At 45.9% G+C, this 1,147,191-nt stretch overlaps 3 protein-coding genes across 7 annotated transcripts in view; 2 read left to right on the top strand and 1 right to left on the bottom strand.

Moving 5' to 3' along the window:
• CPVL (carboxypeptidase vitellogenic like) overlaps positions 1-98,573 on the bottom strand; it is a 137,341-nt gene extending 38,768 nt beyond the window's left edge. The window contains exons 1-11 of one of the 2 annotated variants that reach the window (XM_075316680.1): positions 98,465-98,573; positions 57,283-57,472; positions 49,858-49,976; positions 44,411-44,525; positions 33,584-33,642; positions 30,893-30,972; positions 28,989-29,055; positions 20,504-20,626; positions 20,101-20,232; positions 10,869-10,967; positions 8,985-9,158 (exon numbers count right to left, since the gene is read on the bottom strand). In XM_075316680.1, coding sequence (XP_075172795.1) covers positions 8,985-9,158; positions 10,869-10,967; positions 20,101-20,232; positions 20,504-20,626; positions 28,989-29,055; positions 30,893-30,972; positions 33,584-33,642; positions 44,411-44,525; positions 49,858-49,976; positions 57,283-57,463 — 1,149 coding nt within the window. In that variant the 5' untranslated portion in view covers positions 57,464-57,472; positions 98,465-98,573. Of the gene's footprint in view, positions 1-8,984; positions 9,159-10,868; positions 10,968-20,100; positions 20,233-20,503; positions 20,627-28,988; positions 29,056-30,892; positions 30,973-33,583; positions 33,643-44,410; positions 44,526-49,857; positions 49,977-57,282; positions 57,473-69,080; positions 69,111-98,464 lie in introns of those variants that run through there. The other variant, XM_075316679.1, reaches the window with a different exon arrangement.
• Positions 98,574-179,879: 81,306 nt separating this feature from the next.
• CHN2 (chimerin 2) lies at positions 179,880-699,759 on the top strand. Of its 2 annotated transcripts, none has more exons than XM_075315321.1 (13): positions 179,880-180,195; positions 403,251-403,289; positions 407,656-407,711; positions 452,654-452,685; positions 460,903-461,016; positions 464,889-465,174; positions 587,205-587,282; positions 631,256-631,340; positions 657,506-657,679; positions 666,103-666,180; positions 685,694-685,831; positions 690,711-690,816; positions 692,708-699,759. In XM_075315321.1, exons 1-13 carry the CDS (start codon positions 180,147-180,149, stop codon positions 692,877-692,879), a joined length of 1,407 nt encoding a protein of 468 aa, XP_075171436.1. In that variant the 5' UTR covers positions 179,880-180,146; the 3' UTR covers positions 692,880-699,759. The 2 variants fall into 2 exon arrangements, with proteins under 2 accessions (XP_075171436.1, XP_075171437.1); XM_075315322.1 differs by having other exon boundaries at positions 179,889-180,195; positions 452,654-452,689.
• A 299,904-nt stretch (positions 699,760-999,663) lies between these two features.
• On the top strand, positions 999,664-1,103,923 carry LOC142243409 (ATP synthase subunit C lysine N-methyltransferase-like). 3 transcript variants are annotated; one of them, XM_075315320.1, is made up of 6 exons: positions 999,664-999,739; positions 1,045,584-1,045,709; positions 1,045,797-1,045,879; positions 1,065,627-1,065,764; positions 1,073,420-1,073,470; positions 1,100,695-1,103,923. In XM_075315320.1, the coding sequence occupies exons 1-6, from the start codon at positions 999,667-999,669 to the stop codon at positions 1,100,902-1,100,904; spliced, it is 681 nt and encodes a 226-aa protein (XP_075171435.1). In that variant the 5' UTR covers positions 999,664-999,666; the 3' UTR covers positions 1,100,905-1,103,923. The 3 variants fall into 3 exon arrangements, with proteins under 3 accessions (XP_075171435.1, XP_075171433.1, XP_075171434.1); XM_075315318.1 differs by having other exon boundaries at positions 1,045,584-1,045,879; positions 1,100,695-1,103,917; XM_075315319.1 differs by lacking the exon at positions 999,664-999,739 and adding an exon at positions 1,042,376-1,042,434 and having other exon boundaries at positions 1,045,584-1,045,879; positions 1,100,695-1,103,919.
• Positions 1,103,924-1,147,191: the final 43,268 nt, after the last annotated feature.

Genomic DNA, 1,147,191 nt, shown 5'->3' with positions numbered 1-1,147,191 from the left:
GACGCCCATTAGACCCTATTCCACCGCAGAGCGACCGTTAGGTATGTATTATAAAGTGTTTTTTATGTTATCACAGTGGCCTGGGCTGTTATATACAGCATGTTCTAATGCTGTATATAAGAGTCTGGTGGTAGTGGCCGCAGCTTATAGGCCAAAAAAAGTGGTGACCGGTTCCCTTTAAGGCATTATACAGTTTCCTGTCACCAGGTTTTTGAAACCTCATCTGAGAGCAGCATAATGTAGAGACAGATACTGATTCCATCAATGTGTCACTTACTGGGCTGCTTAGTGTAGTACTGCAGTGATTTTATCATTAGAGGACTACTTGTCCTGCCGCCAGGTAGTCCAGCATATTCAGGAGCTCTGTACAGCAGAGAAACCATTGATTTTATCAAAATGACAGCAAACAGCTCAGTGACTTCGGATCTCTGCCCCTATTTTATGCTACTCTCAGATTAGTTGGCAAAATCCTGGTGACAGATTCCCTTTAAGTACAATGAATTACTGTAGCCATTCACAGAATATGCTCCCCCCTATTTGAATGGGTGAAACTAAAAAGCTCCGGGACGACAACAACAACATATATTTATTAAGCTGTGGTTGCTTATCTGCATTTTTTTCTAGTGTGACCTCACAGTGGACAATTTATCTGTGTCTTACAGCACTCAACATGGGAAGACATGCCTCCAAGACATCCTCTCACTGCAGATGGGATACTACGTAGAACAATGGAGCATAAGAGTACCAGTAATTACTTCCATACTGCACTATGGCATGTTGTAATGTTTGTATTCATGGCGCTGACTAATTCGGAGTACAAAAGTTACATCACTTATTCCAAAAGGGAGAGAATATAAGCAGAGAATGGTCTGTGGCAAACTGCACACAGGTCATCAGTAGTGGGGCTTAAAAGTGCCATGGAAAAACCCAATACTTTTTTATAGAGACTCTTTGTCTTGTGATTAAAAAAAAAAAAAAATTCTTTAAGAATTTTAAGAAAATTGCTGGCACACCTATGGGACAAGTCAGGAGTAGAAGACGATAATTCACAACCACCAAAAATAGAGGTGGTGACAGCCCAATCTCATATATAAAGCTGAGTATGTCTGCTAAAGGTATCTGCACCGTCGCATTTACAAATGACAAAATTTTGCACAGACACCCCATGTGACTCAGGGAACATTAGACTATGTTTTGACGGGAAAATTTAACCCCACGCTTTACAGTTACTTTCCAAAAAAGCTGCCTCCATTAAAGTCAATGGAGCTGTGAGCTACAGATTATTAATAGGAGCTGTGATTGGTTGCTATAGGAACAATATAAATCGTTAGTATAAGAAACTTATGTGTGAGGTAATCTGATATCGGTGGGAAGACTGGGAAAGCGACACACTGGTTGATTTCCTTTCCTGAGGAAGGAGACAGATGTCTCTGAAACGCGTAGAACTGTAAATAAAAAGAAATCTTTTAATCTACACGCATCAGTGGTTTCTAGCACGGCATAAACCCGGTCTTCTCTTCTACCTGTATATTACAAATATCCTTCCCAGGGCTGCAGCTAAACCATCAGGCACTCACAGGCTATCATAAGGGGTTGTGACTGGCACAACCTCATCAGGTGAGTGTTTTTCTGTCTTGTCCGTCTACCCTCATACCGGGTAAGACCCTGTTGCGCTTTTTTCCCCTCCTACAGTTTTTACAAAGACGGGGAAAGCGACAGGCGGGGAAAGCGACAGACACTATCCCAGGCAACGCCCGGGTACTACAGCTAGTATTCGATAAACACGAAGTCATATTTATAAAACAAAAACATGCAACAAATCACACAACACATGTCTATGCCCAAATCTTTGGAAGTGCAGTTTGTCTGATCAGACTTGGGTCCATTTTGGATATGATATTCATTTGTTCCCTTTTGCTACCTGATGCATATGCAAGCAGAGACCCAATAGCGGATGAAGGCAAAAAACAGTTCTATAGCAAAAAGAGCACCATGCCATATAGTATAAACGTATGACAATATGGACTTTGCATTGCATGTAATCCTGTATCCAATCTAGCAACAACATAGGAGACATTTTTCTTGTGTAAATACGGGGCTTAGGGCCTCCCTCATCTCCTACATGTCTTATTCCACATCTGTTAGCCAGACCTATAAGTTAAAAGAAAAAAAACCCAAACATTTTGTGTGGGGGAATAAAATCGCTATAAGAGGTCTATGCGAAATACAAAACTATTAATTACATGGACAGTTAGCCAGCAGTATCCCGCCATTCTCGGGAGATGCATCTAACATTTTCATACAGTACAGAATACATAAAACTACAGATACGTCAGAAATATTTGGACAGTGACCTAATCTTCACGATTTCTGCTCCAGATTCCATTCTTTTTTTCCCATTTAAAATTAAAAAACAGACGCAACTGAAGTGGAGACGTTCAGGTTTAATTAAAGGGGTTGAGCAAAAATATCTTGTGAAACCTTTAGAAATTGCAGCCATTTTTCTACAAAGCCTCCTCATTCCAGGGACTCAAAAGTAATTAAATCTTATACTGTACATGTGTCACTGCTATGTACTGTGTAATGGCCGTGCCTGACTTTACAGGGACATGGTCTAATCATACCACATCTCCTGGTCAGGGGAGAACACAAAAGAGTATACAGATAGCACAACATGAGATCACAGCTGATTCTTTGAGAGTCAAAACATTTTTCTGCCTTTTTTCGAAAATATTTTACCTCAAAAAGTTAATTATTTGCAATTATGTGCTATAACGTCAGTATACTTTACTTCCTCCCCTGCCCAGGAAATTAAGTAAGTATGATGAGACCATGTCCCTGTAGTCAGACACTGTCATTACACAGTACATAGCAGGGGCACAAATAAGATTCCCGGCATAGCAAAAAAAAAAAAAATAAATAAATAAAAAAAAATATAATATATAAATAAAATATATAAAAATTTGCAGTTGTCATGATACAATGAGTAAACTAAGATGTGTTGTCTGATTCAGGGCTCTTGGGTAAGGACAACAACTACAACGACACACCAAGCATGTGAAATGCATGCTCTGTGGGGTTGAGATCTAGCAATTGACAACTATTGCACAACATTTCACTTTACATTAATGTAAAAAAAATAAAAAAATAAATAAAATTTCCCAAAAATATGAATGCCTTCATTGAATATAAAAGTCACAATGACTTAGGGATCTGGGGCTCCTAAGCTGTGTCTCAAGCTAGAGGGCCCTATGCTATTCCTATTCTCAGTGATGCACCTAATGGCTGAAAGGCCCGAGTCGCCTTCCTGGCCCTGCTCCTGACCAGTACAGTCCTGACCTAATTCATGGGACAGTGGTGTGTTGAAAACACACACACGTCATGTCCGTGTGCAGGCCGTATGGAGTCAGTGTGTCTTGAGACGTTTCACCATTAAAAACGCACACGGACCATACGGATAACACACGTACATGGTCCGTGTCACTTACGTGCAGACACTGACCTATTAACTTTAGCGGGTCAGTGCCTGCGTGATGCCGGAGAAATGCGGACATGTCATCTGTGCAAAAAAAACACACGTTCGTGTGGATTAATGTGTGTGTGCCTGTTACTATAGGGTAACATTGGTGTACGTGTCTCCGTGCCGCTGGTACGTGCAAAAAAGGACCAAACACGTACCAGCGGCACGAATGTGTGTTGGAGGCCAAAGACAAAAGAATAAACCATACCTGGAACGGGTAGAAGGATTCCAACAGTATAAATATAGGAGGGGAGCAGATGGGATAGGTCTCACACAACATGCAATTAAGGTTGTGTGCACTAGAATGTGCCTTTTTTTTTTTTAAAGAAAAAGACCCTCTTAAAGAATCCCACGGATTTACCACAGGTTGGTCCCTGCCGATTTTTACAATTATTTATGGCAAAAAGAGCAGGTACCTGCAGAGAAGAAGTGACATGCTCATTAATTCCGCAGCAGAAAATCCGTGGGTATAACAAAAAAACAAAAAAAAAAAAAAAAAAAAAGGTATTCACCATATGTATGTACAAGTAGAGTCAGACTTTGTAAGCAGCAGTGTAGAGTAATTGCAGTAGCTCATATACTAAACTTCAAACCTGTTTTTGTAATTTCTTTCAAACAAGGTAACAAATGGTGCCGTAATTTCACTTTTGTGAATGAAGTGTGGCGAACTGAGGCTCGATTTCTTTAAAGGCTGCCCAGGGGCAATAGTTCACACAAAGGTAAACCGACGCCTTCGCTGACAGGTGGCAGCAAATCATTTGCTACATGGATACCTTAACTTAAAAGGGTGCTCATTGAGGTGATCAAATAGGACACGACAGTATGGGGCCATAAGTTATGTCGGGCATCTGCACATTTCAGCATTAGGTTCAGTTCACAAACTAAAAGGTACATTTAGATGAGCCAATAATGGATCGGGCATCCTTACAAACATTTGTTTGACAATTATCGCCAATTGGGTGATCATACCAGCAGTATAAATTAGGAAATGCATCATCTTTATGAGGACCATTACATTAACCCCCCCCCCCATCAAAAAACAAAAACAAAAAAAAACAAAAAAAAAAAAAAAACCTATGTTACTGCATTTAAAAGCATGAATATTTCTTTATTACTCTAATAAAAAGGCTCAAAAAAAAATAAATGAACAGTTGTAAATGTTTTTAGATTTCAGGACCTGAAAAGGTTCCATAACTGCCAAAAACTTCAAACCACTTAGAAGCAAACACGGATGCAATTAGATGAGATTTAACGAGCTGCAGATGAGAAAATGACAGTTTCTACGGCTTTATAACCATCATTTCCTGCCTAGGTAATCTCTAAACAGGCTGCTCCTGTCCTGAGGCACATAATGATCAGACTGCAGCCGACATGTCCTGAGCTAATCTCCTCAACATGGGGACCTTGTGTCAGGAGAAGGTGTTTAAGTAACTAAAGTTACAGTAAAAAAAAAAAAAAAAATTCCCTAAACTATTTAGTTTTTAAATATATAATAGTCATTTTCTATTGATATTTGTTTGAGAGAAGAAAGTATAGGGATAAGCAAAACAATTTAGTTCAGCACACAATCCAGTAAGGGACCATTGTCAAATGTGGCAATAGGGTGGACCTAACAGCATGATCAGATACAGTTTATAGCATATAATCTTAATATGCAGCCGCCTTTCTGGAGCGTTAAACAGGGAAATTATATTATATCCCACCAAGGACACGATCTGCAAGGAGTTTGTATGTTCGCCCCCTGTCTGCGTGGGTTTTCTGCACACTGAAAAAAACAGAATAAATTCTACCTTATAACATAAATGGAGGTATTTGGAATATTATAGTGGCCATTGTAATACCAGCCCAGCACCCCTTCACAGCACCCTCCTTTGCTGTGTCCTACACTACACTGCATCTTTTCTGGGTTTTAAAAACCTAGAAGATCAGCTAGTGCACAAAAAGGAGGCTAATGAAGCCTATATTTATTGTGAGGAGAGATGGCTACATTATTCATGGTCAGTAGCTCAAAAGGACAAACCTGAGGTTTACTCACCAGTAAATGAGACCAGAGAACCAAATGGTACATTAAAAGGTTGTCCATGTTTGCCATAAAAATCTGCAGTCATAGCATATGACTGCATCCTCACATGCTATCACGATTCTCCTGTGGGACCACAGGTATGCGAAAATGCATACTCCCAGCCATATTCCGACAAGACATACCGAGAGGCGACACACACAGACACACACACACACAGACACACACACACACAGACACACACAGACACACACACACACAGACACACACACACACAGACACACACAGACACACACACACACAGACACACACACACACACAGACACACACACACACACACACACACACACACACAGACACACACAGACACACAGACAGACAGACACACACAGACAGACAGACACACACAGACACACACACAGACACACACAGACACACACACAGACACACACAGACACACACAGACAGACAGACACACACAGACAGACAGACAGACACACAGACACACACAGACACACACACAGACACACACAGACACACACAGACACACACAGACACACACACAGACACACACACAGACACACACACAGACACACACACAGACACACACAGACACACACAGACACACACAGACACACACAGACACACACAGACACACACAGACACACACAGACACACACAGACACACACAGACACAGACACACACACAGACACAGACACACAGACACAGACACACACACGAGGCTGTGCACGTCTAGTCGGAATGTAGCAGGGAGCATGCATATCGTATACTTATGGTCACATGACTTCCCCGCTCACAGCAACAAAGAATTGTGACAGCACATGCTGTGCACGATAGGAGGATTAACAAGTTTGTGGTTGCATAGTGACTGCTGATTTGGTAATCCTCATTGCGCACAGCATGTGCTGTCAGAATTGTTTGGTGCTGTGAGTGGGAGGTCACGTGACAAAGTATGCGATATTCAAAATTCCATCCACATCCAAACTAGACCTATTGAGTGAGGCTGTGCATGTCTAGTAGGAATGTGGCTGGGAGTAAGGGTGGTGTCACACACCGCGACGACAACGACGTCGCTGCTACGTCACCATTTTCTGTGACGTTGCAGCGACGTCCCGTCGCTGTGTGTGACATCCAGCAACGACCTGGCCCCTGCTGTGAGGTCGCCGGTCGTTACTGAATGTCCAGCTTCATTTTTTGGTAGTCGCTCACCCGCTGTGACGCACACATTGCTGTGTGCGACAGCGAGAGAGCGACGAAATGCAGGGAGCAGGAGCCGGCGTCTGTCAGCTGCGGTAAGCTGTAACCAGGGTAAACATCGGGTAACCAAGGGAAGACCTTTCCCTGGTTACCCGATATTTACCTTCGTTACCAGCATCCGCCGCTCTCGCTGCCAGTGCCAACTCCTGCTCTCTGCACATGTAGCTGCAGTACACATCGGGTAATTAACTCGATGTGTACTGTAGCTAGGAGTGCAGGGAGCCAGCGCTAAGCAGTGTGCGCGGCTCCCTGTTCTCTGCACATGTAGTACAGCGACGTGTGTCGTTATGATCGCTGCTGCTTCTGCTGTGTTTGACAGCTAAGCAGCGATCATAACAGCGACTTACAAGGTCGCTGTTGCGTCACAGAAAATAGTGACGTAACACACGTCGTTGTCGCTATGTGTGAACCCAGCTTAAGTCTATGGAGGCACACCAGAAAACTACCAAGATAAAAGCTTAAACACTGGGAATTTGAAAAAAAAAAAAAAAAAAAAAAAAAAAAAGAAGGATGGCCATTTGGTTACCTAGACAAACTTTAATCCACAAGTCTATTGTAACTACAAGAATAAATGTTAAACAAAAAAAAAAAGCCATAATGTTTAAAATTTTTGGGATCTGGAGCTGTGTGAAGGCTTGTTTTTTGCGCCTCTAGCTGATGTTTTATCTATATTATTTTGCAGTATACACAATGCTTTGATAGCCTGTTCCTTTTTTTCCTGTTGCGGTGGTAAAAAAAAAAACAAAAAAAAACCTAAAAAAAAAAAAAACACAAAAACCCTGCAGTTTATTGATTTGACATTTGTGAACACAGCAATACCAAAATGTATTTATATTGGCTCTTTTCAATAAGGTAAAAAAGGCAGCGATTTGAAAAAATACACACACACACACACACACACATTTTTTTACTAGTCCCCTAAGGGGACTTGAAGTTGTGATCATCTGTTCACTTATATTATACAGAGCAGTGCATCAGGACAGCTCTGTATGGCAGACATTACGATCTCACAGCCAGTGTTCACCACAGGATTGTCATGCCAGACACCGTGTTAATCGGCTGACCCCTGGCTATCATGACAATCCATAGGCACACCACAAATCACATCATGGAAGCGCCAATGGCAGAGAGGAATGCTGCATCCCTAGCCAGTGCGGGTTAAATCCCATTGACAGTGAGATTTAACTGGTTAACAGCCACGGGCAGATGTCCGATCCACTTGAGGCACATGTCATCTGATCCGATCAACTGACCTGTGGAGGGAGAGACGCAGCCTCAATGTGCGAGCAGTCATCAAAAGGCAGTGACCCGACCCCTGATGGACCTAGTAGGTCATGGGTCGTTAGGGAGTTAAAAACTGGGGTTGTTAATTTTAAGAAGCAATATACCACTGCCTATGAATGCTCATATGTATGGAGAGGCCAGGAGAGCTAATGGCCAGTAGACAGCCATAGACTGAACTGTTAGCTTTAGGATATGGGTGGTGGGTTCACTCAGCTCTATCATAGGTCAGTTCTTGGACGATGCTGCAGAGCACAGACGAGAATTGTAGTAGTCTCCCAATTTACATCCGGCTTTCCACTGCACATTTCATAGGGGTTATGCCAAGCCTTGCAGCAGGGACAAGTACAGTAGCGTACTAGTATGAACCACTTGAATCTGGTGTGCTCAGAAGTCATAGGGTTCAACAAAGCAATGTGGCCATATCAAACAGTTGATCAGTAGGAGCACTCAGCTCTGGACTCCCAGCGATCCAATATTGATGACCGACCCCAAGGACAAAGTTGTTGTTTTGCTTGTCAAACATACTGGAACAAGTGCACACAAGCCAAGTGCTACAAAACCAGCAGAGTCCCCAGCTGTGGAGGCACAATGCTAACATGTAGTTCAAAGGCCATTTAATGAGATGGCCCCATGTCCACACGCCTCAATACTAGCCATTCCAGCAGCATTTTACCACTTCATTTTGAAGTCATATGCTATAATGCAATAAATCACTGTTAACTTCCAATATTGCAGAACCCTTTTTCTGTTGTGGTTCATGGGGAGAAGTGGAGGGTTTTGCTTTCATCTTATTTTAAAGGCTGTTAAACCTACTAACCTTGAAGCTACAGCAGCCCTCTGATGATTGCGAATAATGAGATTGGAAGCAGCAGGACACTTACCCTATAATTATCCATTAGCACCGCCAACCATGGCTTTATGGTCTTCATCACATCAGAAAGCAAATGTTTTTCAACTTCAGATCCATCGTTAAAGGTCAGGTTACCGACATGGATTGACCGCCTCACTTCTGAAAGTGCCAAAAACGGCCCAAAATACTCCTGATCCAATGGCTCCTATAGATTTAATTTGAAAGAGGAAAGAGGCAAAGAAAGTTAAAAAAACAAAACACCCAAAACCAAGAAGGATTGTATAGTTCATTCCATAGTTTTCATTTAAAACTTTCACCTACTGATGTGAATAAGACAGATCGATCTAAAAATGTTGTAGTCATTAAAAAGACTGACATGAGCTCCTGTCACCTTCATGGCCTACAATGCAAACTTTAAGCAGAGGTCTTTTAGATCAGTTAAACTTATTTTCTACTTTACACTAATGTATGGCATCAGGAAGAGTGGTCAACATCTACCCAAGGGCTCAATCAGATATGAGTGCAAATCGGTCTGATCTCAGACAGCCATGCATGGACTGACCACAGTTAGGCTGTGATGCACAGGTTGGGCTCATAGAAATGTATGAGGTGGCCTGAAGACCCATGGCCAGCACGTGCATTGCAGTCCAAGATCAAACGGATGTGCACCAATGTCTGAATGTGCCGGAAAACAACGGTATTTAGGCAGAATTCAGGCATCTGAGACAGTCTGTATATATGGGGAACAAAAAAATTATTAGATCCAGCTAGTCGCTCCAGGTTATTCAGACAAAGTAAGTTCTTCCATTTCAGTAAATTATAACTTAATATAATTGCTCATAAGTCAGCCAGCAGTTACATGTATAGCGGTCAGTAACAACGCATTCAGCGCACAATGCGCCTTCATTATGGTCCTAGCGGATCTAATAATTTGTTCAACTGATTGCGGAGTGTGCTTCCACCCCCATCCACGCTGAATCTCAATCCACAACACCACGTAAGCTGGCTATACAATTTCAGAGATAATATAAAGATAATAAAAAAAATATAATATATCATATACATTATATTATATAATACATATGCGCCAGCCACAGGCTGGTGATATCCATCTATATAGGAATCAGTCATATCAGGCATGGAAGCCTGGATGTCAGACAGACAGCAGCATTTAAGTGGCTAGCAACAGGCAGAGATCAGCTCCAAACAATTAAAGATGGCCGAATAACACTGCTAATGTCTGATGGCAACGATGGAAGAACAGTTCCTGAGCTTGCATCAAAGACGAGGACCCAAAATTTGACATGAAGTAGGTCATATGTTGGGAAGGAGGTTAGAGGTTGTTATACTACAGTGATATCGATGACATCTTTAAAAATAAGTAATCACGAACAGATTGGTGGGGAGCTGTCACCCCCACAAACAGCTGCTCTCAGTACTGTGTGGATACAGGCAGTTGCTCACCAGGACTTACCGGCAACTTAATAGTTGATGGATCTGCGCTGTTCAGCTCCACAACTACATGCTTCTAGCTGCTGTTAGATCTGAAAACAACGATTGGTGGCCGTACCAAGTGTTGGACCCCATGGAAAGGTCATCAATAATCACTTTTTGTAAAGGAGGCAAATTGGTCAATCTAATCATAAGCTCCTCCATCAATAGCCATGTTGTATACAGGCAAAGTGTGCAGTCTGAGGAAGGCAGTGCTAACAAATGCAGAACGTGCAACTCATGTACAGGAAGAAGTGATCAATGCCTATGAAATGGGACTTCTACCTTCGCTTTAAGTTGCACAAAAAGGTTATGGTTTGTGACTGGGCACCAAGATGTATTAATGATACTGTAGAACAATCCTTCCCGGAGAGGCCAGAAGATTGAACTCTCCACAGGCTTTTTCTGGATTGGTAACACTTACCTGACATTGCAGAAAGTTGAAGTAATTTCTGCAACCTGTAACATTTTGATAGAAAGAAGGATATGAAGTCCGGTCACCATTCAGTAATGAATCAAACACCTGCAAAAAAAAAAAAAAAAAAAAAAATGTAAAAAAAGCGACCAGTCAAGTCTATAATTATATATATATATATATATATATAGTCCAGGGACAAACATCTGCTAGCCCTCCCTTTGAGTGTACCTAGAGCGGGGAACCAACTGAGCGCATGGGGGTTTAAAGGATTTGTCATTAAGTCATAAATGGCCAGGTTTTACAGTTCTTTTCATCCCACCACCCCAATATTACATTATGGAATATACTGTATATTATATATACCTGGATTTTGGGCCCATTGCAGGAATTAAGGCACCCCAGCGGCATGATTTGTGGAGGGGGGGGGGGGTTCAACACTAGAGTGGTGCTTTTAACTCAACGCGGATACTCCATCTCCAACATCTTCACCTTTTTTCAGCGCCGCTCCGATCCCACGGTGCCATCTTGTGACTGCAACTTCCGGCTCCCAGTCAGTCAGAAGTTATTACACAAGTTCTCAATACAAGTCTAAAAGCCACAACAAGTCCAGAATGAGGTTCTTAGACTTACATTGAAGAGTGACCTCCGGCTCCATGAAACACTGGAGCAGCCCTTCAGATCAAACTGAAAAAAAAAAAAAAAAAAAAAAAACCAACACACACACACAACACCACACGATCTGGTGTGGTGCGCACAGGGCCTTCGGGGCCCTTTGCACACTAAGACATCGCAAGCCGATGCTGCGATGCCGAGCGCGATAGTCCCTGCCCCCGTCGCAGCTGCGATATCATTGTGATAGCTGCCATAGTGAACATTATTGCTGCGGCAGCTTCACATGCACTCACCTGCCCTGCGACGTCACTCTGGCCGGCGAACCGCCTCCTTCCTAAGTGGGCGGGTCGTGCGGAGTCATAGCGATGTCACACGGCAGGCAGCCAATAGAAGCGGAGGGGCGGAAATGAGCAGGACGTAAACACCCCGCCCACCTCCTTCCTTCCGCATAGCTGGCGTGAGCCGCGGGACGCAGGTAGATGTTCCTTGCTCCTGCGGCTTCACACAGCGATGTGTGCTGCCGCAGGAACGAGGAACTACATCGTAACATCGGTCTTTCCAAATTCACGTAAATGACAGACGCTACACCGATATGATTACGACGCTTTTGTGCTAGTTAAATCGTATCAAAAATGCTTTACACACTACGATGTCCAGAGAGACGCCGGATGTGCGTCACTTTCGATTTGACCCCACCGACATCACACCTGCGATGTCATAGTGTGCAAAGGGCCCCTAAGGGTCAGAATCAATTCTTGGGCTACACTGTCGCTACAACCGGGGAACTCCTACTCTTCCTCTATGTTCTGTTCTTTTATAAGCCAGTTACTCCTCCCCATCACCCTGGCTCTAGACACCTACCACGTCCATGACAACAGCAAAGTAATCCATACACTTAATTATAGCCATACAAACAAATAAGCCTCAGCAGCCTTGTATTTCAAAATGATAGATTTCAGTAAAAATTGGATAAACGCCATGTTGTAAACTTAAGCCAGCAGGGATTACTACACCATGTATTTCTATTACGAGGCTATGCAATATGTTAACTTTATAAAATACAAGACAGATTATTAACAGACTTGAGGCCTACACTGTACACTCGGTGGACACTACTACAGTGCCAACTCAAGCCACATGGCAAAAATACACATTGAGGAGTAGCTTTACCCATGGAGGACTATGTGTGTGGTTTAGAGTGCATTTGGCACTATTTCTTTAATGCTATGGGCCTAATTTATCAAGGCATTTATGTCAGAATTCTTTTGGCAACTTTAGGCCTGTCCCAACAAATACCACCAAAGTGGGTGGAACTGGAGTGCAACAGAGCATGGTGAAGTGCCCCCAGCAAATCCAATCATAGTGACTGTTATAGGGGTACTTCACACACAGCGATATCGCTACTGAGATCGCTGCTGAGTCACGTTTTTTTTGTGACGCAGCAGTGACCTCATTAGCGATCTCGCTGTGTGTGACACTGAGCAGTGATCTGGCTCCTGCTGTGAGATCGCTGCTCGTTACACACAGTGCTGGTTCGTTTTTTTATTGTTGCTCTCCCGCTGATAAGCACACATCGCTGTGTGTAACAGCGAGAGAGCAACAATCCTGAATGTGCAGGGAGCAGGAGGCGGCATCTGACAGCCTGCGGTAAGCTGTAACCAAGGTAAACATCAGGTAACCAAGGTGGTTACCTGATATTTACCTTAGTTACCAGCCTCCGCAGCTCTCACGCTGCCAGTGCCGGCTCCTGCTCCCTGCACACGCTAAGCGGTGTGCGCTGGTAACTAAGGTAAACATCGGGTAACCATACCCGATGTTCACCTTAGTTACCAGTGTCCGCAGCTTCCAGACGCCGGCTCCGTGCAAGCGCAGCGTCGCTTGCATGTCGCTGCTGGCTGGGGGCTGGTCACTGGTTGCTCGTGAGATCTGCCTGGTTGACAGCTCACCAGCGACCATGTAGCTACGCAGCAGCGATCCTGACCAGGTCACATCGCTGGTGGGATCGCTGCTGCGGCGCTATAGTGTGGCGGTAACCATAACCCCTGCCTTTATGAATTTGGCGCATCACATAAATGCCATCCTACTCAGCCAAAAAGGTTACTAAATTGCAGCACACCATTTAATAAAAGGCAGTACGGGAGTAAGATATCCTAATTCATTAAGTGCACAACGCCATTAATAGGGAATCAGGGCCTAGGTCCCTGATGACTGCCATCTAATGTGTATGACCATCTTTGTCAGATGATGAAAGGATCATCAAATCTCTCCCCACCATGTGTTCCTGTGTTCTGTAAGAGCAGCTGCCTGACACTGGTGGTAATGGTTTCATCTTCATACTGAACAAAGGATCTGCTGTTGAAATTTCAACAAACTTACTTTTCTCCAACACTATTCTTAAAGCCACCATACACATGAGATTGTTGGTCAATCCTGCTGGAATTTAAAACTTTACAAGCTTTATCTAAGATCTTTCACACAGCAGTATTTTGGTTTTCGCCACAATTCGCCATTTGCCTGATGCAAAAGGACATTGCTTGCAGTGGTCGCACAGAAAAAAATGTTGCCGGATCCGGCGCACGCCGGATAGAACATGAGGCCATGTGGCGCAATTCAGTGCTAATACAAGTCTATGAGGGGAGAAAAAAAAAAAAAAAAAAAAAAACCAGATTCAGAGGCATCACATGCCAGATCCATTTTATCCGCAATTTGCCAAATTGTGCCAAATGGCAAAAAATGGATGTGTGAAAGAGGCCTAAGGCTGGAGTCACATTAGTGTATGGCATCCAATATGAGAGCATTGGATGTGATGTGCCAATTACCCTTGGCTCAGGCTCTGCTGCAAGCATAAGCCAAGTGTCATGCAATTGTGATCTGATTTGGTGATCGGATCACAGCTGCGGAGGAGAGGGAGTGTAATAGATTCTGAGAAAGGTTAGAAATCAGCCCAAAACTACATGGAAGGACCTGAAGAGAGCTGGAACAGTCTCAAAGATTACAGTTAGTAACACGCTATGCCATCATGTATTAGAATCCTGCAGGGCATGCAAGGTCCTCTTGCGCATACGAGAACATGTACATGCCAGTTGAAGTTCACTAATGATCATCTGGATGATCCAAAAGGAGGCATGGGTGGTGGTCATATTAGACCAAAATAGAACTTTTGGTATCAATTTCACTTGACATGTTTGAAGAAAAGAGGCGTACAACACCAAGAACATAGTCACAACCCAAGAAGCATGGGGTGAAAACCTCATACTTTGGCGGTGCTTTTCTGCAGAGGGGACAAGAAGACTGCACTGTATTGATGGGAGGATGGATGGGGCCATGTATTGCGAGATTTTGGCCAACAACCTCCTTCCCTCTATAGGAGCACTGAAGACAGGTTGGGGCTGGGTCTTCCAGCATCACAATGACTCAAAACACATCTAGGACAACTAAGGAGTGGTGCCGTAAGAAGAGTTTCAAAAAAGGTCCTGGGAGAGGCCTAACCAGTCTCCAGACCTAAACCCAAATAGCAAATATTTGGAAGAAGCTGAAGCCCAATGTTGCCCAGTTACAGCCACGAATCCTGGAAGATCTGGAGAAGATCTGTATGGGAGGAGTGGGCCAAAATCCTTGCTGCAGTGTGTACAAACCTGGTAAAAAACTACAGGAAACGTCAACTCTAATTGCAAAAAAAGGTTTCTGTACCAAATAAGTCTGTGTTCCTATTGTATCAAATATTGTATTTTATTGCATAATTTATTTTCTTTAATCATGCTGTGCTGTTAGATTTTTTTTTTATTGCGTCACAGTTGAAGTGTGCAATCGATAAAAATTTACAGCTTTTTTGTAGGTGGGAAAACTTGCAAAAATTGGCTAGGTTCACACACTGCGTTTTTTTTTTACGCTGCGTTTGAGTTTAGCGCTAAAAACGCACAGACACGCAGAGTCTTTAAAAACGCATGAAAAAACGCATGCATTTTTACCGCGTTTTGCTGCGTTTCTCACTTCGTTTTTCTGCGTTTTTTCTTCAGTGAACATTGCCATTAAAGATTGTCGAAAAAAAACCAAAACTGATGTCATTTCCTTCTTCCATATGTTCTTCATTCTCCACTAGTGTATGCAGGAGAGCAGACAGCTGCAGAACTATAAGGCTCAGCATGCTCCATCCAGGACTGTATGCTGGAGGGAGAGTCAGGGGGAGCAGACCTACAAGGCTTAGCATACTCCATCCACTAGTTGATGCTGCAGAGCAGACAGCAGCTGCAGAACTACAAGGCTCAGCATCCTCCTTCCAGGACTGTATGCAGGATTTCTTTGCCCCCCCAAACAAAAAAAATGTGGGCTTCGCCATATTTTTGTATGCTAGCTGGGTACAGCAGGCAGGTACGGGCTGCCCCCAACCGCCTATTTGTACCCGTCTGGGAACCAAAAATATAGGGAAGCCCCCTTTTTTTTTTTTTTTTATTTCATGAAATAAAAAAAAAAAAAAAAAAAAAAAAAAAAAGTGAGCTTCGCCTAATTTTTGTGTCCAGCCAGGTACAACTAGGCAGCTGGGGATTGGAATTCACAGTGCAGGGTGCCCATGCTTTCTGGGCACCCCCGCTGCGAATTGCAGTCCGCAGTCACCCCAGAAAATGGCGCTTTCATAGAAGCGCCATCTTCTGGCGCTGTATCCAACTCTTCCAGCTGCCCTGGTGATGGTGGCTCGCTGGGTAATAATGGGGTTAGGGATAGCTGTATATTATCAGCTGGCCCTAAGCCCGAAATTCATGGTGTCACGCCAATATTAGACATGACCACCATGAATTTCTAGTAAAGATTAAAAAAAAAAAAACAAAAAAACCACAACACAAAAATATTTTTATTAGAACTAAAACACAACATAATTAGTGACTATCTTTATTGAAATAAAGAGCACCCCCCTCCGCAGTAATCCTGGGTCAAGGGTCCCGCGCAGTTCAATCCGGATCCAATATCATCTGATCGGTTTGCTGGAAGGCAAAGCGATCAGATTATGTGTCAAGTTCTAGGATGTGAATCACATCACACATCAGCTGATTGTATAAAAGCCGTTTATACAATCAGATGATGCATGCAGTGCAAAAAAAAAAAAAAAAAAATACATGTGCTGATTACCAACAGCTCCTGGAGTGGAGTTTGATCCAGTCCGATCGTTGCAGAAGCTGCCGGTAATCAGGGATGAAGTCTCCTGACGGCATCCGCTGACAGGTTAAGCCGGCCAGGTGCCGGCGTCACCCCGAGACTTACGATCAGCTGACGCGTCAGGTGACTGCATCAGGTGATCAATCGCCAGGTCCTGCATCCATCGCACGTACCCGGGGAGACTGCACACAGCCGGAGTGGCGGTACCGGGAGAGGAGCTGGGAGCGGGCATGGCACCGGGAGTCTGCAGACAGGTGAGTATGACTTTTTTTTCTACTGGTCACTTTTGTTTTCGCAGCTGCCTACACCTCCCGCCCAGACATGGCGCCGCATGGGAGCCGACATGCACAGGACGGGAGGTGGAAGCGGCGGTGGCGGTACCGGGAGGATTCACGCTTCTGTATTTACTGACAGAAGGAATCCTCTTCCTGTACATGTCACTTTACTACCCACCTCCTGCGTTTATAGCTGCGTTTTTGGTCTTAGAAACGCAACAAAACACAGCTATAACAACAATTTGCGTTTCTCATTGCGTCTTTCAAAATCCCATTGCACTCAATGGATGAAAAACGCAGTGAAAAACGCGGGAATAATTGACATGCTGCGTTTGTGGTCACCACAAAAACGCAGCTGAAAAAAAAAAAAAAAACGCTGTGTGCAGACAGCAAAAATGAAAACTCAGACTTTGCTGGGGGAAGCAAAGTCATGCAGTTTTTTGGGCAAAACCGCACCCGAAAACCGCCGCGAAAAACGCACTGTGTGAACTTACCCCAAGTATAACTAGAGCACAGTTTATCTTGCAGTTATATGTAAAAGTAGAAACCCTTATGAAATCACAGTGCACAGATGTAGCAGACATGAGTAGGTGCTACAGAACTAGGTGAGGCCAAACAAATCGTAAAATCAGTGTGTCCACAAGAAGCAACACTGGAGCACCAATTTAACTCTCGTGCATCTGTGCACACTACAATATATATTGCATGCTGATGTCAGTGTAGTGTAACATGGCTTGGTGGGGGGGGGGGGGGGGTAGACATGGGAGAGTACTGCTTCATTAACATCCCAGCTCGCTACAGAAAATTGTTGATTCTGGCCGTATGGTAGTACTGTGAACACCTTCAAATTCAGGCATGACGTGCTCCATATGGCATCAGACCTTTTTAACTCCAGAATGAGGAAGCCAGACAAGTTTGTTCTCTGTACCAAAGTTTATTCTTAAGTAAAAAGGGTAGCATGTTGTGCACTTTAAATACTCTCAGAGGCACATGCATACTGGTTTGAGGCGACACCATCTTACTTTGGCGAAACATTACACAGGCAGAACATATCCGCTGAACCCCCATCTTCCTAGAGGGCCACTCCTAGAGTTGCTATGCTCTTCACATGTTCTTTGCTGGGAATATTTTTATCTTTCCCAAGTTCCTCCATGACGGAACACTGGACTCACTCCCACAAACCTTTCTACCAGGTTTCACCAACTTGCCTGTTAAATCTGTTGCCACTAAAGGGTTTCATTGCAGGACTTTCTCCCTTAGACACACACACACACAGACACACACACACACAGACACACACACACACAGACACACACACACACAGACACACACACACACACAGACACACACACACACAGACACACACACACACAGACACACACACACACACAGACACACACAGACACACACAGACACACACAGACACACACAGACACACACAGACACACACAGACACACACAGACACACACACAGACACACACACAGACACACACACAGACACACACACAGACACACACACAGACACACACACAGACACACACACAGACACACACACAGACACACACAGACACACACAGACACACACAGACACACACAGACACACACAGACACACAGTGTATTCAGGATGGAGGGGAGGGGTTTGTGTGACCGCCTGTCCACCTCCTTACAGTAGTAGAGCAGATTGTCACTAGTAGGTTTCCTTAAACTTTTTTTGTAAAGCCACTGTTAATACATTGTAGTCATGGAGTTTGACTTTGGCTTTAAATAGGATAGCAGGAAAACCTACACTATTCGGAAGCACAGAATAAACAGTTAACTGACTCAACTGTGTTACCTGCATACAAATTTAATAAAAAAAAAAATAAAAATTCTTAACTTCTGCCAGAGATCGGAGGAAAGTGGTCCTGGGTTAGTGAAGAGCTTTGTCTGGCAGCAGAGGAAAGTCTTTCCTCATGTGGATGAGTTTTTATAGGGCATGCGGCGCCTGATTTAACCCCTTAAAGACAGCCACTTTGCACGTTAATGACTACACAATATTTTTCAAATCTGACCACTGTCACTACGTGCCAACTCTGCAATGCTTTACATACTTCGTAAATGGTGTAGATATGATTTGCGTTTATCTTTAACAAATTTTAGAAAATTAGCAATTTTCAAACTTAAGTTATATAAAATACATATCTCGAGCTATACTTTTCGGGCAACAGTCATGTGAGGGGTTTGTTTTGCGGGATGACGTGAAGATTTTTTTATGCACTCTGAAATGGTACTAACATTTTGGGGATTTTTTGTGTTGCACCCCCGCAGATCTGATATTGATGACCTATAAGGATAGGCCATTAGTGTAAAAAAGTAGTGTACAACACCATTAAATTAATTGTCCAATCCCACAGATATTGAATGACTAATGAGTATTGGGGCCTTAAAGGGGTTTCCCCATGAACAAAGTTAATTTTAAATTAATAGATCTTGGAAGAATACATTTCCACAATTGGATGTGTAAAAAAATAAAAAAATGAGTACAGACATAGCATGGGATCACAGCTGAATGAGGTAAACATTGCCATGCCTGTAGCAATGTTTTACCTCACAGAAAGTCATCTGTGATCCCATGGTGTCCTGTCTGTATACTCTTGCCTTTTCCCCTGCTCAGGAGCGGTGCCAATTTCCAGACCATGTCCCTGTACAGTCAGACACAGCCATTACAGAGTGAAAAAATTTGTACCTATCCAATTGTGGAAATTATTTTTATTCCAAGATCTATTGCTTAAATGACCTTTGCCAATCATGTTTAGTGTATACTTAAAGGGCTTCTCTCATGAGCAGACCAACATCTACTACAGGTAAGGCATAGCATTTTGTAACGACCCGGCACGTTATGGACAGAGCTTGGGTCAAATCCAACTAAGGAAACATCTGTAAGGAGTTTGCATGCTCAGGTTGGTTTATCTGACCTTGTAATCACTAAAATCAATTTACTTCCAACTAGATTGTCCCAAGTTAATGTGACATTAGAAGTCGAGCAATTTAAATGCATAAAGAAATCTAAGCTCAAATCTAGAACGCTTACCGCAAAATGAGGCTCCATGGAAAAAGCTAATCTCTATATTAAACCTTGAAATTGCTGACAAAGCTGTTAAACTTGTACCAAAAAAACAACGTAAATTTTAAGGGATCTTTATGTGCACTGCCAATACATACGTCAAAAGCATCAATCCACTTCTGCTGCTGGATATATTTTATCGCCAGGTCGCACTGCTGCTGGACAAAGTCCTTCTGGTTTTCATCCACGATGCCAGTCTGGAACATGAAGTCAGCGTAGCCGCCCAACATCTGTTCAACATGCACAACAGTCATTAGAATAATCGATTGCCCGCGCCGTGTGGTTTGTGTTTAATCCTAATCAGCTAAAGCAATAAGAAACATTAAATCCTTTTCAGCCTAAATGTGATACAGCAACTTAGTAATGCATTAACAAATGTTTCAGATCAGAAGTCTTAAGGGGACGCGCATAGTTTATCAAAACTGTGTGCGCAAGGGAAGAAAGGAATTCCACCTCTTTTTGTAGATCAAAAGGAAAGAAAATTGAATTAAAATGCCCTACCACTTCAGGATCACAGAGCCCGTCTCCAATGGCAATCCCCTTGAAGTTGATTTTAACCTTAGCGGTTGGGTTGAGCGTGTGTATATAATAGCCGATAGCAGGAACATACTTCCCAGCGTAGGACTGGAGAAAACAAAAACAAACAATTAATAAGCAATGAGAATATAGACATTACTATTAAAAAAAAAAAAAAAAAAAAAAAGGCACTTTGTAAACCCTGCATTAGGCCCTGTGCACACACTGCATTTTTTTGCCACTTTAGGTGCAGTTTGTTGCCAAAAACTGCATGCATTTCCTTCCCCAGTAAAGTCTATGAGAATTCAGAAATGCTGCGCGCATGTGGCTTCTTTCTTCCTTGCAGGTTTGGGTGCAGAAAAAAGCAGCAGCATGTCAATTCTTTGTGCGTTTTTGACCAGTGCCTTAGTGATAACCAGGGTCAGCAGCTCTAACTGAAGGGTGGGGGGGCAAAAATACACGACATGCGGTGTCTCCAAATTTTGATACCAAACCATGATAAAGTACAATGGTAGAGGGCTAGTATTCTCAGGCTAGGGAGACCTGTGCTTTTTGTCCTCTCCCAGCCTAAAAATAGCAGCTTGCAGCTGCCCACGATTGTCGCATCCATTAGATGCAACAGTGACAGCACTTACCCTGGCTCTTCCCGATTGCTCTGGTGCGGTGGCAATTGGAGTAATAAAGGGTTAACAGCCCACAGCTGTCACTAAGCTCTTGGAGTACATATAGACCTGGGAAGGAGGATGGCAATGGAATGAAGAGGGGAGGAGTCTGAGACCAGCGATGCCCACTGGACCAAACTGCCCCACAGGCATATATAATAAAAGCTGGGGTTTTTTTGTTTTTTTTTTATGTTCTACAGCACGGCCTGGGCACTTATATACAGCATTCTAGAATACTGTACACAAAAGCCTACTGGTGGTGGCTGGAGCTTATAAGTGATAAATCTGGGGACAGGTGCCCTTTAAAGATTTGGCATCCTTGAAAGCCTGAACCGTTTAAAAGGGATTTTTTCAGCAGGTTTTTTTCTATGTAATTGAGGGTAAAGCAGGACATGGGCATTAAACCTGTGAATTTGGCAACTCATCAGGGTGTGCATGGTTTACTAACAAAGGTTTTATCACTAGGACATTATCACTGCCCTGACTAGGGCTCATGTGCCTGCTAGACTGACCATGCCCCCAACTTGTAAGCAGTTCACCCTCAGTGTACTCAGTGCTGTGGGCAAGGTTAGCTTTCTTAGCTCTGCTACACCCAAGAACTGTCACAACTACTGCAACCAGTAAACAAAGTGATACATTGTTGGAATCGGGGGTTTCTTGTCCTACATTATGCAGCTCTCAGATTAGGAAATATAATTTTTTTTTTTTTATAGTGCCAAAATGTTCCAAAGCACTAAACCATTTAGGTGACAATCTGATGACAGATTTCCTTTGTGATATTTAAAAGCCTTAAGATATGAACAGTCAATTTCCCAGTACAAATAGGACCATTTAGATTTTTTTTTTATGTAGAACTTTTTTCCTACATACTGCTCCAGCCTCTGGGCTTGTGGACCTTGCAGCAGCTGTTATAACCTTAAGGCTATGTGTCCACGGTGGAATGTACCTGCGGACTTTTCTGCCTGAAAATCCGCGACGGGTGCGGATTTGCCGCGGATTTTTTTTTTTTTTTTTCCCATTGTATACCCAAAATCCGCACCAAATCTGCAACAAACAATTGACATGCTGCAGATTTTTCCGGATCAAAATCCGCGGCAAATCCGCAGCGGAAAAATCCGCAGCATGGGCACAGCATTTCCAAAATGCCATTGAAATGGCTTGGAAGTGCCGCTGCTGCAGATTTTCGGGAAATCCGCGGCAAATCCGCGGTAAATCCGCAGCGTGGGCACATAGCCTAAAACTGGCACCCATACAAGTCGAGCACCTTACTAACATAGTATCCTCCTTATGTTTTGACAATACCTGTTAAAGTAAGAAGGAGTTCTTGTCTTCCATCCTGCCAAAAAGTTCTTAAGAGTGTGGGATTTAATTTTTGGAACAAAGACTTGATCAGGGAATGTGGCTTAGGTGAGTGGATGCTTGGAGTGCCTTTACTCATATTTTACCATTTGCTATCGTGCAAGGAACGCCTACATTTAAGCATTTTATAATGCATTTGGAGTCGGGAAGGTGGAGAAGTTACTTCGTTATTCCCAACAAATTTTACGAATACGATAAAGCACATACAATGCTAGCTAAAAAGCTTAGGGATCAAACGGTGGCTTCCACCCAGTGTGCCATTAGAGATTAGTCGGGAACATCACATTATGATACTGGGGAAAAAAAAAAAAAAATTGCCCAGCTTTTTCATTCATACTATGCCTCGCTGTACTCCATTACACTGGGATCTTTGACGCCCCAACCAGATAGAGCTGAGGCGTTGAATGAGTATTTGAACTCGTGCCACCTCCCAAAATGGTCTTCTGAAGTCTGAGGACCTTAAAACAGAAAATACGCCCAGAAGAGATCCATCAGATTATTAAAGATCTCCCGAACCATAAATCGCTTGGCTCTGATGGGTTTACATATCTATATTACAAAACATTTGTAGAGTATCTGGTTCCACATATGACTCGCCTCTTCAATCTCTTTATGGAGGGGGGAGGACATACCGAACAGATTTCTTCATTTATAATGGCCATCCCTAAAGCAGATAGAGATCCGATGGCCTGCCCCATTAGCCTTTTAAATTCTGACCTCAAAATAGTCACAAAATTACTAGCTTCATGAACGCTTGAACAATTGGCTTCCCCACTTGTTACATAAGGATCAGGTGGGCTTTGTCCGATACCGGCAAGCAGGGGATAACACTCGCAGGATCCTGAATCTGGTGGAGGTGGTGAACAGGGAGAAGCGAGAGTCCCTCCTTTTAGGATTAGACACAGAAAATGCATTCGACAGGCTGGATTGGTCCTTTAGGTTTGCTGTATTGGATTCATTTTGGCTTGTTGGGGCCTTTTATCTCAGCGGTGAGGGGATTGTACTCATCCCCTTCTACGGCAATACATCTTCCACCATGCTCACTGTGGTTCCTTGTCTATTCGAAATGGCACACAGCAGGGATGCCAGTTATCCCCGCTTTTATATGTACTTAGCATTGAACCATTAGCCACCCAAATTCGACTGAACACAGATATTACGGGAGTGTGTGAGAGCTACGTCCTTCAAGGTGGCTCTGTTTGCGGATGATGTTTTACTGTCTTTGACCAACCCTATAGTTTCACTTCCAACTTTACATGAAGTACTGTCCCAATATGCTGATCTCTCAGGCTATAAATCAAACTGATAAAACAGAGGTGTTGCCCATTAATATACCAGAATCTAAACTTACAGTAGCTCAAGCAAAACTTCAAATTCACCTGGCGTGCGGACTCTAAGATATTTGGGAGTTAAGATTACCCCTAGTTATAAGACAGTGTAACAGGCAAATTTTCCTTGATACATGAAGTAGAAAACCAACTCAAGAAGTGGTCCTCCTTACAGATTTTTCCTTGGCAAAATTGCCTTGATCAAAATGTCTATCCTCCCTAAATTCCTCTACCTTTTTTAAACACTCCCAGTACGGGTGCCCATGGGGGTCTTAAAGAAAATGCAGTCAACTCTCATGCAGTTTGGCACTCTGGGAGGCACCGCATCCTTGATTCGGTTCTTTGTGCAGCTCGGACGGGAGGGCTTGTCATGGCCAAACCTCTTATTTTGCCTCGCAGCTACGTTGTTTAGCCTCGTGGACAACTCTACCAGCCTACAACAGATGGACGGAGATCGAGAAGCTTTGGGTGGCTCCCTTTCATCCGAGCTCTCTAATATGGGGTCGTCCGTACGACATACCCTCTAAAAATCTTTTGGGACCCATGGCACTCGCAAGGGACATTTGTTGGAAGTGTAGATTGAAGTTTCAGTTAGCGACGCACGCTGCTCTTTTGACCCCCTTTCTATGTACCCCCCACATCACTGAGGGCATGAGCTCAGAGGCGATAGCACAATGGACAAAAGCTGGTCTTTGTTTTCGGGCTATAGTGAACCCAGTCACGCTAAAATTGAAATCATTTACAGACCTGTGCTCCCAACACGGGTTGCCCTTTCACTTATATTTCTCTTATCAGCAAGTAGCTCATTATTTATCAGACACTATGAGAGGAGAGGCAAAGGCTCGCCCCTCAGGGTTTGAGACCCTCTGTTCTAAGCGGCGTTCTACTAGTTGGCCTGGTCTCTGCTATTTACATCATATTGAATGATGGGAACTTGGAGAGATCGGTTCCACACTCGTATGAAGAGATGGGAGGGTTGGATAGGTCATTACTTACCAGAATCAGTTTGGTCGGTGGTATGGGCTAGAGCATTTTGGTCTTCTGTGAATACCCTCTATAAAAGGAGAACCAGATCAAAGTCCTTATGACATGGTATCATATCCCGGATCTTCTACATAAATTCAATCATACCTTCCCAGATAGTTAGTGGAGGTGTGTGGGAAGGTGGGGGGGGGGGGGTGGAGAGCTTCCCTATATCACATTTTCTGGACGTGCCCCGGGATCAGGGGTTTCTGCACTGAGGTGGAGTCCCTGATGCGAGAGGTACTAGAGTGATTAGCAGAGATCTGGTGACTACTAAATGTTCTACAATCAACATTAGGCAGGTGGGAGTTAAAACTTGCCCTACATATCCTTACGGCCGCTAAAAGCTTAATAGCCCTATTTTGGAAGAGGGTGGCCCCTCCCTCAGTCTCAGATTTATATGCTAGAGTTCAGGATGTCAGAGTTATGGAGCAATTGACACCACAACTTCATGATACCGTGGATACGTTTCATTTGACGTGGAGTGCTTGGGATACCCATGTGGATAATCTTCAGACATGATGGAAGGTATGGGGAGGTTTTGGGATACACCAATAGAGATGGATTGGCATCCGAGGGGGGAATACCTGCTTGCAGGATACTTTTGGATTTTCAGTAAGAGAGCCCGCCCACTCATATAGTAGAATAGAATCAAAATTCTGGCCCTCAGATCCGAGATGGCACTGTGATGATGTATGACTGTATATCTGTGATTTGTAATGTTCATTTTTTTACCTGTGATTATTGTTATATTTGTAAAAAAAAAAAAAAAAAAAAAAAAAAAAAAAATTCAAAAATAAAATTACAAAAAAATCATTGAGAGCTCTGGAAGTCTCACGCCTGTGTATTTCTTTAATTCTCATCGGAGACATAGAATGAATCCCAGAAATTTAATAGGAGTAAGAACTACAACAGGGGCTACTGAGCGGGAGTATCCACAGCAATTCAGTACATCTAAAAAAAAGGTGCATTTATGCCACAACTTTATTGTGAATAACCTTGCACTCTCGAAAAAGGCTGCAGATCACCCAAAGGAGCAATATGCTCAGATAAAAAAAAAAAAAAAAAAAAAAAAAAAAAATTGGTTTTCACAGAAGATGGTAGTCAGCAGTCCTGTTTACAGTGGACAATGCACTGTTGAGAACAATGGCGGCCTATGCATACAGATCTATTGCAGAGTGCAGTGTGGTCTGCCTGTGTAAACCGGGAGTAAAATAATCATGGAGCGATAAATAATTACCACTGCCAAATTGGGTAATGTAATCCCACCATCACAGGGATAGTCTCACAGCTTTCCAAGACTCCTGAACATAAAAAATAGGAGTAGTCATGCAGTGATTTCACAGACATGGAACATACAGGTATGGAGGATTGAGTCTTTCTGCAATCATTCCTTAAGATTTAGTTAAAATTAACACTATTGCCATTACATTAAAACAGAGCAAAAATATACAAAAAGTGACACGTTGATAGCTTGATAAACAAACTGACTATAATAGGAATAAAGTTGTATTACTGTCAGAGACCGTGAAGCATAAGGTGCCAGTGCTGGTCACCTTCCTCCACGTCCAGTCATGTGTATAGCCCTATTCACACACTTACTGTCAGGCCATAAACATTGCACGTAAATGTGAAGGGACATTGAAATTAAACTTAAATAACACTGGCTTGCCCATGGTACCAAGTCGTTATTCTTCTTTTAATGGTTTGCTGCCACTAAACAATAAAGATCTCCACCCGCCGCGCAGTTAAAGCTTCCTTTCCAATGCAATAAACTACCAAGACAGGCCTCAGGGTACAGAAACACAAGAATGCCAGGAATATTAAATGCCTTTACACAGTACCACAGTCATAAACTGCAGGGTAACATGTCTATTTCTCCCAGCAACTTTGAATTTAAAAAGGTCCTTACCGGAGACCTTCATTTTAACTAGTAATATCAATAGGCATATTTCATTCTTTGCCAAGAGACCATCTTAAGGCAATATTCACGGAACTACATGTATGATGCGGGAATCTCACCGATTACATAAATAGGGGTCCCCAGCCCTTCATTACTCCTGCCTGAACAGTGAGGAGGAATGGAGCCATAGTAAATACGGTGCCATGTGACTCCATTCATTTCTATGAGACCTAAAGAAACACGGCCATGCTGATCTCCTTGTGCCTGCCCTCATAGGATGGCAGACATTACTTAGCCTGGTAAGTACCAGCGCGGGTATCCTGGTTCCAAAGACCTAAACACAACAGAGAACAGCACTTGGCCATTTGAGGTCAGGCGTGGTAGTAAAGGTGGTAATATACCTTTAATTCATATTTTTTGGGGAATAACTAATTCTGGAGCTAGGTCTAGTGGAGGGTTTAAAGCACCACTCCAGCCTTTTTTTTTTATTGGAGTGGTGCCTTAAATCTAAGTCCTATGACCCCTACTTATACCCCTTCACCTATCACAGCCGCCCTGGTTGGTCTTGGCGATTCGTGACTTGCTGGAAGCTCCAGCGTTTCATAGAGCTGGAGGTCACAACTCAAAAGTCTGAAAGCCTTCATCTGGCTCTCAGAAATGCATTGAGTGCTTGTAATGAAACTTCTGGCCAGGGAAGAAGGGATGTACACACACACACACACGTGAAAAACCTATTAAGAGGATGTCACCAATCCTTAAAAGGCCCACAAACTAGAGAATTGGGTCTAGGAAAGGGAGAAAAAAAAAAAAAGAAGAAGGAGGCAATATCTGCAAAAAAAGCTCCGAGTATCCAGGAGGTAATAATTTTACAAGTTTTAATGCTTTTTTGCAACAAGCAACAACTGGTTCAAATTTTGTCAAGAAGCTTCAACCATGTCTGGCAAGGCAATCATCTCCAAGGTGGAAACAAGACAACTCGAAGAATGAAGAGGATGGGACATGTAGAGAAACTTGAGAACTGGAGATATCATGTGGACATTATACAAAGCTCAGCAGAAAACGTATCATATTGTATCTGACAACAAAATGTATCACAGTACAATGCTGGGAAATCTTGATGGATCATATACAACCATAAGGCATTGACTTATCTCCATAACCAGGAGTCTGCAGACCAGACTATTACAATGTACAGAAAGTGGTTAAATGCAGGGAAAATTCCTAATGAAATTACTGTGTGTGAATTTAATGCAGAGATGCCAGAAGCACTGACCCAGTTCATGAGGGAGGTACGAAATAAGGAAACCTCATCACTTCCATATAACCGGATAGGGAAGAGGTTATTCAAAGCAGAGAACATGAGAAATAGTCAGCATGAGGCACCATGCATTTATATGGGCCTAAAAAACCAAGGCAACATCTGTTACTACCAGAGTTCACATTAGTGGAACATTATTCTACAGTGTGCGCAATCTGTCCAGCAACATTTTATGACAGCAAGTATATGGGAGCATACTGCCCCACAGTGCACAAACCAAACACTGCAACGCTGCAGGGTTACTGGAGGCCAGATCCTGTTCCATAAAGACCAATGCAATCTGTAATCCAGGAGCAAAACTTTAGTAGTCAGATTTTACAAGCTTCAGGAGGTCAAATCATTAAATGGGTGGTCTCTTTACAGATTTAGCAGTGGTACAATCCTTTGCCCAGGACCCATTTATTAGCAGTGCTGTGGAGGGGGATCCTTCCCGGCAAGGTCTCTGATCAGGCTTAAGGATAGATAGATAGATAGATAAATAATAAATTCTATTAATTTGTCAAGGTACATCTCAAAAAGCTACTTTTTTCAGGGGAAAAAACAAAAACAAACCAAAAACGCCACACAACACACTTCCAGCACTTGCTTTCTGGGGCTCAGTGAGGTTGCTACAACACGCGAGCCCCGTGCCCAACTACGGCGGGCTTCTCTCCCCACCTTCAGATGTATAAAAGTAATCAACAGTAAGTAAGAGCTGCGGTAGGCCACTCACTCCCTATTAATTATGGGATTGGGGGGGGGGGGGTGTCTCCTTAATAGTGGACAACCACTTTAATTTCTGTTACACCGCCACCTACTGGGAAGAAGAGTTCGCATATTGTCCTAATAGATCTGGACAGTTTACTTACTATGTGCCATCTTTTCTTGAAATACTCACTTCTCCTGTGGCATAAAACTCGTTTTTCTGGTATTCTGGGAAGATCTGGAAAAACTGAGTGAGTGCACTAAACAGGAAAGCAGAAAGAAAAATAAATAAATAAAATTATAAAAAAAAAAAAAATATGAGAGATTGAGGACATTATGATAATCCCATAGTTCAACTAAATTATAATGACACAAATGGTCCCAGTAGAATGAGGAGGTAGTCTGAAAACTGGTGCTTACTGTTGGTATATGCAACAGATGAGGACTTCCTTGTTTGTGTGAAGGAGGACTTTATGCTGATTTAACAGTAAATGGCGATGTTGTGCAAAGTTTCCTTACTCACTATTGTAAAAAGGCTTCTGTTTTTACTGGTTTTGTTTTTTCTCTTATGCAGTGCTGTATGACTGCATATTTTTTACCTCATGTTTGAGAAGTAAAGAGCTTGTTATCCCATGTAATCTGCTCTGTGAACGTTCTTCTGCAACTGGGAAGCTAGAAGCTGTGCAACACTTACGGTGGTTCAAGCAAAGTACTCCAGCTAGAATCAGTGCCAGGCTGCACTCAGACATTGGTTTTTGTGAACTACAACAGGTGACTTTTGGGAGAGCATCAGCATAAAATGTCTGTTCAAACCAAACAGGAGTTTTAGGCACCAAATTGTTCAGTGCAACTTCCAATCTACACCCAATTGACTCCTGTAAAACTAGAGTTCGTACTCAAAAATGAGAACATTAGAGATTAATGGAAAGTTTCACTGAACCATTTGGAAACACCGGGAATGGAAAATGAGGAAGTAATGGCTCTGGGTCTGAATTTGCCTTACAATTAAAATTGCTGCAAGAAGGCGAATGGACTGCGAGGAGCACCAGGTTCTTAAAAAGGGAACCTGTCAGCAGATTTGGGGCCCATAAGCTGCAGCCACCACCACTGGGCTCTTATACAGCATGTTAGAATGCTGGATATAAGAGCGCAGGCCGCTGTGTAGAACGTAAAAATTATTTTATAATACTTAACTAAACAGTTGGTATGGTGCAGACTGGTCGGATGGGCGTCCTACGTCCGTCATACACATTCGCCAGTCCAGCGCAGGAACTCCATGCCGGCTAGTGTGGATGACGAAGGACACGTCATGCACGCTGGCTTCAGAAAGACGAGAAAGATAGCCGAAAGAGGAAGCGCCGGCACCAGAGACTCACATATAACCCTACTCCACCGCAGCGACCGTTATAGGCTAGTATTATAAAGTCATTTTTACGTTCTACACATCGGCCTGGGCTGTTATATACAGCATGTTAGAATGCTGTACATAAGAGCACATTGGTGGTGGTTGCAGCTTATAGGTCCCAAAACTGGTGACAGGTTCCCTTTAATAATGGCTATTGCCTTCATTTAGGTAGTTTTCTACAGATCGTGGAAAACCCACTAAAAATAAATAAAAATAATGACAGCAGGTTCTCTTTCCAGACCCACTTTAAGCCTCTTAATAGAATTTAATCCATTCACAGAACTGACTTTGGTACCTGAACAAAAAACAGGATAATAGTGATGTACTCCGCGTTGCTATACAAAGAATAAAGCAATGTGGGTGGTTTATTCTACGTGTCTTGAAGAGATATCCCCTTTTCCTCAGGAAAATCCACCAATTCCTGAGAAAGAAGAGGGGATCTCTTCAAAACGCGTAGAATAAGCCACCCACATTGCTTTATTACTTGGAGTGATACTTTGTACAGCAGCTCTGAGTACACCCCAATTATCCTGTTTTTGTTTTGTTTCTCCCTTTGGCACGTGGGATCAGCTGCAGCGGTTATTTTTATATTGGTTGTGAGACACAACTAATCCAGGTGAGCGGTTTTCCTTATACATCGGTAAGACCCTATTGCGCTCCCAATATCCACAGCTTGTTCCTGTCTTTGGTACCTGTACAGATCTCTGCCGACATCATCCTGATTAACCGCGTACCCCCGGTTATCTTTTGTGAAGCTGAAACCTGTTCCAACCTAAAAGAGAGGAGGAGAGTAGGCTTTACCATGCACATGAATACTATAGTTTTCTGCAGAGTTGCTGTAAATGGGTTAAAAAAAAAAAAAAAAAAAAAAAAAAGGTTGTCCCTCCTAGAATCATTTGGAGCCTCAAACTTTTTTTAGTTTACAGGTTGTATTAGGGAAAACTATTTCACATAGTCACCTCTAGCCAAGTGTTGCCCACTTATCACTTTATATGAGGGAAGGGTGGTCGTCGGACCCCCTTCTCAATGGCATTTCACAAAAATTGATCACATCACTTTATAAAGTTGGGAAACCCTGATCGAAATGTATACAGCATAATTGCATGACCTACACACGTGGTCAAAATTGTTATCCCTCGTTTTATGAAAGAAAAACCCACAATAGTCAGTGAAAACTTAAATCTGACGTAATAAAAGAGAAAAATTATAATATATATATATATATTATAATATATATATATATATATATATATTTCTTTGAAAATGAACAAATGAAAGTCAGACATTGCTTTTCAACCATGCTTCCACATAATTTTTTAAACAATTGACACATGAAACAGGCCTGGACACAACTGATGGTACCCCGGAAAATAGTGTGACAAAAGGGCCATGTTAAATCAAGCTGTGTCCACTAATTAGCATCACAGGTGTCTACAATCTTGTAATCCGTCAGTGGACCTGTATATAGGGCTACAGATACTCATTGTGCTGTTTGGTGACATTGTGTGTACCACACTCATGGACCAGAGGAAGCAAAGGAAAGTTGTCTCAGGAGATTAGAAAGAAAAATGATAGACAAGCATGTTAAAAGGTAAAGGTTATAAGACCATCTCCAAGCAGCCTGATGTTGCTGTGACAGTTGCACATATTATTCGGAAATTTAAGATCCATGGGACTGTAGCCAACACCCCTGGATGTGGCCGCAGGAGGAAAATTGATAAATCAAAGACGGATAATACGAATGGTAACAAAAGAGCCCAGAAAAACCTCCAAAGAGATTAAAGGTGCACTTCAAGCTCAAGGAACAAGAGAGTGTCAGATCGCAGCATCTGTCGTTGTTTGAGCCAAAGTGGACTTCATGGGAAATTACTTAAGGAGGACATCATTGTTGGGGAGACAACAATGACAACAACGCCAGACTGGAATTTGCCAAACTACATGTTGACAAGCCAGAAAGCTCCTAGGAGAGTGTCCTATGGACAGATGAGACAAAAAAAAATAAATAAATAAATAAATAATAATTTTGAACTTTTTGGCAAGGCACATCAACTATATGTTCACAGACGGAAAAATTAAGCATATCAAGAAAGGAACACTGTCCCTATGGTGAAACATGGAGGAGGCTGTTTTGTTCTGAGGCTGCTTTGCTGCTTCTGGCACAGGGAGTCTTAAATCTGCGGGGTGCAATGAAATCTCAAGACCATCAAGAGATTCTAGAGAGAAATGTACTGCCCAGTGTCAGTAAGCTTGGTATCAGTCGCAGGTCATGGGTCTTTTAACAGAATAATGATCAAAACACACAGCTACAAACACCCAAGAATGGCTAAGAGGAAAACATTGGATTATTCTGAAGTTGCCTTCTATGAGCCCTGACCTAAATCCTATTGAGCATCTTTGGAAAGAGCTGAAATATGTCATCTGGAAAAGGCAACCTTCAAACACCAGATAACTGGAGCAGTTTGCTCTTGAGGAGTGGCCAAAATACCTGTCAAGAGGTGCAGAAGTCTCACTGACAGTTACAGGAATCATTTGATTGCAGGGATTGCCTCAAAACGTTGTGCAACAAAATATTAAGTTATCATTCCTGTCCAGGCCTATTTCACAAGTTTTATTTTTTAAAAAGTTCTGTGGAAGCACGTTTGAAAACCAATGTGACTCATTTGTTCATTTTCATTTTTTTTTTTACCATTACTTGTCAGATTTAAGTTATTTCTGTAACCATTGTGGTTTTTTCTTTCATTAAACGAGGGGTACCAACAATTTTGACCACACGTGTATAATACTCCTTACATTGGCATGTCCCGCTCCACAAGGAGACACGTTTGCCTCTTATACAGCCAATTCAGATCTCTTACTTTGCCCTGAGGCAGACACCCCGAAACATGTTTCTGCAAAGAGTGCAACCCAGCGTCATGTGGCAAGGTTTGTTAAAGGGTCAATATTTACTTTTAGGATTGCTACTTCCATTAGATGGCGCTAGAGTTTTAGTTCTCTTCGAAGAAGCAATTTGTAGATTTATAAAAAGTTGGGATCCCCTATTGAAATTGATAGGACAGGATCACCAGCAGCAATACTGACATCTGCAAACCAGAGTGCTGCACGCCATTAAAATTCTGCACACTTTTTACACAGAATTTATACTGTACATCATCAAGCCATATGCCATTTAAACTATTGGGGTTGGAAAGTGCCCATAGTGTCTATAGTTAGTTCAGTGAGATCCACCCAGAATCACTGCTCCCCGCCCCCCCCCACATTTCCCGAAAATAAAATAAAATTAAAAAAAAAAGTCATGCTGCTAAACGTGAGCTCCCTTAAAGTACTGACATTTGTTAAACTGGGTTATGCCCTTAAATAGAATAAGAAGAATAAATAAGACTTACAGGATTATCAATATACAACATGGAATATTTGTTTGTCCAGGAAAATTCCCGATGAACCACTATAAGGACACAAGAAGAGCAGAAGCATGTGGTCATTACTAAACATCATGAATATCCCCAAAGCAGATGTTTCACTACATATTCCCCTCTGTTTAGATGAAGCAGTGAACTCCCATAACCACTTAGAGGGGGGAATTCTTTGGATATTTATTTACACAGAGGATGCCTGACCCCTGCATTGTGACTTTTTAATTAGATTATATTCAATCACTGGATGCTAACCATTTAACCATTACAACCTAATGTTAAACATAGCAGCAAGCTATCTGAAGTTAAAAGGGAATCTGTCAGCAGGAGATCACCCCCCAGACTACCGTACACACACTTCGATCCCTACCTCTGTTACTGGGAAATCAGCATTTGAATGTATATTAAAATTAAGCTGAAGATGTGAAGCCCCTCTCTCCAGCTGCCTCCTCCTGCTTAATTTACCACCCATGTGTTGTCTTCAGGCAAAAGGAGCAGTGTCATGTAGGATGCGGCGACACTGGTGCGAAAGATGCAATGGCACCCCCATGCTGTCTAGCTTTCATATGGACCTCGATGCACTCACCTTCCCGGCTGCTCAGTGGTGACTCCTGTCCCCATTTACCTCCTGCTCCCGGGGCTGGCGTACGATGCACAGGTCTCCTGGGAGCGCACTTCAGGTGTGCACATACTGTATGTGCGCCTTGCTCCTCTTACAGGGCTAACATGCCCTAACCCAGAAGTGCCTCAGCATATGAGGTTAGCTACTACAGTGCAGAGAGTTCTCATGGAGTGGTACATGGCGGCTATCTTCTAGCTTCAGCTTAACCTCACCATTGGAGGCTCTAATGAAGACAAGATAGTTGCTCCGCCAAAGTGAGCCCAGTTCTGTGGTGCAGTGGGTCCACACCCCCCAAACATGACAAGTTTGCTCAGGCCATGGACCTCGCTTCTCCTTATCTTATGTACCAGGAGATGACTCTACAGCAGGATTACCTCTACAGCATTGGCTCCAATGCTACATAGACCCCAGATCAAAGTTTTTCTAGGAAATGGATGCTTCTTCCTCTGGCGCCAGTGCAGTCGTCACACAAATCTTCTACCGGCCAAAGTGATAACCTACAGCTTCTTTTCCAAGGCCTTTATGCCCATGGAGTGCAACTATTAGATTGCCAACGAAATGCAAAATTATATACCGGTAAAGCGTTTTTTTCTGAACCCATGACCGCACCACGAGATGGGATCCACCCTTCAAGGACCGGAAACCTACAGGATAAAAAAGGGCAGTACCTCTCCCCGCATCAGTTTGTGACAGAGCATGAAAAGGATCTTTCGAGAAAAAAAAAAAAACAAAAAAAAAAAAAAAAACACAGCATTGTTATGATCACATCACAATCATACATCCATGTGAAGAGGATTGAAAACCAAAGTACTGGTAATATACCCAGGTGCAGGAAGGGAATGTAAGGGTGCTGTCATGTGTTCAGAAATATTGCATCACCGGTAAGTAATTTTGTATTTTTCGATCACCCATGACAGCACCACAAGAGAATTCCAGAGATAGGAAAAAACTGTAGGGGAAGGTGAGGGGGGTGGGGTGGAGGGACTACAGCCTGCAGAACCCTCCTCCCAATGTGAGGTCAGTTCAACCTATAGTACTTGTAGAAAGTGGAAGGTGAAGACCACATGGTCACCTTACAGATCTGCTCGATGGTGACTTCCGATCTCCCAGGCCAGGAAGAGGTCATCACCTTTGTGGCGTGCGCTTTCAGTCCCACAGGCACCTACCTACCACTAGCTGAGAAAGCAACAAAAATGGCTTCTCTGATCCACCTAGCTAAAGTGGATTTAGAAGCTTTGAGCCATTTCCTATTACTTAAAAAAAAAACAACAACAGTGCAAACAAGGACTTGTCATTCTTCCAGGCACTGGCGACTGACTGGTATACTTTAAGGCAAAGTAACATCTATGCAATGCCAATTCCTTATACAATACAATACAATACAATACATACATATATTATAACATAATACCATGAGACTTAAGGCCACGTCTCACCAAGCGACATCGCTGCTGAGTCACGGTTTTGGTGACGCAACAGCGATCTTGCTAGCGATGTCGCTGTGTGTGACCTCTAGCAACGACCTGGCCCCTGTTGTGAGGTCGCCGGTCGTTGCTGAATGTCTTGGACCATTTTCTTCAAAGGCGACACTGACAGGGTCCCAATGACCGCAGAGATCGTTATACAGGTCACTACTGCGACCTGTATGGTTACTGAGTCGTTGGTAAGGTCTGACTGTGAAATCTCACCAGTGACCTCCCAGCGACTTACCAGGTCGCATAGTTTTCAGGATCGCTGGTAAGTTGCCAAATGTGACGGGGGTGGGGGTGGGCAGCTTTACAGCTAGAAACTACTTTTGGGAGATAAGTAGGGTCAGGTTTCAGGACCACTCTATCCCTATCTATGTATAAGGCTTGGATGTCATTAACCCTGTGTGGGGATGTTGGGGCTTTCAGGATGATAGTCTTCAGGAATAGATTTTAAAGGCTCAAATGGGGGCTTTGGCATGGCTGGCAGGATAAAATCAAGGAGGTAAAGCAATACTGTGATTAGTCTGGCTCTAGAACATGTCCTGGAAAACCGGGAAATCCAGGGGTCTACTGCTAGGTCATAGTTGTACCAGGCAGTCAAGGCCAACACCTGAACCTTTAGTTTGCTAACTGACAGACCTCGCCTTAAACCTTTTTTGAAGGAACTCTAGGATAACCGCAACTGGCACTGGGCTATCTGAACGTGAAGGCTATGTGTCCACAGTAGAATGTACCTGCGGATTTTTCTGCATGAAAATCCGCACCTTTTTTTGCCGCAGATTTACCGCGGATTTTGATGCGGATTTTTTTCCCAATTCTATAGCCAAAATCCGCACCAAAATCCGCAACAATAATTGACATGCTGCAGATTTTTCCGGATCAAAATCCGCGGCAAATCCGCCGCGGAAAAATCCGCAGCAAGGACACAGCATTTCCAAAATGCCATTGAAATGGCTTGGAAGTGCCGCTGCTACAGATTTTTCGGAAAATCCACGGTAAATCCGCAGCGTGGGCACATAGAACCTGGATGGAATCCTTAGGCTGTCGTAGATCTCGTAACTGCTTTTCTGCACTGCATAAGGGTAGTGATTAGATCGTGAGAGAATTTAAAAAAAAAAAAAACGAACTTCAAGTTTCCACGCTGTCAGATGTAACTTGCTTGTCAGGGGGTGGAGAGCTGGGCTTTGGAAAAGAAGGTCTGGCTGTTCTGACAGAACTCATGGCCTGGTGATTGACATTTGATTTAGCAAATAAAACCACGGTCTCTTTATGGCTAAAAAGGGGAGTTGCCATGTCCCCCAGAATTTCCTCAGAACTGCTGAAATCAGGGCTACAGGAGGGAAGGCGCAAGAGAGGCAGAAGTTCAATTTATTTAATAGAGCGTCCACTGCATGAGGTTGACCCCTAGGATCTAGATAATAGAACCAGTGGATCCTCTTGTTTTATGCTCGTGAAGAGAACTTCCTAAAGGGACACCCCACATTTCTTCTATCTGATCGAAGATGGACTGTTTCAACGCCAATTCTCCTAGACTCAGCCTGCTTTGACTGACATCTGCTGTACAGGGACTTCAGAACAGATGACCCTCTGCTAGAAGTCCTGCTTGATATCTCCATTAGTAATCTGGAACAAGTACCCCTTTGGTGATCAAGGTATGCCCCTGCCGACTGATTGCCTGAGAGGGCTTTTACATGACGACTAGTCCGAGAGGGTAGAAACGGACCTACTGTTTTCTACCACGAGCAATTCCCTGGTATATGAGGAAACAAGCTTCTCTTCCAGAACACACTGCCTGGACCAGATGGCCCTACAGGTGAGCACCCCCCCAACCTTGCAGACTTGCATCAGTGGAAAGTACCTTGGACACCTGGTTCATCCAAGACATGCCTTTAACGTTCTAAAGAATCAGCTACCAGTGCAGTGATATGACTGATGGGCTGGAGGATAATTGTCTCATCCAGCTGACATCAGAGAATGGCCCGATTTCCCAGGCTATCCCACTAAAGGGCCCTGGTATGTGCCCAGGCCCATAGAACTGCCGGGATGGTAGACGTAAGAACCAAGCCGGGACATTGCTCCTCAGACAATTATGGGGGTTTTGTCACTCGTTCCCCTTAGACCTGCAGATTCGCCAGATTTTAGAAGGCGACACGAGTATCCAAATCCAAAGTGAACCCCAGAAAAATCTGAACTGTACTTTGAAATAACCTCGAATCTTTCTAGGTTTATAAACCATCCCAAACCCATCAGGGAAGAATACACCTCTTGTAAAAGGGCTGGCACAATGTTGGGCAGACCTGTCGACCAGGAAATCATCCAGATATTGAACGAAGAGGACTTCAAGTTTTAAGGTACTGTCACACTTAGCGACGCTCCAGCGATCCCACCAGCGATCTGACCTGGCAGGGATCGCTGGAGCATCGCTACATGGTCGCTGGTGAGCTGTCAATCAGGCAGATCTCCACAGCGATCTGAGAACAGCCACCAGCGACCCGTGTTACCAAGCACAGTGTCGTTACCATAGTACACATCGGGTTACTAAGCAGAGCGCTTTGCTTATAGTTATCTAATGTGTACCTTGGCTACGTGTGCAGGGAGCCGGCTTCTAGAAGCTGCGGACGCTGGTAACCAAGGTAAATATCGGGTAACCAAGCAAAGCGCTTTGCTTGATTACCCGATGTGTACCTTGGTTGCCAGCATCCGCAGAAGCCGGCTCCCTGCACATTCAGATTGTTGCTCTCTCGCTGTCAAACAGTGATGTGTGCAACAACCAAAAAATGGTCCAGGACATTCAGCAACGACCGCCGACCTCACAGCAGGGGCCAGGTCATTGCTGGATGTCACACAGCGACATAGCTAGCAAGATCGCTGTTGCGTCACAAAAAACGTGACTCAACAGCGATGTCGCTTAGTGAGACGTGGCCTTTAGATGACTTTCTGAAGGCAGGAAAGAATGGGTTTGAAAATCTTTTTTTCCTTCTAGGTCTCCAAATATAAATATGTTGGTGGGTTTTCCTTCAGAAATGACCATAGTGGACCCGACCCAAGCTTCCCAGTTTCCTCTATAGGCAAAAACTGTCGCCTGCAACACTATCAGACGTTGTGAAGAGGAAAGAGGAAAATCTGAGGATCTACACTCCCCCTTTGATTTGTTCGACTCCTGACAGGGGCAGACCACTTGGACCTTTAAAGTCCATCCTCTCCTCCATCTGCCAGGGACTTCAGAACTCTGGATCTCTTCCCTAATTATGGCTGTTAAGTCTTGAGGCAAACCCAGGGGTCCTCTCGTATATCAACCATTTTACACACCCTTTCAGCCAGCTATGAGGTACCTCTTGACTAAACAGAGCACACTCTTTGTTTGGATTGGGTATTTTCTAAGAATTCGGAAAAAAATTAGAAAAAAAGAAAAAAAAAAAAAAAAACAAAACACAAAACCTCTTTACAATGTGACCTTGCATGAAGGTCACTTACCACTCTAATGTAAAGACAGCAATGGATTAGTAGGAATCATGTCACCTGACAAATCTCCTCTGGAGGATTCTCATTTGCTAGGTCTGCTGGAGGTGCAGTTCTGCTGCCTGACAATTCTGGAGCAGCTGCTGGATCTTCCTCTGCTGCGGATTTTGATAGTTAGGGATGGCCTGTACAAAAGCTGCTGCTGTCATCCATCCTGCTGAAGGGGTCAGACTGGAGCTTACAGCTTTCTTGCGATCTTACAGCCGTCCTGGTAGTGCTCAACAGCCCCTTCCATGCCTCCTCCGGTCCACCCGACTTCTGGATTGAAATGTCACCGGCAGGCAGAGTCATCAGGGCGCGCCGTCCAGGACTCCGCCCGCACGTGCTGTGACATGCGGCAGTGGTGCCCCAACCAAGGTGGCACCACTGCACACTTATGCACAGGAGCAGCCCCTGGGGACTTCCTGTGGTGCTTCTAGGACACATGTGCCAGCCACAGCAGGGCCCGTGTCACCGCCTGATCCCACCAACCAGGGCCGGTTAAGTCTCCCACCGGGAAGGACAAGTTGTCCAGGACTCACCTGGTTCTGCAGCGTGTGGTGGCTGCCATTCGCAAGATGGCCACACTACACCACTACATAGCACCTGCAAGCCCTCTCAACCGGCCATAGTACAAAGTCTCTGCACAGATATAGCCTCCGTGGGCCCGCTGTGGCGTTTGACTAGGGGTGAGCAAGATTGTGCCGATACCCAAAAGCACAGCCCCCACGGGCCCGCTGTGGTGCACCTTCAGCCTCCCTGTCAGCGCTATTGCACACAGACACAGCCCTCCATGAGCCTGCTGTAGCGATCCATCAGCACCTTTGCCGATAGCAGCAGGACCCGTGTAACAGCTCTCGAACCAACTGGCCAGGGCTGGATGAAGTTTAAGGCTTTGGCCCCTAAGGACAATCTTGAATCCAACAGATGTGGGGAGAGGTACCGCCTTTTTATCCTGTAGGTTTCCTGTCCTTGAAGGGTGGATCCCCTCTCATGGTGCCTATGGCTGAGGCGCACTGGGTATTGAAGGCATTCTCCACCTTTGGGAAGTGCCTGACCAACGTGGTTAAATTCACGTTTTGCTAGTAGTCAGGTCCCATATCCCGTACTGGTGTCCCTGCACCCCTGATCCCTAGGGTCACATGCTACAGTGCCGAGAGTTACTCTGAAAATGGTACCTGGTGGCTAGCTTCTAGTACAAACCTAACCTTACCATCAGAGGCTCTAATGAAGACAAGGTAGTCACGTTCCACCAGGGAGAGTCTGGTCCCGTGGCTCAGTGTTGTCTACACCAATCATTGTAACAAAAGGCTTCAGCTGTACCATAGTCTTTCATTTGCCTTTAAATTAAAAAGCTGAACAAGCTGAGCAACAGATGAAAATTACTTGTCATGTAAAAGTTATTGCTGGACTTTCTTTGAACAGACAAAATGCCTAGTGTTGTCCATATCCTATAGTAGTTGTGCAATTTAATCTATCTTGCTGCTGAAGTAAATATATACAAGTGCATCTCAAATTAGAATATCAAAAAAGTTAATTTCAGTAATTAAATACAAAAATGGAAACATATAGAGGAAGCAGTCTCGCTGAAACACGTTGTGGTATACATCTGCCATTCATCAGTGTGCACAAGTCTGTGTCTTTACTTGCAAAATGGATATTTTTTTTAATCAAGTTGAAATAAAATAAAAGCATTTTTATTTATCCTTTTGGAGTCCAGCTGGATCTTTCCCATTGCTTTGTTCCATTAGAGTCATTACGCACAGAGTGATCTATTGCAAGTGTGTATTTCTGTTAATGTTGAGGATTATGGCTTATGTGCCGCCCCTGCAGCGGTTGAACCTCTCGGATCTGGGATTGCTGTGGCTCGAGGGTCTCCAGACCCGGGGGCTTGTGGCAACTCAAATGTAAAGGGGCTATTTACAGGGGATAATAGTTTGTGACGTCACCCGTGGTGTGCGGTAAGGGGAGTACCGGTGCTGCCGGTGTTGGGAGTACCCGGGGAGATTGAGTGGGGCAGCCAGATGACGTTTCCCTCCACAGGTAGGGGAGACCCCGGGACTCTGGATGGTGGTATGCAGAGGAGCGCAGGGCTAGGTGACCATGTACTCAGACAGCATGTGATGAAAAGCAGACTCTGACAACAATATAAACCAAGTCTCTGGATGCCACTGCCCTGTTGAGGGGAGCCCTTCCAGGTATCTGTCCCCTACAGTACTGCCTGATGGTCTGGAGCCTGCCTCCGTGCACAAAATTTAGAAGTGTTCAGTTGGCCCGTAGGCATAAAGCTTTCTGGGCCCCGCTCCCTACTATTGGTAGAGGAGCTTTGTTCTCAAGGGCTCACACTTGGGATTTCAGAGGGCTACTTGGGTTGGAAAGCCCTATCCCCCTCGTTACGCTAGTGCCCCTGATCTCTGAGCTTCGTGGGGACAGTCCATAAAGTCACTATCCTCCGCAGGTTAATTGCAGGGTTGCTTGAAGCTACTCCCCAACCTAGGGTCCAGTACCTAGTCGTACTTTCGGTCCCGGACCAGTAATTAGACTGATGCCTCCCGTCCTCCAAGACCAGGTCCAGGCACTCAGCCTCAATACCCTGCGACTGGGTCTCCGACTCCTCTGGCCCAGACCACCGTCTGCGACCCAACCTCTCTCCCCGGGAGCTCCAACTCCCAGCTCCTCACTCAGAGGGCTACTACAGAACTGACTAAGCTCTGCTCCCCACTGGTGTGTCTGGCAGGGTGTGGTGTGAGGTGTAGTTGGGATTTGGATGCTGATGGAGGCAGTACCATAGGTTTGGATCCCAGAACCATGGGGGTGTTGAGTCCTGCACTAAGGAATAAAGAGCGTGCAGTATCCTGTGACGACCTGACTAGTCCAGGGACGTCACACTTACAGCCAATGAAAATCCAAAAGTTCTCAGAAAATTAGATTATATAAGAGCAACTGAAAAAAATTTAAACTCAAAAATGTTGGCGCCTACTGAAAGGTCTGTACAGTAAATGCCTAAATACTTTGTCCGGACTCCTTTTGTAAGAATTACTGCGTCAATGCAGCGTGGCATGGAGGCGATCAGCCTGTGGCACTGCCGAGGTGTTATGGAAACACAGGTTGCTTTGCTAGCAGCTTTTAAAGAAACTTTGTATTAAATTACTGAAATAAATTTAACTTGTTGATATTCTAATTTATTGAGATTGCCCCTTTGCTCCACTCCATTTCAGCACTACATACCCAAAGTTCCCTGCTCATTTTGTTTATATGGACTACAGCCATCACATGTCGTATGTACCACGTGACATCTGCAGTCCAATTACTGATCCCATAAGTCCCTTGCAAAACAGCGCTGAGAATAGGGATTGGTTACACTGGTCACGCAGGGTATATGAACGGTGACAGACACAACCAATATAAAACAGAAGACAAAAGGAGCCAGAACTGATGAGAGAAGAGTTAGTATATTCAGTATTGTTGCCAGTTCTGAACTTAGCCATCAGGTTTATAGCTCCATAATCAGTTTGAGTGTGCGGTAATGTGGCGCCCTGGACAAGCCAGGATGTCACAAGTACTGCAACAACACACCCCGGTTAGGAACATCCAAGTCAGATACAAATTCTTGTTGCCTCCCTCCAGGGGCTGATGTCCACACCAGGTGGGGCGGAGCCAGGCGGTTGGCTACTCCCACCGAGGAGTTCACAGTCCTGGAGGCGGGAAAGAAGGTCAGATAGTGAAAAGGAATTGGAGAGTGGGGAAAGTGAAAGGAGTAAGAGCAGACTGACCGTGTCCGGGTACGTGGCCCGGGCACCTAAGAGCAAGGTTGGCAGACGGTGGTGACCGTCTGCAGGAGAGGCCGATTGACGCACAACCGTAAGGACCGGGGACGGGCGGTGGCCCGCTGATACCGGATCGGGGAGCGAAGAGAAGCCAGCACCATCCGGCAGGGCCTACGGACCCCGACCAGGCTAGGAGTCGCCGTTAAACTGGTCAAATCAGTCAGCGACGGGAACCTCCGGGGTTTCCCAGCAGTAAAGACCCGACTGAAGGCAACTGTCCAAACCGTGAGGGAGATAAAAAAGGTACCGCCAAAGCCTGTGGGCAAAAAAGGGGCTCCCTTAGCCAACACACCGCTGGGGAGCGGGTTACCGGTGGGAAGCCATCGGGGCCGAGAACATAACACCGGTGCAGGGGGAGACAGTTACCGCCAACCTACCGGGAGTGACCATCGCAGCAGTCTGTGGGACTCATCCATCCAGGAGTTTGTTTTACCAGAGACTCCGTGTGAGTTACTGGCTGAGTAAGTACCACCGTGCCGTCTGGCACTGCGCTGCCCCGCGACCTGGCCAAGCCCCGCAATCCACCAGACAACAACTCCGGGCCCTGGGACTACCAAAATCCCCCTACCCACGGAGGGGAGAGAGACATCCCAGCTGCTCCCTGTCATCGCTCCCGAGATCCCCGTACAGAGCAGCGGTGGTGCCCCAACCTCACCACACACCGTGGGTGGCGTCACAAACAGACATCCCAAACACCAACAAACTACCCCTTTCACTCACGGGCGAGGAGTGGCGCTCGAGTCCCCGAGCAGCAGCAGCGCCGGACCAGAGCGTGGTGAGCGCAGCGCCCCGCCGCCCGCGACAGTAATATTAGGACATTACTATTGTCTTAACCTGATCATTTCCAGCACACAGGCTTGAGGGACTAGTTAAAGTACATCTCATAACACAGTACTAGCCTTACTGTGGACTATACATTAATACTAATCAACACCAAATCACAATTATCTAAGTAGGTTTTTTTATTGTTTTTAAACTTCTGAGTAACATGCTCTTTGGGTGCTTATTAGCAGCCCTATTTGTTGTCAGGCGTATTTTCAGGCTTTTGCATCTTTAACCCCCTTCATGTACCAAATTTCAGAGTTTTGGTTTTTTCCCCTCTTTGTTGTGAAACTATAGTCTCAAGTTTACACACACACACACACACACACACACACACACACTGGGGCTTACAATCCACATTCCCTATGGGTACAGTGAGTGTCTGTAAAGCACTCTAACATGATGGCACTGGATAAGTATAATACATTTAGTTTGGTTTCTGTTGGGTTTTTTTTCTACCCACTGCCAATTATTTGGGATTACAAGCTTCTCTGAACAATCTTCTGCCCATCATATATACATAGTAAGGCTTACATGCACTAACAGATAAAAGTGCGCTTACATGTCAGGTTCTCATGCACGACATAGGGTCCATGCTCCACAAAGAAGCCAAACATGGATGTGCCGCCAGGGCCTCCCTGCAGCCACAGCAAAACTGGAGCAGTCTCTGGACTGAGCTATAGGGAAAAGGAGACAAGTAGAACATTAGACAATTCACAGTAAAGTATAGCAGTGTCTTGAAAACACAAAAAGTTAACTACACTATGCTGTAGTTTTTTTTTTTATTTGTATAAGGCCCTGTAGATAAAAAGAAAGGTAAGTGGGTAGTCGAAGTATTAAGAACAAGTTCCTAATTTTTAAGCTCTCTTCACAGATATCCATCTAGCAGACTATCTGGAAGTACCTACGCCCTGGGAGATGATCAGATCTAACCAATTCCATCTACTTTATTTACAAGAGGATCATCTCCAACCTGCCAGCAAGTCCAATGCTCAGTCAGTAAGGAAACCGGGCGTGTGCCGAAAATTTAAACCTCAGAGCAGTCAGACACCCCCCTGACATGATCCATCGCACCCCAGGAGCACTCAGGTGTGGTCCTGGTGGACAGATACCCTGTAGAGTGTGTGGGGCTCTTGGGATCGTAACAGCGGTACCATGGAGAGCACTGGATGCAACAAATGAGTGAGGATACCGCTGTAAGGACGAAACTGCAGTTAATTGGAGCTTTCTTTTACTGCAGTGAACTATTTTTTTCAATTCTTTTAATCTATTTGGTGGTCAGCTACCAGCCGGCGCTACCACCCGATTGAAGTATAATGGTGAATGAGAATTTATATTTTGAATTAATGATACATAAATTGATGCAATTATCAGCTTTCAAATATTGTTATAACTCAGTTCCACTTGGAGACTAACAGAACCATTAGGTTTCAGTGAATTAATCTAACAAGTTGATTGAGGAAAGGTATATACACAAGTGCATCTCAAATTACAATATCAAAGTTAATTTCTTTCAGTAATTCAACAAGGAAAAAAACAGAGAATCATTACAGAGTGAGCTATTTCAAGTGTTTATTTCTGTTAATGTTGATTATGGCTTACAGCCAATGAAAAGCCAAAAGTCATTATCTCAGAAAACTAGATTATATAAGACAATCTGAAAAATGTAAAAAAACTCAAATGTTGGCGCCTACTGAAGAGTCTGTACAGTAAATGCACTCCATACTTCGTCGGGGCTCTTTTGCATGAATTATTGCATCAATGATGCGTGGCATCAGCCTGTGGCACTGCTGAGGTGTTATGGAAGCCCAGGTTGTTTGATAGCAGCCTTCAGCTAGTCTGCATTGTTGGGTCTGGTGTCTCATCTTCTTGACTGTACCCCATAGATTCTCTATGAGGTTTCAGTCAGGCAAGTTTGCTAGCCAATGAACACAGCGATACAGTGGCGTAACTAGAGTTTGATGGGCCCTGTTGCAAAATTTGGACCGGGCCCCCCCTCCACGTACACCGACACTTAGGGTACGGAATAATGACGCTATAATGACGCTGACACTTGGCTCTTACCCTCAGCACACAGCTTTCCCATGTTCAGATATCCATCTTGTCCTCGGCACCCAGCTTCCCCATGCTCTGCTATACATCATTCCCTCAGCACCCAGCTTTCCCCATATCAGAGCATGGGAAAGCTAGGTGCTGAGATGTATAGCAGAGCATGGGAAAGCTGAGTGCTGAAGGAAAGCATTTTTTCTCCTCAGCACAAAAACATTCCCATCCCATGCTTGTATCTTTGTCCCCCCGCATATATTAGTTCTCCAAATACTATAATGGCCCCCACATAGCTTTCAATATTGCATAAAGGGTCCCACATAACCCTTCATATATTAGAATGCACCTCCATGTATTATAATGCATTTCCCATAATCCTCCATGTATTATAATTCACCCCATAGTCCTCCATATATTATACTGCACCACAGTTCATGTTTTATAACACACCTCCATAGTCCTCCATATATTATAATGTAGCCCCCATAATAATATATGTATTATAATGCAGCCTCATAAACCTTCATATTGTATTATGCAGCCCCATACTCAATGTATAATGCACCCATATAGTCCATGTGTAAGGTGTCTTTAATGTTTCTTATGCAGCCCCATAGACCTCCATGTGTCATCCAGCCAGCCCCCCCAAGGCCTCCATGTGTCATGCAGCCAGCCTCCCCGTGTACTTTTTTTTATAAAAAAGTACTCACCCTTCTCCTTCCACCGCAGCTCTGTCCTCATTCCCCCGTGGCTCCAGTCGGCGTCCTGTCCTGCGCTCTGTGCTCAGCACACACAGCAGTCGCACAGGAGTGATGTCACCGCGCAGGCACGGGGGAAGAATGATGCATAGAGAGGCGCTGGCCGCTCTATGCAATATCATAGCAGTGGGCAACGACTGGAGCCCGATGCCGCCGCCACCAGGCAGGGGGCCCGGTGTCAGCGTCTGCGACCGGGTCATCTAGCAGCCGCCGCGCGGTCTGCGGCACAACAGCGCAGCTCCTCTCACAGAAAGGAGCTGGCTGCTGATCTGCCGGGTGGCCTCGGGCCACTAACCTCCCGGACCCGGTCGCAATGGCGACCACGATAGTTACACCCCTGGTAGTTAATAGACCAGGTATTATTGTTTTTTGGCAGTGTGGACAGGTGCAAAGTCCTGCTAGAAAATGAAAATTTCCATCTGCAAAAAGCTTGTCGGCAGAGGGAAGCATGAAGTGCTCTAAAGTTTCCTGGTAGACGGCTGCGCTGAATTTGGTCTTGATAAAACAAAGTGGAGCTACATCAGCAGATGACATGGCTCCCCAAACCATCACTGATTGTGGGAACTTCACACTAGACCTCAAGCAGCTTGGATTGTGGCCTCTCCACTCTTCCTCCAGACTCTGAAACGTCATTTCCAAATGAAATGCAAAATTTCCTTTCATCTGAAAACAACCCATTGGACCATTGAGCAACAGTCCAGTTCTTTTTCTCCTTGGCCATGTAAGACGCTTCTGGCATGGTCTATTGGTCATGAGTGGCTTGACACAAGGAATGTAACAGTTGTAGGCCATGTCCTGGATGTGTCTATGGTGGCTCTTGAAGCACTGACTCCAGCAGCAGTACACTCCTTGTGAATCTCCCCCAAATTTTTGAATGGCCTTTTCTTAACAATCCTATCAAGGCTGTAGTTATCCCAGTTGGTTGTGCACTTTTTCTACCACACTTTCCTTCCACTCAACTTTCCATTAATATGCTTGGATAAAGCACTCTGAACAGCCAGCTTCTTTAGCAATGACCTTTTGTGGCTTACCCTCCTTGTGGAGTGTGTCATTGACTGCCTTCTGGACATCTGTCAAGTCAGCAGTCTTCCTCATGATTGTGTAGCCTACTGAACCAGACTAAGGCACCATTTTAAATGCTTAGGAAGTCTTTGCAGGTGTGTTGTGGCAATTCTAATTTTCTGAGATAGTGAATTTTGGGTTTTTATTGGCTGCAAGCCATAATCAATATTAACAGAAATAAACACTTGAAATCTATCACTTCGTAATGACTATTATATAATATATGGGTTTCCCTTTTTGTATTGAAATTGAAACAAATTAAGTTTGATATTCTAATTTATTGAGATGCACTTTTACATATATAATCTTTACTACTTTATTTTTCTTGATGTTAACAGTTTGTAATATTACAGTCATAATAAAATAAAAGCTTTACTCCAAACAGGGCAGATTTAAAATATCTTTCTATTAGTTTTTTCCTGGCAAATAAGAGGGGTATTTGCTAAAAATCTGCTGCAGTTGGAAGTAGTGCTATATTAGCGCTCAGCCAATTGAGTTATATATCCAACTATCTGTAGTACCCGGGCGTTGCCCGGGATAGTAACTGTCTCTCCCCGAGTTTGTGTGTGTCTCTTTCCCCGCCTGTATCTCTATCCCCACCGACATTTTACCTCACACATAAGCTTCTTATATTAACAATTTATTTTGTTCCTATCACAACCAATTACAGCTCCTATTAACCCAATAGCTCGCAGCTCCATTGACTTTAATTGAGGCAGGTTTTAAATTTTCCCGTTCAAACAGTCTGATGTTCCGAGTCACACAGGGTGTCTGTGCTAAATTTTGTGATTGCAACGGTGTGGATTCCTTTAGTGGACATACAGTACAGTATATAAAGCTGAGTATGTGTGTATGTATGTATTAGATTGAATTTAAACATCAGAATACGGTCAGAGTATAACTGGGAAGAGATGTGCATCATGGATAATGGAGCAATGTAGTGCTGTAGACATGGAGGGTCATGTTCTTGCCACTTGAAGTCAGCCTCAGAGGGCACAAGCAGTAGGTTTAACCTTTGCAGCCTGTAAGAGGTAGGTGGGCGATTGGCACAGTCAACAGCAATCTGCCACCATAGACTTAAGCAATCTTCCCCCAGTGCCTGCCCCAGGCGGAAGGAAAGTGTGGCTAATTGATGCAGTAGGAAAGAGCTGTCCCTCTAATGAGAGACAAGCGCCGAGGACAGTAGAGACTTGCCATGGTGTCACAGGGGCAGCGAGATGAACAGTGGGAAAGGGCAGGGGAAGCAGACACCTGAGGTGACAGGTGTAGAGTGGAAAGGGTCCTCTGAGAAGGAGCTGACCAACAAAAGACCGGGCATAAGCCAATGCAGGCCTGGGTTGCAATGTGATTAAGATCGTGAGTGGGCCTAATAGTAAGAGTCCAGTGCTGGAGAATACTTGGTATGGAAAGGTTTCAATAGACCAGGCCTTCAGGGAAAGCAAAGTTGTTGCTGTTAAGAGACATCAAGAGAGAACTCCTGACTGCCAGGCCCAAACTACTAGAGATGAATCTAGCAAAGAAATGTCAGACCTTACCTTAATTTATATCTTCTATTTCCTATTCTTTGGCTAAACACCTTGTTTTGGCTCAAATAACTGAATGTGTGATTCCCACCAATAGGAACTTTACCTTTTTTTAAATGGTTACATGCTGACATAACACCTGCTTTTCAAGATAAAAATTATGCACCTACAAAGATCAAAAAGGAGCAGACAAGTCTAAAGCAATGATCTTAAATATCAAAGCTTCATGTCATGTCTTACTCTTCACATGTAGTAAGACAGCGCCATCTGCTGCTCAAACTCAGAATAAGGGGGAAATACCAATTTCACTTATTCCTAGATCTGACCTGTGCATTCCTATAGTCCTAAAAAGCAGAATATCAGTAAACTAAAATTTTCCTTAAAGAGCCTTTATTTCATATCAACTGGGTCCCTAGAAAGAAATGTTCCAATAATTCTGATTGGAGTGATGCACTAACACATAGGACAGCAAGTGGAGTTATCCAATTCCTGCATTTCCACAATACCCTCCAGGTGGGATCTTGATACTGGGCAGAATACACAGATTTCATAGCCCATGCTTCATTATCAGATAGCTGGAAGTGGGAGACATGCAGGACTCCGTATAGAGACAGGCATACCTGGGCAGGGACGAACCAGAAGAAGAGGTTGCTGTCATAGGTCTTGTTCACCGTGAGGTATCCTGAATAACTCTTCACATTCGCTCCGGGTAGTTTTCCTACAAGACTTAACTCACGAGCTGAAATAAAAAATAAAAGTAATTCCGTATCATGCAAATACAAGAGAAACCATACAAGTCAGGAAAAAAAACAAAACCAAACTGATTCAGAAATACATTGGAGATTGCTAATTATACTTGTGCCCCCTTTTACCATTCATTGATGTTTATCCATTGGGAAGTAGGGGTCATATTACATTGCACTGTCTGCCTTGGAGGAGCGTCCCTCACTGGACCTTTGTTTTGTGGCCTGAAAATGTGAGCGATTAGTCTTTGTGAACTCAATCACTTATATGTAATATTATGTTATATGTTATAAGTAAAGCATTTTTCATTTGTTGTGTTCTAGCACCATCTACTGGTGAAAACTGTAAGAATCTGAAGTGTGCATTGGGTGTTATCCTATTGGCCAGTTCTTGGTCACATGGCTCAATAGGTGGAGCTATTCTCCAGCCTCTGTCTAGAAACAACTGGAATGTTCTGGCTGAGACTCCTGAGGGCAGACATTATGTGGAGAGTCTCTTCACCACCAGTCTCCTACTAGGCCCGAGGCCTAGAAATTCACCATTTACTGACTTTCACAGCCAATATACTGAAGGCTTATTATCCTGAATCCTCACTGGCCAGATATACATTGTGCATCTCTTCAGACAGTAGGGCATACTGATTATATACAAGACCCTACTGCACGCAGATTGGGGAAGTTTGAGGGTCTCCCGCTACACTGCAATATTAGTGGCTTTCATGCCATTGTCCACGCACCAGCTGTCCGGTCCCTGTAGCGCGCTGGGCAACTGTCTTCATTGCTTACAAGTACTGCACGTGTCTGAACCAGCAGTGAAATTAACCCCAGGACTCCAGGTCTGTACAATCTTATTATCATATCTACCCTTTAAGCTCCAAAAGACTCTGAACCTGCTTCTAAAAGCATACCAGTATTGCATCTTAAACAAATCGTGCTCTTAACCCCTTAAGGACGGAGCCAGTTTTGTCCTTAATGCCCAGGCCATTTTTTGCAATTCTGACCAGTGTCACTTTATGAGGTTATAACTCTGGAACGCTTCAACGGATCCCGGTGATTCTGACATTGTTTTTTCGTGACATATTGTACTTCATGATAGTTATAAATTTAGAACGATATTTTTTGCTTTTATTTGTGGAAAAAAAAAAAAAAAAAAAAAAAAAAAAAAAAAAATCGGAAGTTTGACGAAAATTTTGCAATTTTCAAACTTTTAATTTTTATGCCCTTAACCCAGAGAGTTATGTCACACAAAACAGTTAATAAATAACATTTCCCACATGTCTACTTTACATTAGCGCAATTTCTGAAACAAAATGTTTTGGGGTTAGGAAGTTAGAAGGGGTCAAAGTTAATCTGCAATTTCCCATTTTTTCAACAAAATTCACAAAACCATTTTTTTTAGGGACCACATCACATTTGAAGTGACTTTGAGAGGCCCAGGTGACAGAAAATACCCAAAAGTGGCACCATTCTCAAAACAGCACCCCTCAAAGTACTCAAAACCACATCAAAGAAGTTTATTAACCCTTCAGGTGCTTCACAGGAACTAAAGCAAAGTGGAATGAAAAAAAGCAAAAAATAAAAATTTTACCTAAAATGTTGCTCTACCCCAAATTTATTCACTTTTAGAAGAAATAACACAACAAAATGAACCCCAAAACTTGTTACCCACTTTCTTATGAACGCGCCAACACCCCACATGTGGTCAGAAATCTTTGTTTGGACAAATGGGAGGGCTCGGAACAGGAGCAGCAATATTTGAATTTTGGAAAGCAAATTTGGCTGAAATAGATTGCGGGCACCATGTTGCATTTACAGGTCCGCTAAGGTACCTAAACAGAAGAAACCCCTCACAAGTGACACCATTTTGGAAAGTGGACCCCTCAAGGCTTCTATCTAGGGGTATAGTGAGCATTTTGGATCCACAGGTACTTCACAGATTTTGATAACGTTACATTGTCACATTGAACATTTTCATTTTTTTCTAAAAAATGTTGCTTTAGCATCAATTTTTCACTTTTTCAAGAGGTAATTCCAAAAACTTCACCCCAATGTTTGTTACCCACTTTTTTATGAGCGCGGTGATACCTCACTTGTGGTCTGAAACCTTTGTTTGGAGAATTGGGAGGGCTTGGAACGGAAGGAGCAATATTTGAATTTTGGAAAGGAAATTTGGCTGAAAAAGATTGCGGCCACCATGTCGCATTTGGAGGACCCCTAAGGTATGTAAACAGCAAAAAACCACCACAAGTGACCCCATATTGGAAACTAGGCCCCTCAAGGAATTTATCTAGATGTTTGGTGAGTACCCTGAACCTCCAGGTGCTTTACAGAAGTTTATAATGTTGAGCCATGAAAATAAAAAATAAAATTTTACCACAAAATTGTTACTTCAACCAGATAGCTTTTTATTTCACAAGGGTAACAGGAAAAAAAAAAAATCACCATGAAATTTTTTGCGCAATTTCTCGTGAGTATGCTGATACCTTATGTGTGGTGGAAATCAACTGTTTGGGTGCACAGCAGGGCTCGGAAGGGAAAAAGTGCCATTTGACTGAACAATTGGCTGGAATAATTAGCGGACGCTATGTCACATTTGGAAAGCCCCTAAGGTGCCTAAACAGTGGAGGTCCCCCACAAGTGACCCCATTCTGGAAACAAGACACCTCAAGGCTTTTATCGAGGTGTATATTGAGCATTTTGAATCCACGAATACTTCACAGAATTTGATAAGCTTAGGTTGCCATATTCAAATTTTCATTTTTTTCACAAAAATGTTGATTTAGCGACTTATTTCTCACTTTTTCAAGAGGCAACAACAAAACGTGTACTCCACAGGTTGTTATCTAATTTCTTGTGAGCGCAGGGATACCCCACATGTGGCCAAAAACCTTTTTTTGGATAAATGGGAGGGCTTGGAATGGAAAGAGCACCATTTGAATTCTGGAAAAGTTGAAGTAAATTGCGCACACCATGTCACATTAGCAGGGTCCCTTGGGTACCTATACATCAGAAACCCCCCAAGGGTGACCTCATTTTGGAAACTAGACCCCTCAAGGATTTTATTCAGGAGTATAGTAAGCATTTTGAATCCACAGGTACTTCACAAAAATGTTGCTAGTACACAGTGTCAGCCTTCCTGCAGAGATGTGAGTGTTGTCCACGGGAGAACGCAGCTGCCCATGCCCATGATTTGTGTTCAGGCTGCTGTGGACTTTGGCTCTATTCTACCTGCAGAAAACACTCATCTCCGCAGCATAAATTGACATGCTGAGGCTCGGGAAGCTGCGCCACAGGTCGGTTTATGCTGCAGAGAAAAGAAACACAGTGGGCATGGGATTTCTAAAAATCCTTCCACTGTGCTTCTACTGCACAACGCAGAGTTATGGACGCAGGGAAAACACTCTGCGCCCAAAATGCTGCAAACCCTGATTGTGGGCACACAGCGTAAAATGCTACAATGGATGAATGGATAGATGTCAAACATATATATATAATGTCCACCCCCCTCTGCAGATTCTAAGCTGGCGCCCTTTAGTGCCTTTCATGTGACACTAAAGGGTGCCTAGCCTTGTATTTAGCCCAAAAGAAAAAAAAAAAATTAAAATAAATGACGTGGGGTCCCCCCTATTTTTGATAGCCAGCTAGGGTAAAGCAGACAGCTGTAGCCTGCAAACCACAGCTGACAGCTTCATCTTGTCTGGTGATCAATTTGGAGGGCTCCCCAAGCGGATTTTTTTTTAATTATTTATAAATAAATTAAAAAAAAAAAAAAAAAGAAACGTGGGGTCCCCCCAAATTAGATCACCAGCCAAGGTGAAGCCGACAGCTGGGGTCTGGTATTCTCAGGATGGGAAGAGCCATGGTTATTGGACTCTTCCCAGCCTAAAAATAGCAGGCTGCAGCCGCCCCAGAAATGGCGCATCCATTAGATGCGCCAATTCTGGCGCTTCGCCCCAGCTCATCCCGCGCCCTGGTGCGTTGGCAAACGGGGTAATAAATGGGGTTGATACCAGATGTGTAATGTCACCTGGCATCAAGCCCAGCAATTAGTTATGTCACGGCGTCTATCAGATACCCGACATAACTAATTGACAGTAATAAAAAAAAAAAATTGACAACAAAAAAAAAAAAAAATTTGAAAAAACACTCCCCAAAACATTCCCCGATTCGCCAATTTATTGAAAAGAAAAAAAAAAAAAAGAAAAGAAAAAAAGAAAAAAAAATCCGCTGTAATCCATTTGGACGTCCCACGTCGATTCTGGACCTTCTAGAATATGGGGGACACGTTCAGGGAACGTATCCCCCATTTTCTAGGTGTGAGGACCCTCCATTTGAGGAGAGTGGGTGCAATGAATCTGCACCCACCCTCCCCGGGTCACAACTGCAAAGTGCCGAGCAGCAGCAGCAGCCAGCGTCCTGAACACAGGAAGCTGTCAGCTGCTCGGCACATGTGACCGGCGTCTGCTGTGAGGGAGCCGGAGGAGGGGGCCGCGGGGGATCAGCGCTCCCGACAGGTATGTATGACACCGGGGGACACCGGGGGGGATAGGGGGTGACTTGGCAGGGCCTGGGGAGCAGGTTTCTGTCGTATGTGTTATGGCACATACGACAGAAACCATAGGAACAGTGTGAATGTGGCCGGCGCGCTGCTGTGATCGGCGGTGCGCGCGGTCATCTTGGATTTTCGGGAGGGGGTTGGGGGGGGGCACTTTGGGGATACCGAGGGGACCGGAGGGAACCGAGAAAGGGATTTATCTCCCATCTGACATGTTTGATCATGCCAGATGGGAGATAAATCATTTTTTACCGGCGCGGTCATTTACTATAACTTGATTATCGGTATACGGTGTATACCGGTCATCACGTGACTGGGGACCGGAAAAACCGGCCCGAATCATGATCTCCAGGGTCTCAGCTACCCCCGGTAGCTGAAATCCCGGAGATTTTCTGACGCTGGGGGTCGCTATACACTTTTTTCTGCCCGCCGTTTTAAAACGGCAGAAAGGAATAAGTACCCTTTTTTGGTGCCGTTTTAAAACGTAACGCGGTCGTAATGGGGTTAAAGCTCCAGAACCCTAATTGCACTTCAGCATTCAACTCCAAGCAGTATTTGTCTACCCACAAAAGACTGAAAACACAGTATATTCTGTGTTTTCCTTTGTTCCTGCTGTATTAAAGCAACTGTTATCCCCAAGACTGTCTGTGGACTGTCCATCAGCTGTGGATACTGTGTGGGGGTGGATAGCAGAGAACATCACGGCCCTGTAGACCACCCAAGGAACACGGCCCCTGCACCCTCGTGCCAAAACAGCAACTGACATAGAACATTTGAGGTCCTCTGTCCCTGGGCCCTTATAAAATACTCCAGTCCACGCCCTGGAGCATACAACAGAGTTCTTGTGACATCTTAGCTGAACATGCAAGTTAATTGTTTTTGTATACAAAAAGTTGCACAAACAAAAAAAAAAAAAAAAAAATTTTCAAACCACATGCCATTTTTGAAGAATTAGGTGTGGGGGAGGAGGATCCCAAAATGATGAATCCGACCCCATGTTTTATGGTTATTTGGCATTCATTTTTAATATACTTAGAGTCAAAATAAGGTATTAGGGCTTTTTGACTAAAGCTGTAAACTGCCATAAAAAAAAGAATTACTCAAACAAAAAAAAAAACACAAAACAAAGCATACCAATGATCTTGCATTTCTTTCCCTGCTCCCTTCTACTTAGCTGTAATGATCTCATTCACACTCAGTCCCTCATGACCTTTGCAGGCAGTCACTTGCCTCAGCAGTGAACAGCACAGTACCACTGCAGCCATCACATGACAGACTGGTCATTACTGCAGAATAGCAATCAAAGATCAGGAAGTATGAGTGTCTACAAAGAATTTATCAGGTCATAAATGACTCTTGCCATGTTAATGGCATTTCCTCCCTTTTGACAATTTTTTTAATCTCTAGATCTACTTCCATCTGTTTCTCCTGTATCATTATGGAGGATTTGCCATTTAACACCTTTGATTCAATGTGCTGCGTGTACAGATTGTTAGCACTGGGTGGCAGTCCCCAACATACGACTCTTCAGTTGTGAACATGTAGCCTCTGAAGCCATAAGGGAGCTACAAGGTTCTGCATCCTCACCAGGATGCAGGGCCTACCTCCTAGGGCCCCAGACGACTAGTGCTGGTCACACACAAAAACTCCAGGTAATCCCAGTTTTCCCCCCCAACAATCCCCCATACTATGGTACAGGGCTAGGGTCGGAACAATGGATGGCCGCCTAGAGGTGGAGCCAGTCCAGTCCACTAGTTGACCAGGTGGGAGGGGCAGACTGAGGACAGACAGTCAGATAGTCTGGAGGAGTCAAGGAGTGAAGGTGGAGACGCACTGACAGGAGTTGACAGTAACCTGGTGCACAGGATAGTTGCCGGTGGAGTACTCCGGAACTACGCACCAACGTGGTACAGGACCCTAGGCACAGGCAGAAGCTCCAGGCAGGCCTGTTAACACCTGCACAGCGAGGAGACCATCAAGGACCTCGCTGACCGTAAAAATCCAAGAATCAGTAGCAGAGAGCCGGGGACAGGACCAGAGACTCCAACCCCACAGTGTTAACGCTACCGTCCTATAGACAGCAGTGGAAAGAACCACCACCACTGGACGGGGACTCAGTTGCTCTACGCCACGGGGACCCACTAACCAGAGATCGGTGCAGGGGCAAAGGTACCAGATTACTACACTGGCACAGGGACAAAGGGGACCTGAAGTTGAAACCAGCTGGCCTCGGGTGACTAGTTACCACCAGAAAGTGAGTAAAGAACCAGTTAAACTGAACCCCTTGTGTGGACTACCTTCTTCCAACACCCGTCACATCACCTACCCTCTGGGTCCCGGCCCTGCTTGCGGAGGGCCCAACATGCAGGCTGCCATTAACACCAGCCCCAGTAGTGGACACTGCAGTGGCGGCTGCATCCACATAGCCGCAAAACTGCAAGTGACGTCATGTGTGAACACTAATCTAACCCCCTGTAAATATATCCCCCTTTACAAAAAAACAAGTACCCTATAACCCTTGGTGCGACAAACAGATTGAATGGAATCCTAGGAATTGTAGTGCCACAGGTTGGCGACTGCTGGAGGAAGACAAAGCCAAGCAATTCCATGTGCACTTCCATTCTTCCAAAAACAAAGCTACTAAACACAGGAAGCATAAGCTTTTATTAGTTGGTGAAGAGAGATCATTAGATACCATCTAAGATGAGAATATTCACACGGAAAACTACATAAAATATAGTTCTCACCTTCATCGATCTTCCCACTGTCCAGATAAGGTGTGAGGAAGAGTGGATTACCAGGGTCCCCTTTAGTTGTTAGTGGAACCGTCACGCCATTAAATCTTTGGCTTAAGGAACTCCTAGCATGTCCTTGGTCCAGGCCACCCACCATTAACACCAGCAGCGTCAAAGCTTTGAGACTATACATTCTGGTTGCCTGAAAGAAGAAGACAAAGATTTACTATCAGTGCTAAAGAAACTCGCTCAGGATCAAGTGGTTTACAAACACTTGAGTTTTTTTCCCAGACTGTTAAGGCCACGTCACACTAAGCAACATCGCTAGCAACATCGCTGCTAAGGAACAACTTTTGTGACGTAGCAGCGATGTTGCTGTGTGTAACATCCAGCAACCACCTGGCCCCTGCTGTGAGGTCGCTGGTTGTTGCTGAATGTCCTGGACCATTTTTTAGTTGTTGATCTCCTGCTGTGAAGCACAGATCGCTGTGTGTGACAGCGACAGAGCAACAACTAAATGTGCAGAGAGCAGGGAGCCGGCTTCTGCGGAGGCTGGTAACCAATGTAAATATCGGGTAACCAAGAAGCCCTTACCTTGGTCACCCGATATTAACCTTCATTACCAGCGTCCGCCGCTCTCACGCTGTCAGTGCCGGCTCCCTGCTCTCTGCACACATCGGGTAATTAACCTGATGTGTACTGCGGCTAGGAGTGCAGGGAGCAGGGAGCCGGCACTGGCAGTGTGAGAGCAGCGGACGCTGGTAACGAAGGTAAATATCGGGTAACCAAGGTAAGGGCTTCTTGGTTACCCGATCTTTACCGTGGTTACCAGCGTCCACAGAAGCCGGCTCCTGCTGCCTGCACACATCGGGTAATTAACCCGATGTGTACTGTGGCTAGGTGTGCAGGGAGCCAGCGCTAAGTGGTGTGCGCTGGTAACCAAGGTAAATATCGGGTTGGTTACCCAATATTAACCTTAGTTACCAAGCACAGCATCGCTTCCACGAGTCGCTGCCGGCTGGTCACTGGTTGCTGGTGAGATCTGCCTGTGTGACAGCTCACCAGCAACCCGTGTAGCGACGCTCCAGCGATCCCTGCCAGGTCAGGTTGCTGGTGGGATCGCTGGAGCGTCGCCAAGTGTGACATCTCACCAGCGACCTCCTAGCAACTTACCAGAGATCTCTATCAGGTTGTATCCTTGTTGGGATCGCTGGTAAGTCGTTTAGTGTGACTGGGCCTTTAGGCTCAAAATCTGCACAGTTTGTATGACGCCTAATACTAAACGAGGAAAGAAATGGATTAGTGATGTACAATGGATAGGTCATGGGACAACACAAACAGATGCAACATACTTGAGGGAAATAGGAGGTTGTCAGTCGCACAACTAGCCGGTTTATCAGGCGACAGCCAGGAGAATACAATATAAAATAAAGGCTTTTTGCCTTTGCAAGTCATGTTCTCAAACCACATGGTTGATAACAGAAAGTAGTAGAGATGGGTTTTCCAAAGTCGTGCCAATGACCAAATGATGATGGAAGAGCAAGATTAATGTTGCTTTATTTCATGCTCAGGTCAATGTGTTTCAGGAGACTCAGCTCCCTTCATCAGGACAACCGGGCAAAAGAACATCAAATCTCTGATAGTGATTTGATGTTCCTTTGCCTGTTTGTCCTGATGAAGGGAGCAGAGTCTCCTGAAACGCATTGACCTGAGCATGAAATAAAGCAACATTAATCTTACACCTACATCATCATTTGGTCATTGGCAAGACTTTGGAAAACCCATCTCTACTACTTTGTTATCAACCACTGTGGGGACTGCTGCCGTGACCTGGAGTTACATGCTTTTATAGGAGTTGTGGCTTTCACAACTTACATTGGTGAGTTTAACTGCTAATTTTATAACCCCTTATTATTTCAAACCCCATGGTGGCAGTGTATGGTTTACTGACAGCAGTCCAATGCATAGCCCATTACATCTTTTACCTCAAAGACTGATGAGCCCAGTACTTGTAATCAGTGTTACAATATAGAGACATGTCCAGCTATACAACGCAGATTACATCAGTCTCACAGGCAAGAGATGTAATCAGAGGAAATCTTGGCTGCACATCTACATTTCATATTCCCCCATTCCTACAGCCATAACTTTGTTTGTGTGCGCGCATGCACATACATTTGTCTCACTCAGTCCTTTGTTTTAGTTGAAATAAGGGCTAACAATTGATCCATTTAAACTGATCATATAAAAAGGTGTTGAAAAACTTAAGGGGAGGGATGGGGACAATTACACAAGTTTGCCACCACCAGATCCACCAGCATCAGATTAAGTGGTTACAGAAGTTATATTATATACGTTATTACACCCAAAAAACACACAACTTGGTTTCTGCCTCATAACTTTCTTACTCAAATAGCTGCAAATAAAATATAATTCCCTTGCTCTGCCAGCGCCATCTCCAGTCTGACTGCAAAGGTGTCACAGGATTGATGACATTCCCTGATGTTAAGGTCAGTGCCGTGGAGTCGATAAGCCAAACCTCCGACTCAGACATATATTGCTTATATTTAAGTGAAAAATGTATTGTAGTACAATGTGAACATCAGACAAATTTTTTTTATGATACAATAATCAAGGTATTTAGATGAAACAAAATATACTTATTGGAATACAACTTTACAACACAAAAAAACTGCAATAAATTGTAAATATGTAATATAGATTACCGTATTTTTCGCTTTATAAGACGCACTTTTGTTCCCCCAAATTTTAGGGGAAGTAGGGGGAGAGTCTTATAATAAGAATATACGGATTATATACTGCAGGGTCCAGGGGAGGTGGGGGCTGCTCTGGAGCAGTGCTAGAGGCTGAGGGAGGCTGGTGAGCTGGGGGGAGGCTACAGCGGGAGATCTCCTACTCCCGCTCATATAATATGTACAGCCGCTGTCCACTGTGGTGCTGAAACCGCACCGCAGCGATGAGCTGGGGGAGCAGCGCATATTATATGTGCCTGTGCTCCCCTTTGATCACACATGCCTCCCCCTGTGTTAGATATGGCCCCCATGCTGCTGCCCATAGAAAAAAAAAAAAAAAAAAACCACACACCTTTACTTACCTCCTCCTGCGTGTCTCTCCGGTCTCCCTCCTGCTGCTGTGATTAGGCACGCAGGAGATCTCTGCTGTGCCGATCACATGACCGCACAGAGAACCAGGAAGTAGGAAGTGCAGGAGACAGGAGGAGCTCAACCCCGAGGAGGGAGACGAGAGAGAGGACAGTGCTGGAGAAGGTAAGGAAAGAGTTTATTTTACTAAAAGCAGCAGCATGGGGGGGGGGGCGATATCCAACACAGGGTGCCGTGCGCCAGCCACAGGGGGCCATATTCAATACAAGGTGGCTATATCCAGATTAAGCAGGCTAATTTTAGGATGGGGGGGCGGCTATGAGGGACATATACCCTATATGATTTGTTAGACGGACACTGGCATTATAAGACGTACCCCATTTATTAAAAAAAAAATCTCTATTCCTTCACCAAATTTGGGGGTGCGTCTTATAATCAGGTGTGTCTTATAAAGCGAAAAACACAGTACATTATAATAAATTATATATGTATCATACACACAGTTTATTACATAGTGTGTGTGTGTGTGTGTGTGTGTGTGTGTGTGGCAAAACACAGTTTTCAACAAAAATATACTAAACAACATTTCTGTAGTCTATGAATTTGTTCCAAGAAATAGAATTGCCTCCATGAGATCCTCCTTCATAGGTGATCTCAAATCTGACCTAATAATTTTAAGGCTAGAGAACAACCTCTCTACACCAACGTGGGTTGGAGGCAAAGCCGTAACCACATGGGCAACATCTCTAACAATTTCCGGGTATAAAGGAATTGCCTCATGCACAGTCAATTTTGATTAACGGTTGAATTTTTCTATTTGTGAGCAAGTGAAAAATTTGCTGAAATATGGTCAATCTGCTTGCTATAGGAAACAGTGAAATCTTTTTCCTTGCGGCAATAATTTGCTGCTCCATGTCATCCAAATACTTATCAAAGTTAAAACACCTCATCTGATGAGGATTAATATATGGCAGCAGTAGCACTGTCAGGACCCAAGTCCTCTTTAGAGATGAGCGAACCGGTCGCGGTTCGGCTCGAGGTTGGTTCGCCGAACGGACGTCCCGTTCGAGTTCGGCTCGAACGTTCGACGAACCGAACTGCATAGGAAACAATGGCAGGCAATAACAAACACATAAAAACACCTAGAAAAACGCCCTCAAAAGGTGTCCAAAAGGTGACAACTCACAACACAAGCACATGGGAAAGTGACAAGGACATATACTCATGCGAAAACAAAAGAGCTGGACAAGGAAAAAGAGGAGGACACACAGATATATGCATGGCACGCCCTTCTAAAATCATGTAAAACACCGCAAGGTGACTCCAAGCGGAGTCTCTTTTTCCAAAAATTGGGCCCCACACACACACCCACCCCTTCAGTGGCAGCAGTTGTGCCCCAGTTGTACAATTCACAGCTAGATTTGCATCAAGCACATTCAAAAATACACTATTCTTAACAGTCCCCAGGATGACACCGGGGTAGGTAGCAAAGTCTTTCATGATCCCAGCTCTGTTCATCTTGGATCATTTTTAAAAAACACAGCAAGCAAGGGTTACTCCAAGCGGAGTCTCCCTTTTTTTCAAAAAATTGGGCCCCACACACACCCACCCCTTCAGTGGCAGCACTTGTGCCCTAGTTGCAAACAGGATGTTTTGATTTGCATCAAGCACATTCCAAATCCACAAGCATTTACTCTCCCCAGGATGACACAGGGGTAGTAAATTCCTTCTGGATCCATGACTTGTTCATTTTGATGAACGTCAGTCTGTCCACATCGTCACTGGACAGACGCGTGCGCTTATGTCAGCACACACCCAGCAGCACTGAAGACACGTTCAGAGACAACGCTGGCAGCTGGACACGACAAAATCTCCAAGGCGTAACTGGAGAGCTCTGGACATTTTTCTAGATTTGAAGCCCAAAAGGAGCAAGGCTCCATTTGCAAAGTGATGGCATCGATGTTCATTTGGAGATACTCCTGTATCATCCTCTCCAGCCGTTGACTATGTGTCAGACTTGTTGTCTCTGGTGGCCTTGCAAAGGAGGGTCTAAAAAAAAAAAAAAAATTATGAAAAGATTCCATAAAATTGCTGTTACCAGCACCAGATACGGTCCTACTGGTACGGGTAGACTGTTGAAGATGACGAGACCGTCCCATGTTTGTCAAGTTACAACTGGGAGATTCACTTCCTGCACCTGCACGGTTGTTTGGTGGAAAAGCCGAGCTAAGATCGAGTAACAGCTTCTGCTGATACTCCTGCATACGTGCGTCCCTTTCTATGGGTGGAATTATGTCACAAAATTTGGACTTGTACCGGGGATCTAATAGTGTGGCAAGCCAGTAGTCATCATCACTCCTAATTTTGACAATATGAGGGTCATGTTGGAGGTACTGCAGCAAGAAGGCGCTCATGTGTCTTGCGCAGCCATGCGGACCAAGTCCACGCTGTGTTTGTGGCATAGAGGTGCTAACCGTTCTTTCTTCCTCTGACATCTCCCCCCAACCTCTTTCAACTGAAATTTGACCAAGCTCCCCCTCATCTGCTGAGTCTTCCATGTCCATGGACAGTTCGTCCTCCATTTCTTCATGTTCTCCTGCACCTTCCTCAACATTTAGCTTGCTACTATGCGCCCTTGTTGATCCCTGTCCCCCATGGTCCCATGCCTGCTGCGTTGGTGATGATGAACGTCTGGACCTTGGTGATGTTGTTGTCCCTTGCGCATATGAATCCTCCTGTAGTTCCTCCCCTTCCTGTTGTCCCACCCCCTGACTCCAAATAGTGTTTAGCGTGTGCTCCAGCATGTAAATGACTGGAATTGTCATGCTGATAATGGCATTGTCAGCGCTGAAGATATTCGTCGCCATGTCGAAACTGCAGAAGGGTGCATAGGTCCTTGATCTGAGACCACTCCATCAGGGTGATCTGCTCCACCTCTGCATCTCGTTGGCCCAGGCTATACGTCATGACGTATTGCACCAGGGCTCGGCGGTGCTGCCACAGTCGCTGTAACATGTGGAGAGTTGAATTCCAGCGTGTCGCCACATCGCATTTCAGGCGATGAACCGGCAGGCCGAAAGACTTCTGAAGAGATGCAAGTCGCTCAGCTGCGGCGCTTGAACGGCGGAAGTGAGCAGACAGTTTTCGTGCCCTGTTCAGAAGGCCATCTAGGCCGGGATAGTGTGTTAAAAATTGCTGGACAACAAGGTTCAACACGTGAGCCATACGAGGTACGTGTGTCACCTTGCCCAGGCGAAGGGCCGCACCCAAGTTTGCAGCATTGTCGCACACGGCCTTACCAGGCTGCAGGTTGAGTGGAGACAACCATTTATTAAACTCGGACCGCAGAGCTGACCACAACTCCTCAGCTGTGTGACTCCTATTCCCAAGACATGTCAAGCTAAAGACCGCTTGATGCCGTTGCGCTCTGCTGCCAGCATAGTAATGAGGGGTGCGTGATTCCTTCTGCGCAGTGAGAACGCTGGTGGCCTGACCAGGCAGGCTTGGGGCAGAGGTGGAGGACCCAGATGAGGTGGAGGAGGCAGAAGCAGTGGCGGAACTTGGGCAGACAGAGGATTGACACACAAGTCGTGGGGACGGCAAGACTTGTGCAGCAGACCCTTCACCATCTATCACCATAGTTACCCAGTGCCCAGTCAGCGACATGTAACGTCCCTGTCCATGCTTACTGGTCCAAGTATCGGTGGTGAAATGCACCCGTTCACACACAGAGTTTCTCAAGGAAGCGGTGATGTTGTGTGCGACATGCTGGTGTAGCGCGGGCACACCTTTCTTAGAGAAGTAGTGGCGACTAGGCATCTGGTACTGGGGCACAGCGACAGACATAAGGTCTCTAAAATCCTGTGTGTCCACTAGGCGGAAAGGCAGCATTTCGGTAGCCAAGAGCTCACAGAGGGATATAGAGTCAACCTCTTAGCTTTGTCATGGGTCGCAGGAAGTGGCCTTTTATTTGACCACATCTGAGGGACAGATCTGGCTGCTGTGTGTAGACTGTGTTGAGTAGGGTGTCCCTGGAAAAATGCAGGTTTGTGAGGAAAGTGCAGGCGGAGACATGATGTTGCCTTCATCCAACGTTGGTGCTATCGATGTCTGAGAGAGCTGTACACACTCACTTGTTTCCCCTTCCAAACCAACTGACGACCTACCAAGCAAACTGCCTGTTGCGGTTACAGTGGTGGAAGTTGTGCGTGGAAAACCAGGTGTGACAGCTGTCCCCACAGTCCTAGAAGATGAAGAGCGCGCGGATGCACTGGAAGGGGCAGGCCGTGGATGGTTCGCTCCGCTAGGCCGCATTGCAGCACGGTGAGCTTCCCACCGGGACATATGATATTTATTCATGTGACGATTCATGGAAGAAGTTGTCAAACTGCTGAGGTTTTGACCTCCAAGAGAACCATGACAAATTTTACAGATCACATAATTTGGGTGATCTTTTGCTATGTCAAAAAAGGACCAGGCTAGGCAAGGCTTAGAGGGCATGCGACCTGTTGATCCACCCCGACTAGTGCTCAGAGGCAGAGTGGTGGCTGAGGATGCAGTTGTAGACGTGCTACCAGTACTCCGACTGTCCAGGAAGGCGCAAGGTAACTTCGTCATCAGTTGCATCCTCCTCACCACCTCTGTTGACCTCCTCGAGTGCCTGACTGTGGGTTGACAGTAGGTGGGATCTAGAACGTCATCATCAATTGTTGTGTTTGCACTCCCCTCCCCCTCAGACCGAGCCTCTTCTTGCCCTGACCGAATATTTAAGTTGTCATCCCAATCGGGTATCTGCGTCTCATCGTCATCAGTATGTTCCTCATTGTCTATAACCACAGGTGTTACAGTTTGTGACAAAGGGTCAACATTATGCTCTGATTCAGGCCGTGAGGACCAAGTTTCTGAGTCACAAAGGTTCTGGGCATCACTGCAGACCATTTCCTGTTCTGTACTCACTGTAGCTTGGGAGCAGACCTCTGATTCCCAGGCTATAGTGTGACTGAACAGCTCTGCAGACTCAGCCATCTCAGTTCCACCATACTGTGCAGGGCTGATGGAGACTTCAGAGCTGGGAGAAAGCAAGTTTGATTGGGATGACAACTCAGAGGACTGGTGTTTTTTGGATGCGGTAGTTGAGGTGGCTGAGAGGGCACTTGTTGGACCACTTGAGATCCATTCAAGCATTTTCCTTTTTTGGCCATCATCTACCTTTGTTCCTGTTGTTCGTGTCCGTAAAAAAGGGAGCACATCGGATTGTCCACGGTAAGTAGTAGACATCTTACTTTTGCTGGTAGATGGTCTATCTTCAGCAGGTGTTAATGGAGCTTTGCCACCTTCCCCACGGACAAACCCTTTTTTTCCTTTTCCACCACGCCTCTTCCCCTTTCCACCAGCATCTGTCATTTTGCCACTCATGTTGATTGCGACAAGATTGTGCACTGAAAATGTGGTAGTAAAAATTGAGAGGTGGTGTAGATTGCAGCGGTGGTCTAGATTTATTAACAGCAGAATAATAAAGAATAAATATCCCTGACAACGCAACTACGGCCCTTAAACTGGCAGCATAAATTGCTAGTATAATGGCTTAGTAACTATCAGTTTGAGTGTGTAATGCAGGCAGACGTGCTGCAAATATCTGTGCACTACTGGGACTATACAGAAGTCCAACAGCCACGTTTAGGATGCCACCAAGTTCACTCAGTGTTTGCTAGTATAATAGCTTAGTTATAATGAGTTGGAGTGTGCAGAGGACAGGAGGGTACAGTGCCAGGATTGTGGGGCTCTGGGTAGAGGAAAGGAAGCCTGCCTTTCTATTCCCTCCTAATGGGGAAATGCAGCGAGGAAATCCCTGACCTTCGCTACACAGACACTGTCTCTGTTTTCAGGACCTGTCACCTATGGCTCTGACCCTGCCGGTACGAGCCCTTAAAAGGACTGAGAGAAAGTGCTATCCCTAAGCTGTCCAGCGCTGTGTATGGAGCGCATACAGCAGTATCGGCGATAGGACAAAGGACGGAGTTGCGCCAGTGATGTCTGACACCAAGGACGCAGAAGGCAGATAATGGCGTGCTGGAGGAAAAGGTCCGGTTTTATAATGCAGGGACATGTGACATGGATATCCTATCACACATGCCGTTGCTTCTCTGGCTAAAAGTCCACTTAGGTGTGTGTGTGTGTGTGTGTGTGTGTGTGTGTGTGTATGTGTGTGTGTATGTGTGTGTGTATGTGTGTGTGTATGTGTGTGTGTATGTGTGTGTGTATGTGTGTGTGTATGTGTGTGTGTATGTGTGTGTGTGTGTGTGTGTGTATGTGTGTGTCTGGGATTGGCTGACATGCTGGCCCTCCCCACTACACACGCGCGCTTAGGGAAGGAAGACAAGGAAAAAAAAAAATGGCGATCGCCATTATACAAACAGCAGTGATCTGAAGGCGCTGTTCCCACACACTATACACTGAAATTTCATAATAGTGTGAGTCACAGAGTGACTTACACTATTACAGCGGAAAGCCAGCTAGGAATTAGCTGTTTTTTTGCTGCTAGAACGTTTCTAGAACTTTCGAGCTTTTGCAAAAAGCTCGAGTTCTAGTTCGATCTAGAACAGGCCCCAAAATCACTCGATCCTAGAACTGGAGAACCTCGAACCGCGCTCAACTCTAGTCCTCTTGTGCCTGGCAGTCCTGTAGGCCACTCATTCTAACTGCTACCTCAGTCAGAGCTTCTTTTCCTTTAGTATGCTGTTGATCATCAAGAAGTATACGATGAATTGGGTCCACAAACAGCTGCCAAAAGAATTTTATTTTCCAATAGCTGTTTCATTGAAGCAGAAATGCCATCTGCAATTAAACCTCTTTGGGACAGGCAAAACAGCAAGTTCTTCCACTCCCTTGTGAAAATGCCAGGAGTTAAATCCTCAGCTTGTAATTTTTTAGTCACAGTAAACGGGTGATTAAGCAATTCCTTCAATTCAGCCACCTGTGTCCATTGACTTTCATTTAGGGTTACCTGAGGGTTCGCCATATCTATAAAACTGTTTTAGTTCAAGCAATCGCTCAAATAAGTGCTGCCCCACTGAGTGGCTTGATCGACAATTGCTCCTTTCCCAGCATGTCTCTTCAAGATGGAAACAATTTTAGGGGTTCTGGCGGCAATAACCAATTTCCTCAATTTTCCAATCAGATTTCCAGCATGTCCCTCTTGCAGACTCATTGCCAGCTGTAGCACCATGTTTCTGAAGCCCGCAGTACCTAGTATTATTGTGCATGAGAGGGCGGCGCATGCGCCCTCGCTTTTTCAGAGCTCGTTGTGACCGTGGGAGCGCGCGCGGTCACAACAGGACTGGAGAACAGCTGATCTTACCGATTAGCTGCAGCAGACGATATCGTAGCAGATGTCTGCTGCAGCTAATCGGGCTAAGATGAGCTTTTCTCCAGTTCTGTTGTGACTGTGGGAGCACGCGCGGTCACAACGAGATCTGAAGAAGCAAGGGCACATGTGCCGCCCTCTCATGCACAACACTAGGTTACTGCAAGCTTCAGAAACATGGCGCCGGAGATAAGCACTATGCGCAGGCGCCAAATCAGATGCTGTGTAACTGAAGATTAGAAATTTACATACAGCCAGAGGGAGGGAGGAACAGGCGGCGGGGAGGGGGTGGGAATCATGTGCATAACCCGCCCGGATATTATCTGGAAAGGTGCACACGTCAATCAAAAACATGATGAATTTTCAAACTTTATAAACTTGGATTTCACAGCCTAAACATCCAAGCTGCCCACTAATGGTATGTACAGCCTGTGCCCGATAGTGCCAGTACTGCACTGGCTGCACCTTCTATAGTAAAATCCTGAAGTTTGGTTCCCTTTAAAGGTAGTGCATAATACATAGATACTCGCTCATCTCCCAAAAACAAATTGAAAAAAAAAAAAAAAATCCCACTCAGATTAGCATAATCTGATAGTTTCTCGGATGGAGAACATACAGTCATGTGCATTTTTTGTGCCTTTTCGGGCCAAAACCGCTGCATCTTTGTGGTTACAAAAGACGTACTGTGTGAACATAGCACTAGTCATTCACCAGAACAGCATTTGGTCAATGATGATGATGATCAGTGCAGCCAGACTATATACACACACGGCCACAATTAAAAACCATGCTCATTAATGGTTCAATAATTAGATAATGGAGTGAGAAACTAAAAACCCTATAGCAATGATCAATACCATTACAACAATGCACCTACACCCAGAGGTTACCACCACAACAAAACCACAGCAAAATAGAACAGCTTTCCTGTGATCTCGGCTTTCCCCTGTTATCGGAGATCTGTATTCACACCTCTATATACAGAGCTCATTCTTATTTACAAAGAAAAAAACCCACATGAAACAGGGAAAGGTCCTCAGTGAATGAGAAGCAAAGTTCTTGCTATAGATTATAAAATAGATATTCTTTGCCATAGATAAAATATTTTAACAAGCCAACATTTAACCTATAAAATGTACAGGGGTTTAGTAACAAACACTAATAGTCCCACAATACCCAACGTCTGAAGACAGGATGAGCCCAGCCTTACTAGGATTCCTAATTGTGCCGGTCCCTACTTACGGTACACACACACACACACAGACACACACACAGACACAGACACAGACAGACACAGACACACACACAGACACACATTAAGCTACCTTGTTATGCAGCATTAAGAAGAGACTCCACTTAAGAAGCCGGTGAGCAGTGAAGTGTTGTAATAGTTAGTCGTACACAGTAACAGAACCAGGACTGCACACAAGCAAGATCTGCAGTAGCAGAAGTCGGGGATATCCGTCAGCAATTCCTCTTCGTATGTGGCAATTCAGCATATACAGATCTTACATATACATACGAAACCACACAGCTTTGCCTAGAATGATCGTGTAGAGACTTGAACAAGACAAGCACAGTCAAGAAAGCGGTGAATACGAAACAAAACTGTATACAAAGACCGGTACAAATCAAAAATCAGATTTTAATCAAATGCATAATCCACAATGGATTTACAGATTTACAGCAGAAAAATACAGCAAGTACATACAGAAAGGTGCAAATCTGGTCAACACAAATGCAGGGGGTTTTTTTGTTTTTTTTTAGGGGGTGGGGGGGGGTTAAAACACCTCCAGCAACAATACTTTGTCCATACTGATCTCAGAACTCAAGTACTCCCCTATTCTTCCTCAGGCTGAAAGCGCTGCAGAGAGGTGTATCTAAGCTTTCCAGCACCTGGGGCATGCATTTGATTTGGCAGCTCCAGAAATTAGCATTTCCGGCCACCTGCACCAAGAACAGCTGATCAGCAGGTGTTACGGACCCTGACACATTAGACACTGATTACCTGTCCAAAAGATATTACTCTGACAGTGACCTCTTACCGATTATGAAGTGTTACTTGTGTACAGGATCAGAACCACCAGAAGTACAGAAATACACAAAATTTGAAACCTCCTCAGTACAGAAAACAGCAGTACAGAAATGCATAATCAGAACCACCAGAAATTCATCACCAGAACCTCAAGCAGTACATTGTACAACAATTGTAACGTTAGGTCATACTCAAACATTTGTATTGCATAAATACGGAACTTTCAGTAAATCCTTAATAGTAAGGAGATACTTGGGAGTCAGTCAGCAGACAGACCATACTGATGAAAATTAGTCAATATGGCCTTGGCTCGACCTGTACTTTTCATGCGAGAGCATCGGAATAGATATGCTAATTACCCTTGGCTCAGGCTTCGTCACCATACATACATTTTCCCTTCCCCATACTGTGATATTACAAACAGACATTTCTCCCCCCCCCCCCCCCATCAGCCTGTGTCCATATATACACACACACAACCTATTCCATACAGGGTCTGTAGGCCCCCCCCCTCCAGACCCTATACTGTTCCTCTTCGGTGTCTTCACTTATCACCAGCGTTGTCTGCCGCCTATGCGGCACCGACAAGTGATGTCAGCAGTGTGATCAGTTCACGCCCTGACCTGGAAGTCAGGGCTTCACTTGTCCTAGCGTCTGACGTGGCGCACTCAGTTCCTGCTGTCAGCCAGCTCCAAGAATAGCCAGCGCCAACTATGAGAGAGCGGCAAAATGCAGCCGCCTGGTAAACTCTCAGCCACATCAGGCGGCCCAACAGCACCTATCTAACCACCACCTCCATGACAAATGCCCCACCACACTTGCCTCTGGCCCTGAGCACAACTCTTTTCTTAAAGAGAATCTATCAGCAGTTGCCATGTAATCTGACAAAGGAGACTGGGGAAGGGAGGAAAGGCACCACATATATAAATGCACACACCTGATTAACTTAAGTCTTAAGTTACATGACTAACTATAAGGCTAAATTCACGCATCTTTTGCTGCGTTTGAGGTCATAAAGATGCACCAAATGCATGCATTTCCTGCTCCCAGCAAAGTCTGAGGTTTCTATTTTGCTGTCCTCACTGGGCATCTTTTGTTGGCTGCGTCTTTGAAGATGCAGCATATCAATTCCTTTTGCGGTTTTTTTCCAACATTTCAGCCCTCCAGTCAATAGATTACAAAAAAAAATAAATGCATTTGGAAAAACATGGTAAAAGACACATTGCGATTTTTTTTTAGTGTGTTTTTGCCCAGTCCGGGTTTTTTTGGACAAAAATGCTGCATCTTTGTGGTAAACAAAAAAAAAAAAAAAAAAAAGCCACGTATGAAAATACCCCAATAGACCCATTTGGCATCATTCATGTGCGTTTAGGCCGGTACCTGGCTCCTGCACGTGTACTATTCTGCAGGGATTACCCAGCATCTGCCTGCATATAGGCTTATTATGCACAAGTCGGTGTTTATGCCACATACACCAGGTACCTATTCATGTGTGACCAATTACATAATCTAAATTTCTTATTTTCAGGTTTGTGTCAACACACCCACTGCCCCTGATGAAGCGGTGGTGACAGCGATACATGTGGAGCTCAGTCCCAAGACACTGGTTGTCACATGCTAAGCTCTATGGAAATGTTTCCTTTTACATTACATGTAAGCTACTTCTTACCCTAGCCTAGCTCCACATAAGGCTCTTGTATTTCACCAAGAGTCTTCCCTTGCTTACCCTTAGATAGTTAGGGGGTTCGAGGGAACTTTCTTTGCATTATTGCTTATATGCAGTTGTTTAGTGCTTGATGTGTATATACGCGCCTCATTTAGATGATTCACTGTTTAGTTGGACTCAGCCCCGGCCGGTCTATTACTACGTACTACAGCAACTTACTACTTAGACGCTATTGTATTGTGTGGTTATTAATGGTCCTTTTGCTGTGTGGGTACTGACGGTGGTTGCCCTTATTGTATGGTCAATTTCTCATATTTAGTGTGACGCCCTGGACTAGCCAGGTAGTCACAGATAGCGCCCCACACAACACCTGTCCCACACAAGGTAACACCAGCCAAACCACAAACCCTAGTCACCTCCCTCAGAGCTTAAGGAAAACACCAGGGGGTGGAGCCAGGCAGTTGGCCACACCCACCGAGTAGTTCAGAGGGCCTGAGGCAGGAAGTGCAGTGAGTGTTCAGCGGAATTAAAGTTCAGATCAGTTGGAGTGAGGCGTGGAGGAGACTGACAGGTGTGAGGGTTGTAGCCCACATACCTTGGCTAGGAGGCAGACGGTGGCCTAGCCTGCAGGAGCCAGGATGACGGTTCCGTGTAACCGTGGTGGACAGGTTAGTGGCCCGCTGGTACAGACCTGGTGAACCGACTGGAAACTGGAGCACACGGGGGTACTCCGACCCTGAAACGAGGTCCAGAATCCACTGGACTGAATTAACTGATTGCGGTCTGTACTATAGGTCCTTTCCCACCCAAGTCCCGACTGAAGACAACAGCCCACCGAGGGGGGAATAGAAAGCCACCGCACAGGCAGAGAGATCCCACAGGCCAGTGTCTGCGGGCAAAAAAGGGCTCTCTCGACATACATACAGCCGGGGAGCGGACTCCCGTCGCTGAAGCGCAGGCAGTCTACACATACACTACATGGTGCAGGAGAAAGGCAAAGACCACCGAACCGGGTGGGGGACCAGACGCAGCTGGCTGCAGGCACTGACCACCATCAACTTTGTTTACCAGAGACTTGTGTGTGTCAAAGGTGAGTACAACAGTGCCGCGCATCGCCCAGCTCTCCCCAACGGGTCCTGGGGCCATCATCCCTGCCCACGGAGGGGTTAACATCTTGCTGCATCACCATCTCCCCTGGGTGCCCCGTAACTTCAGCGGTGGTGTCTACACCTTCACCACATCCCGTGGGTGGCGTCACGAACTCAAACACTGCTCCGGCCGTACACCTACCTACCACCCCCCTACATAGCACCAGCATCCTTTCAGAGCGAAGTGACCCCGGGTCCGGAGGCGCTCGAGGCACCCATCAATGAGCCCGGATAAGAGCGGCTCGGCTGCAGCCGAGCGCGGGGCGGTACACATGCTTATGATGTAAAACAGGCCTATTATAGCCATACCATATGTACTACTGGGTGTTTTTTGGCTTTACGTGTCATGGAATTTAATGAAAATTACTGTTAGGCCCCGTGCGCACACTATAGTTTTTTCTGCATTTTTGGGTGCAGTTTGTGACCCTAAACTGCATGCATTTCCTTCCCCAGGGAAGTCTATGAGAACTCTAAAGTTCTGTGCGCACATTTTTTTTTTTTGAAGGCAAAAAAGAAAAGCAAACAAACAAAAAAAAAAAAAGAAAAAAAAAAAACAAACACTCATGAGCAAAAACACATGCGTTTCAGCCAGAGGCACGTTTTTTGCTGAATAAATAGAACTATAGTGTGCACACAGCCTTATTCAAGTGTGCTCATTATACATGCAGTGTCTCCTGGTTTACATTGTACTTCACTCTGCAGTCTGTCAAGTGCAGGGAAAAAAGAAAAAAAAAATGCATCCAAAACACATGCATTTTGGATAGTGCGGTCCCACTCTGCTACATCCCCATAGAGCATGGCTGGCTGTGAGAGCCACGTGATCAGAATGAACTCTGATGAGCTTCACCCGACTTGTCATCGCGTGGCTCCATCTGTGCCGCGGCCTGATTTGCGGTCACCGGTGAAGGACTCATCGATGACCGCAAATCCCCCGAGTGACTGAAGTGAGCCGCACGGTCATCAGTGCGGTCACTCAGGTTACCCGCGGCCAGCTGGAGTCCTGCACCTGAGACCGCAAATAACTTGAGTCAGGGCACAGCTGATCGCGCAGATCACTTCAGTTACTTGGGCAACTTGCTGTCACAGTTTTAGCATCCAGCGGTCGCCGAGGGTAACCTGAGTGACATCGCTGATAGCGGGACTCACTTCTGTTGCTGCGTGGAGCTCAGAACAGTCGTCGTCTGTGGCAGTCTGCTGTCAGCTTCCAATGTAGCAGAGCTGAAAGCGTCGTGGGACCTAGTGTGGATTATGCTGGACCCGGAGGGCTGTTTGGGGATTAATAAAGTGGTGAAAGAAGGTTGGTTTTTTTTTCGTCTTTTATTCCAAATAAATGATTTTTTGGGTATATGTGTTTATTTGCTTTAACTTACAGATTAATCATATGGGAGGGGGGATGAGGGGGGAGGGTCTCAGACGCCTGCCACGATTAACCTAGGACTTAGTGGCAGCTATGTGCTGCCATTAACTCATTACCCCAATTGCCACCGTACCAGGGCAATTCAGGATGAGCCAGGTAGAGTCCCGGTACAGTCGCCTCTAATGGATGCGGCAATTCCGGGCGGCTGCTAGCTGATATTTTTAGGCTGGGAGGCTCCCCATAACGTGGGGCTTCCCATCCTAGGAACAACAGCCCTCAGCCATGTGGCTTTACCTTGGCTGGTATCAAAATTGGGATGTACCGCACGCAGTTTTTTTTATTTATTTTACTGCATGATCTAGACCTGCCCACTGGCAGCTGTAATTGGTTGCAGTGAGACAGCTTTCACTCAGCATGGGGGCTCGTCTGAATGCAATCATAGGCGCCGGTGGGCAGGGGAAGCAGTGAATAAGAGATGGAATAATGAGTGGCCGGTATTGTCAAAAGCAGGAGAAGCCGCCGGAGCTTTGTGACAGCCGTGCAGCGCTGGTGATGAGAGATAGGGAGACCGAAAGACCTGCGTTTTGTTTGTCAAAAAAGCACGCAGAACGCAACAAAAATGCAGTGTAAGCGCACAGCTAAACATTTTGGTTGCGTTTTGACACCTCATTGATTTCAATAGGTGGAAAATGCAACCAAAACGCACAAGAGTAGTGACAAGCTGCTTTTTTTAAACTCATCGATTGTCAAATATTTGGCATCCAAAACGCTGCATTTATAAAGGAAACGTGCAAATGGAATTTGTTGACCTCAGACTTTGCTGGGGAAGCACAACACATGCATTCTGACAATTACACGCTGCAGTTTTAAATGCAGCCAAAATGCAGGAAAAAAACGCAACGTGTGCACATAGCCTTAGTGAGGCTCATCAATAGACCCACAGAAGAAGGGGGGAGGGGAACCAGAGATACTTTTTCGTTAAAATGCAGAGAACATTAATAACAAATACGCTAATGTGAACATACACTGAAGCTAAGGCAATGTCATCAACCAAAATACAACATTATTGTAACAGGCAAAAATCACTAGATAGATCTACATGAAGTAGTAGTCTATCCATCCATCAGAAAACATAAATATGAGTGCAAAGAAGAAAGTAGGCCCATGCCTGTAGAACAAACAATTCTGCATAAAACCAAGACAGGAAGTGCAGTGTGGGTGTAGAGCAGGGAGGTGGTCAGAATATAAGGAACAAGGCCAGGTATGTATAACAAAGGTCACCAAAACAAATATGAAAGACTTCAAATCAGTACTTAAGGGGCCAGGCTGGAGGAGAAAATATAAAAATATGTGTATGAGGAAAAAAAAAAAAAAATTATTAAACAAATTATAAGACACACAGACACACACTTTTATTACCAAGGCCTTAAAGAACAACTGGAGAAGATGTGGAAGGTGAAGGTAACAGCAATTCCAGTGGTGATAGGAGCACTTGGGGCAGTGTCCCCCAAGTTGGAAAAATTGCTGCAACAGATTCCAGGAGCAACATCTGAACTCTGTCCAGAAAAGCGCAGTGCTGGGAACAACTAAGATCCTGCGCAGAACCCTCAAACTCCCAGAACTTTGGTAGAGGACCCGAGAATGAGGAAGGACAAAACCACCCACAGGGGTTGAGAAGGTAGTTTTTATAAAGTGTGTATGTATATGTATGCATGCATGTGTATATGTATGCATGTGTATGTATATGTATGAGTGTGTATGCGTATGCGTGTGGTAAGCAGCCGGGCTGCTCGGATCCACGGTAGCTCGAGATCGATCTGGACCGAAAGGGGGGGGGGGGGTCACATGGCTCCCCAAACCAAGGGGGGGGGGGGGGGTTTATGAACAGGGGATAGTGTGGAAAGTTCATGACGCCACCCGTGGTGTGTAGTAAGGTGGAGTACCACCACTGCAATGGAGTGTAACTGGTGGCGATTGTGTGGGCAGCTAGGTGTTTAACCCCTCCATGGGTAGAGGGGGATGCACCGGGACTCTGATGGTGACGGGGGTATGCCGTTGGGACGGTAAGGGTCACTTGCGTACTCGCTCAGTCCAATAACGCCGACACCGACAACTGTAGTAAACCAGAGTTCTGGACACCGCTGCCGCTGAGAGGGAGCACGCCTGGGTCCTGTGCCAGTTGGTGTTGCCTTTTTCCCGTGCCACCTTTTCTTTTAGTTGGTCACTTTAGCCAGAAAATAAATTGGGTCCTGCTCACCAGTATGGCTAACTGGGTGAGCTTGCCCTCAGGGTTCACGCTTGGGATTTCCTGGACCGTGTAGTGGGAAAGTCCTATCTCCCTCGTTGCGCTAGTACCCAGATTTTGGAGCGGGTGGAGAACGAATCTTGAAGGCTCAGTCCTCGTCGGGTAAATTGTCAGGACGCCTGAAGCTCCTTCCTGACCTAGGGTCCACGTACCCAGTCGTTCCCTGGCCCCTGCCCGGTGATGGCACAAGGCCACCGGCTGTCCTCGACAGTCCGTGCCCCTTGTCACGATCCAGGGTCCAGCTGCTACCAGGCCCAGACTAACATCTGCCACCTAATAGTTCACAGAGCCCAGCTCCTGACCTCTCCTCAAGAGTCACTGCACTCAACTGTCTCCTAACACTCCTGACCTCCCTTTCCAACACGCCCCCCCCCCCCCTCCAATTGGGCGACCCTATTCCACTCAGGCTATCCACTGGTGTGTCTGGTGGGTGTGGTGCAGAGTGTTCCTAGGATTTTGATTAGCTTGTTCTTGGCAACACCAAAGGTGAGGGTCCCATAACCAAGGAGGAGATTGATATTGCACAATACCCTTTGATGACCTGATATTAGTGACGCCCTGGCAATATAATATAATATATAACACATACACACACACACACCCCTATACGTCACGCCCCTGGACTAGTCAGGGCGTCACAGGGTACTGCACTTCCTACTCTCTGGTGCAGGACTTAACCCCTCATGGTTCTGGGATACCAACCTATGGTACTGCCTCCATCAGCATCCAAATCCCAACCACACCTCACACCATGTCAGACACACAAGTGGCCTGCCTAGCTGGAATAGGGCCACCCACCTTGGGGTCAGGCAGACTGGTGGGTGGGAAGTAGAAGAGTGCAGTGTTAGCCCTCAAGAAGTGAGGAGCTGGGGAGTGGTGGCTCCCTGTAGGTGACAGGTTGGGTCGCAGACAGTGGTCTGGGCCCAGAAGAGTGAGACCCGGTCGAAGGGTATTGAGGCGGGGTGCCTAGATCTGGTCTTGGAGGACAGTCAGCAGTTTGAGCCTAATAACCGGTCCGAGACCGAAAGCACAGCGGGGTACAGGACCCTAGGTCGGGGGGTAGCTTCAGGCAACCCGGCAATTAACCTGCGGAGGATAGTGACTTTATGGACTGTCCCCAAGAAGCTCAGAGATCAGGGGCACTAGCGCAACGAGGGGAATAGGGCTTTCCAACCCACGCAGCTCCCAGAAATCCCAAGTGTGAGGCCTTGAGAGCTCAGCTCCACTACCAACAAATAGGGAGCAGGGCCCAGACAGCTTTAAGCCAACGGGCCACCAGAACCCTTCTAATTTGTGCATGGAGGCAGGCTCCGGATCACCCGGCAGTACCAGCGGGGAAGGGTACCTGGACGAACTCCCCCAAGAGGGCAGCGACACCCAGAGATTTGGTTTACCTTGTTGTCAGAGTCTGCTTTGCGGTCGCATCATCACCAACACTGCCTGAGTGAGTACGTAGTCCTCCCCTGCTCCCAACAAGCGATGTGCTCCCTATACCATCTAACATCTAGAGGCCCGGGGCCTACCCTACCCGTGGAGGGAACGTCATCTGGCTGCCCCGCTCCATCTTCCGCGGGTACTCCCCTTACTGCGAACCACGGGTGGCGGACGGAAATCTTATCTCCTGCAAATAGTCCTATACATTTGAGTGGCCGCGAGCCCCTGGGTCCGGAGACCCTCGAGCTACAGCAGCAACCCTGAATCCGAGCGGTTCAACCGCTGCAGGGGCAACAGACACACACGACTATCATTTTTATACACAGAATTTACATGTATTGGAAAAAGAAAAAAAAAAAAAAAAAGGAAACCCACAAACTATTATAAGACACAGGGCTGTATTCTGTGGGTTGAAGAGAAGTCCGCAAGTCCAAATACTTAATGTGTGCACCTGGTCTAAAAGGGAAGTAACTAAGTAACTGACACAAACCATTTGTAATTTTTGGTTGTGTTTTCAAAAATTTTGGTAGTTTTCTTCATCACATCAGTCTATTAAAAATAAAAACAGCAATCCTACAACTCGGTCACATTGCCTTTTACTATCTAGGGAGCCCAACTTGTCAATATGAGCAGTGTTCACACCATTCGTTATGAGGAGGCATGTTGGAGTCAGATTCCCAACTCATTCAGAAGCACACCTTAAATGTGGCATCTGACACCATAAATGCTACTCCAATCAGCAAATTGAGTAAATTTTGTGACTGCGCACATTATAGCTCATTCTGAATTAGATTGGGAGTCAATGCTTTGTCCCACTCATTTTCATGGAGACTGAAACTGAAGTGAAAATTGCAAAAAAAAAAGAAAAAAAAGTGACAGAAGTTTTTCACACTCACATTGAAACTTTGAGTAACTTTTCAGAAGTGCTTCACAGTCATCCTCTTATGCGATTAGAAATTTAAATACATTTCTTATACTGTGTCAATAAAGGTTCAATCTAAAGTTAGAGCCAGGTAACCAAATCTGTGAACACTACAGAGGGGGGGAGGATTTTTTTTTTCTTCCCTCTTCATAGAAGTAAAGCCAGTGCTATACTGGCACTAGGAGGCTGAATGTAACCATAGCTTTTGTTCAGTGACTGAATGTTTTATTTCAGAAATATGTGCGAGTAAAGTTCCAGCGATGCTCTATTTGATTGACAGGTGCAACATGAAGGGAATGTGGGTCAGGTCTTATCTATTCCAGTCCACGCCTCCCTACACCGGAATTAACTTCTATGACTGCGACAGCAGAGAAAGGCCAGACAGACACATTGGCAGGAATAGATAGCAAGCCATATTCCCTTTCTATTGAACCTGTCAAACAGCAGTACATGTATTATCCTGGGTACACACACACACGACGTCACTGTTACGTCACCATTTCCTGTGACGCAACAGCGACCTTACATGATCGCTAGTTAGCTGTCAAACATAATTTTAAGCAGCGACAGAGCAGCGATCATGGCAACCTCGACGGTCATTGGGACGTGTCACACGCGTCGCTGTGCGACGACTCAGACCTTGATAGAGGCGTGGTGTTTACCCCTAGACATGTTTTGTGTTGCCTCTTTTCACGCCCCTCTGTTCTGATTGGTGATCGCTACATCGCCTTTGCGTTGCCTTTTTCACGCCCCTCTGTTCCGATTGGTGATCACTACAGTGGCGCCTGATAGGGTGACCGTGCCAAACAAAGGAAGACACAACGAAAGACACACTAGCAACACCAGACAGACTACTATGTGGAACAAAGAATGGAACTTCAAGAATGAAATCACTAACGCCTTCCGCAAGTTACCCGATCGGAACACTTATGACCAACAATCGAAGTCGTGGGGGCGTTGTAAAATACACCGCAACAACACGCCCTTGTCCTGCCTTCAGTCCTACGTCACTGCCTTCAGCGTCGTCGCAACCGTCGCTGCTGCGGTGTCAAACACAAGGATGCATGTGGCGCAGCGGGATAGCAGAGATCAAAAAATGACCTGGAATATTCAAGAGCGAGCAGCGAACTTGCAGCAAGGGTCTGATCGTTATGTGTCACATACAGCGACGTCACTGTTGAGGTCGTTGCTACGTCACAGAAAATGGCGACTTAGGAGCGATGTCGTTGTCGTCAGCTGTGTGTGACACCACCACTAGCCATCAGGTTCCCTTTAAGGAATCTGTTGGCATTGTTATAAGATGACCAACTCATCTGTACAGATTTCTAGCTGACGAGGTGTGCAGACTACTGTATGAAAAGTAGAATTTCATTAACTGTCCAAAATGTTACTATTTCCTGTTTATAGCATACACAAAGCGGTATCTAGCCCAAGTATCTATAAAGAGAAGTGCCACAAAATGGGTCTATATGCTCAATTGAATGGCATGTTAAGCTAGCTTTACACCTTACAATTAGGTGTGCGATCTCGTATGCGATGTGACACGCCCAGGTCGCATATGCGATTGAATGAGATTGCACGTAGGTCGTTCATTTGCTGACACACGTGCGTTAGTAGTCTAAGTTAAATTGATCAATTGTGTGCGATCCTTTAGATCATGTGTTCCGTGACGTATGCATTGGGCACCTTTTTTTTTTTTTATTTATTGACTTGCCAAGCGTGTGTAATGTGTAGGGATGCGTTTTTACTATGTCATCTGCCATTCAGCTCTGCTACATGGCCGCTGACAGCAGACAGACAGAAATGGTAATTCACAGCAGACACAGACAGAGCCGCACTGTCAGAATGAACTCGGGTGAACCTCACCCGACTTCATTGTCATGCTGCGGCTCTGTCTGTGTCGCATCCTGATTAGCGGTCACAAGTGAAGGACTCAACGGTGACCGCTAAACTCCTGAGTAACTGAATTGAGCAGCCCTCTCATACTCACCGATCCCCGGCCCGGCTCTGCACGGCATTCACACTGCTGCGGCGGCTTTTACTAGCTATGGGCTGTCAATAACTCCTTATTACCCCGATTTGCCAACGCACCAGGGCAAATCGGGAAGAGCCGGATACAGTCCCAGAACTGTCGCATCTAATGTATGCGGCAATTCTGGGCGGCTGCTGACTGATTGTTAGGCTGGGGGGCTCCCCATAACGTGTAGCTCCCCATCCTGAGAATACCAGCCTGCAGCCGTATGGCTTTATCTGGCTGGTTTTAAAATTGGGGGGGACCGCACGCAGTTTTTTTTAATTATTTAATTATTTATTTCACTGCACAGTATAGACACGCCCACCGGCCGCTGTGATTGGGTGCAGTGTGACACCTGTCACTCAGCGTGGGGGCGTGTCTCACTGTAACCAATCATCGGCGCCGGTGGGCGGGGAAAGCAGGGAATACGAGATTGTTTAATGGGCGGCCGGCTTTTTCAAAACAGTAAAAGCCGCCGGAGCAGTGTGAATGCCGTGCAGAGCCGGGCCGGGGATCGGGGATCGGTGAGTATGAGAGAGGGGGTAAGAAGGATAGACTGACATGGACAGAGAGAGAGGGACAGAGATAGTGACGGACTGACAGAGATTAGTGAATGACAGACATTGTGAGGCGCTTCAGAACGCAGCTTTTCAGCTGCGCTCTGAAGCAGACCTTTTTTAAGCTCCGGTGCAGAGCGCACACCTGCGCACATAGCCTCAGACATCAAATCGTATGAGGGATGTCACACGTTACAATTGACTAGGTTCATACAACAAAACGTCCAATGTATGAGGAATAAACGACGTGTATGCGATCACCGTATTTTCGTTCAATCTTGATCGCACGTAGGTTTCACACGCAAATACATCACGAACGATGCCGGATGTGCGTCACTTACAACTTGACCCCGACGACAGATTGTGAGATATATTGAAGCGTGTAAAGCAGGCATTAGGGAGGTAATGTCTGCTGTATAGCACTTGCTTTGGAGTATGCCGCTACAATAGGTCTTAGGCCAGAATCACACTTGCTAGTGCCTCGCGTGTAACTCGCGCGAGTCTCATGGTAGAACCCGGCTTGGCTGCACACTCCCCTCACAGGAGCGGGTCGGTTGCATGTATCTATGCAGCTCAGACGCTCCTGTATGCATAGTGTGCGGCCATGCCGGGTTCTACCATGAGAGACTCACGCAAGGCACTAGCAAGTGTGACTCTGGCCTTAAAAGGGAATCTGTCAGCAGGGTTTAGCCATTTATTCTGAAATCAGTATAATGTGGGGAACAGGAACCGGATGCTCATTCAGCTATTGTAGCTGCAAGGCCATCGGCATTTTATCAGCAGGAGTGCATCACTACAGGACTACAATCACACTTGTAGACTAGTCAGGCTAATCTGCGTAACCCTGCCACCCCCCTTACCCTGATAGATGCGAAGGTGAATGTTGCGATAAGGGACTGTTCCTTTTAAACTGCCTTCATCTTGATGGTCTGTCACAGTGTCACCAGTAAAAAAAGTGTGCCTCGATTTGAAGACCTGGTGTAGTGACCAGGGCTGTGGAGTTGGAGTTCATTTTGGTGGAGTCGGTATAAAATGCACTGACTCAGACTCCTAAAATATATAATAAATTGGGTACAATGCAGAGTGTGATGAAAATTTTTTCATAGGAATTTGGGAAACTTATGAAATGTCCTATAAAGGTCTGTTCTATTCCTGATCTAAGGCTACATTCACACATTGCGTTTTAGCTGCATTTTTGAGGATACGTTTTTCAGCTGCAAAAGCAGATCAGCTTTTTTTTTTTTTTAAAAAAAAAAAAAAAAAAAAAAAAAAAAAAAAAAAAAAAAAAAAAAAAAAAACACATCACCTGGCTGGTTTTTGAGCTCCTAAATAATGCTTTCAATAGCAAAAGCAGATTAGAAAAATACCACAAACTGACATGCTCATTCTTTGCGAGGATCCTCACAAAACTGTCTGAATGTCCTACCTTTGCTGGGTGCACAGAGTCACTGCATTTCACTGAATTATTTTTGCCATCAATGTGCGATAGGTTTGTGACAAGAAAGAAATTGTTAGTAAGACACTGGCAGTAAGGGCTGCTTCTCACGAGAGTTTCTCACAGAGCAATGCGAGAAAATCTCGCATTGGAATCGGACACATGTTAGTGAATGATTCAGCTCTCATCTGCGATTTTTTTCTCAGTCCAAATCGGACTGAGAAGAAAAAAAAAAAAAAAAAAAAAAAAAAAAAAAGAAAATCGGATGTCACGGGACGGCACTCACACCATCCTAGTGACAGATTTTCTAGATACATTTCTCGCATGTTTCCTAAAAACACTGGAAACGAGCAATGTCTCACAATGTCTGTCAATCACTATTCTCTGTCAGTCGGTCTCTCCCTCTCGGTCTCTATTCTCTCTCTGTCGGTCCGTCACTATCTGTCCCTCTCTCACAGTCTGTCGGTCATTTTCCCCTCCTCTCTCATACTCACCGATCCCCGGCGCGGCGCTGCACGGCTTTCCCACTGCTGCGGCGGCTTTTACTATTGTGAAAGAGCCGGCCGCTCATTAAACAATCTCGTATTCCCTGCTTTCCCCGCCCACAGGCACCTATGATTGGTTGCAGTGAGACACGCCTCCACGCTGAGTGACAGGTGTCTCACTGCACCCAATCACAGCAGCCGGTGGGCGGGTCTATACTGTGCAGTGAAATAAATAAAAAAAAATAAATAAATGGCGTGCAATCCCCCCCAATTTTAATACCAGCCAGATAAAGCCATACGGCTGAAGGCTGGTACTCTCAGGATGGGGAGCCCCACGTTATGGGGAGCCCCCCAGCCTAACAATATCAGTCAGCAGCCGCCCAGAATTGCCGCATACATTATATGCGACATTTCTGGGACTGTACCCGGCTCTTCCCGATTTACCCTGGTGCATTGGCAAATCGGGGTAATAAGGAGTTATTGGCAGCCCATAGCTGCCACTAAATCCTAGATTAATCATGTCAAGCGTCAATGAGACACCCTCCATGATTAATCTGTAAGTTACAGTAAATAAAAACACACACACACACACACACAAAAATCATTAGAAATAAAAAAACAAACAAATTCCCTCATTACCAATTTAATAAGCCCCAAAAAGCCCTCCATGTCCGGCGTAATCCACGGACCTCCAGCGTCGCTTCCAGCTGTGCTGCATGGAGGTGACAGGAGCTGCAGAAGACACCGCCGCTCCTTTCAGCTCGAGATTGTTTAATGAGCAGCCGGCTTTTTCAAATTAGAAAAAGCCGCCGGAGCAGTGTGAACGCCGCGCAGCGCTGGTGATTGGGGATCGGTGAGTATGAGAGGGGGGGGGGGGGGGCACTTCAGTCACTCGGGGAATTAGCGGTCACCGGTGAATCCTTCACAGGTGACCGCTAATCACGACGCGGCACAGACAGAGCCGCAGCATGACAATGAAGTCGGGTGAAGTTCACCCGAGTTCATTCTGATTGTGTGGCTCTGTGTCTGCTGTCATCTGCCATTCAGCTCTGCTACATGGCTGTCTGTGTCTGCTGTCAGCGGCCATGTAACAGCGCTGAATGGCAGATGACATAGTAAAAAGTACACATTACACACGCTAGTAAAATCATTAATTTATTCAGAAAAAACATCTCACTTGCGTTGCACTCGGACCTAACGTGCACTAAAATCAGCCGAGTTTTTTTTCAGCCCAGTCGGACCAATTTTACTCGCATAGATGTGTTTCCAGCCTAAAAGATAGTTAAGCTCATCACACCAGCCAGTTTCTCCAGGCCTTAGAAAAAGTTCTGCAAGATTACGAACTCAAAAAAGAACAGGTTCTTGCTATTGTAACGAACAATGCTTCAAACATAAGTACAATTAAACTGATGAATGAGAGTAATGAACAAACAGCTAGAAGAAAATTTAGGATTTACTATGTGTGAGATGGAAGGCCACAGTGCTGTTCATGTAACTGAGGAACAAACATATTACAAACAGAAGAACAGCAAAATGATACTTTAGAATTAGATGATCTTGTTGAAGCTGCTTCAAAACACTTTCATATTCATCACATGCGCTGTGTTGTGCACAAGCTGCAGCTGGCAATAAGAGTCTGCAAGAGGGACCCCAGTTTCACACATCCATCTTTTCGCCGGTTTGGCGGATGCGGCGCACTCCAGTACAGTGTATAGAGTACAGTGGCAGCGCGACAAACGACGGTCACATGCTTTCATGTGACCGGAGCATGTGACCCGGAAGTATGGCGCTGCCACTGTACTGTATCGTACTGTACTGGCGTGCGCCACCGACACTCTGCCAAAACCAGGCAGTCACAAATAGGCCCCCGCACCGTTCCCTCACTAGGAAACACACAGTCAACCAAAAACCCTAGTCATCCCCCTTAGGTCCGTTTCACACGTCAGTGAAAAAGTGACGTTTTTCACTGGCGTGTAAAACACGCACATGTCCCTGCGTGTGCAGTGATTCACGGCACACGTGGGTTGTCTAAGTGCAATCCGTTCTCCGTGGCCCGTGATTGCACTTAGAAAACAACTCACCTGTGCGCGCTCCCCGCTGTCCATGGTGCTGCTCTCTCCTGTGGTGCAGCATCCGGCCGGCGCTGACCCCCGCAGCAGCTGCTTCCGGGTCGGCTGTGTCGCGCATAATGAATATGCGCGACAATAATGAGCCGGCTCAGAAGCAGTAGGGAGAACGGGCTGCAGAGGACATCGCTGGACGCCGGGTGAGTAAAAATGATTTTTATTTTAAAAGCATGTTTTTTCTGGCACGTGTTTCACGGACCACACCACTGCGTGGTCCGTGGAACATCAGTGATGCCAGAAAAAAAAAAAATGGACATGTCTCCGTGCGGCAATCACGCACAGGCGGGTACGCCGCACGGAGACACGTGCAGTGAAAAATCACTGACGTGTGAGCAGACCCATTCATTATAATGGGTCTGCGTATGTCAGTGATTCTGGTAAGTTTAAAAAAAAAAAAAAAAAAAAAAAAAAAACGTACCAGAATCACTGACATGTGAAAGGGGCCTTAGGGAAAGAGACAGCAGTGGGCGTGACCAGGAGGTTGGGACACGCCCACCCAGGGGTCTAGACAGCCTGGGGCAGGAAAACAAGCAGTGAAACTTGAAGTTCAGTTTGGAGAGGAGTGTGGGCTGGAGCCAAGTGTAGCTCCAGCAGGAAAGTTCAAGTTGAACGGTGCCAGGGTTGGAGCCCTGGTGCCACTGGCTAGGAGGCAGACGGTGGTCTACGTCAGCAGGAGACAAGAATACGGCTCGGCAGAACAGAGGTGGACCGAGACAGGGTTGTAGCCCGCCGGTACCGACACGAGGAACCAACAAAAACATACTAAATAACATTTAGTATATTGTTTATAGTCAAGTGAAAAAAATTATTGTAGTGCAATGTGAACATAAGACATTTAATCATTTCTATGATACAATAATCAGGATATTTAGATAAAATATTCATTGGAATACAACTTTAGAACACAAAAAAAAAAAAAAAAAAAAAATACATTGTAAATATGTTATACAATATGTAATATACACGAAAAAAGAGAAAATGACCAGAAGTCCTATATATTGCAAACACATATTTATTAAATTGATAAGAGACAGGAGATAGACACCACAGTGTTCGATTAAAACCAGTAACAAAAGGAACTGTGGATGACCATATATATATATATATAACAACCATATAGACAATTTTCACATCATGGGCAGGTAGTAATTATACCCACATTACACATCACAAGGTCTTTGTAGAATTATATACATATCTATGCCGTACCTAATCAGTACATATACAAAGATCCTTGTAATGTCAGGAAATTAATAAGCTTGTTGTATATGGTCATCCACAGTTCCTTTTGTTACTGGTTTTAATCGAACACTGTGGTGTCTATCTCCTGTCTCTTATCAATTTAATAAATGTGTTTGCAATATGTAGGACTTCAGGTCGTTTTCTCTTTTTTCGTACAAATTAAATAACGACTGTCCTTGGATTGTCCATTGATATCCACAAATATATTATTATAGGTATTAGCCTAGGATAACATGAATTAAAAGCATCATGTGGGTAAATCACTTGCCAAATATAATTATAAATTATATATAACTGCTTCTGTGTTTTGCACAGGTTTTTTATTGGTTAAAATGGACTACAAAGCTAGGGAAAGTACCTGGCTACAGCAAATTGATAAGGTATTTGGTGGATCTTCTACCACGTTACCGATGAGTGATGATCGACAAGATTTCGATGCCCTATTTGGAGATATTCAGAGAGCTCTGATTAAACGTACTAAACTGTGGTGGAATCGCATGTTCCTTGAGAAGTATATCACATTACATTTGATACCACAGCTACGTATAAGTGTTACCCCAGTTTTCCTGTCGAAGACGAGTCCTTTATTTCACAATGGGATGAGGCTTGCAACACCTGTTCAAATACTTTGATGAAGTTGTTGGTGGATCTTAATACTGCTTCTATAGCTAAATTGGACCAACAGTTGGAATTACAACAAGCCAACTTTAAGTCAATGTGCCCTGAAGATAAGTTAAATGAGTGTGAGACGTCCATGGGAAAGAAACTTTATAATCTAGTTAAAAAAATTCATGAGACTCAATCCTCCAAAGTTAGAAGAGATCAATCTGATCTTATGCAGAAAAAGATCTATAATTGGAAACAATTTCCTGTGATAGCAAAACCAAGTGATGAATTTCATTCATCAACATCTGTCACATCCCTAAGTGACTCCTCTGATAGTCAATCCAGCACTAGAATTACACGGTCTGTGATATGGAGAAATGTTACCGGGAACTTCAATTATCGATCCTACAAACGATACCAATCTAGAACTGGGAATGATGATAAGTCAAAGGTAATTAATTTGAGTTCTCTTAATCTTTCCCCGTTTGACTTGTCGCTGCTGGCTAGGGGCCTCTCCTTCTCCCCCACTATGGGCTTTAATGAATTTATTGCCATTAAAGACTTACATTAATTTGCACGGTCCTTGATTTTTAAAAAACACTATGACGAGACACTATGTTCTTTGTTTCCATCAGAAAAGGAACAATCGGCCTTGAAAATTCTGGAGGAATTGTCTATTGAGCATTCATCAGGGGAGGGAGGTAAGATCCCGCCTTGTATTGCGTCAAAGTCAACTAAATTTCCTCCCCTCTCCACATCCACTAATGTGGATTTGTACAAAATTGTGTCAAAAGAATTTCAAAAAAATTCCCAAGAATATCACTCATGATAATTTGTCAAAGGGGGAACGGACGCGCCTACGTGAATTACAACAATTAGCCGGAGTGGTTATTAAACCAGCAGATAAAAGGTGGTAACGTTGTCATTTGGCCCACTCCAATGTATGAAAAGGAAGCTTTTCGTCAATTACATAATACAACATGTTATAAGCGGCTTACTTTTAATCCCCTATTGAAATTTAAACAACTACTATTAGATATAATTGGGGTGGGGCTAAATGACAAAGTTATCACCGAAAATCTGGCTACTGCTTTACAGATAAAGAACCATCTATTTCAACTTTCTACTTGTTGCCTAAACTGCACAAGAACATGGAAACACCTCCTGGCCGCCCTATTATATCAGGGTGCGGCAATTATTTGGAGAATGTTAACAAGTGGATCGACTTATCTTCAACCGATGGTGGAGTGCCTTCCATCTTTTCTGAAGGATACCGGTGATCTTCTCAGAAAGGTGGATGGCTTACACCTTGGTAAAGATACCCCTATGGTTACTAGAGATAGAGTCTCTTTATACTAGCATTAAACACGTAGACTGTCTACGGCCTACTAAATTCTTTTTAGACACATCAAATGTGCCGAGATCCACCAGCAATTTCCTCATGTCACTTCTGGAATTTGCATTGATGCATAATTTCTTCACATTTAAGGGGTCCTTCTACCTGCAGCTCCAGGGTACAGCAATGGGCGCATCATACGCACCATCTTACGCTAATCTGTTCCTGGGGCTGTGGGAGAGGGACCTCCTCCTGTCAGATCAGGAGTCATCGATGGACCGCGTCCTTTTTTGGGCGCGGTACATCGATGACATTTTTCTGATCTGGCAGGGGACTCCTGATGAATTGCATCAGTTTATGAGCTATCTTAATGTTAATGATTTAAATATTAAGATTACGTATCAATGGTCATATGATCTGATAGAGTTCCTAGACGTGACATTAAAGAGATGAGCAGGATGTTATACAAACGGATCTATATAGAAAGCCTTCTGCTGCTAATGTATTACTCCATGCATCCTCCTTCCACCCGAAATTTATGGTGAATGCGATTCCAACTGGACAATTTCTAAGACTACGGCGTGTATGTTCTACAGACGCCGACTTTGAAAGACAGTCAACAGACCTCATTGCCCGATTTAGAGAACGTGGGTATAGTAAGAGAATATGGAAATGTGCATATCATAGAGCAAAGTATTCTACTAGACATGCCCTGCTATACTCCAAAGAAAGAACAATCTAGTGATAAAATTCGATTAATTACGAACTTTCACTCTGAATCCATGCAGAAGTGTCTGGAGCGGGCATGGCCTATATTACAGGCTGATCCGATTTTGGCAAAAATTATTCCCATTAGACCTTTAATTACATTTCGTAGATCAAAAAATTTGAGAGACCATTTAGTGCGTAGTCACTACGACGGTCAACAGACGACACTATGGGACAAGGACAGGAAGGTGGTTGGTAAGGGATGCGCCCCTTGCGGAGGTTGTGTTGCCTGTCCCAATATTGTAAAATGTCAATCTTTTACAGATTCGAGTGGGACAAAGACATTTGATATCACTAAAACAATCAATTGTAATACTCGGGGTGTAATCTATTACGCCACTTGTCCCTGCCCAAAAATTTACATTGTGTTAACAAGACGGTTAAAAGTCCGCGTAATAGAACATGTATTGGGTATTTTGGCGGCACCCGACGTGAGTGACGCATCCACATTAAAAACCATTCCGCGATACTTTTTACAACATCACCAGGCAAATGGAGCTCTATTGATGGTCCGAGGCATCGATTTGGTAGAGATGGGTATCAGAGGTGGTAATCTGGGTAAACGGTTAGCCCAGCTTGAGACCAGATGGATATGGACGTTGTCCACGGTGTATCCATCTGGTCTCAATGAGACCCTTAGTTTTGCTCCATTTTTATAATCCAATGTTTATGTGGATACATGTGCGTTTAATAATGTACGCACGTGTATATTATATATGTATTAGAGTTAATCGGTAACTGTCTTTCGTAGTTTTAATAGTTTTTATTTTTTTTTCTTAGGGTGGTAATCTAATTGGCGTATTTCACCTTTGAGATAATTATTTTTGATCGACTTGGAGTAATTTAACAGTTTACAGTCAACTTCTGGATAATACCTGTATGATTAATTGAATATCTAAAGTGTATTTACATTGTTTTATATAATTGATGCACTGTATAGATCCCCATCTATATTGATATATCGTAATTGCTAATGGGAGATGTATTGTTTGTTTATGATGGATTTTCTTGATCAACAGATGCATTTAAATACAAATGTCTATTAAATGACTGTACTTGCCTATAATTATAATATATATATATATATATATATATATATATATATATATATATATATATATATATAATGTTCAATGTTGCAGCATTGTTCTATTATATCTGCATAGTTATAACGCTTATCGCAGTGTCTATGTCTAATATCGGTATACGGGCACTCAGTACGCATGCGTGCGGTGGTTTCCCAGGCCCTCTCCGGCCGCCGTATCTCTATGGACAGACGTCATCCTGATCATGTGATAGTATCGGGTGCCGCCCCCACATGACGCGGCGGGAAGTGCCATGGCAACACATGCGTCATCACGGGAGTTGCCCGCTTCCTGATATGCAGATATTAGTATAAAAGGCTGCAGCTACCATCCTGCTCTTGCCCCTGGACAAAGGCATTGCCGAAACGCGCGTAGGGCGTCCTTGGATGTGACTGACCATATTCTGGTGCAGGTAATTGTACTTACATTATCTTATAACCTTATTTCTTTGGGAACCCAGGATGGCGGGCCATTACTGACACCTGGTGGTTGGATTTATTACATACAATCCCTATGGAGATATACAAGCTTTAATCTATGGTAGTTTTGGATCAATACATCAGTATATATATATATATATATATATATATATATATATATATATATATATATATATATATATATATATATATATATATATATATATATATATATATATATATATATATATATATATATATATATATATATATATATTCTGCTGGGTGATTGCACTATATATCCTATACTATATAACAAATGGTCGGATATCTTTCCTTCCTAGTAATAAGCATATTATATGCAATCCATATGCAGTTATATAAGCTGTAATCCATGGTAGCTTATTATTATTATTATTATTATATCTGCATATAAATTCTGCCAGGTGATAACATTATAATTCTGTTTGTATATTATACATTATATGGTCGGATCCTTCTTTTCTATCAACAAGCTTATTAATTTCCTGACATTACAAGGATCTTTGTATATGTACTGATTAGGTACGGCATAGATATGTATATAATGCTACAAAGACCTTGTGATGTGTAATAAGGGTATAATTACTACCTGCCCATGATGTGAAATTATATATTATATATATATATATATAATCATCCACAGTTCCTTTTGTTACTGGTTTTAATCGAACACTGTGGTGTCTATCTCCTGTCTCTTATCAATTTAATAAATATGTGTTTGCAATATATAGGACTTCTGGTAGTTCTCTTTTTTCGTACAAATTAAATCACGACTGTACTTGGATTGTCCATTGATATCCACAAATATCTTATTATAGGTATTAGCCTAGGATAACATGAATTAAAAGCATCATGTGGGAAAAATCAAATTATATATATATATATATATATATATATATATATATATATATATATATATATATATATATATATATATATATATATATATATATATATATATATATATATATATATATATATATATATATATATATCCCCAATATGTAATATACAGTAGATCACATATATAAAGTGTCTGTCTGTATTGCTCCAAAATTGTGTCCTTACGGTGACACAAAGCTGATTGGCCACTGGGCTCGCCATGGCCCCGCCCCCCCCCGCACGGATTGGCCACTCACCTAGCCTCCGCCCCCCCCCACGGATTGGTCGCTCGCCTCGGCCTGGCCCCGCCCGCCGCATGGATTGGCCACTCGCCCCAGCCCTCCGCACGCATCGCCAGACATAACCTTGCGCTGCTGGGATCGTGACGGAGCCGGTGAACGCTGGTAACCATTATACACATCGGGTAACTAAGGTCTCTTAGTTACCCGATGTGTATCATAGTTACCAGCGTACACCGGCTCCCGGTACACATGTGCAGGGAGCAGGCATTATACTCCTCTCCCCCGAGGACTACTCCTCCTATTATAGTCCTCCTATTATACTCCTCTCTGAGTATAATAGGAGAACTATTATAGCATGGAGGATGGAGCAAGATGGGGTGCGCAGCATGGGGGATGGAGCACGATGGGGGGGGAGGTGTCCCCCATGCTGCGCACTCCCCAACACACAAATATACGCACATACCGCACAACACACACACACATTGCACAAAACATACCTCCCCTCAAAACACACAAACCGCGCAACACACATACAACATCGCTCTCACCCCCCGCCACACCCAGAACATGTACAGCGCCCTACACAAACACTTGGTAACTACACACAACATAGATACACAGAGATATATCTATCTCTATATACACATCTCAAAAATCATACATGAACTACACAATACGTAAATTCTAGAATACCCGATGCGTAGAATCGGGCCACCTTCTAGTGTGTATGATGTATGAAATATCTGATAGAAATTGTAGGAATTGTACACGTTTCTTTACAAACACTCCACATTTTAGGAGGTCAAAAGTAATTGGGCAAATAAACCAAACCCAAACAAAATATTTTTATTTTCAATATTTAGTTGCGAATCCTTTGGAGGCAATCACTGCCTTAAGTCTGGAACCCATGGACATCACCAAACGCTGGGTTTCCTCCTTCTTAATGCTTTGCCAGGCCTTTACAGCCGCAGCCTTCAGGTCTTGCTTGTTTGTGGGTCTTTCCGTCTTAAGTTTGGATTTGAGCAAGGGAAATGCATGCTCAATTGGGTTAAGATCTGGTGATTGACTTGGCCATTGCAGAATGTTCCACTTTTTTGCACTCATGAACTCCTGGGTAGCTTTGGCTGTATGTTTGGGGTCATTGTCCATCTGTACTATGAAGCGCCGTCCGATCAACTTTGCGGCATTTGGCTGAATCTGGGCTGAAAGTATATCCCGGTACACTTCAGAATTCATCCGGCTACTCTTGTCTGCTGTTATGTCATCAATAAACACAAGTGACCCAGTGCCATTGAAAGCCATGCATGCCCATGCCATCACGTTGCCTCCACCATGTTTTACAGAGGATGTGGTGTGCCTTGGATCATGTGCCGTTCCCTTTCTTCGCCAAACTTTTTTCTTCCCATCATTCTGGTACAGGTTGATCTTTGTCTCATCTGTCCATACAATACTTTCCCAGAACTGAGCTGGCTTCATGAGGTGTTTTTCAGCAAATTTAACTCTGGCCTGTCTATTTTTGGAATTGATGAATGGTTTGCATCTAGATGTGAACCCTTTGTATTTACTTTCATGGAGTCTTCTCTTTAATGTTGACTTAGAGACAGATACACCTACTTCACTGAGAGTGTTCTGGACTTCAGTTGATGTTGTGAACGGGTTCTTCTTCACCAAAGTATGCGGCGATCATCCACCACTGTTGTCATCCGTGGACGCCCAGGCCTTTTTGAGTTCCCAAGCTCACCAGTCAATTCCTTTTTTCTCAGAATGTACCCGACTGTTGATTTTGCTACTCCAAGCATGTCTGCTATCTCTGATGGATTTTTTCTTTTTTTTCAGCCTCAGGATGTTCTGCTTCACCTCAATTGAGAATTCCTTAGACTGCATGTTGTCTGGTCACAGCAACAGCTTCCAAATGCAAAACCACACACCTGTAATCAACCCCAGACCTTTTAACTACTTCATTGATTACAGGTTAACGAGGGAGACGCCTTCAGAGTTAATTGCAGCCCTTAGAGACCCTTGTCCAATTACTTTTGGTCCCTTGAAAAAGAGGAGGCTATGCATTAGAGCTATGATTCCTAAACCCTTTCTCCGACTTGGATGTGAAAACTCTCATATTGCAGCTGGGAGTGTGCACTTTCAGCATATATATATATATATATATATAATCATACAGTTAGGTCCAGAAATATTTGGACAGTGACACAAGTTTTATTTTAGCTGTTTACAAAAACATGTTAAGAAATACAAATATAAATTACACACACACACACACACAGACACACACACTTTGTCTTCTAAAGTTGTATTTCAATAAATATATTTTATGTTCTAAATATCTTGTTTATTGTATCATAGAAATGATTAAAATGTCTGATGTTCACATTGTACTACAATACATTTTTACACTATGACGAAAAAGACATGGATCGCACATCCCAAAAATACAATGATCTAAAGCCGCTAGGCAAAAAAATTAAATAGAACATGAGGTTCTTTTGTTATCATTCTGATCAGATTGTATCAAGCCCACTGCCACGCCACAGCAAACCTCTTGAGTGGGTCCCTAACCTGACCTTTTTGTGCGGCACTGTGCACTGAAAACCGCCGCAGCGACAAAGCGCCAACAGGGCGGGCGACCTGGTGCCTCACAGCACCCATGCTGCAAGGCGAAACCCCCAAGGCTCCAGTGGTCAGTGATCCAGCCACCGCACATGGAGGAGCAAGCCCCAGCCAGGACCCCAGTCCTGCAGGCTCCCCCGTGGCTCCACTGTCAGATGTTAGCCAGGGAACCCCTGGATCATGAGATGCTGGGCATGGAGAGGACTGTACATGTGACCAGTGACACCTGGATCCCAGAGACCTCCTGACCCCCGATCATCTGGAGAACGTCCCCAGGTAGCCTTCAGTATCCTCTTCCAGGAACAGGAAACCACACTGGGGTTTTGGAGAGGTGCAGCCTCTTATTTTCAGAAAGGTTTACTATTCCTGGGGGCGGATACACTCACATACGGTGCTGTCATGGGAAGGGAAAAAACAAGCATGTTTCCACAAAAAAAATTCTATTAATAATTTGGGGTAAGTGAGACCATAGGTAAGAAACCCATTAGTTATTTATCTACGCTCATGGATTTCAAGTCTTTGTGACTATTAGTGTCCTAACAAATCACCAAACTTGGTAGTTCTATTAGGATGTACAAACCAAAAGCATGCCAAAGATTATAATGTTCAACTGAGAGACACAAATATGCCATCAAATTAGTTACATATCAAATATTAATATATCAATAAAGTGCCTAGTGCATATCTTACCCATAAAATGATTAATGTTCAAAGGGAACCCCGGCATGCAGCCCTGACACGCGTTTCGCTCCTATAGCTTTCCCAATTGGATATTGTCTTGTAACTTACATGTTCTCATAACTTTTTCCACTTTCCTTTGCCATAGATGCATGAGGGCTTGCTTTGGTAGGAACAGCCAATAAACTGCATCTCTGAATACCACCAATTATTTCAGCATATAATGTACTTTTAAATTGGGAGACAAATTTCACATGTGCTGAAAAAAAAATTAATGAAGTGGTCAGAGAGGGAAGGACGATGTAGTGGGGAGATTTACACCATTGCTTGTTTTTATGGTAGTCATTGTGCAGTAAAAATGATCTGCACAATGCGATTTGCCAGGTTGGGGAGATGGTAATAAAAATAAATAATGAATTAAACTGTTGTCATGTTTATTTAAACGCTGAGCTGACAATTTTAATCAATACCAATTTGAGGGAGCTAGCTCAAGTCTCCTATGGGGAAAGAAAAATGTAAATGTGCAACGTAACAGGGGGAGAAAAAACAAAAAAAACGTAGCCTCACAACATCACTTTGGTTAAAAGTCACAGCATGAATGCAGTCTTGGTCCAGGGGTCACACAGTCAATGCTATGCGCACACAGTGCATTTCATGCAAGCAAATCCTCATGCCAGCAATGTCCATGAAAATGTTGAAGTTTTATGTACATTCCCCCCCCCCCCCCTTTGCAGAAAAACTACAATGTGTCAATTCTTTCAGCATTTTGTCAGCATTTATCCACTCCAAATGCATGAAGCATGCAAGGGGGAAAAAAAAAAAAAAAAAAAAAAACAACTTTCCTGCTAGGAGATGCAGCTTCAATGCAAAAATGTCTGCAACCAAATATTCAGCGTGCACGCACAGCCTAAGGCCTAGCTCACACACTGAGTTTTTACCAGCGTTTTTGTTGCAGAAATTTCTCAAACAAAAAAAAGTGCGCACTGCGTATTTTTTTCCCCTCAAGAACACTCTTTGTTCAGAATTTCTTGAGAAAAAGAATGTGCATGTCACTTTTCTGCAGGTACCTGCGTTTTTTGCCATAGATAATGATAAAATAACGCCGGGACCAAACTGCAGAAAAACGCATCAAATACGCATGTGGTTTTCAGTGTGTTATTGGTGCGGTTTTTGACCACAAGTGCGGTAATCTTTCAAACTCAAGAAATTTCTTGAGAAAAATCCTTTTCGCATCAAAATACCGGAGAACTGGCCAGCGGCTCTCCTGACCCAAGCGTGAGGGCAGCATAATGATGCATGAAGCGGTCACGCTCAAATCAGGAGAGCCACGGCTGGTGCATGCACCACAATGTGAGCATTGTCCAAGTTATACAGCCTGACCCTGGCCTTACTGTGATTATAATCTAAGGCGGAAGAGGGCAGAGATGATGCAGGATTACTGCAAATAGTACATGTGCTTTATTCACTACTTCCTGCTGATATACATATATTTTTGTGTAGTTTATTGCTGTATGCTTGAATATACTATATTGTTTAAAATGATGTCCCTTATTACAGTGTCCTCCATTTCTACATAAGCCATCATCCCTCAGTGTCCACCACTACTACATATAGCATCAGTCATTATATAGTGTCCTCCACTACTACATATAGCATCAGTCATTATATAGTGTCCTCCACTACTACATATAGCATCAGTCATTATATAGTGTCCTCCACTACTACATATAGCATCAGTCATTATATAGTGTCCTCCACTACTATATATAGCATCAGTCATTATATAGTGTCCTCCACTACTACATATAGCATCAGTCATTATATAGTGTCCTCCACTACTACATATAGCATCAGTCATTATATAGTGTCCTCCACTACTACATATAGCATCAGTCATTATATAGTGTCCTCCACTACTACATATAGCATCAGTCATTATATAGTGTCCTCCACTACTACATATAGCATCAGTCATTATATAGTGTCCTCCACTACTACATAAAGCATCAGTCATTATATAGTGTCCTCCACTACTACATATAGCATCAGTCATTATATAGTGTCCTCCACTACTACATATAGCATCAGTCATTATATAGTGTCCTCCACTACTACATATAGCATCAGTCATTATATAGTGTCCTCCACTACTACATATAGCATCAGTCATTATATAGTGTCCTCCACTACTACATAAAGCATCAGTCATTATATAGTGTCCTCCACTACTACATATAGCATCAGTCATTATATAGTGTCCTCCACTACTACATATAGCATCAGTCATTATATAGTGTCCTCCACTACTACATATAGCATCAGTCATTATATAGTGTCCTCCACTACTACATATAGCATCAGTCATTATATAGTGTCCTCCACTACTACATAAAGCATCAGTCATTATATAGTGTCCTCCACTACTACATATAGCATCGGTCATTATATAGTGTCCTCCACTACTACATATAGCATCATCCATTATATAGCGTCCTCCACTACTACATAAAGCTTCGTCCATTATAGTGTCCACTACTACATAAAGCATCATCCATTATATAGTATCCTCCACTACTACATAAATCATCCATCATCAGGGTCCTCCACTATCGCAGAAAAGCATTTGGTCCCTCATTATAGTGTCCTCCACTATCGCATAAAGAATTGTCCCTCATTATAGTGTCCAAAATTACTACATAAAGCACTGTCCTATCATTATGTATTATGATTCACCACATAAAGCCTTGTCCCTCACTATACACAGTGTCCCCCACTATTACATAAAGTATTGTCCCTCATTATATAGTGTCCACCATTAGTACATAAAGCATCAGCTCTTACTACAGGGTCTCCCATTATTATATTCTGTACAGGTTGGATTAGCTTTAGGGTGTAGTGAATGGAGGCTTGAACCTTGTGTGACTGGCAGGTCACTAGTCAGGCAGTGAATAAATGGGAGGAGATGTCAAGATAAAACTACAGCACATTTGTTAAAGAACATTTCAGAATTCCCCCTCCAGATCTGCAGAGTGTAGCTCTATGGCACCTCAGCATTGCCTCATACCATGCATGGGGGCTTAGTGTGGAAAGTAAAGGATGCTGGGGATGGAGTAATCACTCTGCCCCAATCTCCTTGCCTATAGCACTAAGCAAGCGCCATATAGTACACTTCCCCTGACAATCTCCGGCACCGCTCACCCCTCCTCCCTCAACAATCTGTAGAACACTGCACATAAGGGGGCAGGCTGATAAACAAGAGCAGCATGCCCAGTGCCCACACACAGGACCCACTGCGTTACTTACAGGCCTTCCTCACACTACACACAGCGGTAGCCTCACCCCCAACGCCACAGCGGCAGTGATTGGCAGCGGCCCGTCTTATGACTCCTGTGAGCAGTGCACAGCTGTGTCACAAGCACGATTAGGTGCAATCCTTTAACAGTCCAGCAGATGGCGCTGGAGATCACAAAGATTGTGGAGCAGAGCCGTCATTACATTACAGGGATAGGATGTAACCAGAAATCACAGGGTCCCATAGTAAAATGAGATGGGAAAGTGAAAGGTATAGATAATGGGACCATATTTATATATATAGTGATCTGTGTAAATCACTGTGGCAATTAATCAATGCAAGCGAGTAAATTAAAAATAGATTAATATGCCAATGTCTGGGGAGCAACAGTTCCGGATATTGGGCGCAGTCCTATCTAGTTAGCAGGTAATAATATCAGAATACAGGCAGTAAAATCATATGATGAGTGTATAATCCGTCCGTGTGCTGTCCGCAGCGAAAACGGGTAACATACGGGCAGCTGGGGGCCAACTGCCCAGACATTCCTGCTCAGTCCGTAAAGATAGGTCACTTTTTGCCCCTTATGCATTAAAAATTATTGATGCGTTTGTATTTATTTTTTTAAAGCTGGATAAATGTGTACATAATTTTATTACTGCATTTTATTCACAGTGAATGCAGCCATCATTTATATGGCCTATAGACGTATATCACTTATAATGTCATCTATTTATTATTTTCATCTAATGTGTCCATAAAAAATGGCATTCCTGTCCGTGATTCTTTAAGAAACTCTCCAGAAAAAAGAAAAAGTCAATTTGGCATCCCTTTTACTTTTTACTGATGGTCCAAGTGTAAAATAATTACAGCCGGCAATACTGTGATCCGTATTTCATATCAGACACACCTATATAAGTCACTGGCTGCACAAAGAATGGGTCATGCAAAACACAGAACCTCGCTCTCTCATATATATATATACAGGGCCGGCCTTAACCTGAATGGTGCCCTGTGCAAAACTGCTCTTTGGTGCCCCCCCTACTGATTTTTTACCCAGTTTCCCAGGAAACAAACGAGGACAGGAGGCCATCTTTTTTTATATCCTAAGAAAATTGATCTCTTCAAATGTACAATAAATTACAAATTTGTGCTGGAGAATCTGCACCTCAAATCCACATTAATGTCACCACGCCTGTCACTCTTTTTTTAGAGGTCTTCCGATTTCAACCATTTATGCCGTATCCATGGATATTACACCCCACCCCAGCTCCGACTCCACCCCTCAAGCCCTCCACACTCACCACCATTCTTGGAAAAACGTATATGTGTGTGTGTGTGTGTGTGTATGTGTATAATATAAGCATTTCCCTTAGAAAATTAATAATGCACCCCCTATACCTCCTCTCTCCATAATATACTCTCTACACCACTCTCTACACCACCCCTTTCCATAATCTCTCTCCCACACTGCCGCTATTTGTAATATTCCCCCACACACTGCCCCCCAGTGTACCCCCACACGATATCCCTGTGTATAATATCCCCATACACTGCCCCTCTGTAAGATATCTCACACACACACATACACACACATACACAAACACTGCTCCTCTTTATAATATCTCTCCCACACACACACTGCTCCTCTGTATAATATCCCCCACACACTGCGCCTCTGTATAATATCCCCCCACACACTGCACCTCAGTACAATATCCCCCCACACACTGCACCTCAGTACACTATCCCCCCACACACTGCACCTCAGTACACTATCCCCCACACACTGCGCCTCTGTATAATATCCCCACACACACTGCACCTCAGTACAATATCCCCCCCACACACTGCACCTCAGTACACTATCCCCCCATACACTGCACCTCAGTATACTATCCCCCCACACACTGCTCCTAAGTATAATATCCCCTCACACACTGCTCCTCAGTCTAATATTTCCCACACACTGCTTCTCTGTATAATATCCCCACACACACAATGCCCCTCTGCATAATACCCCCCCACACACTGGTCTTCTGTATAATATCCCCACATATACACTGCTCCTCTGTATAATATCCCCCCACACACTGCTCCTCTGTTTAGTATCCCCCCACACACTGTTTATTAATATAATATCCCTCACACACACTGTTCCTCTGTATCATATCCTCCCACTCGCACTGCTCCTGTTACGGTTGCTGCGAGCACTGGAGACTATGTCCAGATTTCTTGCTACTGCACATGTGCGAGTGCTGGAGACTAAGTCCAGATTTCTTGCTACTGCACATGTGCGAGTGCCGGAGACTAAGTCCTATCTTGGAGCCATTGCACATGTGCGGGTGACATCATCGCTGACACGAGGTCACTTGTCTCTGACACCTTCTATGCCGATTGGTCGCTGGTCATGTGCTTGTGACGCCTTGCTCGGTGATAGGCCAGCATGACGTCACTCCTGTCGTTCTAGCAGCGGATTGGCTCTGGTGTCCTCCATCTTGGATGAGGCACAGAGTCTATATAAGACCCTGACACGCGCCGCATGGCGCTCAGTCCTCTTGGTTCATGCATAAGAGTAGATGCTCTGTGCGCGTTCCTCTAGGCATTCCTCTGTCTATGCTAGGTGAGCGCTACCGGCAGGGTAGCGTTCTTATACCTTACAGCTTCGGCTGCTGTCCGTATCCTTACCTCTTAGGGGAGCGGACATAGGCAGGTGCCTGAGGCACATGGTCTGGCTGGGCCTTGTGATTCGACTCGTAGGTGGATGTTGCCGCTAGGGTAACGTTCCTTATACTGCATCTGGCAGTTGTTCATATCATCGCACACTAGGGGAGCGAACAGAGGTAGGAGCTTTGTGCGGCTTACGCTGCTGTTCGTCTCTTTTGCACCACTAGAAGAGCGGACCTAGGCAGGTGCCATATCTAGTGGTTCGTGTCCTCGCACATTAGTGGAGCGAACGCAGGTAGGAGCTTTGTGCGGCTTACGTTGCTGTCCGTCTCCTGGCACCACTAGAAGAGCGGACCTAGGTAGGTGCCATTTCGCACACATTGCCTTTGTCTCTGTGATTATTAACAGAGATCATTCCACACACCCTCCAAGTAAGGGAGGAATTGCTTTACTTACTTATTATATCCTTCTGTGAGTTAACAGAGGTATTGCACTCTGCCATAGTCTGCAGCAAAGTCTTTGCACGGTGGACCCTGACTGTCTGATACTCCTTTAGGTTATCAGACAGCCCCCCGTAACAGCTCCTCTGTATAACATCCTCCCACACACACTGCTCCTCTGTATAATATCTTCCCACACACTGCTCCTCTGTATAATATCCTCCCACACGCTGCTCCTCTGTATAATATCCTCCCACACGCTGCTCCTCTGTATAATATCCTCCCACACGCTGCTCCTCTGTATAATATCCTCCCCCACACTGCTCCTCTGTATAATATCCTCCCACACACTGCTCCTCTGTATAACATCCTCCCACACACACTGCTCCTCTGTATAATATCCCCCCACACACTGCTCCTCCGTTTAGTATCCCCCACACAGTTTATTAATATAATATCCCCCACACACACTGTTCCTCTGTATAATATCCTCCCACTCGCACTGCTCCTCTATATAACATCCTCCCACACACACTGCTCCTCTGTATAATATCCTCTCACATGCTGCTCCTCTGTATAATATCCTTCCACACACTGCTCCTCTGTATAATATCCTCCCACACACTGTTCCTCTGTATTAATATCCTCCCCACGAACACTGCTCCTCAATATATCACCTCCACACACTGCTCCTCTGTATAATGTCCCCACACATACACTGCTCCTCTGTAAATACCAACACACACTGCCCATTTGTATAATATCCCACACACTGCTCCTCTGTGTAGCATCCTCCACACACACACACACACACACACACACACACACACATGCTGCCCCTTTATATATCACCCACACACTGCATATCTGTATAATATACACACACACAATGACCCTCTGTGTAATATCCCTCATGTATGCTGCCCCTTTGTACACTATCCCCCACACAAGCTGCCCCTCTTTATATATATATCCTCACACACACACACACACACACACACACAACGCTCCTCTGTATATCACCCAACACACACTACCCCTCTGTATACTATCCCCCACACACATTGTCTCTCTGTATAATATCCTCCTGGTATATATGTCTGCATCCTGGGCCCTTCCTGGTATGCATGTCCCCATCCTGGTTTATTTGTCCCTATCCTGGTATATATGTCCAATCCTGGGCACCTCCTGGTATGTATATCCCACTCCTGGACACATTCTGGTATATATGTCCCCATCCTTGTTTCTGTGCCCTTCTTGGTATATATGTCCTCCTGGTATATATGTTCCCCTCCTGGTTTATTTGTCCCTTCCCAGCAAATATATATATATTTATCCACATCCTAGGCTCCTCCTGATGTGTATATATTCCCCTCCTGGGCACATTCTGGTATATATGTCCCCATCCTTATTTTTGTCCCCTTCCTGGTATATATATCTCCACCTTCTTGTGTATATGTGCCTTTCCTGGGTCTCTCCTCGTACAGTTAGGTCCAGAAATATTTGGACAGTGACACAATTTTCGCGAGTTGGGCTCTGCATGCCACCACATTGGATTTGAAATGAAACCTCTACAACAGAATTCAAGTGCAGATTGTAACGTTTAATTTGAAGGTTTGAACAAAAATATCTGATAGAAATTTTAGGAATTGTACACATTTCTTTACAAACACTCCACATTTTAGGAGGTCAAAAGTAATTGGACAAATAAACCAAACCCAAAAAAATAAATTTTATTTTCAATATTTTGTTGCGAATCCTTTGGAGGCAATCACTGCCTTAAGTCTGGAACCCATGGACATCACCAAACGCTGGGTTTCCTCCTTCTTAATGCTTTGCCAGGCCTTTACAGCCGCAGCCTTCAGGTCTTGCTTGTTTGTGGGTCTTTCCGTCCTAAGTCTGGATTTGAGCAAGTGAAATGCATGCTCAATTGGGTTAAGATCTGGTGATTGACTTGGCCATTGCAGAATGTTCCACTTTTTTGCACTCATGAACTCCTGGGTAGCTTTGGCTGTATGCTTAGGGTCATTGTCCATCTGTACTATGAAGCGCCGTCCGATCAACTTTGCGGCATTTGGCTGAATCTGGGCTGAAAGTATATCCCGGTACACTTCAGAATTCATCCGGCTACTCTTGTCTGCTGTTATGTCATCAATAAACACAAGTGACCCAGTGCCATTGAAAGCCATGCATGCCCATGCCATCACGTTGCCTCCACCATGTTTTACAGAGGATGTGGTGTGCCTTGGATCATGTGCCGTTCCCTTTCTTCTCCAAACTTTTTTCTTCCCATAATTCTGGTACAGGTTGATCTTGGTCTCATCTGTCCATAGAATACTTTTCCAGAACTGAGCTGGCTTCATGAGGTGTTTTTCAGCAAATTTAACTCAGGCCTGTCTATTTTTGGAATTGATGAATGGTTTGCATCTAGATGTGAACCCTTTGTATTTACTTTCATGGAGTCTTCTCTTTACTGTTGACTTAGAGACAGATACACCTACTTCACTGAGAGTGTTCTGGACTTCAGTTGATATTGTGAATGGGTTCTTCTTCACCAAAGAAAGTATGCGGCGATCATCCACCACTGTTGTCATCCGTGGACGCCCAGGCCTTTTTGAGTTCCCAAGCTCACCAGTCAATTCCTTTTTTCTCAGAATGTACCCGACTGTTGATTTTGCTACTCCAAGCATGTCTGCTATCTCTCTGATGGATTTTTTCTTTTTTTTCAGCCTCAGGATGTTCTGCTTCACCTCAATTGAGAGTTCCTTAGACCGCATGTTGTCTGGTCACAGCAACAGCTTCCAAATGCAAAACCACACACCTGTAATCAACCCCAGACCTTTTAACTACTTCATTGATTACAGGTTAATGAGGGAGACGCCTTCAGAGTTAATTGCAGCCCTTAGAGTCCCTTGTCCAATTACTTTTGGTCCCTTGAAAAAGAGGAGGCTATGCATTACAGAGCTATGATTCCTAAACCCTTTCTCCGATATGGATGTGAAAACTCTCATATTGCAGCTGGGAGTGTGCACTTTCAGCCCATATTATATATATAATTGTATTTCTGAACATGTTTTTGTAAACAGCTAAAATAACAAAACTTGTGTCACTGTCCAAATATTTCTGGAGCTAACTGTATATTTGTCTACCGCAAAAAAAAACACCAAACATTTTAATCACCCTCCCTGTTTCCCACATCCTGCAGCGTCCTCTCTAAGCAGCGATGCATTTCAGCTGCATGTGTGCCACCAACACATCCAGCTAAAGCAAGGCAGGGGCTGCAGACAGCGGGCACCCCCACAACCCGGGGCTGGAACAGCGCCCCCCCCACCACCCACGACTGGAGTCAGCACCCCCCGTGGCTGGAGTCAGCGGCCCCCCACCACCCGCGGCTGTAGTCAGCGGCCCCCCACCGCCCCTGGAGTCAGCACCCCCCCGCCCCTGGAGTCAGTGCCCACCCCTGCCCCCCGCGACTGTAGTCAGCGCCCCCCACCCTGCCCCACGCGGCTGCAGTCAGCGACCCCCCCCCACCACCCGCGCCTGTAGTCAGCGCCCCCTCCCCGCCCCCCTTGGCTGTAGTCAGTGGCCCCCACCACCCGTGGCTGTAGTCAGCGGCCCACCCCACCATCCACGGCTGTAGTCAGCACACCCGCGGCTGTAGTCAGTAGCCCCACCCCGCCCCCTGCGGCTGTAGTCAGCGGCCCCCCCCACACCCTCGCGGCTGTAGTCAGCGGCCCCTCCCCTGCAGCTGTAGTCAGCGGCCCCTCCCCCTGCCCCCCCGCGGCTGTAGTCAGCGGCCCCTCCCCCGCGGCTGTAGTCAGCGCCCCCCATGGCTGTAGTCAGTGGCCCCCCCACCACCCGCGGCTGTAGTCAGCGGCCCCTTCCCCGCCCCCCGCAGCTGTAGTCAGCGGCCCCTCCCCCACCACCTGTGGCTGTAGTCAGCGGCCCCTCCCCCGCAGCTATAGTATGCAGCCCCCCCGCCCCCCCGCGGCTGGTGTCAGCGGCCCCCCCGCGGCTGGAGTCAGTGGCTCCCCCACCACCCCCGGCAATCTTCAGCTCATAGAGCGCCTACATCTCCCTGACGGATGTCGCGCGCTCGCCAGCTTCGCGTTGCCCGCAGCACTGTGATGATGTTCTCAGTGATGACCTCATCACATTGGGCTGCGGGATGACGCTCCACCTTTCTGCTCTGCTCCACTCACAGTGCCTCCCCCACCACATGGCTAATTTGCATGCAATGCCCTAGAAGGACTTCGCATGCACCTTAGTCATGTGCAGACTGCAGTTGTGGCTGAAGCGACACTGCGACCCCATCTGCTGCAGCTGTGACTGGGGCTCGGTGAAGGTGGTGGGCCCGGCTGGCCAGGCGCTACATAAAGTTAAGTAAGTAACTTGCGGGCGGTTACAGTAAAAACGCTGTGCTGGGACCGGAGGAGCCAGGAAATGTACAACTGCTTGCCTGTCTGCTGCGCCCCCCGCTGAAGCATGGCCGTCGGCGCCCTGTGCGACCGCACAAGTCGCACATGCCTAAAGCCGGCCATGTGTATATATATATATATATATATATATATATATATATATAGATAGATATACATATATTATTATTTATTTATTTATTTTTCTAACCTATAAAAGAATGAAATGGAAAACATTAGGATCGATTCATCAATATTGCTGCTTTATGCATCAGCCTTGATCTAGGGTGTGCTGCAATAATAAGAAACCGGTTCATTAAGAGGCCAGCGCCAAATTCATTAAACGGTGCATGTCTCTTATTGAATTCTTACATATTTTAAAAAAAAAAATAGTTTTTCTCTTCCACTACATTCCCATGATGAGCTTGTGGTGAGTTTCTGATGCTGGATATTTTAACGGCGACAAATACACAGCATCTTTAGAGTTACCTTCATGACCTAGGAAATTTATATATGGTATATGTCCTAGGTTGCCTTCCTCCCGTTACTGCGGGGTCACGCAACAAGCTCTAGGCTAGCTTCACATCAAACTGGATGTTACTGGATCCTTTTTTTTTTTTATTCAAACACATGCCACCGCTAGTGACCTGAACGTTTTTTAACTGGATCCGTCTACCGGATCCAGCATAAAAACGGACCGTTCACTTGCGTTTACATGTGTTTGGGTGCTGTTTTTCTGCTTAGTTTTGACGGATCCGTTTTTTCTATGTCATCTGCCATTCAGCTCTGCTACATGGCCGCTGACAGCAGACACAGACAGAACCATGTACCAGAGCTGAATGGCAGACGACAGCAGACACAGACAGAGCCGCACGATCTGAATGAAGTCGGATGAACGTCACCCGACTTCATTGTCATCCTGCGGTTCTGTCTGTGTGGCATGGCCTGATTTTCGGTCACCGGTGAAGGTCTCACCAGTGACCGCAAATCCCATGAGTGACAGAAGTAATCGGCGCTATCAACGGTGCCGTCACTGAGGTTACCCGCGGCCACAGCAGAAGTCCTCCAGCTGAGATCGGTGGCCGCGGGTAACCTGAGTGACGTAATCGCTGATAACGCGACTCACTTCAGTTGACCGCTCTCTGTCAGCTTCCGATGTAGCAGAGCTGACAGCGTCGTGGGACCTCTGTGGATTACGTCGGACATGGAGGGGTATTTGGGGACTTTAATAAAGTGGTGAAAGAGGTTGTTGATTTTTGTCATTTATTACAAATAAAGGATTATTTGGATGTGTGTTTTTATCTTCTTTAAGTAACAGGTTAATCATGGAAGGTATCTTGGTGAGACATCTGCCATGATTAACCTAGGACTTAGTGGCAGCTATGGGTGTTACGGTTGCTGCGAGCACTGGAGACTATGTCCAGATTTCTTGCTACTGCACATGTGCGAACACTGGAGACTATGTCCAGATTTCTTGCTACTGCACATGTGCGAGCGCTGGAGACTAAGTCCAGATTTCTTGCTACTGCACATGTGCAAGCGCTGGAGACTAAGTCCTATCTTGGAGCCATTGCACATGTGCGGGTGACATCATCGCTGACACGAGGTCACATGTCTCTGACACCTTCTATGCCGATTGGTCGCTGGTCATGTGCTTGTGACGCCTTGCTCGGTGATAGGCCAGCATGACGTCACTCCTGTCGTTCTGGCAGCGGATTGGCTCTGGTGTCCTCCATCTTGGATGAGGCACAGAGTCTATATAAGACCCTGACACACGCCGCATGGTGCTCAGTCCTCTTGGTTCATGCATGAGAGTAGACGCTCTGTGCACGTTCCTCTAGGCATCTCTCTGTCTATGCTAGGTGAGCGCTACCGGCAGGGTAGCGTTCTTATACCTTACAGCTTCGGCTGCTGTCCGTATCCTTACCTCTTAGGGGAGCGGACATAGGCAGGTGCCTGAGGCACATGGTCTGGCTGGGCCTTGTGATTCGACTCGTAGGTGGACGTTGCCGCTAGGGTAACGTTCCTTATACTGCGTCTGGCAGTTGTTCGTATCCTCGCACACTAGGGGAGCGAACAGAGGTAGGAGCTTTGTGTGGCTTACGCTGCTGTTCGTCTCTTTTGCACCACTAGAAGAGCGGACCTAGGCAGGTGCCATATCTAGTGGTTCGTGTCCTCGCACACTAGTGGAGCGAACGCAGGTAGGAGCTTTGTGCGGCTTACGCTGCTGTTCGTCTCTTTTGCACCACTAGAAGAGCGGACCTAGGTAGGTGCCATTTCGCACACATTGCCTTTGTCTCTGTGATTATTAACAGAGATCATTCCACACACCCTCCAAGTAAGGGAGGAATTGCTTTACTTACTTATTATATCCTTCTGTGAGTTAACAGAGGTATTGCACTCTGCCATAGTCTGCAGCAGAGTCTCTGCACGGTGGACCCTGACTGTCTGATATCTCTTTGGTTTTTATAATCAGAAAGCCCCTGTAACATTAGGACTGAGCCAAGGGTCTGGCAGTTATGGCAGAATATCAGCAGTTACATCGTTACATACAAGTACTTGAGTCACGGCTCAAGAGTATAGAGGATAAACCTCAGACCATGGTGACATCTGCACATGATCCTCGACTTGCTCTGCCAAACAGATATTCTGGCGATGCCAGATCATGTCGTGGTTTCATTAGTCAGTGTCAGATACACCTAGAGGTCAACTCTTCTCGCTTCTCTACGGAGAGGTCCAGAGTAGGCTTTATCATCTCCTTACTTCAGGACAAAGCCTTAGAATGGGCGACTCCCTTATGGGAGCGCTCTGATGTGGTTACTCTGAGACATCAAGACGTTCTTGATGCTCTTAAGGCGGTATTCATGGGTCCGCAGGTTACCCATGATGCGGCCCTGAGACTGTTAGATCTATCTCAGGGTTCGTTATCCACTAGTTCTTATGCCATTGCTTTTAGAACTCTGGTGGCAGAACTAGATTGGCCAGAGAAGGTGTTGATTCCTATCTTCTGGAGAGGGTTGGCAGGCTATGTCAAGGATGCTCTTGCTACTCGTGAGGTCCCTGCTTCTCTGGAGGACTTGATCACAGTAGCAACGAGGATCGATGTACGCCATAAGGAACGTAGACTCGAGGTCTCTTCCTCCCGCCCTAAGCATCGGGCTATTCCAGTTGTTGAGGGTCCACTACCATCTTCCTCAGCATCTGAAACATCTCCCACTCCTATGGAGTTAGGTCATACGTTCTCCAGACTACGCAAGTCTGGTCCTCCTATATGTTACGTATGTCGTCAGGCTGGGCACTATGCCAACAAGTGTCCTAGTCGTCAGGGAAACTCCCTGGCCTAGTAACCATTAGAGGGGGGTTACTAGAGACGTCTTCTGCACCCTCTAAGTGTTGTATCCCAGGTCAGCTCTCGTTATCTGAGAATACATGGCCTATTATGGCTTTTGTGGATTCCGGAGCTGACGGGACTTTTGTGTCCTCAGGATTTGTAAAGGGACACAATATTCCCTCTATCATGTTAGAGGCGCCTATTCCTGTCCGTGTTGTTAATGGAACTATGTTGTCTGACTCCATTACATTGAGGACAGTTCCCTTGCGCCTTTCCCTGTCTCAGGGTCACATAGAGGAGATTTCTTTTCTTGTTTTGCCTGAGGGTATAGACGACATCCTTCTGGGTCTTCCATGGCTTCGGACTCATGCTCCTCACATTGACTGGGAGTCTGACAGCATTATTAGTTGGGGTTCGAAATGTCAGTCCCGATGTCTTCCCTTACCACCTAAGGTCGTTGCGGTTGCATCAACTGATCTCTCTCCCATACCTACACCCTATTTGGATTTCGCTGACGTGTTCTCCAAACAGGGTGCTGAGGTTCTTCCACCCCATAGGCCGTATGACTGTGCCATAGACCTTATCCCAGGTTCGGTTCCACCTAAAGGCAGGGTTTACCCCCTGTCGATACCTGAGTCGGAGGCCATGTCGACCTATATAAGAGAGAGTTTAGAGAAGGGGTTCATTCGTAAGTCTGTCTCTCCCGCGGGAGCTGGGTTTTTCTTTGTTCGGAAGAAAGAGGGTGATTTGCGTCCCTGCATAGATTACAGGGGTCTCAACGCAATCACAATAAAGAACAAATACCCATTACCTTTAATTTCGGAGCTCTTTGACAGACTGAGAGGAGCTCAAGTTTTTACGAAGTTGGATCTGCGGGGTGCGTATAACTTGGTACGAATTCGAAAGGGTGACGAATGGAAGACCGCTTTTAACACCCGAGACGGTCACTATGAATACCTCGTCATGCCTTTTGGGTTATGTAATGCACCCGCAGTATTTCAGGACTTCGTAAATGATGTGTTCAGGGATTTACTGTTATCCTCAGTAGTGGTGTATCTGGACGACATCCTGATTTTTTCTCCTGATCTGGAGACTCATCGTCAGGATGTCGTTCGTGTCCTTTCCCGTTTAAGGGAGCACTCATTGTTTGCTAAACTCGAGAAATGTGTATTCGAGCAGTCCTCATTGCCTTTTTTGGGTTACATTATCTCACAAGAGGGCCTGGCTATGGATCCTGCGAAGCTCTCTGCTGTCCTGCAATGGTCCGAACCTCATTCCTTGAAGGCGGTGCAACGCTTCTTAGGATTCATAAATTATTACAGGCAGTTCATACCCCATTTTTCTACTTTGGTGGCCCCTTTGGTGGCCTTGACTAAGAAAGGTGCTAATCCCAAAGCCTGGTCTACTGAGACATCTCAGGCTTTTGAGGCAGTAAAAAGACACTTTTCAACTGCTCCCGTTCTTCAAAGACCCGATGAGAGTAAGGGTACCTTCTCACTTAGCGATGCAGCAGCGATCCGACCAGCGATCTGACCTGGTCAGGATCGCTGCTGCATCGCTACATGGTCGCTGGTGAGCTGTCAAACAGGCAGATCTCACCAGCGACCAGTGAACAGCCCCCAGCCAGCAGCGACGTGCAAGCGACGCTGCGCTTGCACGGAGCCGCCGTCTGGAAGCTGCGGAGACTGGTAACTAAGGTAAACATCGGGTATGGTTACCCGATGTTTACATTAGTTACCAGCGCACACCGCTTAGCTGTGTGTGCAGGGAACAGGGAGCCGCGCACACTGAGCGCTGGCTCCTTGCTCTCCTAGCTGCTGTACACATCGGGTTAATTAACCCGATGTGTAATGCAGCTACATGTGCAGAGAGCAAGGAGCCGCGCACACTGCTTAGCGCTGGCTCCTTGCTCTCCTAGCTGCTGTACACATCGGGTTAATTAACCCGATGTGTACAGCAGCTACATGTGCAGAGAGCCGGAGCCGGCAGCACAGGCAGCGTGAGAGCTGCGGAGGCTGGTAACTAAGGTAAATATCGGGTAACCACCTTGGTTACCCGATGTTTATCTTGGTTACAAGCTTACCTCAGCTGTCAGACGCCGGCTCCTGCTCCCTGCTCGCTTCATTTGTCGCTCTCTCGCTGTCACACACAGCGATCTGTGTGTCACAGTGGGAGAGCGCCTTTGAAGAAAACGAACCAGGGCTGTGTGTAACGAGCAGCGATCTCGCAGCAGGGGCCAGATCGCTGCTCAGTGTCACACACAGCGAGATCGCTAATGAGGTCACTGCTGAGTCACAAAAAGCGTGACTCAGCAGCGATCTCGGCAGCGAGCTCGCTGTGTGTGAAGCACCCCTAAGCCCTTCCTCTTAGAGGTTGATGCCTCTTCAGTGGGTGCTGGTGCGGTCTTGTATCAAAAGAACGGTGCAGGTAGAAAAAGGCCGTGTTTCTTCTTTGCTAAAACCTTTTCACCGGCAGAGAGAAACTATACCATTGGGGATAGGGAACTGCTCGCCTTGAGATTAGCCTTGGAGGAGTGGCGTCACTTGCTGGAAGGAGCGAAACATCCTTTCCAGGTCTATACAGACCATAAGAATCTGACGTACTTACAAACCGCTCAGCGTCTGAATCCTCGCCAAGCCCGCTGGTCCTTGTTTTTCTCCCGCTTTCACTTCTCCATCAACTATCTGTCTGGGAGTAAGAATAACAAGGCAGACGCCCTGTCTCGCTCTATGCTTTCTACCCAGGAAGAGATTGACGAACCTCGTCTTATCCTTCCCTCCAGGGTTTTTCATACGCTCTCCCCTGTGACGTTAGACCAAATCCCACCGGGCAAGACCTTTGTTCCGCCTGATCGACAGAATGATATACTGTCATGGGCCCACACCTCAAAGGTGGGTGGGCATTTTGGTATTAGGCGGACACGAGAGTTACTGGAGAGGTGGTATTGGTGGCCACACTTAGCCAGCCACGTCAAGAGATATGTCGGTTCCTGCTACTCGTGTGCTCGCAACCGTCCATTATGGCAGAGACTGGCTGGGCTCTTGCATCCTTTACCAGTGCCAGATAGGCCATGGGAGGTGGTAGGCATGGACTTTGTGGGTGATCTTCCATGTTCACAGGGACATAGATTTGTGTGGGTCATTACGGACCATTTCTCCCGGATGGTTCATCTCGTACCGTTATCTAGAATCCCATCTTCCAGGGTACTAGCCAAACTATTCCTCAAGCATGTCTTTAGGCTTCACGGGATGCCAGATCGTATCATTTGTGATAGAGGCCCGCAATTTACTTCCCGTTTCTGGCGAGATCTTTGTAGCCTTCTGCAAATTGAGTTGAATCTCTCTTCGGCATACCATCCGGAGACCAATGGTTTGGTTGAACGTACCAATCAATCTATGATTATATACCTTCGACACTTTGTTGCTGAGAATCACGATAACTGGTCCTCCCTCCTACCCTGGGCAGAATTTGCCCTTAACAATTCGCTGGCTGAGGCCACTGGGCAGACACCGTTCGTACTCAATAATGGGCAACACCCTAGGGTACCGGTACCATTTCCCGCTGCTGCACCTCCTCCTCTTGTGGCCGACTGGGCAACTAATGCCAGAGAGGTTTGGGATCGGACTCAAGAGTCGATCCAAGCAGCTAAGGACCGTATGAAGACGGTGTCCGATCGGTTTCGTCGCCCGGCTCCTGTCTTTTCTCCAGGGGACTTTGTGTGGCTCTCTGCAAAACACGTGAGACTTAGAGTGAGCTCTGTCAAGTTTGCTCCTCGCTTCCTGGGTCCTTATGAGGTTCTTCGACAGGTAAATCCTGTAGTCTACCAATTGAAGTTACCTGTCCATCTTAGGATTCATGACAAATTCCATGTCTCACTGCTAAAGCCGGCTATTTTACCTCACGGTCGTGAAGTGCACTCTCCTGCCTCTGATTCCTCTCGCTCTAGCTATGAGGTACGAGCCATAGTTGGTTCTAAGATGGTTAGAGGGCGCAGGTTCTTCTTGATAGATTGGGAGGGCTATGGCCCGGAACATCGCTCTTGGGAGCCTGAGGAGGCTGTCCATGCTCCCGACTTAGTTGCCGATTACTTGCGTCGCCGGGAGGGGGGCCCTTGAGGGGGAGGTACTGTTACGGTTGCTGCGAGCACTGGAGACTATGTCCAGATTTCTTGCTACTGCACATGTGCGAACACTGGAGACTATGTCCAGATTTCTTGCTACTGCACATGTGCGAGCGCTGGAGACTAAGTCCAGATTTCTTGCTACTGCACATGTGCAAGCGCTGGAGACTAAGTCCTATCTTGGAGCCATTGCACATGTGCGGGTGACATCATCGCTGACACGAGGTCACATGTCTCTGACACCTTCTATGCCGATTGGTCGCTGGTCATGTGCTTGTGACGCCTTGCTCGGTGATAGGCCAGCATGACGTCACTCCTGTCGTTCTGGCAGCGGATTGGCTCTGGTGTCCTCCATCTTGGATGAGGCACAGAGTCTATATAAGACCCTGACACACGCCGCATGGTGCTCAGTCCTCTTGGTTCATGCATGAGAGTAGACGCTCTGTGCACGTTCCTCTAGGCATCTCTCTGTCTATGCTAGGTGAGCGCTACCGGCAGGGTAGCGTTCTTATACCTTACAGCTTCGGCTGCTGTCCGTATCCTTACCTCTTAGGGGAGCGGACATAGGCAGGTGCCTGAGGCACATGGTCTGGCTGGGCCTTGTGATTCGACTCGTAGGTGGACGTTGCCGCTAGGGTAACGTTCCTTATACTGCGTCTGGCAGTTGTTCGTATCCTCGCACACTAGGGGAGCGAACAGAGGTAGGAGCTTTGTGCGGCTTACGCTGCTGTTCGTCTCTTTTGCACCACTAGAAGAGCGGACCTAGGCAGGTGCCATATCTAGTGGTTCGTGTCCTCGCACACTAGTGGAGCGAACGCAGGTAGGAGCTTTGTGCGGCTTACGCTGCTGTTCGTCTCTTTTGCACCACTAGAAGAGCGGACCTAGGTAGGTGCCATTTCGCACACATTGCCTTTGTCTCTGTGATTATTAACAGAGATCATTCCACACACCCTCCAAGTAAGGGAGGAATTGCTTTACTTACTTATTATATCCTTCTGTGAGTTAACAGAGGTATTGCACTCTGCCATAGTCTGCAGCAGAGTCTCTGCACGGTGGACCCTGACTGTCTGATATCTCTTTGGTTTTTATAATCAGACAGCCCCTGTAACAATGGGCTGCTGCCATTAACTCCCTATTACCTCGATTGCCACCGCACCAGGGCAATTCGGGATGAGCCGGGTAAAGTCCCAGGACAGTCGCATCTCATGGATGCGGCTATTCCGGGCGTCTCCAGGCTGATATTTTTAGGGTGGGGGGCTCCCCATAACGTGGAGCTCCCCATCCTGAGAATACCAGCCTTGGCCGTGTGGCTTTACTTTGGCTGGTATCAAAATTGGGGGGGACCGCAAGTCGTTTTTTTAAAAAATTTTATTTATTTTACTTCATGATATAGACCCGCCCACCGGCAGCTGTGATTGGTTGCAGTGAGACAGCTGTCAATCATCGTGGGGGCGTGTCAGACTGCAACCAATCATAGGCGCCAGTGGGCGGGGAAAGCAGGGAATACGAGATTGAATAATGAGTGGCCGGCTTTTTCAAAAGAGGAGAAGCCGCCGGAGCAGTGTGAACGCCGTGCAGTGCCGCACCGGTGATGGGGGATCGGTGAGTATGAGAGAGGGTGTCACGCTCCCGATGGCTCGGCACCGCTGCTTACCCACTGATCTGGTCGCACCATCCCGGCACCGCTCCGTACCCACTGATCCGGCCTCACCGTCATTGCACCACTCTTTACCCACTGATCCAGTCCACGTGTCCGCCGGTCATGGCTGCCGCTCCCGCTCGTGCTCTCCTGTGTCCTGTCCCCAGTCTCATCTGTCTGACTCTGAGTCCTAGACTCATGCTTCTGTATAGGGTCGGGCCGCGCCCACTCACCTGGTCTTATGGGCCCAGCACTGCTGAAGCAGGATATGACATGAGGCTGTGCTGGGTATATAAGACTGGCCTCTCCATGTGGGCGGGGCCTGATCAACGTGTCTTGTAAGCCTTGTCTTGAAAGCTAGATGCTCAGGTCCCCTGGTGCCGTGTCCTGTTATCAATACTATTGCCTGACATTCCTACCCGGCACCTGTGCCAGATTACTGCACTGTTTCCAGGAATTCTGAAGCCCCAGTGACTCTGTTCTGCCCGTCCCCTGTGGTACGCTGTCCTTGCCACGCTAGTGCTCTGGCTACCATGCACCCAGGCCTCCGGTGGGGTGCACGGTCCAGTGGATCTGTCGCGGGCGGAGTAGGGGACGCCGCACTCTCCCACTGCTCGGGTCCGGCTGCCGCTGCAGCTGCTGCTGCTGCTCGGTGGCTCGAGCGATGGGCCGGATCCCGGGGACTCGAGCGGCGCTCCTCGCCCGTGAGTGAAAGGGGATTGGGATTTGGGATAGTTTATTGTCCGTGACGCCACCCACGGTTGTGGTGATTTGTTGACACCACCGCTGCTCTGTATGGGGATCCCGGGGACTGATGACAGGGAGCAGCAAAGTTGTTGGTTCTCCCCTCCGTGGGTAGGGGGTAGTTGTCCCGGGGCCCAGTGATGAGGTGGGTGATGCAGGGCTTGGTGGGGTGCAGGGACGCGGGGGCAGCGCTGTGCCTTGCGGCACTGTGGTACTCACTCAGCCTGAGACGGTGACACAGTTCTCGGTAAAACACACGGCTGGAAAGACGGTTCCCACGGACGGCTGCACTTGCTTTCCCCAGTAGTTGAAGGTGACGGTCCCTTTTTCCTGCACCTAAGATGATGATGGTTTCGATGGGTTCCCACCGGTAACCCGCTCCCCGGCTTGGATATGGGCCGGAGGAGCCCTACTTTGCCCGCAGGCGCTGGCCCTGAGAAACTGGTGCCCTGGCGGTGGCGGTGTCTCTCTGTAACAGTTGGACTGTTGCCTTCAATCGGGACTTGCTTGTTGGGAGACCCAGAGGTCCCCTTCACTAACGGATTTGGCAAATTCACGGCGACTCCTAGCCTTGCCGGGATCCAAAAGGCCCCTGCCACTGGTGCTGACTGCTCTTCGTATACCGCTCCGGTACCGCCGGGCCACCCCCTTCCGCGGTCCTTCCAGCAACATCCAAGAAGTCCCACTGCAGACTGTCACCGCCGTCTGCTGACCTTGCTGTCTCAGTCCGGGGCACACACCCGGACCAGCTTCAGGCTTTCTTAACTGTTCTCTGTTGTTTACTCCTTCACTTCCCTAGCTTGACTGCCTGGTTTTCCCACCTCCAGGGCTGTGAACTCCTCGGTGGGCGGAGCCAACCGCCTGGCCCACCCCCTGGTGTGGACATCAGCCCCTGGAGGAAGGCAACAAGGATTTTTGGTTAGCCTTGGTGTTCCTAACTGGGGTGTAGGGTGTGGTGGTGTTATGACCTGTGACCCCTGGCTTGCCCAGGGCGTCACAGATCCACCACCTGGACCTAACAGAGGGGGTGAGAGGGATAGACTGACAGAGAGATGGACAGACAGAGAGAGAAAGAGAGACCGACAGACAGAGAGAGACTGACAGAGAGACCGACTGACAAGAGATAGAGATTGACCGACATTGTTAGCTTGCTATAGATAGATAGATAAAGATAGATGAATAATGATAGATATATTGTGAAATATAAATATAGATATATAGAGATATTATAATACATACGGTATATACATATAATGTATATATACATACATTTATATATCTATTTAGAAATATATATATATTTATATATTTCTTAATAAATATATAAATAGATATTATATATTATAGAATTTAATTGAAAATAAAGATTTTGAAGATTTTAAACGATAAATACATGTTTTAGACCATGTTTATTACGGCAAAAATGAAACATCCAGCCGCATACAACCGCAAGTGTGAAACCAGAATCCGGCGCCCATTGAAATACATTGCAGCTACTGCTGCAATGTACAGGATCCGGTGAGCTGCAGTTTTTGATCGGAAGGAAAAAACGCTACATGTAGCGTTTTTGAAAGATGGTAAAAAGCTGCAAGTGAAAGGATCCAGACCCTGCCGCATGCAAATGAATGCACACACATGTTGCCGCTAGTCCATTGACATTGCATTGTGCTGTCAACGGATCCGGCAACATGCGTTTTCTGTTTTTCTGCCGACCGGCAGTAAAACACTGATGTGAAGCTAGCCAAAGTCATCCCGACATGTCTGCGGATCAGATCAGGTGTGGAGATCCACCAGCGCCTGTTAACCTCAAACTTTGACAGCATGATCTAATGTGCTCTGGTTGGGCTCACGCTATTCCCTGGTGCCATCAGTGCCTTTGTGATGCGTTCACAGGGTGCCAATGAGTTGCCATGAAAGTGTGGGATCAGTTTATGACCCCTGTCGCTGTCATGACTCACTTCCTGTGAATGCCAGCAAGGGCGCCAGCACTCACAGGAACACAGGACACATGAATCAAGCCACATACAAGGTTATCCTGGAAAAACAGTTGCTTCCTTCTGCTCAGGCAATGTTCCCCAATTCTGAGGACTGGTTTTTCCAGCAGGACAATGTGCCATGCCACATAGCTAGGTCAATCAATGGATGAAGGACGACCACATCAAAACCCTGTCATGGCCAGCCCAATCTCCAGACCTTAACCCCATTGAAAACCTCTGGAATGTAATCAAGAGGAAGATGAATAGTCACAAGCCATCAAATAAAGAAGAGCTGCTTACATTTTTGCACCAGGAGTGGCATAAGGTCACCCAAAAGCAGTGTGAAAGACTGGTGGAAAGTATGCCAAGACACATGAAAGCTGTGATTAAAAATCATGGTTATTCCACAAAATATTGATTTCTGAACTCTTCCTGAGTTAAAACATTGGTATTGTTGCTTGTAAATGATTATGAACTTGTTTTCTTTGCATTATTTGAGGTCTGAAAGCAATGCATTGTATTGTTATTTTGACCAGTTCTCATTTTCAGAAAATCAATACAAAATTTTTTCCTTCAAATTCGGAGACATGTTGTCAGTAGTTTATAGAGTAAAAGAACAATTGACATTTTACTCAAAAATATACCTATAAAGAGAAAAATCAGAAAAACTGACAACTTTAGAGTGGTCTCTTAATTTTTGCCAGAGCTGTATGTTTGTGATTAGAAGATACAGTATATATATATATATATATATATATATATATATAGTGTTGTCAAGCTGCCACCAGGGGGAGCCGGAGCTCTACAGCAGAAGGCACTACACGGAGCAACAAAAACCAGGAAGTAGATACACGTTGTGTGCTCGTACACTGCCTCACAGCACAGCTGGGGAACCGAGCTGCAGGGCGTGCGAGGAATGGTCAGGCGGGGCGGGTCAAGCACAGTACAGGCAGAGGGAGGACCGGAGGAAAGAGCAGAAGTGGAGTCGAGGTCCGACCGAGGTCAGTACCAGAGGAAGCAACCGAGTGGGGAGGTAGGAGAGGGGACAGAGGAATGGGGGGACGACTAGGGGACGGAACACAGACAGGGCATGAGGGCGCAGGCACAGACGGATCAGGATAACACTTACAGGACCAGCAATCACAGGCAAAGCAGCGCTAAGCTTATAGCCAGCGCTGGTTCACTGGAGATGTCAGTTTTTAAAGCATCCAAGCTCCGGGAGTGAGGCCCGGGAGAAGGCTCTGCCCCCTAGCCATGTGGAAGGGGAGGTGGAACCATGACAAGTGTTTTATTAATTGAAATCCATGGTGTTTATATACATGATTCCAGTGGGTTGTCCTACTCCGTAATTGACATTTATCTCTGCATGCATAATCATACAGGTTAGACCGTTAGTCACAAAGAGGTACCGCCCACTGGACTCGCGCGCGTGAGTGTGTGTGTATATATGTGTGCTTTTATATATATATATATATGTATATATATATATATATATATATATATATATATATATACAAACACCAGAAATTTCAATGGCAAAATTCAAGTTATACGTAAACTATCCTCACACTATTGTATATCACTTGGATCAGCCCCTCCTGCTTTATAACATCCTGCCATGACAGGTCCCCTTTAAGCTGAGCAAGTACATAAGTTTATGATCATCCACAATGAATACACCAATCACATGCATGAGCAATCTCACCAGCAATGTGCCAAAGTAAATTGGCAGATCAAACACAATCAGCAGAAGGTGACCATAATTGGCTGATCCTGTCATACACTTGTAGTTTCAATTGCCAACAGGTCAAAACTCCCAAAATGGCTTTTTGCCAGGCACTAGTTTGTTGTCAGATATCACAAACCGTTGTTTACCTATAGTTTTAAAATGATTTTCAGTCGATATGGTTAAAATCCTCCATTTTGGATAATTTTATCTTATGTGGATAGACACCTTTAGCCACAATTTAGTCATGCTTTATACAAAATGAGAAATAGGAAAAAGAAGTAGAAATTAAGTTCCAGCACCCATAGTGCTGTCAGAATGCCAATAAAGAGAAACCACCCACTCAAAAATAGTGGATAACAAGTTTCACAGCCTAAGGGGTACTTTGCACGCTGCGACATCGCTAGCCAATGCTTGCGATGCCGAGCGCGATAGTACCCGCCCCCGTCGCACGAGCGATATCTTGTGATAGCTGCCGTAGCGAACATTATCGCTACGGCAGCTTCACATGCACTTACCTGCCCTGCAACGTCGCTCTGGCCGGCGACCCGCCTCCTTCCTAAGCGACGTCACACGGCAGGCGGCCAATAGAAGCGGAGGGGCGGAGATGAGCGGGACGTAAACATCCCGTCCACCTCCTTTCTTCCGCATAGCCAGTGGAGGCAGGTAAGGAGAAGTTCCTTGCTCCTGCGGCTTCACACACAGCGATGTGTGCTGCCGCAGGAACGAGGAACAACATCGTATCTCCTATTGGTGCGACATTATGAAAATGTCCGACGCTACACAGATCACCGATTTACGACGCTTTTGCGATCGTTTATCGGTGCATCTAGGCTTTACACATTGCGACGTTGTTACCGGCGCCGGATGTGCGTCACTTTTGATTTGACCCCGACGATATCGCAGTAGCGATGTCGCAGCGTGCAAAATACCTCTAAGAGTCAGGACAGCTCCAGGACATATTAGACAAATATGTGAAGCAAAAGCAATTTGTGGGTGGTGAGGCAATAAAACCATGCTGTACTACAGGTATATGAAAGGTCACGTATACTTTCAATTTAGCCAAAAACAGGAACAAATCCCAGTCGGAGGGAGAAAGAAACCCATTGCTTCTTCCTGCTGTAGAGATCTGTTCCCATTTTTGAGAAAGAATATGAATGTTAATATGCTCATGATACCTGAAACTAAGGGGAAGCAGCAAAAGGAAGATTAACATGAATTCAGAAATGTGCTAGAATTTAGAAACCACAACCTTTATTGAGTTCATCTGAACTTTTTTTTTAGATTTTCACAGTTTAAATTTAGTCTTTTCTCAATAGACCGGTAAAATTTTCACATTTAGAGGTGGAAGCTAGACATTTGTAACCCTTCACACTGCAAGTGCCCATACCCACACCATACAAAAGCTATAACTTTATATTGTGTAATAACACTGTTCCACATAGTTGTCAGGTTCTGTTATGAAATGAGCCATTTATTAATGATTTTGACTTTCTGACAATTAAAATTTCTACCTGTCTTTTGTTTCTATGATATCAAATTATTTTCCTTTTTATTGCTATATATAATTGATGCAACAAGTTTCAGTACTTTGAAACATTATTATCTTTGCAAATATAAAGATGCAGAATATTTTGTTATACCAAGTTTCTGATATTTATTTACAGCAGAGGTAGACAATTAATTTTCCAGAGGGGCCACATGAGAGAGCTGATGTGGAGGACCGAACTAATAGGCTCAAATGCCATGCATGTAAGGGGAGGACTGCACAGCATGAGGATGGCAGTGCAGGAAAGAGGAGGGCACAGGAACATGGCACTAGGATGCCACGGAGCGCCAGCGCACTAGAGAAGCCAGTGCTACAATAACCAACCGGAATTGAAGGTATCGCATTGCCATTATGCAGCAAGAAGGCTTTTAGGCTTCTTTTTGACGAATCGATGAAGAGCCTCCATTCTTCTGGATTATGACCTATCTTCAGAACTTCCATTAAACTGTTGATGTTGTTGCATGTGTGGCACCCCAGGGTTCAGTTGCCACAAATATACCTGTACCTGGGCAGGGAAGGATCTCCACATCAGGTAATCCCACATACAACATTTCCACTCCAAGCCTAGAGGGGGAGCTCTACAAGTCGAGTTCAGGTGAGGTCCCCTTTAAAGCCAGGTTTGGAGGCGGAGTCAGAGAGACAGTTGACAGTTGGAGAAAAGGAGACTGTGCGAGCAGAGAGTGAGGGAAGACATCAAAATGGAGAGGGCAGTGCTTAGCCCGCACAAGTAACTGTGTGACCGCCTGAGGCATTAAGAGTGAGGCAAAAGAGGAGAGACCGGGGAGGTGGAGCCTGACTGGTTCATCCCCAAGGAACAGCGCTGATTATCAGACACCGGCGTCTGAGATTGTGAGGGATCTAATCTGCCCAGCAATAAAGACCGGGGGCCAGGGAGACTGCAGATCTCCTGGCCGCAGCAGCACCTGAAGGCAAAGCCGCTACACAGAGCTTAGGGACCGCAGTGAGTACAGCAGTGCCCCTTAGAGAAGCTCCCGCCGCCTGCCATACAGGTGAAGACAGTGAGAGAGGGTCGAGGTATAGCTCCAGGCAGCCTAGTACCAAGGAGAAACAGCGCAGCAGGGAGGCCACACAACTGACCTGGTGCAGAGATCCTGAACTGTTCCCAGATTAACCAAAAACTGTATCATCAGAAACTGAACCCATTTTTAATAACACCTGCAAGTAAAATCTGGTCAGAGTTAATGAATTGGTGTGACGCAGTTTATTTCTTTCATCTGAGGAGCCATAGGCTGCTGCACTAAAGTGACAGTTGAAAAGGCTGTGAAGAAAAACCGCCATATCTGTGTACTACTAAAACTGCCCTGGGGACCCCACTTCACCTACGGGAAGCGTAAACAACTGTCTGCCTAACCATCACCCCAGAGGTCTGACCTGCAGCCCCAGTAATCATACTGGAAACGTAGGTGGCGTCACAAAATACTTTTATTTATTTATTTATTTATTTATTTTTTTTATTATTTTTTTTTATTTATTTATTTTTTTATTTTTATTATTTATTGACTTTCAGCGACCACCAGGGCCACGGAACCGGGCACAGGCCCCCGTGACATAATCCCATTAACCAACACCCGGAACCGAGTACCCCACGGCCCTGGGGCGGGTCAGCTTTTGGCGTCACGAACAGGATCTGGACAAGGCCCAGTAACCCTGGGTAACGTGTGCCTTGAAAACTGTTTAATAATAACTGAACTTTGCCGCCATTTTGAGCATTTGAAAAACTAACTGCGCCACAGCGAGGATGGAGATGCAAGGCGATGCTGATGCCGCTGGAGCAGCTGCAGCACCTGAAGCTGTAGCCCCGATCATGCCGCTTGCTCTGCCGTATGTCCCAGGGGCGGCATGGTTACCGCAATATGCTGGGGAGCCCAATATCCTAGCTGAATTTCGAGAAAAGATGTGCAATTTCCAGGATATATACTCTATGACTGACAAGCAAAAAGTGTCTGTTTTGCTGGGGCAACTGACGGGTGCAGCAGAGCGAGAGGTTAAATCCTGGCTGAATACAGATAAAAGGACAATAACCCAGATATTTGCTAATTTAAAAGCTGCTTTTGAAACTCGTACTGTAGCTGAGCTAAGAATGAGGTTTTACAACTGCAAACAAAGACCGCAGGATAGCATACGGGATTATGCATTGAACCTTCAGGAGGCGCTGCAGGCTGTAAAGCAGGTAGACCCTGAAAGTGCACGAGAGGAAGATAAAATATTAATTGAACAATTTCTTAAGGGGCTACATTCACCAATTCATCAAACACAGCTGCGTCTATGGGTCATGGAGCATCCGAGTCTAGACTTTGTAACTCTGAAGAACCGGGCCATTAGAGCACTGCGAGTCCCTGTGACTAGCCATCACCTCTTCCTCAGAGGTGGCGTCCCTTTCCTTAACTCCAGCAGAAATCAATGGACAGACTGTAATACCTGGTGCCTCTGATGACTTGCGTTCCCAGGTACAGCAGCTGACAAAAGATGTGGCCATGCTCCTAAAGGCCATGCAACTCCAGCAGAAACCACAGTCGTCGGAGAGGATCCAGTTGGCTGACAGCCCTGGGGAAATCCCATGGATGCGAGGAAGGAGGAACCCACCGCCCAGAGGAAGACCCAACGACCGCTACGACTCATCAGGACAACCTATCTGCCGCCGTTGTAACGAGGCGGGCCACTTTGCCAGGTCATGTCCTTTAAACCAGCGACTCCTGGGGCAGCGGGCCGGCCACCAGGAATAAAACAACCAGGCCCATCGAACTGGCGCGATAGATATGTGGGAGGATGACCATTCCTATCTATCGTGCTAGATGGCATTCCCACACTTGCTCTATTGGACACTGGCTCACAGGTGACGACGATCCCGCATATCCTTTACAAAAGATTTTGGGCCGATTCTGAGCTCACTCGCCCAGACCCAGACCTTACTATATATGCTGCTAATGGACAGCCGGTATCACAAGTAGGGTACAAGGAGGTGACTATAAAGGTGGGGAGGGAGGAGCTAAAGGGCCAAGGACTTATTGTGGTGGATACTGATTGTCGTGAAAGAAATCCAACAATGATATTAGGTACTAATGTTGTTGAAAATTGTCTAGGAGAAGTTCTTTTCTTGCTCCAGCAGGTTGCAGAAACTGCCAGCTTCGGGCAGCAGAGTGTAATACTTATATATGTTCTGAGGATTTCGATAGCGTAGGGCAATGACAATCAGAGACGAGTTCTTGGTACAAGATATTTTATAATATGTAACCACGGTAGATACACAACGGAAAACACAGCGGTACAAATACACACAATACCTTCCCGAAACGGAGCGAAGGGAATTCCCGGGGCCACGCACCGGACTCCCCCAGGGAGACCACCAGAGCGAACCCCTATACAGGGACTGTCCGGCAATCACCCCGGAAGGCCTAAATGCGCAGCAGCCGGGACACAAGGGGCAAGCGGTAAAAGTCCAGGAGTGTCCGTACGGAATGAATGTCCAGAGTGGTTACGAACCAGAGAGAACCGGGCAGAGTGCTGACCGAAGATGGCAGACGGAATCCGGGCACAGCTTGAGAAACCGGGTAAGGTCCAGAGTCGGTCGGTCGGTAGTCTTTAGGAGGATCCAAAGGCAAACAGGATTAGCAGCAGCAAAGCAGGAGCACACAGCAAGCAGTATACTCAGGCACTGGACTAGGCTTAGAGGCGGCCTTTTAAGCAGCTGGACAGGAAGTAGGGCAACAGAACAGTAAACTCCATGTTAACCGAGGGCAAGCTCATTCAAAAGAGAACTGGAAAACCTGGAAACCTGACATTACTCCCCCCCCCAGAGACGGCCTCAGGACGGATCAGGGCCTGGCTTGTCCGGGAAACGTCGATGAAACTGAGCAATCTTCCGGGGTGCCCGAATGTTACCCACCGGTTCCCAGGAATCGTCCTCGGGGGCGTACCCCTGCCAACGTACCAGATACTGAAGCCGACGACGATGGAGCCGGGAGTCAATAATGTCCTCAACCACGAACTGCTCCTCGCCGTCGACCATCACAGGCGGAGGAGGAGGCACAACACGACCATGAAACATATTAGGGGAAACGGGTTTGAGGAGAGACACATGAAAAACCGGGTGTACCTTTAGATGGTGCGGTAACCGTAGCCGACAGGCCACAGGGCTCACGATCCCGGTGATCTTAAACGGACCGATGAATTTTTGTCCAGGTTCTGCGAAGGAACACCCAATCTCAGGTTTTTGGTAGATAACCATACAGAGTCCCCTACCTTGTACATGGGTGCCGGTTTCCGGTGAGTGTCTGCCAACCTCTTGTAACGCTCCTGGGCCGTAGCCACCGTGTCCTTTAGAACCTCCAGATTTTGTCGTAGTTCTGTCAATCTGTCCTCCACCGCTGGCACCGAAACCGCAACCGGTGACCTAGGCAAAACAGTCGGATGGTAACCCAGGTTAGCGAAAAAGGGCGTTACCTTAGTGGAGCTGCTCTGAGTGTTGTTGTATGAGAACTCCGCCAACGGAAGCATCTTCAACCAATCGTCTTGGAGATGGCTGACATAACATCGAAGGTATTGTTCCAGGGTTTGATTTGTCCGTTCGGTTTGCCCATTTGTCTGAGGATGGTATGCAGAAGACAAACAGACATCAATCTGGAGTGCCGTACAAAACCCCTTCCAGAATCTAGACGTGAACTGCACGCCCCGGTCAGAGATGATCTCGTCTGGTACCCCATGCAATCGGAATACGTTCTGGATAACCAAATCCACTGTCTCTGCGGCTGAGGGAAGACCGGTACACGGAATGAAGTGAGCAGCTTTAGTCAATCGATCCACCACCACTAAAATGGTATTGTGCCCGCCTGAGACTGGCAACTCCACAATAAAATCCATGGAGATAGACCCCCAAGGGCGAGATGGCACGGGTAACGGTTGGAGGAGTCCCGTAGGAGCCACACGAGGGACCTTGCACCGGGCACAAACCACACATGAGTGGACATAGTCCTTCACATCCTTTAAACAGGTAGGCCACCAGAAAAAACGGCTCAGAAATTCCTGCGTCTTCAGTACCCCCCTATGACCAGCCAACACGGAGTCATGGACCAATTTGAGAACCCGAAGTCTTACGGCCTCCGGGACATAAATGCGTCGCTCTCTCAACCACACACCATTCCGAAGAACAAGAGTTACATCATTCGGGGGGGCAGCAAGAAATACGTCACCATCATAGGCCAGCTTGATGTCCTTCCACAAGTCCTGGTCCTGGATTACTCCAACGAAATTGGCATCCGATAACACGGTCTGAGACGGGGTTCCAGGCACGGAGTCCACGGCGTGGATTCGGGACAAGGCATCGGCTTTCCCATTACGTGAACCTGGACGGTAGGTAACGATAAAATTGAATTGGTTAAGAAATAGGCTCCAACGGGCTTGCCGTGGAGACAGGCACCTGGCAGACTTAAGAAATTCCAGATTACAATGATCTGTGAGTACTATCACTTGCTGCGCGGCTCCCTGTAAGTGGTGTCTCCATTCCTTGAAAGCGGAAATAATCGCCAATAATTCCTTGTCCGCAATGTCATAGTTCCTTTCTGCAGGGGACAACCGGCGGGAAAAGAAGGCACACGGATGCAAGAGACTCTTGTCCCCAGTCCTTTGAGAAAGAATGGCCCCTAATGCATAGTCGGAAGCGTCAACCTCCACGATAAAGGGAAGTGCGGGATTCGGATGTACTAATATTGGCGCTGAGGTAAAACATACCTTGAGACGATGAAATGCTTCCTGGGCCTGGGCGGACCACACAAACTTCTGTCCTTTTTTGGTTAACAGAGTGATGGGACGAACAATCTCTGAAAAGTTACGGATAAAGCGTCGGTAAAAGTTGGCAAAACCGACAAAGCGTTGTACCTCTTTGATGTTTCCCGGTTCCGGCCAATCGAGAATGGCTTGTATCTTGCTAGATTCCATGTTCAGTCCCTGAGGAGAGATGACATAACCTAAGAATTGTATTTGTGAGCAGTGGAACTCGCATTTCTCCAGTTTAATGTACAGGTGGTTTTCCCTCAGCCGGGTAAGTACGGTCTTAACGTGCTCCTGGTGTTCCTGTAAAGAATCAGAAAAGATTAGGATATCGTCCAGATAGATCACCATGAATTGGTCCATGATATCCCTAAAAATATCGTTAACTAGATGTTGAAATGCCGCGGGAGCGTTACAAAGTCCAAAAGGCATCACTAGGTACTCAAAATGTCCGTACCGACATCGGAACGCGGTCTTCCACTCGTCTCCGGGACGTATATGAAGCAGATTATATGCCCCACGGAGGTCTAATTTGGTGAATATTTTTGCCTGTTGGACCCTCTCCAATAGCTCAGGAATCAACGGTAACGGATACCGGTTCCGGATGGTTATCTTATTCAGTTCCCGGTAGTCAATACAGGGTCTCAGAGTCCCCTCCTTCTTTTTCACGAAAAAGATGGGTGCCCCTGCGGGTGAGGTAGACGGACGAATGAATCCCTTGGCTAGGCTTTCATCAATATACTCTTTTAGTGCTTCTAGCTCAGGTGCCGCCAACGGGTAGACATGACCAAACGGAATCTCCGCCCCTGGGAGTAAGTCTATGGGGCAATCATACGGTCTATGCGGGGGAAGCTGATCGGCTTTTCTTTTGTCGCATATATCAGCGAAGTCACGGTAAACCGGGGGTAAAACAGGTACCTGTACAGTGCCCTCCGTATTTGATGTTACTGGAACCGGAACAGTTGGACAAATGGTCGGACCACTCTGTGGTGGGAAGGATATTTCTTTAGTCTCCCAATCGATGACGGGATTTGTAGACCGTAGCCACGGAATACCTAAAATAATCGGAAAATGAGGAGAAGAAATTATCATGAAAACAAGGGTCCCCTGCTGACCTGGCTTCATCACGCATTCGAGCGGTACGGTTTCCCGATCCACTGGTCCAGAGATTAACGGAGATCCGTCTACCGTCTCCATGGTAACCGGTGAGGATCTTTGCTGAGTCCGGATACCGTGTTTCCTGGCAAAGGAAGAATCCATGAAATTTCCCCCTGCCCCAGAGTCTATCATTGCAGAGGTAGGAATTAGCTGTCCCTCCCAACGGATCTGAATGGGGAGTGAGCAATGGGTATATTTCCCCTCTGAGTCCTTCGGTGAGGTAGACATTACCGTCAAGGGAAACACCGCATCCAAGTGTCCACTTGCCTCAGAGATATCGGACTCTGCGTCCGTGTTGTCACACTCTGCCATGGCTGCCAATACCTTATTTGGGCGATTTGGACGTTTCGGGCAGTCGATCAAGAAATGGTCCGATTGACCGCAATAGAAACACAAACGCTCACGGAGCCGGTGTTCACGACGTTCATTGGTCTCTCGTTTTTGCAGAGAGTCCACTTGCATAGGTACGTCCTCGGCCTCCCGTGGCGTCCTGAGAGCGGGTTCTCTGGAAGGAAACGCAATATTGTTTACACGGTTTACAGCTGCCCATTTTTCCTGTCTACGTTCCGTCAAACGGGTATCAATGCGCACACAGTGCTGGAGAAACAGTTCAAAATCCCCTGGAGATTCGGAACGGGCTAACTCGTCCTTGATGGTACCGGACAAACCTTTTCTGAAAACAGACAATAAAGCATTGTTTCCCCAATCGGTGTCTACCACTAACCTCTTGAACTCAGTGGCGTATTCAACGACAGAACGCTTTCCCTGACGTAAGGAAAGGAGAGCCGCTTCAGCGGTAGCACGGCGATTCGGATCATCAAACATTTGCGCCATTGCATTCAGAAAGTCATCCAGGTGATTCAAACGGATGTCCCGATTCTCTATCATGGGATTAGCCCAAGCCAGTGCTCGTGAGGTTAATAACATGATGATACATAACACCTTCGACCGATCAGAACGGTAATAATCAGAATGTACATCGAAAAACAGTATACATTGGTTAACAAATCCACGGAACTGACTACGATCACCATTGAAACGGAATGGGGGTAACCTAGGCATACCGGCAGTTGATACGGACGTAGTGGGGACGGCTTCCTGAGCCTCCACTCTGACTTGCAAATCCTGTATAGCCGGCCCCAGTACCTGGTGATCATGGCCCAGCTGTGCCTCCACATCTCTAAGTTTATTCTGCACCGCCTCCATCTCCTGCTGCAGGGAGTTAATCATGGAGAAGAGCTGATCTACTCGTGTCTCAGTCATTGCCCCAGCGAAATCCTCTTAAGGCCTGAGTATAATGTAATACTTATATATGTTCTGAGGATTTCGATAGCGTAGGGCAATGACAATCAGAGACGAGTTCTTGGTACAAGATATTTTATAATATGTAACCACGGTAGATACACAACGGAAAACACAGCGGTACAAATACACACAATACCTTCCCGAAACGGAGCGAAGGGAATTCCCGGGGCCACGCACCGGACTCCCCCAGGGAGACCACCAGAGCGAACCCCTATACAGGGACTGTCCGGCAATCACCCCGGAAGGCCTAAATGCGCAGCAGCCGGGACACAAGGGGCAAGCGGTAAAAGTCCAGGAGTGTCCGTACGGAATGAATGTCCAGAGTGGTTACGAACCAGAGAGAACCGGGCAGAGTGCTGACCGAAGATGGCAGACGGAATCCGGGCACAGCTTGAGAAACCGGGTAAGGTCCAGAGTCGGTCGGTCGGTAGTCTTTAGGAGGATCCAAAGGCAAACAGGATTAGCAGCAGCAAAGCAGGAGCACACAGCAAGCAGTATACTCAGGCACTGGACTAGGCTTAGAGGCGGCCTTTTAAGCAGCTGGACAGGAAGTAGGGCAACAGAACAGTAAACTCCATGTTAACCGAGGGCAAGCTCATTCAAAAGAGAACTGGAAAACCTGGAAACCTGACACAGAGGGTCCTACAGAAAGAAATCAAAGCCCTTCTGCAGAGACAACAGGTAGAGTTGTCTGGTGGAGAAATCGGCAGTGTACGGGTAAGCGACCCATTCCCCATTGTGTTACCCCCAAGAAGTGAAGTGATGATTTGGTGTCGGGCAGCTATAGGCCTCAGAGGGCAGGATTACCAGGCAATGGTAGAGCCCATGTACTCAGATAGTAGGCCCACAGTCCTGACAGCCAGGGGGATAGTTGATGTACGCAAAGGGAGGGTACCTGTACGAGTTTTAAACTGTGGAGAGGAAGAGGTCAAGCTACCCAGATATGCTACTGTTGCCAAGTTGTTCACTGTCAACAACAACTCAATTCAGGCAGTGGAACCCTTGACCCCGTCCGACCAGGCGGAGGACAACAGCTCCAAGGGACAGCTGGAAGACTGGTGTCAGAAGCTGCATGTCGGCACTGATTCCACCCCTTCTTACCAAAGGCACGGAGTTTATCGGGTGGTGAAGGAATATGAATGAGTCTTTAGTAAGCATCCATTAGACTTTGGGCGGATAAAAGGGGTACACCATCGCATACCCACGGGAGACCATCTACCTATAAAAGAGAGATACAGGCCTATCCCACCAGCTCACTATCAGTGTGCTAAAGATATGTTACGGGAAATGAAGGAAGCTGGGGTTATTAGAGATAGTTGTAGCCCCTGGTCAGCTCCACTTGTCCTGGTAAGAAAGAAAGATGGCACAATGAGGATGTGCGTTGACTATAGGCAGATAAACCGCATAACACACAAGGATGCTTACCCGTTGCCCCGCATTGAGGAATCACTTGCTGCACTGAAAGCTGCTAATTTCTTTTCCACCTTAGATCTTACCAGTGGGTATTGGCAGGTTTCCATGGCAGAAGAAGATCGAGAGAAGACCGCATTCATGGCGCCGATGGGTCTGTGTGAGTTCAACAGCATGCCGTTTGGACTCTGCAATGCACCCGGCACGTTCCAAAGGCTGATGGAGTGTTGCCTGGGGCACCGAAACTTCAAGACTGTACTGATATATCTTGATGATGTCATCGTGTATTCCAAGACGTATGAGGAACATCTGGAGCACCTGGCCGAGGTGTTTGAAGCATTGTCAAAGTTTGGTATGAAACTAAAGCCTTCAAAGTGCCATTTGCTGAAGCCGAAGGTTCAGTATCTTGGGCATGTGGTCAGTGCGGATGGTGTGGCACCAGACCCTGAAAAGGTCACTGCTATCAGAGACTGGCCAAAACCAACAACCGTCAAAGAGGTGCGTCAGTTCTTGGGGCTGGTAGGATACTACAGGAGGTTCATAAAGGACTTCACGAAAATAGCGGCGCCTTTGCAAGATCTCCTGGTAGGCCAGACCAAAAAGGGCAAGACTTCCGGCCCTCCGTTTGAATGGGGTGAGAAAGAAGAAGACTCCTTCAAGCACATGAAGTGGGCCCTGACCGGTGAGGAAATCCTGGCCTACCCTGATTATAATCTGCCATTCGTGCTGTACACAGATGCCAGTAATGTGGGATTGGGAGCTGTGCTGTCGCAGGTGCAGAATGGCAAAGAACGTGTAATTGCCTTTGCAAGCAGGAAGCTCCGTCCTACTGAGAGAAACCCAGAAAACTACAGTTCGTTGAAGCTGGAATTCCTGGCCTTAGTCTGGGCCGTCACTGAACGATTCAAGCACTACCTGGCATCTGCGAAGTTTACCGTATTTACGGATAACAACCCGCTTACCCACTTGGACTCCGCAAAGCTAGGTGCACTAGAGCAGCGATGGATGGCCCGGTTGTCAAACTATGACTTCACCATCAAATATCGGGCAGGCCGCAAAAACGCTAACGCTGATGCATTGTCGAGAATGCCCCATTTACCAGATGCAGGAGAAGACTCGGATGAGCTAGAAGAGATAGAGCTGCCGGCTTTTCACCGCAACAGTGCATCCCAGTGTAACCAAGGTGTTAAAGGCAAACGCCAAGAGGCCACGCTGAACACGTTACCTTACCACGGTTGGGAGGAAACGCAAGACAGCGATCCGGCTGTTCACCTAGTTAAAGAGCTAATAATCCAACCAGACTCAAGTCTTAGCCCAGATGCCCCACCGGAAGCGCAGCACCTGTGGAAGGAAAAGAGCAGATTGTTCATCTACAGGGGTAGGCTTTGCAGACATTACATCAACCCCCGAACCTATGAGAGGGTGTGGCAAATAGTGGTACCGAAGAGAAATGTTCAGATGGTGCTGGAGGCGTACCATGACGGAGCAGGACACTTCGGGTGGAAGAAGCTTGAGGTACTGTTACGCCACAGATTCTATTGGGTTGGCATGAGAACTACCATTGAGAACTGGTGCCGAAACTGTGGCCCATGCAACCTGAGAAGAAAGGATCGTGACAGTCAAAGAGCTCCACTACAACCAATTGTCACCAAGCAGCCGCTGGAACTTGTAGCCTTGGACCATGCGAAATTGACACCCAGTAGATCCGGTTATACGTATGCCCTCACTATGGTGGACCACTATTCCCGGTTTCTGGTGGTAGTACCTGTAAAGGACTTGACAGCAAGAACTGCAGCGAGAACCTTTCAAGCCTACTTCTGCAGACCACATGGCTACCTGGAACAGGTGTTGACGGATCAAGGTTCTGCGTTCGAAGCTGAAGTGTTCCAGGAGTTTTGCAACCTGTATGGATGTAAGAAAATCCGAACCACACCGAATCACCCACAGACAAACGGAATGTGTGAGAAAATGAACCAGGTGGTTATAGACCTGTTGAAAACCTTGCCCTTGGAAGAAAAAAGCATGTGGCCAGAGAAGTTGCCTGCTTTAGTGGACATGTACAACAACATCCCTGTGAGTTCCACCAATTGCACGCCAGCATACTTGATGAGAGCAAGACCCGGGAAGTTACCAGTTGACTTAGAAATGGGAATTGTTGTTCCTGAAACCAGTGCACCTGAAGCTGATTGGGACACTAAGCGCCAAAAGCAGTACAAAAAGGTAACGGAGTGCGTAGAAAGAAGCCTAGCTGCTCCTTTAATACCTGGAGAGATGGTTCTAAAAAGAAAAAGAAAGACCCATAAGCTTGATGACCAGTGGGAAGCAGAACCATACACAGTATTGCCCTCTAAATTTGACAACAGGAAAATCTGCTTAATCAGCAAGGATAAGGGAAAAACGTCAGCGGCAGTTTCTAGAGACCACTAGTGATGAGCGAGTACTAAAAAGCTCGGGTGCTCGAAGCTCGGGCCGAGCCTCCCAAGATACTCGTGTACTCGGCCCGAGCAACGAGCCCAATGTTATCCTATGGGAGACCCGAGTATTTTTGTGAAATGACCACCGGCAGCATGTAGAAACCCTAAAAATGTCACAAAAGTCTCAGAAGAGTGCTCAAATGACATGGCAACAGCATGGGGAAGACCCCTTGAAGCATTTATCACTCAAAAGTCACAGCTGTGAACAATTTTGTCCGCGTTTCACGCCATTTTTACGGACTCACCAGAAAACCTTCCAAAATGACCCCAAAATGATTTTTCATGGCAGAAATGTTAAGGGCACATACCCAATAGTGAGATAGAGCTGGTGTATGTTACTTTTTGAGATTAATACATGAAAGATTTTATGTGAAAACATTGTGTGGCACTCCGATGTCCCTGAGAAGAGACGTACATGAAGGCCTCTTGAGTCTAATGTGCCCATTTTGAGGAAGTGAGTCTTTGTAGTATTTTCCTTTGCCAGGGCAGTCCAAAATTGTGAGGTTCACCAATGCCCCTGCATAGAGACGTGCATGAGGGCCTGTAAACCTGAAGTGCCCATTGGAAGGAATTGGGTGTATTATAGTATAGCCCTTTGGCAGGGCAGCCAAAAATTGGGAGGCTCCACGTTGTCCCTGGGTAGAGACGTGCATGAGGGCCTGTAAACCTGAAGTGCCCATTGGAAGGAAGTGGGTGTATTATAGTATAGCCCTTTGGCAGGGCAGCCAAAAATTGGGAGGCTCCACGTTGTCCCTGGGTAGAGACGTGCATGAGGGCCTGTAAACTTGAAGTGCCCATTGGAAGGAAGTGGGTCTATTGTAGTATAGCCCTTAGGCAGGGCAGCCAAAAATTGGGAGGCTCCACGTTGTCCCTGGGTAGAGACGTGCATGAGGGCCTCAAAACATTAAGTGTCCATTGTCAGGAAGTGGGTGTATTATAGTATAGCCCTTAGGCAGGGCAGCCAAAAATTGGGAGGCTCCACGTTGTCCCTGGGTAGAGACGTGCATGAGGGCCTCAAAACATTAAGTGTCCATTGTCAGGAAGTGGGTGTATTATAGTATAGCCCTTAGGCAGGGCAGCCAAAAATTGGGAGGCTCCACTTTGTCCCTGGATAGAGACGTGCATGAGGGCCTCAAAACATTGTTCCCATTGCAAAGGAGCGGGTCTCCTGTCGTTGTAATGTCCATTCTGCAAAGAATGGGCGAAAAAATTTACCACTGGGGGTATACCTGAAACAAAGGCCTAAGTATTGCAATTTGTAACGGTCATCATCATGGTGGCGCATGAGGAGAAGGAGGAGCAGTCCAGCGATTATCCAAAGTCCAGAAGTGTGTACCCATGGGTGAGTGGAGGTACATGGCAAACTTTAAATTCCGCTCTCATTTGCTGGTGGTGTGGTGAAGTCTGGCCCAATCCAACCCTTGTTCATCTTGATCAGAGTCAGCCTGTCAGCATTTTCAGTTGACAGGCGGGTGCGTTTATCTGTAATGATTCCACTTGCGGCACTAAAAACACGCTCTGACAAAACGCTAGCAGCAGGGCAGGCCAGGACTTCCAAGGCGTAGAGAGCCAATTCATGCCACGTGTCCAGCTTGGATACCCAATAATTGTAAGGCACAGAGGAATGTCGGAGTACAGTTGTTCGATCTGCAAGGTACTCCTTCAGCATCTGGGCAAACTTAGGATTTCTTGTGGCACTACCCCGCACCTCAGGGGCTGTGGTACGTGAGGGGCTGAGAAAACTGTCCCACATCTTAAAGACTGTTCCCCTACCTCTGGCGGATTGGAGTTGTGCCTCTCTCGGCTGTACGCCTCGGTTGTCCACTGATTCCTGACCTATGCCGCTAGCGTTTTGTGAGGGGAATGCTTTGCCTACTTCCGTGACTATGGCCTTCCGGAACTGCTGCATTTTGGTTGACCTCTCCTCCACGGGAATAAGAGACAAAAAGTTCTCCTTGTAGCGTGGGTCTAACAGTGTTACCAACCAGTAATGATTGTCGGCCAAGATGTTCTTAACGCGAGGGTCACGAGACAGGCAGCTTACCATAAAGTCAGCCATGTGCGCCAGACTCTTAACAGCCAGGACTTCAGTAGCCTGACCAACAAGATGACTGAACATGCTGTCCTCCTCCTCCTCCTCCTCATCTACCCTGTCCTCTGGCCAGCCACGCTGAACCGAGGATATGACTGGTGTGCATGTCATATCCTCAATTTGGCCGGAGAGTTGCTCCATGTCTTCATCCTCCTCCTCGTCATAGTCCTCCACTGCACGTTGTGATGAGACGAGGCTGGGCTGTGTGTTATCATCACCCACACCCACTACTGTTTCTTGCTGCAACTCATCGCGCTCCGCCTGCAATGCATCATGTTTGTTTTTCAGCAGAGACCGTTTTAGAAGGCAGAGTAGCGGTATGGTGACGCTAATAATGGCGTCATCACCACTCACCATCTTGGTGGAGTCCTCAAAGTTTTGGAGGATGGTACATAGGTCTGACATCCATCTCCACTCCTCAGGTGTTATGTGTGGAGTTTGACCCATTTACCGACGGCTTAGGTGATGCAGGTACTCAACAACTGCCCTCTTCTGCTCACATATCCTGACCAACATGTGCAGAGTTGAATTCCAACGCGTGGGGACATCACACACCAGTCTGTGAGCCGGAAGATGCAAACTGCGCTGAAAGCCGGCAAGGCCGGCTGAAGCAGTAGGTGACTTTCGAAAATGTGCAGACAGGCGGCGAACTTTTACCAGCAGATCAGACAGCTCTGGGTATGACTTTAGAAACCGCTGAACCACGAGGTTGAGCACATGGGCCACGCATGGAACATGTGTCAGCTGGCCTCGCCTCAAAGCCGCCACCAGGTTCCGGCCATTGTCACACACGACCTTTCCTGGCTTTAGGTTCAGAGGTGTGAGCCAGTGATCTGCCTGCTGTTTCAGAGCTGTCCACAGCTCTTCTGCATTGTGGGGTTTGTCACCTATGCAGATTAGCTTCAGCACAGCCTGTTGCCGCTTCGCCGAGGCAGTGCTGCAGTGCTTCCAGCTTGTGACTGGTGTGGAGGGTACAGTGGATGAGGATGCGCAGGAGGAGGAGGAGGCTGAAGAGCATGACATTCCGGAGCTGTAGAGTGTGGGTGAAACACTGACTGAGGTAGGGCCTGCAAACCTTGGTGTGGGAAGGACGTGTTCCGTCCCTCGCTCAGACTGGGTCCCAGCTTCCACAATATTAACCCAGTGTGCCGTCAACGAGATGTAGCGGCCTTGCCCACAAGCACTTGTCCACGTGTCTGTGGTTAGGTGGACCTTGGGTGAAACAGCGTTGTTCAGGGCACGTGTGATGTTTTGTGACACGTGGTTATGCAACGCGGGGACGGCACACCGGGAGAAATAGTGGCGGCTGGGGACCGAGTAACGTGGGACAGCTGCCGCCATCAGGTCACGGAATGCTTCTGTCTCCACCAGCCTAAAACGCAACATTTCCAGCGCAAGCAGTCGCGAAATGTTAGCATTTAGAACTGTGGCATGTGGGGTGTTTGCAGTGTATTTGCGCCTGCGTTCAAAGGTTTGCTGAATGGATAACTGAACGCTGCGCTGGGACAAGGACGTGCTTGATGATGGTGTTCTTTCTGCGTAGGCAACTGCAGGTGCAGGAGTGGAGGAGGCTTGTTCGCAGGCAGCATGGACAGGGGATTGGCTCGCATGCACAACCAGCGAAGACGTAGCAGTGACATCAGCAAGCACTGCTCCTCGACTCTGTTGTACTTCCCACAAAGTCGGGTGCTTGGCTGACATGTGCCTGATCATGCTGGTGGTGGTCAGGCTGCTAGTTTTGGTACCCCTGCTGATGCTGGCACGGCAGGTGTTGCAAATGGCCTTTTTTGAATCATCTGGATCCAACTTAAAAAACTGCCAGACTCGGGAAGACCTAACATTTGTACAGGCACCTTGTGTCGTCGTGTTGTTCCGGGGAACGGTTGCCTGACTTCTGCCTGGGGCCACCACCCTGCTTCTTACTGCCTGTTGTGATGCTACACCTCCCTCCCCCTGTGCACTGCTGTCCTCGCTCTGCATATCCTCCTGCCAGGTTGGGTCAGTTACTGGATCATCCACCATGTTGTCTTCCTCTTCCGCACCCTGCTCCTCCTCCTGACTTCCTGACAATTGTGTCTCATCATCGTCCACCACTTGTTGAGACACGTTGCCAACTTCGTGAGAACGTGGCTGCTCAAATATTTGGCCATCTGTACAGACGATCTCCTCATGACCCACTTCAATATGAGCTGGCGAGAGGCCAGAATGTGTGAATGGAAACGTGAACAGCTCTTCCGAGTGTCCAAGTGTGGGATCATTAATGTCCGAGGAGGACGTGTACTCAGCCTGGTGGTAGGAAGGAGGATCAGGTTCAGAAATGTGCGGTGCAGTATCACGGCTACTGACACTTGACCGTGTGGAAGACAGAGTGTTTGTGGTGGTGCCAATCTGACTGGAAGCATTATCTGCTATCCAACTAACAACCTGTTGACACTGGTCTTGGTTCAAGAGCGGTGTACTGCTGCGGTCCCCAAGAATTTGGGACAGGACGTGCGAGCGACTAGATGTGGCCCTTTGTTGTGGCGAAATTAGAGCTTGCCCACGACCTCGGCCTCTGCCTGCACCACCATCACGTCCACTTCCTTGTTCCTTGCCAATGCCCTTGCGCATTTTGCAATGCTGTGCACTGCTGACGTGTATATTCACTACTTGTGCGTTATATCAAAGTTTGTGGAAATTGCACACAAGTGCACCTGTACGCTGCCACCGACAGGCACACACGTGCGGTTTTAAAAACCAAGCACGGACGCAATAAGAACCTAACAGGTTTTTTTGGGGAGCGACAATTACAGACAAGTCAGACACTATCTGGACTGTTTTACACTGTGTACACCAGCCCCAGATATGATGAAGGCTGGTATACGGTCACCACTAGGAATGGCTATATATACCCTGCCTGCCTGCCTGCCTGTATACTGGTACAATAGTCCTGACAAGGACTCTTCTGGTCACTAGCCTGTATTCAGACCTGGCTATACCCTGCCTGTATATACAGTTAGGTCCAGAAATATTTGGACAGTGACACAATTTTCGCGAGTTGGGCTCTGCATGCCACCACATTGGATTTGAAATGAAATCTCTACAACAGAATTCAAGTGCAGATTGTAACGTTTAATTTGAAGGTTTGAACAAAAATATCTGATAGAAATTGTAGGAATTGTACACATTTCTTTACAAACACTCCACATTTTAGGAGGTCAAAAGTAATTGGACAAATAAACCAAACCCAAACAAAATATTTTTATTTTCAATATTTTGTTGCGAATCCTTTGGAGACAATCACTGCCTTAAGTCTGGAACCCATGGACATTACCAAACGCTGGGTTTCCTCCTTCTTAATGCTTTGCCAGGCCTTTACAGCCTCAGCCTTCAGGTCTTGCTTGTTTGTGGGTCTTTCCGTTTTAAGTCTGGATTTGAGCAAGTGAAATGCATGCTCAATTGGGTTAAGATCTGGTGATTGACTTGGCCATTGAAGAATGTTCCACTTTTTTGCACTCATGAACTCCTGGGTAGCTTTGGCTGTATGCTTGGGGTCATTGTGCATCTGTACTATGAAGCGCCGTCCGATCAACTTTGCGGCATTTGGCTGAATCTGGGCTGAAAGTATATCCCGGTACACTTCAGAATTCATCCGGCTACTCTTGTCTGCTGTTATGTCATCAATAAACACAAGTGACCCAGTGCCATTGAAAGCCATGCATGCCATGCCATCACGTTGCCTCCACCATGTTTTACAGAGGATGTGGTGTGCCTTGGATCATGTGCCGTTCCCTTTCTTCTCCAAACTTTTTTCTTCCCATCATTCTGGTACAGGTTGATCTTTGTCTCATCTGTCCATAGAATACTTTTCCAGAACTGAGCTGGCTTCATGAGGTGTTTTTCAGCAAATTTAACTCTGGCCTGTCTATTTTTGGAATTGATTAATGGTTTGCATCTAGATGTGAACCCTTTGTATTTACTTTCATGGAGTCTTCTCTTTACTGTTCACTTAGAGACAGATACACCTACTTCACTGAGAGTGTTCTGGACTTCAGTTGATGTTGTGAACGGGTTCTTCTTCACCAAAGAAAGTATGCGGCGATCATCCACCACTGCTGTCATCCGTGGACGCCCAGGCCTTTTTGAGTTCCCAAGCTCACCAGTCAATTCCTTTTTTCTCAGAATGTACCCGACTGTTGATTTTGCTACTCCAAGCATGTCTGCTATCTCTCTGATGGATTTTTTCTTTTTTTTCAGCCTCAGGATGTTCTGCTTCACCTCAATTGAGAGTTCCTTAGACCGCATGTTGTCTGGTCACAGCAACAACTTCCAAATGCAAAACAACACACCTGTAATCAACCCCAGACCTTTTAACTACTTCATTGATTACAGGTTAACGAGGGAGACGCCTTCAGAGTTAATTTCAGCCCTTAGAGTCCCTTGTCCAATTACTTTTGGTCCCTTGAAAAAGAGGAGGCTATGCATTACAGAGCTAGGATTCCTAAACCCTTTCTCCGATTTGGATGTGAAAACTCTCATATTGCAGCTGGGAGTGTGCACTTTCAGCCCATATTATATATATAATTGTATTTCTGAACATGTTTTTGTAAACAGCTAAAATAACAAAACTTGTGTCACTGTCCAAATATTTCTGGACCTAACTGTAGCAACAATAGTCCTGAGAAGGACTCTGCTACTGTACTCCGACCTGGCTATACCCTGCCTGCCTGTATACAACTAGAATAGTCCTGAGAAGGACTTTTGGTCACACTGTTTGCAGCCCTGCAACTGAAAAAGCTATAAAGGGCCGCAAAGCTTTCCCTGAATCAGCGACACTCTCCCTGCACTCACTGTCTGGATAGCTGTGAGCAGAGCACAGCGCGCCGGCCGGTATAAAGGCTCGGTCACGCTGTGCAGGCCGGCCAATCACTGCAATTCCACAACTAACAGGGCTGTGGCATTGCAGTGGTCTGCCAGCCAATCCCTGCATGAGGGCTGGCTCTCAAAAGAGCGCCAACATGCAGGGATGAAGACCACGAGTACAGCCCGAGTATCGCGAGATTACTCGGTCCCCGCCGAGCAGCCTGAGTACAGCGATACTCGTGCGAGTACCGAGTAGTTACAAGCATGCTCGCTCATCACTAGAGACCACCTTAAAAAATGTCCTGAACAGTTGAAGCAAAAAGAAGTAATCCCCTGTATACCTCAACCTAAAGAGGAAAAGAAAGAGAAGATGATAAGAACAGTACTTGGTGACTTTCCTGAAAGTTGGCCTCAGTACAATGGAGCCATAATTATACCATTATTGACTGGCGCTCAACCAGTAGAAGTCCCAGAAAGACTGGAAGAACCGGTCAACGTTTCAGAAGAACTACCTGTCGCAGTAGAACCAGAGAACCCTGCTATTGGGGATCCTGCCAGTCCTATGGTAAGACTAAGACAACATTCACGCATACCAATATTGCGTAGATCCTCATGCAGACTAGTAGATAGTGCACGCATAGCACCAGCAGTAGGTACCAGTACACTGCACCGACCAGTTGTGACACAGGCATTACGTAGGTCTAGCCGTAGCAACTTTGGTCAGCCCCCGTCCCGTTATATAGAAGAATATTAAATAGAAAGTGTAGTAGTTAGTAAAATGTAAAAATATTTTATTTATTTGTTTATTGCAACTAAGTAAATCCGTAACCGTCAAGCGTGTTGAGCCTGCAGGACTTTTTGCATGAACTTTTGCATCTTCTTAAACTTTTATGGACCAATAGACCACAGAACTGGTAGTGGTCAAAAACTTTCTTATATTTACCATACTCACATTTTGCAGCGGAAGGACTGCATTTTTCTGTTTTATTGGTTTTTGTAATTTTTATTTTTTAAGACTTTGTACTACACTTTATTGTTCCTAATGTTTTATAAGTTTGTGTTTCCAGTCCAGGAGTACTGAATTTAACTAAGGGGGAATGTGGCACCCCAGGGTTCAGTTGCCACAAATATACCTGTACCTGGGCAGGGAAGGATCTCCACATCAGGTAATCCCACATACAACATTTCCACTCCAAGCCTAGAGGGGGAGCTCTACAAGTCGAGTTCAGGTGAGGTCCCCTTTAAAGCCAGGTTTGGAGGCGGAGTCAGAGAGACAGTTGACAGTTGGAGAAAAGGAGACTGTGCGAGCAGAGAGTGAGGGAAGACATCAAAATGGAGAGGGCAGTGCTTAGCCCGCACAAGTAACTGTGTGACCGCCTGAGGGATCAAGAGTGAGGCAAAAGAGGAGAGACCGGGGAGGTGGAGCCTGACTGGTTCATCCCCAAGGAACAGCGCTGATTATCAGACACCGGCGTCTGAGATTGTGAGGGATCTAATCTGCCCAGCAATAAAGACCGGGGGCTAGGGAGACTGCAGATCTCCTGGCCGCAGCAGCACCTGAAGGCAAAGCTGCTACACAGAGCTTAGGGACCGCAGTGAGTACAGCAGTGCCCCTTAGAGAAGCTCCCGCCGCCTGCCATACAGGTGAAGACAGTGAGAGAGGGACAAGGTATAGCTACAGGCAGCCTAGTACCAAGGAGAAACAGCGCAGCAGGGAGGCCACACAACTGACCTGGTGCAGAGATCCTGAACTGTTCCCAGATTAACCAAAAACTGTATCATCAGAAACTGAACCCATTTTTAATAACACCTGCAAGTAAAATCTGGTCAGAGTTAATGAATTGGTGTGACGCAGTTTATTTCTTTCATCTGAGGAGCCATAGGCTGCTGCACTAAAGTGACAGTTGAAAAGGCTGTGAAGAAAAACCGCCATATCTGTGTACTACTAAAACTGCCCTGGGGACCCCGCTTCACCTACGGGAAGCGTAAACAACTGTCTGCCTAACCATCACCCCAGAGGTCTGACCTGCAGCCCCAGTAACCATACTGGAACCGTAGGTGGCGTCACAAAATACTTTTATTTATTTATTTATTTATTTATTTTTTAAATTATTTTTTTTTATTTTATTTTTTTTATTTTTATTATTTATTGACTTTCAGCGACCACCAGGGCCACGGAACCGGGCACAGGCCCCCGTGACATAATCCCATTAACCAACACCCGGAACCGAGTACCCCACGGCCCTGGGGCGGGTCACATGCAACCAGATGGCCTTCCATGAAGTATTGGACAAGATCTTTTTGGCGGTTGTGGAACAAAGAAATCTGAACATTGCCCCTTGGGATATTCCACTGTCTAGCCTGGAACCTAAGAGCTCAGCCTTAAGGCCCATTTACACGCTACGATATAGCTAGCGATATCGCTAGCGAGCGTACCCGGCCCCATTGTTTGTGCGTCATGGGCAAATTGCTGCCCGTGGCGCACAATATCGCTAACACCCGTCACACATACTTACCTTTCTAGCAACGTCGCTGTGTACGGCGAACAACCTCTTTGTTAATGAGGCGGTTCTTGCGCCGTCACAGCGCCGTCACACAGTGACCGACCAATAGAAGTGGAGGGGCGGAGATCAGCCGCATTAACGACACGCCCACCGTGTTGCCGGAGGCCGCAGGTAAGCTGTTGTTCGTCGTTCCCGGGGTGTCACATGTAGCGATGTGTGCTGCCTCAGGAACGACGAACAACCTACGTCCACAACAACCAACGAGAATTTGAAAATGAACGACGTGTCAATGATCAACGATTAGGTGAGTATTTTTGATCGTTAAAACTTGCTCGGAGCTGTCACATGCAACAACGTCGCTAACGACGCCGGATGTGCATCACAAATTCTGTCGTTAGCGATATCGTTGTGTGTAAGGCCAGAATCACACTTGCTAGTGCCTCGCGTGTAACTCGCACGAGTCTCTCATGGTAGAACCCGGCATGGCCGCACACTCTCCTGACAGGAGCGGGTCGGTTGCATGTATCTCTATGCAGCTCAGACGCTCCTGTATGCATAGTGTGCTGCCATGCCGGGTTCTACCATGAGAGACTCACGCGAGTTACACGCGATGCACTAGCAAGTGTGATTCTGGCCTAAATGGGCCGTTACTCTTCGGCAGATCCAAATCTCTAACAAGATCATTCAGTTCACTTTGTGTTATAAGGTGTGGTTCAGTTGAGGTTACTGACAGAAAGTCTGGGTCATGAAAAGAAGATGCTTTATAACACCAATCGCTCTCTTCTTCCTCACTTGACTCGACTAAAAATGATTCTGTTACTTTTGGAATCGGCAGTTCTTCTGTATGTGGTACTGGGTGTATTGCTAATGAAATGTTTGCATACTGCAAAGTCCATTTCTTCTTGCTTGAAACTCCTTTCCTAATGAGGGGCATCCAGCAGAAATAGCAATTGATAGTGTTGTCTCTCCAGATCATTGGAAGTGCAAAAGACTTAAGGCCTCACACGCAACGACGTATATATATCGCCGGGGTCACGGATTCCGTGACGCACATCCAGCATCGTTAGTGACGTCGTTGCGTGTGACAGCAAGGAATGACCGTTAATGATGGAAAATACTCACCTTATCGTCCATCGTTGACACGTCGTTCCTTTTTAAAAAATCGTTGATTGTGGAGGACGCAAGTTGTTCATCGTTCCCATAGCAGCACACATCGCTACGTGTGACACCTCGGGAACGATGACCTGCAGCTTACCTGCGGCCGCCGGCAATGCGGAAGGAAGGAGGCGGGCGGGATGTTACGTCCTGCTTATCTCCGCCCCTCCACTTCTATTGGGCGGCCGCTTAGTGACGCCGCTGTGACGCCGCACGGACCGCCCCCTTAGAAAGGAGGCGGTTCGCCGACAACAGCGACGTCGCTAGGCAGGTAAGTACGTGTGACGGCTCAAAACGATTTTGTGCGCCACGGGTACGCTCGCTAGCGATATCACAAACGATATCACTGCGTATAACATCCCCTTAAGATTGCCTCTTCCCATGTAACCAGTGTGTAAGAAGTGATACTCATCTATTGCAGCATACGTGTGGAGCCAACCCTTGTCCTGATCTCCTAATCTGCAGCCAAAAACACAGAGTACTTGTGCAAATATAAACAATTTTTTTTTGGAAAATCACAAACAGACATGAATGAAAAATCTAAAAACAACAACAGGAAAGTGGAAAAGGGGGGATGATGGGAAGTGTATAGGAAGAAGGTCACTTACCGTAATAGTATACAGTATACAAGTAGAAAACAAGACCCAGTATTCTTTGAAATAGGAGTAAAAATACAAACAATATAAATGCAAGGGAGATATCCCATATAATGCATATCAAACTGGGAACTGTTTTCAGGGCAAGTAAACGAGTAATAATGATAAGGAGACCATAATTACCTAAAGTGCAAGTGCAAATGAATATAAATGAGGATTGCTCATAGGCCATCAACAACCCTTCAGGATAGGACCAGAGGACCACCGACACGCGTTTCACTGGGATATGCACGCTTCTTCTGGGAAGAGCAATCCTGATTTATATTTGTTTGCACTTGCACTTTAGGTAATTATCCAGTAGCCAAAGCACAACGCCCAGTAGCTTGGTAGGCTAATTTGCATATAGCGATCTAAAGTAATATTTGTAGAAAAAGGCATCTACTATGAGACATACAGGTAAGACTACTTTCAACATCCTATTACCTGTATGCCCATAGTAATAGGTTAAAACGGTCAAAGGGGGTGACAGATTCCCTTTAACCTGCAGATTAACCCCATATCTGAAGTTTAATAGAGTTTTTTTTATATATGACAGTTTCCCTTTACATCGCAAAGGCCAGGGTTTCCCTGGAACCTGCTAGATAGACTGTCTTGCACAAAGTCTGCCCTTAAGATCCCTTTTAGGAGCTGCCAGTCTTCCACTGACAGACAGTGCTCTGTCATACAGTGATATTTTGGGCTTGCACTTTGCTAAAACAGTATTCCCTGTGAAGCAGCCATAACCGGCCGCAGTGGGCAGTTGTGGGATTGACAAATGTTGGGGCCGTCAGCTATTAAGGAGGATTGTATAGATGGAGTCAGTCTAGAAAGACTTTAGGTTTTGCACAGTAAAGCTAATGCATATCGTAAGAGGTCAATTAATGGGAGGACTTTGCAGGTGAAGATGAATAGAGAGATTTGCCTTCGAGAGAGTGTCTGTATTTTTTTGGAGCCAAATGAAGCCTATTGAAGACCTTATTGGCATGAAAGATATTAGGTTTCAGCATATTTTCCAATTGGGAAGTGGGAGGTGTTTACAAGTGGGGAGATATGATTGAGCAGGCTATTAGCTGCCTCGTTAGAGTTAAATATGCCAATTCTAGGGGTGCTAAAATTATGTTATGTGTAGTACTGGTTCCCTGGAGGTCTGGAGAGTGGCATAGTTGATTCAGTTGTATTCATGCATTGTCTATTACAAATGAAATATTCACCCCAGGGGCCAAGTATACTGGCAATGAGCAAACTGATATTTTGGGGAGATTTGACTGAATGAAGGACTTGAGAGGTTGGTCTTAAGCCCGCTTTACACGCTGCAATGTATCTTGTCGTAAGTGACGCACATGCGGCATCGTAAGGTACATTGCAGTGTGTGACAGGTACGTGCGATTGCGATTGAACAGTAAAACGTTCATCGCACGCACATGGTTCATTTCTCTAGAATTGAATGTCAGATAGTTCATCGTACCCGGGGTAGCGCACATCGCAGTGTGTGACACCCCGGGAACGATGAACAGATCTTACCTGCGTCCTGCGGCTCCCGGCCAGTAATGTGGAAGGAAGGAGGAGGGCGGGATGTTTACGTCCCGCTCAGCTCCGCCCCTCCGCTTCTATTGGCCAGCAGCCGCGTGACGTCGCTGTGACGCCGAACGTCCCTCCCACTCCAGGAAGTGGACGTTCGCCGCCCACATCAAGGTCGTATGAACGGGTAAGTACGTGTGACGGGGGTTAATCGTTTGTGCGGCACATGAAACAAATTGAACGTGCCACACATACGATGGGGGCAGTTACGATCGCATACGATATCGTATGCTGGATCGTAAGGTGTAAAGCAGGCTTTAGACAGGTATACAATGACCATTTGATGGGACACTGGTGTTCTGTTTAAGCTTAAAGGTGATTGAAGGTGTGTAGTTAGGCAGTGCTGTGAGAACTCTTACCTTCATGTCCAATCAGTGGAAAGGACAGGACCAGAGCGCTCCAGAGTTGATGGATTCAAACGTGCACACGCTGAGATTAACAATGGTGGCTTATTTTTCTCCATAAGTTAAATACATGCAGTGGTACAGTTGTCCAAGTACCTGACACTGTGGTTGTCTTGTGATGATCGTCTCTGGAGCCACTACGGAGGTCAAAAGACTTTGCCTTTCTGCAGCCCAAATGAGGGAGGTGTGACTCTCACAAGCACTGGCTGAGAACTAAAATGGATGCCAGGAAGTGAGGTACAAACAGGGCTGAGACCCTCCCAAAGGCTGGACTAGAAACAGGGCAACAAAAGGGCCTGACCAGTGGGTGGCAACAGAGGACAAGCATGAACAACATAAATAATATACATTAAGATAACGGTGGATATGAACATTAAAGGTAACAGTTTTAAAGAAACCAAGTAGTAACAGCACAACTGGTTTATTTAGATAGCTGGGTCAACATGTAATTACATGGATATTTGGGGGTGGACCCTGTGAAATGAAGAAAACTGATAAGATGTTACAACATTTTTCTTCTTATATGCTATAAATTAATGCCTGCAATATTTATGAATTTGTCTACGGTACTTATGTGCAGAATCGGACTTGCTACCGGAGGAATCTCCAGTAATACCAGGCCTGGCCGCGGTTACCTGCACTGAACTCTGGAATTCTCACCTGAGCTCCGGAGTGTAGCCTGGACTGAACTAGGGGTTTGCAGGACTGATTCCCCAGCGATTGCAGCTCAGTTCATGTCACAGCTGCGGAGAGGCCGGGCTGAATTCTGGAGCACAGATGAGAGCTCTGGAGTTCAGCCCAGCCTGTCCGTAACTGCCAGGCCTGGTATTACTGGAGGTTCCTCTGGCAGCCAGTCCGACACTGCTTATGTGTATATGTAGTATCTCTTTTGAGTATAGCAACTATTAAGGGCATCATCTCTGTAAAGTGACTGCAACCAAACAGTGTTTGCACAGATGTATGATTGCTGTATGTGCAGTTATCATCAGTAAATTCCAATTTCTTCCAATCAATGTGGTTTATAATGGTCTACTTTGAAGAGAAGCCACTCAAGTAACATCCCCCTACACTTCTATCGGGGCTCCCAATCAAGTAGGAGATATGGAGACAATAATTCAAAATCATGATAGGCACCCATGTATTATTGATTAGCATCATTATGATTTTTATCATCACAATATGATTTTTATCATCACAATATGGTTTTTATCATCACGTATATGTAATGTCCTTATTGTATATTAATTTCACTACTCCAACTAACCATGAGTTAATGTTCGTTTTAATCATGCTTGGTTTCTTTGCTTTGTCCAGTTTATTTATGTAGAATTATTGCTTTAAGGGTAATGCTTAGTTGTGGCATAATTTAGCTGACATCCCATTTTCTACACCCGCAAAGGATATTATATTAAATTCTGCAGAACCTTTTCTCACAGAATCAGGAGCAGTCTCAATGACACATTTTATAAATTGAATATTCTGTTTCCATCATGGTTCTGTATCCATAAACCCTGCTGTTACCAGGGACATTTGTCATGATGGACATGGCAACTCCGAGCTCTGACTCCTGTCTCCTGCCAGATCGGAGAATTTGTGTCTCTGGCGTTCACTTTATAAGGTGTCATTGACTGTTCTTGATGTATTGCAATGGACGGAAGAACTGTCTAAAATGTTGCCTTCGTCTCAGGAGGTCTGAGATACTGTTACCATAGGAGTATTGAGAAAGAGCATCCGGCCAAATTACTACTACTTATTAATCCTTAACCCATAGAACATTTCCAGTTTTGGAACTAAGGAAGCTTTTGAGTAGTTTCCAGCCTATTTCTTCCTTCTAACACCAGTCCCACTCTTTCATACATGTCCCCCACCCACCCCCATAACAAGAGCACTTAATTAACAGCTCCAAAAAAAGAATTAAGCAAGGAATTTTACTTGCATCAAGAAGAGGCACACGCTGTAATCTCAATGTGGTTGATAATAGTAATTAAAAGTGATGAAAGGGATCTTCTTCACTTGATAGAACTTTATTATGTGTTCAGCTTAAGAATGAGAAAATTAAAATACACATTTATTCAATAAGGGCATGTAATTTTTACAATTGGTGGTAGCAGTGCAGAAATCCAAAGCAAGGCCGGTTCCTAAATCAATTTACTCCCATTCCAATTTAAATGTTCAACTTTGATGAAGCTAAGGGATAATTTTAATGACTTTATACCAGCGTGCCATTGTGTGTAATTTTAGGGCAGATTATTATGGTATATTAAATACTAATATATATATATATATATATATACATATATATGCTGTGTATATATATAATTAGTGATGTACTGTAGCTTACCATCATGACAATATTTTGTTTCAGACATGTTGCTAAAAGGGGTGTCCGCCACCTAAAATGTCCTTCCTAAATATTTTTTACACCCTAACCACTTTTGTTATTAGCTTTATTATAAAATACCCTATACTTCTCCCAATCTAGCTAATCCTTAATTGTGTTTTTTTTTTTACTTGACTTCCTGTGATGTTTTGTTTGAGAGGATGAGAGGAGTCTCAAACATGACGTTACAGAAGGCTGGGACTGCACTTACTTCCCTGCAGAGTCTATAGCCCATCCTCGAAGAGGACGTTATCAAAAGGCAGCGCTGCAGTTACTACAGTTTCTTACATGACCACCCTCTGAAGACATCTTGAATCCATTATAATAGATGATGTGGGAGATGTGAGTGAAGAATTGGCTCTTTGCTTCTATCTATGCCGCCACTTTGGCTTCTAACTGTGTGTTGCACTATCCACGGGGGAGTGTGGTAGTGAATCAACAGGGCCACAGAGGACTTGTTAGGGCCAGATGGACGGGCAGACCCAGGAGGTGGATCCACTGGGCCGAACACCTTCCTGAAGGCAAGGAGTCCGGTAGCCGGAGCACTACAGGTAGCAGGACAGTCCGTGCAACAGAGTAGAATGGAGAAGTCCCTGGGACCACGGAGTCACTGATGGTAGTCCGGGTGACGGAGCTCAGGTTCGGAGGCCGAGGTGTTGTCAGGCAGAGTCCGGAACCGATGGAGCGAGAGGACGGGTCACCACAGGGATCAGAGATGGAACGGACTGACGGGATGGCAGATAGTCAGCGTTCGGGGTTCGGGAGTCGGCAGGACCGGATGGCGAGGCAGGAGCAGCTCTAGAAGAGAGATAGGTGAGTATATCACAGAGACACAAGGAGACCTGACTCCTAGCTTAGGAAACACGAAGAACAGGCCCCGCCCACTTGGACACTAAACCCCTTTATACCCTGTACCTGTGTGTTCAATTTCCTGTCAGTGGACGCTGGCCCTTTAAGAGAGGGTCAATGACCGCGCGCGCCCTAATGCGCATGCGCGAGGCCCGGGTGCCAGAAGCCAGGGCAGGGAGCGGTGAGCAGGAAGCAGGAGAGCCGGGCTGGGGCTGAGTAGCCGACGGGCGCCGGGAGCGGGGACCGGGACGCCTGGGGACCGCAGGCAATGAAGGCTGGAGACCGGGGAGCGGCGGACGCCGGACAGAGGAGCCGGGGAGCGACGCAGGGAAGCCGGGGAGCGTGGCAGGTGAGCCGGGGAGCAGAGCAGGGGACCCGGGGAGCGTGACAGGACTGTGGTAGCTGACCCCAGAGACAGACTTGGACAAAGCTTGAGGGAAGGAAAGGACTTTAGTGATTAGAGCATGACCAGTGCCAAACAACACAGGATCCTATGGTAGAGTCCAGAGTGCAGGTACAGTCTGCACAGGAATAGTCCGAATACCTGTAGGTATGGCCAAGTGGCAATGCACAGCAGGTGCAATTTGAGCACCAGCGAAGTCCGGTCCAAAGTGGAGATAGATGGTAATACCGAACCAGGCCTTGATCCAGTAGTAGGAAAGATGTTAACACAGGCCACTCGGTAAGGACCTCCTCTGGTGGTGCTTGATCCGATCCAGCGGGCCGAAGCAAAGTGGTAACAGCTGGACAGGTATGAACTTTGTGGAGCAGAGGAACCCAGGCATGGTGTGGAGCAGCAGACAGGCACAGTTGGCTCTGAGCTGAGGCAAGTTACAGAGATGAGAAACAGGAGCAAGGTTAAACAACAAGGCAGGAGACAGGGACCCGATGGAAAGCAATGCCACACTAAGGGATAGGAAGACGTTGCTCAGGCACCTCCCAGAGGAGGAGACTGCCTTATATATCCAGTGCCTCTCTGCAATAGGCTGAGAAGCACTTCCAGGTTAAGAAATACTTGCCCTTTAAATGAGGATGTGGCGGTCATCGCCTAAGGAAGATCCTGGAAGACCTGTTCAGTGCATGCATGTTTTTGGATGAGCAGGAAACAGGCAGAGAGCTGGAGGAGGATCCTGGACTGCGATCCGAGTGAGTACCCTGTATGGAAGGAAGAACAGCAGGATGGGCAGACCGTAAGGAGCCACGTGCTGGGCACGACCCCCCCTGTCCGGTAGGGGTTGGTCCCGTGGGTTGAGGCATGACACTGTGGTAGAAGACGTCATCAGATGGCGGAGATAGAAGCAGTGAGTGACACTAGTGCCCCTGATGATAATTAATTTGAAGTCGGTGCTAGAAGCTGTGGGGAAACACTACTGTCACTCATTATTTCTATCTCCGCCCGTTGACGTCTTCTTTCACAGTTAAAGGTTACTGCAGTGGTGAACATATTAAAGGATTGGTGCTGCACTCACATCTCCCACAGCATCTACCATCATGGATACAGGACACCTGCACAAGGTGGCCATGCAAGAAACTGTAGTAAGTAACTATAGCTTTCTCGTCTGATGACATCTTGTACTAGGAGGAGCAATGGATGCTGTGAGGAGTGAGTGCAGCCCCAGCTTCCTGTGACACCACATTTGAAACTCCTCTCAAACGAAATGTCACAGGAAGTGCAGTAAAAAAAAAACCAAACATATTTAGGGATTATCTAGATAGCAAAAAGTGTAAGGTATTTTATAAACAAGCTAATTTCAATAGTGGTTAGGGTGTAAAGATAGATATGTAGAAGGAAATTTTAGGTGCTGGACCAACCATTTAAGCAACCTATTTGAAACAAAGTATTGTCACAATCGTAATTAATTCAGCTACAGGGCATTAGGTACATAGTGCTTAATATATTATACTTTATATGCATCAGGTGTCAACCGACCCTTTAATTATAGGCTTTAGCCACCAGGGTTTTATTGGCCATACTTATTAGATAGCTGTCAGTCAAATGATTGTTTTGCTGACAGCTATCTCTGCTGAATCCCACATACATAAAAATGTTCAGCTCATTCAGTTCTCCATGAGCGAATGTGTCACGCTCCCCGGGTCCCGGCGCCGTCTGTCACTCACCGCTCCGGTTCCCAGTCCTTCTGCCCGCGGCTGCCCTCCTCACTATTCCTCCTCCGCGTCCCCCGTGCCTCCTGCCCGCCAGTCCCGGCGTCCCCCTGCGACCCAGGACACTCTGTCTGGTCCCCCTGCATCTCCTGCACCGCTTCCTGCTCTGGTCTCTGGCACACAAGCCTCGCGCATGCGCATTAGGGCACGCGAGTGCTCACTCACCTCTTCTTAAAGGGCCAGCGTCCCGGAAACAGGATATGGTCAATTACAGGTACAGGGTATATTAGGACTTCCTTTCCATGTGAGCGGTGCCTGATCAACGTGTTCCCTAAGCTAGGTGTTCAGGTCCCTTTGTGCCTTGCCTCCATTTAACTCTATCTCTCCCGCAGAACCCGTCCTGCCACCTTGACCTGGTCCTGACTGCTGATTCCCCGGGAAGTCTGCCGGTGACTGTCTGCTGAGGATCCCGCCATCTACCGTCAGCCTGAACCCGTCACCAATCCCCGACTTCACCTGGTAACACCAGCCTTCACATCTCGCTGGACCCGGACCCAGTCTGCGGTTCCTACCCGGCACCTGAATCCGGTTCCAGTCATCCATCCGGTTTCCAATGCTCGTTGGACTCAGAGACATTCCCGTACAAGATCCCTGAAGGACTCTGATCCCGTACCCCTAGTGTTCCGGCTACCGTGCATCTAGGCCCTCTGGTGTGATCGGACAGTCCCTGTATTGGGGTTAGCTCCGGGTTGCCTCACTGGAGGAGTCCGGTGCACGGCCCAGTGAATCCACCTCCAGGACGTTACAGATTGATCAGACCATGGATTCCGCCGAAGCACTAGCGTCCTAGCTGGCTGGATTACAGCAAGAACTGGTATGACAATGCGAGACCCAATCTCGCATGCAGGCCTTTATGTCTTCAGTGGACACCCGCCTGAATACTCTTCAAGCAACAGCCACATCTCTGTCGACTCAGACTAGACTCAGACTCAGACTACGGCAGCGGCTTCCGTAGGGGATTCCTCTGCGACCTCGAAACTTTGCTTAGCTTCTCCGCCCCGGTATGCCGGGGACCCCAAGACCTGCAGAGGTTTTTTTTTTTTAATCAATGCTCACTGCACTTCAAGTTACGTCCGCACCTCTTTGCCTCTGACCAAGCAAAGGTGGCCTTTCTGATGTCCCATCTCGAGGGTGAAGCATTGGCCTGGATAAATCTCTTGTGGGAGAAGGAGGACCCTGTGACTACCAACATCTGGGAATTCCTGGAGGCCTTCCGTAACACCTTTGACGAACCAGGACGCACCTCCACCTCCGCCTCTTCGCTTCTCTGGCTACGCCAAGGGACTTTAACGGTTGGCCAGTACGCCATCCGGTTCCGTACGCTGGCCTCTGAGCTAGGGTGGAACAACGAGGCATTGACAGCAGCCTTATGGGAGGGGCTCTCCGGTCGCATCAAGGATGAGTTGGCTGGTCGTGCTGTTCCTCCTACTATGGATGCCCTGGTCTCTTTAGCAACCCGGATTGATTTTTGTTTCCAGGAACGGTCCAAGGAAGTATCCCGGGAGAGGCGACTGACACGGCTTACCTCCACTCCGCAGAAGTCCATCGTCCCTCAGTTAGTGCTGTCCGGTACCTCTACTCACGAACCTATGCAAATAGATCGACTGAGACAATCTGAGCAACGCCGAGCAGAACAGCTCGCCAAGGGCCTGTGTTTCTACTGTGAAAACGGTACACACCTGCTTCGTTCCTGTCCCGAGAAGCCGGGAAACTCCAAGTCCTTGGGTTGGTAGGAGAGACCACCCTCGGTACCGGAACCCTCTCAGATACAGTTACATGGACCGTCCAAGTGATGACGGAGGAGACCCGGTTCATGGCAGAGGCGTATGTTGATTCAGGGGCAGCGGGCAACTTCATCCAACAGGCTATGGTGGACAAGTACCGGGTACCTGTTATCCCGCTTGCAAAACCCCTTGTGATTGCTTCTGTGGATGGGAACCCCCTATCCGACTCTGTGTTCTTTATCACCAAACCCGTGGAAGTCCGTATTGGTGGTCTGCATACCGAAAAGATTGCTCTATATGTCCTCCCGAAAATGTCTCACTCGCTCCTGTTGGGCTTGCCCTGGTTACGAGTACATGAACCTGTCGTCAGTTGGCGTTCTGGAGAGATTACCCGTTGGGGCCCGTCTTGTCATGAGAACTGTCTGCAGTCTGTACGGCCCGTCCATCAGCCTCCGGTCCCGGAGTCCCTACCGGGACTGCCTTCCCCATATTAGTCATTCGTGGACGTGTTTGACAAGAAGGAGGCAGAGGTATTACCGCCACATCGACCCTACGACTGTGCCATCGACTTGTTGCCCGGAACTACTCCTCCTCGTGGACGGATCTATCCCTTGTCTCCTGCTGAACCTCAGGCTATGTTGGACTACACTGCAGATAACCTGGCAAGGGGGTTCATCAGGAGATCCTCGTCTCCTGCTGGAGCAGGATTCTTCTTCATCATCAAGAAGAAAGAAGGCGACTTGCGCCCCTGCATCGACTACCGGGCTTGAACCAGATCACCATGAAAAAAAAAATATCCTCTACCTCTGATCCTAGAGCTATTTGATCGGCTCAGGGGGGCCCGTATATTCACCAAGCTAGACCTTTGCGGAGCTTACAACCTGGTCCGCATTCGCTCGGGAGACGAATGGAAGACGGCGTTCAACACCCGTGATGGGCACTACGAGTATTGTGTGATGCCCTTTGGTCTCTGTAATGCTCCGGCTGTCTTCCAGGAACTGGTGAATGACGTGTTCAGGGACCTTCTCTATGTCTGTGTGGTCGTGTATCTGGACGATATCCTGGTCTATTCCCCGGACTTGCCGACCCACAGAAAGAACGTACGACTCATTCTTCAAAGGCTGAGGGAGAACCGCCTGTACGCCAAGTACGAAAAATGTGTGATTGAAAGGACATCCCTTCCCTTTCTGGGCTACGTGATCTCCGACACGGGCTTGCAGATGGATCCCGAGAAGGTGTCTTCTATCCTTAAGTGGCCTCCTCCTTCCGGACTGAAAGCCATCCAACGTTTCCTAGGCTTCGCCTTATTATCGCCAGTTCATCCCTCACTTCTCTGCTCTGACGGAGCCTCTATCCGCTTTGACCAAGAAGGGGGCCAACCCGAAGGACTGATCACCTGAGGTCGACGCCGCTTTCTGTTCCCTGAAGCGGGCGTTTGCCTCCTCTCCCGTTCTCCACAGACCGGAGTTGAACCGACAATTCACCTTGGAGGTGGATGCCTCCTCCTCAGGGGCTGGGGCCATGCTCATGCAGAAGTCGTCTACCAGGAAGATGGTCACCTGCGGCTTCTTCTCCAAAATCTTCTCGGCACCCGAACGCAACTATAGCATTGGCGATAGAGAGCTCCTAGCTGTCAAGCTGGCCTTGGAGGAATGGCGTTACCTCTTGGAGGGTGCGGTATACCCGGTTATCATTTAAACTGACCATAAGAACCTGGAATATCTGCGATCTGCTCGAAGACTGAACCCGCGACAAGCCCATGGGTCTCTGTTCTTTGCCCGGTTTGACTTCCAACTATATTTCTGGCCCGCGGATATGAACGTGCGGGCTGATGCCTTGTCCCAGTCCTTTGTTCCAGTGGAACAAGAAGAGACGAACCAGTCCATCATCTGTCCCAGTCATTCCGGTGGCTCCACCACTCTGGCACAGATATCCCCGGGGAAGACTTATGTCACGGAGAACGACAGACTTAAAATTCTTCAATGGGGACATTCTTTGAAAGTGGCCGGACATGCCGGTCAGAAGAAAACATGGAGCACTATTGTCCGTCACTATTCGTGGCTGTCCCTCCGCAAGGATGTCGTCTCCTTTGTCTCCGCTTGTCCATCCTGTGTCCGGAACAAGACGCCCAAGCACTTGCCCTATGGCCGTCTCCTGCCTCTGCCTATTCCCTCCGTTCCATGGCAACACATTGCCATGGATTTTGTCATGGACTTGCCTCTGTCCTCCGGACATACGGTCATCTGGGTCGTGGTGGATCGTTTCTCGAAGATGGCTCATTTCGTCCCCATGGTCGGACTGCCCTCTGCCCAGGAGCTCGCTGATGCCTTCATTCAGCATATCTTCCGCCTGCACGGCTTTCCCTTACATACAGTTAGGTCCAGAAATATTTGGACAGTGACACAATTTTCGCGAGTTGGGCTCTGCATGCCACCACATTGGATTTGAAATGAAACCTCTACAACAGAATTCAAGTGCAGATTGTAACATTTAATTTGAAGGTTTGAATAAAAATATCTGATAGAAATTGTAGGAATTGTACACATTTCTTTACAAACACTCCACATTTTAGGAGGTCAAAAGTAATTGGACAAATAAACCAAACCCAAAAAAAAATAATTTATTTTCAATATTTTGTTGCGAATCCTTTGGAGTCAATCACTGGCTTAAGTCTGGAACCCATGGACATCACCAAACGCTGGGTTTCCTCCTTCTTAATGCTTTGCCAGGCCTTTACAGCCGCAGCCTTCAGGTCTTTCTTGTTTGTGGGTCTTTCCGTCTTAAGTCTGGATTTGAGCAAGTGAAATGCATGCTCAATTGGGTTAAGATCTGGTGATTGACTTGGCCATTGCAGAATGTTCCACTTTTTTGCACTCATGAACTCCTGGGTAGCTTTGGCTGTATGCTTGGGGTCATTGTCCATCTGTACTATGAAGTGCCGTCCGATCAACTTTGCGGCATTTGGCTGAATCTGGGCTGAAAGTATATCCCGGTACACTTCAGAATTCATCCGGCTACTCTTGTCTGCTGTTATGTCATCAATAAACACAAGTGACCCAGTGCCATTGAAAGCCATGCATGCCCATGCCATCACGTTGCCTCCACCATGTTTTACAGAGGATGTGGTGTGCCTTGGATCATGTGCCGTTCCCTTTCTTCTCCAAACTTTTTTCTTCCCATCATTCTGGTACAGGTTGATCTTTGTCTCATCTGTCCATAGAATACTTTTCCAGAACTGAGCTGGCTTCATGAGGTGTTTTTCAGCAAATTTAACTCTGGCCTGTTTATTTTTGGAATTGATGAATGGTTTGCATCTAGATGTGAACCCTTTGTATTTGCTTTCATGGAGTCTTTTCTTTACTGTTGACTTAGAGACAGATACACCTACTTCACTGAGAGTGTTCTGGACTTCAGTTGATGTTGTCAACGGGTTCTTCTGCACCAAAGAAAGTATGCGGCGATCATCCACCACTGTTGTCATCCATGGACGCCCAGGCCTTTTTGAGTTCCCAAGCTCACCAGTCAATTCCTTTTTTCTCAGAATGTACCCGTCTGTTGATTTTGCTACTCCAAGCATGTCTGCTATCTCTCTGATGGATTTTTTCTTTTTTTTTCAGCCTCAGGATGTTCTGCTTCACCTCAATTGAGAGTTCCTTAGACCGCATGTTGTCTGGTCACAGCAACAGCTTCCAAATGCAAAACCACACACCTGTAATCAACCCCAGACCTTTTAACTACTTCATTGATTACAGGTTAACGAGGGAGACGCCTTCAGAGTTAATTGCAGCCCTTAGAGTCCCTTGTCCAATTACTTTTGGTCCCTTGAAAAAGAGGAGGCTATGCATTACAGAGCTATGATTCCTAAACCCTTTCTCCGATTTGGATGTGAAAACTCTCATATTGCAGCTGGGAGTGTGCACTTTCAGCCCATATTATATATATAATTGTATTTCTGAACATGTTTTTGTAAACAGCTAAAATAACAAAACTTGTGTCACTGTCCAAATATTTCTGGACCTAACTGTATAGTGTCTGACAGGGGAACTCAGTTCACCTCGCGCTTCTGGAGGGCGCTCTGTGAACATCTGGGAGTATCTCTGGACTTTTCCTCGGCCTACCATCCCCAGTCGAATGGCCAAGTGGAATGTGTCAACCAGGTCCTGACTTCCTTCCTTCGACACTACGTCAATGTTGATCATGACAACTGGTCCACGCTTCTCCCTTGGGCTGAGTTCTTCCATAACCATCACGTCAGTGAATCCTCCTCCAGCTCTCCCTTCTATGTTGTCTACGGTCTTCAGACTTCCGTTCCATTACCGGTATCTTCGACCTCGGATGTCCCCGCTGCAGATGCTCTGTCCAGGGACTTCTCTGCTATATGGAGTTCTGTCAAAACCTCCCTTGAACGTGCCTCCGCCCTGATGAAGAAACATGCGGACAAGAGATGCCTTGATCCTCCTCACTTCTCTCCTGGGGATTTGGTATGGCTTTCCTCCAAATACATCCGGTTGAAGATTCCATCCTACAAGTTGGGTCCGTGGTACGTCGGTCCTTTCAAGGTCATCAAAAGGATCAACGAGGTCTCCTACAAACTGCAGCACCCAGCCAGGATGCGGATCCCGAACTCCTTCTACATCTCCTTGCTCAAGCCAGTCGTCCTTGGTCCCTTCTCCTCTTATGCCGGTACTCCTCCTCCTCCTATTGCTGACGGCGATGTGTATATGCGGTAAGAGATATAGTGGCCATGAAGACCGGGTGGGGTAAGCAGTTCATCCTTGTTGATTAGGAGGGCTACGGCCCCGAGGACCGGTCCTGGGAACCCCCAGAGAACGTTGGCACTCCTCTTATACGCGACTTCTTGTCCCGGTTGCGGGGAGGGGGGCGTGAGGAAGGGGGTACTGTCACGCTCCACGGGTCCCGGCGCCGTCTGTCACTCACCGCTCCGGTTCCTGGTCCTTCTGCCCACGGCTGCCCTCCTCACTCTTCCTCCTCTGTGTCCCCCGTGCCTCCTGCCCGCCGGTCCCGGCATCCCACTGCGACCCAGGACACTCTGTCTGGTCCCCCTGAATCTCCTGCACTGCTTCCTGCTCTGGTCTCCGGCACACGAGCCTTGCGCACTTGCGCATGCGCATTAGGGCGCGCGCGCGCTCACACTCACCTCTTCTTAAAGGGCCAGCGTCCCGGAAATAGGATATGGTCAATTACAGGTACAGGGTACATTAGGACTTACTTTTTATGTGGGCGGTGCCTGATCAACGTGTTCCCTAAGCTAGGTATTCAGGTCCTTTGTGCCTTGCCTCCGTTTAACTCTGTCTCTCCCGCAGAACCCGTCCTGCCACCTTGACCTGGTCCTAACTGTTGATTACCCAGGAAGTCTTCCGGTGACCGTCTGCTGAGGATCCCGCCATCTACCATCAGCCTGAACCGGTCACCGATCCCCGACTTCACCTGGTAACACCAGCCTTCACGTCTCGCTGGACCCGGACCCCGTCTGCGGTTCCTACCTGGCACCTGAATCCGGTTCCAGTCATCCGTCCGGTCTCCGGTGCTCGTTGGACTCGGAGACATTCCCGTACAAGATCCCTGAAGGACTCTGATCCCGTACCCCTAGTGTTCCGGCTACCGTGCATCTAGGCCCTCTGGTGGGGTGATCGGACAGTCCCTGTATAGGGGTTAGCTCCGGGTTGCCTCACTGGAGTAGTCCGGTGCACAGCCCAGTGAATCCACCTCCAGGACGTTACAGAATGGCTGCAAGAGGAGTCTTATATCCACACCAAAGAAAAGGATCAGCTTTTTAAATTTAACAAATCGGATAATTTTTTTCCCCCAACAACATCAGTAGATGCCGGGAGTGCTACCATACACGTCAGATGGTCGGCAGATACTTAGCAAATTAGTCCGTTTTAGACCAATTTTATCCAATACTTACGAGTATTTTAAAGAGCCGCTAGGAGCATGTGGTTCTGGAGGACACAGGGCATATGTGCATTATGTGGACCCAAGAGTGCGGCTCAGAGTAGGAAATCAGAACCTGAGCTCTAGGCGCTGGATGCTAGGGATCACTGGTGGACACAGACATAAAAGGGCCCCTGTGGAAAAACAATATATGGGCCCTTTGCCACGCAAGAGCCGATCAAAGCACACAATTTCACCTGCTTTGGAGCCAGAAATGGGCCCCCTAAACTCTTGGGCCCCTGTGCGGTTGCACAGGTTCCATCAATGGCATGTCTGCCCATGCTAGGGATGGAGGGTCACCAATTAACCTCTTTCCTTGCCAAGGGTACTTAGATAAAGGGCAAGACAATGAACTAAATCTTTGGTCATGGAAAGTAAGTCTAAAGTGACAATGGCAAGCTGATCCCTCCACGCCTTCTAAAATAAGGCATAACCTGGTCCTGACAAGTGCTTGGTAACCAGGAGGATGAGAAGAAAAAGGAGTGTGATAAAAATTACAATTTTCTATGTGCCCAGGAGTAAATATTAAAAGAAGGAAACTTTTGTTCTCACATCCAAATAACGAAACTTTAATTAGTCTTCAAAAAGAAGAAGCAGAAAAGTGATAATGAGAATACATGAAGTAAAACCAAAAACTGACACTAAGGTAAGATGAACTATGAAATAATTAGTTTCAGGACTTACCGTATATTGGCATGAAAAGCTAGAAGTGTAAAACACTACATAGAACTTTATATCGTAATGCTGGTCCTCAAATGTCCCCAACAGGTCAGGTTTATGTAGTCGTGTACAGGTGTCATGGCCGTGTCTCTGCTGTAAGAGTTTACTGACAGGTTCGGGGTCTGAGTCTCACCTTCCCTTGTGAGACTCTGCTATTTAAATGTATTTTTTTTCTTTTGGCAGTTATAGGGTTGATGTCAGTTTGCTTTCCAGCAGCTTCTAACTCCTGGTCAGGTATTTCCGGTTTTGGACTACCCTCTGCTACCTGCAAAGGGTGCCGGTTATTCTCTTTACCATTTGGCTGCTGGGCCAGGAGGTGGATGGAGCTGCTGAAAGCCTCTCTTCACCTTGCTGTGGTGGCTGTAGTCTTAGTTCTGCAGCAGTTTGTTTTAGTGTGTTCCCCCTGTCTGTCTTCCTTCCCTCATGTGTTGTTTCAGTGCAGCAGTGGGGCTAACATCCCTTACCTGCCCAGTCCCTAGCCAGGGATTATTGTAGGGTCTCTCAGGGCTTCAGGTTCCTGCTTGGCGACAAGTGAGGAATCTCTAAGGCACTGGCTAGGAGTGAAGGTAAGTGGAGAAGATGTCAATCTTCCCTCTCACTAGTCCTAGTGTCCTCTGTTGTTAAAGTGTCCCCGGTGTACGCTTTGTTTGTTGCTGGTGTACCCCTTGTTGTGTGTCTCGCCCCACGTCTGACCTTCTCCAGTCTGTGCCGTGATAGCAGGGGTTTATACTTATTGTCAGTGCATCAGAAATTGTAACATTTATTCAGTCTACAAAATATCCTCCAACTGTGTTGGGAGTTAAGAAACCCTGACTTAGATGAATGTAGCTCACATCCTTTGGCTATGGTACATGACGAGAAGCTCAGTAATCCGATTTAAAGTCACCCTAAAGACAAAGATGACAGAGTGTTTTTCATAAAATATCATGGGTTGAATAGCTAATGACTCGCCCACCCCAGGGCTATGGGACACCCGGTGCCAGGCCGGACTAGTCCGGGGGTCGTCAGTGGTGGCGGGGCCCGGCTCCGTGGCCCTGGTGGGTGTCAATTAAATATGGCTGGTGAATAAAGTTTATGGTTGTCGTGACGCCACCTGTGGTTTGCGGCTATTAAGCCGCCACTGCTGTATGGGGCCTCCGGGGCTGATGGAATGGCAGCTTGGATGGTCCTGCTCCCCACAGGTGGAGCGGTACCCCGGGGCAACAGTTGGTGCTCGTGAGAGTCTATGGTGTGATGTTGTGTGAATAATACGGTGCAGGGCCGACAGGCAGTGAAAGAAACAGGCACAAACAGTAGTCTCTTTACCTTCTCCTCTTTTACTTGGCAACAGTTTAGTCCAGGGAGACCGTCACAGGTGGTAAAGATGATCCGGCCGGCCTGGAAGTGCCTGGGGGTGATCTCTTTGCCCAGTTGAATATGAGGCCTACTCCCTGATCTTTCTTTTCTTCTACAGGACCCTGCACTCTGAATTTAGCAATGGCCCTCTTGCTGCTGGGACCGGTGGTTCGTCCCTTTTTCTGTGTGGTAGGCTGCGCAGGCCCTCTCGGGTGCTTCTCTGCTGGAGTCCACACCGGGCTCTTGGAATGCAGCTGTACCTTCAGATTGCTGATGGGCCAGGGGGCTTTCAGCTCTCCTGCCCTCCGGATTCGGCCACCAGGGAAGGATTTTATACCCTGGCAACCACAGACTCCGATGTCTGAGTCTCTTCTGTGCCTCTCTGCAAATCTTGCTTCACTGGGCCAAGCTATCCCAGCTCCAGGCCCCAGTTCCACAAGACAGCACACTCTGCGTCTGCTTTCTCTGCTTTCTCTCTACAGACTAACCACTAACTCCTCCCTCAGGTCAGACTTAAGGAATGCTCCCTGGAACTCCAGGTTCAGAGCTCCCCCTGCTGGCCTGAGAGAGAAACTGCGTTGGATGTTGAACTTAGGCTACTTTCACACATCCGGTTTTTGCTCTGCGGCACAATACGGCACTCTGCAGAAAAACCGCAACCGTTTTTTTTGCCGCCGGTTGCGTTTTTTTTTGCATAGACTTACATTAGTGCTGTATTGTGCCGCATAGGCCTGCGTTCGGTCCGGTTTTTGCCGCATGCGGAAGATTTAGCCGATGCCGCGGCCGGATGGAACGTTGCCTGCAACGTTTTTTGCTCCGGCAAAAAAAAAACGCATCGCGCCGCATCCGGCCGCTGCGGCACATTTTCAATGCATGCCTAAGGACGCCGGATGCGACGCAATGCAGAAAAAAACGCATCCGGCCGCCGCATGCGGTTTCTTCCACTGCGCATGTAAAAACCGGACCGGCCGCATGTAAAAACTTATGCAAAGGATGTGGTGTTTTCGCCGCATCCGTTGCATAGGTTTCACAGCCGGATTGAGCCGCACTGCTCAAACCGGATGTGTGAAAGTAGCCTTACTGGCCAATGATTCCCCCAATTACCTCCAGGCTCAGCATTAACCCTTTGGAGGGGCAATGCTGTTGTGGCGACCAGGTCCTGGGGCGCCACACTAAAACTAGCAAGAACATCGCTAGAAGAGCTGGAGGGATTTGTTCCCTGACTTCCGAGAGGGTAGTGCCATTGGCACCAACAGCAGGAGTTAATAAGGAAGTTGTGACAAATTACATTAAATGTTAGCAGCAATGTATAAGTATTTTGATTAATTAATAATATGCAAAATTTTGGTACAGTAATTTCAGTTAAGGTAGGAGCACCTGCCAAAGGTTTCCTAGGCGAAACCGCTTCACTTTTTCCTGATGCAGCCTCCTTGGCAGGTTTGTCATTATTATTTGCTATAAAGAGAGTGCAGTTTCCAAATGAAGTTGCTGAAGAATGAACAGGTCACTTATAACAGCTTTACTGTTTCTGAACCATAAGGCCATGTTCACACTGGGTGTTTTTGCTGCGTTTTTTTAGCATGGTTGTTATCTTGGTTTTATGCAAAACCATGCTAAAAAAACGCTGCCTTCACAGTCCCAGCAAAGCCTATGGGATTCCTGAAATTTCATGCACACGCACAAAACACCTGAGGTTTCTTCCTGACCGTTTTGCCAACCACTTTTGTTTTTGCTCCGTTTTGTAAAGAATGAGCATGTCAATTCTTTTCACTATTTTTGCTGTGGTTTTACCACAATTTTATGACCCATACAAATGAAAGAGAAAGTGCAAAAGCAAGGCAATAAAAGCAGCAAAACCGGTGGTTATTTCCTGGCAAAAGATGAGGTTTTTCTGCAGAAAAACATCCCGTGTGAACTAGCCTTAAGTAGTTAAAAGAAGAAACAAAAGAGATCATGTGCAGAGCAATGTCTATTTTACATTGGTGTGCATAATGTTATTTTTTTTGGTGGGGGTTTCAATGTTTTTTCAGGCGGGTTCAAGGCAGGATTTGCCTGGAAAAAGACGTTGTGTGCACATATCCTCTCAAAGATGGAAAGCATTTTAGTATTACTTCCATTGTAAGATTCTGCACTGGTTTAATGGATTTTGCCCATTGAAAACAGCTCTGATAAGGGCATGTACTGGTCAGGTCATTGCTGTGTATGATCATAGGGCTTAAGGCGGCGTTACATGCTACGATTTATCTGACGATATGTCGTCGGGGTCACGGATTCCGTGACGCACATCAGGCATCGTTAGCGACGTCGTTGCATGTGACACCTACGCGCGACTCCGAACGATCGCAAATAGGGTGAAAATCGTTGATCGTTGACACGTCATTCAGTTTCAAAATATTGTTTGTCGTTTGGAACGCAGCAGACATATTGCTACATTTGACACCCTGCAAACGACGAACAACATCCACACGACCGCCTTGGTCAAACAATATATCGCTGAATGATGTAGCTGTCGTTTGTGAGATTGTTATGTGTGACCGCTAATAAATGACCTATGAGCGATCTTGGCAAATCGTAACAACGATCTGGGCGTGTCACATCGCTAATGAGATCGTCAGATAAATCATAGCGTGTAAAGCGGCCTTTAGTATTGATTATACAAAAATGTCACCTATGTAATAAAACTAATGGATCAAATTTCTGTAACACAGACATGAGGACAATAAATAAAGGAGATGTATAACCAGATAAATATATATCTATCTATCTCTCTCTCTCTCTATATATATATATATATATATATATCTCTCTCTCTCTCTCTATATATATATATCTATCTCTCTCTCTCTCTATATATATATATATCTATCTCTCTCTCTCTATATCTATATATATAATTGCCTTATTCTGTCTGTCTGTCTGTCTGTCTGTCTGTCTATCTGTCTGTCTGTCATGCTCCAAAATTGTGTCCTTACGGTGACACAAAGCTGATTGGCCGCTGGGCTCGCCATGGCCCCGCCCCCGCACACAGATTGGCCGCTCGCCCAGGCTGCGCCCCCACACGGATTGGCCAGCCGCTCGCCCAGGCTCCGCCCCAACCACAGATTGGCCTCTCGCCCCGGCACCCTGCAGGCATTGGCAATTCGGCCACGCCACGCCCCGCCCCCCTCACACAATGCACGCTAGCTCTGGCCCCGCCCCCTCCCCCCCCCCCGCGCATTCCCCGAACTGACACGGCTGTCACGGAGGTGAGTACTGTACTCCCCCCCCCCCGGCCCCCGCTCGCATGGTTACAAGCGCATCAAGGTCCTGCTGCTGCGGAAGATCCACACGCACACACAACAGCACACACACAAACATACACACACATCAGATCACACTCACTCTCACACACACCTCACACACACCTCACATCGCATCCACACACTCACAGCATCCGGCGATATCGCTTGCTTCTCGGCCTCGATACTGTGCTGTTGTGACCTTCCAGGACCTGACGGAGGATCACATGGCCTGAAGCATGTGGTATCTCCGGATGTTGTGACTGTGAGCGCGTCTGTGCGATATCGTCAGTGTCTGTGTGTGTGAGTGTATGCGATCGGGTGTGTGTGAGTGTATGCGATCGGGTATGTGTGAGTGGATGCGATCGGGTGTTTGTGAGTGGATGCGATCGGGTGTTTGTGAGTGGATGCGATCGGGTGTGTGTGAGTGGATGCGATCGGGTGTGTGTGAGTGGATGCGATCGGGTGTGTGAGTGTCGGCAGAGGAGCACGGCGTGCTGGAGGAGGCTGGGAGCAGAGAGGCTGATCATGGGGAAGGCTGGGAGGGGGAGGCTGATGCTGGGGGAGACTGGGAGGGGAAGGCTGATGCTGAAGGAGGCTGGGAGGGGGAGGCTGGGAGGAGAGAGGCTGATCCTGGGGAAGGCTGGGAAGGGGAGGCTGATGCTGAGGGAGGCTGGAAGGAGAGAGGCTGATGCTAGGGGAGGCTGGAAGGAGAGAGGCTGAGGCTGGGAGGAGAGAGGCTGATGCTGGGGAAGGCTGATGCTGAGGGAGGCTGGGAGGGGAAAGCTGATGCTGGGGAAGGCTGGGAGGACGGAGGCTGGGAGGAGAGAGGCAGATCCTGGGGAAGGCTGGGAGAGGGAGGCTGATGCTGGGGGAGGCTGGAAGGAGAGAGGCTGATGCTGGGGGAGGCTGGAAGAAGAGAGGCTGATGCTGGGGGAGGCTGATGCTGGGGGAGGCTGGGAGGAGAGAGGCTGATGCTGGGGAAGGCTGGGAGGAGAGAGGCTGATGCTGGGGACAGAGAGGAGAGGCTGATGCTGGGAGGAGAGAGGCTGATGCTGGGATGAGAGAGGCTGATGCTGGGAGGAGAGAGGCTGATGCTGGGGGAGGCTGGGAGGGGGAGGCTGATGCTGGGGGAGGCTGGGACGAGGGAGGCTGATGCTGGTGGAGGCTGATGCTTGGGGAGGCTGATGCTGGGGGAGGGTGGAAGGAGAGAGGCTGATGCTGGTGGAGGCTGATGCTTGGGGAGGCTGATGCTGGGGGAGACTGTGAGGGGAAGGCTGATGCTGAGGGAGGCTGGGAGGGGGAGGCTGGGAGGAAGGAGGCTGGGAGGAGAGAGGCTGATCCTGGGGAAGGCTGGGAACGGGAGGCTGATGCTGAGGGAGGCTGGAAGGAGAGAGGCTGATGCTGGGGGAGGCTGGAAGGAGAGAGGCTGATGCTGGTGGAGGCTGATGCTTGGGGAGGCTGATGCTGGGGGAGACTGGGAGCGGAAGGCTGATGCTGAGGGAGGCTGGGAAAGGGAGGCTGGGAGGAAGGAGGCTGGGAGGAGAGAGGCTGATCCTGGGGAAGGCTGGGAAGGGGAGGCTGATGCTGAGGGAGGCTGGAAGGAGAGAGGCTGATGCTGGGGGAGGCTGGAAGGAGAGAGGCTGAGGCTGGGAGGAGAGAGGCTGATGCTGGGGAAGGCTGATGCTGAGGGAGGCTGGGAGGGGAAAGCTGATGCTGGGGAAGGCTGGGAGGACGGAGGCTGGGAGAAGAGAGGCTGATCCTGGGGAAGGCTGGGAGAGGGAGGCTGATGCTGGAGGAGGCTGGAAGGAGAGAGGCTGATGCTGGCGGAGGCTGATGCTGGGGGAGGCTGGAAGGAGAGAGGCTGATGCTGGTGGAGGCTGATGCTTGGGGAGGCTGGGAGAGGGAGGCTGATGCTGAGGGAGGTTGGGAGGCTGGGAGAGGTAGGCTGAGAGAAGAGAGGCTGATGCTGGGGGAGGCTGATGCTGGGGGAGGCTGGGAGAGGGAGGCTGATGCTGGGGAAGGCTGGGAGGAGAGAGGCTGATGCTGGGGACAGAGAGGAGAGGCTGATGCTGGGAGGAGAGAGGCTGATGCTGGGAGGAGAGAGGCTGATGCTGGGAGGAGAGAGGCTGATGCTGGGGGCAGAGAAGCTGATGCTGGGGGCAGAGAGGCTGATGCTGGTGCAGCATGGGGGATGGAGCACGATGGGGGGGTGCGCAGCATCGGGGATGGAGCATGATGGGGGGGTGCGCAGCATCGGGGATGGAGTACGATGGGGAGTGCGGAGTATGGCGGATGGAGCACGTTTGGGAGTGCGCAGCATGGCGGATGGAGCACGTTTGGCAGTGCGCAGCATGGCGGATGGAGCACGTTTGGGAGTGCGCAGCATGGGAGATGGAGCACGATGGGGGGTGCGCAGCATAGGGGATGGAGCACGATGGGGAGTGCGCTGCATGGGGGATGGAGCACGATGGGGAGTGCGCTGCATGGGGGATGGAGCACAATTGGGAGTGCGCACCTCCCCCCAACACACACACACACACACACACACGCGCGCGCACTGCACAACACACCACACACCACACACACACACACTGGGAACCACAAACAACTGCCCTACACAGACACCCACACACACAGACAACGCTGCACACACACAACACCCAACACACAAACACCGCGGCACACACAAATATACGCACATACCGCACAACACACACATTGCACAAAACATACCTCCCCCCAAAACACACCACACACACACAAACCGCGCAACACACACACAACGCTACAGACACACAGCACTCCACAAACAACGCAACACACGCAACACACATACAACACCGCTCTCACCCCCCGTCACACCCAGACAACACCCAGAACATGTACAGCCCCTACACAAACACTTGGTAACTACACACAACAACATCTATATATATATATATATAACAAAAATCATACATGAACTACACAATACGTAAATTCTAGAATACCCGATGTGTAGAATCGGGCCACCTTCTAGTATATATATATATATCTATCTCTCTCTCTCTCTATATATATATATATATATCTATCTCTCTCTCTATATATATATATATATATCTATATATATATATAGATACTAGAAGGTGGCCCGATTCTACACATCGGGTATTCTAGAATTTACGTATTGTGTAGTTCATGTATGATTTTTGTTATATATATATATATATAGATGTTGTTGTGTGTAGTTACCAAGTGTTTGTGTAGGGGCTGTACATGTTCTGGGTGTTGTCTGGGTGTGACGGGGGGTGAGAGCGGTGTTGTATGTGTGTTGCGTGTGTTGCGTTGTTTGTGGAGTGCTGTGTGTCTGTAGCGTTGTGTGTGTGTTGCGCGGTTTGTGTGTGTGTGGTGTGTTTTGGGGGGAGGTATGTTTTGTGCAATGTGTGTGTTGTGCGGTATGTGCGTATATTTGTGTGTGCCGCGGTGTTTGTGTGTTGGGTGTTGTGTGTGTGCAGCGTTGTCTGTGTGTGTGGGTGTCTGTGTAGGGCAGTTGTTTGTGGTTCCCAGTGTGTGTGTGTGTGGTGTGTGGTGTGTTGTGCAGTGCGCGCGCGCGTGTGTGTGTGTGTGTGTGTGTTGGGGGGAGGTGCGCACTCCCAAACGTGCTCCATCCCCCATGCAGCGCACTCCCCATCGTGCTCCATCCCCCATGCAGCGCACTCCCCATCGTGCTCCATCCCCTATGCTGCGCACCCCCCATCGTGCTCCATCTCCCATGCTGCGCACTCCCAAACGTGCTCCATCCGCCATGCTGCGCACTGCCAAACGTGCTCCATCCGCCATGCTGCGCACTCCCAAACGTGCTCCATCCGCCATACTCCGCACTCCCCATCGTACTCCATCCCCGATGCTGCGCACCCCCCCATCATGCTCCATCCCCGATGCTGCGCACCCCCCCATCGTGCTCCATCCCCCATGCTGCACCAGCATCAGCCTCTCTGCCCCCAGCATCAGCTTCTCTGCCCCCAGCATCAGCCTCTCTCCTCCCAGCATCAGCCTCTCTCCTCCCAGCATCAGCCTCTCTCCTCCCAGCATCAGCCTCTCCTCTCTGTCCCCAGCATCAGCCTCTCTCCTCCCAGCCTTCCCCAGCATCAGCCTCCCTCTCCCAGCCTCCCCCAGCATCAGCCTCCCCCAGCATCAGCCTCTCTTCTCTCAGCCTACCTCTCCCAGCCTCCCAACCTCCCTCAGCATCAGCCTCCCTCTCCCAGCCTCCCCAAGCATCAGCCTCCACCAGCATCAGCCTCTCTCCTTCCAGCCTCCCCCAGCATCAGCCTCCGCCAGCATCAGCCTCTCTCCTTCCAGCCTCCTCCAGCATCAGCCTCCCTCTCCCAGCCTTCCCCAGGATCAGCCTCTCTTCTCCCAGCCTCCGTCCTCCCAGCCTTCCCCAGCATCAGCTTTCCCCTCCCAGCCTCCCTCAGCATCAGCCTTCCCCAGCATCAGCCTCTCTCCTCCCAGCCTCAGCCTCTCTCCTTCCAGCCTCCCCCAGCATCAGCCTCTCTCCTTCCAGCCTCCCTCAGCATCAGCCTCCCCTTCCCAGCCTTCCCCAGGATCAGCCTCTCTCCTCCCAGCCTCCTTCCTCCCAGCCTCCCTTTCCCAGCCTCCCTCAGCATCAGCCTTCCGCTCCCAGTCTCCCCCAGCATCAGCCTCCCCAAGCATCAGCCTCCACCAGCATCAGCCTCTCTCCTTCCAGCCTCCCCCAGCATCAGCCTCTCTCCTTCCAGCCTCCCTCAGCATCAGCCTCCCGTTCCCAGCCTTCCCCAGGATCAGCCTCTCTCCTCCCAGCCTCCTTCCTCCCAGCCTCCCCCTCCCAGCCTCCCTCAGCATCAGCCTTCCCCTCACAGTCTCCCCCAGCATCAGCCTCCCCAAGCATCAGCCTCCACCAGCATCAGCCTCTCTCCTTCCAGCCTCCCCCAGCATCAGCCTCCCCAAGCATCAGCCTCCACCAGCATCAGCCTCCCTCGTCCCAGCCTCCCCCAGCATCAGCCTCCCCCTCCCAGCCTCCCCCAGCATCAGCCTCTCTCCTCCCAGCATCAGCCTCTCTCATCCCAGCATCAGCCTCTCTCCTCCCAGCATCAGCCTCTCCTCTCTGTCCCCAGCATCAGCCTCTCTCCTCCCAGCCTTCCCCAGCATCAGCCTCTCTCCTCCCAGCCTCCCCCAGCATCAGCCTCCCCCAGCATCAGCCTCTCTTCTTCCAGCCTCCCCCAGCATCAGCCTCTCTCCTTCCAGCCTCCCCCAGCATCAGCCTCCCTCTCCCAGCCTTCCCCAGGATCTGCCTCTCTCCTCCCAGCCTCCGTCCTCCCAGCCTTCCCCAGCATCAGCTTTCCCCTCCCAGCCTCCCTCAGCATCAGCCTTCCCCAGCATCAGCCTCTCTCCTCCCAGCCTCAGCCTCTCTCCTTCCAGCCTCCCCTAGCATCAGCCTCTCTCCTTCCAGCCTCCCTCAGCATCAGCCTCCCCTTCCCAGCCTTCCCCAGGATCAGCCTCTCTCCTCCCAGCCTCCCCCTCCCAGCCTCCTTCAGCATCAGCCTTCCCCTCCCAGTCTCCCCCAGCATCAGCCTCCCCCTCCCAGCCTTCCCCATGATCAGCCTCTCTGCTCCCAGCCTCCTCCAGCACGCCGTGCTCCTCTGCCGACACTCACACACCCGATCGCATCCACTCACACACACCCGATCGCATCCACTCACACACACCCGATCGCATCCACTCACAAACACCCGATCGCATCCACTCACAAACACCCGATCGCATCCACTCACACATACCCGATCGCATACACTCACACACACCCGATCGCATACACTCACACACACAGACACTGACGATATCGCACAGACGCGCTCACAGTCACAACATCCGGAGATACCACATGCTTCAGGCCATGTGATCCTCCGTCAGGTCCTGGAAGGTCACAACAGCACAGTATCGAGGCCGAGAAGCAAGCGATATCGCCGGATGCTGTGAGTGTGTGGATGCGATGTGAGGTGTGTGTGAGGTGTGTGTGAGAGTGAGTGTGATCTGATGTGTGTGTATGTTTGTGTGTGTGCTGTTGTGTGTGCGTGTGGATCTTCCGCAGCAGCAGGACCTTGATGCGCTTGTAACCATGCGAGCGGGGGCCGGGGGGGGGGGGAGTACAGTACTCACCTCCGTGACAGCCGTGTCAGTTCGGGGAATGCGCGGGGGGGGGGGGGGGAGTACAGTACTCACCTCCGTGACAGCCGCCGTGTCAGTTCGGGGAATGCGCGGGGGGAGGGAGGGGGCGGGGCCAGAGCTAGCGTGCATTGTGTGAGGGGGGCGGGGCGTGGCGTGGCCGAATTGCCAATGCCTGCAGGGTGCCGGGGCGAGAGGCCAATCTGTGGTTGGGGCGGAGCCTGGGCGAGCGGCTGGCCAATCCGTGTGGGGGCGCAGCCTGGGCGAGCGGCCAATCTGTGTGCGGGGGCGGGGCCATGGCGAGCCCAGCGGCCAATCAGCTTTGTGTCACCGTAAGGACACAATTTTGGAGCATGACAGACAGACAGATAGACAGACAGACAGACAGACAGACAGACAGACAGAATAAGGCAATTATATATATAGATATATATATATATATATTTATTTTTTCAATGGTGTAACATAAGAAAGGAAGTATTACTCACTTTACTAATGATTCTTTGCCGCTCGGTGCCAATGCTTACCTGTGTCCAAACTGGACTCGGCTCCAGCAAGTGTTGACAGAACACGTAACCATTGGGGCTTGTGCAGACGACCGTATTTTTGTTCTGAGTGTCATACGTCAAAACATTGTATCACACTCGGACCAATCTTATTTAGTTAGGCACTGTACATGTCCACATTTTTTTTCTGACTGGGTAGTCAGAGGAAAAAGATCACAACATGCACAATTTACCTCCGGCCATTAAAGTCTATGGGTCTGTGAAAAAAATTGCACCCCACTCGGATGAAATCTGAATGTGGTCCAATTTCATGGACTGACAAAATAGAGAAAATTGAGATATTTTTTATTATTCTTCTCTACGTCCATTAAAAACAGATCTGACTCCGATCAAACTCCGATTAGATTCTGATTAGCACAGTCGTTTTTCTCGAATGGAGGAAATACGGTTGTGTGAACCTAGTGGTTGGGCAACGTGGTGATTTGATGATGATGACATATTATTGCTACAGTCAGTTATATTGTACATACTGACAAAATATCATTGATAAAGCTTGGTGGTCAGAATCTTATGGGGAACCAAGGAAGCATCTTCTTTAGACTCCCACAATTAGGAGACCTTTTGGTGACAACCTAGTAGTATGACGTCATGTCAAAAAGGTCCTGAAGAATTGTAGAAGGATATCCAAAACTTTTGACCCAAGTCATACAGTTTAAGGGCAATACTAATGAAATGTATATAAACTTTTGATTTTGCAGAAAGTAATAAAAAAGTCTTAAAACTATCTCTCCCCTCTCCCCCTTGGACCGAGCAGGAGCTTGCCTTCCACCCAGCTGCTGATAATTCTCTTGGTCTTTAAATACACCTTCCTTGTTTTGGACTGGTGCTGGTGATATTCTTCAGTTCATTAAAGCCCTGGGTGCAAGCAGGTGGCTTGTACTCCTCTGTGGTATCATTGCTGAGAACTTTGCTGAACTTCTACCTGTGTCATCTGTAGATAAGTAGTTTGTGGATTTTCCCCCTGTGTGTCCTCTTTGTGTCGTCTATAGTGTTTAGTGGGGTTGATTAAGAGATCATCCCATCAATTCCCTATTTAGGGCCCAGCATAGGGATACCTAGGGTCAGGTATCAGGTTCTGCACCTATGCGCTGAGCCGATCTAGGGTGGTGAGGGACTGTCACGCTCCCCGGGTCCTCGGCTCCCCTCCCCGGGTCCTCTGCTCCGCTCCCCGGGTCCTCAGCTCCGCTCCCCAGCTCACCTGCCCTGCTCCCCGCTCTCCAACCTCCGGTGCCCGTCCTTCCCAGGCCCCCTGGTCTCCGCTCCCGGCGCCCGACGGCTTCCCAGGTCCTGGCCGGCTCCCCTGCGTCCTCCTCTCAGCTTCCTTCCCTGGCTTCTGGCACCCGCGCCGCGCGCACGCGCATTAGGGCGCGCGCGCGGTCACTGACCCTTTCTTAAAGGGCCAGTGTCAAATTACAGGAAATGATGCACATAGGCACAGGGTATATAGGGGGTTAATGTCCAAGGGAGCGGGGCCTGTTCTTCGTGTTTTTCCAAGCTAGGAGTCAGGTCTCCTTGTGTTTTGTGAGATACTTACCTCTCTATCTTCTAGAGCCGATCCTGCATCGCCATCCGGTTCTGCGGTACCTCGAACCCCGAACGCTGTCCATCTGCCATCCTGACAGTCCGTACCATCTCGGATCCCTGCGGTGACCCGTCATCTCGCTCCAACGGTTCCGGACCCCGCCTGACACCATCACGGCTTCCGAACCTGAGCTCAGTCACCCGGACCACCATCAGTGACCTCGTGGTCCCAGGGACTTCTCCATTTTCTCCCAGTGCACGGACTGTCCTGCTACCTACAGTGCTCCGGCTACCGGACTCCTTTCCCTCATCCGGGAGTTCGGCCCAGTGGATCCACCTCCAGGGTCTACCCGTCCATCTGGCCCTAACAGTAAGAACAGGCCATGGATCCCGCCGAAGCACTAGCGGCCTTGCATGAGGAACTCCAACGCCAGCGTGAAGTTCAGACCCGCATGCTGAACTTTATGACTTCCGTGGACACCCGCCTGACCACGCTACAAGCGGCAGTCACGTCTTCAACATCCCGAGCCTCCACTAGTCAAGCCACGACCCCCGCTCCTGTGGCTGCCTCTTCGGATGCTTCCAGACTGCGTTTGGCCACACCACCCCGGTACGCCGGAGATCCCAAGACCTGCAGGGGGTTTATAAACCAATGCTCCCTCCATTTCACGCAGCTGCCACATCTGTTTGCCTCCGACCAAGCCAAGGTCGCCTTCATCATGTCTCACCTAGAGGGCGAGGCACTGGCGTGGATGAACCCCTTGTGGGAGAAGGAGGAACCTATGACCAAGAACCTCCAGGAGTTCCTGCAAGCCTTTCGCAGCACCTTTGACGAACCCGGACGCGCCTCCGCGTCTGCGTCATCACTTCTCCGGTTACGTCAGGGAACACTGACGGTGGGTCAATACGCCATCCGTTTCCGCACCTTGGCTTCAGAACTCGGGTGGAATAACGAGGCCCTAACCGCCGCCTTCTGGGAAGGACTATCGGGTCGAATCAAAGATGAGCTGGCTGGACGTGATGTACCGTCCACCCTGGACGCCCTGATTACCCTAGCGACTCGAGTGGACATACGCTTTCAGGAGCGGTCCAAAGAGGTATCCCGTGAGAGACGTCCGGTACGGCATTCCTCTCCTCCACGGAAGCCCGCCGTACTCCAGTCAACGGCCTCTGGTGTCTCCGTCCATGAGCCCATGCAGATCGACCGTGTGCGACAGTCTGAACAACGTCGAGCAGAGCGGCTCGCCAAGGGTCTCTGCTTTTACTGCGGAGAGGGCACACACCTGCTACGCGCCTGCCCAGAGAGGCCGGGAAACTCCAAAGCCTAGGGTTGGTAGGAGAGGCCACCCTAGGTGCTGGGACTCTCTCAGACCCAGTCACATGGACTGTGCAAGTAACAACGGGAGAGACGCGGTTTACGGCTGAGGCGTACCTCGATTCTGGGGCAGCAGGCAATTTCATCCAGCAGGCCACGGTGGACAAGTACCAGGTGCCTGTTACTCCACTCGACAAGCCCCTCGTGATTGCCTCTGTGGATGGGAGACCTCTCTCTGACACCATCTCCTGGATCACCAAGCCGCTTGAACTGCGTATCGGTGCTCTGCACACCGAAAACATCGCTCTCTACGTCCTCCCACATATGTCACATCAAATTCTGCTGGGTCTTCCCTGGTTGCGGACACACGAGCCTTCAGTCAGCTGGGGCACTGGTGATATTACTCGATGGGGGCCTTCTTGCCATGAGAGGTGTCTGAAGACCATACAACCCATCCGGCGACCTCCGGTTCCCGAGTCCCTACCGGGACTGCCCTCAGCCTATTGGTCCTTCGTGGACGTCTTTGACAAGAAGGAGTCCGAAGTACTTCCGCCACATCGTCCTTACGATTGTGCCATTGACCTGCTCCCGGGAACTACACCACCTCGAGGACGGATATATCCACTGTCTCCAGCCGAAACAAGGGCCATGTCTACGTACATCACAGAGAGCCTGGCTAAGGGATTCATCCGGAGATCCTCCTCTCCTGCTGGAGCAGGCTTCTTCTTCGTAAAGAAGAAAGAGGGTGACCTACGCCCATGTATAGATTACCGGGGATTGAACCTAATCACCGTGAAAAACAAGTACCCCCTGCCACTCATCCCCGAATTGTTTGATCGGCTCAGAGGAGCTCGTGTGTTCACCAAGTTGGATCTTCGGGGTGCCTACATCCTGGTCCGTATCCGCTCAGGGGATGAATGGAAGACCGCGTTCAACACTCGCGATGGGCACTATGAATACTGCGTGATGCCCTTCGGCCTGTGTAACGCACCAGCTGTCTTCCAAGAATTAGTGAACGATGTATTTCGGGACCTTCTCTACGTCTGTGTGGTGGTATATCTGGACGACATCCTTGTCTTCTCTCCGGACCTCCAAACCCACCGAGAGAACGTGCAACTGGTTCTACAACGACTGAGAGAGAATCGTCTGTACGCCAAGTACGAGAAGTGCGTCTTCGAACAGTCTTCTCTCCCCTTCCTGGGGTACCTCATCACCGATACCGGACTGCAGATGGATCCCAAGAAGGTCTCCTCCATTCTCAACTGGCCTCCTCCTTCTGGACTGAAGGCAATCCAACGCTTTCTCGGATTCGCTAACTATTACCGCCAGTTCATTCCTCACTTCTCGGCTCTGACTGCTCCTCTCTCCGCTTTGACCAAGAAGGGGGCTAATCCAAAGGACTGGTCACCTGCGGCCGACGCCGCGTTTGGCGCTCTAAAACGAGCCTTTGCCTCCTTTCCTGTACTCCACCGTCCAGAGTTAAACCGCCAGTTCACCTTGGAGGTGGATGCCTCCTCCTCGGGAGCCGGAGCAGTGCTCATGCAGAAGTCCTCCTCCGGGAAGATGGTGACGTGCGGTTTCTTCTCCAAGAGCTTCTCCGCGCCTGAACGCAATTACACCATCGGTGACCGAGAGCTATTGGCGGTCAAACTGGCTCTGGAGGAATGGCGCTATCTTCTGGAAGGAGCAGTGTACCCTGTCATTGTTTACACGGACCACAAAAACCTGGAATACCTGCGGACTGCTCAGCGACTGAACCCACGGCAAGCCAGGTGGTCCTTGTTCTTTGCCCGGTTCGACTTCCAGCTTCATTTCCGACCCGCAAACAAGAATGTACGCGCTGATGCCTTGTCTAGGTCTTTCGTGCCCATGGAACAGGAGGAAGAGACATCTCAACCCATCATCTGTCCAAGCAAGATTATTCCGGTGGCTCCTGTCACCCTGGCCCAGATACCGCCCGGGAAGACCTATGTCTCTGAGACTGACAGGCAAAAAGTGTTACACTGGGGCCATGCCTCGAAAATAGCCGGTCATGCAGGTCAGAAGAAAACATGGAGCGCTATTGTACGTCATTACTGGTGGCCATCCCTGCGCACGGACGTCGCCTCTTTTGTCTCTGCCTGCTCCTCCTGTGCCAGGAACAAGACACCCAAACACCTGCCATACGGCCGTCTTCTGCCTCTGCCCATACCCTCAGTTCCCTGGCAGCACATAGCGATGGACTTTATTACGGACTTGCCATTGTCCTCCGGACACACAGTCATATGGGTCGTGGTGGATCGATTCTCTAAAATGGCCCATTTCGTTCCTATGGCTGGACTGCCCTCTGCTCAGGAACTCGCGGACGCCTATATACATCACATCTTCCGCTTGCATGGCTTTCCATCACACATAGTGTCCGACAGAGGAACTCAGTTCACCTCCCGCTTCTGGAGGGCTCTCTGCAAACATCTGGGAGTGACTCTAGACTTTTCATCTGCCTACCATCCTCAGTCTAATGGCCAAGTGGAGAGGGTCAATCAGATATTGACCTCTTTCTTACGTCACTACGTGAACGCCCATCATGACGATTGGTCCACGCTTCTTCCTTGGGCAGAATTCTCCCATAATCACCACGTCAGTGAGTCCTCCTCCAGTTCTCCCTTCCATGTCGTCTACGGACTTCAGCCGTCTGTCCCATTGCCTGTATCCTCGTCCTCGGACATCCCTGCTGCTGATGCAGTACTCCGTGACTTTACTACCATTTGGGACTCAGTTAAGGCGTCCCTTGCACGGGCAACCCTGCGGATGAAGAGACACGCGGACAAGAGACGCCTAGATCCTCCGTGTTTCTCTCCGGGAGATCTCGTCTGGCTTGCTTCCAAGTACATCCGACTGAAGATACCATCCTACAAGCTGGGACCTCGCTACATCAGGCCGTTTAAAGTCCTTGGCAAGATCAATGAGGTTTCCTACAAACTACAGCTCCCGGCCACAATGAGAATACCCAACTCCTTCCACGTCTCTCTGCTCAAGCCGGTTGTCCTTGGTCCCTTCTCCGCTGCCGCCAGCCCGGCTCCTCCTCCTATTGCTGAGGACGACATCTATGCGGTAAGGGATATCGTGGCCATGAAGACCGTACGTGGTCGGCAGTTCTTCCTGGTGGACTGGGAGGGGTATGGTCCTGAGGATAGGTCCTGGGAGCCCAGGGAGAACGTGGGCACTCCTCTGATCCGTGCCTTCATGTCCCGGTTGCGGGGAGGGGGGCGTGGGGGGGGGGGGGTACTGTCACGCTCCCCGGGTCCTCGGCTCCCCTCCCCGGGTCCTCTGCTCCGCTCCCCGGGTCCTCAGCTCCGCTCCCCGGCTCACCTGCCCTGCTCCCCGCTCTCCAACCTCCGGTACCCGTCCTTCCCAGGCCCCCTGGTCTCCGCTCCCGGCGCCCGACGGCTTCCCAGGTCCTGGCCGGCTCCCCTGCGTCCTCCTCTCAGCTTCCTTCCCTGGCTTCTGGCACCCGCGCCGCGCGCACGCGCATTAGGGCGCGCGCGCGGTCACTGACCCTTTCTTAAAGGGCCAGTGTCAAATTACAGGAAATGATGCACATAGGCACAGGGTATATAGGGGGTTAATGTCCAAGGGAGCGGGGCCTGTTCTTCGTGTTTTTCCAAGCTAGGAGTCAGGTCTCCTTGTGTTTTGTGAGATACTTACCTCTCTATCTTCTAGAGCCGATCCTGCATCGCCATCCGGTTCTGCGGTACCTCGAACCCCGAACGCTGTCCATCTGCCATCCTGACAGTCCGTACCATCTCGGATCCCTGCGGTGACCCGTCATCTCGCTCCAACGGTTCCGGACCCCGCCTGACACCATCACGGCTTCCGAACCTGAGCTCCGTCACCCGGACCACCATCAGTGACCTCGTGGTCCCAGGGACTTCTCCATTTTCTCCCAGTGCACGGACTGTCCTGCTACCTACAGTGCTCCGGCTACCGGACTCCTTTCCCTCATCCGGGAGTTCGGCCCAGTGGATCCACCTCCAGGGTCTACCCGTCCATCTGGCCCTAACAGGGACCCTAGGAACCAGCAGTGGGTTAGGTCAGTGGTCACCATCTTTCCCTTACCTAAACACAGGGTTTCCTTTCCCTTTACCCGTTCACTTAGTACTTCCCTGTACCTAGCGTGATAATACAGCAGATTTCTTAGTGTATTATATGTGCTGTACACAACAGAGTCTCAGGGTTTACTATATGTTGTACACAGCAGAGTCTCAGTGTATCCTATGTGATGTATACTGCAGTGTTTTCTATGTGATTTATACAGCAGTGTCTCCTATGTGATGTATACAGCAGTATCTGTGTCTCCTATGCTATGTATACAGCAGTGTCCCAGTGTATCATAAGTGATGTATACAGCAGTGTTTCCTATGTGATGTATACAGCAGTGTCTCAGTGTATCCAATGTGATCTATACAGCAGTATCTCAGTGTCTCCTATGTGATGTATACAGTAGATCCCAGTGTATCCAATGTGATGTATACAGCAGTGTCTCAGTGTATCCAATGTGATGTATATAGCAGTGTCCCAGTGTATCATATGCGATGTATACAGCAGTGTCTCAGTGTCTCCTATGTGATGTATACAGCAGTGTCTCAGTGTATCCAATGTGATGTGTACAGCAGTGTCCCAGTGTCTCCTATGCGATGTATACAGCAGTGTCTCAGTGTCTCCTATGTGATGTATACAGCAGTGTCTCAGTGTCTCCTATGTGATGTATACAGCAGTGTCTCAGTGTCTCCTATGTGATGTATACAGCAGTGTCTCAATGTATCCAATGTGATGTATACAGCAGTGTCTCAGTGTATCCAATGTGATGTATACAGCAGTGTCCCAGTGTATCCTATGCGATGTATACAGCAGTGTCTCAGTGTATCATATGTGATGTATACAGCAATGTCTCAGTGTATCATATGTGATGTACACAGCAGTGTCTCAGTGTCTCCTATGTGATGTATACAGCAGTGTCTCCTATGCGATGTATACAGCAGTGTCTCAGTGTATCATATGTGATGTATACAGCAATGTCTCAGTGTATCATATGTGATGTACACAGCAGAGTCTCGGTTAATCCTAGATGCTTTATATACAGCTGTCTCAGTGTCTCCTATGTGATGTATACACAGCAGTCTTGATTAATCCTGTTTGCTTTATATGCAGCAGTCACAGTGCATCATTGTGATGTATACAGCAGAGTCTGTGTCTCCTGTGATGTATACACTGCAGTCTGTCTATATTGTAATCTTTAATATTGTGACCGTACATATTGCTTACTATATTGTGATCCCCTGTATTGTGAGCCCATGTGCCAGTCCTGCCATGTCAGCGGTGTATTCCTGCCTGCTCTGTACACAGCCGTGTAACCTGAGCCTGTGCCACACGCAGCTTGCGCAATGTTTGCAGATAGCAGCACTTGGATGCCATCCACAAGCTCCCTCTTCAGTGTGCGCTCGGAGCAGGCTGGCAGCACGGAGGAGCGGGCACTGCCCCCCGCACACTGCCAGCACTGCCTGCAGTCACACGGCGCAGGGTGGGAGGAGGCTCCGGCTGCCCGGGCTCTCGGCTCTGCTCATCCCGGCGGAGGCTGCCGGTCCTCGGGTGCCGGCAATCACACTGACACCTGGAGGAGCGGGGAGCGCGTCATCTGACAGAGCAGGAAGTAGTGGGAGGCTGCAGCCTCGGAGACATGGGCTAGAGGAGGCTCCTGCCGGCTGCCAGAGCTGTCCAGCATGGCAGCATCCAGCAACTCCAGCCTCTCGGGCTCCTCCATCTCCTCAGGTAGGGGTCCCCGCCGGGGCCGCCGACTGCCCGAAGTTTGCACAGCTGCAGCAGAGCTGAGTGTGAGATGCAGCAGAGCTGACTGTCTGATGGGGTAGCACCGAGGCAGAGTTTATTAGATGTAGCAGAGCTGAATTTGTTACACGTAGCAGTGATGAATGTATTGGATGAAGCAGAGCTGAGTTTACCAGATGTAGCTGAGCCGCGCCTGCTTTATTGATAAAGCAAAACTTAATTTGTGAGCTGTATTAGAGCTGAGTTTGCCGGATGTCTTGTTTTTGAGAGATAACGTGAAGCTGATGATGGGAACTGCAGTAGTGCTTGAGAGATGAAGCAGATCTGAGTTTGTAAATGTAGTAGCTGAGTGGCAGAGCTAAGCCAAGTGTGGCAGATGCAGGAAGAGTTTTCCATCTGGCAGAACTATGGTGATATCCATAGTTGTGATTTACATAGGACTGCAGGTAAACCCACTGCATCACCTCTACGAGGATGTCGCACCTGACTGTCATCTGACACCTGTATGCTGCCAACAGTGCTCAGTAAGTACTCACCTGTCAGGAAGATATCGCCCCATGCTGTCACCACACTACACCGTACGTCTCCCACTGCACCCCAAGCCTCACACTACACCATACGTCTCACATTACACCCCACATCTCCCACTGCACCCCACGTCTCCCACTGCACCCTAAACCTCACACTACACCATACGTCTCCCATTGCACCCCTCATCTCCCAATATACCCCACTGCACCCTTCGTCTCCCACTGCACCCCTCATCTCCTGCTATACCCCACTGCACCCCAAGCCTCACACTACACCATATGTCTCCCACTGCACCCCTCATCTCCTGCTATACCCCACTGCACCCCTCATCTCCTGCTATACCCCACTGCACCCCTAATCTCCTGCTATACCTCACTGCACCCCAAGCCTCACACTACACCATATGTCTCCCACTGCACCCCTCATCTCCCACTATACCCCACTGCACCCCAAGCCTCCCACTGCACCCCTCATCTCCCAATATACCCCACTGCACCCTTCGTCTCCCGCTGCACCCCTCATCTCCTGCTATACCCCACTGCACCCCTCATCTCCTGCTATACCCCACTGCACCCCTCATCTCCTGCTGTACCCCACTGCACCCCAAGCCTCACACTACACCATATGTCTCCCACTGCACTCCTCATCTCCTGCTATCTCCCACTGCACCCCTCATCTCCTGCTATACCCCACTGCACCCCAAGCCTCACACTACACCATATGTCTCCCACTGCACCCCTCATCTCCCACTATACCCCACTGCACCCCAAGCCTCCCACTGCACCCCTCATCTCCCACTATACCCCACTGCACCCCCCTCATCTCCCACTGCACTCCTCATCTCCTGTTATACCCCACTGCACTCCTCATCTCCTGTTATACCCCACTGCACCCCTCATCTCCTGCTATACCCCAATGCACCCCTCATCTCCTGCTATACCCCACTGCACCCCTCATCTCCTGCTATACCCCAATGCACCCCTTGTCTCCCACTGCACCCCAAGCCTCACACTACACCATGTCTCCCACTGCACCCCTCATCTCCCACTATACCCCACTGCACCCCTCATCTCCCACTGCACCCCTCATCTCCTGCTATACCCCACTGCACCCCTCATCTCCCACTGCACCCCTCATCTCCTGCTATACCTCACTGCACCCCTCATCTTACACTATACCCCACTGCACCCCTTGACTCCCACTGTGTTCCTCCGTCTCCCACTACACCCTACTGCACCCCCTATCCCCCTTTGCACCCCTCGTCTCACACTGCACTCTTTGTCTCACACTATACCCCACTGAATCCCTCGTCTCCTACTGCACCCCACTGCACCCCCCGACTTCCACTGCACCTCACGTCTCCCACTACAGCCTGGGAAGTAGACATGTGTGACCCCTCACCCCAATGCTGCTGACAATTACTGGGGCAGTAATGGCCCCTGCTCATCACCTGCGCCGTGTGAGGAGTCTGTCTGTTCTGCTTGTGCTGTTTCCTGATCCCATACCCCTCAGGGCTGCTGTTACCTCGGCCTAATCCTTCCATATTTGTGTGGCTATTCTATGTGATGTCTTCACACCGTTTGCATTCGGACCCTGTGAGTAATATATTTGTACAGGAGGGGTTGTGCCCGTGGAGGTGGTCTTATCCCTAGCACAGGTCGTGTTGGCTGGAATAGGGCTTTCTGCTTAGCGTTTTATTGATTTGCTTGGCTCTAGTGTGTCCGGGGGCTGGGCTGATACCAGAGAATATCACTCACCAGGGGGCTTCTGTGTAATATTGGAGCTACTGTTTCTGTATCTATTTTAAAGGGGGTTTTGAGATTTAATAAAATGTAACAAAGAGCCCGGAGCAGATTACATTTTTCTAATAATACCCTGCACTCTCCTTGATTCCCCCTGTAGGGTGGTCTCCGACAATCACTACTAATCTCCTACAACGATCACATGCCATAATCATTCACGAGACCGCTGCAGCCAGTCAGACACCAGTGGTGATGCGGCACATACAGCATGTGACCTCTGAGGCCAGTGATTGGGGCACATGTCATCACTGCTGTAAATAGTATCGGGGACCACCAACGCAGCGGCACTGAAGGGGCATGGGATTGAAGATGTGAATAGAACCATGTTTCTTTTTGTGCAGGCTGTGTCCTGCTCTCCGCCTCTTTCATGAGCCCTGGCACCATCCACCGAGGATCACAAGCCCTCATTAGTGGGCGTCCCTATGGCTGGATCCATACCAGTCCTACTATTATGGTCTGTGGGATGCCATCAGTGGACGGACAAGCTGAGGTGGTGCCATAGGCTGGAGTGCAGTATATGCTTTACTGACTTTCATCAGAATCACAGTTGGACGGAGGATCATTTATTCATTTTCTCTCTTCCTGACCATTCTCTATTGGTTGTATCTATAATATATGATGCCCTCCGCACATACAGCCCTCAGTGCTCTGAGCTTATCGGCCCCACACATTATGCGTTTTGGGCATTGCCTATGAGTAAGGACACATGTCTGAAACGCGTAAGGCTGGGGCTTTAATCAGCCGGTGAGCACCTGTTTTTATGTCACTGTTTTGTATGGAGTTTTATAAAGTGCTGCATCCCTCACCTCCTTTTTCTTCCGCTTCTGTAGATACCAGCTACTGAGATCCATTCACCTGTTAGGCTGCTTTCACACATCCGTTTTTTGCAGTGCGGCTCAATCCGGCTCAAAAACCTATGCAACGGATGTGGCGAAAAAAACGGATCTGTTGCATACGTTTTTCCATGCGGCCCGTCCGGTTTTTGACGGATGCGACTTGATACTGAGCATGCGCAGTACAAAAAAACGCATCCAGCGGCTGGATGAGTTTTTTGCCGCAGGACCCTGCATCCGGCGTCCATAGGCTTACACTGTGAATCGCACCTGATCCGGCGCGATGCGGATTTTTTGCCGCACAAAAAACGTGCCAGGCAACGTTCTATCCGGCCGCCGCATGGGCTAAATATGCCGCATCCGGCAAAAAACGGACGCAACGCAAGGCCATGCAACACAATACGGCACTAATGCAAGTCTATGTGGAAAAAACGCAACTGGTGGCAAAAAAAAAGGTTGCGTTTTTTCTGCAAAGCGCCGTATTGTGCCGCTCAGCAAAAACCGGATGTGTGAAAGCAGCAACATGTTGTGGATCCAGGGGATATGTGATAAGCTGACTTCCATTTTCCTTTACTACATCCTAGACATTGTGCAGCACTTACAGGGTCCCTCTTCTTATTTAAAGGGCTTTTCTTACTGATCTTCCTAACCTACGCTCACCCGCCTCCCATCCTTTTGATTGCAGTACGCTCCTCTTTGATTGATAGTTCAGACCAGCAACAGTGGCCCAAACTGTGCTCCTCCATGCTGCAAGAAGCAGTTTTGCCTCTGCTGCATCGGAGGAGCGTTGCACACAGGAGCCAGTGTGACCCTCTTCAGAGCAGCACCTGCCGGCTCGGTAATAAACAGCTGCTGAGCACTGCACTCAGTGCCTATGGTCTCCTTCACACGTCTGTGTCTCCGGTACGTGTTTGGTCTGTTTCCTCACGTTCCGGAGACACGGGCACACGTAGACCCATTAAAATCAATGGGTCTGCGCACACGTGCGTGTTTTGCCATGGACCGTGTGTACGTACGTGTGGAGCATACGTGTGCCCATGTGCTCCACACGTAGACATGTCCGTTTTTCTCTGGCATCACGGGTGTCACGGACCGCACGGATGTGATCCGTGTGACACGCATCGGAGAAAACACACGTGTCTGTGAAATAAAAAGAATTTCTATACTCGCCTTCTCCAGCGCTGCTGTCTCTGCCGCTGCTGGTGTGACGCCCTGGACCCCAGGGGTCACAGGTAACAACACCAACACACCACACATACACCCCCATCCTTTGTGAGGATACACCCGTCACCCGAAAGGGAGATCTGATGCCTCCCTCAGGGCAAGTAGGGCACATCAGGTGGGCGGAGTCAGGCGGAAAGGCACGCCCACCGAGGAGCCTACTGTCCTGAGGCAGGAAATACAGTTGAGTTTAAGTGGAGTTTAAGTTGACAGTGACAGGAGGAAGGAGGAAAGCTGTCAGGGACCCGGGTTGGAGCCTGGGTTCCCCGTAACATCAGGCAGGCAGACGGTGGTGGCCGCCTGCAGGAGTACCGGTATAGCGACCGGCGGAACCGTAGGGACCGGGCCAGGGTTGGAGCCCGCCGGACCCGAACCGGGAAGTCAACTTCTAATCGGAGCACCAGCAACCGGGTACTCAGTCCCTGAACTAGCTTAGAAGCCACTGAGTTTAGGCAAATTCACTGATTGCAGTCTGGACCTCACGGGTTCATCCTCACCCAAAGTCCCGAAAGAAGGCAACAGCCCACCGATACCGGGTGAGAGCCACCACCAAGGGCCAAACATCCGTCGAGCCAGCGCCTGCGGGCAACCAAGGGCTCTTCCGGCAGCCAAACGCCGGGGAGCGGGCTGTCACTGCCCAGGCAGGGTAGCCAAAAGTCAAAACAAAAGGTGCAAGAGAAAGGGACCACCATCAGCCTCACAAAGGACACAAGCAGCCGGCTGCGGAACCCGACCATACCTGAACTTTGGTTTACCAGTGACTCTGAGTGTGAATTAATCGTGAGTACACCAGTGCCATCCGGGCATGACACCGCACCGCAGCATGGCACCTTGTACCCCGACATCATCGCCCGTCCCACCGGGCCCCGGGACACACCGCCCCTACCCACGGAGGGGCTAACATCCAGGCTGCGCCCTCAACACCGATCCCGGGAGCCCCCTTCACTCCAGCCGCAGCGGTGGTGCATCCTGTCACCACGACCCGTGGGTGGCGTCACGACCCGTCCGACGACAACGCGGCCCCCGGCTGCGAACCTCGTCCCACACCACCACCCCACTGCCTCCCCTTAACAGAGCGACGTGGCCCCTGGTCCGGAGGCGCTCGAGCCACCGACGACCCGAGCCCGGACCTCGAGCGGCTCGGCCCCGAGGCAAGGGGAGCAGCCGAGCCCTCTCAGGCCGGTACACTGGCACTTGCTTCCGACCCCCACTCATTATGCTCATTGCATATTCACTCCACTGCGGGCCGGAAGCAGCAGCACCGGGTGGTGGGGGGTCAGCAGGACCGCAGATCAGGACCATGGACTGCAACGCCAGGGACAGGTGAGCAGAAAGTTCACATTCTCCGTGTGTTATCCGTGATCCGTGGAACACGTGTGCCGTAAACACGGAAGACATTATGCACCTTTTGACATGTCCGTGAAAAACGTGCGTGATTTTCAATGTCGTGTGAAAGAGGCCTAAGAGACTATCCAAGCCTGATTGTCTGCAGTAAACAACTAGATTAAAAATCCTTTTGTTCTTGAGAATGGAGAGAATTTGTAATGATAAACACTTTGTAATTTTATCAATTCATGATGTTGGACAAGTCCCCTTTAGAGGGAATCTGTCAGCAAATTTTTGTTATTTGAAGACAGCAGAAGATAGAGACTGAGACACAGATTCCTGCAATCTGTCATTTATTAAGTTGCGTACTGTTATTCTGTTATATACTTTCAGTGAAAGTTTTATTATTAGGACATTATCATTGCTGGGACTAACTGCCTCATGCCAAGTCATCCGACCATGTCCCCTCCTGTGATAAGCAGCTCACTGTCAATAGACATTGTAAACCAAAAGCTGTTTGTGATCTGGGGCAACTTTCTGAGCTCTGCTGCATGGCTACATCTAAGAACTCTGATTATGTCACCAAGCCTGCTTCACCCAGTAAACTAAGTGACACAACGCTGGAATTAGGGTCTCTATCTCTACATTATGCTGCTCTCAGATAGGGCAGCAAAAACCTGATGACAGATTACCTTTAATCTATAAGTAGAGTGCCTCTCGTTTAAATGGGTTCTCTCTTTAAAAGAAGCCACCACCTATCCACTGGGTAGGTGATAACTTGCTGATCAGTGGGTTGGGGATCAGGGTGCTTTTATTCCCACTACATGTGTACCACCCCCGTGCCAGCGGCCGAGCCGCTTGGATCCGGAGCCGCGGTGGCTCAAGGGGTCTCCGGACCCAGGGGTTCGCACGGACACTCGAATTCAAAAGAGAGAGGATAGATATGTACAGGGGATGTGTAAGTTTGTGACGCCACCCACGGTGCGTGCTAATGTAGGAGACCACCGCTGCTGTTGGGGAGCCGTAGCAGCAGGATGTTTAACCCCTCCGTGGGTAGGGGGTTTGTGCCCGGGGCCCGTTGGGTGTTCGTGAATGGGGTGCCGTTGGGTAGAGGAAAAGGGGCTTTTCGGCGTACTCACTCAGTCCAAGAATAACAACTCCAACAGCTTGTAAACCAGAATTCTGTGCACCGCTGCAGCATGGAGGGAGCACATGTGGATCCGTGCCCTTGATGTTGCGGTTAGCCTGTGGCCTTTTCCATGGCACCTTCTCACTAGTTGGACCCTCAAGCTTGAAACTTTTCGGGTCCCGCTAACCCGTATGGCTAACGGAGTGAGCTTGCTCTCAGGGTTCACGTGTAGGATTTCTTTGGACTGTATTTGGAAAAGTCCTATCCCATCGGTGCGCTAGTACCCCGATTTTTGGAGCGGGTTGGGGATGAATCTTGAAGTCTTCACCCCCGTCGGGTAAATTACCGGGACGCGTGAAGCTACTTCCCGGCCTAGGGTCCACGTATCCCGTCGTGCCCTGGCCCCTGCCCGGCGATGGCTCAAGGCCGCCGACTGCCCTCCTCGGCAGTTCGTGCCCCTTGACGCAATCCCCTGTGACCGGGGTTCCAGCTCCTACCAGGCCCAGACCAACGTCTGCCACCTAGTAAACTTCAGGAGCCCTGCTCTGGACCAGTGACCTCTCGGAGAGTCACCTTCCACCTCCTACTCCTTTCACTCCTGTTTCACTTCTCTGTCACTTTCTCACTTCTCCCTACCAACCCCCCATGTGGGCGACCCTATTTCCTTTAGGCCCCTGAATGGTGTGTCTGGTGGGTTCGGTGCAAAGTGTTCCTAGGATTTTGACTGGCTAAGCTGTTAGCAACACCAAAGGACCAGGACCCGTAACCAAGGAGGGTGGATACTGTGCAGAAGGGCAGATTGCACAATACCCTGCGACGACCTGATAGGCCAGGGCGTCACGCATGGTGGCAGGGCAAGTTGGATGCTCAACCGCGGCTCCATATATCTCTTATGGGGCACTGTCAGTCCTGTAGGAATGATTGGAGCAGCGGTTGAACATGAATAAGCATTGTCACTCCATGCCTGGACAGCAGGCTTTTCATAGGCAGTAACGTCCCGCACTTGGGCTACTTTTACCCCTTTGCACTGCTGTACAGACGCTACATTGCTATCTGTAATTCTCAATGTCATAGGCAGTTCATTCAGTAAAGAAGCTAATCTGTGATGCGGAGCTTGCCCTGTAAATGCTCTTTTGTAGATTGATTGGCAGCGCTCGGCTCTTCTGCAATAGCCACAGGCTGGTTCATGAATGACAGATGATTTGCCATTATTGCCGATAGCGAAGATGAAAACTTGCCCTAAAGGGCAGCTGCTCACCTCCCAATGGCTTCATCAGTGCCACCTTATTTTGCATTTTGAGTTTCCATTTAACTCTTTCCTTATGTAAATGATGTTAACCACTGTATAACCTGCGGATAAATCCTCTCCGGTTTATACTGCAGTCGCCCGCTGCTCTACAAATGCACTCAGTGCTAAGCCGGGGTCAGCGACACTGCTGCAGGCACGAGAGGTTATTAGCATTAATAGGCTTGGTTTTATTATAGAAACTTGTATATGCTATTCCCACATAAGATGTCATCAGAGAGCAAAAATGTTTAGGTTATCAAAGAAATTAATTCAAGATGTGCTGCAGCATAAAAAACCATGGCAATTAGCAGTCTTCTGGTGCTTTGGCATATTACATGTGAATATGTCTATCTGTCACAAGTCTGTCGGGGTCAGACGGTCTCAGCGTTTGGTTCATCCCAGATCCATTACAGAATCTGCTCATCATTTATCCTGAGTATAAGCGTATTTAATTCCATTCTGTGCTGAAGGGGTTAAGGTCTGTTTTCTATCCTGCTGAGATTGACTTGTAGCTGGTAATCTCAGCTGATATATAAACTCGCTCCTCACTCTCTCCTATTCCGGCTATAGCGCATTCTATAACTGGTCACTTTGAAGGAGAAGCTGAGATGTTTCTGTTGCAGCTGAGAAGCTTCCTGCTTGAGTAGCTGGGGAGAACTATTTGTTGTGCCTTTTCCCTGTTTGTCTTACCTTCCTCATGTATTTTTTGTAGTGGCGAGACTAGCGTTCCGCTGGCTTCGCACTAGTCAGCATGAGTTTCAGAGCCAGCGAGGGCCTAGACTCGTGATGGCACATGGAGGAGGGGGAGGGGGGGGGGAAAGAACCCGTCTAGGGACATTAGGGAATGCAGGGATCAGCCTTAGGTGAGTGTCAGGAGGTGACCCTGCTCCCCTCTCTCTAGCACTTGGGCCATCCGTTGTATTGTTTCCTGGTGTAACCTTCGTGTTGCGTCACGCACTGATGGTTCTCTCGTCACTGGCGTGTCAATAACATATAAATGGGACATTTGCATAGGAAATTACATTAATCCCAGGGGTATTTCCATTGCAGCAGGTGATGACCTATTCATAAGCCCTATTTTTCCTTTCTTTACATCCAGTTACAGATTAGCTTTTTGGACATTTCTAACAATAACATTGAAAACATAACAACCACAGGGTGGTCATGTGCTGCACACACATCTCCTGACAAAGTATTGCAAGATCTTGGGGTTTTTTTTTTCAAAGTTTGATTTCTTATACCATTCATCTTGAACTATGGCAAGCCAAGAGGGGAAGGTAAGCAAGCCGAGAGGGGAAGGTAAGCAAGCCGAGAGGGGAAGGTAAGCAAGCTGAGAGGGGAAGGTAAGCAAGCCGAGAGGGGAAGGTAAGCAAGCCGAGAGGGGAAGGTAAGCAAGCCGAGAGGGGAAGGTAAGCAAGCCGAGAGGGGAAGGTAAGCAAGCCGAGAGGGGAAGGTAAGCAAGCCGAGAGGGGAAGGTAAGCAAGCCGAGAGGGGACGGTAAGCAAGCCGAGAGGGGACGGTAAGCAAGCCGAGAGGGGACGGTAAGCAAGCCGAGAGGGGACGGTAAGCAAGCCGAGAGGGGACGGTAAGCAAGCCGAGAGGGGACGGTAAGCAAGCCGAGAGGGGACGGTAAGCAAGCCGAGAGGGGAAGGTAAGCAAGCCGAGAGGGGACGGTAAGAAAGAAGGCCACTGTATTGATTAGGAGGGAAAAACCCTTCTGGGTAAACTGGTGGCAAAGTCAAAACCTATGACGTTTAAGGGTCTGGGCGCACTGGATAGATGAGTTTCTTAAGCAAAATACGCACCCTCTAGCAGAATTCCGCACCTGTGGCAAAAAAACGCACCCGAAATCCGCATACGTTTTTTTACTGCGGTTTGTTGCGGTTTTGGTGCAGTTTTATCCCTGTGGTTTTTAACCATTATCAATGGCAAAACCGAAGGTACCTGCGGAAAAGAAGTGACATGCTGCTTATTTTTGCTGCAGAAATTCTGTAGCAAAACCTGTAGGGAAAAAAAACGCAGTGTGCGCACACCACTTTGGATTTCTCATAGGTATTGTTGGGGAAGGACTGCAGAAAGGTTATGAACAAAAATCACACCTTTTCTGCAGCAAAAAACGCAGCAAAAACGCAGTGTGCGCACAGGGCCTAATATGGCTGACATGTAGCTATTAGGTAATTCCTGTCTTACAAACCAAAGGCAAAAGGGTTCTGGAGGACAAGTTGCTGCTGCTTTTGTTTTTTGTTTTTTTGTCCGTATGAGGATTCAGGGTTGCTGACAAGTGTTTATTTTTTGGGTTTCCCCTTGATGGAGATCATTTCCTATGCTGCCACCGGATTGTACCTATTAATTAAAGTGTTTTTCCATTACCATGAGAAGCAGATTCGGTAGCTCGGCAGATCTCCCCACCAATTTCCAGAATTGATCCTGCATTAGTCAGTATTTGCTGGTCAAACATTTCTCTGATGTCTCCTTCAGTCTGGAAATTGGTGGCGTTCCCAGCTCATAGACTACCGATATTATATAGAATAGATAAAAGTAAAAAAATAAATCTGCATATTATTCAGTCAGCAGAGATGTAACTTGGGGGCTGTATTGTAAAGTCTAAAATTGTGCCCCCCTGCCTACCACATGCTAGTAATAATACGGGTGTCTCAGCCTCACCAAACCGGGCTCTGGTGCGACTGCTACATCATCTGTAGCCACTACTATTACACCCCCTATTATTCACCAATCTGCGGCAACTTTTTAATTTAACAGGGACTTTTCAGTGGATTTTTTTTTTTTTATTGAATGAGTACCTCTTTCAATTGGTGCTGATCTACCGATTCTGGAACAGTATATTTTTTTTTTTTTTGTTTTTTACCTCACCCACGCCACCCCATCCAAAGTTATGCCCCCTGGTAATAAAGATGGAATTTTTTCCTTTAAGCTGCTTGGTGTATACCATAGCCCTTCTCTATGAGTGTTTGCTTTTTTTTCTCCTCTAATATGGGCCAATCAAAACAACACCACGCCTACAGTGAAGACCTTTGGTATACACCTACCTGCTCAAAGGGAGATTGCATCTTTATTACCAGAGGCATAACTACAAATTAGCATCAAAATAGCTCAAGTGTCCCTAATGTCACCAGGAAAGGTCTGATTTTCTACCAATGTTGAGCCCCAACTTTCAAGTCGTGGGTTCCCGGCAGAGCAGGAGATACAATCCTCAGCAGTTGCTCTTTGAGTGAAACAGCACTATTTGCACTTAACTAGCGCTGCCATGTTCTTTACTGAGCTTGTACTGAACCGCTGTAATGTTGTTACCGTTTTAGTAAGATTTCACTCTTTCACAATGGTGGCCACAGAAGGTTGAGAATCCGCATTTGCATGCAGCCCGACATAGGTGCCCCTAATTACCCTGAAAGAAGCCCCAAGAATCATTTTGACCTTTAACTGATATTTAATAAACTGACCAATCTCAGACTGGTCCCCTTTAACCCACTACACACTCTGCTAATCATGTACATTATGGCTAGAGTAAGTGTGCACAGCTCCTGTCAGGGCCCCCCAATAGCTGTATAGCATGGGGGACACATGGTCGCAAAGACCCCCTCATTTAATTTTATTCAATTTCATTTTATCTATAGGTCAGTTTTATTTCATTGGTTTGCAATGGTTAACTAAGGCGGGCTTTGCACGTTGTGACATCGCAAGCCGATGCTGCGATGCCGCACGCGATAGTCCCCGCCCCCGTTGCAGGTACAATATCTTGTGAAAGCTGGCGTAGCGAACATTATCACTACGCCGGCTTCACATGCACTCACCTGTCCTGCGACCGTCGCTCTGGCCGGCGACCCGCCTCCTTATTAAGGGGGTGGGTCGTGCGGCGTCACTGCGACGTCACACGGCAGGCGGCCAATCGGAGCAGAGGGGCGGAGATGAGTGGGATGTAAACATCCCGCCCACCTCCTTCCTTCCGCATATCCTACGGGAGCCGCGGTGACGCCGGTAGGAGATGTTCCTCGCTCCTGCGACTTCACACACAGCGATGTGTGCTGCCGCAGGAGCAAGGAACAACATCGGACCGTCGCGTCAGCGTAATTATGGATTACGCCGACGCTGCACCGATGATACGATTACGACGCTTTTGCGCTCGTTAATCGTATCATCGAGCCTTTACACACTACGATGTCGCATGCGATGCCGGAAGTACGTCATTTTCAATTTGACCCCACCGACATCGCACCTGCGATGTCGTAGTGTGCAAAACCCGCCTAAGGGTTAATGGATTTGTTAGGCTGCTTTCACACATCCGGTTTTTGCTGAGCCACACAATACGGCGCTCTGCAGAAAAAACGCAACCTTTTTTTTTGCCACTGGTTGCGTTTTTTTCTCGCATAGACTTGCATTAGTGCCGTATTATGCCGCATGGCCTTACGTTGCATCCGGTTTTTGCCAGATGCGGCATATTTAGCCCATGCGGTGGCCGGATGGAACGTTGCCTGGCACGTTTTTTTTGTGCGGCGAAAAAAAGCATTGCGCCGGCAATTTACAATGCAAGCCTATGGACGGCGGATGCGGCGTCGTGCGGCAAAAACTGCATCCGGCCGCTGGATGCGGTTTTTTGCACTGCGCATGCTCCGTATCAAGCCACATCCGTCAAAAAGCGGACGGGCTGCATGAAAAAACTTATGCAACGGATCCGTTTTTTTCGCCGCATCCGTTGCATAGGTTTTTGAGCCGGATTGTGCCGCTCAGCACAAACCGGATAAGAGAAAGCAGGCTTAGTCAGCTGTGGTAATTCTGCCACGAGCAGGTTTGAACTAGTTTTGGCCAGTTTGTATTTGAGCGGGCTTTTTGGGACATTTCATTGGCTGTCAGTAAAAAGTGCGGGAAAGAGGACCCTATTTAAATACCTGGATATCAGCGTCGGTTGTCAGTCGCTGCAAAGATCAAAAAGAAAGAAGCACCCGCCCTCCCGCCTTTTGGATGGAACTGTTAGGTTTTGTCATTTTGTTTATTAGTGGGATAATCGCCCAGCTAGTTGGTGGGTGGATTTGGTGATCATTTATGGTTATTGTTTTTAATTGCAATTATTTATTTTCAATTGTATTTATTGGAATTTTTTAGTAATCCCTTAATAAACATCACGGCCTATTTCTTCCAGCATTAGTTTGTGTTGTGTAATTATTTTGCTTAAATGGGAGTGGGTCTTGTGCTACCATGAGTCCTGTGCATACAGTGCAGAATATGACTGCCAAAAAATGTAACACTGCATCTGCTCGTAACAGCAATCAGCACTAGCCACAGTCGCTTCTCTTTATTTAAATAACGCTGTCAGTCATTAACAGCATCATTTAAATGGCATGATGTTACGGGTGTGTCACGCACAGGGCCGGATTATAGGCAGGGCAGACGGGGCTCCAGCCCAGGGGCCCCCACCAAAAGGGCTTCTAAGGGGGCCCCCACCATACTAGGCACCTGTCAGCATTTTTTTTTTCTTCACACCCTCTCCCCCTCCGTAAAGACAATCTAATAAATCAGCTGTGTTTTCGGGGGGGGGGGGGCGCGGGGTGTTGAAGCACCGCTATTTATTTGTATCTGCGTCTTTAACGCAAAAACAAACTGCGGGCACAGGACGTTGATTGACACCGTAAGTACCAGCGGCCGCTTGCACTTCCGGGGTCAGAGGTGTGCTAATGCTCCCTGCTATGTGCTGCGGCCGTACCCAGCGAGGGGCGGGGGGGGCAGCTGCCCCCCCCCCCCCCCTAGAAGCAGGGGCACGGTGTGGTGGGCCGCTGTATCTGCTGTCCCCGCTGCGCTCCTCTACACTGTGTACATGCCAGGCACACTAGCAGGAGCAGGAGGCAGCGCGCTGTGCCGACTCTACTGTGTGCCGGCATGTACACTGCAGAGGAGCACAGCAGAGCCGATGACCGTAGCTTCCTCTTTCCGTTCCTATTCAAATGTATTTGCGTCTTTCAGACGTAAATACATTTGAACAGCGCGCCGGGACCCGGCCCCGCCCCCGACGTGCAGCAACGTGATGAGATCAGCACCTTGCTGACGTCATCACAGTGCTGCAGGCGCCACACGGGACAAGAGGAAACGAGCGCTCCATGAAGGAGCTGAAGAGACAGGTGTAATTAATGGGGATGAGTGAGGAGGGGCTGAGGACACATAACGGGGAACATTTGTGAAGGAACACAGCTCTGTGACAGGCAGAGGAGGAGTACTGTATTCCGAGGGAGGGGGGGAGGCAGGAGTGTGTAGTGATGGGGCAGTTTAATTTGTGTGTGTGTAGGGGGTGATGAGGGTTGTATTGTGTGTGGGGGGAGGGGTAATGGAGGGTGCATTGTATTGTGTGTGTGGGGGGAGGGGTAATGAGGGGTGCATTGTATTGTGTGTGTGTGTGGGGAGGGGTACATTGTATTGTGTGTGGGGGGAGGGGTAATGGGGGGGGTGCATTGTATATTGTGTGTGTGTAGGAGGTGATGTGGGGTGCATTGTGTGTGTTTGTGTGTGTGTGTGTGGGGTGATGGGGGGTGCAGTGTGTGTGTGTGTCAGAGCTGTGTGTGTAAGAAGCAGTACTGTGTGTGTATATATGAATTAGAGCAGTCTGTGCGCCCCCCCCCAGAACTATATGGGTCCCCCAGAGCGCTATGTCACCCATCCCAGTGATGAGTACACCACCAGAGCTGTTTGCCACTCCAGTAACGTCTATGCCCCCTGCCACTCCTGTAATGTATATATTGTAGCCCCCAGCCCCTCCTGTGATGTATGTACAGCAGTGCTGTCAGTGTGCAGTCATGTCTGTTAGTGGCAGCCATCGTGAAACACAGCCACATGTCCTGAAGGAGCTGGACGGAAACAAGCGGGAGAGGTGAGTGAGGCTGCTGGTGACTTCCCCATATTAATACCTGTAAGGGCTCATGCGCACGTAACTGCTGAATATTCTGCAGCGATTTGACAGCACATGTGCTCGTCAAATCGCTGCAGAAACACTGCAGAATGGATGCAGTTTTTCTGTACAAAAAAAGCCGATTTCATGCGCTCTGGCTGCTTCCCCCACCATAGACAGAGCGGGAGCTGCATCCATAGCGCACGGAATAATTGACATGCTCATTTTATGAATGCACAGATTTGGGTCAACATTTTAGCACCCAAATTGCTGCGTGCATAAAAGGAACGTGCGCACGTGTCATGCACAATCTTCATAGATTGTATAGGGGACGCAGAACGCATGCATTTACACTGCAGTGCTATACGCAGCGTAAATGCATGGAATTACGCAACGTGCGCACGAGACCTAATGCATCTGTGTCTGCATGTATGTCAGTGTATATGACTGTGCATATATTTGTATTTTTCTGAATTTGTCTTCAAATATGTATATGTACGTATGCCTGTATGTGTGTGTGCGTATCTGTGTGTGGATGGGGTCCACTGAGACTGAGCCGGAGGCCACAAAAACCTGGAGCCGGCCCTGGCTGCCTTAACATTGGGATCAATAAAAAATGTGAGTAAAGTGGGCTTTACACGCTACAATATATCTAACGATGTGTCGGCGGGGTCACGCCGTAAGTGACGCACATCCGGTTTCGTTAGTGATATTGTAGTGTGTGACAGCTACATGCCACCCTGATTGTGCATTAAAACGTTGATCGCATACATGTCGTTCAATTTCTAAAAATTGAACGTATGGTTGTTCATCGTTCTTGAGGCAGCACACATCGCTCTGTGTGACACCCCGGGAACAATGAACACAGCTTACCTGCGTCCCGCCGGTAATGCGGAAGGAAGGAGGTGGGCGGGATGTTTACACCCCGCTCATCTCCGCTTCTATTGGCCGGCCGCTGTGTGACGTTGCTGTGACGCCGAATGTCTCTCCCACTTCAGGAAGTGGATGTTCGCTGCCCACAGCGAGGTCGTTTGGAAGGTAAGTACGTGTGACGGGGGGTTAATCGTTTGTGCGGCACGGGCAACAAATTGCCTGTTCCGCACATACGATGGGGCCGTGTGTGATCGCATACGAGATCGAAATGTGTAAAGCAGCCTTAACTCTACTTTCTGTGTATATGTGACTGCTGTGAGTTCTCCTGGACTGTGTCTGTATTGTACTGTGTGTCTATTGTACTGTGTGTATAAGTGACGGCTGTGAGTGATCCTGGACTGTGTCTGTATTGTACTGTGTGTGTATAAGTGACGGCTGTGAGTGATCCTGGACTGTGTCTGTATTGTACTGTGTGTATAAGTGACTGCTGTGAGTTCTCCTGGACTGTGTCTGTATTGTACTGTGTGTGTATAAGTGACGGCTGTGAGTGATCCTGGACTGTGTCTGTATTGTACTGTGTGTATAAGTGACGGCTGTGAGTGATCCTGGACTGTGTCTGTATTGTACTGTGTGTATAAGTGACTGCTGTGAGTTCTCCTGGACTGTGTCTGTATTGTACTGTGTGTGTATAAGTGACGGCTGTGAGTGATCCTGGACTGTATCTGTATTGTACTGTGTGTATATAAGTGACTGCTGTGAGTGATCCTGGACTGTATCTGTATTGTACTGTGTGTATAAGTGACTGCTGTGAGTTCTCCTGGACTGTGTCTGTATTGTACTGTGTGTATAAGTGACTGCTGTGAGTTCTCCTGGACTGTGTCTGTATTGTACTGTGTGTATAAGTGACGGCTGTGAGTGATCCTGGACTGTGTCTGTATTGTACTGTGTGTATAAGTGACGGCTGTGAGTGATCCTGACTGTGTCTGTATTGTACTGTGTGTATAAGTGACGGCTGTGAGTTCTCCTGGACTGTGTCTGTATTGTACTGTGTGTATAAGTGACGGCTGTGAGTGATCCTGGACTGTGTCTGTATTGTACTGTGTGTATAAGTGACTGCTGTGAGTTCTCCTGGACTGTGTCTGTATTGTACTGTGTGTATAAGTGACGGCTGTGAGTGATCCTGGACTGTGTCTGTATTGTACTGTGTGTGTATAAGTGACGGCTGTGAGTGATCCTGGACTGTATCTGTATTGTACTGTGTGTATAAGTGACTGCTGTGAGTTCTCCTGGACTGTGTCTGTATTGTACTGTGTGTATAAGTGACGGCTGTGAGTGATCCTGGACTGTGTCTGTATTGTACTGTGTGTATAAGTGACGGCTGTGAGTGATCCTGGACTGTATCTGTATTGTACTGTGTGTATAAGTGATGGCTGTGAGTGATCCTGGACTGTATCTGTATTGTACTGTGTGTGTATAAGTGAAGGCTGTGAGTTCTCCTGGACTGTGTCTGTATTGTACTGTGTGTATAAGTGACGGCTGTGAGTGATCCTGGACTGTATCTGTATTGTAGTTCTGGAAATCTGAATTTGGCAGAACAGGATAAGATAAATGTTCATTGGATTTATATCTAAATGCTACAGTTCACGCTCTACTGTTATGGCTAAAATTGTTAACGTTATGGGGCCCCCACCAGATTTTCTGCCCAGGGGCCCCCACCAACCTTAATCTGGCCCTGGTCACGCATGGCAGACAGTCCTGTAGTTACTGACTGTAGAAGGTTGCAGCGTTTGGCTACACAAGCTGCTCTTTTACTTTCCCTTTTTTCCTGCTTGGGGTTTATCCCTTTCTCTTAAGGACCCTGCGGATTTTCTCACCTTCTCAGCTGTTAATCTTAAGCACTTCCCTTTGTGTCTTTTTTAAATACCCTAATTTCCACTTACTCTGTGCTGGTGATAGGTTTATACCAGTGGTTCCCAAACTCCAGTCCTCATGACCCCCAACAGGTCATGTTTTCAGGATTTCTTTAATATAGCACAGGTGAGGCCTTGATAATGATTCCATCACATGTTCAATAGTAAGGAAATCCTGAAAACATGACTTGTTGGGGGGGCCATGAGGACTGGACTGGTCTATACCCTTAACAAGTCTTCAGTGCAAGCAGTTGGCTAGTACTCGTCTGGAGAAATTTTATTGTTACAGTTCCTCTCCCTGAATCACCTTTTTTGAGTTTACCTTCCCCTATTTGTATCTCCCTGTGTGTTTTTTTTTTTTTTTTTTTTTTGTTTTTTGTTTTTTTTTTTTTGTTTTTTTTTTAGAGCTTAGTGGGTTTGACTAAGTGCTCATCCCATTCAGGTACCCCGCTCAACACATAGGTGTGGAACCTATCTTGGGTGGTGAGGGAAGCCAGGGCCTAGTGGTAGGTTTGGTCAGGGGTCACCATCTGCCCCCTCCCAAACACAGGGTTTCTATTCACTTTTGCCATTTGCTTGGTACTTCCCCGTGCCTAATGTGACACATGATCACTCTTTTGGTGTAAGTCTCCATCGCCAACATCACCATCTTGGTAGTTGTCTTAAGCTTAGCTATAGGCTGAGCTTCAAAGGAGACTGTAATTTATACTATACTGCAGAAATGTGGTATAATATGAATTAAAAAAAATTGCAGGTTACAATCCCTTAAGGGGGATAAAAAATAAAATTGAAAAAGGCAAAAAAAACACACACACACACACATACTGAAAATGTATAGATTAAAACATATACTGAAAATGAAAAAAGAACAAAATGCCCATTTGGCATTTGTGTCAAGTCTTAATAGTATGTGCGCACGCTGCTGATTTGGTGGAGAAATTGTCTGCACCAAAAAACTTAATGTGTTTTTTGGTGTCTGTGTTTTTTTGTTTTGTAAAATTAATGGCTGGAAGGGCTACAAAATGCAGGAAAAGTGTGCCAACAATTCACATGATTCTTTTTTCTGCAACCAAAACAGCATTTCAGAATTCTCCTAGACTTTGCTGGAAAAAAAAGTTAGACATGCAGCATTGGGCTACAAACTTCATCAAAAAAATCATCTAATACACATTAAAAGACCTAACGTGTGCACAAGACCTAAATGTTTCTTCAAAAACTGCAGCAAAATCTTATCAATATGTCATGTGTAACCCAAAATAGTAGCAATCGCACCAATCAAAACTACAACTCAGAAAGAGTTGAAAAGCAAAAAAAAAAATGGTACCGATTTCAGAAAATAGCGACATAAACAAAAAAAGTTCAGATTATTTTTTCAACTAATATACGCGTATAATCAAAACTACTGTATTCAACTGTAATATCACTGTAATCGAGCTGACCTGAAGAATCATGTTTCCAGGTCAGTTTTAGTGCACCATGATCTCCATAAAAACAAAACAATTGTGGGATTTTTGCACAATTTCACTCCACTTGTAATTTTTTTCCCAGCTTTTCTGTACATGATACAGTAAAATGAACGGTGTCATTCAAATTTACAACCCTTACTGCAAAATCGAGCCCTCATGCCGCTATACCTACAGAAAAATAAAATATTTAACGTTCTTACACACAGAAGGCAGGATATTGCCATGGGGCTGGGTATTGTAATCCAGACGTTATAGGGTTGGTTCACCTCTTTTCATTATTGACCACAACGATATGTTGAGAAACAAGGTTTCTCTCAAACACCTTATGTTGGCAATAGTGCCTGTGAGTGGCGCTATTGCAGTCCGATCTTCCCCATCGACTGACCCCGGGCTCAGTGACCTCGCTGATCCGGTGATGTCTCGTCAACTTTCTGCTCCCTTCACATCACCGTGGTCGACCCCATTCTCCGTGAGTCACTGGGCTGTGGGCAGAATTTCCCTGCTCGTCACAGCGCAGCACCTACCTGCTCACTCCTCCTTCGCTGCAGAGCACGCAAGCAGGGAGATGCTGGGCTGTGATCAGCGGTGAAACTCCACCCAAAGCCCAGTGACTCACGGAGACTGGAGCTCTGTTTCACACAGGAGCCGGAAGTCCTCAGATGCTGTAGGCACAATGCGGCTTCGTCATTTCTATAGTGGCTGTGGCTGGATACTGCAGATCGACCCATACTCAAATGAATAGGGGGTTCATCTGTAGCACTCGACCACAGCTTCCGTGTTCTGGCTGATTGACGGGGTACTGGATGTTGCACTCTCACCAAATAGGTTATTAATAAAATAGTAATGGCCAACCTTTTTAAGGAATAAGGCTGTGATGTTATTTTATTTATTTTTTTATTCCATTTTTAACACTTTAGGTATTCCCAGTGAATTCTTGTGATGAAAGTACATGATGCATGTCTCTAGTATTGGCATATAGTGGTATACGATGGAGATTAGCTCCGATTTTTAGTATATCTATATTTATAGGAGTAGTAGACTATACTTTCCTATACTGCAAAAATTGATCACAAGGTATGCCGAATGGACACCCTTTCCGCATAATTAGAAAGGTTGTCCACTACTTTTACATTGATGGCCTATACTTTGATGACTTCTCCTATGTCTGATAGGCCAGGGTCCAACACCCCCCCCCCCCCCTGCCGATCAGCTGTTCCCAGTGCTGACGGCTATAGCAGGCAGCCATAAATTCTCCGTTCCAGAGCTGCCCTGTTTTCTGATAGCCGCCAGTTTCTGCACCATTCAAATTAGGGTGCTTTCACACATCCGGATTTTTGCTCTGCGGCACAATACGGCGTTCTGCAGAAAAACCGCCACCGGCTTTTGTAACGCCGGTGGCGTTTTTTTTTGCATAGACTTACATTAGTGCCGTATTGTGCCGCAGGGGCTTGCGTTCGGTCCGGTTTTGGCCGCAAGCGGCAGATTTAGCCGAGGCGGCGGCCGGATCGAACGTCTCCTGCAACGTTTTTTGCTCCGGCAAAAAACACCGCATCGCGCCGCATCCGGCCGCTGCGGCGCATTTTTCAATGCATACCTATGGAGGCCGGATGCGGCGCGATGCGGAAAAAAAAACGCATCCGGTCGCCGCATGCGGTTTTTTCCCCTGCGCATGCTCAGTAGCATGCCGCAACCGGAAAAAAACGGACGGGCCGCATGTAAAAACTTATGCAAAGGATGCGGTGTTTTCGCCGCATCCGTTGCATAGTTTTCACAGCCGGATTGAGCCGCAGGGCTCAAACCAGATGTGTGAAAGTAGCCTTAATAGGAGGCAAACGTGCAGTATCCGGCCATGGCAGCTATTAGTTGACGGGGCAGCTCTGGAACTGAGCATTTCTGGCCACCTGCTGCCACCAAGAAAAGCTGATCTGTGGGGTGTGGGTTGTCGGACCTCGGCCGATCAGACATTGCTGACCTATACTAAGGAATTGATACAAGCAGACGCTAATGCAGCTTTTGCAGAATGTGCCTTTAGCCCACCATGTAGTACAATTCCCATAGAGCCATTCATGATACTAGTGATATTTTGTTTATCAGTGTCACATCACATGCTGTATAACAATGTATCTACAATGGCTACAGAAAGTTATCCCCAGCTCATCGGAGGCGATGTTGTTGGCGCTCTTGTAGCCACTTCCCCACTTGTAGTTCACTTTCTCATCATGTCGAGCTCGTTCAGGTGACTTGTTCCCTTTAACTAATTGCTCTGTGTGTGTCAGTGATTTTAAATAGACTACTCTGCATTATAGTCATACATTTGTGGTGGTGTAAAATTACTATGATAAGAACTAATGAGATCCTGAAGTGCTTCCCTGCCAGCGATTTATTACTGCAGTTGCTTTGTTTTACATTGTCAGCAATCCGACACAGAACATCGGGAGGTTATTCAGTAGAAGGGGAACTTACAATTATTGATTTGTTTTTATTTAACTCGTCGGCAATTATGTCCTTACATTTTTAATATATTGGAATTTGGATCTCTCCTGTCAAGCTGCCTCTACACCGCTGCGGCCTCTACACCGCTGCAGCCTCTACACCGCTGCAGCCTCTACACCGCTGCAGCCTCTACACCGCTGCTGCCTCTACACCGCTGCTGCCTCTACACCGCTGCTGCCTCTGCACCGCTGCTGCCTCTGCACCGCTGCTGCCTCTACACCGCTGCTGCCTCTGCACCGCTGCTGCCTCTACACCGCTGCTGCCTCTACACCGCTGCGGCCTCTACACCGCTGCGGCCTCTACACCGCTGCTGCCTCTACACCGCTGCTGCCTCTACACCGCTGCTGCCTCTCAGTAGTCCCTGTCCAATCATAAGTAACATATTCCCAGCTTTCTTCATTGCCTGTGGCTGCTCTGGCACGTGACTTCCCAGGACTGCACATATTAATCAATCAATGCTCCTCAGCTGTCGCTATATGTCTGCCCTTACATTCAGACCACATTGCGAAAAGCTTTTTACTCTTCATGTAATTATCTAATGTCCTCCGGTTTCTGACTTGTAATTTGCGTGTATAGTTCTAGTTTCCAGTAGGGCAAGGTAGTCAAAAGGGCATTTAAAGTCAAAGCACCATTTGTACAGCCAGGGCCGGCTTCCGGTCTAGATGGGCAAGTACCCCTGGGTGATGGAGTCATAGAGGCCTGCAACATCTTTCATCTAACCTGTATACCCTGATGTTTTTATGTTTCTCATGCTGCATCTTTTTGAATAGTTTTAAAAAAATATATAATGTTTTCTTGTAATTTTAACTATAGGGGACCAAAAAAAATTCCACTTTTAAACGTACACTAAGAGGAAGTGCTAACTACTAACTAAGTACACTAAGAGCTGAGTGATGGCAGTTTTGTAATTTACCATGGTATTGCGCATATATATTATACATACTGTACATACATACAGCTCTGGCAAAAATTAACAGACCACTTCCAAATTTTCAGTTTTTCTTTTTCTCCTTATAGGTATATGTTTGAGTAAAATGTAAATTGTTCTTTTATTCTATAAACTACTGACAACGTCTCCAAATTTCCAAGCAATACATTTTGTATTTATTTTCTGAAAATGAGAAATGGTCAAAATAACAATAAAATGCATGCATTGCTTTCAGACCTCAAATAATGCAAAGAAAACCAGTTCATAATCATTTAGAAACAACAATACTAATAATGTTTTAACTCAGGAAGAGTTGAGAAAACAATATTTTGTGGAATAATCATGATTTTTAATCACAGCTTTCATGCGTCTTGGCATGCTTTCAACCAGTCTTTCACACTGCTTTTGGGTGACCTTGTGACTCTCCTGGCGCAAAAATGTAAGCAGTTCTTTGTTTGATTGCTTGTGACTATCCATCTTCCTCTTGACTACATTCCAGAGGTTTTCAATGGGGTTCAGGTCTGGAGATTGGGCTGGCCATGTCAGGGTATTGATGTGGTGGTCCTTCATCCACACATTGATTGACCTAGCTGTGTGGTATGGTGCATTGTCCTGCTGGAAAGGCCAGTCCTCAGAGTTGAGGAACATTGCCTGAGCAGAAGGAAGCAACTGTTTTTCCAGGATAACCGTGTATGGGACTTGAGTCATACGTCCTTCGCAAAGTTTAACCCTAGAACGCGCAACCATAGAAATGTACAATAGAAAACATGTAACATAGCAGGCCTGCGAATCCCCAGGTATATGTTCTAGGGTTAATCTGCCCAATTTCTAGAGTAAGGTAATCTTCTCTGATGAGTCTAATTTTCAGCTTTACCCAACACCTGGTTGTCTAATGGTTAGATGGAGACCTGGGAGGTGTACAAGCTTCAGTGTCTTGCACCCACTGTGAAAGTTGGTGGAAGATCGGTGATGATCTGGGGATGCTTCAGCAAGGCTGGAATTGGGCAGATTAAGCTCTGCAAAGGACGTATGAATCAAGCCAACAGATTGGATGGCATTTTCAAAGTAACGGGTTCCCTTTAATGGTTCGCTTGTGCATGAATCAGAACCTGGTTGTACAACTGCAGCCAGGTAAGTCATCCTCTGAAATGCTGTAGTGTTTTAGAGAAAACCTAGTTTGACATGCCAGATGGAGACAATAGGGAGAGGTGTGACTATTCAGCTTCTACCTGCCCTGCTCCAGCTGATTGACACGTCTTTCCCAAATGTGTACATAAGGAGAGACCTGTCAATCAACGTGAAAGGTGAGGGGAGAAGTCAGCCAGAAGCCGCACAGGACTAGTCACTTGTCTCAGCCATGCTTCCCGTGGACTGGGCAGCATGAATCTAGTGACTGGTTCCTTTTAAGTTTACCATTCAGTAATGCTGAGAGTCCTTATAATCTGGAAGTTTTAGAAAAAAAACAGGGTACTGGATTATTGGATTTTTAGGTCATCATGTTACTACACAGCCAACAATATCTAATTGTACAGTTTCATGATATAAAAATATGCCGGGAGGGTAAGGTCTTCACTGCCCCGCAACACTAGACCATCCGCTAATAATGTCCTCCTGTTAGAAGAGTAGCAAGTCGGGAACATCTCCTGTGCCTTCCAGACCTGAGGCATAAGTGCGTTGTAAACCAGCAATATAGTGTACTTAGTCTCCATGTGGAGCTGTATCTTAGAAATGTGCCTTATTACTAATGCAAAATGTATATAGCTGTGTAAATGTGCTCTGTAATGTGCCTAATAAAACCTCATCATAAAGCTGCCACTTGTAAAGCCTCTCATTAGCTACAGTTATTCTACTTTTACTGTTGGATACACTATCATATAGTGAATGCCATACATCCTTGTTTTGTATTTGTATTTATTTGTATCTATTTCTTCTTATTATACATGATCACAATCACAGGGAAGTTCCATTTCTGACTGGATTAGCTGTACAGGATACAAACATAAATGTAAAAACCAAAAAACTGCATGTCCAATTAAAACATGTGTGAACAGGTGCCAACTGCTATAACTACACAAAAAAAACAAACAAAACAATACAGCAGCACTCTGTAAGCGCCAAGACATATGCACATATAGAATATATGAGATATAAACTGTATATATAGAATATATTTAGAAAAAGAAAAGTTCTTTGCTCAAAACTTGGCCAATTCTTATGTGTTTATCTGCCCTGGCAAGATGACCTTTCTTTGATTGGACTCTATCCAGCACCCTTTTTTTTCCAATTCATTAACCCCCCCAAAACACCCCTGCAGGTCCAACATCATGACGTCCCACAACGATCCTGACTCTGCTGCATCTTGAGGTCACAGTGTGCAGTCACATTGGAAGACATGACTGTGCACTGCGGCATCAGGGACACACTGACTGAGCTGCAGTTCACTCTGTACCCCAGCTGTAATAGAAAAAGCAGTGTTACCTAGTCCAGAGCTGCAATGGGAAGGAGGGACAATAATAATCCACAGGGGCTCCTTGTCGTGGTGCGTGAAACGGCCGTCATAATCCTGAGTGCAAGAATCTTGTCACCGGTCACGCATTTTTATGCATCGAAAATAAAGCAAGGATTTTAAAGGCCGCTTTACACACTGCGATATCGTTACCGATATCGCTAGTATGCATACCCGCCCCCATCGGTTGTGCGACACAGGCAAATCGTGGCGCACAACATCTCTTAGAACCGTCACACTACTTACCTGCCTAGCGATGTCGCTGTGACCGGTGAACCGCCTCCTTTCTAAGGGGGCAGTTCGGTCGGCGTCACAGCGACGTCACTAAGCGGCCGCCCAATAGAAGCGGAGGGGGGGAGATGAGCGGGACGAACATCCCGCCCACCTACTTCCTTCCTCATTGCGGACGGGATGTAGGTAAGGAGAGGTTCCTTGTTCCTGCGGTGTCACATGTAGCGATGTGTGCTGACGCGGGAACGACGAACTACATCGATACTGCAGCAGCAACGATAATCGAGATTAGGTGGGGATGTCACCGATTAGCGATTTTTGAACGTTTTAGCAACGATTCAAAATCGCTAATAGGCGTCACACGCAACGACATCGCTAACGCGGCCGGATGTGCGTCACAAATTCCGTGACCCCAAAGAGATCGCTTTAGTGATGTCGTAGCGTGTAAAGCGGCCTTAAGTGTCAGTGTGTGCCATGTCTTCATCTTCTCCTTTGTGGGTAATCCAGCTGTAACCTCAGGTGAAGTCATTGATGTCAATGCCATGCCAGATTACCAGATTAGGTGTTGTGCACATGTTCAATATTTGCAGGAATTTCTGCACCAAATCTTCATCTCTGTCATGGGTTGTGATGGGATTATTGGGGACTGGGGTTTTTAAACTGGCCCTCAGGCTAGGGGGGCCCTAGCTGTCCCTGATCCCAGAGATACCTCAAATGGTGATGATGGCAGGGCCACATTCCTTGCCTCTTTTCCAGAACTGCCCTGGTCTAATACCCCCTCTCCCTCACCCCAGAGGAGGGCCGGACTGGGACAAGAGTGGTAGAACCCACAGATAAGGGTAAACAGGGGAAATGAAACTCATTCACACAACACACTCACACAGAGGTATTGGACAACAAGTGATAAGGAGCAAAATAAGAACATGGAGGAAACAGGATGACTAGAGAACTCCACAACGCACAAAGTAATACATTTACCAGCAGGACTGGGATCAACAGCACTCTGGTGTACCTAAAGCTATTGTTGGCATGGGAAGACAGGCTCCCCCATCTTAAAAAGGCTGGGAGTGACTATGATAGGTCTCCCACAACATGTGATCGAAGAGGTAACCAGCAGGCTAGCAGTAATTAACTCCTGCTAGTCTGATCACTAATGAGCACACTGCTGGTCGATCCCCGAGTCTGTTAGTGCAACTCAGAAGCACCAAAGGAGACATAGGGTGGTGGTCAGACTGTGCAGTGTGAACAGCCTTAGATGCCGCCATGACACTCGGCGAGTTTAGAGCCAAACACCGTGTGACAATCTCTTGAAGAAAAAAAAGCATTGAAACCGCATCGGAGTTGCTTTCCATGGCCCAGAATCCAAAGGAATGTACTGTCTTATGTGTCTGCGTGTGCCACCTGTGCACGGTCAAAGGCATCCTGCTCTCAATTTTAGCCTTTGAGTGTTCCTAGTCAACCTTGGACAGACATTTCCATGGACTTTATTATGGATTTACCTTCCACCAGATGAGTCTTTGGTGGTGGTGTTACAGTATGGGCAGATGTCTACAAAATACAAAATTGCCCTACACTTTGTGAATGATATAGTGACAAGCCCCTACTATTTTAATAACATTATTAATCCAGTAATTGTGCCTCTGCATGGCATGAGTAACACAGGTCTAATTTAATGTACAACAATACTCCAGCTTATTGAGTTTGCAAAATTAGGGAATGGATGCTGGACACAAATTGAGTGGCCTGCATTTTCTCCATACCTGATTCCTATAGAAAACTTATGGGATCAGCTGTGTCGCCATGTAGAGGCTTCTAACTCTGTACCCCAGAACCTAAGTGACCTGAGAGTTATCCTTCAAGAACAGTGGATGCCATGCCTCAGCAGACTATATCTCGACTTGTGAACAGCATGAGATGTCGTTGTCAAGCTTTAATTGATGCTCAAAGCCACCTGACATTATATTGAGACATTGACATTGTTGGGGGGTACACCCACCACTGTCATTGGCTTTTGTTTCAATAAATAGTTTGAGATGAGGAAATCCCCATTGTATGCTTCTACTTAAATGCCCTATTTTCATGATAAAATATTACTGTAATGTGAACCTTTTAAATATTACGTAAATTTCACATGAAGGCAAAATATCCCTAACTTTTTGTGAGTAGTGTATAATGACTGACACTTTGATCTCATAATCATACATAGCTCTGCAGTAATATCAGAACACCGTACAGCAGAGCTTACACAGTAGAGTAGAGCTGATACAGTACAGCAGAGCTTACACAGTAGAGTAGAGCTGATACAGTACAGCAGAAGTGAACTGGCTTATTACAAACATTTGCAGTAGTACTTGTACTCTCAAAGTGTTGTCAGCTCTGCTGATGGGTTTTCAAGTTCTCTCTGAAGGTTCCGCATGTGGCAGATAATCTGACGTATTGAGGCACAGAATTCCAGAGGATGGGGGGGGATACTCGTGAGAAGTCTTGTAGACGATTGGGTGAGCAACGAATAGGTGCACAGGAACAGGAGGAGGTATTGGGAGGACCGGAGATTATGTGTTGGAGTATATTGGGAGATTAGTTTGTAGATATACAGAGGAGAAAGATTATATACGTCTTTGTAGGTCAGTGTTAGTAGTTTGAACTGCATATGTTGGGGAATTGGGAGCCAATGAAAGGATTTGCATGGGGGTAGAAGCAGAGGTCTTGCGAGGAGACAGGTGGATTAGTCAGGCATCAGAGTTAATGACCGACTGGAGAGGTGCCAGAGTGTTAGCAGGGAGGCCACAGAGGAGGATGTTGCAGTAGTCGAGGTGGGAGATGAGGGTGTGCACTAGCATTTCAGTAAATTCAGGGTTGAGGAAAGAACAGATTCTGAACATATTTTTGAGTTGGAGGTGGTGAGAGCTTAGCTATGCAGTTTGAATGACAAGGCAGAGGCAGCAAATTTCTGGTACAGGAGAAAATGGGAAGTCATTTATTCTGATAGGATAGATCAGGTAGGGGAATTAAGTGGAATGGATGAAAGATGATGAGTTTAGATTTGTCCACATTGAGCTTTTGGAAGAGTTATGAGAATAAGGAAGATATTGCTGACAGATACTCTGGGATTATGGACAGTAGAGAGATGATGTTTGGGCCAGATAGGTAGATCTTAGTGTCATCATTGTATACCTGGTAGTGGAAGTCATGGGATTTTGAGTTTTTCCAGGCCAAAGGTATAGATGGAGAAGAGAAGGTTTCCAAGACAGAGCCTTAAGGGATACCAACAAAGAGAGGGCGAGATAAGGAGTTAGTATGGGAATGGGACATGTTTGGAATGGTATGAGAAGATCCCGGATAGGGCAAGGTCTTTGATGCCAAGAGAAGAGAGCATTCTAGTTGGAAGGAGATGTCGACTGTGTCGAAGGCAGAGGACAGGTTTAGGCAGAGACATTTGCAGCTGCAGACTTCTCACAGTGCTTGAGCTTTCATTTCAGTGTTATCCCGCATTGTACAAGTCTGAAATTTAGTTAATTTACTTTAATTTATATCTGGATTTTGTATGTAACCCCTTCTCATGTACAGCACCATGAAGTCAATGAGAAGAATAAAATTATATTTAATGTTTTTGAAATGAGAAAAACTTCACTTCTGTTGTACTGTCACCTCTGCTGTACTGTTAGTTCTGATCTCCGACAGAGCTGTGTGTGATTATGAAAGCAAAGTTTTAGCTTTACATATCTCCCACTGATAAGGCCTATAATAATAATCTTCATATTCTGCAGGCCTCCTTTTTATTTAGAGAGAACCGGTCACCAGCATTTTACTTAGTAAAGCATAGACTGGTCCGTATTGGCATATTGAAGTCTTCTATTTATATCGTCTTGCATCTTGGCGGAACTGCTGGAAGGGTCTTCATCTCACTTCTGGCCCCTCCACTGCCTCTGGGTGTCTTTTCTTCCTCCTCATTTCTTCTATTCATATCTTCTTGCATCTTGGCGGAACTGCTGGAAGGGTCTTCATCTCTGTTCTGGCCCCTCCACTGCCTCTGGGTGTCTTTTCTTCCTCCTCATTTCTTCTATTCATATCTTCTTGCATCTTGGCGGAACTGGTGGAAGTGTCTTCATCTCTGTTCTACCCCCCGCCCCCCCCACTGCCTCTGGGTGTCTTTTCTTCCTTCTCAATTAAGTATCACGCTAGTGCTTTGCGCAGATTGATCTCATGATGGGCTTCAGTAAATTGGCACCGGTGGCACTGAGCAATGTGCAGTCCCTGGCGCCATTTTCCCGAAGACTGGCAAGAGATCAATCTGCACAGGCGTCGCCTGCGGTAGGATGGCACGAGTGTAAAATTTAAGAAAGGCAGAAGGAAAACACCCAGAAGCAGTGGAGGGGCTGGAACAGAGTTGAAGACCCTTCCACCAATCTCGCCCCACAGGCTCTCACCAATGCACGCAGATATGAATAAAAGAAAACTTCAAATGCAGAGATAAAGAAAACACAAAACGGATTGCTTCACCTCAGGTATCATTTTAATCAGTATGACAGAACCAATATGACCCTATCTGTACTTTACTTAGTAAAATTCTACTGACACGTTCTATTTAAAATAAGCTGTGAAGGACGATTCTCAGGGAAATCAGTGTCCTGTCCATATGTCTTAACAGCTCATTTACTTATAAGAAAAACATAGATTTCTCAGCAATAAGATATCAGATTGCAGTCATTCATTTATCATTTTATTCAACTTTCTATGACCTTCATGCCCATGTAGACCGCTTAGGATGGTTGATCTTACTGACAGATTCCCTTTAGCAGTCACTACCGTAGCTTTTTGTGACAGATTTTAACATTCTGTGCTCGCCTTCTATCACTTCCTTTACAAATCTTAGCTTTTACATGGAATTTCACAATCTACATAACTGAAATATTAATGTAATGAATGGCCTTTGTAATTTTAGTTGCATTTTTCACTTTTTTCTATCTGTTCATAAACTCTGCAGCATTTTTCGCTTTAATCTGCTAATAATTCTGCCTTTGTATTCTGAAATGCTTTAGAGATTAGAGGTAATTACTTTTTCCTCCTGATGACTATGGGCGAAACTAAGATGAACCTTCTTTTCATGTAGATGAGAAATTGTCATTATTGATTAATGGATCTTTTCGTTAAAAGAAATTGTAGGGTATTGTTTTTGGAAGGCTTTCTAGAAGTCACTGCAGTTTAATAACATTTGTCACGTTTTTCAGTATTTTAACTATCACCATTGAAAGGTATCAGCAGCGCAGGTACAGGATTGGAGATGTGTCACCGAGGTGGCATGTAGGATCCGAAAAAGCAGGCTCCAACATCTATAGTGCTAAGAGGATTTTTTTTTTAATGGGTCCAGGTTTTTAGGAACGAATACTAGAACTGGGTGGGAGTGGCCATTTCCTTACCTCAAGTTCTGGGATATCGAACAAGCGATAAAAGGGAGTTCACCTGTCTCATCTGCTGTCTGGGAGTTGAGGAGCAAAGCCCTCTTGAAGCCTGAATGAAAGTGAGAAGACTTATGATCCTGAATAGCGCTAGGTGGGGACCTTTTGTAAATGGGTGAGTCCGTACTGCTGGATGGACTATTTTGTTTTACCTATGTACCCAAGACAAGGCTGTTTTCTGTTTTGATTGTTGGAGATTTATTGACTACAATAAATCTTCCTATTTTGCACCAAGCAACTGCGGTACCTACCTCAATAGCTGCCACAGTAAGTAGTCCCCTGTAATTGGTGGAGAATGCTGTATAAAGGCTGTATGTCCTGGCTGAAAGCAGCCTCGGCTCCTGGAGCAGTGATGGAGGTAGGTTCTGGCTCCATATTTGACCAGAGATCCTGAGAAGTCATATTATGACCTGAGCCTTCAGGATGCCAAAGAGTACGATAAATTCAAGGCCGAGATTTTAGCACATCTAGGCGTAACCCTGGCAGTCAGGGCTCAGCAGATAGCTCACTGTGGGGATCACAGGGACAAACCTTCTAAGTCCCCGAAGTTTGACCTTTTGCACTTGGCACAGAAATGGCTCCAGACAGAGACTTGTTCCCCAGCCCAAATGGTGGAGGGGGTGGTGATGGATTGGTTCATCCACTCCCTACTGAGACCGGTTCAAGGCTGGGTTGCCCAGGAAGATAACCTGGACACAGATTAACTGGTGGAGAGGTACCTGGCAGTTGAAAATTCCCTAGGTGGTCAAGGAGGTTCAAGGTAGTCTCACTAGAGTTCTCAGAAGGGAGCTGACGCCCTAAGGAAGGGGATTGAATCCTCACTTGTGGGGCATCCAAAGGAGCAGTCAGAGCCAGATTTAGAGGGTACATCTCAAGATATTATCTGTTGGCGGTGTCATACTTTGGGGCATACATTAGCCGATTGTCCCAGTTCCATAACCTCTGAGCCGATAGACTTCAGTATGGGCCGGATCTGCTTTTGCCTCGCATACCCTGCCTGCAGTGCTATTCTGTATGCTGACAAGGGGCCTCTGGCATGCCAGGTATTTGCAAACTGAGTGCAAGTGATTGATCTCCTGGACTCTGGAAGTTTGGTGGCCCTTATAATAGCCACATTTCCACATCGGCTCTTCCCGGGGTGCATCCATGGAAACACCAAGAACTTTCCTGATACCAAGAATGAAATAGGCACAGACTGCAGATCCGTGTCCCACAGAGTGGGAACGTTTTTTTTTCTTTTCTTCTTCAGCCTGTAATTGTGACTACTTTATTTTGGGACATGTGGGAGAAAGAGATGTCACTGGGTAGCTTGTCTAACAATCAGGTCACATCTCAAGAAACCTTGTTGCATGCCATGGGCGATGAGTTGCCATGGTCGGTATGAGTGGGCGATGAGGTGAAAGCATCCCTTCAAGCCAATATCTCTGAGCTGGAGGTGTCCAAGGGAGTCTTTGGAGACACCGTACTCAGGAACTTAACTAAAAAATTTACTCTGGGGAAGGTAAGGGTGCTAAATGTTGCTATCTCAGAGCCAGGTCTCGATAATCGTGTTTTACATTTAACTCTGCTTAAGAGTCAGCCATATTGAATGACCAAAGAGAGGGGCCAGGTAAAAGAGTCCCTCCTCATGGCACAAAAAGTACGATACAGGGGGACAGTCAATTTGTCTCAGATACAACAATTTAACAATGGGGATTGGGTACAGGAATTGGTGCAAATGGTTCCTTGCCAAGTGGCAGAGTCCATACAAAGTGTTGGAAAGGGTCATTAAGGGCGATTTATGAAGTTTACCACCCAGCGGAATAGAAGCCCCACCATATATGTCATATTGGTTTGGGCAAGCCTTGGCGAGATGGACATCATGGTTGGGTGGTTAAAGGTGCCCAGCCCTTTTGGCTTTGGTCAGAGGGAGAGGGTATGTAAGGTGGCAGCGGGACAGGTCCAGAAAAGTAAGTAGGTGTCATTGAGATGGCAAGCCTTCGTGATGTAGGACATGAAGAAGCAGGCTCAAACACCTATATTGCTGAGAGACTTTTGTTTTTTAAATGGGCTCGGATTTTGGGTCCTGGCTTTAGGAATGGCCATTAGAGTTTGGTGGGACTGGCCGTTCCCTTACCTCCAGTTCCGGAATTTGGAACAAGTGCTAAAATGGAGTTTACCTGTCTAATTTGCTGTCTTAGAGTGGCGGTGAAAATTCCTCTTGAATCCTGAATGAAAGTGAGAAGACCATCCTGTGCAGACCTGGGTGGAGACCTTTTTGTAAATGGGTGAGCCCATACTGCTGGAGGGATTATTTTGTTTGTTATACTAATGTGCCCAAAAGAAGCCTATTTTCTGCTCCTTTGTTGGAGATTCATAGACTACAAAAAAATCTCCTGTTTTGCACCAAGCTATTTCATGCGTGTGCCTTCTTCAACCGCTGCCATAGTGGGTAATCCCTTACACCATTCACACAATACATATTTTAGTGGTATTTTTTCCTTGTGTTATTAAACGCATTCTACATGGACTACCTAAACAACATCTCTGAAAATAGGAATGCGTTTTCAATACAAATACACTACTAAATTAAGTTTGAACAATCAAACAGTATGAAAAAATTGAGAAAAATATAAAAAAATAATAACCTTTAAATCAAACACTATAATGATAATTTACCAAAAATGAGTAATGAGATTTAATAATTATGTTCAAAATAAAGTTAAAGTATTGTTTGACTCATTTTTTTAAAGTCGGAATGGATTTGAGGGCAAATGGACCTCACTATAATGCCAAAAACGCATGCTTTGATTTTGACAAAAAAGAATGCATTTAGCATCAAAAAAGCATGTAAAATGCTAGAAATTTCTTCTAGGATGCGTTTAGATAATTCTCATTGACTTCTATGTTACCAAAACGCAGCCAAAATGGTAAAAACAATTGACATGTTGTTTCTTCAAACGCAGAGATTTTGCCAAATTTTTTACACCAAAAACGCTGCATTTTTAAAAGCATTGTGCGCACAAGAATGCCCTATTTTCCATAGGCTTTGCCTGGAAAGCAAAACGCATGCAATTTTGCATTGAAACGCTGCGGAAACGCATGAAATAAAGAAACGTGCGCACATGGCCTTAAAATCTGTGAGTGGGACAGAAATCTTCATGAGGCATGTACTTCCTCCTGTATGATACTGCCCATTCATAAGCAGGCAGCAACATGTAGGGGAATGAAGAAGTCGCCACCACAGAATTTAGAGCAGGTTTCAGTCTGAGACATGTAATGATAGACAGTCTGTTTTCTCTGATCTCACTGTAGAGCTGTGTGTGATTAAAAAGAGCCCCAAGTAAAGCAGAGGTGAGTGTGATTAGTAATACTTTAAGGGCTATTCATCGAGAACGGTGATTCTCTCAATGGTCTTGATGAGAAGGCATGATGGAATGGACTCTCCTGATTCATTAAAGGAAACCAACCTCCAGGAGTTTGCTATATAAAGTACAAAGTATAAAGTATTTAAATATCGCACCACACCACCATTGCTGCTGTTGGCGTCGCGTGACCCTTGCCACAGGAATTATTAAATTGGCGCTGGAGCCCGCACATATTTTTTTTTTTTTTTTTTACATCTGCATACGCACCCCTGCTGCTGGGGGCTGGCTGACTTTATATTTCAAGTTAGACCCATTCTCTGTCAGTTAATGTGTAGACAGCACTAGTCATTTGCTAACATAGGAAATATCTCTACATCTCCTGACTTCCCTATACACAGGAATGCTCAGCAAAGCCATGTGCCACTGTGTTGTCCATCAGGGAACCGTAAGTAGCTTATCGCCTGGAAAACAAAAGAATCAGCCATTGGAAATCCAACAAGCCAGATATTCCTTTCTACTGACCTAATCTATAGGAGAAGAGTCAGGCGGCAATAAACTATTGGCAGGTTCAGCCATCTTTAGTCAAATATGTACGTGGGCTTTAAGAACAATTTCTAAGGGCCAACAAATCCCCCCTTTTCAAGTCTTATTTACAAATGGTCTCACAGTTCCTTCATACTCCACCTTTGCTTTTCATGTAAGCTGGCTTATACTTTCATACTGAATGTGGTCTGGGAAAAAAAAAAATGGAAAACTTTATGAAAGAAAAAAAATTGTCTCATACAGAAAACTACTGTCTTCTGTGGCCTTTGAGGACATCTGGACATCATACAAAGGAGTTCCCCACTGAGACGTCCCTCTGTGAGTCACACAGGAGAGCTCTGTGTAAGGCTACTTTCACACATCCGGTTTCAGCAGTGCGGCTCAATCCGGCTGTGAAACCTATGCAACAAATGCGGCGAAAACACCGCATCCTTTGCATAAGTTTTTACATGCGGCCCGTCCGTTTTTTTCCGGTTGCGGCATGCTACTGAGCATGCGCAGTAGAAGAAACCGCATGCGGGGGCCGGATGCGTTTTTTCCGCATCGCGCCACATCCGGCGTCCATAGGCATGCATTGCAAAATGCGCCGCAGCGGCTGGATGCGGCGCAATGCGTTTTTTTTTGCCAGAGCAAAAAACGTTCCAGGCAACATTCCATCTGGCCGCGGCATCGGCTAAATCTGCCGCATGCGGCAAAAACCGGACCGAACGCAAGCCCATGCGGCACAATACGGCACTAATGTAAGTCTATGCAAAAAAACCCGCAACCGGCGGCAAAAAAAACGGTTGCGGTTTTTCTGCAGAGCGCCGTATTCTGCCGCAGAGCAAAAACCGGATGTGTGAAAGTAGCCTAAGGCCTCCTTCACACGCCCGGTTTTTGGTACGTGTGACGTCAGTTTTCTCACATACCGGAGACACGGAACACGTAGACCTATTTAAATTCAATGGGTTTGCGCTTACGTCTGTGTTTTCACACAGACCGTGTGTCCTGTGTTTTCATACGGACAGTGTGTCTGTGTGCTTCACACAGCGACCTGTCCATTTTCTCTGTTAGCACGGATGTCACACAGACTGCATACTGATGTGATGTGTGTGACATGTACTGGAGAAAACACGTGTCACATTAAAATGAGAGAATTTTTATACTTGCCTGTCTCTGGCGCTGCTGTCTCTGCATCTGCTCGGGCTTCCGGGTCCCGCTCATTATGATCATGCATATTCACTGCACTCATCGCAGACACGAAAGTAACAGCAGCCCCGGAGACAGCAGCTCCAGAGACAGGTAAGTATACCAGCTCATGCTGCCCGTGTGCTATCCGGATGTCACACGGATAGCCCAGGAACAGCACACGCAACACACACACACATGCACCTTCACCACGGACCGTAAAACACATGTGTTTTAAAACAAGAAAGCCTGCGGAGACACAATCACATGTTTCTCAATGCTGCCAGGAAACTAGCCAGGTCTTTCACCGGGAAGGAACAACCACGGGAAGGGCAGTCTCCAGTCAAGGAGACCACCTATGCCAAAACATGGTATCCATCCACAGACAGCTGTTTCGGGGTATTTGCCCCTCAGTGTGGAGTAGGAAACTGGCTGAGTGGGAGCAATGCCTAGTAGAAGACTACATAAGCAAGGATGGTTGACCTTAGGGAGATCAACATCCAACACCGCGGAGACACCATCACATGTTTCTCAACGCAGTGATTCTAGAGCAATGCCCCCTGGGAAATATTCAAAACAAGAAAGCCTGCGGAGACACCATCACATGTTTCTCAACGCTGGCAGGAAACTAGCCAGGTCTTTGTGTTTTACGCGGACGTGTGAAAGAGGCCTAAGAGTGGCTCCTGGTTGTTAAGCCCATTGCGTCCACACGCTATAGGGTTTATTTAAATGGCTGACTGAAAGGGGTTGTACAACAAACAAAGTTAATTTTAATCAATATACCTTAGAATAATAAGTTCAACAATTGAATGTGTTTAAAAAAAATATATTCCGCTGCTGAGATCTTATAAATGTCCCTCTGCTATGTGCTATGTAATGGCTGTGTCTGACCGTGCAGGAACATGGTCTGATCATACCAGATCTCCTGGTAGGGGCGAAAGCAAAAAAAGAGTATTCAGACATTATAGCATGGGATTGCATCTGATTCTTTCTGTGATGTAAAACATTTCCCTGCTTGTTTTTTAAATGTTTTACCTTACACAAAGCTGCATCTATGATCCCATGCTGTAATGTCTGTATAGTCTCTTTTGCCTCCTCCCCTACCCAGTAGATCAGACCATGCTCCCACAAGATCAGACACAGTCATTACACAGTACATAGCAGGGAGACATTTATAGGATTATCTCAGCATTGAAATAAAAAAATGAACCCTTCCTATTGTCGAAAATATATTTAATCTGATATCTATTGATTAAAATGTACTTTGTTCTTGGGACAACCCCTCTAATGCTACAGTGGGTGGAATAACCTTCAGTAGTTTAAAAATGCTTCTGTAACCAATGCCATAAGTATATTTTGCAACAACACTGTTGTGAAGGTCTTTAGACAGCTCACTGGTTTTACCCATCATGAGATATATTTTGTGTGGCACCTTGGTAATGAGACACCTTTTGATAAGCCATTAGTTGTACCAGCTGATGTAATTTTTCACTAAGTGGCAGAATTCCTTTCTAATAATTGAAAGGTTCCAGCTGCTGTCATGACTTTCCATTGCTTTTTGCACATCTCTTCATGTGTTCAATAATTTTTCCCGTGTCATTTTTCATTATTACACATCGCTAAATGTATGGACCAATTTCTTTCCTTGTGTTGATTCGAACGGTTGTTACAGATATCTAGTGAGAAATTCATATCCATAGCACCTTTAGAAATATATTTGATTAAAAAATTGGTGACGTGTTCTATACTTATTTCACCCACTCTGTATTTCGTCTTCATTCATCTCTACAAGAACAACTAGTCTACAGCGGTAATATATTGTCGGAAGCACCACAGGTCAGAGATTCAGGCGTCTATACTGAAGAGAGCTGTTTTAATTAGATCGCCATTTATGTTATAAGTGTAAGTGTACCGCCCCTGCAGCAGTCGGACTGCTCGGATCCGGGGTTGCTGTGGCTCGAGGGTCTCCCGACCCGTGGCTTACAGTCACTCGAAAATAAAAGGGGGAACTATTAACAGGGGGGGTTAGTGTTCATGATGCCACCCGAGGTTTGCGGTAAGGGGAGTACCTTCGCTGCCGATGGAAGTACCCAGGGGAGATGGAGCGGGGCAGCCAGATGACGTTCCCTCACAGATAGGGTAGGGCCCGAGACTCTGGATGGTGGAGATGTAGGGGAGCGTGGTGCAGGCCAGGCGGGTAGATTCAGGGGAGGGCAGCATACTCACTCAAGTCGTGTGCATGTTGGTGCTACCATTAAGCAGACTATGACACAGGAGTAAACCAAGTTTCTGGATGCTGCTGCCAATCAGGGGAGCTCGTCCGGGAATCCGTCCCCGTTGGTATTGCTGATGCTTCTGGACCTGCCTCCATGCACTATGTTTAGATGTTTCTGAGTGATCCCTTGGCCTGAAGCTTTCGGAGTCCCGCTCCCTACGATAAAATAGAGGAGCTGTGCTCTCGATGGCTGACACTTGGGATTTCAGTGGGCTGCATAAGCTGGAAAGCCCTATCCCCCTCGTGTTGGTGCCTTCGATCTCTGAGCTCTTGAGGAAAGTTCATAAAGAGACTATCCTCCACAGGTTAATTATCAAGTTGCGTGAAGCTACTCCCTGATCTAGGGTCCAGTACCCCGCCGTGCTCAGTACCAGTCCGGTTATGAGATTTTCCGGTGCCGAAAGTTCTTTAAAACTAAGTCTGGGCACCCTTCTCCAATATCCTGCGACCGGGTCTCCGACTCCTCCGGTCCCAGACCATCATCTGCAACCTAGCCAAAGTCTCCCAGGGAGCTACAACTCCTTCCGGCTCCTCACTCTCTGAAGGCTACCACTTCACTGACTATGTCCCTCCCACCAGTCTATCTGACCCCCTAGGCGGGTGGCCCTTTTCCAGCTAGACCACCCACTGGTGTGCCTGACAGGGTGTGGTGTGAGGTGTGGTTAGGATTTGAATGCTGATGGAGCAATTCCAATAGCTAGGATCCCAGAACTATGGAGGGTGAGTTCTGCACCATAAGAGAAAGTTCCCTGTGACACCCTGATTAGGTCAGGGGCGTCACATAAGGAGTTTTCTTTAAATGACAACCCCTGTCAATATGTACGGTATTTTTTTTTTTTTTGAGGAAAATGGACAGAAATATTATGTGCTAGAATGGAGAAATTTTAAAAGGATGGCTATCGCTCAGGCAGACCTAACTAGTCCATGGATTACTAGGGGATACATTGATGTGAGCCTTGTAATGCCATAATCTAGGTATGTATGCCTACTGTACATGAGGCTTTCCTGCCCACAACAGTTGATCACTGTATTTTAAAAAGGAGAGACTTCCCATTTAGAGGATGAGTCTTCCAAACCTTTTATTGACTTGATTGATGAAGTTCAGGTAGAAGACTGAATCACTAACATAGTGATATTTTAATTTTACTTATAATTATGCAAAGCTATCTGAAGCCATACAATTCCTCAGCTCCCTAGTGTAAGGATAAATCCTGATTTTGCTGTCTGCATCCATAGGTGACATGATTTCACACTATTCAGCTCCTCGCTGTGATGTAAAAGCTGTGATGTGTGCTGCTGTAGATGTGCAGTCAATTATCAAGCATTTTGCTAGAGACGCACGTTGGTGTGGGAAGATGCCAAGTTACCGTACAACCATTTTATTGCAGCTGTCAGTAAACACTGCTTGTAGCCTAATAAAAGGCGCTGCTATTAATACACAACTCCGATTTATTTATTTAATTTTGTTTTCGGAAAACCAACCAGTTGGATGATGTTTTCAATGGTTTATTACTCATTTGGCACCGTGAATACAGTGTTAATTCATTACAGTTAAAGGGGTTGTCCTTCCGAAATTGACAAGTCCAAAGTCACTCTATGTGATTGCAAACGTGTGAATTTTCACATCATATGCTCTGTGGGCTGTGAGAGTTCTCCAGTGGCAAAGGCAGGAACGGTGGCCACGAGTATACAATATGCAGGCAGACTCCCGGACAGAATCCGACTAGATAGGCATGGCCTCGTTCAATATATTTGAGTTGAGTGAGGCCGCACCCATCTAGTCGGATTCTGCTATTGTATACTCGTGGCCACGTGAACGTCATTCCCTCCTCTGCCATCTGAGAATCCTCACAGCACACAGTGCATACGATGTGATGATTCACATGTTTGCATTCACATCAAGTATCTCCGGACTTGACAATTTAGACTGGACAACCCTTTTATGCTACACATACCACCCTATCAAAAATACAGTGCATGGGATAGATATTTTTAGTGGCATGGAAAATCAAATGCCATATTGTAAACCTGTGTTCTAACCTGAATACTGAGACAATCAAATCGATTTGCAGTACCCTGGTACGGCGGATTGTCACATCTAGACCAGAACCTGCTCCTGCAACATCTGCTTCTGTCGTCAGGCATTGCCGTACTCACTCTGTGGGTGATGCTGGTGATAGACGAGATGTCAGACCCAGAAGCTCTGGACAGCGCAGACTTTGTCCACCCACTCCATAGAGTGCAGTACTGCAGTACTTTCCATCCTGACAGAATGGGTGAGTGTGCTGTACAGCTGAAGTCATTAGCTCCTGGCTTCAACCTATTAGAAAGCACCACACCCTACTAAAGCTCCTAGGTTACTGCTGGAAGTGGCCTGATATAGCTTGTGCTTCCCTGGATAGCTCTGTTTGTTTTCTGCTTAGTATTGGTGGTTTCCTGTTTGACCTCAGCCTGTTATTTGATGCGTCTCTTGCCTGATGATTTTATACTTTGCTGCCCTCTTGGTCTTGCCGTGGTTCCCTGCCAACACTTCCCTACCTCTGGTTCACACCTCCAGAAGTCAGCCATTCCGTAGGACCCTGTTGCAAATCCAGATTCCTGTATCTTTAAAGGGGTTAAAAGTGTCTTTCACAGATCCGGTTTGTGCTGAGCGGCTCAATCTGGCTCAAAAACCTATGCAACGGATGCGTCGAAAAAAACTGATTCTATAAGTTTTTCCATGCGGCCCGTCCATTTTTTTGACGGATGCGACTTGATACTGAGCATGCGCAGTTTTTGGCGCAGGGCGCTGCATCCGGCGTCCATAGGCTTGCATTGTAAATCGTGCCGGATCCGGCGCGATGCGGTTTTTTCGCCGCACAAAAAAACGTACCAGGCAACGTTCCATCCGGCTGCCGCATGGGCTAAATATGCCACATCCATCAAAAACCGGACGCAACGCAAGGCCATGCGGCACAATACGGTGCTAATGCAAGTCTATGCATAGAAAAAAGCAATCTGTCCTATGTAGCCGTTTTGAGCCAGTTGCCTCATATAGACATTATATTATATCTGGCCCAAAAATGATGAATCGCTTCCTAACTGTCGTGGATCAAATGACCCCCTTAAGTCGAATGTCTTGCATAGCAGATCTACATCTTGCATTCACAGAGGACTTAGCCCATGTCTAGGGGGTCCATTTTTTTCTGGAGCCCATGTTTAACCTCCCTGATCATTTTCCAGGTGACTATAGAGGGTTTTTTTTCCCCTTTAAGGAAAGCAGTTGTCTGTATTTCAGGCTCTGCCAACATACTTCTGGTTCTGAGATCCAGTGTGTGGGTCTCATATTCCTGCTGCAGGGAGAGCCCCAGGCTTAGGCTTTTCCCTACCTTCTGACGCTCCTGGACTTTCCTTTGTAGACTCATTTTTGAGACTTTAGGGCTCCTGTATGATGAACCTGACCAAGTAGCTGTCGCTAAAAGTAAATTAACTGCACTCTGTCAGGGGCAATGTCCTGCCGAGTATTATTGCACAGAGTATCGGCATTGGGCTACATTCACACAGTGGCATGACCAGACTTCGTGCATGACCAGACACATAGTGCACAAGTTAAGGACATGTTGGTTCAGTTTCCTTCTCCTGACTCTCTTTATTCCGCCATGTCCCTGGCAATCTATTTGGATAGACGTTGGCGCGAATGCAGACACTAACGCACTGATGATGCTGCGCCTACTCCTAAGACTTGTGTATCTGTTGCCCATGCAGATTGGGGTAACTCACTCCCATCAACTTCAAGGGATGAAGCAACACAAGATGATTTTTGGTAACTACTGTGTAGAGTCTGCCAAAGCAACTGTCACCAGAGAAACATGAGCACCTGGGTGGGTCTGGGGATGCCCACCTAGGCACCCAGGTGTTTCCCTGTGGATCTTCAAAATTATTGCCACTTGTTTGTTTTTCTTAAATAGAAAAATCTGTTCAGCTTCAGACCTTTATTGATCATGGTTCTACATAGTGGCAAAGGATCTTGGTTTACCCTTGCTTAAATTGTTTTCTAATAAGGATCACTACTACTGATGACACACCTCTCACCCAGGTTATGGTGAAGCATGTCACTAAGGAGGTGTCTCTGATTGTTTGTTTGATCTTTACATTTTGAAACTGTGTCATTTTTTGTCTTTGAGAACATGTTTTCGGTGGTGGTTTTAGGCATGCCTTGGTTACGTAAACATAACTCGGTTATTGACTGGCACCAGGGTGATATTGTGCACTGGAGCCCTTAGTGTGAGGAGAGATGTACCGGTATGTCCTTATCTGCTAACATGTCTAAACCTGCACCCAATGATTTACCTCAGGTATTCAGAAATTTTGCTGATGTATTTTCTGTGTCCGAATTAACTCCACACAGAGATTAAGACTGTCCCATAGACTAGTCTCCCCAAGGGTAAAATATATAATATTTTTGGTCCAGAATGTCAGGCTATGAAAGATTATATAACAGAAAGTCTGCAAAAAGGGTTTATCAGACCGTCCACATAGCTTGTAGCCGTTGGGTTCTTTTATTGTTGATAAAAAAGATGGTGGCCTGAGACCTTGTATTTAGGAGCCAGTTGGTTCACCAAGCTTCATCTCGGTCCTGTGTATTTAACACACCTGAGGGGCACAATGAGTATCTTGTGATGCTTTTTGGGCTAAGCAGTCTGCTGGCTGTCTGTCTTTCCAAATTTAGTTAATGACATACCGTATTCAAAGATAAGTGGTCAGTATGTGGTTGTAGATCTGGATGACATCTTGATTTAGTCATCTGATATTAATTTGGACATCCTACATGTATATACTGTACTCCAAAGACTCAGAGATAATTCCTTATATGCTAAAATTAAAAAATGTGCTTTTTTAGTTTAACAAACCCATTAAGGAGTGTGTGCAAATCATGTCTCTGAAAGTCTTGCAGCGTTTTCTTGGGTTTACAAATTATTATTGTTAATTCATTACAATTTTTTTCCAAGATTGCCAAACCACTCACTGACTTCGCTAAGATGGGAACAGATATGGATAATTGGAAGCTTGAGGCAATCCATGCTTTAAGGAATTTTTTTTGTCTGTTCCGATATTGGTTCAGCCTAATCTTGAGCGTCCTTTTTATTGTGGAGGTTGGAGTTAGAGCAGTGCTCTCGCAAGGTAGCATGTCTCTTATTCAACTTAAGGCCCAGTCACACACAACGACTTACCAGCGATCCCGAAAACGATGTGATCTGATAAGGATCGCAGGTAAGTCGCTGGGAGATCGCAGGTGAGATGTCACACAGTCAGATCTTACCAGCGATGCAGGAACAATACAGGTCGCAGTAGCGACCTGTATAACGATCTCAGCAGTCACTATGACCCTGTCACACAGTGTCAGACACAGCGATGTGTCCTGCTCAGCAGGACATCACCTTTGAAGAAAATGGCCTGGACCATTCTGCAACGACTAGAGATCTCACAGCAGGGGCCTGATCGCTGGTAGATGTCACACATAACGAGATCGCTAACGGGATCGCTACTGCGTCACCAAACGGTGACTCAGCAGCAATCTCGCTAGCGATCTCGTTATGTGTGACGGTACCTTTAGTCCGTGCTCCTTCTTTTCACCAAAAAATTCATTTACAGAAATCAATTACGACATCAGTAATTGTGAATTATTGGCAATCAAATGGGCCTTCGAGGAATGGCGCCTCTTCCTCAAAGGTGCCAAATTTAAATTCACTGTTCTCACGGACCACAAATATCTGATTTATTTGGAATTGGTTAAGAGACTCAACCTTGGGCAAGCTAGAAGGACTTTGTTCTTTTCTAGATTTGATTTTGTGGTGACGTTCCGACCTTGTACTAAGGACATAAAAGCTGATGCACTTTCCCAAAGTTTCTGCCCTTCTCAGTCTGATGACTCTGAACCAGTTCCTATTTTAGGCTACTTTCACACATCAGTTTTCTGTATTCAGGCACAGTCCTTTTTTTTGCCGTATCCAACGTTTCCGGTTTTGTTGTGCAAACCGGAGCAAAACGGACCCACCGGATCCGTTTTTTAGCGGATCCGTTTAGGACGGATCCGTTAAAAAACGGATCCGGTGGGTCCGGTTTGCATCCGTTTTGCATCCGTTATGTCCGTTTTTTGACGGATCCGTTTTTTAAACACTAAACAAACAATTAACGAGTTCCGTATTCTGATTGGCTATTGGGAACATATAGTATATATACAGTATTTTGAAGCATATATGACAGAATGAAGACAGAGGCAAGCAGAAACCATGGATGCTATTCTTGCAAATTACACAAAGATCGCTGCAGATTTTATATTTGAGGCAAATCGCTTGGCTATCATCGTCAGAGAAAAGGAGCGACAGCGACTGAGGCGTCAGCGACATCGACGCTTTTGGATCCATCCCCTGACTGCACAGAGACTGACACGTGGGGTGTTTTCAACCCTATACCTGGAGCTCCGTGGAAACCATGAAAAATTCACAAGCTATGTCCGGATGTCAGTGATTAATTTTGACGTCCTCCTTGGCCTTGTTGCGGACAACATCCGTAAAACGGACACCTACAGCCGGTTCTCTATAACACCCGAGGAGCGTTTGCTGGTTACGCTTAGGTAAGTTTTTTTTTTTTAAATTGTATCCTCCTGTAAATTGACTTTTAACTGTAATGTGTTTGCTATTATTTTTTTATAATTATTGTCTTTCCTTTACAGATTCCTTGCAACTGGAGAGTCGCTTTCATCCCTCCACTACCAGTTTCGACTAGGAATTTCCACCATCTCGGGAATCATTAGAGACACTTGCCAAGCCTTGTGGGATTGCCTCCATGATGATTTCATCCCCCAGCCCACCAGGGACAGATGGCTTGCAATTGCTGAACAATACTATAACATTTGTCAGTTTCCAAATTGCCTTGGCTCAGTGGACGGCAAACATATAAGAATTGTGAAACCAGCTGCTTCGGGGTCAGAATACTACAATTATAAAAAGTATTTCTCAATTGTCCTAATGGCAATAACGGATGCGGACTACAAATTCATCTCAGTGGACATTGGCGCATATGGGAGATCCAATGACTCTCAGGTCTTCAAAATGTCCCCAATGGGGCGGCGAATCTATGGGAATACTTTTGATTTCCCTCCTGCAAGACCTCTTCCTGGCACATGTGAGCCCCCAATGCCCTTTGTTTTTGTGGCCGACGAAGCCTTTCAACTCTCCCAACATCTATTGAAGCCATATGCAAGCCGTGGATTGACGCAAACCCAAAAAATATACAATTACAGATTATCCAGAGCCAGAAGAATGGTGGAATGCTCCTTTGGGATACTAACCAGCAAATGGCGAGTGTTGTTAACAGCCATTAATTTAAACATTGAAACTGTGGATGAAATTGTGAAAGCATGTGTGGTACTGCACAATTTTGTTTTAACAAAGGAACCTTTGTCCTTGGATGACCAGAGTTTGGAATCCACCACTTTGTCTGACTACACCAGTCCTGGATTTAGGAGTAGTGTTGCCTGTTCCACAATCCGTGACAAATATGCTGACTATTTTGTGTCCCCAGAAGGTAGAGTAGATTGGCAAGATCAAATGGTGTAAGATCTTTGTTTAGTTTTATAACAAATAAAAATAGTTAAAAATAAATTAAAAAATATCTTGTTAACTTTGTTAATTTTAATCTTTCACTCGCTTTAAAAATTTGTAATTTTTTCACCGTCAAATTACAACATGTTATGTTTTTGTATTACCTTATTATTAACTTAACTTGCAAAATAATATTCACCCCCAAAAAAAACAAGAACAAATAAATACTTTTCAACAAAAAACTTTTATTTTTATTACAAACATAAGTTATAAATTGGTATATCTGGGGCTTGGGGTGGAGATAGTACTGGAGGGGCTGACAGGTGGGAACACACGCACAGTTGGAGTATTGAGGGTGGAAAGTGGTGTTGGTGGTGGTGGTGGGGAAGTAACAGAAGGTGAAGGTGTGGTTGAGAAACCAAGAGGGAAACCAGGAGATGGGATGGGATTTGGTAAGGATTGAGGGGTGGAGTGGAGGGATTGGGAGACAGAAGAGGTGGCGGGTGAATTAGTGGCTTGAGTTGGGGTCATGACGGGTGTGGAAGGCGAGATGTGGTAGTGGGTAGGAAGTGTAGGGGCAGATGTGGTTGGGAGCTGGTACTGGGCCGCAGGCTGGTACTGGGCAGCAGGCTGGTACTGGGCAGCAGGCTGGTACTGGGCAGCAGGCTGGTACTGGGCAGCAGGCTGGTACTGGGCAGCAGAGGGAGTAGGGACAATGGCTGGAGGGGGGGCAGGTGCTGGAGGAGGGGTGGGTGGAGGTGGTTGGGAGTCAACCTGCGCCAGAGCCTGCCGTGTGGCTTGCATTACATGCATCTGCTGGTCAAGAGATAGCTTTTCCATGCGCTCTAGTACGGCTTGAAAAAAACAATGATTGGGTGATTTACTTGCATCTAAATGCAGCCTGTCCAGACGCGTGCACAATTCGTGTGTATTTTTTTCCATATTGGCATTTATGAAGCTAAAAGATGCACGATTTTGTTCTGATAATAATTGAATGGCGTTCTGGAAGGCTGCATTTAGATGCAAGAACTCGGGCGCATAGCTCTTTTCCTGACCCCTATGACGCTGACGCCCAGAACCCAAAGGTGTTCTACTGAGGGCAGCAGTGTCAGAGGGGTGGGGTAGGGGAAAAGCTATCTCATCACCAGCAGCTTCAGGTAATGAAGTCTCACGGGAAGCTCCAGCGCAGGTGGATGGGACAGATGTAGATGGAAGGGAAGGTTCAGATGGGTGGGGTCTGTGCGTGTGTTCACCAGTGGCGGACTGTTCAGGGATCGCTCCTGTCGGGTTCGATGCAGGCTCCTGAGTGCTGCAGACGGTGCTGGTAAAAAGAGGAAAAACAAAATAATAATTAATTTAATTGCTATACAGTGCCACAGAAAAAAAAAAAAAAGGCAAAAAAAATCAGACATAAAATATTATACTTTGTACATATTTTGGGGAATATTTACCTTCTGCACACCATAGTTGTCCGGAGGAACGACAACGCTCTAAAGTAACGGTACTTCGATCTGCGTCCTCCGGATCCACTCGGGGCCTGCATCTCTTGATTTAACTCCTTTTTGAAGCGATCCCTGATAGACCGCCACCGCTTTTGTAGTTTGTCACCTGAAAGTGGAAAACACAAAGTGGTTATTATACAACACATTACATCCTGCAGCATAACCTACTGAACTGTGAATACTTACGCTGTTTCTTCTGGCCACGAGAATTGAGCTCCCCCCAACCTTCTACCGCTGCGTGGCATACCTCGTCCCAGAGTCGACGGGTTACGATAGTATCAGCGTGGCGGCGGTCAGCCATGTTCCACAGCGGCTCCCTCTCTCTAACTTCATCGATGAGGAGGTCGATGTTGATAAATCCGGCCTCCTCACCGTCAGAATCGGGAGCACGCTGTGATGCCTGTTCAAAGAAAGAAAAAAGAAATTAAAAAAAAAAATAGACAAAAAATCACACTGACATGAAAAAAAAAACCAAAAAAAAAAACTTACAGTATGACCACCGCCACCTCGACGACGACCCTGGGACGGTCTTGGGGGAGCTCTATCGTGAGCCCTAGAAGTTGAAGCCTTTAGTGAATAAAAAAAAAAAAACATTATTTACTTGTGTTTGGTGTGCTGTGGTAAACAATTCCTGTATGAAACTTACACTCTGACCGCCCGCTCCGTGTATTTCTCCACCCCTTCCGTCCTCTTCTGGCAGCATCTCCTGTGATGTTTCGGCCACCTGTGTAAATGTCGTTTATTTAAAATATTTTTTTGTTTTTTTAAAAAAAAAAAAAAAAATACCTCAGTTTGTGAACCGAAGGGCGGGCTACCAGAAGACGACATATTTTATTACAGGCCACGCACACCAACTTGATGGGCCAAACTTTTCCGTCAAAACTGCACCTGCAAAAAAAGAAAAAAAAATGTCTAAGTACATGTACGCAGCTCACAGCAGTGATCTGTGGACAGTACTGTGGACATTACCTCTGGAACACTGTCCTCCAAATTCGCACTGACTGCAAACGGACACAGGAACTGGCTGTCCTCAAATTTTCCAACAAAACTGCACCTGCAAAAAAAGAAAAAAAAATGTCTAAGTACATGTACGCAGCTCACAGCAGTGATCTGTGGACAGTACTGTGGACATTACCTCTGGAACACTGTCCTCCAAATTCGCACTGACTGCAAACGGACACAGGAACTGGCTGTCCTCAAATTTTCCAACAAAACTGCACCTGCAAAAAAAGAAAAAAAAATGTCTAAGTACATGTACGCAGCTCACAGCAGTGATCTGTGGACAGTACTGTGGACATACCTCTTCCCTGGAGCACTGGACTGGAGGACAGCAGAAGTTGAAGTCAGGAACCAACGGCAGGAAGTGTGTAGAATGTGCTGGATCCTTTTATAAGTTTTGTGATGATGAAAAAAAAAATTTGCGCATGCTCTGTTTACCAAACCGGATGCGGTCACCGCATCCGGTTTAAACCGCATTGCGCCGGATCCGGCATGCATAGACACCCATTGTATACAATGCCGTATTGCGCCGGATCCGGCAGAATGCGGTTTTTTTAAGGGGACAAAAAACGTTACATGATACGTTCTATCCGGCCGCCGCATTCAATTATTTTGCCGCATCCGGAAAAAAACGGATGCAACGCAAAGCCATCCGGTACAATTCGGCAACAATGCAAGTCTATGGGGAAAAAAAGGATGCTGTACCGGATCCGTTTTACCCGTTTTTTTCCGGATTGAACCTGATGGCAAAAAACTGATGTGTGAAAGTAGCCTTAGCTGGAGGTAAAATTATGCCATCTGTTTCCTTAGACATTGTATAGAAGATCCTAGATACAAAGAGCAAGCCTCTGACAGTACTCCTACCCAAAAAATATTTGTTCCTACACTGTTTTTCCTACTTATTCTTCAAGAGTCTCATGACTCTGTGCTTTTAGGTCACCCTGGTATAAACAATAGCATTCAACTGGTAACCAGGAATTTTTGGTGGCCAACCATAGTTAAATACTGTAAGGAATATGTGCTTTCTTGTGAAACTTGTTCCTGAGGCAAGACACCCTGAACCTCTCCACCGGGTTTATCCAGCCTTTACTCACCCTTAGGAATTCTTGGACCCACCTTTCCACGGACTTCATTACTGACCTTTCACCTTCAGAAAGGAAGACTTCTGGGTGGTGGTGAGCGGATTTAGTAAACTGTGTCATTTTGTTCATCTGTCTGGATTGCCTAACTGAAGACCTAAGTAAGGCTCACCTCACATAAGTGGTATTTTGCCGCAAAACCGGATCTGTTACAAATTCATTTCAGTTCAATTAATTTCCAATGGAATTGCGGCAAGATGCAGTCACATATGGTTGTGTATGACGCATGCAACAGCATGTGACCACATCTTGCCGCGATTCCATTGGAAATGAATTGAAATAAAACGCATTTGTAACGGATCCGGTTTTGCGGCAAAATACCGCTTATGTGAGGTAAGCCTAAGTTGCTCATTAATCACATGGTGCTCTATTAAATAAAGTTTTCGACTGAAGGACTTGGTTCATTTCCAAATTTTGGAGGGCATTCTGTAAAATGATTAATATTGAGTTGTCAAATCAAATCAGATCAAAGTGCGCATGGGCATGAGCGCAATGGAGGCCTCTTTGTGGACACATCATCCACATGGGTCTTGGAAGGAAGACTGCAACCACACAAGATGGAGGAGGCACCGCACCGAGAGCAGCGACACCCATCAGACCGGACTGCACCCTAGGTGAGTATTATAAAGTTGATTTTATGTTATACAGAGTGACCTGGGATCTTATATACAGTATTCTGGAATGCTGTATATAAGGGCTCACTGGTAGTGGCCGCAGCTCATTAGGGGAAAAAACCTGGTGACCGGTTCCCTTTTAATAGTATTCTCTCATGAATTTTCCACCATGTCCTGGAAGCTTCTTGACTGTTGACTTTTCTTGAGTAGTAAACTTCTTGAGAGCATTTTCCATGTTCTTGGACATAGTCTTACACTATTTTGCCTTCCTGTGATTGGTGATAATAGCGTTTCTAGTCTACTTACACTGATCTTGTCTTTGCTATTATGTATAAAAAAAACAGGTAAACAAATGGTCTTTTTAAGCTCTGAATCCACCATTCATAGACTAATTGAAGTTACGATAGAATGAACAAGGTTGAAACGGGTTCAATTTCTAATTAATCTCATATTAATTTGATTCTGTCCTTTTGCTTCAAAATGATCATATCCTGGCAATGTTCTTTAGCTTGTATCTTTTTTTTTTTTTCTGCCAAGTTATTATTTTGTAATCTGTGTGCCTTATGCTTTTCTATATCAAACGTTATATATATATATATATATATATATATATATATATATATCTCAATGTGTTTTGCTATTGGCTACTATTGAAGAGAAAAAAACCCCAACAATTACGGACCACACATAAACCCCTGTTATTTGTCCTAGACAGTGCAAACTAACTACATCTCTAGAACTGATCACATACTCTTAGTAATTTTCTAGAGATTTGTGTAATAGGGTTGATCTCAGTGATTAGCAGAGGAATAGAGAACACATCAGTAATCTGCATATTGTATGTAGCCATGGATAATTAAAAGTTGTAAAATTTGCGGGGAATTAGTGCTGATTGAGATAAGACCTTTTCTAATTGGAAATGCATTTTAAGCAAACTACTTCTATATAATATGATAAAACAGGTATTATTGTGGCAAAACAAATATGCGATTTCAAAATTATATATGTAAGCTTCTATTTACCTGCATAGGGATGATCTGCGGTTTTGGACATGTAGCTTAGTAAATAGGCCCCATCTGGTTTACAGAACAGCACCCCAGTGAAAGCTTGTGTCCTCCACTTAGGAGGTGATTCACTGCTTCTAGCATTCCTCTTTTTCTGAGAAATCAGTATGTGAATTGATATGCAAATAAAGCTGAAGGACTATGGGAAATCTGAAGCCTTTGTCAGTCCAGCTCTATTCCCTGCCCAGTATTGACTCCTGATTGTACACACAACCCCTCTTCACAATATCTCCAACATACAGTGCCCTTCTCCATAATATCGCCTACAAACGGCCCCTCTCTATAATGTTCCCTCCCAACATAATGCCCCTCTCCATAATGTCTCCTCCCTCACACTGATCTCTCTCCAAAATATCCCCTCCACACAACCCCTTTCCATAATATTCTCCCACACTGCCTCTCTGCACAAAGTTCCCCCTACAAAGCTATACTATGCCCTCTTTCACAATCTCCTCTAATTGCACTATAATGTCCCCCAATGCTCCATAATGTCCTCCATAGCTCCTTCATATCCCTCATTGCTCCATTATGTCCCCTGGGAAGTGACAACAGTCCTGACACACATTTCATCTACGGCTCCTTCTGGAGCACGTTCCAGTCCCTGCCACGTTCTCTGTGGCCCGGCACCAGGAGCAGTGTGATGAGGTTAGAAGCGTGCTGATCTCATCATGCCACCGCACGTAGCCATGGGGCTGATGAAAGCTCCTCTGCCCCAGTCCAAATGTATTTGCGTCTGAAAGACTCCAATACATTTGAATATAGGAGTAAAAGGAGTTGGCTCCACATGTGGCCCATGGGCCATATGTTGTGCAGGCCTGCCTTTAAAATATTAATTTTGCCTGATTTTCAGTTGACATTTTCATGGTCAGGACCAATAACTGTTTTTCCTTTTGAGTTATGATCTCAAGTTACAACCTTTTTCTAAAAAACATTGGCCATTCTGGAACAAGATGATAATGTAACTAGAAGAATCCCTGTATTACGGTATGTATATCCCTAAATTGTACATTTGTTGCTAAGTTTTTTTTTTTTTTATTAGATGCACTTTCTGCACGATTTAATCAAGAATTTAGTCATGTCCAGGTTAGCTACTGTAGTTGCATATTTCTGAGGAGTCTACTGACCGGGTAAAATAAATAAATACATATTCATTCTATTATTTCATATAAACCTCGGGGTAGTATAACTAGATATGTCTCCACTGAGCTTCCTCGGTAACTTTATGTTGCATCTTTTATTGCTTTATTTTTTGTAGAAAGAAAAATACAGATTTATTGGCACGAGTGTATAGTATTGTATCATGTTGGATGTTACTAGAGAGGTAACAATAGTGATTTTGTATAGCTTTAGAAGATTTTTTTAAAGATAAGTTGATTAATGGTTGCACAAATTGTGTAACCTTTAGGATGCTTAGGGATATGTAATATATATATATATATATATATATATATATATATATATATATATATATATATATATATATATATATGTATGTATATATATATTCACTTATATAGCGCCATTAATTCCACAGCGCTTTACATACATTAGAAACACTGTCTCCATTAGGACTCACGATCTAAGGTCCCTATCAGTGTGTTTTTAGAGTGTGTGAGGAAACCCACCAAACACGGGGACAACCTACAAACTCTTTGCAGAGGTTATCCTTGGTGGGATTTGAACCCGGGTCCCCAGCGCTGGAAGACAGATTAAGAAGAAATTTCTTCTGAGGTCTAGAAAATCTCCATGTCTAAAGGGCGCTTTACACGCTACAATATATCTTACGATGTGTCAGTGGGGTCACGTCGTGACGCACATCCGGCATCGTAAGTTACATTGTAGCATGTAACAGCTACGTGCGATTGCGATTGAATGGTAAAACATTCATCGCATGCACGTCGTTCAATTCCTAAAAATTGAACGTCAGGTTGTTCATCGTACCCGGGGCAGCACACATCGCAGTGTGTGACTCCCCGGGAACGATGAACAGATCTTACCTACGTCCTGCGGCTCCCGCCAGCAATGCGGCAGGAAGGAGGTGGGCGGGATGGTTATGTCCCGCTCATCTCCACCCCTCCGCTTCTATTGGCCGGCTGCCGCGTGACGTCGATGTGACGCCGAACGTCCCTCCCACTCCAGGAAGTGGATGTTCACCGCCCACATCGAGGTCGTATGGATGGGTAAGTGCGTGTGACGGGGGGTTATTCGTTTGTGCGACACGTTCAACAAATTAAACGTGCCGCACATACGATGGAGGTGGGTGCGATCGCATACAATATCGTATGATGTAAAGCAGGCTTTACTTTTTTCCAAAATGTTTCCAGATTCAGCTCTGGGGAATATAAGGTCTAATCAATGACATTACAGCTATTAGCTGTCCCTCTGGGTTTTTCCTTCACCAAGAGTTATATTGAGCAAATTGCACCAATGTAAAGTGCAGTCAAGTTACTGTTGGCCATCATATGGGGGTTTGTCCGAAATCCCCTATGATATGCCTCTATACTGTCGGTCATTTTGTAGGACTTTGGTTGTGTTCTTCCTGTTCCTCCAAAAACAAAGGAACAGACACCAGGTCTGATATTTTGTTCATGCCCTTCTATAGCTGTGCCTGGTTCTTCCCTTGTAATGACCGGTGTACTGCTATGTCATCCCAACCCATGCACCGCAAACCACCTTGCGATGGCAAATATTAAATTATCATCCTGTAGGAGATGGAGCTTTACAACCTGAATTGGACGCCTCATGCTACCAGTAGTGACAAAGACAGTAGCAACATGCAAAACAAAAGCAGAATCTGTCAGGACGGATAACATGGTATTCGTTGCCAACACTTGCAAAAACATTCCCTTTTTAGGGAATGTCTTACTGTTGCCTCCAAGGCACAATTTAACCACAATCACTACTAGACAGATTGATATCCATGAGGTTTAATTGACTTGGAGTTAAACTGTGATGTGTTAATGTCCCCTTAATTTTTTTGAGTGGTATATTTTTTTTATTTTTACCAAAATTGCTATTTTATCTTCATTCCACCCCCCTCTCCCCTCAAAAAAAATAACTGACACCAAAACAAAAATAATAAGTGATCAAAATGTTGCATGTATCCCAAAATGGTACCTATCACACATTTACTTATGCAGAAAATATAACATCACACAACTCCATTTTTGGGACAATAAAAAAGTTACAGCTCTCAAAATGCAGTCACACAAAAGACAATTGTTTATTTTAAAAATATCTTTTTTTTGTGGTGTGCAAGCCAATAAAAATGAAAGCATCTAACTATTTGGAATATCTGTAACTGCACCAACTCTTATGCAGGTGTCACATGAGACGATTTATCGTGCGATCGCACGAGCGATCGCACCCGCCCCCGTCATTTGTGCGTCACGGGCAATTAGTTGCCCGTGGCGCACAAAGTTGTTAAACCCCCATCACATGCACTTACCTGCTGAGCGACGTCGCTGTGGGCGGCAAACATCCACTTCCTGAAGGGGGTGGGACGTTCGGCGTCACAGCGATGTCACACAGCGACCGGCCAATAGAAGCGGAGGGGCGGAGATGAGCGGGACGTAACATCCCGCCCACCTCCTTCCTTCTGCATTGCTGGCGGGACGCAGGTAAGCCGTGTTTTATTGCTCTCGAGGTGTCACATAAGCGATGTGTGCTACCCCGGGTACGATGAACAACCGGCGCAGAGAAGAAGAAGCAACTTTTTGAAAATGAACGACGTGTCAATGAGCAACGATGAGGTGAGTATTTTTGCTCATTCACCGTCGCTCGTAGCTGTCACACGCTACGATTTCTGATGTGCATCACTTACAACGTGACCCTGCCGACATATCGCCCGATATATCGTCTTGTGTGACGCCCACATTAGAATAAGACCCTCTGCTCACGCCGCATTTTTTGATACATTTTTTTGGTGCCACTTTGGATGACGTTTGTTGTCCAAATCTGCGTGTCTATCCTTATGCCAGCAAAGTCAATGAGAATTCTGGAGTGAAGTGCTCACGTTGCTTCTTTTTTTTTTCTGGGCAGAAAAGAATATGCAGCATGTCAATTTTTGGTGTGTTTTTTTTTTCCCTGCGTTTTTTAACCCTTCCAGGTATTGATTTCACAAAAAAGCATGGCAAAAAAAGCACATGCGTTTTTTTGTGCTTTTTTTTTCTGCCACAAGGTGCAGAAAATTTCTGCACCAGAAACTCAGTGTGCACACATAGCCTAGAGGTGACACTATATTATGACAGTAACAAATTTTAAAACACTAAATAACAATGGTGTTGCTATTTTTTTTTTTATTTTTTTCATTCCATCCAAGAAAACTAAATAATGCACTTATTTACATCTTCTCCTGCATAAAACAAGCCTTTAGACCATGTGCGCATTAGAAAGTGCCTTTTTCTTAAGGAAAATCCGTACCCTCTTAAAGAATCCCGCACCCGCGGTAAAAAAACACACCAAAACCGCAACGAAATCTGCATGTGGTTTTACCGCGGATTTTCCGCAAGTTGGTCCCTGCGGATTTTTACCATTATCTATGGCAAAAACCGCAAGTACCTGGAGAAAAGAAGTGACATGCTCATTAATTCCGCAGCGGAAAATCTGCGGGTATAAAAGAAAATACAATGTGCGCACAGCATTTTTTAAAACCAATAGGATTTGCTGGGGAATGACTGCAGCAATGTTAGACACCTTTTCTGCAGCAAATCCGCGGCAAATCCGCGATCAATCCGCAGCGTGCGCACAGGGCCTTATACAATTTAGGTAACGCAAACATTAAAAGTTTAGGACTTTTAAAATGTGTCAGTGAAAAAGGAATCGGATCTGTGGTTCTTGTTAAATTATGATCTGAAAATGTTCTTCTATTGATATTTCTGTGCAGTACATTAGTACAGGACTGGGGTAGGGTCTGCTCCTCTTCTGCCCCCCCACTTGCTTCTTATGTATCTGACAGGTTATTGAGTATTCAGTGACCTTCACGACAATGTAGAAAACTTCAGACAATGATCAAACAAGAACCACAGATCGGATTCCTTCACCAAAAGTATCAATTTAATCAGTATAAGAGCTCATGCGCACGTAACTGCTGAATATTCTGCAGCGATTTGACAGCACATGTGCACGACAAATCGCTGCAGAAAGACTGTATAATGGATGCAGTTTTTTTGTACAAAAAAAAGCCGATTTCATGCGCTATGGCTGCTGCCCCCACCATAGACAGAGTGGGAGCTGCATCCATAGCGTACGGAATAATTGACATGCTCATTTTATGAACGCACTGATTTGGGTCAAAATTTTAGCATCCAAATCGCTGTGTTCATAAAAGCATCGTGTGCACGTATCATGCACAATCTTCATAGCGTGTGCAGGGGACGTATTACGCATGCATTTACGCTGCTATGCTATACGCAGCGTAAATGCATGCAATTACGCAACATGCGCACAAGCCCTTATAGAGCCAATATGGCCATGACTTTACTTAATATTGCTAAATCATGCTGGCAGCCTGTCTTTAACACTTTCACAACATCCACCGTACATACTCTGCAGGTAATGGTTGTGTATTAACATGTGCCGGCATGCGGGCATGCCATTTTAAGTGCCCATCTGTACACCCTTGATGTGATTGTGGGTCGTTGATGGGTTCCAATGACAGCATGGGGTCCGTTGATGAACTCTGTACTTGTAATTGCAATGCTCCCTTGAATCCCTTCCTGTGGCTGGGCTTCAAAGGAGACTGTGATTTTCACTATATGCAGCAATACTGAGGCATTGCTGTGTATAGCACAAGTGATTAGACAATCGCATTCCCTAAGGGGACTATTAACAGCAATAAAAAGAAAAAAAATAAAAATGTTTCACATATGTTTGAAATAATATAAAAGTTAAAATTACCTCCTATTGCCCTATTTAATAATATTGTTATTTATTTATACAGCAACATTAATTCCATGGCGCTGTACATGAGAAGGGGGTTACATACAGAATACATATACAAGTTACAGTAGACAGACTAGTACAGAGGGAAGAGGGCCCTACCCTTGCGGGCTTACCTTCATTATTTACAATAGAGTCTTAAAAAAAAAAAAGTGGTATTCTAAAAAGTCAGATTAATGAAAAGATAAATATTTAACCCAATTTGTAAACAGTGTAAACAAAAAAAAAATTTCAAGAACGTCCAAATTACGTTGTTTTTTTTTCTGGTTGCTGCAATACCTTAATGCTGTAACAAGTGGTCAAAACATCATATCTATACCAAAATGATATCAATAACAATGTCCTCTCGCTCCGCAAAAAACTAAGCCATCACATAGCTCCAGCAGCCAAAAAATGAAAAAGTTACGGTCCTTGGAAAATGGTGACGCAACCCTCTCAATTTTTTCTACATAGTTGCATAGGTTGAAAGAACCAAGGTCCATCAAGTTCAACCTTTTTCCACCATTTGTATATTTTTTATCAATAATTTATCTATAACCCACAATGTGTGTACTGAGGAAATCATCCAGCCCTTTTTTAAAAATTGTTATAGTTCTTGCCATTACTACGGTACCTATTGCAGTAGGACATTCCACAGTCTGACTGCTCTTAGGCTCTGTACCCGCGGATTTTGCCGCGGAAAACCTGCAGGTTTATCTGGATTTTCCAGATAAATCCGCAGGTTTAAGCAAGTACAGCTACTCCCCATGTTATCCTATGGGATTTGGGGAGTGCTGCATCACTGCTGCGGAATGTGCGGCTGCGGAACATGCTGCGGATGTCCCGCAGCCGCACGTAACTGCATGTCAATTATTCATGCGGAAATTTTTGTGGAACTCCCGCTCCTCCACTATGAAGTTTGAGGCTGGGACTTCCACAGGTATTTCCGCACTTGTCCTGCAGGTTTACCGCAAGAACTCCGCACATACACCGCAGCAACGGATAGCTGTGGATTCCGGAGAGCTGCTGCGCGAAACCTGCGGACATACCTGCGGATATATCCGCGGGTACATTGTCCCGTGGGCACATGGCCTTAGGGTATATGCGCAAGCTGCATTTTGGTGTGACAACAAAACTGCACCCTCTGGCAGACTTTTGACAAATGTAAACACTGCGTTTGATAAAAAGAATGCGGTAAAAACGCATGCGGTTTACACGTATTTTTGTTGTATTTTGGCACATCCCCCTTCCTGTGTGTTGTCCTATACGGCTGGTATAGCCTCTCTCCCTTGCCTTGACAGATAATGGGGAGAAAATGGGAGTTAGGCTAATTTCACACATCAGTTTTTGGCATCAGGCACAATCCGGCGTGTGCCTGATGCAACGGATCCAGCGCAGAATATGCAAAAACTGATGTGCCTGATCCTTTTTTTTCTTTGACTGTTCCAGTATACCTGATCCGTCAAAAAACGGATCCGGCGCATCCGATTTTGCATCCATTTCGTCCGTTTTTTTTTGTTGGATCTGTTTTTTTCAATACATTGGAGCATGCTTGGTTTACAAAAACGGATCCGGCGTCCGCATCCGTTTTTTAACGCATTACACCATAGCCTTCCATTGTAAAACACGGCATATTGCGCCGCATCCGTCGCGATGCGCTTTTTTTTCCGGACAAAAAAACGTTACAAGATACGTTCCCTCCAGCCGCCGCTTTAGGCAATTATGACGGATCCGGCAAAAGCCGGATGCAACGCAAGGCCATCAGGCACAATACGGCGCTAATACAAATCAATGGGGATAAAACTGATCCGGCGCCGGATCAGTTTTACCCGTTTTTTTCCGGATTGTGCCTGATGGGAAAAAAACTGATGTGTGAAATTAGCCTAAACTGTACAGATAAAAGCAGAAAAACAATGGAAAATACCAAGTTATGCTCTTGTGTTAAACTACAATATTGTGTTTAACGATGCACTCATCTGCAGTCTACACACTTAAAATGCAGCCCTCACTCCACTGAGCAGCTCTCGATTAGGAGTCTCTGGAACTTGTAGTTCTCCAACCAGCAAGACTTCTGATTCATTTATTTTTTTTCCACACTAAAATGATAAAAAAAAAAAAATATAATAAGAATAATACTGATGAGGAGAATCTTATTGCAAGGTCATGTGTACCACAAAATGTGCAGCGTAAAAACAATTCCCCCAAAAAAACCATGTCAGAATTGTGTGTGTGTGTGTGTGTGTGTGTGTGTGTGTGTGTGTGTCACAGTTTTTCCCTATTTGGATTTTTTCCACGTTTTTCAGTACACTACGTATGTGGTAAAATGAATGGTGTCATTCGAAAGTGCGACTCATCCCACAAAAAACAAACCCTATGTCTATATGGACAGAAATGTAAAAAAACCTTTTGCCTCTGGGAGAAAAAACTAAAAGTCAAAAATGGAAATTGGCCCTGTTGTGAAGAGGTTACAGGAGCTTGGCCTCACCTATTCACAGACAGCACTGATTTCTGGGGTCTCATGATCCTGAAAACAGGGATCCTGTGTTCCTGTGCAAATAGGATGGTAATGATACAGTGCCACTCAGCTCATTGTCTCCAGGCACAAGAACATGTCTTTATTACAATTTCCATAGCAGTATCACAGTCAGTGATAAACCATGTGACTCGGTCTACGTGAAAGTGTCACTCCGATTTTAACAGATGAGCTCATTACACTTCTAGAATTTAAATTTTTGTAATTTAATTTTTTTTTTTTTTTTACAAAACATCAAGATTAAATCCATCAAGATAGCTCATGATTGTTCTCAGAATCTACGGTGTAAGTTACAATAAGTCATGCAGGGACCCTCCGCAAACTATTGTAATCGGCCGCAAAAAATCAGTGTGTTCAATTTTTTTGCAGGGTGTACAAAAATGTTAGTTTGTTTTCTAAATGGACAATCTCTTTGGACACTGGGGCACCGCACTCTCAGTTTTGTTAGGGTAAAGGTTTAAGCTAGGCCTTCACCTCCCCTTTTTTTTTTTTTAATTTCTCTCTACAAAAAATGGTGTACTATCGCTTTCTATGGGAATGCATGAATCTTTTCAATATGACTAGAGCTTATTGGGTTTTTTATTGTTCCATGTTAGGATTTCAGACCTACTGCAGCAATTTTAAAGAGATTTAAAGTGAATCTCTAACCAGATTTCACAATATCAAGTTCATGCATTGTAAAGGTCATTTAGATCTGATGAGGCTGGTATATTTACTTTGAAAATTCATTTTAGAATGGCTGTATAATCCTTTATGAAAGTTTAATTCTGTGTTCACACAGGATGTTTTTGCAGCGTTTTTTAGCATGGATTTTTCCTTGGTGTTATGCAAATTCATGCTAATAAAACACTTCTTTTACAGTCCCAGTAAAGGCTGAGATTTCTGATATCTCATATACACACAACACACACACACACACCACAACACACACCACCTCCTGATTTTTCCTGACTGTTTTGTCAACCTCCTGCGTTTTTGCAATGTTTTTCAAAGAATGAGCATGTCAAATCTTTGCAGCTTTTTTGCCATGGTTGTGCACAGAAAACCACTTCCAGTATAGAAAAACTGCTGCAAAAACACCACAAAAACACATCAAAACCGCAGATGACTCCCAGGAGACATCCTGCCACAAGATCAGGTTTTGGTTAGGAAAAAACACTGCAGAAACGCCCTTTGTGAACATAGCTTAACACAGGCTCCATCTACCTAGCCTGATTGACACCTCCTCAGCATCCCTCCTCCCTGCTGGTGCTGAGATCTCACACTGCTCAGTACAAGCTGCAGCTGTCAGTCAGGCTTAGTGGACGCAGACTGAAGTCATTTGGATTATTATGATATTTCACTATATAGCTGAACTCCTAAAATGCCCATCTTAATATCAGAATAATAGAGCCATGGATCTTCAAAGTATGTTTACCAGCCTCATCAGGTTTACAGGATCTAAATCTGCCCACATATCCACTTTAATGCCACTCAGTACATTTGTGACGCCCTGGACAAGCCAGGGGTCACAGGTAATGACATCACCACACCCTACACCCCGGTTAGGCACATCAAAGCTAGACCCAAAAACCCCTGTTGCCTTCCTCCAGGGGCTGATGTTCACACCAGGGGGTGGGTCAGGCGGTTGGCCCCGCCCACCGAGGAGCTCACAGTCCTGGAGGCGGGAAAAGAGACCAGATTAGTGTGGGACGGGAGAGAGTGAGGAGTAAAGTGGTAGTGGAGTAACTAACTGAGAGCGTCCGGGTGTGTGCCCCGGACAGAGACAGCAAGGTTAGCAGACGGCGGTGACCGTCTGCAGGAGTGGCCTATCGGAGTTGCCGTAAGGACCGTGGACGGGCGGTGGCCCGGCGGTACCGGACCGGTACACAAGGAGAAGCCAGCACCATTGGCAGGGGCCTTTCGGATCCCGGCAAGGCTTGGAGTCGCCGTGAATTTGCCAAATCTGTCAGTGAAGGGGACCTCCGGGTTTCCAAACAACTAAGTCCCGACTGAAGGCAACAGTCCAACCGTATGAGAGAGACACCGCCACCGCCAAGGCACCAGTTTCTCAGGGCCAGCGCCTGCGGGCAAAGAGGGGCTCCTCCGGCCCATATCCAAGCCGGGGAGCGGGTTACCGGTGGGAACCCATTGGAACCAACAGAAGTACTAGGTGCAGGGGAAGAGACAGTCACCGTTAACTACCGGGGAAAAGCAACAGCAGCCGTCCGTGGGAACCGTCTTTCCAGCCGTGTGTTTTACCGAGAACTGTGTCATCGTCTCAGGCTGAGTGAGTACCACCGTGCCGTGCGGCACAGCGCTGCCTCTGCGACCCTGCACCTCACCAGGCCCCGCACCCGGCCTGTCATCACCCATCCTCCACCCCATCACTGGGCCCCGGGACAACCAACCCCTACCCACGGAGGGGAGAACTAACAACTCAGCTGCTCCCTGTCACCGCTCCCGGGATCCCCATACAGAGCAGCGGTGGTGTTACCAAAAATCACCACAACCGTGGGTGGCGTCACGGACAACATCCCAAAACCAAACCAACCCCCCCTTTCACTCACGGGCGAGGAGCGCCGCTCGAGTCCCCGGGATCCGGCCCATCGCTCGAGCCACCGAGCAGCAGCAGCAGCAGCCGGACCCGAGCAGTGGGAGAGCGCGACGTCCCCTCCTCCGCCCGCGACACATTCACGTGGAGGGTCTTTGTGTAGCTTTAAATAATGCATTCAATTGGACAGTGTTTTGGTTTTTTTTTTTTTTGTAGTGAGCATAGGTGTGTAGATGGAGCTCTACTCTTCTAATTGAAAACCAGATGCAAGAAACCCAAAAGTCACATATCGGAGACATGTTCTATTTTGGTGTAAGTCACAGATCAAAATCACCCTTAAGTCTGTGGATGCGTGTGGATGGCATCAATGTACAATCCACATGGATGATCATATTTAGGCCCTGTGCGCATGCTGCGGATTTACTGAGAATTTTACAGTGGATTTGCCCTGGATTTGCTGCAGAAAATGTGTCTAATATTTCTGCAGTCATTCCCCAGCAAAACCTATGGATATATAAAAATGTTGTGCGCACACTGCGTATTTTTTATACATGTGGATTTACCCGCGGAATTTCTGCTGCGGAGTTTATGTGCATGTCACTTCTTTTCTGCAGGCTTCTGCGGTTTTTGCCATAGATAATGGTAAAAAACCGCAGGGACCAACCCGCGGCAAAGACCTGTCAAATCGCGGCAAAAACGCGGGTGCGGTATTCTGCCAGAGGTACCGGTTTTTCTTAAGAAAAGTCCATTTTCTAGTGCGCACATAGCCTTAAAGAGGTTGTAAACTACTTTTACATTGCTGGCCTATCCTTAGGGGTACTTTACACACTATAACATCGCAGGTGGGATGTCTGTGGGGTCAAATCGAAAGTGACGCACATCCGGAGTCGCTGTCGATATCGTAGTGTGTAAAGCCTTTTTGATACGATTAACGAGCGCAAAAGCGTCGTTATCGTATCATCGGTGTAGGGTCCGACATTTCCATAATGCCGGTGCGGCGACGGTACGATGTTGTTCCTCGTTCCTGCGGCAGCACACATCGCTGTGTATGAAGCCGCTGGAGTAAGGAACATCTCCTACCTGCGTCACGGCTGCAATGCGGAAGGAAGGAGGTGGGCAGGATGTTTACGTCTCGCTCATCTCCGCCCCTCCGCTCCTATTGGCCGCCTGACGTGTGACGTCGCTGTGACGCCGCACGACCCGCCCCCTTAGGATGGAGGCGGTTAGCCGGCCAGAGCGACGTCGCAGGGCAGGTGAGTGCATGTGAAGCTGCCACAGCGATAATGTTCGCTACGCCAGCAATCACAAGATTTCGCTGCTGCTACGGGGGCGGGGACTATCGCGCTCGGCATCGCAAGCATCGGCTAGCGATGTCGCAGCGTGCAAAGTTCCCCTTAGGATAGGTCATCGATATCTGATCATCCGAGGTCCATCACCCTGCACCCCCGCTGCTCTGCTATCCTCGGTCCCGCCGGCGGCAGCAGGGGGCCGGACATGCTCATTTCCGATGCTGCTCAGTCTTCTGATAGTGGCCACAGCTAGGTACTGCACATCTGCCTCCTACTGATCTGAATGAGGTCTTATAGTGTGATGTCTGACTCTTTACATCTGGATACACATTTCTGGTGGTGACAATGGTCTCAGAATTCATGCGACTCTTTGGTCCTTGGATAGAGCACTGATCCTTTGCTATTTACAATATAGGACAGTCGCATCCAGAAAGACACATTACTAAGGGAAATCTCTGCAGAGGTTGGCAGAAGGATAAAAGATACGATGCACAATGTTTTACAACTTTCAGAAGTTCACACTGCGGTATTTAGAGTCATTTGCAGATAAATTTGCATCGATCGGACACAAGCTACATTTGGTTTCTGCCGGCGCTGCAGTTCTGTTATTTGGGAGACGCGTTTCGCAGTGAATCTCGGAGCTCTGACAGGTTGAGTAAACTGTTATATCTGTTCCTGCATTTATTTATACTTAACCGCTAGTGAATCTGTCATCTCCACAGATAAACTGCAGTAATGCATATAGATGTCCCCATTCACTTCAATCACTGCTGCTTGCCATTTGTAGCTATGGCTACGAAGGACCTCAAAATAGTGGCATTTATTAGAATTCAATACTAGACCCCCGTCACCCATACATATGTTTTATGTGCTCTCTGTTTGTTTTTCTCTTGCTTTTAGGTGTTCAAGAGTCCTTGGAAATGTGTGATATGAGAAATAAGGAGTATTGTATTCACATTTATTGAGCAATAGTCTTGAAGTAATTGCTTACAGACGGCATATTCCTCGGCTGTTGTATAGATTTCACACGGAATAGTATCTAATCCTTGAATGAAATGTAATTTTATAGAAATGTAATAGAAGTTAGCATATAGTATTAAAGGGGTATTCCCATCCCAAGATCCTATCCCAATACGAAGTAATGTAGTAGTAGTAATAATAATAATAATAATAATATTAGCAAATATTTCCAATTATAATTGTAGTCTAGTTTTCCTGATAAGCTGTCACTTACCTCATGTGCAGAGCATAGCAGTAGCTTAGGTATCCATAGCACTAGCAACTAACTGTGTAGATAAGCTACTGTAATGCCCTGCACCTAAAGCCCGTTTCACACGTCAGTGAAAAACACAGACGTTCTTCACTGACGTTTAAAACACGCACATGTCCCTCCGTGTTTCGTGATTCACGCCACACGTGGGTTGTGCACGTTCAATCTGTGATACATGATCTGTTATCCGTGATTGCACATGGACGTATGATCATCTGCCCGTTCCTGCTCTCCATGGTGCTGAAGTCTCCAGCTCTGTAGCGTCCACTCACCGCTCTCTGCAGCTACTTCTGGGTCGGTTCTGGCTGCATTCATGAATATTCATGAGCCGGCCAGGAGGCTGCAGAGAGCACAGGCGGCACAGAGCGTCTCTGGAAAGGTTAGTTGAAAATGTTTATTATTTTAAATGTCAATGTTTTTATGGTACGTGTTTCACGGATCACGCCACTGCGTGGTCCATGGGACATCAGTGATGCCAGAAAAAAACTGACATGTCTTCGTACGGCAATCACGGACATGCGTGTACGCCGCACGGAGACATGGTCAGTGAAAAATCACTGATGTGTGCGCAGACCCATTGATTATAATGGGACTGCGTATGTCAGTGATTCTGGTACGTATAAAAAAAAAAAGTACCAGAATCACTGATGTCTGAAACAGGCAAAATAGCACACCTGGAGAATCAGACATGAACCACACTTCCAAAAATCATACTTTGATCTAAAGCCGCTAGACAAAAATTAAATACCTTAACATTTAAATCCTAAACGTAAGCCCCCTGTCTTATACTCGCCCTACAGTGTTTTTATCTTTTTTCGGCTCCGCTACACACCCACTGAGCCATCTGGTGTCTGTAATGTCTGACTGGCTGTAAGTCAAAAGTTACATCACAAGGGCTGAGTGCAGCTCTATAAGAGCCAGAATGAGGCCCTCAGAGACATACATTGGTTTGTGACCTCTGGTGTGCTCCATGCAACATTGTCATTGTCTTAAACATGTGAAATGCATTTGATGGGGTTAAGATCTGTTGACTAAATTGACCATTGCAGAATATGCCACTTTGACCTGATATGTGGCGGCTTTTTAGAAAAATGGTTGCAATTCCTAAATGTTCAAGTTAATTTTTGTTCAATCCTTTTAATTAAACCTGAAAGTCTCCACTTTAATTGCATCTCAGTTGTTCCATTTTAAATAAAAAAAACAGTGGCATTGATAGCCGAAATCAGGAAGATTCGGTCACTGTCCAAATATTTCTGTCCCTTACTGTATAGTGGACAGAAGATGCTATTCCTTGTGTGCACACAGCACAGCTTATTCTAAAAAGTTGCTTGAAAGTAGTAGGGTTATTATTTAACCACTTAACGACCACAGGCGGTAACCTTATGTCCTATAGGCCATAGTGTTAATCCCCGCGGGCTGCTGCAAGCAGCCTGCGGGGATCAGCGCACATCAGCTGATTTGTAAAGCTAACGTGTGCCTGCCAGGCACGAGTGGAATCTCATTCCACCCATGCCTTTTAAAACCCTTATATGACTCTGTCAATATGTTACAGCACCATTATAATCCCAATCATGCTAAAACTTTACTTACAGCCCTACACCAGAAGTCACGTGACGTGATCATGTGGATCTGATGGTTGTCATAGTAGCACAGGGTCATGTGATGACTCCTGTAGCTATCATGAGTCACCTCCTCTTACACCCGTCAGACTGCCCTGTGTAATAGCAGAGCTGCTTTTCTCCCTATCTGAACGGTGCTGCTCTGATCATGAGAAAGGAACAAGTGATCAGACTGCTGATTCTTATTGCTCCCTAGGGGGACTATTAAAAAAAAAAAAAGTTTTGAAACATTAAAAAAGACCCTAAAAGTTCAAATCATCCCTCTTTCGCCCCATTGAAAATTAAAGGGTTAAAAAAATAAAAAATATATAAACATTTGGTATCGCTGCATTGAGAAATGCTCTATTAAAATATACAATCAATTAATCTGATCGGTAACCGGCGTAGCATCAAGAAAATTCTAAACTCCAAAATTATGTTTTTTGATCGCCACAAATTTTGCGCAAAATGCAATAACCGGCGATCAAAACATAGCATCTGCGCCAATATGGTACCTTTAGAAACGACAGCTCAAGACGCAAAAAATAAGCAGTCACTGAGCCATAGATCCAGGAAAATGAGAAAACTACGGGTTGCAGAATATAGTGCAAAACGTACGCCCCTTTTGTTTAGACAAACGCCTTTTTTTTTTTTTACCCCTTAGTTAAAAGTAAACCTATACATGGTTGGTGTTTACGAACTCTCACTGACCTGAGACATCATAGCGACACATCAGATTTACCATATAGTGAAGGCAGTGAATAAAATATCTCAAAAACAATTGTGCAATCGCACTTTTTTTATATATATTTTTCCGCATTTGGAATCTTTTTGCCGTTTCCCAGTACACTATATGGTAAAACTCTTGATTTAATTTAAAAGTACAACTCGTTCCGCAAAAAAAACAAGCTTTCACATGCCTATATTGACAGAAAAATAAAAAAGTTGCGGCTCTCAGAAGAAGAGTAGCAGAAAAAAAATGGAAAGTGGAAAATCGGCCGGTCATGAAGGGGTTAAATATGTCTATAATGAAAGCTAAAGTTAAATTTACTGCCCATTTTAATAACACTCGTCAACACAAAAAAATCATCAGCAAAGTTAATATGTCTGTTTTATGGAGTTTGATGCTTTGATTCCAAAAATATGATTAGTTTTGCTCTATCACATAAAGTTTCTGAGATAAAAGTATTTTTGTTATTATGTTATTTCTGCATTTTCAGTGTATGCCTGGCCCCTCTTGTGATTTGCTCAAGATGTTCAAATGGTCTTCGTGACTGGTTGAATATGAGGAAAGTGGCTATGCCATTTGCTGTTACCATGATTTGGAGAGAACCCAAAAATCATAGTGATGACCGCTACTTTTGTTTTGTCAAACTGAAGGGCTTTTCTACAAAGAACAAACATAAGATTAATTACCCTGAACTTGAATCTGCCTTTAGGCCAGTTCCATATGATAGTACGTTTGCCAGTTCCTGTACCACCATTGTCTGATTGGATGAAAATGAAGTAGACTATGAAGACTATGGAGATGAAGCTACTGGCAAAGACATAGAGACCTGAAGTCAAGATGAGTATGTACCTGATGGAGCAGCCAGAATGCTTTACTCAACATGAATTAAATTATCTCATCAGAGACCTTTCATCGTCAAAAGATAAAACTGAACGTCTTGCATCCAGGATGAAATAGAAGAATCTTCTTCATGATGATGTAAAGTGTGTTAATACCGAAACAGAAGTAACACTTCAAACCAATTTTTCACAGTTGATAGACCAATGGTGTACTGTAACAATGTGATTGGCCTCTTTGAAGAACTGAATCAAGAGTATTTTGTTGCAGATTGGCGATTGTTTATTGACTCATCCCAGAGAAGTTTGAAAGCCGTGTTGCTTCGTAATGGAAATATGAAACAATCAATCCCTATTGCTCACTCATGTCATCTAAAGGAAAGTTATGAAAATCTGTCAGTTGTTTTGGGTGCTATACAATATAAGCATCATCAATAGAATATCTGGGGAGATTTGAAAGTGATTGGTCTGCTAATGGGAATGCAAGGAGGTTACACAATATATTGTTGCTTCTTTTGTTTATGGGACAGTAGAAAAATAGTAGAGCATTATGCTCATCGGGATTGGGGACAGAGAAACATCTATGCTCCAGGTAGAAACAATGTTGAACATAATCCTTTAGTTGCTCCCAACAAAAATCTTTCTTTCTCCACTACATATAAAGTTGGGATTGATTAAAAATGTTGTGAAAGCCATAACAAAAACAAATTCAGAAGGGTTCCAGTACATTTCACATAAATTCTCCAGCATTTCACCAGCAGAACTAAAGGAAGGGGTATTTGTTGGTCCTTAGATCAGAGCTTATGAAAGATGATGTGTTTTAAGTAACTCTAAATGATAATTGAGAAACTTGGAAAAGCTTCAAGTAGATCTGTTCTGTGGCACCCCTGAGGCTTCAGTCGCTACATGGTATTGCATCTCGGTTTCATTTTAGAATAGTCTGAGACTCTGAAGAACACGGTCGCAGGAGAAAGTGCTTGAGCGTTTCTCCTGCTAGAACCGGGCCGACTGGAAAAGGGCGGGAGGCAACCGGTGGAGCTAGTGAGACAGAGGAGAACATGGTAGCTGACAGTGCCAGCGCAGTCAGGGTGCAGAGCCCTGGGGTTGGACATACTCAACGTTGGACTACTAGAACTAGAATCTGCAGAGGATGGGGATTCCAAGTCCCATCGCTCACCACCCATTTTCCTGGAGCACAGTGACACATAGGGGTCGGGATTGTAGCCAGGCCCCATAGTGAGGATCCACACCACCTGCTTACAGGACGGGACACTTTACAACAGGGATGGGGAACCTATTTTCAGCCGGGGGGCATTTGAAAAATTCTACAAACCTTCGGGGACCGCACAAAATTATCAATGTGAAAATGACCCTGCTATATTTGGTCAAACAATTAACACACCCCTGCTGTGGTCACCGGAGCTGCTTCTCTTTGGTGTGGCTGTGATGTTTGGTGATACTAATCATGTTTCTTCTCACAGCTGCTTTTTCAGGTTTGTCTCGATCTGGAGCGCAGCCAACTCTTTGTGATAATACGATTGGTAAATCATATGCATCACATAACAAACGCTGTATATACATCACAGGAGACACTGGGGTCACATACATCACATAGATGCTGGGACTGCTTTATATACATCACATAGGAGACGCTGGGACTGCTGTATATACATCACAGAAGACACTGGGGGCACATATATTACACAAGGGGCTGGGGACATGTATATGCTACTAGCCCCTCCTGTGATGTTTATGTCCCAGCCCCTCCTGTGATGTATATGCCCCCAGCATCTCCAATGTGATGTATAAGTCACAGCAGATACTGGGGGCATGCACATCACAGGAAATACTGGGGGCATGCACATCACAGGAGACGCTGAGGGCATGCAGCACGAAAAGCACTACAGATGGGCTGGGGCACAGACGCCACAAGAAGGGCTGGGTGCACAGACGCCACAAGAGGGGCTGGGGCACAGACGCCACAAGAGGGGCTGGGGCACAGACGCCACAAGAGGGGCTGGGGCACAGACGCCACAAGAGGGGCTGGGGCACAGACGCCACAAGAGGGGCTGGGGCACAGACGCCACAAGAGGGGCTGGGGCACAGACGCCACAAGAGGGGCTGGGGCACAGACGCCACAAGAGGGGCTGGGGCACAGACGCCACAAGAGGGGCTGGGGCACAGACGCCACAAGAGGGGCTGGGGCACAGACGCCACAAGAGGGGCTGGGGCACAGACGCCACAAGAGGGGCTGGGGCACAGACATCAGTGGGGGGCACACAGCAGTGGGGGGGACTGCACAGAGCACTTGCGGATCCCTGACATCACTGGGGGGGGAGGTGGGACACACAAACCTGGGGTGATGCACAGCATTGGTGGGCACACAGCACCGAGGATTGCACGCAACTCTGGGGGGAGCGGGCCACAAAGATCTGGAAGGGCCACACAGCAGCAGAGGGTGGGCGCTGGACACACAGCAGCACCGGAGAGCAGGCACTGGACACGCAGGTCCTAAGCGCAGAGGGGTGGGAACTGGGCACACCGCTCCGGAGAGCAGAGGGTGGTAACACACTGCTAGAAGCTGTGAAGCAGCTGTGAGACAGAAGCACAGAGCGCTAAACCCGCCCATAAAGTAAGTCTTGAGCATGCTGACACTGACCACAAGCAGAGCATGTGGGGATTTAAAGGGCCAGCGACCTGCAAGACTGCGGTGGCGACTCGAGCACTGCCTTCCATGGGAATCTGCCCGGGGGCCGCAGAATAGGACATGGCGGGCCGCATGCGGACCGTGGGCCGGAGGTTCCCCACCCCTGCTTTACAAGAACACTGGGGCCCCAAGTTGCTTCAGGCCATGGGGATCCACAAGTAAGTGTAGAGGAGGAAGGTTTCACGCTCCACAGACCCCGGTGATTGCTTCTGATTTACCCGGGATCGGCTGGAGCCCATCGCGGCGGAGAGCTGCACCACCGGGGCATCTTACGAACTGTGAGTAAAAAGAACTTTGAACTGCAGCCCGGTGTCGTTCTTGTCATTGCCGATGACGACACTTCGGTGCCACCGGCTGTCCCCACCGCCTTCATTTCCCTGGGGCCCACTCCACCTGCGAGGAGCGAAACCATCTTTGTTGCTACTACCATCCAACATGGAGGACAGCCACAGCAGTGGCGGCTAATCCCTGGCCGCATACCACAGGTGGCGTCATGACAATCATTCTAATCTCCATCACCTTTCCCTTTCACTGTACACCTCGGGACCATGGAACCTGGCCAGGCCACCCGTGACATTGCAGAGACCTGCATCACCGGCCTGGCGAAGAGTAAAGGTGAGCCAATCGACCCCCTTTGCCCCGTGGGTGCTACAGATCTGTGAAATCGGCTTAGGAAAAAATAAATCTCCAGAATATGTTGAAGGTGTTGAGGAACTGCTAAATGCATAAAAGTGTATTGGTTGTCGTATGTCTCTGAAAAAATGCACTTTTTGCATTCACATTTAGATTTCTTCCCCCCCAAATCTTGATTGATGTAATCAATGAAAAAGGTGAGCGGTTTCGCCAGGACATTATAGTAATGGAGCACTATTACCAGGGTATTTGGAATGACTCAATGATGGCAGATTACTGGTGGATGTTATATAGGGACAACCCTGAAAAATCGTATCAATGACAAGTCTAATGTCGGCGCTTTTAATTTCTGCTCATATTTTGGTTTCTATTTTGCATGTGAAATTATTTTGGTTCAATAAAAACTGTTTTGTAAGATGAAGCATATTTTTCTGATATGTAGATTACTGTTTTCTTAAAGTCGCCAGTATATTTCCTATACCTTATAATAATGATGCTGCTTCATGGAAACTATACGTGCTACAGAAAAACTATATACAATTTGAAATCCGGACAAAAAAGTGATTCAGAAAAGTACAAAGTCACCTGCGATGATTACAAAAATTGTGTAATCTTAGTAGATTTATAGAAACCTATAAAAATTGTCCATAATCCTAATATATTCTAGTAGCAGTGGAAAAAGTATTTTTCATGCACACTAAATATACACAGGTGCCCAGAGACGGCTCTCACAGGACATGGCTGACAAGTCTATGAATGGACCTGTCACACAGAATTGTATGCCGATCGGCTAAATGGGCCTGTCAATCATCAGGATGCATCATTATAGAATAGGAAGAGGTCACATCTTGTTGGGCTTTTGACAGGAGCAGCAGTCGGTAATTTGGCAACGTGACTCCCATCCATATTGTGCCATAGTAATAACATATGAAGTAGTGAACGCTGAATATTTCATATGGAACTGCGACAATTGTAAAAATTCAATAAGTATAAACTAATTAATTTGCATTTGTCCTAAATTACATATCAAACATTTCATTATGATTATTTGTATAGTATTACTCATCCAATCAATGCGACAAACCTTGTGGTTGTATAACTTGGGTTGTGTTTTCTATTCCTACAAATAAGATAAAATACAAACAATAAATTACAATAAGAAGTTATGAATGTAAATTTATAATCCTTCCTAGAGGCAAAAAGTCCCATAAGAAAACACTGCTGCAATGACAGCTGTCACACTCGAGATTTCTCCGTTTTCAGCTGTTTAATCCTTGTAATGCTGCAATATGTAGCAACTGCGGAATCACCAAGATAGAATGTGTCCAAGTGCCTGCCTCAGTCATCATCCCAGACCAGAATGATAATGGGGGCTTTAAGATGCCCTGGTCTCTCCTGGATTAAATGCTGTTAGGGCGAGGTGGGGGGGGGGGTGCATATTGTTTTACATGCACTGGAAGTAATGCATTGGAATACATACAAATGTTAAGTTATAATAAAAAAATTCTCTTGCAATTCTAAATTCTCTTGCAGGACGATAAAGTAATAAAAAAAGTTACATTTTAGTAAAACAAAAAACACTATTGTTTCAATTTGTTCTATTCCCTCATTTAATCTAATGTTGGATTTAAGGGGGTTATGCATTACTCGGACAACCCAATCTCTCTTCATATGTTTCCCCCATTTAAAATATTAACACTAAGGGTATGTGCGCACGTTGCGTACTAGCCCAGCACCGTAAAAGGTGCGCTTCAGAGCGCAGCTGAAAAGCTCCGTTCTGAAGCGCATGGTGCCGGCGAGAACGTGCGCTCTGCCTGCAGCTCCTGCCATAGACAGAGCAGGAGCTGCCGGCAAAGCGCACGGAAGAAGTGACATGTCACTTCTTTTTGCGCAGCGCTTCGGCAGTAGCCGAATCGCTGCGCTCTAAAACGCCACGTGCGCACGGCCCCTGCACAATCTTCATAGACTGTGCAGGGGACGCAGGATGCATGCAGTTACGCTGCGCTACAAAGCGCAGCGTAACTGCATGAATTTACACAACGTGCGCACATACCCTTTTACTCTCCTCCGGTGCTGTTCCTACAGCGTCAGCATGGTTTCTCCCGGGATGGCTTACCAGTGTGACGTCATTCGATCCCTTCACTCATCCAGATGTATTTCATATGTCCGAAGGTGAGGAGAGTGAAGCAGATGCTGATTGGCTGCAGGGATTGCGTGACGTAGTCGACTACGTTCGGGTGTCCGCCTGCAGAAAACATATATGTGCAAAAATGGTGCAAGACAGAGCACACGCTACCGGAGCCTGCTCCATTACAATCAATGGCCCTGTTGGCGCATGCGTCCAAAACACATTTTGCGGGGTAGAGGAGGGGATGTTCAGACGGATGTCCTGACGGGACTGCTGAACATAAGTAAAAGTGCAATGTGAAAGCAGCCTAAGCCCTGGAGGCAGAATCTCATGCAGATCAGCGCCTGGCCCATAGTCTGCATCAGCTCATTTACGTATAGCAAAAACTTGAATTTCTCTGGAATAAGACAGATAGCAAGGTATAACTGGGTTCTCAAGCCAAAGAAAGTTGGAAGGAATAAACTGGGCACTATTTTTCGCCAAACGGTGAGGAATAATAGACGCTTAATCAAGCATGGGACCAATTCGCAGCTTATTTGCACCTGTTCAGGTAACTGACGTGGTCTTCAGTATGGATCTACTATCCGAGGTGCACTCAAAAAGATCCAGAAATATGCAACTTCAGATACGAAGAAATATGAGATACTCGCCGGTCTGTAGATTTTTTAGAATGCTGTTTATTCAGGCATAGGGGGAGAGGGTGTAAGGATGTTGTGCACACGGACAACAGCCGTTTCGCACCAGTTACCGATGCTTCCACGGGTCCAAGTGAGGGATATTTCTTCACATCTGATAACTGGGTTCTCTATAAACTCAAAAAGTGCATTAAAAAAGGATGCAATCCAGACAGCATCCACGTGGCATCCTTTTTTTTATTGATCCTCTGTAATTATTAACATAAGAAACACTATTTGGCCTTTTTCATTATTTTTTTTTGTAAATTATTACTATATAAAATAAATGTTATGCAATGTAAAAATAAAAATGGACAGATGGATGACATAGGGAACACCATATGGGATAAAAATGTTTTTGTTTTTTCAAACTGCAAAACAGATGATTATATTACATATGTTCATCTGAATCCGGCCTAATATCTCAAATGTCCCGATTTGACATCAGAGGTTACACAGGAGTGAGACATCATGTGACTGGCATTTTAAAATGTTTTGGGGTTTTTTTGCCATAAAACAATATAGTTATTAAAGTAGCAGATGGTCTATTACCATCCTATGTACCAAATGAGAGCAAGTCTGGAAGTGCAGTCACTTTAATTAAAATATATACTTTTGGTTATAAAAAAAAAGTATTATCAGCAAACGGAAAAGTATTATTCTCCGTGTGCAGTGAGGCACGCGGGATTCTACAGGCCGAAACGAGCTTTATGCTTAAAGGGGGTGTCTACTACTGCACAAGCTCTACTTCACTGCTTAAAGGAACCTGTCACCCTGATAATGACATTGTATTTGCAGGCACCATGTTATAGAGCAGGGGAAGCGGAGTAGATTGATAAAAAAAAATTCAGTGTAACCTATGTTCTAATAATTAATCTACCCTTTCTGGGATTTTCGGTGCAGTGGGAGGTACTATCACTGATTGACACCTTTCTTTGTATATTTGTGCAAATAGAGATAGCTGCTGATCACTGATTGGCTGCAGCCTTCATATTTCTGTCACACGGAACTGTGATCACTGCAGCCAATCGGTGGTCGTCATTGATTACAACATTCTGGGGAGTAATTCTGGTCTGGTAAGTATATTTTCTTTGTTCAATAGTTAAGAAGTGGGGTTATTTGTTAGTGGATAACCCTTTTACGATATACTCAAGAAACTTTGGGTGGCAACCACTAAGAGAGATGTAATGCCGCCATATTAGCTGCCACCAGCAGTAGAAAATAGAACTGATAAGAGGCCGAAGAGGAGTTTTAACAACTTGACCAAAGTGGCAATTTGTGTGTTTTTTTTTTAATATATAAGAATGAAGTCTCCTGCTAAATATAGATGTGTATTCTGGTGACTTCTGAGAAGCCGTGTGACACTTCTAAATTGTACGCTTGATGTGCACAGCTGCTGCACTACACCCATCTATTAATACTACATTATATGATAAGTACTCTGAACTTACAGTAGATGATTCACAGCGTGCGCGGACCCACCTCATACTTATGTAAATTCTTACATGAGTATCTGGCAGCCGGCATCTGTCCTCTGTCGACTATGGGAAATTCTGTCTAGATGCCAGAATATACAGTATATCACAAAAGTCAGTACACCCTTCACATTTTTGTAAATATTTTATCCTATCTTTTCATGGACTCACACAGAAGATATAGCACTTTGATACAATGTTAGGTAGTTAGTGTGCAGCTTGTATAAGGCTAAGGCCACCCGAGCGTATGACATCCAATGCGAGTGTGTTGCATGGGATAGCTAGCTCCCGCTGTGCTGCGAGTGCATGTCGAGTGTAATGCCACGGTCATCCGATCCTGCAATTGGAGCGCAGCTGCAGAGGAGAGGGAGGGATTAATCCCTCCCATCTCCTCCATTGCCAACTGATGCGATTATCCGAGTACAGTGCGATGTTTCACTCGCACCCATAGACTTGTATGGGTGCAAGTGAATAGATCGGATGCCAACCACAGCATGCTGCGACTGTTTTTTCTGTCCACTTAGGGCTGAGAAAATAATTGCAGATGGGAATGGCCCTATAGAGTAACATGAGTCTGGGTGTAATGTGATTTTTATTTTTTTTTTAAATTGCATTCTACTCAGCCATTTTTCTCTTTGTGTCCTAGCCATGACAGTGTAAATTTGGTGTGCAATTAATGTCTAAACCTCTGGCAACAAAATTGAGCACACCCCCTAAGTGAAAATGGCTAAATTTTGCTCCGTTAACTCTCTTGGCCATGGAGATCTCCAGCGCTTCACAGCAAACAATGCAATCCTCATCCTCCTCCATGATGACATCATGGAGCTGGTGGGTGTTATAGCCTTGCGCTCCTCCACCTTCCATTTGAGGATGTCCCACAGATGCTTAATATGGTTTAGGTCTGAAGACATTCTTGACCAGTCCAGCACCTTTACCCTCTGTTTATTTAACAAAGCAATGGTAATTTTGGTGGTGTGTTTGGGGTTGTAATCCTGTTTGAATACTGTCCTGCGACCCAGTTTCTGAATGGGGGGGATCATACTTTGCTTCAGTATGTCACAGTACATAATGGTATTTATAGTTTCCTCAATGAGCTGTAGCTCCCCACAGACGGCAGCAATCATCCAGCCCCAAACCATGAAACTTCCACCACCATGCTTGACTGTAGGTAAGACACACTTGTCTTTGTACTCCTCTCCTGGTTGCTGCTGCACAAGCTTGACACCATCTGAACCAAATACGTTTATCTTGTTCTCAACAGACCACAGGACATGGTTCCAGTATTCCATATTGTTAGGTTAAATTCACATGTCCTGTAGTCATCCGTTAGAATGTATCTGTTGGGAAACTGATTTCTACCAGATCCATTTTTATTACTATGGGAGTCTATGGACAACTGATCTGTTAGCGGATGGCTATTTAGCCATCCGTTGTATTTTTATTTGTAATGGATTTGTTACAAATGGACGATAAATAGCAATCCATTGTCCATAGACTCCACATGTTAAAAACCGATTCAGCCGACATTGCTATTTAACAATTGACAAAAAAGTTGTGTATGCACAATTTTTTTGCAGTCTGATCTCTAACTGATCCATAATAATGGATGACTACAGGACATGTGAACCCAGCCTTAGGCCACTTTCACACGTCAGTGATTCTGGGACGTTTGTGCTTTTTTTAAACGTACCAGAATCACTGACCTACGCAGACCCATTATAATGAATGGGTCTGTGACGGGGTATGCGACAGAGCAGTAAGGGACACCAGGCCAATGAACAATCCAAGAAGATTTAATGAGACAGGGAGCATAAAACATCCAATAATAAAATGGTTCTTTAGAGTCCACACAAAGGAAAAAGATCCAGAGAAATCTGACGCCAAGGAAAATGCAACAACAGTCCTTAGATGTGTTCCTTAAATCCGATAGCGTGGCTGAGACAACACAATCCCATGTGGCCACTTGATCTCCAGTCTGCAACAGTCCATACACATTCTCTATGATCCAGCCTCAGCCATAGGTACTCATCCTTCTCCAGCCGATATCCAACTAACTGAACTAACATGGGTCTCATTGTTCTTCTCTCCTGGGATCAGCCCCTAAGGTGGGCACACCTTATCCTGGACATTTGATACATGAATGGACTTTGAATGTCCTGGCTCTATTCTGTTTACCAAGTTGTGGTTGGAGAAGTCCCATGCTGAGAAGAACAATATATATATGCAACCCCCACCAAATCAATGACAATAGCTACTGCTGAAGCCTGATTGCAATATGATACAGGCTGGGGGAAGGTATGGTCACTTACATCCCAAGACATAGTACTACAGCAAATACAGAGAGAAGGTAAAATACATCACATGGCATCTTATACAAAAATATGGGATGGAGAAAACTACATACATCATGACAATTCCTTCCCCTCCCAACCTGTGTACGTACTAGGGACCTCTACAGGTCGCTGGTTAAGTACACGCAGGCATGGCTGACAGGACTCAAGGCTCCTCTTGCCTGGACAGTCCATCTGCATTTTGGGTGTTGGCTCCAGGTTCTTTAGTGTATGATGAAGATGTAGGGTTGAATGTTCGGGTCCAGTTTATATCCTCCTTCACTTAAACTCTGCTTCCTGCACCCACAAATCTGCATTGTATATCTCCCACATCATTGCCTAGGAGTATGTCTGCAGGAAGGCCGCTCATCACACCGATTATGCATTGTTTTGCCCCAAAGCCATAATCCAGGGTCACACTCGCTCTTGGAATGTATCTTTCAGTACCTCCAGCCAATTCAATGGCAATTCCTGGTCCCTGTTGAATTGCTTCTGGTTGAATTACTCGGGGATCTGCTATGGTAAGAAAAGCCCCAGTGTCACGAAAGCCAACAACCTTTTGGCCATCCAGCACAACCTCCTGTAGATGTTTATGCTGAAGATCAGAAGAACGGGCGGCTGTGGCTCGCACCCCATAGACTCCTGGTAGGGAAGTCAACATATCAGAGTCACTTGGCAAATCATTAGGGCCTGAATCCAGCTCTTCTCCTGCTGAGGGTGTCTGTAGATAATGGACAGGCAAAGGTGGTCTGCAGCTGTTCTGCCTATGAACACCTGGACAGTGAACTTGCAGATGCCCAGGATGCCCACAACCATAACATCTGCGCTGCGTCTCACTCCTTCCAGTTTGCCTTCTGGAGAAGTAGGTAGGAGACCTTGGTGACTGATAGGGAGGTGCAGGTGCTGGAGGTGGTTGTCGATTTGGAGGATGACTCCACGGGATAGATGGGCATGTGGCCCGCAGATGCCCGGGATGCCCACAGCTATAACATCTTCGCTCTTCTACTTTCTCTCCTCGTCGCATTCCAGAAAATGTGGTCGAAGCAACTGGAGGCACATACACACGGGTATCCACATGAGGTGGTGATCTAGGAGGTTGAGGAACATTGGGCACTGAAGGACAAGGAACCTCTGGAGTTGAGGTGCTGGTAATTTTTGCTCCCTCTGCTAGCAGCTTCTTCCACTGAGGCTTGATAGTGAGCACCTCATCAGCTAGAGCAGCAGCTTGTTCCACTGTCTCTGGTCTCCTCTCACGCACCCATTCCCGGATCTCAGTAGGGCACTTGGCATAAAACTGTTCTTTTAGGATGACCTGGAGGAAGGTCTGCCAAGTTAAGGCCCCCTCTCCCTCCAGCCAGCGATGGCATACTTGTTTCAGTCTGTGGCCGTACATTTTGAAACACACTTCCCCATCACAGGCTAACGTACGGAACTGAGTCCTGTAAGTGTCTGGCGTTACAGCATAATGTTCTAGAATAGTCTGTTTAATATCCGCATACTCACAGTTCCACCGAGGGTCCATAGCTCTATAGGCTGCAGCAGCTCCACCCTCTAAGAGCCCAACCAGATGCCGGACGCGCTCCCTTTCTGGGACTTCCATTAATCGACACTGATGCTCAAAGTCCTGGAAGAAGCCCTCAATGTCACCAGCAGCCTCATTAAACTGCTTGAAGTCTTTGCGGGACACCCTGGGAAGTTCCCTCATGATGGGTGCTGGGGTTACAGTCTGTCTGGAACCTCTCGCGGCTTCCACAGCGAGCTGCTTATCCAGCAATGCCATCTCCTCCATCCTGCGCTCCTTCTCTTTAGCTCCACGCATGACCTCCATCTTATATTCTATGGTGGTCTCCTCTCCCAGCAAGGCCATCTCCTCCTCGTACCACACAACCCATTGACTTTTTTGGGTATTTACCTCCGGCTTCCGTCTTTGCTCCCCTTGCTGTGGAAATTGTTCCTCGGTGCCATCTTTCAGGCAAGCGTTTTCCAATGCCTCAATTAGTTGCTCCTTAGAGAGTCCTTTGTAGCCGACACCTAATTCACGGCCTTTGTTTGTAGGCTCACCACAGTCCAGTTCCTGTATCCTGAGGTTCTGGTTTCAGACGTTGATTGGCCGTTGTCCTCCATTTCTTCTGCTCTGATCCCGCTGCTGCCACCAGTTTGTGACGGGGTATGCGACAGAGCAGTAAGGGACACCAGGCCAATGAACAATCCAAGAAGATTTAATGAGACAGGGAGCATAAAACATCCAATAATAAAATGGTTCTTTAGAGTCCACACAAAGGAAAAAGATCCAGGGAAATCTGACTCCAAGGAAAATGCAACAACAGTCCTTAGATGTGTTCCTTAAATCCGATAGCGTGGCTGAGACAACACAATCCCATGTGGCCACTTGATCTCCAGTCTGCAACAGTCCATACACATTCTCTATGATCCAGCCTCAGCCATAGGTACTCAACCTTCTCCAGCCGATATCCAACTAACTGAACTAACATGGGTCTCATTGTTCTTCTCTCCTGGGATCAGCCCCTAAGATGGGCACACCTTCCCCTGGACATTTGATACATGAATGGACTTTGAATGTCCTGGCTCTATTCTGTTTACCAAGTCGTGGTTGGAGAAGTCCCATGCTGAGAAGAACAATATATATATGCAACCCCCACCAAATCAATGACAATAGCTACTGCTGAAGCCTGATTGCAATATTATACAGGCTGGGGGAAGGTATGGTCACTTACATCCCAAGACATAGTACTACAGCAAATACAGAGAGAAGGTAAAATACATCACATGGCATCTTATACAAAAATATGGGATGGAGAAAACTACATACATCATGACAGGGTCTGCTCACACGTCAGTGATTTTTCACTGCACGTGTCTCCGTGCAGCGTACCCGCGTGTGCGTGATTGCTGCACGGAGACATGTCCATTTTTTTCTGGCATCACTGATATTCCACGGACCACACAGTGGTGTGGTCCGTGAAACACGTGCCAGAAAAAAACGTGCATTTAAAATAAAAAACATTTTAACTCACCCGGCGTCCAGCGATGTCCTCTGCAGCCCGTTCTCCCTGCTGCTTCTAAGCCAGCTGATTACTGTCGCGCATATTCATTATGCGCGACACAGCCGACCCGGAAGCAGCTGCTGCGGGGGTCACCGCCGGCCGGATGCTGCGTCGTGGGAGCGATCAGCACCATGGAGAGCGGGAGCGGGCGCAGGTGAGTGAATCCCTAAGTGCAATCACGGGCCACGGAGAACGGAGCCCGGATTGCACTTAGACAACCCACGTGTGCCGAGATTCACGGCACACGCAGGGACATGTGCGTGTTTTACACGCCAGTGAAAAACGTCTGTGTTTTCACTGACGTGTGAAACGGGCCTTAGTCTGCTTGTCTTCAGCAAACTATTTGCAGGGTTTCTTGTGCATCATCTTTAGAAGAGGCTTCCTTCTGGGACATCATCCAAGCAGACCAATTTGATACAGCGTGTGGTGTATGGTCTGAGTGTGGCGCCCCTGACCTGATCAGGCACCACTGAGTACTGCACCCATGCTGGGGACAGTACAACACAGGTAATCCAGAAGGCTGACCGGGGTGTGGAACACAGGCGCATAGTGATCAGGTCTCACACATGTACCCATGAGAGGACCCCTGGGGATCCCAGGAGGGGGCAAGCCTTCACCTTCACTGGAATAGTGGAGGGGGTAGAGCCTCCATCTCCTCTCAAGGGGTGTGGTAAGAGAATCTGGTTGCTAGGTGGCGTAGGCAAGAACAGTAGAGGAGGAGCAGTGAGCCAGTTCAGTGAAGAGTCCAGGGAGCTCAAGTGAGGAGCAGATCCCTGGAGCTGTGCAATCTGACAGCGTCCGCGCAGTGGCTACAGACGGGGGAGAACGGTCAACTAGGAGTGCTACCTGAAAGCCAGCTTCAGCTAGGGAGTGCAACGGAGTGGGAAGTAAGGAGACTGCTAGAGAGCACCAGGCCCAACCGGGCGGCAGATCCCGAAGCGAGGATAGATTCACCTTTCCCTGCTAAACCTGCCGGTGTGGGGCTCTTAAAGCCCACACCACAACACTACAAAAGCCGCAGCCACGTAACCGCAGTGAGGGCCCATAGGTCATAGGAGGCAAGAGGCTGGAGTGGCCTGGTCCGGGGAACAAGCACACGGCAAACAACAAGGGGAGAGAGGCTGCAGCATCTTCCCTGGGTGACCCCCATAGGGACTCAAAGTCGGGGTCACCCCAAACCACCGAGGGCTAAGGAAGGCGAGTCAGTAGTCACCCTCATAAAGTCAGCCTGAAGGATACCTGGTTCCCACCTGGTTCATCTCAGCTACGCCCGGGTTACTCACCCTGCCACCTGAAGTGAGTAAAAACCCTGAAAGACATCCTGCCTGTGTGGTCATTCTGCGACTTGTGGTACTACAAACCTACACAGGGCCCTGGGGCTTGCCTCACTCTCAGGAGGCTACTACATCTAACTGCACACACCATCAGCCCCAGGCGACCCTCAACCTGCAGTGGCGGTCCCTACTGGCCGCAATACTGAGAGTGGCGTCACGATCAAAACAGAAGATTTCCTACCAGTGACGGAGATCCAGCAACGTGGAGTCCCTGAAGGTAACGCACCGACACCGACACTACACCTGTGGGGCTTCACATCTGGCGTCACGAACAGGATAAGGACTAGACCTGTTCAGACAGGTGACCATGTGCCTGGGCGGTCCGCTTGAAAAATTGGAAGCGCCGCCATATTGCCACCATGAAAAGCGCGCTGAAAAACAACAGCAGCCCGCGCTGGGAGAAGTTACCGCCCACGAAGAGGTGTGGCTACCCAGAGATCCCCTGCAGAGTTCTGACCTCGCTTGTGAAGAGAGCGGAAGCGTCCAGAAACGGCGAGAGAGAAGGGAAGCCACAAACCTGCTGCTGCGGAGAGCAGAAATGGAGTCCAGACGCGGATACCCAGAGCCAGGCTCTGCTGCCTGGTGGTGCCGGGAGCTTGCCATCTTCTGCGACCGGCTGGAGGCCGGGATTGTGCGACGGCTCAGAGAAGAACGCACGGAGCTCCTGGAAATGGCTGCGGCGGTGCGGACCTATGAGGAGAGAGCCGCGCGGAGCCTGCCGGATCGAGCGGCGACGACGATTCAGACCCCGATGGGTGAGTCCGGTGTTGCCCCGGCTAGAACAAGAGCCCCGACCCTAGCTGCTACGACCGCGGTCCCAGAGGAGGCGCCCGATGCGGCGACGCTGAGTGAGGCCGCAGCCACGCTAGGTGCGGCCCGCCAAGCCCAGGCCGCTGCAGCGATGCCCCGCCTGTCCCGCCGGGCTCCGACCACCACGGCAGTGCTCATCCGTGCTGCAGGTGTGACGCTGACCCAGGCTGCCACCCTGCTAAACCCGGTCCGCCAAGACCCCAACGCAGCAGCGACGCTCGTCCGCGCCGCAAGTGATATGCTGAACCAGGCCGCAGCCCCGCCGGGTGCGGCCCGCCAAGCTCCGATCACTGCCGCGACGCCCGACTCAGCCTGCACGGACCCCATCGAGGCTGCGACGCCAAGTGAGACCGCGGCTGCAGTGTCCAGTCCGGCCCGCCAGGAACCGGCCGCGACAAACGCCAATCCAGGCCGCCGCCATACAGGGCGCGGCCCGCCAAGACCAGGCCGTCGCCATGCCAGGCGCGGCCCGCCAAGACCAGGCCGCCGCCATGCAGGGCGCGGCCCGCCAAGACCAGGCCGCCGCCATGCCAGGCGCGGCCCGCCAAGAAGAGAAGACTACCTCATCATTTTCCCCGGCCTGCAAGGCCAGAGCAGACACCGCTCCCCAGTCCAGAGAGGTCCCTGTTAGGAAGACCCTGATAGGAGAGGACCCTGAATACTGGAAGCTGAAGGCTGACCTAGAGGCCCAGTTTCCACAAGAGATGGTGGATCGGTATTTGCTCCCTCCGCATACCCCCAAGGAAATACAGGCAACCCCTGCAGCTGCGCCGGAGAGTCCACCGCCCAGACCAGCTGAAGAGAGCCCATCCCCAGCACTGCCACAACCAGAGTGCAGTGAAGAACTAAGGGGGAGAGGAGGCCAGGAAGCAGAAGAGCTGACTCCGGAGCCACCAGCAGTGGATCTATACTCAGAACCGGAGATGTTGCCCTATTCCCGCTGGGATGAAGAGGATTTGACACCGTCTGCAGACGAAGATCAGCCCAAAGACCTCACCTGGGAGCCTGCAGGCATGAACCCAGCCCGCAAGACAAGGCGTAGCAGAACAAAGTATCCTCCAACACCACAGTCTCCAGAGCAGAGGGAGGTCACAGCCAGAGACCTGGAGGAGAAAAGGTGCCTAAGAAGGTCCCAAGCCCAGGCTAGAGGACCCCTTTACAGAGGAATAGTAGAGGACTTCAACTTGAAAAGCGGATACGGCTTTATTGTAGTAAAAGGAATAAAAGAGGGCATATTTGTAAATCGGAGAGATGTTCAAGCCCACCTGCCCAGAGGACATTCAGGCAGAAATTTGAAAATTGGGGACTTAGTACAGTTCACCTTGCATCAAGGAGAAAGGGGCTACTATGCCTTAGACGTAGCACCATGTCCCAGACAAGAAAGGAAAGATAAAGAACCTACAGATGAAACAACCACAGACAAAGACCCTACAGATGAAACAACCACAGACAAAGATCCTACAGATGAAACAACCACGGACGACGACGGAGAGCAAGAAAGTCACAGGTGCCGGTGCCCTACATGCCCACGCCCTAGTGAAAAAGAGGAGTAAAGTAAAGAAAGAAGTTACCAGTTGAAGTTTTGAAAAGTTTGTTTTGCAACGTTTACGTTTAAGCATGTGCCCACAAAAACTATTGTGAGAAAACCATAAACCTTAAGGCTATGAACTTGCTATAGCCACAAACTCTCGCAGTGTAAATAGTTACACCAGTGGCACCACCACCAGGGCCAGCCTGTTTAGGGGCTTGGCTCGTCTGCGACCAGGGGGGCCCGTCCGTAGAAAAGGGCCTTGGCTCACCTGCGACCAGAGAGCACGCCTGTTTATGGGGCCTTGGCTCACCACCACAAAGAGGGTACCTGGTCAGCACCAACTGTGGAGGCCGCCTCTGAATCCTGCCAGAAGAGGCTGACGGCGCGGATCCACCAGGCCAGGTATACCCTGAAACCACCAGCCCATGAAAGCCGCCTCTACATCCTGCCAGAAGTGGCTGAAGTCGCGGCCAACGGGAGAGGAAGATTGGAGGAAAGGTCTGGGGAAGTAGATGGCCCAGATCTGGTTACCAAAAGGACCGGTGACCTGCCTCCTGAGAGGGTTTTGGGTGGGTTAACGGACTTGTGGGTGGAGGGTGGTGATGTCTGATACCTGGTGGTTTTAAAAATGTTTTACATGTTTTAATGTTTTATGCATTTTAAAATGTTGTCTTGCAGCCCGAGGACGTGCTGGTGATAACTAAGGGGGAATGTGGCGCCCCTGACCTGGTCAGGCACCACTGAGTACTGCACCCATGCTGGGGACAGTACAACACAGGTAATCCAGAAGGCTGACCGGGGTGTGGAACACAGGCGCATAGTGATCAGGTCTCACACATGTACCCATGAGAGGACCCCTGGGGATCCCAGGAGGGGGCAAGCCTTCACTTTCACTGGAATAGTGGAGGGGGTAGAGCCTCCATCTCCTCTCAAGGGGTGTGGTAAGAGAATCTGGTTGCTAGGTGGCGTAGGCAAGAACAGTAGAGGAGGAGCAGTGAGCCAGTTCAGTGAAGAGTCCAGGGAGCTCAAGTGAGGAGCAGATCCCTGGAGCTGTGCAATCTGACAGCGTCCGCGCAGTGGCTACAGACGGGGGAGAACGGTCAACTAGGAGTGCTACCTGAAAGCCAGCTTCAGCTAGGGAGTGCAACGGAGTGGGAAGTAAGGAGACTGCTAGAGAGCACCAGGCCCAACCGGGCGGCAGATCCCGAAGCGAGGATAGATTCACCTTTCCCTGCTAAACCTGCCGGTGTGGGGCTCTTAAAGCCCACACCACAACACTACAAAAGCCGCAGCCACGTAACCGCAGTGAGGGCCCATAGGTCATAGGAGGCAAGAGGCTGGAGTGGCCTGGTCCGGGGAACAAGCACACGGCAAACAACAAGGGGAGAGAGGCTGCAGCATCTTCCCTGGGTGACCCCCATAGGGACTCAAAGTCGGGGTCACCCCAAACCACCGAGGGCTAAGGAAGGCGAGTCAGTAGTCACCCTCATAAAGTCAGCCTGAAGGATACCTGGTTCCCACCTGGTTCATCTCAGCTACGCCCGGGTTACTCACCCTGCCACCTGAAGTGAGTAAAAACCCTGAAAGACATCCTGCCTGTGTGGTCATTCTGCGACTTGTGGTACTACAAACCTACACAGGGCCCTGGGGCTTGCCTCACTCTCAGGAGGCTACTACATCTAACTGCACACACCATCAGCCCCAGGCGACCCTCAACCTGCAGTGGCGGTCCCTACTGGCCGCAATACTGAGAGTGGCGTCACGATCAAAACAGAAGATTTCCTACCAGTGACGGAGATCCAGCAACGTGGAGTCCCTGAAGGTAACGCACCGACACCGACACTACACCTGTGGGGCTTCACATGAGCACTGACAGTGTGACCCCCCCCCCCCCCCCCCCCCCACTTCTGTCACCTCTACAGCAACGCTGGCAGCACTCATACTAGATTTGAAAAAACAAAGTCTGGATATGACGCTGAGCACGTGCACTCAACTTCTTTACAAAAATGTGAGGGGTGTAATCATTTTTGTGACATACTGTATAGGTGAACCACAACATGAATTGAACTGTGATAAACGACTGTTTTTAAGGGACAGTTAATGGAAAATACATCTTATTAAAACTCATCAGTGACCACCTCAAAGTGGGTAGCATGGCAATCAGCAAGTTTGTTCCCAGAATCACAGCGAATAACTGAAGAGAAACCTCACCTGGGCAATGTCACGGTGACCAGAGGAGAGCGGAGACTGGAGCTCCTAGACTAGCCCTTCCAACCACCCCCCCCCTTTCCCCACCTTCATTGATTAGCTATTATTTATGCCAATTTAAAATGAGAGGAGTAACTGTTTTGCAGTACTTGGCTGCGTCCGCCACAGAAGCTGCACTTACAAGCTGTTTAAAGTGGGGATGTCATACTACATTTTGTATTATTGAGACTGGACAACCTTAATTTGCTGTGGCTGGATAACCCCGTTAGGTCTTCCAAAGAGCTTGCTTCTTGTACAAAGCTGCTCTCCATTCAGACTCATTGCACAGAACAGAGATGTAGTCAGGAATTGATGTGAAGGGCGCAATACATCTGAGTGGGCCTCTAAACAGGTAACCAATGTTTATAAGGCCTTGTGCGCATGCTCCGTTTTTGTGCTTTTTTTGGGTGCAGTTTTGGTCCCAAAACTGCAAGCATTTACTTCCCCAGAAAAGTCTGAGATTTCATTTTTGCTATGTGCACGTTGCAGCTTTTTTGGCTGCAGCATGACAAATTTTTCCTGCATTTTTGCCAGCGTTTTTAATCTTTTCCAGTCAATAGGTTTGACCTAAAAAAAAACCGCACTGAGCAAAAACGCTGTAAAAAAACGCAGTAAAATGCAGCAAGAAATGCATGCCGAGGGAGCGTTTTTTTGGGACCAAAAACGTACAACTTTGTGGTCACCACAAAGGTGCAACGTGTGTATATAGCTAACTATGGTGGTGCACCCTAATCGTGGGTATAGTAGAACCTCAGCAGATGACTGTGTTATTACTGAAAGTCTTTATGCAAGACCAAAATAGATATTACCTCTATATGGTGACTAAATGATGACCCCACAGTAGTCCACTTATAGCGTAGGTGCCATCATATAGTATAGATAGTTCCCACACTGTATAGTGTCCCACTACATTATATCACTACATGATGGGCCCCACAGTAGTTTCTATACAATATGATAGCCCCCAGAAAATAAATATAATCCTTAAGCCCAAAGCCTGGCATGTCTGCCAACAGACAGCAGCAAGGCGCAGGAGCACACACAGGATGCCAGAAATCTAGTGCGATGATGATGCGACTTGTGGCATAGCAGTGTTGGTGCATGTCTCTCTGCTGTACTGCAGAGCTTCCCTGCATACTGTAGACAGTTAATTGTCTCCAGGTCGGCCCCTCCAGTAGCTATATAAGGGGGTGGCACCCATCTTCATTGCTCCCTAGCAGCAGTAGATCAACTTTGTCATCTGCCAGTAAACCGGAACCTTCAGGACCTGAATTGAAGGGAGTGTGTTTCCTCAAAGGAAGAATTAGACGGGAATGGCAGGTCTAGTGACAACTGTGGCACATTTACAATAAAAGGCAGAAAGGAGGCAGGGTTGGTGCCACGACTACCAGGGGAACAGATGTGTACACAGCAGAGCAGGTTCATGTCGTTTGTAGTGGAAGCATCTGGATGTGTACTGAGTCCATTGGAGACCCAAGCCATACTATCGCCAGAGGAACCCGAAGATTGGACACCAAATAGTCAACAGAGGAGGACCAGAATACGTGGTCATGCACCGAAGCAAAAACACTAAGCAACGTCATCAGAGACAGACCACACTACGTGGTCAAGCACCGAAGATCGGATACCAAGGACCATAGACCGGAGACAGAACATTTGCTCCAGTGCAGCGTCCAAGGGAGCTGGGCTGTGACTTCCTTGCTTGATGTACAGTATTAAGGGGCAGTAACAAATTACTAAAACCAGACTGTTGATTCTAGGGAAGCGCATTACAATTTTACCAAGCAAGGTACCATTAACACAGACCTATTTAGAGTTTAAGTTTAATGGTTTAATTAACCTCATAACGACGGCCGTACGACTTAAAGCGGCGGCAAAACAGGGTACTTATTCTGTTCCGCCACTTTAAAGCGGCGGCCCGAAAAAACCCTGTAGCGCCCCCCAGCGACCGAAAATCTCGGGGGTTTCAGCTACCGGGGGTAGCTGAGACCCCCCAGATTATGAATCGGGGTGTTTTTTTTGGACCCCGATCATGTGATCGGCGGTATACACTGTATACCGACGAACACATGAAAAAAAAAGAAATGGCCGGTAAAACTGATTTCTTTTTCATCTGACATGATCAAACATGTAAGATGAGAAAGAAATCTAACCCCCTAGTGCCCCCAAAGCCCCCGGTACCGGAGAGTCCCCCCACCCCCACCCCTACCCCCACCAGACATCCAAAATGGCGCCGAAGCGCACAGAAAACTGCCGCCGGCGCCGGCTCTGCAGTCATTTCCCTCCGATCTGAAATGATCAAACATTTCAGATCGGAGGGAAATGTCCTCCCCCTGACCCCTCCTCCGGTCCACCGGAGCCCTCTGGTCACCGGAGCCCCCTCCGGTTCTCCAGAGCCACCACCCCCCCTCCCCCCTCCGGAGCGTGGAAGATGGCGGCGCACAGCGCGCGGCCGCCTTCATTCTGCTCTTTCTGCCGCATGTGACACGTCACATGCGGCAGGAAGGTGTCCCCAGGTCCCACTAGGTCCCACTAGGTCACCCCCCGTCACCCCCCCCGTCACCCGCCCCCAGCCCCCGGTTATACGTTACCTGGCTGCTGGTGCTCCGGGCCCGCGATCGCCGCCTCCTTCTTCAAAGCTGGCGGCGCAGGCGCAGACAGCGGCTGTCAGCTGGATCCCTGCAAGCAGGGATCCTGCTGACGTCGCAACTGCACAAGCTACTCCACTGTGGACCGGGGGAGGGTGAGTGCGGTAATCTGCAGTCACACTCCTCACATGGAGAGACTGCTGTTCCAGAAAATGGGGGGTACGTTCTGTGAGCGTGCCCCTCATATTCTGGAATGAGGTTACTGCAGGTCACTCTGCCCTAGGTTGGACCGGGGCAGTGTGAGTGCAGAATTCTCAGATTACTGCACCCACACTGCTCATGGAGAGCTTGCTCTTCCAGAAAATGGGGGATACGTTCCCTGAACGTGCCCCCCATATTCTAGAAGATCCAGAGTCGGCGTGGGACCTCCAAAATGGATTACAGCGACCGGAATTTCTTTATTTTCAATAAATTGGTAAAAGAGGAATGTTTCGGGGAGTGTTTTTTCAAATAAATTTTTTTTTTTGTCTTTTTTTTTTCTATTACTGACTGGGTTAGTGATGTCGGGTATCTGTTCAGATGCCGTGACATCACTAACCCCAGGGCTTGATGCCAGGTGACATTACAGCTGGTATCAACCCCATATATTACCCCGTCTGCCACCGCACCAGGGCGCGGGATGAGCTGGGGCGAAGCGCCAGGATTGGCGCATCTAATGGATGCGCCACTTCTGGGGCGGCTGCGGCCTGCTATTTTTAGGCTGGGAAGAGTCCAATAACCATGGCTCTTCCCACCCTGAGAATACCAGACCCCAGCTGTCCGCTTCACCTTGGCTGGTGATCTAATTTGGGGGGGACCCCACGTTTTTTTTTTTTAAAAAAAAAAACGCCTGGGGAGCCCTCCAAATTGATCACCAGACAAGGTGAAGCTGTCAGCTGTGGTTTGCAGGCTACAGCTGTCTGCTTTACCCTAGCTGGCTATCAAAAATAGGGGGGACCCCACGTCGTTTATTTTAATTATTAATTTTTTGGGGGGCTAAATACAAGGCTAGGCACCCTTTAGTGCCACATGAAAGGCACTAAAGGGCGCCAGCTTAGAATATGCAGGGGGTGGGACGTTATATATGTTTGACATCTATCCATTCATCCATTGTAGCATTTTAGGCTGTGTGCCCACAATCAGGGTTTGCAGCGTTTTGGGCGCAGAGTGTTTTCCCTGCGTCCATAGTGCTGCGTTGTGCAGTAGAAGCACAGTGGAAGGATTTTTAGAAATCTCATGCCCAATGTGCTTCTTTTCTCCGCAGCATAAACCGACCTGTGGCGCAGCTTCCCGAGCCTCAGCATGTCAATTTATGCTGCGGAGATGAGTGTTCTCTACAGGTAGAATAGAGCTCCACAGCAACCTGAACCCAAATCGTGGGCATGGGCAGCTGCGTTCTCCCGTGGACAACACTCACATCTCTGCAGGAAGGCTGACACTGTGTACTAGACGCCGTGTCGCTGGATCATGGCCACATAGCCTAAAAGTGAGACATTTGTTGCTACAGCAACATTTTTGTGAAGTACCTGTGGATTCAAAATGCTTACTATACTCCTGAATAAAATCCAGTTTCCAAAATGGAGTCACTTGTGGGGGGTTTCTGCTGTATAGGTACCCAAGGGGCCCTGCTAATGTGACATGGTGCCCGCAATTTATTTCAACTTTTCCAGAATTCAAATGGTGCTCCCTCCATTCCAAGCCCTCCCATTTATCCAAACAGAGGTTTTTGGCCACATGTGGGGTATCCCTGTGCTCATAAGACATTGGATAACAACCTGTGGGGTCCACGGTTTGTTGTTGTCTCTTGAAAAAGTGAGAAATTTGATGCTAAAGCAACAGTTTTGTGAAAAAAATGAAAATTTTCAATATGGCAACCTAAGCTTATCAAATTCTGTGAAGTACTCGTGGATTCAAACTGCTCACTATACACCTAGATAAAAGCCTTGAGGTGTCTTGTTTCCAGAATGAAGTCACTTGTGGGGGACTGCCACTGTTTAGGCACCTCAGGGGCTCTCCAAATGCAACCTGGCGTCCGCTATTGATTCCAGCCAATTTTGCAGTCAAATGGCACTCCTTCCCTTCCGAGCCCTGCCATGCGCCCAAACAGTTGATTTCCACCACATATAAGGTATCGCCAAACTCAGGAGAAATTGCACAATAAATGTTATGCTGAATTTTTTCCTTTTACTCTTGTAAAAAAAAAAAGCTACCTGGTTGAAATAACAATTTTTTGGTAAAATTTTTTTTTTTTTTTTCATGGCTCAACGTTATAAAATTCTGTGAAGCACCTGAGGGTTCAGGGTACTCACCAAACATCTAGATAAATTCCTTGAGGGGCCTAGTTTCCAAAATGGGGTCACTTGTGCGGGGTTTCTGCTGTTTAGGTACCTTAGGGGACCTCCAAATGCGATATGGTGCCCGCAATCTTTTTCAGGCAAATTTCCTTTCTAAAATTCAAATATTGCTCCTTTCGTTCCAAGCCCTCCCATTTGTCCAAACAAAGGTTTCAGACCACATGTGAGGTACCACCGCGCTCATAAAAAAGTGGTTAACAAACCTTGAGGTCAAATTTTTGGAATTACCTCTTGAAAAAGTGAGAAAATTGATGCTAAAGCAACATTTTTGAGAAAATTATTAAAATTTTCAATATGACAACGTAACGTTAACAAAATCTGTGAAGTACCTGTGGATCTAAAATGCTCACTATACCCCTAGATAGAAGCCTTGAGGGGTCTAGTTTCCAAAATGGTGTCACTTGTGAGGGATTTCTTCTGTTTAGGTACCTTAGTGGACCTGTAAATGCAACATGGTGCCCGCAATCTATTTCAGCCAAATTTGCTTTCCAAAATTCAAATATTGCTCCTTCTGTTCCGAGCCCTCCCATTTGTCCAAACAGAGGTTTCTGACCACATGTGGGGTATCTGCGCGCTCATAAGAAAGTGGGGAACACGTTTTGGGGTCCATTTTGTTGTGTTATTTCTTCTAAAAGTGAATAAATTTGGGTTAGAGCAACATTTTTAGGTAAAATTTAATTTTTGCTTTTTTTCATTCCACATTGCTTTTGTTCATGTGAAGCACCTGAAGGGTTAATAAACTTCTTGAATGTGGTTTTGAGTACTTTGGGGGGTGCAGTTTTTAGAATGGTGTCACTTTTGGGTATTTTCTGTCATCTAGGCCTATTGAAGTCACTTCAAATGTGATGTGGTCCCTAAAAAACTGGTTTTGTAAATTTTGATGTAAAAATGAGAAATTGCTGATAAACTTTGAACCCCTCTAACTTCCTAACAAAAAAAAATTGTTTCCAAAATTGTGCTGATGTAAAGTAGACATGTGGGAAATGTTATTTATTAACTATTTTGTGTCACAGAAATCTCTGGTTTAACGGTATAAAAATTCAAAAGTTGAAAATTGCTAAATTTTCAACATTTTTGCCAATATTCAATTTTTTTCATAAATAAACACAAAAAATATTGTCCTAAATTTGGTACTAACATGAAGTCCAATATGTGACGAAAAAACAATCTCAGAATCACCGGGATCCGTTGAAGCGTTCTAGAGTTATAACCTCATGAAGTGACACTGGTCAGAATTGCAAAATTTGGTCTGGTCATTAAGGTGAAAATTAGCTCCGTCACTAAAGGGTTAACAAAAGGACGGGGATTGGGTTATTAAGGGAATTTGTTTACCAACATTTTCAGTGATTGTATGTAACTGATCAGTCAATTGTAACTGTGATTATTCCCAACTGTGATCTGATTTGTTTTGCCTTGAAATTCTGTACTTGCTTACCCATTCCTTTCCCATATCCCTGTTCCCGCCCAATAAAAACCCATTGAAGTCACCCGAGTCGCCTTTGTTGGGACCCATAATTATGCCCTAATAGGATATATTGTATAGATCAGTGTCTTCATAGGTTATTAGCCACAATGAAAATAAACTGTCCCTTCCAACAAATATATTATTCGTAAAATATGTTTGCGTTTCTTTATTCCCTCTGGATTGCGATCTTCCCAAAACCTAAAAATGAAAAAGTCTCATGAATTAGTTATTGATGCCAATTCTTAATTATTTTTACAGCTCCCACTTCAGTTTATATGATCTTCTTTGATTGAAGTCTGGGTAGTAAAATTGGGCGGCAAATTCTGGATAGCATTTGATCCCGTGATTCGTCCAAAAAAATGTTTGGTCATAAATATGCAAATTAGCTTTCTTGAAGAATAAAAGAACCACCTTAAAAGCCCACATGCACATTAAATAACAGTCTTCCCCGACTCCTCCATACATGGCTGTGCTCATCTTGGCTAAGTATGCTCACTAGGAGAGAGCCACTGGCAGCTTTTTATCTCCAATAGAGAACAAGGGATCAGTTGTTGGAAATCCAAAAGCCCAGAATTTCTCTCCTCCGACAACATCTAAACAGTTTTAGGATTTATTTTTTAGTAATTTAGTTATTTTCTAAAACACAAGATATTATCTAATATCTATTTAGGGTTAAACACCTTACACATACACTACAGTTCAAAAGTTTGGGATCATCCAGAAAATTGTCTTTTCCATGAAAAATCGTACTTTTATTTATCAAATGAGTTGTATAATGAATAGAAAATATAGTCCAGACATTGACGAGGTTAGAAATAATGATTTTTACTTGAAATAATTTTCTCCTTCAGACTTTGCTTTCGGCACAGAATGCTCCTTTGCAGCAATTCCAGCTTTGCAGACCTTTGGCATTCTAGCTGTTAATTTGCGGAGGTAATCTGGAGATATTTCACCCCATGCTTCCCCCCACCCACAAGTTGCATTGGCTTGATGGGCACTTTTTGCGTACCGTACGGTCAAGCTGATCCCACAACAGCTCAATAGGGTTGAGATCTGGTGACTGGGCTGGCCACTCCATTAGATAGAATATCAGCTGCCGGCTTCTTCCCTAAATAGTTCATGCATAATTTGGAGGTGTGGTTTGGGTCATTGCCCTGTTGTAGGATGAAATTGGCTCCAACCAAGTGCTGTCCACCGGCTGCATAGCAGTGGATACCTCTGCCCTATACCGCCATTCCATGCTGACACTGGCTCCTGTTACTAGGTGCACCTCCTTTTTGGCATAACATTGTCTAAACTGCTTATATTGGTATCTTCCTACTGATCTTGGTCTTTTATATACGTTGCAGACGCTACTTTGATTTACTGTACCAACACAAGTTGCTGCTTGTGTATTTGCTCCAGTATTTACTTTTATGTGAGTTGTCTGATGAAGGCCATCACGTGGCCGAAACGTCACATGTTCACAACAAATAATTTATTTTTTTTTTTTAAAAAAAAAAAAATTGTTTTCATTCAAAATAAACTCTACAGAGTGCCTTTTTTAACTTGACTGTCCACCGGGTATGGCATGGCATTGCAATTTTAGGGGATTTGAGCACAGTGCTTCCAGGTTTTCTGACACATCACATCAATCCCGCTGGTGTCTCCAGTAGTAGCATACTGTACTTTGTGAATAGATTATTGTCTAATTTTAAAGGGGTTCTCTCAACCTTTTTCAGTGCTAAAATCGCAGAGTGCTTGTAAAAACAACTTTGCAATTTAGCTATTATTTAAAGTCCTGTGCGTTCTCAACTTCAATGTGACAATGCGCCGCCAATGCTGTAGAAGAGCTCACAGTTCAGACCGGTGGCGTGAGTGAACCGCTTCTCCTAACTGTGAATCCAGCAAGCAGGAAATCAGGAGGCAGGGGAGCGGCGCGCTCCCGATCCTCGATGTTTACACAACATTTTCAGCAAGTAGACGCTGTCCTAAGTGAAGAACTCCATCAACGTTGGTTATGAAGCCAAAGTTTTTATGCTTTTCGTGTGCACTAAAGCCTCTCTAGTAAATCAGATTTATCCCCAGCTCTAAAATGTTTATAATAATGAACATTTATCATAGATTATAGTGTAATAAAGGAAATTTTAATAAATAACACGGCCGCCAGTTAATCTCAGAGACAGCATTTAGATATCAAAGTCCAGCTATATTTCAGCCAGACGACTAAGTCACAGGAAGGTTACTGTGTGATTGAGGCAGGCACATTAACCAGCTATGCAGTTGCACCCTTCCTGTAATCTAGGTAGGATAGATTTCAGTGTTTTCACAAGTATTCTGCATGTACAATTAAGGTTCTCAGTGCCTAAAAATAGGCTTGGTTTGCACAGTACAGGACTTTTCATCAACGACTACAATGTGTTGCTATAAATTTGGAAACATATACAGAACTTCCATACAGATCGTGGCAGATGCTGGGACGTTTGACACCAGTCCTGAGTTTTCGGTGAGCCGATTGTGCTTTTACAGGACAATTCAAAAGGTTAAAGTCTGCTCAGCAGACATGTGCAGCTAACAGGCGCAGGTGGATCGCCGATCCACCTGCGCCTGTTAACCCCTTAGACCGCGCTGTTAAAATCTGATAGCGCGATCTAAAGTGCTGTGGCAGGGATTGCGCTGTTCCCTGCTGCCATCGGCGTGATGCGATCACGGGGCGCTAATAGGTTGGCGTGGCAGCGCGGGATCCAATGATGAACCCCTGTAACTGCTATGATGTGTTTCCTGTGAAAGGCGGCAGAGCGCCGCCACTTTTAGTAACACAAGCGATCAACGACTACAGTTATAAAGTCCCCTATTGGGAGTAGTAGAATCAATAAAAAAAAGGAAAAATATGGAAACCCCTCCCCCCTAAAAATTCAAATCACCCCCTTTTATCCCATTGAAAATTGAAACATTAAAAAAAAAAGCAAACCTACCGTATTTGGTATCGCTGAGTTCAGAATTGCCTGATCTATGAAAATATAAAATCAATTAATCTAATAGGTACATGGCATAGCAAGAAAACAATTCTAAACGCCAAAATTACAATTTTTTTTTTGTCGGCGTAGCATTGCATTAAAATGCAATAATAGCCGATCAAAACATTGCATATACACAAAATGGTACATGTAAAAATGCCAGCTAAAGACATAGAAAATAAAGCCATCACTGAGTACCAGATCCTGAAAAATGGGAACATTAGGAATCTCGGAAAATGGCGACAAAAGTGCAATTCTTTTTTCACCACTGAATTTTTTTTTCACCACTTAGATATAAGTAAAACTATACATGTTTGGTATTTATGAACTCGTACTGACCTGGGGAATCATAATGCCTGGTCAGGTTTTCAAAATAGTGAACACTGTAAATTAAATGCATTTGATATTTTTTTTTATCCCATTTTTCAGTACAATATGGGGCAGAATGACTGGGGTCATTCAAAAGTACAACTCCCGTGTAAAAAAAAAAAAAAAAAGCCTTCATATGGGTATATTGACGGAAAAATAAAAAAAGTTATTGCTCTTGGAAGAAGGAGAGAGAAGAACGAGAAATGAAAAATTCCCAGGGGTGAAGGGGCTAAAAAACATACACAAAAAGATAATACAAGTAATTTACATAATAGGTGCAGGTAAAGTATATCTTTGTACAGTGTTAGCCAGTAGAGATAAAAAATTGTTTAAAAGAATTGAAGTCCTCAGTGGTTGATACCTTTTAATGGCTAACTTAAAAGATGGTAATAATAGCAAGCTTTCAAGACTGCTCAGGTCTCTTCTTATTGAGCCTGAAGAAGAGACCGGAGCAGTTTTTGAAAGCTTGCTATTATTACCATCTTTTCAGCCATTAAAAGGTATCAACCACTAAGGACTTCAGTTCTTTTAAACAATTTTTTTTCATAATATCAAAAGGTCATCATAGGTACGTATCCTAATGGTTCTGATGAAGTCAATGGAGCAAAAAAAATGAAAACGCTCTGGCTGAAGTCGGAGTGCTCAGTCAGAGAGGAATGGAAAACTAATCTATCCTATCTGCCCATTACTTGTAGTTTTTTTTTTAACCTGGATAGAGGCGTATTAGGATAGGGTCCTGACAAAGAGAGGTACGCCTTGTCGTTGGTTGTTGGGCTTACATGAATTGGCCAATTTGTAAACCAAGTATCTAATTTTTCCCGATAGCAGTAATACAGTGCCATAATCCCTATATTTCATGTTTACATATTTTAGCTTTTCAGAGTGCTATTAAATTGTATGTGTCACCAGAAAATGACCTATTGCATAAATCCGTTTTTTCTGTGACCCGTATTTTTAAAACAAATTTAGCATTTTTTTTCATATTTTCTTTATCAAATAACATTTTGTCATTTTCACAGTGGCCACTGTGGTATTTGATTTACTTTTTGGCCATTAGGGCAGTGGGTTTAAATGGGGGCAATCATCTTTTTGAGACGTCAGAGCAGTTGTCCTCTCCAATCTCTATTCTTGAAAAGAAATTACTCCACAGGCAGAGAATAGGCTGCAAAGGGTTAAAATCTAACAAATTTAAAAAAAAAAAAAAATTACAGCAAAATATTTGTTTAGCAAGAAGGAGGTGATATAAAATAATAGTGTGCACAGTGTCTGACAATATGTCTGCGGTGTCTGTGCTTTCTTACGTGCTCGGATGCCTTATGCTGGCCGTGTGCTTTGTACACAGTTTGCGTGGGAAGTGTCAGCTCTGTCTGTAGAGAAACCTGTGGTATGACAGCCACAATCTGCTGCCACGGGCTGAGAAGAGTGAATGGGTGACAGCATCAAAACAGAGAGAACCGATGCCACAGCAGGCGGCAAAAACAGGAACCGTCCCGCTAATGCCATATGGCTCCTGTTCCCTGGCGGAATAATCCCTACATATGGAGAAGATGCTCTATTTTCTTATCATGTAACATTCCTATGGAGATAATGATAGCATGCGGATTACTGTGCACACAACACAGATTATTGCATTTAACCAGTCTGTAGAATTAGCATCTGGTATCAGCTGTATTGCTCTCTGGTGTCTGCTGTATTGCTTTCTGGTGTCTCCTGTATTGCTCTTTTATATCTGCTGTATTGCTCAGTGATATCTGCTGTATTGCTCTCTGATATCTGCTGTATTGCTCTGTGATATATGCTGTATTGCTGTTTGGTATCTGCTGTATTGCTCTCTGATATATGCTGTATTGCTCTCTGGTGTCTCCTGTATTGATCTTTTATATCTGCTGTATTGCTCACAGATATCTGCTGTATTTCTCTGCTATATCTGCTGTATTGCTCACAGATATCTGCTGTGATATCTGCTGTATTGCTCTCTGGTATCTGCTGTATTGCTGTTTTGGTATCTGCTGTATTGCTCTCTGAAATCTGCTGTATTGCTCTCTGGTATTTGCCGTATTGCTCTGTGATATCTGCTGTTTTGCTCTCTGGTATCTGCTGTATTACTCTATGGCGTCTGCTCTATTACTCTCTGGCATCTGGTCTATTGCTCTCTGGTGTCTGCTCTACTACTCTCTGATATCCACTAGAAATTAAATCTATTCCAGCAGCGTTTCAGAATAAAACATACGGCTATAATCACCGGGCTTATGTTACCTGTAGTTTGGGCAGCATGCATCACATGACAGGTTGACTGTAAAGTGTAAAGGATCTGTCTGGAGGCATTTTAGTATTAAAAAAAAAAACTTATGTCGTTTTTTTTTTGTTTGTTTGGTGTTTTTTTTATATTTAACCGCCCTAATGTGTTGTAAATGATGCAATATGCATCACTAACATGTTTTAAAAATAAACAATAATAATTTCATGCATTTAACTTGAAAAAAAAAAAAAAGTGACTGCAGTACATATCTTAGGTGTCAGTCATAGGGGCGGAGCGTTTGCTGGATTCAGTCACCGTCACTCAAGTTTAGGCATGATTCTTTTTTTGAACTTAGTCATGCCCCCCACATTGTAATTAATTATACCACCGGTCCTACACCATCACTTCTCTGCCTAGCTCCGCCCATTATGGTCACATGTTTGTGACATCAGCACAGGTCCTATAGAACCACTTCTCTGGAGCTCAGCATTGGAGAAGTAGTGGTGCAGGACCTGTGCTGATGTCACAAACATGTGACCATAATGGGCAGAGAAGTGCTGGTGAAAGACCGGTGGTGTAATAAATTACAATGCGGGGGGCATGACTAAGTTCATAAAAGAATTGTGCCTAAACTTGGGTGACAGTGCCTGAAGCCAGCAAACGCTCCGCCCCTATGACTGACACCTAAGATATGTACTGCATTCACCTAAGCATAGAAAGTCTTATAAATACATGGCATTTTTTTTTTAAACCATGCTAGTGATGCACATTGCATTATTTAAAACACATTGGAGGCGGTTTAATTTCAAAAAACGACATGAAAGATTCACTTTAAAGGGGTGGTTCACCCATATTTTTTATTGTCTAGTTCGATATTATATTGAGAAACAATGTTTCTCTCAAATACCTTGTGTTGGCAATAGTGCCTGTGAGAGGCGCTATTGCAGACCGCTGTTCCCCGCTCTGGTGACGTCACGTCAAGTGCCGCACACGTCACATCCGTGCGGCCGGCTGCAATCTTCCTGACTCTCTGAGCTGTGAGCTGTGTTTGACCACTTGTCACAGCCCATCTGCTTTCTTCTCCCTCTTCCCTCACAGCAGAACGCTGAAAGCAGGAGACGTGCTGTGACAGTGGTGAAACACCGCCCACAGCCCAGTGAGTCAGGAAGATTGCAGCCGGCCGCACAGATGTGACATGTGCGGCACTTGACGTGACGTCACCAGAGTGGGTAACAGTGGTCTGCAATAGCGCCTCTCACAGGCACTATTGCCAACACAAGGTATTTGAGAGAAACATTTTTTCTCAATATATCGAACTAGACAATAAAAAAATATGGGTGAAGCAACTTTTTGAGGCTTCTCAGACTGTCATCACACCATTGCTAACAGTCCTGATTGTTCACAGAATCCGACTTTCTGCCTTCCCCTGAGGAAAGAGAAAGTGTCTGCCAGACATTGGGCAGTGATCAATCTTCTTTAACAGCAGAGGAGTCGGCATGTTAAAATTCAACATGTTCAGCAGATTTCATCAGAGAATTGAGTCTCCCCTATGCGCATCAAGTGGTCGGCTAGTCCAGCAAAAATGTGACTAATCACATGGATTATTCCCATTTTGCAAAGTGCTGGCATATTCCTATCAGATGGATCAATCACTTATAATCTCGTAGACTCCCTCTACCCACCCAGCTCTGAAGGGGTCTGCAGCACGGCCACATTCTCCGTAGCACGGCCACATTCTCCATAGCACGGCCACATTCTCCGTAGCACGGCCACATTCTCCGTAGCACGGCCACATTCTCCGCAGCACGGCCACATTCTCCGTAGCACGGCCACATTCTCCGCAGCACGGCCACATTCTCCGTAGCACGGCCACATTCTCCGCAGCACGGCCACATTCTCCGCAGCACGGCCACATTCTCCGTAGCACGGCCACATTCTCCGCAGCACGGCCACATTCTCCGCAGCACGGCCACATTCTCCGCAGCACGGCCACATTCTCCTCAGCACGGCCACATTCTCCTCAGCACGGCCACATTCTCCTCAGCACGGCCACATTCTCCTCAGCACGGCCACATTCTCCTCAGCACGGCCACATTCTCCTCAGCACGGCCACATTCTCCTTAGCACGGCCACATTCTCCTTAGCACGGCCACATTCTCCTTAGCACGGCCACATTTTCCTTAGCACGGCCACATTCTCCTTAGCACGGCCACATTCTCCGTAGCACGGCCACATTCTCCGTAGCACGGCCACATTCTCCGTAGCACGGCCACATTCTCCTTAGCACGGCCACATTCTCCTTAGCACGGCCACATTCTCCGTAGCACGGCCACATTCTCCGCAGCACGGCCACATTCTCCGCAGCACGGCCACATTCTCCGCAGCACGGCCACATTCTCCTTAGCACGGCCACATTCTCCTTAGCACGGCCACATTCTCCTTAGCACGGCCACATTCTCCTTAGCACGGCCACATTCTCCTTAGCACGGCCACATTCTCCGTAGCACGGCCACATTCTCCGTAGCACGGCCACATTCTCCGTAGCACGGCCACATTCTCCGTAGCACGGCCACATTCTCCGTAGCACGGCCACATTCTCCGTAGCACGGCCACATTCTCCTTAGCACGGCCACATTCTCCTTAGCACGGCCACATTCTCCTTAGCACGGCCACATTCTCCGTAGCACGGCCACATTCTCCGTAGCACGGCCACATTCTCCGTAGCACGGCCACATTCTCCGTAGCACGGCCACATTCTCCGTAGCACGGCCACATTCTCCGTAGCACGGCCACATTCTCCGTAGCACGGCCACATTCTCTGTAGCACAGCCACATTCTCCGTAGCACAGCCACATTCTCCGTAGCACAGCCACATTCTTCATAGCATTGTGTCTGATTTATTCTCGGGATTGGTGGAGGTCCCAGACATGTAACCTCCACTAACCATATAGTGATGGAATATGTTCGCACTTCATAAGATGGGATTAACTTTTCAACCCTTTACTCCGGCTTCCAGTTGTGTGAGATCTAGGGTTAGTGATTTACGCTCTTAAACGGCAGACTAGAAACAATCAAACACCACATTCACCCGAAGGCCACTCCATATTAGAAGTTCACATTAATCCCGTATATATACTGTATGAATATATTAAAACCTCATGTTATAGGTTGCAGCAAATTTATCAGTAATGCCATAGGAGTCAGTATTTGCATTTCATTTTTTCAAATGTATAAGTGGCGCTAGACAATAAAGAGATGGCGTGTTTTCGGTTAATAATGAATTTTCACCTATCAAACCTTTAGCCATCAAATGGAAATATATTCAGTGTTGTTGGCCACATATATTAACCAAATCCGTTCCACCACTTGCACAACAGTTTCAGAATGTTGGCAATTGTCATTTGTTGTGCCCATGTTAAAGGGGCAGCCCACTACTAGGACAACCCCTTCTGATTCCATCTGTTTCCCCCAGGTAAAATAATAAAGCCTATACTCACCTCTCATACTAGTGCCGTGCTAGCTGTGCTGCTGCTCGCGGTGTCGGGGCTCATGTGTAGTTGTGATTTCATGGGAGCCCCGTGTCCAATAAGTACTGGCTTCTGTCTCCCCTCCTTTGGACCAAATGAGTTAATCAACAGGAAGTGAGAGCTGCAACTGTGCTCACTTCCTGTTGATTGCTCGTTTGGTCCGAAGGCAGGTAGAAGGAAGCTGGCTCTGATTGGACGCAGGGCTTGCATGATGTCACAACCACACGCGAGCAGCGGCGCCACTGGAACGGCTCTGACACGAGAGGCGAGTATAGGCTTTATTATTTTACCTGGGGGAAATGTGGAATCAGAAGGAGTTGTCCTAGTAATGGACAATCCCTTTAATATAAGGCTGCGTTCCCACAATTAGTATCCATTGAGTTTTTGATGCTGCAGAATTTCTGCACCATCTCCGCACCTTAGTTTTACTTTTTTGTGTGCTTTTTTTTTTTTTAACCGCCTTTTTTGATGCTGTGTTTTTTGTCTCTGCTTTGTGTGTCATCCTTTAAATAAAGTTGTTTTCTTTTTGAAACTTTCTGGTATTGCCATCATTAGGTGCGGGGTACATGCGTTTGTGATGTGTTTCCACTGAGTAAATGCACCAAAAATGTGTACGTTTTTCATCAAACACAATTGGGAATGGTCTATGGGGAAATTCCGAACAGAGAATTCAGCGTACCCGCAACAGAAGTAATCATGCTGCGGTTTGGAAAAAAGTTTGCGCAGCGTAAAAAAGAAGCGCAGTGAACATATTTACGTAAATCCCATCCACTTTGCTTTTACTGTAAAACGCTAAGTTTTTAACGCCGTGAATATACGCAGCGTCATTAACACAAGTAAAACTCATTCTAGGCATGGACCTTACGGCATTTTTTTTTTTTTTTTGCAGTATTTGCTTTTTACCTGACCATTTTCAGTAGTTTTATAAAAGTTCATTTCTGTATCAAAATACATGGATGGAAAATTAATAAGTGATCTGATTAAATATTGTTCATCAGCCCGAGGGCGCTGCTTGCCATGGATCAGTGGGCATAGAAAATCAGGAGACCTTTCTCCAGTTACATAACTGCCCAGTGTTTTAGAAACAAAATCTCTTCTGTCTGTTTGGCTTTCCTCCAAGGTCATTCTCACTGTCCTCTCCGTGCCGTGTATTATTTTTTGTTTTTGGTATATTAGTCATTAGGTGGTTATTGTAAAACACTGACGGCTCCCGAGGGTAATGTCTACTCATCCCACTCAAAACATTTCACCTGGCAGTGGGTCAGGGTCACAGCGAGCGCACAGTGCTAGTCATGCACAATTTTTATGCAGCTGAAAGAAGAATCAATAGACTCTAAGGGTAAATCCAAACATTAAAAAATACACGTAGAATAAAAATTAAGAGGAAAACAGATAAAGATAAAGCGTCCATTATCATTTTGTAGCAAATATAAATAGAAGATTTAGTGTACAGCTTTGATTCGGCTGCTCCCGTTTCCTAGTTTCTTCCTTTTCACAGTACGTAGAAACCAGTCAATCAATAGTTGTTAGTTGAGTGTTAGGGGTACTTTGCACACTACGACATCGCAGGTGCAATGTCGGTGGGGTCAAATCGAAAGTGATGCACATCCGGCGTCGTTGTTGATATCGTAGTGTGTAAATCGTTTTTGATACGATTAACGAGCGCAAAAGCGTCGAAATCATATAGCGTCAGGAATTTCCATAATTTCGGAAGGACCAATGTTAAGATGTTGTTCCTCGTTCCTGCGGCAGCACACATCGCTGTGTGTGAAGCTGCAGGAGCGAGGAACATCTCCTACCTGCATCCTGCGGCTCACACCGGCTATGCGGACGGAAGGAGGGGTGGCGGGATGTTTACGTCCCGCTCATCTCCGCCCCTCCACTTCTATTGGCCGCCTGCTGTGTGACGTCGCTGGGACGCTGCACGACCCGCCCCCTTAGGAAGGAGGCGGGTCGCCGGCCAGAGCGACGTCACAGGGCAGGTAAGTCCATGTGAAGCTGCCGTAGCGATAATCTTCGCTACGGCAGCTATCACAAGAGATCTCAGCTGTGATGAGGGCGGGGACTATCGCGCTCGGCATCGCAAGCATCGGCTTGTGATGTCGTAGTGTGCAAAGTACTCCTTAGGGTCAGATGGGTCAGCACACACGGCGAGTAATACGGTGCGAGTGGAATGCAATAAAAACTCACATTTTACTCGTCCAATATTACTCTATGGGCAGCTCCTATGACTGACTGTTTTCTCAGCCCTAATCAGACCGAGAAAACAGTTGCAGCATGCTGCAGGTGCAATGCGATCTTGTTCCACTCGCACCCATTCAAGTCTATGGGACGAGAGAAACATTGTATTGCTCTCGCGTTACACCGGTGTACCGCGAGAGCAGTGCGAGAATCACAATTGCTGGCTACTGAGGAGATAGGGAGATAAAGCCCTCCCTCTCCTCCGCAGCACCGGCTCTCCCCTCAGCAACTGTGGTGTGATCACACGATCGGACCACAGTCGCATGACACTCGGCTCCCGCTGTGCTGCGAGCGTGTGCTGAGTCTCATGCGAGCACTCAAAGTAATCCCCCTGTGGCCTCAGCCTTAATCAATGGCAGGTTTCTTACATGTCATCTGTGTGGTTGTGCTCTCCATATCATGTACATACCGTACTTCACATTAAAGAGGACTGACCACCAGGATCTTCATATATAAACTAAAGCCAGTGCTATACTGGCACTATCATGCTGATTCTATACATATCTTTAGTTATCAGATTGGATGTATAGTTTCTGAAATATAGACAAGTAAAGTTTATGAAATGCATTGTTAGTTGAGGTGCGGTACAACGGAATATCGAATAGGTGGGTCGGGTTTTGCTAGATATTCCCGCCACTGTCCTTCCGCCTCCTGTAATTACAGAGACAGGTGGAGGATGGACAGGCAGCAGACAGGGGCGGGAATAACTAGCAAAACCCGACCCACCTATTAAAATATTCCATTGCACCTTTCATCAAATAACCGTGCATTTCACACAGACTTAACTTGCCTATACAGTCATATGAAAAAGTTTGGGCACCCCTATTCTTGTTAACCTTTTTTCTTTATAACAATTTGGGTTTTTGCAACAGCTATTTCAGTTTCATATATGTAATAACTGATGGACTCCGTAATATTTCTGAATTGAAATGAGGTTTATTGTACTAACAGAAAATGTGCAATCCGCATTTAAACATAATTTGACCAGTGCAAAAGTATGGGCACCTCAAGATAAAAGGGACATTACTATTTTGTAGATCCTCCTTTTGCAAAAATAACAGCCTCTAGTCGCTTCCTGTAGCTTTTAATGAGTTCCTGGATGAAGGTATATTTGACCATTCCAGTTTACAAAACAATTCCAGTTCAGTTAAGTTTGATGGTCGCCTAGCATGGACAGCACGCTTCAAATCATCCCACAGATGTTCAATGATATTCAGGTCTGGGGACTGGGATGGCCATTCCAGAACATTGTAATTGTTCCTCTGCATGAATGCCTGAGTAGATTTGGAGCGGTGTTTTGGATCATTGTCTTGCTGAAATATCCATCCCCTGCGTAACTTCAACTTCGTCACTGATTCTTGCACATTATTGTCAAGAATCTGCTGATACGGAGTTGAATACATGCAACCCTCAACTTTAACAAGATTCCCGGTGCCGGCATTGGCCACACAGCCCCAAAGCATGATGGAACCTCCACCAAATTTTACTGTGGGTAGCAAGTGCTTTTCTTGGAATGCCGTGTTTTTTTGCCTCCATGCATAACGCCTTTTTGTATGACCAAACAACTCAATCTTTGTTTCATCAGTCCACAGGATCTTCTTCCAAAATGTAACTGGCTTGTCCAAATGTGCTTTTGCATACCTCAGGCGACTGTTTGTGGCGTGCTTGCAGAAACGGCTTCTTTCGCATCACTCTCCCATACAGCTTCTCCTTGTGCAACGTGCGCTGTATTGTTGACCGATGCACATTGACACCATCTGCAGCAAGATGATGCTGCAGGTCTTTGGAGGTGGTCTGTGGATTGTTCTTCACTGTTCTCACCATTCTTCTTCTCTGCCTTTCTGATATTTTTCTTGGCCTGCCACTTCTGGGCTTAACAAGAACTGTACCTGTGTTCTTCCATTTCCTTACTATGTTCCTCACAGTGGAAACTGACAGTTTAAATCTCTGAGACAACTTTTTGTATCCTTCCCCTGAACAACTATGTTGAATAATCTTTGTTTTCAGATAATTTGAGAGTTGTTTTGAGGAGCCCATGATGCCACTCTTCATAGGAGATTCAAATAAGAGGAGAACAACTTGCAAGCGGCCACCTTAAATCCCTTTTCTCATGATTGGATACACCTGCCTATGAAGTTCAAAGCTCAATGAGGTTACAAAACCAATTTAGTGCTTTAGTAATTCAGTAAAAAGTAGTTAGGAGTGTTCAAATCAAGAAATTGATAAGGGTGCCCATACTTTTGCACTGGTCAAATTTTGTTTAAATGCGGATTGCACATTTTCTGTTAGTACAATAAACCTCATTTCAATTCAGAAATATTACTCAGTCCATCAATTATTAGATATATGAAACTGAAATAGCTGTTGTAAAAACCCAAATTGTTATAAAGAAAAAAGGTTAACATTAATAGGGGTGCCCAAACTTTTTCATATGACTGTATTTCAGAAAGTATACATCCGATCTCACAACCAAGGGTATGTGTAGAATCAGCCTGATAGCATCAGTATAGCCCTAGCTTTAATTTATATATGAAAATCCCGGTGGTTGGTCCTCTTTAAAGGATTTTCCAGACCTGCAGAAATGTCCAACAAGCACGGCATCTTGCTAAATTCTAAGGGCTTCTTCACACTACCATATATTTAGCCAGAAAACAATCCATAAAAAAAACAGACAAAACTTCGACTGATTTTTTTTTCTTCACTGACCGAATCTGTGTGAAAAAAAATCCCAGCATGCACTTTTTTCTTCCAAAAATCAGATGAGACTCACCCATTTGAAGTGTACGGGTGCGAGAAAAAAAATCGGATGCCAAATGGAGCCACCGTATCACATCCCATTTTTACTAATACATTACAGTTCTATAGCATAGGAAACTGTAAATGGTCCCATAAATGATTATTAACTGCCGATGTAAAAAAATGGATTGCACATGGATGACAAGCAAGAAATAAAGGTCCTACTTTTCTGGATGAAACTCTGACCGATTATTTTATTTCTTCTTCTTCTTAATTGTCATGTGCATCTACCCTAAAAGTGTGTAATCTACAAACTAGTAGGATTTGGCTCTGCTTTTCGATTTGAGTGGTTGTCATTACTGATGAGTGAGCACTACCGTGCTCGGTACTCGTAACTAGCAGTTGGATGCTTGGTGGGCACGACTTGAAGATTTCCTGGACAAATGCTTGAGTCCCCCATTGACTTCAATTATACTCTGTTGGAGAGTGATGTAAGGACAGAAACCCTGATTCCAGCAATTGTCACTTAGTTACCTTACTTTTTGTTTTATAAGACGCACCGGATTATAAGACGCACCCCAAATTTAGACATAAAAAAAAATGGGGTCTGTCTTATAATCCAGTGTTGTGTTACCGGAGGGGGGCAGCAGTGGTGGTGAAGCGGGGTCACAGGAGGCAGAGGTTGTGCTGGCAGCCACGGCGGGTCCGTGGTGGCACTGGCGGCAGCTGAGGCGGGTCAATGGCGTCAGCTACGGCGGGTCCGTGGAGGCAGCGGCAGTCAGTGGTGACAGCCGTGGCGGGTCCGTGGCGTCAGCAGGTGAGTGGTGCAGCAGGCTGGTGCGGTGAGTGTCCCAGTCTGTCCGCGGTCCCGGTTCAAATGATGGCGCCTGGAGCGGTACATGCGCAGATGGAGCTCTCATCCAAGGGCTCCATCTGCGCATGCGCTGACTCCCGGCGCCATCATTTGAAACTGGGACCGTGGACACACTGGGACACCTGGCGCACAGACAGCCCTCCTGGTAAGCTATATTCGGATTTTAAGACACACCCCTCATTTTCCTCCCTAATTTTTGGGAGGAAAAGTGTGTCTTATAATCCGAAAAATATGGTAACTGGTTGCAGTACTTATGATGTAATCAGTTTTCTCAGTTGCAGATCTAGGAGAGCTCAGCTGTTGAACCCTGTATAACCCCATCCACACTGATTAGCCACTTCCTGTGTATATTGCACATACCCTGACTGACAGTGTGCTTCTGCCAATACTCAGCTCACTACTGTAGGTACTGGATAGCACCATGCTATGTGAGGGAAAGTAGTAACTCTTTTTAACAGTATGTAAATTGCAAACATTCTTTTTTTATGATCTATCCGATGAATGATATTTAATAGACGGACAATTCTTTTATATATTAAACTGTTTTATTGAATTATTTATACATTTTACTCTTTTTAATGATAACTACTTATCTTTATATGCTCAATAATGTGGCACATGTACCTGAGGCAAAATAATGTCTTACTTTATTTTTTAAGGCTTCTGAAAATGGGAATATGCTAATCAAGATGTCAGCCTTCCATTTCATAAATCTATTTTTATTCATGTGCATAGAAAAATGAAAAATATAAAGTGAGATGTGATTATAACATGTCGGCTGTTGATCGCTTCATGAAAATGGTCCATTGTTAAACATGTCTTTATTGTAGTCCGTGCTCTGATTTTTCATTTTATACAAAAATGCTTATACCATGGATACCTAAGGTCCTGCAATGCCCTGAACATGAGGAAAGCGACAGAGTGAATCAATTTAACTACACTACATTTCTAATTGGATGTATTTTCTAATATTATTACACCTGCTACATATTGAGATAGGATCTTGGAGATGGGAATAACCCTTTAACCATGGATACCTAAGCTCCTGGAATGCCCTGACCATGAGGAAAGCGACATAGGGAATCAAAATAACTACTACATTTTCTAATTTGAAGTATTTGCTAATATTATTATTAATTATTATTATTATTATTATTATTATTACATCCACTACATATTGGGATAGGATCTTGGAGATAGATGAGAATACCCCTTTAAAGCTCTTATACACATTAGACTAAAGTTGACCAAAACCCTTCCAATATCAACATGTTTGGCCGAGGGTCTACTGTGTATGGGGTGCGGTACGATTGATGGTCAGGAGCAGAAGTGGACATATCGTTGGTGCAACCTGTGCAGCTGCACACGGGCTGGGAGTTTGAGGGGCTTATTTCTGACTTCAAAACAGGTAGAATTATGTAATATGATGATCTTTTGGACCAGAGAGGGACCCCATATACTGTTCTAGCACAGGGGCCCTTTTCTGGCTGTGTTCGCCAGTGGTCGAGAGAGATGTCGATTGCCCAAGTCCGATCTTGGACTGCCGATCACATTGTTCTCTCAGAGATAAGCTGCCGGACAAACGAGTGCTGCTGTGTGTGGCAGTGGTACAAGAGTTGACTGCTGGCTGAACGATCAGCCAAAGTATTGTTTGGCTGAATGCCATCTAATATGTATGACCAGACTTCGACTAGTTGCCCACAATAGTCATTCTGAAGGGGGGTAGTATCCATCTAGTAGCAAAAGGTAGGAAACAACCATCACAAAGCACCTTCTTTCCAATGACATCTGGGACCTGTATTAGTTGTGCGGATGCTGACCATCACTCCATTCTAATGATGCGCTACAGAGATCCTTTCTTGGGATCAGACATCCAGATAACATTTTAAAGTGTAATTTGTTAAAATGTGAAATTATAACGAGTTAGGTTCCCTTTAATTCTGAAAGGGGTATTTCTATCAGGTGCAATATGCAGTCAGAACCACAAGCAGTTCTGGATGCATATTTAAAATCCCTGCCTAGCTGTCCCTGTATCTAGTAGCATAGATGAAGAGATCTTTACAAAAAGTATTTCTAAAGATCTTTTATCTTATGCGAATGAGGCCAGCGACTAGTCGCAAGGGTGTTACTTCCCTTGGCTAGTCGGTCCCCATAGCATGTAAGCACTCCCCTGTGGGTGTGCTAACTTTCTAATCAGTAGCATGGCCAGAGGGGGCCCACCTGTAGCTACAATACTGATAATTATATAAGTGACACTGCACCTCTAACTATAGTGGCTTAGTCGCATCACGATGTACAGGATGCACCGAGCAGCACAGGGGCATACTAACATGCTAAGTGGGCTGACTAGCCAAGGGAACTAACACCCTTGCAAATAGTCCTTGGCCTCATTAGAATATTATAAAGGGTCTTTGGACATACTTTTTCTAAAGATCTCTTTATGTATGCTATTAGATATGGGTACAGCTAGACAGGGATTAGCAATATGTACCCAGAACTGCTTGTGGTTCTGGTTGCATATTGCACCTGACAGGTTGCCTTTAAGCATGCTTGGCCAAGTCCTTTGGTGAAAAGCACTCTGAGAGAATCTTCTAGATATGTAATGGGGTTGTCCAGGCTTAGGGCAAAGGTCTGCAATTACTCTAAAGGCTACTTTACACACTGCGATATCGGTCCCGATATCGCTAGTGTGGGTACCCGCCCCCATCTGTTGCGCGACACGGGCAAATCGCTGCCCGTGTCGCACAACAGCCGTCACACATACTTACCTGTCCGGCGACGTCGCTGTGACGGGCGAACCGCCTCCTTTCTAAGGGGGCGGTCCGTGCGGCGTCACAGCGACGTCACTGAAGCGTCACTGAACCGCTGCCCAATAGCAGCGGAGGGGCGGAGATGAGCGGGACGTAACATCCCGCCCACCTCCTTCCTTCCACATAGCGGCCGGGAGGCAGGTAAGGGGAGCTTCCTCGTTCCTGCGGCATCACACGCAGCGATGTATGCTGCCGCAGGAACGAGGAACAACTTCGTTACTGCTGCAGTAACGATTTTTAAGAATGGACCCCCATGTCGCCGATTAGTGATTTTGCACGTTTTTGCAACGATGCAAAATCGCTTATCGGTGTCACACGCAGCAACATCGCTAATGCGGCCGGATGTGCGTCACAAATTCCGTGACCCCAACGACTCCGCATTAGCGATGTCGCAGCGTGTAAAGCCCGCTTTAGTGACTGCCGACTGCTAAATCATGACATCATTCAACTCGCACACTGTCACAATTCTCCGACAGACAGTCACGTGACTGTATAAATGAGATTTTCTCTTGCTCACATTCCGACTAAATGTGTCCGGGTTTTCTCAATCCACTTTTTCTGAGAGAAGCCAAGTGCTTCTAGTCCACCCGTGATCTCTGGTATGTAAATTACATTTTATAAAGTCACGTGCCCACCTGCTCACATCGGCAGTACTGGAGAATTATGACATGCGGTGATTATAAACTTTTTGTCTTTGTCCCTAACCTGGACAACTCCTTTAAGCATGAGCTAAAAATGACTAATTGTTGGTAAAGCTGTTAGTAATAGGAGAAATAATCATTAATTGTAACTTTTCACACTTTGTTCACATAGATTTTGTCTCTAATCGGGTGATTTTTTTCATCTACCGTATATAAATGATTTTAATTCCTTTTTCTCATTGCATAGTAGTTGTGAAGCCTAAAGGTCAGAGTAAGCCATTCATTCAATAGGTTCAAACACTAAACAGAAGTGTAAAAATCTATTACCAGTGGCGGAATAACCAGCATCAACAGGAAACCAAAGCAGTGGAACCATACACCGTCGTCTTCTATTTCCTCTTTTCAGTTCTGAAATGGTATAAACACTATAGGGCCAGATATATGTGTGTAGGTGGACGAAGGGATGTAAAATTACAATTTTTTTGTAGCTATGTCTGTTTAAAAAACTAAGCTCAGATCCATATAAAGATAAATTACAAAATGTACGGCCAGATGGAGCTTCTCGGGCAGTGATCAATTTATCACCCGGCCGAAACCGATCAGCTTGTAATATATTATTTACCTTTTAGATATAGGGTCAGTATGCAGGTAAAAAGAGTTACAATGTTTCCTGGCTAGTTTTACTGAAAGGGAGAAAATGAACCTATGGGTATGTGCGCATGTTGCGTTCATAACAGTGCGGAAAAGAACGCACTCTCTAAAACTATAAACACTGCGTTTGTCAAAAAATATGCATCCAAAACGCAAGCATTTTGGATGTGTTTTGCATGCATTTTTTGCAGTGCAGTCCCACGGCAATGGAGCTCTGCTACATGCCTGCTAACAGCAGACAGTCGCACGATGAGAATGAACTCGGATGAACTTCACCCAACTTCATTGTCATACCGCGGCTCTGTCTGTGTTGCTTCCTGATTAGCGGTCACCCGTGAAGGACTCACTGGTGACTGCTAATCCCCTGAGTGACTGAAGTGAGCAGCGCTATCAGCGCTGCCATCACTCGATTACCCGCGGCCAGCTGGAGTCCTCCACCCGAGACCGCAACTCACCTGTGACGTCATCGCTGATCGCGCAGCTCACTTCAGTCACTCGGGCGACTTGCTTGTTACAGCTGGAGGATCCAGCGGTGGCCGCGGGTAACCTGACTGACGTCATTGCTCATCGTGCGGCTTACTTTAGTTGCTGCGTGGAGCTGACAGAGAGCGGTCGTGGTCTGTGACCGCTCCTTTCATCTTCATGTAGCAGAGCTGAGAGCGTCGTGGGGCGTTTGGGGGTTAATAAAGTGGTGAAAGAGGGTTTTTTTCGTCTTTTATTCCAAATAAAGGATTTTTTCGGGTGTATGTTTTTATTTTCTTTAACTTACAGGTTAATCATGGAAGGTATCTTGGGGAGACGCCTGCCATGATTAACCTAGAACTTAATGGCAGCTATGGGCTGTTACCATTAACTCCTTATTACACCGATTGCCACCGCACCAGGGTAATTCGGGATGAGCCGGGTAGAGTCCCAGGACTGTCGCATCTAATGGATGCGGCAATTCCGGGCGGCTGCTGGCTGATATTGTTAGGCTGGGGGGCTCCCCATAACGTGGAGCTCCCTATCCTGAGAATACCAGCCTTCAGCCGTGTGGCTTTACCCTGGCTGGTATCAAAATTGGGGGGGACCGCACGTCATTTTTTTAAAAATTATTTATTTATTTTACTGCACGATATAGACCCGCCCACCGGCGGCTGTGATTGGTTGCAGTGAGACAGCTGTGACTCAGCGTGGGGGCGGGTCTAACTGCAACCAATCATAGACGCCGGTGGGCGGGGGAAGCAGGGAATACGAGATTGAATAATGAGCGGCCGGCATTTTCAAAAGAGGAAAAGCCACCGGAGCTTTGTGACAGCCATGCAGCGCCGTGCTGGTGATTGGGGATCAGTGAGTATGAGAGAGGGGAGAGACCGACCGACACAAAGAGAGACTGGCCGACATCGACGGAGAGAGACTGAAAAGACCTGCGTTTTCCTTGTCAAAAAAACCATGCGTAACGCAACAAAAATGCAGTCCAAGTGCATTTTGGTTTTGACCCACATCATTGATTTCAATGGGTGGAGTACGCAGCTACAACGCACAAAAGAAGTGACGTGCTGCTTTTTTTCCGCAGCGATTTCTGGCATCCAAAACGCTGCGTTTAAAAATGCAGCGTGCGTATTCAATTTTCGGACTTCTCATAGACTTTGCTGGGGAAGCAGAACGCATGCAATTTGGCACTGAAACGCTGCAGTTCAAAACGCAGCGTTAACGTGGGAAAAAACGCAACGTGCGCACATAACCTATTTCCAACCAGAAGCTGCTGGCTTTCAGTCATGGGGACTGAGTGTGATATCAGGGGTGGAGTGGTAGATATAGATGTATACAATCTATTGATATACTCGTATTTGAAAGGTTCCACGTATGTTCTGGTTTCAGTGTCCGTTCCTCGTGTAAGCAGCTCCTCTTCTGGCTTGTGCTCAATACAATAGAGTTTTCTGTGTCATCGTATGATTAATGCAGTGTATAAAGAAGGGTGGCTGATTGTTTAGAATAGCTAAATTAGCCTCCTTATCTTTTTATGCATGGACCTTAAAAGAAAAGAGGATGGGTTAGGCTATTGAAATCTGCTAACCCCATTTCTACACAGCGATGATGACCTGCTCAACAGGAAAGTTTCTTCTGTCGAACACAAATAAAGGTACTGAAATCTAGAGCAGGTGCTGAACGCCAGTGGAAATTTGCTAAGATTAGTGTATTTGTAAATTAGATACAGTATATTTCAAACATTGAGTGTGAAATATATATTTTAAAATGGTCATTCTCAACATACAGTTAGGTCCAGAAATATTTGGACAGTGACACAAGTTTTGTTATTTTAGCTGTTTACAAAAACATGTTCAGAAATACAATTATATATATAATATGGGCTGAAAGTGCACACTCCCAGCTGCAATATGAGAGTTTTCACATCCAAATCGGAGAAAGGGTTTAGGAATCATAGCTCTGTAATGCATAGCCTCCTCTTTTTCAAGGGACCAAAAGTAATTGGACAAGGGACTCTAAGGGCTGCAATTAACTCTGAAGGCGTCTCCCTCGTTAACCTGTAATCAATGAAGTAGTTAAAAGGTCTGGGGTTGATTACAGGTGTGTGGTTTTGCATTTGGAAGCTGTTGCTGTGACCAGACAACATGCGGTCTAAGGAACTCTCAATTGAGGTGAAGCAGAACATCCTGAGGCTGAAAAAAAGCATAAAGCCAAAGCTACCCAGGAGTTCATGAGTGCAAAAAAGTGGAACATTCTGCAATGGCCAAGTCAATCACCAGATCTTAACCCAATTGAGCATGCATTTCACTTGCTCAAATCCAGACTTAAGACGGAAAGACCCACAAACAAGCAAGACCTGAAGGCTGCGGCTGTAAAGGCCTGGCAAAGCATTAAGAAGGAGGAAACCCAGCGTTTGGTGATGTCCATGGGTTCCAGACTTAAGGCAGTGATTGCCTCCAAAGGATTCGCAACAAAATATTGAAAATAAAAATATTTTGTTTGGGTTTGGTTTATTTGTCCAATTACTTTTGACCTCCTAAAATGTGGAGTGTTTGTAAAGAATTGTGTACAATTCCTACAATTTCTATCAGATATTTTTGTTCAAACCTTCAAATTAAACGTTACAATCTGCACTTGAATTCTGTTGTAGAGGTTTCAATTCAAATCCAATGTGGTGGCATGCAGAGCCCAACTCGCGAAAATTGTGTCACTGTCCAAATATTTCTGGACCTAACTGTAGATCTTCAGGAAGGCACCGCTTTCCTTCCTCCAGGCTTTTTGATTGCCAGGAGATAGTGGGTTCCTGATCATTTACAATTAAGGTCAGCATCATGGTTGGGCTGTTGGTTTAAAGGGAACCTGTCACCTACAATACTGTATATAAGTCCCCAAGCTGATCTGTATAACATTAAAAAAAACACCTTTTACTATACTCACCTGCGGGGCAGTCCGGTCCGGTCTGATGGGCATTGCAGCTCTTGATCCTGTGCCTCCTCCTTACTTGCGATCGCCATCCTCAATCCCTGCTTCCTATGTCATCCATGCAGTGTCCTCCATTGCGCTGCAGGGCACATCACGTCTCTATGCCCTGCTGGGCACAATATTGTAATGCGCAGGTGCGGGGAATGTAATTGAACACTCACGCATGTGCACTACAATACTTAGCACTGCCCTTGGCAGGGAGAGAGAAGTGCACATAAGCCCAATGGAGGACTTTGTGTGGATGACGTAGGACTGGTCAACCACACGAAGCAGCAAAAGAGGACGGCAATCGCAAGTGGAGGGGAGGCAGCAGATCAAGGTCAGCAATGCCCATATAATAGAAGGTCTTTTTTATTTTATACAGATTGGCCTGGGCACTGTGTCTTCTTTGTGCTCTCTTAATGGTAAAATTGCCCCCTAGAAAATATTAATGCACTGTGCAAGTGCTCTAGAAAACAGCATGCACATTTTGCCTATATTAAGTAATAATGCCACATGTGCACCTTTGACATTAATGGTTGAAAAAGCTCTAAAATGATTTGTTAATAAATATATATATAATAATTTTTTTTTTTACATGATAAAAAGTCTGGTATCTTAACACGTGGACTTTTTATATGCACCGTATGTATTTATTTATATCTGGGGACGGTGATCACTTGTTCTGGGAAAAGCACTTTAAGGAGCTTGAATTAATTGCCCCAGACTGTCTTAGTGCCTAAGTATGCACCGGTCACAGCACAGGAGTGTAACTGGGCACATCCAGTGTCCTTGTGGGTTTATGGAACAGACAGTGACCGCTGGGTTCCCTGATAAGGTGTTCCTCCGATTCTTGGACAACCCTTTCTTAAATCCATCAAGCTGATGAACAACAAATAGTCGCATTTTTCTGCATTTGTGGCTTGACTTTTGCAGGTTTCTTAATTGATTGTCGACCACCGCGTCCTTGTGGGCTCAGCATGTTTTCCCATCCTCTTATTCAAATTACAAAAATCTTATGTGCAAAAGCTAGATTTACTTGTAGTTGTTGTTATATTTAAACATTAATGCTGAATAATCCCCTAGGGATATGTGTTAGAATGTATCCGTATCTCACTGCTTCTGCTTTCCTCGTAAAGCCCCGGTAGACATTATTAGTAGTGAAGAAGAAAGAGAACAAGAAAATGTAACTAAATAGAAATTCAGCAGGATACAAAAGCGGATCTGCAGTATAAAACAAAGCGCTGCAAAGGAAAGGTAGAAGAGTCTGTATACATGTAAGCCATCATATCACTGCATTGGCAACAACTATTCGCTAACATGACGACTATGCCAAGGGCAGCATTTACCTGTTTTACATTCTATAGGTTTTGATTTCCAAACGGAGATCCACTTTAAAGGATGTCTGTCAGTCCAAATGTAAAGTATAAACTAAGCACACAGTCTTGTAGGGAATATAGCCCAAGAAAAATTGCACTTTTAGTGATCCAGTTGCTGCCTCCGTTTTGGATAAACTGAATGCCACACAGAATTTTGCACAAACGTCGTCAACTGTCATGGCGGCATTGGGCTTGTTCAGATTGCAGATTCTGATACTTCGCCCGATTTTGTTTCTCTGGTGTCTGGGATCAACATAGGCAGACTTTGGTGTCGACCTGCTGTGTGCTGATTCATAGGCAGGCTCGCAAGAGATAATCTTTGCTGATCTGCTTGCTCCTTTGATCACATGTTGTGGGGAGTGTTATCACATCTGTCCCCATCCTATTTATGCTTATTGAAACCTTCCACCCATGCCAGTTATAGTTTGCTCTATGTTGGTTTGTGGTATCCCAGATTTACTGGTGAAAGTTGTGCTTTTTGCTTGGTGCAGTTGTGGAGTTTACCTCTGTTGTTTGCCGCTTCCTTCCTGCTCTTGTTTTCCTCTTCAATTTCTTATTGTCTTATCCTGTGTGTGCTGTCTGATAGAGTTTTGGGTTTTCCTTGTCTGTCTTCATCTGTAGGTTTCATCACACTCCTGTCCTGTCCTGTCCCTCCTTAGGAGGAGGGGGAATCATATCAGGACTGGTTAGGAGCAGGGCCAGGAAGGAGACTAAGGCCTCTCCACCATCAGGAGTAGATTAGGGATAGCATAAAGCCCCCTAGATTGGAGGACAGTTTTGGAACCCTGGTTCCCCGCTATCCCAGAGTTATCATGACATTGACGTTCAATCAAATATGCTAATTAGGATGCTTGGTGCATCCTAGGTGTGGCCAAGAGGCTCAGTTAATTGTTCTGCCCATTTGCTTTGCATGCCTCACCTTCCTCACTGATGATTGACATCAATGGCTTGCCTGGAGCAAGAACTGTCTGCAGAGTAAGATTAGGGAAACCCTTCCTAGGCCTTTGACAACTGCTACTTTCAATTACTGAATTATAAAAAAAAAAAAGCATGACCGCATTTAGAGAAAACATTGTTTGACAAGGAGGTCAGGGCCACCATAGGAAAAGACGAGACTAGTCCAGCAACACTCCCTGCAGACTTCACCCTCCCCACTGTATTGATTGACATGTGTCTGCCATGTGTGTACATAAGGAGAGACCTGTCAGTCAACTGGAGTAGAGCTGGGAGAAGCCAGTCAGGGCAGGGTTGGAATAATCATGTCTCTTCCTTAATACATTAATCCCATTTTCTATGGGATTTAGGTCTGGACTGTTATTGGGTCATTCAAACTCATGAATATGCTTTGATCTAAACCATCCATTGTAGCTCCGCAGTATGCTTAGGTTCACCTTCCAGCAGAAAAATGATTATGTCCCAGTCTCAAGTCTTTTTCAGCCTCTGCCATGTTTTCCATCAGGACTGCCCTGTATTTAGCTCCATCCATCCTCCCATCTACTCTGACCAGCTTTTCAGTCCCCGCTGAAGAAAAGCGTCCCCACAGCATGACACTGCCACCAGCATATTTGGTGGTGGGGATGATGTCATCAGGGTGATGTGTAGTGTTTGTTTTCGGCCACATGTAGCATTTTGCATTTAGCCCAAAAATTTCAACTTTGGTGTCATCTGACCAGAGCACCGTCTTCCACTTGCTAGCTATGTCCCCTACATGGCTTTTTTGTAACATGCAAATGGACTTATGGCTTACTTTCAAAAATGGCCTACTTCTCTTCAATAAGGGCCAGATTTGTGGACTAATTAAGACTAAGGCGGGCTTTGCACGCTGCGACATCGGTAACAATGTGTTACCGACGCTGCAGCGATAGTCCCCGCCCCCGTTCGTAGGTGCGATATCTTGTGATTGCTGCCGTAGTGAATATTATCGCTACGGCCGCTTCACATGCACTCACCTGCCCTGCGACGTCGCTCTGGCCGGCGACCCGCCTCCTTCCTAAGGGGGCGGGTCGTGCGGCGTCACAGCGACATCACACGGCAGGCAGCCAATAGGAGCGGAGGGGCGGAGATGAGCGGGACGTAAACATCCCGCCCACATCCATCCTTCCGCATTGCAGCCGGGACGCAGGAAAGGTGATGTTCCTCACTCCTGCGGCTTCACACACAGCGATGTGTGCTGCTGCAGGAACGAGGAACAACATCGTACCTTCGCGGCTGCAAAATTATGGAAATGTCAGACCCTACAACGATCATACGATAACGACTCTTTTGCGCTCGTTAATTGTATGTAAAAGGATTTGCACACTACGATATCGACAGAGACGCCGGATGTGCGTCACTTTCGATTTGACCCCACCAACATCGCACCTGCGATGTCGTAGTGTGCAAAGCCCACCTAATAGTTGTCCTGTGAATAGATTCTCTCATCTTCAGTAAGCTATGGATCTCTGTAGCTCCTCCAGAGTGACCATGGGCCTCTTGGCTGCTTCTTATTAGTGCTTTCTTTGCTTGGGATGTCAGTTTAGGTGGTCAGCCATGTCTTGATAGGTTTACAGTTGTGCCATACTCCTTCCATTTTTGAATGGTAGATCGAACAGTGCTCCAAGAGATGTTCAGAGCTTGGGTTACTTTTTTTATAACCTAACCCTATTTTATTCTTCTACACAACTTTATCCCTGACCTGTCTGGTGTGTTCCTTGGTTTTCATGATGCTGTTTTATCCCAAATGATCATAAACAATCCTCAAAGGCCTTCACAGAACAGCTATAGTTATACTGAGAATAAATTACACACAGGTGTATTCAATTTACTAATTAGGTTATTTCTAAATTATAGTATTAAAATAATTAGAAAACCATGTATTCTTTCCTTTACACTTCACAAATACTTGATACTTACTGTATATCACATAAAATCCCAATAAAATATATTTACATTTGGCGATGTAACATGAAAAATATATGGGAAAGAGTGATCTTATCCTGTCTCATTATCACTCCCAGTTTCCAGACAATGCACCAGATATTACATTGCTTTGCTGATAGACGTTGAATGTCCAAAAATCCTGTCTCATTTATAAATATTTCCTCATAGAAAATTACTGTTCATAAAATTCCATTAGTTTGTTTTGAAGAGCGGCAATGTACAGCTCCTAGTTCTTGCGAGGCTCAGATTTTGCCATCTGTTTTATTGGCCCCACACATAAATGTTTATGGATCTTTTATATTCACAATGTGTGTGATAATTGGGTTTTCTAATGAAATTCAGTTAACCTGATAGGTAAGGTAGTGAATTGTAGCGCACCATAAATATCTTGATATACATACAAAGCAGGTACAAGCTGTCACCGCAGCTGCTACATTGTGCAGCACCGTCGTCTTCACATTGCGGCACTCTTGTTACATGGTGATGCCATCTGATGGGGAATCGCTGGCATAATACCAGAAAAGATACTAACTGTGTTTTAACGTGTTTAGGAGCAATATTCCCCCAGCTTGCCGCCTCTGGAAAACAAAATGCTTTTTAAAAAAACATTTTCCATAAAGTTGTTGATTTTCCAACCATTCCTAGTCATTGTGCAGTCTCTATGTTTAGTGAAAAGTTCTGCAGCGGTCTAATACTTCTCAATCCTTACCATATTTTAGATCCCCACTTGCTGTAAGTGAATAAAAACCATCTTTGCATTCAGCAGCTAGAACCAGCACGAGAATAATATTTTTTTTATGGAAGAATGGTACAAGGAGATTTTTCACCTGTGGCAGAAGCTTCATGAGCTTCCAAATTTGTTGAAAGTAACATACGGTAAATTGCTCCTAATCTATCTAAATCAGAGGTGGGCAATTCATATTCCAGAGCGGCCACATACAGTTAGGTCCAGAAATATTTGGACAGTGACACAAGTTTTGTTATTTTAGCTGTTTACAAAAACATGTTCAGAAATACAATTATATATATATAATATGGGCTGAAAGTGCACACTCCCAGCTGCAATATGAGAGTTTTCACATCCAAATCGGAGAAAGGGTTTAGGAATCATAGCTCTGTAATGCATAGACTCCTCTTTTTCAAGGGACCAAAAGTAATTGGACAAGGGACTCTAAGGGCTGCAATTAACTCTGAAGGCGTCTCCCTCGTTAACCTGTAATCAATGAAGTAGTTAAAAGGTCTGGGGTTGTTTACAGGTGTGTGGTTTTGCATTTGGAAGCTGTTGCTGTGACCAGACAACATGCGGTCTAAGGAACTCTCAATTGAGGTGAAGCAGAACATCCTGAGGCTGAAAAAAAAGAAAAAATCCATCAGAGAGATAGCAGACATGCTTGGGGTAGCAAAATCAACAGTCGGGTACATTCTGAGAAAAAAGGAATTGACTGGTGAGCTTGGGAACTCAAAAAGGCCTGGGCGTCCACGGATGACAAGAGTGGTAGATAATCGCCGCATACTTTCTTTGGTGAAGAAGAACCCGTTCACAACATCAAATGAAGTCCAGAACACTCTCAGTGAAGTAGGTGTATCTGTCTCTAAGTCAACAGTAAAGAGAAGACTCCATGAAAGTAAATACAAAGGGTTCACATCTAGATGCAAACCATTCATCAATTCCAAAAATAGACAGGCCAGAGTTAAATTTGCTGAAAAACACCTCATGAAGCCAGCTCAGTTCTGGAAAAGTATTCTATGGACAGATGAGACAAAGATCAACCTGTACCAGAATGATGGGAAGAAAAAAGTTTGGAGAAGAAAGGGAACGGCACATGATCCAAGGCACACCACATCCTCTGTAAAACATGGTGGAGGCAACGTGATGGCATGGGCATGCATGGTTTTCAATGGCACTGGGTCACTTGTGTTTATTGATGACATAACAGCAGACAAGAGTAGCCGGATGAATTCTGAAGTGTACCGGGATATACTTTCAGCCCAGATTCAGCCAAATGCCGCAAAGTTGATCGGACGGCGCTTCATAGTACAGATGGACAATGACCCCAAGCATACAGCCAAAGCTACCCAGGAGTTCATGAGTGCAAAAAAGTGGAACATTCTGCAATGGCCAAGTCAATCACCAGATCTTAACCCAATTGAGCATGCATTTCACTTGCTCAAATCCAGACTTAAGACTGAAAGACCCACAAACAAGCAAGACCTGAAGACTGCGGCTGTAAAGGCCTGGCAAAGCATTAAGAAGGAGGAAACCCAGCGTTTGGTGATGTCCATGGGTTCCAGACTTAAGGCAGTGATTGCCTCCAAAGGATTCGCAACAAAATAATGAAAATAAAAATATTTTGTTTGGGTTTGGTTTATTTGTCCAATTACTTTTGACCTCCTAAAATGTGGAGTGTTTGTAAAGAAATGTGTACAATTCCTACAATTTCTATCAGATATTTTTGTTCAAACCTTCAAATTAAACGTTACAATCTGCACTTGAATTCTGTTGTAGAGGTTTCATTTCAAATCCAATGTGGTGGCATGCAGAGCCCAACTCGCGAAAATTGTGTCACTGTCCAAATATTTCTGGACCTAACTGTAAGAGACACTGACTGGTGTGTAGGGCCGAACCAATAGGCTGAAAATAATTCTGCTCAATGTTAACATATTACAATTAGTTTTAATATAAAATAATAATTATATCACTTAATATTGAGCAGAATAAGTATGCCGACATCCCCCTTTATATAGTATGAGCCCAAACACCGCTCCCTACATACAGGATGAGCCCTCACATTTCCCCCTATATATAGCATGAGCCCTCACATTTCCCCCTATATATTGCATGAGCCCTCACATTTCCCCCTATATACAGCATGAACCCCCACATAGCTTCATACGTACAGCATGAGGCCACAGATTTCTGGATTCATACAGTATTATCCCCAACACAGCCCCCTATGTATAGTATGAGTGTGATATAGCCTCTCTATTCACTGAACCCCTCACAAGCCCCTATATACAGTATAAGCCCTCACATAGCCTCTTATGTACAGTATGAGTAGCACCCCTGACTACATCAGGGTGCTACAAGGAGCTGCATCCTGTACTCCAGGGTACAGGGCCTACCCTCCCGTGGTTCCAGGTTCCTATCAACAGTGTCACTGGCATCCGCACTACAAATTGCAATCACACCTCACACCAGGGCTGGACAGACACACCAGTGGGTTGGTCAAGTTGGAGCACGGCCGCCCACCTAGGGGTCAGGTAGGCTGGTGGGAGGGAGGAGAGAGAGTTGAGTTGTAGCCCTCAAAGAGTGAGGAGCAGGGGAGTTGGAGCTCCCAGGGAGGTGACAGGTTGGGTCGCAAACCGTGGTTCGGGACCACAGGAGTCGGGGACCGGTATTACGAACACTGGACAGGAGTGTAACACACGCAGTCTAGGAGGACTGTTGGCACCAGAAAGCCCAGCCGCCTTACCGGTACCGAGCACGGCGGGGTACAGGACCCTAGATTGGGGAGTAGCATCAAGCAACCTGATAATTAACCTGTGGAGGATAGTCTCTTTATGAACTTTCCCCAAGAGCTCAGAGATTGGAGGCATCAGCACAACGCAGGGGATAGGGTTGTCCAAAATACACAACCCATTGAAATCCCAAGTGCCAGCTAACAAGAGCACAGCTGCCATACACATGGGTAGCGGGGCCCCAAAAGCTTCAAGCCAAGGGGCCACCATAGTAAAACAATTTGTGCAGAGAGGCAGGGCTCCGGACTTACCAAGTGACACTGGTGGGAGTTGGACCTGGACGGGCTCCCCCCGTAGAGACTGCGGTGCCTAGAGACTTTGGTTTACCATCTGTGTGAGTGTCTGCTTAATCCACCTGATCCACCACCACGATGACTACCGCAGTGAGTAATCTGACCCCTGTACCCTGCTTTCCAAGGCTAAGCAAGCTACCCGTTTACTAAATCCCCCACTATCCGGGGCCTTCCCTATCTGTGGAGGGACTGACATCTGGCTGCCCCACACTATCTGCCCCGGTACTCCCATCGGCAGCGGTGGTACTCCCCTTTACCGCAACCCGCAGGAGGCATCACGAACATTCATCCCCTGTAAATATCCCCTTACATTTGAAGTGGGCGCAAGCCCTCGGGTCCGGAGACCCTCAAGCCACAGCAACTCCGGATCCGAGCAGTTCGACTGCTGCTGGGGCGGCACATATGAACCTCCGTATAGTACATCTATATACAATGTGAGCCCCCACAAAGCCCCTTATATAAATCATGAGCCCCACATAGCCTTTTATATACATCATGAGGTTTACATAGCCTCATATATACACTGAGCCCCACATTGCCTCCTATATACAAATGAGAACCACTTAGCCTCCTATGTATAGCATGACCCCCTACATAGCCTCATATATTCAGTATGAGCCCCCACATAACCTCTTATATACATAGAGCCCCTCATAACCTCCTAAATATTGCATGAGCCCCCACATAGTCTCCTATATATAATATGAGCCCCCACACAACCTCCATACATGCAAATATCCCATACCCGTAAAAAAAAACAAAAAAACCCCACACACTCACTTCGCTCCTATTCTCCTTACGCTCTACTCCAGCCTCCGGTGCTCTGCCGCTCTGCACAGCACATGCTATGATGTCATTGCATGTTGCTGTGTCTCATGCTGATTAGTGGAATACGGAGCCAGCGGCACCGTCCTCCAACGAATATGTTCACTGCTGCCTGCCTCCTAGGGATGCAGATAGTGGTGACATCGGGAAGCGGGGGTCAGGAGAAGACACGGTGCAGCCCACGGTCCATTGTTTCCAGCCTCTCGGCTGTCTCAGTCCACAGGCCATAGTTGAACCACTAGAGGATCGGATGTCTGCTCTTTACCCAGTGATAATCTAAATGGTGCACAAGAACTGGAATGTGCTTGGTGCAACTCATTAGACACATTTGTCATCCTCATGTTACCTGGTGTAAATTAAAGGGGAATTGTCAGCAGGTTTTTGCTATTTATTATGAGAGCAACATAATATAGCGTAAGCCAGAATCCAGGGATGGGTCACTTATTAGCCTGTGTGTTGTAGTTCCAATACAATCGGTGTTTTATCAGCAGAAGATTATCACTGCCTGACTAGGTCTCATGTGCAGAGCAGTAAGGCCAATCTGTGTAACCCCGGCCTTACCACTGATTAGCAGGTTGTTAACAATCAGGGGAGTTGGCACAGATTTATTCACAGCTCAGAAGTTTTAAGTTCGCTACATCTACATCAGACAAAACAAAGATTCTATCAAAACTACACTGAGCAGCCCAGTAAATGACACATTTGGTGGAATCAGGCTCTCTGTCTCTACATTATGCTGTTATCAGATTAAACCGCAGAGACCTGGTGACAGATTCCCTTTAACAAGTTGATGCAAATTTAGTAAGCTTGGTTAATTTTATGATATGTCATTTTTTTTTTTTTTGTGACTGGTTGAGGTAGGCATAAACATTTCTTAAAATGCATAGTATGTTTACAAGACAACCCTTTTTTCATGACAAAATATGTACATTATGGGCTTGGTGCCACTTGAACGAGTGCAATCCGATAAAACATTGGACTGCATTCACACCAGTGCAAAACTATAGGGAGTGTCCATCTGTGATTAATTTCTCATGCTATAGCGGCCTGAGAAATGAATCGCAGCACTCTGCCTTTGGCAGCGATTCTCGGCTCACACACCCTTATTCAAGTCTATGGATGCGTGTGAAACATGGCACTGCACTTGCATGTCATTTGACTGCAGCGCAATATACGCAGAGACAGGCCGGGGAGGAGATGGGGAGAAAGTGCTCCCTCCCTCTTCTCCATAGCTGTGATACGATTACAGTCGCATGACCCTCGGCTGATGCTCGCAGCAGAGGGTCATTAGCATATCGTTTCCAATGCTCTCGCATCGGAAGTTATGCAAAAGTGCAACCGTGCTTTATAGGTGACTGTCCCGCATCTCTGCCTGAGTAGTGAGATGTTGAAGAACAAGGACTTTTAGCCATCCAGATTTTGCCTATTCAGGGCTGATCATTTCTTTGACATGACAGCATGTAGTACTTCATATTGCCTGCAGCAGGCACTGTAGTGGAAAAGCATGGGGGGTGGCCGCAGCTTCCGCTCCTGATCATTGGGTATACCGTGATCTTCATAAGGCTATGTGCGCACACTGCATTTTTTTTTTTACCGCAAAGATGCAGCATTTTTATCTTTGTGGTGACTACTTTGAGCAGCGTTTTTGGCTTAAAAAAAACGCAGGAGTCCTCCACCTGTCAGACCTCTACGGAAGTGAGCCGCAGGATTAGCGCTGTGTCACCGCACATCCCCTGACTGAAGTCACCGCTGATCTTGCGCTCACGTCAGTCGCGGCCTGATTCGCGGTAACAGCTGGAGGACTCCAGTCAGGAAATATGCGGTGATAGCTGGAGTCCTCCACTTGTGACCGCATATCAGGCTGCGGCTGAAGTGAGCGTGAGATCAGCGGTGACTTCAGTCAGGTGATATGCGGTGACAGCTGAAGTCACCGCTGATCCAGCGTGGTTCAATTCACTTGCAGCCTGACCTTCACAGAGAGCAGTCATGTTCTATGGCCGCTCGCTGTGATTGTCAAATGTAGCAGGGCTGGATGCGTCGTGGGACCTCGTGTGGATTACGTCGGACCTGTAGGGGTATTTTAGGGGTTAATAAAGTAGTGAAAGAGGGGGCTTTTTTGTGTTTTATTTCAAACAAAGTATTTTTTGGGTGATTGTGTTTATTTACTTTTACTTATTACAGCTTAGTGATGAGGGGGTGTCTCATAGACGCCTTCCATCACTAAGCTAGGACTTAGTGGCAGCTATGGGCTGCTGCCATTAACTCCTTATTACCCTGGTTGCCACCGCATCAGGGCAATCGGGATGAGCCGGGTAAAGTCCCGGGACTGTCGCATCTAATGGATGCGGCAATTCTGGGCGACTGCTGGCTGATATTTTTCGGCTTGGGGGGGCTCCCAATAATGTGGGTCTCCCCAGCCTGAGAATACCATCCCCCAGCTGTGAGACTTTATCTTGGCTTGTTATCAAAATTGAAGGGGGGGGGGTGCATGTTGTTGTTTTTTTTTTTAATTATTTAATTTACTGTACAATATAGACTCGCCCACCGGCGTCTGTGATTGGCTGTAGTCAGACAGCTGTCACTCAGCATGGGGGCGGGTCTACCTGCAACCAATCACAGCCACCGGTGAGCAGGGAAGGAGTGAATATGTTATGAGTGTAATGAGCGGCCGGCTCTGGAAAATGAAAGAGCTGCCGCGGCAGCAGTGTGACAGCTGACTGGTGATCGGTGAGTATGAAGAGCTTGCTCCTACCCCTTTGCGCCTGATTCTGGTCCCCATAGACTTTATATGGGGAGCAGCATCTGGCCAAATACCAGCCCTCCCAAAACGCAAAAAGAAATGACATGCTGCATATTTGTGGTCACCACAAATATGCAGCTAAAAAAACCTGCAATGTGCAGCAAAAAAAATGAAATCTCATAGACTTTGCTGGGGAAGGAGATTCATGCAGTTTTTACAACAAAAACACACCCAAAAAGCATGCAAAAACGTGGCAACAAAAGCAGCGTGCGCACATAGCCTAAAGGGTGCTTTACACGCTGCGACATCGCTAACGATAGCTAGTGATGTCGAGCGCGATAGCACCTGCCCCCCGTCGTTCGTGCGACATTTGGTGCTCGTGCCGTAGCGAACATTATCGCTACGGCAGCGTCACACGCACATACCTTGTCAGTGATGTCGCTGTGACTGCCGCACAATCCCTCCCTCAAGGGGAGGTGCGTTCGGCGTCATAGCGACGTCACTGCGGCGTCACTAAGTGGCCGGCCAATAGAAGTGGAGATGAGCGGGACGTAACATCCCGCCCACCTCCTTCCTTCCACATTGTCGGTGGAAGCAGGTAAGAAGATGTTCGTCGTTCCTGCGGTGTGTCACATAGCGATGTGTGGTGCCGCAGGAACGACGAACAACATCATACCTGTGGCAGCAACGATATTAACCCCTTAACGACCTTTGACGTACTGGGTACGTCATGGTGACATGGTGCTAAACGACCCATGACGTACCCAGTACGTCATGGCGAAATTGGGGTCCCGGAGCCGGGGGGAGTGAAATTTGTTTCATTAAACTATAGATTCGGGGAGGAGGGGACCTGTACCTGACCTCAGGAGGGGTGGTGCCTCCTCCTCGAACCTACAGAGGCTGTGATTGGCTGACGAACGCCGCGCAGCCAATTACAGTCACTGTAATGTTCCAGCCATTGAAAATGGCTGGAACATTGAAATCCAGCCCTGATCAGTGCTGCTGTAGCACTGGCCATTGGCTGGAGCTGGGTGATCGGTGCTTCACCCACCCCCAGCTCTGATTGGAGAGACCGGTCTTGTGACCGATCTCTCCAATTACCGTGGATCTGGTGCCGGTGACCTGTGTCCGTCCCTGAAAGGAGAGCGGTCGAGGAGAGCGGTCTCTGCGGGTGCCCATCGGTAAGTTGCTGCCCCCGCCGCCCGCCCCTGTCCCCGATCGCCCTGCCAGCCCCGCCGCTGTCGCCGATCGCCCCGCCGCTGTCGCTGCCCGCCACCGCCAGCCCCGCCGCTGTCTCCGATCGCCCCGCCCGCCACCGCCAGCCCCGCCGCTGTCTCCGCCAGCCCCGCCGCTGTCTCCAATCGCCCCGCCCGCCAGCCCCAGCCCCGCCGCTGTCGCCGATCGCCCCGCCCGTAACCGTCAGCCCCGCCGCTGTCTCCGATCGCCACCACCAGCCCCGCCGCTGTCGCCGATCGCCCCGCCCGCCACCGCCAGCCCCACCGCTGTCGCCGATTGCCCCGCCCGCAACCGCCAGCCCTGCCGCTGTCTCCGATCGCTGTCGCCGATCGCCCCGCCCACCACTGCCAGCCCCGCCGCTGTCGCCGATCGCCCCGCCCACCACCGCCAGCCCTGCCGCTGTCGCCGCCAGCCACGCCGCTGTCGCCGCCAGCCCCGCCCGCCACCGCCAGCCCCGCCGCTGTCTCCGCCAGCCCCCCGCTGTCTCCGATCGCCCCGCCCGCCAGCCCCGCCGCTGTCACCGATCGCCCGCCCGCAACCGCCAGCCCCGCCGCTGTCGCCGATCGCCACCGCCAGCCCCGCCGCTGTCGCCGATCGCCAGCCCCGCCGCTGTCGCTGATCGCCACCGCCAGCCCCACCGCTGTCCCCGCCGCCACGTTCACCATTGTCCCCGCCGCCACGTTCGCCACTGTCCCCGCCGCCACGTTCGCCACTGTCTCCGCCGCCACGTTTGCCACTGTCTCCGCCGCCACGTTTGCCGCTGTCCCCGCCGCCGTCGCACCCACCTTTTTCAGCCGCTGCTGCCCCCGAATCAGCCCCCACTGTTCCCGATTGTTGCCTCCTTCATCGGCTTCCCCTTCTCCATCGCCACTACACCTCCTCCCCCTCCATGTGCTGCAAGCCACCCTCCCCCCACATGTGCTGCAAGCCACCCTCCCCCCTCCATGTTCTGGAGGCCCCCCTCCCCCCGGGGCCCCCCCTCCTCCATGTGCCATCTCTCTCTCCCATCAGACTCTGCCCCCCTCCCCAATCTGCTGCCTGCTCTCTCCCATCCTCTTCATCTACTGCCCCCTCTCACACTCCTCAATCTGTTCCTTCATTTGCTGCCTCTTCTGTCTCCTGTGATCCTGCTGCCTAGATCCATCCTGTAAGGTAGGTATCCCCATCTCACCTCCCTCCCCCCCATCCTCCGCCGCTCCTCCATCCGCTGCGCCATTTCCCATCCTCCATCCGCTGCGCCCTTTCCCATCCTCTGCCGCTCCTCCATCCGCTGCGCCGTTTCCCATCTTCCATCCGCTGCGCCCTTTCCCATCCTCTGCCGCTCCTCCATCCGCTGCGCCCTTTCCCATCTTCCATCCGCTGCGCCCTTTCCCATCCTCTGCCGCTCCTCCATCCGCTGCGCCCTTTCCCATCTTCCATCCGCTGCGCCCTTTCTCATCTGCCGCCCCGCCCTCTCGCATCGCATTATCCAGCGCAGTTGCTCGCTTCCAGACTGGAGTGGATGATGCGATGCGAGACTCGTGCATTGCTCTCACATTTGGCACTGGTCTTAGGGGCAGACGCTCATATTTTTTTTTTTTTTACTGATGTCTGTATTTTTTATTTCGCCTAACTAATTTTTTTGTATGGGGGGGTCTAGTTTCCAAAATGGGATCACATGTGGGGGAGCACCATTGTTTAGGCACCTCAGGGGGTCTCCAAATGCAACATGGCGTCTGCTAATAATTCCAATCAATTTTACTGTGAAATGGCGCTCCTTCTCTTCTGAGCCCCGCCGTACGCCCAAACAATTGATTTCCACCACATATGAGGTACCTGTGTACTCAGGAGAAATTGCACAATACATTTTATGGTGCATTTTTTCCTGATACCCTTGTGAAAAAAAAGCTACCTGTTTGAAAAAACAATTTTGTGGTAAAAAAAAGAATAAAATATTTTCACGGCTGAACATTACAAACGTTTGTGAAGCCTCCAGGGGTTCAAAGTGCTCACTAAACAGCTAGATAAATTCCATGAGGGGTCTAGTTTCCAAAATGGGGTCAATTGTGGGGGAGCTCCATTGTTTAGGCACTTCAGGGGGGTCTCCAAACGCAACATGGCGTCCGCTAATAATTCCAACCAATTTTGCTGTGAAATGGCGCTCCTTGCCTTCCGAGTCCTGCTGTGTGCCCAAACATTTGATTTCCACCACATATGAGGTATCTGCGTACTCAGGAGAAAATGCACAATACATTTTATGGTGCATTTTTTCCTGATACCCTTGGTACCTGGTTGAAGCAACAGTTTTGTGGTAAAAAAAAATATTTTTCTTTTCACGGCTCAACGTTATAAACTTCTGTGAAGCCCCCAGGGGTTCAAAGTGCACATCAAACATCTAGAAAAAATATTTGAGGGCTCTAGTTTCCAAAATGGGGTCACTTATGGGGGAGCTCCATTGTTTAGGCACCTCAGGGAGTCTTCAAACCCGACATGGCATCCGCTTATGAGTGCAGCTAATTTTGCACTCAAAAATTCAAATGGCGCTCCTTGCCTTCCGAGTCCTGCCGTGTGCCCAAACATTTGATTTCCACCACATATGAGGTATCTGCGTACTCAGGAGAAAATGCACGATACATTTTATGGTTCATTTTTCCTGATACCCTTGTGAAAATACTAATTTTTATGGCTAAAGTAACATTTTTGTGTTAAAAAAGTAAAATTTTCATTTTCTCTTCTACATTGCTTTGGTTGCTGTGAAGCTCCTAAATGGTTAATAAACTTCTTGGATGTGGTTTTGAGCAGAGTGAGGGGTGCAGATTTTAGAATGGGGTCACTTTTGGGTATTTTCTTTCGCCTAGGTTTCTCAAATCACTCCAAATGTGATGTGGTACCTAAAAAATTTTTTTTTGTAAATTTTGTTGGAAAAATGAGAAATTGCTGATGAACTTTGAACCCTTCTAACGGAAATTTTTTTTTTTTCAAAAATTGCGCTGGTGTAAAGCAGAAAAGTGGGAAATGTTATTTAGTAACTATTTTGTGTGACATATCTCTCAGATTTATGGGCATAAAATTTCAAATTTTGAAAACTGCGAAATTTTCAAACTTTTTGCCAAATTTCCGAAATTTTCACAAATAACCGCAAAACATATTGGCAAAAATTTACCACTGACATGAAGTACAATATGTCACGAAAAAACAATGTCAGAATCGCCAGGATCCGTTGAAGTGTTCCAGAGTTATAAACTGTCAAAGTGACACTGGTCAAAATTGCAAAAAATGGCCGGGTCTTTAAGGTGAAAACAGGCTGGGGGCTGAAGGGGTTAAGGAAAGGAGCAACGTGCCAACGATCATCGATTTTTAGATCGTTGATCGTCGCTCCTTGCTGTCACACGCTGCGATGTCGCTACCGGCACCGGATCTAACAGAGCTTGGAAGGTTGAGTACTGTGTAACCCCGCCCACACCACTGATTGGCGGCTTTATGTGTACATTGTATAGTGACAGAAAGCTGCTAATCATTGCTGGAGGCGTAGTTCGACCAGGAGGCATGAGGCAGCTTGTCTTGTAGTGATAATCACCTGCTGATAAAACACTGATTTGTATTGAAACAGCAAAACGTGTCAACGATCATCGATTTTTAGATCGTTGATTGTCGCTCCTTGCTGTCACACGCTGCGATGTCGCTACCGGCACCGAATGTGCGTCGCTAAAGACGTGACCCCGACGATATATCGTTAGCGATGTCGCAGCGTGTAAAGCACCCTTAAGGGTCTTTCTCCCCTGCACCATCATGAGACTAGATGTTGTTTCATCCATAAGCAATAAGACGCTTGTTCTTCCTGTGGATCGGTGATAATAGCCATTTGTGGAGAGACCCTTTAACTACAGACGTCTAGCTATGATCTTCATTCTGTCTTGTTTGAATTTAGAGAACTAGAAGACAAATTACCCCTGTTCATCTATCACATAGACAAGTACTTGATGAATTTTGTGAAAGTCATCAACAACAGCTGCCACATTTATCACTTTCCGACAGCTTCTGCTTTGTCATCTTTTCTCAGATGAATCTGCTGCAAAGTTCAGAAAATTCTACATGATTTCCCACTATTACAAAATGTTCCCACACTACGTCTATGCCCAAAAATGTTTACGGAGAGGAAGCAGCGTCAGGAGAAAAGTACCTAAATCATTCTTTCTTAACCAGTCTATCTGCATTCAGCATTGGGAATAGATATGTGAAGTGACATTGCTATGGTATATAATAATATCATAATAATAATAATATTTATTCACTTATATAGCGCTATTAATTCCACAGCGGTTTACATACATTGGCAACACTGTCCCCATTGGGGCTCACAATCTAAATATATCTCCTTACTAAGAGGAAAAGAAGCCGAGAAGAGCTGTTTTTTCCAGCACTCTACAGACTGTTCCTTATATACCACCGTCTCATCAGACATTTGTGGCATATTATGCAAAAATGTGATAAATATACTTAGAATATCTCTTGGAAGGAATATTATAGAAATGGCTTTCCCTGTCCTATGTGTAAAAGTGAAAGCCTTTTTATACTTCCATGCTATGATTACTGTACGTACATTTCCATGTCCAAAGCATCCTATTTTCCGATGCTGTCATTTTGGTTACCTTATAAACCCCCACTACAATAATATCTACCTCCTACCTCATTGAAAAATGGGCAGTTGTGTGATACATGTGGGGAAAATAAATTAAATGACGTGGTAGTTGGAATCCATACAAATATTTCCAATGCTGATGCTCTTACCAAAAATCTTTGGAAGTCCCCTGCCCCCTGTCTTATACTTACCTGCTGCCGTCTTCATCGGTTTCAAGTGTTGCTTCAGTCAGTCTCTGGCGATTTGGGACCTGCCTGCAGCTCCAGGTCACAAAGCCATACAACTCTATGAAGGCCTCGTCCTGGCTGTTATAGACTTGCATTGAGAGCTTGTGATTTACCCTCTGACTTCCAGCCAGTCAGAACTTACAGGTACAAGATGGTGCCACAGAATCAGAGGGGCTCCGAAAAAGGATGAAGCCACTGGAGAGTAATCCAATGAGGGCTTACATTTAAAGCACCACTCCTGTGCTAAAACACCCCCACCCCCCGGATGTGCTTTACTGTCAAGAGATCATTTTCCAGCATATATGTAAAAAGTCTAAAAAAAAAAAAAAAGAGAAAAAATTAAGGCTGGTTTTCTATTATTAATACTCCTCAATCTTGATGAAAAATTAGTCAAAATTTTAGCCCATTTTAGTGCAAATTGTCTCATTCAGTTGTAGATATCTTAAATGTTTAAAGTGAATCTGTCAACAGTTTTTCTTGCTATGTGATCTAACAGCACCATGGGGTGTGGACAGAGGCCATGATTTCAGCAATGTATCATTTAGTTCACTTGATGCAGCAGTTGTGCTAGAATCACAGTTTTCTCTGCTGTAGATCTAACAGAGCTTGGAAAGTTGAGCACTGTGTAACCCCGCCCACACCAGTGATTGGCAGCTTTATGTGTACATTGTATAGTGACAGAAAGCTGCTAATCATTGCTGGAGGCGTAGTTAGACCAGGAGGCATGAGGAAGCTTGTCTTGTATTGATAATCTCCTGCTGATACAACACTGATTGTATTGAAACAGCAAAACGTAGCCCAGTAAGTTTTACAGCCCTGAACTCAGGAGCACTTACCTAGGTACTCTCAGATTACGTACCAAAGCCTGGTGACATTCTCTTTAATTCTCTTTTTTAACAGCCTGCTGCTCGATCTCAAGCTCTGGCGACTTGATGGATGGATGATCTGTAGGACGGTTGATCTTGTGTAAATCGGGCTTTACAGGCTGCGATATCGGTATCGATATCGCTAGCGAGCGTACCCGCCCCCGTCTGTTGTGCGTCATGGGCAAATCTGTGCCTGTGGCGCACAACATCGCTTACACCCGTCACACAGACTTACCTTCATTGCGACGTCGCTCTGGCCGGCGATCCGCCTCCTTTCTAAGGTGGCGGTTCGTGCGGCGTCACAGCAACGTCACACGACAGCCGTCCAATAGCAGATGAGGGGCGGAGAAGAGCGGCCGGAACATGCCACCCACCTCCTTCCGCATTGCCGGTAGACAGAGGTAAGGAGATGTTCGTCGTTCCTGCGGTGTCACACATAGCGATGTTATGAAAAAGAGCGACGTGTCAATGATCAACGATTTTTGACGTTTTTGCGATCGTTGATCGTCGCTCCTTGGTGTCACACACTGCGATGTCGCTAACGGCGTGACCCCGACGATATATTGTTAGTTATGTCGCAGCGTGTAAAGTACCCTTAAGTCTAGATCGGTCAACCAGGGTCTTCTCCACCATTACTTTTACTGTAACAAGCCATCAAGTTCTCTGGTCTCCCTTTTCACCTTGTTCCTTTTATTCTTCCGACTGTTATGTCCTTCTCCAGTGATTGCTCTTTTTGTATGCTATATCTAAAGTAGGCAAGTCTTAGCTTGGTCTTGCTTCAAGTGACATGTCTGGCTTGATTCGTTCCAAAATTGATTTGTTTATTGTTCTTGCCATCCATAGTAGTGATAACATCCTTCTTCAGAACCATATTTCGAAGGTGTCTACTCTTTTTCTGTCTTGTTTTTTTATCGTCTAGGTTTTGCATTCATATGTTACCAGAAAATAAGAGCAAATTATGTATAAGCCGTGTCTTCATCGCTAGAGAAATGTTCCTCAATTTAAAGACCTTTTCCAATAATTTAATTGTTGATTTGGCCATAGCTATTCTCCTATTGACTTCCAGTTTGACTCCTATTGACTTCTATGTAGCAACATCTTGAGTGATCATTGTCCTGAGTAGGTGGAAGGTTTTTTTTTTTTTTTTTTACAACTTCCAGATCGTTGCCATCCATATGAAATGTGTCTCGGTTGTACCTGGCAGTAGTCAATGTATTTGTTGTCTTCTATATGTTAAGTAGCAGTGCCATATTTGAACTTTCCAGCTCGACATTCCTTAATAAGTCCTTCATTCCATTAATGCTTCTTGCTATCAATGTAGTATCATGTGCGTATTTAAGATTGTTGACAATACATCCAGCAATTTTGGTTCTTTTATCTTTTTCTGCAAGTCCATCCTTCTTGAAAATAGCTTCTGCATAGATACTGAAGAGAAATGGTGACTGTCTGCAGCCTTGTCTGATGCCTCACTCTACGCCGAACTAAGCCATGTAGCCATTTTAAGTTTGGACTGCTGCTTTTTGGTTGATGATTTGGCACACCCATTTCCTTCACCATATTCCAAAGTTTCTAGTGATCAACACTGTCAAAAGCTGTGCTGTAGTTGATGAAGCAAAGTAGATCTCTTGGCATTTTTTGTCCTTTTCCATCATCTGTGTAATGCTATCAATCACATCTCTTATTCATCTGCCTATTTTGAAGCCTACATGTTCCTCTGGTATCTCCCTTCTTTGGAATAGGAATAAACACTGATCTTGTCCAGTCCTTGAGCCATTTACCATTTTTCAGTCCTTGTCCATATCTGTTGACAAAGGTGTGTAATGACATCAGCTACTACTTCAGAGTACTTTAGTAGCTCTATTGGAGTATTATGACATCCAGGCACTTTGTTGTTTGACAAGCTTTATCGCATAAATGACTACCTTTCAGGATGCTTGGTTCGCTATCATTTCCAGTCTCAGTTTCTTGCTGTATCACTGAGTCTTTCTTGTAGAGATGCCCAATGTATTATTTTCATCTTTCGTTGATCTGTTCTGGCTTAATTAGTTTGTTCCCTTTGACGTATTTCAATATGTCCACTCATGGTTGAAACTTTTAGGCTCTCTTTAGTGTTTTACTGATGATGTATGTGGTCTGTGTTACCTTTAGCTTATGCTATTCATCTTTCTTCGATGATCTTTACAGTCTCTTTTGTTAAAGGGAACCTGTCATCAGAAATTTCGCCCAAAAGCTAAAAGATTCCCCCTCTGCAGCTCCTGGGCTGCATTCTAGGAAGGTCCCTGTTATTATTGTGCCCCATGTGAGACCAAAATAAAGCCTTTATAAAGTTCTACCTTTTTGTATGCAGCTTCTGTAAATCCGTCACGGGGGCGGGCTCTCTGCCGTCCGTTATTCTGCCTCCTGGTCCTGTATGCCGCCCCCATCGCTCCTTTCCATATCTGATGCACCGCCCACTGCTCCAGCCATCCCCGCGCATGCCCAGTGCCAGTCTCACAGGACTGAGCAGTGTGACCGCTGGTGACGTGTGCGCAGGCAAGTGATTATGGACGGGACTGTGACTGTTATCAGCAAGTACCCGGCCATAATCTCTTGAGCGCGCAAACCTCTCCAGCATTCACACTGAGCTCAGTGTAGATGCTAGACTGTATGGGCTGCTTCCAGGGATGACGTCCCTTTGTCATGTGATAGTATTTTGAACACGCCCCGATCACATGACAAAGGGACGTCATCCCTGGAAGCAGCCCATACAGTCTAGCATCTACACTGAGCTCAGTGTGAATGCTGGAGAGGTTTGCGCGCTCAAGAGATTATGGCCGGGTACTTGCTGATAACAGTCACAGTCCCGCCCATAATCACTTGCCTGCGCACACGTCACCAGCGGTCACACTGCTCAGTCCTGTGAGACTGGCACTGGGCATGCGCGGGGATGGCTGGAGCAGTGGGCGGTGCATCAGATATGGAAAGGAGCGATGGGGGCGGCATACAGGACCAGGAGGCAGAATAACGGACGGCAGAGAGCCCGCCCCTGTGACGGATTTACAGAAGCTGCATACAAAAAGGTAGAACTTCATAAAGGCTTTATTTTGGTCTCACATGGGGCACAATAATAACAGGGACCTTCCTAGAATGCAGCCCAGGAGCTGCAGAGGGGGAATCTTTTAGCTTTTGGGCGAAATTTCTGATGACAGGTTCCCTTTAACTATTTCTGTGGACGTCTCTTCTGTCTCTCCTTTTTTTCTTTCTGGCTTCTTCAGTAATAATAGTCTTTATCTGTCTCTGTAGTTCCTCAGGCTTTCTTTAATCTGTGTCTAGTGATTACATTGGTTGTGTCGACTGCACCAAAAAAACGTTAGGCATATTGATCAAATAAAAGTTGGAAACAGCCTGTTGTCTAGTCCGTATGCTCAGCTTAACTCTAATCTTTGATGACAAAAGTTCATTATTGGTTCCACAGTCAGCTCCTGGCCTTGTTTTCACGGTAATGATAGATCACCTCCATCTTTGGTGAACCAATATGTAGTCAATTTGATTGTTATAGGCCCCATTCTTTGATGTACATGTGTAGAGTCTACGTATGTGATTTTGGAAGAATGTGTTTTTATTGATCAGTTGATTTGCTGCACAAAAATATTTGATATTTCCCCCAGTCTTATTTCGTTCACCAAATTCAACCTTTCCAGCAACAGTTCCATGTTTGCCATGGCCCACTTTGTCATTCAAGTCTCCCATGATAATAAGTAAGTCTTGTTTTGATATGTTTTTGATTTTCTCTTGAACTTGATCATAGAATATCACAATGTCCTCCTCGGCATCTGTAGCTGGTAAGTACACTTGTATGACTGTGACTGGCACTTGTAGTTTTATCGAGATGACTCTCACTGACTGCATTGTACTTCAGGACAGTGCCAGCCAATCTTCGGTTGAGAATAAAAGCAACACCATTTCGCTTTTGGCTGATGATGCCATAATAGTAGACCCGGTGTTCCTTTGATTGTAAGTGTCTGGATTGAGTCCTTTTTAGCTTGCAAATACTGAGTAAAGGCCGCTTTACACGCAACAACATCGTTGAAACATGTGAAACGCAGGAACGACCGTTAACTATCAAAATTACTTACCTAATCGTTGACGCGTCGTTCCTTTCCCGATTATCGTTGCTGTTGCAGGACGCAGGTGGTTCGTCGTTCCTGCAGCAGCACACATCGCTATGTGTGACACCGCAGGCATAAGGAACAACATTGTACCTGCGGCCGCACGCAATGAGGAAGGAAGGAGGTGGGTGGGATGTTCGTCCCGCTCATCTCCCCCCCCCCTCCGCTTCTATTGGGCAGCCGCTTAGTGACGCCGAACGAACCGCCCCCTTAGAAAGGAGGCAGTTCGCCGGCCACAGCGACGTCGCTAGGCAGGTAAGTATGTGTGATGGGTGTAAGCGATGTTGTGCGCCACGGGCAGCGATTTGCCCGTGACGCACAACCGACGGGGGCGGGTATGCTCGCTATCGATATCGATACCGATATCACTGCGTGTAAAGTGGCCTTTGGTCAAGTCATGTTCCATCCATTTTGGCTTTGACAAGTTCGAGGTTGCATTGGTTCATGGTTCGTATGCTCCAAGTTCTAAAATTGATGATATCTCTACAACTTTTGATCTTCCCACATCCGCACCAAGATGACTTTGTGGCTTTGATCATGGTGCATCATAAGCATTCATCATACTCCGGTCGACCATCGGCAATAGCTTGTTGAGTGCCTTCTGAACTAGAAGAGCACCGTCCAGCACTATATCGAATTCCTTTAGTTTGTACTCTCCCGTATTATGCCAAGAAAAATTGATGAAGTAGACACTAAAGCGGGCTTTACATGCTGCGATTTCGCTAGCGAGATCGCAAGCGATGGGACCTGCCCCCGTCGGTTGAGCGACACGGGCATATCGCTGCCCGTGTTGCACATCCTCGCTTACTCCCGTCACACGGACTTACCTGTCCTGCGACGTCGCTCTGGCCGGCGACCCGCCTCCTTCCTAAGGGGGCGGGTCGTGTGGCATCACAGCGACGTCACACGGCAGATGGCCAAAAGAAGCGGAGGACGGAGATGAGCGGGACGTAAACATCCCACCCACCTCCTTCCTTCTGCATAGCCGGTGGAGGCAGGTAAGGAGATGTTCCTCGCTCCTGCGGTGTCACACATAGCGATGTGTGCTGCCGCAGGAACGAGGAACAACATCGCTAATGAGAAATAAACGATTTTTTGTTTTAGGACGATCTCTCCACGGCAAACGATTTTTGCCGCTTTTGCGATCGTTTTAGATCGCACAAAACTGTTACATGCTGCGATATCGTTAATCACGCCGGATGTGCGTCACAAACAACGTGACCCTGACAATAAAACATTAACGATATCATAGCGTGTAAAGCCCCCTTAAGGGTGGATTAAGTCTCTTAGCCACACTAAGGCTAGGTTCGCACACTGCGTCTTTTTGACCTGCGTTTTTGTGCGTTTTTGGCCGCTAAAAACGCACAAAAACGCACCTGCGTTGAAAAAAAACGCATCAAAAAACGCATGCGTTTTTGCCGCAATTTGGTGCGTTTTTGGCTGCGTTTTGCTGCGTTTTTGATCTCTGCGTTTTGCTGCGTTTTTCCAATGCATTGCATGGGTGGAAAACGCAGAAAAACGCATGAAAGAACTGACATGTCCATTTTTTTTTTTTTTTACTCAAAAACGCAGGTAAAAAAAACAGATGTGTTCGGACAGCAAAAATGAAAACTCATAGACTTTGCTGGGGAAGCAACATCCTGCAGTTTTGAGGCCAAAAACGCACCCGAAAAACGTGCAAAAACGCCGCGAAAAACGCACTGTGCGCACATAGCCTAAAGGCTACTTTACACACTGCGATATCGGTCCCGATATCGCTAGTGTGGGTACCCGCCCCCATCTGTTGCGCGACACGGGCAAATCGCTGCCCGTGCCGCACAACAGCCGTCACACATACATACCTGTCCGGCGACGTCGCTGTGACGGGCGAACCGCCTCCTTTCTAAGGGGGCAGTCCGTGCGCGGCGTCACTGCGACGTCACTGAACCGCCGCCCAATAGCAGCGGAGGGGCGGAGCTGAGCGGGACGTAACATCCCGCCCACCTCCTTCCTTCCTCATAGCGGCCGGGAGGCAGGTAAGGGGAGCTTCCTCGTTCCTGCGGCGTCACACGCAGCGATGTGTGCTGCCGCAGGAACGAGGAACAACCTCGTTACTGCTGCAGTAACGAGATTTGAGAATGGACCCCCATGTCGCCGATTAGCGATTTTGCACGTTTTTGCAACGATGCAAAATCGCTTATCGGTGTCACACGCAACGGCATCGCTAATGCGGCCGGATGTGCGTCACAAATTCCGTGACCCCAACGACTCCGCATTAGCGATGTCGCAGCGTGTAAAGCCCGCTTTAAGGAATCTTACAGTAGGATCAACCCTCATAAACTGTCTATATGGGCATGCAGGTAATAAAACAATGAATAATATGATATCTTAATGTCTGCAATCCAATGTTCCAGAGGAATCCACATTTTTCTTTATATGTAAATGAACTGTTAGGATCTATGGTCTGAACCCTAATTTCCCTGAGAATCTGACCTCAGAGTTTATTATAAATAAAAAGGGGCGTTAAGAATGTGAAACATGTATATCAAAAGAGCAGACTGTCAGTCATTACATGTCTTACACTGGTAACACCTTCTTTAATTTAAAATAGGCTCTGGTGGCATATTCTCAGGGAGATCTGTGTCCAGACCATACATCTTAATAGCTCATTTATATATAAAGAAAATATGGATTACTCTAGGATAAAACACATCACACATATGAAGCTATCATTTAATTCAACTTTTTATGACATACGTCTCCATATAGACAGTTTAGAAGGCTTGATCCTACTGATGGATTCCTTTAGTCTCTTGGTCACACTAAAGGTGTACTAAGTCTCCTGGCCACACCAAGGGTGTACCGAGGAGCCTAATTACCACATCTATATAAACTTCAGGCTCTTCAGCACAACGGATGCAAAATTAGATTACAAAAAATGCAATTTTTTATAGAGGTTTAAATCCTATCAGGTAAAAAAAACCTCTTATTAACCTGCAGTTATGGGCTTAATGTTTAGGTTGATGGCATTTTGATCCTGGTTATCTTTGGCACTGCGAGCCCCACTTCTGGGAGGAAATTAACTCCATTCCTCCAGGCAGCCTTGGGATTTCAGTCATTGGGGGGCCAGCCACAGCTTCAGTCACTGCTTAGTGCATAGTGTGCGGTGGCTGTAACTGTGCCCCCGGCACTAACTGACAGCTTATAAATCATTTTCTATTAATAGTGTATAATTATATATTTACTCAATTTCTAATAGATGTGTCCCAACTGTCTCAAATTAAAAACAATTTGCCACTCAGTAATTCAGTGTCTGCCGTGATGTTTCTTGATTCACAGGGGAAAAAGTGCTGAGGAACGGGGGCAATGTAAAGGTATTGCTGGACTTGTCTTTTAAAGGGTTTCATGTGCATATAAATAGTCTGGGTTGTGAAATCCAGCTGACAGGTTTCCTTTAACAACTTTGCACAGATTTTTATTCTTTCCAGAATGTGGCTGAGAAAGTAACAACTATCTTAAAGTTGGAATGATAAAGGTAGATAGTTATGTCTCATTGGCAGCAGGCACCGGGAAATACAAAGAGCAGAGATAGCGGTGTGCCCTGCATACATAAAGGATACATACATAATGGTTGGAGAGAGGATATTTGATTGTGCATCAACAAAAGAATCAGCGTTTAACCCTACAAGAGTTCTCTCAGTAACCACTCGCCATTGATTGTCACGTTTCTGCCTATGCACAGTTTACACAGAAAATTGCCAATCAGCATTGTGGATGGGGTTAAACAGAGTTCAGCATTCAGATATCTAGTAGATCTGTAGAAGAAAAATTGTGATTTTTATCAAAACTGCAAGAAGCAGCCCAGTCAGTGATAAAACATTGGAATAGGGGTCTCTGTCTGCACGTCATGCTGCTCGCACCAAAAATCTGATGACAGATTTGCTTTAAGGCGGGCTTTGCACACTACGACATCGCAAGCCGATGATGCGATGCCGAGCGCGATAGTCCCCACCCCCGTCGCAGCTGCGATATCATTGTGATAGCTGCCGTAGCGAACATTATCGTTACGGCAGCTTCACATGCACTCACCTGCCGTGCGACGTCGCTCTGGCTGGCGATCCGCCTCCTTATTAAGGGGACAGGTCGTGCGGCGAGACTGCGACGTCACACGGCAGGCGGCCAATAGGAGTGGAGATGAGCGGGATTTAAACATCCCGCCCACCTCCTTCCTTCCGCATAGCCGAGAGGAGCCGCGGTGACGCAGGTAGAAGATGTTCCTCGCTCCTGCGACTTCACACAAAGCGATGTGTGCTGCTGCAGGAGCAAGGAACGACATCGGACCGTCGCGTCAGCGTAATTATGGAATTCGCCAACGCTACACCGATGATACGATTACGACAATTTTGCGCTCGTTAATCGTATAATCTAGGATTTACACACTACGATGTCGAGAGCGACGCAGGAAGTGCATCACTTTTGACATGACCCCACCGACATCGCACCTGCGATGTCGTAGTGTGCAAAGTGCCACTTAGACTAGTTAGGAAAGTCCATCTATACCTGTCCAAGGAAAAATGGAGCACATATCCATACCAGCCAATCAGATTGTAGTTCCTGCTTTTCTCAAGATGTCTGGAAAAATAATGCAACAGCCTGATATCTTGCTTCAAACAACTGCAGCACTTTTCTCTTACATGTTGATAAATCTCCCAGAACATGGTTGATTTTTTAAACATTTGAATAAAGTTTGACTTTTTCCAGCAGTGACTGCCCCAACCGCAATAATTTTTTTTCCAGTCTATTGGCCTTGCAAAATGATTCACAAGTTGGTTTTTTTATATCTACAATAATAAGCAAAACACCAAAATTAACTTATGATTAAAGAAAACCTGTGATGTAAAAAAACCGCAACTAACATGCAGGTATAGGGTTAATCTGCAGGATAATAGCATTTAGAAACTGTGTGGCCGCCACGCTGGAAGCCCGGCTACCGGGAGGAAATTATTACTCCAGGTAGCCTCTGGCTTTCAGTCATAGAGGACCTTCTTCAGTAATCGTGATCGGCTGTAACCCCGCACACAGAGACTGAGAGCCGTCGCAGCAGTGAATCAGTACAGAGATAGCGGTCAGTCAGTCTCAGGGCGTGGTTACAGCCGCTCACGGTGTACTAAGCAGGGACATTCCTCAACATGCCTTTATGACGGAAAGCTGGGGACTGCTAGGAATAAAGCTAATTTACACTCGGTAGCTGGGCTTTCAATTCGGTGGCATGGCAGCTTTAGAGCACTATTAACTTGTAGATAAACTTGCAGGTTGATAGCATTTGAGGACATGATAGATTTTTTATTATAGTTATATTCTCTTTGAAGTCGCTCACTTTCAGTTTTTGGTGCGGTACTACTCACTATACAGTGAGCTCAAATTCAGCCGCTATCTGCCACTTTGACAACCTGCTCTGCAGCGTGTGTGTGTGCGTGTGCGCGTGCGTGTGTGTGTGCGCGTGCGTGTGTGTGTGCGTGTGTGAAGAGCTGGCTGTTCATTCCAGGGAGTAATTACAGCGCACTCACGTTTGCCTCCTTTACGCAGCCTGTCCTCTCCCTCGGGCTGTGACTGCTATCCACAGGAGACTGCAGCGGCCTGTGCTCACGATCAGGGTTCGGGCCACTGTGTACTCTCTGTTCTCCCTGAAGACAACACTCGTGGCTATACAGCAATTAATTGATATGCTGCAGCTTGGAAAGCCGCACCGCATGTCAGTTTACGCTGCAGGAACTCCCATCCATTGTGCTGGTATTGTACAACGCAGCGTTTTTGACGCAGCGAAAACACGCTGAGTCCAAAACACTGTAAAGCCTGATTGTGGGCATGCAGCCTAACAGTACTCTGCAGGAGAATAAAACCTTATTTCTCCCTGTAACCGCTGCTCCGGTAAGCCAGCTAAACAGAATTTTATTACTATTTACCTACAGATTACTCCTATATCTGCAGATAAATAGCATTTCTGAAGATGATAGTGGCCCTAAAGCTTTTTTGACAGGATTCAGGGTCATTCATTTAGGAGAATTGGGCCTCATTCAGACTTCAGACGTCCATGTGACACGTACATGTGGTATCTTTTTTTTTTTTCCACTGATCCCACCAGTATCCATTATAACATGGTTATATTCACATAATTTCGTAGTGTTTAAAGTTGAAGGTAGACTTAGGGGTACTTTGCACACTACGACATCGCAAGCCGATGCTTGCGAGGCCGAGCGCGATAGTCCCCGCCCCCGTTGCAGCAGCGATATGTTGTGATTGCTGCTGTAGCGAACTTTATCGCTACGGTAGCTTCACATGCACTCACCTGCCCTGCGACGTCGTCCTGGCCGGCGAACCGCCTCCTTCCTAAGGGGGAGGGACGTTCGGCGTCACAGCGACGTCACACGGCAGGTGGCCAATAGAAGCGGAGGGGCGGAGATGAGCGGGACGTAAACATCCCGCCCACCTCCTTCCTTACGCATAGCCGGCGTGAGCTGCAGGACGCAGGCAGGAGATGTTCCTCGCTCCTGCAGCTTCTCACACAGCGATGTGTGCTGCCACAGGAACGAGGAACAACATCGTACCGTCGCTGCAGCGTAATTATGAAAATGACTGACCCTACACCGATGATACGATTACGACGCTTTTGCACTCGTTAATCGTATCATAAAGGATTTACACACTACGATATCGACAGCGACGCCGGATGTGCATCACTTTCGATTTGACCCCACCGACATCGCACCTGCGATATCGTAGTGTGCAAAGTACCCCTAAGGCCCCTTGCACACATCAGTTTTTTGCTGTCAGTCACAATCCGTTTTCTCAACGGATCCGTCGCAGATTGTGGCAAAACTGATGTGACGGATCCGTTTTTCGATGGATCCGACTAACTCGGGGCTAAATAATACTTGGAGCATGCTCAGTTAAAAAAAACGGAAACTGTTCCCGGATTCCGTCATTTGACGGATGATGACGGATCCTTCACCCATAGGCTCCACGGATCCGTCGCAGTTCGTTTTTTCGACGCACACAAAAAAATGTTATTGTGTATGTCGTTTCAGTCTGACGGACAAACATTTTTTGACGGATCCGTCGAACAACAGATGAAATGTGAGGCCATCCGTCGCTAATGTGTCGCCCGGGGACCAGGGGTACTCAGATCCGGGCCACAGAGTCACTTCTGTGGGTATCACGGTGGCGTGACCCGGTCTGTGATCCCAGGCTCCACAGTAAAAGGGGGTTTGTTAAGGGAGAGTGTCCGTGACGCCACCCACGGTTGTGGTGATTGTGGAACACCACCGCTGCTCTGGACGGGGATCCCGGGAGTGATGATATGGAGCAGCTAGATGTTATTTGTCCCCTCCGTGGGTAGGGGGTTGGGTGTCCCGGGGCCCGGTGATGGGGTAAGCAGGGAACAGGGCGCAGTGCTGCAGTGCGGTGCCCGAGGGCACGGGTGTACTCACAAGTAAGTCACATGGAGTCACTGGTAAACTAGGAATTGCCGGTGTCCGCAGCCTTCGGTACGGGGGTGTTAGTGTCCCACACACGGTGCAGCAGCCCTTGTTGTTCTTTCCCTGCAGCCAGGTGCCTTTCTCTCCACTCTCTTCCTCTTTCTCCTCAGCCAGGAAAGGGGAATCCACTCCCCTGTAGTGATCCGGGTACCCAGGTACCGAGGGGCCACCGCCCTGCTCCGGCTACCTCTGGCCCCTTCCTCACTACAGCCTGTCCCGGCCCTCTCGGAGCACGCTTTGCTTTCAGCCTGGGAGCTACAGCTCCAGGCTCCACTTCTGTCTGCTTCTCCAACACTCTCTGCTCCAGCCCCTCCCCTCTGCTCTGCTTTTCTCTTACCCTGGGGGCTGTGGTTTGTCCTGCTGCATCGGTGTGGGATCAGATTACCAAGGAGGATTAACTCTTTCTGTGACAACCTGGCTTTGCCAGGGCGTCACACACCCCCTTGGTAAAACACGGCCCGTCCTCGGGCCGTCTAGGCACCAACATTTATTAAAACTGGAAAAAGGAAAAATAAACACATTACAATCATACATCTTCCCACATCGGGAGGTACGTTTTCTAAAACTTTAAACCGTTCTGCCACCCCACACCTGCGGAGCAGATGGCCTCCTCCTGAACTTGAGGGCGTTCAACAGGGCTGACAGTCCATAAAACAGTCAACTTTTTTTTAACTTGTGGGTAGCCGTCCATGCTCCACTACCACTGCCGCTGCCGCCACTCCCAGTACGGGGCACGGGTCCCGTGCTCTGCCTCCTGCTCAGAAGCCAGGCCCACTTGGATGCCCTCGGCGCCGGCTACAACCGGCCTCGCTAACTGCCGAGGGCTCCATCTCTCACTGGCCTGCTCCTCCTCTCTGCAGGTGCACTCCGGCCGCTCCACAGCCGTGACTGGGTACCTGGGAGCGGCTGGCGCCACATCTGGGGCAGACTTCCAATCGGGTGCCACCTCCGTTGCGGCCGGGCGGACTGCCGGAGCCGACGTCATCACCGTGGCGGCTTGGCGGACTGCCGGAGCCGGGTAAGATGTCATCGGGGTTGCGGCTACTGCTTGTCCAGGAACGGAATTAGGCAAAGTCCTGGCGTCCCTGCCTTTACAGTCCTGGTCACATGAACTGCAGTTCCTTCCTACTGCTCCCCCTTGGTACTCGGGAGCAGTCCTTCCAGCAACTTTTAAAGTTTCTCTTTCGCTTCCGGTCCTCCGGAGCTTCACTTCCGCCCGCGTTCTCAGGGGGCGGAGCCTCTTTTTCGCGCCCACCGCTTGGGGAAGAAGGCGCTGGGCGGGAGATTTTCGCACCCAAAATGGCGGCAAAGATGGCGACTTTCAAAATTTTTGCAGCGGATCACCGCTGACAGTCCAGAATAAGGCGCACTTCCTCCAGGTAACTGGATGGGTTCGATCCTGTTCGTGACGCCAAATGTGTCTTTCGGGGACCAGGGGTACTCATATCCGGGCCACAGAGTCACTTCTGTGGGTATCACGGTGGCGTGACCCGGTCTGTGATCCCAGGCTCCACAGTAAAAGGGGGTTTGTTAAGGGAGATTGTCCGTGACGCCACCCACGGTTGTGGTGATTGTGGAACACCACCGCTGCTCTGGACGGGGATCCCAGGAGTGATGATATGGAGCAGCTAGATGTTATTTGTCCCCTCCGTGGGTAGGGGGTTGGTTGTCCCGGGGCCCGGTGATGGGGTAAGCAGGGAGCAGGGCGCAGTGCTGCAGTGTGGTGCCCGAGGGCACGGGTGTACTCACAAGTAAGTCACACGGAGTCACTGGTAACTAGGAATTGCCGGTGTCCGCAGCCTTCGGTACGGGGGTGTTAGTGTCCCACACACGGTGCAGCAGCCCTTGTTGTTCTTTCCCTGCAGCCAGGTGCCTTTCTCTCCACTCTCTTCCTCTTTCTCCTCAGCCAGGAACGGGGAATCCACTCCCCTGTAGTGATCCGGGTACCCAGGTACCGAGGGGCCACCGCCCTGCTCCGGCTACCTCTGGCCCCTTCCTCACTACAGCCTGTCCCGGCCCTCTCGGAGCACGCTTTGCTTTCAGCCTGGGAGCTACAGCTCCAGGCTCCACTTCTGTCTGCTTCTCCAACACTCTCTGCTCCAGCCCCTCCCCTCTGCTCTGCTTTTCTCTTACCCTGGGGGGCTGTGGTTTGTCCTGCTGCATCGGTGTGGGATCAGATTACCAAGGAGGATTAACTCTTTCTGTGACAACCTGGCTTTGCCAGGGCGTCACACTAATACAAGTCGATGAGAAAAAACTGATGCCGCTGGATCCGTCTTTTTTTCAAAATTTGACAGACTGTGACTGACGGCAAAAACTGATGTGTGAAAGGGGCCTTAAGTAACTCGAGCTCAACCCGTAGCCTAACATTTTGATCAATAGGAAGGCAAAAATCCCACGGGGCTGACACTAAGCTAATGTCCATTTTTCTTTTTCTTTTGCGATTGCACGGATGACAAGGGCCAATACAAGTAATTGGGTTCATGCAAAATATGTACACCATCTATGTGCCATCCATGTTTAACATTGCAAAGTTTAGGAGAAGCTTTGTAATTTCTTTCCTTCTTTATCCATCAGTGAAAAGCACTGAGGACACACTGATGGTGAAAAAGGACACTCTGATGATACCAGTACCATTTTACATGTACGTGTTTACGCTTGGACAGGTGCATGAAGCCTAAGGGTGGTATTTCGTACTTGGCAGTGTAGTCACTGATCATTGAGATGTTGTATACTTCTGTGTTACATCTCGTGGCTCTCCTGAGGCAAGGACTGAGGCAGTCTCCCATTCCTTGCCTGCCACGAGCACTCCTGCTCAGCAGCGCCGAAGGTCTGCGAGGCTGCGCAATGTGCAGAGGTTTACTGCTCAGGGAAGCAGTGAGATTCCCGTTATCTCTGCACATTGTGAGACCGAGGATCCCGCCTCTATTTCCCAGAGGCAGGAGGGTGAGCATGTGCAATGCGTGGTGGGTCCTGATTCGCTCACTGACGTCACACGGCTTGATGACAAGGCTGGTGACGTGGTGAATCCTGACTGGCCAGGCTGGGACGTCGTAGACCCTGATTGGGTCAAGTCCGTCATCTCCGCCTCGCGCCCGCCCTCGGGTGGAGCTGCACCTCCTTAAAAGCTCCCCCTGCCATCATGGCGGCGCGCGACCGTCCTTCTATGTTTGGATGTCTGGCAGCGTGCTGCCACGCCACTGCTCAGGCATTACTGTCTCTTGTGGGCTTGGCCCTTGCTGCTTAGGCAGTACCTCGTTTGCAGGCCGTGTTCCTGCCTTGCTGCTCCGGCAGTATCCCCTTCAACAGGCCGTGTTCCTGTCCCAGGTGAGCTCCTCAAGTCTCCACCGGACTCACCTGGTTATTGAAAGCACACGTGCGTGGGCACCTCTGTGCTACCCTCATGCCATATTCTCGTGACTTCCACTGGCACACGTGCGTGGGCACCTCTGTGCTTCCCCGTGCAACAGGTACACCGAGCTGTGAGATCCGTGCCATACAACCCTCACGGGTTAGGGCAGATCGGTGTACATAGATCGTCTGTGACATTCCAGACGATCGCTAGCAGCAACCCGCTCACTCTTCACCCACCATAGCGGCGGTCCCTTACACCGCACAGTGGACCTTGACCGGCGGAAGATGTCCATTTCCCATCTTGGCACACTTCCCCGGGTCCCCCTTGTAACACTTCTGTATATATTAGCATTTTCTAATTTAGCCCTGCCTGGTTTACCCATAATTGTCTTTTTTTGTTTCTGCTTTTGTTATGTGGTTTTAATAATGCTTTTTAATTGCTTGTCTATGAATACTAATAGAGGTGATCTCTGGGTTTGAATGTGTCTCTCTCATATCTATTTTAAAGTGTATATATAAATTTAGGTATACACTACCACTACAAGACATGCAAATCTAGAATTAGACTCAGAAAGCGTCGTTATTTGAAGCGCTGCTGGATCGCGAATGCAAATGCTGCCGGAACGCCTCGCAAATGGTGAAGAACAACGACATGTACCTTCAAACCAGATCCAGTTCAGAAATTGTTACTATTTGAAAGACATTGTCTCAGTAAACTAAAGCTGTGCTCTGTCATACCATTTGGTATTCATTATAGAGGTTTTGCAGCAATTCCTCGAAAAATATTTTCTTGCAATGATATTATCATGTCAATTGCTGTGCCCCTCGTCTGCGCCAGGACGGCTGCAGCACTTCTATGCTCTTCTGTGTTCGGTCTGCCAGCGAGGCTTCATTACATGACGCGCCATGTTGATTTTCTTGTAAATATAGAACTACACAAATAACAAAGTTCTCCGAAATTGATAAAACTGTACCTCCTATACTCTGAACAATCTAAAACATATCTCTTTACTCTCTCCCGCTGACATTGCTGGGAGAATTTATATTGTTGCTCTTTTTACTCATTTGTCAGGATGGATTGTATAAAAACCACGGCTTCTTTGCCCTAAAATGAGAAATTGTCTATGTAAAATGCACAGTATTTATCATAGATTGGTTCTCCGATCAGAGACTGCTCTGCAAATAGAATTCATTTTTACCTGGATGAAAGTAAAAATATTTATTCTATTACAGCAGTAAAAAAATGGGGATATATACGGTAGGTAAAAAAGCAGAATACACTGTGTGCAGAATTATTAGGCAAATGAGTATTTTTATCACATGATAATTTTATACATGTTGTCCTATTCCAAGCTGTATAGGCTTGAGAGCCAACTACCAATTAAGTAAATCAGGTGATGTGCATCTCTGTAATGAGGAGGGGTGTAGTGTAATGACATCAACATCCTATATAAGGTGTGCTTAATTATTAGGCAACTTCCTTTCCTTTGGCAAAATGGGTCAGAAGAAAGATTTGACTGGCTCTGAAAAGTCCAAAATTGTGAGATGTCTTGCAGAGGGATGCAGCAGTCTTGAAATTGCCAAACTTTTGAAGCGTGATCACCAAACAATCAAGCATTTCATGGCAAATAGCCAACAGGGTCGCAAGAAGTATGTTGGGGGGAAAAAAGGTGCAAAATAACTGCCCATGAATTGAGGAAAATCAAGCGTGAAGCTGCCAAGATGCCATTTGCCACAAGTTTGGCCATATTTCAGAGCTGCAACGTTACTGGAGTATCAAAAAGCACAAGGTGTGCCATACTCAGGGACATGGCCAAGGTAAGGAAGGCTGAAAAACGACCACCTTTGAACAAGAAACATAAGATAAAACATCAAGACTGGGCCAAGAAATATCTTAAGACTGATTTTTCAAAGGTTTTATGGACTGATGAAATGAGTGACTCTTGATGGGGCAGATGGATGGGCCAGAGGCTGGATCAGTAAAGGGCAGAGAGCTCTACTCCGACTCAGACGCCAGCAAGGTGGAGGTGGAGTACTGGTATGGGCTGGTATCATCAAAGATGAACTTGTGTGACCTTTTCAGGTTGAGGATGGAGTGAAGCTCAATTCCCAGACCTACTATCAGTTTCTGGAAGACAACTTCTTCAAGCAGTGGTACAGGAAGAAGTCGGTATCGTTCAAGAAAAGCATGATTTTCATGCAAGACAATGCTCCATCATATGCATCCAACTACTCCACAGCGTGGCTGGCCAGTAAAGGTCAAAAGATGAAAAAATAATAGCATGGCCCCCTTCTTGACCTGATCTGAACCCCATAGAAAACCTGTTGTCCCTCATAAAATGTGAGATCTACAGGGAGGGAAAACAGTACACCTCTCGGAACAGTGTCTGGGAGGCTGTGGTGGCTGCTGCACGCAATGTTGATCTTAAACAGATCAAGCAACTGACAGAATCTATGGATGGTAGGCTGCTGAGTGTCATCATAAAGAAGGGTGGCTATATTGGTCACTAATTTTTTGGGTTTTGTTTTTGCATGTCAGAAAGGTTTATTTTGTAAATTTTGTGCAGTTATATTGGTTTACCTGGTGAAAATAAACAAGTGAGATGGGAATATATTTGGTTTTTATTAAGTTGCCTGAGGGTATGTGCGCACGTGTGCGTATTACATGCAGTTACGCTGCGTTCTGCACCGCAGCGTAACTGCATGCGTCCTGCGTTCCCTGCACAATCTATGGAGATTGTGCAGGAGCCGTGCGCACGTGGCATGTTAGAACGCAGCGATTCGGCTACTTGCCGAATCGCTGCGTTCTAAGAAGTGACATGTCACTTCTTTCGTGCGTTCTGCATGCTGTCTATAGTGAGAGGCAGCATGCAGAGCGCACGAATCTGCCGGCACCATGCGCTTCAGAACGCAGCTTTTCAGCCGCGCTCTGAAGCGCACATTTTCGGTGCGGTGCAGAGCGCACACGTGCGCACATAGCCTAATAATTCTGCACTGTAAGGCTATGTGCGCACGTAGCGTTCTGTCCCTGTAGACATTTCTGTAGTGATTTGAAAAGCACACGTGCGCTTCAAATCGCTGCAGAAAGAGTCTGTAATTAAAAAAAAGCCGATTCCATGCGCTCTGACTGCAGCCCCTCCCATACACAGAGCGGGGGATGCATGCAGAGCGCACGGAATAAGTGACATGTCACTTCTTAGAATCGCTGCATTTTAATACTCCACGTGTGCACGTCTCCTGCATAATATTATGCTGGGGACGCAGGACGCATGCAGTTACGCTGCGGTGCATATCGCAGCATAACTGCATGCAAATACGCAACGTGCGCACATAGCCTAATAGTCACCTGCACAAACAGATATCCTCATAAGATAGCCAAATCTAAAGAAAAAAAATATCCAAAAATATTAAGCTTTGATATTTGAGTCTTTTTGGTTGATTGAAAACATAGTTGTTGATCAATAAAAAAAAATCCTCTAAAATACAACTTGCCTAATAATTCTGCACACGGTGTAGATGGCAGGTGAGATATACCTGTGTAAATCTTTTCAACTTTTTTTTTATTGTTGGTTTATATGCGTGTTTATAAAACTTGTTTCTCTGTAAGAATTGTATCTACCATTGGTAAAACAGTAGTAATTGTAGCAGAGTGTTTCACAGACCTGTAAAGAAATTTCAAGTTGTTTTGTAATATAAAACCAGAAAATGGCATAAGAAGCTTTGAAAAGTCTCAAAAGTTTGCGCAACGTGAGGCTGAGCAAAGATTGACATTACAGCTATAACTTTACATTACAAAATTGTGCTGACAGGTTCTGTTTCTTATTTATTTCTCATGGAAATGTATAAATAAAGTGACAAATGTGTTCTACAATTTTTTTGTCGTTCGAATGTGTGTCTGTGCAGTTTGACAGTGAAAAGCATTTTATTTTTGAAATGCAGTTTCTCTTTTAAATTTGCCATATTGTGCCGTGCCATTTCCTCCAGTTCCTTATGTATCATAGTACATGGCAGACTGCAGAATGAGCTGACAGTCTATACACCAGGGGTCTTGTATGGCTGCGGGGTCCTCTACTTATTCTCTTCTAAATGATTTCCTAAACTGATTGATGACCAAAATCAAACCTTTTGATTTGCGCATATATATATATATATATATATATATATATATATATATAACACACACACTCATACATATACATATACACATACACACACATACACACAGTGCAGATCAAAAGTTTGGACACACCTTCTCATTCAAAGAGTTTTCTTTATTTTCATGACTCTGAAAATTGTAGATTCACATTGAAGGCATCAAAACTATGAATTTAACACATGTGGAATTAAATACTAAGCAAAAAAGTGTGAAACAACTGAAAATATGTCTTATATTCTAGGTTCTTCAAAGTAGCCACCTTTTGCTTTCATTACTACTTTGCACACTCTTGGCATTCTCTTGATGAGCTTCAAGAGGTAGTCACCGGAAATGGTCTTCCAACAGTTTTGAAGGAGTTCCCAGAGATGCTTAGCACTTGTTGGCCCTTTTGTCTTCACTCTGCGGTCCAGCTCACCCCAAACCATCGCGATTGAGTTCAGGTCTGGTGACTGTGGAGACCAGGTCATCTGGCGTAGCACCCCATCACTCTCCTTCTTAGTCAAATAGCCCTTACACAGCCTGGAGGTGTGTTTGGGGTCATAGTCCTGTTGAAAAATAAAAGATGGTCCAACTAACCTCAAACCTGATAGAATAGCATGCCGCTGCAAGATGCTGTGGTAGCCATGCTGGTTCAGTATGCCTTCAATTTTGAATAAATCCCCAACCGTGTCCCCAGCAAAGCACCCCCACACCATCACACCTCCTCCTCCATGCTTCAAGGTGGGAACCAGGCATGTAGAGTCCATCCATTCTTCTTTTCTGCGTCACAAAAAGACACGGTGATTGGATCCAAAGATCTCAAATTTGGATTCATCAGACCAAAGCACAGATTTCCACTGGTCTATTGTCCATTCCTCGTGTTCTTTAGCCCAAACAAGTCTCTTCTGCTTGTTGCCTGTCCTTAGCAGTGGTTTCCTAGCAGCTATTTTACCATGAAAGCCTGCTGCACAAAGTCTCCTCTTAACAGTTGTTCTAGAGATGTGTCTGCTAATAGAACCCTGTGTGGCATTGACCTGGTGTCTAAACTGAGCTGCGATTTCTGAGTCTGGTGACTTTGATAAACTTATCCTTTGCAGCAGAGGTGACTCTTGGTCTTCCTTTCCTGGGGCAGTCCTCATGTGAGCCAGTTTCTTTGTAGTGTTTGATGGTGTTTGCCACTGCACTTTAGGACACTTTCAAAGTTTTCCCAATTTTTCAGACTGACTGACCTTCATTTCCTAAAGTAATGATGGCCACTAATTTTTTTTAGCTGCTTTTTTCTTGTCATAATACAAATTCTAACAGTCTATTCAGTAGGACTATCGGCTGTGTATCCACCAGACTTCTGCACAACACAACTGATGGTCCCAACCCCATTTATAAGGCTTAAAATCCCACTTATTAAACCTGACAGGGCACACCTGTGAAGTGAAAACCATTTTTGGCGACTACCTCTTGAAGCTCATCAAGAGAATGCCAAGAGTGTGCAAAGCAGTAATTAAAGCAAAAGGTGGCTACTTTGAAGAACCTAGAATCTAAGACATATTTTCAGTTGTTTCACACTTTTTTGTTAAGTATTTCATTCCACATGTGTGAATCTACAATCTTGATGCCTTCAATGTGAATCTACAATTTTCAGAGTCATGAAAATAAAGAAAACTCCTTGAATGAGAAGGTGTGTCCAAACTTTTAGTCCGTACTGTGTGTGTGTGTGTGTGTGTGTGTGTGTGTGTGTGTGTGTGTGTGTGTGTATATATATGTATATGTGTATATATATATATATATATATATATATATATATATATATATATATATATATATATATATACCGTATTTTTCGGACTATAAGACGCACCTGACCATAAGACGCACCCTGGTTTTAGAGGAGGAAAATGGGAAAATAAAACTTTAAGCAAAAAATGTGGTCATGACACACTGTTATGGGGCGAGGATCTGCTGCTGACACTGTTATGGGGGTAATGTCCCCAAATTCTCTACTAAGGTACCCCATCCTGGTAATGATCCTCCTGCCTTGTATATGATCCTGCTATAAACCCCCATCCATCCTGTTCACATACCCCCCCATCCAGCCTGTTCACATACCCCCCCCATCCAGCCTGTTCACATACCCCCCCATCCAGCCTGTTCACATACCCCCCCATCCAGCCTGTTCACATACCCCCCCCCATCCAACCTGTTCACATACCCCCCCCCATCCAACCTGTTCACATACCCCCCCATCCAACCTGTTCACATACCCCCCCCATCCAACCTGTTCACATACCCCCCCCATCCAGCCTGTTCACATACCCCCCCATCCAGCCTGTTCACATACCCCCCCCATCCAGCCTGTTCACATACCCCCCCCCATCCAGCCTGTTCACATACCCCCCCCATCCAGCCTGTTCACATACCCTCCCATCCAGCCTGTTCACATACCCCCCATCCAGCCTGTTCACATACCCCCCCCATCCAGCCTGTTCACATACCCCCCCCATCCAGCCTGTTCACATACCCCCCCCATCCAGCCTGTTCACATACCCCCCCATCTAGCCTGTTCACATACCCTCCCATCCAGCCTGTTCACATACCCTCCCATCCAGCCTGTTCACATACCCCCCCCATCCAGCCTGTTCACATACCCCCCCCCCATCCAGCCTGTTCACATACCCCCCCCCCCATCCAGCCTGTTCACATACCCCCCCCCATCCAGCCTGTTCACATACCCCCCCTATCCAGCCTGTTCACATACTCCCATCCTGCTATATGCCCCCATCGTGCTCATATACCATCCTGCTATATGGCCTGTATCCTATAGCACAGAGAAAAAAAAATAAACGTTTATACTCACCTTTTCCTCACTCCCTGCAGCACCGATCACATCTTCCTCTCTGGCACGCTGATCTGTGTGTGTGGAGCCGTTCCCCTGCTGCATCGCGATGTCTTCCTGTCTGTGCCGATCAGCTGACCAGCTCAGCACAGATCAGCTGACCGGCTCAGCACAGATCAGCTGACCGGCACAGACAGGAAGACATCGCGTGCAGCAGGGGGGCGGCTCCACACACGGGGACGGGTGAGTGCACTGATTCACTGCACCCAGCGCTGGTAATGACGCGCGGGGGGCAGTGAATACAGCCGCACATGATCACTCCAGGCTGTAATTGCCAGGGGTGTTCATGCGGCCGGCTCTTTGCTATGCGCGCGTCCCCGCTCGTCCTCCCGCCCACCTGTCAGCGCCGGCTTCAGCGCTGAGAGATGGCCGGGAGGATGGGCGTGCATATGTAATGAGCGGGCCCACGTGGTCACGGCAGGCGCTGCTGCTGCCTGCTCGTGCCCCCGATGACCTGCAGCACCCTCATTCCCAGCCGCAGCCCTATAGTCAGACCATAAGACGCACCCCCAACTTTCCCCCAACATTTGGGGGAAAAAAAGTGCGTCTTATGGTCCGAAAAATACGGTGTGTATATATATATATATATATATATATATATATATATATATATATATATATATGTATATATATGTATGTATCTATATATATATATATATATATATATATATATATATATATACACAGTTAGGTCCAGAAATATTTGGACAGTGACACAATTTTCGCGAGTTGGGCTCTGCATGCCACCACATTGGATTTGAAATGAAACCTCTACAACAGAATTCAAGTGCAGATTGTAACGTTTAATTTGAAGGTTTGAACAAAAATATCTGATAGAAATTGTAGGAATTGTACACATTTCTTTACAAACACTCCACATTTTAGGAGGTCAAAAGTAATTGGACAAATAAACCAAACCCAAACAAAATATTTTTATTTTCAATATTTTGTTGCGAATCCTTTGGAGGCAATCACTGCCTTAAGTCTGGAACCCATGGACATCACCAAACGCTGGGTTTCCTCCTTCTTAATGCTTTGCCAGGCCTTTACAGCCGCAGCCTTCAGGTCTTGCTTGTTTGTGGGTCTTTCCGTCTTAAGTCTGGATTTGAGCAAGTGAAATGCATGCTCAATTGGGTTAAGATCTGGTGATTGACTTGGCCATTGCAGAATGTTCCACTTTTTTGCACTCATGAACTCCTGGGTAGCTTTGGCTGTATGCTTGGGGTCATTGTCCATCTGTACTATGAAGCGCCGTCCGATCAACTTTGCGGCATTTGGCTGAATCTGGGCTGAAAGTATATCCCGGTACACTTCAGAATTCATCCGGCTACTCTTGTCTGCTGTTATGTCATCAATAAACACAAGTGACCCAGTGCCATTGAAAGCCATGCATGCCCATGCCATCACGTTGCCTCCACCATGTTTTACAGAGGATGTGGTGTGCCTTGGATCATGTGCCGTTCCCTTTCTTCTCCAAACTTTTTTCTTCCCATCATTCTGGTACAGGTTGATCTTTGTCTCAACTGTCCATAGAATACTTTTCCAGAACTGAGCTGGCTTCATGAGGTGTTTTTCAGAAAATTTAACTCTGGCCTGTCTATTTTTGGAATTGATGAATGGTTTGCATCTAGATGTGAACCCTTTGTATTTACTTTTATGGAGTCTTCTCTTTACTGTTGACTTAGAGACAGATACACCTACTTCACTGAGAGTGTTCTGGACTTCAGTTGATGTTGTGAACGGGTTCTTCTTCACCAAAGAAAGTATGCGACGATCATCCACCACTGTTGTCATCCGTGGACGCCGAGGCCTTTTTGAGTTCCCAAGCTCACCAGTCAATTCCTTTTTTCTCAGAATGTACCCGACTGTTGATTTTGCTACTCCAAGCATGTCTGCTATCTCTCTGATGGATTTTTTCTTTTTTTTTCAGCCTCAGGATGTTCTGCTTCACCTCAATTGAGAGTTCCTTAGACCGCATGTTGTCTGGTCACAGCAACAGCTTCCAAATGCAAAACCACACACCTGTAATCAACCCCAGACCTTTTAACTACTTCATTGATTACAGGTTAACAAGGGAGACGCCTTCAGAGTTAATTGCAGCCCTTAGAGTCCCTTGTCCAATTACTTTTGGTCCCTTGAAAAAGAGGAGGCTATGCATTACAGAGCTATGATTCCTAAACCCTTTCTCCGATTTGGATGTGAAAACTCTCATATTGCAGCTGGGAGTGTGCACTTTCAGCCCATATTATATATATAATTGTATACTGTATACAATATACTGTATGTGTGTGTGTGTATATATATATATATATATATATATATATATATATATATATATATATATATATATATATATATATATATATATACATATACACATACTGTGAGGTAGTGTGGTCGGCTGCGCGGCAGAAGACACGGGATCCAGGCACCAATGGTCACAGCACGCGGTTTATTGTCCAAACAAAAATCCAAAACAGCACACAACACGTGTTCCGGAATATCCTCCTCCAGAACCAACAAACCAGATTCCAGAAATGGCTCACATGTGCTTCTTCGGCAGAAGCTTAGGGAGTTGTATTCACTCCCTCACACTAGGGGCCCACACCCAGGTTCCTGTTTCCTTTTAACCCTCCTTTCAGCCTGCAGGGAAACTGCAATAAACCCTGGAGTGAAGTTGCTTTCTATACATGGAGGGAGCACAACCGGGGCGAGACGTACCGGCCGTCATAGACAACCCCGGTCACAGTCTCACATACCCCCCCCCCCCTCAGTTCAAGCGTGCAGGGTTGAACTACCGCCATCAAACAAGGGCCGCGGGACAAGGCATCGGCATTGCCCTGCAACCTTCCGGCCCGGTGTTCAACCGTAAACCAGAAGTTCTGTAGAGAAAGGAACCACCGGGTAACCCGGGCATTCCGTTCCTTGGCGGACCTCATCCAGACCAGCGGAGAGTGATCAGTCACCAAGCGAAACTGCCGTCCCAGCAGGTAATAGCGTAGGGACTCCAAGGCCCACTTGATCGCCAGGCACTCCTTCTCCACTACGCTATAATTCCGCTTGGGAGGGGTGAGCTTCCTACTTAAGAAGGTGACTGGGTGTTCCTCCCCCTGAACCACCTGAGACAGCACTGCCCCCAGGCCGACCTCAGAGGCGTCAGTCTGTACCACGAACTCCTTCCGGAAATCAGGGTTGACAAGAACGGGCTGTCCGCACAGGACCCCCTTCAGGGCCCGGAAGGAGTCCTTGGCCTGCGGAGTCCAGCGCACCATGACGGACTTCTTGCCTTTGAGAAGGTCCGTCAAGGGGGCTGATAGTCCCGCAAAATTTTTTACAAACCTCCTGTAGTACCCCACGATACCCAGGAAGGCCCTAACCTGCTTCGTGGTCAGGGGTCTAAGCCACTTCTGGATCGCCTCAACTTTGTTAATTTGGGGCTTAATCACTCCTTGGCCTATTACGTAGCCCAAGTAGCGGGCTTCCGTGAGCCCCAACGCACATTTCTTGGGATTGGCTGTCAATCCAGCTGTTCGGAGCGCGTTCACCACCGGTTGTACCTGTTCCAAGTGGGTCTGCCACTTGGAGCTGTAAATAATGATGTCATCAAGATACGCTGATGCATACGCCTGGTGGGGTTCCAGCACCAAGTCCATCAACCTCTGGAACGTGGCCGGAGCGCCATGTAACCCAAAAGGCAAGACAACATAGTGGAAGAGACCCTCCGGCGTAACAAAAGCGGTTTTCTCCTTGGCGGACTCCGTCAGTGGCACCTGCCAGTACCCCTTGGTCAGCTCGAGCGTGGTGAAATATCGCGCCTGTCCCAGCCTATCAATCAGCTCATCCACCCTGTGGCATGGGGTAGAGATCGAACTTGGATATTTCGTTCAATCTCCTAAAGTCATTGCAGAACCTTAAGGAGCCATCGGGTTTTGGTATTAGGACAATGGGACTAGCCCATTCACTCCGGGATTTTTTGATGACCCCCAGGCGTAGCATTGTCTTCACTTCCTCTGATATGGCTTGTCTTCGAGCCTCCGGCACCCGGTATGTCTTCAGGCGTACCTTCAGGTGAGGCTCGGTGACCATGTCATGTCGTATCAGACTGGTCCTACCAGGCAGCTCGGAGAAGACATCGGGGTTCTGCTGAACCAGCCGTCTGGCCTCTCGCCTCTGTTGCTTGGTGAGGGCTTCTCCAATCCTTACTTCCGGTTCGTCCTCTCCGGAGGCCGCTGGAGCCGGGTTTGAACGACCCGAAGAGGAGGGAGATGGGGAAAAATCGACCATCAGGCTTTCCCGTTCCTGCCAAGGTTTTAACAGGTTGACATGGTATATTTGTTCAGGTTTCCGCCTACCGGGCTGCAATACCTTATAGTTGACCACCCCGATTCTTTCCTTTATCTCGTAGGGGCCTTGCCACTGAGCCAGGAATTTACTCTCTGCCGTGGGGACCAATACCAACACCCGATCCCCGGGGTTAAAGGTCCGCACGGTGGCTTGTCTATTGTAGCGGCCGCTTTGCGCGGCCTGAGCCTTCTGTAAATGTTCCTTCACAATTGGCATGACCGCGCTTATGCGGTTCTGCATTCCTAAAATGTGTTCAATCACACTTTTATGGGGGGTGGGCTCCTGCTCCCATGTTTCCTTTGCCAGGTCCAACAATCCCCGGGGATGTCGCCCGTATAATAACTCAAAAGGCGAAAACCCCGTAGATGCCTGTGGCACCTCTCGGATGACAAACATCAAATAGGGAAGCATCATATCCCAGTCTTTCCAGTCTTTGGAAATCACCCTTTTGAGCATGGTTTTCAGGGTTTTATTGAATCGCTCGACTAAACCGTCCGTTTGAGGATGATACACAGACGTACGCAACTGCTTGATCTGGAGTAGCCGGCATAGCTCTTTGGTCACTTTAGACATGAATGGGGTCCCCTGATCTGTAAGGATCTCCTTGGGCAACCCCACCCGGCAGAACACAGCAACCAACTCCCGAGCTATAAGCTTCGCCGCAGTATGTCTGAGAGGTATCGCCTCTGGATACCGGGTGGCATAGTCAACGATCACTAGGATGTGTTGGTGCCCTCGAGCGGACTTTATGAGGGGCCCCACCAGATCCATCCCTATCCGTTCAAAAGGGACTTCTATAATGGGTAACGGTACCAACGGACTGCGAAAGTGGGCCAGGGGTGCGGTAAGCTGACACTCCGGGCAGGTTTCGCAGAACCGTTTTACCTCCCCAAAGACCCCGGGCCAATAGAACCTTTGCAATATTCGCTCCTGCGTTTTCTTGACCCCTAGGTGGCCACTCATCAGGTGTTTGAGCCAAGTTGAGGACTCGCCGGCGATACGGCTGGGGCACCACCAACTGCTCTACCCCCACGCCCCGTATTTCATCTACCCGGTAGAGTAAATCCTGCTTAAGAGCGAAATGGGGGTACCTTACCTGGGCACCGGGCAGCTGTGCCACCCCGTCAACCACTGTCACCCGACTCCGGGCATGTATTAATGTAGGGTCCTGGAGTTGGGCTGTCCCAAACGTATCCGGGGACCCTCCAACTCCGGGATGGGCTCGACCATCTCAGCCTCTCCTGCCAATACCTCTAGGGGTGACCTATCGGGTTCACATTCTGTCCCTATCATGGGGACCCCTACGGCAGGCGTCCCGGATTCGGGATTGTCGGGCTCAGGTCCCGGACTGTCCAATACCTGAGGGGACTTAGGAGGCCCCTTCCATAGAGTCCAAAAATACGGCAGATCCCTTCCTAGGATCACGTCATAGGGAAGAGTGTTCATAAGTCCCATCTCATGTTGCACCTGACCGCAGGGTGCTGTGATGGTGACAACCCCGTGGGATATTCTCGGCGGTCCCCATGTATGCAAACCACCCCCACTGTACGTCCTGTGGCCTTTACTTCAGCCATTAGGGTTGATCGCACAAGGGTCACTAAGCTTCCGGAATCCAACAAGCCTATAACCGGACATCCATTCACCTGTATTTGGCACAAGTGGGGCTCAGTCTCCGGGGAGACAAGGTCCGCGGTACACACCGCCTGAGCATACATTGAACCCCGCCGGGTAACCCCACAATCCATGGGCTCCGTAGTGAGTGGACACTGGGCTTCCATATGTCCCACCCGCTGGCACCGCCAACATCTAATAAGAAGGAAACCCCCTTGACGAGTTGTCGTTTAGGGTACATAGCCTTCCGGACCTCAGGGACGGCGGGCGCGGCCTCAGACGGGACGGTAGCGGACTCCCGCACCGGTGTCAGCGGTGGGTCCTTGGCCCGAGGCTTGGAGGGGCCGGACCGACGGGCGGCACGCAAAGTCTCAGTGTCCCGTATCAAGTCCTGCGTAGCCACATGCCGCTCCACCAGGCACACTAATTGGTCCAGGGTACTTGGGTCGCCCTGTCCTACCCACCGTTGAATGGTGACGGGTAAAGTACGCACAAAGCGATCAACCACTACCCTCTCCACCATTTGCGCAGGGCTCAGAATGTCAGGCTGCAACCACTTCTTTACCAGATGCAACAAGTCATAGGCCTGGGAGCGTACGGGTTTGACTTCCTCATAGAACCACTGATTTACCCGCTGATCCCGTACATAGGTATTCACCCCCAACCGAGCAAGTATTTCGGCTTTCAGGGTCTCATATACTATGGCGTCCTCGGTACAGAGGTCCAGGTACGCTTTTTGGGGCTCCCCCGTCAGATAGGGCGACAATACCTCGGCCCACTGGGGGGTCGGCAGCTTCTCCCGCTCGGCCACCCGCTCAAACACCGTCAGGAACGCTTCCACATCATCCCCCGCGGTCATCTTTTGCAACGCTTGTCTCACCGCTTTCCGGACGCTGCCGTCATCACCCGGTCCCGGGGTTGTTGCTGCCGGTCCGGCACGGATCGACTTGGCCAGGAGAACCATCTGTTCTTGGTGCCTTTGTTCCTGCAATTGCAAGGAGTGCTGGTGCTGTTGCTGCTGACGATCCAACGACCGGAGCAGGTGTACATTGGTCTGCTGTTGCTGTGCATTGGCCTGAGCCAGCTGCTTTAGTATGTCCTCCATGGTGCCGCCGGGTTTGGGCTGTAGTGTAGCCGCTCGAATCCAGGACATGCGCTACTTGGTCACCAGGGATGGATGCTACACCTCACCGGGCTGGACTGCCCACGTTCTCCACCATATGTGAGGTAGTGTGGTCGGCTGCGCGGCAGAAGACACGGGATCCAGGCACCAATGGACACAGCACGCGGTTTATTGTCCAAACAAAAATCCAAAACAGCAAACAACACGTGTTCCGGAATATCCTCCTCCAGAACCAACAAACCAGATTCCAGAAATGGCTCACATGTGCTTCTTCGGCAGAAGCTTAGGGAGTTGTATTCACTCCCTCACACTAGGGGCCCACACCCAGGTTCCTGTTTCCTTTTAACCCTCCTTTTAGCCTGCAGGGAAACAGCAATAAACCCTGGAGTGGAGTTGCTTTCTATACATGGAGGGAGCACAACCGGGGCGAGACGTACCGGCCGTCATAGACAACCCTGGTCACAGTCTCACAATACATACATACAAATTCCCTGACATAGGTTCTGTCGCTTATCCATGTTAAGTAAATTAAAGCTTATAACCTGACTTTAAATTCATCCATTTGGTTTAATAAATTATTCTAATTAAAAGATAAAAGCCTCCCAAATTTGGTTTGGATTATGACAATAAAGTTGCTGCAAAGCTGAAAAATGTATCATTTAATGAACACAGAAAGGTCAGATTTTGGCAAGACAAAAGTTTTGTCGCCCACAGAAAGTAATGTGAAATTCAAACAAATAATTAACTTCTAATACAAAGATATGTTGCATAACATTGGTGAATGAAGTTGTGGTGCTATTAGAGCCATATTTAATATTTTGTGTGACTTCCAGGAGCTTGAAGGACTGCATCTATGTGGTTCAACAATGATTCATACAATTTATTGATGAATTCATCAGGAATTGCAAAATAGCAAAGAATGCAGTCTTACATGCCTCCCAGAGTTCATCTAGATTCTTTGGTTTTGTCTTCCAAGCTTTCTCTTTCATCCTACCCCAAACATGCTCAATGATGATCATGTCTGGTGACTGGGCTGGCCAGTCCTTGAGCACCTTGATCTTCTTTGCCAGGAGGAACTTTGTTGTAGAGGTGGATTTATGAGATGGAGCACCATCTGCTGCAGAATTTGACCCCTTTTACGATTGGGAATGTAAGAGGTAGCTAATACTTCGTGATATTTTGGGCTAATGATATAGCCTTCCACCTTGCAAATGTTTTGCACACCCCCATACTGAATATAACCCCAGACCATGATCTTTCTGTGGTGTAATTCAACTGAAGATTCATCAGAGAAATCCACCTTCTGCCACTTGTCCAGCTTCCATCTGCTTATCAGGCTGTGGGACTTGGCAAATGTCACACAGTTTTTTAACTGTCTTTTGTTTAGTGCTGGCTTCTGGGCACTGATTCGACCATGGAGGCCAGTTCGAGACAGAATCCTCCAAACTGTTCTATTTGACACAGGGACTTGAGGTGACTAGGCCTGTTGGAGCTCTACTGCAGTGTAAGAGAGGCTGGGTTTGGATTTTCTAACCAACAAACGTTCCTCCTGAGCAGTTGTCTTCGGGGTCTGCCGTGCCTACATACATCAGAGACTGTATGTCAGAGACATACAGTCTCTGGTGCAAGCAGGTGCACCTGGGACGGCTGATGAAGACTGGTCGACTGGGACCAGCTGGTATGTAGGGTTCAGCTGATACAGCAGGTGTAGCTGGTACAGCTTGGATAGCAGGTACTGACCGGTGCCTATGATTAAGGACGCTCTTTTGCATCGGAAATGTGTCAGGGTCTTCTAAATATGGATGGACTTTTTTAATACCATGGGAAAATAAAGAAATTATTTTACGTTGCATGTGACGATATCTTTTCCTTCTATTCAAGTTTTAGTCCACCTGGTGGACTTCATATCATTGCACTCCATGAATGTGTGGTGACCTATTTCATTGGGCGTGTTAAGCTTTCCTCCACTTTGTCTGCTACTGACCGGTGCAGCCGATTTGGCTGATAGAGAAGGCACAGCAAGTACGATGGCTAGGACAGGTACAGCGGGCATGGCTGATACTAACTGGTGTAGCCGGTACAGCGGGTTCTAGAACACAGACACGCTTGAGCAAACACAGCTATGGAGATAGCAAACGGGAATGTGACTTAACAACTAGCAAAGCGTCTCAAGGAATAGACCATGTTATTCAGGCATCTCCCATAGGGGTAGGCTGCATTAAGTAGCCAGTACGCAGGCCCAAGGAATAGACTCTGTAATGTCTGTGTACTTTTGTACTTCCTCCCCTGCCCAGTCGATGTTGTATGATCAGACCATGTTCCTGTATGGACAGACACGGCCATTACACAGTACATAGCAGGGGCACATATATAAGATTATCTCAGCACAGGAACATTTTTTTAAACACATCCAATTGTGGAAATTATTATTATTATTTCAAGATCCATTGATTAAACTGATCTTTGTTCTTGGAAAAATCCTTTCAATGTATATTTTAGACTTGAGGTAGTAAGCAAATTTGAGGCTGCTTTTAGAAAACCAATAGCACACAGCTGGCTAAATTCATCTTTAGTGTAATGAGTAAAGTCTAAACTCTCCAATATCGGATGAGCTGACAGCCTAATGGGGTCCTTTCAACTCTTCCTAAACAGATGATAGTGGATAAGAGAATATTCCAGTCTTTGGAATTTCAACTTCCAATTCTACTGTCTAGTGAGGATATAAGCCACAGATGTATCGGACTTCAGCTCTCTCATAAAGAACACAGGAGTGCTTCACCAGCCAAGTGTCCCTATATATGGCTGGGTCAATAGAGATGTCTGTCAGCTACCAGATCTTTTGGCCAACAACTATCTAATGTATATAGGGTTCTTTAGTTTAGAAAATGTATTGGAGTTACCAAATATCCCTTTAAAGGGAACCTGTCAGGTCCCCTATGCCCTCCAACCCAACAGAATTCATATGTATATACCAAAATTCCCTTCCTCACCAGCCCTGTATAATGCTATTTACTAAAAACAATGTATAACAAAAGCATTTATAAAGTGTGTGTTCCTATACTAATTGGGTCAGTGACTAGTCTTAATTAGTCTAATTAGGCCTTTGACTAGTTTTGTTTCCCCAGACTAGTCAGCCCTCTTTCCATATTATTACACCCCTGTGGGTGTGATAAAATGATTTCCAAGAGGCGGCGTCATTGTAGCTTCTGGAAATCTTGCGCATGTGCACTCGTCATTTTTGCAGCATCAGTGTGCCTCTGAAGCTGGCAGTATGCGTTCTGGCTTCAGAGAGACGCGCTGCGCATGATGGCAAAAACAGCTTCTGCACTTGTGTTTATGTGCAGTGCACCTCTCTGAAGCCAAAACGCGTACACCTGGCTTCAGAGGCGCACTGACGCTGCTGGAATGAGCCGCGCACATGTACAAAATTTCCAGGAGCTGCGATGACGCCGCCTCTTGAAAGTCATGAATGTCATAACGTGGGAAGAGGGCCGACTAGTCTAGGGCAACAACTCCCCTTGGACTAGTCAATAACCTAATAAGCACTTTACTAAAATAAACACAAAAGAATTTATAAATAGCATTATACAGGGCTGGTTAGGCAGGGAATTTTGGCATACACACATTAATGCTGCTGGGTTGGAGGGCAGAGGGGACCTGACGGGTTCCCTTTAAGTAAAATAATGCCAACATTCTTTACAGTTCTCTAAGAAAGGGTTGTATATACCGAAATTCTAATGAAAGCAATAATGCATCTGCCATAACCTACTGTATATTGACAGCAGAAACTTCCACTATTTGCAAAACTTTCTTCGTCTGAACCAAACATGTCGCTGCTTATATAAATTGATTAAACCGCTTTCATCTCTTATCAGACTCGCCCATAAATAATCTTTTCACACACAGATCCTCTGCCAGCTTTCATGCTGGATTGTTGGACCTGATTTACTATGTGTGTTTTTATAAATGGTTTATACAATGGTTAATACATTATATCCAAGCAGGCGGTGCAGCTGCAGGTCTGAGGCCAGCACAAAGTAAAAGGCAATATTGATACAGAATGAAATTCTCTTCACGCTCTCTGGGCGCACGGTATTAAATCCTATTCAATTCCTGACATGCTCAGATAACCGCAGGAGCTACAGATATCATCCCCTGGAAATAGTATTATCAGAGCAGAGAACTGCAGATGTTACAACGTGGGGCAAATATCAGGGGTCTCATCCAAGTGGTCGTCCAGTCGAGTCCAAATCATTAATACCAGTACGGTGGTTGTATTTTCTTTAGATTTTATTATCCGCATTTTTTTTTTTTTTTTTGCAGAATTTTTGTAATTCGCCAGCTTAGTAGAAAAAAAATAAATGTTTAATTTTACCCTAATTAATGAAATGGAACCTGTCACCAGTTTTTTGAGCTGCATCCACCACTAGTGAACCCTTATATACCGCATTCATTCTAGAATACTGTATATAAGAGCCGAGGCCACTATATATAATGTAGAAAGCACCTTTATTATACTCACCTAGGGGGTGGTCCGGTCCGATGGGTGTCGCTGTTCTCAGCCAAGCTCCTCCTCCATCTTGTACGATCTCCGTCCCCCTTCCCAGCCCCGTGTGCGTGACGCGTCCTGCACCATTCACACAGAGGCCTCCACTGCGCTCTTGCGCATGCGCACTTTGATCTGCCCAGCTGAGGGAAGATCAAAGTACTGTAGTGCGCAAGTGAGGGTGGTCTTTGACCTTTCCTCGCGCCTGTGCTTTACAGTACTCTGTATCTGCTGAGGGCAGATCAAAGGGCGCAAGCGCAATGAATGCCTCTGTGTGAATGACGCAGGACGCATCAGGTACATGGGGCTGGGAAGGAGGACGGAGATCGCATAAGATGGAGGAGGCACTGGACTGAGAGCAGCGACACCCATCGGGCCGGACCGCCCCCTAAGTGAGTATAATAAAGGTGTTTTCTACATTACACATAGTGGCCTGGGCTCTTTTATACAGTTTTCTGGAATGCTGTATATAAGAGCTCACTATTGGTGGTCGCAGCTCTGAAAGGAAAAATCTGGTGACAAGTTCCCTTTTAAGGCTCAGATTAACTTCTCAATATAGCCTCAGTAGGAATATTAAGAAAATGTAAACCCTCTTCATATGCGTCTGACTCTACGGGGTACTTTACACGCTGCGACATCGCTAGCGATAGCACCCGCCCCCGTCGTGTATGCGATATTGTGTGAACGCTGCCGTAGCGAACATTATCGCTACGGCTGCGTCACACACACATACCTTGACAGCGACGTCGCTATGACCACCGAACAATCCCTCCTTCAAGGGGGAGGGGCGTTCGGCGTCATAGCGACGTCACAGCGGCGTCACTAAGCGGCCGCCCAATAGAAGCGGAGGGGCGGAGATGAGCGGGACGTAACATCCCGCCCACCTCCTTCCTTCCTCATTGCCGGTGGACGCAAGTAAGGAGATGTTCGTTGCTCCCGCGGTGTCACACATAGCAATGTGTGCTGCCGCAGGAACGACGAACAACATCGTACCGGTGGCTGCAGCGATATTAAGGAAATGAACGACGTGTCAACGATCACCGTTTTAGAACGATTTTGTGATCGTTGATCGTCGTTCATTAGTGTTACACGCTGCAATGTCGCTAACATCGCTGGATGTGCGTCACTAACGACATGACCCTGACGATATATCGGTAGCGATGTCGCAGCGTGTAAAGTACCCTTAATACTACAATAAACATACATTATATGAATGATGGTATGCTGTAATAATGTGTATATACAATACACGGAGCACTGTATTGAGTGTACAGTCAGTGTATTATATTATATTATTCAGTTTTTTGCAAACATTTCTTTCCTGTTTGTCGATCAGATATATAGATAATTATATGCTGGAAAAGGCTTCCCTTCCCAGTGTGGGTGAAAATCTCGCCAATGCAGAATGCATTTATGTAGAATGTTATTTTCTTCTTTTGAAGGAGAAACATTGACAGGAAAGAACAAAGCAAATCACATGAAACTTCACCTACTAATAATATATTGTTTAGATTTTGTACATCAGCAGATTCATTTCCAAACATTCCCAGTTTAGAGACTTGTGGTGTGATAGAATTCGCTATCAGGGGTACTCTGAATACATTTACATACATTAGTATTTGCTTATAAACAAATATACACTTGGGGGTAGATATGCAACATCGCATGGGCGTGCATGGTAGAGACGGACTTCGGGAGACTGCGGCAGCTTATAATTACCACCTCAGGGAACTAAACTCAAGGTGAAGTTTCTTAGATCATGGAAAAAAATTACTTCTTCGTTCTTGAGAAGATTTTCTTCATAAACCTCATTGCACCAAACGGTTCCATAATGCCGTGTAGTAGGGTTCTGCTTCTCTTTTCTAACAGATATATAGTATTATAATTCAAGGTGAGTGTAACCACACTACAGTATTAATATGTATGGACCCTTTACAGCTATGCAGGTCTGTATTAAGAAATACTGTTAGGCTGGGGCCACACGGGGGTCTACTGCGATCCCCTCGCATGACATGTCATGCGAGTGTCCCTGCGACTAAGGTCCGATCGTGTGAGCGGACCCAGGCTGCGGGGGGTGGGCTGGCACTGAGGAGGGGAGGTCCTTTGCTGCAGAGAGGTGGGCCAGCACAGAGGAGGAGAGGGAGGGATTTATCTCCCATTCTCCTCCATAGCCGGCTATTGCCATTCTCGCCCTACACTCGCAGTACACCGGTGTACCGCAAGTGTAGTGCGATTTTTCTCTCGCCCCATAAACTTGAATGGGTGCGAGAGAAAACAGGATTGCACCCCCAGCATACTGCGATTTGTTTTCTCGGTCCGATTAAGGCTGAGAAAATAATCGCTCATGGGTGCTGACATAGGGTAATATTGGTCCAAGTGTAATGAGATTTTTTTTTTTATCGCACTCCACTCGCACCGATTTTCATGCCGTGTGGCTTAGGCCTTATGCGCACTTTAGTGCACATGTGGAAAATAAAAAAAAGCTAACATCTAAGTCAAAAGTACTACACCTGACCCGCCTGGTTCTTGTACAGACTGTAACAACCCTAACTGGATAACATAAATGACCGCTCAGACCTTTGCTTCCTAAGCAACCATAGAGGATATCACATACCTCCTTAAGAATCCAGGCAAAGGTGCAGAGGGAATAATAAGGTAAACCAAAAATAACAATCTGCCAGGAAAAGCACTTTGCAGACAGGCTGCGAATCCAAGCATTGTCCACTTCAGAAATAATACCAGCAGGAAATACAAGCCGGGGGATGTGTTAAATAGTTACACCCACCGGTTGATAGGGCAGACTAAATATAGCATTGGAAAGACTTCTTGTCACGGGTAACAAACAGTACTGTGGTGTCCGGCAATAGAAGGTCACAGCATTTGGCTGTGCAAAATGCTCCCTGACTTTATATTATTCCTGCTATTAGTATTCAGTGTACTAGGTATCTCCTCTGCTGGGTTTACATACTTTTCTCTTTAGGACCCTGCAGAGCTCCTCTTCCCTTCAGCTGCTAATCATCTGTATTTCCCCTAGGGTTTAAATACTCTCATTTCCCTGGACTTGTGTTGGTGATATTCAGTTCCTTCACAAGCTTTGGATGCAAACAGGCGACTTGCACTCATCTGTAGAATTGTTGCTACTCTTTTGCTGAACCTCTGGCATTTGGAGATAAGTTGTTCATTCACTTTCCCCATTTGTGTATTTCCCTATGTCTTCATTAATGGTAGTGGGGTTGACAAAGCACTCATCCCATCCGTTCCCTATCTATGGCCCAGCTTTCGGGTCATCCTAGGGTCAGGTATCTGGCTCAGCGCATAGGTTAAGAACCTATCTAGAGTGGTGAGGGACCCCAAGGGCCAGTAGTAGGTTTGGTCAGGGGTCACCATCTCCCCCTTCCCTAGACTCAGGGTTTCGCTTCCCTTTCACCATTCATTTGGTACTCCCCTGTACCTAGCCTGACACTTGTGAGAAAGTCAATGAACATAAACAAAGTGTTCAGAATCAGGACAGCGACTGAACCTGTGTGTCACTGGAGAGGGAAACGGACCACAGCACAGGAAACTGCCGGATCAAAGAAGCATGTAAGATTCTGAAGGTTTCAGATCTTGATCAATTTGGGATAGGACACTGGTACTCCTAATTTTCCAAATTGAGAGGTGTATTTAGCTATGCTCATAACTGAAGATATTGAAGACTGACAATCATAATAGTGATCCTATAGAAAATCAGATTCCAATTTTTTTTTTTTTTTTTTGATTATAAGATGCACTTTTCCTTCCAAAAATTTGGGAGGTAAATGAGGGGTGATTTTTAGAATCCGAATGTAGCTTACTGTGGGGTGATGGAGAATGGTGACAGGAGGCAGGGGGCGATGCTGCGGGACTGTTAGGCAGAGAAAACATCCAGGAAGCTTACCAGGGAGTAAGAATGGTGAAGAATGGTGACAGGAGATAGCAGCGATGCTGCGGGCTGTGTGCTGCTGTGTGCTGCTCTGGGCTGTGCGCTGTTCTCGGCTGTGCCTGGCTCTGTGGGGCTGGGTGCCGCCGGAGGTGAGGCAGGGGACATCCTGTGAAGACGTTAGTGGTGCGGTCTTCACATAATAGCGTCCGAGAGTCAGCATGAGCGAAGAGGGAGGTCTCGGCTCAAGATCTCATCTGCGCACGTGCCGCCTCTGGCCTATTGATGTCCCAGCAGCGGACTTAAGGAAAATGGTGCCCAGAGGTGGCATCTGTGCAGATGAGATAACGGCTTGTCAGTGAGCTGATAACTCAGTCTGTGCACGCGCCGACTCTGGGTGCCATTTCTTTGAAGCCCGCACCGCCGGCGGGCGTGCGGAGTGTCAGACCCAAGCCTATCAGACATTGATGACCTATCCTAAGGATACGCCATCAATGTCAAAGTAGTGGACAACCCCTTTAAATGTAAAAGCTGCAACTGTTACATAACCCATCCCTGTCTATCAGCTGAGTTTACTGCAGAGTTGAATTCTTCATTTTCTGTTTCCAGGTAATACAGGCATTTGGTTTCTTTTCGTTGAGAACTGGGCTAACAATCCGCAGTAATATCCATAAAAATACTCCGAGGCATTACAGGCATGTTCTATCATCCATTGATGAGGCAGCAGATGGTTTCTCCCATTAGTCAAGTTACTCATTTTATTCTGCACTGCTCTCATGGTCCTCACACTACGTCTGTGGCTCCATTCCATGAGACATATCATACCATATATTAATCTATAGTGTTACGAACTAATAGTTGTGTGCAGCATGACCGGAATATGAATTGGGCTTTCCCTGTAGTGTAAAGACGGAGCCGGTGCTAATTCAGGTCAGCAGGAGCACAGTATAAGAAGTTGTCTTCATTAGTGCGCAGTAGTATCCTTGATTACTTACTCTTTTGTCCTGGGAGACTTCAGCAGAATCCGCTCTGCTTGAAATCGAAATCTGTTTTTTAATTCACTTGATATAGGAAGAAATGAACAATAGTCATAAATTATCTGATGTATTAAAAAAATTGTTTAAAAGAACAGAGAGTCCTCAGTAGTTGATACCTTTTAATGGCTAACTGAAAAGATGGTAATAATAGCAGCTTTCGAGACCACTCAGGTCTCTTCTTCAGGCATGGTATAACACAAAATCTGAAGAGTCACATATTTATACACAACAGGACATAGAATAGTGCAGTAAAAAAAAAAACAACAAGTTATATAAAACAGAACTATCTCTATGGCAGGGGGGCAAACTGTTCTGGCCATAAATTTTGCTGCAGTTCAGTGGGAAAGTTTTATTGTCCTCTGATCAGGGTCTGGTCCGGGCTGTGACACGCTCGTGTAGGTATGTAGAATTGGGTTTGTAATCCAGAGTCCTTTGGGGATCAGATTCTCCTTTTTGCATTTGGATAAGAAAAATATGTCGCTGTCCAGTTGTGCGCGTTTCTTCAGAAGTGTCTATGTTCTGATGTATTAACACATCCAGATGAGTATGTTACCTTAATCCATTCACGCATCTAACGGCTTCTCTGAAGACTGAGCACATTCTACTCATAAGATTCCTCACCGCAAAGATTCTTATGTCCCCAATTCACCATTTGCGGTTTTTCTGAAGTTATTTTCCTTTTTTTTGTCTTGTGGTATTTGTTGGTTTTCTTGAGCCAAATTTTTCAAAATGTGGTTTATTAGTTTTAAGCAAAATAAAAAAATGCTCCTCATTTTAGTCTATTATCTTGTTTTGTGCCTTCAGGGCAAAAAGTCGCTTGATTCGCTTAAAAAAATTGTATGTAAAATCACTCCAGGGAAGACTGGACTACATTTGTTCAAAAATGTAGTGACTTTTGAAATAGTTGCAGTGGATCAGCTAAAAACATTTAGAAATCTCAAACCACACCCACAATGACGACTAAAAAACACAAATGCTTATAAAATAGACTTTAACCATTTTACTACCTTTGACGTAGGTTGTGTCCCTGACTTTGATGCAGGCTCTCATAGTGAACCTGCATCTTTTCTTGCACGTGACGGCTGATTTAATTAGCAGTCATGTGCCTCTAACAACCGCGGGTGTTAATTCTTGGACAGCGGGGTTTAACATGTGCCACATAGGGGGCTCATCATTTCCCGCTCCCGTGACGTGATTGCAGGACGTTGATCAGTTGTCATGACAGCCGGGGATCAGCTGATGACTCCCATATCTGTCATTATGATCCTCCTGTGAACACCGGCTGTTAGCATTCATAGGATATTGTGATTTCTGCTATACAGTAGTGCATTAACACTGCTCTGTATAACACAGGCGATTGTGCAATTGCAGCCTCAAGTCCCCTAAGGGGAATAGAAAATACCAATTAAAGCGAGGGGGAAAGTTTTTAAAAATTAACAGTAGAAACAAAAGTTAACATACACTATCTAAAAAGACATATGAAAATAAACCTTTCCCGTTTTAGGTTAATTAGGATTGCCAAAATTATTCATATTTGTCAAATGTGAAAATAATGAGAGAAATTCTGCAAAGTGAAAAGTTTATATACGCTAAGAGTACTCTGCCTTTAAACAATATGGGACAGCCCACATGATGATGTCGTGTCTTTGGAAGCTTATATTGTTTTTTTTTTTTCTTTGCAACATCTGAGTTAATTAGAGACACACCTGTGGATGTCTTTTAATGCACACCTGAAACACTCTGATTCTTTGTGTAGCATCATGGGAAATGCAAAACAAATCAGCCAACATCTCAGGAAGAGAATTGTGGACTTGCACAAGTCTGGTTCTTCCTTGGTTGCAATTTCCACATACCTGAAGGTGCCTCATTTATCTGTACAAACAATTATACACAAGTACACACAAGGTAAAATATCAGCCAGCAGCTGCCCGGAATTGCCGCATCCATTAGAAGTGACAACCCTGGGACTTTTCCCAACTCTTCCCGACTGCCCTTGTGCTGTGGCAATCTGATCAATAAGGAGTTAATAACAGCCCATTACTGCCAAGAAGTCCTAGATTGGTGACGGCAGGCGTCAATGAGACACCCCCTCATCACTAATCTGTAAGTAAAAGTAAATAAACACATACACCTAAAAAATCCTTTATTTAAAAAAAACAAACATAAAAGCACCCTCTTTCACCACTTTTTTACCTCCAAAACACCCCTCCAGGTCCGACATAATCCACATGAGGTTCCACGGTGCTTCCAGCACTGCTACATCTGAATCTCACAGCGAAAGCCATAGAGCATGACCGCCTGCTGTGAGATTCAGGCCACAAGTGAAGTGAGCTGCGTGGTCAGTGGAGTCGTCACTCAGGTTAGTTCCGGTCACTGGTGGAGGACTCCAGCTGAGACTGCACATCACCTGAGTGACATCACCGCTAGTCACAGCCCGCGATACTTGATGTGAGAACGCGGTGAACCATGGAACTCAGTGATGAGCGTTGATGTCACGAGTTCAGCGGAGCTCATTACCGCAGGTAATGAACTTAGCTAATCCAATGATGTGGGCGCTCATAATAGATAGATAGATGAGAAAGACATATATACTGTTCCAGTCCCCTACATTTTGTAATTTTGCACTCTCATGTGCCTTTTATGTGGCACTAAAGGGTGTTTAGCCTTGTACTTAGCCAAAAAATAAATAATAAAAAAAAAATAACGTGGGGGGGGCTCCCCTATTTTTTTTAGCCAGCTAGGCTAAAGCAGACACAGCTGGCAGCTTCACCTTGGCTGGTAAACAGCTAAGGTAAAGCAGACAGCTGTGGTCTGGTATTCTCAGATTAGGGAGATCCACGGTTATTGGACACTCCCCAGCCTAAAAATAGCAGACCACAGCTGCCCCAGAAGTAGCGCATCCATTAGATGTGCCAATCCTGGCGCTTCACCCCAGTTAATCCCGTTGCCCTCTTGCGGTGGCAAATGGGGTAATATATAGGGTTGATATCAGCTGTGTAATGTCACCTGGCACCAAGCCCTGGGGTTAGTGATGTCACAGCGTCTATCAGATACCCAATATCACTAACCCAGTCAGTAGTAGTAATAAAAAAAAAAAAAAAATAGACGACTAACACATTTTTATTTGAAAAAACACTCCCCAATACATTCCATCTTTCACCAATTTATTAGAAAGAAAAATCAAATCCAGGTCCAGTGTAATCCAATAATTGGGTCCCACGACGATCCATACGCACTATCTCAGTCAATGAAGAACAGAATGTTCCCCATTGGCTGGTAGAGCAGTGCAGTGACTTGAGCTAACCTCATTAGGTCAGGCCAGGTCACTGCAGGGGATGACTAGTGCCAACGTCATGAAGTTAGCTAGGTACATTACCTGCGGTGTTGAACCCCCGCTGAACTCCTGGCATCAGTGCTCGTCACTGATTTCCATTGTCCACTGCGTTCACAAGCAAACTATTGCGAGCTGCATGTGATGTCACTGCTAGCAGTCACAGTCTCGGGCCTCTCGTGAGACTTGATGTGAGAACATCACATGGAAGTCAGTAACGAGCTCTGACGTAAGGAGTACAGCGGACTTCATCACTGCAGCTAATGAACTTTGCTAACCTTCTGATTTCTGCGCTTTTCATTCCCGCAGCTGGAACTGACCAGGACAAACGGAACAGTTGTCTGAATGAGCCCTTAGTGTGTGTAAACCTTTGGCTTTGCAGAAAGTAATCAAAATACGTTAAAACATTCTCTCTCTCATTATTCTGGCATTTAGCAAATATAAATAATTTTGGTAATCCTAATTGACCTAAAACGGGAAAAGTTTATTCTGATTTCATGTCAGATAGTGAGAAAAACCTGCATATGTGTCTTTATAGATCCAAGAAAGGTTTTTTTTTTTTATCCAGCGTATCACTCCAATAGGTGGTCTTGTAGATTAAAAATTAACTTTTATTTCAAAAAAGATAAAAAGCCATCTTATATATGTCTGACAGACAAAAAAATATTTTTTAGATGTGCATCTCAGACTACGTGTTTCGACGGACAAGACGTCTTCATCATGGTCTCTTTTAGACCATGATGAAGACGTCTTGTACGTCGAAACGTGTAGTCTTGAGATATACATCTAAGGCCCTATGCGCACTGGGAAATAACTTTTTCTTAAGAAAAATCCGCACTTTCTGGCAGAATACCGCACCCGCGGTAATAACGCAACCTCGGTTTTGCCGCAGTTTGGCCGCGGTTTTTCCGCGGGTTGCTACCTGTGGGTTTTTTTACCATTATCTGGCAAAAAACGCAGGTACCTGCGGAAATTAAGTGACATGCTCATTCTTTTTGCTGCAGAAATTCTACAGCAAAAACCTGTAGGTAAAAAAACTGTGCGCACACCATTTTTTTCTTCCCATAGGTTTTGCTGGAGAAGAACTGCAGAAAGGTTATGAACATTTTCTGCAGCATTTCTGCAGCAAAAACCGTGGCAAATCCGCAGCAAAAAACGCAGTGTGCGCACAGGGCCTAAAAGAACATTTTTTTGTCTGTCAGACATACGCAAAATGGCTTTTTATCCTTTTTTGAAATAAAAGTTAATTTTTAATCTACAAGACCGCATATTGGAGTGATATGCTGGATAACAAAACCCTTTCTTGTATATTAACCTCTGAGTGTGCTTCCACTCCCCTTTTCCGTGCTGAGTCCCCCGCAGTCTGCAGCTATTTGATCAGACATTGGATTGGGATAAGCTGGCATTTGTATTTCCTTTTTGTCTTTTTAGATGGTGTATGTAAACTTCTGGTTTCAACTATATAAGCCCCTCAAAGACCATTTAAATCTGAATAAGTCACCTAAAGAAACAGGTCTTGTGCAAAAGGAAAAAATATACAAAATTGTTGTTAACCTTTTAAACTTTCTAACATTCTAACAAAATAAAATGACGTTTGAAAAATGATTCAGATCTAAAAGCCGCTTTAGACGCTGAGCAATATCGCTAGCGTGCATTCCTACCCCCATCGGTTGTGCGTCACGGGCAAATCGCTGCCTGTGACGCACAACATCACTCGGAACCGTCACACTACTTACCTGGCTAGCGACGTAGCTGTGACCGGAGAACAGCCTCCTTTCTAAGGGGGCGGTTCGTGGGGTGTCACAGCGACATCACTAAGCGGCCGCCCAATAGAAGCGGAGGGGCGGAGATGAGCAGGATGAATATTCTGCCCACCTCCTTCCTTCCTCATTGCCAGCGGCCGCAGGTACGATGTTGTTCCTCGTTTCTGCGGTGTCACACATAGCGATGTTTACTGCCTCGGGAACAACGAACAACCTGCAACAGCAACGATATTTGGGAACTGGACATCGTGTCAACGAGCAACGATATGGTGAGTATTATCGCTCGGTAATGGTAACGTATCACACGCAACGACATCGCTAACGAGGCCGTATGTGCGTCACGAATTCTGTGACCCCAACGACATCTCTTTAGCAATGTCGTTGCGTGTAAAGCGGCCTTAAATTAGATGTATGGGAAATGTTATTTATTGTTTACAACAGCATAACTAACTAGTTTAGGAATATTAAAATTCAAAGTTTAAAAACTGCAAATTTTTCCATGTTTTTACCAAAATTCCAATATTTTCACACACAAGATACATCAACCTAATTCTACCACTAACATAACTATATCATGAAAAAACAATCTAAGAATAATTGCGATATGGTGAAGCATTACAACATAAAGTGAAACGGGTCAGATTTAAAAAATTGGGTTGTTAAAGTCAAAATTATCATTGTCACTAAGAGATTAAATACTTTTACTCTCCATATCCCCCTCCCACCCCCAGATAGTGAATATGAAATATCCAGCCTAGCTACAATGACCACTCATGCACTCTTTGAAACTTGGCTTACTAGGCCGAGGTGTGATGAATTACACCCTCAATATTCTTCCTGGAAACCCCCTATAATTCTGAATTCCTACAATAAGGCTATGTATCTTAAGAGGCAGCGTTTTTGGCCCCAAAAAACGCAACCGCTGCATAAACGCATAAAAAATGCATGCATTTTTTACGCGTTTTGCCACGCTTTTGCCCAATGCGTTTTTTAAGTCAAATCTATTGACTGGAAGGGGTCAAAAACGCTGTAAAACGCACAAAGAATTGACCTGCTGCGTCTTCAAAAACACAGCCAAGATGCAGCCAAAAAAAGATGCACAGTGGAGACAGCAAAATAGAAATCTCATAGACTTCGCTGGGGGAAGGAAATGCATGCAATTTGGTGCATCTTTGTGGCCTCAAAAATGCACCAAAAACATACTAAAAGATGCCCTGTGTGAATATAGCCTAAGGGTAAACAGAGGCCATGCCGTTTGTGAATGGCAGATCTAAATCAATGTTACTTTACTGATCCTATACTTTTTCTATATGTTTTTACATGTGTTTTTATCACATTTTTGATGCTGTTTTTTTTTACTTTTGTCAATGTCATGTTTTAAAAAAAGAAAAAAAAGGCATTTTTTTTTATCATTTCTGGTATTTGGCTTTGACAAAACATTGTTATACTTATGTGATTAATAAAAGTGTTTTTGATGCGTTTCCACAGCAAAAACGTGCACTTTTTACCTGCTTTTTTCTGCAATCCTATGTAAGTCTATGGGGGATATCTGCACATAAAACTCAGTGTACTTGCGGGAGAAATTGACATATTGCGGATTCTAAATATGCATCGCAGGTCAGTTTACGCTGAGTGGAAAAGAAGCCCAGTGGGCAGTAGATTTCTATAAATCCCATTCACTTTGCTGGAACTATAAGGCCCCATGCTGCGTTTTTGCTGCATTTTTGTGTGCAGTTTGTGGCCCAATACTGTGTGCATTTACAGTTAGGTCCAGAAATATTTGGACAGTGACACAATTTTCGCGAGTTGGGCTCTGCATGCCACCACATTGGATTTGAAATGAAACCTCTACAACAGAATTCAAGTGCAGATTGTAACGTTTAATTTGAAGGTTTGAACAAAAATATCTGATAGAAATTGTAGGAATTGTACACATTTCTTTACAAACACTCCACATTTTAGGAGGTCAAAAGTAATTGGACAAATAAACCAAACCCAAACAAAATATTTTTATTTTCAATATTTTGTTGCGAATCCTTTGGAGGCAATCACTGCCTTAAGTCTGGAACCCATGGACATCACCAAACGCTGGGTTTCCTCCTTCTTAATGCTTTGCCAGGCCTTTACAGCCGCAGCCTTCAGGTCTTGCTTGTTTGTGGGTCTTTCCGTCTTAAGTCTGGATTTGAGCAAGTGAAATGCATGCTCAATTGGGTTAAGATCTGGTGATTGACTTGGCCATTGCAGAATGTTCCACTTTTTTGCACTCATGAACTCCTGGGTAGCTTTGGCTGTATGCTTGGGGTCATTGTCCATTTGTACTATGAAGCGCCGTCCGATCAACTTTGCGGCATTTGGCTGAATCTGGGCTGAAAGTATATCCCGGTACACTTCAGAATTCATCCGGCTACTCTTGTCTGCTGTTATGTCATCAATAAACACAAGTGACCCAGTGCCATTGAAAGCCATGCATGCCCATGCCATCACGTTGCCTCCACCATGTTTTACAGAGGATGTGGTGTGCCTTGGATCATGTGCCGTTCCCTTTCTTCTCCAAACTTTTTTCTTCCCATCATTCTGGTACAGGTTGATCTTTGTCTCATCTGTCCATAGAATACTTTTCCAGAACTGAGCTGGCTTCATGAGGTGTTTTTCAGCAAATTTAACTCTGGCCTGTCTATTTTTGGAATTGATGAATGGTTTGCATCTAGATGTGAACCCTTTGTATTTACTTTCATGGAGTCTTCTCTTTACTGTTGACTTAGAGACAGATACACCTACTTCACTGAGAGTGTTCTGGACTTCAGTTGATGTTGTGAACGGGTTCTTCTTCACCAAAGAAAGTATGCGGCGATCATCCACCACTGTTGTCATCCGTGGACGCCCAGGCCTTTTTGAGTTCTCAAGCTCACCAGTCAATTCCTTTTTTCTCAGAATGTACCCGACTGTTGATTTTGCTACTCCAAGCATGTCTGCTATCTCTCTGATGGATTTTTTCTTTTTTTTTTCAGCCTCAGGATGTTCTGCTTCACCTCATTTGAGAGTTCCTTAGACCGCATGTTGTCTGGTCACAGCAACAGCTTCCAAATGCAAAACCACACACCTGTAATCAACCCCAGACCTTTTAACTACTTCATTGATTACAGGTTAACGAGGGAGACGCCTTCAGAGTTAATTGCAGCCCTTAGAGTCCCTTGTCCAATTACTTTTGGTCCCTTTAAAAAGAGGAGGCTATGCATTACAGAGCTATGATTCCTAAACCCTTTCTCCGATTTGGATGTGAAAACTCTAATATTGCAGCTGGGAGTGTGCACTTTCAGCCCATATTATATATATAATTGTATTTCTGAACATGTTTTTGTAAACAGCTAAAATAACAAAACTTGTGTCACTGTCCAAATATTTCTGGACCTAACTGTACTTCCCCAGTAAAGTCTGAGATTTCAGATTTGCTGTGTGCAAGTTGCTTTTTGGTGGGCTGCAGTTTTGTGGTCACCAGAAAAATGCAGCATGTCAATTCTTTTTGCTTATTTTCCCTGTATTTTTCACCCATTGATAATAAAAAATGCATCAAAAATGCATAGTCAAAAAAACTGCATCAAAAACGCTTGGAAAATTCATGCGTTTTTGGGCCACAGGCTGCGTTTTTGTGACCACAGGGTGCAGTTTTGTGATGAACACAAAACTGCAGTGTGTGGACATAGCGTAAGATGCTGCGTTTTGGATGCAGCAAAAATACGCAGTCAGAAACTCAACAAAAACTCGTCGTGGGCAACAGTCCAATGGTAAATAGACTTGAATTCATGCTCTTGAGGCATGAGGGCAGTGAATGTAGTAAGGTGCCTTCACCATTTACATTATTGGTGTCATCATCCTTTTTAGTGCGAAGTCAGTTCTTGTTAAAGGGATTCTCATACCATGATGACTTAGGAACACTTAGTGAGTTGATACACACGGCACTTCTGGGGTGGTGCTCAAGTAGGGTCCAAAACCGTCTCAAGTAGATGTAGAAACTTGGCACTCAAGATAAATGTGCATAGTGGTCTTTTATTGAGAAGAACTTGTAGGACCAGCACAAGCACAGACATTTCAGTCAAAGACCTTCATCAGTGTTCGTGCAGGGGGTCCTCAGAAGGTATAGCAATTTGGCAACTGACCTAGTCAGGTATGATGCGGTGTCCATGTTGCTATACCTTCTGAGGACCCCCTGCACGTATACTGATGAAGGTCTTTGACTGAAATGTCTGTGCTTTTGCTGGTCCTACAAGTTCTTCTCAATAAAAGACCACTATTCACATTTATCTTGAGTGCCAAGTGTCTACATCTACTTGATGACTTAGTAACGACATGACGCCATTATATAATTGTCGGCCTACTCATCATGGGTATTCTGTAGGGATCCTCAATGTAAATGTGACGCCCCTGGACTAGTCAGGGTGTCACAGAGAACTGCACTCCTTTCTCTTACGGTGCAGAACTCATCCTCCATGGTTCTGGGATCCTAACCTTTGGTATTGCTCCGTCAGCATTCAAATCCTAACCACACCTCATACCACACCCTGTCAGGCACACCAGTGGGTGGTCTAGCTGAAAAAAGGCCACACGCCTAGGGGTCAGATAGGCTGGTGGTAGGGACATAGTTAGTTGATTGGTAGCCCTCAGAGAGTGAGGAGCTGAGGGAGTTGGAGCTCCCTGGGAGACTTTGGCTAGGTTGCAGACCGTGGTCTGGGACCGGAGGAGTCGGAGACATGGTCGCAGGGTATTGGAGAAGGGTGCCCATACTTAGTTTTAGAGAACGGTCTGTACCAGAAAATCTAGTAACCGGACTGGTACCGAGCACGGCGGGTACTGGACCCTAGATCAGGGAGTTGCTTCACGTAACCTGATAATTAACCTGTGGAGGATAGTCTCTTTATGAACTTTCCCCAAGAGCTCAGAGAACGAAGGCACCAACACAACGAGGGGGGATAGGGCTTTCCAGCTTATGCGGCCCACTGAGATCCCAAGTGTCAGCCATCGAGAGCGCAGCTCCTCTAACTAATTGTAGGGAGCGGGTCTTCAGGCTGAGGGGTCACTCAAAAACCTCTTAATATAGTGCATGGAGGCAGGTCCAGAACCATCAGCAATACCAACAGGGACGGATTCCTGGACCAGCTCCCCTGAGTGGCAACGGCACCCAGAGACTTGGTTTACTCCTGTGTGAGAGTCTGCTCAATTGCCGCACCAACACCTACACGACCTGAGTGAGTACGCTGAATCCCCTGAATCTCCCCGCCTGGCCTGCACCATGCTCCCCTACATCTCCACCATCCAGAGTCCCGGGGCCTACCCTACCCATGGAGGGAACGTCATCTGGCTGCTCCGCTCCATCTCCCCCGGGTACTCCCATCGGCAGCGGCGGCACTCCCCTTACCGCGAACCACAGGTGGCGTCACAAACACTAATCCCCTTGTAAAGAGCCCCTTTTATTTTCGAGTGCCCGCAAGCCCCCAGGTCCGGAGACCCTCGAGCCACAGCAACCCCGGATCCGAGCAGTCCGACTGCTGCAGGGGCAGTACATAACTTTATGTAATTCCTGGAGTTTGTCTTCATAGTATTAGTATCCCTTTATTAATGGAAACTTTTTAGAGGAAATCAGAAATGTTTGGTAGTATTTCCTGAACAAAATACTTTCAGACACATTTTCTAGAAGCCGTTCATTAACAAGATGTGACGTTGTACATCATGCCCAAATGCAGCATGATTCAACTTGACAGAATTCACAGCATGTTACCATGGCAACAGCAGACATCTTTTTAATCAATCACAGACACTTGAAGCATAGTGTGTTCATTACACTCCACTGGTTTGGTTTATTTTATTATTCTAGGTTGTTACATTAAAAAAATATTTTATTTTTTTTTTGTATACGACATTGTAATTTCATAGAAATGGACTCGTGTTCTCATTCATTTGATTTTAGTTTCATGATGTTTGCTATAGTTGTGCAATTAAAGCTATGGAAGATAAAAAGTTATTCCCCAAATAGTAAGTTATCTTCTTCAGAATATACACTGAACAAAAATGTAAGCCAATACTTTTGTTTTTACACCCATTTTTCATGAGCTGAACTCTAAGATCTACCATAAAACTTTTTCTATGTACAGAAAAGACCTTTTTCTCTTAAATATTGTTCACAAATTTGTCTAAGGGGTACTTTTCACGCTGCGACATCGCTAGCCGATAGTCCCCGCCCCCGTCGCAGATGCGATATCTTGTGATAGCTGCCGTAGCGAACATTATCGCTATGGTAGCTTCACACGCACTTACCTGCCCTGCGACGTCGCTCGGGCCGGCGACCTGCCTCCTTCCTAAGGGAGCGGGTCGTGCGGCGTCACAGTGACGTCACACGGCAGGCGGCCAATAGAAGTGGAGGGGCGGAGATGAGCGGGACGTAAACATCCCGCCCACCTCCTTCCTTCCTCATTGCAGGCGGGACGCAGGTAAGGAGATGTTCCTCGCTCCTGCGGCTTCATACACAGCGATGTATGCTGCCGCAGGAACGACGAACAACATCGTACCTGTTGCTGCAGCAAAATTATGTAAATGACCGACACTACACAGATCACCGATTTTCGATGCTTTTGCGATCGTTTATCGGTGCTTCTAGGCTTTACATGTTGCAACGTCGTTACCGGCGCCGGATGTGCGTCACTTTCGATTTGACCCCGACGAGATCGCAGTAGCGATGTCGCAACGTGCAAAGTACCCCTAACGCTGTGTTAGGCCTCTTTCACACGTCAGTATTTTGCATCAGTGTTTGGTCAGTGTCTCATCAGTGTTTGGATGCCAAAATCAGGAGTGGAACTTACAGAGAAGAGCTATAATTGAAAGACTGACACCTGTTCTGTGTTTTGGAGACACTCCTGGTTTTGGCATCCATATACTGATGACACACTGATGCAAAATACAGATGTGTGAAAGAGGCCTTAGTGAGCATTTCTCCACCTGACAGGTATGGCATGCCAAGATGCTGATTAGACAGCATGATTATTGTACAGGTGTGCCTTAGGCTGGCCACAATAAAAGGCCACTCTAAATTGTGCAGTTTTATCACAGTGCAATGCCACAGGTGTCACAAGTATTGAGGGAGTGTGTAATTGGCAGGCTGACAGATTTGTTACCCGTGAATGGAATGTTCGTTTTTCTACCATAAGCTGCCTCCAAAGGTGTTTCCAAAAATTTGGCAGTACATTCAACTGGCCTCAAAACCACAGACCATGTGTAGCCACACCAGGCCAGAACCTCCACATCCAACATCTTCACCTCCAAGATCATCTGAGACCAGCCACCCGGACAGCTGCTGCATAAACAAATAATTTCTGTACAGACTATTAGAAACCATCTCAGGAAAGCTCATCAGCATGTTCGTTGTCTATATCAGGGTCTCCAACTGACTGCAGTTTGTCGTTTGTTGAGTAGGCAAATGCTCACAATTTATGGTGTCTAGCACATTGGAGAGCTGTTCTCTTCATAGATGAATCCCGGTTTTCACTGTACTTGGAGATGGTAGACTGCATGTATGGCATTGTGTGCCTGAGTGGTTTGCTAATGTCAACGTTGTGAATCAAGTGGCCCATGGTGGCGATGGGGTTATGGTATGGGCAGGCATATGTTATGAACAATGAGCACAGGCGCATTTTATTGATGCCAATTTGAATACACAGAGACACCATGACAAGATCCTGAGGCCCATTGTTGTGCCATTTTGTTGCAGCATGATAATGCACGGCCCCATGTTGCAAGGACCTGTACACAGTTCCTGGAAGCTGAAAACATCCCTATTCTTGCATGGGCAGTATACTCACTGGACATGTCACCCATTATGCATGTTTGGGACTCTCTGGATTGACATATACCACAGTATTTTCAAGTTCCTGCCAATACCCAGCAACTTCACACAGCAATTGAAGAGTTAACTTAGGGGTACTTTGCACACTACGACATCGCAGGTGCGATGTCGGTGCGGTCAAATCGAAAGTGATGCACATCCGGCGTCGCTGTCGATATCTGAGTGTGTAAATCCTTTTTGATACGATTAACGAGCGCAAAAGCGTCGTAATCATATTATCGGTGTAGGGTCGGTCATTTCCATAATTTCGCTGCAGCGACGGTACAATGTTGTTCCTGTTTCCTGTGGCAGCACACATCGCTGTGTGAGAAGCCGCAGGAGCGAGGAACATCAGCGTACCTGCGTCCTGCGGCTCAAGCCGGCTATGTGGAAGGACGGAGGTGGGCGGGATGTTTACGTCCCGCTCATCTCCGCCCCTCTGCTTCTATTGGCCGCCTGCCGTGTGACGTCGCTGTGACGTCGCACGGCCCGCCCCCTTAGAAAGGAGGCGGGTCGTCGGCCAGAGCGACGTCGCAGGGCAGGTATGTGCATGTGAAGCTGCTGCGACGGGGGCGGGGACTATCGCGCTCGGCATCGCTGCCATCGGCTTGCGATGTCGTAGTGTGCAAAGTACCCCTAACACTCCACAGGCCACAATCAACAACCTGATAAACTCTATGCGAAGGAGATGTGTTGCACTGCATGACACAAATGGAGATCACACCAGATACTGACTGGTTTTCTGAATCCGTCCTCCATGACACTCCCAATACTATAAGAGTGCACATTTTACGGTGTCTTATTGTGCAATAATCATGCTGTCTAATCAGCATCTTAGTATACCATACCTGTGTCTCGGATGGATTATCTCGGCAAAGGAGAAGTGCTCACAAGCAAAGATTTAGACAAACTTGTGAGCAATATTTGAGAGAAAAAGGCCTTTTGTCTACATCTTTGAGTTTAGCTTATGAGGAATGGGATCATAAGCAAGTGTTGCGTTTATTTTTGTTCATTGTAGAACAATGGCTTTGACTGTAGCTCATGGTTGCTCTTTATGGGGTTCCTACGGCCAAACTAAAGTAATAGACCCTACATAAATTGCAAATAAACGTACAATTTTGGATGATAAGTCACTGCCAAACACCAATGGCTGTGTTTACATCCCGATAGCATATGCTGAAATCCCACCACTTTGAACCTTTTGCTTCCATACATAGCAGAGGACGGTTGCTCCTGCCAAAATTGTCAGGTTCAGCTGACATTACTGTAATATGTATAGGGCCTTTACACTTTCAAGCAGTTGTACCAAGTTTGGAACTTCACAATTGCTGGGCATCCAACCAATGTTGGATGGTTTGACCATCACTCAATTCATACTGGGCTCTTCAAAGTCCCAGTTTTTGGTATCTGTGGGGATCCCAGCAGTTGGACTCTTAGCTATCAGTAAATTATCTTCCAAACTTGGGACAACTCCTTTTTTGTTGTTGTCTGTTTTAAAGGGAACATGTCACCTGATGTATACTGCCCAAACGGTGGGCAGCATGAATCAGAGCCCTGCTGCACCATTGTAGCCAGGTATATTTTTTTTTTCTCAGAAAAGATATACTTTAAAGGTGCAGCTGAGGACCATAGCCAAAGACAAGACTACCAGCTCCGCTCCGGACCGCTCTTCTCCCAGCACCACTTTAATTGATTGACAAGTCTCTCGCTATGAGTCATGTCAAACACCTCTAGCAGTGCTGGGAAAAGCCGGCTTAGGACGGTTTCACACTTGCATTGAATGGCATCCGTTGCTATCCGCCGCCTTGAGGAATTATGGTAACCGTTGCAGGAAACCATTTTATTCCTCATAGACTTCTATTAGCTATGGAAAGCAACGGATGGCCTTGCGTTGCATCCGTCAGTCGACGCTGCGCTGCATCCGCCTGGCAGATGGAGCGCTGCATGTAGCGTTTTTCTGCGCTTGGCGGAGTGTCAATAAAACGCAACCTGCAGGATTCCGTCGGCGTCCGTTGTTTTTATAATGGACGCCTATGGTGGCGGATTCCGTTAGAATCCGTCATTTGACGGATTCCGTTAACGCAACCGTCTTTACACAATTGCGCATGCCCAGATGTGTAAAGTCCAGAAAAAAAACTATAACGTATTAAGTTATTTTGTACGATCCGTTGCGCCACTATATGCAACGCATCCATCACACAATGCAATGCAACGGATGCCATTCAACGCAAGTGTGAAACCGGCCTTAAGCCTGCTTTACATGGTACGATCTATCGTGCAATTTCATGAGAAATCGCACCCGCCCCCGCCGTTTGTGCGTCACGGGCAATTAGTTGCCCGTGGCGCACAAAGTTGTTAACCCCCGTCACACGCACTTATCTGCTGTGCGACGTCGCTGTGGGCGGCGAACATCCTTTTCCTGAAGGGGGAGGGACGTTTGGCGTCACAGCGACATCACACAGTGGCTGGCCAATAGAAGCGGAGGGGCGGAGATGAGCGGGACGTAAACATCCCGCCCACCTCCTTCCTTCCGCATAGCCGGCGGGTTCCGCGGGACGGAGGTAAGCTGCTGTTCATCGTTCCCGGGGTGTCATACGGAGCGGCGTGTGCTATCCCGGGAACGATGAGCACCTGCCGCCATTTTAATTAAACGAGATTATGAAACCGAGCGACGAGTACACGACTGACGATTTGTGAGCGATACTGCATCGCTCGGAGGTGTCACACAGCCCGACGTCGCAAGTGATGCCGGATGTGCGTCACAAAAAACGTGACCCTGACGATCTATCGCACGATAGATCGTCTCGTGTTAAGCACCCTTTAGTTTCTTTTCGGCTATGGTCCCAGGCCGGATCTTTTAACTATATCTCCTCTGAGATAAGAGGAGATAAATATGAACTTATAAAATACTCTTTTAGGCATTTTTAAATTAAAATAGGGGGAGGTCCTCCATCCAAGAGCCTTATTTATTTATCAAAGCAGAAAAGGGACTACAATGAGTATCTCTTCTCAAAAATTGCTATACTAAAAAACTATATATAAAAAACAATTGCCACCAGAACAAGTAATAAAACGTAGGTACAATGTTCAGATTACGACACGCATAGAAGATGCTCGCCTAACGGTGAGGTGTTATCACGGACAAGGCAAAAGCTTTTGGTGTCTCAGGCCGTACAGCCTTGAGACTGTGTTTGGAGTGGATACTGCTATAATTGGCTCAGGTAGCATTTTGGGGAAAAAATACATTATAGCTAAAGCAAAATTAGCACCCCTTTCTTTATAAACCCCAAATATGGTGTATTACAAGTCTCGGAGGAACTTAAGTGTTAGAGGCTATTACATATTGCTGCCCTAGAATGTTACGGAGGGATGTGAGCACAGAACTTCAGGGATGATCTTCTCTCACTTCCTAATTAATGTACTGCAGTGTTTCTGCACAGAATTAAGCTTCGGCTGATGCAGAAAAATATTGACTTGGCAGGTGAAGAAAATCGCATGTAATCAGTATTTTCAAACAGCTTTTCTTCTTTACTGAAAAAGTGACAAGACAGGCAGGGAATAATTGGATTTCGAGATCGAGGAAGATAAAATGATGTGAGCTGTAAATATCTGTAAATTGTTAGGACTTTTTTCCAAGTTAAGATGTTTGTGCAGGAAACATGCCTGGAATTCACTCATGGATAATAAAGTAACTGGATGAAAATAAGTGTAATAGTTAAATGGGGTTTTAATGCCGTTTTAAATAATATCCCTAATATACTCTAAAGTCATGGAACCTGAAAGGAACAGAAAACATACTCTCCTGAAAGAGAAGCGGACAACAGGATTTTATACCCCAGACAAATGGCATGTACGGTATGTAAAGATACTTTAAGGCTATGTGCCCACCTTGCTTTTTTGTGTGCTTCTTTTCTGCACATTAAACATGTGTGTCGCCCAGAGCTATGGGGTATTCGGTCCCAGCGGTGTACTCCTGGGGAGATGTCACTTGGTGGCCGTTGACCCTGAAGATGCTTTTTAAAAGGGGTATATTTACAGGGGAGTTTAAATGAAAGTTTATCAAGTGACGCCATTTGCGGGTTGCGGTTACGTAGATGGAGCCGCCACTACACAGTTCTCACTACTGGGGCTGGTGTTGGTGACAGCCTGGATGTTAGGCCCTCCGCAACCAGGGCTGGGCCCCAGAGGATAGGTGATGTTGATGGGTGCAGAAAGAAGGTAGGCCACACAAGGGATTGCAGTATAACTGGTGCCTTTACTCACAGTCTGTTGGAAACTGGTCACCCGAGGAAGCCTGGTCTTGACCGCTGGTCCCCTTAGTCCCAGTGCCGGTTTAGTGACCTGGTGGCTTCTTTCCCCTGCACCTGTCTTTGATTTGGTGGGTCCCCGTGGCTTGGAGTGTCTGGGGTCCCTTCCTGGTAGTCTCTCAACAGTAGTCCGTATGATGGTAGCGTGAACTCTGTGGGGTTGGAGTCTCTGGTCTGGTTCCCCGGTTCTCTCATTGCTACTGTGTCCCTCACTTCAAGGTCAGTGAGGTCCTTGATGGTCCCCTCACTGTTCAGATTTTATCCGGTCTGCCTGGAGCGTTGGCCTGACCTAGGATTCTGTACCCCATTGTGTTTTGGCTGCTGGAAGGCTCCCTCTGGTGGCCATGAATGGTTTGGACTTGGACCAGGTGTGTTGTGCAGTGGGTGTTTCCTTTGCTAACTCTCTGCTTATTTAAGTCCAGGTCTGATTGCAGGCTCTTGCCGGATGTCAGTTGTTCTTTGTATCTTCAGCCTGCTTTATCCTGCTCTACACCACATCTACTCCAGATAAGTGCTTGCTCTTTATTTATTGTCTGGTTCTTTTGCTTATCTGGGTTTGTCATTTGTTGTGGTTGATTTCAGTTTATTTCCTTCCAGGGATTTTCCCCCTCAGTGGATTGTTGATGAACTCCCTGCAGTTCTGTGTGGAGTATAGCTCCTTTGGGTCCATGTGTTTGGGGCTTGTTGAATTTGTTATATATAAATTGGGTGTTCAGCTGTCTTTCTCCTCGGCGTTTCATCCTCAGACCAACGGTCAGACTGAAAGGGCTAACCAGACCCTAGAGACCTATTTACGGTGTTTTGTTTCTGCGGATCAGGATGACTGGGTTTCGTTTTTGCCTTTGGCTGAATTTTCCCTTAACAATAGAGCTAGCTCTACCACATTGGTGTCCCCCTTTTTCTGCAATTTTGGGTATCACCCTAGGTTCCTCTCAGGGCAGCTTGAGGCGTCTGACTGTCCGGGGGTGGATTCGGTGGTCAATAGAATGCAGCAGATTTGGGGGCAGGTAGTGGATAAATTGTTTCAGTCCCAAGAAACTGCCCAAAAGTTTGCCAACCGGCGTCGGACTGTTGGTCCCCGGTTTAAAGTAGGGGACATGGTGTGGTTGTCCTCTAAAAATATTCCTATGAGAGTTCCATGTCCTAAATTTAAGCCCAGATTTATTGGACCTTATAAGATTTCGGGGATTATTAACCCTGTATCTTTCCGTTTGACTCTGCCTGCGTCATTTAAGATTCACAATGTCTTCCATAAGTCCTTGTTGAAGAAACATGTGGAGCCAGCAGTTCCTGCAGCAGCGCCTCCTGACCCTGTTTTGGTACAAGGGGATCTGGAGTATGAGGTTGAAAAAATTCTGGATTCCCGTCGCAGTAGGCGTCAGCTTCAGTACCTTGTGAAATGGAAGGGTTATGGGCAGGAGGATAACTCTTGGGTTGTGGCTTCTGACATTCATGCGGACAGGTTGGTTTGCGCCTTCCATCATGCTCATCCCGAGTGACCTGGTTGTGTGGGTGAGGGTTCAGTGACCCCTCCTCAAGGGGGGGGTACTGTTGTGAATGTTAGTTATGTTTTGGCTGCTGGGAGGCTCCCTCTGGTGGCCAGGAATGGTTTGGACTTGGACCAGGTGTGTTGTGCAGTGGGTGTTTCCTTTGCTAACTCTCTGCTTATTTAAGTCCTGGTCTGATTGCAGGCTGTTGCCGGATGTCAGTTGTTCTTTGTATCTCCAGCCTGCTTAATCCTGCTTTACACCACATCTACTCCAGATAAGTGCTTGCTCTTTATTTATTGTCTGGTTCTTTTGCTTATCTGGGTTTGTCATTTGTTGTGGTTGATTTCAGTTTATTTCCTTCCAGGGATTTTCCCCCTCAGTGGATTGTTGATGAACTCCCTGCAGTTCTGTGTGGAGTATAGCTCCTTTGCGTCCATGTGTTTGTGGCTTGTTGAATTTGTTATAATTTTTGTTTTCTGTTCATTGGTATGACAAGGGCACCTGGTATAGGACTGAGTTCAGATCGAGCGATCTGAGGGCCTTTTTGTACTATCATGAAGTTGGTATTTTGCAGGGTTTTTCTCTGGTCACCATCAGTCCCTTTCCTGTCCTTTCCTATTTTAGTCAGCGGGGGCCTCACCTTTTGCTAATCCTGTCATCTACCTGTGTATTGTGTTTTTCCTATATCACCGCAGTCTTTGAATGTGGGGGGCTTGCTATTCTTGTCTATTTTTTGAGGCAGAGGGTTATTCATCTTTCCTACCTTTAGGATAGTTAGTTCTCTGGCTGGGTTCGCGGTGCACAGGTTGTTAGTTCACCCCTCGGCTACTTCTAGTTGTGATGGTTAGTAAGGGGATGGCGGCCAGATTAGTTGCCAATGCTCTTGTCACCTTTTGCCAATGATTTGTGGTGGTCTTCCATGGTTCCGGATCATAACAGGTAAGGATTTAATCAGTATTAAATTATCTTTATATACATACCATTTGTCATAGTTATAAAATCTTGATAGCGGGTTCTTTTTAAAGGGAACCTGTCATGTGGTATGTAATAGTAGCAAAATGATGCAGCCATGAATAACGGCGCTGTGCTGCACTACTACCTCCATTGGGAGGCTTGGAGGACTCATTAGGGCTTTTATATCAGTGGTAGGGTCAGCTTGGGACTGCCCTTGTTAGGGCGGGAGCTATTGGGGTACACAGGGTCCAGTATAAGTTTCATCACAGGGTTGGAGCTCAACTCCTGGAGATGGATGGACGCCTTGTATCATCTGATATGACCCGTATCCCCTGAGACCTGCACTTATGGGTGAGATCAATCCATTTATTATTTTTTGAATCACCACTGATTTTGATAAAGTATGGTATAATTGCTGACAAAGTCACCACTGTGGCTCTATGTATTTTTATATATGTTTTTGGAAAACAGGTGTATTGTTAATCCAAAATGCTTTTGTCAAAATTGGAGTCTTCTGTATAGAATTTAATTATACCAGTTGTCCCTTTTGACACTTTTTATGTTAGTTATGTTAAGGTGAACTCTTAACCAGAGGTCACTAGTTGCCTACTGCCTGGTCTAATTGGTGTGGGTCGAGTGCATGCTTGAAAAATGAGATCAGACACAGTCGGATATGCATCTTTCCTCGACATAAGTCAGCCCATGCTCTGCTTTATTACAACTGAGCTTGCTCTGATATAACCTTGCAAAGGGGCATGTCCGGATGTGTTCATTGGTCAGTGGGTCGAACAATGTATTAGTCCATGAGCTGATTGGTAGGCGTCATTGTAGGCGGGTCTATGACATCATTGGATGGATCCATGGCGATGGTGATGGGAGGGACGTCATCTGGTGGATCCATGCTGGATGGTCTGGTCTGTAATGTCATCTGATCTTTGGTTTGGTCTTCTATCTTCTTACACCTGGACATTCCTTGCATTCCAGGCAAGGTGTGGAGAAACAGGCAATGACAGCCACCTTTTATATCTGTGTCATGTATATGATCTGAAACCTGAATTATGTAAGGCAAATCGACATATTTCCCACAATGCTCTATGTCCAGAGGTTAATTAAGTATTTCATTTTATGGCTCTCCTCAACAGTCCCCCCTAAATACTTTATTAACCTTCTGACCCTACCGTGGTCCTCTAACACATCAGCTCTAATGCTTTAACTGCAACCTTTTTTTCATTTTGCTATCCACTATACAAGCAATGCTAAGCCTTTGCCCCCGCTGGTACAGACTGCTGATCAGAGAGTTGATCACATCCCGCACACACAGTTCACAGAGGTATAGGTAACTAGAACAGACTATTTAATGCCGAAGCGCTTACTCAGAATTTGAGATTAATCGATTAGAAAGAGTAAGGCAATTGTAAGAATAAGCTTCTTACTGTTATGCTGCAGCTTTTAGCGTTACTGTTTCTGAAAGGCTGATTCTCAGTCAATATCCGAGTGCTGTCCGCGTCCTCGAGACTTTTCTACCTTAATACACCTAATTGTATCACAACACTAATGGATCTCTTCTTGTCTCGGGTCTATAATCTACCACCAGGAGGCCTTTAACAAGATTTCCCTAAAGGTCCAGTCACACTAAGCAACTTACCAGCGATCCCAACAACGATAGGGATCGCTGGTAAGTTGCTAGGAGGTTGCTGGTGAGATGTCACACTGCGACGCTCCAGCGATCCCACCAGCAACCTGACCTGGCAGGGATCGCTGGAGCGTGGCTACACGAGTTGCTGGTGAGCTCACCAGCAACCAGTGACCAGCCCCCAGTCTCCTAGTTACAGCACACATCAGGTTAATTAACCCGATGTGTGCTGCAGCTAAATGTGCACAGAGCAGGGAGCAGCGCACAATGCTTAGCGCTGGCTCCTTGCTCTCCTAGTTACAGCACACATCGGGTTAATTGCCTGATGTGTGCTGCAGCTATCTGTGCACAGAGCAGGAGCCGGCAGCACAGGCAGTGAGAGCGAGGAGGCTGGTATCAAAGGTAAATATCGGGTAACCAAGGACAGGGCTTCTTGGTTACCCGATGTTTACATTAGTTACCAGCCTCAGCAGAAGCCGGCTCCCTGCTCACTGCACATTAGTTGTTGCTGTCTCGCTGTCACACACAGCGATCTGTGCTTCACAGCAGGACAGCAACAACTAAAAAATGGCCCAGGACATTCAGCAACAACCAACGACCTCACAGCAGGGGCCAGGTTGTTGCTGGATGTCACACACAGCAACATCGCTAGCAACGTCACAAAAGTTGTTCGTTACCAGCGATGTTGCTAGCGATGTTGCTTAGTGTGACGGGGCCTTTACACATGGATCCGATTACCTTCAGTAACACAGAGTAGCACTTTTACGGCTTCAAATACCAACAAATAAAACAATACCAGTTACCTATAAGTGTATGTTATCCTTAAGTCACTTAAACCCTTAAAATAATTGATTGGTTCAGGTCAAATAATGTCTTTCCCACCATGAGCCCCTATTTGTGTAATGTTCCTGTACCCATTGTTCCCTTATGGTTATTTCCCATGTATCATCCCCAATCTAGAAATTCTCCATAAAGTTCTATGTGAGATAATCCAGCACTATGTGTGTTGTGACCCTCATTCTGCTGGTACGATGGACTCTTTACAGTGGTTGTTGTCTCCAGATGGGTTTTCCCTCAAGCTTCATGGAAGTTGCTGTGGATAAGCTGGATCGGTCCATCTGATTCTGACTCATGGCTCATTCTGACTTGTCTTTTTAGGATCACCCAGTCTCCTGGCTGGAGACCACGTGCTCCTGACATTGATTTAGGATCTGGAATTGGAGGATACACATGTGTAACACACTATACAGGCAGTTGTATACGGCTCATACATCACTGGTCAGGATATCACACTGTATCTGCAGTTTCTGTGAGAAATATAATCACGTTCTAGGTACTAAACCAAAAATACCTTATATAAAGATCTAATTATTAAAGGAAAACGAACATTTGTTACATGATTTGCAGCGTTCGCCATTATCTTGTGGATCATTACATGTTTATGTTATAATCATTAAAATTCCAAACAACATACACCCATGTGAGTATAGACACAATTAAATATTCCAATAAAGGAGGGGGCAGGGATTGGGGCAATAACCCTAAACTCTCCCTACCTCGCAGCGGAGGTCGGCACCCTATAAGGCGAATTGGCGCCCCCGCTCACCGACGGCTCGCCCTCCCTATCCCTACACTGCTAAGCTAATACGTGCTGCTAATGTCAGTGAGGGAATATAGAAACCGTGAAATACCGGGGATAAAGAGGCGTCAATATGCAATTATATATATCCAATTCATTCCCAAAGATTAAATATTCACACTCTGTATTTACATAGCTGTTTGTAGCTTAAATCAATATGATACAGCAAATTCAAGGACCAAACCCTAAAATAAATTAAATATCTCACATGTATAACATGTACCCACTGTATAAATACAATAATAAGGCCAGGTAAAGTCATGAGGAGATCTCGTCCAATCACAGACTCTCCACTGTACAATTCACACTCAGGCTAATAAAATAAACGCATATTTATCAGCCACTTAGCATGAAAGAAGCCCAACGCATTTCTCCCCTCTTCGCAGTGGCAGACAGGGTTCATCAGGGGCATCCCCAGGTACTGACCTCTATAATGACCTGTGCTATAGGATATGTACTTTTACCACTTTTTTAGGAACTCCATCTTTACATACCACCAGCACCATGAGTTTTTCAGCAGTAACGTTTTCCACACTGGATATGTTTCAGAGCAGACCTGAAAAGAAATTCACACAACACGCACAAAACTCATATAAACCTACTCATGGTAGATGTATATGACTAATCTGCAATCACCGGAGCAGTAGAGCGGATGAGGGGGGTGTTTCTACGAGGTCTTTACAGTTTTTTTTCTATCTTAATAGGCACACGTCTTACAAGACTGGAGGTGTCCCGCCACCTGGGTACTGAGCAGTGGTGCCGCCCAGATCTTGTCCATCCCAACACCTTTGTCACATGGGTTACCTGGGCCATTATTGAGTAGAACGCTCACGGCAGAGAAAGCTTACCGCCCTTTATCCACAGACCTTCCTCAGTCACTGGCTCCCTGCGTCTCACACTCCGTTCCTTGCTGAATCGCTTGTTCCTGTAAGGATGTAAGAACACAAGGAGTAACCAATGTCACGGACGACGTGACAGGAGCCACCGAGGTACTGGTCTGCATTGGACTCTCAACTCTAGGCCCATTCACTGCTTCTTTGTTGTGCACCTGTGTGAGCATCTCCTCCGGCTGCTGCCTATATCCACATTTTGACTATCTTACCCCTTTCCGCTCTACGAACCACAGTGATCGCAAATCTTCATCTCATTCTCCTATTCCGATGAGAGAGGAGTGGTTTGATTTTTTAATACCTCATGTTGCGTAACCTCAGCATATCCAGTGCAGAATCAACCAGCATCTTGGTATCTGGATCCATCTACGGAAAAACTCAAAATCTCTGCTGTATCCTCCATTGCAGATAAAAATATAAAAACAACTTAATAGAAAAAGTCAATCGATGAACAAATTAAAACCTTAAATAATACGTGTGATTTTCCACATCATCTTTCCCCCCTTTTTTGAATCTATTATCCAAAACATAATTAGATTCAAAAAGTGTGTGGCCCCAGAGCTCTACATTTAGGCATGAAAGTCACATTGTATAGATTGTACCTAATCGGGAACACCAGAAATATTGTTTTTATCTGTAACTTAATAATGGAAAACCCTTTCAATGGCTTTTATAACCTTTGCTTGGACCACAGAAATCTGCATTGCAATCATTCTTTCTATAAAAAGAAAGCAGATTATTCAATACATTAAATATAAAACACAGAATTCCATAAATAATCCACATTTCTTAAAACAAATTATTGTAATTATTAATAAATGATTATGATTATTATTATTATTAATAACTATAATAACGTGACACAACCTTTGGATATTGGATGTAGGGGCGTTCATATTTGAAACATTGAGGAGATTATCAGCATCTCTGTGATACTGTCCTATAACCTGAAGGGATAAAAGAATCTAGAACAAATAAACTGGCCATGTGGAAAAACAAAATGTTGAATTTCTTTGGGTAAAATTAGTAAAATAAAACTATTGTCAATGACCTTTCTCCAATATAATTTGCAATGAATTCCCCCTTTTGTTTTTTTTTTTTTTTTTTTTTTTTTGGGCTGCTCTCACAATAGATTCCAAGGGGAGACAAAAAAACCCCTGTTCCACAAGTTTTTAAGATTGCTCCTCCCCCCCCAAAACCAGATGGAAAGAGGCCTCCTCAGCTGTAGGAGACAAGTCACATTTCCCTTCTTCTGTGATTTATCTGTTTATTTTTATTTTTTTAAAACATGCAACTCCCAGGATAAATCTATCAGATCCATAACGGAAATATTTATTATTTACTTCTTTATCATGACCTCTACTGCAAAGGTACGTTATTTAAAGGTTTTTTCCTAATTTTATTATTTACTAATTAATAAGATATTCCTCCTTGTGACTGTCCTGACTCAATCCAACCTGCACACTGGATCTATATTAAGTGTTTTCCACAACTCCCAATCATTCAATATTCCATCTTTTAGTGCTAACAACATTTACTAACACTTCATGTTATTCAGTGGCTGCAGTTTTGTCAGCTCCACTGAGGCCTATAGAAAATGGCCCCACAGCACTTGACTTCCTTCTTTGTTGGGATTGTAATCATGTGGGGGAGGGGAAGGTAAACTTTTTTTTTTTTTTCTTCTTCTTCAACTATTTCCCCCTATATTCTATAGTCTGGATTTTATACATACACACCATTGCACATCCCCCACTCACTCTTTGTCTTTGTCTCAATCATGCCTCAGCCATGTGCTTCATCCACCATTTTAAAATCTGTAGGAACATGTGGCAGAGGAAAGGGAAAATTGACTTCACATCTGCTCAAACTCTGTCTCCCCATTTTCTATAGTCTGTACTTATACATATATATATTTATACACACACATGTCCTAGATCTAAGTCTAATTATAGATAAAAACACTTATTTTTCTGTCTAAGTATATAGTACTCCATCCAATCCATTGCTCAAACATTTACAGAGCACATGGTCTTCTTCACACATTCCCTGACTCACTCTGTTTTCTTTGTCTCAATCATACCTCAGCCATGTGCTTCATCCACCATTTTAAAATCTTACCTAAAATGTCTGCCTCCATGACTAGCACATGGTTTATCACAGGATTGCGGCCTAGAGTCCCCACATCCCAACAAAGTCCACTTTCATCCGGATCTTTCCGGCCACAACTAGACACCGCTTCATCAATTTTTCCATCTTTCTCTCAAGATAAACAACACCAAACAAGCAATCTTTCTCTATGCATACCAGATAAAAACAGACAAACAAAAAGACGGGGGAGATGACAAATAACTGAAACACTAAAGAAAACCTGCAGTTTGCAGCACACACTTCCAAATCCTTCCTTATACTGCCACGTGGTCCCTGTCTGATTTCTGCGTTCCGTAATATACAAAAAAATACCTAGTATCACCACTGACTACAAGGTGTCTATACCGGCCGATTCGCCTCTCTTGGAGGACTTATAACTAGCCTAATAAAAAACCACCTAGTATCACCCCTGACTACAAGGTGTCTATACCGGCCGATTCGCCTCTCTTGGAGGACTTATAACTAGCCTCTATAACACAGACTTCCGTTAACCTGCCTCTCTTGGAGGACATGTTAACTAGCCTCTATAACACCGGCTCCCATTAACCTGCCTCTCTTGGAGGACATGTTAACTAGCCTCTATAACACCGGCTCCCATTAACCTGCCTCTCTTGGAGGACATGTTAACTAGCCTCTATAACACCGGCTCCCATTAACCTGCCTCTCTTGGAGGACATGTTAACTAGCCTCTATAACACAGACTTCCGTTAACAAATTTGAGAGCTTGTGAAAAACACGTGCCTAACCTGACCAATTAAAACTTGCGCTTTATCTCTAGGCCTCTCGCCGAGTCATTCACTCTAGGCCTCGAGCCACAATTCTATTTAAATCTCCACCAGAACTGCAAAACATATGACAGGCAACAACCAAAAACCGTACCACATGGAGTGTCCTCCACGTTTCCAAACACCGCTCAAAAACTCACTTGCTATACTAACTACCAGTCAATCTCCCCTCTAGACAAATACAGAAGAGACAGCAGGCAACTGAATATGTGACGGTTCTTCCGCAATCAAATATGGCCAATAGCCGTGAGACCCGTCTGCCTGTCAACAGATACCCCAACAAACCGGACACAGTCAGGCAATCAGTGCCACACACCCCACCGAGACCACGGGAAGACTACAGATTATGAAAAATCAGCAGACTTACCGTACTCTCGTTCGGAAGTGATCAGTTTCCTGGGGTGTCCAGCACGTCATGCCATTCCAGTTGCCGGTTCATCAGGATTTCAGGTGTCTACGTCTATTGGCTCCACGTTGGGCACCAATAATGTTAAGGTGAACTCTTAACCAGAGGTCACTAGTTGCCTACTGCCTGGTCTAATTGGTGTGGGTCGAGTGCATGCTTGAAAAATGAGATCAGACACAGTCGGATATGCATCTTTCCTCGACAGAAGTCAGCCCGTGCTCTGCTTTATTACAACTGAGCTTGCTCTGATATAACCTTGCAAAGGGGCATGTCCGGATGTGTTCATTGGTCAGTGGGTCGAACAATGTATTAGTCCATGAGCTGATTGGTAGGCGTCATTGTAGGCGGGTCTATGACATCATTGGATGGATCCATGGCGATGGTGATGGGAGGGACGTCATCTGGTGGATCCATGCTGGATGGTCTGGTCTGTAATGTCATCTGATCTTTGGTTTGGTCTTCTATCTTCTTACACCTGGACATTCCTTGCATTCCAGGCAAGGTGTGGAGAAACAGGCAATGACAGCCACCTTTATATCTGTGTCATGTATATGATCTGAAACCTGAATTATGTAAGGCAAATCGACATATTTCCCACAATGCTCTATGTCCAGAGGTTAATTAAGTATTTCATTTTATGGCTCTCCTCAACAGTTATATAATAATTGGCATTGAGACTGACAAAGGACTGACCAAAGTAATCTAATAGGTTATACGTATTAACCATTGTTCATACCATGTATGTTGTAATATTATAGCTTTTGGAAAATCTGTTCCTGTGGGTTATTTATATTGTCAGCTGCTGGTTTATAACCTTGATATTTTAGGCATTATTTGCCTTGCATCCAGTGATCTGGATGATCATCTGGTATTATTGGATGATATTCAGCTTTATAAGCCTGGTTTATCAATTAGTGTCCATTTTGGACGAACACCTGCACTTTAAGACGTTCACATGTGCTGATTTTAGAATTAAATTTAATAAAAGTTATGTATTAAACTAATCCTCTTTAATTGTTGGCATTGGAACCTGTCATGTGGAAAAATGCTATTATGCTGATGATATGAGGTTTATCTGCAGGTTAATAGCATTCTGAACTTGCCCAACATCTGCACAATAAACCCTGGTGCCAGGAGGAAATTAACTTTATTCCTCCCTGCAGCGTTCCGGTTCCAGTCATGGAGGCGGCGCTCGTTCAGTCACCACTCTCTGTATGGAAAGCAGCAGCTGTAACAACCTCCTGCACTGACTGACGGCTTCCTCTAATGCTGAGCGGCTGTCAGTCAGTGCGGGGGGCATGGTTATAGCCGTCGTTCTCCATACAGAGAGTGGTAGCTTAACCCATGCTGGCGACGCCTCCATAACTGAAATGCTGCCAGGAGGACTAAAGTTATTTTCCTCACAGCAGCAGGGTTTAATGTGCAGGTGTCGGGCAGGTTCAGAATTGTTTTAACCTGCAGATTAAGCCCATATCTGAAGCTTAATAGCATTTTTCCACGTGACCGGATCTTTTTAAGTATCTGTATAGGTTTAGAATATAAAAAAAACACTCCATCATCTTAAAAGAAGTCAGCTATGTTTATTATATTTGTCAGATAGTAAATAGTGAAAGAATGATCATTTTGTAAATAAAATGCTCCCAGAAAAAAATGTTTATTTTTTTTACTGAGTCTCACTAAACATACTGTATATGACCACATTGAATTACTAAAGTCCAAAACAGGCTGTGCATAGCTGAATTAGCATAATCACCAGACAATCTTTCAATAACTATTTTTTTCGGTATATATTCATAAGTCTGCAGTTATTCTATGTGACTGCAGACTTGTGAATCTTCACATTGTGTGTACTGTGCGCTGTGAGGATTCGCTGTTGACAGAGTTGGGAACAGTGGTCATGTGGCAGCGAGTATGCGATATGCAGATTCTCTTAAATCAAGGTCCGCATCTGTGAACTCAATTGCAATTGCCAGGCTGGGGGGCGCACTAGTTCCAGATTCCTATTTTTGACATCCATCATACAGTGGAGTGATACATGTGCTCACTGCTTTGCAGCAATTAGACTAAGGGTTACAAACCTGTTGGCTCAGGTGCCACATGTGGCTTGTGGGCCTATGATGTCTGGCTCACGGCTGTCTGCTAGACATGGTGCTGTCACGAGGTATGTAATGACAGAGCAGGGGCCCCTAGGCTGGCCTTCAAACTCAAGATCCTGAACTGTCCCTGATCTCGGAGGTAGGCTTGATGGTAGCTAGGTCCGAGCCCCCAGCGTGACCCTGATTTCATGTTTGAGCCCCGATCTTACTCCTCCTCTCCCCCAAATTGCGGCGGGCCAACAAACACAATAACAAAACCCCACAAAAACGACACGGACAAGGGAGAACGAAAACTCGTATACACTGCACACAAAACACACAGAAGGGACAATATGTGTACAGTGGAATAAAGAAAAGGGAAGGAAGATAATGCACAATAGAGGAACACCTACACCACTCAAAATTGCAATATAGATCACCATAAACAGGTTCACCACAAAGACCGGGATCGCTGGAGCTATACTAAAGCTGCTCATACTAGAAGAAAGCTGGGCCTAAGGCTAGGGCCCCACTTTGCGTTTTTACCTACGTTTCTGCAGCCTTTTGAGAAGCACCTTTTTCATGTGGCTTTTTCAAATGGCCTGCGTTTTGCGTTTCCATGATATTCAATGGATAAATGTGATTTCCAGACCCCACTTTGCGTTTTTAAACGCTGCATTTAATTTGCATATTTTGTGGCAAAAACCATGCGTTCAAAGAAGCACCTTGTCAGTTGTTTTTGCCATTTTGGGTGCGTTTTGCTAACATTGGAGTCAATGAGAAATGGCAAAAACCAAGATGCCTACAAATTCCTGCGTTTTACCTGCTTTTTCTGTGCAGAAAACATGCGTTTTGAACTTGCAAAACGCATGCTTTTTGCACATGAATTTAATGATTTCATATGTCCCTTTTCACACACACATAGTCCGACAATTAAATTAAAGAAAATTTATATTTTATTGCTATTTTTCTAATAAATACTATATTACCGCTATAATTCCATTATATATTTCTATTTTCTTTATAATTTCTGAAATTATGTATATAATCCTTTTTTTCTCTTTTTTCATTATTTTTGACAGTTTACACTTTATTTAGCAAGTGTCAAGATTTATAAACCGCATCTGGCAAAAAGCAGGTGGAAACGTATGTAAAAAGCGCTGAAAACGCATCAAAAACGTGGCAAATACGCATGCGTTTTTAGCGCTAAAATTCTGGAAAAGGCAACTTTGGTCAAATCAATTAAGTCCAAAACATGTGTTTAAAACTGCAAGTAGATGAACGCAAAGTGGGGCCCTAGCCTTAAATAGGAAGGAGGCAGATGCACAGTGGCAATTAGCAACCTGAGCTCCTAGTTCCTGCTCACTGGTCTGCAGAAATTAACTCCTGCAGGCCTGAAGACCAGTGAACCTGAATACTCTGTAGTGTGAACAGAGTCTGATGCCACCGTGCCACAAAGTGCATGCTGTAGTGTGAACAGAGTCTGACGCCACCGAGCATCCAAGTGCATGCAGAGCTGAACATTGCATGACAGGTGCTTATCCACTAAGCTGACAAACCGCTATGAAGAGCAGATCTCCAGATGGAGGCTTTTGCGTGTAGCCCTTGAAGAAGAGCAAATCTGGATGCTGCTATACTGCTTTAGGCCCTGTGCGCACTGGAAAATGGAATTTTCTCAAGAAAATTCCACAAGCACTGAAAGATTACCGCACCCGCGGTAAAAACCGTGGCAAACCGCACCCGAAAACTGCATGCGGTTTGCTGCGGTTTTACCGCGGTATTGTTCGCGGTATTGCCGCGTGCGGGTGGGTACATGTGCTTTATTGCATTCAATGCAATAAAGCACATTGAAAGAAAAAAAAAAATCATTTCCTTCTGAGACAGATAGATAGATACTAGATAGATACTAGATAGATACTAGATAGATACTAGATAGATACTAGATAGATAGATAGATAGACAGAAGAATAGATAGAGGGATAGATAGATAGAGGACAGATTGCTGCATTTCTCACGGTCGGTAGTGAGTCCACATTACCGGCCGTGGGAAATGCCCTGTGGTTACCTCTGCTGTCTCGCTGCGAGGCTGCATTCAGCCTGTGTCAGTGTCAGTCGCGGCTGGATGCAAGCAGCGCAGGAGCTGTGGATTACATCGGAGCTTTGTTTCGGGAGGGGTTAATAAAAGGGTGAACGAGGCTTATTTGTGTTTTATTTAAAATAAAGGTTTTTTCGGTGTGTGTGTTTATTCACTTTCCTTACGGGTTGATCATGTCAGCTGTCACATAGACGCTGCCATGATCAAGCCTGGACTTAGTGGCAGTGATACGCCGCCATTAACTCCTTGTATTACCCTGACTGCCACTGCATCATGGCAGCAGGAAGAGCCGGGGACACTCCGGTACTGCCGCATATTGGATGCGACAGTCCCGGGGCAGCTGCGGCTGATATTCTCGGCTGCGGGAGGTGGGAGGGAGGCGGGGGACATTAACCCTGCCCCTCGCCCTCCCCAGCCTGAGAATACCGGGCCGCCGCTGTGTGTTTACCTCGGCTGGACGGTAAAAATACGGCGGAGCCCACGTGTTTTGTTTTCTATATTTCCGTTTGCTTTCTATGTGTGTTCTATATGTCTCTGTCTGTGTCTGTGTTCTATGTCTGTGATGTCTGTGTGTGTCTGTGATGTGTGTGTTTACTCTCTGCTCCGCTTCCTCTTCCTGTCATAATGACATCACTTCCCTGTAAAACCGCAGGCAAGCGATGTACATTACCGCAGGTAAACCGCGAAATACCACAGGGAATAACGCAGGAAAACGCAGTGAACTGCACAGAATTTGCTGCCTGCGTTATTCCCTGCGAGATTTCACGATTACATTGGAGTCAATGGAGTGAAATCCCGCAGCGATGTGCGGAAAAGAAGTGACATGCAATTGTTTTTGTTGCGGGAATCCCGCAGCAAAACATGCAGCTATCAATTTCAACATAGTGCGCACAGGATTTTTTTTTTTTCCCATAGGTTTTGCTGGTGAATCACTGCACAGATGTTATGAACATTTTCTGCAGCGAAACATGCAGCGAAACCGCAGGAAATCCGCGGCAAAATCTGGTAAGTGCGCACAGGGCCTTAGGGGATTTAGAGATAAAGAATAAATCTGGAGATGGAATGATGCTGTAAGTCGGAGGAGGTGCTTGAATCTTGATGTTATAGTGTGTTTGTAGTACTTGATGCAAAAATACTGAACCAGGGCAAGGTGGGAACCCCTGGATCTTGGTATACTGCCTTGGTGTGATTTCTATGAGTAACTTTGGCTGTCATTATTCTGGTAATAAGGGCTTTGGATGTCACTACCCTGGGTTGAGGGCAGGGCTGTGGAGTCGGTAAACCAAACCTTCGACTTCGACTCCTCAATATCTCTTGCACCGACTCCTACATATATTGCTTATAGTTAGGTGAAAAATGTATTGTAATACATGAACATGTGTATGTGAACATCAGACATTTAATAATTTTTATGATACAATAAGCAAGATATTTGGATAGAACATAAAATATATTTATTGGATACAACTTTAGAACACAAACTGTAATAAATTGTAAATATGTAATACACTATGTAATATACAGTAGATTACATATATACAGTTAGGTCCAGAAATATTTGGACAGTGACACAATTTTCGCGAGTTGGGCTCTGCATGCCACCACATTGGATTTGAAATGAAACCTCTACAACAGAATTCAAGTGCAGATTGTAACGTTTAATTTGAAGGTTTGAACAAAAATATCTGATAGAAATTGTAGGAATTGTACACATTTCTTTACAAACACTCCACATTTTAGGAGGTCAAAAGTAATTGGACAAATAAACCAAACCCAAACAAAATATTTTTATTTTCAATATTTTGTTGCGAATCCTTTGGAGGCAATCACTGCCTTAAGTCTGGAACCCATGGACATCGCCAAACGCTGGGTTTCCTCCTTCTTAATGCTTTGCCAGGCCTTTACAGCTGCAGCCTTCAGGTCTTGCTTGTTTGTGGGTCTTTCCGTCTTAAGTCTGGATTTGAGCAAGTGAAATGCATGCTCAATTGGGTTAAGATCTGGTGATTGGGGGGCGTGTCCTGGACATGGCGGCGTGAGGAAGCTTGTTCCCAGAGCTCCTGCGCCCACAAAAGATTACAGTTATATCCCGCTGACCCCGCTTACCCAGGATGGCTCCAAAGAAGAAACCGGGTAGTGCTGCAGCTCCTGCCTCCCCCACGGCGTGTCAGAACTCCCAGGGGAGCATATCCAGGTACCTGGCGGCGTCTGGGACTGAGCCTCCGCTGGCGGCCCGAAGCAAGATGGCGCCGGTGGGCTCGCGGCCCCCTCCGACGGGGAATTCCCCAGGCGCGGTCCGGCGCCCTCCCACAGCCAGCAGCATTGCACCGGAGACCAGCGGTGGGGAGGAGCGGCGCAGGGCCCCGGCACTGATACAGAAGGGAGAGAGCCCAGGTAGGGAGGGCTGGAGGGGTGGGGGGGGAACCGCGCAGCATTCCTCGCGGCCTGCCTCCATACATGCTGCTGCGGGGGAGGCGGTGACCTCGGCCCCTGGGGGATCATGCGATCCGGGAATACCTGCCATCCTCTGCACCCAGGGGTCCCCCCCCCCGCTGGAGCGCACAGCGCCCCTGTCCTTAAAAAGCACCCTGCCCTCGGGCCCTCCGCAGGAAGACATAAATGCTCTCAGGGAGCTTATCCTAGCCCTCCCCAGCAAAAAAGACCTGGAAGATGTAGTGACCAGAATTGAATCCTCCCAACAGATGGCGCTGTCCACCCTGAGAGAGGAAATGGTGGTGCTGGAGGACAGAATTGAAGCAACGGAGCAAGCACAGGAGTCCCTGGAGAGCAGAATGGAGCGAATTGAAAGGGACTGTGAATCTTCTAATGCCCACATCAGAGACCTGGCCCTGCTCCTGGATGACCAAGAAAACAGGAGCAGGAGAAATAATGTCAGACTGAAGGGTATACCGGAGAACTGGCCCCAGGATCTCCTGCGTTCTAAAGTCCTGTCCATTTTCAACATGGTCACAGATCGTCCGCTTGAGGCTACTTATCTTTTTGATAGAATCCATAGGGTTGCCAGGCCCGGCACCAGACCCACGCCCACCTCCAGGGATGTGTTATGCCGCCTACATTACTATGGAGACAGAGAAAAGATCCTGCAGGGGGCCTGGGCACACGGCCCTGTGAAAATAGACGGTGCTATGGTAAAGTTGTTCCCGGACGTATCCAGCCGCACACTGTATATGAGGCGTCTGCTGAAACCTCTCCTGATTAGAATAAAGGAAGCGAACGCCACCTATAGATGGGGCCACCCCTTCCACCTGATTGTGCGTAAGGGGGACTCGGTGTTCCTTCTGAGGAGGCACTCGGAGCTCCCGAATCTCTGTGCCTTTCTGGATATTTCGGACTGCTCGGTTCCGGACTGGACGGCTTGGGAGCCTCAGGCCTATACGGAGCAGAGGAGGAGAAAGGGGGGAGCCACCCCTGCTCAAAGAGAGGTCCCGTGAGAATGAAGGCTCTATATGAGCAAGATCTGAGCAGAGGCAATGCTGGTGGTGAAGGAGACGGGAGCTGGGAGGGTCTTCTGTGAGCCTACGCCTCAGAGGGAAAGAAGAGAAAAAAGAAAAAAATGACAATCTAGGCGTTAAATCAATTCTAATGGACACAATGTTCTGGGGGATGTCTAAAACATTTGCGTTGGTGGATCCTAAGATAGTGGGCTGGGGGGGGTGGGGGGGGGCAAAGTTTCTATAAGCTTGTTCTGGGGGGTGGGGTTAGTGGGAGGTTATTTGGCGGACCCATCCTTAGGTTTGGGAGGGAGGGGCCGGCCAGCAGGAAAAAGAAGGGCGCGGGGGTAGCGCTCTGGCCGTGTGTCGGTTCGTGTCCCCGTTTTTTCCCTTAAGTAGTCCCTGGGCTGGTCCCCGGTTCTACGAACAGTATATTAACTGTTTCTCTACTTTCCGGTTATCTTCTTGAGTTTCTGTTTTCTCTTTTTTCTAATCTCGAAGTTTTCTTCTCCCCCTTTCTTTTTTTCTCCCTCTCTCTTCTCCCCTGCCCCTTCTCCCCCTCCCCCTTTTTTTTTTTTTTTTTTTTTTTCTCTCTCCTCTCTCTCGCCCCTCCCCCCCACCCGGGTTCCTGTGACAGAGCATGGTGAAACAAAAGCAGCATGAGCTACGAGTGGGCTCATTGAATGTCAAGGGACTCCACAGCCCGGAGAAACGCTCTATACTACTGAACCTCCTATGGAGAAACCGAATCCAGGTCGCCTTTCTTCAAGAGACACACTACTGCGAATCCAGACCATACAGACTCACGGACAGAAGGTATCCAATAGTACTCCACTCACCCTCCCCGGATCCTAGATCAAGGGGCACAAGCATCTTGCTGTCTAATACGCTCCCCTGGGAACCGTTAGACTCTCGGTCGGATGCCGAGGGAAGGCTCCTAATGCTCAAGGGACGCATTGTTTCTCAAATAGTCACCTTTGTGGCAGTTTATCTGCCCAACAAGGGTCAGTGTGCCGCCTTGATACGCTATCTTGAGCAGATTGAGGAATTCTCAGAGGGTACCCTGATTCTGGGGGGTGACTTTAATGTCGTGTTGGAACCGTCGAGGGATAGCTCAAAGGGGGTGTCCAGTCTCCCACAAAAGGCACTACGCCGGATGAGAAGGGGATTACATGATCACCAACTGATAGACACGTGGCGATTGATGCACCCATCAGACAAAGACTTTTCATTTTACTCAGCTGTTCATAACTGCTATTCACGGTTGGACCTTTTCCTCCTCAGACATGGGGACCTTCATTCTCTGGTGGATGCGTCGATTGAGTGCATATCCTTTTCTGATCATGCTCTGATCACAGTCACTATTTCCCTCGACTGTTCCATCAGAAGACAGGGACAGTGGATGCTGAACACTTCATTACTTGCGGACCAGGCGACGATGCGGGAACTGGGGGAGGCCTTGACTGAATATTTTGACAGCCACAGAAAGGGGGAGGTGTCCCCTAATATTGTCTGGGAGGCGCACAAATGCGTGGCAAGGGGTCTACTCATCAAGCATGGTTCACGTTTGAAGAGGGAACGGGCAGAGGAGGTCACATCTCTCTTAGCCGAAATAAGGGAGTTGGAAGTAACACATAAGGGGTCTTTGGAAGGGGAGATAGGAGTCAGGCTGGGTAGGAAGAGGGAGGAATTGCGTACTTTACTATACCACAAAGCCAAGGGAGCACTAGCCAAGTGTAGAAGACACTTCTACGAATTCGGTAATAAGAGTGGCAGGGCACTGGCTCGTGCCCTGCGGACTCAGAGGGCGAGGGGATATGTCCCTAAAGTGCAAACTCCTGGAGGGGGGTGGGCCACACTGCCGAAGGACATCGCATCCGCCTTTAAAGACTTTTACTCCTCGCTTTACTCTATAGACGAGGGACGGTCCGAGAGAGCTGGGGCGGAGCTGCGGCAACGCATAAGGAAATATATCTTGGATTCCGGCTTGAAACATTTTAAACCCGAGGATGCGGCGGCACTGGAGAGGCCCATCTCCGAGGAGGAGTATTGGTCCGCAATCAAAAACTCCCCCACAGGCAAGGCCCCGGGCCCAGATGGTTTCCCTTTGCAATACTATAAAAAAAATGGGCACTCTACTGCTTCCCCCATTCCTTTCAGCCTTTAACAATATCCCATCATGTGATGCAGCCCCGTTGCCGAGGGATTCCTTAGCCGCTAACATAGTAGTCATCCCTAAAGAGGGCAAAGATCCTTCCTCCTGCTCAAGTTACAGGCCAATATCCCTCCTCAATACGGATTTGAAGTTCTTTACTAGAATTATTTCGGACAGACTGTCCCCGCTGATAGGGGAAATTGTTCACACAGACCAGGCAGGGTTTGTAAGGGGAAGAGAAGCAAGAGACAATACAACTAAGGCGGTGAATTTAGTCCATAAGGCTAAAACGGAAGGGACGCCACTCATGCTCTTGTCGACTGATGCAGAAAAAGCGTTCGACAGAGTTAATTGGATATTTATGGAGGAGGTATTGCGAGTGGTGGGGCTGGGGAGGATGATGTTCAAGTGGATCTGCTCTCTGTACAGCATCCCATCGGCAACAGTTAGAGTGAACGGTCTCAACTCAGACAGATTCCCCATTCTTAATGGCACAAGACAGGGTTGCCCCTTATCGCCCCTGATCTTCATTCTGACCCTGGAACCCCTACTATGTCAAATAAGAGGAAACATTAACATATCGGGCCCTAGGGTTGACGGCTCCAACTACAAAATTGCGGCATATGCGGATGACCTACTCTTTTTCATAACTAATCCACAGGTTTCCCTCCCCAACTTATTGAGAGAGTTGGAAATTTACTCCTCTCTTTCTAATTTTAAAATCAACATGTCAAAGTCCGAAGCTTTAAATGTATCTCTACCCCAAGAACAGGTAGTCTCGCTTCAATCTGCTTTTAGGTTTAGGTGGTCTAGTCACTCCCTGAGGTACTTGGGGGTCCAGTTGGCAGCGGACATTAGTCAACTCTACAAATTAAATTATCTTCCTCTCTTGCAATCTATTAGAACAGACTGCGCAAGTTGGGGGAAGGGCTACTTTACTTGGTTCGGGAGGTGTGCAATATTAAAGATGAACATACTTCCTCGGCTATTATACCTCTTTCAGTCCCTGCCGATTCGGATCCCGGGCTCCTTTTTCGGGGATGTGGCTTCACTACAAACTAAATTTATCTGGGCAAATAAACCGGCGAGAATTTCCCGTTCCCTACTGTGTAGACCTAAGAACAGAGGAGGTCTGGGAATCCCCGACTTGAAAAAATACTACTGGGCTACTCACATGGTCAGGGTACTAGACTGGTGCCGCCACTTTAAGACAAAGGCATGGGTGGCACTGGAACAGAGTTTCTCGGACATACATCTCCCGGCCACTCCCTGGCTTTTGCACTTTTCCCCGACAAATTTGAAATCTCACCCACTTATTGGAGCTACCCTGGAATGCTGCTCGAAAAACGAGATTCGGCGCCTTCTCCTCCCTGTGCCCTCTTGCATGTCGCCCATATTGGGAGATCCGGAGTTCCGCCCTGGCCTCTCGGACCCTGTCTTTCGGGGTTGGGTTCAGGGGGGTAGATTTAGAGCTTGTCATCTGGGAAGAGGGGGGGATTGGCTACCTCTTGAGGATATCCGCAGTCTCCTGACCCCGAATCCCATGGGGAGATGGAGAGCGACGCAACTGAGGCATTTTCTGCGCTCCCTCCCCTGCTTCACTCAGTATGCAGGGCCCCCCACGAGGTTTGAAAAACTGTGCTTAGAGGGGGGTGTTCTTCGGCATTCGCTCTCCTTAGTGTATACCATGCTAGCAGACCCAGGAGACTTGCCCATTCCGGCATACCTGCAGCAGTGGGAGAGGGATCTGGGGATGGCCCTAACTGTCACGCAAAGAGACAAAATTTTAATGTTAGCACATAAAACATCGATCAGCTCCAGATTGCTGGAGGCCAACTATAAACTGCTGGCAAGGTGGTATAGAGTCCCGTCTAGGCTGCATAGGATATTCCCCTCAGTGGACCCTGCGTGTTGGCGGTGTGGATTGGAGGAGGGTGACTATGTACATGTCTTCTGGTCATGTCCCTCTTTGCAGAGGTTTTGGTCAGAGGTGAAGCAGGTAATCAGACAGGTGACCGGGACGAAGGAGACACTGGGACCAGAGCTGTTTTTACTACAATTAACGGGACTCCCGATCTCTAAATATAAAAGTTCCTTGCTGAGATTCCTAGTCATGGCCGCCAGGTCCTGTATTCCTCTTGGCTGGAAGTCTATGGACCCCCCCACGGTGGCTCAGTGGGTATCAAGGGTCAACGACTTAATGCACATGGAGGATTTGACATCCTCTCTTAATGATCGCCGGGGGGACTTCTACGGGACATGGCTTCCATGGATGGAGTTCACCTCCTCTACAGACCACATAAGACTGCTCTCTGACCCGCGGGAGCGACCTGGTGGGGGTGTGGGGTAATCCCCCTGGACTTTCTCCACCCCCCCCTTTTCTCCCAAACCCCCCCCCCATTCTTCCCTCTTTCCCCCCCCCCCCCTTTTTTTTTTTTTTTTTTGTCTTTTCCCTCTCTCTTTCTCTTCTTCTCCCTCTCCCTCTCGGTCTCCTTTCCCCCCCTCTTCTCACCTTTTTTCCCTCACCCCCCTTTCTCTCACCTTCTTCCTGTTCCTGATACACAACTTATGATGTTCTCTTTTAGGACTTTCTTTTCTCTCATTCTGCTAAATGTTCTTCTTTCTTTGTATAGAGTTGGTTCTCAAAATAAAAGGTTAAAATCAGACCAGACTCGTAGGGATGGCAGACGGGAAGCATAAGGATACTGGAGGTCAGGATTTATGTCAACGTTATATCCCTGATATTTTTCATGTTGCTCCTTGTGGAGCAGAAAGTTTTTTCAATGTCACGAGTTGGTATGTAAAATAAAGAATTTAAAAAAAAAAAAGATCTGGTGATTGACTTGGCCATTGCAGAATGTTCCACTTTTTTGCACTCATGAACTCCTGGGTAGCCTTGGCTGTATGCTTGGGGTCATTGTCCATCTGTACTATGAAGCGCCGTCCGATCAACTTTGCGGCATTTGGCTGAATCTGGGCTGAAAGTATATCCCGGTACACTTCAGAATTCATCCGGCTACTCTTGTCTGCTGTTATGTCATCAATAAACACAAGTGACCCAGTGCCATTGAAAGCCATGCATGCCCATGCCATCACGTTGCCTCCACCATGTTTTACAGAGGATGTGGTGTGCCTTGGATCATGCGCCGTTCCCTTTCTTCTCCAAACTTTTTTCTTCCCATCATTCTGGTACAGGTTGATCTTTGTCTCATCTGTCTATAGAATACTTTTCCAGAACTGAGCTGGCTTCATGAGGTGTTTTTCAGCAAATTTAACTCTGGCCTGTCTATTTTTGGAATTGATGAATGGTTTGCATCTAGATGTGAACCCTTTGTATTTACTTTCATGGAGTCTTCTCTTTACAGTTGGCTTAGAGACAGATACACCTACTTCACTGAGAGTGTTCTGGACTTCAGTTGATGTTGTGAACGGGTTCTTCTTCACCAAAGAAAGTATGCGGCGATCATCCACCACTGTTATCATTCGTGGACGCCCAGGCCTTTTTGAGTTCCCAAGCTCACCAGTCAATTCCTTTTTTCTCAGAATGTACCCGACTGTTGATGTTGCTACTCCAAGCATGTCTGCTATCTCTCTGATGGATTTTTTCTTTTTTTTCAGCCTCAGGATGTTCTGCTTCACCTCAACTGAGAGTTCCTTAGACCGCATGTTGTCTGGTCACAGCAACAGCTTCCAAATGCAAAACCACACACCTGTAATCAACCCCAGACCTTTTAACTACTTCATTGATTACAGGTTAACGAGGGAGATGCCTTCAGAGTTAATTGCAGCCCTTAGAGTCCCTTGTCCAATTACTTTTGGTCCCTTGAAAAAGAGGAGGCTATGCATTACAGAGCTATGATTCCTAAACCCTTTCTCCGATTTGGATGTGAAAACTCTCACATTGCAGCTGGGAGTGTGCACTTTCAGCCCATATTATATATATAATTGTATTTCTGAACATGTTTATGTAAACAGCTAAAATAACAAAACTTGTGTCACTGTCCAAATATTTCTGGACCTAACTGTATATCTTGTGTGTGTGTATATATATATATATATATATATATATATATATATAATATTTATATTTATTTATTTACATATTGTATTACATATTTACAATTTATTAGTTTTTTGTGTTCTAAAGTTGTATTCCGATAAATATATTTTGTTCTATCTAAATATCTTGATTATTGTATCAGAAAAATAATTAAATGTCTAATGTTCACATTGTACTACAATACATTTTTCACTTAAATATAAGCATTATACTAAATGTTATTATTTAGTAAAAAATTCAGTACATTCTGCATTGCACTACTGTCCCCAATTTATTATATATTTTAGGAGTCGGTGCATTTAATACCGACTCAGACTCCACCAAAATGAGCTCTGAGTCCGACTCCGACTCCACAGCCCTGGTTGAGGGGACTAGAAATGGCTCGCATCCCTCTTTCAGAGCATTATATGGCACTCTAGGTAAGAAAGTTTGGAGACCACTGAGTTAGACTATATATAACACTGCTGGGACCTGCACTGTTTGAAGTGAGCTCAGCATGGATGCCAACTGTGGTTTACACTCTACTGTAGTTGCTCGGATGCAGCATATAATAGGGTGGATATGGACTTGACCCATGCAGTGCCCATCCATTAGTCCTCCACATAGCAGTCAGGGGTCTACTAAAGACCATAACAACTATAATGTTTGTACAACTATGAAGCCCAGCATAGTCTATTGATATTGCAGTTTATTGTAAAATTATCAAAGTATTACAGGGTATTGTACAAGTGATTTCAAGTTTAAGTTTCTTAGAGGCAATAATAAAAAAAATGTATAAATTGATGAAAAGTACTAAAAATGTAAAGAGGACCAACCACCAGGATTTTGCGATATGAGATAAAGGCAGTTCCATACCGACGCTAGGATGCTGAATCCAGGCATAGCTGTTGTAGAAAGATGTGATGCTTTGGTTGATGAAATATCTTTAATTAAAGTTGCAGAAATACCCTGCACTTTAAATGACGTGTGTAACGGAAGCAGGTCTGTGTGGGCCGGGTTCACTGTGTATATTCCTCCTCCAGTGTCCTCCTGGCTTGCCCCCTTTTCTTTATTTGTATATGTCTGTTGTTGATGGCACGTGCACATTGCCACAGTAATTCTGTCTCCATTATAAAGGTTTGCTCTATATCGAGAAGCATAGACAAAGTTAAAAAAAATGGTACATGTCCAGAATAATGTGGGCACTTCGTGGTTGGAGTTGCTAAAAGTATAGAGACATTCCTTATTTTTATGGAACGTCACCCGTATTCGGCACGTACAAACCATTACTATAGTTATTACTTTGTCTGCTCTTTTCAATTCGTGGAGACTAAATATAATTTGAAAACAACAGTGACATATGGATTTAATCTTCCGCGATGTGCAGAGCCTGCAGTGGTCAGAGTAAGCTATCCATCTAGTGGTTGCCGCATAACTGGCAGTAGTCATATACTGCGTTGGCTTAATGTACATGTCTTCGTGGAATCGTAAATAATGATATCCATTTCTGTAAGTAAATTACATTTGGTGACTGTACGATAATGTGCATGAGTTACAGTAAAAGTATGAGATGAGCCAAGTTAATACAGAATACTTATTATTTACCTGAAAGGCTTAGAAAACTGATTCCGCATACAGAAATGTACAAAAGTACAACTTGTGTAGACATTATGTTATTGCTTCTCTAAAAGGATACCTTCTCTTATCTTACAAAGATGTTTACAGTCCCTATTGTGTGATGCTGTCACCGGTAGACAAATCTGAGCAGACGCCAGCACATACTAAGAAAAGGTTTCTTCAGCTCACCTGTTGCCCGGACTGTTCAGCCTTGCGGGTGCCCGGGATCCTTCGGTCTAACCCGACCGGTAACAAGGAACGTGGAAGGCAAAGAGAGAGAAAGCGATCCGGCACAAATTCTCCTTAAGTTAAAATATTCAAGTCTTTATTTGGACATGGTTAAAAAATACACATCGTGAAGACCAAAAAAATCCATTCAGATGGTGCAAGTTCAGATCATGAAGGCTTTACGCGTTTCGGACTAATAACATAAAAACAAAACAAGTCCTTAATCATAAGTGCTTCATGAAGCCAGGGGAGCTACTAAAATAGCCTAAGCGTTAAGGTGAGGAGGAGGGAGGGGTGAGGGTATGCTAATTGCTCTGAAAGGAACACAGGGGAGAGGAAGGGAGGGAAGACAGGTGAGAGTTTGGATGCTTATTTTGTCTTCCCATATTATAGAGCTACCATTAAAGTTTGGTAAATGGGGGTTAAAGATTAACCGTGATTTGCAGGGATTGATGTAAATATAAGGCTCTGAAGTTAACTAAAGTAACACCCTTTCACCTTTCCACATAGTTATATTAGACTCAAAGGATTGATATTTGCGACTGTAAAATTGATCTCAGGGAATAAATAATGTATGTATGTAAGCACATGTATTTATTATGATTGGGTAGTGAACCATATTCTGAATGTCACAACCCGTCTCCGATGCTCATGAAAAATTAAAAAGGCAAAAAAGCTCGAGCAATGACATTCTTGCTTATAATAATCAAAACAACTGTGCTTATTAATTTTGTTCAGCAGTTCTAAGTAGGAATGGGCAAAAATAAATATTATGGTCATAATAAATGGGAATAAAGGGAAAAGAAAAAGAAAGAGAAAAAGAAAAAGAAAGAAAGAAGTGAAGGGAAAAAAAAAGAGGGGGGAGGGGGGGGGGGAGGGGGGGGGGAAGGGGGGAGGGGAAAGATCAACCATTCGGGAAATAACCATGTCTAGTAAACGGTGATAATTTAGTCAGACACTAAATATACCCATTGTTAATCTATATGATTGATCCCTAATTGAAAATAAATGTAAAGAGCTGAAAAGATGAAAATAGAGATAAATAAATAAATATAAATGAAAATAAATATGTGTAACACGATCTAATTGTGTTATTATTCCGTTGTTATTCTTTTTCTTGATTTCATTATCTTGTTAATTTCATCTATAGTTTAGCTATAAAATTATATATATTAAAGAGTGAAAGGAACCTAGTTCATTAAAGAGCGCTATTGGCGATCACATAATTTAATATGGGATAAATACTTCCCAAATAACGGTGTCAGGACAAGATATGGAATTAAGAAACAGACGATAATTAAATATGCTCCTATATTTAAATTGCTATATGGCCTGGAATAGAATATGTTATTATATCCAAAATTAAAATAAAAATGGAATAAGACGCCTATAGCTAGATAAAAAAGGTCCTTTTAAATGAACAAATATAACTCTATAAATGAGATGAGATGACAATACAAAATGAAGGAAGGTGAAATATGTATATATATTTATAAACATATACCTGTAAGGAGTGGGAAAAAAATAGATAAATATGAATATCAAATAATTAAATAGAAAAAACTATCACCGTCCAACTAATAAACAACCTCTTCCTGACAAGTTTTAATCCATAAAAAATGCAGATAAGGATGGATGTAAAATTACATATATATAATGGTAAAAAATATATGTGTGAATAAAGGATGAAAAAGAGAAAAGAAAGGGGGGGGGTAAAGTGAGAGTAGAGGTAGAAATAAATCGCAATGGTCAGGAAGCCTGTATGGTATTACCAGCAGTCATGATGTTTTATATGGTTAACCCTAGGTAAATTCTGGTGTATAATTAAAAGATAAATCGCAGATCCGAACGATAATTGAATCCATTCGGATATCTAGAATCTAACTTCAGGATCCATTTGGCTTCGGCTAATAGTAAGGCTTTAAACCAGTCCCCACCTCGTGGAGGTCTTGGGATAAATTCCAAGCCTGTGATCTTCAGGGTGGAGAAGTCAGCAGCATGACACTCGATGTAGTGCCTGGTTAATCCTGATAGGGAGCGTTTCTTGACTAATGTAGCATAACTCAGCGAAGTTTTATCTTGGGCAGCTGTGGGAATGCGGGTATGTTCTGAGATTCTAGTTCTCAGCGCTCGAGAGGTGCAGCCGACGTAATTTTTACAACAGGAAATACATGTACCAACATAAATTATATGCGTGGAGGAGCAATTGATGAAGGATTTAATTTCAAAACTCTCACCATTTTTTCCTGAAAGAAATTTGTTGTTCAGCATAAATTTGCAAAGATTGCACCTATTAGAACCGCATTTATAAGAGCCCTGTACGCTGAGCCAGTTTTTGTTCGATCTGCCAGATTTTTTAGGGGTATATCTACTAGGGGCCACAATATTCCCTATTGTACAAGCCCTCCTAGCCACTATGTTAACTCCTGATTTGAGGATGTGATTTAAAGTGGTGTCCTGGCATAGTAAAGGAACAAAGCGTAAAATGGCTTGCTTAATTTGGGGGAAGTCTGAACTATAGGGGGTAGAAAAGGTTATACAATCTTTACGTCTAGGGGATGTGGGGCGATCCTCCAGTAATGTGAGCCTGGAACGATTATCAGCGATGGAGGAAGCCATCTTTAAAATCTGCTCTGAGTATCCCCTTCGACTGAGTCTTCCCTTAATGCAAGCTGCCTCTTTGTGGTAGGCTTCTCCTGTGGAACATAAACGTTTGGCCCGTAAGAACTCACCCACAGGTAAATTTTTCAAAGTGTGGGGGGTGTGGCAGCTGGTGGCATGAAGAGAGGAGTTTCCACTGGTGGGTTTCCTGTAGAGGGTAGATTTAATGGAACCTGATATTATATCTCCAGATAACATGACGTCCAAAAAGGGGGCAGTCTCTGCATAAAGATTCATTTTGAATTTCAAATTAAGAGGATTATTATCAAAGTAGGTGTTAATAGCTTTCATGTTCTCCTGGGGGGTACTAGAATGATTATTCCTACAGATTAATATTTGGTCGTCTATATACCTGGCATACCAAACTATGTTATTTATAAAGGGATTGCTGTCTATATAGATATACTGTTCTTCCCAATAGGCCATGTAAATATTCGCCAAGGCACAGGAGAAACTTGCTCCCATCGGACATCCTGCCATCTGGAGAAAATAGTCACCGTTAAATTCAAAAAAATTATGAGTCAACAGGAAACCCGTAGCCATAAGAATAAATTCCTTGTGTGTATCTTCAAAAGGGCTATACTTTTCAAGGTGGTAGTAGAGGGCTTGGATAGCCTCTCTATGTGGGATACTAGGATATAGTGACTCCACGTCACTCATTATCCAATAGGAATCCTCAGTCCATGGAATTTTTTCTAAATTTTGCAAAAGGCTCTTGGTGTCCCTAATATAGCCCACAGAACGTTTAGCTAAGGGTTGAATCTGGTGGTCTATCCAATCACTTAGGTTGCTTAATAGGGACTTGGTGCTAGCCACTATAGGTCTAAGTGGTGGGGGAAACAAATCCTTATGTACCTTAGGGAGGCCCTGAAATATGGGGCATATGGGGGAGTCGACGTATAGGTATTCTTGAACCTTTTTGGTAAGGATACCCCATTCAAAGCCTCGTTGTAAGAGAGTTTGCAATTTGGATGAAATATCCAGTGTAGGGTCGCATGTTAGTTTCTTATATGTGGATTCATTACACAAGATGTTGTTAATCTCTCTTACATATAAGGCACTGTCCAGAACAACGACGGCGCCACCTTTGTCAGCCCTGCGGATGACAATATAATCGTTATTCTTTAGAACACCCAGAGCTCTCTTTTCCTTAGATGTAAGGTTCTCATGAATATGGGGCGTTTTGGTCAGTATGTCCCTAACTTCGGACTCCATAAGATCTTGAAAAGTGTCCATGATGGGGGTCCTTGAAGCGATGGGGTAAAAATCAGGGTTCTTAGTGGCAAAATTCGGGGGATTCGGTGTTCTAGTACAGGTGTTACCCAGTTCTTGTAAATGTGTCACCGCAATTTGTTCCCTAAGACTCAGGTGTAAAGGTATAATCGTAGAAATGGTGGTTGGTGATTTTGGTGGATCGTCACTTGTTTCACTTTCTTTATCAAAAAAATGTCGTTTTATTGTAAGGTTCCTTATAAATTTATTTATGTCAGTTATAGTTCGGAATAAATCAGCTCTGTTACTAGGGGCAAAATTAAGTCCTTTTTGAAGGATCCCAATCTGAACTGAGTCCAAAATAGAGGCAGATAAATTCACCACTGTGGTTTCTGGGGGGTCTTGAAGATTCAATTTCTCCAATAACGGTGTTTTCTGGACCTGAGGTAATATCTCCTCCCTCCTCCGTCTGTGCTTTCTGCCCCCTCTCCGTGGGTTGCGTCTCTTGTTGGAAAGTTTTTTGACGCATGTGGGGGATGGGTACCCCTGTTGGATTCATATGAGCTGGTGCTGTCGTTGGCAGAATCATTTTCTGTAGAGGAAAAATAGACTGTCCTTCCATTGCGTTGTCCTTGATTTTGTTTTTTTAAAATGGATTTGGACTTGGTGTTGAGATGCCACGTGTAGACCTGGTTGGACTCGTAGTCTTTGGTGTCTCTCCTATATTTATTTTGTTTTAAGTCCATTATATCGGATTCCACTTTATCAACAGTACTCCTGAGTCGTATATTAAGTCTGTCGAAATCCGTGGGATCATATGTCTCCACCAAATAAGTGTGAACTTTTTTAATTTGGTCATCAAGATTTTGAATGCGTTTCTTTTCCTCTAGGATAATCAGATCCATAAGCTTCAACGAGCAGGATGAGAGGATAGAATTCCAGCTCTCTTTAAATTCCTCAGAAAAGGAAAATGTAGGGGATTTTTTAAGCCGTAATCCCCTCGGGATCATTTGTTTTTCCGTATATTTATGCAGGGTCATAGAATCCCACCAGGTTTTTAAACGCTGAATGGAGAGTTTCTCCAGATCCCAGAAGGTATAGGTTGGCTCTCCCTGTTGATGGCTAGTCTGTGTGTTATTGGGATTCTTTTGTCCGGAAAAAACATCCTCCAACCTCTTCCTCCGTTCCTCACAATCCAAAAAACCCAAGGTATCCATACTAGGAGTAGTGGGTAAATGATGGTAATCCTGGTAGTAGCTCTGGAGACAGTCTTAAATAGATAGTCTGGATAATGGTTCCAAAAAAGGTCTTCACAAAAAAGCGAAAGGAGAAACAGTAGAATAAACTGTGTAATACCGCATTAGAAGGCTCTAAAAATATATACTGGGGTATGATGGTTTAAATGCTAGACACAGTCCACACAAAGGGCCGCAGGGAGCACGCAAGAAGAGGGTAGAACAGTTCAATGAGAATAAGAAAAGGTTTCTTCAGCTCACCTGTTGCCCGGACTGTTCAGCCTTGCGGGTGCCCGGGATCCTTCGGTCTAACCCGACCGGTAACAAGGAACGTGGAAGGCAAAGAGAGAGAAAGCGATCCGGCACAAATTCTCCTTAAGTTAAAATATTCAAGTCTTTATTTGGACATGGTTAAAAAATACACATCGTGAAGACCAAAAAAATCCATTCAGATGGTGCAAGTTCAGATCATGAAGGCTTTACGCGTTTCGGACTAATAACATAAAAACAAAACAAGTCCTTAATCATAAGTGCTTCATGAAGCCAGGGGAGCTACTAAAATAGCCTAAGCGTTAAGGTGAGGAGGAGGGAGGGGTGAGGGTATGCTAATAGCTATTAGCATACCCTCACCCCTCCCTCCTCCTCACCTTAACGCTTAGGCTATTTTAGTAGCTCCCCTGGCTTCATGAAGCACTTATGATTAAGGACTTGTTTTGTTTTTATGTTATTAGTCCGAAACGCGTAAAGCCTTCATGATCTGAACTTGCACCATCTGAATGGATTTTTTTGGTCTTCACGATGTGTATTTTTTAACCATGTCCAAATAAAGACTTGAATATTTTAACTTAAGGAGAATTTGTGCCGGATCGCTTTCTCTCTCTTTGCCTTCCACGTTCCTTGCCAGCACATACTAACCCTGGTCAACCCTATCTGGATACTGTGGTCAGTGCTTGTCCAGTGAACTAGACAGAGTGCCCACTATGGCTGTTTCCAATGGCCCTCAACACCTGAAGCCAGTCCTGGTTCTTCAGGAGGATTTAGCTTGCAGTTCTCATAAATTCTTTGGCTAGTGTTATAGAGGATGTGCCTCCTCCTTTGCCAAATAAGCAATTCATATTGGTTATTCCTTGTTGGTGTGTATGGATGTCATTAAAGGGAACCTGTCAGGTGCCATATGCACAAAGTACCATGAGCAGTTCTGGGTGCATATATTGCTAATACCTGTCTAACCGTCCCTGTATACACTAACATAGATAAAGGGATCTTTAGAAAAAGGATTTTTTCTTATGCTAATGAGCTCGGAGACTAGTCGCAAGGACGTTAAAAATCCCAACTTGCCACCCTTTTAGCATGTTAGAACGCCCACAGGGGCGTATTAACATGTTATTCAATGCAGTATCACCAGTGGTGTAGTGCGTACCTGTGTTCGCTGTGACCACGCTTCTGAATGCCCCGGCACTTCCGCTCATGTGCAGTATGAAGCCGGGTGTACGCGTCCCAGCTTCAGAGAGGTCTACTGCGCATGACCAGAAGTGCCGGGCATTCAGAAGCGCAGTCACAGTAAATACAGGACACCCACTTTTATCCACCATTGAGAGCATGGCTTTTTCTTGCCTGTCATATATTTTTGGGTAACCCGTTTCATAATTACTTTGTGAGTTTGTAAGACTACATTTCTCTAGAAAGGGCCAGTTTTGCGGATAGGACGGCTTCCTTTTAAGAAGGTTTTGCCTAGTTGGGGCACTCCTTTCAAATCCGTAGTTCTTATGGATTTATTTTTGATCCAAGTTGTTTTTTGGTTTTTTTTTATGTGCTAAAAAATAATTGAATCCTAGTAGAGAAACAACAAAAGCTTTTTCATAAGGGTTTCCTAAAGACCCTTCACAAAAAAATTTAAAAATGAGGCACAGTTTCCATCTGCAGCACTCAGTCTGCCAAAATGAATATTGTTTATTTATTTGACCTGTTGGAGCAAAATGCAGGTGTATTGTTTTCTGTGTGTACGCGTCTTATCAATATGTCTGTCTTTCTAACCTGAAGCCAGTCCCACAGGATAGCCATGAATTTGATAATCTCTTCACTTCCCAGCACAGTCAAGTAATGGATTGATTTCTTTTTGTTTCTAGATGCAGAGGAATACCAGCCCCCCATTTGGAAATCATACTGTGAGTATTACCTTTTATGTTATTTATCTCCTTCCTATTGAGACCACGTGAATCCAAGAGACAATTTTATATTAATATTTGATGCTTTGTGGATACGGACTGCAACCTAGAATATTTAAAGTACATGTCATAGGACAAATGGTGTTACCTTCATGTGTGACTACTTAAAGGGAACCTGTCAGGTCCTCAGTGCACCCAAAACCATGAACAGTTCTGGGTGCAGATCTGTAATCCCTGCCTAACCGTCCCTCTATTTAGTAGCATAGATATAGAGATCTTTAGAAACAGTATTTCTAAAGACCGTTTATGCGATGCTAATGAACGCGGGGACTAGTCACAAGGGCGTTATTTCCCTGGCTAGTCGGCCCACTTAGCTTGCTAGTACACCTCTGTGGATATTATAACATGCTTTACAATGCAACGCGCGGCTTTGTACCCTTAGCATTGAGCTCCTTTGACACCAGGTGAATGTGTCCTGACTTCAAAGAGGCTCACTGCCCATGATCGGAAGTAATCCGCACTTCCGGTCATGCACACTACTCCTCCCTGAACTCGGGACGCATACACCCGACTTCTGAGTAGTGCGCATGACCAGAAGTGCAGATGACTTCCGATCATGGGCAGTGAGCCTCTTTGAAGCCAGGACACATACACCCGCCATCAAAGAACCTGAAAGCTGACTGTTACAAAGTCGTTCACATGCGCGGCTTTATCTCATAGTGCCATGACGCTGGCTGTTGTACGGTAAAGCATGACATGCTAAGTGGGCCGACTAGTCAGGGAACTAACATCCGTACGACTAGTCACAGCCCTCATGAGTATCTCATAAACCATGTTTAGAAATACTGGTGCAGTTTTTACTATTGAAGTGGAACCAGGCAAAAGTGCTGCAAAATAGGCACAATATCAATAAATATGGTGATCCGGAAGACAAAGATGACAATAAGACATTTCTGCCCTCTATGGAAAAGTGGCTGTCTCAGAAAGGGGCTTCTCCAGCAGCTACATAATCTTCATAGGAGTAGGGAACCAGTTGAGATATTCAGAATAATCCTTGTAGAGTCCTATAAGGACCAGCAAGGCGTTTGTTTCGACAGTAGTGATGAGCTCACAATTTCCTGATCGGGGACAAGGAAGAGGGTTTTCTAGATCACCTAGGCCCTTTAATGGTCCTGTTGGTGATGGTAACTATTGGACAATCTTCTTTTGGGCTGGGGTTTATACTAATTTTTTGGGCAGCTTTAATTTGTTTCTAAGGTTCAGATTAGGAACTCAATTCTGTATGACAAAAAAGAATAACATCTTAAACTTGTTTATAACACACATAGTTATTCCCCTATTGTCTGTATTGTCTAGAGCCATGACTGTATGTAAAGCCTATCATTGTCAGACATTTACATCGAGATATCATGTAATGGCTCTGGTCCTCCAGAAAACAATTACCTGAACTCTTAGTTACCATAGAGACACAACGCTGATACTCATTCCTGTCGTTCTCTATTGTCCCTGAACAGTAATGTTTTCAAAGTGAAGCATTTTCTTCTTTCTGCAGATTGTTGCTCGGAAACACTTATATCTCAGCCATCATTTGAGATCATTCACGGAGAGAAGACGAAGTCTGCTTAGTCGTACAATTCAGCTAATGACTTGGGCCCTGTTCACATTACATTTATGGATTGCATCAGGGGGTCTGTCTGAATCCCCAAGAAGACAGGATTCAGACAAACCCCTGATGGAGCCCTAGGCTGCTGTGACCTGAATGGAGTGCACTTGAACTCAGTGTATGCTTTTTTTTTCTGAAAGTGTCCATCTTTTCAAACGAGCACAGAAACATAGGGCCCGATTCATTAAGACTGGTGTTTTATATGCCAGTCATAATGCGTTAGGTTCATCTTCCTCCCGCACAACCATCATTAAGAGGGGCACACCACTAAAGTAGCTTAACTTTTAAAGAACTTGTCAGGTGAGCTGTGACACCCCCACTGCTGCACATGCTCTGTCCACTTTGGCTGATATGGCTGTGACTGATGTGAAAATGCAAAACATCGCACCATTTTTCTGCCCAACTTTTCAGGGTGTTTTACTCCTGAAATGTGATGACTAAGGGGGGCTTTGCACACTACGACATCGCAGGTGCGATGTCAGTGGGGTCAAATCGAAAATGACGCACATCCGGCGTCGCAGTCGATATCGTAGTGTGCAAATCCTTTTTGATACGATTAACTAGCACAAAAGCGTCGTTATCGTATCATTGGTGTAGGGTCCGACATTTCCATAATGCCGGTGCAGTGACAGGTACGATGTTGTTTCTCGTTCCTGCGGCCGCACACATCGCTATGTGTGAAGCCGCAGGAGCGAGGAACATCTCCTACCTGCGTCCCGGCTGCAATGCGGAAGGACGGAGGTGGGCGGGATGTTTACATCCTGCTCATTTCTGCCCCTCTGCTTCTATTGACCGCCTGCCGTGTGACGTCGCTATGATGCCGCACGACCCGCCCCCTTAATAAGGAGGCGGGTCGCTGGCCAGAGCAACGTCGCAGGGCAGGTGAGTGCATGTGAAGCTTCTGTAGCGATAATGTTCGTTACTACGGCAGCAATTACAAGATATCGCAGCTGCGACAGGGGCGGGAACTATCGCGCTCGACATCGCAGCATCGGCTTGCGATGTCGCAGCGTGCAAAGTACCCCTTAGGCTACTTTGCAGATTTGTTTCAGGACAATCTGCATGTTCTCGTAGGAAAAATGCGCATTGTGCTGCTTTTTTTCCACATTTTACCTTCTATTTTGATGCACTTTTTTGATTATTTTTTTCCATTGCTTTGAAGGGGGAAAATGCAGGGAAAAAATGCAGAAAGAGTTGACATGCTACAGATATTTTCTGCAACAAAATCTGCAAGGAAAAAAATCCTGAACCTGTGCACAGCACTTTAGGATTCTCATTTACTTTGGCATCAGGATAATCCTGCAGATTTGTGAAAATCTTAAAGAAATAACAAGGCAAAAAATGCAGCAAAAACGCACCGTATGCACATAGCCTAAGGCCTCTTTCACACGTCAGTGATTCTGGTACGTATGTGCTAGTTTTTATCAGTACCAGAATCACGAACATACGTAGACCCATCAAAATCAATGGGTCTGCACACACATCAGTGATTTTTCACTGACCGTGTCTCCGTGCAGCGTACACGCGTGTCCATGTGCTCCGCACGGAGACATGTCCGTTTTTTTTCTGGCATCACTGATGACCCACGGACCACACTATGGTGTGATCCGTGAAACATGTCCCAGAAAAACACGTACATTGAAAATAAAATGATTTTATACTCACCTTCTCCAGCGATGCGGTCTCCAACCATTGCTGGCTGCTGGTTCCTGCCCGGCTAATTACTGTCATGCATATTAATTTATGCACAGCACATCCGGCCTGGAAGTAGCTGCAAAGGTGACACGGTGGCGGCCGGACACAGCATCCGGGAGAGTTCAACACCATGGACAGCAGGACCCAGGACAGGTGAGTTTATCGCCATGTGCAATCACAAAGCACGGCTCACAGATTGCACATGGACAACCCACATGTGCCGTGAATCACGGCACACGGAAGGACATATGCGTTTTTTACACGTCAGTGAAAAATGTCTGTGTTTTTCAGTGACCTGTGAAACAGGCCTAAGTCTGCTACTTTTTTTTCTGAAAATAAGAACCCATTCAGAACCCGCACAAGTGGAGTTCATTTCAATATCTTTGGTTCATTTGAGTCCCTTTTTTTTTTTTTTTTGTGATTCTGACACAACCCCCGAGTACACTGCAGAAACACTATGTGAACAGTGTCTTATCCTCATATCCAAATAATAGTAGCAGTGGTGATGTCACATCAATACTGCTGCAGCCCATCACTGCACTCAGTTACTTGTAATGTCTATATTAGCGGAGCTGCAGAGCCCAATGATTGGCTGCAGCGCAATTAAATTGACATTACCACTGCCACTAGTAGTTGCAGTTGTTATTGCACTGATTCAGTATCCTTACGTCGAGAAGTATCCCACAGTACTCACCTTCGGTATTCTGTCATCAATCACTCCCACCACACTATCGAATCCAGCTTCTGACTGGCAGTATCTTTGCATACCAAGTCTAATATATGCGTATCTATTTCTACTTTTGTGTATGGGGCTACTCACAAAGTCACCATCTGGAGACCTGGTCTTCATTTGCTTGACCTGGTGTTAATGCGCCAGGTTGGCAGACAGCTATGAGCCACATATCACGGGCCTGTGAGCCACATGTGGATCCTTAGCCTTTTCTAAAAATAAGTATAAAAAGGAATTGAAAAAGATAGTAATATATTTCTGTTGTCAATTATCTGTAGTATATCAGCTGCAACAAGAAGCTCCAAGGCCCAGAAGAATCGTATCACCACGAGAGGTACGTCTTCAATCAATTTCTTTTTTACTACTAACAAAGATTTGATATAGATACAGTATATAAATACATAGATGACAGAAGAGAGACTAGAAGTATCTTGCATATTTATAGGTGCATTTGTTACTATATAGGTTTGTGGAGCGAATTAGAGCATTGTATAATTTTAAAGGGAATCTGTCACCAGGTTTTTGCTACCTCATCTGAGAGCGGCATACTGAAGGAAAAGGGACCCTGATTCCAGCGATGTGTCACTTTATTTACTGGGTGCAGCACCTGTGACATAAGCAGAGTTCGTAGATTTAGCATGTAGCAGATTTCAGAAAGCTAACTCCACCCACACCATAGTTTTGTGTGTACAATGTCTATTGACAGTGAGCTGCTTATTAGAGGAGTGGACATGGTCAGACTAGCAGGTTTATGAGCTGTAGTCCTGGCAGTGATAATCTCCTGGTGATAAAACTTCATTGTGTGGAAACAACAGCATAAGTGACACATCCCTGAATTCAGTATTTTGACCCCTACATCATGCTGTCCTATACTCAAAGACTTCTGTTACTAATTACAAATATATCAATGGAAATCAAAAAGGTCCGTGAAGCCTCTGTTAGGAGTCTCGACACGGAAAATAGCCAGATATCCCTCTGGAAAGGACCTAGCAGAGGAGTGGCTCTTTTTAGGAGACCACCATAACCACCATATTAAGTGGCCCTTTTAGTCAATATCCAACTCTTGATGAGTTTAAAGATATGACAAGAGAAATACCAAGGCCAGGTAGCCATCCACAGACAGCTGTTTCGGGGGTATTTCCCCTCATTAGTATGAAGTAGAATTCTGGCCAGGTGGGAGCAATGCCTAGTAGACCAACAAGAGAAAACAATCACTGATCTTGGGGAGACCAGCCAGAGAAAACACTGCCGGCAGCCAGCGAGGGTGCTCAACACAGTGAAATCCTAGGTACATTGCACCACTGATTTGCATACTTGCCAGGGGGCAATGCACCTAGGATTTCACTGTGTTGAGTGCCTTCGTTGGCTGCCGGCAGTGTTTTCTCTGGCTGGTCTCCCCGAGATCAGTGATTGTTTTGTCAAATATATCAATGGAGCTGAGCGTGTGCGCTAATGGTAAAAACGTGATGTCTTTTTTTTTTTTGTAATGACTATGTAAACCTTTGTATTAATGTTTTTATTGCCGCTTGCTAAATGCAGAATTAAGCATTTTAAATAGTCTTTATTCAACATTTTACACCATTATTACTGCTCTAGAGACTGTGTAACTTCAACCATGGTTTTCCTGCTGCTTCTAACAGCTACATGATCACACTGCTCGTGGTTGTGTCAACTCTACCTTTCCCTTCACTGTGTTAGATAATGGCGGACAGTTCAGCTGCACAGGGTGGCATGGAGGAAGGGGGACACTGCAACTGCCCCATATCCTGACCCTGACTCCTCTATCTTCATTAATGTGAAAATGCGCCTGTAATGTATAAGCATGTGCATATTTTCTACGTATCTGCACATGCATGTGCATAGTGCGTGTTATATGTGAGTGTGGATATACAGGTGGGGTATGGTGGACAGGGGAACCAGACACACATTAAGCACATGATCCCTTCGCGACCAATTTTCAACTCTGTTGTTAAAGAGGATTTTTCCCTAGTTATAGTGTTAAATATGGAATAGTGGCTGCAGTGCTAAATATAATTTGTTTTATTTTCTTAATTGCTCCTCTCCACTGCAGCAATATTAGCTTGCAAAATTTACATTTTCATTTATGCTAAGCCCAAGGGGGCATTAACAGAGATTCATCTCTGGTGGTGTGTACTTTTTCCTTACATAACGTTGACCATTCATAGGCAGGATGCATCATGAAGGGGAAAAAAACTTAGAAAAGGCTTTCTTCTTTGATACATATAATTCACTGATTTCTGCATCTACTGTATAGAGTATGGCAGAGCTGTGTCATTTTTAACACCTCCAGTTTTCATCTCATGGCCATCAATGTGGGAAGAGAAGGTACAGCAGTGCTGACAGTGCTGTGGGAGGAGAGCTGCAAGAGGTGTTTGTATTGACACTCAGCTCCACTGTATTCCTGCTCAATCATGAATCATGTTTGGTAGGCTTATTGGAGCAGTGGCTAGAGGAAGAATATGAAGTTTTATACTATCTTCAGCTGCTTGCTTTCAATGACATGTTGTAATCGCTCCTCTTGCACATTGATGGATAGCCTGCTGTGCAGCATGTGTGTGCAGAGGAGGCTGTCAATCTAAGTGGTGGTGAGTAATTACAGCACTCGCTGTTTAGTGAGCTGTGACTTTAACCGCACAATGCACTACTCCAATGACTGGAAAAGAGCAGCTGCAGAATAATACTTCATTTTCTCCCTGTAGTCTCTGCTTTCGTAAGACTGCAAGACATAATCTACATTGCCTTGCGAAAGTATTCGGCCCCTTTGAATTTTCCAACCTTTTTTCACATAATAAACTGAAAATTGGGGCGTGCAATATTATTCGTCCCCTTTAAGTTAATACTTTGTAGCGCCACCTTTTGCTGCGATTACAGCTTAAAGTTGCTTGGGGTATGTCTCTAGCGGTTTTGCACATCGAGAGACTGAAATTCTTGCCCATTCTTCCTTTGCAAACAACTCGAGCTGAGTGAGGTTGGATGGAGAGCGTTTGTGAACAGCAGTTTTCAGCTCTTTCTACAGATTCTCAATTGGATTCAGGTCTGGACTTTGTCTTGGCCATTCTAACACCTGGATATGTTTATTTGTGAACCATTCCATTGTAGATTTTGCTTTATGTTTGGGATCATTGTCTTATTGAAAGCCAAATCTCCGTCCCAGTCTCAATTCTTTTGCAGACTCCAACAGGTTTTTTTCAAGCATGGTCCTATATTTGGCTCCATCCATCTTCCCATCAATTTTACCCATCTCCCCTGTCCATGCTGAAGAAAAGCAGGCCCAAACCATGATGCTGCCACCACCATGTTTGACAGTGGGGATGGTGTGTTCAGGGTGATGAGCTGTGTTGCTTTTACGCCAAACATATCGTATGGCATTGTGCTCAAAAAGTTCGATTTTTGTTTCATCTGACCAGAGCACCTTCGTTCCACTCTTCCATAAAGGCCAGATTTGTGCAGTGTATGGCTGATTATTGTCCTATGGACAGACTCTCCCACCTCAGCTGTAGATCTCTGTAGTTCATCCAGAGTGATCTTGGCTGTATCTCTGATCAGTCTTCTCCTTGTGTGAGATGAAATTTTTGAGGGACAGCCGGGTCTTGGTAGATTTGCAGTGGTATGATACTCCTTCCATTTCAATATGATCGCTTGCACAGTGCTTCTTGGGATGTTTAAAGTTTTGGAAATCTTTTTGTAACCAAATCCGGCTTTAAACTTCTCCACAACAGTATCCCGGACCTGCCTGTTGTGTTCCTTCTTCTGCATGATGCTCTCTGCGCTTTTACCAGAACACTGAGACTATCACAGAGCAGGTGCATTTATATAGAGACTTGATTAGACACAGGTGGTTTATATTTATCATCTTCAGTTATTTAGGACAACATTGGATCATTCAGAGATCCTCAATGAACTTCTGGAGTGCGTTTGCTGCACTGAAAGTAAAGGGGCCAAATAATATTGCACGCCCCAATTTTCAGTTTATTATTTTTTACAAAAATTTAAAATAAGCAATAAATTTCGTTCAACTTCACAATTGTGTCCCACTTGTTGTTGATTCTTCACCAGAACATTAAAATATTTATATATATGTTTGAAGCCTGAAATGTGGGAAAAGGTTGAAAAATTCAAGGGGGCCGAATACTTTCGCAAGGCACTGTAAATACTATTTATCTGAAGATTACTACTTTATCTGCATGCAAATTACATGTACTAATGTGATAGGTTCCATATAAAGATACCAGCAGGGAGGAAAGGGAGGTTATGCACAACACATCAATGTGGAGACACTTGAGAAAATATCCAGTAAGAGCAGATCACACAAGCTCTGGTTCCTTGGGAAAGCACACAGAGTAATGTGGAGGAAGAAATCATAAAGATTACAATTAAGCGTTGAAAAAGGAGATCTCCCAGGGCTGATTGTGCATGAGGTATGGGAAATCACACTCCTCGGCTTCAGTGTTTGTTGGCATTAGGTAGCAAAGATCCTTCATGGGCTGTGGAAGAAATCAGTACAGGGATGAAGCTGTGCTAGTACATAAGAGTGGGTGAAGACAATTGCTTCCCGGACACACAGACCTCATGCCCTACATGTTCTATTATTTGTCTGTGGAAGAGAAAGCGCACATAGGGTCTTACCAGGTATAAGATTTCGCAAATATGGTGCCAAAGGCACACTCACCTCTTGAAGTTGTGTCAGGCACAACTCCTTGATGCACATATATCAAAAAGTGGTCAGCAGCAGACCGAAGCGAGAGATAAAATGATATGGATAAAAGAACTCCGAGTTTAATGCTGTGCTAGAAACCACATGAATCCAGAAGTATGTGACGAAATCCTTTTTCTTTATTTCTGCAGGTCGACGCGTTTCAAAGACATATCCGTCGTCTTCATCAGGACAAAAGAACAGTATCAATAGATATCTTTGAAATGCGTTAACCTGCAGAAATAAAGAAAAATAATTTAATCACATACTCCTGTATTCACGTGGTTTCTAGCACAGCATTAAACCCAGATTTCTTTTCTCCATATTGTTTTATCTACATGTTCTAGTGGGAGGGACATGTTCACATGAGATAATCTGCAATCGGGAATACGTTGCAAACTGCACATCAGGGAGTCTGAAAATAAATAAAAAATACAAACTAAAACTATATTTAACTAAGGTAACTGCTAAGATGTATAAAAAGATTTTTTTCATGCCAGAGGTGTCCAATGGCCATAAATAATTCCAGAATATCTCTATCTGGATTTAGAACATTATGCCTCCCACTTTCCCACCTCAAGCCTAGTTGTGACACATATTTACAATCTCAGAATACAAATTCTGGTGAAACGTTACTGGCATCGTTCGTAATGTGACGTGACAGGCAGCATTCAGTGCTAATGTTGGATGACAATGGTGTTTGTAAATTGTATACATGTAAGATGCCAAGGTTACAGCCTGAGCTTTATTAGGCTGCACACAATTTATTTCTATCTTAGACCAGTGAAATCACAATGCAGGGTGAGGTGGTAGACTACCAAAAAGGCAGCCGATGCTAGTACCAGTCCTGATCATACAGCATCTTCAAAGGCACTGAACATTAAAGGGGGTTTCACTACATTTTCACCCCCTTGCCATATATCATAGTTCTTCTAAACTATACCTTTTGTAGTATACTTGTATTAGATGTATACCTCCTTTAAACGCATCTCAACAAGGCTCACATGGTACAGGATTGTTATGCAGATTCTTAATCTACCTCTGTTTTGTCTGATAACTTTTCCAGCACAGAAATCAGACAAAATGAAAATAAGTCGTCCTGATGGTGGGTGTGGACGTTTTGGAGTGAATCACAATTCTGCCTCACAAGCTAAGCTGACATATTCTTTCAGCAGTAACAGCAGGGGCTGACACCTAGTAAAGTGCTGTGATCTGCATTTCAAAAACAAAAGGTTTAGGTAATCCAGTCACTGACATGGACAGCTGAAAAGTGCTGAAATTTGCAAAACAAACATAGTGGCAGGGCTATACTGGCCATCTGGCAACTGCCAGATGGACTGGTACCTACCCTGGGCTGCTCTGACACTTGGTATCTCCCAATATGTTCAGTAGCACAGTGTGGAGAAGGAAGGAGGCAAGCTAAGTGCTGGCAAACAATCTACAGCAGTGCATGATGGGACTTGTAGTTTTAGCAAACAGTAAGCCTGGGGAGGGGAAAAAATTGATGTAAACATCAGAACTGCTGCTGGGAGACACCAAGTGATGCTATCTGCATGATAAAAGCTTTATATATCTATAATAAGAGTATGGATGCATTTAGTCGCACATAATAGCACAATTGATGAATAAAAAATGAACTGAGTTAGTGTGGTGGATAACGTCTTTAATATTTCATTTTGAATAATTCATTTATGTAAGCTTTTGCTATTGCCATTATTTGTCAGTAAAGAAAATTTTTTTTCTTTTCCAAAAGTTGTCTCTTTAGTTTGTGATTTAAAAGTACATTCCCATAAGCTAACAAACCTTAAAACATAGTTTCATAGTTTCATCGTTTTTAAGGTTGAAGGGAGACTCTAAAGCAGACCTGGGCAAGGGGTGGCCCGCGGGCCACATCCGGCCCGCCTGCTCTCTGTGACCGGCCCGCCCGTCTTCAGCCGGTGCAGTGGAGCCGGGCTGCAGCGTGCCGAGCAGGAAGAGATCCTGTGCAGGTCCGCCGCACAGTCAGTGCAGGCAGCGGAACGCAGGAGTCTTTCCTCTGTTCCCTGCCGGCACTAATTGTCAGTGACACACGCGCGCTCTGACGTTGTCAGTACTGCGCTGCGTGTGTCATTTCAAAAGTTCCCGCCGGGCAGGAGAAGAACGAAGCAGCACAGCAGAGGAATAATTCATCTTGCAGGACCTGCGATGATGTCACGCCCATGTGACTGTGTGGGAGGAGAAACAGGATGCCGGGCAGAAAGCAAAGCAAGAGATGCTGAATGCTGAAGGAGATGTGGACACATGATAACTGGTAATGAGAAAAGAGGGGACATGAGGGGAAAGGGGGCTGCAGGGTGAGTGGCATATGAGGGAAGATGGAGCTGCATGGTGAGTGGCATATGAGGGAAGATGGAGTTGCAGGGTGAGTGCATATGTGGGAAGCTGGAGCTGCAGGGTGAGTGGCATATGAGGGAAGCTGGAGCTGCAGGGTGAGTGGCATATGAGGGAAGCTGGAGCTGCAGGGTGAGTGGCATATGAGGGAAGCTGGAGCTGCAGGGTGAGTGGCATATGAGGGAAGCTGGAGCTGCAGGGTGAGTGGCAAATGAGGAAAGATGGAGCTGCAGGGTGAGTGGCATATGAGGAACGATGGAGCTGCAGGGTGAGTGGCATATGAGGGAAGATGGAGTTGCAGGGTGAGTGGCATATGAGGAAAGATGGAGCTGCAGGGTGAGTGGCATATGAGGGAAGATGGAGTTGCAGGGTGAGTGGCATATGAGGAAAGATGGAGCTGCAGGGTGAGTGGCATATGAGGGAAGCTGGAGCTGCAGGGTGAGGGGCATATGAGGGAAGATGGAGTTGCAGGGTGAGTGGCATATGAGGAAAGATGGAGCTGCAGGGTGAGTGGCATATGAGGAAAGATGGAGCTGCAGGGTTAGTGGCATATGAGGAAAGATGGAGCTGCAGGGTGAGTGGCATATGTGGGAAGATGGAGTTGCAGGGTGAGTGGCATATGAGGGAAGATGGAGTTGCAGGGTGAGTGGCATATGAGGAAAGATGGAGCTGCAGGGTGAGTGGCATATGAGGAAAGATGGAGCTGCAGGGTGAGTGGCATATGAGGGAAGATGGAGTTGCAGGGTGAGTGGCATATGAGGAAAGATGGAGCTGCAGGGTGAGTGGCATATGAGGAAAGAAGGAGCTGCAGGGTGAGTGGCATATGAGGAAAGATGGAGCTGCAGGGTGAGTGGCATATGAGGGCAGATGGAGTTGCAGGGTGAGTGGCATATGAGGGAAGCTGGAGCTGCAGGGTGAGTGGCATATGAGGGAAGATGGAGCTGCAGGGTGAGTGGCATATGTGGGAAGATGGAGTTGCAGGGTGAGTGGCATATGAGGGAAGATGGAGCTGCAGGGTGAGTGGCATATGAGGGAAGATGGAGCTGCAGGGTGAGTGGCATATGAGGGCTGCAGACTGACAGAAGGATGTGAAGGGGTGCAGAGTGTTTGAGAGGGGTAAGTTGGGGTACAGGCAGGGTGAGATATGTGGGCAGGGTGTGTGATATGGGGGTGCAGGCTGTATGGGGTGTAGTGTGTGTGTGATATGGGGGTGCAGGCTGTATGGGGAGCAGGGTGTGTGACATATGGGGGTGTAGTATATTACAGGTGTGCTAAATGGAGGTGTGTATAGTGGTGTAGTATATGGGGGTATAGTGATGTAGTATATTACAGGTGTACCATATGGAGGCGTAGTATATTACAGGTGTGCTATATGGAGGTGTATATTACAGGTGTACTATATGGAGTTGTAGTATATTACAGGTGTGCTATATGGAGGTGTAGTTATTACAGGTGTACTATATGGGGGTGTACTATATTACAGGTGTAGTATATGGGGTGTAGTGATGTAGTATATTACAGGTGTAGTATATAGGGGTGTAATGATGTAGTATATCGGAGGTGTATTATATAGTGGTGTAGTATAATACAGGTGTATATGGGGGTGTAGTATATTACAGGTATATGGAGGGAGTGTAGTATAATACAGGTGTAGTATATGGAGGGGGTGTAGTGATGTAGTATATTGGGTAGAACTGAGGTAATTATATTAGTCCGGCCCTCTAAACCAATCCCAATTTCTCATGCGGCCCCATGGGAAAATTAATTGCCCACCCCTGCTCTAAAGGGTACTTTACATGCTGCGACATCGCTAGCGATCTCATTAGCGATATGAAATTCTAGATCGCAAGTGCGATTATTTGAGATCGCACATAGGTCATTTTACACATGTGCGCTCTCGAAAGATCGCACTTGCGATCTAGAATTTCACATCGCTAACGGGATCGCTAGCGATGTCGCAGTGTGTAAAGTACCCTTTAGTCCATCTAGTTCAACCCGTAGCCTAACATGTTGATCCAGAGGAAGGCAAAAAAACCCCAATGTGTCAAACAAGCTCCAATGGGGAAAAAAAAATTCCTTCCTGACTCCACATACGGCAATCAGACTAGTTCAATGGATCAACACCCTGTCATAAAATCTAATATACATAACTGGTAATATTAAATTTTTCAAGAAAGGCATCCAGGCTCTGCTTAAATGTTAGTAGTGAATCACTCATTACAACATCATGCGGCAGAGAGTTCCATAGTCTCACTGCTCGTACAGTAAAGAATCCTCATCTGTGATTATGATTAAACCTTCTTTCCTCAAGACGTAGCGAATGCCCCCGTGTTCCAGTCACAGGCCTAGGTGTAAAGAGATCTTTGGAAAGGTCTCTGTACTGTCCCTTCATATATTTATACATTGTGATTAGATCCCCCCTAAACCTTCGTTTTTCCAAACTAAATAACCCCCAAGTTTAATAACCTGTCATGGTATTGCATGTATTTCTTATTGCCTAAATTGTGACTTCACAATTTTAAAAGATTTTTCAAGACATCAACATGTTTCTTCAAGGGGCTAGCTACTACTGTAAAACCTCTTCTTAACTGCTAAAGTGTCCAGATAAAATAAAAAAAACATCTCTCATGGGTGATGATGGTCTGACCTGAAGTGTGTAATCAAAGGAATTATTATGCAAGTAGAAAAGTGTTGTATTACTTATTACCTCCAAGATTTGAGTTATTCTACTGTATATCATATGTTGCCTATCCTATAACTTGTAAACATGTTCTTTACTCAAATAGAATTTACTCAAAAAAACTTCTCAGACAACGCCTTTTCTGCAATGTTAGCGTTGTGTCTCCTGGCGGTCGCGTGTCATTGTTATATCAGCAAATTAGGAGCCGCTCAGCTGATGTTCACTTTCATGTAAAATCCCATGGCATGTAGCTTTGGGATTGTCATGATAGCACGGACCCTATTTTGGTTAATATGAGGAGGATTTTTCTGCCTGGTAACGTGAGTCAGCTGGCATGTAGCCAATCAGCTGACTGCATGGGTGTTTATGAAATATTGATTGGTTATTGTCAACTTTGTGTGAGAAGGAGTTTGTATAAATATCTGGGTTTTAGTCAGCTGTGTCAGTCACAGCTGACAGGATCAAGTGATTTGTCATGAAGTCACTGCTGCAACAAATTCTCAGGAGAGCTGGAGAGGAAGATGGCGATGAGAGCCTGCCTTGGGATGGTACCGCTGAAGTGTCGGGCGGTATGGAGCGGGGGGAGGTTCGGGTGCGACTCCGGTGGAGGTTTCGGTCGGTGGTCGAGGAAAAGGAAAGAAGTGTACTCACCGCCGGCGTCGGGAGGAAGAACGGGTCGGAAGTCGGCTGGAGCGAAGAGTAGCAGCGCTTGGAAGAAGTCGTCGGCGGCGGCATCGCTGGACCAGTCCCGCGGTGAAGGAAGAGGCAGTCGGGCGAGATCTTCGTGGTCAATCCCAGTGGTATCGCGAGAATTGGGCATCACGGGCTGGCTGGTTGTCGCGTCATCATGAGGTGATCGCCGGCCAGGATGTCTGATGTCTGGCTTCCACCGCTCCAGAAGAAGATGGGTTCTTCAGGCCGCCGGCGGGTGAGGACTTCGGTCTGGGCTGTAGCTTGCCGTCGCTGCTGCAAAAGAGCTCTAGTGCAGCGGCGGCGCTACAGGCCTGGTCTTCGGAGGACTTTGGGAGCGAGAGCGGTGAGGCGGGATGTACTTCAGGGCCTACCGCTGCGGCCGGCACAGCCATCGCTCCCCAGCTGCTGGAGACAACCGACAGGATTGGTGATCGTCCCTGCAAGTCTGGTGAGCTATCCTATTCCCTCGGTACTAACACTGGAGTAGGTAATAGGGACAGTGTTAGGGAGTTCATTTACAGCGTGTGCGCTGAGTTCATGCAGGGGGGAAGTAGGGTAGACACCATACACACACATGTACAGCCTGATGCACATGAGGGTAGCTTTAAGGGCATCCCTCAAACATGCTTTGAGGAAGCATTAACTTGTCAGGCTTCGCCTTTAGGTTTTCATCTGAGCAATGCGACAAAAGAGGATTTGGAGCAGAGAATATATGGATGGGTTTTCTTTGTCACCGTAAGGTAGGGCTTTATTGTGTTTGAGTGGGCATGAAGCCAAAGGTGAGAGTGAGGTTATGAGGAAGGTTTTCAAATCCTTTCACATTTGGCTGCAGGCCTTCTCAATTTATCCTATCGTAGTTTTGGGGGGCATTGCTTGGCTTATATACGATGAATCATTCCGGCACTCATCAGGAGGGCTTTAAACTAGAAGAAGAGGGGATGGGAGAAAAAACAGCAGACAAGAACATGCAACAGAAGGACAAACTAATCAAGGATACTAGATGCCGTAAAGAGGACCCAAGACAGGGTAATCAGAAGGAAGCTAAGAAAAGGGGAGCAAAACTTCTTTCCTGCATGCTGACCAATGCAAGAAGCCTGACCAATAAGATGGAGGAATTGGAGCTGGTAATGTATGAGGAGAAATACGACATAGTAGGAATAACTGAGACCTGGTTAGATGATAGTTATGACTGGGCGGCTAACCTGCAAGGATATGAATTGTTTAGGAGGGATCGTAAAAAAAGGAAAGGGGGTGGAGTCTGTCTATATATAAAGTCCAGTTTAAAGCCCAGACTAAGAGAAGATATTCAAGAGGGAAATGAAGAGGTGGAGTCTCTATGGGTGGAGATACAAGGAGGGAAAACTAATAAAATCCTCATAGGGGTTTGTTATAAGCCACCAAATATAACAGAAACCACTGAAAATGTATTATTGAAACAAATAGACAAAGCAGCAAATCACAATGAGGTGATTATTATGGGGGACTTCAACTACCCCAATATAGACTGGGAAACTGAAACCTGCGTATCTCAGAAAGGAAACCGGCTTCTATCAGTAACCAAGGATAATTATCTGTCCCAACTTGTGCCGGGCCCAACTAGAGGGGCAGCCCTTCTGGACTTAATTTTAAGCAACAGGCCAGATAGAATAACAGACGTACGAGTGGATGGGCACCTAGGGAATAGTGACCACAATATAATACAATTCCACTTGTCCTTTAGTAAGGTGCCTTGGAGGGGGGTTACAAAAACGCTGAATTTCAGCAAAGCAAAGTTTGATCAGCTTAGAGAAGACCTTCGCCAAATTGATTGGGACATTGTCCTCAAAAATGGGAGCACAGAAAATAAGTGGGACATTTTTAAATCGGTATTAAACACCCACTGCGAGCTAGCCATACCATACAGAAATAAAAGGGCTAGGAACAGGAGAAAACCAATGTGGCTAAATAAGGATGTAAAAGGGGCAATAAATAATAAGAAAAAGGCATTTAAAAAGCTAAAACAAGAAGGCAGTGAGGAAGCATTAAAAATATATAGAGAAAAAAATAAAATGTGTAAAAAACAAATATATTTAGCAAAAGTAGAAACTGAGAGACTCATTGCTAAGGAAAGCAAAGCAAATCCCAAACTATTCTTTAATTATATAAACAGAAAAAAGATTAAAATTGATGGTGTTGGCCCTTTAAAGAATAATGAGGGTAAAATCATAGAAAGCGATGTGGGAAAAGCAAATGTTTTAAATACTTTTTTCTCAACTGTGTTCACACAGGAAAAGCATATGCTAGGGGAAATGCAGAGTGATCATGTAAATGCCCCATTAAGTATGACCTGCCTAACCCAGGAAGAAGTGCAGAACCGACTTAGTAACATTAAAATTGACAAATCACCAGGCCCTGATGGCATTCACCCTCGGGTATTAAGGGAGTTAAGTAATGTGATAGACAGGCCTCTATTCCTTTTATTTAAAGACTCTATAGAAACTGGGTCTGTTCCACTGGATTGGCGGCTAGCAAATGTAGTACCAATATTCAAAAAAGGGTGCAAAAGGGAACCTGGAAACTATAGGCCGGTAAGCTTAACATCTGTTGTGGGTAAAATGTTTGAAGGGTTTTTAAGGGATACTATTATGGAATGTCTCAATGTTAATAACTGTTTAACTCCATATCAACATGGATTTATGAAGGATCGCTCCTGTCAAACTAACCTGATCAGCTTCTATGAGGATGTAAGCTCTCACATGGACCGAGGAGAATCATTGGATGTCATTTATCTCAACTTCGGTAAAGCATTTGACACTGTCCCACATAAAAGACTGCTAAGTAAAATGAGAAAGCTTGGGCTCGGGGAAAATGTGTGTAGATGGGTAGGTAGCTGGCTTAGTGGTAGAAAACAAAGAGTGGTTATTAACCCCTTCACCCCCGGCCACTAAAACACCCTAATGACCGGGCCATTTTTTGCAATTCTGACCAGTGTCACTTTGACAGGTTATAACTCTGGAACGCTTCAACGGATCCTGGCGATTCTGACATTGTTTTTTCGTGACATATTGTACTTCATGTCAGTGGTAAATTTAGGCCGATATTTTTTGCGTTTATTTGTGAAAATTTAGGAAATTTGGCGAAAATTTTGAAAATTTCGCAAATTTCAAACTTTGAAAATTTATGCCCATAAATCTGAGAGATATGTCACACAAAATAGTTACTAAATAACATTTCCCACATGTCTACTTTACATCAGCGCAATTTTCGAAACAAATTTTTTTTCCGTTAGGAAGTTAGAAGGGGTCAAAGGTCATCAGCAAATTCTCATTTTTCCAACAAAATTTACAAAATAATTTTTTTAGGGACCACATCACATTTGAAGTGACTTTGAGAGGCCGAGGTGACAGAAAATACCCAAAAGTGACCCCATTCTAAAAACTACACCCCTCACACTGCTCAAAACCACATCCAATAAGATTATTAACCCTTTAGGTGCTTCACAGGAACCAAAGCAATGTGGAAGGAAAAAATGAAAATTTTACTTTTTAACACAAAAATGTTACTTTAGCCATAAAATTTTCATTTTTACAAGGGAGAAAAGAGAAAGTACACAATACAATTTATTGTGCATGTTCTCCTGAGTACGCTGATACCCCATATGTGGTAAAAATCAATTGTTTGGGCGCACGGCAGAGCTCGGAAGGGAAGGAGCGCCATTTGAATTTTTGAACGCAAAATTAGCTGCACTCATTAGCGGACGCCATGTCGGGTTTGAAGACCCCCTGAGGTGCCTAAACAATGGAGCTCCCCCATAAGTGACCCCATTTTGGAAACTAGAGGCCTCAAATAATTTTTCTAGATGTTTGGTGAGCACTTTGAACCCCTGGGGGCTTCACAAAAGTTTATAGCGTTGAGCCGTGAAAAGAAAAAAAAAATTTTTTACCACAAAACGGTTGCTTCAACTAGGTAGCTTTTTTTTTCACAAGGGTAACAGGAAAAAATGCACCATAAAATGTATTGTGCATTTTCTCCTGAGTACGCAGATACCTCATATGTGGTGGAAATCAAATGTTTGGACACACAGCAGTGCTCGGAAGGCAAGGAGCGCCATTTGAATTTTTGAGTGCAAAATTAGCTGCACCTGTTAGCGGACGCCATGTCGGGTTTGAAGACCCCCTGAGGTGCCTAAACAATGGAGCTCCCCCACAAGTGACCCCATTTTGGAAACTAGAGGCCTCAAATAATTTTTCTAGATGTTTGGTGAGCACTTTGAACCCCTGGGGGCTTCACAAAAGTTTATAGCGTTGAGCCGTGAAAAGAAAAAAATTTTTTTTTACCACAAAACGGTTGCTTCAACTAGGTAGCTTTTTTTTTCACAAGGGTAACAGGAAAAAATGCACCATAAAATGTATTGTGCATTTTCTCCTGAGTACGCAGATACCTCATATGTGGTGGAAATCAAATGTTTGGACACACAGCAGTGCTCGGAAGGCAAGGAGCGCCATTTGAATTTTTGAGTGCAAAATTAGCTGCACCTGTTAGCGGACGCCATGTCGGGTTTGAAGACCCCCTGAGGTGCCTAAACAATGGAGCTCCCCCACAAGTGACCCCATTTTGGAAACTAGAGGCCTCAAATAATTTTTCTAGATGTTTGGTGAGCACTTTGAACCCCTGGGGGCTTCACAAAAGTTTATAGCGTTGAGCCGTGAAAAGAAAAAAAATTTTTTTTACCACAAAACGGTTGCTTCAACTAGGTAGCTTTTTTTTTCACAAGGGTAACAGGAAAAAATGCACCATAAAATGTATTGTGCATTTTCTCCTGAGTACGCAGATACCTCATATGTGGTGGAAAGTAATTGTTTGGGCGCATGGCGGGGCTCAGAAGAGAAGGAGCGCCATTTGACAGCAAAATTGGTTGGAATCATTAGCGGACACCATGTCACGTTTGGAGACCCCCTATGGTGCCTAAACAGTGGAGCTCCCCCACAAGTGACACCATTTTGGAAACTAGAGCCCTCAAATAATTTTTCTAGATGTTTGGTGAGCACTTTGAACACCTGGGGGCTTCACAGAAGTTTATAGCGTTGAGCCGTGAAAAGAAAAAAAAAATTTTTTACCACAAAACGGTTGCTTCAACTAGGTAGCTTTTTTTTTCACAAGGCTATCAGGAAAAAATGCACCATAAAATGTATTGTGCATTTTCTCCTGAGTACGCAGATACCTCATATGTGGTGGAAAGTAATTGTTTGGGCGCATGGCGGGGCTAAGAAGAGAAGGAGCGCCATTTGACAGCAAAATTGGTTGGAATCATTAGCGGACGCCATGTCACGTTTGGAGACCCCCTATGGTGCCTAAACAGTGGAGCTCCCCCACAAGTGACACCATTTTGGAAACTAGAGCCCTCAAATATTTTTTCTAGATGTTTGGTGAGCACTTTGAACACCTGGGGGCTTCACAGAAGTTTATAGCGTTGAGCCGTGAAAAGAATTTTTTTTTTTTTTTACCACAAAATGGTTGCTTCAACTAGGTAGCTTTTTTTTTCACAAGGGTAACAGGAAAAAATGCACCATAAAATGTATTGTGCAATTTCTCCTGAGTACGCAGATACCTCATATGTGGTGGAAAGTAATTGTTTGAGCGCATGGCGGGGCTCAGAAGAGAAGGAGCGCCATTTGACTTTTCAAACGCAGTGCACTGATCGGCCGCTGCAGGACGCACGGTCGGATGCGATAAAAAAAAGCGTCGGGGATACGTAAAAAAAAAAAGTCACGCCAAAAATTGACCATGGATGCAGATACGTTATGTGCATCCCTGATCAGCGCTTGGCGGGACGCACGGACGGATGCGATACAAAAAGCGTCGCAAATACGGAAAAAAGTCACGCCAAAAATTGAGCAGGGATGCCGATCCGTTATCTGCATCCCTGATCAGCGCTCGGCGGGACGCACGGACGGATGCGATACAAAAAGCGTCGTGAATACGGAAAAAAAAGTCACGCCAAAAATTGACCATGGATGCCGATCCGTTATCTGCATCCCTGATCAGCGCTTGGCGGGACGCACGGACGGATGCGATACAAAAAGCGTCGGGGATACGGAAAAAAAAGTCACGCCAAAAATTGAGCAGGGATGCCGATCCGTTATCTGCATCCCTGATCAGCGCTTGGCGGGACGCACGGACGGATGAGGTGTAAAAATGGACAGGGGATACGGAAAAAAAAAAAAAAAGTTATACTCACAGTACCCAGAGGACTAGCAGGAGGATCACTGACCAGAAGAGCTGCAGAGGAATAGATGGCAGAGAGATGGACAGCTTTACAGGAGCAGCAGGCAGATCAGCAGAATGCCCAGGAAGGACCCAGCGATGGACGCAGATGTGATCAGGCTGGTGAAGACAGGTAAGAGGACGTCGGGGGAGAGCAGAGGGGGAGAGGGGGGGGTGAGAGCAGAGGGGGAGGGGGGAGAGCAGAGGGGGAGAGCAGAGGGGGAGGGGGGGAGAGCAGAGGGAGAGGGGGGGAGAGCAGAGGGGGAGACCGGAGAGGGAGCTGCAGAAGCAGAATAGAAATAATGGGGGAGGCAGTCAGATCGCAGGGGGAGCGGATCGGGATGTCGGGGGGGGGGGGGGGGTGGTTGGGGGGAGCAGATCGCGGGGGGGGCACGGCAGGGGCTATCACGGCAGCGCGCAGGGGCACCACGGGAGCGCGCACGGGCTGCAAAGTGAGCACAGTACTCACTTTGCAGCAGCAGCGGTGGTAGCAGATCGGGATGCCGGGGGGGCAGATCGGGGCGTAGGGGGGCAGATCGGGGCGTAGGGGGGCAGATCGGGGGGGGGCACGGGCAGGGGCCTTCACGGGAGCGCGCAGGGGCCTTCACGGGAGCGCGCAGGGGCCTTCACGGGAGCGCGCAGGGAGCGGAATACTTACCATTAGAGCTGCAGCGGCGGAGACATCAGAGGCGGCGGCGGCAGCAGCAGCGGTGGCGTGGTACCAAAAGTACCAGCCACTCCACGCTGCAGCCATGTTGGGGGAGGGCTCGCAGGCCAGCACAGGCCTGGGGAGGGCGGCCACCGGCAGATCAGACCGCCCCACTGCACACTGATTGGAGCGATTGCGCGTCATAGCACGATCGCTCCAATCAGTGCTGCAGGGGCTGGGGGCGGCATGTTTGAGGTCCACCTATGATATGCTGCAGCAGCTGCGGCATCTCATAGCTGGATCTCACAGGATCGCACTAATTCGGGCATTATTTTTGCCGAAATTAGTGCGATCGATGTGGTTGGCGGTTCAGATTTGAACAGCCAATCACATCGATCGTCGATAGGGGGTGGCGATGCCACCCCCCCTGGGGTCAAGCAAAGGTCCCCTGCTGTAAGAAACAGCAGGGGACATCATTTGAAAGCCGTTGCTATGGCCACGGCAATCAAATGAAGTTTAGGCCGTAAAATTACGTCCCTGGTCGTTAAGTCACGTTAAAATAGGACGTAATTTTACGGCCCGCGGTCGTGAAGGGGTTAATGGTGCATACTCAGATTGGGCCAGGGTTACTAGTGGGGTGCCACAGGGGTCTGTATTGGGCCCCCTACTATTTAATATATTTATTAATGATCTGGTGGATGGTTTACAGAGTAAAATATCAGTATTTGCAGATGATACAAAACTATGTAAGGTAGTTAACACAAAGGAGGACAGTTTGCAACTACAGATGGATTTGAGTAAATTGGAGAATTGGGCTGAAAAATGGCAAATGAGGTTTAACACAGATAAGTGTAAGGTTATGCACATGGGAAGGAGAAACAGATGCTACGATTACTTACTAAATGGGAAACTGCTGGGGAAATTAGACATGGAAAAAGACTTAGGCATCTTACTGAATAAGAATCTAAATTGGAGTGCCCAGTGTCAGGCAGCAGCCACCAAAGCAAATAGGGTGATGGGATGCATTAGAAGAGGTCTGGGGGCACGAGATTAAAACATCATTCTCCCTCTGTACAAATCACTAGTCAGACCACACTTGGAGTATTGTGTGCAATTTTGGGCGCCGGTGCTGAAGAAAGACATTACTGAACTTGAAAGGGTTCAGAGGCGGGCTACTAAAATAATAAATGGAATGGGTGCATTACAATACACGGAAAGGTTATCAAAATTAGGTCTATTTACTCTAGAAAAGAGAAGACTTAGGGGAGACCTAATAAATATGTACAAATATATCAGAGGGCCATATAGAGATCTCTCCCATGATCTGTTTGTACCAAGGACTATGACAAGAACAAGGGGGCATTCTTTTCGATTGGAGGAAAGAAAATTCCTACATGAGCATAGAAGAGGGTTCTTCACGGTAAGAGCAGTGAGGCTCTGGAACTCTCTTCCTGAGGAAGTGGTGATGGCCAACTCACTGAATGAATTTAAGAGAGGAATGGATGCATTTCTTGTTAGCAAAAGTATAGAAGGTTATAAATAGCATAATCTTACAGGTAGATAGAAGAGCGACCTAGATTATTAGAGGAATGGGGGGGGGCTGCAATACCAAGACAGGTTATTAAACTTGGGGTTAGTTAGTTAGGAAAAACAAAGGCTTAGGGGGATCTAATCACAATGTATAAATATATGAGGGGACAGTACAGAGACCTTTCCAAAGATCTCTTTACACCTAGGCCTGCGACTGGAACACGGGGGCATCCGCTAAGTCTTGAGGAAAGAATGTTTAATCATAATCACAGATGAGGATTCTTTACTGTATGAGCAGTGAGACTATGGAACTCTCTGCCGCATGATGTTGTAATGAGGGATTCACTAGTAAAATTTAAGCAGAGCCTGAACGCATTTCTTGAAAAATATAATATTACCAGTTATGTATATTAGATTTTATGACAGGGTGTTGATCCAGGGAACTAGTCTGATTGCCGTATGTGGAGTCAGGAAGGAATTTTTTTCCCCATTGGAGCTTATTTGACACATTGGGGTTTTTTTGCCTTCCTCTGGATCAACATGTTAGGCTACGGGTTGAACTAGATAGACTTAGAGTCTCCCTTCAACCTTAAAAAAAAAAACTATAAACTATAAGATGGCGGTACATTCCAGGATGAGATGGGGTGAGAAGGATGTGGGGTTATGGCTGAGCTTGATGTTGCCACAGAGGGGTATTTTAGCAAAACAGGCTCCTACTCAACAATTGAAAAAGGAGTATGTTTTGTTAATAATGAATTGACCTGTTAGTGGCTTAATAATTTCGGGTTCAGGCATGAGTGCTCATCCTGTGGTGGTTCTCACCTTTTAGCCAGATGTTTTAAACTGGGTGGGTCAGTGGGTCAACAGGTTTATAATCCTTGGGAGGTTTTTTTTTTTCCGAGCTTACACACAAGATGATTAGCATATGATTGATTAGCCCCTGCACAGCAGCTGCAGCAGGCCATGGATGATGACATGGAAAATACAAAAAACAATCAACTTTTGACATCAAGTCTGTATTTCGGTTGCTTCCAGTACACCCTTCAAGGTTTAAATCTCTTGGTTTTTTGTTTTTTTTTTTGTTTTTTTTCTTTAATGGTGAATTTTATTTCGATAGATGCCTCCCGATGGGGTTCGCATTGTCGCGTTTTTATTTCAAATGTTTTTCTTCATTTCTTTATTGGGTAGTGCAGGATTCAGTACTTGCTGGTGGAGTCCTGCACTATCTTGATGATTTTTTGTTTATTGGCCACGGGGGCTCGAATTTATGTATGGAATTGGTTCAAAAATTTTTAATGGTCATGGAACATTTTGTGGTTCCCGTGGCCAAGAAAAAAACGGTATTCCCATGCCAGAAAATAGAATTTTTAGGAATTTCAATTGATTCTGTGGCTATGGAATACAGCTTTCCAAAGGAAAAATTGTCTCGCTTGCAAAGCTTGGTAGAGGAAATTTCTGCTAAAAGAAAGGTTACCCTTTGAGAGTTACAATCTCTGTTGGGATCGTTGAACTTTGCTCTCAGATTTATCCCTATGGGGAGGGTGTCCTGCCGACGGTTGTATGAGAGTATCAAAGGTTTGAATTCAGCAGGTGCGCATGTTCGGGTGTCGGCTGAAATGAGGGAGGTTTTATTGGTTTGGCAGAGTTTTTTGTGTGAGCTAAATGGAATTACGTGTTTTCAGGATCGGTTTTGTTCTTCAGAGGATCTTGGTTTGAGCATGTGCACAGATAGTGGTTTTGGTTTTTTAGTTTGTTTTGGTATGGCTTGGTCAACAGGGACCTGGCAGGAGAAGTGGGTTGAGGTTGGTTTAAATAATAAGAGAGATGTTTTGGATTTGTTTTCAGTTCTTGTTTCTGTTTCTATCTTTGGTAGTACGCTTGCCAATAAGAGGATTAGTCTTCGGTCTAGTAGTGAAGGGGTTGTTTTCGGGATCAATACCCTTTCTTCGAAATGTTTTTGGGCAGCGAAGGTTTTGAGACAGCTGGTTTTCAGTGTTTGAAATATAATATTTGGTTGAAGACGTCTCTGTTCAGGAGCTAGAGGTTGTTTCACTTTTATCTTGCTTGCAGCGGCTGACCAGTCTGAGGGACGGAGCGCAGGAGGGAAGAAAAGAGTTGCCCTGTCTAGAGCACTTGTGGGGAGTGTTGAGAATTTAATACCAGTATATATTAAAAATTCTTTAGCTTCGAATACATGGGCAGCATATACTGCTGCATGGGAAAGATGGAGGAGTTTTTGTGAGGGAAGGGTTTTAATTGTTATTGGAGTAATTTATCTGTTGTGTGGGAATATGTTCACTTTGAGCTGTCATTTGGTATTAGTTATGCAACACTACACTAAGCTTTGTCTGGGGTTTCCTTTTTTCTTAAATTGTGGGTTTTTTATTCTCTGTTTTTCGTTTTTTCCTATCAGGCAGTTTTTGAAAGGGCTTAAGAGAAGCTCCAGGCAGGCTGATGTTAGACGTCCCATTTTGGGTGGAATTGCTGGAAGAGTTATGGGTTACCTTAGGTTCTTTTTGTGTGGATGACTTTGAAGCAGCTTTATTTAGGACTGCATTTGTGATAGCATTTTTGGCAGCTTTGCGTATATCTGAGTTGGTGTCGCCAAGTAAGAAAGTGGTAGGTGGTCTATTGGTTAATGATGTGAAAGTATTTAGAGGTCATTGTTTGATTTTTATTGTATGTTGAAAAACTGATCAACTCGGCAAAAGGGCAATTGGTTAAGCTATCAACTATTAGAAGTTCAAGGGTCTGTCTGGTTGCGAATCTCAGGCATTGGTTTTCGATTTGTCCGCATCTTGGTAATGCTTTATTTTTGCACAGGTCTGGAGATCCGGCTACTAGGTTCCAATTTAATGCAATGTTAAAGAGCTGTTTGGTTAGTTGCGGTAAGAGCAATTTAAAATTGCAATCACATTCATTCAGAATTGGCGCTGCTACAGTAGCAGGCAGCTTTGGTAATAACAAAAAAAAAAAAAAAAGGAGAATTATGAAGTTTGGGAGATGGACTTCTGGTAAGTACAAGTTATATGTTTGACCGAATTTTTTGTTTAATTAATTATATTTATTTTCAGAACCTTTGATCGTGTGGATTGTTGGGTGTTTGTTTATTTATTTGGCCCAGAAGCGGGCTGCTGTGCGGAGGTACACAGAAAAGCTTTTTTTCACATGATCAAGTTATTTATTTTTTGGATTAGTTGTAGAGGTATGAGATGGGAGCACTTGATAGCTGAGCTGAAGAGGAGTGCTAGGCGAGATCAGTCACCGGATTTTTTAATAATCCACCTGGGAGGTGAAGATTTGAGTAGGGTGAAGAATCTGGAGTTTATCTCTCGGGCTGAAAGGGACATTATTTTTGTTAAGAACCTTTTTTCCTACAGCTTCCATTGTATTTTCGGAAATCATTCCTGGATTGGTTGGAATTGTTCTCATTTTAGATTTATGAAAAACATTAGGAAAAGAATAAATAGGGTTTTTGCTAAAGTTTTCAATTCCTTGGGTGAGTTTTCATTTAGGCATGTGGATTTAGGGGTTTTTGAGGGTGGCCTATATTGGCCTGATGGAGTACATCTATCGGACGGACATAGATATTGATATTTTCAATCTTGGACTTCAGAGTATGGTGGAAAAATGGCTGTGGTTGTGTGGGGGGGTCACTAATGAGGCATTAGTGTCCTAGTGGGGTAAAATCGCCCATTGGCCATGGGTGGATTCTGGTATTCAGTACAGTAAAATGGTATCTTTAAGGTTAAAGTGGTATTTTTATGATGGTTATGGTTTTTATGAGATCTGGTTAAGTTTGGTAACCCTTAATAAAAACAATACGGCCAATTTTTCCAACCATATTCAAGTGTCTGTGTCAGTTTATTGGTATGAGAATGAATGGGTTCTGTGTTATCATGTAAAATCCCATGGCATGTAGCTTTGGGATTGTCATGATAGCACGGACCCTATTTTGGTTAATATGAGGAGAATTTTTCTGCCTGGTAACGTGAGTCAGCTGGCATGTAGCCAATCAGCTGACTGCATGGGTGTTTATGAAATATTGATTGGTTATTGTCAACTTTGTGTGAGAAGGAGTTTGTATAAATATCTGGGTTTTAGTCAGCTGTGTCAGTCACAGCTGACAGGATCAAGTGATTTGTCCCGCCCTCCCTCCCTTATTTTATGTAATTTGTTTTTTGTTCGTTTATTTTCGTCGTTTGTTTTTATTCGAGGGGTAAAATCGCCCATTGGCCATGGGTGGATTCTGGTATTCAGTACAGTAAAATGGTATCTTTAAGGTTAAAGTGGTATTTTTATAATGGTTATGGTTTTTATGAGATCTAGTTAAGTTTGGTAACCCTTAATAAAAACAATACGGCCAATTTTTCCAACCATATTCAAGTGTCTGTGTCAGTTTATTGGTATGAGAATGAATGGGTTCTGTGTTATCATGAATGTGCCCCTCAATTTGCCTCCTGACTTCAGTGTTTGGGGCGTGTATTTTTTCTCACCAAGTTGCCTTGTTGTATCATTCCCTTCTCGACAGCCCGACCACTAGACTTCACAGTTCTCTCAATTTCCACCCATTACACCACCTACCCCTACCAGGCTTGAGAAGTGTAGGAGTTAGCGTGTTACTTCTAATTACTTATTAATATTTATACTAGTACAGACCAAAAAATATGTTACTAATATTCAACTCAGTTGTCTGTCTCTCAGCTAACAGTTTCATATATACAGTACCTACAAGTCTGTTAGGGTCAGGTAATCCGCAGTTGGTCTGGGCCTTGTGGTTTGTGCACAGACATCTGAATTCATGCTTAGTTGCAAAAGTTTTCAGTTGAATTGCTCCTAGTATGTCAAGGATAGGGAATTTAGAGTTAAAGCCCTTTAGCGACAGGGGTGCATGTTAGAGGATACATTTTGAGTAAATCGCTTAGAACAATGTGGGTGTTGACAGCTTATAATCACATACAGATTCTTGCCAGGAGAGACATTGTTGTAATTTCGAGGGAAGGTAACAGAGGCCATGCTGTCAGTACAAGGGAAAAATAGAGAGACTGAAGGTGCTGCTGATGGGTGATATACAGCGGGTGAAATAAGTATTGAACAAGTCACCAATTTTCTAAGTAAATATATTTATTTAAAGGTGCTATTGACATGAATTCTCACCAGATGTTGGTAACAACCCATCCAATCTACGCAGGCAAATAAATAAAATAACATATGTCTATATATTTAGTGATGTGTAAAAATGAGAAATTACACAAGGAAAAAGTATTGAACACATGAAGAATGAGAGGTGCAAAAAGCTATGGAAAGTCACGTAAAAAATCTAGTAGTATTTAGAAAGCAATCCTGACATTTATTGAAAAATATCAAGTGGTTCAACAGTTGGCCTATAAAAATGTGTCTCATTACCAAAGTGCCACACAAGAAACATTTCATAATGGGTAAAACCAGTGAGCTGACTCAAGACCTTCACTACCTAATTGTTGCAAAATATACTGATAGAAATTATAATTTCTTCTGTAACCAATGCTAAGCTACTGAAGATTCCAGTGAGCACCGGTGGGGCCATAATCCGGACGTGTGTAACATATAATTTCCAATAAAAATGTGCTCATTTATAAAAGTTAAAATCACACCACAAACCCCAGTGATAAATTGCATGTGACTATACAAAGATAGAATATGGTTACACTCACGGAATGGTCCTAAATAAAGCGGGCTTTACACGCTACGGTATTGATAATGAATTATCGTCGGGGTCACGTTGTTTGTGACGCACATCCGGCGTCATTAACGATATCGCAGCGTAAGACACGTATGTGCAACCTAAAACGATCGCAAAAACGGCAAAAATTGTTTGCCACGGAGAGGTCGTCCTAAAACAAGAAATCCTTTTCTTCTAATTAGCGATGTTGTTCCTCGTTCCTGCGGCAGCATACATCGCTGTGTGTTACACCGCAGGAGCGAGGAACATCTCCTTACCTGCCTCCACCGGCTATGCAGAAGGAAGAGGTGGGTGGGATGTTTATGTCCTGCTCATCTCCGCCCCTCCGCTTCTATTGGACGGCTGCCGTGTGACGTCGCTGTGACGCCGCACGACCCACCCCCTTAGAAAGGAGGCGGATCGCCGGCCAGAGCGACGTCGCAGGACAGGTAAGTCCGTGTGACGGGGATAAGCGAGGTTGTGCGTGACGGGCAGCGATTTGCCCGTGTCGCACAACTGACGGGGGCGCGGGTACGATCGCTTGCGATCTCGCTAGCGAGATTGCAGCGTGTAAAGCCCGCTTAAAGAAAGGGCTTGAATAAATGGACCTAAATTTAATCCTAAGATATAGCCTGATTGTCTAGCACTACCCACGGACGTTGGCACCCTAAAATACCATATGTGGCTCTCCCTCACTGAACCTTTAAAATACCTAATATAGAGGTATTAGAGGAGGGAAATATCATTTAAATATTTTCCCCTCCCCTGTTTACTCTATATTTAGGATTTTATAGTCACATGCAGTTTATCATTGAGGTTTGTGGTGTGATTTTAAATTTTATAACTTAAAACATTTTTAATGGGAATTATATGTTACACATATTTAGTCCATTTCTATAGACATTGTCACGAACAGGCGGGGAAGTCACTCAGAAATCCGCAGCTGTTCACTGATTTGTTACACACGACTACTCTCTAGCGCCCCCCTTGTCTGCAGGCCACTTTTGGTACTGCAGGACAATGCATAAGATGAGGCTGCTGAGCTGATAATGCCAAATATTGGAGGTCTCACAGCAAGGGTAAATGTATATCTCTGATTCCTGCTAATGGAATATTTATATACCTCGGTACCCTTAATGATAGCACTCCAATAATTCTATGCAATAACAATTACGCTGCCACCACCCAGACTTTCTACAGGTAGCTGGGGACCCGTTTCAGATAGCATAAGGCCCTTCGGGGTTTTGGATTCGTATATAAAGCATAAGGAAAGAAACTCTTAAATTTTTATATATTTAATCCGAAAATAGGCAGTGTTTAAAGAATATACAAGAAGTTACAAAAGGGAACAATACACATTACGGCATAACAGTTACATTAAAATAAAAGGTATAAACGTGAAACTTACTAAGCTTCTGCCATAGAAGTGACGTCTGCTTATGGAGGGAGGGAGCTCCAAGAGATGTTAGAATCGGCCAGCATCACCCTTCATGATGCCCTCCTCGTGCTGACTGCGCCCCCCCAGACAGGAACTGTCTCTTATGCTCTTGCTAGCCCCCCTTGCCTGTGACATCATTTTACAGTCACTTGTGGGCTGTGCTCTGATGTTCACAGAGTTCCATAATTCTAGGGTTTTTCATATCTTTGCTCCTGGGTCACACAGGTGAAAGATATTAGCGTCATATTTAATATCTCGATTTTACAGTTACATTGATACCAAACACAACACCTCTAGCACAATTTTACTGGCCAATACTAATTTGTCGTGATTCCGTCGATCTCCTCGTCAGGTGAGACGGTGCGCTGGGTTCCGCACGAAGCAGGGATTCTGGCAATGTGTTTTTCATCTTTCTAGCATTAAAGTCGCACTTCAAAACCTGCTTTGGGAGTTTTCCCGCCAATATTACAAAGAACTGTCTTTCTCTGCAGCTTTTGGCTTTTCTTCTACCATCACCCAAAGTCATAAATACCTTAAGCTTCCAGGCCAATCAGATAATCGCCATGACGACCTGTGGCTGGTGAAGAAGAGGGGGATGAAGTCCCTTCAACAGCTCTACATGACACCTCCCCCTTTTTGAGGTAGCATGGGAGATTGATTTGCCAATCGTCTCCTAAGCCTACCTCGCTGGCATCCCCCTGCCGGGACAGCCCATCAGCGTTGCCATGCTCAACACCCTTCCTGTGTTGAATGGTAAAGTCATACTGCTGTAGTGCCAAGCTCCACCGCAGTAGCTTACCATTGTCGCCGGCCACCCGATGTAGCCAGCTGAGAGGGTTGTGGTCTGTCACTATGGTGAAGTTGCGTCCATATAGGTAGGGCTGCAGTTTCCGCAGGGCCCACACTATAGAGAGGCACTCCTTCTCCACAGTGGCGTAGGCCACTTCCCGGGATAAGAGCTTGCGGCTGAGAAACATCACCGGATGCTCTTCTCCCTTCCCATTTACCTGGCTGAGTACTGCACCAAGGCCAAACGCACTGGCATCTGTCTGAACTATGAACCGTCGGGTGAAGTCCGGAGCTTGTAGGATTGGGGAACTGGCGAGGGCAGCTTTTAGTGCCCTGAAGGACCGTTCACAGTCATCTGTCCAGGTGACTACTTGCGGTAGCTTCTTTTTGGTGAGGTCCGTCAACGGCTTAGCAAGAGCACTATAGTTAGGAACGAACTTCCTATAGTACCCTGCCGTACCCAAGAAGGACATCACCTGCTTCTTTGACTTGGGGGTAGGCCAGGAGGTGATGGCATCAACCTTCCCTGGCTCTGGTTTCAGGGTCCCGCCACCCACTCTGTGTCCAAGGTACTGTACCTCAGTCATGCCGATCTGACACTTCCCTGGCTTTATAGTCAGACCAGCGCTTTGGATCCGCCTGAGCACCTGCTCCAGGTGCCCCAGGTGTTCCTCCCAAGTGGGACTAAAGATGGCAATGTCATCCAGGTAAGCTACTGCAAACCCTCCTAGTCCCTCGAGCAGCTGGTCGACCAATCGCTGGAAAGTGGCAGGAGCATTTCTCATGCCAAAGGGCATGACGAGGGATTCATACAGCCCGAATGGGGTGATGAAGGCGGACCTTTCCTGTGCTTCCTTGGACATAGGAATCTGCCAGTACCCTCGACTCAGGTCCATGATGGTCAGGTACTGGGCCCCGGCTAAGCAATCCAGTAACTCGTCGATGCGTGGCATTGGGTACGCATCGGGTGCTGTGATTGCATTTAGCCTCCTGTAGTCCACACAAAACCGGGTTGTCCGGTCCTTTTTGGGAACCAAGACTACAGGCGAGGCCCATGCACTTTTGGACCTCTGGATCACTCCCAGGACTAGCATTTCATCGATCTCCCTTTTTATGTCCTTTTGTACCTCTAGGGAGACACGGTATGGGGGTTGACGAACTGGGGAATGACTCCCTGTGTCCACCTGGTGGGTGGCTAGGGATGTCTTCCCTGGGACATTCGTGAAGGTCATCAGGTAGGGCCGGAATACCTCCCGCAGCTGGGACTTTTGGTCCAAGGATAGCTGTGGGTTGAATGCCGCCTCCTCGATAGACCCTCCATCCCGGGCTGAGGCGAGCAAGTCCACCAAGACTTCACTTTCGCCTTCCTCGGGAAGACTACACACAGGAAGAGCAAAGGCTTCCCTGTCATGATGAGCTTTCATCATGTTGACATGGAAGACCTTTTGCCTCTTCCTGGCATGGTCGATGGTGACCACATAGTTTACGTCATTGAGGCGCTGATGCACCAGGTATGGACCCTCCCAGGCCGCCTGAAGCTTGTTCTGGGTCATTGGGACCAGGACCCACACCTTCTGACCCACTTCATACACCCGCTCTCGAGCGTGTTGGTCGTACCATCGCTTCTGGCTGGCCTGGGCTTGCGCCATATTCTCATGCACCATCTGCGTCATTGACTGCATTTTGTCACGGAGCCGAATGACATACTCCACAACGGACACTTCTGGGGAATTCAGTTCCTCTTCCCAGGATTCCCTTACCAGACCAAGAGGCCCCCGGACTCGTCTGCCATACAGGAGCTCGAAGGGGGAAAACCCCGTTGAGGCCTGTGGTACCTCTCTGTAGGCAAACAGCAGGTGTGAGAGATACCGCTCCCAGTCGCGTCCATGTGACTCAACCAGCATCTTAAGCATCTGCTTAAGTGTACCATTAAATCGCTCACACAAACCATTGGTCTGTGGGTGATAAGCGCTTGATATCAGATGCCGCACCTGCATTTTCTTACAGAGAGCCTCCATTAGACGAGACATGAACTGAGTCCCCTGGTCGGTAAGCATCTCCCTGGGAAATCCTACTCGGGAGAATATGGTCAAGAGGGCATCTGCCACCTTATCGGCTCTAACTGAGGACAGAGCCACTGCCTCCGGATACCGGGTAGCATAGTCTACCACAGTAAGGACGAACCGTTTTCCAGAGCTGCTGGGGACGGCCAGAGGCCCGACAATGTCCACAGCGACCCTCTGGAAAGGCTCCTCTATCACCGGCAAAGAGATCAGGGGAGCTTTGGGAGCAGGCCCTGACTTTCCCACTCTTTGGCATGTGATACAGGAGCGGCAGTAGTTGGCAACATCTGTCCCCATTTTGGGCCAATAGAAGTGGTGAGACAGCCGGGCCTTGGTTTTGCTAACCCCCAAGTGTCCGGCGAGTGGGATCTCATGGGCAATCCGCAGCAACTCACTCCTAAAGCGGTGAGGCACCACCAGCTGTTTTTCCTTCAGCCACTCTTGTTGGGGGTTACAGGGAATTGTCTCCCGGTACAACTTTCCCTGGTCCCAGAATACCCTCTCCTTATCGGTCTCGGAGGAGGGCTTCTCTGCGAGGTCCCTTAACGTCTCTAGACTGGCATCAGTTCGTAGAGCCACCTGAAACTCTTGGCTAGAGGCAGCCAAAAGTGACGTTAAGGTTCCAACCTCACCGGGACCCTCTGGGACCTGCTCTGGGTCCATCACCAGTTCCGTTATCCCTCTGGGTGAAGAGGTGTCAGAAGGCAGGGTTTCATTTGCGTTCTGGGCACTCTGACTGCGGGTGACAGCACCGATGAAGGCTGTCTCCCCGGGGAATAACCACTCTTCCCCATCAGCCTGACAGGTACTACTGGCTGTGTCACTGTCTGCTGTGACACTGCTCAGCTGCATTTGGCCACTGTCCTCGTGGTTCTCATGTCTGCCTCCATCTCTGTCGGTACAGACACTTGCTACCTTGGGGTCGTCCTCAGCCACGTCACCCTGCCGCGTGGCATGGCTGAGTTCCCCTGTACAAATCTCCACATTATTACCATGCACAACATTTGTAATTACGTTCTGGGTATCCGCATTCGGGTCGCATGACTTATCAACAACATTTGCATCACATGATTTAACAACATTTGCATCACATGACTGATCAACAACATTTGTATCACATGACTTTTTGGATTCGGGAGGATCATCAGGGAGAAATTGTGCAACTAATCGCCCCAGATCAGTCCCCAATAAAACATTGGTTGGTAGATGTTCATCCACCCCCACTTCCCTCAACCCTCTCCCAGCACCCCAGTCGAGGGGAATCAGGGCCATTGGGAAGGAGTGGTGGACACCCCCCGCCAAGGCGACAGTCAGGAGTTTTCCCGGGATAAAGTTTTCAGGGGGTACCAGTTCAGGGCGGACCAGTGTTCTGTCGGCCCCAGTGTCCTTGAGCCCCACAGTGGGGGTTCCGCCTACGGTGACGGGGTGTAGGTTTTCGCAGGCCCTACCACCCGCCTTCCTTGCCAAAAGGACAGTTCCAGTGGGCCCTTGGGCCTTGGATGTGGGGTTCCTCTTCTGCCTCTCTGGGCAACCAGAGCTGAGGTGTCCAGGCAGGTTGCAGGAAAAACACCTGCGAGTGTCAGAGGTGGGCCGGGCACTGGTGGATGAAACAGGACCTACGGGAGGTCGGCTGGTAGGGGCAGGGGTGGTTGTAGTTGTCATCTTACCCCCTTTCCAGCTAGTGGTGGACGGCTTCCGCACCTCCGATGCACGGTTGGCCACATAGGCGTCGGCAATCTGGGCTGCTTTTGAGGCCTCCTTGGGCTCTCGGTCCATAACAAACTGTCGAACCTCCACAGGACAGACATGTAGGAGTTGGTCCTTCACCATGAGGTCCTTTAACTCCTCAAAGGTTGTAACGGACAGTCCTTGGATCCACTGGTCAAAGGTGCGCTGGAGCCCACCCTCCAAATCGCTGTAGCTGTCATGAGGTCCGAGCTGGAGGGTTCGGAATTTTTTTCGGTACACCTCCGGAGTCAGCTGATACTTCCGTACTAGGGCCTGCTTTATGGCCCCATAGTCTCCACTCTGCTCTTGAGGGAGACTGGCAAACGCGTCCAGGGCCTTGCCTCGCAGCCCTGGGGTTAAGTATTGTGCCCATTGTGTTGAGGGCAACTGGTACTGCAAGCAAGTCTTTTCAAATCCCGTCAGAAAGCTGTCCAAATTCCCGTCCTTTTCCATCACAGGAAAGTGCTCCGGTCGGGGCTTAAAGCTGCTGGCATTATTGGACTCACCGTTTAGTGAGGAAGATGTCTGCTGCCGGGCTTTGAGGACATTCAATTCATGGTCTCTCTGGGCTTGGCGCTCTCGCTCGGCTCGCTCAGCCTCTCGCTCGGCTCTCTCAGCCTGAGCCTGGCGCTCAGCTCTCTCAGCCTGGGCCTGGCGCTCGGCTCTCTCAGCCTCTCGATATTGCTGAATGAGGTCCAGCCGTCCCTGCCGGTCCTCGGCAGTGAACTGTTGTAGGGCCATTTGCAGGTAGGAGTCCATGTTGCCCTGGTCACTGCTCTGGCTCGCAGTTGATGGTGGGGATTCTGCAGCAGTCCCATCCTGGGCTTGGCTTGCCTCCCCTTCTTCAGCACTGGGGGAATGAACGTGCTCTGCGTCCCATTGTAAAAGTTCTTTAATGAGGTCCTGCCTCGTTTTGCCATGGCCATCAATCAACTTGGATCTGCAGAGTGCAGAAAGAACTTCCTTCTTCTGCTGATTGTACCAGGCTTCTGACACAGCCTCCATAATTGCCAAATAAAAGATAGGATAGAAAACAAGAGAGAAGGGGAGGGGGTAACTGCTACACGTACAGTATTGTTCCAGGTATATTTAAACACTGAGTTCGATCCTCAAAACTTTTGCAAGTTTTTAGTGAAAGGGATGATTGCTCAAACCAGATCACTAATGCTTTATATATCCCACCGCTTGCCACCAATTTGTCACGAACAGGCGGGGAAGTCACTCAGAAATCCGCAGCTGTTCACTGATTTGTTACACACGACTACTCTCTAGCGCCCCCCTTGTCTGCAGGCCACTTTTGGTACTGCAGGACAATGCATAAGATGAGGCTGCTGAGCTGATAATGCCAAATATTGGAGGTCTCACAGCAAGGGTAAATGTATATCTCTGATTCCTGCTAATGGAATATTTATATACCTCGGTACCCTTAATGATAGCACTCCAATAATTCTATGCAATAACAATTACGCTGCCACCACCCAGACTTTCTACAGGTAGCTGGGGACCCGTTTCAGATAGCATAAGGCCCTTCGGGGTTTTGGATTCGTATATAAAGCATAAGGAAAGAAACTCTTAAATTTTTATATATTTAATCCGAAAATAGGCAGTGTTTAAAGAATATACAAGAAGTTACAAAAGGGAACAATACACATTACGGCATAACAGTTACATTAAAATAAAAGGTATAAACGTGAAACTTACTAAGCTTCTGCCATAGAAGTGACGTCTGCTTATGGAGGGAGGGAGCTCCAAGAGATGTTAGAATCGGCCAGCATCACCCTTCATGATGCCCTCCTCGTGCTGACTGCGCCCCCCCAGACAGGAACTGTCTCTTATGCTCTTGCTAGCCCCCCTTGCCTGTGACATCATTTTACAGTCACTTGTGGGCTGTGCTCTGATGTTCACAGAGTTCCATAATTCTAGGGTTTTTCATATCTTTGCTCCTGGGTCACACAGGTGAAAGATATTAGCGTCATATTTAATATCTCGATTTTACAGTTACATTGATACCAAACACAACACCTCTAGCACAATTTTACTGGCCAATACTAATGTGTCGTGATTCCGTCGATCTCCTCGTCAGGTGAGACGGTGCGCTGGGTTCCGCACGAAGCAGGGATTCTGGCAATGTGTTTTTCATCTTTCTAGCATTAAAGTCGCACTTCAAAACCTGCTTTGGGAGTTTTCCCGCCAATATTACAAAGAACTGTCTTTCTCTGCAGCTTTTGGCTTTTCTTCTACCATCACCCAAAGTCATAAATACCTTAAGCTTCCAGGCCAATCAGATAATCGCCATGACGACCTGTGGCTGGTGAAGAAGAGGGGGATGAAGTCCCTTCAACAGCTCTACATGACAGACATTAACAACAGTTTCCTACATAATCCGTAAGTGGAAGAACACTGCATCATAAACCGGCCATGGCTAGGTTTTCCTACCAAAATATCTGACAATGGAATGAAAAGAATTATTAGAAAATGTGACCAAGAGTTAAGGGCCACCTGTGGAGAGCTACAGAATGACCTGGAATCAGCAGGCACAATTTTTTCAAAGAAAACAATAAGTAAAGCAATCTACCTCCATGGCCTGTATGCACACAAAAAGCATGTTCAAACACTTTTAAAGTTTACTCAACAACATTTAAGGTACCATCACACATAACGAGATCGCTAGCGAGATCGCTGCTGAGGCGCGGTTTCTGTGACGCAGTAGCGATCCCGTTAGCGATATCGTTATGTGTGACACCTACCAGCGATCAGGCCCCTGCTGTGAGATCTCTAGTCGTTGCCGAATGGTCCAGGCCATTTTCTTCAAAGGCGATGTCCTGCTGGGCAGGACGCATCACTGTGTTTGACACTGTGTGACAGGGTCACAGTGACTGCTGAGATCGTTATGCAGGTCGCTACTGCGACCTGTTTTGTTCCTGCATCGCTGGTAAGATCTGACTGTGTGACATCTCACCAGCGACCTCCCAGCGACTTACCAGCGATCCCTATTAGGTCGCATCGTTTTCGGGATCGTTGATACACACAGTGTTTGGAGGACATCACCCCATATCACCCCAAAAATACCATACCAACAGTGAAGTTTGGAAGTGGGAACATCATAGTATGGGGCTGTTATTCAGCATACAGTACTGGGAAACATCATTTCATTGAAGGAAGGATGAATGGACAAATATACAGAGATATACTTGATAAAAATCTGCTGCCATCTACCAGGAGGATGACGATGAAACAACGGTGGACATTTCAGCAAGACAATGTTCCCAAACACATAGCCAAAGAAACTCTCAATTAGTTTCAGAGAAAGAAAATAAATCTGTGAGAATGGCCCTGCCAATCACCTGACCCAAGTCCAATATAAAATTTATGGAAGTTACTAAAGCTCACAGTTCATAAGAGCCCATGGAACCTTTAGGATTTGAAGAGTGTTTGTATGGAAGAATGGGACAAAATCTCACCTGAGCAACGCATGCTACTAGTTTCTCCATACATGAGGCGTCTTAAAGCTGTCATCACCATGAATGGCTTTTGTATGACGTATTAATTACATTTCAGTAAACTTTATTTCACCCGCTGTATGCATTACTGTGAGAACTGGTAGATGGCTACTGTGATTTTTGGGAGAATTCAGCTAAAGGCACTACTATAATTTTGTGACTTCTGGGGGAAGGCACTGCTCTGACTGCTAGAGGGAAGGAGGGTGAAAATGCTGTAGATAAAGATTGTATGGGACCTTTAGGCTGTGTGTGCACGTACATGCTGAAATTTGTGCAGCGATTTGACAGCTCCTGTGCGGTTCAAATCGCTGCAGAAACACTGCATAATGGATGCAGTGTTTCAGCAGAATAAATCCCGATTTCATGCGCTCGGGATGCTGCCTCTCCCATAGACAGAGTGGGAGCTGCATCCAAAGTGCACGAAAGAAGTGACATGCTGCATTTTTCAATGCACCGATTTCGATCAAAATTTCAGCATTGAAATTGCTTTTTTATGTTTTTTGTTTTTTTTTAAGGGAACGTGGCTCACATAATTCTTGGGGGGGTGTCTTTAGGCTGCTCTGCATTATTACTCTGTGAATCACACCCCATTGGTAAAGAACATAAAAATTAGTACTATATAAAAACTCATATCTCTGAAACTGTGTGGCTGATCAAAAAAAAAAAGATTTAATGAGGGGAACAGTGGCAATAAAATAAGAGCAACAACTAGCCAGTTTTGATTTGGTGACTAGAAATGAGCGAACCTGTGGAAGTTCGGTTCAGCAGGTGCAGCTGAACTTTAGATAAAGTTTAGTTTGGGACCCAGACTTGACCTAAACCCCAATGGAAGTCACTAAATGGGCATTTTGGGGCTTCGGCCACATGCAGCCATCCATAAACAGATCACTTCCGGGGTGGGTGGGCAGATTTTTTCCATTTTTTTTTTGTTTTTTTAGTGCACACTACATCCAATCATGCTGTTGTTACCCCTAGTACGAACAGTTCACACACTGCAAGCAGTGTACTGGAACATAGCGATACTTGCACGAGTGTTTTGCATACGTAAAACACCAAACCTGAACTATGTTTTGTTTTTTTTTGTGTAAAATCTGTGTTTGATACAACAACCGAACCTCGTGTTGCTCATCTCTATAACAGGTCCTCTTTAAATGGAAAAGTTTGTTCTTAGTGGAGTTGTAATTGAAGTGTCCAATTGAAGGAGATAAATATCAACGTCATTTCGCCACCGGTAGTCCAGGGGCAGATAAATGACAATTATATTGCAATGCTTAAAATGCGGTATAAGCATGTCTACCGGTTGCACACTCTAAAGTCTCCTGTAGTCACCGATCCAGATGCCGCATAATTCCGTGGGTTAATAAATCGATCTTTCTCCAAGACTTGGAATGCCAGTTACATACAGCTGCCAACCTCTCTGCAGCACTTTGATGAGCTTCCATTTTATTTCCTATGGAGCTGTATTTGCATTTCATAATTATATAGTATCTGGAGGGTTGCACATCAAAGACTTGTAAATTCAGACTTTTCATTTAGCAGATAGTGTTTTGAAGTTGCCTAAATCTGGAACTAAAACAAAGTTGTCTTCTCCATTTTCTAATGCTTATGTACCTAGATTACACTATGGGCGGCTTTGCACGTTGCAACATCGCACGTGCGATGTCGGTGGGGTCAAATCGAAAGTGACGCACATCTGGCGTCACTTTCGACATCGTAGTGTGTAAATCCTAGATGATACGATTAACGAGCGCAAAAGCGTCGTTATCGTATCATTGGTGCAGGTCCCGACTTTTCCATAATTACACTGCCGTGACAGGTACGATGTAGTTCCTCGTTCCTGCGGCAGCACACATCGCTGTGTGTTACGCCGCAGGAGCGAGGAACATCACCTTACCTGCCGCCGACGGCTCTACGGAAGGAAGGAGGTGGGCGGGATGTTTACATCCTTTTCATCTCCGCCCTCCGCCGCTATTGGCCGCCTGCTGTGTGACGTCGCTATGACGCCGCATGACCCGCCCCCCTTAGGAAGGAGGCGGGTCGCCGGCGAGAGCGATGGTCGCAGGGCAGGTGAGTGCATGTGAAGCTGGCGTAGCGATAATTTTCGCTACGCCAGCTATCACACGATATTGCACGTACGACGGGGGCGGGGACTATCGCGTGTGACATCGCAGCATCGGCTTGCGATGTCGCAACGTGCAAAGCCCGCCTAAGTCCTACGGATAGACTTGTGACACCATTATTACTTATATCCTATATCCATATTGTCTTTGTGAGGTTCACAGAGGGTGCCAGCCCCAGTTTCTTGATTTTTTTATAGACGTTCTTTCAGTGCCCCATTTCCAGGAGCAGAGTAATTATATGTGTATAAAGCTGTTAGCTGTACATACTGCTATTAATTAAAATGTGGAAGCAAATCCTGTTAGAAAAATCTACCAGTTTTCAGGAAATAAAAAATACTAAGACTATGCCAAGAGTGACCTTGACTAAAGGAAATTGGAAAATCTATTTAACCATAAGTACTGAAAGTATATGCCTAGGACATGTTACAAATATTGGATTAGTGGGGCCCAATAACTGTGACCCCTACTGAACACTACAATGTGGCAGCAAAACTAGAAAACTCTGTCTCCTGTCATCTCCGCTTCCCTTTGCTAGCATGGTTGCCCAATGACTATAACAGGCCAGGCTTAGAACTTCAGAAGAAAGCAGAGCTATGCGGAGACGTAGGGAAAGAATGCTTTTCCTGCACTACTCTTCCTTTCTTCTAACAATTAGGCTACATTCATATGGCCTGCTGAAATTTTTTGGATCAGTCATGTTAAGTTTCAGACGTGACCGGCTCCAAGTGTTCATTAGAGATGAGCAAGCCCAATGTTTGGTGTTTGGTTTTTGAGCTGAACACTGACTTTACAAAAAAAAAAACAACAGAGTTTGGGCCTGGAGTTCGGGTGCTTTACGTATGCTGACCACTTGCGTGAGCATCACTGTGCTCTCGTACGCTCGGTGCTCAGCCAACTACAAGCTGCTGGCAGTGTTTGAATGGCTCGCACTGGAGGTAAGTGTGATCGTATGTAGTGTACACCCTCCCCCTAAATGGAGAGACACCTCTAACCCTCTCCCGGAAGTGTTTTGCTTATGGCTGGTTGCATGTGGGTGGAGACCTGAACTGCCAGTCAGTGACTTCCTTTGTGGTTCAGGTCAAGTCCGAACTCGTGGAGAGTCGTTTTGGTTGCATGAGTTCGCTCATCTCTAGTGTTCATCATGTGGGTGCAGATGCTGCTTACCAGTTACTTGCATGAGCCTGGTTTGTAAGCTGGAGCATACTACTAGTGCTCACTGACATTTTTTCACAAAGACATAATGTTTGTGCGAAAAATAACCAATGTAAACTATAACATAGGGTAGCATTGGATCCCTTCTCCATATAGACCAAAATGATGTTTGTGTGAAAGTATTCACAGTATATATATAAAAAAGAGTACACCCCTCACATTTTAAAAATATTTTATTTTCTCTCTTCATGGGACGACACTGAAGATATGACACTTTTCTACAATGTAAAGTAGTCAGTGTACAGCCTGTATAACAGTGTAAATTTAGTGTCCCGTTTAAATAACTCAACACACAGCCATTAATATCTAAACTGCTGGCAACAAAAGTGAGTACACTCCAAAGTGAAAATAGACACATTTTTCCCAATTGGGCATGGAGTTCACTAGAGCTTCATAGGAGCCACTGGAATCCTCTTCCATCTTCCATGATGACATCACGGAGCTAGTGGAGGTTAGAGACCTTGCGCTCCTCCACCTTCCGTTTGAGGAGGCCCCATAGATGCTAATTAGGGGTTTAGGTCTGGAGACATACTTGGCCAGACCAGCACCTTCACCCTCCGTTTCTTTAGCAAGGTAGTGGTCATCTTGGAGGTGTGTTTTGAGGTGGTTATCTTGTTGGAATACTTCCATGTGGCCCAGTTTCTGAAGAGAGGGGATCATGCTCTGGTTCAGAATGTCACAGTACATGTTGGCATTCATGGTTCCCCCAATGAACTGTAGCTCCCCACAGCCGACAGCACTCATGCAGCCTCAAACCATGATTCTCCCATCACCATGCCTGACTGTAGGCAAGACACACTTGTCTTCTACTCCTCACCTGGTTGGCCCCACACACGCTTGACACCAACTGAATCAAATAAGTTTATCTTGGTCTCATCAGACCACAGAACATGGTTCCAGTAATCCATGTCCTTAGTCTGCTGAAGACAAGTAGACTGTTTGCGGGCTATCTTGGGCATCATGTTTAGAAGAGATTTCCTTCTGGGATGACAGCCATGCAGACCAAGTTGATGCAGTGTGCAGAGTATGGTCTGAGCACTGGTAGGTTGACCCTGATCTCTGTTACCTCTACAGCAATGCTGGCAGCACCCATTTGTCTGTTTTGAAAAGACAACCTCTGGATATGACGCTGAGCATGTGCACTCAACTTCTTTGATCAACCATGGTGAGGCCTGTTCTGAGTGGAACCTGTCTTGTTAATCCACTGAATGGTCTTGACCACCGGGCTGCAGCTCAGTTTCAGGGTGTTGGCAATTTTCTTATAGTCTTGGCCATCTTGATGAAGAGCAACAATTCTTTTTTTGTCAGATCCTCAGTAAATTCTTTGACATATGAGCCATATTGAACTTCCAGTGACCAGCCAGCAGTTTAGACATGAATGGCTGTTTGTTGAGTTGTTTAGAGGGCACCAAATATACTGTCATACAAGCTGTAAACTGACTACTTTACATTGTACCAAAGTGTTATATCTTTAATATTATCCTATGAAAAGTTATAAAATATTTACAAAAATGTGAAAGAGCGTATTCACTTTTGTGATATACTGTAGATGAGCAATATAACCTGTATATGTTGACACAAACCCTGTCAGGTAGGAAGAGTGTTATAGAGCAGGAATAGCTGAGTTGATTGGTATATAGAATGAAGAAAATAATTATTTGATCCCTTGCTGATGTTGTAAGTTTTTACACTGACAAACACATGAACAGTTTATAATTTTAAGAATAGGTTAATTTTAACATTGAGATACAGAATATCCAAATTAAAATCCAGAAAATCACATTGTATAAATTATATACGTTTATTTGCATTTCGCAGAGAGAAATAAGAATTTGATCCTTCTCGCAAACAAGACTTAATACTTGGTGGCAAAACCCTTGTTGGCAAGCACAGGAGTCAGACTTTTTAGTAGTTAATGATGAGGTATGCACACGTCAGGAGGAATTTTGCTCCACTCCTCTTTGCAGATCATCTCTAAAACATTAAGATTTTGAAGCTGTCACTTGGCAACTTGGAGCTTCAACTCCCTCCATAAGCTTTTTATGGGATTAAAGTCTGGAGACTGGCTAGGCCACTCCATGACCTTAATGTGCTTCTTTTTGAGCCACTCCTTTGTTGCCTTGGCTGTATGTTTTGGGTCATTGTCATGTTGGAAGATTCAGCCACGACCCATTTTTAATGTCCTGGCGGAGGGAAGGAGGTTGTCACTCAGGATTTTACGGTATGTGGTTCCATCCATTGTCCCATTGATGCGATGAAGTAGTCCTGTGCCCTTAGCAGAGAAACACCCCCAAAACACAACTTTTCCACCTCCATGCTTGACTGTGGGTATGGTGTTCTTTGGGTCATAGGCAGCATTTCTCTTCCTTCAAACATGGCAAGTTGAGTTAAGGCCAAAGAGCTAAATTTTTCTCTTTATATGACCACAGCAGCTTCACCCAATCACACTCAGAATCATCCAGGTGTCCATTGGCAAACTTCAGACAGGCCTGCACATGTGCCTTCTTGAGCAGTGGGTCTTTGCGGGCACTGCAGGTTTTTAAAACATTACAGCGTAATGTGTTACCAATGGTTTTCTTGGTGATATTTGTCCCAGCTGCCTTTAGATCATTACCAGGTTCCCCCCGCATAGTTTTAGGATGATTTCTCACCTTCCTCATGATCCTGGATACCCCACGAGGTGAGATTTTGCATGGTGCCCCAGATCGATGTCGATTGACACTCATTTTGTATTTCTTGCCATTTTCTTACTATTGCACCAACAGTTGTCTCCTTCTCACCCAGCGTCATACTTATGGTTTTGTAGCCCATTCCAGCCTTGTGCAGATCTATGATCTTATCCCTGACATCCTTAGAAAGCTCTTTGGTCTTGCCCATGTAGAGGTTAGAGTCTGACTGATTGTCTGTGGACAGTTGTCTTTTATACAGGTGACAATATAAGACAGCTGTCTTTAATGCAGGTAGGAGTTGATTAGAAGCTTCTAAATGGTCTGTAGGAGCCAGAAGTCTTAATGGATGGTAGGGGATCAAATACCTATTTCTGTCTGCAAAATACAAAAAAATGTATATAATTTATACAATGTGATTTTTCTGGATTTTATTTTTGATATTCTATGTCTCACTGTTAAAATTAACCTACCCTTAAAATGATAGACTGTTCATGTGTTTGTGGAAAAACGTACAAAATCAGCAAGGGATCAAATAGTTATTTCTACCATTGTAGTTTAATGGGAGAAAAATCATTCTAACTTAAATAACTATATTAATCATTTTAAATCCCTTCTCATTCTTGGCTTAGGAGTCCTTTTCAGGGATTGAGTGATAAAGCTGTGAATCAGGGATATTCATATAAAATGAACAGGGGTTTACATGAGTAAACTACAAGTTATAGAGAATCATACACATGGGACCATTACATTTCCAGTACGCCCATAGAGGTAGATGGGTCCTTTGCACACACTACCTCTGATTTCTTGCTGCAAAAAAAGAAGGGTTTCCTTGAAATATTATGATCTAACCGTTTACACAGTTTATTTTGCATTATTTATATACAAGGAGACTTTAAAGGTCTAGGTGATAGCATCTCCAGTGGCTGGTCAAATAGGAATTCATTTTGAAGGAGATATTGTGGATCAGGAAGATTTATTAGACCTGTATATAAGGATAAGCAATGGTAAAACAGATCAGAGGATGTGTGGGGAAAGTATAGATGACTGACATTACTGCAGGAAGGTCACAAAACAGATGATTTTCTGCTGTAAGACATGTCGACTATCTAATAGAAGACCTTTTAGCACATTCTCTGAGAAAGGTCAGCGGCAAAATGGCAATTTCTGCCATAATATTTAAACGATTTCAATGAAAAGAGTAGACTCGTGTTTCTTGTTGTTACATAGGTCGAAAAAAGACTTGGGTCCTTCAAGTTCAACCTTTCTTACCATTATAGTCTTTGTCACTAAATTATCTATAAACCACAATTACATTTTTGCTGAGGAAATCTTCCAGCCCTTTTTTAAAAGCTGTTATTGTGTCTGCCATTACTACCATGTTTCTTCAAAAATAAGACCAGGTCTTGTGATTTTTCGCTCTTATTTTCAGGGGAAGTCTTATTTTTTTCCATGAACAACAATCTACATTATTCTTGAACAAAACAAAATCAACATTTATTCAAAAATATTCGCATTCTGGAACAACATAACTCTCCAACCCTGTGTGTAATGTGTGTGTCTCTGTGTGTGTGTGTGTCTGTGTGTGTGTCTGTCTGTGTGTGTGTCTGTCTGTGTGTGTGTCTGTCTGTGTGTGTGTCTGTCTGTGTGTGTGTCTGTCTGTGTGTCTGTCTGTCTGTGTGTCTCTCTGTGTGTCTATCCATCCATCCATCTATCATGTATTATTATTTATTATTATAGCGCCATCAATTCCATGGCGCTTTACATGTGAAAGCGGCGGTACACCTAATAGGGACAAGTACAATAATAAACAATACAAGGCACAGACTGGTACAGGAGGAGACAGATACCTGCCAGCGAGGGCTCACAGTCTACAAGTATGTATGTATCTATCTATCTATCTATCTATCTATCTATCTATCTATCTATCTATCTATCTATCGGTTTACAAACACAGCCCGCAAATACATACAAGACTGTCTCCTCTTTAGCTTTAGGCTATGTTCACACAGGGCTTTTTTAGTGCATTTTTTTTCTGACCAAAATGTGATTTTGTGGCAGGTATTTGATAAAACGGACTTACGGTACTTTTTTCCGTCAAATTTGAGAGGAAGATTAGTATGTGTCCTATATTACGAATGTATCTGGCCCACAGTGAAGGGGGAACAGGGGTAGAGCGGGGTCACAGCAGCAAGAAGCTGGCAGCAAGAGCAGTGAATATTCATTTCACCATTAAAGGGAAATTAATATCCACTGCTCCCCATAATCCCACCCACTTCTCAGTGAGAGTAAACATATATTCACAGTCATTTACTATCACTGAGAGGTTGGCGGGACTATGGGATGGGGAGCAGTGAATATCCGTTTCCCTTTAATATGGAGATTAATATTCACTGCTCCTGCTGCCGCCGGCTTCCTGCAGCGGCGATCTTGCTCCTGTCTTTGGTGCCCCTTTTACTGTGCGTGCGTGGCAGTGATGTCATGCGCTACCTGTCACATGCTGAAGTCAGTTGTAGGCATCACAAGATGACGTCACACGCCTGAGGTGCAGAGGGAATGTGAGTAGAATAGTTTATTTTTTATGTGTGTGGCCTAACGGGAGACATATATATACCTGGATGAGATGCATATATTCCAGGAAGAGGCCAAGGATGGGTAACATATATATCTTGGATGAGGGGCCTATATACCAGGAAGGGGACAGAGATTGGGGGCATAGGGTACTGAATAGTGGGAAATTGCTCCCATAAGTGTCAGCAGCAGATCCCCACCATATCCGTTCATCATGACCACATTTTTTGCTTCAAATCCTCTTCCAATTTCCTCCTCTAAAACCTAGGTGCCTCTTATGGCACAGTGCATCCTATAGTTAGAAAAATACGATTTATGTAGCAATGGGATTATTCCATTATAGGTGCATTACTCTACACTTATCAACATGAAATCTCATTTTATCAAGTGTTTATTATACCATCAAGGTCAGTTTTTAATATCCTACATAGTTTGGTGTCATCAGCAAAGACTGACACATTGCTATCAATCCCACCCACAAGGTCATTAATAAAGAGATTAAAATGAATCAGTCCTAGCACAAATCCTAGCTGTACCCCACTGCTGACTATCCGATATAGGGAGAGAATGTACCATTTACGACGACTCGGTTTCCTGTCTTTTAGCCAATTCATAACCCAGCTGCATATAGTTTACCCTAGTCCTTTCTTCTGGAGCTAACTTTAGTATAAGACTGTTATGTGGTACAGAATCAAATGCCTTCGTAAAATCCAGACAAATCATATCGGCCGCATTAATAAATATTCAGATTTGCACTTACATCCTCATGTTGGTTAGACAAAACTTCTTTTTCATGAATCCATCTTGGCTGTCAGTTATTATATTGTTATCTATAATATATTTTTGCAGATCATCTCTTAGAATGCCCTCAACTTTTCAGACTTACTGAATAGTAATTGCCTTGATCCACCTTCTTACCTTTCTTACCTATCGGTAGTATTTCAGCCATCCTGCAATATAGTGGTGCCAAGCCTGTTACAAGAGAATCTAAGAAGATGACATACAGCGGTCTGACAGTTACTGAGCTTAATTCCCTCAATATCCATGAATGCCATCTTACTATGGGGATTTGTCAATGTTTAATTTGTTCAGACACAGCCATACATCTTCTTGAATTAAATTAGTTATAGCAGGTGGTGAACTCTGATTTTTTTTACTTGCTGAATGGCTCCTGGAACAGTGTGTAGATTGCTGATTACAGATGAAAAGTGCCTGTTTAATAGCTCAGCCTTTATTTTGTCCTCTATAATTATTAGTGATGAGCGAGGGTGCTTTGCACTGCTCATGACTTGATTGAGCAGCAGGTTCCTCGGGTACTCACGGTGCTCGGGTGAGTATCGCGGGTGCTCAGATGTTTCGCTCGTGAAACAGTGACCACAATGCACAGGCTTTCATACGGGTGGCTGTATTTGGTCAGAGAGAGAAACTGTTCAATCATTGACTTCTATTTTACTTGTTCCTTGAGTTGAGCACCTTCAGAGCGTTTGACCTACTCGACTTGAGGACCGAGCACTAGAGCATTTTAGTGCTGATTCATCTCTATTGATTATCTTTTTATTATCATCTTCCAAGGGGCAATGCGATGCGTTTTTTTTTCTTTTTGACATCAATATGCAGATAACAAAATAATAGTACAAATTTAAGCTTTGCTTGTACCTAGGCACATTAGTGCATTGAACCCAGACAGCTTGTGGTGTACACACTGTCAGGATTCTCCTGTATTGCCATTGTCAGTGGGTGGTCATGTAATCACATGTATGTGATTTTAAATATGTTCACTCACATTCCGAATAGACGTGATTGTCTCTCACTGCATTGATGAGTACATCTAGATGGCATGTAACTGCAAGTATGCAAATCGCATGCATGTGTTCACGTGTCTGCCTGCTTGCAACAGCATTACTATAGAATCGTGACAGTGTGTGCACTGCAGTAACTGCAGAATTTTACCCCTAGTCTGGAAAACACCTTCAAGGGTATGTGTGCACATCGTTTTAATGAGAAGTTCAATAATGATGAGTTTTCTAGTGGAAACCGCTTCAGGAAATGCTATTCCTTTGGCGAGTTTTTGAGGACTTTTTGGTTTCCTGGAGCAGTAATGAAGGCTTTTTCTTACTTTTGAGCCGATTCCATCAGAAGCCACTTCAAAGAAGTGAAATACACTTTTTTCTTTCCCATTAGCCATTTTTCAAAAACCTGAAGTGGTAACAAATGTTCATAAGACTTGTGTTTGTAGTTGTACTTGTATTTGTCAATCCTCTTTGCCTTACATTTGTTCTTTGCGCTGTAACCACATAAACGCAGTTCAATTTCAGGAGCAATCACCGCTGTGTCAGGTTCTCAACATCTCAGGGAAATGTTTCTCCCTGGAAGAAATTCAATTCATTTCACAATTTGTAGACTCAGTGTGTGTGATTTCAAGCCTACAACATAGAGACATTTGTTCTGTGGATTTTTCTCGCTTCAAATCTAGCCAATAGTAGTAATTGTAATAGTAATGATACTTGTCATATATTCTGCAGGGCTTTAAAATAAATCAACAATCAATGAGACAGGAGAGCAGACAGAGTTATTAAAATATTTATTTGTATATTTTCTTTTTTCTGCAGGTGGAGAATAGACCAAAGCACTATGGACGGGAGTACGTAAGCAACCAGTACACTGTTTATTAGTTCTAATATTACATACATTTAAACAACAAATGTCAAATGCTTAGTGCAGAATACAAAATGTTGGAAAATCAAAGAAAATTGCACAAATTCTAGGAATTTGAAACTTAGCTATTTAAGGCCCTGTGCGCACACTGTGGTTTTTTTTGGTGTGGTTTTGCTGCATGTTTTGCTGCAGAAAATGTTCTGAACCTTCCTGCAGTCCTTCCCCAGCAAAACCTATGGTAAAAAAAAATGCTGTGCGCACACTGCGTTTTTTTCACCAACAGGTTTTGCTGCGGAACTTCCGCAGCGGAAAAGAAGTAGCATGTCACTTCTTTTCCGCAGGTCCCTGCGGTTTTGGAGGGCTGGCAGATCAATCACCCGCTGACTCTGGGTCGGCGGAGAATTGATCCCTGGTATCTGGCCAGATGATGCTCCCAATATAAAGTTTATGGGGAACACAATCTGGCGAAAGGGGTAGGAGCAAGCGGTTCATACCCACCGATGACCAGTCGGCTGTCACACTGCTCCCGCGGCAGCTTTTTCATCTTCCAGAGCCGGCTGCTCATTAGTCTCCTAACATATTCACGCCTTCCCTGCTCACCGGTGGCTGTGATTGGTTGCAGTCAGACACGCCCCCACGCGAGTGACAGCTGTCTGGCTGCAACCAATCACAGACGCCGGTGGGGGGGGTCTATAGCGTACAGTAAAATAAATAATTTAAAAATACGGCATGCGATCCCCCCCAATTTTGATAACGAGCCAGGATAAAGCCTCATAGCTGGGGGCTGGTATTCTCAGGCTGGGGAGCCCCACGTCATGGGGAACCCCCCAGCTCAAAAATACAGCCAGCAGCCGCCCGGAATTGCCGCATCCCTTAGATGCGATAGTCCCGGGACTTTTCCCAACTCTTCCTGTTGCCCTGATGCGGTGGCAATCTGGGTAATAAGGAGTTAATGGCAGCAGCCGATAGCTGCCACTAAGTCCTAGTTTAGTGATGGCAGGCGTCTGAGACACCCCCTCATCACTAAATTGTAACTGAAAGTAAATAAACACAAACACCGAAAAATCCTTTATTTGAAATAAAAACAAAACAGCCCCCTCTTTCACACTTTATTAACCCCATCAATAACAGCCCTCCAGGTCCAACGTAATCTACAAGAGGTCCCACGACGCTTCCAGCTCTGCTACATCTGACACTCACAGCAAGTGCCATTGACCACGACTGCTCACTGTGAGCGTCAGGCCACAAGTGAAGTGAGCCACGCGGGATCAGCGGTGACTTCACTCATGTGCTTTGCGGTGACAGGTGGAGGACTCCAGCTGTCACTGCACATCAGCTGACTGCAGTCACCGCTGATCTGCCTCCAGACGATGGTGGTCTGCTTACAGGCCGGCTCATGCATGCGCAGTTATGCACTTCACAGCCGACCCGTAACTAGCAGAGCGCCAGAGACAGCCGCACGGGATACAGCATTGCTGGAGACTTCAGCACCACGGACAGCAGGAGCAGGGGCATGTGAGCATCTCTCTGTGCTATCAAAATAACGCAGGGACACACCACAGCAAAATCACAGCAAACCGCGGTAAAACCGCATGCGGATTTCGGGTGCAGTTTGCTGCGGTTTTTACTGCAGGTGCGGTAATCTTTCAGAGGGTGCGGAATTTTCTTAAGAAAATTCTATTTGCTAGTGCGTACAGGACCTTAAGGGGTTTTCTGGCCTTGAGCTAAATTTATGCAGTCACTGAGCACGCTGTCGATTCCCCTCAGTTGCGTCAAAAGTGGGCGGACACGTGACCAGGACTATGTTGGTGTTCACATGCTGACTAAATTCTCATCTGCTTTCAGTTTTCTTTTGAGAGAAACAGATGAGAATCGTCACGTGACTATCAGCATGCAGATGTTCTATTAAGAGAAGTAAATGAGAATCTATAAATGCCATTACTTTTTTCCCAGGTGAACACAGACCAAAAAGAGCCCCTGTGCAAGAACAGAATGAGCCGTTTGCAGCCTAATAGCTCATCATAATGCAAACATTCCACCTGCTTTACTGGTGGAAATGGGCCCCCTTATCTTTTTGGGTTGCATCAGTGATATGTCCATTCCTGTCTTTTTAATGATCCTGTTTTTAAAGGGGTTGTCCAATCCAATGCTAATTTTAATGTAAACACTGCAGATTGCCAGATCCTAATAGTGTGTTCTTGTCCAAAGTATGTAATAAATCACATCCTCGCTGTAACTTGGCGACCTCTCTAATTTAATTTAATGTATATGTTAAAATTTGCACTTGGCTGAACAATTTATTTAATTTCAATCCTCCAACCATAAGATAACTCAACATCCCATTGACGTCTTCTGTACTCTTCCACTCATTGTACCATAATGAACGACTAAATCCTGTATCCCCTTCCTGATCTTGTGGACTTTAAGGCCCTGTGCGCACTTGCCGGTTTTTGCCGCGGATTTCCTGCGGTTTGCTGCATGTTTCGCAGCATGTTATGTTCATAACATGTCTGCAGTGATTCACCAGCAAAACCGATGGGAAAAAAAAATGCTGTGCGCATTATGCGGATTTTGACAGCTGCATGTTTTGCTGCGGGATTCCCGCAGCAAAAACAATTACATGTCACTTCTTTTCCGCAGGTAGCTGCGGGATTTCACTCCATTGACTAATGTAATCGTGAAATCCCGCAGGGAATAACGCAGGCAGCAAATTCTGTGCAGTTCATTGTGTTTTCCTGCGTTATTCCCTTCGATATTTCGCGTTTCCGGGACATAATGTTCATCGCTGCCCTGCGGTTTGCAGGGAAGTGATGTCATTATGACAGGAAGAGGAAGCGGAGCAGAGAGTAAACACACACATCACAGACACAGACATAGAACACACACACATCGCACTCACACACAGACATATAGAATACACATAGAAAGCAAACGGACATATAGAAAAAAAAAACACGTGTGCTCTGCCGTATTTTTACCATCCAGCCGAGGTAAGCACACAGCAGCGGCCCGGTATTCTCAGGCTGGGGAGGACGGGGGGCAGGGTTAATGCCCCCCCCTCCCGCAGCCAAGAATATCAGCCCGCAGCTGCCCCGGGACTGTCGCATCCATTATGCGGCAGTCCCGGAGTGTCCCTGGCTCTTCCTGTTGCCTTGATGCGGTGGCAATCAGGGTAATATAAGGAGTTAATCGCCGCCACTAAGTCCAGGCTTGATCATGGCAGCGTCTATGAGACAGCTTTCATGATCAACCCGTAAGTAAAGTGAAAACACACACACACCGAAAGATCATTTATTTTAAATAAAAGACAAAAAAGCCTCCTTTTTCACCCCTTTATTAACCCCCCAAACACACAGCTCCGGTGTAATCCACGTCCTCCGATGCTTGTATCCAGCCGCGACTGACACTGCTGAATGCAGCCTCGCAACGAGACAGCAGAGGTAACCACAGGTCATTTCCCACGGCCGGTAATGTGAACACACATTACTGCTCGGGAGAAATGCAGCATGTGCTCACAGGGACTCTATCTATCCCTCTATCTATCCCTCTATCTATCTATCTATCCCTCTATCTATTCTTCTATCTATTTATCTATTTATCTATCTACTATCTATCTCAGAAGGAACTTTTTTTTTTCAATGTGCTTTATTGCATTGAATGCATTAAAACACATGTACCAACCTGCGCGCGGAAAACCCGCGGCAATACCGCGAACAATACCGCTTTAAAGCCGTCGCAAACCGCATGCGGTTTTCGGGTGCGGTTTGCCGCGGTTTTTTACCGCGGATACGGTAATCTTTCAGACCCTGCGGAATTTTCTTAAGAAAATTCCGTTTTCCAGTGCGCACAGGGCCTAACACTTTTTCTACTTGTTAAAGCACTTATTTGCTCTCGTTCTTTAGGTCTGCCTGTATCAAACCAGTCTATACTGAATAATAGTTTGAATTGTGTTATTGTTATTATGTTCTATCTGGAGTCCATGAGCCTATCTATTGATGGAAGTGACACCATAAAGCTACCACTAAGATTACATGAAGCGATTTGGGCAGTGTAGTGCTACCTGCTGTATTATCCTCTTGGGGTCTAAGCTGGTGAAATAAAATAGTTTGAGGAGTAGGTAGTCCATTTAACCTCCAGTGTACAAATCCTGATACTTTCGTCTAGTATTCTTGTGTGAATGTGCACTCCTATACCCAATACTATAAGTGGGTGAGTGGAATTAGATACGTTTATCTGGGAAGTGGTGGTGGTGGGGCATTTAATAATACAATACATGGCAGTTTTCAACAGTTTTAAAGTAGGTTTCCCCCAATAGCTTATTAACAATGGATTTCTTAACCTTCCCCAGCATCCAATATCTGTCCCATAATATATCGATCCCTTGTAGACCTCTCACTGTGTGTAATGTCTGGCCTACCATATTATTATTATTATTATTATTATTTATTATTATAGCGCCATTTATTCCATGGCGCTTTACAAGTGAAAGAGGGTATACGTACAACAATCATTAACAGTACAAGACAGACTGGTATAGGAGGAGAGAGGACCCTGCCCGCGAGGGCTCACAGTCTACAGGAGGAGAGAGGACCCTGCCCGCGAGGGCTCACAGTCTACAGGGAATGGGTGATGGTACAATAGGTGAGGACAGAGCTGGTTGCGCAGTGGTCTACTGGGCTGAGGGCTATTGTAGGTTGTAGGCTTGTTGGAAGAGGTGGGTCTTGAGGTTCCTCTTGAAGCTTTCCACGGTCGTGGAGAGTCTGATGTGCTGAGGTAGAGCGTTCCATATGATCCACAGTATGTGTCTGAGGCTCACCATTTAGATCCAGTACCCACAGAACACATTTACCCAATCAATGTAGAGAAAATGGGTTTTTGGTAGTTAGAACCTACTTGTCATCTCCTCTGGTCTTTGTCTTGTCCTGAATAGTGATTAGCGAGCACCACCATGTTGGGTTCTCTGTAGTTGGATACTCAGATGGGTGCAACTCCATCTGAGTATAATGGTAATCAATGGGGTACTCAAGAATTTTATCAGGCACTCTTCTGGAAAAATGCTCAAGTTCCCTATTGACTTCCATTGTACTTGGGTCACCCATCTGAGCATCCAACTGCTCGTATGAGCACCCGAGCTTTGTATTGCTCGCTCATCACTAATCCTGAAAGGTCTATTGAAAGGGAACCTGTCACCAGATTTGGGCCCTATAAGCTGCGGCCACCACCACTGGGCTCTTGTATACAGCATTCTAATATGCTGTATATAAGAGCACAGACCGCTATGTAGAACATTAAAAACACTTTATAATACTCCCATAGGAGGTCGCTCCAGTGAAGACTAGTCAAATGGGTGGCGCCGTTCTCCGGGACTGGCACCTCCTCGTTTGGCCGTCTTGGTCCTCCTTCTTCTGAAGCCGGCGTGCATGTCGCGTCCTACATCATGTACACAGGCCAGTATTGAGGTCCTGCGCAGGTGCAACTACAATAATTTGATCTGCCCTGAGTAGGGCAGATCAAAGTACGCCTGTGCAGGACCTCAGTGCCGGTGAGTGTGTATGACTTAAGACGCAGTACTAAGATGGCCGAAAGAGGAGGCGCCAGTCCCGGAGAATGGTGCCACCCATTTGACAAGTCTGCACCAGAGCGACCGTTTAGGTAAGTATTTTAAAGTGTTTTTTTATGTTCTACACAGCGGCCTGGGATCTTATATACAGCATGTTAGAATGCTGTGTATAAGAGCCCACTGGTGGTGGCCGCAGCTTATAGGCCCCAAATCTGGTGACAGGTTCCCTTTAAAGTCCATATCGTTCTGATCATATTGTTCTGATTCACCACTGAGATATAGTTCTTTATGGAAAGAAGGCTACGTAAGGAAATTGTCAAGTATAAACCAAGAATATAACCATTTATTTTGTTTCCTCTTTATATATCTCCTTCCTAAATGAACGAAAATAAATTTAATTCAAAGACTCGGTCTATGGTGACATGTGAAAGGGAACTGTTTATTCCTGAGGGGCTTATTTGTCAGTCCCAGCTTTCATTCAGTAATGAACGGCTCATTTTAGGTGGGATCTTGGCACGTAACTTAGTTTATTGTGTTACCTCCTCAAAGGTAAAAAACAGGAAGCAGCCAGAATGGAAACATTCTCCTCTGTTCATTCAGCCAATACAGATTTGAGAAGTTTATTCATTAGGTGCAAAAACATCTCCGTGCCTTGTTCTCGTAGGCCCTAAGTGAAGCCGTCAGCGAAGGGTATCAAATTTATAAGGTCCTATTAAAGAGAACAAAATTACCTATTGTATAAATCAGGTTCTTGTGCTACATTATTATTTTTCTTTAATTTATCAATGTGTTTTTTATAGTGCAATCTTTATTTAAAAAAAAATAAATAAAAAATAGTAATCTTGCTATATTCACACTGGCCACTTGTGTTTTTTGAGACCCCCACCGATCAGCTGTCCTCTGTTCCGGTAGCAGCAGCAGCAGGAGGCTGGAAATGTTCAGTACTGGAGCTGCCCTTTTTTTCAGATAGTGGCCGCTTAATGCACATCTGCCTCCCATTCAAATATAGGCGGTGAATGTGCAGTACCCGGCCATGTCCATTATCAGTTGATGGGGCAGCTCCAGAACCAAGCATTTCCATCCGCCTGTCACCACCGCCAGCACAGAGAATAGCTGATTGGCGGGGGTGTGGTGTGTCTGATCCCGGCCAATTAGACACTGTTGACCTTTCCTAAGGATAAGCCATCAATGTAAAAGTAGTGAACAACCCATTTTAAGATGTTTTCTGAAACAGAAGCCCCAGTGGCCAGTGTGAAAACTTCAAGATTTCTATTTTATTTTTTTTTTTAATACAGATTGTGACATGTCCAAAAAAAAAACCCGCTGCCAAAAATATTTAGAAAATACATTTACAGGCGGTGTCCACTACTCAGACAACCCCTTCTCATTCAGCATGTTTCTCCATTGTAAAATAATATCTATAATCACCTCTTATGCCAGTGCCGCTCCAGTGTCGTCGGCACTGGCTATCCCGTGGCTTTCATGACATACGTCACGCGATCTTTAGGCCAATCGACAACCATTTCACTGTACTCTCCTTCAGACATAATTGTGGCTATTCTCTGACTGATTTTTCTGAAAGAAGGGAGAGTGAAGCGGCCGCTGATTGGCTGCAGGGATCACATGACATAATGCAGGTGAATATAGGATTTATTATTTTACACGGGGGAAACATGCTGATTGAGAAGGGGTTGTCCGAGTATTTGACAACACCTCTAGTGCAAAAACCTGATTTAAATAATAGGTCGTTTTCTAATGATAGCTTACCAAAATACTATTAAAAAGGTTATCTCATCACAAACAAGTCTTTAAAGGGAATCTGTAAGCAGGTTTTGCTATGTAATCTGACAACAGCATGATGTTCCGTAATTAATTACACCTAAATCGATTGAAGACAGCACTCACCAGAAAGTAGCAAATAAATGAATACTTTCCTTCTCCATATATCTATAGTAGCAGAAACGCTTTGACCTATGTGATCTTTTTCAAGCTTTCTCTGTGCCAGATCTAGCAGAGATCAGAAAACTGAGCTGTGTATAACCCCACACAACTGATTGGCAACTTTCTTTGTATAATGTATATTGACAGAAGGTTGCTAATCAATGATGGGGCCATGGTTGGGCCAGGAGGCATGTGACACTTAGTCCTCTAGTAATAATCTCCTGCTAATAAAACCCTGATTTTATTTAAATCAATGTTTAATGACTAGCACTGGAATCAGGGTCTCTGCCCCTACATCTTGTTGCTTTTAGCAAAAAGCTATTAACAGATTCCATTTAAATAGTTTTGTATTGGTATCATTTGGGTGCTGCTGGAGTGATGTAGTATTACATGGCTGCCATTCAGATTAATAGACATCCATGTCTCTAGTTCTGTATGTCTGAATGTGATGGACTCTGCTGTATGTTATGTCTGTGTGAAATCCTAGAGATACAGGGCCTATGCGGCGACCTTTTTTCTCCTTTGGTATTCGAGGGACCTATGTGGTAGAAGCCCCTATGTTTGCTGTCTTGTTAGCAACATGTGTCACAGTTATAAAGTGAATTTAAAGGGAAGAAAATGACCTATTGAAGATCCCCTGATGCATTTCATGTACAATATTCTGGGGGTGGTCACTAGCCTTTCTTGTCTGTTCCTCCTCAGGTTCCATGGCATTATATCTCGGGAACAGGCAGATGCATTGCTGTGCACTGCAGAAGGATCGTACCTCATTAGAGAAAGTCAGAGGCAACCCGGCTGCTACACATTGGCCTTAAGGTATTGTTCCTGTGTATAGCTAGAGGGCTGACACCAGGTAGGGATTAGTTCGGAGTCTGTTTTTTTTCTAGCTTAATGATGTATTGATTTGGTTTCCTCAGTATCAGTTGGAGAATCCTCTCACAATCTTCTTCCAATAATATATTCTTTTTGTCAGCAGCTTAATGCAATTGTTCTCTTAGCTGTTGATGACCAGACTATTCAAGGGGAATAACTCTCCACTTCATTCTTGTCCTGCTTTGGACAATCACCTGAAGAGACAATTGCAGCTACACAGTCATGACATGAAATCAATGCCTAACACCTTCAGTAGTGACTACTGCTAAACAGGGGGTGGGTGGTGTCAGCTCATATGACATATACCCTAAAGATGGAAAAACCCTTCATTTCGGTTTGGTAATATGTATCCGCCATTTATAACTTCTTTAGAATTAAAGGGAACATATCACTAGTTTTGGGGCCTATAAGCTGCGGCCACCACCACTGGGCTCTTATATACAGAATTCTAACATGCTGTATATAAGAGCGCAGGCCGCTGTGAGAACATGAAAAACACTTTATAATACTCACCTAACGGTCGCGCTTCGGTGGAGTTGGGCCATATGGGCATCTCCGTTTTCCGGTGCCGGCGCCTCCTCTTTCGGCAATCTTCGTCTTCCTTCTAAAGCCTGTGTGCAGGACGCATCCTACCTCATACACACCCACCGGTCACCCGCAGGAGCACTACAATACTTTGATCTGCCCTGAGCAGGTCAGGTCAATGTGCGCCTGCGCAGGACCTCCGTGCCGGCGAGTGTGCATGACGTAGGACGCATCATGCACGCCAGCTTCAGAAGAAGGAAGACCAAGATGGCCGAAAGAGGAGGCGCCGGCCCCGGTGAAAGCAGACGCCCATATGGTCCAACTCCACCGAAGCACAACTGTTAGGTGAGTATTATAAAGTGTTTTTTATGTTCTACACTGCGGCCTGCACTCTTATATACAGCATGTTAGAATGCTGTATATAAGAGACCAGTCTTGGTGGCCACAGCTTATAGGCCTCAAAACTGGTGACAGGCTCCCTTTAACTTCTTCACGACTTATGATGTGCTGTGCATGTCATGGGCTGTCTCCATGCCTTTTGATATGGGCTTGCACGCCGAGCCCGCATTCTTCTCTGTAGATGAAGGCTGAATAATTCAGCCCTCATCTGCCTCCAACTGCAAAAGAGCAGTACTCCACCTGCCACAGTTAACCTGTTAAATGTTGCTGTCAATCTCTGATGGTGACATTTACCACTTCCTGCTGGGGGTTGGGTGAGTTGCACTCTTCGGAGTCCTCATCGGGGTGCCCATAACACGAGCACGGGACACTGATGACTTGCCATGAGAGACAAGGGCCAGCTGATGACCCCTATGTCTGTTATCGCTGTATTTTTGTGCCCGGCATTCATTGAAGACTGTGATTTCTTATACTGTATATACATACAATGCTGTGGCATTACTGTATATTTAACAAGTGACCAGACTATTGCTGGTTCAAGTCCCCTAAGGGGACTATTAAATACAGCAAAAAGTTGATTAAAATTGTTTTACAAAATGTGAAAAAAATATATAAAAGTTAAAATCACCCCCCTTTTACCACATGAAAAATTAAGAAAAAAAAATAAACATACTATATTTGATTATTTGATTTCTCTGCATTCGTAAAAGTCTGATCTATCAAAATCTAATAAATTAATCTCAATTGTAAACCGCACAATGAGAAAAAAATAAACTTCAAAATTGCAGTTTTTTGACCTCCACAACAATAGAAAAAATGTAATAACAGGCGATCAAAACATCTGACATACCCCAAAATAGAGTCAATAGAACGCCAGCTCGTGGCACAAAAAAAAACGAGCCCTCGTGCAGCTTGATATCCTGACAATTTAAAGTTACAGCTTGCAGAAAATCATGACACAACCAAGAGGTTTTTTTCTTCCAAATTTTCTGAATGTTTTTACACCGTTTAAAACAAAAACAATATGTTTGGTAACTACGTAATCGTACTGACCTGGAGACTCATACTGCCAGGTCAGTGTTATGATGAACTCTGCAAAAAAAACAAACAAAATCCAAATCAAACAATTGCAGAATTTCACTTTTTTTTTTGTTGCTATTTTGCAACACTTTACATTAAATCATATGATAAAATTAATTAATGATGTCGTTCAAAAGTACAACTCATTCCGCAAAAAATAATAAGACCTTACAAGGCTATATCGACAGAAAAATAAAAAAAAGTTACTCCTGTTGGAATAAAGTGAGGAACAAACAAAAATCCAAAAACAAAAAAGGTGCTCGATCCTTAAAGGGAAGGTGTTGTCCAAAAAAAAAGTCAATCACTGAAAAAAAAAGTAAAGCATTAACCCCTTAACGACCGCAGCCCATAAAATTACGTCCTAGCGGTCGTAGTGTTAATCACCCCTGGCTGACGCAGGCAGTCGGAGGGAATCCTCACACTTGTTAGCTGATTTATACAGCGGACATGTGTGCTTACCGGCAAGGAGAGAGGGGGGAGAGGGTAGCGCAGCAGGGAGAGCGGGGGGAGGGTAGTGGAAGGAGGGTAGCGGTGGCACAAATCCCGGGTGATAGGGAAAGTGCAGCATATGCTGTGAGCTCCACAAAGATGGCGGCGATCTCCTCCCTTTGTTGGGATCTGGACAGCCCAGGGGGGCGCGTCCAGGTCACAGCAGGGAGCTCTTAACTCTGTTAAGTATAGGGGTCGAAGCGAGACTATCAGATCCATTGGCCTGGGCGCTGCCATAAATGAGGTAACTGTTGTTACACGCAGCAAATCCAAGATGGCAGCCTCCAGTGCTTCAGTAAAACTAGAATTAAATAAAAACTAAATAAACAGTGAGTTTAATTTTGTATTAAAAATACTTGATTCCATAATCACTACTATTAATACAAAAATAAAAAAACTTAACACCTTACCTTTTAAGGGGTTAAATATTTAGCCATGAATTATTGCCTTAGTGCGTCCAGCTTCCACACCATGGCCACTCTTAAACACAGTTTTGTGTTGATTTACTTCTTAAAGCCTATATGTATGACCTATCCATAGAATTGGTATCGTTAGTTTATCGCGGGAGCTTCCTTTCCTTGGCGGTGATGAAGCATGGGTGCTACTGTTCCTTCCAAAGTCTGAGACCAGCGGTGATGCTGTCCCTGAGAGCTGTACTAAGCTGATGTAGCATGCATACTCATCCACTGCACCATTTAAACTCCTTATTATTGTGCTGTTGTAGAACAGGGATCCTCCTTCTAGTCATAGCTTTGTTTTTCTGCTACATAGCTCCAAAAACCCTTTAAAGACATGCTTGTCCTTGCAAGAACTTGCTGTCATCAACCACTGCAACAAGTTGAAACCACTTTTGATGTAGATACCAGTCTGATATGTGCAGGAATTGTCTACATTCTCATGCTCTGTAAATTACCATCCTCTCCATAATTAGCATTCTACTAGCACTATATGTACTGAAGCTTTCACTTCCCAGCATTCAGTTCTCCTGCTGTTGTTCAATAGCTTGTCTGCATGGAATCTATACCCCATCTCTCTGTTATCCTTGCATGTAGCTTGATAAACAGGAGAGTAGGAGCAGAAAAACAATGAACCCTCCACCCCACTCATTTCTGCGGCAATGGATTGGACTTTAGTGCACCACAAGTTAGTCAGAAGAGAGACATCTGGTGATTATTATGGCCTTAAAACATTGGTCAATGGCTGCAAAAATATCTGTTTGGTGATATAGACGATATAGAGTGATTACATAGTCCCCCGGTACGGTATAGCTGGGGATATGAGGTTATGGCTTTGTTTCCCTTATACCTGTGTTGTCTCTCCAGGTTTGGTCTCCAAACATTGAACTACAGACTTTTCTATGATGGAAAGCACTTTGTGGGAGAGAAGAGATTTGAGTCAATACATGACTTGGTAACTGATGGCCTTATTACCTTGTATATAGAGAACAAAGCTGCGGAATATATTGCAAAAATGACAACCAACCCCATTTATGAACATGTTGGATACACATCTTTACTCAAAGAAAAGGTCACAAGAAGACTAAGCAGAACAAAGCATGAATCCAAGCGGGCTCATGTGTCCAATGGAGGACATACCTCTGTAGAAAAGGTGAGCTATGACTGCCATCAGTTTCTTTTCAGTAGCTGTTCATGACTGTGATATCAGAGACTGTGACTGTATATGTTCCTGATATATACTGCTCAAAAAAATAAAGGGAACACTTAAACAACAATATGGTATTTTAGTGTTCCCTTTATTTTTGAGCAGTATATTAATTTGGCAAATGGTTTGAATTCATAAAAGTAAAGGTTAGGTCCATGAAATATATCACACTCCTCAACAGTAAGGCCTTGTTCGCACACTGCATTTTTACCCGCGGTTTTGCTGCAGAAATTTCTTGAGAAATGTTTGTAATCTTTCTGCAGACATTTCACAGCAAAACCTATGGGAAAAAAAAAATAGCTGTGCGCACACTGCGTTTTTTTCTCAAGAACATTCTTTCTGCAAAATTTCTTGAGAACATTTCTTGAGAAAATGAGCATGTCACTTCTTTTCCGCAGGTACCTGCGGTTTTTGCCATAGATAATGGTAAAAATCCGTGGGGACCAGCTTGCGGAAAATCCGCGGCAAAAACGCGGGTGTGGTTTTATCCCCGGTTTGTGCAGCGGGTGCGGGATTCTCTCACAGGGTCCGACTTTTTGTTAAGAAAGTCACTTTCTAGTGCGCACGTAGCCTTAGGGGGATCGACCATCAGGAATAAACTGTAAATTCCATTAATTATTGAAAAACCCTCTTAGACCTGATGAGGCTGTTGTACTTCGTTTGATTATATACGTCAGAATGGCTGCATAATAGTTCTTAAAATTGTTCCTGTTTAATTCCCCTTTCTCCCTTTGTTAGATGCCTAACTCTTAAGGCCCCGTCACACACAACGAGATCGTTAACGAGATAGTTGCTGAGTCACAGTTTCTGTGACGCAGCGACGATCTCGCCAGTGATCTCATTATGTGTGACACCTACCTGCGATCAGGCCCCTGCTGTGAGATCTCTAGTCGTTGCCGAATAGTCCGGACCATTTTCTTAAAAGGAGAAGTCCTGCTGGGCAGACCGCATCGCTGTGTTTGACGCCTGTGTTTTAGATCGTTATACAGGTCGCTGATCGTTACTACATCGTTGGTAAAGTCTGACTGTATGACATCTCACCAGCGACCTCCCAGCGACTTACCAGCGATCCTTATCAGGTCATATCGTTGTTGGGATCGCTGGTAAGTCGTTGTGTGTGACTGGGCCTTTAGCTAAATCAGATCTCCTGCAATGCTCTTGCACTGATAAGGGGCGAATACCCTGAAACCTGTGTTGGTTTGGTTTCTTATCCTAAGTCACATAGCAAGGCTCGATAAAGGGCCAATATTGACTTTAAGGGGCACTTTGCACACTACGACATCGCAGGTGCGATGTCGGTGGGGTCAAATTGAAAGTGACGCACATCCCGCGACGCAGGCGATATCATAGTGTGTAAAGCCTTTTTGATACGATTAACGAGCGCAAAATCGTCGTAATCGTATCATCGATGTAGCGTCGGTCATTTCCATAATTTGGAAATGACCGATGTTACGATGTTGTTCCTCGCTCCTGCGGCAGCACACATTGCTGTGTGTGAAGCCGCAGGAGCGAGGAACATCTCCTACCTGCGTCCTGCGGCTCATGCCAGCTATGCGGAAGGAAGGAGGTGGGCGGGATGTTTACGTCCTGCTCATCTCCGCCCCTCCGCTTCTATTGGCCGCCTGCCGTGTAACGTCGCTATGACGCCGCACAACCCGCCCCCTTAATAAGGAGGCGGGTCGCCGGCCAGAGCGACGTCGCAGGGCAGGTGAGTGCATGTGAAGCTGGTGTAGCGATAATGTTCGCTACGCCAGCTATCACCATGATATCGCAGCTGCGACGGAGGCAGGGACTATCGCGCTCGGCATTGCAGCATCGGCTTGCAATGTCGTAGTGTGCAAAGTACCCCTTAGATTTGTTACATCCAATAGGTGGTGCTAAACTTCAAGCCCCCTTCTTCTCTGAATAAGCTATTCCCATGATTTTAAAGTGAGCACGAGTCCATCTTGTTTGAAATGGAATCTGTCAGCAGTTTTATATTACCTCATTTGAAAGCAGCATGATGTAGGCAAAGAGATTCTGAATCCAATGATGTACCACTTAGTTTACTGGGTGTAGCAGTTCTGTCATAATCAGAGTTTGTAGATTTAGCCATGTCACAGAGCTGAGAAAGCTAACCGTGCCCATACCACTCTCTCTGTATGTACAATGTCTATAGACAGTGAGCTGTTAATCACAGCAGGTGGTGTGGTCGGACTTACTGACCTAGTCCAGCAATGATAATCACCTGAAGCTGAGACAAACATTTTAGGTAAACAATTTATCCCTGGCTGTCTGTAAATTACTACAATCTGGTCCAATGGGGATCATCACTGTGATGTCTGTGTTTTCCTTTATTCTCCTAATTGGCATCCTCCGGCTTTGATTAATATGGATGATGCGACCTGCATTATCTACATATCGCAATGAAATCTTGCACCTGCATAGTAGCATCACAGGTCCACACATGCGCACTTTGCTCTGTCCTGCTGAGGGCAGAGCATAAGATATCAATGCACATGCACGTATTTTGTTTATCGCTCCTTTTTTAATTTGTTTGATGTTATTTCCAGTGGCAGTAACAAAAGAAACACAATTGTGCAAATTACCGGTACCTAAGAGCTGGAATTACGTTTTCTCAGTGCATGCGCATAGATGTGCTATGCTGTCTGTGCGAGCTGTGATACTATTACACAGGCGCAAAATTTTTATGCACTATGCAGATGAAGTAGGGCGCGTCATCCACATCAATCAAAGCGAGAGGTTGGCTGTTAGGAAAATAGAGAAGTGTTTCTACAATAAAAATGCATTGAAAAAAAAAACGCTTCAAAGTTAACTAAAAACTCCTCAAACAGCATTTAAAAAAACAAATGCAAAAATACAATAGTCAGAACATTGCGTATTTTTTGGTGAAAACACCTGCAGAAGAAACACATCGGAAAAAAAGTTTTTCCACTTGAAAATATATCCTGAAAACATAGCATTTCCTCCACCATACTCTACTTTTGGTACCGTCTACCTTCTTCCTCTTGGTAATCTTATGCACATTGAGGTCAATTTGGAGATTCAAGAAGACGTCTAATACCGTTTTTGCCTTCTCTGAGGCTGAAGTTCATGTTATATCCTCACTTGGGCACCTTAGCAGGTGTTGGAAACCCTTTCAGATAGGAACCTTTTGCAATCCTTTTTGAGGATCAAAAGTATCTAGAATATTCTGTGTGAAGGAGTCAGAGGTTTTTGGACCTAGGCATTAAAGAGGACTTGTCACTTGATCAAAAATATTGAGATAAATAACCTTGTAAAAATCTGTGAGCTCCTATAGACCGTGAAGGAAACTGTCATCATGCATAATTCTTCGTGCATATGGAGGACCCCACTTTTTGTACCGTAATTAAGTGGATACGGAGGACTCCCCTTTTTGTAATTAAAGCGCACCAATCACCAGGATTTTCCTATATAACCTAAAGCCAGTGCTATACTGGCACTATCAGGCTGATTCTATACATACCTTTAGTGGTCAGCTTGGATGTATAGGTTTTGAAACACAAGTAAAGTTTGTAAAATGAACAGCTTTCTGATTGTCAGCAGCTGCCGATCATCTAATAGCTGGGGTTTTGATAGTGATTCCTGCCCCTTGGCCTGTCCGTGCTCCCCCTATCTGTTATTTATGCTAATTCTATTATAAAAGTGTTTTACTAATGGTTGTGTAAATCAAAGTGGCTAGAAGGACCTTGCTGACGTTGCAGACTTCATCCCATGTGACCAGAAGGGGCGGAGTCTCAGCCAACAGAAAAATAATTAATGTTGCTTCCTCGTATCAGCTATGTTGGCTGAGGCCCCGCCCCTTCTGGTCACATGGGTATGACATTAACAAGGTCCTTCTAGCCACTTTGATTTACACAACCATTAGTAAAACACTTTTATAATAAAATTTGCATAAATAAAAGATAGGGGAGGACAGACAGGCCAAAGGCCAACCCACCCCAGCTATTAGATGACCAGCAGCTGCTGTCAATCATAAAGCTGTACAGTTACAAACGTTACTTGCTTGTGTTTCAAAAACTATACATCCGAGCTGACCACTACAGGTATGTATAGAATCAGCCTGATAGTGCCAGTATAGCACTGGCTTTAGGTTATATACAAAAATCCTGGTGAATGGTGCACTTTAAGTGGATAGGTGATAAACATTGTTGGTGGGACAGCTCTTTTTAGCTGAATAATTCCAGATCATCATACTGTAGTTAAGATCATTTGTACCTTGTGCAAAACCATCCCAAATAATTGCTGAAAATGTTACTGTAGCACATCAATGAGCTGTGATCTTTATAATAAGTGCAGGCCGGTCTGATTGTGATATTTTAAAGCATTGATTTAGTAAAACGAGACTGAAAGGAAATAACACGGTTCATAGATTTCACTGGCAATTTGAGTTCCTACTTTGCTGACCTTCGTTGGCACACAGATTAGTAGGCACTTCAGTCATTTCCGAGGTTCCTATTCCTTTGGGCAGGTTAACGTCAGTTTAACATTGAGGCAGTAATGAGAAAAATCACTAGAGAAATACAGTCAGTAAGGATAAAGACTTTCGTCTGAAGTATCAAACCCTCCAGTCCGAGCATGACTTCAATCTGGGCCTTTTTGTGTGATATTTCTTGAATAATTTAATCTGATACTTTACCGCTATCCAGCCCTTTCCTCTCTTATCTCCAATGCTATTGTGCTCTGACTGTGATCCTCATATATTGCAGCATGTATAATGTTAACATTTTATATTATATTTTTTAAAGGCGTTCCATGATTAAGATAAAAAAGTTTTTTCTATTGCCATTATTTTATAAAAAAATTCTAAAAATAATTCTGCTCTGACGTGATATTTCCATGGCAAACTTAGAAGCAATCCAAAGAAAGACAGGAGATAGTAAACTAAGAAGTTCCACTTTTTGTGTCCAGTAGTGGTGAGAAGAAAACACAACATTTTTAATGAAACCCCACTGTAAAGAGGCTTTAGGGGACTTGTATTTTTGTTAAAAAATAATTTTTTCTATTTCGTTAGATTAAAAGTTTATACCGTTTTGTCCAATTTGAGCAGATTTTATAAGTATATTCTATATGGCAGTAATGCAGTTAGTTCTCATATATTTAATATCTGCATACATCTTCTCTTATACAGAGTGCTGCAGTATGCTTTTGTTTGGGTTAAGATGGTCTTGTTTTACATTGTATTAGTCCATATAGGCGTACAAGTGTCGTGGGCGGAGGAAGGGACGCCGCGCTCTCCCACTGCTCGGGTCCGGCTGCCGCGGCTGCTGCGGCCTGCCGCTGCTCGGTGGCTCGAGCGATGGGCCGGATCCCGGGGACTCGAGCGGCGCTCCTCGCCCGTGAGTGAAAGGGGTTTGGGTGTGGGGATTGTTTATTGTCCGTGACGCCACCCACGGTTGTGGTGATTGGTTGCCACCACCGCTGCTCTGTATGGGGATCCCGGGGACTTATGACAGGGAGCAGCAAAGTTGTTGGTTCTCCCCTCCGTGGGTAGGGGGTTGTTGTCCCGGGGCCCAGTGATGAAGTGGGTGATGCAGGGCTTGGTGGGGTGCAGGGACGCGGGGGGCAGCTCTGTGCCTTGCGGCACTGTGGTACTCACTCAGCCTGAGACGATGACACAGTTCTCGGTAAAACACACGGCTGGAAAGACGGTTCCCACGGACGGCTGCACTTGCTTTCCCCAGTAGGTGACGGTCCCTTTTTCCTGCACCTAAGATGATGATGGTTGCGATGGGTTCCCACCGGTAACCCGCTCCCCGGCTTGGATATGGGCCGGAGGAGCCCTACTTTGCCCGCAGGCGCTGGCCCTGAGAAACTGGTGCCCTGGCGGTGGCGGTGTCTCTCCGTTACGGTTGGACTGTTGCCTTCAATCGGGACTTGGTTGTTAGGAGACAGACGTCCCCTTCACTGACGGATTTGTCAAATTATGGCGACTCCTAGCCTTGCCGGGATCCGAAAGGCCCCTGCCCTGGTGCTGACTGTTCTTCGTATACTGCTCCAGACCGCCGGGTCACCACCCGTCCGCGGTCCTTCCAGCAACCTCCGAGCAGTCCCCCTGCAGACTATCACCGCCGTCTGCTGACCTTGCTGTCACAGTCCGGGGCACACACCCGGACCAACTTCAGGCTTCCTTAACTGTCACTTTCCACTGTCTCTACTCTCACTGTTTACTCCTTCTACTTCCTCCTCCTAAACTCATCTGCCTGGTTCTTCCCGCCTCCAGGGCTGTGAACTTCTTGGTGGGCGGAGCCAACCGCCTGGCCCACCCCCTGGTGTGGACATCAGCCCCTGGAGGAAGGCAACAAGGATTTTTGGTTAGCCTAGGTGTTCCTAACTGGGGTGTAGGGTGTGGTGGTGTTATGACCTGTGACCCCTGGCTTGCCCAGGGCGTCACACAGGCTTTTAAAATGACTGAGCTGTTACTTACCCCCCTTGGACCCAGGGATGCCTTGCTGCCCTGCTCTGGTCTTCATGGATTGGATGCAATGATATCATGTCAACAGCTCACGTGACCGCTGCAGTCAATCGATGGGCAGCTTGAGTAGTAGTCTGATACTGACAGTTTAATCATACCCAGAGTCATTCCTGAGTTGGATGCCTGCTGGAGCTTTGCAGCATCAGAAAAGGGACTTCGAGCTTTGCACTATCAGCGTTCTACATCCATCATGGCCAACTTCCGGGCAGTGCTTATAAACGCAATAGGAAAAAGCTTGTAATCACTGCTTATATTTAGCCGGCACTGCCTGGTGCCCTTGGCAAAGAACAGGAAACGCTAAAAAATAAAATTGTGTCTATCAGGAGAATGGAGGCAAATTTTATTAAAAAGTTATTTGGAAAATGACTTGTTTTACATGCACTAGTCAACCATATCCATCAATGAAGATGGGAATAACCCTTCATCCCTTGTGGGAATCTCCTTTTTTGGCCTCTGTCTCATTCCACATTTAGTAAAATACACTTAATATTAGATTATACTTTATTGCTAGAGGCGACTGTCTCAGGTCGGTTCTACAAGAGCTGGAAGACCGATCTGGCATCTTGTGCTCACCATTATGTAGACCGTTTCCAAACCATTGTGGAATACATAGACTACAGCCTGTTAGGCTTACATGTTATTTTTTAATTGATATATATGTCACATACAGTATATCAAATAGATTGCATATTTAATACGTATACTGCAGCAATCAAATTTAGATTTTGGTTCTGTATCCTGGGTATATATTACCCTTCCGAAAAATGTATATGATGTGCTCAGTCTATCATGCACTTGCTGTGACCTCTTTTGATAAATTTGTTGCAATTTTTCCACTTTCATAGTGATACGTCTTCTCTTGCACTTGGGAACACTTTAACATTATGTTCGATTACCACTGTTGGCATTTTTCAGTTCTATGATTCAGCATGTTGCTCGGGTTGATTGAGCTACCCCATAATTTGGTCCATGTTTCGTAGTCTTACTTTTAATAGTCAAACTCTGATAAGATTGAGAGATAACCGTAAAAGCAAGTAATGTTTTGTTATGGCAGCAAGAGTAACAAGACGGTCACGTTTTCTGCAATGATCATAGTTACTTGCTACTGTTTCTGCCCTAAGGTTAACATTGAAATTGCAACGCATATCATAATAATCCTACAGTTTATGCATTTTTTTTAATCTTTAAAAAAATAAATAAAAAGTGTGTGTGTGTGTGTGTGTAATATATATTTATATATATATATATATATATATATATATATATATATATATATATATATATATATATATATATACTCTGATGAGCAAAAGGGTAACAATGTTTTGAACTCTTGACTTTCAGGCTCCATATCTCACCATCCACTACAGCTTTGAGTGTGAGACTACCTTCATTTTATTGACAATCATCTTGGCTATCTCATAAATAAATTAGAAATGCAACTATTTAGCATATGATTAGTTATGCAGATTCTTGTCATTTCACTGCATTGTTACTTTTTTTTGCTTTTGTTTTTAGAAAAATCTTTTTCTTCCTGTATACTGCAATTACAACCTGTTCTTATATTCGCTAGTAGCTCACTGTGTTATTAGGTTAATTCGAACCAGTGACCTTTCACTTAGGAATTAAGAAGCAGCCATGAAGATTTCCTAAGAAAAGATAAACAGCTCATCGATAGTGGTCTCTCAGCCAAGATAATTTCCATACTGCATCATGTGAGTGCCATGACAGTTGGAAGAATAAGAAATGAAGTCCGCCCATCCATTCAAAAGCCAAGAGGTGGACGTCCAGGTAAAATATTGGAGTCAACAAGTCAACTCATCACAATAGCTCTGTTCTGGGGCGATAAACATGTGAGAGGAGGTGGTTTGTATGCTTCGTGCTAGTGAGATCACAGATGTCCATGCAAGTACTGTGCAACGCAGGTTACACAAGTCTGGAATGGTGGCTCGAAAAATGGTGAAAAATCTTCATGTTCAACATCTTCATAAGAAATGTCAGCTCGAGTTTGTAAAAAAAAGCACAAAAAGTGGACAGTAGAAGATTGAAAACAGGTGATTTGGAGTGATGCGATGAAAGTCAATAGACTAGGCTCTGGTGGGTGCAAATGGGTCTGGAAGAATCAAGGGGAAAAGGGGTTAACAAATTGAGAAATTGAAGGAACTGTCAAGTTCTGTGGAGGACGCCTAATAATATGGACTTGTTTCACAGCCAAAGGCATTGGATACTTGACCAGGATCGATGGTGGTCTCAATGCTGAACTATATGTAGTATCCTCCAAGACAAGTTTATTCATAAATTCAAGTACTTTGGGTATGAAAAAGATGGCATAGTGTTCCAGCAGGACAACAATCCAAAGCATACGTCGGGATTGGTGAACAATTGGTTCAGTAACAATAAAATGGAGGTGCTGGATTGGCCCCTACAGACCCGATACCTCAACCCAATCAAACACTTGTGTGTAGAGTTGAAGAAAAAGCTGTATACATACCCAAGTGAGTCGACCAGTATGCACCAACATTGTAGAAGAGACCTGGGATCAGATTTTGGTTGAAACATGATTGAATCTGATGGAGAACATGCCCAGAAGGATTCAGGCAGTGCTGAAAGCCAAAGGTGGATTTAAAAAATGCTAACAAAATATTAAAAAAATATACTTAGATTTTTAGCAGCAAAACAGTAACAATTAAGTGACTTGACAAGAATCTGCATAACTAATTATATGCTAAATAGTTGCAAATCAAATTTATGTATGAGATAGCCAAGATGATTGTCTATAAAATGAAGGGAGTCTCACGCTTAAAGCTGTAGTGGATGGTGAGATATGGAGTCTGAAAGACAAAAGTTCAAAACATTAGAATATCATCAAAAAGTTAATTTATTTCAGTAATTAAATAGGAAAAGGGTAACTCATATATTATATAGAGTCATTACAAAACCAAGTGATCTATTTCAAGTGTTTATTTCTGTTAATGTTGATGATTATGGCTTACAGCCAATGAAAACCCAAAAGTCTCAGAAAATTAGAATAATTACCACAAAACACCTACAAAGGCTTCCTAAGCAGTTAAAATGGTCCCTTGGTCTGGTTCAGTAGGCTACACAATCATGGGGAAGATTGCTGACTTGACAGATGTCCAGAAGGCAGTCATTGACACACTCCACAAGGAGGGTAAGCCATAGAATGTCATTGCTAAAGAAGCTGGCTGTACACAGAGTGCTGTATCCACTCATATTAATGGAGAGTTTAGTGGAAGGAAAAAGTGTGGTAGAAAAAGTTGCACAAGTAACCGGGATAATTGCAGCCTTGATAGGATTGTTAAAAAGGCCATTCAAAAATTTGGGGGAGATTCACAAGGAGTGGACTGCTGCTGGAGTTAGTGCTTCAAGAGCCACCACACACAGATGTATCCAGGACATGGGCTACAAGTGTCGCATTCCTTGTGTCAAGCCACTCATGACCAATAGACAATGCCAGAAGCGTCTTACCTGGGCCAAAGAGAAAAAAAAACTGGACTGTTACTCAGTGGTCCAAGGGGTTGTTTTAAAATGAAAGTAAATTTTGCATTTCATTTGGAAATCAATGTCCCAGAGTCTGGAGGAAGAGTGGAGAGGTTACAATCCAAGCTGCTTGAGGTCTAGTGTGAAGTTTCCACAATCAGTGATGGTTTGGGGAGCCATGTCATCTGCTGGTGTAGGTACACTGTTTTATCAAGACCAAAGTCAGCGCAGCCGTCTACCAGGAAATTTTAGAGCACTTCATGTTTCCCTCAGCTGACAAGCTTTTTGGAGATGTAAATTTCATTTTCCAGAAGGACTTGGCACCTGTCCACACTGCCAAAAGTACCAATACCTGGTCTAATAACCACAATATCACTGTGCTTGACTGGCCAGCAAACTCGCCTGACCTAAACCCCATAAAGAAGAGGCAGATGAGAGACACCAGACCCAACAATGCAGACGAGCTGAAAGCTGCCATCAATGCAACCTGGGCTTCCATAACACCTCAGCAGTGCCACATGCCACGCCGCATTAATGCAGTAATTAATGCAAAAGGAGCCCAAAGTGCATTTACTGTACATAATTTTCAGTAGGCGCCAACATTTCTAAGTTTAAAATCATTTTTTCAGTTGGTCTTAGAAAATTAGAATATTGTAAGAGATATGTGACTTTTGGGTTTTCATTGGCTGTAAGTAGTGATGAGCGAGTACTAAAAAGCTCGGGTGCTCGAGGCTCGGGCCGAGCATCCCAACATACTCGTGTACTCGGCCCGAGCACCGAGCCCAATGTTATCCTGTGGGAGACCCGAGTATTTTTCTGAAATGACCCCCGGCAGCATGTAGAAACCCTAAAAATGTCACAAGTCTCAGAAGAGTGCTCAAATGACATGGCAACAGCATGGGGAAGACCCCTTGAAGCATTTATCACTCAAAAGTCACAGCTGTGAACAATTTTGTCCGAGTTTTACGCCATTTTACGGACTCACCAGAAAACCTTCCAAAATGACACCAAAATGTATTTTCATGGCGGAAATGTTAAGGGCCCATACCCAATAGTGAGATAGAGCTGGTGTATATTACTTTTTGAGATTAATACATGAAAGATTTTACGTAAAACATTGTGTGGCACTCCGATGTCCAAAACGCACGTTTTGTGCTTTTTACTAGCGATGTCGGTCATTTTTTTTTTCATTCTATCTCCCGTCGGTCGGTCTCGCTCTGTCGGTCTCTCTCTGTCTTGTCTGTCCCCCTCTCACAGTCTGTCGGTCAGTCTCCCCCCTCTCTCTTACTTACCGGTCCCCGATCACTGCCGCGGTGCTGCACGGCTGTTCACTAAACTCCGGCGGCTTTTCCTCTTTTGAAAAGGCCGGCCGCTCATTAAACAATCTCGTATTCGCTGCTTTCCTGCGCCTATGATTGGTTGCAGTGAGTCACGCCCCCACGCTGAGTGACAGGTGTCTCACTGCACCCAAACACAGCAGCCGGTGTGTGTGTGTGTGTGTATACTGTGCAGTGAAATAAATAATTAAAAAAAAACGGTGTGCGGTCCCCCCAATTTTAATACCAGCCAGATAAAGCCATACGGCTGAAGGCTGGTATTCTCAGGATGGGGAGCTCCACGTTATGGGGAGCCCCCCAGCCTAACAATATCAGTCAGCAGCCGCCCAGAATTGCCGCATACATTATATGCGACAGTTCTGGGACTGTACCCGGCTCTTCCCGATTTACCCTAGTGCGTTGGCAAATCGGGGTAATAAGGAGTTAATGGCAGCCCATAGCTGCCACTAAATCCTAGATTAATCATGTCAGGCGTCTGAGATACCTTCCATGATTAATCTGTAAATTACAGTTAAAAAACATACACACCCGAAAAATCCTTTATTAGAAATAAAAAACACTAACAAAGTCCCTCATCACCAATTTATTAACCCCGACAAACCCTCCATGTCCGGCGTAATCCACGGACCTCCAGCGTCGCGTCCAGCTGTGCTGCATGAAGGTGACAGGAGCTGCAGAATACACCGCCGCTCCGGTCAGCTTCACACAGCAACTGAGGTGAGTATAGCGATCAGCTGAGCTGTCACTGAGGTTACCTGGATCCAGTGGTGGATGCAGCGGTGGCCGCGGGTAACCTCAGTGACAGCTCAGCTGATCGCGCTACTCACCGCCGCTCCGGTCAGCTCCATGCAGCAACTGAGGTGAGTATAGCGATCAGCTGAGCTGTCACTGAGGTTACCTGGATCCAGCAGTGGATGCAGCGGTGGCCGCGGGTAACCTCAGTGACAGCTCAGCTGATCGCGCTACTCACCGCCGCTCCGGTCAGCTCCATGCAGCAACTGAGGTGAGTATAGCGATCAGCTGCTGTCACTGAGGTTAATTGCGGCACCGCTGGATCCCGCGGTGGCCGTGAGTTACCTGACTGACAGCAGCTGATCGCGCTACTCACCTCAGTTGCTGTGTGAAGCTGACAGGAGCGGCGGTGTATTCTGCAGCTCCTGTCACCTGCATGCAGCAGAGCTGGACGCGACGCTGGAGGTCCGTGGATTACGCCGGACATGGAGGGTTTGTCGGGGTTAATAAATTGGTGATGAGGGACTTTGTTATTGTTTTTTATTTCTAATAAAGGATTTTTCGGGTGTGTGTGTTTTTTAACTGTAATTTACAGATTAATCATGGAAGGTATCTCGTGGAGACGCCTGACATGATTAATCTAGGATTTAGTGGCAGCTATGGGCTGCCATTAACTCCTTCCTTATTACCCCGATTTGCCAACGCACTAGGATAAATCGGGAAGAGCCGGGTACAGTCCCAGAACTGTCGCATCTAATGTATGCGGCAATTCTGGGCGGCTGCTGACTGATATTGTTAGGGTGGGGGGCTCCCCATAACGTGGGGCTCCCCATCCTGAGAATACCAGCCTTCAGCTGTATGGCTTTATCTGGCTGGTATTAAAATTGGGGGGACCACACGCCGTTTTTTTTAATTATTTATTTATTTATTTATTTTACTGCACACTATAGACACGCCCACCGGCTGCTGTGATTGGGTGCAGTGAGACACCTGTCACTCAGCGTGGGGGCGTGTCTCACTGCAACCAATCATAGGCGCCTGTGGGCGTGGAAAGCAGGGAATATGAGATGGCTGTGTGCAGAGCACAGCGCGCCCGTCGGTATAAAGGCTCGGTCACCCTGTGCAGGCCGGCCAATCACTGCAATTCCACAACTAACAGGGCTGTGGCATTGCAGTGGTCTGCCAGCCAATCCCTGCATGAGGGCTGGCTCTCAAAAGAGCGCCAACATGCAGGGATGAAGACCAAGAGTACAGCACGAGTATCACGAAATTACTCGATACCCGCCGAGTAGCCCGAGTACAGTGATACTCGTGCGAGTACCGAGTAGTAACAAGCATACTCGCTCATCACTAGCTGTAAGCTGTATTTTGTACTGAATTACTGAAATAAATTAACTTTTTGATGATATTCTAATTTATGGAGGTGCTCTTCTATGTATGCATGTGTGTATATAATATATACTGTATATATAGTGATGTTGCACACAGTTCACATACTGTGCAATGGGGTACTCACTTGCTGCGTCTTTGAGGTAGCACATGCACTCACACTTCCATTTAAAAGTTCAGCAGGTTTATTCAAAACCCAGCATAAACCATAGCATGAGCCTCTTCCGGCTGTACAGGCAAAATAAACAAGCATGGTTTTCCAGTCTATTTAACTGTGGGCTCACACCCAGTGATCACACTGACCCCAGTCAGGATTAATCCACAGATTTCTGGTCTGCATAGTCTGCACTAGAGGTATGGCAGCCTCCACACACTGGCTCCTGCCAGTGTATACTCCAGCACCCCTGAGGATCACACCACTTATGTGGACGCACGGTGTTTCGGCGGGTCCCTTCGTCTGGGGACATGGCCACGCAGCACACTAGTGTCTGCTAAATCTTCTGTCTACATACTTGTCAGTGCAGTAAACACTCATTTTTTAGGAGTAGTTTTATAGGACAGACATGTATGCGTGTTCCTCTTTGCGAGGAGGTTTCTACATGACACATATGTTAGTGATTGTCTAGGATACAGGTAATTTTCCCTGACACAAATGTATATATATTCTTATTCTACTGGTCTTCTTTAATAAGAGCTAAATATCCTTGTGAATATTGATATAATAATTATTTGTTTGCTTGAGCGTGTCAGAACACTATTCACCTTTTTTGTGTCAATATGTTCTTTGTACCAATTGTGACCAGCAGTTAAATGTTTATCCCTTTTGGTAAAACCGCTTGTTCACTTTTTCCCACTTGGTTTAATAAAGAACATTTAGCATACGGACGTCTGAACGTATTTTCTTTCCAATTTTCCAGTGTTTCATTATCTATTAGTCCATCTATTCATGGTTCTAATTTTCATGCTGCTGATTTATTTATGGGTTATATTCTTTTTATTTTTTATATATATATATCTATCTAGTCATGCATGACTTATTCTCACGACTCTTCAGTTGCTTGCTGGAGATGTAGCAGAGTGCTAAGCTGTGTATAAAACTGGCAGCTTCCTGTCTACAGCTGCCAATCACTGGTGGGGGCGGGGTGACACAGATTAGCCTCACTGGCCTGGTCAAGACTTGTATTCAGGCCGTGATAAGCTCCTGCTGATAAAACACTGATTGTATTGAAACTACAGCACATAGACAAATAAGTGACATGTCATTGGAATAAGGATCTCTGCCTCTACAGTATGCAGCTCTCAGATTTAATATCAAAAACCTGCTGACAGATTCCCTTTAAATGATAACATCTAGTCTGGTAGCAGTATGGCCATACAATCCTACTGCATACAGGTCATACAGGTAATAATAAAAGCGATCACAATTTGGAGCATTCACACACGCACTCTTCAGTTTGTGATTGCCCTTCATGGAGTACGGTGAGCCATGCAGGAGATAAGGATGGCAGGTAGGAGAATGTAAATGAGAGAAGGTGTTTGTTAGAGACCCGGTTGGAGATGGCTCAGAAGTGTATATCCACACCAGTAATCCCATCACATGTATCACTGTGCTACAATGAATGAATGAACTGTAATAACTCCGGAATATCAATGTATACTTCTATTCTTTGTTCTGATTCTTGACATTTTGAGCAGTGAGGGGGGGCGTCGTAACTATGGAAACAACTTCTTCTGAATCCCCATAGATTCCTGGAGTACATTTCTTATATCTCATTGATTTTGAAAGCCTAAACTTTATTATAGTAGCTATTGAAGGGATCATCAGCAAACCGAACACGTAGATTTACTACTAGATTAGGAACATTGATTTTAGAATTAATTGACAAGGAAGAGAAACGCAAATGGCATAATGAGCAGTTTCTTTCCTGGCATTGCAACCTAGGACTGTGAATGCGCTTGTGGGTATATTCAGGACTGTGCAAAAGTTTTAGGCAGGCGCTAAAAAAAATTTGCAAAATGAGAATGCTTTCAAAAATAGAAATGTTAACAGTATATTCTTGCAAAGTGAATGAACAACAGAGAAATCTAAATCAAGTCACTATCTGGTGTGCTCACCCTTTCAAATAGCATCAATTCTTCTAGATACACAGTTTGTGAAGGAACTTAGCAGGGGGGTTGTTCCAAACATCTTGGAGGACTAACCCCAGATCTTCTGTGGATGTAGGCTTACACTAGTCCTTCTATCTATTGATGTAATTTCAGACAGACTCCATGATGTTGAGATCAGGGCTCTGTGGGGGCCGTGTCATCACTTACAGGACTTCTTGACGTATAAAAACTGGCGTGAATCACCCATATCACTATTTATGGTTATATGTTTATGTACATTGTATCCCCAACAGGCAGCCATACATTACTACAGAAAAATTCTGTAATGGTGTAAGGCATTGCAATGGAGCAAATTTGACTTGATTGAAGTGTCATTTGCGTTATATATCTGGGCTGCGCACGTATGTAAAGAAAACAGTCTTACCTGGCACGTTTGTTTTTGGCAGTATCCAGGTAGGGAATGTGTAGCCGGGTCTCCCAATACTGCACCAATAATGGAGGATATAAGGATCTGGCAGTTGAATTAGATTGGATAATCATTGTACTTGGTTTGGAGATAAGCCCCTTGCCCTGTTACGGCCAGGGCTCTCTCACAGAGAACACAGGAACGCTCAACCGAGCATTCCTGGATACAGAGGAAGTTGGGGAAGATAAGTCAGCCGAATGATCATTCAACGAAAAGCTATCCCATGTCTAATGTGTATTGTTAGCTTTAGTGCAGAGGGAAGGGGCTGTGGAATGTTAAAGGTTGGCTTCTACTTTAATATTGATGATCTCTCCTTAGGCGGGCTTTGCATACTACGACATCCCAGGTGTGATGTCGGTGGGGTCAAATTGAAAATGACGTACATCCGGCATCGCAGGCGACATCGTAGTGTGTAACGGTTCAATGATACGATTAACGAGCGCAAAAGCGTCGTAATCGTATCATCGGTGCAGCGTCGGCGTAATCCATGATTACGCTGACGCGACGGTCCGATGTTGTTCCTCGCTCCTGCGGCAGCACACATCGCTGTGTGTGAAGTCGCAGGAGCGAGGAACATCTCCTACCGGCGTCACCGCGGCTTCCATAAGATATGCGGAAGGAAGGAGGTGGGCGGGATGTTTACATCCTGCTCATCTCCGCCCCTCCGCTCCTATTGGCCGCCTGCCATGTGACGTCGCAGTTACGCCGTACGACCCGCCCCCTTAATAAGGAGGCGGGTCGCCGGCCAGAGCGACGTCCCAGGACAGGTGAGTCCATGTGAAGCTGCCGTAGCGATAATGTTCGCTACGGCAGCTATCACAAGGATATCGCAGCTACGACGGGGGTGGGGACTATCGCGTGTGACATCGCAGCATCGGCTTGCGATGTCGCAACGTGCAAAGCCCGCCTTAGGGTAGATCATCAATGTCTGAACAGCTGGGGTCCGACACCCCGCACCCCCACCAATCAGCTGTTTTCTTTCACCACCAGCAGGCAGCCAAAAGTGCTCAGTTCCGGAGCTGCTCTGGGTGTTGGACCCCAGCCGATCACACATTGATGACCTATCCTAATCCATCAATGTACAAGTAGTGGACAACCTCTTTAAAGGGAACCTGTCAGATGCAATATGTATCCAGAACCACGCGCAGTTCTGGGTGCATATTGCTAATCCCTGCCTAACCGTCCCTGTATCTAGTAGTATAGATAAAGGGATCTTTACAACAAGTATTTCTAAAGATCCTTCATTATATGCTAATGAAGCCAGGGACTAGTTGCAAGGGCATTGGTTCCCTTGGCTAGTCGGCCCCCTTAGCATGGCAAGCACGCACCTGTGGACATGCTAACATGTTAATGAATGTAGAACCAGAAAGATCAGGAGCTTTAACAAGGCAATAAAAAGGATTTTTATTCATTCAAATTGACACATATTATAGGACAAAACATGAAAGGGTTAAAAGTGCTACAGAAGGGGAAAACACCCAAGGGAATGTGGGCCAGAGGAGTAAGATCATGAATCACAGTAACCAGGGTGCTAGTACAGAGCTAAAATAGTACATAGATGAATTCAGTGTATATAATCTATAAGATGAAGCCCTATACAGACCGCTTACCCATTAATAAAGATCGTCACTCCTGTGTCCCACTGCCGGCAATACCCATCCAATGCGCGTTTCGCGTCGCAAATCTCAGCTTCCTCAGGGCGGGTTATAATGTTAATGAATGTGCAGTTTTAGTGAATGGTCGCACTCACCTCTGCTGCCACCGCGCCCGATGCTGAATTTCAACTCAGTGCACATGATCTCCGGACTTCCGGTCATGCGTACTATGAAGCCGGGTGTATGCGTCCTGACTTCAAACTGATGTAGTGCACATGACTGGAAGTGTCAAGGACTTCTGATCATGCGCACTGACCCTAAGCCCGGCGTTCTGAGTTGGTGCAACGGACCCAGGTACGCATGTCACTGCTGATGATGATGCTGGGCAATGGGCATTGAATAGCATCTTAGCATGCCCCTGTGAAGTAATCATTTTCTGTGTGACTTTATCGGTCTCTCACATTATTCTGAAGACATTTTGGTGAACACTTTTTTTTTCTTTCTTTTTTGTTGCAACGTTGCTCACAGGGAACCTGTCGCCAGATTTGGTGACTATAATCTGTGGCTACCACCATTAGGGGTACTTTGCACGCTGCGACATCGCAAGCCGATGCTGCAATGTAGAGCGCGATAGTCCCCGCCCCCGTCGCACATGCGATATCTTGTGATAGCTGTCGTAGCGAACATTATCGCTACGGCAGCTTCACATGCACTCACCTGCCGTGCGACGTCGCTCTGGCCGGCGACCCGCCTCCTTCCTAAGGGGGCGGGTCGTGTGGCGTCACAGCGACGTCACACGGCAGGGGGCCAATAGCAGCGGAGGGGCGGAGATGAGCAGGATGTAAACATCCCGCCCACCTTCTTGCTTCCGCATTGCAGCCGGGACGCAGGTAGGAGATGTTCCTCGCTCCTGCGGCTTCACACACAGCGACGTGTGCTGCCGCAGGGGAACGAGAAACAACATCGTACCTGTCGCTGCACCGGCATTATGGAATAACGACGCTTTTGCGCTCGTTAATCATATCAAAAAGGATTTGCACACTACGATATCGACTGCGATGCCGGATGTGCGTCACTTTCGATTTGACCCCACCGATATCGCACCTGCGATGTCGTAGTGTGCAAAGCCCGCCTTAGGCTCTTGTATACAGCATTACAGAATTCTGTATATAAGAGCCCAGGTCGCTGTGTAGAACGTAAAAAACACTTTTATTTACTCACCTAGGGTGCGGTCCGGTCCTATGAGTGTCACTGCTCTCCGGTCTGGTGCCTCCTCTCTGCGGCGATCTCTGTTCTCCTTCTACCCACCAGTCCACTGTGGATGATGTGTCTTACCGGAGAGAGGAGGCGCCGGACCAAAGAGCAGTGACATCCATCAGACCGGACCGCCCCCTAGGTGAGTATTATAAAGGTGTTTTTTACGTTCTTCACAGTGGCCTGGGCTGTTATATACAGCATGTTAGAATACTCTATATAAGAGCCGCCAGTGGTGATGGCCGCAGCTCATAGTCGCCAAATCTGGTGACGTAATTTGCACAGGATATGATTTTTTCATATTTATGATTTTTTTTATACACTTTTTACAACTTCTGCGACTAGGAGCGTGGCCGTGCTGAAAAAGAGGATGGTTTATCAGATAAGAGACATGGTTTACTGTGCAACACAATCTGTAAAAAATGCATTAAAATTGTGGAACAAAATATGACACAAAGGAAGTAATTTAATAGGTAGAGTAAACTTAGACCAGAGAGTCTTAAAATGTGTCAAATTTATGCAAGTGGTTCATACTGTTGATAAATATGTCTAATTTTTTAGGAGGTTTTAAGAAGTTTTGTCTGTTGTTCAAAAGCAACTTTACAACTTTATCCATGCTGCCATGTTCTTTTAAGAAAGAAAAGACAAAACTTCCAAACAAGCCACAATTGTTCAGTCTTTTTTTCTAATTCTACTATCTTGAACTTGAATATTTAACGTGTTAGTTAGGGCCTTTAGAGTCCGAGCTGTAGCTCTTGTTCTTTTTTTGCAGTCTCTTTAAACATTTCTCATTCTGACCTCACAGTGAAATTGCTGAAGACATTGTAAACTGTATGACATGTTTTCCACTTTAGAGTACTCTCTCACTGTATAATAATGGACTCCAGGTTGTTTGGAAATGGCCATATAACCCTTCCCAAATTGATTGGTAGCATCAATTGCTTTTCTAAAATCATTGCTGGTGTCTTCCCTCTTTTTCATTACGCTAACACACACTTGAACGCTCCAGGCCAGGAAACTGAGAAACCACTTACTTTTATAGAGATGGTCAATTGCTAATGAACAATTATGGTAATTAAGGCCATTTGATTAGCAGCATGTCACAGCTACTTACCCTCTTAATTCCTTTAGAAACAGTAAGGGTGTACTTAATTTTTTCACAAACTGCTTCTGAATTTTGATCTAGTGTTTGTTAAATTAATTATAGAGAACCTGTCACCAGTTTTTGACCCTATGAACACCTTTAACTGCTCTTTACTGCATTCCACAACTGTGTCTATCAGCGCCCGACTCCCCCTGTACCGCCAAAAATACCATTTGATACGCTCCCGCGCTGTATGTAAATTAGGGTAGTTGGGTCTTGTGTCGTCCACATAGTAAACCGAGCATTTGCACCTGTGCAGCAACCTGGCAGGCCCACGCAGGCAGAACATAGAACGTCACAGGGAAAGCGCTGAGCTACGTTCTAATTTCGGTGCTTGCGCAGTGATGTTTTATGCTCTGCCTGCAGTAGAGCAGAACAGTGTGCGCCTGCACGGCTGAAATGCAGCAAAGGATGTGGGGGTTTTTTTATTGGAGAAGAGCTTATTTACGTGATTAGCTCCTGTAAATTTTGAGCAAGGTCAGTAGCGTAGCTATTTCGGGGTCAGAAGGATCGGTCACTCAGGGCCCCTCATATATTGGGCCCAACCTGGAAGACCTGCACACTTTACTGTATACAGTTAAGCTGTTCAGTAGATCAGAGAGCTATGGTCTCCCTGCTCTACCACTCTCCGCTCTGTAAGCCACAGATCACTTTTTAGGCCTGCTGTCTGCAAAACAGCAGATAAATACACTGGACGAGTCTCAGGAGCAGCAATGTGGTAGGTTCAGCGCACTGGGAATCTGACATCCTGTGTATTCTTCTCTGGCGTGATCATGCCACCATGTCTGTTAGCTGCTATCTGCCTGCAGACTCACCAGAGTCCATGGTTGGGTAAGTATATGATTTTTCTTTTCTATATTTTTTTATATTACTTGTAGGGAGAGTTTGGGGCCATCATACTATGTTGGGGCTACTTTGAAGGCCATTATACAGTGTGGGGATTACTGTGGGGACTATTATACAGTTTGGTGGCTACTCTGGGGGCCATCATACAGCTTGGGAGCTTCTGTGGGCACCATCATATAGTGTTGGGGCTATCATGCAATGTGGGGGCATCATACAGTGTGAGAACTACAATTTGTGCAGAATTATTAGGCAAATGAGTACCGTATTTTGATCACATGATAGTTTTTATACATGTTGTCCTACTCCTACTCCAAGCTGTATAGGCTTGAGAGCCAACTACCAATTAAGTAAATCAGGTGATGTGCATCTCTGTAATGAGGAGCGGTGTGGTGTAATGACATCAACACCCTATATAAGGTGTGCTTAATTATTAGGCAACTTGCTTTCCTTTGGCAAAATGGGTCAGAAGAGAGATTTGACAGGCTCTGAAAAGTCCAAAATTGTGAGATGTCTTGCAGAGGGATGCAGCAGTATTGAAATTGCCAAACTTTTAAAGCATGATCACCGAACAATCAAGCGTTTCATGGCAAATAGTCAACAGGGTCGGAAGAAGCGTGTTGGGCAAGAAAGGCTCAAAATAACTGCCCATGAATTGAGGAAAATCAAGCATGAAGCTGCTAAGATGCCATTTGCCACCAGTTTGGCCATATTTCGGAGCTGCAACGTTACTGGAGTATCAAAAAGCACAAGGTGTGCCATACTCAGGGACATGGCCAAGGTAAGGAAGGCTGAAAAACGACCACCTTTAAAAAAGAACATAGGATAAAACATCAAGACTGGGCCAAGAAATATCTTAAGAATGATTTTTCAAAGGTTTTAGGGACTGATGAAATGAGAGTGACTCTTGATGGGCCAGAGGCTGGATCAGTAAATGGCAGAGAGCTCCACTCAGACTCAGACGCCAGCAAGGTGGAGGTTGGGTACTGGTATGGGCTGTTATCATCAAAGATGAACTTGTGGGATCTTTTCGGGTTGAGGATGGAGTGAAGCTCAACTCCCAGACCTACTGCCAGTTTCTGGAAGACATCTTCTTCAAGTACAGGAAGAAGTTGGTATCATTCAAGAAAAACATGATTTTCATGCAGGACAATGCTCCATCACATGCATCCAACTACTCCACAGCGTGGCTGGCCAGTAAATGTCTAAAAGATGAAAAAATAATGACATGGCCCCCTTGTTCACCTGATCAGAACCCCATAGAGAACCTGTGGTCCCTCAGAAAATGTGAGATCTACAGTGAGGGAAAACAGAACACCTCTCGGAACAGTGTCTGGGAGGCTGTGGTGGCTGCTGCATGCAATGTTGATCGTAAACCGATCAAGCAACTGACAGAATCTATGGATGGTAGGCTGTTGAGTGTCATCCTAAAGAAAGGTGGCTATATTGGGCACTAAATTTTTGGGTTTTATTTTTGCATGTCAGAAATGTTTAATTTAAATTTTGTGCAGTTATATTGGTTTACCTGGTGAAAATAAACAAGTGAGATGGGAATATATTTGGGTTTTATTAAGTTGTCTAATAATTCTGCACAGTAATAGTTCCTGCACAAAAAGATATCCTCCTAAGATAGCCAAATCTTAAAAAAACCCACTCCAACTTCCAAAAATATTAAGCTTTGATATTTGAGTCTTTTGGGTTGATTGAGAACATAGTTGTTCATCAATAATAAAAAAAATTCTGTAAACTACAACTTGCCTAATAATTCTGCACACGGTGTACTGTGGGACTGACTGTGCGTACCATAATAGTGAGGGGGCTACTGTGGTGTGTCATCATTCAGTGTGGGAGCCATCATAAATTGTGGGAGTATCATACAGTTGGACTTATTGTGGAGTAGAGATGAGTGGACCAGTGGAGGTTTGGTTCGGTGGGTTCAGCTGCACTTTAAATTAAGATTGGTTTCCCGAACTTGAACTGAACCCCATTGGAAGTCACTTATTATGGCTGGGTGGAGACCCAAACTGCCAAACAGAGCGCATTCGGGGGAGGGAAGGCAGGGTTTTTCAATTTTCTTTTTGTTGAGTGCACACTACATCTGATAACGCTGTTGTTACCCCCAGTGCGTGTTGTTGAAACCATGCAAGTGGCTCGCACTGGGCTGAGCACCGAGAGTACAGATTCTTGCACAAGTGGTGTCCATACATAAAGCACCCGAACTCCGAATCCGAACGTTGCTTTTTTGGGTTAAGTCTGTGTTTGGTACAAACACCAAGCCTTGGGTTTGCTCATCTCTACTGTAGAGGCCATCTTATGGTATGGGGGTGACTGAAGGGGCCATCATACAGTGTGGGGACTACTATTAGGAGGAATAAAAATAGTGAGGTGCCATCCTACAGTATGAAACTACTGTTGGGGTATTATACAGTATGGGAAGCATTCTACTCTGTATAGGAGAGCTGTGGGCCCCTCATACTGTGTATAGAAATTGTTATTTGGGCACTCAGGGTATTGTGATTGCCAGAGGTACAAACAGGGGGCATTATTACTTTTTAGGGCGCAAAATGTGAGCACTGCTTTTTTGGGCACTTGCACAGGGCATTAAACCCTTCATTACCTTGGACGTAACAGTCAGTCTAAGGTCGTGTCTGTCCCTTTTAATACGGGCTCGCTTAGCCTACCTGCATGTTTCCTTGCACATGTCGATCTGATTAGCAGATGTGCAGCTAACAGAGGCATGTGGATCTTTGATCCACCGGCACCTGTTAAATCCCTCTGATGTGATCATGGGGTGCCGATGGGTTGTCATGACAGCCATGGGTCAGCTGATGACCCCTGTCACTGATGAACTAGTTCCTGTAAACGTCGGCTGAGCACCATCATTCTCAGGAGATCAGAGGGATGCTGAAGCTCTGTTCTGTACAGCAGAAATCATTGGAGTATATCAGCTTCAAGTCCCCTAAAGGGGACTAGTAAGATCAATAAAAAGTGTAAACAAAAAAAGTGTTTAAAAATAAGAAAAAAAAAATAAAACCCCCACAAAAGTTCAAATCATCCCCCCCCCCCCCTTTTTGCCCTATTGAAAACTAAACAATTAAAAAAAAAAAAATGAAACATACACATTCGTTGTTGCTGTGTTCAGAAATACCCAATTTCTCAAAATATAAAATCAATTAATCTGATTGGTAAAGGGCGTAATGACCTAAAAATGCCAAAATTAGGTTTTTGGTTTTTTTTTGGTCTCCACAATATTACAATAAAAGGCGAACAAAACATCACATCTACCCAAAAATGTTATATTTAAAAATGTCAACTCAGGTAGGTCACGAAAACTATACGTGTTCTGTATCTCTGAAGTTATACTGACCTGGGGAATCCTACTTCCATGTCAGTTTTACCATATAGTGAACATGGTAAATAAAAAACTCGAATTTTGCTTTGTAAGGGGCATAGTGGTGGCATTGTTATGTGGGGAGTAAGAGGAGCACAGTTTTTGTGCCAGGCAGCAGATGCAGTAGTAGGGATACATACAGCGGCTCAGTATTGGGGTATCAGCAGGATGAGGAGTTTGTGCAGGTTGGGAATAAATGGGACGGTGCCGGAAATGAGAGACGTCAGATGTGACTTTGTTGTAATCTCTGCAGACGAGTCGTGGCTGGGGAAGTTGTCATATCGGTCTGGGCCAGATGGAAGAGACGGGAAAAGCGAACAACTCCATCAAAAAGAACGTCAGCTGTAAATCACCACCTATACCTGTACTGTACTCTATTACGTTCTGCAGGACTGGTATCTACCACTATACTGTTGCTGTATGGCAGTAATATCATTTTTGGTCTCTGTGTAGATATTTATTTTAAATACAGCACGGTCATCTGCTGAGGTTCCCCTATAACAACAATTGCGCTGCGCCCCCATAGTTGTAATCAGGGTTACCTACTTAGGGGCCCACTGATGTTTCGACTCCACCCCCCCTGAGCTAATCCAATAGCTACGCCTCTGGGGTCATATTATTTTAAGCTGGCTCAAAATATACTTGAGAAACTTGCAGATTCCAGAAAGTGAAAATTTGCAACGTATTCTAGTACAATGCTATACATAATAATAATATTTATTCATTTATATAGCGCTATTAATTCCACAGCGCTTTACATACATTGGTAACACTGTCCCCATTAGGGCTCACAATTTAAATTCCCTATCAGTATGTTTTTGGAGTGTGGGAGGAAACTGGAGACCCCGGAGGAAACCCACGGAAACACGGGAGAACATACAGACTCCTTGCAGATGTTGTCCTTAGTAAGACTAGAACCCAGGACCCCAGCGCTGCAAGACTGCAGTGCTAACCACTGAGCCACCGTGCCGCCCTTCTCATGACCCCATTCACGTGTAGAGGGAAAAATGTGCTCCACTTTCAAAGCATGCCTAATATAGCGCAATGCAAATAATAAAAGCAAAACTGGGTAAAATTCACTGTTAAAACCAAGATTTAAAGAAAAAAAAAAAAAGTACAGCAGCAGTTGGCCTAAGAATGCGGCATTATCTCTGTCTGATTTACTGGATCTGGATTGATGTTTCTTGTAATTGAACCTAATGAAACCTGAATTCAAAGAATTGTGATGCCAATGTGTACAGTGACTTAGGAAATAAGGTACAGAAGAAGAAAATACATAACTTAAAGGTGTCCAGCCACAGCCGGCAGGAAGAGGGCGCACAGTACGGCTGTACATAGACACTGCTTTTGCTACATTGTGTGACTGCCACCTACTGGTTAATATAGGAAGTGATCAATTCTGATTATTATAGATGTGTTTCTTCTTATGGGTCGTTATGAATAATCTCACTATTCCCATGAAGGATGGATTCACACACAGTAATTTTGTGGTGAAACACCAGGTTTTTTGTTATTGTTTTAATTATTTGGGGATCAGATACATTGTTCAGGCAATATTGAACGCACTGCATAGACTGGAGCTTATTACATATCAATACTGTCTCACAGTCTGTGCAAGCCTAAATTAGTCTTATCATACTGTCTATTCTAAGGGGAAAATATATAGGTGTTGTCCACTACCTCGAAAACTCTTCTTTTCTCTTATTTTATTTTATTTGGAAATTCAGCTAATCAAAGGGAACCTATCCCCTTGGAAAATGTTGTTTACCTGCAGCTATAGGGTTAATCTGCAGGTAGATACCTTTAGGATATGTTCACACGTGACATTTTTTTGGCAGTGCATCTTGAGTACATATTGGGTGCATCAAAAATGCAGTGCGTTTTTGACACGTTTTTAGCGCGTTTTTCTTATTTGCGTTTTTTAAGTAAATTCTATTGACTGGAGGGCTCAAAAACGTGGTAAAAACGCAGAAAGAATTGACATGCTGCATCTTGAAAAATGCAGCCAAGATGCAGCCAACAAAAGATGCCGAGTGAGGACAGCAAAATAGAAATCTCATAGACTTTGCTGGGGGAAGGAAATGCATTCATGTTGGTGAATCTTTGTGACCTCAAAAACGCACCAAAGATGCAGCAAAAGATGCCCTGTGTGAACATAGCCTTACAATGCTTTCTGAAAATGTGCCTACCTGGAGAAAATGTAGATATGTAGCCCCTATAAAAATCCTCCTAACCGTAACTCACAATTTAGTGAGGTAGTTGTAGAAAAGTTAACTGTTAAGGGGGCTTTACACGCTACGATATCGTTAATGTTTGGTCGTCGGGGTCAAGTTGTTGGTGACGCACATCCGGCGTCATTAACGATATCGCAGCGTGTGACACTGACCAGCGACCTTAAGCGACCTCAAAAATGGTGAAAATCGTTCACCATGGAGAGGTCGTCCCAAACTCAAAAATCGGTAAGGGTTGTTTATCCAGGTGGTTCATCGCTCATGCGGCAGCACACATCGCTGTGTGTGACACCGCAGGAGCGAGGAACGTCTCCTTACCTGCCGCCGGCCGCAATGAGGAAGGAAGGAGGTGGGCGGGATGTTACGTCCTGCTCATCTCCGCCCCTCCGCTTTGATTGGCCGGCCGCTTAGTGACGTTGCGGTGACGTCGCTGTGATTCCGAACGTCCCTCCCCCTTGAAGGAGGGATTGTTCGGCAGTCACTGCGACGACGCCGACCAGGTAAGTATGTGTGACGCTGCCGTAGCGATAATGTTCGCTACGGCAGCGATCACAAACAATCGTATGCACGACGGGGGCGGGTACTTACACGCTCGCTATCGCTACAAATTGCTAGCGATATCGCTACCGTGTAAAGCCCCCTTTAATCTATATACAATTGATGGGTGCTTCAATGCACGCTTGGCGTGGCCAATGTCTTGGTACACCATTAAGCCCTCAGTTTCTAGTGTTGTCCCTGGGCTTGATTGACAGCGCTTGAGAGAGCACTCTATTTCCTGTGGCTACGCTTGTGCACTGACACCGCAGCCGCCCCGGCTCCTCACTGAATCCGTCCGCCCTCTCCACTTCCAGGTGTAGTGAGTGGTGGTCACAGACTGAGGACACTCCTGTGCTGACAATATTACTGGCAAAATTTACACCACCAGAGTGGGGTAAATATTAATTCATTAGAAGACCTGCTTAACCCTTTCCTCCACCCATTCCAGCTCTGCTCAGCCCATTTTGGCAAAAAAAGGCCAAATGTCACAAAATGTGATGCCAATTCTGTGTTGAGACAAATGAAGCTCTTACACTATTGTGCACTTTCATGGATCGGACCCTTAAAAGAAACAGACAATGGCACAAAACATCTAGAGAATAAGGCGCAACCACTAAAGCCACTAATGAAGATGAAATTACTTCATAAAACTGGAGACACAGTGCTGAATTGGGGATTTAGTGTTTTGGTTTTGTTTTTCCAGAAATTTAAAACTCCAGAAAATAAGATGGTCGCAGCCTTTATAACACAACTCACCATTTTGATCTCACACAGGGTTGTCCTTTCCCTTATTATATGCAATCGCTATTCAGAATTGGTCCGCCTGACTCTCTGGGCCTCACATCGTGGAGCCCGATCACAAATTGCTGTTGTGTTTGTCACATTGCTGTGCATGGCTTCACACTGAGTGATCACATCAAGTCTGTCTGCACAATACAAAACGCTATTTTCTCCTCATTTCACAATTTTAGGAGTTGATAACAAGCTATATCTAATAAAGGGAATCTATGACCAGGTTTTTGCTACCCCATCTGAGAGCAGCATAATGTAGGGGCAGAGACCCTGATTCCAGTGATTTGTCACTTACTGAGCTGTTTGCTGTCGTTTTGATAAAATCAAAGTTTTCTCTGCTGCAGATCTAGCAGGTATACAGAGCTCATGAATATGCTGGACTACCTGGCAGCACGCCAAGTAGTCCTCTAATGATAATCTACTGCTGATTAATCGGGGTTTTATTAAAACTACATGAAGCAGCCCAGTAAATGACACATCGCTGGAGTCCGTATCTCTGCCCCTACATTATGCTGCTCTCAGATGAGGTAGCAAAAACCTGGTGACAGATTCCCTTTAAATAATTCCCCTGTTAATCATGGTTTGAGGCAGTCCCCTACTTGCCCCCAGTCTATTACATAATCCTATATCTAGTGTATAATGTGATATCAAACATTAATGTGTTGTATCTTCTGACCATCGTATGCAGGCGTGAAGAGGGTGTAGAAAAGATCAGGATGAAGCCTCCTCCTGGTATACTTTCACAAAATTATTCTTCTACCCATAGACATCTTTGAGCATACAAACCATCACTTCACTGTTTTGTTGGGACCAATATACTCTTTGCTCTTATCAATTGCCACAAACGGAGATCTTGAAGATGTTGAGAAGTTGAAAAACAACCCATGGGCCGTACAGGTCTCCCTACGTCACCATATGGCCTCTAGGTTGTGTGGATGAGGGTAACATACAGTCCTCAAGAGGGAAATTGCAACACCAAGAAGGAAAAGCCGGGAATTATGGAAATCGTGGCATGGCTGAACGTTCCTCAGACAGCCATTAATAACCTCACTGATAGCAGCCAAGTCGTGGAAGTGCAGGGATTCCTCTGCTCTCACACTCCATACTGAATATATTTTGTTCCTATTTTTTCATCATTTACATAACAATACCTTGTCTGTCCATCCTGAGATTTGCATGACTTTCTATTTTCCCATCTTGGTGAAGAGTGTACTTTATTAGTATATGTATAGGGAAAAGCTCTTTAAATTTCTTGTAGGATATTACTCTTTTGGCCACTAGAGGTCCTTCTGTACTGGCCAAATACTTATTCAGCTGCATATCAATGATTAAATGCAGATTATATATTCATTTTCGTTTATGTAACAGTAAAGTGATCATCAACCTCAAGCTTTAGCGTAACAGATTTCCATTGTACCACTACTACAGTGGTAAAATAGCTAAATATAATTTTGGAATTTATCATAAGTCTAAAAGAAGTCGAGATGAACACTAAAGCGTCCATTCACATATCCGCTTTAATTTTAGAGAATGAGAGAGAGCGTCTGATTGGCAGTTGTTATCAAAAATAATGGAATGGAAAGGGAAGGTGGAGTAGGTGTTAATAGCAACTAATCAGGTTTATTTCTCATTAGCAGTCCTGATTAGTTCCTATAGTGAACTACTTAGCCTTCCCTTTCCATAATATCACACATCCGTACTGGATCAAATAGTAAAGTACCACCGAGATGTATCCCGACTTCAACTGTATGTGTGTAGTCAGGACATAGATACAGTACAATACAATCGTGGAGCAGGAGCCATCCAAATGCTGCTCCAACACTCCACCTAGATAGATAATGATAGACCTTAAGGTCAAATGGCATTCTCAATGCATACAGCTGCACACTTGAAAGCCAAAAAATGTACAAGTGAAAATATGGCACTGCATTACTGCAAAAGAGAGATATTTAGCTTATGTATTGGCCAATGCATGTAAGCCCAGAAACCAACGGCAAGGTATCTCTCTCTCTCTCTCTCTCTCTCTATATATTATATATATATAATCCAGGAACCTAACTTAAATGCCACTATCTAGGTTAAAAATATCAGTTTCTGGGAAAAAACGCAACTATTTGGACTATAAACCTCCCTGTATGGGCAGCTAGGCTCCTGCTATAATGGTTATGAACACAGCAAGGTCTTAGGGCGGAGTGCGGAGTCAGAAAGAGGCTCACTACCAATATCCAAAAAACTGACCCGCACATCCAACAAATGTGAACAGGTGCTAGCTGAAAAAACATAGTAACTATAAATGCAAACAGCTGCACACTGAAAAGACAAAAATGTTCACGGGAAAATATAGCACTGCATTACTGCAAAAGAGAGATATTTAGTTTATGTATGTATAAACTAAATATCTCTCTTTTGCAGTAATTGCAGTGCCATATTTTCCCTTGTTTTTTGGCTTTTCAGTGTGCAGCTGTATGCATTTTGTAGTTACTATGAATTTTCGGCTAGCACCAGTTCACATTTGTTGGATGTGCAGGTCAGTTTTTTGGATATTTAAAATGGCATTCTCAAGTCACATGACTGGGCAGCAGAGACTAGATCAGTAACGGAGAAGGAGGATGTGACAGGACACTCAGGAAAGCGGGATGCTGGAGTGGGGGCCAATGTGGAGATATCAATGCATGGGGTGGCTGTGGGTGCATCTTACTTTGGGGAGCCATGGGGCATCACGCTGTGTGAGGCCATCATGCTGAGTGATGGGCATTGTGGCACTGTCTGAACCATGAAAATGGTATTATACTGTGTACACTAATTAGCTTCACTAGAATGCAATATTTATGTGTGAGCATGTAATGGATTAAGAATAAATTAATGTACCTCCCTGACCAATACCTTGTATATTTTATTGAAATATTACAATACAGCGATACCACTGCGATGTCACCGCTGGAATGTGCACGCCGATGAGTATTCTGAGCGCACTGACAGTGCACGCTGCTATGTGTTGCCGGATTTTCTGATCTGAACGCAGATCTACTGATCTGATCTCAGATCACACAGTGCACAGTGAGCAGGGAGGGATAGAGCAGGGTCAGATCAACTCCTGAAATGCATGTTGTTGATGGCGATTCACTTCAGGGAGTTGGCAGGGGCTGTGACAGTAACTACAGCATCTGCCCCCAGAACGCCGGACTCCAGCAGCACAAACCGCACAGGTCCATGAAAACAAACCCAGCAGAGCAGAACAGGTTACAAGTAGAGATGAGTGAACCAGAGGCTCGAAATTCGGGCTCGAAAACTGACTTTTAAAGAAAAAAAACAAGGTTCGGGCTCAAGGTTCGAGCAAATGATGAGTACGAACCACTCAAGTGAGCAGCGCTGTGCTTGATATGAGTGATGCACAGTATTGTGCAAGCACGTGCAATGTTTGATCAGCTCACATTTTGGGTAAAACCAGTGTGATCAGATGTAGTGTTTTTTATAAGCTTCGCCCACCCTGCCCCGGAAGTGTTTTGCTAATGGCCCATAACCAAAACACTTCCAGGGCAGAGTGGGCGAGGTTTATACAAAATTTTTTGGGGGGTTTGTGTGTGTACAATACATCTGATCATGCTGATTTTACCCCAGACATGAGCTGATCAAACACTGCACGTGCTCGCACAGTACTGTGCATCACTCATACCCAAGTACAGCGCTGTCACTTGAGTGTTTCATATTCGGAACTCACTCGAACCCGAACCTTGTTTTGTTGGTTTTTTTTTTAAGTCTGAACCTCGAGCCTCAGTTTCCTTCATCTCTAGTTACAAGCAGGATTGGTGCTGGAGGCTTGCAGACCAGAGCAAACGGACAGGACCAACACACAGGTACTAGGTAGCAAACCTAATGAGAAGCTCTGGCTCCTCCCATCAGGAGGAGGGAGCCTTCAATAGCCGGTGCCTCCCAGAGATAGGTTGAGGACACCTTAGCAGGGTGCACATGCTTCCCCATATAGGAACAGGAAGCATGCACATGCACATGCACTGTCTAGGCTGGAGACCAGTAAACAACGCCATGGGAAAGTACCAAACGAACGGTGAAAGGGAAGGGAAATCCTGTATCTAGGGAAAGGGAAGGTGGTGACCCCTGACCAAACCTACTGCTGTTCCCTGGGGTCCCTCACCACCCTAGATAGGTTTCACACCTATGCGCCGAGCCTGATACCTGACCCGAGGTATCCCTAGTGCTGGGCCCTAAATATGGAATGGATGGCTTGAGCTCTTTGTCAACCCCACTAAACAGTACATCAATCCAAGGAAAGAAGGGGTATTTAAGCACAAAGAGAATATTGATAATCAGCAGTTGGGTGGAAGGTGAGCTTCTGCTGGGTCCAAAATGGGGAGAGATGAATCCAGTAGGAAAGCTACCTATACCAATGAATACTGACAGCAGGAACAATGGAAAGTCAGGGAGCATTCTGCAAGCCAAACGCTGTGACCTTTTACGGCCAGAAACCACATGACGGCCTGTCACCCGTGACACACCTGTTACAGCAGTGCTATGTTGCATTCACTGTAATGCAGCAGTATCAGTACAAGGATTCCCCCAACACTGCCACTGTACAAGCAATGAAAACAACTGTGACAATCACAAAATAAAAAGCTACATAACAATGTAAGAAGATCCCTATATAACTGCACTGACAAATCCAGTTGACAATAAAAAATATTATACAAGCACATTATAGAGACAGCAATATATAATGTGCAATAAAATTTGGTTTTGATTGATGATCATCATTTCTTGATTATTCATAATGCAGCGAAGTAAAGCCAATGAGAAAAAGGCACAAGGACCATTCACAAATGTGAAGATGTCACAAGAACAATTCCAAGAGTCATCAAAAAGGAAATAAAATCAATACACACAACAAATAAACTAAAATAAAAAATAGAGATGTATATACATTTTATAGAAATGGAACAAGGCTTAGCTGCTCATTAAGACCAGCCGGTGTCAAAGTACCCAGTGTGGTAATCAACGGTATTCTGATTGTGCCAATAGCCTTTTAATGTCAACCATGACTGTGTAGTGGTAACAGAAAGCAAGACTGCATCTCTACAAAAAGTGGTGATGGAAAGAGTATTATATTAAGTTTCAGGACTAGGCCATGGACTCTTAGTGGAACGACCAGGCCCTTTGCTGTCATTTCCATACTGGACTTTCTTACTAAATCAAGTACATGTTAGTACAGTTTCCTCCTCCAGCTTCCCTTAAATCAGCCGTGTCCTTAGCTGTCCATCTTGATAGGCAGCTGGGTGAATGCAGACATGAACTGCTGACTCTGCACCTCAATCTAAGACTTACCGTATGTACTTACTGTCACCAATGACTTTGGGGATTGTGGAAACCAGGCCTCCTAAGCTGACCCTCAGACCAGGGGGCCCTGTACTATCCCTATTCTTAGAAATACCCTTAATGGTGCGGATATCTGAGTCTCCTTCCTGACCCTGCTCCTGACCAGCCCTGATCTTATCCCCCTCCCAAGGGGTTGACCGGGACAGGAGTGTGATTTAACGCACAGAAATAGACAGACAGAGGAAACCAAAACTCTGTCACACAGCACTCTCACACAATGGTATAAGACTATAAAAGAGATTAGGAGGAAAACAAGAGCAGGGTGGAAACAACAAGACAACGGGTAACTCCACAACAATACCAAGCACAAAGCAACACTCTCTCCAGCAAGTCTGGGACACCACAACTCACAAACTAACTCAGCAAAAACTGGCATAAGTAGGTTTCCTTCAGTCATTGCAGAGGTGATTGGTTTCCTTACAACATGTGATCAGAGACGCCTAATGAGCAGGCTAGCAGAGGTTAACTCTTGCTAGACTGTCCATGACAGCAGGTCAATGCCCTGGTGTGCCTTTGTTGATCAATGCAAATTGTCTCTTCAGGGAGGAAGGAGACGAACTCTAGTGCTACCTATTGGAAGTAGGAATCCTAAAAGTAAAAAGTCTCCCTTTAATGAGCCTTGTCATATGGCTTAGGATTTATGCCAGATCAGAACCTCAGTTTTGCAGACACAGTGTTTTGGGGTGATTGCCCCTCATCAGTGCAAAGTATGAGATCTGATCTGGCTGCATGAAAAGCTATAGTGGGGTCTAAGGGGAAAACATTTTTCCTTGTGGAGAGTGACAAACCAATCTGGCTGCCAGTGAGGAGACTTATAGCTGAAATGCTCCTCTGGGAAATATGCAAATTGTCTCCTCTTGTTGATCAAGAAACACCAGAGAAACCATCGGACAGAGTGTCAGACTCTGCAATGTGAAGAGAGCCTGACGCCGCCATGACAGTCGGCGAGTTTTGTGCTAAACTCCGAGTGACCCTTCATTTGCTGTGAAGCCTATCCAGACTGGAATAGCCCCATCAACAACAAGAGTTTAAGCGACTAAAGCCGAATCTGTGTAGCTTAAGTGGAGAGTCTGAACATCAGATACATGCCTGTCCGAGACCACCACTGCCAGGTATTTCCATTAGATTTGTTTGCTATGTTTGCCTTTCTTCTCTTGAATTGTCTGTGTGGCAGTTCCTCTGCAAATTTTGTTGACCCCAAAGTGGATCTTGTGTTGCCTTCACTAAAATTGTGTTTTTCTATTAGTGTCACTGCTCACATGGGGTTTGATGAAGTATTTCACTAAGGAGGTGTCTCTGCTTGGCTGTAGTTTACATTTTGAGTCCATATCATTTTTTGCTCTTGAATCTCTGTCTGCCGCATTCGTCTTGGTCATGCCTCAGTTACGGAAAAATACCTTTGTTATTGACTGGCACTAGGGAGATACTTTATGCTGTAACCCCAAGTGTCCGAAAAAATGTTTACGCTTATCTGTTACCTTGTCAAAAGCTTTCCCCAGTGGATTACCTGAGATATTTGGAATGTCCTTTCTGTGTCTAAATCTGAAATACTTCCACCACACGTAGTTTATGATGGTCCTGTTGACCTGGTACAACATTCTTGCCTTCCCAAGGGTAAAATATATAATCATTTGAGTCCAGTACACCAGTCCATGGAATATATAGCAGTCTGTAAAAATGATTCCTCAGACCTTCCACATCATCAGTAGGGCAATGTTCATATTTGTTGGGAAAAAGATATTGGTCTAAAGGCCGCTTTACACGCTACAACATCACAAGCCGATGCTAGCGATATCGAGCGCTAAAGCACCCACCCCCATCGTACATGCGATAGCGTGTGATCGCTGCCATAGCGAACATTATCGCTAAGGCAGCGTCACACGCACATACCTGCTCTGTGACGTCGCTGTAACCGGCAAACCGCCTCCTTTCTAAGGGGGCGGTTCATTCAGCGTCACAGCGACGTCACAGCAGTGTCACTGAACCGCCGCCCAATAGAAGCGGAGGGGCGGAGATGAGTGGGACGTAACATCCCGCCCACCTCCTTCCTTCCGCATTGCGGGCGGCAGCAGGTAAGGTGAGATTCTTCGTTCCTGCGGTGTCACACATAGCGATGTGTGCTGCCACAGGAGCGATAAACTACATCGTACACCGAGCAGCAGCGATAATCGAGATTAGGGGGGGATGTCACCGATGTGCGATTTTGACTGATTTTGCGACGATTCAAAATCGCTCATAGGTGTCACACGCAATGACATCGCTAATGCGACCGGATGTGCGTCACAAATTCCGTGACCTCAACGAGATCGCTTGAACGATGTTGCAGCGTTTAAAGCGGCCTTTAGGCCATGTATTGACTATCAAGAACTTAAGAGCAACCTGTCACCTTGAAATAGGCTATATACCTATTTACCTGTATATATAGCGTTGGACTGCAGGTAAATAGCGTTCTAATGCTGTCTGGCTGCTTTACTGAAAGCGCGGCTACTGGTAGAAAATTAACGTACAGTATTTCCTTCTGGGAGCTGCCGGGTTTTAGTCATAGGGGCACTGCAGGGAGCGATTAGAGTGATCGCTTACAGCCGTATCTGCAGAGCATTTATACAAATGCAGATTGACGTAATGGCCAGTATCTCTGAGATACTAGTCAGGCTGGGACTTGTGATGCTACTTTGTTATACAGAATAACTGTATCTGCTGTTCAACAGCTCATCTGATGTATTCTTCTTCCACTATGGCCAATGAGGCAGCACCACACCTTACTTAAACTCTCAGCAGTCTACTGGTTGTTGCCAGATATTGTGCTTAGTTTACCTCTGACATCTCTGATGCAATTCCTGCTCATACTGTTACTTAGGGGTGCTTCACACATAGCGAGATCGCTACCGAAATCGCTGCTACGTCACGTTTTTGGTGACGCAGCAGTGACCTCATTAGCGATCTCGCTGTGTGTGACACTGAGCAGCGATCTGGCCCCTGCTGTGAGATCGCTGCTCGTTACACAAAGCCCTGGTTCGTTTTCTTCAAAGGTGCTCTCCCGCTGATAAGCACACATCGCTGTGTGTGACAGCGAGAGAGCGACGAAATGAAGCGAGCAGGGAGCAGGAGCCGGCATCTGGCAGCTGCGGTAAGCTGTAACCAAGATAAACATCGGGTAACCAAGGGAAGCCCTTTCCCTAGTTACCCGATATTTATCTTCGTTACCAGCCTCCGCCGCTCTCGCTGCCAGTGCCGGCTCTCTGCACATGTAGCTGCAGTACCCATCGGGTTAATTAACCCGATGTGTACTGTAGCTAGGAGAGCAAGGAGCCAGCGCTAAGCAGTGTGCGCGGTTCCCTGCTCTCTGCACATGTAGCTGCAGTACACATCGGGTTAATTAACCCGATGTGTACTGTAGCTAGGAGAGCAAGGAGCCAGTGCTAAGCAGTGTGCGCGGCTCCCTGCTCTCTGCACATGTAGCGACGTTATAATCGCTCCTGCGTCGCTGTGTTTGACAGCTAAGCAGCGATCATAACAGCGACATACAAGGTCGCTGTTACGTCACAGAAAATGGTGACGTAACAGCGACGTCGTTGTCGCTGTCGCTATGTGTGAACCCACCCTTACCCAACTTGATCCTCCCCTTGCTTGATCTGTCATCTTTCCTAACTTTTACCCCAGCCTGTCTCACCTTGAATTCAACTGACCCTTTGTCTGGTTTGTCCTTCCTGTTACTTATCTAATTATTTTGACCATCCTTGCCTCAGGCTCCCTCTTCTGGCCAGCAGCTACTCTGTGAACACAAGCCAGGAATCGCCTTTGTATGTCCAAATCCATATATAGAAGTTGAAGATTGAATTACAGGGTTCCTCTGTGAATTGCTAGATAGAGTGGCTATCTTGGGAAGCCTTTTTGAGCTGAAGGCTTCATCTGAACTTAAAGACTTTGCAAATAAGTCATTTATTTATTATGCGTTGTTTAAATAGCACAATCCCTAGTACTTTACAGATGTTATGATCACTGTTTCCATTGGGGCTCACAATCTAAATTCCCTATCAGTATGTCTTTGGGATCTGGAAGGACACCGGAGAACCGTGAGGAATCCCATGCAAACACGGGGAGAATATTTAGACTCCTTGTAGATGTTGTCATGCTGGGTACGGGGAAGTAACAAGCGAGTGGTGAAAGGTAAGATAAGGGGAGATGGTGACCCCCTGACCAAGCCAACCGCTGGTCCCTCACCACCCTACATAGATTCTGCACCAATCCATTGAGCCGACTACCTGACCCTAGGTATCCTTAGTGCTGGACCCTTAATAGGGAATGGGTGGGATGAGCTCTTTGTCAACCTCACTAAACGCTAAAGGAAGACTCAAGGGAGGCACATGGGGGGGGGCGCATGAACTACAGTGGAACCTTGCTTAACGAGTAACCCAGTTAGCGAGTATTTTGCTGAACGAATAAAGCTTGGTGTAAATTTGTAACTCTGTTTACGAGAAAGTTTTGCTGTACGAGCAAAATACTCACCGCACACACTTACGGTTCCGTAGATCCACCGCGCACTAACCCGCTCTTGCAGTCCAGACAAGCACGCACAAAGACACAGACAAACAAACACGCATGCACACACGCATATTATGCTCACCTTACCTTCCGTTCCCTCACTGGCCTCATGGAACTTGTAGTTCGCAAGTACACACCCGCTCCCAGCGCGCTGACGTCAAAGGCAGGAGCCGCTTGCCTCTGATTGGCCAACGCGCTGCCGTTGAGTAGCGGCTGACAGGGGAAGGTCCACCCCCGTCGTGAAGGTTACCCAATACACAGCGTGTACGGGCGAACTACAAGTTCCATGAGGCTGGCGAGGGAATGGAAGGTAAGGTGAGCATAATATGTGTGTTTGTGTGTGTTTGTACGTGTGTGGAATGGGACATTTAACAGGTTGTGGAACGAATTGTCTGCGTTGCAATGATTTCCTATGGGAAATCTTGCTTTGCTGAACGAGTAACTTGGTTAACAAGCACACTCCCAGAACTGATTGTTGTCGTTAAAGGGAACCAAACATCAAACAATCAAAAAGTGCTTAATTTTTCAAACTTTATAAAGTTGGATTTCACAGCCTAAACAGCCGAGCTGCCCCCTAATGGTATGTACACAATGTGCCTGATGCTGCCTGTACTGCACTGGTTGCACCTTATACATGAAAATCCTGATGTTTGGTTCCCTTTAACCAAGGTTCCACTGTACTTATCCACAGATGACTTGGGCAGGAGTTTAGCAAAGCTTCAGCAACAATACTACGTATGAGAGCAAGAAACCTGCTTGCAACCAGAGCTAGATTGAACCTAATATCAGTCCAGGGAAGAAGGGAGTATTTAAGAACCATGAGAATATTGATGATCAGCAGCTGGGTGGAAGGCGAGCTCCTGCTGGGTCCAAAAGGTAGAGAGATGGAAATTCAGCAGGAAAGCTACCTATACCAATGAATACTGACAGCAAGAACGATAGAAAGTCAGGGAGCATTTGCGCAGCCAAACGCTGTGACCGTCTAGTGCCAAAAATCACATTGCTGTCACCCGTGACGCAGCCGTGACAGATGTTGTCCTTGGTGCGATTTGAACCCAGGATTTTAGCGCAGTGCTAACCACTGAGCCACCGTGCCACCCTCACTGTCACACCTGGGTCCAGTTACTTCTAGGAACTACACAAGGCCAATAGAGGAATGCTCTGTCTTTTGATTTTGAAAACCATCTGGTAATGTTTTGAGCATCACATACAGTAAATTGCAAGTTTTAAAAGCAGCTAAAATGTGAAGAGATCTATCTTTTGAGGAGTTATGCCACCCTAAGTGAAAACATGTGTCAGCACAGGACGCTAGTGTACCCAGCAGAAGAATACAGACGTTCTTCTCCGATAAGAGCTGTAGGCTATTTTACTTTTCATGTTGCAGTGTCGTCACTTTTATCATAGTTCACTATTGCAGTATGAAAGGGAATATTGGTATTTTCTTAATAACGTTTCCATATAAAGCGGTGTCCTCTATGGCAGGTGTTGTGGTGGAGCTTCATTCTGGGCATTCTTCTCTCACCTGACAGCAGCTTTTGATGTGGCATTTCCAGTCTAGCGTTAGTAATTTGCTTACCTGGAGGATAAGATTAGACAGAGCACAGTCACGACAAGGCATAAAATGCATAAAAATGGGTTACATGTCTTATTAGGGTGTGATCATACAGACAGTTATTAGTAACAAGGTGACTAAAATGACCTTTCATAGCATAAAGGGCAAATATTTACAGACAAGAAATTCTGGACTAAACTTACACTTATCAATTTACTTGTCCCACTTGTGATATAGAAATGGCACCTATTGGTGCCGTATTTGTGCTAGAATTTGACATTTAGCACACTTAGGGGTACTTTGCACACTGCGACATCGCAAGCCGATGCTGCGATGTCAGGCGCGATAGTCCCCGCTCCCGTCGCAGATGCGATATCTTGTGATTGCTGCCGTAGCGAACATTATCGCTACGGCAGCTTCGCATGCACTCACCTGTCCTGCGACGTCGCTCTGGCCGGCAACCCGCCTCCTTCCTAAGAGGGCATCACAGCGACGTCACACGGCAGGCGGCCAATAGAAGCGAAGGGGCGAAGATGAGCAGGATGTAAACATCCCGCAAACCTCCTTCCTTCCGCATCGCAGCCGGGACGCAGGTAGGAGATATTCCTCGCTCCTGCGGCTTCATACACAGCGATGTGTGCTGCCGTAGGAACAAGGAACAACATCGTACCTGTCGCTGCAGCGACATTATGGAAATGTTGGACCCTACACCGATGATACGATAACAACGCTTTTGCCCTAGTTAATTATATCACTACGATATCGACTGCGACGCCGGATGTGCGTCACTTTCGATTTGACCCCACCGACATCGCAATGTCGCAGTGTGCAAAGTACCCCTTAGAATCAGAAAACAGCACAAGACCTGCCCATAGTAGACATAGATTTCATTTTCAGACTTTAAGACAGCCGAGGTAGCACCACATTTAATAATAGGTGTACAGACCCTAAAATTTTGCACATTTCACTGTAGTGATCATTAGTGTTAGGCATGTACTAACCCCATTCTTGTTCATCTCCATCACTGATGAGGGCTAGTGAAGGGAGTGAGGGGCCTTTGCATTTTTGTGTAGTTCTCTGCGTCATGTACTGCCCGTCAGGCCCTTTATTAGGCATAAGGCCCTGTTGACCTACAGGATACAATTTTATCCTTTTGCCTGATATGTCAAATAATTAAATCACCTGTCAGGTGGACTATGCACCTACAACCACGAGCAGTTCTGGGTGCATATTGCTAATTCCTGACTAACTGTCCCTGTATATACTAGCATCGATAAAGAGATCTTTAGAAAAAGTATTTCTAAAGATCCCATATGATATGCTAATGAGGCCAACGACTAGTCGCAAGGTCACTACTTCTCTTGGCTAGTCGCCCCACTTAGCATGTAAGCACTTCCTGGTGGGCGTGCTAACATGCTGAATGTGCAACGTCAGAGGATTTTCGCACTCACCTCTCTGCTGCCATCAAGGACGGTGGATTTCGGCTCAGTACGCATGATTCTGGACTTTCAGTGTGAGGAGCAGAGGCCTGAGGTGAGCACAAGAGCGGGGGGAGCGGCGGTTGGGAGAGCGGCGGGGTAGGGGTGTAGTGGCAGCGGTAGGGGGGCGGCACTCACACATCCAGAACGGGTGACAGGGAAAGTGCAGCACACAGCATACACTGTGACCTCCACAAAGATGGTGCCGATCTCCTCTCTCTGCTGTGATCTGAACAGCCCATTGGGCGCATCCAGGTTACAGCAGGGAGATCTCGGTTTTAAGTCTAGGGGTCGGAGCGCTACTATCAGATCCAATGCTTAGGGCGCTGCCATAAAGGAGGTGAGCCATTGTTGTCACACATAGCAAATCCAAGATGGCAGCGCCCAGTGTTTCAGTAAAACTAGAATTAAATAAAAACTAAATAAACAGTGAATTTAATTTTGTATTAAAAATACTTGTTTTCATAAACACTATTATTAAGTGTTTAGAAGAAGGCCCATGAACACTCTGTGAACACGGCTTAAAGATGCATTTTCACTCGTAAACTGTATATTCGGCCCATGTAAACCCAACAAACGGCAACATTCTTTTGTCCGAAGATCGGATTGTTTATGCTAGCAGAAGACTCATTGTTATCTGAAATACAGTATATCTTCCCATGTAACCTGATACCATATGGGGACAGAGCCATTGTATTGGCGATCGTTGAGCCCCTCGTTGTTTGTCGCCCTGTGTAATGAGCCTGTATATGAGTAACTTGAATACAGTTCATCTGCACTTGTTAAGGAGATGTTCGGTCACAGCACAATGTGTATCGGCTGATGCCAGGTACTGCAAATAACAGCTGATTGGTGGATTCCTATGGAAATCATTGGGGTTGCATATTTTTGGACACCGCACAGCACCAATACTAAGTGAACAGATGTAAAAACTCACTTTCCACATGTTCTCAGACTGTGAGCTGAGAGCAAAACATAGGAGGTACAACTCTTAGGGTATGTGCGCACGTTGCGTACTAGCTCAGCACCGTAAAAGGTGCGCTTCAGAGCGCAGCTGAAAAGCTCCGTTCTGAAGCGCATGGTGCCGGCGAGAAGGTGCGCTCTGCCTGCAGCTCCTGCCATAGACAGAGCAGGAGCTGCCGGCAAAGCGCACGGAAGAAGTGACATGTCACTTATTTTTGCGCAGCGCTCTACAACGCCGCGTGCGCACGGCCCCTGCACAATCTCCATAGACTGTGCAGGGGACGCAGGACGCATGCAGTTACGCTGCGCTACAAAGCGCAGAGTAACTGCATGAATTTACGCAACGTGCGCACATAGCCTTACTCTAAAGGTGATTGCCACACGGCGCCATGCCTTTTAAATTAGGGACCTATTGAGAGGTTCATTGTTAATGTTCCAGAGGACCTCATGCAGTCTGGTCAGAACGTTAAACTAAGAACTTCATGTTCGGTTTTGTACATTTTTTTTTTTTTTCCAATTTAAGATTTTATTAATTTTCCAGGAAATACAAAATTAGAACATACATCCATACTATTGCAAATGAAACAGATCAGAAGTTAATGCTAAACCAAGCCTTCGCCGGCTTCGCAACATTCTATGGATGGTATAAATGGAACATAGATAATCACTTAAAAAAAAACAAAACAATAAAACGATAAATCAAGGAGAAGATATTCAAACAAGAGGAAGTCACAGAGTCTAGAGAAATAGGGGTAGTGCAGAGAAGGGAGAGAATAGAAAGCAGAGTGAGGCGACCGGGACTGATGCAATGTCCGTTGAGCTGAAAATTTGTCAAAAGTGCGGTGTGAACTATCTGGAAAAGAAAAGGCCAGAGTGCCCCCCGTCCGGAGGTTAAAGTAGTTCAAGAAGTGTTTTACTAGACAAGAAGGAGTCCCATTGGAACCACTTGGAGGCCGTTTCCACCGTCTGCCCTCGAGATTGGGCCATCACCATTTCCATGCGGTGAATAACATTTACCTCTGTTATCCACTCATCTACCGTCGGGGGGTTAAGATCTTTCCACCGCCGAGGAATCACGGTCTTGGCGGCCTGGAGAAGGTGGCCTAGGATCGATTTCCTAAAAACCTTTTCTGATACGTCAAAGATATACAGTAAAACTGCCTCCGGGCGACTGGGGACCACAATTCCTGTGGCCCCCCGTATGGCTGCCAGTACCTTGCTCCAAAAGACCGACAGGCTCGGGCAGTGCCACCAGATGTGGGACATGGTGCCTCCCGAGGCTCCACATCGCCAGCAAGAGTCAGGTATTTCGGGGCACCACGCGTGTAGAGACGCCGGAACCCTGTACCACCTGGAAAGTATTTTATAGCTAGTTTCCTGCATCCTAGTGGCAATCACGGACCTGTGGGTCAGGCGATAACAACGTTCCCATTGGCTCCCGGTAATCGGTTGGTTGAGCTCTAACTCCCAAGCTTTACAGAAGCGAGGAGGCGACGCCTCTACTGTACTCGTCAGAAGCTTGTACACCCTTGATATAGCATGGCGCGTATTAGAGGAACCAGTGCATAGATTTTCAAAAGGGGTTTGGGGTGAGGGGTGAGTCATGATAGTATCTTGGGAAGTCAAGAAGTGCTTGAGTTGGGCATATTCAAAATGAAAACGTAGTTTAAAATTACAACTCTCTACTATCTCCTGAAGTGGGATAATGGACCCCCTCGGAATCACTCGATTTAGCCTCAAGGGGTTCAATTTCGTGCTTCCTAGAAAATTGTTGGATGATGCCCCCGGCAGAAACTCCGGGTTGTCCGTCAGTGGCATAAGGGGCCCTCTAGGTTGGATCAGGAGATTACGTGACGGCCCAGAGTGCACCGTTTTCAGAGTCTGCTTGGTGCTATAAGACATCTCAATCTTATGTTTGGTGAGGAGTGGCCAGGTCCACGGCAGGGTCGGAATTGATAAGGGGCATATTTCTTGTGCCAGGCTAACCCACAGTTTAGAGCTAGAATTATGTAGAAGATCCAAAACCCTGGCATGAGCTGCCGCCAAGTAGTATCGCCTACAATCGGGCAGCCCCGTTCCTCCTGCACCTTTGGTCCTAGTCAAGACGCCACTTCCAATACGAGGGCGTCTTCCAGACCAGACAAATCTACCGAACATGCGCTGCATCTTGGCCCAATAGGTTGCCGGTACATAGACCGGGGCCGTCTGCAGCAAATATAGCAATCTCGGGAGGGCCGTCATCCTGAGTGCACTGATCCTGCCAAACCATGAAAGAGTGCCCCCATGCCACCGAGTCAGATCCCCCTCGAGCCGTGACAGAAAACTCTGGTAGTTTAATTGAAAGAGTCTGGATAGGTCAGATGGAATCTTGATGCCTAAGTATCCGATGCTACCATGGGGTGGCCATCTAAAGGGGAAGTTTGGTTTTATAACATTTACAGTCGATTGGGGCAAGGAGATATTTAGGGCCTCTGATTTATCAAAATTAATTTTAAAATTGGACCACTTACTAAACCGGTTTAGTTCCAACATTAAGGACGGGAGGGATGTGGTGGGGCTACTTAAATATACCAGAAGATCGTCGGCGAAAGCAGCGCATTTATGCTCCCGATTGGCAATCCTAATTCCCCGTATGTCTGGGTTAGCCCGGATGGCTGACAACAAGTGTTCCATGACTAATACATATAGTAACGGTGACAAGGGGCAACCCTGTCGTGTCCCGTTTCGGATGGAGAAGGGTTTCGTCAGAGTGCCATTAATCCTAAGGAGAGCAGTCGGGGAGTGATATAACGCCATAATTTTAGACGAGAAAACTGGCCCCAGGCCTATATGGTCTAGGGTCTGTGATAACGACTGCCAGGAGACTCTGTCGAAAGCCTTCTCAGCATCCAAAGACAGTAACATCATGGGCAGCTTTTTATTGTGTGCATGTTGGATTAAATCCAGGGTTTTTATGGTATTGTCCCTTGCCTCTCTACCTGGGACAAATCCAACCTGATCAAGGTGGATCAAGTTAGGGAGCAAGGGGCTAAGTCTGTTTGCCAAAAGCTTGGCATAAATTTTTAAATCTACGTTAAGTAGTGATATTGGTCTATAACTGCTACATGTCATGGGATCTTTTCCGGGCTTTTGAATTAGGGAAATATGAGCTGTGGTGGAGTGGGGCGGAAAGGGGACTGAGTCCGAGATTGAATTGAAGGAAAGGAGCATTAGAGGCGCTAATTGTTCCGAGAAGGATTTATAAAATTTGGCGGGGAACCCGTCAGGGCCAGGACACTTATTGCCCGGGGTATCGCTAATCACTGCCAATAAATCTTCCAGTAAAAATGGACTTTCCAGGTTGTCTATTATAGAACTGTCGGGACATCTAAAAGGTGAGGGCATTGAGGGATTTACATCACTCGGTCTATGAGGCTCGACAGGTAGATTATACAACTTGGAATAATAGTCATGAAAGGTATTTGAGATGTCTGGGGTGGCGTAAAGTAATTCGTCGCGTGAGTTCTTGATGCAGGGAATGAGGGTGTGAGCTCTGCCCTCCCTCAACGCGTTTGCTAACAACCTGCCGGGTTTATCCCCAAACTCATAAAACTTCCCCTTCCCTACCTGTATCAAACGCTGATATGAGGAATCAAGCAGTTTCTTAACCTCGAATCTAGCCTGTAGGCGTGCCCGTAAGTTTGTGGCCGATAAAGCTTGCTTGTGGATGAGCTCCAGCTCAGATACCCTATGGAGAGCTTTTACTATGTCTTGGGCTTTCTCTTTCTTGATTCGAGACCCATGCTTAATAAAAATGCCACGTAGGACACATTTCAGTGCCTCCCACTTATACGTGGGGGCTGTGTCATCTACTGAGTGGTCCTCCATGAATCTTGCAATGGAGGTCTGGATATCCGAAACGCAAAGCTCATCCAGTAGCAATGACTCGTTCAGACGCCACGACCCCCTAGGAGCCGTAAGGGAGGGGATCTCAATCGTGCAATATACCGGCGCATGGTCTGACCATAATATATTATCCATTCTCGTGTGTTGGACCCAAGGGAGCGCGCTATGTTGTACCAGTATGTAATCAAGACGGCTATATGAATCCTGGGTGTGGGAATAGAAACTGTAGTCTCTGTCCGATGGGTGTTGTATTCTCCAGGTGTCGAACAGCTGCATGCGTAGTAAAGCTTTTTTAATTCGTTTGATAGTGGTGTATGCAATACTGGATTTCCCTTTTGAGTTGTCTAAAGTAGGGTCCAGGGTGATATTAAGGTCCCCACATAAAATCACCGTACCTTGTATCAGGGGGATCGCGGTACTGATCAGGCGGGAAATAAAACTATCCTGTTTTTGATTTGGGGCGTACGCGTTAATTATCGTGAAGATGTGGGTCCCCACCCTCAGTGAGAGAATAATGTATCTGCCAAGACTATCTGTCGTGCACTTTATGATTTGATGTGGGAGGGATTTATGGATGGCTATTGCCACACCTTTTGAGCGGGAGTCAGGGTTATCCAAGGATACCCATGTCCGGTAATATTTATTTTTAAGAATAGGGGCATGTCCTTGTTTAAAGTGTGTCTCCTGTAAACACGCTATTCTCACCTTCTGTTTATGAAGATGATACAATATCTGTGTCCTTTTCTCCGGAACATTGAGGCCCCTGGCATTGAAAGAAGCGATGGTTAAGTCCGCCATCTATAAGAGAATAAGTCATTAGAGATATTTAAGAAAGAGAATCGGACACGTTCAGCCCGGCCGCCGAAGATATGGAGAAGGGGAGACTTGAGGAAAGTGAGAGGTAGTGGGAAAAAAAGGAAGAAAGAGAAAAAAACAAGAAGAACAACAGGCAAAAAAAGCCTATCATAGTTAACTGAATCCGAACAAACGTTCCTAGGGAACATATCCGCCTCATCTAGGCAGGACAGAGGATCCCAACCTATTTGGGGAAAAAGGAAGTCCGACATATCCGAGCAGAGCTCCATATATACTAAGAGAAAAAACATTATGGATAACCATAGACACCGGTAAAGGAAATAAATTCTTATGGGATACGGGCTATGAATAGACTGGAGGGTATCATGTGGAAGCCACGTGAGCCTCATTACTGTAAGAGGTATAAGTCATACAGGTGTTGTCAGCCTTTGGTTTCCTCGGGATCAGCTAACGCGGGCGGCCCGCCCTGCGACCCCGTTCTCCTCTCGGAGGCAACCCCCTGCTGGACTCAGTAGGTGGAGGTGGTCTAGAGGAGGTAGGCCGTCCCCTGGGCACCCACGGCTGGAGTAGTGTAGTCGGCCAGGCTGCAATAGACATTGCAGGCAGATTCAGACTCTTGATAAAAGCCGGGAGGTCCTCTGGAGAACGCAGGGTCATCCATCGGCAGTCCTTCTGTACCGATAGGGAAAACGGAAATCCCCACCGGAATGGCAGACCTCTCTCTTTCAAGACATCAAGGAGGGGTTTAAGAGTCGCACGTTGGGCCAGAGTGTGTCGTGAGAGGTCAGGCATTATGCGAAAGGTAGAGCCATTGTATGATAAGTTCTGTTTTCTCCTGGCTGCCTGTAGAATGGCCTCTTTTACAGCAAAAAAGTGTACTCTGCATACGATATCTCTTGGGCGGGAGTCATCCGGATCCGGAGGGCGTAGAGCTCTATGGGCTCTATCAAGTTCAAGGGGAGCTCCTGGTGGCCTCTTTAACAAATTGTTGAAGATGGAACGAAGAGCAGCAGGGATATCAGGGGCGGCAATAGATTCCGGAAGACCTCTAATCCGCAGATTGTTTCGTCTGTTTCTGTTCTCTAGGTCATCCACATGCTGCTGAAGGGCAAATAGTTGCTTAGATTGGTTTTCAGCAGTTTCTTGGATAGATCGGATAGATACCTGAGAATCAGATTGTTGCTCTGTCAGGGTATCTACCCTGTGAGTAAGTGAAGAGAGATCTTGTTGCAGCTGAATAAATTCTTGTTTGCACTCCGCCACTACTTGATTAGCCAGAGCTGCAATGTCACTCTTGGTGGGGATTGCTTGTAACAGGGACCGTAGGTCTGCCAGAGATGCCGGGCGCTCGTCGCCCATTGAGGCGGCCGCGTGAAACATATTTGGGTATGCGTAAAAAGAGTCCTGAAGGGCCGGTCCATATGTCAGCGTCTGCGTGTTCTGGGGATTTTTGATGCCGTCCCATACTTGTGGTGCAGATGTGAGATGTATTGGGGGTGCCCCCAGTATTCTGGGTCCCCCATTCACAGGGATTAATGGGCCCCTATCTAGGTCCCTGACGGTGGCTGTCGGACTCTCAGCCCAAGAGGACCCAGTGGACCAGGTATCTGGTGAATGCGCCTCTCTCTGAGGTGTCCCCCAGGGCTCATTGGTAGCCATCTGAGATGTAGGTGGCCCTCCTCCATTGCCTGCTCCCCCTGAGGATTGTGTAGCTCTTGGTGAGTGACTGGGGGTGTTGTTCCCCCCACTAGAGTACACTCCGCTCCCCAGGTCTAACTGTGGGCCCTGTACCTGATTCCTGTAGTACAGCCGGCCCGCAGGGTTTACTGCTGCTCCCTCCTCACCTCTGGTCCCTGCGCTTGCTTGTGTGGACACGAGCGGTGGTGTCAGAGCTGCAGCTTCTCCCTGTGTCGTCTGCTTCTTCAGTGCTCGGGCTCGCAGCGGTGAGTCATCTCCTGGGCCCGAGCACCCATGCGTCCCGCTCCCGCACGCCGCACTCCCAGCTTCACGATGTACGGCTGCAGGCATGTCGCCGGAGCCGCCCGGACGCAGCGGAGGCACAACGGAGGGTGATGCAGGTAGGGTCGCTGCCGCGGGAAACCTGTCCTCCAGCCCTAGGCTGCCTGCTAGCGTCCCAGGATCGCGGCCGCCATCTTGGAATGGCGCCGCTGGAGGTAATGCCGTCCCAGTTGCGGGGGGTACATCAGCTCCTGCCGCTGCCGTTGGACTATCGGAGGGTCCTCCCGGGCCACGGGGGATCTCCATCTCCTCACCCCTTCTCTGGGTCCCCTGGATTGCTGCCCTCATTGGCGCTGTGGCAGGGCTTCTTTCAGGCCCTGTAGGCCGCAGCTCTTTCTGTGGCAGTGAGCCGGTCTCAGGCTCCCGGGAGCGTGTTAAATAGGCCCCGATGGTGCCCTGGGGTGCAGGAGGCTTCCCCGAGGTGCTGGGCTTACCGGGCTTATTCTTTTTTACTGCAGATTTGCCCATTGTGGCTAATAAACCGGTTCTATGGGGGATTATTTAGAGGAGCTCTAGCAAGTAGCGTCCTCACTCAGCCATGTCCGGCTCCGCCCCCCTTTGTACATTTTTGCCTCACTGCATTAGATCAATGTATGATTTTTGGATTTGCAGTTCATGGTTTGTTTGTTTTTTCTAATTCTGCCATTGTCATATTCTGCTCATTGTGGTTATGTACATGTGTTGGTTCCTGAAACTACAGGAAATTAGAATCTAAAAAGCCAAAGGTGAGCTGTGTGAAAATTGCATAGTGTCTTATTTTTAAAGGGACCCTCTCAGCAGGATATTGCTATGTAATCTGAAGACAGCATGCTGCCTGTCTTGTCAAAGTCTGGTTTGTTGTTTAGTTGCTATGTTTGTTTAAGCAGCAGGACACTTCTCATTCCTTGGACTACAGTGTAGTAGTCCGGCACACCCCTTCCTTTGATCTCTCGTTGTCAATGTACAATCTCTATAGAGAGACTGGTGAGGGCAAGGGAAGCTCTCTCATCTCTGCTGTATTGCTAAATCTAGGGCCGGGGCCACATGGGGCACTAATGCGATGTTCGTATGACACTCGGCTTGCGCTGGCAGCACAGCAAGAGCCGAGTGTCATGCTAGTATCCCTGCGACTGCAGTCCGACTGTACAAGCGGACCTCAGCTGCAGGGGGGGGCCGGCTCTGAGGAGGGGGGGGCGGCGCTGCGGAGGGGCGGGCCGGCACAGAGGAGGGGAGGGAGGGATTTATCTCCCTCTCTCCTCCGTAGCCGGCTATTTTCGATTCTCGCTCTGCACGTGCGGTACATCGGTGTACTGCGAGTGCAGTGCGATTTTTCTCTTGCCCCATTCACTTGAATGGGTGCAAGAGATAGTCTTGCATTACAATTTTGCATGCTGCGATTGTTTTCTCGGTCCGATTAGAACTGAGAAAATAATCGCTCATGGGTGCTGACACACAGGCTAGAATTGGTCCGAGTGGAATGCGATGTTTTATCGCACTCCACTCGCACTGATTTTCTCGCCGTGTGGCTTAGGCCTAAATGTCAGAACGGCTGCACCCAGTAAACTAAGTGATAGTGCATCATTGCATTCAAAGTCTCTTTGCCTAGATCATGCTGCTCTCAGAAGACTTAGCAAAAACCTGCTGACAGATTCCCTTTAATACAGATTGTGAAATAAAGGAAAAAAAGACATTGCCCCCAAAAATCCAAAATTAAATAATAGCTAATCACAGTTTCCCTTTAGAATAACATTGTCCTTACATTAAATTTAAGAGGTGCCAAATGCTAAATGCTTCTCCTAGTTCCTTAATTTCTCAGGCATAATGAGAAATGAGTGTACACAGCCAGAAGGACGAAACATACGAGCCGTTCTCATACTTCTCGTTGGCCAGAAAAGCTCCGGTTTCTAATTTGCAATTTATATATTTTACTCTCTTATATAGTGCTATTCATTTTATTTATTTATAGAGCATCCATGATCCCAAGATGCTGGTCCAGAGGCTTACAGTGTCTGCAGAGTTTACAGACCTCATCATCACTGTCCCCATTGAGGCTCAATGTAAACGCTGTATCAGTATATTTTTTGCATGTGGGAGGAAACCAGAGAACCTGGAGGAAACCCATGCAAACACAGGGAGAACATACAAACTCCTTGCAGATGTTGTTCTTGGTCGGAATTGAACCCAGGACCCTAATAAAGCAAAACTGCATTGCTAACCACTGAGCCACTGTGCTGCCCTTGCATATCTCAGTGTTAATAGGAGGCACAACGTACAAGAAAATACTGTGCACTGTGCCAGTGAAAGATGGTCTTGGTAGCCTATACCATGCTGTGAGGAAATAAACATAAGATGTACAGTATTAGACAAAAGAAAATTTTAAATACTTCACCCTAGGGCAATTTTCAGTGTATGATGCATTGTTTTTTTGTGGGACGAGTTGTACTTTTGAATGACATCATTCATTTTATCATAATGCACTGAAAAACAGGGAATAAATTCCAAGTGCATTGAAATGGCAAAATAAAAGTACAATTTCACAATTGTTTTTACCATATATGACAAAACTGACCTGGCAGTATGATTCTCCAGGTCAGTACGATTATGCAGGTACCAAACATGTATAGTTGGTATTTAAGTAATGACATTTTTTTTTGACCATTCGTAAAAAAAAAAAAAGTTCCTTGTGTCTCCGTTTTCTGTGACCCAAAACACTTTAAATTTTCAGAATATGGGGCTGCGTGAGGGCTTATTTATTCTTTTCTCCCTGAGTTGACTTTCTTACTGATACCATTTTGAGGTAGATACGATGTTTCGAACGCCTCATATTGCATTTTCTTGCAATGTTGCAGTGGCCAAAAATCCTTAGTTCTGGCATTTCATTTATTTTTTTCTCATTACATTCTTTACTCTAATTAATTAAATTTATATTTTGATAGATCGGACTTTTATGAATACAGCGATTGCAAATATGCACTTTTTTATTTTCTTTTTAATTGGGCAAAAAGGGGGTGATTTTAAAGGTGTTATCCGGCTTATTTTGCTTTTTTTATTATTTACACTATTGGGCTCCATTGGGGCAGGTAAGTAGATAGAGACCACTTACCTGCCCTGCTGTCAGCCCCTTTCCCCAGGCTCAGAGGGGTCATGTGACTGCTCCTGCTGTGATTTTGCTACTTCCGGTCATTTCATGTCAACATGGGCAGGACCATGTTGACATGTTAATCTACCACTGCATGTTGCCGCCCTACTGGGCGGGTACAGTGCGATGAGCCCCGCCCCCTCCCTGTGTGCTGCTATCTGTGCACTGTATGTGCTGGACAAACACAGGGTTGCCCTCTCTGTCTAGGACACTGTGAGTGCTGTTTGCCCAACAGTGTCCTCAGCTCATTATGTTGTATGGTGCCCGGGCAACTGTGACCCCCCCTCCCCCGTGCGCTGTCTCTGTGATGAATGCAGCCTCCCGTGCTCCTCGCTTCTGAATACAGTCAGAAGCAGGGATGTCACCTGACACCAGCGAACAACAGCACTGAGCTCTGTATAGGACACTGCAATCATCACAGCACGGAGAAAAGACACCATGCTGCATGGGTGAGAAGGGACAGCGAGCGGGGGGGAGGGGGCAGAGAAGAGCGTGCACGACTGACAGAGTGGGGGGCTAGAGAAGAGAGTTCATGGGTGACACAGCAGGGGGGCAGAGACGAAACTTCATGGGACTGAGAGACAGGGGAGTGCTGGGGGGCAGAGGAGACAGTGCAGTGGGAGAGAAGGGAGTGCATGAGGGGGGATTATGTATAATATATAACTGTGTGTGTGTGTGTGTGTGTGTGTGTGTGTCCTATAGACTCACATTAGGGGCTATATATAATTTTCATTACATAGTACTCATTTATCTCTCAGGTGCTGGGGCAGAATATACTAACAGGGAATGTGTGTGTGCAGAGGGCGGGCAGAGGGCGGGGCTGGACACTGAGGCCAGGGGCGGTGCCAGCTGTGACTATGGGTTTGGCAGTCAAACATGTCATGTTAGGTTGTTCTGAATGTAAACAAAGAGCTGCAGAGAATAAAGTGAAAAATCAAGAGAAACAAAAGTTAGAAAACAAAAAAAAAAATAATGTAGGGATGTTTTATATGACAAGACAGCACAGATTAACTTTTTTTTTTTTTTTGGAGTTTGTCGGACAACTCCGTTAAGTTTTTTTGCTTTTAAAAAAAAATATATATTTTTTTTTACTATATTTAATAGTCCTCTTAGGGGACTTGAATCTGTGATCACCATCTATCAACGATGGCTACTATAAATGCTGGCTTTCACAGGAGTATCGTAATGACATGCACTGGGCATCTTCAGCAGACTCCTAGCTGTCATTGCAGCTCATCGGCACCCTGCGATCACATCTTGGGCACATGGAATAATATGCCCTCCGCCAGTGCGTCTTACACGTCCTCACATGAGCGTATAACTCGCATGAGTATTAGAGTGTGAGTGCAGCCTTAATAGGATAACAGTGCCATTTAACAGGTTAACAGCCACGGGTGGATCTCTGCTCCACCCGCGTCTGTTAAGGCCCTGTCACACACAGAGGTAAATCTGCGGCAGATCTGTGGTGGCTGTGTACAAATGGAGCAATATGTCCATGATTTCACTGCAACCACAGATCTGCCAAAAATGTATCTCTGTGTGTGACGGGGCCTTTAGAGGCACGTGATGGCTGATTAAATCAGCCATCATCTGCTGGGAAAGATGCGAGCCCGCATGGAAGTAAGGGGCGTGACATATGACGTAAATGTGCTTCATATGTCATGAAGGGGTTAAATGAATAGTTCTGATCATACACCTGATCCAGATGACCACTGACGCTATTCTCAATGTCAAAAGTGATAGAAACCTCCGCTGAACTCCAACCCTGGGTTGAACTTGATGAGCATGTGTGTTTTTTCAACTGTACTAACGTTGTAACTATGAAATCCTATCGGGACCCCTCACAGGATCACTAAACTCATAACGCATGTGAAGCCATGTGCGGTATAGTACCGTAATTGAACAGATCTCAGAGAAAGAAACTTCCTTTTTACCTGTTGATAAAATAACAGTTCTGTGACATACTGAATTCATCATTTTGGTTCCCATGTACGGAATGAATAATAAAAAATCCCTCAAGATGTTGTTTCCCCCCAAAAAAAAGATCTAAGAAAAGAAAGATCTAAGGAAAGTTTCGAGGAAAGTGCTGGAGGTACAGGGCTTCTAAACATGCTGTGTTTCCGAGATGGAAAGACAGACTTAACTTTATCCTATGCTGCAAAGATGTAATTCAGAACATATATTCAGAAGAAGACTTTTCATTCCCATAGGGACCCATTTAATCTTCTTAAATGAAATTCTATTCAACAAGAAGAAAGCAAAATTGATCCTTACTTCCAGTCTTAAACGTCAGCCAAATGGCCACTTCACCGTGACACCTTGCATAGATTAGACAGGATTTATTTTGGATGAAAAGCGCCAATATTTCTTACAGAGCTTTTGTCCCCTGAACTTGAGGTATCACTAGTAAATATAACTCCTGCAGCTATGCCCTTATGTCAAGTTGTTGAAAATTCAATCAGAATATGTCATGATTCACTTTTGGCTCTGTTCTATGCAGAGCCATTGTGTCCTAGGTGTTTTCTTGTTGTCTGTATTCTCCGGATTCAGGCTCGGTGGAAGGGACCTATTCGGTTGTTCCTCGTTCCAGGTGATCACTCTGCCTTATCTTGGAGCTGTCTCACCAGGAACGCCACCAGTAATGGTCCTGCCCTGCAGTGTACGCTTCTGGTTTTCATGAATTGTTCTGATCTTATCCTGTTACCTTGCGTCCCAATCCCTGACCTCCGTCCCTCCCTTTATTGTCTGTACTCCCTGTCTCCCTGACCCTCGAGCTGTTTTGTGACCCTGCCCCCGCTCTCTCCTCTGTACCTTTGTGTCCTCTCGGCTTCCGACCCCAGTTTGTTCTGACCATGGCTCTGCTTCCCTTCTGTACCTGACTCTACTTCCTGGCTTACTGACCACCGGCTTGCACGTAACGTCAGCTTCTCTTGCTCCTCTGTACTGACGTGACCTCCCAGCTTCTGACTCTTGGCTTGATCGACTACTCTGAAGACCATCCCCGCCATGGTACTAGTGAGTGACCTCTAGTGGGCAAGTGCCTCACTACACCTAGGAACTCTACACCATTCCAATTTACCTACGCCTCCTAGTGGTGAGCATTACAGAATGTTTCTTAATCACGCGAAAGCTGGCTGACAACAATGTTGGCTACTTTGAGGATGGTGTCACACATAAGTTTGTATTTTTTTTTTTATCAAAGAACTTAAAAGCCATCCAACCACATCAAGGTGTACCTACATATGCATGGTCCCTATCACTAATATTCCACCTCTCTATGTGCCAAACCAGGCCTCATCGGAACAGGGAGTGCAAGGAAACCAGGCTTAGCTTCAAATTAATGAAGAATGACCCCTGTGATTTTTTTTTTTTATTTTGAAATCCTTACAAAGTAAACGGAGCACAGACGTTTTGGTGCTAATACATCGGACCTTCATCACTGTGCATGCTGGAGTTCAGTTGTGGCTTAGTTTCATAGACACTGATAAGGAGCCTGCGCTGTCCACCGCTGCGTCAGGGCAGCTTCATATTAAAACATTAAAGATGAAAGATGGGTGAATGATGGTGCTGTTTATCCCTGTACTACAAAAACGGAAAAATATAATGTGCAAGGTGGCTAAGATGCAAAAATACATGCACACTGCGATCAATGAATACATAAAGCCTAATATTCCTGAAAACATTAAAAATGTAAGGTACTTAGCATTTTATTTTATTTTTTTTTAGCAAAGAGAGCAAATCCATCCAATCACATCATGGTACTGGAAAAATAGGCACAGTCCTGGCATAATGCACAAAGTGATGTCATCCTAGAATGTAAAAATCACTTTACTACTCACCTGCGGGACGTTGCGGTGCAGACTGGTCTGATGGGTGTCTCTGGTATCGGCACCGCCTCCTTTGTCCTCCTTCTTTTGAAGACTGCGTGCATAACGCGTCGTACGTCATCCTCACAAGCAGACACTGAATCTACATCTCCACAAATACATCATCACTGGGAGGATTAATAAATCTGCCATCACACAGAGTGTTGAGGTCCTTTGCAGGCACACTTTGATCTGCCCTGAGCAGGGCGGATCAAAGTATTGTAGTGCGCCTGCGTGGGACCTCAATGATGGCGAGTGTGGATGACGTAGGACGCGTCATGCACCCAGGCTTCAGAAGAAGGAGAACAAAGATGGCCGAAAGAGGAAGCGCCAGACCTGGAGAATGGAGACACCCATCCGACCAGTCTGCACCGCATCGCCCCCTAGGTGAGTATTATAAAGGGATTTTTTACTTTCTACACAGCGGCCTTGGCTCTTATATACTGGTGCTGGCCGCAGCTTATAGTCGCCAAATGTGGTGACCAGTTCCCTTTAAAGAAGGAAACAAACGTTTTCCTATGTACTTCCCTCTTCTTTAGTATCTGCTACTTTCACATGGCAAGTGTGAAAGCACCCAGAAGCCTGCATTATCAGACTGGCCTCTCCACCATGCATGACTCATAGATCCAAGATTGGATCATTGATTGAAGCACTTGTGTGATTACATTGTTTTCTAGCATGTCTGGATTCATATACTACTGTAGGCTATGTGCGCACGCTGAGTATTTGGTTGCAGAAATTTCTGCATCATTTCTGCATGTCTTGGCAGAAAAGACGCAGCGCAAAATGCTTGTTTTTGATACGTTTTTTGTTACTTTCAGTGGTGAAAAATGCAGAAACAATTGGCACGCTGCAGATTATTTTCTGCTCCAAATCTGTATGGGAAAAAAACGAACATGTGCCCTACACTTCAGGATTCTCATTGACTTTGCTGGCATCAGGATTTGATTGAAGTTTTGTGACAGAACTGCACTAAAAAACACATTAAAAATGCAATAAAAATGCACTGTGTGCACACAGCCTTACAGTTATTTTCATTGGTGTTTTTACAAACTATGAAATATACTTAAAGGGAACCTATCACATGTAAAACTTCTATTAATCTGCAGGATACTAGCATTTGAAACCTGCCCGACACTTGCACATTAAACCCTGCTGCCAAGAGGAAAAGAATTTTAATCCTCCCAGCAGCGTTCAGGTTTCAGTCATCGTTGGGATGCCGAGGTGGTTCAGTCACAGCTCTATGTAAAGAGAGCCGCGGCTGTAACCGTGCCCCCAGAAGTGACTGACAGCTGGTTCTAATGATGAGCGGCTGTCAGTCCGTGCTGGGGGTGGTTACAGCTGAATGATAGTGGGATTAATTCAGGTTGTCCATACTCACTATGAGTAATGTGCACAATGCTTACCATCCATTGGAACCTTCACATTAGCTAAAAAGGAAAGGGGAGGCAGATGAAGCCCCTTTTGTTCTACCAATAATGGAGGAGGATCCACTGTCCTGTTAGGACGATGGTACCGTGATATGATTCCACACCAGTAGCAGACCCATTTTGCTGTTACTGTAGGACTCGCTGTCCTCTATCTGTACCAAATAACAAGTAGTGAAATGCCATAATTAATCCTTTTTAGCAATTGGTAGAGGTTACTTCCCCTTGTGTCCTATGAGACTTTTGTCAGTCAGATCTGACCCCGGAAATGGGTAGAATGCAGCTGTACAATGGCTGGCCAGCTAACAAAGCCTTGCAGGTTTATGTTGTGGAATGAACGCATTGTCTAGATGACTTTAGTGGATCTGCCGAGAATACAATAAAAGCACATTATGTGCAGCCATCTGTCCTTCCCCAGACGATCGGAGCAGCAGCTGTCTGTGCATTATCCTTAAATCTATGACAAGATTGCAAGCTTCCAACAAACACAAGACATCATGGATGCAGTGACCTCAATCAGAACCACAGCAAAGAAAGATCAATATGACGTATCATTACTTGCATGATCATCTAGACATCCCAGCCATGCATGTTCATTTCTTTAGGATGGAATTCTGATTCATCTATTTTATGGCCTAAAATTTGATTATCTAATAATAATATTTACTCACATATATAGGACCATTAATTCCACTGCGCTTTACATACATCAGCAACACTGTCCCCATTGGGACTCACAATCTAAATTTCCTATCTGTATGTCTTTGGAATGTGTGAGGAAAGCTGAGAACCCGGAGAAAACCCACACAAACACAGGGAAAACATATACGGTAAACTCCTTGCAGATGTTGTCCATGGAGGAACATTAGTGATTTCCAAACATTTTCTCGATGTGTCCATATCGATGCGATCTCCAAAGAACTAGTTTTGTAATTTTCTTTATTTCTTGATTTGTTAAATTAGCATAATAGGAAAATGATTCTCCGTCATTCAGAATGTAAACGGTAGTTATCTTAATCATATGGGTGTCAATCATGTACAGTATTCTAGTCATTTATTTTTTCTTTTTTAGGGTGGGAGTAAAATGAGATGGGGTAATTATTTTTTGCCTTTTTTCCTCTACTTTTGTATTATGATCCTGATTGTAGGACGCTTTGAGAAAAATAACGTGTATTCGATATCTATATTGTTTGTGTTTTCTATGTTTTATTGAAGAATATATCTAAGCTTTACGAAATCCAAAGGGTATATAAATAATCACTGTCTTGTTGATAAAGTGGCATCACACAGTTGTCTGACGTTCAGTTCAGATTCATTGTTGCCAAAGAGATGCAATAAGCTCAGGAGTTCTCTTAGGCTATGTGCCCACGTTGCGTTCTGTCCCTGTAGAAATTTCTGCAGCTATTTGAACAGCACACGTGCGCTTCAAATCGCTGCAGAAGCAGTCCGTAATGAAAAGCCGATTTCATGCGCTCTGGATGCAGCCCCTCCCATAGACAGAGCGGGACCTGCATTCAAAGCGCATGAAAGAAGTGACATGTTGCTTTTTAGCAGTAGGCGAATTGCTGCATTCTAATACGCCACGTGGGCATGGATTAGGCACAATCTTCATAGATTGTGCTGGGGACGCAGGACTCATGCAGTTACGCTGCGGTGCAGAACGCAGCGTAACTGCATGAAAATACGCTACATGGGCACAGAGCCTTAGAGTCATCCGAGTCTTGTCCATGCAAAAACTGTTCTTACACAACAATTGCAGCATGCGCTAGTCTCTCCTATATTTCGGAGGAGACTCCTGTGGTGGTTCAAAAAAAATTCCTATCCCACATGTATCATCTGTATTGCATTTGAATTTTACAGCTACATTGCCATTTATTAACATAGGAAACTATATTTCGTCTTGTAAATTTTGACTGCTGGTGTATAAAAACAGATTGCACGCGTATAACCGTACAGATGAAAAAACATTGTGTTTTTTCATGGATTAAAATTGGATAGTTTTTTGTTTTATAAGTGTATGTGCACATAGCCAGTAAGGGATGAATTTTTGTGACTGAAATATTTACCATATTTTTCGGATTATAAGACGCACTTTTCCTCCGAAAAATTTGGGAGGAAAATGAGGGGTGTGTCTTAAAATCCAAATATAGCTTACCGGGAGGTGGAGAATTGGCGGGGGGCTGTCTGTGCCTGTCAGTGCGGCGACCGGGTGCCTGTCGGTTCGTGTGGGTGGCTGACTCTCTGTGCTGGCGGCCGGCTGCCTCTCTATGCCAGAGGTCTCTCTATGCCAGCGGCCGGCTGCCTCTCTGTGCAGGTGGGCAGGTGGCCTGCTGATTGCCACTCTATGCGGGCGGCCGGCTGGCTGTGTGGACTGCGGTGGCTGTGCAGCAGGTGTCCTAGATGATCTGTCCGCGGTCCGGTCTTCAAAGAAATGGCGCCCGGAGCATGTGCAGATGGAGCTTTTGGATGAGAGCTCCATCTGCGCACGAGCTGAGCCGGGCGCCATTCCTTTGAAGCCGGACCTTCGACAGAGCACCACCGCACCGGCCTGCTCCACCACACAACTACCGCAGCTTCCGCTGCCAGCACTGATCCGCTGCCATCGCCAGCACTGACTCGCCGCCAGCATTGACCCGCTGCCGCCAGCACTGACCCGCCGCCACTGCCAGCACAGACTTGCTGCCAGCACAGACTCTGCCTCCTGTGATCCCCGCTCTACGACTGCTGTCGCTGCCCTCTGATAAGGCAACACCAGAGTATAAGACTGACCCCATTTTTTCTTTTTTACCTTTTTTATATTTAAATTTGGGGTGGGTCTTATAATCCAGTGCGTTTTATAAAACGAAAAATATGGTATTTAAAAGCACCTATCTACTGACCTCTCTTTTACTAAATAAATGTATTGGCTATTCACTAAAACATTGTGATTTATATAAAGTTAAAATTACAAAGCGAGTTACACGCGCACACACATTATGTACTATATATATATATATATATATATATATATATATATATATATATATATATATATATATATATATATATACAGTGCCTACAAGTAGTATTCAACCCCCTGCAGATTTAGTAGGTTTACACATTCGGAATTAACTTGGCATTGTGACATTTGGACTGTAGATCAGCCTGGAAGTGTGAAATGCACTGCAGCAAAAAAGAATGTTATTTCTTTTTTATTTTTTATTTTTTTTAAATTGTGAAAAGTTTATTCAGAGGATCATTTATTATTCAACCCCTCAAACCACAAGAATTCTGTTTGGTTCCCCTAAAGTATTAAGAAGTATTTCAGGCACAAAGAACAATGAGCTTCACATGTTTGGATTAATTATCTCTTTTTCCAGCCTTTTCTGACTAATTAAGACCCTCCCCAAACTTGTGAACAGCACTCATACTTGGTCAACATGGGAAAGACAAAGGAGCATTCCAAGGCCATCAGAGACAAGATCGTGGAGGGTCACAAGGCTGGCAAGGGGTACAAAACCCTTTCCAAGGAGTTGGGCCTACCTGTCTCCACTGTTGGGAGCATCATCCGGAAGTGGAAGGCTTATGGAACTACTGTTAGCCTTCCACGGCCTGGACAGCCTTTGAAAGTTTCCACCCGTGCCGAGGCCAGGCTTGTCCGAAGAGTCAAGGCTAACCCAAGGACAACAAGGAAGGAGCTCCGGGAAGATCTCATGGCAGTGAGGACATTGGTTTCAGTCAATACCATAAGTAACGTACTCCACCGCAATGGTCTCCGTTCCAGACGAGCCCGTAAGGTACCTTTACTTTCAAAGCGTCATGTCAAGGCTCGTCTACAGTTTGCTCATGATCACTTGGAGGACTCTGAGACAGACTGGTTCAAGGTTCTCTGGTCTGATGAGACCAAGATCGAGATCTTTGGTGCCAACCACACACGTGACGTTTGGAGACTGGATGGCACTGCATACGACCCCAAGAATACCATCCCTACAGTCAAGCATGGTGGTGGCAGCATCATGCTGTGGGGCTGTTTCTCAGCCAAGGGGCCTGGCCATCTGGTCCGCATCCATGGGGAGATGGATAGCACGGCCTACCTGGAGATTTTGGCCAAGAACCTCCGCTCCTCCATCAAGGATCTTAAGATGGGTCGTCATTTCATCTTCCAACAAGACAACGACCCAAAGCACACAGCCAAGAAAACCAAGGCCTGGTTCAAGAGGGAAAAAATCAAGGTGTTGCAGTGGCCTAGTCAGTCTCCTGACCTTAACCCAATTGAAAACTTGTGGAAGGAGCTCAAGATTAAAGTCCACATGAGACACCCAAAGAACCTAGATAACTTGGAGAAGATCTGCATGGAGGAGTGGGCCAAGATAACTCCAGAGACCTGTGCCTGCCTTATAAAAGACGATTATTAGCTCTAATTGCAAACAAGGGTTATTCCACAAAATATTAAACCTAGGGGTTGAATAATAATTGACCCACACTTTTATGTTGAAGATTTATTAAAATTTAACTGAGCAACATAACTTGTTGGTTTGTAAGATTTATGCATCTGTTAATAAATCCTGCCATTGTTTGAAGTTTGCAGGCTCTAACTTATTTATCTTATCAAACCTGCTAAATCTGCAGGGGGTTGAATACTACTTGTAGGCACTGTGTGTATATATATAAATATATATATATATATATATATATATATATATAATCAGAAAAGTTTTGGAAATATTTTATTATATCTTTATTATATGACAACACTGCAGATATAAAAATAGAAATATAGCTCCGGCACACCTTGAAGAAAATAAGGCAGAAAGTCTTGGGTGGTGCGGAATAAGTTTTTATTGAACACGAAAAGTAAAGTCTGTCCCCACGTTTCGGTCCAGATAGGACCTTTCTCAAGGGTTCTATCAGACTAAAACATTGGAATCAGTAATCAAATTGCACCAAAAACATAATTGCATGGGGTCATCATAGACATGAAGATGCTAGTTTAGGTACTGTAACCATGTGACAAAGTTTCCACATAGGCAATTCTATGATACCGGGAGGAGCTGTACTAGGAGGTCTTAAGGAAGTGGGAGACTAAAGTGTAGTCTGGAATAACAGGGTAAACCGGGCAATTGCAGCTTATTTCGGTGATTAGAGCCGGATGGCCGGGTCACTGAAGACGGGAATAAGTATCAAGCCTGTCATAAAAGGTAAAGAGGAGCATAACGCAGTGGTGTAGCAAGGTGTAAATGCCTTCAGTTGGATCAGAAGAGGAATCCTCAGGCCCGGTTTACTTCTCGTCAGTGCCAGCTACATGTGTTTCAGGACAGATCCTGAGGGGTATCACTTAGAGGAGAAGAGGATGTCAGGAGACATATAGGGAGCGCTGGACGGTGCCTGTGTCCGGGTAGGAGCGTCCTGGCTGGCTGCACTTTTAGTCTCCCGCTTCCTTAAGACATCCTAGTACGGCTCCTCCCGGTATCATAGAATTGCCTATGTGGAAACTTTGTCACATGGTTACAGTACCTAAACTAGCATCCTCATGTCTATGATGACCCCATGCGGTTTCGTTTTTGGTGCAATTTGATTACTGATTCCAATGTTTTAGTTTGATAGAACCCTTGAAAAAGGTCCTATTTGGACCGAAACGTGGGGACAGACTTTACTTTTCGTGTTCAATAAAAACTTATTCAGCACCACCCAAGACTTTCTGCCTTATTTTCTTCAAGGTGTGCTGGAGCTATATTTCTATTTTTAGTGGCTATTTTTCTCCAGAGCACCCAACCAGATAGTGAGCCAGGTTTATCATTGCTGTAACACTGCAGATATGACACTTTGAAACAATGTAAAGTAGTCAGTGTACAGCTTGTATAACAGTGAAAATTTGGCGTCCTCTAAATAACTCACTGCCCAGACCTTAATGTCTAAACCACTGGCAAAACAAAGTGAGTATACCCCGAAGTTTAAATATCCAATCGTATCCCTGTTGACATGTGACTCATTAGTGTTACAAGGTCTCAGGTATGATTGGGGAACAGGTGTGGTAAATTTGGTGTTATTGGTCACACACACTCATAAGGTCACTGGAAGTTCAACATGGTACCTCATGAAAAAGGATCTGAGAAAAACAATTGTTGCTCTACATAAAGATGCCTAGGCTATAAGAAAACTGCCAACATCCTGAAACTGAGATGGAGCACGGTGGCCAACACCATACAGCGGTTTAACAAGACAGGTTCCTCTCAGAACAGGCCTCGCCATGGTCGAGTTGAATAAACGTGCTCAGCGTCCTATCCAGAGGTTGTCTTTTCAAAATAGATGAATGAGTGCTACCAGCATTGCTGCAGGGGATAAAGGGGTGAGATTGCTCAGACCATACACCGCACACTGCATCAAATTGATCTGTATGACTGTGTCACGTTAGGTACGAGGAAGTACCAAGCGAAAGGGAAGGGAAACCCTGTGTCTAGAGAAGGGGAAGATGGTGAACCCTGATCAAACCTACTGCTGGTCCCTGGGGGTCCCTCAGCACCTTAGATAAGTTCCACACCTATGTGCCAAGCCGGATACCTGATCCTAGGTATCCCTAGTGCTGGGCCCTAAATAAGGAACGGATGTGATTAGCTGCTCACTAAACACTATAGAAGATATAAGGCGGACATGACTCGCCCACCCCAGGGCTATGGGACACCCGGTGCCGGGCCGGACTAGTCCGGTGGTAGTCAGTGGTGGCTGGGCCCGGCTCCATGGCCCTGGTGGGTGTCAGTAGAATATGTGGCTTGATGAATAAAGTTTGTGTTCGTGACGCCACCTGTGGTCTGCGGCTATTAAGCCGCCGCTGCTGTGTGAGGCCTCCGGGGTGATGTTATAGCAGCAATGGTGGTACTACTCCCCACAGGTGGAGCGGAGCCCCGGGGACACTGTTAGTGCTCGTGAAAGTCTATGGGGTTGTGTGGCTAACACGGTGCAGGGCCGACAGGCAATGAAAGAACCAGGCACAAACAACAGTCTCTTTACCTTTTCCTCTTTTACTTTGAAAACAGTCCAGTCCTGGGAGACCGTTACAGGTGGTGATGGGGATCCGGTCGGCCTGGAAGTACTTGGGGTGATCTTTCTGGCCAGCTGAGTATGAGGCCTACTCCTGTACTTTTCTTTGTTATGATAGGACCCTGCTTCTCTGAATCCAGCAATGGCCCTCTTTGCTGCTGGGACTGATGGTACGTCCCTTCCCCTCTGTAGCAGGCTGCGCAGGCCCTCTCTCTGGTGCTTCTCTGCTGGAGTCCACACCGGGCCTTGATGCTGCAGCTGTACCTTTGGGATGTTTTTGGGCCAGGTGCTTGCAGCTCTCCTGCCCTTCGGATTCGGCTACCAGGGAATATGTTTAAGCCCTGGTGGCCACAGACTCCGATGTCCGAGTCTCTCCGCTGCCTCTCAGCTACTCCTGCTTCTCTGGGCCAAGCTACTCTAGCTCTAGGCCCCAGATCCACAGGACAGCTCACTCTGCGTCTGTTCACTTCTACTGCTCTCTACAGACTGACCACTACTTCCTCCCTCAGATCAGACTTAAGGGATGCTCCCTGGAATCCCAGGTTCAGAGCTCCCCCTGCTGGCCGGAGGGAGAACTGCGTTGGATGTTAAACTTGCTGGCCAATGGACCTCCCACTTACCTCCAGGCTCAGCATTAACCCTTTGGGAGGGCAATGCTGTTGTGGCGACCAGGCCCAGGGGCGCCACACTCCCCCTTAGTTAAATTCAGTACTCCCGGACTGTGGAAACAAATATAACATGTTACAACATTTCATCCCATTATGGGAGGCGCATTACTTAAACGTTACAAACTTAAACACTACTATAAGAGTCCAGTGTGGCTCCCTGCCGGGTGTCCATTACACTGCTCCATGGGGGACCCGCCGCGATCAAACCCCCAACGTAGGCTCTGGGCGTGCGTCAGAGCATTGATGACCCCACTCTATGCACGCCGGACGGGTTTTTCTTCAGGGGTGTTGAGCACACTGGTGCTATGAACAATTTAGGTGTTGGCCACCCATAGTCCGGTGGCCCAATTGTCCATTTACTTAATCACCTAAGACAAAAAGCATTTTATACACAACATTACAGACATTTCACATAACTATTTACATTCTGTTAGGTATTTTACTTTCTATGTTCTATACCTTGGAGGGGGCTGTCCCCGAGTGCTACGTTGGGACCGGCGTAGCTCTGGGGTTTGTCCCTGACTACTTAGAGTTTCTGCCCCCCCCGTGTGATTGGTAGGCCTAACCCTGACAGGGATGCATGTTGGTTGCCTACGGGATCTCAGATTCGCCAAGGGTACGGCAGGTTCACCACTGGCAGCGGGTTGAACCTCCTGTTCCACTGCTGGCGTGTTATCTCGTGTTGGAGCGGACGGTTCTTTAGGTGGATCTGGAACCTCTTCTGTTTCTGGCTCGACCAACTGCGGGAGCGTCAAGACTGGTACCACTATGGCATTGTTTATTCGGGTCCACGTTTTGGGGAATTTTCCAAGGATTGTTTGGATCATCTCTTCCTCTTTTTCTTGACTTTGGGGACTTTCTTGTACTTCTTCTACTTCTTTTTGGGTTCTGCACCGTTCAGGGCACGCTTTCAGGCGGTCCCGAGAAATTGCTTGATAGGTCTTGCCTTCATCCTTGCTTATGAGGCATACCTTACTATTGTCAAAGTTGGAGGGGATAATGGTATAGGGTTCATTCTCCCACTGATCATCCAATTTATGCGCCCTCCGCTTCTTCTTGAGGACTTGTTCTCCAGGTGCTAAGGGAGTTGCTGGGGCTGTTTGATTGTAATGCTGCTCTTGTCTCGTTCTTGCTTGAGACAGGCTCCTTTCTACGCATTCCTGGACCTTACGGTACCGCTGCTGCCGCTCTGTATCCCAATCCTCTATTTCCTGAACAGCCTCAGGTGACACAGTCCCCATCTCAAAGTCTACAGGTAACTTGCCAGGTCTGGCTCGCATCAGGTAAGCAGGGCTGCAGTTGGTCGAATTTACCGGGATATGGTTATACAAGTCTACCAGATCTGGTAACTTTTCTGGCCATTGGTTTCTTTCTTCCAAAGGTAGAGTCTTGAGCATATCAATAACCACATGGTTCATCTTCTCGCACAATCCATTGGTTTGGGGGTGGTACGGTGTGGTTCTGATTTCTTACAACCGTACATGTTACAGAACTCTTGGAACACTTCTGCCTCGAATGCAGGACCCTGATCAGTCAGTACCCTTTCAGGGTAACCGTGAGGTCGACAAAAGTAGGCCTGAAATGCTCTCGCTGCTGTTCTGGCTGTCTGGTCTTTCACGGGCACTACTACCAGGAAACGAGAGTAATGGTGCGTACACATAGGCTGACCGGCTTGGCGTTAACTTCACGTGGTCCAGGGCCACCAACTCCAGGGGCTGCTTCGCGACAATTGGCTGTAGGGGAGACCTCTGGCTGGGATCATCTTTCCGCCTCAGGTTACACGGACCACAGTCTCGGCACCACTTCTCGACTGTCTTTCTCATGTTCACCCAGTAGAACCAATCACGGAGTAGGGTCTCCAACTTCTTCCACCCGAAGTGTCCTGCATTATCATGATAAGCTGCTAGGACCATTGGAGCATCCCTCTGCGGAACCACTATCTGCCAGACGAGTTCATTCGTTCGCCAGTTGACATATCTCTTGCAGAGCTTGCCTTGGTAGGTGAACAGTCGTCCCCTTTCCTTCCACAGCTGCTGGGCTTCTTCTGGCGCATCTGGGCCAAGATGGGTCTCAGCTTGTGCTAGCTTTTCTTTGACCAATCGCACGGCCGGGTCACCGTTCTGTGTCTCTTCCCAATTATGGTGGAGTAATGGGTTGACCGAGACCTCGTGCTGGCTCGAGCGCTTCACTCCTACAGCATGCTCACACTGGGAAACACCTTGGTGATGGAAAGCCGGTAACTCTATCTCTTCGAGTTTATCCAGGTCTTCTCCAGACTCGGGTAAGTGAGGCATTCTGGACAGCGCATCAGCATTGTTATTCTTCTTGCCAGCCCGATACTTGATGGTAAAGTCAAAGTTAGACAGCCCGGCCATCCATCGCTGTTCCAACGCACCTAACTTGGCTGTTGCCAGGTGTGTCAACGGATTGTTGTCCGTGAAGATGGTGAACTTGGCCGATGCCAGATAGTGCTTGAAGTGTTCAGTCACTGCCCAAACAATAGCGAGGAACTCCAGCTTGAAGGAACTGTAGTTTTCTGGATTCCTTTCTGTGGGCCGAAGCTTCCTACAGGCGTACGCTATCACCCTCTCTCTGCCTCCCTGCACCTGGGACAGAACTGCTCCCAGTCCCACGTTGCTGGCGTCTGTATACAGTACAAACGGCTGGCTGTAGTCAGGGTAGGCCAGAATTTCTTCTCCCGTGAGAGCCCCTTTCAGCCGGACAAAAGATGTTTCTAGTTGGCTGCTCCATTCAAATGGAGGGCTCTGCTTCTTAGCCTGCTTTGGCTGGCCCACAAGGAGGTCTTGAAGGGGCGCTGCTATCTTGGTGAAACCATCAATGAACCTTCGGTAGTAGCCCACCAGCCCAAGGAACTGCCGCACCTCCTTTACCATGGTGGGTCTTGGCCAGTCCTTGATTACGGTGACTTTCTCCGGGTCAGGTGCCACACCGTCTGCGATGACCACATGACCCAGGTACTGTACCTTTGGCTTCAAGAGGTGACATTTGGACGGCTTTATCTTCAGGCCATATTTCGACAAGGACTCAAACACTTCTGCTAAGTGCCTCAGGTGGTCTTCATAAGTCTTGGAGTAGACTATGACGTCATCCAGGTACAACAGCACGGTTTCAAAGTTGTGGTGGCCCAAGCAGCACTCCATCAACCTTTGGAATGTCCCTGGGGCATTGCAGAGCCCGAATGGCATACAGTTGAACTCACAGAGGCCCATTGGTGTCGTGAATGCAGTCTTCTCCTTGTCCGCCTCTGCCACGGGAACCTGCCAATACCCACTGGTGAGATCCAAGGTGGAGAAATAGTTAGCTGACCTTAAGGCTGTTAGTGACTCCTCTATTCTGGGCAGTGGATAAGCATCTTTATGTGTAATGCGGTTAATTTGCCTGTAATCTACACACATTCTCATTGTACCATCTTTTTTCTTTACGAGCACTAGTGGAGCTGCCCAGGGGCTACAACTATCTCTGATAACCCCAGCCTCCTTCATTTCCCGTAACATTTCTTTGGCACGCTGATACTGTGCGGGGGGTACAGGGCGGTATCTCTCTTTAATGGGATGATGATCACCCGTGGGGATTTGATGTTTAACCCCTTTCACCTGCCCAAAATCTAGGGGGTGTTTGCTGAAGACCCGCTCGTACTCCTGTACCACCCGGTAAACCCCATGCTTTTGGTGTGAGGGGGTGGAGTCGGTGCCCACATGTAATTTTTGGCACCAGTCTTCCAGCTGCCCCTTGGAGCCATTGTCTTCCGCCTGGTCGGACGGGATCAAGGGTTCCACTGCTTTGATGGTATTGTTGCTGACTGTACAGTTTTGCTACAGTGGCGTACCGGGGCAATTTGGCTTCCTCCTCCCCACAATTCAGGACACGGACGGGCACTCTCCCCTTGCGGACGTCTGCTACCCCTCTGGCTATCAGGACTCCAGGTCTACTGTCTGAATACACCGGTTCTACCAAGGCATGGTAGTCCTGACCCTTAAGGCCTATTGCTGCCCGACACCATATCAACATTTCACTTATTGGGGGTATTGCAATGGGAAGGGGGTCACTTACCCTCACACTGCCAATTTCTCCTCCGGCCAGCTCTACCTGCTGCCTCTGATCTCCCTCTGTAGGGCACGCTGCTGCCCGGAGTTCGCAGTTTCAGACGCCTGTTGCAACAAAATTATCACTTCGGCAATACAATTTTCTATCACATTTGTACCAATGGTTAGCAGTGGGTCAGATTCTTTGCGATCAATATCCACAATTATCATCCCCTGACATGGCAATTCTACCCGCCCCACTTTAATGGTTACTTCTTTGTACCCAATTTGAGGTAAGGGCTGACCATTACTGGCCACAATTGTTAAATCATCATCCGGGCCATGGTCAATGTCTGAATCAGCCCAATATCTTTTGTACAGTTTATAGGGAATGGTTGTTACCTGGGACCCCGTATCCAGGAGGGCATTCAAAGGGATCCCATCCAGCACAATAGGAAGGACCGGTCGTCCTCCCACATACTTGCTGCGGCTGGGGTTTGAGCCGGGCTTCCTTACACCTGGGGGTCGGCTCCTGGCCCCAGGCTCGGCCCATTTAAAGGACAGTGTTGTGCAATGTGGCCCGCCTGGCTGCAGCGGCGGCAGATCGGTTGTCCCGTTGAATCATACCGGTCTGTGTCTCTTCCTCGGGTCGGCGGAATCCTCCTCTGTCGCATCCATGGGACGTCATCTGGGCTGGAGGCCAACTCGATTCTTGCAGGTGATGGGGTCACTTGTAGAGACTGCACGGTCTTGGCAAGGGCAGCTACAGTCTTGGTCAGCTCCCGGACCTGCTGTCTGAGCTCTGCAGTGGGATCCTTTTCCAGGGACTGCGCCTCGGCCCCTGCAGCAGCTTGTGTTGCAGGCACCACCCCGGGGTACGTGATAGCAAGAGTCCGGAGGGATACTGGGTCATTCGGTGTAGATTCTCTCAGTACCCGGATGGCCTGGTCCTTAAACTTTGCAAAGTCCAAAGCAGGGTTCTGCAGGACCATGATACGCAGCTGGGTCCTGTGGGCATCTGACAGGAGCCCCTCTATGAACTGCTCAGTTAGGAGTTTGTGTTCTTCACGTACACTCTCTGGGTCCACCTGTTTAACTGCTTTCAGGGCCTCCTGCAAGTTTAAGGCATAGTCCCTTATGCTGTCTGTGGCCCGTTGTTTGCACCCAAAGAATCTCATCTTTATTTCTGCTGCGGTGCGGGTGTCAAAAGTACTCTTTAGCTTGGCCAGTATCTGGGTTGCTGTCCCTTTATCTGTATCAGGCCAGGACGTGACGTCAGTTCACGCTGGGCCGCGCCGGCTAGCTGCCCCATTAATATGCCCACCTTCTGGCTCTCAGTCAGAGGATACACCCGGAACAAGCTGTGCAGACTTTCTCTGAAGTCGCTCAAGGTATGGGACTCCCCGGAGTACTGCGGCAGCCACTCCACTCCCGGGATGTACGGCATTGTGATCGGCATTACCGGCGCTACAGCGGGGGCTGGGGCGACGGCGACTGGGATTGCTTCGGCCGGTGCTGCGGCGCCTCGGGCTATGGCAGCCACCTACTCTCCCTCTGAGTCGGACATCTTCCTCCCCCTTAGTGAACCTTACCAGGCTCCGTTCACTTTTCAAATTCCCTTCTGGGTCGCGCGGGGTTAACAGCGCTCTGCTCTGATGGCGCGCTCCCTTCGCGCTCTTTGCAAGGCACGCCCCCCTTCTTCCTGCGCTCAGCGGGGCTAATGGCGGCGGCGCAAACAGTAGCACAGTCTTTTAAGCACAGTTTCTGCAGGCGCACAGTACCCGGTGGGACCGGGCACGAAATCCTGTTCGTGACGCCAAAATTGACTCGCCCACCCCAGGGCTATGGGACACCCGGTGCCGGGACGGACTAGTCCGGTGGTAGTCAGTGGTGGCTGGGCCCGCTCAGTGGCCCTGGTGGGTGTCAGTAGAATATGTGGCTTGATGAATAAAGTTTGTGTTCGTGATGCCACCTGTGGTCTGCGGCTATTAAGCCGCCGCTGCTGTGTGAGGCCTCCGGGGTGATGTTATAGCAGCAATGGTGGTACTACTCCCCACAGGTGGAGCGGAGCCCCGGGGACACTGTTAGTGCCCGTGAAAGTCTATGGGGTTGTGTGGCTAACACGGTGCAGGGCCGACAGGCAATGAAAGAACCAGGCACAAACAACAGTCTCTTAACCTTTTCCTCTTTACTTTGGAAACAGTCCAGTCCTGGGAGACCGTTACAGGTGGTGATGGGGATCCGGTCGGCCTGGAAGTACTTGGGGTGATCTTTCTGGCCAGCTGAGTATGAGGCCTACTCCTGTACTTTTCTTTGTTATGATAGGACCCTGCTTCTCTGAATCCAGCAATGGCCCTCTTTGCTGCTGGGACTGATGGTACGTCCCTTCCCCTCTGTAGCAGGCTGCGCAGGCCCTCTCTCTGGTGCTTCTCTGCTGGAGTCCACACCGGGCCTTGATGCTGCAGCTGTACCTTTTGGGATGTTTTTGGGCCAGGTGCTTGCAGCTCTCCTGCCCTTCGGATTCGGCTACCAGGGAATATGTTTAAGCCCTGGTGGCCACAGACTCCGATGTCCGAGTCTCTCCGCTGCCTCTCAGCTACTCCTGCTTCTCTGGGCCAAGCTACTCTAGCTCTAGGCCCCAGATCCACAGGACAGCTCACTCTGCATCTGTTCACTTCTACTGCTCTCTACAGACTGACCACTACTTCCTCCCTCAGATCAGACTTAAGGGATGCTCCCTGGAATCCCAGGTTCAGAGCTCCCCCTGCTGGCCGGAGGGAGAACTGCGTTGGATGTTAAACTTGCTGGCCAATGGACCTCCCACTTACCTCCAGGCTCAGCATTAACCCTTTGGGAGGGCAATGCTGTTGTGGCGACCAGGCCCTGGGACGCCACAGACACACAGGGGGAAAATGCATGAACTACTTATGTACAAATAACTCAGAGGTTCAGTAACATTTTCAGCAACGATACAACAGAGGAGTGCAAGCCACCTGCTTGCAACCAAGGCTTAAATTAACTTAATAATATCACAAGCACCAGACCAAAGAAGGAAGGGGTATTTAAGCACCAAGAGATTTCTGATGATCAGCAGCTGGGTGGAAGGCGAGTTCCTGCTGGGACTAAAAGGGAGAGATGAATCCAGCAGGAAAGCTACCTACATCAATGAATACTGAAAGCCTGAACAATGGAAAGTCAGGGAGCATTCTGCGTAGCCAAACTCTGTGACCTTCTATTGCCAGAAACCACATGACTGTCTGTCACCCGTGACACACCCGGGACAGACTGTCATCCCAGAAGGAAGCCTCTTGTAAATATGTTACACAAGAAAGCCATAAACAGTTTGCTGAAGACCAGCAGACTAAGGACATCGACTATTAGAACCATGTCCCATGGTCTGATGAGACCAAGAAAAACCTTTTTGGTTTAGATGGTGCCAAACGTGTGTGGAGGCAACCAGGTGAGAAGTACAGACAACTGTGTCTTGCCTGCACTCAAACATTATGGCGGTAATGTCATAGTTTAGGGCATCATGAGTGCTGCAAGGTGTGGAGAGCTACAGTTCATTGAGGGAACCATGAATGCCAACATGTACTGTGACATATTGAAGCAGATCATGATCCCCTCCCTTTGGAAACTTGCCCGCAGGACAGTATTCCAACATAACGACCCCAAACACACCTCCAAGACCAACAGTGCCTTGCTAAAGAAACTGAGGGTAAAGGTGCTAAACTGGCCAAGCATGTCTCCAGACCTAAACCCTGTAAAGCATCTGTGGGGCATCCTCAAGCGGAAAGTTTAGGGATGCAAGGTCTCTAACATCCACCAACTCCATGATGTCATGAAGGAGTGGAAAAGGATTCCAGTGCTTCCTGTGAAGCTCTAGTAAATTCATATATGTACAATACCTAACATTGCAATTGTAGCACCAAGAAGTAAAAGTCATGGCCCCATGGAAATCACAGGATGGGTAGACATGATAATGACATGACCATGATAGAAAAATGGAGGCAACATTTTCAAAACATCTCCATTATTTCAGTATAGCGCACAAGCTATCTGTGCAGCGCTTACATGGCTTAGCTGCTATAAGTGAGGTTGGAATGGTTGTCTGAGGAATGTTCTGCCACACTGAATGCACTTGGGCACACAAATCATCAAGATCTGCTGCTGGCAGCTCCCTGCTGCATTTATTGACCAACGACGCCCCATATACAGTATGCTTCATGGGGGACAAGTCCAAAGACACTGCAGCACAACATGGTAGCACATTTTGGCTTACCACAGTAGACAAGCACGCAGTTGTCTTGTTAAAAAACAGCCTGATGGACACTTTGGCTACACCACTGGTTTTCTCATTAATCCATTCTGTACTGCAAGTAAAATTGAATAGCACAAACATAGTTTGAAGAGCCGGATGGGAACTATGGGAAGAGATTTGACAATTCTGATGTGGTCCCCAGCTGGCTTCTGCCCCACTGCTGTTGATTGACAGGCCTCTCTAATGTGCATACATAGGGAGAGACCTGTCAATCAACTGGAGTAAAGGCCCTGTCACACACAGAGATAAATCTTTGGCAGATCTGTAGTTGCAGTGAAATCATGGACATATTGCTCCATTTGTACACAGTCACAAACCTGGCACTGATTGTCCACAATTTCACTGCAACCACAGATCTGCCGCAGATTTATCTCTGTGTGTGACAGGGCCTTTAGGCAGCATGAAATAAGCCTGGGTCCACATTGGACTACTCAGGTCTCTCCGTATAGTCCCCGACTTCCAAAACTAATTGTTAAAGTAATTCATACCTGACAGCAATTGCACAGCACAACTCTGGTTTATTGAGCACCTTGTTGCTGACATAGTGGATCTAATGACCGGCTCCCTCTAAGTTATATTTTATAAAGTTAGTGAAGCTTTATGGGCTTATTCCTAACCTCCATTCCTATTGGATAGCTGCCCAGGCTCCGACCCCTGCAGGTGGAGCTAGTGAAACAGTCACACAATAGAAATGAATGGGAGTTGTGTAAACAGCACAGCTCAGCTGCTCATGGCTACTTTTGCAGCTTCACTTGCACTGACCAGAGACTGGACTGTTTTTCTCCATTTTCAGTTCATTTTTTCGTACCCTATATATTGAAATAAATGGTGTTATTCAAAACTAGAATACGTAAACGGAAAAAAAGTTATGGCTCTTGGAAGAAGGGAAGGCAAAAGCAAAAGTGCAAATTTAGAAAACATATCACATAACATGCCAAAAACTTTGAAATGTTTAGTTACACTTTGATTCTACACCAAATCAATATTGTCTCTCAATAGTAAAAGTGTGATATCCACTCTGGTGATTACCTTGTACTATGAATATGCAGTTGTCTTATTTCATTATAGCATATTGCAGACAGGTTACAACAGAGTTTACGGCCACGACTTTCATGTCATAGTAAGGCATAGCACTGCTTAGTACATTGGCCACAAATAAAGACTACCAGTGCATCGCCTGCGTTTTAAGCTACTGAGGACAATATGACCCATGTCTTTAGATTAAGGAAATGAGGACACGGGGGAGTCACCAGCTAGAGAACTGATAATGTAATTTGTGACACAGGAAATCCCAGTCAATAGACGTCAATATAATTTAATATATTGTTCTATTCCGTTACTCACATGCTATGATGATCCAGAGGGACTGAATGATCTAATAGGACTTGTGACCCTAAATTCATAATGGATTATAATGAAGAACTGCAGAGAACATCACACAGAATTAACCCATTTACACACGGCTGTAGCCGCGGATGCCTCTTCTGACCGTCAGCAATACATAACTCCTGTTCACTCATTTACACCAAATTAGCCAATGACCGCAGAACAGAATATTGTTTTATGTAAATTATATTACTGTAGACTTGTCACATGGAAGAGAAAGTAGTGGAAATACAACAAAAATTCACATATTAGTCCCAATTATAATAGTTGGTCTGAAAATGACTTTGTTTGGTCGTAATCTATGTAATTGAATGGATGTTTTCCATATACACCTTTATAACAACGTCTTCATTGACTTTAAGCACCAACTCCTTCTTGGGCTCTCTGGGTATCTCGGAAAGTTCCTAATTTCAATTAATATTTTTTTGTTAACACTTTTAAGTAGATATGGTCTTGAAAGGAAACTCTTTCCCATATTTGCTGTTTTTCACAAGATGGTCTGGCCTTCAGGTCTACAATAAACAGTGATTATTGCATACTTGCTTAGAAAGTGGGGAGGTTAGATGGTTTTGGAGGAATTCTTGAATGGAAAAGAGAAGAGCCTAAAGACTGCGGAGAGCTGTAACATGGAAAAATATTATTTACATATGTTAGAGGTTGCCTTTAGAGAGTACACTTGCATGAAAGGGGATGTCCAGGCTTGACACACAAGTCTGCAGACACTGTATGCGACTATTGACTTCTCTAGCATGACAGTCTGCAGTGTACACACTGTCAGGATTCTTCGGTATAACTGGTGCGAGCAAGAAGTCATGTGACCTCATGTAGGAAGCAAATTAGGCAATAAAAACAAATTCTGTGAGCTAGTATGCATACAGTGGTACGCAAAAGTTTGTGAATCCTTCAGATTTTTAAAATTTCTGCAGAATTATGACCTTAAACTGCATTAGGTGTTTTCAAAAGTCGTAAAAGACAGAGATAAATAGAGAAAAAAAAATAAAACAAATGAATAAAAATTAGATTTTGGTATTTTTTTTAGATTGGGGAAGATGATCCTTTATCACATGTCTGAGTGGCAAAAGTGTGTGACACTTTAGGATTTGCAAATAATTTGAAGGTGAAATTAGAGTGTGATGTTTTTAATCAGTGGTATGACACTCAGATGTGAGTGAGTAACCTGTTATATTTAAAAGCCGCAATCTATTAAAATCTAATTTCCACACCACTTTGATAAGTGTATCATGGCCCGAACAAAGGAGATTTCTGATCACTTCAGAAGATTTGTTGATGCTTAACAGGCTGGAAAATATTCTAAAACTACGTCTATATGGTTAAATAGTTTAGACTCCACCAATTCAATCAGACACATTGTACACAAATGGAGGAAATTCAAGACTAAAATTGCCCTCCCTTGGTGCTCTCAACCAACAAATATCACTTGCACACCCAGGTGTATAATAGTCTACCGTGTCAAAACAGGAACCCAAGGTAACCGCTAAGCAACTAAAAGCCTTTCTGTTGACACCTATTTTGACGCCTTTTTGATGCCTTATGGTTAATCTTGCAGAATCCAAGTTATAGAGATAAAGATAATGAACAAGACTTAGGGGGGCCGCACTGCTGAGGCCTATAGTACTGAGTTCCAGTAGTGGTCTATGGAAGTTCTGTGCAATCATACAGCTCTTGGGTGTCAGTTTGCCGTGACCTTTCAATACACTTAAGGATGTTCTGGCTCTGTATACACCACCCAGTTCCTTGGAGGAGGCCATGACTCAGACCAATTCAGTTGGATTGTAGGGTTTGGGAAAGGCATGATGAACAACAGGGTTTCTGCTATTTATTCAGGATTGGTCCATATACCTGAAGTGGACCCGATGGAGGTTGGAGAGGCCAACTCTTAAGACCATTGAGAGGAAATCTCTGACTGCCTGTACTGTGGTCACACTTGGCATTTTTTTCAAGGACTTCTCATTACGCCCTTAAGCAAGCAAGCCATTGGGAAACATCTTAGTCTGGGTTATGATCAAGGAGGTCACGCAGACTTCCAAGTACGTTTTTCCTCTTAGAATAAAGTACTGCTGTATGTGAAACTATTTTTCAAGGATCAGTCGTTAGCCGCATCTGCTTTCATTGATTGTGGGTCTGCAGCCAACTTCATTCATTCAGCACTGGTCCCAATATTTGGATTAGGGACATTTAGGTTGGAAGGAAACATTTAAATTGTTGCCATTGAGAGGATGCCATTACTCAAAAACTATGTCCTGCTGGTAACGGTGAGATTCACAAAGTAGGATCACTTTACTCTGAGTCCGTCTCCTGCTGTGTTTTTTGATAATTTATCTGCGTGGTTAGTATTAGGATTTCCATGGTTGCATATTCACAATGCTGTCATTGCTTGGGATTGGAGAGGGATATAGTTAAATGGAGTCCCTATTATCATGAAAAAATGTCTTAATTCTGTATATGTTTTCTCCGCTAATATGGAGGGTTTACCGGAAAGACTTAAGGGATGTGTTCTCGGAAAATAGACAGAGATATTACCTCCCCGTTGTACTTATGACCGTGCTATCAAGCTTATTCCCAATGTCAAATTACCTAAAGTTTTCTGTATAATCTATCGGGTGCTGAACGGACCGCCATGAAAGAATTTCACGGAAGGGTCATATTCATCCTTCTTCCTAAACTTTATCTGCTGGATTATTCTTTAATAAAAAAAAAGACTGTTGTCTCCATCCTTGCCTTGATTTCTGTGAATTTAACAAAATAACAGTTAAAAATACTTACCCATTTCCACTTATCTGTGACTTATAAAGTCAGCTTACAGTGCTAAATGGTTTTCCAAATTTGATCTTGGAGGTCATTATAATTGGATATGCATCCAGGATGGTGATGCGTGCAAGATGGCGTTTTTAGCCCGTCTGAGGACCTATTTGAAAATCTTGTCATGCTTTCTGGATTAACCAATGCACCAGCCATTTTCAAAATGTTATGAATATTTTTTCTATTTGTATTGGAAGGTTTATCGTAATCTATGGGGACAATATTACTTTTTTTTTTTCTCCTGATCGAATATTACACTATGAACATGTCAGTTTTGTCTTACAAAAGCTTAGAGAAAATTCTTTGCCAAGATGGAGAAATGTACTTTTTCTGTGCAAGAAATGTAGTTCCTGGGATGCATTGTGTCTCTTGACTGAAGAGTTTAACATGCATCCTGGGGAGGTACAAGTCATAATTGCTTGGGTTCAACCTCAGGACCTTAAAGCATTGCAATGGTTTTTAGGATTCACCAAATACTACAAAGAATTTAAAAGGGTTTGGTTTTTTCCAGATCGTCAAACCTCTCGCTGATCTTGGGGGCGGATCTATGTGTTTGGTCACTGGATGCTGTTAGGGCTATTAATAAATTGAAAAAGTGTTTTATGTCCGCTCCAGTTCTTATCCAATCAGATTTCCAGGAGTCATTCATTGTGGAGGTGAATGCTATTGAAATAAGGGTAGGGGCTGAATTGTCTCAGGGTCCCAAAATATTGACCAACTTGCAGCCAAGTATGTTTTTTTTTTTCTTTCGGAAATTTTCTCTTAAGACATTATGATGTTGGGAATCGTAAATTGCTCGCAGACAAATGAGCTTTTGAAGAATGGAGACATTTTTGGAGGGAGCTATTCATCAAATCACGTTTGTGACGAATTGTAAAAATTCAGCTTATATTAAATTTGCCAAGTGGTTGTCCCCAAGGCTGGCCAGATGATCCTTATTTTTCTCTAGATTCAATTACTTAATCATGTTCAGGCCCGTGGTCTAACAATGTGAGGGCTGATGCCTTATCATGAAACCTTGATTCAGTTTCTCCTCCAGAACCTCCATTTTTCCTCAGGGCATTTCTACGGTATCCTCAAAGCTGAGATCCATAAAGCCCTGTCATTAGCTCCTTCCTCTACTCCAGAGTCCAAATTTTTTTGTTACTGTGTACCTGAGATATATGTTTCAGGAATTTCATGACTTTGTTTTGAGTGGTCACCCGGGGGTCACAGCTACTCAGAAAGCTATTGCTTGACTTTTTTGGTGGTCATCCATGTATAACAATGTTAAAGATTTCATTCATGCTTGTAAAACTGTTATGGCTCTTGGAAAATGGTGACACAAGCGAACAATTTTTTTTCAAATTTTGTCACCACTTAAAACAAAAAACATGCATGTTTGGTATCCATCTAATCGAACTGACCTTGACCTGGAGAATCATATTGCCTGGTCATTTTTACCAAATAGAGAACCTTGTATAAAAAAAAAAAAAAAATTGCGCTTTTTTTCCTCTATCTTGTCACACTTGGATTTTTTCAGTACATCACATGATAAAATAGATGGTGCCATTCAAAAGTACAACTCCCCTTGCAAAAAAAAAAACCAAATCCTCATGGAAAAATAAAAAAGTCATGGCTCTTGAAATAAGGAGGAAGAAACGAAAGCTCAAAACAGAAAATTGTATGGTCGTCAAGTAGTTGATGTTCTATGATTTGGTATTGAAATGTTGAAAGGTTTTCCTTATTCATATACTGCACTATAAAAAGGGTGTTCCCATCATAATAAGTAATTGCATAGAATAAGCAATCACCTATTGATCTTGGGATGGGACCTCTGGGACCTGCCTTAATCCTGAAAATGCAGGTGCTCCTGAGTGCAGCATTCCCTGCATAGTTTTCCCCTGGACAGCACTCCATTTATTTTATTCACATGAATGGAATCACGCTGCATTGTGAGGCCAGGAACATCCCTGTGCCGAGGAGAACGTGTGAAGGGGACACAGCGCTACAGCCGGAGGTTGCAGAGGTCACACTCCTAGTGATCATGAAAGGGGTTGTCCCATAAACAAGATTTATCACTTATCCAATACTAAATGTTTTTTTGTTGGGCATCCAGCTGCTGATTTTAAGATCACTCGTCCTCTGTGTAAACGGAGCCTTCGCGAGCATGTGCAACCACTTTTCCATTAACTTTAACTCTTATGAACACACAGAGATATTCATCAAATTATCCACATCAGTGTTCTGTTATATAAAAGTCAATTTTTTTGGCTAAATTTTCAACATATGTTATCCTTTTACTTTGGCCTTACTACTTTTCTAAAAAGTGGATGAGGCTTAGGCTGCTTTCACACTACGTTTTTTAACATGCGTCATGAACGTTTTTTTAACGCAAAAACGGATCCAGTGCAAATGCGTTTTAATGTCAATGCATTTGCAATGGACTCGCGTCAACATGCGTTCACATGCGTTTGCATGCGTTATAATCAGGATCCAGCGACTTGCAGTTTTTTAACTTTTTTCACTGGATCCTGACTATACTCCACGCAAACGCATGTGAACGCTGGCATGCTGATAGACAGGATCCTGCTTGCTCTACTGAGCATGCCCAGAAACCAGCCTGGCGTGATCAGTCTCTCTCTCCCCCTCCCTCTCTCGCCTGAGAGTGGCAGAGGCTCGTAACCAAGGTAAATATCGGGTAACCAAGCAAAGCGCTTTGCTTAATTACCCGATGTTTACCTTGGTTACGTGTGCAGGGAGCAGGCAGCCCGGCTTCTAGCAGCTGCGGACGCTCGTAAACAAGGTAAATATCGGGTAACCAAGCAAAGCACTTTGCTTAGTTACCCAATTTTTACCTTGGTTACGTGTGCAGGGAGCAGGCAGCCCGGCTTCTAGCAGCTGCGGACGCTCGTAACCAAGGTAAATATTGGGTATCCAAGCAAAGCACTTCGCTTAGTTACCTGATGTTTACCTTGGTTACCAGCGTCCGCAACTGTCAGATGCCGGTTCCCAATCGATCACGTTCAGTTCCCTTCACTCCCGACTTCAATGCCCACCCATAAACTTCAAGTGACAGGATCCTGCAAAATAACACATAATAATAATAATAATAATAATTTTATTCATTTATATAGCGCTATTAATTCCACAGCGCTTTACATACATTGGCAACACTGTCCCCACTGGGGCTCACAATCTAGAGTCCCTATCTGTATGTCTTTGGAGTGTGGGAGGAAACCGGAGTACCCGGAGGAAACCCACGCAAGCACGGGGAGAACATACAAACTCCTTGCAGATGGTGTCCTCGGTGGGATTTGAACCCAGGACCCCAGCGCTGCAAGACTGCAGTGCTAACCACTGAGCCACCGTGCACATGCGTTTGCATGCGTTTTTCTTTGTAAAAACAGGATCCACTTTTACAGCAAAAAAACGTTCATGACGCATGTTAAAAAAAGCGTAGTGTGAAAGCAGCCTTACTGGGCAAAGCTTAATAACAACTTTACCTATCTTCAGAATATGGAATATTTAACTTTTAATTGCTAGAATGCAAAGTTTAAGGGAACAATGTTAGCAGGAGAGGCCAACCACAGCCTGCCAGAGTCACTAAAATTTACTGCAAAAAGTTGCATACGGTAAATAAGCGCACACGGTTACCAGCTATGAGCTAATTCCATGTATCTCTGTGTGTTCTATATGCAATGATATGTGGAGAAGGTGTTGAAAACCTTGCAAACATTGTATATAGTGTATTACTGAAAAGAAAATGTTCCTCTGTTTAGCCCCTTAACGACCTATCATGTACATTTTCATCACAGGTCAATAAGGAATTTTTTTAAGCAGTCTCAGGAGCTGAGCCTGAGATATACCAGGCAGATGCCGACTGTATTATACAGCAAACATATGCCTGTAAATATAGCGCTAGGATTGCTTTAGGCTAGCTGCTTAAAGGCAATCTATCAGCAAGTGTAATCTGAGGACAATATGAGGTAATGGTTAAAACACAGAATTCAGCAATGTGTCTGTTATCACACTGTGCTGTCCCGAGCAGTGTGTACCGGCCACGATCACCGAGGGGTCTGTGTGTCTGCTATCCGCAAAAAGCAGGTAAGAGGGCACCACGAGAATGGAGGACAGGTGAGAATATTTTTTTGTGGGAGCCTCACTCAAGTATAAGCTGAGGGGGCGTTTCCAGCATAAAAAAAGGGCTGAAAAACTTGGCTTATACTCAACTATATACGGTACATAAAAAAATCTATATAAAAATTCCAATTTTTCTTACCTGATTCAAATTGTAAAAAAAAACGTAAAAAATAAGCATATTTGATACTTATATCAAAACATTAAATTATTGGAACAATACGTTAAGAAGAAAAGAGCATAAGAAACACTAGAATTGTGGTTCTTCAGTCGCCTTCCCAAAAAAGTTCAATAAAAGGTGATCAAAGCATTTATGTACCCCAGTATAGTATTAATAAAAACATCAGCTCCGTGCACAATTAACAAGCCATCACACAGCTCCACGGACTGAAAAAATAAAAAGATCTCGGGTCTAAAAAAAAAATGGCGACAGATTTATTTTTTTTCTTCTTCAAATGTCAGACAATTTTTACCACTAAAATAACAAAAAAGTGTCAATTTGGCTGTGGTCGTACTGACCTAAATAATCATGTTGCCATGCTAACCCACAATCCCTGTGGAAATGTCACCGCATTTAGGCTATGTGTCCACGGGAGCTCGCACCCGTGGATATATCCGCAGGTACGGCCGCAGGTTTCCCGCAGCTGCTCGCCGGAATCCACAGCTATTTAATAGCTGCGGTAGTACAGCAAAATAGCTGCGGTAAACCTGCGGACATTCCTGAAGATTACCTGCCCGTCCCGGCCTCTATCTCCATAGTGGAGGGCCAGGGTTTCCGCAGGTAATTTCGCAGAAAGAATTGACATGCAATTATGTGCGGCTGCGGGTCATCCGCACCATGTTCCGCAGCTGCATGTATCCGCAGCATGGACACAGCACTCCCCAGGTCCCATAGGATAACATGGGGAGTGTCTGTGCATGCTGAAACCTGCGGATTTATCTGGAAAATCTGCGGATTTTCCGCAGATAAATCCACAGGTTTAATCTTGCGTGAGCACATAGCCTTAGTATTTTTCTTCTCATTATAACCGTAAAAATCAATGCTGTCCTTCAAAACTACAACTTGTCTCGCAAAAACACTCAGACAGCTATGTGGACGGAAAAATCAAAAAGTTATAGGACTTGGAATTGGGGGAGAGAATGAAAACAAAATAACAACAAAAAATCCTGAGTGTGAAATTCTACAGGAGCAATGCACTCATGGTTTACTGGGAAGGGACAGAAACTTCATTAATAAGGGAGATTGTTATTTTACACAGGATCACTTTGTCAGCCTATTAAAGGTCACGTGTGAAAACGATCAAAAACATCTAACTTTAAAGTACATTATTAGCAACATTTGCAGGAATTCTGCTATTGTTAACGATCTTGTTCCTGACAGGTCCACTGCAAACATCTGGGGTCTTGTGAAAGCTTTTAATTAGTTAGTGACGTAGTGAGAGCTAACTGCACCTACCCAGGGGTATAAGCTGCACGTCATGGAAGCAATATGGCATTACAGCTGAATGCAAGGGTAGATCCAGGGTTCAAAGATCCGCGGGGTGGGGGTTGGGGAAGGTAATTGCACATTTTAACGTGTGTCCTTTGTGCCCCTCCCATAATCATAAGATAAAGAAAGTGGAATATAGAAACACCTAACCACATGATCAGGGACACTTGATATTTCCATCAGGAACAAGTATAATCTGCCAGTTTTTTAGCAGAATATATTTAATCATATAGCACCATACAGTGTTCAGATACCAGCACAGCACAGTTTATCACACTGCAGAATATGGCACTGATCAGATTAAAGGGTACTTTACACGCTGCGAAATCGTTAATGATATATCGTCGGGGTCACATCGTTAGTGACGAACATCCGGCGCCGTTGGCGACATCGCAGCGTGTGACACCAATGAGCGACGATCAACGAGCGCAAAATTGTGAAAAATCGTTGACACATCGTTCATTTCCTTAATATCGTTGCTGCTGCAGGTACGATGTTGTTCCTTGTTCCTGCGGCAGCACACATCGCTATGTGTGACACTGCAGGAACGACGAACATCTCCTTAGCTGCGTCCACCGGCAATGAGGAATGAAGAAGGTGGATGGCATGATCCGGCCGCTCATCTCCGCCCCTCCTCTGCTATTGGACGTCTGCCGTGTGACGCCGCACGAACCACCCCCTTAGAAAGGAGGTGGATCGCCGGCCAGAGCGATGTCGCAGGGAAGTCTGTGTAACGGGTGTTAGCAATGTTGTGCGCCACGGTCAGCGATTTGCCCGTGTCGCACAACCAACGGGGGCGGGTACGCTCGCTAGCGATATCGGTACCGATATTGCAGCGTGTAAAGTACCCTTTAGTCATGGGCAGAATGTCCACTCTCCTGATGTGTATACATAAAACTTGTATTACTAATGAAGTAACAACTCTAGAGCATCTTTTCTTAAAGGGAATCTGTCACCAGGTTTTTACACCTAATCTGAGAACAGGATAACGTAGGGGCAGAGATCCTGATTCCAGCAGTGTGTCACTTACTGGACTGCTTAGTGTGGTTTTGTTAATCTACTGCTGATTAAACAGTGATTTTATTATTGGAGGACTACTTGGCTAGCTCTATATAACGGCTAGATCTACAGCAGAGAAAACATTGATTTTATCAAAATGACAGGAAACAGCTCAGTAAGAGACACATTGCTGGAATCAGGGTCTGTCATGAATACAGCTGATCGCACTATTCCCTTCATTAGCTGCATGGAGCTGACAGGAGCGGCGGTGTCTTCTGCAGCTCCAGTCACCTTCATGCAGCAGAGCTAGAAGCGACGCTGGACCATCCTGGATTACGCCGGACATGGAGGGCTTTTTCAGGCTTATTAAATTGATGAACAAGGCAATTTGTTAGTGTTTTTTTTCCTAATAAAGGATTGTTCGGGTGTGTGTGTTTATTTACTGTAATTTACAGATTAATCATGGAAGGTATCTCGGGGAGACGCCTGACATGATTAATCTAGGACTTATTGGCAGCTATGGGCTGCCAAAAACTCCTTATTACCCCGAATGCCAATGCACCAGGGCAAATCGGGAAGAGCCGGGTACAGTCCCAGAACTGTCGCATATAATGTATGCGGCAATCGTGGGCGGCTGCTGACTGATATTGTTAGGCTGGGGGGCTCCCCATAACGTGGGGCTCCCCATCCTGAGAATACCAGCCTTCAGCCGTATGGCTTTATCTGGCTGGTATTAAAATTGGGGGGGACCGCACGCCGGTTTTTTAATTATTTATTTATTTTACTGCACAGTATAGACACGCCCACCGGCTGCTGTGATTGGGTGCAGTGAGACACCTGTCACTCAGCGTGGGGGGCGTGTCTGACTGCAACCAATCATAGGCGCCGGTGGGCGGGGAAAGCAGGGACAACGAGATTGATTAATCAGCGGCCGGCATATTCAAAGTAATTATTGCAGCGTATTCTCTGCACATCTGTTCCTCGCCGCGCTGGTGATCGGGGAGCGGTAAGTATGAGAGAGGGCTGCTCACTTCAGTCACTTAGGGGATTAGCGGTCACTGGTGAATCCTTCACAGGTGACCGCTAATCAGTACACGGCACACAGACAGAGCCGCGGCATGACAATGAAGTCGGGTGAAGTTCACCCAAGTTCATTCTCATCGCGCAACTCTGTCTGCTTTCAGCCGACATGTATCAACGACATTGTGCAACACACAAACGGACATTCCACACGGACATTCTACGTACACATACACGGGCATTTTACACGTACACACAGCTCGCATACTCCATCACACGGATGCCATACGTACCGGAGAAACGCCCCAAAAAAACGGAACATGGACCCGAAAAACGGACCGTGTCACACTGACGTTTTTTATGCGGAAGTGTGTTTAAGGCCTGAGAAATTCAAAATGGTGTGCGCACAATGCGTTTTTTCCCCCTATAGGATTTGCTACAGAATTTCTGCAGCAAAAAGAAGTAGCATGTCACTTTTTTTCCGCAGGTAACTGCGGTTTTGCCATTAAATAATGGTTAAAAACTGTAGGGACCAAACCGCACCAAAACCGCAACAAACCTCGGTAAAACCGCATGCGGATTTCGGGTGCGGTTTTTTGCCACATGTGTGGAATTCTGCCAGAGGGTGTGTATTTTACTTAAGAAACACATTTTTCCCTTTCGCCCATGACAGCACCACCTGAGAGATAGGTTCCGCCCACATCAGGACAGGAAACCCACTGATAAAAAGGCGGTACCTCTCCTCCACATCAGTAGGTTTACAGAGCCAGAGAGGACCAGCAAAACACAAACAAAAATGTTAATCACACCACCACCATTAACTCTAAGGGCGGCTTTGCACGTTGCGACATCGCAAGCCGATGCTGCGATGTCGCACGCGATAGTCCCCGCCCCCGTCGCAGGTACGATATCGTGTGATAGCTGGCGTAGCGAACATTATCGCTACGCCAGCTTCACATGCACTCACCTGACCTGCGACCGTCGCTCTGGCCGGCGACCCGCCTCCTTCCTAAGGGGGTGGGTCGTGCGACGTCACACGGCAGGCGGCCAATAGCGGTGGAGGGGCGGAGATGAGCAGGATGTAAACATCCCGCCCACCTCCTTCCTTCCGCATATCCTACGGAAGCCGCGGTGACGTCGGTAGGAGATGTTCCTCGCTCCTGCGACTTCACACACAGCGATGTGTGCTTCCGCAGGAGCGAGGAACAACATCGGACCGTCGTGTCAGCGTAATTATGAATTACGCCGACGCTGCACCGATGATACGATTACGACGATTTTGCGCTTGTTAATCGTATCATCTAGGCTTTACACACTACGATGTCGCATGCGATGCGGGATGTGCGTCACTTTCAATTTGACCCCACCGACATCGCACCTGCGATGTCGTAGTGTGCAAAGCCCGACTCCCCGAAGGGTGCCCATAACCAGTGAATAGGGGGGGAACTAAGGGTGCTGTCATGGGCTTCTGAAAATCCCATTACCGGTAAGTAATTAAGATTTTCCCAGTGCGCACAGACCCTTAATCTGCAGAATTTAGCGCAGAATCATTTATTATGTGGCACACAGTTCACACACTGTATAATTGGGGTACTCACTCGCTTCCTGGTCCTCAAAGTAGCACACAAGAACACTTTTCCATTTAAAAGCTCAGCAGGTTTATTTACAACATAAACCTTTCTCCAGCAACATAAGCACAAAACATCTTCCTGCTTAAAGAAACATGACCAGCTGAGGGAGTATTCTCCGGTCGTGATGTCTGTGTTACCAAACCCCTTATACTATAAATAAACACACGGACTGCATGCGACTTGGTTCAAATGGCCACAGCAGCCTTTTATTGCCTATTGTTCACAAACTAAGCACCTTAGGGACGCCGTCCAACGGGCGACCCAAAACAACACACAGATAACAATAGACAATGCCAATTACATGACCCTCCCGGGGGCAGGCCCAGTCCATAACTACTACTCCCCTTGCTCCTGGCCGCAACACACCGACCCAGAGACGAGGTGCCAATCATCCCCGGATTGACACCCCCACACTTTGGCAGAACCCCGTGCCTGCCACATCCCGGAACCGAGAGCCACCATACCGAGACAATGACTCCCGGTCCAGTTACCAGTCACTTCCAACCTCTGGACCAGACCTACCCCCCCGCCGCTGTGACAAATAGCATCCCAAACCACGTCCCCCAGATGACAACACAAAAAGGGAGGGTGGGCGGGGATCTCTTGGCGTCCGGAAGAAGAAGAGGAGATAACCCCCTCCTCTCCCAGACTAACCCTTTCCCTACTCCTCCTCTTCCTCCCAAGCTAAAACCACCCCTTAATGCCATATTAGGCCTGCCTACCAAACTGTCCCTATTAACCCCATCACTCCCTAACTCCCCCTTGGTCATGTCGCCCCTCCTCCCCAAGGGGGGATCCATGGCTGTCTTTCACGGTATGGCAGTCCGTTTACCTAGCGGCTCGCCCACTCAGGGTTGGATAAACCTTCTCATCACCTGTATCCCAGTGGAGCCGTCTCCCTCCACTCTCTGACCCCGGTCAGATGAAGCGAACCCTCTCTTCTCCCAGTGGGTCCCTACAGAGAGGCTTCCTACCTCTATCCAGAGTTTAGCAACCTCTTCACTCTCTCACAGAGGCTGCTTCTTTCGCACTGACTCCTATCAGTACCGTGTGTATGTGTGGAGCACAAGTGTGCCCATGCCACACGGCGACATGTCCGTTTTTCTCCGGCAGCACCAATGTCACACGGATCACACACTGTTGTGATCCGTGTGACATTAGTGTGACACGTACCGGAGAAAACACAGGTCACATAAAATAAAGAATTTTATACTTAGCGGTCTCCGGTGCTGCTGTCTCTGCCTTTGCTGTTGCTTCCGGGCCCACTCATTGCATAGTCACTGCACTCACCGCGGACCCCGGAAGAACCAGCAGTGAAGCATACAGCAAACAGATAAGTAAACCAGCTCATGCTGTTCGTGTGCTATATGGATGTCACACGGATAGCACAGGGACAGCACATTTAGAACACACACAAGTTTTTGTTTTACGCGGATGAGGCCTTCGAGGGGTTGTCTCAACATGATCAATGGGTAAAACTGGGAAGTAGTAGTTAAAAAAAAAAAAAAAAAAGCAATTTACCCCTTCTTAAAAATCCTCTCCACTCTCAAGAAAGAGGGATTTTTAATTCTGTAGTTTACTGCTCGCTGCCTAGGTTACCTGCCACCTGTACAGAGGTGGCCAATCTCGTAGGCAAAGAGTGCAGTACGTACAAGTTCTCTTCCACCGGTAACTGCTACTCTGAAGATTCCGTGCCTTTGGGCTCCTGTTGCTGTAGAGCCATAGCTGCCCAATATAGGGGCATCGGATAGCGCACGGTTCATTCCCTTCATTTACGGTTGCTTTGATGTTGCATGAACAACCAATATTGAGGCTTTCAGCCCAGCAGCGAGGTAGGTGGCTGTTAAGGGGGCCTTACACGCTGCGACATCGCTAATGATATATCATCGGGGTCACGGTGTTTGTGACGCACATCTGGCGCCGTTAGCGACATCGCAGCATGTAACACCTCTGAGCGACCTAAAACGATCGCAAAAGAGGTAAAAATTGTTGGTATTGGAGAGGTCGCTCCAAAACCAAAAATCGTTGACAGGTGAGTAGTAAGGTTGTTTGTCGTTCCTGCTGCAGCACAAATCGGTACGTGTGACCCCGCAGGAACGAGGAAACTCACCGTACCTGCGTCCTACCGGCAATGAGGAAGGAAGAAGGTGCGCGGGATCTTCCGCCCGCTCATCTCGTCCCCTCCTCTGCTATTGGCCGGCCGCTTAGTGACGCGGCAGTGACATCGCTATGACGTCAAACGCACCTCCCCCTTGAGGGATTGTTCGGCGGTCACAGCGACGTCGCTGAACAGGTGTGACGCTGCCGTAGCGATAATGTTCGCTACGGCAGCGATCTCCACATATCGCACATACGACGGGGGTGGGTGCTATCGCGCACGATATCGCTAGCAAACGCTAGCGATGTCGCAGCGTGTAAAGCACCCTTTAGACTGTGTGCCACGCTGCGTTTTTTTTTGGCATTTCTTTATGTATTTGTTCTTGCAGATTTTAATCAATATGCAAGGGAAAACGCATCCCAGCAAAGTCTATGAGAATCCTGAAGTCCTGTGCCCACGTTGCAGATTTTTTCCTTGCAGATTGTGGTGCAGAAAAAAACTGCACCAAACAATTGATATGTCAATTGTTTGTGTGGTTTTCCCAGTGTTTTCCCTATCTCAATGTGTCAAAAAAACACTGCAAACATGTGCTTTTCCTTCACAGCTTTTTTTTTCTGCCAAAAGATGCAGTTTTAGGTGCAGTAAATCTGCAATGTGGGGACATACAGCCAATAACACTCAATAAGGGTATCAGCCACTGGTTAATGCTCTTTATTACACCACTTCTTTACTAAGATTTCATCTTATGCCCTCTCTTGGTCTCTGTGAACACCCAACTAACATTAGGAACATGTAGAAGAGACCTGGGATCAGATTTTGGTTGAGACATGCTTGGATCTAATCAAGCGCATACCCAGAGTGTTGAAAGCCAAAGGTGGATTTACAAAATAATAAAAATTAAAATTTAGATTACAGGAGCAAAACAGTAACAATGCAGTGACACTACAAGAATCTGCATAACTAATCATATAGGAGGGTTGTACCAAAAATAAAGGGCATTATATACTACACCAAAAGTGAGATAACACGGTCCCAATACACTTTACTTTGATTGTTTTGTACCAAACGTCATAAAGAACACAAGTACATTTATTGTGTAATCAATGATGTGCCTAGTATCTTACATGTGTAATGTCTGTAGTTTATGCCACTTGAACTCTTTATATACAGCTTAGCAAACCTGTACATTTTAGTAGAAGTTATTCTAATTTCCGCACTATAAGGGTGCAGTCACACAGTCGTATAAGGCTACTTTCACACTTGCGTTGTGCGGCATCCATTGCAATCCGCCGCCTTGAGGAATTAAGGTAACCATTGCAGGAATCCGTTTATTCCTCATAGGCTTCTATTAAGGGTGGATTGCAACGGATGGTCTTGCGTTGCATCCGCCCCGCGGCGCATCAGTCGTTTAGTGACTGACCGTCGAGCGGGAGAAACGCGCACTGTAATGTTTTTTTTTGGTGTAAAACCGCACTGCACAGAATTCCGTCGGGATCCGTTAAGAGGCATAATGTCTATGGTGCTGGATTCCGTCGTCATGCGTCTGGCAACGGATTCCAGTGCTGGATTCCATCACGTTCTACTGAGTATGCCCAGCAAAACGTTATTAATCGTGTAAAAGTACCTTGCTCTCGCTCTCTCTCTTCTCTCTCTCCACTCTCCCTCTCTCTCGCGTGCTCTCTCTCTCGCGTGCTCTCTCTTACGTTCTTTCTCTCGCTCTCTCTCTCGCACTCTCTCTCTCGGGCTCGCTTGCTCGCTCTTTTGCTCGCTCTCTCGCTCTTCGGCTATGGAAATATAAAAATTCTTTCACAGGAATCCGTTACCTTTATTATCACACTATTTGCAAAGCATCAGTCACATCTGTCACACAACGCACTGTGACGGATGCCAAACGGCGCAAGTGTGAAAGTAGCCTAACATGGACAGCGATCACATTGCAATGCATGGCCTGGCCACAGCTCTCGCGCTTCATGTCAGGAGAGCCACGGCCAGGCTGTGCATTGCAATGTGATCGTCATCCATGTTGTACGACTGTGTGACTGCGCCCTAAATAAAGGTTGCCTATTGCAGATGAATTATTATTGGAGTCAGAATACAGACACATAATATAGATAACTATATACTGGGTAATACCTATTTTAATAATGATATTTGACTTTACATAATCTGCTCTCTGGATACAGGAGACGCTATTAGGATCTCTGAATGCTTTGAAGGGATATTTTTTGCACGGCTGAACTTAAGCAGTGTCCTCATCCGAAGTCAGATTCAAAGCTTTTGCCTGAATCTAATATTCAATTTCTCATAAATTCTAATCCTTCCTCATCACTGAAGTGCAGTACAATTAAGTACTTAGCCTGAGGATCATTGCTGAAGCCTGTTTTCTGCTTTTAGAATCTGTTAACTTCCATGATAATAAATGTCCTGCTCGCCAGAAAATACTGCTCCAAATATGACGTGGTCAGGTGGTGCAGATCTGTCCGCTCCACGGTGAAATGGATGACCTAGATTTAGGAAAAGAGATTGACTTAAGTCAGTTATGCACGGATAACAGCATTTATTTATGGATGCCAAAGCAACAAATGGAATTTTTTTGTTATTGGAGGATTAAAGGGTTTTAAAGTTTCCCACAATTTTTATATGTTTCCATCACAGTTTATTTACAGAACTGAGTATGGATCAATATAGATAAATTTACAAATACGTCAAATTACCAGGGCTGACATTTTTCGGATAATTATTTATTAATTATTGTGAAATAGCCACCTGTCATAAGTATAAAGCCTTATGCCCAGTGTATTATCAAAATAATTACTGTTTGGACCATAATATGGTGCCAATGGCCCCATCTGGGTTCATACTGTACCACACTATGCCTCTGATTTTATATAGTTTTTGTCACAGACTTTCCCCTGTTGCGGAGTTTTGTGACATTTTAGGTCAGAGTCTCACTTTGCCTTGTGGGACTCTGCAGATTAAAAGAATTCCCTTTCTTTTGGGGAGGAGAGGGTTAATTCCAGCAGCTCCTGTCTCCTGGTCAGGTGTTTCTGGTGGGGACCACGCCCAGGTTCTATAAATACCCTCTACTTCCACCAGAGGGGGCCGGTTGTTTTCTGTCATTAGGAAGCTTGGCCAGGAGGTGGAAGGAGCTAATATTTACTCTTAGTTGTGTTGTTGGCTACAGCATTGGAGTTTGCTGCAGCATTCTCAGGTGTGTTTGTTCTGGTTTGGAAGTCCCCCAGTAGTCTGTTTATTCCCCCTTTTATGTTGCCTCCCCTCGTGCACCTTTTGTATCTCCTTTGTGTGTGGTTGCTGTGTGTACAAGTAGGTTTTGTTGTTGCTGTTACCAATGTCTGTCCATATTTGTTGGTGGGGTGTTGATACCTGTTCTTGCCCATTTTCGCCGGGTGGTGAGTTGTGGAGGTGGGTCATAACATCAGTGATGATGACATGAGATTTCACCTAGGGTGGTGAACTGGACCTCCCTATCATCGAGGGTACCTCCAGGGTTAGGGTGAGCGCAGGGGCCCCAGCATTAGGGCCAGTATAGGCTCCCCTGGGTTCACAGATGTCACTCCATGACAGTTATTTTTTCAAAATTTAGACAATGCTATAAAAAACAATTGTGGCTTTTTTCAGTACAAGTCTTATTATGACAGTGTCCTTGTCTATAAGGATTGCTCCTAGGGGAGAAACTAATGATTCACTGAGGCATCATATGACAGCACCTAGAGTGCTTGCAGGTTTGTACAAACCCAACGGGATTTCATATGCCTTTGTACAAGCTTGATACAGAATTTCACAATTGCATAAAACTTTTGGGGTTTTACTGAAGTTTCCTTCTTGATGACCTTCTTATCTTCTTCAAGAATAGCATCGGAGAATTTTTCCAATCATTCCTGTATCTAGTAAATACAATAGATATGAAAAATTAAAATATACATGGAAGTAAACACAGAACTTTTTTGTAAACCAGCTTTCTTGCCTGACTTTAAATATGTCTTCTGTCAGTACTGCTTGACTGACCAGAAAAAGAGTAACAAGACATATTAGACTCATTTCAAACTGTATTTGTAATGTGTGTCCAAGGTTTTTTTCAGATGTAAATATTTAGCGGTTGTACTAATGTCACCCATCTTAGGCCCCTTCCAGTCGACCATCAGACACACCACCAGCTGAAATAGGTAGATTGTGCATCCAGTCGCTGGATGTGTGTTACGGGCCCGGTGGCAGTTGCACCCTCTTCGGCTGCATTCTGTACACCCCTGTCATATCCCTTCTATGACTGATAACTCACACTGTTCAGTACAAGCTACAACTTTCAGTCAGACTGGGTGGTGTAGACTGAATACAGTTGGACTCATGAGCTCTTACATTTTGGCTTTGCTCAAAAAATGTTTTCTGTACCATCAGAATTATACAACCATTGTGATATGAATTTTCAAAACACATGTAGCCATGTGCTACGGTCATGAGCGGAGCCTACAGTATGTTTTACCTCCCTTAAACTCCCCATGGACATTAGATAGCTGTTGGCCAAACAATGCTTTGGCCGATCATTCAGCCAATAGTCAACTCTCCAATAGGCCGAAATCTCCTCTGTTCTCTGAGGGAAAACCACTGACACACATGTCTGGTGACAGGTTATCTCTGGGTTACAATATGGTCATCAGTCCAAAATTGGACATGCCGATTGACATCTTCCTTGACAATCATTTAGCTGCCGCCCAAAGTGTTGGCCAGACTCGTCAATATATTTATGGGAGCATATTGGAGGCTTTAATCATAGCTACATATAAAATCTTGCAACAGATATTATTATAAAACAAAATGACCAAAGAGCACAATTGAAGAAGGCACATGACCACAAAATAACATAAATTACATATCAGTGCCGAGATAAAATAGTCAATTAAGCCAGATCACAAACGCATGAAAAAAATACTAGAAAAAAATTATACTGCCATGCCAGTAGACATGTCTTTACTGACTACCTCTGTAAGGAATAGTGCAGTCTTCCCGCTGGCTGTCTGATTATTTTTACCTTGGTGTATATGTAACCTGTGCATTTCAAATGTGCAGGGTCGGATTAAGGATAACTAAAACCCCGACAAGTTTAGGACTGCGTGGGCCTCACGGTCACCCAATGTGTCATGTGATGGGTGACATTTTTGGGGAGATCATGGTCACATTATTATGAACACAGTTGCTCAAGTGCATGTTTGGGACACAATAGAAGTCCACACAGAAAGCAGTGTGCATACAAATTTATTTTTTGACTTTTGCATTCCTCATCATATAGCATTTAGCTCCTCAAAATAAACACAGACCACAACCCTAGACTAAAAAAAAAAATACGGAGACATCAGTTACTGTTTATTGTAAGGAAAGATGCTAATAATGGATTGGCCTAGAGTTAATAAATTAAGAGCTATACGCAATTAGGGATGGTGTAACACATAAGAAAGGACACTATATAATAATGGATGGTGCTGCATATATTAAGAGTGGACACTATATAACAATGTATGGCATTATACTTAACAATATGTAATAAGAGATGACGGTATTAAGTGCCTCTCTGTGCCTCCCCCATTTAATTGCCACTGTATCTTTTCCTTTTTAATTACACAATCTTCTTCCCCCATTTAATTATGCACTGTGCCCCCCATTTCATTACCCACTGTACTGTGCCATTTAATTATCCAGTGTGCCCCCCCATTTACGGTAATTGCCCACTGTGCCTGTGTCTTCCCAACTCCTTCCTGACATTCCTGCATGCTACCATTGGCCTCTTCAGGCCTGGATCCTGCTGAGTGATGAAAGTGGCACAATGACATCATTGTGCTGCCTGCATAATAGAGAGGCCGTCGGACTAACTCTATAAAAAGACCCTTTGCTGCCGGGGTGCATAAGTGTATTGAAATAATGGTCCAGATATAAAAAAAAAAGAGAAAAAAGTTGTTTTATCCTTATAATAGCTAGGGATTAAATTCTCATTAAAAATAAGGAAATATCTTTTGATAGATTTGTATGCAGTTAATGATGTCAGAAGTCTCACTTTCCTGTTGTTTAGATGTTAAAAACTTAATATAGTGGGAGAAAATCCTTAACCTGAATAGCATTTATTCGCTTTGGTCAGGGATACACATGCAGGTTGGGTCTGTGCATAATGTTTGAGGTGTAGAGTTGAGCGAATCGATTCTGGTCCAGGGGCCAGGTCAGTATACCATGGCTGCTAGATTGGACCCCAATGAGCTGCCTCTTGCCTATTGGCATTCCCGGCTCTACTTTTCTTTAACAGGCCTGGCGTGATGACGTGTGTAAATCATGCTACAACAATGTTGTATTAGGCTGGCTATGTTGCATTAGGCTGGCCATGTTGCATTAGGCTGGCTATGTTGCATTAGGCTGGCTATGTTGCATTAGGCAGGCTAATCAAAAGAGGCTCTCAGGCGGTTTGCAAGGGCTTCCCTCGTGGCTATGGAGGACTAACCTGGCCGCTCGACCAGTGTCCTCCAAATCAATTTGCTCATCTCTAGTGAGATGTTCTTGATATACTCGGTTGTGAAAGAAATCCATTGATTTTAACACAAACATTAATAGCTATCTGAAAGGTCCAATAATAAAAAAAGATTACTCTCAAGTTTTATATCCTACCAACCTGCCGTGTGTTTACTGCTATTGGTAATGGAAGCAGCTTTGGTCAGACGGGAACCATATACACATAATTGGATGTAAGTGCTGATGTACAACGTCACCAAAGTCGTCTTCAATTGATGTTTTTTAAATAATGGTTAAAAAGGCAAAAAAAGCGGCGCAGTGGTAAAAAATAAAAAGATGTTTACAGCCATCTGCATGTCAACATCTGGCAACCTGTGAGCGTCGCTAGCTAAACCACATGATAGTCCTTGTCTTTAAACTATAGTTACATACTGTAGTTGTAGAGTTGTTTAGAGCTAAGTAATAATTTAGTGCAATCTTAGGAGAAGGTGACATATTCCAGAATGGGGTATTCCTTATCTTGCGCAAAATGCCATATGCATTGTCCTTATATATTAAATATACACTACGGGTGTGTATATTGGATCCTGTATATGATAGATACATATGATATTTTATGCCAAAAGGAAAATGTATTTTTGCATGACGAGCTGTAGCTTTTATTTCACCATTTTGAACTACATGTAACCTTTTGATTTATTTTTATTTTTACTTTTTGATGGGAATGTAGATGACCCAAAAATATAATCCTGGCATGTATTAGAATTTGGTGTTTAAAAAATTGCAGACTTTTATAGACATGTTTATATATTTATTTTTATTTTGGTGAATAGGAATAGATGGCATGATTAAAAAAGTGACCTCAACTTAAACCTGCGCTTGATCGCTTTTTCGATGAATTGCATTACCACAATAATTTGTACATTTAGCAATTTCTAATGAAGCCATTGTGATTGACCGCAGAGTATCAAAACAACAGTACCTCTTATCGCTATGTTTAGAAGCAGGAGCTGACAGTCAGTAAACATTCTTTATAGAAACAAAGACTGGATTTCGCCACGCGATTGTGGAAAAATCCAGACAGGATGATAAGATGATGATTTGTATTGTCGACACGTTTCTGAGAGCAATTTCTCCTTCTTCAGGACAAAAAAAAATCACATATGATATGTGATTATTTTTTATTTTTTTTGTCATAAAGCAGAAATTGCTCTCAGAAACGCGTCGACAATAAAAATCACCATCTTATCTTGTCTGGATTTTTTCACAGCCGCACGGCAAAATCCTATCTTTGTTTCTTTAAGGAATACTACTACCCCATGGATGCAGCAGCCATGTTTGCCTTCTCAGTAGTTGTGGCTTTCACTACCCCAGGTAAGCGTGTTTTTGCCTATCCACATTATCCATTATCCTCAAATAAGACCCTATTTGCGCTACTCTTTGTTTGCAGTTTATTGCCTTCCCAATTATTAGTCAGTTAACATAGATAAACTTGGCCCACCAGAGAGGGAGCTGCTCAGGTAATCTGTCAGCTGGTTTTTGCTATGTAATATGAGGACAGCATGTTGTAGGGATTAAAAAACAAAAATTAACTATGCCTCTCATCAGGCTATGTGCTTATGTTGACTTAAACTAAAGGCTTTATCACCTAGTGATTAGTGGTGGGTGAATAGTAACTATTTGTGTTCGGATAATGCTTACTGAATACCGAATACTATTCCAGTTTTCATCATGGCAAGAAAATTGCTCTTTTATTCCATTGACTTGCTTTAGGTTCGTTGTTCTTGACAAATAATGATATAATACTTAGGGATTCATTACAAATAATCTGAACACGAATAGTTATTTATCACCCATCTCTAATTATCATTGGTGGACTACAATGTCACACGCACTGCATTTCGGCACACCCCCTCCTCTGATTGACACCTCACTGTCAATGTGGAAACTCTATAGAAAGCCTGGTGTGGGTTGGGGCAGCTCTCTCAGCTCTGCTGCATCCCTAAATCTAAAAGCTTTGATTGTCAGAACGGCTGCACCCAGTAATGTAACTGATACATAGTTGGATTCAGGGTCTATTTGCCAGCATCATGCTGCTCTCACATGAGGTAGCAAATACCTGCTGACAAAAACCCTTTAATACACTTACTGTTAGTGTAACGCCCTGGTAAAACCAGGTTGTCACAGAGACTGCATAAATCTTCCAGGTGCAGGACTCCATCCTCCTTGGCCTACCAACACAACACCACACACAGGTAACACCAGCCACAAAAGCCTAGTCAACCCCCCCCCCCTTCCTGGACACACCAGTGGGCGGGACCAGGCGGATGGAGATGCCCACCTAGGGGTTCTGAGCTGTCAGAGGAGGGAACAAGTCAGTAAAGTGGAGGAGTTAAGCAGAGACAGAGGAAGAGAGATGAGTGAAGTGGTAGTCGGGGCTTGTAGCTCCCAGCCTACCGGACTACTTAAGCTGACTAGGTGGCAGACGGCAGAGCAGCGCCTTAGGTGATGGAGATCCGGTCGCGGGAGACCTTAAGTGGACCAGGGCAGGGTTGTAGCCCGCCGGTGCAGACAGCGCAAATCCGGTCCGGAGGCCGTGCACAGTCGGGGTACCTGGACCCCATGGCAAGGACCACTTCAAGCACCTTACCGATTAGCCAGCAGGTGACAAGGTTCCAAATCTTGTCCCACGAGTAGCCCAGATAGAGCAAAACGGAAGCCCAACGAGGGGGATAGGGCATCCGCCAGAGCCCACAGAGATCCCATGGGTCAGCTTTCGTGGGCAACAGCTCCCACAGTACATAACACAGGGAGCGGACTTCTCCCGTTTTATGCGGATTAAGTCACCACACAAGAAACTACAAGTGCAGGAGGAAGGGCCCTGCCCTGTCAGCCCATGTGTGGAACCAAGCACACTCCTCCAGAGGCTCCCGGCATCCGGCCTTGGTTTATAATACGGACTTTGTGTGCTTTATTACCACAGTGAGTACACGGGTACTATCCGGTCCCTTCTTAAAGACTGCTCCCTACAACCCCTCACCATCCTCTGGGCCCCGGGACTGCACCTCCCCTACCCGTGGAGGGGATTACACCTTGCTGCCCCACTTCATCAGCCCCCATACACCCCCATACCAAGGCAGCGTGGGTGTCACCAACCATCAGCGCAACCCACGGGTGGTGTCACTGACAAACTCTCCCCTGTAAATAACTCCGTTTTTATATAGTTGTGAGGACGGACGGCTGCACGAGCCCGGGTCCGGCTGCCACTCGAGCCACAGTAACGATCCCGTATCCGAGCGCTCCGAGCAGCCCCGTGCAGGGGTCTAGCCCCCGTCTGCAACATTGGCAGCTCATCTATCTATATTATAAAGAATGGTTCCCAAACAGGGAATTTTGTTCCATGATGACCATATGACTAAGAGGTAACCCCCATGTATCTCATTTTTTTTTTCTTTATTATTATTATTATTATTATTATTTATATCCTGCAGCTTATATAGCTCCAACATAACTCCATAGCATTATGCAGGGATTATCATTATTCACAACAGTCCCTTTCCTTTATTGGATATACAAAAACTGGGGTAAGTTTCATAGAGGGGGGCCAACTAATTTCCCAGTCTATATTTGAAAACCCAATCACACAAAAGGATAAAATCCAAGCTTACAGCTGCTGCCTTGTTAGCACATATGGACATGATAGAGGGGTCTTATGATTGGGATCCCCTGTAAAAAACAAAATGAAAGTTTAGAGAGCAGCCTCGGCTCTGGCAGACTTGGACCATCCAACTATTATATAGATGGTCATAAATCTGACAAGGATTCCTATATGACTGGATAATATCCCAGCAAATAGATGATTTTCCTCAATGAAGCCTTAGTCGGCCTATCCCCTATAGAGGGCCACAGGTTTCCCCCAGTAAAATCAGTGGTTAGCTCATGTGGTGTGGGGGGCCTGACACGTGCAACTCAGTTGATTACTGCGGTATCTTTGGTATCTTTGATCTCAATTGGGTTGTGTTCATGAGACAATCCATTTAGCTTCCCACATAACTTAATATGTTAGAGAAGTCTGAAAACTAACTAAACATCATCCTGTTTTTCCAGGAAATGCTTTGTTGAGTTCATGGAGCTTAATGAAGGACAGAAAGTGATGTACTGCTCTTAAAAGCCACAAATTGGCTTGACTTAGTCGCCCACGTAAGTAATTTCTGAAGAAGTCTGATTAAACAGAAATATGGTTAAAGATAGGTCAAATATCATATGTATATATTTTAGATTTAATCTCTGGCACAGCAGATGGATTGATATCAGCTTTTCAGTCCTACGTATTTCTGAACATCCCCTAACACAAGCCTGATGTGTTTATTAGCGTGATCAACTCCTTAAATCTTACTGTAAACCCTCTGACTATTCCTTGGCCTTGTTCTTCTCTGCAGACAGGAGGATTTTCTGGGCTCTGGTCCCATTCTTGCCCCTTTTTCAAACATAAACTTCTTGTAGACTCTGACGCCACAGTCTTTTAATCTTCTTCTGCAATATTGTTGAGGGCTAGAGATGAAACTGCTGCATATGAAACTAAATGTAGGCTTGTTAGTAACTATGAATTAAACTGTAATATGTTGATAAATATTGAGTTCAAAATGGCTGTCTCCAATTATGCACAAGTCATGTAAGTATCTGGAATAATGTTATCTATATGTACTATATGGTGCAATACCTTGTCCTACTGTGATTTGTATAATTTTGTAATTGTATCTCGCAATTGTCTACAAAAGTCCAAACTGACATCACATTTTATAGTAGATATCGGCGGCAATTTGAAACATTTTTAATGATGAATATTGGTACTTTCTGACAACTTAATGGATGTTCATGCAAAGCTGAACCGGATCGGTTACCAGATTTCACAATACAAAACTGTTATTAAACCTGTCTTAGATCTTATAAACCAAGATCTCTCCTACTCTTCAGATGACTAACTCTGCTAATTTATATATCAGGATTATACAGATCTTAAAGTGAACCTGTCAGGTCCCCTGTGCCATCCATTCAAGCAGGATTCATGGCTGTATGCCCAAATATCCTTCCTAACCAGCCCTGTATAACGTTATTCACTAATATGAATGTTTTTAAAAAAAACTACCTATAAACCTTGCTGTCCCTATGCTAATGCCTTGACTAGTCACAGGGGCACCTGGAAATCTTGTGCATGCACGCAGCTCATTTCAGCTGTCAGTGCTCCTCATAAGCATGGTGGTCACTTCCTGGCTTCATTAGGTGCACTGCGTATGATCAGAAGTTCAGAAGACGTGTACATGAGCAGTCTTTTGAACTTCTGGTCATGCACAGAGCGCCTAATGAAGTGAAGAAGCATCTGCCCTGCTTCTAAGGTGCATTGACGTGCGAGATTTCCATTAGCTGGTGGATACGCCACAGGGGCGTGATAACATGGAAAAAGGGCAGACTAGTCTGGGGAGCTAATGCCCTTGTGATTAGCCACAGGCCTAATTAGCATAAGGAAAGCGAGGTTTATAAGTTGTTTTTTTAAACATTCATATTAGTTAGTTGGACATACAAGTGCTGTATGAATGTTTGCTGGGATGGAGGGCATAGGGGACCTGTCCGGTTCTCTTTAAGGATTTTCAAAGTAAGTACATCATTTTCAGAAGGTATAAGAGATCTATTGAATAATGTTTGCAGTTTGTATTGTGAAATCTGGTAACAGAGCAGCTGTAAATGAGATATATACAAGTGCTATTATTAAAAAAAAAAGATTTGCTTTGCAGCTCAGTAGATTTAGTGGCCAATGTACTTTATCTGTTGCTCAAATGAATGATAAGGCCACTTTACACACAGCAAAATCGCTAGCGAAAGCACCCGTCCTCATCGGTTGTGCGTCAAGGTCAAATAGCTTCCCGTGGTGCACAACATCGTTAGTCCCCGTCACACGTACTTACCTGCCTAGCGACGTCGCTGTGGCCGCCGAACCGCCTCCTTTCTAAGGGGGCGGTTCGTGCGGCGTCACAGCGGCGTCACTAAGCGACTGCCCAATAGAAGCGGAGATGAGCGGCCGGAATATCCCGCCCACCTCCTTCCTTCCTCATTGCCGGCGGCCGCAGGTACGCTGTTGTTCCTCGTTACTACGGTGTCACACATAGTGATGTGTGCTGCCGCAGGAACGACGAACAACATCGTACCTGGAGCAGCAACGATATTTAAGATTAGAACGAAGTGTCAATGATCAACGATATGGTGAGTAATTTTGATCATTAGCGGTCGTTTGTACGTTTCACACGCAACGACGTCGCTAACGAGGCCGGATGTGCGTCACAAATTCCGTGACCCCAACGACATCTCGTTAGCGATGTCGTTGCGTTAAAGTGGCCTTATAAATAGGATGTAGTATGAGATCCACATACTCTTTTTATAGCTAAATTGAGGACATAGGTCCCACTGATAGCACTGTGTTGCTGTTTCTTCCCTAATTGTCCCCTTGTGAACCTCTACATTGTAAGGGAAAACACATTGGGGTAAGATGTAAGAGAATTTTAAGTTAAGTTACCTCTATTATTGAATTTTCATAGTGGCTTAAAGGGAATCTGTTTGCTGTTTTTGCCATTTACTCTGAGAGGAGCATAATACAGGGCAAGAGAGCTTGTTCCAAGGATGTGTCACTTATTAGGAGGTGTGTTGTACATTCACTACCATCAGTTTATTTTATCAGCAGGAGATTATCATTGCTGGACTAGGTCTCATGTGCAGGCTAATCTGTCTAACCCCGCCTCCAACACTGACAGTTTACTAACACTTCACAGTGGATACGGGAAGCTTTCAGTCAGGGGTGTGGGCGTTGTTATACCAAGCTGTCTGGCCACTGCTACATTCACGGAAGGTAAACAGGGATAATAAAATTACACCAAGCAGTCCAGTAAGTACTACATTGTTGGAATCTGGGTCTCTGCCCCTGCTGCACTCAGATTGCATATCAAAAACCTGTTGACTGATTCCCTTTAGCTTTGTTAATTTTTTATGGATTGACATTTATGGGATGCTATTATGCATATTCATGTGTTAATAAGTTGATTTTCTTTGGTGGCAGCTATTAAGGTACATATACGGCAAGTTGACATTGAGCAGGGGTGCCAACCTCTGGATTTAGGTAGCGTCGGGTTAGAGTCTAGTAGAGACAGTCTTTATTGATTGTTACCTACCCAGATCTTCTCCTTCTGTACCCAATAGATTGTGTTACTTTAAGTATGCACCCTGGGCATCAAATCTTTTTCATATTTTTTTAATGCATATTTAACAATGGATTACATTTTAGTGGGGCTAATGGAATCCATTTGTTTTTGTATATATTATATTTTGTATAAATTGTTACATTTCTATTTTTGGCTATAAAAGATGTCATGGTGTAGTACTCAGCAGCGGCCACTAAACAACATATAGTGTTGCGGTATGCCACGTTGTACATTGCTTATGTCTGGCCTCTCCCGGAACACTTAGCAGCTAATTGGGAATGCCAGGTGTCGGAGCTGTAACAATCTTGTACGTTGTCATATTAATGACCTATCCTACAGACAGGCTATCGATATGTTCCTCCCAGACAACCCCTTTAAGAATAGTGTTACATAAAGGTTTCAGTCCTCTGGTAAATAACACACACACTAAAAATGTACTTCCATGATTACATAATTTACATGATACCAGGCAGTTTTTCAGCACACATTTGGATAATTGACTCATTACTTTGGAAGAATTTCCCAGGGAAATTCTCAAAACTGTAAGATTTGGCTTAGGTGACCGACCAAAAGAACATTTTTTTTGGCTTGTCCTAAATGTTTGTTTTTGGGAAACTTCTTTAATCATTTGGTAAAGTTTTGCCAAATGTAACTAAATTAAATTCCATCACTATGGAAAATAGAAGTCGTTCTAATTGTCATACTAGACTCATGTGGTGTTCACCTAGAGGAGGGGTGGAAAATCTGCGGCCCACATTGTCCATTTCTGTGGCCCCCAAGCAGATTATTATTATTTATTATTTATTATTAGGCTATGTGCCCACGGGGACAGTGTCCTGCGGTTATATCCGCAGGACATTCCGCAGGTGCTCCCAGAAAACCGCAGCACAACTTCTGTCTGTTTCCATGCTGCGGATGTATTGCGGAATGTCTTACGGATATAGTGCGGGCATTCTGCATTGAGGATACAGTACCATGGCTTCGGCACTGCATCCTCAATGCAAAACAAGTGCTGAGTGATCGGGGCGTTCATATTACTTACCACCATTATGCAGCACCTCGCTTTCCGGCGGCCGGGTCACTCTGTCAGCGTCTGGTGCACTGTGCTGGAGAAGGTGGGCGGGCCTGCACTAGCTCCGGCTGTCACATGACCGGAGCTCGTGCAGGCCCCGCTCACCTCTTTCTTCATGTACCTGGATCGACCACGCTCCTGTGCACCGGACGGAGAAAGTGACATCGTTGTCTTCTATCAAGGCAGGTAAGTATATGGGACCCTGCGGAGAAGTCCGCAGAAATAATTCCTATGCTGATGATTTTTCCGCAGGGAAATCTGCATTATTTCCGCTGCGGAAAAAAACGCAGCGTGGGCACAGCAGTTCCCAAATGCCATATAAATGGCTGGGGAGTAGCTGTGCTGCAGATTTTTGGAAAATCCATGGAATTTCCGCGAAAAAACTGCGGCAAATTCTGCGCATTTTCCGCAGCGTGGGCACATAGACTTATAGCGCCATCAATTCCATGGCGCTTTACATGTGAAAGGGGTATACATAATAGGGCCAAGTACAATAATCATAAACAATACAAAGCACAGACTGGTACAGGAGGATAGAGGTCCCTGCCCGCGAGGGCTCACAGTCTACAAGTGATAGGTGCGGATACAGTAGGTGAGGGTAGAGCTGATTGTGCGGCGCTGTATCAGACTGAGGGTTACGGCAGGTTGTAGGCTTGTCGGAAGATTCCAGGCAACTGCAGTGCTCCGGCCGGTGGCTGCGTTTTGATGGGTGTGGGCACTTTAATTTCTCCTTACATTGTGAGCACACACACACAATGTTCATTACAGACTGCTGCGTACATGCGCAGTGAAGTACTTTGTGGGCAGTGTCAGTGTGATTTGTGTTCCAGTTCCACTGACAGCAGCAGCAGCAGCTGCCTCTCCTGTGATGTATATATTCCCCCATTCCCTCCTGTGATGTATATATGCTCCCAAACTTTCCTGTTATGTATACAGTATATGCTCCCAGACGCTCCTGTGATGTATACAATATGCCCCCCTGCCTCTCCTGTGATGTATATATGCCCCCTGCCTCTCCTGCGATGTATATATGCCCCCAGCCTCTTCTGTGATGCATATGCCCCAGCATCTTCTATGTGATGTGTGTGCCACAGCATCTCCTGTATAATATATATAGAGCAATCACAGTGTCTATGTGATGGATACTGCAGACCTCCCACTGCTTGAGTTTTATAAATGTAACGTGAGCAGTGATGAATTTCCCTCTTTGAGGAGACTTGCATTGTAATATACATCTGCAGCAAATTTATCAAAAAGAGTTGACTGTGCTCCAGACCGACGCACATTTGGCAAAGAAGTTGCGAGTAGCAATATTATCAATATCACCTAACATCACAGCCTCACCATAGAGAAGCAGCTCCAATCTTCATAGTAGGTGTGGGATAATGAATTGTTTGACCAAATATAGCAGGATAAATTTCAGATTGATCATTTTGTGTAGCCCCCCATTGATGGTATAAATATCCAAATGGCGCCTGGCAAAAAAAAAGGTTCCACACCCCTGATTTACTGTAAAATGCGGGCAGGGGGCAGTAGTCGCGAGTGAGGAATACCCTCCGGTAGGCACCCTGGCCCCACTTCACAGGAAAAGGGATGTGGTCCTGGCTGGATGTGTGCATAGGTGTGGCACTGCTCATACCTTTCAGGAGTTCGCTTCTCGCCATTGTCTTGGGCAGGCCAGGACCGGATCTTGGCGGAAATGTAGACAGAGACTGATAGTTCTTATTACACAACAGTTCTTTATTATACAATTTCTGGATGGCAACGTTACACGAGACGTAGCAGGCACAAATCTCATAGTACGTTTCATTAGTATCAAACACCAACAAACACATTTCCTCTAAGCTCACCTCAGCTATTATTATTGTGGATGTTCCCAATCTTTCTGCCACTGTCCGGCCTAGCTCAGCGGAGCCGTCTGTGAGAGTCTATCCAATCCCTATGTGGTTCCACTTCCTCCCAGCAACAGGGAGTAGTGATGCTCTTGAATCTGCCACACTGGACTGCATACTTGTCCCACATGCAACTCCAGTCACCACTACTCCCTTGTAGGTAGTAGGGACTGGAGTTGCATGTGAGACAAGTATGCAAATATTGATTAGTTCTGGATTTTTCTACTGGTTTTCATTTTGGCTTATAACCACCCTCCGTATATCTGTTTGTTCCCACACGCTACTGTTGTTCGATATCAACGTTGCAGCCTTCACGAGTCACCCAAAGAATGTGACCAAAACGACCTGATGCACCCGTACATCCACACTCAAGTCTGGTCACTCCATAACTGAATTCTAAGATGGAGTTTGTCTCTCCCTCAGCACTAGCTCCTCACCCATGGGCTCATCCCAACTGTCACTTGCCCGGCATCTATTTTATCAACATCCTCTGTTATAACCTTATATCACTACCCTAGCACTGATACATCTATACATTACATGTTATGCATTCCTGTACTTTACATTACTTTCCTACATAACTTTACGTTATATCTTATCACACATATATATTTAAGAACATGGTTGGTGTCTTCAGGGGTAGGAAATGAACCACCCTCTCACATTCCTCCCCTTTTGAACATGGCTGGACCTGCAAGGCAGCAAACACGAGGCATGCATAAACACTTAAAATTATTCTCTCCATCCTGGAAGCTGAAGGGGATCCCCCCCTCTTTTGGATCTGTACAACCCCGGTCCCATTTGGTTGGGACCCATCAACAATTGTCCAAGGTCTTTTAAGAAGTAGGCCAAAGTCCAGCTCACCCATCTAGTATAAGATGACGGCACAGTTATTAAACATTTCACAATAGCCCAAATGTTGCAGTCCTTTGTGGTAAACAAGGCAAAATCACAAAACATTGACCCGGCAGGCACATTGGGTTATCTATTTCCTCTCCTTCCCCTTAACAACAGTCCACCTGACCTCAACCTGAGGAGAGTGACAGGCTTCCACCCTACCCTCCCCCAACATTGGCCCTGAGGTTGGGGCAAAGTACATGGGTCCAGAGTCCTAAGTGGACCTGGTAGAGCCCATATTAGGAGCTGGTTGAGTCCATGTGGGCAGTAGGGACAGAGTCCATGTGCTTGGTAAGGTAAATTCCATGTGAAGGGCGTACTACCCACTCACAGCCCACAGTCCTTTAATCCAGCAGGGGCGTAAACAAGGCGGAAAAAAAACAAACAAAAAAACACTTTCAGCTATCTGTGACCAACAAGAGTCCCAGACTTTTGGTCCTGCATCCCAGGGCACATTGGGTGCAACATAGATTTCAGCATACCAACTCCTTTTTTCTCCTGCATGCTCACCAGCAATAATGCCATCCTGCTCTGTTGAAGGCGTTTTACTGCCTCACTGCACCTATTGCAGGGCAGATTCTCTTCCGGCTCAGCTGCCCATTTCTTTAGAGCTGCAGCCCATTCTCCATCAGTTTGCTGCGACGGGTAGGGTCTCTCCTTCCACCACTCCCTACTGGAGCAGGCAATGTTCAACATGGGCCGATATCTCCAGGCACAGTTCCTCCTTCCTGCAGGCATCGCCTTTGGAGGGCTGCATGGACTTTGGCGCACTTTCATTCTGTTGCCACCCAGGATGGGTAGGATCTTTTTTTAGACATGCACTGTCATTCACCATCTTAGTGCCTCTGGCCGGTGCCATCTTTGATCGTGAAACAGTTGCAGTTTTCACTGTTAATTGAGCCTTCTCCGCTTCATGCTGGTTTTCCTGAAGCAAGGCCCGATTCTGCCAACTACGCCAATTGTAAAGCGGGGGCATGGGGTTGTAGTCGCGGGTGATGGATTACCCGACCCCACTTCACAGGTAAAATGTTGTGATCCTTGTTGGGTGTGTGGATAGGTGCAGTGCTGTTCATACCTTTCAGGAGGCCGTTCCTCGCCATTGTCTTGGGCAGGCCAGGACCTAATCTTGGAGGAAACAGAGACAGGGACTGGTAATTCTTATTACACAACAGTTCTTTACTACACAGTCTCTGGATGGTAACTTTTACATGAGAAATAGCGGGCACACATCTCATAGCATGTTTCATTAGTATCAAACACCAAAAGACACATTTCCTTCAAGTTCTCCTCAGCTATTTCTTTCTGCCACTGCCTGGCCTAGCACAATGGAACCGTTTTTTGTGAGAGTTAATCCAGTCCCTGTGCTGTTCCACATCCTCCCAGCAACAGGGAGTAGTGACTGCCACACTGGAGTGCATACTCGTCTCACTTGCAACTCCAGTCCCTACCAACAAGGGGTGCTACAGCCTTTGACCACACTTAGATTTTTCTACTGGTTTTGACTTTGGGTTACAACCACCCTCCGTGTGTCTGTTTGTTCCCTCACACTACTCATGTTTGATCTCGACATTGCAGCCTCCACGAGTCACCCAAAGAATACGACCAAAATGACCTGACGGACCCGTACGTCCGCACTCAACTCTGGGAACTCCCTAACTGAATTCTAAGATGGATTCTGTATCTCTCCCTCAGCACTAGCTCCTCACCCATGGGCTCATCCCATCTGTCACTTGCCCTGCAGTCTGTTGCCAGGCAATCTATCTTATCAACATCCTATGTTATAACCTTATAGCACTACCAGCACTGCTACATCTATACATTACACTACATTTTATGCATTCCTTTACTTTACATTACTTTCCTACATAAGATATGTGTCGCTCCAGCTTCAGGGACGCCACTGGACCTTCTTCTGTATATATTTGGCAACAGGTAAGTACGTTTTTATTATCGTGACGCCACTCACGGTTTGCGGTCAGGGATTTGGGTGACTGCCACTTCAGTTTTAATGAGCATCTGGGGCTGATGGGGTCTGCAGTCGGATGGTGTGGCCTCCCATGAGTAAGGCTGGCCCCAGGGGCTCGGGTGTGTAGAATAACAGGTCCCAGAATAACTCAGGCAGAGTCCAACAGTCTTTAACTGATTTTTACTCACTGTGCTGTTGTTGTGAGCTGACCCAGCGATGCTGCAATAAACCAAGTAGAACCAGGTATCCTTTGTGCCAGTCTGAGGGTGACCAGTTAGCTCGGCGTCCTAGCACTTCTGTTTTCGGATAACCCCCTGACCTGAAGTACCATGGGGGTCTATCCAGGGGGTCGCTACTGCTTTTTCTCCCTTTTTGGACCGTGTGCCGGCAGCGTGAACCAGGTGAGATGGCTTCTGGCTCTGTCTCCTTATGGGTCCCTGCATTGCTGCTAGGGCTCGGACTCTGTAGGTTGGTGAGGTACTTGTAGTTCCCCTCACCGGCAGGTTTAACAGCTAGTTACACTGGAGTCTGCTCTAGGGACCTGTACCCCGTGCGTGCCTAGTCAGCAGGAGCACCTCTTTTCTCTGACTACCTGGGACCGTTCTCCCCCGCCAACTGTCACTACACCGTGCAGGGTCTAACTAGTGTGAGTGCACGTATCCCTTAGCAATCGCCTTTCACCACTACCAGACTGGCTCGCTCCACTCCTTTCCTGACAGCCTCTGCACTTTAGCTTCCAGCCCCTCTGCTCCACCTCTTGGAAAGAATAGGAGACTACCCAAGGGTCCCCTCTAAAGGTGTGGGAGACCTGGTTGCTATGTGTCTGAGCGTACATACCTCATTATGGCCTTTAGGATTACCTGGAAGTACTGTCCCAGCATGGATGCAGTACTCAGTGGTGCCTGACCAGGTCAGGGGCGCCACAGATATAAAGTAAAGTTATCACACATATATATTGAAGAACACGTTTGGTGTCTTCATGGGCAGGAACTCAACCACCATCTAATATTACAGGAAGGTAAAACAATTTCTAGTGGTCTATATGCTAATTATTTGCATGCAAGGGATGGATTTTGACAGATTACTTTTGCAGTGTAACTGTACATTGTAATGTGAAGCTTGCCATTACAGGGTTAAACTGCCTTACTTTACAGACTACTGGTCTGGGACTATATAATATATGGAGAAGTAGAAGATTTTGTGTGAAGCAGTAAATGCCTGGGAGGCCCCTACTGAAGTCCTGATAACGTGTGAAGAGATTAACATTATTAAAAAAATATCCCTGATTTCCAGTTCACTCTGCCATAATGCTGAGAACAGAGCGCTGAACCCATTTCTCCAGACACGCACTAACTCCACCGACACTGCTTCCGCCTATGGCAAGATGGAGCGGCTCCTTCATTGGCTCATACATTTCAAACACGTTCACACAGTAACAAGTCTGCAATGGCCGTATGATCTCTCTTTTGTTTGACCTACATACAAAATGGGCGGGTATTGACTGCTAGATGAGAAAACTCATAAGAAGTGGCGTGTAGCACAATTCTATCCCCTGGGAAAGGCGAAAACCCGGAGTCCTCCTGTCAAACAACTTTTTGCTGAATATTTTATAAACCACTGATTTGAGCTTAAAAGCAAAGACTTGAATTTAACTTGGAGACCCAGGTGCTGGATCCTGTGTAATGAGCAATCAATCATTGCCGTATATTGGAGAAAAACATAAGGGAATCCCCCTGTACCAGTATGTATGTATCCCCTCAATATCTGCCTGATCATTAGCCAACAAGTAACCTAGGAAACACAGCCACAACCTAGGATAAAATCAATGAGCAAATACCCTGCAGTTAATAAATAGTAATAGTACATGTAAATAACATAGGGTACTTGGTTTATACTATTTAGATCAAAAAAGTGTAAACGTTATCCCATAAGGTGTAGCCCAATCAGGTCCTATATCTAAATAATTCACCTCTCCAAATGCCAGCAGGTCTCAATACATGGAGGTAGAGCAAGACCCAAGCACCTGTCCGTGGAAGCCATATAAACACCATGCATGGTCCAAAAAGTGGAAGCCATACCCCTACAAAGTACAAGAAACTAAAAGTCCTGACAAATGAACACGTGTTGGTATTAGTGCTATATGTAGGTACATGTTCACACTGTGGCATTTGGCTGGGCTCTCACATTGCCTTAGTCTGTGTCCGCACGCTGCATGTTTGTGGTAACCACAAAAATGCACCTTGTGGCCAAAAAAACTTAGACATAGACTTTGCTGGGGAAGAAAAAGCATGCAGTTTGTGGTGACTAAAAGGTCACCACAAACTGCACCAAAAAAGCATAAAAAACTGCAGCATGCACATGGGGCCTCATGGTTTTGTTGGCATTTTCTGAAATGAAGGCAAAAAATACAGCAGATACTCTGCAATTTTGGAAAATTGATGCAAAGTGGTGTCAATGCTGAAAACATGTGAACCAAGTCTTAGTGAGACCCCCTTCACATATGCGCATAAAAACGCATGAGTTGCACTTTCCATTTTTTCTATCCGTGTGTATGTTATGTGTCATCCACGTGACACCTACCTGAAAAAGGCACATGACACTGAAATTAATAGTTTGGATGTATAAAAGGTGTTCAAAGATAGATGGATAAACGGACAAAGAGATAGATGACCGCTATATATAGCTAGATAGATTTTACAGCTATTTAGCTAAATAAGTAAATTAATGACTAAAACGACATAGGTTCCCCTTAATTTTTGATAACCAGCAAAGGTAAAGCAGGCAGCTACGGGATGATAATATCAGGCTAGGAAGGTCCATGGTTATTGGGCCCCTCTCAGCCATAAAATACCAGCCTGCAGCTGCCCCAGAAGTGGTGCAACACATTAGATGATGAATTTGTGTGGGGTTTTTTCTTTTTAGTTACTGGTTTAGTAATGGCGGTGACATACACACACACACACACACACACACACACACACACCTCTATATTACTAACACTGGGGCTTGATCTCACCTCTCTTTTTGGAAAATTCACAGCTGACATCAAGCCCAAATACCATTACCTTGATTGCCACAACACCATTGCGAATGGGAAGAGCTGAGGTGAAGCCCCAGAATTTGCATCTAATGTGATGCTCCACTTCTGGAGCAGCTGCACACTGTTTTTTTTTTTTTGTTTTTTTTTTAGGTTGGGAAACACCCAATAACCATGGACCCTTCCCAGCCTGATAATATCTGATCACAGCTGTCTGTTTTACAATTGCTCGTTATTGAAGAAAAAAAAAAAACTATGTAGGATTTGTTTATTTATTTAGCTAAATAGCTGTACAATCTATCTAGCTATCTATTAGCTATTATCTCTTTCTGTCATGCTCACCGCTGGGGGATGAGGTGGCGAGTGCAGGGATAGCACATCCCAAGGGTTATGTGGACCCACCCAGACAAGGGAAGGTTGGTGTCCAGGGACTGTGGCAGCTGAGCCGGGGCTAGGTGACCACAGGACAGGGGGACATGCAAGGTCAGACAGGAATTGGCACGGGAACACAGTACATTTCAGGAATGGGTCAGGATCAGACTGGTCCCAGGATGCAGGAACACATAGGAACTCAAACAGGATGATCAGGGATTCTGGCTGGTCCCAGGACACAGGGACACCTACAGGGCAAAGTAGGGATACTGGCTGGGCCCGGCCTCTGAAACGGACAGGAAGACAGGACAGAAGACACTGGAAGTCATCAGGCAAGACTCCAGACATCAGGCAGAGGTCGCCAGACACTGAACATCAGGCATGGCTCCAGACATCGGGCAGAGGTAGTCTGAGACTGGACATTGGGCAGAGCAGGTGTGTACCGCAGCAGGGTGGTGCAGGCACAGCAGACTTGGACTGCAACAGGGTGGTGCAGGCACAGTGGGATTGGACCGCAACAGGGTGGTTCAGAAACTCCGGACTTCAAGTTTAAAACACAAACAGGAATTTATTCACAGAAACGGTACACAGCAGGGTTTCAAGTACAGAAAACAGCAGGACTTCAGGAACAGGGCACAAACTGGTACCAGGGGAACACCTGGACAGTACAGGTCCAGGGCAGACATCAGCATACCAGAACTATAGCAGTCAGGAGTGGAGCTGGGTATGGCCAGACCAGAGCAACAAGGCAGGCACAACACAGGACTAGGTTAGGTAACCTAAAGCAGTTGCTCAACCCTGCCCATCAGGGAAAAGGAACTTTTATACCAAATGTCTCCCAGCCATAGGCTGGGGACACCAATTCAAGGTGGGTACACAGCCCCAATATAAGCGGGGAAGATGATCATGCATGCACCCTGGGCTTTAACCAGGAACCCAGCATGACAAGCTCAGGGCCTGGGACCGAACACATGTGAATGGCCGTACGGGACAGCAGAGAGCCAAACAACACGTGAGTGGCAGTGCAGCAGAACAGGGAAGTGTGCAAGCAACCAAAAGGAAACTGCAACGTTATCCCAGCTGAGTAGGGGAGAGAAGAGTGCAGGAACAAGGACGCAGCAAGGCGCTGGTGTAGGTATTCAGCCAAAACTCTGACACTACACTTTCTCTCTATATATACAGTGCCTAGCTAAAGCATTCATTCTCCCCCCCCCCCCCTTTCCCGGCATTTTTTGTCTTTTGCTATCTCACAACCTGGAATTTCACCTTTATTTTTGAGGGTTTGCATCAGTTCATGTAAAGAACATGCCTACAACTGTATACATTTGGTTTTCATTTTTATTGTGAAGTAAGCAACAAATAGGACAAAAGAATTGAAAGCTTCAGTGTACAGAACTATTCACCCCTCTAAAGTCAGTACTTTGTAGAGCCTCTTTTCACAGAAATTACAGCTACAAGACGCTTTGGATAAGTCTCTATGAGCTTTCCACATATCACCACTGGGATTTTTGCCCATTCCTCAAGGCAAAACTGCCTAAGCTCCTTCAAGTTAGATGTTTCCTCTGGTGAACAGCAATCTGCAATTCTCACCACAGATTCTCAATTGGATTAAGGTCCTGGTTTTGACTAGGCGACTACAATACATCTACACGTTTCACTATAATCCACTATAGTGTTGCTTTACCAGTATGAGTCAATGTGTCCATGCTGATGATGATAAACTGACATGTCTTCGTGAGGATCATGCAGACACGTGCACTTCAAATGAACACATGGTACACGTGAAAACATGGTGGTATGAAAATCAACCAGATTTTAGTGAGTATATGTGTGAACGTGTCTCCAGTACGTATGAAAACAGACACCACACGTACAGGAAGCATGGACGTATGAAGGAGGGCTGAGGTAAAGGCTTTACTGCTGAGATGGGTAACACTGTCCAGGCACTGACCATTGAAGGTGGGTGATATGGACGCAGTGTTTCCTGCAGTGCTACTCTGTCTCTTCCCAAATCTGCTCCTGGTAATTTATAGGGTACGTCCTATGCAAGAGACCTGTCAAAAACCTGCAGCGGCAGTGACCCTAGGAAGAGCCGGCCGAGGCTGGAGTTGGACTAGTCTGCTTTCCTGCTATGGTCCCCATGTTTTCTCTGAAACACTTCATAGAAAAATATACCTAGCCGCAAATGCAGCAAGGCTCTAATTCATGGTATGGTATGGTATGGTATGATTCCGCGGTTTGGGCAGCATGAATCAGCTGACTGGTTTCCTTTATACACACTGTGTCTTTGCCGGGGGTTCCGTCTAAATCTGTGAAAAAAATGGAATTAAAGGGAACCTGTCAGGTGCCTTATGCACCCAGAACCACGAACAGCTCAGGGTACATATTTCTAATCTCTGTCTAACCGTCCCTGTATCTCGTAGCATAGATAAAGAGATCTTAAGAAAAAGTATTTCTAATGATCCTTTATCATTCTAATGAGCGGAGGGACTAGTCACAAGGCCGTTAGTTCCTGCGCTCACTCCACCCTCTTAGCATGTTAACATGCCCACAGGGACATGCTAACATGCTATTCAATGCCCGGCGTCTTCAATCGGTGATGCACATACCAGTGTATATTGTCACCACTTTACAATGCCTGGCTTAGGGTCAATGTGCATGATCAGAAGTCCCCGGCACTTATGGTCATGCGCACTAGACTTCTCTGAATCCGGGATACGCACACCCGGCTTCATAGTGCGCATGACCGGAAGTGCCCGGACTTCTGATCATGTGCACTGACCCTACGCCTGGTGTATGAGAGATGGTGACAACGGACACAGGTACGCACGTCACTGCTGATGACACTGGGAAACAGGCATTGAATAGCATGTTAGCATGCCCCTGTGGGCAGTTTTGGGTGCAGAAAAAAAGAAGCAGCATGTCAATTGTTTTATCTTGCATTTTTTAGCTCTTCCAGCCAATTATGTGACTCATGGCACAAAAATGCACCAAAAGACACATGCATTTTTTGGCGCGTTTTTTTGGTGCAGAAAATTCCTGCCACAAAAAAAACAGTGTGCGCACATAACCTAAAAATTATCTTTCCACTAAAATTAATCAATAAGAAACAATTACCACTAGTCAAATCAGTTTCAGCTTGTGAGGACTGTGACTCTACTATAACTAAGCAGCTTGTTTGTCTTATGATATGACTTCTTACCACAATAAGACATGGACTTGTCACATCTAGACCTGTCCTCCCAAACCTAATTACACGAGGAGGTCACTGTCTCCCACAAGCACAGCACACTCATCTGTCGCTGCCCGAGACATTCCACTCCTCTACAGAAATTTATCTGGAAAATAATTTGCAGATATATTATAATCGCCTTAATATTGTGCTACAGAATATAGGAGCCGTATAGAGTGAAATATGCTCCAAAAACAAAAAAATAAAAATAAACTTTTGTAAATTCTGTACAATGTACCATTTTACACGTTGTCATGTTTGGGTTCAGATGTTTCTATTCACCTTTTTCGTTTTGTGCAAAATTTGAATTAATTTCTGCTGGAATCCGGGTTTGCATCTAAAATATGTATAACAGTTTATTTACCTCTTGGTAAGTGCAAATTGCTTATACCCATGTACTAATCACATAAAGACCGCTCGGCAGCGCAAGCAAACTGACCCCCTATTAACTGTCAGAAAGATGACTCTGGACAGATGGTCCTGATTTCTCATGGCGTTTACACCCGAATTCTGATGTAAATCAGCTTCAAATGTCGAAGAATTTATGTACAATGCAAAAATGTATAAAAATATTGCAAATTTTTGACACTTTTGAGCAACTATGACAAAATAGGCAGAGCTAGAGAGAGTCGGGGTGTGACGGGCTTTGCACCATATGCACAAAATTCATTAAAAATGGTGGCATATCTCATGCCACGAAATATTATTCCAGTACCCAATAAGATATGTCTAGTTCATTAAAGGGTTTTACCACATCTGAGCGAAGCATAATGTAGGGGCAAAAGGCATAACCTCCTGCTGATAGAACAGTGATTTTATAAAATCTACACAAAGCAGCCGAGTAAGGAACACCGAATCAAGGTCTCTAACCCTACATCATGCTGCTCTCCGATTACAGAGCACAAATTCCTATCTCCAAGATCCTATCCCAATATGTAGTAGGTGTAATATTAATAATAATAACAAAATGCCTTCAATCAGAAATGTAGTATAGTTCTCCTGATTAGTTACAGTACAGACTAAACGTTTGGACACACCTTCTCATCTCTAGAACAACTGTTAAGAGGAGACTTTGTGCAGCAGGCCTTCATGGTAAAATAGCTGCTAGGAAACCACTGCTAAGGACAGGCAACAAGCAGAAGAGACTTGTTTGGGCTAAAGAACACAAGGAATGGACATTAGACCAGTGGAAATCTGTGCTTTGGTCTGATGAGTCCAAATTTGAAATCTTTGGATCCAACCACCGTGTCTTTGTAGAAAAGGTGAACGGATGGACTCTACATGCCTGGTTCCACCGTGAAGCATGGAGGAGGAGCTGTAATGGTGTTGGGGTGCTTTGCTGGTGACACTGTTGGGGATTTATTCAAAATTGAAGGCATACAGAACCAGCATGCCTACCACAGCATCTTGCAGCAGCATGCTATTCCATCCGGTTTGTGTTTAGTTGGACCATCATTTATTTTTCAACAAGACAATGACCCAAAACACACCTCCAGGCTGTGTAAGGGCTATTTGACTAAGAAGGAGAGTGATGGGGTGCTATGCCAGATGACCTGGCCTCCACAGTCACCAGACCTGAACCCAATCAAGATGGTTTGGGGTGAGCTGGACCGTAGAGTGAAGGCAAAAGGGCCAACAAGTGCTAAGCATCTCTGGGAACTCCTTCAAGACTGTTGGAAGACCATTTCCAGTGACTACCTCTTGAAGCTCATCAAGAGAATGCTAAGAGTGTGCAAAGCAGTAATCAAAGCAAAAGGTGGCTACTTTGAAAAACCTAGAATATAAGACATATTTTCAGTTGTTTCACACTTTTTTAAGTATTTCATTCCACATGTGTTAATTCATAGTTTTGATGCCTTCAATGTGAATCTACAATTTTCAGAGTCCTGAAAACAAAGAAAACTCTTTGAATGAGAAGGTGTGTCCAAACTTTTGGTCTGTACTGTATATTACTTACCTCATATGCAGGGCATTGCAGCTTAGGTATCCATGGTTACAACCACTCATATAGTGACAGTTAGTTGCTCGCGGTTGTAACCATGGATACCTAAGCTGCAATGCCCTGCACATGAGATAAGAGACATGGCTATATAATGAGAACTAAGAACTATACTACATTTCTAATTGGAGGTATTTGCTAATATCATTATTACACCTAGTACACATTTGAATAGGATCTTGGAGATGGGAAAACCCCTTTAAGTTTTGTGCTCTTCATAATGAATTAGGCGCAACTTATTTCTGCATGCCCATAATTAACACTGGCGAAGAAATTATTTTCCTGTCATCCTTCAGTGTTTTCCTTCCACAAATAATTGTCTCTTAGTTGTGATTTTTTTTCCTGATATAGCTGGAGGCTAGCAGATTCCAGTACAGTCCTTCATTTGGGGCATGGGAGCTGGAACTAACATCAAAGCAAATAAATACACTCAGGATTACGGCAGAATGAAAAAAGAAATCGGTCATGGTAAATTCTACCTCCAGCTGCAGCTAATAATTGATTTCATGTACAGTCTAGGCCAGACCTGGGCAAATCGGATCCCGCAGGTCCCAAGCGTCCCAGTCTGTCCCTGCCAGGCCCACAAACAAGCCGAGCCAAAAGGACAGAAATCAAATGTTGCAGAGGTTTTAGGGCACATTATGCACCTGTGTAACATAGGTGTGTAGTGACGCAGCTCAGGTGCACACTCTGCATTGTCCTCTGTGTGTGCCAACTGCAGGAATTCGTCACAGTGTGCACGCTTGTCTGCCTACGCACATCACAGTGTGCACGCCTGTCTGCCTGCGCTTGTCACAGTGTGATAGCTTTAGCAGCACAACAAGAGAGTTCATGACTGCGCTGCCTAAGCAGCATATACCATGTTCTGTACTATGTAAGCATGTTACTTGGCCCAAATATCTTTTCAGCCGCCCCATTATAGTGTGATTCTGGAACTGAGTGAGGCTGTCAGAAAGTTATTTGGACCTGTGACACATAGAACCAGATCTATTAGATGCAACAATCCTGGGCGGCTGCAGGCTTATATTTTTAGGCTGAAAGGGGCCTAATAACCATGGGCCTCCCCAGCCTGAGAATACCAGCCCCCAGCTGTCGGGCTTTATCTTGGCTGTGTGTCAAAATTGGGGGGGGACCACAAGCTGTTTTTTTTATTATTATTTATTTAAATATTTTAAAAAAAAAAAAGCACATGCAGTTTTTCTTATTTTGATACACATCCAAGATAAGTGCACGGGTGGGGCCCTTCAGCCTGTAGCTGTATGCTTTTTCTGTGCTGGGTATATGGGGGGACCCTACGCCAATTTTTTAAATTTATTTATTTTTATACCACGATTGAACACACATGGCATCTATGAATGGAAGCTGTCAGACACGCTGTCACTCAGGGTGGAGGCGCGTCTGATTGCAACTAATCACAGATGCCGGTGGGCGGGGAAAGCAGTGAATATGCATGAGGTGAATGAGCGGCTCCGGCAGTAGAAGGTGGGGCGGTGGGAGCCGGTATAGCAGTGCCAGAGACTGGTAAGTATAGTGTGCTTTCTAAATTTTTTTTTTTTATTATTTTTACTTCATTTTATTTTTTTACTACTAAAGTGCCAGATTCAGATTAATCGCGGCCCGGCACTCTGGTACTTTTGAACCCCCACTGGTCTGGACTTGGTCTGGCCGTGACTACCAGAGGAAGTGCAAAAAACTGCAGTAAAAAACACTGCAAAAATGCCATAAACACCGCACTATAAGCCTACCCAAAATCCAAAAGCGCAGACAAACTCCAGGAGACTTCCTGCCACAAGATAAGATTTTGCTGCAGAAAAAAAACGTCCTGTGTGAACATAGCCATAGAGTCTCACAGATCCATCCACACATCCATGAAAATGAAGGATCTGAGAATGAGATTTGGTGAAACTTCGAGCATGTCCTATTCTGATCCAATATTGAGGATTAGAATAGGACATACTCTCTGGGTTTGTGCTGTTGGATAAAAAGTATCACTCCTTTCATATGGACTCTGTCTTCTAGCCGGGATGATCTGTTTAGTATCCTACCTGGTAACCATATTTAGAGGATCCAAGGTCTAATGTCGCTCTTTTAGGTGTCTGGAGGAATGTGAGGACCACAAAACCTGCCTTCTGGCCTCCAGAGCGGTCTGCACAGGATTGTCTAACTTGACTAATATACCTGCCCATTCTGCAAGACTCATTTAACTTTAGATAATGCACACTTAGCCTACATAGTCTTAAAAGTTGGTAAGTGTCCAAATCTTGCATCATGGCATTCCTCTTTGCAGGCAATAATAGTAGCTATCTGCTGCAATAATCAATATCCATCAATGAGGCCCGGTGTCCCTGCGCTTTAAGTGGTTGGCCCATTGATTTCATTACAGGCGTGTAATCATCATTTCTGCTGCAGACTCCTGTTCCTTTCTGTACATGGTCAAATGAAATTAATGAATTGATTTATCTTTTTTGTAAATTAAAAGGTTAATATTAATAAAGACCAAAAATTCATGTGTACTTGTACATTACAAGTCAGGTTGGGGTGTCACCACATTTTAGGATTATGTTCAAGTGGACCAATTTAAAAAAAGGTTCTCTAAATGTATTCCCGTGACAAATAGCAAAGGTTAAATTGACAGATGACACAGCACTGGTATTTCACGGCACATATATGTGTAATTGGACGCCTAATTTGACATCGGTCAATGGTTTGTGTAATATTAATTTATCTTAATCTTCTTAAGTGAGAGAACCTTCTGTGACCAGTTATCAAGATGGTGCTTTGTGGCTCAAGATAACCTTTGCTACATTTATATGTAAGTGTATATGAGAAGTGGCCACCCCAAAGTTCTCTTGAATTTCGTTAAGGTATACAATCTGCCAAAGTAATACAACCTAGTGCCATGGTGTAAAAAAAACAACAACCTTATATGATAACCTATACTGTACATTTTTCAAGATAGGAGCCTATAGGTGTGGGGTGGCATCAGTTGAATATACATTACGATAAAGGGAGTCTATATACTCCAAAATGCTAATTAGACCTCTTATAGAGGTTTGGAGGGAACTTATCCCCTATACAAAATATTACCGGTTGTTTTACTTTAAGTGGTTTAGCTGTCAAAAAAACCCAGATTTATTTCATACTCAAATGAGTGGTCTTTGGTGTACACTTGGCGTGGCCAAGGGCTCAGTGCACCATGATGCCCCTTCAATATGCATACTGAGCACTTTGTCATATCTTGATTGAGAGCACTCCAGCCTGAACTCAGACAACAACTCTGTATCTCTACACGGACAGTGCAGGAGCCCAGCCGTGCACAGTGTCAGTGTGCACTCTCATCGCTGGCTCCTGTCTGCAGTACAGTACAGAACAAAGGCGGCAGACAGGAGCCAGTGATGAAAGCACACACTGACACTATGTGAGCAGCGTGTAGCTGGGCTTTTGCAGTGTCAGTGTGCACTCTCATCACTGGCTCCTGTCTGCAGTATAAAACTGAGCAGCGGCCGCAGACCGGAGCGAGCAATGAGAGCACACACTGGCACTATGTGAGGAGTGTGTGGCTGGGCTCTTGCAGTGTCGGTGTGCACTGTCATCGCCAGTTCCTGTTTGCAGTACAGTACTGAGCAGTGGCTGCTGACAAAAACCAGCAATGAAAGTGCACACTGACACTGTAAGCAGTTAGTGTGCACTCTCATGGCTGGCTCCTGTCTGCAGTACGGTACTAAGTGGTGGCTGTAGACAGGAGCCAGTACTGAGAGTGCACACTGACACTATGTGAGCAGCGTGTGGCTGGGCTCTTGCAGTGTCAGTGTGCACTCTCAATGCTGGCTCCTGTCTGCTGTACAGTACTGAGCGGTGGCCGCAGACAGGAGCCAGTGATGAAAGCGCACACTGACACTGTGAGCAGAGTGTGGTTGGGCTTTTGCAGTGTCAGTGTGTGTACTCATCGCTGGCTTCTTTCTGCTGCTGCTGCTTAGTACTGAACTGCAAACAGGAGCCAGTGAATTACCAAAGCTCCCTCACTTGTGTAAGAAATAAATCACATTTTTCTGCCAACTAAACCACTAAAATCTATACTACTGGCACGATTTTTGTAGGGGAAAAGTCCACTATATAAGTGGTTTAATTAACATTTTGGGGGTGACCGATACCCTTTAAACCTAATCTTCAAAATGTTGATGGTACGTAGTAGTTGTCATAGGGATTACTAACCATCTTTAAAGGGGGTTTCCTTATCCCAGACCTTTGTGCCCTTTTCACAGGCTGTATAAACACACTTAATCTATTAGGAGTTCAGGATGAGTAAACTGTATAACATCTATCTGGATGAGTGGTTAATCTATACAATGGTCATGGACATCCTCACTATTACTCATGCTCAATTTAGTAGATTAAGCACATTGGTCACATAAGGCCAGCTGAGGTTCATGTACATATGTAACGCCTGTTCCGTGAATGAGTTAAAAAATGTCCATACTTTATAAGGGGAACCTATTAGAGGAATCTGGAAGCCATAGATTAAAAATGATGTGCCGGAGAGAGTCCTCCGCTAATCCTCCTCAGACTCCTGCAGGATTTACACTCACACAGGATATGAAAAGGGGAGATTTTATCATTTCAAGATTAATCCATCAGCAGGATTTAGCCTGGTTTAATCTATTAGTTTCCAGACTCCAAAATCTTTTTTTCTTTTGGGGCACGATCCATCCAGAGGACCATGAGGCTTCTTGTCTCGTGCTCATCCTGCAGAAGTGATGCTCGTTGAGTTGTGCAAGTGGCTAGTAAATCTTCCTCCCTCCCATCCGCTAGTAACTTGTGGTTGGATGCTGTTGCTGAGGAGGGTCTTTTGTCTGTGATCAGTGTGAGGGCTGCCGTTGTCTCAGGCACACGTCTGTCTTGAGAACTAACACAAAGCGGGTCAACTAGTTATTGAAATGCAGAAGCTCCTTCCATCCCACAAGACAGCCCATTCAAGTCACATGTCGGAGGTCTCCACAGAATGGGCTGCAGCTGCTTCCAATCTGCTGTGTAGCATCAGAAGCAGCTGGACCAACCTTGTGCCTGTAAGCCTTCAAGGCTCAGAGGAGGAAACTCAAAAGATCTGGGATTCTGACACCATGCTGTCTGAGGAACTATGGTTGGAGAGTGAGAAGAACTATACTGCAGTCCAAAAGTCCAAAAAAGGCAGAAAGCACCAGGAGCTTCTGGCACTGGCACTGGGGGTGAAAGTGGGTGGCAGGAGCGCATTATTATGGCAGCCTCTGAAACTCTTTGCCTATTCACAGATCACCTCTCTGGTCAGACGGGCAGCATTGACGCAAAATGACAACCATTTCAACTATGAGAAAGCACACAACTTCAAGGTAAGAGACCTTTTCTTCATCTTCTCACAGTGTCTGGCCCAGATTTTACGTCTTGTTTCTGTATTTCCTTCTGTAAATGAACATTTCCTTGTAAGAACACGGTTTTGCCTCTATACAGTTATTTAGACAATCTCGGACGTAACGAGAATCATCGCCTTTGTCTGGAATTCCTTGTTTAACCACAGTGGCCAACTTTCTTTCTCGCTAATGCATCTGACAGGAAGGAGTTATTGGCAGCCAGTGAGACATCCACATTATGTTAACCCCTAATCTGCACTGGTAACATAGAAAGCGGAAGAGATAATTAGGTTTCAGTAATTAAAATAGTGTGAAAAATTGAATTTCATGCTGATCTAATGTATCTGTGTTTTACATCTGCTTTTGGCAGAGTTGATGTTGTCATTTAGCAAGTTCTTCATGATAACAGGGAGTGTATCTTACATTGGACCTGGCAGAACGTACCTATCAAACCATACAACCCAAAAAAACCACGTTAATGACAAGTTCAGCTCTACGACATGTGTGAAGCCTGTAATTCTGACTATTACTGAAGTACAATTGTATAGTTCCTAATTGTAAAGAAGCAGAATGCATATGCCAGTCTTTGCCAACCAAGGTTCCCCGAGTCCTGATCCGAGGTCACCCAAAATGCAAAACCCACCAAACCTGGCACTATACAAAAGGAACGACAAACTGATTTCTGCATACCACTGGACAAGAATCATAGAATGGCTTACCAGCCTCTACACTAAACCTTTTTTTTTTATAAAGATTGGCATTAGGAGTTGTCCAGAAGTGAAAATATTTTCCAGGGTTCCACTGCTGTATTTAGTGTGGGAACCGCTGACATATGCCAACATGATGGTGACAAGATATTCATACTTTATATGGTTATAAATGCAAAACGTTTGTATCAATGCTCGTGCAGACCAAATCTGACAAGTAGCAATGAACAAATAAATTCCCATGACCCTTGTCCAGCGGCATCATCTGTTTTCTGTGACCACCTGACAGAGACCCTGTGAAATGCCTCCTACCTGCTGCTATCTTTAGCTCCTCTTTTGATCAGCCATCCTGGCGCGGCTAAGAGTTTGAGAACACGGTCAGGACCTGCTGCGTCCTGGGCGCGGCAGGTCCTGGACCTGGTGGGGCTGTGAGTCTCCTCCACAGGAGGCCGTAGCTGCTCGTGGCCCACGGTCCGGGCTCGGACAGTTGCGGTCTCTCGCTGTGTTCTCCCCACATAGGACGCTTGCGTCTCTGCAGAAAATAATTGACATGTTGCGGCTCAAGAACCCACATCGCAAGTCAGTTTTTGCTGCAGGAAAAACGAGCACAATGGGTATTTCTAGAAATCCCATCCACTGTGCTTGTACCGTACAACGCAGCACTGGACCAGCGAATCTGCTCATCTCTAGTGACAAACCCATTGCATATCATACAAACAAGATAGAATTTCGACTGTGTATTCTGCCTTAGTTATTACAGGGCTTGTTCCCTATCCCCACTACCAAATGTTCAGTACAGTCCCCATAGGGCAGAATGAAGCTTCATTTCACATCGATGCTACATAGAGGAGAGACCCTTACTGCATAAAGGATTGATAACTAAGCTTCTTTTTCCAAGTTTTCGGTTTTGGTCACTGACAACTGCTAAAAACCCAAACCTTTTGTGTGATGATTTCCTTTCTTAGGTATTGAAGGGCTATTCCAATGACTAAGACTGAAGGCATACCATTGTGGTTTAGACGCTTCAAAAAAAAAAAAAAGGGGGACGCAGCCCATTTGACTTTTTTTCTGGCACATCAGGAGCTTTGTCTGGATTTTGCAACACAGTGAAATTCTAGTAAATAGGATTGTGCTGTGTCAGGAAAAAAATAGGAGGCCTTAGCTTAATTTTCGGCATCAGTAGGTGCTGCAGAGTGTTCACCTTCACCTATCAGACATTAATGGTACATCTTATAGATATTCAATTAAACTTAGTCACAAAAAACCCTGATTTTGGCAAGCATAGCCTCCCCCTTCCCTATCATATTAGTATGGAAGAGACTGTCATTGTGCTACTTATTGCCTATTGCACAATTTTTCACTTCGACAATCAAATTTAGTGTTAATTGTACAACAGTATTACAGAACTACAGCGAGTAACATAGAGATACCTCTAAGAAGCCTTCATACTTAACCATATTAGCCCTTCTTAGTCCTCTCCATAAACTGTATGTTTTGTGTGATAGATGCATACATATAGCGGGTGAAATAAGTATTGAAAACATCACCAATTTTCTAAGTAAATATATTTCTAAAGGTGCTATTGACAGGAATTTCTCCCCAGATGTCGGTAACAACCCATTCATTCCACACAGACAAAGAAATCATACCATTGGTGTCTATAAATTAAGTTACTTGTGATAGAGAAGTGAAACAGCAAAAAAGTATTGAACACATGAGAAAGCAATCCCGCCACTTAGTGAAAAATATCAGCTGGTTCAACTGATGGTTTATAAAAAGGTGTCTCAGTACTAAGGTGCCACACAAGGAACATCACATGATAGGTAAAACCAGTGAGCTGTCTCAAGACCTTTGCAACCTTATGTTGCAAAACATAATGATGGCATTGGTTAAAGGAGAATTTCTAAACTACTGAAGGTTCCAGTGAGCACTGTTGGGTTCATAATCTGGAAGTGGAAAGAACATAATGTCACCACAAACCGGCCACGACCAGGTTCTTCGTGCAAGATTTCCAACCGATGAGTGAAAAGAATTACTAGAAGTGTTGTCCAAGAAAAAATAAGCAATACACTCAACCTCCATGGCCTGTATGCACGCTCACTACGCAAGACTCCATTGCTGAACAAAAACATGTTTAAGTGTGTTTAAAGTTTGCTTAACAACATTTAGACAAGCCTGTGAAATACTGGGGGAATATAGTCTGGTCACATGAGTCCAAAATTGAACTCTTTGGATACCATTATGCACTACCCAAAACATCATCCAACAGTGAAGCTTGGAGATGTGAACATCATGGTTGGGGGGCTATTTTTCAGTATGCGGCACTGGCAAATTTCATATAATAGAGGGAAGGATGATATACCCAGACATTCTTTATAAAAATCCGCTGCCATCAACCAGGATGATGAAGATGAAACGAGGGTGGAAATTTCAGCAAGACAATGATCCAAAACACACAGCCAAGGAGACTATTGGTTTCAGAGAAAGAAAATAAAGCTGCTAGAATGACCCAGCCAATCACCTGACAGGAATTCAATAGAAAATGTAAGGAAGGAACTAAAGCTCAAAGTTCATAGAAGGAGCCCAGGAACCTTCAGAATTTGACAAGTGTTTGGAAGAATGGACCAAAATCCCACCTGAGCACTGCATGCAACTAGTTTCTCTATACAGGAGGCATCTTGAAACTGTCATCACCAAAAAAGGTTTCTTTACAACGTACTAAATACATATGAGAAAGCTTGTTCAATACTTTTACTCTGTCATTTCTCATTGTTACACATAACTTACTTTCTGGACATCTGTGGTTTGATTTCTTTGCCTGTGCAGACTTGATGGATTGTTACCGACATCTAGTGAGAATTTCATGTCAATACCACCTTTAGAAATATATTTTGACGCCTTACTTCACCCACTGCAGATAGATACTATAGATAATTACTATAGATAGATAGTTAGATAGATATATACGATAGATATAGATAGATATAATTGATGATACGATAGATACAATAGATAGATAAGATATATACACTGGATAGATATGATACGATAGATAGATTTAGATAGATACGATAGATACAATAGATAGATACGATAGATATAGTTAGATATGATAGATATAGATAGATATAGAAACAGTGCCTACAAGTAGTATTCAACCCCCTGCAGATTTAGCAGGTTTGATAAGATGCAAATAAGTTAGAGCCTGCAAACTTCAAACAAGAGCAGGATTTATTAACAGATGCATAAATCTTACAAACCAACAAGTTATGTTGCTCAGTTAAATTTTAATACATTTTCAACATAAAAGTGTGGGTCAATTATTATTCAACCCCTAGGTTTAATATTTTGTGGAATAACCCTTGTTTGCAATTACAGCTAATAATCGTCTTTTATAAGACCTGATCAGGCCGGCACAGGTCTCTGGAGTTATCTTGGCCCACTCCTCCATGCAGATCTTCTCCAAGTTATCTAGGTTCTTTGGGTGTCTCATGTGGACTTTAATCTTGAGCTCCTTCCACAAGTTTTCAATTGGGTTAAGGTCAGGAGACTGACTAGGCCACTGCAACACCTTGATTTTTTTCCCTCTTGAACCAGACCTTGGTTTTCTTGGCTGTGTGCTTTGGGTCGTTGTCTTGTTGGAAGATGATATATATCAGCTACTGGTAATGTACCACACTGGTAAATTTAAGCAAAAGCAGCAAGGACGGGGTACCACACTGGTCCTCCTTGACACGGGTCAGTTTATCTGCCCTTGTTATCCGTACAGGTGCTGTCCTGGGCCTGTTGAGAACCCCTATTCATGCTGAAGGGGAATTGTGTGTTGTGTGTTTTGGTTTTATGGATAACGGTTGTGGAGGAAGGGTATACCTTCTCCCCTTTTTAATAGGAATTATTAAAGGTTAATTTTTAATACTTTGTACCCCGTCCTTGCTGCTTTTGCTTGTTGGAAGATGAAATGACGACCCATCTTAAGATCCTTGATGGAGGAGCGGAGGTTCTTGGCCAAAATCTCCAGGTAGGCCGTGCTATCCATCTTCCCATGGATGCGGACCAGATGGCCAGGCCCCTTGGCTGAGAAACAGCCCCACAGCATGATGCTGCCACCACCATGCTTGACTGTAGGGATGGTATTCTTGGGGTCGTATGCAGTGCCATCCAGTCTCCAAACGTCACGTGTGTGGTTGGCACCAAAGATCTCGATCTTGGTCTCATCAGACCAGAGAACCTTGAACCAGTCTGTCTCAGAGTCCTCCAAGTGATCATGAGCAAACTGTAGACGAGCCTTGACATGACGCTTTGAAAGTAAAGGTACCTTACGGGCTCGTCTGGAACGGAGACCATTGCGGTGGAGTACGTTACTTATGGTATTGACTGAAACCAATGTCCCCACTGCCATGAGATCTTCCCGGAGCTCCTTCCTTGTTGTCCTTGGGTTAGCCTTGACTCTTCGGACAAGCCTGGCCTCGGGACGGGTGGAAACTTTCAAAGGCTGTCCAGGCCGTGGAAGGCTAACAGTACTTCCATAAGCCTTCCACTTCCGGATGATGCTCCCAACAGTGGAGACAGGTAGGCCCAACTCCTTGGAAAGGGTTTTGTACCCCTTGCCAGCCTTGTGACCCTCCACGATCTTGTCTCTGATGGCCTTGGAATTCTCCTTTGTTTTTCCCATGTTGACCAAGTATGAGTGCTGTTCCCAAGTTTAGGGAGGGTCTTAATTAGTCAGAAAAGGCTGGAAAAAGAGATAATTAATCCAAACATGTGAAGCTCATTGTTCTTTGTGCCTGAAATACTTCTTAATACTTTAGGGGAACCAAACAGAATTCTGGTGGTTTGAGGGGTTGAATAATAAATGACCCTCTGAATCAACTTTTCACAATTTAAAAAAAAAAAAAAAAAAAAAAAAGAAATAACATTCTTTTTTGCTGCAGTGCATTTCACACTTCCAGGCTGATCTACAGTCCAAATGTCACAATGCCAAGTTAATTCCGAATGTGTAAACCTGCTAAATCTGCAGGGGGTTGAATACTACTTGTAGGCACTGTAGATACGATAGATATAATAGATAGATAGATACGATAGATAGATATAGTTAGATATGATAGATATAGATAGATATAGATACGATAGATGCAATAGATAGATAGATTATAGATAGATAGATATAGTTAGATACAATAGATATAGATTGATATAGATAGATGTAGATAGATACGATAGATATAGATAGATATAGATACGATAGATATAAATAAATATAGTTAGATATGATAGATATTGATATAGATAGATATAGATAGATATGATAGATGGATATAGATAGATGGATATAGATAGATACGATAGATGGATACAATAGATATAGATAGATATGATAGATACAATAGATAGATAAGATAGATATATTGGAGAGATACAACAGATATGATACTATCGATAGATATATACTGTAGATACAATAGATCAGATATATACACTGGATAGATACTATAGTTGGATACATACTATAGATGGATAAATACTATAGATAAATGGTTATTCGTGTATATTCCATTATTTTAAAAAGACCAACCGAATTCAAAAATACAGTTTATTAAATCTAATTTGACAGATGGGAGAAAGGCGGACAAATCGCACACATGATTGTGTTCCTCCCCCTTCTGGGAGCCGCGGTCCTCTCTGAGTAATTACTGGACCGTTACACACATCTGTTTCAATCTCTGCCGAGTTCATTCCACTGTTCCTTTATTACATATGACTCGAATAGGATGATAGGATGGAGATCGCTGAGATTTGACAGATCTGCAACATGTAACAGTTTTTTTACAGAGCACATTTTATCACCGTGCAGTGTTTCAAGAAAATCACTGATTATGGATTGATACCCCACAGTAGTCAGCTTACACAGCCAATGTATAACATTAGTTATAAAGGACAAAGCTTATCCTTTCTAATAAAAGTGTTTACTCTTTTCTAGTAAATGTTTTATAGATATAAAAAAAGTAAGTAAAGTACATGATGTTCCCAATCCGCTGTCTGGTATCCAAGAGAGATGTTCAAGGGTAAAGAACTCAGTCTGTAGATTGCATATTACTGCGTTTTCACGACTTTATACCTCTTCACTCCTTGGCGCTAATGTGTGTCTTGTTGGGTTAATGTAGTTGCCTTGATACATCTCCCCTATTGTTCCGCAGATATATACATGGTGTGTAGTCTGATAGCTATGTTTATACTTTTGTATTATAGCGGCACACTTGTATTGGTAGCCATGACAATGGATGTTGCTGTGACTGTAGACTGCTGCTTCCCTGCATGTACTGTAGGAGGAAATTCAGAATTCAGAGTCTGCGGCTAAATCCCTGCCAAGCATGCATGTGAATATACATTCTATCCCATTCACGGGCTCCAGCAAATATTGGCATGAAATAAAGGGTTAAGAATAGATTATACTTTGGTATACTCTCTGTAGTTAAAGGGGTTGTTCCACAAAGTTTATTTTAATCAATAGATCTGGGAATAATAGGTTCCCCAATTAGATATGTTAAAAAGCAATGTTCCTGTGCTGACATAATCTTGTATGTGTCCCTGACATTTACTTTCTACTAGCTGTGTCTGACCATATCACATCTACTGGGCAGGGGGAAGAAGCTTAAGAGAATATATACACATTACAACACAGGATCACAGCTTCTGCTTTCTGTGAGGTAAAACATTGTTTTTAAAAAGGCAGGGAAATGTTTTACCTCACGGAAAGTAACAGCTGCGATCCCTTGCCGTTCTGTCTGCATAATGTTTTGCTTCCTCCCCTCAGGGGTTGTGGTATGATCAGACCATGTCCCTGTACGGTCAGACACATCCATTACACAGTACATAACAGGGGCACATATATAAATTATCTCAGCACAGGAACTTTTGTTTTTAACACTTTCAATTCTGAAAATTATTTTTATTTCAATATCTATTGATTAAAATGCTTTGTTCATGGCACAGCTCCTTTATTAATTTAAAATAATAATAATAATATATGGTAAATCTGCTTTTTTCTTACTTTGTTGTGTCCTACATAAAAATCAAACGACAGGTTCTTCCTCACTAAAGGTGACGCACTGTTTGGAAACTTATGGCATAGCCACAAGATGAAGGTTACAAGCTCCAACATAGAAATATTTAGAGCTCCCAAAAATATTAATGGAGTGAGCCACGCATGTGTGTCCACCTCACTATACCTGACCCCATGCAGTTGAGCTCTATTCACCAGATTCATGCGGGTCCCAATGGTATGACCAATATCTACTGTAGATATATAACTCCAATCTCATACCTCTGTGAGTCGATAGTCACTGTTCATGCAGGTCTACATTGGGGGTATGACGGGGACATGGCAGCCACTGCCAAACATCCTATCTGTGCTCTGCCTACCCAGCCCCTTCTAATGTAGTTGTGCTGACATTATTGTGTTATATATAGATATGCCCCCCCCCGCCCTGCGATCTTAGACTGCATGATCTGAAATGTTATCAGGGGGCTGGCTGTTGCAGGAGCAGGTCATGTCCCCTTATCTGTGACGTAACGTCCTACAGGGGAGGGGGAGCATTGAGGAGTAGATCCACCATCACACTGAATTGCAAGTACTGTCTGCATTAGAAACCGCACTATTCATGTCATTGTTATAGTTCATAAAGGCATAGCCTTTAGAATATTCCAAAATAGAAGAAAACAGGCCCTCACCACCGGTGTAGAAAAATCAAGCTGGTTTATTCAGGCATAGGGGGAGGGTGCAGGGATAGCGTGCACAAAGACTACGGCCGTTTTGCACCGATTGCCGATGCTTCCAAGGGTCTACCCGTGGAAGCATTGGCAATTGGTGCGAAACAGTTTCATTTTGAAGAGCGATCTTCACCATATTCACTCTTGCTATACATCATTGATGGTTCCATCTCTGAGACTGTGGGCATACATAGGAATCAAGGAGCCCAATACCAGAAGTTCTAATTGCCCCCCCTTAAAAAAAAAAAAAAAAAAGTATTCGGCTGCGTCACAAAATCATGTGACACAACTTTTCAGCTCTTTCAAAGTAATTTTCCTCCTATTGAAATGACACGCCCAGCTCCGGGGGGTACTCGTTACTAGGCCGGACTAGTCCAGTGATGTCGCGGCGGCGTGGCCCGTTTCTGTGACCCTGGCAGTGTCTTTTAATAATAAAGGGATGATAATTGTGATGATGGAAGTTGTAGTTATAGTATAAGTTTGTGACGCCACCTGTGGTACTGCGGCTGTGTGGGCCGCCACTGTTCTGTGTATTCCCCAGGGCAGATATTGATGATGCAGCTGAGGTAATATTGCTCTACACAGGTGGAGCTTGAGGCCCGAGGATCATGAGAGGGCGCGGGAAGGACATAGACGACACTGGGGGTTGCAGTCAAAGTCTTTACTCACGTTACTAGTTCCACATGTGTACAGTAAGCTAACAATCACCCGCGGTATGCTTGGATCCACCGTGATGGGCTCCCGCCAATCCCTGCAGCTCAGAGGTCAATACTGGTGCACCCCCCAGATGTGCCTTTCCTGGTCTTCTCTACTGCTCTGACTCTTGCCCTCCTGTCCCGCACCTCCGCACATAGTGCCCTGTGCCAGGGACCGCGGACCTTCAACGGGTTTTCTGCCTGCTTGGCCCCCTGATCCTCTGTGGCCTCCTTCCAGCTTGGCCCCCTGATCCTCTGTGGCCTCCTTCCAGCAGATTCGTGTGCTGATTTTCGGCCCTGGATGCTTGTAGCCACCCAGGCCCCCGAGTCCTCGTCTTGCAGCCAGATCCCGCCACCCAGTGTTCTGTGGCGCAAGCCCATGAGTGCTTCCCGTACTCCCGTGTCTCTAGTATTGCCTTCTTCTGTGTCCCCCGGGTCAAGCAGGACCCCCGGGACTCTACTCTCTGGTCACCTCCTCGCCACACCACTAAGTGACACTGTCAACTCAGCTCTGCCCACTCACCTCAGACACCTCACCCACTAAGCTCCACCCCCAGACTGGCTTTTGGAACGGTGCTAGCCACTATACAAGTACAGCTACACTAGGCCCTAAGCACGGTTTAGTGGAGTCTTTTGATGAGTCTGTCTGTGTGCGTGTGTCGTGTGAACTGGTGGATGACCCCCTCCTTACACTGGGATGGGATACCACACCTCTGGATGAGGTGCAGTACCTCTGTGGCGACGTAAGCCTCAGCTGCGCCACACAAGCCCTTAGGTTCTCCTTTCATTTCACCCATAAAGTATGATGCCAACAAAAATGCCCCACAAATGATGTATGATACCACACGCACAATATCATGATCCTACTGTACCACTCCCCCTACTCAACTACCCCAGTAAAGTATTGTGACCCCGAAACAGTGTAATCCCCACCTGTGACCCCCCCACACACACAGCCCTCGATGCAATATATTGGGCTTACATACAGTATAATGGCATCCACATCACTCTATGCTGTATAAAGGCCCTCACTAGCACTTCAAACATATGATTGACTCTGTCCACTGTTGTGAGACCTTCTGCTGTCTCAGTCTGCAGGCCAAACTGAAACCGGCAGAGGGCCGCATGTGACCCACAGGCCGCACTTTGCCCAGACCTGCTCTATACAGTCCACACTCCAAACCTAATACTGTAAAATAAGATAAAGACCCTAGACCAGATCTCTTTTGTATAGACATACAGACAAGATTGTAATGTAAGATATAAACCCCAGGCCAGGACCCTTCTGTCCACAAACCCTGGGCCTTTTTCTCCTGTATATAAACCATAGTCCTGACACCCCCCTATACAAAATCCTGCTTAGACCACTGTTGTATACAAATCATGGACCACATCCCTTCTTTATACAGTCTCATAGCAGGGGGTAGGAGGTAGTGTAACTATGGGCTGAACACGGCGGGACACTTGTGAAACTCTTGAGTAGTATACAGGTTGACCTAGAGATGTTTTACCATACAAGCATCTGTGGAAGGAATAGAGGCATCGTTGATGGCATGGATAAATTGTGGCCAACATTGGGTCAATGAGTTGGTCATCTGCGCAGGAAAAGGAGCATTGTAACTTTGTAACTGCATTATCCATATAATCACCTCTCCCTGTTCTTGCTCTTCTCTTCCGGGAACCACCGCCATACACAATACCAGACCATCAGGACACAACAACTCTGTGTCGGGCATGTCAGCAAGTCCTAACCGTAAATGTGAAAGAGTGAAGTGGGGAAGCTGGAGTAAAATAGTCATTTTGTCTTAGTAAGAATGCAAATTGTTCTAAAATGTTAATTATAATGATACTAAGTGACATTTGTGCACATATTGCTGTCTGTATCTGTGTTTTGTGATATGGTGCCTGTATTGGGGAGCACAGTGATGTCTCAGACATAGTGTCTTTTGTACAGGCTGAGAAGTAACGCACTGAGGTTTACTTTCTCCGAGGAAGCTTTCAGAATAAAGTTGAATAGCTATTCATCTATTATAAGAAAAACATTTGTCCAAAAGGCTCTTGTTACAGTTTTTTCTGAAAATAAACACAGATACAGACGGGTGAAGGCAATGCCGGCTTTACATTCCAGACAGCGCAGATGGTCAAGGGTTGAGACAATCGGCTGGTGGACAGAAACAGATACATTGTAGTGTCGGGATAATCATGTATCCTGACATCTTTGTAAATTCCTATGTATTATGCCGGCCTGGATTTTTCTTGTAGACTCCTGTGTACTGAAGAGCACTCTGCCTCTTTCGTGGCCGGAAATTTGACCATAGATTTTTGCCAACTGTTAACATTGTGCTGAATCTCATTGCTATGATATGGGCATCCAGGATTATTTCTTTTTAGACTTATCTGATTTAGATAAAGCCTTCTCATATTAGCGTTCTGATGTGGTAGGATCTCATTACTGGCAGTTGTCATGATCGGCCATTATCGGCCAAGGAAATTCTGGAGAACAAAGCATTAGGCATTACATCATTGAAATCACTGGACATCTATTGATTTCCATTAACGTACTTTTTCTTTATCACTTAAACATTCTCCATCACACCTATCCATGCCAGTAACAGACAACCCTTTACATCACCCATAATAACCTATTTATATATGAATAATACATGTGAATTTATAACACTTGACTAAGTGCGGCTTAGTCTAAGCAGCCAAGATCAAACACTATGTTCCCATTATTGTGAGAATTTCTCCATAAAAGTCTACTATTCCCATAAGAGGCAGCCAGTGTCCCCAATCTTACAGTGTCAGATAAGTGCCAACAACAGTGTGGCATTTTTATTAGCCAAAAAGTACATGTGTTATTTAGAGCCTCCATGTGAGTCATTTGGAGCCTTGTAAGTTTTGCCACTGTGTCACAAATTTCAGCCCCAGTTACCCCAAGTGTCCAGAACAATGCAGGCCACGATGTTGGACAGAGTTGATTTATAATCCATCCACCATATATTCTAAATGTATGGCCGAAGTGTTAACACCCTTGAAATTGTTTCAGAAATTAAGTATTTCTTAAAGAAAATTATTGCAATTACACGTTTAGTTATACACAAGTGTATTTCCTTTTTGTGTATTGGAACATCAAAAAAACATGGAAAAAAGGCAAATTGTATATAATTTTGCACAAAACCCCAAAAATGGGCCAGACTAAATTGTTGCCAACTCAACTCAATATTTAGTTGCACACCCTTTGGAATAAATAACAGCAATCAATCGCTTCCTATAACCATCAGCAAGCTTCTTACACCTCTCAACTGGAAATTTGGACCATTCCTCATTTTCAACCTCCCCGCGATCTCTCATATCTGAAGGCGTCTTTTCCTAACAGCAATTTTAAGATCTCTCCACAGGTGTTCAATGGGATTTAGATCTGGACTCATTACTGCCACTTCAGAACTCTCTTTGTTTCCCTCCATTTCTGGCTGCTTCTTGAAGTATGTTTGAGGTCATTGTCCTGTTGGTAGACCCATGACCTAGGACACAAGCCCAGCTTTCTGACACTGGGCCCTATATTGTGACCCAAAATCCTTTGGTGATCTTCAAATTTCACGATGCCTTGCACACAGTCAAGGCACCCAGTGCTAGGGGCAGCAATTCAATCCTAAAACATTTTTGAACCTCCACCATATGGGACTGTAGCTACTGTGTTATATCATATGTGACTGTAGGTTCTGTGTTCTTTTCTTTGTAGGCTTCGTTCCATTTTTGGTAAACAGTAGAATGATGTGCTTTACCAAAAAGCTCTATCTTGGTTTCATCTGTCCACAAGACACTTTCCCAGAAGGATTTAAACTTGCATACATTTTAGTAAACTCAGAAGGGAAAGAAGGTGATCCAGCTCATCTGTGGCAAGGTCCGGCATGCAAGGATAACACTCTGATAGTGCAGGGATCCAATCGAAGAAAAAAATAATCCAGCTTCCGGAATAATATAAAATCTTGTGCAAGCTTTATTTTAAAGGTCGTAAAAAATACTTGTCATTACAAGGGACAAAATTGGGACACTACCTGCGTTCATTGTCAAAGCTTGCACAAGATTTTATATTATTCCGGAAGCTGGTTATTTTTTTTCTTCGATTTTAGAAAACTGCAGTCTAGCTTTTTTTAATCTTTCTGTGTTTGGCAGCAGGGTCCCCCTGGGTCTCCCGCCATAGTGTTTCATTTCATTCAATTGTCAACAGCTAATGGTTGCTTTTTCACCATTTGGACTATCCTGCAACCTTTCATCAATTTTTCTCTGACATCCACCTTCAGGGAAATTGGGTACAGTGCTGTGGATTGTAAACTTCTTGATTATATTGCACACTGTGGGCAAACAAACATCAAGATCTCTGTAGATGGACTTTTATCTTTGAGATTGTTGATTTTTTTCAACAGTTTTGGTTCTCAAGTCCTCAGACTGTTCTCTTCTCTTTCTGTTCTCCATGCTTAGTGTGGCAAACACAGAAACACATGTAATGATTGAGTCAACTTCTCCACTTTTTCTCTGGTTTCAGGTGTGATTTTCATATTGCCCACACCTGGTACTTGCCACATATGAGTTTGAAAGAGCATCACATGCTTGAAATAAAGTTGTTTACCCACAATTTTGGAATGGTAGAAATAATTTTGTCTGGCCCATTTTGGGGGGTTTTATGTGAAATTATGTCCCATTTTTTCTCTGTTTTTTTGTTGTGTTCTAATACACTTAAAAGAAATAAACGTGTATAAAAAAATATGCCTAATTGCAATACCTTTCTGGGAGAAATACTTCATTTTCTGGAATAATTTCGAGGGTGCCAACACTTTTGGCTATGACTGTATGTGCATTGCCTTTGCTAGATTTTACAGGATTCAGCAGAGCAGATGCAGATAGTTGTCATACTCCAGTGAAGCAGGTAAAGCTCAATATGCAAAGTATGAAGACTTCCTTGCTAAGTCAAACATTTCTTTTCTTTTTTTTTTTGCCGGGAGTTACACTTTAAACACACTAAGCTAAAAAACCAATTTGGGCAGTGTTCATGAAAATCCATTAGTGCATTTTTATGTTTCCTTATCCATTTAGTTTGCTTTGTATAGAGGTTTGTTCCTGGAGCCATGGAACAATCAGATGGCAAAAAAATTATACAGAATATTATTCTGGCGAAAGAAACAGTGAAGTGGATGATACAACTATGCTGGCCATTACATTATTCTCCATTTATAATAACACTATAAAGACTTCAAGCAAAATGCTCATATATGAAATGTGGAGATAACATTAATCTGCTATTTAGAATAGTCTAGTGTTCCAGCCACAAATAGCTTTTAAGGGCTAGTGAAAAGCATGAGGTTTCTTGAGGATCACTTCTAAAAACCTATAAAAATACTAGATTTCATAGGGCCAGGTATTGATCTATGGTGTCATGGAGTATAATTTTAGCACCTCCTGTATGTAACTCGGCGACTGGCTACCCACTGTATTGCCTTTTTTTTGGCATGAGCTCCACAAAGGCCATCAGAACTTCATTTTAAGAATGTCTTCATTCTTGGTACAAGTATATATAAATAGAAAACAGGGCGCACACGGTGTCGGAACACAAATGCAGAGCAATTGTACAGCCAGCAACAAGAGAAAAAAAGAGTTCTGCAGAGAAGTTTATGCACGCCAATTAAAAAACCAATTAACACTTTATTATATCAACAGCACTTAAAACATGTACGAAACATATAAAAACCATTAAACGCAAACTGTGTAGACAAAACACAATGAAGATACAAATAACACCCCAAATACTATGAAACACACCCCACTCAGTACATCCGTGGCCCCAGGGTATATTGCCCAGAGGTAAAGGTGGGCAGGAATAAAGAAGCAATACAAAGCCCAGACCAAAGTCCTAGCCATGTTATGTGCAAGTACCCATACTGATGAAGGGGACACACTCCACCCATAAGAAGTCTGATCAAATGAACAGAGCAAGAAGGATAAAGCCTGCACAAACAATCAAACAATATATGCATATAAAGGGGCATGGGGAGAGAGGGTACCAAACCGGGGGCTGTTAGACACAATAAATCCAAACAGAAGCCTAGGAGCCCCACAGTAGCAGTGGTCTGCATGCAAGAGACTCCTGACGAAGCTGCGCTCAGCGGCAACATGCGTCGAGCTGTTTCAGCTGTACCTCTTACACCCCATATACACCCCCGATTTGACCACCTGCCACTGGGTATGGTATGCAATTTGGCTTAGCCATACAACTGTATTTTATGTATAATTATGGGACAGCTGTCTGTCTACACTGTTTTTTTTTGTAATTGTTTTTCTATGTTTCATACGTGTTTTCATGTTTTAAGTGTTTGTTGATATAAAGTGTTATTTCTTAATTGGTGTTCATAAATTTCTCTGCAGAGCTCTTTTTTTCTAGTCTTCCATCACAAGTTACAGACCAGATTTAGGGAACGTTGAACTCATGGGTAAAGGCTAGAAATTCCTTGGGCTTGGTACAGATATCATCAGTGCAAAATCTAACACCAACCCAATGGGTCCAACCACTGCATACCCAAAGCCTTAACTATATAACTTCTTGATTAATTTTAGTTTTCCTGAAGACAGAAGTAAAATAAGATTTTATATACTTTCACAAAGCAATCCAACCCTTTTTAGCTAATAGATGACTACAGACAAGTTAAAAACAAATGGCTTTAATTTAGATATAGTTATAGATAAACAAGGATGTATCATTCATTATCATAGTTTCATTGTTAGTCATGTGGGAAACTATTGAGGCTCCAAAAGAATGATCCCAATGGCAGCTCCGGGTTAAGGCTGCTTTACACCAGACAATCTATCGTGCGATAGATCGTCGGGGTCACGGTTTTTGTGACGCACATCCGGCATCGCTGGCGATGCCAGCCTGTGTGACACCTCCTAGCGACGCAGTATCGCTCACAAATCGTGAGTCGTGTACTGCTCCCTAGGTTCCATAATATCGTTTAATTTAGTTGTTCATCGTTTCCGGGGTAGCACACGTCGCTCCGTGTGACACCCCGGGAACGATGAACAGCAGCTCACCTGCGTCACGCGGCCGCCGCCGGCTATGTGAAGGAAGGAGGTGGGCAGGATGTTTACGTCCCGCTCATCTCCGCCCCTCCGCTTCCATTGGCCGGCGGCCGTGTGACGTCGCTGTGACGCCGAACGTCCCTCCCACTCCAGGAAGTGGACGTTCGCCGCCCACAGGGTGGTCGCACGAGAGGTAAGTACGTGTGACGGGGGTTACTGACTTTGTGCGACATGGGCAGCGATTTGCCCGTGACGCAAAAAGGACGGGGGCGGGTATGATCGATTGTGAAATTGCACAATCGGTCGTACCGTGTAAAGCAGCCTTTACTCTTCTTAAACATGACACTGAAACAAGAGGTGTTTAGCCGTATTGTGGTATCAGAATATCCTTGTATTTCAGAGCTCTATAATAGTATTGAAATAGCTAAATTATTTTTATTATTTTGGCGGCAGGCAGACCCAGACAGTAACGGGCACTTGTTCAGGCACAGCATATGAACTCATAATCTTGAGTATTTTTCTTTTATCACTCTAACAATCCACCATTGGAGATCCAGTTTATTTGAAACAATATTAATAAACGTTTTTGTGCTTATATAAAAAGACGAATAATGCCATATATGGAGTGCATTTCAACATTGTGGTGTTGTACTCTATTGCTTAATCCAGATTCTGTTTAAAGGGAACCTGTCAGTAGCAATATGCACCCAGAATCAAGAGCAGTTCTGGGTGTATATTGCTAATCCCTGCCTAACTGTCCTGTTTCTAGTAGCATACATAGAGAGTAATAGTAGAGATGGGTTTCACAGCCGCGCCAAAGGACTCCCAGATTCTTCTCAGATTAATGTTTCTTTATTACATGCACAGGTCAAGTCTACGCGTTTCAGGAGAACACAGCTCCCTTCTTCAGGACAAACCAGCAAAGAATCATCAAAGAGATTTGATGATTCTTTGCTGGTTTGTCCTGAAGAAGGGAGCTGTGTTCTCCTGAAACGCGTAGACTTGACCTGTGCATGTAATAAAGAAACATTAATCTGAGAAGAATCTGGGAGTCCTTTGGCGCGGCTGTGAAACCCATCTCTACTATTACTCTCTGTTATCTGCCCTGTGGGGACCGCTGCCGGGACTTTATGTTACATGCTGTTATAGGTGTTGTGACTGTCACAACCCGAATTGGTGAGTAGTATTACTCCATGCTTTACCCTGTATATATTGGGGTAAGACCCTATTGCGCTTTCTTTTTCCACAGTTTTCTCTTCTAGTAGCATACATAAAGAGATCTTTAGAAAACGTATTTCTAAAGATCTTTTATAATATGGTAATTAGGCCAGAGACTAGTGCCCTGGGCGTTAGTTCCCTTGGCTAGTCGTCCCCCTTATCGTTTAAGCACACCCCTATGTGCGTACTAACATGCTAATGAATGTACAGTGTCAGCGGTGAGAGCAACCATGCTTCTATCTGCTGCCACCGTGCCCAATGCTGGGTTTCGGCTCAGTGCACATGATCAGAAGTCCCGGACTTCCAGTCATGCATACTATGAAACCAGGTGTACGCGTCCCAGCTTCAAACGTGTAGTGCGCATGACCAGAAGTCCAGGAACGTTCTGATCATGTGCCCTGAGCCTAAAACTAGCGGTGACAGCAGAGAGGTGAGCACGACCATGCCTCTGACGCTGCGCATCCATTAGCCTACTAACATACTAAGGGGGCCGACTAGCCAAGGGAACTAACACCCTTGCAACTAGTCCCTGTGCTTTTTAGCATATTATAAAGAATCTTTAGAAATACTTTTTCTAAAGATCTCTTTATCTATGCTACTAGATACACGGACGGTTAGGCAGGGATATGCACTCAGAACTGCTCATTGTTCTAGATGCATATTGCGCCTGATACTTTAATTCCATTTTTTTCAGAGCTTTAGACGGAACCCCGACAAAGACAGAGTGTAAACAGGGCCTAATGCAGACAGTCTGATTAGACTACTAGAATAATTTTATACAGATTTGTACCATTACCAATAATGGGGAAAAAAAACCTTTGTTTCAATTTAATAGAATTTTCATGCTAGACGATCCAGAGACAGATTGCCGTGCAGATATACAGATTTTCACTCGGGCTTCTCGGAGCTTTGAGCAGAATGAGACAACAGAGGCATCTCTGCTCCTGAATGTTTGCACAGATGTATATATAGGTCAATTTGCCAGTTGGGCATAAAAAGCAATCTACAAAGCCTCCTTTTAAAGCCTACATTTCTTGTTTATCACAACTGCACACGACATGCAATATGTATGTATCTACACATTAATTATGTATTGCAGTGTTTATCTTACTGAGCTCCCTAGTGTAAGGCTTTGCCTTTAGTTTAATACCACAGTATTTTAGAAGTGTCTCCTTTAAAAAAAAATGCCTAAAGTTAATTTCCATGTCTGAAAATTGCTTCAGTGGGTTATTCTGTGCTGATCAATTTCATAATATATACAAAGACATAGATTTATGAGGACCTGTTCATTCTTCTGACTTGTCTATATCAGTAAAGCATTGTTCGAGAAATAGCAAGTCTTTCAACTCTGGAAATATATGAATTCCTCTTGAAACTATACAAATAGCCTCTTAAAAGAGGAAGAGGACTGGAACTCTAGTGCAACCTATTATTGGTAGCAATCCTAAAAGCCAACAATGACCCTTTAAAGGGCCTTAGCACATGACTTAAGGCCCCGTCACACTAAGCAACATCGCTAGCAACATCGCTGGTAACGAACAACTTTTGTGACGTTGCTAGCGATGTTGCTGTGTGTGACATCCAGCAACAACCTGGCCCCTGCTGTGAGGTCGTTGGTTGTTGCTGAATGTCCTGGGCCATTTTTTAGTTGTTGCTGTCCTGCTGTGAAGCACAGATCGCTTGTGTGTGACAGCGAGACACCAACAACTAAATGTGCAGTGAGCAGGGAGCCAGCTTCTGCTGAGGCTGGTAACTAATGTAAACATCGGGTAACCAAGAAGCCCTGTCCTTGGTTACCCGATATTTACCTTTGATACCAGCCTCCTCCGCTCTCACTGCCTGTGCTGCCGGCTCCTGCTCTGTGCACATGTAGCTGCAGCACACATCAGGTAATTAACCCGATGTGTGCTGTAACTAGGAGAGCAAGGAGCCAGCGCTCAGTGTGCGCTGCTCCCTGCTCTGTGCACATTTAGCTGCAGCACACATCGGGTTAATTAACCTGATGTGTGCTGTAACTAGGAGACTGGGGGCTGGTCACTGGTTGCTGGTGAGCTCACCAGCAACTCGTGTAGCCACGCTCCAGCGATCCCTGCCAGGTCAGGTTGCTGGTGGGATCGCTGGAGCGTCGCAGTGTGACAGCTCACCAGCAACCTCCTAGCAACTTACCAGCGATCCCTATCGTTGTTGGGATCGCTGGTAAGTTGCTTAGTGTGACTGGACCTTTAGGATAAGAAGCCAAACCAGAAACTCTATATCATAGGGTATGATACGGTAACTAGGAGTAGGGGCGCCTAGAATGGCCCTCAGACTAGGGACTCTAAATTGTCCTTTTTTTTCAAGATGTACGCCAGATGGCAGCGAGGTCTGGACCACCAGTGAAACCCTGAGTCCTGAATTGCCCTGGTCTAACACTCCCGGGGAGAGCTGGGACAGGAGTAATGAATCCCACAAATACCGACAAACGGGGGAAAACCAAAGCTCAAACTCACTGCAAGCACACACAGGGAAAGAGACAATCCATGCTCATAGAGAAATAAACTACAGGGAGGATAGAAACAAACAACAAGGATATTTCCACCGCACACCAAATAGCATACACCAGTTCACCATGAAATGTATCACTACTCACAAAGACTGGTATTGCTGGAGCAAAGCTAGAGCTATAACCAGCATGAGGGACCAGGTTCCACCATCTTTTAAAGGGTGGAGATGGCTGTGATAGGTCTTCATCAACCTGTGACCCCCGCAGCAATTCACAAGCCAGCAGGAATTAACTACTTCTAGACCAATCCCCAGTGAGCACAAAACTAATCAACACCCGGCTCTGACAGAGTAACTCAACAGCACTATCTGTCATGTCAGACTCTGCAGTGTGAACAGAGTCTGAAGACGCCAAGACACCTGATGAGATTAGGGCAGAACACTGTATGACACTCTACTTGCAGACATGTGTTTCAGAGTGTTGGGTGATTTGGTTGGGTGAGAGGTTTTTGATAGGGTATCTTCTGTTGAGCACCAAGTCAGCATAAGGAGACTTATAGGCTATGCAATATTCCCCTGGGTGTAGTGTGGTTTTAGGACTGGTTTTAAAATGTCGCAATTGATGAATCAGCTGAAAAAATCTGGAAACCATGAATTCAGCCCACAATGCTGGACCTGTAAAAAAAACAAAACAAAAAAAAACCCAGACAAAAACATATAAAATATATTTCTAAAAAGACACAAATTCTTAGAAGAATAAAGTGCAACTGGGGAAAAAATAAAGGAAAATGCACCAAAAACTAGGAGCAATTGCAATAATGATTAGGGTCCATAGCCTTGTAGGGGATATATAGCCCGACAAAAATCACACCTTTAGGGCTCATTCACATGACTGTTCCGTTTGTCCTGGTCAGTTCCTGTTTTTTTGCGGACCCAGAGACAGGACCATCTTTTCAATGTCTTTTGTGTAGGATCGGATGGCACATAGAAGTACGTCTGTGTGCATCCGATCCTACAAAAAAACACATCGGATGCCGTATGTCCGTTCCGTTATTATGGAACATGTCCTATTCTGTTCCGTAATAACAGACCGTGAAGTCAATGGGTCCGCAAAATCCCTGGAAGCCACATGGAAGCAGTTCTGTGTGACTTCCGTCGGGTGCCCCTGCAGTCTTTGTCTTACTCCCGCTCCAGCCCCGAGGCTTTTCGCACTGTAGTTTGTCAGCATATGCCTCACAGCAGTGTGTCCGCATATGCCCGCACTGCAGTGTGTCCACATATGCCCGCACTACTGTGTCCACATATGCCCGCACTGCTGTGTCCACATATGCCCGCACTGCTGTGTCCACATATACCCGCACTGCTGTGTCCGCATATGCCCGCACTGCTGTGTCAGCATATGCCCGCACTGCTGTGTCAGCATATGCCCGCACTGCAGTGTCAGCATATGCCCGCACTGCAGTGTCAGCATATGCCTGCACTGCAGTGTTAGTATATGCTCGCACTGCAGTCTGTCAGCATATGCCCGAACTGCAATGACAGCATATGCCCGCACTGCTGTGTGTCAGCATATGCCCGCACTGCAGTGTCAGCATATGCCCACATTGCAACGTGTCGGCATCTGCCTGCACTGCAGTATGTCCGCATATGCCCGCACTGCAGTGTGTCCATATATGCCCGCATTGCAGTGTGTCCACATATGCCTGCACTGCAGTGTGTCCGCATATGCCCGCACTGCAGTGTGTCCGCATATGCCCGCACTGCAGTGTCAGCATATGCCATCACTGCAGTGTGTCAGCATATGCCTGCACTACAGTGTGTCCACATAAGCCCACACTGCAGGTAAGCATATGCCCACACTGCAGTATATCAGCATCTGCCCGCACTGCAGTGTGAGTAGCCGCAGGGATGATGAGCACTGCTGTCTGGAGGTTAGTAAAGCTCATTACCTGCGGTGATGAATTCCTGCTTTCCTGACGTCAGTGCTCGTCACTGCCATCCGCGTTCTCACATCACCTCTCGCGGGCGGCCTGAGACTGTGACTAGCGGTGATGTCACAGTCTGCTCGCGAGAGGTGATCTGAGAACGCGGCGGGTATAGAAGTCAGTGACCAGCGCTGACGTCAGGAGTGCAGCAACTTTCATTAACACAGGTAATGTACCTCACTAACCTCCTGAAGTCAGCGCTGGTCATGCCCTGCAGTGACCTGGGCTGACCTCATGATGTTAGCTCAGGTCATTGCACTGTTCTCCCAGCCAATGGGGAATGTTCTGTTCTTCATTGACTGGGACAGTGAGTATGGATCGTCGTCATGGGACCCCCTTATTGGATTACGCCGGATCGGATTTGTTTTTTCTTTTCAATAAATTGGTGACAGAGGGAATGTGTTGGGGAGTGTTTTTTTCAAATGAAAAAAATGTTTGTCGCCTATTTTTTTTTTAATTACTGACTGAGTTAGTGATGTCAGGTATCTGATAGACGCCGTGACATCACAAACCCCAGGGCTTGATGCCAGGTGACATTACACATCTGGTATCAACCCCAAATATTACCCTGTTTGCCACCGCACCAGGGCATCGGGATGAGCTGGGGAAAGCACCAAGACTGGCACATCTAATGGATGCGCCACTTCTGGGGCTACTGCGGCCTGCTAATCTGAGGCTGGGGAGGGTTCAAGAATCACGGACCTCCCTAGTCTGAGAATACTAGACCACAGCTGTCTGCTATACCTTGGCTAGTGATCCAATTTGGGGGGACCCCACGTTTTTTGTTTTAAATTATTTATTTAATTTAAAATTACAGCGTGGGGTGCCCTCTGTTTTGGATTACCAGCCAAGGTGAAGTTGCCAGCCGTGGTCTGCAGGCTGCAGCCGTCTGCTTTACCCGAGCTGGCTGCACAAAATAAGGGGGATTCCATGTTGTTGTTTTTTTTTTATTATTTATAGCTATTTATTTATTGTATTTTTGGCTAAATACAAGGCTAGGCACCCTTTAGTGCCACATGAAAGGCACTAAAGGGTGCAAGATTACAAAATGCTGGGGAGTGGGACATTATTTATGTCTTTCTCATCTATCATCTATCTATCCCTCTATTCATTCATTCATTCATCCATTCATTCATCACTCCATTTATCCCTCTATCTCTCTGTTTCTCTATCTATCCATCTATCTATCCCTCTATTTATCCCTCTATCTACCGTATTTTTCGGACTATAAGACGCACCGGACTATAAGACGCACCCTTGTTTTAGAGAAGGAAAAAATCGGAAAAAAAATTAAAGTAAAAAAATGTGGTCATGACACACTGTTATTTAACTGCTGACAGTGTTATGGAGGTAATAATATCCCCAAATTCTGTGCTCATATCCCCCATTCTGGGTACCTTCCAGGTATATATGGTCCCCATCGTGGAACATGTATGTTCCCCATCATTATATGTGTGATCCTCCAATCTGGTGAGTGTGTGTGTGTGTGTATGTATATAGAGTTATATACTGTGTGTGTGTGTATGTGTGTGTGTGTGTGTGTATGTATATATATATATATGTGTATATATATATATGTGTATAGAGAGAGAGCGCTGTATACTGTGTGTGTGTGTGTGTGTGTGTATATATATATATATAGTTATATACTGTGTATGTGTGTGTGTATATATATAGTTATATACTGTGTGTGTGTGTGTGTATATATATATATATATATATATATATATATATATATATATATATATATATAGTTTTATATAGTGTGTGTGTGTAAATATATATATGATCCAACCCCATCCAGGTGTACAGTAATACCTTTATACACTATATTATTTATTGCCTTACTTTTAGAGATGTGCTGCTCACCATGCTTCAGTTTGGTCCTGGCACTAGAAACAAAGTCTCCCATATCTTGAGGCCCTGCAGTGATGTAATGAAGAGGCGGGCACTGTGCTGTTCTGGCCCGCCCCTCTTCATTACATCACTGCAGGTCCTGCTGTTACGAGAGACTTCGTTTCTAGTGCAGAGGCAGGTGCAAAGTGAAAGCAATGTGAGCCCTCAGCACAGAGACTGCTCTGGCCCGGACACTGCAGTGATCTGCACTTCCTCCGGGCCAGACATGACTGCAACTGCACCCTGCTCCTGCTTCCTAAACAGCGGACACACAGTCTCCCCAGCCGCTGCAGGAAGCCGGCTGCTGGAGCACTCATGTGTGTCCACTGTTTACATTAAACAAGTATTGATTTGCTGCTCCTCACACTCGCTTCTAGTCACTGACTGCAGAAAGAGGTGGGCGGGGAGCAGCTAATAAATATTCGCTTACTTTAAGCAGCGGGCACACGTGGTTTCTCCAGCCGCCGGCTTCCTGCAGCAGCGACCCTCCCTGCCTCCTGTGATCCCACTGCATAGCGCTGACTCCCCACAGCTCCCTACCCCGCAGGTACTCCGCTTTGACATTTATCTAGCTGCTTCAGTGTTTTGTTGTCCGCAAAAAACGCGGAAGGTACACGGATGACACACGGCCCGTATACGTAACGAAACGGATGTCACACGGATGCATCCGTGAAAAAAATGGACTGTTTTTTGCAGACCGCAAAAATGTAACAGTCATGTAAATGAGCCCTTAGTGCTCTAATCACTGCTTCCATTCTGTTCTGCAGAAACTAAAGTTTTATTGAATATGTAAAGTAGTAGATTGCTTGATTCATCCTTGGTGTGCCCAAAAGGCTCAGTGCACCATTTTGCTTGCCCCCATTTCTTTACTACGGTAGTGATTGACATTGCCTGAGGTTTCTCTGCAGACAGTGTTCGCTGCAGGCAACACAGAGCTGTCAATCATTAGTATGGAAGAGACATGGAAAACCAGTGGGCTTAAAGGTTCTGTGAGCCTCTTGACCAAAACAAGATTGCACAGAGGACTCTAACTAGTATGTTAATTTAAACTTAAAGAGGTTGTCCACTAGAAAGCATAGTGGCCACATCAGTGTAAAGCTGAAACAGAAGGCTGTTGTCAATGCAGCCTGTGAGCGGCGCTATCGCTCTCTTCTCAATTTCCACCACGTGACCCAGGCTACAATGACCTCCGATGTCCAGTGATGTCTTGTCAACTTCCGGAATTGGAAGTTGACCCAACATCACCGAGACGGAACCCAGTCTTCGAGAGTGACTGGGCTGTTAGCATAGTTTCATCTCTCCTTCACCTCAGAGCGTTGTGAGCAAGAGCGATGCTGGGCTGTGATGTGCGGTGAAACTTGGCTCACAGCCCATTCACTCACAGAGACTGGATCTCGCCTTAGTGATGCCAGGTCAACTGCTATTTCTGGAAGTTGACGTGACCTCACCAGACATCAGAGGTCACTGCAGCCCAGGTCACGTAATGGGAACTGAGAGGACAGTGATAGCGCCTCTCACAGGCAGAATTGACAACAGAAGTCATTTAGAAAAAGCCTTCTGTTTCAGCGTTATATCGATGTGGCCGCTAACTTTTGTAGTGGACAACCTCTTTAAGGTTTTGTAGAACAAAGGCAGCCCGTAGAACACTAAAATGTGATTTTTATAGGAGTTATATTTCCTACATGGCTTTACATTATCAGTTTGGACTGATGGACCCCCTTAAATACAGTAGCTCCAGCATTGGCTGAGTCTTTGCTTGGCTTGCAGCACTGGAGCCATGAGTTTAGATTTGAGCAAAGCATCTCTATATAGTTTCTATGTTTACCCTGCATCGGTGGAGTATTCTATTTGCCTCTCACATCCCAAAAAGGTTATTTGGATTAATAGGATTGTTAATAAAATGTGTGTACCTGATGGGAGAATATTACTCTAGGGCCAAATGGAGAACTGTAGGGCAGATGTATTAATATTGTCTTTCATTTTGATAGCTAACTAGACCATTCATATAGAAGTGCCAAGCTTATGAAATTTTAAGCCAGTGTAATCCAAAAGAAAAAATGTAGAAGTCCAGCTCTGAAATCTTTTTTTATTCCAGTTCACATACAGTGCATCATAACAAAAACAGTGAACGTATGAATAGCAGTTTCAACGCGTTTTGGGTGTGCTCGACAGACTTAATCATGAACAAAGGAACCTTATGATGCACTGTATGTGAATTTGAATAAAGAAGATTTCATATGTCAGATCTGGACTTCTACCTTTTTTCTTTTGGATATTAAATTACTCCCCATTTTCTCTAAGACACACTGACATACCGTATATTAAGGAGCAAAAACTGTCAAAAACACAATAAATCTGGTGCAAGGCATGTACTGTTACAATTCGAGCTAGAATTCTAGTGCATTAATTTAATAAATGCCCCCATGTGTGCCGTGCGTTTTATGCTATGTATAGTGTTGCAGCATAAAAATAATAATAATACATTATATTTATTTAAAGTATAAATATATAATGATACCAACTGTAGTATCCGGGCGTTGCCCGGGATAGTAACTTTCTCTCTGTCTCTCTCTCAGTCTCTGTCTGTCTGTATCTGTCTGTCTGTATCTGTCTGTCTCTGTGTGTGTCTGTCTGTCTCTTTCCCTGTCTCTTTCCATGTCTCTATAATCAAGAGCTGTGGAAAAAAAGCGCAATAGGGTCTTACCCCAATATAGAAAGGGTAAAAATGTAAATCAAGCTCACCTATAGCGGTTGTGCCAGTCACAACCACTATGCAAGCATGTAGAGATTTGATATTCTTTGCCAGTTGTCCTGACAAAGGGAGCTGTGATTCCTGAAATGCGTTGACCTGTGCATGATATTAAAAGCATTAATCTCCTTCTGAATCCGTTTGAGTCCTTGGCGCAGAATTAAGAACCCCTTCTTCGTCTACTCTCTGTTATCTTTCCCTGTCTCTGTCTCTTTTCCTGTCTCTTTCTCTGTTTGTGTCAGTCTCTTTCCCTGTCTGTCTGTGTCTTTTTGCCTCTGTCTCTTTGACTGTCTGTCTCTCTCTGTCTCTTTCCCTGTCTGTCTGTGCCTGTCTCTTTCCCTGTCTGCCTGTCTCTTCCCCTGTCTGTCTGTGTCTGTCTGTCTCGCTCTCTATATATATCTTTCCCTGTCTGCCTCTTACTCTCTGTGCCTATGTCTGTCTGTCTCTTTCTGTCTCTCTCTATCCGTCTCCCCACCGACATCTTATTACCTCACACATAAGCTTCTTATTTATTTTGTTCCTATAACAACCAATCACAGCTCCTATTAATAACCTATAGCTTGCAGCTCCATTGACTTTAATGGAGGCAGTTTTTTTGGAGAGTAACTGTAAAGCGCGGGATTAAATTTTCCCCTTCAAAACAGTCGATGATGTTCCCGGAGTCCCATGGGGTGTCTGTGTAGAATTTCGTGATTGTAAATGCAACAGTGCGGATTCCTTTAGGCAGAGGTGTATCTGGGCTTTCCAGCACCCGGGGCAAGAATTCAGTTTGGCACCCCCCCCCTCCACCAAGCAGTTTGGGTGGTAGTCATGTGACCAATCACTCATATGTGATTTGCACACTTACAGTCATGTGATGACAAGCTTCTCTTAATAATTCTCTCAATGTTCAATGAGAAATGTAGGAAGAAAAGCCAGTTGTCACATGCAAGTATGAAAATCACATATGAGTGGAGCGGCCATGTGATGACTGTTGGAACCAGCGAGTACAGCTGAATTGTGACAGTCGGTATATTACACACTGTTAGAACTGAGGGATACTACACTGCTTAATTTTTAATTAAAGGGGTTGTCCAGATTTGAAATTAAAATCTACAGTGACTATTCGTGATTTCAGGCTTCTTAATTCTTTAATTGCATGCTCTGCACACCTTTAGGATTCTCCGGTGCCAGTGGAGAGAGTGGACGATCATGTGAGCACAAGTATGAGATTTGTACATTTCTGGCCACTTTCTGATTTGATGTATCCAGCCTCAGTCAATTCATTTTTATTGAGCATGTCTGTTCAGCACGTGACCACATCTATGTAAATCGCATACTTGCAGCTTCATAACCTCCCACTCTCATGGCCAGCACCAAAGAATCCTGACAGTGTGCAGTGTCCGCACTGTGAGAATTCAGAAGGCTGCAGTCACAGAGTGACACAAGAAGTGACTGCAAACTCATCACAAATTTGGACAACCCCTTTAATGCTCCTAACAACATAAATAAAAACATAGTAACCCTTGTCAGACGGCACATGACTTTATTAAAGAGATTTTCCACTACTTTAACATTAATGACCTTTCCTTAGGATAGGTCACCAATGTCTGATTGGTCAGGGTTCGGCACCTGGCAACCTCGCCAATTCCCTACTCTAGGTGATGGTGGTGGCAGGTGGCCGGAAGTGCTCCGTTCTGGATCTGCTCTGTCTTCTGATAGTGGCAGTAGTCTCCTATTAAAATCAATGAGGCGGATGTGCAGTACCCGGCCGCGGACACCATCAGAGGATGGAGCAGATCCAGAAATAAGCATATCCGACCAACTGCACCATAATCAGCTGATCAGTGGGGGTCCCATTGCGCTCACATCAGAAGCAATGCACAAGTGGGTCCGAGGCCTAATGATAAGACAAAGTCAGTATCACAAATAAATATTTACATTCAGGTACCTTATAGATGATGTTGCCTCTGAGTCATTTCTTTCTATTCTTCATCTTGTCCTGACGCAATGATGACTTTTCACATTCACATCTCATCTCAGCAGATTTCCATCTTCTCCGGTCTTCTGTAACACATCCCGACATGATGCTCCTAAAAGTAGCTGAATGATTATAATACTTCTACTTAAAAATATCTGCTCTACACTGTGCCCCAGAATAAATAATGGCCCCTCACAGTATTCTCTGCACAAAATATGATCCACACACTGTCCCGCTTATGGTACATGCTCTCCACATTCCCTCTCTTTCCATACTGAGCCTACTGTTTACAGTGTCCTTTACACCGTGTCCCCTTATACTGCCCAGTCTTTATACTGTGCCTTCATCACACTCCCCCTCCTTGCTATAACCTCACACTGTCCTCCCATTCTGCCCCCTCTCCATACTGCCCCCTTCCACTACCCAGTCTTTATTCTGTGCCCCTTACATTCTTCTCATCCCTTACTTTTTCCTCACTACCTCCTGTGTATCCATATAGTTTTCCCCCTCACTCCCCATCCTGCCCACTTGCTCCTCATACCATGTCACTCTTTATTCTGTGTCCTCAAAATTTCTTTCCAGTTCGCTCCACATCCTCTCTCTCCCCATGCATCACCCCTCATCCTCTCTCTCCCCATGCATCACCCCTCATCCTCTCTGTCCCCATGCATCACCCCTCATCCTCTGTCCCCATGCATCACCCCTCATCCTCTGTCCCCATGCATCACCCCTCATCCTCTCTTTCCCCATGCATCACCCCTCATCCTCTCTGTCCCCATGCATCACCCCTCATCCTCTCTGTCTCCATGCATCACCCCTCATCCTCTCTGTCCCCATGCATGAAACCTCATCTTCTCTCTCCCCATACTGTGTCCAAAGATACTTCCACCTCCCCATCCACTCTTCCCACCAAACTCACAAAGTGTGTCCACAGATGATTGCCATTCCCCACCCTCTGTCCCCCCCATAATGTGTCCACAGATAGTTCCCTCCCCCACCCTCTCCCCCCCCATACTGGGTATATAGATTTTGCCCCCTCCACACCCTCTGTCCCCCATAGTGTGTCCACAGATAGTTCCCACCCCCACCCTCTCTTCCCCATACTGTTTCATAAATACTACCCTCTCACCCCATACTGTTCCTCTTCCGTGTCTTCAGCTCCACTGGAGCACTTATCAGGGTTTCTCTGCCACCTCCGCGCTGCGACCCTGACTTCCAGGTCAGCAGTGTGATCAGCTGACCCGGAAGTCAGCGCCAGGGATCACTGCTTCAATTGTCCTCGCGTCTGACAGATACAAGGACAATTGAGCAGTGGGAGCCACGCGCTGCACGTTCTATGACTGCGGCTGTCAGCGTGACAGCTGGGCTCACAGAATGGCGGCTCTCACCCCGGCAGACTTCCACGCTGCCGCATCAGGCAGCCAGACAGCGCCCCCCTGACAGTTGCGCCCGGGGCAGATGCCCCGTCAGCCCCCCATAGATACGCCTCTGCTTTAGGGGACATACACACACACACACACACAGCTTTATATATTAGATTATTAGTTACAATTACTCATTGCAGCAGAACATATACACAGTTTAGATTTATAGATCTATAGCGATCCAGATATTCATGTTTCTTCCTTGATAGTTTTTTACTTGTGGAACAGAGGGGTCTGATTTCTTAGATTGTAATATTGTTTTGGCATACAGGTTTACATTTCTGATTGTCTTTTAAAGACATTTTTAATATTCTTTTAGGGAATGTATGCACGTGTCTGGGGGCAACTTGTGAAATCTTACTCCAGTAATAGTGAGCCAGCTATGTGGTGATTAACTTGAAAAATTTGTCTCACTAGACTGAGGACGGGGGAATTTGACCTTTACTGCTCGGCTTTGCCGCAGAACTCCACTTTCTATTCTTTTTATTAAATTGCTACTTTTAGGATTTGGATGGTAAAATTGGGTGTTTGGAACAACAGGTCAAAGCATCTTCCTATAGTATAAGGAGATGGGACATTTTTCCAGAAAGATCACTTTTTTTTTCATCATAAAGAAATATTTCTGTAACATTTTTAATTTTGTGCAAAGATTTAGAAGAATCTATCCCAGTGACTAGTGGTTATTATTTCCTTTAAAGGGGATCTGTCAGCAGGATTTTGCTATGTAATATCAGGACAGCATACTCTAGAGGTTAGAAAACACAAATCAACTATGCCTCTCTTATCAGGCTGAGTGATGTTGTTTACTTAAACTACAGGCTTTATCACCTAGTGATCATTGGTGGACTACAATGTCTCCCGCATCCTCTGATTGACACCTCACTGTCAATGTACAATGTCTATTGAGAGCCTATTGTGGGCGGGGGCAAGTTTGCTAAATCTAAAATCTCTGATTGTGTCAGAAAAGCTGGACCCAGTAATCTAAGTGCAACACCAAACAAGAAAACTGTATAAGGTCAAAAACAATGAAAATACTTTTTATATAAAAAAAATGCAGTGACAATGCATAAAATTAAATGCATAGTAAACCTACTATTATTCAAATATAAGAACAGTGTAAAACAGATATAATAAAGTGACATATATGGCCGTAATGAATATCTGGGGTATAAAAGGGCAAACAAAATGCTGATGCACCAAAAATATATTTTCTGCAAACCTGCCACAATATAGGATGCAATAGTGTTGATGTAGAGCTAAAGTGCTTGTGCATATACTATTTTATTTATATAAAAGCAAAGTGCAAATGGTGACTATCACGATATTGCAAAGCAGCATTGGCAGATACATATTTTTTTCAGCATGATGTGCAAGGGGCTACAGATAACTTCATAGCTTACTGGAGCACATATAATGATGTCTGAAATGGATTACCTCTAGCAGGGAACCATGCACATGTCACGCCCACCCCGATGTGCGTTTCAGCATCGCCTTCTTCAGGAAAGCACTTTAGCTGAATATCAATACTATTGCATCCTATATTGTGGCAGGTTTACAGACAATATATTGTTAGTACATCAGCACTCTTCCACTTTTATACACATGGTATTAATTGCTGCTATATATGTCTTCTTATTATATCTGGTTTACACTGTTCTTATATGTGAATAATAGCAGACTTACTATGTATTTATTTCATTTCATGTTATGTACATGTGACGCTCTTTTTGCTGCAACATTGTTACTGCATTTTTTAATAATAAAGTATTCATTGTTTTTGACCTTTATACGGTTTTCTTTGTTTGGTTTTGTATGTTATATACCTGTAAGGTCTTTCAGGTGAGCACCGTCAATACACCCAACCTAATTATTATATTTATTATAGTTATATTTATTTTTGGGTATATTCAAGATTTTGCTGTCCTTGAACTAAAATTATTCCAGTAATCTAAGTGATACATCGTTGGATTCAGAGTCTCTTTGCCCATATTATGTTGCTTTCAGATGAGGTAGCAAAAAACCTTCTTACAGATTCCCTTTAAAAGAAAAGTTTTTCATGATATTCTGCTATTTTGTTTTAGTTTTCAAAAAAACATAAGCTTAATATAAGTAAATTGTTTGAAAAGCATCAATTCTTTATACTGCACCTTGTACATTTAAATTGGTGATTTAGGTTAGAGAATCCCAGTCTATCATCCAGTCTACACAACACCTCATCCAAGAACAATTAGCGTAAAAGCATAAAATTATAATTTAGCCTTTCGGCTCCACAAAATGATAGTGTGCTGGCAAATATACCTACTAAGAAGCGGTTTTTAAAATCAAAGCGTTAGGTAGAGTTTGCTCTTAAGTAACATCTTGTTTTATAACTGCAGCTATTTACCTTCCCCTTATGAAGATCCCTTGTGGCCGCAAACTATTACAGTAAAACATCCCATCTGTCCAAATGCTGAATAGATGTTATTGTATGCGGCCAAACTTGGTAAATCAGAATTTACAAAAATCCTTTGACTCATGTGGTTCTTCTGGGAAAAGAGGTCGGAAGTCTGTAGAAGTATGTGTGTGAGATCCTGGGAAAATATGCACTTTTTAACTCTGCAGAATGCAAATTGGCTTTCTCAGCCAGAATGAAAACATTTTTTTTCTTCGGGGCACTTGAAAGAATTCTAGTGAAAGTCGCTCTGTGAACAAAGGTGCATTCGCTGGTACCCAGTTTTGGTCCAGTGGAGTCAAATAACACATTTATTTAAACTCTATTGATGGTTGATAATGAGGGATCATTTAACCCTGTGCGGTGGCATCACTTGTTATGCAGGTTTTTATGTAATATTCTACTTGGGGGTTATACTCTTGAAACATCTAAAAAATGTTTCCTAAAGATTCTTCATGGATATGAAAAGATTATAGAAAATCATGAATTATATGGCAACTACCATAAGGAGGCAAAACTTACTTTGGATTTCCAGGGGGCTGTTTAGTTCTGTTTAGATCTTAACAGACATTAGTTTTTCATGTACAAGTTTTATCAGTTTTCTCTATTATATTATTATTATTATATTTATTATTATTATTATTATTACTATATCTATATGAGGCTGTTGATATGGGGTATTTTTTGTGGACATTGTGGTCTGCACCCAAATCATGGAAACAAGTCTGATTTTGACCCGAGCCACGAATCATACTCACAAATCGAATTTGGTAGGTCTGAGAAGAAATCAGATACTGCTTGAATGTGTGCCATCCGTGTCTTGTCCTGTTTTCAGCTTTGCTTGATAGCAGAAATTTGAGAAAACTTCTACGCAAAAGAGAAAATTGATGAAACTTTGATGGTAATCACTGACACACAGACCAAACCCTGCAGAAAAACGGACTAATTTTCGTCAGTGTTTTGGAGCATACAAGAAATATCACTAATGTCAGGCCCTTACCTGCATAAACGGGCACAGATACAGACGAGCCCTTGGGGCTATGTTAAAAATAGTGGAGATCAGGGACAGTGTGGATCTTTAATTCTGCTGGTTAGCTGATAGCCGTCTTTTTTCTTCTAACGTATTGTTCTCATTTGGCTTTTTTTGAAGGGATAAAAATAAAAGGAAAATGCAGTTTTACCTTCTGCACATAAAATGCTCACAAAAATCCATCTAAAACTATAGTAAGTAATGTTACTGATGACGTGGTTGTATTGTTTAACGGTTAGATGAAAGAAGCTGAGGCATAAGGGAGAATTCACAGGTTACAGTTTTGTGGTACAATATCTGCAAGACAAATCTGCAGTATCTTTATTATAATACATAAAGCTGATAAAGAAAATAATCAATACAGCTGTTATAATTTGTGATAAGTGAGCGTGCTCACCACCACTCGTTGATCAAGCATCGGCGTACTCGCAGAGCTCGGCCAAGTATCTCGACTGCTCAGATGTTTCAATGCACAGGCTCGCTTCACTGCATGATGTGTGCAGGCAAACCAGGGAGGGTTATTCACAGTCACTGGCTCTCACTGGGTTTAAAGCAATGTTTTCGAATGTAGTGTCAACTGGAAAAACCCCATCTCCCCAACCCCTGGAAATAGTCAATCTGTGGCTGACTGTATGGGGCCGAAGAGGCAAACTGCCCAATCATTGACTTCCATTATACTCGTTACTCTAGTTGAGCACTCAAAGGGCATCTGAAATGCTTAACTCTAGGACGGAGCACCTGAGCATTTTGGTGCTCACCCATCACTAATTATAATCTATAATTTGTCAATATGTTTTATCTCTTTTTTTTTTTTATTTTTTTTATTTTTTTAATACACACGTGGACAAACTTGTTGGTGTCCTTTTGGTAAATTAAGAAACACGCATGATGGTCACTGACATAAAAAAGTAATTTTCAATTTAAATGTACTGAATAGTTAACTAAGGAAAATCAGACATTGCCTTTGAACTTGGTTTAACAAAAAAACCCCCAAACAAATCAATAATAAGGGCGTGTACAAAAATGATGGAACCCCTGAAAAGAATTAAAATAATTTGACCATAAGGAAATGTTAAATTAAGATGTTTTGTAATTATAATCACAGGTGTCAACAAACTTATAATCAGTTGGTCTGCCTACTTAGAGGGTGAAAAGTAGTCACTGTGCTGTTTATTATTATTATTATTTATTATTATTATAGCGCCCTCAATTCCATGGCGCTTTACATGTGAAAGGGGTATACATAATAGGGACAAGTACAATAATCATAAACAGTACAAGACACAGACAGGTACAGGAGGATAGAGGTCCCTGCCCGCGAGGGCTCACAGTCTACAAGGAATAGATGAGGATACAGTAGGTTAGTGTAGAGCTGATTATGTGGCGCTGTATCAGACTGAGGGTTACGGCAGATTGTAGGCTTGTCGGAAGAGGTGGGTCTTCAGGTTCCTTTTGAAGCTTGGCAAGGTAGGCGAGAGTCTGATGTGTTGTGGTAGAGCATTCCAGAGTATGGGGGAGGCACGGGCGAAATCTTGGATGCGATGGTGGGAAGAGGAGATGAGAGGGGAGTAGAGAAGGAGATCTGTTTGGCATCATGGTGTGTACCACACTGAACATGGAGCAAAGAAAGCTAAGGAGATTAGAAAGAAAATTATAAACATGTTAAAAGTAAAGGCTATAAGACCTCTCCAAACACCTAGATGTTTTCTGCTATTACAGTTGCACTTATTATTCAGAAGTTGAAGGTCAATGGGACTGTAGCCAACCTTCCTGGACATGGCCGCAAGACCAGTGTGGGTTTTTCTTACTTTAAAGGCCCCGTCACACGCTACTATATATCTAACGATATGTCGTCGGGGTCACGGAATTCGTGATCACATCCGGCATCGTTAGAGATGTCGTAGCGTGTGACAGCTCTGAACGACTGTTAACGAGCAAAAATACTCACCTTATCGTTGCTCGTTGACACGACGTTCATTTTCACAATGTCGTTCCTCCTTCTGCGCGCCGGTTGTTCATCGTTCCCGAGACAGCACACATCGCTACGTGTGACACCCCGGAAACGACGAACACAGCTTAACTGCGTCCCGCCGGCAATGAGGAATGAAGGAGGTGGGCGGGATGTTGCAGCTGCTCATCTTCACCCCTCCGCTGCTATTGGGCGGCCGCTGTGTGACGTCACTGTGTCGCCGAACGTCCCTCCCCCTTCAGGAAGAGGATTTTCGCTGCCCACAGCAACGTCGTTAGGGAGGTAAGTACATGTGACGGGCGTTAACGACTTTGTGCGCCACGGGCAACGAATTGCCCGTGACGCACAAACGACGGGGGCGGGTGCGATCGCTCACGCAATCGCACGATATATTGAAGCGTGTGAGGGGCCTTAACAGAAGAGTACTAACAATTTTGTCCATGTGTGTACCAGATATACTGTATATTGGCTTTATAAAATCATATTTTGGTAATTTCTGGTAAAAAAAAAAAAAAACCCAACAGACCTCCAAACATTCTTGTAATATGCAAGACGCGGTTTTCTAGTAACGCAAAATGGTTTACATTTTTTAATCTCAAAGTTATACTATAAAGACTATAAAAAAACACCATAGGGAAAATTCATTCTATATTAACAACATTTTTGGATCATCAGGCTGATATTTACTAGACTGATAAAACACAATAGAAAAGTATTTTTATGTTCATTCTTCTAGCAACCTTCATCCAAACATTTCTGCATCTGTCTCTTGGACGTATGCCTCTAGACCCTAGAAATTCTGGACTGGAGTGTAAATTGTCATTTTTACTGCCTCACTCTCAGACTCGCGGCTTTTTGCCAGATAACACCATGGATTAGATGTCTGGCAGAGCTGCGTACTTGCTTGCTCTAGTTTAATTGTGTTCTCTAGTGTATTAGGACACGTTAAAAATTGGACCACTGACTTAGCAACGGTCAGCCTTTACCGTAAAGGGGTTGTCCAGGCTATGTAACTTCAGACTTGTGAATCCTCACTTTCTATGCAGTGAGGATTCTCCAATGCTGGTGGCAAGACCAAGCAATGTAACCACATGTATGTGATATGTGATATGCGTACTCCTGACCACATTCAAACTTGACATGCAGAGCCTCGCTCAATTCATTTGTATTTTTATAAACTGTGGAGGAAAGACAGGCGCATAGGGTCTTAACCGATAAAAACAATAGAAGGGATATTAGGATGCACTAACCTATGGATTTTGTGAGAGTCACAACACCTCATGAAGCATAAAAGTCAGTGGAGACAGCTGCGGACCCGTAACAATGAGATAGCAGTTTCATAAAGAAGTCGGGGATCAGCGCCGCGCTTATCACCATTCGATCCAAAGGATAATTTTCCAAGTCATTTATTAGGAAGCATGAACAAGTCTACGCGTTTCAGGGGTCTCTGCCCCCTTCCTCAGGACAATGCAACAATGACACAGAAGATTTTGTGTCATTGTTGCATTGTCCTGAGGAAGGGGGCAGAGACCCCTGAAACGCATAGACTTGTTCATGCTTCCTAATAAATCACTTGGAAAATTATCCTTTGGATCGAATGGTGATAAGCGCGGCGCTGATCCCCGACTTCTTTATGAAACTGCTAATTCCTTTGTATTGAGCAAGGCCAAGCACGTCTAGTTGTAACATAGCCTAAAGTATGCAAATTGCATACTTGCAGTCGCATTACTGCTCGCTCTTGGTGCCAGCATAGGAGAATTTGACATAGTGCCTGCAGATTTTCATCACAATCCTAGACAACCCTTTTAATTATAAAATGAGGCAGTGGAGCATGCCTAATCCTAACAGCGTGTAATATACTCGCAGTCAGGATTCAAGTCTGCTTGCCAGAGAAAGTGCACAGTGTGAGAATTCATTAATGCTGCATTCACATAATGACTGCAGTCTTTTGTGAAAAATCTTAACAACCCCATTAACTTTTCATGGTCAGTTAGAATTAACTTCGGATAACGGTGTTGTGTCATTATCTATCCATTTCTAAGGGGTAAAGTTTCTCCTTGTAGAGAGCGCTAAGTTGGCATTAGGAAACTTACAGGCCATGCAATGCTCCACAGTTATGTTATTTATATACTGTAAGTATTTTTTACGTCAACTTGGTGCTCACCACAAGGAAAAACTTTAACCCTTCAAATCCCTGTCACAGGCCTCTAATCCAGCCAAATCAGTTCTCTTGCTTAGCACTAAAGATAAGCAATTACACCTAATGCACATGTCCTGGAGTTTCTGGTTTGGCTTCTTCTAAGTCAAGTGCCAATACTTGTTAAAGAGGACCAAGCACCAGGATTTTCATATATAATTTAAAACCAGTGGTATACTGTCACTATCATGCCGATTCTAAACATCTAATGTATAGTTTCTGAAATACAGGCAAGTAAAGTCTGTGAAATGCACTGTTAGTTGATTGATAATGTGGCGCCCTGGACAAGCCAGGACGTCACAAGTACTACACCAACACACCCCACACCCTGGTCAGGCACACCAAAGTCAAACAAAAACCCTTGTTGCCTCCCTCCAGGGACTGATGTCCTCACCAGGGGGTGGGCCAGGCGGTTGGTCCCGCCCACCGAGGAGTTCACAGTCCTGGAGGCGGGAAAAGCAGATCAGATTAGTTTTGGAGTTAGTTCTGAGCAGTAGTGAAGTGAAGTGGCAGTTGAGCAATCTGACAGCGTCCGGGTGTGTGGCCCGGACAAAACAGCAAGGTTGGCAGACGGTGGTGACCGTCTGCAGGAGAGGCCTATTGGAGCTAGCCGCAAGGACCGTGGACGGGCGGTGGCCCGGCGGTACCGGACCGGTACGCAAAGAGAAGCCAGCAACAACCGGCAGGGCTTACGGACCCCAACAAGGCTAGGAGTCGCCGTTGAAATTGTCAAATCCGTTAGCGAAGGGAACCTCCGGGGTTTCCCAGCAACCAAGTCCCGATAGAAGGCAACAGTCCAACCGAGAAAGGGAAACACAGTCACCGCCAAGGCTACAGTTCCCAGGGCCAGAGCCTGCGGGCAAAAGGGGCTCCTTCAGCAACCATCAAAGCTGGGGAGCGGATTACCGGTGGAACCCATTGGAACAGTTTACACTACACAGGTGCAGAGAAAGGCAGTCACCATCAACCTGCCGGGAGGGAAAACACCGCAGCCATCTGTGGGACCCGTCCATTCAGCCGTTTGTTTTACTGGAGACTTTGTGTACATCATTGGCTGAATGAGTACCACCGTGCCGTGCGGCACAGCGCTGACCCCGCAACCCTGCACCTCGCTAGGCCCCGTAACCCGCCTGCCATCCATCCCTACCCCTCACCGGGCCCCGGGACAACCAATCCCCTAACCACGGAGGGGAGAAAACAACATCCAAGCTGCTCCCTGTCACCGCTCCCGGGATCCCCGTCCAGAGCAGCGGTGGTGTCACAACCTCACCACAACCGTGGGTGGCGTCACGGACAATAAATCCCCAAAACCATTCCCCTTTTCACTCATGGGCGAGGAGCGCCGCTCGAGTCCCCGGGATCCGGCCCACCGCTCGAGCCACCACCGAGCAGCAGCCGCAGCAGCCGGACCCGAGCAGTGGGGGAGCGCAGCGTCCCCTCCTCCGCCCGCGACAGTAGCAGCTACAGAATATCTAATAGGTGGGTAGGGTTTTGCTAGTTATTCCCGCCCCTGTCTGCCTGCCTGTCCTTCCTCCCCCTGACTCTGTTATTGCAGGGTGAGAAGGGAGGGAGGAAGGATAGGGGGGTGGAAGGACAGGCAGGCAGACAGGGGCCGGAATAACGAGCAAAATCCGACCCACCTATTAGATATTCTGTAGCTTCTATCAATCAAATAACGGTGCATTTCACAAACTTTACTTGCCTATATTTCAGAAACTATACATTCGATTTCACAACAAAAGGTATGTTTAGAATCGGCATGATAGTGCCAGTATAGCACTGGCTTTAGTTTACATATGAAAATCCTATGGTTGGTCCCCTTTAAAGGGTCGATATTGACTTTTAAGATTTCTAATTTTAATAGTTGACATTAGGGTTTGCGTCCTCTTCTCTGCAGAGGCTATCTACCTATACATTTTTATTGCACAATGGACAATAGGAGCTCCTGTACACCAGGCTATATGGTACTATCACTGATTAAACCTACATTATTCAGATGTCCTTGTTTGTTGTACATATGCTATCAGTGTTTTCCAGTGATTGCACACTATTACGCTATTCAATGTAGGGTAATTTTTGAGGACCAATGGTCTGCATAAAATCAATAGAAGCATTTCGTACTTTGATGCCGTTTGCCAACATACCTTGCTTATTCAGCTAAATGGGTCAGTGTAAAGGTTGACATCCCAGTGCTGCTAGGAGGAGCTCCATCTGATTTTCTTTTTCTGTGTACATGAAAAATTGATGACATAGATATAAAATCAGACACAGTATGCCAACAGATAAAATGAACAATCACACAGATAAAAGAACATTCCTTTTTTACGGATGCTAAGCGAATGTCGGTGTGTAAATAGGGGTTTGCTTACTTTAGTACTATTATTATCATCATCTTGTTTTATTCCTATATATTGATCCATGGCGCTACTACAAGTGCTCAGTGAAAAGTACAAAATCAGGAAAGGAAGACTACTTTAGAACTTTATTTGCAAAGTCTTGGAGGAAGTTCTTATTTCTAGTTTTGTTTGTGGCTTGGCTACTGCACGTATTTTCGTAAGTGGTAAGATATTAAATTATTGTGAATGGGAATTGTAAAATCCTTTTTGCACAGTATGGCAAAAAAAATACAGTTAGTTCCTTAAAAGAATATTTTCAAGGTTATTAAATTGCTTTTTTTACTTCAGATGTGAATATAAGCAACCTTGTAATTAATTAATTAAGGGGATCATCCACAAGAGCCTAGCTGAGTATGCACAATAGCTACATTCCAAGAGAGCCGTTAATGCCTAAAATCGCAGCCACCTCTCTCCAGCCCATTAATTTATATACAGCAGTTAGCTGCTCACCTCCCTCCCCATTCCTATCACTGATGAGCTGCTCTTATCATTCCTATATAGTAACCTTCCTCTTGCCCCCAGTATCATGGCTCTCACTGTCCTAAACTGTGTGCTTGTTCAAAAGCCCTGTTATGTTATCTTTTTATTCAAATCTAGTGATAGCAGAGTACACTCCAGAACAAACCACTGGTTTCACATCAGCGTTTTCGTGCCGCACTCGCAGATCCGGCACAAGGACAGTACAGTACATTAAAGTTCACTGGCAAGCTGCGGGCACATGCGGTCATGTGACCGGAGCATGTGACAGCGTGTGACCGGGGCTTGCCACACTGTCTGTGAACTGTATTGTACTGTACTGCCCTTATGCCGGATCCGGCAGTGCGGCAGAATACCGCTGATGTGTTTGTGCCCTTAGCTGAATGTGTTAAAGCAGAACTAGTGTTGAGCTTTATATTTTTTGTAAATCAGCTCTGCTACTCACCAGAAAGGACACTCAAGTAGGAGAGCTGGCCCCACCAGGAACTGTGAAGTAAGGAGACTGCAGAGTTGTGAGCTGCTCATGAGACAACTTGAGAATAAACCTTCCATTTTAATTGTCTACTATTGCCCAGACATTGCATCAGTACAATATGCTATAACATATCATATAGTCTGCAGAAAAGCAAGCAGTGGAGAATATGTGGATTCTTGAATACATTCAAGTAGGTTGACCAAAGCTGACCCTGTACATGCGTGTTTGTTCTGTACTTCAGATGTACTTGTGTTATCTAGCTGATTTATGTTACCTGTTTAAAGGAATTCCTTCTCTCTTTGTATATTAAGGAAGCACAATTCTGACAAACTTATTTCTAAATTCTTTGCCGTCTCACATTTTTTTCCTGCTGTGTTAAACTAACACAGGCACCAATTTTTTTATGCTTGTCTTGTATGAAACAAATATGTGAAGCCATATTATGTGCCACAGAAATAAACCCCATAATCATCATTTTTTGTAATGTCTCAGCTGGAGAAGTCCTATTATCTTTGATGTTGGCCACATAAGTGTATGTTTAGCATTTCTTAACTGGGACACTAAGATGCTGAAGCTACATAAATGTGCATTTAGTCATTGGATTTTATTGGTCTTTGTGCCCAGATCTGGCTTTTAAAGTCATGATTATCTGGGCAATGTCTCACATTTGACGTACTTAGATTCCCAAAATATGGTCTGGAAAATTATGTGTTTCCAAGGCAGTTTTCATCTCTTACGTATTCTGTGCATTAATTGTAAGTTATAGTGCAAACTTATTGTGTAGTTGGGAGAAACAGAAATAGGGACATCACAATGTTGACTTTACCATGCATAATTGAGAACATTAAAGGGGTGGCTCACTACTCTTCAATAGTGGTCACATCCCTGTAAAACTGATAGGGGAGGCTTCTTATAAATGCCTTGTTCAGCTATTTCTGCCTCTGAACAACGCTACCGCTAACCGTTCATCCCCATGAAGTGACCCCCGGGCTCCGTGACCTCCGAGATCCGGTGATGAAGGCATCTCCTGTGTCCAGCACCCTCTTCAGGGCAAACAACAGATTTTCAATTCGATTCAGGTCTGAACTCTGCCTGGGCCATTCAAAAACTTTGATCTTTTTCTGATGAAGCCATCCTTTTGTTGATTTAAAGTTATGCTTATGGTTATTGTTGTTGTGATAAAAGGTGAAATTTGTGTTCATCTTCCGCTTTTCAGCAGGGGAGGCCTGAAAGTTTTGTTGCCAAATTGACTGATGTATGGAATTTTACATAATTACCTTCACCTTGACCAAAGTCCCAGTTCCAGGTGCTGAATAACCACTCCAAAGAATAATGCTGCTTCCACCATACTTTACTGTGGGTATGGTGTTCTTTTGGTGATACTCTGTGTTGACTTTACACCAAACATACCTTTTAGGAATTTTGGCCAAAAAGTTCAACTTTGGCCTCATTAGACAATTATCACTTTTTCTCCAATTTTGTTTAGCACATTTGATGTAGATTTTGGCAAAAGAGCCTGGATGTTGTTTTTTTTCTGTCTTGCCACCCTACCCCACATTTCAAACATATGAAAAATGTGGGAGATTGTTATCACATGCAGTACAAAACCAGTATTTGCCAACAATTCCTGCAGTTCTTTTCATGTTGCTGTAAGCCTCTTGGCAACATCCCACACCAATTTTGAGGGATGACCAGTTCTAGGTAATGTCACTGTTGTACGAAATTTAAGTAACTTCTTTATGACAGTCGTCACAGTGTTCTTTGGTATAGCTAATGCTTTTGTATCCTTGTCCTGAGTGAAACTTTCAACAATGAGATCCCTTTGCTGTGTTGTAAGCTATTTATGAACTATAGATTTCTCTGTAAAATTCAACTAAATAAATGTCAGGAAAATCCTACTAAAATGGCTAAAAATTATATGGGATTAATCCGAATTCATATAAATGATCGAAGTTGTGCATTGACTACTCTTTAACTTTACTTTAAATGGGATTGCCATATTCTGAGCACAACCACATCCCTAATTATAAGAGGATGTTCACACTTATGCAACCACATTATTTTAGCCACTGTATATTGCAGAGTATACATGTATATAATTTTTGAAGGGCCACTTCACAGTAAAAAATCCCATTTACACGTGGTGGAAAGGGTCTCATTTTTGGACGATTAACAGAAATTTTTATCCATATCACTTTCTATGTGCTTCAGGTTTCAAAATTTATGGCTCACAGCTTCAAGAGTGATTTCTTGTGGATTTTTCATAACATCCTCCAAGTGTAAACATAGCAATTTGTTTTTGGAGTTATGAATATTCAGCTCTCCTGGAGATCTTGCTTTCTATGGTTTGGGCTTTCTGATTTGCATTTGTTAACTGCTCATATCATGGATTGAATCAATCAAGAACGGGTTGCCAACGGTATCCATAAAAACAGGGCTCTTTTTTTGCGCTGTCCGAAGAATTTAGGGCGTTCATGACTTTTTGGAAGCTGAAAAATCTTCTACAGATTATTTTTGCTGTAATTATCACATATTACAGTTTACAGTGAATGCAGCTGATGGCTTGATATCAGAATTATGGGCTGTAGACATGTATCACTTATCATAATGATATATTATGGTTGTCCATTATTTCCTTAAAAAAATATTGTCGGTCTATGATTTTTTAATAAGCTGTCCAGAAAAAAAAGTCAAGTTGGTAACCCAGAATTAAGGTTGGCTTACTGTATATATGCAGGGGCTGACCTCCTGGTCTATTGTCAGTTTACACATTCATTTTGACAATTCTTTTTACTAAAATTAAATTGCCCTTATTGATACACATCTGAACACAAGAATCTATGAATTAATGTAGCAACATCGGTATAATGGTTTACATGCTTGGAATAACTAGCGGGATGTTTCCTATACTACAGGGTCATGAGGTTTCTTCCATTCCTTCTGTTTGTCATTATGGCTATTCATGTTCTTGTAATATATTCCGTGATCTCTACCTTTTTTGTAACCATGTTTTGGTTTCTTTTCCAGGTGCACACGTTTCGGGGTCCCCATTGGTGTGAATATTGTGCCAATTTCATGTGGGGTCTCATTGCTCAGGGAGTCAGATGCTCAGGTAAAGTAGTCATGTTTCATATCATTTATGCTTGTTGTTATGATGATTCATAGGTTCCTGCCTATATGTTGTAGCATTTACATACGATATTTAGCAATTTGTAAAGATCATCAGTCTTTAAGTAATATTTAGGCATGGAAAGCTGTGTCAGAGCACAATATATACAGACAGAAGGGTAATTCCCGCAGACACTGATGAGAAGCAGGATACAATTTCTGACCTTTTTGCGGCCTTTTCGTTGGACTCCCACGTTATGATTCAGTTTGCATGTTTGTTATGTCTGTGTTTGTGTTACCCGGTAAAGATATAGATGATGGTAGCAACCTGCTAAATTGAGTTAAACTGCATATGATCTGTTCATGAGAATAATGTAATAGAGAATGTCGAGAAGTAGACTGTTAGCAATGTATTGGAAACGTTGAAACATGTTTAGTACATTTAAGACAAGGTAGCGTAAGTGTGTTCTAATAATACAGTAATGGGCTACCAGGTCATCAAACACTAGCATTATTATCATACTTCTCTTACCTTATCCCAACTAATTATATATTCATAACGTTCACATAATGTACTGCTAAGCATTCTGTACTTGAATCATCCATAATATGGCAACCATACTCTACCTCCTGTTGAGGCACGGAGTGGTATTTGGCATATTGTGGAATATTCCATTGCATATCATACAATGGAAATATTGCAAGAAGGCGCCGTAGTCTTCCATTATATAGGTTTCATGCACACATCCTGGCTAGAGTTGCGCGATCCCACAGATGTTTGGGTTCACTGGGTCCAGCCGAACTTATACAAAAAAAATTAGTCTGGTTCCAGACCGAACTTGACCTGAACTTTGTTACGAACGAGCGCCACCATAGCCGCAAGAAGCCTGTTGCACCCAGGCGCCAGCTGCCGCTGGTCGTCCAGTTGGCTGCTCCTTCCGCCACGTCTAAGTGTGGAGAGGCGGTTAGTGCGCAGGTGCGCGCCGATTTACCCCAGCCAGAGTCTAAACCCGGTGTTTTGCCTAGTGAGCTGAGGCTGATTGTGTCATTTCTGAGACAAAGGCGGGCTTTGCACGTTGCGACATCGCAAGCCGATGCTGCGATGTCGCAAGCGATAGTCCCCGCCCCCGTCGCAGGTACGATATCTTGTGTTAGCTGGCGTAGCGAAAATTATCGCTACGGCAGCTTCACATGCACTCACCTGCCCTGCGACCGTCGCTCTGGCCAGCGACCCGCCTCCTTCCTAAGGGGGCGGGTCGTGCGGCGTCATAGCGACGTCACACGGCAGGCGGCCAATAGCGGCGGAGGGGCGGAGATGAGCAGGATGTAAACATCCCGCCCACCACCTTCCTTCCGTAGAGCCGCCGGCAGCAGGTAAGGTGATGTTCCTCGCTCCTTCGGCGTAACACACAGCGATGTGTGCTGCCACAGGAACGAGGAACAGCATCGTACCTGAGGCTACTGAGCTTGCTCAGGCACTTAGTGCATTAGAGGCTAGGTCCGGTAAGGACCCCACTGAGCATGTCCGTGAGGTGGCAGGCCCTGATAGGGCAGAGGGTGTCAGGTGTCCTGATGACGTGACCACTCCGGACTGGCTCGCAGAGGCCCGCCCCTATGATCTGGCACCTCACCATTGGTCGTCAGATGATGACTGGTGAAGTGTTTGGGGCGTGGCTGCCATGAGGTCATCAATGACGTGGCGGTTCCAGATAGGCCGCTGGTGACGTCGCTGATGATGTGGCACTCTGCTATTGGACCTTGGTGGTTCCACCCTGTGTTTGGGGCAGACCCAGGTTATAAAAGGGGCTGGAGACAACATGGAGGTGTGCAGTCTTCACTTAGAGTTCATGGTAGCATAAGCTTTGTTGGAAGCGGTAGGTAGGGCTAGGCGAACGGTGCCTGTCACACCAAGATTTGTGTCTCAGCACAAAAGGGTCAGGCGCCGTGCTTCCTTGCTACCGGTCCTGTTGTGCTACAGCAGTCCAGTGGCGTTAACTGGGCTGTGGCTGCTGCGTCACCTGTCCAGTTGGGCCTCCTACGCACATGGATAGCATACCTGCTGCGTCTCCTGTCCGGTTGTGCCTCCTACGCACACGGACAGCATACCTGCTGCGTCACCTGTCCGGTTTTGCCTCCTACGCGCACGGACAGCATACCCCAGGACCCCTGTGGAGTTAACAGGGTGTTCCAGGATTGGGTGTGTGAACCTATTATCCTCCTTGGCTTCCCAGTCAACGCTACTGGTGGGATCTCTTGGCCTGACGTGTTCTCTACACACGTGGCCATTCACGTAGTGACTAGAAACGCTAATCGAAGGACCGCTCGGCCTGTCGTGTCTGACACACATGGCCAACAGGGCGCTGTCGTAGCGGTCTTCTCAGTCAATGCTACCTGGTCACCATCCGGCCTGACGTGTTGCCTGCACACGTGGTCGGGGTTGTGCCAATTCCACCGAAATGCTAACTGGGTTGTCGTCCGGTCTGACGTTTCTCTACACACATGACCGGTTCCCAGGTCTCTTGGGTTATCTCTGAGTCATCAGCTCTATAGTCTCTGCCTAACCCACAGGGTGCCAGCAGCTCCATTACCATCTGGAGCACGGTGGGCCCCGAATCGGAATTGGGATATATACCCCCTGGTCCTAATCTGCCGGTTCCCCTGTAACACTTGTGCCCAGACACTGAACCCCATATAAGACTATGGGACCCAAAGGTTAGTGCTTTAAAATGGTGTTAGTAAGGGCTAGCGCGGTGAAAAAAGAAGCAAAACGGTGATTAAAGCAGGACAATTATACTAACCGAGTTTCTGCGCATTTGTCACATTGCTTCCAGGGCTGCTTGTTCAATGTTATGAATATTCACTGCTTCCCCCCTCCCACCCTCTTTGACCGTGTATGTGATTGGTTGCAGTCAGACTGCGCCATCACCAACTGTGCCGGCGTCTGTGATAGGTTGCCCTCACACTTGCTGTCTTGGTCCCTAAACTGGAGTGTAAAAATAAATGATTGTAAAAAAAAAGACGTGAGGTCCCCCTTGTTTTGATACCCAGCAATAGATAAAGCAGACAGGTGGAGACTACAGCCCCCAGCTGTGGACTTTATTTTGGTTGTATATCTAAAGACAAGGCATCCCTTGCAGGTTTTTTAAAATTATTTAAATAATTATAAAAACTGATGTGGTGTCATCCCCAATTTTGATACCCAGCCAATATCAAGCAGACAGCTGGGGGCTGGTACTCTCAGGCTGGGAAGGCCCATGGATTTGGGTCCTCATCAGCCTAAAAATAGCAGCCCGCAGCTTCTCCAGAATTGACGCATCCATTAGATGCGTCAATCCTGGCACCTACCTGTCTCATCCCGATTGCCCTGGAGCGGTTTCAATCAGGGTAATATAAGGGCTAATGATAGCTGTGATTTCTCAAAAAATCACAGCTGCCACTAAGCCCTGGATTAGTAATAGGGGAGCTCTATGACCCCCGCACCATTACTAATCGTGTAAGTAAAACGAAATAAAAAGAAAACACAGAGAAAAATCCTTTATTTAAAAAAACAAACAAACCCCTCTTTCTTCAATCTATTAATCCCCAAAACACCTCTTCAGGTCTGATGTGATCCATGCCACAATGTTCCACGACGATCACAGCTCTGCTACATCCTAAGGTCTCAGTCACTGCAATCACTGCACCCTGCAGGACACACTGACAGACCTGCAGCTGTGAGAGTGGTGATGTCAGTGAGTTCACCTGAGGTCACAGCTGTCTGATCCCACGGTACCTCAACTGTGACCTCAGGTGAACTTACCTGAGGTAAAATCAGTGAACTCCCCTCAAGTGATCTCATTAAATTTAATGCCGGATTACCGGATGTGCACTTCAGAGGATGTAGATGTAGTTTTCAGGCTCTGTGGTGTGCGGTCTCCTCTGACGCATCCCGTGAGCTTGTTTGTGCAGTGAGCTGCTGTTGGTAGCATTGTCTCCTCTTGTCTTGTTTTGCGCTCCCCCGGTGTTTACAAGGCCGGAGAATGTGAGGACGCATGCGCTGTCTTCGGAACAAGCATTTGACACATGACCATGACACATCCTGATGTATGTAAAGCGCTGTGGAATTAATAGCGCTATATAAATGAATAAAATTATTATAAAAAATTATTATTATTATGACCAGCCGGAGAACAGCATCTTCAATATGCATCTTCAGTATGCGCAGATGCCGACTCTGGCGCCATTTTATTGAAGTGATTGACTACTTTGTGTTTACTGCGCACGCACCAGCCATATTTCTAATGGTGGTGACGGAGGGAACCTATTTACATAGAGGCCATGACAGGGGAGGAATAATAAGGGAAGACCCAACCCATATAATCTCGCTCCTGCTGCACATGCCATTCAAATGCTGCACTCATTTCTGGACCTTTAATAAAATGTTATACTGCAATAAAACATACAACCTGAAAACTGAAGGTATGATTTTATTCAGCATCCTAGTGTCAGTATCGCACTGCCTTTACTTTATATGTGAAAATCCTGGTGGTTGGTTCTCTTTAAACATCTTCGCTACAAGTCTATTTCTGCAGGAACATTTCCTCAATGTGTGCATGAGATTTAAAGGCCTCATCTACTTTGCTTTTCAAACAAATCTGCCTGTAAAATCTGTAAGCAAATAAGCTACAAATGCATGCAATGTGAAAGAATAAACATTGGTGAGGGTCTGAAAAATGTGATCTCCTATGCCCTGAATGAAGTGGTTGCCTACCGGAATCCTCTAGCTTTGATTGCGCTCCATTGACCTCTATAGCTCACTGTGGCCAAACAAGGAATCATTTCAGAAGACTGATGACTGATCACAACCTAAAATGGACAAATTATATTTCTAATATTGGCATCCCTTTATCCACGGTATCAGATGGAGAGCAAAATCCAGTCTTAATAGCATGTCAGGAAATACTGAAGAACTCAAGTACAAAAATGGTCATCGCTGTTGCTACCCTAGGAATACTACTTCCATCTAGATCCAGTTTAATGGGTTAATAGGCTCTACCAACCATAACGCTGCTACACGATTACATCGATGACAGCGTTAAGTGGCTTCTGTATCAGATAACAAGTCTATGACATAAATAGTGTGGACGTCTGGGGCTTATGTGCGATGCCTCGTAAAGCTTTCATACATGTATGCCCTCCAGTATGAGCAGAGCTTACTGTCCGTGTGATGAGTTATGCTTGACTTCATTTAGGCTATCTTGACAAATTAAAATTATGTTGTTCCTAATTTAAAGATGCCCTAGGGTTTTCCATGCCAATCACTGATTTGTAATGGGATGAAAGGGATCTTCAAGTTCATCATTATTTTATAGCCTGTGGTTAGATTCTTCTGTGAAAAACACATGATTTTATTGTGCCAGTTCTTGAGGTGGTCCGATAAACCTTTTGAACCCTTCCCCATCAAATATTCGCACTTAGATACAATACTCTCAATTCAACAACATGTCTATTTGGTTCAAAGTTCAAAAATGTAAAAATATATTAGAACTTTAAAAATGGTGGAAAGTCGCAGAATATATTTTCTTTATTGTGAGCGTTGAGTTTTTTGCTGACAGCAGTAGCGGATGGCGTGTTATGTGAACAGTAAAGTATGTGAACATTTTAATAAACTGTCTTATAAAGAAGGGTAAAGGAACAGATTTTATCTTTGTCTTTCGGTATACAGAAATTGTTATCTTCAGAGTATCACTGGGTTGTTTTTTCTTCACTGAAAAAGAAAATGGCATGCATAAAATGTGACCTCCGAGCTAGGTTCATAACCAAATAGACCAGGGCCCCTGTGAATATTCTATCTGTAACCAATCAAAACCTCTTTAAAAACGTAACTTTATTGAATGTCATTAAAAACTGGTATATGACAAACACTTGACACATGGAATAGTAGATTCCACAAATAATAAATCAAGGGGACAAGGGCTTAAGACCCTATTATATCCCTACCTAACCACAGAGGTTGACACCCTACAATGTTGTGATATTGCGTCCCCACTCAACGACAGCTAGCCCTTTAAATCCCTACACTAGTCTTTACTTAGTGTGACTATTCTATGTGTGGGAAATGCGAATCCTTGTTATCATACTAGCCAAAGAGGAGCCTTATAACTATACAAAACAACGAGTGTTTTAGATACATTAGTCGCTCATATTCAGGGCGGCACAGTGGCTCAGTGGTTAGCACTGCAGTCTTGCAGCGCTGGGGTCCTGGGTTCAAATCCCACTAAGAACACCATCTGCAAGGAGTTTGTATGTTCTCCCAGTGTTTGCGTGGGTTTCCTCCGGGTTCTCTGGTTTCCTCCCACACTCCAAAAAAATACAGATAGGGACTCTAGATTGTGAGCCCCAATGGGGACAGTGTTGCCAATGTATGTAAAGCGCTGTGGAATTAACAGCGCTATATAAATGAATACAATTATTATTATTATATTCTCATAAAGGAAATGTCTAGCGCACAGTATACATGATTAGACCGCTTTAAAGAATACAAACCATAACACAATGGCATATACTCTTTACCCCTAGTGGTATCCTAGTGGTCTCCTAGGGGCCTAAGCTGGACCTGTAATGTTCCTTAGCTTGGTAGCTCCTGCCCAACGCGTTTCTCCCCTTGTTTTGTTGTCCAGGGGTTCATCAAGGCCTTCCCACAATGGGGTCAGAGTGGAGAGTGGCAGCTGAGTCGATCCCACCAGTTCCTGAAGCCAAACTGAATGCAGGCATGTTATCATGTATTCCGTGCTTTAGACATTCCCTTTATGAGGATATGGGTGACTGATGTATCTAAAAACACTTGTTATCTTGTCTAGTTATAAGGCTGCTCTTTGTCTAGTAACAAGACATAAAGTAGTCACCCTAAGTAAAGTCCAGTGTAGGGATTTAAAGAGCCAGCTGTCATTTAGTGGGGGCGCCATATCTCAACTTTGTAGGGTGCAAACCTCTGCAGGTAGATAGTGATCTAATAGGGTCTTGAGTCCCTGTCCCTTTGATTATTTGCGGAACGTACTGTTCCACGTGTCAAGTGTTAGTCATCTACCTGTATTTAATGAGATTAAAGTTATTGTCACGATTCCTCTGTGCAGGGCATCTTGCACACAGATGATGCTCTGCTGCGCCTTCCTGAACTTCAGAGCCAGCAGTGGCATGTTTCCTTTCTGCAGAGCATCTTGCTTTTGGAGATGCTCTGCTGTGTTTCTTTGAGCATTAGTTGACAGGTTTTTTGACAGCACAGGATTCCATGCAGGTTCTGGGACGTGCTTCTACTCAGGTGTTGCACCTTCCTGGTAATTGCTCTGTTTCATTACTGAGCATGCTCTCCCAGAACCTCGCCAGTCGTACTCTCTAGTTCTGCAGTTGTGCTCTTGACTTGTGTTTCTGCTTGTGTTTCTAAGTTTGTTGACCCTGGACTGTTCAGTGACTCCTCTCTGTCCACTCCCTGTTCTTGTCGTTACCTCCTGACTTCTGACCTCTGACTGTTACCTGACCACGTCTGTGTCTGCTCCCCAAATCTAATACGTACTGTCTTGGAATTCTGACCCTCGGCCTGTGACTTGACTGTGTTTCTGCTTACTCCCTGTGTCCTGTCTTGTCCTCCTGTTTCCTAACCCCGGCTTGTCTGGCTACCCTTCCGTCTATACTATGCATAAGTAGTGACTAGCATCACAGTTATGTTTTTAAAGGGGTTTGGATTGGTTATAGATAGGCTCGGTGCTAGTGTCGCGGGCGGAGGAGGGGACGCTGCGCTCTCCCACTGCTCGGGTCCGGCTGCTGCTGGTGCCGCTGCTGGTGCCGCTGCTCGGTGGTGGCTCGAGCGGTGGGCCGGATCCCGGGGACTCGAGTGGCGTTCCTCGCCTGTGAGTGAAAAGGGGATTTTGATTGTGGGGGTTTTGATTATTGTCCATGACGCCACCCACGGTTGTGGTGATTTTGGTGACACCACCGCTGCTCTGAACGGGGATCCCGGGAGCGGTGACAGGGAGCAGCTTTGTTGTTATTTCTCCCCTCCGTGGGTAGGGGGTTGGTTGTCCCGGGGCCCGGTGATGGGGTAGGAATGGATGGCAGGCAGGTGACGGGGCCTGGCGGGGTGCAGGGTTGCAGGGGCAGCGCTGTGCTGCACGGCATGGTGGTACTCACTCAGCCAATGATGAGGACACAGTTCTCGGTAAAACACACGGCTGGATGGACGGGTCCCACAGACGGCTGCGGTGTTGTTTTCTCCCGGCATGTTGATGGTGACTGCCTTTCCCTGCATCTAGATATGGTAGATGGTTCCAATGGGTTCCCACTGGTAACCCGCTCCCCGGCTTGGATATAGGAGCCCCTTTTGCCCGCAGGCGCTGGCCCTGAGAAACGGTTGCCTTGGCGGTGGCGGTGTCTCTCTCACTTGGTTGGACTGTTGCCTTCTGTCGGGACTTGGCTGTTGGGAAACCCCGGAGGTTCCCTTCACTAACGAATTTGGCAAATTCACGGCGACTCCTAGCCTTGCCGGGGTCCGTAAGCCCCTGCCAGATGGTGCTGACTTCTCTTTGTGTACCAGTCTGGTACCGCCGGGCCACCACCCGTCCACGGTCCTTACTGTAGACTCCAATCGGTCACTCCTGCAGACGGTCACCACCGTCTGCCAACCTTGCTGATCTGTCCGGGCCACACACCCGGACCAACTTCAGGCTGCTCCTTTACTACTTTCCTCCTTCCACTTTCACTTCTCCAACCGTCCTCACTCCTCTCCAAAAACTAATCTGTCTACTTTTCCCGCCTCCAGGACTGTGAACTCCTCGGTGGGCGGGACTAACCGCCTGGCCCACCCCCTGGTGTGGACATCAGCCCCTGGAGGAAGGCAACAAGGGTTTTGTGTTTGACTTCGGTGTGCCTGCTGGGAGTGTGGGGTGTGTGGGTGTTGTTCTCTGTGGCCCCTGGCTTGTCCAGGGCGCCACACTAGGTTCTCTTATTATACATAAACTCGTTCTTGGCTATCATGCTATTCAGAAAGAAGTTATCCAGATTTTTAAAATCAATGACCTATGCTTAGGATAGGCCATCAATATTAGATCAATAGAAATCCAACTCCTGGCAACTGGTGATCTCCTCAACCCACTTTGTTGCATGCCATCCTATGTAGCTTCTCCAACCCATATACTTCTGTTCACACCTTTGCTGAATTCTTCTGTGGTTCCAGTGTTTTTATGTCTTCTCCTTTCTTAACATGGGGGTGAAGTGACACTGCTCTGATCCTGTGACTTGTATTATTTAGATCAGGGATACCAAACTGAAATACACAGTGGGCCAAAATTAATCGTTTGGTCAAAGTCGTAGGCCAACCTTGACATTTATTAATAAAATGTCTACACTTGTGGAAATTTTTCTTTATCAGTAAATATAATGATTAACTTTTTCATATGAAAACAAACTTAAAAGGGTTGTCCCACGAATAAAGTACATTTTAATTAATAGATCTGTATGATGATATACAATTAATAATTAAATTCTATGGAACTATTCAATAAAAGAATGAATTCCTGTAGAAATGTGCTGTAAATAATGTAATCCTGATACAATAATATGCAAGAATATAACCACGTTGTACAGAGAGAGAAGACTAGGGAATTTCTAAACACAGAATCGACCCCCTAACCAAGACAAAAGAGACCCTTGTCTGATCAGCTGCCATTTTTTCAGATAAGAAAGCCGCGGAGACACCATCACGTGTTTCTCAATGCTGCCAGGAAACTAGCCAGGTCTTTCACCGGGAAGGAACAACCACGGGAAGGGCAGTCTCCAGTCAAGGAGACCACCTATACCAAACATGGAATACTAAGAGAGCTAAGAGGGAATGAATGACCAGTATCATAAGTTTGAAAAGGAGTCAATTCAAACGAGGACAGTTCAAGTATAACAATACAATCTTTATTAGATATAAAAAGCAGGTATTAAAAGGACTTGAACAATAATCCAAAGTTGTAGATTATAAATAGAGACAGGAGTTAGAGGAAAAGTTCAGAGCAAAAGGCTGTTCAGGTCTGAGCCATCACCATGGGGGATAGAAAGTAAAGGCTCAATCCCGGCATGTACAAATTTGGTAATATAATCCTAGTGGAGGAAAACATGCCGGTTATTAAGAGAAGCATAGTTACTTACCCATGGTGAAGTCAGACCAACAGCCACCGCACCCCAACGCGTTTCGTAGTCTTTTTCAAGGGACTGCGATGGATACCATGTTTGGTATAGGTGGTCTCCTTGACCGGAGACTGCCCTTCCCGTGGTTGTTCCTTCCCGGTGAAAGACCTGGCTAGTTTCCTGGCAGCGTTGAGAAACACGTGATGGTGTCTCCGCGGCTTTCTTATTTGCATACTACCCAGGGGGCGTTGCTCTAGAATCACTGCGTTGAGAAACACGTGATGGTGTCTCCGCAGTGGATATGTTGATCTCCCTAAGGTCAACAATGCTTGCTTAAGTAGTCTTTTACTAGGCATTGCCCCCACTAGCCAGATTCCTACTCCACACTGATGAGGGGCAAATACCCCGAAACGGCTGTCTGTGGATGGATACCATGTTTGGTATAGGTGGTCTCCTTGACTGGAGACTGTCCTTCCCGTGGTTGTTCCTTCCCGGTGAAAGACCTGGCTAGTTTCCTGGCAGCGTTGAGAAACACGTGATGGTGTCTCCGCGGCTTTCTTATTTGCATACTACCCAGGGGGCGTTGCTCTAGAATCACTGCGTTGAGAAACACGTGATGGTGTCTCCGCAGTGGATATGTTGATCTCCCTAAGGTCAACAATGCTTGCCATTTTCTCAGAGGCTGTTGATCACAATGACCAGTGTGGTGCTGGCAGCCATGTTATATCAGTTCCATGTTTTCCCATACACATGTATTGGATGTGGTTTAAGTGGGCACTACCAGCATATGTGGCAGCAATGACATCTAATTGTCAGCTGCAGCTATCTGTACAGTACAAGTACATAGGATACATCATATTCATGGTAATTTCTCAGTGCCCCCTGGTTACATTGAAGGAATCCAGCAGATGTTTGGCACCGTCCTCTGTGCTGAGACTCTGCTTTCTGATAAGCAGACCTAGCTATCTTTCTGTGCCTCCATGTTCAGCAGTGAGAAGCAATCATTGCCCTCCTTGCTGTCCTCATCCACCAGTTTTCTGATCACAGCCTTTTTGTCTTTGCCTTCCTGGTGCCCATCACCTGTACTGTGGGTTTAGGTGCCTCCAGTAGAACTCCAGCTGCTGCTGCAAGCGAGTGACGTGAGGTGTTGGAGCTGTGTACATAGAAGGGGATGAGTGCTCATTGACATTGGTGTGTGCATGGTGGCAGATTGTGATAGAGGAGGAGGACGTGGGGTATGGGTTTGTAGTATTAGAGAGTCAATTCTAGTACACATTGGTTATTTCCTTGCAGGCCAAGTACACCGTAATTACACTATGGGCCAGATTTGGCACGTGGGCCTGAGCTTGACATATATGATTTAGAGGGTCCATAGCTTTTCCATTAGCATTGGTAAATTCCCTATACTGATGGGTAACTTCAATAAAGTACAAGAAACATGTAGTGCTGCTGATAATGCTGGCTGTGCTGCATACTGATGGATTGGGCTTACAGACATACTTATGGAAACCACTAGCTAGCTGGCTATTAACTTTACAAGTATTTATTGTTACAGGGAAATCATGTAGGAATCATATTTGGATCCTGGCATGCCAGACCTGGCATGTCACTGTCCATGACAAGAAACTTAACCACCTAAGAGCCCAGTCTTAGCCTCTTACCTAACAAAATCAAACTTCATACTTTGCACTGCCGAGGGGCAATACGCTGAAGCATCGTATCTACAAATTGAGTTTCTGGTTTGGCTTTTATCCTAAAGGGCACTTTACATGCTGCGATATCGCTAGCAAGCGTACCCGCCCCCGTCGGTTGTGCGTCACCGGCAAATCGCTGCCTGTGGCGCACAACATCGCTAACACTCGTCACACATACCTGCCTAGCAATGTCGCTGTGGCCGGCGAACCGCCTCCTTTTCAAGGGGGCGGTTCGTTCGGCATCACAGCGACGTCACTAAGCGGCCGCCCAATAGAAGTGGAGGGGCGGAGATGAGCAGGCGAAATTTCCCGCCCACCTCCTTCCTTGCTCATTGTCGGAGGACGCAGGTAAGGAGATGTTCCTCATTCCTGGGGTGTCACACACAGCGATGTGTGCTGCCGCAGGAATGACGAACTGCGTCCTGCAACAGCAGCGATATTTGGGAAATGGACGGCGTGTCAACGATCAACGATAAAGTAAGTAATTTTGATCGTTAACTGTCGTTCGTGCGTTTCACACGCAACAACGTCGCTAACAAGGCCGGATGTGCGTCATGAATTCCGTGACCCCAACGACATCTCGTTAGCGATGTCGTTGCGTATAAAGCGGCCTTTAGTCATATGGCAAGGTCATCAAAGAGTCAATATTGACTTTTTAGATTGCTACTTCCAATAGGTGGCACTAGATTTCAAGTTGTCTTCTTCTCTTAAGAGGCAATTTGCATATTTAATTTCCCAGAGGAGCATTGCAAGACGCTTAAGTCTCCTCATACTAGCATGCCAGATCTGGCATGTCACTCTCCACAAGGAGAAACCTTACACTTTAAATCCAAACTTATGAATATCTTTCTATGTTTTGTGTATAAAAGTCTGCTCTGACATTACTTTTTCATCCGCTGACATGTTATAGCAAGTTTATGAATCAACACATACACATATAAAAATAAAAGAAAATGAGTTATATTTGGGTGCAGAGAATCACATAACACAACCCTACAAGCTGCGATGTGGTGCCAACTCTGATTATCTTCAAACTTCTGTGCCAGGCTTGCCAGACATACATCCTTGTCTATTGCTTTAATCTACATTTTCTTTAAATGGTTCATTTGTCCGGAAATAAGCTGCCAACAGCGAAATATTTCCTAAGTAATCAGTCATAGAGATCTAGGTTATGGAGCGGACATGTCTTCGCAAGGAGTATTAGACATAAAATACAAGTTGGTTTATAGTTAAAAGCTATTTATAGTGTATGTATGCATGATTCAATACTTGTCCGAGATGGAGATATCTGAGGCTATGGCTGTGATCATGGGTGGGATGTTTTCTAATACAAGGCAAATTTATAAAAGTCATTTCATTAGCAGATGTTCTGCTATTTGTTTCTAGAAAATTTCAGACTTTTAATGGTTTCAACAGCATAAAGTTGCCACAGACCTGATGATTGTAAGTTATTTAAGTAACTGCTTATTAGTCGCGTTCCATCAAAAACGAACATGGAACACCTCATATTGACTTGTCACTTGCCAGTGATATGTAATTGTTTTACCTGGTCTATATACTAAAACTAAAAAATGAGCCGGACTTTAAGGCCTAAGCCACACGGCATGAAAATCGTAGCGAGTGGAATGCGATTAAACATTGCATTCCACTCGGACCAATATTAAGTTATGTGTCAGCACCCATGAGCGATTATTTTCTCAGCCCTAATCGGACCGAGAAAACAATCACAGCATGCTGCGGGTGCAATGCGATCCTTGTTTCTCTCGCACCCATTCAAGTCTATGGGGCGAGAAAAAAATCGCACTGCACTCGCACTACACTGGTGTACTGCGAGTGCAGAGCGAGAATGGCAATAGCCGGCAACGGAGGAGAGAGGGAGATAAATCCTGCCTGCCCTTCCTCAGAGCCGGCCCGTCCCCCGCAGCTGTGGTCCGATCACATGATCGGACCTCAGTCGCAGTGACACTCACATGACGCTCTACTCCTGCTGTGCTGCCAGCGTGAGCCGAGTGTCATGCGAGGATCGCAGTCGTCCCCTGTGTGGCCCCGGCCTTAGCTGGTAAATGTGCTAAGTGTAAGGGCACATTCACACTGTGGCCATTTCACATACAAAAACCAAGAGAAATAAACAAAGTGATCCTATACCCTACAGTAAGTAAATAGTGATAGTACATGTATATAACATAGGGTACTTAGCGAACTCTAACTTGATAACAAAAAAGCATATAAGCCATCCCACCACGATAAGGTTACTTATTTAATTGCTGTAGGGTATATGCTCATTTTGTTTTGTTTTTTCCCTTGGGTTTTGTCTGGTCTATATACTACTTTTCTCCAGAAGCTGGAGTAGTTTATTTGCTGCTATGCCTCTGTACTCCTGAGATATGGCCCCTCCTTCCATGTATATAAATCTACTCTTGTTGGACAGTGGGGCGTGACTCTCATAAAGATTCCAATAGACAGGAGTTTATGACCACTCCCCCTTGGCTAACGTACCAGATTTACATACAAGTCAGAGGAGCCATATCACAGGTATGGTTAGGCGCAGAACCAGAAAAAACAGATTTGGAAAACAATGGGTTTATTGTAGCAACAAGTGAACAAGTCCTGCACCGCCTGCCCTCAGATTACCTCCAAGTTCAGTGGCTCACGTGCTGATGACTGCCATGTAGCGCTGGTTTGCAGGCGCAGCGTGCTGGTCGGTATTGAGCAGCTAGGAGATCCAACAACAGGAAGATGAAAAATCGACCGCAAACAGCTGCTATGCCAAACAATTTCTTTTTTATTCAAGCGTTCTTTTCATCGGTGCAGATAAAAATGCGGGAGGTGACGTAGTGGACCCGTAGAAGTCTGGCTTACAGACGAAACGGCCGTCGTCCTTTGGAGGGACTCGCATCCTAGTCACCTCCCGCATTTTTATCTGCACCGATGAAAAGAACGCTTGAATAGAAAAGAAATTGTTTGGCATAGCAGCTGTTTGCGGTCGATTTTTCATCTTCCTGTTGTTGAAACAATAGGTTTATGCCTGGTAAATATATTATATACTTATGACAAATGACAGGTCCTCTATAACAGCACTCTGTTTCATTCTGGCAAGGAAAGGGTTGACTACTCGAATATCGGGGGCCAGAGCTGACCCATATTACACTGACATTACAATGGATAATGACACCTTTTGTACAGGCCTTAGAAGTGTGTGAGGGGCACAGGATGATCACATAACCAAATATTGGAGATTAACTAGAAGAGTTATGATTTCTTGATACTTCGCGTTAAAGACCATTATTCTGCAGAGTGGCTCTCAGCTGATTGGTGGGGATGCCGGTTGTCAGACCCCAGTGGTCCCATTTCATTCCTGGACAATTCCTTTAAGTTATACCATGTCACAGACTGATATCAGGATACAGACCCCCCCCCCTGTAATTGGACACATAACATTGCAAAAGTCATAGAACATCTTAAGGTAGATGTCGATTTAAACTTTTTCTGTTTCATGATATCTTTACAATGTATATAGTGGACATAGTGCTCGGCGTACAGAGTATCTTTGTTCAGAAAATGAATTTTTAAGTATTTATACTGTTCAACTGATTGCACTTACTTGTTGTAGTTGGTTAATTGTTGTACTATACACTCATTTTTTTGTAGTGGAATAACACTTTTTAGGTTTCGTTCACATAATGCACCAACCCTAATTTTTTGCTAAATTTCAAAAAATCGTGACCGAAATCATTACAGCTTTATGTAAGATTACTGCCCCATACGGTTATTTACTAGTGTAATGCATCTTTATACAAGTCAGAAGGATGCTTCAGTAGGCTCTAAGTCAGGACTTGTATGGCCTATATCAGTCATGGCGAACCTTTTACAGGCCGAGTGCCCAAACTGTAGCCCTAAATCCATTTGTTTTCCCGAAGTGCCAACCAATCCTATCATGTAAATAATTGATTGTAACCTTTCCTTTGCCGTCTTCTCTTCTCTCCAGCAGGGGGCATCACGCTCATGCATGCTTACCACACATTGAAGCTGAGCCTCTGCCCTTTCCAGACACAGCAGTTGGATTGATCTTTCTGGAAAAAATTGCAGCATATTAGACAGAGATTTTAGCCTGGAATGCAATCAGATGTCACCCTGTAATCCACATCTACATTTCAATGTCTGAAGATCTTGAAATCCCATAAAGACGTACGAGTTGCTCCCCTCCCCCTTCATTGTGTAGTTATGTCCCCCATACTGATATATATTTACTACATTCTGGTATATTTGTCCCCATCATGGCCCCGTCCTGGCAAATATACCCCATCCCAGCATATTAACCATCCTGGTAAATGTACCCTATCCTGGTAAATGTACCCCATCATTGTAAATGTATCCCATCCTGGCATGTTCCCCCATGCTGTCAAATGACCCCATCCTGGTAAATGTACCTCATCCAGGCATGTTCCCTTATCCTGGTAAATGTCCCCTTTCCTGGTAAATGTCACCCTTCCTGCTAAATGTTCCTCATCCTGGCATGTTCATGTTTCCCCCCATGCTGGTAAATGTACCCCTTCCTGGCATGTTCCCCTTCCTTCTAAATGTACCCCATCCTTGCAGTCTTGTTTCCCCCCATCCTTGCAGTCATGTTTCCCCCCCATCCTTGCAGTCTTGTTTCCCCCCCATCCCTGCAGTCGTTTCCCCCATCTTTGCAGCCTTGTTTGCCCCGTGCTCTGTATGCCCCGTGCTCTCCATGTTTGCCCCGTGCTCTCCATGTTTGCCCCGTGCTCTCCATGTTTACCCCGTGCTCTCCATGTTTGCCCCGTGCTCTCCATGTTTGCCCCGTGCTCTGTATGTTTGCCCCGTGCTCTGTATGTTTGCCCCGTGCTCTGTATGTTTGCCCTGTGCTCTCCATGTTTGCCCCGTGCGCTCCATGTTTGCCCCGTGCGCTCCATGTTTGCCCCGTGCGCTCCATGTTTGCCCCGTGCGCTCCATGTTTGCCCCGTGCGCTCCATGTTTGCCCCGTGCGCTCCATGTTTGCCCCGTGCGCTCCATGCCCCGTGCTCTGTTTATATGCCCCCTGCTCTCCATGATCCGTGCTCTCCATGCCCCGTGCGGTTTATATGCCCCCTGCTCTCCATGCCCCCTGCTCTGTATATATACCCCGTGCTCTCCATGCCCCCTGCTGTCCATGCCCCGTGCTCTGTATATATACCCCGTGCTCTCCATGCCCCGTGCTCTGTATATATACCCCGTGCTCTCCATGCCCCGTACTCTGTATATACACCCCCTGCTCTCCATGCCCCGTACTCTGTATATATACCCGTGCTCTCCATGCCCCGTGCTCTGTATATATACCCCCTGCTCTCCATGCCCCGTGCTCTGTATATATACCCCGTGCTCTCCATGCCCCGTGCTCTGTATATATACCCCCTGCTCTCCATGCCCCGTACTCTGTATATATACCCCGTGCTCTCCATGCCCCGTACTCTGTATATATACCCCGTGCTCTCCATGCCCCATGCTCTGTTTATATACCCCGTGCTCTCCATGCCCCGTGCTTTCCATATATACCCCCTGCTCTCCATGCCCCGTGCTCTGTATATATACCCCGTGCTCTCCATGCCCCGTGCTCTGTATATATACCCCGTGCTCTCCATGCCCCGTGCTCTGTATATATACCCCGTGCTCTCCATGCCCCGTGCTCTCCATGCCCCGTGCTCTCCATGCCCCGTGCTCTCCATGCCCCGTGCTCTCCATGCCCCGTGCTCTCCATGCCCCGTGCTCTCCATGCCCCGTGCTCTGTTTATATACCCCGTGCTCTCCATGCCCCGTGCTCTGTTTATATGCCCCCTGCTCTCCATGCCCCGTGCTCTGTTTATATACCCCGTGCGCTCCATTCCCCGTGCTCTCCATGCCCCGTGCTCCTATGTTTCCCCCGTGCTGGCACTGTCCCCACACCTTGGCACAGCCGCACACAGCTTAAAAAAAAAAAAAAAAACTCACCTTCTAGCAGCAGCTCCACCACGGCCACAAGACACCGGCGCCGCCTACTGAGTGACGCTCCTCCGTCTCCTAGGCAACAGGCCTGCAGCCCAGGAGAGGAGGAGTGTCAGAGCGAGGAGAAATGTCTCCTCTGCTAAACACCACGTGGAACTGCCAGCGCGATCACAACATCAGTTCAACGTGGCTCAGTGTGGTGACAGCGCGCATGCCAACACAAAGGGCTCTGCGTGCCCAATGTGGCACGCGTGCCATAGGTTCGCCATCACTGGCCTATATAGTCACTTGTATGTATATATATTTCCTTCATGTGATAATTGGATAATTAGGGACATTTATGCTCTGGAATGTCCCTAATTGAATTATTATAAAAAGTTTGAGGTTAATCCACAGGAAGATTTTCTGTTATTTACCAAAACTAATGACCATTTACCAAAAGCCAATTATCATTATAGCATTATGCATAATTATCCTGCATCGTAGCTGTCATAAAACCTGTTACAGCAGCTCTATTTACCAAGATGTTGTTAAAACTTGTTATCCCTAGCTACTATGATTAATTATTGTTAATAGATATATACAGTAATAAGTATAGTATTGCACATCATATAAGTTTTATAGATTATATGTCTAATTCTGTCTGTCTGTAACGGAAATCCCGCGTCGCTGATTGGTCACGCCAGCCGACCAATCTGCAACAGGCACAGTCCGGCTGCGATTTGGCGCGGGATTTGAACCACGCTTCGCCGCACACAGACACCGCTGCACACAGAAGCCTCTATATACACCCCAGCAGCGTCTATATACACCCAAGCAGCCTTTATATACACCCCAGCAGCAGCCTCCAGCACACAGTAAAAAAAAACTAAAACCGATTATACTCACCTTGCACTTTCTTCTCTTTCCATGCTCTGTAGTACTTTCTCCCTCCCCTCGCTGGCCCTGCAGGCTGGGAGATGCGGCTGCTTCCTATTTCCTCCTTGGCATGTCCCGCCCACCTCTCTGCTCAGCTGCCTCCGGATTGGATGTGTGTATCTCTGAGGGAGTGGTGCAGGCCCCTTAGATTCCCGACTGCGGCCTTAGCAACGTGACACAGACTGTCACAGAACCTGTGGTGTTAGAGAGCAAATGAAGGGGAGAGGTGAAATTTAGCAAATGCAGGGAAACTAATGATTGCAGCGTGATGGCACGATGTGTGTGGGCGGCGGTGGGTGCTGACGCCGGCCCTGCGTAGTTCTACATACATATTCTAGAATACCCGATGCACTAGAATCGGGCCACCATCTAGTCATCAGATAACCAGCTTTGCTATATTCTCCTCTGCCATGTTTCTGCTACTATAGCTTTTTCTCTCCCTTATGTTACATCTTTATATGTTTGTGCTATTGGACTCTGTATTCTGTTGTGGAAAATGTTTGTTTGTTCAGTCTAACCACATTTTTGCTAAATAAAATATGAAGAATAATGCCAATGGCTGTGTATAAGAAATGTATATGTCACATGGCGTTTTGGTGTAGTCACGCCGAGTGTCATGGCGGCATCAGTGTGCTTTTGCTTTTCAGCCTGGTGATTTACTGCTTTTTGCTAATTGTGCTGTGAAATTCCTCCTGTCGGTTCTGGTTATTTCCTCCCGGCTTTAGTTTTCCTCCTTATAATTTGTTGTCTGTTTACTCTGTGTGAGGGTGCTCTGTGTATGATATTGTTTTGGTTTCCCCTGTTTGTCCATCACTGTTGGTGTTTACACACTCCTGTGGTCGCCCCCCCCCCCCCCCCCCTTCTGGGGTAGGGAGGGAGGAGGTACTAGATCATGGCTGGTCAGGAGCAGGGGTAGGAACACAGCCCAGACATCATCACCATCAGACGTATCTCTGGGATTGGGTACAGCTAGGACCCCCTACCCTGAGGGCCAGTTTAGGAGCCCTGATCCCATTACCCCCTGCTACCCTCTGACAGTATGCATCAGCCATGGCTCTCCCCGCTAAATGTGAGGTGTGACCCTTGATTGAAGTCAGGACACCATTGACACTGACATGGTGTCCCTCCATTTTTGAGCACCACGTATTAAAGGAGTTGTCTGACATAAACTCAAAAATTTTTGTTAAGCTAATCTGTGCTGTATTGTCATATAAAACACCCCTACATTGTTATTTTTTGTTTTCTAACTTTTGTTCCTCTTGAATTATCCCTTCATTCTCTGCAGCTCTTTGTTTACATTCAGCTCCAGCAAACATGATAACTTCCTGTGCTAAACCTCCCAGTCAGAGCTGGCACCGCCCGGCCTCAGTGTCCAGCCCCGCCTCCTGCCCGGCCTCAGTGTCCAGCCCCGCCCCCTGCCCGGCCTCAGTGTCCAGCCCCGCCCCCTGCCCGGCCTCAGTGTCCAGCCCCGCCCCCTGCCCGGCCTCAGTGTCCAGCCCCGCCCCCTGCCCGGCCTCAGTGTCCAGCCCCGCCCCCTGCCCGGCCTCAGTGTCCAGCCCCGCCCCCTGCCCGGCCTCAGTGTCCAGCCCCGCCCCCTGCCCGGCCTCAGTGTCCAGCCCCGCCCCCTGCCCGGCCTCAGTGTCCAGCCCCGCCCCCTGCCCGGCCTCAGTGTCCAGCCCCGCCCCCTGCCCGGCCTCAGTGTCCAGCCCCGCCCCAGTGTCCAGCCCCGCCCCAGTGTCCAGCCCCGCCCCAGTGTCCAGCCCCGCCCCCTGCCCGGCCTCAGTGTCCAGCCCCGCCCCCTGCCCGGCCTCAGTGTCCAGCCCCGCCCCCTGCCCGGCCTCAGTGTCCAGCCCCGCCCCCTGCCCGGCCTCAGTGTCCAGCCCCGCCCCCTGCCCGGCCTCAGTGTCCAGCCCCGCCCCCTGCCCGGCCTCAGTGTCCAGCCCCGCCCCCTGCCCGGCCTCAGTGTCCAGCCCCGCCCCCTGCCCGGCCTCAGTGTCCAGCCCCGCCCCCTGCCCGGCCTCAGTGTCCAGCCCCGCCCCCTGCCCGGCCTCAGTGTCCAGCCCCGCCCCCTGCCCGGCCTCAGTGTCCAGCCCCGCCCCCTGCCCGGCCTCAGTGTCCAGCCCCGCCCCCTGCCCGGCCTCAGTGTCCAGCCCCGCCCCCTGCCCGGCCTCAGTGTCCAGCCCCGCCCCCTGCCCGGCCTCAGTGTCCAGCCCCGCCCCCTGCCCGGCCTCAGTGTCCAGCCCCGCCCCCTGCCCGGCCTCAGTGTCCAGCCCCGCCCCCTGCCCGGCCTCAGTGTCCAGCCCCGCCCCCTGCCCGGCCTCAGTGTCCAGCCCCGCCCCCTGCCCGGCCTCAGTGTCCAGCCCCGCCCCCTGCCCGGCCTCAGTGTCCAGCCCCGCCCCCTGCCCGGCCTCAGTGTCCAGCCCCGCCCCCTGCCCGGCCTCAGTGTCCAGCCCCGCCCCCTGCCCGGCCTCAGTGTCCAGCCCCGCCCCCTGCCCGGCCTCAGTGTCCAGCCCCGCCCCCTGCCCGGCCTCAGTGTCCAGCCCCGCCCCCTGCCCGGCCTCAGTGTCCAGCCCCGCCCCCTGCCCGGCCTCAGTGTCCAGCCCCGCCCCCTGCCCGGCCTCAGTGTCCAGCCCCGCCCCCTGCCCGGCCTCAGTGTCCAGCCCCGCCCCCTGCCCGGCCTCAGTGTCCAGCCCCGCCCCCTGCCCGGCCTCAGTGTCCAGCCCCGCCCCCTGCCCGGCCTCAGTGTCCAGCCCCGCCCCCTGCCCGGCCTCAGTGTCCAGCCCCGCCCCCTGCCCGGCCTCAGTGTCCAGCCCCGCCCCCTGCCCGGCCTCAGTGTCCAGCCCCGCCCCCTGCCCGGCCTCAGTGTCCAGCCCCGCCCCCTGCCCGGCCTCAGTGTCCAGCCCCGCCCCCTGCCCGGCCTCAGTGTCCAGCCCCGCCCCCTGCCCGGCCTCAGTGTCCAGCCCCGCCCCCTGCCCGGCCTCAGTGTCCAGCCCCGCCCCCTGCCCGGCCTCAGTGTCCAGCCCCGCCCCCTGCCCGGCCTCAGTGTCCAGCCCCGCCCCCTGCCCGGCCTCAGTGTCCAGCCCCGCCCCCTGCCCGGCCTCAGTGTCCAGCCCCGCCCCCTGCCCGGCCTCAGTGTCCAGCCCCGCCCCCTGCCCGGCCTCAGTGTCCAGCCCCGCCCCCTGCCCGGCCTCAGTGTCCAGCCCCGCCCCCTGCCCGGCCTCAGTGTCCAGCCCCGCCCCCTGCCCGGCCTCAGTGTCCAGCCCCGCCCCCTGCCCGGCCTCAGTGTCCAGCCCCGCCCCCTGCCCGGCCTCAGTGTCCAGCCCCGCCCCCTGCCCGGCCTCAGTGTCCAGCCCCGCCCCCTGCCCGGCCTCAGTGTCCAGCCCCGCCCCCTGCCCGGCCTCAGTGTCCAGCCCCGCCCCCTGCCCGGCCTCAGTGTCCAGCCCCGCCCCCTGCCCGGCCTCAGTGTCCAGCCCCGCCCCCTGCCCGGCCTCAGTGTCCAGCCCCGCCCCCTGCCCGGCCTCAGTGTCCAGCCCCGCCCCCTGCCCGGCCTCAGTGTCCAGCCCCGCCCCCTGCCCGGCCTCAGTGTCCAGCCCCGCCCCCTGCCCGGCCTCAGTGTCCAGCCCCGCCCCCTGCCCGGCCTCAGTGTCCAGCCCCGCCCCCTGCCCGGCCTCAGTGTCCAGCCCCGCCCCCTGCCCGGCCTCAGTGTCCAGCCCCGCCCCCTGCCCGGCCTCAGTGTCCAGCCCCGCCCCCTGCCCGGCCTCAGTGTCCAGCCCCGCCCCCTGCCCGGCCTCAGTGTCCAGCCCCGCCCCCTGCCCGGCCTCAGTGTCCAGCCCCGCCCCCTGCCCGGCCTCAGTGTCCAGCCCCGCCCCCTGCCCGGCCTCAGTGTCCAGCCCCGCCCCCTGCCCGGCCTCAGTGTCCAGCCCCGCCCCCTGCCCGGCCTCAGTGTCCAGCCCCGCCCCCTGCCCGGCCTCAGTGTCCAGCCCCGCCCCCTGCCCGGCCTCAGTGTCCAGCCCCGCCCCCTGCCCGGCCTCAGTGTCCAGCCCCGCCCCCTGCCCGGCCTCAGTGTCCAGCCCCGCCCCCTGCCCGGCCTCAGTGTCCAGCCCCGCCCCCTGCCCGGCCTCAGTGTCCAGCCCCGCCCCCTGCCCGGCCTCAGTGTCCAGCCCCGCCCCCTGCCCGGCCTCAGTGTCCAGCCCCGCCCCCTGCCCGGCCTCAGTGTCCAGCCCCGCCCCCTGCCCGGCCTCAGTGTCCAGCCCCGCCCCCTGCCCGGCCTCAGTGTCCAGCCCCGCCCCCTGCCCGGCCTCAGTGTCCAGCCCCGCCCCCTGCCCGGCCTCAGTGTCCAGCCCCGCCCCCTGCCCGGCCTCAGTGTCCAGCCCCGCCCCCTGCCCGGCCTCAGTGTCCAGGCCCGCCCTCTGCCCGGCCTCAGTGTCCAGCCCCGCCCCCTGCCTGGCCTCTGCACACACAGTCCCTGTCAGTATTCTGCCAATCCCTGACCTGTTATCACTACAGCATTGGAAATAACAGCCCCACATCGGGCTCTGCACCCCACAAACACATCGGGCTCTGCACCCCCCCACCACATCGGGCTCTGCACCCCCCCACCACATCGGGCTCTGCACCCCCCACCACATTGGGCTCTGCACCCCACACACTCATCAGGCTCTGCACCCCACACACATAGACCTCTGCACCGCACACACACATAGGGCTCTGCACCGCACGCACACATAGGCCTCTGCACCGCACACACACATCGGGCTCTGCACCCCACGCACACATAAGCCTCTGCACCCCACACACACATATGGATCTGCACCACACACACATATAGATCTGCACCGCACACACACATAGGGCTCTGCACTCCGCACACACATAGGGCTCTGCACCGCACACACACACAGGCCTCTGCACCGCACACACACATCGGGCTCTGCACCCCACACACACACAAGCCTCTGCACCCCACACACACATAAGCCTCTGCATCCCACACACACATATGGATCTGCACCGCACACACACATAGGGCTCTGCACCACACACACACAGGGCTCTGCAACTCTTTCCCCCCACACACACACAAACACACACAGACACACACACGGCGCTCTGCACCGACCCTCCTACCCCCAGAGGGAACACATGTAGGGAATACATACTTACCCCTCCTCGGTCCCCGCCGCTCCTGCACGTTCGTCCGCTGTCTGGTCTGGACATATCAGCACAGTAGTGACGTCACCGCTGTCCTGAACTGTCAGACACAGACAGCGGGACAGTGATGAGAACAGTGCTTTCAAATATATCGGCATCTGTGATCTGTGATACCGGTACATTTGAATGTGCGATCCTGAGCAGGGGGCCCGGTGCTGGCGGTGACACCATGTGCAGCTGCCGCCAGGCCCCTCCCCTCAGCTCACGGGTCCCACAGCAGTGCCGGGAGAGGTTGTGGGTAGAGTACGGGGTGCGGGGGAATGTGTGGGAGGGTGCAGGGAAGGGGGCGGGGACTCCACGCACTGTACCCGCCCAGCAGGACGGCAACAAGCTGTTCCAGATTTGCATGTCAACATGGTCCGGCCCATGTTGACATGAAATAACCGGAAGCAGCAAAATCGCAGCAGAAGCGGTGACATGACCACTCTGAGCCGGGGGAGGTAGGACAGCAGGGGGGACAGCAGGGCAGGTAAGTGGTCACTATCTACTTACCTGCCCCAATGTAGCCCAATAGGGTAATAATAAAAAAAAGTCAAAATAAGCTGGATAACCCCTTTAATTATATATATAATTATTGAGGCCTTATTATTCTGCAGCTTTTGATTAATTATTTCGTAATAAGCTCACATAAAGCTCAGACAGAGCAGTTGTAGCGACTTTGCTTAAGCTGAGGACACATAACCATTCTCCTCTCCCAGCCACTGTCATTGACATGATGGACGTTCAGTCTTCACCAAAATATCTGGGATTCTTTCTTGATTGCACTTTTTGTCATATATGTTTATAATATACTAGAAGGTGGCCCGATTCTACGCATCGGGTATTCTAGAATTTACGTATTGTGTAGTTCATGTATGATTTTTGTTATAGATATAGATATATATATATAGATGTTGTTGTGTGTAGTTACCAAGTGTTTGTGTAGGGCGCTGTACATGTTCTGGGTGTTGTCTGGGTGTGGCGGGGGGTGAGAGCGGTGTTGTATGTGTGTTGCGTTGTTTGTGGAGCGCTGTGTGTCTGTCGCGTTGTGTGTGTGTGTGTTGCGCGGTTTGTGTGGGTGTGGTGTGTTTAGGGGGAGGTATGTTTTGTGCAATGTGTGTGTTGTGCGGTATGTGCGTATATTTATGTATGCCGCGGTGTTTGTGTGTTGGGTGTTGTGTGTGTGCAGCGTTGTCTGTGTGTGTGGGTGTCTGTGTATGGCGGTGTTTGTGGTTCCCTGTGTGTGTGTGTGTGTTGGGGGGAGGTGTGCACCTCCCATCGTGCTACATCCCCCATGCTGCGCACTCCCCATCGTGCTACATCCCCCATGCTGCGCACCCCCCATTGTGCTACATCCCCCATCGTGCTACATCCCCCATCGTGCTACATCCCCCATGATGCGCACTCCTCATCGTGCTACATCCCCCATGCTGCGCACTAAGGGACCTTAGTTACCCGATGTGTATAATGGTTACCAGCGTTCACGGGCTCCGTCAATATCCCAGCATCGCAAGGTTATGTCTGGCGCTGCTGGGATCGTTACGGAGCCGGTGTAGAAGCAAGCGATATCCCAGGATGTTGTGAGTGTGTGGATGTGATGTGTGAGGTGTGTGTGAGAGTGAGTGTGATCTGATGTGTGTGTGTGTACTCACCTGGGAGTCGGAGCTCCGTGTCAGTTGGGCCAGAGCGAGCGTGCATTGCGTGAGGGGGGCGGGGCCTGCAGAGAGCCGGGGCGAGAGGCCAATCCGTGTGGGGGGGCGGGGCCATGGCGAGCCCAGCGGCCAATCAGCTTTGTGTCACCGTAAGGACACAATTTTGGAGCATGACAGACAGACAGACAGACAGACAGAATAAGGCAATTATATATATAGATTTTTTTATATTAATATAATTGTCTCAATTGTGCAACCATTATATCTCCTGAAAATGATTACCGTATATATTAATCTATATACAAAATAATGGAACAGCGCCACAATTGAGAAATATCGGGTGCAAGGCCCATTAGCAACTATCCAATCATTGCAATAGATATAAAAGCAAAAAATAGAGGCAACTTGCCTAAACACTTGCAAAGAATTTGTGGCCTTTATTACCCAGTGACAACATTTTGGTTCTCCTGAACCTTTTTCTAGACGAAAAAAAAAGTTTTTTGGAGTGCTGCTTCTATTTGCTTTGTATATATTAATCTAGTAATAACCTTATTAGTATGTGTTTATTCAGCTAATTGCTTTGTCTCTGATTGCAGACTGTGGGTTGAATGTACATAAACAGTGTTCAAAGTATGTGCCCAACGACTGCCAGCCGGATCTCAAACGCATCAAGAAAGTGTACAGCTGCGACCTTACCACACTGGTGAAAGCACACAATACTCCAAGGCCAATGGTTGTGGAGATGTGCATCCAAGAGATTGAAGGCCGAGGTTTGGAAAATCTTCTTATTGTACTTTATACATTTATTGCAAACACAATTATGACGGTTATTTGTAGTCTATATTTATTGCAATATTTCCTGATCTTTTGATATAGTACCTTTACAGCCTTTCATCTTGCTTTGACTTATCCTGGAAACTGTAGCATGGGATGACGGGCTTTGAAAAGAAAACACAATTTTGCATAAGGCATGTCTATGCGATCTGCCTACGCTAGTGGTTGGAATTGCAGCCCGTCAACGGCTCTGGTATCATGGTGTAAAAACATTGATTTCATAGGGAAAAAAAATAAGAAATTCTGGTTAGGTAAAGGTGAACACATTTAGATTTAAGCTCTGGAGGACAGTATTTGGACAGGTAATACTATTCAAAGGTCTATGACTGGCAGGCTAATAACTACTATAAAAGCAAGGCTGTCTCTCATACACAGAGCACACCTTACAGAAGAGCGTGATATTATCCTCTTCTGTACCTCTGGTTTCATGTGAAGGCACACAGAAGGTTGGTCTGTCAGGTTGTGATATGCTTTATCAGGTGCTATATGAAGGACGTATTTTTCCTTTAAAGTATTTTTTCCGTATAGAGATGCCGAGGCTATAGAGCAGCACACAAATGCAGTACTGCTCCAAACTGGGTGCTCGTATGTCCTCTGTACACTGTTATAGTGGCTATCTGTCTCAAGGATGAACTCTAGATTTTGGAGACCCATCATTTTAAGCCAAACCTGTCACCAGGTTTTTCCCTTATGAGCTGCGGCCACCACCAATGATCCCTTATATACACCATTCTAGAATACTGTATATAAGAGCCCAGGCCGCTCTGTATAACATAAAAAACACCTTTATAATACTTACCTAGGGGGCAGTTCGGTCCAATAGGTGTTGCTGGCCTCCTCCATCTTGTGCAATCGCCATGCTCCTTCCCAGCCCAGTCTAGATGACGTGTCCTACATCATTCACACAAAGGCCTCCATTGCGGTCCTGCACATGCACACTTTGGCACTCTGGCAGAGGGCAGAACAAAAAACTGTAATGTGCAGGCAAGAGAAAAGGTCAAAGACCACCCGCGTATGCGCACTACACTTGCGCACTACACCTGCGCACTACGCCTGCGCACTGCGCAATGGAGGCCTCTCTATGAATGACGTAGGACGCGTCATGCACACGGGGCTCGATAGGAGGATGGCGATTGCACAAGATGGAGGAGGCACCGGGCCACCCTCTGTGTAAGTAATAATAAAGTTGTTTTTTACGTTATACAGGGGGGCCTGGGCTCTTATATACAGCATTCTGGAATACTGTATATAAGAGCTCTTAAATTGAAACTAGTCTTAGAGACTATTGTGAACTATAGACATATGGTAACTGAGGACAGGACCTGAGCCCCAGACCCTCTTGGGCTTTTATTACTCCATTGTATCCTCTCTTACTTTGTGTCTACCATGAAACTTTTACTAAAATGCGACAATAAGGCATTAAAAGAACATCACATGCCCTTTATGTATGTCACACATTTCAGGCTCGCCCGCATGGTAACTTCACTAGTGATTTCCATACGACTGCTGCCTGGAATCCTGTAGATCAGCTCATGTTGTAAATCATGGTGACATTAATGCTTGTGTCCAGTGAGTGCTAGAACATGGTGTCTTAAAACCCCGTGGCAAACACAATTGCTTAATTATAGCTGGGAAAAGTAAACATGTAGCATGAGTTACATCGAAACTTGTGACTTTTCTCAATACTCCCTCTTTTCATAGAAAAAAAAAATCAGTTATATAATGTATCCCTTTGGCTGCATTGTGTGACTGTGTATATTGTTACTTTGTTCTCAGTTTTGCACTTCAAACACTTCCATAATTCTAGTGCAAGCAAAGCATGAATAATGGCAATGTGTTCTATCAAGGAAATTTCACACTTGATAGTACAGGGCAGGTATAGTGTAAATTGACTAAAGCCCTACATAAAATTAATCTCTGGTTACCATAAAGGAGAATTCCGGTGTTATACATTTGTGCAAATCTACAGGGTGTAGTGTAAATACCATATAGGTGCAGACTATTCCATTAAAGTCAATAGAAAGGTTTTGTAGCAATCTCTCTACCTGCTTTCAATGTGGAAAGCAGAACCTGGATATTGGTGAAGAGTGGGTCACAAGACCTTGTTTTTTCCCCTGTAAGTGAAGTCTTAGGCCCCTCATACAGTTTAGATGGCTATCACTTGAACGATGGTTCAGCCATTCATTTGGCCAACAACCATTTCAGCTGTCTCTCCCATACGTAAAGACCCAGTCACACACAACGACTTACCAGCGAAAACGATGCGACCTGATAGGGATCGCTGGTAAGTCGCTGGGAGGTCGCTGGTGAGATGTCACACAGTCAGATCTTACCAGCGATGCAGGAACAATATAGGTCGCAGTAGCGACCTGTATAACGATCTCAGCAGTCACTGTGACACTGTCACACAGCGTCAAACACAGCGATGTGTCCCGCCCAGCAGTACATCGCCTTTGAAGAAAATGACCTGGACCATTCTGCAACGACCGGTGATCTCACAGCAGGTGCCTGATCGCTGGTAGATGTCACACATAACGAGATCGCTAACGGGATCGCTACTGCGTCACAGAAACCGTGACTCAGCAGCGATCTCGCTAGTGATCTCGTTATGTGTGACGGTACCTTAAGAGCACTTGCTTAACTCCTGTGTTCTCTATGAGAAAGCCACCAAAAGATCTCTGCTGGCGACTTATCTCCAAGTCAACAAAGCGATCTACAGTCTGGACATGCGCAATCGACATCTCCTTTGACAGTCGTTTGGTTGGCGCCCCCTTTACACATTAGAATGTTGACTGAACCCGGCAATATCATTAGGTACGACTAACATTAGTCTAATGTGTATCGGGGGCTTTAGAGGTGGAACCTAGACTTATCAGGCATACAGTGGGTACGGAAACTAGTCAGACCCCTTTAAATTTTTCACTCTTTGTTTCATTGCAGCCATTTGGTGAATTCTAAAAAGTTCATTTTTTTCTCATTAATGTACACTCTGCACCCCATCTTGACAGAAAAAAAACAGAAATGTAGAAAATTTTGCAAATTTATTTACCAAAAAAACTGAAATATCACATGGTCATAAGTATGCAGACCCTTTGCTCAGACACTCAGATTTAAGTCACATGCTATCCATTTCCTTGTGATCCTCCTTGAGATGGTTCTACTCCTTCATTGGAGTCCAGCTGTGTTTAATTAAACTGGACTTGATTTGGAAAGGCACAAACCTGTTTATATAAGACATCATAGCTTAAAGTGCATGTCAGACCAAATGAGAATCATGAGGTCAAAGGAATTGTCCAAGGAGCTCAGAGACAGAATTGTGGCAAGGCACAGATCTGTCCAAGGTTACAAAAGAATTTCTGCAGTAGTCAAGGTTCCTGATACATTTCGGAAACAAGGCCTGTGGACCGATGGGGTTAAAACAGACCTCATAAACCACAATGATCAAAGGTATGTGTGGAGAAAAAAAGGCACAGAATTTCAAGAAAAGAACACATCCCCAACCATTAAGCATGGGGGTGGATCAATTAGGCTTTGGGGTTGTGTGGCATCCAATGGCACGATAAATATTTCATGGGTTGAGGGAAGTTGAAAAGAGGATGGCTTCTACAAAAGTATAATGATCCTTAACACACATCAAAGTCCCCAATAGGTTACCTCAGATGGCACAAACTAAAGGCTTTACAATTGCCTTCACAGTCAACTGATCTGAACAGTGAAAATCTTTGGCTAGACTTCAAAAGAGCAGTGCACGCAAGACGACCCAGGAATCTCACAGAACTGGAAGACCAGGGGTGCCTAAGCTTTTATATGCCACTGTATGTTATTGTATTAAGGCCGCTTTACATGCTACAATAAATCTTATGATGTGTCGGCGGGGTCACGTCGTAAGTGACGCACATCCGGCATCGTAAGTATGATTGTAGCGTGTAAAACCTCCGTGCAATTGCGATTGAACGAAAATCCGTTCATCGCATGCACGTTGTTCATTCCGCAAAGATTGAATGTGCGGTTGTGCAATGTTCCCGAGGCAGCACACATCGCAGTGTGTGACACCCCGGGAACATTGAATGACAGCTTACCTCCGTCCGCGGCTCCCGCCGACAATGCGGAAGGAAGGAGGTGGGTGGGATGTTTACGTCCCGCTCATCTCCGCCCCTCCGCTTCTATTGGCTGGCTGCCGCGTGACGTCGATGTGACGCCGAACGTCCCTCCCACTCCAGGAAGTGGATGTTCGCCGCCCACATCGAGGTCGTATGGACGGGTAAGTATGTGTGACGGGGGTTAATCGCTTGTGCGGCACGTTCAACAAATTGAATATGCCACACATACGATGGGGGCGTTGCAAATCGCAAACGATATCGTATGCGAAATTGCAACGTGTAAAGCTAGCTTAAGTGTCCATAATCTGGAAAAACCTTAACAAATAGTCAGTGGTTAAAGTGGTGGCTAATGTTCTATGTACATTATTTCTAAGCCCTTCGTTTGGCTAATTTCAAATAAATGCATAGCATTATGTTCATCCAATGAAAGCAAAATGGGTGCCATTTTGGCCGTACCATATGTGCGAACTTTTACTGCCAGATTATTAATTGCCCTTTTGGATGCTATTTTTTATATAAATTTTTTACTGTATAGAAAAATACACTGTAGATTGGGACAGCACAAAAAAAGTATACTATGTGGTATACTGGACTAATTTTTATCATCATGACCAGTTTACGTAATATGCCACTGCATGGGTATCTTCCCAACATATAGCTCTGAAGAGAGGCTTGATCACTGCGCACAGAGCCTTAGTTGGCCACTCGACCAGTGACCCAGGAGATGCCTTTGGTATCTCCTAACTCGCAAGTGGCAGCTCTAAATATGAATGTACCCTACTGGCACCAGAGAAGTCATAGTAATGTTGGAGCCTGGAAATAACATAAAACCATAGTACTGTCAGGTAACGCTATAATATATTTTTTATAATTTAATTCATCTTGTAATTATATGTATTTGGTAATCTGACGAGGTTTTGGCAGTTTACTATGATGGCACATTGGCCATATTGGTTGTAGACTTTTAGAATATGAAAAAAGTCACCACTGCGCACCAAATTGACACTAGACTGAGTCTACAGATCCATAGGTAAATTTAACATTTCTGACCCCTGTGGACCCAATCTTATAGGAGACCCAGGCTTGTGGTATTAAAATAAAAAAGTGAATCAAACAAAGAAGTTGGCAAAGACGTGTCATCTGACTGTGAAATGCCTGACAGATCATCTCATGAACATCTGGTCTTCATTAGGTTGTGGGCTGCACAGAAATCCCCGTGGTGCCCATGGTAGATTCCAGCCTTGTACAGCTGTCTTGTGGTTCCTGGCATCACACCGACATTAAATATACCAAAAAACTTCAAGTTTAATGAGAATATTTTCTAACTATGGAGGGGTTAGAAACAGAAAAAATAAAACTAGGTATGCCCTATAACAAGGAGCCCGGAACGTGATGTGTGCCGCTGTCTCCAGTGAAGATAATAGAATTTTATTATTTATAATAAAGTTTCATTAGGGCTTATTCACAATAAGAAAAGGTCAAATTTGGCATTCATAATAAACAGATCAATAATAGCACACAGTTTCCTTTTGCACTTTTTTTTTCACTCTCATAGACCTAAATGGCCAAAGTTGATCTGCAGTAATGGACCAGAGTACAACATGCAGTGGGTTATTCTCAGAGATTGCTTAGGTCTCCTTCACACGTCCGTGTTTCTGGTACGTGTGGTGTCCGTTTTTATAAAAATATTTTTTTTGTGTTTGTTTACTGCTGTGTTAGTAATGGGGTTGCCTGATAGACACCCACCCATTACTAACACCAGGGCTTGTTGCCAACTGTCAATTCACAGCTGGCATCAACCCAATAAACCATTACTCTGATTGCCACAGCACCAGAGCAATCGGGAAGAGCCGGGTACAGCATCATAATTGGCACATCCAAAGGAAGGCTGCTATTTTTAGACTGGGAAGAGCCAAATAACCATGGACATTCCCAGCCTGATAATACCAGCCCCTAACTGTCTGCTGTACCTTGGTTGTTTCTGAAAAATTAACGGACCCAACCTTGTTTTTAAAATGATTTATTTAAATAATTAAAAAGAAAACAATATAGAATACCCTCTATTTTTACTAACCAGCCAAAGTACAGCTAACAGCTGAGGATTACAGCCTGCAGCTGCTGTTTACCTGTGCTGGTTATGAAAAAAAAATTCTTAAATTATTTTTTAATTCTGCTAAATAGCTGTACAGGCTATCTATTGATCTATCATTTTTCTAGTTTTGCACATTTTTTACACAAAAAAAACCACACAGACGGTAGACACGCACACGGATTACAAACAGATGACACAGATGGCCACACAGATTTACAAAACAGACCGCACAACACGTGTGTTTTTTACATGGATGTGTGAAAAAAGCCTTACACAGGCTTACACATCATTAAAATAAAAAACAGACATGTGAATACCCTATTGACTTCTATGGGTCCATGTACAGTTCTTTATCTAGCTTTCAACTAATATAAAGTTCCTTTGTATAATGAAATGTTGAACATTTTTTTCAAAATAATTTTTATATGACTTCCTCACAGTTAAGATTAAAACGAATGCTATCCTTGAAAAATGTACATCTTAGTGAGCTTATAGAAGAGAATCTGCGGTCACTCTGTGACTACAAGTTGTTGAATTGTAATAGTGTGTGATTCCCCAAGTGAGTAGGCAGTCACATCCCAAATAGACTTAGCTGATTTCTCGAGTAGGTGTGTAGTCATGTGCCAACTAGTCTCAGCCGATTCCTCGAGTGAGAGTGTGGTCACATGCCAAATAGTCTCAGCCGATTCCCCAAGTGAGTGTGTGGTCACATGCCAAATAGTCTCAGCTGATAACCCGAGTGGGTGTAGTCACATGCCAAATAGTCTCAGCTGATAACCCGAGTGAGGGTGCAGTCACGTGCCAAATAGTCTCAGCTGATAACCCGAGTGGGTGTGGTCACATGTCAAATAGTCTCAGCTGATTACCTGAGTGAGTGTGTGGTCACATGCCAAATAGTCTCAGCCGATTCCCCAAGTGAGGGTGCAGTCACGTGCCAAGTAGTCTCAGCAGATTCACCGAGTGAGGGTGCAGTCACGTGCCAAATAGTCTCAGCTGATAACCCGAGTGGGTGTAGTCACATGCCAAATAGTCTCAGCTGATAACCCGAGTGAGGGTGCAGTCATGTGCCAAATAGTCTCAGCTGATAACCCGAGTGGGTGTGGTCACATGTCAAATAGTCTCAGCTGATTACCTGAGTGAGTGTGTGGTCACATGCCAAATAGTCTCAGCCGATTCCCCAAGTGAGGGTGCAGTCACGTGCCAAATAGTCTCAGCAGATTCACCGAGTGAGGGTGCAGTCACGTGCCAAATAGTCTCAGCTGATAACCCGAGTGGGTGTAGTCACATGCCAAATAGTCTCAGCCGATTCACCGAGTGAGTGTGCAGTCATGTGCCAAATAGTCTCAGCCAACGTCTTTCAGAGAACAGAAGCGCAGTGTAGTCAAAATGTGACTGCAAGTGAGTAAATTGCATACATACAGCAACAGCACTGCGAAGTCGCACAAGGAATATAAGACAATCCTGACAGTGTGCACCTCTCACACTATCTCAATTCTATAGTCTGCAGCCACATAAAGTGAATACAGTTGTTTCTTCTGAGACCAGAGAACCTCTTTAGATCTGTTTGCAGTCATCTGATATCAACTCAGTCCTGCACTTGTGTTTCCATCCCCTCAAGCAAACAATGAATATTCCAGTTGAGTGACAACAAGCAGAGATCTTGGAAACTGTAAGTGAATAGATACAGAAAAGCATGGTACTTTTCATTGTATAATGAATAACCATTCTCTCCCTGTCAGTCAGTATTTCTGAAATTACCATATTGTCAAGAACATTTTGTGGCTCGAGGAAATGGTGGAAAAAAAACAAACAAAACACGTAGGGTGAAGCGATTAGACAATAGTAATATTTAAAGGGCCTTCTTGGGCCATCGCCCCCACTCAGAAAACTGGAGGCTGACAACTCTGCACTGCTTGGGCTTCCTGCAGACATTGTTTCTTCCTTTGATTAACATTTGAGGAAAAATTGACCTATATTCATCAGTTTGTTCAGAGTTTCATCCGCTTTTTTTTTTTTTTTTTTTTACTGATGATTAAAAAGAAAGTTTCTCCATCTTCTCCTATCAGTGAAGAATGGACTGAACAAAGATTGTATGCGAGAGTTGTCCGATGTTTTTCTCTGACAATCGATAGTTTATTTACAACTTATTTTTCTTTCTTATTTTCAGGTTTAAAATCAGAAGGTTTGTACCGAGTCTCTGGGTTTACTGAGCACATTGAAGACGTAAAAATGGCCTTTGATCGAGGTAAGATGTCTGTTCAGTCACCTATTGTCCAGTGCCAATGTGGGCAGTGACATTGCAGGAAAATGAATGTACAATACTTAGGAGATAAGTATCATATAGGCGAGATCATCGAGGTCTGCATTGCCGGTAGACAGATCTCTCTATTGTTTATTTAATCTATCACTCTAAGATAGGAAGTAATGGATATTCCCATGGGATACATTTATGGTGTGTTCACAGAATAGACCATAAATGTCCATTAGATGTGGGTCTCACGATAAGTAAACAGAGAAAGCTGCACATTTGCAGCCAGTTTTCCACTCCCAGCAATGCACCACAGACCCTCTTCTTGAGATACCTGTGTTTCCCGAAAAATAAGGTAGGGTCTTATGATATATTTTTTCTCCGATAGATGGTCTAGGGTTTATGTTCAGGGGATGTCATATTTTCCCATGAACAACAATCCACATTTATACTTCAACAAAAAATAATAATAATTATTCAAATATAATCCTGTCATCACATTCTGGATCATCAACATTTTGTGTTAATCCTATTACTGGTTCAGATGCACATTTTCTTATCTGATCTACTATTGTAGTGCAGAACCAGTCCTATAGTGGTGGGTACACACCATGTGTACAAAGGTTTAAGTACCTGCTTTAATGTATTAACTGCTAAGTTTACTCCCAAAAGAAAGCAGATGCCCCTTAAAAGAATTACCAGACCCCAAACAATCAAAGTTGACAAGTGAATGGGCTCTCACATACAAATCTAGGACGCTGTCAGGTCCCCTTGCGTTCTACAGCAGTTGGCTCCCCCTGGTGACTGGAAGCAGTATCACTCGTGCTGTTTGAGAGCTGCAGTGCAATGCAGCTGGAACGTTGAGGTACCTTACACTGACACAGATCTGTGTGACAGCCCATCCACTATAGGCACTTTTGGGTTGAGGGTGTCTGCTTTCTTTTGGGGGGTGTCTGTTTTCTTTCATGAAGAGCACTGCTGTATCCTTTAATTTTTCTAGCTGCTTGGACACTTCCATACATACAGACACTTCCACAAAATAATAAGTTTTCATGTATTCTTTAGTAAGATGTATAGTAGAGGGGCTACAAGGACACTAAACTTCAGGAAAGCAAATTTTAAACGGTTGAGAGATGATCTTAGTGCAATAAACTGGGATGATGTACTAAGTAATAAAAGTACACAAAGCAAATGGGAGACTTTTATGAGCATCCTGAATAGGGCTTGTGCAGAAAATATACCCTATGGGAACAAACATGCTAGAAATAGGAGGAAACCCCTATGGCTAAATAGAGCTGTAAGGGAAGCAATAAAAGAAAAACAGAAAGCCTTAAAAGAATTAAAGAGGGTAGGTAGTGATGAGGCATTATATAATTATAGAAAATTAAATAAAATATGTAAAAAGCAAATTAAGTTAGCTAAGTTTGAGACAGAGAGACTCATTGCGAGAGAAAGTAAAAATAATCCTAAAATATTCTTTAACTACATAAACAGTAAAAAACTGAAAAGCGATAGTGTTGGCCCCCTTAAAAATAGTCTTGGTGAAATGGTGGAAGGGGATGAGGGTAAAGCCAACCTGCTGAATGACTTATTTTCTACGGTTTTTATACAAGAAAATGCCATGGCAGATGACATGACCAGTGATGCCATAAATTCACCCTTGAATATTACCTGCTTAACCCAGCAGGAAGTACGCCGCCGCCTCGAAATCACTAAGGTTGACAAATCTCCGGGCCCGGATGGCATACACCCCAGAGTACTACAGGAATTGTGTTCTGTGATAGATAGACCATTATTTTTAATCTTCTCAGATTCCTTAATAACAGGGTCGGTACCGCAGGACTGGCGCATAGCAAATGTGGTGCCAATATTCAAAAAGGGGACAAAAACTGAGCCGGGAAATTATAGGCCGGTAAGTTTAACCTCTACGGTTGGTAAAATCCTTGAGGGTTTCTTGAGAGATGCTATACTGGAGTATCTCAAGAAAAATAACCTTATGACAGAGTATCAACATGGGTTTATGATGGATCGATCCTGTCAAACTAATTTGATCAGCTTCTATGAAGAGGTAAGTTCAAGCCTGGACCAGGGAAATGCAGTGGATGTTGTGTATATGGACTTTTCAAAAGCTTTTGATACGGTGCCACACAAAAGGTTGGTACATAAAATGAGAATAATGGGGATAGGGGAAAATATGTGTAACTGGGTTAAAAACTGGCTCAGTGATAGGAAACAAAGGGTGGTTATTAATGGTACGTACTCGGACTGGGTCTCAGTTCATAGTGGGGTACCACAGGGGTCAGTATTGGGCCCGCTTCTTTTCAACATATTTATAAATGACCTTGTTGGGGGCATGCGGAGTAGAATTTCAATATTTGCAGATGATACTAAACTCTGCAGGGTAATCAATACAGAGGAGGATAATTTTATATTACAGGGAGATTTATGTAAATTGGAGGATTGGGCTGAGAAGTGGCAATTGAAGTTTAATGTAGATAAATGTAAGGTCATGCACTTGGGTAGAGGAAATAACATTTATGATTATGTACTTAATTGTAGAACACTGGGTAAAACAGACACAGAAAAAGACTTGGGTGTATGGGTGGATGGTAAACTTCACTTTAGTGGACAGTGTCAGGCAGCTGCTGCCAGGGCTAATAAAATAATGGGATGTATTAAAAGAGGTATAAGTGTTCATGAAAAAAATATAGTTCTACCTCTGTACAAGTCACTAGTGCGACCGCACGTAGAATACTGTGTACAATTCTGGTCACCGATATATAAGAAGGACATAGCTGAACTGGAGAGGGTGCAAAGAAGAGCGACCAAGATTATTAGAGGAATGGGGGGGCTGCAATACGAAGACAGGTTATTAAACTTGGGGTTATTTAGTCTGGAAAAACGAAGGCTTAGGGGAGATCTAATCACAATGTATAAATATATGAGGGGAAAGTACAGAGACCTTTCCAAAGATCTATTTATACCTAGGCCTGCGACTGGAACACGGGGGCATCCGCTACGTCTTGAGGAAAGAAGGTTTAATCATAATCACAGACGAGGATTCTTTACTGTACGAGCAGTGAGACTATGGAATTCTCTGCCGCATGATGTTGTAATGAGTGATTCACTACTAACATTTAAGCAGAGCCTGGATGCCTTTCTTGAAAAATTTAATATAACCAGTTATGTATATTAGATTTTATGACAGGGTATTGATCCAGGGAACTAGTCTGATTGCCGGATGTGGAGTCAGGAAGGAAATTTTTTCCCCATTGGAACTTGTTTGCCACATTGGGTTTTTTTGCCTTCCTCTGGATCAACATGTTAGGCTACGGGTTGAACTAGATGGACTTAGAGTCTCCCTTCAACCTTAAAACTATGATACTATGATGATACTATGATATGGAAGGGCTACTAGGGCTTATTTTTGGAGTAGGGCTTATATTTTAGGCATACTCAAATTCCTACTACGGCATATTTTTTGTGTAGGTTTTATTTTCAGGGATACAGGATAGGTTCAGCTCACAGCGGTTGATTCCATTAAAGGGGTTGTCTGGTCTTGTGGTGAAAGTCTTTGTGACTGCAGACTCCTAAATCCTTACAGTGTGGGCACCCCACACTCTCAGGATTCTCCAGTGTTGTTGCTGATGCAGAAAAAAGAGGATGTCCAGCTCTTCAGGCAAAGAATCACGTCTTTATTTCATGATGCAGACACAGAGAATGACATGACCAGCACTACGCGTTTCAGGTGAAAACACTCACCCTTAATCATGATCCTCCAGTGTTGTTGCTGATACTGGTTGGTTACGAGACTACAAGCATTCGATTTGCATAGATGCGATCTAGTGCCAACTAGATGTGCTCGGCCTCGCTCAATGCAAGTGGATTGAATGAGGCTAAGCATGTATAGTTGAAATGTTGCTAGAAGTATGTAAATCGCAAACTTGCAGTCTTGGCAGCTACACCAGAAAATCCTGACAGTCACAGGATGCGCACACTGTAAGGATTCAGGAGTGTGCAGTCGCACAGAGTCAATGCAGACATTTACCCCAAAACTGGATAACCCCTTCAAGACTCAAACAGTTTGATTTCAAATACATGACCATTTCATTTTGTTCTCCTGGAATATAAGACACTACTAGAGGGAGGAAGAAATAGATGTATGGGGCAGTCGGGAGAAAAAAACAGTCTCCTTACACACACTTTTTTTTTTTTTTAGCATTTTTTTTATTGCTTGTTAATAAGCAGGAATGAATTTAAATTGTTTTCTTTTTCAAAGAGTTTTTATTTTGTAAGTTTTATAACAAGATGAACATTACACCATACTGCATTTTGGGGGGAAAACTCACTATAGAAATGCTCTAATAACAAGTGCGTACTGAGTATTTAGAGATAAATGCACTGCCATTAGTAACATCATTATACAGCTGAAGGTTATGTCTTTTTTTTTTTTTTATTTTAACTTAAAGCAATTTTTGTAAAAAAAAAAACTACAGAATTTTTGTCTTTTTCTTAGAAAAAAATCTGCAAAAAAGGAAAAAACCCCTCAAAACACTTTGCATCATGGTGCCCACAAAGATACAAGAAATACTGCCAAGCTACATATCGCACTTTTCTGTGATGCCTAAAAAATGTTTCATTGTTTTATATAAAAAGTAAAAATCACAATTTAATATTAGCTTGATGGGAATGGAGGATTTAATTTCCCCAGCACAATGCGCATCGCTGTTCATTGGAGCTGGAAGTTTGGAAACTGCTGTGTAATGTTGTAATCAATCCCGATAGTACAAGTACGATGTCTTCTTAAAATATTCATGTACATGGTTGCTGGGAAAATAGTTTTGGATTTCACATGGCACTCTGCCTTTTCATAAAATAAAGCCTGATCATATTACCAGCGCAGTCATAATATAACACTAATGTAAGAAGACCTCCACCTAGATGATTTTTAGCTTTTGCCAGGTTTATATCCATAATACTGGCCCATTTTAGTGTCTTTGTTGTCTACTGCCATCAGGGGTCTCCTGAATGAGCCTCTGTAGTTGTAAACACAATAGATCACATACATTCCCAAATACAACTGCCCACATTTAGAATTCATTCATGCAGTTTTTTTTAGTAGCATTTTTTAATCTGCAGTTTTTCCTGCCTTTTTTTGCCAAAAACATTTGTTTGCTAGTAGTCAGTGGAGAAATATTAAGCGCAAGATGATCCTTGCAAAAAAAAATGTTTTTTATTTCACTTTTTTTGTATGTGAGTTTTACAATTTTTTTTTTTTTGCCATCCATTGGTTTCCTTCTCTCTTTAGAACAACTCATCTTGATTAGGGAGGAGACGACCCATGGAAGATTGGGTTCACCGGGTTCTGCCGCATTTAAGTTAAAAGTTCGGTTCGAAACCCGAACTTAACCCCGAACTCCGAACACCATATAAGTCAATGGGAACCTGAACTTTGATTCTGTAAATTGGTCATAGTAAGGGCTAGGGGGCTGCAAAAGGAATCAAATTGGGGTAAGAGCAGGACAATTGCCCTGCAAACAAATGTGGATAGGAAATAAATAAAAAATTATGTTGGCTCCCACCTATTTTTGTTAACCAGGTGTCTGCTTTAGGCTAAGTTCACATGTCCTCTAATCATCCGTTAGAACGGATCCAGCAGAGATCTGTTGGCAAAAAGTTCTGCAAACACAACTTTTTTGTCCCTTGTTAAATAACTGATGTCTGCCAAATCTGTTTTTTCAACATGGGATTCTATGGAGAAAGGATCCGTTAATGGATTTCTATTTAGTCATCCTTTTACTTGCATTTGTAACTCATCCATTTTTTTTTTCTTACAAAATCAATTTCAAATGGAAGATAAATAGCAATCTGTTAACAGATCCGTTCCCCACAGGTTCCAATGTTAAAAAAACGTATCCAGCAGAAATCATTTTGCCAACAGATCTCTGCGGTTCCGTTCTAATGGATGATTACAGGATATGTGAACTCAGCCTTAGATTGGCTGGTTATCAAAAACAGAGGTAATCTCATGCTGTTTTCAAATAAAATAATAATTTTATTGAAATAATTTTCAAAAACTTCATGGGGTCCCTTTATTTTTGATTACCAATTAAGGTAAAGCAGACAGCTGGGGGCTTTTATTATTAGGCTGGGAAGGTCCATGGTTATTTGGCCCATTCCAGCCTAAAAATAGCAGCCCACAGCCGCCCCAGAATTGGTGCATCCATTAGACGCACCCATTGTAGCCCTTTGCCCGGCTCTTCTAAATTGCCCTGGTGCGTTGGCAGTCAGGGTAATGCTTTTGGGGTGATGCCAGGTGTGAAATGACACTGACATCAAGCCCAAGGGTCAGTAATAGAGAGGCGTCTATTGGACACCCCCATTTCTATCTCTGCAAGTGTCAAGTTAAAAAACAAACACAATTTGCCCAATGGACAACTAGAGGTACCCTAACTAAAGATCTATAAAACTTAACTTTTATTAATATTCACAAATAAACCAATTTAAAATTAGTAAGTAGTTAGTAGCAAGTGAGCCTCAGTGCCTTGATGAAGCCAGTCATGGTGAAACATGTTGGGAAGGCTATTAGCTGATTTATTTTAGAGGCAGTGTAGGGCTGTACTAATCTGATGACATTGTAGGACAGCAGTCCACCTGTATGTGGTGTTTGGTCCGCGGCCGGACATCTGACTTAGCAAATGTATTAGGTCGCTCTACTTGCTAATTTTAAATTGGTCTGTTTATTTGTAAATATTAATAAAAGTTAAGTTTTATAGATTTTTAGTTGGGTTACCTCTAGTTGCCCTTTGGGCAAATTGTGTTTGTATCATTAACCCTATGCTGATCGAGGGTTTAGATTGAGGTTTAAGTGTTTGAGTTAAAAAAAAACACACATCCTCAGGAAAAGAAAATAGTTTATTTGAATAAAGACTCCCTCGACAATCCCTCATTCACCAATTTATTAATTAAAAGAAATCCTCAAAGTAATACAATGGTGTAATGTCCCATGACGCCCATCGATTCCTCTGGTGCTTTGTTCTGAGAATGTTCCATACATCACTCCCGGTCTGCTGCTGTTCTGAGAATGTTCCATATGTTGCGGGTGGCTGGGCGCTGCGCTCGCTAACGCTCGGGTCCGGCGCTGCTGCTGCTCAGTGGCTCGAGCGGTGGGCCGGATCCGGGGACTCGAGCGGTGCTCCTCGCCCGTGAGTGAAAGGGGGTGGTTTGGGGATTTAGTCCATGACGCCACCCACGGGTTGTGGTGAAGATGGGCACCACCACTGCTGGTGACGGGGATCCCGGGAGCGATGGTAGGGAGCAGCTGGGATGTTGTTTTCCCCCTCCGTGGGTAGGGGTTGGTGGTCCCGGGGCCCGGTGGTGTAACGGAGAGGCAGGGTCGGTGAGGTGCAGGATTGCAGGGACAGCGCGGCGTGGTGCCGGATGGCACGGGTGTACTCACTCAGCGAGAGATTCACAAAGTCTCCAGTAAACCAAATGGCTGGATGGACGGGTCCCGCAGCCGGCTGCAGTATCTCTCCCCGGACAGGTGATGGCGGCTGTCTTTCCCTTCACCTTTGTGTACTGTCTTGACTACAATGGGTCCCCAACGGTAGTCCGCTCCCCGGTGTATGGATGCCGGAGGAGCCCGTTTGCCCGCAGGCGCTGGCCCTTGGGTCTCTAGCCTTTGGCGGTAGCTGTATACCCTCACGGTGCGGACGGTTGCCTTCTAACGGGTCTTTGGCTGTTAGGAAACCCCTGAGGTTCCTGTCACACTCGGATTTGACTGTTGACGGACAACTCCAAGCCTAGTCTGGGTCCGATGGCCCTGCCTGTGTGTGCTGGCTTCACGTCGCTCCCCAGTCGGTACCGGCGGGCCACCGCCCGACCCCGGTCCTACGGTTCTGCGTTGATCCACCACTCCTGCAGACGGCCACCACCGTCTGCCAACCTTGTTGTCAGTGCCTGGGCCACCAACCCAGACACTCTCCACTTTACTCCTCTCACTTCAACCTCCTGAACTGATCTGTCACTTTTCCCGCCTCCAGGCCTGTGAACTCCTCGGTGGGCGGGGCCAACTGCCTGGCTCTGCCCCACCTGGTGTGGACATCAGACCCTGGAGGGAGGCAACAAGGGTTTTGTGTCTGGCTAATGTAACTGTCCGGGTGTGTGTGTGTGTGTGTGTGTGTGTTTTTGTCTGTGGCTACCTGGCTAGTCCAGGGCGTCACACATACATCACTCCCGGTCTGCTGCTGTTCTGAAAATGTTCCATACATCACTCCCGGTCTGCTGCTGACCTGGAATGACCTATAGAGCCTTGCTCTCAGAACAAAGCTCCATAGGAATAGATTGGATAGATGTTGTGGGACAATGCACCATTTTATTATATTGATGATTTATTTTTAATTAATAAATTGATGAACAAAGGAGTGTGGGGGAGTTGTTATTCAAATAAACTATTTTTTCCTGTGTGTGTGTGTTTTTTAACTCTACTTGCCAGGTTAGCATTAGGGGTGTCTGATAGATGCATCTCCATTACTAACCTTGATGCCAGCTGCCAATTCATAGCTGGCATGAACCCCAAAAGTACTACACCGATTGCCACTACACCAGGGCAATGGGGAAGAGGAAGGCAAAGTGCCAGAGTTGACCCATCTACTAGATACACCACTTCTGGTGTGGCTGTGGGTTGCTATATTTAGGTTGGAAAGGGCCAAATAATCATAGACTTTCCCAGCCTGATAATACTAGTCCCAGGTCTCTGCGTTACCTGTGCTGGTTATCAAAAATAAGCGGGACCCAACAATCATTTTTTTTTATTTTTAAACTATTGTTTACATCAGCATACAGTCATCTTCCCCATGCAATAAAGCTTGTTGATCAGCTATGCTGCAGCCTTTCAACAAACTTTATTAGCATACTGTTTGGGTTCGCTCATCCCTAGCCTTACTGTGTATTGCATTTTTGATGCCTTTTGTGGTCTCTTTACCCTTGATTCTATACGTTTTCTTGTAATCACATGACTATAAAACCAATTAAAATAAGCACACACAACAAAAACATAAAAATGGATATAAATCTGCTGACAGTTTTACCTGAATTTTGGGGGCCTAAAACAGTAACACTGCCAAAAACATTTCTATCAACAGACAAATGTGATAAATGCTTTTTGTGAGTTTTAGATAGATATAGTATATATACAGTATACATACTGTATATAGAGAGAGAGTGAGAGAGAGAGTGAGAGAGCGTGAGAAAAGTTCTGTGATATGACCGAAACATCGCCATATGGGTAATAAAGTCCACACTCTTTACTTATCTATGGAGTGCAGCCGCTTTATATTTTTAGATCGATAGATTGGACTATTCTTGCAAAACTATAAATATTTGAACATGTAAATTAAAATGTCACTAATGACTTTATTTGTTGATCGTTATTAGATTTGTATTGTTCACTTGTCAGTAAGTGATTGCACAGGGAAGCAGGACCTGCATTGTCACATGGTCCGTACACGTGAAACAGGTGCGGCATGCTTTGGATCAGACCCTGCATAAATGAATGGATTTTACTGATCCCCTGTTGACAGAGCCAATTCATTGAGAAATGGTATTCATGGAACAAAAGAGGAGTTTAATGTCCCGATGGGTGCAGCTGTTGTTTTTTTATTTGGTTCCCAAAATGATTTTAATTGTTTATTGGGAGTGTAGATGAAAGCATTGCAAATAACCAGTACCTTATTATTGAGGCTGGAGGAAATAATACAGCACAGAGACTTCAAATCGCACCTATTCAGAGCTACAGGACCGACATCGCAGAGGAGGCACCCAACAATAGAGAAATGGAGAGCAAACACCCAGCTACCAAGTCCTTGAATAATGTCTAATTCTGAAGATGAGCATGTGTACATTGTAGGGTTAAATAAATGAGCAAAACAAAACATAATTGTCTAGCATCGAATGCCCTTTTTAATACACCCACCAGGGAATTTTTAGTTAATAGAGGGGATTCCCGTCTTCAGTATCTCCATTAATTACACACAGCAGACAGTGGCTGTATTCTTTTTTTCTTCTCCCTCTAGAGGACACAGTATAATCATACATTACAAGAATGGCAAATGATCTTAATGAGCGCCATCTAAGCCCCGTGCCCACGTTGAGTAGTTGGTGAATTTTTCATCTAAGTATTTGTAAGCCAAAAACAGGAGTGAGTAAAAAATACAGAAGTGGTGCCCGTGTTTTTATTATACTTTTTCCTATGATTATCCCACTCCTGGTTTCGGCTACAAATACTGAGGTAAAAAACTCAACGTGTGCACAAGGCCTAACTCTTTGTGAGACTTGCGCATATACAAGGCCACGTGCAGAGGTTGAGTATTTGGTGAGTATTTTACCTCAGTCTTTGTAAGCCAAAACCAGGAGTGGAGCAATCAGAAGAAAAGTGTACTAGAAACATGGGCACCACTGCTGTATTTTTTTAACCACTCCTGGTTTTGTCTTACAAATACTAAGGTAAAAACTCACCAAATACTCAACATGTTCTACCTGAAATTGACACCTACTGCCAAGTTCCCCTGCTAATCACTGGAGGTCCCAGGAGTATATAAAAAAGAATATCTGTAAATAGCTGACCCTAATAGCAAAAAGAGGTTTCAGATAGTGGCCAACTCTCTCATTTGTGGTATGCCATTTTTATTGAAGAACTACCTCATTCACTCGTAATACTTTCCTATTTAATTATATAGTTTTAAAATTATCTTGTGGGAATTTGAAAAGTCCAAAAACATATATTATCAGAAAATCTGCTTCTTTCTTCAAATATGAGCCACTTATTCCACACCTTCTGTCTTATAAACTCTCAATCTTATAAGAAAAAAAACATCACATCCGTCTTGTGCAAAATTGTCTATGGAGAGTGAGAAGCAGAAAGACACGGGCAGATCGTGCTGCTGCTTGAAGGAAGGGTTTTACCTCTCTTCAGTTCTAGATTCTCAGGCACACATCTCAGTACTATATAATGTCTTCCATGCTGCTGCTTTCTGTGTGCTACAGAGCACGTATACATTTTCTGCAGACAGACACCCAAACGTAGTTTACTATGTGTGCAAAAATGGTGGAAGACAGAGCATACGCTAACGGCGTCTGCTCCATTATAGTCAATGGCCCTGTCGGCGCATGCGTCCGAAACACGTTTTGTGGGGTGGGGGAGAGGGGCGGTTCGGCCGGATGTCCCGAAGGGACCACTGAATGTATGTAAAAGCGCAATGTGAAAGTCGCCTTAGGGAGAATATCTTTGTCATATGGCATGCATCTGTGAGAAGAAACCTCTATGTGCCTTTTAGAAGTGCAATATGGGACTTTAGAAAACATACCGTAGATCTCGAGTGGGATCTATATGATATGGATCACAAGTAATTCTGTATTCAAGAAGCTTAAAGGGATTTTCCCACAAACAATGTTCATTTTAATCAATAGATTTTGGAATAATAATAATTTCCATAATTGGATGTGTTTAAAAAAAAATGTTCCTGTGCTGAGAAAATCTTATATATGTGTCCCTGCTATGTACTGTGTAATGGCCGTGTCTGACCGTACAGGAACTTAGTCTTATCATACCACATCTCCTGGTCCAGGGAGGAATCAAAGGAGAGTATACAGATAGCACAGCACAAGATCAAAGCTGATTCTTTTTGTGAGGTAAAACATTTTTTTTTTTTTTAATGTTTTACCTCAAAGAAATAATTATTTTTGATCCCATACTGTAATGTTTTTAGATTTATTTTTTTTTACTTCCTCCTCTGTCCAAGAGACAGCCATTACACAGTATATGCAACATATATAAGATTATCTCACCACAGGAACATAATTATTTATTTTTTTTAAATACATCCAATTGTGGAAATTATTATTCCTAGATGTATTGATTAAATACATTTTAAAATGAACTTTGTTTTTGGGAATATCCCTTTAAGTCAAAATATGTAATTGTGGAAAATGAGGGAATGTGGAAGATGATCTACTAAATCTCATATCATACACAGTAACAGATCCAAGGCATTATGTTTTGCATATCTACAATGAATGTGGCTTTGGGCCAAAGTGTGTATTATCTTTGTGTGTGTTCAGGAACATCACTTTAAAATTTGGGAAGTCTGGAAAAGTGTTTAAAAATAGAGCAGCGAGATCAGGGCCGGAACTGGTTACACAGACTTTCATTGTGTCCAGTTGACATACTTTTGACTAAGTAATGTATATTTTTAGAAACCATGCCCCCCTCTCCCCTCACACACAACACTGATTTCCAGCACTGTCCTGGTAAGAGGCATGCCTGAAGTGTTTTCAGTATTACTCTACATATTTGTCTTATCTATATTACTGCAGTGTCAACAACTACCACCCAAGTTGTCCTAGGCCTCCCATGAACCAGCGGACCGAAGAACGATCACTAGTGGTTTTGCTGGAAGTATACTCATGTCAGCAGGGAATTCTAATAAAAATTGTAGCAGAAATCTTCTTAGAAATATTAATCCTGAATTTACATGTCAAGGAATCTATGCTTAGTTTTTGGAAGACATATAGAGTCCCCACATGGATAGTTTGAGAAATTGTGAACATAGGCTTAGAGACTGTATGGAAGCACAAATTATTGTCTGGGGATCTGTGTTCTAGAGTTTTAGGCACTCCATTGCTGTTACATGGTGCCTTCTACAGCATTGTGTAACTGGGTTAGGCTGGAGTCACACTTGCGTGTGACTCGCGCAAGGATCCCATCGCCCAGACCGGCCAGCGGCTCTCCTCACAGGAGTATGTCAATTTCATGTTCTTCTATGCAGCTGACCCACTACTGTCAGGAGAGCCACTGGCCGATCTAGGCGATGTGATTCAATCCTCGTGCGAGTCACACGCAAGTATGACTCCAGCCTTATTCATAGTTTTAAGGTTTAAAGAAGTCTCAAGTCCATTAAGTTAAACCTAAAGCCTGAAGTCACAAGTCCATCAATTTCAACCTAAAACCTTAGTTGTTGTCCCAGATGAAGGCAAAAACCCCAAGAGGCAGATGCTAGTTGCTGCTTATTAGGGGAAAAATTCCTTCCTGACTGCACATATGGCAATCAGGCTAGTACCCTAGATGAACCTCCTATCCCAGAATCTAGTATCCATAACCTATAATATATCTTTCAAGAAAGGTATCTAGGTCCTTCTTGAACTTTAGTGACTCGTTTATTTCATTCACTCTATCCAAGGAACAATTCTGCCAACAGAGTATGCCAACATTATTATTTCCTGTTCTTTAAATAGCGCCAACAACAGTTATATATTATACACCAAAACTATATTACTGCAGCCAAACTGGGTAAAATGGGTAGTGCCCGGGGCCATTGCTGTCAGAGATGTGGGGAGAAGGCAGCGGGTTTTTGGCACATGATTTGGGCCTGTAGAGATCTTCAACAAAATTGGAGGGAGGTGGAGGTGTTCTTATCAGAGATTTTAGATATCGAGGTACCTGTAGACCCCTTATTATGCATTTTTGGAATCCTCGATGCTGAGGAACAATCATGGTACAATAATATCTTCTGGAAGAAGACTCTATTCCTGGCGCGGAAGGGGATAGTCTTGAGATGGATGGACAGACGCACTCCTAGCAGATCTAATTGCATAAGACTTGTTAACATCACGTCGTCGTTCGAGCACTTTCTTTCCAAAAAATAGAGGTTGCCTGTAGAAATTTGATAAGGTATGGGGAGGGTGGCTAAACTCCACGAATCGGGCTTCAAATCACAGATGAGAGACTTTGCTTGCCCCTGATATGGTGATTGCAATCTTGCTATATATCCTTTGTAGTCATCCAGTGATAGTGTTTTCTCTGGTCCACACCAGTTTGTATAAATTTGGGGTTTATTTCTGGTTTCTTTAAGTTCACTCTTGGGTTGTGTAGTATGCGGGGGAATGTTCAAAGAGTTTGTGACAGACTAGATTACTCGTTATGAGAATAATAAGATATATGTGTACTGATATGTATTCTTTCAAACTGTATTGATGGATACCAATGTTTTGATCTTATGTTTTATCATATCTAAAACAAAGTATCCTTGTATATTTATACACCCTTCAATTAAAAAAGTTTAAAAACATAGTGCCAACATATCCTTCTGTCCTGTGCAGAGTCTGTTACAATTCGTGACCCCAATGGGGCTCACAGTCTACTTTTTTTAGGAGTCAATTTCATAGGAAACCAATTAACCTATGTATAGTTTTGATGTTTGAAAGGAAACTGCGTACCTTAGGGTAAGACTACGCAAACACAGGGAGACCCAGCAGATGTTGTCCCTGGTCAGATTCAAACCCAGGACCCCGGTGCTGCAAGACAACAATGTCAACCAACAGTGACAGGCAAATGCCTGCTTACACGAGGGGCTATGGTGATGTTACAAAAATTTCAGCTATTGTATATTATGCTTCATAAAGGAGGTAGGTGTATAGGAACATCCAGCATTGGATAAAATCTCCAAACTTTATTTCATTGTGATTACAAAATTAAAATCCACATGTTGCCAGTAACTAAACCAGTCTGACGCTTTCATGGCGCTTGCTGTGCCTTTTATCATAGTCATCCTCTATGACCAATGGGACAAACAGTGCCAGAAATGTGTCATAGTAGAAATGTTACTACCAACATGTGGATTTTAATGTAGCAATCTCAACAAAATAAAGCTTAGAGATTTTATTCAATGCTGGATGTGCCAAACTACCTGCCTTCTTTTTGAAGTTTTCATCTGATGTCAGCAATTTCTGAAATGGCACCCGTTATAATAAGGACTCATTTCATTTTCCAATGAACGACGAGCACCCATTCGATTTGTTTCTTATTAGGCCTCATTCACACGTCAGTATTTTTGATCAGTATTTCTTCAGTATTTGTATGCTAAAACCAGGACTGTGTCCAAAACACAAAACAGGTGTCAATTTTTCAATTATAGTGTTTCTATCTATAGGTTCCTCTCCTGGTTTTGGCATACAAACACTGATGCAAAAATACTGCAATGTGAATGAGGACTTAGAATGTTAATTATTGTTAATCAATTATATGAAGGATCGTTGGGGTGATCATCTCCCCTAGTAAAATGTATGTGTGGTTTTACATGTTCAGATATCTGGCTAATTTTGACCAGTCACAACACTATCATTGTGAATTATGCCTAATTGACCAATTTATCTGATTAATAGCTCTCTCATCTGCCAGAAAACTGATCTGACGTATTTAACACTTTGACTTTCAACCCCAGTGATTGTAGTGTCCAATCAGTATGTGAAAAGCCCACTTTACACGTTGCAATTAGTTGTACAATCGCATTTGCGATGTGACACGCCCAGGTTGCATATGCGATTGAATGAGATTGCACGTAGGTCGTTCATTTGCTGTCACATGAGCGTTAGTAGTCTATGTTAAATTGATCAATTTTGTGTGCGATCCTTTAGATCATGTGTTCTGTGACGTATGCATTGGGAACCTTTTTTTTTTTTTAATTGACTTGCCAAGCGTGTGTAAGGTGTAGGGATGCGTTTTTACTATGTCATCTGCCATTCAGCTCTGCTACATGGCCGCTGACAGCAGACACAGACAGCCATGTAGCAGAGCTGAATGGCAGATGACAGCAGACACAGACAGAGCCGCACTGTCAGAATGAACTCTGGTGAACTTCACCCGACTTCATTGTCATGCTGCGGCTCTGTCTGTGTCGCGCCCTGATTAGCGGTCACCTGTGAAGGGCTCACCGGTGACCGCTAATCTCCTAAGTGACTGAAGTTAGCAGCCCTCTCTCATACTCACCAATCCCCGATCCCCGGCACTGCACGGCGTTCACACTGCTCCGGCGGCTTTTACTGTTTTGAAAAAGCCGGCCGCCCATTAAACAATCTCGTATTCCCTGCTTTTCCCGCCCACCGGCGCCTATGATTGGTTACAATGAGACACGCCCCCACGCTGAGTGACAGGTGTCACACTGCACCCAATCACAGCAGCCGGTGGGCGCGTCTATACTGTGTAGTGAAATAAATAATTAAATAATTAAAAAAAACGGCGTGCGGTCCCCCCCAATTTTAAAACCAGCCAGATAAAGCCATACGGCTGAAGGCTGGTATTCTCAGGATGGGGAGCTCCACGTTATGGGGAGCCCCCCAGCCTAACAATATCAGCCAACAGCCGCCCAGAATTGCCGCATACATTAGATGTGACAGTTCTGGGACTGTACCCGGCTCTTCCCGATTTGCCCTGGTGCGTTGGCAAATCGGGGTAATAAGGAGTTATTGGCAGCCCATAGCTGCCAATAAGTCCTAGATTAATCATGTCAGGCGTCTATGAGAAACCTTCCATGATTAATCTGTAAATTACAGTAAATAAACACACACACCCGAAAAAATCCTTTATTAGAAATAAAAAACACAAACATATACCCTGGTTCACCACTTTAATCAGCCCCAAAAAGCCCTCCATGTCCGGCGTAATCCAGGATGCTCCAGCGTCGCATCCAGCGCTGCTGCATGGAGGTGACCGGAGCTGCAGCTGACACAGCCGCTCCGGTCACCTCCACGCAGCTAATGAAGGGAATAGCGCGATCAGCTGAGCTGTCACTGAGGTTACCCGCTGTCACTGGATCCAGCGGTGGATCCAGCGATGGCCGCGGGTAACCTCAGTGACAGCTCAGCTGATCGCGCTACTCACCTCAGTTGCTGCGTGGAGGTGAGAGGAGCGGCGGTGAGTAGCGCGATCAGCTGAGCTGTCACTGAGGTTACCCGCGGCCACCGCTGCATCCACCGCTGGATCCAGTGACAGCGGGTAACCTCAGTGACAGCTCAGCTGATCGCGCGGCTGTCTTCATTAGCTGCGTGGAGGTGACCGGAGCGGCTGTGTCTGCTGCAGCTCCGGTCACCTCCATGCAGCAGAGCTGGAAGCGACGCTGGAGCATCCTGGATTACGCCGGACATGGAGGGCTTTTTGGGGCTGATTAAAGTGGTGAACCAGGGTATATGTTTGTGTTTTTTATTTCTAATAAAGGATTTTTTCGGGTGTGTGTGTTTATTTACTGTAATTTACAGATTAATCATGGAGGGTGTCCCATAGACGCCTGACATGATTAATCTAGGACTTATTGGCAGCTATGGGCTGCCAATAACTCCTTATTACCCCGATTTGCCAAAGCACCAGGGCAAATCGGGAAGAGCCGGGTACAGTCCCAGAACTGTCGCATCTAATGTATGCGGCAATTCTGGGCGGCTGTTGGCTGATATTGTTAGGCTGGGGGGCTCCCCATAACGTGGAGCTCCCCATCCTGAGAATACCAGCCTTCAGCCGTATGGCTTTATCTGGCTGGTTTTAAAATTGGGGGGGACCGCACGCCGTTTTTTTTAATTATTTAATTATTTATTTCACTACACAGTATAGACACGCCCACCGGCTGCTGTGATTGGGTGCAGTGTGACACCTGTCACTCAGCGTGGGGGCGTGTCTCACTGTAACCAATCATATCCGCCGGTGGGCGGGGAAAGCAGGGAATATGAGATTGTTTAATGGGCGGCCGGCTTTTTCAAAACAGTAAAAGCCGCCGGAGCAGTGTGAACGCCGTGCAGCGCCGGGGATCGGTGAGTATATGAGAGAGGGGGATAGACTGACATGGACAGAGAGAGAGGGACAGAGATAGTGACCGACTGACAGAGATTAGTGCATGACAGACATTGTGAGGCGCTTCAGAACGCAGCTTTTCAGCTGCGCTCTGAAGCGGACCTTTTTTAAGCTGCGGTGCAGAGCGCACACCTGCGCACATAGCATCAGACACCATAATCGTATGAGGGATGTCACACGTTACAATTGACTAGGTTCATACAACAAAACGCTCAATTCTAGAGAAAGATACGATGTGTTTGCGATCAACGGTTTTGCGTTCAATCCTGATCGCACGTAGATGTCACACGCAGACACCTCACAAACGATGCCGGATGTGCGTCACTTACAACTTGACCCCAACGACAGATTGTGAGATATATTGAAGCGTGTGTAGCGGGCTAAAGACACCTACATTGTAGGAAATAGAAAGGTTTTAAACTAGGACGATCATAACAGAACAGGAAAATGGGAATTAGTTTTAACCTAGGAAAATATCTGTGGGTATAAATGGCCATCTTAGACGAATTTCATCTTCTCTAAGATCATACAAGATCATATTGATTGGTCCAAAATCTGTTTGTGTTCACCCAGTACTTAGTGGCAAAACACTAGTGCCCATGGACTTAAGCGGGCTTTACACGCTGCGACATCGCGCGAGCGATCTCGTTGGGGTCACGGAATTTGTGACGCACATCCGGTCGCTTTAGCGATGTCTTTCTGTGTGACACCTATGAGCGATTTTGAATCGTCGCAAAAACGTTCAAAATTGCTCATCGGTGACATGGGGGTCCATTCTCAAATATCTCTGCTGATCGGTGTATGAAGTAGTTCGTTGCTCCTGCGGCAGCACACATCGCTATCTGTGACACCGCAGGAACGAGGAATCTCACCTTACCTGCGGCCGCCGGCAATGAGGAAGGAAGGAGTTGGGTGGGATGTTACGTCCCGCTCATCTCTGCCCCTCCGCTTCTATTGGGCGGCGGTTCAGTGACGCTGCTGTGACGTCGCTGTGACGCTGAACGAACCGCCCCCTTAGAAATGAGGCGGTTCGCCGGTCACAGTGACGTTGGTAGGCAGGTAAGTAGTGTGACGGGTCCGCGCGATGTTGTGCGCCATGGGCAGCGATTTGCCCGTGTCGCACAACCAATGGGGGCGGGTACGCACGCTAGCGATATCAGTCACAATATCGCAGCGTGTAAACCGGCCTTTAGTCCTCGGTTCCACTTGCGCACAGCTTCCGATGCGAGAGCATTGAAAGCGATATGCTAATGACCCTCTGCTGTAAGCCGAGCGGAGTGTGAGCCGAGGGCCATATGACTGTGATCCGATCTTGCGATCGGATTACAGCTGGGGAAAAGAGCACTTTCTCCCTCTCCTCCACTGCCTGTCTGTGTACATCGCACTGCGGTCGGATGACAGGCGAGTGTAGTGCCATGTTTCACATGCACCAATAGACTTGTATGGGTGCGTGTGAGATAAAACTCACTGCCAAACGCAGGATGCGGCGATACTTTTCTCATGCCAATATGGCATGTGAAATCAATCACAGATGGACACTGCCCCATAGTTTTGCACTGGTGCGAGTGCAATCCGATGTTTTATTGGATTGCACTCGTCCCTGCAAAACGCAAGTGGAACCGAGGTCTATCAATGAGGATCTACCAACAAGACCCTTGCTGAATAAGAGATTGGTGTGAATTTGATGGTGTGGGGTTTCCTCACATTTCTCTACATATCAAAATGTTTATTGACAGGCACATTTGGGTAATTAATTTTCCGGTTTATAACTATATGGAATTATGTGCTGTCACTAATATTTATTGATGTGTATCTGAAATTCCTCTTTTTGCTTTGTAGATGGCGACAAGACTGATCTCTCCAGTACTACCTATCCTGACATAAACATCATCGCTGGGGCACTGAAATTATATTTCAGAGATTTACCGATTCCAGTCATAACATATGACACATATTCCAAATTTATTGAAGCAGCAAGTAAGTACGCAGTCATTGCAACCTATAGGGACGCTTACACAAGACGTTGTGGCAGCACACTGCGGTTAATGAATGAATACATGAACTCCAATATTGCTATAAATGTAAAAATAAGCATAAAGGTACTTAGCGTTTTTGAACAAAGAGCGCAGAAGCATGTCAAGGTATATCTTTTAATATGGATGGTCCCTAAACATTATTATCCTACCTCTCCATGAGCCAAACCAGGCCTCATTTGAATGGGGAGTGAAAAGTCAACCAGGCATAGGTCGCAATTAAAACTTGTGGGAGAAAGATTGGTGGATGTGTGGCGCCCCTGACCTGGTCAGGCACCACTGAGGCCTGCACCCATCCTGGGACAGTGCTTCCAGGTAATTCCAAAGGCCAGAATGAGGTGTGTACACACAGACATATAGCAACCAGGTCTCCCACACCATTAGAGGGGACCCTTGGGTAGCCTCTGAAGAGGTTACTTTCAATTCTCAGCAAGGGGTGTAGTGGAGAGGCTGGAAACTAGACGCAGTGGCAGACAGGAAAAGGAGTAGGAGCAGAAGTTGCTGAAGGAAGCAGATGTACAGCCACGCTAGACTGACCCTGCAAGTGTGGTAGCTGTTAGCGGGGGAGTACAGTGACCAGAAAGTCAGCCTGAAAGACACCTGGAGAGAGGCAGTCGAGTACGGGGATTGCTGGTAACTACGCACGCACGGGGAACAGGTCCCTAGAGCCAAATATCGATCTACTGATCTGCTCAACCTGCCGGTGAGGGGACTAGAGGTTCCTCACCAAAGATACAGAGCTCGAGCCACAACAGCAACAGGGGGACCCATAAGGAGATAGGGCCAGAAGCCATCTCACCAGGTCCACGCTGCCGGCAAATGGGCCAGAAAGGGAAGGAGAGGCAGTAGCAACTTTCCCTGGATGAATCCCACGATACTGCAAGTGAGGGGTTATCCGAAATAAAAGAAGTGCAAGGAAGGCGAGTTAATAGCTACCCTCTGAACGGCCTGCAGGAATTCCTGGTTCCACCTGGTATAATCTCAGCATCGCCCGGGTATCTCACCAACCAGCAAAAAGTAAAAACCCTGAAAGACCTTTCTGGACTGTGTGAGTTCTTCTGCGACCTGTGGTACTACGCACTTACACTTGAGCCCCTGGGGCCAGCCTCACTCTCGGGAGGCCACATCATCTAACTGCACATACCATCAGCCCCAGATGCTCGTAAAACTGCAATGGCGGTCACCCCCCCAGACCGCAACACCGGGAGTGGCGTCACGAATCCTATTAAAGTTAACCTAACATACCTGTTGCCAGAAGGTTTCCAGCACGTGAAGACCCTGAGGCGACCTGCAGGTGAAAGGGGCTTCACAGATGCGGGCGGTGAGCCCTGGAGGGGGGGGTCACACAGCCTGATATGTTCTACAACAAATAGTGGCCAAATAGTGGATTTGTGCACCTGTACATTGATTCAATACTAAAGGTGTGCAGGCCCTTTATTTTTTCTTTGTTGTAGAACCTATAGCTGTGTTATAAAACAAAACGTACTATGTTTGGCTAGTTCGGGGAATAAAATGGCGAGGATAGATACAAGGGTTGTCTCTGGTGTTCTGTGAATTCCCAATTAATACACAACGACCTCCAGTCCAATAAGCAGAACACAGTCTATCAGTTTTACTAGGAATGTTATTTCAATTTCTTTCTTAGAGATTACAGGGTGTTTAAAGCACCACTCCAAGGGTTTTTTTATTGAACCGCTGGAGTGGTGCTTTAAATCTATGTCCCCTCCTCCCTCTCTTATACTCACTTGCCAACATCTTCATCTGTCATCATCGCAGCACCGATTGGACTCCAGCGATTTGTGACCCTCCAGCAGCTCCAGTGTTTCACAACTTAATATAAGTCTATCAGAGCCTCCTTCTGTCCTAGTTCTGGCTCTCATAGACTTGTAGTGGGAGCTTGTGATGTAACTTCTGTCTTCTGGCCAGTCAGAAGTTACAGTCACAAGAAGGTGCCTCAGGACTGTAGTGGTGCTGAAAAAGCACAAAAATGCAAGAGGGCGAGTATCGGGCCACGGGGCTTACATTTTAAAATACCAATTTAGTGCTTAAAAAGAAAACTAATAGCGTGGTTCTTTAAGGTGATGTCAATAGGATATTCACGAAGTGTTAATACTACAGTAGTACTAAACTTTGTGCTCTTTTGGGGTGATCCCACTTGGCATCTTGCCCTTGAACTTTAGTCTTACGCTGCTGATTTGGCTACAGAATTTGCCAATTGGCTGCATTTATGTACTGATAGCAAAAACAGTTTTTTGCATTCTGCTGTAGAGCAGGATTAACAGCAAAGATTATACTGGAGGTATGATAACATAATCACAGTGCCCCATACTTTAAATAAAGACCAAAGGTCAATTTGATTTGCAAAATTCTCAGTAAAGCTCGTTCCCGATCACAAGCCCATGTAAGCACTCCACCAGTCAGTAAATGAATAAGTGCGCCTGCTCAGTGGATTCATGCGGGTCATTAAATTACGGCTGTCGGCAGCACATCGCCTCAAACAGATGATGTGCTGTTCACAACATGATACTGTATGGGGACAGAATAATCATATTATCAATTGTTCTGTCCCCATACAGTGGTGTTAACCCGTATAAACTTTTTTTATAGTCTGTCAATACTTGTTTATGGGCAGAATTTGGACCATGTAAATTGGCCTTAAGGATGAGACCAAGTCAATGTATATGCATAGAAATACGCTCAGCATACTGGCCTCTTCACACAGGGATGGAAGGGCCAAGGAGAAAGGCTTTCTTGGCATTTATCTCCTTTATTGATAAGTGAATCAAAGTTTTATTATGGGAGACTTCTGATAAGTTTATACCTTTTTATCAGATGGTTTCAGTACAATGACGTGAATCATTGACATTTTTATACATTGCCCAGCACGGTGACTCTGCAGCACTAAGCTCAGATTCACAATGCAAAAAAAATTGTCTGCCTTTAAACTTAAATTTCCAATTCTGCGACTGATAATGCAATCAGCACCAGGGCACAACAAGCTACAGTAGCTCTTCTGTATAGGGAGAAGTGGCTTAATGAAGAGTGCAACGATTTTGATGGCAATGCATTCATGTAGACAGTTGATCTCGTTTAGAACAAACACCCTCTGATCAATTACAGATGTCCAATGACCCATATTCAGTTCCATCATGTATTGTGCATAATGTCCACATTCATCATGAAGACCTAAAGAACAGAAGACCACTTATCAATGCTATTTTACGTAGTTGTCTCAAATAAATTTTATTGTATATTATATACAGTACAGACCAAATGTTTGGCACACCTTCTCCTTCAAAGAGTTTTCTTTATTTTCATGACTCTGAAAATTGTAGATTCACATTGAATTGAATCTATGGGAACACCTTCAAGACTGTTGGAAAACCATTTCCGGTGACTACCTCTTGAAGCTCATCAAGAGAATGCCAAGAGTGTGCAAAGCAGTAATCAAAGCAAAAGGTGTCTACTTTAAAGAACCTAGAATATAAGACATATTTTCAGTTCTTTCACAATTTTTTGGAAAGTATTTCATTCCACATGTGTTAATTCATAGTTTTGATGCCTTCAATGTGAATCTACAATTTTCAGAGTCATGAAAATAAAGAAAACTCTTTGAATGATAAAGGTGTGTCCAAACTTTTGGTCTCTACTGTATACACTCCTCAACATTGAACTTGAGGCTGGACAGACACATCCAAATGGTGCTACAGTTTCAAGCAACTGTTTTAGCTCACACTATGGCTGGATTCACACCCACACAGTTCAGTACTACAGTAAAATGTCTTCCACACGTCTGCTTTTACCTTTGTGATTTACTGAAGAGCAGGAATCAATCTCTTGAATGCTGAGTATTGGCAATATCATAGAGGATAGTCTGCACCAACCAGTTCAGAGAGTCTAAAAATCAGGATTAGTGCCTGCAGATGGAAGAACAGGTGAAAATGCAGGGCACGAATCATAGTATGACCAAAGATAGCGTAGTTCCTCATGTACACATGACAGCTTATTCTGAAAAGTTACATGCAACGACAGGTACGCTTTAAATATTATGTTGCGCCACAATTTCAAAATATATGTTAAAATTATTTTTTATTAGTTGTATGTCTTGTTCTGTACTGCTGGTCAGTGAGGGTATTAGGGTCTTAAGGTTGCTAAAAGTAGAGGACAAAAGTGCTCATGCTCAATCTTGCACGGGGCATACACCACTCTGAACATGCTCGGTCATAAGCTGAGTTTTTCTGTTTGAGTGATTTATTTGAGCATCAGTTCCTCGACCTCTATGAAGTAACAATACTGAACAGGTGCTACAAGATATGAAAACAGTCCAGACATCCTTTGGGCCATGGTTCCCGAACCTGTGGCTTCTTATGAACCAGATGTGTGGCTCGTGGCTGTCTGCCAGCTTTTTGCATTAGCACCTGGTCTAGCAATGAGGTATGAAGACCAGATCTACAGATGGTGACTTATGTTAGTAGAGCAGATATACTTGTGCATATACTGGCTTTAGGGGTTTAAAGATAATTCAAGAATGGTAAACTGCAGAAAGCATGATAGTACCTGTCAGAGGAGGTGCTTGATTCAAGAATACTGAATTGGGACTATGGTGGGAACCCCTAGATCTGGGTATACTGCCTCGGTGTAATTTTCCGTGGGAAAAGTTTTGGCTGTCAATATTCCCATAATGGGGGCTCTGGGTATCACTACCATGAATGTAGCAGGAGCTGGATGTGGCTCTCAAGAGCAGAAAGGTTAGGGAACACTGATTCTGACTGTGCAGATATTACTATAAATATATAATGTAATGTATATGATTCTTTCTTTAGAAATATCAAACCCAGATGAAAGATTGGAAGCGATACATGAATCACTTATGCTCCTGCCTCCCGCACATTTCGAAACTCTTCGGTACCTCATGATCCACCTAAAAAAGTAAGTATCTTTTTTCTGTACTGTAAAGGCTACCTGTATGGTCCCCTGACTGTCCACAACTACAAATATAGCAGCATGCATGGGCATTGCTGCATCCTGATCATGTGTTTCATGTAACTTACTAAGGCTGCATTGTTTAAAGAAATTTAATCTTACAGCTTTACAGCTTTGCATATGCTAATGAGACAGGATATCCCCCTGGACTAGTCCTGCCTCAGATACTCTCATCACACCTACCTGGGCATGATTGTTAGCTTGCATAATGGTTCTACCACTGTGAGTATTATACGCAGGCTATCACTCATGCCCAGGGAGGTGAGATTAGAGGATCTGAGGAAGGACTAGTGCGGGGAGGATGGGGTGGGGGTGGAAAGCATGCCTTGCTAGACTAATCCTGATTTATTGGCATATGAAAAGCTACAAGATTACATTTTTAACATACTGTAGTGCTAGTAAGTCACAAACACATGATCAGGATGCAGAGATGCCCATGTTATCGCTGTATTAGCAGTTGGGGACCTGACAGGGTCCCTTTAAACTTGATATTCTAACACCGAGTAATGTTTCACTTCTAGATTTTCATTCCTCGAGACACACTATGGCAAATCATCTGTAACAGAACATAATCATTATATAAAACCTTTTGTGTGCTTTTTCATATAAAGAAGATATCAGATTCCGTGCCGTATACATTCCCCATGGTGGATTTGTTTATCCATCATTTGTATTGTGATTACTTTTAATAATTATTAATTAAATTAATCATAAAGTAACACCTTTTAACATTTTTCTGTACATCAAAATTAACAATAAAATCTCCACTTGGTGGAAGTGAAAGGAGCCACTTTATCTAAAGGATTTCTGGTTATTTTCAGTCAACACAGGTGAAATTCTTTCTTGTAAACTCTAAGGGGTACTTTGCACACTACGACATCGCAAGCCGATTGCTGCGATGCCGAGCGCGATAGTCCCTGCCACCGTCACAGCTGCGATCTCTTGTGATAGCAGCTGTAGCGCACATTATCGCTACGGCAGCTTCACATGCACTTACCTGTCCTGCGACGTCGCTCTGGCCGGCGAACCACCTCCTTCCTAAGGGGGCGGGTCGTGCGACGTCACACGGCAGGCGGCCAATAGAAGCAGGGGGGCGGAGATGAGCGGGACGTAAACATCCCGCCCACCTACTTCCTTCCTCATTGCAGCCGGGACGCAGGTAAGGTGATGTTCCTCGCTCCTGCGGCTTCACACACAGCGATGTGTGCTGCCGCAGGAACGAGGAACAACATTGTAACATCGGTCCTTTCGAAATTATGGAAATGACAGATGCTACACCGATGATACGATTTCGACGCTTTTGCGCTCGTTAATCGTACCAAAAAGGATTTACACACTACGAAGTCGACAGCGACGCCGGATGTGAGTCACTTTCGATTTGACCCCACCAACATCGCACCTGCGATGTCATAGTGTGCAAAGTACCCCTAAGGATAAGGCCAAATATAGCGGTCACAACATGGCCACAAATTATTGTAATGGCCTTGTAGTTTTGCAGATGAAAAAGCTGGTTTACAGCTGGAAATTATAGGATTGCTAAATAAGCAATCAAATGGAAGTTACCACCACAACCCCTCAGTTTCGCCTTACCGCAATATGTTTGGATATGATCAGGACAGGTTTTCATACTGTAAATGTAAATGTATCGCAGTGCAGTCATCTGTATGGACGCCATGTACTGTTACGTAGCTGATGAATAACTTTCATGAGCATTCCCTTCAAGCTGAGCACATTTTTGAGGGAGCTGGATTACTAGAACTGATCATTGATGTTTTCATATCAGAACTGTTCATTGATGTTTTATGGAATAATAATTGCCCGTTCTGCCTGATTTCAGGGTTACACAGAATGAGAAGGAGAATCTGATGGGGGCAGAAAACCTTGGGATTGTCTTCGGCCCGACCCTGATGAGACCTCCGGAGGAGAATGCCATGACATCCCTAAATGACATGCGGCACCAGAAACAAGTCGTGCAGCTACTGATACAGAACGAAGATGTTTTATTCTGAACATATGAAGGATCGCTTTTTGTTGTTATTGCTTTAGACAACCTGAAGCAGCGAAAAGATTCATAACAAGTTCCCCAGCTGAACTTTAGTATCTGTGATACCGCAGATACAGCACATGCCAAATTATTTGATGTAGCATATGTCTCATAGACATATCAACATGTCTCCTTTAGAAAAGGAGGAAGATTTTGGAAAGTAATCCAGACAAGATGTTTCTGTGGCTTGCATTTTTCATTTTAAAAATATTTTAAAGAAAAATGAGTCCTCTTATCTTAGTGATCAGCAACGTGTGGCGAACGAGGGGCAACTCTCAGAATACAGTAACAGCCGTTGGATGTTAAGGCAGGCTGGGAGTTGTAGTTTTGCAGCCGTCAAAGTAGCAGGTTGGAGATCACAGTCTTACCTGTATAACGCAGGCATACAATACTTTTGGAATAGTGTTATCTTATACATATCTATTCACTGCACTGTGTAGTCTATACAATGTCTTGTAGATATTGAAAGATGAAATATTTATCGAATATTGAGTGGTTCGACTTTTTCATAAATTACTTTTGAAGCCCTTGATACCGTTCTTAAAAATACAAATATGTTTTTCCACTGATTTATGAAAGCCTAGCGCCAAGTAGCTACAAGTACATATCATAAGCAGATAGTTTTATTTCTCTGGAAGAGATGTTCCACTGACAACTATTTAAGGGGAATGTATCAGGAATTTAAAAGGGCTATTCTCATCTTTAAAGTCAGTTGTGAGAATGAAGGGCCTGCGGTGCTACTTCAGCGCTGTGTCCCAGCCACCTGCTCTTCCACCTGTGGGAACTGCAGTAATTGAACAGGACTGTCAGTCACTCCTTGCTCATTCTGGAAGCAACGCTGGGCAGGGAAAAGTTAGAAGGGCTCCATGTGCTACATCAGATTTAAGTCTATGGAAGAGAAAAATATTTTGTAACTATTTATTTTTTTATTTTTAAAAATGTCTTTTGGAAGGCGCCATATTGGAGATACAAAGCTCCAGTATAGTGTTTACAGAAAGTACAGCAGGCTGTGTGATTTATGGTATCTGAACTTAGAAGTTAATATTGAGTACCTACACTTTGAAACTCACATTTATTGTAATCCTAAATGTCTGTCTTTTTAATGTAATAATCCAATCTCTTTTCTAATATACTTTAATTAAAAAGTCCCTAGCGTTCTCCCACTAAGCTAACTGCTTTATTTTTTTCTGTACCTACTTTCCGTTTGATAATATTAGATTATGTTTGATAAGATTAGATTATGTTTGATAAGATTAGATTCGGTTAGATAAGATTTGAGAATCCCCTATGCATGCTCAAAGGAGATATCATTAGGGGGCAGAAGCTGCAGTCACTGTCACAGCCTCTGTCCCCACCCTGAAACAAAGCGTCATCAACGACATCTGTTTCAGGGGCTGGACTATTCCATGTTCTACTGAGCATGCATTAGTTGACCATTCTGATGTACACTCAGTAGAGTTGCCTTGTCACTGTGTAATATCACTTTCAATGCACAGTGACAGTGCGCTCCATCGTTTGCTTTAGTAAGAAGTGACGAGCTGGCAAAAGAGTACATTGCTAGTGTGCATTGAAAGGAAAGAATTCGACAAGCAGGAAAAGCAAAGACTAGCCCCACCCCACAAGGGAAGTCTTTCTTCTTTGGAAGAGGCTTATCATTTTCCTCCAGCAGCGCTGGAAAAAGCCAGCTGGACTAGCCATGTCTCTGTCTATTGTCCCTGAACGGATTATCTAACTATATTTTTCTGAAATGCCGGAACATTTCAGAAAGTTTACTGACTACAATTGTACAACCAGGTTCTAATACACGCTGCCCAGAGTTTAAAGCTTCCCTTTAAACAATATGGTATATTCTGTTTTTACATTCCCGTTAAGTACAGTCAGAAGAACTTCTGTTTCCTATACAGTGTACTGCCTCTCCATACTAAACATTAGTATAAACATTTAGGTCCACCAATATAAATTTCAATAATGTTGCTTTCTGTGTGGTGAGTGAGGCTTGGAGGGGGAAATATGTAGGCAAATCACATAGACTTTGTATCTACCAATAAAATAATAATATAGTATTAAAATAGCTTTTAAATTGAGATTTGTCATGAGCCTTGGCTTGTCATCTTACACTGTGTAATGTATCACTGTCCAGACACCGTAATGCTGTTATCAGAGTGTCTAGAACACACGATACCATTAAAAGCTAATTTGGCAACTCTCTTTTTGCAGGGATAAGGACTAGTAGACAAATCTAGTTAACCGGAAGATATTGAAGTGCAGTATTTTTTTAAATTTCAGTTCTCAATGAGATACTAGAAATTTTGGCCATGTGTTATTGACGCATCAGAGGACTTTTGACATGTGAAGACACTTGTTTCTGGATATATCTTTCCTGTGATTAAATTTTGAACCATTAGCACTTTTTTCCTAAAGTAAGTCTTTTTCCAGTCCTTTTGGTATTTGTTTTTGTTGAAATGTGTATGTTCCGAATTTACATTTTTTGGGAAAAATATAAGAAACTGTAAAATAAGTGAGGTTTTGTGACTTGTTTTCCTGAATCCTTCCATTAATCCACTTTACACAGACCATACTCCACCTAAACCTCTCTTTTCCTTAGGGTCCTTTTCTAAAAATCCCAAATGGCTATTTTTTTTGTAAATAATGCTTTCCTGGGTTAGGAAATCAAGTGTTGTCACATTTCTGTTCCGTGAGCCAAGTTTAGGACTTCAGATACCCTATAGGATGTGAGGCATTGACTCTCTACAAATAAATTCTTATAAATATTGGTTTAGGTGTGGCCCATAATGAAATACATACAAATGGAAGTAAGTATCTGTTCACACCAGTATCATGCTTTTCATTCTCAAGAGAGTCATGTGGAGTACTATTAGGCCCGAGTCACACTTGCGAGTGATTCGCGGCATCACTTGGCACGGCCACACACTCTCCTGGCAGGAGCAGGTCGGCTGCATGTATTTCTATGCAGCTGAGATGCTCCTCTCCGGAGAGTGGAAGGTAGTTCCGGGTGATGCCGATACGAGACTCGCACGAGTCACTCGCAAGTGTGACTCCAGCCTTAGTTAGTTTTCAAACAGATCCCAATGAGTCCTAATTAGCTTTAGTAGGTCTGTTAGGGTTTTATTTGGAGTCCAGTATTTTGGTTATCTTTACAAGCTCCTCTTTTAATCCCAATGAAAGGGGAGAAACACTCTACAATTTCTTCAAGAATCAGACAGAGAAAAACTCGTTATTGCATGACGTTTATGGATTTTTCTATTGTGCTGTGCGCAATGTGTTTATTTGCTTTTATATGTAGGGTGTTCAGGGTATTTTTCTTATTTAAAATGATAGCAGAATGATGAGACTGTTTTATTTATCCTTATAAATTATATTTTATGTTTTAGGCATATCATTGTTCACTTTTTTCTTGCCTAAATTTTACTAGTAGACTATGACCAAGATTTATTTACTGTATTGGTCCCTTTTTTTTTAGGGAGGGGGGGCACTCATTTTGGCATGTCATTTGGCTACGTATACTGTACACAGTATCCATTATTTGCTCCAGAATTTAGAGCCACAAAGGAGGTAACAGTGGTCATGGTGTCCTGCATGGCCAGGATTTAGACCCTTTATTTTTAAATACAACTTTCTTGGGAAAAAAATGTTGTAAATTTTGTTAAAAAATGTTTGCTTTCCCTGTACTCTTTCTTAACTCCAAATATACCCTGGCATAAAAAAAAGTGGCACAAGATTAGTCAGTGTAAAAGTTAATGGCAGTGATTTAAGTTGTCACAGTTTTATTAAGGAGCAATATATTTATTTATAAGGTTAAAAATTTGTAGCTAATATAGAAATTAATTAGACTAGTAATAAAGGTTTATTTTGGCTAAAAGCATCTATCACCTATTCACAGGATGGCTGAAAAATTGCATATGAGCCACAAGACCCTTTATTTTTGATAAATGGGAGCCAAATATATATATAATATTGTCTGCTTTGTTGTGCACATATACTTGCCCCCTTAAGTAATTCTATACATTTTAGTTCTTCTGTATGAAAGTTTGTGCAAAAAAATTGTGGAGCAGTTAGCTAAAGCAACCAATGAAATCACTGAATTTAGAGTTCAGTATTTTTTTTACCCAGAGCATTAAAATACAAAAATAAGCTAGAGCCACGTGGCGTCTGTTCGGCCTATCCAGCATTGACCTAATTTCTTATTGGGAGGCATCGAGAACTCATCATAGTAAAGCAATGGTTTTATTGTAACTGACCTGTAGCTGAGTAGTCCTGGCTTTACCAAAAATTTGCTATGCTCCTTTACAGAGGATTTATGTATATTTCTGGTATTTGTAGATTAATAAAACCTTTTCTCTTTTTAGATGATTACTAATGTTGACAACCTAATAAATTGTCCTACAATATCCTCGCTATAAATAACTTTTTGTGTGTTTCTGATCCCTTATGTTGTTTACATTGATAATAGAAAGGTGATCTGACATTATCTGACCAATAATTAGTGTCACCAAAAATGATTGGCGTAGATGTAGCAAATCAATGTGCAGAATCCTTGACTGCAATCGGTTGTGCCACAGATCATCCTTCACTTTGAACAATGCTCTCTACTACTCATCCATATTACTTTTCTGATAGGCCACATGTTACAGTGACTAGATGTTGGAAAGAGCGGATTCATCTTGTTGCCCGGGCCATGCTTTGCCTCTTCTTGCCCTGTGCTCTGGTAGTACTTTTGGAGCCTATAAACCCAGCCAGAGTGGTACCTTAGATGCCACCCATCAAGTAGGTCCACCTTTGGTCATGAATGTTTGCCAAGCTAACTTACATGCAGTACACTACCGTGTTTCCACCAAAATAAAACCTACCCTGAAAATAAGCCATAGCATGATTTTACAGGATTTTTGGAGTATGCGTGAAATATTAGCCCTACTCCAAAATTAAGCCCTTGTTACAGTTGTGAGCGAAATGCACTCCTTCTATACCATTGGAACACCAAATTAGTAAGATTTGTTTTACGAGCACTTGGGAAATCATTGCAGCACACACGCTTTGTGGTGTATTGAAAGTTTCTGCTTTATTACATCATGTGACCAGATTATATAGTACCTCCAACAAAGAAATAACTCCTCTGAACTATGCACCAATAAGAGCCGAAGGAGTGTATATAGAGATGTGAAACTTCCCCGCCCATCAGTGTTAGCTGAGCTCTATGACATTCAGTTATAAGACAAGATGGTTTCTATGAGAACAAAATGGATTGTATTCTCTCACATAGTCAGGGTCGGCGTTAGGGGGGGGTCAAACTGTGCATATGATTCTAGTAAGCAGGAGGAGCTAAAAACCTGGTGACTTTGGGGTAACACTTGTGATATGGCAGATCCTAGTGTACACATGTACTCACATACACATTGGTGATGAAATAATGTAGGAATATGTTTGACTGTGATATGCCATCATGACGATACCTTAGTCTACAATCAGGATAGTTTAGTATGTGCTGTATCACTTTTAACCATCACTGAATTTTCCATATGCAGCTGTAATATATAAAGCTACAGGGGCGGACACACCATTGGTGCAGCCATACAAGGGCTCAATGGCTAATGGGACCCGTTTCCAGCTCCAAAGCAGCTTTTGTCAAAGACACATAGATGCACTATGATGAGATATTTGACTGCAAAAGCACCATATATTGTTTTTGGTTTTTTGTTTTTTTTTTCAGGGTCCCTCTTCTGTCTGTACCTCCGTTGTATTACTATATATAACTAGTTACTAGAAGAAGTAGCTGTCATTATTAGTAATGAGCGAGCACTTCCATGCTCGGACGCTTGGTACTTGTAATCAGCAGTTGGATGCTCAGATTGGTGCAACTTGAGCACCTGAGCTCAATGTCTATTGCCACATAGACAGCGGTGGACACCACAGCATACCTGACTACGCCAGTTGCCAAGTTTCTATACCTTCTGAGGACCCCCTGCAGCGCACACCGATGAAGGTCTTTGACCGAAACGTCTGTGCTTGTGCTGGTCCTACAAGTTCTTCTCAATAAAAGACCACTATTACCATTTATCTTGAGTGGCAAGTTTCTACATCTACTTGAGACGGTTTTGGACACTACTTGAGCACCACCCCAGAAGTGACGTGTGTATCAACTCACTAAATTTTGCCATCAGACCTAAGGCTATATTCAGATATGGGGATGAGTTTAAAAAAACATATGCCAAAAATGAAATTTATAGCCAAAGTACTTTTTGCTTCCTGTGTTAAATGAGGTCAGAAATAAAACTGTAGAACAAATTATAAATGTAAATTATAAATAATTATAATTTTTCAATACAAGTGTTTTGGTTTTGATCTGCAGAACAAAAAACAAAAAAAAATGTTGGTATTACATTACATCATGCATATGGAATTGAGGACATACGGCTTTAGGATAGAATATTTTTTATAACACATTGCAAAATAAAACAGCCATCATTTTTTATTTTATTTTTTTATTTTGACATGTTTTTGATAAGAATGAATAACAATTTTATTTATTATGCTTCTAATTAACCACTAATTTGACTAAAATCATAGAAATGCACAACCACTCATCCCTCACGTATAGGTTTTGGTAAAATATTCATTATTGTAAATGTACCGTACATTGTCACAACCAGTTTTACTGCGGTAATTTTTTCCTTATTTTATTACATTGTTTATGTATACATTTGTCTTACTTTTGCTCTTTGTTCCCTTTTTGTTTCTGTGTACTTTTGAAAAGGTTTTGTTTTGTGAAATGATTTAAAAAGACTTGTAATTTATAAATAAATGTAAAGCAGGAATGAATCAATAAATGTGCAGCTATTTAAAAAAAAAATGAATCTCATTTGTATGACTGACATATTAATATACATAAACATAATGGAACCTGTCACCAGTTTTTCGGCCTATAAGCTGCGGCCACCACCACTGGGCAGGGCAGATCAAAGTATTGTAGGGTGGCTGCGCAGGGCCGGTGAGTGTGTATGACATAGGACGCGTCATGCACGCAGGCTCCAGAAGGAGGACGAAGATGGCCGAAAGAGGAGGCACCAGACAATGGAGACTCCCATGTTATTATAAAGTGATTTTTACATTCTACACAGCGGCCTGGGCTCTTATATACACATGTTAGAAAACTGTATATAAGAGCCCACTGGTGGTAGCCGCGGCTTATAGGCAAAAAAACTGGTGACAGGTTTCCTTTAGAAAGCAAAAATGCAAGAAAACAAAATAGATGACTTACAGAAAAACAAATAAAATTGCATATGGTGACAGTGAAACCTCAGTTCATAGGCAGAGTTGATTGTTGCCAACTTTGTCCATTTTGTTTGGTTGGAATGTTTGAAAATGATCACCAAATGCTATACGTATCAGTCAGGAGCAAATGCAAAATGCTGACCATTTCACCCAAATGTGGTGGGAGCCTAACCTCAAACCACTAGTCAACTGAAAAGGGTTGTGTTATTGCAGATGGTCTTGTGCTGTGTCTATCGAGGTTATATTGTGTTGATGACATATCTACATGAGAGGTCATCAATAGCAGATCAGTGGTGGTCCAACACCCGGCTCCCCAATTGATCAGTTGTGTTTTGCCCCGACATCAGCCAAATGTAAACACTTTTAAAGGAGCTGCTGAGTGGGAAACCAATTAAATAGCAGTGGCCTCTGCAAGCCGTTGATGGCTACAGTGGCTCGGCTCTTATTCTTTTGCATGAAATCTGTGCTGCATCAACCTCTACATTTTGATCAAAGCTGCACTCAGCAGCTGTGTTCAAAGTGTTTACATTTCGCTAATATCAGAACAAAAAAAAACCATCTGATCGCTGGGTGACATCTGGTGTAAGACCTGCCCCAATCTGTTATTGATTACCTATTCTGCAGATAAGTCATGAATACTATATGCCCGGAAAGCCCCTTTAAAAATGACCTTTCACCAAATTTTTCATGTTAAACTGGATACAGGATGTAATAGTGGCTGAAGAGTGGAATATTTTTTTATTATTTATTTTGCCTCCATTGCAGCAATATTAGAAATCAAAGTATTAGGCACCTAACGAAATAATTTTAAGTACATGTGGGTGTTATCACAGAGTTTCACTGTGGCTCTGTACTTTGCTCTGTATCATGCTGACCAATCATAAGCAGCCAGCAACACTCAAAGGAAAAAAAGAAGCTGCCCTTACTATATAGATCAGAGCAGATTTCTCATTGTATAAGATGTAATAAAACAGCTCTCAATTCCTGGTCTAACTTGCTGCATGAATCCGTGTGGCAGAAGGGGCAGCACAGCTGAGTTTAGCTGTGTCCCAATACAAACCCTTCTATTGGCTTTCGTTATTACTGAATCTTGGTGTCACACTTATTTCTGCTGTGCTTACGCAACTTGTAATCCTGCTCTGCAGGGATTTCAGTACATTTCTGTTCTAGACCATTCCTTTGTGAGATGCAGAGCAATTACTTGTTGCGCACACCAGACTTTAGTGACATTACTGACACATCTCTGGACAGTAGAGGAGACTGGCAGCTACTAGAACTGACAGTGCTATTAGAGGTGGTGAGCTGAAAGAAAGGTTTGTGAAACAGCTAAACTCAGCTGTGCTGCCCCTATCCCCATTTCTATTTTATCTGAAAGGTCATAATCATATGTACTTTATAACCATGCAGGAGGTTAGACCAAGGAGATCAGTGATGTCTGACATTATATACCTCATCTGTTCTAAACAATAGTGGGAGCGTGATTTTCTTTTCTTTCAGTGTTGCGGCCTGCTTATGATTGATCAACCGCATACAGAGAGAAGTGCACGCCCCTAGTGAAAGCTGTCTGATAACACCTACTTGGTCTTAAAAAAAAATGTTAACTCATTAAAGGGAATCTATAAATAGTTTTTTTTCTATGAAATCTGAAGATAGCATGCTGTAGGTGTTAAAACACAGATTTCAGCAATTTGTCTCTTATCAAACTACATGATATTGTTTACTTGCAATGATTGTTTTAGCACCAGGATCTTATCAGCATGTGAGCCTTTGTCTGACCACAGGTTCTCCTTTGATAAGCAGCTCACTGTCTATAGACATTGTACATACAAAGTGTGGTGTGGGTGGGGGCAGGATTCTCAGCTCTGCTGAACAAAGGAATGATCTAGCTTCACGTTTCCATAAAAACACAGCTTTAATGAAAAACTTTTTTAAAATACAAAGAATATTTTTCTTATAATAAAGGTAAGCCAGAAAAGTATATCATCTCTGAGTCAGGAAAAATCCAAAGGTTCTTTAAACCGCATACCAGACACTTTTCGAGCACATGGCTCTTAAGGCCGCTTTACACGCTGCGATATCGTGACCGATATCGCTAGCATGCGCACCCGCCCCCATCAGTTGTGCGACACGGGCAAATCGCTGCCCGTGGCGCACAACATCGCACGGACCCGTCACACTACTTACCTGCCTAGTCACGTCGCTGTGACCGGCGAACCGCCTCCTTTCTAAGGGGGCGGTTCGTTTAGCGTCACAGCAGCGTCACCGAACCGCCACCCAATAGAAGCGGAGGGGCGGAGATGAGCAGGACGTAACATCCCGCCTCCTTCCTTCCTCATTGCGGGCGACCGCTGGTAAGGTGAGGTTCCTCGTTCCTGCTGTGTCACACATAGCGATGTGTGCTGCCGCAGGAGCGACGAACTACTTCGTACACCGAGCAGCAGCGATATTCGAGAATAGGGGGGCATGTCACCGATGAGCAATTTTGACCGTTTTTGCGACGATTCAAAATCGCTCATAGGTGTCACACGCAAAGACATCGTTAAAGCAACCGGATGTGCGTCACAAATTCCGTGACCCCAACGAGATCGCTTGAGCGATGTTGCAGTGTGTAAAGCGGCCTTTAGACATTGTTTCTCAGCTCTGCTGCATGCTAAATGTGAAAACTCTGATTGGTATTAAAAGTCTGCTGACAGATTCCCTTTAACTGCCAAAAACTGTTATTGCTAACATCTCCACAACAAAGAGGTAAAATAAAAAGAAAACTTACATTGTGTATCCAGTTCAATATGAAAAATTTGGTGTAAGGTCCACTTTAAGTATCAACCACAAAATTTAATAAGTGATACATATTGAAAACAATAAAACAAAAACAAATTGAGCATATACTCTATACAGTGTGTCCACCCATATCCTCTCCACTGCCATTAACTTGAGAACGGCGGCAGCTATAAGCATAGAAGGGGTGTCTAGGTATAGTAAAGTAGCCATGTGCTACGTAATGAAACCACCTATAGCGCCACCTGGTAGAAAATAACGCAGTTAGCATTTTTCTCTCAAACGGAACGAGATAGAGGGAAAAAAAAGTGAATTAATAATTGTAGGGCATCATCAATTCAATACGAATCGACACCTTGCACACAGAAGTGCTATGATATGAAACCCATGACCCCCCCCCCAAAAACATTGAATGCTGGTCACGCATTTAACTTTGATGCTCAAAGTGGCCACCGTCAGCTGCAATGCACATCTGGACTCTGGACAGCATACTGTATCTTGCTGCACGTTGTGCAATATGGTAGGTGATACGTTTGCACAAGCATCTGTGATACATCGTCGTAGGTCCTGCAATGTTGGTGGAGGGGTCGCATACACCTGCTGTTTGATGTGATCTCACAAAAAGAAGTCCAATGGGGTCAGGTCAGGTGAGCGTGGAGGCCACTCCACGGAGCCACCATACCCAATGACTTGTAGGGAGGTCTCCATGAGGTATCGCTTCACATCCGCAGCCTTGTGAGTTTTAGACATTCTAATCATAACATTTCTGTATGCAAGGTGCCGATTCGTATTGAATTGATGATGCCCTACAACTTTGTAATTCACTTTTTTCTCTATCTATTTCCGTTTTCGAGATAAAAATGATAACTCCGTTGTTTTCCACCAGGTGGCGCTATAGGTGGTTTCATTGCGTAGCGCATGTCTACTTTACTATACCTAGACACCACTTCTATGCCTATAGCTGCCGACGTTCTCAATTTAATGGCGGTGGACAGGATATGGGTGGACACACTGTATAGTAAGTGAGTAAGTAAACCGTGATAGTACATGTAAATAATATAGACTACTTAGTTAATCATATTTTGATTAAAAAAATCACAAAAGCCATCTCATTACCAAAATTTTGGTTACTAGACTGAATTTGGTAATTTTGGATCTTGTCAGCCCTGATCAGACTGGCTTTAAGCTAGGGAAGAGTACCTTCATCAACATTAGGAGGGTTCAGTCCGTTGTCAAAGAAGTACCTTGGTAAAAGATAAATTGGTATTGGCCTCGCTGGACGCGGACAAGGCGTTTGATTCTCTGGAATGCAACTTCCTGTTGGCCTGTCTCCAAACTTTTGGATTTGGTCCCAGATTCTATAACTGGAACCAAATGTTATATTGTACCCCCAGGGCCAGAATGGTGGTTAATGGTATTTCCTCTGAACCCTTTCATTTAGGAAGGGGGACTTGTCATGGGTGCCCTTTATTTCCGAATCTCTTTGCCCTGGCCATTGAAGCGTTGGCAATTAAGGCTCACTCCAGTAAACAAAAGCAATCCCATTGCTACAAGGTGTACCCAGTTGGGATGGCCTAGTCTGTCTCTAATATTAAAACCTTACCTTGTGACAGCCGACCACAATGTGAATAAAGACAGAACAGTACAGAGGCACCAACGTTTCATCCACCTGGCCAGAGGAAGCAATATAGATAAATCCCAAGCTCAGAAATTGGGTCACACCGCTGTTATACAAAGTGACAAAAACTACAGCAAAACCAAAGAAATGAGCAGGAGCATAAGTTGGTGTATGTGAAATATATAAGAGCACATTCACCCTGTGGCCATTTCACAAACAAAACCCAAGAAAAAAAAAATCTGCATATACTCTATAGTAAGTAAATAAGTACACAGTGATAGTACATGTAAATAACATGGGGTACTTAGGGTGAATAAGGTACTTAGTTACCACAATTTGATATGCTATAGGTTGTACACATACTAGAATATTTTCACTACAGTGGTTTTCTCTTAAGGATAACATTCACACGTTGCTTCAACATAACAAACACATGCAATACTGCATTGACGTGGGTGAAAATAAGGATAAATACAAGTTTCACTACGTAAAAATACAAAGCTGACACAAGCAGTTTGTCAGTAAGAACAGCCCATCAATCAATTATTATGTTGAGGGAATTTCTGTTTCATCAGTGTCAATTGGACATGCAGTAAAAGAAGCTTTTCCAGTGTGACATCCTCATTTCATAGTAAAGCCAAGACACATATAAACATAGAGTTATGAGGAAACTAAATGTTATATGATCTATGGGGCCAGACTGACAAAGACCTTTTCATTATGTGCTGTATTCATTTAGACCAGTGCCTGACCCCATCAGGACTCCACACACCCATCCCTTCATAGAAAAGTAGTTTACCTACAAGTATATTTTTAGATGCTACAGAACCCAGAGTACTTGGAGAGAACATACATACTCCATGACCATGTTGCCCATAGCTGGATTTGAGCACTAGTCCTAAAAGGCAACAGTTTATATAATGTACAGTAAATAAAAGTTCTTCAAAATTATCCAAATATCAAATACAAGCTTTTTATGCTTATTCGTGTAGTTCACAAAGACATCCTCTGTATGTGTGACTATGGCCTAGAATTGTACTTAGTAGCAGTAGTCTACATTGGATATATGTCGTACACTTTAGTACCATATCATATGTATATTCTGGTTTGGGTAATATAACGCTGTACTAAAAGTCATCAGTGAATGTTCTTAGTCACACTGCCTCTATAATCTTAAATGAGTTTTCCATCTACATTGCAGATCCTTAGGGTAAACGATCAATATTAAATTGATGGTCCAAATCTCGTCATTCCCACCAATCTGCTATTTGATGGAGCTCAAACATACCATTCACAACTGTGTACTTTTAGTAGAAGATGTGCTGGATATTACAGCTTTACCACATTCACTTGCGATTGAGCTACAGTTGCAAATACATTGAACAGTGAAAAGATCTAATCAATGGTCTATATCGGTGTTCCCCAACTCCATTCCTCAAGAGCCACCAATAGTGCATGTTTTCAAGATTTCCTTTAATAACCGATGAGATAAAATACAAAAGGTGCTCCTTGTGTGATTCAGAGTCCCAAGAAATTACTGTCAAGTAAGTGCCATTCACCTTTGAGCGTCGTGATAAACAGACAAACCACTGAGAAGGTACAGCATGACCAGATCAGCTAAGCAGCCACTGAGGTCGTCAGCTTAATTTACTCCACACGCTCCCCAAATTGACCATTCAGATCTGTGTGGGGGCATCTTCCTTCGATAGCTCTTGCATTGACGACCCATGGTGAGCACACCACTGGATGAGCACAGCGTGGTCAGGTCCACTTCAATGCTGCTGTGGTTGTCTGCTTGCAACTTGAAAGACTCCGCACGTTCGGGATGGAAACTCAAGATCTGTCTAATGATGGCTACCACCGATTACTGCTCCACCTGAGCCAAGTGGGAGTAAATGGATGAGTCAGGCACCACAAGGAGGAAGACTGCTCTGTGACAGTAGAGTAAAAAAGAGAAGTATATTGGCACCACGCATTTCTAAGACAATCTGACCCCTTCAATAGACAATTGGACAATTGTGGGTAATAATGTAGTCTCTTCCCATTCATCATCACTATCCAAAATGAACAGTGAGGATAGATGCAGCTAGTCATTCCTCTTCATGTTGGGGAGCCTTCCTAACCCTTAGACAGCTGAAGTTAAAAGTTGTAGGTAAAAGTTTCCATGTGAACAGATTACAAAGTTTTTTCCAGTCATTAATCTCCCCAAACCTCCGACCTGATATACAAAAAGAAAAGAAAACCGACAGGCTGATGCTGACTTTTTTTGGGCTATTTTTAGTGCATAAATTAACATTACACCGACTTCTTCTGATTCTGATTAAAGATTAACAATGTGGACCCCTCACAAGATAAGAGCAGAACTGATGAAAATCTGTTGATTCATACAGACAATGAGGAGGCACTACCCCACCAACATGTAGTTGTAAGTAGTAAATGCAACTTCCACCCTCTACACCACCAGGGTAGTCATTTGGACACTTTCCATCACCCTATCTTAAAGGAATTAAGATCATTTGCCCATGCTAAGAAAAAAGACAATATAAAGGGAGTCGAGCATCGGGCCTTAAAATCTTTACAAAAGAATTATCAGATTGCTATTTGGAGTACGGATGAAGGGGGGATAGTTCTTATGGATAAATCTGGGTACATCACAGAAGGGCCTAGGATCTTGAATGAATGACCAAAAATATTATTACAAATTAGAACAAGATCCCTCTCCCTATTATTTTAAGCAGTACCATCAATTGATAAAGATAGCTCTTGATCATGATATCCTGAATAAGAAGGAAATATATTTTTCAATCGTTACACAGTACCAATTACCATACTTTTATTATTTGCCCAATGTTTATAAATGACTGTCCCAACCACCGAGGTGCCCGATCATATCTGGAATCAGATCCATAACAGTGAATCTATCCCATTATATTGACTTATTTCTACAGAAATATGTAGTTAGGTTAGACTCATATGTACGTGATTCAACACATCTCATTTCTATATTGAAATCACTTCCTCCTATTCCACATTGTATTTTTATACTTAAGACATCAGTTCCCTTTATTTCAATGTTGATCATAAAGTGGGTCTAGAAGCCATTGAATTTTCTCTGTGCCTAAATATAACTATTCCTGATGTCCAGAGAGAATTCATTTTGCGGGGTATTGAGCTCATACCACTGTATTTTCTCTTTTGAGGGGGTTGTGTATCCCCAGTCATGTCATATATGTTATCATTTTTGCATATTTACTTTTGTTGTACTTCGTATACAGTTTATTAGACCACATCAATAGACTGCTCACTAGTAGTCCTGTTGGACATTGAATATTTTTCTGCCTATGGCAGTTGCTACTTAGCCGATTTTTGTCATAACCTATTTTGAATGCTAATCCTGCCTGGTGCCCTGCACAAGAGTTCCCTGATGTAGTGGCTAGAGGATCATGTGGTCCGAAGGGAATTTTGATCATCAGGAGTTGGCATATATTAGTGTTTTGTTGGCTGCACCCAGTGATCTATCCTATCCTTTGGTGTCTTAGTTAGCAGGGCCTCTCTTTGCTCAAGTCTATTCCTAACCAACTGTGTATTGTTTACTTCTTATATCGTCGGCAATATATGTTGGGGGCTTTAACTCTCCCATTGGGGCTGCTGTGAGGCAAGTTAGGATTCCTTTCTTCATCTTTGAGGCTAGCTTGTTTCTTAGGCGGTGACGAGGTGTCTAGATAGAGTAGGCCTGCTCCACCGCTATTTCTAGTTGTGTATATATAGTCAGGGGGTTGAAGCCAGTTAGTTACCAACCACTCGTGCTCTTTTTTCTGGTTTTCCAAGTTTTTCCTCCTGGACTTTTGGGGTAGTGTATAAGTTAGTATCTTAGTTCTTGGGTTGGCACTATCTCTAGATAAGGGATGCTGTTTTCCCTTGAATGGGATATTTAGGGGAATGTTAGCGGTCTCTTGACCATAACAGGCTGCAAGAAATGAACAACCTACACACTAGGAACTTTTCCTCTTCGTATATGCAACTATTATCGATATCTACTTTACATGTATGGTGCAAGTCGGAAGCAGCAGGTGTACAGAGGGGGCTCACAGGGTGAGCTCGCCCCATACCTGGATGGTAATGGCTGTGTGTTTCACCCACGACCTACCTCTTACAGCCAAATTGTCATATCTAACACAAAATGGTATCAATAAAAATATTGTCTCACTCTGCAAAAAACAAGCCCTCAAACTGCTCCATCAACCAAAAAATCAAAACGTTACAATTTTTACAAAATGGAGACACAATGAAATTTTTTTTAAAAAAAATTCTGATTTTTTTAACCACTAAAATAATAAAAAAAACTTGACATTTTTGGTATGATACTCATGAGGAGACTTAAGGGCCATTTACATGCTGCGACATCACTAACGATATATCGTCGGGGTCACGGTGTTTGTGACGCACATCCGGCGTCGTTAGCGACATAGCAGCATGTGACACGTACGAGCGACCTTCAACGATCGTAAAAGAGGTAAAAATCATTGGTTTTGGAGACGCCGTTTATTTACCAAAAATCGTTGTATGTGCAGTAACGATGTTGTTTGTCGTTCCTGCAGCAGCACACATCGCTATGTGTGACACCGCAGGAATGAGGAACATCTCCTTACCTGCGTCCACCGGCAATGAGGAAGGAAGGAGGTGGGCGGGATGTTACGTCCCGCTCATCTCCGCCCCTCCGCTTCTATTGGGCGGCTGCTTAGTGACGTCGCTATGACGCCAAATGAACCGCCCCCTTAGAAAGGAGGCGGTTCGCCGGTCCCAGCGACGTTGCTAGTCAGGTATGTATGTGTGACTGTTCCTAATGATGTTGATGCACCACGGGCAGCGATGTGCCCGTGACGCACAACCGACGGGGGCGGGTACGCTCACTAGCGATCTCGCTAGCGAGATCGCAGCGTGTAAAGTACCCTTTAGTTTATTTTTACCACACAATGTGCACCATTAAAACTATTCCTTAAAAACCGTCACATTTGTGAGGTTTTTTTCACAATTTCACAGTACTTTTGGATTTTTTTTTCCCATTTTCCAGTACACTATGTGGTGAAATGAATAGTGTCACTCACAAGTACAACTCTTCCTGCAAAAAAACAAACTCTCATAAGTTTGGACAGAAACATGGAAATGTGGTGGCTCTTGAATGAAGAGAAGGAAAAAAATGAAATTAGCTGCAGCAAGAAAGGAGGTTATAGAAAAAACACAGGAAACCTTTCTACTGATTATATTCAATAAAGTTTTAAATTCTTCTTATTCTTAAATCAATGTGTAAAGCCCCTGAAGTGCATTACCATCATATTCACTGTTCTGTAAACTACATGAAACCTTCAATAGGTTTGAATTCCTATTATTTTAAATTCATGAGCACTTGCTGAAAAGCTGGATGTTGGAAGTGGAAGGAAAGGTGAGCGTCCCATTTACAGATCGGTGAATATGTTTGTGCTGGTTCATTCGGTATTTTTTTTTTTTTTTTTTCCAATTTAAATTTTTATTGAGTTTTCATAAGCATACAATAAAGAGCATGGGACCATGTAATGATAGACAGGTTTCATCAAACATCTGAACAATGTTAAACTGTCATAGGAGTCATAATGAATTATAAGTCATTGTGATGACACATAGGTCCTCATTTTAAACCGTAGAAACCATAGAAACCAGTAACACAGAGAGGAAAGACAGAAGAGAGTAGCAGTCATGGTATGTAGGAAAGATAGCGTAAGTCAGAGAGAAAGGAGGAAAAATAGAAAGTAGAGCGCGGTGACCGGGGCTGATACACTGTCCGCTGGACCAAGACCATTCGAAAAGATGGTGTATGTCATCTGAAGAAGGGAGGGAGCCGGGGGTTCCTGCTCCTCAGGAGTCACACAGATCCAAGAATTTTTTACTAGACAGAAAAGATTCCCACTGAAGCCATTTGGTGGCTGTCACCACCGACTGCCCGCGTGACTGAGCCATCACCACCTCCATACGGTGAATCACATTTACCTCCATGACCCATTCTTCCAACGAAGGGGGAGCAGAGTCCTTCCATCGTCGTGGGATCACTGTCTTAGCTGCCTGGAGAAGATGGCCCAGGATAGAATTTTTATAGACCTTTTCGGATACATTAAAGATGTACAATAATACCGCCTCTGGGCGACTCGGAACCACAACCCCGGTGACCTCATGAATGGCCGCCAGTATTTTTTTCCAAAAGGCCGACAAGCTCGGGCAGTACCACCAGATATGCGAGTTCATTCGGTATTTGTCAGCCTGTTTACATTGAAAGATTAGCCTGAAACAAGCTTTCATTATAATCTTTCATTGTAAATGCACCTTTTGGCTCAGAATTAAGGTCAAATCTGACGTGTGAACATAAGCTGGGTTCACACTAAGCGATAGCGACAACGACGTCGCTGTTACGTCACCATTTTCTGTGACGTAACAGCGACCTTGTAAGTCGCTGTTATGATCGCTGCTTAGCTGTCAAACACAGCGACGCAGCAGCGATCATAACGTCGCTGTGCTACATGTGCAGAGAGCAGGGAGCCGCGCTTAGCGCTGGCTCCTTGCTCTCCTAGGTACAGTACACATCGGGTTAATTAACCCGATGTGTACTGCAGCTACATGTCACAGTGCAGAGAGCAGGGAGTCGCGCACACCGCTTAGCGCTGGCTCCTTGCTCTCCTAGGTACAGTATACATCGGGTTAATTAACCCGATGTGTACTGCAGCTACATGTCACAGTGCAGAGAGCAGGGAGCCGCGCACACTGCTTAGCGCTGGCTCCTTGCTCTCCTTGCTACAGTATACATCGGGTTAATTACCCGATGTGTACTGCAGCCACATGTGCATGACTCGCCCACCCCAGGGCTATGGGACACCCGGTGCCGGGCCGGACTAGTCCGGTGGTAGTCAGTGGTGGCTGGGCCCGGCTCCGTGGCCCTGGTGGGTGTCAGTAGAATATGTGGCTTGAAGAATAAAGTTTGTGTTCGTGACGCCACCTGTGGTCTGCGGCTATTAAGCTGCCGCTGCTGTGTGAGGCCTCCGGGGTGATGATATAGCAGCAATGGTGGTACTGCTCCCCACAGGTGGAGCGGAGCCCCGGGGACACTATTAGTGCTCGTGGAAGTCTATGGTGTTGTGTGGCTACCACGGTGCAGGGCCGACAGGCAATGAAAGAACCAGGCACAAACAACAGTCTCTTTTACCTTTTCCTCTTTTACTGTGGAAACAGTCCAGTCCTGGGAGACCGTTACAGGCGGTGAAGGGGATCCGGTCGGCCTGGAAGTACTTGGGGTGATCTTTCTGGCCAGCTGAGTATGAGGCCTACTCCTGTGCTTTTCTTTGTTATGATAGGACCCTGCTTCTCTGAATCCAGCAATGGCCCTCTTTGCTGCTGGGACCGATGGTACGTCCCTTTCCCTCTGTAGCAGGCTGCGCAGGCCCTCTCTGGTGCTTCTCTGCTGGAGTCCACACCGGGCCCTGATGCTGCAGCTGTACCTTTGGGATGTTTATGGGCCAGGTGCTTGCAGCTCTCCTGCCCTTCGGATTCGGCTACCAGGGAGTATTTTAAGCCCTGGTGGCCACAGACTCCGATGTCCGAGTCTCTCCGCTGCCTCTCAGCTACTCCTGCTTCCCTGGGCCAAGCTACTCTAGCTCTAGGCCCCAGATCCACAGGACAGCTCACTCTGCGTCTGTTCACTTCTACTGCTCTCTACAGACTGACTACTACTTCCTCCCTCAGGCCAGACTTGAGGAAAGCTCCCTGGAATTCCAGGTTCAGAGCTCCCGCTGCTGGCCGGAGGGAGAACTGCGTTGGGTGTTAAACTTGCTGGCCAATGGACCTCCCCATTACCTCCAGGCTCAGCATTAACCCTTTGGAAGGGCAATGCTGTTGTGGTGACCAGGTCCTGGGGCGCCACACTCCCCCTTAGTTAAATTCAGTACTCCCGGACTGTAGAAGCAAAACAAAACAGGTTACAACATTCCATCCCATTATGGGAGGCGCATTACTTAAACGTTACAAACTTAAACACTACTATAAGGGTACTTTCACACATCCGGATTTTTGCTCTGCGGCACAATACGGCGTTCTGCAGAAAAACCGCAACCGGCTTTTGTAACGCCGATTGCGGTTTTTTTTGCATTGACTTACATTAGTGCCGTATTGTGCCGCAGGGGCTTGCGTTCGGTCCGGTTTTTGCCGCATGCGGCAGATTTAGCCGATGCGGCGGCCGGATCGAACGTGCCCTGCAACGTTTTTTGCTCCGGCAAAAAACACCGCATCGCGCCGCATCCGGCCGCTGCGGCGCATTTTTCAATGCATGCCTATGGCGGCCGGATGCGGCGCGATGCGGCAATAACCGCATCCAGCCGCCGCATGCGGTTTTTGCCACTGCGCATGCTCAGTAGCATGCCGCAAGCGGCAAAAACCGGACGGGCCGCATGTAAAAACGTATGCAAAGGATGCGGTGTTTTCACCGCATCCGTTGCATAGTTTTCACAGCCGGATTGAGCCGCAGGGCTCAAACCGGATGTGTGAAAGTAGCCTAAGAGTCCAGTGTGGCTCCCTGCCGGGTGTTCATTACACTGCTCCATGGGGGACCCGCCGCGATCAAACCCCCAACGTAGGCTCTGGGCGTGCGTCAGAGCATTGATGACCCCACTCTATGCACGCCGGACGGGTTTTTCTTCAGGGGTGTTGAGCACACTGGTGCTAACTATGAACAATTTAGGTGTTGGCCACCCATAGTCCAGTGGCCCAATTGTCCATTTACTTAATCACCTAAGACAAAAAGCATTTTATACACAACATGACAGACATTTCACATAACTATTTACATTCTGTTAGGTATTTTATTTTCTATGTTCTATACCTTGGAGGGGGCTGTCCCCGAGTGCTACGTTGGGACCAGCGTAGCTCTGGGGTTTGTCCCTGACTACTTGGAGTGTCTGCCCCCCCCGTGTTATTGGTAGGCCTAACCCTGACAGGGATGCACGTTGGTTGCCTACGGAATCTCAGATTCGCCAAGGGTACGGCAGGTTCGCCACTGGCAGGGGGTTGAACCTCCTGTTCCACTGCTGGCGCGTCCTCTTGTATTGGAGCGGACGGTTCTTTAGGTGGATCTGGAACCTCTTCTGTTTCTGGCTCGACCAACTGCGGGAACGTCAAAACTGATACCACTATGGCATTGTTTATTCGGGTCCAAGTTTTGGGGAATTTTCCAAGGATTGTTTAGATCATCTCCTCCTCTTTTTCTTGACTTTGGGGGCTTTCTTGTACTTCTTCCACTTCCCTTTGGATCCTGCACCGTTCAGGGCACGCTTTCAGGCGGTCTCGAGAAACTGCTTGATAGGTCTTGCCTTCATCCTTGCTTATGAGGCATACCTTACTATTGTCAAAGTTGGAGGGGATAATGGTGTAGGGTTCATTCTCCCACTGATCATCCAATTTATGCGCCCTCCACTTCTTCTTGAGGACTTGTTCTCCAGGTGCTAAGGGAGTTGCTGGGGCTGTTTGATTGTAATGCTGCTCTTGTCTCGTTCTTGCTTGAGACAGACTCCTTTCTACGCATTCCTGGACCTTACGGTACTGCTGCTGCCGCTCTGTATCCCAATCCTCTATTTCCTGAACCGCCTCAGGTGACACAGTCCCCATCTCAAAGTCTACAGGTAACTTGCCAGGTCTGGCTCGCATCAGGTAAGCAGGGCTGCAGTTGGTTGAATTTACCGGGATATGGTTGTACAAGTCTACCAGATCTGGTAACTTTTCTGGCCATTGGTTTCTTTCTTCCAAAGGTTGAGTCTTGAGCATATCAATAACCACATGGTTCATCTTCTCGCACAATCCATTGGTTTGGGGGTGGTACGGTGTGGTTCTGATTTTCTTACAACCGTACATGTTACAGAACTCTTGGAACACTTCTGCCTCGAATGCAGGACCCTGATCAGTCAGTACCCTTTCAGGGTAACCATGAGGTCGACAAAAGTAGGCCTGAAATGCTCTCGCTGCTGTTCTGGCTGTCTGGTCCTTCACGGGCACTACTACCAGGAACCGAGAGTAATGGTCCACAATGGTGAGGGCGTACACATAGCCTGACCGGCTTGGTGTTAACTTCACGTGGTCCAGGGCCACCAACTCCAGGGGCTGCTTCGTGACAATTGGCTGTAGGGGAGACCTCTGGCTGGCATCATCTTTCCGCCTCAGGTTACACGGACCACAGTCTCGGCACCACTTCTCGACTGTCTTTCTCATGTGCACCCAGTAGAACCGATCACGGAGTAGGGTCTCCAACTTCTTCCACCCGAAGTGTCCTGCATTATCATGATAAGCTGCTAGGACCATTGGAGCATCCCTCTGCGGGACCACGATCTGCCAGACGAGTTCATTCGTTCGCCAGTTGACATATCTCTTGCAGAGCTTGCCTTGGTAGGTGAACAGTCGTCCCCTCTCCTTCCACAGCTGCTGGGCTTCTTCTGGAGCATCTGGGCCAAGATGGGTCTCAGCTTGTGCTAGCTTTTCTTTGACCAATCGCACGGCCGGGTCACCGTTCTGTGTCTCCTCCCAATTATGGTGGAGTAATGGGTTGACCGAGACCTCGTGCTGGCTCGAGCGCTTCACTCCTACAGCATGCTCACACTGGGAAACACCTCGGTGATGGAAAGCCGGTAACTCTATCTCTTCGAGTTCATCCAGGTCTTCTCCAGACTCGGGTAAGTGAGGCATTCTGGACAGCGCATCAGCATTGTTATTCTTCTTGCCAGCCCGGTACTTGATGGTAAAGTCGAAGTTAGACAGCCGGGCCATCCACCGCTGTTCCAACGCACCTAACTTGGCTGTTGCCAGATGTGTCAACAGATTGTTGTCCGTGAAGATGGTGAACTTGGCCGATGCCAGATAGTGCTTGAAGCGTTCAGTCACTGCCCAAACAATAGCGAGGAACTCCAGCTTGAAGGAACTGTAGTTTTCTGGATTCCTTTCTGTGGGCCGAAGCTTCCTACTGGCGTACGCTATCACCCTCTCTCTGCCTCCCTGCACCTGGGACAGAACTGCTCCCAGTCCCACGTTGCTGGCGTCTATATACAGTACAAACGGCTGGCTGTAGTCAGGGTAGGCCAGAATTTCTTCTCCCGTGAGAGCCCCTTTCAGCCGGACAAAGGATGTTTCTAGTTGGCTGCTCCATTCAAATGGAGGGCTCTGCTTCTTAGACTGCTTTGGCTGGCCCACCAGGAGATCTTGAAGGGGCGCTGCTATCTTGGTGAAACCATCAATGAACCTTCGGTAGTAGCCCAGCAGCCCAAGGAACTGCCGCACCTCCTTTACCGTGGTGGGTCTTGGCCAGTCCTTGATTACGGTGACTTTCTCCGGATCAGGTGCCACACCTTCTGCGCTGACCACATGACCCAGGTACTGTACCTTTGGCTTCAAGAGGTGACATTTGGACGGCTTTATCTTCAGGCCATATTTCGACAAGGACTCAAACACTTCTGCTAAGTGCCTCAGGTGGTCTTCATAAGTCTTGGAGTAAACTATGACGTCATCCAGGTACAACAGCACGGTTTCAAAGTTGTGGTGGCCCAAGCAGCACTCCATCAACCTTTGGAATGTCCCTGGGGCGTTGCAGAGCCCGAATGGCATACAGTTGAACTCACAGAGGCCCATTGGTGTCGTGAATGCAGTCTTCTCCTTGTCCGCCTCTGCCACGGGAACCTGCCAATACCCACTGGTGAGATCCAAGGTGGAGAAATAGTTAGCTGACTTTAAGGCTGTTAGTGACTCCTCTATTCTGGGCAGTGGATAAGCATCTTTATGTGTAATGCGGTTAATTTGCCTGTAATCTACACACATTCTCATTGTACCATCTTTTTTCTTTACGAGCACTAGTGGAGCTGCCCAGGGGCTACAACTATCTCTGATAACCCCAGCCTCCTTCATTTCCCGTAACATCTCTTTGGCACGCTGATACTGTGCGGGGGGTACAGGGCGGTATCTCTCTTTAATGGGATGATGATCACCCGTGGGAATTTGATGTTTAACCCCTTTTACCTGCCCAAAATCTAGGGGGTGTTTGCTGAAGACCCGCTCGTACTCCTGTACCACCCGGTAAACCCCATGCTTTTGGTGTGAGGGGGTGGAGTCGGTGCTCACAGGTAATTTTTGGCACCAGTCTTCTAGCTGCCCCTTGGATCCATTGTCTTCCACCTGGTCGGATGGGATCAAGGGTTCCACTGCTTTGATGGTATTGTTGCTGACAGTGTACAGTTTTGCTACAGTGGCGTACCGGGGCAATTTGGCCTCCTCCTCCCCACAATTCAGGACACGGACGGGCACTCTCCCCTTGCGGACGTCTGCTACCCCTCTGGCTACCAGGACTCCAGGCCTACTGTCTGAATACACCGGTTCCACCAAGGCATGGTAATCCTGACCCTTGAGGCCTATTGCTGCCCGACACCATATCAACATTTCACTTCTTGGGGGTATTGCAATGGGGAGGGGGTCACTTACCCTCACACTGCCAATTTCTCCTCCGGCCAGCTCTACCTGCTGCCTCCTCACCACGGCTCTGATCTCCCTCTGTAGGGCACGCTGTTGCCCGGAGCTGGCAGTTTCAGATGCCTGTTGCAACAAAATTATCACTTCGGCAATACAATTTTCTATCACATTTGTACCAATGGTTAGCAGTGGGTCAGATTCTTTGCGATCAATATCTACAATTATCATCCCCTGACATGGCAATTCTACCCCCCCCACTTTAATGGTTACTTCTTTGTACCCAATTTGAGGTAAGCGCTGACCATTACTGGCCACAATTGTTAAATCATCATCTGGGCCATGGTCAATGTCTGAATCAGCCCAATATCTTTTGTACAGTTTATAGGGGATGGTTGTTACCTGGGACCCCGTATCCAGGAGGGCATTCAAAGGGATCCCATCCAGCACAATAGGAAGGACCGGGCGTCTTCCCACATACTTGCTGCGGCTGGGGGTTGAGCCGGGCTTCCTTACACCTGGGGGTTGGCTCCTGGCCCCAGGCTCGGCCCATTTAAAGGACAGTGTCGTGCAATGTGGCCCGCCTGGCTGCAGCGGCTGCAGATCGGTTGTCCTGTTGAATCATACCGGTCTGTGTCTTTTCCTCGGGTCGGCGGAATCCTCCTCTGTCGCATCCATGGGACGTCATCTGGGCTGGAGGCCAACTCGATTCTTGCAGGCGATGGGGTCACTTGTAGAGACTGCACGGTCTTGGCGAGGGCAGCTACAGTCTTGGTCAGCTCCTGGACCTGCTGTCTGAGCTCTGCAGTGGGATCCTTATCCAGGGACTGCGCCTTAGCCCCTGCAGCAGCTCGTGTTGCAGGCACCACCCCTGGGTACGTGATAGCAAGAGGCCGGAGGGGTACTGGGTCATTCGGTCTAGATTCTCTCAGTACCCGGATGGCCTGGTCCTTAAACTTTGCAAAGTCCAGAGCAGGGTTCTGCAGGACCATGATACGCAGCTGTGTCTTGTGGGCATCTGACAGGAGCCCCTCTATGAACTGCTCAGTTAGGAGTTTGTCTTCTTCACGTACACTCTCTGGGTCCACCTGTTTAACTGCTTTCAGGGCCTCCTGCAAGTTTAAGGCATAGTCCCTTATGCTGTCTGTGGCCCGTTGTTTGCACCCAAAGAATCTCATCTTTATTTCTGCTGCGGTGCGGGAGTCAAAAGTACTCTTTAGCTTGGCCAGTATCTGGGTTGCTGTCCCTTTATCTGTATCAGGCCAGGACTTCACTTCATGCTGGGCCGCGCCGGCTAGCTGACCCATTAATATGCCCACCTTCTGGCTCTCAGTCAGCGGATACACCCGGAACAAGCTGTGCAGACTTTCTCTGAAGTCGCTCAATGTATGGGACTCCCCGGAGTACTGCGGCAGCCATTCCGCTCCCGGGATGTACGGCATTGTGATCGGCATTCCCGGGCTGGGGCGACGGCGACTGGGATTGCTTCGGCTGGTGCCGCGGCGTCTCGGGCTATGGCAGCCACCTGCCCTTCCTCCGAGTCGGACATCTTCCTCCCCCTTAGTGAACCTTACCAGGCTCCGTTCACTTTTCAAATTCACTTCTGGGTCGCGCGGGGTTAACAGCGCTCTGCTCTGATGGCGCGCTCCCTTCGCGCTCTTTGTCAGGCTCGCCCCCCTTCTTCCTGCGTTCGGCAAGGCTAATGGCGGCGGCAGTTTGCAAATACTAACACAGTCTTTTAAGCACAGTTTCTGCAGGCGCACAGTACCCGGTGGGACCGGGCACGAAATCCTGTTCGTGACGCCAAAAGTTGACTCGCCCACCCCAGGGCTATGGGACACCCGGTGCCGGGCCGGACTAGTCTGGTGGTAGTCAGTGGTGGCTGGGCCCGGCTCCGTGGCCCTAGTGGGTGTCAGTAGAATATGTGGCTTGAAGAATAAAGTTTGTGTTCGTGATGCCACCTGTGGTCTGCGGCTATTAAGCCGCCGCTGCTGTGTGAGGCCTCCGGGGTGATGATATAGCAGCAATGGTGGTACTGCTCCCCACAGGTGGAGCGGAGCCCCGGGGACACTATTAGTGCTCGTGGAAGTCTATGGTGTTGTGTGGCTACCACGGTGCAGGGCCAACAGGCAATGAAAGAACCAGGCACAAACAACAGTCTCTTTTACCTTTTCCTCTTTTACTGTGGAAACAGTCCAGTCCTGGGAGACCGTTACAGGCGGTGAAGGGGATCCGGTCGGCCTGGAAGTACTTGGGGTGATCTTTCTGGCCAGCTGAGTATGAGGCCTACTCCTGTGCTTTTCTTTGTTATGATAGGACCCTGCTTCTCTGAATCCAGCAATGGCCCTCTTTGCTGCTGGGACCGATGGTACGTCCCTTTCCCTCTGTAGCAGGCTGCGCAGGCCCTCTCTGGTGCTTCTCTGCTGTAGTCCACACCGGGCCCTGATGCTGCAGCTGTACCTTTGGGATGTTTATGGGCCAGGTGCTTGCAGCTCTCCTGCCCTTCGGATTCGGCTACCAGGGAGTATTTTAAGCCCTGGTGGCCACAGACTCCGATGTCCGAGTCTCTCCGCTGCCTCTCAGCTACTCCTGCTTCCCTGGGCCAAGCTACTCTAGCTCTAGGCCCCAGATCCACAGGACAGCTCACTCTGCGTCTGTTCACTTCTACTGCTCTCTACAGACTGACTACTACTTCCTCCCTCAGGCCAGACTTGAGGAAAGCTCCCTGGAATTCCAGGTTCAGAGCTCCCCCTGCTGGCCGGAGGGAGAACTGCGTTGGGTGTTAAACTTGCTGGCCAATGGACCTCCCCATTACCTCCAGGCTCAGCATTAACCCTTTGGAAGGGCAATGCTGTTGTGGCGACCAGGTCCTGGGGCGCCACATGCACAGAGCAGGAGCCGACACTGGCAGCAAGGGCGGAGGCTGGTAACGAAGGTAAATATCGGGTAACCAGGGAAAGGTCTTCCCTTGGTTACCCAATGTTTACGCTGGTTATAGCTTACCGCAGCTGCCAGATGCCGGCTCCTGCTCCCTGCTCGCTTCATTTCGTCGCTCTCTCGCTGTCACACACAGCGATGTGTGTGTCACAGCGGGAGAGTGACGACCAAAAAATGAAGCTGGACATTCAGCAACGACCGGCGACCTCACAGCAGGGGCCAGGTCGTTGCTGGATGTCACACACAGCGACAGCGACGGGACGTCGCTGCAACGTCACAGAAAATGGTGACGTAGCAGCGACGTCGTTGTCGCTGTGTGTGACACCAGCTATACTCTTAATTTTTACAACCTATAATCACAAGCTTTGATAACTTCAGTCAAAAAGATATTCTTAAATTGGATTTCTCTCTTCTGGAGCACGTTAGAGGACGTTTGTAGGGAACTAAAAAAGAGCAATCTCAGTGTCTCCTATGTGATGTAAATAGAGCAATCTCATTGTCTCCTCTGTAAAGAATATGAAGCAATCTCAGTGTCTCTTATGTGATGGACTGTATGCAGTGTGTCCACCCATATCCTGTCCACCGCCATTAACTTGAGAATGGCGGCAGCTATAGGCATAGAAGTGGTGTCTAGGTATAGCAATGAAACCACCTATAGCGCCATCTGTCTCGAAAACGGAACGATATAGAGAAAATAAGTGAATTACAAAGTTGTAGGGTTATCATCAATTCAATATGAATCGACACCCTGCATACACAAATGCTATGATTAGAACTTGTAAAACTCACAAGGCTACGGACGTGAAGCGATACCTCATGGAGATCTTCCTACAAGTCATTGGGTATAGTGGCTGCGTGGAGTGGCCTTCACGCTCACCTGACCACATTGGACTTCTTTCTCTGAGGTCACATCAAACAGCAGGTGTATGCGACCCCTCCACCAATATTGCAGGACCTACGATGACGTATTACAGATGCTTGTGCAAATGTGTCACCTACCACATTGCACAACGTGCAGCAAGATACAGTATACTGTCCAAAGTCCAGATGTGCATTGCAGCTGACAGTGGCCACTTTGAGCATCAAAGTTAAATGAGCGCCATATGCGTGACCAGCATTCAATGTTTTGAGGGGGTCATGGGTTTCATATCATAGCATTTCTGTATGCAAGGTGTCGATTTGTATTGAATTGATGATGCCCTACAATTTTTTAATTCACATTTTTCTCTATCTCTCTCTCGTTCCATTTTCAAGATAAAAAAAAATGCTAACTCCGTTGTTTTCCAACAGGTGGCACTATAGGTTGTTTCATTGCGTAGCGCATGGCTATTTTACTATACCTAGACAACACTTCTATGCCTATAGCTCCCGCCGTTCTCAAGTTAATGGCGGTGGACAGGATATGGGTTGACACACTGTGTAGAGCAATCAGTGTCTCCTATGCTATGTATACATAGCAATCTTAATGTCTCCTATGTGATGTAAATAGAGCAATTTTGTGTCTCCTATGTAATTTAAATAGAGCTGTAAACTGTATGACTTGAGTCAAATGTTTTGGATATCCTTCCAGAAGCGTCTCACAATAGTTGGTAGGAATTTGGGCACATTCCTCCTCACAGAAGTGGTGTAACTGAGACATTTTTATAAGTCTCCTTGCTCACATCTAATATCACGATTTATTAAATGACTCAATAGGGACACCTATAACACCTATACTGGCCCTTAGACTGGGGTCCCTGTACTGTCCCTTATCTCAGAGGTAGGCTTGATGGTAGCCAGGTCTGAGGCCCCAGTGTGACCCTGACTCCTATCCAAGCTCAGTTCTTACTCCCTCTCTCCCCCACCCTTTCATGTCAGATAGTGAGAAAAACATGCATATATCTGTTATTAGATAGTGTATGAATCTTCTGGTTTCAACTATATATAGAGCAGTCTCAGTGTCTCCTTTGTTGTCACATGTGTGTCACAGGTGACAGACTTTTCCTGTGGTGTCCGACTATAGAAGGTCTGTTTGAACTGGTAACCGTGGACGATCACAAAAAATACCATTAATCAGGAAAAAACAAAACCAAAAGAGTAGCTGGATACTGAGCTTACCCCAATCCCCTATTAGACAACACTAGAAGTAGCAGTGGGATGTTCCTAACACACCTAGACACCTCGTCACTGCTGGAGAAACTTGCTACACCTCAAAGATAGAAATGAGGAATCCTAACTTGCCTCGGAGCAGTTCCCAAAGAAATAGCAAGCCCCCAACATGCAACAACGGTGATGTAAGAATTCATAATACACAGATACAAAATATAGATTAGCAAAGGTGAACCCCGACTTACTAGATACAATAGGACAGGACAGATAACTAATTGCAACCAGCAAAAAACCCTGCAAAAAAATACCAAACTCCTGCTAGGAAAAAAATGCTAAGACCACACGGTCTCTCCCCCACTATATCAGGTACTCTTGGGCCAGACACTTTTAAACAGAACTGCAGATATAATGGAAAAGAACAAAATCACAGAACAAATAATATTCTAAAGTGCAAATAATCCAAAGATTAACAGGGAGCAAGCTCCCTTTCTTGCTGGATGAACTGCCCTGCTCACAGAAGCAGAGAGACAGATTCTCACATGCAAGAAACCAAACACAGAACCAAATGGAATAAGCAGAAACAACCTTAAGTGCAATTTCAGCAATTAAGCACAGAAACTAGCAATCTTATCTGGAGTAGATTCAGGCACAGAAGAAATGGGAGAAACTGAAGGGAAAACTCCCAGACCTCTTCAGAAGCAGGCAGGAAAATACTATCACCGGCGGCCACCAGGCAGAAAATGCTTTCCTAAATACACTAAGCTGATTTGCAATAGGATTTCCTGGATTCCCAATTAACTCCAACACCTGTCTAGGTCACAAATTCAGACTCAGCTTCATTACCATTCCTGGCCACCAGAGGGAGCTCCACACTAGCACCCGCTCCGATGACGTTCACAACAAAGGTCATAGCGTTTGGCTGTGCAAACTGCTCCCTGACCTTCTATTACTCCTGTTTGATGTACTGTATAAGGTATCATATGTATTTCCTCTGCTTTGGGTTAATTCCTTTCACTTTAGCACCCTTTTCGGGTTCCTCACCCTTTCAGCTGTTTACATGAGTACTGTATCCTTAAATTCCCTCATTTCCTTCTGGTCTGTGCTGGTGATAGCTCTAACTACCTAAAGACCCTGAATGCAAGCAGTGGTTTTGCAATCATCTAGAGTAACTTTGTTGCATTTTGCAGTCCCTCTCCCTGTATCTTCTTGGAGATATGTTGTCTGTTATTTAACCTTGTATTTTTATCCCTGTATGTCCTTTAGCACCTAGTGAGTTTGATGAAGAGGTCATCCCATCTGCTCCCTACCTAGGGCCCAGATCAGGATCAGCCTAGGACCAGGTATCCTGCTCTACACATAGGTGCAGAATATATCTAGGATGGTGAGGGAAGCCAGAGCCCAGCGGTAGGCTTGGTCAGGGGTCACAATCTCCCCCTTTTCTAGACACAGGGTCTCTCTTCCCTTTCCTTTCACCGTTCACTGGGTACTTCCCTCTAACCAGCATGAGATATGTGATGTATATACAGTAGTCTCGGTGTCTCCGGTGTGATGTATATAGACAGTCTCCGTGTCTCCTATGTGATGTATACTTTAACCCTCCATTTGCTTGAGTTGTATAAATCTTATATAAGCAGTGATGAATTTCCCACTGTGAGAAGACCTGTAGTGTAAAACACATCTGTGCTTAGAACTTAGTGCTGCAAGTTGTTTTAAAAATTCAATGCAAAAAGTTGACTGCACTCTAGAAAGATGAAAATCATTAAAAGTAATTGAAAATAGTATCATCAATACTACCCAACATCACTTGTCCCAATAAAGAGAAGCAGCTCCATTGCTATAGAGAGTCAGAACGAGACGTCATAGGCTTACATTGTAAGAGGAGCAGAATCATGCCGATCCCAGAGAAGGCAGCGCTAGATGAGTATATTAACACATAAACACTACATACACATATACATAAGTTTATTAAAAAAAATCTTCATGCGAGGGCTTCTTTAAAGGCAACCTGTCACCACTTTTTTGGCCTATAAGCTGCGGCCACCACCACCGGGCTTTTATATACAGCATTCTAACATGCTGTGTCTATAAGAGCCCCCAGGCAGGGGGTATAACATAAAAACACTTTATAATACTTACCTAACGGTCGCGCGGTGGGCCTTATGGGCATCTCCGTTCTCCGGTGTCGGCGCCGCCTCTTTTGTCCATCTTTGTGCTCCTTCTTCTCTAGCCGCGGTGCATGACGGGTCCGACGTCATACACACTCACCGGCATTCAGCTCCTGAGCAGGCGCACTTTGATCTGCCCTGAGCAGGGCAGATCAAAGTATTGTAGTGCGCCTGCACATGACTGGCGAGTGTGTATGACGCAGCCGCATCATGCACACAGGCTTCAGAAAGAGGGCGAAGATTGCCGAAAGGGCGGCACCGGACAACGGAGATGCCCATAAGGCCCACTGCACGATTGTTAGGTAAGTATTATAAAGTGTTTTTTTTATGTTATACTCCCGGCCTGGGATCTTATATACAGCATGTTAGAATGCTGTATATAAGAGCCCGGTGGTGGTGGCCGCAGCTTATATGCCAAAAAAGTGGTGACAGGTTCCCTTTAAAAGAGAGTGCAGCGTTAACTCAGAGGTCTCACAGTTCGGACCACTTGCCGGTGATGCCATAAACCAAACATATGCCATCATTTCATAGCATTAGAATACCTTTTCATTTCTTGAAAACTGTGTTAAGTAGCTGTAATAAAGAAAAGTCCAACTCTAATTAGCTGAACTTGCAGATAAAATGTTGACGCACTATAAATTTCCTTTTTCCAAGATACAGAATATATTTCAGGCCAAAACAAGTGGTGACACTCATACTATTGGTGCTTTGCGGCCTGGAACTCATTTTCCTTCCCATCATAATATAAGCTTGTGCTCACCTGGATAAGTTTACATAATGCAGAAACACTGTCCTCATTTGCTGCTGTTACCGGAGCATGGAAAGCTCCTTCTACTCATAGACTCATAGATTTTTGCAATGTGATATTCTACTTTCTACTGTAGCAGGTTAGCCAGGCCTGAAGTAGTAATTAGAGTGACACTTATGTACGTTTTGCTAAATGCTGGGGAGGAATGTCAATTATAGTGTATATACAGTCGCTTCGTCATGAAGGAAGGTAAAACATAAGTGTCCCTGGGTGTATACTACGCAGAATATACTGTAGTTACCAGGGATTCTGCATGTAAGAGACATTTCATGCTTCAGGCCATGCTTCTATCTATAAGGTGTCACATGTATAAACAAAAATTCTTTTTTTAAATGGAAAAAAAAAAATTACGTTTCACCCGTCTCTAGACAACAAGAAGAAATATTTTGTCACAGTCACAATGTTGTTCACCTTGTTTCAAAATCTCCAAGAAATGTTTTAGTACTGCAGGCATATCATATAAAGAATGAGTCAGAGAACCTAATCTGTTTGCTTTGAGTTTTAGGTACAAAACCAAAGTTCTTCAATACGCAGACATTAGATCAGAAAAGCACTTTCCATGCAGGAGATGTCGAGAATAAAGGAGAGTCCTATTGGGAGATGTAAAATGCACCAATTTTGTAATTGGCGGTATGTGGATATCACAAAAAAACTTCAAAAATTGACCAATGGTACATTTTTTTAAATCTGCAGCATATCAATATTTATCATAGTTCAATAATATATTCCATTTTATGAACATATGTGATTAGTGAGCACTATTATGCTCGGGTGTTTGGTACATGTAACGAGCAGGTAAGACGCTCGAATGGGCTTTATTCGTGTCCAAGTATAATGTAAATCAATGGGTAACGCAAGCATTTTTCCAGAAGATCTTCTGGAAAAATGCTTGTGTTCCCCATTGACTTCCATTGTACACCAGTCAAGCTTGTCCGAGCGTCCGACCTGCTCATTACAAGTACCGAGCACCCAAGCATAATAGTGCTCACACATCACTATACATAATGAATACCTTAAATTGTATTTGTCAGTGGTCAGTGTCACTTTTTCCTTTTGTCTTCTTGAAGATCACCGATTTCTATTGTCGGAAACGTGTTTTATTTGAAGATTTTTTTTTTCCAGGTTTTCCCCATAGACTTGTATGATATGCAAAAATTCCGAAGATAAAAATCACGTATGCGTTTATTTAATTTCATGCATAATCTGCACATAACTCAATCAATTCATGACAACAGCAAAAAAAAGTTTTATCAAGTTTACTGAGCATACAGGAAGTTTCTAAAACAAGCTGGTTATATTTGAAACGGCCAAAAAGAGACAAATAGTGCAACGAAAAAATGAATATAAAAAAGACACTAAAAAAAGCAAACCAAAAAATGCAGGTAATCTAAATTACCTTATTAGTGCAGAAATGCTGGTGAAAATCTGCAACATCAAAACCAATGGGTAAATTCTGACATTATGAAAACAGAGGATTTTCTGATGTGTGTGTTCGTTTATGGAAAATACTCTGCATTTTCTTTGCAGTGATATGTGCACTGTGGAAAGTTCGCTGCACCTTCTTCAAAATTTTCTTCCTGGTGTGGGAGGTCCATAGTGGATATGCTATCTACAGAACCAGTGTTATACAAAGTAGGGCCCTGGTCAAATGTTAAAACTGGTGCCCCAAATGCTAAGATGTCACACCATTACACAAAAACATTTAGGGTGCATTTAGATGTGTCGAAGAAGAATGATAAGAGTAGAACGATCACCATTAGATTATTCTGTCTCCATACATCATGTTATTGGCAGCACATCTCCTGTTTACACTAGGTGATATGCTGCTGAGAACAAAAAACTTATTCATTAAGATTGAAGCTGTGTTTTCCACTTCCAGATTATGGACCCAACAGTGCTCACTGGAACCTGCAGTAGTTTAGAAATTCTTCTGTGACCAATGCCAGTATGTTTTGTAACAATAAGGTTGTGAACGTTTGAGACAGCTCACTGGTTTTACCCATCTTGAGATGTTTCTTGTGTGGTATCTTAGTACTGAGACACCTTTTTATAAGCCATGAGGTTCAGTTGAACCAGCTGATAGTTAAAAATAATAAGTGGCAGGATTGCTTTCTAATTACTGATATATTTTATCTGGTGACTTTCCATTCTTTGCACCTCTCTTTCTTCATGTGTTCAATACTTTTTGTCTTTGACATTTCTCATTATTATATATAACTTAACACTAGAAGTCCCAGAGAGGGGTTATTTAACATTTCTACCTTTGGAACCCAGAGACTGGTCGAATGACCTGAAGGATTTTAGCTAACATCCTATAATCACCGTCTTTTGTTCTATAATTAAGGCCATTACAGTCGCACCACAGGAGGTTGTTGTTTTCCATTCAGTTTAGCCATTTAGTTTCTAGTTAGTTAGGTCAGTTTGGACTGAAGGTCATTTGACCCTCTTTCGGGACTTCAGGGGGAGCTCGAAATTTCTGGGACTTCTAGTGTTAATTTATATTAAAGAAAAGCCACAGCCACACCATAATTTACCAGAAAAATTATGTAACAATATAGTGAACCACAATGAACATAATGACCCATGTATAGGGAGAAAGGGTGGACAAGGGACCCTGGCGCCCCAAACGCTAGAGGAAACAAAACCAGTTCAATTCATTGAAACGGCCGTCGGGTTGTACACAGGCTTTGGTTGATCACAGCATCTCTCCAGGTAATAATGATAAATTGAACTGGTTTTGTTTCCTCTGGCGTTTGGGGCGCCAGGGTCCCTTGTCCACCCTTTCCCCTTATACATGGTGCAACCTATATTAATAATACAAATATTTAATATCCATTGCATATGGTTGCCATGATCCCCATAAGGGGTTATTTGTCTAGACTGGGACCTTACTATATTGATGCTCAGCAGTTTTTCTGACCTCCTGGAGGACTACTGACTCTTTGATCATATACAGTGAGGTCCAGAAATATTTGGACAGTGACACAATTTTCGCGAGTTGGGCTCTGCATGCCACCACATTGGATTTGAAATGAAACCTCTACAACAGAATTCAAGTGCAGATTGTAACGTTTAATTTGAAGGTTTGAACAAAAATATCTGATAGAAATTGTAGGAATTGTACACATTTCTTTACAAACACTCCACATTTTAGGAGGTCAAAAGTAATTGTACAAATAAACCAAACCCAAACAAAATATTTGTATTTTCAATATTTTGTTGCGAATCCTTTGGAGGCAATCACTGCCTTAAGTCTGGAACCCATGGACATCACCAAACACAGGGTTTCCTCCTTCTTAATGCTTTACCAGGCCTTTACAGCCGCAGCCTTCAGGTCTTGCTTGTTTGTGGGTCTTTCCGTCTTAAGTCTGGATTTGAGCAAGTGAAATGCATGCTCAATTGGGTTAAGATCTGGTGATTGACTTGGCCATTGCAGAATGTTCCACTTTTTTGCACTCATGAACTCCTGGGTAGCTTTGGCTGTATGCTTGGGGTCATTGTCCATCTGTACTATGAAGCGCCGTCCGACCAACTTTGCGGCATTTGGCTGAATCTGGGCTGAAAGTATATCCCGGTACACTTCAGAATTCATCCGGTTACTCTTGTCTGCTGTTATGTCATCAATAAACACAAGTGACCCAGTGCCATTGAAAGCCATGCATGCCCATGCCATCACGTTGCCTCCACCATGTTTTACAGAGGATGTGGTGTGCCTTGGATCATGTGCCGTTCCCTTTCTTCTCCAAACTTTTTTCTTCCCATCATTCTGGTACAGGTTGATCTTTGTCTCATCTGTCCATAGAATACTTTTCCAGAACTGAGCTGGCTTCATGAGGTGTTTTTCAGCAAATTTAACTCTGGCCTGTCTATTTTTGGAATTGATGAATGGTTTGCATCTAGATGTGAACCCTTTGCATTTACTTTCATGGAGTCTTCTCTTTACAGTTGACTTAGAGACAGATACACCTACTTCACTGAGAGTGTTCTGGACTTCAGTTGATGTTGTGAACGGGTTCTTCTTCACCAAAGAAAGTATGCGGTGATCATCCACCACTGTTGTCATCCGTGGACGCCCAGGCCTTTTTGAGTTCCCAAGCTCACCAGTCAATTCCTTTTTTCTCAGAATGTACCCGACTGTGGATTTTGCTACTCCAAGCATGTCTGCTATCTCTCTGATGGATTTTTTCTTTTTTTTAAGCCTCAGGATGTATTGCTTCACCTCAATTGAGAGTTCCTTAGACCGCATGTTGTCTGGTCACAGCAACAGCTTCCAAATGCAAAACCACACATCTGTAATCAACCCCAGACCTTTTAACTACTTAATTGATTACAGGTTAACGAGGGAGACGCCTTCAGAGTTAATTGCAGCCCTTAGAGTCCCTTGTCCAATTACTTTTGGTCCCTTGAAAAAGAGGAGGCTATGCATTACAGAGCTATGATTCCTAAACCCTTTCTCCGATTTGGATGTGAAAACTCTCATATTGCAGCTGGGAGTGTGCACTTTCAGCCCATATTATATATATAATTGTATTTCTGAACATGTTTTTGTAAACAGCTAAAATAACAAAACTTGTGTCACTGTCCAAATATTTCTGGACCTAACTGTATATATGTAAATCATTTTTTATGTTCTTATGATATATCACATGTATTGATTGTTAATGATCTGTCAGTAGTTGGGTAAGATCCCTTATTTAGTGATCACCTGCCTATGTCCACACTTGGTTTGTGCCGCTACGCACCTTTCCACTCAATAAAGTTTTTCACTTTTTGTACCTTGGACTCTGGTCGTATCTTTCTCCTGCTAGTGTTAATTTATGAATAGCTGTGGTTTGATTTCTTTGCCTGTGTGGCTTGGATGTGTGGTTACTGACATTTGGTGAGTAAATCATGTCAATAGCACATTTAGAAATCTATTTACTTAGAAAATTGATGGTGTTCAATACATATTTCATAGAAAACAAAGCAGAAGTGGTCCTGTACCACCTGGGGTCACCTTTACAATAATGACGTGAGAAAACTCTTGCTCAGATCCTCCCAAGTTCCAAACATTGATCCGGGGTGCATACTCCAGCTAGACAGGACATCAAATTCATGCTTCAAATGAAAGAAGGAAAGCGGCAGTCTCCGTGATCTTTGTGTGAAGATCCAGTTTACTCAAGCAGGTGCTTTAAAACATGCGGTGTAAAAGCCAGGTGCGGGCTCTCAGAGGACTACGGCCGTTTTGCGCTGAATTGTGCTTCTACGGGATATAGATATATATATATATATATATATATATATATATATACACACACACACACACACATACACACAGCACAAATGTAGTGCCCCACAGGGCAGGCGGCTAACCTACTCATCGCTGGGCCGTTTTAGGTCGGGTCAGGCGGTGTCACTTGGTGGCTTTGCCTGCTTCCATTGCCCCGAGGCGTACAGTAAATGGTGGGGGAAGTGGGGTATTTGGGAAAGTTTGTCGTGATGTCACCTGTGGTATGCGGCCAGGAGTAGCCGCCGCTGCAGAATTCCTCGCTGGGGCAGGTGTTCTGGCAGCCGGGATGGTATCGCTCCCCACAGGTGGAGCGGGCCCTGTTGGCGCCTAAGTGCTGGGCGGCGGCGCTGGTAAGGATGAGCCAACACAGTCTCTGCGGGTTCAGGGTGTATTTTACTCACAACTTCAGCTGCCAGCCCGATCACACTGGTCACTGCTGTGATGGGCTTCGGTCAATCCCACATCCGGTAAGGGTCACCACCGGTGTTTTGAGAGAGAAGGAGTGAGAGTCCTATTTCTAGGGTGTCCCCCTCTGCAGTTAGGTACCCTGGCTGAGCTCCCGCTCCAAGCCCCTGGTCCCAGTAAAGTCCAAGTTTTCCAGAGATGACTTGCCAGAACTATGGTTCTGACGGGTTTGTAAGAGTCTGCTCTGCACTCCCCTTGATGTGAGTGTGTTATGCCTATTTCTACCCCAAGTGGAACCTGCCCACAAGGTAGCTGGATTCAGTGACCGGTAAGTCCCATGACCGTTATGACCACCCCCCTGCCTACCCTGAGCCAACCCACCCTATATGAAGGCTCCTAAGCTGTATGTAGTGTGTGAATATGGAACACCGGTGATTAACCCCCCCTCCTTACCTGAGATAGATACCACACCTTAATTGAGGTGCAGTACCATGTGGCAACCAGGGCCTCAGGGGTGCCAAACAAACACACATATATGTATACATTAATCACAAACACACACTTGTATATATGCACGGAACACACACTCCAGAAGACTTACAAGCCTGTCTCATCCTCTTCAGTTCCTCTAGACTCCCGCAGGGTAAAGGATCTTTGGTGACATCATGGTCACATAAATGGTGTGTTGCTTAATGTCCTTCTTCACTTTTAAGCTCTGAAACTATACTGAAAACTAGTAGTGATAACTAATACAGAATTTCACGTATGTGTTTTATGCATGTGTGAAGGGGCCTTATTCATGGACTGTTTGATAGGACAAGCTTCAGAATCCTGCAGCATTTTTTTGATCCGAAAAAAACTTATTATGAGACTATGACCAAACTCTAATGTTAAAAACTGACACGGAGCGAACTCTGATAAAACTCTAAGGGGTACTTTGCACACTACGACATTGCAGGTGCGATGTCGGTGGGGTCAAATCGAAAGTGACGCACATCCGGCGTCGCTGTCGACATCGGAGTATGTGAATCCTTTTTACTACAATTAACGAGCGCAAAAGCGTCAAAATCGTATGATCAGTGTAGCGTCGGTCATTTCCATAATTTCGGAAGGACTGATGTTACGATGTTGTTCCTCGTTCCTGCGGCAGCACACATGGCTGTGTGTGAAGCCGCAGGAGCGAGGAACATCTCCTTACCTGCGTCCCGGCTTCAATGAGGAAGGAAGGAGGTGGGTGGGATGTTTACGTCCCACTCATCGCCACCCCTCCGCTTCTATTGGCCGCCTGCCGTGTGACGTCGCTGTGACGCCGCATGACACGCCCCCTTAGGAAGGAGGCGGTTTGCCGGCCAGAGCGACGTAGCAGGGCTGGTAAGTGCATGTGAAGCTGCCGTAGCGATAATGTTCGCTACGGCAGCTATCACAAGATATCGCAGCTGCGACGGGGGCGGGGACTATCGCACTCTGCATTGCTACCATCGGCTTGCGATATCGTAGTGTGCAAAGTACCCCTAACACACAGTGATAAAATTCAGACCATTTTTTGTGTATGAGAAGTCAGTGACGTCTGAATAATGTCTTCATAACAGTGCACTAGGCTTGTATGGAGCTGTAGTCGGCGGAGGCTGTCTGTATTGCAATGTATATGAATTAGTTTCGGTTTGTTTCAGAGAAAAACCTCTTTAAAGGCTGAAATCAGGTCTAGGATAGTAAGGGGAAAACAAACACTGCAGTATCTGTGCAATCAGGTCACCTTACAATGGCTAGGACAGATCTGCTTTATAATAAATTGCAGGTGATACTGGATAAATGGAGTTTCAGTGTTTTTGTGTGCACTGTACCATGGTGACAGGTAAGAAATCTAATTTTCACATGACAGAAAATGCTGAGGAATCTTTGCAATGAACTCTGGGCAAAAAGCCTAGTTTCATGCAAAGTGGATGCTTTTAAGGGCTGTACACAAATCACAGAGAAAAGTCAGAAAGGGAGACACAAAATGCTTCTCAGGAGACTATAGAACAGAAAGGTAACCTTTAAGTACGCACATTCTTTATATAAGATGCCTTATATTACCTTCCCGCCTATATCACACCTGCTGGTATGGACCATTTATGTCAGGTCTTTAGAAAGCTGCAACCGGTTTCTTTTTGCCATGTAAGAAAATTTATCTCAAATAGGATGGATGTGCAACCATTGCACCCCTAACTATGTAACATATACCATGTCATCATTGTGTATTGGGCTCTGCCCGGTGCATCATCTCCTAGGTTATGTGCGTAACTGATGGTTATGCTGGATTCACACGATGGCATGAGATGCGAGTGCATTGGATGCCATATCCTAATGACCCTCAGCTCCTGCTGTGCTGCCAGCATGAGCCGAGTTTCATGCAACTTAATGCAATCTTGCGATCGGATCACAGCTGCGGAGGAGAGGGAGGGATTAATCTCCCCATCTCCTCCATTGTCAGCTGACTCGATTTTCACACTGCATTTGGGTGTCATCTGAGTGCAGTCCGATGTTTCACTCGCACCCATAGACTTGTATGGGTGCGAGTGACATAGCTATCATCGACAATCATAGCGTGCTATGAGTTTTCGCTCATCCAGAATCTGGATGAGAAAAAAGCTGACCATCTTCTCTCCCTCATTGAATAACATTGGTCCGAGTGCAATGCGAGATTTTCTCACATTGCACTCGTCCAAGTCATTTGCTTGTATGAGCGTACCCTAATGGTGTAGAAAGCTGTATTGCCGCTTCTTATACTCCTCTCCCTTCCCAAAAAAAACAATCACTCATATTCATATTAGTGTGCTGAATCTGGATTTTGGACTTTTTATCCATTCTTACCATTAAGGAAGGTATCATCCATTTTTCCTAAGATTCTCCTGGTAAAGAAAAACGGACAGTACAAGAATAACACTTGTGACATCGATGTGATATCCTTTTTTTCCTTAGTGAGTTTGGGCTGCAAATTGGACCGAATATGGGTGTCTCAGTTTTTTTCTACACCACCAATTAGCAAAAAACAGGACGTGAACAGAAGAAAACTTATAGAATGTGTAAACTTGGATGTGTGATATATCCAGTGAACATTTGGACTAATAGTTGAGAAAAGCTATTCCTATTACATAGGGCCCTTAAAAGGAATGTTTACATTCTGTGAGGTAGCGTGGTCGGCTGCGCGGCAGAAGACACGGGATCCAGGCACCAAGGGTCACAGCACACGGTTTATTACACAAACCAAAAGTCCAAAAACAATATACATGTGTTCCCCGGGCAGAAACTCAGGGAGTTGTGTTCACTCCCTCACACTAAGGCCCCACGCCCATGTTCCTGTTTCCTTTTAACCCTCCTTTCAGCCTGCCGGGAAACAGCATTAACCCTGGAGTGGAGTTGCTTTCTATACATGGAGTGAGCACAACCGGGGCGAGACGTACCGGCCGTCATAGATAACCCCGGTCACAGTCTCACATACCCCCCCCTCAGTTCAAGCGAGCGGGGTTGAACTCCCGCCATCAAACACGGGCCGTGGGACAAGGCATCGGCGTTGCCCTGCAACCTACCGGCCCGGTGTTCAACCGTAAACCAGAAGTTCTGCAGAGAAAGGAACCACCGGGTAACCCGGGCATTCCGTTCCTTGGCGGACCTCATCCAGACCAGCGGAGAGTGATCAGTCACCAAGCGAAACTGTCGTCCCAGCAGGTAATAGCGTAGGGACTCCAAGGCCCACTTGATCGCCAGGCACTCCTTCTCCACTACGCTATAATTCCGCTCGGGAGGGGTGAGCTTCCTACTTAAGAAGGTGACGGGGTGTTCCTCCCCCTGAACCACCTGAGACAGCAATGCCCCCAGGCCGACCTCCGAGGCGTCAGTCTGTACTATGAACTCCTTCTGGAAATCAGGGTTGACAAGAACGGGCTGTCCGCACAGGACCCCCTTCAGGGCCCGGAAGGAGTCCTCGGCCTGCGGAGTCCAGCGCACCATGACGGACTTCTTGCCTTTGAGAAGGTCCGTCAAGGGGGCTGAAAGTCCCACAAAGTTTTTTACAAACCTCCTGTAGTACCCCACGATACCCAGGAAGGCCCTAACCTGCTTCGTGGTCAGGGGTCTAGGCCACTTCTGGATCGCCTCAACTTTGTTAATTTGGGGCTTAATCACTCCTTGGCCTATTACGTAGCCCAAGTATCGGGCTTCCGTGAGCCCCAACGCACATTTCTTGGGATTGGCTGTAAATCCGGCTGTTCGGAGCGCGTTCACCACCGCTTGTACCTGTTCCAAGTGGGTCTGCCACTCAGAGCTGTAAATAATGATGTCATCAAGGTACGCTGATGCATATGCCTGGTGGGGTTCCAGCACCAAATCCATCAACCTCTGGGACGTGGCCGGAGCGCCATGTAACCCAAAAGGCAAGACAACATAGTGGAAGAGACCCTCCGGCGTAACAAAAGCGGTTTTCTCCTTTGCGGACTCAGTCAGTGGCACCTGCCAGTACCCCTTGGTCAGGTCGAGCGTGGTGAAATATCGCGCCTGTCCCAGCCTATCAATCAGCTCATCCACCCGGGGCATGGGGTAGAGATCGAACTTGGATACTTCGTTCAATCTCCTAAAGTCATTGCAGAACCTTAAGGAGCCATCGGGTTTTGGTATCAGGACAATGGGACTAGCCCATTCACTCCGGGATTTTTCGATGACCCCAAGGCGTAGCATTGTCTTCACTTCCTCTGATATGGCTTGTCTTCGAGCCTCCGGCACCCGGTATGGCTTCAGGCGTACCTTCAGGTGAGGCTCGGTGACAATGTCATGTCGTATCAGACTGGTCCTACCAGGCAGCTCGGAGAAGACATCGGGGTTCTGCTGAACCAGCCGTCTGGCCTCTCGCCTCTGTTGCTTGGTGAGGGCTTCTCCAATCCTTACTTCCGGTTCGTCCTCTCCGGAGGTCGCTGGAGCCGGGTTTGAACGACCCGAAGAGGAGAGAGATGGGGAAAAAGCAACCATCAGGCTTTCCCGTTCCTGCCAAGGTTTTAATAGGTTGACATGGTATATTTGTTCAGGTTTACGCCTACCGGGCTGCAATACCTTATAGTTGACCACCCCGACTCTTTCCTTTATCTCGTAGGGGCCTTGCCACTGAGCCAGGAATTTACTCTCCGCCGTGGGGATCAATACCAACACCCGATCCCCGGGTTTAAAGGTCCGCACGGTGGCTTGTCTATTGTAGCGGCCGCTTTGCGCGGCCTGAGCCTCCTGTAAATGCTCCTTCACAATTGGCATGACCGCGCTTATGCGGTTCTGCATTCCTAAAATGTGTTCAATCACACTTTTATGGGGGGTGGGCTCCTGCTCCCATGTTTCCTTTGCCAGGTCCAACAATCCCCGGGGATGTCGCCCGTATAACAACTCAAAAGGCGAAAACCCCGTGGATGCCTGTGGCACCTCTCGGATGGCAAACATCAAATAGGGAAGCATCATATCCCAGTCTTTCCCGTCTTTGGAAATCACCCTTTTGAGCATGGTTTTCAGGGTTTTATTGAATCGCTCCACTAAACCGTCCTTTTGAGGATGATACACAGACGTACGCAACTGCTTGATCTGGAGTAGCCGGCATAGCTCTTTGGTCACTTTAGACATAAATGGGGTCCCCTGATCCGTAAGGATCTCCTTGGGCAACCCCACCCGGCAGAACACAGCAAACAACTCCCGAGCTATAAGCTTCGCCGCAGTATGTCTGAGAGGTATCGCCTCTGGATACCGGGTGGCATAGTCAACGATCACTAGGATGTGTTGGTGCCCTCGAGCGGACTTTACGAGGGGCCCCACCAGATCCATCCCTATCCGTTCAAAAGGGACTTCTATAATGGGTAACGGTACCAACTGACTGCGAAAGTGGGCCAGGGGTGCGGTAAGCTGACACTCCGGGCAGGTTTCGCAGAACCGTTTTACCTCCCCAAAGACCCCGGGCCAATAGAACCTTTGCAATATTCGCTCCTGCGTTTCTTGACCCCTAGGTGGCCACTCATCAGGTGTTTATGAGCCAAGTCGAGGACCCGCCGGCGATATGGCTGGGGCACCACCAACTGCTCTACCCCCACGCCCCGTATTTCATCTACCCTGTAGAGTAAATCCTGTTTAAGAGCGAAATGGGGGTACCTTACGTGGGCACCGGGCAGCTGTTCCACCCCGTCAACCACTGTCACCCGACTCCGGGCATGTATTAATGTAGGGTCCTGGAGTTGGGCTGTCCCAAACGTATCCGGGGACGCCTCCAACTCCGGGATGGGCTCGACCATCTCAGCCTCTCCTGCCAATACCTCTAGGGGCGACCTATCGGGTTCACATTCTGTCCCTATCATGGGGACCCCTACGGCAGGCGTCCCGGATTTGGGATTGTCGGGCTCAGGTCCCGGACTGTCCAATACCTGAGGGGACTTAGGAGGCCCCTTCCACAGAGTCCAAAAATACGGCAGATCCCTTCCTAGGATCACGTCATAGGGAAGAGTGTTCATAAGTCCCACCTCATGTTGCACCTGACCGCATGGTGCTGTGATGGTGACAATCCCCGTGGGATAGTCTCGGCGGTCCCCATGTATGCAAACCACCCCCACGGTACATCCTGTGGCTTTTACTTCAGCCCTTAAGGTTGATCACACAAGGGTCACTAAGCTTCCGGAATCCAACAAGCCTGTAACCGGACATCCATTCACCTGTATTTGGCACAAGTGGGGCTCAGTCTCCGGGGAGACAAGGTCCGCGATACACACCGCCTGAGCATACATTGAACCCCGCCGGGTAACCCCACAATCCATGGGCTCCGTGGTGAGTGGACACTGGGCTTCCATATGTCCCACCCGCTGGCACCGCCAACATCTAATAGGGAAGGAAACCCCCTTGACGAGTTGTCGTTTAGGGTACATAACCTTCCGGACTTCGGGGACGGCGGGCGCGGCCTCAGACGGGATGGTAGCGGACTCCCGCACCGGTGTCCGCGGTGGGTCCTTGGCCCGAGGCTTGGAGGGGCTGGACCGACGGGCGGCACGCAAAGTCTCAGTGTCCCGTATCAAGTCCTGCGTAGCCACATGCCACTCCACCAGGCACACTAATTGTTCCAGGGTACTTGGGTCGCCCTGTCCTACCCACCGTTGAATGGTGACGGGTAAAGTGCGCACAAAGCGATCAACTACTACCCTTTCCACCATTTGCGCAGGGCTCAGAATGTCAGGCTGCAACCACTTCTTTACCAGATGCAACAAGTCATAGGCCTGGGAGCGTACGGGTTTGGCTTCCTCATAGAACCACTGATTTACCCGCTGAGCCCGTACATAGGTATTCACCCCCAACCGAGCAAGTATTTCGGCTTTCAGGGTCGCATATTCTATAGCGTCCTCGGTACAGAGGTCCAGGTACGCTTTTTGGGGCTCCCCGTCAGATAGGGCGACAATACCTCAGCCCACTGGGGGGTCGGCAGCTTTTCCCGCTCGGCCACCCGCTCAAACACCGCCAGGAACGCTTCCACATCATCCCCCGGGGTCATCTTTTGCAACGCTTGTCTCACCGTTTTCCGGACGCTGCCGTCGTCACCCGGTCCCAGGGTTGTTGCTGCCGGTCCGGCACGGATCGACTTGGCCAGGAGAACCATCTGTTCTTGGTGCCTTTGTTCCTGCAATTGCAAGGATTGCTGCTGACGATCCAACGACCGGAGCAGGTGTGCATTGGTCTGTTGCTGCTGTGCATTAGCCTGTTGTTGCTGTGCATTAGCCTGAGCCAGCTGCTTTAGTATGTCCTCCATGGCGTCGCCGGGTTTGGGCTGTAGTATAGCCGCTCGAATCCAGGACATGTGCTACCGGGTCATCAGGGATGGATGCTACACCTCACCGGGCTGGCATGTCCGCCGTTCTCCACCATCTGTGAGGTAGCGTGGTCGGCTGCGCGGCAGAAGACACGGGATCCAGGCACCAAGGGTCACAGCACACGGTTTATTACACAAACCAAAAGTCCAAAAACAATATACATGTGTTCCCCGGGCAGAAACTCAGGGAGTTGTGTTCACTCCCTCACACTAAGACACCACGCCCATGTTCCTGTTTCCTTTTAACCCTCCTTTCAGACTGCCGGGAAACAGCATTAACCCTGGAGTGGAGTTGCTTTCTATACATGGAGTGAGCACAACCGGGGCGAGACGTACCGGCCGTCATAGATAACCCCGGTCACAGTCTCACAATTCAAAATATTAGAAATCTTACAATTTAAACACTTGTACTATTCTAGACTGATATATTTTTTGTTGTTTCAGGAAATCTACATGTTTATTAGCAGCAGTAGACAGACTATCACCAGATCTTTCTGATGAAGCCTCTAATGAGCATGTGCAAAGATCAATTTGAAGGGAGAAAGAACAGGGTCAGCTGTGAAATCACTTGTTATGAATGACGGAACCTTTGGTATTAGCTGTGTATGGAGATATTACTCGTCATAGTAATACTGCCAGTGATGATAATGAGTCTTCTGAAATTTTTTTCAGTTTCTAAAAAAGACCAAGAGGCCAGTGTGAAAATTTCAAGAATTACATTTTCTTTTTTTACAGATTGTGATCGGATAAAAAAGGCCATTTTTTAATACATTTAACCCAAAAATATGATTTCAATTTTTTTCTTTTTAAATACAGACTTTTTTTTATTATTCCTTCCCATGCACACATGCTTGTAAAAATGCCATAAATTTCCAGTATTTTCAATTTTTACAAGTGTTTTTGGTGCTGGTTATTTTGCTACGTTTTATGGGAAAAAAAATATCTAACCTTTTCTTGCAGATTTTACTGAGGATCTTAAAGTGATCTGCAGTAAACTCTGCCACACTGAACTCAGGGGTGAAAACCTTCAAATTCACAAATGATCCTCAAAGCAAATTGATATGCTGCTTAATTAAAACCACGCTGCAGCTTCGTTTCCATGTGGCTCTGCATGGCTCCTTTCTGGTATGTGAAAGAAATTTGTTAAAATCTCATCCGCTTTGCTGCTACTGTGAAACACTGCAGATTTTCTACCTGGCACAACCACTACAACTAACTGGCACAACACGCTTCTTGGCTCTAGGTCATATTGTGAGGTAGAAAACACGGGAAGTTGCAGAACTTAATGTTGAGGTCACTTTTGAGCAGATCTTAACGGAGATGAGTAACTAAGCCATACTAAAAAAGTCAGGTATCTGCTTTCATCTTAATTATTGTGCCGCCACATGCCTCCTTGACTCCATATAGCACACATCCTGGCTGACCAGCCGTAGAAGTGAAGTCCACTTTGCCTCTACTAAGCTCTTGAGCGTGAGTGCCAACTGCTGACCTCACAGTTGTCCTTCTGCACTTTAATATCTTATCTCCTCGGTCGGCTTGGGGGGCATTTGCCCCCCCTGCCCCTCAGGCCAGCGTGCCCCTTTCCTTGGATGATGAACAGGGGCTTAACTGACTGTAATGGTTTCATCACTAACCTGTTTCTCTGCAGCTGCAATTCTCATAAGACTTTTCTGAGGCCCCATCTTTATGGAAATTAGGAATTACATCATGTGTCCGGCCTAGTTCCCTTTTTACTCAGTGACAAGAGGATTCTGACTTCCATGCAGCTTCAGACACACACCCTAAAGGGGGCTTTACACACTACGACATCGCTAATGCGAACTCGTTGGGGTCACGGAATTGGTGACGCACATCCGGCCGCATTAGCGATGCCGTTGAGTGTGTCACCTATGAGCGATTTTGCATCGTTGCAAAAACGTGCAAAATTGCTCATCGGTGACATGGGGGTCCATTCTCAAAAATCGTTACTGCAGCAGTAATGAGGTTGTTCCTCGTTCCTGCGGCAGCACACATTGCTCCGTGTGACACCGCAGGAACGAGGAACCTCTTCTTACCTGCCTCCCGGCCGCTATGAGAAAGGAAGGAGGTGGGCGGGATGTTACGTCCCGCTCATCTCCGCCCCTCCGCTTCTATTGGGCGGCGGTTCAGTGACGCCGCTGTGACGTCGCTGTGACGCTGAACGAACCGCCCCCTTAGAAAGGAGGCGGTTCGCCGGTCACAGCGACGTCGCCGGGCAGGTAAGTAGTGTGACGGGTCTGGGCAATGTTGTGCGGCACGGGTAGCGATTTGCCCGTGTCGCACAACAGATGGGGGCGGGTACCCACGCTAGTGATATCGGTACCGATATCGCAGCGTGTACGGCGGCCTTAAGGCTATGTTCACACGTTGCATGTTTTTTGCTGCTTTTTTTACGAGTGTTATGCAAATTAAAAACTACTTTTTACAGTACCAGCAAAAGTTTTGAGCTTTTGCTGCAGGAAAAAAAAGCCGCAAAAAAGCAACGTGTGAACATACCCTTATTCATTACCTGCTATAGATAATATTACAGTGTATGCCCCTCTGGACAATGGATTAAATACAAACTATAACAAAAGAATAAACAGTGCTCACATTTACATAGTCAGTTGCTCCCATTAGTTATAGTGGCATATTCAGATGAGTCTCCAGTATGGAATAGGGTTTCCCGGCTGATTACTGGATGCTACACCCTTTTGGACACGGTATTTTCTTTCGTCTCTCTTCTGACTCACCTTTTATTCTCTGCACAGTAACAACGCTCCTTCTCCACATTCCAGGGTTACATGGGTGGGAAAATGGGCAGGTCATTGCATCACAAATAGTACAATTGTGACTGAACAGGCCGAGTCACCTATTCACGTCACTGAAACTCTCTTGTTATAGAAGTATCAACAGTAGTGAGGGAGACACTGATCATCAAAAAAAATTGGCGGCTGACACATCCGAACTGTCAAACATGTTAAACGGCTGAAAGAATTCATAAATTGCTTAATAAGTTGCTATTATCTGGATTGTGGATACCTGTTCATCTACAATGTATTAGCTCATCAGCCTCATCTCCAAGTCCGATCAGCAGCTATAGCAAGTAATGAGTAGTTTACTTTACTGCTGGATGACGGTGATGAGAGGAGAACAAGTTATCTGGCAATTAATGGCCCATATATTGTTTAGCAAATGTTGAAATAGTAGCACATAAAATGAAGCAGAACCTCAGCTTCCATGATGACTAATTCGAAATGACTGACGGCGCTTCTACGCGTGCCGAAGGCACCATTATTTTGCATTGTCACCAATTTTACCCCAAATTTGTTTCACCTATAGAAGTTGTAGGATAATAAACATCATGACAAAACCGTGACAATTTGCAGTATAATGCATGCAGCAAGGTAGGAAAGGGGAAAGTATTTTTTTTAGTAACAGTGCCCAGGCATACATTAGAAATAAGAGTGGCTCTATGTTTGCAAAAAAGGGTCTATGTTTTAAAAATCCCGAGCTTCCGCTACAAGAAAAACAATTGAGAAAATCTGCATAGAATTTTTTTTTGTACCATATATATTAAGAAGCTGAACTAGCACCATTCTCTCTCCAATATATTTTCTTTGGTGGTCACTATGGTGGTGATGGGACATTTTGAGATATTTGAGGTTGAGTCTTAAGTCAGATACAGATAAAAATAGAACTGTTACTTTTACCCTGAGGTTTCGACTTAAGCGGGCTTTACATGCAACGAGATTCCTACAGCAATCTCGTTGGGGTCACGGATTTTGTGACGCACATCCGGTCGCTGTAGCGATCTCGTTGTGTGTGCCTTCTAGGAGCGATTTTGGATCGTTGCAAAAACGTCTAAAATCGCTCCTCGTTGACATGGGGGTCCTCTCCCAATTATCGCTGCTGTCGCGTGGCCGAAGTTGATCTTCGTCCCTGCGGCAGCACACATCGCTAAGTGTGACGCCGCAGGAACGAGGAACCTCTCCTTACCTGCCACACGCCAGCAATGAGGAAGGAAGAAGGTGGGCGGGATGTTCGTCCCACTCATCTCCGCCCCTCCGCATTGATTGGGCGGCCGCTCAGTGACGTTGCTGTGACGCTGAGCGAACCGCCCCTTTAGAAAGGAGGCGGTTCGCCGGTCACAGCGACGTCGCCGAGCAGTTAAGTATGTGTGACGCTGCCGTAGTGATGATGTTCGCTACAGCAGCGATCTTCAAATATCGTCATAACGATAGGGGCGGGTGCTATCACGCTCGCCATCGCTAGCATCGGCTAGCGATGTCGCAGCGTGTAAAGCCACCCTTACTGTATATTTATTGCGCAAGTTTTGGTATTCATTAAGAAAAGCTCTAATCTCAATTTACACTTTACAATAAGGGCTCTACTTTAGGTGCATGCATCAAAATACATTGTTTTCCGTTGTATAGAAAAGCAATTCTGCTAATGACTTTTTGCTAAAACAAAACGTACACTACACGGTATACCTGTGAACAAGGCCAAATAACATTTTGGATACATAAAGAATTAAAGCCAAAATTAGTATACTCACGTAATTAAGACCAAACATGATGGATATAAAAAAGAGTAATATATACAGTACAGACCAAAAGTTTGGATACACCTTCTCATTCAAAGAGTTTTCTTTGTTTTTAGGACTCTGAAAATTGGAGATTCACATTGAAGGCATCAAAACTATGAATTAAAAGATTTGTAATGAAATACTTAAAGTGTGAAACAACTGAAAATATGTCTTACATTCTAGGTTCTTCAAAGTAGCCACCTTTTGCTTTGATTACTGCTTTGCACACTCTTGGCATTCTCTTGATAAGCTTCAAGAGGTAGTCACCGGAAATGGTCTTCCAACAGTCTTGAAGGAGTTCCCAGAGATGCTTAGCACTTGTTGGCCCTTTTGCCTTCACTCTGCAGTCCAGCTCACCCCAAACCATCTCGATTGACTTCAGGTCTGGTGACTGTGGAGACCAGGTCATCTGGCGTAGCACCCCATCACTCTCCTTCTTAGTCAAATAGCCCTTACACAGCCTGGAGGTGTGTTTGGGGTCATTGTACTGTTGAAAAATAAATGATGGTCCAACTAAACGCAAACCGAATGGAATAGCACGCCACTGTAGGATGCTGTGGTAGGCATGCTGGTTCTGTAAGCCTTCAATTTTGAATAAATCCCCAACAGTGTCACCAGCAAAGCACCCCCACACCATCACACCTCCTGCTCCATGCTTCACGATGGGAACCAGCCATGTAGAGTCCATCCGTTCACCTTTTCTACAAAGACACGGTGGTTGGATCCAAAGATCTTAAATTTGGACTCATGAGACCAAAGCACAGATTTCCACTGGTCTAATGTCCATTCCTTGTGTTCTTTAGCCCAAACAAGTCTTTTCTGCTTGTTGCCTGTCCTTAGCAGTGGTTTCCTAGCAGCTATTTTACCATGAAGGCCTGCTGCACAAAGTCTCCTCTTAACAGTTGTTCTAGAGATGAGAAGGTGTATCCAAACGTTTGGTCTGTACTGTATATTTGAGCCTGAATATTTGTTCTGTCTAGAGATGAGCAAACCCAAACTGAAAGGTCAGGGTTCATACCAAACACTGGGTGTCTAGGGCTGGAACCTGAAAGCGGTCTTTTAGAAAAAAGCCCGAGCCTGAGTTCGGGTGCTGCTTGTATGCTGACCACTCGATCGAGCATCAGTGTGCTCGGGTACACTCAGTACTCGGCCCATTGAGTGCCGCTTGCAGTCTCGGAATGTTTCTTACTGAGGGTAACAACAACATTTTTGGATGCTGTGTGTAAAAACATAAAACATACAAAAAAAAAAAAACACAACGCAACCTCCCTCCCTCGGAAATGCTGTGTTTATGGCTGGCTGTATGTGCGTGGCGAGCCGAACTGCCCAATCATTGACTTCTATTATACTTTTTAATCGAGTTGAGCCTGTACGTATAGGTCCCCATTGACTTATATGGGGTTCAGGGTCCGGATACAAACTTTTAACTAAAGTCTGGCAGAACCCAAACATCCATGAGTCCGCTCATCTCTAGTTCTGTCCTCTGAGGCCAAGGACCCTCTTTTTCTGATCTAACAATTGGAAGGCATTATTTTTCAGTAATGAATTCCTCTAGTTATGGCACTGGACTCCCTTATACCTGATGATGGTCAACTAAGATATTGTGTCATAAGAAACTGTGGAAATGTATTGAAAACACTCTATGCCTTCATGAGACATATTAAATGACCCAGTGAGCAAGTGATAAGCGAGTTACACAGCCATTGGTTTAGTGCGTGTAAATGTATTTAATAATGGGGGGGAATAAATAAAATTATTAAATAAATATTTAATAAATGGGGGGGAAATATGGACAATATAGTTTGCTGGCATAAAGAGTGTTTTGCGAAAGTATTCGGGTCCCTTGAATTTTTCAAACTTTTCCCACATGTCAGGCTTCAAATATAAAGATAAAAAATTAAATGTTATGGTGAAGAATCAACAACAAGTGGGACACAATTGTGAAGTTAAACGAAATTTATTGCTTATTTTAAACTTTTATAAAAAAAGAAATAACTGAAAAGTGGGGCATGCAATATTATTAGGCCCCTTTAAGTTACAAAGGTTAATACGTTGTAACGCCACCTTTTGCTGCGATTACAGCTGCAAGTCGCTTGGGGTATGTCTCTATTAGTTTTGCACATTGAGAGACTGAAATTCTTGCCCATTCTTCCTGTAATTCCTGCCTGAATCAACAGACTCAAGCGGGATGTAATGGACAGACTAGAGGGAAGCCACTCACCAAGCTGGACCCCCAGAACCCTGAAACCCTTTAACCCCTATACAGGGATTTGGAATTACACAGGGCCCTGGAGATCACTACCTGTGGAAGGCTGCAGTCCGATGAGAGTAGTCGTCAGGCAGGGTCAAACCAGGAATAGCAGAACAGGGACAGAATCGGCAGGCAAGGACAAGGAGCAGATGTCAAATCCAGATCGGGCAGCGAGGTACAAAAACAGCAGGTAGAAGGGTAGTCAGAAAACACGCAGAAGTCAGCACACAGGAATCACAAAACAGAATAGGGCAGACCAGGAGTCAGGAAATGAGAACTATCTCTGGCAGTGGTCATGTGACAGGAGGGGGAATAAGAAGGGTGTGGTGTATTTCCATTGGCTGTAGCTGAACGCTGGCAATTTCAGCTGGAAGACACATGCCACCCACAGTCAGCCAACGGTACTGCAGATCCCAAAATAACCCAGCCCAGTGGATGATCGGAGCCTGCGCCCACCGGTGCCGCTGGCATCGACTCCTCTCCCATCACCAGCACCATCCACGGCAGGAACACGACATCGTCTGGCGATCGGAGCAGAAGTCGCTGGAGTAGACTCCGGCGGTGACGTAACACTTCCTTTGCAAATAGCTCAAGCTGAGTGAGGTTGGATGGAGAGCGTTTGTGAACAGCAGTTTTCAGCTCTTTCCACAGATTCTCGATTGGATTCAGGTCTGGACTTTGACTTGGCCATTCAAACACCTGGATACGTTTATTTGTGAACCATTCCATTGTAGATTTTGCTTTATGTTTGGAATCATTGTCTTGTTGGAAGACAAATCTTCGTCCCAGTCTCAGGCCTTTTGCAGACTCCAACAGGTTTTCTTCAAGAATGGTCCTGTATTTCGCTCCATCCATCTTCCCATCAATTTTAACCATCTTCCCTGTCCCTGGTGAAGAAAAGCAGGCCCAAACCATGATGCTGCCACCACCATGTTTAACAGTGGGGATGGTGTGTTCAGGGTGATGAGTTGTGTTGCTTTTACATCAAACATATAATTTGGCATTGTGCCCAAATAGTTTGATTTTGGTTTCATCTGACCAGAGCACCTTCTTCCAAATGTTTGGTGTGTCTCCCAAGTGGCTTGTGGCAAACTGTAAAGGACACTTTTTCTGGATATCTTTGACAAATGGCTTTCTTCTTGCCACTCTTCCATAAAGGCTAGATTTGTGCAGTGTACGACTGATTGTTGTCCTATGGACAGACTCTCCCACCTCAGCTGTAGATCTTTGCAGTACACACAGGTGGCTTATATTTATCATCATGAGTCATTTAGGAAAACATTGGATCATTCAGAGATCCTCAATGAACGTCTGGAGTGAGTTTGCTGCACTGAAAGTAAAGGGGCCGAATAATATTGCACGCCCCACTTTTCAGTTATTTATTTTTTTAAAAAGTTTAAAATAAGCAAAAAATTTCATTCAACTTCACAATTGTGTCCCACTTGTTGTTGATTCTTCACCATAATATTCCAATTTTTCCTTTATGTTTGAAGCCTGAAATATGGGAGAAGGTTGAAAAATTCAAGGGAGCCGAATACTTTCGCAAGGCACTGTGGCTAAAAAAAACAAGTGACAATCTGAGGCCAAGAGGCTGTATTTTACAGATACTTGACAATCATTGCTGAAATGAAGCTTAACTACTAAGATGTTTACTTCCCATCTGTGTTTCATTTACTTCGTAGTTATTCTCATGGCATTAATGCCCCTGCTGAGATTCCGAATAGTCATAGTCATAGTGATTCTATGGACACAGTCTGTTCTTATGGAATTTTTACCACCCGCTGGATCATGGCCACATTTTCACAGACATTTTATGTTCGCCAAGTTCTCTTAGCTTCCACACCACATACCTGGCATTCATGGCCTAAAAGTACCCTGGCATAAATGGTGTAATCTTTATAATAAAAAAAACATCTGTTACAGCCGAGGCCAGTGATTGATTTTTTTATCAGAATTGATAAATTGAATAGGGAAAATGTTCAATAATATGTGTAAGTTGGGGTATCAATACAGGGGCTGCATAGGTGGCATTGTACATTGTACATTGTACCCCTGTGTCATAGACTCATAGCCTGTATGCCAAAGAAGAGAAAACTAAAATTATTCAGTACATGCGAGGGTGTCACTGTTTTTCTGTTGCAGGATGCTGTGCCGTATGCGGCTCCCGATGACCTTTTTATGCGGCCCCTGGGCACATTCCTGGGGACTGCAGTACTCTGGCGGCAGCCCGCGGTCTTGTCAGCTGCTCACACTTTAGATCACCATGTGTGGTGTGCATAGCATTAGGTACTCAGCCTGCTGGCCTGTGCCAGCGTGCTGAGTATGTACTTGTAAGCAGGGTAAGCGTGAGATACGCTGCGCTCCCGTCCCACAGGAGAAGAGGAAGCATTAGATTTACCGGTCTCCATTTTGTAGATTCCTCCCACTGCTGTGAGCCTCCTGCCTCCCGCGATGCTGTGAGCCTCCAGCCTCCAGCAGTGCTGTGAGCTGCCTGCCTCCCGCGGTGCTGTGAGCTTCCTGCCTTATGCAGTGATGTGAGCCTCCTGCCTCCTGCGGTGCTGTGAGCTTCCTGCCTCCCGCGGTGCTGTGAGTCTCCTGCCTCCTGCAGTGCTATGAGCCTCCGCTCACCCGCGGTGCTGTGAGACTCCTGCCTCCCACGGTGCTGTGAGCCACCTGCCTCCCCCAGTGCTGTGTGACTCTTGCCTCCCATGGTGCTGTGAGATTCCTGCCTCCAGCGGTGCTGTGAGCCTCCTGCCTCCTGTGGAGCTGTGAGCCTCCTGCCTCCCCTGGTGCTGTGAGCCTCTTGCCTCCCACAGTGCTTTGAGACTCCTGCCTCCCGCAGTGCTATGAGCCTCCTCCCTCCCATGGTGCTGTGAGCCTCCTGCCTCCCACGGTGCTGTGAGTCTCCTGCTTCTCACGGTGCTGTGAGCCTCCTCCTTCCCGTGGTGCTGTGAGGATCCTGCCTCCTGCGGTGCTGTGAGCCTCCTGCCTCCCCTGGTGCTGTGAGCCTCTTGCCTCCCATAGTGCTTTGTGACACTTGCCTCATGCAGTGCTTTGAGACTCCTGCCTCCCGCAGTGCTATGAGCCTCCTCCCTCCCATGGTGCTGTGAGCCTCCTCCCTCCCGTGGTGCTGTGAGCATCCTGCCTCCTGCGGTGCTGTGAGCCTCCTGCCTCCTATGGTGCTGTGAGCCTGCTGCTTTCCATGGTGCTGTGAGCCTGCTGCCTCCCACGGTCCTGTGAGTCTCCTGCCTCCTGCGGTGCTGTGAGCCTCCTGCCTCCTATGGTGCTGTGAGCCTGCTGCTTTCCATGGTGCTGTGAGCCTGCTGCCTCCCACGGTCCTGTGAGTCTCCTGCCTCCTGCGGTGCTGTGAGCCTGTGATAGTCTTCCCTCCTCCTAATGTTATGGTGAAGAATCAACAACAAGTGGGACACAATTGTGAAGTTGCACGAAATTTATTGCTTATTTTAAACTTTTATAAAAAAATTGGGGTGTGCAATATTATTCGGCCCCTTTAAGTTAATTCTTTGTAGCACCACCTTTTGCTGCGATTACAGATGCAAGTCGCTTGGGGTATGTCTCTATCCGTTTTGCACATCGAGAGACTGAAATTCTTGCCCATTCTTCCTTTGCAAACAGCTTGAGCTGAGTGTGGTTGGATGGAGAGCGTTTGTGAACAGCAGTTTTCTGCTCTTTACACAGATTCTCGATTGGATTCAGGTCTGGACTTTGACTTGGTCATTCTAACACCTGGATACGTTTATTTGTGAACCATTCCATTGTAGATTTTGCTTTATGTTTTGGATCATTGTCTTGTTGGAAGACGAATCTCCGTACCAGTCTCAAGTCTTTTCCAGACTCCAACAGGTTTTCTTCAAGAATGGTCCTGTATTTGGCTCCATCCATCTTCCCATCAATTTTAACCATCTTCCCTGTCCCTGCTGTAGAAAAGCAGACCCAAACCATGATACTGCCACCACTATGTTTGACAGTGGGGATGGTGTGTTCAGGGTGATGAGCTGTGTTGCTTTTACGCCAAACATATCGTTTGGCATTGTTCCCAAAAAGTGCGATTTTGGTTTCATCTGACCAGAGCACCTTCTTCCACATGTTTGGTGTGTCTCCCAGGTGGCTTGTGGCAAACTTTAAATGACACTTTTCATGGATATCTTTGAGAAATGGCTTTCTTCTTGCCACTCTTCCATAAAGGCCAGATTTGTGCAGTGTACAACTGATTGTTGTCCTATGGACAGACTCTCCCACCTTAGCTGTAGATCTCTGCAGTTCATCCAGAGTGATCATGGGCCTCGTGGCTGCATCTCTGATCAGTCTTCTCCTTGTTTGAGATGAAAGTTTGGATGGACGGCTGGGTCTTAGTAGATTTGCAGTGGTATGAAACTTCTTCCATTTCAATATGATTGCTTGCACAGTGCTCCTTGAGATGTTTAAAGTTTTGGAAATCTTTTTGTAACCAAATCCAGCTTTAAACTTCTCCACAACAGTATCACCGACCTGCCTGTTGTGTTCCTTGGTCTTCTGGATGCTATCTGCGCTTTAAACAGAACACTGAGACTATCACAGAGCAGGTGGATTTATATGGAGACTAGATTACACACAGGTGGCTTATATTTATCATCATCAGTCATTTAGGACAACATTGGATCATTCAGAGATCCTCAATGAACTTCTGGAGTGAGTTTGCTGCACTGAAAGTAAAGGGGACGAATAATATTGCACGCACCAATTTTCAGTTATTTATTTTTTAAACAGGCTTAAAATAAGCAATACATTTCGTTCAACTTCACAATTGTGTCCCACTTGTTGTTGATTCTTCACCATAGCATTAAAATGTTTGTCTTTATGTTTGAAGCCTGAAATGTGGGAAAAGGTTGAAAAATTCAAGGGAGCCGAATACGTTCGCAAGGCACTGTATATCCGTAAAAATCGGATGACACATGAATCTCTTGTGTGGGGTTTGATTTTTTTCTTTTGGGGAGGGCACCGATAGACTTGGATAGGCAAGTTTTATCTGAGACTCAAAAGGGAATACTGCTTGCTATTATTTTTTTCACACAGACACTCAGTCGAAAAGTCTTATTGTGTTACATGTGTCAGTGTGATGTCCGATTTTTATTCGTACAGTCTCATTCATATTATACAGTCGTCTAAACAGACCGTAACACAGTGTGTATAAGGAAGGGGGGGAGAAAGCTGCCTGCAGGTCATATTATAAGGAAAGATAACATACTACTGCCATTTCCTGGAGGAGATACATAAACTTTACTTCAGGTTATCACCCCTCTTACCAATCATAGTTGATATGTGCTCTCCTAAATTGCTGTGATAACATGCTCCATGTGCTCTTCCACATAGTGGATTAGTGTAGGAGCTGCCTGATATTTCCATGCTCTAGTCTAGTCCATATATCGGACCAAAGTAGTCTATGCTGAGATGTTTTACACACATTGTTGGTCTGGGTGGGTAGACACAGACAGAAGAGGACCCCTGAGCAAGTACACTGTGTGCAGAATTATTAGGCAAATGAGTATTTTGATCACATGATACTTTTTATACATGTTGTCCTACTCCAAGCTGTATAGGCTTGAGAGCCAACTACCAATTAAGTAAATCAGGTGATGTACATCTCTGTAATGAGAAGGGGTGTTGTGTAATAACATCACACCCTATATAAGACAAAAAATAACCCAGTTTTTCATTATTACACAAATTTTATGCTAACTCCATTAGATGCTTAATTTAGAGAAAAAAGGAGTATTTACACATAGTACAGTACAAAAATAACTTTATTATTGCAAAAAATCAATAACAATTGACACACAGTAAAAACACTTAAAACAGAGTGTTACAGCGTACATTGCTCACATATGTGGGAGGAACAGCTACAATGCCCTCTATTGCCGCCTGATTAAGAGTGGTAGTACTGGTTGGGACTCATATATATGGACAGTCCCGGTCAGGTGTTTTTTTCCGTGCATGTAATTTATTATTTATTTCATATAATGAATATTCCGCCAGATCTGATTTAATTAATAGATATCTATAAGTCCTGGTCGGAACAATATATATTTATACATACACGTGAATTGTCGATTCATATATTAAATCCTGCGGCAATGCCTAATCATACAACAATGACTTGTGGATCACCCACCGGGCGTAGTATACATTCAGATTAAAGTGGCCAAATGGTATACATTCTATATAAGGCTGACAGTCACCAGTCTCCTTAGACATAAACCTTAGAAAGCCAATGCTGAGTAATATAAAGAACCACAGATTATCAATATGCACTAAGTTGGTGACATGATAATATACAGCCTTTAAACAAAAGGAAATGTGATGTTAATTCACCATTGACCACTATACAAGTTAGAGCCCTCAACCTCATGCAGCATACAACTACTCCCTGTTCATTGAATCTGACACAGGCATAATACCCGAATTTTCAGGGTACATAGATGAATTGCTGAAATGAAAGATCAGGCTAGGCAAGGCATACCCATGTTAGTTTCTGGTAGTTGTTCCCTCCAATGCCCCGATGCGCATTTCACATCGAGCTTCCTCAGGGGGCTACTCGTTAATCGGCACCTCGTATCTTATATAGCCGTCATGACCCGATGTAATCAGCTGTGGATCATTAGCGGCGCGTGCCCGCCTCCGTCCGCCCACTGCCCCTGGACCGCCGCTCGTCACCGGCTGAGCACACACATGCTGATTCACGTTAACCAGCACCCATGTGCTGCCCATAGACAGCGGCGCAATCCCGGACAGGGGGCGGAGCGAAGCGAGCAAGCGCTCAGATCCACAGCCGTGATGCTACCGCCATCCACCAGCACAGTACTATGTGGCAGCAGGCGATCCTCACTGGTAAGTATCACCGTATATGGCAGCATATTCCCAACAGTACAGGGATCGAATCCTAACAAAGCCCTTTAACATAGGAACTGAAAAGCCGCAACATACGACCCCTAATTATAAAATGCAGGGCAGATCTCACATATACCACATAATAAAAGAGCTTTTTCCAAAGCCAGATTGAATATCATACATCAAGCACATTAGCATGTTAACATATAGTTCCTCAATACGTGCTCAGTATAAATTATCCATAGGAGGCAGCGGTCACAAGTTTTTAATAGGTCAATGCCCAGTCCATAGGAGATGATGGGAGGAGGCACCAAGTTGATACAAGGCAGTAACGTAGAGCTGTAATAAAAATAAAATATTTTTTAATTAAAACACCGATTAAAAATTGTGCAAACGAAAAAGCAGAGGAGATAGCACAACGAATTCAGATAACGATATATTAATGTTCAAATGATCATTGATGTTGAATAGGGAGTCGTCTAGAGAAAGCAAGCAAAGGAATTTGCCTCATTTAATCCTACAGGGTGCATGGTCTGCAGCACTGTGATCCATCTGCATTCTTGCTGGAGTAATTTCTTTTTAATATTACCCCCTCTCGTACCCATAGTAACATGTTCTATACCTTTCACTAGAAAGGATCTCGGATCACAATTATGTTTTAATTTATAGTGCCGAGGGATTGTTTTGAGTTCTTCAAGGTTTGCGATATTTTTGGCCGCAATAATATCCCTAACATGCTCTCTAGTCCTGACTCTCAATTGTCGGGATGTCAACCCAATATATATAAGACCACAGCCACAAGTAGCATAATATATCACCTGCATTGTTGAACAGGTGATATATTGATTGATTTTAAACTCTTTATCACCCCCGGATGACCCAAAGGCTTTGGCTCTAGTCATATTGGCACAGGCCATACAGTCTCCGCATGGGTAAAATCCTTTGACCGGTGGGCCTGCACCAATTAGTTTTTGTGTATTAGCCACATAGTGGCTTTTAACCAACATGTCTTTGAGATTTTTCCCTTTCCTATAGGTCATCTGGGGATAATTCAACAAATGATTCTGCAGACTAGGTTCCGTTTGTAATATGGGCCAATGCCGCTGCAAAATCTCTTTTACCCTATTCGATTGTAAATTGTAAGAAGTAATAAATCTGATGTTATTATCCACTTTACGGGGTTTGGAGGACGGTTGCAGGAGTGACTCATGTGTTGACTTTTTTGCCCTATTGTAGCCCTGCTTAATGGACCTACTACTGTACCCTCGTGACTGAAAACGTTCCCTAAGGAGGCCTGCTTGATGTTCAAATTTCTCCATAGTGGAACAGATGCGTCTCGTCCTCAGGTATTGTCCAACTGGGATGGCTTTAATAGTACTATAATGATGACTAGACCCTGCATGCAGCAGGGCATTAACTGCGGTGGGCTTCCTGAACAAATCTGTCTGTATCCTACCATAGGTGTCAACTTCGATACTGATGTCCAGGAAGTCCACCTTAGCCCTGCTATACACATGGGTCAGCCTGATGTTCATATTATTCAAATTCAAATGCCTCATAAACTCCTGAAGCCCATCCTCACTCCCTTGCCAAATAAACAAAATATCATCTATATATCTAATCCAGAGGGGTACATGGGCCGCAGCCTGTGCACCCTCGCCCCCCCCACAAACCTCTTTCCCAAAACCCCAGAAAGAGGTTTGCAAACGAAGGTGCACAGGCCGCTCCCATCGCAGTACCCCTCCTCTGTAGATAGTGTTGTTCTTTAAACGAAAAATAATTGTGAGTGAGGATGAACTCCAGAAGCATGAGTACCAGTTCACATATTGAGCCATCCCAGTTGCTACCTCCGAGGAAGAAACGCACCGCCTCCAATCCCTGTCCGTGCCCAATGCACGTGTACAGGGATTCCACATCTGCAGTCACAAGGTACATGTCCTCCTCTAGATGTATCCCATCAAGCCTTGCAAGCACATCCGTGGAATCACGGACGTACGATGGCAAGGCCTCTGCCAGGGGTTTTAGGTAAAAGTCCACAAATTTACTTATTGGGTCACTAAGACCCTCCAAGCCCGACACTATCGGTCTCCCTGGTGGCTCTATGGCATTTTTATGAACCTTAGGTATGAAATAGATTGTAGGCGTCCTAGGGTACCTAACACTAAGGCCATCATAGATATTCTTAGGAATTACTCCTTGTGTAAAAGCATCATGCAGCATCAGGTCAAGTTCTGCTGCATATGCCACAGAGGGATTACCTGACAGCTTGATATAGGTTGTTTTATCTCTAAGCTGTTTAAATGCTTCTTTTTCATACATCCTTTTAGGCCACAACACGACGTTCCCTCCTTTGTCAGCCGGTTTAATAACTATATCATCCAGTGATTGTAATTCCTGGAGTGCCCCACGCTCTGTTTTCGTAAGATTATCTGCAGATCGTGTAGCCGGAATTTCCCTTAAATCACGGATTACTAGGTCCGTGAAGATCTCAATGGCTGGGCTTAGTGAAAAAGGAGGGAACGTCTGTGACCTAGGATACAAATGTTTAGGGTAATTACCTCTGCTAGTGTAGTCCTGTTCTTCCAGGAGTGAATTCAAATTCCTAAGTGTTTCCTCTTCCATAGAAGCATCCGGCGTGGTCGTGGATACATCAGATTTCTTGTGGTGCAGTTTTTTTAAAATCAATTTCCTTGAGAATAAGTTAACATCTTTTATGGCTGTGAAAAGATCGAAGCCGTTAGTAGGGGCAAAAGTCAACCCTTTTTCAAGTAGCTGCTTTTGGGCATATGTCAATACATGCTCAGATAAATTAATTACCTGTAACTTGTTAGTGTTAGTATTGTTCCTCCTATACCCCTTACGCTGCATTCCACCAGCCATACTTTTCTCCTTATCATTATATCTCCTGTCCGTGGATCTCAGGACCATGCCATCACTTATTGTGGATTCCTGATTGGTTGACCCCTCATTTGACGTACTGGACATAAGGGAACCTGTTCTGGATCTCGCATATTTCCATTTACCTCTCTGTTTCCTTTGCCACCTATACACATTATTTTGATTACGATCCAATGTGTCCCTTTGAAATTTCTTTGTTTTTATATCGCAAATTTCTTTTTCCCATTTAATCGATTCGTCCTCAAGTTCCATATTGAGTTTAATGAGTGCTTCACTAGATAAGGTGTCCTGCAATTTCTTCTGCAGTGCCTCAATCTCTATGTCCATTTCACTAACCGATTGTTTGTTTAACTGTATGAGTAATTGCATGAATTCCCTAGAGCAAGAGGTGGCCGCCTCTTCCCATTTGCTTTTAAAGGATTCCTCCGAAACCTCAAATGCTGGGAACACTTGGATCCGCAGTCCACGTGGTATTAATTTTTTCTCTAAATATTTCTCTAGGAACGCCCTATTCCACCAGATCCTCATTCTTTTACGTAATAATTCTTTATATCTGAAAATAGATTGTTGTGCATCTCCACCGCTCTCCGCTGACACAGTTGTGGGCTCGTCGCTGAACACCTCATCCATTCTTAAGAGCCATACTTTCTCCCTGGCTCGGTAGTCCATCTTATTCTTACTGGTTGCTGTGGATAACACAGTATAAGTTATCAGACAAAAAATAACCCAGTTTTTCATTATTACACAAATTTTATGCTAACTCCATTAGATGCTTAATTTAGAGAAAAAAGGAGTATTTACACATAGTACAGTACAAAAATAACTTTATTATTGCAAAAAATCAATAACAATTGACACACAGTAAAAACACTTAAAACAGAGTGTTACAGCGTACATTGCTCACATATGTGGGAGGAACAGCTACAATGCCCTCTATTGCCGCCTGATTAAGAGTGGTAGTACTGGTTGGGACTCATATATATGGACAGTCCCGGTCAGGTGTTTTTTTCCGTGCATGTAATTTATTATTTATTTCATATAATGAATATTCCGCCAGATCTGATTTAATTAATAGATATCTATAAGTCCTGGTCGGAACAATATATATTTATACATACACGTGAATTGTCGATTCATATATTAAATCCTGCGGCAATGCCTAATCATACAACAATGACTTGTGGATCACCCACCGGGCGTAGTATACATTCAGATTAAAGTGGCCAAATGGTATACATTCTATATAAGGCTGACAGTCACCAGTCTCCTTAGACATAAACCTTAGAAAGCCAATGCTGAGTAATATAAAGAACCACAGATTATCAATATGCACTAAGTTGGTGACATGATAATATACAGCCTTTAAACAAAAGGAAATGTGATGTTAATTCACCATTGACCACTATACAAGTTAGAGCCCTCAACCTCATGCAGCATACAACTACTCCCTGTTCATTGAATCTGACACAGGCATAATACCCGAATTTTCAGGGTACATAGATGAATTGCTGAAATGAAAGATCAGGCTAGGCAAGGCATACCCATGTTAGTTTCTGGTAGTTGTTCCCTCCAATGCCCCGATGCGCATTTCGTGATTTAAGGGAAATTCCGGCTACACGATCTGCAGATAATCTTACGAAAACAGAGCGTGGGGCACTCCAGGAATTACAATCACTGGATGATATAGTTATTAAACCGGCTGACAAAGGAGGGAACGTCGTGTTGTGGCCTAAAAGGATGTATGAAAAAGAAGCATTTAAACAGCTTAGAGATAAAACAACCTATATCAAGCTGTCAGGTAATCCCTCTGTGGCATATGCAGCAGAACTTGACCTGATGCTGCATGATGCTTTTACACAAGGAGTAATTCCTAAGAATATCTATGATGGCCTTAGTGTTAGGTACCCTAGGACGCCTACAATCTATTTCATACCTAAGGTTCATAAAAATGCCATAGAGCCACCAGGGAGACCGATAGTGTCGGGCTTGGAGGGTCTTAGTGACCCAATAAGTAAATTTGTGGACTTTTACCTAAAACCCCTGGCAGAGGCCTTGCCATCGTACGTCCGTGATTCCACGGATGTGCTTGCAAGGCTTGATGGGATACATCTAGAGGAGGACATGTACCTTGTGACTGCAGATGTGGAATCCCTGTACACGTGCATTGGGCACGGACAGGGATTGGAGGCGGTGCGTTTCTTCCTCGGAGGTAGCAACTGGGATGGCTCAATATGTGAACTGGTACTCATGCTTCTGGAGTTCATCCTCACTCACAATTATTTTTCGTTTAAAGAACAACACTATCTACAGAGGAGGGGTACTGCGATGGGAGCGGCCTGTGCACCTTCGTTTGCAAACCTCTTTCTGGGGTTTTGGGAAAGAGGTTTGTGGGGGGGCGAGGGTGCACAGGCTGCGGACCATGTACCCCTCTGGATTAGATATATAGATGATATTTTGTTTATTTGGCAAGGGAGTGAGGATGGGCTTCAGGAGTTTATGAGGCATTTGAATTTGAATAATATGAACATCAGGCTGACCCATGTGTATAGCAGGGCTAAGGTGGACTTCCTGGACATCAGTATCGAAGTTGACACCTATGGTAGGATACAGACAGATTTGTTCAGGAAGCCCACCGCAGTTAATGCCCTGCTGCATGCAGGGTCTAGTCATCATTATAGTACTATTAAAGCCATCCCAGGTGGACAATACCTGAGGACGAGACGCATCTGTTCCACTATGGAGAAATTTGAACATCAAGCAGGCCTCCTTAGGGAACGTTTTCAGTCACGAGGGTACAGTAGTAGGTCCATTAAGCAGGGCTACAATAGGGCAAAAAAGTCAACACGTGAGTCACTCCTGCAACCGTCCTCCAAACCCCGTAAAGTGGATAATAACATCAGATTTATTACTTCTTACAATTTACAATCGAATAGGGTAAAAGAGATTTTGCAGCGGCATTGGCCCATATTACAAACGGAACCTAGTCTGCAGAATCATTTGTTGAATTATCCCCAGATGACCTATAGGAAAGGGAAAAATCTCAAAGACATGTTGGTTAAAAGCCACTATGTGGCTAATACACAAAAACTAATTGGTGCAGGCCCACCGGTCAAAGGATTTTACCCATGCGGAGACTGTATGGCCTGTGCCAATATGACTAGAGCCAAAGCCTTTGGGTCATCCGGGGGTGATAAAGAGTTTAAAATCAATCAATATATCACCTGTTCAACAATGCAGGTGATATATTATGCTACCTGTGGCTGTGGTCTTATATATATTGGGTTGACATCCCGACAATTGAGAGTCAGGACTAGAGAGCATGTTAGGGATATTATTGCGGCCAAAAATATCGCAAACCTTGAAGAACTCAAAACAATCCCTCGGCACTATAAATTAAAACATAATTGTGATCCGAGATCCTTTCTAGTGAAAGGTATAGAACATGTTACTATGGGTACGAGAGGGGGTAATATTAAAGAGAAATTACTCCAGCAAGAATGCAGATGGATCACAGTGCTGCAGACCATGCACCCTGTAGGATTAAATGAGGCAAATTCCTTTGCTTGCTTTCTCTAGACGACTCCCTATTCAACATCAATGATCATTTGAACATTAATATATCGTTATCTGAATTCGTTGTGCTATCTCCTCTGCTTTTTCGTTTGCACAATTTTTAATCGGTGTTTTAATTAAAAAATATTTTATTTTTATTACAGCTCTACGTTACTGCCTTGTATCAACTTGGTGCCTCCTCCCATCATCTCCTATGGACTGGGCATTGACCTATTAAAAACTTGTGACCGCTGCCTCCTATGGATAATTTATACTGAGCACGTATTGAGGAACTATATGTTAACATGCTAATGTGCTTGATGTATGATATTCAATCTGGCTTTGGAAAAAGCTCTTTTATTATGTGGTATATGTGAGATCTGCCCTGCATTTTATATTTAGGGGTCGTATGTTGCGGCTTTTCAGTTCCTATGTTAAAGGGCTTTGTTAGGATTCGATCCCTGTACTGTTGGGAATATGCTGCCATATACGGTGATACTTACCAGTGAGGATCGCCTGCTGCCACATAGTACTGTGCTGGTGGATGGCGGTAGCATCACGGCTGTGGATCTGAGCGCTTGCTCGCTTCGCTCCGCCCCCTGTCCGGGATTGCGCCGCTGTCTATGGGCAGCACATGGGTGCTGGTTAACGTGAATCAGCATGTGTGTGCTCAGCCGGTGACGAGCGGCGGTCCAGGGGCAGTGGGCGGACGGAGGCGGGCACGCGCCGCTAATGATCCACAGCTGATTACATCGGGTCATGACGGCTATATAAGATACGAGGTGCCGATTAACGAGTAGCCCCCTGAGGAAGCTCGATGTGAAATGCGCATCGGGGCATTGGAGGGAACAACTACCAGAAACTAACATGGGTATGCCTTGCCTAGCCTGATCTTTCATTTCAGCAATTCATCTATGTACCCTGAAAATTCGGGTATTATGCCTGTGTCAGATTCAATGAACAGGGAGTAGTTGTATGCTGCATGAGGTTGAGGGCTCTAACTTGTATAGTGGTCAATGGTGAATTAACATCACATTTCCTTTTGTTTAAAGGCTGTATATTATCATGTCACCAACTTAGTGCATATTGATAATCTGTGGTTCTTTATATTACTCAGCATTGGCTTTCTAAGGTTTATGTCTAAGGAGACTGGTGACTGTCAGCCTTATATAGAATGTATACCATTTGGCCACTTTAATCTGAATGTATACTACGCCCGGTGGGTGATCCACAAGTCATTGTTGTATGATTAGGCATTGCCGCAGGATTTAATATATGAATCGACAATTCACGTGTATGTATAAATATATATTGTTCCGACCAGGACTTATAGATATCTATTAATTAAATCAGATCTGGCGGAATATTCATTATATGAAATAAATAATAAATTACATGCACGGAAAAAAACACCTGACCGGGACTGTCCATATATATGAGTCCCAACCAGTACTACCACTCTTAATCAGGCGGCAATAGAGGGCATTGTAGCTGTTCCTCCCACATATGTGAGCAATGTACGCTGTAACACTCTGTTTTAAGTGTTTTTACTGTGTGTCAATTGTTATTGATTTTTTGCAATAATAAAGTTATTTTTGTACTGTACTATGTGTAAATACTCCTTTTTTCTCTAAATTAAACACCCTATATAAGGTGTGCTTAATTATTAAGCAACTTTCTTTTCTTTGGCAAAATGGGTCAGAAGAGAGATTTGACGGGCTCTGAAAAGTCCAAAATTGTGGGATGTCTTGCAAAGGGATGCAGTAGTCTTGAAATTGCCAAACCTTTGAAGTGTGATCACCAAACAATCAAGCATTTCATGGCAAATAGCCAACAGAGTTGCAAGAAGCATGTTGGGCAAAAAAGGCGCAAAATGGCAAAAGGCCCATGAATTGAGATAAATCAAGCGTGACGCTGTCAAGATGTTATTTGCTACCAGTTTGGCCATATTTGAGAGCTGCAATGTTACTGGAGTATCAAAAAGCACAAGGTGTGCCATATTCAGGGACATGGCCAAGGTAAGGAAGGCTGAAAAACGACCACCTGTGAACAAGAAACATAAGATAAAATGTCAAGACTAGGCCAAGAAATATCTTAAGACTGATTTTTCAAAGGTTTTATGGACTGATGAAATGAGAATGACTCTTGATGGGCCAGATGGATGGGTCAGAGGCTGGATCAGTAAAGGGCAGAGAGCTCCACTCTGACGCTAGCAAGGTGGAGGTGGGGTACTGGTATGGGCTGGTATCATCAAAGACGAACTTGTGGGACATTGAGGTTGAGGATGGAGTGATGCTCAACTCCCAGATCTACTGCCAGTTTCTGGAAGACAACTTCTTCAAGTAGTGGTACAGGAAGAAGTCGGTATCGTTCAAGAAAAACATGATTTTAATGCAGGAGAATGCTCCATCACATGCATCCAACTACTTCATAGCGTGGCTGGTCAGTAAAGGTCTAAAAGATGAAAAAATAATGACATGGCCCCCTTGTTCACCTGATCTAAACCCCATAGAGAACCTGTGGTCCCTCATAAAATGTGAGATCTACAGGGAGGGAAAGCAGTACACCTCTCGAAACAGTGTCTGGGAGGCTGTGGTGGCTGCTGCACGCAATGTTGATCGTAAACAGCTCAATCAACTGACAGAATCTATGGATGGTGGGCTGTTGAGTGTCATCATAAAGAAAGGTGGCTATATTGGTCACTGTTTTTTGGGGGCTTTGTTTTTGTATGGCAGAAATGTTAATTTCTAAATTTTGTGCAGTTATATTGGTTTACCTGGTGAAAATAAACAAGTGAGATGGGAACATATTTGGTTTTTATTACGTTGCCTAATAATTCTGCACAGTAATAGTTACCTGCAGAAACAGATATCCTCATCTAAAAAAAAAACCACTCCAACTTCCAAAAATATTAAACTTTGATATTTATCTGTCTTTTGGGTTGATTGAGAACATAGTTGTTGATCAATAATAAAAAAAATCCTCTAAAACACAACTTGCTTAATAATTCTGCACTCAGTGTAATATATGGGCCCTGTGCAGTCTAGTAGATGTTCATAATGCATAATTCTACCTGTTTTGAAGGTGGAAATGGGCCCCCTTAACTCTCTGGTTGCACCAATGATGCTCTACTACCGTGTTTCCCCGAAAGTAAGGCCCTGTCTTACATTAATTTTACCCCCAAAAGTCCCACCCTGCCTTACTTTCGGGGGAGGCCTTACATTGGAAAAAAAATGACAATTTTTTTTAACAATAAAATTAACATTTATTAACAGGCTGAACAGTATGGTCAAACAAATGTCTCAAGAATATCTTGTTATGTACTAAAGTTCCGTATCATTACGGTATTTTCATGTATAACATGCAAAACAATGAACAGTAACGAACAGTCTCAATACCGTATGTAACACCGTAACATAAAGCAAGATTTATTCAAGGACAACCATGTCATCCTCTTCTGGAACATCATCATAAACATCCAAGTTTTGAGGTTCCTCTGGAATTGCTTGGGACTCAAGTTCCTGCAGAATCAGTGGGCCATATCGCTCATGTGTAGCCACGGCACTGTCCAGAAATGAGCAGGTCTTGTCCAGGTAGCCAGCTCGTAGGGCATTTTGAATGCAAGTGTCCGTGATCTTAGCCCATGAATTTTTGACCCAATTCACGATCTCTGGCAGTCTGGGCTTCACAAAGTTCCCACGCACATTTCTCTCCATTCTGTTCTCAATGTAGTCATTGATCTCGGCACGGAGATTGTCCTTGAAGGGCTTGTTTATGGCGATATCCAGAGTCTGGAGAGAAGCCGTCATCCCTGCCGGAATCATGATCTGGTCGATTCGGCGCTCATGAAGAAAGTTCTTCATGTCTTTGGCGCGGTGTGTGCTGGCTGCATCCCAGATCAGCATTCCTCTTTGGGTGCCTCGCATAACAAGCGGCAGCATTAAATCAAGCCACTTCCTTATAACCGCTTGTGTGGCCCAGGCTTTCTCAGTTTCCAGCACATAAATGCCAGACACCCTCTCAATCTTGTCCTTCTTGCCTTTTGCAATGAGTAGCGGTGGGACTTTACTGCCATCCAGCCGAATTGCCAAAATGCAGGTGACACGTGCACTTTCATACGCAGTGGAGGGAACGTACACGGAGGAGGCACCTCGTTGTTCGATGGTGGTTTGAGCAGCTTGGCCCATGAACACTGCGGTTTCATCCATGGCAATCATGTTGGAGAGACTGTACTTTGTGAAGTCAGTGTCATCCACAAACTTTTTGTAGGCAAAAGCACGTTTCACTATTTCTGCATCCTCCAGCCTAAAGAGTGTGGTGGATCTTCTCAGAGACAGGTCATTGCGCTCAAGAAAGTTATCCACCCAGTGCTGTGAGGCCTTGAATTCCTCAGGGGAAATCTCAAACTGTGGTGCACTTGCAAGAGCAAATTCCTGAATCTGAGCCCTGGTCACCACCAATGTCTTCGCTCTCCTGTCAGCAACCCACTCAGAGACCAGGTGTAATACTTATTATATGTTCTGAGGATTTCGATAGCGTAGGGCAATGATCAGCAGAGACGAGTTTTTGATACAAGATGTTTTATAATCTGTAACCACGGTAGATAACAACGGAACCAACACAGCAGTACAAATACACAAATACCTTCCCGAAACGGAGCGGAGGGAATTCCCGGGGCCACGCACCGGACTCCCCCAGGGAGACCACCAGAGCGAACCCCTATACAGGGACTGTCCGGCAATCACCCCGGAAGGCCTAAATGCGCAGCAGCCGGGACACAATGGGCAAGCGGTAAAAGTCCAGGAGTGTCCGTACGGGATGATTGTCCAGAGTGGTTACGAACCAGAGAGAACCGGGCAGAGTGCTGACCGAAGATGGCAGACGGAATCCGGGCACAGCTTGAGAAACCGGGTAAGGTCCAGAGTCGGTCGGTCGGTAGTCTTTTAGGAGGATCCAAAAGCAATCAGGATTAGCAGCAGCAAAGCAGGAGCACACAGCAAGCAGTATACTCAGGCACTGGACTGGGCTGAGAGGCGGCCTTTTAAGCAGCTGGACAGGAAGTAGGGCAACAGAACCTTAAACTCCATGTTAACTGAGGGCAAGCTCATTCAAAAGAGAACTGGAAAACCTGGAAACCTGACATTACCCCCCCCCCCCCCCCAGAGACGGCCTCAGGACGGATCAGGGCCCGGCTTGTCCGGGAACCGTCGATGAAACTGAGCGATCTTCCGGGGTGCCCGAATGTTACCCATTGGTTCCCAGGAATCGTCCTCGGGGGCGTACCCCTGCCAACGTACCAGATATTGAAGCCGACGACGATGGAGCCGGGAGTCAATAATGTCCTCAACCACGAACTGCTCCTCGCCGTCGACCATCACAGGCGGAGGAGGAGGCACAACACGACCACGAAACGTATTAGGGGAGACAGGTTTGAGGAGAGACACATGAAAGACCGGGTGTACCTTTAGATGGTGCGGCAACCGTAGCCGACAGGCCACAGGGCTCACGATCCCGGTGATCTTAAATGGACCGATGAATTTTTGTCCCAGCTTCTGCGAAGGAACACCCAATCTCAGGTTTTTGGTGGACAACCATACAGAGTCCCCTACCTTGTACATGGGTGCCGGTTTCCGGTGAGTGTCGGCCGACCTCTTGTAACGCTCCTGGGCCGTAGCCACAGTGTCCTTCAGAACCTCCAGATTTTGTCGTAGCTCTGTCAATCTGTCCTCCACCGCTGGCACCGAAACCGCAACCGGTGACCTAGGCAAAACATTCGGATGGTAACCCAAGTTAGCGAAAAAGGGCGTTACCTTAGTGGAGCTGCTCTGAGTGTTGTTATATGAGAACTCCGCCAACGGAAGCATCTTCAACCAATCGTCTTGGAGATGGCTGACATAACATCGAAGGTATTGTTCCAGGGTTTGATTCGTCCGTTCGGTTTGCCCATTTGTCTGAGGATGGTATGCAGAAGACAAACAGACATCAATCTGGAGTGCCGTACAAAACCCCTTCCAGAATCTAGACGTGAACTGCACGCCCCGGTCAGAGATGATCTCGTCTGGTACCCCATGCAATCGGAATACATTCTGGATAACCAAATCCACTGTCTCTGCGGCTGAGGGAAGACCGGTACACGGAATGAAGTGAGCAGCTTTAGTCAATCGATCTACCACCACTAAAATGGTATTGTGTCCGCATGAGACTGGCAACTCCACAATAAAATCCATGGAGATAGACCCCCAAGGGCGAAATGGCACGGGTAACGGTTGGAGGAGTCCCGTAGGAGCCACACGAGGGACCTTGCACCGGGCACAAACCACACATGAGTGGACATAGTCCTTCACATCCTTTAAACAGGTAGGCCACCAGAAAAAACGGCTCAGAAATTCCTGCGTCTTCAGTACCCCCCTATGACCAGCCAACACGGAGTCATGGACCAATTTGAGAACCCGAAGTCTTACGGCCTCCGGGACATAAATGCGTCGCTCTCTCAACCACACACCATTCCGAAGAACAAGAGTTACATCATTCGGGGGGGCAGCAAGAAATACGTCACCATCATAGGCCAGCTTGATGTCCTTCCACAAGTCCCGGTCCTGGAGTACTCCAACGAAATTGGCATCCGATAACACGGTCTGAGACGGGGTTCCAGGCACGGAGTCCACGGCGTGGATTCGGGACAAGGCATCGGCTTTCCCATTACGTGAACCTGGACGGTATGTAACGATAAAATTGAATTGGTTAAGAAATAGGCTCCAACGGGCTTGCCGTGGAGACAGGCACCTGGCAGACTTAAGAAATTCCAGATTACGATGATCCGTGAGTACTATCACTTTCTGCGCGGCTCCCTGTAAGTGGTGTCTCCATTCCTTGAAAGCGGCAATAATCGCCAATAATTCCTTGTCCGCAATGTCGTAGTTCCTTTCTGCAGGGGACAACCGGCGGGAAAAGAAGGCACACGGATGCAAGAGACTCTTGTCCCCGGTCCTTTGAGAAAGAATGGCCCCTAATGCATAGTCGGAAGCGTCGACCTCCACGATAAAGGGAAGTGCGGGATTCGGATGTACTAATATTGGCGCTGAGGTAAAACATACCTTGAGACGATGGAATGCTTCCTGGGCCTGGGCGGACCACACAAACTTCTGTCCTTTCTTGGTTAACAGAGTGATGGGACGGACAATCTCTGAAAAGTTACGGATAAAGCGTCGGTAAAAGTTGGCAAAACCGACAAAGCGTTGTACCTCCTTGATGTTTCCCGGTTCCGGCCAGTCCAGAATGGCTTGTATCTTGCTAGATTCCATGTTTAGTCCCTGAGGAGAGATGACATAACCTAAGAATTGTATTTGTGAGCAGTGGAACTCGCATTTCTCCAGCTTAATGTACAGGTGGTTTTCCCTCAGACGGTTAAGTACGGTCTTGACGTGCTCCTGGTGTTCCTGTAGAGAATCAGAAAAGATTAGGATATCGTCCAGATAGATCACCATGAATTGGTCCATGATATCCCTAAAAATATCGTTAACTAGATGTTGAAATGCCGCGGGAGCGTTACAAAGTCCAAAAGGCATCACTAGGTACTCAAAATGTCCGTACCGACATCGGAACGCGGTCTTCCACTCATCTCCGGGACGTATACGAAGCAGATTATATGCCCCACGGAGGTCCAATTTGGTGAATATTTTTGCCTGTTGGACCCTCTCCAATAGCTCAGGAATCAACGGTAACGGATACCGGTTCCGGATGGTTATTTTATTCAGTTCCCGGTAGTCAATACAGGGTCTCAGAGTCCCCTCCTTCTTTTTCACGAAAAAGATGGGTGCCCCTGCGGGTGAGGTAGACGGACGAATAAATCCCTTGGCTAGGCTTTCATCAATGTACTCTTTTAGCGCTCCTAGCTCAGGTGCCGCCAACGGGTAGACATGACCAAATGGAATCTCCGCCCCTGGGAGTAAGTCTATGGGGCAATCATACGGTCTATGCGGGGGAAGTCGGTCGGCTTTTCTTTTGTCGCATATATCAGCGAAGTCACGGTAAACCGGGGGTAAAACAGGTACCTGTACAGTGCTCTCCGTATTTGGTGGTACTGGAACCGGAACAGTTGGACTAATGGTCGGAATATTCTGCGGTGGGAAGGATATTTCCTTAGTTTCCCAGTCGATGACCGGATTTGTAGACCGTAGCCACGGAATACCTAAAATAATCGGAAAATGAGGAGATGAAATTAGCATGAAAACAAGGGTCTCCTGCTGACCTGGCTTCATGACGCATTCTAGCGGTACGGTTTCCCGATCGACTGGTCCAGAGATTAACGGAGATCCGTCTACCGTCTCCATGGTAACCGGTGAGGATCTTTGCTGAGTCCGGATACCGTGTTTCCTGGCAAAAGAAGAGTCCATGAAATTTCCCCCTGCCCCAGAGTCTATCATTGCAGAGGTAGGAATTAGTTGTCCCTCCCAACGGATCTGAATGGGGAGTGAGCAATGGGTATATTTCCCTTCTGAGTCCTTCGGTGAGGTTGACATTACAGTCAAGGGAAATACCGCATCCAAGTGTCCACTTGCCTCAGAGATATCGGACTCTGCGTCCGTGTTGTCACACTCTGCCATGGCTGCCAATACCTTATTTGGGCGATTCGGACGTTTCGGGCAGTCGATCAAGAAATGGTCCGATTGACCGCAATAGAAACACAAACGCTCACGGAGCCGGTGTTCGCGACGTTCATTGGTCTCTCGCTTTTGCAGAGAGTCTACTTGCATAGGAACGTCCTCGGCCTCCCGTGGCGTCCTGAGAGCGGGTTCTCTGGAAGGAAATGTAAAGTTGTTTACACGGTTTACAGCTGCCCATTTTTCCTGTCTACGTTCCGTCAAGCGGGTATCAATACGCACACAGTGCTGGAGAAACAGTTCAAAATCCCCTGGAGATTCGGAACGAGCTAACTCGTCCTTGATGGTACCGGACAACCCCTTTCTGAAAACAGACAATAATGCATTGTTTCCCCAGTCGGTGTCTACCACTAACCTCTTAAATTCAGTGGCGTATTCAACGACAGAACGCTTTCCCTGACGTAAGGAAAGGAGAGCCGATTCAGCGGTAGCACGGCGATTCGGATCATCAAACATCTGCGCCATTGCGGTCAGAAAATCATCTAGGTGATTTAAACGGATGTCCCGGTTCTCTATCATAGGATTAGCCCAAGCCAGTGCTCGTGAGGTTAATAACATAATTATACATAACACTTTGGACCGGTCAGAACGGTAATAATCAGCATGTACATCAAAAAACAGTATACATTGGTTCACAAATCCACGAAACTGACCACGGTCACCATTGAAACGGAATGGGGGTAACCTAGGCATACCGGCAGCTGATACGGACGTAGTGGGGCCGGCTTCCTGAGCCTCCACTCTGACTTGCAAATCCTGTATAGCCGGACCCAGTACCTGGTGATCATGACCCAGCTGTGCCTCCACATCTCTAAGTTTAGTCTGCACCACCTCCATCTCCTGCTGCAAGGAGTTAATCATAGAAAAGAGCTGATCTACTCCTCGTGTCTCAGTCATTGCCCCAGCGAAATCCTCTTTTTTGGGCCTGAGTATAATGTAATACTTATTATATGTTCTGAGGATTTCGATAGCGTAGGGCAATGATCAGCAGAGACGAGTTTTTGATACAAGATGTTTTATAATCTGTAACCACGGTAGATAACAACGGAACAAACACAACAGTACAAATACACAAATACCTTCCCGAAACGGAGCGGAGGGAATTCCCGGGGCCACGCACCGGACTCCCCCAGGGAGACCACCAGAGCGAACCCCTATACAGGGACTGTCCGGCAATCACCCCGGAAGGCCTAAATGCGCAGCAGCCGGGACACAATGGGCAAGCGGTAAAAGTCCAGGAGTGTCCGTACGGGATGATTGTCCAGAGTGGTTACGAACCAGAGAGAACCGGGCAGAGTGCTGACCGAAGATGGCAGACGGAATCCGGGCACAGCTTGAGAAACCGGGTAAGGTCCAGAGTCGGTCGGTCGGTAGTCTTTTAGGAGGATCCAAAAGCAATCAGGATTAGCAGCAGCAAAGCAGGAGCACACAGCAAGCAGTATACTCAGGCACTGGACTGGGCTGAGAGGCGGCCTTTTAAGCAGCTGGACAGGAAGTAGGGCAACAGAACCTTAAACTCCATGTTAACTGAGGGCAAGCTCATTCAAAAGAGAACTGGAAAACCTGGAAACCTGACACCAGGGCTTCCAGCTCAGTAAACATTGGTTGCCGACCACATCCAACCTTACGCATTTTAGCCTTTCCGGTCTCCGCTTGTTCACTGAGGTGATCATAATCAGCTCGCCATTTGCGGACCAAACGTTCAGCCAGCATTTTTTGTTTGCAGAATTCCGCAAGATTCTTGCCCCGAGATTCCTCCACTATCCCTTTTTTGTACTCCACAGAGTAGCTTTTTCTTTTACCGGGACCGGAAGAGCTCATCTGGGGGTAAAAATATACGGTACCGTATCAGCATTTTTTCTGGTTCCGTATCTGTTTTACAGTACGGTACTTTACATTACGGTAGACTGTTCAACATGCAAGCAATCCCTGCAGCCTCCCCATTGTTGTACAGTCCGACATCCCTCCCCATACAGTATCCCTGCAGCCTCCCCTTTATTGTACGGTACATTACGGCATCCCCTGCAGCCTCCCCATTGTTTCACAGTCCGGCATCCACCCCATCCTCCCCCCTGCAGCCTCCCCATTGTTTCACAATCCGGCATCCACCCCATCCTCCCCCCTGCAGCCTCCCCATTGTTTCACAATCCGGCATCCACCCCATCCTCCCCCCTGCAGCCTCCCCATTGTTTCATAATCCGGCATCCACCCCATCCTCCCCCCTGCAGCCTCCCCATTGTTTCACAATCCGGCATCCACCCCATCCTCCCCCCTGCAGCCTCCCCATTGTTTCACAATCCGGCATCCACCCCATCCTCCCCCCTGCAGCCTCCCCATTGTTTCATAATCCGGCATCCACCCCATCCTCCCCCCTGCAGCCTCCCCATTGTTTCATAATCCGGCATCCACCCCATCCTCCCCCCTGCAGCCTCCCCATTGTTTCATAATCCGGCATCCACCCCATCCTCCCCCCTGCAGCCTCCCCATTGTTTCATAATCCGGCATCCACCCCATCCTCCCCCCTGCAGCCTCCCCATTGTTTCATAATCCGGCATCCACCCCATCCTCCCCCCTGCAGCCTCCCCATTTTTTCATAATCCGGCATCCACCCCATCCTCCCCCCTGCAGCCTCCCCATTGTTTCATAATCCGGCATCCACCCCATCCTCCCCCCTGCAGCCTCCCCATTGTTTCATAATCCGGCATCCACCCCATCCTCCCCCCTACAGCCTCCCCATTGTTTCACAATCCGGCATCCACCCCATCCTCCCCCTGCAGCCTCCCCATTGTTTCATAATCCGGCATCCACCCCATCCTCCCCCCTGCAGCCTCCCCATTGTTTCATAATCCGGCATCCACCCCATCCTTTCCCCTGCAGCCTCCCCATACAGTGGTTCTGCCCCCCACTCTGCCACCACACACACTGACACATACGGTACCGGTACAGCCCCACACACATATCGTACCGGTACCGTACACACACACACACACACACTGACACATACAGCCCCATACGGCACCCATACACATACCGTACACATACCGTACACATACCGTACACACACACACACACACACACAGAGTTTCGGAACTTACCGTTACTTTCCTTCGATCTCCTCTGCGGTGCCGGGCTGACGTATCTGATGCCGGGGACGCTGGACCAATCGGAGCGAGCGCCTGCAGGCCGTGACATCGCGGCTGATTCGGCCAATCAGCTGCGAGCCGGCTGACTGGCCAATCACAGCTCGAGCTGATGGCCAGCAGGGAGCCTGTGACTTACAGGCTGATCGGCCAATCAGCTGCGAGCAGGAAGAGCGGTGACCCGGGACGCGCTGCAGGCCGGTGAGATATGCGGCCTTACATTACATTACGCCGCGACCACCACCTATAGGCGGCCTTACATTCCCGGGCCCCCCGCTACCCTGCCTTACAATCGGGGGGTGCCCTACATTGGCGGACCCCCCCGAAACCCCCACCCTGCCTTACTTTCGGGGGGGTCCTACTTTCGGGGAAACACGGTAGGCGATAAGTGACACATACGGACAGTACATATCCATGTACTACTCTCATCTGAATGAGCCCTTAAGAGAACTTTGTTTTCCTACTACACTGTTGAAAAAATTGGCAGTTACAGATCCAAAGAGCCAGTATGAATAATTAGCAGATTGTCAACTTGAATGTTTACCAGAATCTGAATCAGAAAGATGATTTGTCTGTTTAGTTTTGGTAATTATGTGAATTAGGAGAATAGCTATGGGCAAATCAATGATAAAGTCACTCAACAAGATTCTCAGATTGAGGAACCTGGTCACGAAGACACGGCTCATACATAGTCTGGTCTTTTCTATCGTAATATATGGATGCAAACCTCTACGATGAATAAACAAGACGGGAGAAGAATCAATGCCTTCAAAATGTGGTGCTAGAGAAGGATGTTATTGATACCATGGATGGTAAGAAGAACAAACAAATCAATTTTGGAACAAATCAAGCCAGACATGTCACTCGAAGCAAGGATCACCAAGCTAAGACTTGCTTACTTTGGACAGAGAACAATCACTGGAGAAGGACATAATAGTCTGATGAATAGAAGCAATCCGATAGCTAGATACTATCAAGAAAATGGCGGAGAAGACCCTGGTGGACCTATCTAGGCTTGCACAAGATCGAACTTCATACATAATGTTCATCCATCAAGTCGCCATGGCTCGAGAAGGAGCTGAATACTGTTAAAAAATAAAAACTAAATATGTGAAGGCAAGCATGTAGAGTGCAGACATAAGTGTGACATGAATGAACCTGGCACCGCTTTTACTTTTTTACAGTTAAATTTTTTGTTATTTTTTTTTAATTTTTTTCAATTCAGCTTTTACTTGTGGTTGTGAAAATTTGTCCTGGCAGCAAAAGGGTTTAGGAGTTTTATGTGACATTCCCTTACTTTCTTGGTGCAATAGAATAAGTCCAGTATTTGTGTCCCTTAACGCCATGGAGCAAGTACAATGCTGTTTAATGGCATCTCAGGGTCCATTGTAATGGCCAGGATTTGAGGAACCTTTCATTCTAAACAGCATGTTGCTACTGTTGACTGTTAAAAACATACAGGCATTTTGTATTCCCATGACCTTAATAACCTAAAAAAATTATTTCACAAGAATAAGTGTAAAAAAAAAAAGTGTATAAAGCTAAGAAAAAAAGAACCTCTCTTTCTTGTATCTGCCTCTGAAACAATATTTACATAAATCATACACGATTGTATATACACTGCCAACTAATTTCTAAAAAAATAACTTCATGTTGAATAAAACAAGGTATCATTCTGCTATATGAATAAAAAAAAATGGCTTCAGAAATGAAAAAGGGACAAAACCAAAAAAAAATATTGCACCCTTAAAATTATCTAGAAAAATTAAAGGGGTTATCCCACGAACAAAGTACATTATAACCAATAGATCTTGGAGTAATAAGTTCCACAATTGGATATGTTTAAAAAAAATGTTCCTGTGCTAAGATAATCTTATATATGTGCCCCTGCTATGTACTGTGTAATGGCTGTGTCTGACCGTACAGAAACATGGTCTGATCATAGCACAGCTCCTGGGCTGCGGAGGATGCAAAATAGTATAAAGCCATTACAGCAAGGGATCATAGATTGTTCTTTCTGTGAGGTAAAACCTGCTGTTTTTAAAAAGATTTTACATCACAGAAAGAATCATCTATGATCCCGTGTTGTAATGTCTGTATAATTTTTTACTTCCTTCCCTGCCTTTTGCCATGTAGTCCTCCATATACATGAACTCTGGATAACCCTGCCTCCCATCACTACTTTCTGTCTATGCACAGTGTACACAGAAAGCTGCCAGTCAGTTGTGTGGGCGGGGTTATACAGAGATTAGCATTCGGTAAAACAGAGATTTAAGCAAAATTGCATCAAGCAGCTTACTAAGTGGTGCAGCAGTGGAATCTGGGTCTCTGCCATTACATAATTCTCTCCGACAGGGTAGCATAAACCTGGTGACAGATTTAAAAACGGAATCTATTGTAAATACCCCTTAAGAAAACACAAAACGTTGCTGGAAACGTTTACTACACATGTACATCATGTTTGAATAGAAAACAAACACACCTCTGGGCTTGGCACCTTTAAACTGTGGTATGAAATATTAAGATGCTGCTGACTTGAAAGGGAAGCGACAAGTCACTTTGTAATTTTATTATATCAGGTTTTAACTCACCCATGTAACAAACGCTGTCATAGTCGCCTGGAAGTGCATATTTTCTAGAGTGAGTCATCAGCGGCATTGCTTACACAGGAAATTCTCTGTCGACTTTGAGTTCTGGTGTGAGAAAGGTGTAGTCTGTACTGTGTATATGATTTAGCTAAAGGCGATGTCCACTTTTGACATTCTCTTTTTGTAAAGAAAGTGTCAGTGTTCTGCATTGTCGCTTTGGAGCACTAGAATCCTGGTTTGTATCCAACCCTGGGCAATGTTTATAAGGAGTTATTGGGTTCTTCTCATGTTTGTATGGGTATCCTCTAGTACTATACTTTCCTTTACGGGAATTTGTCACTATAATCTATATGGACATGCAGGGTATAAAATTATACCTACATTATTGTAATCTAATGTCTTATTAAAGAGAAATCCATTTTTTTCATATATGTAAACCAGCTGTTAAGATCTTTGGGCCCGATATAAATCTTCCTGAGATTCTGCCTCTAGAGGTATCTTGCACCCCTCCAATCTATCCTAAACTCTGCGGCCTGCTTAATCCACCTCTCCCCTCGCTATTCCCCAGCCTCGCCACTCTGCCAATCCCTTCACTGGCTTCCCATCGCCCAACGACTCCAGTTCAAAACATTAACCATGACATACAAAGCCATCCACAACCTGTCTCCTCCCTACATCTGTGACCTAGTCTCCCGGTACCTACCTGCACGCTACCTCAGATCCTCACAAGATCTCCTTCTCTACGCCTCTCTTATCTCCTCTTCCCACAATCGCGTACAAGATTTATCCTGTGCCTCTCCCATAGTCTGGAACGCTCTACCTCAGCATATCAGACTCTCCCTTACCGTGGAAAGCTTCAAGAGGAACCTCAAGACCCACCTCTTCCAACAAGCCTACAACTTACAATAGCCCTCAGTCCAGTACACCACTGCGCAACCAGCTCTGTCCTCACCTATTGTACCATCACCCATTCCCTGTAGCCTGTGAGCCCTCGCGGGCAGGGTCCTCTCTCCTCCTATACCAGTCTGTTTTGTACTGTTAATGATTGTTGTACGTATACCCTTTGTCACTTGTAAAGCGCCATGGAATAAATGGCGCTATAATAATTAATAATAATAATAATAATAATAATAGAGCTTATTTTAAATGAAAAAGGCATTTACCATTGTGGGATATGTAGACTGTCAGTCATTACATGTCTCACACTGATAATACCTTTTTCATTTAAAATCAGCTCTGTGGGCAGATTCTCAGGTAGATATATATCCGACCCATAGATCTGCACAGCTCAAATACATATTAATAAAAACATGGAATAAGACATTGTATAGCATATATGAAACTATCATTTTATACACCATCTTATGACCTACATGCCCATATAGAAGGTTTAAGAAGGTTGATTCTACTGGCAGATTTCCTTTAATATGCCAAAAGAAAACAAGTATGTAATTGTCTCTCTATAAAGACAATTATTTTCTATAAAAGACAATTATTTTCTAAAAGTGGCTCTAGAGTGTGCCTGATATGGGAAATTTAGATCTTGAGTCCCATTGGGGACAGGAATTGATATGAATGATGACAATCTTTCTGCGGTGCTGTGGAATATGTTAGTGCTATATAAGCAGAATAAGTAATAAATAAATAAAGTAGAATAAGTAATAAATAAGAACACTATTAGTGATGAGCGAGTACTAAAAAGCTCGGGTGCTCGAAGCTCGGGCCGAGCCTCCCAAGATACTCGTGTACTCGGGCCGAGCAACGAGCCCAATGTTATCCTATGGGAGACCCGAGTATTTTTGTGAAATGACCCCCCGGCAGCATGTAGAAACCCTAAAAATGTCACAAAAGTCTCAGAAGAGTGCTCAAATGACATGGCAACAGCATGGGGAAGACCCCTTGAAGCATTTATCACTCAAAAGTCACAGCTGTGAACAATTTTGTCCGCGTTTCACGCCATTTTTACGGACTCACCAGAAAACCTTCCAAAATGACCCCAAAATGATTTTTCATGGCAGAAATGTTAAGGGCACATACCCAATAGTGAGATAGAGCTGGTGTATGTTACTTTTTGAGATTAATACATGAAAGATTTTACGTGAAAACATTGTGTGGCACTCCGATGTCCCTGAGAAGAGACGTACATGAAGGCCTCTTGAGTCTAATGTGCCCATTTTGAGGAAGTGACTGAGTCTTTGTAGTATTTTCCTTTGCCAGGGCAGTCCAAAATTGTGAGGTTCACCAATGCCCCTGCATACAGACGTGCATGAGGGCCTGTAAACCTGAAGTGCCCATTGTAAGGAAGTGGGTCTATTTTAGTATAGCCCTTTGCCAGGGCAGCCAAAAATTGGGAGGCTCCACGTTGTCCCTGGATAGAGACGTGCATGATGGCCTGTAAACCTGAAGTGCCCATTGTAAGGAAGTGGGTCTATTGTAGTATAGCCCTTAGGCAGGGCAGCCAAAAATTGGGAGGCTCCACATTGTCCCTGGATAGAGACGTGCATGATGGCCTGTAAACCTGAAGTGCCCATTGTAAGGAAGTGGGTCTATTGTAGTATAGCCCTTAGGCAGGGCAGCCAAAAATTGGGAGGCTCCACATTGTCCCTGGATAGAGACGTGCATGATGGCCTGTAAACCTGAAGTGCCCATTGTAAGGAAGTGGGTGTATTATAGTATAGCCCTTAGGCAGGGCAGCCAAAAATTGGGAGGCTCCACGTTGTCCCTGGGTAGAGACGTGCATGAGGGCCTCAAAACATTAAGTGTCCATTGTCAGGAAGTGGGTGTATTATAGTACAGCCCTTAGGCAGGGCAGCCAAAAATTGGGAGGCTCCACGTTGTCCCTGGATAGAGACGTGCATGATGGCCTGTAAACCTGAAGTGCCCATTGTAAGGAAGTGGGTGTATTATAGTATAGCCCTTAGGCAGGGCAGCCAAAAATTGGGAGGCTCCACATTGTCCCTGGGTAGAGACGTGCATGAGGGCCTCAAAACATTAAGTGTCCATTGTCAGGAAGTGGGTGTATTATAGTATAGCCCTTAGGCAGGGCAGCCAAAAATTGGGAGGCTCCACATTGTCCCTGGATAGAGACGTGCATGAGGGCCTGTAAACCTGAAGTGCCCATTGTCAGGAAGTGGGTGTATTGTAGTATAGCCCTTAGGCAGGGCAGCCAAAAATTGGGAGGCTCCACATCGTCCCTGGGTAGAGACGTGCATGAGGGCCTCAAAACATTAAGTGTCCATTGTCAGGAAGTGGGTGTATTATAGTATAGCCCTTAGGCAGGGCAGCCAAAAATTGGGAGGCTCCACGTTGTCCCTGGATAGAGACGTGCATGATGGCCTGTAAACCTGAAGTGCCCATTGTAAGGAAGTGGGTCTATTGTAGTATAGCCCTTAGGCAGGGCAGCCAAAAATTGGGAGGCTCCACATTGTCCCTGGGTAGAGACGTGCATGAGGGCCTCAAAACATTAAGTGTCCATTGTCAGGAAGTGGGTGTATTATAGTATAGCCCTTAGGCAGGGCAGCCAAAAATTGGGAGGCTCCACGTTGTCCCTGGATAGAGACGTGCATGATGGCCTGTAAACCTGAAGTGCCCATTGTAAGGAAGTGGGTCTATTGTAGTATAGCCCTTAGGCAGGGCAGCCAAAAATTGGGAGGCTCCACATTGTCCCTGGATAGAGACGTGCATGATGGCCTGTAAACCTGAAGTGCCCATTGTAAGGAAGTGGGTGTATTATAGTATAGCCCTTAGGCAGGGCAGCCAAAAATTGGGAGGCTCCACATTGTCCCTGGATAGAGACGTGCATGAGGGCCTGTAAACCTGAAATGCCCATTGTCAGGAAGTGGGTGTATTATAGTATAGCCCTTAGGCAGGGCAGCCAAAAATTGGGAGGCTCCACATTGTCCCTGGGTAGAGACGTGCATGAGGGCCTCAAAACATTAAGTGTCCATTGTCAGGAAGTGGATGTATTATAGTATAGCCCTTAGGCAGGGCAGCCAAAAATTGGGAGGCTCCACGTTGTCCCTGGGTAGAGACGTGCATGAGGGCCTCAAAACATTAAGTGTCCATTGTCAGGAAGTGGGTGTATTATAGTACAGCCCTTAGGCAGGGCAGCCAAAAATTGGGAGGCTCCACATTGTCCCTGGATAGAGACGTGCATGATGGCCTGTAAACCTGAAGTGCCCATTGTAAGGAAGTGGGTATATTATAGTATAGCCCTTAGGCAGGGCAGCCAAAAATTGGGATGCTCCACATTGTCCCTGGATAGAGACGTGCATGAGGGCCTGTAAACCTGAAGTGCCCATTGTCAGGAAGTGGGTGTATTATAGTATAGCCCTTAGGCAGGGCAGCCAAAAATTGGGAGGCTCCACGTTGTCCCTGGGTAGAGACGTGCATGAGGGCCTCAAAACATTAAGTGTCCATTGTCAGGAAGTGGGTGTATTATAGTACAGCCCTTAGGCAGGGCAGCCAAAAATTGGGAGGCTCCACATTGTCCCTGGATAGAGACGTGCATGATGGCCTGTAAACCTGAAGTGCCCATTGTCAGGAAGTGGGTGTATTATAGTATAGCCCTTAGGCAGGGCAGCCAAAAATTGGGAGGCTCCACGTTGTCCCTGGATAGAGACGTGCATGATGGCCTCAAAACATTAAGTGTCCATTGTCAGGAAGTGGGTGTATTATAGTATAGCCCTTAGGCAGGGCAGCCAAAAATTGGGAGGCTCCACGTTGTCCCTGGGTAGAGACGTGCATGAGGGCCTCAAAACATTAAGTGTCCATTGTCAGGAAGAGGGTGTATTATAGTATAGCCCTTAGGCAGGGCAGCCAAAAATTGGGAGGCTCCACGTTGTCCCTGGGTAGAGACGTGCATGAGGGCCTCAAAACATTGTTCCCATTGCAAAGGAGCGGGTCTCCTGTCGTTGTAATGTCCATTCTGCAAAGAATGGGCGAAAAAATTTACCACTGGGGGTATACCTGAAACAAAGGCCTAAGTATTGCAATTTGTAACGGTCATCATCATGGTGGCGCATGAGGAGAAGGAGGAGCAGTCCAGCGATTATCCAAAGTCCAGAAGTGTGTACCCATGGGTGACTGGAGGTACATGGCAAACTTTAAATTCCGCTCTCATTTGCTGGTGGTGTGGTGAAGTCTGGCCCAATCCAACCCTTGTTCATCTTGATCAGAGTCAGCCTGTCAGCATTTTCAGTTGACAGGCGGGTGCGTTTATCTGTAATGATTCCACCTGCGGCACTAAAAACACGCTCTGACAAAACGCTAGCAGCAGGGCAGGCCAGGACTTCCAAGGCGTAGAGAGCCAATTCATGCCACGTGTCCAGCTTGGATACCCAATAATTGTAAGGCACAGAGGAATGTCGGAGTACAGTTGTTCGATCTGCAAGGTACTCCTTCAGCATCTGGGCAAACTTAGGATTTCTTGTGGCACTACCCCGCACCTCAGGGGCTGTGGTACGTGAGGGGCTGAGAAAACTGTCCCACATCGTAAAGACTGTTCCCCTACCTCTGGCGGATTGGACTTGTGCCTCTCTCGGCTGTACGCCTCGGTTGTCCACTGATTCCTGACCTATGCCGCTAGCGTTTTGTGAGGGGAATGCTTTGCCTACTTCCGTGACTATGGCCTTCCGGAACTGCTGCATTTTGGTTGACCTCTCCTCCACGGGAATAAGAGACAAACAGTTCTCCTTGTAGCGTGGGTCTAACAGTGTTACCAACCAGTAATGATTGTCAGCCAAGATGTTCTTAACGCGAGGGTCACGAGACAGGCAGCTTACCATAAAGTCAGCCATGTGCGCCAGACTCTTAACAGCCAGGACTTCAGTAGCCTGACCAACAAGATGACTGAACATGCTGTCCTCCTCCTCCTCCTCCTTCTCCTCCTCCTCATCTACCCTGTCCTCTGGCCAGCCACGCTGAACCGAGGATATGACTGGTGTGCATGTCATATCCTCAATTTGGCCGGAGAGTTGCTCCATGTCTTCATCCTCCTCCTCGTCATAGTCCTCCACTGCACGTTGTGATGAGACGAGGCTGGGCTGTGTGTTATCACCCACACCCACTACTGTTTCTTGCTGCAACTCATCGCGCTCCGTCTGCAATGCATCATGTTTGTTTTTCAGCAGAGACCGTTTTAGAAGGCAGAGTAGCGGTATGGTGACGCTAATAATGGCGTCATCACCACTCACCATCTTGGTGGAGTCCTCAAAGTTTTGGAGGATGGTACATAGGTCTGACATCCATCTCCACTCCTCAGGTGTTATGTGTGGAGTTTGACCCATTTCCCGACGGCTTAGGTGATGCAGGTACTCAACAACTGCCCTCTTCTGCTCACATATCCTGACCAACATGTGCAGAGTTGAATTCCAACGCGTGGGGACATCACACACCAGTCTGTGAGCCGGAAGATGCAAACGGCGCTGAAAGCCGGCAAGGCCGGCTGAAGCAGTAGGTGACTTTCGAAAATGTGCAGACAGGCGGCGAACTTTTACCAGCAGATCAGACAGCTCTGGGTATGACTTTAGAAACCGCTGAACCACGAGGTTGAGCACATGGGCCACGCATGGAACATGTGTCAGCTGGCCTCGCCTCAAAGCCGCCACCAGGTTCCGGCCATTGTCACACACGACCTTTCCTGGCTTTAGGTTCAGAGGTGTGAGCCAGTGATCTGCCTGCTGTTTCAGAGCTGTCCACAGCTCTTCTGCATTGTGGGGTTTGTCACCTATGCAGATTAGCTTCAGCACAGCCTGTTGCCGCTTCGCCGAGGCAGTGCTGCAGTGCTTCCAGCTTGTGACTGGTGTGGAGGGTACAGTGGATGAGGATGCGCAGGAGGAGGAGGAGGCTGAAGAGCATGACATTCCGGAGCTGTAGAGTGTGGGTGAAACACTGACTGAGGTAGGGCCTGCAAACCTTGGTGTGGGAAGGACGTGTTCCGTCCCTCGCTCAGACTGGGTCCCAGCTTCCACAATATTAACCCAGTGTGCCGTCAACGAGATGTAGCGGCCTTGCCCACAAGCACTTGTCCACGTGTCTGTGGTTAGGTGGACCTTGGGTGAAACAGCGTTGTTCAGGGCACGTGTGATGTTTTGTGACACGTGGTTATGCAACGCGGGGACGGCACACCGGGAGAAATAGTGGCGGCTGGGGACCGAGTAACGTGGGACAGCTGCCGCCATCAGGTCACGGAATGCTTCTGTCTCCACCAGCCTAAAAGGCAACATTTCCAGCGCAAGCAGTCGCGAAATGTTAGCATTTAGAACTGTGGCATGTGGGGTGTTGGCAGTGTATTTGCGCCTGCGTTCAAAGGTTTGCTGAATGGATAACTGAACGCTGCGCTGGGACAAGGACGTGCTTGATGATGGTGTTCTTTCTGCGTAGGCAACTGCAGGTGCAGGAGTGGAGGAGGCTTGTTCGCAGGCAGCATGGACAGGGGATTGGCTCGCATGCACAACCAGCGAAGACGTAGCAGTGACATCAGCAAGCACTGCTCCTCGACTCTGTTGTACTTCCCACAAAGTCGGGTGCTTGGCTGACATGTGCCTGATCATGCTGGTGGTGGTCAGGCTGCTAGTTTTGGTACCCCTGCTGATGCTGGCACGGCAGGTGTTGCAAATGGCCTTTTTTGAATCATCTGGATCCAACTTAAAAAACTGCCAGACTCGGGAAGACCTAACATTTGTACAGGCACCTTGTGTCGTCGTGTTGTTCCGGGGAACGGTTGCCTGACTTCTGCCTGGGGCCACCACCCTGCTTCTTACTGCCTGTTGTGATGCTACGCCTCCCTCCCCCTGTGCACTGCTGTCCTCGCTCTGCATATCCTCCTGCCAGGTTGGGTCAGTTACTGGATCATCCACCACGTCGTCTTCCTCTTCCGCACCCTGCTCCTCCTCCTGACTTCCTGACAATTGTGTCTCATCATCGTCCACCACTTGTTGAGACACGTTGCCAACTTCGTGAGAACGTGGCTGCTCAAATATTTGGCCATCTGTACAGACGATCTCCTCATGACCCACTTCAATATGAGCTGGCGAGAGGCCAGAATGTGTGAATGGAAACGTGAACAGCTCTTCCGAGTGTCCAAGTGTGGGATCATTAATGTCCGAGGAGGACGTGTACTCAGCCTGGTGGTAGGAAGGAGGATCAGGTTCAGAAATGTGCGGTGCAGTATCACGGCTACTGACACTTGACCGTGTGGAAGACAGAGTGTTTGTGGTGGTGCCAATCTGACTGGAAGCATTATCTGCTATCCAACTAACAACCTGTTGACACTGGTTTTGGTTCAAGAGCGGTGTACTGCTGCGGTCCCCAAGAATTTGGGACAGGACGTGCGAGCGACTAGATGTGGCCCTTTGTTGTGGCGAAATTAGAGCTTGCCCACGACCTCGGCCTCTGCCTGCACCACCATCACGTCCACTTCCTTGTTCCTTGCCAATGCCCTTGCGCATTTTGCAATGCTGTGCACTGCTGACGTGTATATTCACTACTTGTGCGTTATATCAAAGTTTCTGGAAATTGCACACAAGTGCACCTGTACGCTGCCACCAACAGGCACACACGTGCGGTTTTAAAAACCAAGCACGGACGCAATAAGAACCTAACAGGTTTTTTTGGGGAGCGACAATTACAGACAAGTCAGACACTATCTGGACTGTTTTACACTGTGTACACCAGCCCCAGATATGATGAAGGCTGGTATACGGTCACCACTACCCTGCCTGCCTGCCTGTATACTGGTACAATAGTCCTGACAAGGACTCTTTTGGTCACTAGCCTGTATTCAGACCTGGCTATACCCTGCCTGTATATAGCAACAATAGTCCTGAGAAGGACTCTGCTACTGTACTCCGACCTGGCTATACCCTGCCTGCCTGTATACAACTAGAATAGTCCTGAGAAGGACTTTTGGTCACACTGTTTGCAGCCCTGCAACTGAAAAAGCTATAAAGGGCCGCAAAGCTTTCCCTGAATCAGCGACACTCTCCCTGCACTCACTGTCTGGATAGCTGTGAGCAGAGCACAGCGCGCCGGCCGATATAAAGGCTCGGTCACGCTGTGCAGGCCGGCCAATCACTGCAATTCCACAACTAACAGGGCTGTGGCATTGCAGTGGTCTGCCAGCCAATCCCTGCATGAGGGCTGGCTCTCAAAAGAGCGCCAACATGCAGAAATGAAGACCACGAGTACAGCACGAGTATCGCGAGATTACTCGGTCCCCGCCGAGCAGCCCGAGTACAGCGATACTCGTGCGAGTACCGAGTAGTTACAAGCATGCTCGCTCATCACTAAACACTATGTCTCACACAGCTTGGCACTTCATAGCTTGCTTAGGCAGCAAATGTTCAAAGTCCAAACATCACACTGTGTGCACCCCCTGCAGGAGCTGCACACCTCAAAGCAGTATTTTGTGCAGTCATGTAGACCTGACCCAGACTTGTTGATTGACAGCTATGCAAAGCCTCTAGAATGTAGACAAAAAACTGATTGAATGGAACCTGCCACCAGGTTTTTACCATATAAAGTACGGCCACCACCAGTAAGCCTACATATAAGTCCCCAAGACTATGTGCATAACAAAAAAGACCTTTTATTATACTCGCCAATGAGGCAGACCAGTCTCATTGGGGTCACAGTTCTTGATCTGGCACCTCCTTTTTTCTTGTTTCGTGTGGAGGACGCGTCCTACCTCATCCACACAGTGTCTTCCATTGCGTTCCTTTGCACGTGCATTGTTCTCTACCCTGCAGAGGGCAAAGCAATGTATTGTAATGCGCAGTTACAATACTATATATGTCACCATGGATGATTTTGCACATCTACACCTATGATGGTGATGACTCCAAATTGAGTTTAGCCAAAACAAATTGAACCTCCGAACTCAGCTATCAGTTGCTGAGAGTCTCCCCATTTACTATCCGGTAATGCTGTTGGTCTTGGTGTTAGAAGCCTCAGAATGGGGCCACTTCTATATCACAGGATAATGCATGTGAGAGGGGTCACATTGTGTCCCTCAAGATACTGCAGCTATTGCAAGTAAGTCTAAAAAAGTTCATTTTGTTCTGACTTTTTATAAATAGCCTAAAATGGATGTGGTACCTTGTGGGTCACAATGTAATCCCATTGACTTACATAAAGTATGTCATGTAGCAGTGGTGTCGCGGGCGGAGGAGGGGACGCTGTGCTCTCCCACTGCTCGGGTCCGGCCGCTGCTGCGGCTGCCGATGCTGCTCGGTGGTGGCTCGAGCAGTGGGCCGGATCCCGGGGACTCGAGCGGCGTTCCTCGCCCGTGAGTGAAAAGGGGTTTGGTTTTGGGGATTTATTGTTGTCCGTGACGCCACCCACGGTTGTGGTGATATTGGTGACACCACCGCTGCTCTAGACGGGGATCCCGGGAGCGGTGACAGGGAGCAGCTTTGTTGTTAGTTCTCCCCTCCGTGGGTAGGGGGTTGGTTGTCCCGGGGCCCGGTGATGGGGGGTAGGGATGGATGGCAGGCGGGTTACGGGGCCTGACGAGGTGCAGGGTCGCGGGGGCAGCGCTGTGCCGCACGGCGGTACTCACTCAGCCAATGATGAGGACACAGTTCTCGGTAAAACACACGGCTGGATGGACGGGTCCCACAGATGGCTGCGGTGTTGTTTCTCCCGGCAGGTTGATGGTGACTGCCTTTCCCTGCACCTATGTACGGTAGATGGTTCCAATGGGTTCCCACCGGTAACCCGCTCCCCAGCTTGGATATGGGCTGGAGGAGCCCCTTTTGCCCGCAGGCTCTGGCCCTGGGAAACGGTTGCCTTGGCGGTGGCGGTGTCTCCCTCTCTTGGTTGGACTGTTGCCTTTTGTCGGGACTTGGCTGCTGGGAAACCCAGGAGGTTCCCTTCACTAATGAATTCGGCAAATTCACGGCGACTCCTAGCCTTGCCGGGGTCCGTAAGCCCCTGCCAGATGGTGCTGGCTTCTCCTTGCGTACCGGTCCGGTACTGCCCGTCCACGGTCCTTACGGTAGACTCCGATAGACCACTCCTGCAGACGGTCACCACCATCTGCCAACCTTGCTGTACTGCCCGGGCCACACACCCGGACGCTGTCAGTTAGTTGCTCCACTACTACTTTCCTTCCTCTCACTTTCACCTCCAAAACTAAACTGTTTACTTTTCCCGCCTCCAGGACTGTTAACTCCTCGGTGGGTGGGGCCAACCACATGACCCACCCCCTGGTGTGGACATCAGCCCCTGGAGGAAGGCAACAAGGGTTTTGTGTCTGACTTCGGTGTGCCTGACCGGGAGTGTGGGGTGTGTGGTGTTGTGCTCTGTGGCCCCTGGCTTGTCCAGGGCGCCACAGGGGCATACAGCGATCTATGGCCATGTGACCAATGTTGTGGTCAAAGTCGCTGTTCAGCCAATTTTTATCCCAATTAAGGAAAAATGGACACCCTTGCAGAACCCAGTGGATCACATTGTGAGCACCAGCAGAGTCCATCAGGCACTTTGGCTTTCTGTTGTCAGTGTAGGTGAAGCAGTGTGGACATAGTCATAGTAGTTGACAGTGTGAACATGGTAGCTACAAACAGCAACATAACTTATTTGATGGACTAGAACACTTTGTATTCTTTATCAGTTTCATCTAGGTCACAGTGTAGTAGATTAAAGACATTTACCAAAGTTCTGAAGGAATAGAAAGTAAGCAGATTGGTTACTTAGTAATGGTTTAAAAGCTGCCGAGAAGTGAAATTCTGTTTCGGGAAGGAGCAGTGGGAAAATTTACAAGAAAAACAAATGGGATGTAACTCTGTAAAACATTAAAGCAAGGGCGACACTGAGAACGCAGTGTTCAGACATCACATCCTATAGAAATACAGTGAAAACATCTCTCATTATAGACGAGGATATCAGGAGTATTTTTTTAATTGCTACTTGAATTATAAATACAATAGTATAGAATGTACTGTGCAGGAGGCATCAGGGGCATCATACTGTGTGGGGAGGAGAGGCCATGAAACAAGTATCGCACTGTGTTTGAAAACTAATGAGTTTCCGTAGGAGCTTACTTCTCTGTTGGTTCGTGAAAAGAATTGGGTGAGGTTATGGTACTGACTTAGTGTATAATAAAAACTGCTACGTGTGCTGCAGTACTTGTCGAAGTATCTTTCGAAGTTGGAATTGTTAGGGCCTAGATAACCTCCTTTAATTAAGACAGTTTCTTTAGAATGTTGTGTTTCATTTCCAGTGACAGAAACCTCTGACCAGCACCAAAGACCTTCAACCTACTTGGATTGATGATCACTCAAGATGTCACGATGACACTGGAAGTCAATAGAATAGCTATGGACAAAACCACAATGAAGTCACTGGACAAGGTTCTCAAATCGAGGAACATTTCACTAGTGATGAAGAGATTTCTTGTACATAGTCTGGTCTTTTCTGTAGTCACGTATGAATGTGAAACCTGGACGATGAAGTAACAATACAGAAGAAGAATCAAAGCCTTTAAAATGTGATGCTGGAGAAGGATGTTACCATACCATGGATGACAACTAGAACAAACAAATTAATTTTGGAACAAATCATTGCAGACATGCCACTTGAAGCAAGAATCACCAAACATACGAAGAGAGCAATCATTGTAAAAGGACATAAAGGTTGGAAAAATAGCAGAAACAAGGCGTAGAAGAAGACCAATTACCCGATGGCTTGATACAATCAAAATAATGCCAAAGAAGACCCTGGTTGACCTATCTAGCTAGACTTGCACAAGATTTAGATATACGCCTGGCTGAGCAATGGAGTGTAGATTCTAGTTCTATATTAATGTTACTGAACAGAAATTCACACACTTCCCTTCACTTTTCAACCATTAGAAACCAGACTCTCCCTGTTTCTCGAAGTTCGGGGGTTAGTATCGCTTCTTTTGGCTTTCTCCTATTTGGTAGTTTGATGCAATTCCAGCCACCAGTTCTGCTTTCATAAGAACATTAAACTCTAAGAAAGAACATTCCCTGATAAAATTTAAATTCTAAAAGTATATTATGAATTAACATCTCCTCCTGCTGTAGATATGTAGAAATCAGGCTCCAGGGAAAGCAGTAAATCAGTAGAAGACAATGAATAGGTAAAGCAATATGTTATGTATGAAATATACATCTGCTCTGATAAGCGTTCTTGTCAGAAGAGGCAGGCGCTCTCCACATAAACCACTGTAAACTTTTTGAATCGTGTGAAGCTGATAATGGAGATATGAGTTATCATCACTTTATCTGTGTTGCTCATAGAGAATCATATAATGTTTTCAAATGAACAAAGTCCATATAATAGAAATGACTAGAAAAAGCTTCAGACGTAAATCTGTTTCCTTATCCTACTCACTCTATCTACACAGCGATTGCCTGTGTTTCACTGTATGCCATCATATAATTTGCCACAGGTCAAACAGAATAAAAATGGTCAATAAAAACAACATACAGTATATAATTGCCAGACAATACCGCCCTATGAAGCACCTTTCCTAGGAGTTCAAATCGCAGAGCAGAATAGCCACTAAAGTGAGTGCAGATAAAGGGCGCGGAGGTTTGCAAGGACATGTCCAGGCCTATTACTCTTATGGTACATCAACAGTATTTTGTGTGATAATAATTGTACCAGGAAGACTTTACTAAATTGGTAATCTTCTTTTCTAATGGTGCTAAAATGTGGTCATTTTATGCTCTCTTTTAAGGGAACAGTCGCCTTTTACAGCTTTGACAATTTACATAGACCAAAAGTGCACAACCTGCAGTCCACTATGCCATTAGATCATTCTACGAAGGCAAGAGAAATGGTTGCCTGTGTGCGGCATGTAGTTTCCATATCAGAGAATAGAGGGGTTGCACAGAGTCATCTCTGTGTCCCCCATAAATTTTAGGAGAAAGGACCCTTTGACCTCTTATTTTCTCTCCAGAAAAATTTACTGTGCAAAAGTTAGGTGTCCATCGATGCTTGTGATTCTCTACTTTGTAGTTGATAGCATTTGGGGTTACAATGGGGAAAACCACTGTCATGATGACTATGGGATAGCAGGGAATGGGGGCTCCTAGGCTGTCCCTCAAGCTAGAGAGCCCTATATTATCTCTAACCTCAGGGATCCTTCTGATGGTGGAGATGCCGGAGTCTCCTTCCTGGCCCTGCTCCTGAAAAGTCCTGCCAGTCCTGATCTGCTATCCCTCCTTCCAGGGAGGGGGATGGGACAGAAATGTGATGAAACCGACAGAAAAAGACACACAGGGGAAAAGCAAAACTCTGTCACACAGCAGGCACATACAAAGGTAAAGACAATAAGGTTCAGGAGAAAAAACAAGAGCAGGACAGAACCTACAAAACAACAGAGGTAAACTCCACAACTGCACCAAACAATCAACACAACTTTCAGCAGTAAGTCTGGTTCACCATATCTCACAGACCAACATAGAATAAATAGCTGGCATCGGCGGAAGGTTTCAGCCAGCATAAATAGGAGGAAATAGGAGGGGATCAGATGTGATAGGCCTCCCCACAAGATGTGACCAAAGGAGCAAGCAGGCCAGCAGAGGTTAACTTTTGCTAGCCTGCCTCTTAGTCATCACAAAGCAGGTTGACACCTGAGTCTACATGTGGTGACACCAGAGAAACCATCAGATGGAGTGTCAGAATCTACAATCTGAAAAGTGCCCAAAGCCGCCATGACAGTTGGCGAGGTTTGTGCAAAACTCCGTGTGGCAGCCACATTCACATGTCTTTCACATGTCCTGCTGCAGAGTATGAAGAGAACCTCCAATCTTCCCATAGGTGGGGGTTCCATTTTCTAGACTAGTATCTATCAGGAATTTATGGCATGCTCTTTTTATATGCAAGAAATGTCCCAAAATTTAATACCCATTTTATTGTGGCCCTTGGGAGTGATTCTCCATGATAATGTGGCCCTCAGACGAGTTTGGGCACATTGACTTAGATTGTTGCTGTCAGAAGATGTCCTCAACCTGTTACCTGTGACTGCTACTGACTAGAAAGAAGGACCGCTATACTTGTTGAGGATACTCATCCTCATTTTATGACTAATAGTCTGTTATCACAAATTTCTACATCACAATATGTTTACAGCAGAGATGAGCAAATCTTTTGAAATTCTAATTTGCCAGAGTTGTCTAATTTTAACAAAACAATTTGATTTGTGGAGAATCGCAAGTACTTCAGTTGGCCTGAAAAGACATGAGAAACACTCTAAAGTCTTCTGGTGTCATGCACAGACTTGGGGAAGGTCCGGCGTGTGGCAAGACAAGCAACAAACAGGGATTTCACCCCCACAAACAAGGTGTACACCAGGACACTTTAATAACGGTGAGCCCTTGTGCTAAGGAATGGGATGGTGGGACACCTCCTGAACTCACCTGTAGATGCAACCTACACTCCTAGCCAGTCCCTATACAGGTTCCACACCTGTCGCCAAGCAGGATGCCTGAAACCCTGAGAAACCCTGTAGTAGCCCTGGCTAGTGGCCTGGCAGGTAAGGATTGCTACTCCCACCGCTGAGCTATTGCAACAAGAAGGGAAGGTATGACAGACAGGGGAAACAACAAAAGGATAAAGCCCAGATGCAGTCAGACACGAGGACTGTGGCCTACACCACGTCACAGCAACAAGGGCTCCAACAGCTCCTTCCACCTCAAGGCCTAGATACAGACTGCATTCAGTATAACTGGTGCCCTCTACTGGGAGATGTGACCATATATAGGGGAAGGGAGTGGTCACCAACCGGAAACACCTGAGGCCAGGAGTCAGAAGCTGCTGCAAAGCAAAACTGACATTAACCCTTTCAGCACCAAAGGAAAGGCAATATGTTTAATGTGAGAAAACTCAGATGGCAAAAAGAAACTGTGGCCCAGATCCTGTCACAAGTCTCTAGTAACAGAGAGAAGCCCGTGACACCTTGGACTGTATTCAACTCATTTCAAGCTCTGTAACACAAACGCAACTTTAGTAATATCAAAGCGACCTCAACATATATGGCTATGAGTAAACAGATAGTAACCATTCTTCACTGTTGTGTTGGGACACACTATCTGTAATGTTTATTCAGTGTTTTATGGTGCTTTTTCCTACCTCTATGACTAAGTTGTGAAGTTCTTAATTATCCATATTCACCATTAGACATTAGTAAACCTCCCAATGTTCAGTTAATGTTCGCTGAATTTATTTGTGTTCGCCAAACGGTTCGATGAACATATCTAAATCCCACTGAATTCAATAGAAGGCAAAACGTATGTATTACTAAGGGCTAGGGGGGCTGGTTTTAGTAAGGGCTGGGGGGCTGGTGTTAGAGCTAGGAGGGCTTCAAAAGAAAGAAACTAAGAAAAAAAAGCAGGACAGTTATGCGTACTGACCTTCTCCACGGTAGTAACACTACTTCTGGGTCTGCTCATTAAAGTTCATACATATTCACTGGTTACCCTGCCTGCTGGCAGTCCCGGCATCTATGATTGGTTGCAGTCAGACTGCGACCCCACCTTGTGTGACAGCATCTCTGATTGGTTTTCTTCACAGAAGCTGTCTGGGTCCCCTGATGGAGTGTAAAAATAAATAAATACATAAAAAATTGGCATAGAGTCCCCCCATATTGTGATACCCAGTGCAGATAAAGAAGATGGCTACAGGCTGCAGCCCCCAGCTGTGCGCTTTATATTGGCTGTGTATCAAAATACAAGGGACCCAATGCAGCTTTTTTCATTATTCAAATAAATAATTTAAAAAAACGGCATTCGGTTGACATTCAGTACCCCCCAATATTGATACCCAGCCATGATAAAGCCGACAGTTGTGGGATGGTATTCTCAGGCTGGCGAGGCCCAGGGTTGTTGGGCACCCCAACCTAAAAGTAGCAGCCCACTGCCGCCCAGAGTTCTCGCATCCATTAGATGGGACAATACCGACTCTTTACCCGGCTCATCCCAATTGCCCTGGTGCGGTGACAATCGGAGTAATATATGGGGTTAATGATAGCTGTGAGTTGTCAGCAAATGACAGCTGCCATCAAGCATTAGATTAGTAAAGTGGAGGGGCAATTACCCCAATTGTCAATGCACCAGTGCATTCAGGATGAGCCACGTAAAGCGCCGGTTTTGTCACATCTAATGGATGTGACAATTCTGGGAAGCTGTGAGCTGCTATTTTTAAGTTGATTGAACCCAATAACCATGGGCCTCCCCAGACTGAGACTACCAGCCCCCAGCTGTAGACTTTATTTTAACTGAGTATGAAAACTGGGGGGAACCGCATGTCATTTTTTAAAATTATTTATTTAAATAATTAAAAAAGCTGCATAAGTCCCTCGTATTTTGATACCCAGCCAAGATAACGCACACGGCTGGAGGCTGCAACCTGTAGCTGTCTGCTTTATCTGTGCTGGGTATCAATATATGGGAACCCTACGAAGTTTATTTTAACACTCCACTAGGGGACCTAGACAGTCGCTGTAAGGGCAACCAATCAGAGTCTCCGGCAGTCTAACTGCAATCAACCACAGACACTGTCACAGACAGTGGGCGGGGGAAGCAGTGAATATGTATGAAATGTAATAAGCAGACCTGGAAGCAGTGTGACAGCCGTTCGTGCGGAGACTAGTAAGTAAATCCCTCATCAAACATCACCCCTACCCTGCGCATCATACAGGATCAATATCCTAGTCAAAGTTATAATAATGTAGAAAAAAAGCATTAGTGCAACCGTGAACAAAGCTGAACATTGCTGATTTTTTTACAAAACTGCTTGGGTTTCCGAACATGAATGCGAATTGGCAAGATTTTTGCCGAATTTGAAACTGGCAAACCTTTTTCGAACAAGTTCACTCATCTCTATTCACCATACAATGGCTGCTGCATTTCAGGCTTCTGCTTTTATACAGGTTATAATAGTCCCTCCTGTTTTGCTGTACTATACCATGTGATTTGATTACTGCAAAGCATTGTGGGAAAGCCTGACTAGTCTTGTCTTAGGGCATGTGAGCCTTCTCGAGCTGATTCAACCTTCTGCAATGTGTTAAATAGAGGCGACCTTTTCAGGTAATTCAATCAAATTACAAATTATGATGAGTTTGCAGGGTTTGGCAAATTCCTAAAAATTACACAGAAATTTGATTCAGACCAAATCGATTCATTCATCTCTACTTTGCAGTGAATGGGAATTTCTAATAACAATCAAAAAATGAAGGGACATGACAGTGCAGCCTCTTCTCTAGCAATTTTAGGTTCACTTTCACATTCATGATAAATCTCTAAGGTGGGACTTAGAAGTGCACAAGTACTGTATAGGGTGTATCTAGAGGATTTCAAGCGTATGAGTTTATTTTACTCAATTATTCCCTAAAATGCACATTATTGCGTATGAAATATATAAGGTGCAATTGGTAAATTTGATAGTAACCAAGTTATTTTATAGGAATATTTAAACATTTACGTCGTCTCCTTATTATACTCAATAGGCATTGCTTCTGTCGTCTGGAGCTGACATTCCTTTCAGTGTGTCCCGTGTGGAGTGAGGTGAACAGGTGCAGGGCTGTCTGCAGTGACGTATGACTGAGCACCTCCTACCTGTGCTACCTGTACAGTCCCTCAGATCCTGATCATTACTCGCTGTTCAGTGCTGGGACTGCAACGTCTCTCCTTCTGGATCTCATATACTGAGGACTATGAGCCACAACGACACCTGAATGTCACCTGCTGCCCTGACCAGGGCTCTATAACTGGCACTGTGCTGGACACCTGGTTTTCTTGTTTCTGTTTTCCTCCTCTGCTCCTGTGACATTCGTAAGAAACCACAGAGGTGCTGCTAACAGGTGAGCACTGGCCTCCTGGGACCCTGCGGCTATGGCACACAGAACAATATAAGTCAGGAGATATTGTGTATCCAATGTATAACCTACCATATCGGATGCTAGAACGCTGAAATCTGGGCTATTTTCCAGAGATTGAATATATTATCAGTGAAGTTATGGGTACTTGATTTTAGATGGGTAATTTAAGGGGTTTTTTTATATGTCGGCTGATTGTTATCTTTGATTATATGTGTCAGGAAATTGTTTGATGTTGAGTCAACTACTCAAAACGGAAAAACAAGAGCGTAAACGAATAACATCTGTCTCCAGGGGACGTCTATTAGAATGAGTTTTGCATGTTAGAAAATGATTTCCATATATGTGTCCTAGATCGGCCAGGTCATACCACTGCAACAATCATTTCTTGAGCACTGATTCTATAGGGGGGGGCTTGACCCCTTGTTAAACACTTGAACTGATGCCAGTCTCTGGGCTAATAAACCGGAGGGCCATTGAAATCACTGACGCTATATTATGTGAGGTTTGTCACAGTTTTCCAGTGTTGGAAATCTCTAAGGCTAGTTTCACACCTGCGTTGAACGGGATCCGTAGCATTGCATTGTGTGACGCATGCAACGGATGCGTTGCATATAGTGGCACAACGCATGCTACAGATCGTACAACATAACGCAGTCCGTTGTAGTTTTTTTTCCTTGACTTTACACATCTGAGCATGCGCAGTTGTGTAAAGTCAGGTGCGTTAACGGAATCCGTCAAATGACGCAATCTAACGGAATCCGCCACCATAGGCGTCCATTATAAAAACAACGGACACCTAACGGATTCCTGCAGATTGCGTCTTTTTGACACTCCGCCAAGCGCAGAAAAACGTTACATGCAGCGTTCCATCCGCCCGACGCAGCGTCAAAATAACGACGCTGCGACGTCCAGCGGATGCAACGCAGACACTTGCGTTACAGTGCATCGTCCATACAAGTCTATGGAGAATAGCGCAGTGCGTTAACGGACTGCGCTATTCTCCATAGTGACGGACTGCGCTGAACGCAAGTGTGAAACTAGCCTAAGACTTGTTTTACGCACAGTGTTTAAAAAACAACAAAAAAACACTGAAGTTTTTGATGAACTTTTATCAAATCAAAGCCAGAAGGTGTCCAGCAGGAAAGAGAAGTACAAGTTGTTCCTTTATATTTCCTGTTCCTTTTTAATCCATTTATCGCCTTGTCACAAAAAAAGCTTTATGTGTGAAACCACCACCCTGAAGGACGTTTCGGTCTTCCAGAAACTCCCACAAAAGACCTCAAAATCACAGACCCCCACCACGAAGTGTCAGGAGAGGATTTCCCCTTATAAGTCACTTTCCAAATGCCGAGACTTCTTCTAACTACCATAAATGACTAGATGCCAAAAAATCTAATACCCAAACTAAATTTATAAAAGGTTATAATTACGAGAGGAACTTGGAAACAAGTATGTTAGCATGAATATTTCCCTGAATACACATATTCATGTAAGTAGTAATGGATTTAAGGTGGCACAATGTCAGTCTATGGATATACGACGTATTCTTTTTAGAAACAGAAACTGGATAAACATATAACTGGGATGATTTAGGAAAACCTGCACTTGAAGGGGGTTGGACCCAATGGCCCTTGAGGTCCCTTCCAACTCTACCAATCTATGATTCTAAAGGCCCAGTCACACTAAACAACTTACCAGCGATCCCAACAATGATACAACCTGATCGGGATCGCTGGTAAGTTGCTAGGAGGTCGCTGGTGAGATGTCACAGTAAGCGACGCTCCAGCGATCCCACCAGCAAACCTGACCTGGCAGGGATCGCTGGAGCGTCGCTACACGTGGAAGCATGCTGCGCTTGGTAACTAAGGTAAATATCGGGTAACCAACCCGATATTTACCTTGGTTACCAGTGCACACCGCTTAGCGCTGGCTCCCTGCACACCTAGCCACAGTACACATCGGGTTAATTACCCGATGTGTACTCTGCTACGTGTGCAGGCAGCAGGAGCCGGCTTCTGCGGACGCTGGTAACCACGGTAAACAGTGGGTAGCCAAGAAGCCCTTCCTTGGTTACCCGATATTTACCTTCATTAAGGTAAGCGGCCGCCGCTCTCAGCTGTCACTCCTAGCCACAGTACACATCGGGTTAATTACCCGATGTGTACTCCAGCTACGTGTGCAGGGAGCAGGGAGCCGGCGCTGGCAGCGTGAGAGCGGCGAACACTGGTAACGAAGGTAAATATTGGGTAACCAAGGGAAGGGCTTCTTGGTTACCCGCTGTTTACCGTGGTTACCAGCGTCCGCAGAAGCTGGCTCCTGCTACCTGCACATTTAGTTGTTGCTCTGTCGCTGTCACACACAGCGAGAGAGCAACAACTAAAAAATGGTCCAGGACATTCAGCAACAACCAGCGACCTCACAGCAGGGGCCAGGTTGTTGCTGGATGTCACACTAAGCAACATCGCTAGCAAGTTGTGCCTCAGCAGCGATGTTGCTAGCGATGTTGCTTAGTGTGACGGTACCTTTAGTGTTGGTTTCATTTAAAAAGTTAACCTGATGTTTCGGTTTCGTGTAAGTGAAATCATTGTAAGAGGAAAAGGCATGAAACTTTCTAATATATTTTAAGTTCACAACTTATCATATTCAAGATCTGCATTACATGTCAGTGAATAGATATATTCCTGTTTACATCTAGAGGCTGAATGACAAGCAGATCGAATACTTCTAAGGCTACTTTCACACATCCGGTTTGAGCCCTGCGGCTCAATCCGGCTGTGAAAACTATGCAACGGATGCGGTGAAAACACCGCATCCTTTGCATAAGTTTTTACATGCGGCCGGTCCGGTTTTTTCCGGTTGCGGCATGCTACTGAGCATGCGCAGTGGAAAATACCGCATGCGGCGACCGGATGCGGTTTTTTCCGCATCGCGCCGCATCCGGCCTCCATAGGGATGCATTGAAAAATGCGCCGCAGCGGCCGGATGCGGCGCGATGCGGTGTTTTTTGCCGGAGCAAAAAACGTTGCAGGGTACGTTCGATCCGGCCGCCGCATCGGCTAAATCTGCCGCATGCGGCAAAAACCGGACCGAACGCAAGCCCCTACGGCACAATGCGGCACTAATGTAAGTCAATGCAAAAAAAACCGCAATCGGCGTTACAAAAGCCGGTTGCGGTTTTTCTGCAGAACGCCGTATTGTGCCGCAGAGCAAAAATCCGGATGTGTGAAAGTACCCTAAGACTTACTACAATTGCATCCAATCTAGGAAATCATCAGAGAGGCTCAGTTTACATCTGCATTTGTCATTTCCATTGCTTTATAATAGGAGCTGAATAATAATGGTGGATGCGTCACATGATGAACACCAGCAGGACCCAATGGACCACATTCACTATAATGGTTTCCATCAAGGTGTTCCATAAATAATAGCTGTGACTTAGCTACCAACAAGGCTTGTGCTCAATAACTGGCTCTCTGAGCAGAAACGTAGCCTAAAGGCTACTTTACACACTGCGATATCGGTCCCGATATCGCTAGTGTGGGTACCCGCCCCCATCTGTTGCGCGACACGGGCATATCGCTGCCCGTGGCGCACAACATCGCCCAGAGCCGTCACACATACTTACCTGTCCGGCGACGTCGCTGTGACCGGCGAACCGCCTCCTTTCTAAGGGGGCGGTCCGTGCGGCGTCACAGCGACGTCACTGAACCGCCGCCCAATCGCAGCGGAGGGGCGGAGATGAGCGGGACGTAACATCCCGCCCACCTCCTTCTTTCCGCATAGCGGCCGGGAGGCAGGTAGGGAGACGTTCCTCGCTCCTGCGGCGTCACACGCAGCGATGTGTGATGCCGCAGGAACGAGGAACAACCTCGTTACTGCTGAAGTAACGATAATTGGGAATGGACCCCCGTGTCGCCGATTAGCGATTTTTCACTGTTTTGCAACGATGCAAAATCGCTAATCGATGTCACACGCAACGGCATCGCTAATGCGGCCGGATGTGCGTCACGAATTCCGTGACCCCAACGACTCCGCATTAGCGATGTCGTAGCGTGTAAAGCCCGCTTTAGACCTCATTCAGACTGTTTTTCATGGATGTGTCCTATTGTACTTTACACAGATAGAACACCATGAATGTTATGGTATAAGGAGCTGTTCACATGCCTGTGTTTTTTATAGACTGTGTCAACAAAAAAAATTAAGGCGCTACGTCTGTTTTTGATCCAAATCACCCATACAAGTCTATGGAAATCATGGACAGGGTACTGGTGCCCTCTGTGTGCAATCCGTGTGTGGTTTGTTTTTAACATTGCAGTAGGTAGGAGAAGCTTTGCTATTCCTTTTTTTGGCATACGAGAAAATATTTGATGAAATACCAAGGTTAAAAATGGACACTGACAAATATTTGATCCAAAAAAATCAAACCATTTTTTGCATCTCACTGATGTCTGAATGAGGCCTATATTGTCAGGACAAGGACTGGGAGAAACCTGCACTGAAAATGTTTTTGGCTCTCAGAATGAATTACCGACGGTAGAATTTGTACAAAATTCTCAGCAGTTAAAAGTATCACGTCTTCAGGATTTCAGGATTTCTGGGTGTGTAAAAAATGTTCAAATCACTTACAGGAAGACAAAAAGATGGAAATAGATATGAATTGTAACACACAGATTTGTCTTCAGAACTGCCCCAAACCCAAATCTGTGACTATCCTTGCCACACACGGAGCCATTCATATTTCTGATGTCTTTTTACGTGGCAAGAACAGGGCCTGAGGGTGACTGCTAATGAACCACATTACGAAATTAGTGTAAATTTGATAAAATTGGATTATGTTGTAGCTACTAAAGGCTGGTTTACACGCAACAACATTGCTATCGATGTCGCTGCTGATTGCCCCCGTCGTTTGTGCGTCACGGGCAAATCGCTGCCCGTGGCGCACAATATCGCTATTACGCGTCACACGGACTTACCTTCCCAGGAACAGCCTCTTTTGTAAGGGGGCGGTTTGTGCGGCGTTACAGCAACGTCACACAGCAGGCGTGCAATAGAAGCGGAGAGGCAGAGAGCAGCCGAATGAAAGACACGCCCACCTCGTTGCCGGAGGACGCAGGTACGATGCTGTTCGTTGTTCCTGGGGTGTCACACAAAGCGATGTGTGCTGCCTCAGGAACGACGAACAACCTGCATCCAGAACGAGCAACGATATTTTGAAAATGAACAACGTGTCAACGATCAACGATTAGGTGAGAATTTTTGATTGTTAGCGGTCTCTCGTACGTTTCACATGCAACGACGTCGCTAACGAGGCTGGATGTGCGTCATGAATTCCGTGACCCCAACGACATCTCATTAGCGATGTCGTTGCGTGTAAACCGGCCTTAAGTATCACACCATATTTATCTTATATGTATCCTCTCTCTGAGTACTGGGATGTAAACTCAACTAAACCCTTGTTAAATTTTCGCTTACTATATTAATGAATTGCACCATTCTCGTTAACATTTGTTCACGTTTTTTAAAAAAAACTTTTTTCTAGAAAGGGTTGAAGAGAAATAGCCGTAGATAATACAACTCGTCTCTCAAAATGATGTGCCATTTCTTTATGAAAGGTAGGGATAGGCTAGACATTCATGAATAAAATACGGTGACAAAGGGTCTATATGAAGTGTTGAGTACTGCTCAAGTGCAAAGTTAGGCCTCATTCAGACATCAGTGATTTTTCTCCTCTGTGTTTTGGATCTGAGTGTCTTCAGTGTTCAATCGGTCAGTGTGTGAATTCTTAGAAACCGTGTTTCATGATTGATTTTCTAATAGGTTTAAAAATTAAAAATAAATAAAAATTAAAAATTGCAAAGCTTCTCTAATAAATATCTAATAAAACAGACAGCACGTGGATGATAATGTGTGTTGTCACTGATTTCTCACAGACCCATAAATTTGTGCTAGTAATTTTGATCTATTACGCAAATCAAAAATGGAAATATCTTCATGATTTTGTTTGTGGGCATATCGTCTGCAAAAAATCAGACATGTGAACTGCACCAAAGACTCTAATGGATACGGGAAAAACACAGATAAAACACCTACCTTAAAAATAGATGTCTGAGTGAGGCCTAACTGTGAGGCCACATCCACATTTTTATTTTGGTAGGAATAGTGCATTATTATTTGTAAGCAGAAGCCAAGAGTGGATGTATAATACTGAACAAAATATGCAATCGTGACTGAGGCCTACCCTTAACCATAACCCATACCCATATACTATATTGTCCTACTGTCATATTTGATCTTGTACAGAGAGTCATACATATGTATACATATTAGCGAGGAGCGAGCACTACCATGCTCAGGCGTTCAGTGCTCATAACGAGCAGTTGGACGCCTGGATGGGCTGACTCGAGCACTGGAGGGTATTGGAAGTCAATGGGGAATTCAGGCATTTTACTGGAACATTTCTAAGAGAAATGCTCTGATCGAGTCCCTCGGTGACTTCCATTATACTCAGGTGCTTGAGTCGGCCCATTAGAGCGTCCAACTGCTTGTTACGAGTACCGAACGCCCGAGCATGGTAGTGCTCACTCATCACTAAATTATATCTATATACATATACTGTATGTATATGTATGTATGTATATATATATATATATATATATATATACACACACACACACATATCTACTATTTCTCTATCTATCTCTCAATCTATTATCTATTTCTCTATCCATCTATTATTTATCTATCTATTATCTTATTATCTATTTATCTATCTATCCAGCTTTATATTCATGACAACAAAGTGATCTATAGAGAAGTGCTATCTTCTGAAATTATTCATTGTGGTGTCTGATTATTTCAATAACAAATAATCCAACATAAATGAGTGTTAAACCTTCATTTCAGACTCTCTTAATAAGATTCTAGCCCCTCTACAATGTGTTATTTTTGGGATTTTATTTCTTGCCTCTTGTTTTTGCCTTTGTATAATGTTAGAAAAATATCTCAGTGAATTGATCAGATTTTTGGTATAGAATAAAAATATTTGCTTTTGTGTAAAACATTTTCAAAATGCACCTTGTGATCAGACACACTAGGACCTTACCCTTTAATAATCTGTTTCGTCGCCGGCAGAGTGCTATGACTTATTTGCCTCTGGCTGTTTATGAGAAAGAAATAGTTGGCAGTATTTTAATTGCAGGTCATTTTTTGGCTGACAGTTTGGGATAATTCACCTTGACAATGACGTGATCTCTAATTGGCAGCCGCAGGTAACTGCATGAAAGGTAATCCCTGATTAGTGCTGTCCTTCAGCAAATATGGGGTAAAAGTGTACTATATACAGTCCATATACAAAAAACTATCACTACAGTCCAGGCTGCAATACTCTGACATATACCAGGCAAAAAAAGAAGAAATGTACATGGGCTTGATTTGTTGTTTTATGCTTTGGGACATTTCTCTGGTATAGGGTTTGCAAGACTGCAGTACTAACCACAGAGCCATCATGCTGCCCATTAGGAGGTATATTATGAGGGAACTACATGCACATTATTTTTTCCCAATATTATCTGCCCTGTGAATTTAGAAGAACTTTCATCCAACTTATCTATAAAACCTAAGGCCATGTTTAGATTATTGCTGATTTTCCAGGTTAATTCCGAATTTTCACACTTAGCAATGTTGGTCAATGTCCCTATGATGAGTATTTGTAGTATTTTTTCACTGCCTATTCTAGTGCGCAAAATACGCAGTGAGACCTTCTCCGGAGATTGCTCTCTTTGTATGATGTGTCCAAAGTAGGCAAGTCAAAGCTTGGTGATCCTTGCTTCGAGTAACGTGGCTGGCTTTATTTGTTCCCAAATTGATTTTTGTTCTAATTGCCATCCATGGTAGTGATAACATTCTTCTACAGCACCACATTTCGACATAGTGGAGCAAAGTTTTTACCATAGTACAGCTATTCTGTATCATTGCCTATTGAAGATCTTGTACAGCAGAATGCGATTGATATAGGGTGGACATATCATTGGTGCAACCTGTGCACACAGTGTCCCAAGAGGTCATGGGGTGGCATTTCCACCACCAAAGTAAGTACACTTGTGCATCAGGGTCCCTCTTCCATACTTGTATTGACATTTATATTGTCACTTAAAGGGAATCTGTCAGGTGCAATATGCACCCAGAACCACTGGCATTTCTGGGTGCATATTACTAATCCCTGCCTAACAGTAAGTACTTCTAAAGATCATTTCTTTTATGCTAATGAGGCCCAGGACTAGTTGCAAGGGTGTGAGTTCCCTTGGCTTGTTGGCCCACATAGCATGTTAGCATGCCCCTATGGGCATACTAGCATGCTAATGAATGCGCACCTTCGCCGCACATATCTCACTCTTCTTGGCGGCCAGCAGAGGATGGATGCGCACTGCGCATGATCCGGAGTCCCCTGGACTTCCGATCATGCGCACTAAATTGATGCAGAGTGTAAGCTTCCCGGCTTCAGTAAGGTACAGTGCACATGACCGGAAGTCCTGGGAACTGCGGATCATGTGCAGTGCACATCCATCCTCTGCTGGCTGCCATCGGTCGCTGAAATATGTGTGGCATCACTGCGCATTCATTAGCATGTTAGCACGCCCACAGGGGAGTGCTAACATGCTAAGGGGGCCGACTAGCCAAGGGAACTCATACCTTTTGCGACTAGTCCCTGGCCTCTTTAGCATATAATAAACGATCTTTAGAAATATTTTTTCTAAATAGCTCTTTATGTATGCTACTCGATACAGGGACAGGTAGGCAGGGATTTGAAATATGTACCCAGAACTGCTCGTGGTTTTGGATACATACTACACCTGACAGGTTCCCTTTAAATCTGACTTACAGGACAGACTTGTTTTGAGGGTTATGGACATTGTAAAAGTTGTTTGTATTAAATTTGATTCATTATTGTCGGAAAGAAGTTTCCTTTTTCTTACTCTATAGCTGAATGAGGCTGGGTCTAATGTAATGAGGATGATGAAGAATAGTAGACGCTAAAGATTGGGCACTGTGTGGAGATGTGACGACTACTCCTATGATAAACTTATCTGTTTCATAGTAATATTAGTAAAATTGCATGTGACTGCTTGAGTATAGTAACCATGCTGTGGTTACCCATATTATTACTATATTTTGTGGGTAAGGCTTGGTGCCATGTCAGAGGTATACATATGAGACTGATGGCTCTCATGGTGATTTCTGGATTCTTAGGGCAGTGCTGGTTTTCTGTAAGGACTATTATCTGCCAAATGTTTATCCCTGATAGCAAATGCTAATGCCAGATCCCTGGCACAATAAAGTGTTTACACTGCAAGCAATCTGCAGGTGTATTTAGGGCCAGGTCACTTCACAAAGGCAATGCTAGGCGGATGAATTACCCATGTTACATCATATATTCTTGCATTCCCTATCCCTTGAGTTTTTGTGGTGCTTTTCCCATTGACGTAAACCAGAGAAAACACTTTTATAAACTACAGGTGCTTTCTTATTATATGAGGTGTGCAATAGATATTTTTACAACGGTCTCTGGACCCTTTATAGTCCGGTTCTGCTTTATGATCTTTTAATGTAGTGTCCCAGTTCATGGACGAAGCTAGAGGGGGCAATTAGGTGGGGCAGGCTGGCTGTACCCATATGACTGTGAAGATAAACGATACGATGTAGGCCTGGCCACCACTAATGTCATCCTCCTAATAAACTAACATGACCATTCAGTCTACAATATGCTGTCCAATTTGTGATCATAATTAAATTAACTCTGTTTAAGGCCTCTGCCACACTCACGTGAATTTCACGCACGTGCCGAGAGACACGTATTTCCCCTGCGTGTTGCGTGCAGGTAAGTACGTGTCTCTGGTACGTGCGTGACACGTGTGTTCTACGTGTGCTATCCGCGATAGCACACGTAGAATCAGTAATTATTATACTCACCTGGTCCTTCCTGATGTCCACGCTGCTGTCCGTGGTGCTGATCCTCGGTCTCCAGCCCTCCCGTCTCCCCGCTGCTGCTGCTGCCAGGCAGTGAAGTGAATATTCTATGAGATTAATGAGCGGCGGTCGGCAGCGAGAGGCAGCAGCGGCAGAGACAGGAGGGCTGGAGAAGGTGAGTTAATGTTTTTTATTTTTTTCCCTGACATGTGTGTTTTCTCCGGCGCGTGTCACACGGGACCGCATCCACACTACACCCGTGTGGTACGGGTGCGGGCCGTGTAACACCCGTGCTGCCGGAGAAAACACTGACATGTCAGCGCTTTGAAAATCGCACACACGTACAAACGCACACGGACACACGTTCCGTGTGGTTTTACGTGTGTGTGCCTGCTACCATAGGGTAGCATTGCTGTACATGTCTCCGTGCCGCCGGTACGTGTAAAAAATGACAAACACGTGCCGGAGGCACGGATGTGTGGCGCAGGCCTAAAGCGCTGATTCACCCAGATATTGAATTTATACTACAAGATGTCCACCATGTAACAAGATCGAGGAGTAGTAAAAAAAAGTAAGTAGCTAGTAGCTACAGTAACGAGAAGAACCGGTGACAACTTTCCCAATAGATTTGCTCTGTCCAGTAACTGTTTCACTATTTCTGTTTCCAACATGATAACAGAGAAAGGTAGAGAGGGGTGGTAATGCTGCACCAAAAATCACTAATGAAATTCAGATTAACGTGTCTTTATCACTGAGATTTGATGTTTCTTTTATGCTTGTCGGTCCTGAGGAAGGGAGCAGAGCTCCTGAAACGCGTAGACCTATGCCAATAATAAAGACACGTCAATCTGAATTTCATTAGTGATTTTTGGCGCAGCATTACCACCCCTCTCTACCTTTCTCTGTTATCTGCCTTCGGGGGGCTGCAGCCTTGATCACATTTTTATATGCGAATAAAGGAGTTGTGACTTGCACAACTTCATCTGGTGAGTAGTACTCCCCCCCTCACCCCACATTATTGGGGTAATACCCTATCTGCGCTTCTTTTTCCACAGCTCTATACTATTGTTTCCAACATGATAACATTTCATGCACTGTGCAATTAAATTATGGACTTCATCATGTCAAGCACGTCATATTATATTGTAATCAGTTACTTCTTATAATTTCGCATAAGGGGAAATAAGGTCATTTATCAGATCCTATCAAATAAAGGCAATAAACTAATAAAGTAAGGTCCCTTCCAACTCTACCATTATATGATTCTATGATATCAGCAAAAATGAAGCTCCCTGACACCATCTTACTATTAGTTTCCTCACGTCCATCAGAAGGTGATCTCCTGGAAATCTATACAGTATACTAAAACAGGTGTTAGTAAAAAAAATGGCTCCATCGGATGGTAGAGGACATCTCAAGGACCTATGGTTAGAAGTTACCGCTCTTGAATTTAATAGCTTTGTCTAATTTTTAAGGCATATAATAGCATATGGCATAATTGTGTAATAGATGTGGGTCCCATCGTAACGACCCACATCAATCTCAAGATCATCAATAAAGGGGCCACGATGTGTGTTCTAAGGAAAGCCAAGTTTCAGCCAGTTTTCGGCATGTATGTAGCTGCTCTCCAGTATGGAACTGTAGAAACCAGTCTACGGTTGGATGTGTTTGGTAGGAGGGGGCTGATTAGGATTGAGCTGTCTAGTGTTAGATGATGTTGACAGCACGTGACACCTTCTAACATGGTGACCCATGGTTGTCATTCACTACAGAGCAGAAGACGTTGTGACGTGATTTGAACCATACAACTCACACTTCCTCCCTGTACTGTGAATAGAGAAGATGAAAAAATAGACAGTTTCAATAAAAAGAGGTTTTTTTAAGAAGTAATCACAAAGAACATGTTTTGCTTTGCTCGGTCAACTCTGAATAACTAAGTAAACCAAACGCACAGCCGGAACCGAAATTGAACATGTGTATCTGTCCATCTCTGTATCTACGTACTCCTTCAGGGAATTTACACAACACGCCCTGCTCTGTCTGATTAGAGAGGCCAGAGAAAAAATGTATTGTTTCGGCCTGACCACCACTTGCAGTGTTTGACAAAGGCTGGGTACATATCTGAACTTGAATACAGGCAGGCTTAATTCACAAAGCTTATTACATTAGACACAGACTGGTCCAACCTGTGTTTGCCTAGTTTTTGTTACCTGAGAAAAAAATGAGGTTCTTGGCGCAAATGTTAATCAAATCATGTAAGCCCATATGCCAGCAACAAGGTGCCCTTATCTAGATGGGGCCTTAAAGTCTTATTTAGATTGAACAGTATACAAATGCACCTTTCTTTATGCTTAGGTCTCAAATAATCTGGGGAACAATAAGACCTGGGGATACTTTATACTAATTGCAACCAGTCTTGGAAAAATAGGTGGTTAGGGTACATGGACAATGTGGGGGTAGGCACATCATCCCAAAGGTGCACATACACCGCCAAGTCCGGCAGATGAGCTCATAGGCTTTGATCAAAATGTGCACAAGGAACCTGACATGTTTAAAGGGAACCAATCACCAGGATTTTCGTATATAAGCTAAAGCCAGTGCTATACTGGCACTATCAGGCTGAGTCTATACATACCTGTAGTGGTCAGCTCAGATGTTTAGGTTTTGAAATCCAAAAAAGTAAAGTTTATAAAATTAACTGCTTGTTGAGTGACAGTTGCACTGGAGCAGATCATATATTCATAGTTATCCCCTCCCCCTGTTAGAATTAGCATTATTATTATACAAACGATTCACTTTCTCTGTTGCAGGACCTGCGTGAGTTCATACCCATGTGACCAGAAGGGGTGGGGCCTTAGCCAACAAAGCTGGATACCAGGTCACATGGGTATGACCTCACCACAGGTCCTGCAACAAAGTGAATCGTTTGTATAATACTTATGCTAATTCTAACAGGGGGAGGGGATAACTATGAATATATTATCTGCTCCAGTGCAACTGTCACACAACAAGCAGCTCATTTTATGAACTTTACTTTTTTGGATTTCAAAACCTAAAATTCCTAGCTGACCACTACAGGTATGTATAGAAAAAGCCTGATAGTGCCAGTATAGCACTGGCTTTAGGTTATATACGTAAATCCTGATGATTGGTTCCCTTTAAGTGTGTAGCATTATCTAATTTATATAATCAATGTCACAGAGAGCTTGACACAGTGTATTAGTCGCACAGCCATGGCATACTTTCACCTGCATATTCATTTAACACTAGAAGTCCCAGAAATTTCGAGCTCCCCCTGAAGTCCCGAAAGAGGGTCAAATGACCATTAGTCCAAACTGACAACTCTGATGGCTCCAATTAGCATCCTTTCATTTGTAAATGTGGCCATTTGCTGAGGAATTTGCAGGGGGCAATTGTGTTGATCCACCTCAACAAAGGTCTTGTAAAAAAGTGTAAGCAAAAGAATGTCATTTGACCAGTATCTGGGTTCCAAAGGTAGAAATGTTAAATGACCCCTCTCTGGGAATTCTAGTGTTAACATTACTGGTAGAAAGGACCACTCTAGGAATTTTTTGCATTGTTCATTTGGGAAATGGGTTTCCCGTCATATGGGTCGCGTACCCTAGCCCCCATTCTTTTCAAGGCAGTTAGAATAAAGCAGAGTTACTATTTTTTATTTGAGGCCTTAGCACAAAACGGAGTGAATGTGTTTAGTATGTGGTCCAATCTAATCAAGGTCAACTTGTCGCTGGCAGATTAACTCATACACTTTGATTAAATATGCGCATAGAGTAACCTTACATTCTTATTTCTGTGGCAATAGTGCATATATGGATTTTATATCAGGTGCTGCTGTATTGTTGTTGGGCTTCTTCTGTGGTGCACCTTGATCATTGCCAAATGATTTTACCTAACTGGTCACTTGAAATTATAATGTGCATGATAAAGACATTTTTACCATATGCTGTTACAAACGGAAACACTAAGTACAGGTGTTTCCGGTAGGTAGGTGCATCTGATATATAGTGTATATTAAAGGGGTTATTCACTACTTTAACATTGATGACCTATCCTTAGAGGCCCTTTGCATACTACGACATCGCAGGTGCGATGTCGGTGGGGTCAAATTGAAAGTGACGCACATCCGGCGTCGCTCTCGACATCGTAGTGTGTAAATCCTTTATAATACGATTAACGAGCGCAAAAGCGTCGTAATTGTATCATTCGTGTAGCGTCGGTCATTTCCATTAATTGGGAAATACCGATGTTACGATGTTGTTCCTCGTTTCTGCGGCAGCACACATCGCTGTGTGTGCAGTCGCAGGAGCGAGGAACATCTCCTACCTGCGTCCTGCGGCTCACGCCGGCTATGCGGAGAGAAGGAGGTGGGCGGGATGTTTACGTCCCGCTCATCTCCGCCCCTCCACTTCTTTTGGCCGCCTGCCGTGTGACGTCGCTATGACGCCGCACGACCTGCCCCCTTAATAAGGAGATGGTTTGCTGGCCAGAGCGACATCGCAGGGCAGGTGAGTGCATGTGAAGCTGCCGTAGCGATAATGTTCGCTACGGCAGCTATCACCATGATATCGCAGCTGCGACGGGGGTGGGGACTATCGCGCACGGCATCGCAGCATCGGCTTGCGATGTCGTAGTGTGCAAAGTGCCCCTTAGGATGGGTCATCAATGTCTGATAGGCCAGGGTCCGACACCCCGCAGCCCCGTGGATCAGCTGTTCTCAGGGTCGGCAGCAGCAGCAGGCAGATGGAAATGCTCAGCTCCGGAACTGCTCCGTCTCCTGAAAGCAGCCGGGTACTGCACATCCGGCTCCTATTAATTTGAATAGAGGGCAGATGTGCAGTAGCTGTCTGCGGACGCTATCAGATGACTGGAAGCTCTAGAACTGAGCATTTCCAGCCGGTGACAGCACAACACAGCTGATTCGTGAGGGTGAAGGGTGATGGCTCGGCCATTGAGACATTGATGACCTATCCCAAGGATCGACCATCAGTATTGAAGTAGTGGTTAACCTCTTTAATATAACCCCATCGGATTTCCAGGAGAGGTCAGCAAGGAATTTCTTTTTGTCTTGGATTGCCCTGTAATGGGTACCTCTAAATCAATAGGGAGAAGCTAAAGACCAATTTTACCCCCTCAACTTTACCTTCATTACGTTTGATCATAGATTTTTTTCAAGCATATATTGAAAAAGATTTATCAAAACTGTCTAAAAGAAAAGTTTTTTGCAAGCAGTCATAGTTTAGTTTTAAAATAAAAGCAGATCTCAGACCAGATGCTATGGGTGATAAATAATTTTCTTATTTTAGACAATGTTAATGAATGACCATTATTTGAATTTTAACTTAAAAAATTAATAGTACATGGAAAATAAACAATTCTTTCACCTCCACGACTTTTATTCTCAATACAGGGGTAAAACCTGTGAAGATGAAGACAAAGACAGATTTTCCCATTACTGAGATAGAAGACATTTGGTGCTTTTAAAATTCTATGGAGGAGGAGTTAGAGGTGACACAGACATTCTGCTGCAAGTTCTCCTGAAACAACAGTTATATATCTCCATAGAATTTTATGAGCACCAACTGTCATCTCTGATTTTTGTAATGGGAACATCTTTATTCACAGAAAACAGATTTTACCCAAGAATTGAACATTTTTGATAATGACTGATCAGTTCTGGAGGAGAAAGAAGCAATTTTCTCTAATAAGATATATTACAAAGTTTATTTTCACTTGTACTAATGATTTATGAAAAAATAAATACTTAGCTATTTTTAACTGTATTTGTATTTAAAGAAGATTAGAGTACAATTATTTACATAAATGGGCCTGGTTTCTTGATTTGTCCTGGTTGACACATTTTTTGCTAATATATAATTCAGCTTTATGTGTAGAATGCCATTTTGTGGCTCATTTATGATCTTGTTTTCACATTTATAGTTAATGCTTTTATTTTATGTTCAAAAAAATAATGGAAGACCTACAAGGTTTGAGATCATTGTATTAATGTAGAAAATGAAATGTATGACTGTTAGGGGGGCTTTACACGTTGTGACATCGCTACCGATATATCGTCGGGGTCACGTCGTTAGTGACGCACATCCGGCGCCGTTAGCGACATTGCAACGTGTAAATTCTAGGTGCGACGATGAACGAGCACAGAAGCGTACAATATCGCTGATCTGTGTAACGTCGTTCATTTCCATAATGTCTGTTCGACCGCAGGTACGATGTTGTTTGTCGTTCCTGCAGCTCCACACATCGCTGTGTGTAAACCCGCAGGAGCGATAAACATCTCCTTACCTGCGTCCCGACGGCAATGCGGAAGGGAGAAGGTGGGCGGGATGTTATGTCCCGCTCATCTCCGCCCCTCCGCTTCTATTGGCCGGCCGATTAGTGACGTCGCGGTGACGTCGCTGTGACGCCGAACGCACCTCCCCCTTGAAGGAGGGATTGTTCGGTAGTCACAGCGACGTCGCCACCCAGGTATGTGCGTGTGAAGCTGCCGTAGCGATAATGTTCGCTACGGCAGAAATCACCACATATCGCATGTGCGACGGGGGCGGGTGCTATCGCGCTGGACATCGCTAGCAATTGCTAGACATGTCGCAAAGTGTAAAGCCCGCCTTAGGCCGGCGTCACACGAGACGATATATCGTGCGATCGCACCCGCCCCCATCGTTTGTGCGTCACGGGCAATTTGTTGCCCGTGTCGCACAAAGTCGTTAACCCCCATCACACGTACTTACCTCCTGAACGACCTGGCTGTGGGCGGCGAACATCCTCTTCCTGAAGGGGGAGGGACATTCAGCGTCACAGCGACGTCACACAGCGGCCACCCAATAGAAGCGGAGGGGTGGAGATGAGCGGGACGTAACAGCCCGCCCACCTCCTTCCTTCCGCATTGCCGGCGGGACGCAGGTAAGCTGCAGTTCGTCGTTCCTGGGGTGTCACACGGAGTGATGTGTGTTGCCTCGGGAACGACGAACAACCGGCACGCAGAAGGAGGAACGACTTTATGAAAATGAACGACGTGTCAACGAGCAACGATAAGGTGAGTATTTTTCCTCGTTCACAGTCGCACGTAGCTGTCACACGCTACGATATGTCTAACGATGCCGGATGTGCGTCACGGAATCCGTGACCCCCGACGACATATCGCCCGATATATCGTAGCGTGTGATGCTGCCCTTAAAGTGGATCTGCCAGCAGATTTCACAAAACAAACTCCATATATAACTACTGATGGGTATGAAGTACAGTACTTACTTTGAAAATCTATATTAGAATTACATTGGAATCTGGAAAATAAGATTAGTACAAATTTCTCATTTTAAAATTAAGCAAGTTAATGTTAAAGGGAATCTGTCACCAGATTTTTGCTCCCCCATCTGAGAGCAGCATAATGTAGAAACAGAGACCATGATTCCAGTGATGTGTCACTTACTGAGCTGCTTTCTGTCATTTTGATAAAATCAATGTTATCTGTGCTGCAGATCACGCAGTTATATCATGAATATGCTGGACCACCTGGCAGCACGCCAAGTAGTCCTCTAATGATAAGCTACTGCTGATTAAACAGTGATTTTATCAAAACTACACTAAGCAGCCCAGTAAGTGACACATCGCTGGAATCAGGATCTATGCCCCTACGTTATGTTGCTCTCAGATTAGGTGGCAAAAGACTGGTGACAGACTCCCTTTAACAAAAAAATATTCAACCATTCTTACATGAATTCTCAAAGTAAGTACACCAGCTTAATCAGGTCAATAGAGATCTATTTAATAAGGTATGCCATTTTTTATTATGAAATCAAGTGATAGACCGGCTTTAACGACATTGTTTTAAAAAGATTTTCTATTCAATATTACATATCTCCATATCTGACTTATATTTTTCAATATTTCAGAGGGAGAGTTAAGAAGAACGAGCAACTTCACGTCAACTTGGACTACAGGATAAAACCGATCATGGCAGAGAGTGCTACAGGAAAGAGTAGCACCAACAACTGGTGGAAATCACTGACTGTTCGTAAAAAGCCTAAGGAAATTTCTGTGTATACTTCAGAAAATTCCGAGGACAGATCATGGGGAGTAGTCGGTGGATCTCTAAGTTCCTCCCCTGGGTCTAGAGAAAATCAACACCCTAACTCAATGCCTAGTGGTGCAACAGAACTCAATAATGACGCAAAGTCCGATAAGTCACATGCTGCCAACACTGGTAGAAGGAACCTCAAGATTTCTCGCTCAGGACGGTTCAAGGAGAAGAGGAAAGTTCGTGCCACTTTACCAGAAAGCTCAAAGTTCTTTCAAGAGAACCCATCTTCACATTCAAACGATGAGAGACAATGAGGCCTAAGGAATCCTTCTAAGTAGAGACCAATCAATTACTGCATCAAAAGGCTTCTGTTATCTTTTTTTGTGTTTCCATTGGCATCAACACTTTGCGTTGTGTCACGGTGGTTAAATGCCATGCTTATTGGTACGTGACTTAGTTCATCAATATAACAAGGACATATTGTGTGTTTCAAAGTCAAAGGGCAAAACAAACGTTTTCGGTCCAAAGGTTGCTGTTAGCGAAAGTTAATTGCATTTATAAAATGTAATTGTAAGATAGATTTATCTATGAAGAGATAAATCTCTAGAAAAACAAGGACTTTTGAAGGAATAAATCTAATATGAAGATTAAGGTCTGTACTTGATACATGGTGCTAAGGATGAGCACTAATTATTTTTGGTAATTGAGAAGCTGTATCACAGTGGTGTCCATGCTGCGGATCTCCAGCTGTCGCCGAACTATAACTCCAAGCAGACTTGTAGTAGTTCCACCGCAGCAGATGAGAGGAAAACATGGCTTCATCACTTGTGTTTCATGTCACCATTTAACTGTATTACACGGCAGATTTAGGGGTATATTCACAAGGTACAAATTTGTTACAGAAATTTCTATGCCTTAAAAGGGGTATTCCCATCTTCAAGATCCTATCCCAATATGTAGTCGGTGTAATAATAATATTAGCAAAGACCTCTAATTACAAATGTATTCTAGTATATAGCCATGTATCTTCCCTAATGTGCAGGGCATTGCAGCTAGTTATGTCCACTCATATTGTGACAGATAGATGCTTGTGATTGTAACCATGGATACTTAAGCTGCAATGCCCTGCACAAGAGGTAAGACATGGCTATATCAGGATAACTATACTCATTTCTAATTGGCGGTATTTGCTAATATTATTATTACACCTGCTACATATTGAATAGGGTCTTGGAGATCGTAATCCCCATTTAAGGGTGCATATTTCTATTTATTGTCCAAGTGCCTCCAGAATATAAAAATCAGTAACTTTTTAAATTTTACTGTTTTGTAGCTTTATATCCATATCTCAAACAACCAACAAAATCCTGATTAGTATTAACTTGTAATTCTCTGTTGATCCACTTTCTTGATCAGATACTAGAAAAGATCATTGGACATAACCTTTAACCCTTTCACGACCGGCCGATTTTTCGCTTTCCGTTTTTTTTTTTCGCCATTCTTTTTCTGAGAGACGTAACTTTTTTATTTTTCAGTCAATATGGTCATGTGAGGGCTCATTTTTTGCGGAACGAGCTGTACTTTTAAATGAAACCATCAGTTTTACCATATTGTGTACTAGAAAATGGCAAAAAAATTCCAAATGCTGAAAAATTGCAAAAAAAGTGCGATAGCACTATAGTTTTTGAGATATTTTATTCACTGTGTTCACTATATGGTAAAACTGATGTGTGGGTGTGATGCCTCAGGTCAGTGCGAGTTCGTAGACACCAAACATGTATAGGTTTACTTTTATATAAGGGGTTAAAAAAAAATCGGAAGTTTGTCCGAAAAAAGTGGCGCACGTTTTACGCCATATTCCGTGACCCGTAGCGTTCTCATTTTTCGGGATCTTAGGCTCAATGACGGCTTATTTTTTGCGTCTCGAGCTGACGTTTTTACCGGTACCATTTTTGCGCAGATGCTACGTTTTGATCGCCTCTTATTGCATTTTGCGCAAAAGTTGTGGCGACAAAAAAACGTCGTTTTGGCGTTTGGAATTTTTTTGCCGCTACGCCGTTTACTGATCAGATTAATTGATTTTATATTTTGATAGATCGGGCGTTTCTGAACGCGGTGATACCAAATGTGTGTATATTTTTTATTTTTTTAACCCTTTAATTTTCAATGGGGCGAATGGGGGGTGATTTGAACTTTTAGGTTTTTTTGTTTTTTTTTAATTTTTTAAAACTTATTTTTTTACTTTTTTTTTTTATTTTACTAGTCCCCCTAGGGGGCTATTGCGATCAGCATTCCGATCGCTCTGCAGTATCTGCTGATCACAGCTGGAAGGCTGTAAACAGCAGATACGCTGTCTTTCTCTTTTGCTGTGCCCCGGGCACAGCGAAAGTGAAACCAATTCATGTGTAGTACAGGAGTCATCACATGACCCTGTACTACCATGACAACTATCGGGAGTCACGTGATCGCGTCACGTGACTTCCGGTTTCGGCGGTAAGTAAAACTTTACCGCGATTGCGCTTATAATGGCGCTGTCATGTATTGACAGCGCCATTATAAGGGGTTAATCGGCACGAGCAGATAACGATTCTGCTCGTGCCTAGCAGGCACACATCTCAGCTGTGAAAATCAGCTGAGATGTGTGCCGATCGCGGCATGCTGCCGCCGGAGGACCGCGGGCAGTAAGATTATGTCATTTAGGACGTAATTTTACGGCCCGCGGTCGTTAAGGGGTTAAAATTAGTTTTGTTAGTATAAATAAGGTTGTCTTTGAAACAAGCATGTTGAGGAGAATTTTTCTAGATTGGAATTTCATACAGCAGTGTTTAAAGGGGAAGCTATTGTCCTTGCGGAGACTGACACACCATTGCAACATGCCAGTGGTGAGGAGACTTTAAGCTGCAATGCTCTTCTGGGAAATATGACAAACTTTAGTGCCACCAATTGAAGGTAGCAATCCCAAAATACAAAGTGACCCTTTAACAAAGACAATATGTATATTTCTCAGAGGAGCATTGCAGCTTAAAATCTCCTCACTACTGGCATGCTGGAATGGTGTGTTAGTCTCCGCAAGGAGAATAGCTTCCCCTTTAGACCCCATCTTGGCCTTTCATACAACCAGATCAGATCTCATACTTTGTACTGATGAGGGACAACCATCCTGGAACACTGCGTCTGCAAATTGAGGTTCTGATCTGACATAAATCATAAGCCATATGACAATGCTCATTAAAGAGCCTGTCATGGTTCGCCTTTCCGTCCACATAGCTAGGGGACAGAGCCTTCTCCCGAGCCTCACTTCCGGAGCCTGGATGCCTTAAAAGCTGACATTTCCAGTGAACCAGCGCTGACTATAAGCTTAGCACTGCTTTGCCTGCGATTGCTGGTCCTGTGAGTGATATCCTGATCCGTCTGTTCCTGTGCCCCCGTGCCCTTGTCTGTGTTCCGCCCCCTGGTCGTCCCTCCTGTCCTCTGTCCCCTCTCCTACCTCCCCACTCGGTTGCTTCCTCTGGTACTGACCTCGGCCTAACTTTGACTCCGCTTCTGCTCGTTCCTCCGGTCCTGCTTCTGCCCGTACGGTGTTTGACCCAGCCTGCCTGACCATTCCTCACACGCCCCGCAGCTCTGCTCCCCAGCTGTGCTGTGAGGCAGTGTACAAGAACACTGTGTATTTACTTCCTGGTTCTCGTTGCTCTGTGTCGTGTCTTCTGCTGCAGAGCTCCGGTTCCCCCTGGTGGCAGCTTGGCAGGACCATTTTTTAATTTTAGGATGGCTAATTCCAATAGGTGGCACTGGAGTTTGTCTACTTCCTCACTGAAGAGACAATTTGCATACACCAGTGTTGAAAGCAAAAGCATGCTGACGTAAGGTGCACCAAATTTATTATGAGGTGCGAACATCTTTAAAAGCTTGAGCTGTGTATGTTTGACAGAAAATAAAATCTGCCATAGAGTTGCTGCCATACATTATCGTAAATTTATCACACAGTGAATTCTATAGCTAAATCTCAACAATGTTTGTAGAAAAGTGGCAGGTCGGCACAAAAAAAGCAAAAAAGTCTCAAAATGTTTGCGAAATAAGCCATCGGCAAATTTTTGAAACCAGAAAATCTGAATGATAAATTACCCCTATTTTTTTTTTTTCCCAAACTTCGTTCAAATGAATGGATCAGGCACATACAGTAAATTTTTGTAAAAAATTTGTCAAGTGTGAATATACAGTAAAATAAGTATACTTTTCATTACACCCAGGATTGAAAATGATTGTAATATGAAAAAATACCGGCTTGCCTATTGTCAAAGATTTAATAATTGAAGTATCTATTATTTATTTTAGTAAAGCTAAAGAAATTTCTACATCAAAACTTTTTTTTTCTGTATTCTCATAAGATTTAAATGTGTTTCTTGTCGTAAAATTTGGGCCTTTTTTTGATAAGGGCGAGAAGGATTTACTGCTTTGAAGAGTCGCTGAGCAGATTAATTTTGTTCTGATTTAGAACCGTTATTAATAATAATCACTCTCCTCAAGTGCACTTGGAACTGGAATATTTTAGTAGTTTTCTAGTCGTGTAATTAGGGAGGGGCTGCTTTTGTATGTTTCGAGAAAAAAACTTCTGATCAAATATTTTGTAATTGGCATTCATTTGTAAAGATGGATGCCGAAATGCAATTGCGCTAATGAATATTAAAAAAAATGTTGACACTGAAGCACATGATTGATCACTTTGTATTGAATGTTTTTGTCTCAGCTTTCTAAAATACGACTTAGGCCTCATTGAGACATGTTTTTCATGTACGTATCCCATCCAGTACACAAACCCAGGGGCGGACATATCATTGGTGCAACCAGGGGCTTAAGAAGTCAGGCGGCCACTACCACCTCCAAAGCAGTTGTAGTTGGGCATTATGATGATGTATTGGACTGAAGAAGGCCATATATTCATAGAATGGTAGAAATGGAAGGGACCTCAAGGGCCATCAGGTCCAGGTGTTCCTAAATCATCCCAGGTATATGTTTATCTAGTTTGTTGCACAGGGGCCTTCTTCTGTCTGTGTACACCAGTGCATGAACCTGTACCCATTATAGTCTATGGGCATGTTTTGTGTGTCGTTGAAAAAAAAATGGAGACTTTTCCACCTTATTTTTTATCCAGTTTGCAGATCAAATGCATTCTTTCAAGTGAATGGGTCAGTGGAGAAAAAACGGATAGTACTCAGGTGCCATCCGTGTTACATCTGAGTGTTTTTTTACTGTTTAGTGAGTAGGAGAACCTTTGAAATTTATTTTTCTCATACAAGAAAAATGGGTGCAATGCTGATAGTAAGAACAAACACGGACTAAAATGGATGAAAATCTCACACTGATCTAAAACAGTCTTTTATTCGTACCCCCTGAAAAACACAGTACATCTGAATGATCTCTTATAATGAATGAATGTTTTCTATGTACAGAGCTGCAGAATATGCTTCTACTATATAAATTATAAATACCATCGTCTTATTGATTTAAATAATTTATATAACATATAAATCATTAAGAAATTGGAGAAAAGAATGAACCTTGCCCCTAGTTCAGACCTGTGGAGTCTCCATTTGCTGCCATACAGGTTTCTTTGTGTTCAGTATATACAGATATATTATCCTCTAGAAGACAAAGTTGAGTCCTACCGAGGTACAAAACGGAGTCATAATATGTAATTGTGCATGAGGTCTAAAGGTAGATTTACTCTACTGCTAATACAAAGGGTACAAAAGTAACATGTCCCCGTGTTCTTAATAAAGTCCTTGGAAGGTGTAAATCTTGTGCCGGTGACTAGATATGTATTAATACATATAAATGAAATCACCATTGACATGTCTTTTTTTCAGAGCTAAACTGATTTAAGTTTTCTAACCTCTCATAATAAGAGAGATCTCCCATCCCATGTAATAATCTAGTTCCTCACCTTAGAACCCCCTCTAGCTTTCCAATATCCTTTTCAGATTGTGGCACCCCAAACTATATGCCATATCCAGATGTGTCCTTCCGACTGGATTTTTGAAGCAGCAATATTATTTTAGGATAACAGGCTTTTATCTCTCTATGCTTCCTGTGACCAGAATACCCAACCCTTAGGGGGGCTTTACACGTTGCGACATCGCTTCCGAAATATCATCGGAGTCACATTGTTAGTGACGCACATCCGGTAACGACATCGCAACGTGTAAATCCAAGATGCGCCGATAAACGATCGCAAAAGCGTCGAAAATCGGTGATCTGTATAGCGTCGGTCATTTTCATAATGTCAGGTCGACCGCAGGTACGATGTTGTTTGTCGTTCCTGCAGCTCCACACATCGCTGTGTGTAAACCTGCAGGAGCGACAAACATCTCCTTACCTGCGTCCCGATGGCAATGCGGAAGGGAGAAGGTGGGCGGGATGTTATGTCCCGCTCATCTCCGCCCCTCCGCTTCTATTGGCTGGCCGATTAGTGACGTCGAACGCACCTCCCCCTTGAAGAAGGGATTGTTCGGCGATCACAGCGACGTCGTCGACCAGGTATGTGCATGTGAAGCTGTCGTAGTGATAATCTTCGCTACGGCAGCAATCACAAGATATCGCATGTGCGACGGGGGCGGGTGCTATCGCGCTCGACATCGCTAGCCAATGCTAGCGATGTCGCAATGTGTAAAGTACCCCTTAGGCCTAACACTTCAGGAACCAATATGTTTTTTCACCAAAACCCAAGGTCCTGCTTCACAATCTCTTTGCTTGCTAAAGGACCAGTTCGGCCAAAATGTCCAAGTGTTCTTTAACAGGATTCTCAATAACTCTTGGCACAACTGTAGCATAACACGAAGTGTGACCATCACATTACTTGAATTACATTTGGCATTTTCTGGTTTACATTTAGCAATGAGATCCATTGGGATCACTACCCAGAAAAGAAGTGGCCATACTATGGCATATACAGGCTGGAAAGATGATGCGACATAACTTTTATGCCATAGGAACCCAATTACAGGAACACAAGCTAAGTTCCCTTAGAATGCTGTAGTTTGCTCATCTGTGGACTCTAAGTAATAGTAGATAGTTCAGTACTTATTAAAAGCATCTCACAGTGGACAAACAGATCAGCTTAGCGGTCATGGCACATAACTGATAGTGGACAGGTAGGTGAGCCAGAAGTCATGGGACATAGACATTGGGATGATCTCAGTATGTGACATTTAGCTGAAAAGCAAAGGCAAATAAACTCAGTAGTCATGGCCCAGAGCAAGTAAAGTATAGCTAGATGAGCAAGTAGTAGTAACAGGCAGATGAGCACAGTATATATAGAAAATGCATATAGCTGCACACTAAAAAGCCAACAATGTATAAAGGGAACTTTGGTACTGCATTACTGCTATAGAAATATATGAAAAAAGAGATATTGAGTTTATGTATTGGCCAATGCATGTAAGCCCGGAAACCAATGGCAAGGTAATCTCTATAAGCTGGGAACCTAACTTAAGTGCCACTATCTAGGTTAAAAACATCCATGTCTGGGCAAAATGCCACTATTTGGACTACAAACCTCTATGTATGGGCAGCTAGACTCCTGTTATAAAGGTTATGCACACAGCCTAGTTATAGGGCGGAATGCTCCGTCAGAAAGAGACTGGCACCTATACACACTTGCTGGATGTGCGGGTCAGTTTTTTTCAAATATTTGTAGTAAGCTCAGTATATTTGACATGTAATTCAAGTGGTAGAAGAAACCAGTCCAAGCTGGATGGGTGGATAAGCTACAGTCATGGCCGAAAGTGCTGGCACCCTTGAATTGCTTGTGTTCAATTGCATAGTCCAATGGCTCACGATGGCTATGCATTTTCATTGGAGGCATAGTCGAGGCGATGTGAAATAGGGTAAATTGGACATAATTTCACACAAAACTCCAAAAATGGTCCAGGCAAAATTGTTGGCACCCTCAACTTAATATTTGGTTGAACACTCTTTGGATTAAGTAACTGAAAAGACCAGTATGTCATGTTTTACATTTACGATATTAGTTTAGCCTTGTGATGGTCCAGACCAGGCACGGATCTCCTGACCTGAACTCAACAGACGATTATAAGGCTTGTTGAGTTTGGGTCAGATGACTATTGACCTGTCTGGACACAGCGGTACATACTCCAGACTGTGAATGATGGACATATGAAACCAGTCTAAGGTGTGCATCTCCCCGTCACATGAGCAATGCTATAAGACATAAGTAGGCGTACGTCATTCAAAACTTCAGTGCACATTGTAATGAAAATTCTATTTTATTTGCATTTGGTATCTAAATTCACTTACACCTTGACTCACCTACACCGACAATCACCTTTACAATTAGCATATATTATTCCATGGAAAGCAACAAACAAATTAGTCATGGGGCCATTGGCATAGCTACAACACTGTCGAATACATGTAGTCACTTCTTAATTTGTTTAATAAAACATGTAGAGCCGGAGCTGGATGGAAGTAAACAGAGATTTATACTCGGAGTGTGCAGGGTAGACATGTGAGGAGGATATGATGTGTGTTAATAGAGAGCTAAATTTGCAAAACATTAATAAATATCATCATCATACTTTTTAAGTAGCACGTGAGAATATACAGTAAAAAGGGTTATTCCCATACCAACCTTTTATGGCTTAGGCTAGTTTCACACATCCGGCTTTTCGCCGGTTTGCCGGATTCGGCACACGCCAGTACAGTGTATACAGTAAAGTGGCTGCGCTGTAACTTCCGGATCACATGCTTCAGTCACATGACAGCATGTGACCGGAGCTTGTCATGCTGCCATTGTACTGTATACACTGTACTGGCGTGCACCGAATCCGGCAAACCGGCGAAAAGCCGGATGTGTGAAACTAGCCTAAGAGGGAAATAACCACGTCCAGGCAATTCCCACGGAACATGGGGCTACAAGTTACAGAAGCAGCATAGATCAGTCGCGTTCTCCTGTTTCCCAGCCCTGCCTTCTTAGGCCACCACCTGGATTTGGTTATACCTGTCTCAGCTATATATAAAAGAATAAATGCTGAGCTGGATACCTTTAAAAGGAACCGGTCAGGTCCCTTCTGCCCTCCAACCCAGCAGTATTGATACCTGTATGGCCAAATTCTCTCCCTAACCAGCCCTGTATAACACTATTCACTAGTATGAATTTAAAAAAAAATTACTTATAATCCCTATGGTAATTAGGGCCTTGACTAGTCATAGGGGCGTTGTTTCCTCTGACTAGTCGGCCCTCTTACCATATTATCACACCCCTGTTGGCATGATAACATGATTTCCATGAGCCGGCGTCACCGCCAGCTAGTGGAAATCTCATGCATGCACGAGGCTCATTTCAACCGTACCAGTGCGCCTTTGAAGCACACGGGCAGCAAGAGCTGGTATATCTAACTGTCTCTGGTGCTGCAGAAAAAGGAGAACAATCGAGTGTATATGCAAACAAATTGTTTATTATAGAAAAGACACACGCAAAACAGCAATTAGAGATAGATTAAAAACAACTACCACTAAATCAAGGGAGGCATACAATGTGACGAGGATGATACAATATTTTATTTTAAGTGCCAGTAGCTGTGGGAGAGGTGAACAGATGGTAATATTATATTAGAAAAGCCAAAATAAATATAGTATGGCAGTAAGGCCCAATGTTCACCATCCCAAATAGCCGTGGGAGAGGTAGAATGTTTTAAGGGGATTATTTGGATGGTACAATCGGCCCGGATGGATAATAAATAGCCGTGGGAGAGAGAGGAGTACAGGTTATGATGTCACCCTATAGTCGTGGGAGAGGTGAACAAATACAATTAAATAAAGGATAGCCAACACACCGGGGTGGGAAGTACATGTAATAAACATCATAACCAAGAGCTATAGGGTACCAGAAAGTACTTGTATTTAATGACCCAAGGTGTAAAATATATATATGCCAAGAAAACCTTGGGAAGCATGGAATCAAGGGACATAAGGTGCAAGTGCATGAAGTTAAAATCCCAATAATATTAAAAGTATAGTGAAAAAATACCCACAGGTAAAAACAGCCACTGGCAATGAATAAAGAAGGACAATCACATAATTCACATACACAGAAAGGAGAGGGATCGCCACCAACGCGCGTTTCGCGGAGGTATTGTTGCTTCTTCAAGGAGGAAACTGTCTCTGGTGCTGCTGTCTACCGCTCTTCTGTTACTTCCAGATCTGCGGTGAGTGCAGTGAATATGCAATGAGCATAATGTGTGGGCCCGGAAGTAACAGCAGCACTGGAGACAGGTAAGTATAAAAATATTTTTTTTAAGTGATGTGTGATTTCTCCAGTATGTGTCACATTGATATTCACATAGATCACATCAGTGTGCGGTCCGTGTGACAACTGTGCCTCTGGCAGAAAACGGGCATGTCGCCGTGTGGAGCACACGGACATGGCATGCTCCACACGGACACATGGTCTGTGTGAAAATATGGGTGTGGGACCAAGCACATTGATTTTAATGGGTCTACGTGTGTCCGTGTCTCTGGTATGCGTAAAAACAGTTATCACAAGTCCCGAAGACACGGATGTGTGAAGGAGGCCTTAAAAGGATACTTAAAAGCATATGGACATCTTTGGGGTATTTTTTGCTTTAAAGTTACATTTCAAAAGGTAGACATGCTAATCCAGTCTCTGATTGGAGTAGCAATTTTAACGTGGCACATGTAGGCAAACGCCATTTAGAAGATGCGCCAAATTCATTAAGTGTTGTGCACTCCCTAATGAATTCAGGGCCTTGTACTTCAGCAAGACTGGTGAAGCATGTGCTTGTACTACGCCAGTCTTGGTGAATCTGCCCCATTGTCTTCAATGTCGTTATGTCGGTCATATACTGTTTGAAGTCCATGGAAAAGAACTCTAGTGGAAAAGCAGACAGACACCTTTAGGGCGTACTTTGTTCTTTTTTTTTTAATTCAATCAAAGCATGTCATATAAAATACCAGGTTTTTAGCAATACTGTGAAAACGTTATGAACTCCCATTCTGTACCATACAACATTTGGTAGCAGTACACGGAAGGAGGAATTAATCACAAGATACATTTTTGTAGTTTGTTGTTGTTTTTTGCTTCCTCCCTCTGTCTCTGTTATTACAGAGGGAAGAAGGACAGACAGGCAGACAGAGGCGGGAATAGATAGCAAAACCCATCCCACCTATTATATATTCCGTTGCGCCTATCATCAAATAACAGTGCATTTCACAAACTTTACTTTGATATATTTCAGAAAGTATATATCCGATCTCACAACTAAAGGTATGTATAGAATCAGCATGATCGCACCAGTATAGCACTGGCTTTAATTTATATATGATAATCCTGGTGGTTGGTCCTCTTTAACTAAAAAACAAAAATATTGCAAAATCCATAAAAAATTGCTCCCACAGTCCTGGATACCTTTTATAATGTCCTGTAATACACTCCATCAAATCCATCTAAAAGAACAAGAAAAACATGATTAAAGATAATTATTTCTGTACATGGTGAAACAAATTGCTAAAGCGCGTAACATGACAAAGTCCACAGCTAATCTTCCATCATTTATGTCATCACACGATTACCGTGCAGTAATGTTTTATGTCCACAAATGTCATCGTGTGCGCTCCAACGTCAGTATGAGGCAAACTGGTAACCAGGGGTTGGGTGATTGTTTACTTATGATTTGCCACAAATCTAGATAACCAAAATGTTCTTTTTATTCATAAATATTCAGGATTGAGACTATATACCAAAGGCATAATGTAATCTGCACTAAGACAACAAAAACATAGTTTCTACCATAAGTTTTGGACTTGTATTATCTACTATACCTTACCATACCTGTGTTTATAGTAATGCAAATCTATATTCTCAAAAAATCAGCCACGAATATAGAAAAGATGATTTCCCTAGTCCATCACATATAAAGTGGAAGAGAAAATTCAAATGTCAGCTGGATCCTATTTCATTTTGTTTAGCCAAACCACTATGTTAATGCCAGTTCATCAACTTTCCCTGCCAAAGGATACTAGTAAGGTAACATGCTAGAATCCCTTGGTGTTTTAGAGTTTTGGAAAAGTAACATGGAAATTCAAAATGAGGTCATTGACCAGATATCTAAATATGTATAAAGAACAGACCCTGCAATCAAAATGTGAGCCAAACGACAATGTTGATAATACAGTCAGTGATTCATGGTTACCAGTATACATAACTGCCTGCAGCAGAAGCCTCCCTGCTGGGCTTTGTGGGCAGCAGGACAAAATACTGCTAAGCCCGATTTCTTGGCTAAGCCCACCGAACAAATGGTCACCAGCCAAAGATGGAGCGTAAGCAGCAGATGAAACCCTGTATTCTTGCACAATTCCTACAAAATTGATTGTTTTAAGGGTATCCAATAATGTACACTAAAAAAAGCAACTTCATTTATTGTTAAATTTAAACATTAATTTCTAGGTTTAGTGTTACTTTAAGGACAGTAATAGGATGTTGAGAAACCTTATAAGCCCCTATTTTATGGTTAAAACATTTATAAAATCATGCACACATCGCATGGGAACGCTTCTTATAGCTTCATAGACTCTTTCAGAGTCTGAAAATCATGGACAACTCAAACCCAATTATTATGAGCCTGTGCATGAAAATCAGTCATGGCTCATTAAACTTCGGTGTTACTGATGATGACTGTACATTGCTTTTCTTGTCTGGGTGCATGTAAATTCCTCTCCACTTCTGATGAAAAATCAATGCTCCACGCTATCCCTTTCCTTGTCGGTGACACTTGACAGCAGATGATTTAAAACCTTGATTTGTTGAAATACAACCTCCAATTACTATATCTGTCACTGAGCCCTCGGCACTCAGCTGTGTCTCCACGTTCCTGTTCTCGTCAGACATGGCTGCCTACTTTTGGTATGAGTATGTGACATGCCGGGTTGTCAAGAATATCAGTCATTTATAAGTTCGTCAAAATAATATTCATCAAATGGCTTTGTGCAACCTGTTTGTAGTTGTGGCTTTCAAGGTATTCCAGCCTATACCTGTACCTGAGTCTATAATTGTTGATATTGTGGTAGATCGGATCACTCAGCTGCTTCATGAGGCAGACATAGGAAGGCTCTCTATGTAAATCTTCAGCTGGTTCATTAGCACTTCATAAACCAGAACAGAATAAACAAACAAACTGCCTTTCCGGCATAAAGAAAACAAATATCACTCAACAGTCTATATAACTACGGAGTCCTCCCGCTCAGGAACACTGTTCAACTCTTTACAATACAAGCCCAGGTCTGGAGGCCTGCCCCCCTCCAAATACACAGAACACTGAGTGATTCCAGAGGCCTTCATTTTTCCTGCTGGCCACACCTTAGGGTGGAGATAGGGGAACAGCCATCCCACCCAACTCTTTACAATACAAGCCCAGGTCTGGAGGCCTGCCCCCCTCCAGATACACAGAACACTGAGTGATTCCAGAGGCCTTCATTTTTCCTGTTGGCCACACCTTAGGGTGGAGATAGGGGAACAGCCATCCCACCCAACTCTTTACAATACAAGCCCAGGTCTGGAGGCCTGCCCCCCTCCAGATACACAGAACACTGAGTGATTCCAGAGACCTTCATTTTTCCTGTTGGCCACACCCTAGGGTGGAGATATGAGAACAGCCATCCCACCCAACTCTTTGACTGTTCACAAAAAAACAGACCCTTGTCATAGCTGATTAACCCTCTCAGTACATAACACGCTGGAGCCTGCATCTGGGTTTCACATTACCAAAGCTATCCACCTTGGTGAATATATCTCCTTCCAAGATTTTACTAGTGTTCATCTTACAATGCATATGAAATAGTGTTTTAGCAAATTAATCAGATTCAAAAAGAAATCAAAAAGTGTCAATTATATGGGCACATTATTCTAAAAGTTATGGTCGTGTATCAATGCTAAATTAAATTGTATTATGAGATCAATTAATCCTTTTACTTTGCTACCTCCAATATTCTGATTCTGTATAATCATCATTTAGTGCCTTATGGGCGTGTTTTAATGGCTTTCTGTACCTTCTGTGTACCTTTGAGATCACATGAAGACTTTTCAATTTGTTTCATACACTCATGACATGTTCCATCAGATGGCATTTTAAGATTGTTCACACCCCTAGCAGCATTTTTGTGGATCACCAAGCATCTTCTATGGCTCCAGTGTGGCTACCTAGTGTACATCCTATATCTCTCAATATCCGATGTCAGATTGGGTTGAAGAACTAGATTAAAGGGGCAAATAAGAGAAAAGCTACAGCAGTATCATAATGTTCAAGAGCACTTGTAGTTAGTACTAGAGACGATTATATAGATCTGCAGAGGGTCAAATTTGAGTTGAAATTCAGTTAATCTCGAATTCAAACACTTTGAGGCTTGATCCACCCAATAAAAAAACTTGACTAGCATCACCTTTCCCACACTGGTGAAGTATCAGAGAGCGGGCTAGTGTCATTTTGCGTGGCCAATTGCGTTTCCCCATAATGTTCATCTGCTATGCCATCACATCCCAGTTTATCAAACCGATTATTATACTTTAAGCAACGGTGGTCAATACACCACTCGACCATTGAAGGCCAGCAACTTCCAGTGAGGCCTCTTTCACACGTACGTGCCTCCAGTATGTGTTTGGCAGTTTTCTCACGTACCGGAGACACGTACACACCTACGATATAGTAGAAGGGCCTGGCTCACTATAAGAAAAATAAGGTGCTCGGAAAAAATAAGTCCAATACGTATAATGAATCCGGCACACTAATAAAGATGATTCCAGAAATAATTTTTCGTCTGAAAATGTATTTATTGTATTCTTGTGGGGATATCAAAAGAATATGTGAAACAAGTCCAACGTTTCGACTAACACCTTCGGTCTTTTTCAAGGACTGTGTTATATAAAATAATATAAAACAAAAGAACAAAAAATTACACAAAGTAAAAACAATACACATTGTTCTGTTACAATAGAGACTGTTAGCATATAAATAGAAAAAATGCATAGAAATAAATCATTCAATAGTGAAAGGAAAAACTGGGATTACAATAAGTTTTCCCACAAGAAGCCACAATATACATAGAAAATGAATACATTGTTTCATTATAGAAAATATATCTGTACATCATATTTATGAAAGAAGAAACTGATGTCGAGGAAGTCACATAGTATCATAGAGACAACGAACCTCAAGGGTTTGTGGTATAACTTGTATCAAGTGGAATAGTCAGTCGCATATAATTAGTATTCATCACTCTTATAGAGCCTATGATTTAAAGAGAAATGGTTTAGGAAGGTTTACATAGGTGTATAGAAGGAGACGCAGTCATGTAAATCAATGAGGACAAAAAGAGTTATCATCCAAAAAAAGGGGGGTTGGGTATAATTACCTTAATACCCTCACATGAAATGATAGGCTGACAATCGTCCTCTTATCTAACTTGTTTGAAACACTGCATGATCAATGACACAGATGTTATACATGTGATATATTTCAATACAAAGGGCCATACATGGTAGAATGAATGTGTTAAAAAAATTCATCAATATACGTACATATATGCTAATGGTCATCTGACAATTCGAGATAGGAGAAAATAGCGTCTCCAAGATCTCATAAAAAATGAAATTGTGAGCAAAATCAGCACCTGGCATTAAGTGGGTCCACAGGTTCGAACACGTATGATTTATGATCTAAAACACGTGTGTGTGAGAAAGATACAAGGTAAATAGCTGTCACATTACCAATTTACATATCAATATGGTGGTATTTTATATATAATTAGCAAGGGAAAAAAATACCAAGAAATCACCTGTAGCGGGGATGCCTATTTCTTAAGCGTTAAGCCTATGGTAGGTATAGTATGTATAGTAACATGTAGACCTATGTATTCCTATGGTTTTGGGCACACGTAAGTATTGTCGCACGGAACGTGTGTCTGTTCCATACTTATGTGTGTCCGTGTGTTTCTCACGCTGACATGTCCGTTTTCTCTCCGGCATCACGGGTGTCACTCGGAATGCAAACGTGTCACACGTAATGCAAACGGACCACACGGATGTGTTCCGTGTGACACGCACCGGAGAGAAGACGTGTCTGTGAGAAAAAACCCCTTTACTCACCTTCTCCAGCCCTGCAGTCTCTGCCGCTGCTGTCACTTGCTTCCGACCGCCGCTCATTATGCTCATTGAATATTCACTTCACTACGGCTGTAAGCAGCAGCCGCAGCGCAGAGTCGGCAGGACCGGAGACCGAAGATCAGCACCATAGACAGCGACGCCAGGGACAGGTGAGTTGTAAGTTCCCGTTCTCAGTGTGTTATCACAGATAACACATGGAGAACACACGTGTGCCATACACACGGCACACCGAGGACAAAACGCACCTCTGACACGTCCGTGAAAAACATGTGTGTTTTTCAGGAACGTGTGAAAGAGGCCTGAAGCACAGTCGGGAGCAGAACTGGTAGTATGTACAACAGTATTGGATTCCATTTTGAGATGTACTGAGTAAGTGAATGAAGGCTCACTCACATGGGCGTATACTCTTTCATGGAAGAGAATTGGCCCAATTATGTTACTGACAGTCGACTCAAACTCTGATCAGAAATTGAGCGTAGTATCAATTTACTGTGATCTGTTTCTATCACATGCAAAAATCTTATCACAGGTAAGGATAACTTAATTTCTCCATGTTCTCCTTTGTCTGTGCTGGAGTAAATCGGACTGCACTAGGTTGTCATCTGTGTGCAGTCCGGTGATTTCTACGCAGCCATAGAGTTATATGAGTGCTTGTCATCTCATTCTTGGATGCACTTGCAGGATATTACAATATTTTCCTCATGACTAATCAACATGAGAAAAAAGTGCAAGTCGGCGCTGCCCCATAGACTAATAAAACATTGGATAGCACTCAGCCGTGTCCTACGCTCGTATGACTTTAGACAGATCATATTGAAACGTGACGTATTATTCTCCCTTTTCTCTCTCCAGCCTCCCCACCTCCTTTCTAGCATTGAGATAAATGTGAAATCATTCAGCGCAAATTTAATTTTTAGGGAAAATTTTGTAAAACTGACGAATTTGAATTCCTAATGACCGTCTCATGTCTAGTCTGTACCCTTGTTATGTTACTAGCACTTTAAAAATAATTGAAAGAATATTGCAGTAAAATGTTTCACAACCAGTGCATATTTTTCACATATCAAGGCAGAAAGCAGGCTTCAGTTGCACAGTGTTTCTAAGTAGACAGCCACAGGCACAGTTTTTGGCAACTCCTTGTTCTTGCAGAACTCCTTTGTCAGAACACAAGTCACCTGAAGCACCTAAGGCTCCGCAGAAAGCACATTTATAACAATTTCATTAGTGGGTAATGTTTCACCTGAACAGTCTGTACATTATTGACACATTACACAAAATAACCAGATTGGGCTGTCAAGTACTGTCCATAATTACTGTGGGTTTTATGACTTAGAATAGATTACCACTGTTATAAAATTTCAACTGTGTGAACTCTTTGGTTGTAAATCGAGTAAAAGGAAACCGATCTTCAGCAAATTGAAAGGAAATCTCTGTTATTAAGTGTCATATTTGGTTTAGGATTCTTAGAATTTTGATAAATCAAATACTGTTATGTAATTGTAAAGATGATCATGGAAAACACCATGTTTGGATGTGCTCCAGACGGCCGGAGAAGATGGAAGTCTGCAGAAACGAGCTGTGGATGTGAAAAGTCATCATGGTGTCTGCAGAAAATGAAGAGGAGAAAGAGAACAACTCTGATTGAGACGACTCACATATAAGGCACCTAGATGTAATCGTTTTCTTGTTGATACTAATTTTCATCTGTATGGTGTTCAGTCTGATGACTGCTAGCAACAACTCACAGTATCTCTTTATCATCATTAAGGATGGTTTTTGGTGATGTATTTCTGTACTGCCGGTTATTCTGGTGATGTATTTCTGTACTGATGATGGTTTTGGTGATGTATTCACCTAAAGAGACTGCAGTCTTTCATCACAAACCTGGACATTCCCTTTAATTATAAAGTTAAGTAGTCAAGCATGCCCAATCCTTGCAGCATGTAATATACTCATTGTTAGGGTTCAGCTCTGCTTGCTGGTTCCAGCAATCATCACATGGCCACTTCATTCAAATGCAATTTTTATATTTACGGTCACATGATAAATAGCTTTTCTTCCAGCTTCTCAGTTTTTCCCTGAACATTGAGAGAATTAGCTCGGTGGCACCTAAGTAATCAAATTGCACAAAGCTGAATTTTTGTCCTGAATGCCGTAAAACCTAGTTCTGCTTCTGGTTGATTGATACCACTATAAAAAAAACTAAAGAAGAGCCCAGTGCTTGTTTATTCATGTTTTATTCCTTGCTGGAGAAAAGGGAATCCAATGGCAGTGTGCCCACAATGAGTTTTTGACAATGCATATTTTCGCTGTATTTCAGCAAAGTTCCATAGAGTGAATGGGATTGATTGAAATGTTATGGCAATTGTGCTCAATGTATTGCGCAAGACCAGAAACAGTCTAGTCGGATTCTGACTGCTAGTTTGCATATCACATATTTGCAGCCATGTGATTACTGCTCCTGGCACTGACACTAAAGAATCCTGACAGAATCCAGTGGGTGCAATGTGAGGATTCATAAAGGTGGCTTTACACACTGCAACATCGCAAACGACATCGCTGTAACGTCACCGGTTTTGTGACGTTATAGCGACCTCCCCAGCGACATTGCAGTGTGTGAAAAACATCAGCGACCTGGCCCCTGCTGTGAAGTTGCTGATCGCTACAAATCGATCAGGACCATTCTATGGTCCTTTGTTTCCCGCTGTGCAGCTTGATCGCTAGAAAGTTTCAGTGTGTAAAGGGGACTTAAAACACTGGAAACGAGTGATGTGTCACAATATCTGTCAATCACTATTCTCTGTCAGTTGGTCTCTCCCTCTCGGTCTCTATTCTCTCTCTGTCGGTCCGTCACTATCTCTGTCCCTCTCTCACAGTCTGTCGGTTATTTTCCCCTCCTCTCTCATACTCACCGATCCCCGATCCCCGGCGCGGCGCTGCACGGCATTCACACTGCTGCGGTGGCTTTTACTATTTTGAAAAAGCCGGCCGCTCATTAAACAATTTCGTATTCCCTACATTCCCCGCCCACAGGCGCCTATGATTGGTTGCAGTGAGACACGCCCCCACGCTGAGTGACAGCTGTCTCACTGCACCCAATCACAGCAGCCGGTGGGCGTGTCTATACTGTGCAGTAAAATAAATAAATAAATAATTAAAAAAAACGGCGTGCGGTCCCCCCCAATTTTAATACCAGCCAGATAAAGCCATACGGCTGAAGGCTGGTATTCTCAGGATGGGGAGCCCCACGTTATGGGGAGCCCCCCAGCCTAACAATATCAGTCAGCAGCCGCCCAGAATTGCCGCATACATTATATGCGACAGTTCTGGGACTGTACCCGGCTCTTCCCGATTTTCCCTGGTGCGTTGGCAAATCGGGGTAATAAGGAGTTATTGGCAGCCCATACCTGACAATAAGTCCTAGATTAATCATGTCAGGCGTCTCCCCGAGAAACCTTCCATGATTAATCTGTAAGTTACAGTAAATAAACACACACACCCGAAAAAATCATTTATTAGAAATAAAAAACACAAACAAATTCCCTCATCACCAATTTAATCAGCCCCAAAAAGCCCTCCTTGTCCGGCGTAATCCACGGACCTCCAGCGTCGCTTCCAGCTCAGCTGCATGCAGGTGACAGGAGCAGCAGAAGACACCGCCGCTCCTGTCACCTCCACGCAGCTAATGAAGACAGCCACGCGATCGGCTGAGCTGTCACTGAGGTTATCCGCTGTCACTGGATCCAGCGGTGGATCCAGCGGTGGATGCAGCGGTGGATGCAGCGGTGGCCGCGGGTAACCTCAGTGACAGCTCAGCTGATCGCGCTACTCACCGCCGCTCCGGTCAGCTCCACGCAGCAACTGAGGTGATTGACAGATATTGTGACACATCACTCGTTTCCAGTGTTTGACTAGCTAGGTCGTTGTGCAGGTTCGGATCGCTGTTGCGTCGTTGGCCAGGTTTGCCTGTTTGACAACTCACCAGAGACTCACCAGAGACTTTGTAGCGATCCCGGCCAGGTTGGGATCGCTATGTGCCCATATTGTTCCCTGTAGTAATGTGCCCATATTGTCTCCTGTAGTAATAATAACAATAATAATTTTATTCAGTTATCCGTGCACCAGCTGCGATCACCAAGGGGTCTATTGTGCCTGCGGTCCGCAAATAGCAGGTAAGAGGACACTGCAGGAACGAAGGACAGGTGCGAATAATTTTTTGTGGGACCCTCACTCGAGTATAAGCTGATGGTGACGCTTACAGCATAAAAAAATGTTCTGAAAAACTTGTCTTATACTCGAGTACATACAGTATGTTCTTCTCCTCTATGCTCCGTAGATGGACAGCAGCTGGTAGAGCAGCCATGGGGAATCATGGCTAATATTACATTTTAGATTTTCATTCCAAAAGTACAGTAATATTGCCATTTTGTACCCTGTAATCTGTGTAATCTTGAGTTTCATGTTAAACTGGCAAAGTTATAGAACTGCTGATTGTGGAAATTCTGACCCACACCCACATTTCAAATATTTGCCTCTTATTTCAGTAGAATACGAGGGTTATTTTTCTTGCCTAACAGACTGTGCACGTGCTGCACTATATAAATAATTCTATACCTACAAGGGAATCTGCACAAAGTTAGACATTGTGGATGGTATTTTTCAGAAGCATTAGCAACACACCCTCTACATTCTTCTAAACTACATAAATAGACCTTTATGTCCTCACCGTCTTACAGATTGATATTAGTTAATATATATAGTTAAGATAAACAGTTATTCTACATCCAGTAAAGATTATGAGAAATTACAATATATGAACTCTGAAACTCATAAAAAAAATGTATATTTGTTGCCAATTTTAGAATTTGGAATTTGATGGATGGTATGGTGCCCAAAAGTGTAAGTGACAGTTCTGTAAACCAGTGTTAACCATTGAGGCACCCCCTATTTGTTGGTGAGCTGTGTTCACACGTAGCTAAATGCTGTGTTTTATCTGCTACTTTTTTATGTGACTGTATCAATAATACCAGAAAGTATCAATAAAAAGGCACTTTTATTTTAAACATGACATACTGAAAGAGACAAAACCTGCAGAATCAAAAAGGCGATAAAAAAACGCAATTCAACATGCAAGTACCCCGAGTTACCTAATACGAGGTAGGTGCAGAAATCTGCTAGATTAAAAACTTACCACATACTTAAAACGTAGCCTAAAACTTTAATTCTGCACTTAAAACCAAAACGGTGCTTATTCTATACATTTTTTTCAGACTGCCATAGAAGCTTATAGTAAAAAAGTACACCAAAAACACATAATTCAACAGTTCTTAGAACACACAGTGGACATGAATTTTCATGGAATCGCATCCACTTTGTTTTCATAGGTATTTGAAAGATATTTTTTGCACGAAAAAAAACATTGGAAAACAATGCATGATTTTTATGGGAATGTGGCCTTAAAGGGGTGGTTCACCCATATTTTTTATTGTCTAGATCGATATTATATTGAGAAACAATGTTTCTCTCAAATACCTTATGTTGGCAAGAGTGCCTGTGAGAGACGCTATTGCAGACCGTTGTTCCCCGCTCCGTGACCCCCAGGTTCCGTGACCTCGGGGATCTGGTGACGTCACGTCAAGTTCCTGACACCGCGGCCGGCCGCAGTGTCCGTGAGTGATGGGCTGTGGGCAGTGTTTCACTGCTCGTCACAACCCATCAGTTCCCTCCTCCCTCCTCCCTCACAGCAAAGCGCTGCAAGCAGGAGACGCGCTGTGCTGTGATAAGCGATGAAACACCACCCACAGCTCAGTGAGTCAGGAAGACTGGGGCCGGCTGCAGGGATGTTACGTGTCCGCAACTTGACGTGACGCCACCGGATCCCCGAGGTCACGGAGCCCGGGGGTCACAACGGTCTGCAATAGCGCTTCTCACTGGCATTATTGCCAACATAAGGTATTTGAGGGAAACATTGTTTCTCAATATAATATCGATCTAGACAATAAAAAATATGGGTGAACCACCCTTTTAAGAACCTGTTGAACAATGCGATTTTTGGTGATTTTTTTTATTGTAGGTTTCTGTGAGAATTCTCAAAAAGCAATGAAAAAATAAAACACAATTGCATCTTTAACATTTACCAATGCTTATGTACTAAAAACAGCATAAACAAAAAAAAATGATGCTACAAATCTACACCAAAAAGCATAAAAAAGCAACTTAAAAATGCAGCAAAACGAAAATAATCGTAACAAATTCCTATTGCAAATTATAGTGCAGACTCCTGCAGGTAAAATCTATCAAATAAAAGTAGCCTTTACGATAATTAGGAACATAAACTTTTGAAAAAGCATTCAAATTGCTGCTTCAATTCTACACCAAAAACTTAAAATAAAGGGAAAATGTTTAAAAAGCAGCTAAACACAATGTAATTTTGCATGTTTATTGAACAATTGTCACAGCTCAGTTTTTTGGTGTTTTTTGTCTGTTATCTTGCTTTAATGCAAGTTGGGGGTGCAGCCCTCCTGATACTGAGGCTGAACAATTACCTGCTTCTCCCTTTTTGCTGTGTATTTAATCTGGGACCCAGCTAACCACTTTACCATCCATATTGAAGTTTTGACATGACACAAGTCAGGTACAGAATATGTTTTTCACTTTAGTAGGTTAGGGACTGTCTCAGATGGGTACACCGTGACGAGGTGAGACAGCTTCTTACCTTTTTGCAAAAATGTATATACTAAGTACCCTGTTTATTAAGCACTTGCAATTTATTTATTTATAGTCAGGGTATTTTTTCTACAATTTTCTCCTTGGTTTTTTTCTAGTCTTGAGGCTGCAATTCACATGCTTGTAATGTTGCATGTTTATTGAACAATTGTCACAGCTCAGTTTTTTGGTGTTTTTTACAATCAGAGAAGACTGTTATTGCAGATTTTCATGCCAACAGCTGCAGAAAAAAATGCAGAGGAAATAAAGCAGCATTTGCCCTCGATGAGAACATGACCTCTCTGTATTAAAACAAAGCATTAACAAACTCTGCTTCAAATATTCCCCCAAGACACATCAAATAAAGGAGAAAAAACAAAAACACAGGAAAAACACAATAGAGTGTTTTCGCCTATTTTGGTGCAAACAGTTGCAGAAAATATATAAATAAAAAGTAGACAAAAAAAAGCATTTATACTATGTGTGAACAAGGCCCCATAATATTCTCTGATTATGTTTTTTTGCAAGCTAAACTAACATGAATCTTATGATTCTAACAGATGAATGAATAGACACAAAATGCAGGCGTGTGGAGATACTCGTGGGGTCCTCCCACATCCCCCACATACTTACATTCTATTCACCAACAGGTTTTGTTAACAGGACTGTATTCTTGTTCACTTATTTAGGCCTGCAACACACATCCGTGCCGCCGGTACGTGTTTGGGACTTTTTGACACGTACCGGCGGCACAAACACACGTGCACCAATGTTACCCTATGGTAACAGGCACACACATGTATAGCCACACGGGACGTGTGTCCGTGTGGTTTGTACGTGTGTCCGTTTTTTTAACACGGATGACATGTCCACGTTTCACCGGTATCACGCAGACACGGACCCGCTAAAGTCAATGGGTCCGTGTCTGCACGTCCGTGACACGGACGTGTGTTTACCGTACGGTCCGTGTGTTGTTTTTTTTTGTAAAAATAGTGAAAAGACTCAAGACACACGGACTGCACACGGACATGACACGTACGTATCTCACACATACACAGACATTCAACACGCACGCACGGAAAGCATACGCCATCACACTGATGTCACACGTACCTGAGAAACGGACATCCAAAACAGAACACGGACCCGAAAAACGGACCGCAAGACACGCTCGTGTTTTTTGCAGACGTGCGTTTAAGGCCTTAGGCTGCTTGTATATTTGAATGCATAACTATTGTGTTTGCATTTTGTTTCTATTCACACATCTGTTACGGTATATTGTAAGGGTAGCACTTCATATTGAAAACATAGTCCATATCACCCATCAGGCTGTAGGATGTGGGCACAATCTTTAATTTTCTCATTAGTCCATAGGATTGGGGCACAGACCTTTTAAGTGCGGTCATGTCAACGTAAAAGGCTCACATTCTCTTAGGGACAAAGTCCATTTTGGATCCAGCTTAGTCCTCAACGTGTGCAACCCTCTGGCGGCTGCAATGTCCCTCAATCCAGCATGGAGGGGTGCACAACATGAGAAAATAAACTGGGGAGAGAAAAAAAAAAAAACATTCAGCCATCGGCTTCCTACAACAGGGGAAGTCCTGGACTTGTGGGTCTTAGACCCGCTGATTCGTGGCCGCAAGTTTTGCTACTGTTCTGCTGGTGCAACAGACACAACAAGCCCGCCTCAGCATCTGACTTTGTTCTTCTTTCTGTGACGGGTCCTCAAACGCAGGTCTTCGTGGTCTCCATCCTCCGCACATAGACATCTGAAAGAGCACCTTGTGTTTCATACACCACAGTTAGATTGGCTGCCACTTCCGGCAGTCACGAGATCTTCACTCTTTCCACAAAGTCTTTAATACTCGAGGCAGTCTCCCCACCATCGTCCTCTGTTCAAACAGTTGGGCCTGATGGCGTCAAGGCCCTTGCAACGGAGTCTTCCGCTTGAGACTGTACTGCTCCGGGCTTTCTTTCGGCCTTTGTTCCTGTCCGCACTCTGGTATTGGCTACCGTAAACCATCCTGGGACTGTGGTAGAGGGAGCTTATTTTAATATACACCTTGCCCCAGGTACTTTGCTCCAGAAAGAACCTATAGCCCCTTCCGCAGTCAAAGTAGGTTACTACTCCCTGGGTCATTAACTGGACAAATTCTCATCCCCTGGGGCTGTCTAGCTGGGCCCCTGCAAACTCTTTGCTCTTCTTATAAAGGACCACACTCTCGATCAACCGTTCCTTATTGACAAGAGGCTTCCCTTCGGCGACTGGGGCTTCCCTAGGGGCCAGGACCTCCATCAGAGTTGGGATTTTTCTCTGGGTCAGGACTTCTAGCAGTGCCAGTGGGGGACCCACCAGCAACTGTGCCCATAAGGCCCAAAAGGCCTTAAGTCATATGACACGTCTGTGGGCCATGGACTAACCAGGGTTGTGAGGCTTGGCCCCGACTCAGGCTCTCTCTCTAGAGACAAGGTATCTTTCTCGACCAGACCACCTGACCTTACCTCCTCTGACATGAAGGCCATCAACCTCTACTACTCACTGTTTCCTGGTCCTCCTCTAGACGACACACCATACCAAAACTGTCCTTTTGCTATCACACAGCACTGCTTCCTTCTCAACTCTCCACATGCAAATGTTGCAGTACTGCTCACTGCTTGGGTCTGGTGTCACTGCTTTGCCTTACACAGGGTGGAGTCTCTTCTAGCTGACCATCCTGTTTCATCTACTTGTCAGCACATTTTCTTCTGTCACTCTGCACACGGTGGCCTTTGCCTCCTACTTCACTTTATGGGGCACCTTTTACAACCAGGCTGGTACTCCCCTTGATAGGCACAACCTCTGGAGTGCTGTATGAACCGTCACACTTTTTTAATGTCCTCGACGCCCTTGATAGGCGGAACCTTCTTTTGGTGCTGTGTCACTCATCACTACTTTAAAGTCCTGCTTGACACAATTTTAGACAATATAACGGTTGCTGTCTTCTCTGTAATTTTTCTTTTCTGAACTTTACCCGCATTATCCCCTTTTTCCGACGGCAACGTCCAATCCTGCCAACTACGTCAAGTGTAGCGTGGTGCAGCATGGTAGTTGTGGGCAAGGTCTGCATCTACTGTGCCTCGGCGCACTACAAGAAAAGGGAGTCCTGGCTGTGTGTGTGTACTTGTGCTGAGGAGGCGATATGCAAGCTGCATGTTGCCGTTGACTCCGGCTGGCCAGGACCAGTTGTTAACCAGTTAATCAAGAGACCACCAGTTCTTTAAAAAGAAAGTTTTAGTCACCAGTAGTTTAATAACTCTGTAAATAAGATAGTAGGCACATGCCTTCTAGTATGTTTCATTAACCCAGAATGTCTTGAGACACACTCTCTTCACTTCCTCCACTTCACCTGCTCCAATCTCCACTAGTCTCGTCTGTTCCACCACAACCCAGCCTAGCATCATAGTCCATGAAAGTCATATTTTCCTCCTGATGTTTCAAGTGTTCTCCCTCTTCAAGGGATAACTTGCCAATATGGCCGGATCTAGCTTGCAGCTTGCTTATGCTTAGGGAACTCATGTCCAGTGTACTTCAACTCATGTTTTGCTCTGTCCTGACTCATCACTTCAAAGAGTTTCAAACTCCTCCGGACCACACTGCTAGGCATCCACTGTTTGGACTCACCTTCACACAGTCACTGCTCTGACCTATCATCACCCAATAACTCTGTCTCTTGGTTTTCTCTCACTTATTATCTCGCTAAGTATCAATTCTCTCTCTAGAGACACTCACGTCATGTGGCTTGCTACTTACCAGACCTTAGGTCTGCCTATGTCCACGCTGGGCCCAATCTAATGTTCCCACAGGAAGCTGTCATACACCCTTGCACTAGCCTGTTCCACTATGGGCTATTCCAAACCATTAACCGTATCTTGCCTTATTTTCTGTCACATGTTTAAAACACTATAACGCAGGACATAATGCACATTACATTTTACATTATAACAATAACATTGGTGTCTTCAAGGGGGATCAGGGCAGTATGTCAATATTCTTACATACTGGGTTAATTTTCTCCAAATTTATTGTTAAGGGGAAAAATTTGATAAAAATGGAGTGGCAGATTTGAAGGAAATACACTAAAGATTTAGCGCAAAAATATTTTTTTTAAAAAAAATGAGAGCCATGATCTCTCACTACAGGAGGTTTCTGTGTTCACATATTAGAAAATGTCAAAAGTCTGCGTGCAGGCTTCTGTGTTGATATACTATTATGGAGAACTGCTATCAGGACGTAGATACCTTATCTAATGGCAAGTTCGCAAGTATTACCTGCAGATAGGTGAAACTCTGAGGTTGATAGGTGCGGTTAAGTGAGAAGTTAGTTTTATTAATATGACTCAAATATATTTTGATAAGACATTAGGACACTTCAGATTCTGATACAAAACAGCCGGGGAAAATATGAATAAACGTGTGTGTGACAACAGAAATAAAACATAACCTTTACTAGATCTCTTTAAAAAATTAAAAACACACAAACAAACAATGGTTGCTGCACAACCCGATCACAAATAGCATACAATCCAGGGGAGGAAAAGACACCGAAAGTAAGATGTAAAAATATTGCACTATTTCCTCCTATAATCCTATATAATATCACAAAGGAGGTTCTCTAGGAATGTGCAGAAGCAATGTCACAAGTACACAGTATGATTAAATGTGAATAACTGTACATGCTTATTCTATTGGTACTTGAAAAACCCCAAACTAATTCTGAACAGGTACATTATCAATAAAAAAGGCCAGATAAAAAAACACCGTATGTTATCATAAGCTGGGAGCAAGGGGAGGGTGTGGGGGCCAAATTCACAACCACAGAGTACCCCTCAGTAACAATACTCTGACCTTAATGGATAATATGGGCCTCCGGATGCATTTCATTGGTGGACTCATCAGGGGAACAGAAGACCAATAGAGCAATTCATGATATAATATAGAGAAAAGAAATACGTAGTAATTAAGAGATTGATCCCCCAATATATGCTATTGAAGGGTTAAAATGTAAGATCTTTGATATTGATATGGATAATATGTACACTGAAGGAGGAGGGGGAGGGGATGTTGGGGAGGGAAAGTTTAGAGTTCTGCTCGTTATTGCTGAAAATATAACACATGTTTTGTATACTTGGTGAAAAATAAAAATTTATCTGATTAAAAAAAGAGAATAATCCCACGGGCATCCATGTTCAGGTGTCCGAGCCATGTCGTGCGGCTCATATGGGGGTACTTTTTCCTTTTAGAGTTGGTGGCAGAGTGTGTGCCCCGGTAGTTAACGCCCCTCGGAGGTACTCCAAAGCGAGCTGTGGAGCGCATACCCTCTGATGTAGGCGAGTCATGGAACGCATAACACTGGCCAGTAGGTGACATCACCTAATAGCCTGCAGCGGGATGAACCCCGGAAGGCAGCCTGGAACGCACTGGCTGCGCATCTGTGAACGAAACATGCGGCTGTGCAGAGGGGACATAATTCTTGTGGAAGGCATGCGACTTATCAAAGTGTTTTATGGTAGATTTTTGCTGAATATAATTTTAATGAATCCTTGTTTGTGTTATATAACTACCCTAATCGCGATTATACCATTCAGGCCTTTTACAAACAGTACTTATTTAATTAATTTCAATAGTGACAGATTGTACATGTTCTTCCCATTACAACTCAAAACTAAACATAAGTTATGGAAGGGACAGAGGATAGCAACTAAATCTGTCACCAGTCTGTGAAAGTATGAAAAATAACAAAAAACAATTCATTGAAAAATATGATCTAGGGTTTGACCCTGGAAGATTTTGTGTCCTCCTCAGGTCAATATTAAACAATCTCAACTCAGATCAGATGTTTGATATTTAAACAGCATGACAAGATCTAGACATACAACGAGAGACAATGCTCATTATATTGGCGCAGAACATAATGCAAATGGGTGACTTAAAGACGTTTCAGTAATTGTTTTCCCTAAATCTTTCTAGTTATATATTAAATGTCATATATACCGTAAGTATTCAAATACTTATTGAGCGGCATCTTTCCCAGATTCAAGCGTTACTCCAATCCTCTTCCGAATCATGCGATTTCATACTAGACTCTCCAGGTCATACAAGGGTTTATGTGTAAACCGGTAGTCACTTTTTCACATATATAAGTCAATGGAAATTTGATCTGACACGCCATTGGCTTACATTGAAAGAAGTAGCTCTACTCCACATAACGGCCTCTATGTGCCGGCAAAGAGCAGCTTCACATGGAAGAGAACTGAACAGTGCTGGAAACCAGGGAAGACAGCGATAGTTAAGTATTTAATTCTTTATTTAATTATTTAACAGGAACCAAACATACATGTGGTGCAAAAACGGTTCCTCAGCACCTAACTGCATATACAATGTAGCTTGACACATCAGACAGTAAAAACCAAAGCAGTGTCATGTGGCGTTTCCAATCGTCCAACCTGTCTTATTCCAACAAAATAATGGAGATTCCAGAAAGTTTTCCCATGTTTTAGAAGTCAAGAAACAAAGAGATATAGAAGAAAAAGAAATAGAAATCAGAAGAAAGAAAGAGTGTCATGAAAGGGTCCCTGCCAGCAAGAAAAGAGTACAGCAGAGAAAGGATAGGATGGGGGATAGGGTGGGAGGGGGGATGTGAGAGAGACCACAGGGTTATTCAGTTTTCGGAGGCTCAAACATGCATGACCACCATCACTGCAAAGTCCTGTCGCTGGTCCCGGGGTGAACCCCCAACAGGTCTCGATAACCCTTAGTCTGCTGAAAGTCCATCCACTCTCTCCAAGTGGCCCAAAATTTCATGTATGAGACATGCAGGGATGAAGTCAGATCCTCCATATGCATAAGATCATTATCCCTGGTAATCCACTGAGGGATAGTGGGTGGCATCACTCTTCCATCACTCTGGAATGCATGCCCTGGCTGCCATTATGAGGAACTTCCTCAACGAAGCTTTATATGCTTGCAACAAAAAGAGGGCGGTACCCATCTCCTCCGAGGTTCCCGTGGCTCTATATATAAACCCTGCTTGGTCCAGGTGGACAACCTTCGAAAACAATGGCGCTATCCTAGATGCAAGAATTTTGGCAAATACTTTGGTGTTGATGTTCAATAATGAAATTGGACGAAAACTGACACATTGCTGTCCTATGGATCGCAGTAATATACACTCTTAGGGAATCTACATTGGGGGCTGTACCCTCTAAAGCCCTAGAGTTAAATGTCGACAACAGATGTGGGGTCAAAGTGTCTTTAAGCTTTTTAAAATATAAAAGGGGTAGGCCGTCAGGTCCAGGTGCTTTGCTTGTCTTGGAGGAGGAAACGGCGGCCCACAGCTCTTGAGTGGAGATTGGGCTTTCCAATGCTGCAACATCCTCAATATCTAATCCAGGCAACTTTGCAGTGGTAGTCTTGTATTTTAGAGCGAAGATTGGTCAATGACCTGGGAGGATTGCCCGAATCTATGTTATAAAGGGAAGCGTAACATTTTTGAAAGCCTCTGCTATGTCCGTTGATGAATGTAGATGGGTGCCCTGTGGGGAGGAGGAGGCAATCTTAGAGATAAATTTCATCGCCTTCTGGTGTCTGAGTCCCTTCGCCAATTTCCTACTGCATTTATTCCCGTATTCATAGAAATACCTCCTACACCGGGCCAGAACACCTTTCGCTTTTGTGTTAAGCAGCCTTCGCAGTTTGTCCCGTACTTGTTAAGCATTTTAATATATTGGATTACATTTGATACAAAATTAAAATTAGTTCAGGTAAAAAATTTGTGGGACTTTTTCTTTAAGCTTGTTTAATTTATTTAGTGAACTAATTAATCAGAGATTTAAATAATATTATGAACATTATATAGAATTATTTGGAATTGTGCAGTATATTAATTGTCCCATAAGTTATAAACAGCTCTATTAAAGAATATGGACATTATGGAATATGACACATAGAAACTTCTGTGGACTGAGAAGCAGCCTGTAAAGAGGATGCATAGAGCACATCTGGGACATCATTGATTGGCAAATGCAATGGAAGCTGACAGCAGCGGGTCTTGATGATTTTTATGCCCAAATGCATTCAATGTGGCAGAACATTTCTTAGACAACCATTAATAACTTTATTGACAGTATGTCAAGATGTGTAAACTCATAAATCGATACTGAATAAATTGAGACTTTTTGAAAATGTTGTTTTAAATTTTTCATCATTTGCATATCATTAACACGTGTATCGTTCCTGTGATTTCTATAATTCCATGACTTTTCCTTCTTGTTGTTGCAATTTCAATATTAAGGAGTGTATTTTGTTACAACCTGAAACACTGAACATCTGGTGAGAAGAACTGTGCTTCAGACCATTACAATACAACAGTTTACAGTTTCTGACATCCTCAATTTAAGCTTTATCAGAGGGAGAGCGATGGAACCTCACCCTTACTGGTGCTTGAGTTCTAGTGGATGTGTTTCCATGAGTTATTTGTAACTACGAAACTGCTAAAGACTGTAACTACCAAGTTATGTACCAAAGATTGTAACCACCAAGCTGTGTACCAAAAACTGTAACCACCAAGTTATGTACCAAAGATTGTAACCACCAAGCTGTGTACCAAAGATTGTAACCACCAAGCTGTGTAACAAAGATTGTAACCGCCAAGCTGTGTACCAAACAAGTTATGTGCCAAAGATTGTAACCACCAAGCTGTGTACCAAACAAGTTGTGTGCCAAAGATTGTAACCACCAAGCTGTGTACCAAACAAGTTATGTGCCAAAGATTGTAACCACCAAGCTGTGTACCAAACAAGTTGTGTGCCAAAGATTGTAACCACCAAGCTGTGTGCCAAAGATTGTGACCACCAAGCTGTGTGCTAAATAAGATTGTAACCACCAAGCTGTGTGCCAGAGACTGTCACCACTAAGATGTGTACCAAAAACTGTAACAGCACGTTACCACAGAGCATCTTACAAGTCTACAAGAGTCTGAAGAAGGTCATCCGTGACCGAAACGTTATTTGTTTGATCGTCACACAAAATATCATGCCTGTTATAAATTCTTTCACTTCATCTACAAACCTTGAGTGCCGGATTCTCTTCTTAATTGATTACGGGGTTGGACCCCAAGCAGCAGCTATAAAGACAGGAGTGCCGTATTTCCACAACAATAACTGAACAAAACTCAGCTCAGGGCACATTACGAGTCCCAAAAGCCTGAACCCTGCATCTTCTTAACAATCCATCCTCCTCTTAGTGTGGCCATTTTCTTTTTCTGTCTCTATACATGGGCCATATTAAAAGTGTATTATGATGCCAGCCATGGTGATATGTGGGTTCTCTAGTGATGGCCACATCCGCGCCAAAACTAGATGTGGTGTGGATAAGAAAGGAAATATGTAACAGGAATTATAGAGTTAAAAAAAACCCTGTTTATGTAATATTACTAATGCAAAATATTTTTTATACATGACCAACAGCCAACCACAGAAATAATAAATCTATTCTTCAGCATTCCTTAAAGGGATGTGCAAGGAAACAAACAGCATTAAGAAAGTGGAATGAAATACTGCAGCAGGAAGCAAAGGGACGTTCGATATTGTGCTTGTTACATAACTATGACGTGCTAGAAATCAAATTTACAGGTAAAGATATATTATGTAAATATCAGTGATATATGAGGAAGTCTTTATTCATAAGTTCATAAGTATAATCTTTATCATTGGTTTTTGTTTTGTTTCTTTTTTAAATAATAGGAACTTTCAGTTTCCTCATATTACAGCATGAATACGGAAACTTCTACTATTAAATACATATCCTGGAAGTTTTATACCTGCCCGAGGTACAATCTAACAGTGTATTATAATGCACAATTCCACCTGCTTTGGAGGTAGATGTGGCCCCTCTTACACATTGGGCCCCTGTGTGGCTGCACTGATTGTACCAGCGGTATGTCTGCTCCTGTGTATATATTGTGTGTATCATACCGTAATCTTGGCTGCACCTTTAAGAAATAACATGAAGATGAATTACTGTCTGATTGTATCTAGCAGAACTGGCTAAGCATGAGTCCAGACAATTGAAGGGCAAGGGCGTGGTGCCAACCTTTGCTCATGTTTCATATTTGCTTGTAGTTGCCAAGACGGCATGTTCCTAAGAGTGCTGTGCTTATTACTGGAGATAACAGAACAAGTATACATTGTATATGACTAGAAAGAGAACTACGTATTGATTATTCCACATCCATTTCTACAGGAAACACTAGATTCTATATTATGGTCTTTTTTCATGGAGTGAATACTTTCTGATTACACTGACAAGCAAAAAGGTAACAATGTTTTGAACTTTTGACATTCAGTCTCCATATCTCACCATCCACTACAGCTTTGAGTGTGAGACTACATTCATTTTATAGACAATCATCTTGGCTATGTCAAACATAAATTTGACTTTCAATTATTTAGTATATGATTAGTTATGCAGATGCTTGTCATGTCACTGCATTGTTACTGTTTTGCTACTGGAGGTAAAAAAATCTTTTTCTTCTTGTATATTACAAATCACACCCTGTGCTCACATTCTCTAATAGCTCAGTGTGTTATTAGGTTGATTCCTAAGCAAAAGGTCACTGGTTTGAATCAAGGAGCAACTCTGAAGATTACCCAAGAAAACAGAAATTACATCATGTATAGTCATCTTTTTTAGTGTGATAGTAGACAAACCTATATATATATATTTATATATATATATATATAGATAGATATATAAATTTGGTGTCGCTATGATTGTACTGCACTAAGGAATAAAGCTTCCTTTATCACTTATACCGCAAGACGAATGGCGCAATAAACAACTAAATAAAACCAATTGTTCAACTGCTGTTGATTTGTTTATTCTGCCTCCCAAGGCTTGGCTCACATTTATCCTGCATTTTATGCTGAGCGCTTACATCGGGGATTAGGTGTAAATCTCTGAAAAACGTGATTCAGAAAAAATTCCCAATGGAAAATTCACTGTACTGAGGCAGAAGGAATCACTCTGAACTCTTGATTGGCCTGTGATCCGGCAGTGTCCATCTTTTTTAGGTGTGCATCTTTGAAAAGAAAGACACCACTGAACAGAGGCCAAACGGATTCCGGAGTATCTCTGCTGCCTCATTATAGTGAATGGATCCATTGGTAGATGTACATGGAAGCCCTAATGTAAGTGCTCAGCATGGACAACAGGATAAATGTGAACTGATCCAAAATGTTCTGTACCCCAAATTGCCACCAACTCAACGGTGTAATCAGGAAAAACTGCACAACATATTGTATGGTCCAGTTTTTCCTGTTATCTCTATGAAAATTAAACTTTGGGGCTAAAGTACACCCACCCAAACAAACCTAGCCCTGATGCTGCCCCTAAGAAATGGGCAGTACCCCTTTTCCCGAGTCCAGGAACGGGCCCAGGTGTTGTTTAACGTGACAGGTGCAGGTTTCACATCTGCTTGTCTCTCGGAGGCCCCACATCCAGGGGGCCCCTGACCCGGAGGATGGCCACCGGTTGCAATGGTGGCGGGCCTTGGCCATCTCTTTCCCGCAGGCCCATCCTCCAGTCTGCCTCTCCGGAGGCTGTGAAACGGGAAGGGCCGGTTAAAGGGGGTTATTTACAAGCCTAAAAGTTTTTGGGTGGCCTGCAAGTTCTCAGCCTTGTCTTTATGAACGGGGCAAAAACAAAGTCCCAACGGGCTGTAGGGTCCCATCGGGGACTGTTCAACTTGGCAGCCGGGATCCGCTGCCTTTACTCAGCATCTTCATTTTCTTCTGGTTGGGGGCGAGGGATTTCATCTTCAGAGGCTTTCTCTACCTCACCCTCGTACAGCTCCAGCACACAGCAGGCGCGGCGGAAGAGGGCCATTCGGTACCCGTTCCGACCACACCGTGGGATGTAAGTAGCCTCCATGTTGACAGTACCAATACCCTCATCTTCTGAGACCGGCTCCGTGTCGGGGACTGAGCCGCTAACTTCTGACTCCAGGCGGCCGGTGGCGGGGTCTCGTGGACCAGGTCCCATCTCTACCTTAGCCGGGGCCAACGCCCTCTCGGCGGCAGGCGGGTCGCCGCCAGCTGTCACACGGGGGGTTGCTACCGGTACATCCATGCTGGCCGCTCCTTCAGCCCATGCGGGGACCACATCTTCCTGCGGGCCGACCATCTCCCCAGCATCCGGGCCCTCGCGGGGCAGCACTGCAGACCCTGCTGCCAAGACCGGTGGCAGCGGGCTGAGCGGGGAAGCAGCGGCGGCCGAAACAGGCGATGGGGGAGGCCATATAGGGGCCGGAGGCAGGCCGGGCCCCTCAACCGCAGTGGCCGGTCCCTCAGGGACATAGGGGTGTGGGTCACCTACCAGCTCCTCTAAAATGGTCTCCACTCCATGCGCCCGTGCGACCGCGGCCAGCTCCTCCATATCAGCCGTCCATTGCTCCAACAGGAGACGCACTTGGGCTCGATTGCGGCAGCACAGCAGTGTCATCTGCGTCTTTAACCACGCCGCTGTCCCGGGCGTGGGCTCCGGGTATTCGGGCTTCTCTGACGGGGCAGACATGTTGCGGCTTGTGCTTCCAGGAACCAGACGGGTGGCAGAGTCCTGGAGTCCCTGCCCTTTATCTCCTCAGTCACATGAGGCAGGATCTTCACCTGTCCCCCCTTGATCTTTTTGGGGCACTTTACTTGCTTTCTGCACTGCTCTGCTCTCAGGGGGCGGGGCTTCACTTTCGCGCCCTTTTGGCTTGGAGAAGACGGCTTGGGCGGGAAACTTCGCGCCACAGGAAGGCGACAAGATGGCGGATTCTGCAATTTTTCAACGGGGACTCTGCTGACGATAACTTCAAGGCGCACTTCCACAGGTAAGTGGATGGGTTCAATCCTGTTCGTGACGCTAGAAGAGTCGATGTGTACCGCCCCGGGGCTCGGCCTGCTGCCGAGTCGCTCGGATCCGTGCTCGTCGGTGGGTGGCTCGAGCTCTTCCACAGACCCGGGCGGGGGTCACGTCGCTTTGAAAGAGGATTGGTGCTTCACGTAGGGACTTCGGTGGGGAGGTCCACGGCCGGAGCTGCGGTGGTTTGCAGAGGGATGCCACCCACGGGTTGTGGTGAATGGATGGACACCACCGCTGCCATTGACTAGTCTCCCGGGGACGGTGTTGTGCAGCTTGGTGTTGACCCCCTCCGTGGGTAGGGGGGGTGATGGTCCCAGGGGCCCGAGGGAGGTGCTGAGGTGAAGGGATGGAGGCAAGCTGGGATGCTGGTGCAGTGCGGCGCGGTGCGCGGCCCAAAGGCACTGGTGTACTCACTATGATAAAACATGCTGGAGTCTCTGGTAAACCAAACGAGATGATGAACGGTGCCCGGAGCCGGCTGCAGCTTCCCCTTAACAGGTTGGTGGTTTCTGCCTTTCTCCTCCACCTCTTTAATGTAGACATTATGACTCCTATGCCTAAGCAACGGTAGTCCGCTCCCCGGCTTGCTATGTGTCGGGAGAGCCCTGCTTGCCCGCAGACGCTGGCCCCTTGGGTCTCTATGCCTTGGCGGTGGCTTTACCCTAATGGTTGGGCTGTTGTCTTCAGTCGGGTCTTGTGTGGGAAAGGTCCTAAAGTCCAGTCCTCAATCAGTTAATTTGACTTAGCCTAGTTGTTTCTGGACCTCGTACTGGGTCTGAGTACCCCTCCTGGTGATCCGGTTTCCAAACGGTTCCCCGGTTCGGTACCGGCGGGCCACCGCCAGTCCCTACGGTTCCACCGGCTGTAATCCCAGCTCCTGCAGGCGGCCACCACCATCTGTCTCTTTGCCAAAGGTGACTGGGCTCTGACCCAGACACCTAGTGTAGACTTTGGCAGGCCTGAGCACAGGTCTTCCCTTGAACTTGACTCTCCTCACTCACTGTCAAGACTAATCTAGACTGTGAACTCCTCGGTGGGTGGAGCCAACCGCCTGGCTCCGCCCCCTGGTGTGGACATCAAACCCGGAGGGTGGTGACAAAGGTTTGTAGTTTGGCTGCTATCACCTTTCTAAGGGGAGGGGTGTGTGTGCATGGGACTACCTGGGACGACCTTACTACTCCAGGGCATCACATTTGTATGACCATTTTGTTGCAGCATTACTAAAAAGTAATATACAAAGCAAGAAGGCCTGCGGAGACACCATCACATGTTTCTCAACGCTGGCAGGAAACTAGCCAGGTCTTTCACCGGGAAGGAACAACCACGGGAAGGGCAGTCTCCAGTCAAGGAGACCACCTATGCCAAACATGGTATCCATCCACAGACAGCCGTTTCAGGGTATTTGCCCCTCATCAGTGTGGAGTAGGAATCTGGCTAGTGGGACATTGCCTAGTAAAAGACTATGTGAGCAAGGATGGTTGACCTTAGGGAGATCAACATCCACCACTGCGGAGACACCATCACATGTTTCTCAACGCAGTGATTCTAGAGCAATGCCCCCTGGGAAATATTCAAAGCAAGAAGGCCTGCGGAGACACCATCACATGTTTCTCAACGCTGGCAGGAAACTAGCCAGGTCTTTCACCTGGAAGGAACAACCACGGGAAGGGCAGTCTCCAGTCAAGGAGACCACCTATGCCAAACATGGTATCCATCCACAGACAGCCGTTTCGGGGTATTTGCCCCTCATCAGTGTGGAGTAGGAATCTGGCTAGTGGATACCCCGAAACGGCTGTCTGTGGATGGATACCATGTTTGGCATAGGTGGTCTCCTTGACTGGAGACTGCCCTTCCCGTGGTTGTTCCTTCCCGGTGAAAGACCTGGCTAGTTTCCTGCCAGCGTTGAGAAACATGTGATGGTGTCTCCGCAGGCCTTCTTGCTTTGAATATTTCCCAGGGGGCATTGCTCTAGAATCACTGCGTTGAGAAACATGTGATGGTGTCTCCGCAGTGGTGGATGTTGATCTCCCTAAGGTCAACCATCCTTGCTCACATTAAAAAGTAATATAGATATTTATAGTTTTTTATTTAATTATTTTAAATGGCGGCAGTAAATGTATCACTAATTACTGTGAGACGCTTTGGTAGGACTATTTTTTAATCCTGGAGTTCTTTGGTTTGTTGGCTGCTGCTGATTCCACTGTTTGCAGGACCTGCGGTGCTGAGCCAGAGTCAGGCCCTGCGGTGCTAAGCGAGTGTTAGGCCGTGTGATGCTGAGCGAGAGTAAGGCAGTGCGGTGCTGAACCAGAGTCAGGCCCTACGTTGCTGAGCGAGAGTCAGGCCCTGCGGTGCTGAGCCAGAGTCAGGGCCTACGGTGCTGAGCCAGAGTCAGGCCCTGCGATGCTGAGCCAGAGTCAGGCAGTGGGGTGCTGAGCGAGAGTCAGGCAGTGGTGTGCTGAGCGACAGTCAGGCCCTGCGGTACTGAGCGAGAGTCAGGCCCTGCGGTGCTGAGCGAGAGTCAGGTCATGCCATGCTGAGCGAGAGTCAGGCCCTGCAGTGCAGTGCTGAGCCTGAGTCAGGCCCTGCGGTGCTGAGCCAGAGTCAGGCCCTGCGGTGCTGAGCCAGAGTCAGGCCCTGTGGTGCTGAGTAAAAGTCAAGCAGTGCGGTGCTGAGCGAGAGTCAGGCAGTGCTACTTCGGCTGCCGCTGGTTTGTACTTTTCAAGAGGTTCATGAAGGTATTACAGCATTGCTCTATTCACATCAATGATACAATGCTGTAATACTGCTATATAGTTGGCTGATAGATGGATCTCTAGATGTGATAATGGCCTGTCCTAAGGATAAGACCTGAAACTGTAAAGGTTGGAACATGTACTTGATGCTGTGCAGTGGACTAGTCTGAAATTAAATTTAATTTTACTCCTAAATCTCTATCTATCTAAATTTGCAATTTAATATTTTTTTCATACACAGTACTGTAATTAAAAAGTCCCTGTCCCTCCCTCAATACTCTAAAAGCTTTAATTTTTATATTTCGTCTTTGATGTGGCTTCGTTTGAAAATTCCAGTCCATGCTAGAAGGCTCAAACGAGTCATCATCAGGGGGCAGAGGCTGCGGTCACTGTCATGACCTCTGCCCCCTCCCTGAAATCAATTGTCATCAGTGACATCCATTTCAGGGGATGGGCTCATCCCTGCTCTATTGAGTATGGGCCGGCTGATTCCAATAGATGTTCAGTAGAATCTTGTAACTGTGCAGAATTCTTCTCAGTGCACAATGACAGTGCACTCCCTCGCCGACTCTGATTAGAGATGACAAGCTGGCAGCAGACCGCACTGTTAATACGCAGGGTAAATAAAGAACAAGCAAGCAGAGACCAGCGTCGTCCCCACAAGTGACGTCACTTCTGATCAGAGACGGTGACGTAGTGGACTGTCATAGTGCACTGAGAATAATAGTGCAGTGACAAGATTCTACTATGTTGGAATTGACAGTTGGTACATGCAAAGTAGAACAGGGATTAGCCCAGCCCCTGAAACAGAAGTCACTGATGATGCTTTGTTTCAGCGAGAGGGCTGAGGCTGCAGATTGACCACAACCTCTGCCCCTAACAGCGTATCTCTCTGGCTCAACTTGCATGTGTCCCTGGCTGACGTAGCTTTACAGCCAGAGGGAGGAGCTTTGAAGGCATGTAAGCGGGCAATAGCCATTAGTGAGAACAGAGATGGACAGAGTCTTTAGATTTGCTTATTAAAAAGCCCATACAAGCAAAGTTAGAAAGGTATTAAATGTTTTATTAAAGTGCTGTTGGGTACAAAAATACATAGTATACATATGGACCAGAGGGAGCGGTGCTGAAGGGGAAAGAACCCCACATGTCCCGGAGAGTAGAAAGGGAAAAATTCCTCAGCCGTGATCTTGAAGGAATTATTAGAGGTGATTACCAAACCAAAGGCAGAGCTGCATCACAACACAGTGAGGAGGAATCCACATGTGGAATACCCACAACCTTCATATAGTACAAGCAGCACAACTCACCTACTCAATTCGCTACTCAAATCACGGCACCACCGGGGTAACCATGTCGACACACCATATCTTCCTTGTCCGTGATGTGAAACGGAATCCAGCATGTAAATAATCATATTTCTTGATAGTTGCAGTCCATCCGGAGGGGTGGGGGGGGTTGGGGGTGAAAGGGGGGGGGCCTCTTCACAGGAGAAGATGAAAATGGGTGCCCACTCACTAACAAAGAAGAAGAGAAAAACACACTGTTAAAATGAGGACCATAACGACTGTCCAAAAGAAAAGGAAGGACCGCATGGGCGATCCACAATGCTCCACCAGATGATATATCATAAAGTGCCAAGCGGTCTCACCGGCGTGCGCGTACAAACACGTGCACGCCAGTGCCGCTGATGCACCCCATCACCTAAAAAGGGGGGGGACAATGAGACGTCAGACTACAGGAAAGGCGCAAAGGTAAGGCGCTCATTGAGACCATGTGGGGACATAGTCCCCAGGGTGAAGATCCAGCGACATTCGACCTGTGCCAGTCGTTTTTTAATGTCTCCACCCCAAATACCCATGTGAACCTTGTCAATAACTCGAATCTTAAGAGTTTTTGGATCACAATTGTGGGCCACTCTAAAGTGTCGGGTTATCGTTTTCAAGGTATCTGGATTTGTAGCTTCCTTGGCTGCGAGGATGTCGCGCACATGTTCTCTTGTGCATATTCTAAGCTCACGGGAAGTCAAACCGATGTATATCATGCCACAGCCACACATGGCATAATAAATTACGCCAGATGTGCTGCAGGAGAAATACTCTCGGATCCGATACTCTCTCTTCCCGTCGGCTATAGAGAAATGAGTAGCCCGAATAATATTCTGACATCCACGACAGCTGCCGCACGGGTAACAACCTACCCGTTGAGGACCACAGCCAAAAAGAGGGGGCACCGCAGCCACATAATGGCTGTGTACTAAGGTATCCCTAAGGCTCCTGCCTCTTTTGGCTGTCATAAGAGGACGTGCTGGAAGATATCCTGCCAGGGAGGACTCAGTCTGAAGAACCCCCCAGTGTTTACTCAGTACCCCTCTTATTTGGTCCCATTGGCGGCAGTAGGTGGAGATAAACCTAGCCACAGGTTTAGAATTCGCTGCTGAAGACCTTCTCTCCACCAATAATTGGTCTCGTTGAGAAAATCTCGCTCGCTGGTACCCCCGCTTGATAGATCTTCCGCTATAGTCCCTATTGGCGAATCTCTCCCTCATGTCACGTGATTCCACTTCAAAAACCCGATCCGACAAGCACAGTCTGCGCAACCGCAAAAACTGGATGGTCGGAATCGCGTTAATTGTGGACTGTGGATGTCCCGAGGTAGCATGAAGCAGAGCATTCACCACAGTGGACTTGCGGAAGATATTGGTGGATACCATCCCGCTGTGTTCGATTGAGATCCGGATGTCCAGGAAGTCGATGGTCCGTGGACCAATATGGTAGGTCAAATAGATGTTAAGATTGTTGGAGTTGAGTCGACGCACAAAATCCTCGAACTCAGAACCGGTTCCCCCCCAGGCGACCAACACGTCGTCAATATAGCGGAGCCAGCACTGCGCATGGGAGCTCGCCGGCACGCCGTCCCCGAAAACCTCCCTCTCCCAAAAGCCGAGAAAGAGGTTTGCGTAGGACGGCGCGCAAGCCGCCCCCATCGCAGTGCCGTGCCGCTGGAGGAAGAACCGATCCTGAAACACAAAGAAATTGTGCGTCAACACAAACTCCAACAATTCCATAATTAAATTAGACAGGGACCTATCAAGATTACTGGCATCCAGATAAAATCGCACAGCTTTAAGTCCCTCCTGATGGCCTATACTGGAATATAGAGCCTCCACGTCCATAGTCGCCAGTGATACTTCCTCCTCTAAGACCAGACCCTCCAACCGCCTCAGGACGTCCGAAGTGTCTCGGACATAGGAGGGCAACGTCTCAACTAATGGGTGCAAATAGTGTTCAATGAACTTGCACGTGACGTCACAAAGCCCTCCTATGCCCGAGACAATAGGACGCCCCGGGGGTATATTGGGGTTTTTATGGATCTTTGGGAGGAGGTAGAAAGTTGGTACCACTGGCGATCTAACTAGGAGGCCCTCATATATCTTCTTGGGAATGGTCCCTGCCTCAAAAGCACTAAACAGTATCTGCTCAAGATCGTGTGTATAGCACTTCACTGGGTTGGAGTGGAGGGGCGTATAAGCCTCCCGGTCTTTAAGCTGCCGCTATGCCTCCCTTTCATAGAGTTCCACCGGCCAAATCACGACGTTCCCCCCTTGTCCGCAGGTTTTATAACCACTCCTTCCAGGGCCTGTATCTCTCTCAATGCCCTCTCCTGTTTCAACGAGAGGTTGTTAGTACCACCTCTCCGAGAGAGCTCCTGGATGTCCTTGGTGACCAAGTCTCCAAAGATCTGGATCGGAGGGCAAAGTGACAGAGGGGGGAATCTGGTTGACCTCGGCAACACATGATGGGGGAAATTACCTGGTGGGTGGCCCGCGGACTCCTCCTCCAGCTCCTCAAGTGCCGCCAGAGCTTCCTCTTCCATAGCTGACACAGAGGGTTTTCCTGAGTCTTTCTTGGAGTGTAACTTATGCACCACCAGCTTCCGGAGGAACAGATGAAGGTCCTTAATCACTGTGAAAACACTAAAGTTAGACTGCGGAACAAAAGTCAGTCCCAGCTTAAGGACCTCCAGCTGAGTTGGAGTAAGCTGGTGCTGAGACAAATTAATCACCTCCAAATTAGTATCACCACCCTTCCTTTGAGACGGAAGAGGAGTCCTGCGCCCACCACCAAGAGCCGGCGCATTCTTATACAGGGTTGTTGTTGCTCTCGTGTTTGGTCTAATGTTCCTAGCCCTTTCCAATGTTGATTCTTCCTCTAGTGAAGAAACCGACGATGCCGAGACAGACACAGATGAGGCATGATGTTTCTTCTTGTTCTGGGAGGCACCCCGCCATCGAAAGACCTGGCCATTCCTATAATATGTGACGTCCCGCTGGTATTTCTTGGTCTTAATGCTCAAAATCTCCCTCTCCCACTTGGAGAACTCCCTGTCCAGTGACTCATTGAATTTGCTCAATTCATCGGGGGTTAGCTCCGAGGACAACTGGGCCTGAGAGTCAGATATTTCTATTTCTAGATCATGAATACTTTTCTCATTCATCTCAATGAGGAGCTTCATAAAGGTGTTGGAGCAGCTAGCAGCAGCCTCCTCCCACCTCTTTCTAAAGGATTCCTCCGAGACAACAAAAGAGGGAAATAACAAAGAGCCAGCACCAATGTGCACTAAGGCATCAAATATTCCAAACTGCATTATAAAAATTTTTTTTGAGATTTTTGGCAAAAAATTGCAATTTCTTGAGCTGCTTCGCCACGTCACGGCAAATCTCATTTGAAGCAGTCCTACACTAAAATATTTTTATAAAATGTGCCATGCGGCCTCACATATAAATAGCAGAACTGCTCTCAGCAGCACTCACCTGGTCTATTGCAGTCCCGTACCCATGACTGAGTCATGGCTGTGGGCGGGACAGGTCCAAGCAAATGCTGCATGAAGTATATATATAGCCTGTGGACAAAGCCTGATGACCCAATGTGAACAGTCACCAAACGCCAAAATCTACACAGATGGAATACATCCCAAATTGGGGTGCACAGCAAGGTGGAGGTCAACCACCGACCAATTCAACAAAGAAACAACAAAGAGCCAGCACCAATGTGCACTAAGGCATCAAATATTCCAAACTGCATTATAAAAATTTTTTTTGAGATTTTTGGCAAAAAATTGCAATTTCTTGAGCTGCTTCGCCACGTCACGGCAAATCTCATTTGAAGCAGTCCTACACTAAAATATTTTTATAAAATGTGCCATGCGGCCTCACATATAAATAGCAGAACTGCTCTCAGCAGCACTCACCTGGTCTATTGCAGTCCCGTACCCATGACTGAGTCATGGCTGTGGGCGGGACAGGTCCAAGCAAATGCTGCATGAAGTATATATATAGCCTGTGGACAAAGCCTGATGACCCAATGTGAACAGTCACCAAACGCCAAAATCTACACAGATGGAATACATCCCAAATTGGGGTGCACAGCAAGGTGGAGGTCAACCACCGACCAATTCAACAAAGAAACAACAAAGAGCCAGCACCAATGTGCACTAAGGCATCAAATATTCCAAACTGCATTATAAAAATTTTTTTTGAGATTTTTGGCAAAAAATTGCAATTTCTTGAGCTGCTTCGCCACGTCACGGCAAATCTCATTTGAAGCAGTCCTACACTAAAATATTTTTATAAAATGTGCCATGCGGCCTCACATATAAATAGCAGAACTGCTCTCAGCAGCACTCACCTGGTCTATTGCAGTCCCGTACCCATGACTGAGTCATGGCTGTGGGCGGGACAGGTCCAAGCAAATGCTGCATGAAGTATATATATAGCCTGTGGACAAAGCCTGATGACCCAATGTGAACAGTCACCAAACGCCAAAATCTACACAGATGGAATACATCCCAAATTGGGGTGCACAGCAAGGTGGAGGTCAACCACCGACCAATTCAACAAAGAAACAACAAAGAGCCAGCACCAATGTGCACTAAGGCATCAAATATTCCAAACTGCATTATAAAAATTTTTTTTGAGATTTTTGGCAAAAAATTGCAATTTCTTGAGCTGCTTCGCCACGTCACGGCAAATCTCATTTGAAGCAGTCCTACACTAAAATATTTTTATAAAATGTGCCATGCGGCCTCACATATAAATAGCAGAACTGCTCTCAGCAGCACTCACCTGGTCTATTGCAGTCCCGTACCCATGACTGAGTCATGGCTGTGGGCGGGACAGGTCCAAGCAAATGCTGCATGAAGTATATATATAGCCTGTGGACAAAGCCTGATGACCCAATGTGAACAGTCACCAAACGCCAAAATCTACACAGATGGAATACATCCCAAATTGGGGTGCACAGCAAGGTGGAGGTCAACCACCGACCAATTCAACAAAGAAACAACAAAGAGCCAGCACCAATGTGCACTAAGGCATCAAATATTCCAAACTGCATTATAAAAATTTTTTTTGAGATTTTTGGCAAAAAATTGCAATTTCTTGAGCTGCTTCGCCACGTCACGGCAAATCTCATTTGAAGCAGTCCTACACTAAAATATTTTTATAAAATGTGCCATGCGGCCTCACATATAAATAGCAGAACTGCTCTCAGCAGCACTCACCTGGTCTATTGCAGTCCCGTACCCATGACTGAGTCATGGCTGTGGGCGGGACAGGTCCAAGCAAATGCTGCATGAAGTATATATATAGCCTGTGGACAAAGCCTGATGACCCAATGTGAACAGTCACCAAACGCCAAAATCTACACAGATGGAATACATCCCAAATTGGGGTGCACAGCAAGGTGGAGGTCAACCACCGACCAATTCAACAAAGAAACAACAAAGAGCCAGCACCAATGTGCACTAAGGCATCAAATATTCCAAACTGCATTATAAAAATTTTTTTTTGAGATTTTTGGCAAAAAATTGCAATTTCTTGAGCTGCTTCGCCACGTCACGGCAAATCTCATTTGAAGCAGTCCTACACTAAAATATTTTTATAAAATGTGCCATGCGGCCTCACATATAAATAGCAGAACTGCTCTCAGCAGCACTCACCTGGTCTATTGCAGTCCCGTACCCATGACTGAGTCATGGCTGTGGGCGGGACAGGTCCAAGCAAATGCTGCATGAAGTATATATATAGCCTGTGGACAAAGCCTGATGACCCAATGTGAACAGTCACCAAACGCCAAAATCTACACAGATGGAATACATCCCAAATTGGGGTGCACAGCAAGGTGGAGGTCAACCACCGACCAATTCAACAAAGAAACAACAAAGAGCCAGCACCAATGTGCACTAAGGCATCAAATATTCCAAACTGCATTATAAAAATTTTTTTTGAGATTTTTGGCAAAAAATTGCAATTTCTTGAGCTGCTTCGCCACGTCACGGCAAATCTCATTTGAAGCAGTCCTACACTAAAATATTTTTATAAAATGTGCCATGCGGCCTCACATATAAATAGCAGAACTGCTCTCAGCAGCACTCACCTGGTCTATTGCAGTCCCGTACCCATGACTGAGTCATGGCTGTGGGCGGGACAGGTCCAAGCAAATGCTGCATGAAGTATATATATAGCCTGTGGACAAAGCCTGATGACCCAATGTGAACAGTCACCAAACGCCAAAATCTACACAGATGGAATACATCCCAAATTGGGGTGCACAGCAAGGTGGAGGTCAACCACCGACCAATTCAACAAAGAAACAACAAAGAGCCAGCACCAATGTGCACTAAGGCATCAAATATTCCAAACTGCATTATAAAAATTTTTTTTGAGATTTTTGGCAAAAAATTGCAATTTCTTGAGCTGCTTCGCCACGTCACGGCAAATCTCATTTGAAGCAGTCCTACACTAAAATATTTTTATAAAATGTGCCATGCGGCCTCACATATAAATAGCAGAACTGCTCTCAGCAGCACTCACCTGGTCTATTGCAGTCCCGTACCCATGACTGAGTCATGGCTGTGGGCGGGACAGGTCCAAGCAAATGCTGCATGAAGTATATATATAGCCTGTGGACAAAGCCTGATGACCCAATGTGAACAGTCACCAAACGCCAAAATCTACACAGATGGAATACATCCCAAATTGGGGTGCACAGCAAGGTGGAGGTCAACCACCGACCAATTCAACAAAGAAACAACAAAGAGCCAGCACCAATGTGCACTAAGGCATCAAATATTCCAAACTGCATTATAAAAATTTTTTTTGAGATTTTTGGCAAAAAATTGCAATTTCTTGAGCTGCTTCGCCACGTCACGGCAAATCTCATTTGAAGCAGTCCTACACTAAAATATTTTTATAAAATGTGCCATGCGGCCTCACATATAAATAGCAGAACTGCTCTCAGCAGCACTCACCTGGTCTATTGCAGTCCCGTACCCATGACTGAGTCATGGCTGTGGGCGGGACAGGTCCAAGCAAATGCTGCATGAAGTATATATATAGCCTGTGGACAAAGCCTGATGACCCAATGTGAACAGTCACCAAACGCCAAAATCTACACAGATGGAATACATCCCAAATTGGGGTGCACAGCAAGGTGGAGGTCAACCACCGACCAATTCAACAAAGAAACAACAAAGAGCCAGCACCAATGTGCACTAAGGCATCAAATATTCCAAACTGCATTATAAAAATTTTTTTTGAGATTTTTGGCAAAAAATTGCAATTTCTTGAGCTGCTTCGCCACGTCACGGCAAATCTCATTTGAAGCAGTCCTACACTAAAATATTTTTATAAAATGTGCCATGCGGCCTCACATATAAATAGCAGAACTGCTCTCAGCAGCACTCACCTGGTCTATTGCAGTCCCGTACCCATGACTGAGTCATGGCTGTGGGCGGGACAGGTCCAAGCAAATGCTGCATGAAGTATATATATAGCCTGTGGACAAAGCCTGATGACCCAATGTGAACAGTCACCAAACGCCAAAATCTACACAGATGGAATACATCCCAAATTGGGGTGCACAGCAAGGTGGAGGTCAACCACCGACCAATTCAACAAAGAAACAACAAAGAGCCAGCACCAATGTGCACTAAGGCATCAAATATTCCAAACTGCATTATAAAAATTTTTTTTGAGATATTTACTTCATGCAGCATTTGCTTGGACCTGTCCCGCCCACAGCCATGACTCAGTCATGGGTACGGGATTGAAATAGACCAGGTGAGTGCTGCTAAGAGCAGTTCTACTATTCATATGTGAGGCCGTATGGCACATTTTATAAAAATATTTTAGTGTAGGACTGCTTCAAATGAGATTTGCCGTGACGTGGCGAAGCAGCTCAAGAAATTGCAATTTTTTGCCAAAAATCTCAAAAATTTTTTTATAATAAGTAAAGTTTGGAATGTTTAGTGCTGTAGTGCACATTTGGTGCTGGCTTTTTTGTTTTTTGTTCATTGAATTGGTCGGTGGTTGACCTCCACCTTGCTATGCACCCCAATTTGGGATGTATTCCATCTGTCTGGATTTTGGCGGTTGGTGACTGTTCACATTGAGTCATCAGGCTTTGTCCACAGGCTATTTACTTCATGCAGCATTTGCTTGGACCTGTCCCGCCCACAGCCATGACTCAGTCATGGGTACGGGATTGAAATAGACCAGGTGAGTGCTGCTAAGAGCAGTTCTACTATTCATATGTGAGGCCGTATGGCACATTTTATAAAAATATTTTAGTGTAGGACTGCTTCAAATGAGATTTGCCGTGACGTGGCGAAGCAGCTCAAGAAATTGCAATTTTTTGCCAAAAATCTCAAAAATTTTTTTATAATAAGTAAAGTTTGGAATGTTTAGTGCTGTAGTGCACATTTGGTGCTGGCTTTTTTGTTTTTTGTTCATTGAATTGGTCGGTGGTTGACCTCCACCTTGCTATGCACCCCAATTTGGGATGTATTCCATCTGTCTGGATTTTGGCGGTTGGTGACTGTTCACATTGAGTCATCAGGCTTTGTCCACAGGCTATTTACTTCATGCAGCATTTGCTTGGACCTGTCCCGCCCACAGCCATGACTCAGTCATGGGTACGGGATTGAAATAGACCAGGTGAGTGCTGCTAAGAGCAGTTCTACTATTCATATGTGAGGCCGTATGGCACATTTTATAAAAATATTTTAGTGTAGGACTGCTTCAAATGAGATTTGCCGTGACGTGGCGAAGCAGCTCAAGAAATTGCAATTTTTTGCCAAAAATCTCAAAAATTTTTTTATAATAAGTAAAGTTTGGAATGTTTAGTGCTGTAGTGCACATTTGGTGCTGGCTTTTTTGTTTTTTGTTCATTGAATTGGTCGGTGGTTGACCTCCACCTTGCTATGCACCCCAATTTGGGATGTATTCCATCTGTCTGGATTTTGGCGGTTGGTGACTGTTCACATTGAGTCATCAGGCTTTGTCCACAGGCTATTTACTTCATGCAGCATTTGCTTGGACCTGTCCCGCCCACAGCCATGACTCAGTCATGGGTACGGGATTGAAATAGACCAGGTGAGTGCTGCTAAGAGCAGTTCTACTATTCATATGTGAGGCCGTATGGCACATTTTATAAAAATATTTTAGTGTAGGACTGCTTCAAATGAGATTTGCCGTGACGTGGCGAAGCAGCTCAAGAAATTGCAATTTTTTGCCAAAAATCTCAAAAATTTTTTTATAATAAGTAAAGTTTGGAATGTTTAGTGCTGTAGTGCACATTTGGTGCTGGCTTTTTTGTTTTTTGTTCATTGAATTGGTCGGTGGTTGACCTCCACCTTGCTATGCACCCCAATTTGGGATGTATTCCATCTGTCTGGATTTTGGCGGTTGGTGACTGTTCACATTGAGTCATCAGGCTTTGTCCACAGGCTATTTACTTCATGCAGCATTTGCTTGGACCTGTCCCGCCCACAGCCATGACTCAGTCATGGGTACGGGATTGAAATAGACCAGGTGAGTGCTGCTAAGAGCAGTTCTACTATTCATATGTGAGGCCGTATGGCACATTTTATAAAAATATTTTAGTGTAGGACTGCTTCAAATGAGATTTGCCGTGACGTGGCGAAGCAGCTCAAGAAATTGCAATTTTTTGCCAAAAATCTCAAAAATTTTTTTATAATAAGTAAAGTTTGGAATGTTTAGTGCTGTAGTGCACATTTGGTGCTGGCTTTTTTGTTTTTTGTTCATTGAATTGGTCGGTGGTTGACCTCCACCTTGCTATGCACCCCAATTTGGGATGTATTCCATCTGTCTGGATTTTGGCGGTTGGTGACTGTTCACATTGAGTCATCAGGCTTTGTCCACAGGCTATTTACTTCATGCAGCATTTGCTTGGACCTGTCCCGCCCACAGCCATGACTCAGTCATGGGTACGGGATTGAAATAGACCAGGTGAGTGCTGCTAAGAGCAGTTCTACTATTCATATGTGAGGCCGTATGGCACATTTTATAAAAATATTTTAGTGTAGGACTGCTTCAAATGAGATTTGCCGTGACGTGGCGAAGCAGCTCAAGAAATTGCAATTTTTTGCCAAAAATCTCAAAAATTTTTTTATAATAAGTAAAGTTTGGAATGTTTAGTGCTGTAGTGCACATTTGGTGCTGGCTTTTTTGTTTTTTGTTCATTGAATTGGTCGGTGGTTGACCTCCACCTTGCTATGCACCCCAATTTGGGATGTATTCCATCTGTCTGGATTTTGGCGGTTGGTGACTGTTCACATTGAGTCATCAGGCTTTGTCCACAGGCTATTTACTTCATGCAGCATTTGCTTGGACCTGTCCCGCCCACAGCCATGACTCAGTCATGGGTACGGGATTGAAATAGACCAGGTGAGTGCTGCTAAGAGCAGTTCTACTATTCATATGTGAGGCCGTATGGCACATTTTATAAAAATATTTTAGTGTAGGACTGCTTCAAATGAGATTTGCCGTGACGTGGCGAAGCAGCTCAAGAAATTGCAATTTTTTGCCAAAAATCTCAAAAATTTTTTTATAATAAGTAAAGTTTGGAATGTTTAGTGCTGTAGTGCACATTTGGTGCTGGCTTTTTTGTTTTTTGTTCATTGAATTGGTCGGTGGTTGACCTCCACCTTGCTATGCACCCCAATTTGGGATGTATTCCATCTGTCTGGATTTTGGCGGTTGGTGACTGTTCACATTGAGTCATCAGGCTTTGTCCACAGGCTATTTACTTCATGCAGCATTTGCTTGGACCTGTCCCGCCCACAGCCATGACTCAGTCATGGGTACGGGATTGAAATAGACCAGGTGAGTGCTGCTAAGAGCAGTTCTACTATTCATATGTGAGGCCGTATGGCACATTTTATAAAAATATTTTAGTGTAGGACTGCTTCAAATGAGATTTGCCGTGACGTGGCGAAGCAGCTCAAGAAATTGCAATTTTTTGCCAAAAATCTCAAAAATTTTTTTATAATAAGTAAAGTTTGGAATGTTTAGTGCTGTAGTGCACATTTGGTGCTGGCTTTTTTGTTTTTTGTTCATTGAATTGGTCGGTGGTTGACCTCCACCTTGCTATGCACCCCAATTTGGGATGTATTCCATCTGTCTGGATTTTGGCGGTTGGTGACTGTTCACATTGAGTCATCAGGCTTTGTCCACAGGCTATTTACTTCATGCAGCATTTGCTTGGACCTGTCCCGCCCACAGCCATGACTCAGTCATGGGTACGGGATTGAAATAGACCAGGTGAGTGCTGCTAAGAGCAGTTCTACTATTCATATGTGAGGCCGTATGGCACATTTTATAAAAATATTTTAGTGTAGGACTGCTTCAAATGAGATTTGCCGTGACGTGGCGAAGCAGCTCAAGAAATTGCAATTTTTTGCCAAAAATCTCAAAAATTTTTTTATAATAAGTAAAGTTTGGAATGTTTAGTGCTGTAGTGCACATTTGGTGCTGGCTTTTTTGTTTTTTGTTCATTGAATTGGTCGGTGGTTGACCTCCACCTTGCTATGCACCCCAATTTGGGATGTATTCCATCTGTCTGGATTTTGGCGGTTGGTGACTGTTCACATTGAGTCATCAGGCTTTGTCCACAGGCTATTTACTTCATGCAGCATTTGCTTGGACCTGTCCCGCCCACAGCCATGACTCAGTCATGGGTACGGGATTGAAATAGACCAGGTGAGTGCTGCTAAGAGCAGTTCTACTATTCATATGTGAGGCCGTATGGCACATTTTATAAAAATATTTTAGTGTAGGACTGCTTCAAATGAGATTTGCCGTGACGTGGCGAAGCAGCTCAAGAAATTGCAATTTTTTGCCAAAAATCTCAAAAATTTTTTTATAATAAGTAAAGTTTGGAATGTTTAGTGCTGTAGTGCACATTTGGTGCTGGCTTTTTTGTTTTTTGTTCATTGAATTGGTCGGTGGTTGACCTCCACCTTGCTATGCACCCCAATTTGGGATGTATTCCATCTGTCTGGATTTTGGCGGTTGGTGACTGTTCACATTGAGTCATCAGGCTTTGTCCACAGGCTATTTACTTCATGCAGCATTTGCTTGGACCTGTCCCGCCCACAGCCATGACTCAGTCATGGGTACGGGATTGAAATAGACCAGGTGAGTGCTGCTAAGAGCAGTTCTACTATTCATATGTGAGGCCGTATGGCACATTTTATAAAAATATTTTAGTGTAGGACTGCTTCAAATGAGATTTGCCGTGACGTGGCGAAGCAGCTCAAGAAATTGCAATTTTTTGCCAAAAATCTCAAAAATTTTTTTATAATAAGTAAAGTTTGGAATGTTTAGTGCTGTAGTGCACATTTGGTGCTGGCTTTTTTGTTTTTTGTTCATTGAATTGGTCGGTGGTTGACCTCCACCTTGCTATGCACCCCAATTTGGGATGTATTCCATCTGTCTGGATTTTGGCGGTTGGTGACTGTTCACATTGAGTCATCAGGCTTTGTCCACAGGCTATTTACTTCATGCAGCATTTGCTTGGACCTGTCCCGCCCACAGCCATGACTCAGTCATGGGTACGGGATTGAAATAGACCAGGTGAGTGCTGCTAAGAGCAGTTCTACTATTCATATGTGAGGCCGTATGGCACATTTTATAAAAATATTTTAGTGTAGGACTGCTTCAAATGAGATTTGCCGTGACGTGGCGAAGCAGCTCAAGAAATTGCAATTTTTTGCCAAAAATCTCAAAAATTTTTTTATAATAAGTAAAGTTTGGAATGTTTAGTGCTGTAGTGCACATTTGGTGCTGGCTTTTTTGTTTTTTGTTCATTAAAAGAGGGAAATACCCTGACCCTCAGCCCCCTCAGCACCAGACCCCGTTCAACATATCTTTTCATAAAGGCCACATTCCACCACAGGCGCGTTTTCCTGTTGAGCATTGTTTTAAGGCCGCCCATGCGATCCAGGACAGTCCTGGAACTCAGGTTATGTAACTCATCCCCTTCAGTTTCAAACACTCGGTCCAGTTGTGTCTCCCACGCTTTCTCGCGTGCCTTGAGATCCATTATATCCTGCAAATAAGCTGTGATAAGCCACAGAAACAATAATTGAGACATACAGGAACACGGAAAATCACAAAATCACAATTACTAGCAACAACTCATATATAATGAGAACAGAGATGGACAGAGTCTTTAGATTTGCTTAATAAAAAGCCCATACAAGCAAAGTTAGAAAGGTATTAAATGTTTTATTAAAGTGCTGTTGGGTACAAAAATACATAGTATACATATGGACCAGAGGGAGCGGTGCTGAAGGGGAAAGAACGGAGAGTAGAAAGGGAAAAATTCCTCAGCCGTGATCTTGAAGGAATTATTAGAGGTGATTATCAAACCAAAGGCAGAGCTGCATCACAACACAGTGAGGAGGAATCCACATGTGGAATAACCACAACCTTCATATAGTACAAGCAGCACAACTCACCTACTCAATTCGCTACTCAAATCACTGCACCACCGGGGTAACCACGAGGGGACCGACGTCCCAACACGTGTTTCGCGTTAAGATATGCTTCGTCGGGGGACGGGTAAAAAAGTGTGCAAGTACTGACCTTAAATAGGCACCCAAAGTATCTCAAGAAACCACCCTCCATGAACGCGTCATAGGGAGTCCTGAAGACCGGAAGTCCGCCCAGGTTCAGCGTCCACAGAGAAGACCGGACGGAAGAAAACTTCCTGTGACGTCACAAGTATTGTTCCGGCCCCGCTGCTAAGGACGCCACCGCAGCGATGTCCGGGCAACAGGCACGCCCCACGACGCGTCTCAGGGTACCGCCCCCTCCCATCACCACCCCCGCACCCCCTAGAACACCGCCCAATGCTGAAATAGGCAGAATCTTCTCTGCATAGCCAGCCAGGGAACACCCGCCCCATACCAACGCAGGCAAAGCCACTGCAGTGATATCCAAACAACGGGCATACCCCAAGACGCCTCACAGTACATCCAAACTTCCTCCCTCAGCAAGGGGCAGCTGCCGCCCACCAGAGGAAAAGTAAGCAAGCAGAAAATCCCAAGGGTCCATCCATTAGTTATCCCATATCACAGGGGAGAGCCAAATGCAGTGGAGGGAGACAGAAAGGATGTAAAAGAATCTACGATACCCTGTCAGACTACTGAGATAGGAGAGAGACAGGGAAAGGGACAAAATACAATAAGGGCCGGATTATAGGCGGGGCAAGCGGGGCTCCAGCTCAGGGGCCCCCACCAAAAGAGCTTCTAAGGGGGCCCCCACCACCAGGGCCATACTTGTCAGCATTTTTTTTTTCTTCACACCCTCTCCCCCTCCGTAAAGACAGTCTAATAAATCAGCTGTGTTTTCGGAGGGGGGGGGGGAGTGGGGCGGTGCACCGGCATTTATTTGTATCTGCGTCTTTAAGACGCAAAAACAAACTGCGGGCACAGGACACTGAATGACCCCGGAAGTACCAGTGCTTCCACTTCCGGGGTCAGAGGTGTGCCAATGAGCTCCCTATGTGCTGCGGCCGTCATGGGCGTACCCAGCGAGGGGCGGGGGGGCACTTGGCCCCCCCACCCCCACCAGAAGCAGGGACACGGTGTAATGGGCCGCTGTATGTGCAGCCACGCTCCTCCGCAGTGTGTGCATGCAGGCCCGACACACTAGCTGCAGCAGGAGCAGGAGGCAGCGCTGTGCTGTGCCGGCTCTGCTGTGTGCTGTGTGTCCGGCATGCACACAATGAGGAGTGCAACGGAGCCGGTGCTCGCAGCTTCGTCCTTCTTCCTATTCAAATGTATTTGCGTCTTTCAGACGTAAATACATTTGAACAGCGCGCCGGGACTCGGCCCCGCCCCCGACGTGCAGCAACGTGATGAGATCGGCACCTTGCTGACGTCATCACAGTGCTGCGGGCGCCGGCACACGGGACATCAGATGGTAAGCGCTCCATGAAGGAGCCGAAGAGACAGGTTTAATTAATGATGATGAGTGGGGAGAGGCTGAGGACACATAACGGGGAACATCTGTGAAGGAAGTGGAACACAGCTTTGTGACAGGCAGAGGGGGAGTACTGTATTCCGAGGGGGGAGGCAGGAGTGTGTAGGGATGGGGCAGTGTGATTTGTGTGTGTAGGGGGTGATGAGGGTTGCATTGTATTGTGTGTGTGGGGGGAGGGGTAATGGGGGGGTGAATTGTGTGTGTGTGTGTGTGTGTGTAGGTGATGGGGGGTGCATTGTGTGTGTGTGGGGGGGTGATGGGGGGATGCATTGTGTGTGTGTAGGGGGTGATGGGGAGATGCATTTTGTGTGTGTAGGGGGTGATGGGTGGGTGCATTGTGTGTGTGTGTAGGAGGTGATGGGTGGGTGCATTGTATGTGTGTTTTGTGTGGGGGGAGTTATGGGGGGTGCATTGTATTTGTGTGTGTGTAGGGAGGAATGGTGGGTGCATTGTATTTGAGTGTGTGTGTGTGTGTGGGGGGGGGTGATGGGGGGTGCATTGTGTGTGTGTGTGTGTGTGTTTGTGTGTGTGTTTGTAGGGGGTGATGGGTGGATTGTGTGTAGGGGGTGCATTGTGTGTGTAGAGCTAAAGGGGGGTGCATTGTGTGTGTGTGTGTAGGGGGTGATGGGGGGTGCATTTTGTGTGTGTGTGTGTGTAGGGGTAAAGGGGGGTGCATTGTGTGTGTGTAGGGGGTGATGCGGGGTGCATTGTGTGTGTGTGTGTGTGTGTGTGTGTGTAGGCAGTAAAGGGGGGTGCATTGTGTGTGTGTGTAAGTGTGGGGGGAGTGGTGGGTGGGTGCATTGTGTGTGTCAGAGCTGTGTGTGTATGTCAGAGCTGTGTGTGTGTGTGTGTCAGAGCTGTGTGTGTTTGTGTGTGTCAGAGCTGTGTGTGTGTCAGAGCTGTGTGTGTGTCAGAGCTGTGTGTGTGTGTCAGAGCGTGTGTGTGTGTCAGAGCGTGTGTGTCAGAGCGTGTGTGTCAGAGCGTGTGTGTGTGTCAGAGCGTGTGTGTGTGTGTCAGAGCGTGTGTGTGTGTGTGTGTCAGAGCGTGTGTGTGTGTGTCAGAGCGTGTGTGTGTGTCAGAGCGTGTGTGTGTGTGTCAGAGCATGTGTGTGTGTGTCAGAGCGTGTGTGTGTGTGTGTCAGAGCGTGTGTGTGTGTCAGAGCGTGTGTATGTGTCAGAGTGTGTGTGTGTGTCAGAGCGTGTGTGTGTCAGAGCGTGTGTGTGTGTCAGAGCGTGTGTGTGTGTCAGAGCGTGTGTGTGTGTCAGAGCGTGTGTGTGTCAGAGCGTGTGTGTGTGTGTCAGAGCATGTGTGTGTGTGTGTCAGAGCGTGTGTGTGTGTGTCAGAGCGTGTGTGTGTGTCAGAGCGTGTGTGTGTGTGTGTCAGAGCGTGTGTGTGTGTGTGTCAGAGCGTGTGTGTGTGTGTCAGAGCGTGTGTGTGTGTGTCAGAGCATGTGTGTGTGTGTGTCAGAGCGTGTGTGTGTGTGTCAGAGCGTGTGTGTGTGTCAGAGCGTGTGTGTGTGTGTGTCAGAGCGTGTGTGTGTGTGTGTCAGAGCGTGTGTGTGTGTGTCAGAGCGTGTGTGTGTGTGTCAGAGCGTGTGTGTGTGTGTGTGTCAGAGCGTGTGTGTGTGTGTCAGAGCGTGTGTGTGTGTGTCAGAGCTGTGTGTGTGTGTGTGTGTGTCAGAGCTGTGTGTGTAAGAAGCAGTCTGTGCAGCCCCCCAGAACTATATGGGTCCCCCAGAGCGCTATGTCACCTATCCCAGTAATGAGTACACCACCAGAGCTGTTTGCCACTCCAGTAACGTCTATGCCCCCTGCCCCTCCTGTAATGTATATATTGTAGCCCCCAGCCCCTCCTGTGATGTATATACAGCAGTGCTGTCAGTGTGCAGTCATGTCTGTTAGTGACAGCCATCGTGAAACACAGCCACATGTCCTAAAGGAGCTGGACGGAAACAAGCGGGAGAGGTGAGTGAGGCTGCTGGCGATTTCCCCATATTAATACCTGCAAAGGCTCATGCACACGTAACTGCTGAATATTCTGCAGTGATTTGACAGTACATGTGCGCGTCAAATCGCTGCAGAAACACTGCATAATGGATGCAGTTTTTCTTTACAAAAAATGCCGATTTCATGCGCTGTGGCTGCTGCCCCCACCATAGACATAGCGGGAGCTGCATCCATAGCACACGGAATAATTGACATGCTCATTTTATGAACTCACAGATTTGGGTCAACATTTTAGCACTCAAATCGCTGCGTTCATAAAAGCAACGTGAGCACGTGGCATGCACAATCTACCTAGATCGTGCTGGGGACGCAGGACGCATGCATTTACACTGCAGTGCTATACGCAGTGTAAATGCATGGAATTACGCAACGTGTGCACGAGCCCTAATGCGTCTGTGTCTGCATGTGTGTCAGTGTATATGACTGTGCATATATTTGTCTGTTTATATGTATTTTTCTGAATTTGTCTTCAAATATGTATATATACGTATGCCTGTGTGTGTATGTGCGTGTCTGTGTGTGTATGTGCGTGTCTGTGTGTGTATGTGCGTGTCTGTGTGTGTATGTGCGTGTCTGTGTGTGTATGTGCGTGTCTGTGTGTGTATGTGCGTGTCTGTGTGTGTGTGTATGTGCGTGTCTGTCTGTGTGTGTATGTATGTGTGTGTCTGTGTGTGGATGGGGTCCACTGAGACTCTTTCACCCGGAGGCCACAAAAACCTGGAGCCGGCCCTGGCTGCCTTAACATTGGGATCAATAAAAAGTATGTGAGTAAGGTTCTGTACGCACGTTGCGTATTTGCATGCAGTTACGCTGCGATCTGCACCTCAGTGTAACTGCATGCGTCCTGCGTCCCCAGCACAATCTATGAAGATTATGCAGGAGCCATGTGCACGTGGTGTATTAGAGCGCAGCGATTCGGCTGCTGCCTGAAGCGCTGCGCTCTAAGAAGTGACATGTCACTTCTTTCATGTGCTTTGGATGCAGCCCCTGCTCTGTCTATGGGAGGGGCTGCACTCAGAGCGCATGAAATTGGCTTTTCATTACGGACTCTTTCTGTAGCGATTTGAAGCGCACATGTGCTGTTCAAATTGCTGCAGAAATTTCTGCAGAGACAAACGCAACGTGCGCACATAGCCTAACTCTACTATCTGTGTATAAGTGACGGATGTGAGTGATCCTGGACTGTATCTGTATTGTAGTACTGTAAATCTGAATGTGGCAGAACAGGATAAGATAAATGTTCATTGGATTTATATCTAAATGCTACGGTTCGCGCTCTACTGTTATGGCTAAAAATGTTAACGTCATGGGGCCCCCACCAGATTTTCTGCCCAGGGGCCCCCACCAACCTTAATCCGGCCCTGAATACAATATGTAATACACAACACATTCCCAATGCATATGAACAAACACCAGATTCCAAATTTTCCAAGTGGAAGATGTTTTAGCAATAATGCAAGAGTTTGCCCCATAGGAGTCCATATGGCCAATTATATATGGGATGATGTCGACACACCATATCTTCCTTGTCCGTAATGTGAAACGGAATCCAGCATGTAAATAATCATATTTCTTGATAGTTGCAGTCCATCCGGAGGGGTGGGGGGGTTGGGGGTGAAAGGGGGGGGGGGCCTCTTCACAGGAGAAGATGAAAATGGGTGCCCACTCACTAACAAAGAAGAAGAGAAAAACACACTGTTAAAATGAGGACCATAACGACTGTCCAAAAGAAAAGGAAGGACCGCATGGGCGATCCACAATGCTCCACCAGATGATATATCATAAAGTGCCAAGCGGTCTCACCGGCGTGCGCGTACAAACACGTGCACGCCAGTGCCGCTGATGCACCCCATCACCTAAAAAGGGGGGGGACAATGAGACGTCAGACTACAGGAAAGGCGCAAAGGTAAAGCACTCATTGAGACCATGTGGGGACATAGTCCCCAGGGTGAAGATCCAGCGACATTCGACCTGTGCCAGTCGTTTTTTAATGTCTCCACCCCGAATACCCATGTGAACCTTGTCAATACCTCGAATCTTAAGAGTTTTTGGATCACAATTGTGGGCCACTCTAAAGTGTCGGGGTATCGTTTTCAAGGTATCTGGATTTGTAGCTTCCTTGGCTGCGAGGATGTCGCGCACATGTTCTCTTGTGCGTATTCTAAGCTCACGGGAAGTCAAACCGATGTATATCATGCCACAGCCACACATGGCATAATAAATTACGCCAGATGTGCTGCAGGAGATATACTCTCGGATCCGATACTCTCTCTTCCCGTAGGCTGTAGAGAAATGAGTAGCCCGAATAATATTCTGACATCCACGACAGCTGCCGCACGGGTAACAACCTACCCGTTGAGGACCACAGCCAAAAAGAGGGGGCACCGCAGCCACATAATGGCTGTATACTAAGGTATCCCTAAGGCTCCTGCCTCTTTTGGCTGTCATAAGAGGACGTGCTGGAAGATATCCTGCCAGGGAGGACTCAGTCTGAAGAACCCCCCAGTGTTTACTCAGTACCCCTCTTATTTGGTCCCATTGGCGGCAGTAGGTGGAGATAAACCTAGCCACAGGTTTAGAATTCGCTGCTGAAGACCTTCTCTCCACCAATAATTGGTCTCGTTGAGAAAATCTCGCTCGCTGGTACCCCCGCTTGATAGATCTTCCGCTATAGTCCCTATTGGCGAATCTCTCCCTCATGTCACGTGATTCCACTTCAAAAACCCGATTCGACAAGCACAGTCTGCGCAACCGCAAAAACTGGATGGTCGGAATCGCGTTAATTGTGGACTGTGGATGTCCCGAGGTAGCATGAAGCAGAGCATTCACCGCAGTGGACTTGCGGAAGATATTGGTGGATACCATCCCGCTGTGTTCGATTGAGATCCGGATGTCCAAGAAGTCGATGGTCCGTGGACCAATATGGTAGGTCAAATAGATGTTAAGATTGTTGGAGTTGAGTCGACGCACAAAATCCTCGAACTCAGAACCGGTTCCCCCCCAGACGACCAACACGTCGTCAATATAGCGGAGCCAGCACTGCGCATGGGAGCTCGCCGGCACGCCGGCCCCGAAAACCTCCCTCTCCCAAAAGCCGAGAAAGAGGTTTGCGTAGGACGGCGCGCAAGCCGCCCCCATCGCAGTGCCGCGCCGCTGGAGGAAGAACCGATCCCGAAACACGAAGAAATTGTGCTTCAACACAAACTCCAACAATTCCATAATTAAATTAGACAGGGACCTATCAAGATTACTGGCATCCAGATAAAATCGCACAGCTTTAAGTCCCTCCTGATGGCCTATACTGGAATATAGAGCCTCCACGTCCGTAATCGCCAGTGATACTTCCTCCTCTAAGACCAGACCCTCCAACCGCCTCAGGATATCCGAAGTGTCTCGGACATAGGAGGGCAACGTCTCAACTAATGGGTGCAAATAGTGTCAATGAACTTGCACGTGACGTCACAAAGCCCTCCTATGCCCGAGACAATAGGACGCCCCGGGGGTATATTGGGGTTTTTATGGATCTTTGGGAGGAGGTAGAAAGTTGGTACCACTGGCGATCTAACTAGGAGGCCCTCATATATCTTCTTGGGAATGGTCCCTGCCTCAAAAGCACTAAACAGTATCTGCTCAAGATCGTGTGTATAGCACTTCACTGGGTTGGAGTGGAGGGGCGTATAAGCCTCCCGGTCTTTAAGCTGCCGCCATGCCTCCCTTTCATAGAGTTCCACCGGCCAAATCACGACGTTCCCCCCTTGTCCGCAGGTTTTATAACCACTCCTTCCAGGGCCTGTATCTCTCTCAATGCCCTCTCCTGTTTCAACGAGAGGTTGTTAGTACCACCTCTCCGAGAGAGCTCCTGTATGTCCTTGGTGACCAAGTCTCCAAAGATCTGGATCGAAGGGCGAAGTGACAGAGGGGGGAACGTGGTTGACCTCGGCATCACATGATGGGGGAAATTACCTGGTGGGTGGCCCGCGGACTCCTCCTCCAGCTCCTCAAGTGCCGCCACAGCTTCCTCTTCCATAGCTGACATAGAGGGTTCTCCTGAGTCTTTCTTGGAGTGTAATTTATGCAGCACCAGCTTCCGGAGGAACAGATGAAGGTCCTTAATCACTGTGAAAACACTAAAGTTAGACTGCGGAACAAAAGTCAGTCCCAGCTTAAGGACCTCCAGCTGAGTTGGAGTAAGCTGGTGCTGAGACAAATTAATCACCTCCAAATTAGTATCGCCACCCTTCCTTTGAGACGGAAGAGGAGTCCTGCGCCCAAAACCAAGAGCCGGCGCATTCTTATACAGGGTTGTTGTTGCTCTCGTGTTTGGTCTAATGTTCCTAGCCCTTTCCAATGTTGATTCTTCCTCTAGTGAAGAAACCGACGATGCCGACACAGACACAGATGAGGCATGATGTTTCTTCTTATTCTGGGAGGCACCCCACCATCAAAAGACCTGGCCATTCCTATAATCTGTGACGTCCCGCTGGTATTTCTTGGTCTTAATGCTCAAAATCTCCCTCTCCCATTTGGAGAACTCCCTGTCCAGTGACTCATTGAATTTGCTCAATTCATCGGGGGTTAGCTCCGAGGACAACTGGGCCTGAGAGTCAGATATTTCTATTTCTAGATCATGAATACTTTTCTCATTCATCTCAATGAGGAGCTTCATAAAGGTGTTGGAGCAGCTAGCAGCAGCCTCCTCCCACCTCTTCCTAAAGGATTCCTCCAAGACAACAAAAGAGGGAAATACCCTGACCCTCAGCCCCCTCGGCACCAGACCCCGTTCAACATATCTTTTCATAAAGGCCACATTCCACCACAGGCATGTTTTCCTGTTGAGCATTGTTTTAAGGCCGCCCATGCGATCCAGGACAGTCCTGGAACTCAGGTTATGTAACTCATCCCCTTCAGTTTCAAACACTCGGTCCAGTTGTGTCTCCCACGCTTTCTCGCGGGCCTTGAGATCCATTAGATCCTGCAAATAAGCTGTGATAAGCCACAGAAACAATAATTGAGACATACAGGAACACGGAAAATCACAAAATCACAATTGCTAGCAACAACTCATATATAATGAGAACAGAGATGGACAGAGTCTTTAGATTTGCTTAATAAAAAGCCCATACAAGCAAAGTTAGAAAGGTATTAAATGTTTTATTAAAGTGCTGTTGGGTACAAAAATACATAGTATACATACGGACCAGAGGGAACGGTGCTGAAGGGGAAAGAACCCCACGTGTCCCGGAGAGTGGAAAGGGAAAAATTCCTCAGCCGTGATCTTGAAGGAATTATTAGAGGTGATTACCAAACCAAAGGCAGAGCTGCATCACAACACAGTGAGGAGGAATCCACATGTGGAATACCCACAACCTTCATATAGTACAAGCAGCACAACTCACCTACTCAATTCGCTACTCAAATCACTGCACCACCAGGGTAACCACGAGGGGACCGGCGTCACAACACGTGTTTCGCGTTAAGGTATGCTTCGTCGGGGGACGGGTAAAAAAGTGTGCAAGTACTGACCTTAAATAGGCACCCAAAGTATCTCAAGAAACCACCCTCCATGAACGCGTCATAGGGAGTCCTGAAGACCGGAAGTCCGCCCAGGTTCAGCGTCCACAGAGAAGACCGGATGGAAGAAAACTTCCTGTGACGTCACAAGTATTGTTCCAGCCCCGCTGTTAAGGACGCCACCGCAGCGATGTCCGGGCAACAGGCACGCCCCACGACGCGTCTCAGGGTACCGCCCCCTCCCATCACCACCCCCGCACCCCCTAGAACACCGCCCAATGCTGAAATAGGCAGAATCTTCTCTGCATAGCCAGCCAGGGAACACCCGCCCCATACCAACGCAGGCAAAGCCACCGCAGTGATATCCAAACAGCGGGCATACCCCAAGACGCCTCACAGTACATCCAAACTTCCTCCCTCAGCAAGGCGCAGCTGCCGCCCACCAGAGCAAGGGTAAGCAAGCAGAAAATCCCAAGGGTCCATCCATTAGTTATCCCATATCACAGGGGAGAGCCAAATGCAGTGGAGGGAGACAGAAAGGATGTAAAAGAATCCACGATACCCTGTCAGACTACTGAGATAGGAGAGAGACAGGGAAAGGGACAAAATACAATATGTAATACACAACACATTCCCAATGCATATGAACAAACACCAGATTCCAAATTTTCCAAGTGGAAGATGTTTTAGCAATAATGCAAGAGTTTGCCCCATAGGAGTCCATATGGCCAATTATATATGGGATGATGTCGACACACCATATCTTCCTTGTCCGTGATGTGAAACGGAATCCAGCATGTAAATAATCATATTTCTTGATAGTTGCAGTCCATCCGTTCTGATGCATATATTTCAACCCGAATGCAGGACAGGATGAAGGATGAGAAGCCAGGTAGGAGGGTGCGGGGGGGGGGAGGGGGAAGGGGGGAAAAGAGGGTGGAGAGGGGGGCGGCCTCTTCACAGGAGAAGATGACAATGGGTGCCCACTCACTAACAAAGAAGAAGAGAAAAAAAAATACACTGTTAAAATGAGGACCATAACGACTGTCCAAAAGAAAAGGAAGGACCGCATGGGCGATCCACAATGCACAATAGGGATTAGCCCAGCCCCTGAAACAGAAGTCACTGATGATGCTTTGTTTCAGTGAGAGGGCTGAGGCTGCAGATTGACCACAACCTCTGCCCCTAACGGCGTATCTCTCTGGCTCAACTTGCATGTGTCCCTGGCTGACGTAGCTTTACAGCCAGAGGGAGGAGCTTTGAAGGCAGGTAAGCGGGCAATAGCCATTAGTGGTTGTACTGCTTTCGGGCGGCTCAGCACGTCGTCTGCACCTGGCAGGTGCATCACACATAGTCATAAAACAGACGCACAGCATTGCATAGACTGTTCCTTTGCAGATGGAGATGGGCGCAGTAATACCCTACCTACTGGACTGGTAGATGTAGAGCCTGGCTAGGATAAAGATGAATTCATAATGTGTATATACGTCCCTAGTAACTTGTATGCCCCCATTGGCCCCCAGTAACTTGTATGTCCCCCCAGTAACATGCAGCCGCCCCAATAACCTGTATGCTGTTTATGTTAATATTTTATTGTATTTTTTTTATTGGGCGGGGATCTTTCAGACTTTTGAAATGGGCTCCATGATTTTTATGTATGTCCCTGACCTGAATGGTTAATAAACTTCTTGGATGTGGTTTTGAGCAGTTTGAGGGGTGGAAATTTTGGAATGGTGTCACTTTTGGGTATTTTCTGTCACCTAGGCTTGTTAAACTCACTTCAAATATGATATGGTCCCTAAAAAAAAAGGTTTTGTAAATTTTATTGGAAAAATGAGAAATTGGTGATAAACGTTTAACCCTTCTAACTTCCTAACAAAAAATATATGTTTCAAAAATTGTGGTGATGTAAAGTAGATGTGGGAAATATTATTTAACTATTTTATGAGACAACTCTCTGGTTTAAGGGCAAAAAAAAATAATAATTTGAAAATAGCTAGATTTTCAAAATGTTTGCCAAATTTCTGATTTTTTCACAAATAAAGGCAAAAAAATCATTCTAAATTTACCACGAAGATGAAGTACGATATGTCTTAAATAGAGTTGAGCGATGTTCGAGTCGAACGGTTCGCCAATTTCAAATTCGAGTGATTTTGGGCGGTAACTCGAACGATTTGCTTCAAGTTCGGCAGTTCGAGTTACCATTCGATAACCAAAAGCGTGGCTTTTCACAGTAAGGCTATGTGCGTCCTGCATCCCCAGCACAATCCCTCTCTCTTTCCTACTCACCGATCACGGGTGCGGCGCTGCAGGGCTGTCACAAAGCTCCGGCAGCTTTTCCTCTTTTGAAAATGGCTGTCGCTTCATTATTCAGTCTGGTATTCCCTGCTTTCCCCGCCTACCGGCACCCATGATTGGTTGCAGTCAGACACGCCCACAGTGAGTGACAGCTGTCTCACTACAACCAATCACAGCCGCCGGCGGGTCTATATCGTGCAGTAAAATAAATAAATAATAATAATAATAAAAAAAAAACAAAAAACTGCGGTTCCCTCCAATTTTGATACCAGCCAGGATAAAGCCACACGGCTGGAGGCTGGTATTGTCAGGATGGGGAGCGCCATGTTATGGGGAGCCCACCACCCTAACAATATTAGCAGGCAGCCGCCCGGAATTGCCGCATCCATTAGATGCGACAGTCCCGGGACTCTACCCAGCTCATCCCGAATTGCCCTGGTGCGGTGGCAATCGGGGTAATAAGGTTAGGTTAATCATGACAGGTGTCTCCCCGAGATACCTTCCATGATTAACCTGTAAGTGAAAGTAAATAAACACACACAATGAAAAATCCTTTATTTGGAATAAAAGACAAAAAAACACCCTCTTTCACCATTTTATTAAAATCCCCAAATACCCCTCCAGGTCCGACGTAATCCACAGAGGTCCCACGACGCATCCAGCTCTGCTACATGAAGCTGAAAGGAGCGCCGTAGAACACGAGCGCTCTGTGTCAGATCCACGCAGCAGCTGAAGTGAGCCGTGTTGTCAGCGGGGACGTCACTGAGGTAATACATGTGTGTTTGCGAGGATGATGATGGGGGCGGTAATGCCTGCGTGTGTGCGAGGATGATGAGTGCCATAGTGCCTGCGTCTGTGCAGTGATAAGTGCGGTAATGCCGGTGTTTGCCCTCCCATCCATCCATCCATCCCTCCATCCATTCATCCCTCCTTCCATCTCTCCATCCATTCATCCCTCCCTTCATCCCTCCCTCCATCCCTCCATCCATCCCTCTATCCATCCATCCATCCATCTATCCCTCAATCCATCCATCCATCCATCCATTCATCCATCCCTCTATCCATCCCTCCATCTATCCCTCCATCCATACATCCATCCATTCATCCATCCATCCCTCCATCCATCCATCCATCCATCCATCCCTCCATCCATTCATCCATCCCTTCATCCCTCCCCCCATCCATCCCTCCATCCATCCTTCCATCCCTCCATCCATCCCTCTCTCCATCCATCCCTCCATCCATCCATCCTTGTAGCTGAATAATCTACTTCTGGATTCTCTACTGCAATACAATGTCAAGATTACCAAATCTTCCTATGCTTTTCATTAAGGCATCAATGGATAGAGCTACTGCCTAAGGAGAATTAGTTCACGAGTTCGAGTCCCAGCCGTCCCGGTAAAGAATTTAATTTATTTTTAAATTATAATTATTATTTATTTGTAATTATAATTTAATTATGCACTGAGGGGAGGAGCCGGGCATCAGCTGTGAGCCGCCGGACACACCTCTAAAATCGGAGCAGTTCACAGAATGAGGCTGCATTGCTTTCTCCTCTCTCTCTTCTCTCTCTCTCTTCTCACTCTCTTCTCTCTCCCTCTCTTCTTCTCTGTCTCCTCTCTTTCTCCCTCTCTCTTCTTTCTCTCCTCTCTCTCTCCCGCTATCTCTTTTCTCTCTCCTTTCTCTCTCTTTTCTCTGTCTATTTCTCTATTTTCTCTCTCTTTTCTCTCTCTCAGACCTGGCGATGATCAGCTGATGCGGTCACCTGACGGAATCAGCTGACACTATAAGTCGAGCGGTGAGGCCGGCTTTTTACCGTCTGGCCAGCTAAACTATCAGCTGCTGCTGTCGGACAGGAGTCTGCACAGAAGTGTGTAGGGTTTTTTTTGCACTGATGCATTAGCTGATTATATAAAAGTCATTTTGTTTTTTTTAATTGAAATTCATGAAATAATTAAAAAAAAAAGGGCTTCCCTATATTTTTGGTTCCCAGCCGGGTACAAATAGGCAGCTGGGTATTGGGGGCAGCCCGTAGCTGCCTGCTGTACCTGGTTAGCATACAAAAACATGGCAAAGCCCACGTAATTTTTTTGGGGGTCAAAAAACTCCTGCATACAGTCCTGGATGGAGTATGCTGAGCCTTGTAGTTCTGCAGCTGCTGTCTGCTGTTTGTCTGTTGGAGGAGAGCAGACAGCAGCTGCAGAATTACAAGGCTCAGCATCCTCCATCCAGGATTGTATGCTGGAGGGAGAGGCAGAATCAATGCCTGACACGATTGGCCTAAACGTTGGTGGAAACAGATTTTTGTGAGACTTGGGGAGCGCATGCAACAATGGAGTGAGAGAGAATGGTGGATTAAGGAACTCCCCCTGTTTTTTATCTATAACACCTAAATGCAATCCCTCTTCCACCAATCTCTCTAATGATTTTTTTTATATCTGCAGAAGGATCAGAATCGATCCTCATGTAGGTGTCACTATCATTGAGCGTGTTTAAAACCTCTCTTTCATAGAGGCCCACGTAAAAAACAACCACTGCTCCCCCCTTATCAGCATTCTTTATGATGATATTAGGATTATTGCGCAAGGAGAGAACAGCAAGTTTCTCTTTTTTAGATAAATTCTGGACAGTGGGTTTCTGTTGATGAGAGAGGTTAGTAAGTTCTGTTTTTTTTTTGTTTTTTTTGTCTGATATTCACTCCTATGTTACCGTGTGTGAATACCTGCATAAAAAAATGTTCCCCTCACAGGGTTAATGCTTTAGTGAAAAGCTCTTTCCATTTGATTAAACACATGTTTGGGTCTTTACTCCCTCCTTTTTAAACAAGTCCTGTGAACACATGCTTTAGAGATTGACTAAGAACCAAGTGTTTGAAACGCGTCCTCTCTGTCTTGGGTTTGTTTCACCCCAACATGGACTTTTTAATATGTAAATAATAAAGAATCAACGTTTTAAAGAATTTCCTGTTTGGACTCAAGTTGCTGGAATATCTTCCTTCATCATTACCAAAGAATTGCCGACTTTTTCCTTGCACGGTCCACAGGTCTCGGTCTCCTATCAAGCAGGTGAGCTGGGTAAAACCTTCATTCCTTTCATCCACTAGTGTATGCAGGAGAGCAGACAGCATCTGCAAAACTACAAGGCTAAGCATACTCCATCTAGGACTGTATGCAGGAGTAAAAAACTCACCAAAACCCACCAAAGCCCACCAAAAAAATGACATGAGCTTCACCATATTTTTGTATGCTAGCCAGTTACTGCAGGCAGGTACGGCTGCCCCCAACCCCCAGCTGCCTATTTGTACCCGGCTGGGACCTAAAAATATAGGGAAGCCCTTTTTTTTAATTATTTCATGAATTTCATGAAGTAATTAAAAAAAAAAAAACGACATGGGCTTCGCCCCATTTTTGTGTCCAGCTGTGTTGTTGTACAACTAGGCAGGGGATTGGAATCTGCATCACAGGTTGGCCCGAGGTTTCTGGGCCCCTCTGCTGCAAATTGCAGTCCGCAGCCGCCCCAGAAAATGGCGCTTTCATAGACGCGCCATCATCTGGCGATGTATCCAACTCTTCCAGCAGCCCTAAAGCCGGGTGGCTTGCTGGGTAATAATGGGTTAATACTAGTGTCGCGGGCGGAGGAGGGGACGCTGCGCTCACCCACTGCTCGGGTCCGGCTGCTGCCGCTCAGTGGTGGCTCGAGCGGTGGGCCGGATCCCGGGGACGCGAGCGGCGTTCCTCGCTCGTGAGTGAAAAGGGGGTGGTTTGGGTTTAGGGATATTGTCCGTGACGCCACCCACGGTTGTGGTGAGATTGGTGACACCACCGCTGCTCTGGACGGGGATCCCGGGAGCGATGACAGGGAGCAGCTTGGATGTTGGTTCTCCCCTCCGTGGGTAGGGGGTTTGGTTGTCCCGGGGTCCGGTGAGGGGTAGGGATGATGGCAGGCGGGTTACGGGGCCTGGTGAGGTGCAGGGTCGCGGGGGTAGTGCTGTGCCGCATGGCACGGTGGTACTCACTCAGCCAGTAACGAATACACAGTCTCCGGTAAAACAGACGGCTGGATGGACGGGTCCCACAGACGGCTGCGGTGTTTCTCCTCCCGGCAGGTTGATGGTGACTGCCTTTCCCTGCACCTGTGTAGTGTGTACGGTTCCAATGGGTTCCCACCGGTAACCCGCTCCCCCAGCTTGGATGGGTGCCGAAGGAGCCCCTTTTGCCCGCAGGCTCTGGCCTTGGGAACTTTAGCCTTGGCGGTGACCGTGTTTCCCTTCACGGTTTGAGCTGTCGCCTTCTATCGGGACTTGGCTGCTGGGAAACCCAGGAGGTTCCCTTCGCTGACGGATTTGACAATTTCAACGGCGACTCCTAGCCTTGTCGGGGTCCGTAAGCCCTGCCGGATGGTGCTGGCTTCTCTTTGTTCACCGGTCCGGTACCGCCGGGCCACCGCCCGTCCATGGTCCTTACGGTTCACTCCAATCGGCCCCTCCTGCAGACGGTCACCACCGTCTGCCAACCTTGCTGTACCGTCCGGGCCACACACCCGGAACGCTTTCTGTCTGCTCCTCTACCACTTCACTTCCTTTCACTTCAAAACTCTAATCTGTACTCCTTCCTTTTCCCGCCTTCAGGACTGTGTACTCCTCGGTGGGCGGGGCCAACCACCTGGCCCACCCCCTGGTGTGGACATCAGCCCCTGGAGGAAGGCAACAAGGATTTTGTGTTTGGCTTTGGTGTGCCTAACCGAGGTGTGGGGTGTGTTGGTGTTGTTCTGTGACGACCTGGCTTGTCCAGGGCGCCACACTGGCTTTGTTTTACTAGCTAGTATTAAGCCAGAGATTCTTAATGTCAGGCAAGTTTGACCCGGCCATTAAGAATCTCCAATAAAGGGTTAAAAAATACACAACACAGAGAAAAAATAGTTTAATAGAAATAAATACACAGACACACTTAGAGACTCCATGTTTATTACTCCCTCCCACCCCCTCCACGATCCTGGTCTTCTGTCTTCTTTCTCCTTCAACCCATGCAGCTCTGCTACATCAGACAGCACTGCATGGGAGGAAGACGCTGCTGCTCCCGTGCAGTCTAATCACTCAGTGAGTGAGCAGAGGCTGCGGGTTGTAAGCGGTGAGGTCACCGCTGCCACCGTTGAAATAGTAATCCGACAGGTGGGTTACTATAGCAACGGTGATCTCCGGTATACACCGGCTGTGGCATCCAGTCCTTGCATGTGGTCTGACTCTGTAAAGAACGTCGACATGCAGGGACGAGGAGTCAACCATGTGCCAGAGCAACTCGGCGGTACACGGAGATGCTGGAACGAGCACCGCGTACCGGCGAGATGCCGACATGCAGGAACGGGGAGCCAAGCATGTGCCCAAGCATCTCGCTGGTACACGGAGATGCTCAGCACCGTGTACCAGAGAGATGCACTGACAGGACCTAGCATGACGTCTAGCCATGTGACCAGTCTGTAACCAATGAGATAATACACACGTGACTGGTCACACAGAAGATCCTATTATCAGTGCTGGTTACCGGGAGGGCACAGCGATGATCGGAAAGAAAAGCGGCGGGAGACAGAGTGCAGGACACGTCGCGGGGACCTGTAAGTATAAGGGCAATGTTTATTAACTGTATGTGTACATGTATAATGTGTTTTTATGTCTTTGTGTTTGCCTGCCATTGTTTTCAATGGTGTTCGAAGGTGTTCATCCAACGTTCGGCGAACGTTCGCAGAACGGAGCCGCCGTTTGATGAACCGAACTCGAACGCTAGGGGGGTGGCTCATCTCTAGTCTGTAATAAACAATCTCAGAATCACCAGGATCCGTTAAAGCGTTTCAGAGTTATTAACTTTCACTGGTCAGAATTGAAAATATTGGCCTGTTCGGGAAGGTGAAAACAAGCTAGGTGGTGAAGACGTTAAAAGGGAATCTGTCAACAGGTTTTTGCTATGGAATCTGAAGTCTGAAGCATGCTGTAGGGGTTAACACACAGACTTCAGCAATGCCTCTCTTTTCACACTGTGTACCTTTATTTATCCTTTAATGTGCCTTTATTTATCCTTTATCTTTTAATGCTTGTTTTAGCTTCAGGAGATCATTGCCAGTGTGAGGGCCGGGGAGGACTGGTAGGCCCAGGAGGTGGATCCACTGGACCGAGCACCCCACCTGGAGGGCAGGGTACACGGAAGCTGGAGCACTAGCGTGCCAGGAACGGGAAGAACCAGGTCACCAGGGTCATGGAGTCCCATAGGACAGTACAGGAACAGGTGCAGGTATCAGGAAGCAAAGACAGGACCAGGTCACTAGGGTCACAGCATACTTTAAGGCAGTAATACAGGAAACAGGAAAAAAAAGGACCTGAGCACCTAGCTCACAAGACAAAGCAAAGAAACACAAGCGATGATCAGGCCCTGCCCACATAGAAAGGCCAGTCTTATATACCCAGCATAGCCTCAGGTCATTTCCTGTTGCAGCAGTGCTGGGCCTATAAGACCAGGTGAGTGGGCGCGGCCCGGTCCTATACAGAGGCATCAGTCAGAGTCAGACTCCTGAGACCAGGAACAGGACTCAGGGGAGCAGGAGCGGCAGGCTTGACCGGTGGACGCGTGAACAGGACCAGTGAGGAAGGAGCGGTGGTGCGCTGGCGAGGCTGGATCAGTGGGCACAGAGCGGTGGTGCGATGCAGGTGCGACTGGCTCAGTAGGTACGGAGCGGTGGTGCGATGCAGGGACAGTCTCAGTGAGCAAGGAGCGGTGGTGCGATGGTGAGACAGACTCAGTAGGTAAGGAGCGGTGTCGAGGCATCGGGAGCGTGACAGCACCCCCCCTTTTAAGCCCCCCCCTCCGAGCAAAGGACCCCCGAGGCACCCTGGATCGAGCCCCCGGACCGTAACCCAGCGCAAAGGCAAGGAGGGACTGCTGACCCCATGCACCCTTCTGGACCACAAGACGCTTAACCAAAGATTTTCCAGCACTAGCAACGGAAAGGGAAGGACAGTCAGAAGCAGGACTGGAATCATGGACGACCGGATCGGGCGTCTCAGACCGGGTACAGGACAGTGTCACATCCTCAGTAGCCAGTGGACTCAGTCTCAACTCCAGAAGGTGGTGGAATCAAAGTCTCAGATGCCTGGGGCGGTGGAACATCGCTGGATAGCGTTGTTTCTTCTTAAGGATCCTGCAGCTTGACTGAGTCAAGTGCCAGAGGCTGAGGAACAGGCTGCAAGAAGGTTTCGTGGGCACAAGGGACTCCAGCGGGTAATCGCGCCAGAGTGCCAACTAATAACAGGGTCATGGAGTTTCAGCCAGGGCAGGCCCAACAGGAGCCATCCTCGGGATCCCATAGAAGGCGATGGTCTCTGTATGCGAAGTGCCAACCTGGAGGTTCACGGGCTTGGTGGTTTACCGGACAGGCTCGTAGAGTGGTTTGCCGTCTATGGAGGTGAACCAGAGGGGCTTCTTCAGCGGAGTGACAGGGACCTGGTATTTGGCTACCGTGGCCTGGTGGATAAAGTTGCCTGCTGCCCCGGAATCAATGTGGGCCTCTGCCGAAAACCGGGTCCCCTCTGTCGTCACCTGAACCGTCTGTTTGACTGGGACTGAAGGGATTCCGGTGGCAAGGGTGGCAGTTCCCACCATCTCTTGGACCTGGGGTCTACCAGGTTTCTCAGGCCATGTTCAAAGCATATGTGACCCGTCTCCACAATAGAAGCACAGGCCCCGGGCGAGCCGTTCTACACGGCGTTGCTTGGCTTGGGTCAGACGGTCCACTTGCATGGGTTCTGGTGACGATTCGCAGAAAGGCAGGGACGTGGGTGCGGTAGGTTTCTGCGGGGGCAAGACGTGGAGAGGTGGTCGCTTCTCCCGGACTACCTCCTTGGCACGCTCCAGAAAACGGAGGTCAATCCGGGTGGCCATGGAAATCAAAGCGTCCAAGGTGCGTCGAACGTCACGGCCAGCAAGTTAGTCTTTAATACGACCAGAGAGACCCTCCCCAAAGGCCGCCGTTAAGGCCTCATTGTTCCAGCCCAGCTCCGAAGCGAGCGTGCGGAACTGTATGGCATACTGACCGACTGTTTGGGTCTCTTGGCGTAGCCGGAGGAGTGTAGAGGTCACTGTGGTAGTTCGTCGAAGGTGCCCCGGAAGGCTCGTAGGAACTCCTGGATATCGGTGGTCATCGGGTCCTCGTTCTCCCACAGGGGGTTAATCCAGGCCAGGGCTTCACCTTCCAGGTGTGACATCAGGAACGCCACCTTGGCCTGGTCTGAGGCGAACAAGTACGGGAGCAACTGGAAGTGCAAGGAGCACTGGTTCAGGAAGCCTCGGCAGGTCTTGGGATCTCCCGCATAGCAAGGCGGTGCAGCGAGGCGAAGTTGCGAGGCCGTGGAGACAACTGGTTCAAACCTGGAGACTGGTTGCTGCGTGGACTGAGACGAGGCGGCGGTCTGCAGCGTATACAACCGGTGGTCCACGGATGCCAGGAATTTCAGCATCCAGTTCAGGGTTTCGCGCTGTTGCTCCAGTTCCTGGCGCAGCTCAGCCAGCTCTGATTTTTGTGCTTCAGCGGGATCCATGGCCTGATCATACTGTGAGGGCCGGGGAGGACTGGTGAGCCCAGGAGGTGGATCCACTGGACCGAGCACCCCACCTGGAGGGCAGGGTAGACGGAAGCTGGAGCACTAGCGTGCCAGTAACGGGAAGAACCAGGTCACCAGGGTCATGGAGTCCCATAGGACAGTACAGGAACAGGTGCAGGTATCAGGGAGCAAAGACAGGACCAGGTCACAGCGTACTTTAAGGCAGTAATACAGGAAACAGGAACAAAAGGACCTGAGCACCTAGCTCACAAGACAAAGCAAAGAAACACAAGCGATGATCAGGCCCGCCCATATAGAAAGGCCAGTCTTATATACCCAGTATAGCCTCAGGTCATTTCCTGTTGCAGCAGTGCTGGGCCTATAAGACCAGGTGAGTGGGCGCGGCCCGGTCCTATACAGGGGCATCAGTCAGAGTCAGACTCCTGAGACCAGGAACATGACTCAGGGGAGCATGAGCAGGAGCATCAGGCATGACCGGTGGTGCGCTGGCGAGGCTGGATCAGTGGGTACAGAGCAGTAGTGCGATGCAGGTGCGACTGGCTCAGTAGATACGGAGCGGTGGTGCGATGCAGGGACCGGCTCAGTGAGCAAGGAGCGGTGGTGCGATGGTGAGACCGGCTCAGTAGGTAAGGAGCGGTGCCAAGGCATCGGGAGCGTGACAGCTAGGCTATGTCAGCTATTCTGTCAGGCATGCTGCCTGCTGTGACTGGCACATCACTGTCTACACACATTTCAGATAGAGAGCCTGGTTTGGGCCAGAGCAGCATTCTGAGCTCTGCTACATGCTAAACCTAAAAACTCAACTAAGTGATACACTGTTAGATTCAGGGCCTCTTTGCCTACATCATGCTGCTCTCAGATGAGGTAGCAAAAACCTGCTGACAGATTCCCTTTAAGAGAAAGACAACAAGAAATATTATTTTAACATGGTAAATGTCTAAAGGAAACCTGTCATCTCCAGGAATGATATTTACTTGCAGCTAGAGGATTAATCTGTACTTTAATAGCGCTTAACTCATGTCTGCCTTTCTAACTGGAGCAGGGCTAAAGGGAAAAAATGAACTTATAGCTTCCCTATATGTGCTTGCTTCCAGTCATCTGTGTGGTGCAGGGAACTGTTACAGTCATCAGGTGCTGTACTGTGAGTGTAATCACTCCCTGGCAGTGATTGACAGTTGTCACTGCAGCATGTTTGTACACTGTGTGTGATCAGAGGTGGCTGTCATTCAAAGTTCTGGGGAGTGATTACAGCCACACTCACAGTATAGTCAGCAAAAACTGTAACCGCTGCTTGTATCATTCTATGACTGAAAGCATGCCACTTAAGGTAGGATATCAGTTAGTTTCCCCCCCTGTAGCTGTTGCTCCTGTAAGACAGACAGACATGAATTTAATAGCGTTTCTGAACATGACAGGTATACTTTAAGGGGGTATTCAGTCGACTGTATAAATTGGTACTAGATTGGACTTCAATGCTTGAACTGGCCACACATCACCTGACAAGAGCATGTTAGCTGCATACATAGAAATATGTATGAAGTTATCACCATTGGGTGATTGTGTGGCGCCCCAGGACCTGGTCACCACAACAGCATTGCCCCTCCAAAGGGTTAATGCTGAGCCTGGAGGTAATTGGGAGGTCTACTGGCCAGTAAATTTAACATCCAACGCAGTTTCTCCCTCAGGCCAGCAGGGGGAGCTCTGAACCTGGAGTTCCAGGGAGCATTCCTTAAGTCTGACCTGAGGGAGGAGTTAGTGGTCAGTCTGTAGAGAGAAAGCAGACGCAGAGTAGTGCTGTCCTGCGGACTGGGGCCTGGATCTGGAATAGCTTGGCCCAGTGAAGCAGGAAGAGCAGAGAGGCACAGAAGAGACTCGGACATCGGAGTCTGTGGCCACCAGGGCCTAAAATACTCCCTGGTAGCCGAATCCGTAGGGCAGGAGAGCTGCAAGCACCTGGCCCATAAACAGCCCGAAGGTACGGCTGCATCACCAGGGCCCTGTGTGGACTCCAGCAGGGAATCACCAGAGAGGGCCTGCGCAGCCTACCACACAGGGAGAGGGACGTACCACCGGTCCCAGCAGCATGAGGGCCATTGCTAAGCCAGAGAGCAGGGTCCTATAACAGTAAAGAAAGAACAGGAGTAGGCCTCATACTCATCTGGCCAAAAAGATACCTCAGTTACTTCCAGGCCGGCCGGAGCCCTCTACCACCTGTGTCTGTGAAGGTCTCCCAGGACTAAACTGTTGCCAAGTAAAAGAGGAGAAGGTAAAGAGACTACTGTTTGTGCCTGTTTCTTTCACTGCCTGTCGGCCCTGCACCGTATTATTCACACAACATCACACCATAGACTCTCACGAGCACCAACTGTTGCCCCGGGGCACCGCTCCACCTGTGGGGAGCAGGACCATCCGAGCTGCCATACCACCAGCCCCGGAGGCCTCATACAGCAGCGGCGGCTTAATAGCCGCAAACCACAGGTGGCGTCACGAAGATACAAACTTTAATCAACCCCACTGAAGCCATATTAATTGACCCCACCAGGGTACGGAGTCGGGCCCAGCCACCACTGACTACCCCCGGACTAGTCCGGCCCGGCACCGGGTGTCCCATAGCCCTGGGGTGGGCGAGTCAATTGCTGCTGCCAGTTTTAGCATTCCAGTCCGATCTTGGACCAATGTGTAGCATCATCTGAATGCACCCTAAAGCAGATCATCTTTAAAGTGAATCTGTCAGCAGCTTTTTGCTATGTAATCTTAAGACAGCATACTGCAGGTATTAAAACACAGATTTCAGTGATCCATCTCTTATCAAGGTCGGTGGTGTTGTTTACCTGTATTGTTTTTCAGCTACGTGAGATTATCATTGCCGAACAAGATCAAATAGAGGTCAGCTAGTCCAGCACGCTCCTTGATGTGATTAGCAGCGCACTGTCTATAGATATTGTATATACAGAGCCTGGTGTAGGTGGGGGCATTTTTTTCAGCTCTGGTGAATTGCTAAGTCTAAAAACTCTGTCTCAGTTTCCACAGCGTTCACTCTGTCCACCAGAAGTTTAACATCCTGACCTATGGACTGAGTTTCTGCCCTGCAAGTATCTTTTACTTCAGACACCAGGGATTTGACGTCTTCCTTAGTTGGTAGGTATCTGAGTTAAGGCCCCGTCACACACAGAGATAAATCTTTGGCAGATCTGTGGTTGCAGTGAAATCATGGACATATTGTTCCATTTGTACACAGCCACAAACCTGGCACTGATTGTCCACAATTTCACTGCAACCACAGATCTGCCACAGATCTGCCACAGATCTGCCACAGATCTGCCACAGATCTGCCACAGATCTGCCACAGATCTGCCACAGATTTATCTGTGTGTGTGACAGGGCCTTTAGTCTCTCCAGGGATTTGTTGCCTAGAATAAGTTCCACATCTCCTGATTCAGCATCAGACAGAGGGTTCTGTGAAACCTCCTCGGTGTCACAGAGTGAAGCTAGTGCTGAGAACAATAGAGTAGCTCCCAAGTCTGCATCAGGGGGGTCTGACCATGTCCCCTTCCTCTCCCTGTGCCTCCCCTAAAGGATGATTTCTGTGATTTTGGTGGCATACTGTCTATTAGCTGAGTCTCAGTCTGTTGAATTGCTGAGAGAAAAGGGAGAGGCGTTTGTAATGTAGTGCTCATGTTTCGCCCGGGGACCAGGGGGTACTCAGATCCGGGCCACAGAGTCACTTCTGCGGGTATCACGGTGGCGTGACCCGGTCTGTGATCCCAGGCTCCACAGTAAAAGGGGTTTTGTTAGGGGAGATTGTCCGTGACGCCACCCACGGTTGTGGTGATGGTGGAACACCACCGCTGCTCTAGAAGGGGATCCCGGGAGCGATGACAGGGAGCAGCGTAGTTGTTATGTCCCCTCCGTGGGTAGGGGGGTTGGTTGTCCCGGGGCCCGATGATGGGGTAAGCAGGGGGCGGCAGGGCGCAGTGCTGCAGTGCAGTGCCCGAGGGCACAAGTGTACTCACAATAAAGTCACACGGAGTCACTGGTGAACTAAGAATTGCCGGTGTCCGCAGCCTTCGGTACGGGGGTGTTTGTATCCCACACACGGTGCAGCAGCCCTGGTTGTTCTTTCCCTGCAGCAAGTGTCTTTTTCTCCTCTCTCTCTTCCTCCTTCTCCTCAGCCGGGGACGGGGAATCACTCCCCTGTAGTGATCCGGGTACCCAGGTACCGAGGGGCCACCGCCCGGCTCCGGCTACCTGTTCTGGCCCCTTCCTCACTACGGCCTGCCCCGGCCCTCTTGGAGAACCCTTCACTCCCAGCCGGGAGCTACACTTCAGACCTCTGTCCTCTCTGGCCTCCACACACTCTCTGCTCCAGCCCCTCCCCTCTTCTCTGCTTTTCCCTTACACTGGGGGCTGTGCTTTGTCATGCTGCACGTGTGAGATCATATTACCAAGGAGGATTAACTCTTTATGTGACACCCTGGCTGTGCCAGGGCGTCACACACCCCCTTGGTAAAACACGGCCCGTCCTCGGGCCGGCTAGGCACCGACATTTTATTAAACTGGAAAAGATAAAACATCAAACATTTTCAATCCTCCCAAAACGGGATGCACATCACTTTAACATTGCAGTAACAGTCCAACACTTTTAATAATAACAGGGTAACGGTTCCTTCAGTCACCCACCCAAACAACCTAGCCTTGGTGCTGCCCCTAAAACCCAGGCAGCACCCCTTGACCCCAGTCCAGGAACAGCCCCAAATTGGTCAACGGGACCGGTACTTCGCTGCCGTTGCGGCCGGGCGGACTGCCGGAGCCGTCGTCATCTCCGTCGCGGCCGGGCGGACTGCCGGGGCCGGTGGCAGGGTGGTGACAAAGGTGAGGCCTGGGGACCCCAGGTCTGGGTCCTCCCCAACAGGCGCTGCGGGCTCCGCTACCGGTAACAGGGGTAACGGCTCGGTGCATCGCTGCGGCGGCCTCTTCCAGGAACCAAATGCTGGCAGAGTCCTGGCGTCCCTGCTTCCACAGTCTTTGTTACATAAGCTGCGGTTCCTTTCTACTGCTCCCCCTTGGTACTCGGGAGCAGTCCTTCCAGCAACTTTTAAAGTTTCCCTTTCGCTTCCGGTCCTCCGGAGCTTCACTTCCGCCCGCGTTCTCGGGGGGCGGAGCCTCTTTTTCGCGCCCAACGCTTGGGGAAGAAGGTGCTGGGCGGGAGATTTTCGCGCCCAAAATGGCGGCAAAGATGGTGACTTTAAGATTTTTGCAGCGGATCACCGCTGACAGTCCAGAATAAGGCGCACTTCCTCCAGATAACTGGATGGGTTCGATCCTGTTCGTGACGCCAAATGTTTCGCCCGGGGACCAGGGGGTACTCAGATCCGGGCCACAGAGTCACTTCTGCGGGTATCACGGTGGCGTGACCCGGTCTGTGATCCCAGGCTCCACAGTAAAAGGGGTTTTGTTAGGGGAGATTGTCCGTGACGCCACCCACGGTTGTGGTGATGGTGGAACACCACCGCTGCTCTAGAAGGGGATCCCGGGAGCGATGACAGGGAGCAGCGTAGTTGTTATGTCCCCTCCGTGGGTAGGGGGGTTGGTTGTCCCGGGGCCCGATGATGGGGTAAGCAGGGGGCGGCAGGGCGCAGTGCTGCAGTGCAGTGCCCGAGGGCACGAGTGTACTCACAATAAAGTCACACGGAGTCACTGGTGAACTAAGAATTGCCGGTGTCCGCAGCCTTCGGTACGGGGGTGTTTGTATCCCACACACGGTGCAGCAGCCCTGGTTGTTCTTTCCCTGCAGCAAGTGTCTTTTTCTCCTCTCTCTCTTCCTCCTTCTCCTCAGCCGGGGACGGGGAATCACTCCCCTGTAGTGATCCGGGTACCCAGGTACCGAGGGGCCACCGCCCGGCTCCGGCTACCTGTTCTGGCCCCTTCCTCACTACGGCCTGCCCCGGCCCTCTTGGAGAACCCTTCACTCCCAGCCGGGAGCTACACTTCAGACCTCTGTCCTCTCTGGCCTCCACACACTCTCTGCTCCAGCCCCTCCCCTCTCCTCTGCTTTTCCCTTACACTGGGGGCTGTGCTTTGTCATGCTGCACGTGTGAGATCATATTACCAAGGAGGATTAACTCTTTATGTGACACCCTGGCTGTGCCAGGGCGTCACACTCACCCTAGGCAAACCTCCTCAGGCACATTCAGTGTGTCAGTGTGGCGCCCTGGCCTAACCAGGTCGTCACAGATAACATACAAACACCCCCACCCCCATTAGACAGGGACACCAGCCAAACAAAAATCCTTGTTGCCTCCCTTCAGTGTCTGATGTCCACACCAGGTGGGGCGGAGCCAAGTGGTTGGCCCACCCACCGAGGAGTTCACAGGCCTGGAGGCGGGAAAAGTGAGAGTAGTCTAGTGTTGGAGTTTGAAGTGAGAGAAACAAGCACTTGGGTGTCTGGGTTTGTGGCCCAGGCACTGACCGCAAGGTTGGCAGACGGTGGTGGCCATCTGCAGGAGTGGTGGAGCAACGCGGAACCGTAGGACCGGGGTCGGGCGACGGCCCACCAGTACCGACCGGGGAGCGAAGTGAAGCCAGCACACACAGGCAGGGCCATCGGACCCCGACCAGGCTTGGAGCCGCTGTCAATAGTCAGATCCGAATGTGACTGGAACCCCAGGGGTTTCACAACAGCAAAAGTCCCGATTGAAGGCAACAGCCCACACCGTGAGGGTATACAGCTACCGCGTAAGGCTAGAGACCCAAGGGCCAGCGCCTGCGGGCAAACGGGCTCCTCCGGTACCCATACACCGGGTAGCGGACTACTGTTGGGAATCCATAGTAGTCAGAAGAAGAACATCAAGGTGCAGGGAAAGACAGCCAGCATCACCTGTCCGGGGAGAAACACTGCAGCCGGCTGCGGGACCCGTCCATCCAGCCGTTTGGTTTACCGAGGACTTTGTACCTTTCTTGCTGAGTGAGTACACCCGTGCCATCCGGCACCGCGCCGCACTGTCCCTGCAACCCTGCACCTCACCAACCCTGCCTCCCCGTCACATCATCGGGCCCCGGGACCACCGACCCCTACCCACGGAGGGGGAAAACAACATCCCAGCTGCTCCCTACCATCGCTCCCGGGATCCCCGTCACCAGCAGCGGTGGTGCCCATCTTCACCATGACCCGTGGGTGGCGTCACGGACTAAATCCCCCAAACCAACCACCCTTTTCACTCACGGGCGAGGAGCGCCGCTCGAGTCCCTGGATCCGGCCCACCGCTCGAGCCACCGAGCAGCAGCGCCGGACCTGAGCGTTAGCGAGAGCGCAGCAGCAACGGCGTCCTCCCCGCCTGCGACATCAGGGTAAGAGCAGGCAGTGTGTGGGGACAACTTTACTTTAGGAAACTCTGTTTCCACTTTATTACAACATATTATCTGTGCTGCAGAGAGCTCAGTACCAGTTTGTAGGTCTTCTGACAGGGCACTAGGACCCAGCAGCTGCAGCTGAAGTGCATACCTCCCAACTTTTCAAGAAAGGAAAGAGGGACATAGTATGCGGCAAATTTTGACCACGCCCCTAGCCACACCTATTTGACAGTAAGGGTCATTCAGCAGATGTCCCGGACTGTTCATTCATATTCATAGCAGTCAGATTTTTTTATATTTCTATGTGTCACTATGTGACATGTTGCTTATTTGTGCCTATAAATCCGTGTTCACACGTTGCATAGATTCTGTTTCTTTTTGTTTCTGTCTCTACCAAACTACACAATAACTATCTTCTCTGTTTTTTCCATTTTTGCTGCATTTTTTCTGCCTTTTCTCCATTATTTAATGTGTCTTTGGTTCAGATGTGAATCTGCGTTTTTAAGTGTTTTTATTTTACATAGAAGCTTTTTCCTGCATTTTTTTAAGCTCCACATAGAAACCTCCAGAGAAAAAAACCCAAAACCGCAGAATTCAGCGACGTCTTCTCATGGAATCACATCCACTTTACTTGCACAATTAAACACAGCAGAATAAAGCTGGTGTCACACATAACGACGACGACAACGACGTCGCTGCTACGTCACCATTTTCTGTGACGTTGCAGCGACGTCCCGTCGCTGTCGCTGTGTGTGACATCCAGCAACGACCTGGCCCCTGCTGTGAGGTCGCCGGTCGTTGCTGAATGTCCAGCTTCATTTTTTGGTCGTCACTCTCCCGCTGTGACACACACATCGCTGTGTGTGACAGCGAGAGAGCGACGAAATGAAGCGATCAGGAGCCGGCACTGGCAGCTGCGGTAAGCTGTAACCAGCGTAAACATCGGGTAACCAAGGGAAGACGTTTCCCTGGTTACCCGATGTTTACGCTGGTTACCAGCCTCCGCTCTTGCTGCCAGTGCCGGCTCCTGCACTGTGACATGTGGCTGCAGTATGCATCGGGTAATTAACCCGATGTATACTGTAGCAAGGAGAGCAAGGAGCCAGCGCTAAGCAGTGCGCGCGGCTCCTTGCTCTCTGCACTGTGACATGTAGCTGCAGCACACATCGGGTTAATTAACCCGATGTGTACTGTACCTAGGAGAGCAAGGAGCCAGCGCTAAGCGCGGCTCCCTGCTCTCTGCACATGTAGCACAGCGACGTTATGATCGCTGCTTCTGCTGTGTTTGACAGCTAAGCAGCGATCATAACAGCGACTTACAAGGTCGCTGTTACGTCACCGAAAATGGTGACGTAACAGCGACGTCGTTGTCGCTGTCGCTTAGTGTGACACCAGCTTTAGGGTATGTGCGCACGTTGCTTTTTACCTGCTTTTTACCTGCTTTTTTGCTGCTTTTTCTTCTGCGCTGTTTAATGCCAAAATGGATGTGTTCTTCTATTCAAGCAAAGTCTATGGGAATTTGGGTTTCTTGTTCACACTATGTTGTTCAAAATGCTGCCTTTTTGTGGCAGAACTTTGGTCAAAAACTCAGCTTTGCAGTGCAAAACCCAAATGGCAAAAACAATTGACATGTTGCTGCTTTGAAAAGCTGAGTTTTTGACCAAAGTTCTGCCACAAAAAGGCAGCATTTTGAACAACATAGTGTGAACAAGAAACCCAAATTCCCATAGACTTTGCTTGAATAGAAGAACACATCCATTTTGGCATTAAACAGCGCAGAAGAAAAAGCAGCAAAAAAGCAGGTAAAAAGCAGGTAAAAAGCAACGTGCGCACATATGTGAAGCCCCGCTAGTATGTGTCGGTGCAGTACCTTCAGGGACTCCACGTGGATGGAACAGTCTGGTCACAGGTAGGGAACCTTCTTTTAGGATTGTCGTGACGCCACTCTCAGTATTGCGGTCAGCGGGGACCGCCACTGCAGATTAAGGGATGCCTGGGGCTGATGGTGGGTGCAGTCAGTATATTAGCCCCCTGAGAGTGAGGCAAGCCCCAGGCCCCGGTGTATGTGTGTGGGACCACAGGTCGCAGAATGACTCAAACACAGTCCAAGAAGTCTTTCAACGTGTTTACTCACTGTTTGGAGGTCACGGTGAGATGCCCGGGCGACACTGTGATAACCAGGTGGAACCAGGAATTCCAGGAGGCCGTTCTGAGGGTAGCTGTCCACTCGCCTTCCTTGCACTCTTTCTGTTTTAGGAGGATCCTTTGCTTGAAGCGTGGTAGGACCCCTCCAGGGAAGCTGTTACCACCCTGCTCCCCTCTCTCTGGCTCGTCTGCCGGCAGCGTGGCCTTGGTGGGATGGCTTCTGGCCCTGTCCCCTTATGGGCCCGATGATTGCTGCTTGGCTCAAGCTCTGTGTAGTCGTGGTGAGGGCATGAAGTACCCCCCCCACCTGTAGGTTAAGCAGCTCTGGATGATCTGCTGCCTGTACTGGGGATCTAGTTCCCCTTGTGTGCTCGGATACCGGGATCTCCGTACTCAGCCACCCTTCTCTCTGGATGATTTTCAGGCCGACCCACGGTACTCCTTTCTCCCCCGCTTTCAGCTACTGCACTCCTCAGGACCTGTCTCACACGAGAGCTCCTCTGCTCCTTTCCACACACTTCAACTTCTTCCTCCAGACTCTCCTCTTCTCTCTCTCTCTCTGCCCTGCTTCCTAGCAACTAGCAACTAGCCCCTGAACACACCCCTAGCTGGGAATTGAAAGTTAACCCCTTCTGGCTACCCAAGGGTCCCCTCTGGTGATGTGGGAGCCTGATCACTATATGTTTGTGTGTGCACCTCATCTTGGCCTTTGGAGATTACCTGGAAGCATTGCTCCCGCATGGGTGCAATACTCTGTGGTGCCTGACCAGGTCAGGGGCGCCACACATACCCTAAATGTGCAAAAAAACAGCAGAAAAAAAAATGCAGCATTTACATTACATGTGAACACGGACTAATTGTCCAAGCAAAGTGAATGAGATGTCATGAAATCTCCGCCCCTGGTGCATGGAAAGACACCGCTGAACTGTGCGGATTTGGTGTTTTTTTCTTTATAAGCTTCAGAATTCACATCAGCAACAAACATGTATCAAATAAGGCGACAATGCATAAAAAATACCGAAAACACGCAATAATCAGAGGAGATTGTTATTGCGCTCGTGGTGCAGACACCTGCAGAAAAAACGCAGCATTTACGCTGTGTGTGAACACGGCCTCAGTGATACATTTTTATTACATTTTTTATGGGTTTTAATAAAGAAAAATAATAAATTGCGCCATTTTTTTCCCGCCATTTACCGATCCCCATAAATAATCTGATCGCTGTCTTGTTTGGGTCGTTACGATTACAGGGACACCAAATATGTCCATGTTATTTGCTGATTTGTGATGTTTATTATTTTATAAAAAAAAGTGTAATAAAATTACATTATTCTATTTTTTTTTATTATTTTTAGTAATTTTATTAGAAGAAAAAAAAAATCCTCTTTTCCTCCCTATCTAGAATACAGGAGATAGAGACGCTGCTGTGTACATGCATTGTAGGTTAATTTATGTAAAATCCTCCCTCTAACATCAATTCTAGTGGCTCAACAGCTAGAGTAGCTAGGAAAGCTAGGAGGCTGCTGGACAGAAATTTTGAACGTTGCTGGTTTAAATCCAAGGTGGTGAAGATAAAAAAAATAATTGTATTTGTATTTTTTTTCCTCATTTCTTTATAGTAGTTTTATGGGAACAAATGAATCTGACTCTTTCCTTCACCTACATTGAGATACAGTATTTATCTATCTATCTATATCTATCCCTCAATCTATCTGTCTATCTATGATTCTATCTATCTATGATTCTATCTATCTATGATTCTATCTATCTATGATTCTATCTATCTATGATTCTATCTATCTATCTATGATTCTATCTATCTAGCTATCTATCTATGATTCTATCTATCTATCTAGGATTCTATCTATCTATGTAGGATTCTATCTATCTATGATTCTATCTATCAATGATTCTATCTATCTATGATTCTATCTATCTATCTATGATTCTATCTATCTAGCTATCTATCTATGATTCTATCTATCTATCTAGGATTCTATCTATCTAGGATTCTATCTATCTATGATTCTATCTATCAATGATTCTATCTATCTATGATTCTATCTATCTATCTAGGATTCTATCTATCTAGCTATCTATCTATGATTCTATCTATCTATCTATCTAGGATTCTATCTATCTATGATTCTATCTATCAATGATTCTATCTATCTATGATTCTATCTATCTATCTAGGATTCTATCTATCTAGGATTCTATCTATCTATCTATCTAGGATTCTATCTATCTATCTATCTATCTATCTATCTATCTATCTATCTATCTATCTATCTATCTAGGATTCTATCTATCTATCTAGGATTCTATCTATCTATGTATCTATCTATCTATCTAGGATTCTATCTATCTGTCTATCTAGGATTCTATCTATCTAGGATTCTATCTATCTATCTATCTATCTAGGATTCTATCTATCTAGGATTCTATCTATCTATGTATCTATCTATCTAGGATTCTATCTATCAATCTGTCTATCTAGGATTCTATCTATCTATCTATGATTCTATCTAGCTATCTATCATGTATGTATCTATTATCTGTCATGTATCTATATATCCCTCTATCATCCATCCCTCTATCATCCATTCATCCCTTTATCATCCATCCCTCCCTCTATCCCTCCCTCTATCCCTCCATTCATCCCTCTATCATCCATCCATGCCTCCCTCTATCCCTCCCTCTATCCCTCCAATCATCCCTCCATTCATCCCTCTATCCCTCCCTCTATCCCTCCATTCATCCCTCCATTCATCCATCCATCCCTCCCTCTATCCCTCCATTCATCCATCCATCCCTCCCTCTATCCCTCCATTCATCCCTCTATTATCCATCCATCCCTCCCTCTATCCCTCCCTCTATCCCTCCATTCATCCATCTCTCCATCCATCTTTGCAGCTGAATAATCTGTTTCTGGTGTCTCACCTGCAGTATAGAGGTCAAGATAACAAAATCTTCCTATGGGTTTCAATACAGGCAGTAGCTCAGTGGTAGAGCTGCTACCTTTGAAACAATGAACTCACAGTTCCACGAGTTTGAGTCCCGGCCGCCCTAAAAGATAATGTAATTTAATTTGTTCACTGCACTGAGGGGAGGAGCCAGGACATCAGCTGTGAGCCGCGGGGCTGCGGGACCCAGTAAACTGATAAATCGTTGGATTCAGGGCCTCTTTTCCTACATCATGCTGCTCTCAGATGAGGTAGCAAAAACCTAGTGACAGATTCCCTTTAAACACTACCTTGGATGAAGCCTTGGTCTGTTTTTTATGTATGTATTATAAATGTATAATATGTACAAATAAAGATTTTTTTTTTTTCATGAACACATTTTATGTACATGATGTTAAACATTTTTGTTGCAATTCCCCCCCCCCCAAAATAAACCCCATATCATAGCAGGGTCAATAGGTATCTGCAGCAATTAGAACCATTAACATCTTCCGCTATTGTTCTTCAACACAAAGAAAGCATTCACGTTGAAGAATAAATGCATCTTTCAAAATACAATACCATTTTGAACTTTTTATTTCTACAAGTCCTGTGACATATTCAGCTGTTCTATTAGCCCAATATTTGTCCAGCAACAAACATATTGAAATTGGAGAAAACACCCCTTCATCAAATACATCAACCTGCAAACAACACTGGGAGTGTGCAAGGCTCTACAAACACTTTACTTATTACAATTATCACAAAGAGTATATGAAGGTAAAATGACAATGCCCACAGTCTGGACTTACGGTGCTTGAGCCAAAAAAAGTAAAACCATGTCAGTGGGCTTCCCCAAAATATAAGCCATGAGCCACGTAAATGACAAATAAATATACTGTAACATGATAGAATAATTAACCCTTGGTAATACAATAGTAAGTAACACTCCAGGCAAACATAAAGAGCATATAAATAACAGGTATAAAGAAGGTTCACTTATGCAGAAGAGAAATGTACAGGCTCAGCGTCCCTTCAGATGTTCATTTTATTTTCATTTGTTGCTTTTACCATTGCACATGTAGAATATATCATTAGGGTCTAATTGGTTATTTTTAAATCATTACATAGGAAATAGACACCCAGTGGTTGGCTCAAAAGATAGCTCTAAAGCCCACTTTACACGTTGCAATTAGTTGTACAATCGCATTTGCGATGTGACACGCCCAGGTTGCATACGGGATCTATGAGATTTCACGTTGGTCGTTCATTTGCTGTCACACGAGCGTTAGTAGTCTATGTTAAATTGGTCAATTTTGTGTGTGATCCTTTAGATCATGTGTTCTGTGACGTATGCATTGAGCACCTTTTTTTTTTTTTATTTATTGACTTGCCAAGCGTGTGTAATGTGTAGGGATGCGTTTTTACTATGTCATCTGCCATTCAGCTCTGCTACATGGCCGCTAACAGCAGACACAGACAGCCATGTAGCAGAGCTGAATGGCAGATGACAGCAGACACAGACAGAGCCGCACTGTCAGAATGAACTCAGGTGAACTTCACCCGACTTCATTGTGATGCTGCGGCTGTGTCTGTGTCGCGTCCTGATTAGCGGTCACCAGTGAAGACTCACCGGTGACCGCTAATCTCCTGAGTAACTGAAGTTAGCAGCCCTCTCTCATATACTCACCAATCCCCGATCTCCGGCGCTGCACGGCATTCACACTGCTCCGGCGGCTTTTACTGTTTTGAAAAAGCCGGCCGCCCATTAAACAATTTCGTATTCCCTGCTTTCCCCGCCCACCAGCGCCTATGATTGGTTACAGTGAGACACGCCCCCACTCTGAGTGACAGGTGTCACACTGCACCCAATCACAGCAGCCGGTGGGCGTGTCTATACTGTGTAGTGAAATAAATAATTAAATAATTAAAAAAAACGGCGTGCGGTCCCCCCCATTTTTAAAACCAGCCAGATAAAGCCATACGGCTGAAGGCTGGTATTCTCAGGATGGGGAGCTCCACGTTATGGGGAGCCCCCCACCCTAACAATATCAGCCAACAGCCGCCCAGAATTGCCGCATACATTAGATGCGACAGTTCTGGGACTGTACCCGGCTCTTCCCGATTTACCCTGGTGCGTTGGCAAATCGGGGTAATAAGGAGTTATAGGCAGCCCATAGCTGCCAATAAGTCCTAGATTAATCATGTCAGGCGTCTATGAGACACCCTCCATGATTAATCTGTAAGTTACAGTAAATAAACACACACACCAGAAAAAAATCCTTTATTAGAAATAAAAACACACACATATACCCTGGTTCACCACTTTAATCAGCCCCAAAAAGCCCTCCTTGTCCGGCGTAATCCAGGATGATCCAGCGTCGCATCCAGCGCTGCTGCATGGAGGTGACCGGAGCTGCAGCACACACAGCCGCTCCGGTCACCTCCACACAGCAAATGAAGACAGCCGCGCGATCAGCTGCTGTCACTGAGGTTACCCGCGGCCACCGCTGCATCCACCACTGGATCCAGTGACAGCGGGTAACCTCAGTGACAGCAGCTGATCGCGCGGCTGTCTTCATTTGCTGCATGGAGGTGACCGGAGCGGCTGTGTCTGCTGCGGCTCCGGTCACCTCCATGCAGCTGCGGTGGAAGCGACGCTGGATCATCCTGGATTACGCCGGACAAGGAGGGCTTTTTGGGGCTGATTAAAGTGGTGAACCAGGGTATATGTGTGTGTTTTTATTTCTAATAAAGGATTTTTTCGGGTGTGTGTTTATTTACTGTAACTTACAGATTAATCATGGAGGATGTCTCATAGACGCCTGACATGATTAATCTAGGACTTATTGGCAGCTATGGGCTGCCAATAACTCCTTATTACCCCGATTTGCCAACGCACCAGGGTAAATCGGGAAGAGCCGGGTACAGTCCCAGAACTGTCGCATCTAATGTATGCGGCAATTCTGGGCGGCTGTTGGCTGATATTGTTAGGGTGGGGGGCTCCCCATAACGTGGAGCTCCCCATCCTGAGAATACCAGCCTTCAGCCGTATGGCTTTATCTGGCTGGTTTTAAAAATGGGGGGAACCGCACGCCGTTTTTTTTAATTATTTAATTATTTATTTCACTACACAGTATAGACACGCCCACCGACTGCTGTGATTGGGTGCAGTGTGACACCTGTCACTCAGAGTGGGGGCGTGTCTCACTGTAACCAATCATAGGCGCTGGTGGGCGGGGAAAGCAGGGAATACGAAATTGTTTAATGGGCGGCCGGCTTTTTCAAAACAGTAAAAGCCGCCGGAGCAGTGTGAATGCCGTGCAGCGCCAGGGATCGGGGATCGGTGAGTATATGAGAGAGGGGGATAGACTGACATGGACTGAGAGTGAGGGACAGAGATAGTGACGGACTGACAGAGATTAGTGAATGACAGACATTGTGAGGCGCTTCAGAACGCAGCTTTTCAGCTGCGCTTTGAAGCAGACCTTTTTTAAGCTGCGGTGCAGAGCGCACACCTACGCACATAGCATCAGACACCGAAATCGTATGAGGGATGTCACACGTTACAATTCACTAGGTTCTTGCAACAAAACGCTCAATTCTAGAGAATGATACGATGTGTTTGCGATCAACGGTTTTGCGTTCAATCCTGATCGCATGTAGCTGTCACACGCAGATACGTCACAAACGATGCCGGATGTGCGTCACTTACAACTTGACCCCAACGACGGATTGTGAGATATATTGAAGCGTGTGTAGCGGGCTTTAGGCCTCTTTCACACGTCAGTGATTCTGGTACGTATGTGCTAGTTTTTATACGTACCAGAATCATGGACATACGCAGACCCATTAAAATCAATGAGTCTGCGCGCACATCAGTGATTTCTCACTGAACGTGTCTCCGTACGGAGTATATGCGTGTCTGTGTTTCCACATGGAGACATGTCCATTTTTTTCTGGCATCAATAATGTCCCACAGACCACACTAGGGTGTGATCCGTGAAACACGTACCAGAAAAACACATACATTGAAAATAAAAACTTTTTTAGCTCACCTGTCTCCAGCGATGCTTTCTCTGGCCGCTGCTACCTGTTGCTTCCAGCCCGGCTAATTATTCTCATGAATATGCAGTTATGCACTGCACAGCCGACCCGGAAATAGCTCCAGCAGTAAGAGACACAGCGGCCAGACACAGCATCCGAGAGACTTCAGCACCACGGACAGCAGGAGCGGGGACAGGTGAGTTTATCTCCATGTGTTGTCATAGATCACGGATTACAGATAGCATACGGAGGGACATATGCATTTTTAAAATGTCAGTGAAAAACATCTGTGTTTTTCATTGACATGTGCAGCAGGCCTAAGAGAGTTTGTCTTCTGCTGCAACTTTAGGGCACATTGTATAAGGCTATGTGCGCACTTTGCTTTTTTTCATGCGTTTCTGCAGCGTTTTGAGCTGCAGCGTTTTAATGGAAAATTGCATGCGTTTTGATTTCCAGGCAAAGTCTATGGAAAATAGGGCTTTCTTGTGCGCACAATGCATTTGCAAACGCTGCATTTTAGTTGCAGAAAATTTGTCAAAATCCCTGCGTTTGAAGCAGCATTTTTGAATAACATTGAAGTCAATGAGAAATGTCTAAACGCATATTTTTCATGAAAGAATGCGTTTCACTTGCTTTTTACTAGCGATCTGCATGTGTTTTTGACATAATAAACTCAAGTCTTTCGGTCTCTTTCTCTCTGTCGGCCGGTCTGTCGGTCGGTCTCTCTCTGTCTCTGTCTCTATTTCTCTCTCTGTCCATTTCGGTCTCTCCCTCTCACCCCCTCTCTCACTCACCGATCCACGATCACCAGCGCTGCGCTGCACGGCTGTCACACTGTGGCAGCTTCTCGTCTTTTGAAAATGGCGGCCGCTCATTAATCCATCACATATTCCCTGATTCCTCCGCCCACCGGCGCCTATTTTTGGTTGCAGTCAGACACTCCCCCACGCTGAGTGACAGCTGTCTCACTGTAACCAATCACAGCCGTCGGTGGGTGTGTCTATATCGAGCAGTTAAAAAAATAAATAAATAATTTAAAAAAAAGATGTGCGGTCCCCCCCAATTTGGATACCAGCCAGGGTAAAGCCACACGACTGAAAGCTGGTATTCTCAGGATGGGGAGCTCCACGTTATGGGGAGCCCCCTAGCCTAACAATATCAGCAGCAGCCGCCCGCAATTGCGGCATCCATTAGATGTGACAGTCCCGGGACTCTACCCGGCTCATGCCGAATTGCCCTGGTGTGGTGGCAAACGGGGTAATAAGGAGTTAATGGCAGCAGTCCATAGCTGCCACTAAGTCCTAGGTTAATCATGGCAGGAATCTCCCCGAGATACCTTCGATGATTAACCTGTAAGCTAAAGAAAATAAGCACACACATCCAAAAAATCCTTTATTTGTAATGAAAGACAAAAAAAACCCTCTTTCACCACTTTATTAATCCCTCAAAAACACCTCCAAGTCCGACGTAATCCAAGCAAGGTCCCACAATGCTTCCAGCTCTGCTACATCGGAAGCTGACAGGAGCGGCAGTAGAACACCGCCATTCCTGTGAGCTCCATGCAGCAACTGAAGTGAGTCACGCAATCAGCTGTGCTGTCACTGAGGTTACCCGCGGCCACCGCTCTCAGGTGGAGGACTGGAGCTGTGGCCGCGACCAACCTGAGTGAAAGCACAGCTGCTCGCGCAGCTCACTGCAGTCACTCGGGATTTGCGATCACAGGTGAGTCCTTCACATGTGACCACAAATCAGGCTGCCACACGGAGAGAGACGCGCAATGTCAGTGAACTCGGGTGAAGCTCTGACGTCACTGGTGTGGACTCCTGTGTCCTGGCACTGACCTCGGAGGTTCATCTGAGTTCACGACAGAACACAGAGACAGAGCCGCGGGATGACAATGAAGTCGGGTGCAGTTCATCCGAGTTCATTCTCATCGCCCGACTCTGTCTGCGTCTGCTGTCAGCGGACATGTAGCAGAGCTGAATTGCCGGGGGAACGCACTAACAAAAATGCATCCAAAACGCATGTAAAATGCATGCAAAATACATCCAAAATACATGCGTTTTGGATGCATTCTTTTTATCAACACGCAGCGTCACGTCTGCCAGAGGGTGCGTTCTTTTCAGCACTGGTCAGGACGGAACGTTCGCACATAGCCTAAAGGTTCAATTGAGTGTCCTTTGGCTAATTGAACCCGACAGACCAATGTCTTGTCTTACCCATCAAAGAGGTGGCGACTTTCAGGAAAATAGGCAATAAATTCTGTAAAATAGCTAAAATAACAAACTCAGCATGTACTCACCCTCCTTGGCTTCAGTGCCGTCTCCCTGCCACTGCTCTGGTCCTAATGTTTTGGTTGCAGCTGTAATGTACCATCAACAGCATACGTCATCATTCGAGCCAATCACTGAGCTCATTTGCTTGTGCACTTAGCTCAGCGATGCGTGCCTTTAGCTCTGGTACAGCTGCTGAGCTCTGTGATGAGCTTGAGAGGTGAGGTGCGCTGATGAAGCTAAAGCACTGAAAGTGGTGCAGCAATGGGGAGACAGCATTGGACCCAGGAAGAGCTTTCCAAGTTTGTTATTTTAGGTATATTAAAGAAATTGGGACCCATTTTCCTGAAAATGGACAACCCATTTAATAGAATTATACTTAACAAAAATATAAACGTAACCCTTTTGTTTTTGCTCCATTTCTCGTGAGTTGAACTCAAAGATCTATGACTTTTTCTATGTACAAAAGGCCTTTTTCTCTCAAATATTTTTCACAAATTTCTCTAAATCTGTGTTAGTGAGCAGTGCACTTTTGTTTTGTCAAGATAAGCCATCCACCTCACAGGTGTGGCATGTCAAGATGCTGATTAGACAGCATGATTATTACACAGGTGTGCCTTAGGCTGGCCACAATAAAAGGGTCCCTCTAAAATGTGCAGTTGTACAATACTGAGTATGTCGGGGGGGGGGGGGGGGGTCAGAAAACCAGTCAATATCTGTGTGACTCCAATTTGCCAGTCTGCCATCTGCACTGTACAGTAAAAAACGGGATTCATCTTCGAAGAGAACACCTCTACAATGTGCCAGACGCCATTAAATGTGAGTATTTGCTTACTAGAAACGGTTACGACGATAAACTGCAGTCAGTTGGAGACCCCAATATGGACAACGAGCATACAGAGGAGATTCCCTGAGATGGTTTCTGACAGTTTGTGCTGACATTCTTTGGTTATGCACACCAATTGTTGAAGCAGCTATCCAGGTGGCTGGGCTCAGATGAACTTGGAGGTGAAGATGCTGGATGTTGAGGTCCTGGCTGGCGTGGATACATGTGATTGTGATGCTGGTTGGCTCTACTGCCAAATTCTCTGAAACACCTTTGGAGACAACTTACGGTAGAGAAATGAACAATCAATTTACGGCAACAGCTCTGGTGGACATTCCTGCAGTCAGGATGCCAATTACAAGCTCCCTGAATGCTTGCAACACCTGTCGCATTGTACTGTGTGATAAAACTGCACATTTTAGAGTGACCTTTTATTGTGGCCAGCCTAAGGTACACCTGTACAATAATCATGCTGTCTAATTAGCATCTTGATATACCACACCTGTGAGGTGGATGGATTATCTCAGCAAAGGAGAAGTGCTCACGTATAGAGCAAACCTGAAGTTCAGAGTTTGGGATGAACTCAGACTTTTCCAAAAAAACAAAGTTCGTGTTCGGAGTTCAGGTGCCTTATAAATACAAACCACTTGTGTGAACATCGCTGTGCTTGGGTACGCTCGATGCTCAGCCCAGTGTGAGTCATTTGCAGTGCTTGAATGGCTCACACTGGGGGTAACAACAGCGTAATTGGATGTAGTGTGCACCCCCCAGAAAAAGATGGAAAATGCCTCGCCCATCCTCTCCCGGAAGTGATCGGTTAATGGCTAGCTGCATGCGGGCGGAGAACGAAACTGCCAATCAGCAACTTCAAATGGTGTTCAGGTCAAGGCTGGACCCAAAACGGAACTTTATAAAAGTTTAAAAAAGTCCAGCTGGACAAGCAAAACCCGAATTTCCACGGGTCCCCTCATCTCTACTCACTAACACAGATTTAGAGACATTTGTGAACAATATTTGATCATTTGAGAGAAATAAGCCTTTTGTGTACATAGAACAAGTCTTGGATCTTCAGGTTCAGCTCATGAAATATGGGAACAAAACCAAAAGTGTTATGGTTATATTTTTGTTCAGTGTACAATCACAATGTTCCACTGAAGTATAGGTAATCTCGAATGTGACAGGTTTTATGGGCCAATGTCCAGTACTAACATTTAAGGACTAAACGAATGATGTACTATTTAATCATAAATCTATGAATAGCAAATAGAACCATGATGTTTGTCATTGGATAATTGTGTTTCTCATTTAAATTGACAAACTACATATTTGGACTAATAGCCCTGGATGTATATTGTGCCATGTTCCTTTTTACGTAAAACATGTTACTATAACTTAAACATAGTGATCTAATGTTTACTGGCACTAATCCTCTGTGAGCACAATGGGGCTGCTATAAAATGCGTCTGAGAAACATTGTGTAAAGCTCTATACTGTTCGCCCTAGAACACCCTGCTAAAGACATGGATGTTTGCTTCTATCATTGTCCTGTTTAAATAATATATTGACGTTTGAGATGCTGCGGCTCTTATATGCCAAGTTTCTGTTAGGCATTCAGCTACTATGTAAAGACTGGGCCTTTTCTTTTGAAGCGGGAAAAGACTGTAATGCCAAATAAATCCATGCTTCAATTGTTCGGGTGGACGGCATAAAAAAGAAGCAACCATAGAGTACTTTTCATCTACAGTGTGTCCATCCATATCCTGTCCACCGCCGTTAACTTGAGAACGGCGGCAGCTATAGGCATAGAAGTGGTGTCTAGGTATAGTAAAGTAGCCATGCGCTACGCAATGAAACACCTATAGCGCCACCTGGTGGAAAACATTGGAGTTAACATTTTTATCTTGAAAACGGAACGAGATAGAGAAAATAAGTGAATTAAAAAATTGAAGGGCATCATCAATTTAATACCAATCGACACCTTGCATACAGAAATGCTATGATATGAACCCCATGACTCCCCCCAAAATATTGAATGCTGGTCATGCATATGGCACTCATTTAACTTTGATGCTCAAAGTGGCCACCGTCAGCTGCAATGCACATCTGGACTCTGGACAGCATACTGTATCTTGCTGCACGTTGTGCAATATGGTAGGTGACATGTTTGCACAAGCATCTGTGCTATGTCGTCGTAGGTCCTACAATGTTGGTGGAGGGTTCGCATACACCTGCTGTTTGATGTGACATCTCAGAAAGAAGTCCAATGGGGTTAGGTCAGGTGAGCGTGGAGGCCACTCCACGCAGGTACCATACCCAATGACTTGTAGAAAGGTCTCCATGAGGTATCGCTTCACGTCCGCAGCCTTGTGAGTTTTGTACATTCTAATCATATCATTTCTGTATGCAAGGTGTCGATTCGTATTGAATTGATGATACCCTACAATTTTGTAACTCCCTTTTTTTCTCTGTTTCGTTCCATTTTCGAGATAAAAATGCTAACTCCGCTGTTTTCCACCAGGTGGCGCAATAGGTGGTTTCATTGCGTAGCGCATGGCTACTTTACTATACCTAGACACCACTTCTATGCCTACAGCTGCCGCCGTTCTCAAGTTAATGGCGGTGGACAGGATATGGGTGGACACACTGTATATACCAGCTAAATGCTTTCAGCGCTTCTCAAAAACTGGAGATAGGTGAACCTCTGGCACATTATTCCCCAGAAATATCTATTATTATCACCTTTCTACAAGATGGATGATCAATGTATAATTGATAGCGGTTCAGTTACTGAGACCGCCACTGATTCCAAAAAGGGGGGTCAAACTTCCCTGCGTGAATGAAGTGTTAGTAAGCATGCTTCCTATACACAGTACATAGAGCACTCGTCACACATGGTAACGTTTCATTCACATGTGGAACTTCAGGCCTTTCCTCAGCAGCCTGGCCCCCAGCAATTCTACACTTGTGCATGACACAATCTGAGGCCATTAGCTCAAAGCGGCTATCTCGGACAGACCAAGCCACACCATTTTGCAGAATCCTGACAAACCCTGACACCTTTGAACCCCTATATAGGTATCTGGATTTACTAAAGTATCCAGGAGCTTGCTGCCTACCAATGGACTGCTGTCCAGAGGTACAAACTAGAAGCAGGAATGGTCACCAAACAGGATTAAAACCGCCGGGTCACGAAAAGGACAAAAACAGGATGTGTTAGAGAAGTCGGAGAGCCAGGTAAAAACCAAGATGACAACAAGGTACAAAATCAACAGGCAGCAGAAGTGTCAGATAAACAGACCGAGGTCAAACAGGAAAACACTAACGCCCCTTTCAGATGTCCGTGTTTAAACAGGGGCAAGCTACACGTGCCAGTATGGTCATCCGTGTGTCATACGTGTGACGTCTGTGTGAATGGTACCGGTAAAAAATGCATGATACTGAAATTAATGTTTTTTTAATGTGTAAAAGCTGGGAAGAGCCTGAAAAATTATAGATAGCTAAAGAAAGATAGAACAAATTAGATAGATAATAGATAGATGATAGATAGATAGAACATATACAGTCATATGAAAAAGTTTGGGCACCCCTATTAATGTTAACCTTTTTTCTTTATAACAATTTGGGTTTTTGCAACAGCTATTTCAGTTTCATATATCTAACAACTGATGGACTCAGTAATATTTCTGGATTGAAATGAGGTTTATTGTACTAACAGAAAACGTGCAATCCGCATTTAAACAAAATTTGACTGGTGCAAAAGTATGGGCACCCTTATCAATTTCTTGATTTGAACACTCCTAACTACTTTTTACTGACTTACTAAAGCACTAAATTGGTTTTGTAACCTCATTGAGCTTTGAACTTCATAGGCAGGTGTATCCAATCATGAGAAAAGGTATTTAAGGTGGCCACTTGCAAGTTGATCTCCTATTTGAATCTCCTATGAAGAGTGGCATCATGGGCTCCTCAAAACAACTCTCAAATGATCTGAAAACAAAGATTATTCAACATAGTTGTTCAGGGGAAGGATACAAAAAGTTGTCTCAGAGATTTACATAGTTACATAGTTACTTAGGTTGAAAAAAGACCTAGGTCCATCTAGTTCAAACTGTCAGTTTCCACTGTGAGGAACATAGTAAGGAAATGGAAGAACACAGGTACAGTTCTTGTTAAGCCCAGAAGTGGCAGGCCAAGAAAAATATCAGAAAGGCAGAGAAGAAGAATGGTGAGAACAGTGAAGAACAATCCACAGACCACCTCCAAAGACCTGCAGCATCATCTTGCTGCAGATGGTGTCAATGTGCATCGGTCAACAATACAGCGCACGTTGCACAAGGAGAAGCTGTATGGTAGAGTGATGCGAAAGAAGTCGTTTCTGCGAGCACGCCACAAACAGAGTCGCCTGAGGTATGCAAAAGCACATTTGAACAAGCCAGTTACATTTTGGAAGAAGGTCCTGTGGATTGATGAAACAAAGATTGAGTTGTTTGGTCATACATAAAGGCGTTATGCATGGAGGCAAAAAAACCACGGCATTCCAAGAAAAGCACTTGCTACCCACAGTAAAATTTGGTGGAGGTTCCATCATGCTTTGGGGCTGTGTGGCCAATGCTGGCACCGGGAATCTTGTTAAAGTTGAGGGTCGCATGGATTCAACTCAGTATCAGCAGATTCTTGACAATAATGTGCAAGAATCAGTGACGAAGTTGAAGTTACGCAGGGGATGGATATTTCAGCAAGACAATGATCCAAAACACCGCTCCAAATCTATTCAGGCATTCATGCAGAGGAACAATTACAATGTTTTGGAATGGCCATCCCAGTCCCCAGACCTGAATATCATTGAACATCTGTGGGATGATTTGAAGCGTGCTGTCCATGCTCGGCGACCATCAAACTTAACTGAACTGGAATTGTTTTGTAAACAGGAATGGTCAAAAATACCTTCATCCAGGATCCCGGAACTCATTAAAAGCTACAGGAAGCGACTAGAGGCTGTTATTTTTGCAAAAGGAGGATCTGCAAAATCTTAATGTCACTTTTATATTGAGGTGCCCATACTTTTGCACCGGTCAAATTTTGTTTAAATGCGGATTGCATATTTTCTGTTAGTACAATAAAACTCATTTCAGTCCAGAAATATTACTCCGTCCATCAGTTATTAGATATATAAAATGGAAATAGCTGTTGCAAAAACCCAAATTGTTATAAAGAAAAAAGGTTAACATTAATAGGGGTGCCCAAACTTTTTCATATGACTGTAAGATAGATAGAGAGATGTAAAATTAGAACATATGAAATAGAACAGATAGAATAACGATATAGAAGTAGAGCTAGCTAGCTTGGCCATCTGTTTTACAGCATTTTTATTTTTTAATTTAAAGGAAAAAAAATGACATGGGGTCCCCCCCAATTTTCATATCCAGCACAGGAAAAGTAGCAGCTGTGGGCTACAACCCTCAGCTGTCTGCTGTACCTTGGCTGTTTATTTAAAATAGAGGGGATCCCACGCTTATTTTTAAAATTTTTATATTTAAAAAAAATAAATTAAAAAAAAATGATGTGGGGTTCCCTCCATTTTACTAAAAGCAGCCACGGTACAGCAGACAATTGGGGGATGATATTATTAGGGTGGGAAGGACCATGGGTATTTGGCCCTTTCCAGCCTAACTATAGCAGCCCACAGCCGCCCTGACTCTTCCCGTTGCCCTGGTGCGGTGGCAAAAGGGGTAATTTTTATGGGGTCGATGCCAGCTCCAGCTCGTCCGATTTATATGCTCGTGTGAGCGTACCCTGACACTGTTGTCTATTTTTATTAATAGTTTATCATAATAGACAGTAAGGTCCCCATACAATTTACCCCATACAATTTAGTTGGCTGTAGGCTGACCAATTCTTTGACCAAAAGCTGACTCTCCCAAATACTCATTCCACCGAGCACTTCTGTTTTCTCTCTGAATCTCTCGGATAAAAATGTAATTGGCAGTCCGAAACTGGACATGTCCAATCGATATCTCCCTTGACCATCAGTTGTCGGCCAATCATGTTGATATCAGTGAGTTCAGCCAATAATAGTCTAATGTGTATGGTGACCTTTACCTCTCATACTGTATATAGGGGGGGACGAGGATAGATGGAAAAAAGTATATGTTGGTAAAATATTACTTATATATTCAATCAATTAATATCCAATATTCTAAAATTATTGTTTGTTTAAAATGTCCCTATTTCTGAACGATAGTATTCCATATTTTAGAAATGGGAAAAGAACCAATTGTAAGGTAGGCTAGGATAACCACTTTATAATTATTGCCTAGTCAAGTAAGTGGGAAATTCCAAGATACTGTTAGGTCCAGAAATATTTGGACAGTGACACAAGTTTTGTTATTTTAGCTGTTTACAAAAACATGTTCAGAAATACAATTATATATATAATATGGGCTGAAAGTGCACACTCCCAGCTGCAATATGAGAGTTTTCACATCCAAATCGGAGAAAGGGTTTAGGAATCATAGCTCTGTAATGCATAGCCTCCTCTTTTTAAAGGGACCAAAAGTAATTGGACAAGGGACTCTAAGGGCTGCAATTAACTCTGAAGGCGTCTCCCTCGTTAACCTGTAATCAATGAAGTAGTTAAAAGGTCTGGGGTTGATTACAGGTGTGTGGTTTTGCATTTGGAAGCTGTTGCTGTGACCAGACAACATGCGGTCTAAGGAACTCTCAATTGAGGTGAAGCAGAACATCCTGAGGCTGAAAAAAAAAGAAAAAATCCATCAGAGAGATAGCAGACATGCTTGGAGTAGCAAAATCAACAGTCGGGTACATTCTGAGAAAAAAGGAATTGACTGGTGAGCTTGGGAACTCAAAAAGGCCTGGGCGTCCACGGATGACAACAGTGGTGGATGATCGCCGCATACTTTCTTTGGTGAAGAAGAACCCGTTCACAACATCAACTGAAGTCCAGAACACTCTCAGTGAAGTAGGTGTATCTGTCTCTAAGTCAACAGTAAAGAGAATACTCCATGAAAGTAAATACAAAGGGTTCACATCTAGATGCAAACCATTCATCAATTCCAAAAATAGACAGGCCAGAGTTAAATTTGCTGAAAAACACCTCATGAAGCCAGCTCAGTTCTGGAAAAGTATTCTATGAACAGATGAGACAAAGATCAACCTGTACCAGAATGATGGGAAGAAAAAAGTTTGGAGAAGAAAGGGAACGGCACATGATCCAAGGCACACCACATCCTCTGTAAAACATGGTGGAGGCAACGTGATGGCATGGGCATGCATGGCTTTCAATGGCACTGGGTCACTTGTGTTTATTGATGACATAACAGCAGACAAGAGTAGCCGGATGAATTCTGAAGTGTACCGGGATATACTTTCAGCCCAGATTCAGCCAAATGCCGCAAAGTTGATCGGACGGCGCTTCATAGTACAGATGGACAATGACCCCAAGCATACAGCCAAAGCTACCCAGGAGTTCATGAGTGCAAAAAAGTGGAACATTCTGCAATGGCCAAGCCAATCACCAGATCTTAACCCAATTTAGCATGCATTTCACTTGCTCAAATCCAGACTTAAGACGGAAAGACCCACAAACAATCAAGACCTGAAGGCTGCGGCTCTAAAGGCCTGGCAAAGCATTAAAAAGGAGGAAACCCAGCGTTTGGTGATGTCCATGGGTTCCAGACTTAAGGCAGTGATTGCCTCCAAAGGATTCGCAACAAAATATTGAAAATAAAAATATTTTGTTTGGGTTTGGTTTATTTGTCCAATTACTTTTGACCTCCTAAAATGTGGAGTGTTTGTAAAGAAATGTGTACAATTCCTACAATTTCTATCAGATATTTTTGTTCAAACTTTCAAATTAAACGTTACAATCTGCACTTGAATTCTGTTGTAGAGGTTTCATTTCAAATCTAATGTGGTGGCATGCAGAGCCCAACTCGCGAAAATTGTGTCACTGTCCAAATATTTCTGGTCCTAACTGTATGGTTGTCGCAGTTATAGTAAAGATGAAGGACAGACATGGTCCCCTGTATAGTTGGACCTTGATGGTATCCTCTTTTTACCTACGCATTCACACCTTTTTCCTACTATACGTACCTATTTTTGTACATATAAAGTTTGATCTAGAGGTGTACACCATTGAAATGTAAAATATGGTAGTAGTATGGTTTCCAGCCTTTACTTCTAATTAGGGATGATCGAATATCACAAATATTCTGTAATATTCGGCTTTGCGAATATTCGACGAATAGGTCGCCGCTATGCGAATATTCGTTGTGCAATGTAAGTCTATGGGAAGCCTGAATAGTTGCTATTCGGCAACTATTTGGGTTTCCCATAGACTTACATTGCGCATCGAATATTCGCAAATAGTCGAATAGCGGCGACCTATTCTGCGAATATGGGCGTAGCCGAATATTTGAGGTATTCGATCATCCCTACTTCTAATATCTCTCATTAAAATATTTCACTTATTTTCCTCAGATCTGGTTATCATGTTGCACATATTCTGTTACTTTGATACAATATAGTATGCCTGTTGTGCTATATAAATATCCTCGGATACAGTTTCTGTTTTATATACAAGACTAATTTGGTACAAAACAAGAAGTGATCTTTTATCCTGTATTTAGCTGTTGTTAAGTTTGCAAGTTACAATGCAACCCACTTACTCAGCAATCTCCGATTAAACATTCATGACTTGGTTCATGTTCAGTGAACCCGGGCAGGTTAAGATGACTGTAATGTGATACTGCCAATGTTTTCAAGAGTTGGCATAGTGATTATGGGGGAATTAGTGCCAATTAGGTCTGAGAGAATTCATTCCTTCCCCTTTTAGTTCATAGTTACCATCCCCCACCCATCTATGTCTTTTGTTTAAAATATATCAATTATTTTGTTTAAATTCCATATTTATATATTGCATATATATCAATGGAAATGCTGCAATATACAAATAAGGGAACTACTTAAAGGGAATTCATCACCATGGTTTTGCTACCCCATCTGAGAGTTGCATAGTGTAGGGCCGGAGACCCTGATTCCAGCGATGTGTCACTTACTGGGCTTCTTGCTGTCATTTGATGAAATCACTGTTTTCTCTGCTGCATAACTAGCAGTTCTCTGAATGTTGAGTTCTGTATAACCTCGACCACACCACTGATTGCTAGCTTTCTGCCCATGTATAGTGTAAACAGAAAGCTGCCAATTAAATAAGTGTAATCTGTTACCGACAATGTGGAAAGCAGACACAGCTCCTTGTATTATATAATGGGAACGTAAAGTAGAGCAGATATATAAGCTTGAGAAATTGACAAACTGAGAACACAGGAGACACATGCAATTCAAATATATTTGGTCCCTTTGGCGACTTTTTAAAAACTGCAGTACTTTCCAGTCTGACAGAATGGGTGTGTGTGCTGTCCAACTGAGGTAGTCAGCTATTAGAAGGCACAACACCCTAGTTAAGCTTTCAGGTTTCTGCTGGAAGCTGCAAGATATAGCTTGTGCTTCCCTGGTTAGGTCTTGTAGTTCTGCTCTGTATTAGGCCAGTTTCAGATGTCCGTATTTCAGATACGTGTGACATCCGATTTAACACAGATGCCACACGTACCCATGTTAGTCTATAGAGTTCCTTACACGTCCGTGTTTTTACATGAACTGTGTGACCCCGCACGCACACATGTCCATTTTTTCTCCGGCAGCACAGGTGTGACACGTACCACACACTGATGTAGTCCGTGTCACATCAGTGTGACATGTACCGGAGAAAACACGGGTCTTTGTATTAAAAAGATTTTCTATATGCACCTGTATGCAGCGCTGTTTTCTTCAGCTCTGCTGCCTTCTGCTTCTAACCACTGCTCATTATTCTCATAGAATATTCACTGCATTGAGGAGCTGGAAACAGAAGCATCGCCGGAGACTTCAGTGCCGGGGACAGCATTGCTGGGGACAGGTGAGTATCCAGCAGTATGTGTGTGTGTGTGTCTGTGTGTGTGCGCGTGTGTGTGCATGCGTGCGTGCGTGCGTGCATGCATGCGTGAGTGCGTGCAGTGAGGTCAGGATGTCATCGGAGTTCACAATGAACTCAGATGACATCCTGACAACACCACCTTGACACCTGCACTACCGCGGGTGTAGCAGCTGTCACTTCACGGGTTCATCAGAGTTCATTGTGAACTCCAATGAACCTGTGACATTACTGCCGCGACACCTGCTGTAGCACGGATGTCACGGGGGTGTCATCCTGATGTCATCAGAGTTCATTGTTATTAATCCGTGATGTCACTGCCAGGCCCACACATACACTGCTGAGGGCACTCCTCCAGTGACCTCGGATCAACTTATGAGGTCCAGGTCCCCGCAGGGAAGCACACACAGCAGTGATGACCTCCTGACCAGACCACACACACACTGCTGACAGTTCCCCTGAGGTGACCTGGGCTGATCTTATGAGGTTCAGGTCACAGCAGGGAAGCACACACACTGTGTGTCCGGATGTCACACAGATAGCACACGAACAGCAAAAGGAACACACACAGACCCATAAACGCACCTACGCCACAGACCGTCCAAAACGATAGTTTTTTGCACAGACATGTGAAGGAGGCCTAGAAAGAATATATCACAAAATTAGCAATTTGTTAAAGGGAGTCTTTTCGTCTAACATTACTGTTCAAACCAACCACAACACCTTGTAGTCAACATGGTCCTAATAAAATAGCTTTAGTGTCCAAATCTGTTTTGGTATTTGCCAGAAACTGTTCTTTGTTCAGATTTGCTAATGATGTGCCCAATGTACTCTTGGCGCGAAAGTGCCTCAGTGCCCCTCCCCACATTTCCATTTATCTCTACCCTACTATGGCTCCTGTAAAGAGCTGTCAATCAAGGAAAAGGCGGTCAGAGATACATGAAAAACAAGTGGAAAGGACCTCTGATTTATTTGGCCATGACAATTCTGCACTAAGCGCCTCATTAGCGTATCTGTTGCTGCGTCAGCCAATTTGTTGAGCAGAAATAGCTTTGTACACTAAAGCTCTACTTTTTATTAAGCCTAATTCTCTTATAAGGACATATATTCTGAAATTATTATTAACAGCCTCAATTAACTGTGACTGCGCAGTCTCATCCTTATTAGTACTTTTGTCCTTAAGAAAAATTCCTCATTGATCGTAAACTTAGATGTGATGTGACAAAAGTTTTGCCACCCCTGTACTAGATATTACATTTGCTGACCAAAATATATTGACAATGCTGAGAAAATTCCATTTAGATGAAGTGTAATTTATTAATATATTATTAAAACTGTTAAAATGACAAACTGAACATACGTTCATCAATCATTCAATGCCATGATATCATCAAAGGAAAATATCACTTGGCACATGACTACTTGGTTAGATTATTAATTAGACACCAAATAGTTACTGCTCGTAAGCTATTTTTACTTTACTGCTAGTTTGCTGCTAAGGAATGTATTATTTTGTGTAGTGTTATGCTAAATGTTTTTAAAGGATAATATACATTGGCATGTAAACGTTTGGGCACCCCTGGTCAAAATTACTGTTATTCTAAACAGTTAAAGTGAACCTGTCAGGTGTAATATGCACCCAGAACCACGAGCAGTTCTGGGTACATATTGCTAATCCCTGCCAAACCGTCCCTGCCTATAGTAGGATAGATAAAGAGATCTTTAGTAAAGGTATTTCTAAAGATCCTTTATGATATGCTAATGAGCGCAGGGACTAGTAGCAAGGGTGTTAGTTCCTGCACTCATTCCGCCCTCTTAGCATGTTAGCATGCCCACAAGAGCTCACAGGGACGTGCTACATGCTATTCAATGCCCACTGCCCAGCGTCATCATCGGTAGTGATCCACGTACCTGTGTCCGTTGCACTGCCTCAGACGCCGAGTTTAGGGTCAGAGCGCATGGATCAGAATGTCCCACATTTCCGGTCATGCGCACTATAGAGAGTTATATGATATATATTTTATGTGATATAACTTATATCACATAAAATAGTTAAAACAAATAACATTTCACACATGTTTACTTTACATTAGCATAATATTTGACACATTTTTTTTAAGGCAGAAGGGTTCAAAGTTTATCAGCAATTTCTAATTTTTCCAACAAAATTTACAAAACTATTTCTTTAGAGACCACACCACATTTTTTATGTTGAGAGGCCTAGGTGATAGAAAATACCCAAAAGTGACACCATTCTAAAATCTGCACCCCTCAAAACCACATTCAAAAAGATTATTAACTCTTTAGGGGTGTGACAGGAACTATAGCAATGTGGAAGAAGATGAAAAATCTTACTTTTGCCCACAAAAATGTTTCTTTAGCCCCAAATTTTGCATTTTCATAATGGTGATAAGAGAAATGCACCATACAATTTGTTGTGTAATTTCTTCTTAGTACGCACATACCTCATCTATGGTAAAAAATTACTATTTAGGTGCACGGCAGGGCTCTGAAGGGAAGGAGTGCCATTTGAATGTTAACTGGAATTATTAGTGGATGCCATGCCGCATTTGGAGACCCCCTGAGGTGCCTAAACTGTAGAGCTCCCCCACAAGTGACCCCAGTTTGGAAACTAGATCCCTCAAGAAATTTATCTAGAAGTTTAGAGAGCACTTTCCCGGGGAGCTTCCCAGAATTTTATAACATTGAGCTGTGAAAATGAAAAAATTAATTTTTACCACAAAAATGTTGCTTTAACCCCAAGTGTTTCATTTTCACAAGGATAACAGGAGAAAATACACCATACAATTTGTTGTGCAATACCCCATGTGTGCTGGAAATCTACTGTTTGGGCACATATCACTGCCACCGGGCGCCCCAACTGCAGCGGTGGTACTCCAAATTACCACGCACCGTGGGTGGCGTCACAAACTTCCAAATCCCCTGTACATATCCCCCTTTTCACTTCAAGTGTCCGTGCAACCCCCCTCCCGGGTTCGGAGACCCCTCGGGCCACCGCGGTTCCGGATCCGAGCGGCTCAGCGCTGACACGGGGACGGTACACCTCGAAAACCCTGGCGTCATGAACAGGATACGAGCAGAATCCACTTACCTGGGTGACGTGTGCCTTGAAAGCCGAAAACCGCGAGTCGAGTCCTTTTCCCGTCAATTCCGCCATTGTCCGCCATCTTTTCGCGCCAAAACGCTGTCTTCACGAGAAAGCGCGCAAAGCCTAAGCCCCGCCCTTCGTATTGCGTGTGTTGCCGGAACCGGAAGTTCCCAGAAGGCCACAGCGCACGAAAGAGTGCTGAGAAAAGACCGAGGGGGCGTGCCGGAATTTAATCCCAGCGGAAGTGGAGCAGGGATGCCAGGACTCTGCCATAACGTTCCTGGACAACGCAGTGGCAAGAGAGCGGAGCGAGACTGGTCACCGGAACATGCTGTTCCCGGGACCGCGAGATGGATCGAGGAGGAGACGGAGCAGCTGTGCAGGAGAATGCGGATGCAGTTCCTGTTTATACTGAACCGCTGGAGGGGAGAGATGCGGAGCCTGGCGATGGCGGTGCGAGCCCGTGAGATTGAAATTCCACATGAAGAGAGGGTAAGCAGTTACCCAGTCCCTACTGATTGCCCAAATCCGGCCAAAGCGGCTGAGGGATCTGGACCACCCCCACTCACGGTAAGCACTCCACCGTCACCTACCCCATCCTCGGCGGACGCCGAGCTGCTCACACAAATCCCGGCAGCGGAACCTGCAGTATTTAAGTATGAAGCCCCAGATACAGAGGCCCCGGTCTCGACAACCGTCAAGACAGCGGTTGTCCGGAGCCCGGCCAGACCAGACCCGGCCGCATCACCGGGCCCGTCCTCAGAGGCAGAGCACCCGGACCCTGCAACCCCGGCTATGGAGCGGTCGGTTTCACAGTTTCCAGCCAGGGAAGCGGAGCCAAAAAGTCCACCTGTTCCGCTACCGTGCAGCATCCCGACGGCTGTTGGGGCCACCAGAGTCCAAATAAAGCCAGAGTCAGATAGGGAGCTGAGGCCGGACGCTGATGCCCCCCAACTGGGAACAACACTAGCAACAGATAATGCCAGTGATGACAACACAAGAACAACAACGACAAGAGATGCTTGCCCGAACCAGGAAAAAGAAAGAGTATCTGAGGAAGGCTACCTTCTGTGTCCGTGGGCCATGGCACAGAGGGTACGTCAGGCAGTTTAACCTTGAGAAAGGATGGGGTTTCCTTTGGGGAAGCAGACCTCTCAGAAGAGGTGTTTGTCACTCGGAGAGATATTGAGCAACATCTCCCGAGTAGCCATCCAGGTCGCAACCTGGAGGCCGGAGAAGTAGTTAGTTACACCCGGCACTGGGGTGAACGGGGCTGGTATGCCCTAGATGTGAAGCGGCTCGCTATAGTTGATGAGCGAGTGGTACCCACCGCTGCCGTCGACTACCAGCCTCCCAGTGAGCGGCACTGAGTTGAAAAATGTTATAATGCCAGTAGTTTTACGATGCCATAGAACTGTTAGGTATCGGTGCTTTTGTTTATTGTTTTTCACAGTTTGTTATTTTTCACATAGATATCAGCAAATGAAAGTTTGAGTAAATAGTTGAAAATGAATGAAGAAGTTACCTGATTAACAACCAAATTCCTTTTCAGTGTGTACAACAGGTACATGAACTCCGTTATATTTTATAGGTATATATAAGTAAAAAATGGACCATGGTCACAGGACTGGTGTGACCATCACAAACTTGTGTATTGTACATAGTTGCACCTCCTGTGCCAACTAGAGTCGTCTAAAGACAACACCCGGGACCTTAACCTGGTCACGGACCCGCGGATAGGTTTCCAGTGGGTCAGGTTGCTTGGGTGGCGGGTGGTTGGTTCCGGGACATTGGGACTGGACTGTCACAGGAAGGGGCTGAGCCTCCGTTACCAATGAAATCGGTAGCGTCCCACTGTTGGACAGTGAACTCTAAAAAGTTAGTAACGTTTAAGAAAAGTGCCTCCCCTGTGTGGGATGGAACCTGTTAATAAATATTGTGCTAATGTTCAAATTTTCCTTTCTTCTACAGTTAAAACAAAACAAAAATAAACCTCTGGTGTCCTGTAGCTCGGGGATGAGCTACATTTAACCAAGGGGGAATGTGACGCCCTGGCCTATCAGGTCATCACAGGGTATTGTGCAATCTGCCTTTCTGCACAGTATCCACATCCTCCTTGTTTACGGATCCCTGTTCTTTGGTGTTGCTAAGATCAGAGCCAGTCAAAACCCTAGGAACACTTTGCACCACACCCACCAGACACACCACTGGGGGGCCTGAAGGGAATAGGGCCGCCCACTTTGGGGGTTGATAGGGGAAAGTGAAAAGTGACAGGAGAAGTGAAAAAGGAGTGCAAGGAGTAGGAGTGTGGAGTGGTGACTCTCAGAGGGAGAGGTCACCGTGTTGGAGCAGGGCTCCTCTGGACTACTAGGTAGCAGACGTTGGTCTGGGCCTGGTAGGAGCTGGAACCACGGTCACAGGAGATCGTGTCAAGGGGCACAGAATTACCGAGGAGGGCAGTCGGCGGCCTTGAGCCATCTCCAGGCAGGGGCTAGGGCACGACGGGGTACACGGACCCTAGGCCGGGAAGTAGCTTCAAGCGTCCTGGTAATTTACCCGACGGGGGTGAAGTCTTCAAGATTCATCCCTCACCCGCTCCAACATCAGGGTACTAGCGCAACGAGGGGATAGGACTTTTCCCAAAACACAGTCCATCAAATCCCAAGCTTGAACCCTGAGAGCAAGCTCACTCCGTTAGCCATACGGGTGAGCGGGACCTGATTAGTTCCAGACTATAGGGTCCAAACTGTGAAGAAGGTGCCACGGAAGGTGTCACAGGCTAACAAGCAACACCAAGGGCACGGATCCAAGCGTGCTCCCTCCTTGCTGCAGCGGTGCTCAGAATTCTGGTTTACAAGCTGTCGGTGTCAGTATTTTTGGACTGAGTGAGTACACAGAAACCCTTTTCTCCCCAACGGCACCCCTTTGCTATCATCACAGGGCCCCGGGGCACAACCCCCTACCCACGGAGGGGTTAAACACCTTGCTGCCATATCATCGCCACCGAGCGCCCCAACTGCAGCGGTGGTACTCCAAATTACCACGCACCGTGGGTGCCATCACGAACTTCCAAATCCCCTGTACATATCCTCCTTTTCACTTCAAGTGTCTGCGCAACCCCCCTCCCGGGTCCGGAGACCCCTCGAGCCACCGCGGATCCAAGCGGCTCGGCCGCTGATACGGGGGTGGTATAAATCCATTCACTATAATGAAGCAATAAAGTTGCACCACACTTCGTTTGGCCTCTGTTCAGCAGTTTCCATCTTTTCAAAGGTGAACAAAACTAAAAACTATTGATGACAGCACTTTTGTGCACAACTATAAGGACACGTAAAAAGACGGACAACCACCAGACCACAAGCCAGATGAGAGTTCAATATGACTCCATGTGCCTTGTTACACTGAAGTCCTGTGGTGTCCAACTGTAGAAGGTTACAGTGTTTGGCTACAGAAACTGCTCCCTGACATTCTATTCTTTCTGTTGTGGTGTAAATGGTATCCTATGTATCTTCTCTGTTTGGGGTTTAACCCTTTACTTTTAGGATCTTGCGGATATCGTTACTTATCGTCCGCTAATCATCATTCATCACTTCCTCTTTTGTTCTTACTCACATTTGCCTTGGATGTTTGCTGGTGATAGTTATATTCCTATACACACCTTGAATGCAAGCAGTCAGCTTGCAATCATCTGAAGAAACATTGTTGTTTGTTTGCTGTTTCACTCCCTGAGTCTTCTTGGAGATAAGTTTTGTGTTCACTTCCTTGTTTATGCTCCCTGTGTCTTCTTTAGAGCTTAGTGGGGTTGACTAAGCACTCATCCCATCTGTTTCTTAACTAGGGCCCAGGTCAGGGTCCGGCAGGGCAGGTATCATGCTTGGTGCATAGGTGTGGAACTTATCAAGGGTGGTCAGGGGAGCCATGGGCCAGTAAAAGATTTGGTCAGTGGCCACCATCTCCCCTTTCCCTAGACACAGGATCTCCTTTCCCTGCCACCGTACTTGTGGTACTTCCTCATCCCTAGCGTGACATCCTCTCGGTATCAGATTAGATGACTGGGCTGTCACGAAACACACTGACAGCTCAGCATGCCCTGATTCCATAGTACAGCAAACAGTCACTCGTGGCTTTTAAAACGCACTGCATAAAGGAATAATGACAATTTAATTATACTGTTTGGAGGGCTATGTGGGGTCATTACACTGTTTGAAGGGCTATGTAGCTGGGCTTTTATACTGTTTGCAGGGCTATGTAAGGAATCATTGTACTGTGTGCAGTGCTAGTGGTAGCCATTAAACCGCTTGGAGGGCGATTGGGGCCATTATACTGTATGTGGGCAATTATACACTGTGAAGATTTGTGTGGGGTCCATCAGACTGTTTGGAGGGCTGAGTGGAGGTCATTATGCTGTTTGGAGGGCAATGTGGGGGCCATTATACTGTTGGATGGCTAGAAGAGATTATTATATTGTGTGCAGACCATTAAATAGTTTTTGATTTGGGCCCATTATACTAAGTGAAGGGTTGTATAGGGGCCATCATACTGTTTCTCATGGGTGCACTATACTGTATGGTGGGCAAGTATACTGTTTGGGGGGTTAGTGGTGGCCATTATACTGTATGTAGATACAGTGTGGAGGTATGTGTGAGGTTCATCATAGTATGTGGAGAGTTTTTAGTAGTCCATTAAGCTTTTTGAATGGCAATGTGTGGGCCAGCCATTAAACTGTTTTATGGCTGTTGGGGGCCATAATAGGGTTTGCAGACCATTATACAGTGGTATAGGGGCTATAATACTGTGTCGAGGGATGTGAGGGACATTATACAGTATTGAGTGCTGTAAGATGGCGACCGACTATATTACTAATGGCCGGTATATACCAGGGCAGGTTCACAGGTATCTAGAGATGATGGGTGGGTCTGGCTACCTACATACCCTGCCCATGGATGTGTCATATGACAGGTAAAATGGAGATTGTCTGTTTGGCACATGCTGGAGTCTGAAGAGGCTGTGTGATAAGCCTCTGAGAGCAGTGCACTGACAGGAGTCAGTGTGTGGGGAGATTGTTAGATCTCCTGAGGATAACGGACTTGGATTTCATGGACTATTCCTGACCGGGGTCAGTGTGATCACTGTGAGTGAGCCCACAATGTAATGGACTGGAAAACCATGTATGCGCTGGTCAGTGAGATACTGGAAAACTATATCCAAAACCTGTGCAGGCAAACCATGAAGGTAACGGACTATAACCCGTTATTGTTTGTTTATTTTGCCTGTAAAGTCGGATGAGGCTCACGTTATTTTTGAGGAGCAGTTTATGAGGTGTTATAATAAACTGCAGGATTTTTTTCGACGGTTTGTGTATCTGTGCTACTTCGCAAAGCAGCAAAATGAACGAGTACCCTATGATGCAGTGTGTGAACTGTATGCAACGTCACAGTGCCATTATACTGTATGGAGGTCTGTGTGGTGGCCATCATATTGTGTGGAGGGTAGAAATGGGAGGGACCATGGAAGTTCGTATTCGGCAGGTGCAGCTGGACTTTAGAGAAAGCTCAGTTCGAGACCTGAACCCCTTTGAAAGACACTGATTGGGTAGTTTGGCTCTCCGTCCACATACAGCCAGCCATAAACAGATCACTTTCGAGGGAGAGAAGGCAGGGATTTTTCTTTTCTTTTTTTTTGGGAACACACTACATCCAATAACGTTGTTTTTAGCCCTCAGTGATCACACTGGGCCAAGCACTGAACGTATCCAACCACACCGATGCCCAAACTTGAACACTAATTTTTTGTAAAGTCTGTGTTCGGTAGGAACACAAAACTTTACTGTTCGGGTTCGCTAGTCTCTTGTAGGGTCACACTTGGGGCATCATAATGTGTGTGTTGAGGGCACTGTGGAGGAATGTCTAGGGGGCACTTTTGTTGGAAACATACTTTATGGAAGCAATGAAAGTGGAGTCTTAATGCTTGAGAACACTAAACTTCAATAGGAGGAAAATTACTTTGTAAGGGCTGCAAAGTTGTGAGATATGCTTTTCTGTGACCCCACTGAATATTATTTTTATTTATTATAGGAGAGTCCAATTAAGACTTCAGATATGTTTCCCTTTGATTTCTATGTACACCCCTGTCCTTAGACTTGAGATGTTTTATCATATTCAAAAATATGTAGTATAGTTGATTGCAGCCCGTGTCTCACAATATAATACAGTGTTGTACGTCATATTTTTTTGGGCTTCTATGCTCGGTCTGTTTTCTATAAATTCTAATGACATACTGTGAAACAACATCGCTTGTGGACTGAGCGGAACCTCAAGATTCTTATCAGATTACTTTATTAATTATTGTACTCCTTAGTACGTTATACCGGTAAAACAGGGAACTGTGTAATTGTTTCCTGCTTTATTTTCCCAACTACTGATTAAACATTTCATGTCTATTATCCCAGTTGAAGTGCATTTATTCTCATGGAATATGTAACACTCATCATATCCAATACCCATGAAAACACATGACAAAGAAAACATTTGCATAACTTATCCCCTTTGAACAAATTACCTTGAACATTACATGTTCTTTTTTTGTTCTACAGCTCTTTGTAGAAAGCTTTGTATTACATGTTTGAGTCTTACCATGTCTCCATTTACTCTTAATATGAAAGAACTTCATATTATATTCTCAAAGCTGACTATAAAGGTCATACAGATGTAGCCTTGCCTTAAACTAATGCACATGTAAGATATCATTTTGCAGAAAGTCAACTGTTAACAAGCAACAAAAGCCAATTAATTTTTAAAGTTACATATCGATTTATACTTTTATGCATTGGAATATGAGTCTGCATTGTGATATCTTGGTCATATAAAGAAAGGCTACATATACAGTTATACGGTATACATGTCCGTTTTCTACAAATCAACATATCACTGCCAGTAGGATAGTTCAGAACCATAACTTGGTAGTGTGATGAAGAGAACCCGGGTGTTATAAGACACCAAACCACTAGGTGTCGCCAGGCACACTAATGGAGTGGATCTGCCATATTCGAACACTTGGTGTCGCTAGACACACCTTGTGAGGGACAGTCAAAGAAACCAGGGGTCAAAAGCCAGGAGATAACGTAAATGACAAAAGGAACGAGCAAAGAAGGAGTCAGGGGACAAGCCAGGGTCGGTAATCAGAGAGGTCACGTTAGTACAAGGGAGCGAGCAGAGCTGGAGTCGGGGAACAAGCCAAGGTCAGAGAGTCAAGGAATCAAGTCACTAGGTATGGAGATTGGAAGGGAACAACGGAACTAGGTAGCAGGACAAGATCAGGTCAGACACTTATGGGAATCAGAGACAAGCATTGCAAAACAGGAACTATCACTGGTGGCATTCTGGGAGAAACAGCTCCCAGATAAAGAGGAGCAATCACCCGGAAGAAGGCTCCAAAGAATAGACACCTCCCACACCACACAGGACTCGAACGGGAACAGGGGAAAAATATGAGGCCAAGCATAGGCTCTGCAGGAGAGCAGAAAACCGCTGAGCAGAATCATGACAGGTAGCTTGTTTGTTAAACTTTAAACACCACTACAGTGTTTTTGTTTTTATTGTACCATTATAGCGATGCTTTAAGCCCTGACCTATACTCACCTTCCACTGCCTCTGCCTTCATGCTTTTCCAGCGACACTCAGGTCAGTCTGTGGCGAAAAGTGATTAGCCGGCAGCTCCAGTGTTTCATGGAGTGCTCCGGAGGTCTCTCTTCAACGCATCTCTATGGGAGCCTTATTCTGGCTCTCATAGAGATTTATTGAGTTTCATGGGGCACTCCTTAGGTCACTCTTCAATGCATCTCTAAGGAATACTCATTCTGGCTCTTATAGAGATGCATTGAGCGCATATGATGAAGCACAAGATGGCGCCATGGGACTGGAGCAGCGATGATAAAATATGAAAATGTTGAAAGGTGAGTGTAAGACAGGGGGCTTACATTTAAACCGCACTGCACCGGTGAAAAAAAAATGCTGTAGTGGTTCTTTAAAGAAAGGGCGTAGACACCCAAATACAAATAAAGTTATCAAAGTAATCTATGAAGTACAGAGTCTATTCTTTAGTCTCGGGGCCTGCTCGTGATAAATGGATCTATTAAGGAAACTTTATGGTTTTGTTGGAGCGTATTTGCATCAGTAGGCATTATTAAGGTGAAAGTCTAATTTTCATTTCCAAGCTAGACATGGTGAACTATACTCTTAATGCCCTTAAATTAAACTAAATTTACAATCTCTTTTGATGGTGCTGGTTTCACCCTTTTTCATGCAAGTTTTTGAGCTAAAGTCAGAAGTGGATTAAAAGAAGTGAGACTTATAAACCAAGGCTGTCATATCTCCGTCCTGCTGGACCCATTTTTGACTTTGGTTTAAAAAACTGCATCAAATCTTCAGTAGCGTTGATAGCTGGCTCCTGTTGATGCTGGTATTCTCAGGCTGGGGAGGCCCATGGTTATTGGGCCCCCCCAGCCTAAAAATATCAGCCCGCAACAACTGCAGAATTGTCGCATCCATTAGATGCGACAATTCTTGCACTATACCCGGCTCATCCCGCCCCCGCTCCAGGGCAATAGGGGTAAATGATAGCAATTAAATTTCCCAACAGGAGAAAACCCACAACACACAGGGAGAACATACAAACTCTTGACAGATGTCCTTTTTGGAATTTGAACCCAGGACTCCAGCGTGGCAAGACAAGTCGAGAACCTATCTTATAAAAGATTTCATCTACTCAGCCAAAATTTCGTCACACCTTGTTTGTGTTGCAGACACAGTAAAAAATGAAAGATATCCACCTTTGCAAAAAAAAAAAAAGAAGATAAAAACTGAGTATAATCTGAGTATGTAAGTAAGACAATTATGAAAGCACTAGAAGGTGGCCCGATTCTATGCATCGGGTATTCTAGAATTTACGTATTGAGTAGTTAATGTATGATTTGTGTTATATATATATATATATATATATATATATATCTAGATGTTGTTCTCTGTAGTTACCAAGTGTTTGTGTAGGGGCTGTACATGTTGTGGGTGTTGTCTGGGTGTGGCGGGGGGTGAGAGCAGTGTTGTTTGTGTGTTGCGTTGTGTGTCGTTATTTGTAGAGCGCTGTGTGTCTATCGTTGTGTATGCGTTGCGCGGTTTGTGTGGGTGTGGGGTGTGTGTGTGTGTTTTGGGGGGAGGTATGTTTTGTGCAATGTGTGTGTTGTGCGGTATGTGCGTATATTTGTGTGTGCCGCGGTGTTTGTGTGTTGGGTCTTGTGTGTGTGTGTGGCGTTGTCTGTGTGTGTAGGTGTCTGTGTAGGTGTCTGTGTAGGGCAGTGTTTGTGGTTCCCAGTGTGTGTGTGGTGTGTTGTGCAGTGCGTGTGTGGCAGTGTGTGTGTGTTTTGGGGGGAGGTGTGCACCCCCCATCGTGCTCCATCCCCCATGCTGCGCACCCCCCATCGTGCTCCATCCCCACTCCCCATTGTGCTCCATCCGCCATGCTGCGTACTCCCCATCGTGCTCCATCCCCCATGCTGCGCATTCCCCATCGTGCTCCATCCCCCATGCTGCGCACTCCCAAACGTGCTCCATCCCCCATGCTGCGCACTCCCCATCGTGCTCCATCCCCCATGCTGCGCACTCCCCATCGTGCTCTATCCCCCAAGCTGTGCACTCCCAAACCTGCTCCATCCCCCATGCTGTGCACCCGCCATCGTGCTCCATCCCCCATGCTGCGCACTCCCCATTGTGCTCCATCCCCCATGCTGCGCACCCCCCATCGTGCTCCATCCCCCATGCTGCGCACTCCCCATTGTGCTCCATCCCCATATGCTGCGCATTCCCCATCGTGCTCCATCCCCCATGCTGCGCACTCCCAAACGTGCTCCATCCCCCATGCTGCGCACTCCCCATCGTGCTCTATCCCCCATGCTGCGCACTCCCAAACGTGCTCCATCACCCATGCTGCGCACTCCCCATCGTGCTCCATCCCCCATGCTGCGCACCCCCCATCGTGCTCCATCCCCCATGCTGCACACTCCCAATTGTGCTCCATCCCCCATGCTGCGCACTCCCCATCGTGCTCCATCCCCCATGCTGCGCACCCCCCATCGTGCTCCATCCCCCATGCTGCGCACCCCCCATCGTGCTCCACAGTCACACATCAGACAGTAAACACGCACACATCTGATCGCATACACTCACACACCCCACTTCTCCCTGTGCCCACCGGTGGGTGGTCCGAGCAGCTGTGCTGCACGCCGTGCTCCTCTGCCGACACTCACAGATCCGATCGCATACACACACACACACACACACTCACACATCAGAACACACTCACGCACATCCGATCGCATACACTCACACACACACACTGACGATATCGCACATACGCGCTGACACAATCACAACATCCGGAGATACCACATGCTTCCGGCCATGTGATCTTCCGGCACGTCCTGGAAGGTCACTGCACAGTATCGCCGCCGAGAAGCAAGCGATATCACGGGATGTTGTGAGTATGTGGATGCGATCTGATGTGTGTGTGAGAGTGAGTGTGATCTGATGTGTGTGTGTGTGTGTGTGTCTGTTCTTATGTGTGTACGTGTGTGTGTGTGTGTGTTCCGCCGCTGCAGGACGTGGATGCGATCTGATGTGTGTGTGAGGTGTGTGTGAGAGTGAGTGTGATCTGATGTGTGTGTGTGTGTGTCTGTTCTTATGTGTGTGCGTGTGTGTGTTCCGCCGCTTCAGGACCTTGATGCGCTCACCTCGGGGCGAGAGGCCATTCCGTGTGGGGGGCGGAGCCTGGGCGAGCGGCCAATCCGTGCGGGGGGCGAAGCCGAGGCGAGGCAAGCGGCCAATCTGTGCGGGGGGGAGGAGCCGAGGCGAGTGGCCAATCCGTGAGGCCGAGCGGCCAATCCGTGCGGGGGGGGCGGGGCCATGGCGAGCCCAGCGGCCAATCCGCTGTTTGTCACCGTAAGGACATGGCCAATCCGTGCGGGGGGCGGACCCGAGCCGAGGCGAGCGGCCAATCCGTGCGGGGGGGCGGGGCCATGGTGAGCCCAGCGGCCAATCCGCTGTTTGTCACCGTAAGGACATGTCACGGTAAGGACACAATTTTGGAGCAAGACAGACAGACAGACAGAATAAGGCAATTATATATATAGATATCATAAAGCTGAGTGGAGGATACCGGGCACCGCTGATCCCTGTATGGCTGACAAAGCTGTGCTTTCAGGCAGGTGGAGACCTGGGTGCGTGTCCCAAAGCAAAGGCGATACAAGATCCACAATGAAGAGATGAAAGGTCGCACTCCAAAGGTCGAATAAAATATTTTTCTTTTTATTCCATGATCACATCAGGGGTACAGGTAGTGAGGGAGGATGAGGGTGTGCCACGACGTGTGTCCGACGTGGCACACCCTCATCCTCCCTCACTACCTGTACCCCTGATGTGATCGTGGAATAAAAAGAAAAATATTTTATTCGACCTTTGGAGTGCGACCTTTCATCTCTTCATTGTGGATCATATATATAGATATATTCACATGCACTAGCATTGATTGTATAGCCAAAACAGGGGACCCACTAAAACTAAACTAATAGGATGATGACATATGAATGACCTTGAAAGATGTTTCATTCACCTACCTGATAGATACACCTAGTCACTCGTGGACACAGAGACATAAGGGCCCATATACGGGTATGTGCGCACGTTGCTTTTTACCTGCTTTTTTGCTGCTTTTTCTTCTGCGCTGTTTAATGCCAAAATGGATGTGTTCTTCTATTCAAGCAAAGTCTATGGGAATTTGGGTTTCTTGTTCACACTATGTTGTTCAAAATGCTGCCTTTTTGTGGCAGAACTTTGGTCAAAAACTCAGCTTTGAAGTGCAAAACCCAAATGGCAAAAACAATTGACATGTTGCTTCTTTGAAAAGCTGAGTTTTTGACCAAAGTTCTGCCACAAAAAGGCAGCATTTTGAACAACATAGTGTGAACAAGAAACCCAAATTCCCATAGACTTTGCTTGAATAGAAGAACACATCCATTTTGGCATTAAACAGCGCAGAAGAAAAAGCAGCAAAAAAGCAGGTAAAAAGCAGGTAAAAAGCAACGTGCGCACATACCCTACAAGAGCAATATATGGACCCTTTTCAGTCCAAAAACTCATCTTAATGGACAATTCCACTTGCTTTGGAGGTATAAATGGCCCCCCTTACCTCTTGGACTCCTGTGCGGCTGCACAGGTTGCACCAATGATATGTCCACCCCTGCACCTACGGTAGTTATCTAATCTTACTGATGCATTGCGAGATGTTGTCCAAGTTACCGTACATATGCAGCCACTACAATTTAGCGCTTGAGAATAAACTAAAAATTTTGAAGGCCACATGAAGAATGAAATCAAGCAGCATTCCATGTCTTCAGGGGGAGACTGAGAGTCTCTCTAGAGCGGTCATATAATGAAATGCAATGACCGTAGCATGTGGAGGGTTCCTATAAATATATGAACTATTTTGCCAAAGGCAAACAAAATAAAAGTCCCACTTTCCTATTTTGTTTAAAACTCAACTTTTATTGTCCTAATATTATAACTTATGTATAAGAATCAATTATCAAGGACAGGAGACTTCCATCTTCTGTGGAGTATAGCCTGATATTGTCGCCACTTTAGTGGTCATCATTTCATACAGTTAATTGTACTTAGAAAATATATTAAGGGTATGTGCGCACGTTGCTTTTTACCTGCTTTTTACCTGCTTTTTACCTGCTTTTTTGCTGCTTTTTCTTTTGCGCTGTTTAATGCCAAAATGGATGTGTTCTTCTATTCAAGCAAAGTCTATGGGAATTTGGGTTTCTTGTTCACACTATGTTGTTCAAAATGCTGCCTTTTTGTGGCAGAACTTTGGTCAAAAACTCAGCTTTGCAGTGCAAAACCCAAATGGCAAAAACAATTGACATGTTGCTTCTCTGAAAAGCTGAGTTTTTGACCAAAGTTCTGCCACAAAAAGGCAGCATTTTGAACAACATAGTGTGAACAAGAAGCCCAAATTCCCATAGACTTTGCTTGAATAGAAGAACACATCCATTTTGGCATTAAACAGCGCAGAAGAAAAAGCAGCAAAAAAGCAGGTAAAAAGCAACGTGCGCACATACCCTAACTGTGCACCTGCAGGGTGCCACATGTCATAACTTGTTAAACTGATTAGTAGAATTCTAAAGCCCTATATGATAAAACACAGCTAAATCTCCCCAATGAAATGTTTCACTGAATGAGACAGCTTCTTCAGGGGTAGTTGGGCAAATGTCAACATTTTGTTCACTCCCCAGGCTTCTAAAATCTTTGCTTATGTGTTGTCAGAGGTATGTTATCTGTTAGTCAATAGACAGATGGATTATTTATCCCTCTGCCATTATATTTGATTGGCAGACACTTCTACTATTCTATGTACTTCCATTCACCCTAACAAAGTGATACTTTCGGGCATGTACGCTAGTCCGCACAGATCTGTGAAGCCCCACAGGTGTTGTGTCGGTGCATACCTTCAGGGACTCCACGTAGCTGGTGCTGGTCACAGGTAGGAAATCTTCGGTTTTGATCGTGACGCCACTCTCAGTATTGCGGCCAGTAGGGACCGCCACTGCAGGTTGAGGGTCGCCTGGGGCTGATGGTGTGTGCAGTTAGTTGGAATAGCCTCCTGAGAGTGAGGCAAGCCCCAGGGCCCGGTGTAGATGCGTAGTACTACAAGTCGCAGAATGACTCACACAGGCAGAACTGTCTTTCAAGGGCTTTACTCACATTTGATGGCAGGGTGAGTAGCCCGGGCGTAGCTGAGATGAACCAGGTGGGAACCAGGTATCCTTCAGGCTGACTTTATGAGGGTGACTACTGACTCGCCTTCCTTAGCCCTTGGTGGTTTGGGGTGACCCCGACTTTTAGTCCCTATGGGGGTCGCCCAGGGAAGATGCTGCAGCCTCTCTCCCCCTTTTGTTTGCCGTTTGCTTGTTCCCCGGACCAGGCCACTCCAGCTGCTTGCCTCCTGTGACCTATGGGCCCTCACTGCGGTTACGTGGCTGCGGCTTTTGTGGTGTTGTGGTGTGGGCTTTGAGAGCCCCACACCGGCAGGTTTAGCAGAAGAAAGCTGGATCTATCTTCGCTTCGGGATCTGCCGCCCGGTTGGGCCTGGTGCTCTCTAGCAGTCTCCTTACTTCCCACTCCGTGCTTTCTCTCTAGCTGAAGCTGGCTTTCAGGCAGCACTCCTAGTTGACCGTTCTCCCCCGTCAGTAGCCACTGCGCGGGCGCTGTTAGACAGCAACAGCCCCACAGGTCTGCTCCTCACTGAGCCCTATGGAGTTCTGCTCTAACTGACTCACATCTGGGACCTTCACTGCTGCTGCTGTCTGAGCTTCACTTTCCTGCTGCTCACTCCTCCACACTCTGCTGCAGACTCTAGACTGTTTACTCCTCCTTCTCTTTTCCCTTTGTGCCTGCCTACGCCACCTAGCAACCAGACTCTCCACCACACCCCTTGAGAGGAGATGGAGGCTTTTGGCCCCCTCCACTATTCCAGTGAAGGTCAAGGCTTTGCCCCCTCCTGGGATCCCCAGGGGTCCTCTCAAAGGTACATGTGTGAGACCTGGTCACTATGCGCCTGTGTTCCACACCCCAGTCAGCCTTCTGGATTACCTGTATTGTACTGTCCCCAGCATGGGTGCAGTACTCAGTGGTGCCTGACCAGGTCAGGGGCGCCACATTCCCCCTTAGTTATCACCAGCACGTCCTCGGGCTGCAAGACAACATTTTAAAATGCATAAAACATTAAAACATGTAAAACATTTTTAAAAGCACCAGGTACCATACATCACCACCCTCCACCCACAAGTCCGTTAACCCACCCAAAACCCTTTCACGTTGGCCGCGACTTCAGCCACTTCTGGCAGGATGTAGAGGCGGCTTACATGGGCTGGTGGTCTTCAGGGTATACCTGGCTTGGTGGATCCGCGCCTTCAGCCTCTTCTGGCAGGATGTAGAGGCGGCCTCCACAGTTGGTGCTGACCAGGTACCCTCTTTGTGGTGGAGAGCCAGGCCCCATAAACAGGCATGCTCTCTGGTCGCAGGTGAGCCAAGGCCCTATATACGGACGGGCTCCTCCTGGTTGCAGACGAGCCAAGCCCCTAAACAGGCTGACTCTGGTGGTGGTGGTGCCCTTTTGGTGTAACTATTTACACTGCGAGAGTTTGTGGCTATAGCCAGTTCATAGCCTTAAGGTTTATTTCTCACAATAGTTTTTGTGGGCACATGCTTAAACGTAAACGTTGCAAAACAAAACTTTTCAAAACTTCAACTGGTAACTTCTTTCTTTACTTTACTTTTCTTTACTCCTCTTTACCAGGGCTTGGGCCTGCTGGGCTGCGGCACCTGTTGCTTTCTGGCTCTTTGTCGTCGTCTGTGGTTGTTTCCTCTGTAGGTTCCTTGTCTTTTCTCTCTTGATCTTCATCTGTGTCTCTATCTCTGTCTTTTCTTTCCTCTTTGGGACATGGTGCTACGTCTAAGGCATAGTAGCCCCTTTCTCCTTGATGCAAGGTGAACTGTACTGCGTCTCCAATTTTCAAATTTCTGCCTGAATGTCCTCTGGGCAGGTGGGCTTGAACATCTCTCCGATTCACAAATATGCCCTCTTTTATTCCTCTTGCTACAATAAAGCCGTATCCGCTTTTCAAATTGAAGTCCTCTACTACTCCTCTGTAAAGGGGTCCTCTGACCTGGGCTTTGGACCTTCTCAGGAACCGTTTTTCTTGTAGGTCTCTGGCCGTGACTTCTCTCTGCTCTGGAGACTGTGGTGCAGGGGACAGCGTTGTTCTGTTGCGACGCCTGGTCTTGCGGGCTGGGTTCTGCTGGGCTGTTACCTCAATGCCTGCAGGGCCCCAGGTGAGGTTTCTGGGCTGGTCTTCGTCAGCAGACGGTGTCAAGTCCTCCTCATCCCAACGGGAATAGGGTAACATCTCCGGCTCTGAGTATTGCTCCACTGCCGGTGGCTCCGGAGTCAGCTCCTCAGCTTCCTGGCCTCCTCCCCCCCTTAGTTCTTCCTGGCACTCCTTGGGTAGCAGTGCTGGGGATGGACTTCTTTCTGCCGGCCTGGGCGGTGGACTCTCTGGCGCGGCTGCAGGGGTTGCCTGAATCTCCTTGGGGGTATGCGGAGGGAGCAGATACCGATCCACCATCTCTTGTGGGAACTGGGCCTCTAGGTCAGCCTTCAGCTTCCAGTATTCGGGGTCCTCTCCTATCAGGGACTTCCTAGCAGGGACCTCTTTGGACTGGGGAGCGGTGTCTGCCCTGGCCTTGCAGGCCGGGGTAAATGGTGATGCAATCTCTTGGCGGGCCGCGCCCTGTTTGGCGGCGGCCTGGTCTTGGCGGGCCGCGCCCGGCATGGCGGCGGCCTGGTCTTGGCGGGCCGCGCCCTGGATGGCGGCGGCCTGGTCTTGGCGGGCCGCGCCCTGGATGGCGGCGGCCTGGATCAGTGTCGCTGTTGCAGGGGGCTCTGTGCAAGCTGGGCTGGACGTCGCTGCAGCAGTCTGGGCTTGGCGGGCCGCGCCTGGCGTGGCTGCGGCCTGGTTCAGCACCTCACTTGCGGCGCGGACGAGCGTTGCTGCGGCGGTGGGGTCTCGGCGGGCCGGGCCTAGCAGGGCGGCGGCCTGGGTCAGCGTTACGCCTGCGACGCGGATGAGGGTCGCGGTGGCAGCCGGTTCTTTGCGGGCCGGACTGGGCGTTGCTGCAGGGACCGGGTCTTGGTGGGCCGAGCAGGGCATCGCTGCGGCCGCTGGGGCTTGGAAGGCCGCACCTGGCGTGGCTGCGGCCTGCTTCAGCGTCGCCGCACCGGACGCCTCTTCGGGGACCGCGGGCGTGGCAGCAGGGGTCGGGGCACTTGCGCTGGCCGGGGCATCACTCGACTCACCCACCGGTGGCAGCATCGGGGTCTGCGTCATCACCGTCCTGTCTGGCACTCGGCGCGCGGCTCTCCTTTCATAGGCCCGAACCGCGGCAGCCATCTCCAGCAGTTCCATTCGTTCTTCTCTAATCTGCTCCACGACCCGGTTCTCCAGTCGGTCGCAGAACTGGGCCAGCTCCCGATACCACCAGGCAGCGGAGCCCGGTTCTGGATTTCTGCGGTCAGACGCCATTTCTTCTGCGCCCTCTTCTGCACAACTCTCCAGCTGTGGAATCGCCGTTGCCTCTGATAGCAAGCTGTTCAGTTTCTGCTCTGCCTCTTTCAGCAGCTCCTCTCCCAGCAGCAGGCTTGTGGCTCCCTTTCCTTCCCGCCGTCTCTGGACGCTTCCACTCTCATAGCTGGCAAGGTCCGAACTCTGCAGGGGATCTCTGGGTAGCCACACCCCTTCGTGGGCGGTAACTTCTTCCAGCGCGGGCTGCTGTTGTTTTTCAGCGCGCTTTTCATGGTGGCAATATGGCGGCGCTTCCAATTTTTCAAGCGGACCGCCCAGGCACATGGTCACCTGTCTGAACAGGTCTAGTCCTTATCCTGTTCGTGACGCCAGATGTGAAGCCCCACAGGTGTTGTGTCGGTGCATACCTTCAGGGACTCCACGTAGCTGGTGCTGGTCACAGGTAGGAAATCTTCGGTTTTGATCGTGACGCCACTCTCAGTATTGCGGCCAGTAGGGACCGCCACTGCAGGTTGAGGGTCGCCTGGGGCTGATGGTGTGTGCAGTTAGTTGGAATAGCCTCCTGAGAGTGAGGCAAGCCCCAGGGCCCGGTGTAGATGCGTAGTACTACAAGTCGCAGAATGACTCACACAGGCAGAACTGTCTTTCAAGGGCTTTACTCACATTTGATGGCAGGGTGAGTAGCCCGGGCGTAGCTGAGATGAACCAGGTGGGAACCAGGTATCCTTCAGGCTGACTTTATGAGGGTGACTACTGACTCGCCTTCCTTAGCCCTTGGTGGTTTGGGGTGACCCCGACTTTTAGTCCCTATGGGGGTCACCCAGGGAAGATGCTGCAGCCTCTCTCCCCCTTTTGTTTGCCGTTTGCTTGTTCCCCGGACCAGGCCACTCCAGCTGCTTGCCTCCTGTGACCTATGGGCCCTCACTGCGGTTACGTGGCTGCGGCTTTTGTGGTGTTGTGGTGTGGGCTTTGAGAGCCCCACACCGGCAGGTTTAGCAGAAGAAAGCTGGATCTATCTTCGCTTCGGGATCTGCCGCCCGGTTGGGCCTGGTGCTCTCTAGCAGTCTCCTTACTTCCCACTCCGTGCTTTCTCTCTAGCTGAAGCTGGCTTTCAGGCAGCACTCCTAGTTGACCGTTCTCCCCCGTCAGTAGCCACTGCGCGGGCGCTGTTAGACAGCAACAGCCCCACAGGTCTGCTCCTCACTGAGCCCTATGGAGTTCTGCTCTAACTGACTCACATCTGGGACCTTCACTGCTGCTGCTGTCTGAGCTTCACTTTCCTGCTGCTCACTCCTCCACACTCTGCTGCAGACTCTAGACTGTTTACTCCTCCTTCTCTTTTCCCTTTGTGCCTGCCTACGCCACCTAGCAACCAGACTCTCCACCACACCCCTTGAGAGGAGATGGAGGCTTTTGGCCCCCTCCACTATTCCAGTGAAGGTCAAGGCTTTGCCCCCTCCTGGGATCCCCAGGGGTCCTCTCAAAGGTACATGTGTGAGACCTGGTCACTATGCGCCTGTGTTCCACACCCCAGTCAGCCTTCTGGATTACCTGTATTGTACTGTCCCCAGCATGGGTGCAGTACTCAGTGGTGCCTGACCAGGTCAGGGGCGCCACAGATCCCTGATATATGTGCTGTCTTTATATCTTATTTTGGTATTATCAGTTGACTTTGGTGCACACGTATCATCGGTCCAGCCTTAGGCGCAAAAACACTGCACTCAACTTTCCATTAATATGCTTGGATACAGCACTCTGTGAACAGCCAGCTTCTTTAGCAATGACCTTTTGTGGCTTACCCTCCTTGTGGAGTGTGTCAATGACTGCCTTATGGACATCTGTCAAGTCATCAGTCTTCCCCATGATTGTGTAGCCTACTGAACTAGACTAAGGGACAATTTTAAACACTTAGAAAGCTTTTGCAGGTATTTTGTGGTAATTTAAATAACTTTCTCGAATAATGACTTTTGGGTTATCATTGGCTGTAAGTCATAATCATCAACATTAACAGAAATATACACTTGAAATAGATCACTCTGTGTGTAATGACTCTATACCTCATACTTAACCGACCGAACTTTCAGCGTCTCCCACTCTCACACCACTTCCTCATCTCGCCCCCTATCTGTCGGTGTCCCCCAAGGTTCAGTTCTTGGACCCCTGCTGTTCTCCATTTACACCTTCGGCCTGGGACAGCTCATAGAGTCCCACGTCTTTCAGTATCATCTCTACGCTGATGATACGTGTTAGGGCCAGGTGGACGGGCAGACCCAGGAGGTGGATCCACTGGGCCGAACTCCTTGATGATGGTAAGGGGTCCGGTAGCTGGAGCACTACAAGTAGCAGAACAGTCCGTGCACAAATGGAGAAGTCCCTGGGACCACGGAGTCACTGACGGTAGTCCGGGTGACGGAGCTCAGGTTCGGAAGCCGAGATGATGTCAGGCGGAGTCCGGAACCTTTGGAGCGAGATGACGGGTCACCGCAGGGATCAGAGATGGTAAGGACTGTCAGGATGGCAGATGGACAGCGTTCGGGTTTCGGGATTTGGCAGGGCCGGATGGCGAGGCAGGATCGTCTCTAGAAGAGAGAGAGGTGAGTATCTCACAAGAACACCAGGAGACCTGACTCCTAGCTTGAGAAACACGAAGATCAGGCCCCACCCACTTGGACATTGAACCCCTTTATACCCTGTACCTGTGTGCTTCATTTCCTGTTAATGGACGCTGGCCCTTTAAGAAAGGGTCAGTGACCGCGCGCGCGCCCTAATGCGCATGCGCGCGGCCCGGGTGCAAGAAGCCAGAGCAGGAAGCTGAGAGGAGGAAGCAGCAGTGCAGGACTGGGGCTGAGAAGCCGACGGGCGCCGGGAGCGGGGACCAGGACGCCTGGGAAGCGCAGGCAATGGACGCTGGAGAGCGGGGAGCGGCGGAGACCGGACCGAAGCACCGGGGAGCGAGGCAGGGGAGCCGGGGAGCGTGACAGGTGAGCCGGAGAGCAGCGCAGGGGACCCGGGGAGCGTGACAATACGCAGATCTCCCTCTCTGGACCTGACATCACCTCCCTACTAACCAGAATCCCACAATATCTGTCTGCTATTTCATCCTTTTTATCTGCTCGATTCTTAAAATTGAACATGGACAAAACAGAATTCATTGTCTTTTCTCCTCATCACTCAACTCCCCCACCTGACATATCCATCAATGTCAATTGCTGCCCACTCTCCCCGGTCCCACGTGCTCGCTGCCTGGGAGTAATCCTAGACTCTGATCTCTCTTTCAAGCCACACATCCAAGCCCTCTTCACCTCCTGCCACCTCCAACTCAAAAATATTTCCCGGATCCGAACATTCCATTCCCAAGAAGCTGCAAAAACCCTAGTACATGCCCTTATTATCACCTGCCTTGATTATTGCAACCTCCTGCTCTGTGGCCTCCCTTCTAACAGTCTCACACCCCTACAATCTATTCTAAACTACGCTGCCCGGCTAATCCACCTGTCCCCCCGCTACTCCCCAACCTCTCCTCTCTGCCAATCCCTTCACTGGCTTCCCATTGTCCAACGACTCCAGTTCAAAACCTTAACCATGACCTACAAAGCCATCCATAACCTGTCTCCTCCCTACATCTCTGACCTAGTCTCCCGGTACTTACCTGCATGTAACCTTCGATCCTCACAAGATCTCCTTCTCTACTCCCCTCTCATCTCCTCTTCCCACCATCGCATCCAAGACTTCTCCCGTGCCTCCCCCATACTCTGGAATGCTCTGCCACAACACATCAGACTCTCGCCTACCTTGACAAGCTTCAAAAGGAACCTGAAGGCCCACCTCTTCCGACAAGCCTACAACCTGCCGTAACCCTCAGTCTGATACAGCGCCGCACAATCAGCTCCACCCTCACCTACTGTATCCTCACCTATCCCTTGTAGACTGTGAGCCCTCGCGGGCAGAGACCTCTATCCTCCTGTACCTGTCTGTGTCTTGTATTGTTTATGATTATTGTACTTGTCCCTATTATGTATACCCCTTTCACATGTAAAGTGCCATGGAATTGATGGCGCTATAATAAATAATAATAATAATAATATATGTGTTTCCCTTTTTGTATTGAATTACTGAAATAAATTAACTATTTGATGATTGTGGAGACACGGGGCTCAGTGGGTGCTCTCGTCCACTAAAACCCGCCGCCTTTAGAAAGACAGCGAGGCTCAGGGCTCATCCCAACTGAACGCCGGCCTCCTTAACCGTGGGCGTAACACTACTCAGACAACACAGGGTGAGGGAACCACAATAATTAGACTTTATTGGATCCCCAAACAATTAACGGCACATAACACATAACCAGAAAAACACAAATGTAACAGGCAACAGAGTCTCACCCTTCCGCTGGCTCACCAGGGATTTAGAATGTCCATGCCTCAGAGCTTCCAGGGCCACTTACTCCAATCCAGCAGCACCCCGCTTTTGGCGGGTACCCACCGAGAAAGGAATAGCGCCAGATTTAGGAAGCTGTGTGAGGTCTGCAAAGTCTGTGCCAGGTGACTGAACTGTCCCAACCTGAGTGTCCTCCTTAGGTAGTCCTGGTATGATGTTACAATCCTGGCAGCCGGAGTCGAAATCCCTAGGCTGTGGATATGGTCTCCAACCGGAACCGGAGTCCCTAGATTGAAGCCATAAGATATCCTGATCCTCTAGTCAGCTCCAAAGAGCTTAGACTGGATCCATCAGCATCCATCAACAACCTGGTGGCTTAAAGAAATCCCTTTTATAGCCACAGCCTTCCACTTAGATACACTGCGTCCTCATCGATTGGTTGGACAAGAGCGCCTCTCCCATTGGATGAATCTCAAGCTGCATGGACAATGTTCATCCAAATGATGTCTACAGAAAGACTGAGGGTATACATGTAGTCTGGGAGTCACCGACTAGACAATGGCTACTAAGGTAATTACATTAGCAATACAAAACTACAATACAATGATTACTGGAAAAGTCTGGAGAAACAATACGTCTGGCTTTCAGTGGCCAACACAATTACATGAGTCCAAAAGAGTCTTGTAAAAACAATCAGGGACTTATCCCCCGTCTATAAACAATCTATCATCCCGTCTGGCTGAATGTGAAGAAACTTTAACCCATGAGAGTCCATGTCATCACAATGATATTCTAATTTATTTAAATAAATATGTATATATATATATATGTGGCGCCCTGGACTAGCCAGGTCGTCAGAGGCAATACAACACACACCCCCACCCTGAGACAGGCACATCAGCCAGACACAAAATCCTTGTTGCCTCCCTCCAGGGGCTGATGTCCACACCAGGTGGGGTGGAGCCAGGCGGTTGGTCCCACCCACTGAGGAGTTCACAGTCCTGGAGGCGGGAAAAGGAAGGGAGTGGAGAGATCAGTGAGGGAAGTGAAACTGGAGGAGCAAAACTGACCATATCCGGGTGCGTGGCCCGGACACATACAGCAAGTTTGGCAGGTGGTGGTGGCCGTCTGCAGGAGAGGCCGATCAACGCGGAACCGTAGGACTGGGGACGAGCGGTGGCCCGCCGGTACCGAACCGGGGAACGAAGTGAAGCCAGCACCCACAGGCAGGGCCTGCGGACCCCCACCAGGCTTGGAACCACCGTCAAAGGTCAAATCCGTCAGTGACCGGAACCCCAGGGGTTTCCTAGCAGCCAAGACCTGATAGAAGGCAACCGTCTGACCAGAGAAAGGAAATACAGCTAACGCCACAGCTAGAGTTCCGAGGGCCAGAGCCTGTGGGCAAAAGGGGCTCCTCCGGCACCTATATGCTGGGGAGCGGGTTACCGGTGGGAAGCTATCGGAGCCGAACACATAAACAGGTGCAGGAAAAGACAGCCGCCATCAACTGTCCGGGAGAAGCCACAGCAGCCGGCTGCGGGACCCGTCCATCCAGCCGCTTGGTTTACCAGAGACTTTGCGTGTATCTGTTGCTGAGTGAGTACAACCGTGCCATCCGGAACCGCGCCGCGCTGTCCCCGCGACCCTGCACCTCGCCAGCCCTGCTTCCCCGTCACCTCACCGGGCCCCGGGACCACCAACCCCTACCCACGGAGGGGGAAAACATCTCAGCTGCTCCCTAACAATGCTCCCGGGATCCCCGTCACCAGCAGCGGTGGTGCCCACCTTCACCACAAACCGTGGGTGGTGTCACGGACCAAATCCCCAAACCAAACTATCCCTTTCACTCACGGGCAAGGAGCGCCGCTCGAGTTCCCGGTTCTGGCCCACCGCTCGAGCCACCGAGCAGCCGTCGCAGCAGCGCCGGACCCGAGCATGCAGCGCGAGCAGCGGCGCACCACCCACCCGCGACAACTTGGCGTCACGAACAGGATCTTACCGTTCTGCCGACTGGTAGAAGTGCGCCTTGTGTTCCCCGCCGGCGGTGTCCGGTAGAAAAATTCCAGAATCCGCCATCTTGGGCGCGAAAATTTTCTCGCTCGAGCGTCTTCTCGAGCAGTGGAGGCGCGAAAGCCGAAGCCACGCCCCTGAAGAAGAGGTGCTGAGAAAAGACCAAGGGGGGAAGGATGGCGTCCGGCCGCATATAAACGGAGGCCATAAAAGCATGGACGCCAGGACTCGCAGCCATTTGGTTCCTGGAACTCTGAAGCCACGACACCATGTCAGCCCCGCCTGCACCGCCTGAGGCCCAGCAGCCCGCGCCCGAGACCGTGGCGTTGGTGAGGGCCCAAGTAACTGAGTCTAACCAACGTCATCGGAATCAGATACGTCTCCTGGCGGAGCAGTGGACCATCGAGGTGGAAGCGCTGGTTCTGATTGCCCAGATGCACGAGATGGGAGCCGACGTGACGGAGCTGGTGAGTGACCCACGCCTCCATGTCCCACAGGGACCGGCCGCTGCGGCTGGGAGTCCCGGTCCGATCCTGGCCCTTGTACTGTCCCTGCCACTACCCATGGGGCTCACCAGCGCTAACCTGCCTGACCTGCTGCCCCGTGCTACGGTGGAGGGACCTGAGATGCTGAGTGCCGAGGGTCCCGGGGTCAGAGAGATTGAGGAGGCTGCAGGCCCGGATGCTGCTGCGACTGGTAATGACCCACCTGGCGCGGAGGAGAAAAAGGCCCCGGCAGTCCGCCTGGCCCTAGAGGGAGCACCTGACCGTGGAGAGGTTGGGAGTGATGATTCCGGACCTGATACAGAGCCAGTCTTGGAGTCCGAGGAAGCGGGTGAGAGTCTTCGTCACGTCGGTGGGCCGGTAGCTTTCTATATCCCGCGCGCCGGTGGAAATGGATACCGGGCGCCCCTTTCCCAACAGGCCTGCCACCGCTTGTTTGAGATATTGGCAGCGGAGGGTGAGGCCACCTCAGAGGAAGAGTCGGAATAAGGCAGCGGTCCCTCCGTTGCACCGCTGTCCCCCGTTGGGACCACCAGTACCGTTGCAAGTGAATGAAAGCTAATCAACCGTTGTTTACCTGATTGACACCGTGATTGACCCGGCTGTTGCCGGCAAGTTGTCCCCGTAGGGACCCTTTGTTACCGTTGGCATGAGGAACTCTTCATGGACATGCCTGAGAACTAGCAGGGCACCCACGAACTTGTGGGATTGTAAATAGTTTGAAACCTGCTTTCCATTACTGCCTCCGGAGAGGCAGATTTGGAGGATGGGCCTGGAGGAAAGGGATGGCCCAGGCCCGCCACTACCGCAACCGGTGGCGATCCTCCGGGGAGTCAGGGGCCCCCCATGGACGTGGGGTCCCCTGAAAAGGCCGTCGGGTGCGAGACACCGTACCCGTTCCCGCTCGGGCAGCCTGGATCTGGACTGGGGTCAAGGGGTGCTGCCCATTTTCTTAGGGGCAGCATCAGGGCCAGGTTTCTTGGGTGGGAGAGCAGAAGCTGTTCGTTGTTAATAAAAATGTTTTAATATCTATGCCATTGTTAGTAACGTTAAAGGAAGTGCCTCCCGTAAGGGAAGATTTAAAATGCATAAACTGTTGTTTTTATATTTTTTCAGTTAAAAAGAAAAAGAAAAAGAAAACCGGTGATGGACGGGCAGCCCGCAGATGGTCTGCATTTAACCAAGGGGGAATGTGGCGCCCTGGACTAGCCAGGTCGTCACAGGTACTACAACACACACCCCCACCCTGAGACAGGCACATCAGCCAGACACAAAATCCTTGTTGCCTCTCTCCAGGGGCTGATGTCCACACCAGGTGGGGTGGAGCCAGGCGGTTGTCCCCACCCACTGAGGAGTTCACAGTCCTGGAGGCGGGAAAAGGAAGGGAGTGGAGAGATCAGTGAGGGAAGTGAAAGTGGAGGAGCAAAACTGACCTTGTCCGGGTGCGTGGCCCGGACACATACAGCAAGGTTGGCAGACGGTGGTGGCCGTCTGCAGGAGAGGCCGATCAACGCGGAACCGTAGAACCGGGGACAGGCGGTGGCCCGCCGGTACCGAACCGGGGAGCGAAGTGAAGCCAGCACACACAGGCGACCAGGCTTGGAGCCGCCGCCAAAGGTCAAATCCGTCAGTGACCGGAACCCCAGGGGTTTCCTAGCAGCCAAGACCCGATAGAAGGCAACTGTCCAACCAGAGAAAGGAAATACAGCTACCGCCACAGCTAGAGTTCCGAGGGCCAGAGCCTGCGGGCAAAAGGGGCTCCTCCGGCACCTATACGCTGGGGACCGGATTACCGTTGGGAAGCTATCGGAGCTGAACACATAAACAGGTGCAGGGAAAGACAGCCGCCATCAACTGTCCGGGAGAAGCCACAGCAGCCGGCTGCGGGACCCGTCCATCCAGCCGTTTGGTTTGGTTTACCAGAGACTTTGCGTGTATCTGTTGCTGAGTGAGTACACCAGTGCCATCCGGCACCGCACCGCGCTGTCCCCGCGACCCTGCACCTCGTCAGCCCTGCTTCCCCGTCACCTCACCGGGCCCCGGGACCACCAACCCCTACCCACGGAGGGGGAAAACATCTCAGCTGCTCCCTAACAATGCTCCCGGGGTCCCCGTCACCAGCAGCGGTGGTGCCCACCTTCACTACAAACCGTGGGTGGCGTCACGGACCAAATCCCCAAACCAAACTATCCCTTTCACTCACGGGCGAGGAGCGCCACTCGAGTTCCCGGATCCGGCCCACCGCTCGAGCCACCGAGCAGCCGTCGCAGCAGCGCCGGACCCGAGCGTGCAGCGCACCCCCCGCCCGCGACATATGTATACAGTAATATATATATATATATATATACTGTATATATATATATATATATATATATATATAGGGTGGTCCAAAAGTAGGTGGACAGTATGTGTAAAAGGGTTATCAAACATGGTGTAAAGTGAAACTGACTCAGTTGCCCTTAGCAACCAATCAGATTCCACTTTGAATCCTAGAACGCGCAACCATAGAAATCAACCATAGAAAACAAGCAACCTAGCAGGCCTGCGAGGCCCCAGGTATGGGTTCTAGGGTTAATTCTTCACAGATTCTTTTGAAAATGAAAGGTGGAATCTGATTGGTTGCTAAGGGCAACTGAGTCAGTTTCACTTTACACCATGTTTGATAACCCTATTACACATACTGTCCACCTACGTTGGAACCACTCTGTATATATGTATATATATGTATTTTATATCTTCATTCCATTTGTACTGTGTACACATTTTAACTCATGAGTTATTGTTTTAATTATTACCATAATAATAGTGTACAAGTTTAGTAGCTAATTAATTCTTGGTATAATAAAGTCAAATCACAGCCAAACGCATAACATAGGAAATACATATAATTAAGTATTAGGATGAGATGACAAGCCTGCTTGCGACCAATGACTTGTCTTGACACATCCTCTCTGGCCTCGTTAGGAAGTATGTTTCATTAAAACAGACATGTCAATTATAATAAGTGATTTCATTCCTCATGACATAACAATTCTGGAGTATCTTTACTTAGAATCCTGATTTGTACTTTTCCAGTTATTCCTTCTAGTAATTTATTTTGGAATAAACTGGGTATTACTAGTTGGGATATCTCTGTGCACAGACTAATGGCCCTGTCACACACACACAGATAAATCTTTGGCAGATCTGTGGTTGCAGTGAAATCATGGACATATTGTTCCATTTGTACACAGCCACAAACCTGGCACTGATTGTCCACAATTTCACTGCAACCACAGATCTGCCACAGATCTGCCACAGATCTGCCACAGATCTGCCACAGATCTGCCACAGATCTGCCACAGATCTGCCACAGATCTGCCACAGATCTGCCACAGATCTGCCACAGATTTATCTGTGTGTGTGACAGGGCCTTAACACTGTCCAATCCAAGCTGCTGGTGTCACATTGTATAAGGACACACCCGTATGCCAAATAAAATTGTACCATCCAGTTGTAAATTTAGTCATTCACTTCTATTAGGAATACCAAAGGAATGGCTCAAAGCAGATATTCGAAGAAAAGATGCCCCAGAAATATTACTGCATTTCATTTGTTTTTTTTTTTTTTAATATGATACACTGTTATCAGATGATCATAATGATTCTACTACTTTCTATACTGTTATATACACACACATGTACAGTACGGTATATGTATATTTATATAAAAATAAAGGCAGCACACCAATTGTCTTTGAAATGTTCTGCCTCTGTTACACAAAAAAAGTTATTGGCGGCCAATAATGTCCCACATATTTGTGATAGGAGACAAATCCAGACACTTTGCAGGTTATGGTGCTGTTTACAGTAGCCAATCAATATGTGGCCTGGTGTTCTCGTCTTGAAAAATTACTTCTTCCACAATTTGGAGAAATGGCTGCATTACTGTTTCCACGACCAAATCAATGTAACCGTCAAGCTGTAGCTTTAACTGGAATGAAAACTAGAGGGGTCCGGGTACAGTATCACTTCACACCATAATCCCAGGAGTAGGATTGTTCCATCATAAAGGCCTCTTCATTACATTGACCTCATGGTCTGCAAACCAATCTTCAGCCATCACTGAATTGTGAAGATGATAGACCTCTATTCCAGCCTCCAATGCCATCTTGCTCTGCACCATGATTGCCTTTCAAAGCAGTGGTGTGAGGTGAATAGAACACCTATAGCTGGATGTCTGGCTCATAGCCCAATGTTGTAACAATTTCTGTAGTCCCATTTTGACACCTCAAGCTAAGTATGTGATGTCCAACTTCTCTTGAGGTACAGAATGGATCAATAATGGAAATAGTGGTACAGTCATTTCTAAAAAGTGTCTTGCAATTTTAGAGATGTCTGTAATTTTTATCATGGGTACACTTCAACTGTGACAGACTGAGTCCCCCCAAAAATGTACAAAATCACATTGTATGAATCTTAAATAATTAATTTGCATTTTAATGCATGAAATAATTATTTGATAACCTACCAACCAGCAAGAATTCTGGCTCTCACAGACCTGTTATTTTTTCTTTAAGAAGCTCCTACGCTACACTGATTACCTCTATTAACTGTATCTGTTTAAACTTGTTACCTGTATAAAAGACACCTGCGGCACACTCAATCACACTCCAAACTTTCCACTATGGCCAGGATCAAAGTGCTGTCTAAGGCTATGTGCGCACGTTGCGTACTAGTGTGGCGCCCCAGGACCTGGTCGCCACAACAGCATTGCCCTTCCAAAGGGTTAATGCTGAGCCTGGAGGTAATTGGGAGGTCCATTGGCCAGCAAGTTTAACATCCAACGCAGTTCTCCCTCCGGCCAGCAGGGGGAGCTCTGAACCTGGAATTCCAGGGAGCATTCCTCAAGTCTGACCTGAGGGAGGAAGTAGCGGTCAGTCTGTAGAGAGAAGTGAGAGCGAGCAGACGCAGAGTGTGCTGTCCTGTGGATCTGGGGCCTGGAGGTGGAGCAGCTTGGCCCAGGGAAGCAGGAGTAGCAGAGAGGCAGAGAAGAGACTCGGACATCGGAGTCTGTGGCCACCAGGGCTTAACATATTCCCTGGTAGCCGAATCCGAAGGGAAGGAGAGCTGCAAGCACCTGGCCCATAAACAGCCCGAAGGTACAGCTGCAGCATCAGGGCCCGGTGAGGACTCCAGCAGAGCAGCACCAGAGAGGGCCTGCGCAGCCTACCACAGAGGGAAAGGGACGTACCACCAGTCCCAGCAGCAAGAGGGCCATTGCTAGATCCAGAGAGCAGGGTCCTATCATAGTAAAGAAAAGAACAGGAGTAGGCCTCATACTCAGCTGGCCAGAAAGATCACCCCAAGTACTTCCAGGCCGACCGGATCCCCTTCACCACCTGTGACGGTCTCCCAGGACTGGACTGTTCTTAAAGTAAAAGAGGAGAAGGTAAAGAGACTGTTGTTTGTGACTGGTTCTTTCATTGCCTGTTGGCCCTGCACCGTGTTATCCACACAACACCATAGACTTTCACGAGCACTAACAGTGTCCCCGGGGCACCGCTCCACCTGTGGGGAGCAGTACCACCATTGCTGCCATTACATCACCCCGGAGGCCTCATACAGCAGCAGCGGCTTAATAGCCGCAAACCACAGGTGGCGTCACGAAACAAATACTTTAATTGCTCCCAAGTCACCAGCCATATTTAAACTGACACCCACCAGGGCCACGGAGTCGGGCCCCGCCACCACTGACGATCCCCAGACTAGTCCGGCCTGAAACCGGGTGTCCCATAGCCCTGGGGTGGGCGAGTCAACTTTGGCGTCACGAACAGGATTCCGTGCCCGGTCCCACCGGGTACTGTGCGCCTGCAGAAACTGTGCTTAAAAGACTGTGTTACTGTTTGCAAACTGCCGCCGCCATTAGCCTCGCTGAGCGCAGGAAGAAGGGGGGCGTGCCTGACAAAGGGCGCGAAGGGAGCGCGCCATCAGAGCAGAGCGCCGTTAACCCCGCGCTACCCGGAAGAGATTGTAAAAAGAAAGCGGAGCCTGGTAAGGTTCACTAAGGGGGAGGAAGATGTCCGACACCGAGGGAGAGCCGGTGGCTGTAGTAGTTCAAGACGCAGCAGCGCCGGCCGATGTAATCCCAGTCGCCGTCGCCCCGGCCCCCGCTGTAGCGCCGGTAATGCCGATCACAATGCTGTACATCCCGGGAGCAGAATGGCTGCCGCAGTACTCCGGGGAGTCCCATACCCTGAGCGACTTCAGAGAAAGGCTGCACGACTTGTTCATATTGTATCCGCTGACTGAGAGCCAGAAGGTGGGCATATTAATGGGGCAGCTAGCCGGCGCGGCCCAGCGTGAAGTGAAGTCCTGACCTGATACAGATAAAGGGACAGTAACCCAGATACTGGCCACGTTAAAGAGTACTTTTGACACCCGCACCGCAGCAGAAATAAAGATGAGATTCTTTGGGTGCAAACAACGGGCCACAGACAGCATAAGGGACTATGCCTTAAACTCGCAGGAGGCCCTGAAAGCAATTAAACAGGTGGACCCAGAGAGTGTACGTGAAGAAGACAAACTCCTAACTGAGCAGTTCATAGAGGGGCTCCTGTCAGACGCCCACAGGACCCAGCTGCATGTCATGGTCCTGCAGAACCCTGCTCTGGACTTTGCAAAGTTTAAGGACCAGGCCATCCGGGTACTGAGAGAATCTACACCGAATGACCCAGTACCCCTCCGGCCTCTTGCTATCACGTACCCAGGGGTGGTGCCTGCAACACGAGCCGCTGCAGGGGCTGAGGCGCAGTCCCTGGATAAGGATCCCACTGCAGAGCTCAGACAGCAGGTCCAGGAGCTGACCAAGACTGTAGCTGCCCTTGCTAGGACCGTGCAGTCTCTACAAGTGACCCCATCGCCTGCAAGAATCGAGTTGGCCTCCAGCCCAGATGACGTCCCATGGATGCGACAGAGGAGGATTCCGCCGACCCGAGGAAAAGATACAGACCGGTATGATTCAACGGGACAACCGATCTGCCGCCGCTGCAGTCAGGCGGACCATATTGCAAGACACTGTCCTTTAAATGGGCCGAGCCTGGGGCCAGGAGCCAACCCCTAGGTGTAAGGAAGCCCGGCTCAACCCCCAGTCGCAGCAAGTATGTGGGAGGACGCCCGGTCCTTCCTATTGTGCTGGATGGGATCCCTTTGAATGCCCTCCTGGATACGGGGTCCCAGGTAACAACCATCCCTTATAAACTGTACAAAAGATATTGGGCTGATTCAGACATTGACCATGGCCCAGATGATGATTTAACAATTGTGGCCAGTAATGGTCAGCCCTTACCTCAAATTGGGTATAAAGAAGTAACCATTAAAGTGGGGCGGGTAGAATTGCCATGTCAGGGGATGATAATTGTAGATATTGATCGCAAAGAATCTGACCCACTGCTAACCATTGGTACAAATGTCATAGAAAATTGTATTGCCGAAGTGATAATTTTGTTGCAACAGGCGTCTGAAACTGCCAGCTCCGGGCAGCAGCATGCCCTACAGAGGGAGATCAGAGCCCTGATGAGGAAGCAGCAGGTAGAGCTGGCCGGAGGAGAAATTGGCAGTGTGAAGGTAAGTGACCCCCTCCCCATTGCAATACCCCCAAGAAGTGAAATGTTGATATGGTGTCGGGCAGCAATAAGCCTCAAGGGTCAGGATTACCAGGCCTTGGTAGAACCGGTGTATTCAGACAGTAGGCCTGGAGTCCTGATAGCCAGAGGGGTAGCAGACGTCCGCAAGGGGAGAGTGCCCGTCCGTGTCCTGAATTGTGGGGAGGAGGAAGCCAAATTGCCTCGGTACGCCACTGTAGCAAAACTGTACACTGTCAGTAACAATACCATCAAAGCAGTGGAACCCTTGATCCCGTCCGACCAGGCGGAAGACAATGGCTCCAAGGGGCAGCTGGAAGACTGGTGCCAAAAATTACATGTGGGCACCGACTCCACCCCCTCACACCAAAAGCATGGGGTTTACCGGGTGGTACAGGAGTACGAGCGGGTCTTCAGCAAACACCCCCTAGATTTTGGGCAGGTAAAAGGGGTTAAACATCAAATCCCCACGGGTGATCATCATCCCATTAAAGAGAGATACCGCCCTGTACCCCCAGCACAGTATCAGCGTGCCAAAGAAATGTTATGGGAAATGAAGGAGGCTGGGGTTATCAGAGATAGTTGTAGCCCCTGGGCAGCTCCACTAGTGCTCGTAAAGAAAAGATGGTACAATGAGAATGTGTGTAGATTACAGATAAATTAACCGCATTACACATAAAGATGCTTATCCACTACCCAGAATACAGGAGTCACTAACAGCCTTAAAGTCAGCTAACTATTTCTCCACCTTGGATCTCACCAGTGGGTATTGGCAGGTTCCCGTGGCAGAGGCGGACAAGGAGAAGACTGCATTCACGACACCAATGGGCCTCTGCGAGTTCAACTGTATGCCATTCGGGCTCTGCAACGCCCCAGGGACATTCCAAAGGTTGATGGAGTGCTGCTTGGGCCACCACAACTTTGAAACCGTGCTGTTGTACCTGGATGACTTCATAGTCTACTCCAAGACTTATGAAGACCACCTGAGGCACTTAGCAGAAGTGTTTGAGTCCTTGTCGGAGTATGGCCTGAAGATAAAGACGTCCAAATGTCACCTCTTGAAGCCAAAGGTACAGTACCTGGCTAATGTGGTCAGCGCAGAAGGTGTGGCACCTGATCCGGAGAAAGTCACCGTAATCAAGGACTGGCCAAGACCCACCACGGTAAAGGAGGTGCGGCAGTTCCTTGGGCTGGTGGGCTACTACCGAAGGTTCATTGATGGTTTCACAAAGATAGCAGCGCCCCTTCAAGATCTCCTGGTGGGCCAGCCAAAGCAGGCTAAGAAGCAGAGCCCTCCATTTGAATGGAGCAGCCAAATAGAAACATCCTTTGTCCGGCTGAAAGGGGCTCTCACGGGAGAAGAAATTCTGGCCTACCCTGACTACAGCCAGCCGTTTGTACTGTATACAGACGCCAGCAACGTGGGACTGGGAGCAGTTCTGTCCCAGGTGCAGGGAGGCAGAGCGAAGGTGATAGCTTACGCCAGTAGGAAGCTTCGGCCCACAGAAAGGAACCCAGAAAACTACAGTTCCTTCAAGCTAGAGTTCCTCGCTATTGTTTGGGCAGTGACTGAACGCTTCAAGCACTATCTGGCATCGGCCAAGTTCACCATCTTCACGGACAACAATCCGTTTACACATCTGGCAACAGCCAAGTTAGGTGCGTTGGAACAGCGATGGATGGCCCGGTTGTCTAACTTTGACTTTACCATCAAGTACCGGGCTGGCAAGAAGAATAACAATGCTGATGCGCTGTCCAGAATGCCTCACTTACCCGAGTCTGGAGAAGACCTGGATGAACTCGAAGAGATAGAGTTACCGGCTTTCCATCACCAAGGTGTTTCCCAGTGTGAGCATGCTGTAGGAGTGAAGCGCTCGAGCTAGCACGAGGTCTCGGTCAACCCATTACTCCACCATAATTGGGAAGAGACACAGAACGTTGACCCGGCCGTGCGATTGGTCAAAGAAAAGCTAGCGCAAGCTGAGACCCATCTTGGCCCAGATGCTCCAGAAGAAGCCCAGCAGCTGTGGAAGGAGAGGGGACGACTGTTCACATACCAAGGCAAGCTCTGCAAGAGATATGTCAACTGGCGAACGAATGAACTCGTCTGGCAGATAGTGGTCCCACAGAGGGATGCTCCAATGGTCCTAGCAGCTTACCATGATAACGCAGGACACTTCGGGTGGAAGAAGTTGGAGACCCTACTCCGCGATCGGTTCTACTGGGTGCACATGAGAAACACAATCGAGAAGTGGTGCCGAGACTGTGGTCCGTGTAACCTGAGGCGGAAAGATGATGCCAGCCAGAGGTCTCCCCTACAGCCAATTGTCACGAAGCAGCCCCTGGAGTTGGTGGCCCTGGACCACGTGAAGTTAACACCAAGCCGGTCAGGCTATGTTTACGCCCTCACCATTGTGGACCATTACTCTCGTTTCCTGGTAGTAGTGCCTGTGAAGGACCAGACAGCCAGAACAGCAGCTAGAGCATTTCAGGCATACTTCTGTCGACCTCACGGTTACCCTGAAAGGGTACTGACTGATCAAGGTCCTGCATTCGAGGCAGAAGTGTTCCAAGAGTTCTGTAACATGTACGGTTGTAAGAAAATCAGAACAACACCGTACCACCCCCAAACCAATGGATTGTGTGAGAAGATGAACCATGTGGTTATTGATATGCTCAAGACTCTACTGCTGGAAGAAAGAAACCAATGGCCAGAGAAGTTACCAGATCTGGTAGACCTGTATAACCATATCCCAGTAAATTCGACCAACTGCAGCCCTGCTTACCTGATGCGAGCAAGACCTGGCAAGTTACCTGTAGACTTGGAGATGGGAACTGTGTCACCTGAAGCAGTTCAAGAGATAGAAGATTGGGATACAGAACGACAACAGCAGTACCGCAGAGTTCAAGAATGCGTAGAAAAGAGCCTGTCCCAAGCAAGAACGAGACAAGAACGGAACTGCAATCAAACGGCCCCAGCAACTCCCTTAGCACCTGGAGAACAGGTCCTCAAGAAAAAGCGGAGGGCGCATAAAATAGATGATCAGTGGGAGAATGAACCCTACACCATTATTCCCTCCAACTTTGACAATAGTAAGGTATGCCTCATAAGCAAAGATGAAGGCAAGACCTATCAAGCAGTTTCTCGAGACCGCCTGAAAGCGTGCTCTGAACGGTGCAGAACCCAAAAAGAAGTAGAAGAAGTACAAGAAAGTCCCCAAAGTCAAGAAAAAGAGGAAGAGATGATCCAAACAATCCTTGGAAAATTCCCCAAAACTTGGACCCGAATAAACAATGCCATAGTGGTACCAGTCTTGACGTTCCCGCAGTTGGTCGAGCCAGAAACAGGAGAGGTTCCAGATCCACCTAAAGAACCGTCCGCTCCAACACGAGATGACACGCCAGCAGTGGAACAGGAGAATCAACCCCCTGCCAGTGGTGAACCTGCTGTACCCTTGGCGAATCTGAGACCCCGTAGGCAACCAACACGCATACCTGTCAGGGTTAGGCCTACCAGTGACACGGAGGGGGCAGACACTCCAAGTAGTCAGGGACAAACCCCAGAGCTACGCCGGTCCCAACATAGCACTCGGGGACAGCCCCCTCCAAGGTATAGAACATAGAAAGTAAAAATACCTAACAGAGTGTAAATAGTTATGTGGAAATGTCTGGTATGTAATGTTTTGTTTTAGGTGATTAAGTAAATGGACAATTGGGCCACTGGACTATGGGTGTGCTCAGCACCCCTGAAGAAAAACCCGTCCGGCGTGCATAGAGTGGGGTCATCAATGCTCTGACGCACGCCCAGAGCCTACGTTGGGGCTTTGATCGCGGCGGGTCCCCCATGGAGCAGTGTAATGGACACCCGGCAGGGAGCCACACTGGACTCTAATAGTAGTGTTTAAGTTTGTAACGTTTAAGTAATGCGCCTCCCATAATGGAATGAAATGTTCTAACATATTATGCTTTATTCTACAGTCCGGGAGTACTGAATTTAACTAAGGGGGAGTGTGGCGCCCCAGGACCTGGTCGCCACAACAGCATTGCCCTTCCAAAGGGTTAATGCTGAGCCTGGAGGTAATTGAGAGGTCCATTGGCCAGCAAGTTTAACATCCAACGCAGTTCTCCCTCCGGCCAGCAGGGGGAGCTCTGAACCTGGAATTCCAGGGAGCATTCCTCAAGTCTGACCTGAGGGAGGAAGTAGCGGTCAGTCTGTAGAGAGAAGTGAGAGCGAGCAGACGCAGAGTGTGCTGTCCTGTGGATCTGGGGCCTGGAGCTGGAGCAGCTTGGCTCAGGGAAGCAGGAGTAGCAGAGAGGCAGAGAAGAGACTCGGACATCGGAGTCTGTGGCCACCAGGGCTTAACATATTCCCTGGTAGCCGAATCCGAAGGACAGGAGAGTTGCAAGCACCTGGCCCATAAACAGCCCGAAGGTACAGCTGCAGCATCAGGGCCCGGTGAGGACTCCAGCAGAGCAGCACCAGAGAGGGCCTGCGCAGCCTACCACAGAGGGAAAGGGACGTACCACCAGTCCCAGCAGCAAGAGGGCCATTGCTAGATCCAGAGAGCAGGGTCCTATCATAGTAAAAAAAAAAGAACAGGAGTAGGCCTCATACTCAGCTGGCCAGAAAGATCACCCCAAGTACTTCCAGGCTGACCGGATCCCCTTCACCACCTGTGACGGTCTCCCAGGACTGGACTGTTCTTATAGTAAAAGAGGAGAAGGTAAAGAGACTGTTGTTTGTGACTGGTTCTTTCATTGCCTGTCGGCCCTGCACCGTGTTATCCACACAACACCATAGACTTTCACGAGCACTAACAGTGTCCCCGGGGCACCGCTCCACCTGTGGGGAGCAGTACCACCATTGCTGCAATTACATCACCCCGGAGGCCTCATACAGCAGCGGCGGCTTAATAGCCGCAAACCACAGGTGGCGTCACGAAACAAATACTTTAATTGCTCCCAAGTCACCAGCCATATTTAAACTGACACCCACCAGGGCCACGGAGTCGGGCCCCGCCACCACTGACGATCCCCGGACTAGTCCGGCCCGGCAGCGGGTGTCCCATAGCCCTGGGGTGGGCGAGTCACTAGCCCTGCAGAAATTTCTGCAGCGATCTGAAGAGCACACGTGCGCTTCAAATCGCTGCAGTAAATGTCCGTAGAAAAAAAAAAAAAGCCGATTCCATGCGCTCTGCCTGCAGCTCCTGCCATACACAGAGCAGGAGCTGCCGGCAAAGCGCACGGAAGAAGTGACATGTCACTTCTTGAACGCAGCGCTTCGGGCAGCAGCCGAAGCGCTGCGCTCTAAGGGCGGCTTTGCACACTACGACATCGCAAGTGCGATGTCGGTGGGGTCAAATCGAAAGTGACGCACATCCGGCGTCACTTGCGATGTCGTAGTGGGTAAATCCTAGATGATACGATGAACGAGCGCAAAAGCGTCGTTATCGTATCATCGTTGCAGGCTCCGACATTTTCATAATGCCGGTGCCGCGACAGGTACGATGTAGTTCCTCGTTCCTGCGGCAGCATACATCGCTGTGTGTAAAGCCGCAGGAGCGAGGAAAATCACCTTACCTGCCGCCGGCGGCTATGGAAGGAAGGAGGTGGGCGGGATGTTTACATCCTGCTCATCTCCGCCCCTCCGCCGCTATTGGCCGCCTGCCGTGTGACGTCGCTATGACGCCGCACGACCCGCCCCCTTAGGAAGGAGGCGGGTCGCCGGCGAGAGCGACGGTCGCAGGGCAGGTGAGTGCATGTGAAGCTGGCGTAGCGATAATTTTCGCTACGCCAGCTATCACAAGATATCGTACCTGCGACTGGGGTGGGGACTGTCGCGTGCGACATCGCAGCATCGACTTGCGATGTCGCAACGTGCAAAGCCCGCCTAAGACGCCACGTGCGCACGGCCCCTGCACAATCTCCATAGACTGTGCAGGGGACGCAGGACGCATACAGTTACGCTGCGCTACAAAGCGCAGCATAACTGCATGAATTACGCACACGTGCGCACATAGCCTAAGGCAACAACTGTTGGCACAATTATTAGAAAATGGCAGAAACACAAGATGACAGTCATTCTTACTTGGTCTGGGGCTCCATGAAAAATCTTACCTCATGGGGTAAGGATGATTCTGAGAAAGGTCAGGAATCAGCCTAAAACTCCATGGGAGGATATGGTCAATGACCTTAAGGCCCGTTTCACACGTCAGTGAAAAACAGTGACGTTTTTCACTGGCGTGTAAAACACGCACATGTCCCTGCGTGTGCCGTGATTCACGGCACACGTGGGTTGTCTAAGTGCAATCCGGGCTCCGTTCTCCGTGGCCCGTGATTGCACTTAGTAATCAACTCACCTGCGCCCGCTCCCGCTCTCCATGGTGCTGATCGCTCTCGCGGTGCAGCATCCGACTGGCGCTGACCCCTGCAGCAGCTGCTTCCGGGTCGGCTGTGTCGTGCATCATTAAGATGCGCGACAGTAAGCCGGCTTAGAAGCAGCAGGCAGAACGGGCTGCAGAGGACATCGCTGGACGCCGGGTGAGTTAAAATGTTTTTTATTTTAAAAGCACGTTTTTTTCTGGCACGTGTTTCACGCACCACACCACTGCGTGATCCGTGGAACATCAGTGATGCCAGAAAAAAATGGACATGTCTCCGTGCGGCAATCACGCACACGCGGGTACGCCGCACGGAGACACGTGCAGTGAAAAATCACTGACGTGTGAGCAGACCCATTCATTATAATGGGTCTGCGTATGTCAGTGATTCTGGTACGTTTTTAAAAAAGCACAAACGTCCCAGAATCACTGACGTGTGAAAGGGGCCTAAGAGAGCCGGGACCATGGTCTCAAAGATTACCATTACTAAGGCTACTTTCACACATCCGGTTTTTGCTCTGCGGCACAATACGGCGCTCTGCAGAAAAACCGCAACCGTTTTTTTTGCCGCCGGTTGCGGGTTTTTTTGCATAGACTTACATTAGTGCCGTATTGTGCCGCAGGGGCTTGCGTTCGGTCCGGTTTTTGCTGCATGCGGCAGATTTAGCCGATGCCGCGGCCGGATGGAACGTTGCCTGCAACCGAACAAAAACGGACCGGCCGCATGTAAAAACTTATGCAAAGGATGCGGTGTTTTCACCGCATCCGTTGCATAGGTTTCACAGTCGGATTGAGCCGCACGGCTGTGTGAAAGTAGCCTAACACACTACGTCGTTATGAATTAAAATCCTGCAGGGCATGCAACGTCTCCATGCTTACATCAGCACATGTCCAGGGCCGTTTGAAGTTTGCCAATTACCATCTGGATGATCCAGAGGAGGCATGGGAGAAGCTCATGTGATCAGAAGAGACAATAAAAGAACCTTTTGGTATCAACTCCTTTTGCCGTGTTTGGATGAAGAAAAACGATGAGTACAACCCCAAGAACACCTTCCCAACAGTGAAGCAATTGGGATGGAAACATCTTACTTTGGGAATGGTTTTCTGCAAAGGGTACAGGACTAGAGTTGAGCGCGGTTCGCGGTTCGAGGTTCTCCAGTTCGCGGCTCGAGTGCTTTTGGGGGCTGTTCTAGATAGAACTAGAACGCGAGCTTTTTGCTAAAGCTCGATAGTTCTAGATACGTTCGAGAACGGTTCTAGCAGCAAAAAGCAGGGCTTTTTACAGCTACAGTGTGCAGGAGCCATCGCTGGCAGCCTGCCAGAAGCTGGTAACCAAGATAAACATCGGGTATCCAAGCAAAGCGCTTTGGTTAGTAACCCGATGTTTATCCTAGTTATGTGCAGGAAGCCCACACTTCCCCGCTCAGCCCCCTCCTGCACGCGGCATGTACACATACATACACACACACACGTCCCCAGCCATGCAGTCCACGACACTGACGTCCTCCTGGCACTCTGCACACATGGTCCCGCTCCGCTTACCTGCGGTGATGAAGTCCCGACCTCAGCGCTGTCACTGTCCTCCATGGCTGCCGCTTGTCACATCACCTTCTCTCGCTTCCGACCCGAGACTGACTAGCGGTGACGTCACGGGCCTCTCGCGATACTTGGCTGTGAAGGCGGCGGTCATTGAACTCAGTGACAGGTGCTGTCGGCAGTGCAGGAGATCAGCGCAGGTAATGTACCTCACTGAAAGCAGCACTTATCATGCCCTGCAGGGACCTGGGCTGACCCATTGATGTTAGCTCAGGTCACTGCACTGCTCTCCCAGCCAATGGGGAACATCCTGCTCTTCATTGACTGGGACAGTGTGGATCGTCATGGCAACCCCTTGGATTACACCAGACCTGGATTTGTTTTTCTTTCTAATAAATTGGTTAAAGAGGGAATGTATTGGGGAGTATTTTTTCAAATAAAAATGTGTTTGTCGTCTATTTTTTTTTATTACTGACTGGGTTTGTGATGTCGGGTATCTGATAGACGCCTGACCTCACCAACCCCAGGGCTTGATGCCAGGTGACATTACACATCTGGTATTAACCCCATATATTACCCCGTTTGCCACCGCACCAGGGCGCGGGATGAGCTGGGGTGAAGCACCAGGATTGGCACATCTAATGGATGCGCCACTTCTGGGGCGGCTGTGGTTTGCTATTTTTAGGCTGGGGAAAGTCCAATAACCATGGACCTCCCTAGTCTGAGAATATCAGACCCCAGCTGTCTGCTTTACCTTGGCTGGTGATCCAATTTTGGGGGGACCCCTACGTGTTTTTTTTTTTAAATTATTTATTTAATTTAAAATAACAGCGTGGGGTGCCCTCAGTTTTGGATTACCAGCCAAGGTGAGGTTGCCAGCTGTGGTCTGCAGGCTGCAGCCGTCTGCTTTACTCTAGCTGGCTACAAAAATAGGGGGAACCCTACGTCATTTTTTTTTCATTTTTTTTGGCTAAATACAAAGCTAAGCACCCCTTGTGCCACATGAAAGGCACCAAAGGGTGCAAAATTACAAAATGCAGGAGAGTGGGACATTATGTGTCTTTCTGCCATTATAATGACAGAAAAGACTGATATGAAGTGTACAAGCACAAGAAAATCACCAGAGCGCTCTACGTTGTGAAAAGCAGTAGAAAATGGCACTGGAGTGAACATGTGACCGCCTCATGTAGGATGAAGCTATGGATCCTGGGTAAATTTATGCATTTACCCTCCTTCAGTTTTTTTGCAGTACACAAAAAAAACGGAAGGCACACGGATGACAAACAGATGACATACGGACCGTCTACGGAACGGAAACAGATGCCACACGGATGCACCCGTGAAAAAAACGGACTGTTTTTTGCAGACCGCAAAAATGGATCGGTCGTGTTAATGTAGCCTTATTCTGATCTGCCGTTTATAAACAGCAGGCAGAAATAAGTGAATAACGCCCCCCGGCGTCAGAAAATCTCCGGGGTTTCAGGGCTAGCTGAGACCCTGGAGATCATGATTCAGGACGGTTTTTCCGGTCCCCGCTCACGTGATCACAGGTATACACCGTACACCGATGATCACGTTACAGTAAATGACAGCGCCGGTAAAAAATTATTTATTTCCCATCTGGCATGAACAAACATGATAAATCTCCTCCCCGGTCCCCTCCGGTCCCCCGGTGTCGCCAAAGTGCCCCCCCTAATGCCCTCCCAGAAATCCAAGATGGCCGCGCGCACAGCAGAGCGCCGGCCGCATTCACCCTACTCCTCTAATTTCTGTCGCATGTGCCATGACACATGCGACAGAAAACTCCTCCCCAGGCCCTGCCAGGTCACCCCCTATAACCCCACCGGTGTTCCCCGGTGTCCCACGGTACCTGTGCAGCGTTGATCCCCCAACGGCCCTCTCCTTCACAATAGACGCTGCCGCATGCACAGAGCGGCTGTCAGCTCAGCTTCCTGTGTTCAGACACAGTGAGTGGTGGTTATGCATCTGTAAGCTAAATGGGCGGCACGGTGTCTCAGTGGTTAGCACTGCAGTCTTGCAGCGCTGAGGTCCTGGATTCAATTCTCACCAAGGACACCATCTGCAAGGAGTTTGTATGTTCTCCCCGTGTTTGCGTGGGTTTCCTCCGGGTACTCCGGTTTCCTCCCACACTCCAAACACATACAGCGCTATGGAATTAATAACGCTATATAAATGAATACATTATTATTATTACTGCAATGCCCTGCAATGCAATGCTCATGAGGTAAGGAACATAATTGATCAGGAGAGCTATATACTACATTTCCAAATGGAGGGATTGGCTTTTATAGTTTCCCTGCTGAACGACTACCAAACATGAGAGTCCGTTATACGCCACATGAAAACACATCTAAATAGCGAGCTCTGTTGTTAAGTATTCATTCAGCTGGATAACTGGACTTAAAGGGGTATTCCATCTCCAAGATCCTATCCCCAATATATAGTAGGTGGAATAGCAATAATATCAGCAAATACCAATATTTGGAAATGTAGAATAGTTCTCCTGATTAGGCATGCCCTTACCTCATGAGCAGGGCATTGCAGCTTTGGTAGCAACCATTACGACATGGACTCTGCTGCTGTGGACCCGGGGAGAGTGAGTGCAGATTCATTGCACCCACACTCCTCACATGAAGGGTCTGCACTCCTAGAAAATGGGGGATACATTCCCTGAGTGTCTCCCCCCATATTCTAGACGGTCCAGAGTCGTCGTGGGACCCCTTTATTTTTTTTCTTACAAGAAATTGGTGAAAGAGGAAATGTTTTGGGGACTGTTTTTTCAAATAAATTTCTTTTTTCGATTTTTTTTTTTGTTAGTACTGACAGTTTATGATGTTGGGTATCTAATAGACGCCATGACATCACAAACTGCTGGGCTTGATGTCAGGTGACCTTACAGCTAGTATCAACCCGATTTATTACCCCGTTTGCCACTGCACCAGGGCACGGGATGAGCTGGGGTGAAGCGCCAGGATTGGCGCATCTAGTGGATGCGCCACGTCTGGGGTGCCTGCGGCCTGCTATTTTTAGGCTGTGAAGGCCCAATAACTATGGACCTTCCCACCCTGAGAATACCAGACCACAGCTGTCCGCTTTACCTTGGCTGATGATCCAATTTGGGGGGGACCCTACTTTTTTTGTGTAACTATTAATATTTATAAAATAATTATAAAAAAAGAGCCGGGGGGGACCTCCACATTGGATCCCCAACCACGGTAAAGCTGCCAGCTGTGGTTTTCAGGCTACAGCCGTCTGCTTTACCCTAGCTGGCTATCAAAAATGGGGGGACCCAACGTCATTTTTTTTTTTACTATTTTTTAAATAGATAAAATTAATGGGCTTCCCTGTATTTTGATTGCCAACCAAGGTAACAGCAGGCAGATGGGGGTCGCAACCCATAGCTCTCTGCTTTATCTGCGCTGAGAATCAAAAATACCGCGGAGCGCTACGTCATTTTTTTTAAAGATTTATTTTTACAGCACTGTGATGTCCAGCAATCAAAATACAGGGAAGCCCATTTTGTTTTTAGTTATTTAAATAAATAATTAAAAAAAATATATATGGGCTCCCGCTGCATTTTTTGTATTGCTAGCTAAGGGTAATAATCCAAGCAGCTAATGGCTGCTAACCCCCACTGCTTGGTGTTACCTTCACTGGCAATGTAAAATCCAGGGAAGCATTTTTTATTTTTTTTACCAAAAAACTACAAAAAAAGGACGTGAGCTTCGCCATATTTTTGTATGCTAGCCAGGTATAGCAGGCAGGTGCTGGAAGAGTTGGATACAGTGCCAGAAGATGGCGCTTCTATGAAAGTGCCATTTTCTGAGGCGGCTGCAGACTGCAATTCGCAGCAGTGGGGCCCAGAAAGCTCAGGCCAACCTGTGCTGCGGATTCCAATCCCCAGCTGCCTAGTTGTACCTGGCTGGACACAAAAATGGGGCGAAGCCTACGTCATTTGTTTTCTAATTATTTCATGAAATTCATGAAATAATAAAAAAAGGGCTTCCCTTTATTTTTGGTTCCCAGCCGGGTACAAATAGGCAACTGGGGGTTGGGGACAGCCGTACCTGCCTGCTGTACCTGGCTAGCATACAAAAATATGGTGAAGCCCACATAATTTTTTCAGTGGGCAAAAAACTTCTGCATACAGTCCTGGATGGAGTATGCTGAGCCTTGTAGTTCTGCAGCTGCTGTCTGTCTGTATGGAGAAGAGCAGACAGCAGCTGCAGAACTACAAGGCTCAGCATACTCCATCCAGGACTGAATTTTAATTGAGATTTTTTAAAATAAAAAATCCCCAATAAACCAGCGCTGATAAGAGGTTTTTTTATTAATATTTTACACTTTTTATTGTGATCCTTGTTTTAGACACAAATTTATTCAAAACACTTCACACAATAGAACAAGGAAAAAGAAAGAAGAATAAACCACATATGGTAGAAATAAAAATAAAAGTAAAAATAAAGAATAAGTAATTGATAGTGCAGCAAACAGATACCAGGTGTCTGGTTGCAGTACCCCGACCGGTAGTAGAGCAATTATTAAATCTAGTATAGTATATTAAGTGATGCTTCAAGGCATATGATATTTAATGCCAATTGAAACTATCACTGCAATATGATTTTTCAGATACCTGGAGAGTTTTTTTCAATCCATAAGCAAAAATGTTTTTAATAGAGGCTTAAATTATAAGCAGCAATTTCAGCGTTCCAAGTGCCTTTAAATGAATTTGAAGGAACTGCACTTCAGGATTGTAGTGAGGATGAGGTGCCCCAGCTCATCAAGTGTTCCAATAGGAGTTTACCTGCAGTCAAGTTCAGGCAGCAATTTCAGCGTTCCAAGTGCCTTTAAATGAATTTGAAGAAACTGCACTTCAGGATGGTAGTGAGGATGAAGTGCCCCAGCTCATCAAGTGTTCCAATAGGAGTTTATTTGCAGTCAAGTTCAGGCAGCAATTTTAGCGTTCCAAGTGCCTTTAAATGAATTTGAAGAAACTGCACTTCAGGATTGTAGTGAGGATGAGGTGCCCCAGCTCATCAAGTGTTCCAATAGGAGTTTACCTGCAGTCAAGCTCAGGCAGCAATTTCAGCGTTCTAAGTGCCTTTAAATGAATTTGAAGAAACTGCACTTCAGGATTGTAGTGAGGATGAAGTGCCTCAGCTCATCAAGTGTTCCAATAGGAGTTTACCTGCAGTCAAGTTCAGGCAGCAATTTTAGCGTTCCAAGTGCCTTTAAATGAATTTGAAGAAACTGCACTTCAGGATTGTAGTGAGGATGAGGTAAACTCCTATTGTAACAGTTGGTGAGCTAGGGCACCTAATCCTCACTACAATCCTGAAGTGCAGTTTCTTCAAATTCATTTAAAGGCACTTGGAACGCTGAAATTGCTGCTTATAATTTAAGCCTCTATTAAAAACCTTTTTGCTTATGGATTGAAAAACACTCTCCAGGTATCTGAAAAATCATATTGCAGTGATAGTTTCAATTGGCATTAAATTTCATATGCCTTGAAGCATCACTTAATATACTATACTAGATTTAATAATTGCTCTACTAGCGGCCGGGGTACTGCAACCAGACACCTGGTATCTGTTTGCTGCACTATCAATTACTTATTCTTTATTTTTACTTTTATTTTTATTTCTACCATATGTGGTTTATTCTTCTTTCTTTTTCCTTGTTCTATTGTGTGAATTGTTTTGAATAAATTTGTGTCTAAAACAAGGATAGCAATAAAAAGTCTAAAATATTAATAAAAAAACCTCTTATCAGCGCTGGTTTATTGGGGATTTTTTATTTTAAAAAATCTCAATTAAAATTAATTTCTGATTCCAGGCAAATTAATGGGGATTTTTTTGCCTACAAACCTAGCTGCAGATTTAATGGTTATTGGGGTCAAGCGCTAACAATTGTCTGTAGACTACTTGGTATATCCATCCAGGACTGTATGCAGAAGTTTTTTGCCCACCAAAAAAATGACGTGGGCTTTGCCATATTTTTGTATGCTAGCCAGGTACAGCAGGCAGCCACGGGCTGCCTCCAACCCCCAGTTGCCTATTTGTACCTGGCTGGGAACCAAAAATATAGGGAAGCCCGTTTTTTTTAATTATTTCACTTACTTCATGAAATAATTAAAAAACAAATGACGTGGGCTTCGTCCCATTTTTGTGTCCAGCCAGGTACAACTAGGTAGCTGGGGATTGGAATCCGCAGCACAGGTTAGCCTGAGGTTTCTGGGCGCCTCTGCTGCGAATTGCAGTTCGCAGCCGCCCCAGAAAATGGTGCTCTCATAGAAGCGCCATCATCTGGCGCTGTATCCAACTCTTCCAACAGCCCTGGAGCCGGGTGGCTTGTTGGGTAATCATGAGTTAATACTGACTTTGTTTTACTAGGCAGTATTAAGCCAGAGATTCTTAATGTCAGGCACGTTTGACCCGGCCATTAAGAATCTCCAATAAAGGGTTAAAAAAAACCACCACACAGAGAAAAAATACTTTAATAGAAATAAATACACAGACACATTAGAGACTCCATCTTTATTACCCCCTGTCAGCCCTCCACGATCCATGGTCTTCTGTCTTTCTCGTTCAACAAATGCAGCTCTGCTCCATCACTACTGCATGGGGGAAGACGCTGCTTCCCGTGCAGCCTTCACTCCGTGAAGGCTGCACGGGAAGCAGCGTGCAGCCTTCACTCCGTGAGAGATCAGTGCTGCTGGCTGTCAGCGGTAACAGCGGTAACGCTGACAGACGCGTTACCATAGCAACGGTGCTCCCGGAGCCGCGGTTAGCAGTGACGTCACCGCTAACTGCGTTGCTATGGCAACGGTGATCTCTGTTAATGACCGGCTGTGTCAGCCGGTCCCTAACGGAACGGGGAGTCGACCGTGTGCTAGAGCATGTCGCCGGTACACGGCGATACACAAATGTGCACCGTGTACCGGAGAGATGCACTCGCAGGTCCTACATGACGCGTCATAGTCATGTGACCAGTCTGTAGCCAATGAGATAATAGCCACGTGACTGGTCACATGGCTATTTTGACGTCACGATAGGTCCTGCATCACTGCTGGCAGTGCTGGTCACTGGGAGGATTCAGCGATCATCGGATGGAATAGCGGCAGGAGACAGAGTGCAGGAGGGATCGCGGGGACCGGTAAGTGTTATGGCAATGTTTATTAACTGTTTGTGTACATTTATCATGCATTTTTATGTGTTTGTGATTGCCTCCCATAATATCCTATAGGTTCGAGTTTGGTTCGTCGAACGTTTGACGAACCGAACTCTTACGAGACCTCCGTTCGGCGAACCGAACTCGAGCCGAACCACGGCCTGTTCGCTCATCTCTATACAGGACTACTTCACCGTATTAAAGGGAGGATGGATGTGGTCATGTATTGCAATATTATTGGCCAACAACCTCTTTCCCTCAGTAAGAGCATTGAAGATCAGGTAGTCGCTGGGTCTTCCACCTGTACCTGAACCTGTCCTGCCTGTGGCTCCAACTTTGTCTTGCCCACTACCAGTTCACACTCCTGCCTGTGGCTCCGACTCCATCTCGCCTGCTACCAGTTCAGTCTCTAGCCTATAGCTCCCTCTCCATCTCGCCTATCAGTCCAGACTGCAGCCTGTGGCTAAAATTCTGCCTGCTGCTGTTTGAGTCAGCTACTGCGGACCTGGGGACTACCTTGGAGTAGCACCTGGCGGCTACCTGCAGCAAAAACCTAACCTCATCACCAGAGGCTCTAGAAACAACCAGGTAGACACTTAAGGGGGCTTTACACGCTACGATATCGTTAATGTTTGGTCGTCGGGGTCAAGTTGTTAGTGACGCACATCCGGCGTCATTAACGATATCGCAGCGTGTGACACTGACCAGCAACCTTAAGCGACCTCAAAAATGGTGAAAATCGTTCACCATGGAGAGGTCGTCCCAAACTCAAAAATCGGTAAGGGTTGTTTATCCAGGTGGTTCATAGCGATGTGTGCTGCCGCATGAGCGATGTGTGACACCGCAGGAGCGAGGAACGTCTCCTTACCTGCCGCCGGCCACAATGCGGAAGGAAGGAGATGGGCGGGATGTTACGTCCTGCTCATCTCCACCCCCCCCGCTTTGATTGGCCAGCCACTTAGTGACGTTGCGGTGATGTCGCTGTGATGCCGAACGTCCCTCCCCCTTGAAGAAGGGATTGTTCGGCAGTCACAGCGACGCCGCCGACCAGGTAAGTATGTGTGACGCTGCCGTAGCGATAATGTTCGCTACGGCAGCGATCACAAACAATCGCATGCACGACGGGGGCGGGTACTTACACGCTTGCTATCGCTACAAATTGCTAGCGATATCGCTACCGTGTAAAGCCCCCTTTAGTCACGTCCCTCTAGGGTAAGCTAGGCTTCTGTGATCCAGTGGGTGCAAACCACCATCTGTAAGGATACTGCTACTCCGGTCGTAACACTAGGCTAAAACACAAAATCAGTGTTTGAAAAATTAACTACTGCCTTACTACTTCCATAAAAAATAAACCCTTTGACCCTCGGGTGATTTTCCGTTTTTGATTTTCCTCCACTTCTTCCAAAAGCCATAACTTTTTTATTTTTCTGTCAATATAGACATATGAGGGCTTGTTTTTTGCAGAACGAGTTGTAGTTTTGAATAACACCATTAATTCTGCCCCATATTGTAGTGGAATAAATTAAAGTGCGGTGAAATTGCAAAAAAAGTGCAATTACAAGATTGTTTTGGCAGTTTTTTATTTACCGTGTTCACGATTTTGAAAACTAACCTGGCTTTATGAATCCCCAGGTCAGCACGAGTTCATAGATACCAAATATGTATAGTTTTACTTTTACCTAAGTGGTGAAAAAAATCAGAAATTTGAAAACAAAAAAAATAATTCCGCTAATGGGCATCCTCGCTGCGGCATCTGTCCCTACTTTCTACTGCTAATTGCATCCTCCTGCTTTGACAGATGGCCTGCATCATCCACATAGTGAACTGAGATCTTGCACCTGCGCAGTAGATCCATGCAGGTCCATGCAGGCGCACTACTGCGGACAGAGCAGAGAATATTACTGCGCAGTAGGGCAGAGAATAGTGCGCCTGCGCAGGCCTGCAAGACTACTTTGTGGATGATGCAGGATGTCAATCAAAGCAGGAAGACTCAATTAGCAAATTATTATTATTATAATTAGCAGCAGAGACAAGGGACAGACACCTTACTGAGGACGCCCATCAGACTGAACCCCCCCCCTAATTTACATATGGTGCGGCGGAAGCATATCAAATGGCATTTTTAGGGGTATACAAGGGGAGTCAGTTGCTGATTGACATGTTTATGTAGTCCCTGATATCCTGATGGGACTTGTCAAAGCGCCGGTTGCCGGTGAGAAACAGCTGTTGTCCATGTGTGGCCGGTCCCTCTCCTCTCCGTCCTTTTTATGCCTACTCCATGTAATTAATAAATACAAGTTTTTCTGCCAGCAAACGGTGAGTGCCCTCCGTTCTTACTTTTATTTTGCACCAATTTTCAGTCCTCCTGTGAAGTTGCACCTCTTATGGCAGTTCCATGCTAGCAAACAAACTTTCTCGTCTATCATGATAGGTGATCTCCTGCATTGATTGCTGGCTGGAGGCTGTGCCCGGTTTTCCTTCTTCTTGTACCGATATTAATTGTTTATGTTTATGACAATACAATTAGAAATAGACTTAACAAGTATGGCTTGTTTTTAAGGGTTGTCAAAAGAAAGAAAACATCTTCTTCCTATAAAGAACATCACAGTACAGTTATAGTTTACAAAGTTGCATCTGATCAAACCATAAGACTTCTTGAATAATATCCTTTGGAAAGGAGAGTTCAAAGTGGAGATGTTTCTTCAAAATGCCCTGCCGCACGTGTTGTGAAAACCGAATGCAGCATATCAGCACAAACATTTCATACCTCATCTTATGGCTTGATATGTAAATTGCATTTATTTTTTCAAAATATTATTGAAAAGGTTGAAGAAAAGTCAATACACAACTCTAGTCCCATAGTTTTACACTATCCCATTCACTTGAATGCAATTAAAAGTGACAATATCAGGCCTGAAACACACATCCGTTAAAAACACGCACGTGTAATACGGGCCGTTTTTCAGGTCCGTGATCCGTTTTTAGGTCCGTTTTTATGGTGCGTGTGGCATCTGTGTGAATTGCGTATGCTAGCCGTGTGTGCATGAGATTCGTAACTGACATGTGAGTGTGATGTCCGTGTGCAATGGTACGTGTGTGATGCACAATGTCGTTGATGCATACCCGCTGACAGCAGACAGAGTCAGGCGCTGAGAATGAACTCGGGTGAACTTCACCCGACTTCATTGTCATACCGCAGCTCTGTCTGGGTGTCGCGTACTGATTAGCGGTCACCCGTGCAGGACTCACCGGTGACCGCTAATCCCCTGAGTGACTGAAGTGAGCAGCTCGATTAGCGCTGCCGTCACTCAGGCTACCCGCGGCTAGCTGGATCCTCCACCCGTGACCGCATCTCACCTGTGACTTCATCGCTGTCACTCGGAGGACTTGCAGTCACAGGTAGAGGATCCAGCGGTGGCCGCGAGTAACCTCAGTGACAACACAGCTGATTGCGCGCCTCACCTCAGTTGCTGCGTGGAGCTGACAGGAGCGGCGGTGTTCTTCTGCAGCTCCTGTCACCTTCATGTAGCAGAGCTGAGAGCGACGCGGGACCTCCGTGGATTACACCGGACATGGATGGGTTTTTGGGGCAGAATAAATTGGTGAACAAGGGTATTTGTTATTGTTTATTATTGCAAATAAAGCATTTTTTTCGGGTGTATGTGTTTATTTACTGTAACTACGACATCTAAAGAATGGTAGAAAAAAACACTTACATATTAGTGGTAATGATTTCAAGGGAACCTGTCAGGTGCAATATGCACCCAGAACCATGAGCAGTTCTGGGTGCATATTGCTAATCCCTGAGTAACCGTCCCTGTATCTAGTAGCATAGATAAAGAGATCTTTAGAAAAAGTATTTCTAAAGATCTTTTATCACATGCTAATGAGAGCAGGGACTAGTCACAAGGGTGTTACTTCCTGCACTCATTGCGCCTTCTTATCATGGTAGCATGCCCACAGGGACGTGCTAACATGTTATTTAATGCAGCATCACCAGCGGTGCTGTGCGTACCTGTGTCTGCTGATCAGAAGTTCGGGCACTTCCGGTCATGCGCACTAAACCTCTCTGAAGCCGGTACGTGTACATCCAACTTCATACTGCGCATGACTGGAAGTGCCTGGCATTCAGATCGGCGGTAACAGCAAACACTGGTACGTGCGGCATCGCTGGTGATTCTGCATTGACTAGCACGTTAGCACGCTTCTTTGGGCGTGCTAATATGCTAAGAGGGTGGAATGAGCGCAGGAACTAACGCCCTTGAGACTAGTCCCTGCTCTCATTACCATATTATAAAGGATCTTTAGATATACAGTACAGACCAAATGTTTGGACACACCTTCTTATTCAAAGAGTTTTCTTTATTTTCTGGACCCTGAAAAGTGTAGATTCACATTGAAGGCGTCAAAACTATGAATTCAAACATGTGGAATGAAATACTTAAAAAAGTGTGAAACAACTGAAAATATGTCATATTCTAGGTTCTTCAAACTACCCACCTTTTGCTTTCATTACTACTTTGCACACTCTTGGCATTCTCTTGATGAGCTTCAAGAGGTAGTCACCGGAAATGGTTTTCCTACAGTCTTGAAGGAGTTCCCAGAGATGCTTATCACTTGTTGGCCCTTTTGCCTTCACTCTGCAGTCCAGCTCACCCCAAACCATCTCGATTGAGTTCAGGTCTGGTGACTGTGGAGACCAGGTCATCTGGCGTAGCACCCCATCACTCTCCTTCTTAGTCAAATAGCTCTTACACAGCCTGGAGGTGTGTTTGGGGTCATTGTCCTGTTGAAAAATAAATGATGGTCCAACTAAACGCAAACCGGATGGAATAGCATGCCGCTGCAAGATGCTGTGGTAGGCATGCTGGTTCTGTAAGCCTTCAATTTTGAATAAATCCCCAACAGTGTCACCAGCAAAGCACCATCACACCTCCTCCTCCATGCTTCATGGTGGGAACCAGGCATGTAGAGTCCATCCGTTCACCTTTTCTACAAAGACACAGTGGTTGGATCCAAAGATCTCAAATTTGAACTGATCAGACCAAAGCATAGATTTCCACTGGTCTAATGTCCATTCCTTGTGTTCTTTAGCCCAAACAAGTCTCTTCTGCTTGTTGCCTGTCCTTAGCAGTGGTTTTCTAGCAGCTATTTTACCATGAAGGCCTGCTGCACAAAGTCTCCCCTTAACAGTTGTTCTAGAGGTGTGTCCAAACTTTTGGTCTGCACTGTACTTTTTTCTAAAGATCTCTTTATCTCTGCTACTAGATACTGTACAGAGACAGTTAGGCAGGGATTAGCTATATGCACCCAGAACTGCTCGTGGATTTGGGTGCATATTGCACCTACCAGGCTCACTTTAATGAAATGTGCCAGAAACTAGGAAAATCCCCCAATGCCGCTGCTCTGCTGGTCCCTTCCGACCCTGCAACTTGTCACGTGCTGTACACGGTTCACAATGCACCTGTAACTTACCTGTGGCACCTAACAGGTGTTGGCAATGACTAAATCACACTTGCAGCCAGTTGACATGGATTAAAGTTGACTCAACCTCTGTCCTGTGTCCTTGTGTGTACCACATTGAGCATGGAGAAAAGAAAGAAGACCAAACAACTGTCTGAGGACTTGAGAATCCAAATTGTGAGGAAGCATGAGCAATCTAAAGGCTACAAGTCCATCTCCAAAGACCTGAAAGTTCCTGTGTCTATGGTGAGCAGTGTCATCAAGAAGTTTAAAGCCCATGGAACTGTGGCTAACCTCCCTAGATGTGGAAGGAAAAGAAAAATTGACGAGAGATTTCAACGCAAGATTGTGCAGATGGTGGATAAAGAACCTCAACTAACATCCAAACAAGTTCAAGCTGCCCTGCAGTCCGAGGGTACAACAGTGTCAACCCGTACTATCCGTCGGCATCTGAAAAGGGACTGTATGGTAGGATACCCAGGAAGACCCCCCTTCTTACCCCAAGACATAAAAAAGCCAGGCTGGAGTTTGCCAAAACTTACCTGAGAAAGCCTAAAACGTTTTGGAAGAATGTTCTCTGGTCAGATGAGACAAAAGTAGAGCTTTTGGGAAAAGCCATCAACATAGAGTTTACAGGAAAAAAAAGAGGCATTCAAAGAAAAGAACACGGTCCCTACAGTCAAACATGGCGGAGGTTCCCTGATGTTTTGGGGTTGCTTTGCTGCCTCTGGCACTGGACTGCTTGACAGTGTGCATGGCATTATGAAGTCTGAAGACTACCAACAAATTTTGCAGCATAATGTAGGGCCCAGTGTGAGAAAGCTGGGTCTCCCTCAGAGGTCATGGGTCTTCCAGCAGGACAATGACCCAAAACACACTTCAAAAAGCACTAGAAAATGGTTTGAGAGAAAGCACTGGAGACTACCAAAGTGGCCAGCAATGAGTCCAGACCTGAATCCCATAGAACACCTGTGGAGAGATCTCAAAATGGCAGTTTGGAGAAGGCACCCTTCAAATCTCAGGGACCTGGAGCAGTTTGCCAAAGAAGAATGGTCTAAAATTTCTGCAGAGCATTGTAAGAAACTCATTGATGGTTACCGGAAGCGGTTGTTCGCAGTTATTTTGGCTAAAGGTTGTGCAACCAAGTATTAGGCTAAGGGTGCCAATACTTTTGTCTGGCCCATTTTTGGAATTTTGTGTGAAATGATCAATGATTTGATTTTGTTTCATTCTCTTTTGTGTTTTTTCATTGCAAACAAAATAAATGAAGATAATACCAAAGAATTTGTGATAGCAATAATTTTCAAGAAGAAACTGAGTATTATCTGTCAGAATTGCAGGGGTGCCAATACTTTTGGCCAGCACTGTGTGACCGCCACACTGCCCCCAAATAAACTATAACAGCATTACTTGAAATGTGAATTATCTGTGACTTAAAGGATGATCAAAGTAAATATTGTAAGAAAATTAGTCATAAATGTTTCTACGTTATTAACACATTTCCATCTCTAGTAAATTGGTAACTATTCCATGAGCACTTTAACAGACTGTAAGCATGACATCTGCAGGCTACGAGACAGTATTACACATTATTGAAAATAATATACTCAAAACTATATTAGGAATATAGATATCAAAAAAACACCTACGGAAATAAACTATTTCGACTGCATTTCTCGTCAATGGGTCAAAAATAATATAGCATTGATCTGGATTTTTGCATTTAAAATGAGGTGTTAATAAATCATGCGAAAATAGGAAAGGAAATGCTGTGATTGCTTCAAAGTTCACGGAGCGTCATTACTTAGTAGTAATTTTTCTTTCAAATAGCAATCATCGACATATAACTCTGTATGCGCCTTTAATTGTATTCTCTTTTTTTAATGTTATATTATATAATCCCAGAGAAGCCATAATTGTAGCGGGCAGTTGTTTGTTTTTTCAGCTTTCAGCTATTGAAAAGTTTTTATTTTGAATATTAGCCTCAATTCATTTATTTTCACATCTCCATGCCAAAATACAATAGCCCAACTCATCATCTAGACCAGGGGACACAACAGTTGACGAGCCCTGTTCCTTGAAGACAGGATTACATTTTTAGTGATACTAATTTTTTCAGTGTGACTTTTTGATCACTTTTTATTCCATTTTTGTGTGCCGGTATAATGAAAAAGCTAAATTTTTATGTGTTTACTCATTTTTTTATGCTGTTCTTCATATGGGTTATGTTACAGTTTTATATGTTTGGTTCTATTCTGGACACAGCAATGCCAAACATGTACTGTTTTTGTTAATATCTCCTATCCTATAATAATGTCCTTCGTCCTGTAAAAATGTCCCCCATTTTGTAAAAGTGTTACATATTGTTACGTCCGGATGGTGGAAGCACTGGACCGTACACCGATTTCCCCTGAGGAGGCAGCCAGGCCGGTCACCCCGCCAGAGGGTCCTGATGCACGGCAGCCGAAGCACTATTGGTAGCCAGACAGTCCGTAGAGGAGCAGGAAAGGTGTATGTTGCTGAACCCACGGAGTTCTGGACGGTAGTCCAGGTGACGAGGCTCAGGGTCCGAGGCCGGGTTGTAGGATCAGGCGGAATCCGGAACCTGCTGAGCGATGGGGCGGGTCACCGAACGGAGCCAGGGACTGGAGACTGGCGGAGCTGCAGAGGTGGTGGAACATCTGCCGAAGTCACCGTCAGGGTCCAGGGATGGACTTGGTTCGGAGCGGCTGGCGTGGCAGGACAGGCTCTGCGAGACAGACAGAGTTAATACAGGGCAAAGCACAGGGTAAAGCAATACGGGGACCTGAACACTAGCTTGCTAAACACGTAGAACAGGCCCCGCCCACCAGGAAAGAGAACCCTAATATACCCTGTACCTGTCTATGCAATATCCTGTTTCTGGGTGCTGGCCCTTTGAGAGAGGGTCAATGACCGCGCGCGCGCCCTAATGCGCATGCGCGAGGCCCGTGTGCCAGAAGCCAGTCCAGGAAGCGGTGAGGAGGAAGCAGGAGCGCCCGGCTGTGTGTCCCATGTCGCAAAGGAGCGCCGGGAGCGGGGAGCAGGACACAAGGAGGGTGCAGGCGAGGAGGACGGAACCGGGACCAGGGTGGTGAGCAGGGGACACCGGCGGGAACCGGGGAGCGGACAACGGGGACCGGAGTGCGGGGCACGGGGACTGGAGAGCGGGGCCCGGGAAGCGTGACACATATCCTGTAATAATGTCTCCCATCTATCATGTAATGCAATCCATCTTCCTGTAATAATGTCCTTTGTCCTGTAATAATGCCCTCCATCCTGTAATAATGTCCTCTGTCCTGGCCCCCATCTTGTAATAATGTCCCTTATCCTGAACCCGATCATGTAATACTATCTCACATTCTGTAATAATGTCCCCCATCTTGCAATAATGTCCTCTATCCTGTAATAATGTCCTCAAGTTTGGCCCTATCCTGTAATTATCCTGTGTACCTGTAATACTTATATATGTTTCTGAGGATTTCGATAGCGTAGGGCAATGACAATCAGAGACGAGTTTCTTGGTACAAGATATTTTATAATATGTAACCACGGTAGATACACAACGGAAAACACAGCGGTACAAATACACACAATACCTTCCCGAAACGGAGCGAAGGGAATTCCCGGGGCCACGCACCGGACTCCCCCAGGGAGACCACCAGAGCGAACCCCTATACAGGGACTGTCCGGCAATCACCCCGGAAGGCCTAAATGCGCAGCAGCCGGGACACAAGGGGCAAGCGGAAAAAGTCCAGGAATGTCCGTACGGGATGAATGTCCAGAGTGGTTACGAACCAAAGAGAACCGGGCAGAGTGCTGACCGAAGATGGCAGACGGAATCCGGGCACAGCTTGAGAAACCGGGTAAGGTCCAGAGTCGGTCGGTAGTCTTTAGGAGGATCCAAAGGCAAACAGGATTAGCAGCAGCAAAGCAGGAGCACACAGCAAGCAGTATACTCAGGCACTGGACTAGGCTTAGAGGCGGCCTTTTAAGCAGCTGGACAGGAAGTAGGGCAACAGAACAGTAAACTCCATGTTAACCGAGGGCAAGCTCATTCAAAAGAGAACTGGAAAACCTGGAAACCTGACATTACTCCCCCCCCCCCCCCCAGAGACGGCCTCAGGACGGATCAGGGCCTGGCTTGTCCGGGAAACGTTGATGAAACTGAGCAATCTTCCGGGGTGCCCGAATGTTACCCACCGGTTCCCAGGAATCGTCCTCGGGGGCGTACCCCTGCCAACGTACCAGATACTGAAGCCGACGACGATGGAGCCGGGAGTCAATAATGTCCTCAACCACGAACTGCTCCTCGCCGTCGACCATCACAGGCGGAGGAGGAGGCACAACACGACCATGAAACGTATTAGGGGAAACGGGTTTGAGGAGAGACACATGAAAGACCGGGTGTACCTTTAGATGGTGCGGTAACCGTAGCCGACAGGCCACAGGGCTCACGATCCCGGTGATCTTAAACGGACCGATGAATTTTTGTCCCAGCTTCTGCGAAGGAACACCCAATCTCAGGTTTTTGGTGGATAACCATACAGAGTCCCCTACCTTGTACATGGGTGCCGGTCTCCGGTGAGTGTCTGCCGACCTCTTGTAACGCTCCTGGGCCGTAGCCACAGTGTCCTTTAGAACCTCCAGATTTTGTCGTAGTTCTGTCAATCTGTCCTCCACCGCTGGCACCGAAACCGCAACCGGTGACCTAGGCAAAACAGTCGGATGGTAACCCAGGTTAGCGAAAAAGGGCGTTACCTTAGTGGAGCTGCTCTGAGTGTTGTTGTATGAGAACTCCGCCAACGGAAGCATCTTCAACCAATCGTCTTGGAGATGGCTGACATAACATCGAAGGTATTGTTCCAGGGTTTGATTCGTCCGTTCGGTTTGCCCATTTGTCTGAGGATGGTATGCAGAAGACAAACAGACATCAATCTGGAGTGCCGTACAAAACCCCTTCCAGAATCTAGACGTGAACTGCACGCCCCGGTCAGAGATGATCTCGTCTGGTACCCCATGCAATCGGAATACGTTCTGGATAACCAAATCCACTGTCTCTGCGGCTGAGGGAAGACCGGTACACGGAATGAAGTGAGCAGCTTTAGTCAATCGATCCACCACCACTAACATGGTATTGTGCCCGCCTGAGACTGGCAACTCCACAATAAAATCCATGGAGATAGACCCCCAAGGGCGAGATGGCACGGGTAACGGTTGGAGGAGTCCCGTAGGAGCCACACGAGGGACCTTGCATCGGGCACAAACCACACATGAGTGGACATAGTCCTTCACATCCTTTAAACAGGTAGGCCACCAGAAAAAACGGCTCAGAAATTCCTGCGTCTTCAGTACCCCCCTATGACCAGCCAACACGGAGTCATGGACCAATTTGAAAACCCGAAGTCTTACGGCCTCCGGGACATAAATGCGTCGCTCTCTCAACCACACACCATTCCGAAGAACAAGAGTTACATCATTCGGGGGGGCAGCAAGAAATACGTCACCATCATAGGCCAGCTTGATGTCCTTCCACAAATCCTGGTCCTGGATTACTCCAACGAAATTGGCATCCGATAACACGGTCTGAGACGGGGTTCCAGGCACGGAGTCCACGGCGTGGATTCGGGACAAGGCATCGGCTTTCCCATTACGTGAACCTGGACGGTATGTAACGATAAAATTGAATTGGTTAAGAAATAGGCTCCAACGGGCTTGCCGTGGAGACAGGCACCTGGCAGACTTAAGAAATTCCAGTTTACGATGATCTGTGAGTACTATCACTTACTGCGCGGCTCCCTGTAAGTGGTGTCTCCATTCCTTGAAAGCGGAAATAATCGCCAATAATTCCTTGTCCGCAATGTCATAGTTCCTTTCTGCAGGGGACAACCGGCGGGAAAAGAAGGCACACGGATGCAAGAGACTCTTGTCCCCGGTCCTTTGAGAAAGAATGGCCCCTAATGCATAGTCGGAAGCGTCAACCTCCACGATAAAGGGAAGTGCGGGATTCGGATGTACTAATATTGGCGCTGAGGTAAAACATACCTTGAGACGATGGAATGCTTCCTGGGCCTGGGCGGACCACACAAACTTCTGTCCTTTTTTGGTTAACAGAGTGATGGGACGAACAATCTCTGAAAAGTTACGGATAAAGCGTCGGTAAAAGTTGGCAAAACCGACAAAGCGTTGTACCTCTTTGATGTTTCCCGGTTCCGGCCAGTCGAGAATGGCTTGTATCTTGCTAGATTCCATGTTCAGTCCCTGAGGAGAGATGACATAACCTAAGAATTGTATTTGTGAGCAGTGGAACTCGCATTTCTCCAGTTTAATGTACAGGTGGTTTTTCCTCAGACGGGTAAGTACGGTCTTAACGTGCTCCTGGTGTTCCTGTAAAGAATCAGAAAAGATTAGGATATCGTCCAGATAGATCACCATGAATTGGTCCATGATATCCCTAAAAATATCGTTAACTAGATGTTGAAATGCCGCGGGAGCGTTACAAAGTCCAAAAGGCATCACTAGGTACTCAAAATGTCCGTACCGACATCGGAACGCGGTCTTCCACTCGTCTCCGGGACGTATACGAAGCAGATTATATGCCCCACGGAGGTCCAATTTGGTGAATATTTTTGCCTGTTGGACCCTCTCCAATAGCTCAGGAATCAACGGTAACGGATACCGGTTCCGGATGGTTATCTTATTCAGTTCCCGGTAGTCAATACAGGGTCTCAGAGTCCCCTCCTTCTTTTTCACGAAAAAGATGGGTGCCCCTGCGGGTGAGGTAGACGGACGAATAAATCCCTTGGCTAGGCTTTCATCAATATACTCTTTTAGTGCTTCTAGCTCAGGTGCCGCCAACGGGTAGACATGACCAAACGGAATCTCCGCCCCTGGGAGTAAGTCTATGGGGCAATCATACGGTCTATGCGGGGGAAGCCGATCAGCTTTTCTTTTGTCGCATATATCAGCGAAGTCACGGTAAACCGGGGGTAAAACAGGTACCTGTACAGTGCCCTCCGTATTTGATGTTACTGGAACCAGAACAGTTGGACAAATGGTCGGACCACTCTGCGGTGGGAAGGATATTTCTTTAGTCTCCCAATCGATGACGGGATTTGTAGACCGTAGCCACGGAATACCTAAAATAATCGGAAAATGAGGAGAAGAAATTATCATGAAAACAAGGGTCCCCTGCTGACCTGGCTTCATCACGCATTCGAGCGGTACGGTTTCCCGATCCACTGGTCCAGAGATTAACGGAGATCCGTCTACCGTCTCCATGGTAACCGGTGAGGATCTTTGCTGAGTCCGGATACCGTGTTTCCTGGCAAAGGAAGAGTCCATGAAATTTCCCCCTGCCCCAGAGTCTATCATTGCAGAGGTAGGAATTAGCTGTCCCTCCCAACGGATCTGAATGGGGAGTGAGCAATGGGTATATTTCCCCTCTGAGTCCTTCGGTGAGGTAGACATTACCGTCAAGGGAAACACCGCATCCAAGTGTCCACTTGCCTCAGAGATATCGGACTCTGCGTCCGTGTTGTCACACTCTGCCATGGCTGCCAATACCTTATTTGGGCGATTTGGATGTTTCGGGCAGTCGATCAAGAAATGGTCCGATTGACCGCAATAGAAACACAAACGCTCACGGAGCCGGTGTTCACGACGTTCGTTGGTCTCTCGTTTTTGCAGAGAGTCCACTTGCATAGGTACGTCCTCGGCCTCCCGTGGCGTCCTGAGAGCGGGTTCTCTGGAAGGAAACGCAATATTGTTTACACGGTTTACAGCTGCCCATTTTTCCTGTCTACGTTCCGTCAAACGGGTATCAATGCGCACACAGTGCTGGAGAAACAGTTGAAAATCCCCTGGAGATTCGGAACGGGCTAACTCGTCCTTGATGGTACCGGACAAACCTTTTCTGAAAACAGACAATAAGGCATTGTTTCCCCAATCGGTGTCTACCACTAACCTCTTGAACTCAGTGGCGTATTCAACGACAGAACGCTTTCCCTGACGTAAGGAAAGGAGAGCCGCTTCAGCGGTAGCACGGCGATTCGGATCATCAAACATTTGCGCCATTGCATTCAGAAAGTCATCCAGGTGATTCAAACGGAGGTCTCGATTCTCTATCATAGGATTAGCCCAAGCCAGTGCTCGTGAGGTTAATAACATGATGATACATAACACCTTTGACCGATCAGAACGGTAATAATCAGAATGTACATCGAAAAACAGTATACATTGGTTAACAAATCCACGGAACTGACTACGATCACCATTGAAACGGAATGGGGGTAACCTAGGCATACCGGCAGTTGATACGGACGTAGTGGGGACGGCTTCCTGAGCCTCCACTCTGACTTGCAAATCCTGTATAGCCGGCCCCAGTACCTGATGATCATGGCCCAGCTGTGCCTCCACATCTCTAAGTTTATTCTGCACCGCCTCCATCTCCTGCTGCAGGGAGTTAATCATGGAGAAGAGCTGATCTACTCGTGTCTCAGTCATTGCCCCAGCGAAATCCTCTTATGGCCTGAGTATAATGTAATACTTATATATGTTTCTGAGGATTTCGATAGCGTAGGGCAATGACAATCAGAGACGAGTTTCTTGGTACAAGATATTTTATAATATGTAACCACGGTAGATACACAAGGGAAAACACAGCGGTACAAATACACACAATACCTTCCCGAAACGGAGCGAAGGGAATTCCCGGGGCCACGCACCGGACTCCCCCAGGGAGACCACCAGAGCGAACCCCTATACAGGGACTGTCCGGCAATCACCCCGGAAGGCCTAAATGCACAGCAGCCGGGACACAAGGGGCAAGCGGAAAAAGTCCAGGAATGTCCGTACGGGATGAATGTCCAGAGTGGTTATGAACCAAAGAGAACCGGGCAGAGTGCTGACCGAAGATGGCAGACGGAATCCGGGCACAGCTTGAGAAACCGGGTAAGGTCCAGAGTCGGTCGGTCGGTAGTCTTTAGGAGGATCCAAAGGCAAACAGGATTAGCAGCAGCAAAGCAGGAGCACACAGCAAGCAGTATACTCAGGCACTGGACTAGGCTTAGAGGCGGCCTTTTAAGCAGCTGGACAGGAAGTAGGGCAACAGAACAGTAAACTCCATGTTAACCGAGGGCAAGCTCATTCAAAAGAGAACTGGAAAACCTGGAAACCTGACAGTACCTTAGCCTCAATTCATTTAGTTTCAGATCTCCATGCCAAAATACAATAACCTAACTCTACATAGATAAGAGGTCTCAAACTTGGTTGGCTAAATGGACTGCACATAGGAAAAACTTGAAGTTGACGGCCCCTGTTATTTGAAGGATGAAATTACATTTTCACTGAGGGCTTCTGGTTCTCTGTTATGGCACCAATCTTGTAATAATGTCTCCCGTTGAGTGCACACACTCAGCATCATATCCAGAGGTTGTCTTTTCAAAACAGATGTATGAGACGTAATAGCTTTACTGCAGAGGTTACAGGGGTAGGGGGTCAGCCTTTCAGTGCTCAGACTATATGCCACTGAGTGCATCAAATTGGTCTGCATGGCTGTCGTCCCAGAAGGAAGCCTCTTCTAAAGATGATGCACAAGAAAACCTGCAGTTTGCAGGAATGGAATTAGAAAACCGATGATGAAAATAATATGAACACATATACACTGCTGTAACAAAATAAAAGCATAGTGTATATAAATAACCATAGGGTATTTAGTAAACACTATTTTTGATCAAAAGCGTAAAGTCATCCCACCGCGACAATGTGTACCCAAATCGGGACAGTACCTACCACTCTCTAGTATTAAAACCTCGCCATGTGTCAAAACTGATCTCAATCTGAATAAGGGCAGAAAGTGGCTGGGTCCCAAGTATGGACACATAGCCATGGGAAGCACTGGATGAAAAGCCCAGCTCAGTGAAAAGGGGGCCGCATCCTATTTGTACTGAGTACAAGAGAGTACAAAGAAACAAAAAAAATGACTCAGAGCATGGTTTGGTATACATGCAACTTATAAGCGCATGTTCACACTGGTCATAAGACAAAGAAAACTCAATATGAAAATATGTACATATACCCTGCTGTAACTAAATAAAAGCATAATGCATAGAAATAAATATAGGGTACTTAGTAAACACTATTTTTGATCAAAAAAGCGTAAAGCCATCCTACTACGACAAGGTCTACCCAAATTGGGACAAAACCTACCACTCTCTAGTATTAAAACCTCACCATGTGTCAAAACAGACCTCAATCTGAATAAGGGCAGAGAGTGGCTGGGTTCCGACTATGGACATGGAATACTAGAACCTGCTCTGGTCTGATGAGACCAAGATAAACGTATTTGGTTCAGATGGTGTCCAGGATGTGTGACAGCAACCAAATGAGGAGTACAAAACAAGCAAGTCAAGCATGGTGGTGGGATTGCCATGGTTTGGATCTGTATGTGTGCTGCCAGCTGTGGGGAGCTACAGTTTATTGATGGAACTATGAATGTCAACATGTATTGTCACATACTGAAGCAGAGCATGAGCCCCTCGCATTATAAACTGGGCCGCAGGGCAGTGTCCAACATAACGACCCCAAACACACCTCCAAGACAACCACTGCCTTGCTAAACTGAGAGGGAAAGGTCCTGGACTGACCAACCATGTGGGGCATCCTAAAATGGAAAGTGGAGGAGCGCAAGGTCTCTAACATCCATCAGCACCATATTGTCATCATGGAGGATGTAAGAAGATTCCAGTGGCTCCTGTGAAGCTCTAATGAACTCCATGCCCAATAAAGATAAGAAAAAAGGAATGTTCAGCTCACCTGTCATCCAATACCACGAAGTCCAGGGCGTGCACGTAGTCCGCTGGCCAGTCCTTGCCAGCTTGGAAGGAACAGAGAAAAAGTGAAGGTATGGACCTGGCACCAATTGGTGCTGGGTCCATACCTTCACTTTTTTTCTGTTCCGATAAAGATAAGGCAGTACTTGAAAATAATGGTGGCTACACAAAATATTGACCCTTTCAGCACAATTTAACACAATTTGGCCATTTTTACTTAGGGGTGTACTCACTTTTGTTGCTAGTGATTTTTACATTAATGGCTGTGTGACGAGTTATTGAGAAGGCACCAAATTTACACTCTTACACAAGCTGTACACAGACTTATGTACATTTGTAATACCTGCCTGGATCTACAGGCTCAGATGGGATGTGATGGACAGGCTAGAGGGAAGCCACTCACCAAGCAGGACTCCCAGAACGCTGAAACCCTTTAACCGCTATACAGGGATTTGGAATTACACAGGGCTCTGGTGATCACTACCTGTGGAGGGCTGCAATTCGATGAGAGTAGTTGTCAGGCAGGGTCAAACCAGGAATAGCAGAACAGGGACAGAATCGGCAGGCAAGGACGTAATCAGGAAACGTAGTGGAGGTCAAATCCGGATCGGGCAGTGAGGTACAAAAACAGCAGGCAGGAGGGTAGTCAGAAAACACGCAGAAATCAGCACACAGGAATCACTAAACAGAATCGGGCAGAACAGGAGCCAGGAAATCAGAACTATCTCTGGCAGAGGTCAGCAGACAGGAGGGGAACTAAGAAGTTTGTGGTGTCTTCTCATTGGCTGTAGCTGAACGATGGCAACTTCAGCTAGAAGACACACGCCACCCACAGTCAGCCAGTGGTACTGCAGGTCCCAAGATAACTCAGCCCAGTGGATGATCAGAGGCTGCGCCCACCGGTGCCGTTGGCATCGACTCCTCTTCTATCACCAGCACCATCCACGGCAAGAACACGGCGTCGCCTGGCGATCGGAGCAGAAGTCGCTGGAGTGGACTCCGGTGGTGACGTAACAACATTGTATCAAAGTGACATACAGTATCTTCAGTGTTGCCTCAAAAATATATAATAAAATCTTTACAAAAATGTGAGGGGTGTACTCACTTTTTATGATATATACTGTATGCAGAATCCTGAGCTTATTGATATATTTTTTTCACAATATATTAAAATAATCTAAATTTAGTGTCTGCTTGTGTGAGTGGGTCTGCAACAATGGTGAATAGCGCACTGTATTGTGAGGGTATAAATAGAACCACACTAAAAGAAAAAATCAACTGGGTGACAAAACAACATTTGTGTTAAACATTGAACACAGCTCCTGGGCTCAAATCAGAAAGTTTTGTGCACTATCCAAGTAAAGGTTTTATTTACATCTCCATGAGCAGAAGAGCAAGAGATCTGTTACTGTCCTAGATCTCAGGACATGATAGGCATAGTCTGTACAAACTACTACAGAACAAAACAAGCTGCAACACAAGACAAAGTACTATACACTACTGCTTACTAATGTCTGAGAATTGTACTGGATGTTACACAGCAAAGTTTGCATGTATCTGTGATGCCCTGGCCTATCAGGTCATCACAGGGTATTGTGCAATCTGCCCTTCTGTGCAATATCCACCTCCTCCTTGGTTACGGGTCCCTAACAATTGGTGTTGCCAAAACCAGCTAATCAAAATCATAGGAACACTCTGCACCACACCCACCAGATACACCAGTGGACGGCCTGAGTGTAATAGGGTCGCCCACTTGGGGGGTTGGTTAAGGGGAGGTCAGGAGTGTCAGGAGTGCCAGAAGATCACAAGATGTATGAGAAAAACGGGTTTGATGCTGCGCTAAAAACCACAACTCCAGGGGATTTGATGAAATCCTTTTCTTTATTTGCACGGGTCAACGCGTTTCGAAGGCACAGCCGCCTTCTTCATCAGGACAATATAAAGCAAAAAAGAACAGCATAACCTGTTGACCCGTGCAAATAAAGAAAAGGATTTCATCAAATCCCCTGGAGTTGTGGTTTTTAGCGCAGCATCAAACCCGTTTTTCTCATACATCTTGTGATCTACTTTCCCATCGGGGCTGCAGCTGACCACCATATGCACTTTCTGCCTAAATGCTCGCAGAGGAGTTGTGCCTGTCACAACGGAAACAGGTGAGTACCTGTCTCTTTACATTTTAATCTCTTGTCCACCAGATAAGACCCTATTTTGCGCTTTCTTCCTCCACAGTTTTTTCCAGGAGTGCCAGAAGTGAGAAGTGTTAGAAGAGGGAAGTAGAGTGGAAGTAAAGGAAAGAGGAGGTCAGGAGCCGGGCTCCTTGGAAGCATCTAGGTAGCAGACGGTGGTCTGGACCTAGTAGGAGCTGGACCCCCGGTCACAGGGGATCATGACAAGGGGTACGGAACTGTTGAGGAGGACAGCCGGCGGCCTTGTACCATCACCGGGCTGGGACCAATGCACGACGGGGTACGTGGACCCTAGGTCAGGGAGTAGCTTCAGGCAACCTGACAATTTACCCGACGAGAACGGAGCCTTCAAGATCCGCTCTCCACTCGCTCCAAAATCGGAGTACTAGCGCAACGAGGGGGATAGGACTTTCCACAAAAACGGTCCAGAAAATCCCAAGCGTGAACCCTCAGAGCAAGCTCCTACAGTTTGCCACACTGGGGAGTGGGACCCGACTAGTTTTACACTACTGGGACCAACAGAGAAGTGAACTAAGTGCCAGGAGGAAGGTGACGGATCACCAGGCAACACCATTGGGGACGGGACCCGAACTAGCTCCCCTCAACAGCAGCGGTATCCAGAACTTTGGTTTATCCAGTTGTCGTGTCAGTTACTGGACTGAGTGAGTACGAAAGTGACCCGCTTTGCACCCAATGGCACTCCCAGCTCCCATCACCAAGTCCCGGGGCATTCCCCCTACCTGTGGAGGGTCCTAACACCTGGCTGCCCCACTCCATCACCTTCGGGTACTCCCAATTGCAGCGGTGGTACTCCACATTACCACACACCACGGGTGGCGTCACGAACTCTAAACATAATCCCCTGTAAAAACCCCCTTCATTTGAGTGGCCGCACGACCCCCGGGTCCGGAGTCCCTCGAGCCACTGAAAATCTGGATCCGAGCAGCTCGGCTGCTGACACAGGGGCGGCACACCTCAAATTCCTGGCGTTATGAACAGGATACAAGCAGGATCCACTTACCTGGGTGACGTGCGCCTTGAAGACCGAAACCGCGATTCAAAATTCCCGTTTCCTGACATTTCCGCCATCTTCCGCCATATTTTGGTGCCAAAACGCCGTCTTCTCCACGAAAGCACGCAAAGCCAAAGCCCCACCCTTCGTCCTGAGAGTGAGCCCAGAACCGGAAGTTCCTAGAGGGCCACAGCATCGAAGAGAGTGCTGAGTGAAAACCGAGGGGGCGTGACAGCATGTAGCAGCAGCGGAAGAGAAGCGTGGACGCCATTACTCCGCCATAATGTTCCTGGACAGCGCAGAGGAAAGATGGCAGAGCTGAGCTGGTCACCGGAACGTGTTGTTCCCGGAACCACGACCTGGATTGAGGAAGAGACGGAACAACTTTGCTGGAGAATGCGGACGCAGTTCCTGTTTATACTGGACCACTGGAGGGAAGAGATGAGGAGCCTGGGGATGGTGTTGCGAGCCCGTGAGATTGAGATCCCACGAGAAGAGAGGGTAAGTGATTACCCAGTCCCTAATGATTGCCCCAATCCGGCTGATGCGGCTGAGAGATCCAAACCGCCCCTGCTCCCAATGAGCACTCCGCCAGCACCAACCCAATCCTCGACGGACGCCGAGCTGCCTACTTCCACCATAGCAGCGGAACCTTCAGCCCCTGTATACGAAGATGCAGCTGCAGAACCCCCGTTTCCGTCCCTCGACCAGGTCATGACAGCGGTCACAACGAAACCGTCCAGACCAGACCTGGCCGCATCACCGGGCCCGTCCTTAGAGGCGGAGGACCTGGACTCTGCAACCCCGGCTGCGGAGCAGTCGGTACATCTACCCGAAATAGTGAAGGTGGAGCCTGAAGAGCTGCCGGTTCCACCACCGCGTGGTATCCCAACGGCTGTTGGGGCCGCTAGAGTTCACCTAAAGCCTATGCCAGCTAGGGAGCTGAGGCCGGACACCGACGCCCCCTACTGGGAACGATATCAACAGAAGTTACAGATGGAAGTAACAACCTGAGACCGGCGACGACGGGAACTTGCCGCCCGCAACCGAGAGGAGAAAGAGCAGGTGAGGAGCGCTGCTTCCGGAGTCCGAGGGCCACGGTGCCGTGGTCTAGTGGATCGTTTTGACCCCGTGCAAGGATTGGGGTTCATCCGAGAGGCAGGCCTCACAGCTGAGGTGTTTGTATCTTGACCACCAAGTCCCGGGGCATTCCCCCTACCCGTGGAGGGTCCTAACACCTGGCTGCCCCACTCCATCGCCTCTGGGTACTCCCAATTGCAGCGGTGGTACTCCACATTACCACACACTACGGGTGGCGTCACGAACTCTAAACATAATCCCCTGTAAATACCCCCTTTATTTGAGTGGCCGCACGACCCCCGGGTCCGGACGCCCCTTGAGTCACCGTGGATCCAGATCCAGCAGCCCGGCTGCTAACACGGGGGCGCACACATGAACTGCTATGTAGCCTGTAAGGAGACTCAAAAAGCTACCTGCAGCCGCCACTAGAAGTTCTCTGCACCTACACCTATTGAGTTTAAAGAAAGCTTGACAGCTTCTCCAGTACCTCCAGTCACCATATTTTTTTTCTTATCTTCATCTTCTTCCTGACAAGCCAAATGTAATGTCTCATTGATTACTGCGTATGGAAAAAAACAATTTAACAATTTTATAACTGAGGTGGTGATATGCTAATTAGTGGGGGACCATTGGTGGGGTGTTGTTTTCCCCAGACTAGTGTCATGCTGGGGCGAGTGAATGCCGGGCGAGCGGCACAACAGCGGGGTATGGGAACACTAGGGAAGATGTAAAGGAAGGCCCTGACGATAGGGAGAGAGGTAAAAACCTCACAAGTGTCTGATCCCTGCATTCTCTAACATCCCTAGATGGATCCTTTTCCTCGTGCGCGATCACGTGCCTATACCCTTGCTAACCTTAGACTAGCCCTGGCTAGTCAGCAGGCCAGCAAGATGCTAGTCTTACCACTACAATAAATAAAACACAAGGGAAGGGAGACAGAAACAAAAGAACTCCATGTCTTCTCCAGAGAGGAAACTCCTCCGCATAAACTGGAAAGCTAATCACAGCTTTCTTCAGAGACAATTCTTCTCAGGCCATCAAAGAATGAACTATCACTGGCATATGGGAGAGCCCGGAGTGATTTTAAATAATGAAGGGGAGTGGAAATAAGGTGCTGTAGCTGAGATTAGAGCTAAATGGAATCTAAGTAGAATCAACAAGGAACCCTTAACACTTTCAGCACCAAATAAAGTTAAATTCATTCATGTTAAAGAGAACCTGCGATCTGCGAATCACAGTGACCATTTAATCACAGATACTGCAATGGTCTCAGCCAAACACGACACTACCCCCCTTCTACGAGACGCCTCTGTTCTCTCAGGACCAGGTTTAGTCAGATGAGATGCATGGAAGGAGTGTACTGAGCTCCTGGCATTTACTTCAGATGCTGGAACCCACATTCTCTCCTCAGGACCATAGCCCTTCCAGTGTACCAGATACTGAAGAGAGCGTCGAAGAAGACAAGAATCAACATTTCTCGCCACCTGGAACTTCAAGTTATTATCAACAATGACTGGAGGAAGAGGCAATGGTGATGGTTCGGAAGACGCAACATATTTTTTAAACAATGACCTGTGAAATAGATTATGGCTTTTGAGTGCTTGAGGTAACTCAATGCGAAAGGCCACAGTTAATGACAGCAATAACTTTGTAAGGACCAATTAACTTAGGACCCAGTTTACCAGAAGGAACTTATTTTTTATCATTTCTGGATATACTGTATAGTCATTCACACACTTGTCCAGACCTGGCATTCGTTTTTTTTTATCAGCCATGTGTTTCAAAGGTAGAAGAGACCCGGTTGGATGAATATGCAGTCTTAAGGGTGCTTTACATGCTGCGACATCGCTAGCAATTGCTAGCGATGTTGCACGCGATAGCACCCGCCCCCGTCGTGTGTGCGATATTGTGTGATCGCTGCCGTATCGAACATTATTGCTACGGCAGCGTCACACGCACATACCTGCTCACCGATGTCGCTGTGGCCGGCGAACCGCCTCCTTCCTAAAGGGGGCGGTTCATTCAGCGTCACAGCGATGTCACAGCAGCGTCACTGAACTGCCGCCCAATAGAAAAGGAGGGGAGGAGATGAAACATGCCGCCCACCTCCTTCCTTCCTCATTGCCGGTGGACGGAGGTAAGGTGATGGTTGTTGCTCCTGCGGTGTCACACACAGCGATGTGTGGTGCCGCAGAAGCGACGAACCACATCGATATTGTGCAGAAAACGATATTTGAACAAGCGCTCCATGACCACCAATTTTTCCCTCTTTTGCGATCGTTTACGGTCGCTCAGAGGTGTCACATGCTGCGATCTCGCTAACAAGGCCGGATGTGCGTCACTTCCACCGTCTCCTCGACGATATCTCGTTAGCGATGTCGCAGCGTGTAAAGCACCCTTTAGAATATGCACAAATATTACAGGAAGAAACAAAATCAACCACATCCTGATACATTAATGGTCAGCAAAAATGATGAGAAAGGCTGTCCAAAGTTGCTCTACTACATGAGTGACTTGAGTTATGATGTTCACTTAAGGTTTTAAATTTAAAGACACAAATAATTTCCCTGTAGGAGAGGTAACAGGGGCGAACCTTAGCGATAGCAGAGTCCCCATGAACCTTGGCAGCAGTTTTGTCCCCCTGAATCTTGGCAGCAGTAGTGTCCCCCTGAACTTTGGCAGCAGGTCCCCTTAAACCTTTAACACAGGGGTGAGGAACCTTTCTCTGCCGGGAGCCATTTGGAAATTTCTACCAACATACGTGGGCCACAAAAAATTATCAACTTTAAAAATTCTCCTAATATATTTGGTCAAATAATTAACTCACCACCAGACATACCTTACTCCAACTCGATTATTTAGTATGGGCTGTTCTCGTACATCGAAGTGCCCGAAGTGTAAATTTCATACAGATGATTTGGAGCTGTCCCAATATATCTTCGTAATGGCGGGGAGTGACATCTCTGCTGACATCGATTGTGTCGATTCCTGTTTTGTGTGACCCTTTGATATGCCTGTTTGGGGTGGTGGAGGAAGAGTCCTGGGATCATTACATGACAATATTCCTCAGAGAGGCATTGTTTCTGGCTAGGAAATTAATAGCTCTGAGGTGGATGGGAGATTCGAATCCAACTGTGCGGTCCTGGGTTAAACTAGTCAATGCAACCATAGTCTATGAGCGGGTGGTATATTATAATAGGGGGTGCCCGGGAACATTTAACAAAATCTGGGGTTTGTGGAATTCTTCTCCAGACACACTTGCAGAGGTTTGAGGGAGATTATGCGGATAATGGTGGTTCCCGCTAGATGTTGGGATATGAAACACTGTCCAATGGTATATTGAGATATAATAATGCAATGTGGCTGTTGTTGTTCTTTCTTTCTTCCTTTTTCTCTTCCTCTTTCTATCTTGTTTTCAAAATATGGTCATGCTGATAGTTAGAGCTGTTCTTATGCTCAATATAAAATTAGATATATATGCAAATGATAAGAAGTATGGATAATAACATTGTTCTATCTTAAGTGCTAAAGATATTATGGACTTTATATGACTGTTCATTGTTATATTCAAATATTACTATCTATATACTGAGCTATTTTTATATGGCAAATGTCAGTTGTACCATGTTTGAAATTGTTAATAAAATGAAGTTAAAAAAACCCCAATTAACTCACCCCTACTGTGCTGGCTGGAGCTGCTTCTCTTTGGTGTGACTGGGGTGGTACACAGCACTGGAGGGGCACACAGCACTGGGGAGGGGGCACACAGCCTGGGGGAGGGGGGGCACACCACACTAGGGGAAGGGGGAACACAGCACTAGGGGAAGAGGGCACACAACACTGGGGAAGGGGCATACAGCACTTGAGGGGGGCACACAGCACTTGAGGGGGCACACAGCACTAAGGGGTGCACACAGCACTAAGGGGTGCACACAGAACTGGGGGATATATACAGTAAAGGGAAGCATGTGGCTGCCACTCCTCTCATGTGGGACGGGAATGTATTGCGTGCTTCGCCACACACAAAGTACCTCCTCAGCACGTTTGCACTGGCCAGCATGCTGAGGCCCTACTGCTTCAGTGTATGCGCACACAGCATTCAGTAATGAACACTGTGTGCACATGCTTGTAGCACATGTTTTGGTTTAAAGGGCCGGCAGCCAGTAAGACAAGTACTGCGGTCCATGACAATCTGCCCGGGGGCTGCAAAAAATGTCATTGTGGGCCACATGTGGCCTGTGGCTCTGAGGTTCCTCTCCCCTGCTTTAACACCTTCCGTCAGGTTCAGAGTATACAGTAGAAATGTCGCGGGCGGAGGAGGGGACGCCGCGCTCTCCCACTGCTCGGGTCCAGCTGCCGCGGCTGCTGCGGCCTGCTGCTGCTCGGTGGCTCGAGCGATGGGCCGGATCCCGGGGACTCGAGCGGAGCTCCTCGCCCGTGAGTGAAAGGGGATTGGTTTTTGGGATAGTTTATTGTCCGTGACGCCACCCACGGTTGTGGTGATTATGTGGACACCACCGCTGCTCTGTATGGGGATCCCGGGAGCGATGACAGGGAGCAGCAAAGTTGTTGGTTCTCCCCACCGTGGGTAGGGGGTAGTTGTCCCGGGGCCCAGTGATGAGGTGGGTGATGAGGGATGGCGGGGCCGGTGCAGGGCTTGGTGGGGTGCAGGGACGCGGGGGCAGCGCTGTGCCTTGCGGCACTGTGGTACTCACTCAGCCTGAGACGATGACACAGTTCTCGGTAAAACACACGGCTGGAAAGACGGTTCCCACGGACGGCTGCAGTTGCTTTTCCCCAGTAGTTGACGGTGATGGTCCCTTTTCCTGCACCTGAGATGATGATGGTAGCGATGGGTTCCCACCGGTAACCCGCTCCCCAACTTGGTTATGGGCCGGAAGAGCCCTACTTTGCCCGCAGGCGCTGGCCCTGAGAAACTGGTGCTCTGGTGGTGGCGGTGTCTCTCTCTAACGGTCGGACTGTTGCCTTCAATCGGGACTTGGTTGTTGGGAGACCCAGAGGTCCCCTTCACTGACGGATTTGGCAAATTCACGGTGACTCCTAGCCTTGCCGGGATCCAAAAGGCCCCTGCCAATGGTGCTGACTGCTCTTTGTATACCGCTCCGGTACTGCCGGGCCACCACCCGTCCACGGTCCTTTCGGCAACCTCCAAGCAGCCTCTCCTGCAGACAGTCACCGCCATCTGCTGACCTTGCTGTCTCAGTCCGGGGCACACAACCGGACCAACTTCAGGCTTTCTCAACTGTCACTTTTTCTGTCACTATACTCACTGTCCTCCTCTACCACGTCCTTCTACTTCACTCCCTAGACTGCACTCCACTGCTTCCACTTCCTCCTCCAAACTCTATCTGCCTGGTTTTCCCGCCTCCAGGGCTGTGAACTCCTCGGTGGGCGGAGCCAACCGCCTGGCCCACCCCCTGGTGTGGACATCAGCCCCTGGAGGAAGGCAACAAGGATTTTTGGTTAGCCTTGGTGTTCCTATCTGGGGTGTAGGGTGTGGTGGTGTTATGACCTGTGACCCCTGGCTTGCCCAGGGCATCACATTCCCCCTTAGCAAAATGCAGACCGTCCACGGGCTGCCCGTCCAACACCGGTTTTATTTTTCTGAAAAGATATAAAAACATGACATACAAGTAAAATAACTTCATCCCACATCGGGAGGTTCATTTCTTAAACGTTACTAACATTTTAAACGGTTGCGGCTGCCGCTCTCTCCCACCCAAGTAACCTGGCCCTGGTGCTGCCCCTAAAACCCAGGCAGCACTCCTTGACCCCAGTCCTGAACCAGTTACCCGAGCGGGATCTGTCCTTCCCCTCCAGAGGGTAGCCACCGGTTCCTGTGGTGGCTGGGCCCCAGTCTGCTCCACTGCGGGCCCTCCCTCCAACCTGCCTCTCCGGAGGCGGTAACGGTTAGCTGCAACAAACAGATTTTATTTACAAGCCACTAACGTCTGTGGTTGCCCTGCAAGTTCACGGGCTTGTCCATCGAAGTTTCTATGCAGCTAGATGGTCCCCACGGGGACAACAGTGTCGGCAACGACCGGTTTCCAAATCACGGTGCAATCAGGTGACTGTTCGGTTATTATTCTCATTTTCTTCAAAACTTTTCAAACTTAAAGCACACACTGGTGGTCCCAACGGGGACGGTGCAACGGTGCTCCGCTGCCATCACTCTGATTCTTCAGCTGAGGCAGATCCATCCTCCGCCACCAGCATATCAAACATGCACTGACATGCCTGCTGTGACAGGGGTGCCCGGTATCCATTTCCACCGGTGCGTGGGGTGTAGAAAACCACTGGATCTCCTTCATAGCGGGCACGCTCACTTGCCCCCTCTAACTCAGCAGTGGGCCTGGGGCCGGAGTCATCATCCATTAGTCCTGCGTCAGGCAAGTTGCCGCCAGCTGCCGCAGCCTCCTGACCTCCAGCATCCAGCACATCAGATCCTTCTGCAGTAGCACAGGGCAGCAGGTCAGGTGAGTTTACACTGAGGCGCCCCATAAGGAACGGCAAGGGTGATGCACAGGCCGAGACTAGGCCGGGCCCCTCAGCCGCAACGTTTGGTCCAGGGAGGACATAGGGACGTGGGTCACCAGTCGACTCTGTTACATCTATTCCCCTCCCGTACATCGGGGCAGTTGTAATCAGCATCTCCACCTCGTTGGTCCACTGCTCCATCATCCGGAAGATCTGATCCTGCTGATGTTGGTGGAACGCAATCACCCGGGCCTTCATCCACGCTACGGTCCCGGACTCGGGGTCTGGCGCCATCACTGCCGGGACTTCTGGCACAATTTTGTCAAGGGGCCGCGGTCCTAGCGGTTCCCCCGGGTGTACTTCAGGGACGTTCTGAGTGTCTGCAGCCGGTTGGTCCGCCGGGGCGGATTGGCAGGGTATTGCTACCGGTTGGGCAGGTAGCGGGCCTAGTGGTGGGGCGGCAGCAGCTAACGCGGGTAGCGGGGCGAGAGGCAGGGTGAGCGGAGGCAGGCCGGGCCCCTCAGCTTCAATGGCCGATCCCTCGGGAATACAGGGGCGTGGGTCTCTTACCCGCTCCTCCAAATCCTCTTCCTCCTCGCGTCTCCGCATAGCAGCCACCACGTCCGCCATGTCGGTCTCCCACTCCTCCAGGAGGAGTTGCATGTGGGCCTGCAGACGGTTACTCAGCGGGACGGTCCGGTCCCTCAACCACGTCGCCGTGCCGAGCGCGGGGGCTTCCTCGTTGGGAGTTGGGTTGTACATCTTGGCAATCGTGCCTTCCAGGAACCCAGTATTGCTGCAGAGTCCTGGCGTCTCTGCCTTTATAGCCGCGGCTACATACACTCAGTCGCCATTTCGTCCCCCTTAGCCTCTTTCCGGCCCCTCCTCTATAGGGGCGGGGTCTTGGCCTTCGCGCCTCCGCTACTCGAGAAGACGCTCGAGCGGGAACTTTTCGCGCCAAAGATGGCGGCTTCTGAAATTTTCTGGCCGGATACCTCTGGCGGTAACAAGGCGCACCTCTACCCAACGGCAGAGCGGTAAGATCCTGTTCGTGACGCCAAGTTGTCGCAGGCGGAGGAGGGGACGCCGCGCTCTCCCACTGCTCGGGTCCGGCTGCCGCGGCTGCTGCGGCCTGCTGCTGCTCGGTGGCTCGAGCGATGGGCCGGATCCCGGGGACTCGAGCGGCGCTCCTCGCCCGTGAGTGAAAGGGGATTGGTTTTTGGGATAGTTTATTGTCTGTGACGCCACCCACGGTTGTGGTGATTATGTGGACACCACCGCTGCTCTGTATGGGGATCCCGGGAGCGATGACAGGGAGCAGCAAAGTTGTTGGTTCTCCCCTCCGTGGGTAGGGGGTAGTTGTCCCGGGGCCCAGTGATGAGGTGGGTGATGAGGGATGGCGGGGCCGGTGCAGGGCTTGGTGGGGTGCAGGGACGCGGGGGCAGCGCTGTGCCTTGCGGCACTGTGGTACTCACTCAGCCTGAGACGATGACACAGTTCTCGGTAAAACACACGGCTGGAAAGACGGTTCCCACGGACGGCTGCAGTTGCTTTTCCCCAGTAGTTGACGGTGACGGTCCCTTTTCCTGCACCTGAGATGATGATGGTAGCGATGGGTTCCCACTGGTAACCCGCTCCCCGACTTGGTTATGGGCCGGAGGAGCCCTACTTTGCCCGCAGGCGCTGGCCCCGAGAAACTGGTGCCCTGGCGGTGGCGGTGTCTCTCTCTAACGGTCGGACTGTTGCCTTCAATCGGGACTTGGTTGTTGGGAGACCCAGAGGTCCCCTTCACTGACGGATTTGGCAAATTCACGGCGACTCCTAGCCTTGCCGGGATCCGAAAGGCCCTTGCAATGGTGCTGACTGCTCTTTGTATACCGCTCCGGTACCGCCGGGCCACCACCCGTCCACGGTCCTTTCGGCAACCTCCAAGCAGCCTCTCCTGCAGATAGTCACCGCCGTCTGCTGACCTTGCTGTCTCAGTCCGGGGCACACACCCGGACCAACTTCAGGCTTTCTCAACTGTCACTTTTTCTGTCACTACTCTCACTGTCCTCCTCTACCACGTCCTTCTACTTCACTCCCTAGACTGCACTCCACTGCTTCCACTTCCTCCTCCAAACTCTATCTGCCTGGTTTTCCCGCCTCCAGGGCTGTGAACTCCTCGGTGGGCGGAGCCAACCGCCAGGCCCACCCCCTGGTGTGGACATCAGCCCCTGGAGGAAGGCAACAAGGATTTTTGGTTAGCCTTGGTGTTCCTATCTGGGATGTAGGGTGTGGTGGTGTTATGACCTGTGACCCCTGGCTTGCCCAGGGCGTCACAGAAACAACCACCCCCTTGCGCAAAATAAGAACATTGTCAACATTTTCCCCCAGGGAAACTCTGAGGAGACAACCCCTGTGATACAGTAAATAAACAATACCAAAAGGCACGGACAATCCCGTGCCATATTCACAATATGGACAAAGCCATATACAGATTATTATAGACAAAAGGAAGAAAACATTTTGTACAACGACTTAATGATAGAAAATGTATATTTTATTGATAGAAAATAGCTAAAAAGCAGACAAACAATATTGGATTAAAATTAGCAGAGACAAAAAATGGTGAGTACCAATAGATGGCGCCCTCACCCCACAGTAGGTATATGGTAACACATGTTAGAGTTTAGCACACAGCACATAAAGGGCTAAAAAGCCACTGTTACATACAAACTAAAGCGTGCTGCTGCTTATTAGGTGCCCGTTACTGATACATCAATAACATAGTGTCAGAAAGGTTCTTGTAACAACGCACTATAATACCTTGCAACCAACATACCTAAATGGTGGATGAGAGCCCAATTCCCCGACCCATAGGGGGTCCCGGAAGAAGGAGTCATACCGAAACCTATGGGTTGGGGAATTGGGCTCTCATCCACCATTTAGGTATGTTGGTTGCAAGGTATTATAGTGCGTTGTTACAAGAACCTTTCTGACACTATGTTATTGATGTATCAGTAACGGGCACCTAATAAGCAGCAGCACGCTTTAGTTTGTATGTAACAGTGGCTTTTTAGCCCTTTATGTGCTGTGTGCTAAACTCTAACATGTGTTACCATATACCTACTGTGGGGTGAGGGCGCCATCTATTGGTACTCACCATTTTTTGTCTCTGCTAATTTTAATCCAATATTGTTTGTCTGCTTTTTAGCTATTTTCTATCAATAAAATATACATTTTCTATCATTAAGTCGTTGTACAGAATGTTTTCTTCCTTTTCCCTGTGATACAGTACAGATTTCATCAGGGTCCATCCAGAAACCTGATCACGACAAGTAGCCAAAAAATTGCATCTCATGTATAGCGAATACACATTATTCAAGTTTAGGATACAGGTAATTATTTTGCAATGTAGCGCCCCTGATTATATCAGGGTGCTACAGGGAACTGCATCCTGTACTCCAGGGTGCAGGGCCTACCCTCCCGTGGTCCCAGGTTCCCATCAACAGTGTCACTGACATCCGCACTACAAATCCCAACCACACCTCACACCAGGGCTGGACAGACACACCAGTGAGTCGGTCAAGTTGGAGCACGGCTGCCCACCTAGGGGTCAGGCAGACTGGTTGGAGGGGAGAGAGGAGAGTGGAGTGTTGGCCCTCAGAGAGTGAGGAACAGGGGAGTTGGAGTTCCCAGGGAAGCGACAGGTTGGGTCGCAGATGGTGGTCCGGGACCACAGGAGTCGGGGACCGGTATTAGGAACACTGGACAGGAGTGTAACAGACGCAGTCTAGGAGGACTGTTGGCACCAGAAAGCCCAGGCTCTTACCAGTACCAAGCACGGCGGGGTACAGGACCCTAAATCGGGGAGTAGCTTCAAGCAACCTGATTAATAACCTGTGGAGGATAGTCTCTTTATGAACTTTCCCCAAGAGCTCAGAGATTGGAGGCATCAGCACAATGCAGGGGTTAGGGTTCTCCAAAACACAGAACCCACTGAAATCCCAAGTGCCAGCCACCAAGAGCACAGCTGCCATACACACGGGTAGCGATGTCCCGAAAGCTTCAAGCCAAGGGGCCACCACTGTAAAACAATTTGTGCACAGAGGCAGGGCTCCGGACTTACCAAGTGACACTGGTGGGAGCAGGACCTGGAAGGGCTCCCCCCCGCAGAGACTGCGGTGCCAAGAGACTTTGGTTTACCATCTGTGTGAGTGTCTGCTTAATCCACCCGATCCAGCACCACGACTACCGCAGTGATTAATCTGACCCCTGCACCCTGCTTCCCAAGGCCAAGCAAGCTACCCGTTTACCAAATCCCCACTATCCGGGGCCTTCCCTACCTGCGGAGGGACCGACACCTGGCTGCCCCACACCATCTGCTTCGGTACTCCCATCGGCAGCGGCAGTACTCCCCTTTACCGCAACCTGCAAGTGGTGTCACGAACATACATCCCCTGTAAATATCCCCTTACATTTGAAGTAGCCGCAAGCCCCTGGGTCCAGAGACCCTCGAGCCACAGCAACCCCGGATCTGAGCAGTTCGACTGCTGCTGGGGAAGCATAGTAACATCTGTAATATCTGCCTTTCGTGTACCTGATGGGACTCATAATTGGAGTAAATCAAAATATTGAAAGATAAACTACTATAGACCTGCCCGCCAAATGGGAAAAATGTCATTGACGAAATGTTGCAAAATTGTGGGAGCATTAGTCAGACCAAATTGCCGTTGCAGCTGCACTGAGGTCCAGATGTGGAGGGAGCCCCCTGAAAACAGGGACTATTTCAGTTGGATGTGAGTCCAAGGATGTACATCCAGCTGAAATGTATTACCCGCTGGCACCCTGTGCTGCAATATATGCCAATCAGAAGACAGCAGCTGACTTCGACTGGCCCGTGATTGGCAGAACATGGTGATGTCATGCGCCATGACGCGCATGCTGATGTCAGCTGCCAGCTTCAGCACAAGAAGATGACACTGCACAATGTGGAAGTGGAGTAAGATAAAAATATTTGTTTTTGTTTAATGTGTTGGAGAAGAACAGAACCTTGTATCAGGAAGTTGCCCAGGATGGGGGACAGTAACCCATGAAGGGGACCAGCATGAAGCACATTATACCATGAAGGGGACCAGCATAGGATACATTATATCATGAAGGGGACCAGCATGGGACACATTATACCATGAATGGGACCAGCATGGGGCACATTTTACCATGAAGGAGATCAAGTTGTGGCACATTATACCATGAAGGGGACCAGGATGGTGCACATTATACCTTAAGGGGAAGAGGGTGGGGAACATTGTCCCATGAAAGGACTTATGATGGGGCACCTTAACCAATGAAGGAGACCAGGATGGCGCACATTACACAGTAAGGCGACCAGGATGAGACACATTATACCATGAAGGGCATCACGATGGGGCACATTATAGCTTAAGGGGATCAGATTTGGGTACAATATACCATGAAAGGGACTAGAATAAAGCACATTAATCGATGAAGGGGACCAGGATGGGGCACATTAACCCATGAAAGGGACAAGGATGAGACACAATAAACCATGAATTGGATCAGGATGGGGCACATTATACCATGAAGGGGACCAGGGCACAACTCATTAAACAATGAAATGGACCAGGATGGCACACATTATACCATGGAGCGGACTAAAATGGAGCACATGAAGTGGACCAGGGTGGAGCAGATTAACTCATGAAGGGGGTCATAAAAGCACAATTAACCCATGAGCGGGAACAGGATGGGGCACATTAACCAATGAAGGGGACTAGGATGGAGCACATTAACCCATGAAGGGTACCAGAACGAAGCACTTTATAACATGAAAGGGACCAGCACCGGGTATATTATACCATGAAGGGGACCAGAATTGAGCCCATTATACTATGAAGGGGATCAGGATGGAGCATATTATACCAGGAAGGAGAACAGGATGGTGTACATTAACCCATGAAGGGGACCAGGATGGAGCACATTAACTCATGAAGGGGGCCATGATGGGGCACATTATACCATGAAGGAGACAAAGATGGGGCACATTAACCCATGAAGAAGACCGGATAGGGCACATTAAGCCAAGAAAGGAACCAGGATGAGACACAAAATACTATGAAGTGGACCAGGATGAGGCACATTATACCCTGAAGGGGACCAGGCTAGAGCACATTACCCCATGAAACCAGTCAGATATGGCACATTACTCCATGAAAGGGGTCAGAATAGCGCACATTAACCCATGAAGGAGACCATGGTGGGGCACATTAACCAACGAAGGTTACTATGATGGAGCACAATAGCCCATGAAAGTTACCAGAATGAAGCACATTATACCATGAAAGGGACCAGCATAGGGAACATTATACCTTAAGAAGATCAGGATGGGGGACATTGTACCATGAAGGGGACCAGGATGGAGCACATTAACCCATGAAGGAGACCAAGTTGGGGCACATTAACCCATGAAGAAGACCGGATAGGGCACATTAACCCAAGAAAGGAACTAGGATGAGATACAAAATACCATGAAGTGGACCAGGATGAAACACATTATACCATGAAGGGGACCAGGCTAGAGCACATTACCCCATGAAAGGAGTCAAAATATGGCACATTACACCATAAAAGGGGTCAGAATAGCGCACATTAACCCATGAAGGAGACCATGCAGTTCCTGTTTATACTGGACCACTGGAGGGAAGAGATGAGGAGCCTGGCGATAGCGGTGCAAGCCCGTGAGATTGAGATCCCACGTGAAGAGAGGGTAAGCGGTTACTCTGTCCCTGTTGATTACCCTAATCCTGCCAATGTGGCTGTGGGATCTGGACCGCCCCCGCTCCCGGTGAGCATTCCACCATCACCAACCCCGTCCTCGGCGGACGCCGAGCTGCCTACTTGCACCCCGGCAGTGGAACCTTCAGCTCCTATATACAAAGCTCCAGCTGCGGGAACCCTGGTTCTGTCCCTCGACCCGGTCACGACAGCATTCACCCCGACACCGGCCAGACCAGACCCGGCCGCATCACCAGGCCCGTCCACAGAGGCAGAGCACCCGGAGTCTGCAACCCCGACTGCGGAGCAGTCGGTTCTTCTGTTTACCAATTCGGAAGTGGAGCCTGAAGAGCTATAGGGACCAACTAGAAGAGAACAAGGTGCCAAGGGAAAGATCACAGATCATCAGGCAACACCAGCAGAAACGGGACCCAAACGTGCTCCCCCTCAGCGGCAGTGGTGTCCAGAACTTTGGTTTACTAAGTTGTCGGTGTCAGTTTTATGGACTGAGTGAGTATGCAAGTGATCCCTACCTCACCCAACGACAAGTTCCGCCACCATCACCGAGTCTCGGTGCATTCCCCCTACCCGTGGAGGGGTTAAACACCTGGCTGCCCACTCCATTGCCACCGGGTGCTCCCAGCTGCAGCGGTGGTACTCCACCTTACCACACACCATGGGTGGCGTCACGAACTTTAAATACACCATCCCCTGTAAATACCCCCTTTATTCGAGTGGCTGCACGACCCCCGGGTCCGGAAGCCCCTCGAGCCACCGCGGATCCGGATCCGAGCAGCTCGGTTGCTGACGTGGGGGCGGCACACAAGACTATTTCCTCGGTGGCAGCAAACTTCTTAGAGAAACATAATGGACGAGCGTCTAATATCAAGATCTTTGGCCTGGAGGGGATTAAAACCAGTATCAGAGGGGGTAGTATCACTTGGACTTACTCAGACGTGAATCAGCCTAGATTTTTCGCTTAAATAGTCTTTCCCCTATGGGACTAAATGAAGAACTCCTATTTACGGGGTTTTATAAGCAGAGATGATGGGTTCATGTATAGTGGGGATTTAACCCGAGGGGTCTTTGTTAGTCCTTTACTTGAGATAACCCGTAATCCATTTCATCTTGTGTTGGATGCTGTTACCTTGGTCTTTCTTGAAATACTTTAACTGTATGGTGTGCGGCCAATATAGGAGCTATTATAGCAATACTATACCACTAATCTGGTATATCTATATAGGGAACTTCTATGGAGTAATTTGATAGGTGTGTGTCCTATATACCTGGACCCCCTTTAAGGGTAGCACACATACATGTGTGCAATATATATTATATGTATGGCGTATTATATGGATATTATTGCCATTAAACATTAGTATCATTACATCTATCGGTACTCTATCCTTATATTGGTTTATACTGTATATGTGTGCCGCCCCGTGCTCAGCAGCCGAGCCACTCGGGTCCGGACCTTCAGTGGGTGGCTCGTGGGTCTCCGGACCCGGAGGTCCTGCGGTCACTCCGATCAAAAAGGGGTTAGCGGTGTGGAGACGTAGGTGTACGGCCGGAGCCGTGTTTAAGTTCGTGAAGCCACCCACGGGTTGTGGTGAAGGTGGACACCACCGCTGCAGTTACGGAGCACCCGGGGGAGATGTTGCGCATCAAGTTGTTAACCCCTCCGCGGGCCCTGGTTGGGCGAGTTGGGCGGTGCAGGGAGATGGGCGACCGGAGGGCATTGATGTACTAACTATTAGTAAACACACGAGTCTCTGGTAAACCAAGGTGATGTTGGTCGGTGCCCGCAGCCGGTTGCAGTCTGGTCCCCCACCCGGTTGGTGGTCTCTGCCTTTCTCCTGTACCTGTTTTGTGATGGTGGACTACCTGCGCTTGCAACTTCAGGAGTCCGCTCCCTGGCTTGTGGTTGCCTGAGGAGCCCTTTGCCCGCAGACGCTGGCCCGTGGGATCTCTCTGCCGTGGCGATGGCTTTCTATCCCCCTCGTTGGGCTGTTGCCTTCAGTTGGGACTTTGGGTGGGACAGGACCTATAATCCTGGCCGCAATCAGTTAATTAGCTAGCCCCCAGTAGCTTCTGGACCTAGCTTCAGGGTCTGAGTACCCCCCTTTGTGCTTCGGTTTCCGAGTCGGTTCCCCGGGTCGGTACCGGTGGGCCACTACCCTGTCCCGGTCCACCACGGTTCCACCGAGCCGTCTTCCCGGCTCCTGCAGACAGAGGCCTCCGTCTGCCTCCTAGCCAAAGGTGCCCGGGCTCCTACCCTGGCACCTGTCAGTCTGCTACAGGCCTGACCTCCTCCACTGAACTCTCAAACTGATCTACTGTCATCAAGCACTGAGAGGGGTGACTAGGGTTTAAATGTTTGGCTGCTGTCACCTTGCTAGGGGACTGGTGTAGTGCGGGGCCCTATCTGTGACTACCTGGCCCGGCCAGGGCGTCACATATGCATGCATGTCTTTGTGTGAAATCTTTCTGGGGCCTCCTCTATGTTATGCCTTACTTATTTTGGCTGAAGTATACTAGCACTATTATGATATATCTATGTAGTGTCTTTATGTCACTTTGCCTTGTGGGTTATACAAAACTCCAGCCTTCCAGCCTAATATATATATACAGTATATATATATATATATATATATATATATATATATATATATATATATATATATATATATGTGATATACATTTTCTTTATCTTTTATGTGAATTTACTATCTTTATACTTATTGGGGATTGTTTTGTGATCACTCCTATTAAAATCTGCACTTTAAAATACTTTTTTCATCCTGTACAATGGATTCTTCCATAACCTGTCTCCTTACATGGTGGCCGCCATCTTTTCGGAGTCCTGCACATGTGCAGTACTCTGATACCTCCCTCCCCTCCCACAAGCTGATACAAGCGTGCATGTTACTTCCGGGACGCAGGGGACATGCACGGCATATTAACCAAGCATCCGTACAGCTGATAAGCCGCACAGGTATTTAAAGCCTGTAATTTAAGATGCATGCAACTCACTCCTGATGAAGTTGCCCTTGATGGCGGCGATATGCGTGGGGACTGGTATTATCTCCCCTTCCTGATTTAATATGACCAGGGCCAGATTAAGGTTGGTGGGGGCCCCTGGGCCGAAAATCTGGTGGGGGCCCAATAACGTTAACATTTTTAGCCGTAACAGTAGAGCACGAACTGTAGCATTTAGATATAAATCCAATGAGCATGTATCTAAGGCTAGTTTCACACTTGTGTTGGGTTGAATCCGCTGGGTCCGTTGCTGCGTCGTTTTGATGCATCCGTTATTATTGTGGTGTCAACGGATGCAACGGGTCTGTTATTTCACAGGAATCTGTTAGCTGATTCCTGTGAAATAATGGACCCGTTGCATCCGTTTGGCGTCCGTCTAACGGAATCCGTCGGCTCTGTTTTATTTCTTTTTTTTATTTTTTTTCATTCTGGGCATGCTCAGAATAAATTAGCGGAATCCAGCAGCGGATTCCGTTGTTAAGCACTTAGCAACGGAATCCGCTACCATAGGGAACCATTATAAATTTTAACGGAACCAACGGAATCCGTTGGTTGGCGTCATTTTGATACAAGCATTTAACGTTACATTCTGCGTTGCTTCCGCTTGGTGGAAGCAACGGAGCATCGGCCAACGAAAGCAACGCAGGTACTTTTGGCACAATCCGTCATCAATGCAAGTCTATAGGAAACAACGGAATCCGTTAACGTATTACGCTGTTTCCCAAGACAGCGGATTGCGCCAAAAAAAAACCAACGCAAGTGTGAAAGTACCCTTAGGCTAGTTTCACACTTGCGTTGAACGGTATCCGTTGCATTGCGTTGTGTGACGGATGCAAAGGATGTGTTGCATATAGTGGCACAACGGAAGCAACCGATGCTGCAAAACAACGGAATCAGTTTTGATTTTTTTTTTACAGTTTTACCGGCGGCAGACTATTGTGAACGATCAGCTGGTCGCTCCCTGCAGCCGGCCGCCGGGTGATCAGCTGGTCGCTCCCTGCAGCCGGCCGCCGGGTGATCAGCTGGTCGCTCCCTGCAGCCGGCCGCCGGGTGATCAGCTGGTCGCTCCCTGCAGCCGGCCGCCGGGTGATCAGCTGGTCGCTCCCTGCAGCCGGCCGCCGGGTGATCAGCTGGTCGCTCCCTGCAGCCGGCCGCCGGGTGATCAGCTGGTCGCTCCCTGCAGCCGGCCGCCGGGCGATCAGCTGAGCGCTGTCACTTGCCGGCGCCCGGGCATGCCGGCGGGCGGGCGATCAGCTGAGCGCTGTCACTTGCCGGCGCCCGGGCATGCCGGCGGGCGGGCGCTCAGCTGAGCGCTGTCACTTGCCGGCGCCCCGGCATGCTGGCGGGCGGGCGCTCAGCTGAGCGCTGTCACTTGCCGGCGCCCCGGCATGCTGGCGGGCGGGCGCTCAGCTGAGCGCTGTCACTTGCCGGCGCCCGGGCATGCTGGCGGGCGGGCGCTCAGCTGAACGTTCAGCCACCGCGAGCCAAAATAAAGTTTGTGATTTAAAAAAAAAAAAGAGCATGCGCAGTGAAATCCAGAGGATTCCGCTGCTCAAAACAACGTTACATGCTGCGTTCCTCCCGCTGGGCGTAAGCAACGGAGCGTCGCCCAGTGGAAGCAACGCAGGTCCTTTTGGTACAATCCGTCATCCATACAAGTCTATGGGAAACAGCGGAATCCGTTAACGGATTCCGCTGTTTTCCAAAAGGGCGGATTGTAACGGAAGGAAAACAACCCAAGTGTGAAAGTACCCTTATCCTGTTCTGCCACATTCAGATTTACAGTACTACAATACAGATACAGTCCAGGATCACTCACAGCAGTCACTTATACACAGAAAGTAGAGTTACTCACATTTTTTTTTTATTGATCCCAATGTTAAGACAGACAAAGAATAGTAAAAATGCAGAAAGGGAAAGTTTAAGTTTTCATTGGCAGCAATGGTTGCTAAAATTAACAAAATGTGTCGTCTTGCATGGTGGCTCAGTGGTTAGCACTGTAGTCTTGCAGCGCTGGGTTCGAATCCCACCAAGGACACCATCTGCAAGGAGTTTGTATGTTCTCCCAGTGTTTGCGTGGGTTTCCTCCCGGGTTCTCCGGTTTCCTCCCACACGCGAAAGACATACAGATAGGGAATTTTAGATTGTGAGCCCCAATGGGGACAGTGTTCCTGATGTATGTAAAGCGCTGCGGAATGTTAGCACTATATAAAAATAAAGATTTATTTTATTTTTATTTAATGTGTGCTCTATTGTATTATCTCCAGAGTAGTACATAACAGCTGATGTCTGTACACAGTATACCATATACAGTATCAGAGGTGGATCGTTCAGTTTGGCGCCCCCTCCTATACACAGGTTATGTGGTTTGAGTAGTCATGTGACCGCTCATACGCCATTTTCACACTGGCCACGTGCCGATGAGATGCTCTTTTTTTAATTCTCTCAATGTTCAGTGAAATACTACTGTCACGGGCGGGGGAGGACGCCACTGCGCTGCGCTCGCTAACGCTCTGGTCCGGCGCTGCTGCGATGGCTGCTTGGTGGCTCGAGCGGTGGGCCGGATCCGGGGACTCGAGCGGCGCTCATCGCTCGTGAGTGAAAGGGGGTAGTTTGGTTTGGGGATTTGGTCCGTGACGCCACCTACGGGTTGTGCTGAGGTTGGGTACCACCGCTGCTGGTGACGGGGATCCCGGGAGCGATGGCAGGGAGCAGCTGGGATGTTGTTTTCCCCCTCCGTGGGTAGGGGGTTGGTGGTCCCGGGGCCCGGTGAGATGACAGGGAGGCAGGGTTGGATGGGTGCAGGGTCGCTTGGACTGCGCAGCGCGGTGCCAGACGGCACGGTAATACTCACTCAGCCACAAAGGTACGCAAAGTCTCTGGTAAACCAAACGGCTGGATGGACGGGTCCCGCAGCCGGCTGCTGTGGCTTCTCCTGCACGGTTAGTGGTGGCTGCCTTTCCCTGCACCTTTTGTGTATGTTCGGTCCCGATGGCTTTCCAACGGTAACTCGCTCCCCAGCATAGATATGTGCCGGAGGAGCCCTTTTGCCCGCAGGCTCTGGCCCTTGGAACTCTAGCTGTGGCGGTAGCTGTATTTCCTTCTGTTGGTTGGACGGTTGCCTTCAATCGGGTCTTGGCTGTTAGGAAACCCCTGGGGTTCCGGTCACTGATGGATTTGACCTCTAATGGCGACTCCAAGCCTGGTCGGGGTCCGTAGGCCCTGCCTGTGTGTGCTGGCTTCACTTCGCTCCCTGGTTCGGTACCGGCGGGCCACCGCCCGTCCCCTGTCCTACGGTTCCGTGTTGATCTGCCTCTCCTGCAGACGGCCACCACCGTCTGCCAACCTTGCTCTTGGTGCCCGGGCCACACACCCGGACACGTTCAGTTTTCTCCTCCACTACTGCTTCAGTCCTCTCACTTGCACTTCCCTAACTGATCTCCACTGACTTCCTTCTCCCGCCTCCAGGACTGTGAACTCCCCAGTGGGTGGGGCCAACCGCCTGGCTCCACCCCACCTGGTGTGGACATCAGCCCCTGGAGGGAGGCAACAAGGATTTTGTGTCTGGCTGATGTGCCTGTCTCAGGGTGGGGGTGTGTGTTGTAGTACCTGTGACGACCTGGCTAGTCCAGGGCGCCACACTACAGCCCATAAAGAGAAGCAAGAAGAGAAGTTAATTGTGACTGGAAGTATGAAAATTACCTGCAAGTGGTCATGTGACCACTTCTGGAATTGGCAAGCAGAACAAGCAAAGCTGAATCCTTACATTGAGTATATTACAGGTTGTTAGGATTGGGCATGCTACAGGGCTTAATTTTATTATTAAAAGCGTTGTCCAGGTCCACAATGAAAATTTGTAGTTATTCTATATGACTGCAGACTTCTGAATTCTCACAGCTTGCAGACTGCACGCTGTCATGATCTTCCTATGCCATGAGCAAGTAGTCAGAGGACCGCAAGTATGCGATTTGTCTACTTCCGGTCACATTCAAATTAGATGTGCGCTGCCTCACTCAATATAAGTGAATTGTGATTATACTTTTGGTTAGTGCCTTCAAGCTCTCACGGCTGGCATCTGAGAGTCCTGACAGTGTGCACACTGAGGATTCAGAAGTCTGCAGTCACAGAGACTTTCATCACAAACCTGAACAACCCCTTTAATGCTATTAAAATAAATACTAATGTATAAACCCTTGTGGTCATACAAATTATGGCTTGCTACATGTGTACAGGATCAGAACCAGTAAAAGGTATATAAATACATCACTAGAACCACCAGCAGTACAGTAATACATCACTAGCACCCTCATCAGTAAAGGAATATATCACCAGAACCACCAATACATGACTACAGCACCAAGTTTACTGCAACAATATATTATAATGTCATATCCCCATATACAGTTGTATCACATGAATTAACAACTCACAGTATATCCTTAACAATTGTAAGAAAATGCTGGGAGTTGTTGTTAGTATTTATCAGACTTTGAACCATACAGGAACCACAGTCCTGATGAGAAGCATCGAGTATCACAGACATACATTTACATCCAGGTACCTTGTAGGTGACATCTTTTCCAGACGTCATGATGACTTTTCACTTCCACAGCTCATCTCTGCAGACCTCCCGGGTCTTCTACAGAACATCTTGACATTATGCCCTTAAAAAAAAAAATAGCAAAATGATTATGATGCTCCTAAATATAAATATATGACCTACGCTGTGCGCCTGACTAAATAATTGCCCCTCACTATGCTCCCTGCACAAAATGACCCACACAATGTCCCTCTTATAGTACATGGTCTCTTCTTTCAGTACTGGGCCCCCTCTTCCCACTGTCCTCTACATTGAGTCCCCACTATACTGTACTTCCAAATGTCTTTACTGTGCCCCCTTCTCTTATTCCCCCTCCTGAGCTGTGCCCTCACACGTCCCCATGCTATCCCCTCTCTATACTGCTCTCACCATCAGTACCAAAATCACTATACTGCACCTCAGTCTCACATTCCCCCTCCTCAGGATAATGTACCCCCTGGCCACCATACTGCTCTTTCTCTACACTGCACCTCAGTCTCACATTCCCCCTCCTCAGCATACTGTGTCCTCACACTGGCTACCATGCTGCCCCTTCTCTATACTGCCTACCTGCTTCACTATCTAATCACTATACTGTACCTCTGTCTCACATTCCCCCTCCTCAGCATACTGTGCCTACATACTGTGCCCTCACACTGGCCACCCTGCTGCCCCTTCTCTATACTGCTTATCCTCCACCCACTACCCAGTCTCTATTCTATGCCCCTCATACTTTTCTTTCCCAATACTGTCCACTTACAATTTTCTCCCACCATACTGCTGCCTCACACTTTCCAATGGTGCCCCCCGATTGCTGTGCAGGAAGCAAATATACCGCGTGCCCCCCAAAGGTACGCCCCGGTACAGGGAATAGGAAAATACATGACTGGTACACGCAGGGCCGGCTCTAGGTTTTTGTGGGCTCTGGGTGAAAGAGTCTCAGCGGGCCCCATCCACACATAGACATGCACAGATACATACACATACAGGCATACGTACACAAATATATTTAAAGAGAAATTCACAAAAACACAAATAAACATAAATCTATACAGTCATACTACTTGCTACTGGCTAACACGGTACAAAGATATATTTTACCTGTATCAAAATGGAGGATACCAGAATGTACCGCATCTTTACTACTGGCTAACACAGTACAAACATATATTTTACCTACAGTCATATACACTGACATACATAGATACACATCATACATGCACACACACACACATTAGAGAGATTTCTAATACTGGGAAGCCGGCAACAGCCTCATTCACTTCCCCACTTGTCTCCATCCAGCTCCTCCTGGGCATGTGTCTGTGCCACGCTGATTGGTGGTCGTCACTAACAGACATGGCCGCACAGAGAACACTAAGGCTATGTGCCCACGGGGACAGTATCCTGCGGTTATATCTGCAGGACATTCCGCAGGAGCTCCCAGGAAACAGCACCACAACTTCTGTCTGTTTCCATGCTGCGGATGTACAGCGGAATGTCGTGCGGTTATGGTGCGGGTATTCTGCATTGAGGATACAGTACCATGGCTTCGCCACTGCATCCTCAATGCAGAACAAGTGCTGCAGTGTTCGGGGCGTTCATATTACTTACCACCATTATGCAGCACCTCGCTTTCCGGCGGCCGGGTCACTCTGTCAGCGTCTGTGCACTGTGCTGGAGAAGGTGGGCGGGCCTGCACTAGCTCCGGCTGTCACATGACCAGAGCTCATGCAGGCCCCGCCCACCTCTTCCTGTACCTGGATCGACCGCGCTCCTGTGCACCGGACGGAGAATATATAAGAAGGACATAGCTGAACTGGAGAGGGTGCAGAGAAGAGCCACCAAGATTATTAGAGGAATGGGTGGGCTGCAATACCAAGACAGGTTATTAAACTTGGGGTTATTTAGTTTGGAAAAACGAAGGCTTAGGGGGGATCTAATCACAATGTATAAATATATGAGGGGACAGTACAGAGACCTTTCCAAAGATCTCTTTACACCTAGGCCTGCGACTGGAACACGGGGGCATCCACTACGTCTTGAGGAAAGAAGGTTTAATCATAATCACAGACGAGGATTCTTTACTGTACGAGCAGTGAGACTATGGAACTCTCTGCCACATGATGTTGTAATGAGTGATTCACTACTAACATTTAAGCAGAGCCTGGACGCCTTTCTTGAAAAATGTAATATTACCAGTTATGTATATTAGATTTTATGACAGGGTATTGATCCAGGGAACTAGTCTGATTGCCGGATGTGGAGTCAGGAAGGAAATTTTTTCCCCATTGGAACTTGTTTGCCACATTGGGTTTTTTTTTGCCTTCCTCTGGATCAACATGTTAGGCTACAGGTTGAACTAGATGGACTTAGAGTCTCCCTTCAACCTTAAAAACTATGATACTATGAAACTATGATACTATGAAAGTGACATCGTTGTCTTCTATCAAGGGAGGTAAGTATATGGGACCCTGCGGAGAAGTCCGCAGGAATAATTCCCATGCTGCTGATTTTTCCGCAGGGAAATCCGCATTATTTCCGCTGCGGAAAAAAACGCAGCGTGGGCACAGCAGTTCCCAAATGCCATAGAAATGGCTGGGGAGTAGCTGTGCTGCAGATTGTTGAAAAATCGCCGGCAAATTCCGCGCATTTTCCACAGCGTGGGCACATAGCCTAACACTGCTGTATATACATCACAAGAGAGGTTGGGGACATACACATTACTGGAGGGCATACATATTACTGAGGAAAAGGGTATACAGCAATGGGGGGCATAAAGCTCTATAGGGGGGCAGTGGCTCTGGGGTGAGGGGACAAACAGCTCTGAGGTGGGGGGGACATACAGCTCTAAGGGGGTATACAGCACCGGGGTGGAGGGGACATACAACTCTGGGGGTATAGTAGTATGCAGCTCCCATATTCCTCCATATAGTGTTATGAAGCTCCCATAGTCCTCCATAGTATTATATAGCCCCCACATAGCACTATGCAGCCCCTAAATTGCACTAGGAAACCCCCATATAACATTAAGCAGCCCCCATATAACACAATGCAAACCCACATAGCATTAGGCACCCTCACGTAGTACACAGCCCCTATATAGCACAATGCAGACCCAGATAGCATTAGGCACCTTCATGCAGTATACAGGCCCTATATAGCACAATGCAGACCCAGATAGCATTAGGCACCCTCATGGAGTATACAGCCCCTATATAGCACAGTGCAGAGCCAGATATCATTAGGCACCGTCACGTAGTATACAGCCCGTATATCGCACAATGCAGACCCAAATAGCATTAGTCACCCTCATGTAGTATACAGCCGCCATATCATTTAATGCACCCCCATGTTCGTCTGGCCACAGTGATTGTACATACTCACTTCTCGTTCCCCAGCTGCTCCGGTCTCCTTGGCGCGTCCATTGCTGTCGCTCACTCTGACCTCTCAGCAGGCGCGCAGTGATGACATCCCCATGCTCCGCTGCAGAGCCAACAGTCACAGCGGGGAGAATGATGAGAGAGAGCGCGTCGCTCCATCTCATCATTGCTCTCAATTGTATCTCGGCAACTGCGATGCCGATACAATTGAAAGCGCGATCCTCGGCGGGGGGAGGCCGGTGACAGCGCAGGCACCGGGCCCCCCTAACTAACGGTACGCCACTCCTGCCACCGCGAGTGGGCCCCCCAGCAGCCCAGGGCCCTGGCATTTGACCGGGTTTACTGTGATACAGACACCAGATGTTATACAATATACACATTATTATATGCCATCTGATGTGTGTACACCGTATATCACACTAATCTGTACCCTGGATGTGGTACACTATCTGCACAGATATACAATGCCCTGCACTAATCACACCTGGACCTACAGGACCCCACATATTCTATATGTAATATGGGCCATATAGTGTAATATGTGCTGCAGGCTCAGATGTGATCAGTGCAGGATCTGTATAGTGAGGTCTGTGCTCTCTGCTGGAGCGCAGTGTAATTTATTGCAGGGGAGAGATGAGGCTGGAGCCGATGACCCGGCACTGACAGCCTGGCCTGATCTGCAGCAGTTCACACTCCTGCAATAACTCACACTGATCCCAGCAGAGCGGCCGCTGACACTATGGAATACTGTCCTGCTGCCTCCTCACTGCAGCCTCCTTCCCGACTCCATGATGGATGACGTCATACTCACCGTGATCCACAGAGGTCTCTGCTCCGGTCCTTCCACAATCTCCTCTTCGGCAGGAAGAAACATCAGGCGCGCGGTGATGTCATCCTTGCAGACACAGCTTACACAGTGTGCAGTGGGCGTGCAGCACAGTGACGGCCGGGATTGAAATTATTTAAAGGTACAGTGCGGTCCTGAACCACTGCAGCGTTAATAAAATGGCGGCCACACAGATGGTGGTGGGGGGCCCCCTCAGAAGCTCTTGTGGTGGGGGCCCCAGGGCTGGAGCCCCGACTATAATCTGGCCCTGAATATGGCTATCATTTGGTAACCCAGCTTTCCTGATAGCTTTATGGCTTTGGGCAATTACTGTTGTGCCGCCTCCGTGTCAGCAACCTGGCTGCTCGGATCCGGATCCGCGGTGGCTCGAGGGGCATCCGGACCCGGCGGTCGTGCGGCCTCTCAAATGAAGGGGGGTATTTACAGGGGATTGTTTAGAGTTCGTGACGCCACCCATGGTGTGTGGTAATGTGGAGTACCACCGCTGCAGTTGGGAGTACCTGGGGGCGATGGAGTGGGGCAGCTGGATGTTAGAACCCTCTACGGGTAGGGAGAATGCCCCGGGACTCGATGGGTGCTGGGGAGTGCTGTTGGGTACGAAGGGGGTCACTTTCACGCTTAAGATATTCTGGACCGTTTTGGTGGAAAGTCCTATCCCTCTCATTGCGCCAATACCCCGATTTTGGAGCAGGTGGAGAGCGGATCTTGAAGGCTCCGTTCTCGTCGAGTAAATTGTCAGGTTGCCTGAAGCTACTCCCTGACCTAGGGTCCACATACCCCGTCGTGCCCTGGTCCCAGCCCGGTGATGGTACAAGGCCACCGGCTATCCTCCTTGACAGTTCCGTGCCCCTTGTCAAGATCCCCTGCGACCGGGGGTTCAGCTCCTACTAGGCCCAGACCACCGTCTGCTAGTGATGTGTCGGTCGTGAACGATCCGACTCCCTGCTGTGACCGACAGGAGCCGGATCACCAGTGTGAGCCACTAAAATTTCTAAACAGCTCTTTTCGCCGCTGAAACCCTGCCCACCCGCGGCTAAACTCTGCCTACTCGACAATCTAATTGGTTGCTTGTAAGTGGGTGGGGTTTAGCCGCGGGTGGGCGGGGTTTTGGCAGCGTTACTATAATCTTAAATATGTGTTCACTTGGGGTGAACACATTTAATAAGGAGCCGAGAACGATCTGAAAGATCCGACTCGTTTTGGTGAGGGGAGCCATGGGAACCGGATCACCAAAAAGAGCCGGACTGCCCGTCACTACCGTCTGCTACCTACTTGCTTCCAAGGAGCCTGGCTCCTGACCTCCTCTCTCCTTCGCTTCCTACACTTCACTCTCTAGTCACTGACACTCCTGACCTCCCCTTAACCAACCCCCCAAGTGAGCTACCCTATTCCACTCAGGCCGTCCACTGCTGTGTCTGGTGAGTGTAGTGCAGAGTGTACCTAGGATTTTATTGGCTGATGTAGGCAACACCATGTAGTTGGGGACCCATAACCAAAGAGGAGGTTGATATTGCACAGAAGAGCAGATTGCACAATACCCTGTGACGACCTGATAGTCCAGGGGCGTCACACTATCACCTCTTAGGGACTTTTGCATCTATTGGTGTATATACATTTATGACCTATAAGGTTGCTAATACTTTTTGGGCTTTTGCCTTTTCTTATAGGAATCTATATTTGTATGTTATATGCAGGGTTGTGGAGTCGGTAAGCCAAACCTTCGACTCTGACTCCTCAATTTCTCTTGCACCGACTCCACAACTCCGAATCCTACATATATTGCTTATAGTTAAGTGAAAAATTTATTGTAGTACATGGACATGTGTATGTAAACATCAGACATTTAATAATTTTTATGATACAATAATCAAGGTATTTAGAACATAAAACATATTTATTGGAATACAACTTTAGAACACAAAAACTAATAAAGTGTAAATATGTAATACACTATGTAATATACAGTAGATTACATATATCTTTGTGTGTGTGTGTATATATATATATATATATATTATATATTATTGTGAGGTAGCACGGTCGGCTGCGCAGCAGAAGACACGGGATCCAGGCATTAAGGTTCACAGCACACGGTTTAATGTCCAAAACAAAAGTCCACAACAAAATCCATGTGCCTCTCCAGCAGAAAGCTCAGGGAGTTCTGTTCACTCCCTCACACCCGGCACACCTGCTCTCGTTGCTGTTTCTATTTAACCCTTCCTTCAGCCTGTAGGGAAACAGCATTAACCCTGGAGTGGATTTACTTTCTATCATGGAGGGAGCACAGCCGGGGCGAGACATAACGGCCGTCATAGATAACCCCGGTCACAGTCTCACATACCCCCCCCTCAGTTCAATCGTGCGGGGTTGAACTCTCGCCATCAAACACGGGCCGCGGGACAAGGCATCGGCGTTGCCCTGCAACCCACCGGCCCCATGTTCAACCGTACACCGGAAGTTCTGCAGAGAAAGGAACCACCGGGTAACCCGGGCATTCCGTTCCTTGGCGGACCTCATCCAGACCAGTGGAGAGTGATCCGTCACCAAGCGAAACTGCCGTCCTAGCAGGTAATAGCGTAGGGACTCCAAGGCCCACTTGATCGCCAGGCACTCCTTCTCCACTACGCTATAATTCCGCTCGGGAGGGGTGAGCTTCCTACTTAAGAAGGTGACGGGGTGTTCCTCCCCCTGAACCACCTGAGACAACACTGCCCCCAGGCCGACCTCTGAGGCGTCAGTCTGTACTATGAACTCCTTCCGGAAATCAGGGTGTACAAGAACGGGCTGTCCGCACAGGACCTCCTTCAGGGCCCGGAAGGAGTCCTCGGCCTGCGGAGTCCAGCGCACCATGACGGACTTCTTGCCTTTGAGAAGGTCCGTCAAAGGGGCTGATAGTCCCGCAAAATCCTTTACAAACCTCCTGTAGTACCCCACGATACCCAGGAAGGCCCTAACCTGCTTCGTGGTCAGGGGTCTAGGCCACTTCTGGATCGCCTCAACCTTGTTAATTTGGGGCTTAATCACTCCTTGGCCTATCACGTAGCCCAAGTAGCGGGCTTCCGTGAGTCCCAATGCACATTTCTTGGGATTGGCTGTCAATCCGGCTGTTCGAAGCGCGTCCACCACCGCTTGTACCTGTTCCAAGTGGGTCTGCCAATCGGAGCTGTAAATAATGATGTCATCAAGGTACGCTGATGCATACGCCTGGTGGGGTTCCAGCACTAAGTCCATCAACCTCTGGAACATGGCCGGAGCGCCATGTAACCCAAAAGGCAAGACAACATAGTGGAAGAGACCCTCCGGCGTAACAAAAGCGGTTTTCTCCTTGGCGGACTCCGTCAGTGGCACCTGCCAGTACCCCTTGGTCAGGTCGAGCGTGGTAAAATATCGCGCCTGTCCCAACCTATCAATCAGCTCATCCACCCGGGGCATGGGGTAGAGATCGAACTTGGATATTTCGTTCAATCTCCTAAAGTCATTGCAGAACCTTAAGGTGCCATCGGGTTTTGGTATTAGGACAATCGGACTAGCCCATTCACTCCGGGATTTTTCGATGACCCCCCAGGCGTAACATTGTCTTTACTTCCTCCGATATGGCTTGTCGTCGAGCCTCCGGTACCCGGTATGACTTCAGGCGTACCTTCAGGTGGGGCTCGGTGACAATATCATGTCGTATCAGACTGGTCCTACCGGGCAGCTCGGAGAAGACATCGGGGTTCTGTTGAACCAACCGTCTGGCCTCTCGCCTCTGAGTCTTGGTGAGGGCTTCTCCAATCCTTACTTCCGGTTCATCCTCTCCGGAGGTCGCTGGAGCCGGAGGTGAACGACCCGAAGAGGAGGGAGATGGGGAAAAAACAGCCATCAGGCTTTCCCGTTCCTGCCAAGGTTTTAATAGGTTGACATGGTATATTTGTTCAGGTTTCCGCCTACCGGGCTGCAATACTTTATAGTTAACCACCCCTACTCTTTCCTTTATCTCGTAGGGGCCTTGCCACTGAGCCAGGAATTTACTCTCCGCCGTGGGGATTAATACCAACATCCGATCCCCGGGTTTAAAGGTCCACACGGTGGCTTGTCTATTGTAGCGGCCGCTTTGCGCGGCCTGAGCCTCCTGTAAATGCTCCTTCACAATTGGCATGACCGCGCTTATGCGGTTCTGCATACCCAAAATGTGTTCAATCACACTTTTATGGGGGGTGGGCTCTTGCTCCCATGTTTCCTTTGCCAGGTCCAACAATCCCCGGGGATGTCGCCCGTATAACAATTCAAAAGGCAAAAACCCCGTGGATGCCTGTGGCACCTCACGGATGGCAAACATCAAATAGGGAAGCATATCCCAGTCTTTCCCGTCTTTTGAAATCACCCTTTTGAGCATGGTTTTCAGGGTTTTATTGAAACGCTCGACTAAACCGTCCGTCTGAGGATGATACACAGACGTACGCAACTGCTTGATCTGGAGTAGCCGGCATAGCTCTTTGGTCACTTTAGACATGAATGGGGTCCCCTGATCCGTAAGGATCTCCTTGGGCAACCCCACCCGGCAGAACACAGCAAACAACTCCCGAGCTATTAGCTTTGCTGCAGTATGTCTGAGAGGTATCGCCTCTGGATACCGGGTGGCATAGTCAACGATCACTAGGATGTGTTGGTGCCCTCGAGCGGACTTTACGAGGGGCCCCACCAGATCCATCCCTATCCGTTCAAAAGGGACTTCTATAATGGGTAACGGTACCAACGGACTGCGAAAATGGGTCAGGGGTGCAGTAAGCTGACACTCCGGGCAGGTTTCGCAGAACCGTTTTACCTCCCCAAAGACCCCGGGCCAATAGAACCTTTGCAATATTCGCTCCTGCGTCTTCTTGACCCCTAGGTGGCCACTCATCAGGTGTTTATGAGCCAAGTCGAGGTCCCGCAGGCGATGCGGCTGGGGCACCACCAACTGCTCTACCCCCACGCCCCGTATTTCATCTACCCGGTAGAGTAAATCCTGCTTAAGAGCGAAATGGGGGTACCTTACCTGGGCACCGGGCAGCTGTGCCACCCCGTCAATTACTGTCACCCGACTCCAGGCATGTATTAATGTAGGGTCCTGGAGTTGGGCTGTCCCAAACGTATCCGGGGACGCCTCCAACTCCGGGATGGGTTCGACCGTCTCAGCCTCTCCTGCCAATACCTCTAGGGGTGACCTATCGGGTTCACATTCTGTCCCTATCATGGTGACCCCTACGGCAGGTGTCCCGGATTCAGGATTGTAGGGCTCAGGTCCCGGACTGACCAATATCTGAGGAGACTTAGGGGGTCCCTTCCATAAAGTCCAAAAATAGGGCAGATCCCTTCCTAGGATCACGTCATAGGGAAGAGTGTTAAGAAGTCCCACCTCATGTTGCACCTGACCGCAAGGTGCTGTGATGGTGACAATCCCCGTGGGATAGTCTCGGCGGTCCCCATGTATGCAAACCACCCCCACGGTACGTCCTGTGGCCTTTACTTTAGCCCTCAAGGTGGATCGCACCAGGGTCACTAGGCTTCCGGAATCCAACAATCCTGTAACCGGACATCCATTCACCTGTATTTGGCACAAGTGGGGCTCAGTCTCTGGGGAGACCAAGTCAGCGGTACACACCACCTGAGCATACATTGAACCCCGCCGGGTAACCCCACAATCCATGGGCTCCGTGGTGAGTGGACACTGGGCTTCCATATGTCCCACCCGCTGGCACCGCCAACATCTAATGGGGACGGAAACCCCCTTGACGGGTTGTCGTTTAGGGTACAGAACCTTCCGGACCTCAGGAATGGTGGGCGCGGCCTCAGACGGGACGGTAGGGGACTCCTGCACCGTTGTCAGCGGTGGGTCCTTGGCCCTAGGCTTGGAGGGGCCGGACCGACGAGCGGTACGCAACGTCTCAGTGTCCCGTATCAAGTCCTGCGTAGCCACATGCCGCTCTACCAGGGACATTAATTGGTCCAGGGTACTCTGGTCACCCTGTCCTACCCACCGTTGAACGGTGACGGGTAAAGTGCGCACAAAACGATCCACTACTACCCTTTCCACCATTTGCGCCGGGCTCAGAGTATCAGGCTGCAACCACTTTTTTTACAAGATGCAACAAGTCATAGGCCTGGGAGCGTACGGGTTTGGCTTCCTCATAGAACCACTGATTTACTCGCTGAGCCCGTACATAGGTATTCACCCCCAACCGAGCCAGTATGTCGGCTTTCAGGGTCACATAGTCAATGGCGTCCTCGGTACAGAGGTCCAGGTACGCTTTTTGGGGTTCCCCCGTCAGATAGGGCGACAATACCTCAGCCCACTGGGGGGTCGGCAGCTTTTCCCGCTCGGCCACCCGCTCAAACACCGCCAGGAACGCTTCCACATCATCCCCCGGGGTCATCTTTTGCAACGCTTGTCTCGCCGCTTTCCGGACGCTGCCGTCATCATCCGGTCCCGGGGTTGTTGCTGCCGGTCCGGCACGGATCGACTTGGCCAGGAGAACCATCTGTTCTTGGTGCCTTTTTTCCTGCGCTTGTAAGGATTGCTGCTGACGTTCCAACGCCCGGAGCAGGTGTGCATTGGTCTGTTGCTGCTGTGCATTAGCCTCTTGCAGCTGTGCATTAGTCTGTTGCTGCTGCCTTAGTATGTCCTCCATGGCGTCGCCGGGTTTGGGCTGTAGTATAGCCGCTCGAATCCAGGACATGTGCTGCTGGGTCACCAGGGATGGATGCTACACCTCACCGGCTGTCATGCCCGCCGATTCTCCACCATATGTGAGGTAGCACGGTTGGCTGCGCAGCAGAAGACACGGGATCCAGGCATTAAGGTTCACAGCACACGGTTTAATGTCCAAAACAAAAGTCCACAACAAAATACATGTGCCTCTCCAGCAGAAAGCTCAGGGAGTTCTGTTCACTCCCTCACACCCGGCACACCTGCTCTCGTTCCTGTTTCTATTTAACCCTTCCTTCAGCCTGTAGGGAAACAGCATTAACCCTGGAGTGGATTTACTTTCTATCATGGAGGGAGCACAGCCGGGGCGAGACATACCGGCCGTCATAGATAACCCCGGTCACAGTCTCACAATATATATATATATATATACACACAAGATACATGTGTAATCTACTGTATATTACATAGTGTATTACATATTTACAATTTATTACAGTTTTTTTGTGTTCTAAAGTTATTTTCCAATAAATATATTTTATGTTCTATCTAAAATCTTGATTATTGTATCATGAAAATGATTGTCTGATGTTCACATTGTACTACAATAAATTTTTCACTAAATTATTTGTCTGCAAATTGGGATTCTGATCTGGCTTATATATCCTAGGCTAGGTCATATGCAAAGGATTGTTAAAAATGCACATTTGTCTTTTAGGATCGCTACTTCCAATAGGTGGCGCTGCGCTAGAGTGTGTCTCCATTGCTGGAGAGACAATATCACTTAATTATAAGCATTATACTAAAGTTATTATTTAGTATGTTTTTGTTAAAAACTGTTTTTTGCCACTTACATAGTGTATTACATAGTGTATTGCATAGTGTTATATATAAAACACTATGTACAGTCATATGTAAAAGTTTGGGCACCCCTATTAATGTTAACCTTTTTTCTTTATAACAATTTGTGATTTTGCAACAGCTATTTCAGTTTCATATATCTAATAACTGATGGACTCAGTAATATTTCTGAATTAAAATGAGGTTTATTGTACTAACAGAAATTGTGAAATCTGCATTTAAACTAAATTTGACAGGTGCATAAGTATGGGCACCCTTATCAATTTCTTGATTTGAACACTCCTAACTACTTTTTACTGACTCACTAAATTGGTTTTGTAACCTCATTGAGCTTTGAACTTCATAGGCAGGTGTATCCAATCATGAGAAAAGGTATTTAAGGTGGCCACTTGCAAGTTGTTCTATTTGAAACTCCTATGAAGAGTGGCATCATGGGCTCCTCAAAACAACTCTCAAATGATCTGAAAACAAAGATTATTCAACATAGTTGTTCAGGGGACGGATACAAAAAATTTTCTCAGAGATTTAAACTGTGAGTTTCCACTGTGAGGAACATAGTAAGGAAATGGAAGAACACAGGTACAGTTCTTGTTAAGCCCAGAAGTGGCAGGCCAAGAAAAATATCAGAAAGGCAGAGAAGAAGAATGGTGAGAACAGTCAAGGACAATCCACAGACCACCTCCAAAGACCTGCAGCTTCATCTTGCTGCAGATGGTGTCAATGTGCATCGGTCAACAATACAGCGCACTTTGCACAAGGAGAAGCTGTATGGGAGAGTGATGCGAAAGAAGCCGTTTCTGCAAGCACGCCACAAACAGAGTCGACTGAGGTATGCAAAAGCACATTTGGACAAGCCAGTTAAATTTTGGACGAAGGTCCTGTGGACTGATGAAACAAAGATTGAGTTGTTTGGTCATACAAAAAGGCGTTATGCATGGAGGCAAAAAACACGGCATTCCAAGAAAAGCACTTGCTACCCACAGTAAAATTTGGTGGAGGTTCCATCATGCTTTGGGGCTGTGTGGCCAATGCCGGCACCGGGAATCTTGTTAAAGTTGAGGGTCGCATGGATTCAGCTCAGTATCAGCAGATTCTTGACAATAATGTGCAAGAATCAGTGACGAAGTTGAAGTTACGCAGGGGATGGATATTTCGGCAAGACATTGATCCAAAACACCACTCCAAATCTACTCAGGCATTCATGCAGAGGAACAATTACAATGTTCTGGAATGGCCATCCCAGTCCCCAGACCTGAATATCATTGAACATCTGTGGGATGATTTGAAGCGTGCAGTCCATGCTCGGCGACCATCAAACTTAACTGGAATTGTTTTGTAAACATGAATGGTCAAAAATACCTTCATCCAGTAACTCGTTAAAAGCTACAGAAAGCGACTAGAGGCTGTGATTTTTGCAAAAGGAGGATCTACAAAATATTAATGTCACTTTTATGTTGAGGTGCCCATCATTATGCAGCTGTCAAATTTAGTTTAAATGCAGATTGCACATTTTCTGTTAGTACAATAAACCTCATTTCAATCCAGAAATATTACTGAGTCCATCATTTGTTAGATATATGAAACTGAAATAGCTGTTGCAAAAACCCAAATTGTTATAAAGAAAAAAGGTTAACATTCATAGGGGTGCCCAAACTTTTTCATATGACTGTAAGTGACAAAAAAACAGTTTTCAACAAAAACATACTAAATAACATTTGTGCAGTCTATGAATTTGTTGTAAGAAATAGAATTGCCTCCCTCAGATCCTCCTTCATAGGTGATCTCAAATCTGACCTAATAATGTTAAGGCTAGAGAACAACCTCTCTACAGTGACTTGGGTTGGAGGCAAAGCCGTAACGACATGGGCAACATCTGTAACCATTTCCGGGTATAAAGGAATTGCCTCATGCGCTGTCAGTTTTGATGAACGGTTGAATTTTTCTATTTCTTTGAGAGCAAGTGAAAACGTTTACTGAAATCTGGTCAATCTGCTATAGGAGAAGTAGTGAAATGTTTTTCCTTGCGGCAACGCTTTGCCTGCTCCATGTCATCCATATACTTATCAAAGTGAAACTCCTCATCTGATGAGGATGAAGATATGGCAGCAGTAGCACTGTAAGGCCCCAAGTCCTCTTGCACCTGGCAGTCCTGTAAGCCGCTCAGCCTAACTGCTACCTCACTCAAAGCTTCTTTCCTTTAGTAAGCTGTTGATCATCAAGCAGTATACGATGACTTGGGTCCACATAAACAGTTACCAGAAGAATTTTATTTTCCAATAGCTGTGTCTCTCTCCATTTCATTGAAGCAGAAATGCCATCTGCGATTAAACCTCCTCTTTGGGACAGGCAAAATAGCAAGTTCTTCCACTCCCTTATGAAAATGCCAGGAGTTAAATCCTCAGCTTGTAATTTTTTAGTCACGATAAATGGGTGATTAAGCAATTCCTTCAATTCAGCCACCTGTGTCCATTGACCTTCATTTAATGTTACTTGAGGGTCCACAATATCTATAAGAAACGATTTTAGTTATAGCAATCGCTCAGTCATTAAATAAGTGCTGCCTCACCAAGTGGCTTGATCAACAATTGCCCCTTTCCCAGCATGTCTCTTCAAGATGGAATCAATTTTAGGGGTTCTGGCGGCAATAACCAACTTCCTCACTTTTCCAATTAGATTTAAAGCATGTCCACCCAGTTTCACACATCCGGCTTGTCGCCAGTTTGGCGGATGCGGCTCGCGAAAGTACAGTACGATACAGTACAGTGGCAGCGCCGCAACTTCCGGGTGACATGCTCCGGTCATATGACAGCATGTGACCGTCATTTGTCGTGCTGCCACTGTACTGTATACACTGTACAGGAGTGCGCCGCATGCGCCAAACCGGCGAAAAGCCGGATGTGTGAAACCGGGGTCCCTCTTGCAGACTCTCTCTTATTGCCAGCTGCAGCGTGTGCGCATAACACAGTGCATGTGATGAATATGAAAGTGTTTTGAAGCAGCTTTAACAAGATTATCTAATCCTAAAGTATCATTTTGCTGTTCTTCTGCTGTAATATCTGTTTGTTCCTCAGTTACATGAGCAGCACTGTGGCTCCATCTTACACATACTAAATCCTAAATTCTCTTCTAGCTGTTGTTCATTACTCTCATTCATCAGTGTAATTGTACTTACCAAGTTTGAAGCATTGTCCTTTACAATAGCAAGAACTTATTCTTGTTTGAGTTCGTAATCTTGCAGAACTTTTTCCACTAAGGCCTGGAGAAACTGGCTGATGTGATGAGCTTTACTATCTTTTACTGCCAGTGTCTTACTAACAATTTCTTTCTTGTCACAAACATATCGAACATTGATGGCAAAATAATTCAGTGAAATGCAGTGACTCTGGGCATCCAGCAAAGGCAATGGGTTTCAAGATAGGACATTCAGACACAGCGTTTTGTGAGGATCCTCACAAAGAATGAGCAGTCAGTTTGTATGGCATTTTTCTAATCTGCTTTTGCTATTGAAAGCATTATTTATGAGCTCAAAAACCTTTCAGGTGATGCGGTTTTTTAAAAAGCTGATCTGCAGCTGAAAAACGTATCCTCAAAAAACGCAGCAAAAACGCTGTGTGTGAATGTGGTCTTAGATCAGGAATAGAACAGACATTTATAAAACATTTCATAACTTTCCCAAATTCCTATGAAAAAATATTCATCACACTCTGCATTGCACTACTGTCCCCAATTTATTATATTTTTTAGGAGTCTGTGCATTTTATACCGACTGCACCAAAATGAGCTCCGACTCAGACTCCACAGCCCTGGTTATATGTCCATTTATTTTGGATAAATGACTATCTGTATTTGCTATATGTATTTACTGGTAACCTCAAAGGTAAATGTGTAATTCCCTATTTGAGATTTTATCTGTGGGCAGGGTCGAACTGGGCTGTCTGTGGCCCACCAGGGGAATTGACTCCAGGGGCCCTCCCTACAGCTAAATATAAACACCCATTAGCGTTATCCCCATTATTGTGTTGCTTTGACTGTATCCACAAGCAGATCTTGCACATCTATATTGTGCACCATAACTGGGATGTACAATTATAGTAGTAATGGGGTTTTTGGTGAAAACAAGTTCTCACCGGTCCACGGGGTAGGTTGGTGATAACTTATTGATCAGTGGAACCAGACAAGTGGAAACCGCACTGATAGGAAGATTGTAGAACTTTTTGCAGCGGCAGGTGAGATGTGTGACCGCAGCTCCATTCATCCTCTTTGGGGTGGTCAGATAAAAACAAGCATAGCGCTCGCAGCCACTGAGGGAATGAATGGATCAGGGGTCGATTCGGACACGAGCTCCAATGTAATGGGAGATAAAAGTTGCATGATCGGTGCAGGTCTCAGCAATCGGACCCCACTGATGAATATGTTATCACTTATCCTTAGGCCACGTTCACACGTTCAGTATTTGGTCAGTATCTTACATCAGTATTTGTAGCCAAAACTAGGAGTGGGTGAAAAATACAGAAGTTGTGCTCAAGTTTCTATTACACTTTTTCTCGGATTTTACCGCTCCTGGTTTTGGCCTCAAATACTGAGGTAAAAAACTCACTGAATACTCAGTGTGTGCACGTGGCCTTAGTAAAGGTGATTACCTGTTTTCACTGGAGAACCTCTGTAAGTGCATATTTACTGGAGTGTAATAGTCACAGGACAGGGAGGGGTTAAATGTTTACGTTTTTAATTTCTATTGGAAATAATCTCCCCTTTTATAGAGAGAAAAAGTGACCTCCATACACAACACAATCCACTATACCAAAACCCATAATACCACATACAAGGGAGAAATACCGCCACACCATGACCAGACCACATATTACCACCAAACAGTGACCAAATACAGTAACATACAAGGGAAAATACCACCACACAGTGACCAGACTGCAAAGTGACCGAATAATACCACATACAAGGGAGAAATACCGGCGACACTATGACCAGATAACATACTACCAACACATAGCGATCAAAAGCAACCACATACCAGAGTGTAATACCACCACACCATAATTAGACCACATAGTAACTGAACATTACCACATACAAGGGAGAAATACCGCAACACTATAACCATACCACATAATGACCGAATATAACTACATACAAGAGAGTAATACCGCCACACCATAATCAGACCACATAGTGACCGAATAAAACCACATACAAGGGAGAAATACTGACATAATAACCACACCAGATAATGACCAAATACCACACATGAGACTAATATCAGTACATGACTAGAGAACATATTACTACCACACAAGGACATATAATACTACAATAATGATCATGAATAAAAACTACAATGCTAATAACACTAATATTATCATCAGTGCCATAATACACAGGAGCTCTATATATATATATATATATATATATATATATATATATATATATATATATATATATATATATATATATATATATATATTAGTGTATAGGTAATACAGTGATCACCAGTGACATTATATACAGGAGCTCTGTATACAGTGTACAGTATAGTGTGTGTGTGTTCAATACATGGACTTACTTGGAGACAGTATCCTCAAAATTAACATATTTGATCAGTAATAATGTCCCCTAATTTGCCCCTACAGTAATTATGCCCGACGTGCTACCATAAACTAATAATGTATGTCCCTCATTCTGGCCTCATATAGTAATTATGTCCCTCATCCTGACCCCTTTTATTTAATAATGTCTAGGGGAAACAAGTGAAATGAGAAGTGGTTCTTAATTGCTTCCTGCACAAAATATCCCCCACACACTACTCCTCTTCAAAATAGCCACACAAAGTGCCCCTTTCCAAAATGTCCCCCAAAAATGTGCCCTTTCTATATCTCCCCCATACTAAATCCCAGTATAAACTCCAGAGCTGTGGAGTCTGAGTCGGCGTCGGAGCTCATTTTGGTGGAGTCGGTATAAAATGGACCGAATCCGACTCCTAAAATATATAATAAATTGGGGACAGTAGTGCAATGCAGAATGTGCTGAATATTTTTTTCATAGGAATTTGGGAAAGTTAGGAAATGTCCTATAAATGGCTGTTCTATTCATGATCTAAGGCTACATTCACATACAGTGTTTTTGCTGCGGTTTTTGAAGATACATTTTTTCAGCTGCAAAAGCAGATCAGCTTTTTAAAAAACCGCATCACATAATTTCAATAGCAAAAGCAGATTAGAAAAATAACAAACAATGCTTCAAACATAAGTACAATTAAACTGATGAATGAGAATAACGAACAGCTAGAAGAAAATTTAGGATTCGCCACAGTGCTGTTCATGTAACTGAGGAACAAGCAGATATTTCAACAGAAGAACAACAAAATGATACTTTAGAATTAGATGATCTTGTTGAAGCTGCTTCAAAACACTTTCATATTCATCACATGCGCTGTGTTGTGCACATGCTGCAGCTGGCAATAAGAGATAGTCTGCAAGAGGGACATGCTGGAAATCTAATTGGAAAAGTGAGGAAATTGGTTATTGCCACTAGAACCCCTAAAATTGATTCCATCTTGAAGAGACGTGCTGGGAAAGAGGCAATTTTTGATCAAGCCACTTGGTGTGGCAGCACTTATTTAATGATTGAGCGATTGCTTGAACTAAAACCATTTCTTATAGATATGGCGAACCCTCAGGTAACTCTAAATGAAGGTCAATGGACACAGGTGGCTGAATTGAAGGAATTGTTTAATCACCCATTTACCGTGACTAAAAAATTACAAGCTGAGGATTTAACTCCTGGCATTTTCATAAGGGAGTGGAAGAACTTGCTATTTTACCTGTCCCAAAGAGGAGGTTTAATCGCAGATGGCATTTCTGCTTCAATGAAATGGAGAGAGACGCCGCTATTGGAAAATAAAATTCTTCTGGCAGCTGTTAATGTGGACCCAAGTCATCATATACTGCTTGATGATCAACAGCTTACTAAAGGAAAAGAAGCTCTGACTGAGGTAGCAGTTAGGATGAGTGGCCTACAGGACTGCCAGGCGCAAGAGGACTTGGGTCCTGACAGTGCTGCTGCTGCCATATCTTCATCCTCAGCAGCAGATGTTATTTTTGTGCTTTATGTCCTGATGAAGGGAGCAGAGCTCCTGAAACGCGTAGACTCAAGCTACAATAAAGGAACATTGAATATCTTCTCGTCCTTGTGCCTGGTGAATAGCGCGGCATAAAACCACTTCTCCATTATTACTCTCTGTTAACTATCACGGGGGCTGCAGAAGAATTCACCAAAAAACCACATGCTTATATAGGAGTTGTGACTGGCACAACTCCTTGAGGTGAGTGTAAATCTTCCACTTCTCTTGGTATATACCGGGTAAGACCCTATTGCACTTTTTATTTCCACAGTTTTTTCATATCTTCATCCTCATCAGATGAGGAGTTTAACTTTGACAAGTATTTGGATGACATGGAGCAGCAAAGTGTTGCCGCAAGGAAAAAGATTTCACTCCGTCTACTATAGCAGCAGATTGACCAGATTTCAGTAAAATTTTTCACTTGCTCTCAAAGAAATAGAAAAATTCAACCATTCATCAAAAGTGACTGTGCACGAGGCAATTCCTTTATACCCGGAAATTGTTAGAGATCTTGCCCATGTGGTTACGGCTTTGCCTCCAACCCAAGTTACTGTAGAGAGGTTGTTCTCTAGCCTTAAAATTATTAGGTCAGACTTGCGGTCATCTATGAAGGAGGATCTGATGGAGGCAATTCTACTATTTACAACAAATTCATAGACTGCACAAATGTTATTTAGTATGTTTTTGTTGAAAACTGTTTTTCGCCACTTACATAGTTTATTACATAGTGTTATATATATATATATATATATATATATATATATGTGTGTAATCTATTACATAGTGTATTACAAATTTACAATTTATTACAGATTTTTGTGTTCTAAAGTTGTATTCCAATAGATATATTTAATCATAAAAATGATTAAATGTCTGATGTTCACATTGTACTACAATAAATTTTTCACTTAAATATACGCAATATACTGTATGTGGGAGTCGGAGTTGGTGCAAGGAAAATTGAGGAGCCTGAGTCGCAGGTTTGGCTTACCGACTCCACAGTCCTGATAAATTCCCCCCCACTCCTCATTATACTATGCTGCCTTCCACAATCCTTGATGCCTCATAATGTCCCCCATTGCCCTATAATGTCCCAATTTCTTTCATAACGTCCCCCACTGACCTATAATGCCCCAATTTGCTTCAGAATGTCCCCCATTACCCTATAATATCTTCCCCTGCCTTATAATGGCTGGGGGCCCTCAGAGCGTGGGGGCCCTGGATGAGCTGCCCAGTCTGCCCACCAATAAACGCCGGCCCTGAGAAACAGGCGGCCCTGTACAGCCGCCCCGCAGTATATAAGGCACGGGGGCCCACTGAGGGACCGGGGCCTACCGGGGGATTCCCCGCTACCCCGGTGGGCCAGACCGACCCTGTCTGTGGGAGTACCTGATTGTATATAACCAGCCTATTTTTGTCATCTATTAATTACATCCTTCAAGGCGTTACCCATATTTAATACGATTTCCCTGTATGATGAATTCAATCTTTATTTATTATATTGTATTTACGTACACACTCATACGCTATCCAGGAAATGTTTAATAATGTCTAGAGAGGAGCCTATTTTTTTCAAAGTATTAATTGCCATTTATCTATATATTTGTGTATTGCTGTATGGAAAGGAGTGAGATACTTTTTGTTCCCTATAGGGACCAAATGTTGAATATTGGGGCTTTTATGCCTTTTTAAGTATGTTTTGCTGTGACTCTTTATAATAAAGACCGTTTTGTACTTTGATAGAGGTGTATCCCTCCTTTGCACACCACCTTTCCCCTTTTTTTTTTATTTTTTTATTTTTTTTTTATACTGTAGTTTGGCATATTCCTCGTCAGGTCAGGCCCCTCCTCAGGGAATTTAGGGCCCATTCTACGAGTGCTATACCCACTTCTTGGACGGAGAGGCTGAATGCCTCAGAAGTGTAGATCTGTAAGGCTTTTTTAAGCACTTTCTTTGGAGTTTGTATGTTGGATCTATCTTTTGGGAGAGAGGTTCTTTCTGCGGTGGTCCCACCCTAAATTTATTATATTTTATTCTCTCACGTATGCTGCTATCATGGGAAGGGAAAAGATGATAATTACTTACCGGTAATTGAATTTTGCAGAGCCATGACAGCATTGTGTTAATTACCACCCTAAGACTATGTTCACATTTCTGCTGTTTTGCATTAGTCACAATCCGTCGCCTTGATAAATTATGGTATCCTGCAAAATATTTTGCAGGAATCCGTTTTTTCCCCATACACTTATATTAGCGACAGATTGTGACTGATGGCCCTGCGTTGACCGTCAGGCGGGAGCAACGCTGAATGAAACTTTTTTTTTTTTTTTTATGCAGCGGATTGGATTTTTACTGTGAGCATGCGCACAGTAAAAAACATGATCCACTGTAAATGCAGTTCCAGTTCCAGTGGCCTGAGCGATCAGCTGATCACCCGGCGGGCGACTTTTCTGAGCGCTGATCGCTCAGAGAAGCCGACTGCCGAAACAGTTAAAATAAATTAAAAAAACAACAAAAAAACCCAAACGGATCTTTGTTTTGCAGCATCACTAACATCAGTTGTGCCACTATCTGCAACACATCCATTGCATCAGTCACACAACTGATTGTGACTGATGCAAAATAACGGAAATGTGAACATAGCCTAAGTTTGTGGAGGATTTTATGTGTAATTTGTTGTGAATACCATATTTTTCGGACTATAAGATGCACCGGGCCTTAAGACGCACGCTGGTTTTAGAGGAGGAAAATAAAATTTTAAGCAAAAAAATGTGGTCATGACACGGTTATGGGGTGAGGATCTGCTGCTGACACTGTTATGGGGGTAATGTTCCCAAATTCTCTACTAAGGTACCCCATCCTGGTAGTGATCCTCCTGCCTTCTATATACAGTATATGTCCCTCATCCTGGTATAGCCCACATCCTACTATATACCGTCATCCTGGCATATGGCCGCATCCTGCTACATAACTGGCATACAAACGCATCCTGCTCATAATACTCCCCCATCCTGCTCATAATACTCCCCCATCCTGCTCATAATACTCCCCCATCCTGCTCATAATACTCCCCCATTCTGCTCATAATACTCCCCCATCCTGCTCATATACTCTCCCATCCTGGTATACAGCCCGCATCCTGTGGCACATAAAAAAATAAACGTTCATACTCACCTTACCTCACTCCCTGCAGCATCACTCCTCCTCCATTTGTGTCAGCAGCAGAGCCGCTTACCTGTGTGGAGCTGGCCACGATCGCTGCAGCATCGCGATGTCCTCATGTCTGTGCCGGCGGCGGCTGCGTGTGGACACGTGCTCACAGTGATGATGTCATCGCTGTGCGCACCGCTAGTCTCCACACAGCCGCCGCCGGCACAGACAGGAGGACATTGTGGTGCTGCAGGGATCATTGTCGGTGAGTGTACTGATTTACTGCACCCCGCGCTAATGATGCGCGGGAAGGGAAGTGAATACAGCCGCAAATGATCACTCCAGGCTGTAGTTGCAAGGGGTGAGCGGCAGGCTGTTTAATATGCGTGCATTCCCTGCCCATCACCCCGCCCACCTGTCAGCGCCGGCTTCAGCGCTGAGAGATGATGGGTGGGATGATTGGCGTGCATATTAAATGAGCGGGCCCACGTGGTCACGGCAGGCTGCTACAGCCTGCTCGTGCCGCTGATGACCCGCTCCACCGCGGCACCCTCATTCCCCGCAGCCCTACATTCAGATTATAAGACTCACCCCCTACTTTCCCCCAAAAAAAGTGTCTCTTATAGTCCGAAAAATACGGTATGTTTTCCAGTTTGGGGCTCCCTCTTGTGGTCAGTGCTGGCGGTGCAGTTGATGTGTGGAGTGAAAGCTACACACCTATGGAGCACTTGCAATCAGGGTCAGATTGGGCTACTGAGTATTTTTCTCTTGTTACTTGCCGGTGGTCAATGTATCCTGTGTGTTAAGGACATTCTGTAACCAGCTCTGCTCACTACCAGAACTCCTCTCAGATAAGTGGTCTTTGTACTACTGCTGTTTTCTTGGTGTTTTTTCTGCTTTAATACTAAGGCTCGATTCCTATTTTGTCTGTGTGGAGTTCTTGGTGGAATGGGATCATTTTTTGCTGGGAGTGTCTGTATACTTAGCTCCATGATTCTGCAAGGTATTGTGTTTGTCATGCTTGGTATTAATTCAGTCCCTCATCTGTATTAGTGTTTTTAGATCCCAGTAACATCAGAGTGCTGATACAGTGGGGGAAAGGTTGTGTGACCTCAGGATTTTTCCATATCAGAAGTGCAGGTATATATTAGTCGAGGCGTCCAGGTCCATCGTAGGCACGCCCCATGGCTACTTCTAGTTGTGTGTCAGGATTAGGTCCGCAGTCCGGTAAGTTTCCAGCCACTCTGTTACCTTTTTGGGATTTCGCATTTTTTGATCCTCCTCGGTCCCTGAATCAAAACAGTAATTTTTATATATATATATATATATATATATATATATATATATATACATATACATATATATATATATATATATATATATATATATATATATGTGTATATGTATATGTATATGTATATGTATGTGTGTCTGGTCTTACAATATGTAGAATATGTACAGCACAAATTGGTTTTCTCCTGTTTGGTGATGGATAGGTCTATTAATAAGGCGGTTATCTTTATGGCTCTAAAAACTAGTGATGTGTCTGTCTGGAACGATCCGACACAAAGATCCGGCTCCGTGCTGTGACTGACAGGAGCCGGATCCCCAGTGAGAGCCACTAAATTTTCTAAACTGTTCTTTTCGCCGCTGAAACCCCGCCCACCTGCGGCGAAACCCCACCTATTCAACAATTTAATTGGTCCCTTGTAAGCGGGCGGGGTTTAGCCACAGGTGGGTGGGGCTTCAGCGGCGTTACTATAATCTTAAATGTGTTCACCTAGGGTGAACACATATTTAATAGGGAGCCAAGAACGATCCGAATGAGCTGGCTCTTTTTGGTGAGCGGACCCATGGGAACCGAATCACCAAAAAGAGTCGGACTACCCATCACTACTAAAAACACACTGGGGCTTTGAAGAGGTGCCACCCCTTTTTATTTTCAGAAAGGTTTCCTGTTCCTGGGGATGGATACACTATCTCCCACGTACGGTGTTGTCATGGCGCTGGACAATCCAATTAGCGGTAAGTAATAATCATCTTTCCCATACACGTTAACCTGATTTACATTTGGTAACACAGAGTAGCAGAGTAGAGTAGAGTATTCCAGCAAATAAGACAAATTCAGTTACATATAGGTGTGTGTTATCCCTGAAAGTCACCCACTTAAACCTTTGAAGTAATTGGCTGGTTCAGGACAAAGAATGTTTGTTTTTCCCACCATGAGTCCTTGTTTGTGTCGTGTTCCTGTAACCATCACTCCCATATTTTGCCTATCTCCCATATATCAGCCCCAATGTGGAGATTTTCCATAAGTTCTTATGTGAGATAATCTAGCACCATGGTGTGTTGAGACCCTTATTCTGCTGTTGCGGTGACTCTAAACACCGGGTTTATCCTCAAGCTTCACCAAAGTTGCTATGGTTAAAGCTGGATTGGCCCATCTAATCTTGTCTCATGGCTCTTTCTCGCTTGTGTTTTTTTATTTATTTATTTTTTAAGGATCACCCAGTCTCCTGGCTTGGGACCGCGTGCTCCTGACCAGGGCTGTGGAGTCGGTAAGCCAAACCTTTGAATCCGACTCCTCAATTTCCCTTGCTCCGACTCCGACTCCACGACTCCGACTCCCACATATATTGCTTATAGTTAAGTGAAAAGTTTATTGTAGTACAATGTGAACATCCGACATTTAATCATTTTTATGATACAATAATCAAGATATTTAGATATATATGTGTGTGTATACAGTGCCTACAAGTAGTATTCAACCACCTGCAGATTTAGCAGGTTTGATAAGATGCAAATAAGTTAGAGCCTGCAAACTTCAAACAAGAGCAGGATTTATTAACAGATGCATAAATCTTACAAACCAACAAGTTATGTTGCTCAGTTAAATTTTAATAAATTTTCAGCATAAAAGTGTGGGTCAATTATTATTCAACCCCTAGGTTTAATATTTTGTGGAATAACCCTTGTTTGCAATTACAGCTAATAATCGTCTTTTATAAGACCTGATCAGGCCGGCACAGGTCTCTGGAGTTATTTTGGCCCACTCCTCTATGCAGATCTTCTCCAAGTTATCTAGGTTCTTGGGGTGTCTCATGTGGACTTTAATCTTGAGCTCCTTCCACAAGTTTTCAATTGGGTTAAGGTCAGGAGACTGACTAGGCCACTGCAACACCTTGATTTTTTTCCCTCTTGAACCAGGCCTTGGTTTTCTTGGCTGCGTGCTTTGGGTCGTTGTCTTGTTGGACGATGAAATGACGACCCATCTTAAGATCCTTGATGGAGGAGCGGCGGTTCTTGGCCAAAATCTCCAGGTAGGCCGTGCTATCCATCTTCCCATGGATGCGGACCAGATGGCCAGGCCCCTTGGCTGAGAAACAGCCCCACAGCATGATGCTGCCACCACCATGCTTGACTGTAGGGATGGTATTCTTGGGGTCTTATGCAGTGTCATCTAGTCTCCAAACGTCACGTGTGTGGTTGGCACCAAAGATCTCAATCTTGGTCTCATCAGACCAGAGAACCTTGAACCAGTCTGTCTCAGAGTCCTCCAAGTGATCATGAGCAAACTGTAGACGAGCTTTGACATGATGCTTTGAAAGTAAAGGTACCTTACGGGCTCGTCTGGAACGGAGACCATTGCGGTGGAGTACGTTACTTATGGTATTGACTGAAACCAATGTCCCCACTGCTATGAGATCTTCCCGGAGCTCCTTCCTTGTTGTCCTTGGGTTAGCCTTGACTCTTCGGACAAGCCTGGCCTCGGCACGGGAGGAAACTTTCAAAGGCTGTCCAGGCCGTGGAAAGCTAACAGTAGTTCCATAAGCCTTCCACTTCCGGATGATGCTCCCAACAGTGGAGACAGGTAGGCCCAACTCCTTGGAAAGGGTTTTGTACCCCTTGCCAGCCTTGTGACCCTCCACGATCTTGTCTCTGATGGCCTTGGAATGCTCCTTTGTCTTTCCCATGTTGACCATGTATGAGTGCTGTTCACAAGTTTGGGGAGGGTCTTAATTAGTCAGAAAAGGCTGGAAAAAGAGATAATTAATCCAAACATATGAAGCTCATTGTTCTTTGTGCCTGAAATACTTCTTAATACTTTAGGGGAACCAAACAGAATTCTGGTGGTTTGAGGGGTTGAATAATAAATGACCCTCTGAATAAACTTTTCTCAATTTAAAAAAAAAAAAAAAAAAAAAGAAATAACATTCTTTTTTGCTGCAGTGCATTTCACACTTCCAGGCTGATCTACAGTCCAAATGTCACAATGCCAAGTTAATTCCGAATGTGTAAACCTGCTAAATCTGCAGGGGGTTGAATACTATTTGTAGGCACTGTATGTGTGTGTGTGTATGTATATATGTATATATGTATATATGTATGTATATATATATATATATATATATATATATATATATATATATATATATATATATATATATATATATATATATATATATATATATATATATATATATATTATACATGCACCCACAAGATATATATGTAATCTACTGTATATTACATATTTGTATAACATATTTACAACAATTTTTTAATTTTTTACAGTTTGTGTTCTAAAGTTGTATTCCAATAAATATATTTTATGTTCTATCTAAATATCTTGATTATTGTATCATAAAAATGATTAAATGTCTGATGTTCACATTGCACTACAATAAATTTTTCACTTAAATATAAGCACTAAATAATAACATTTAGTATATTATGTTTTTGTTGAAAACTGTTTTTTGCCACTTACATAGTGTATTACATAGTGTTATATATAACACTATGAAGTGGCAAAAAACAGTTTTCAACAAAACCATACTAAATAACATTTGTGCAGTCTATGAATTTGTTGTAAGAAATAGAATGGCCTCCATCAGATCCTCCTTCGCAGATGACCTCAAATCTGACCTAATAATTTTAAGGCTAGAGAACAACCTCTCTACACTAACTTTTGTTAGAGGCAAAGCCGTAACCACATGGGCAACATCTCTAACAATTTCCGGGTATAAAGGAATTGCCTCATGCACAGTTACTTTTGATGAATGGTTGAATTTTTCTATTTCTTTGAGAGCAAGTGAAAAATTTTACTGAAATCTGGCCAATCTGTTGCTATAGGAGACGGAGTGAAATCTTTTTCCTTGCGGCAACACTTTGCTGCTCCATGTCATCCAAATACTTGTCAAAAGTTAAACTCCTCATCTGATGAGGATGAAGATATGGCAGCAGTAACACTGTCAGGCCCCAAGTCCTCTTGCGCCTGGCAGTCCTGTAAGCCGCTCAGCCTAACTGCTACCTCACTCAAAGCTTCTTTTCCTTTAGTAAGCTGTTGATCATCAAGCAGTATATGATGACTTGAGTCCATATAAACAGCTGCCAGAAGAATTTTATTTTCCAATAGCTGTGTCTCTCTCCATTTCATTGAAGCAGAAATGCCATCTGCGATTAAGCCTCCTCTTTGGGACAGGCAAAATAGCAAGTTCTTCCACTCCCTTATGAAAATGCCAGGAGTTAAATCCTCAGCTTGTAATTTTTTTAGTTATGGTAAATGGGTGATTAAGCAATTCCTTCAATTCAGCCACCTGTGTCCATTGACCTTCATTTAAGGTTACTTGAGGGTTCACCATATCTATAAGAAACTATTTTAGAAAAAAACCAAGGAGAAAATTGTAGAAAAAATACCCTGACTATAAATAAATGAATTGCAAGTGCTTAATAAACAGGGTACTTAGTATATACATTTTTGCAAAAAGGTAAGAAGCTGTACCCTGTTTATTAAGCACTTGCAATTCATTTATTTATAGTCAGGGTATTTTTTCTAGAATTTTCTCCTTGGTTTTTTTCTAGTCTTGAGGCTGCAATTCACATGCTTGTAATGTTGCATGTTTATTGAACATTTGTCACAGCTCAGTTTTTTTGTGTTTTTTGTCTGTCATCTTGCTTTAATGCAAGTTGGGGGTGCAGCCCTCCTGATACTGAGGCTGAACAATTACCAGCTTCTCACTATTTGCTGTGTATTTAATCTGGGACCCAGCTAACCACTTTACCATCCATATTGAAGTTTTAACATGACACAAGTCAGGTACAGAATATGTTTTTAACTTTAGTAGGTTAGGGACTGTCTCAGATGGGTACACCGTGACGAGGTGAGACAGCTTCTTACCTTTTTGCAAAAATGTATATACTAAGTACCCTGTTTATTAAGCACTTGCAATTCATTTATTTATAGTCAGGGTATTTTTTCTACAATTTTCTCCTTGGTTTTTTTCTAGTCTTGAGGCTGCAATTCACATGCTTGTAATGTTGCATGTTTATTGAACATTTGTCACAGCTCAGTTTTTTTGTGTTTTAAGAAACTATTTTAGTTCAAGCAATCGCTCAGTCATTAAATAAGTGCTGCCTCAGAGTGGCTTGATCAACAATTGCCTCTTTCCCAGCACGTCTCTTCAAGATGGAATCCATTTTAGGGGTTCTGGCAGCAATAACCAACTTCCTCACTTTTCCAATCAGATTTCCAGCATGTCCACCCAGTTTCACACATCCAACTTTTCGCAGGTTTAGCAGATGTGGCGCACGCCAGTACAGTACGATACAGTACAGTGGCAGCACCGCAACTTCCAGGTCACATGCTCCGGTCACATGACAGCATGTGAGCGTTGTTTGTCGCGCTGCCACTGTACTGTATATACTACAGGAGTGCGCCGCATCTGCCAAACTGGCGAAAAGCCGGATGTGTGAAATCGGGGTCCCTCTTGCAGACTCTCTCTTATTGCCAGCTGCAGCGTGTGCACAACACAGCGCATGTGATGAATATGAAAGTGTTTTAAAGCAGCTTCAACAAGATCATCTAATCCTAAAGTATCATTTTGCTGTTCTTTTGTTGTAATATCTGTTTGTTCCTCAGTTACATGAACAGCACTGTGGCTCCATCTCACACATACTAAATCCTAAATTTTCTTCTAGCTGTTGTTCATTACTCTCATTCATCGGTTTAATTGTACTTATTTTTGAAGCATTGTCCGTTACAATAGCAAGAACCTGTTCATTTTTGCGTTCCTAATCTTGCAGAACTTTTTCCACTAAGGCCTGGAGAAACTGGCTGATGTGATGAGCTTTACTATCTTTTACTGCCAGTGTCTTACTAACAATTTTTTTCTTGTCACAAACATATCGAACATTGATGGCAAAATAATTCAGTGAAATGCAGTGACTCTGGGCATCCAGCAAAGGTAATGGGGGGAAAAGATAGGACATTCAGACACAGCGTTTTGTGAGGATCCTCACAAAGAATGAGCATGTCAGTTTGTGGCGGTTTTCTAATCTGCTTTTGCTATTGAAAGCCTTATTTATGAGCTCAAAAACCTTTCAGGTGGTGCGTTTTTTTTAAAAAGCTGATCTGCTTTTGCAGCTGAAAAACGTATCCTCAAAAAACACAGCAAAAACGCTGTGTGTGAATGTAGCCTTAGATCAGGAATAGAACAGACATTTATAGAACATTTCATAAGTTTCCCAAATTCCTATGTAAAAATTTTCATCACACTCTGCATTGCACTACTCTCCCCAATTTATTATATATTTTAGGAGTCGGTGCATTTTATACCGACTCAGACTACACCAAAATGAACTCCGACTCCACGACTCTGACTCCACAGCCCTGATTGAATTGTCTAAAGGGGGCTTTACACGCTATGATATCGTTAATGTTTGGTCGCCGGGGTCAAGTTGTTAGTGACGCACATCCGGCGTCATTAACGATATCGCAGCATGTAATGCTTACCAGCGACCTTAGGCGACCTCAAAAATGGTGAAAATCGTTCACCATGGAGAGGTCGTCCCAAAGTCAAAAATCGGTAAGGGTTGTTTAGCGTTGTGGTTAATCGCTCATGCGGCAGCACACATCGCTATGTGTGACACCGCATGAGCGAGGAACGTCTCCTTACCTGCCGCCGGCCCCAATGAGGAATGTGAGGTAGCGTGGTCGGCTGCGCAGCAGAAGACACGGGATCCAGGCATTAAGGTTCACAGCACACGGTTTATTATCCAAAGAAAAGTCCACAACAGTATACATGTGCCTCTCCAGCAGAGAGCTCAGGGAGTTGTGATCACTCCCCCACACCCGGCACACCTGCCGTTGTTCCTGTTTCCATTTAACCCTTCCTTCAGCCTGTAGGGAAACAGCAATAACCCTAGAGTGGATTTACTTTCTATCATGGAGTGAGCACAACCGGGGCGAGACATACCGGCCGTCATAGATAACCCCGGTCACAGTCTCACATACCCCCCCCCCCTCAGTTCAAGCGTGCGGGGTTGAACTCCCGCCATCAAACACGGGCCGCGGGACAAGGCATCGGCGTTGCCCTGCAACCCACCGGCCCTATGTTCAACCGTACACCGGAAGTTCTGCAGAGAAAGGAACCACCGGGTAACCCGGGCATTCCGTTCCTTGGCGGACCTCATCCAGACCAGTGGAGAGTGATCCGTCACCAAGCGAAACTGCCGTCCTAGCAGGTAATAGCGTAGGGACTCCAAGGCCCACTTGATCGCCAGGCACTCCTTCTCCACTACGCTATAATTCCGCTCGGGAGGGGTGAGCTTCCTACTTAAGAAGGTGACGGGGTGTTCCTCCCCCTGAACCACCTGAGACAGCACTGCCCCCAGGCCGACCTCTGAGGCGTCAGTCTGTACTATGAACTCCTTCCGGAAATCAGGGTGTACAAGAACGGGCTGTCCGCACAGGACCTCCTTCAGGGCCCGGAAGGAGTCCTCGACCTGCGGAGTCCAGCGCACCATGACGGACTTCTTGCCTTTGAGAAGGTCCGTCAAGGGGGCTGATAGTCCCGCAAAATCCTTTACAAACCTCCTGTGGAACCCACGATACCCAGGAAGGCCCTAACCTGCTTCGTGGTCAGGGGTCTAGGCCACTTCTGGATCGCCTCAACCTTGTTAATTTGGGGCTTAATCACTCCTTGGCCTATCACGTAGCCCAAGTAGCGGGCTTCCGTGAGTCCCAATGCACATTTCTTGGGATTGGCTGTCAATCCGGCTGTTCGAAGCGCGTCCACCACCGCTTGTACTTGTTCCAAGTGGGTCTGCCAATCGGAGCTGTAAATAATGATGTCATCAAGGTACGCTGATGCATACGCCTGGTGGGGTTCCAGCACTAAGTCCATCAACCTCTGGAACATGGCCGGAGCGCCATGTAACCCAAAAGGCAAGACAACATAGTGGAAGAGACCCTCCGGCGTAACAAAAGCGGTTTTCTCCTTGGCGGACTCCGTCAGTGGCACCTGCCAGTACCCCTTGGTCAGGTCGAGCGTGGTAAAATATCGCGCCTGTCCCAACCTATCAATCAGCTCATCCACCCGGGGCATGGGGTAGAGATCGAACTTGGATATTTCGTTCAATCTCCTAAAGTCATTGCAGAACCTTAAGGAGCCATCGGGTTTTGGTATTAGGACAATCGGACTAGCCCATTCACTCCGGGATTTTTCGATGACCCCCAGGCGTAACATTGTCTTTACTTCCTCTGATATGGCTTGTCTTCGAGCCTCCGGCACCCGGTATGACTTCAGGCGTACCTTCAGGTGGGGCTCGGTGACAATATCATGTCGTATCAGACTTGTCCTACCAGGCAGCTCTGAGAAGACATCGGGGTTCTGCTGAACCAACCGTCTGGCCTCTCGCCTCTGAGTCTTGGTGAGGGCTTCTCCAATCCTTACTTCCGGTTCGTCCTCTCCGGAGGTCGCTGGAGCCGGATGTGAACGACCCGAAGAGGAGGGAGGTGGGGAAAAAACAGCCATCAGGCTTTCCCGTTCCTGCCAAGGTTTTAATAGGTTGACATGGTATATTTGTTCAGGTTTCCGCCTACCGGGCTGCAATACTTTATAGTTAACCACCCCGACTCTTTCCTTTATCTCGTTGGAGGTCTTGCCACTGAGCCAGGAATTTACTCTCCGCCGTGGGGATTAATACCAACACCCGATCCCCGGGTTTAAAGGTCCGCATGGTGGCTTGTCTATTGTAGCGGCCGCTTTGCGCGGCCTGAGCCTCCTGTAAATGCTCCTTCACAATTGGCATGACCGCGCTTATGCGGTTCTGCATACCCAAAATGTGTTCAATCACACTTTTATGGGGGGTGGGCTCTTGCTCCCATGTTTCCTTTGCCAGGTCCAACAATCCCCGGGGATGTCGCCCGTATAACAATTCAAAAGGCGAAAACCCCGTGGATGCCTGTGGCACCTCACGGATGGCAAACATCAAATAGGGAAGCATCATATCCCAGTCTTTCCCGTCTTTTGAAATCACCCTTTTGAGCATGGTTTTCAGGGTTTTATTGAAACGCTCGACTAAACCGTCCGTTTGAGGATGATACACAGACGTACGCAACTGCTTCATCTGGAGTAGCCGGCATAGCTCTTTGGTCACTTTAGACATGAATGGGGTCCCCTGATCCGTAAGGATCTCCTTGGGCAACCCCACCCGGCAGAACACAGCAAACTACTCCCGAGCTATAAGCTTTGCTGCAGTATGTCTGAGAGGTATCGGCTCGGGATACCGGGTGGCATAGTCAACGATCACTAGGATGTGTTGGTGCCCTCGAGCGGACTTTACGAGGGGCCCCACCAGATCCATCCCTATCCGTTCAAAAGGGACTTCTATAATGGGTAACGGTACCAACGGACTGCGAAAATGGGTCAGGGGTGCGGTAAGCTGACACTCCGGGCAGGTTTCGCAGAACCGTTTTACCTCCCCAAAGACCCCGGGCCAATAGAACCTTTGCAATATTCGCTCCTGCGTTTTCTTGACCCCTAGGTGGCCACTCATCAGGTGTTTATGAGCCAAATCGAGGACCCGCCGGCGATACGGCTGGGGCACCACCAACTGTTCTACCCCCACGCCCCGTATTTCATCTACCCGGTAGAGTAAATCTTGCTTAAGAGTGAAATGGGGGTACCTTACCTGGGCACCGGGCAGCTGTGCCACCCCGTCAACTACTGTCACCCGACTCCGGTCATGTATTAACGTAGGGTCCTGGAGTTGGGCTGTCCCAAACGTATCCGGGGACGCCTCCAACTCCGGGATAGGCTCGACCATCTCAGCCTCTCCTGCCAATACCTCTAGGGGTGACCTATCGGGTTCACACTCTGTCCCTATCATGGTGACCCCTACGGCAGGCGTCCCGGATTCAGGATTGTAGGGCTCAGGTCCCGGACTGATCAATATCTGAGGGGACTTAGGGGGTCCCCTCCATAAAGTCCAAAAATAGGGCAGATCCCTTCCTAGGATCACGTCATAAGGAAGAGTGTTAAGAAGTCCCACCTCATGTTGCACCTGACTGCAAGGTGCTGTGATGGTGACAATCCCTGTGGGACAGTCTCGGCGGTCCCCATGTATGCAAACCACCCCCACGGTACGTCCTGTGGCCTTTACTTTAGCCCTTAGGGTTGATCGCACAAGGGTCACTAAGCTTCCGGAATCCAACAATCCTGTAACCGGACATCCATTCACCTGTATTTGGCACAAGTGGGGCTCCGTCTCTGGGGAGACCAGGTCAGCGGTACACACCACCTGAGCATACATTGAACCCCGCCGGGTAACCCCACAATCCATGGGCTCCGTGGTGAGTGGACACTGGGCTTCCATATGTCCCACCCGCTGGCACCGCCAACATCTAATGGGGACGGAAACCCCCTTGACGGGTTGTCGTTTAGGGTACAGAACCTTCCGGACCTCAGGAATGGCGGGCGCGGCCTCAGACGGGACGGTAGGGGACTCCTGCACCGTTGTCAGCGGTGGGTCCTTGGCCCTAGGCTTGGAGGGGCCGGACCGACGGGCGGTACGCAAAGTCTGTGTCCCGTATCAAGTCCTGCGTAGCCACATGCCGCTCTACCAGGGACACTAATTGGTCGAGGGTACTCGGGTCACCCTGTCCTACCCACCGTTGAACGGTGACTGGTAAAGTGCGCACAAAACGATCCACTACTACCCTTTCCACCATTTGCGCCGGGCTCAGAGTGTCAGGCTGCAACCACTTTTTTACAAGATGCAACAAGTCATAGGCCTGGGAGCGTACGGGTTTGGCTTCCTCATAGAACCACTGATTTACCCGCTGAGCCCGTACATAGGTATTCACCCCCAACCGAGCCAGTATTTCGGCTTTCAGGGTCACATAGTCAATGGCGTCCTCGGTACAGAGGTCCAGGTACGCTTTTTGGGGTTCCCCCGTCAGATAGGGCGACAATACCTCAGCCCACTGGGGGGTCGGCAGCTTTTCCCGCTCGGCCACCCGCTCAAACACCGCCAGGAACGCTTCCACATCATCCCCCGGGGTCATCTTTTGCAACGCTTGTCTCACCGCTTTCCGGACGCTGCCGTCGTCACCCGGTCCCGGGGTTGTTGCTGCCGGTCCGGCACGGATCGACTTGGCCAGGAGGACCATCTGTTCTTGGTGCCTCTGTTCCTGCAATTTCAAGGATTGCTGGTGCTGTTGCTGCTGATGATCCAACGTCCGGATCAGGTGTGTATTCATCTGTTGTTGCTGTGCAGTAGCCTGAGCCAGCTGCTTTAGTATTTCCTCCATGGCGTTGCCGGGTTTGGGCTGTAGTATAGCCGCTTGAATCCAGAACATGTGCTACCGGGTCACCAGAAATGGAAGCTACACCTTACCGGGCTGGCATGCCCGCCGATTCTCCACCATATGTGAGGTAGCGTGGTCGGCTGCGCAGCAGAAGACACGGGATCCAGGCATTAAGGTTCACAGCACACGGTTTATTATCCAAAGAAAAGTCCACAACAATATACATGTGCCTGTCCAGCAGAGAGCTCAGGGAGTTGTGATCACTCCCCCACACCCGGCACACCTGCCCTTGTTCCTGTTTCCATTTAACCCTTCCTTCAGCCTGTAGGGAAACAGCATTAACCCTAGAGTGGATTTACTTTCTATCATGGAGTGAGCACAACCGGGGCGAGACATACCGGCCGTCATAGATAACCCCGGTCACAGTCTCACAGGAAGGAAGGAGGTGGGCGGGATGTTACGTCCTGCTCATCTCCGCCCCTCTGCTTTGATTGGCCGGCCGCTTAGTGACGTTGCGGTGACGTCGCTGTGATGCTGAACGTCCCTCCCCCTTGAAGGAGGGATTGTTCGGCAGTCACAGCGACGCCGCTGACCAGGTAAGTATGTGTGACGCTGCGTAGCGATAATGTTCGCTACGGCAGCGATCACAAACAATCGCATGCGCGACGGGGGCGGGTACTTACACGGTCTCTATCGCTAGAAATTGCTAGCGATATCACTACCGTGTAAAGCCCCCTTAAGTGTTTTGAAATTCTAAATATATAACAACTTAATTATATTTACCTCCTTAGTTACATTAGTTGAAAAAAGACCTAGGTCCATCTAGCTCAACCTTCCTCCACCAATTCTACATTTTGTCCCTAAGTCACTTATAACCAACACTGTTGTGTGTACTGAGGAAATCATCCAGCCCTTTTTTAAAAGCGGTTATAGTTTCTGCCATTACTACCTCTTGTGGTAGGGCATTCCACAGTCTGACTGCTCTAACTGTAAAGAACCCTTTCCTATTTATCTGCCAGAATCGCTTTTCTTCCATTTGCAGTGTATGCCCCATGGTCCTTATATGACGCCCCCTGGACTAGTCAGGTCGTCTCAGGGTTCTGCACAATCTTTCTCTCCCCGTGCAGGGCTCAAACCCCCATTGTTCTGGGAACCCAACCTGCAGTACTGCCTCCACCAGCATCCACAAATCCTAGTTACACTTCGCACCATACCTGTCAGGCACACCAGTGGGCTGCTTAAGCTGGAATAGGGAAGTTCACCTAGGGGTCAGACAGAGTGGTGGGAGGGGGGAAGTCAGCGAGGGAGGAAGTGGAGCACAGAGCAGAGCTGACAGACAGAACAGAAGTGGCTCCCAGTGAGTGAGGAGCTGGGAGTAGCAGCTCCCTGGAGTGAAGTGGTAGCCCTCGAGCTGTGAGAAGCTCTGAGGAAGCTGGGAGTTGTAGCAGACTAGGACTAGGAGACTAGGTCGCAGTGGACCTAGAGGAGTCGGCTCCCCGGTCGCAGTGGATTGAGGCTAGGTGCCTAGGACCTGTCTTGGAGGACAGTCAGCAGCCTGGGCCTAATCACTGGTCCGAGACAGAAGGCACAACGGGGTACACTGACCCTAGGTCGGGGAGAAGCTTCAGGAGACCCGACAATTAACCTGCAGAGGACATGACTTCTATGGACTGTACCCACGAAGCTCAGAGATCGGGGGCACTAGCGCAGCGAGGGGGATAGGGCTTTCCAAACATGCAGCCCACTAAAATCCCAAGCGTGCGCTCCTGAGAGCAAGCTCTTCTACTTAGCCACAGTGGGGAGCGGGGCCCGGAAAGCTCCAAGCTGACTGGCCACAAAGGACACTTTAAAACTAATGTGCCAGGAGACAGGTTACGGACCGCCAGGCAGTACTGCAGGGGACGGGACCCAAACGAGCTTCCCCAAGAGGGCAGCGGCACCCAGAGACTTGGTTTACCCTGTTGTCAGCGTCTGCTTTATTGCTGAGTGAGTACCTGATTAACCCCTGCAACCAGCGAGCCTGCGCTCCCCCTGCACCCCATCCCGATCTGTAAAGATTGGAGATCGTACCGATCACATAGTGATCGTGTACACAATCCCGACCACGAGCTTTCCTATGAAGCTCTTGTTGAGATCGGGTCGAGATCGGGTCATGGGCTGGTTAAAAAACCCCCCACATTATTAAAAACATTGTCATGATACTTACAGGTCCTGCGATGCGTCCTGCAGACTCCCGGCAGCTCCTGCTTCTGAGTCCGATCATTGCTGTGCCGCCGGTAACCAGCAGTGACTTGCAGGACCTTCAATGACGTCATAGCTTGTGACCGTCTGGTGTGAATATTGATTGGCTTACAGACTAGTCTCATGACTATGACATCATCGAAGGTCCTGGTAACTGAACTTTCGTTGTCACTGTGCAAGTATTGCATCACGGTGGCGACTGCGCATAATCTCCCCAGATGAGCGGTCACCTGCATGAGTTTCCATGCAGCTCATGCGCTACTGTCCGGAGATGCAGACCGTGCGGGGTGATGCGAGACGCATCTGCAATCATCCCCTCACTGTCAGCCTGCATCTCGCTCTCTACAGACCAATGTAGAGAGCTGACTTCGTTCTGTGTTTCTCACTGTGTACAGACTGTGTCTGTGCACAGTGATGAAGCTGACAATGACCTTTCTCCTCCTGTACCTGTCTGTGTCTTGTACTGTTTATGATTATTGTACTTGTCCCTATTATGTATACCCCATACATACACATATATACACATATACATACACACACACACACACACACAATCTACATACATAATCTACATACATAAATCACCTGTCCTCCTATTCCGGTGATTCACCACGGCATTGTCCATTTCGCAGCCGCAGTTCCAATGATGCGCCGGCTTCCGGTTCCTCACTGCACGCACGCGCACACACACAGAGCAGACTCCAACAGCAGACACCCGAGCGCGAGCGCTGTCAGTTTTTCTGATTTTTCCCATTTATATTTTTGGAGTACAATGTAAATTGTTATTTCATTCTATAAACTACTGACTACTGTCTCTGAAATTCCAAGCAATAAAATTTTGTATTTATTTCCTGAAAATGCTAGTTTATAGAATAAAAGAGCAATGTACATTTTACTCAAAAATATTAAGAGAAAAAATCAGAAAAAAGTGTTGCAGTGGTTTCTTAATTTTTGATTATATATATATATATATATATATATATATATATATATATATATATATATATATATATATATATATATATATATATATATATATATATATATATATATATATATATATATATATATAATATGTGTGTACATGTCACATGCTATGACCTCACAGAAGGTCCTTTTGATTACCAGACGGCACAGCGATAATTGTACTCGGAAGCAGAAGCGAAGGGAGACACAGTGCAGGATGCGTCGCGGGACCAGTAAGTATAATGACAATGTTTATTATTAACTGTATTCTTTAGTTTACAGTTTTAGAATGGGGCGGGGGGCTGTAAAGTCAAAGACCAGTGATCAGGACTCAAGATCGTGTTATCCCGATCCCGATCTTTACAAAAATGATCGGCCGACCTTCGGGGGATCGTCCATCCCTAGTCTTGACGATTCTGTTTTTTTGTAAGGTTATTTTATGAACTGTAATTGTTAGATCTAATACTTATGTCCTTTTTTTGTTGTCATTCTTGTGGCTAATGTCTTCTTATGCGGGCTTTACACGCTGCGACATCGCTAGCGATAGCACCCTCCCACGTCGGTTGCGCGTCACGGGGTGATCGCTCCCGTAGCGAACAATATCGCTACAGCAGCGTCACACGCACATACCTGTTCACCAACATCGCTGTGGCCGCCGAACAATCTCTCCTTTTAAGATTAATAGAAGCGGAGGGAGGAGATGAGCGTCCGGAACATCCCGCCCATCTCCTTCCACATTGCCGGCGGCCGCAGGTACGATGTTGTTCCTCGTTCCTGCGGTGTCACACATAGCGATGTGTGCTGCCGCAGGATCTACAAACAATCTGCGTTCCAAATGAGGAACGATTTTTTTTTTAAAATGTACGACGTGTACACGACGAACGATTTGACACCTTTTTGCGATCGCAAAAAGGTTTTACACACAACGACATCGCTAACAAGGCCGGATGTGCGTCACCAACACTGTGACCCCGACGATATCTCTTTAGGCGATATCGTTGTGTGTAAATGGGCCTTTATTCTTTTGTCCTGTGGTTGTGCGCTCGTTCCCAGTGCCGCGCTGCGGGGTCTTACATTGTGTCTGCGCGTGCGCGGATGCCTTGTCACGCATTTTGGTTTCTGCGCATGCGCCTGGGCACATTGACTGCCGCTGCAACTTCATCGGGGTTGGCTGACGTGCCCGCACATGCGCTGTTATATCCGGACACTTGAATAATGTTCCACTGTAGCCTATTGTTGCTGGGGGACACATTTAAAAGGTGCACCGTGGGAAGTGTGCATCACTCCTTACCTTCCCTTTCATGAAGCGGCTGGTTTTATGGCCGAAAGCCGAGAAACGTACGTCAGGCGTGTTTGGCCACCCTCTCAAAACGGTAATATTAATCTAATCAGCCTCTTTTGTGCGCCTCAACTTCTGTTACTCTTTATAATGCTCCTTTGTGCATTTTCTTAATAATTTTTTCTGGTGGAATCTTTCCTTTCCTACTATTAGGGTTTTTATACATATTGGAACCTTTAATATGTATGGATATTTAATTCAGATTGTTTAGCATCATTTGCCGTTGATTTATGTTCTGATACGGTATCTGTGATTTAAGCAATTATATTTGCAATATTAACCCTACTGGTGCTTTTCAGTCTGCCTTTACCTTCCATACGGTCCTGAGCTTACTATCTTTCCTGTTGAGTTTAATTTACTCTTTTTCAAAGGTAAATTCCTCCTTGCCACTTGGAATATACATTGTTTGAGACCTTGTATTATTAAATTGTACTGTTTTACTCTTGAGGTTGACCTACACTATATTTATATCTTACATCATTTCCCATCCTCTTTGTATCATGTCTTGTATATTTTCTAATGCTTACTTTACTTTACTTACTTACTTTAATGACCTTTGAATAATATTTGAAAATAAAATTTGTTTATTTTTCAGCAATTTCTGCTCATGGTTTTCCTTTGGTTTTACTATGATAATATGAGTTGCTGTTGACCTATTGTGGGCTCCTACCACTTTGGTCTCCAATTTTGTCTTATAATGGAACTTAAGTTTTTCTTTAATGTAAATCAGCAGAAAAATCAAATAAAAAAAAAAAAAATATTTAAAATTGTTCCACAGTGTTACATTTTTTTAATCCAGAACATGAAAAAAGAGATTAATATGTCAAAATTTAGGAAATTGTTGTTATATAAAGTAAGATTTTTTTTTTTCTTACTTTTCAAATGGTGGATACTCATTTTATGCTGAGCACTATAAATTCATTATCACTGTATTCATATTGACCTATCGAATAAAGTATTTTCATTTTACTAAATTGCTGACTGTCGTATTCAATATAATTTTTTTAGTTCCCATAAAATAAAAATACTTGATCCTCACCTGTGTCTTCTGGCTGGTCAGGTGACATTGTGACATGACCACTGCAGCCCATTAGAATTCACTTATTGGCTGCAGCCCTTCACTACTTCATCATACTGCATGGTAAAGACTGCAGTTGATTAGGAGACAGCACACTGATTTTAAGGCCCGTTTCACACGTCGTCAGTGAAAAACACAGACGTTCTTCACGGACGTGTAAAAAGCGCACATGTCCCTCTGTGTTCCGTTATTCGTGGCACACGTGGGTTGTCCATGTGCAATCCGTGATCCGTGATTGCATATGGACATTACTCACCTGCCTTCGCTCCTGCTGTCCATGGTGCTGATCTCCTCAGCTCTGCAGCGTCCGCCCACCGCTCTGTGCAGCTACTTCCTGGTTGGGTTTTCCTGCCCCTCATGAATATTCATGAGCCAGGCAGGAGCTGCCGAGAACAGAGGCTGCACAGGGAATCGCAGGCAAGGTAGGTTGAAAATATTTAATATGTCCGTGATTTTCTGGTGTTTCACTGATCACACACGGATCACACCATAGTGTGGTCCATGGGTCATCAGTGATGCTAGAAAAAAACTGACTTGTCTCCGTGCAGAATCACGGCCACGCGTGCGTGCTGAACGGAGACAAGTTCAGTGAAAAATCACTGATGTGTGAGCAGACTCATTTATTATAATGGGTCTGCGTATGTCAGTAATTCTGGTACATATAAAAAAAAAAAGCACAAACGTACCAGAATCACTGACGTGTGAAAGGGGCCTAAAGGAACGGTGCTGCTCTGGGAGGGGAGTATAAAGTGTTTTCATTTTATGGTGTGCTCTTAATCGTACTGAAGTGATTTAATTTCCAGTCTGAAAGTCATATTTCTTGTAAATATATTTGCTTTACATTCATTGGTTACTTTGTAAAAAGTTTATTTTTTTAGCAGCTATTTTGAAAGCTGACTTTTTGGATATATGAATGTGTTTCTGTAGATCTGTTGTCATTAATGCATCTCTGTATTACCTTACAGATTTTCTAGTGATGCCCAGTTTAATTCCAAATGGAAACATTGCAGAAGAAGACATATCTTTGAAATATAACAGTGGAACTGTGAAAAACAAAAGATGGGGACTGGTTGCGACTGGTATTATGGGAGGTACACTGTTATCTTTATATGCTGTTGCTACTCCGTTTGTGTCTCCAGCTTTAAGAAAGATTTGCCTTCCTTTTGTGCCTGCAACAGAAGTTCAGATGGAAAATATATTGAAAATGCTAAAGTTTAGAAGTGGAACTTTCGTTGACATTGGTAGTGGTGATGGACGTATTGTAAGTATTAATTTTAAGGTTGTCCCTTGAGCATCACAGAGCTAAGCAAACTGTTTACTTCCTGGTTGCTTGGGGGGCAGGTGCTCCTTCTTCAATGACAATTCTGATAAGTAATTTGGCTGTTACACATTAATGGCTTGTTAATGATTGTTCTGAGTGTAAGGCTGGGGCCACATGGGGCTTACTGCGATCCCCTCGCATGACACTCGGCTCACGCTGGCAGTACAGCAAAGCAGAGTGTCATGCGAGTGTCCCTGCAACTGAGGTCCAATCGTGCGAGCGGACCTCAGCTGCGGGGAAGGGCGGGCTGGTGCTGCAGAGGGGTGGGCCGGCGCTAAGGAGGGTAGGGAGGGATTTATCTCCCTCTCTCCTCCGTAGCCGGCTATTGCGATTCTTGCCCTGCACTTGTGGTACATTGGTGTACTTGCAATTTTTCTCTTGCCCCATAGACTTGAATGGGTGCGAGAGAAAATAGGATCGCATTATAGTCACAGCATGCTGCGATTGTTTTCTCGGTCCGATTAGGGCTGAGAAAATAATCGCTCATAGGTGTTGGGACATAGGCTAACTGGTCCGAGTGGAATGCAATTTTATTTATTTTTTTTTATCGCACTCCACTCGCACCGATTTTCATGCCGTGTGGCTTAGGCCTAAATATAAGAGTGCAATTTAATTGGGACTCCTGTTGCTGAAATATATCTCCTCATTAAGCAGCACAAAATATACCTGCAATAGAATATTACAGGTACATTAGCAATAATTCTCAATCTTACCTGGGATTAATAATGGACTAAAGCAGAAATATCTGCACCCACATAAATAGATATAAATAGATATAAAGGCGATCGTCTAGTGCATAAAGTGATTACAATGAAAAGCAGCTAGCAGCATAAACCACTTCTGTCAAAGTGCTCAAAAGTAAAAAAATAATAATAAGGTGCTACTCCACTTGTCAGTCTACAAAACTGCATATATCAGGGTTTACAAGAAACACAAATTGTGGAACAATAGAGAGGCTTGTTTAGTGAAACACCAAAGGGTTATAAATGTACTCAGCCATGGGTCAAAATAAAAATGCAATATACGCCATACCAAATGGCAATAAACTCACTGTGACCTACTGGTACCACTGGAAACCGGTGGAGGATTCATCAGGCAACTTAATTTAATGGTGAATAGATGGTTTAGCGTACAGTCCTGAGAAATCCACCGTCAGATAAAAAGGATACAATAGGATAAAGAGTTGCACACAACAATGCCCCACCCATAGCCATTTGTTTCACTTCACATATATAGTTTGGTCCTTTGCTTCCCATACAGAGCAAGTTTTTTAACTGCAGGTGAGATTACATATAGGCTAGGGACCCCAAAAATAGAGATTACCTTGGCGTTGGTTTTTGGGCTCTTTTGCATTGATCAAAACAATGGCTAAACATTTCTTATATTCCTATTATTCATAGCAGTTATGCATATTCCATTTTCATGTTTTTCACTTTTTCAGATAGTTCATATTTGGACACCACTGTTCTGTTGTACTTAGGAAGGAGAAAAATAATCCTGACCTTAATAACAATTTAAATAGATTTATTCAACTGAAACAATAACAACATTACAGCATAAGTTATTTGCTTAAACAAACATCCATGTTTGTTAACTAATTTGGCTAAACAAAATATATATATATTTTAAGAAACTTAGACTGTCAGCCTAGCCGACACATGAAAAACTTAAATACTACTGTCCCTGCTGTCCTCTGTAGCTCACTTGTCGTCATCTTCATCATCATCTTCTTCTTTGTTCCTATTCATAATCTGGAAAAGAAAAACAAGCTTTCCTGCTTTATTGGGTCCCAACCGATTTCTCAATTTAGAATGAATGAGTCCAAAGGAAGAGAATATTCTTTCAACGCCTGCAGAAGAAGCTACTGCTGTCAAAAGTGAAATCATTACTTGAACAGTCTCTAAATCCAAGCGCTTAAGTGACTTCCACCAGTTTACTGGTGTGACCTTCCTTAAAATATCTTCAGCAAACATATATTTCTTGAATGGTTCCCCCTGAGCTCTGAAGTTTATTATAGTTGGCATTAAAGATGGATGATTGCTGGATAGATACCCATGTCATAGCTAACTCCTCTTCCTCAGCACTTAGGTTTTGACCCTGATATTGGATATTGACAATATTTGCCAAAAAATGAGCTGGAGTCAGTGCTTGTCCCATTTGTTTGTTTACTGCTTGTAATTTAATTCTGTCCATGTGTAGTTCCGTTTTTAAGTGTTCACTCAGTTCCTTCCAAATTTCAACAGCATCCGCAATAAAACAGCTATTTTTCTGTATTTTGTGTAACCCCTTCACGACCATGGACGGATCTTTCCGTCATGGATCGTGTCCCGGTAATCCCCGCCCCCTGCCGCGGGCAGGCGGCGTGGATCGGCACACATATCGGCTGTTTTCAACAGCTGACATGTGTGCCTACATGTTCCGAGTGGAATCGCATTCCACCCGGAACATTAACCCCTTAGATCTCGCTGCCAAAGTCTGGCAGCGAGATCTATATGCGCGCGGCCATCTTTTTTTTCTTACCGCCGCCCCCTCCGGACGTCATGTGAGTGATCACGTGACGTTCGGTGGTTGCCATCGTAGCACAGGGTCATGTGATGACGCCTGGTGCTAAGAAGTTTCACTTTCATTCTTCCTCGGCACGGAGCAGAGGAAGAAAGAAAGTGACTATTTCTGCTGTTTACAGCGGTATAGCTGTCATCAGCAGATGGCGATCAGCAATCGGATTGCTGATCGCTATAGCCCCTAGGGGGACTAGTAAAATAAAATAAAAAAAGTAAAAAAAAAGTTTTAAAAAATTAAAAAAAAAACAAAAAACCTAAAAGTTCAAATCACCCCCCTTTCCCCCCATTGAAAATTAAAGGGTTAAAAAATAAATAAATATACACATTTGGTATCGCCGCGTTCAGAAATGCCCGATGTATCAAAATATAAAATCAATTAATCTGATTGGAATTTTTTTGCCACTAGGCCGTTTACCAAACGCCAAAATTACGTTTTTTGGTCGCCGCAAGTTTTACGCAAAATGCAATAACAGGCGATCAAGACGTAGCATCTGCGCAAAAATGCTACCATTAGAAACGTCAGCTCGAGACGCAAAAAATAAGCCGTCACTGAGCCATAGATCCCAAAAAATAAAAACGCTACGTGTTTTGGAAAATGGCGCAAAACGTGCGCCACTTTTATTGGACAAACTTGTGAATTTTTTTTAACCCCTTAGATACAAGTAAACCTATACATGTTTGGTGTCTACAAACTCGCACCGACCTCAGGTATCATACCCACACATCAGTTTTACCATATAGTGAACACCGTGAATAAAACATCCCAAAAACTATTGTGCCATCACACTTTTTTTGCAATTTTTCCACACTTGGAATTTTTTTGCTGCTTTCCAGTACACCATATGGTAAAACTTATGGTTTCATTTAAAAGTACAACTTGTCCCGCAAAAAAACAAGCCCTCATATGGCAAGATTGACGGAAAAATAAAAAAGGTACGGCTCTCGGAAGAAGGGGAGCAAAAAACAAAAACGCAAAAACGGAAAGTGCCCCGGGGCTGAAGGGGTTAAAGCTTGAGAGATGGGTTTCAGGAAGCTCAGCATATGTTCAACATTTCTCTTAAGCCCAATGTTGAGGATTTTGGCCGTGACAGTGCCATCTATTTTATCTTGATTTTCTTCACAAAGTGTCATCAGAATAGGCCAGTTTTTTATATACTGCTCAAAACAGTCCACCACAGAGTTCCATCTAACATCTTGTGGGAGCGTTAGCTTGGTTCCACCCATCCTTTTCAGAGCTGCTGCAGCAAAATGATTATTACGGAAGTATTTAGCAATTTCAACAACATTAGCCTTTATTTCTGGAACACTTAAGTCTTTGGCTAAGAGGTGCAGCAAATGAGCACTGCAACCATATGTTATTAGCAGCTTTGTATTCCCTCCCTGCTCTTCTAAATCTCTTCTCATCTTGGATACGTTTGCAGCATTGTCAGTGACCAAACTGCGTACTAGACATTTGAATTTTTGTTCACATGTCGTTATAGCTTTTACTGCCACTTCTTTTAAGTATTCTGCTGTGTGTGCATTTCCTGACGTATCAGTTGTTTGTGCAAGGAAGACTTTACCTTCTTCTGTTGTTATACAAGCACATACAATAGGATCATTGTGGACATTACTCCACCCATCAATACTTAGGTTAACAATTTTACCCTCCAGAGCTGTTGCACATTGCTCCATTTCTCTGTCACTTGATCCAGCAGTTTCCCTGCAACATCAGCTCTGCTGGGTGGACTGTATCCTGGTCTCAGTGACTGAACCATATTAATGAAATGTGGGTTCTCAGTCAGACGGAAATAAGAGTTCGTTGCATAAATAAACTGGGCAATTTTTTCATCAATCATCTCTTTTTCTAATCTGCTAGTTCTTATCACAAACCTATCTATGGTGGTTCCAGGAGGTAAAGGTTTTTTCTTCCTTTTGGGTGATGGTGATATGTGGCTGTGGGTGTCTGATGATGATGCTGCTGCTAATGAAGCACTATCCTGGATGGATAACTATGAAACTGTAGAACAGGATGATGGTGATCTTGGAGGTGGATAGTTTCCAGAATCCATGAATTCCCCTAAACAAAAAAGTCAATGCTGTTATTTTATTGTTTATTATACAATTTCTGCTTATTGTACACAACACATCACTGCCCCTGCCCAAAAAGGAATATTTGTTTTTCTTCATAACTGTACCAAATGACAGTAACATGCAGTAATAATAAGAAATATAATTTTTCTCACACATGACAGTTCAGTCTTTAGAAATAGGATTCAATAAAAATGTTTACCAACCTGAAGATCCTGCCTGTTCAGAAGTGTTTCTTTGGTCATCTTCATCACCGCACTTCTCATGATGTTGCCTCATTCGCGCCACCAGGCCTTGCATCTCTTTGTTGCATCATTTGCATTTTGCACGCATGCCTGCCTTACCGATAGGCGAAGGAGCTTCATTAAAATATTCCCAAACTGGGTCTCTTTTACAACCTGCTGCCATTATAAGGAAAGAATGTAATAAACCTCAGATCGTACACACAAACAGATCCAGACTTGTCTGTCTGTGGCTATGCTGCAGTATTGTGCTCAAAGTTTCACTTTCATTTTCTTGTCTGCTTGCCCTTCCTCCTCATCACACTTAGATTCACATTCTTCTTGTGTTGTGCAGATCTATTCCACTCCAAACAATCAAACCTATTGTCTAACTTCTTGGACTTGGCACTGAAGGGGTTGATTCTGTATTCATAGGTTTGTAGAACAATAGGATTAAGGTCTTTTTCTCAACTCTGTTCATGTTGTAATATTTTTGCCGTGAAGAAGAGGCTGGGATCTCTGCGGAGTCAAATTCAGTTTTGAGAACTGCGTAAGTAAAGCGAGCGTCTGTGATAATATAGGAGAGAAACTGCCCACTAATCCTACAGAAACCTCTGGAAGAGCATGGCATTGTGAATGTTACACATATACAGCCTTTATTCTACTGAGTTAAACAACTCATCTTTATCTCATGATGGAAGAACCTTTGGATGGTAAAATATTTTCCTCAAAAAGCAGTTTATTGAAAAAAATCCGATTTAAATAAAAAAAATCCGATTTAAATAAAAAAAATCCGATTTTCTTTTTTTTTATTTTTTTTTTTTTTTTTTTTTTTTTTATTTTTTTAAAAAAAAACATTGATTTTTATCCACCCTGGTCTCTGATCCTCCAACTAGAGAGACCAGACACAGGGAGATGGATGATAAATTTCATAACCTAGAATATCCAACACGTGTACTTGAAAATGCAAAAATAGTGAGAACTAGACAAACCCACCTACCAAGAGGTCACATTTGTCTCAACTTACCATCCTTTTTCCAATCTAATAAATCAGGACATTAGACGTCACTGGGCGGTGCTCCGTAATTCTTACCCAAAAATCCCGGAATTTAACATGGATCTCCTTAATGTTCAATAAGAAGTCACCAAATCTCAGGGACAAAACGGTGAAGTCAGAAGTGGGGAGCATTATAGCCACATTAGTACAGAGAACATTGACTCTGGTGAAGAGGGGTGCGTACCCTTGTTGGGGTTGCCTACAGTGTTCTCATGTCATTAAGGGCGATGCATTTTTTTCACCCACGAACGGGCAAGAGATTTAAAATTAAGAACTTATATACATGTGACTCCACAAATTATTTACCCCATTAAGTACCCATGCGTTTTCGGATATGTTTGTGAAACCACCCAACATATCCGGGACCGCATCAGCCAACATAAATCCACTATTCGGTGTAAGCATACGATGCTACCCATACCAGCTCATTTTGAGGCACATGGATCTAACGTATGTCAACTTAGATTTCAAGTGATTAATCATATCCCTCAACCACAAAGAGGGGGAATAGAATAAAGAGACTGAAGGAGAGGGAGATGTACTGGATCCATACCATGAATACCCTGGAACTCAACAGTATGAACAAGGAATACGAAGTACAGTTTTAAAATCCGGTAAGGAGCAAAGAACCATAGGGGATTGGGGTTCCCTGTGGTCTTCTTTCTCATACTATGAACATATCTTCTACGGAGACAATCCCCACGAAGGGGATTCTATGGACGTTTATCTACTATTACACTTGGGATTAATTGTTTGTTTCCCCATAATACATGGACTTTTAGAAAAAAAAAAATGTATGTATACATTTTTTTTTTATATGTAGACTAGATGGTGGCCCGATTCTAGCGCATTGAGTATTCTAGAATATGTATGTAGTTTATTTATGAAGATTTAAGAATAATGCAATGAATATACAGGGTAAAATATATACAGTATCATTAAATATTATTGTTCATAGAACTTAAACGTGAAAGAACTACGTGGCACTGTGAGTGACAGAACTTGTCCAGTAAACGTGACTCAATTACATCACACTTGTTAAACATGAGTGAACTACGCAGGGCCGGCGTCAGCACCCACCACTGCCCACACACATCGTGCCATCACGCCGCAATCATTATTTTCCCCTGCATTAGCTAATTTTCCCCTCTCCCCTCCATTTGCTCTCTAACACAGGTTCTGTGACAGTCTGTCACGCTGCTAAGGCCGCAGTCGGGTATGTAAGGGGCCTGCCCGCACCACTCCCTCAGCAACACCCACATCCAATCCGTAGGCAGCTGAACAGAGGTGGGCGGGACATGCCGGGGAGGCGGGACTGGGCCTGTCGCTGATTGGTTACGCCAGCCGCAACCAATCAGCAACGTGGGATCTCAGTGACAGACAGAATTAGACATGTATGTATGTATGTGTATATGTATGTGTATATATGTATGTGTGTATATATATAAATATATATAATATATATATATATTATATATATATATTATATATATATATAATATATTAGTACAGACCAAAAGTTTGGACACACCTCATTCAAAGAGTTTTCTTTATTTTCATGACTCTGAAAATTGTACATTCACATTGAAGGCATCAAAACTATGAATTAACACATGTGGAATGAAATACTAAACAAAAAAGTGTGAAACAACTGAAAATATGTCTTATATTCTAGGTTCTTCAAAGTAGCCACCTTTTGCTTTGATTACTGCTTTTCACACTCTTGGCATTCTCTTGATGAGCTTCAAGAAGTAGTCACCAGAAATGGTTTTCACTTCACAGGTGTGCCCTGTCAGGTTTAATAAGTGGGATTTCTTTCCTTATAAATGGAATTGGGACCATCAGTTGTGTTGTGCAGAAGTCTGGTGGATACACAGCTGATAGTCCTACTGAATAACCTGTTAGAATTTGTGTTATGGCAAGAAAAAAGCAGCTAAGTAAGGAAAAATGAGTGGTTATCATTACTTTAAGAAATGAAGGTCAGTCAGTCCAAAAAATTGGGAAAACTTTGAAAGTGTCCCCAAGTGCAGTGGCAAAAACCATCAAACGCTACAAAGAAGCTGGCTCACATGAGGACCGCCCAAGGAAAGAAAGACCAAGAGTCGCCTCTGCTGCAGAGGATAAGTTTATCCGAGTCACCAGCCTCAGAAATTGCAGGTTAACAGCAGCTCAGATTAGAGATCAGGTCAATGCCACACGGAGTTCTAGCAGCAGACACATCTCTAGAACAACTGTTAAGAGGAGACTTTTTGTGTAGCAGGCCTTTATGGCAAAATAGCTGCTAGGAAACCACTACTAATAACAGGCAACAAGCAGAAGAGACTTGTTTGGGTTAAAGAACACAAGGAATAGACATTAGACCAGTGGAAATCTGTGCTTTGGTCTGATAAGTCCAAATTTGAGCTCTTTGGATCCAATCACCGTGTCTTTGTGCAACGCAGAAAAGGTAAATGGATGGACTCTACATGCCTAGTTCCCACTGTGAAGCATGGATGAGGAGGTGTGATTGTGTGGGGGTGCTTTGCTGGTGACACTGTTGGGGATTTATTCAAAATTGAAGTCATACTGAACCAGCATGGCTACCACAGCATCTTGCAGCGGCATGCTATTCCATCCAGTTTGTGTTTAGTTGGACCATCATTTATTTTTCAACAGCACATTGACCCCAAACACACCTCCAGGCTGTGTAAGGGCTATTTGACTAAGAAGGAGAGTGATGGGGTGCTACACCAGACCTGAACCCAATCGAGATGGTTTGGGGTGAGCTGGACTGCAGAGTGAAGGCAAAAGGGCCAACAAGTGCTAAGCATCTCTGGGAACTCCTTCAAGACTGTTGGAAGACCATTTCTGGTGACTACCTCTTGAAACTCATCAAGAGAATGTTAAGAATGTGCAAAGCAGTAATCAAAGTAAAAGGTGGCTACTTTGAAAAACTTAGAATATAAGACATATTTTCAGTTGTTTCACACTTTAAGTATTTCATTCCACATGTGTTACTTCATAGCTTTGATGCCTTCAATGTGAATCTACAATTTTCAGAGTCATCAAAATTAAGAAAACTCTTTGAATGAGAAGGTGTGTCCTCCCCTCTTCCCCCCTCTTCCCCCCGCCTCTCTTCCCCCTCTTCTCTGCCCCCCTCTTATCCCCCTCTCCTCTCCCCCCTCTTTTCCCTCGCTCTCTCTCTTTTCCCTCGCTCTCTTTTCCCTCGCTCTCTTTTCCCTCGCTCTCTTTTCCCTCGCTCTCTTTTCCCTCGCTCTCTTTTCCCTCGCTCTCTTTTCCCTCGCTCTCTTTTCCCTCGCTCTCTTTTCCCTCGCTCTCTTTTCCCTCGCTCTCTTTTCCCTCGCTCTCTTTTCCCTCGCTCTCTTTTCCCTCGCTCTCTTTTCCCTCGCTCTCTTTTCCCTCGCTCTCTTTTCCCTCGCTCTCTTTTCCCTCGCTCTCTTTTCCCTCGCTCTTTTCCCTCGCTCTCTTTTCCCTCGCTCTCTTTTCCCTCGCTCTCTTTTCCCTCGCTCTCTTTTCCCTCGCTCTCTTTTCCCTCGCTCTCTTTTCCCTCGCTCTTTTCCCTCGCTCTCTTTTCCCTCGCTCTCTTTTCCCTCGCTCTCTTTTCCCTCGCTCTCTTTTCCCTCGCTCTCTTTTCCCTCGCTCTCTTTTCCCTCGCTCTCTTTTCCCTCGCTCTCTTTTCCCTCGCTCTCTTTTCCCTCGCTCTCTTTTCCCTCGCTCTCTTTTCCCTCGCTCTCTTTTCCCTCGCTCTCTTTTCCCTCGCTCTCTTTTCCCTCGCTCTCTTTTCCCTCGCTCTCTTTTCCCTCGCTCTCTTTTCCCTCGCTCTCTTTTCCCTCGCTCTCTTTTCCCTCGCTCTCTTTTCCCTCGCTCTCTTTTCCCTCGCTCTCTTTTCCCTCGCTCTCTTTTCCCTCGCTCTCTTTTCCCTCGCTCTCTTTTCCCTCGCTCTCTTTTCCCTCGCTCTCTTTTCCCTCGCTCTCTTTCCCCCCCCCTCGCTCTCTTTCCCCCCCCCTCGCTCTCTTTCCCCCCCCCTCGCTCTCTTTCCCCCCCCCCTCGCTCTCTTTCCCCCCCCCCTCGCTCTCTTTCCCCCCCCCCTCGCTCTCTTTCCCCCCCCCCTCGCTCTCTTTCCCCCCCCCCTCGCTCTCTTTCCCCCCCCTCGCTCTCTTTCCCCCCCCCTCGCTCTCTTTCCCCCCCCCTCGCTCTCTTTCCCCCCCCCCTCGCTCTCTTTCCCCCCCCTCGCTCTCTTTCCCCCCCCCTCGCTCTCTTTCCCCCCCCCCTCGCTCTCTTCTCCCTCCCCCCCCCCTCGCTCTCTTTCCCCCCCCCCCCCTCGCTCTCTTTCCCCCCCCCCCCTCGCTCTCTTTCCCCCCCCCTCGCTCTCTTTCCCCCCCCCTCGCTCTCTTTCCCCCCCCCTCGCTCTCTTTCCCCCCCCCTCGCTCTCTTTCCCCCCCCCTCGCTCTCTTTCCCCCCCCCTCGCTCTCTTTCCCCCCCCCCTCGCTCTCTTTCCCCCCCCTCGCTCTCTTTCCCCCCCCTCGCTCTCTTCTCCCTCCCCCCCCCCTCGCTCTCTTCTCCCTCCCCCCCCCCCCCTCGCTCTCTTCTCCCTCCCCCCCCACCTCGCTCTCTTCTCCCTCCCCCCCCACCTCGCTCTCTTCTCCCCCCCCCCCCCCCTCGCCCTCTTCTCCCTCCCCCCCCCCTCGCCCTCTTCTCCCTCCCCCCCCCCCTCGCTCTCTTCTCCCTCCCCCCCCCCCTCGCTCTCTTCTCCCTCCCCCCCCCCTCGCTCTCTTCTCCCTCCCCCCCCCCTCGCTCTCTTCTCCCCCCCCCCCCCCCCTCGCCCTCTTCTCCCTCCCCCCCCCTCGCCCTCTTCTCCCTCCCCCCCCCCTCGCTCTCTTCTCCCTCCCCCCCCCCCTCGCTCTCTTCTCCCTCCCCCCCCACCTCGCTCTCTTCTCCCTCCCCCCCCACCTCGCTCTCTTCTCCCTCCCCCCCCCTCGCTCTCTTCTCCCCCCCCCCCCCTCGCCCTCTTCTCCCTCCCCCCCCCCCTCGCCCTCTTCTCCCTCCCCCCCCCCCTCGCTCTCTTCTCCCTCCCCCCCCCCCCCTCGCTCTCTTCTCCCTCCCCCCCCCCTCGCTCTCTTCTCCCTCCCCCCCCCACCTCGCTCTCTTCTCCCTCCCCCCCCCCTCGCTCTCTTCTCCCCCCCCCCCCTCGCCCTCTTCTCCCTCCCCCCCCCCCTCGCCCTCTTCTCCCTCCCCCCCCTCGCTCTCTTCTCCCTCCCCCCCCCCCCTCGCTCTCTTCTCCCTCCCCCCCCCACCTCGCTCTCTTCTCCCTCCCCCCCCCTCGCTCTCTTCTCCCCCCCCCCCCTCGCCCTCTTCTCCCTCCCCCCCCCTCGCCCTCTTCTCCCTCCCCCCCCCTCGCCCTCTTCTCCCTCCCCCCCCTCGCCCTCTTCTCCCTCCCCCCCCCCTCGCCCTCTTCTCCCTCCCCCCCCCCCCCTCGCTCTCTTCTCCCTCCCCCCCCCCCCTCGCTCTCTTCTCCCCCCCCCCCCCCCTCGCTCTCTTTCTCCCCCTCGCTCTCTTCCCCCCTCGCTCTCTTTCCGCCTCGCTCTTTCCCCCCTCGCTCTCTTTCCCCCCCTCGCTCTCTTTCCCCCCCTCGCTCTCTTTCTCCCCCTCGCTCTCTTCCCCCCTCGCTCTCTTTCCGCCTCGCTCTTTCCCCCCTCGCTCTCTTTCCCCCCCTCGCTCTCTTTCCCCCCCTCGCTCTCTTTCCCCCCCTCGCTCTCTTTCCCCCCCTCGCTCTCTTTCCCCCCCTCGCTCTCTTTCCCCCCCCTCGCTCTCTTTCCCCCCCTCGCTCTCTTTCCCCCCCCCTCGCTCTCTTTCCCCCCCCCTCGCTCTCTTTCCCCCCCCCTCGCTCTCTTTCCCCCCCCCTCGCTCTCTTTCCCCCCCCTCGCTCTCTTTCCCCCCCCTCGCTCTCTTTCCCCCCCCTCGCTCTCTTTCCCCCCCCCTCGCTCTCTTTCCCCCCCCCTCGCTCTCTTTCCCCCCCCTCGCTCTCTTTCCCCCCCCCCCCTCGCTCTCTTTCCCCCCCCCCCTCGCTCTCTTTCCCCCCCCCTCGCTCTCTTTCCCCCCCCTCGCTCTCTTTCCCCCCCCCCCCTCGCTCTCTTTCCCCCCCCTCGCTCTCTTCTCCCTCCCCCCCCACCTCGCTCTCTTCTCCCTCCCCCCCCCTCGCTCTCTTCTCCCTCCCCCCCCCCTCGCCCTCTTCTCCCTCCCCCCCCCTCGCTCTCTTCTCCCTCCCCCCCCCCCCCTCGCTCTCTTCTCCCTCCCCCCCCCCCCCCTCGCTCTCTTCTCCCCCCCCCCCCCCCCCTCGCTCTCTTCTCCCTCCCCCCCCCCCCTCGCTCTCTTCTCCCTCCCCCCCCCCTCGCTCTCTCCTGGCATGGTCAGTACAGAAATCTCTCCATCGTGGAGGGGGGAGAGGGAGTAATAAACATGGAGTCCCTACTGTGTCTGTGTATTTATTTCTAATAAAGTATTTTTCTCTGTGTGATGTCTTTTTTTTTTTTTTTTTTTTTTTTTTTTTTTTTTTAAACCCTTTATTGGAGATTCTTAATGGCCAGGTCAAACTTGGCCTGACATTAAGAATCTCGGGCTTTATACCAGCTGGTAAAACATAGCTGGTATTAACCCCTTATTACCCAGCGTGCCACCTGCCACCAGGGCCACTGGAAGAGTTGGATACAGCGCCAGAAGATGGCACTTCTATGAAAGCGCCATTTTCTGGGGCGGCTGTGGACTGCAATTCGCAGCGGAGGGCCCAGAAAGTTTGGGCACCCTGCACTGCGGATTCCAATCCCCAGCTGCCCTAGTTGTACCTGGCTGGACTCAAAAATTCGGCGAAGCCCACGTCATTTTTTTTTTTTTTAATTATTTCATGAAATTGATGAAATAAAAAAAAAAAAGGGCTTCTCTATATTTTTGGTTCTCAGCCGGGTACAATTAGGGAGCTGGGGGTTGGGGGCAGCCCGTAGCTGCCTGCTGTACCTGGCTAGCATACAAAAATTCGGCGAAGCCCACGTCATTTTTTTAAAAAAGTTTTTAGGCAAAAACCTTTTATAGAAAAAAAAAAAGGTTCCCTGGATTTCTATTGCCAGTGAAAGTAACACCAAGCAGCGGGGGTTAGCAGCCAGTAGCTGCTTGGGTTACCCTTAGCAATAGAAAATGCAGCGGGAGCCCACAAACAATGTTGTTTTTTTTTTGTTTTTTTTTTTTTTTTTTTTAATTTTTAATGACATTTTAAAAAAAAAATCGACATGGGCTTTTCCCCATCTAGCACCAGAGCATTTTACTGCTCAATTCATCCCAAGTAATCAGATGACTCCAGTGTCGGCCGATTACTTGTTCTGTGTCCCCCTGCATCCATTGCAGCGTGTACGGGCTGTGAGGTCAGCGGAGTTCAGTCCAGCACTGGAGTCAGCTGATCTGAACGCAGCTGAACTCCAGCCTGCACACGCTGCAATGGATGCAGGGGGACATAGAACAAGTAAGGTCTAAGCCACATGGCGAGAAAAACAGTGCGAGTGGAGTGCAATAAAACATCGCATTCCACTCGGGCCAATATTAGTCTGTGTGTCAGCGCACATGAGCAATTATTTTCTCAGCCCTAATTGGACCGAGAAAACAATCGCAGCATGCTGCAATTGTAATGCAAGACTCTCTTTTACCCATTCAAGTGTATGTGGTGAGAGAAAAATCGCACTGCTCTTGCGGTACATCGGTGGACTACGGAGGAGAGAGGGAGATAATTCCCTCCCACCCCTCCTCAGTGCTGGCCCACCCCTCGAGTGGCAGACCGCCCCCCGCAGCTGAGGTCTGCTCGCACAGTCGGACATCAGTCGCAGGGACACACGCATGACACTCAGCTCTGCTGTACTGAGCGTGAGCCGAGTGTAATGCGAGGGGATCGCAGTAATCCCCGTGTGGCCCCAGCCTGATCGGCCGACACTTGAGTCAGCTGATCTGAACTCAGCTGAACTCCTGTACACACAGCCCGCACACACAGCCCGCACACGGTCACATGTGATCGGCAGCAGGCAGTGACTGCTGTTAAGGCTACATTCACATGACCGTTCCGTTTTTGCGGGCCACAAAAAACGTTCCTTTTTTTTTCACGGATGCATCCTAGTGGCATCCGTGTGACATCTGCGTGCCTTCCGTTTTTTTTGCGGACCGCAAAAAACGGAAGCAGCAAGAAAGATAAATAGATGAGTAGATATAGAGATGGATAGATAGATATAGAGACAGAGGGATAGAGGGATGAATGAATGAATAGAGGGCTGGATAGATAGATAGATAAGAAAGACATATATATATAATGTCCTACCCCCCTGCATATTCTAAGCTGGCACCCTTTTGTGACTTTCATGTGGCACTAAGGTGCTTAGCCTTGTATTTAGCCAAAAAATAAATAAATAAAAAAAAAATGACATGCGGTCCCCCTATCCTTTGTAGCCAGCTAGTGTAAAGCAAACGGCTGCAGCCTGCAAACCACAGCTGGCAGCTTCACGTTGGCTGGTAATCCAAAACAGAGGGCACCCCACGCTGTTATTTTAAATTAACTAAATAATTTAAAACAAAAAACACGGGGTCCCCCGAAATTGGATCACCAGCCAAGGTAAAGCGGACAGCTGTGGTCTGGTATTCTCAGACTAGGGAGGTTCACCGTTATTGGACACTCCCCAGCCTTTTTAGGCTGCAGCCGCTCCAGAAGTAGCGCATCCATTAGATGTGCCAGTCCTGGTGCTTCGCGCCAGCTCATCCCGTTGCCCTGGTGTGGTGGCAAACGGGGTAATATATGGGGTTAATACCAGATGTGTAATGTCACCTGGCATCAAGCCCTGGAGTTAGTGATGTCAGGCGTGTATCAGATACCCGATATCACCAACCCAGGCAGTAATAATAAAAAAAAAAATAGACAACAAACACATTTTTATTTGAAAAAACACTCCCCAACACATTTCCTCTTTCACCAATTTATTAGAAAGAAAAACAAATCCAGGTCTGGTGTAATACAAGGGGGTCCCACGATGATCCATACCATAGTCAATGTCCCAGTCAATGAAGAACAGATGTTCCCTATTTGCTGGGAGAACCGTGCAGTGACCTGAGCTAACATCAATAAGCCAGCCCAGGTCACTGCAGGGCATGACTAGTGCTGCTATCAGGAGGTTAGCGAGGTATATTACCTGCGATGATCGCTGAACTCCTGACAGCAGCGCTGTCACAGAGTTCAATGACCGCCGCCCTCACAAACAAAGTATCGCGAGCGGCCCGTGACGTCACCACTAGTCACAGTCTCGGGTCGACAGCGAGAGGTGATGTGACAAGCGGCGGGCATAGAAGGCAGTGACGACCGCTGACGTCAGGAGGGCAGGACTTCATCACCGTAGGTAATGAACTTACTAACCTCTTGACGGTAGCGCTTGTCATCCCCGCGGCTGCTGACACTGCTGAGCGGGCAGCCGCGGGGCTGGGGCTGGAGCGGGACACTGACTGCATGGGCACCCCAACGGAAGTCACATGGAAGTGCTTCCGTGTTGCTTCCGGGAATTTTGCGGACCCATTGACTTGTATTGAGTCACGGTTCGTTATTACGGAACAGAATAGGACATGTTCCATAATAACGGAGCGGACATACGGCATCCGATGTGTGTTTTTTTTGTTTTTTTTTTTGTAGGATCGGATGCACATGGAAGTGCTACCGTGTACCATCCGATCCTACACAAAAGACATTGAAAAGATGGTCCTGTCTGTAGGGCCGCAAAAAAACAGAAACTGACCAGGACAAACGGAACGGTGATGTGAATGAGCCACCTGCAGCCATTGCAGCGTGTGCGGGCTGTGAGATCAGCAGTCAGCTGACTCCAGTGCCGGCCGATAAATTCTGTGTCCCGCTGCAGAAGGATCCGGTAAAATAACGGTTGCATGCGCTGCTCATTTAATCCACAGACAGGATCCGGTCATATGCGGGTTTGCGGATGATACGGACGACACACAGACTAGGCAAGAGGAAAAAAGCAATCTCATCACACGTCACTTTTTTTTCCCCATTTATTTTTTTTCACATGTTGCGCCGGCTAATAATCATAATTTCTGTACACACACACACACACACACACACACACTTTCTTCCCCTGGTTGTGCAGAGCTGAGAGCTGCTGCTGTCTCTGTGTGTCTGTGTGATTTCTCTCAGTGCATCCACACAGGGAAGAGGCAGGGAGGAGGCTTTGGGTGGAGAGCTGAGGGGGTGTTACACACAGTGGGTGTGTTGATAAGCTAGACACCGCCCTGGGACTTGTAGGAACTGAACACAGGAAGTCAGAGGAGAGATTAACCCCATCAGAGCTGGAGCCAGCAATGAGCATGTGCTGCTAGTGCACAATAAAAGGTAATTTTGCTGAAAAAACATAATAGATGTGTTGAGGGGCACATATTAGATTTATCAGAAAAAAAAAATCCGTTTTGGTAACTGGACAACTTCTTTAATCTCGTGCATATGTGGGATGTATATGTATTTCTGATACTAGCAGAGTCACGTGACCACACATGGTTATATTAACCTAACCTTGATAATTCCTACTGCATATATATGACGTTTATAACTCTTAGGACTGCGATTAATTTATACTATATCCTGTTTAATAAGTACTGTTATTGTTAGGTTGTTTTTAGATTGATTAATCTTTCATTTCCCATAATAACCCGCATCCCCTTTTTCCCTATGCAGCAACAATGATAGAACTTGTGAGCACCGCCTCCGGATCACGTCACAGTCTGATACAACTAGAGCAGGGGTGGGCAATTAATTTTCCCATGGGCCGCATGAGAAATTGGGATTGGTTTAGAGGGCGGGACTAATATAATTAACTCCATTCTACCCAATATACTACATTACTACACCCCCTCCATATACTACACCTGTAATAAACGACATCACTACACCCCCCAAATACTACACCTGTAATATACTACACCACTATATACTACACCTGTAATATACTACATCACTTCACCCCATATACTACACCTGTAATATACATCACTACACCCACCATATACTACACCTGTAATATACTACATCCCTACACCCCCCATATACTCCACCTGTAATATACTACATCACTACACCCCTCCATATACTACACTTGTAATATACATCACTACACCCCCCATATACTATACCTGTAATATACTACATCACTACACCTCTATATACTACACCTGTAATATACTATATCACTACACCCCTATATACACCTGTAATAAACTACTGTACACCACTACACCCCTATATACTACACCTGTAATATAATCACTACACCCCTATATACACCAGTAATATACTACATCACTACACACCTATATACTACACCTGTAATATACTACACCCCCATATAATACACCTGTAGTATACTACACCTCCATATAGTACACCTGCAATATACTACACCTCCATATAGTACACCTGTAATATACTACACCTCCATATAGTACACCTATAATATACTACACCTCCATATAGTACACCTATAATATACTACACCTCCATATACTACACCTGTAATATACTACACCTCCATATACTACACCTCCATATAGTACACCTGTAATATACTACATCACTATATACAACACCCCCATATACTACACCCCTATATACTACACCTGTAATAAAACTACATCACTACACCCCATGTACTACACCACTTTATACTACATCACTATATACACAACACCATATACTACACCTGTAAAACTACACCACTACACCCCCAGTATTAGTCACCAGTCCCCCCCTCCCCCATTGTCCCCTCCTCAGCTTATTTGTCACTACTTACCTTTCCCTTGTTATTGTCTCCGTTCTCAGGCACCTCCGTACAGGCCCCCCGCTGAGCTGCTCCTTCTGTTGTACGGGCCCTGGCTGTGCTGATGCTGTTCTCCGAGGGGCCCCCACCGCTGCTTCTCTCTGTGAAGGCCCCCGCTGTGCCGCTCTTCTCCTGCCGGCTGGGCGGGAACTTTTGAAATTACACACGCGCGCAGTACTGATAACATCACAGCGCGCGCGTGTGTCACAGAGAAAGTGCCGGTAGGGAACAGAGGAGAGATTCCTGCGTTCCGCTGCCTGCACTGACTGTGCGGACCTGCAGGATCTCTCACTGCCCGGCACGCTGCAGCCCGGCTCCACTGCAGCGGCTGAAGACGGGCGGGCTGGTCACAGTGAGTAGGTGGGCCGGATGTGGCCCGCGGGCCGCCCCTTGCCCAGGTCTTATGTAGAGTATAACTCCTCCATCCTTATTTTTGCCACTCTTCATAATGTCTCTATCAGCCCGGACCATTTGAAATCCTGGTACTGAAACACTTGAGTCAGGGCATGTAACCAAGTTTCAGTAAAACACAGCAAACTGCATTCCTTGTACTCCCTCTGAGTCCGAATTAGTGCCAGCAGTTCATCCGACTTATTTGCCAGTGATTGAACATTCCCCATGATGATGGACGGGACCACAGGTTTAAACTGTCTTCGCCTTGCCTTAAGTTTTTTTTCCCGCTCTGCAACCTCTGAAAGTTCTCCTTACCTCACATGGGACACGTGGTCTACCCACTGCAGTAGAAGACATTAGCCTACGCAGCTCCAGAAGTCCTTGTCCATGTTAGTCGCACCAAGCCTGTCCGTAATAGATGGCATACCGTGTTCGCCTCCAGACATAGATGGCTGTACAAATTCCCAGTCAGGTAGTGGCCGCTTGGCAGAAGGTGCATATAATACCAGTCCTAGGTTACAATGGTGATCTCAGATATATATCTACAGATAGCTGTGGGTAGCAACATACATCCAAGGGAAACATTCCAGAGGATCCAAGGTTCAGAAGGAAAAAGTACTGGAGAAAATTCCTTAGACGTTCCAAAACTGAGGTTCAGAAAGAAAAGGTTCAGAAAGAAAAGGTTCACACAAAACAAAAAAATTCCAAATTAAAACTGTTGCTGCTGCAATGGGCTGCCACTAGCAAGGCGCCTTATTGTCTTCATCCAGCAGAGAGCAGACAGACACATCTGCTCTCCTGCTCTCGTAACACTGTAAAGGGTGCTTTACACGCTGCGACATCGCTAGCGATTGCTAGCGATGTCGCGAGCGTTAGCACCCGCCCCCATTGTAGGTGCGATTATGTGGTGATCGTTACCGTAGTGAACATTATCGCTACGGCAGCGTCACACGCACATACCTGTTCTGCGACGTCGCTGTACAAGCCAAACAATCCCTCCTTCAAAGGGGAGGTGCGTTCGGCGTCACAGTGACGTCACAAAACGGCCGTCCAATAGCAGAGGGGCGGAGATGAGCGGCTGGAACATCCCGCCCACCTCCTTCCTCATTGCCGGTGGACGCAGGTAAGGAGATGTTCGTCACTCCTGCGGTGTCACACATAGCGATGTGTGATGCCGCAGGAACGACGAACAACCTCGCTATGTACGAGACAACAATTTTTGGTAAACGAACAACCTCTCATTTACCAACGATTTTTGGCTCTTTTGCGATCGTTTAAGGTCGCTCCTGCCTGTCACACGACCATGGACCTTAATAATATTTTACAGTTAAATAATTTTTGGGCAGCTTTGCATTAGAAATTCACATCAGAAATTGGCACTGTGGTGGCATGTTATAATCATACTTTGTGACAAAGTAAATGGTCTGCAAATAGACAAATGTTACTTTTGTTTTAATTTTAACATAACTTAAAGTCTAAAAATCTTTCTCTCTTAAGGTAATCGCTGCTGCAAAAAAAGGGTTCCAAGCTGTGGGCTACGAGTTAAATCCTTGGCTTGTGTGGTATTCAAGATATAAAGCATGGAGAGAAGGTGTACATCAAAATACCAAATTTAACATATCTGATTTATGGAAGGTATTGACATTTTTTTTTTTTTTATTATCCTAATTTCTCTTAGGGCTTGTGCACACTATCATAATTTCAGTCCAAGTACAATCTCAAAATATCTGATCGCACTAGGACCAATGTTATTTCATGAGGCTGTGCGCATGTCAGAATTTTTTCTTCTGATTGAGTGGTCCAAAGGAAAAAGAAAAAAAAAATCGCACTATGCATAATTTGTATCCGACTAATGGATCACCTCATTCACAGCCAATTAAGCCTATCCAGTGAAAAAAAAATCAGACTGCACTCAGATAACCTCTAAGTGCGGTCCAATTTTCATACACTGACAGAATAGAGAAGATAAATAATTAATTTTTAGAAAAATGGATTCCAGTCTGATCACACTCTAACCAAACTCTGATCAGAATGTGATTCGCAAAATCATCCACAAATAATGGAAACCTTTCACAGGTAAAAGAAAAAAAAATGCTATGAACCTGCAGATATAGGGTTAATCTGCATGTTAATAGCATTTGAAACCTGCTCAGTGACTTGACATTGAACTCTTCTACCGGGAGGAAATTAACTTTAATCCTCCCGACAGTGCTCTGGATTCAGCCATGGGGCAGGACCGACGCAGGTTCAGTAACCTCTATGTTTATGAAGCACGGCGGCAGTAACCACGCACCCAAAAAAACAGATTGCCAGCTGCTCTGCTTTTCAACCTCTGCACGCCATACACAGAGCGGTGACTCCTGTGACTGAAACCAGAATGCTGCAGGGAGGGCTAAAGTTCATTTTTTCCTGGCAGCAGGATTCAGTGTGGAGGCGCTCAGTTGGTTTCAAATGCTATTAACTTGCAGATTAACCCCATATCTGTAGGTAGCGTTTTTGCATGCAACAGGTTGCCTTTAATAGATCCTATACTTTTACGTAGCAGAATTATAGTGGAAAATGTGCATCTATGTGTATCTAGGGAACATGTGTATGAAACTAAATTCGTTCTCAATATTATTTTTTTAGAGAGGCAAATGTGTCTTGCAATCACATGAAAATTGAGTGATTACACTGGTCAATTGAAAAATTGCATTTGGTTTGTAATATACCAAATCATATGTATATCACAGTGTAATGAATCAGGGTTGTAGACTGGCACATTAGAATAGTTTCTTTGGGTGTAAGACAACATAATGTTTATAGTAACTGGTTTGCAGCTTAGTTATTTAGCACATTGCCAAGCAAATTAGATGAAGTCACTTATTCATTGTGTAATTTTACCTTTCTTTGTTCATTTCTTCAAACAGTTCAGTCTCCAGCCAATCTAAGGCTGGGGTCACACATAGCGACGCACCAACGATCCCACAAGTGATTCGACCTGGCAGGGATCGTTGGTGCGTCGCTAAATGGTCACTGGTGAGCTGTCAATCAGGCAGATCTCACCAGCGACCAGCCACCAGTGACTCCTGTAACTATGCTGCGCTTGGTAACCAAGGCAATTATCGGGTAACTAAGCAAAGCGCTTTGCTTGATTACCCGATATTAACCCTGGTACCAGTGTACACCGCTTACAGGCTGCCTGCGCTGGCTCCCTGTATACGTAGCTAGGGTACACATCGGGTTACTAAGCAAAGCGCTTTGCTTAGTTACCCGATATTTACCCTGGCTACGTGTGCAGGGAGCCAGTGCTGGCAACCTGTAAGCAGCGTCCACTGGTAACCAGGGTAAATATCAGGTAACCAAGCGAAGCGCTTTGCTTAATTACCCGATATTTACCCTGGTTACCAGCGTACGCTGCTTACAAAGAGTCAGTGCTCGTTGGTCTCCCACAGTCACACGCCGATGCGTGTTGCACAGCGGGAGACCAACGAGCAAAAACTAACCAGAACAGTGTGTAACGATCAGCGATTTAACAGCAGGAGAAATAACGATATTCATCCTGACGTCCTATATTTTAAATATCAGGCCCAAGGACAGTCATGGAAACTATCGTAATATAGCTTAAAGGTAACCTGTCACATGAAAATAAAATGCTATTAACCTGCAGATGTGAGGTTAATCTGCAGTTTAATAGCATTGCAAACCTGCCTTTTGTGCCTTCTTTTGAACCGACTAATTGTTATCCATGATGTAATTTTATATCAATGTCTGTGGAGAGTTTTTTTAAGAAATTATTGCATCGCTATGATATTGATTATTTAACTTAAAAATAATTTTGATGTGTTGTAATTTTCTTTTTTCTATTTTACATAGTTAATGAATTGTGTAATTTTTTTTATTATATTTATGCACTATGTAACATTCATTGTGTATGAGACTGCAAATTCTTCGAGGCCGTATAGACACTAATAGCATGAAGATCGTCTCCTATGAGGAACATGGCATATTCACCTGTCTTAATTAGCTGATTTCAGTTAAAAGATGTCCGGAATTTGGATACCTAAGCTCTGACAAAGGACACCAAGTCTGAAACGCGTAGCTTTGGTCTGTGGTCTATTTTTGTTTCCCCTGGAAATTTTTATTCTCAACAATTTGTTAGTTGGATTTTAGCCACAGTAGCCTGTAATAAAGCCAAATCTTTTTACTGCATTGGAGCTGGATTTTCTCTTTCTTCCCTGCCTATACCTAGCAGGGTGTTGTCCATGATCCATATCGGGGAAGTCCTATCCAGGTGAGCTGGCACTGCGTCTTTTTACACAGAGCAGTGCCTGAACCATACTGGCACCCGTATGTGATTTAAATCTGAATTCTATTAGGAAGGTTAAAGTTCTTTTCCTCCCAGCAGTGGGGTCTTGGTGGCATTACACGCTGCACCCATTCTATATCCATTTTGTACCTGCTCTTAACACTATACCCTCCTGATCCTTACCACGCTGTCCTTTCCAAAGTGTACACCTTCCGCACACAGCCCCCATTCACAGGATGGTCACCACAGCCAACCGTATAGTATGATATTCACAACAGCCCCCTATTATATAGTTTGGTCAGCACAACACCCCCCAATATATATAATGAAGTCCACCACCGCACCCAATGCATTGATACGTATATTGGTCGCCTAACATATAGTATAATGTCCACCAGCCCCTCTTCTGATGGCCCCGCTTCTAATATTCTGATAAACCCAACAGCCCTTTTTGGAATAGCATAATAATCTAAGAATAATAATAAGAAAAAAAAAACCCTGTTTACACTCTCCTAATCCAGGCTCCCAATCCAGCAGAGCCGCCATCTCTTTTTCTATCAACAGTGGGCGTTGAACGGTGCAATGACATCACTACATCGCGCCATCCGATATCTCCAACATTATAAAGGCAGTGCCGTGTATTCTGATGGGAGTTCCAGGTAGCATAGGGAGCTGATTACAGCTCCTGTGCCAGTGCCACTCACATCTATTGTATTTTTGTCTGATAGACACAAATTTAATTGAGTTCAGGTAGGGATCAACGGCCAGGCGCAGGCAGAAAGTGGGGTGAGCGATGTCAATGACTGATACTATTCACCTCTGTTCCTGTGTACCGCTCGTCAATATGTTGAATGCTTTTGGCCGGAGGGAGGTGATGAGCGGCTGAAGGCAATCAGCAATGTCAGGTTTGTTTTTTTTTTACCTCTAAAGTGTCTCCCCTTCGGAGAGGCCAAAGGTGCCCAAGCTGCCAACCCTTCGTCCCAGCCCTGTTAAGTACAGTGCTCCACTTGTAGCTGTAAATACAGATGAATATGACGCACCCCAGGGCTTTGGGGTACGCGGTCCCAGGCTGTATATTACTGGGAAAGTTCACTGGGTGTCCGTTGCCTGGTTCCATGACCCTGGGGGTCGCCTAAAAGGGGAATTTGTACAAGGGAAAAGTAATAAAAATAGTTTTTCGTGACTCCACTTGCGGTATGCAGCAATATATGGAAAGCCGCCGCTGCAAAGTCTCTCACTGCTGGGGCTGGTGGTACTGAGCAGCCTAGGTGTAATGGCTCTCCGCAATTAGAACTTGGCCCCAGGGGAGTATGATGGTGGTTGTAGTCTATGGGTGCAGAGGCGTAGGAATAATTCAGACAGGGGCTGCATTTAACTTTTGCTTGACTCACTGGTTTGGAGTTGCTGCCACCCGGTTTGTGCGTTTCTGCTGGTCTTAACCAATCCAGTATTCCCTTTGTTCCAGTGTCGGTGTAGTGAACTGGTGAGCTTTACCTCCCTGCACCCTGTAGTAGTTGTAGTAGGGTCTCCACGTCCCTGTACGACCTCCCTACAATGCCTGGGCATGCTCCCGATGAGGCAGCAGATGTTTTCCTGAGGGATCTCTTCTAAGACCTGGCTTAAAGTGAACCTGTGAAGTGCAATATGCACCCAGAACCAAGAGTAGTTCTGGGTGCATATCTCTAATCCCTGCCTAACTGTCCCTACTTAACACCCTTGTGCAGTCCCTGCGCTAATTAGCATATCATAAACGATCTTTAGAAATACTTTTTCTAAAGATCTCTTTATGTATGCTACTAGATGCAGGGACAGTAAGGCAGGGATTAGAGATATGCACCCAGAACTACTCTTGGTTCTGGGTGCATATTGCACCTGACAGGTTCACTTTAAGCCAGGTCTTGGAAGAGATCCCTCAGGAAAACATCTGCTGCCTCATCGGGAGCATGCCCAGGCATTGTAGGGAGGTCGTACAGGGACGTGGAGGCCACAGGGATTAGAAATATGCACCTAGAACTGCTTGTGGTTCTGAGTGCATATTGCCCATGACAGGTTCCCTTTAAAGAACAAAAAACCCCAGCTCAAATAGGGTCTTAACCACAATAATTTTCAAAGGCTCATCTCATGGGCTTGTGACAGGCACAACCCCTATAGTAGCATTGAATTGGCTGCAGCACACTCGCACGCAAACATCAATGTATAGAGGAGGAAAGGGTTAAAAATGTGGCTGTTGTCAATGAACTCAAGACCAGGTTAAAAAGACATAAATAAATCCAAATTTTCATTTTACTACAATTGTATGCTAACTGCATTATACACTTTAAACAGAGAGAAAGGGAGTACTTGCACATATGAGGTACAAAAAATACTTTATTGATACAAATTGACAAAAATTCACATTGCGATTATTTACATTAAAAACACATAAAAAAAAACGAAGTGCTACAGTGTACGGTACACAATAGGAAGGTTGAGACACCATGTAAATAACAACATGCTCTGGCTTTTGTATCAAAAGATTAATTAATTAGGATGGCTTAGTGGATTTTCTGTATATGAATTATATCTATTTTGAGTCAAAGCAACTCACAATAGCTATGCCTTAAATTGTATATATTTATATTGACCTCAATATGTAGGCATACTTGCGGATTACTTAAAAGGCACTGAATGCTATGGCTGAATAATACCTCATCTATGTGGCCATACAAAAAAAAGCCTGCATTCAGCGCATGGATCAAAGTTCGAGTAGAAAAAATTACCTTATTCTTCATAAGATGTAAATCGATTTTATCATGTGGGCACATAACGATGATTTCCCTCTATTACTCACACTGAGTCACGGAAAAAGCCCCTCAATCTATACAGTCACATAAGGTTATATTATACTTTGTGCTTAAATTCAAGTGAGAGCCCAAAACGTGCGTTTAGAACTGCAAGTAGGTGAACGCAAAGAGCGTTCTTAGCCTAAAACATCTTTGAACCTTCACCATATTTGACTTTAGGTACTGTGTTGTTTTCTTTGAAAGCCTCATTCTGTTTTTGGTAAACAGTAGAATGATGTGCTTACCCTCTTTTCCAGAAAGATTTTGGCTTTTCATATTTTGGCAAGCTGCAGTTTAGTGTTTTATGTCTCTGTGTCACCAGAGGGGACCTCCCTGATCTCCTGCCATAACGTTTCAGAAACTTGATTGGGGCTGCTTTTCCACCATCAGGACACTATCCTGCATTTTCAAGTTTTATTTGATGTCCACATTAAGGTAGTTTAGTTCCTATGCCATGAGTTGTAAACCTCTTGATTATGTTGTGCACCATGGACAAAGGAACATCATGATTTCTGGAGCAGGACTTGTAACCTTGAGATTATTGATATTTTTCAACAATTTTGGTTCTTAATTCCTCAGAGAGATGTCTTCTGCTTTTTCTTTTCCTCATACTTAGTTTGGCACACACAAACACATAATGCAAACATTGAGTCAACTTATCTTTTATTATATTTATTTTATTTAGGTATAATTTTCATATTGCCCACACCTGTTACTTGCGAAAAGCCAGTATGAGTGAGCATCAAATGCTTAAAAAAAAGTTATTTACCCACATTTTTGGAAAGGTGCCAACAATTTTGTTCTGCCCATTTATGGGGTTTTGTGTGTAATTCTGGTCAATTTGGCTTTTATTGTTGTTGTTCAAAGCTACACACAAAGGACATAAATGTGTATAACAAAACATATGAAATTGCAATAATTTTCTGGGACAAATACTTCACTGTCCCGGACAATTATAATGTCAACTATTTCGGCCACCACTGTATATGTGTGTGTGGATATTTTTTCTAGCATTTGTAGTGCCACAAGGCTTGTTAGGGCATTTCTGGGCCTGGTCTTTCAGATAGCCAGAGAGATGGGCGGGTCTGGCTATCCACATACCTCTGCACATGGGAGTGTTTGACATGTGGCTGACAGACCACATGGTTTAAAATGGTGTCAGTCTGTTTGGCCCATGGTCTGAGTGTGGAGGTGTTGTGAAACCTCCAGGAATGAACCCATGAGTGGGGGTTTGATAAACTGACCGGGGTCAGCGTGCAGAGGTGAGAAGACCTCTTGTGAAAAGTTTGTACTTGGACTTACTGGACTGACATGGAAGTGCCGTTTTTGGAAACGTGTATATTGTGTTCTTTCATTGACCTACCCTTTATTTTTCTGTTCTGATGGCATGCTTTATGAACTGTTAATAAAGCTGCCTGGATGTTTTATACTAAGTGCCTCCAGTGCCTACCCCGATGCAACTAAAGGCCACTTTACATGCTGCGATCTCGCTAGCGTGCGTACCCGCCCCCATCGTTTGTGCGTCACGGGCAAATCGCTGCCCGTGGCGCACAAAATTGCGCGGACCCGTCACACTACTTACCTGCCTAGCAACGTCGCTGTGACCGGCGAACCGCCTCCTTTCTAAGGGGACGGTTCGTTCGGCGTCATAGCGACGTCGCTAAGCGGCCGCCCAATAGAAGCGGAGGGGCAGAGATGAGCGGGACATAACATCCCGCCCACCTCCTTCCTTCCTCATTGCCGACGGCCGCAGGTAAGGTGAGGTTCCTCGTTCCTGCGGTGTCACACATAGCGGTGTGTGCTGCCACAGGAGCGACGAACTACATCATAGCTGCAGCAGCAACGATAATCGAGATTAGGGGGCATGTCACCGATGAGCGATTTTGAACATTTTTGCGACGATTCAAAATCGCTCATAGGTGTCACATGCAACGACATCGCTAATGCGGCCGGATGTCACAAATTCCATGACCCCAACGAGATCGCTTTAGCGATGTCGTAGCGTGTAAAGCGGCCTTCAGACGCAAACTGAGGGAGTACCTCTGTTACAATTTTTATTTATTTAGATTTATTTTCTTTGTCAAATGAAGTGAATGTTTTTTGATTATTGCATTACAATGTCATGTTGTAAAGGGATGGGATATTAAATTCACTTATTAATTTTGGCAATCTTTTTATAGGTCAGTTTTTCACAGTACACAAATGTAGTCATATTTGGCGTACCACACATGGTGAGTAATCTACTTTAAATTAAGTTTTGTTTTGTACATTTTTTGTCTGACTATCTACAGTGTTACTTTAAAGTTTATGATCCCCTCAGAATTTTCTATATTTTTGCATAAATATGACCTAAAACTATACCTGTTGCTCAGGTGGCATAATGTCCCACAAGTCCTTGGAGAATTGGCACCAGCATCGCTGGAAAGGGGGGCTGGTGCTAGAGGTATCAGCTGTTTTCATTTTACACAGGAGAAAATAATATTTAGCCAGGGATTGTCCAAGTAGTGGACAACCCCTTTAAAGACTTTAGAAGCAGCTGTATCAGAAAAAACTTATTATATATCGGATACGATAATAATTATTTTGTATGTGGTAATGTTCAACTATAAGTGAGGATTTTTTTTATCTGATTTAGCATGTTACTAATTAAACCAAAAAGGGAGCAACAATACAAAGACACTTACCGTATTCTTCGCTTTATAAGACGCACTTTTGTTCCCCCAAATTTTGGGGGAAAGTAGGGGGTGCGTCTTATAATCCGAATATACGGGGGGTATATATATATATATATATATAATATTTGCCTTATTCTGTCTGTCTGTCTGTCTTGCTCCAAAATTGTGTCCTTACGGTGACAACCAACGGATTGGCCGCTGGCCTCTGCATGGCCCCGCCCCCCCAGCACGGATTGGCCGCTCGGCTCGCCCTGGCACCGCCCCCCCATGGATTGGCCGCTCGCCCCGGCACCCTGCACGCATTGGACGCTTGGCCAGGCCCCGCCCCCTCACGCATTGGATGCTCGCCCTGACCCTGTTCCCCCGCACGCATTCCCCGAATCCACACGGAGACGCCCAACACCCAGGTGACTGCTGCAGCACCCGAAGCCCACACCGCAAGACAAAGTGGAGAAAAGCCACTAGCACACGTGTGCCGGAGCCGGCGTAGGCTGGTATCCATAGTACGCATCGGGTAACTATAGAAACCGCTTTCCTTAGTTACCGATGTGTAAGATGGTTACTAGCTTACCCCGGCTCCCGGCACACGTCAGCACTGTCGCTTCCCTTTTCTCCACTTTGTCGCATCCGGCGCGCTCCCTTGCACTGTGTACACTACAGTTGCCACGCGACAACCTCCGATCACGTGTTTTCATGTGACCAGGAAGTTGCGGCGCAGCCACTGTCCTGTACAGTGTACAGTTACACACACACACACACACACACATAGCAGACACACATGGATACACTGGGTGCATACACACAGCGCACATGCATGTATATACACACACACACTGAGCACATATACACACATAGCAGACACACATGGATACACTGGGTGCATACACACAGCGCACATGCATGTACAGTTAGGTCCAGAAATATTTGGACAGTGACACAATTTTCGCGAGTTGGGCTCTGCATGCCACCACATTGGATTTGAAATGAAACCTCTACAACAGAATTCAAGTGCAGATTGTAACGTTTAATTTGAAGGTTTGAACAAAAATATCTGATAGAAATTGTAGGAATTGTACACATTTCTTTACAAACACTCCACATTTTAGGAGGTCAAAAGTAATTGGACAAATAAACCAAACCCAAACAAAATATTTTTATTTTCAATATTTTGTTGCGAATCCTTTGGAGACAATCACTGCCTTAAGTCTGGAACCCATGGACATCACCAAACGCTGGGTTTCCTCCTTCTTAATGCTTTGCCAGGCCTTTACAGCCGCAGCCTTCAGGTATTGCTTGTTTGTGGGTCTTTCCGTCTTAAGTCTGGATTGAGCAAGTGAAATGCATGCTCAATTGGGTTAAGATCTGGTGATTGACTTGGCCATTGCAGAATGTTCCACTTTTTAGCACTCATGAACTCCTGGGTAGCTTTGGCTGTATGCTTGGAGTCATTGTCCATCTGTACTATGAAGCGCCGTCCGATCAACTTTGCGGCATTTGGCTGAATCTGGGCTGAAAGTATATCCCGGTAAACTTTAGAATTCATCCGGCTACTCTTGTCTGCTGTTATGTCATCAATAAACACAAGTGACCCAGTGCCATTGAAAGCCATGCATGCCCATGCCATCACGTTGCCTCCACCATGTTTTACAGAGGATGTGGTGTGCCTTGGATCATGTGCCGTTCCCTTTCTTCTCCAAACTTTTTTCTTCCCATCATTCTGGTACAGGTTGATCTTTGTCTCATCTGTCCATAGAATACTTTTCCAGAACTGAGCTGGCTTCATGAGGTGTTTTTCAGCAAATTTAACTCTGGCCTGTCTATTTTTGGAATTGATGAATGGTTTGCATCTAGATGTGAACCCTTTGTATTTACTTTCATGGAGTCTTCTCTTTACTGTTGACTTAGAGACAGATAAACCTACTTCACTGAGAGTGTTCTGGACTTCAGTTGATGTTGTGAACGGGTTCTTCTTCACCAAAGAAAGTATGCGGCGATCATCCACCACTGTTGTCATCCGTGGACGCCCAGGCCTTTTTGAGTTCCCAAGCTCACCAGTCAATTCCTTTTTTCTCAGAATGTACCCGACTGTTGATTTTGCTACTCCAAGCATGTCTGCTATCTCTCTGATGGATTTTTTCTCTTTTTTTCAGCCTCAGGATGTTCTGCTTCACCTCAATTGAGAGTTCCTTAGACCGCATGTTGTCTGGTCACAGCAACGGCTTCCAAATGCAAAACCACACACCTGTAATCAACCCCAGACCTTTTAACTACTTCATTGATTACAGGTTAACGAGGGAGACGCCTTCAGAGTTAATTGCAGCCCTTAGAGTCCCTTGTCCAATTACTTTTGGTCCCTTGAAAAAGAGGAGGCTATGCATTACAGAGCTATGATTCCTAAACCCTTTCTCCGATTTGGATGTGAAAACTCTCATATTGCAGCTGGGAGTGTGCACTTTCAGCCCATATTATATATATAATTGTATTTCTGAACATGTTTTTGTAAACAGCTAAAATAACAAAACTTGTGTCACTGTCCAAATATTTCTGACCCTGACTGTATATATACACACACACACACTGAGCACATATACACACATAGCAGACACACATGGATACACTGGGCGCATACACACAGCGCACATGCATGTATATACACACACACACTGAGCACATATACACACATAGCAGACACACATGGATACACTGGGTGCATACACACAGCGCACATGCATGTATATACACACACACACACACACACACACTGAGCACATATACACACATAGCAGACACACATGGATACACTGGGCGTATACACACAGCGCACATGCATGTATATACACACACACTGAGCACATATACACACATAGCAGACACACATGGATACACTGGGCGCATACACACAGCGGACATGCATGTATATACACACACACAGCAGACACAGATGGATACACCGAGCGCATACACACAGCGCACATGCATGTATACACACACACACTGAGCACATATACACACACACAGCAGACACACATAGATACACCGAGCGCATACACACATAGCGCACATGCATCTATACACACACACAGCAGACACACATGGATACACCGAGCGCATACACACAGCGCACATGCATGTATACACACACACACTGAGCACATATACACACATAGATACACCGAGCGCATACACACATAGCGCACATGCATGTATACACACACACAGCAGACACATGGATACACTGTGTGCATACACACATAGCGCACATGCATGTACACACACACACACACACATACTCTGCTGTACACTCACCCAGCGATGCGGTCCCCGGCACTGAAGTCCCCAGCGCTGTTCCTGCTTCCAGCTCCTCAGGGCACTGAATATTCAGTGAGTATAATGAGCGGCGATAAGGAGCGGGAGGCAGCTTAGCCGGAGACAGCATCGCTGGAGAGAAGTAAATATAGAAAATATTTTTATTAAAAAGACCCATATTTTCTCTGGGGCGCGCAGCATCCGACAAAGTCAAGAAAAGCCGGATGTGTGAAACCACTAGCTTACCCCGGCTCCCGGCACACGTGTGCCGGAGACGGCGTACGCTGGTAACCATGGTACACATCAGGTAACTATAGAAACCGCTTTGCTTAGTTACCCAATGTGTAACATGGTTACTAGCTTACCCCGACTCTCGGCACACGTGTGCCGGAGCTGGCGTACGCTGTTAACCAGTGTACACATTGGGTAACTATGGAAACCACTTTGCATAGTTACCCGATGTGTACCATGGTTACTAGCTTACCCCGACTCTCTGCCCATTCAGATCATTGGTCTCCCACTGTCAAACACGCCGATGCGTGCTGCACAGCAGGAGACCAACAAGCAAAAAATAAACCAGCACTGTCGCTTTGCATAGTTACCCAATGTGTACCATGATTATCAGCTTACCGACGTACGCTGGTAACAAATGGTACACAATCCTGTAACTATGGAAAGCGCTTTCGTTAGTTACCCAATGTGTACCATGGTTACCACCTTACCCCCGGCTCCCGGCACATGTGTGCTTGAGCCGGCGTACGCTGGTAACCATGGTACACATCGGGTAACTAAGCAAAGCACTTTGCATAGTTACCCAATTGTGTAACATGGTTACCAGTGTACGCCGGCTCCCTGCCCATTCAGATCGTTGGTCTCTCACTGTCAAATACGCCGATGCGTGCTGCACAGCGGGAGACCAACGAGCAAGAAATGAACCATCATTATTCAAGACTTGCTGATTGAATAATAATATAATCTGCTACCCTACATACACATTCTAGACTACCCGATACGTTAGAATCGGGCAACCTTCTAATATATATATATATATATATATATATATATATATATATATATATATATATATATATATATATATATATATATATATATATATATATATATATATATATATATATATATAATATATACATACACACACACACTGCAAGGTCCAGGGGAGGTGGGGGCGCTGCTGTGGCCAGGTGAACGCTGCGGGCGGCAGTGTTTGATCTCCTGCTCCCGCTCATATAATATGCACAGCCGCTGTCCATCTCCGGTGGTGCTGAAATCGCACCGCAGTGAGGGGCTGGGGCAGCGGTGCATATTATATGTCTCTGCGCCCCCCTGTGATGGCACATGCCCCCCCTGTGCTAGATTTGGCCCCCAGGCTGCTGCTCATTATAAAATAAAAAAGCGTTTCTTCCCGGTGTCCCTGCTTCCACTATGATCAGGCACGCAGAGGTCTCAGTCTGCTGTGCCGATCACATGACCGCACTGAGAACCAGGAAGTGGAAGAACAGAAGCACGGAGGGAGCTCAGCGCTGGAGGAGGTAAGGAAAGAGTGTTTGTTTTTTTTTTTTTTTTTACTATGGGCAGCACCTGGGGGCGATATCTAACACAGGGGGACTTGTGCGATCTATATAGGGGCCATGGGCAGCACTATGGGGGCGATATCTAACACAGGGGGACTTGTGCGATCTATATAGGGGCCATGGGCAGCACTATGGGGGCGATATCTAACACAGAGGGACTTGTGCGATCTATATAGGCGCCATGGGCAGCACTATGGGGGCGATATCTAACACAGGGGGACTTGTGCGATCTATATAGGGGCCATGGGCAGCACTATGGGGGCGATATCAAACACAGGGGGACTTGTGCGATCTATAGGGGCCATGGGCAGCAGCATGGGGGCGCTATCTAACACAGGGGAACCTGTGCAATCCATAGGGGGCCATAGGCAGCACAGGGGAACATATGCAATCCATAGGGGACCATAGGCAACACAGGGGAACGTGTGCAATCCATAGGGGACCATAGGCAACACAGGGGAACGTGTGCAATCCATAGGGGGCCATAGGCAGCACAGGGGAACGTGTGCCATCACAAGGGGGCTATATTCAATATAAGGGGGCCATATCCAGATTAGGGGGGCTAATTTTAGGATGGGGGGGCTATGAGGGACATATACCCTATATAATTTGTTAGAAGGACACTGGCATTCTAAGATGGACCCCATTTATCATTAAAAAAAAAATTCTCTTTTCCTTCACCAAATTTGGGGGTGCGTCTTATAATCAGGTGCATCTTATAAAGCGAAAAATACGGTATATAGTTAGCTGGAGGTTAATAGCTAGTGATGAGCGAGCAGTAAAATGCTCAGGTGCTCGGTGCTCAAATCAAGTAAATCTGACTGCTCAGGTGCTTGTCTCGAGTAATGAGCAAACTTAGGCATTTTTCCGGAAGACCCTCCCAGATAATCACTGAAAAAGATTGAAACAGCTCTCAAATAGAATGAGAACAGAATGGGTAAGATGCTTGGACACATCTTTGACTCCCAAAAGACTGCTGGGAACATTGTTGTCAGAGGATTGCGCCACTTTTATAGACTTACAATGAAACATACAAAACCAAATCTAAAATGGATTTTACAGGAAAAAAATGTTAGGAAACAGTAGTATAATTATTTGTATATAAGGCAAATTGAAAAAGATAAAAAAAAAAAAGCAAAAAAAATGCCTTCTCCACACCCTTTGCTATATTCATACGTACTATTTTTGCTGCATTTTTGTACTTTATCATTGGTTGCAATGGTGAAAAAACATATTCACCGGTAAATGTAATTTTAACATTTTACTACCTTGTCAGGGCATGTAGTGTGTGTGACATGGCAGACACATCCTGTTTAAATTCTGAAGAAGATACTCTGAAACTCAGTTTATGCAGTCAGTGCAACTAGCAAAAATTAGAAGGAAGAGGGATTTTAATGCACCCTGAATTCACACAAAGGAGGGCCTCATACACATTCTGTTAACATTGTTAGGTAAGAGGACTCCTGCACTCATAAAACCTGAGCACTAAGTGCAAGGGCTTCCAAAAATTAGGAGGGACTGCAATACTTCCTGGAAGTCATGTAGAAGATGGCTTCAGAATAAACGTTTTAACAATTTTAAAACGTAACTGTAACTCTTACACATTTAAAGCCTATGCATTAAGTGCAATGACTAACCAAAAATTACAAGGAAGGATTGCAATACAGTCAGCATAATACATACAGGAGGGACTCAGTTCTGATTCACTTCTAGTACTATTTTAAAAAGATTTTGACTCCCAAACTGGGAAATCTTATGCAATCAGTGAGAGGCCTAGCTAAAATTACAAGGGGGCATTGCAACATAGCCAGTAAAACCCATAAAGGAGGGACTTTGAATACGTTTTTTTTAAACAATTTTGAAAAAGCTTGTGTCTTAGAGACTGGTTATTATCTGCCATCGAACCTACACTCTGTTTGGAATCGGACATGGGATAGTACTCCTGAAGGCCGAACAGTGCAAAGTAGTACTGGAAGTTAGGTCTCATGGATGAATGTGTTTGTTGCACTCACGCAGCAGGCATAGATACGACCTTGGCTTTTGTGTGCACCATCAGCAGGATGTCCACTTCCCCACCCCTTACCGCATGCTTTGTGCTTATTAAATTCCATATGCAGCTAACAGCGTTATAAATAGGGAATACAATCTAATACATTTAGCCTGGAAAAGGTCTTTCTGTGTTAGATTGCAGCAGCAAGGACTGAAAGAAAATAAATCTTGCCTATAGGCCTCTAATAAAACTATCCCTTCTCCAGTAGCTAGCCCTACCATAATAAAGCCTAGTCATAAAGCCTATGCACGAAGTACAAGGGCTGCCAAAACAAATAAACATGCAGGCACCCGGGAGCAAGACGCTGATTGACCCTGGATGTACCAGCGCCTGGACTTCCGGGGTCAGAAATGCGCCAATCAGGTCCCTGCTCTGTGGCGTCCAATGCTGCAGACATTACAGCAGGACACCGCAGGGGAGGACAAGATTGACGGTGGAACTAGGAGAGGAGACTCTCTGGAGCAGGAGGAGAGCGGCAGGCACCAGAGATAAGGGCTCGCAGAGCTGAAGATTCGTAGGAAAGATGTGGGTGTTGCTAATGTGGCAGACTGGGCATGTGCGGGAACGGGGAGACTGACTAATACTGCAGACTGGGGATTGTGGAAGAGGGGGAGACTGACTAATGCAGCACACTGGGGATTGTGGTGGAGTGGGACTTTATGCTAAAGACTGGGGAATGTGGGGGAGGGGGGAGACTAATGCTATAGACTTGGGATTAGGGTGCCTATGACTCTAGACATGGGTTAGGGGGGCTAATATAATAACTAGTGTTTAGGGTGGCTATTAGTGTAATCTTAGAGTTAGGGGGCCTATTAAAGAAGATAGGGTTTAGGGGGCTGTTGCTATAGGAGGAGGTTTTTGGGGGGCTATTGCTGTAGGAGGGGGTTTTAGGGAGGCTATTGCTGTAGGAGGTGGATTTAGGGGGGCTTACAGAGTGAGGGATAGTGTAAGTGACAAAATCGATGGGGAAAAGTGTAAGGACTCTTTTTTTTTTTTTTTTTTTTTTTTTTTTTTTTTTTTCAGTATGGAAAAGGGGGGCAGCATTGGGAGCTCATTATGGAGAAGGGGCAGCATGGAGAGGGGCAGTGTAAGGACTCAGTATGGAAAGGCTGCAGCATGGGTGGGCTCAGTATGGAGGGGAGCAATATAGGGGACTCGGTATGAAAAGTGGGATAGTGTGTGGTGGCTCTCAGCATTAGGCATGAGGTAGCGTGGTGGTCTCAGTATGATGAATGGGGAAGCATGGAGGTCTCATTATGGAAAAGGGGCAGACCGCATTGAGAACTCATTATGTAGAAGGGGAAGCATGGGAGGTTCAGTCTGGAGAGGGGCAGCATGCATGGGACGTTGTGAGGAGGGGGAAGCATGATGTGAGGACTGTGCAGATCATAGTTCATAAATACACACTACACCTTCCTCATTTATGAGGAAGGTGTAGTGTGTATAATTTATAAGGGCAGTGGTTATAGTATATAAGGGGGGACAGTGTGGGGGACGTTTTAATTTATTAGGGGACATTGTGACAGTCATAGTACACAAGGGCGGACGATGTGGCTGTCATAGTATGTAAGGGGGATATTGTGACGGTCATAGTATATATGGGGGGACAGTGTGGTGGTCATAGTATATATGGGGGGACGGTGTTGTGGTCATAGTATATAAGGGGGATGATGTTTTAGTTTATTAGGGGGCAGTGTGATGGTCATAGTACATAATGGCGGACAGTGTGATGGTCATAGTACACAAGGGCGGACAGTGTGATGGTCATAGTACACAAGGGCGGACAGTGTGATGGTCATAGTACACAAGGGCGGACAGTGTGGCAGTCATAGTATATAAGTGGGAATGGTGTGGTGGGAATATTTTATAGGAGAGGATAGCGTGGAGGCCATGTACGTTAAGAGGCACAGTGTGGAGTTGCACAGTGTGGCCCCCCCTCTTAGTGAGCTGCTCATTTCATCTAAAGCTTCCCATGGCTGTGTGTCCAGTTGGGACCCAGCCACTCTTTGACCTTATTCAGATTGATGTCTGCTGACACATGGTGAGGTTTAATATCAGAGAGTGTAGGTACTGTCACAGTTGGGTACACCTTGTCGCGGTGGGATAACTTTACGCTTTTTTGATCAAAATAGTGTTTAACAAAAGTCCCGTATGTTCATATATGCATTATGTTTTTATTTTAGTTACAATAGGATATGTGTTCATATTATTTTCTTCTTTCTTTTTTTTTTGAGGACTCTCCAGGGTCTGTGCTGGGAATGGCGGGCAAGTGTGCGTTATGCAGACTCCCATCTAGGGGGTGCAGACTCACTCAATACAATACAAGTGCATTAAGTGAGGCTGTACCCACTAGACGAGTTCTGACCGGGAGTCTGCATATTGCATACTTGACCACCATGAGTGCGCTGGGAGAATTCACAGGTCTGCCGTCATAGAATGACACATAGTGACTGCAGACTTGTCATTCTAGACCGGACAACCCCTTTAAGCTAAATTGTGTGATTTTTGTAGGGGAATCATCCCCTATATAAAGGTTTATTAATGTAAACGGAAAAAACATTGCACCCGTCAAACGAACATTTTTCTTTGTGCATCAGGCGATCTGACAGCCTGTTTAGATACGGTAGATCAATTATCGGTTTCTGATTATTGGCAGCATTGTAAATGCCTCAAAGAGTAACTAAACTTTTGGGAGAGTTTTTTATGTTTTATGCCCAATAATTGTGAGCAAATTTGTTGGGAATCTTGTCTGGAGACCCCAATCACAGCTGAAAAGTTCTTTTAGAAGAGCGCACACAGCACAGAGCGGATGCAGTAGAAAGTCATAGTCCTGTCTCCTAAGCCGTGCACTTCTAAGAGGTCTTACCACATAATAGCCTTATACTAAAACTCCAGAAGCAAGGACTAGGGGAAACTATATGCAACTGGGTAAGGAATTGGCTAAAAGATAGGAAACAAAGAGTAGTCCTAAATGGTACATTCTCTAAATGGGCTATAGTCAGCAGTGGGGTGCCGCAGGGATCTGTGCTAGCACTGATTCTTTTTACTCTTTATTAATGACCTTGTGGATGGGATTGATGGTAAAGTGTCAGTCTTTGCGGATGACACCAAACTATGTAGGATATTAAAAACTGACCTTGATAGTACAATATTACAAAAAGATCTGGATAAGATGTCAGAATGGGCAGATATTTGGCAAATGAGATTTAATGTTGATAAATGTAAAGTAATGCACCTAGGACGGAGTAATCCTATAGCTGCTATACATTAAATGGAAGTAAACTAGGGACTACAGAACAGGAGAAGGACTTGTGTATTCTCATTACAAATAAGCTGAGCAGCAATACGCAATGTCAGGCAGCAGCTGCTAAAGCAAACAAGATTTTAGGGTGTATAAAAAGAGAGATTAGATCCCGGGATCCCAATGTATTGTTACCCCTCTATAAATCACTTGTAAGGCCACATCTGGAATATGGGATCCAGGTTTGGGCTGCGCATTTTAAGAAGGACATTCAGAAGTTAGAATCAGCCCAAAGGCGGCTAACTAGACTACTACAAGGAATGGAAAGCCTCACATATGATGAGAGGTTGAAAAAGTTAGATATGTTTAGCTTAGAAAACAGACATCTCAGAGGAGATCTCATTTATATGTATAAATACACGTGTGGTCAATATAAAGGACTGGCACATGACTTATTTGTTCCAAAGACAATACTAAGGACCAGGGGGCACTCTCTGCGAGTAGAAGAAAGGCGATTCCGGCAGCTAAATAGGAAAGGGTTCTTTGCAGTTAGAGCAGTCAGACTGTGGAATGCCCTACCACAAGAGGTAGTAATGGCAGATACTATAACAGCTTTTAAAATAGGGCTGGATGATTTCATTAGTACATACAACATTGTTGGTTATAAGTGACTTGGGGACAAAATGTAGAATTGGTGGAGGAAGGTTGAACTAGATGGAGCTAGGTCTTTTTTCAACCTATGTAACTATGTAACAAAATATACATGGTACACCGCAATTTTTGGTATGCATAGAAATAAATGAACATTCTTCCCTTTATGGAAGGCAGTTTCACTTCAAACATAATAACTTAGCAGTTCTATAAAAACTCTGTACACTTTTCACATAAGTCCGGTATCATAGGCAGGGCCGCCATCAGGGCATTACTACTGTGACTGATGTAGGGGGCCCAGTGAAGGAAGGGGGCCCGGACAGTCCCGGGGTAATTACTTTATTAAGCCTCTAGCAGGACAAGCCCCTCCTCTTCACCAGGCCCCAGTCACAGCAGCAGCAAGCAGAGTCGCTTCACTTCATACATGACTAATTTGCATGCGAATGGGCGGAGCATGCAAATTAGCCATGTGGTGGAGTGGAGGCAGGGTCATTGGAGCAGGGCGCCGGCGCGTCATCGCTGGGCCTTGCAGCAGGGTAGTGAGGTCATCACTCTGCGACCTCATTACACTCCTGGAAGTAACAGCAGCAGAGGTGATGAGGATGCGGCAGCCAGCGGGCACAGGTAAGCGCTGTGAGCTGAAGATGATCGCCGGGGGGGTTAGGTGGTGGGGTCAGGGCCGCCATCAGGGCATTACTACTGTGACTGGTGTAGGGTGCCCGATGAAGGAAGGGGGCCCGGGCAGGCCTGGGGTAATTACTTTATTAAGCCCTCGGCAGGACGGGCCCTTCCTCTTCACCAGGCCCCAGTCACAGCAGCATCAGTGTCGCTTCACTTCCTACATGACTAATTTGCATGAGAAGGGGCGGAGAATGCAAATTTAGCCATGCGGTGGAGTGGAGGCAGGGTCATTGGAGCAGAGCAGGGCTCCGGCGCGTCATCGCTGGGCCTTGCAGCAGGGTGATGAGGTCATCACTCTGCGACCTCATTACACTCCTGCAAGTAACAGCAGCAGAGGTGGCGAGGATGCAGCAGCCAGCAGGCACAGGTAAGCACTGTGAGCCAAAGACGATCGCCGGGGGGTGAGGTGGTGGGGTGTCCCGCCCGCTGATCTCAGCGTGGGGGAGGCCCGCTGATCTCAGTCCGGAGGTGTCCAGCTGATCTCAGACCGGGGGGGGGATGCTGATCTCAGAGCAAGGGGGGGGGGGCTTTTTGATACTCCAGTAATGTTGCAGCTCTGAAATATGGCCAAACTGCTAATGGCATCTTGGCAGCTTCATGCTTGATTTTCCTCATTTCATGGGCATTTATTTTGCACCTTTTTTGCCCATCACGCTTCTTGCGACCTTGTTGGCTATTTGTCATGAAACGCTTGATTGTTCAGTAATCACGCTTCAAAAGTGTGGCAATTTTAAGACTGCTGCATCCCTCTGCAAGACATCTACAATTTTGGACTTTTCAGAGCCCATCAAATCTGTCTTCTGACCCATTTTGCCAAAGGAAAGGAAGTTGCCTAATAATTAAGCACCCTTTATATAGGGTGTTGATGTCATTACACCACACCCCTCCTCATTACAGAGATGCACATTATCTGATTTAGTTAATTGGTGGTTTGCTCTCAAGCCTTTACAGCTTGGAGTAGGACAACATGTATAAAAAGTATCATGTGATCAAAATACTAATTTGCCTAGTAATTCTGTACACGGTGTAGAATTGCAATTGATGTAACTCTTAATGTTATAAGCTCTACCACTTTTCACAGAACAAAAGGTATTGCTAGCAGCTACATGATTACAACGGGTGCACAACGGGTGTTCGCATCGAAAAAAACCTTTTCTATGCAGCCAAGTTTCACTCACAGTACCATCACGTAAAAACAAATTCAGGGAAAACATGTCTCCCAAAGAGGGTGGCTTTTTAGAAATGAAATTAATGGGATTAGATAATAGTTGTTTTAACTTTTTCTCCTGAAAGAGAATGGGTAGTAATATTTTTTTATATTGTGGAACTGAGGCCTGAAGGTTGTAATAAATGGCAAATTGACTACAGGAGGTTTCAAACTTTTAGATTTTTGTTTTACCATATAACTCCTACCTATTTTAAGAACCGAGTCCATTTCCCTCTTTCTCATCCACAAGGGGTAACCCCTTTGTTGCAAATTGCAATCCATCTTTTTTAACTCATTTTGCAAGCTACATTTATCTGATGTATTCCTTTTAATCCGTGTAAACTCTCCTTTTTGGTATATTATTTATGACATGGTTGGCATGTCATGACAATGCTAATAGAGTCGTATTCATAGCCATGTCTTTTCTAAAAAGAGAAATACAAAATTGCCCAGAATCATTGAACATCAAGGTAATATCCAAAAACGCTACAGAATTTCTTTGGTGATTATGTGTGAATTGCAGATTGATTTGATTTGAATTAACGTACTCGATAAAAAAATTCAATACCTCCTGGGGGTCCCTCCCATATTAGTAGCAGGTCGTCGATAAAATGACCATACCACTTAATGTGGGAGGAAAATGGATTACTATCCGAAAAAATAAACTCTTCCCAAAATGCCATGTAAATATTTTCAATGGAGGAGAAAAAACTCGTCCCCCATTGCCGCTCCTCTTTGCTGTAAAAAAAATTCACCTTCAAAAGAAAAATAGTTGGATTTAAGTAAAAACTCAACCGCCAAACATAAAAAAATCCTGCACCTCATTTGAATACTGACTAAATTTTTGAAGATGCGTTTTTAATGCAAAAATGGCCTGATCGTGGAGGATGGTAGGATATAATCCAACTACATCCCAGGTAATCCAAGAACATGTTGAGGGAAATTCAATGGTATCCAAGGAAGAGATAACGTGTTTTGTATCTTTTATAAAGCCTTGCAAAGAGCTTATAAGTGGCTGTAGATATAAGTCAACCCATTAATTTTATTTTTCGTTCACGCTACCTATACCCACTACGATTAGCCTCATAGCTGGTGAATAACAATCTTTATGTACTTTTGGGCGGGAGTGGAAGATGGGAATAACAGGAAATTCTACAACTAAATCCTGTGATAATTTTTGTGAAATGTCTTCCATTGATGGTAGGATTGAAACTAAAGGGGCTTTACACGCTGCGACATCGCTAACAATATATCGTAAGGGTCACGGTGTTTGTGACGCACATCCGGCGCCGTTAGCGACATCGCAGTGTGTGATACGTACGAGCGACCTTCAACGATCCCAAAAGTGGTAAAAATCGTTGATTTTGGAGAGGTCGTTCTGAAACCAAATATTGTTGTTTGGGCACTAGCGATGTTGTTCCTCGTTCCTGCGGCATCACACATCGCTATGGAACGGCGAACATCTCCTTACCTGCGTCCACCGGCAATGCGGAAGGAAGGAGGTGGGCGGGATGTTACGTCCTGCTCATCTCCACCACTCCGCTTCTATTGGCCGGCCGCTTAGTGACGTCGCTATGACGCCGAACGCAACTCCTCCTTGAGGGAGGGGTTGTTCGGCGGTGACAGCGACGTCGCTGACAAGGTAAGTGTGTGTGACGCTGCTGTAGCGATAATGTTCGCTACGGCAGCGATCAACACATAGCACTCGCCCCCATCGTACGTTTGATATCGCACTCGACATCGCTAACAAACGCCTATTGCTTTTCAGTCCCGTACCCATGACTGAGTCATGGATGTGGGCGGGACAGGCCCAAGCAAATGCTGCTTGAAGTAAATAGTCTGTGGACAGGGCTTGATGGTTGAATGTGAACAATTTACTACAAAAAGGGAAATGCATATATTATAACATATATAGTCATTACAAACAGAGTGATCTATTTCAAGTGTTTATTTCTGTTAATGTTGATTATCGTGGAACAAAATTTTTGTTGCATCCACAAAAATATTTGTTCTTACTTAATTCGAGTGTGCTGATTTGAAATCTGAGATTAGTTTTTATCTGTAATCTACAGGGTTTTTTGCAATTCAAGTTTTTAAGTTTTCATCTTATAGTACAAATTTCAACATTTAGTTTAACATAATGAAGTAGAATTTCTTCTTGGGCATCATTTTTGTGAAAATTTAATAATATAATGCACTAAATACACTAATAGACTAAAGTATATGCTTGCATCAGAATTTGTCTAAAATTATAAAAATAGAGCTTATTAAAAAATTTATTTTAGTCATAAAATTTGTACAAAACTTATTTATATTCTATTCAGGCAATAATTTGCGTTTGTAGCTTTTGCATTGGTGTACTTATTGAGGTCAATCTCGTTTAATGCACCAGCAGTAGTCTGCCATCATTTTTGTCCCATCACCCCGATAACTATCTTCCATAGTCTTCAGATTTTGATTAAAGCGTTCTCCCTGCTCATCACTAACCGCTCCAGATTTTCACGAAACGTATCAAGGTGACTGTTCAGGAAGTGAATCTTAACGCTCATGTTACATCCAATGTCGTGGAAAGCCAACAGCATCCTTTGATCCAGAAATTCATAGTTTTCTGTGTTTTTTTGTTGCGAAGGAAGTTCTTTGTAACAGCCACAAAAAAATTGCCATGCTGCTTTCTCCTCATTATTCATCTTTTTGGCAAATTCTTCATCACATATGAGGCTTCGAATTTGAGGTTATCGAATACACCTGCTTTTATCTTCTTGAAAGACAAGGCAGGAAAAGAAGAAATATGTTGAAAGTATTCACTTTCTCTATTCAAAGCTCAAACAAACTGCTTCATTAAACCAAGTGAAGTGGGGGAAAGACTATTCTGCCTCAATCAACTACAGGTTCATTCACAATATTTTGCATCCCTGCTTCCAGAACTTCAAGTTTCGGCCACTCCTGTGTCCAATGTTTCTCCTTAGCTCGGCTGTCCCACAAAAGCAGAAAACAAGGATACTTTGTGAAACCTCTCTGTTGTCCTAGCAGGAGATTTACCATTTTAAGATCTACACAAATGATCCAATTATGCACCTCATACTTCAGTAAGTCGAGGACAATTTTTTTTTATCATTATAATGTTCAAACAGAGGAGTATACTGGCGTATAAGACTACTTTTTACCCCCTTAAAATAATGGCTACAGTGGGGGGTCGTCTTATACGCCGGATATACGGGGGGGGGTGTATATATATATATGTACACTGCAGCGTCCAGGGGAGGTGGGGGCAGCAGCTCTGGAGCACAGGGGAACGCTGCGGGCTGCAGCCTGCAGCCTTTGATCTCCTGCACCCGCTCATATAATATGCACAGCCGCTGTCCATCTCCAATGGTGCTGAAATCGCACGCAGTGAGGGGCTGGGGCAGCGGTGCATATTATATGAGCCTGCGTCCCAGTGTGATCGCACATGCCCACCCCTGTGTTAGATTTGGCCCCCAGGCTGCTGCTCATTCTAAAATAAAAAAGCTTTACTTACCCCTGCAGCGTTTCTCCCGGTGTCCCTGCTTCCACTGTGATGAGGCAGGCAGAGAGCTCAGCCTGCTGTGCCGATCACATGACCGCACTGACAACCAGGAAGTGGAAGAACAGAAGCACGGAGCCAGACAGGAGGGAGCTCAGCGCTGGAGGAGATAAGGAAAGAGGGTTTTATTTTACTTTGGGCAGCAGCCTAGGGGCCATATCTGACACAGGGGGACTTGTGCGATCTATAGGGGCCATGGGCAGCACTATGGGGGCGATATCTGACACAGGGGGACTTGTGCGATCTATATAGGGGCCATGGGCAGCACTATGGGGGAGATATCTAACACAGGGGGACTTGTGCGATCTATATAGGGGCCATGGGCAGCACTATGGGGGAGATATCTAACACAGGGGGACATGTGCGATCTATATAGGGGCCATGGGCAGCACTATGGGGGCGATATCTAACACAGGGGGACTTGTGCGATCTATAGGGACCATGGGCAGCACTATGGGGGAGATATCTAACACAGGGGGACTTGTGCGATCTATATAGGGGCCATGGGCAGCACTATGGGGGCGATATATAACACAGGGGGACTTGTGCGATCTATATAAGAGCCATGGGCAGCACTATGGGGGCGATATCTAACACAGGGGGACTTGTGCGATCTATAGGGGCCATGGGCAGCACTATGGGGGCGATATCTAACACAGGGGGACTTGTGCGATCTATAGGGGCCATGGGCAGCAGCATGGGGGCGTTATCTAACACGGGAACGTGTGCAATCCATAGGGGACCATAGGCAGCACAGGGGAACGTGTGCCATCACAAGGGGGCTATATTCAATATAAGGGGGCCATATCCAGATTAAGGGGGCTAATTTTAGGATGGGGGGCTATGAGGGACATATACCCTATATGATTTGTTAGAGGGACACTGGCATTATAAGATGGACCCCATTTAACATTAAAAAAAAAAAATTCTCTTTTCCTTCACCAAATTTGGGGGTGCGTCTTATAAAGCGAAAAATACGGTATATATCATACAGCAGGGGTCGGGAACCTATGGCTCGCGAGCCAGATATGGCTCTTTTGATGGCCGTATCTGGCTCGCAGACAGGGCTCCTACCTGTCTATGGGCAAATGCCGGGGCCCTGGAGAGCCGGGGGGGCCCACTCGGCCTCATCAGTTCTCCTGTCCCTTGGCCGGGGCCCACTCGCCTTTATAGTTCTGCTGCCCCCGGCCGAGTTCCGGGGACCACAGTCCTCGGCAGCAATCTGCGGCGCCGTCACTTTAAGGCGCGCAGACATCCTGTTTTGAATTTCATCTGTGGGCGGAGCTACCGCCTTCTCAGTCCCACAGATGGAGGCGAGCTTCTGTCCGGCGCTGTGTGGGCCCCCTCTCCACCGTGACCTAATCGGGTAAATGCCCTCCCCGCCTCCCCATTATGGGCCCCGGTGAGCTGCTTCTAACCCCCCAGATGTATGCCCTGCCAATCCCCCCCCCGCCGATGCCGCGGGTGCTGTACCCGCCGAGCCGCGGGTGCAGGCCCCACAGAGCAGCAGAGTTGTGTGTATTTGTCTGTATGTAGCAGAGTTGTATGTGTTTGTCTGTATGTAGCAGAGTTGTATGTGTTTGTCTGTATGTAGCAGAGTTGTGTGTGTTTGTCTGTATGTAGCAGAGTTGTGTGTGTTTTTCTGTATGTAGCAGAGTTGTGTGTGTTTGTCTGTATGTAGCAGAGTTGTGTGTGTTTGTCTGTATGTAGCAGAGTTGTGTGTGTTTGTCTGTATGTAGCAGAGTTGTATGTGTTTGTATGTAGCAGAGTTGTATGTGTTTGTCTGTATGTAGCAGAGTTGTGTGTGTTTCTGTATGTAGCAGAGTTGTGTGTGTTTGTCTGTATGTAGCAGAGTTGTGTGTGTTTGTCTGTATGTAGCAGAGTTGTATGTGTTTGTCTGTATGTAGCAGAGTTGTATGTGTTTGTCTGTATGTAGCAGAGTTGTGTGTGTGTGTTTGTCTGTATGTAGCAGAGTTGTGTGTGTTTGTCTGTTTGTAGCAGAGTTGTGTGTGTTTGTCTGTTTGTAGCAGAGTTGTGTGTGTTTGTCTGTTTGTAGCAGAGTTGTGTGTGTCTGTTTGTAGCAGAGTGTAGTACCATTGTTTCAGTCCAGTTGTGGCTTTATACAGCAGGGAGGAGCATTCCTTGCTGTACTAAGTGAACATTGGAGCGATTGATCTGTCAATGGCCCTTTAAAAACATATTGTACGGCTCTCGCGGAATTAAAATTAACATGTTGCAATCAAAGCAGACTTTTTTTCATTTGGGAGCGGGGTAGTCTTATACAGTGAGTATATCCCAAATTCTATATTTTTAGGGCAGAAGTTGGGGGTCGTCTTATACGCCCAGTCTTATACGCCGCCATATACGGTAAATGACCAATTGGAACCGCTGCACAAACATTACTGTTATGTAGGAGAACACATTTCAGATTCCATTTAGAGCTGTCAAGAAATAGCTGCCATTCTGTTGGACTGCAAGTGGTAACACATGGCTGGCTGAGAAGACTGATATAAATCATTCAATTTGGGTTGGCTAAACTGCTGAGGGGTTAATGACTGCTTGGCATTAGTGTCACGTCACCGCCGGAGTCTGCTCCAGCGACTTCTGCTCCGATCGCCAGGCGACGCCGTGTTCCTGCCGTGGATGGTGCTGGTGATGGGAGAGTAGTCGATGCCAGCGGCATCGGTGGGCACAGGCTCCGATCATCCACTGGGCTGGGTTATCTTGGGATCTGCAGTACCACTGGCTGACTGTGGGTGGCATGTCTTCCAGCTGAAGTTGCCAGCGTTCAGCTACAGCCAATGGGAAGACACCACATCCTTATTCCCCATCCTGTCACATGAGCACTGCCAGAGATAGTTCTGATTTTCCTGGCTCCTGTTACATCCTATTCTGTTTGGTTATTCCTGTGTGCTGACTTCTGCGTGTTTCCTGACTACCCACCTGCCTACTGTTTCTGTACCTCGCTGCCCGATCTGGATTTGACCTCTGCTACGTTTGCTGACTACGTCATTGCCTGCCGATTCTGTCCCTGTTCCGCAATTCCTGGTTTGACCCTGCCCGACTACTACTCTCATCGGACTGCAGCCTTCCACAGGTAGGGATCACCAGAGCCCTGTGTAATTCCAAATCCCTGTATAGGGGTTAAAGGGTTTCAGGGTTCTGGGGGTCCTGCTTGGTGAGTGGCTTCCCTCTAGCCTCCCCATTACAGCCCATCTGAGTCTGTGGATCCAGGCAGGCGTTACAATTAGAAGAAGAAACTTCAAATTCTATATTTATTTCCTCATGCTTCTTATCAAAATACATTTTATCACCATGTTCACTCTCTTCGTCTTTACAAGAAATAAAACCATTAAAAACTGTAACCAGGAATGTCTGAGTGTGGGATAGGTTATATTACTAAAGGAATATTAGGATATACGATCATATGCTGTTTTTTCTTGCCGATGGCCTTTGTGTGGATCAGCCAGAAATAAGAGTCACCGCTGTGTTCCTTAGGTTCACTCTAAACCATGGGAATACCAAAAGGCATTCCTTTGCATTTTTCTTTTGTCCAGTCACAAATCATTTCCTCACAATTATGGCACACAATATGAGAAGCCCAATTCTTGTTTTGATTGAGGGGAACTTAAAAATAGGCAATATATGCACGTGTCACAAATGAAGAAATATTATGCCTCATATATAAACAGAAGTTGTCAGGACTATTCTTACATTAACGCCTTCTTGTGGAATCCATGATTCAATCTAAAAACAAAATAAGGGGGTGTTTTTATCACATAATTTTTGTTACATTTCAAAACAACTACAATTATGTAAAAGTGATGTTTGTAAAAAATTATAAAGGCTCTGTCAGTAGATTGTACCTATGTTGTGTTAATGCTACTAATATAATAATTAATGCTCCTAATGCTACTCTACATGATCCTATATGTAGATTACACACCAAAACATGATGACAGGTCCTCTTTAATTGCCTTGTGGTTATCAATCCAAGAGTTGTTGCCCCTTAACTCCAATTTGAAACCAATGCATGCCATAAACTGTAACAAAAAGAAATTAAAATTGCCAAACAACTACAGCATGCATCAAAAACCGGATATATATACAGTACAGGCCAAAAGTTTGGACACACCTTCTCATCTCTAGAACAACTATTAAGAGGAGACTTTGTGCAGCAGGCCTTCATGGTAAAATAGCTGCTAAGAAACCACTGCTAAGGACAGGCAACACATAGAAGAGACTTGTTTGGGCTAAAGAACACAGGAATGGACATTAGACTAGTGTAAATCTGTGCTTTGGTCTGATGAGTCCAAATTTGAGATCTTTGGATCCAATTACCGTGTCTTTGTGCGACGCAGAAAAGGTGAACGGATGGACTCTACATGCCTGGTTCCCGCTGTGAAGCATGGAGGAAGAGGTGTGATTGTGTGGGGGGGCTTTGCTGGTGACACTGTTGGGGATTTATTCAAAATTGAAGGCATTCTAAACCAGCATTTCAATTATATCATAAATATCATACAAATAATGAGCTAAACTCGTTAACCATGAATGCAATCAGAAACCAAGTTTCAAAGAGTATAAAAGCTCTTAATTTTATTACAATTAGATTAAAATACGGAACATTAACAATATTATATTGATATAAGTAAGCAAAAAATCGCCAATTCATAGGTCTAAGACCCAAAATATCATTATATAGAAAAATGTTTTATTTATTATAGTATATAATCGCAATTTTAGATGTTTTATTCCAAAATTGAATATTACTACCATCTAGTGGTGAAAAAATGTATTGCATGTAGCCTCTATCCAATGTCATCAGCTTTAAAAAAAAATCTAATAAAGTAGAGCTGTTAAAGTGCATACAGTAATAAATAACATTAGTACATCTGCACTATCAAGGAAATTCAAAGGATATATTATAGAACAATACAATGACATTGATATAAGGCTACTTACTGCATATAGGCATGTGCCTCCTGAAGAAGTTATAGCACGAAACACGTGTCGAGGTTACAAGGTCTATCCAAATACCGCTCTGCAGTAAGTAGCCTTATATCAATGTCATTGTATTTTTCTACAATATATCCTTTGAATTTCCTTGATAGTGCAGATGTACTAATGTTATTTATTATTGTATGCACTTTAACAGCTCTACTTTATTATTAGAATTTTTTTAAAGCTGATAACATTGGATATAGGCTACATGCAATTAATTTTTTCACCACTAGATGGTAGTAATCAATTTTGGAATAAACCACATCTAAAATAGCGCTTTATATATTCTAATGAATAAAACAAAATTTCTATATAATGCTGGTATATTTTGGGTCTTAGACCTATGAATTGGCGATTTTTTGCTTACTTATATCGATATAATATTGTTAATGTTCTGTATTTTAATCTAATTGTAATAAAATTAAGAGCTTTTATACTCTTTGAAACTTGGTTTCTGATTGCGTTCATACTTAACCAGAATGGCTACCACAGCATCTTGGAGCGGCATGCTATTCCATCCGGTTTGCGTTTAGTTGGACCATAATTTATTTTTCAACAGGACAATGACTCCAAACACACCTCCAGGCTGTGTAAGGGCTATTTCACTAAGAAGGAAAGTGATTGGGTGCTATGCCAGATGACCTGGCCTACACAGTCACCAGACCTGAACCCAATCGAGATGGTTTGGGGTAAGCTGGACCGCAGAGTGAAGACAAAAGGGCCAACAAGTGCTAAGCATCTCTGGGAACTCCTTCAAGACTGTTGGAAGACCATTTCCGGTGACTACCTCTTGAAGCTCATCAAGAGAAAGCCAAGAGTGTGCAAAGCAGTAATCAAAGCAAAAGGTGGCTACTTTGACGGATCTAGAATATAAGACATATTTTCAGTTGTTTCACACTTTTTTAAGTATTTCATTCCACATGTTTTCATTCATAGTTTTGATGTCTTCAATGTGAATCTACAATTTTTAGAGTTATGAAAATAAAGAAAACTGTTTGAATGAGAAGGTGTCCAAACTTTTAGTCTGCAAATAAGAAAGCCGCGGAGACACCATCACGTGTTTCTCAACGCTGGCAGGAAACTAGCCAGGTCTTTCACCGGGAAAGAACAACCACGGGAAGGGCAGTCTCCAGTCAAGGAGACCACCTATACCAAACATGGTATCCATCCACAGACAGCCGTTTCGGGGTATTTGCCCCTCATCAGTGTGGAGTAGGAATCTGGCTAGTGGGGGCAATGCCTAGTAAAAGACTACTTAAGCAAGCATTGTTGACCTTAGGGAGATCAACATATCCACTGCGGAGACACCATCACGTGTTTCTCAACGCAGTGATTCTAGAGCATTGCCCCCTGGGAAAGTGCAAAGTATACATGTTTTCATTCATAGTTTTGATGTCTTCAATGTGAATCTACAATTTTTAGAGTTATGAAAATAAAGAAAACTGTTTGAATGAGAAGGTGTCCAAACTTTTAGTCTGCACTGTAATATATATATATAATATATATAATCTCTTCTAAAACCTCATGCAACAAAAAATGAAAAACAAATTGTTGCCCAGTGTTATAGCCAATGAAAACCCAAAGTTCATTATCACAGAAAATTAGAATAATTAACACAAAGCACCTTCAAAGCCTTCCATTCAAAATGGTCCCTTAGTCTGGTTCAATAAGCTACACACTCGTGGGGAAAACTGCTGACATGACAGATGTCCAGAACGCAGTCATTGACACAAGGAGGGTAAGCCACAAAACCTCATTGCTAAAGAAGCTGGCTGTTCAGAGTGCTGTATCCAAGCATATTAATAGAGATTTGAGTGGAAGAAAAAATTGTGGTAGAAAAAGGTTCACAAACAATTGGGATAACTGTAGCCTTGATAGGATTGTTAAAAAGGGCCATTCAAACACTTGTGGGAGATTCACAAGGAGTGGACTGCTGCTGGAGTAAGTGCTTCAAGAGCCACCACACACAGGATATGGGCTACAACTGTCACATTCCTTGTGTCAAGCCACTCATGACAATAGACAACGCCAGAAGCATCTTACCTGGGCCAAGAAAAAAAGAGCTGGACTGTTGCTCAGGTGTTGGTTTCAGATGGAAGTAAATTTTGCATTTCATTTGGAAATCAAGGTCTCAGAGTCTGGAGGAAGAGTGAAGAGGCCACAGTCCAAACTGCTTGAGGTCTAGTGTGAAGTTTCCACAATCAGTGATGGTTTGGGGAGCCATCTGCTGGTGTAGATCCACTGTGTTTTATCAAGACCAAAGTCAGCGCAGACGTCTACCAGGAAATTTTAGAACAAGCTTTTTGGTGATGGAAATTTCATTTTCCAGCAGGACTTGGCACCTGTCCACACTGCCAAAAGTACCAATACCTGGTTTTAGAACCACACTATAACTGTGCTTGATTGGGCAGCAAACTCACCTGACCTAAACCCCATAGAGAATCTATGGGTTATTGTCAAAAGGAAGATGAGAGACACCAGACCCAAGAATGCAGATGAGCTGAAGGCTGCTATCAAAGCAACCTGTGCTTCCATAACACCTCAGCAGTGCCACAGGCTGATTGCCTCCATGCCACACTGCATTGATGCAGTAATTCATGCAAAAGGAGCCCTGACCAAGTAGTGAATGCATTTACTGTACAGACTTTCAGTAGGCCAACATTTACATAGTTACATAGGTTGAAAAAAGACCTAGGTCCATCTAGTTCAACCTTCCTCCACCAATTCTACATTTTGTCCCTAAGTCTCCTATAACCGACAATGTTGTGTGTACTGATGAAATCATCCAGCCCTTTTTTAAAAGCTGCTATAGTATCTGCCATTACTACCTCTTGTGGTAAGGCATTCCACAGTCTGACTGCTCTAACTGTAAAGAACCCTTTCCTATTTATCTGCTGGAATTGCTTTTCTTCCACTCGCAGTGAATGCCCCCTGGTCCTTAGTACTGTCTTTTGGAAGAAATAAGTCATGTGCCAGTCCTTTATATTGACCACACACATATTAATACATATAAATGAGATATCTTCTGAAACGTTTTTTTTGTAAGCTAAACATATCTAACTTTTTCAACCTCTCATCATATGGGATGCCTTCCTTATAATAGTCTATTTAGCCGCCTTAGAACTGACTCTAACGTTTGAATGTCCTTTTTAAAATGTGGAGCCCAAAACTGGATCCCATATTCTAGATGTGGCCTTACAAGTGATTTATAGAGGGGTAACAATTACGTTGAGATCACAGGATCTAATCTCTCTTTTTATACACACTAAAATCTTGTTTGCTTTAGCAGCTGCTGCTTGACATTGAGTGCTGCTGCTCAGCTTATTTTTAATAAAAATACCCAAGTCCTTCTGTTCTGTAGTCCTGAGTTTACTTCCATTTAATGTATATGCAGCAATAGGATTACTCTGTCCTAGGTGCATTATTTTTCATTTATCAACATTAAATCTCATCTGACAAGTATCTGCCCATTCTGACATCTTATCCAGATCTTTTTGTAATATTATACTATCAATGTCAGTTTCTAATATCCTACATAGTTTGGTGTCCTCAGCAAAGACTGACACTTTACTATCAATCCCACCCACAAGGTCATTAATAAAGAGATTAAAAAAAAATCAGTCCTAGCACAGATCCCTGCGGCACCCCACTTCTGACTATAGCCCATTTAGAGAATTTACCATTTATGACTACTCTTTGTTTCCTATCTTTTAGCCAATTCCTTACCCAGTTGCATATAGTTTCCCCTAGTCCTTGCTTCTGAAGCTTTAGTATAAGGCTATTATGTGGTAAATTATCAAATGCCTTTGCATAATCCAAATAAATCACATCAGCTGCATTACCAATATCCAGATTTGCACTTACTCCCTCATAGAACCCCAACAGGTTGGTTAGACACGACTTATCTTTCATGAATCCATGCTGTGTCAATTATTATATTATTTTCTGTAATATATTTTTGCATGTCATCCCTTATAATGCCCTCAAACACTTTGCATACTGCTGATGCCAGTGTTACTGGACGGTAGTTGCCTGGATCCACCCTCTTACCTTTCTTAAATATCGGTACCACATCAGCAATCCTCCAATCCTAAGGCACTAACCCTGTTACAAGCGAGTTTAAAAACATGAGATACAGTGGTCTGTTGATTACGGAGCTCAAGTCCCTCAATATTTTTGGATAAATGCCATCTGGCCCTGGGGATTTTCTGAGTTTAAAGGGAACCTGTCATCAGAAATTTACCTGTAAACCTAAAAGTTTCCCCCTCTGCAGCTCGTGGGCTGCATTCTAGCAAGCTTCCTATAGTTTTTGTGGCCCCTTTTATACCAAAATAAATACTTTATAAACTTGTACCTTTTCGTATGCAAATTTTGTAAATCGTCCATGGGGGCGGGCTCTCTGGGATCCGTTGCTGTTCCTCCAGCAGATTTATGCCGCCCCCGAACGCTGAATTTCAAACCTCAGGATGCCGCCCCTGGGCGCCCGTGGTCCCGCGCATGCGCTGTGCGACTGTAGCAGTGCCGTGCACTGTGTGCACGTGTGACCGCTGGTGACGCTTTGCGCGAGCACGAAGTTATGGGCGGCGCTGTGAGTGTCATCAGCAAGTGCCGCCCATAACCTCGTGACCGCACTTTCCCCTTTGCCTCCTGCGTTCTGCGCAAGCGTCTCCTCGTAACCTGTGGTGGCCTGATCCGCTCCTCCCATCTATTTCCTGCTGCAGGGCAAGATGGGAAAGGTGACGTCGGATCATTTGGCCAGCGCTTGCGCAGAACGCAGGAGGCAAAGGGGAGAGCGCGGCCACGGTATTATGGGCGGGCACTTGCGATGCATTCACAGCGCCGACCATAATATCGTGCCCGCGACCACGTCACCAGCAGTCCTCGCGTGCACGGGACCTCGGGCGCTGTGGGCGGCGTCCTGATCTATGAAATGAAGCAATGGGGGACGGCGTAAACCAGAAGGAGGGACAGTAACCGACACCACACGGCCCGCCCACATGGACGATTTACAAGAATTGCAGGCAAAAAGGTACAACTTTATAAAGTGTTTTATTTGGTTTAAAAGGGGGCACAAAAAGTACAGGAAGCTTGCTAGAATGCAGCCCACGAGCTGCAGAGGGGGAATCTTTTAGATTTAAAGCTCAATTTCTAATGACAGGTTCCCTTTAAAATCATTTTTCAGTTGGTCTTATGTAATATTCTAATTTTCTGAGCTAATGACTTTTGGATTTTCATTGGTTGTAAGCCATAATCATCAACATTAACAGAAATAAACACTTGAAATAGCTCACTCTGTAATGACTCTATATAATATGAGTTTCACTTTTTGTATTGAATTACTGAAATAAATTAACTTTTTGATGATATTCTAGTTTATTGAGACTCACCTGTGTAACAGAGATACAAAAAATAATAAAGACACTTTAAAAGCATTAACATTTAACTTACAATATATAATTATTTAATTATATTTTTGTTTTTTTTAGATGCCATTACTAGAAAGGAAACTTCAAAATGAGTTGTCTCCTACTTCAAGAGTGATTGCTTGCCGTTTTCCTTTTCCAAATTGGATCCCAGACCACATTTCAGGACATGGAATAGATACTGTATGGGTTTATGACAAGAAGATATCGAAGGATAGTAGTATTAAAGCATCAATGCTGAAATTAAAAACCATGGAAGAACTGAACATTTAGACACAGCATGGTTTTAAAAGTAATCTGTCGGCTGGATTTCAGACGCCAAACCATTTATATACGCATTTCGCTTTTTCAAAGTCCAGTCCAGCAATACCTTTAAATGGCCAGTGTATCTTCCATTCCTGAGAAATCAGCCACAGGATAAGTGATAAGTTATATATTAGTTGAGTTTAGACTGCTGCATCCTCAATTAAATGCCAGTATGGGCACGTTTAGCCCTGTTATGATGGAGCAACAATGCACATGGTCTATTTTTTTCTCTATGGGATTGCATATTGCAGCAGGTGGCTTTTTCCTGTAGTTCCGTATTTAAAAAAAAGAAAAAAAAAGTAAAAAAAGTAGAGAGGCATACATACCCATTCTAGCTCCATTTTAAGGGGGAACAAAATGCCCCATTCTGCTGATTTTTTGAGTCCCAGTAACTAGACTTCCACTGATAAATAAGTAATCACCTATTTGTAGAATAGGTGATACCTTCATTTTGAGTGAAAACCCCTTTAACCCTAGAACGCGCAAGCATAAAAATCTACCATAGAAAACAAATGAGCTAGCAGGCCTGCGAGGCCCCAGGTATGCGTTCTAGGGATAAATGCCCAATCCTTTTGATGCAAATAAGACTCAGGGTGGCTTTACATGCTGCGATATCCGGCCCGATATCGCTAGCATGCGACCCACCCCCATCGTTTGTGCGAAACTGGCATATCGCTGCCCGTCGCGCACAAAATCTGGCACCCCGTCACACATACCTGCATAGCGACGTTGCTGTGACCGGCGTACCGCCTCCTTTCTAAGGGGGCAGTCCGTTCAGCGTCACAGCGACGTCACTAAGCGGCCGCCCAATGAAAGCGGAGGGGCGGAGATGAGCGGGACGTAACATCCCGCCCACCTCCTTCTTTCCATATTGTGGCCGGAGGCAGGTAAGGAGATGTTCCTCGTTCCTGCGGCGTCACATGTAGCGATGTGTACTGCCGCAGGAACGAGGAACAACTTCGCCCGTGCGACAGAAGCGATAACTGGCAGCGGACCCCCATGTCAACGAGGAGCGATTTTGGACGTTTTTGCAACGATCCAAAATCGCTCCTAGGAGTCACACGCTACGACATCGCTACAGCGGCCGGATGTACGTCACAAAATCCGTGACCCCAATGAGATCGCTGTAGCGAAATCGTAGCGTGTAAAGCCCGCTTCAGCCAGAGGTTTCTGGCAGCATATTTTTCCCTAGACAACCTTTTCAATTTCTAAGAAAAAAGTTTAAAAGTTTCAGGAGATACTTGTGTTTTTTCTTTCTTAGTCAAAAACGAAATCCTGACATGAATCATTGTAGATTAGTGAATCCTTATACGTTTTTACAATATGTGACTTGCAAGCTATTTATTATTGTTAAAATATCCTAACCTATTTCTGTGGTCCCCATATAAACAGATTAGGAGGCTAATCCTTCTAAATAACCTATTAATTTATGTTCAGTGTTCATAGGACATTTGTGGCATATACAGAGAATAAATATCTGATACATACGAGTCCAATCTCTTGACCCAAAATCATATTTCAAAGATATTGCCGGGCTGTATAACCCTATAGCTGATTCTATCAATAGCAACTTCATCATTTAGAAGACTGTGAGAAGGAGGGGGCTACCTTTAGTTTCCCCGTGATGAGATTGCGGGGTACCAATGATTGTCATGGCAAAGGAGGGTAAAAATATAACCTCCAGGGGGCGTGTCCTGGCTATGGAGGAGTGAGGACGTGTTTGTCTCAGCTCCTGCCACCGGACTACATTACTGACAATTAAACCAGCCCAAGAGCCTGGAAGAAAAGGATATGCAGCGCAGGTGAAGGGAGAGCTCCCAGGGGCCCAGCAGAGGAGCGTCACGGACAGAGGAGAAGGGAATTAGAGGCTTCCTTACCGGGCCGAAGCAGAGGACAGCACTGCAGACATCTCCCAAGATGGAGAGGCAGGGGAAGCCCCAGCAGCAGCAGAGACAGAGGGAGTAAACCACCCGGGCAGTGGAGGAGAGGCAGCTGATAACCCCAGACAGCCAGTATACAAGGTCTCAGGTCCGACACGCGGGAAGAATGCATGTTCTTAGGAACCCGACTGATATGCCATCGTTTGCTGCAGCCCTGGACATTCCGTTGGTGCCTATAGAGGAATGGCCGGTGTTTCCAATGGGGGTATGGGGTGCTGCCCCAGATGGTGATCGGATGCGTGGCCCTCGAAGAGGAAGACCAGTCTGATGTTTAAGGAGTTATTGGTTTATAAACAAAAATTCATTGGGTTGTTTCTCAATAGAATGTACCTCCCAGTTTTGCTATAATTTTTTTTGCCAGGGGGATTGTCTTTCTGATTATGAGGGGGGGGTTCCCTCCCGCCTTCCTGGAAGAGGGGGCGGGGGGCACCCCCTTACGGTGTATAGCACATTATTCTCTCTAGACCTTGTGCCCTCACATTATATAGGGCTCTGGCTGACAAACTAAGTTGAATAATTGCTTATTGTTAGTCCGGGGCAGGGGGCTCCTTTGTAGAAAGTTCCCTCCCTGATTGGGATAACACGCCATAAAAGAGTGGCGTAGTCTCACCATCCCTAGGTTAGACAGTTTGGTATTCTCTTATACTTATACAGTTACTTTTAGTCTTTTTAGACCCGACGTTAGGGTCTTGTTGTGACCTTGCAGGCGGGAGGCACTCTGACCTCCTTGCCTTTGGTTTCTACTGCTTTGTTGGTAGTTTCTTTTGTATTCTCGACCTTCTTACCTCTTCTCTTCTCTTTCCCTGCTCTTCCTATCCTACTTGCCTGCACATCTCTCTCTCCCTCCCTAATCCCCGAACCTATCCCTAGAGTCCCCACCGTTCCTCCGCATTAGAATGACGCAGATTAATTGGGGTTCACTAAATGTGAGGGGACTTAATGTCCCGCAAAAACGCTCCCAGATATTTTTTGACATGCACAAAAAAAGAGTCCATATACTATTGATCCAAGAAACACATTTTAAAACGGGCCACCTCCCCATCTTTAGAGACAGATATTACACTAACTGGGTCCACAGTTCCAACCCAGAGTCAAAATCCAAGGGAGTGTCCATAGGCATCCATAAGTCCCTAGTGCACACAGTTCTAGATACACGGGTGGACACGGAGGGAAGATTTATATTCCTGAAAATTAATGTTAACTCATCCATCTTTACCATTGTCAATTGGTATCTACCGAATAGAGATCCGGCGACGACCTGCTCCTCTCTCCTATCATCAATGGATGAATTCGCAGAAGGGACCGTGATCGTGGGCGGTGATTTAAACTTCACTTTGGACCCTAAGGTAGACACAACGTCGGGACATAACTTTCTCTCAATAAGGAAACTAACGAAGGTTAAACGTTGTATACAGGAACTCAGATTAGTGGATGCATGGAGAACACTACACCCAGTAGACCGTAACTACACATATTTTTCCCCGGCTCACTCTTAGTACAGCCGCATAGACCTATTCCTTGTAAGTCAGAAGGCCCTGACATGGCAGATACAGGCCTCTATAGGCAGTATCTCTTGGTCAGATCATGCCCCCATATTTTTGAGCCTCACTATGCCGGATGGGCCTGGGAGGCCGTGGTCTTGGCGGTTGAATGATAGTCTGCTGAGGGACCAGGGATGCTTGAAAGACCTGCAGAACACAATAGATGAATTCTTGGAGATACACTCAGGAGACACTACTACCCTACCTGTTCAATGGGAGACACTAAAGTGTGTGTTGAGAGGGATTCTGATCAAACATGGGGCTAGGATTAAGAGGGAGAGAGCCCAAACTATTCTGTCTCTACTTCAGAATATTTCAGACCTAGAGAAGATCCATAAGCAGACATTATCCCCGGTGACACTGACAGAGCTAGTTAAAAACAGAGAGGAACTTAAATCCATTCTGGACCGACAATACGAGCGCCACAGGAATAGACTAAAAAGATTTATGTATGAATATGCGGACAAATGTGGCAGACCACTAGCTAGGTTATTACATCCGAGGGGGGTCCCCAGTCACATCCCTACGATCAAAAAATCGGACGGCCTTTTGACTCAGAACCCAATCCACATAGCGGAGCAGTTTCAAAAATATTATAGTGACCTTTACAACATAAGGGGCAAATTTGGGGATATGCCACAAGAAGCTTTGGAGACTAAAATAAATGATTACATACTTAAAACAGCCCTGCCGACTATACCCAATACTGAGGTTGAAAACCTAGAAGCAGACTTTACAGAGACAGAAGTGGCATCTATTATCAGGGATTCTCCCTCAGGCAAAAGCCCAGGTCCGGACGGGTTTACCCCCAAGTTCTATAAAATTTTTCAGACTCAGTTATCCCCGTTCATGACCAAAGTATTTAACTCCATATCTGAAAACTCCCAGTGGGTAGCGCAGTCTCTTGAAGCACACATATGTGTTATCCCCAAACCGGGAAAGGACCACTTGCTGGTTACAAATTACAGACCCATCTCACTGAATAATTTAGATTTGAAATTTTTCTCTAAAGCACTTGCCAACAGACTTGCCCTGTCCCTGCCTGGGATAATACATACGGACCAGGTGGGATTTGTAAAAGGCCGGGAGGCACGGGACAACACCAACAAATTGTTCCTCCTGATGGCTCGGTCGAGGGCTCAGTCTCTCCCCATGTGTTTACTTTCAGTGGACGCGGAGAAGGCCTTCGACCGGGTCAGTTGGAGCTTTATGATGGCAGCCTTGAGACAGGTGGGTTTGGGTCAGAATTTTTTGGGTAGAATTGCGTCCCTGTATACGTATACGAGACCCTGAGCAAAAGTGAGGACAAATGGGTTTCTATCATCATCCTTTCTGGTCCACAATGGAACGAGACAGGGATGTCCACTGTCGCCCCTCTTATACGTCATAGTCATGGAGCACCTTGCGGTCGCCCTGAGAAACAACACAAGAATCCACGGGATAGAGGCGGGTGGGGAGAACCGTAAGCTGGCTCTATTCGCGGATGACCTTCTCATGTTCATTTCCCAACCACACATATCCTTCCCGTCCTTGCTCAAGGAGTTTGAAGAGTTTGGCAACTTAAGCAACTTCAAAGTAAATTTTTCCAAATCAGAGGCCATGAACGTGACTTTATCGGCAGAAGACCTTGCGAGAGTATCACAAAATTTCCCTTTTAAGTGGCAACCGTCAGTTTTAAAATATCTGGGAGTTATGGTACCTAGGGATCCAGCAAAAATTGTACATCACAATTTTTTCCCCTTATTAGAAAGGACAATCAGGGACTTAAAGAAATATGACAAAAAGAGATTGACGTGGTTTGGGCGTATAAATGCGATAAAAATGGATGTGTTACCGAGGTTCCTGTTCCTGTTTCAGACAATACCCATACAGCTACCGCTAAGTTACTTCTCCAAGATCCGGACAGCTTTGTCTGGGTTTGTCTGGGGGAACAGGAGACCCCGAACAGGAATTAAAACTCTGACCAGACACAAAAGTGACGGGGGGGCGGGGATCCCAAATTTTCAATTATATTACAAGGCAGCTATCCTAACGAGATTACTGGACTGGCATTTTAATGGTAATTCGAAACAATGGGTGGTGATTGAACAGGATGTGGTGGGAACTCCCTTACATTTACTGCCATGGTTAGAGAAAGAAAGTAGGATCCAGATAGCGAAAGGAATGGAGTTCACGCGGACAGCGATGGGGATGTGGGATGGAGAGATAAAAAAGGGATCTCTCTCTCAGGAGGAGGACCCACTTACCCCCGTATTCGGTAATAAGAAGTTCCCCCCAGGACTCCACTCCCATAGATTCGGGGGATTTACTCGGGCGGATGATACTCGTTTTTGTCACGTGCTCCAGGGACACACCCTACCAACTTATACTTCCATGCAGGCCACAGGGAGAGAGATTTCCTGGATGGAATATATGCAGTTGAAATCTTTCCTCTCGTACCAGGACAGGGAGAGAAGGATGAGGACACCCCCTACTCCTTTTGAGAAAATATTTTTTACAGGGGTCATCACCTGGACATGGCATCTCACTCATTTATAAAATGCTGAACCAGAGAAATAGGGTGGATAAACCTCACTTTGTCTGTAGGTGGGGAGAGGAACTGGGAGAGGATATTCCAGAGGACGATTGGAGCAGAGCGTACCTGTGGACCCACAAGCTTTCCTTGGCGTGCGCCGCTCAAGAGAAAAGTTATAAAATTCTCACAAGGTGGTACCATTACCCGACTAAATTACATGCTATATTTCCCTCTGTGTCTGATGTGTGCTGGAGGTGTGGCACAGACACAGATACAATGCTACACATATGGTGGAGCTGTACTAAGCTGCAACCCTTTTGGGACTCTGTGTTCTACCTGTACAAAAAGATGAGCGGAGGTGAAATAGAAAAATCCCCCCAGGTTGCTCTTCTTTCTATGCTCCCAGGAGCTATTAAAACACAAAAAAGGGACATGTTGCGATTTTGCCTGGCGGCTGCCCGTATGATTATCCCACGATTTTGGAAACAGACTAGATGCCCTACGGTGCTGGATTGGTTGGAGGAGATGACAAACCTCCAGAGAATGGAGGAGCTAACAGCAGAACTAAATGGGAACACAGAAAAATTTACTACAGTTTGGAGACCATGGATTATGTTCATGGAGTCCCCAGAGTTTGTGGAGAGTTTGGCGAGCTTTTTGAACTGAGAAACGGTGGGGAGTCTCATTCCTTCCCCCCCCTTTTTTCTTTTCTTTTCTTGCTTTCCCCCCTCTCCCCCCTTCTCTCTAATTTCCTCTTCTTTATGCTTGTATCTTTCCTCTTCTTTCTTTCTTTTCTGAACATTAATCTGCATTTTTCTAGTTTCATTTTTTATATGAAAAGATTTATCAATAATTCATAAGACAATAGACACACAAGGAGAATGAGTATATTAGGATACGGGAAGTCAAAAGAAGTGGGAATTCTGACCTATAGTTTATAAGTGGTTGTATGGTAATAGCACAAAGATAATTTGAAGAATTCCAAGAAATTTAGTAATGTAACAATTTCTGGATGTTATCCCGGCATTGAGAAAATGATGTTTATGTATTGTAATTGCACAAATGATATGTTTGTATGTTGACAACAGTTTCATCAATAAAACAGATTTTAAATAATCCTAAAAAAAAAAAAATATAACCTCCAGGTTTGTTTGCTCATTTGGCTATGCCATAACCAGGGTCTAACAGGCATCCTGTCATTGTAACTCTGACAGATGAAATATGCATTACAGTGTAACTATAACAGTAGATCAGTGATTAAACTGTAAAATGTTCAAGTCCCATGGAGAGACTGTTAAAAAAAAAAAAAATTGTAAAAATAATTAATTTAAAAAAAATCAAGAAAAAACTTTCGAACATAAATATGCATTTTTTTAATGTAATAACTGAAATAAACAAAAAAGTATACATATTTTTACATTCAGAATGACAGAAACTATAAAACTAAAATTGCAGTGGGAGGTGTCCTGAAGAAGTAAATCATGAAATGTGCTTTGGTACAGACGCACACATCCCTGCCTCATGTAAGCAATACCTTAAGCTTAAATCTGTCTAAACTTATATATCTGTGACCTCTCTGATCTTGGATTAGTTCAGGATAACTTGCTTGTTAAGTTGCTTACATATTCATTATGATGGCCATTTAAAATCTGCACTAGTCAATTTATTGTTTGTAAGTGCTTATGGATACGCCTCCATCGTAGTACTGACGTATAACAACACGCCCCCCTTTTACAATATGATTTAAACTATTGGTTGCAGACCTGTATATTAGCGGCAACATCCTCCCTACCTGACACGCCCCTCTTGAAAAAGCAGGCGTGAAACGTACGTCGGGGAAGAGGAGAGGTTCATTCACCGCTCAGGTAATGTGTCGTCTTTATGAAGTAATTTTACTTAAAGTTTTGAACTGTCAAAATTTTTCATTGGTTTAGTGTTTACCAGCCTCCTGCTATTGCAGGTTACTGCCGTGGCTGCAACCTGTGATCCGCTACTAATATCAGTAAATTATTTTGGCGTACAAATCCATCAGCTGATTAGTGAGCTGGAACCGGTCTATCTCCTATGTGTGAAATATACACTTTAAATTCAATCTAATTAGGGGAATTCCTTGGACCCTACTCACTTACCGGCTGATGTGACCAATATCACCGATTTTTGGATATTTTTTCATTCTATGAATTTTTGGTTGCAGACTTGGCATTTTTTCAATAGAATTGTAAGTGGTTATATCTCTTCAATCATGAGATGATTAAGTAAAAACTCTATATATTTTTCTATATCCAATGAATTTTTCTATATCCAACGAATTTTTCTGTATTCTTTGTAGACGAACTAATAGCGTTTATGCAACCTGAGCATTTCTTATAGATGTAATACCGACTCCTCTGTGGTGTGTTCCTCTGTTTGAATAAAAATGTCACAATAAAAATATTTTTGAATTTATTCTGAATTGTTGATGATTTTCTATAGCGTATTTTCATGTTTATACCCAGGTAGTTTTACCTTAGGGTCCTTTTGTTACGTAGTTGTTTCTTATGAAAGCTATTTGATCTCCTTTGGACATTGCGTTTTTCTAATTAACTTGCTTGTTAAGTTGCTTACATATTCATCATGATGGCCATTTAAAATCTGCACTAGTCAATTTATTGTTTGTAAGTGCTTATGGATAGTGATGGACAGACTCACGGATACCCGGGATCGGCAGGTCCAGCTGGGTTTAAAGAAATAAAAACAAAAAAAAAAAAAAAAAAATCTGGTTTAGGTAGGCCCGGAATTGATCCCAAATATCTGACTGGATGCCAGTCCCCATTTAAGTCTATGGCGATTCGAATCAGGCACTTACAAATTGTGGTAGAAGGGATACGGGGATTGGAGCAAGCGCTTTTTACTTACCAGTCTCCGCGCGGCTGTACACTGCTTCTGGGACCACTCATTCTCTCCATGCATATGCACTGCTGCTACTTCCACAGCCCGCACGTCTCTGGTGGAAGTCAGGCAGTGCCCCGACCACGAGTGGCAGCATGTCTGACTGCTTTCAATCACACACACTGTCTGCATCTAGATTGGTTTAAAAATAGATAAAATTTGCATAGGGTCCCCCCTTACTATGAAGCCCAACACAGATAATGCATACGGCTATAGGCTGCAGCCCCCAGCCGTGTGCTCATCTTGGCTTTCTATCAAAATTAGAGGAATGACATGTGGCCTTTTCTAAAAATTATTTAAATAAATAATTTTTTAAAACTATGTGCCATTCCTTTCAATTTTCATACCCAAGCATGATAAAGCCAACAATTAGTAGCTGGTATTCTCAGGCTGGGGAGAATCATGGTTATTGAGTGCCCACCAGCCTAAAATTAGCTGCGTGCAACATAGGCTGCAGACATGCTTAAATCCTTGCATATGTCTGCCGATCTGATCAGCAGACATGTGTGGATAACAGGCATGGGTGGATCTGAGCTCCACCTGTGCCTTTTAACCTCTTAGATTGCACTGTCAAACTCTGACAGCGCAGTCTAATGTGCTCCTGTGGGTATCTCACCGTTCCCCGCAGTTATCGGGTGCCCCGTGACGAGATCTCAGGGTGCCAATGGGTTGACATGGCAGTATGTGATCAGGTGATGACACCTGTCATTGCCATGACTCACTTCCTGTGAATGCCGGTAGAGAGCAGCACTCACAGGAGATCAGCATTTCTGCTGTACAGAGCGGTGCTGATGATGATGAAGAATCACTCTGATCAGGAGCAGCGGTTGGACAGTGTAATCATAAAGTCCCCTGGGGGACTGATATAATCAGTAAAAAAAAAAGTTTTAAAAAATAAAAAGAAAAAGTTTAAATCACCCACTTTTGCCCCACTGAAAATAAAATAGTAGTAATAATAAAAATACACATATTTTGTATGGGCGAGTTCAGAAATGTCCGATCTATCAAAATATAAAATTATTTAATCTGATCGGTACATGGCGTAGCGAGAAAAAAATTCCAAACGCCAAAATTATGGCTTTTTAATCACCACAACATTGCATTAAAATGCAATAACGTGGGGGCATGGCTTGACATGGCGCTGGCTGAACGCATACTGTAAGAGCTCCCTGCATCCGGTCTCCAACAGCATCTTAGACTCTGTGCACCCACTCAGATGAGGGGGAAAGCTGGCCTGCGCTCCCAGGGATCCGGCACCCCTGTCTCAGGCAAGCTGAAGGGGGATATTGCCCGATATATGGCCCCCACCCCCTCACCCTGGGGGAGACCAGCTCCATCCAGCATGGTGGAAGGGGAGGGACCTCGTGGCGTGTCCCGCCACAGGCAGTGAGGGGCTTCTTCTGTAGCCGCACCATTGGGAATGCTGGGAACACCACCACCACCTAAGGTAGCTGCTGGACCCCGTTCTGGAACTCCTCCTGCCCCTGGGAGCCCTCGCTCCGCCGGCACTGGACGAGACCTTGTGGGCGCAAGCGGCTCCTACCTCCTCACAGGCCTCGCGGTCTCACTCTACTCCGGGGAGCCCTGCATGTCTTAGTAATCCTTTGAAGCCCATAGAGATGCTGCTTGACACACTTGTCGTCGAGTGCTGTGGGCCTACGGGCGATATGGTTGCCGGAGTGGGTCCCCCCTGTGCTCTGATTCAGGGGCCTGTTGCAGAGCCTCACCCCACGCAATCTGGGATTGGTGCAGGCCAGGAGGAACCTTCTCTTTCTCTAAATGCAACCTCTGGGATCTCAAGCCTACAGTCCATGATCATTTCTATGCCAACTAAGAATGATAGAAAGAATGATGATTTTCAGAGAAAATTGTGTTCATTTCAGTTTTGCACAAAATGGCTTAAAAAATGGCTTTAGAATGCATTTAGTGAATGGTCGTGTATATCTCGGGAGTAAAATGTATCCAAACAAAACTTTCTCTGGATTTACACTAGTGTTGAGCCACCTGTGGAGACACAGGAGTCAGTGGGTGCTCTCGTCTGTGGGCCCGGCCGCCTTTAGAAAGACAGCATGGCCCAGGGCTCATCCCAACTGAACGCCAACCTCCGTAACCGTGGGCAGAACACTACTCAGACAACACAGGGTGAGGGAATCACAATATTAAGACTTTATTGGATCCCCAAACAATTAACGGCACATAGCACATAACCAGCAAAACACACAAATGTAACAGGCAACAGTGTTTCATCCTTCCGCTGGCTCACCAGGGATTAGAATGTCCGTGCCTCAGAGCTTCCAGGGCTACTTACTCCAATCCAGCAGCACCCCGCTTTCAGCGGGCACCCATCGCGAATGGAATAACGCCACATTTATTTAGGAAGCTGTCTGAGGTCTGCAAAGTCTGTAGTCAGGTGACTGGATTGTCCCAAGCTGGATTTCTTCCTTAGGTAGTCCTTGATATCAAAGCCGAATCCTTGCATTCGATGCTGAAGTCCATATAGTGTTATAATCCAGTTTTAGCTTGTCAATCGGATCCGCAGATCCTAGATTGGTAGCATGTAGCAAGAGTCTCTCTGGGCAATGGACAGTCCTCCTTCTTATACCCTGAGCTCTCCATTCCGACCATTGGGGTCTTCACGATTGGTTGTACAAGGTTGCTTCTCTTATTGGATGAATTTCAAGCTTCATGGATAATGTTCATTTAAATGATGTGGATAGAAAGACTGAGGATATTTACATGTAGTCTGAAATGCACAGACTAGACAATGACCACTGGGGTAATTTACATTAATTAGCAATACACAACTACATTACAATGATTGCTCAGAAGGGTCTGGCAGAAACAATAGTTTAGCAAACATGAGTTAACACACAGAAGAACAATACGTCTGGCTAATGTAAGAAATTTAACCCACGACACACATTGAAAAAGTCTGTGTCGTCACACCACCCCCCTAACGTTCCAGTTCGGTTCGTCGAACGGGGGCTGCGTTCAACGAACTTCTTTGAACCCCATTGAAAACAATAGCAGGCAAACACAAACACATACAAACACATAGAAAACACCTTTTAAGGTGTCCAAAAGGTGACAAACAACTCAGAAGACACCGCAAACACATGAAAAAGTGACAAGTACATATACTCATGCGAAAACAAAAGAGCTAGACGAGTAAAAGGAGGAGGAGACACAGATATAGGCATGTCATGCCCTTCTAAAATCATGTAAAACACAGCAAGGGGACTCCAAGCAGAGTCTCCCTTTTCCATAAAAATTGGGCCACAGACACCACTTAAGTGGCATCACTTGTCCCTCAGTTGCAAACTTGACATGTTGATTTGCATCAAGCACATTCAAAAATACGCCAGCCTTTACTCTCCCCAGGATGACACAGGGGTAGAAAAGGCCTTGCGGATCCATGACTTGTTTATCTTGATGAACGTTCGTCTGTCCACATTGTCACTGGACAGACGTGTGCGCTTATCTGTCAGCACACACCCAGCAGCACTGAAGAAACGTTCCGAGAGAACGTTGGCTGCGGGCACGACAAGATCTCCAAGGCGTAAGTGGCAAGCTCAGGCCATTTTTCAAGATTGGAAGGCCAAAATGAGCAAGGCACCAGTTGCAGAGTCATGACATCTATATTCACTTGGAGATACACTGTATCATCCTCTCCAGCTGTTGACTATGTGTCAGACTTCTTGTCTCTTGTGGTCTTGCAAAGGATGGTCTAAAAAAATCATGAAACGATTCCATAAAATTGCTGTTACCACCAGATACTGTGTTGCTGGTACGGTCTGACTGATGATGACTCAACAGTCCCATGGTTGGCAAGTTAGAACTGGGAGATTCACTCTGTGCACCACTGGTCTTTGTTGGAGAAGCCGAGCTAAGATTGCATAACAGCTTCTGCTGATACTCCTGCATACGTGCGTCCCTTTCTATGGCTGGAATTATTTTGGCAAATTTTGACTTGTACCGGGGATCTAAAGGGTCAGTCACTGACTGCTTTTTTTCTCCCCTGAGAAAGCCACCGCCGCAGTGGCGATACGTGTGGGGTATGGGCTTGACTGGTTCTCACCTTATACTATTGTATAGACCTTACCTTGACTGAATAGCCATATATGGTCTAAGGTCTGCATACTCTGTGTATAGTAGTGTTACGAACCGGTGCCGCCATAGCCGCAAGCAGCCTGCTGCGGTTCCTGTTGCGCCCAGGCGCCGGCTGCCGTTCTTGGCCGTGCCTCAGGTCGTCCAGTTAGCTGCTCCTTCCACCACATCTAAGTGTGGAGAGGCGGCTAGTGCGCATGCGTGCGCCGATTTACCCCAGCCAGAGTCTAAGCCCGGTGCTTTGCCTAGTGAGCATGCTCAGACTGATTGTGTTATGTCTGAGACTAAGTCCTCAGTTCAGGCTACTGAGCATGCTCCCACAATTAACCCTAACAGCCTCTTTGCACAGGTACTTGGACTTCGTGCTGTGTCTAAGTTCTGGGATGTGCCTACTGAGCATGCTCAAACTGATAGTCTGCTTTCTGAGCCTGTTGCTCAGGCTACTGAGCATGCTCAGGCACTTAGTACATCAGAGGCTAGGTCCGGTAAGGACCTCACTGAGCATGTCCGTGAGGTGGCAGGCCCTGATAGGGCAGAGGGTGTCAGGTGTCCTGATGACGTGTCAACTTCGGACTGGCTCGCAGAGGCCCGCCCCTATGATCTGGCACCTCACCATTGGTCGTCAGACGATGACTGGTGAAGTGTTTGGGGCGTGGCTGCCATGAGGTCATCAATGATGTGGCGGTTCCGGATAGGTCGCACGTGACGTCACTGATGACATAGCACTCTGCTATTGGACCTTGGTGGTACCACCCTGGGTTTGGGGCGGACCCAGGTTATAAAAGGGGCTGGAGACAACATGGAGGGGCGCAGTCTTCACTTTTGCTCAGTCAGAGCACACCTCCATGTTAGAGCCTCATTGCGGCATAAGCCTATGTTGGGAAGCGGTAGGTAGGGTTAGGCGAACGGTGCTTGTCACGCCAAGATTCGTGGCTCGGCACATCAGGGTCAGGCGCCGTGCTTCCCTCCTGCCGTTCCAGTCTTGCTATAGCAGCCCAGTGGCGTTAACTGGGCTGCGGCTGCTGTGCTTCCTGTCCGATTGTGCCCCCAACGCACACGGACAACGCACCTGCTGCGCCACCTGTCCGATTGTGCCTCCTACGCACACGGACAACGCACCTGCTGCGCCACCTGTCCGATTGTGCCCCCTACGCACTCGTACAACGCACCTGCTGCGCCACCTGTCCGGTTGTGCCCCCTACGTGCACGGACAGCGTACCCCAGGACCCCTGTGGAGTTAACAGGGTGTTCCTTATCCTCCTCGGCTTCCCGGTCAACGCTACTGATGTACCCATCTGGCCTGACGTGTCCTACACACACGTGGCCAGGCGAGAGGTGGCCAGAAACGCTAATCGGGTTGTCGTCCGGTCTGACGTGTCCTAACACAAGTGACCGGTTCCCAGAGTTCCTGGGTTATCTCAGAGCCATCCAGCTCTATAGTCTCCACCTAACCCACAGGGTGCCAGCAGCTCCATTACCATCTGGAGCACGGTGGGCCCCGACTGGCGATTGGGATATATACCCCTGGTCCTAATCTGCCGGTCCCCCCGTAACAGTAAGACTGCGCCAGGGTCTGGCTGGCATGGCGAAGATGGAGCAGCTACGTCAGTTCATACTGCAGCTTGATGCCAGAGTAAGGTCTCTGGAGAAGTCTGCTCTTGCTGCTGATATGGATGATGTGGTGGCTCAAGCGGCTGCAATGGTGTCTGTCACCAAGCCTACTCCAACCCTCCCTCACCTCTCGCTGCCCAACAAGTTTACGGGGAACAGCAAGGCATGTAGGGGATTCGTGAACCAGTGCTCAGTCCATCTAGAGCTGTTGGCTGCACGGTTTCCTACAGAGAGGTTGAAGGTGGGGTTTATCATCTCCTTGCTCTCTGATAGAGCACTGGAGTGGGCTACACCATTGTGGGAGAGGAATGACCCCGTAGTACAGGACTCTAAGGAGTTTTTGGAGTCCTTGCGACAAGTGTTCCTGGGGCCTCAGGTCACTTACGACTCGGCCCTACAGCTACTGACTTTGGAGCAGGGGCGTACCTCCTCAAGTCAATATGCTGTGAGTTTCAGGACACTTGCTGCAGAACTGGGGTGGTCAGAGAGGACTCTCATTCCACTGTTCTGGAGGGGATTAGCCTCGCACGTGAAGGACGCATTAGCGTCGCGTGAGGTACCAACTACCCTTGAGGGCCTCATGACTCTGGCTACCCGCATTGACCTGCGGACCTCCGAACGTCAGCTGGAGCGCAGGTCAGAGGGTCGTTCAGCCACTGTAGTAGTCTCTCCTACTGCACCTCCCTTAGAGGACATCTCTGTCCCTATGGACATCGCTAGGGTTGGTGTTGCTAGGTCTTCGAGTCGCAAGGGCATTTCCTGTTTCGCTTGTGGGCAGTATGGTCATTATGCCAACCGTTGCCCAAAGCGTCAGGGTAAGCGACCGCGATTGGTAACCATAGCTGGAGGTAGACTGGACTCTGCGTCATCCATTAGGGTGACGTTTCCCGCATCCATTTCCTTTAAGGGGTCAACATGGTCCACAAGGGCAAGTGTGGACACAGGTGCTGGGGATAGTTTCATCTCCTCCTCTTTTGCCCGGCGGCATGCCATCCCGCTGGTGCAAATGCCAAGGCCAGTGAGAGTCCGTGTGGTGGATGGGTCCTTGTTGCCCAAGGTAATTCACCAACGGACAGTGCCCATTACCCTTGCCATGTCATCTGGGCATAGAGAGACCATTTTATTTCTGGTTCTCCCTAAGGGTGCAGATGATATTCTGCTGGGTATTCCTTGGTTCAAGCGGCATTCCCCACATATCGACTGGTCATCTGGGGTGATTACGCGGTGGAGCGAGTCTTGTAGCTCCCACTGCATGTCTCCATCTTCCGCCCGTCGCTCAGTGGTATATGTGGTGACTATAAACCATTCGAGTGGGAGGGCTGCTAGAGGGGGGGGTACTGTTACGAATCGGTGCCGCCATAGCCGCAAGCAGCCTGCTGCGGTTCCTGTTGCGCCCAGGCGCCGGCTGCCGTTCTTGGCCGTGCCTCGGGTCGTCCAGTTGGCTGCTCCTTCCACCACATCTAAGTGTGGAGAGGCGGCTAGTGCGCATGCGTGCGCCAATTTACCCCAGCCAGAGTCTAAGCCCGGTGCTTTGCCTAGTGAGCATGCTCAGACTGATTGTGTTATGTCTGAGACTAAGTCCTCAGTTCAGGCTACTGAGCATGCTCCCACAATTAACCCTAACAGCCTCTTTGCACAGGTACTTGGACTTCGTGCTGTGTCTAAGTTCTGGGATGTGCCTACTGAGCATGCTCAAACTGATAGTCTGCTTTCTGAGCCTGTTCCTCAGGCTACTGAGCATGCTCAGGCACTTAGTGCATCAAAGGCTAGGTCCGGTAAGGACCTCACTGAGCATGTCCGTGAGGTGGCAGGCCCTGATAGGGCAGAGGGTGTCAGGTGTCCTGATGACTAGTGATGAGCGAGTATGCTTGTTACTACTCGGTACTCGCACGAGTATCACTGTACTCGGGCTACTCGGCGGGGACCGAGTAATCTCGCAATACTCATGCTGTACTCGTGGTCTTCATGTTGGCGCTCTTTTTAGAGCCAGCCCTTATGCAGGGATTGGCTGGCAGACCACTGCAATGCCACAGCCCTGTTGTGGAATTGCAGTGATTGGCCGGCCCTCACAGCATGACCGTGCCTTTAGCCCGACACTTCCCCGCTCGGCTACGGCCCCTCCCGCACTCCACTCCGCGTGTATATATATATATGCACGCTTACACACACACGCACGTTTTTTTTTTAATTTACAGTTTTATGGTTTCTACATGCTGCCGTTGGTCATTTCAGAATAATACTCGGGTCCCCCATAGGATAACATTGGGCTCGGTGCTCGGGCCGAGTACACGAGTATCTTGGGATGCTCGGCCCGAGCCTCGAGCACCCGAGCTTTTTAGTACTCGCTCATCACTACTGATGACGTGTCAACTCCGGACTGGCTCGCAGAGGCCCGCCCCTATGATCTGGCACCTCACCATTGGTCGTCAGACGATGACTGGTGAAGTGTTTGGGGCGTGGCTGCCATGAGGTCATCAATGATGTGGCGGTTCCGGATAGGTCGCACGTGACGTCACTGATGACATAGCACTCTGCTATTGGACCTTGGTGGTTCCACCCTGGGTTTGGGGCGGACCCAGGTTATAAAAGGGGCTGGAGACAACATGGAGGGGCGCAGTCTTCACTTTTGCTCAGTCAGAGCACACCTCCATGTTAGAGCCTCATTGCGGCATAAGCCTATGTTGGGAAGCGGTAGGTAGGGTTAGGCGAACGGTGCTTGTCACGCCAAGATTCGTGGCTCGGCACATCAGGGTCAGGCGCCGTGCTTCCCTCCTGCCGTTCCAGTCTTGCTATAGCAGCCCAGTGGCGTTAACTGGGCTGCGGCTGCTGTGCTTCCTGTCCGATTGTGCCCCCTACGCACACGGACAACGCACCTGCTGCGCCACCTGTCCGATTGTGCCTCCTACGCACACGGACAACGCACCTGCTGCGCCACCTGTCCGATTGTGCCCCCTACGCACTCGTACAACGCACCTGCTGCGCCACCTGTCTGGTTGTGCCCCCTACGCGCACGGACAGCGTACCCCAGGACCCCTGTGGAGTTAACAGGGTGTTCCTTATCCTCCTCGGCTTCCCGGTCAACGCTACTGGTGTACCCATCTGGCCTGACGTGTCCTACACACACGTGGCCAGGCGAGAGGTGGCCAGAAACGCTAATCGGAGGACCGCTCGGCCTGACGTGTCCTACACACGTGGCCGACAGGGCGCTTTCGTGGCGGTCTTCCGGTCAACACTACCTGGTTACCACCCGGCCTGACGTGTTTCCTGCACATGTGGTTGGTGTAGCGCTAGGTGCACCAAAACGCTAATCGGGTTGTCGTCCGGTCTGACGTGTCCCAACACACGTGACCGGTTCCCAGAGTTCCTGGGTTATCTCAGAGCCATCCAGCTCTATAGTCTCCGCCTAACCCACAGGGTACCAGCAGCTCCATTACCATCTGGAGCACGGTGGGCCCCGACTGGCGATTGGGATATATACCCCTGGTCCTAATCTGCCGGTCCCCCCGTAACAAATAGCCTATTTAGCTTGATTCTGGATGAACCCTCTTGTCCTTATTCTTAATCCTTGTTACTTTTGAGCAACATTGTGGGATTCTATATCATATTTATTTGATGCATAGATGTTATTGTATCTGATACAGTCATGTATGTCTTCTTAAACATTTTGTCTTGTTAAACTACATTTTGCTCGCATGTGCTTTATGATGCTATAAGAACTGCACATCAATAAGAGTGGCTACTAATAGTTTTTCTAATTCTGTATCAGACTGGCCTAAGGGAGGACTACAGAAATTTTATGGCGTCTTGGGGAATGCCTATGGCTTTTTAAATGTTTTTAACCAGTTCCTTGTGTGTGCTCTTCACTCCCAGCTTGGAGAGAAGTGTGTTTTTGCTCTTGTAATAAAGTTTATCATATTTATATTCAGTCTTGTGGTGATCCCTGTTTAGGTATACTCTTTCTCTCTTTTGTGTAAATTGTGCTATTGTTGTATACCAGGAGATCCCACTGGGTGGTGCCCTTCCCCCATAGTGTTGTTCCAATGTTCCAGGTTTTCCATATCGAGAGATAAGCAAGCCATTTGAGGTGATAATTTTATTTTGGAATTGGTAATCCTGTCAATTAGGTGTGATACACCCCTCCAGAGACATTTTATCGTTTGGCAACTCCAGATGATGTGAATTAATGTTCCTCTCTCATTGCAATTCCTCTAACATAGCGAAGAATTCTTCGGATCAATTTAATGTAATTTTGAGGGAGTGAAGTACCAATTCGTGATGTCTTTATAAAAGAGCTCATGTAGTATTGCAGAAATGTTTGAGGAAAAAGTTTCTTTAACCACTTCATGACCACAGGCAGTAAAGTTACATCCTATTTTTACGTGACTTAACGACCAGGGACGTAACTTTACTGCCTAAAATTCATTTGATTGCCGTGGCCATAGCAACGGCTTTCAAATGATGTCCCTTGCTGTTCCTTGCAGCAGGAGACCTTAGCTTGACCCCAGGGGGGTGGCATCGCCACCCCCCATTGACGATCGTTGTGATTGGCTGTTCAAATCTGAACCGCCAACCACATTGTTCGCACTGGTTTCGGTTGAAACAATACTTGAACCAGTGCGATACTGTGAGATCCTGCTATGAGGTGCTGCAGCACATCATAGCTGGAGCTCAAACATGTCGTCCCCCGCCAGCCCCCGCAGGACTGATTGGAGCGATTGTGCTATGACGCACAATCGCTCCAATCAGCATGCAGTGGGGCTGTCTGATCTGGAGGTGACCGACCTCCCCAGGCTTGTGTTGGTCTGGGGAGCCCTCCCCCAAGATGTCTGCAGCGTGCACCGGCTGGTACTTGTAGTAGCATGCTGATGCTGCTGCCACCACTGCTGCCGACGCGCCTGCTCCACGTGAGTATTGCGCGCACCCCCTGATGGTTCCTGCGCGCTCCCGTGATTGCCCCCTATGCGCTCACGTGATGGCCCTGCCCCCTGCCGCGATCTGCCCTCTGCCACGATCTGCCCCCTGCCGCAATCTGCTCACTGCTGATCTGCCCCCTACCGCGATCTGCTCCCTGCTGATCTGCCCCCTACCGCGATCTGCTCCCTGCTGATGTGCCCCCTGCTGCGATCTGCCCCCTGACGATCTGCCCCCTGCCGCGATCTGCTCCCTGCTGATGTGCCCCGCTGCAATCTGCGCCCGGGCCGTGATCTCTACTCTGCTCCTATTCTCCTGCCTCTGCTTCTCCGGTCTCCCCCTCCCCCTCCCCATCTGCTCTCCCCCTCCGATGTCCCCTACCTGCCTGCCTCCACCGGGTCGTCCGAGGTCTGCACTAGCCCGATCAAATCTTCCTCCATCACTGGGTCCTTCCTGGGTCTTCTGATGAGCTGTCCAACGTCCTGCCTGCTGCTCCTGTAAGAAGCTGTCCACTTTCTGCCTTCTATTACTCCTGCAGTTCTACTGGTCAGTGATCCTCCTGCAAATCTTCTGGGTACTGTGAGTATAATTTTTTTTTTTTTTTATTATCCCCTGTCCGTTTTTACACCACATCCGTCCGTGGGTCCCGCTGATAACGTATCTGCATCCGTGGTCAATTTGCGGCGGGACTTTTTTTTTTTTTTTTTTCTGTATCTTGTGTCGTTTTTTTGCATCTCATCCGAGAGCGCTGATCAGGGATGCACATAACGAATCGGCCAATTTTTAGCGTGACCTTTTTTTTTCCGTATCCCCAACGCTTTTTGTATCTCATCTGACCGTGCGTCCTGCGGCGGCAGATCAAATGGCGCTCCTTCTCTTCTGAGCCCTGCCATGCACCCAAACAATTACTTTCCATCACATATGCGGTATCTGCGTACTCAGGAAAAATTGCACAATACGTTTTATGGTGCAGTTTTTCCTGATACCGTTGTAAAAAAAAAAGCTACCTGGTTGAAGCAAACATTTTGTGGTAAAAAAAAATAATAATTTTCACGGGTCAATGTTATCAACTTCTGTGGAGCCCCTGGGAGTAGAAGAGGCTCACCAAACATCTAGATAAATTCCTTGAGGGTCTAGTTCCAAAATGGGGTCATCTGTGGGGGAGCGCCACTGTCCAAATGTGACATGGTGTCCGCTAATGATTCCAACCAATTTTGCTGTCAAATGGTGCTCCGTCTCTTCTGAGCCCCGCCATGCACCCAAACAATTACTTTCCACCACATGTGAGGCTTCTGCGTACTCAGGAAAAATTGCACAATACGTTTTATGGTGCATTTTGTCCTGCTACCCTTGTGAAAAAAAGCTATCTGGTTCAAGTAACAGTTTTGTGGTAAAAAAAAAAAAATTGTATTCATGGCTCAACATTATCAACTTCTGTGGAGCCCCTTGGGGCTCACTAAACATATAAATTCCTTTAGGGGTCTAGTTTCCAAAATGGGGTCACTTGTGGGGGAGCTCCATTGTTTAGGCACCTCAGGGGGTCTCCAAATGCAACATTATGTCAGCTAATGATTTCAACCAATTTTATTGTCAAATGGAGCTCCTTCTCCTCTGAGCCCCACCATGCGCCCAAACAAATACCTTCCACCACATATATGGTATCGTCGTACTCAGGAAAAAATGCCCGATAAATTTTATGGTGCATTTTTTCCTGATACCCTTGTGAAAAAAAAGCTACCTAGTTGTCAGTGTTCTGGAATTTCCAGTTTTTCTGAAGGATCTTGCCCTTTGTTAACATGGAGTTTTCTATTCTGTTGCCCTACTTCCTGTTCATCTGTTTAAAAGCCCGCCCCTAAAGCGGGCTTTACACGCTGCGACATCGCCCGAGCGATCTTGTTGGAGTCACGGAATTTGTGACGCACATCCGGTCGCTTTAGCGATGTCTTTGCGTGTGACACCTATGAGCGATTTTGAATCGTCGCAAGAACGTTCAAAATCGCTCATCGGTGACATGGGGGTTCATTCTCAAATATCGCTGCTGATCGATGTACGAAGTAGTTTGTCGCTCCTGCGGCAGCACAAATCGCTATGTGTGACACCGCAGGAACGAGGAACCTCACCTTACCTGCGGCCGCCCGCAATGAGGAAGGAAGGAGGTGGGCGGGATGTTACGTCCCGCTCATCTCCACCCCTCCGCTTCTATTGGGCGGCGGTTCAGTGACGCTGCTGTGACGTCGCTGTGATGCTGAACGAACCGCCCCCTTAGAAAGGAGGCGGTTCGCCGGTCACAGCGACGTCGGTAGGCAGGTAAGTAGTGTGACGGGTCCACGCGATGTTGAGCGCCACAGGCAGCGATTTGCCCGTGTCGCACAACCGATGGAGGTGGGTACGCACGCTAGTGATATCGCAGCGTGTAAAGCGGCCTTAAGCTTAGTCTAGTTGCTTGTGTATACTGCTTCCTGTCTACTCTTGCTCCACTGATCTCGTTTCCTGGTTGTTATTTTGGATCCTGGTGAATCACCTGACACCGGCCCTGGACTCCACCTGGTCTCATCGAGCTGTGCCCTCGCTGGTCCCGGACTCCGTCTGCGGTCTCTGGTTGGCGCTTGTGCCCGGTCCCATCCGGTACATATCTACCCTAGGATCCGCGTTCCACATCCCGTACGGACATTTTTGGACGATAACCTGTTGCCCTTTCGTGTCCCGGCTGCTGCACATTTAGGCCTTCTGGGGTGATCGCCAGATAGCCCCTGTATAGGGGTTCGCTTCTTGTGGCCTCCCTGGGGGAGTCCGGTGCACGGCCCTGGGAATTCCCCTTTGCTTCGAACCTGGCAGGTATATACTGTGTATATGTTCTGTTCTGTGTACATATTGTTGGTTGCATATTATAAAACTTTTTGCACCAAGAACCCGTCTCTGGTTGTCATTTCCCTAACACGATCGAAATCCTCAGTTCATACAATAGTATTACATTATACTCAAGCCTTAAAAATAAGAGGATTTCGCTGGGGCAATGACGGAGACACGAGTGGATCAACTTTTCTCCATGATTAACTCCTTGCAGCAGGAGATGGAGGCGGTGCAAACTAAACTTAGAGACGTGGAGGTACAGCTGGGCCACAATCACCAGGTATTTGGTCCAGCTCTTCAGGATTTGCAAGCCAGAGTGAAGGCTCAGGAAGTCGCCCCCACTACATCCGTACCAGCCCCCGATATGCCTAGGTTACCTCCATTTCGTTTAAGTGGCGATCGAAGTATGTTCCGTGGGTTTATTAATCAGTGTATACTGTTTTTTTGATGTACATGCTGTTTACCGGTCTGACCGGTCAAAGGTATTATGCATAATCATGTTGTTAATATTATGAGCACTGGCTTGGGCTAATCATACGATTTGAGAATCGTGATACTAGTTGAAGCAACAGTTTTGTGGTAAAAAAAAATGTTATTCTTTTCATGGCTCAACGTTAAAAACTTCTGTGAAGCCCCCAGGGGTTCAAAGTGCTAACCAAACATCTAGAAAAATTATTTTAGGGCTCTAGTTTCCAAAATAGGGTGACATGTGGGGGAGCTCCATTGTTTAGGCACCTCAAGGGGTCTCCAAACCCAACATGGCGTCCGCTAATGAGTTCAGCTAATTTTGCGCTCAAAAATTCGGATGGCGCACCTTCCCTTCCGAACTCTGCCGTGCGCCCAAACAATTGATTTTTACCACATATGAGGTATTAGCATACTCAGAAGAAATTGCACAATAAATTGTATGGTGCATTTTTTCTTTTCTCCCTTGTAAAAATGCTAAATTTTATGGCTAAAGTAACATTTTTTGTGTTAAAAAGTAAAATTTTCATATTTTCCTTCCACATTGCTTTGGTTCCTGTGAAACACCTGAAGGGTTAATAAACTTCTTAGATGTGGTTTTGAGCAGAGTGAGGGGTGCAGTTTTTAGAATGGGGTTACATTTGGGTATTTTCTGTCACCTCGGCCTCTCAAAGTCACCTCAAATGTGATGTGGTCCCTAACAAAAATGATTTTGTAAATTTTGTTGGAAAAATGAGAAATTGCTCATGAAGTTTGACCCCTTCTAACTTTCTAACGGGAAAAAAAAATGTTTCGAAAATTGTGCTCATGTAAAGTAGAGAAGTGGGGAATGTTATTTGGTAACTATTTTGTGTGACATATCTCTCAGATTTATAAGCATACATTTTCAAAGTTTGAAAATTGCGACATTTTCACAAATAAACGCAAAAAATATCGGCCTTAATTTACCACTGACATGAAGTATAATATGTCACGAAAAAACAATGTCCGAATCGCCAGGATCCGTTGAAGCGTTCCAGAGTTATAACCTGTCAAAGTGACACTGGTCAGAATTGCAAAAAATGGCCCGGTCATTAGGGTGTTTTAGTGGCTGGTGGTGAAGGGGTTAAGGCTAGATTGCCAATTTTCTACTGTGAATTCTTTATTCAGTATTTTCCCCCATTTCTCCATATATCGTAAACGTATTTGGTTTAGAATCTTTATTCACAAGGTCATAAATATGTTTAGTGTACCATAAGTTTTTCTTCTCCGTATTGCAGAGGAGGTCAACAATTAACTCTGGAAGAGAACGTCCACCCACCAAAAGTTTGTGAAAAGCTTCTCTCAATGAAATCAGAGTTTTAAAATCAAGGTCAATTATTTTAAATTTTAATTTTAGGTGAAGAAAATTAATAAAATCTTTCCCATCATGGATATGGCAGATTTTTCTTAATCCCAAACTTCGCCAAGAGAGAGGGATCTGCACATCTGATAGGAGTGATAGGATTTTTAAAGGAAAGTTGTTTATCTGTTCATACTTTGTAGTGATGTTTTTAGACTTGCATAAACTCTGCCAGGCAACAATCGTAGAAGCTAAAGTAGGGTAGCTAGGTAGAGGAAATTTAGGGTTTAAAAGATGGAACAACAAAAGGGAACTGCGAGAAGAGTGATTGGTCCAAGTAGACTCCAAGTCTAACCATGATGGCAAATTTTCACTGGCTAGCCAATAAACACTTTGCTTTATAATATTAGTTTTATAGTAACTATCAAGATTTGGCAAGCCATATCCACCTCTGGTCTCACGTTTCATTAATATACTGTTTGAGAGTCTTTTCCTTTTCTTTACATTTTTTATTATTGATTGGAGCTTAGCTATATAATTGGATGGGATAATTAGAGGAATAGCCCTAAAATAGTAAAGGATCTAACATTTTAAAAGACATTATATGCCAAGTAGTGTTGAGCGGACCCGAACTGTAAAAGTTCGGATCCGCGCGGTTTCAGCGTCCGATCCGGGTCCGACCTGGACCCGGGAATCCGGCTGCACGATCCGGGTTCGGGGTTTTTTTTTTCTCCCTCTCCCTCACTCACTCACTCTCGTCCCGGATCCGCTCCCCATTGATGTACATGGTTCTGAATCGGATCCGGACTTCTTTCACAACCCGCGACGGATCCGCCGGACCCGGATTATTAGCAATCCGCTCAACTCTAATGCCAAGCCATGTTACTCCTTCTCTAAACAAATTAATACAATCCTTTTAAGTGGCATCAATAAGGTCTTCCATGTTTAATACTACTAGGGAGTTAAAATCTGTAGTGATTTTTATTCCCAAGTAGGTAATGTACTTATCAGCTCAAGTGAATTTAAAAAATGTCTTTTATGTTGTTAATAGTCTAATCATCAATGAATAAGGGCAAGATGTTTGATTTTTCCATGTTCAGTTTGTAAAATGATATCTTAGAAAAGGAATCAAGCACTTCTTGTACTGCTCTGACAGAATTTATCGGGTCTGACAATGTAAGAATAATATCTTCAGCAAACAAGCCAATTTTATAATGGTATTTATTTGTGTTAATTCCTGTTATATTTTGGTATGACCTAATTAACTCAGCTAATGGTTCTATAGCAATGGCGAATAGCAAAGGAGATAGGGGGCAGCCCTGACGCGTTCCATTTGTTATTTTAAATAACACTATGAGGGAAGGGCACCACCAAGTGGGATCTCCCGGTATACAGCAAGAACACAATTTATACAAAAAGAAGAGAAAGAGTATACCTCCACAGGGATCACCACAAAGCTGTCTTTATGAAAATATGAAAATCTTTATTACAAAAGCAAGAATACACTTCTCTCCATGCTGGGAGTGAAGAGCACACACAAAGAACTGGTTAAAAAAGCCATAGGCATTCTCCAAAACCCTATACATTAGACAATAATATAGCAATTTAATACACAATTGTTGTAATCCTCTCTACGGCCAGTCTGGTACAGATTCGTGGCCATTCCTAATAATGTGTGGTACTTAAAGCATAAAGCACATGCGAGCAAGGATGTAGTTTAACAAGACATAATGTTTGAGGATAACATACATGACTGTATCTTATACAATAGTATCTATGCATCAGATGAGTATGAAATAAAAACCCACAATGTTGCTCAAAGGTGACCAGGATTAAAGAATAAGGACAAGAGGGTTCATATAGAGTCAAGCTTAATAAGCTATTGCACATAAACAAGGTATGCAGACCTTAGACCCTATGGCTATTCAGCCAAGGTAAGGTCTATACAGTGGTGTAAGGTGAGAACCTGTCAAGCCCATACTTACTACCGAACAAAGTAGATAAGACGTGTGGCTAAAATATAGAGAGGGTGGGTTTTGGCGTGGTTACCCCACGCGTATCGCCACTGTGACCGTTGCTTCCTCAGGGAAGAAAAAGAGCAGTCAGTACAAAGCCCAGTGTGTGCCCAGTTTAACCCTTTAGTGACGGAGCTAATTTTCACCTTAATGACCAGACCAAATTTTGCAATGCTGACCAGTGTCACTTCATGAGGTTATAACTCTGGAACGCTTCAACGGGTCCCGGTGATTCTGAGATTGTTTTTTTCGTCACATATTGGACTTCATGTTAGTACCAAATTTAGGACAATATTTTTTGCGTTTATTTATGAAAAAATTGAATATTGGCAAAAATTTTGAAAATTTTGCAATTTTCAACTTTTGAATTTTTATACCGTTAAACCAGAGATTTCTGTGACACAAAATAGTTAATACATAACATTTCCCACATGTCTACTTTACATCAGCACAATTTTGGAAACAAATTTTTTTTTTGTTAGGAAGTTAGAGGGGTTCAAAGTTTATCAGCGATTTCTCATTTTTACATCAAAATTTACAAAACCATTTTTTAGGGACCACATCACATTTGAAGTGACTTCAATAGGCCTAGATGACAGAAAATACCCAAAAGTGACACCATTCTAAAAACTGCACCCCCCAAAGTACTCAAAACCACATTCAAGAAGTTTATTATCCCTTCAGGTGCTTCACATGAACAAAAGCAATGTGGAATGAAAAAAAGCAAAAATTAAATTTTACCTAAAAATGTTGCTCTAACCCAAATTTATTCACTTTTAGAAGAAATAACACAACAAAATGGACCCCAAAACTTGTTCCCCACTTTCTTATGAGTGCGCCGATACCCCACATGTGGTCAGAAACCTCTGTTTGGACAAATGGGAGGGCTCGGAACAGAAGGAGCAATATTTGAATTTTGGAAAGCAAATTTGGCTGAAATAGATTGCGGGCACCATGTTGCATTTACAGGTCCGCTAAGGTACCTAAACAGAAGAAATCCCTCACAAGTGACACCATTTTGGAAACTAGACCCCTCAAGGCTTCTATCTAGGGGTATAGTGAGCATTTTAGATCCACAGGTACTTCACAGATTTTGTTAACGTTACGTTGTCATATTGAAAATTTTAATAATTTTCTCAAAAATGTTGCTTTAGCATCAATTTTCTCACTTTTTCAAGAGGTAATTCCAAAAATTTGACCTCAAGGTTTGTTAACCACTTTTTTATGAGCGCGGTGATACCTCACATGTGGTCTGAAACCTTTGTTTGGACAAATATGAGGGCTTGGAACGAAAGGTGCAATATTTGAATTTTGGAAAGGAAATTTGGCTGAAAAAGATTGTGGGCACCATGTCGCATTTGGAGGTCCCCTAAGGTACCTAAACAGCAGAAACCCCGAACAAGTGACCCCATTTTGGAAACTAGGCCCCTCAAGGAATTTATCTAGATGTTTGGTGAGTACCCTGAACCCTCAGGTGCTTCACAGAATTTTATAACGTTGAGCCATGAAAAAAAAAAATAAAATTTTACCACAAAATTGTTATTTCAACCAGGTAGCTTTTTTTTTTACAAGAGTAAAAGGAAAAAATTCAGCATAACATTTATTGTGCAATTTCTCCTGAGTTTGGCGATACCTTATATGTGGTGGAAATCAACTGTTTGGGCGCATGGCAGGGCTCGGAAGGGAAGGAGTGCCATTTGACTGCAAAATTGGCTGGAATCAATAGCGGACGCCAGGTTGCATTTGGAGAGCCCCTGAGGTGCCTAAACAGTGGCGGTCCCCCACAAGTGACTCCATTCTGGAAACAAGACACCTCAAGGCTTTTATCTAGGTGTATAGTGAGCAGTTTGAATCCACGAGTACTTCACAGAATTTGATAAGCTTAGGTTGCCATATTGAAAATTTTCATTTTTTTCACAAAAATGTTGCTTTAGCATCAAATTTCTCACTTTTTCAAGAGACAACAACAAACCGTGGACCCCACAGGTTGTTATCCAATTTCTTATGAGCACAGGGATACCCCACATGTGGCCAAAAACCTCTGTTTGGATAAATGGGAGGGCTTGGAATGGAAGGAGCACCATTTGAATTCTGGAAAAGTTAAAATAAATTGCGGGCACCATGCCACATTTGCAGGGCCCCTTGGGTACCTATACAGCAGAAACCCCCCACAAGTGACTCCATTTTGGAAACTGGATTTTATTCAGGAGTATAGTAAGCATTTTGAATCCACAGGTACTTCACAAAAATGTTGCTGTAGCAACAAATTTCTCACTTTTAGTCTATGTGGCCATGATCCAGCGACACGGCGTCCAGTACACAGTGTCAGCCTTCCTGCAGAGATGTGAGTGTTGTCCACGGGAGAACGCAGCTGCCCATGCCCACGATTTGGGTTCAGGCTGCTGTGGAGCTCTATGCTACCTGCAGAGAACACTCTTGTCTCCGCAGCATAAATTGACATGCTGAGGCTCGGGAAGCTGCGCCACAGGTCGGTTTATGCTGCGGAGAAAAGAAGCACATTGGGCATGGGATTTCTAAAAATCCTTCCACTGTGCTTCTACTGCACAACGCAGCGCTATGGACACAGGGACACACTATGGACACACTCTGCGCCCAAAACGCTGCAAACTCCGATTATGGGCGTACAGCCTAAAATGCTACAATGGATGAATGGATAGATGTCAAACATATATAACGTCCCACCCCCTGCATATTCTAAGCTGGCGCCCTTTAGTGCCTTTCATGTGGCACTAAAGGGTGCCTAGCCTTGTATTTAGCCCCCCAAAAAATTAATAATTAAAATAAACGACGTGGGGTCCCCCCTATTTTTGATAGCCAGCTAGGGTAAAGCAGACAGCTATAGCCTGCAAACCACAGCTGACAGCTTCACCTTGTCTGGTGATCAATTTGGAGGGCTCCCCAGGCGTTTTTTTTAAAAAAAAAACAAAAACGTGGGGTCCCCCCCAAATTAGATCACCAGCCAAGGTGAAGCGGACAGCTGGGGTCTGGTATTCTCAGGGTGGGAAGAGCCATGGTTATTGGACTCTTCCCAGCCTAAAAATAGCAGGCCGCAGCCGCCTCAGAAGTGGCGCATCCATTAGATGCGCCAATCCTGGCGCTTCGCCCCAGCTCATCCCGCGCCCTGGTGCGGTGGCAGACGGGGTAATATATGGGGTTGATACCAGCTGTAATGTCACCTGGCATCAAGCCCTGGGGTTAGTGATGTCACGGCATCTGAACAGATACCCGACATCACTAACCCAGTCAGTAATAGAAAAAAAAAAGACAAAAAAAAAATTTATTTGAAAAAACACTCCCCGAAACATTCCTCTTTCCCCAATTTATTGAAAATAAAGAAATTCCTGTCGCTGTAATCCATTTTGTAGGTCCCACGCCGACTCTGGATCTTCTAGAATATGGGGGGCACGTTCAGGGAACGTATCCCCCATTTTCTGGAAGAGCAAGCTCTCCATGAGCAGTGTGGGTGCAGTAATCTGAGAATACTGCACTCACACTGCCCCGGTCCAACCTAGGGCAGAGTGACCTGCAGTAACCTCATTCCAGAATATGAGGGGCACGCTCACAGAACGTACCCCCCATTTTCTGGAACAGCAGTCTCTCCATGTGAGGAGTGTGACTGCAGATTACCGCACTCACCCTCCCCCGGTCCACAGTGGAGCAGCCTATGCAGCAGCGACGTCAGGGTCCCTGCTTGCAGGGATCCAGCTGACAGCCGCTGTCTGCGCATGCGCCGCCAGCATTCAAGAAGGAGGCGGCGTGATCGCGGGACGGATCACCAGACAGGTAACGTAAGACCGGGGGCTGGGGGGGGGGTGACCTAGCGGGACCTGGGGACACCTTTCTGTCGCATGTGACGTGTCACATGCGGCAGAAAGAGCAGAATGAATGCGGCCGCGCGCTGTGCGCCGCCATCTTCCACGCTCCGGAGGGGGGAGGGGGGTGGTGGCTCTGGAGAACCGGAGGGGGCTCCGGTGACCAGAGGGCTCCAGTGGACCGGAGGAGGGGTCAGGGGGAGGACATTTCCCTCCGATCTGAAATGTTTGATCATTTCAGATCGGAGGGAAATGAATGCAGAGCCGGCGCCGGCGGCAGTTTTCTGTGCGCTTCGGCGCCATTTTGAGTGCTCCGGAGGGGGGGTAGGGGTGGTGGGGGGACTCTCCGGTACCGGGGTCTTTGGGGGCACTAGGGGTTTAGATTTCTTTCTCATCTGACATGTTTGATCATGTCAGATGAAAAAGAAATCAGTTTTACCGGCCATTTCTTTTTTTTTCATGTGTTCGTCGGTATACAGTGTATACCGCCGATCACATGATCGGGGTCCAAAAAAAACACCCCGATTCATAATCTGGGGGGTCTCAGCTACCCCCGGTAGCTGAAACCCCCGAGATTTTCGGTCGCTGGGGGGCGCTACAGGGTTTTCTCGGGCCGCCGCTTTAAAGCGGCGGAACAGAATAAGTACCCTGTTTTGCCGCCGCTTTAAGTCGTACGGCCGTCGTTATGAGGTTAAATCATACCTTAAATTGGATAATTACCCTCCAGCTTGCAGCTCAGAGACTCACAGCGTCAGGCCCGTTTCACACGTCAGTGAAAAACACAGGCGTTTTTCACTGGCGTGTAAAACACGCACATGTCCCTGCATGTGCCGTGAATCACGGCACACGTGGGTTGTCTAAGTGCAATCCGGGCTCCGTTCTCCGTGGCCCGTGATTGCACTTAGAAATCAACTCACCTGTGCCCGTTCCCGCTCTCCATGGTGCTGATCGCTCCCGCGGTGCAGCATCCGGCCGGCGCTGACCCCTGCAGCAGCTGCTTCCGGGTCGGCTGTGTCGTACATCATTAATATGCGCGACAGTAATCAGCCGGCTTAGAAGAAGCAGGCTGCACGGGCTGCAGAGAGCGCGGCTGAAGCCGGGTGAGTAAAAATGTTTATTATTTTAAATGCACGTTTTTTTCTGGCACGTGTTTCACGGACCACACCACTGCGTGGTCCGTGGGAAATCAGTGATGCCAGAAAAAAATGGACATGTCTCCGTGCGGCAATCACGCACACACGGGTACGCCGCACGGAGACACGTGCAGTGAAAAATCACTGACGTGTGAGCAGACCCATTCATTATAATGGGTCTGCGTATGTCAGTGATTCTGGTACGTTTAAAAAAAAGCACAAACGTACCAGAATCACTGACGTGTGAAACAGGCCTTATAGAGTGCAGGACTTCCGATGGCGGCCGCCATCTTGGCTGAATCACATGATTTAGACAAACCTTTCCCACTATTTTTACAGCGCATGCGCGGAGGGGCGCTGCGCTCACACTTTTCAAAATACAATCTCTTAGGGCGCATAATATCCATATTGTGACGGTTGTGTATATACAGTCGCAGTGCTAATGATTTACAACGATATAGTGTTAGTTTACATAGGTTATCCCACATTTAGAAAACAGCGCATGCACAGTAGGGCATTTCATGATCTTAATACATTATGAGCACAGTCACATAGGGGACAATGCGCATGCGTTCTAGGGCCCAGTACTCTGTGACGTGCGTTCATGTTTGCACAATCCATTAACCCTTTCTGGGTTTATTTCTCATGTTCAATGGGATTGCATTCAAGGCAGTCCCAATGCAGGGCTTGAAGCAACACAATATAATAAATCCCAGTTTGCATAAGAATGTATATGGAGTTTTGGTGGATATTTTGAAACCCACAAAGAGGATGTCTTAATCCATATCAATAACCAATATACATGTGGGTATGCGGATATAGTCACATAAACTTCGTCCAAAACACGTTTAGAATAGGAAATGAGAGGAGGCTAGTTCAAAAGAGTCCAATAGGATCATATAGGTACATATGGATATCTATTTAGCCATTTAGGTAACCAAACTAATACACAATTGTGGATAAGCATGGGCTTGACAAAGTCCAACATCATAGTGTAGATTATCTCTCACCAGATATAGAAAGTGAGTGGTATAATACATCCACTGTCTTATGTCTAAAACACGTTTAGAATAGGAGATGAGAGGAAGCTTGTTCAAAAGAGTCCAATGGAAACATATAGGTATATATGGATATCTATTTAGCCATTTAGGTAACCAGACTAATACACAAATGTGGATAAGCATGGGCTTGACAAAGTCCAACATCATAGTGTAGATTATCTCTCACCAGATATAATAGAAGTGAGTGGTATATTACATCCACTGTCTTATGTCCCATATGTCAAAGACACTTTCAAAGAAGAAGACGGGAAAACATCCCCACCCGGCATAGGATTATGTATAGTTCTTAATAAAGAATAATAAAGATCACCCTATGAGAACGACGTTGGGGTTCTCCAAAATCCAAAGTTCTCTAGTACCCTCGGTGGAGCATATCGTTAGTGACTCCTCTGATTCTTTCTTTTTCCTCCCTTCTTTCATTTTTTCTTTTTTTCTTTCTCTATCTCCCTGTTTCTCATTCCACCATCGTAGCAAGACTCTTTCCTCCCAATATATTTGGACTCCGTTTCATTTTTCCCCCTTTCCTTTTTCAAGATAAGTCAGGAGGATAGCAACCGCAATAGATATACAGGATTTCCCCTTATAAGAGTATTTTCTTTCCCATTGTCGCTGAATCCAGACGGGACATCCTCTCATTCCAATATAAGTCCTAAGATTTTAGAGGCCATAGGTTTTCCATATTGTTGAGATGTGGCGTTACTGAGGAAAGAGAATGGAATTGTGAGGAGAGAAATGAATCATTGTTCACATCATATTATGGAATCCAGTATACAGGAGTTCCTCATTTAGTCCATGTGGGGCCAGACTCTTAAGGTTGTAAATCCATTTGGACTCTCTCTGGAGTAGCTCCCTTGTACAATTCCCACCCCTGATATTTTGGTTAACTGAATCTTTGATGAGGACTTTAAGGTTGGTATATCGCCCCCCATGGTGGGTGAGAAAATGTGAACCTACTGAGGTAAGTGTTTTCCCTTTCTTCAGGTCCGTGCAGTATTAATGTTGGAAAAATGCTGCTGGATCCTTCTCCTTACCTCTTGTGTAGTTTGACCAACATAAATCTTGGGGCACTCGTGGACGAGCACGTAGATGGCATTCTTAGAGGGGCAATTGTAATATGCTCCACTGGTGATCCGCCTAGGAAAAATCGGCAAGACAATATGGTCACCAGCCACCATAAAGGGACACACTGTACAAGCCCCACAAGGAAAAGTACCTTTTAATTTGACACCCGTTCCCAGGCTGGATACAGGTCTTTTGAAGTGGCTGCTGGACAGGATGCCTCCCAGATTTTGCGCTCTTCTGGCCACCAACTTTGGTTTCTCATCTATAAACTGGATCAGCTTCTTATCACTTCGAAGAATGTCCCAATTATTCTGCAGTAGGTTATAGAGATCCTGCCGCTGATTATTAAATGGAGTGATCATACTCACAGTCACCTCCTTTCGCCGTATATAATAATATCTTCAGCAAACAAGCCAATTTTATAATGGTATTTATTTGTGTTAATTCCTGTTATATTTTGGTGTGACCTAATTAACTCGGCTAATGGTTCTATAGCAATGGCGAATAGCAAAGGAGATAGGGGGCAGCCCTGACGCGTTCCATTTGTTATTTTAAATGAGTCTGACAAATAATAATAATAATGTTTATTTATATAGCGCCAACATATTCCGCAGCACTTTACAATCCGGTGGGGGGTTGTATAGACAAAAACAAAACAAAATAGTACATAATTCAACAGCTACAATAGGAATGAGGGCCCTGCTCGAAAGCTTACAATCGATGTGTGGCACGGTGTCTCAGTGGTTAGCACTGCAGTCTTGCAGCGCTGGGGTCCTGGGTTCGAATCCCACTAAGGACACCATCTGCAAGGAGTTTGTATGTTCTCCCTGTGTTTTCGTGGGTTTCCTCCGGGTTCTCCGGTTTACTCCCACACTCCAAAGACCTACATATAGGGACTCTAGATTGTGAGCCCCAATGGGGACAGTGTTCCTGATGTATGTAAAGCGCTGCGGAATATGTTAGCGCTATATAAAAATAAGATTTATTTATTTTTTATTTTACCCTCAGCCCCTCCTGTGATGTCTATACAGCAGTGTCAGTGTGCACTGACACTGTTTGTTAGTGACGACCATCACGCTGCACAGCCACATGCCCAGGAGGAGCTGGATGGAGACAAGTGGGGGAGGGGAGGAAGCTGATTCCGGCTTCCCCATTTTAGTATTATCTCTAATGTGTCTGTATGTATGATGTGTATCTACGTATATCAGTGTATATGACTGTGTGTATATTTATGTAATATATATATATATATATAATGTACATATGCCTGTATGTGTATGTATTCCTGTATGTGTATGTATCTGTGCGTGCCTGCGTGTGGATGGGGCCCACTGAGACTCTTTCGCCCAGGGCCTACAAAAACCTGGAGGCGGCCCTGCATGCCCTCATCATATCCTGCCTAGACTATTGCAATATGCTCCTCTGTGGCCTTCTGGCTAACAGTCTTGCACCTCTCCAGACCGTTCTTAAGTCGGTAACCCATCTCTCTTCTCGCTTTTCCTCTGCTTCTCTCCTCTGCAAATCTTTTCAATGTCTCTCAATTCCCCAATGTATCCAGTTCAAACTACTAACATTGACCTATAACGTTATCTATAATCTGTCTTCACCATGTATCTCTGAACTAATTTCCCGATATCTTTCTTCACGTAATCTCCGCTCTTCCCAAGACCCACTTCTTTCCTCCACTCTTGTACGTAACTCACCAACTCAACTTCTTCAGAATTCCTCTTGAATTTTTTGCCCCAACACATTCGATTATCCACCACTCTTGAAACTTTCAGATGGAACTTGAAAACTCATCTTTTGAATAAAACTTATAGCCTGCAATGACTCCACCTCCACCCCACTACCGGTGCTGTTGCAACCTACTGTATTCCCCCCATTATCGTGTAGGCTGGAAGCCCGTAAGGGCAGGGCCCTCTCCAATCTGTACCAGTCTGTCATTGTTAGTTTTGTTAAAAGGGTAGTCCGGAGAGATACAAAATTCTTCTACTGGCCCTGCCCTCATAAACTATAAAGATGAGATCCATAGGGTTGTTCCATATCCTCACACTACCTGTAATTTAGTGTGATGCTGGAGCTACTCTTTGCTGCTCCCCCTTCCTTATGGGACATTACATCACCCATCAGGTGACCTGCACCCTAGTAATAGCCAGCACCTGGATAATATCTCCTTTACTATTGTCTGCGAACAAGACGCGTGACCACACCCCTGTCATGCCCCCTGCCCTTGGATAAAACAGAAGCAGATATTGTCAGGGGGCTGGCTGATACTAAGCAGCATAAATGAGATTGAGAGCAGCATTTAACAGGTTAACAGCGGGGGGGGGGACCTCAGCTCCACCTACGTCTTTTACAAGCAGATGATGGCTGAATAACACAGCCTTCATCTGCTTTAAAATATGCTGGCTCAGCTCCTGAGCCTGCATCAAAGACAGAGAGTCAACATTGATGGATCAGTACATTCAAAGTATGTAATGGGTTAAAGGATTTTTATCCACTCACATCTGTATCGAGACTGAAATGGTGCTAGTGATGTCAACTCTACAGATACCTGCCACAACCGCACATGTCATGGGAGGTATATAGAGATGTGCTGAAACTGCTGCCATTGAAAGAATAACAGAAGATAAAATGATCCTGGAGTATGATTTAATGTCAACACGTTTCGGAGTACAGATCACTCCTTCATCAGAACAATCACAGTAAAATCACATTGATTACTGTGATTGACTTGATGAAGGTGAACTCCGAAAACGCATTGGCATTAATTCACACTTCAAGGTCATCTTCTGTCATTCTTTTAATGGCAGCTCTAATTAACCCCTTCATTCCAGTTTTAACACTCTCCTTACCGTGGGGCGGCTGCAGCCGTGTGGTTGTGAGCATTATAGTACCAATACTGATGACACACTGATGCAATACAGGTGATTTTAAGATGGTATACAGATTCAACTATATTCAAAACCTTGTCCATAGACTTAAATAGGCATTTTCTATGCACAAACTGAATAGAAATAATGCTTGCTGCTTTTTTAAGATACACACAAATTGGGTTTTTTTTATCTTCCCACATGAATAGATTGATATCTACAAGTAAAAAAAACCCTGAAAAAATACTGATGAAAAATAGACAAGTTTTCTAACCAAGTACAAAATATTCCCAGCACATTCCGTACATTAAGTTTTGAATCTAAAAGAAACATTTAATGTAAAATATTATGTCTACTTACAAAAACATTTTGTTACCATCATTTAATTACATTGTGTTTTGTCTATATCTTTATCACAATTAGATTGTCTATGGGAAACTACAGAACTTGGAAGCTGTACTACTGTAATATTCTCCGCAGACAGGTGCTCCGCCTGGCCCGTGTGTGCACTGTATCATGTTTCACCATGTGTCAAGTTAAAAGAAACTGTATGAAGAAGACTGTTAGCCAAGCAAGCATAAAGACATATAAACTGCTATATGAAAAAAAGTAATTAGCATCACTGAAGCATAAAGACAAAGTTAAAGGGAACCAATCACCAGGATTTTCGTATATAACCTAAAGCCAGTGCTATACTGGCACTATCAGGCTGAGTCTATACATACCTATAGTGGTCAGCTCGGATGTAAAGATTTTGAAATCCAAGAAAGTAAAGTTTATAAAATGAGCTGCTTCTTGAGTGACAGTTGCACTGGAGCAGATCATATATTCATAGTTATCTCCTCCCCCTGTTAGAATTAGCATAAGTGTTATACAAACGACTCACTTTGTCTAGCAGGACCTGTGTGAGGTCATACCCATGTGACCAGAAGGGGCGGGGCCTCAGCCACCAAAGCTGGATACCTGGTCACATGGGTATGACCTCACACAGGTCCTACTAGACAAAGTGAGTCACTTGTATAATAATAATGCTAATTCTAACAGGGGGAGGGGATAACTATCAATATATGATCTGCTCCAGTGCAACTGTCACTCAAGACGCTGCTCATTTTACAAACTTCACTTTCTTGGATTTCAAAACCTAGACATCTGAGCTGACCACTACAGGTATGTATAGAATCAGCCTGATAGTGCCAGTATAGCACTGGCTTTAGCTTATATACGAAAATCCTGGTGATTGGTTCCCTTTAAAAAGAAGTTATCTGGTCAAAAATGACAAGTCTGCAGTCACTCTATGGCCGAGGTCACACTGGCATATAGTGATATGAGAACATCGGATGCGATATGCTAATGAATCTCAGCTCAAACTCTGCTGCGACCGTGATTCAAGTGTAATTCACTGTGATCAAAGTCCCTCGCATGCGAAAATCAGATCCTAGATGCGGAGAAGAAGGAAATAAAATATTAATTTCTCAATCTTCTCCACTGTCTGACTCGGCGTAAATTGGACTGCACTCGTATGACATCCGAGTGCAGTCTGATGTTTCACACACAGACACACCCACAGACACACATACGCATGTGTAGAATTGAATGGGTGAATGTGATTCAAGACAGGCTGACAATCGCAGCATTTAGCTTTTTTTTACCTCAGTCCGATTACAGCAGAGGAAAAACTTGCAGATCTGACCTGCATCATTGAATAATATTGGGCAGAGTGCAATTTTTTATCGGATTGCACTCATCCGATTCATATGCTCGTGTGACTTGGCCTATGTCACTCTATGTGACTACAGACTTGTAAATCCTGACATTGTGCTCACTGTGCGTTGTGAGGAGTTCCCGGTTTCAGAGCTGAGAATGGTGGTCACGTGGCCACGGGTATGCAACACGCAAACTCCTGGCCAGGATTCACAAGTCTGTAGTCACATAGAGTGACACAGAGTGACTGCAGACTTGTGGATTTAGACCTTTAAAGGGAATCTGTCAGCAGGTTTTTGCTACCTCATCTGAGAGCAGCATGATGTAGGCAAAGAGATCCTAAATCCAACAATGTATCACTTAGATTACTGGATGCAGCTGTTCTAACACAGACATTTTTAATTTAGCCATATAGCAGAGCTGAGAGAGCTGTTCCACCCACACCAGACTCTCTTTAGTACATTGACAGTGAGGTGTCAATCAGAGGAGGGGACATGTCGGACTGCCGTGTGCATGACATTGTAGTCCGAGCAATGAGAAGTCCTGCTGCTTAAACAAACATAGCAAATAAACAACAGATTGGACCTTGACAATACAGGCTTCCCTGATATTTCTGTGTTATCCCTTGCAACATGCTGTCTTCAGCTTACATAGCAAAAACCTGCTGATTGATTTGCTTTAACTACTGTTAGGGCCAGGTGGACGGGCGGACCCAGGAGGTGGATCCACTGGGCCGAACACCTTAATGAAGGCAAGGGGTCCGGTAGCCGGAGCACTACGGGTAGCAGGACAGTCCGTGCAAAAGAGTGGAATGGAGAAGTCCCTGGGACCACGGAGTCACTGATGGTAGTCCGGGTGACGGAGCTCAGGTTCGGAGGCCAAGATGTTGTCAGGCAGAATCCGGAACCGATGGAGCGAGAGGACGGGTCACCACAGGGATCAGAGATGGTACGGACTGACGGGATGGCAGATAGTCAGCGTTCGGGGTTCGGGAATCGGCAGGACCGGATGGCGAGGCAGGAGCGGCTCTAGGAGAGAGAGAGGTAAGTATATCACAGAGACACCAGGAGACCTGACTCCTAGCTTAGGAAACACGAAGAACAGGCCCCGCCCACTTGGACATTAAACCCCTTTATACCCTGTACCTGTGTGTTCAATATCCTGTCTGTGGACGCTGGCCCTTTAAGAAAGGGTCAATGACCGCGCGCACGCCCTAATGCGCATGCGCGAGGCCCGGGTGCCAGAAGCCAGGGCAGGAAGCGGCGAACAGGAGGCAGGGGAGCCGGGCTGGAGCGAAGCTGCCGGCGGACGCTGGGAGCGGGGACCGGGACGCCTGGGGATCATAGGTGAGGAGGCCTGGAGGCTGTGGAGCGGGGGACACCGGACAGAGGAGCCGGGGAGCGAGCCAGGGAAGCCGGGGAGCATGGCAGGGGAGCCGGGGAGCTGGACAGGGGACCCGGGGAGCGTGACAACTACACTCGAGGACAGTACAAATTGATATGGAGCTTTGTTTCTCTCTTCTCTGTGGTTTCATTATCGTCTAGGGAATTTCTTAGGCCTCTTTCACACGTCCGTGTCTCCGGTACGTGTTTGGTCTGTTTCCTCACGTACCGGAGACATGGGCACACGTAGACCCATTAAAATCAATGGGTCTGCGCTCACGTGCGTATTTTGCCATGGACCGTGTGTACGTGTGGAGCATATGTGTGCTCGTGTTCTCCACACGTAGACATGTCCGTTTTTCTCCGGCATCACGGGTGTCACACGGAACGCAAACGTGTCACACGGAACGCCAACGGACCACATGGATATGTTCTGTGTGACACGCACAGGAGAAAACACTTGTGTCTGCGAGAAAACACTTGTGTCTGCGAGAAAAAAAAGCAAAACTTTACTCACCTTCTCCAGCCCTGCAGTCTCTGCCGCTGCTGTCACTTGCTGCCGACCGCCGCTCATTATGCTCATTTAATATTCACTTCACTGCGGCCGGAAGCAGCAGCAGCGGGGAGTCGGCAGGACCGGAGACCGAAGATCAGCACCACGGACAGCAACGCCAGGGACAGGTGAGTAGAAAGTTCCCATTCTCCGTGTGTTATCACGGATAACACACGGAGAACACACGTGTGCCATAAACACAGCTCACAGAGGGCAAAACGCACCTTTGACACGTCCGTGAAAAACGTGTGTGATTTTCACGGACGTGTGAAAGAGGCCTTAGTAGCATAAAGTACTTTCTGTTTGTATAATTGTCTGTACCCATGGACAGTGTTATAATTAAAGCCCTGACCTAAAGAGGTACTCTTGTCTTAATCATATATAGGTTAGCCATAAATTGTTTTTTTTCAGTGTACCCCATTTTCACAGTGGCAGCAATACCCATAAATGTGGGAGAATGTGGCTCGGCAAAAGGAATATGGTTATGAAATGTTAAAGGGAACCTGTCAGGGGCAATATGCACCCAGAACCACGGGCAGTTTTGGGTGTATATTGCTAATCCCTGCCTAACTGTCCATGTATACACTAGCAGAGATAAAGAGATCTTTAGAAAAAGTATTTCTAAAGATCTTATATCGTATGCTAATGAGCGAGGGGACTAGTCCCCTGGGAGTTAGTTTCCTTTGCTAGTCGGCCCCATTAGCATGTTAGTCCACCTCTGTGGGTGTGCTAACATGCCAATGAATGTGCAGCATCATAGGATGATGTCACTCACCTCTCTGCTGCCATCACGTCAGACGCTGGATTTCGGCTCAGTGCGCATGACCCCAGTTTGAAGCCAGGACGAGTACACCCGGCTTTATAGTGCGCATGACTGAAACTCCGGGGTCATGCGCACTGAGCCGAAATCCAGTGTCGGACGCGATGGCAGTAGAGAGGTGAGTGAGATCATACTGTGATGCTGCACATTCATTAGCATGATAGCACACCCACAGGGGCATACTAACATGCTAATGGGGGCGACTGGCCAGGGGAACGAACGCCCAGGGGACTAGTGCCTGCTGCACTCATTAGCATATGGTAAAAGATCTTTAGAAATACTTTTTCTAAAGATCTCTTTATCTATGCTAGAGTATACATGGACGGTTAGGCAGGGATTAACAATATGCACCTAGAACTGCTCATGGCTTTGGGTGCATATTGGACCTGACAGGTTCCCTTTAAAGGGGTTGTCCACTTTTAGAAAGTCTTGGTCCCCAGCTGCAATTTGTTTTAAAAAACAAACTGCACTTTACTCACTGTCAAGTGCTGGGTCACCAACAATGAGCTTGGTGCCTTATTGGCTACAGAGTTGATGTCATGCCCTGCATCAGCCAATCACTGAACTCAGCAGCGCTGCCCTTGTAGACAGAACACCCCAGTCAGAGCTGCTGAGCTCAGTGATTGGCTGCCGATGTGACGTCAGTATCTGATACAGTACATCATGGCTTCCACCCTTCATCCAGACCACTGGAGCAGCGCTGAAAACGTCCGGCACTCTTTATGCAGGAGCATTTTTGTACCATGGGTCAATGTGGGAGCACATTCTGGTTGTCACTATTCACGGAGACAATGGTCGTTACTTGTTATATTAGGTCTCTGTGCTTCCTACTGGTAATGGGGCACATTGTCTAGGGGCGGACATACCATTGGAGCAACCTGTGCAGCCACTCAGGGGCCCAAGAGGTAAAGGGGCCACTTCCGCCTCTATAGCTGCAACCAGCTTTTGTCACAGACACAAAGAGGGGCCATATACGCTTCATGCACAGGGGCCTCATCAGTTTTGTGTCTGCCCCTGATCACTGCTACTCGTGAGACGTTCAGCCTAAGGCCTCGTTCACACTGATGTATAAAAAAATCGCTCCAATTCTCATCCAGTTAGGCGAGTGTCAGGTGTGTGTCTTTCTTTCTGTACGTCATGCGAGTGCTATGCAAGTATTTCCTCACCTAGCATTCACATGACGTGTGGCTTTTTCTCAGGAACAATTATTCTACAATCATTTACATTGTTCTATATTACAGAATGGGAATGTATCCGTAAAAATGGAGCGGTATATAGGTGTCTGTGTGATGTTCGTTTTTCTTCTCTCACCCATAGACTTGAACAGGTGATTCTCAGCTGTTTCATGCGGCCACTCGCAGGATACTGTGATTTTTTTCTTCAGGCCGAAGACAGCTGAGGAAATAATCGCAGATCAGCACTCACTCATTGAATAACATGGGTCCAAGTGCAATGCGATTTTGTTTTTATCAGATTGTACTCGTCGTATTTACATGCAAGTGTGAGCGAACCCTTAATATTGGTTATAGGGATGGACACTGGTATGGGGGCACTCTATGATTTGTACACTTTGTGGGAGCACATTGTAGCTGTCACTGTTCATGGCCTTCACTGGTTATATTAACTGTTTGTGTCTGGCTTTGGTTTTGTGGACACTCAGTTTCTGGTATTTGCCAGATATTAGCTTAGGCTGCTTTCACACTTCGTTTTTTAACATCCGTCATGAACGTTTTTTTAACGCAAAAACGGATCCAGTGCAAATGCGTTTTCATTTCAATGCATTTGCAATGGACTCGTGTCAACATGCGTTCACCTTCGTTTGCGTGCGTTATAGTAAGGATCTTATAGTAAGACTTGCAGTTTAACTTTTTTCAAAAACGCTACTTGTAGCTGCGTCCAAATACTGCAAATTGCTGGATCCTGACTAAACAGCATGCAAAAGCATGTGAACACTGGCATGCTGATAGACAGGATCCTGCTTGCTCTACTGAGCATGCCCAGAAACCAGCCTCGTGTGATCAGTCTCTCCCTCCCTCCCCCTCCCTCTCTCTCCACCTCCCTCCCTCCCCCTCCCACTCTCCCCCGCCTGAGAGCGGAGGACGCTCGTAACCAAGGTAAACTTCGGGTAACCGCGGTCTTAGTTACCCGATGTTTATCTTGGTTACTTGTGCAGGGAACCGGCTCCTAGCAGCTACAGACGCTGGTAACCAATGTAAATATCGGGTATCCAAGCAAGTTACCCGATGTTTACCTTGGTTACGAGCCTCCACAGCTGTCAGATGTCGGCTCCCAATCTTTCATGTTCAGTTCCCCTCACTCCCAATCACATGACTCCAATGCCCGCCCATAAACTTAAAGTGACAGGATCTTGCAAAATAACACGTGTTTGCATGCGTTTTTCTTTGCAAAAACAGGATCCGCTTTTGCAGCAAAAAAACGTTCATGACGCATGCTAAAAAAACGTAGTGTGAAAGAGGCCTTAGCATAGTTTCTAACATCAGTTCTTATTGTAGCGCCCAGAGAAGGGGGTACTCGGTCGCGGGCAGTAACAAATGGGAATGTCACTCTGGTGGCCATTGCCCGGTCCCGTGCTCTGGGCTCCTTTTGTTAATGGTAGTATTTACAGGGGAGTTAAGACTTTTTGTCTTGTGATGCCACCTGCGAGTTGACAGACCTGATGGTAGTGGCAGCTGTGATGGTAGGCCCTCCACAAGTAGGGCTGTGTCTGGAAGATGTAACGGGCAATAACGGAGACCACACCAGGTTGTCTTTAACAGTCTCTACTCACTGTGGACCCAGGGGTTGCTGGTTCCGGTCCCAGGAGTATCCGTGCCAATGTAGTGATCCCAGTTACTCTGTCCCCGGCACTCTCTGTAGATAGATTGAGTCACCGTAGCATGGAGAGTTTGGGGACCCCGACTGACCCTTTTGGGGTACAGTCTCCTCCGTACGGCGGGCAGTGCGGACCCTGCGGGGAGGTAAGGGTCTGAACTCCGATCCTAGCTTACTACTGATACCCCTGGATTATTTGGTTCGGTGAAGTCCGTGAAGGTGTTCTCACCGGGCAGGTATTTGCCAAACAGTCTAAAACTTGCGCTTGATCTGGGGCCCTGTGCCCCGTGCGTGCTCCGGTCCCAGCGGTATCTCAGTCCCCATCCTGGTGACCTCTCTCCTGTGCCCACGGGGTCACCGTTACACGGACCCAGCTCAGGCACATTCGCACACCTCTCCTGTGTGCTCCCGACTCTCTGACTACTCACTGACTGACTGCTGACTCCTCCCACCAGGCTGGCTATAACCAGAGACTCGTTTCCATAGCGACCATCCCCTTACATGGTTAACCCCTTATGCCCAGTGTGGAGAGGAGAACTAGGATTTTGATCGTGTTTTGATGGAATCGGCACTGGTACTCCAAGTCCCAGGCGGTAGGTCCTGCATCCCCAAGAGGATGCAGTTCCCTGTAGTGCCCTGAGGGGCGCTACATTATCAGTGACACTAATGAGGGCACTCTCTTCTTCTTGTCGCTGGTTATCTGGGCACTCTCTTCTTCCTGCCACTGGCTATGAGGGCACTCTCTTCTTCCTGTCACTGGTTATGTGGATACTTTCTTCTTGTCGCTGTTTATGTGGGCATTCTCTTCTTTCTGTCGCTGGTTATGTGAGCACTCTCTTCTTCTGGCTGGTTATGTGGGCACTCTCTTTTTCCTGTCGCTGGTTATGTGGGCACTCTCTTCTTCCTGTCGCTGGTTATGAGGGCACTCTCTTCTTCTTGTCGCTGGTTATGTGGGCACTCTCTTCTTCTTGTCGCTGGTTATAAGGGCACTCTCTTCTTCCTGTCGCTGGTTATGTGGACACTCTCTTCTTCCTGCTTCTGGTTATGTGGGCACTCTCTTCTTCCTGTCGCAGGTTATATGGGCACTCTCTTCTTCCTGTCGCTGGTTATGTGGGCACTCTCTTCTTCCTGTCGCAGGTTATATGGGCACTCTCTTCTTCCTGCTTCTGGTTATGTGGGCACTCTCTTCTTCCTGCTTCTGGTTATGTGGGCACTCTCTTCTTCCTGCTTCTGGTTATGAGGGCACTCTCTTCTTCTGGCTGGTTATGTGAGCACTCTCTTCTTCCTGTCGCAGGTCATATGGGCACTCTCTTCTTCCTGTCGCTGGTTATGTGGGCACTCTCTTCTTCCTATCACTGATTATGTGGACACTCTCTTCTTCCTGTCGCTGGTTATGTGGACACTCTCTTCTTCCTGTCGCTGGTTATGTGGGCACACTCTTCTTGTCGCTGGTTATGTGGGCACTCTCTTCTTCTTGTCGCTGGTTATGAGGGCACTCTCTTCTTCCTGCTTCTGGTAATGAGGGCACTCTCTTCTTCCTGTCGCTGGTTATGTGGGCACTCTCTTCTTCCTGCTTCTGGTTATGAGGGCACTCTCTTCTTCCTGTCGCTGGTTATGTGGGCACTCTCTTCTTCCTGCTTCTGGTTATGTGGGCCCTCTCTTCTTCCTGTCGCAGGTTATATGGGCACTCTCTTCTTCCTGCTTCTGGTTATGTGGGCACTCTCTTCTTCCTGCTTCTGGTTATGTGGGCCCTTTCTTCTTCCTGTTGCAGGTTATGTGGGCACTCTCTTCTTCCTGCCACTGATTATGTGGGCATGCTCTTCTTACTGTCGCTGGTTATGTGGGCACTCTCTTCTTCCTGTCGCAGGTTATATGGGCACTCTCTTCTTCCTGTCGCAGGTTATGTGGGCACTCTCTTCTTCCTGTCGCTGGTTATGTGGGCACTCTCTTCTTCCTATCACTGATTGTGGACACTCTCTTCTTCCTGTCGCTTTTTATGTGGGCACTCTCTTCTTCCTGTCGCTGTTTATGTGGGCACTCTCTTCTTCCTGTCGCTGTTTATGTGGGCACTCTCTTCTTCCTGCCACTGATTATGTGGGCCCTTTCTTCTTCCTGTTGCAGGTTATGTGGGCACTCTCTTCTTCCTGCCACTGATTATGTGGGCATGCTCTTCTTACTGTCGCTGGTTATGTGGGCACTCTCTTCTTCCTGTCGCAGGTTATATGGGCACTCTCTTCTTCCTGTCGCAGGTTATGTGGGCACTCTCTTCTTCCTATCACTGATTGTGGACACTCTCTTCTTCCTGTCGCTGTTTATGTGGGCACTCTCTTCTTCCTGTCGCTGTTTATGTGGGCACTCTCTTCTTCCTGTCGCTGTTTATGTGGGCACTCTCTTCTTCCTGTCGCTGGTTATGAGGGCACTCTCTTCTTCCTGTCGCTGGTTATGTGGACACTCTCTTCTTCCTGTGGCTGGTTATGTGGGCACACTCTTCTTCCTGTTGCAGGTTATGTGGGCACTCTCTTCTTCCTGTCGCAGGTTATATGGGCACTCTCTTCTTCCTGTCGCTGGTTATATGGGCACTCTCTTCTTCCTGTCGCTGGTTATGTGGGCACTCTCTTCTTCCTGTCGCAGGTTATATGGGCACTCTCTTCTTCCTGTCGCTGGTTATGTGGACACTCTCTTCTTCCTGCTTCTGGTTATGTGGGCACTCTCTTCTTCTGGCTGGTTATGTGGGCACTCTCTTCTTCCTGTCGCAGGTCATATGGGCACTCTCTTCTTCCTGTCGCTGGTTATGTGGACA

This window comes from Anomaloglossus baeobatrachus, chromosome 6 (assembly GCF_048569485.1).
Source record: "Anomaloglossus baeobatrachus isolate aAnoBae1 chromosome 6, aAnoBae1.hap1, whole genome shotgun sequence".
Taxonomy (NCBI): Eukaryota; Metazoa; Chordata; class Amphibia; order Anura; family Aromobatidae; genus Anomaloglossus; species Anomaloglossus baeobatrachus.
Note: the sequence above shows the minus strand (reverse complement) of the source record. Positions and strands in the feature narration are given on the sequence as shown.

What these genes read in the sequence shown, in the direction of transcription:
- CHN2 (XM_075315321.1), top strand. Translation starts at nt 180,147, where the DNA reads ATGGCAGCATCCAGCAACTCCAGCCTCTCGGGCTCCTCCATCTCCTCA. An exon ending in CCAAAGCACTATGGACGGGA is followed by an intron (nt 452,686 to 460,902) that starts GTACGTAAGCAA and finishes GTTCCTCCTCAG; the next exon opens with GTTCCATGGCATTATATCTC. An exon ending in CTCATGATCCACCTAAAAAA is followed by an intron (nt 690,817 to 692,707) that starts GTAAGTATCTTT and finishes GCCTGATTTCAG; the next exon opens with GGTTACACAGAATGAGAAGG.
- LOC142243409 (XM_075315318.1), top strand. Translation starts at nt 999,667, where the DNA reads ATGTTACTTCCGGGACGCAGGGGACATGCACGGCATATTAACCAAGCA. An exon ending in ACATATCTGATTTATGGAAG is followed by an intron (nt 1,065,765 to 1,073,419) that starts GTATTGACATTT and finishes ATCTTTTTATAG; the next exon opens with GTCAGTTTTTCACAGTACAC. An exon ending in TATTTGGCGTACCACACATG is followed by an intron (nt 1,073,471 to 1,100,694) that starts GTGAGTAATCTA and finishes TGTTTTTTTTAG; the next exon opens with ATGCCATTACTAGAAAGGAA.